The sequence below is a fragment of the Podarcis pityusensis genome (genome assembly GCF_964106645.2).
Source record: "Podarcis pityusensis genome assembly, chromosome: 3".
Classification (NCBI taxonomy): domain Eukaryota; kingdom Metazoa; phylum Chordata; class Lepidosauria; order Squamata; family Lacertidae; genus Podarcis; species Podarcis pityusensis.
The window spans coordinates 35,828,322-36,803,496 of record NC_138026.1 but is presented as its reverse complement, the minus strand read 5'-3'; the positions used below and the strand labels follow the sequence as shown (position 1 = coordinate 36,803,496).

General features: G+C 41.2%; 4 protein-coding genes, 4 long non-coding RNA genes and 1 pseudogene across 19 annotated transcripts; 6 read left to right on the top strand and 3 right to left on the bottom strand.

Moving 5' to 3' along the window:
* Positions 1-213: 213 nt before the first annotated feature.
* COL19A1 (collagen type XIX alpha 1 chain) lies at positions 214-189,748 on the bottom strand. 7 transcript variants are annotated; one of them, XM_080997970.1, is made up of 48 exons: positions 189,556-189,748; positions 178,817-178,940; positions 167,754-167,822; positions 167,174-167,273; positions 142,114-142,237; positions 141,175-141,450; positions 137,593-137,673; positions 135,817-135,942; positions 133,145-133,198; positions 120,591-120,644; positions 113,837-113,890; positions 112,007-112,051; positions 99,794-99,847; positions 92,338-92,391; positions 90,594-90,629; positions 83,838-83,891; positions 72,010-72,063; positions 49,838-49,891; positions 42,864-42,908; positions 42,448-42,483; positions 41,639-41,692; positions 39,675-39,728; positions 38,865-38,954; positions 37,869-37,913; positions 37,700-37,777; positions 34,760-34,795; positions 34,616-34,669; positions 34,466-34,519; positions 33,609-33,650; positions 33,040-33,093; positions 31,331-31,384; positions 26,669-26,722; positions 24,475-24,528; positions 23,384-23,428; positions 23,097-23,147; positions 22,972-23,016; positions 22,501-22,527; positions 21,142-21,195; positions 20,443-20,487; positions 16,990-17,034; positions 16,832-16,894; positions 16,286-16,321; positions 16,105-16,149; positions 13,789-13,959; positions 13,303-13,369; positions 10,613-10,741; positions 3,044-3,121; positions 214-2,836 (listed from the first exon to the last, which is right to left on the bottom strand). In XM_080997970.1, exons 2-48 carry the CDS (start codon positions 178,902-178,904, stop codon positions 2,700-2,702), a joined length of 3,219 nt encoding a protein of 1,072 aa, XP_080854096.1. In that variant the 5' UTR covers positions 178,905-178,940; positions 189,556-189,748; the 3' UTR covers positions 214-2,699. The 7 variants fall into 7 exon arrangements, with proteins under 7 accessions (XP_080854096.1, XP_080854098.1, XP_080854097.1 ...); XM_080997972.1 differs by lacking the exon at positions 189,556-189,748 and adding an exon at positions 187,247-187,298; XM_080997971.1 differs by lacking the exon at positions 189,556-189,748 and adding an exon at positions 186,701-186,831.
* Positions 60,337-65,605, top strand: LOC308473013 (putative CENPB DNA-binding domain-containing protein 1; the record flags this gene model as incomplete). The annotated part of the gene is made up of 3 exons (XM_080998264.1): positions 60,337-60,518; positions 60,642-61,242; positions 65,407-65,605. Exons 2-3 carry the CDS (start codon positions 60,659-60,661, stop codon positions 65,603-65,605), a joined length of 783 nt encoding a protein of 260 aa, XP_080854390.1. The 5' UTR covers positions 60,337-60,518; positions 60,642-60,658.
* On the top strand, positions 187,117-212,423 carry LOC308472858. The gene is made up of 3 exons (XR_013983782.1): positions 187,117-187,155; positions 207,531-207,627; positions 211,905-212,423. It is a non-coding gene; the product is annotated as an uncharacterized lncRNA (long non-coding RNA).
* A 5,784-nt stretch (positions 212,424-218,207) lies between these two features.
* Positions 218,208-220,175, bottom strand: LOC308472847. The gene is made up of 2 exons (XR_013983771.1): positions 219,277-220,175; positions 218,208-219,122 (listed from the first exon to the last, which is right to left on the bottom strand). It is a non-coding gene; the product is annotated as an uncharacterized lncRNA (long non-coding RNA).
* Positions 220,176-220,268: 93 nt separating this feature from the next.
* LMBRD1 (LMBR1 domain containing 1) lies at positions 220,269-265,984 on the top strand. The gene is made up of 16 exons (XM_080998012.1): positions 220,269-220,422; positions 222,894-223,070; positions 227,834-227,894; positions 232,723-232,820; positions 234,737-234,804; positions 236,676-236,764; positions 237,694-237,767; positions 245,984-246,109; positions 247,759-247,911; positions 253,382-253,446; positions 254,663-254,765; positions 255,353-255,457; positions 257,582-257,731; positions 259,150-259,228; positions 264,393-264,484; positions 264,645-265,984. The coding sequence occupies exons 1-16, from the start codon at positions 220,357-220,359 to the stop codon at positions 264,762-264,764; spliced, it is 1,626 nt and encodes a 541-aa protein (XP_080854138.1). The 5' UTR covers positions 220,269-220,356; the 3' UTR covers positions 264,765-265,984.
* Positions 248,336-253,375, top strand: LOC308472848. The gene is made up of 3 exons (XR_013983772.1): positions 248,336-248,454; positions 248,492-250,475; positions 250,848-253,375. It is a non-coding gene; the product is annotated as an uncharacterized lncRNA (long non-coding RNA).
* Positions 265,985-279,232: 13,248 nt separating the features above from the next.
* LOC308472866 lies at positions 279,233-354,239 on the top strand. Its single transcript, XR_013983789.1, has 3 exons — positions 279,233-279,635; positions 305,921-306,074; positions 350,002-354,239. It is a non-coding gene; the product is annotated as an uncharacterized lncRNA (long non-coding RNA).
* Positions 329,220-790,229, bottom strand: ADGRB3 (adhesion G protein-coupled receptor B3). Of its 5 annotated transcripts, none has more exons than XM_080997948.1 (32): positions 789,003-790,223; positions 785,579-786,347; positions 627,089-627,199; positions 618,779-618,940; positions 613,779-613,943; positions 609,024-609,188; positions 606,087-606,251; positions 596,914-597,015; positions 596,206-596,312; positions 581,784-581,978; positions 569,060-569,128; positions 566,695-566,803; positions 539,816-539,962; positions 538,103-538,178; positions 533,324-533,426; positions 522,993-523,036; positions 438,641-438,767; positions 436,909-437,012; positions 432,506-432,608; positions 372,972-373,122; positions 371,892-371,961; positions 370,169-370,235; positions 368,099-368,184; positions 363,114-363,212; positions 362,580-362,751; positions 359,444-359,539; positions 357,098-357,137; positions 354,257-354,900; positions 345,469-345,600; positions 341,080-341,115; positions 332,576-332,680; positions 329,220-330,044 (listed from the first exon to the last, which is right to left on the bottom strand). In XM_080997948.1, the coding sequence occupies exons 2-32, from the start codon at positions 786,330-786,332 to the stop codon at positions 329,853-329,855; spliced, it is 4,698 nt and encodes a 1,565-aa protein (XP_080854074.1). In that variant the 5' UTR covers positions 786,333-786,347; positions 789,003-790,223; the 3' UTR covers positions 329,220-329,852. The 5 variants fall into 5 exon arrangements, with proteins under 5 accessions (XP_080854074.1, XP_080854075.1, XP_080854076.1 ...); XM_080997952.1 differs by having other exon boundaries at positions 329,943-330,884; positions 789,003-790,229; XM_080997949.1 differs by lacking the exon at positions 363,114-363,212 and having other exon boundaries at positions 789,003-790,226.
* On the top strand, positions 577,333-577,859 carry LOC308472829 (dynein light chain roadblock-type 2 pseudogene; annotated as a pseudogene). Its single transcript has one exon. The product of its transcript is annotated as a dynein light chain roadblock-type 2 pseudogene (transcript).
* Positions 790,230-975,175: the final 184,946 nt, after the last annotated feature.

The window sequence follows — 975,175 nt, the reverse complement described above, 5'->3', positions numbered from 1 at the left end:
CTTGATAGTTAGGTTACCCCCAGGGGAATGCAGTCCTCAACAGCAAACTTGTTGCTGAGCCCTGCTTTAGAAGATTCCATTTTGTGCAGCTACACACACACAGGAATGGATCATGCCCCAACATGTGTGTTGTGGATCATGACGGCAATCAAATAATAATGTGCATTGTCTTGACTATGGAGAGTGAACAATGAGGCTATATATTTTTTTGTAAAAAAAATGCAGCTCATGCCATTATAAGCTATGGTGAGCCGTATTGCTTAGGAGGAAGAACATGGAGAAAGCTCAGATTGTGCATAAAGATGCTGAGATTGCAGAATGTGGCCCCTCACAGGTGAGACTGCACTATATATGTTCAGACACACACACACACAATTAACGGCAATGTGAAAGTGGCCATAGTACTATGATACACCTATAGATATCTCCTGCATTTGCTTGGGCTAGTTTCACTTCTTTCTGTACTAATATATACACACACACACACACACACACACACACACACACGTACCAACCTACAGTAGGTGATCACTTCATGCATCTGATGAAGGCTATGTCACTGTGATATATTGTCTTTAAACTGCCACTCTTGTTTTTTGACATCACACTAACATGGCTACCTCTGTGGATTTTCTCACATTCAGACTCCCATGTTCTCAGAGAGCTCACACAAGACACTGTGGATCAGGAATAGCCAACATGCAGATGTTGTGGAAAACTCCTGTAAAATCCAGCCAGCATGACCTACAGTCATTGTTGGTGGGAGTCATGGTCCACAGTATATGGAAGGGACCAAATTGTCTACCCCTGTTCTAGGGTTGTAGCCATGCTAGTCCTACTCAGAGTGAACCCATTTAAATCAAAGAACATGACCAATTTAGGTGCATTAAATTTCAGTGGGTCTGCTCTGAGTAGGATTTTGTTGGATACAACCCTTAAGAGTCTAAAATCCTTAAGGGCTTCCTTTAATAAGAATGGCCTGCAATTGCCCTGATTTTAAGAACAGCATAAATAAAGTCCTTATTTTCTTATTTCAATTATAGGATTAACTTGCACATAGGAAGTGGTCTTCGAATGATTCCCAAGTCCCATCAGCAAGGACCTATCACTTCTGTTGTCTTTGACTACCCTTCCATTTCTTAATGGAGTTTTGATGTAGCTAAATCTCTCCCAAGAACAGCTGAGGACCACTGTCTCCTAGAGCAATATCTATTTTAAGAAGCATCTCCCTTTTATTCATCCTAGAAGGCAGAACTTTAATTTACTGATGCTATATATCTGCTCAACAGTTCTCTTTCCCTTCACTGTGTATGGTCATTTTATCCTCAAGTAAAACAAAGTGTCAATCTGCCCCAGCCACTGAATATTTCAAATAGAAAGGTTGTTTAATACTACAGGCTAGCCTAGCCTGCACGAATGTTGTTGAACTTTGAAACTCACTCTAGCAAAAATGCTAACATTGGACCATTACTAGAGTCCGAAATTAATCAATGCAAAGGCAGACATCATTCATGAAATACATGGGTACTAGTTCAAGCTACACCATCCTCTTCTATCTGAACATATATACACAAACTTCTCAATGTATTATTGTCAGAACTTTACCTGAGATAAAGGCCTTGGTATATTTAAATAAGGCAGAAGCCCCCTGACGTATAAGCATGAATAGCTGAAGCATAAGAACACAATTCTATAAGGTGGTATCTTATTAAGGCTTTGCCCTAATGGAAGCACTTCCACTTGCACAAAGGCAGGACCCCTGATAATGGATTATCCCTACTACTACAATGCAACTCTTGTGACCCCTCAAAAGGTTTCTGAAGGTTGGGAAGCACCTGTAGCACAGAGGCTATAATTGATCAGGGAGACTTGCCTTGCAAGAGAAGTGCAAAAGACTAGAGCAAAGCCAAGTGAACAATACGAAGGAGCCATTATCAACAATCTACTCAATAACTAAGTTAGCCTTCCATAATTAAGCCTTCAATAATATGAAGCCAGCAAGTACATTTGCCAGGAAGTAAGCTCCACTGAGACCAATGTGCGACTTCCAGGCTCTGTCTTGCATTAACCACACTCTCACCCCCTGTGTCACAATTAATGGGAGAGAGGCTCAACAGCTCCTTTTCTTAAAAAGTTTCCTATGTGAAAAGTGCTTCTAGAAATTTAATAAATTTCTTGCAAAGTCTACAATACTGCACAAGGGCAGAAGGAGCATGAAAAAATATCAGCTGATTTCTCAAAGAGTTGCTCAAGGATTCACGAAAGCTTCAACACTCTGGATGCAGTTTTGCAAGCAGAGCTTTGGGTGTTATGTATGAACTCCAAGCCATCAAGATACGGTAGCCAGCAAAAGCTAAAGAAGATATATGACAGTACGTTTTGTTTTGCAAGTATTAAGGTTAAAAACCATTAAGAAGACAACAGGCCATCAGAATGCAAGAAAATTGCATTTTGCTATAGAAAACTAGCCTAAAATTATAAACACATGGAATGAACTCAAGAAAACAACATCTCGGCATTGGCTTAACTGGAAAATAAACATTGTTCCATTGAGATGCTCTGTAAAATGCCTACACACAATATCATGTATATAGACCAAAAAAAGGTACCAAGTATTTTAAAGCTTAAATTAGGAAGGAGGGCAGGAGGGAAGCAAGGAAGGGGTAAACCAGGAATCAAAGTACTTCCAGAGAAGATTTTCATTTGCCAGTTGTTCGTGGTTGAGTTTGAGAGACGTGGTAATAGCAATCTGCTGGGTTGCATCTTCCTGATGGCCCAGGTGGGCCATGTGGACCTGGTCCTCCTGGAGCTCCAGGTGGTCCCGGCATACCAATGACTAAGCAAATAACAACAACAGCAACAATATTGTAAAACCAGCTGCATTTACTGGGTCGAGACGCTTTAAAAAGTAAGATCAAAGGCATTTCTTTCATGCACTAAAGGGCAGCTTATATGCAACCAATCTTAGAAGTATCACCCCCTCTCACAGTTCTTTTGCTAATCTGCTGTTCTGGTTATGATAAATATGAACTTATGTTTTTACCTGAAGGGCCAGGTGGACCAGGATCACCTGGCAGGCCAATTCCAGGCTCACCTCTTTCACCTTTCTGTCCTCTGTAGCCTATAGGAAATAAACAAAAAAGGAATAAGAGTGCCCTGAAATCACAGAATATATACTTTTCCTAACCTCTTTCCCAATATTAGAATGATAAAAAAATATAACTCCCTCCCACAGTAATGATGGCAATTTAGATAGCTCTTTTTAAAACATTCCTTCCACAAATTCCTAATGAAACTGAATGGATCATGAGATCCAGGGGCTGCTTGCTAAGTCCCCCTTTCACAATCTTCTAGAATTACCACCTGCCTTGATTTGCTCCTCCCAAGAGTGGATTAGAAACCCTTCACCGAGGATGACAGCAGGCATCAAAATGACTTATTTTTCTCTCTTAACACTTTTAAACAAACCCGATAATAAGTTTTGACCGGGAGTTGACAGAGAATTGCATACATCCATAGCAAGTGTGGCGCACAAGAAACATAATGGATTTCACAAAGTATTACAGTAGGAATCGTAAACCTGAAAATTAGGCACCATCAAACTTTTCACTTACTTTTAAATAAAAAGGGGAAAGAGGTTTGGGGAAAAGGGAGCTACTGTAAGTGGAATGGGAGGGATTCATGCTTGCTTTGAACATAGGACTCCTATGTTCAAATCCCTGCTTTGCGTGCTGGGCCAGGCCATGCGTCACTAGAAACTGGTAAGTATTATAGTTACAGCCATTCTGGGGAGGTTGCTGCAAAACGCATAGCTTTTTCACATGAAGATGTGCAACATGCAGCCTTGCTTACCAAGTGGATCTTCGTTTTAAATGTTATGCTTGGAGCTAACATAGAGACCTTCTATGTGATGTAGAGGACCCATGTGGAAAGTGGTACTACTAACAGAATGAAATGGCATCCCCAAAACTTCAGCCTTTTAACAAGAGAGAAAGAGCTCGCCACTCTTGATGATCCGTTGCATGCATGTTTGGGCTGAAGTTGGGTCCTGGGTCTGAAAAGGCTGATTATTATTTAGACTTCTTTTGGCTTTTCCCCAAGGAAGAAGCAGCCGAGCAAGCAAATGGCAGCCAGCAGACACAGTTGTAGAATAAATAGGGGTAGCCAAATGTGGAACCCTCCAAATGTGGCTGGACTACAGCTGCCATCATTCCTCAAGTGTGACCATACCAGCTGGAGAATACTACATTATCTGGAGGGCACAACATTGGCTATTTCTGAATGTTATAGCTATCAGCAAGGAGGAAACCCATGTTCCTGACAAGAGAGAACATTTGAGGCACATGTCTACCAACCAGAGTTTCCAGTGCAAGGTAGGACACCTACTTTTTAGAGTTTCTGGATAGAGGCCATTAGAAGAACATGAGTGTGGATCAATATGAGTTTAACTAATGTTACCTCAACAGTAATGGGCCCCAGAAAGCTTATAGACTAGCCCTGGAGTTGTTCTATATGCCACCTAAGGGGCAAAACTCAGGAAACAGAAGGATAAATTAGATCTACTTTAAATATCTCCGAGATCTAATGGTAAAAACGTATCACAAAACACATAAATACTTCTTGTTCAACAAGTTGATTATGATATAATTGCTGCCATCGCCTTTGATTTTAAAGCACAAAAACATGGAATTTTTGTTCACCTACCACAATGCTCCAATGTCCCTCATAAGAACTCAAGAGATGACTAAAGCTCGTATTGGGAGAACACGTAACATGCGAGGGTAGCATGCATGGCACCACAGAATGGACCAATATTAACAGACAAATAAGCAGGCACTGGAACTGAAAACAAAACCTTTTTAAATTAAAAATGCAATAAAAACAATGGGTGGAATTCAAGGTTAGGCCTACTCAGAGCAGACACATTTAAATCAAGGAACGTGACTAAGTTAGGTCTACTAATTTTACTCCGAGTAAAAGTTAGTTGAACTCTACCCATTATCTTCATATGTTAGTTGTGAAATCTGTGTCCTTTGGGGTAGAGCTGTACAAAATACTGTTGACCTTCAGTTACCATGATTATTTTTTATATAAATATATTTGCCAGAAATGTGGTAAATTTTGTTTTAATTCCTACTCTTTCACACCATAATCGGGGCATCTGTTGCATTTCCCAATTGTTACACCGCCTCGGTTTTCTTTAGTCTTACAATAAGTAGCATTTTTATATGATAAAAAAGCTCTGTTGAGCTATACATTAAAACAAAGAGGGCAATCCTGCTACACATTTATCCGTAGAATCTCTACATGCACCATCCATAAAGAAATAAACAATATTAATAATAAATCGCCTTCAAAATTCCTACTTGGAACAACATGTACAGAATGAAAATGCATCACAAGGAATCAATACAGGCTGAGAAGTTCTGTGTACATTCAAGTAATGAAAGAAAGCTAATAACACAACTATCTGCTCACATTTTAAGGTTATGAATGGTGTAAAACAAAGCTCAGTTACATATAAACCAATGCTTTTGTACACCGCTGAGTAACAAAAATAACTGCACATTTAATAAAACATTTCATGAACAACTTTCTAAACTTCTTTATTTTACAGAATCAAAACAGTGAGAAAAAACATTTAGATATGTAATAACACCACCATTAAAGAACAATCCAAAAACAGATCTCTAGCAGTAGAGTAGATTTTACATGAGGTATATTTTACTAATGATTAAACTTCTGGAGTTTAACTTCACAGTCTACCTGAGTGAGATTTTAAGTTCGCTTTAGAGCAAAATGATTTACAGCTATGAAACAAGGTTCTTAACAGGCTGGTCAGAAGACTGGGCTCCTGCACTTTCAATAGTTCTACACAAGAGGGAATTTCAACAAGTTTTTATTAAAGACACAGAGGCCCTATCCATTTTTTTCATTTGGCTATATAACAAAGATGTTGATTTAGCACATACACCAACTAGTTATAATGCTGCAGTAAGTATAATCAGAAATTTGCAATGTTTAATGTCAACATTTACAGTAAAAATGTATTATTATTTTTTAAAACATATCACATTACTGTAATCTCAGCACATGAGAGCATACTGGAAGTTTAGAAGAGAATTAGGCTGTGATTTCATACAGCCTAATATTACTTGGGAGATGTGCTTACATCTGAGTAATTGTGTATAGGATTGCACTGCAAAGGACTTGTTCAGATAAACAAGCAGTGCTTATCTCAAAGTGGCTGTGTATACATGCCCACTTGCACAAACTCAAGTGTTTATCAGTCATGCCCACAAGAACAGCTGTACCCATGGCTGTGGAAGTCTGGGGTGGGGCGAGCCACTGAAATTGAGGAAATGCCTGCGGAAACTTCTAGAAACCTCTAGAAATCTCTTTAATGCTCTGAGTAGAAAACAAAGTTCAATTAATGGCATTAAAGAGCTTTTCCATTTACGTCCATTTCTATATTATGCCATTGAGAACACACACCTGTTGCTCTACAATGTTGTTAAAGAGAAAAATGTACAGTGGTACCTCAGAAGTCGAACGGAATCCATTCCAGAAGTCCATCCAACTCCCAAAACGTTCGGAAACCAAGGCGTGGCTTCCGATTAGCTGCAGGAAGTTCCTGCAGCCAATCGGAAGCTGCAGAAGCCGTGTTGGACATTTGGGTTCCAAAGAACGTTCACCAACTGGAAAACTCACTTCCAGGTTGTGGTGTTCGGGAGCCAAAACATTTGACTCGCAATGCGTTTGCGAACCAAGGTATTGGACTGTGAAGATTTTTGAAAACAGAACCCTCTTTAGGTGTTCAGCACACTGTTCACCTTTGGGTAGTTTAGTAATACATCGTTCTCTTACGGATTCTTGTTGATAATTAGATTCAGAGGCTCAATTGACACAGGACCCTACTCTACCTCATACCTTCCCTAAATGTTAATCCAAACCACATAAAACTATATAATTGTAACTACAGCTATTTTTCTAGGAAAAAGAGGTCCCAGAATGCATCAAGAATGCTTCCCTCGTTCTCTCAGAATGGCAATGGCCCTCACCTGAGAGGTGCCAGAACTGAGTTCTGGTGGTTTCTGGCTGAACCCCACCCCCCTTGATTATAACCATCCAGAGAGCAAGCTACATGCTCAGGACTCTTTCATGCTCCAAGGCACCTTAACAACTCTTTTTTTTGGGGGGGGGGATAATCTATGAGCGTGCAAATCTTTTGAAATATATTTTTATATTTATGTTCTGTGTGAAGCTAGCTCAGAATCCTTTCATTAATCCAAAAGCCATATAATGGGGGGGGGGGGGGGCATTTTTAGACAGTTTCCCTTATGATCCAGTGTTACCTGACATACATAGATATTTGATCAATGAACAAAAGAATTTTCTTTATACTAACTTTTATCCCAGTAAATAGCAAATGGACATATAAAGTTTCCTGCTTTATCTCTGTATGTGCAAAATAACTTCCCTCAAAGCAGTCATATAGTTTAGTAGTTGCTTGATGGCTGGTATGTTTTGGCTTTGGGGAGAGTGAAAGAGAAAGGAGCCTGAATATTGTATCTGGTAGACAACAAACAGCTGGGAGGGGGGAGCTAAAGGCATATTTTGGTGGAACTAATACTAATTTAGACATTTTCCTTAAGTATTTTTTATCTAGTTTTGACCCATTGACCCTTTACAATCAGTACGACTTGAACTTTCCCAGAAGCAAAACCCCACAAAACATTCTCTTGCATACCCCGCAACCACAATAACTCCGTTTCTATGTTTATTGCTTTATTATGAAGGCAAAATAGTAACAGTGCATGGCACCATTTTAAACGGTTTTAATTTTGTTCATTGTCTAAATTGTTTCTCTATAACCAGGCCTGTGGCTGGTTAAACATTATATGGCCTTTTAAATGTGTTCACGGGAGCAGGGCTATTGGTTTGGTTTTTCTGCTTTTACTTTTTATTACGCATTTTGCATTTTTATCTTGTGACCTTCGGATAAAGGGTGGTATGCAAATTTAATTAAATAATAGTAATAATAATAATAATAATAATAATAATAATAATAAATTATAAGGAAAGAGGCACTGAGGCCAAATCTTCCACATATGGCAGATAATTCCGTTTGCCACGAAAACCCTGTTCTCAGGTCTACGGGAACTGATAGTGGTTATGAAATGATGGAATTCTACACATGATCAAAGTAATTTTGTTACTGCTCCATATGAGGGGGGGGGGGGTAAACCCTAGTGAGCACAGGCTTAGATTAAGCCTGTTGATGTTGTTTTTAGGGTGTGTCCATGTACATAAAAAGAACAAGAAAAGCTGCCTTTTACTGAGTAGTCTACACTAACTGGCAGACCCTCTCTAGGGTTTCGGACAGAGGAAATTCCCAGCCCTACTTGAAGATGCCAGGAATTGAAGGCTGGGGGCTAGCACTGTGCTGCCTGTACAATGAGCACGCCCCTGGTTCTGGGTGCAGGTGTTTCTCCCCACCCAGTGTAACCTGATGTGTGTTCCAACAGTAGAAACCCAAGTCTGCATGTGAATAGTAACTACCGTGAGATTTAAAGCAGCTCTCTCTTTTAGATCTAGAATATTAAGCATGCACACGTAGTATTACATATAAAAAATAAGGGGATAATTCAGACAAAGTTAAGCACATTTAACACTCTTTGATTTCTGTCCAAAGTATGAATATATGCTGTATATGTTATCCTTTGAAGCCTAACCCTGCCTCTCTTAGGTTGGCAGGAAACAGAAATCTATAGAAGCATTTTGTCTGTTTAATACTTTATATGTCATGTTTTATTACTGGCTGTGGAAGGCTGGAGCAAACCAGGGCAGCAGGGGAGACAATCACAGCAGCTCTTTCTATGCACATATATTTGCTGTTGTGCTTTTATTAATCTCTCGGTTTTCCCCTCAGTGTAGATCAGACATCCAGTTTATGTATTGCATTGATCTGATTTGAGGAATAGTGCGGCAAAACACAACACAACAGAGAGACTTGTAGTACCTTAAATACTATTTGCTTGTTGTGGTATACATGTTTTTTTTATGGGCCAGAGACCACACTGTCAGATACACAAAGCTTCTTCCACAATAAAATTGGTAATCTTTAAGGTGCCTTTATAGGAGATTTATTAAGAATGGATTAGCCTTGGGTGTTCAAGGGAAAGATTTCTGAATGAATTATGAAATGGTAAAATATTTATTACATAGGTGCATCTTCTTCTAATAATATATAATGATTTGTGATTCAAAATGCATGGTTCCTTCTGATGTTTTAAAAATCATATTGCTCTTGGTGTGTCATATGTCATACAAGAGGGTATGTCATATACAAGCAGCAACCATATAATCTCCTTACAACTAAAGCGGTAAAAGCAGCTTTATCTCTCCCCACCACCACCACCCTGCCCCACACATTTTCCCCATGAAATGTAGTTCCCCAAGTCTTCACTTTGGCAAATACACCGACGTGAAGGAGTTTCACATTATAGCTTGGTTTGTTTCTCGGTTACATCTTAAAACAACCCACTGTGCGTGACCCTCATGAAAACAATCTTAGCAGAGACATTCAAGTCGACCATTTACAACAATTTGCATCTTTAGATGATGAGCAAACCACTTGTGGTTAAAAACAAAATCTCTGGAAGTCCCCCTGTAAGGCTCTCCTCGATCCTTTCCTCCTGCTTCTTCTCATTCTGAGCCCATCACACTTTTCAACCTTCAGTCAAGGATTTGCTCTTATCAGCCTCTATAGCCTTTATTCTTCTCACAGGGTTTGCGTTTCCACATTTCTTCAGCTTTGCTTTCATGTTCTTCACTCCAGTCTGACTTGCTCTGACTCCAGAGCAGACCAAACTAACAAAAGATAATAATTAAGAACTACCTATATTCATATATGGTTCATTATTTACTACCCCGCCCCCGTTTTTGTTTTTATTTTTACAGCATGTGTTCTAATTATTCTCCCTGTAAATCTAAATTGGCAATATTGGGTGTGTGTCAAGGATACATACTGAGGAGGTCTGATTCACTGGCATCTGGATGAGGCTGAACAAATACAAATAAATCACAGATTTTCCCCACCCAGTTAATCAATGCACACTGTCTTTTACAATCTGACAAGGAATGTATGCTAGATATGTTGCAAATCTAATTACGAAAATGTGAATGTAATTAGATTTGCAATAAGAATGATGCATTGTAACGTTCAAGTTTTAGATTTCCCCCTTATACATTAATTTTTCAAATTTTACAGATTGGAGCCACAGGACTACAGACTCTATAGCTCAAATAACTGATTTGTGAGATGATGCTCTCATTACTAGGTTTGGTCTGAGTACTGCAAGTTTAGGAAAGGTGTGAATCAGTATCCTAATGTTAAAAGTTATTACGATTATTATGCATTGATTAGAAGTTTTTAATATACAAAAACACACACCTACTACATGTTAATATATTGGTCTAGTCTGGAAAACAGTAGTATGGATTTAAAAGTTAATCATTAGGAAGCTAAATATATATAGTTCCACCCAACTCTGAAGATATTTTTTTTAAAATAAAATACATAGAAAGGCATTTGTTTTGGAAGCCCTACCTGGAGGTCCAGGTTCTCCGGGTGGCCCAGGTAGCCCATCTTTTCCTGGAAGACCTGGTTTCCCATGAGTTTGGGAAGCAAGCATGGCAGCGGGCAATTTGAGCTGAGATACAAACTGAGCCATCCTCTCTTCAATTATATGTATAAAAAACCAAACAAAAAGCATGAAATACATTAGATGCCTGAGCACACTTAAAACAAGGGATCACCATTCCATTCTACCAAATATTTTAAAAGTAGCTGAGCTTCAAATTATTACACATCCATCAACTTCAAAAGCAATATGGCATTCCAGTTTCCTGAACATGGTTAGGTTAGGGAGTAGAGTTTAAGCTCCCTACTTCCCCCAATACCGAAGGTTTGATCCAAGTTCGACACCTATGCAGATGTGTTTGTCATTAAAAAAAAAGGGGGGGGAGAGATCCCATCACAGAACTTCCACCATCTCCTGTCCTTGTGTCCTGACGCTGAATGAACCCTCTCTTTCCCCAACCCTGACTCAGCACAGGCATACAGATATGCACATAGATACACACACCAGGCCATTTATGTCCCTTATCCATCTGATCCTAAAGAGGTCAGTGAATGAACTCAATCTGAGTAAACAGACAGACAAGAGAAGTAGTCTTTTTTTTTTTTTTTTGCACCACCCATTTCAGGAATAAGTGCACATCATATTCCAGTTTCTGGATAGGACAGCGCTGCCCACAAAAGATCGGACTTGCAGTTTGGGACTGCTTCTGGATTCAGTCATTATTCCAGGGTGCTCAAGTGGCAGCACTTGGCCAAGGACGTATTTTTCCAGCTTAGGGCTAAGGCTGCTGCTGTAGCGCTACCATTTCTTAGAGGAGGCAACAGTCCTTCATAGCACAATGCTCATGGTAATAGCCAGTCTAGACTACTACAGTCATGTGTGTTCTATATTGGGATAACTTGGAAGGTGGTTCACAAAATTCAAATGATCCAAATGATCCGAATTCTTAATGGGGGATGATGACACAGAGAACAAGTTGCACTAGTTATTACACTGTTTCCGCCAGTGCTTTTCTTCTGGGGGGAAGGTGCCGGTACTGCATACCCTTGAGTACCCCCAGAAAAAAAGCACTGGCTTCTGCACTCTATTTAAGGTGCTGGTGCTAACATTTAAAGCACTAGATTAGAATTAGCCAACATGGTGCCCTCTATGTTGGGCCATACCTGACCACAGGCCCTGTTGGTTGAGTTTTGGAGGGTACCATGTTGACTACCCCTGGATAAACTATATGGGGCTGTGCTATCTGCCTCTGCAGGGATAAATTAGCCATGATGAAGAAGATCCATAATTAGGATCACATGACGTTTAAAGACATTAACAACAGCCACAGAGTTGGGGTGGAGATTCAATTGGGGACAGTGGTGTATTGTCTTCTTGACTGCTGCTGTTTGCCCCTGGAGGTAAAATACAATCATATGGGTCTGGTCTACTAAGTGCCTTATGATGCTCTTTCATGCCCTTTGTTGTCTGACATTGTGATAGGAATTTAGAGATCTTAGATATATGTTAAATGTTCATAAGTGTACTAACCAGGCACATACATAGATCAGCACAGGAAGACCGACCTGGAACCATTTTGATTCCCAAACTGTCCCAAACTGACCAAATGTTTTCTCTGCAAGGTCAAAGGAAGATGGAAAAGCCTGCCCATTGTATTTTCCTTCGCAAATCCTGTCTTAAGGGCATGTCTGTGTTTGAATAGGGTGTGAGCCTGTGACCTGGCCCAGGAACTAAGTATTTATCACTACAAAAGAATGGCCAGGCTCCCCAGGCAATCCATTCAAGTAACCTGCCAGACAGGAGATAAACAACGACAGGAGAAAGACAACATTGAAATGTTATGTTTTAGACCGCCTTTTTTGTGATGTAGGTGTGATGTATCTGAGGGGTGGTCTTAGGTTACACCCCTTCTGTGATGTATGTCTGATGTTTCTGAGGGTGGTCTTGATCTACAGGGTGGCAATTTATAAGGCCTTGCACGCCATTTTTCTGGGTTCCTCGTCTCTCCTGCGGGTGAGGGGAGCACCCTGTTGCAACAGATCAATAAAGATCAAGCTTACTAGCTGCTTTGCTTCTCAATATTCTCTGGTTGGCCTCTGTTATCTTCTCCTACCAATAGGGAATCTATGTAAGGACTCTGTATGGGCTCTTGGATACTCCATAAGGGAAAAGGGCAATTTTTGTTTACAACAACATTCATAGGAAGCTGCCTTCTACATAGTCAGGCCAATGGTTCATCTAGCTCAGTTATGTCCACACTGACCAGCAACAGCTCTCTGAGGTTCCATTCAGGCAGGGATTTTCCCGCAGCCCCACCTAGAGAGGCCATGGATTAAACTAGGGAGTTTCTGCATGCAAAGCAGATGCACCACCACCAAAGGCACGGCCTTTCCTCATTGAACCACTAATTGAAACATTTACTCATTTAGGTGGAAATAATAACAATTATTTTGTAGCAATCTAAAGGCCATTAGTGTACACAGTGTGCGAATTAATCAGAATCTGTGCACTTAAAACTACTTGTATAAGTGCAGCTGAATTCTCTCCCCCCCTTCAAACGCTATGTACAATGGGTACATAAATCGCAGATGAAAGCAAATATTACCACTGTAGTCAGTTTCTTCACATCATGCTTTCTGATACGTCATTTCCTCACCTTCAAAAACTCTAAGGACCTCTTGTCTGATATATTTTTTCATTTCTTCAAACGAAACTGAGTCAGCCTGGCAAAGACATGGAAAGAAAAGTAAGGATAGGTGTTGTCCAATCAAAATAAGGCAAACAGAATTTCGAATTTTGTTTTTCAGTGTCCATTAAGAGCTTTGGAACAGTACAGGGAGTGGGAGGTTCTGTTCCTCGCCCCATTTTGCATGGGGGTCCAATTCCTAGCCCCTGTGAGCATCAGCGGAGGACGCATAAGAGAGCCCTGCTCCCTTCCACCCCCCTTCCGCCCTCTTCCGGGTCCAAAAGGACCTGTGCATCAGTGATTGTGTGTCAATTGGATGCGCCTAAAACAGTCGTCGCCTATACAAACATTTGTAAAGATTACAGTTTAATGGAGAAGATTGCAACAACTATAAAATTAGCTGAATTTACTTGTGCTTAGAAACATGTGTTTCTCTTCAAGAGCCAATTACCTTACCGGTAAGCCTGGGACACCTGGTGAACCTGGAGGGCCCTTATGCCCTGGCGATCCGGGATTCCCTTTGCTCCCTGAGGGGCCCATGGGCCCTACAGACCCTTTCTCTCCTGGAAGGCCTGGCTTTCCTCTTTCGCCCTGCAGGCCCCTGTCTCCTGGTATGCCTTGATCCCCCTGTGCAAAACAGAGACAACGATTTGTCACCTTTGTCTATGTGACCCTTTCTTGTCTTGCTTGCTGAGTTAAGAGCGCTGAAAACTATCACATTCAACTGCAACATGATATGCAAAGAAAACACTCAAAGATCCTTATAGAAGGCTGCGATACTTTACATGAAAAAGCAAATGCCAATACTATTTCCACTCTTGCTGTAACATCTGAGCTCTGTAAAAATAAAAATGAATGCATGTAGGAAGTTAAAGTAGATAATTCATAGATGATAACAGGCAAGTGTTGGTTTTCAAAACCAGAACGGTCTTTTGAGGAAGACAGGAAAAAAAGGAATGGCTTCCACAGTGCCACGCCTAATCAAAAACCTCCCTGCAGTGATGCCCAAGAAGCTAATGGGAAATCTAATAGTGAGCAAAATATGATAATAGCATGAGAAAGATTTGAAATGAGGTGCATATAAGTATACACACGTTTCAAGAATCTTACTGTGGCATGCAGTACAGGACATAAATCTCGAAATGTTAGAGAGTTACATATGGGTGGCCTTTTTCGTTCCATAAAAACTGTCCAGGGAACAATGGGTTGCGGCCAATGCTGTATGTCTGATCACCCACCCAAAATGAAAAAGGGAAATAACAGTGAAAAGGAAACAGAAGAGCAAATGAAATTTTTAAATGAGAAACTGGGATGAAGGGAGACCATGAAAATACAAGGATGGGGAACCTGTGGCCTGCCAGATATTGGTAGGCTGCAGCTGATCTCATCCCTGACCACTGGCCATGCTGACTGGGGTGGATGGTTGGTAGTTGGAGCCCATATCATAGGGCTATAGGTCTCCCAACTCTGATGTAAAGAATATACATGGGACATACTACAGTGGTACCTCGGGTTACATACGCTTCAGGTTACAGACTCCGCTAACCCAGAAATAGTACCTCGGGTTAAGAACTTTGCTTCAGGATGAGAACAGAAATCGTGCTCCGGCGGCGCGGCAGCAGCAGGAGGCCCCATTAACTAAAGTGGTGCTTCAGGTTAAGAACAGTTTCAGGTTAAGAACGGACCTCTGGAACGAATTAAGTACTTAACCTGAGGTACCACTGTAATAAGGAAACATGCGGTATGGACATTCCTATAATGTACAGGGGTTCAGGTTTGAAAAAATAACAATCTTATTCAGGGGTGATGTTCAGCCTTGGTGATAAAGGATTAGGTTATTTAGTTCTCATGGGGGCAAATGATTAACAAAGATTTAATTCCTAATCAGTAATGGTTTTCATATGTGTATCTGTTTGCTCATTTTCTTTGGTTGTAAAGAACTGCATCCTAAAAATGAACTGCTAGACTGCTATAAGGGTTAATCTAAAGCTTTGTGAATATACTTTTGCCCATTTACTGTGCAATCATATGCATGCCTATTCTGAAGTAAGTCCCACTGAGTGCAGAATCGCAGCCATAATGAAAAAAAGTGGGATTCCTATGAAGGCCACAAGTGTTTCTTCCCTCTCCATAGTCTTCAACTGTGCATCGAAAGGACAAATTGTACAGCAAATATACAACAGAAGAACATAAAGTGGGGTGGGGAAAAGAAGCAAGACAATTTGCCCCCTGAAAAGTGGTACTGAATTATGATTTCATAAAATGTTTGACTCATTTAAATTATGGTACATATTGTGCAGCTAACTATGGATGTGGTGAGAAAAGGGCAGAGAGAAAATTAAGTATCACAGGCAAAGGTTGAAAACCTTTATGCCAATCAATTTGACCTCTAAATCAGTTTGATTTCCACTGGCTTAATCTTTGCTACTAACTATAATTGAGACTTCAGGTTCAAGGACTCCTATGACTTGTGATACAATTTTGGACTAATTGAATCTACAAGGTATTCATATTTAGAGTTTAAATAGTTATGATAGAATATTGAGTGGGAGCAAAGCTAAAACCTTTGCAATCTAACCTTTCAAATTAATCAACAGTCCAAAATACTTACAAATTATTAACAAATTATTCAAAGAACCCACAGTATAATTCTAGATACTGCTAACGATTTGAGAGTAGAGGCTGCTAATATTTGAAATGCTTCACCACCCTGTTCTTGACAAAATTAATGATAATCAAATAACCAAACCTCTATGTAAAAATATAACTTACTCGTTCTCCTTTGGGGCCTCTGTCACCAGGCTTACCCAATAAACCCTGGAAAAGGGAAGACAGTCTTAAGAATGCAAGCCTCTAGCTATGAGAGTTTAGATACTGATCTTCCACTGTGGCCCAAAGCAGAAGAATTATAATTTGCATAGAACCCAGATCGAACAAACCATGGCTTTCCTACCTGAGGGCCAGGTAATCCATCCTTTCCATTTATGCCCTAGGAAAAATAATAATGATCTTTCTATTACAAAATACTTTTGGTCTCTTATAAGCTATACATATCTTGTATATGACTGGCATGTGAGTGAGAAGGGAGAGATAATGAGGGGGGAATGTGGTTGATTAAAACAACAGCAGAAGTTTGAATAAAGCAAAATGGCAGTTAAACAACGTCTTAGGTTAAACTATGGCATATTGAGGGCTCCACATTCTTTGTCTCCCACACATGAGGCAGTTGAGGAATGGAAAAGGGAGAAAAAGTTTGAGTACAGTGAGAAGGGAGAAACACTGAAAAGAAAAAAGTGGCTGTTTTAAACAATGGTAGAAGTTTGAATAACATGGGGATGGAGACACACTGAAAGGAAAATGGTGGTTTTGGAATACAACTCCCATCATGCCTTGCTAGCAGAACCAATGGTCAGGAATGATGGGAACTGTAGTTCAAAAACAGCTGGAGACCCAAATTTGGGAAATTCTGTACTAGTATGTAGTATGCTGAATTACTTACTGGTATTCCAGCTGGCCCTTCTGGTCCAGGAAAGCCAATATCTCCAACAGGGCCCCTTTCACCCTAAAGGTAACAAAAGAATAACACATTTCTGACAATTGAAGAAAACAAGAATGCCAGTGTACTGCAAGGAAGCACTCAAAGGTACGTGCACTTACTGGTTCACCAGGTATCCCTGGTGGTCCTGGAGCACCATGCTTTCCCTGTGGAAATTAAGAAAAGTAAGATTATTAAGAATATGAAAAGGAACATTGGCTATTCACTGCGAATGTTCTTACCAGCTGAGGTGAATAAGATACCCAATATGCCAAGTTATATCTACCAACAACCATGGGAAACACGTGATAGATGTTCGGGCCAACCCTCGAGTTCTGACAAAGCTCGAGACAGATGGCAAATACAGCCTCCCACCCTGAAAGCATCTACTTGGGTCAAAGGAGAAAAATGAAGACTTCAGATCAGTGGTACTTAAGGAAAGGACTACATACTGACTGCAGGTGCTGGTGACATTTCACATCATAATGAAGCATTATGATGTCACTGGTCCTCTCAGGGACTTGGATGTCATTTTATTTTTGAGGAAGAGGAGAAAAAGTGAGACGCTAGAAAAAATGTTGTGCTAATCCAAGAAGGAATAAAGAGAGAATAGGAACAAAAGAACATTGAAGAAGAAAAGCAGAAGAGAAAGTGCTGTCCTGTGTGGGCAGGAAAAGGAGGAACCACCTGGGGCCCCAAGACTTGTGCTTGATATATCCAGCATATTGGATGTCTCATCACTCTGGCTGAGAACAGCTGCTACACTGTAATATTTCCTACTTTATACAGTGGTACCTCGGGTTACATACGCTTCAGGTTACATACGCTTCAGGTTACAGACTCCACTAACCCAGAAATAGTACCTCGGGTTAAGAACTTTGCTTCAGGATGAAAACAGAAATCGTGCTCCGGCGGCGTGGCGGCAGTGGGAAGCCCCATTAGCTAAAGTGGTACCTCAGGTTAAGAACAGTTTCAGGTTAAGAACGGACCTCCGGAACAAATTAAGTTCTTAACCCGAGGTACCACTGTATAAGAATATCCAAGACCAACTCAAATGCATAACAAGGTTGATGTGAGCATCCTTGTCAGAATGCTTAACAATATCTCTACTATAGAGCAAGACCTTGGACATATCCACTGGGAAACCCATAAGGAATGAACATTTGTGGTTAACCTAAGGGTCTGCTTCACTACTGATCTTTAATGTCTGAGGCAGTGTATAAATTTAATCTTAAACAGAGTAGATAAATTACCTTATTTTTTCAGGATATTTAACTATTTTAGAGAGGTTGCCAAAATTAAACTATTTAGTATCTTTTGTTCTTCACTAGACAGTAAACTGAATGGGTTCACAAAAGCACTTAATGAAAATTGTATAAACTACCGGCTGCCTTTTTAAAAAAATCATGATACACTTTCATAATTAAAAAGCAATTCCTGAACTGCACGGGAGCTCTTCCAAGAGTAATAAGTTAATCTGCATAAAATTACTTCATTATCCTAAAGCTTCAATGGCTCTTTTTTCAACAGAGACTGCAGGTTTTTTTGTTTCTTTGTTTAAATAACAAATCATGTATTTCTTTCCCATTGGACCATGAACACGCAAATCAAAACGTCAGTGGATTTACTTTTATCTACACCAAAGCTTTTTGAGGGTTTCTAAAAGAATTTCTAGAGGAGGGGTGGGGCACCTGAAGCCTGGGGGCCAAATGAAGCACCTCTATTCAGTTCTTGGGTCTCTCCCCCAGGCCACACACCTTACTCAAGTGCTTTTGCCTGACTCTGCACTCTCTGCAATATATTTTGCCTGTCTGGAATGTGTCCTTGACTGGATTCAGGATATAGAGTTGGTGTCAGTGTAGAAACCTCTGGTTTTTATATGTCTAGAATGCAGCCTATAAACATAAGTAATATATTGCTCCACCCACTTTAGCCCATGACCCTGGCTACCACTGGCAAGCGGCCCCTGAATGTTTGCCCCTAAGGGAATTCAGCCTTTGGTTCCCTACCCCAGTTCTAGACACTTAGGTTTCAACTATACATTGTAGCCACTGTGCGGCCACTGCTAAAAACCACAGCTCTGCGTCTTATGCTTCTCGCTTCTCCAAAACATCTCCTATGGTAATTGTACAGTGGTACCTCGGGTTAAGTACTTAATTCGTTCCGGAGGTCCGTACTTAACCTGAAACTGTTGTTAACCTGAAGCACCACTTTAGCTAATGGGGCCTCCTGCTGTGGCTGCGCAGCCGGAGAACGATTTCTGTTCTCATCCTGAAGCAAAGTTCTTAACCTGAAGCACTATTTTTGGGTTAGCAGAGTTTGTAACCTGAAGCGTATGTAACCTGAAGCGTATGTAACCCAAGGTACCACTGTAATGCCACAATCAGTTATTTGACCCTCCACTTCGCTGGCAGCTGCTTGCAGTGTCCGAGAAACTTGCAACACTATGACCTCACATGTGCACATTTTCGCCTTACGAAATGTCGGGGAGGATGCCATTTTACAAAATCTAAAAACAAACAAGCCACCGCTACCACACCAACTCTCAGGTTACATTACCTTTCAAAACCGGACAGGGCCTGGGTTCTAAGAAAGAATTAGCCCATATCCTAAAATGGATTTCTCTCAAATTCTAATATTTTCAGAAGCAGCTTATATCGTGTTTTTTTCAATCGCTGGTTTATGAAGGTCACCCCTGGGACAAATATAATTAAGCACAAAACTGGGTGTGTTACCACCCAGCTGCCAGTGATCTGCTCCCCTACACTGGTATGACTTGTGACATAGAGAAGGGCTGAGGTTTAATTGATGTGAGAATGAAAAGTGGTGATGGGTGCAGGTGATGGAGGCAGGGACTTGAGGAACAATGGCAGAGAGGAGTAACAAAGAAAGAAGGGCTCTTAGGAAGGAAATGGATCAAGGGAAAGAAGGATAAAGGTCACAGAATGTTAATATCCTAAAGTGCCTAATTATATGCTATACACAGATACATGTAATGAAAGGCTGATGGTTGCTTTGAAGCTTTGAGAGTGGGATTTGAAGTGGAAGTGTTGGGTGATCACAATGCTTAACCCTTTCTCCATTTACTGTATCTTTTCACCAAATTTTCCAGCACACCACTCTCTCCCCACCAGGATTCCAAACACACATGGAGCTTTACAGTGAGCAAGGGGGAGTGACTTGGGGAGCGAATGTTAGTGGAAAAGCAGTTGCACTCTATTTGTTGAGGTGAAATGCCATAAAGTGGCCTTAAGAATTTGGCTTGTTTGCAAATCATTAATCATAATTCCTGATTCACATGTAACTGGGAGGCACGGTCAATTGTGGCCTTGTTTCACCACTTGTACAAAAAGAAAAGCAAAGTGTAAGCACAGGGACTGTGTGTGCGTGCACACAGTTTGTGCATATCCTGGCTTATTAAACATGCAAATGCACTCATTATTTCCCCAACAATGGAGGCCTCTGTTTGCGCCAATTCATACATGCCACTTTCTAGCAAACTTTACCACCTATTCCATGTACAATTAACGTTATTTCTCTCAATATTAAGACAGCATCTTTAGGACTATACTTACAGGTACTCCTGGAACTCCTGGAGGACCTGCTGGTCCGCGGTCTCCCTAAGAAATTAAAAATTAAAATAAAATAATGATCTGATTTCAAGGCCATATACTTGATCAGGTGCATGAGAGACTATGGGAGGCAAGAAGGCATAATGAGTTTCAAGAGTACTAGGCCAAATAATCCCAGTAAATACTCACCCAGTTTGCATGTAACACAAAGCCAAACCACAGCTTAGCATGAACACGTGAACATGTGGATTCCCAGAGAGGAGACTGTGGTCACTGTACTCTCATCTCACTTTGGCCATCCTGCTGCCAATCAATCTATGCAGGGTTAAGCCATGGGTTGGCTTCATTTGTCATCCAAAAACAGACTTGTAGTTGACTTGCTCCAGAGTCCAGATAAACCATAAGCTGATTGTTTGGCTTAGAATTACATATGAACTGAGACAGATTGTAGCCTCTGATTCCCCCCCCCCCATGGAAATACAAACGAAACACACACGCAAACCATAATCTAAAGCTCAAGGATGTTATGCTTTTTGTGTCTGGAGACTATTAAATTTGATTTAATTAAAACAAAAGCTCAAGGACACCTAGCTCTGTGACCTTTACTTACCCTTTCTTCTCAACAGCGATCAGTGTCAATCACGAATGCATGAAAACACGTAGTGAAAAGAAACAGGTCAGGTTTAATTATTGAAATCCTACCTTTTCTCCAGGAAGTCCCTCTAATCCTGGCAGTCCCATTGGACCCGGTTCTCCCTTGTAAAGAAGAAGATTATTGCTGAAAAGTTCTACATCCTCAGTAAATAAAGTTAAGCATCCAATTTCAGAGTATTTCACAAGCTGCTAACCACGCTGTTTACTTGGAGGTGGCAATTTTTACCCTATTGAGTGTTCTAATGACTTGAGAATAAAAATTGCTCCCAGATTCGGATTGTGCTTATTTTCTGAATAAACATTTCAGTTTTGATTAAAAGTCCTAGTCAGGGATGGATGAATCATTTGATGAGTATGCTTCATCAAGGTCAGCTCTTAAACCTGATTTCGATCCAATGACAGAAAGCTACTTCTCACAGAGGCTGCAAATCAGTGTTTGGCCAGTACTAATACAGGTAGAGGCTCCAAGGAGTAAATGTTTTTCCATACAAATAATTCCCTGTCAAGGAAAAGGGCTCTAGCCTTCTTCTTCTTTTTTTGTATGGAATATTCATTTATGAAAGCCCTCCCCTGCAGCCTGAAAAATGCTTGTTTACCACCTCAGTGAGTGCTAAGCCTCTGAGGGTATGTGCTGTCAGCTGGGAAAATGGATAACACACTTATTTTAAGAACCCTGTGAGCATATCCCTCAGTAAAAAGTATGGTTGTCGAAGGCAGGCAGCAACCTTTTGGGAGGTTCGCATACTTGCCAAGCTCGAAAGTACAGGTGTTGAAAGGAAAGAAATTCCTAGCTCCCAAACAAAGGGAAACTTGAAAGAGAACCTTAGCTGAATCTTGCAGCTGGAGTATCTAGGGAAGTAACCTGCTGACCTTTCACTGGGAGTGGAAAACTCTGTTTTAGGTAAGTACCCCTGTCTCTGCATCAGACATCCTTCCTATTTCTTTATTTCTACCAAATAAGCAGTGCTACATTCTTAAATCACCAATGTTACTAGATAGAAGTTTTGGGGTGTATACTTAACGTTGCTATGGTTCCGAGTTACAGATGTAAAATCTAACCTGAGTTGCAACAAGGTTAAGTAGCATTAGGTTAAAAAAAGCGAAACAAAACAAAACAAAAAACACCACAATAAAGAGGATCATGTATCCACCAGTCCCCAGCTCTATTCAATTTCCTCACATAATACCTCTCAACAAGTGGTAATTAAAAATAGTAAGTATTGTTTCATTCTGTAAACAAATTTAAGCCTCGCTGTACCAAAAGGAAATAGGTAGCAGAGTTCTAATAAATACTAATAGTTTTTTTCTTCTGAATTAGAAAATGAATTTGAAATTAGGCTGGGGGGTGGGAATTAGTGAACACCCATCCTATCAGATATTTAAGATACATTTAAACCAGTTACATACCACTGCTCCGGTGTCACCTTTTGGGCCCTGAAAGACAAAGAAACGTGTTCGCAAAATGTATTATTTATTTATTGTATTACGTTTCTATCTTTCCTTTCTTCTACGCTGGGACACAAGGTCCACAGGCAGTCTCCACCTTAGGCATTGACCAGATGGAAACCTGAGAATACCTGGAAGGGCATTTCAGCTGACCCTGCTGCTCCAAAATACAAAGGGAAATCATAAAGAAAACCATGTCTATACTAGTAAAATGAATTATCCCCGTTTCCTTATATCAGGCTTGTTGTTCGAAAGAAAGAAAGAAGCATTTGTGTGCAACTTCTGAAATGCAGTTTTAGGCTTCAATCTTGTGCACACCTACATGGGAGCAAGTCCTGTTGAATTCAGCCGGACTTATTTCTGAGGAGATACGCATAGGTTTGCACTGAGACACTATATTCATATCAAAGACTACAGTAATGCAATACTTACAGGCGCCCCAGGTGGACCAGCGTATGTGGGAACGTTGGCACCCCCCTACAGTGGGAGAAACACTGCGTTTGAATCCATGCAAAGTGACTACAACTGCAGAATACTAGACCACAGACCATAAATACCTGTAGTTTATATAGGCTGCTCATGCCATTTCCTTCATTGTACGGCACACCCTGAAAAAGTGAAGAAAAGAAAGGATAACAAACTCTAATCTCCAACGAAGCACAAACGCACACACAAAGTTCTAGCTGGTGCATCAACATGAAAACAGAGCCTTTCCTATGGAGGTTCGGGCCACAATAAATCAGTTACGCTGCTTCAACTCTCAGGAATCAGTGAGGTACAGCATTTTTCTGCAAAAACATGCTTAGGACCCCCAGCTATTGACAGTATCATATATTTCACTTACGGGTGGTCCGGGAGGTCCAGGTTTTCCAGGAATACCCTCGTTTCCCTGAAGTGCAATAAAAAAACCCACCATGAATATCTCTTTTCAAGATATGTACAAGCAAGGTAAGCAACAACCATATTTAATAGTAACCCCCCCCAAAAAAGGTACTTTCAAACATAGATGTTAGTTGCCTTGTACTTAAAATTCAAGTTTGAATATAAACCAGAATGCCTGGTGCCTATCTATGCAATGTGAGTCACTACAGCTAAAAGGACATAAAATGCCTTCCATTCCTTTCCTTGCAGAATTTCATCAGGGACAGAGTTCACAATAGCAACCCTTAGTGAATGCTACAAGGTACTATCTATGACTGCTCCTTAGCAGAACACAGAATTTAGCTGACAGCTTATTATAAAGAGTAATAAGACTGGGGAAGGTTGAGAATACCCTGTTGAAGATAATATTTTAATTTTTTATACATATAAAAAATAACCACCATCAATTCATGCTGACAAAATTGTCTTTGGAGCATATCAAAGAAAAACAGGCGGTCCATTGTTGTTGCTGTTTTCCTGCAGCAAGTAGCACTGATGTTGATTTATCTATAATATAGAACACATTGCTGTGGATAAGCATTCCGTTGTGCAGCTCAGTTTTCTGTTGCCTTGAACTTCAATTCCTTAACACAAAGATGAGAACCGCAGATGGGCTGTGGGAGGTCCCAGAAGTGCTGTTGATGCTGAAATCTTCAGAGAACTCTAAAGTTAAGATTCTAAAACCTGTGTTTTAGAACCCTAAAAAAAAGGGGGGGGTCTTGGTGTCGATTTCGTCCCTAAGTGCATATGCAGTCAAACTCAAATCACTACCTGGCTAAATCTGTGCCTTTAACTAGATGAAATCAGAATACAATATATATTTATGTGCAATGTGACTGATATGTCTTACTGAAACCTTCACTCTTGGCATTTCAAAAAACTTCAATCTAAACAAAATTAAAGACTGTACTGATATTGTTTTCATTAAACAGCCTATGAGAAAAAAGAAGTTCAGTAAGCTAACAACAAAATGGTTTGAGGCGTGTAAATATAATATGTAAAGGGATAACGTACCTTTTCACCTTTTGTCCCTGGTGAGCCTGGGTGTCCAGGTCTTCCGACAGCCCCCTGAAAAACATTTATTTACTTTTTATTATATTCATTTATTTCATAAAATGTATACACTGCTTGATTGTAAAATACCTCAAATCCATTGACAAAAAGATAAAACAACAGAATAAATGAAAATTCACAACATACAAAAGTTTAAATACTAAAACAGGTTTAAATGAGCTCAAATTTCTAAACAAGAATGTTTTCAGCAGGTGCCAAAAAGAGTGCAACAAAGGCGACTGCTTGATCTCAATAGGCAGGGATATATATATATATATGTGTGTGTGTGTGTGTGCGCGCGTGTGCGTGTGTGTTAAAATACTGTTTTAGTCAGATTCTGCAAGTTGTACTTTTTGAAGGTCATTTTAAATGGATTCACTTTTTTTTGCCCACGATTATACCTCTGATAAATTGCTATATCCCGCTGATGAGCCTCTGTTGGGTGAAGCTTACTATAAAAATATATATAGTGGGTGAAAGCTATGCTTCTGATAACACCCTCTGCCCTGCAGTAAGCTACCTACAACCATTTGATATTGATCCTTTCTGAAACCACTGTTGATGCTCGAATGACAACTCCAATGTTGAAATGTTGTTCATTACAGTTGCTAAATTAAGAACAGGGGGTTGTATCCAGTGCAGCTGAAATGCAACAATGCTCATGCAAAGGGAGTATTTCACGTCCAACACCAGAGCAGCATCTGAAAGTCCATCCTGTGGATCAAGGCACACCACTCATGAAATCTGCCTCTACCCAATTTCCCCCACCCCACTGCAGCCTCCTATTCCACATCTCAGGCTCCCCTTCAGTGCTTTTAAGGTTTTTTGATGCATACTGGAAACTGCACTAGGGAGAAGCTCTGGGAATTCATCTTACTCAAGCATCATTGTGCTGGTTTGAATACAACTCGAAGGAAAGGAAAGTGATAACAATTACAACCTGTCTGCATAATGCATGACTCACCAAGCTAAACGGGGCCCATCAGCTATGAATTGTAGCCTGCCAAGTGACTGACAGCCCTATCTTTATTGTCTGAAACAGGAAGCCTATATAGGAGGTTTAGCAAGCCCTTGGTGATCCACATTACCTAAGTAGCATAGTGCATCACAAGCTACTGAGACCCAATCTGGATAACTGCAACTCTCTTATGTCTTTACCCTCCTCTTCTCACCCATTCAAGAGCAAAAGAGAGAGGCAGAGAGATGGAGAAAGTTTATATTTAGATGGTTGTTGCGGTCGAACATTTCTTACAGATGCAACCATAAACTATTCCTGATATAAGAACAATGGATTGAACGAGCACAGCTCAACATATTTGGACAACACAACATGCTGAAGCTTCTAACCTTGGGGGTTGGGGGAGGAATAGTAACAAAAATCAGCTTGAATATCACTTATCGACTATGTCTATGGGACTAGAAACTCACATAAGGTTACCTGTCCTCTTAAATGCTAAGGCACTCTGTGCAAACAAGTGTCTTAATTTAGTGGAGGTCATGCATAAAAACGGTATTTATGCATATCTACTTCTCCCAGACTATGAATGGAAATGCACATTTGAATGCACAGCCAATTTGGAAACAACGCAGTGCGGGCAGAGGATACCAGTGTTCTGATGTGTATCCAGTTTATGTCTGTGTTTCTAATCCAGAAAATGATATGCATGGAAGTCTGCTTTCACATGAAGATCTCTTTATCTGCTTCGGAGTATGAGAGTTTAAATTGGATTAACAAGCTCTCTAAAGCTTTTAGCCCAGCTCTGGTTTATATAACTAAGAAATACTGGTCCTGGGTTCTTCCACCAAGCACTCTTGCTACACAACAGTCTTGCTACACCGACTGTAGTTACTTTTAGGTGGTATTCGGGTTGCACAACTAAAGTTGTGCAGCCAAGCTGTCCACCCCTCACCTCCTGCAACCCCCCAGACTTTTTGAGATGAGGAAAGTGCATTGGAACTCAATAAATAGCCTATGTGGCCTATTCTCCCCCACAAGGTTTGCGCAAACAAATCAGGATGGATGCTCAATAAACAGGTCATCTGGAAATGTCCTTTCACTCAATTTAGAACAATCCCTCCCTGTTAAAGCCTGATCAACAGGTGCAGCAATGCTGTGCTCAATGAGTTCATTGATAAGGATGGCGCACAGACTTACTGAAGGTCCAGAAGGCCCTGCTACACCAGGAAGTCCTGGAATACCTTGAAGACCCTGAAATGAATAAAAATAAAAGATGATACACATACATATTTCTATATTTGTGAAAATATGGAACCACTGACCTTTTTTTCTAAAATATGTACATCCTTGCAAATAGCATTCTTGTCGTTAAACAGCATATTCTATTCAATTCACTGGGATTACTTGGAATAGTTAACAGTGCTATCCTGCATATGTCTACTCAAACCCCATTGCTTTCACTGGGATGTTCTCCCAGGCAAAATGTGTTTCAGATTACAGTCTAAATCAGTATAGTAGGGAGAGCTTTCTTTTTATGCAAAATACAAGGATCGTGCCACCGCATCACAAGTCTCCTCTGCATTTCTCATTTAATTGTTTTCATTTTGAAGGCTCTTCTTTTAAATGCTGATACAGTGTATTACATAATGTTGGCATTATTGTGATGACTTATTAAGTCGCACAATAAATACATTTGATTAGTCTTGCTTAGATTGTTGTTGTTTTTCCTTTTCGGGGCATCAACAGCTTCCCCACCCGCTAGGGGGGCCACTAGGGGGCGCATTGGAAGATGGCTGACAATACCATCTCTCCGACCCACACGGGGTAATTAAGAGGCTGTTATGGGAGTAGGCAGCCTCCCTTGTTGCCCCAAGGAAATGGGGAACACTGCCCTTGCCTGCTGTGCCCATAAATCTCCCCCTAATTCGAAAGAAGGGGGTGAGGGAGCTAGGCAGAATGCCCCCGTGTGGACATCGGCTCTCCTGGACGCTGTCTCTGATCGCGCACTAGTTGCAGCAATTTGGAATAATTAATTACAAAAGAAGCAAATGCACATATTTCAAGTGAAGAAGGGGAGTGAAGTCTGCTAATTTAAGTGACCTCTGCGAAAGAAGACGACGGGCTGGAGAAACAGGAATATTTTACGATGAAGATACACCAAAGGCGGGGTATGTTGACAACGGGGCTGAATGGGGGGGGGGAACCTTTTTTACTTTCCTTCTATGTGATTTACAAGAACCCCTCCTCATTAGAACCGTCGGTTGAACTGACCCAAGCAGGATGATTAAGGTCTGTGTGGAGATAAACTTTAACCAAAAGTATGCTTTATGGAGACCGAGAAGCAATAAGAGCTTTTGGGAATGGCACAGCAATTAATTCGGAGTCGCCATCTTGCCAAAGGATTTACAGCCGGGAGGAAGAACGGATTTGTTTTCAGACTGCATTCCTAGTGAATCTCCTCAGAGGTTTTGAGAAAGGAGGCAGATTGGTGAAGATTAATGACGCTAAGACTGTTTTGATGTATGGAAGTGATGTTATATGGAAAACGTCTGGATATGGCTACTGGATAAAAAAAATAATATCCACGCAGGATTACAAACTGTTCTAACCAGCTTGCGGAGACTATCAGAGGTCACAAAGAGAAAGGAAAAATATATGAAAATAACAAGAGATGTGGAAAAATAATAAAGAAAGGACTGGATAGTACTGTGAACATCATAAGGTTAGATTTGTGGACATTAAAACAGCAGTAAGAAGCAAGAAGTTGATTGGATCCCTTCGGAACTTGAAATATGGGTACCCCCAACAAAAATTTAAAATTTGGCTCTGTAATTTGGAATTTATGTAATTTGGTTTGATTTGATGTGATTGGTCGGTTAATAAAAAAATATTCTTAAAAAAAAAAAAACAGCTTCCTCACCCGCCAATAATGGATGATAGTTTAAGTAGCTCTCTGATACCTAAGGTATGTAACTAGAGTATTGATTTCTTTTGACATTAGTGCTTTTTTAATAAAGAAGAAAGTAATAAAGTATGGATCTGGGGCACCACATGTAATCACCTAGTATCTATTTCTCTTTGACTCAGTGAACAGGGATCTGTTTTATGTTTTGGAAATTTATTTAAGAATAATATCCTATTTTATAGCCCCACAAGAGGCTCTCAAAGTGATTTACTTGACTATCTACTAGTATGGCACATTTATTAGCATGAATTTAAACAGCTACACATTTGGCTTCATCACAGAGGGTGAAAACTAAACTGTCCATACAACTTTTACACTTTGCCTCACAAACAATAGGAAGTGTCAAGACAGACAGACTAGTTTGACAGTGTTTCCTTCTTCCAATAAAACCTTTGGAATTTTAGTTCTATGAGGTGCGGTTGAGGATCTGCAATAGAGAATACAGTTGTACCTTGTAAATTGAATGGAATCTGTTCTGGAAGTCCGTTCGACTTCCTAAGCATTCGAAAACCATAGTGTGGCTTCTGATTGGCTGCAGGAAGCAGTCAGCAATCGGAAACTGCAGAAGTCCCGTCAAACATTTGGGTTCCAAAGAGCATTTGCAAACCAGAGCACTCACTTCTGGGTTTGCGGCATTTGGGAGCCAAAATGTCTGAGTACCAAGGCGTTCAGGATCCAAGGTATGACTGTACTCAAACAACAATTCACAAGATTCTTTGGGGGGAAGGCTGGATGTTTCATGTGGTATATATTAACCACATATCAACACAGTGCAACTTTATTGTTCCTTTTATCCTGTTCACTACGATAGTCCCCCCCCCCCCCCAGTTGTGGTATAGAGATTCTTGCAAATAAATAGTGAAATCAATTTAAGTGTGTAATGCAATTTTGCTCTGTATGCAGGATGGATTATTTCTGCAGGACGCTTTTTAGGAGCAGTATCCAATGCTCCTAAATCCAAAGTCTGGTTGTTAACCAGATGGTTGGTGGTTTGAACCCACCCAGGGATGGCTGTGGGCAAGATTCCTGCATTGCAGGGGGTAGGACCAGATGACCCTCTTGGTACCTTCCAACTCTTCGATTCCTTTCTATGAACTTATGTTTGTGCAATGGAACCTCCCCTCTTTTTCCTCTCCTCACACACCACCTAGGGAGCAGATTTGGGAAGGGTGCAGGGAGAGAAGAGAGGGAGGGGAAGTTCTGTTGTGCAAATGGAAATCCTTTCACTAACAAAACTACTTTGTTGTAAAACCTTTGCCTATACAGTATAGGTACTCATACTTTGCATGTCTACGACAGGGATGGGAACCTGTGGACCTCCAAATATTCCTAGGCTACAAATCCCATCACCCCTGACCACTGGCTGAGCAGCATTTGTTTGGAGCTTGTACATGGTTCCCACATGCTGCGTTTGTGCATGACAGTAAAAAGAAAAGCAGAAGATATGTGTGCACCACCAGATTTTGGCACACCGGCTAACATTCTGTTTCAGCAACAACAAAGCATAAAAACTAGTGCAAGCCATACCAATTGCTCTAATGTAAAAAGGACATATTTTATTATCCTGGATGAGAATAAGCCCCAAAACCAGAACAAAAGGCTAAGAGAAAGAAAGAGAAATAAGGCAAAAATAGGTTCACAGACAGGTTACAATAGATGTTACATTTTAAGATATCTCTCACCTGTTAAAAAGAAACTGACAGTGAAGTTTGTCCAAAGTTCTGTGAAACTCAATACATTACAACATTGGCTTGAAGTACAACCCAACTTTGTTGCTCCTGAAACTTTGTACCTTTCAGACCCACTAATGAAATCACTGTTGGCAGTGTAATCTCCTGAAAGTAGCATTAATTTACCCACTTAGAGTGCACTAACCTAGAGCTACTGCTAAAATGTAACAGCCACTGAAAAGTGCCGGATCGCCTAAGGAGCTGATGAACTGCACAGCAGTAGGACTCTTGCTTAGTAACTGAACGAATCCATATGGCACCCCACTGAACCAATAAAAAGTTTTGCCCAGAATGAACTTGCTCTGGAGTCTCTTAAAAGACTAAATGCCAATTATAAACTGGCCTTTTTTATTATTACTTGCTCAGTTGCCTCTTGGTTCTCAGCAGTAAGGTATTGTTAAAGAATTGCTTGATGTCAGGTCTCTGGAATTACCTGCTGCATTTGCTGAGCAGAAAGGATCCAACAAACACATCATAACAAAGCTGTGTCCCTTTCTGTAGCTGGCCCATTTGTCCTTAAAACATAGAGCCATTGTCAAATCTGCCTTTAAATCTATATTAATAGTACCAAGGTCATATTTATACATGCAGCAGTATAAGGAAATCTGTTTCTCAAATCCAAATGCATCCAGCTCATTGGCTAAACACCACCAGTTGATGTTCATGTATTCAATGAGCAGCACAGAAACTCGTATTTGAGCAATGCCACCTATGCTCAAATGACAGAGGCAAAAGATGAGGATATTTAATGAAATCTACAAGCCCTATGCTCTGACTCCAACCAAATTAAATGAAATCACACCCCTGCCTAACCTTCGCAAAACAGTAGCAGGTAGTGGCCACCACAAAACACATCTTCTGGTCCCCACCCTCTTGCCCTGGCAATTTCTGCAGTGCTCACCATAGACATTGTACACAGTAGGCTAACAGTGCAAACCCTGAATAACCATGATTCATAGCTTCACAGAGGGATCCATACTGACGTCGACTGTGCATTGGTGGTGGTCATTGCTGGGGCAAGTGTTGCCATCCAGGGGGAGGTGCTAACTAGGTGCATTCTCAGAAGCCCCTTCAATGGTTTGGTGCCCATGGGACACCTTAGCAGGGCTCTTCATATCTGAGTAATGGAAACACAATTACGATTGCAACAGAAGGAGTTTTTACCTCATCACCTTTTTCTCCAGGCAGCCCAGGAAATCCACGTTCACCTTTGTTTCCCTAGAAACAAAGAGCTGGATGTCATTGCAGGGTCTGGTTATAAAAACAACCTTATCCAACAAACCCCCCTCAAGGCATTTGGAAAAAATGGAACAAGGCTGAGATGATATTGCATGCCCTGGTCCTGGTATCAGCATGACTTGAGTTCACTGAGAAATTTAGCCGTAGATATAAGGATGATATACAGTCTGACCTAGAAGTAAGTCTCATTGAACTCAGTAAGACTTACTTTTGAGTACACTTCCACAAGACTGTGCTTTTAGTACCGAAAAACAGAGTAACAAGAAGTCAAAATATTTACATGGATGAATGAAGCAGATGAGCTTATAAAATTATTTACACAGATATGATAGTTTCATACATTGTTATTCCTGCATCCAGTGCTTCTTTTCTAGAAAAAGGTGCTGCTGGTACCATGAAGTTTTTACAGTGGTGTCGCACTTTTTAACCAAAAAAAGAGAGGTGCTGGTACTCACTGTAACAACATCATGGTAAGTGCCGCACTTTCAAACAACGACAAAAAGAAGCGCCGGTATTGCGTACCCTTGAGTGCCCCCTGGAAAAAAATTGCATGCATCTCTAATAATACCCAATAAAACAACAATTATGGAATATCCATTCAGACAGAATGAAAAGGTTTAAGACTGTCCAACTTCACATAGTTATGGAGTCAAACTCTGGAGCCTGGATATATGCTAATGAGACTATAATTAGCACGAGTATGTATGCTACTGGGACATGGGTGGCACTGTGGTCTAAACCACTGAGCCTAGGGCTTGCCGATCAGAAGGTCGGCGGTTCGAATCCCCGCAACAGGGTGAGCTCCCGTTGCTTGGTCCCAGCTCCTGCCAACCTAGCAGTTCGAAAACATGTCAAAGTGCAAGTAAATAGGTATCGCTCCAGTGGGAAGGTAAACGGCATTTCCGTGTGCTGCTCTGATTTCGCCAGAAGCGGCTTAGTCATGCTGGCCACATGACCTGGAAAAACTGTCTGCAGACAAACATCGGCTCCCTCAGCCAGTAAAGCAAAATGAGCACCGCAACCCCAGAGTCGTTCATGACTGGACTTAACTGTCAGGGGCCCTTTACCTTTTTAATGTATGCTACTGCAATATTAGAATTCTTTAGTGCTGCTGAGGCATTGCTTTTCTGTAATCACCCGAAAGCAGAATTCAACTAGTGTTTCCACATGCCACTTAACAAAGTGCTATGCTATATCATCTGGCAAAGCCCATTCCAATGGCCAATATCCTTCTATAAGACTTATTCTACAAACATAAGTAAGTCCTGTTCAATACAAGTCAGCTGCAACTGTATAATTGATGGAAGCTTCCTCCTTTTGGCTTGAGTCCCTTAGATACTTCCAGTTCAATGGGACATGGTGTTAGTGAATTGTCTTATCATTGCCCCTTAGCCAGGCAGCTCCAGTTTTGTGTGTGCAGAGGGCACTTTAATTACTGTTTGGCAAACAAGTACAGCCAAACAACTGCTCATTATTATTTATTTTTTTAAAACAACAACAGCAACCTGCAATTGCAATATTGCAAAATAGAGCACATGGAAATAAAACGTAAAAAAATATATATGATTAAGCAGCCATGCTCAACATCTTCATTAACCAGAAAGCTACACAGAGTTCTTGCTTCAGGAACTCACCTTAGGCCCTTCTCTACCTGGGATTCCTGGGGGACCTCTTGGACCAGGATCACCCTAATGAAGACGATAATGGTGGGCAATATTTTTAGAAAAGTAGTAATGCATCTTGTCACAAAGGCAACCGTAACTTTTAACTCCATGGCCATCCCTGCCAAGTAAGACTGCCATTCTCCTTTTCCCCTCTCAGCCTAACCAACTCACATGGTTGTTGTGGGGATTAAATGAGGAGAGGGATTATCATGTATATACCACCTTGAGGAAAAGGTGAGATATAAATGCAATAAAAATATATATGCTGGATTTCAACATGGAAAACAGATTGCCTTGTCAGCACTGTGATCTCCTTCAGTTTAATAATGAATACCGGTGGTCCATGATAATGTGCTAATTCTAGATATGCCAAGGGTTTCTGATTTCTTACATCAGGTGGTAAACCAAAAGAGCAGAGCAGAAACGTAAAAATTAGGCTCTATAGGTAAGAGTAGATTAGCATCGATACTGCAAAACTGATTGCCTCTATGGTTTTGCCAACTATCGGCAGAGAGCAGGGAACCAGAAAACGCAATTACCTTCAATAAAGCACCCATATCTCCAAGAAGAGGAAGAGCAACCTGAAAACAAACAAACAGATCAGGGAGGGAATAGAGCACCCTTGCAAAGCATCTTACATGACTATATGCATTGTCCATATTTCATAATAAAGGAGGGTGATGCAGCTCTCCAAAGAAATAGAATGACATAGGAAATACTGGCAGGAAATACTACCAAAAAAAAAGTCTAGGGTGCAGATAAATAAATTGCAACTGTAAATTCAAAATTCCCAAGAGCAATATTCAAAGCTCAAAATACAGCCAACAGCAGATCTAGCCTAGAATTGAATTGCATCAGGAAAGCGTGAAACTCATTGTTGACTTTCCCTCCTCCATCAGAGGCATTGTAGTTCCATATGTAGTACAATCAAGAGTCCTGCAAAAGAGACAGCTAGAAAGGTCATTATAAGGGCCATCTGAACTTGTGCTCCTTTTAAGATAATTTAGACCTTTCAAATGCAAGTGCAGTAACTGTTTTTAACAGGCAACAACAGCACAAGTGTTCATCAGACTCAGGTGTGGGCAACCTTTCGTCTTCCAGACATTGCTGAACTACAACTCCCACACTGCTGCACTATATTCTTTTTGAACTACATGTTCCATTACCCCTGGCCATGCTTGATGGGGCTGACTGGAGTTCTAATTCAGCAAAATCTGGAGGGCCAAAGATTCCCCACATCTAATCAAACAAAATCCTAAGTGATTGAAACTGTGAATCTATTTATAATTAATTCAGCACATAAGCCTAAACTTTCATATGCTTGCAGCTCTTTAGGTAAATTTGCAATATTCATCCTTAAGTGCATTTGTATTAGAGCCTTGGTTTATATACATACTGGGTCACCTGGAGGCCCTGGGAGTCCTGGCTTTCCATCACGTCCTGGAATACCCTATGGACAGATATATTAAAAGTACTGTATTTTACATTCTTGGCTTTGACAAGAGATACAAACTGCCATTGCAGCATTTGCAAAGTTAGTACTTACATCGATCCCTGGTGTTCCTGGAGTACCTGGTAATCCAGGAGGTCCTCTTGAGCCCTGAGGTGGAAACAAGTTGGGTCATCAAGAAATAGCTGGACGATAAAGGCATAAATAGCATTCACCTAAATTTCCCATTTTGTATTTTACCTGGAAGCCCGGTGCCCCAGGAGGCCCCTTAAGACCCTAGAGAGAGAGAATGAAAGAGAAATACAAGTCACAGGTACAGAATCGCAGTGTGATACATGAGTACATTTGATTACAGTTCTCAGGCACTGTCATAGAGAGAGCTAGTAGTAAATCACAGATCAAAGTTAGAGGTAACTCTTTTTTAGCAAAAACACAATCTTCACAGGCTCGGCTGAGTGTCAGGCCTAATGAGCACAGCAGCCCATCCCCAGTAAATCTTACCCTATAAAATCAGTTCCCAAGACTGAAAGTCCCCACCTCCCAACAGCTGTTTAAGTCCCCTCATTCCTAGGGCTTTCTCCAAGCAATAGGAGACTGCGCCTGCATGAAGCCTGCTGTTGTTCTGCCCATTTCAGCCCTCTAGGGTAGCCCTCTTTTCATTCTCATGAGGTAGAAATTTCAAATGGAAATATACAGTCATTATGAACACCTCTGCTTGCTGCTCCAGTGAGAGGAGGGTCACCTGGGGTGTGATTTAACAATCCTTTGTTAAATCACACCCCAGGTGTGATCAGGCATAGGCAAACTCGGCCCTCCAGATGTTTTGAGACTACAATTCCCATCATCCCTGACCACTGCTCCTGTTAGCTAGGGATCATGGGAGTTGTCCCAAAACATCTGGAGGGCCGAGTTTGCCTATGCCTGGTTTAGATAATATCCAACACATCTCCCCCCAAACTTAAGCAATTTGCCAAGTATGAGACCCATATATTTGGCTGGATATACTGGATGGCCATTCAGTAAAATTAATCCACAAATACCTACACAGTTATATTGCTACAAAGTTTATTGTTGCTATGAGATCCACAAGACAACTGTATTTTATTTTACAAAACTGAAATCAGCACAATCTTTTAAAGAAATGTAGATGTTGGAAGTTTCTGAACAATTTTTTTTTAAGCCTACTTATATTTTTAAAAAAATGCTTATGCTCACTTCAAACCCTGAATGTGAATTTACAGTAATTTATTTCAATTTATTCCAAGAGTTATGCCCTCTGCTCCAATTCGAACAGAATAAAATTTTATTAAGCTGGCTTCATCAAACAAAGTATGCAATCCATCCCTGTAATTAAGAGCACAGTTCAGGACCATGGTTATTATAACATGTATCCTTCTTTATTGACAAATATGGTGACATTTGACTAGCAAGATGATACAGCATGGGAAACACAATACCTGCTGGCCTTTTGTAAAATCAAATGCTCTGGAGTTAACATTTTGACCATCTTCCCTGTTTACGACATTAAAGGCCAGGGGCAATGTTGAAACACGAGGGCCAGTGTGCGGGGGAGACTGAAATGATATATCAATGATCCTCAGTAAAAATTGTCCCCTGTGAAGTGCGTAGGAAGATTAACATTCCCCAGCTATCATGTATTGGTCACAAGACTCTGCATGCCACAGTTGTATTCCTCTCATGGTAGGAAATGTATTGCAAAAATTGATCATTTGTTTTGATTTGTGTTTTTAAATTGTTCTGCCATGAAACCTTAAGGCATGTAACCAGATTAAAACAAAAAACAAAACAAAACCAACAACCTATAAAATGATGAATGATTTTTTTACTAAAAGCATAAAAATATTGGAAGGCTTTATATGCTAAAACCAAACCTCCAAATGGTATGTTAACCCTAGCCACTGAAAGCCAGATAAAAAGATCACACAATGCTTCAGCAGGTGGAATGAGATCCAGTTGTTTCATCATTCAGTCAGTTGTATAGACTACAGTGAGCTAATGGAGGAGGGGTAAACTTCTAGGTTCATATTTTTATATATATATACAGTGGTACCTCGGGTTAAGTACTCAATTCGTTCCGGAGGTCCGTTCTTAACCTGAAACTGTTCTTAACCTGAAGCACCACTTTAGCTAATGGGGCCTCTGCTGCCGCTGGAGCACGATTTCTGCTCTCATCCTGAAGCAAAGTTCTTAACCCGAGGTACTATTTCTGGGTTAGCAGCAATGAAATTTTTTTTGAAAACATTAAACACCTTAAAACAATAAAACAGGGTTCAAATGCCTACTCAGCCATGAAGCTCACTGGATAACCTTGGGCCAGTCACTGACTCTCTGTCTGACCCTAACCCTACCTCACAGAGTTGCTGTGAGGATAAAACGAAGAGAGGAGAACTATGTATACCACATTGCACTCCTTGGAGAAAAAGGTGCTATACAACTATAAGTAAATGAGTAAACAAACAAACAAATGGCTGACAAATAACAATATGTTCCAAATGTACCTTAATCTCTAACATAAAGTAGGCCACTGTGCTTCTAGGTACAGTTACACTCTGAAGAAAGCCTGGGACCATGCTACCAGCCCTGTGATGTAGCAATGTGTAACTCCTTTCTTTCCATTCCTTTCCAATTCCATTCCCATTCCCAAAACCAAGATTAGGAAGGCATTTATGTAGCTGCTTGTTTAAGATATCCCAGAAGGTATAAAACTAAACAAAACACTACATACCCTGCAGTGTGACCCTGGAAATACTATGAGGGGATGTATTAAATGGCATTGTCCCATTTGTGTGAGGGTTTCAAGTTCCAACATGGAACTCCCACCCCCACCCCGCTCGCCTCTTCCCCCCAAATCTCCAACCCTTCAGAGGAGATGGGAGGAGGTGGGAGCACAGAGGAGAGGACAGGGAAGGGAATTTCTGTTGTACAAATGGAACCCTCTCACAAATGAGCTGATTTTGTTGGATGCAAACCCTGCAACAACTTCATCCCTTCGGAAAATGCCCAATTTCTGTACAGTGGAAAGGAAATGGTGCATCAAAAATCACATATTAAATGGAGGATCACTACCAAGGTTGTATCATCTCAGTAATTGTGACTTACATAGGGCATTATTAGCCTTGCATGAACATCACAAAAAGCTGGCGGAGGGGGTGTACTTACAGGAGGACCTTGGGTTCCATTTCCTGCTGGACCCATCTCTCCAGGAGGCCCTTGTACTCCAGGCAGCCCTCTTTCACCCTGGTGAAGGAGCAAACCATTGTTTATGAACCTTTAAAAGAACTCAGTACTTGGGAAATGCAAAAACACAAATTCTAACAGTTTTCCCTACCTTAGGCCCCCGTGGACCAACTGCTCCAGGAATGCCTGCTGGTCCCTGATTTTTTAAATAAAAGAAAAGAAAATCTACTATGAACAAAAGCATGTGTGTGAAGGAACCACGATATGTTATATAAAGGTAAAGATAAAGGGACCCCTGACCATTAGGTCTAGTCGTGGCCGACTCTGGGGTTGCGGCGCTCATCTTGCTTTATTGGCCGACATGGCTGGTCATGTGGCCAGCATGAAGAAGCCGCTTCTGGCGAACCAGAGCAGCGCATGGAAACGGCGTTTACCTTCCCGCTGGCGTGGTACCTATTTATCTACTTGCACTTTGACGTGCTTTCGAACTGCTAGGTTGGCAGGAGGGTATGTTGTATACTTTGCTGTAAAATGGCTGTTTTCTGTTTTGGAGGTGATTCTAACCAGTAAAAAAACACACACACAGTAGGGTCAAAAGCCTAGAAATCTGACCCAAGATGTTAAGTGTAGAAAGAAAAAATGACAATTTCTGTGTGCAACTAAATGGGTACCTCTGGCAGCATTAAAGTCAACTAACCAAGAGAGGGAATGGGTGGAGGTCGTATTGCTTAGCAACCAGGCAGAGCGGCAGGATGTTAGCAGATGCTGAGGTAGCATGTGCTCTGTAGTTCTGAGGGAGTTTTCCTCCATATGTTTGGTTGAATGCCTCCTTGCTAGGTACAGGCCATTTCTGTTTATTTCTCCTCAGATTATACACCATTTTTGTTTAGTTTCCTAAACAAAATCCTTATAACAGGATTCATCTTCTCTCTGGACTCCGTCTGCATTGTTTAAGCGACTTTACTAACATTTGGGATCTTTCTGCTCCACAGTCACAGTTTTGCCACTCTGCTTGTGGCGTGCTCACTCTGAATTAACATATGAGTTTATATCTGAAGTGCCCATATGTGAAAGGCCCTGCCTTGGGACAGGAGTTGGTTTTGAGGATCTCACGGTCCCTTCTGCCACATAACTCTATGATACCTACTGGTTTTCCTAGAAGGCTTGATCCTGGAGGTCCTGTGTCACCTTTAGAACCTGGCGGCCCTGGTGGGCCTATGATTCCACCAGAGTCCCCCTATGTAATATAGATGAAAACAATGGTAAAGTCACAGAAGGTAATTAGAAATGTCTCATTAATATGTTTTGTCTTAGAGGTTTGAATTATGACTAGTAACATCTTCGTTTCTTGAACTGCTGTCAGGACTCATGTTACTAATACAATTAACTGCTTCAAAAATGGCACCCTCCTAGCTATATTGACAGTAGCCTTAGCTTTCTCATCTAATGCAGCACATAAGTAGGTGGATCTTGCATCTTCATGATACTGACCTCTTTTGGCAGGCTTTTGGAGGAGGGATGGATAATTGTCAGTTTGTTAAAGTCATTTTTTTTTTAGACAGATGACGAATACTGTACTGCTTTTTTAATTTCTCCTGTGTGCTGCAGATATTGAATTATTTCATTATATTTATTATTTTTCTATTGTATTGTTTCCTATTTTAATGACATACACTGCTCTGGGGCAGACTGGTAAATGATCTCAGAAGTAAACAATGGGATATGTTTCTGCTTTGTTTGCATCTGTTCAATAGATATACAGATATGAGTCTGCAGTAACAGCGAAATTGGCCTCAACTGTGAATCCCTATTCTGTTCAGTAACGAGAAGGCAGCAATAATTTATACTGGATGATGTTGCTCATAACAAAGCCTGGACAGCTACACTCAAAAGGTTAGTCCTAGGAATCTTTCACCTAATTTGAGAATGATTATTATTCTGTATCACCAAAACATACCTTTTCTCCTTTAATCCCTGGTCTTCCAGGTACTCCATGTTCTCCCGTTAAGCCCTAGTTAATTAAAAAGAAAGACCAAGGTGGTAAGTTTTTATGTCACTTGGCCAGTTAAAAGAGGGTTACTTTTAAGTCGATGGTGGGATACGCCAAAGTTTTCCTCCTATATAGCAGCCACATTAAAATGTTTGCTAAAAATTCATTTGCTGTCCATATAGCACAGCCTTATTTGAAGGTGTTCAAAACCAGCAAAGAGCACACCCATTTAAAATCCTGTAACTCAAAGAGTGAAAAGTTCTTCCTTTTTGGAGTGGGTGGGTCTAGTTCCTCATGGTTTAGGTGTACAGTTAAAGGACTGGTAATATGCTCTCCAGTAGCAGTCAGTGGGTTGGCATTACTTACCTGGCTCCCCAATGTGGAGGTCACTGCCAGTAACCGAGAGAGGTGAGGCAGTGGGGAGTTGGCATGGTTCAGTGGCACAGCCAATCAAATGCTCCCACTGTTGCACCCACATTGTACCAGTTTCCCTGTCACCTTCTCCCTCTTGGTTACCAGTATCAGCATCCACATTGGGAAGCCAAGTAAGCGATGTTGTCCTATGCTGCTCGGCCCCATGACTACTACTGATACTTTGGGGTTCCTTAAAAATCCTGTGATATTATTTACTTGGGCTCAGTTTCTTCTATCTGTCTGTCTTCTCCCAAAGCATGAAAAATCCCAGTCGGTTTTATACACTCAAAGGATGTAATCAAAAAAGTGTGACATTATTAAAATGCTACAAAAATAATAAAAAAAACCTGCCCAGTTTTGCCTAAACTACATTGCCTTCGACATTCCAGCTGTGAGTTTCATTATCTGTTCTTGCTCTCTTTCAGTTTCCTTAAGTGTTAGGGGAGGGGGGAAATGAAATAAACTAGAATCCATCTAAACAAATGGGGCATTTTAAATAGAGCTCTACACCATTAGCTTTAAAATTCGCAATAGAAGAGACAGCTCTAGAATGAATTTTTATGAATAAAAGCATAGAATTGCAAAGCCTTTTGGCTGTATGAATTAATTTTATTCAAGGAGGAAGTGCATCTCTCTCTCTTTTATGTGCCTGAGGTATATTTCATAGCAAAGGAGAAAGACCATAATTTTTTTTTTTTTTTTGCAATCATGCCAAATATTACATGTGAATTCACAGGAAAAAAATGAATTCATTCCATTTAAAAAAAACTTGAAAATGACCATTTATTTATTTTTTACTTTTCTTTGGGAAGTGAAACTTTCAGACTTTTATAGCACTTTCAGAAGTGAAACTTTCAGACTTTTATAGCACTTTCAAATGATTGACATTTACATATGAATAGAAATGTTGAAGCTGCTGTTCTTTATTATTTACTCTGTTCTGCTCTTCAAACATGAGAAAAACACCTGTACATTTTAGTTTGAATTGACTTTACTGTTTCCAATGAAGAGCTGTTTTTACTGGGGTTTTTAAAAAAACGTATTTGGGATTTATTTGTGGTCTTTTATTCGTTAGCTGCTTTATGCATTTTTGCAAACTGAAGGTTGCCGTATACATTCAGACATAAATAAAGTAAAATAATATGATTTCTTTATCAGTTTCAGGGAGCAGTAGCAGCATATCAAAATTTGGTTGGTAAAGGACAACTGAGAGGGGTCATTGGATCGGAACACAGTTGCTGTGATTATTTAACATTCAAGTTAACTGTTTATTTGGCACTGTACAGGACAAAGAAATAACACAGGATCTGGACAGCATTCAACTATTTTAAGGTGTCAGCAGAACTTGTGAGAAAAACCCATAATACTGCGCATATTTTTGGCATTTTGTGCAAGTACATAGCTCAGAAGACTGTTTAAAAAAAAATTAATGGTATTAAATAAAGGATTAGAAATCAGAAGAAGGGCAACACAGAGCTTCAACGTGGTATTTTGTATACTAAATATAACCTACGTACCTGTGGTCCTGGACTTCCAATGGGTCCAGAAGGACCAGGTTCCCCTGATGCACCCTACAAAAATGTTTTTGAGAATGGTATGTTAAACTTCTAACTATATATGAATGAAAAATGTTCCTGCTATCGCAGACAACACCAAGTCCTTGGTGACAGGACCTGAGTCCTACCCTCCAAACATTCCTCCCCCCCCCATCTCCAACTGAGCTACCCTGGAAATCTCATTCTCTGGAGACGTGTAGAGACTGACTCAACCAAATCCTCTTCCCTTGCTGGGAAGTCCAGCAGCAAAGGTGCAGAACCTACTTCCCTGCCACTGCCTGAACTCCCCACACCTCGAATCCGGGGCGGGGGCGGGGGGGGGGCTCCTCCTCCTCTGATAGAACCTGGCATCCCTGCCCATCCCGGCTGGTGCCATGCAGCCCATGACAGCTCAAACCAATAGGAGACATAGTTCAGCAGCATCTAGAGAGGCAAAAGTCACTGCCCCTTGCTACGTGTAAATCAGCCTTCCCCAAACTGGTGCCCTCCAGATGTTTCAGACAATTCCTGTTATCCCTGACCACTAACCATGCTGGTTGGGACCTATGGGAGTTGTAGTTTGACAACACCTTGAAGGTACCAGTTGGGGAAGGCTCCTGAAAATGATTCACGTTGACATGTAGGCAACAGAACAGCAGCGACACGAGATCTGTGATATTTTTACGTTCATACTTTATCATGCAGACTTCTGCAAATACACCGACTGTATGAAGCAAACCAAGAATAAATACTAGAAAGAAACCACAGTGACAGGTTTTAGCTGTACTTACTGGATCGCCCTTTCCTCCTTTCTCCGAAGGCTCTCCCTATGACAAGAGTATAAGCCTTCTTAATATTTACATGGACTATATTACATGAAACGCCCGATTGTGTAACCCACAACAATTGGCACAGGAACATAAGAGCTAACCGTCAAGGCACGTACAAGCATTGAGCTGGCATCAGGAAAAGTAATAGAGTACAGAACAAAATATTGTAACCTAATGCATCAGGGAAAACATTCAGAGAACACATTTCTGTCTATGCACAAACTACACATGAGGATTATAGAGTATACTTGGACAGTATGGCAACATTTAGTTATGCCTGGACTGTTAGTGAGTGCAAGCCATGCTTACTTCCCAGCCAACACATGCAGACAAACAAACCATGACACCCCTAAATCCCTGAGTGGCAAATTACATACCTTTTCACCTTTCGCTCCTTTCAAGCCCATTTTTTCTTGGTAACTCTTGTAATAAAAAGAAAACAATATTGTTAAGGGAGGGGGATTAGGTCAGATGTGGGGGAAGGGCAGTTACCAAAGGGGTGAGCAGGTAGGTGAGTGAAGCCCTTAGTAATACACACCCAGACATGCAGACACCTTCAGGTTCATGGGGAGGAGGGGAAATAATATAAAAATATTAAATAAATTAGAAACAAATGCAGTAAAAGTGAAACAGAAACCACACACTTTCTGTCGGTCTAAAGAGGAACGTATCCCAGCTCTTTCAGAAAGTATATACGTCTTGAACTTAGCCTAATAGCTCATTCAGTAGAACATGAGACTCTTAATGTCAGGGTTGTGTGTTCGAGCCTCACACTGGGCAAAAATTCCTGCATTGCAGGGGGTTGGATGAGATGACCCTCATGGTCCCTTCCAACTCTATGATTCTGTGATTCAGAAATTGCAGAGTTTCCATCGGTCTATAGAGGAGAGCTTTGCAGCTCTTCCGGAAAGTAAACACTACAGCCTCAGACTTTGACCAACATCTAGGCCAAGGAAATTCTTGGGTCAGCCAATGAGAACATGCCCTCGCTTTTGGAACTTGGTCCATAGTCTGTGCAGTTAAGAAAATGCTTTCAGTTTATCTTAACAAGTATGATGACACCAGTTGTGTATCTTTGGAAAAAGCTTCTTCAGATATGTGCCCAGATTAAATTAAAACCAACCCTGGGCAACCTGCTCCAAGTCCCCTATTTGAGCTGTAGGGAGACTGGATAGATCTTTCTTGTGGCAGCCCTGGAGTCCTGCTTCAGGCATTAGAGTAGAAATAGTGGAGACCGAATGAGTGGCTCTTGTTTCCTCATTCCCCACTTTTATGAAAATAGCTTTAAGTCTAGCCTTGATAGTTGGATCATTCCTCACATGAGCATTTGGATGTATCGCCTCTGAGCTTTGGTTCTTCGGTTCATTTTAAAATTAACAGACTAGGAATCCTTAAGCAAAATCACTGTCTCTTAATGATACCAAGCATTTCCAAGCTCTTCATTGTAACCTCAACATGCAGCATTGCATATAAGTGTACTTTTCAGAACAGTATGTGCATTTTATTTGCTCATTAAAAGCACAATTGGGAGGGAAAATACATCAGAATGACAAAACAGGGAAGTGGAACAAAACAACGTTTTCAGAATGTATATAAATTTTAAATATTGGAAATTTATTCTAATGGAAATGTTCCAGTTCAAGAACTCCATATAAATCACGCAAATGACTTTGCATACACAAAAGAAACTGTTAAATGTGAATCTATTCAAAGTAACAATGGGCTCTCTAATGGTAAAGATGTGAGCTTCAAATGATAAAACAGCTGGTTATAGGCAAAAATTCCTGCAGGAGAGCTAAAGGGAGAAAGTCAAGGGCTAATTCACACAGCATGCCAAGTTGACTATATGAATTGGCAATAACAGAGGTACACAGTTTGTTCACTGCAACCAGAGTCTACCTGCACAAGTCCATCCAGAGTATTCAAGATTGGGAAGTGGATAGGGGTGAATGTCACATAAACAATGCTACCCCTTAAGACTTACCACCTGAATGGGGTGAGTTCAACCCTGCTTTCTCTGCAGGGACCATTGGCACAATTACATTTTCCACAAGGACCTCAATTCATGCAGCTAATCCAACCATGTCTCTGTCTGTCATGCATATGATATCAGGTGGGTGAGGTTTTGGTAAAACCAGCTTGCAGGCCAAATTTGGACCCATGCTGGGCCAAATTTGGCGCAGGACTGCAGGTTCCCTAACCTTGCCATAAACCTTTAGCATCTGCTCCTTTCTCGGAGGGTTTATAGAGACACTTTTGTGGTAAGCAAATGTCAATAAAGCTCAATTTAAAGTGAAACATTAAAATCCTAATCAAAGCTTTGACTTCCATTTATTCAAATGAACTTCTGAATTCTGAGAGTGCTCTGCTGAAGCAACCTGGAAGTTTCAAAATGTGGGGGAGGGTGGAAGGGGGAAGAAAGAATCTGAGAAGTATGAAGTTGGTTCCTTCCTGCTAAACTAGCAAGGAGGGTAGGATTGGAAAGGTGCTTTGGAAGAAAAGAGAATGGAAAGCTGGATTCCAAACCACCTAGCAGGAATGTCAGGTCATGTTAACATCAGCATTCAGAGATGGCAAGTCTTGAGCCGAGGCCTATGAATGCAGCTTTATTTTAGACTGCCTCACAAATCAGGAATTTGTGCCTCTATTCAATGTGAGACAGCTTCCATAACTCAGGGAGCACATACACATACAGTTCTACACAGTACATCTCAGGATTGCACATACTTTTGTATGGGAGGTATGAAAATTTTGGAGGCAGTACCATAGAAGTATTTTGGGTGCATCGGCCAGGGTTTGATGAATATTATCTTTCCTGACTGTCTGATTTTTACGATGGTGGTTGTCAGGAGAGAGAATGGAACAAAGCATATGCAGATACCTAGTTATGATGTAGGTGGGAACCTTTAGAGTTCCCTTTCTGTACTTCCGGGGTGGCGCCATCGGCAATGGCGGATTCCCTCTGAACTGGAGGGACCAGCTCCACGGGAATCGGGTCTTTTCCGCTACGGTGAAGCGGGGACCCATTCAAAAATCACAGGCGGATGAAGCCTGTGACCATGGGACTCGGCGGGCACCTTTAGCGCCCCCCCAACCCGCAAAGGAACCCACTAACAGGCTCCGGAGCGAAGAGGGGGAAGTGGCGCGGTGCTGAGAGTCAACTGCTTCTTCCGTGGAGCGAAGCCGCACAGCCGTTGCCGGAGAGCGCTGCCTTTTTCCTGGGACAATTTGGCTTTTAAAACAACCACCCGTGAGTACTTAAGTTTCGGACAATTGGACTCTAAATAAGGATTTGCGAGCAGAAAGGAAAACTGGACTTAAAAGTTTAATTTAATTTGGCACTGAAACGGGAAGGTCTAAACAGGAAGTCAGCCTTCCGTTTCTTTGTAGATAGATTAAAGCAAAGACACAGCAAACTAAAGTTCTGAAAATCGCTTCTAAAGGATTAACTTTCATCATTTAAAATTGTGGAACCCCCTTCGGAAGCAGGAGAAGAGGGGGGATTTTTTCTGGACTGTTTAAACCTGCAGAAGTGAGTGTAAAGTAAAGTAACTTTCCACCGTCTTGATCCTGGAGCGGGGTGTCAGGACTGACGTTCTTTGAAGCTCATTGACCAGAGACAAACATTTTTGACAGATAGCTAAAGGAAGAGATACATAGTGATTCCATTGTTCCCCTTCGCATTTTAAAGGAACAAATATTAACAAAATATCTGAAAAAGGAAACGTTGTTGTTAGATTTGTTTTTAAAAGAAAAGAACAAGCAGAAGTTTTTCCTCTAGAGGGAGCCTGTGAAACTGTAACCAATTTTGAATTGGGAAGCTCGCAGCTGTTACAGATTACGATCGTGGGAATAGACTTCTGACCTTGCAGGACAATGTATTCAGAAGCTCTGTTGAGTGCTTTCTGTAAAACAAGTGCCCTACTGGAACAGCTACATGAGAAGACGGATTTTATGACTGATGCGATTAGAAATTTTGGACAGGCAGTGGGATATTATATAGAGCCCACCCAGGAATTAGATCAGGAGTGTGCCCTGACAGAACAGATGAGGGAAGAGGATGTTGCTGAATCTTGGGCGCCAGGGATGGAGGGAGCTGCGGCTAAGCAGGAACATGAATTCTTGGATTTGACAAATGAACTTGGAAAAAGCCAGATTTGGAAAGATAAAGTTTGGTTTGGTTTGGAAATAGGGGGTTGGATAGACCCCCTATGCAGGGAGGTTTGGACTTGGCAATGGGCCGTGAGATGTTTGGGGTTGTGGGGGCTCTCAATTTTGGAGGGTCTTTGAAACATGTTCTTAAATACCACATGGAGTGGGGACTATGGAAAAGGGGCTGATTTGTCGAGAAGGGTCAAAAGCATTGTCAAGCTGGAGTTCCCAAGAGTGAAAGAAGTAGGAGATAAAGGAAAATATAGCTATAAATATGAAGAAGAGCTGCGGAAGGGACATGGAAGAGACTTAAGGGCCTCGGACATAAGGTTACCAGGTTAATGCGCTAGATTGATGGGATAGAAAGGACTGACAAAACCCGGGTCCAGGAGGAAGAGACGCTGGATGAAGATTGGATTGTTATTTCTTTTATTATGATTGTTTTATAAAATTGATGAATGTTAGAAAAAGGTTGGAACGAAATTATTTGGCTTTAGCAAAAATGTTTAAAGAATTATGTAAGAATATTATGGTTCTGAGAAATTGGTAAAAAATAAGATTTAAGTTTTAAGTTTTAAGGTTTTCATAGTAAGATAAGATTAAAATAGATTAAGGTAAAGTAATGACAGAATATTATGAAATATGGAAAGGATTTGCTGTGACAATTAATAATCAGGATACAAAAAAAGGGAGGAGGAGGAGGTCAAAGAAAGAAGGTAATGACAGTTAAAGATATGAGAATATTGGATTTGTTTTTAAATGTTTGTGGTATATTTTTGTTTTTTAATTGTGTCGTGTTATTTTTTGATTTTGATTTTTATTAATCTGTATTGTTTGACTGTGGTTTGTCTTTTCTTTGTTTTTTCTTTCTTTTTTTCTTTTTTGTTCTCTTTTGTAATTTTAAATTTTTTAATAAATATCATTAAAAAAAAAATAGAGTTCCCTTTCTGTGACTAGGAATACATTCAGCTTTGGAATACAGGAATACGTTCAGCAAATTGTAGTGGAGAACAGGAGCCCATTTAGCCATGCAGCTATGTAAGAATGAATCTTAGCCTAGTAATTGCAAGTTTATTGTTGGATCTTGGAAAACTTGCTAAAATCAACGGAACAGATCTGCCAACCAATCATGTACACTTATAAAAATCTGAACATTGTTTGAATATTGCATGAATCCCTTTACCATACAGAGATTTAAATACATTACACATACACCTCTTTATCTTGGCTTTTGACACTTGAGATGTACATTTTTAGGACCCATCCTATTTCTGTATTTGTAAGTTGTTTTAAATTGGGACCTTAGGGGGAAGGGTGAGTAAATAATAGTAATATGCATTGTACACATAGGAATTAATTTATTCTTAGGCTCCATGATGGGAAATTTATTGGCCACATAACATAATTTCAAGAGAATGGTGATGTTTATGTCAAACATATGAAGACCAATCACTCATTCTAATAGTTCCTTAACATCCAGAAAGGACAATTTGTTTTCCTAAATACTGCTAATGTGATATACTGCTCTGAAAATTCATCACCAGGCTTGCAGGATCAGCCCTGCTGTGAGTTGAATCTCTGGTTCCAGAGAGTCTAAGTATCTAAATCTGAGGTTTAGATTGGTGAGTCATCTTCCATCATCCCAAATACTAAACTTAGCACTCCTTTTCAAGCAAGTAGCTTGCTTGGAAATAAGTCATTAAATGCTTTGCCCTGGGCAGCAGAAATGAGGAGTTTGCTGATGCACTGTAAGAGGATTTAAAAGATGATTAATTTCTTGAAGGCAAAACAGCTGGCCCATGTTTGGCCAGAAGATATTAATTGGGAAACATGAGATGACTTAAGAATTTGTAGAGCCTCATGGTAGTGAGAAACATGAATCTTGCAGACAGATGTATATCAAACCCTGAGGACCTCCACTGTGGCTCATGTCACCTGCCACAAAGTTAATCTTAAATAATGTGAAATTAGATGGCTACTAAAACGGATGCCAAGTACACCAAGAAAGATTACAAGAAACAAACTATTCGGGGTGGGAGAATATCTCAATGTAATTAGTTGCTCCATACCAGAGAATGGATTAGGAGACATATGCAGAAAGCAGCATTTCCAATTACTCAAACCCAGTGGGGTTCTAGACAGTAAATGCTACAGCACAATAAATATGTATACTGAAGGCTGCAATCTCATGTGAACTTTCTTAGGAGTTAAGTCCCATTGATCTGAATGGGCCTGCTTCTGAGTAGGCAAGCTTAGAATTTAGGGAAATGCATTTTGTAGTGGCACTGAATTTACTGGATCCAATAGTTTGAAGAGAAGAAGAGTAGAAGAGTTCGGATTTGATATCCTGCTTTATCACTACCCAAAGGAGTCTCAAAGCGGCTAACATTCTCCTTTCCCTTCCTCCCCCACAACAAACACTCTGTGAGGTGAGTGAGGCTGAGAGACTTCAGAGAAGTGTGACTGGCCCAAGGTCACCCAGCAGCTGCATGTGGAGGAGCGGGAAATTGAACCCGTTTCACCAGATTACGAGTCTACCACTCTTAACCACTACACCACACTGGCTCTATATATCAAGGCTATATATAAAACGCAGGGCTGTCATCTTGTGCAACTGATAACCCAGATCCAATTTTTCCATGTGCACATTGGTGCAAGAGTGTCCACAGAGGAGTGCTTTAGATTTTCTACCTCTGATTCCTCAACTAATGTTTACCATACACACTACAGGGCAGTCTTTGATGGGATGTGTCTACATGGTATGAACATGCCCCCTCCCCTCAGTTACTAAGTACCCAACCTCTCTTACTTTTTTTCCAATTTGGAAATGTGTAAAACAAAATCCCCAGGAAATCTGCAAGAATGTTACCAACATGTTTCACAATGGGCAAAAACGAAGGGCTGTGCATTTGGGGTCAGCTGGTAGGATGGGAAAATACACGAAAAATTAATCTGTAACCATGAAGGAGATTCTTGCAGAAGATACCCTTGACCTGTAACTAGAAAGGTTGAGAATGTCCAATTGTATGCTTGCTTTCCTCCCTCCCAGATGATGGCTTTCTAAACAACCCATTATGTAACCCAGGCATTTAGCAAATATTTAAAATCTTGGGGAAAGTTGTCAAATGATACATGAAATTAGAAGTTGTGCAAGCACATATATCTTCCATAACGTCCCATGTAAAATAATTGCCCATACCTGGTAAAATGGACCTTTAAAGGAATCTTGAAGTGCTAACGCACCTGGAGGACCCTAGAAAGAGAAAACAGTTCATTGTGTCTGGTCAATATAATATTTCTTGCTCGACAAAATAGTGTGATAGGCATTATTCATTTATTTTAACTGAACTGAAAGTATCTCCACACAACTGGAGATTATATATATCTTATATGAAAAATTGTCACAGGCCAGCATAAAAAAATATGGAATTTTGCTGTTTGTCCTTGTGCAGGGGCCATGCTAATAATCTTCTCTGTATCATTCAATTTTAGTATGAGTGCTGCCAAAACAAGCCCAGTATCTATCTATGAAATAAAAGACCTGTTCTTATCCAAAGCAGATGAAATTTGAAAGACATTTGATTACTGTCTAAGGTCAACAAAAATATAATTAACATTAATCTTAGTCTGAATCACTTTTGTCAGGCTCCATAAACATAAAATGTTCAGGCTTAACAACTTGAAGGTGTATAATGCTACATTAGAAAGGGAGTGGTGGCAAACTTCCAACAACTTCTATAAGACATATCAAATCCCCAAACTTTCTACTCCTGGTAACACACAATATTTATTTGGCAGTTAAATGCCTTACACGGTCAGACCAATAGTCCATCTACCCCAATACTGTACTATTTTGACTGGCACTAGCTCTTAAAGCTGGGATTGAACCTTGGACTTTATATATGCAGAGCATGTGCTCTACCACTAAGCTGAGGCCATTCCCCTTAATGTGATAATGCTACAACAGAACCACAGTTCAAGTGAAAGTATGCTGATGATACAGTATACTGTAATGGTGTCTGTCTCTGTGTGTGTTTACTGCTGTTTTTAGTATTTTAAATGTTATTGCAAATGTTATGGTCTGACTTGGCATCTCAAACTTTTTTTTTTTTTTGATGAAAAGACAATGTATAAATGTTTTAAATAAATATACAACTTACACCAAACCAATGTGCCTTTTTGAACTACAGTCTGTCTAGAGAAGCTGTCAAGGTTGGAAAGCAGAGCAACAATCCAACTAAAAGGATTGGGAAAACATTCAGTATTAGAATTATCCTCCCCTCCACCTGCCTTATCACAGAGCAAGACGATTTTCCAGGTTAAGAGGACTGTCAAATTCACAAAAAAGAAGCGGACCATCAAGGGAATCGAAGCTAGTCTCAGCACAGTTCATAAATTTCAGCAGAGGACCACCCCAAGAGAGCTATCCTACTACAGAAGCTTCCACACTTTGAAAAGGTCTAATCAGGGCATGCCGAACAGGATCAATCATAGCTGCGGCCATCGAGGCCCAGAATTACAAAATGATAAATATTTATAACTATGCAAATATATAGACTTTTTAAGGACCAAAGAGAAATAAAAAAAAAATAAGCCTTGCAAAGCAATTTTAAAGCAGTTACTATGTAAGAGACAGAGAAAGAGAAATACAATTCAGGAAAAAAACCAAGGGACACTATCATTTTGTTGTTGTTTATATTGGCCTTAAGCCAGATGATTTTTAAATATCTCTGATATATTATAATGCTCTTCTCAGAGGATGGAATACAATTGGTGTCACTCCACTGAAAGAAGGCATCTGTCAACAGAACAGGGAGGGCGATAATTTTGGGCAATTTAATTTCCTTCTTGCAGCCTTCAAATGCATGCACATATCCTATATGTTCAAAAGGGTCTCCCAATCCTCCAGAGCAGATTCTGGAGGGAGGGAGGGGGTTGCAGGGCAGAGGAAGAATAACCAAACATTATCTGCCTTTCCATTTCACCAACCGATGCTTTCTGTTAGAGGAGCGACATCAATTAGGATTCCACTCAGTGTTTTCAGTTCAGAGTCCTTTGTAAGCACCATATCATTAATGCCCACAGCACTCTTAAAAAGATAAGCAGGTGCATTATAAACACAGAGAGATTATGATCTTCAGTGTCAAGCACTTGGTCCCTGAACCAAAGGGAATGGGAAGTCAGCCTCGACCAAGAAAGGCAGTCTTACACCAACACTTAGGGGTAAAACCAGAGCTAAGTGGTCCTTGCTTTGCATGCAGAAGTTATCTGATTCAATCGCTGGTATCTCTAGTTAAAAAGGATCAGGGAGCAGACGAGGGGAAAGACCTGCCTGGGAGTTTGAGAAGTATGTTACAATTATAATGCTTTACTTTTAGACAACATACTATTTAAGCAATGGGTCTATTTATAAACGTTAGCCATATCCACAAGTTCAAAGTCTACCTATGTTCTAGCATCACAACAAGAAAAATAACCCAAGACCGGTCCATGCTAACGAAACAGGGAATCTATGCAAGCTCCCACTGAATATATTTGTATTATAATTTTTATTACCATTAGCCATACAAAAATTCAGAAGTAATAGAATGAGTAAATAAACAATTTCATAATTTCGTAACTAGTTAATTGGGCCTTTAGAGATTAACACTGTGCCCTTTGGAATGGTAAAATATGTTTGTTGACTTTCCTTCACACAAATACTTATTTCATTAGTCTTTCAGCAACACAGTGCATAGCTGAGTCAGCATTCCAATCAAAAACTCCTAGTTTTACATCTGCAGTTCTAGCTTCTGATTAATTCCAGTGATACCTTTGCTTTATGTATATAAAAGGGGGGGGGGGGTATCAGGCACAATAAACTATTGGATTGGAAAGGCAAATGAACTGGTTATCTTCCTTGAAGAAAATAGCTGATAACCCGAAAGTATATCTTCGTTTTAATTACATAACTTTTTCCTAACAATGCATTCTATATGGATTTGAGTAACATAATGTACCGTATTTTTCGTTCTACAGGGTGCACCGGCCCATAGGACGCACCTCGTCTTTTTTGGGGGGGGGAATGAATAAAAAAAATTATCCCCCCCCGCCGCGGCTGCCGCCCCAAGCCTTGTGCACACCTGCAAGAAGCACGGGGCACCCTCCGGAGGGCTCCCCGTGCTTCGGGCGACAGGCTGCCGCCCCAAGCCTCGCGCGCTCGGCGGGACCTCCTGCCGGGCGCGCAAGGCTTGCAGACACTCGCCCGAAGCATGGGGAGCCCTCCGGAGGGCTCCCCATGCTTCGGGCGACAAGCTGCCGCCCCAAGCCTCGCGCGCTCGGTGGGACCTCCTGCTGGGCGCGCAAGGCTTGCAGACACTCGCCCGAAGCACGGGGAGCCCTCCGGAGGGCTCCCTGTGCTTCGGGCGACAGGCTGCCGCCCCAAGCCTCGCGCGCTCGGCGGGACCTCCTGCCGGGCGCGCAAGGCTTGCAGACACTCGCCCGAAGCATGGGGAGCCCTCCGGAGGGCTCCCCATGCTTCGGGCGACAAGCTGCCGCCCCAAGCCTCGCGCGCTCGGTGGGACCTCCTGCTGGGCGCGCAAGGCTTGCAGACACTCGCCCGAAGCACGGGGAGCCCTCCGGAGGGCTCCCCGTGCTTCGGGCGACAGGCTGCCGCCCCAAGCCTCGCGCGCTCGGCGGGACCTCCTGCCGGGCGCGCAAGGCTTGCAGACACTCGCCCGAAGCACGGGGAGCCCTCCGGAGGGCTCCCCGTGCTTCGGGCGACAAGCTGCCGCCCCAAGCCTCGCGCGCTCGGCGGGACCTCCTGCCGGGCGCGCAAGGCTTGCAGACACTCGCCCAAAGCACGGGGAGCCCTCCGGAGGGCTCCCCGTGCTTCGGGCGACAAGCTGCCGCCCCAAGCCTCGCGCGCTCGGCGGGACCTCCTGCCGGGCGCGCAAGGCTTGCAGACACTCGCCCGAAGCACGGGGAGCCCTCCGGAGGGCTCCCCGTGCTTCGGGCGACAAGCTGCCGCCCCAAGCCTCGCGCGCTCGGCAGGACCTCCTGCCGGGCGCGCAAGGCTTGCGGACACTCGCCGGGGCTGCAGGCTGCTGCCTGCAAGCCTTGTGAGCCTGCGGGAACTCCCACCGGGCTTGCAAGGCTTGCGGATAGCTTCCTGAAGCCTGGAGAGCGAGAGGGGTCGGTGCGCACCGATGCCTCTCGCTCTCCAGGCTTCAGCGAAAGCCTGCATTCGCCCCATAGGACGCACACACATTTCCCCTTCATTTTTGGAGGGGAAAAAGTGCGTCCTATGGAGCGAAAAATACGGTATTAAAATGTTGCTTTAGATTAATAACATGAGGTTACCGGATATGATCAAAATAACTATTCTTGTCCTACCAAGGCAACCCCACAAAAGTATACATTTTAAAAGTAGTGATCACTTTTTTACTTTTTCAGAAATAATTCTACTATTCACATTCAAAGAGAAAGCAGGGATCTGTTAGCATATCAGAGAAATGAATCTTTCTTTGCCTTTTAGCCGAAAATTCAGAATAAAAAGGTGGCCTGTATGATAAGATTTCTAATATCCAACAATGAAATCCTAAACACATTTGCCTGGGAGTAAGCCCCATTGAATACAGTGGAAGTTACTAGCAAGTAAACCCAAATAAGATTAAACTGTGAGTCTTCTAATACCAGTATCATTGCTTTTCACAGTACACCAAGCTCATAAGCAAGAGATATTATCATCTAAAGAATGAGAATTGGGATAATTTGAAGAACAGTATGAAGAATATAGCACTAATACAGTGGTTTTGTTTTGATTGTTGATGTCAGATGGCTATCCCGAGGATACATTTCCTAAGGGGGGCATAGATTGGCTCCCATATAATCAAGCTGTAAAGTGTCTTAACAAAGCTACAAATGAGGTAAATATGATATGTCAAGGGAGCATGATTTGCATTTTGACACTGAAGCTTTTTCCAGCAAGCTCCATCTGTTCCATAAGAATGCACTGAATGGGCAAACATCACAAATACTCCACAAGGCAGAAACCCCTAGCTGTTCTTCCTTTGAATATTACATTTTAAACATAAGAGAGAAAAACCCAAGTAAGTGGAAGGGGCTAACCTAAAAGGCCATTTAACTGATGGAGGTACAGATATCTCATACAGGTAATGGCTTTTCTCAGAACAAAAGACAATGGAAGACGATGTGTTCATTTAGAACTCTCTATGGCAGGGGTGGCCAACTCCCAAGATGCTGCGATCTACTTTCTGAATTAAAATCTGGCAGTGATGTACCCCCATTTTTTTGGGGTTCAGCTCAGAGTTTTTTTTAGGGGAGGCAAAGTTGTTGAGCTCCTGTGGGGGGAGCCAGTGATCTACCAGTGATCTACCTGTTGGACGTGCCTGCTCTATGGAACTTAGAGGCACAAGGCCACATTCAGGAAAAACAGGTTAGCAGAAGCAAGTCAGTTAACAATTATTTAGACACTGCTCTTTTCTGTCTAGATTATACAGAAGTGTAGAATTAGTTGTGAAGTACAGTGGTACCTTGGGTTACATACGCTTCAGGTTACAGACTCAGCTAACACAGAAATATTACCTCAGGTTAAGAACTTTGCTTCAGGATGAGAACAGAAATCGTGCTCTGGCGGTATAGCGGCAGCATGTGGCCCCATTAGCTAAAGTGGTGCTTCAAGTTAAGAACAGTTTCAGGTTAAGAGCAGACCTCCAGAACAAATCAAGTACTTAACCCGAGGTACCACTGTAAAGTCAAAGCTGCTGCAGCCATGGGTGATGGACAGTTTGTGATTTACGTGCACTTTACAAATTCACTCTTTTTTAATAGTTAACACAATAGTGGGGAGCACCTTGCACTTCACAGGTCCCCCTCTTCCTCTTTGGCTAAGGCAACATCACAAACTCAGACCAGCCTTTGCAGTCTAGCTATCAAGGATTACCTTAGATCAAACAGCACTTCAATTCTAAAACCTTGTCACGACAAAAGTGTTGCAACCAAAGCAAGACCAACTCCATTTTTTAAAATAGCTTTAGAGAGGGAAAGAGAAAGAGCAAATCACAAGAGTGTGTGTAGAGAGAAGTATTATTAAGAGCATGCAAAGGCATGACCTTTAAAACAAGGGTATAAACAGGAAAATGCATAGCTAGTTGAGGTTTGGAAACACCTAACTTTGCAGTTAAGCCGACAGTAAGACTGTATCACTGGGTGTCTTGTATGTCTAACCTATATGACTATAAAAACTGCTTGTAAACAGAAATCAGGGTTCAGCCTCTGATCACTTTCATGATCACTTGCTGTAACCTTTCCTGTTCGAGCAAGAAAAAAACCTTCTCGGGTGTCATTCGTCGTTGGTGGTGAGCAAAGGACTTGGCTGTGCAATGGACATCAAGTGAGATTTCTCCCACAGCATAAGGAATGAAGAAATTTGAAGGATTGTACATTCCCTATTAAAATATTATAATGCCTGCTTCTGCTACTTTCCCCAAATTTCATGATTCACTTCCTGCTTTTTTGCCCTGCAAGATAGTAAATAAACAAACTGATCTTCGGCCTGTCTATCACAAGAGGTCAAATAGTATAATTAGATTATCTATTCTGGTCTTAAAGGTAGGATTAGAAGAATGAATGCATAAAATTAACATGCCACCGATCTTTCAGTTCCAGTAATAAACACCTGTGCAGTGCACTCTCAAAGAAAATGATCTTCCCCCTCAAATACCGATGGCTTCCCAACTCCCATCAGCCTCTACCAGCATGGCCCAATGGTAAGGGATGATAGGAGTTGTAGTCCAGCCACATCTGGATTGCTACAGGTCTCTGGGCTACAAAGCTACACATCTGGAAGGCTGCATCTGGAGGGCTTCAGTCAAGATTGACCGAAAGCTTTGGAGATGCACCTACAGGTATAGCAGCCTTTCTTGCAAGCATGCTTTCCACTCAGCTTCACAACTGGAAATCCCTTCCTCCTCCCCTTGGCTGGCAGGCACAAAACTGTGAAGGGAGAGTCACTTCAGCAAGGGTACAATGTGGGTCCTTAAGGGGAGGGGCTTAAGAATAACCTACTTAAGTATATTCCACTCCAAAGCCTAACTACAATAGATGGTCAGATGGGTGAAGCTCATGGATTTGAGCCTTGTCTGAATGTATAGTGGGAAAGAAAAAGCTCTGTACCGTCTTTCCCTGAGAGTAAGACATCCCCTGAAAATAAGACCTACTTCCAGTTTTGCTTCTCGCTGTAATATAAGGCATCTCCCAAAGAGAAGACCTCCCCGATAATAAGGCCTTTCCCGAACATGAGGCCTCCCCGGAATATAAGGCCCCCGAAGCTACCGTAAGGCATCTGACTCCTCTGGACCGTAATGGCGAGCGCCGCTGCGCAGCTCAGTGATTGGCCGCAGCGCAGCCGGAGCTGTTCAGGCAGTGCGAGGTCTCTTTAAATCAGAGAGCCCATGCTGCCGCCAGGACAAGCTGCCGCCTGCTGCTCGCTCTGCCCTGACGGAGTCTGGCTGACTCACAATTAGACATATGTGTACCATATTCTTCTTCATGGAAATATAAGACATTCCCTGAAAATAAGACCTAGCACATCTTTGGGAGCAAACATTAACATAAGACAGTGTCTTCTTTTCGGGGAAACAGGGTATGTACATGTATATACTTCTTTATTTCAATCTACTTATTGAAGATGTAAATCTCAACAGCACCCCCTTCAAAAAAGTTTAAACATCACAAGGTTACCTGTCATTCAAAAAGACCTCTCCCTTGAATAATAATTCAGCACATTCTGCTCCTTTGAATATTTTTCAGACTTACCACATACCAATGAAATATTAATTTAAAACTAAGTTTTGATACGTGTATAGAATAGTGGGGTGAAGGGTCCAGACTATGTTAGTTGCACTTTGATCTCTGCTTTCTAGCAGTGGTGGAATTGTTGTATCGATCCATGGGGCCCCAGAACACTATACGTTAATCAATATTATTTATAGGAAACAGGCAGTATTGGTGGCATAATGGTAGAAGAGAATTTTTGACATTTCTTCACAGGACAAGAAAAGGAACATTAAAAGGCAGATAATTTATCTGCCCATCTGGAAAACACTTCTGAGTCATCACTTCCACCCACTCTATGACTTCTTTGGTAAACAGAGCCACCCACCCCCCAACTCCCTTTCCACCCCTCTAAATGCTTTGCAATGAAACACGGAGATCTTTTAACGCAGCCGCATCAAAGAGAAGCGGCTAAGAGCCACGGAAGCAGAATATTTGTGTTGAAAGGATGAAAGAGGCCACTCTGAACTTTTGCGGCTAAAGTGGGTCTTGAACCCAATTCTCCCCAAGCCCAAGTTTCTAGGCAGCACAACATGCTGGTTGCTCCCAACCCCCCCACCCAAAATCAACGAGAGCTGTGCTGCAAAACTATGCATTTGCCTGCTTGGGAATATAATTAGGACCCACCTTATTTCTGTGACAAATGAAAATAAGCCTGAGATTCTTGCTGAAGAGGCCACACAAGGTATCAGTAACAGCTGGCAGAATCTCAACTGTCATCTGTGGGCAGCTATTCTAGCAGTGGGAGAGCTGAGAAGCAGAGCTCTCTCCACCGGCTCTGTTGTGACAGGCCAGCTCCATCAAGCCTCCTTTCCCTCAGCTGTCATGGGGGTGGGGTAGCCATTTCATCAGGCTATCTCAGTAGCAAAGATAGGAAGCAGGGTTCATTTACATCCACTTTGCTGGAGGCCCAGTTCCATCAGGCACGTCCTGCCTCTGAACTATGCCAGCTGGTCAGTATAAGAACAACTGTCTAGAAATTGGTGCCGGAGTTCTGAGTTTTATTTTCCTCTTCCCTCCTTGTCCCCTTTCCCTTGTGTGCTGTATTTCTCTCTCCCCCCCCCCCCATTTGTTTGAATGCAAGCCTGCGGGGAGGGGGTGCCTTCTTTTGATTTCATGCAAGCTGCTTTGGGAGCCTTTGGGGATGAATGGAGCAAAAATGCTCTAAATAAATAAAAATAAAAGGAAGAAACCTTGCCCTGCCAATGATGAAAAACTAATAAAATAGCAAACAATAGGGCCCAATGTGGGTAAGGAATTCTTCTCTAATACACATGCAAATAGGAAGAAAAAAGCTCTGCAATACCCATACCCCCATGAACTGATCTTATAATGCCTCTGATATTCTGTTTACTATAATTAACTGAAACATTCATTCACTTCCAGAAACCCTGGAAGGGTGACAATCTTTCCAGAAGCATTGGAAATGAGATTTCCAAAGCAAACCACTAGCTACTTAAGATAGCTGTTGTGGTGGCACAAAAATGTATATCTTGACTTATGACAGGATATAACTATACAGAATTAATATACAGATGGGGGGGTGAAGGGCTTTTTGAACGGACTGCATACGGTGCTGAAGAGAAAAATAAAGGCCAAATATTGAAGCTTTTCAGTGACAATAAACAAATTATGTTTTTTGAACACTTATTAAGGCTGCAATCCTACAAAACTGTCCCTGAGAATAAACCCTGTTGCACTCTGCAAACTTACTTTTCGGTAATCTTGCACAAGATTGTTCTTTTTTTTAAAAAAATACTTTTACAGCACAATTTCACCAATGCATATTTTTAATGATACATTTGGGTGGCATACAGCTAAGATGTAATCAGAAGAGACCTACTGAAATTAATGGATCCAACTTGGCCATGTTTATTAATTGCAATAGGTTGAGTAAAACATAGTTGAATACCACTCAATTGCTTACATTTCAAAAGCTGCAATGAAAATTGGGCTCTAAATGAACACTTGGAAGGTTATTATGGTTGCTGTGCATAACAACAAAAGATACTTCCTTTACATAAGAAAACTAAAGCAATATCATGTGAATGGAAGATGTGTGATAAGGGAAATGATTGTAGCAGAATGTATACAGATATTCTGGAGAAATAAATATTGTTGTATGTTTGAAACATGGTGATTTGCTCTGAAATGTGTATTATCAAGGGGAAAGACAATAACACGTACAGTGGTGCCCCACAAGACGAACGCCTCGCAAGACGAAAAACTCGCAAGACGAAAGGTTTTTTCGTTTTCGAGTTGCTTCGCAAGACGAATGTCCCTATGGGCTTGCTTCGCAAGACGAAAGCGTCTTGCAAGTTTGTTTCCTTTTTCGTAAAACCGTTAAAACCCAGGGTGCATTGCTGGAAGAGGTGCAGTTGCGACTTGACCTCGAGGAGCAACACATTGCACGCGGTGTGGTGGCCTTTCTGAGCTTTTTAAAGAGTTTGCTGGATTTTTGAAGCTTTTCCAAAACTTCTTCTGCAGCTGTTTGGGAAGTTAAACTTTTGAAACTTTTTTGGGGTTTTTTGGATTTTGGGTTGGGGTGTTTAGAATTCAAGGACTTGGTGTTGGGGAGGGGTTTGCAAGAATCTGGGAGCTTGTGTGGTTTTTTTTGAATTTTTATGGTTTTCTGTGACTATTGGGCCATGTTGGTTTTTTTTGAAAAAAATTTCTGGGTTTTGAATTTTTGAATTTCTGTGTGCTGGGTGGCTGGGGGAACAGTTGGGGAGGGGTTTGCAGGAATCTGGGAGCTTGTGTGGGGTTTTTTTGCATTTTTATGGTTTTCTGTGACCATTGGGCCATGTTGTTGTTTTTTGAAAAAAATTTCTGGGTTTTGAATTTTTGAATTTCTGTGTGCTGGGTGGCTGGGGGAACAGTTGAGGAGGGGTTTGCAACAGTTGGGGAGGGGTTTGCAACAGTTGGGGAGGGGCTGGGGGAACAGTTGAGTTTTTTGAAGACTTTGGTGATTTTTAAAGCTTTCCCAAAACTTCTTTTGCAGCCATTTGAGGATTTTGAAGACTTTGGTGATTTGCAGCCATTTCGTAAGTTAAACTTTTAAAACTTTTTTGGGGGTTTTTGGATTTTGGGTTGGGTGTTTGGAATTCAAGGACTTGGTTCTGGGTTTGAATTGCTGATTTTTTTTTTCTTTTTCTGAGTTTACAAAGGTAACAGCTGTGCTGCCATGGGACCCAAGAAGACTGCTGCTGCTGCGGAGGCCGGCGAGAGGAAGAAGGAGAAGGTGACGCTGGAGATGAAGAAGGAGATCATCCGGAAGCACGACGGTGGAATGCGTGTGACGGACCTCGCCAGGGAGTACGGCAGGAACCCATCGACCATCGGGACCATCCTGAAGATGAGGGAGAAGATCCTTGCGACTGATGCAGCCAAGGGAGTCACCAGGATCGTGAAGAACCGCCCAGCTGTTCTGGAGGAGGTCGAGAAGTTGCTGCTCATCTGGTTAGAAGAGAAGCAGCGTGCAGGGGACACAGTGACTGAGGCCGTCATTTGTGAGAAGGCCAAGGCCTTGCACGCAGACCTCATCCGGGAACAGCCAGGAACCTCAGCCGAGCCAGAAGTCTTCAAGGCAAGCAGAGGCTGGTTTGACCGGTTCAAGGCAAGATCCGGAATCCACAGCGTGGTCAGGCATGGAGAGGCTGCCAGTTCTGATGTTCCTGCGGCTGAAGACTTTGCCTTGGAGTTCCTGGAGGTTGTGAAGACGGAGGGCTACGTTCCACAGCAGGTCTTCAACTGCGACGAGACCGGACTGTTTTGGAAGAGGATGCCCAAAAGGACTTTCCTCACACAGGAGGAGGCCAAGTTGCCTGGCCACAAGCCCATGAAGGACCGTCTGACCCTGCTCTTCTGTGCCAACGCAAGCGGCGACCTGAAGATCAAGCCCCTGCTGGTGTACCACTCGGAGAACCCACGGGCCTTCAAGAAACACAAGGTCGACAAGGAGCGGCTGAGTGTCATGTGGCGATCCAACAGCAAGGCTTGGGTCACACGTGTGCTGTTTGTGGACTGGGTCAATCTTGCCTTTGGCCCTGCTGTCAAACAGTACCTGCTGGACAACGACCTGCCGCTGAAGGCTTTGCTTCTGATGGACAATGCTCCTGCTCATCCTAAAGGCCTTGAGGTGGACTTGTTGGATGAGTTCAGCTTCATCAACATCATGTTCCTGCCGCCTAACACCACGCCACTGCTCCAGCCGATGGATCAGCAGGTCATCGCCAATTTCAAGAAACTCTACACCAAGGAGCTTTTCAGGCGATGCTTCAAGGTGACTGATTGCACCACCATCACCCTGCGGGAATTCTGGAAGGACCACTTCGACATCGTCACCTGCTTGAAGATGATCACCACGGCCTGGAACGGGATCAGCCAGAGAAATCTGAATTGCGCTTGGCGCAGCCTGTGGCCGGACTGTGTGGCACCAAGTGACTCTGATGCACCAGAGTCGACAGTGGTGCAGGACATTGTTGCCTTGGGGAGGACCATGGGCCTGGAGGTCACAGAGGAGGACGTCTGCGAGCTGGTGGAGGAGCACGACCACGAGCTGACTACCCAGGAGCTGGTTGAACTGCAGTCAGAGGTTGCGCAGGAGCAGGCCTCGCTGGAAGAGGAGGAAGCAACTGAGGAACGGCCGTCCTCCAAAGAACTGAGGGACATTTGCCAGAAGTGGAAGGAGGTGCAGGCTTTTGCAGAGCGGCACCACCCTGACAAGCACGTGGCACATGACCAAGCGAACACTTTTGATACGACGGTCATGTTGCCTCTCAGGGAGCTGCTGAAAAGGCGGATGAAGCAGCAGACCATGGACAGGTTCCTCAGCAAGAAGCAAAGAGTGGAAGAGGAACCTTCTTCGAGTGGTCCCCCAGAGTCTTAGAAAATGTAATGTACCCTTTTTTGATTTTTAAATGTTTTTCCTGTCATGTTTAGAAACTTAATTTATTGTTCCTTCAATTTTTGATATGCTCTTTAAAGTATGTGTGACTTTAAAGAGCAGTTAATAAACTCTTGTTGTACCAAATTTGGCTTTGATTGGACTTTTTTTGACCATAGGAACGCATTAATTGAATTTCAATGCATTCCTATGGGAAACCATGCTTCGCAAGACGAAAAATTCGCTAGACGAAAAAACTCGCGGAACGAATTAATTTCGTCTTGCGAGGCACCACTGTATATCCTCTGGCAACTTCTGCTAAACAGGATCTCAGCAGGGTGGGAAAGGAAAAAAAACATAATCTATGGATGGACAAACAGAAATCAGCAGCGACAAGGTTGCTTGCAAGTGTGGGAGTTGAGATGCTGGTCCACCATCTCTCATCTCTCAGGAAACACAGCCCAGAATAACTAAGGAGATAGTACAGTAGTGCCTCGCAAGACGAAATTAATCCGTTCCGCGAGTAACTTCGTCTAGCGGTTTTTTCGTCTTGCGAAGCAACCCTATTAGCGGCTTAGCGGATTAGCGCTATTAGCGGTTTAGCGACTATTAAAGGCTTAGCGGCTTAGCTGCTAAAAGGCTATTAAAGGCTTAGCAGCTTAGAAAAAGGGGGGGGAGTGAAAAAAAAATCTCAAGACTCGCAAGACATTTTCGTCTTGCGAAGCAAGCCCATAGGGAAATTCGTCCTGCAAAGCGCATTGAAAAACGGAAAACCCTTTCGTCTAGCGGGTTTTCCGTCTTGCGAGGCATTCGTCTTGCGGGGCACCACTGTACAAGAATACTTGGCTAGTTTAGATGTATTCAAGTCTCCAGGGCCAGATGAACTGCATCCAAGAGTATTAAAAGAACTGGCAGATGTGATCTCAGCACCACTGGCAGTCATCTTTGAGAATTCCTGGAGAACAGACGAAGTCCCGGCAGACTGGAGGAGGGCAAATGTTGTCCCTATTTTCAAAAAGGGGAAAAGAGAGGACCCAAATAATTACCGCCCAGTCAGTCTGACATCAATACCAGGGAAGATTATGGAGCAGATCATTAAGCAAACAGTCTGTGAGCACCTAGAAAGGAATGCTGTGATCACCAATAGTCAGCATGGATTTCTGAAAAATAAGTCATGTCAGACTAACCTGATCTCATTTTTTGACAGAATTACAAGCCTGGTAGATGAAGGGAACGCAGTGGATGTAGCCTACCTTGATTTCAGCAAGGCATCTGACAAGGTGCCCCATGATATTCTTGTAAAGAAGCTGGTAAAATGCGGTCTTGACTATGCTACCACTCAGTGGATTTGTAACTGGCTGACTGACCGAACCCAAAGGGTGCTCATCAATGGTTCCTCTTCATCCTGGAGAAGAGTGACTAGTGGGGTGTCACAGTGTTCTGTCTTGGGCCCGGTCTTATTCAACATCTTTATCAACGACTTGGATGATGGACTCAAGGGCATCCTGATCAAATTTGCAGATGACACCAAACTGGGAGGGGTGGCTAACACCCCAGAGGACAGGATCACACTTCAAAACGACCTTGACAGATTAGAGAACTGGGCAAAAACAAACAGGATGAATTTTAACAGGGAGAAATGTAAAGTATTGCACTTGGGCAAAAAAAATGAGAGGCACAAATACAAGATGGGTGACACCTGGCTTGAGAGCAGTACATGTGAAAAGGATCTAGGAGTCTTGGTTGACCACAAACTTGACATGAGCCAACAGTGTGACGTGGCAGCTAAAAAAGCCAATGCAATTCTGGGCCTCATCAATAGGAGTATAGCATCTAGATCAAGGGAAGTAATAGTGCCACTGTATTCTGCTCTGGTCAGACCTCACCTGGAGTACTGTGTCCAGTTCTGGGCACCACAGTTCAAGAAGGACACTGACAAACTGGAACGTGTCCAGAGGAGGGCAACCAAAATGGTCAAAGGCCTGGAAACGATGCCTTAGGAGGAACGGCTAAGGGAGGTGGGCATGTTTAGCCTGGAGAAGAGGAGGTTAAGGGGTGATATGATAGCCATGTTCAAATATATAAAAGGATGTCACATAGAGGAGGGAGAAAGGTTGTTTTCTGCTTCTCCAGAGAAGCGGACACGGAGCAATGGATCCAAACTACAAGAAAGAAGATTCCACCTAAACATTAGGAAGAACCTCCTGACAGTAAGAGCTGTTTGACAGTGGAATTTGCTGCCAAGGAGTGTGGTGGAGTCTCCTTCTTTGGAGGTCTTTAAGCAGAGGCTTGACAACCATATGTCAGGAGTGCTCTGATGGTGTTTCCTGCTTGGCAGGGGGTTGGACTCGATGGCCCTTGTGGTCTCTTCCAACTCTATGATTCTATGATTCATTTTCTTCTCACAATAAATTTTGTTTCTGACTAGGCCTCTAAAAAAAGATTATAAGTCATCTGAGCCCCCAGTAATTTCTCTAAACAAAGCCTACTTTTTTGTAAACTAATTAATCTTTTCTGCTCTAGCCTTCTGTGCCTTCGAATATCACCACCAGATTTGTGAGTCGAGGACCCGCCACCCACTTAGAGATAAATAAGACACAAGGACACATGTATTTTAGATTAATGGGCTAAAGAAGGCCACAACTTTATTGGTTACAGCATGTGAGTGGTATTGGCATAGGCATTGGATCAAATGCCTCCACCCCGCTCAGCAGGGAGTCACCTGAAGGTTAACAACCAGTGGGAGGAGCTTGTTGATGCAAATACAACTGGAAGCTTCCTCTGATGTCACCGGGGGTCGTGCCATGGCCCTAGCCACCAGCAGGGCATCGGACAGGATCCACGACCGCCGGATTCCTTTAATGGAATACCCAACAAGGGGAGGGGTAGGTGATGGCAACAACCTGCCCTCCAACACACGACACATATTCCAATGCCTAACCGCCACCCGAGCCAAAAAGGGCTCGCCGCCAAATACACTCACAGCTGCAACCAATCCCTAATGCTTTTGATGATATTGGCCAACCACACATCATTTCCATGATTAGACAAATGAATGCCATTGGATCGAAACAGAGCCACCTCGCTGAACTTGATGTCAGCATGCTCGATCATGTGGTCATTCATATAACACAATTTGCAAGCGACCACATGATTCAAGAGTTTCCTGGATTTGTCAATGGCCACAGGGCAATGACTGCCACACCAAACTCTCCTCTTCAGAAGGGAGGACCAAAACAAGGTTGACTCGGGAAACAGAGCAGCAAGTTCATGTAAGTCCTTCTTTATGTTCAATAACAAGTCCAAGCTCTTCCTGAATGCTAAGTCGTTTCCCCCCAGCTGAATGATCTGGATGTCGGGAGGACCAAACGAGGGTGCAGAATGAGGGCACAGAGCTGCCGCGGCTGCTTGAATGCGGCTAAACCCCGCCCCCAAGCCAGCCCTATTGGCTGGCCTACGGGCACAGCAGCCGGGTAAACTGACGCAGGGGGAACCGGCTCCCGCTCACAACTCCTCCCCTCTCTTAGGAGGAGAGGCTTTCCTCTCTCCATCATGCAGTCCACATCGTTGTGGGTCCACATCGCTGTGATGGCAGGCTTTTAAATATTACAGCATGTTGGGTGGGAAACATTTATAGGGCTGTAAAATTTTATTCCCCTCTCCCCACTGCTCATCTGAAAACCAATAAAAAGATGCAATAGTGCAGCAACACTGTCTGATGAATTTGCAGGAAACCAGAGGGAGTGCTGTGAAAAGGTGCTCTAGTAAGCATGCAGGGGTGCCTATTTTCTGAAGGAATTATGTAATAAAAATGTGCCTTTCCAAAGCTTTTTGGAACAGTTCAAATATCTAACTACTCCAAAGAAATGTATCCTTTCACTTGCTCTTTGATTCTTATTTTGAGGGACCAACTCTGAAGCTTTCTAAGTACTATAATGAAAAGCTTTCAGTGCTGTCTATGAGAATGTGGATACAGAATCACTAGAGGGAGCTGCTGTTCTATTTTTTAAAAAATGAACTTCTTGGGTATTTTTTCCAGCATGAAATACCACACACTAAACTGAACACTACTGAGATCTCTAGCAGTGAAATAATGGAACAATGCTCTAAAACAACACAAGTGAAAAAGAAATTGTATCTAAGAGTTTTGCGCCAAAAGGGAATGCCAATTCTTGTTCATAATTACTGATTTTTCAAAAAAAAAAAATTTTTAATACTCTAAGGTAAAAGAAAAAGAAATGTCAAAGAAGTAACATGATTCTTAACAGAAGCAATTAATATTCTTCATGACTTCTGTGGAATCTGGATTTGGTCCAGTGAGAATTAGAGTAATTTTAGACATCTCAAAGTAAGTAATAGCTCCCCTTAGTAAACTACCAATCTGCTCTGGTCCGATCACATGGTGCCTGAAACTGCTCGCTCTTTGACAAACAAGAAAATAGCTCTGAAATCATTTGTGGAGGCACAGAGCAGAAAAGTCCCAGTGATCAAGGGGTTACAATAAAATAAAACAAAATAAAAAACAGATCACCTTAACATCAGAAAACAGCTCTGTGCAAAACTGAATTTGGATTTATCTATTACATTGTAACATTTATATCCTACCTTAACTCCAAGAACCTCAAGGAAGCATGGTTCTCTTCAAGTTTATCCAACCCTGTGAGGTAGGCTTGGCTGAGAGGAAGTGATTGGCCCAAGGTCACCCAAGCGAACTTCGTCTAACACTCAAACCACCACACTGCACTCGCTCTGCTCTCTCCATGTCCTCCCACATATGCTGCTGTAACCAAGATTTTATTTACTGCTAGCTGAATGCTTTCCATGCTACTTAAGTTCCATGTTTTTAACTATGGAACATTCCCACAGGAGGCAGTGATCACCCCCAACCTAGATAGCTTTAAAAGAGGATGAGAAAAATTCATGAAGGAGAGGTCTATTGATGGCTATTAGCCATGATGCCCATGCTCTACCTCCACCGCTGGAGGCTGCAATGCTTCTGAATACCAGTTACTGGAAACCACAGCAGGGAAGAGTAGTCTTGTGCTCGATCCTGATGGTGCGTTTCCCACAGGCATCTGGTTGGTCACTGTGGGAACAGTATTCTGGACTAGATGGGTCAATGGGCTGATCCATCAGGCTCTTCTTATGTTGGACCATTTGTGAAGATTTATGATTGCTCCCATAGCCCCTTACACACAAGAACATTCATTTTCCTCAGTAAGATGTCATTTTCCCTACCCTTGCAGCAACCTGCTCTGACCCACCCCTGGGGGACCTAGACAGACCTACATCCAGAAATCTGTGCTTTGTCAGTGTATCAGAAAGAATACAGAGAAGTCATTACACCGTACAGCAGAAGTGAAAGCTGAAAATTAATGGCAGCAGGGGGGGAGGCAGTATGTGTGTGGAGAATGGGGTGGTTGGTGTGTGGAGAACGGGTGGAGAACCGTGTATGGTTATTAATCATGCACATTCTTTTTTCATCCATATTTACCTGCTGACTCTAACCCACACATAAGTACATTGCTGGCCTCTTTCAAATACATCCTCATTTCATTCCCCTCGCCCCCAATCTTTGCTCATTGAATGCTGCTTTGCTGTTTTGCAAAGCTCTCAGTCTGATGAAGCACCTTTTATTTAAAAATCTAAATGAACCCCCGCTTACTTCTGAATGGTTTCGCGACAAAAGCATTCGGAAAAGTAGCAGAAGAGCTTCAACGACAAATGCACAGAGTTATTTGAGCCACAAACAGAAATTGTGATGCCAAAACATTCCTATCAGATCAGCTGACATGAAGGCAGAAGTCTAAAGAATCATGAATATTATCAGCCTGAAGGAGAAGGTGAGAAGAATGAAAATGAAAGCAAAATGTCAAGGGTAATCAGACACTTATGTACAGTATATGCCTCACCCATCAATTAGAAGAAAGTTTAGAGATGTGTGTGGTCAATGGTTTTTACCTTTTTCACTTTTCACAATTTTAGCATCTAATGTGAAAATCATTTAAAATGTCCCTGTGTTATATGGATTAAACTTTAGATGCTGTTTTTCCCTAGAATTAAAAAAAAACACCCAGTACATATTTAATACAAGAAGACCAAGTGTTACAGCATTTATAATACAAAAAGAGCTGTTATTAAATATGTAATCATTTTTTAAAAATCTCTGTAAGGTTTGCTACCAGTTGACTACCTAAAACAGCATTAACTCAAACTCAGAACATTTCCAAATCAGCTTTGTACTTTTTAAAATATTGAATATACCTTAATCTGCCAGTGTATTCCCATTTCACTAGAATTTATTTCTTCACAGATTTTGCCTTTAAGTTATAACTGTATTCCTGGAATAGTCTCCATGTGTCTATGTCAAGGAGAATTATTACCCTCTTGTTTTTCCAGGTGATGAATGGGGGCACTGTTTGGGTCACTATCTCAGTTTTCCTTTCCTGAGATATATTGTTATGTTGTTTGTTCTTTTTGTCTTTAGTTAAGTGAAGGCACTGAGTATTCCCATTTATTCACCCTTTCCTTCACAGCTGTAATTTTTTACTGTCTCCAGCAACACTTTTGTTGCAAAACAGACAATATTCCCTGTAGCTCTAAAGGAGATGCACTGTAGAATATGGATTTCTGTCCATCATGTTCCACAGCCAAGAGTGAAAACTGGTCAGACAGTAACATCTGACATACAGAATTACAAGCCTCCTGACATCACTAAAGTGGGTGTCCCATTTAGGGACGTTCTGAGCACCAAATTCTCACATACGCAAGGCATCACAAATTCTGGTTGTTCCCCCCTTTCTCCCTTGCATGGGCATCTAGCACACCAGGCAATTACAGGGAAAGGGAGTTCTTGTTAGGATCGTCCTACTCTCGTGTAGGACCCTGGCAGAGACACATGCCTGATTGGCATGTTCTTTTTTTTTTATTATAAGATATTTATTAACGTTTCAGCATATTACAAAAATAAGAGAAAAAAGTAAAAGAAAAGAAAAAAATGAAAATGAAAATACAAGGTAAAAACAGTTAAAAACAAATCAGTCTTTCCATATCTTATCTTTCATTTGCTTGTTTCCCTGACCTCCTCACACCTCCCTTTTTTGTATTCCAGTTCAATTAGTTAATTCAGCAATTCCTTTCCCTCTTTAAATTTATCTTAATCTTCTATCTTAATATATTATAACTTTAGATTATCACCTGTTAACAATCCATTTTTACATATTCCTTTATAACATTGGTGCTAAAAACCACTTAACTTCAATCCAGCATCATTCTAACATTCATTAATTTTGCAGTATTTCTGTAGATAGTTTTTAAATTTCTTCCGATCTTCTTCCACCGACTCTTCTCCCTGGTCTCGGATTCTGCCAGTCATTTCCGCCAGTTCCTGCCATTCTTCCAGAGTGGGTAAATCTTGTGTCTTCCAATACTTTGCAATAAGTATTCTTGCTGCTGTTGTAGCATGCATAAAGAAAGTTCTATCCTTCTTTAACACCAATTGGCCAACCATGCCCAGGAGAAAGGCCTCTGGTTTCTTCAGAAAGGTATATTTAAATACCTTTTTCATTTCATTATAAATCATCTCCCAGAAAGCCTTAATCCTTGGGCACGTCCACCAAAGGTGAAAGAATGTACCTTCAGTTTCTTTACATTTCCAACATTTATTATCGGGCAAATGATAGATTTTTGCAAGCTTGACTGGTGTCATGTACCACCTGTAAATCATTTTCATAATATTCTCTCTTAAGGCATTACATGCCGTAAACTTCATACCTGTGGTCCATAACTGTTCCCAGTCAGCCATCATTATGTTATGTCCAACATCTTGTGCCCATTTAATCATAGCAGATTTCACCGTTTCATCCCTGACTGGCATGTTCTTTCCCTCCTGGTCTGTCATTTGGGAGCTTCAAAAGCTTTCTTCAGCCCGAACATCACAGCGACTAATACCAAAAGCATCAGCACACTTACGATCCTGCAGAGTATTGGCAGTTCGCGTAACAGACTCAATAGCTCATCATTTTGGCTAATCTCCTTTATTTACATATAATACACTCGGAGCATTCTGCCTTAGCTCCTTCCTCTTTCTCATCAGACAGCAAAGAGAGAAAGAACAAAGGACAATATTCCCACTTCACGGAACACAGCAATACCAAAACATCCTGTCTCCGTCACTTCCCACACTGTGGAATGAAAACATACACCGTCATGTGATAGACAACAATCCCATGACTGCAAACACGGAGCAGGAATCCTAACAGTTCTCAGTGTACACCCAAACCCCAGTCCACTCTGCCCCTACTGCCCAGCCAAAGAATGCAAAGTTCAAAGTCATAGGTGTTTGGGTCACCATGTATGCCAGTGCATGCACACTAAGTAGTGTGGTAGTGGGGAACAGAATTCTGTCATTCCTCATGTGAAGCCCCCCCCCCCCCGGTATGTGGCCATTGCATCCACATGAGTTTGCATCCACATGAGTATAAACAACACATTAATTCTAAATGCAGGATCTCTGCAAAAACAATAGGAATTGTAGCATGAACTCCATTACTTTCTATCACTATATTTATTTAAAAGATAAAAACCTACCAAAAAAGAAGATTCACAAAAGAATATCAACACCTTTTTTTAAAAAAACAACAACCAGTAATTTTTTGTGAAATATAAATCCATCTACTAAAAAATATACATCTAGCCGTTGGTACATTCCATGTGTTTGTGTGCTTTCAAAGAACACAGAATCAAGGTGGTATGGGTGTGTGTGTGTGAAATAGAGGTTTCCATTAAAATATTAATGCAAAATGCCATCCTTCCAGAGGCTGCATCCATTCCATGATTTGAGGAATTTCCTTGAGAGGCAGATATGTGAGCAAGCTCACATTCCAAACCATGCAAATCTAGCAACGAAGGAAACAATCCCCAAATGCTTAGATCTGAATTAAAGCCTCTAGTGATGCGTTATTGCAATTCCTTTCATACAGTTTATGTATTTCTTAATCTTCTTTAATTCTTCAGCAAACTCATTTGATCTACAGTTGAATGCTCTTTCCAGCATTGGTTATAATCCTTTCCACCATTCGGACTATTGGGAAGCTCACCGTGCAGCCCTTCATCTTTTGCAATTACCCCTCTGAGACAGAAATTATCCCATCTTAAGCACACAGCATCATCGGTTTGGGTAAACTAAATTAGCAATATCCCTCAGATAATGTATACATAGCCGGCTTCTTGAATTACTAACCAATTTCTTCCCATTTCCACTGGAGCTTCAGAAGTTATGTTCCTTTCCTATTAGTCCCTTACTCCATTCCTCTACAAGTGTCTGCAAAATGTTTTATTTGCCTTGTGGCTCAATTGCACCGTATCTGCTTTGCATACAGAAGGTTCCTGGTTCGGTCCCCAATACCACCAGGTATAGCTGGGAATGTTCCCTGTCTGAAATCCTAGACAGACTCTGCAGTCAATGCTGAGCTTTAGGGACTAATGGTTTGTCTCACTATAAGGCAGCTTCCAACACTCCTATGCTTTTTTTTCTGTGCAGTTGTAAAGGTTAGATACTGCGGAGAAAATGATGTGTTCTTTTAAAGCTACCGTTGGATGATCCGCTACAAATTCTTGACTGAACTTAGCATCACACAGCAGTTACTCACAGGCGGTCCTGGTGGCCCTGCCTTTCCGGGGAGTCCTGGCTTTCCTCGTCGTCCCTGGATATAAAGAAACAAAGAAACAGATAATTACTAGAAGAATAAATCAGCGTTAGGGAGAAGGGCTTGTTAAGGATAAAGCGGTCTCATTTATTTAAGAAGCAAGAATGTCTGCAGAAATTATTACCGGAAAGATTCAAACCTGACCCTGTGCTATAACATTAGCTCCTAGACTGCTAACGAAGTCTTATACTCTCCTATCTTTCTTGAAGGGCAAGTTGAGTAATACCCAAATACCTACCCCAACCCCTTTTACAATGTTGATGGTTTTTATTCCTGCAAACAGAACCCAAACTGGTCTTATTCTCATCTGTAAGAAATAAGGCTAACTCATTATCTGCCTCCCTACTCAGCTTTCCTAAGGGACTGGAAAAAACAGGACAGCATCAAAAGTGGTTAAATTTCAGTGTCACTTTTGGTGTTGTTGGGTTTTTTTGTTTTTAATGTGGTGCTGCAAAGGTAAAGGTAAAAAGGTAAAGGACCCCTGGGTGGTAAAATCCAGTCAAAGGCGACTGTGGGGTGTGGCGCTCATCTTGCTTTTCAGGCCAAGGTAGCTGGTGTTTGTCCATAGACAGCTTTCTCGGGCATGTGGTTGGCATGACTAAACCGCTTCTGGTGCAATGGGACACTGTGACGAGTGCCAGAGTGCACGGAAACGCTGTTTATCTTCCCACCACAGTGGTACCTCTTTATATACTTGCACAGGTGCTTTTGAACTGCTAGGTTGGCAGAAGCTGGGACAAAGTGACAGGAGCTCACCCTGTCGTGCGGAATCGAACCGCCAACCTTCTGATTGGCAAGTCCAAGAAGCTCAGTGGTTTAGACCACAGTACCACCTATCTCCTTTTTGGTGTTGCAAAAGGCAGTGTTCACTTATTCAGAAAGAATAGCCCTGGAAATAAGTTGTTTGTTTCCATGTCACGATGTTCAGTTCACTTAGCAATCACTAACTGGCAAGGGAAGTCCATGTGACCAGTGACTCTAAATTGGCTATGTTTGCCCTCAGTGACATCAGCACAGAACCACAGCTGATTGGCTATGGAGTATTGTGACATCCCAAATGCCTTGAATTGCTGGAGGGAAGAGATCTAATCAGGGGGCAGAAAGGGATGAATGATATCAGTACAGCAGATAGGTGAAACAAGGGCAGTTAACAGATATGAAAATTCACACATTCAGTGAACTTTTTGGGAAATATTTCAGAAAGTTGTACTTGCTGAAGTGACCCTTCAGTGGCCCTTACTATTCAAGTTATAAATACCACTTTTAAAGCCCTTTAAAAATACAACTGCATGCATAAGAGAGCTGATATGAGGTGCTTATGGCTGTTGCCACTCTAGTAAACAAGCATTTCCTTGAACTTATGCTGGAAACAGTGGCAAAGCATAAGACTGTAAGGCAGAAAGAAGCCACGCAACTTACAATTGAATCAATGAGCTTTAACAGCTTTCAGACAATTATTAGAAACAAAAGGGAAAATTCGCTTCAACATATTTTTAACTTGCATTCATTTTACAGGTTATGGTTCAGGGATAAAAGCATTTTGATAGGGAACTAACATTCAGCGACTCCTGAACTGCAATATAATTCAGACATATACAGTAGGCTGTGTTTAACACATTTACAAATGTCCTCCCCTCCATTTTCTAGACTGATTTTCAGCTATGTTGTAAGTGAACTGAATTATGTGCTTCCTACTTATTGATCTCCATTACTTAAGTCATCTGTCACCTGCTAAGAGTCACAGCCAGCTAAACCTTGATTCCAAGAGCTAAGCAATTCTATGGGAATCCAAGACCGGAAAACAGTAGATTAACATTTTTCAGCAGCCATGTGTCTCCTGGTATCACTTTTAAGTTCATGCGTTTCACATATGGCCGTGCATTTTTTGGTCAATATGCTATGTGTTAACTTAGCTTTTCATTAATAGCTTTTAAAGCTTTTTGTTTGACTGTTTCCAGAGATGTCAGCTTGGGTTTTTTTAAGGTTAAGATGATGAAGATACAAAAATGAATTTTTAAAAATAAAAAAACCCCTCAGTAGTTTTATTTCCTTCTGAAACCTTGCGACTGTAGCTGTATCAATTTATAAGTTGTTTACATTGGCTTGGATCTACATAGAGTTCCCCTATGTAGAGTTCTGTTCACAGGACACTCCTGGGACATAGGGGAGAGAAGATTTCCATTGATTCTTCCTTCCCTTACCAGCCTTCTGAAAAGCTGCTCTGGGGGGTTGGGGGCTGCTCCAGAACTCTGGAGTCCTCAAGGGTTTAGGATTGAGATCTGTGCTTTTTAACTTGTTCATAAATGATCTAGAGTTAGTGGTGAGTAGTAAGGTAGCTGGGTTTGTTGATGAAACTACATTGCTCAGCATTGTTAAAGCAAAAGGAGATTGTAAGAATTTCAAAAGGACCTCTCCAGACTGAATAAATCGGCGATAAAATGGCAAATGCAATCCAATGTAAACAAGTGTAAAGTTATGCATCTCAGGGCAAAAAAAAATAAAAATCTTAATTTCACATATACTGTCATAGAGTCTGAAGTGCTGGGGATTGACTAGGAACATAGTGGATAGCTTGATGAAGATGTCGAACCAGTGTGTGGCACCTGTCAAAGAAATGAATTCCATTTTAGGGACCATTAGGAAAGGAATGGAAAATAAAACTGCTGATATAATAATGCCATTATACAAATATGTGGTGTTATTGCATGTGGACATTTCTGGACACCTTACCTCAAAAAGGATAGAATCAGAAGGGTTTCACAAAAGGGCAAACAGAATGATCAAGAGGATGCAACAACCCCACTTTGAAGTGTATATACTTATGCATAGGCAATATGATTGAAGTGTATATACTTATGCATAGAATGGAGAAAGTGGATTAAAAAACAAACAAACAGCCAAACCAAACCATTTAACAAGATTTATATACTGTTGACTGTAAGAAAACCTCTAAGGACTTACAAAAGTATAAAATATAACATCTAAATTCTCAATTAAAAATATTTTAAATGGAATTTTCAAAATAAACATGCAAAAAATGATTAAAAGCAACAGTAGCTAAAAAGAGAGAAAACACATGTAACTTCTCCATGTTTTAAGAAGGCCCTGAAAAGAATACAGCAAAGGTTTGCATGATGTCAATAGGCAGCGAGCCCCAAAGTACAGGTGCTGCCACACTAAAATATTTCTTCCAAGTGCAGAAAGAGTATTATTTGGCACCTGTAACTGTGCTAGTTCCACAAATTGAAGCGGCTGAGTAGGCATACACAAGTCAAAGTGATCTTGTCCCGGATACTATTAGCCCAAAGATGGAAACAAGAAGAAATACCAACTAAAGAAGAGTGGCAAGAGAAACTTATGAACTATGCTGAGATGGCGAGACTAACAGGGAAAATTCGGAACCAGCAAGACCAAGACTTTCCTAAAGCAATGGAAGAAGTTTTCGATATATCTGGAAAGCAGTTGTGATCAATTGACACCGCTTGTAGGGTTAAAAGATGTTTTGTAAGGAGTAATTTATATATTATTGTGAAAAGAATTAAGAATAGATGTATTGGAAATTGGAGTTTATAGCAATAATTATAGTAACAAAATGCATAATTAGAAAGACTTTAGAAACCATCAGTCGAGGTTGAAGGAAGTCTTAGGCTGTGATAGCCAAAAATTTCGAAATGGTGTTTAAAAGGATGTTATGTTGGAAAATATGTGTAAAAACCAATAAAAAATATTTTTTAAAAAAACAACAACAAAGTGATCTTGTCCCAGTAGCAAATGGGCAACCAATGCAGATCTCTGATTAGGCTGCAACACTCTGCACTAACTGAGCTTCTGGATCAAGCACAAAAGGAAGCCCCACTTGCAGTAGCCCCATCCTGAAGTCAACAGTGCCTACCTAAAAAAAAAAGTTTCCCTCCCTCTTTTCTAACATGGACATCTAATTCATGGACATCCAATGAAGATGAATGTTGGAAGATTCAGGACGGAAGTACATCCCCCCCCAACAAGCACAGTTGAACCATGGAATTGCTTTTAAAGAAGATTAAACCAATTCACGGAAGATAATGCTATCAGTGGCTACTAACCAGATATGCTCTACCTCCACTGTCAGAGGCAGTATGTTTCTGAATACCAGTAGCTGGAAAATGCAAGAAGATTGATCAGGCTCTCTTTGTGGGCTTCCCACAGGCATCTAGCTGGCCGCTGTGAGAGCAGGATGCTGACTTGCAGTTATTTGACTCTTTGGTTCTAATCCAAAAGCCTTGTGTGCTACAATGTGGACATAGGGCTGCATGCGTGTCTAAGCTTCCATGATACTGCCACAGAAGTCAATGGGAAAGCTGTTCCATGCAACCAGATTACTTGGAATCTGAACCCCGTTTTCTCCAGTCCAACTTAAAAAAAGTTACAACTTAAATGAGGAAACAAAAGAGATGTAGACCCTGAAATATGATATTCTAAATCTTAAACAGTTTTTAAACATATTACAATTAGAATGAACTTGTGCTACGATAGCGTTAAAATCAATTCAGAGAAGCGGACACGGAGCAATGGATCCAAACTACAAGAAAGAAGATTCCACCTAAACATTAGGAAGAACTTCCTGACAGTAAGAGCTGTTCGACAGTGGAATTTGCTGCCAAGGAGTGTGGTGGAGTCTCCTTCTTTGGAGGTCTTTAAGCAGAGGCTTGACAACCATATGTCAGGAGTGCTCTGATGGTGTTTCCTGCTTGGCAGGGGGTTGGACTCGATGGCCCTTGTGGTCTCTTCCAACTCTATGATTCTATGATTCAAATGCTAATGGCCACCTTAAAAGTAGTTTCCTGTGTCTGTCTGTCTGTCTATCTATCTATCTATCTGTCACTTAGTGTGTATTGACTTTAGAGTGACACTTTAAATGGGAGCAGTCTAAACAAAGTAGCAGGGAAAGCATTAAGCCAAAGAAAATGGGATTTTGATTGACATGCACAACTGTGACTCAGGTGCTAATTACCACAGAAAAACATTATACCCTCGCAAACCCTTAAACCTTTTCCCCTCTAAGATGTCATACACAAAGTTAGAGTGGACATCGTAGTAAACAGGATGCCAAAACACCTTGTGCCAGTCAGCCATGAGCCTTCCGAAACATACTCCATTACTATCATTCCCTCTATTTCTTATTTAAGCCGTTGCATTTTCCTGCATATGTAGCCAAATGGCACCACCACAGAGAACTGATAAGTGACTGGAAAGAAGAATGGAATCGCCAGAAAAGGAGGCAGAAGGAAGAGACACACAAGTACAGGGGTGTCAACTTGAATAAAATATTGGGGGGGGCAGGCAAGCCCCGCCTTGCATAATTGATCACATGACGCAGTGCACACACACCATTTGAATGGCAATGCCCATCAATAGAAACAGAATAGGAGAAAACAAATGTTTTGTTGCAAGGTCCCATTTGTTTTCTCCTAATCTGTTCCTATGGTGATTACAGTTGTGCCTAACTGCTTATAAATAGTTACACACACACTGGCAACGTTGTGTATTGCCCTGGTTAAAACCTCTAGAGCCCTGTCTATCACGTGTGTGGCAGGGTAAGGGAAAGGACTGAATCCAGCCCCCTGCTCTTCCTCTTAACCTACGGATCACTGTGATTTCAGCAAATACTTGGCATCATCAAATTTAATAAATAAATGAAAATAAAATCATTCACATAGCAGCCAATTATATACATCGACGGTTCCCAAAGGGTGGCCCACACACCCCAGGGGGTCTGCGTAACCCACCAAGGGGGTCCTTGGCACCATTCACATAACAAAAACTACCCTAGAGATATGAAAAATTTCCAAAAGTGAAGGGTCCATGCCTTGACTTTTGAAAAGCAGGGAGTCTGCAGTACTTAGGTAACTGGAGTTATGGCAAATGTGTGCATATGGTGGTTTAGTAGTTAAAAAGAACTATGCCCGTTAAATGACAGCTCTGAATATTTGTGAAACAGGAATGGGTTTGTTCTCTCTTGTTATAACCACTATTTTAAAACATTCAGCCTTCTTCTCTCAGGAGACCATATGATCCTTCTCTCTCCCTGCTCACCCACGATTATATGCCAGGAGAAGAAACATCCCATTCAGCTTACATTAACAGCAAGAAATGTGAATTAGCCTTTTTCTCTCTCATTAAGTGGAAGCAATTTTGGGGTGGGAAGGATAGCAGCAGCAGCAACCTCTTGCTAGAAGGGCTAGCAGTTGTCTTTCATCCCTATGCTACCTTGATTCAATTCCAGATGAATGAGCAAGGGCTGGAAAGATACACTAAAAGCCCTCATTAGCCTTCAGAAACAATGAATCACAGATCCATCCAGGAAACAAACAGCTTCTTAATATATCCCATATCATGCAAAATCTGCATCCAGATGGGTATGTGTATCTTTCTATCAACACCATTTAGTTTCCTGTCCATATTGCTGTTTTGTTTTGTTTTTCCAGATTGTAAAATGTTTGCATATGGTCAATGAGATTTAAGTGTGTGTAGAATTCCTAAACTGAATGCAAAAGTCTTACGCCCTGCCTTTCCAGCAAAAAACAGATCATAATGAAGAACTGAATTTTGCCGATGGAAAAATTATAAACTCCCTTTTCCCTCCTTCAGCTTCTGGAAGCTGGCAGATTGCTTGCCAATTTTATGAATTAGAGAGAGCTGTTGTTGTTTAGTCATGTCCAACTCTTTGTGACCCCATGGACCAGAGCACGCCAGGCACTCCTGTCTTCCACTGCTTCCCGGAGTTTCGTCAAATTCATTTTGGTAGCTTCTATAACACTGTCCAATCATCTCGTCCTCTGTCGTCCCCTTCTCCTTGTGCCCTCAATCTTTCCCAGCATCAGGGTCTTTTCCAGGGAGTCTTCTCTTCTCATGAAATGGCCAAAGTATTGGAGCTTCAGCTTCAGGATCTGTCCTTCCAGTGAGCACTCAGGTCTGATTTCCTTCAGAATGGATAGGTTTGATCTTCTTGCAGTCCATGGGACTACAAACATGCAAACCCTTTTAGATGTGTGACTTCATTATCTCAGAGCCAAACCAGATGTGATGATAAAACACAACATTTTGGGTGACTCCCTCTCCATGCTCATGGTAGCGCTCTGCATCATATCCCATTATGTTCCAGAGGGTTCTCCAACCCCCAGGAACAGCTTTTCAGGGTGAGTGCTTAAGGGGGTTGGAGACAGCAGGCCTTTTCAATAACATGGCTCTACCAAATGGATTCAGTAAAGCTCCTCGGCTTGCAGCAGTACTAGCACTTGAAAACGTTTTAAGAATTTCTGCTTGATTTGGGCCAGAACATTCTGAGCTTTATTTCAACTGTGTCTAAGTGAATATGAACAGCTGCAATGTGGTTTGACGGTCCACTGCAATAACACTTTCACATGGCTTGAAGTTCGAATAAAAAGGAATGGTCTTTCATGTGGTTTACTGGAGATGTCATAGCAAAAATGAAAGTGGCACAGATGATGTTCTTGTTCAGAACAAAAAACCCACTACAGGTCGAAGCCACATATAACCATATTAATGAATGACATGGATCTAATGGCAGGAAGAGGAGCACGTATGTGTGTATTAACTTGTTAATACAAACATTATTTGCCCCATTTTGCCGTTTTTGTGCTTTCTGAGTTGATTTGTATTTTAACGTAGATGCTCTGAATAGAGTACAATGGGCAACCTTCTCGTTCCCCCTCACAATTTTTGGTCATTCTTAACCAAGCCTGTATTTTGATTTGGGCAAGCATGAAATGTCTGGCAAGACTTGCTTTGCCCTGTGACACAAGCTAAAGAACAAACCAGAAAACATGTGGGAAATTCTTTGACTGGAGATCCTGATGCTTACTTTTTTCATTTCTTTTTTTGTCAAAAGAAGCATGTGCCCTGCAAACTCGGTCAGGCAGGACCATGGTGCTGGGGAGAAATTTTAACTGTTTCCCTCCAGACCACTTTTCCACACAAGTACTTCAGGGGGCATAAGAAAAATGGCACAGTTGGAAAGGATTAACCCTATTCCCCATGCCATGGTCCTTGTCTAATTCATCACCTATCTCAGCACAGTGATATGAAGAAAAAGAGAAGTTCCAGGAGACCCAGTCAGGACTCTCCCATAAACTTTGCTTCTAAAATGTAGGCTAAGGGTGTCTCTAGCCCCCCTCTTCCTCCAATGAACAGTGATTTGGGCAGGGTTTCCCCATATACTCCCATTTTCTGTGTCTTGGCCCACACACAAATGAGGTGGCCCAAGGAGCGAACTCTAGAAAAATCTCTTAGTATTTGTCGTAGCAGGTGTTAATGAGTCCTTAGCTTGCCACTCAGCTCAGGAGAAAGAGCCTAAGAAGAGTAATAGCCATGAATAGAGAATCCACAACACCTAGTGCTATTCCAGAGGATAAAGCGGGTGGTGACCACAGGGGGCAGGAAAGGAAGGGAGTCCTGTAACACAAGTGGAAGCCTGTTCCACTTGCATAATGGCAGCACTGGACTGGACACAAGTCCTAGGAGGCAACACTTCTAAATTACTCAATCTGTAGCAATCTTCAAAAACAGTAATGCTTAAATTCTGCATTTTGTAACTTTGTTTCTATGGTAACATCTGCATGCACCAGAATAAGTGTATTATATCAAAAGCATCAGCTACCTAAATGCTACAGAATAAAGGAAATATAATAACGAAAAAATCTAGTCAATGGTGAAAGAGAATATATGCAGTGCTCTTAGCTAAAATCTGAAAGGCTTTCTCCTTTCTGGCATCTTTTTCCATGTATATGATTTCTGGTGGGTGAGGGTTTCGCAAAGCATGTTTCTTGTAGCAGAGGCCTCAAATGGATCACTTGCAGCTTCACAACATGCCTTGTGGAGTCATTACAGCATCTTTCTTCAAGGCACCTCTTCAAAGCTATCACAAAGCAAATGACTGTTCTCCATCTTGTTCTATAAATGAAGAACTCACTCCTAGTTTTATAGCAAGCACTCTTTCCTAGTGCAAGGCCAGCTAATTTGGTTTGGGGGAAGGGAGGCTGTGCCTGTGATTGACAGGCATAAACTATGTGACCAGATTTAAGATCCCTGTTACCTAATGCAGAGCTAAACTTTGACCTCTCATTTTAGCATCTTTTAAGACATTTTACAACTCTCAGGGTAATGATCAATGCACCTAACAGTCTTTAATCAATAGATAACTCAGAAAATTGAAAAGAGCTATGCAATTATAAGCTTCCTTCACTGACTGTTTTTTTAAATTATTATTATTTAAATCAGAATCATCACCCATCAGCATTATACCAAGGAAACCAAAAGTTCTTAATAATCTGGTAGGGAATTTACATTGAACAATTTTCTTTAACTCTCCTCTTCCACATCCCAAATAATAATGAGGTATGGCTTTGGTTAATGAAACGTTTTACGAAATGTCAGTGCTCATTAATGGAGACACAAATGGGAAAAAGAAATAGCAGGCTGGATCCCACACAAAATGCTATGTAGTACCATCAATTGACAAGTCCTGTACACCAGTGATTGAACATTTGAATGGGTTATTTAAGAACAAGCTATTTATATATTTCTGAGGCAATGTACTGATACTCTTCCTATAATTTTTGCTAGGGCCAGCTATGGAATCTGGAATCGAATGAATGCCATAAATGTAACATAACAGTAGGAATTAAGGAACATATGGATCAACATCCTAATTTAATATAAGCAACTGTTGTAGACCAAGGACAGATTCACTTGCATTAGTATCAAATGCAGGCCTTGAAAGTCCGTATTTGGGTGACTAATGTTAGTATCTGGTTCTCAGTGGTATTTCCAAGAGCTAATTCAAATGTTCAGGCACCTGCATTTTACATTCTTTTCATGCACCCACAGAGAGCACATGGAGGTACCTTGCTTGAAGAAACTCCCATGTCAAATTCTTCTCCTAATGCTCAAAGAAGAGACTAAATAAACCTGTTTCCGTATACTCAGAGCTCAATAGTTCTGAAACACACAAAAATGTAGAGCAGCCTTCCCCAACCTGAAGGCCTTCTTTTGGACTACAACTCCCATCAGACCTAGTCAGCATGGCCAATGGTCCAGGATAATGGCAGTTTAGTCCACCAACTGGAGGGCACCAAGTAGGAGAAGGCAGCTATATAAACAGGTAGGGGTTACCTTTGCTCAGCTGCCCAACATGAATATTTGTCACACTCCGCTTGTTTTCTCATTCTCTATTATTTTAGTTCCTTTTATATTTAATGATATCATTTCATTTACTGTTGAAGAAGTTCTTACTAGCAGAAAGCCTCTTGATCTTTATATGAAACATTAAATGATTTATTATTCTCCTAACCGTAATTTTGTTTGCAAATCACTGAGGTTTAATCACCCACATTTCTTTATTTTGTATTTTATTTTAAGATAAATGTGTCAAAAGTGTGAGGAGGCCAAAAGGTTCTCTAAGAAAATGTACACTCTTTACTCCCACAGTCTTTTAGTTCTACACATTTAGACCAGACCAGATGGGACAGAGAAAATTATTCCAATCATAACCAGAAAATTATTAATTAGAAGAGACTCTTCCTTGACCCTGACATCCGAGCAGGAATTTTTTTTTGGAAAGTGACATTTGTTTAGCTTATATTTAGATTTTGCATTTTGTAAAACCCTGTTTAATTTATTGATGGCTTCTTTTCATCACAGGTTATCTTGTTGTGTTCACCTGCAAATGCTACCTCATCTTTCTTCAAACTTCTCCATATTACACATAATAACCAGACCCGCAGATAGTTGCTAAACAGAATTCTTAGCTTACATGTGCACCATATGGTTATGTGTGTATGATATGCCTCTGAATGTATTAAGAACAGCTGGCACAGAATGTCCCACATGGTTTGAGCATATCTGCACCATAAACTTATATGACTCTTATACCAGTGTTGCTATTATAGTTCCCCCCCAGAGAAGCCTGGAAATTGCACTTCAGAGAGGTCAGTGTCAATTCACTGCTAGAGAGTCCCTGACCCCTTCCATACAACAGTTCACTAGGTTTCCTTGAAAGAACGAATAAGGTTGTGATCTGAGCCCCTTTCAGGGGCTAATTCTGTGAAAAATGAATGTGTATGAAGCAGCAGGCTCCAAACTCATTCTACAAACATTTATTAAAGCCTGCTGTCAAGATGTTCTACCCTCTCCCTGCTACCCCACACATATATATCTTTTTTGCCATGGACTGAATGTATAAAAAGAGCTCCTGACTTGCCCATGGGAATTCAAAATGGAACCCTGTCAACAATTATTTGGAGTGGAGGTACCCAAGTTATAAGTACCCATGCTCGACTTAGATGGGCCTCTCCGTATCAAGCTCCTTCCGTTTCCTGAAACCCAAAAAGGTTTTATTTTAGAAAAGGAGAGATGGAATGGCAGTTACCAGAAAGCTCCTTCAGCAAGGAAGGCCTTGGTGGCAAACATCATGCAAAGTGAAGGGATTTTTTTTTAAGCATGGGGAAAAGAGAGTGTCAGCGTTTAAGCAACATCTCACCAGGAGGAGGTGCCATACTATGCTGCTTGAAAGGTTCAGGGCAGTACCTCACAGAAAATATCAGAAAATAAAGCCAGATTGACCCTAACAGATTTCTGCAGATGCCATTACAATGTTCAACAAAGCAAAATATGGCTTCTCATTCAGCTGTTGCAACACAAGCATCTTAGTTCTTGCTCAGGAACAGCCTGTTGAGGTAAGCAAGCATAAACCAGTTGTTCATAAATCTACTCACCCTCTGGCCTTCTTTCCCAGGTGGCCCCTGAGGACCTTCTATTCCTGGCACACCCTGTAAATACAAATAGTTTAGAACGTTTCTCACTAATATTACTTAGTCGTACTATGGAATTCAAAATGTTAGTGAGAAAGACTTCACTAACATTTAATCAACCACCTCTCCCTGCCCAATATCCATATACTGGTCATATCTACTTATGGGTAGAGCTGCAAAATGTTAAATGTGTGAAAAGGTACGTAGAAAGCTGCATGTGCAATGGAAAGGCCTGCTGGGTCAAAATTGTTGCTGGGTCAAAATTGATACAGCATCACTTATGCGATCTAGAAAGACAATACACTAGGGAATACTGCAAATGTTGTAAAGGATGATGATGGACTTATTTTACTAATAAATGGCAGCCTCAACATCTGACCGCTTCACACACTGTTTTCTAGATAGGTAGGTAGCCGTGTTGGTCTTCTGTAGTCAAAACAAAATTTAAAAAATCCTTCCAGTAGCAGGTATCTGAAGAAGTGTGCATGCACACGAAAGCTCATACCAATAACAAACTTAGTTGGTCTCTAAGGTGCTACTGGAAGGAATTTTTTTACTTTGTTTTCTAGACAGTGACATTATTATACACTCTCCTCTTTCCCAAATGGTGAGAAGTCAAAGGGCAGAGATAACAGATTTTGTTTCCTTTGAATAACTTAGCACTAGATATTTGTAGTGTGTTCAAATATGCAAGCAGTGAATAATGGAGGCAAGCAGAAGCTGTTACAGGAGGCAGTAAAATAGCCAACTTCACATCAGATCCCTAGAGAGAGTTCCTTTGTACTCCTAGGAACTTCCACATAAGCCAGCTCAGAACAATCTTTTCCCAGAATTCAAGTGGCAAAATGACTTTTAGTTGTTTCTCTTGGCATTTTCAGACATTTAGTGTGTGAATACACTGAATGGACATGAGGAGTAGGAACAACAGAAAGCCCCACTCACTATGGCTGTTCAGTTTACTGTCTGAAAAAACCCTATGTCCATGCAAAGCCTAAATTCATAATGTTTACTCAAATGGGAACCGTGTAAGCTTTGTTTTTTATGGCACCCACAGAAGCCTTAATCAGTACCCCCAGCAGGGACCCCAGACTCTGATTCAACTAAAAAATAACAATCTCTAGCCCTTGTAGGAAGTTATGAAGCAAAATGTGCAGGTACTCTTCTAAGCGATTTATCTGAAATAACCTAGCCTGTCTGTTCCCATCTGCCAGTGTTTTTAGCCAATGAGTGAAGTGAGAGTTGAGATTGATAAGTGAGTTTGGACACCAAGCAGCAGGAATCCCTGGGGCCACATCTGAATCAAGAATCATAGTTTGTTTCATTCCAACAAAACATTACCGGTAAGCCCAAGAACAAAACCTTGGCTATAAATCATGGTATCTTGGAGTGGAACAAACCACAAACCCTGGTGCAGACATAACACTAAACCAGGGGTTGCAAGTTCATTCCTTCCGAAGCTAGTGGTGGACATGGGAGCACATTCAAGGTAAGCCATTAACTATGGTTTACTATGACATGCAACTTGAATCTATGTCTTTGGGTCTCCACCTAAAACTCATACAATAGTTTTATAAAATCCCTTTGCAATGGAATGAGAAAGTAATCATGGCTAGCTCGCCCCACTGATTTTCATGGGACTTGATTTAAACTCAGCTATTGTTCTCTGAATTTTAGAATTTATTCCCATGTTCTAGAACAGGAATAAAGAAAATTATGTTCCGTGGTGAAGGTGATAAAAATTGAAAAGAATATGGGAGATACTAAAACTGCTAGATTACATGCCTCAAAGGGAAGGTATTGCTTGATTAAATTAATACTGTGAATCATTTTATATAAAATTTAATCACTTCAAGGAGTTCCCTCTTGCCCCTTTAAAAAAAACAACCATTCTTCCTGCCAGACTCAAAAGACCCAAGAATATTCTTCATACCTTATTAATTAATCACAAGGTATTTCTTTTGTTGCATTTATGTGAAATGTTAATAAGCTGAGGTCATGAAGACTTTTCTGAACCACTGTGGCCAAAATTGCTACTATTAGTTATTACACAGATGCAAACTAAAATTAAATGACATCTTTATAATGTGATAATGTATGTATAACATGTTCAGAGGAATAAAGTACTGGATAAAGTCAGGATGCATTGTAAGTGTTATGTATAATGAAAACAAAATATATTATACCAAATCTAACAAACAGATTTTCTACTTTTCATTGTTCTACTAAGTGCTTCAGAGTGAATATGAAGGGTTGTACCTAAATAAGTTAGAGTAGACCCACTGAAATTCATGGATCAAAATTAAGGCTTCCTCAGTGATTTCTATGGGTCTACTCTGAGTTCAACAAATGTTGACTACAACCTAGTGATCAAGGGTGTGTCAGAGCTTCCTTATTTGCCTGTATATGTAGATCAGGCCACAGTCGGACAATCACAAACTATTGAACCAGCTCAGTCCTTTGACACCTGAGATGTAAATTTTCAGAATCCACCTTATTTTTGTGACTGCATTTTTTGTAAGTTTTTAAAACTGTTTTTTTATGTTGTATTTTAAATTGCTAGGGCCTTAGAATGAAATGTGAATAGTAAATAATAATAATAATAATAATAATAATAATAATAATAGAGATCTGCATTTTCTCATAGGTAATGTGGCTGGGTTGTGGTGATATTGAAAGAAAATGCAAGGAAGGAAGTAGTCCATGCATTTAGGAAAGTAAGAGAACAGGAAGATATTAACAGTTAAACTTTTAAGTATTCTCATTTTTTCTTTGTGCTTGCAGTGGTACTTACATCTATTTTATTCTAAGGGGGGTCATGGTCTTTCAGTTTCAAAGATTGCACTATTAACACACAAGAGCTTACTATGCGAAACATCCTAACTATATCATTTAAAGTCTTGGGAGGGGGGGTTGCATTGCTACATTGCAATGAAGTGCATTAGGAATGGAAAGAAACTGAATAATTTTACATCATTATCCTAATGAAAAATATAATATCATTTTTGTGTCAATTGCAGAGTCTGCAGGGTTGTTGTTTTCCAAAAGATAAATCTCCTCAGGGGCCTATATATATATATATATATATATATATATATATATATATCCCAAGCTTTCCTGCATAACTGCGGAAGGGAGATAAAAATAGCCTAAAATGACAGCAACATATTCTGATTCTCTTGACAGGTTTACCTTGACAAGATACTCCCACTGCATGCAAATAAAATTAAACAAGACTAAAAATCCAAGAGCACAGTACTGCACAACCTGCCCTGGTTGAGTGAAGGAAAACCCTGCTCTTATTCTCCAATATTGGAAGCATGTGACCAAAGTTGCAGACAATCAGCTGCAACTCTGTTCTTTAAATTACAGTGGTACTTTGGGTTACAGAAGCTTCAGGTTACACACGCTTCAGGTTACATACTCCACTAACCCAAAAATAGTACCTTGGGTTAAGAACTTTGCTTCAGGATGAGAACAGAAATCGTGCGGCGGCGGCACAGCAGCAGCAGGAGGCCCCATTAGCTAAAGCGGTGCTTCAGGTTAAGAACAGTTTCAGGTTAAGAACGGACCTCCGGAACGAATTAAGTTCTTAACCCGAGGTACCACTGTATTGGATCAAACAGCAATTATACTGGTATAAATGCTATGTGCAGAAAGATCCTTATACACTTCTATCATGTCCCTGTTTACTCATCTTTTGTTCTAAGTTAAAAGTCCCAAACGTTGCAACCATGTTGATAGGGAATTGTTCCAGCCCCATGATCATTTTGGTTGCAAAATGGTAGTCATTGTTGTCTACAACAGTATAATCTGCAGCTTTAGAGCTTTATACAATGTGTACTGTGTATGTCACTTGTTTGCTGAATTTGTATCTGAAAGTGACCACAGAACGTGTCCAGGCCTGAGTGACCAGCTTCCTCATTCTGTTTGCTTTGCGCTGAACATGTTATCTGATGCTTCATTTGACAAGGCCCCAAGGAGTACGGAGCCAGCATTCCAAGTATCTGTTTAGTAAGCAAATCTTAGGTACTTCTGCTTGTGACTGACTTAACCCTTGGCTTCTGTGTAAACATTTGGTGCCATCTGGATGAGTATTTTATAACTCTGCAAAGGGATAGGCCCACAGGAACGTAGAGACGGACGCTCATTTTCCTGGGGAACTAAAAGCTACGGATCAAATGTCAAGAGGAATAGTTTTCATATACTTTACAAGAGAGATCACTGTACCACCTTCCTTCACCTGTCACTCTTGTGACATGACATGCACAGGCTTAAGCTCTTGATGCCAGAAAGGAGAGGGGAGCTTAGCCAACTGTGTCATTTCGGATAAAAGTCTCTGACTTCCTTCGCCTTATTCAGCACCTTGACAAAAGTATGAAGATAATGCTGTCATCTCTGGTGTTCAGTCACTGGATGGGCCTAGTGATACATATTAAGTATCTTAGATGTGAAAATGATTACTTATGTGGGTCCTCAGTAAATTAGGCTGCCATTCCATTTGATTTAATGGGGCTTACACCCAAGTAGACATGCCTAGAACTGTGATGTTAAATCCTCTTTAATGTTGGGCAAATAATCTAGCTCATATGATGAGGTTAAAAATTCAAGTTTTAAATTAATGCTTTTAAAACATACTATAATGTATAAATAATGTATTATAAAAGGTAATTATTATTCAGCATCTCTGGTAGCCCAATTCAAAATACATTTTATTGGAAATGAATTCAACTTATTTTTTTCCCCTTGACACCCCCAAATAATTAAGAGGTCTAAATCCACATTTTTGTTAAATATATAATAGGCTTGATCCAGAAATCCCAGGTGATTTATATGCCAGTTATGCAAAAACGTTGGTAATATAGTGATGCTGACAGAATGTGTAGAAACACATGTGTGACTGGGGTGTTAAACTAAATCCTGTATAGGTAACATGCTGCTTCTTTAGCATTAAAAAGGAAGAGTACTAGGCTAACGCCATATGAAAGTTTCCTGGCTGTGATTATAAGTGAAGATTGAACTAAGCTCATTCAAACTGGCAACTGCAAGTGCAGGGACAGGGGACAAATTTGATTACATTCACATTTAAAGCTTAATTTATCAAACTTGAACATTCTGAAACAAAAGGTGGAGCACAGCCATCCTTCAAAAATCCCACTTATCAGAATTTCTGCAATGCAGTTCTCCAACCAATGTTCATAAAAAAGGATGTTGGGATAAAATGTGTATAAAATGAATATATTTGTGAAAATTGCATACAAAAATGCATTTACGAGGATAAATTGCTTGCCAAAAACATGTGCGTTTGTCAAAACCGCAGACAATAATGTGTTAAAATACAGAAACTGCAGAAACCTGGAGAACTGAATGTAAAAATAGAAAAATGAGAAACTGAAGAACTGAAATTGACAGATCCTTCCATCCCTAATGTGACATTGAATAATTTCCCCCCCTGCTGGACGTTCTAAATGTAGTTGTAATAATCACCCCCACGCTAGTATATGGATGACACACAGCTCTCTCTCTTCATTTCCAACATGCTACCCTACAGAGGCAGTTGGAGTTCTAAAAAGATCTTTTGGGGCAGTTCTGAATTGGATATGGGTGTGGATGAACAAACTGCAGCTTAATTAGAGATGCCATGAGAAATCCAATAGGTTGCACCAGAAATGAGCATCCCTAATTGAGTCCTTGCAAGTAAGTTCAAACTGAGCAGGGAATGCTTGAATGCCCATCTTTGACACCTCTGCTGCCCCCTTCCCTTACACCCTGAGGGCCCAGTGACTCACATGTGGTAGTGGGGGAGGGGGGTCCAAGATGCTCCAGATTCCTGGCAAAGTGCCTATTCCCCATGGGACTAAGATTACAAATCCCAGCTGCCGTAGGAAGAAAATATGGTGCTATTTGCATCAGTTTCCACTAGGGAGAAAGTGCTACAGCTTATCAACCCTTCTTTTCCTATACATGTCCCCGATAGCCTTACAAATACATTGAATGAAAAGAAAGACAACTGCCTCCATAGGTACATCAAGTCAGCAACCTTTTCCTTTGTACAGTTCCCCAGGAAGGGACTGCATATTACGACTTACATCCACTTTGTGGGAGCGTATTAAAAGACATTTCCCCCCTGTGTGGCTGCAGAGGAGGTATTAGCTGCTTTGAACACCTATAAAATGTTGTTGGAAGGAAGAGGAAGTTTGCAGGTCACCTTGTAATTGGTTAATAGATTATATGGCTTAATCCACAGATCTATGTTCCATAAATGAGTCTCGGGTGAGCAAAAAGGGTAGGTTCACTCCAAAACACAGAGAAAACCAGAAATTCCTCCCTGCTCCCTACAATCCTTCAGCTGTCCCACTGAAGCCATTGCCAGATATGCAAGGTGAAGAACAAAATGGCAGAAATTGTTAAAAAATGCTTGCATGGCTTTGTTTCACACATTCAGAAGACAAGCAAAGTATGCTCTTAAATGGGTGGGAAAACACGGTGTGCACAACTAAATATATCTGCTTTTCCTTACACTATTTCAGATTGAAAATGCTATAATTGCAATAGTATGTTACAAATCACTGGATGCATATTTTATTTCAGAAAAAGAAGTGAGCAGCTCATTTAACTATCTTATTAACAATCTACTGACAAGCGCAGCATTAGGCAACCCAAAAAATAAACATTGACATGCATGAGAACAATCTCTTCTTGCCTCTTGTCTAGCGTACTTACACTAAGGGCAGCTGGTCCTGGAGGTCCCATATCTCCCTATAAAATTAGGCAAAAACCAAAAGTCAGTGATCTTTTCACTCTAAAAAAACTTAATTACACTTTTAAAAAATATTTTATTGATCTTTAAAAAACAGGAACACTTGAAAGATGAGTACAGGATTCCATCTTTGAAAGGAATCCTTCAGCTGCTCCTTCAACTTACATAGTTCTCCCCCACTTATTTTAGGTAGGTTAGGATAAAAGATGATTGCTGACCAAGGTCACCCAAGTGAACATCATAGCTGGGTGAGGTTTTGAACTAGATCTGCTTCGTATTAGTTCCAACACTCCATAATCATTACATGACACCAGCTATTTTGTTTTGCTTATCAGACAGTGTCTGGTCAGAGGTCTCTCTCTCTATATATAATGGAAGAATATGTACCAAAATGACCACTCACCAGTCACATCAGCGGGCAGCTTTTGCGACCCGGCACAGGCTCCCCAGCCTCCAGAGCCATGCCATAGTTGCATGGCCATTGCTCCGTCTCCTGGGCTAGCCACCGAGGCTGCAGGGCTCCCGCCTGGCCCTGGTTTAAATCAGTCAATGCCACGGCGGCAGCCTGGGGGACGGAGCAAAGGCCAGGTAAGGTATGCGCCTGCCGATGCCATTCAGTCAGTTCAGAGCATCAGTGGAGCAGCGTGAAGAGCTGAGGACCACAGAGAGGTTCATCGGAGGATCAGGAGGACGGGGAAGAATATGTACCAAAATGTGTTGCTACCGCGGCAAAAAAGGGAATGCGTGAACAAAAGCAGAATGCCCCGGAGACATCACACACTGTACATTTAAAGCACTCTGGTGCATTTTAACAGGCATGACTTCCCTCTGGAGAGGGAGGTATACATCCCCCAAAGAACAAAAAGCAGGGGGAGATCCATGTAATATGTGTGTGTAGAGGGGAAGGGATCACCTTGTTGGCGTCCATCGCTCTTATGGAGGGAGGGAAGATAAATGGATGGCATAAGCTTTTGTGGACCAGAGCCCATTTTGTCAGATGACCAAAGCATTCATTGATATATAGAGAGAAGAAAGGAGGGGGGGTGTTTTACAAACTGAGAGCAAAGGACCAAACAACTGAGAGTGGTGCAGATGTGTCACATTACTATGCAGAACACAAACGGATACAAGATCCAATCAGCAGAACACAAATGAATACTAGATCCGATCAGGTGTGACCCATTCCCAACTCCTGGGTGGTGGAGGTGAACGGGCTCAGCAATATGAATAGGGCAGATCAATACCTAAAGAGGGATAATTACAAAATAATTAAACTATTTATAAAATGCTGTAATGTAAAGGTGAAGCAGACACGCCTGGCTTAGCACACATAATACTTGTCATTGCAATGCATTTGCTTGCTTGCAGGGAAGATGAGTAGAAGCAAGGAGAGAAATGGAGGGGCTGCATTTTCCCAAAGAAATACAAATTGCAGTTTGTGCTCTCCTACAATGTGTGTATTACCAGGGATCCTGCACAGCAAATGAGCAACCATTACAGGTTTATTTGTTTTTCAATAATCTCTCAGTGATACAGAAATAATTGCATCAAAAACCAGAACAGTGTAATTATATGCATATTAAATTTATGAACAGTGATTGTTCTAAAGTGATTTTTGACCATTTTCCTCATTAAACAAGCCTTGTCTGGATATTCTGGCAAATCATCAGGATTTAGTCATTTGCGTATCCACACATGAATGAATACCTTTTCTCCCTTTATACCAGCCATTCCAGGATCACCGGGATCACCTTTCAAACCCTACAGATTAAGCAAAAAACAATATAATAAAGAAATGTACCATTACTTCAGCAATACATTAATGCATGTGCCAACAAAATAAAGCCTTGAGGCTTCTTTAAAATTGCAACCAGAGCAGTGAAGCATCAAAGAAGAACCAAAGAGCTGTAGCAGGTTGTATGAATTACTTGACATAAATTATGAAATGCATATGGGAATTTTGCAACACTGAAAGACTAACTCATCCCCTTTCACTTTTGTAACTTTTTTCTTTCTTTCAACACACTAGCTTATGGAACCAAAGGGGAACCAATGCACTCCCCACTAAATTTTCAGTTATTTAGAGAAGAGAAGACATTTCATGAAGTATCCAGAATGTGGGAGAGATTCAAAAGCATGCCTGTTTAACAGGAATAGTGTTCTCATCATACTAAAAGACATCTTGAACCAAAGAATAGACTTCTCACATTTGAGGATCAGATATAGAAACAAGGGTTATAAATGCAATGTGAAATGTGATAAGATGTAGTAGTACTATTACTAAAATTTGTGTTTCCCCTTTCTACATAAATATGTTCAAAGCAGCTCACAAAAGAACATCAAAAATGCAAATCAATACATCCTTACAATAACAATACAATTTCATTTTGAAACATGACAATCCAACAAATAATTCACTCTGATAACATAAGCATTATAACATTTAAAGACGCCATAAAACACAGTTATCTTTAAATTAATCAATTAATGACATTTCTATTCAATTAATGTCAACAATATTATTGTTAGCAGTAGTAGCATTAGTGGTAAAATAATTTATATTATGTAATATACTATAGGAAGGTCACAGGAATTTATTTCTGGCTAGTCTGGCGGATTACAGTTTTTAGAAGAATAAAAACATAAATACAATGAGTATTTATGTTATAATATTATGTTACAATATGTTATGTTACAATACAATATATCATCACTGTGGTATCAGCTTAGGTGGCTGCGATTGACACAGAAAAAAAAAGTTATACATGTTATTCTATAGGAGAATCATGATCAATGGCCCCAAGTCCTCCTTCCTCCTCCTTCAAGGTTTCCTAATACTATAGCTTGTTTTTCGGTAAGAGGAAAGCAAGTAGCACTAAAATGATAAGCAACATCTGTGCTCTGGGGGGAACAGAAACATTAAATCAGTAACTATTCAAAACACTCGTATTTGTGCAACTTCACTTCCTGCAAAAATTACATTAATTCACCATCTGGAAGAAAGATCATTTAGAGCTATATGAGCATTTAAGTATCCACTTTGGATTAAATGGTGGATGTTGTCAATAATTCTGATTTAGCTTTGATGTGGCCTTTATTATGCGTGCCAGCAACAGAAGAGTTAAATCTGAAGTAGTCTTTGATTTATCAAAAAGAGACAGGCCAAGCAAAAGAAAAAGAAAGTGAGAGGAAGGCTTCTCTATGGCTTATTAATGCCTGTGCATGAAATGGTATAAATGCAAATCATGATGATCTGATTTCTGAATGTTTAAGGTTTCTGAATTGCTATGGCCTGAAAGTGGAATTGGTTTACGTGGTAACTTTAGAACACGAATGGAATAATATCTTTCACCAAAGAAATCACTTCTGTGACTGTATTTACAGGAGAGATGGAACTGAGAAAAAGACACACAAGGAAACATATGCTATTGCCTAATAATTCCACAAGCTCAATAAATCCACAAACCTCACTCACTCCTAACTGGTATGTACATAGCATGATGCTATTTAGAACTTTGTTGCTTAATTTGCAAAATGAGTGAGGTTGAATCAGGCCAACATTTATCTGCCCTTATTTGAAAACAGCTATCTTCTCCCAGTAGTCTTTCCCCGGATGGGAAAATGGGAAGATAGGAACTGATAGATACAGTCTGGCTACATAGAAGAGGCCTCATGAACTTGACTCCTAGGAAGGTTACCATCAGCAATAGTTGTTCGCAATAAAGCAGAAGAACCTGTATCAGGGTAGATGGGATATTTTACGTGCCCTACTATGACGGATCATTCTGAGCCCTCTTGGAACGTTCCACCACTGCTGAGTCAGAATTGACAGCTCATCATTCTCCACCACAACCAGGCTGAGGTGGTTAGGTCCTCTCGGTGCCAAGAGCGAGAACTGTACAGGTGTAGAAACTTTAGTCATTTGCAGTTTGACTGATGCTGCACTTACATCTGAGGTTCTGGAGGTGATAGTGAGGAACATACCCTATCGTGAAATCTGTGCTTGGTGCGACACAGCAGAACACTATGCTGTTGACTGTGGGTTCCACTCATGCACATAGCAGGCATGATACCAAGGTCACAGCAACAATAGTTGTTGTTGTTGTTTAGTCGTTTAGTCGTGTCCGACTCTTCGTGACCCCATGGACCAGAGCACACCAGGCACTCCTGTCTTCCACTGCCTCCCGCAGTTTGGTCAGACTCATGCTGGTAGCTTCGAGAACACTGTCCAACCATCTCGTCCTCTGTCGTCCCCTTCTCCTTGTGCCCTTCATCTTTCCCAGCATCAGGGTCTTTTCCAGGGAGTCTTCTCTTCTCATGAGGTGGCCAAAGTATTGGAGCCTCAGCTTCACAATCTGTCCTTCCAATGAGCACTCAGGGCTGATTTCCTTAAGAATGGATGCGTTTGATCTTCTTGCAGTCCATGGGACTCTCAAGAGTCTCCTCCAGCACCATAATTCAAAAGCATAAATTCTTTGGCGATCAGCCTTCTTGATGGTCCAGCTCTCACTTCCATACATCACTACTGGGAAAACCATGCCTTTAACTATACGGACCTTTGTTGGCAAGGTGATGTCTCTGCTTTTGAAGACGCTGTCTAGGTTTGCCATCGCCTTTCTCCCAAGGAGCAGGCGTCTTTTAATTTCGTGACTGCTGTCACCATCTGCAGTGATCATGGAGCCCAAGAAAGTAAAATCTCTCACTGCCTCCATTTCTTCCCCTTCTATTTGCCAGGAGGTGATGGGTCCAGTGGCCATGATCTTCGTTTTTTTGATGTTGAGCTTCAGACCATATTTTGTGCTCTCCTCTTTCACCCTCATTAAAAGGTTCGTTAATTCCTCCTCACTTTCTGCCATCAAGGTTGTGTCATCTGCATATCTGAGGTTGTTGATATTTCTTCCGGCAATCTTAATTCCAGCTTCGGATTCATCCAGCCCAGCCTTTCGCATGATGAATTCTGCATATAGGTTAAATAAGCAGGGAGACAATATACAGCCTTGCCGTACTCCTTTCCCAATTTTGAACCAATCAGTTGTTCCATATCCAGTTCTAACTGTGGCTTCTTGTCCCACATAGAGATTTCTCAGGAGACAGATGAGGTGATCAGGCACTCCCATTTCTTTAAGAACTTGCCATAGTTTGCTGTGGTCAACACAGTCAAAGGCTTCTGCATAGTCAATGAAGCAGAAGTAGATGTCTTTCTGGAACTCTCTAGCTTTCTCCTTATTCCAGCGCATGTTTGCAATTTGGTCTCTGGTTCCTCTGCCTCTTCTAAATCCAGCTTGCACTTCTGGGAGTTCTCGGTCTACATTCTGCTTGAGCCTTCCTTGTAGAATTTTAAGCATAACCTTGCTAGCGTGTGAAATGAGTGCAATTGTGCGGTAGTTGGAGCATTCTTTGGCACTGCCTTTCTTTGGGATTGGGATGTAGACTGATCTTCTCCAATCCTCTGGCCACTGCTGAGTTTTCCAAACTTGCTGGCATATTGAGTGTAGTACCTTAACAGCATCATCTTTTAAAATTTTAAATAGTTCACCTGGGATACCATCACTTCCACTGGCCTTGTTATTTGGGGTGCTTTCTAAGGCCCATTTGACTTCACTCTCCAGGATGTCTGGCTCAAGGTCAGCAACCACACTACCTGGGGTGTACGAGACATCCATATCTTTCTGGTATAATTCCTCTGTATATTCTTGTCACCTCTTCTTGATGTCTTCTGCTTCTGTTAGGTCCTTTCCACTTTTGTCCTTTATTATGGTAATCTTTGTACGAAATGTTCCTTTCATATTTCTGATTTTCTTGAACAGATCTCTGGTTCTTCCCATTCTGTTGTTTTCCTCTATTTCTTTGCATTGCTCGTTTAAGAAGGCCTTCTTGTCTCTCCTTGCTATTCTTTGGAAATCTGCATTCAATTTCCTGTATCTTTCACTATCTCCCTCGCATTTTGCTTGCCTTCTCTTCCCCGCTATTTGTAAGGCCTCGTTGGACAGCCACTTTGCTTTCTTGCATTTCTTTTCCATTGGGATGGTTTTAGTTGCTGCCTCCTGTATAATGTTACGAGCCTCCATCCATAGTTCTTCAGGCACTCTGTCCACCAAATCTAAATCCTTAAACCTGTTGCTCACTTCCACTGTGTATTCATAAGGGATTTGGTTTAGATTGTATCTTACCGGCCCAGTGGTTTTTCCTACTTTCTTCAGTTTAAGATTGAATTTTGCTATAAGAAGCTGATGATCTGAGCCACAGTCAGCTCCAGGTCTTGTTTTTGCTGACTGTATAGAGCTTCTCCATCTTTGGCTGCAGAGAATATAATCAATCTGATTTCGATGTTGCCCATCTGGTGATGTCCATGTGTAGAGTCATCTCTTGTGTTGTTGGAAAAGCGTGTTTGTGATGACCAGCTTGTTCTCTTGACAGAACTCTATTAGCCTTTGCCCTGCTTCGTTTTGATCTCCAAGGCCAAACTTACCAGTTGTTGCTTTTATCTCTTGATTCCCTACTTTAGCATTCCAATCCCCTATAATGAGAAGAACATCCTTCTTTGGTGTCACTTCTATAAGGTCTTGTAAGTCTTCATAGAATTGGTCAATTTCAGTTTCTTCAGCACCAGTAGTTGGTGCATAAACTTGGATTACTGTGATGTTAAAAGGTCTGCCTTGGATTCGTATCGAGATCATTCTATCATTTTTGAGATTGCATCCCAGTACAGCTTTCACCACTCTTTTGTTGACTATGAGGGCCACTCCATTTCTTTTACGGGTTTCTTGCCCACAGTAGTAGATATGATAGTCATCCGAACTGAATTCACCCATTCCCGTCCATTTTAGTTCACTGATGCCCAGGATGTCAATATTTATTCTTGCCATCTCATTTTTGACCACATCCAACTTACCCAGGTTCATGGTTCTTACATTCCAGGTTCCTATGCAATATTTTTCTTTACAGCATTGGACTTTCCTTTCGCTTCCAGGCATATCTGCAACTGAGTGTCATTTCGGCTTTGGCCCAGCCACTTCATCAGCTCTGGATCTACTTGTACTTGTCCTCCGCTCTTCCCCAGTAGCATGTTGGACGCCTTCCGGCCTGAGGGGCTCATCTTCCAGCGTCATAACTTTTATATGCCTGTTGTCTTTGTCCATGGAGTTTTCTTGGCAGGGATACTGGAGTGGCTTGCCGGTTCCTCCTCCAGGTGGATCACGTTTGGTCAAAACTCTCCACTATGACCTGTTCATCTTCGGTGCCCTGCTCGGCATAGTTCATAGCTTCTCTGAGTTATTCAAGCCCCTTCGCCACAGCAAGGCAGTGATCCATGAAGGGGAGCAACAATAGTAGCTTTAGTAGAATTAGTATACCAGCATTAGGAGCTGACAAGTGCTGTGGCTGAAAGGGCGAGGTGGAACCATTGCCTCTTAGTGATCTATGACTGTTCCCTTGCTGGCAGCGGCCTTTTAAGTTCATGTTAGGGTGCCAACTGAACATTCTCATTGCTGAAAATAGCATGTATCTGAGTCATTCAAGAACTTTAGCACTCTGGCTTCCGTCTAAGATCTAGAACCGTCTCTCATTTGGGCCTGCACGTACATGCTCCCAAATGTGAAACTGCACAGAGGGAAACGTAAGATTATTATGCTACATTTCATATTTGAGCTCAAAGTACAGAACAGACATGTCGCGCACTAATTGAGAATGGAGCACGCAATTAAAAATAGCACTTCCCCCCTTTAAAATTCCATTCAACACACGGGTATAATCATTTCCTGGCCACTGCTCTCCTGTATTCTAAATACAGTAGTCAAGTAGTTAACCATGGCTATCTTTACTCATGTGCACCCTTCTCAAATGATGTGCTACATGTGCCACAACATTGTACCCAAACACAAAGTGACAGTATGAAGACATCCATAAACATACAACTTTACCTATTTATTTTTTTAATACACCAACTGTGAGGAGGGTTGGGTAAACTGGTGTTAAAGCTAATTGATTCAATGGCCTTCCTAACAAGAACACACTTAAATAAAATATACAAAAAAGGTTGCATACCAAGTAAAGACAGCTAGAATTTCAAAGGGGGAAGTAATCATGTCAGTTAGCATAGCCCTGTGACCTGCTTTTCAAATTAGATTGTTTTTAACCCCACCTTATGCTGGTTTCCTGACTATAAGCTGTTTTTAGAGAAGTCACTACACAAGGTGATAGACAGCCTGGAATGACAACCTGTTAACCCATTACCATTTTATTGCTCCATAAATGCTTGCTGTTTTTCTTGTTCTGTTCTTTCAAAAGCTTTTCATTCTTATACAGGTGTATTAAACAAACAGCATTGATAATTGTGAAAAGAAAGAAAAATGCTCATTTTGTGAAGAAAATGGAGAAAAGACTAACCAATGCAGAAAGGCATTCTAAGAAAAATGTGCCTGCTTTAGTACCAAGGGAACTAAAAATATGATAGCAAAAAAAGCAAAGTAAACAGCAAAAAACAAAACAAAACAAAACAAAACAAAACAAACCTTTCCATGCACAGGAATATAATCAACTGCTAAGAAAATCAGTGAAATCAGGATATGCACTTGGGTTAAGGCCTGTGTGGCATTTTCTTCTATTACTTTGGGGGGGGGGTTTGGTGTGTGTTTTATTGTGCTAGCCAAAGGCCATGGCAACATCCAAGGAAGGAAAAAAGGAAAGGAAAACACACATACACATACACACAGCAGTTGCTACATATGCAGTAAAACCATGTTCAAAATTACACAGAATGAAAAGTAATTCTCAAATAAAATGTGAAAATTAGATGTCAGAGTCCACTAGCCCATCCAGTTCTTTCTTCCTATTCTTCTTAGCTGCCAGGGCATAGCGAGCCACTTTATAAGTCACAGAGTCATCAGCATCACTCAGCAGCCACTTCACCCCCTCCAGTAACGGCAAGACGGAACTGTGCACATGTACTGGCAGGAGTGCTGGATTGGCTCCATTAGTGTATCCATGCAGCCTCAACCTCACCATCATCCTTTGCTCCTAACCAAGCCCTGTGCAGGTAATTTGTAGCAACACCAGTGTTAGGGTGGCTCTGTTTCACTACAGTGACTGCTGCTGACAGGAAGAGTTTACAGACAAAGAGCAGTTATAATATAAATCACTGAGGATAGGTAAAACATTAACTCACATCTCTTCCAGGTGTTCCATCTGTTCCTTGCTCTCCGCTATCTCCTTTTTCACCCTAGGAGAAAAAATAAGCAATTCTTTTAACATTCTTCAAAAAGCGTATCTAAATGGAGAACAATTATGGAAAATTTAAAAGAACAATGACCTTTTTCATTATAACGTGTAATTGCATCGGGAAACTATTGCATTTATTTTTTTTTGCACTAGGTACAGTTGAATTCAGACACATACAGCAAATTGAAAATGTATAGCATCACAACTCAATGGATTCAGGAAGGTCTAGTAATGCTCAATGAATTCAGTAATGTTTAGTAACAGAATTCAGAACCAAGAAGGAAAATGCTGTGATAAAAATTACAGTGAAATTTGCTAACTGAATTTCACAGTTAAGAACAGAGAAAATTTCAGATGCAAAAGAACTACAATTGGCATTAATTATTCTTGTTTTTCCACCATTTGTTCACATCCTTCATATTATCACCATCCCAACAACTTTCAACCTGCATCTGACAGAGCAGGCTCTGGTCCATGAAAACTTGTCGGAATAAATTAGCTAGACTTTAAAGTGCCACAAAATTTGTCACTGCTGCTATTATCCTAGCAGCTTCTGCTTATAAAATACTGACTTAAATTGCTATGCCCTCCATGTCATCAGAAGTACCACAAACACAAAAACTGGGAACGGATGGTTAGTAGACACAAGCTTTACCTACACAGTATTGCAACTGCAATTGAGCCATTAATGGATCAATCTGTAAATCCCCATTCAAAGAAGATAGTGCAGTAACCAATCCCCATAACAGACTTGAACTCAGGTGCAGGGGAAGAGGAAGATAATAACCTTGCTGCAGCAGTTTGTCCTGCTGTGCTGATGACCCCTTTTTAAAAATCACGGCAGATGTAGAAACCAGACTGAAGAGCGGGAGTTCTCTTCTTTCAAAAAGTGAACTGAAATTAAAGAGAAATGGCTCTCCTAAATAATGGGCTATTAATGTGGGGAAAGTGGCAACCGAAAGTGGTGTTTACTTGAAATACACTTTTAAGTTACTTTGCCCCCTGCCTTTTAGTATACATTGTATTTTACCATTCTGTTTAGATGCTGTTTCATCTTATTGGTATTTTAGTTTTGATTTGTGTATAATTGCCTACTGACATTTTGAGGCTTTTCTTTTATGCTCCGTATCTTAGTGGTAGAGTATGTGCTTTGCCTGCAGTTCACAATCCCAGCATCTCTAGGTAGGGATGGAAAACACTTTTGCCTGAAACCTTGAAGAGCTGATGTCAGGCAGTGTAGAAAATACTGAGATAAATGGACCAATGGCGTGGCTCCATACAAGGTAGCTTCCCATGCCTTTGTGCAAGCATCCCTAAACTCGGCCCTCCAGATGTTTTGGGACTACAACTCCCATCATCCCTAGCTAACAGGACCACTGGTCAGGGATGATGGGAATTGTAGTCCCAAAACATTGGAAGAGCCGAGTTTGGGGGGTGCCTGCTTTTGTGGTTCTGGCTTTTTTTTACACTTTTTTGTCTTACTGTTTAGCTGTCAGTAATTCTTCTTCTTCATATGATTTTGGTTAACAGCCAGAGAGCCCCGTGAATTTTGCACAGTCACCATATTTCATACAAAAAGGAAAACAACTTGGAAGAAGAACCACGCTGTTGCCTGCTACCTTACTGCAAAGCAACACATGGAAAATGCAAATTGCAGTGGTGAAGCATGTTCAAATCCTTCCCCCAAAAAGCCTTCTTCTGCTGAACAGTGCCTTCCCACCTACCCTTCAATAGCACTGTGGGTGCATACATATAAGGTAAGCGTGCTTTTCCCTGGAAAAGTGGCAGGTGGTTCCTAAGTCCAGGAAAAAGGAAGGCAGCCTGTTCTGGAGAGGTGGGGGTGAGGGTTGCTGGGGGTGAGGGTTGCATTTCACCTGAAGGCTCAGGTGTACAGTGGCCTCAGTGCTACAGGATGCCTTTTAACAGATTGCCAGCAACAACTATTCCTGGACAGAGATAGCAATTCAGTGGCTGCCCTCGGAGCTGGCCCTCGAAGATGGTACAGAGACAGCAACTGCTGCAAAATACTATGGCCATAGTGCTGGTGGGCCTTTCTGCAAGGGACCATGGGACGCTAGTCCTGAAAGATGTTCCCTGGCTGCCAATACATCACTGAGCATAATTCAAGGTGCTAGTTTTGACATATAACGCCCCCCAAAGGCCCAGGACCTATTTACCTGTAGAAACACCTCTTTCCTTACTGCCCTGCTTGGACCTTGAAATCAGCCAGGGATGAATGGGGTCAAAGGGGTTATGATCCACCAGAAGGCCTTCTGGCATCCTGGCTTTGGAACATCCTTTCATCTAGGGTTAGGCTGGCACTGATTTTATCCATCTTTCAGTGCCAGCTGAACACCTTCCTCTTCGTGTGAGGCCTGCGCTGGAACAGATGTGAGAGATATTGGCAGTTTTATCTTCTGCTTCTTCTTGTTTTCTTGTATTTTAAATTGTTGTTACCTACCTTGAGATCATTTATGATTAAGGGCAGGATAGACATCTTATAAATAAAAAAAAAACCTGTCAAGCTCACGATTCTCTATTTCACTACAAATCGCTCTTTTGCAGCAAAGAATGGGTCTGTCAAATTTTATTACACACATTTGTTTGTAAAACTATTAAGACCCTGAGATTTTCATCTTTAGGATCAGTTCAGGTGTGTTCACCTTGGTTTAATGAACTATGGCTTATTCAACCAGAATAAGCATGGTACTCACTGCATCTTTCCCCTGCCTTCTCCCATGCGCTGTTATGAAAGACCTTTGTGGTTTGTTAACCCATAGTTTCCAGTTACATCTGAACTTGGAAACTGAGGCTTAATATCAAATATTAACCCACAGCTTCCCAGTTCAGGTGTAGAGGGAAACTGTGGTTTAAGAAACCCCCAAAGACTTAAATTATTGCATGTGAGGCATGAGGTAAAAGGCACAATACTTATTTCTGAACCAGGCATTAGAGTACAAGCAACCTCTCCATCAACAGTAGCAGAACAGCTAGTTAGCTGATTTTTGAAACACGTCTGGCATGTTCTTAGGTCTTCACTATTTTATAATGGCTTGACTAAAGCTGGTGACTGCTCAGCTAAGCAAAAACTGGCAGCCAAGAGGTAAAAAAAAAAAAAAATGTATTATTAATGTCCCTATTGTTGATTATTCCTGTTTTTCAATGTGGGCATTGACATGTATAAATGAGAAGCCTCTAGCAATTACTGAGATCAGTTTCTACTGAGCCACAAACCTGAGGCTGCAATTTGACTTGCATATAGGTGATCTCTGTAATCCCACTGGCACTCCAGCAGTTATATGGATATATATATATATGGTCACAACATATGGCAACTTTTAAGTAGGTGAAATTAAGGGCAGCCATAAAACTTAAAATGTAGATTCACTAGGTTCTGAGAATGAATGCTATTCCTGAAAAATGAAAGGGGTTATGTTTCTCTAAACTCCCATATCTACCAAAGTTGAAACTTAGCCCTTTAAAAAGCAGTACAATATCAAAGAAGAGTCTCTATATTATTCATCACTTTAGTTCTGTTATCGTAACAGTCCAGAACTAAGTTGACTCAACTAGATGATTTCTGCTCCATGTTTTTAACTCAAAGCTATTTTTCTAGTGTAAACAATACAGGTGTACTTGACTTCCAGCATATCAAAGCCTAACTAACCCTGGAATTTTCTTCCAAATTTTATGCCTACTACTATATACCCAGTTTAATGTTTTGCAGGCTGGCAAATTTATAAAATATTTTATAAGTGTTTTTATTTTATTTTGTAAACATTGTTTATGTTCTAATTCTAGAACCTTAAAACTGATGTCCTACAATTGTTGTGGAGTTGCAAACCATCAATTGGGGCTGTCTGAGCTAGAAAAGAGTTGTAGAACCAAGGCTAGTGGCAGCGATATGCCGGGGAAGGGAAGAGAGAGAGCCAGATGGAAATGGAAGAGTGGAAAGGCAAGCAGAGAACAAAGAATAAGGAAGCAATTGTTAGAAACTCTGGTTTCATTCAGTGAATATGGTGCATTCTTCTTCCCTTGAAGTCTTTATTATTTCCTTGAGTCTACAAACAAACCCATCCTATCCTTCACTTTTTCCACATTACTGCTCATTACTTCTAAGAGCCCTGCGCCTTTTTATAATTTTCCACTGAATTCCAAGAGTGCCACAAAAGTTCCAATAATGGCTGGTGGGGGGAATTCGTATTCATGGAAGCAGCTTTTTGTTGTTGCTGCTGTAGGGGCTCTATCCCCATGTTGCATGGGTCACCATTAACAGAACTGTCAGTCTTACATTACACTGTTCAACACACACACACACACACACACACACACACACCCCACCCCTTGAGTGTACTTGGTGTTTAGAACTACAAGCACTTCACAAGGAACTGCAGTGAGAAAGAAAGAAATACATATCAAGGCCAGTTGGTAAACAGGTGTGACTAGATGGCGAATTGAACAGAACCATGCCTGGTTCACCATGTGGCAACACTAGATAGCACTGCCAAGTTTGCAACTTAAACTGCCATACTGATGCAAGACTTCAGGATAGAGTGGCAGCAGAATACACATGGACTTTGTTGCAAGGTGTACATTTGGCAGTAAACAATTACATGGCCACTTTGCTGCGCTGTGCATGGACCCACTCCACTCACATTGTATTCTTACCATATCAAAATGGGGAGTTCCACTGCTGCGCAAGCAACTGAGTAGTTCTCCCCATCCTCTAGCACACAGTCCTCCACAGCTCATCTCCAAACATCCAGCTTCTGCCACTACCTCAGCTGATATCTCAGAACTCCATATCCAAATCACCCTGGCCAAAACCAATGAATACACTCAGTGGCCGTTTAAAAGCCCTTTAGAGACAGGAGAGTGCCTCAGGAGAAGACTCTAGGCTTCAAACTTATTTCCCTACGTTTCCCCCTTACTTGGTGCACACACTCCCCACATGATGATACCTTCACTATTTCACCTCCCCATCTTGTACTGACAACAAATTAGAGGGAAGAAAAACACTCCCTTACTTTGCTTTTAAGAGCACCGAGGTAGCCAACATGATATCTGAGAGGAATTCAAGCATTTCTCACGTCTCCTACCAGGAGTCCTTACTAGAATGACATTCACAAAACAAACGCTGCCTATTCTTAACCCTGAACAAAGTAATTGCATGAAAAGTCATAGGAAGCCATGCTGATCCATCCTGGGGTGGGGTGGGGTTAAAAGCCACAGTATTATGATACCTTCATGACCCAAAATTAGGTGTGAGAAACCTATGGCCCTCCAAATGTTGTCAACTCCAAATCCCATCAGCCTCAGCCAGTGTAGCTATTGGTTAGAGATGATGTGGGTTGTAGTCCCACAATACCTGGAGAGCCACAAGTTCACTACACCTGCCCTAAATTTGGCAACAAAATTACTACTAGTAGTAATCCAGTCATTACTACTAATTTATAAAGGTCCCGCTCCACAAGTCTCTGCCAAGTGAAGCGTGTCAGGTACCTTAACCAAGTTATTTGGGATACTATGAATAAAGCATAGATCTCTGAAGAACAGGATTTGTCTTCTCACATAGAAGCCTTTAAATTCCTACAAATGGTCTTTAGCAGAAAGGTCGCCATCTTAGATGCTGAGAATTTTCATGTACAAATATTTTTATAACAACAATATCTGCAGTATAACAAAGTGCAAGGGGGACACTGCTGAATCCATAAATGAGAGATTTTAAAAACAGATTAGACAAGCACCTGACTTAGATGTGATTATGAGTAGCGGATGAAATACATGACACTTAAGGTCACTTACAGGCCTAAATTCTATAATTAGCCTTGCATTTTCATGACTGCCAGTTTACAACTCCATATAAATTGGGTCCAGATAACAGTGATAGTCAGTCATTTCCCCTCCAGATGTTTGAATTTAGCAAATTGGAACACTGAGCTGAAGACACAGGCCTTTAGGCCTTTGTTCTGGTTTGCAGACAGAGATCTGGTATGAAGGCTCTCCAGCTTGGAGGCATTCCCTAGTTGCATTCATGCTGACTGAACCAGACTGCTCTCAGAATTACTGGAAGGATGCTCTCCCAGTAAGATGACAAACCTTGAGAATAGAATATAAGTAATAAACAAGAAATGGGGATGCAGACATCTCTCCTGGGATCACATAGCCTTGATCCCCACCCCACATCCCCACTCTTCTGCCTCCTACTGGGATATTTATATCTCCTTTGCAAAACTAAAACAATAGGGAGAGGGTCATATGCAGTGTTCTTCAGGAAGGCATGACCAAAAAGGCTTTGGTGACAAACAACCAGAAGAATATAAGAGAAGCAAATTTTGAAAGCGCCCTTACTGCTCATGCAATAGGTCAATAAATCATATTTTAAGATTGATTTCTGATTTCTAGTTGGAGAACATTCCAGTCCTTACAAGAAACAGAAACTAGCCCCGTTCCCTTTTCTTTTAAAAGGTAAGTCAGGAACCAATCTTTTCCTGTCAGTAGCTGACAAATGGCATTACTCTCACATAATGCATTTTTAAGACATCAACATTTACTGTGGATTCAGCAGACTGCTACAATTGTTGTTTAGAGACTAGCAGATTCCGCACAGCGATTACAACAATGTCAAATGTGTGATGGACTGGTGAGCATGTATTGTAAAGCCTCAGCTTCACAAGCTTCTGATACCAGTGTGACCTCTCAGTTTATATTTCTGCACGTTCCTTAATTTGTTATACTTCCATTCCAGCCTTCGTTTGAAAAGCTCAGGGCAGTGTACAGAGATTTCCCCTGCCCCGTTTTGCTGCTGCAACAAACTTGTAAGGAAAACTAGCCTCTGAGATAGCGTCTGACCCAATATCACCCAGTGAGTTTCATAGCAGAATAGAATCTGGGTCACCTCTGCCTAAGCCCAACAAGGCAACTATAAGCCAATCCACACTTACCTTTTCTCTGCTCTTCCAGACACAGTCTGCACTTTAAAGCCCAGTGTCCAATCAGCTTTTCTTTTTTTTTTTTTTTGCTCCAGAGCTTTCCCCGCAAAACCCCAGTCTTTAAAGCAGCATTGGAGCAAACATAAATCTGCAGAAAACCTGAATTGATGTTTGCTTTGATTGAACACTAAAGAACAGTGCATGAGGACCCTCCGTCTGCTCCGAATGACTAAGAATAACAAAAGCCAGGCTTCAGAGTTTAGAGTTTGCTGGATTGCGACATAGGACAAAAGATGGCAGTCTGTTAAAGGCAGCTAGCTGAGGGTCAGAGCCATGGCTGATGTCCATCTGAATCCAGAGCTACTGGTATGCCTACAGGAGAAGCAAGACCCTCTTGGGGTGTCAGTGCTGTGAATGCCTCCATTGTAGGCTCAGGTTGTATATATGTGTCAATATACCATGTATCATAAAGACACCACAGTCTCTGCTGTGCCTCATTTTCAAAAGGAAACACAAACCCTAGGTAAAGCACTTGAAACACCCAGAATCTTGCATCACTCGGAGACTGGGGGTGGCATGCAACAGTATTATCTACTTGGGTTCTCTATTTTGCAGGAGAGTTACTTAAATATCTGACTGATAGACATTTTTATAAGGCTAAAATCCTATGCACAATTTCTTTGGAGTAAGCCTTACTGATCACAGTAGGACTTCTTTCCAAGTAAATATCTATTAAATCGGACAGCATCATTTTCTCAACGAGAAATGGACTTGCTTTTAATTTTGACTTTTCACTTCGAATTAATGAATCTTCTTACCTCCAGTATTTCTTGCAACATGCACTCATAGATGTCTAGCGCTCTGAGAGCAAAGAAGTTAATGCTGTTTCTCCTTTTACATTTTGTTTCAATTTTTATTTTTCTCATCATGTTACACATACCATTATTAAACACTGGAAAATCAATAGCCCACTACAAAACTGATGCACTAGAGGCCACGTTCTTTGCTAGAAATACTTTATTGATTTTATATAGGTCAAATTCCCCCCCTCAATAGACTATTTGCACCTGGATATTTGCTGCTGCAAGTGGAAATCAATTTCTGTTCTCTAATAAACTTAACTTTTTATCGTTCTCAGAACAAAAATAAAGAGCTGCAAGCTGTTTTCAAGAAGGGTATTGCTCACATACAAATAGTAATCTGTATGTTGTGGCACAGTCCCAAATTGGCCACAAGAACAATACTTTACTACCCTGTCCTCTTTAGTTTTTTCTTGTCAGAACATTCTTTTATTGCCAATTATATACATTAATTTGTTTTGGCCGAATTCAGTTGTAATATGCTGCAGGCTTCCATAATTTGCTCTTCTCAGAACAGGGGGTTCCTTGCAAGCATGAAAGAGAAATAACCCCTTGGCCTGAGCTCTGCAGACTTATTTGTCGGGGTAACACACCACACTTGCCAACTACAATACAGTAATATATGTTCTACTGCTACAACACTCTCCTCTTTGAAAAATTATCCTGAACCTTAAAGTGTCCAGTCAAGCTAAGTCATGTTAACAACCACTTCATTAGTTTTGTAACAAATGAAAAAACTGAACCAAATGGAGTGTATTTGGTTCAACTTTCATTCATTGCAAAACAAATGGGTAAAAGTGGGTTCACACTCATCCTCAAGTGAGGGAGCTTATCTTCCTTGGCAGAAAATGGTATCTTCCCAGCAGCCGTCTCCTGTGATTGACCCCCCCAGCTCCTCTCCTCTCACGACACATCTCCTCTCCTTCAACCAAAACAAACAACAACAACAACACCCCACAAATTAAAAATGGCTCATTCTAAAGATTAGAGACCACAATATTCAAAATAGTCGCTTTCCAAACGATCTGTTTATATCTTTTTTCTGATCTACCAAGATACTGCCGTGTTTGCTCCCGCACCCCCCACAGGACCATCAGAGCTCTCAACATTTTTGACCCACCAACATGTTTCCTCAGCAAAACTCCATTATAAGTAAGTGCTAACATATGGTTACTGCAGGTTTTTACAGCTTCTGTTCCCCAGTCTTACATACTTTCAAGAGTGCTGCTTCTGAAAATGTGCAAAAAAATGGGCGCAGTTACTGCAAAAAGATGTGGGGAGGACTTAAACTTTAAAGCCAAGAGCTGTCACAATGCAGCCATTCACAAGAACCTTCCTCCGAGAGACATACTCCGCACAGGTGTTGGCTCACATTAATAGTCACCCTCAGACATCTGTCCACACAAAGCAGATGGTAATAGGCTTAATCAGAGAAGTGCAGCATGTAGGATTGTGTCCAGGGTGGCTTCCCTATCCCATCTGTAGGGCAAAGTTGTTTTCTGTTATTAATGCATATCCTTCTGCCCTTGCCCTTTTAATCCATGCTTGGGAGTGTAAAGGGAATCAAAAGGACCTCACTTCACTCCATTACTTGCCACCGAATCTGATACTGAGCTGGTTTGTGTCTCACACTATGCCAGTTTGTTTTAAGCCATGGCATAATCATGAACTTGCCTCCTGCCCACAGCACAGGATTCCTTAACCCCACAAGGTGATGTGCACAGCATGAACAAGCCACAGCACACGGCAGTAGTAAGTCATAACGGCACCAATGTTTGTTCTTGGCTTACATCTGGCTTACTGTTTGTGGTTTGCCGTGTCATGCAAACCCAGATCGTAGTCGGAAGCAAACAAGCCACGATCTGGGTTTGCATGACATGGCAAGCCATACTGTGACCTGTGCATCTGTGGGAGCAGTATAAAGCCAGGTCAATGGTTTCAAACAAGGACTGGGAACCTGTGGCCCTCCATATATGGTGGAACTATCACTGAGCACTGGCCATGCTGGCTGGAACTGATGAGAGTTGAAGTCTAGAGGTCCACAGGTTCCCCACTACTGATTTCAAAAATCTACAGCCAAGTGTGACACATGAAAGGGGCCACTGCATGGGGGAAAAGGAGTGCTGTTTTGGAACATGGTTGAAAATTCTTAGTGGTTCAATTTCAGAAATGTAGAAAATGTTAGTTCCAAATTCAAATAGAAACTTTTATTTCATGACTCATGATACTGTATATATGGGGTGGGGAGGAGTGGTGGTGAAGGCCCATGTTACAAGTTTGCACTCGCCCCAAAATGATGCTTGGGCCCCAACTATGTGTAAAATAGGTGTTTGACACATTCCTTTCTTCAACCTTTCTCTCTCTCTCTCTCACACACACAAATGTGAGCGCACACACTTTTGGCTTTCCATGTCAGAGGCAATTCCATTACAATAGTATATTTTGCAGAGCCATAGATTATTACCAGCATCTATGCACTGAAGGACTACTGAATATCAAACTCTGTTTAAGCACTCAGAGATTCCTATAATATTTTGGACAACCACAAAACACTTGTTAGAATCAAGACCAAAACCAGAAAGCTATTGGCATTTGTGACTGCACATTTTTTCCAAAGTCTGCATTAGAGTGAAGGAAAACTGAACACAAATAGTGCAGCCAGAGTGGCAGCAGCAGCTGCAGTCATCCCAACCCGGTGTCCAAATAAAATACAACTGTAAGACATAAGGATGCTTTGACACAGCTGCTGGGAAGCCACTTAAAATCATTAAAAGGTTAATTGAGAATTATTTAAAAATAAAAACATGCTCAGATATCATCCAAGCATGTCCCTTTTATCCATCTCACAACTGCTAGAAATAATGGAAGTTGATAGTAACTTTTCTCTTTTTGCAGTATCATTTGCATTCCTAGATGGTCAAAGTTATTTTTAATCTGTTGTATACTTCATTTTTAGAGGCAAAAATGATCTGTTTCAAAGAGGTGCACTCATCGGACCTGTCTGTGGGTCTCAATCAAATTTAAAAACTTGAAGAGATACAAGCAGCATTTGCACCCCAGGAAAGTGTCCCCTGGTCCTACACATGCAGGAAAAAAGGTCAGCTCAAGCCAATCCACAATAGTAACATCCTAAGCAAATAAAGGGCCGCAGGTGGCGCTATGGGTTAAACCACAAAGCCTAGGACTTGCCGATCAGAAGGTCAGTGGTTTGAATCCCCGCAACGGGGTGAGCTCCCGTTGCTCAGTCCCTGCTCCTGCCAACCTAGCAGTTCAAAAGCACATCAAAGTGCAAGTAGATAAATAGGAACCGCTCTGGTGGGAAGGTAAATGGCGTTTCCGTGCGCTGCTCTGGTTCGCCAAAAGCGGCTTAGTCATGCTGGCCACATGACCCGGAAGCTGTACGCCGGCTCCCTTGGCCAATAAAGCGAGATGAGCGCCGCAACCCCAGAGTCAGCCACGACTGGACCTAATGGTCAGGGGTCCCTTTACCTTTATGCAAATAAAATCTGCCACATGCACCAAGCCAACACAGCACACTTTTTTGTCACCTGAGGGCCTTTAAAACGAAGGATGTCATATTCAGCCTGTTCCCTATGCTACATCAACCTAAACCTTCTAAAAAATAACCACTAAACATGTCACCTGCTCAAATCCAGTTCAGTCACTCAGCCAGCTCCAGAAGTCTATGAAGCTACTAGCAAGGTTGTAACCCAGTGAGGATGGGATGGAGACACAAATAAAACTGGCACCCACCAATAATGCCTGTTCACATGACTACTGTGAATTGTGAGATTGCAGAAATCCCTTTTGAAGAAATCCCTGTTGGAAATCCCATGGAGTCCACCACGCATCACGTCTGATAATGGACATGAGATTCCCCTAGTGATTGCAGCTATAGTTGGTACATGATTCTATGAAAAAGGGTTAGCTGGCAGTCCTGTGCAAATATACAATAAATTACTGCTGGCAACATCAGCACCTTGTAACATCGGTTACCAAGTGTTTTGTCAAGGCTAGGTTTATGATGAAATATGAACAATGGTTACAAATTCAATTCAAACAGTAAATGTCACATTTTTGAAAATAGTTTTCTTATTACTAGACTGAACAGCAGAAGCCTTGCACTGAAGTGCTCTATTAGTGGCCTAGTTCACAATAAGCCATTCAACAAAGTATGGTTTAAATGGGAATGAGAAGCAGGCTTTAATCTATAGTTTAATGTGACATGCGAACTAGGCCATTATCTTTATAGAAAGTAGTTTTGCATCTGAAATAGTGAGGACTGGGTCTCAGGTGAAGCTAGAAATAATTAAGCCAATATATAGTAATATCAAATAACATCAGTTTATATAATACAGTATTATTTACCTTTTCTCCAGCTTCACCTTTGTCACCCTTCAAGCCATGTTCACCCTGGTTTTGGGAGCAATGTAAGAAGTCAGTAGCATGCAAAACATCTAAAACGACCATTTCAACATATTGAAGCAATGGATACTGCTTTACATTTCCCCTTTTGTGTTTCTATGTAAGAGGAGGGAAAGCTAATTACTCACTTCTTAAAAGAATTACAGAATACATTTTGACTCATAACAATGATTGAGATGGGGCTTCTAAATATACAAAAACCAAGCCTCAAAGGACCTTCATCCTTCGATGTTTCTGTGTCGCCTTTATTGATGATAATGTTAACGTTCTGAAACACTTTCCTTTTATTAAAGCAGGGAAGCTAAAAATATAACAATAAAGGTTTACATAAAATAACTCGCCATTTCAAATCTAATATCCCCATGACGTACCTGACAATTGCAAGTTTGATCAAAATAGCTTGCACCATCTTTATATTTAACAAACTGAAAAGAGGCCTGCAAACCTTCACACTTCCTTATGATCCTATATATTTGAGGTGTATAGACAACTTACTATCTTACGTCCTGTTAAAGTACCTCTGGGTGGTTATAATCTCCAATAGTTCACTATTTCACCGATCCTATTCCCTTTTCTTGTGTTCTCAACAGTCATATGAATGCCATGCACAGAAACAATCTGACTTAATCGCTAAGATCACCATTTTACTACTCATGGTAGATAAAACACTGAGGGCTATTTCTAGCGGCAGACTTTTTATTAGCAATGGAGTAGCTGAGAGACAGGCATTTTACTGCCTTTTTGCTTGAAAATGGTCATTCAAAATAGCCACCCAAGCTCTTATTTCCTGTAAAACAATGCTTCATTGATAGATCTGAAAAAATAGGGGTTAACTGGAAAAATTCTTATATAGTATAAGCAACAGAGACACATAAAAAGATGTGCACACGCATAAAAGTGAAAGAAGTTTGTTTAACTGTTGCAAACCCGAAAAATGTTATAGATTTTAAACAAAAATGCTTACATATATTATAAAGTTTTCTTGGGCAAATGTGAATATTTTAAAAAATATTTTAACAGCACACCCAGTCTTATTGATATGATGTATTCTTGCAGCAAGTAGAACATATTGCTTATCTAGAGATCTCAAGCTGAGAAAATGTAAATGCATAAGCCTGGATATTAAGGTCTGTATACAGTATCTATTACACTAGAACGAAGAAGCTGTGTGATTTCAAGAATAGTTTCTGGAAGCAGTGTTTGAATGCATCTTGTGAAAAATCACAATACGTAAGTTGGATAGTCTCTCTAAATCTGGGAAAGATGATTTTCTTCCCTATCAATAGATTCACTGATATAAAGTACTGCGCAATAATGACCTTTTAATTACCAAATATACACAAAACATATTTTGTCATGTTCAGTGCACATTTCTATGCTCCCACTGGTGCTTAAAAGAACACTATTACACTACAGGTTAGTATCAAACAATGGGCCCCATGTTTTTACACAACATTAGACTGGAAAGAAGCCAACCTTGTGTTTTCCTTCTTGCTATCTCTGGACCACCTTTCGATGTATTCATCTACTTATCATATTTGACCTTCCATCAAGCAGTTTAGGATACATTTTATTGTCACAGCAACCCACTGAGTTTGATCAGAACATGGGAACTTTGATACAGCTATTCAGTGAGTTCAAGGGATTTTTGCAGCCAAACTCAACATTCTACTCTTGCAACTTCCGGAAAACAGAAAGGAATAGAACGAGAAAATGAGAGAAATAAGAAACACAGAGCTGCAATAAATAGATTAAAAAAAAAAGCAGTTCTACCTTTTCACCAAAACCACCAGGAGCACCAGGAACACCAATCAGACCATCTTCTCCCTGAAGCAGGGATAAACTGGATTATCCATCAGCCATTAACTAACTTACTAATTAGAAACATTTTAAGTAGAATTATGAAGAAATGATAGCAAGGTTCTCCATTATCCCATCTTACTTATACTGTATAGATAGAACAATTTGATATTTTCTAACCCAACTGTAACACTAAGGGCTAGAATAGTCTGGATATTTATAGAAGTATGAGCATATTTGCCCAATATATAAAATATGGTGTCTATAGAGCAGCCTTTCCCAACCTGTTGCCGGTCTGATGTTTGGGACTGATGGGAGTTGTAGTTCAAAACATTAAGAAGTTACCAGTTTGGAAAAGGCTGCTGTAGAATATTTAGGGCACTCTGGGCTTACATTTCCTCTGCTCTTTCCAGGCACGGTCCACAATTTAAAGCCGCATGTCGAAGCGCCTCCCCACCCGGAACTTTCCCTGCGAAAACCTGCTCTTTAAAGCTCAGTTGGGACAAACATCAATCCATGGAAAACCTGAATTTTCATTTGTATTCAGCTTTAAAGAGTGGGTTTTCACAGGGAAAGCTCAAGGCAAAATAACAAAAAACGCTTGGACACTGTGTATTAAGTACAGACCTCTGCCTGGAATGAACAGGGCAAAAAGGAACTGTGGATAAGCTTGCTTAATTTGATAGTGTTTGATACACTTTGGTCCACACCTCACTATCCATATGGTCATGCTGCATATTTTTCAAAATGCAGTAGAGTCCCAGTTACTTACAAATTATCTAAGCTATCAGAAAGGACATTCGGCAGCCCAGCATTTACATGCAGGCCCTAGGAACCTGCACAGCCATTATATATTTTATATGTGATATTATTGTGCTGCTTGTAAACATCCCAAGAATCTATGGCTACAGCTGAATATAATGCTAAATCATTGTTTAGAGTTACAAGAATAAGTCTAGCCTCCTCCTGCTTTCATATGTTCCCTATCCGGTTCACATTAACCACAGTTTAGCATGTCAGAAAATTCAACCACAGGCAATACTAGAATATAAACATTCTATATTCACTGTATAAAATACATAGATGTAGTTCAGGGATGCCCAACTTCCAAGAGACTGTGATCTGCTCCCACTAAAACAAAACAAAACCTGGCAGTGATCTACTCATTGTGTTGACCAAGGTTGCTGAGCTTTTTTGGGGGTGAATTGATCAGAGTTGTTGAGCTTTTGGGGGGGGGGGGCATCTATCAGGATCACGTGATGCCCAGCGATCGACCAGTAGATTGCCATCGACCTGTTGGACACCCCTGATGTAGTTACATCAGCAAAGACTCACTGGTGATACACAACTTGATGCTAATGCTGGATCATTGATGGGGTTGGAATGAGTGATAGATCTCTATGCAGAGAGGTGCTTCCAAAAATACAGATCCACCATCCATACAACCCTTGCCCCCTCCTTTTTTAAGTCACTCAACATCTAACTTGTCAAGGGAAACACGTGTCCTACATGGTGAAAGTGAGGAAATGTGTATATCCAACAGTTGCAAGGTGTGGGTGCTTCTGTGCTACCACTGAATATGCTTGCATTGCTCCATTTAACAAAATTGATACTAGTGAATTTTCAGAATGGCGATGTCTGTAAACAATTAGCACTAAAACGGAGCATTCCACTTTTAAGAAACAAGGACACAAATGAGTCATGCTTTGGAATTGGGGGTGCTTTAAAACATCTTGCTTGGAGATTATTGCTTGGCTTAACAAAAACAGCATCCAACTGTTCGGTTGAAACTCATGTGACCCTATAAAGTACCATCAAATGGCGATGTGGCTTTCTGATGACCACATTTTGAGGGAATTTCTGCAGTCTCATTTTCGTCTCTTCCATAAAAAATTCCTGAAATAAAAGTTTCTCACAGCTGCTATTATATTTTTTGGGCAGTGACCAAAAAGGTCAATGGGTTCATATTACCATTACAGAAGACAAAGGTCCATGCTGTTAACTACTCTTTTGCCTACCCTGTCTTGTTGCATTGCTTCATGCCATACAATAGAAAATGCATTTTACCATGGTAAACCATTTCCTCTTTTTCACTCACAGCTTTCAAAAGGGTCTAAAGATGATACTGAAACAATTTATTGTGGTGGGAATTAGACTGCTCTTTGGTTTTAAGCATGCAGTTCTGAATCCCACAGGATAAACAACTAGCAAATAAGTGTTTCGGTGAGAGAGTAGTGATTACTTCAGAGTGTGGCATCAGAAAACAGGTGTAAGAAAAAAAACACAGAAAATAAACTGTACAGCAGAAAGTCATATATCAACAATTCTATACACATTACTTGGCCCTGAATGTGAAAATATGTCTAAATCTCAGGATGTAGATAATTACATCCGGTGGCATTTTCAGTGTGTTTAAATTTGAACATATGGCCATATTCCTTGTTCGATGAGACTTCATCTTTGCATACTATTCTTGCATATCATTATTTCATTTCAGTAAAAATAAAAATAAATTCAAAGCCCTTTATTGTTCTGCATAAATTTAATTCAGGCTCATTGTGTTACAGGGATGCTTGTGAACTGGGCTAATAAATTAAGCAAGATGATATAAGGATCTATAGGCTTTCACCCAAGCTGAGAGGCTTCTTATTCTCCTTCCTGCTAGAACGCATTCTGTCCCCTGAAAAACTTCTCCAAAAAAATCAAGGAGTCCTCCAGAGTGATTTGTGAGGAGTTGCAGTCTGAAATGCAAATCCAGAGGTTCTGGCACTCTAGATCATGCCCATGTCCAGATCAACATCAATTTCCCACGGGCATTTATCTATTTTGATAAAGACATTTTAAGACAGCAAGCACATTGCCAAATTGGTTTTGCCCAGGCCTGCAATATCTCTGCAAATTGTCTCCTTGACTGTATAGCTGATAGAAATATGCAACTGAGTACACTTAGAATATTTTGCATCTCTTAGAAAATATTTTGCATTCTAAGAGAATACAAATCTCTTAAAAGGTTTTTTAAATGAAAAGAAGAGCCAGTGTACAAGTAGACTTCCAAAGACATCTTTTTTGTGTTTCATCTGCATGTCTTTATTTTTTGAAGATTACTCAGATGCTTGTTTCTAAAATGAATGCTTCAAGGCATTTAAAACAGCTAAATCTTGAAGCAAATATGTGTGAAAAATCAAGAAAGAAATGTTTTTATTTACGTAACACTGCTTAGCAGGTGGTCTCAGCAAATGTAACTTAGCTTAAAAGTCCTGAGAATGTTCTAGTAGGCTGTTAACAACCAAGTCAGTACTGGAAAAATGTTCTTTAAACACTTGTGACCACAAATGGCCATTTCACACATAATATGGGAGCAAATACAGGTTTGCCTCAAAATGTGCACACATAGTTGTTGATCTTGATGACTGCCTGTATGATAGACATTTGCATATTTCAGATGTATAACATTTAAGACACCTTTTTTATTCCTATAAAAGGAATGTGTATGGTGGCCTAAAGGCAAACCAGTACTGCATTAACACTAACCATACTGGTTTTGAGTCAAACAAGAGTGTAGCGCTGGGGCAAAACAGCCAAGCATTCCAATTCAGAGCTTTTTAATGAAACAAGCTCAGTTTTCACAATCTATTACACAGCCCTTGCAAGGCTGATACACTAACTTTGTAAAAATGAAACATCACTGTTCAGGTCCAGAAGTAACCCAGATTGTAAAAGTCGCCTCCGTATGCAAGTGTCAGTTTTATTCATTTCGATTTCAATCCTGATGAATTATTTGCTTTCTCTACCTCACAGAGAGTGAATATATTAAAAGAGTCTGCAATAAATACATAATATTGTGGAAATGCACACTCTGCAAGGGGCAGATGCTGTTGAAATCGTGAAGACTAAGGTTCTGTGAATGGAACAATAATGGCGTTATGAGTTTGAAGGGGGACCCCCCTAAACCCTAGAAATTAATAAATGGCAGGACTTTGATTATTTGGGATGTGAAGGGAGAAATACAAGCTAAAGAGGAATTCCTGAGCTAGCCTAGGCAAAATTGCCTGGCCAAGCTAGGGCTGTTGAGAAACAATACAGCGCCATTGACAATGCAAGAGAACTGTCCTTCCCCACACCCTGAGGTGTGAAAGGAGACTGGGGGTTTAGAAGGTTGCCAGGGTAGCTAGGTGTGAGGTGACAGGAAAAGTGTGTTTAAGGAAGGTGTTGTTATAGGAATTCTAAGGTCTTATATATAAAAAATAAATGTTCATAAATGTACAAGGCAAACACATACATACGTATATAAACCATATGTCTGAAATAGTACAGGAGAACAATCCTGAAGCCATTTTGACTCTCCCAAATTGACCTCAAATATGTCTCTGGGAGGAGGAAGGAAATGGGAAAAGTTACAGTCTTTGGACTGTAGGGGCTTAGACCTCCCTGTAAATACAGTCTGGCAAGTATCTGTTAAGTTGATCACACTATCAATATGCGTAAAAGATTCAGGAACTAAGTATTTACCATCTCAAAGGAATGGCCAGGCTCTCAGGCAATCAGATAAGGCATTATCAGGTATACTGGCAGACAGGAGAGAAGCAACACACTCAAATTTCTGCTGGGGACCACCTCTTTCTGTGATGTATGAATGATGTTTTGGGGATGGTCTTGAGCTACAGGGTAGGCAATTTCAAAAGTCTATATAAGAGCTTGCACACCAATGTTCTGGGTTCCTCTCCTCCCTCCCTGCGTGGGGGATTGGAGGACCCTGTTGCAACAGTTTAATAAAGAACACGCTTACTAGCTGCTTTGCTTCTCAATATTCTCTGGTTGGCCTCTGTTACGGTATTTTCTCCTACCGATAGAGAACCTACTTAAGGACTCTATACGGGCTCTTACACACCCCATAAGGGAAAGGGAGCAGTATTTTTCTTATAACAGTGTGCTGGCTGAGGTGGGCACAGCTGGGTGAGACCAACTCCACCCTGTTCACCCACCCAGGTTTCAGTGATACATGCCAGATCAGGCTCCTCAAAAAAAGAAGAAAAAGAAGAAGGTGTGCTGAGAAGAAGAGAGAACAAACAGAGAAGTCATTGGACTTCAACTAACATTAGGGTAGACAGAAGTTGTAGACATGCAACATCCTAAGGACCCCTGGCAAATAATGTTTTCTACAAGCCACTCCTACGCATTTTTTGTTAGGGGGGGAAACCAAAGCTAATAATGACTCACAACAGAACATTGTGCTGAAACATAATGGGGGGGGGGGGCTGTAATGCACAGTGCACACATACACACTAGTTATATCCAGACTGGAATACTCCAAAGTTCTGTAAGTACGGCTGCTTTTAAAGATTTTTGGAGAAAACAATAATTGGTACAAAATGTGACCACAAGAAATGTTGGTTTGTGGCGCACAACAGCTGGATCTTATCACACCTATTTTAATTGTTGATAATTAGTATAATGGATTGCAAGTTATGGTGAATTATTGTTTGTAGGCTTTTAATCTTAGTATTTTAATTTTTATTATTGTGGTTGGTTTGGGGGTTTTTAAGAGCCACTTTATGCATTTAGAAAAGTGGGATACAAATAAACTAAAATAATTTTTAAAACCTACACTTTTATTTTAAAAAAATGAGAAATATCATATCTGTTTCCTTTCTTCAGAAAACAGTGAATAAGCTAGGTCTAAAGATTGGGTATGAGTATGTGCTTGCTAATATGTTAGTTTAGAACATTATCAGACTAGATACAGAGTCAGACAGACAATTTTCCACTACTTTTGTTTTTGAATACTTATTTTGACTAATCTTTCTACTCAATACATTCCATTATACAAGCAATTCATGCCTTGCATATTTTATCAGATTCCTTCCCCTCCTTCACATAACAGCAATTGGCTTTGCGCTTTTACAGTGCCAATTCCAAATTTCATATAATCTCTCTTCAGTTTTAATATGATGACAATTTGTCTGTCACTTATTATAAAATAGAAAAGGCCTGTAATTTTTTCCCCAGGAAGACAGGGAGATCTTTTTATACTGAAGATGATCTGTTGAGCCATAAATAAGCAGTTGCCACCTTCAAGGTGGCAAGGGGAGAGAGAGAACAAGATAATTTTTACACTTTATGGTATGATTTTATTAAATGTACAAATGAAACAACACAGAGATGAGAAATGCCTACAACGTATATTGCAATATGGCATAGATAAGCAGGGACTACACATTAGCTCACTCTTATTATTCTGCGTTTTCCAGGTTGATCTATCGAAGAATTCTCTGAACTGGTTTACTATTCATCACCTCATATTTCACCCCTCTAGTGACCCATTTTTTGGTTGGCCATGACAAGTTTTATGATTTACGTGTGTAAATGATTTTTTTCACCTCAGGTTGCGAAATGGGCTGGGCCGCCCCTGCGTTAAGAGGCAGGGTATAAGCAAGAGTCTATTCAGCAGCCTCAGCTTTTGTAGCTGACAGTCAAGGTCCTGGCCTCCCGAGACAGGTGGGAAAATCTGATTTGTCAGGTTTTTTTACAAGTAGCTTTTATTGTGTTTTTAAATGGTAACAAACATCAGCGTTAGTTTACATATATTAAACTATTTAGGTCCTCAGGATGCCAACAATATAAGACTCTTTTGCCAAACGTCCTAAATTAATTTTTTTACAGTTTAATAATAACACCAATTGAATTGGTATATCGCTGCAACTCGTGAGGTCAGAGGCAGGAAACTCACCTTCTCACCAGGAGAACCAGGGGTGCCATTTTCTCCTTTAGCTCCTTCTTCACCCTGTAAAATAAATTGTAGACAGATTCATCAGCTTGTCCAAGTTGTTCTTTAAGAAAACATTCAGCCCCTCAAAAGTTTGATTCTGCTTTATTTTTTATTCCATTATTTTTACTGAACAAGAACAGCAAAAGAGTACCACAAGCTGAGAGACAGACAGCCAAGAGACTTCCTGCTAAGATGGAAATGGGATCAGACACGCCTAGATGAGCTGCCTTTTCAAGCTGTGTTTCTCGGTGCCTAAAAGCAAATGTACCTCTTTTGAATCCTTGTGAACCTCACTGAAGGCAGATGGGTGGCATTCACACCTTAATCTCCTTCATTAACTGTGCTAATGGGCCATAATTCTGCAGTTCCCCAAGGGCCTAAGGCTGCCTCCCCACCAGGGCCTAAGAGCATAATTCCCCCAACTCTGCTTCAGAAGAAGCAAAGGAGGGTTTTCTTCTGCAGTTTAAAAAAAAACATGGCAGCAGATTTAAAAACAATATTAAAAAATCAGTGGATGTGCTACAGATCTCAGTGGATACACTAAACAACCATTTGGGAGTAGGTGAAACAAGGCTGGCACAAAGGACTAGGGGAGAGAGATCATTAATATACAAGGAAGGCCCTATAGGCTGATATCAAGGCTGCTTGTGAAAAACCTCAAACTCTCACCAGAACAATTTGGGAATTATTGGGAACCCCACAAATTTCATTGGCTCTCCATTGCATGCTGTTTTGGATTTATCCCTTCAATAAGATATCGAGCTCCAAGATCTTTTTATCTCACCACGCAGGAAGGAGGCCACTCCTATAGCCTTTGCTGTAAAATTCCTCCAATTCCCCACCAAGGAAGATATTCTCAAATATGCAAGAGAGAAGGGAATGTTTCATTGGGTTGACTGTAATAATGCGTGCATTATGATATTCCCCAACCACCCAAAATAGGTGGTTGAGAGTTGTTTTCAGAGGTATGCCAGATGGCAAGAGACAGAAACACAAGCTTTTACATTTGACATCCAGAAATCTTTTGTCTTTGACATGTAGGCCACATAAGGACCTTCCGCAACACAGCATCAGTTGAGGACTTCCTTATGCAACACCCAGCTGAAGGGTGATGTGAAATACACCATGCTAATTTCCTTCAAACATATGGCTTGATGTTATCTCTTGGGACAAAGGCTGAACAGGCAGCCTCTCCTGCCATAACATTTTAACTCTCTTTTGTTGGAATTCCCTTTACGCTTTCTCCATCCTGCCCCCTCCACACCTCGCACAATATCTTCATTCCTTTTTCAGTTCCTTCGATTCACTTCTAACATAAGAATTTGTGGGGTGGCGGTGGCTGCTGGTCATAATACCCCTTTTCACTTTCATCATACCACCAGTGCTTGCTTGTTCTGCACAACAGGCTTAGAGTTTACTAGGTATGGCCCATGAGAAATATCATTTTATAAAACTCATCTCTCCCTTTCACCACACACACACTGTACCAACCCCAACTCACTTTTGTCCTAGTTGTTATATGTGAAATGGATATTAACTGGAATAGGACTGTGATTATTTCAGAGTTGGTCTTTGTAGGCGTGTGCAATGTTAAACTAATATAATGTAATATAATGTAAAGGCCCCAGGATGGTTCCCTTTTCCTCCCTCCCTTCCATAGCTGTCCCTTATTCCGAATAGGATTCCTCACAAGAAAAGGGAAAAGTTAACAGCTATGCTCCCTTCCTGCTATAATGATGTTGAATAGGCACATTTCAGCTTTGGTTCCCCACAGCCTCTCACTTTTGGTAGCTTGGCATGGCCAAGTTTGGGGCCAAGTTTGTTGGCAGGCTGGAACAACCTCTCCCTTCGTAATATTGGATGGATTGGTGCTCCTTCCCTTGAAGCACATTAGGAAATTTGTGTTTCAAGGCAAGACGCAAGTCCCACTCCTATAATCTGAATATTTTAATCTTTCTTTAGTATTATTATTATTACTCCCTCCCTTTTTAAAGATAATTTATCAACTGTTCTCCTTCCCAATATTTTTTTTTAGATCTGACCAGTATAACATGTTACAGATAGTGCTGCTAATGTCTTAACATTTTTGTTTCTTCTGGTATGTGAAGAATATTACCTAGTTTTCTATTCCCATTGCCTCCACCTCTGCAAATTTTTACATAAGAATTAGCCTTATCGGGCCTAAAAACGAATAGTGAATCCTGAAATTGATGGGGCTCATCTCTCTGTTGCACTCCCCCAGTACACTAATTTTCAGAGAATACTGCTATGCCTACCTCTCCAATTTCCATGAATTTCCTAGAGCACCTCGTTAAAGACAAACTAGTGTTAACCACAGGTTTAAAAAATTGAGAGCAGAAATTGTCCTCAGTGAAGACAGCCACATTCCTAAAACAGGCAGGTATACATTATGCAAGTGCTGAGTAAGTGAGGCTTATTACTGTGATCTCTCTCAAAAAGAGCCAAAGGGGTAGTTATCCTGCTTTTCAAATCTTAAACTTTGCAACTAGAGAAGGAAATCAAGGACTCTGAAGGTCATTTTATATTACACTGCTAGGTAAAAATTAGCAATCATAAATATTTATGACCCCAATGTAAACTTCCGATCATAATTTAACGACTATTTTCAACATCTACAGGTGCTGTCCTATGACCATTTAGGGAGATTTCTATTTTATCCTAAATAATGTTTTGGACTGTAATACCTTTTTTCTGCATGCAACATCACAGACTAGTTTGCCAATATTACAAAAGTACAAGTCATAGTTATTAAATACTCTAGTTAGTGAGACTATACATTTCTCTCTACTGTAACCAAAATTGTTTTAGGCCAGATTACAGTATTTTCAGATATCCAAGTCTTTGATCTCTATGAAGGTTGCTTCCAAAATTGACAAAATAGCCAATTCAGACAACGCAGCAGTTTCCTCCAAAAAATACAACTGGGCATGTCTGTTCCTTCCATGCCAAAGAGGCAGCTCAATTCATCACATTTGAATGATCAGGGCTTCAATACACAAATGCATACAGAATTGATTAACTTTCTTTTTTCAAATTAATCAAAGTTCAATCTCGTCCAAGGCTGGGATAATGGATGCTGCTAGGGAAAAATGGGGAAATAACTCTTTAATGCTACATGAAATTCATCCCAGTCCTGTCCACTGCAAAATATAAGCCAACCCCCCCCCACCCCCCAAAAAAACCCTATAAAGCAGCAGCAACAGAATTTACATTAACCATAGGTAGGCAAACTAGGGCCCGGGGGCCAGATCCGGCCCAATCTCCTTCTAAATCCGGCCCGCAGACGGTCCAGGAATCAGCATGTTTTTACATGAGTAGAATGTGTCCTTTTATTTAAAATACATCTCTGGGTTATTTGTGGGGCATAGGAATTCGTTCATTTTTCTTCTTCAAAATATAGTCCGGCCCCCCACAAGGTCTGAGGGACAGTGGACCGTCTCCCTGCTGAAAAGGTTTGCTGACCCCTGAGTCATATCAGAAGCAAAGTTACTGGAATAAAGGGGGGAAACCTAGTAAATTCTTGGTCTGCTGACACCTTTAGCATATAAAATCTAGAAATATAACTCCTGCAGTTAGAAGGACAGAGACAAGCACAACATAAATTGGAAATGCAGTTCTTCAAACTATAAAGAAAAAAGTAGCGGTTAATGTTGAAAAACTAAATTGACTTTTTTTCAAAACCATAAGTTCACTTTCTCAGTTAGTATATGAATTCATGGTCTCTTGGCACTTGATACACGGAAATATCTGTATGAAGTGCATTTGACTAGGGCACACAGGAATACAAAAGGCCATACTTGTTCCAATTTTAAGAATTTATTGCTTTCACAAAACTATTGAAATAATATGTAAAACGCACTGTCCATTTGTACAAGTATAATGATAATTGTAAACTGTATGAGCCTACCATACACTACTTTTGAAACTGGAGATAAACCCCATGTGTTATATAGTACTTTCTTCAGCAAGAAATCCTTCTGATCGCAATATTGTAAAATAAATATTTTAAAGGCCACCTCACAATAGTTTTTAGAAACAATTGTCTAAGGAAGAGATTCCCTTCTGCATGTTTCACAGACTTCAGGAATTACCGGTATATAGCCTGGGGAACTGTCCACTAGTGTGCTAATAATATAATATGTTTCAGCTGATCTGGAATTAAAGGAAAACAAGAAAGCAGTATTCTAGTACACAATAATAATAATAATGACAAGCCACATATGTTTGCCTACTAATGCACAAATAAATGAAAAAGGTTTTGCTAGTATTAGGAAACTAATCTGATTCTGAAGGCACTTCTTGCATGATAAATGTTTATACCCCTCTGCTCTATTGCTTTACATTGCTTGGGAATGTCATATATTGCATTATTCTAATATATGGGCTAATCTGTTCAGACTGTTTGGTTAAAGTGGTATTTCAGGAGGCTGAATTAGATGTGAGTGTTCAAAAGAAAAAGGAATTTCAAATTTAAGCTACATGTGGATTTGATTCCTGGCTTCTGCCATTATATCGTAGATGGAACAACCGCTGTGGATTTGATGTGCTTGAGGGTTACCTCACCAACACAATGAGTCAGATATTTCATTAGAAGCAGGTGTTTGAGGTATAAATGGCTTATGTTTCTGAAATATCTCCTCCTTTTGAATCATAATTACCTTTCGGTTGCGTCCAACCCTAAAATCACATGAATCATTAGGACATAATTTAGCTGACCTATCTCAGTGAATATTGTTTATACATGCAGCACACCCCAGTACAGAAAAAAAGTTTTGAAATATTAAGACACATTGGGTTGGATGTAGAGTATTTGTGTGGAACTCTGCACACGGATGGTCCTGCTATGGGGAAGGATTGGTTGCCAATTCCTCCTTTCCTTAACAAGCTGCTCTGGAAGGTTAGGGGACCTTTCAGAACAATGTAGGAGATGGTTTGAAAAGTTGCATTGGGAAGTGTAAATAAATAAAAATCACCTGTCCTCCTGCCGCTGGGTGTTTCAGTCCCTTCTGTAAATGGAATGAGCCCTACAGGGACAGTCCGGATTCATATCAGTATGCCAGACTCTATTAAGATTCTACTGATGCTCATAAAGTTAAGTAAAACAGGTGAGATGAGATAAATAGCTGTTTGTGAAAGGAAAGCTGAGTCTGTTAGAATACCTCTTGGGATAAGCAACTGCCCATAAGGCTAGGGTATGGTTTGATTCTTTGCTAGTCTGAACAACAGCAGTTGCATATAAATGATGGAAAGCAATTAGGCAAGCAATCGAGTTAATATTTTCTAAAAATAAGGCATTTTTGCAAGTCACTACTCCTTTATATACACTAAATTGCCTCCATGAGCTACATCCTGCTGCTTTTATACCTGTCTTCCTGAAATCACAGCATTCATCTGCAGAAACTCAAAGGGCTGCACCTGTAAAAACCAGCTGGCACCACTTATTTATTGGCATGTGAGCAGGGGGTGGGGAGGGGGGTGAGCAAATCAAGCAAAATGAGCTGCACATGCTTGCACTCATTCCAGAAATTCACACCCAGTGAATTGAAGTAATGATGTTTAGTGTTTCTCATTGAAACGGTTTTGAATGCAGACATACTAAGTTGGTTCAGTCACCAGCAGCAGGATGAAATCCTGACTATATTTATTAGCAACTGCCACCAGCACTTAGGAAAGGAAGAAGAGAGGGTGAGCTGAAATTAATCATGTCAGTTTCTGTGACTGCCCACGGAATGAGCATTACATCATATTTTGCTTCCTGTGCTGCTTCCAGCTATTTTAAGAGAGCTCCTAACCATTTCGTTGTCTCTTGAAATGTATTTTTACACACTGCATACTCTGAATTCATGCAGTTCTATGTCTGCTATTATTTTTTTTATATTACAAAAAAAGACTTTAGTGTGACTAACTAGAAACCATGCTAAATATACACAGCTGCTTCATGACAACAGTAAATCAACTTCCCCTCCCCTTAAGCCTTTAAGATAACTATGTACTACACCAAATTAGATTATGAAGTTATGCCTACATCATATAATTGTCACTTTAATAAGCAGAGGCCAGACTCAAATCAAACAAACTCTTCAGTCCATGCACAGCTGAACTAGGTTCAGGACAGCCAACATTTGACCCATGAGGCAGTTTGTGTGCTATATGGGGTTCATACTACCCTGAGCATTTTATTTAACCCGCTCACCCCCTTTTGATTATCTATTTATTAAGATTCCTGTAAGTCATATAAGAATGTAGAGTAAATTGTTAAAACTTCTTTCAAAGTTTTTACGGACTGTCTATTAGTTCCTATGGTATTAGTCATTCCTAGACCCTCCAACGATGATTCACATTCCTAGAAACCAGGAAAGGCTTCTAATCCCTTTGCTGCAACCTTTTAACTCTAGGGTCCCCAATGGGACCCTTGAGGTCTTGGCGCCTGTGAAGCCTCTGAGCTCCCCCCATGGCCCTTATCATCACGAGGTGGTAAGGATTATTATAGAACTGAAGGAGGCAGCTAGGAGGGCAATGGTCTCCCCAACTTCCCCTCTGAAATCTATGTGATTTTCAAGGCTCGGGCTGCAATCTGAGCAGCCAAACAGAAAGTAGACTGAGCAACTGAGAAGCTAAGAGGGAAAGTGGAGCGATATGGAAGACTTCAGGGGAGTAAAACAGAGCAACTGGGGGAGGCAGGGAGAACAAAGTGGGGTGTCACAGGAGAAGAGAATGAACTGTCAGAGGAATGGAGAAGGCAATGATATGCACACTCAGATATGTTAGATCCAGTGTGTGCATGTGCATGTAGGGAGATGGAAGAGAAGCAACCATGACGCTCTCAAAAATCTCAATGTGTCCAGTGGCCCAATAATGTGTCACCTTTCTCAGTGAATTTTGTTCATACGTGCCACACACCCCAGTACAGAAAAACAGGTTCCTCCAACCTAAGGTAGTAGAATGGATTGTACCGCTTCAGACTACGGGTGGAGGATATTGGTTCTGAATGCCCTGCTAGGGATGGATGAATTTATTTATATATTTATTTTATTTTTATTCCACCTTTCATCCCCAAAGAGCCCAGGGTGACAAACAAATCAATAATAAAAACAATTCTTAAAAACTTTTAAAGAAAGAACAGTTTAAAGATTCTCTCAACCAGTGTGTGTTGCCAACAACAGTGACTTCAGCTATCAAACACTTAGGTAAGCAGGAATGTCATAAATTCCAGCTGAAAGTCAATAATGAGGGAGACAGACACACTTTACCAGTGAGGGCAGTCTACAGCAATGGGACCATCAATGAAAAGACCTTGTCATTGGTCAATGCCAAGCCCCTGTGACAGCACCACCAGTAAGAACTGGCCTGCCAACCATAGGATCTAATATTGTTGATATTGGGGAAGGCAGTTTTGGGTACCATTTAGAACTTTATATGCTAGTACTAACACCTTAAATTTCGGCTTAGTAGCTCACTGGCAGCCAATGCAGCATTTTCATGACCAGTGATAATTATCAGCTTCAGTCTCCAAAACATATTCGAAGGCAGCCCCACAAACAGCCCAAGTAACAAAGTACCACAAAAGGTGTCTGTCCAGATTAACTATTCTCGCCCAGTCTCTTTCATTCTGCACTAGTTTACTATTTTCAAGTAATTTCTTTTTTGAATGTAAAGAAAACACTCATAAATGTAATCCCTGACATGAAGCCTGAATTGATGCAGTCCATTCTAGCAGCACCTTGTTCTGTCATCTCAAAGGTCACCCAGAGCTTTGGACGAAATCAACCTTCCTCAACCTGGTGTCTTCCAATGGCCAGAGATGATGGGAGTTATTGTCAAAAACATCTGGGGTGCACAAGGTTGGGGACGGCTAGACTATAGCTTCAGTCCTACGGATCTGTTAAATATGCCTAGCTGCATTCAAAGAAATTTGATTTCATTTCAAATAAATGTGTTTGGCATTGAGCTGTCAGTGTGTTAACTGCAGGTTTTGCTTTGTTTTTTAAATCAACGTAACTGAAACTCCCAGAAGAAATATGGAAGGAAAGAACGATACAAGACAGGAAGAAGGGGTCAAACAAGAAGAAACATAGCATGGGTCCATGAAAGGTAGAATATGTCAAAGTAATCTGGAAAAGATAATTGGTTTTCTGGACAAGGGCAATGCAGTCAGTTTAGTCTGTTTAGATTTCAGCAAAGCATCTGATATTGCGCCATATGGGAGATCTCTACCTAAATTGGAAATCATGGACTGTAAGGTAGCACTGTGGATGGATAGATAAGAAACTGGTTAAAACAATACTCAAAGGGCTGCACAGAAAGGCAATTTTTTCACATTGCAGAGTGTGTATACATCAAAGTTCAGCTCTGGAAAACTTATTTACATTCAGATGACTGGTAGGGGGAGTAGGCGGATGTTGAGGAAATCTGATATACAGTTGGAATATGCTGGTGAAATTAGGAGGCATAATGAACATAACTGAGGGTCATCGGAGTATCAGAAACAGGATGAGATATAATTATGATATCGCCATGTTTTTGACATTAGTAATACTTCAGTCTGCACTTAGAAATTATGAACTGGAAATGGAGAAAAGGAAAGCTCCATTGAAGATAAGTACTAAGGGCCGCCAATATTATTCCTCTAAATAGTGAATTTCCGTTCAAGCGATATGCAGCAATGTTCACAGGGTTAAATAAGCTATCATGATACAAGAGCAAAAGAGGACTTCAAAAAGAAGTTAACAAGACAGGAGCTAAAGTGCATGTATTATATACCCAACAAATGTCACAGAGTAGCAGATATCAAAGAAAACAGAGAAAAAGATACCCTCCCCACAAAAAACCCCCAACCCTCGGTTAGTGGGATCTAGGCTTGTTCATGCACAACTGGAAGAATTTCTTCCATTTTCACAAGGAATCCGGGATTCAGCAAAGGCTCTACGCTGGAGGAAGGTGGGGTGGCAATTATTGCTGATACTGCCTTCTCTCTGCAGTCCCCAGTACAACCTCTCTTGCTCTTCCAGAGGGGTCCCCCAACCATCTTTTCAGCAGGCAAAGGGGCAAGGAAGAATCAGCAAAAATTGTCACCCCACACCATCTTTCCCAACACCAATGGTAATCTGCTGAGCACAAGTGAGGACCCAACTCAATTCCCACATAACACAAACAAGCAGGACTCAGGCATAACTCCACCTGATAAAGCACAGGACTCTATGGAGAGAAGGAGGGATTGTAATAAATGAAATGCATGTCCCAGATGGATACTGGATATTGGTTGGTTGTGGTTAAGTGGGGGACTAATTATTCTGTTACTCTGATGGAGTTTATTCTGAAATTACTGTACTGATACACAAGTATCCAGTCCAAAAAGTATGTTATTTGGTTGTAAGTTGCTTTGGGTTGCCTTGAGCAAGATGAAATAACTAATGAATTTAGTAATAATAATAATAACAACAACAACAACAACAACAACAACAACAATAATATACAGTAGGTAGGAAGCCATCAGAATCAGGGCAGTCTGAGCACAAAATGAAGGCTAGAGAGGACACAGATAGAATCTGTTCTTCAGCTTCAGTATTAGATCAGAACTAGTCTGGGGACAGGGCTGGGGACAGGGTCAAAGGAGGCATAAAACAAGGCCGGGGGCAGGAGAGGGCATAGTGAGGGTCACCAAGATGAGCTATAAGAATGGCCTTGAAGAGCAGGTTACATAAGAAAGGCATCGTCTTGTAGTGCTATTCCCAGATGGATTCTAGGCAAATAAAATGATGGCTGCTGGTAGTTTTCCAACATGTTCTGCATGTTGCTCCTTCATTTTGCCTCCCCCAACAAAACAAAAAAAAGTCAGAATTACCCCACAACATCCATACACCCAAGTCAAACTTGCAAAATTGGGTGGGTTGTGATTTTTTATTGGTAACATACTAAAACTGTCTGAATACCTTCTACTGCTGGGACTTGAGGCAATAATAAGCCCTAACTACAACACTTTAGGAGCATCTACCCAAAGTACTGGAGTAGGGTCAGAGAACTTCTGGCCACAGGACATACTTGGCTTGCTGGGGTTTCAAATGTGGCCCATGAGGCTGCTTCCCCCAAACCATGCCCACCTGTCCCACACCTAACGTCATATGTGACATCCGTGCCGACACACAATTAGGAGCCTTAAAATGCACTCCCAGTTGTGTGTTGGCAGGGGAAAGCAGGGCTCTGCTATCAGCTGATGAGTAACAGAACTGAAGCCTGCTAGATTGGCTGCACTAGCAAGACCCCTGCATGGAACTCAGTCGCACAACCAATGATTGCAGAAAGCAGATTTTGGCTGTACCACCCATCAAGCTCATGGGCAGCAAAGCTGAAACTCAGGCAGTTCCTTGTGGGCTTTGGCTCTACCACCTATCAGCTGATGTGCAATAAAGCAGAAACCTCAAGGGCTTTAAAGCACTGCACTAGGCTCTTTTCAAGCCTTCATGGTGCTTTCAGGTTCTGATTTCGGGGCTTCAATGTGCGGAATCAGCTGAGATCATTGTGACGTCAGGGGATGGGCAGGTGGGCCAAATTTGGCCCATGAGGATTTGGCCCACAGGGTGGAAACTGTTCCACACCCCTACATTATAGCAGGATGGCCTGGAAACAAATATCAAGCTTCAAAAGCAGGAAAAATAAACTGCCTCCAACTGCTTCCAATCCCTGGAATGGGAGATTGCATGAGATGGCAATGCAACAACAAAAATAGGCCACAGTTTTGTTAAAGGGCTAGCAACAAAGGACGGTGTCAGTGGGGTCTCTGCATTTGTTAAATGCTGATTTTTATTTTTATTTTTTAAATCATTTTGCCCTGGTAAAAGGAAACACCACAAAGCTCCCTGAGGCTGATCTTGACAGGCTGGAAGCATAAACTCTTCATTGTATTCCGATAAGCAGACTGACAAGCAGAATAATGTGAAATTTGAAATAGCCCTTTCAGAGCTGAATTAGATTTGAAAGAACACCTGCATTCAAACTCAAGTAAAGATTTTTCAACCCGGCTTCACTGCTTTGAGCACATCAGACCCCTAAAACAGGTTCAGCCAATTATTAAAATGTACTCAAAGATGAGGAAAGGTTTTGTTGTTGTTGTTGTTGTTGTTGTTGTTTTTAAAAGGTCTCAGAAGCAAATTACAGTCATAACTCATGTTACGTCCGCTTCATGTTATGTTCTTTCAGGTTACATCCCGTGGCGACCCGGAAGTACCAGAAAGGGTTACTTCCAGGTTTTGACGCTTGCGCATGCACAGACGTGCAAAATGACATCACACGCATGTGCAGAAGCGGCGAACTGCAACCCACGCGTGCGCAGATGCACCACTGCAGGTTGCATTCCCTTCATGTTGTGAACAGGCCTCCGGAATGGATCCCGTTCACAACCAGAGGTACCACTGTAGTCCAACAGAAACTGAGGCAAACGCCCAGGGCTCAACCCTTGGCATTTCCAAGCAGGTGTAGGATAGACTCCTAGACACTTGTGCAAAAGGGGAGGATCAAAGCAGGAGCAATTGGGCAGCATGTACAATAAATTATGATATGTCAGAAACTCCAGGTTATTGTGATGTGTGAATGCACTTCTGACAATTATAAAGTGGAATCTGCCTTCATTTATATGAAAGATTAAATTCACCAGGCACTGAAACAATGCTACATTAGATGGGATCCATCGTTATCATGTTCAAGGCAGCTTATAGAAGCAATAACTAAATAAATAATGTATAAATCCAAACCGAATCACAGCACTGCCAAAATCCAAGTCAACCAAAAGCTTTTACCAAGCAAATAGTTTTCCCCAGCCATCTAACAAAATATTAAAACTATTGTCAAGTAAATATGTTTGAGCATTCTGCAATCGGGGCCCCCACAATAAATAAAGCCCTGCCCCTGGTAGCCACCTACCTAATGTATGAAGGTGAAGGCACTGAGAGCAGAGCATCCATCAAAGAGCTCAGAGAGGTTCATATGGAGCAAGACAGTCCTTCAAATACCTGGATTCCATGCAATCTAGAGTTGGCCAGAGGAATCCACTGGCTGTAGGAAGCCCGTGTAATTTATGTCAAAGTAAATTGTAACTTCCGCTGCGTTGCTATGTCATTGAGTTGGAAGGGTTTTGGAATAGCGGGTCTTACTTTGCTTTTCAAAGGAAACCAGAATGTGCTGAAGGATTCCTCCCCACTTCCACTTTCTCTAACATGTACAGTACGACAATACAGTGGTACCTTGGTTTAAGAACAGTCTGGTTTAAGAATGATTCGGTTTACAAACTCCGCAAAACCAGAAATAGTGTCCTGGTTTGAGAACTTTACCTCGGTCTAAGAACGGAATCCGAACAGTGATAAGGCACTGACGGCAGGAGGCCTCATTAGGGAAAGTGCACCTCAGTTTAAGAATGGACTTCCGGAACAGATTAAGTTTGTAAACTGAGGTACCACTGTATCAGTGTTGCCACCAGTGAAGCTTATATGAGGCTAGAATCTTACCTTTTCTCCTTTCTGTCCTGGCAAACCAGGTACTCCTGGCACACCTGCTTCTCCCTGTTTAAAGTAAAGCTTGAAATGTTTTATTCCAGCATCTTACATTAGAGAAGTAAGCAGTATGAGCAGGGCCTGGATAATAGTCATTCTTGATAATGCTAAAAGAAAACACAGAGTTCAGCCCTTTACCATTCAGCCTTACTCACCTCTAGCTCATCTCTATGGTTACGTTACTGAGAAGAAAAAAGTAGCACCTTTGTGACCTCAGCAGGTATTACAACAACTCTCACTGTTGCCTCAGACCTTTTGTTTGTTTGTTTTTTGCTCCTTACCTTAAGTGCACTGATTACTGACTATGCAAGAGTTCTTGGCTGAAGTTTAGGATTGGTATAATGCAGAGTTGGAGAACCTGTAACACTCCAGATGTTACAGAGTAAGCGAAGTTAATTCTTTATTAAAAGAAACAGGATCTGCTTGTCCCTATGAAGCAGTTGTGGAGACTGAAGGTCCCTGCCTTCCCACAGCTGCCTAAGTCTCCTCCTCTCCTGGGTCTTTCCCAAGCAATCTGAGACTACATCTATGTGGCTGCCTTAGCTGCTCATGCTTCATACCTCTCCTGATCCTGGGAGACCAGGGAGGAGGGGAACTTGTTGCAGCAGAAGGGGGAAGCTCCTGCCTTCTTTACCAGCCTGACTCATCTCTGCCTCTTGGTCTTCCTCCACTCCTGCTTCCGATTGTGGACTTCTCAAAGCCACAGACTCTGTCTTCTCACTAAACCCTGTTACACTTCAGCTTCCAACACCTCCTCCTCCCAGACTTCTCCCTCTTATCACTCATTGTTGTCTCACCACGAGTCCCTGGGCTCTGAGCCTTCTACCCTTGGGGGTTCCCCAGCTGGTGCCTCCAACCATTCCTCTGCGTCCAGACAGTCCATGACAACTGCCATGCAAGCCAGCATGAACTGGAGTTCAACAGCATCTGGAGGGCCAAAGGCTCCCCAGCCATGCTGCAATGGCTACTGATGTCACAAAAGCAATTATTCCCTAATAAAGGGGGAACTAGTATCACTCCTCGGTGCAATTGCAGACAGAGAGTTTCTCCAAGGTGAAATTTCACAAGTTTCCCAAACACAGTATATTAATTCCTTTTCTGTCTCCTTTCTGGTAAGACCTCAGTATGCTGAAGAGGATGACATATTTGAGCGTATGGTCACTGATATCTGTGACATTATTACTATTATATTATCTTTCACACCTTTTCTAATATTTCCTAACATACTGTTGGGATTTTTGTTTTGTATTGCTGTTTATGTCTTGCATGAACACACATACGTACCACTTCTGTGTGGTCTGTGAGCCATCGTTGAAGCCTGAAACATTTCATTTCCCACTCACCCACACATTCCAGCACAAAAATACTGTAAGAATAAGTTGCTGGGTTTTATGTTGTTGTTCTTAAAAGGCATTGTATTCTAACTGCATAATGTCTGCTGCAGCTTGACATTTGCTGTGTTCATGAAAATGGCATGCAAATTACATTATTTAAAACAGCAATGCTTTATGAAAAGCTGTCACCCATTCCAAACAGGCTAGTTCACGGGTCTGGCTGATAACCTCCTAGTGAGGTGATATGCAGTCTCTCTGTAATGTACCTGCTACTGATTCACAAGTGATTCCTCTTGCTGTCAGAGGGTGCCCAGACCATAGCTGTCAACTTTCAGATTTCAAAATAAGGGATCAGCAGCCTCACCTATCCCAGGGACAGTCTACGGGATCTCTAACAATCCAGGATAGCAGCGGAAAGCAGCGGGAAACGGCGCTGGAATAAGGGAATTTCCCACAAAAAAAGGGAAGGTTGACAGCTATGGCCCAGACCCCTACTAAGATTTCTGCTTCTAAGATCCTGAATCATGGTTTTGAGTGTCCCAGTATTTGTCTCATTCACCTATTAAAGACTGCCACGGCTGGCACTTTCTCAGACTCTTATGTCTATACCTGTGACTTGAACTCCCATCAGAGCTGTTCTTCCATAGTGGTCCAGCTATATTGACATCCTAGTCCAGTTTCTATGCGCCACTTAGGAAAGAGCCAAGGACTGCCTCACACTGTGCAGCCTCTCAAACTAGCTATTCCAGGAAACAATCATTCATACCTTTTGGAAATTTCATCTCTGCAGTATACCTTGGAGTGACATTTATCCAATCAATTTGAAGTAGCTGAAATAACCCTTTATTATAGTATTTGCTTCCCTTGTAGATTCCTCTAATCTCCTGTAATTCTGAACAGTCAGTGTCATTCGTGCTAGGTGTGTGTTTACACTGACAGAATAACCCTCTTGAGGGTTTTTTATGGTAAAATTTGTTTCACAGAGGCTATGGATGTGCATTGGTTCTATGTCATCTGTAACACATTACTGCCTCAGCCGTTGCAGAACAACTTTATGGCCCTATGTATTATATAGGAGTATATAATAGCTGGCCATTGTTGCACCATTGGCATGGTTCCATTAATCTGTGAAGTCTATATTAAAAATAACGTAACTTCCACAAATGTTAAATACTAGCTAAAATACAAGGGACAAAAGGTGTAAGCAAAAAGCCAAAGTTATTAGCCAGCAGCACAAATGTTACAGGTCACAAAAAGCAAAAAATGTTATGTATAAGCAACTAAGTCCTGTACCTTATTTGAAGAACAAAGGCATTTTTCTTCAGGTTTTTTTTCCATTATTGGAAGTGCATGTATTTCACCCACATGAACAGTTGATGGTGATGCTGCAGTAGTTTTCAAGCTTTCTTCCAAAGGGCACTGAAATAATAAATATATATTATTCTGATTTAAGTCTACATCTACAGTGATCAAAACATTTTTTCTATAGTGCCTTTTGCATCTGTAGAGATTACACTCTGTAGGGGAAGGAAGGATTAAATTAACTCCACGTTGATGCAAGCAACCTGAAAACAGCAACCTGAATTCAAAATCAGGCCGTGAATAGTCTATTTTATTTTAATTTTAGAAAACCAATATTAGTGAACCACAGAGCAATTCTATGGAAGTTAAATCTAAAGTCAGTCACGTGGTGTTCAATGATGCTTACTTCCTAGGGAGGGAGTTTGGGGCTGCAAGTGGAAATCTCCGCATCTAATGTATTGCTTTAGCATGTTTGGATATGAAAATTACAGTGTAATTCTATACCTACCTATTCAGGAGCAAGTCCCATTAAGATCAATGGGGCTTAATCCCAGGTAAATGGGAATAGGATTGCAGCCTGGGCAACCACTCTTTTTGCACACTCTTCTAAATGCTATACATATATTTTATTCTTTAACAATGGGGGGGGGGGAATGCATCTTACCACTGATCTTATCTAACACTGCAAACATATACACACTTATCTGGGAGTTAGGCTTACTGAACTCAGTGGGGCTTATTAATTCTGAGTAGGTATGTATATGACTGCAATTACCCACATTATCATTCCATGTGTGAGATAGGGCCTAATTTACATGCAAAATTCAATTTAAGCTTTTTCTAAAAAATATCCTTGATGCGGCAAATACAATCGCAGTAATGTCAAACACGTAGCTAAAGGATGTTATAAATGAACTAGCAAAATATTTTGTGCTTTTTATGTATAGCGGCTAGCTTGTGGGTCAGACTAATCCACTAGGTTCTTAGCCATATGAACAGCACAATACTTCTAAATGGGGAAAAAAAATAAGAAAAATGGGAGAAAAAACAGAAAATAACACCTAGCTAGAATGAGAGAGGGAATTAGAGAGCATCCAGACTTTGGCTTGTCATGTTCCTAAAAAGCACAGGTCCAAGCGGTTTCCCGCTGCTTTCTAGGCATGGATCCAAGCAGTTTTGCCTTTCCCCTGCCCCTTTCCCCAAGAAAACCCACTCTTTGGTGCTAAATTGGAGCAAACGTCAATCCAGAGAAAACTCAATTGACCTTTGCTCTGACTTAGAAGTAAAGATCGGCTTTCCTCCAGGGGAAAGTAGTGGGGCAAGGGCAAGCCTGAATAAGACCTAAGGCTCATCATTAAGGATTCTTTGCAGATAGTATTCAGATGTTTATGTTTATCAAATACTCTACCTAAAAGATATAATGGGCGTCTCCACCTTCATCAGCAATTGTACTGATCAAGTTTAATGAGACCCAAACAGAACCATGATATAGGCATGCATGGACAACGGTTGCCCATAGAAATCTCTCTTGTTTTCAATATTCCTTTTCTGATTGAATTCTTGTTTCTCAAGTGTTGATCCTTTCCCATCCCATATTTTTCAGCATTGAAAAACTAATCTAGGTCACACTTCCATTTTGAAGAACGGACTAATCTTGTGATACCATGAAATTTATTTGCATTTCTAAATGCAGAAAGAAGGACTGTACCGATCTGTGTGTTTCTGGGGTGGGGGGGAAAACTTGCATTTTTTATTTTCTTAACTTACCATATTCTCAGATAATTCACAGCAAATCTCCTGAGCAGCAAGACTGGGATTGCAGTATATTATCATGCGGCCAACTTCAATCTGTTTGGTAAACACAGAGGTATTTATCAGCTTTATAAGGTAATCAATCCTGACACATCTGAAACCTCTGTGACCACAATCCAGCGCAAAATTAAACCACTTGAACTCATAGAAATGAATGGGATTACGTACGCCAAATTCTATTTTGGGTTGTAAACTCAGAAAGCACATTACAGTGTTTCATTTTAAAATATTGTACTTGCATATATTATTTGTGAACATGGGAGCAGCCCACATAATTTAATCTGATAATACAAAACACAAGTATATTGAGCCAAACACAGCTCTTATTTATACTGTTTAATTTTTTAAAAAGCAATTGCATTTATCTACCACAATGAATATTGCAGTTTCCTACATTCCTCTGGCCAACTTACTTGATATTTTTTTAAGGATATGTTTCAAAACTGGCAGGTATCTCTCTCCAAAACACGCTTCTTTTATTTTTTTTCTAGGAGGAGTGCTACCTTTATTTACAAACTCATCCACTCTTAATACTAGTAACAATATAGTAAAATTATTTAGGACATGGCTTTGTCCCAGGTGCCTGTCTGTTCCAACACTAATGCATGCAACTGGCCTGGCAATCCGCAGGGAAGAGATGGTACTGCTACTTCCCTGTTCCTTTCTAGGGTGGAAGTATGGATCTCTGCTAGAAGGCAGGGCAGGAACACTTGGTCATTGTGAACCAGGGTCTGCTAAATCAGCTTCTCATAGCCACAGAAATGATGCTGGACAGAGCACAGGAGGTTCCAGGATTCTTGGCATGGCTGATGTTTGGCAGAACTGAGAGGACAAGACACGTCCCACTGCAGCACAATAAAGTTATGAAATGAAACCTTCATATATATTCTTGCCCCCTCAACTGCTCAAAGTAAATGTTGGAGTTTAAACAATGGATTAAGCAGCGTAAGAATACAGGCTGGACTTGTTTTCCTGACCAGGGAATTGCTTGGGGATGGGCCATTATGAAACAAGGACATTAACCCATCAAGAAAGCCGTCAACAAAGGCAAAAGGCTCTGCAGGACACAGAGTGGGGAGACCCCGCCCTGAGCTCTGAGTAATTAGTAAAGGACAATCCCAGAGCTGCGAGGGGGAAGTTTCCAGAATTACAGGGTGGAGGACATAAGTAAACAGGAAAAAGGTGTCCCTTTTGCAAGGGGGGCACAAGGCAGGCAGTCTGTTTTATGCTTCAGAGTGGGCCAGATATGATGTTTGGGGTCTCTTGGGATTCAAGGCTGCAGCAATGGCAGGAAGAGGACCCTCTTGGGATGTGAATGTTATGCACTCCCTCCATCTAGATACAGGTTGTATATATGTGTAAAATAAACCATACGTCCTAAAGACACCACAGACTCTACTGTGTCTCATTGTCCCAAAAGGCAACACAGACCTGGGAAGCAGGCCTGCAACCCCTGGAATCTCACACCGCTTATGAAAACTGGGATGATGTGTAACAGTATGAACAAATATTTGTTTCCCCCATGTACTGAATTATCTACACAGCAAGCAGCAGAGAATTCTGTACACTGAGTTCGCTATAAAAATACTGGAATATATTTGAACTGCTTTGATCCTCTTAGAAAAAATAGTTGACTAGCATCTTTTTTTGCAAAAGTTGCACATTACGCAAGAGTTTGCATGCTGCAGAGCAAAGTCTATGCATGAGAATTGTGAGACATTTATACAGTCTAAAAACAGATGGAAAGGAGTCGGTGGTCATGCACAAACAAAAGAATAGGACTGAGGGAATAAAGGGAATGTGAAAATAGGTAGTAGTACTCTCTTACTACAGATAAAAAAAAAAGAAATCTTACTTGGAGGTGACTCACAGCTGATATTAAAGTCACTTTTGCATATTCTTCAGCTGAGGCAATGTAAAATTTAAAATGTGTAATTTAAATGCTTTCTACATCCTACAGAGCTGGTTCACACGTAACAGTAAGTCACTTTAAATCCATGGATTATGTGAATGTCCAACCATCCCTATGTAGCTCTCTCCTGCACCTGTGGCACAAACAAGCCATAGTATAGTTTGTCATGTCATACAAACCCAGATTGTGGTTTGTTTTGTTTCAAATAAACCACGAGCAATAAGCCAGAAACAAACCAATGTTTACTCTTAAGTTTATTTCCGGATCACCACTCTCAGGCCTCACCCACACTTCCATTTGCCCTGCTGGTTTCCTCAGGGAAAACCTGATCTTTAGCACTGAATCAGAGCAAATGTCAGTTGGGTTTGCTCCAGATTGACGTTTGCTCTGATTTAGTGCTAAATAGTGAGTTGTCTGGAGGAAAGCAGCAAGCCGAAGGCAAAATGGCTTGGACCCATGCCTAGAAAGCCCAGACCCACGCTTTCTAGGCATGGGGCAAGCGGAAGTATATAAGCCCTTGGTGTATTTGAAATAAACATACCATGACAGCCTAAACCATGGTTTGTTTGTGGCAGACACAGCATTCGTGGGGGTGGAAGGAAGCCACACGAGGAGTGGGAGGCACGGTTCAAAATGAACTACGGCTTAGTGTGACATGTGAAGCAGCTCATTAAATGCTTTCTTTTCAGCTCTACACCCCTTTTCTCCTTTTGTGTCCTTTCTATTAGGCCATGTACACACACCCATTTACTCCACATCCAGTGCACTCCCACTGCTGCTTTGTAAAAGCAGTGTACACACCCCATAGCTAACCTGGTTTTTCTGTCATATTCCCCCCCCCCCCCGAAATAATGTGTCTTGGTGCATTTCTCCCCAAACCAGCTTCAATCCAAAGTTAGAAAAAGAATGACTTAGCTGCGTCTTAGGCTAGTAATGTATATACAACAATAGACTAAGACCATAAAAAGAACCGTGCTTGATCAGACCAAAAGCCTACCCAGTCCAGCATCCCCTTTCTCACAATGGTCAAAAAGATGCCTGTGGGAAGCCCACAAGTTGTTCCTAATCAGTTTTCTGGAACGCTTTGAGTTACATGCAGTGCAGTCCATCCCACTGCCTATCCTGCACTGGCAAGAGGAAAAGCACTCTAGAAAAATGATAATGTGCCTATATGGAACCTGATATGTTAAATTATGGCACCCGTTTGACAGTAGCAGGTGGCATGGTGTGGCGGCGATCTTTACCTGACCAGGTGAGTCGCTGCTGCGTACTAGGATGGAGAGAGGAAGGAGTAAAATGGCTAGGAGGACACAATGGTGCAAATGCACCAACAGGAGCACTAGACTGCCTGCACTGTCATGTTCACACTGCACTGACTTTGCCACCACTTCACGCCTCCCAATAAGGAGCAGGGATTCACCTGCTAGGAGGGAAGGTAACTATCTCCATTCCACGGCCTCATCGGCTACTACTGTTTGATCTCTTAAGAATCAGGTTTCTTATTTCAAAGGGTCCCAGTACATAACATTAATAACTTGCAAAGCTTTTCTTTTGTAGGGATAAATACGTTTTGATCACCCATTTTTATTTCACTGAAATATACTTTAACAGTCAACCCAACTTACATCTACAGGCTTGCCATCTAAAGAATGGGTAGCAATAAGAATCTTCCCTTGAAAGTCTGTAGTAGTATTCTCATCAATCTCCCTTTGCTCAATTAAGCTGCAGTCCACATAGAGAGAAATGATCCTTGATTGCACGCTGATGCTAAGCTTGTGCCATTGCCGATCAAAAACAGGGTGGATTTCCCGACTTCTAAAGGTGTAGTGCAATGAGGCCCCCTGGGTGGACTGTGCAATGTACTCTACAATTTTTTTCGTCCCGTCAATGGTGATATAAACCTGAAAAAAGCACAGTCAAATTAGAAGCGGTTTGAAACAATGAAAATGCAAAATAGCCAAGAACGGACTAAAAGTTCACACCTCATGATATGTTGGTAGGATGCAGAGAATCAATAGTGGAATTCTGTTTGGCCAGTGGGGCTTCCTCATTCCCACTGCAGTCTCTTGTGCATTTGTGCACCCACACACATACAGCCATTCCTGAGGATCAAGGGTTCTCCAGAATGGCACTGGATATAGTGTGGGAGCTACTGCTGGCAGATACAGGTAAAAATCACTACTCCCTGTACACAGCTGGATGTGCCTTCTACTTGTGCAAGAGACTCTTGGATCCCACCCTTGGACATTAAAAAAGTCTCCCATGCAGCTTCATCATCAAGCATCAGTTCTAAACCCTTTATTGTTTAATTTGCTTTTTGTTTGTTACGTCTCTATTTCACCACAACTCAAAAGAGAATTTCAGTTTCACAGCAATCCTGGGTGGCAGCTTACACACTTACCATGCCAGTGCTGTATTACAGAACAGTTACTGATTCTATATATAGCCATAACAGCAAAAACATCTTGAGTATACTCTGATGCCAGAGAGGAAAATATCTGCTTTCCTACAAAGCTGTATCTATCACCTGACACTTGGGAAGGCAAAATACCATTTGTTCTAACCTGTGGCATGTTGTGCTGATCTAAAATTTGCAACAAATACCACCGTTCTCTTTTGCTGTTTCGCCTAACACGGAATGTGGCTGTTAAGAAATACTCCTCTGGAATCCCATTTGGAAACACTTTCCTACATGAAGAGACGAGGGGAGAGAGAGAGAGAGAGAAATGATAATTGGGTGAAAAGTTAAAAACAAATGTAAGTTAAAATACACCTCTCCCAATGATGTCCTCATGGATACTCATACAACTGTAGGGTCTTCAAGAGACTGTACTGCCTTAAGAGTTGCATTTGTACCAAGCCTATACCTGAATACATGTTGGCTCCTGTATGGGATTCATCACCCTAAAGCAGGCATGGCCAAACTTGGCCCTCCAGCTGTTTTGGGACTACGGTTCCCATCATCCCTGACCATTGGTCCTGTTAGCTAGGGATGATGGGAGTTGTAGTCCCAAAACAGCTGGAGGGCCAAGTTTGGCCATGCCTGCCCTAAAGAATGGAGCAAACTAGATGACACACAGAGGAAGCCTAAATATATTTGGGTACACAAGTGAAGGTTCAGTGCAGCTATGAAAAGGCCAGCAGATGCAACCTGGATCACACGATGCGTACATGAACAAACACACTTGACTAGGGCTATAACCTCACGGCACTAAGTAACTCCTGTGTAAGCAGAGATCCATTCTGTGTCATCCGTTAATTATCCGAAGGCTCTGAATGTACCCAAGGCTATCTGCATAAAGAGGGGGCTATTCCAGAAGCGCTGAAACGATGTATGAAGCTGCTTCTTTCCTTTCCCAGTTTAGAGAAGGGCTTGTGAAATGTTCGCTGAAGGCCAAAAGCAGGAAGCTCACATACTCAGTCATGTCTGCTGGCAGCAGTTCCTGTCTGTTGCTCCTTCACCACACCCTGCAGAGAGGGGCTCTTATCTTTCACCGGGCAAATATTTTGGCAAGCTGCCCATACGCGCAGCACATTTATGATCAGACATTTAGCATTCGGCCCAGTGCAGTAGCACAAGAGCTACGCACAGCTTAAGCACTATTTGATACGCAGGCCGTTCGCTGGCCTTCTGCCCAGGGATGAATTTCACCCCAAATGATCTTTGAATGCAACCTAAAAAAAATAAATGTAGCTTTTTTAAAATTCAAGACAGACAAAAATGATTTCTAACAAATTATTTATAAAATAATGACAGAAAAAGAATAATAACTTCTTTCAAGTTTTGGGAACATTAAAAACCACTCCCCTCTTCAAAACTATGAAGAGTGAAGTCTCTTATATAAACTGCTTGGCCTGACTTCTACAGCTGCGTGGATTTATATATATATACATAAAGCAAACCCTTGTTACTGAGGGTACTAATATTGTTTGTCCTGTAGCTGCAAGAAGTTACTTCCTTTCAGATGTCATCACCAGACATCATGTACATTAGAATTATGAAAGTGATATAATGCCATTTCCACCAACCAACCAAAAAAATTGTATCATGGTTGCTGGAAGGCAAGCAGACATCCAGACTTCTTTACTGCTGCTACTGCTTTAATTCAACTTTGATGAGGATCCATGCATGGATGCAAATAAAGGAACAGCAAGGTGGAAACTGGAAACACTAACCAAGCAACTGCAGACCAGCAATACTGTTAGGGATGGAGAGATCTGTCAATTTCAGTTCTCTCAGTTTCTCATCCCCCCCCCCATCTTAAATTCATCCTCCACATTTTGCAGCAATTTGTGACTTGAAACAAAATTCTCCTTAAAATCCTTCAGAATTTTAGTGCAAATTCCTCCTAATGAAAACATTTTAACATGCAGTTTTGACGGATGTACACATTTTTGAAAGCAATGCTTTGTGCATGTTATTTTCATCATTATTTCTTCATTTCCTGCACAGTTTCTCCCAACATGTGTATTTTTATAAACACTGGTTGGCTGGTGAACCTACACTGCAAAATTCAGATAAGTGTGAATTTTGAAGGACAGCAGTGTTTTTGCTTGCATATTGCTTCAGAAAATGCAAAACTGATAGATTTGGCCTTAAATGCATATGGAAACGAATTTCTCCTCCATCCCTACCGCCAAGCCAAATGCGACTAGTAGTTGTCATTTATTGTGACCTGGGCGGAACTCTTTGTTTTCTAAGAACATAACAAGAACTTGCTAGATCAAGCCAAATGCCCACCTAGTCCAGTTCTCTGTTCTCAGAGGCCAACCAGATGCCCGTGGAAAGCCCAGAGATAGAACCTGAGTACCACAGCATCCTCTCCACTTGTGATTCTGAGCATCTGTCATTCAAAGGCATGCCACATTTGACAGCAGAAGTAGAGCATAGCCATTGTAGCTAGTAGTAATCATTGATAGCATTATCCCCCATGAATCTGTCTATGTGCTAGGTAAGCAGCAGAACCTGGAAGTTTATAGAGCTTCTCCTGGGTGGCCACACATAGCTGGCAGGTGGCATATGGCTTCATGGGTCACAAATTGTGCAGGTTTGATACAGCAGAAAGCAGATCAAAGCGTTAATGGTCCAATAAATGCCATATAACATAAACAACCTTCTGCAAGATATCGTTTTCTCTCTGCTGCAGTGTTTTAACCTCTATTAGCCTGTAAGGAGGACACATTTATCAAAGAATTGCTGAACAAGCTTTCACAAAATCTTGATTAGTACAGACAAAATTTAAGCAGGGGAGGAAAGAGTTAATGGAGTGGAACATAAATTCAAGCTGAATATTACATCTCATTAAGGAACTCCAGCACAGTAACGCACAGAAGAACAATAAAAAGCAAGAAATGTTTAGGAAAAAAATGTGAAACAAAAGAAGTGTTGTTGCCCAGTTCCATATCTTACAAGCTTCCTGTGCTCCTCATGGCTCTGTAAGTGTGTGTGTGGAGGGGGGGATTATAAGGGGTATATCACTATGGTCTAAAGCAGGGCTCCCACTCACTCTACGCCTCCCATGTCTCTTGACAGTGCCTGGTTCAAGAGAAACACAACAGGGCCTTCCCCCACTGCTGATTCTGCTCTGCCATTTTTTATTTTTAAAATTTATTTCAAAAATTCATTCTAACTAAGGATCATCAAAATAATTGTGTAAGCCGTACATATAGTAAACTGTAATTTTGGGCTTCATCATTGCATGCTTTTACCTATCAAAATATTATTTTCAATTAAGATCTTGGATCTTTACATCTTCATCTAAGCTATCAGAGAACAGTTAACAGATGGGGTACACTAACACTAAATGGTTATGGAAGTTTCCCTGGGTGAGATATTATGCCACTGGGTGCTAGTTGCTAGAAGCTGCAGCTGGGCGTTAAGTCTGGGCAATGTTTCCATACATCGCCCAGGACCAGTTTGGGAGCCAGAGTATGATGGCTCCTTCACCTGACTCCTTCCGCATGATGGGTGCTGGCAGAGAGGGATTCCCTCCCCTGCCAGCATCCAGCAGGAAGAATGGCTGATGTGGCTCATTGTTCCCTCTGTGCTGCAGGTGCTGGCAGCGGAGGGAGTCCTTGCACTGCCAGCGCCCAGCGGGAGGAAAAGGCTGCATCAGGCGCCAGGGTGAAACTGCTGCCACTCCCACCTAGCACCTTGGGACCAATGCAACTTGTTCCTCTGCTTTTCAACATTGCAATATATCACTATATCACAATGTCTGGCTGGTGATACACCGCAATGTTGAAAAGCTGACCTCTCCCAGACCTAGTAGGCAGAGTATTGTTGCACTCAGGAGTTCCCATGAGCATCTGGTCAGCCACGGTGAGAATAGGATGCTGGACTGGATGGGCTCTTGACCTGTTCCAGCAAGCTTATCTGATGTTATGTTTTCCAGTACTATCCTAGAAGGCAAAGGATGAGATACTGTATGGAAACACTTGTATATCTAGGCAGTGGAGATGCATGGAGATGGTTGATGGCCGAGATTTTTGATACAAATGAGCTAATCACCCTAAAGCATGCCAATTTTCCAATTAACCATGCCCTCACTGGTACTGCTGTAGCGTGTACCATCTGGCTAGGAAAATGAAATATAAAGCGTATCCTCCGAGACAATCATAAATGACTTTTGCTTTACTGGACACCAATTAACTGGCTGAAAATTTACTTTCGCCTTGGCACACACTCCCTCTTTAGAGACCAAAAAATTACCTACACTGATTAGGGCTTTGGCATACAGCAGCTATTCAACATGTTGGCTTAATACTCTCAGGTTATAAACAGAATTTTACACTGACCTGCCCTTCAATTAAGTAATTAGCAATGAACAGGGAGGGAAATTGTCTCTCCTTTATGACTGCCCCCCCCCAAAGAAAGAGTGATGAATCAATTTATACTCTCATGTCTGTTGGTTCTGAGAGCCATCTCTTGGATTTGATCATGAACATAAGACTGGGAGGAAAATACATTTCTGCCAACTCCGTATTTTCTAAAGGGAGTGAAAAATTTCCATTTCAGTGCCAGGATAATGACCAAAGCACACTACCAGCTTAGTCTAAATCACATAAACAAACAGAACAGCTGCCATTTTGGAAAACCTCTGTTTATGAAAGTTGAACAGGAAGAAACCAGTGGTGTCCAGGACCACCGCCACCATTGACAGATGAGAGGCTGTCAGCTAAACTGCATACACACGCCCATTCATTTAAAGCATGTTTAAAGTACATATTCCCCAAAGAATAATGGGAACTGTAATTTGCCAATGGTGCTGGGATCGGTAGCTCTGTAGACACTTCCAAGTAAATATGCTTGGAATGCAAGTGCATTGTGTGGCTCTCCTAATTATAATGTTCTGGGACAACTTGGCCTGGGAATCAGTTCTGATATGGTTTTCATAAGATACAGGCCTTCATCTATTAATGGGTCATACAAACAAAAGGACAGCCACAGAATGGCATTCTGTTTCCAGCAGTAGCTGATGGTAACTTGACAAGCAAGGCATGATGGTGATGAACGTCCTCTGACATCTGCTCTCAACATCTGGTACTCTCAGCTATGTACTGTCCCAAAATACAGATGCTTCATCTCTTGCAATGATGATTAATGGTCATCGATAGGACTAATATGTGCTGATGTGTCACAGGGGCTAGAGAGCATGCAACGAATCGAAAAGTCCCCAGTTCAAATCTTGTAACTTGAATGAACTCTGTAGGTACCCTTTGTAAAGCTACTCCTTCAGTCTCAATCACCACCACCACCATTATGAAGGATAATTGTACTGACTCACCAAACAGTGTTGATGTAAGGATTAACAGTAGAAAGTGCATGTGAAACACTTTGGAGATGATATACAAGTGTTAAACGTTGTTGTTGTTGTTGTTGTTGTTGTTGTTGACTTATCCTCCACAGATTTATCACAGCCATGAAAAGAACAATTCTTTTTATTTCCTATACCTCATACTATTTCTGTTTTGCGACTTTGAAAGAATGGGGTGAGGGCCATGGTTTTTTCCTAAATGTTCACATTCCCAGCAGAATTTAGAGCAGCCACTTTCTTTAAGAACAAATATGTATCAAACTTCAAAATACAATAGCAGGTGCTGAGCTTGCACCACAGTGTCACTGGTACATAAAAGAGCAGAATCGCATACATTTCTCTTAGGTATATTATTAGATTTGTCATTCTGTGCTCGGTGCCTAGAGAATTGGAGTTTGGTTACAGATACCAATAAGAGAGACTCGGTTCTTTGCCTCAAGCTTTAGTGAACCACACTTTTCATTACGGACGTCGCCAGTGGGAGCCCTGGAACTGGCCTATATATTACCCTCAAAGAGGAAGGAAGAAAGAAGTGTAAAGGGGGGTGGGAATCGAAGCTTATGCTAGCATTTCTCAAAAGAACACAAAATAGAAGTTTCAGGTTTCAACTCAGCGTTACTCTATGAACAGCTCTTTAAAAGTGAGGTCAGTGGCATGATACAGACCTGAGTCACTGTCCTGCAAACTGCACAATGGAAAGCAGAGCATCAGAGGCAGACTGAGTTAGTCAGGAAGGTGTGTGGGAGTGGGGTCAATTTGTAGGCTCAATGCTTTTTGAAACATGGCAATCAGTGGATGGGTCTGATTGGTTGCTACATCTGGTGGTGCAGAAAGCACCACACACCCATTGTACACAATGACAACAATTGTATTGAGTTAATCTGTGGAGAGCCCTGCTTCAGGAACGGGTGCTGGACTATGTAGGCTTTCAAGCTTTTCTAGTTCTGTGACTCTTTATTCAAGCTTTCCTAAGTGTTCTATGCTTTTATACCTAGCTATCAATAAACTGAAGACAGTAATCATTGAACTATAGGCAGACTTGGTTGCAGTGCTATTTTTGAGAAGCAGTAGTAAGAGGTACCCATATCAGATTTAGTAAGGCAATCTTTATTTACCTTTTGGGTTTTGCTTTAAAAAGCACTGATGGAAAAAAGCTGCTATTTTTAAATCTTATGAACACTAATTCTTCCACACTGAATGAGACCAAATTAGAGTTTGTGATTAACTTCCGTATTTACAAGTATCAATGGGGCCTCTAGCTCGCTGAATGTCTTCCAGGAAGAGAAAGATGATCCAAGTTGCATTTCCTGAGAGTGAAGTGAGAGATGTTTGGCATTTATGGCAAGGCATTTCTTCTTCCAGCTGACACCTACCATCACCTGTCATGTTACAAATAATTTGATGATCAGTGGCCGTGAGGTTGGCGTGAACCTCTGTCCTCCTAGGGTGGGTGATGATGTCTTTAATGCCACCTTAAACCAGGACTCTGAAATCTTAGCCTTTTGTGTTTGCGCTGAGGATTCAACAAACAGAGGCATGATACTCATGGAAAGCTGAAGCTCCAAGGACCGAAAAGAATAATCCTTCTTGCTGACATTGTCAGCAGCAACACATTAAGGCACAGCACTTACAATGTGGAAAAAAAATCAGACAACAAACAAATGCCCTGGAGAAGAAGAACAAAAGAGCAGCGAGCAGCTAATAAGACCCAGCTGCAAGTCAGTGCCAACGCAGGATATCTGAATGCAAATTCAAATGAGAATCAAGAACTGCTGTCTGCTACTCAGAATAAGGATAAAGGCACAAGGAACTCTTACTTTTATTTTTATTTTCTACTTTTTGTATACTGCTTATTCACAGTCATGTGTAAGCTGTTATTCAGCTTGTTCAAATGTTGTTTTATTTTTTAAAAGGATAAATGCCATTCCAGAACAACTTTCTCAATGCGATCCTCAACATATAGAGGATCTGGGTTATATCCAGAACTAATTAGTTGCAATCAGGCCCTACTTAAATCAACATTAAAACTTAATAAAGACTGAGAGATGTTCCACTGATTCCAGTGAACCTAGGTTGGATATAACCCATTAAAATTAAACTAAACATCTGAAAAACCAGATATTCAATACAAGAATAAAAATGCAGCAGGTTTAAAGCATCAGTTGTATTTGCTGTGGGGACTGTTGTGTCTATATTTGGTAGTCCCATGTGTATTGAATGTTAAAATTGTTTCTACTGCAGCAATATGTGGGCAGACTCTTCAGGGAAATGTATGGGTTTGGCAGTTGCAGCAGCACCATTTATAATGTATTTACTGTATTTTTCAGTTGCCTCATGCAATGAACCTCAAGGTGACGTACAAGACAGCCCCAGGGAGAACTTCGTGCTCTAGCAGTCCTTGGGGTTTACTTCCAGATAAGCTGCATAGCCTGGTGTCAACCTTCAATTTGAATTTGTGCAGTGAATACAAATCTCGGAGAGCCACCTCCAGCAAATCCACCCTGCTCCTAATTTTCCTTCTGTGCAACACCCTAACTTCAAAACAAGGACGAAACCAAGAAGTATCACAGACTCAAAAGCTGAATGACCTAACCTGGATATTTGGATGTCACAATCAATTTCGGGACATCACACGTTACGGGAATACTACAGTAGCGAACAGTATGAGTGGCTCAGATGTGACAAATTGACTCTGAAGGTGTTTTGAATCCAGAAATGTATGAAACCACCAATGCTCCAATTGAATGCAATATGACTCCTGCTGAGGAAATTCAGAAAAATACACAGAGCCATTAGAAACCTACCCACATGGGCAGCATATAACATTGAGAAGCACCACTCAACTGAAAGCCAATGTTGATACTGTAGACAAGGCATGTCCAACTCCCAAGAGACTGTGATCTACTCACATTATAAAAATACTGGCTGTGATCTACCCATTGTTATTGACAGGCAAAGTTGTTGAGCTTTCTTTAGGGGAACCAAAGCTTGGGGGGGGGATCACCAAGCGTCCCACAATCTACCACAGACGTCCAGTGATCTACCGGTAGATAGCAATCTGCTTGTTGGACATGCCTGCTGTAGATCCAACCATAATATATTTGCTAATACGGTGGCCTACTTTGCACATTGTGCTGATGACATCATATCAGTGTCGATGCAGTTGGATCTGGTATGACCAGAATTGTCACCTTGGTCTCAGCAACGGTACAAGAAAACATACAGTTTTATACCTAGGTGATATGAAAGGTGATTTTGTTCTGCTCATTACAGATTTCCACACAATATTTTGTTTCCTAAAAGCCCTGGCAAAAATATAGCGACGGGGGTGGGAGTGGGTGGGAGAGAGAGAGAGAGACTTGGACAGTTGCAGGTAGAAAACATTACAGTCCAACAACAGTCAGACAAATACTCAACCAACTAATTCAGCAAAGGTACTTGCTACAAACCATTTCTGCCCTCATAGATCTATCATGTGTTTCATTGATTTGCTGCCTTGAGAACATACATTTGGATTTTATTTTTAATTTTGTTGTTATCATCATCACCACCACGACCTAAATAACTTTTTAAAAAAATAATGTTTAACATAAAATATTATATTAGTCTAGTAAATTTCTATTACAATTTGGGCAATTCCCCACTGATTTGCAATGATCCTCATCAGGTCTTGTTTTTCATATATCCCATCTGTATTCAAATAAAGTTTAGAAAAATGAGTATTTTGTTTCCCCATAGCAAACTGATTTTAGCATGTTCTACAAGAGACATCAACCACGCTGCTTGCAAAGGCGGCTGTCTTATTCCAAGACAGGGGTATCAGAATCATCACATTGGACAACAGGTGCAATTGGAGTGTAATTGTAATGGAAATCTGAATAGAAAAGAGAAATATTTATGTAGATTGAATGGTAATTTGGTTGCAATCTAAATAGGTTTTAGCTTATAAGCAGATGAGCTATATACTCATATCATTTAGATGCAATATCATATTGCATCTAAAGGGAAAACACTAATCTTTCTTTCTTGTTGGGGAAAAAAATTACCTAAAAAACTTCATTCGCTTTTAAAAGGCAGGGGAACCATATGTGAAGGAATGTGCATGCAGGAAAGTCTAAAATGATTTCATTTTTAAAAAAGAAAATATGATTTCATATCTCAACGGAGAAAAAGTAGTTACAAACTAGAGGCTGTACTATGCTCAGTGTTTGTATACTGAGTGAGGCTCCAAATGTTGTTTTCAGATGATTCACAGCTCTCGATCCTGCATGAACAGAGCTCTATACCAAAAATAATAGGAGTTATGAGCTTCACTGGTTTAGCCTTCAGAATCTGTAACCTAGCCCAGCTCCACATTTTAAGCCTCACTAACGTGATAAGCTTCAGCTCTGTAGCCTCTGGGGCTCAGGGCCGTTTAAAAAACTCTTCTGCTGTGTGCTAATGGGTTTTTAGCTTGTAGGCATGACTCCAGATTTAAAGAAGTTTTAAAAATACTTCACATGATTGAGAAACCTGGAACCTCCTCCACCCTTTCTTCCAGTGAAATACAATTAGGGAAATCAGATAGCATGCATGCCATTATCCTTCAGAGGGTGGTTGGAATGGATTAGATGCTTCCTATATGACCTAAAAAACTGCTTTGAAAGCCTTCTCACCCAGATCTAATCTTGTGACAAGTATTGGCCAGAGAGAGAGAGAGAACACTTCTGTTACTTAAAGCCAGTGGCAAGAATATACTACTGCAACTTCAGGGCGAAGAAGAGTTATCTTCCTTCCAATAGCTATGTCACACACACACACACACACACACACACACACACACAAACACACACACAAAAAGGGCTAGCTCAGTTGGTAAAGCATGAGACTTAATCTGAGGGTCGTGGGTTCACTGCATTGCAGGGAGTTAAACTAGGTGATCCTTGGTCCCTTGCAACTCTATGATTCTATACATTGCATACCCTCCAACATTTCTCCTAAAAATAGCTCAAAAACGTCATTTTGGGGGGGCGATTTTGGAAAAAAAGAAAAAAGCAGCTCAACAACTTTCCTGTCCAAATTTCCACTGTTTGAAATATGGCAATCCTAAATAATAATAAAAATTATTGTTGTTGTTGTTTTATTTATACCTCACTCATCTGTCCGAGTGGCTCCAGTGACACTGGGTAGCTTCAAGCAAATATAAAAATGTAGTAAAACATGAAAACTTAAAAAAAACTTCCCTATAGAGGGCTGCCTAAAAACGCAGCAGACACACCCCCCTCACCCCTGCATTTTAACCTGCATCTGCAAAGTGTTGCTCACATCAGAGCAGGAGCAGGGATGTCTTCACCCAACTTGCATGACATTTTGGTTCCCCCACTCCTGCAATCCACCCTCCCCGGAACTCCTATACATGAAGCTGTCATCTGCACACACACACACACACACACACACACACACCCCGGCTGTCTCAAATACCCACACTATTCTTTCTAGTCAGCTTGAAGAGGCGGGGGTGGGACGTGAGGGTGGGGACCACGTCAAACAGCAGTATTTGTCAAGAAACGACAAAAACAATACGGATTGCGGCTAACATGGTGTGAATGCCGCTCCAAAAAATTAACACTGGCTGCACATTGGCCGCGGTGAACGTATCTGTAAATCTGTTAGGATAAGTTTTCGCTCAGGCCTGGGTTTCCTGAACAGAAGAAAGTCCATCCCGTGAGTTTTACATCCCAATTCATCAAAAGCTTATTTCATGTCATGGGAAATAAATTAACAAATTCACCTCAGGGGAATCAAGTTCAAGGTGCACTTCTCACTTACTCAACGACTATTGATCCCATTCTCATGCAGTGCTTCCCACATACATGCCCTACTTTCTTAAAAGATGTACAACAAACTAGGGAAGCAGCTGGAAAAAGTTCATAAATGGTCAGTTATGGGCAGGTAGAATGGAAGTGAGTTTACATCAGAAACAGCAGGTGCTAGAGTTACTATTATTTATTTATTTATTTATTTATTTATTTATTTATCTTATTAAATTCATTCATTCATTTTTATTTCCCCTCTGAATGCATGAATGCACCTGCAAACAGTGTTATAACAGGGAGGCCATCAACCTTTCTGGGCCCATGGGTATATTTGCATTTTTTAAAAAATATTTTTTTAAAAAAATAAAGGAACTGCTACAAAATTGCTGGGGAGGGTGGATGAATGCGGGGAGACCTTGTCACAAAATGGTTGCCATGGCCTGGTGGAAAGCATGCCCAACCACAATTTGACATGCCCAGTCACACTGTGTGTGTGGGGGGGGGGGGTGTTCTGGAAGGGAGGCAATCAGGCCAAGAGCAGGAAAAAAAGCAAAACACAGGAGTTGTTGCTTTCCTGACCTGAGAGGAAAGGGGAACAAAACAACCAAAAAGGTAGGCTAACAGGAAGAGCAATAGAAGCAAATTCTAACAAACAGGCAGGCCCATCTTCCCCAGTAAGGAGGATGGAAACAAACAAGCAGGCAGACTGGGCAATTGGGATGACAATTGGCCTCAGTAGCCAAGTTCACAAGTCACTCTAAAACATGTTTTACCAGATATTTATGTGCAGGAACAAGACATGGTTCACATACCCCCTGCTCCCCTCTTCTCCTCCATTGCAGCCAAGAGGTGGCTGTTCGCTTCTTCTTTTAGTTAACCACAGTTTGTCATGTTATCTAGATCTAGAAGTGTGATTGACATCAACTATGGTCAGTTTCAAACAAGCCAACTTCAAACTGAGGTTTCTGAAATTGGCTTGCTGAAACCAACCACAATTAATATTATTCACAACTCTGGGTCCAGGTGACACAGCAAACTGTGGATGACTAAAAGCAGAAGCTTCTGAAATCCTCTTGTCAACACAGGACGAGCAGAGAAGAGGGAGGAGGGCAGGACCCAAAATCTTGCTGCATCTTGTCCCTGCTCATGCATGTCATGTTAAACAACTGTGAATAATGCAATACTATCCTTTGCTCCTATTTAAAGAAGGATTACACGAAGGTCTTAGAAGAAGAATTCTGGGGGTAATTGTGACAACACACACCATGTGGTGCAAGCAGCACAAGCATATCATGATAGTACAAGTAAGATATTGCATGATAAACAGCCAACACAAACATTATCCAGATATAACGATCCGCATTACTATGTTATACAAAGCTTTGAATGATGTATGAGAATTCCTGGAAGATGGGAACAACAGCAGCTAATAGGCAAGATGCTCAGAGTATCTCCTGTGATTGTGTCTCTGCTATTATGAACTAGCGGAGTCTTTCAGAGGAAATGTAGTATTCCCTGGCCACTGTCCAGTGAGTCAACCATGGCTTTGATCCAATACAGTTATCTCTATGTCATTGTTCAATACAAGCCAGATGGAAGGATTTTGTGATAAACCTGGCCAAAAATGAGATATATATATGGACTATTAATAGAGCCTTAACTGAGCCAGTGTATTTAATTTCACTTTACTAATTATTTCGTCAAAGAATGTAACAGTAACACCATTATGAGCCACGACCTTCCTTCCCTGAAATCGGTTTCTTGAATCACAAGGTTTTCTTTTTTTGTTTGGTTTCAGTCAAACTTGGTACAATACCAGTTAAGCTAAAATGTGTGCTGTTGCTTACTAATGCATCTCCATCTATCTGTACACATCCTTTTATGAGTGATACAATCATGCTGGCCAGTGAACATAAAAGAATGGCCTCTCTATTCTCAAATACCAGACTCCAGGGAGACTCTTTAGGCACACATAAGCATATGAAATGAATGCAGCATGCAATTGCAAACTATTTTCTAACAAGAGCTCCCCACACTGCATACACAAATAGATTTTGAAACTCCCAAAGTGCCTCATCAAGTTGGGCCGCAAGCTTCTGATTACACACACACACACACACACACACACACACACCTCATGCACAACCATCTGCATGGTTAGGATGGATGTACCACCCCCTGAAAAAATAAATAAATGAATACACAGATTTGCACAAAAGTCTGTATGCTAATTTATATGTGTATATACCCATTTAAAAATAATTGGTATGATTTTATTAAAAATGCAATACAGTGGTGCCTCGGTTTAAGTACTTAATTTGTTCTGGAGGTCCGTACTTAACCTGAAACTGTTAACCTGAAGCACCGCTTTAGCTCATGGGGCCTCCCTGCTGCTGCCATGCCGCTGGAGCACAATTTCTGTTCTCATCCCGAAGCAAAGTTCTTAACCTGAAGCACTATTTCTGGGTTAGCGGAGTCTGTAACCTGAAGCGTATGTAACCTGAAGCGTATGTAACCCGAGGTACCACTGTACAGCTCATAATAATGGGGGAAACTGTGAACATATAACCAGTTTGCCTGCTCAGTGTGCTCTTTGAGTTCAAGCCTTTGATAGGCTGTGCCAAGGCTCCTGCTTTCAATGGTTATAGGGTTTTTTAAATAAAATAAAATAAAAATAAACCACTGTAAATTGCTTTTGAGTTGCTTTTTAAATAATCAAGCAAGGTATAAATTTTATATAAATAAATAAATAACCTTAAAACCGTTAGCAAAGTCACTTAAACAATGCAGGTAGAGTCCTGAGAGAAAAGAATCCTGATAACACTTCAGTGTGCAAAACTGAACAAAAACAGTGTATAATTTGAAGAGAAGGGAATAGAGGTTTTGTCTTCCCTCCTTCAGGCCTTGTACATAGCAGGGAGACACTCAACAGAGAGAGGAAAGAGTCCATCAGAATTACACAGCCAATCAGGGCACGTGCTGTCTCAGCAAACACCATATCACTCCGCCTGACTGCTAACTAACAACTCCACCCATCCCACTCCAGGCTAGTTGATTTTAACTGTTAACAACAGCATCACAACTGACCCTTAAGTTGCAAACGGAATGATCCCTGCTGTTTGCACTTCCAACACAAACCACACTTGGCCAGCCCAGCCCTTCAATTAGAGGACTATCCTCTGTAAAGTAGGGAACATGCACACCTTATGCATGATTCTCTGGATCCCATCCCAAGTGCAAACTGAGGCCAACGCTGCCAGACGTATAAATAGTCTTATATCGCATTTGAAAGTTGAATGCAAATACATTGTTGTATACAAACGCAGGAGAATTCAGGCTCGCTCAACAGACGCATGAGCTGTTTTAGGGACGGCAGAAGAGTAGCAGTGCCTTACATAACCAACCGGTGTGCGGGAGAGTGTCCTAGATAGTTTCCTGTGCTCTAGTGCCTGTTGCATGTTACCTCCTCCGGTGGCAGCACCTAGAACAGGGGTTCGGAGCTTCAGGCCAGAGGACCAAATGTTTCCCCTCCAGCCGTGCTGAATGGCATTCCTCAAGCGCTTTCAGCCAATTTGTATGTACAGTTAAACTGTACTGCTTCTTTATGCCAGGAGAGAGGATGAGGAATGGGGAAGAATGCCGCATGCAGAAATCTCTGACTTTTGCATGGCTAGAATGTAGCCCGCTGTACAAAGGGAACAGGTACACCTGTTGATCCACCCATTTCACCTCTGGCCCTGACCACCATCGTATGTGGCCCCCAGGAATGTTGTCCATGAGAGAATGCAGCTGTAAAGAAGAATTCCACACCATGAATAACACCAGCACAGTGTAGGGGGGACAGTAGTGAGGAGAGCAATAGGAATGGGGTGGTGGCTGGGGGGGGGGAGGATGCCCAAGCTACCACTGCAAAGCAGAAGATGGGATCCAGTGGGTGGGGCGGGGGCACTGGCAGCAGGGGCTATCGGCTAGACCATGCCAAGGGTCATCTGAAAACTGGCTCTGGCCCTTGTTGACACCACTTTGTGGGAGATCTGCTGCCTGAGGTGGAAAGCTGAAATCAGTGTGGAACGCAGCAGCTGCGCTCGTCCCGCAAGTTAGTCACATCTTTAAAATAATTTTGAAAAGGTCTTCTAAGGGCTCATGTTTTCTCTGTTGAACTTTCGGCTACTTTGAATTATTTATCTCAACTGGCAGCTGGGTTTCCACAATTCAGTACCACAGAAAGTATAATATTGGACAGGATGTGTCCCCCCCCCCCCCGCAACTGCTTAATAGATTTATACTTTGTTCAGAGGATGCTCGGGAACATAAGGGCTGCGGCAGTTGGCCCAAATAGTCAAAGGATGCAGGCGGACATGATTTTGTTTGTTTCTGGTGCAACAGCCCCTTCTCCCTCAGCCTTGCAATTTGAGTGACGGAAACACCAACACTTAGAACAGCCTTGGATTATGCCCCTTCCCTGTTCTTTAAGAGGGCTGCTCACTTCTTAAGAAAAGAAATAATAAAATTGCACACTACATACAGACATCCATTTTTAAAGGGGTTTTTTATTTTAAAAAAATGCAAAACTGTTTTGCAAGTTTGGGCCTCTTGGCAGAAGAGAGCAAAAGAAGGAAAGCAAAAGAAGGACTTTGTCCTCCTTTTACCACTGCCTTCTGCTGGGACCAACTTTTCATCTTATAACATTTATTCGTTTGATAGTTTAAAACTTTATATCTCATTGGATGCCTTAGCAGAAAGGCATGAAATAAATAGATAAATATCACAGGTACCAACCAATTACCACCGTTCACAGCTAAGTTCTGTGTCAAACATCCGGAATCATCTTTTCTACTAGAGCTTGACCTGGAAAGTAAAGTTTGCAGGTGACATCTGAAGGGGCCTCTAGTATCTGCCTCCTCAATTCAAGCCCCCATTTTAATCTAATATGCTCGTCTCTTTTCTCCTCACAGAGGCCATTCTGCTTTTTCTTCAAGCTACCACTCTGGAACCAATATTTATGTGGCATCATGTGGGCTGGGGACTAAAGTAAATAACAGGGTTAGATGTGTACTTCTTATCTGTTCTTATAATCTCTTAACTTGATTAGTCTCATCAATTTCAAGACTTGAATGACCCTCATGGTCCCTTTCCAACTCTATGTTTCTGTGATTCTACCCCTATTGACTTTTCAACAGTTCATAGGAAACAGAAGATTTAAATGGTACAACCGCCAATATTTTGTAGATTAAAATAAAGGAATATTCTTTGTACTTTGTAGCACCCTTACCAAGGGCCACCATTGTTACACTGAAATGTTTAATTACTGCATTGCTGAATGTACTTCACCACCTATCATTTGCTACAGTTATATGCTCTGCAGTAATCTGCCCTGCACTGGCTTCTGAATAGGACAAACTTGACCACAATCACTTTCCTAAATATATTTATTGTTTGATGTATGGTGGTACCTCCACTTGCGGACAGGATCCATTCCGGAGCTCCGGTCGGATCCCGAGGTTTCCGCAACCGGAGGGACCGCTGCTGTGCATGCATGCGCGCATGGCAAAAACCTGGAAATATGCTTCCGGGTTTGCCACTTACATATCCCGAAGTTTACGTAACCGGAGGGATACGTAAGCAGAGGTACAACTGTACTAATTTTGGCAATGTTCTTTTTAATATCACTTAATTAACCTGGTTCTTTGAGTGGTTCACAAATTCTTAATGAAATCATTAAAACACAAGTACAAATCATTAAAATACAAATACTACCAAAATGAAAACACAATCAAAATGAAAAATCAGCATACCCACTTTGCTACTCCAAGGTGCGGCAGCGTTGCAGGCCAGCGCTGCCTCACTCGGTGCTTCCCAATGGGGAACAGCATGCAGGGGATTCCCGGCTGGCAGGGAGCCAAAACAGCTTCTCCACTGGCCAGGAAGTGTGATTTCAGACTGCCTGCTGAATCAACCAATTGCAGGCAGGCTTTAAGATGGGCGCTTGTTGCGGGATGGGCCTGACCGAGCCTTCATGATTCACTTGGTTCCACTCCTTGGGGTACCTCTTCCTCTGCATGCAGTTCTTTGCCATATCTCTCTCCCACCCTCTTTATGTATTTTACTTTCTGCACCCATCAGTGTTTCTGTTATGTACTAGAGTTTGCTATAGACAAAGTTGGTCTCTGTATTCAGAGCCAGGGAGGAATTTTTCTTTCAGACCAATAGGCCCTGAGTGGGGTTTTGGCCTACCTCAAAGCAACTGTCACAACGTTTGACAGTTTAGGCATTGGGTAAGCCTTAGTCATGGCTGGAGGGGAGGTGGTAAACCTCTGCCTGCCCCTCCAAGGGAAAGGGGCATCCCATTAAAGGAATCCTGGAGAAGGTGTTTCTGTCCAGATGCCCAGGTGGGGGCTAGGGCCGTAGCACTCCTCAAGAAAGCGATCCCTGCAGGAATGTACCTATTTGATGTAAATCATAGGACCTCCTCTCAGGGTCAACCCCAAGGGGGGGAAAAATATCCTGCAGGCAGGCTGATTGTTACAGGTTATACCCAATGCCTTTGCTAAACCTCTTAGACCTGTAAACAATAAAGTTGTGGCCTTATTTGAGGCAAAGTAAGTATGTGTCTTGACTGGTTCTTCTCCGGGTCAGGGTGGCAGGTGGCTGCACCTGGGCATGCAAAAAATAAATAAATCACAAAGTAGCATATGATCAACAATATATGATAAAAAATAACACTAAAATCCCGCAAAGGAGGAAGCACAATAATTCTAAGAACTAAAATGCACTAAACCTCATAGTAGTGAAAAAGCTCAGCGCAATCTTCACCTGGTGCTAAAGAGATCCTAACACAAGTGCCAGGCAGGCCCATCTGGGGAAAGCATTTAATAACTGAGGTGCTACCACTGAGAAGGCCCTTTCTCTAGTCATTAGACAGAATAAACTGGAGAAGAGCCTCTAATTAAGACCTTAAGGACTGGGCACATATATGAAGGATATGTATAATACAATATTATAATAAACATGCATGGGTACGCAAGTCAAGATGTGCACTACTCACAATTTGGACATTTAACTTGGAGACTTTGGAGAGAAGGCTGACGTTCACACTTACGAACTAAAAAAAAGAGAACCTTTTGAAAAGATCCCCTTCTTAGTAACTCCCACAAAGGCAAATAGGGGCAGGGATTACAACAAATAGATGTAAGAAAATATAGCCCTTCCACAGTAAATCAGGGGCTGTAGGAGTCCATGGAACTGTCATGTATTCATTTGTAAGGTAATTCCATTGCCTTGACACTGTGAGATTAAGTCTGCAAGACTCCTGTAGTTCAAACAAAAAGTGTCAGATCATGTGCTGAGTGCTCTAAATTCTTAACAGACGCAATAAGACTTCAGTGTGCTAAGCCTATAAAAAATTCAGAAAGCAGCAGAGAGTCTATGATTGGCAGGTATGAAAGCAGAAATCTCTCACCCAGTTATACAGACTTCAAAATGTCCCTGTTAGAATCATTCATTAATTCCAATTACTTATTTACTCAAATCATTAACAGAGTAAAATTAATCAGGATTCAAAAGACGGGCAACTGTGATTATCAACTCAGATGAATGATAGCAGACAAAGATGACACAAACGCATCTGCACACTGTCAACACTCTTGATTCAAGATACAGCTCTCCTATTCTAGTCTTCACTCTCTCTACAGATAAGAGGAGAGACTTTCATTCATGCTGAATGGCATTTGACTCCCTCCAAATTGTAAAATGATTTTATAACGTGGCGAACATTCAACAGAGGATAAGAACTGTTAAAATGCCAACCCTATTACGTTTATGTCCTGTGCCATTTTAGAGCCCAGACATCCTGAGTGGATAAAGTAGAGCACAAAACCATTTTTGTTTATACAAAATTAAAGAAACTTGCTTCTAAAGAGGTGTTCATAAATTTGTCTCCTTCAACCGTGAAAAATACTTTGTGGCAGAATGATAAAACTTGCAAAGAGCTAACCACAGAGAAGTGCCACAGAGACAGGAAGCTTTACTAATTGACCAAGCCTTAATGAAGATCAGGATGGTTGGAATAGCTAAGTGCTTGACTGCCTTTGCTAGAAAAAGTGACAACTTTCACACCCCTGGTAAGTTGCAGATATTTATTTGAAATCCCATACCCATTTTCTTACAAATCCAAGCCTGCTTTTGAACAGTTAAAAAACAGCAGCAATAACATGGGATTTTGCTACTTCATTTGGCAATGTCTGACATGTCTCATTCTGTACCCTTAAGGTGAGAAAGACTTCATAAAGCCTATCAGTGAAGCCTAAAATGGATCTATTCCAAAATGGTGAGGGCTTTTAAAGGCCATTTCATACTCAGCCACACCACAGTGGAAGCGTGATAGAGCCCTGCAGACTGTACCTATAAAATGTCCTCTCTATGGGGCTCGCTACTCAAATGTGCAGACGTGTGAGATAGCATGGAGGACTTCTGGGAATGCTGCTCTGGGGACTTTGACCCTGATGACAGCTGTGCAAGCTCACATCAACATTTAGGGCATGAAGGCCAGGATGGAAACGGGCACATGATGAAAAAAAGAGGAAACACATTGTCCCACCCACACCAAAACAAAGGGTACAAATTTCCTAATGTATATTTGCAAATTGCTGTTAAGTCATTACCATTGTTGAAATAGAAATATAACTTGCTGTAGCGGGGGGATGTCGTTGCTCCTATGCCCTGCTGCTTTTAAGCTTCCCAAGGCATGACCACTACTACCAACAGTGGGTGGAATTCAACGCCACCCTCTTCTAGTTGTTCCATCTGTGCAAGTGTAGCAGCTTGCCAAGCAGAACAATTTTCCCTCTCCTCCCACTTGTGTGCTATTCTGGGGTTTCTCCCAACCCTGAGCCAATTGTGGGAGGTGGGGGCACACATGGGGGGGAGAGGAAAGCCCTGTTGCACAAGAAACAGTCCTTTGCAGGGATTCAGATGATGGGTCTAGTTAGGTGAATCAAGGGTTAAAGGTAAAGGGACCCCTGACCATTAGGTCCAGTCGTGGCCGACTCTGGGGTTGCGGCGCTCATCTCGCTTTATTGGCCAAGGGAGCTGGCGTACAGTTCCGGGTCATGTGGCCAACATGACTAAGCCGCTTCTGGCGAACCAGAGCAGCGCACGGAAACGCCGTTTACCTTCCATATTTCAAAAACAACATGATTTTTCAATTGACTTGCCTAAGAACCAGGACAAAGCACAGCCTTTCAGAAATTCCCTCTGGACGTCCATGGCAGCCCTAGATGAATCCCACCCAGTGTGCTGGACTAGAGGGAGGTTAGTGAGTCCCTCAAGACAAGAAACTGAGTACAGTGGTACCTCGGGTTAAGAACTTAATTCGTTCTGGAGGTCCGTTCTTAACCTGAAACTGTTCTTAACCTGAGACACCACTTTAGCTAATGGGGGCCTTCCACTGCCACCGCGCCACCACCGTCCGATTTCTGTTCTCATCCGGAAGCAAAGTTCTTAACCAGAGGTACTATTTCTGGGTTAGTGGAGTCTGTAACCTGAAGCGTCTGTAACCCGAGCTACCACTGTACAGTCAGAGGTTGAGTCTGAGCCTCAAATACAAAACCACATGTTTGATTTCACTTTAGCTATTGCAACAAGACACACTGGCCAGCCGATGGAGTAGCAGCAGCAACTGCAGGAAGGAGGAGGAGGATAAGGAAGGGGGAGCAAGGCAACAGGACTGCCGCTGCCGCTGTCCTTGACATAGGAGGCTGTGCCTCTCCAGCCTGGTGGGCCCCTAGTTGCCCATTCAGCTGGCCATGCTGAATAAAAACAAGAAGGAGAAAATGAGCCAGGTCAGGCCTGAAGAGAAGGCAGCATCTGGAAGAGATCCTGGGCAGGCACTTCCCAGAAGTGATGCTGAGGTAGAATGGAAAGTCCGTATTTTCATCTGAAAATGTTGGCATATATGCCCTTCCCCAATGATGTGGGGAGGGAGAGAAGCATTCTGCTGATCCTCATGAGGGAGGGATCTTTTTTCAGATATGTGAGACAAACTAGATTTTCTCCAGAACAGCACTTCAGATAGAGGGCTTCGTGTAAAACAGGTTACATGGCTGCCGTATTTTAGCCTAAGGTCCTACAACAGTGTAATTTTTTGGGGGGAGGACCCAGCAGAATGCAGATAAATGGTCTAAGCAGAATATGATTGATTATAACTTGAATATCTAACTAGAACAATTTTAGGCCTATTAGAATCTTACATGGCAACCTGACATTAAAGCAGTGCTTTAAGGAAAACTGTTCTGTTTCAGAACTTTTCATCAAATAGGGAAATACAAAAACATACATATTAAAGTAGTAAATAACAAGAATATGCTGCTGGTTCCATGTACACCATGGAGTTATGTGCTTCTCAAGCAGCTGTTCCTTCATTCCACATGGTAAACAGATTTTGAAACACAAGAGAGGTTCATAAATGTTTTTTTTCATATGGCATTGAGGGGGGAAAGTAAGAGTCTGTTTGCAAATCATTAGGCCTACATTAGCTGCCTAGATTCTAGCCACAATGGGCACCCAGTTTTCATTTCAACTCATGTAAGAGCTGCATCCATAAAAAGTTGTCTCCTGCACATAATACATATGCTAAGCAGCATCCTAATGAACTGTACACCACAAACATTCTTGGACACATGAACTCTTCTCATTCACTATTTTATTGAGGGGAAAATCCATAAGAATGCCAGTCCCTCATAAAAGAGGGAATTTTCTGTTGCGGAAAATGAGCCTTGTTGGAAATGTCCATAGTCTCTCCCTGTTCTGCTACATAGGCTTACTGAATGGAGAAGAGTTACCGACAAAAAACCAACAACCCTGAGACTTTTACATCTATTCAAATAAAGAAGAAGAATGTAGGTTCAGAATTGGAATTATTTATTTTTGGCAAGCATTTTGCTATTATAACGAAACAAAAAGAATACGGCCCTCTCAGCAACAACAACATTAATACAACAATATAGATCATCCAACCAACAAAATGTAACCAATCATTCAGCCTATAGAAAACACACTTAATGCCTAAATTTTTTTTGTTCTGCTTTGACAATCTAGGAGACACCTCTAGATCTTAAAATTTCAGTGAGGGTGCCATTTCCTGTCTCCTCTTTTCATTGGTCCATTTCCCATTTATTTGTCTTTGATACAGCTCCTACCCTTTTGTTACTATTTCAGTTGGGAAATCACAGAGAAATCAAAATCTGAGCAGCAGTTGTAAAATTAGTATTTTCTTTTCTTTTCCAAGAACATAAGATGAGCCTGCTAGATCAGCTCAATGGCCCATTTAGTCCAGAATCCTGTTTTCATAGTGCCTGACCACTTCACCTGCAGGAAGCATGCAAGTTGGATGTGAGTACAACAGCCCTCTGTCCACCTGTGATTCTCAGCCACTGGTATTCAGAGGAATAATATCTCTGACAAATATCTAGTACTATTACAGTGCAAGCCTGTGGATGATTGCTGAGAAGTTTCTAGTAGGCATATTTAAAATTATAGCCTTGAAATGTTTAACGGCGTCCTTCCTCTTAGCATCCCAGAAGAAGGCAAGAAGACACTGAAACACTGGACGTTCCACACTGTACAGTATAATGAAAAAATATTTTCCTTTAAACATCAATTTGAGGCTTTGTCCCCTTTTGGGGGGGTCAAGTATATAGGCTATCCCCCCTCAAATTAACAACCTTGCACTGCTTGGACGTGGCGGGCAACAATATGTAACAAAGGTACCAGGCAAGCCTCTGTAACTGAGGCACTTTCATACATACCCAGGGCAGGGAGCCAGTGAACCAAATTGGTACCATTGTATGGAAGGAGATGGGCTATAAACTATTTCTTCTGCCATGGTCCAAATCCAAATCATGAGCCCTGTGCCTGCTATATGCAATGGAAGGAAAGATCTCATTGGCACCAACAAGTCTATTCTGAGTAAAACCTAGTGGACTACAATCCTGATAGATTATTTAAGGCAAAAATGTTTGTTTAGTGCATGGGTAGACAAACCATGGCCCGGGGGGCCAAATCCAGCCCAATCGCCTTCTAAATCCGGCCCGCGGACGGTCCAGGAATCAGCGTGTTTTTACATGAGTAGAATGTGTTCTTTTATTTAAAATGCATCTCTGGGTTATTTGTGGGGCCTGCCTGGTGTTTTTACAGAGCCAGTGTGGTGTAGTGGTTAAAAGCGGTAGTCTCGTAATCTGGGGAACCGGATTCGCGTCTCCGCTCCTCCACATGCAGCTGCTGGGTGACCTTGGGCCAGTCACACTTCTTTGAAGTCTCTCAGCCTCACCCACCTACAGAGTGTTTGTTGTGGGGGAGGAAGGGAAAGGAGAATTAGCCGCTTTGAGACTCCTTAAAGGGAGTGAAAGGCGGGATATCAAATCCAAACTCTTCTTCTTCTTCTTCTTCTTTACATGAGTAGAATGTGTCCTTTTATTTAAAATGCATCTCTGGGGTTTTTGTGGGGCAAGGAATTCATTCTTTTTTTTCTTTTCAAAATATGGTCCGGCCCCCCACGAGGTCTGAGGGACAGTGAACCAGCCCCCTGCTGAAAAAGTTTGCTGGGCTGACCCTTGGTTTAGGGGGCTTCAGTCCATGAAAGCTTATTATATATATGCTACTATTCAAGGCAGAAAAGTCTCTGTTCTTTTTCCACAATGCAGTAGAGAAACTGTGTTAAGATGGCCACACTGCCAGGGGGTGGGGAAACTTATTTCAATAATGAAACCCTAAAGAGATAGAGAGAAGAAAGTACCTCACCCAAACTCTGTTTCCAGACAGATATACTAAAGAAACCAACTTCCTTCTATATTCAGCTTGGAAAAGCACTGTATTTACAACTACATTGATAGCTGCAAGCCTCATTGAAAAATAAAATGGCATCCCTCATCAGAAGTGGCACAGCATAGTTTACAACTCACTCATGCTATAGCTGAATGAGTGAAATGTAAGGGGATATCTGCCAAGCTACTTGACACTTACAAGTCAGCTTAATCAGATACTCTTTCGCTTCCTGTGGCGAGGAGACCAATGTTCTGCTACTCACAGCGTATACCCAGAGTCTATTTACATATACTAAGAGAAGAAGACGTGATCATACAAGTCATGTTGCATCTGACTATGCTGCTGTGTCTAAAGCCACAAAATCTGACACAGTACAGGAAGTGAAGTAGGCAACAAAAGAGATTTACTGAACACACAGGACCTGGGCAATGGAGATAAAGATGTTCTAGTGGCAGATGTCTACATTCCTAGCCTTCTTTTGTTACAATCTAGCCTGATTAAATTGCTGTGGCAGCGATTAAAAAGGATGTGCAAGCACACATTATGGGAACATGCTCACCACCAGAATCCACAAACTCTAAAACAGGGTTCAAAAAGAGAGAATAAAGCAGGTTTATAAAACTTTAACAGTGCAAGGAAATATTGCTTGGAAAACAAATGGCTTGTGCCTAGTCTTTCGAACTGTCCATTCTCACAAAGTACAACTGAGCTGAATTGAAGTCAGGCAAAGGATGGGCAGCAGCGAGAACAAAAACAACCTGAAGAGTACTGAGGAAGAGAGAATACTGAAAACTCCCCATTTCAATGGTCATTCACATGGAAGCGTTCTACATATCTTTTAGGATATTCTGGATAATTAGCATATAAATCCATTTTATTTCCATCACCATTTAATGTTGCTGTCATTGCTTTTATGGGAATAAGACACGAAGACTACCTAAAGTTCCCCCAAAACATATTTCTTTCTTTCTTTCTATCTTTCTTTTTGAAGCTTACAGGGCTGAAACAATAAGTAAAATCCACAGAAACACACAGTTCATCATTGCAGAAAAAGAGAAAGTGGAAATTCACGCAGAGGTACACAAATTAAGAGACTGGTGGAAAATAAAGAAATTTAAAAATACAAGTCAAGTAGGATACAGAGAAATGTTTAGGGATTCTACATGGTTATACAATGATAATGTATTACTTACTGAGAATCTCTGATAAGAGGTGCATTCCCCAACTTAAAACAAGGCTTTCCAACTCCACATGAAGTCTGCCTCAAAGAAAAGCTTTGGGTTAAATCAAAACCTGAAAAATATGATAGAGTGGAATCATTTATTGTTCATTTAATGCAATTTAACAAGGCTGGAGAAAATTATCGATTTGTGCCATAAGCTTGTCTGTTTTGCTAGACTAACAACTGACAGGCTATTTCAAATCCCACGGTTTTGGTCACAGAAATGTCCAGATCTCATTTTCTCCGTAGGAGGAATATTAGCGTGAAATTCCCCTAGCACTTGACTTGGCAACCTCTGAGGAATTCACTCGCTGTTTCCTTTTGCCATCTGAATGAATGAAAATAAAAGTGCTGCTTGTCAGAAATGAATGCTAACTCCATGCTAATTATAACAAGCATGAATGGAAAAATAAAAGATGAATGTAAATGACTTAGCTAGGACTCTCAAAAATAAAATGTTTTCCTTTAATGAAAACACATTTCTAAGAATTAAATGCACTCTTTGCTGACATATTCATCTATTTATTTATTTTTGCTTAAGGAAAACTCACCTGAAACTTCAAGGTTTTCTTGGTAGCTAAATTGATGTCCTTCTGTTTTCAATACTGGGCATGCAGTAGCTATAAAAAAATTAAAAATGTCCTAAAGCTTTATAAAAAAATATACAGACTGTAGTATTTTTCACTGCAATAAAAGTAATATTAGCATTGTAAAAAAATAAGACGATGTTTAAATGCAAAACTGCTGTTGTTTATTTATATAGAGTGCAATTAATGAGCCTGACACTAGGAAATCACTAGGGTCCATTTCGGAAGAAGCAGGCTCACTCAGAGATGAATAATTTGGGTGTCTGTGTGCAATTATTAATACATGTTCACAGGGTTTAATTATATTAATCTTTGCTACCTCCGAGACTTTAGCAAGTAGTGGAAGAAAGACTGAGACATGCATAGTACTGCACAGGTAGAACAGAATTTATTTATTTTGTGGGTTGTCCCTTCTTCAGATGCTTCTTCTGTTATAAAAATTGGCTTATTCAAATAATGTTTTGTCCTTGGCATATCTCTTCGTGAATTTTAACAGCTTTTGTGCATGTGTTTGCGTATACAGATATATTGTTTTCTTTGTTTTTTATTCAAGTCGTATGAGGCTGCATTATACCTTTACATCACATTACTTGTGACGAACTGAACAAGGATTATTCCAGAATGTGTCAGGCATAAAATAATTTATTAAAATATCTGGATTTCCTTCCCCTCTCCCCCACTCCTACCATACACTTTATGGAGTAACAAGAAAACAACAGATCATCTTGAATACCACTGACACAATTAAATCTGCAAAACTGGGGAAATGAATTTAGTATCAACGTCATGGAAGAAAAAATGATATACAGTGGTACCTCGGGTTAAGTACTTAATTCATTCCAGAGGTCCGTACTTAACTTGAAACTGTTCTTAACCTGAAGCACCACTTTAGCTAATGGGACCTCCCGCTGCTGCCGCGCTGCCAGAGCCCAATTTCTGTTCTCATCCTGAAGCAAAGTTCTTAACCTGAAGCACTATTTCTGGGTTAGCGGAGTCTGTAACCTGAAGCATATGTAAGCTGAAGCGTATGTAACCTGAGGTACCACTGTACATTTTCAGTAAGCTAAAAAGAATAAAAGAAAGCCCCTACAATAATATTCCTGTTCAGGGCTTAAGCCAACCTGGATCAAGAGCCTTGTGCTAGTCACGGGGTTCACAGGAGGAATGCTTCTGGAGTAAAGTGAGGAAGCATATCTTTAGATTTCCCATTCTCCTTGCTGTGCTAGACAGTGCTAAAGGGATCAGTTTGGTGATTGGCTGCCAGCCGCAAACTTCAGCACTTTATTGCTAAATAGCAGACTTGAGTGGTTTGGGGGTGAGAAAGGGAAACTACAAGTAACTCACAACTTTTGTGCATTTAACTTGTGCTCATTTACCTTACGCACATGGCAAAAAATAAAATAAAAGAGGCAATAGGGTAGGGTGGGCATCCAGCAGTGGAAAAAACCTTTGGCAATTCCACCCACTGTTCTGATTACCGTATATGTGATTTTGGCATTATGCACTATCCCCAGAACGTAACCCCTAAGTAAGTTGAGAGTTGCCTATATACTCAATATTTTATTAAATGATGCAATCTAAAGTGTGTTCCTAACACAATAAAATGTTGACTTGTAATGTCACTCAGTAAGACAAAGCACAAACATGGCCATGAAATAGCAAACAATTCAATTACAGTGGAGGATTAAGTACAGGCTTAGCTTTCTCACTGAAATAAAAAGGAGCGAAAAACTGTTGAAATCTGAGTTAACATCAACAAATATTTAGTATTAATTTTAAATTGTGTTCTCCCCTTAAAAATATAGTAAAGCATTTGAAGTAAGAATAAAAGCAGCTAAGTGGATCACAGGAGAAATAGCCAAACATAATTTACTGTGAAGACAATTGCTGTCATAATGTTGTGTTAACATTCAACATTGCTTTTGGAGAAAACATTAAATAATAAAGGTTTGTTACAAAAACTACCTCGTTAAGTTATTTTACAACAGGGGTTGTTTCAAATATGCTAACACTCTCCTATAACAGCGTTCCAACCTATGATTCGAATTCAGTTTGAAATAACTTCTTTTTAAAAAGGCAAAGTGTTCCAACATATAATGCTAATTCACAATTTGAAATCACTTTGTTTAATGATTAGCCTAACAAAACAGGCTACATTAAATTAACTTTTGAGGATTTAATGATCAGTATTCTACTATTATATAAAAACAACTCCTCAACATGTCAGTTTTCAAAGACCTTAACCCCTATATACATGAATCACAAAATCCAGGCTGGGGGCACTGATCCTACCCAGGCCTTTTAAGATCTCAGACTGCAATCCTATGCATGATCAATGGTCTTTCTTCCAAGTAAATATGCATAGGGACATGCAGTCAGTTTCCCCTGCCTATTCACGTTCATAGTACTAATTCACACTTCTTATTTTGCAGCCAGATGACAGCACGTTCCCCCCACCAACAGTTGAGTCACACACATGCAATTTTGATGTAAGAGCCAGGATCTCAGTGGCTGTGATTTGCAATTCTACAATGACATTACCACAGCAGCATGGTTTTGGCACTCACTCATAACATTGCTCTCACGTGTTGCTATGAGAGAGAGAAAAGTTGCTGAAGGTAATATGTTAGTCAATGCTTAAGAGGCATTATATATTAATTCTATAGAGATTTCCATGTCTAGTCTGTGCACAGACTGACACTTACTAGCTGACATTACACCGCCACAACAATTTTCAGCATCAAAATATTGCTTGAAGGAGCGGCCACCTGAGAACCATTTGAGTCAACGACTGGCCTGCTAATTTAGCGCAGATGGAATCTGTATTGAATTTAAAATGTGAAGCCCCTACGAAAGAGTGCCAAAATAATATTAGCAGGGACTTTCCAAAGTGTCACAAGGTGCAAAGGGATGAGGTATAGCATAGCAGAATGTGATTAATGAATTCCAAAACCAAAAGAGGAAAAAGTTGCATTGAAAATGGCAAGTATTCCAGATGTTTCCACATTCTGGAGGTAAACAGAAATTAAACATCTAGAAGAGATCGCTCTTTCCTGTTTTAAATTTGGGCTTCCCCCAAAAAAATTTTGGGGGGGGGGAGACAGAATGCTGGAGGTTTTTATAATGGGGAGAGAAGAAGAAGAGGGAGTCCTATTGCACAACACCGGATGTCACTTTCTGTTGTCAGGAAATTTTGGCTGGTTTTTTTCTTTTATTCTTTAATGTTGGTTTAATTATTATGTTGTGAGTTCAGGGGTGCCCCCACTAAATTCCTGGGTGCAGTAGGAGTTAGAATTTAAGCAACGCTTGGAGTTGTAACCTGGGGGCCAGACATGCGATTTAGCGAGTGTTAAAATATAAGACAGGCCAGCATAGCAAGTTCAGGAAATCGCCTGGAAGAAGAGCCATCGAGGAAAACAAAAGGAAATGATGGCCTATGAAGAAAAGCCAAGGAGAGGGGACTCTATGGCATATGGCTCTTGGGAGGGGCCCTTCCCCCAGCTCTGGGATAGTTAGGAGAGAGGAGAATTTTTTTAGGACTGCAGTTGGGGATGATGTGGGCTAGAGGGAAATATTCCAACCTGTAGGTGTCAGCAACGGGGGAGGACAGCATGCTTGTTTCCTCTTTGGAATCCGAGGCAGCAGATATGGCAGAAACAGGAACCTCCAGGGATGTCAATGCTGAAAGCCCCTCAACTGTAGGCTCGGGTTGTATATTTGTATAAATAAACCATATATAATAAAGTCACCACAGTCTCCACTGTGCCTCATTTCCAAAGGGAACACAAATCCCGGTTGAGCACATAGACTCCCTGCAATCTCACACTGCTCTGAGATTGGGCTGGCATGTAACAATATCATATTATAATGCTGTTTTCTGTAAGCCACCTAGGAATTTTTACTGATGGGCAACCACATATATTTATTGGATTTATATGGCAAATACAATTTATATTAGTAAATAAAATGTTCATTACTTATGGGCTAATTTAATGCAGCCATTTCCAAGGGAATGGGGGAAACACTGAAGCAAACATTGATCAATAGCTCTGCTCATGTGTTTACTTAAATGAAGGGGTGTCACAAGTTTGAAGAAGCTGTGATGTGATCAAGGTTCCAAGTTCAGGGAAAGCCTACGTACATAGGCTTCCCCTCTTCAGATGCATAAATAATTTTATTTGCATGGCACCATTCAATAGTTAAAACCAGTGCTTTTTAAAGAAAGATGGGTGCTGGTACTCTTATAAAGTACATGCAACGCTTTTAACATTTGGGAAAAATAAATAAAATATTACTCAGCCAAATTAAACAGTTGTCACCTAAATCATAATCAGATCTTCAGTACACAATAAATTAATATCAGAAACAGCAGCAACAACCCCCCAACGAAATCCCCTAAACAATATCCCATCCCAAGAACCTAATGAATGGATGGCAGAACAAGGAACGATGTGTATCACTGGAGCCAGAAGCATGGTTCCAGAGCTCTTTTAATCACATGATGCCACTTCACATGAGTAGCACATGAAGGAAGCTATTGTTGAAGAATTATCCAATGACATTAGCATCCTCTTCTTTTTTATCTATGGAGTAGCCCACATTTAGAAACAAAAGTAAGGCCATGACAGATTGTATCCTAGCTATTTTGAGATACTTAGCTTGTTTTGCGTGCGGGTGTGTCAAAATTCCACAGAGAAGGTATATAATGAGCAGAAATCACGACATTGTTTAAGTTGAACTGAATCTTTTCAACATGCTCCCATGTTTCCATGGCCATCCTCTGCTCTGTTCATTGTGCAAGAACCTCTCTGCTTCCACTTATTAAGATTCCCTCCATACACTCTGTAAATGTTCTCTAAAGCCTGACACTGTGTTCATATAAATATGCTTTCATCCTTGAGCTCATCGTTTAAAAAAATGAACTCTAAATGAAAGAAAGATGATGCTACTGTCACTTGCTGTGCCCAAGTATCAGCCCATCTACTGTGAAATACTCTTTTGTCTAAGCCTCTCCTCGCATCTTGCTTGTCTCCTATTCTACTCTCTAGAAGGCGTGATATCCTCACTCCGACTTTTGAGCACGCCAGGTTCTGTTCTGTCTCCACTATTTCTCTCCCTCCTAAAGCCCTTCATCTCACTTCATCAAAGCTATTCTCCCAGTACCATGGAGAGGACTAGATCAGGTGACCAGGGCTACAACATAGCTGCTTAGTGCATCCCACCAGTAACCATGTGAGGGAGGCAGTCATCCACGTGGTTGTGCCTCTAGCCACATGGTTGTTATTATAGCCCTAATAATTATTATACCTCAATGAATATTAAACAACAACAATGAAATGGAGGAGTTACAATAAGCTTGAGGCTACAGAATATGGCCTTTCAATTCCGTTGCAGAACCTGACCTTTATTTGAAAGTCTCTGATGAACTGGGCTTAGAATAGAACCACAAAGCAACAAAAGTGTGGACCACACACTGTATGTTCCACAACACTTAAGCAATACAGCTTTGGTCTATTGCAAGACCCTGGGATGTTAACATTAAATTATACACACTTCACTGAGCAATTTTCAGAGGAAGAATTTGGGGGGGGGGGTATTTTTTGTTATTGAATCATCACTGCCTTTTTCAACTTATTTTTTATTCTGCATCCCATACATGACTGCAGCCAACTTTTTTTTTAAATAACATGGTAGAATGCAAGGAGTTCTTAAAAGCTGGTAAGTGCTCCTTTTTTAGTTGTGTTTTAAATATACATAACTCTGAGCTACAACAGTCAAGAGGCCATGAGGGGGGGAAATACTGGGTCCTAGGAAAGACTGTCATTCATGTATCCCTCCCTCCCTCACTTCATTTGCTCCAGTTCTACTCACCACACAAATATATAATGCAGGGATCACTAAACTGTGTGTCCCTTGTCCATTGAGAAAATAGCTGTATGCACAATCTATATCCTGGAATCCGTAAGTGCCAGAAGAGAGAGAAGATATGCCCCATTTGCAGCTGGAGGGCTCATTCTCCTTACCTTTTAAGACCAGGAGAGGAGGGGGGAGAACAGCTATCTTAAGACCTCCGTTGGAAAGAGCAATATGGCTGCATTGTCTTTGCTATGCGTCCTGACCTTAACACAAGAACAGTCACACTGTGTGCCTCTACCTGCCGCCACAGACCGTTGCGTTGCACCATTGTGCCAACCAGCGTGGGCAGGAGAAAGCACATATTAAATGCTGGCATTCAATTAAGTTTAGCCTTCCAAGCAAAATATTTAGAACTACCATATCATAGGCTGCACTTTACATCTATGCAAGGCTGTCCGAGTTGTCTGCCCCTAGGCCATAAATAGAGTGTGAGCTGTAAGAACCGAAAGTCCTGGGAACATTAACTTTTACATGACACACAATGTGAGGAGTTAAACTTGTGTACAGTCAGCGTCTGAGTACACTACTGAGTAATTCTGAATGTAAATGCCCAAACGTACATGAATAGTCCCACTGAAGTAACTAGAGGAATTATTCATTGTGCTGCTTTAGGAATAAAAATAAATTCGAATATTAGAAGGAAATTACCTCAGTACAGTTGTGGGAGTTGTGAGATTTCACATGCAACTGAATGCCATATAATAATTAAACAATATTTTTAAATAAAAGAGAGAAGAATTTTCACTCTAAGTGTTACACTTGTCAGGTTTTAGAGGAAACAAAGCACGTTCATTTTAGCATTGGGGAGACTAGATTGAAAGGACAGGTTCTTGTACATTTCAGAGTTTTGCAGAAGAGAGAATGCTGTCCTGTCCAGCTTGTCATGCAGGGATGATAAACAGCATTTGCCGACATTCCTTCTTCCACAGAACTAAAGGAGCTTTGCCCTATTTGCAACTGATTTCTTTTCTCTTTCACTTTCCTATACATTTTCTCTGTTAATCCGTCTTTCTGCTTTTCCTCTATTAAAAAATCACCCTAAACAAAAATGGCAACAAGAGAACGGTAGAACTGCTACTGGGTTCCAACAAACCAATTAAAAACTGCAAGACTGGAGAACATTTTTGCAAACTTAAGTGGTGTTTGAATAAAAATTCACATGCCTAAAATTCTGACCGGGAGCTAATATACTGCTAATATGATCTTTGTCAGAAATCTAGGATTCCATAGAGAAGTTACTGAGACCTTCTGAATCTCTATAGTTAGAATTGGAACACAATCATGGCCTCCCCTAAAGAATTCTGAGAACTGAGAACTTCTAAGAGTGCTGAGAGTTATTAGGAAACCCTTCATTGCCATTCCCAGCAAACTACAGCTCCAAGGAAGTGGTATAAGGGTGCTTCAAAGGTATGGTGTGGATGTGACCCTGAATTAGCCCCTATCATTCACAGCAACGAACCAGCTAAGCATAGTCATCATGCCCATGGAAGTTTACTCCAAAGGAAGTCCCACTGTGTTCAATGGTACTTACTTCCAGGTAAGGATGCAAAGGACATCAGCACATACCACTGAAATCAACGGATTTAAGTAAGTTGCACCTACTATCTTCCATTGATTTCAATGGGAAGTGCAACCTGATCTTATTTTTGCTTACTTGGTAATACAACTCACTTAGTTCAATGGGATGTATTTGGACATAAATGTGCACAGGATTGCAGCCTTAGTCCATCAAGACTAAGGGCTCGCCCACACTTCCGTTTGCCCTATAATTTCTAGGCAAAGTTCTGATAAGTCTTTCATTTGTTCTTCCACTCTCCCCAGGAAAATCCACTGTTTTATCACTGAATCAGAACATACATCAATTGGGTTTTCTGTGGATTGATGCTGCAGGCCAAAAGAAAAACCCCTTGGAAGTGTAGATGGTGCCCATCTGTAGGAAGATTAGGATTGTAGTAGAATGATGCCCATAATAGGAATTTCGAACACACAGCAATAATCACTAAGGGTTTTTTAAAAAAAAAACACTGACTTGTGTACCATTAAAATGTATAAATTAGCACTTAAAACTCTTTATGGCCCTGCCAACAGAGAAATCCTATGAATCCAGTGAAAACATAAATGTTCCTAAACAACCTTAATCCCTGAAAAGTCAACGAATAAAACAATTACAAGAAATAACTCATTTTTAGTCTAACACATGGCTGTTGACAGCTCCCTGAGCTTCAGTATTGTAACACAATCCTCTCTTTTAGATTTATTAGATTTTATTTTTAGAAGTAATCACTTCCCTCCAGTAAATGGCTCTTATACCAGCAGTTCTGCACCAGCGAAAACGGAAGGGGAACATTGCTATGAACCAAAAAGCTATCGGCATATGCCCAGGCAGGCTGCTGCAAGCGTAACCAGCATAATCTGCCGCTCTGCAACATCTCTTCTTCTCCCCCAACCCCATCCCCAGCCTTGCCATTTCCTTAATTAATACAATATTAGCTAATTAAATGAAGTCATTCCCCAGGCTCATTCAGGATACTAAGCAGAAAGCAAACCTTACTTCTTCCTTCATAACAGCCCACACATGTAATCTCTCTCTTTTCTTTAGCGTGAGTAATTGCCTTCATACTTCAGTATATGCCACTTTAAAAATCAAGGTTAATTGGGAGCTTTCTGTGAAGCTCCAAGTGTTCTGAGAATCATTTCAATGCAATTAGACCATTGTGTGCGATGTGTAAGAGTCTCAATCCAAAACAGCCATGGACCCAAGGAGAAGCAAACTCAGCAATATAGGATCATCTAAGATTCTAAGGAATGAGGAGGCAGCAGGGAAGGGACAGAGACATAAGGGGATCCTACGGAAGCAGACTCAAAAGGAATTCCAAAAGTGTATAGAGTTCACTTTTCACTGATAGTGGTGCAAAAAAAGAACTTCAGTAGAATGAGGTGCTAAGAGATTTAGCTCTCCTTTGATATGCCTACTTCAGCAGTTTCTCTTGGCATAAATAACTTTGACTCTTTTCATTATTTTATGCTGAACCAGAAACATTTTGCCTCTCAAATCTCCATCCTCTGCATTTTGGCTCAAAAACTTGTAGATATTTTAAGGCCTACGTTACAGTGGACAGCAGAAATGGGGAAGGGTGTGGGGTGTCAATATTGTTTTTAGATATTTTTGTTTATAGTGAAGGGTCACTATTCAGCATCAGTGGTGGACAGCTAACGTTCTCTGGTGAATTTTGTCATTCTTCATTTCTGATAGTCATTTCTGATAGTGCTGATCACCTGAGACCCTGAAAAACGAATAGTCTGTGCATTCAACCATCCAATTAAGGATATATTGCATCCAGAACTTTGTAACTTCACACCTGAAAAGGGCAAGGGAAGGATATGGTAGGTTCACTGGGTAGTTTGCTTTCCATTTCTCTCAGGAGCTGAGATCAGCGAGTCTTGAGGAGGTTTTGCTGCCTTAAGAGTTTAGGAAAGAGACTGTAATGCAAGGTTTGCTTATCCACAGTTCTTGCTACCCTTCAGCACATTTGTAATCACTTAGCACTTATTATTGGTATTTCAAGATGCTTGGAGGTTCTGCTTAACATTGGACTCCTGCTGGTCTAAGAAAAATAATTCTTAAATATATTTTATATTAAATTTTAGCATTTAGATGGGATAGCTCATACCTTCCACCTTTTTTGTATGGGTTATATGAACAATGTTGCAATCTGAAAATCAATCCCATTTCATTTTTCTATTCAAAAAGTGTTGTTATTTTGTCCACGTGTAAATCAGTAAGATTCTCTCCTACAACATTTGATGTAGATGTCTTAGGACCCAGCTACACTTTTGTTCATCCCGTGATTTAAAGTCATGGGTCAATCTGCAGAAAAGCCAATTGATGCTTGTTCTCATTCAGCAGTAAACAGCAGGTTTTCCTGGAGAAAGCAGCAGAACCAAAAACAAAACCCCCATCGGACCTGTAACTTGAAATCATGGGGCAAGTGTGGATGTACCCTTCCTGGGGTCATTCTGAAACATCCCACCTGGTGTTGCAGACTGAGCACCAGTGAACTATCAAAATATGAATGCAGTCTATGGCCAGTCCTCAGAAACTGCCAGGTCAACGTTCGATGAAATATAACTAAACCAGCTATTTCTGCAATTACAAAAACTGATTTAATCCTCAGATGACAACTGTCTTGACGATTTTAAGAGGCAGATGGTCCAAAAGTTTTGTGAGGGCCAAGGTGAGCAGCAGCAGAGAGATGTGTAAGTGGAAGGGCAGCAGGTTTATATGTGTTTTTTACAAGGAAAAAAATCAAACAGATGGAAGGAAAAAATAGCAAAGCAGCAGAAGTTACAAAGTACTGGCGAAAAGTGTTTCTTCTTCACCTTATATAACTTTTTCTAGGAACCTTTTTTTTTGTCATAGCACATACAAATTATCAGACAGGCAGTGATCCAGAGAAAGACTAGTGATGTTCCTAAGCACATTTGCTTCTTTGAAGAACAGGCCCATTCATGTCCTTACATTCACTGATTTAAATTGCCAATCTCATGCACAATTGCATGGAAGAAAATTTCATTAAAAGCAATATGACATCTAAGTATCGTCAGGATCATGGTGCAGGACATATAGAACCAAGCAAACCAAACTGCACTCATGACTGTGCTCTGTTTCAAAGCCCAGGGCTGGGTTCTTTTTCAATATGTAACTTAAGAAAATGAGGAAGTATCAGTAGCAGCACAACATAACTGTAAACGATTGCAAGCTCATTCCAAATGTAGACTCCTGTGAGTGGACAGGAAATGGAAATATTGCTGTTAGATACCTTGGGGTGGAAACATCTTTTAATAGAGAAGTTTAATTAAATACTTTCCAGATTAGCTTCCAAAGCTCCATTAACCCTCCGTGCATTTCGTTGTACATGCACTTTCCATGTGGTGGTTTTATTATGAAGAGTACAACTTTCTACATAGCTGTACCTGCCCTGTTGAACATCTCGAAAAGCCTTCTGTGCCTCTATACTTTGCAAACGACTGGACTATTCTCTCAAAAGCATCAATATCACCCTGACAAAGTTTCTGTGCCTGATTAGAAAGGAAGAGGAATAAAGAAATACCTGTTTTATCAGTGACTGCTATAGAATGAGAGACTGGAAGAAGGATGGCCAACCCAAGCCAAATTATGCAAGATCCAATTGCCTTCATCTCCTCTTGAACACATGTGAACAAATGACCAGAAATCTGAAATGAAAACATTCATGATTAAAAACACTCTTATGATTCCACTGTGGTCAAGCAGGTTGCCTTGTGGATGTCCAGCCTAGACATATCCAGATTTAGACACCAGTGCTCAAATTACAAGGGGCCAAAGAAGACTTGACCTTGCTTATCTGCTGTGACAGGTACTGTTTTAAGGTTATGTGGAGCATGATTTGGCTAAAATGTGGGGGAAGTTGGGACTTACAAATTTCATTTAAAGCCACTCTACTTCTTCCACTGAAAATTGTTAGGCATGCCTGAGTTCATTGAAATCGGTGGACTCAGGTTCAGATTGTTTATTTTATTATTAGTAATTATATGCTGCCTTTCGAGGCAAAACCCTCACAAGGCAGCCTACAAGAAATATAATTAGTTGCGTAAAAGTATAGGATAATTTAGTTTCATGTACATAGCACAAGTTCTCAGCTGGAGCTATATCTAGACAGGATGGAGGGGTGATGAAATGCTGCTCTGTCTTCCTCTGTGGGTCTCAGGAATTTGGATTTCACCCTTACACTTTTGTTTCATGGGTTAAGGGACTAGTACTTGAGAAGCTTCCCCCTATATTTAAAATTAATCATATTTTTTGTGAAGTCTAAAATAAATCACATCAACAAAGCAATCTTCCTCTCTATACTTATCAAACCCTTTAACTACATTGCTGCCAGTTAATATAAAACCTACATAATTATGAATCTTCTAAATATTCCCTTTTTAGATACATATGCATACTGGTACACATGTACATACACACAAACAAATGTAGCAACATACGCATGAGTTATAAGGGGAAAAGAGGCGTATAGACTGTTGAGCCATTAATGTAGTACTATACATACGTACTCACCTGGGGGTAAATCTCATTGACTAAATTCAGTGGGTCTTACTTTCGAATTAAGATGTGTTGTAACATAATTGGTTCGATAATTCCCTGCTACCAGCTAATTACGGTCCAAATCTAAAAATGGAAACCAGCTGTTTGTGTACTTTCCATGAGCATCCCTGATGACCAATAGCAATTTTTTAACACACATCCATGACTGTATAATAAATCCTTAGTTCATTATTCTGCCAGGGAAATATACACAATTTCTAGTTGTTGAGAAGCCCATGTTGAGTATAACTGCTGCTCTGAGGACCCAGTTCTGGTCCTCTCATTAGGCAGGGTGAAGCAGTCACCTCAAGCAGCTGATTTTGGGATCATAAAAAGATAGAATAATAATAAATTAAGTAAGTAACTAACAACTTGCTATTTGCAGAGGCAGAGATGGGGTAGCTGTAGCACTTTCTGCCACAGTTGCAAAAATAACTTGACTGGTCTTGGGTACCAAGGCTGGGAAGGAGTGACTTTTGCCTCTCTGCCTCAGGCAGCCAGATGTCTGGGGCCAGCCCTAGAGCCATAGGTTGTACCTCTTTCTATTGTGGCCTTTGAATAATTTCTGTTTCACAGGCATTTTATTTTTGCCATTTGGGAGCAGAAAATAATTTTATCTTGTGCTGACCAATGACTGCTAGAAATGTTTTAAAATTTGATATGTATTGACTGCATGTTATTTATGCAGGCTCTCTGTAACTTTGCTTACTGAAATAGCCTGTGATTGATGGTAACACAACTAAGGTGAACTTCATTTTCAATTTTCCATCCCTGAACTATACTTCCTCTCACTTCTGCAAAAATCACAAGCAGTTGTGAAGAGAGAGAAGAGTCATCAGTCAAGTACAATGTGTATCATTTATTAGTGTGAAAAAAGCGCGCGCACACACACACAAAGGGTGTTTGCAGGCTAATTTTAGACTTATAAGAAGACAATGAAGAGTACTTCTCAGCTACTTTTTTAGATTGTTGAGTAATAGGTTTTCAGCTATGCTAAGGTCGAATATATTGGTCAAAAGACCACCAAATTATCATGTGTTAGTAATAGCTGATTAGCATTTTTATTTTTGATTATTTTTAGCCTATGATACTTAAAGTGAAACTACATGCACTCACTATGAGCAGGATGAGTGGAGCAGTCACAATCTCATACTGATGTATCATTCCTATATCTAGATTTCTTTTCCTTTTTTCTTTTTCTTTTTCAGCAGCTTTCATGTCTCAGAAAATATGTAAATGAGGGGGAAAGGACAGTTCCATTTTGGACTGCATAAAAGAAGAATTGAATGTATACAACAAAATATTTTTGTCATCTATACACAATCAATCATTTCTTCTAAATCACTTATAATGAATATCCTTGTTGATACGTATATTGGCCCCAACAGGCCAACCGTAGAAGTAAAACGATTAAAAACTTCTAACAGAAGTAAAATAATTTAAAAGTCTAATAAAACAGCTATAAAAACGGCAGTAAAAGGCTATAAAAGGCTATAAAAGGTTTGTAATCCGGAGGGTTCACGAAGGAGAAGTTGTTACAGCCGCCATCAATGAAAAGAGAATTCAGACTTTAACAGAATATAGTAAAATGCAAAAAAATAAAAATAAAAAAATCCAAATAAGGATGATTATTTATTTACTGTATATGAAAAAGAGTCCGGGTCAAAATATGCAGTAAGTGTAGTATTTTTTTCCACATGAATGTGAAGCATGGAAGACCTCGTCCCGATAAAGACAATAGAATGGGGGAAGAATATACACAGACCTAACCCTTTGCCTCCCCACTATGATACCTATTCCGATCCAGGGTTATGGTGGTACACCAACAATTTGCATGGGGGGACGGGACGGACTTCAACTTTCAACTTCAACCTATGGGAACTACTGACAAGGGTCCCCCAATCTAGGTCAGGATCACAGTGGGGTAGGAGGGTCAAAACCCCATTGCCCTTGTGCTAGAATCCCAATCTAGATCAGGGCCCCTACACTGGCAATCTGTCTTTTTCTTTAAACTGCATTTAATAGTGAAAGAGTTAATGCAGAGGTTTTCACCCTTTTTGAGTCTACGGCTCCCATAACCAACTACGTTCTTTCTGCGGCATGCCCTGTGGAGCTCAGGAGCCCAGTTATGTCACCTCTTGCCTACAGAGCTGGCAGCATCTCGCCCTTTTTCAAACACCTTCCCTTGTGGAGTGTTCCCTCAAACTCCTCTCCCCTTTCCTTGGGAGTCCTCCGGACAGCTGCCGCTGCCGTCCTTGATCTCTGAGCTGTCCCCCCACCCCAAAGAGAGGTGCCTCCCAGAGGCACCATTCGCCTGTGGAGCTTATAGCCAGGGCTGCTACAATAAACAAGAGGATATCAGAGCAGGGAGGGAAGGAAAGAGGGACAGAGGCCAGTGTTGCCCATGGCACCCCTGACCATCCCTCAACCACGGCACACTGGTTGAAAGCCACTGAGTTAATGTATTGTTAGGAGTACGTGGGGAGGGCACAGATCCCCCTAAATTCCTCGATCTAGTAAATGTTAGAATTTATCACTGCTTAAGAGGGTTAAAGAGGGTTAGACTTTAAATTGCTGCACTCAGCTATCCTTGTCCCGTAAACTGCCTGGCAGAGAAGCTACCAAGAGGAACCATCCATAGGTTATCGATGGCCGAGTCATTGACCTAATAAAAGACACAGAGAGAAGCCATCAGCAAGTCTATTAGCCCGGTGCTGCGCTCTGGCTGGTTAGCAGAAGACAATGCCAGAGGGGACTTCCAGTTTGCAGTGGGCAATGATGAAAGCTGAAGGCCAATAGATATGGCCTTGTGGAATCTCGCACTGCTCAGAGATTGGGTGGCATGCAGCAGTATCTTCCCATTTGGCCCTCAGTGGGGTAATATAGGCTGCTCCTACTTCAGATCCATTGGTACCATCTATATGTTGTGTTCACGTTAATGTTGCCTTTATAAGGCCAACAGCAAGAAGAGGCTGTGGTTGATTCTTCATTTTGGAAGTCTGACTCAATAAAAAACAAAAAAGAAGGTAGTTGAGAGATGGCAAAATCGTGCTTGAATCTCATTTGGATAAATGGATTCTAGGAGCATATGCCTAAATTCTATTGCCTTTCTCAAGGAGTTGGAAAGCATTTTTCACGCATGACACTCAACACAACTTTCAGACTCTTGCACACTATTTAAGTGCATTTTTCAACTGAATGTACGTTTTAGCCAAAAATATTACATGGGAATCATAGATGCATAAAATACAAAAACCAGTTTAAGATTCTGCAAACAGCTTAAGCCTTATTCCATTTCTTGGTTTTTCTTTTCTGGTTACATGCAGGAAATAAATCTGTCTGTATTTGTATGATTTGATGGAATGTCATTAGAAGATCCTGTGGGAAGCCTCTATAGCTGACTCAGAAGTTGGGTTTTGGATTTATGTTTTCTTTCAGTTTGGTTGACATATTGCTTCTTTGAGAAAATAAATAAATAAAAATATCATTTTTAAAAGGTGGCTTTATTGGAATTCTAAGGACCAAAATGACACATTATAGAAAGTGAGCACTCTTTAATCTCCCAACTTTTTTTACCTGAAAGGTGGGGCCTGCCAATTTGGACAGAACAGCAGGGAAGGGAAACAAGGGTGTCTGGGTCTTTAACCTTTCATTCCAGCCCTATTTTCCTGATCAAAAGCTCACTTTGTATATTGCCCAGAAGGGGAAACAAACAGTACAGGAACAAACAATTTTTAAAAATCCCTTCATCTGTGCAGCCTTGTTGCTGCATTTCAGTAAAAAACAAACAAACCAAAAAACAAAAAAGTGTAGGGAAATAAATTATATTCTCCAGGCATAATGTGTGGTATGACCCTAAGAGGCAATGAATCTCAAGTTCTGAAAACCTTTCTGGCAATCTGCAGATCTTAGGCTACGTACACATTAATGGCTTAAAATACAGTTAGGTGTACTGCAAGTCACATTTGCAAATCACATTTGCACGTTGCTATCCACTAGAGAGAGCAGGGATGTCTTTACCTGATGCACATTACCTGTTCAGTTTCCCCCCAACCCCCCAAAGCCATATTCATGAAGCTGTCATCTGTGCATGCAGGGCCATCTCAGTTGTCTCACCTCAGCTTAACTGCAGAGAGAACATGCGTTTCTATTTTCAAAACATGTGGAAGCTCATTTGAGGAAAAATGCATCCGTTCAGCAGCAGTACTTTTCAAAGAACTACATGATAGACATGGGTTGTGGCTAATGTCATGTGTACTTGATGTCAAACGCCATTGGTGCACACACACTGTAGCAAACAAACAGTAATGGGTACACAGCCTTAGCTTTCTGTACTAGTTTGCATCATATCTATAGATAGAGATGTTTTTCGTTGCACAAGCCAGGTATAAACATTTTAAATAAATGATGTATTTGTGTGTGTATATATTTTAAAAATAAGTGTCATGCACATTAAAAATTGGAATCGTCCCACCTTTCCCACAGTATCTTACATTGTAGGTCCTCGGTGTTTCTCTTTGTATGTTTCATTTCAACCTATCCTTGCCCCCACTATGATTCCTGCAAGCTTGAATTTAAGGCATTATTGAGGGTTATAGCCAATGCTAGTCTTACTCATAGTAGGTCCATTAATATCAGTGGCCCTAAGTTAGACATCCCAATTAATTTCAATGAGTACAAGTAGGACTATTGGATACAACATAGGCACAGCAATCCAAGCTACAGGAAGCCAGGGTAATTCATACCGGGGTAAACTACCCTTAAGAGGGATGCGGGTGGCGCTGTGGTCTAAACCACAGAGCCTAGGATTTGCCAATCAGAAGGTCGGCGGTTTGAATCCCCCAACGGGGTGAGCTCCTGTTGCTTGGTCCCTGCTCCTGTCAACCTAGCAGTTCAAAAGCACACAGTACAAGTAGATAAATAGGTACTGCTCCAACGGGAAGGTAAACTGTGTTTCTGTGCGCTGCTCTGGTTCACCAGAAGTGGCTTATTCATGCTGGCCACATGACCTGGAAGCTGTATGCCGGCTCCCTCGGTCAGTAAAGCGAGATGAGTGCTGCAACCCTAGAGTCGTCCACGACTGGACCTAACGGTCAGGGGTCCCTTTACCTAAACTACCCTTATTTAAAACTCTATTGGGAAGCAAAGATATTGCCAGCTGAGGCAGCCCAAGCTTAGCAGCGGTAAAACAAGCTTTTAAAATAGAGTTTGACTTTGACCGTTCTTTTTGCCAGTGTAATGTCCGCTAGGTTGCTAGTCACATGAGTGAACTGAAAGGAGTTTTGAATAGGGGTAAGTTTCCCCCTATCCCATCCCTGCTATACTTCTTTGAGGGACTTACCCTCATTTGGACATACTGGTGTATCTATGGTTGAGCCGGGATGAAGACCCTCCACATGCGCAGGCAGAGACCTTCTTATTCCAAACTCCTGGTTCCAAACTCCTGGCTCATTCCTGGTGATCTTGGGATTTGTTTTGTTCTCCAAGGGCTTGCTGATATTGACTGGGTGTGCTAAACCCAATGGCAACCCTGACTTTCATGTGACTATCCATTACGAGGGGCCTGCAAGCATTCCTTGCATAACTGAGCAGAAGAAACTGGGAAGGACATCTGTGTGGCTCCATCTTTATTCACACAAGTTATTGTACTTGATAAGGACAACAAAAGCAGTCACATCACTTGTCTGGAAAACCCACTTGCAGATACTGATTGTTTTTATTGACCCAAGGCAGTGCCGCTCCTTTTTCTAATGCATTTCAATTGCTATTTCTTGCAAGCTGCTTTGGCCAGGCTTGCTTAAATTATCATCTGCCCACCTTCAGGAAGAAGTGTGCATGCAGAACTCACAGGGCATTAGTCCACTGCCATTCTGAAGCTTAATTTCTAAAAGAAAGTGTACTAGAGGCCACACCTAACCAATAGTTTCAAAATGCATCCTATAATTCCTGCCACCTAATCTGCGTGGGAGGTACCTGCGTGACTGCTCACACGTGAGATATTGTTTAGCATGGCTGTCAACCTTTTTCAAGCTAGGTTCCTTTGTTTTCAATAACTGTGTTAAGAAAAAATCAGTAGGTAAAGCTTGCATTACAGCATCTTCATGCCAGAGCGATGGAAGAACCTCACCGGTTGAATTTCTGGTTCCGTGTCACACAGCTGTTAAAAGTAGATGATTTATGGAATAAACTTGCATTCTTGTTTACTTTCACCCCTTAATTCCAGAGCTGAATCCTACCACTAGAAACAGATTTCAATGGCTATTTTCTTGCTGGCTGCATTCATTCTTAGCTGGGAAGTATTAGGCATAGAGATTCCTGCTGATTTCTCACCTTCCTTTCCCGTGCAGTGCAACGCTCAAGCCAGTGTCTATGCACTGCCCATTCCCACCGCCCTTCCGTCTTCCAAAATTGGATTGGAAAAAAATGCTCTGTAGCCCAGCTTCTCTCTCTGCCCAAGCTTGGAACTCGCTTCAGAACAGGCCGAGCCACGGCGGGCAGGTGGGCTTGTTCACATACTTGAGCACCTACCCAGAGTTTCCTGGCGGTTAAGGGCAAATAAACATTGAGTATCGTAAACTAGGAGGTATTAGCCAACCTTAAAAGCTGGACCACTTTAGACCGCTTGCGCATTTCCTTCATGTAACAGATCCATTACCTGAGATTTCTAAAGCACACTGGAGAATACTTGAGCCTTTCTTTCATACATACACGCCTGAGAAGGGACCACCAAGCACATATAATGGACCTTTACCTGTGCTTCCTCTCAACCTCACTCCAAAGCAATTTTAGGTGCTTAGCCCACACACACATATGTGAAAGAGCGACTCCTCTCAGAAAACCCTTGCCTGGAGAAGAAAATATCAATTACCTTTAGAGAGGAGGATGTCACGTACGACCTACTTCCTTGCCTGCGTGTGCAAGAAAAGCTCACCTAGGCCTAGTCTACATATGCAGCAGACAAGTAGTAATGAGGGCAAGAAAGAGGGAATGGAATGTATCACTTCAACCTGTGGGAATTTGGAAGGGGGGGATCCCATTTTTAAATATTGTTCTGTGTTTAACCTGTTCCCTCTGGGGGGGGGGGGAAACAACTTTAGCAAGGAGACAGCCAGCAACTCTGGGAATAGACTAGCCTGGTGTAGTATATACTTAATTGGAGGTAATTTTTACATGAGGAAGCAGCTAAAGATTGCAACGTTCCCCTGCTGCCTGTGAAGTGGTACAGTCCTCTTTAACCCCCACAGGCTTTTACTGTCTGATTTTGCTATTGCAGCTTGATTGGGCCCAGGCAGTAGTTTCCTCCAACTCTTCAGCTGGCAGCAGGTACAGTTATGGCCTTTTTGCCACAGCCTGTTTATTATTTGTACAGCTTTCCAGACGGCTCTATTTATCCTCATATCAGAAAAGTCCTTACCTGCTAATGTTTGTTAGGAGCAAAGGATTTTGATTGAAGCACAGGAGCAAGGCTAGTAAAAAAAATATGGTAGCTTTAGATGCAAGTCCCATCAGAGTGTGAAGCCAATGCTGCTTATTGTGGCTGCTCCCCTGCTTTCAAAGGCTAATGGGGCTTTGGCATTTCTATTTTAAGCCTTTCACATCCTGATTAACAACACCTAACACCTTTTCCATTGGGAAATGGCATCCTCTAATGCTCTCATCAGAGCCCTTTGAATGTCACAAAGTGAGCACACGTGGTCCAAAGTCAGGGCGCTTCCAGCCATGAAGTTGCCATGTCAGAAAAGTGTGAGGTGTGTGTGCTTATTCTGGCAACCGAGTGATTGATTTAGGAACCCTTAGAAATATGCAGTTCACAGATTTGTTTGCTTTAAGCATGACGGGAAGCAAGCAAAACAATGGTTCAATGTAAGTGCATGCCCAAAGCCACCCTGATTTTAAAATATAAGAGAAGCCACTCTGGAGAGAAAACTTCAGAACTGAAGACAGTTCCCCCAGTGGACTAGATCAGATCTGTAGTGAGGATTAACAAAGTGAGGCAGGCTGTAAGATGGGAGGGTAGGGGGAATTGATATTGCTTTCAAAAGTTACTTTGCTCTTAATAAGCAATGCATTTCATGGTGTATTCATATATTTAAAACATATTACTTTCCCCTATGGCAGGCATGTCCAAAATCTGTCTCAGGGGCCTGCCAGTCGGTTTAATCCGGCCCCTGCGGCAGTCTATTTCCTGGGGTAAAATCCTAAAAAAAGCCGAGCGACTTCAATCCTAAAAAAGAAGAAGGTCAACAACTATGATTGGCCCATTGGTCAGCCCTTCACTTCATCAAATCTGGCCCTCTTTGAAAAAAGTTTGGACACCACTGCCGTATGGGAACTGTACTTGCCCCTCACAGATCTACAGTTCCCAGCACACTTAAACCACAATTCCCAGAAGTCTTTGGAGGGGATAGGTGCTTTAAATGTGTGGTGTGTAATGCGACCAGAGTTTAGCGTTGCTCATTATGAGTGACAGTGGTATAAGCAAAAGCACGAGGGCATTCCGTTATCCATTTTCCACCACAACGGTCACAATGGAACCAACCCAAGCACCTCACCCCCAGCAAAGGAAATGCACCACCCTTAACCGCATCTGGAACCCGCACAGGGAAATATTTATATTTCATTTTTAGAAGTTTATGCGGTGTGGTAGAAAGGGGGAGACTGAGCCTGCCATACCTTGGAACCCACAAAGTGGTTCTTAATCAAGACTTTTAACATGCTTCCCCCCCCCCTTAGCTAATTAAAAAAGCAAATAAATATGGAGCACCTCTGTGTTGCATCCATTTTAGTGGGGCACTTAAGCATGTGCCTAACATCTCTTCTGTTCCAATTAATGGGACTTAAAAGCTGTTAACTTCGGCTACAACATGCCCCGGTTGCTTATAGGATTCTGTATGACAGCAGTATAATATTTAAATAATAGGAAATTGTACAGATATGGAAAGAAACCATCCCACCTCAGAATGCGACTAAATAGGGAATTGAATAGCATCCTTGTTCAGTGTGTGTGTGCGTGTGTGTGTGTATTTGGAGAAGAGGGGTTCATTTATAGGGGGTTATGCTCTACCATTCTGCTTACTCAGGTGTGTACCTGGGAGGGGACAACACTCTCTTGGTCCCAAATGCAGGATCTCTAGCAATATTACGAAACAAAATATCCCCAACAGCAAGAGAGAGAAATAGAATCCAGCAAAAAGCAGAAGCACTATAGTTCCTCATGGGAGCTGTGCTGCTTTAGAATTTCAGCATCCCACTATGACTTTCTTTTCCTTCACAATATACACACGCAATTTAGTGCAACGGCCCCTAGAAGACAGAGCAACGCACCCACACCCTCACAGTTATTTCCTTTGGTATATAGACATTGAACAAAATATACCCACAAGCTTCATTATCACTGCATCAGTTTGTACATGTTAAGCCTTGCATGTGCTTTAAACTGTTCCCTGTGCCTTATGGAACAGGGCATTCATTTAAAACCAGCATATCCGTGCAAAAAGGAAAAAAAGTACCTGTTTTCCCATCACACAGCTACACAGACTGCACAGGGTAACAAGCACAGAATGACAGCTATTGATATACCAACGCACAATCTATAATACCATTTATATAGAGGGCTCAGTTGTGACACTGTCAAAACCAGAGCAAACCAACCAAGCAGAGCACACGGTACTTTGCAGTGTATACTGGGTGCAAATCAGCTGATCGCAAACAAGAGGCTCTTACCTTTGATTAAGTTCCCCCTCCCCAGAAGCGCAGCAAATGCCTGTACAAAGCTGCTGTAGTTGCCGAGGAGTTGCTGGAGTCTCTAAAGAGTGGGAGAAGGGGACGCAGCTCTGTCCTTATTAGTCTCACACGGTGTGACCCTCCCACTCAGCAAGCACACAGAGAGAATACAACTGTACGGCAGGACAGCCCCCAGCTCTGGCACCAGTTTTTGCAAAAAGAGAGCGAGCGAGAGAGAGAGAGAACACATGCTTAAGAGGTTGCAATGCAAATCTGGTAATAATATTAAAAGGGTTAGGTATGGATTGTCTAAAGCTGTGTCACAGATAAGACTGCCTGGGGTTTGACTGCATGAATGAAAGGGGTGTCTGGTTTCAGCGCACCGACTCTGAAGTACTGTACATGATACGAGCACAACAGCAGGGGAGTAGATTCCGCTCCCCCAGCATGTTAAGTGTAGCCACATCTCATTAATTTTATATACTTTATCATAAATTTAAAATCAACCAACCATGGGAATGCACCTATTTATGGCACCGATGCTGCAGAGAATAGTGGATGGCTGCTGTTTGATTTGCCTTTTTTTTTTAAAGCTCATCGTATATAAAGCAAGGGTGTTCTTACACTGTAATATCAGCTGTCTGTGATTAAAAAAAACCCTGTGTGACACTCAGCCTTCCTGCTAATTCTCTCTTGAATATGCTAAACTGTGCTTGCTTGGGCCCTGGGAGTGTTCTCATGACAGTTTCTAGCACTGCCTTTAAGGATTTAACTAGAGGATAAAAGGATAGCGAGAAAAAGGGAATGACTGCAGCACAAACTTAGGGAGAAGGGAGGGCAGGATCTTCACACATGCTGTCTGCACATATTTAAATAAATTTTGTCTTCAAGCTCACCCCGCTCCACCTTCACCACCCTCTCCTGTGCTTTTAACATAATCCTTTCCTCCAAACAATCATCAGCTACCTTTGACTCCCCTCTGCCCATTTAGAATTTAGAGTTGGAAGGGACCCTGCGGATCATCTAGTCCAACCTGCATCAATGCAGGAATATGCAGCTGTCCTATATGGGGATCAAACCTGCAACCTTGCCATGATCAGCACCACACTTTAACTACACATCTTTTCTTATCTTTCACACACTGCTGAAATCTGCAATTTAGGTTGTTAGCTCTTTGGGGCAGGGACCCTTCTTTTTGAGTGGGCTTGTGTTATTTACAAGAAAAGCCCCACCAATGATCTCTCTTCTTCCCTTCTTCTCTTTGGTGATCACTCGTAGCCGAGTAAGATTGTCTTCCATAAACACGGTTTTAACAACGAGTCCGTAAGTGACTGTGGTGGCCAATTCTAGATCCACACGTCCTTCCACAGCGGGGACATTGATTTCCAGGCGGGAGTTGATCACGCTGTGGATTTGCCAAGCGTGCCTTCCTCTTAGCACGTTTCTCCCTTGCATCCTGAGTTCGAGTGTCTTCAAAACTCATGACACCTTTGGTAAAGGCTGTTCTCCAATTGGAGTGCTCGCAGGCAAGTGTTTCCCAGTTGTTGGTGTTTATAGTATTTTTTTTAGATTTGCCTTGTGACAGTCTTTAAAACATATGCAGAAGTGAACACACAAAAATAGGGGTGGGGGTTTGTTTTTGTCCCCCCCCCTTTCTTGGTGACCATGCCAACACTCCAATGAATTTTCTCTCTCTTTCTAGTACAGTGGTACCTTGGGTTAAGAACTTAATTCGTTCTGGAGGTCCGTTCTTAACCTGAAACTGTTCTTAACCTGAAGCACCACTTTAGCTAATGGGGCCTCCCACTGCCGCCGCGCCGCCACCACACAATTTCTGTTCTCATCCTGAAGCAAAGTTCTTAACCTGAGGTACTATTTCTGGGTTAGCGGAGTCTGTAACCTGAAGTGTTTGTAACCTGAAGTGTCTGTAACTCGAGGTACCACTGTAGTAATAATTACTAGAACTTTTGAGTATTCAAAGTCATTCAAACAGACTGTATTGTAATTCTTACAAAGCAACCCTGTAAGGTAAGTAAGTATTATAATCTCAGTTTTGCAGATTGAGATTGGGGGCTGAGACTGAAAAGAGTGTGGATTATTTGAGGTTATCCGGTGAGATCACAGCAGAGGTGAGATTTGAACCAGGGATTCCCTGCTTCATAGCTCGGTCTCATAACCACTTTTGCTTCATCAGCTCTCATAGGTAGTTATAATGTTTTGCATAGAGCTACAAGACTTAATGCTATTGGTGGACTACCACCGATGATAGTCAGCCAAATTAGGTATGATGGAGATCTGTATGGGATGATGTCGTCCTCTGTACCTGTTTGTGTGTTACCTGTTGAATATGAAACTGCTAGGTGAGCAGGAGGAAAGAAAGAGATTACTACAGGGAGTTCTATCAGGGAGAAAAGAAGAGGCAGCTTCAAAAGTCTGTTTCAGAGGGTACAAGACTTGGGAGTGAGTCATTATTCCAGCATGGGTGGTCCCAAGACCTACCATTGTGCATTCATTATAGGGAAGAGAAAAGCAGAAAGCAATATACTAATTCCCACTCCTCAAATGCTGGAAGCCCTTCTCAACCTTCTCCAATTCTAGCTTCTTAAAAGCATGCCCCCCCCCCCCCCAATCTGATAATGATTTTGAAAGGCAAGTAGGAATTGGAGAGGCAACTAACCCTACAGAATGTCATAACAACAGTAGGAGAAATAATTGACCTCAGCTATCCTGAGATGGAACAGGTAACTGTGAAAGAGAACTCACTTGGTAAACGAAAATGTTAAGACTTGAAAAAGACATAGCATTTGCTTCCAGGAGACCTCTTTAATGAACATTCACCCTAATTTGCTTGTGGGGAGGTTATATGATATTGCAGCAAACCATTCTGACTTCAGCCAGCTTTTAATTCTGCAATATGGGCTTGCCAATATATCGCTGAATCCCACCCAAGGATAGCAACTGCCTGGAAGCATCCAAGAGCCACAGATACAGTGGATGATTTTGCTTGAATCAGCCTATCATCAACCAAGTGGTGGTCCTTGATTTAAAAATAAGCAGTGCCCAGGACCTGTTGTAAGATCTAAGCATTGTGCTTGAGAATAGTGATTTTTTTTTTAACCAAAAAATGGCAGCCGTCAGTGGGTGATAAGCAACCACCCCACTCTCCGATTTTCTTTCTCTTAAATTTACCAGCACCTGGCCAGGCTATTTTTGTTTTTAGAAGTCAGTGGAAAAGATACACATGACTGTGTGCCACATCTAGTTTGGACCATAGTAACAGGAATATAGTTGTGTATAGCTATTCCAAGTGAAACCCTCCCCATCAGCCTCTACTGTTGTTTATCCATAAGGACCCTTGTATGTGCATTCTTTGAGTGGCATGGTTTGATGAACCAGAGTATCGCTTGTGACCACATCCTCACAGATGCTGTTTGTGTTAGTTCTGCTTTTAAAGAGATTGTTTCTATGTTCAACAACAAACACATGACATACTTACTGCAGGAAATTATAGATGACCCCTCCTACAATGGTTACAAATTGCAATGTGATGAGAAATGGAATATGTATCTTGCTTAACACGCCACAGACCAAACATTAACAAGGAGCAACATACAATCTATTTATGAATGGCAATGAATGTCGGAATGGTTCAAAAGTGAATACTAACAGCAGGAAAAGCTGGGATGAGAAAAAACAAAAATTACTTTAGATGTTGACATTTTAGATCAGTTGAGTTTGTTTTGGGCTTCCATTTGCAGTATTTGCTGTTGTTGGTTTAAAAATTTACATTGAAAATAAGAAAAGTAGCTTGACAGAACAAAACATATTATTTCAGTACCAAATTACTTTCTTCTGTTATGTTACATTGCTAAAATAGCTTGAATTAAACATGTGTCGAATCACACATGGTCTGTTTTCTCAGTAAAGGCAGACAAATTTTAAATACAATTATCATGCTGTTGTCTCCCTTCTTGAACACAAATAAAACCAAATTTAGCCAACACTCAGTATTCATAGAATTTATGTTGGAGCTGATGAGGCTGATTGTTGCCTTTTATTAGAATCAAACATGCAACATAATAAACTACATCAACAAACATTCATTCATATTACACCCTTCCTCACACAGGAGCCCAGGGTGACTAACAACAAGCAGCAAAATAAACATAAAAAACAACTTTTCCATCACAATCCTAACTAACATGGTCAGTAGTAACATAGTTAGAGATAAGATTAAATAAGATTATGTTCCAGAGGTCTACAGAATTAAATAGATCTTCAGTTTTCATCTGAATTAGAATAGTGTGGAAGACAGACTGATGTCAATAGGATGTGAATTGGAGATCCTGGGTGTCATAACTGGGAAGACCCTATTTCCTGTCATGGCTTCCAGGCCATAGACATCGGTACAAAGATGTTCATGGCTCTGTACACTAGTCCTGCCAGCTTGAATTGGGCCCAGTAGGTCACCACCAACCAGTGCCTTCCTTTCTAGATATGTGTAATATGATCCCACCTCACTGTCTCAGACTAAATCACCAGCTGCAGTTTCCATGATGTCTTCAGAGCAGCCCCAATGTAAAACACATTGCAATATTCCATTCAGGAGGCTATGAGAGCGTAGACTAACTATATCCAGGTTAAGCTGGTTCAAGAATGGCTGTAACTGTCAATCCAGCTGTAGCCAGGCAGATGCTCCTTTCCACTGAAGCTACCTAAGCCTCAAGCTGGGAGTCTAGGACTATCCTTGGATCACATACCTATTCCTGAAGGGGTGGGGTGTTACCCTATAGAGACCGAGCCATCTACCTGATTCTTGGGCCCAGGAACTATCTACCCACAAAGTTTCTGTCTTCTCAGGATTTGACCTCAGTTTATGGGCCCTTATCCAGCTCATCACTACCTTCACACACAGGTCTAGCACCTGCATACCCTTTCCCAATTCAGGTGGCATGGGGAGATAAAGCTGGTCATCAGCACATGAGCAACACTGCTCTTCAAATCCCCAGATGACACCTTCCAGTGGTTTCATATTGATGTTAAATAGCATGGGTGCCAAGATACAGCCTTGCAGAACTCCACAGCCTACTGCCAAGATGAAGCAGAATGTCCCCAACACTGCTGTCAAGTTGCAGCCCAGCAGAAAGAAGTGGAACCACCACAGTACAGTGCCACCAACTCCTATCCCATCCAGCCAATTCGGAGAAAATTATGGTTAATAACACTGAAAGGCACTAATAGGTCAAGAAGAATCAACAGGGTAGAGCACTCATCTCGACTCTATCCCAAATAAAGGCATCCAAGGCTGTTTCAGTGCTGGGTCCAGGTCTGAAAGCAGATTGAAAGGGTTTTAGTCCGAAACGCATTGCTTTGGATGCAAGAGAGAGAGAAAGAGAGACTTATTCAGATATCCAGACACGTTAGGCTGTTTCAATGGAAATAAATAATTTGCTCACCGTGAGCAGGGAACTGCTAATGCACACCAAGGGGGAAAGTGGCAAATATGAGCTGGTGTCACTTCTACTGTCAAACATAAGAAGAGCCTGCTGGATCAGGCCAATGGCACATCTATCCCAGCATCCTGTTCTCACAATGGCCAACTAGATGCTTGTGGGAAACCCACAAGCAGGACTTGAGCATGAGAGCACTACCATCTTCTGCAGCTTCCGGCAACTGGTATTCTAAAACATTGCTGCCCCCAACTGTTGAGGCAGAGCATAGGAGTTGCGCTCTTCCGTCATTCTTAGGAGAAAACATACCAGACTAAAGCTATCTGAGGCTTGAACATCATTCCACTGCTATACATCTTTTTTACACGTTGAAACAATTGAAAGACCTTATCTTAGAGGAAGGCAAGAGTCAGTGCAGCATGTGATAAAATCTTATATTTTGGTATTAGTCTGGGATGAAAGAATTGATTTCAGAGGCATTCTTGGTCTTCAATTACATTGGAATTAAAATCTCTACGCCTGAGAAAATCTGAACATTGCTGAGTTCACGTGCTGTAAACTGACCTACTGGTCTACCCCCACAGTATATCTGTGCCACAAGTAAGGCTATTTACTGGCTATTTTGAGGAGTCCAGGAACTTGTATACTAATATACTCTTACAGTCCCATGTATCACATGTCATCTTAGAGGTAAGCATGATTGTTTGGGTCCACTTTTGGTGTGATTAGAATTAGGACTATGTAAAATCGCCTCAACTTCTTTAATTTTATTAAGTCATTGATTCAGTATACACGCAACTTTGGAAGAGAACTCAAATCAGTTTTTGACAGAAATTCATATGTTCATTACCAGCAGCATAGGTATACCATTGTTCAGACTTGCAGACAGAGATAATTATTTTATTTAATCAGCAATATCCGCTGACAGCCCTCACACTTATGGACACATCCACATCATAGATAGTTTAATAATAATTCCCTCTGTGCAAAGAAACCTTGAAACTGGTGGCATTGTAAAAGAATTTTGAACATGCTCAAAAGTACAGTTCTTAGAATTAGTAGGCAGAAATCGTAAGAGGTAAACTGATATTAAACAAACATAATCACCATAGGCTCTTAATCTTGCTGCTGCTCAAAACAAGGAAGCAGTAACAACCCCATTACGATTAAAGCATAAACTCAGAGGCCACCATTGCACACAGGAGCACTTAAACCCTCTTAAATCAATGGGCTTCAGGATGCCTAATGGGGCTGGATAGAGGCCAGATCCTACAAATAGGGGGTTCTTTTGCATGCTGTAACAAGCATGCAATCAGGAATGACAAATGAACTAATTCCATACTTCTTCAGATCAGCCTTGTTGGGGACTTTGTGTCTTTTTCTGTCATGATGAATGTTTACAGGCGAATCACTTGAAAGGAAAGCAGCTGCTTGAGGAGTCTAAAATCCTGGAAGTGATCATCGTAGCCAGCCCAGAATAACTGGATCTAGGTTATAACTTGTGATGAACCCAAGAGCACACACACACACACACACAGATTTCCTTAAGAGTGTGTGTTGCATTTCCAAATCAAGCTTAATCATATTAATGCCTTCCTTATTTATTCCTACCATCAGATAAGCTTTTTTGTTTTGTTTTTTTGTATGGTTTTAAATAGCCTCTCAGGTAGTAACAAGTAGTTTTCTAATAAAGCTCACACTTAGAATTTCTCACTGCTCTGTGGGTTGGTGTTCACTACCAGTATTGCACCATCAGCTAGTTTGCATGTAACACTAAGCTAAATTATTGCCACTCCAGGGAAACCACAGTCTGTGATCAAGATTTCCAGGTTGTGGTTTTGGCTGGAGGAGGCAAACCATGAGCCCAGGTTTAGATAACATGGTAAGCCAAACTATACAGTATCCGCAGCAACTGCAGCAATTAAATAAATGCATGATATATTACAGTCCTCTGGGTGGAATCTATTGTTTGAAGATGAAATAAACGTAACTCTTACTACAACTATGGTGTGGATAGCCCTGAACTAGGATCAGGCCTGCAAGTGTCTTGCAAGTGAGAAGATGAAGTCAGACAAGCAAACCAAAGACACAAGCTTGGAGGTGGAGAGCGGGACTGTGTTGACCTTTTCTCAGAAAAAAGAAGCTGGCCACATTTGAGAAGAAGATCCATTGTGAAAACTGTCTTCCACTTTTACAACCATTGGAAACAACCCATTTTGGGTTACAGTGGTACTACCTCGGGTTAAGAACTTAATTCGTTCTGGAGGTCCGTTCTTAACCTGAAACTGTTCTTAGCCTGGGGTACCACTTTAGCTAATGGGGCCTCCCGCTGCTGCCGCACCGCTGCTGTGTAATTTCTGTTCTCATCCTGAAGCAAAGTTCTTAACCTGAGGTACTATTTCTGGGTTAGCGGAGTCTGTAACCTGAAGCATCTGTAACCTGAGGTACCACTGTACTTTTTGGGTGATATGACAAGTAAATACTCCACTTTGTTTCTAAAATTATTTCTTCTGCAAATATTTCATTAATCACTTACTCAGACCTTCCAAGTGTCCCTAGTTTCCAGAGACAGTCCCGGATTTACAGAAGCTGCCCTGGTTTCTGATTTGATCCTGGAATGTCACACTTTTCCTTTGGATGTCCCTATTTTCATTGGGAAAATGTTGGAGTTATGAAGGCAGCCCTGTATAGGGAATTTTAAAAAAACACAGTGTTTAATGATTTATTATGCTTTTATCAGTACCTGGTTAAACCCTGTGGAGGCCCCTAGGCAGTCGAAATCTCAGGGCGCTCCTTGCAAATTATCTTCTAATACATTTTTGTACTTTCCTTTCAAAATCAAATCAATATTATTTTGATCTGTTGTTGCAGGACCCCTAAAAGACATGGGGCCCGTAGGCTGGTGCCGATTACCTATTTGGTAATCTGGCACTGGCTTTTATGTATGTTGGAATTTGCCCAGTGTGGCTGGGGTAACCCAGTTAAAAAAGGTAAAGGGACCCCTGACCATTAGGTCCAGTCGTGGCCGACTCTGGGGTTGCAGCGCTCATCTCGCTTTATTGGCTGAGGGAGTCGGCATACAGCTTCCGGGTCATGTGGCCAGCATGACTAAGCCGCATAATATAAATGATAATGGTATTAAGCCTTCCGGGGTTAGCGCCATCGGTAATGGCGGAATTCCTCTGACTAGGAGGAATTTGCTCTGTGGGAACCGGGTCTGGCCATCACAGCGAAGGCAGAGACCCTTCAGAAATCACAGGTGGGTGAAGCCTGTGAATGTGGGATTCGGCGGGCACCTTTCGCACCCCCCCTACTTGTGGGGAGACCCGATTTCGGGGCTCCGGAGCGAAGTGGGGTGAGTGGCGCAGTGCTGTGAATCGATTGCTTTTTCCACGGAGCGAAGCCGCACAGCCGTTGCCGGACAGCGCTGACTTTTTCCTGTGGACAATTGGATTTTAAAAGTAACTACCCGTGAGTAGGATAAATTGGAAGTTTTTAAAAGGAAAAAAGATTCAATTTGGCACTGAAGCGGGGAGGCTCAAACAGGAAGTCCACCTTCCGTTTTTGTAAATAGATCAAAGCAAAGAGCCTGCAAGCTAAAGTCTTGGAAAGTCGATCGGAAAGGACTAATTTCCCAACATTAAAAAATAGTGAATTCCCCCCCTTGGAAGCAGGAGAAAAGGGGGGAAGTTTGACCATATATACCTTCAAGAGAGAGGGAAGGAAGTTAAAATTCCACCGCTCAGAACCTGGGAATGGGCTGCCAACAGGACAATAAGACTGCCGTATTTTGAAATGCGTTTTGACTGTGAATAGACCATCCGCTGACAGCTAGCTGAGTAAGAGAGATACATTGTTTTTAGCTGCCCCCTTTTGATCTTAAAAAGGAGGAAAAGTAACTGAAAACTGAAACTAACTTTCTTGTTTGAGTTGTGTTTTAAAAGGTGTTATTTTGGATTAATGCAAGTACAGATAGCAACTGTTTCCCCCTAGAGGAAGTTTCTGAAACTGTTACAAGAGTTGGATCAGGGGAATTTTCCACTGGTAAGATAAAGCTGTGGGACTGTGGGACTGACCTTGGATTTTATAAAGTGTTATGGCAGATGGGAAAGAAAAAGTAGATCCGTCACTCCCAGACAAAACAACAAGGTCTGGGAAGTCTTGGCAGCGAAGAGCGTCAGCATCCGGCCCTTCTGCCTTATCTGCGGCTGTACTAACACAATCTAAATCAAGAGGAATGTCATCAGAAGAAGCTCTAGCGCTTGCATTAAGTAAGATAAATGAATCATTGGAACAACTTAACAAGAAAGTAGATGCTACAAATGCAAAAGTGGATGCCACAAATGCAAAAGTGGATGCTGCAGTTATTAAAATTGATGCAAATACAGAAAGCATAAATAGTTTGGGACAAAAGGTGAATACTAACACAGAAACCATTGAGAAACTGATACAGGAATCTAATTCGACATGACAGACCGCAGAGGAAGCCAAGGAAAACGTTGCTTCTGTGGAATTTAAGGTAACACAATTAGAAACAGAGAGAGTTCCAGACCTACAGAGGCAACTTCAGGACCATAAGCTGACGCTTTCTATGATTGAGCTTAAGGAGAAACAGACAAATTTGAGGATCAGAGCTGTACCTGAACTGGAGAAGGACAGTTTGATAGACTTTCTCACGCAGGAACTTGCAGAATTTTGGGAGCTGGATTTGGAACAAGAGGAATTTAAAATTGTGAGGGCCTTTAGCTTGGGAAGAGGAGGGAGGAAAGAGAAGAACAGAATAAGAGACTGTTTGATTACCCTCAGATCTAAAGAAGAGAGAGACAGAATTTTGGGTTGGCATTGCCAGAAGACTTTGGTAATACAACAGTCAAGAGTGGAAATATTTAAAGATATCCCGAAACATCTTTTGGACCTTAGGTCCAATTACGGAGATTTGGTTGTCCTGCTGAGAAGGAACAAAATCATCTTCAGGTGGGAATTTCCCCAAGGCCTATCCTTCAGTTTTAAAGGAAGGAAAATAAAAATAAGATCACTAGAAGATAAAGCAAAGTTTTTGAATAATTACGAGGAAGATCTGCTGAAGGAACTTGGAAAAGAGTCAATAGCATCGGACAGAAGATCACCAGACAGAGGATTAGAGCAAAGAGCATTGGACAGAAGATCACCAAAAAGAGGAATAGTGGACATTGCAACACTACCTTTTGGACTGGACCGCCTAGTGACACCGACACTACCAACAGAAGAAGAGCAGGCATTGGGTGCAGTTGGAGGAAAGCCAGAGTAATTACATCATGGCACTGCAAGTATTAAGCTGGAATGTGAATGGACTGAACTCCCCGGAAAAAAGGCGGAGAGTCTTTCATTTATTGAAAAAAGAACAATTGGACTTGATTTGTTTGCAAGAAACACATGTGACAAGGCTACACAGGAAGATATTGAGTAACAAAAGACTGGGCCAAGAATTTATTTCATCAGATAAAGTTAAAAAAAGAGGAGTAGTCCTTTATGTAAAGGAGAGCCTATCACCGAAATTTATATTTAAAGATGACCAAGGAAGATTTGTTGCAATTGAAATTCAATCACAAGGAGAGAAATTTTTGATAGTAGGCATTTACGCACCAAATGAGGGAAAATCGGAATTTTACAAGAAGTTACATGAGACTCTGATGGACTATATGGATTACAATATGATTTTGATGGGGGACATGAATGGAGTGGTGTCTACAAATATGGACAAGGCACTGAGACAGGTAGTCACCAAGGATGGTAGACTACCAAAAACTTTTTTTGATATGACTGACAATATGGATTTAGTTGACATCTGGAGAATGAAGAACCCTTTGGGAAGAGAGGGAACTTTCTTCTCTGAGGCCAAAATGACATGGACAAGAATTGACCAAATTTGGGTAACTAGAGGGTTGGCTCCGAAGATTAGAAAAGTGGAAATTTGCCCTAAAACTTACTCCGATCATAATGCTGTGAAGATGGAAATGAAACTAACACCAACTGGTTCCTTTAGATGGAGGATGAATGACACTTTGTTTAGGAACGAATAAGTGACTAAGAAGGCCCAAAAAACCTTGAGAGATTATTTTGAGATAAATATGAACACCACTATTGAAAAAAGAGTAATCTGGGACGCAAGTAAAGCGGTTATGAGAGGATTTCTGATACAACAGAATGCAATTAAGAAGAGAGTTCAAAATGAGAAAAAAAGACAAGATCTTGGAGAAAATAAAGGAAGGAGAGAAGAAATTGAGAGTGAAACCAAAGTTGCAGGAGATCCTGAAAGAGATAAAGTTATATCAAGTACAATATATGAAAATGATGAACCAGGAAATAGAATGGAAAATTAAACAGATGAGACAAAAGACATTTGAATCGGCAAATAAATGTGGGAAACTGCTGGCTTGGCAAATGAAAAAAAGACAAAAACTTAATACCATTACAAATTTAGAAGTGGAAGGAAAGAATATACAGAATCCAGTGGAGATCAGAAAGTGCTTCCAGAGGTACTTTAAACAATTATATACACAGGAGACGCAGAAAGAAATGGACATTGACCGATTTTTGAAAACAAATGGACTACAAAAAATCTCTCAAGAAAACAAACTAATGTTGAACTACAAAATAACGGAGCAGGAGGTAGAAGGGGCCATCCAGAACATGAAATTAGGCAAATCTCCAGGACCGGATGGTTTGACCTCAAGATATTATAGATCCCTGAAAGAATGGCTAGTACAGCCATTAAAAGAAGTTTGTAATGAAATATTGGAAGGGAAAAGGGCACCAGAGTCGTGGAAGGAAGCATATATTACACTTATACCGAAAACAGAGTCTGAGAAGACACAGCATAAGAACTACCGCCCCCATATCTTTGCTTAATGTGGATTATAAAATCTTTGCAGACATTTTGGCTAAAAGACTAAAAAAGGTACTAGTAGAAGAAATTCATAAAAATCAAGCGGGCTTTCTTCCGGGCAGACACTTGTCTGACAATACGAGGAACATAATTAATATTCTAGAAAAACTACAAGTGAATATTAATACTAAAGCAGTTTTGATATTTGTGGATGCGGAGAAAGCCTTTGACAATATTTCCTGGAGTTTTATGAAGAAGAATTTACAGGGGATGGGGGTTGGTCAAGGTTTTGGAAACGGTATAGGTGCAATTTACTCAGAACAAAAGGCTAAATTAATTGTGAATAATGTAATGATGGAAGAATTTAAGATAGAGAAAGGAACACGACAAGGTTGCCCAATCTCTCCATTGCTTTTTATATCGGTCTTGGAGGTTCTCTTAAACATGATTAGAAGGGACCAAATGGTTAAAGGTATACAAGTCGGAGCTAAACAGTACAAATTGAAAGCATTTGCCGATGATTTGGTATTGACATTACAGGAGCCAGAATCTAGTACCAAAAGAGTACTGGAACTGATTCAATAATTTGGTCAGGTAGCGGGTTTTAAGTTGAACAAGATGAAAACTAAGGTTTTAGAGAAAAATCTAACAGTGACTGAAAGAGAGAGGTTTCAGAAGGAGACAGGATTAACATTGGTTAAGAAAGTGAAATACCTAGGGGTCAATATGACTGCCAGGAATGTGAATTTATTTAAGGATAACTATGAAAAATGCTGGATGGAAGTGAAAAAGGATTTAGAAATATTGTCAAATCTGAAGTTATCATTGCTAGGCCGAATTGCTGTGATAAAAATGAATGTACTGCCAAGGATGCTGTTTTTGTTTCAAACATTGCAAATTTTGGATAAAATGGATTGCTTCAAGAAGTGGCAGAGAGATATTTCTAGATTTGTCTGGCAGGGCAAGAAGCCTCGAATAAAATTTAAGATATTAACCGATGCCAAAGAAAGAGGTGGATTTGCCCTGCCAGACTTTAAACTTTATTATGAATCAGCCGCGTTTTGCTGGCTGAGAGAATGGCTGCTTCTTGAAAATACTGACGTGCTGGACCTAGAAGGTTTTAACAACGTATATGGGTGGCATGCATATTTGTGGTATGATAAGGTTAAAGCACATAAAGCGTTTAAAAACCATATTGTCAGAAAAGCACTGTTTAATGTCTGGATAAGATATAAGGACTTGCTTGAAAATAAAACCCAAGGTGGTTGTCACCAATGGAAGCGAAGGCTCAGAAAAAGCTCAATATGGAGGCCAACTGGCCGAAATATTGGGAAATTTTGGAACAAGAGGGAAACAGATTAAAACTGCAGAGTTTTGAAAAACTAAAAAATAGAGTGTGAGACTGGCTCCATTATTACCAAAGAATGGAGGCGTACAATTTGGATAAAAAAATTGGCTTCCAGGTGGAAAAATCAAAATTGGAAACAGAACTGTTAGATCCCAAAACTAAGAACTTGTCAAGAATATATAACTTGCTGTTGAAATGGAATACCCAGGATGAAACGGTGAAATCAACTATGATTAAATGGGCACAAGATGTAGGACATAATATTATGATGGCTGACTGGGAACAGTTATGGACCACAGGTATGAAGTTTACGGCATGTAATGCCTTAAGAGAGAATATAATGAAAATGATCTACAGGTGGTACATGACACCAGTCAAGCTTGCAAAAATATATCACTTGCCCGATAATAAATGTTGGAAATGTAAAGAGACTGAAGGTACATTTTTTCACCTTTGGTGGACGTGCCCAAGGATTAAGACATTCTGGGAGATGATTTATAATGAAATGAAAAAGGTATTTAAATATACCTTCCTGAAGAAACCAGAGGCCTTTCTCCTGGGCATGGTTGGCCAATTGGTGCCAAAAAAGGATAGAACTTTCTTTATGTATGCCACAACAGCAGCAAGAATACTCATTGTGAAGTACTGGAAGACACAAGATCTACCTACCCGGGAAGAATGGCAGATGAAGGTGATGGACTACATGGAACTGGCGGAAATGACTGGCAGAATCCGAGACCAGGGAGAAGAGTCGGTGGAAGAAGATTGGAAGAAATTTAAAGCTTGTTTACAGAAACATTGTAAAATTAAGGAATGTTAGATGGATGTTGGAATGAAGTAATGTGATTTTAGCAGAAATGCTATAAAGGATTAAGAAAAAACAGATTGTTAAATGGTGAAAGGAGGGAAAGTAAGGTTACATTATATTAAGATAAAATATAGGACAAAAACTGGAAAAGATGGAAAGGACTTGCTGAAATAGCTAACTGAACTAGAATACAAAAAAGGGAGGTGTGAGGAGGTCAAGGAAATAAGTAAATGAAAGATAAGTTATGGGAAGATTCATTGTATTTATTATTATTATTATTATTTTAAAAAAATTCTTTTCTTCTTCTTTTCTGTATTGTGATGTGATGTTCTGTTTTTGCTTAATATGCTGTTTTCTATTTTTCCTTTTTGTAACCTTTCAAATCTTAATAAATATTATTAAAAAAAGAAGATAATGGTATTATTATTATTACGGAATAGGACGTGCCTATTTTCATCGGAAAATGTTGGAGGGTATGTTTACTTAGTTGATTGACTGAAATTAGAAACCACTTAAAAAGACAAGAAATTTGCTTAAACAGAATTTGTTTTTTGGATTGTTTCCCATAACAAGCTATATGCTGCAGGCTTGGCGGTTAATTCAAATGACTGTGCATCTGTAAAATTTATTTTTACAGTTCTAATCATCATTTACTAATTATGCCTTTTGTGCTCAGTGTTTTATTAGCAATATAGTATTTTACTGTTGTATTTCTATTCATAAAATGTTTATAAATGCAACATGTACGTTATTATTTTTCCCTGATTGGGGAAAAATAACATTTTCTCTCCCTCTTTTCCCAAGCTTTATAACATTTTTAAAATTCTTCATGATATGTGTGGTGAATATTTGGTTTCATAACATGCATAATTAATTACAAGTAATGACATCAAGGGAACCATTTTCTTTTGGTGATTTAATATTAATGAATTAATGATGAGAAATACAAAGATGCTGGATTGGCTATGTATAAAAATAATTGGCATTTTTTATATTTATAGAAATAATGTGTGGAAAAAATATTTGCATTATTCACAAAACCAATTTGTTTTCAAAATATGCTTTGCTACTGGAAATGAAGAAGAGTTTCTGCTTCCTTTTTTGTGTGAGTTTAGCAAATTTCCTGCTAGTTTTCATTCTTGTTACCAGGCACTCCCGTTTAATTTGCTTTGGAAAAGTATGCAGGTGCCTTTTAGATTTGGCTGTAAATTATGGGTTGGATCCATGTTTAGCTCCATTAAAATCAGTGTGGGTTATGTTAGTCATGATTAACTTAAGTCCCATTGATTCTGATGAATCTACACTAAGCATGACTACAATCCTAGCCACTTACCTGGGAGTAAGCCCCATTCAATAGGACTTGCTTCTGAGTAGACATGATTAGGAGTGCGCTATTAGTCTGGATTCAACCAGTTGACTTCTTGAGTAGGCCAAGGTTTGAGAAGTGCAAATTAGGCCCTTTCTCACTAAGGTGCAAACAAAATCTAATTTCTCCCCTATCTCTATCAGGTATTACCAGTTAGTTGGTGGGAGAATGGTGCATTGCTTCATGTGGGCAACTGGACAGACTGTAACTCCTCACACTTCCCAGTGATAGAGGGGAGATCTTATGGAATTCTATGGGGATGATGACTTCTCTGTTGCCCTTGCTGCTACTGCTGCTCTGCTTCATTCGCTATAGAAAACCGAATAAATGTACAATCCAATGTACACTAATAGTGAACATATCCATGCACTTAACATATCCATGCACTTAAGAAGGAGGCTTCAGCAAGCCTGGGGTAACCCAGGAGTAACCCTAAACTTTGCAGAAGTACAAAAAGGGCAGGCTTCCCCAAACAGCCCACTGAAGACTGAGAATGCTCAGTGGGCACAGAATGTTGACTGACTGTTGGGAGGAGGCAATGGAGTGTCATGGAAGATGGGGCGGCTGGCTGGGAATTTGAACAGTCCACACTGTAACATTTTGTTGCAGGTTCCATTTGTGCTTCCCATTTGCTTTAGTTTCCCCTTCATCTACATCCACATTATATTTCACGCTGCACACATTTATTAGATAATGTCATATTGATTTTAAACTAAGCCCAGCTCTAAGAAAGAGATCTTTGGAGCACAGCCCAAGGGAGGAAAGCAGGAAGAACAAGATATTGCATTGTTATGAACCTGTTTTGTTACCAAGTTCAGCCACTATTGGGACGCGGGTGGCGCTGTGGTCTAAACCACAGAGCCTAGGGCTTGCCAATCAGAAGGTTGGTGGTTCGAATCCCCGCGACGGGGTGAGCTCCTGTTGCTCGGTCCCTGCTCCTGCCAACCTAGCAGTTTGAAAGCACGTCAAAGTACAAGTAAAAGGGACCCCTGACCATTAGGTCCAGTTGTGGATGGCTCTGGGGTTGCGGCGCTCATCTCGCTTTACTGGCTAAGGCAGCCGGCGTACAGCTTCCGGGTCGTGTGGCCAGCATGACTAAGCCACTTCTGGCAAACTAGAGCAGCGCACGCAAACGCCGTTTACCTTCCCGCCAGAGCAGTACCTATAAAGAGCACTTTGATGTGCTTTTGAACTGCTAGGTTGGCAGGAGCAGGGACCGAGCAACGGGAGCTCACCCCATCGTGGGGATTTGAACCGCCGGCCACATGACCCGGAAGCTGTATGCCGGCTCCCTTAGGCAGTAAAGCGAGATAAGCACCGCAACCCCAGAGCCATCCATGACTGTACCTAACGGTCAGGGGTCCCTTTACCTTTACCTCAGCCATTATTACAATATATAGGATGCATGCACAGAAAGTCTGCGTTTGGTTTAACTGAAAATGAAAATTATACTGTATCTTAATTCATAAACAATGTCCAATTTTATTATGACTTCCCAATGCCAATATCTAGAATTCCCTAAGGAATTTCCACAGGGATCCCCATGAGACTTAAATCATAGTACTCTGGTTTAAACTGAATTAGGATGAACATGCTGTTTCACTGTGTTTGCTTTGTTTAGAAAACATGAAGAAAATGAACTAGTTTTTATTAGCCAATAAAAAAACCAAGTTAATTCCATCCAGTGCTTTTTTCTGGAGGTATGCAGGGGTACGCATACCCCTAAACATTTTGTGAATCTTTATACTTTTGTCCATTTACTGTATTTATTTTTCCTGCACTGAACTATAAAATGGTGGTTTTCTTGAGTCAAAATGAGAGTACTCAAACATTTTTGGGGGCGAAAAGCACTGATTTCATCCGAAGGGCAGCAAATCTAAAGGCAAAAGACACACCAATATCTGAAAAGGATAAATGCTGTGACATTTTGGCTGTATATATATACAAAAAATCCCCTGACTTAACCCTCAAGGATTCATCTTTGGCCACAAGATGCCAGTGGTACAGTATCTTCTTCCCATAACTTAAATACTTTGCCTGAAAGGATATCACTAGTAAGGACTGAAAGAGGAGAACATGGGTTCAGTTCCCAATTGAAAACTATCCTGTGCTTCTTCTTTTTTTTCTTTTCTCAAAAGACACAGAAGGAAAGGATGTTAAATCACTCTAAAATCTCCAGGCAAGCAAATGTCTGCTGCACCAGAGAACATCCACCACCTAAGAGGTATTTGTGAAGTTTCTTCAAAACCAAATGGCTTTGGAAATAACGTAGCTGCTTTGGAATCCTCAGGCCAGTTTTGTCCAAAAGAGAAATCAAAACACTGCCTTAAGCTAATTGTTTAAATATATGTGCATGGTATTCAATGCAGTTTTACTTAGAGTAAACCCAATTAAATTAGTGAACATGACGAGATCCGTCTGTTCTTTTCCATGGATCTACTCTGAGTAGAATTTACCGGTAGTCGAATATCACCCAAGAACCTCCAAATTTCTGTGGCTTTTCTAACACCAGGAACCTTGTCACGTACAACTTCTTAAACAGCACGTAGGTGGCAAGTTTAAGATAGTAACCTATGCACCCTGTGCATTAGTTCAAAGGGGCTTACTCTCAAGCAAACATCAGCCTGCCATGCCCATTTCTATATACTTTTCGCATTGTTTCATCACAGCCTCTCCTTCCCGCTTCTCCTGCAGAAAGAAGAAACATTTTCTGCAAGTCTGCTATTACTCTACTTCTATGACTTTTGAGTCTGCCAGAGGCAGACACGCAGAGACCCATATGGAAACTAAAACGAAAAAAGAACAGATGTGTGGGTGGGCGTATATTATGTGCTGTGCACACACAGTGTCTCCTTGCAGGCTGAATGTGCTAGGCTGGTTGCAGAGGCTGTAAATTCTTTCCTGCCCGGCTGAAGAAGCGCAGCTCCCCAAGGCATCACATATTCATTCCTTCTTCACATCCTAAAAAACTTGGGAAGTTTTGGTTGTTTTTTAAAAAACAAACAATAAAACCCTGTGATGTAAAAATTCTAGTTAGGCCAGAAATTTGATGCTGTATAAACAAGAAAAAACAACTGTCCCTATTGTGCTATGCTGCCACAACATAGTAGCAATATGTAGGGAGCGGGTGGCGCTCTCCACCACTGAGCCTGTTGGGCATGCCAATCAGAAGGTCGGTGGTTTGAATCCCCACGATGCTTTGTCCCAGCTTCTGCCAACCTAGCAGTTTGAAAGCATACCAGTGCAAGTAGATAAATAGGTACTGCTGCAACAGGAAGTTAAACGGCATTTCCGTGTGCTCTGGTTTCTGTCATGGTGTTCCGTTGCGCCAGAAGCAGTTTAGTCATGCTTGCCACATGACCTGGAAAGCTGTCTGTGAACAAACGCTGGCTCCCTCAACCTGAAGCAAAATGAGCGCCGCACCCCATAGTTGCCTTGGACTGGACTTAACCATCCAGGGGTCCTTTACTTTATCTTTAGTAGTAATATACAGAAATTATTCTGAATTAAGGGCACTCAAATATTAATTAATATCCATGTTTGTTTGTTTGTTTGTTTGACATCCTGCCCTTCATCACAAGATCTCAGGGCGGTTAATAGATTTTAAATAACCAACAATTTCCCATTCTACTCTTTTAATTCCTGTGTTATATATGGGATTGGGTAATCCCGTATATATTGGGTCATCCTCTTTAATACCCATTAACTGTTAGAATATGCTAAGCATTGGCTGTTATTTTTGTCCTCTATAACATTAAGTTGTTATGACAGCGTCCATCTAATAAATTATATAATCTTTCTTGACATTTTCCTCTTATCAGCATCATTTTGATCCTTCGTTCATGGCAATGGTAAATTATTTGTTCTACAGAAGCACTGGGGAACCTTTGGACTCCAGTTGCCATCCGCTCCAGCCAGCATGGCCAATGTTATAATCCAAAGGAGACCCTGCCTTCCATAAGAAGGAGTATAACCATTCTCAAAAATGGGAATTGACAGCAAATCAACATTTCCCTATTTCTCAATGGAAGGAAACAATGAGAGTTCTAATATGTAACCAGAAATGTAAAAGAACCCTCAAACCATTAAATAGGATGTCAAAGGCTGCTAAGAACAAAGACAGAAAATAATGCGATTATCTATTCAGTGTATTTCATCAACTGGATAGTTCTGTTCGTTTCATTTTAGGAGGACTGAGAATGGCACTGAGAAACACAAAAATGTGATCATGCAGCGTAGATGGAGTATTTTTGTACAAAATGTTAAAAATACTACTGCTCTTTAGCTTGAAAAAAAAGAGAGGTAGTTAACTGGAAATATGATAGAGGTATATGAAACCACAAAAGCTCTTGAAATCTCTATCAGGGAACAGCTGCTCACTGTTCTACACAAATATAGAACAAGAGAGCACCTGATCGAATTAAGAGCGAACAAAATTAGTGATTTTTTTGGTCACATAACGTGCAGCTGACATGAAAGATAATGTGCAGTGACAATGGCCAGTAACATTAAACCATAAGGAGAACATAAACCCTGATGGATCAGGGCAGAGTCCCAGTTAGTCCAACATTTTGCTCTCACACACTGCAGCCCTAAGCACAGTTACCAAGGGGGCAAAGCCCACTGAACACAGTATTTTGTTAATTTATTTTAGTCCATTTATGAATTGTTTCCCATAAAATATATCAAATTGATTTCACAGTAAAACATCAACCATAAGAACAATCTTAAACAATTCCACATGTGTAAAAAACATTAAAACCAATACCACATATAGAAACAATTATTACAAACCCAGCACAGATACAGTCTACGATAAAGATGTCCACTTAAAAGGCCTGATGAAAAAGGAAGGTATTCAACAGGTGCTGAGAAGACAATAGAAATTCTTACAATTTATGGGATGGACTTCCTAATGAGATGGTATCTGACATTTCCCTCAGAGTGCAGTGATTGATTGGCTATATATGTGGTTACACCGTATTTTAGGTTTCCTAGTCTCAAGCTGTAAAGAAGTGTGTACACCAGTAACAGCACTTTATTGGGACGCGGGTGGTGCTGTGGGTTAAACCACAGAGCCTAGGACGGCGGTTTGAATCCCCGCGACGGGGTGAGCTCCCGTTGCCCAGTCCCTGCTCCTGCCAACCTAGCAGTTCGAAAGCACATCAAAGTGCAAGTAGATAAATAGGTACCGCTCCAGCGGAAAGGTAAACGGCGTTTCCGTGCGCTGCTCTGGTTCGCCAGAAGCGGCTTAGTCATGCTGGCCACATGACCTGTATGCCGGCTCCCTCGGCCAATAAAGCGAGATGAGCGCCGCAACCCCAGAGTCGGCCACGACTGGACCTGATGGTCAGAGGTCCCTTTACCTTTTAACAGCACTTTGAACTTAGCTTGGTAGTTTATTAGCCACCAGTGAAATTCTTTTAGTAGTGGCATAACACTCTGGCAAGAGTCTGCCCCAGTGATCAGTCAAGCCACTGTATTTTGTACTAGCTGCAGCTTCTGGGCCAACTGCAAGGGCAGCCCCACATAGCATACATTGCTATAACCTAACCTGGAGGTTACCAGTGCAAGGACAACAATGGTCAGAAGCCTCTCCTGGTCCAGAAACAACAATAGTTGTTTTACCAGCTGAAGCTGGTAAAAGGCAATCCCTGCTACTGAGGTCAAATGAATCTCTGGTAAGAGAGCTGGATGAGGAGCACCCTCAGACCATCAGGATGTTACTTTGGGTGAGAAGATTTGAAGCTGGCTGAGAGACCATACCCAAAGAGTGTGCATCAGTGGCTTCCTGTCACCTTGAAGGGAAGTGACAGGCAGGTGCCATGGGGCTCTCTCCTGACCCAGGATGTTTTGCTGCTTCAGGTAACACAGAAAATTCCCCCTCCTACTTTTCTGCAGCCCCCAACTGCTGCTGCTGCCCCTCCCAAAGGCCGTGGGGAGATAAAAGGAGACCAAAGAAGAGTGGGTAGGCACAGCAATGGAGGAGACACACTCCTCAAGCCAGATCTGCCACCTGAGGCAACTGCCTCACCTCGCCTCATAGGCAGACTGGCCCACCTTCTAGGCCCGGTGCTGTTAGACATCTTTATAAATGACTTAGACAAAGGATTATATAGGAGATACTCAGTATATATACAGACAGCACCAAAGTGGGTGGGGTAGTCAGCACCTTAGGAGACAAAAACTGGTTCAAGATTATCTTAACAGGATGGAGAATCTGAGCCAAAGCTAACAAAATGATTTTCAACAGAGATAAATGTTGTTCTGTATTTCGGAAGAAAAATATCACATGTATGTATAGATACAAGATGAGTGACAACCAGCTTGACAACAGTATATGCGAAAAGGATTGGGTGGTGAATAGAAGACAAGCTAAACAAATCTCAGCAGTGTGATGTGGCAGCTAAAAAGGCGAATGCAATTCTAGACTGCATCAACAGGAGTATAGTGTCCGGATTGCAGGAAGTAATGGTAGTGCTCTATTTCTGTTTTGGTCATACCTCACCTAGAGTACTAGGCACCACAGCTTAAGAAGGATATTGACAAGCTGGACCATCTCCAGAGGACAGTGACAAAGATAGTGAAGAGCCTGGAAACCAAGTCTCATGAGGAAAGGTTAAAGGAGCTGTGTTATGTTTAGCCAGGAGAACAGATGATTAAGAAGCAACATGATAGCCATCTTCAAATATCTGGAGGACTATTGCAGAGATAATAAGAGCAAATTTGTCTTCTGCTACTCCAGAACATGGGACTTGAAGCAATGGGTTCCAGCTACAAAAAGAAAAAGAGAACAAGAAGATAAGGATGAAACACTAGGAAGAACTTCCTGGTGCTATAAGCTACTTAACAGACTGCTTTGGAAGATGGTGAACTCTCATTCATTGGAATTTTTTAAGCAGAAGCTGCTTGACCACCTATCACTATCAGGGTTGCTGCAACAGTGGATTTCCTGCATTGGTGGGGGTGGACCAGATAATATTGCTGCCTCTTCCAACTCTATGATTCTGTGCTAGCATGAACCCTTTCCCTGAAAATGCTTGTGAGATTGTTCACTTTGCATTCACCCATATCAGTGCATTGTTTTTTTGTAATCCACCGTTTCTGAGCTGTCCTGTGTACTCTCCACTTGATCTGTAATTGTTTTCTACTCTGTATAAAACAATGTGCAGGAACCCGTCCAGAGTGGGTTAAGTCTGTCAAATTACAGACAATTTATGGGGGAAATAAAAGGGATTCACTTTCCTCCATAATCTCTGGGGTTGGGGAAGTGAAGGGTTGTCTCTTACCTTACCTTAAAATAATTTTTTTAATAAAAAAAATTGCCGCTTCATTCCTGCATTTCTTATCCAGGGTTAGTTTATGTCCTCCGATAGATCTTAGACAGGCCTTGCATCATGAGGCTATCTAGAATGCTGCCTGTAGAGTTCTGAAGAATCATAGAAGTTGGAAGAGATCCTGAAAGTAATCTAGTCCAAGCAGTGCAGGAATACCCAGGAGATCTGCAACCTTGGCATTACCAAGAGCTCTGAGGTTTGTTGTTGTAGTTGTTGTTAAAGCTGATCAATATAGGACTTAAAAAAATAAAGTTAAATTAAGCTTTCATCTTTTAAAAAAAGACACACACACCCCAATTTCTGTGTTTCGACAACAACAAAACCCAACTGAGAGCTCTTAAGTGCTCTGTGTGTAACATTTTGGACAGCCTTATTTCTTGCAAAAAAAACCATGGATGGGAAGACCACAGAGATATAGGCAAATATAGAGCTATAAAACAGAAATACAGAATTATTAATACTGCAAAATCATCCCAATTCACAAGGTTATTTAGCTCCTAAACCAAGTCAACGCACACACCCTATTTATATTATTAAAGCTTCCTTAATGACATTTTGAAAATTAGGTTGGCTTTTGTTCTGTGAAACCACAGTCAGCTAACTGGGATGGGAATATGGGGGCCATCTATTCTCTTATTTAAGTCTTTGAAGTTTGGGAATCCAGGATTGCTGATTTTGATTAGTTACAGTCTACTGCTTCCTGAAGTCTGAACATGGTAAACAAGTGTGGATCTATAATCATTTGCAGTGGGTGGAGAGAGCAGAGCAGATGGGAGCAAGAAGACCCTTTGCCTTCCCCATCAGTGGCTAATAATCCAAGCACACAATGGATGCGCGGCATTCCTGGGCAGTTCTTTGTTCTTCCTTCTCTCCACCCTTCTTTTTTATTGACCTTAATGAAAAAAATGCAAAGTAGGCTCTCTCATTGTTGCTTCTCTTTACTAGTACACAGGCCACTCCACATGACTTTGTCCTCAGATCAAATGGATAATGCCAATGAAGGCAGTGCTAAAATTGCACTGTTGAAAAGAGAACAGAGCAGGGCAGGGCAGAAAGCACCTTTGCTCCTAGTGGTTCTTCCTATTCCCAAAGCACTGTGCTGCACAGTGGCTACTACCTGATTTTCCCTCCAAGGCATTCAGTCCCAAGATTTCATTCAAGGAAGGAAGCATATCATTGCCATGTTGTTGGAAACACAGAGAATTAATTATGAGAGTTGTAGTTTTTGTTGTTATTGTACCTATTGCCTTCCATAGGGAAGTTATGTGTGAGAAAAAATTAATTTCCTTCTGATACTATTCGATTTTTCTCTTTACTGGTATTATGTGAATTTCTATACATTATACCTCACTGGCCTCCTCTCTGTAGCAGTGTAGTTGATTTTGGGGAGGCTACTGTGAAATCCTTGGCATGTGGTGAGAGTTTATACTCTGTGACTTTGGGTCGTCATATTTATTCTAAAGGCTGAGGCATAGTCTGGTCTGAGGAAAGGTCCTGAAAACTGGTTCCCCGCCCACGTTTCTATAATAGAGTAATAAAGAGGCCTGTCATTCTGTCAAGCTGCATGTATGTGTGCACAAAAGGGGACCTTTCTATTGTATATCTTCCATGATTTCATTGATTAAAGCAGGAGCAACTGAGTTTTTTCAATACCTATTATCTCATATCAAGGTTTGCTGCCTGAATGCAACACCAGAAGCTTTTCTCTGTCGTATTCATATATGAGAACCTACTGAAATGAAGTCAATTACCTCAGCTAAGACCCAGAAAAACTGAGGGGGGGGAAATAAAGTTATGAAGTCTAATATGTTTCGCTGTTATGTCCTTGATTGGCCTTGGTCCAAACATACTATGTGCCTCTTCGTTGCCTTCATCTCCCCCCTTTCCTCTGCTTCCCCCTGCCTCTTCATGGCAATGGTGGTGGCAGTGACAGTCCCTTCCCCTTCACCGGCCTACATATTTGTTTTGTCATTGCTTTAGTAGCGATAGTGATGCCAAGGCCTCCCTTTGGTCTAGGAAGGGGAGGGGTAGACAGGTTGGTGGGAAGTGGTGGGGCTGGTTAGACAGTATGTCTGCTGGTTGTCGTTGCCAGCATCAGGTGTGGTCACCATAAACTGCACGACACCCCTATTTGCTACCCTTCTGCCCCAGCATGTCCTTGTTTATATGCTTCTTAGTTGTGCAGAAGAGTGATTTTCAGCAGTGCAGATTGTTCTGCAGGGTTGAAGAAAAATATGCATCGCCTGAAAGCCCCACTTTGATAACCGTAACTAACCCTGTCCTCCTTTGCATCCTGTCACCCTAAAATGTGTTTTGCCTGAGGTTCATGCGATTTGAACAATTCGGTCAGTAGTCACAAACCCTATACAGTGGTACCTCGGGTTACATACGCTTCAGGTTACATACGCTTCAGGTTACAGACACTGTTAACCCAGAAATAGTGCTTCAGGTTAAGAACTTTGCTTCAGGATGAGAACAGAAATCGTGCTCTGGCGGCGCGGCAGCAGCAGGAGGCCCCATTAGCTAAAGTGGTGCTTCAGGTTAAGAACAGTTTCAGATTAAGTATGGACCTCTGGAACGAATTAAGTACTTAACCTGAGGTACCACTGTATGGTCAGGCCTCAAAGATACTGTACTCTGTTTTGAAGCGAAGCAAATTGTGAAGCCAATTTGTCTTTGACTGCAGACTAAATGTGATTTAATTTCATTATTAAATGCATTAAGAATATTTATCAAAGTGGTTAACATTAAAGAAAATCCATACCATAAAAATTACATACCAAAGAAATAAACAGCACTAAAACCAAAATGCAGCACTAAGTGATCTTTACAAGCAGCAGAAAATGTATGGGGAAAGCCACTGAAAAATAAAGAACTGTATTGTTACAAATCAGACAGGCAAACGGCCAATTACTATTGTTGCATTTTTAAAAACAGATTTGACCAAACATAAGCATTAAACAGCAATCAAATTATAATTTGCACAAAGAGAAATGTAAACAGTTTTACCGGTGATAGATAACATTAGCTGAAGAATAGTGATGTGATGCATTGTTAGGAAAGTTTTCCATGACAACAAACACTTTTCCACCAAAATGATAAATGGTTTATATGCCCTGCTGTAGGATAAAAACGTAATATTTAACAAACCCTCTAACTAATCTGCTGTGATGTGTTAATTTTTCATCTGGATAATGTGCCATACTCTTGTGAACCATCCTTGGATTGAGCAGCCTGAAGGTATTTTCCAGATTTTTGCTGTTTCCATCCAGGCCACCACCAACAGAAATATATAAATATATTCTGTAATGTCTTAGAAAATGGATAACAGTGTTAATAGGGGTCACATTTAATGTTACGTTTCAACAAGATGATACAACAAAAATTAAACTGACAGAAAAACTGATTATAAAAGGTAAACAGAAACAGAAACTGTTTGCATATACAGTGGTACCTCGGGTTAAGAACTAAATTCGTTCTGGAGGTCCGTTCTTAACCTGAAACTGTTCTTAACCTGAAGCACCACTTTAGCTAATGGGGCCTCCCGCTGCCACCGTGCCTCGATTTCTGTTCTCATCCTGAAGCAAAGTTCTTAACCCGAGGTACTATTTCTGGGTTAGCGGAGTTTGTAACCTGAAGCATCTGTAACCCAAGGTATCACTGTATGTATTACTGTCACTGTACATAGTCAAATTCTGATGAGGGTGTTTCTCAGGGTCAGATGCTAACAGAGTCAGGAGATACTGGCTGACACTGTTTTGAATGCTTGTGTTCAGAAGAAGCACACTAAAGTACTAAGAATTTAGATGTTAACACACAAATAAGCAGGAACTACAAGGAATCATGGGAAGAATGAGGTTGGAAAGCACCATAACTTAGTAGTAGAGCATCTACTCATGCAGAAGGTTCAACCCCTGACATCTCCAGGTAATGGTGGGAGAGACACGGCCAGTCAGTATATAGACAATACTGAACTAGATGGACCAAGGGTCTGGCCTCAGTATAAGGCAGCTTCTTGTGTTCCTACATTGCGCTCTACATTGTTGCTTCCACAATGACTGGTGCATGACATCCACAATTACACTAGTGATGAAGGGTGGTTTAACTCTTGCTGCGACCCCAAAGCCATAATTGGTGAGAGCAAATGAAACTGATGGGCTTGTGCTATGAGATGCAACTAAGGCCTTCCTAACATTGTCCTACATTCTGGTTCATTGTGTTACACTTATTTCCTCCCGGCCAACACAATTCCCAACCACCCCATAGTGTCTAGGGTTAGCATGTTTATGCCACCCTTTGCCGGTAGGGATATTCCCTAGTGCCACGAGAGAAATGTGCAACCCTTTGTTGGATGGTTTGAGGAAAAGGTAAGATGGTGGTATTCCAACCTTTGCTATTTTCATGCAAGTCCCTCTCCTATAGTGCCATCTCCAATTCCGGTGTCAATTGGACAAGCAGAGAAACAAACCTTGCAAGGTACTCATGACTATAAAGAAAACTATGAAGACATGAAAACAGGAAGGGGGGAATCCTGAGGTTACTGGCAAAGAGAAGCCCAGTTTAGCATTATGCACCATGTCAGCACAATGGTCTATTTTTAGTCACAAAACATGTTTGATATTAAATGGCTGTCCCAAGAAAGTCATCTATGTAATTTGAAATCTTGCATGTTACATTTTGAACCCCGTGTGATCTCTTGCAGAACGTTTGGCCATTTGGGGATTACGGAGGCCAGTTCTTATAATCGTACCTGCATAGCTTAGGAGGTTTTGAAATGGCAGATCTGAGATGATTCATATTTTGAAGCAAACTCTGAGTCACCCTAGTGTTAGAACAGCTCCCACTCAAACGAAGGAGTTCCATAACAATTCTGCCAAAGAACAACACCTACTTCAATAATGCACTGGTCGAACAAAAGTAAAATTCTACTTATCACCATAGAATCTGTAAGTTCAAATTGAGAAAAGAGGTCAAACCCAGAATGTTGTAGCTACATATAAAAAGCAGATGACATCAAGCTAGCATTAGATATTTTCATCTTTGGTGGTATATGTCAGCTGATGATCTCATGTACCTTAGCAAGTAGTTAGAGACACAGACTGAATTTGGCTTATTTTGGGAATTCTGTGGTTTGACCTACAATATTCTATTTTCTGATTTTGACCAATAAAAGGATGGTCTTTTGGTCAGTCTTTTAAAGCGATGCATTTAGTAACATAGCCATTAATTGACGATCCATGGAAATTGGTTGAATGTGCTTTAGGGTGCCATGCTGAACATACTTACACTGAACATGGGGACTCATATCTGAATAAACATGCATAGGATTGTGCTGCACACCTTTTGTTTTAAATTAGCCACCTTGTTCTTGCTTCATAAACAAAATATACCAACTTGCTTACTGAACTCAGGGGAACTTAATTCTGAATAGAGAAGCATAGAATGCCATTGTCAGTTACTAACAGAAGTATACAGTAATCATTTTAACTGACATCTTTTATTTCTGATTGTTGGATTTAAATGCCCTCTCATTATAATTAACCTCCACTGTCCATTTGAATCAAGCTTAGTGAATGCTTTGCTTCCTTATTTAAGAAATAATACGCCCTTTCATTCTGATATGCCTATTCATATTTTTTCATTGTAGTATTGCCTCTAACTTCTTAATTGATCTGCATGATTAGATCTCTGACAGCCTTTTGGAACGCTTGGCATGAGAATCTTGCACACTCTGAACCTAGGAAAAGTTGGAAATAAATGGAGGTTCAAATCACTCACTCAGCACTGCTTAGTCTCCTCCCACTGCTGGTCATGTTAATGTTTCTGTCTCCTATATCTTCAACTGTGTGTACATTACTACACCATCCAACCTTCCTTTCCTAGTACAGATCTTAATTTTCATTTGGAATATCCTCAATTATTTTTGGCCTACAAAACAGGAAGAACGAAGGTTGGGCAAAAGAACAGCAGTGGCTTCAAACTGTCATAAGGAACAGGTACAAAAGTAGGAGCCAAAGCATTTGGGGATTAGGAAAATGTTATGTACTGAAGTTCTCACCCTGGGCCAGCAGGGGGATACTGTAGATAGTTTTCACTCAGGTCCACATATGCAAATAAGGAATTGAAAGTGATGTTCAGTGATTGGATAGTTACAGAAAGTTGTTACTGTTGCGTTGTAGTGGAGCTCTATATAAGCAGGTTGGCTGAACCCTTCAGTTCAGTTCAAGCTTACTATAAAGAGCTACTTGGAGAACTCTCTGTGTCGTCTGCTTAGTCAACCCACTACTTAATAGAAAACTCCTGTGGTTACTAGACTATACTATTTAAGACTACATGTAGGTTCCTCTGCACCAAAAATGCTAAGAATACTTTACAGAAAATCTGGTTTAACTTCTCCATGACATTCTACTTTTCTAAGTGCAGGGACTTTTTTCCCCCTGATGAAGAAATGAAGCATGTGACCCCCCCTCCCCCGCCTGACGTGGTTAAAGATTCAATTCAAGGCTGAAAGGCAGATCTGTTACACAGGAGACTTGAGGCTATTTACACGGGCGTGTGCTTCTGTTCTCCATAAATGGCGGCAGAGAGGGCGGTGCTGTTAGGCTAGGCAACCGAAAGCCAAGATGGAGATGTTTACGATTGTATCGGACCCGACCGCGAGGTGGTGCTTTAGTGTCGCTTTGCTGGTAGGTAGCTGTTGCTGCTGCTGCACGTCACGGTTCAGTCTCCTTTTCTTTTCTCACCCCGTCCACGATTTACGAAGTTACACGGTTTCTGCTGCCTCTCATCCCTGTTGCGATGCATGCACGGCAGCGATTGCGGGGTTACCCCCTATTCACGCACCTGGGAATGGCCAGCCCCACGGGAGTTAAATTCAAGCAACGGACCTAGATTAAGTAAACCTTCAGACGGGATTTCGGTTCTCAGAAGCGCCTGTTCCTGCTGCGTCCTCTCCAAAGTTGCCATCCCAGCAAATTTAGCTGGGTCGGGGCGGCTTGCTCCGAAGAAGACACGTGCAGGACTGCATTACTGGTAAAAGGCATTTCGCAGCCTATGGATACGAAGCAAGAATGCTTGCATTGCGCGTGCAAACTTGCAATGCAAACGTCCGTGCTTCGTATGCACGAATCCTACGCTAGTTCCCGTGTCTTTTATTCTTTAAGCTGCCCGTCTTTTTAAGTTTTCCACCCAGAGAACCTTTATGACTCCCCAATACCGAAATCTAAAACGGGCCTCCGCCTTTCTAACAAGTCACCCGAAACCATAATTTAAGGCGCGGCCACAACGTCCTTAAAAAACCACACCACCCTAATTTAATTTAGAGCGGCCACGATTCCAACCGCCACGCTGCCTAGTCGGGAATCGACACGCAACAAGGTCAGCTGGGCGTGGGTGGGTGATTTTGCTCCGCCGCGCCCTCATTGGCCTCCTTCGGCAGCCGGGCCAGCCAATCAAGAGCAATCGCCAGTCTTCTGGCGCAGAGTGTTGTTGAGCGGTTCCTACGGTAACGCTGTTCCCCTTGCTTTGGGCCTCGCTTGGCCCCGCCCCCTGGTGCTCCATTAGACTCCTCCCCCTCGCGGCGGCGGCGCCGTTGCCGTGAGCGTCAGTGTTGTTGCCGGAAGTTAAGATGGCGGCCTTCACCGCGGAGACGGACCTGGTCACGGGCTGGTGCCTCTTCGGCCTCGCTTTGCTGGTAAGCTTGTGGGCTTTTGCGCCCCATGGGAAGAGTGGGGCGAGGACCTGGCCCGACCCCGGCCTTAAAGGGCTCTTTTCAGTTTAGAAAGGGAGGAGAGCAGGCGAATTATATAAGGCTCCGTGGTTTCCACGCTTTCACCCTGTCCCGCCTGTCCGTATACTGGGAAGCAAGCCAGGCTCACTCTGAAGTTAAGTTTGCATAGGCTGGCAGCCGTCGTTGCTTAGGGCGCGTAAGAGAAACGACGTGGCGCAATGTACCTGTTTAGAAATAAAATTTGCACCCATGGGATTTGCTTTCTAGGAAGCGAGTGAAAAACTGCGCAAGCCAAAGTGCTCGGGAGGAAGAGAATCGAGCAATAATAGCCAAATATCGTTACCTTGTTTTCCAGCGGGTGCGGAAAGAGCCCCTATATATGTGTGCGTGTCTCCTTGTAGGTTTCCCAGTTAAAGCCACCTTGTTAAAGTGTAAGGTGGGTTAGGCGTCCCTTTTTGCACCTTTCCTTTACTGATCCTCTCATCCATTCGGGAGGCTAGAGTAGCAGGGGTGACTGGCATTATGCAAAGTAAAGTGGCATTAGGACAGTACTGCTCAGGGCTGCATGTAGCAAATACAGTGGTACCTCGGGTTAAGTACTTAATTCGTTCCAGAGGTCCCTTCTTAACCTGAAACTGTTCTTAACCTGAAGCACCACTTTAGCTAATGGGGCCTCCCGCTGCTGCCGTGCCGCCGGAGCACGATTGCTGTTCTCATCCTGAAGCAAAGTTCTTAACCTGAAGCACTATTTCTGGGTTAACGGAGTCTGTAACCTGAAGCGTATGTAACCCAAGGTACCACTGTAATAACACTTGCAGGTAGAGTTTGGTTTATAGCCCTTACTCTGATGTGCAATAAGAAGGGAGTGTTTGTTTTTGTTTTGCATTGGTAAGCATATGAAATTTATACACCAGTCTTGAAATGGTACTGTCTAGAATTCTTCTACTTGAGCATACTAGTATGGAAATGTAAGGTCTTGAGAAGGGGAACTGTTTTTCTTTCTCCTGCCCAGTTTTAAGTACCAGATGTATTGATGGTATGAAATAAATAATCCCTACCTTGGCTTGCAATGAGGGAGTGTGGAACTGATGAACGAACTTTTTGTACCTGCTTAAGGCTTGTGTATATCGCATATGCAGATGTCCAAACTAAATAGCACCCCATGGCTCAATAATTTCCATTGCTAATACAGTCTAAGATGCCCACTCTGCCCTTCAGCATGCATTACATGGCTTTTTATTGCCAAACCTCTCTACAGATCTTCAGTGAATATTGAGAGGACATACTAGGATTACATTAACCATTTCGGTGTGGCAAGCATCTACATAGAACATTACATTTCTGCAAATGTATGTTTGAACAACAGGTGCCTTAAAAAACTGGGCTACGCATGCACAATCCCTGTGTGAATGTGAAGAGGTCTGTGTGTGTATCTGAGAGAGAAGTAGGAAGCACTGTAGATGGTAGTAGCAGATTTGGGGAGTCTAGATTTAGTGGACAGAATGGGCAACCACACATGCATGGGTCAGGCTTTGTTTGGGGTGTCTGGGATCTCACAGTTTTGTTTTATGACTGTGACAGAGGACCTGCAGTAAGTGCTCCCCCCCGCCCCGAAAAATAGGTGTCAGTACTCACCATGAAGTTGTTACAGTAAGTGCCACACTTTTTAACAACAGAAAAGAGATGTTGGTACTGTGTACCTTTGAGTACCCCCTTAAAAAATGCATTTCCTGCAGTCATAAAGCTTCCTATGACCCAAATAAGTAGAACTCTGGACAGTCCAAAAGAGCAAGTGGGAGAGCCAGTCTGGTGTAATGGATAGGATATTCGATTTAGACAAGTGAGACTTGACTCGCTGCCCTTAGCTAACCTTGGGCAACCAATCATTGTTACATCATAGATTTGTAAACAATGGGATAACCCTACATAAGTCACCCTGAACTAGATTAAGATCATGTTGGTTTCAATTTGGCTGAAAGTTTACCAATCTGTTAATAAATTTACAAATGTTTTAGGAGTTCAGGGTAGCCTTATGTGTGTTACCTTATTGGTAACAATCCTGGTAACAAATGGGAAACTTGCTGTTACAAGGTAAAATAGAGTCCTGAGGTATTCAGTTACCAGTTGTAAGAACTGACTCATTACATTAACATTCAGATAAGATATGAAGCTGCTTAAAATAGAAGCCTTACAAGTGTTGAATCTGCACTTAAAAATAATGGCTTTGTAATTTTCTAACCCACTGCTGCATCTTGTTGGGGGGATGAAATGCTGACCTGGTGAAAGGGAAAATCTCAAAAGAAACACAATTAAAAATCTGTCCATAGAGAGTACATACCTTTGCATGGATTTTGTTTTTGTATTGAGAAATAGGATTATGGCAAGAATATGATTCTTTTACTGGGTTGTAGTAACTTCTGTATTATTATTTTTAGGTTATCCTGATATTCTGCTGGGTTTATGTCCGCAAGTACCAGAGCAGACGTGAAAGTGAAGTAATCTCTACTATAACAGCTATTTTTGCTCTTGCAATAGCACTTATTACATCAGCACTTCTGCCAGTTGACATTTTTCTGGTTTCTTATGTGAAAAACCAAAATGGGACATTCAAGGTATGTATTGATTACCCCTTCCAGCTACTTAAAATATATTCAAGTGGGCTGCAATGATAAACACACTTAGTAGGGGATAAGCCCCATGAAAAATGAGACCAACAACAAAGACAAATGAACAGGATTGGTCTGTTGATTGGGCAATATTGTATCTTCTAATTATTATTCAGTCTCGTAACGTATGGCTAGAAGATCAGGCATTCTATCAAGTGTGACTACTCCATCTCCTTTGAGCTTGCACACTGTTTACTCTTCCCTTCCCTTTTGAACATTACCTTGTGCAGTGTTATGTCTGCATTGGCATGCCAATAGCTACACTAATGTTTGTTAGCTTCTTAAATATTGAAACCAGGAAGCTGTTTGATTTAACTATTGGTAATTATTTTAACGCTGGCGCAGACACAACAGTGCACTATAGTTAGTTCTAACACGAAAGGGTGGGGAAGGAGTTACGTACAAACTTGAGCTGAGGGATAAACAAGGCATGAGCTTTCAGCCTCCTAACCATAATCAGCAGATTGTGCAATGTTATCTCTGAACCAGGCCCACATGTCAAATATCATAAAACTACATTTTCAACAGGAAGAGGGCAGCTGTATTACAAAATGTGCAGTGTCACTGAATGTAAAAACAATTGCTTCTCTTTCCAGCCTTGTACATACAAGTAATGCATGTTAGGAGAGCTGAAGCAGAAGGATCAGTTAGTGTTTGGCACTGATTCAGCATTGGAATTTTGTATGTTTTATTACCTGAGTTTGGTTAAAAACAGGATTAATGGCAGTAATGTTCTGAATTTGTTTTTAAAGGCAGTGGGTTATATAAACTTATTTCTTTTTGTGTGTGTTTGTTTTCCATATGTATATATTAAAACCATAAATTAATAAATAGAAATGGTACTGCTTGTTAAAAAGGCAGAAATAACTTATTGAAGTGACGATAACTTGCATATCACATATGACTAATCTTAAATTGGCATGGTTTGTCCATTGTTGGAGTATTACTGCATGTGTTGCTCATTTGTACCTATTCACTGTGACAGGATATATTTTTATCTAAGATACATACATCTTCCAGGTTATAACCTGGGCTATATGAATTACACTCCTTGCAAGTTAAGTTGTGTAGTGGCTTATTTTTCCTAATGTGAATTCCAAGATCCATGTTTCTTCCAATAATAATAATAATAATAATAATAATAATAATTTATACCCCAGCCATTCTGGGCAGCTCCCAACAGAATATTGAAAACATGATAAAGCATCAAACATTAAAAACTTCCGTAAACAGAGTTGCCTTTAGATGATTGGAAATATGAATTTTTGGATAGGTAAGGGTAGAAGGAAGGGAATTTGTCTTGAGAAAGGATTAAGGAGGTGCATATGACATGGAAAGTCATCATCGGATTATTTGTGATCTAGCCCACTCTGGGACTTCAGTTGCTGTGCTGTATGTACAATTATTATAAACTCATTTCCCCCCTTTATGAATTTTAGAAGCATCTGAAACTTAAGATGCTAAATTCTGATGCCTTTAACATACTAAATTCTAGATTGTGTTAAAAATTGCAGTAAGGGGGGAAAAATGTCTTTGGGTTGTTACAAAACTTCTGCATTCAGTCTCTGTGCCTATAGCCATAGCACCTGAAATACATCTTTGAAAGACTAGCGGCCCAACACAGATATAGATATACACATATTTACATATTTGTCCTGCATGGATGCCCACCTCAAATCTTTTAAGGGCAAGTTGTAATTTGAATTTTTCTGTGGTTCAATTATAGCCACAGTTGCATTATGGAAAAGCAATGGGTCTCTTAAAGTGTTATCCAGCCTGGAGTAAGAATGGATTGTGCGGGAAAGGATATAAATTCCAGTTCCCATCTGTTAAGTTTAAACTGTTGCAATAGTCCCTTCCATTCTCCTAGGTCATCTTATTTCTTCCATTCCTGTAAGCACATTCAGTCTAGCTTTTTAATGTGAATCCTATTAAAATCACCCCCCAGAAGTAATCCCCCTTCTCTAAAAGGGAATAAACTACTCAATATGTTACTTTAAAAAAAGAAGAAGTTTGATTAACATACCTGCTGTAGTAGTGGAAGCTCATGTTGGAGTGATGATGGAGAATGACAGGTGTCTTTTCCCTAAGGAAAATACTGTGTCCTGCTTCTTTCTGTTATGGAGAAATTTTTGTTGTGCCATGTTCTTAGTGTGGCTTCACTTTGCACTTGGAGGTAGTAGAAGGTACATAGTGGAATAAACACATCCCTTCTTCCCTAACATAGTACACAACAGTTCTTTTCTAACTCCTGAGCAGTTCTGCTTCTAACACTAGCATCCCCCCCCCCCATTAGCTATAGCAGTCTCTCTGGCTGAATCAACAGAAACCTGTATGGTCACTCCTGTGTCAAATGCTGTGTTTGTCAAGGTTACTTTCAGAACCCTCATTTCATTGGAAACAGGGCCTTGTAAACTTGATGTAAAGATATGAAGTGACTCTGAATAAAGGGTGCAAAGAGGCTCTGAATAAAGGGTACAAATTAAAAGTAGAATGTTGCCTCCCAGTGCCACATTAAGTACACATTTTGTTTACTTAACAGCCATAGTGCTGTATCTAGTAATGTTGGGTATGGCTTTTTCAGGCACCAAGTGAGATGTTGAAACCAGGATTCTCCAGTGTCTTATGCCTTACAGACTGTGGAATGGAGGTGGAAAGTAGACGTGCGTGTTTTAAGTATTTTGTTTATTCAGAAAGAGCTCAAATTAAGCATACCTGTCCACATTCTTCTGAGCAAGTGATCTACTTAAACACTTTTGGCAGGCATCCACAGTTAAAAGTCATCAGGGGCAAGTGCCCATGGACGTTTGCAAGCAGCCTCTGACAGCCTCTGCAACTGCAATTTGGAGAAGGGATGACACAGCTGGAATGTGACCGGCGGGTCCTGTCCCTGCACCTTTTTCCAAACTGCAAGACAGTTGAGAGAAAAGTCTGTGCTTATTTCAGAGCTTGGAAGAAAGGTAGTCTTGTGTCTTTTGCATGGGTGTTCAGAGAAGGAAAGAAATAGGGAAATTTCTGCTGTTTTATCATTCTCCAAATTTTTGAGAAGAGTTCTTCCTCAAATCCAAAAGGCATGGCAGAAAGGTGAGGATTTCTGACCAGTGGTTTGGATAAGATAAGATAAGCCACAGGAATCTTTCCATACCCCTGTGCAAGAGAAGCATGCTCTGCTTCTCTATGCTTGCCAGAAGAAGAGATGAAGTCTTCTCTCATTTGTTCAGCAGTTTGGACATGTAAGCCATTTCTGCCAGAGTCCTGCTTTTTCTATCCTTCTCCATAGTGGTGTGCAAATGAGAGAATCCTTGTCTCTGCACATGTTAGTGGATTTGGTTTGACTGGGTTGGTAGTGAGGACAGATGGAGGCAGACTGCCAGCCAAGCTTCTGTTTGTGGACCCTGGTTTTTTCGGGCAGTACTGGAGCTTGGAAGGGTAATAATGTGCAGTATTCAAAATCATTCTCCCTCTATTAGTAGCTGGATGTGTGCTGCACATGTGCTGCTCTGGCCTTAACAGATTTGACAGCCATTGTTGAGATGAACATTTGGGGCAGGGGGATAGTCAATGTGATGTTGTTGTGAGCTACAGCTTTCATCAGCTCCACCCAGCCTAGTTTGGGGGATAGACCACATCCCTGTCAACTGGATGAGAGGAATGAGGGCAAACCAGTGTAAATTAATAGATACGGTTGTGGGGGTTTTTTGGTCTATTTTTATCATTTCAGATAAGATTATTACTTCCCTGGAATGACTCCAGTGCAAGGTTTTAGATAAATAGGGTTCTAGTGGTTAGAGTGATTTTTTGTTGCTGTTAGACTTACTCACCCCTCCTCGGGTCATAACAGTGACTGCTTTAGAAATGGAATTTCATTGAGTTCTTGCTAATGTAGCAACATTTGATTCATTACGAGATAGATTATTTGAAAGTTGAAGAGGTCAGCAGAAAGTTGAAGAGATCAGCAACTACGTACAGTGGTGCCTCGCAAGACGAAATTAATCCATTCCGCGAGTCTCTTCGTCTTGCGGTTTTTTCGTCTTGCGAAGCACGGCTATTAGTGGCTTAGCGGCTATTAGCGGCTTAGCAGCTATTAACGGCTTAGCGGCTTTAAGAAAAAGGAAACAAACTCGCAAGAACTCGCAAGACGTTTCGTCTTGCGAAGCAAGCCCATAGGGAAATTCGTCTTGCGGAATGACTCAAAAACCGGAAAACTCTTTCATCTAGTGAGTTTTTCGTCTTGCGAGGCATTCGTCTTGCGGGGCACCACTGTATAAATATATTTATGCATGCATTATGTGGGAACTTATCTGGGAACTGCAAGCCATATTGCTTTACATTGTAAATGTCTATGGGTGTCTGACTGAGCCTTAAAAGGAAATAAAGATATTTAGTAATAAGTTATTTAATTGCTTTGGGTGTGGAAGATCACAACTACTATGGCTGAAAAGTAATCTGTTTGTACTGAATGGTTCTTCTTCAGTAAGATACACCAAGTTCAGCTGTCGTCTCTGTAGCGCCACTCTTCAGAGGAGAGGGAAAGTAGAATGAAGGGTCTTAATTTCATTTGTTGAGGTGATTCTTTCAAGTTCAGTCGCCCATCTACATGTATGCGAAGCAGCAGAAGTTGATATTTGAAAGTAGTTATTGTATACAGCTTACACAAATTGCTATTTAATGTAATATTGTTGTTTTTCTTCCTCCATCAACATTTCCAGGCTTGGGCAGATCCAAATGTTACAAGGCAAATTGAAGACACAGTATTATATGCATATTACAGTAAGTATTATAAAATAACACTCTTTATGTTCCGATCATGTAGTTTTGTGGTGTATTTCATGTGTATACTAGTTTTTAATTTTAAATTGTGGTTCTTGCTATGTTCTGCTACTTCACATTATTTTTTTCTGGCTATCTTGTGAACAGGAGTGCTTTTGTTCTCTAAAGGTCTTCTATTAGCCAAAGGGGCTGTGATCCCTAGAGGCTTCCACTCTTGGAATAGGAGAAACAATTTGCAGTGATTTTGCCCCTTACCTCTCCAGCTTTCTGTGTCACCTCTCCTACCATTCTGGAGGTATCAACAGATTTCAGATGCTACAAGTGAAATCACAGGAAGTTGTCTCCCTGTACTATAAAAGTGAGATCCGTGGATCCAGCATAGTTAATAAAGAAACTATTCTAATGAAACAGTTCCATTCATATTGGTGTAGCAGTGATAGCATGCTCTGCTCAGTGCACAAATTCAGAAGAAAAGCAATGACTGAAATGTGGCAAGTTGTATTTGGTACAAAATTATACAATGATAGTGCAGATCAGTGCTATACTAAAGGCTTTGAATAGGTTCAGAGGAACATAACATCAACAGAGGATGTAATAGGATTGCTTTGCATATGGCCAATCACTCCATCCGAAACTTAATTCTGGCCAGGGCAGAAGGGAGGCAGTTCGTTCTTGTTTTCTCCTGATCCATCTGGTGTAGCAGAAGAGCCCATGTTGAACTCCTTTATTGGAACTTTAATGGCCTAGGATCCAGCAGATCCTTGACTGAACCAACGCTACCATACTCCCTGAAACACCTTGTTTCCTTGTTTCCTCTGTGGCAGCCGAGCCCCTGTGGAGGCCTGTGGACAGGGTTGGGGTATTGTTTATGGGTGTGGGGTTTTTTTGGCGGTGGGGGGGTGTTGCTGTTATTGATATTAATTTTTTGTATATTAATTTTAGATCTTATTATGATTTATTTAGTTGTGTACTGTTTGATACTACGTGTTTTGTTTATGTCAGATTTTGTTATGTTTGTAATTAAGGGTTCTTTCCCCCGTGTTGTAGGCAACCTTGAATATGGTTTTAACTATGGAAATGCAGCATACAAATAAAATTATGTATGTATGTATTTCTGTTGGCCTCCTAACCCGCTTCTAGAAACATGCATTGGGAGTTCTGATTGGTCCCTTAATCAGATCAATTATTCATAAAATTTAGAACGTTAAACACTGACTTTCTTCAAGACTTCCAGTATCTCATTAAAAGATCTTGAGAGGCCTTGCTTCCTGAGATCTTTAGCTGAAAATGACAGATATTGAACTTGATTCTTTATACATAACATTCTGCCACTCGTGTCTTCTCTCTCCTCTTAGTTTCAGAATTGTAGTGCATTGGGCTGCCATATGGTATTATTTAGGAAAGGCAGAAAAGTTACATCAGAGGTTGCCATAGTGGTGCTCTCTAGATGTTGTTGGGCTCCCGGCTCCCAGCAATCCAAGCCAGCATAGCCAGTGGTCAGGGGTGATGGAACTTGTAGTCCATTAATATGGAGGACACCACATCAACTGTCTCTGATGTGCAGTATTCAAATTATCTCTTTCCTTAGATAGCAGTCTTAACGTCATTTGGTTAAAATTTCTGAAATGGCATATTAACCTCCCAAGTAGTAGCTTGCAATGAGATATTATTTTGTGTTACTTTTACTAAAGTTCAGAAAAAGCTGATGGCATGTTAAATTATAGAATGTAGAAAAATATTTTCAAACATTGTTATTTCATTCTAACATGTGCTCAGCAGGATGCTTGCTCATATGCTGCCAAATAGTTTAGTAGAGTTGCTTCTGGATATCAGCATCCTTGATTTAATCTTGGCCTCGCTTTGCAGATGTCTGCATTTTGGTCCCCTGCTAGGAGAAGAATTTATTAAAAATACCCCTTTCTAGTTAAGGAAATGACATCCCACAGTAAGGGGAGAATTCTTCAACGAAAGACATGTTCCAGTTTGCATAATGTGACTTTGATAGGGTTTCTTTATGGGAGCATGATGAAAGAACTGTGGTTCCCTTCCTGAACATGAAGAAAAAATATTATTCTGCTGTACTATGAATTCATTACATGTCAGTAGCTGGTTATTGTTGGAAAAGGATGTCTTACCTAAATTCTATTCACCTTTCAGCTTAAGCATAACATGGCACAACAGTTTTTTACTTACAGGAGTAAATGATGCAATAAGGTTAACCATAACATTCTTCAGATGGAAGTTAAGAGGCTTCCCTTCTTACTGTGTTGTTGTTTTTGTTTTAACTGTTTATTTATGCTTTTACCTTGTATTTTTATCTTGTAAACCACCCTGAGATCTTATGATGAAGGGTGGTATGCAAGTCTAATATAATCAATCAATTGATCGATCGATTGATTTCCCCAACAGAGGTAATCTTTTTTCCATTCTAGATTCCCCCTCCTAGCAGGATAAATTCAGAACCGTAGTCTTTTGCCATTCTTAACAAAGCTGTTTTCTCTAAACTTGAAAATATTTTCACTGCTGAAGCTTGTATACCTGGGAAATGGCTTGTGTGTGCTGCATGATCTGTCAGAGCCATAGCTGTACAGATAATGTGTTGCATGTCTCCAGACAGAAGCGTGACCTGTGGATTAGTAGGAGAAGCCTTCCTAATTTTCCAGTGTAATACTTAATGTATCTAGCATAAAGCTAATAGGCTAAAAATGTAAAGTACTCAGCCACCTTTAGTCACTGGTAATGTGAAACTCTTGTGGAAAGCCTATTCATTTGAGACTCTAAAGTGCTGACTCTTGAGGCTTTTAAGCTATTGAAATAATGGAATACAAGTAAGGGAAATAAAACTAAGTTTCTAGTGAGTACTTGAAGCTGCTTCAAGAAAGCCGTATATTTCCTACTCTAGAAGCATTATCACACACACTTTTATTTTAGATAATAAAGTTAAGTGTCCCCATCTTGAGGGAAATATTTTGTAGTCTGTAGGCTTGATGCTGTTGCACAGACCAACCTCCAGATGGAGCTAATGATTTAAGTATAAATAGAAAGCAATTCTAAATGTGTCAGATTAATGAGGTAGGCACCAGGTGCCCAGGCATTCTGTATGAGCGGAACCATGACTTCACAAAATGGCTACCAAAATGTACAAAGGTATAAATGGTACTAAATGTAAATCAAACCAAATAGTTCCTATCATAGATAAAGCTGAAAGCAAATCTCTCTCCCCCCACCCAAGGTAGAAAAAAATACCCAGAATATCACACAATTTTTTTATTTGGACACTGTAGCCTGACCACTTTTGTGGACAGTTTCCTCTGTAATCTTTAAATAAAACATTTTGATGTTTAGATGAGTCTGCAGGACTTTTTATTAAAGACTGCATACTGGTCAGTCGTTTGATCTTTCTTGATTCAGTTTTAGTCTAAGGTTGCCTGTGGGTGTGTTAACAGATCAAGAAAGTGTTGGCAAGCCATTTTGCAGCCTGTAGGCTGTGATAGGATATTAGGAAGTATGTTGTCATTCCTCTTGCTGAAAGATGGATGTATTTGCCTGGAAATAAAAGTAGAAGGATGGGATGCTTTGAGAATAGAAGATGACACTGGTAGTCACATGGTCACTGAAGGATCTTTGATAATGTGATTTCGATGCGTATTTTGGGGAGAGATTTTGGTAGAGGTGAGCCAAAATGACCGCAGAGAAAAGCATGTTTTCTTCCATGTATGAACCACATTAGGATTTCTTGTTTGCTCACCAATGTTTATCTTTAAAAAACGCACTGTGACAAAGTTTTATACTTGCCGAAGATTGGGCTGAAGTCTTGTTTTTGTAACTTGCAATTTTTCAATAAGAAAACGTAAGGAAGAGATCCCTTTTGACTGTATGATTTGTACATATCTTTTCTGGAGTAAATTCACCATTCTTGTTTCTTGCTGATAGCATAAAAGGACTGTGGCAGTAAGTACTAGTTATAGGGCTCTTTCTGTTTAGTACTGACAGTTATAGTAAAGAATTATTTTCTACCATTCCTGAATTTTTAGTTCTGGCAATTTTTGTACAAAATAGTGACACAGTAAGGGAAGATATAAAATATGATTTTGGTCTGAGAACAAATGATAAAGGCTTCCTGCCCATAGCTATTGTGACATAAAACACTTGAAAATGGGATTGACCCAAGTTTGTCAGTGTTTGCTTGTTACTCTTGACTTTTTTCCACTGTTTCCCAACCCTTTACCTTTCCATTTAAATTCATACTAAGCTCCTCGGAACAGGGGTTGCTACCTCTTGCCCACGTGAGCCTGGAAAGCAAATGAGGCACCAACAATATATATATTAAAACTATGATAAGATCAGTCACATGCTTTTGTCAATCATCAGCAAATTTTAATTGGTCAACCAGGCTACAGCCAAAAAAACAAGCAAAGAAGTTTTAGCAACCAAGCATAGACAATAAAGCACATGAGATGAAGCACATATAATATGTAAAGCATACATTCACATGTGGCATATACCTCAAGCTGTGAAGGCTAGTTTCGTAGGCTTACTTGAGTTGGGAAGCTTTTTCAGTAACCATAGTTGTATTGAACATAACAAGCTCAGCCCTGCTAAACGGCAGATGTTTAATTTTGTTGATGTCGCAAAGATGGCAATCGGCTCTAAGATTTTCTTTCAGTACTTTGTCCTTCGGGTTTCATATAACTTGCAATATAATATATAGTGTATTGCCTCAGTAGACCAATATTGTAGTAGTAAATGAGAGTTTGAAGTGTGTTAACATGTTCCTTTAACATCATTTTTGGGGAGAATGATTATTTTTCCATCCTTTCACTTCTAGCACTCTATTCCATCATATTATTTTGTGTGTTCTTATGGATCCCCTTTGTCTACTTCTACTACGAGGAGAAGGATGAAGATGATGGCAACACATGCTCAGTAAGATGATTATAGGACTTCTGATTGCTTGACTTGGACATCTAGTGAATAAAGAGGTTCTGGTTTATTCTACTGACAGCTGAAAAAAAATCTTATTAAATGCTGTCCAGTGTTAAAAGTAAAATACAGTGCTGATGCTTGAAGCCAGTACTGGGAATTGTATTGACTTAATCTGTCAGTTAACCTACTTAGAGGCTCACCAGGTAGATCCTGAGCTAAGAAATGTGCTGGCTTTTTGAGAACTCCCATTGTAAACCCTTAACACATAGTGTATGAAGTTGGTTGTTTTCAGCTGACCATTGTTAAGATTAACCACAGCTTAGAATTTAAGTGACACGCTAAACTAAAATGAAAGAGAACGTTTCTAATCTCCTTGCAGCCATGCCAGAGGAAGAGGGTATGTGAACTCTAGCTGGTTCAAAATACAGTGAATTTTAATATCTGAAAATTCAGTACAGGCAAAAGGAAGTACAACTGCACAGCAGATAGTTTTAGATTGGTTGCTTAGACCTGCTGTTTCTCTCCTGTGCAGTATTGGAAAATGAAGCAAAAATGTACTGCGTGGCATTTGCTATTTCAAGGTGTTGAGATGGTCACCATCTCAACACCTTGTAATAGGTTGCTAGGGAATGCAAGAAGGAGAGTGCTATTGCACTCAGGTCCTGTTTATGGACTACCCACAGGCATCTGGTTGGTTATTGTGAGAACAGACTGCTGAACTAGATACATCTTTGGTTTGACCCAACAAGACTCTTCTTACATTATGTTTAACAATGGTTTAGTATCATGTCTAAACACAGTCAGTGAAGGGAGATTGACTTGTGTGTATATAAATGCTCATGAAGTCTGTTTGTGAATAGATGCAGCAGTAACCACAGTACTTCTATAAAATGCTTGGCGATCGTGACTTTTGAGGCAGGATAGTAATTAATGCAGTAAATTTTTCATTGATAAAGTGCTTTCAAAAATTATTTCTACAGAAAGCAGTTTTGGCCACCACAGAGTGACCTGTTTATGTGCTTCTCTAGAAGCTACATGTGAATGTATTTAATCAGTTTAAAGGGTGAGAATAATTTATTGCATTAAATAATATTGTGTTTTTCTCCTCTTTGACTTGACAACAGTGCCTTTGTGGCGCCAAAAAGTAAATGGGACCAAAACATCCCTATTTAAATGGTGGGGACAGAGAGATTCTAGTTTAAAGAAACTATATATTGTCTTAAGCAAGAAAACAGGAATTAACAGCTGGAAGTAAAATATAATCCTCTTTTATTGATGAGAACCTAAATACTGTGGAAACTTTCATTTTCATTTTAATGGAAAATATCCAGAAGGCTCTTCCAGTAATGAGCTTTCTTTCTTCATTTTCCATTGTTATGTAGTAGATATTTGCAGTGCAGATTACTCATTTTTAAAGAAACTGTGCTGAAATAGTGGCAGCGAAGATTGGTACCATTTGATGTGCTTGCTGCATGAAACAGCATGCCTAATGCATATTGGACATTCAAAGTCACACTTTTCTTACTGTTCTGTCAGGAAAGCATTTTGGCTTTCCAGAGGAAACAATTCCCCCCTCCTCCGTGTGCTGTTCCAGGGGTTCTCCCAACCCCTCCAGAGACAGTTTTGGGCAGTGGGTGGGAGGAGGAGGAGAGGAAAACCCCAATGTGCAAGCAGAAGCTGGTGGGACCCATTAGTTGAATCTTGTCCTTGAACTGCAGAGCTTATAAAAGTTCATAATTAACCTTAATTTAATGATATACAGGAAGAAATCAAGATCCTTGAGAATTTTTTAAATTTTCAATATAAATTTTCAAAAAATCTGTTTTGTGGGGCATCCAGACAGATGCAGTAGGCAGAATTAGCTTGAAGATATTGTTAGTTTCTACATATTCTTACTTTTTGTTCTAATTTTACAGCAGGTTAAAATTGCAGTCAAGTATACTCTAGGATTTCTTCTGGTTTGTTCTGCTCTTCTACTAATTGGGTAAGTGGTTATGTTTCTGCATTCTAATACCACAAGATGTTGTAGTTTTCAAGCTTGCTGAAATGACCACCACCTGCCTCTCATATATCAGCCCCCATAAATCTGTATTTAACCAATTCTCATTTTAAAGCTCTTTATAATCTTGCCTCTTATCTCTTCCCTAATCTATGTCTCATGCTCTGTCTCTTTGTTTCTCCAAATTTCTTGTTTCTTATATGTGCTCTCTGCTGCTTCTCTTTCAGCTTTGAACTTGCACTTCATCCCTCTTACGAAACTTTTAAATATTTTTAATGCATATTCCATCCATGTATTTGTGTGTCTATTTCTCCCCTCCTAATACAAGCAGTATCTAAAATACCATGTCTTGCTCAGGAATTTACCAAGGTTGTTTGGTCTTGGTAGCCAGCCAAAATCTCTGCTTTCCAGACCTTGCTCCTCCCTTAGTGGCATGAATCTGTTCACACTGAACTTTTGAGATGTTTAAAGCACGTCCGAAGTGCAGCAGTAAGTTGGTGCTGCCTATTTCAAAGTTCAGCAGGTAGTCTGCAGCTTACCAACCTTATGCTTAATGTCATGGCATGGACGAGGTTCTGCCCCCTTCCTGAGCTTGGAGGCGAGACGGCTTTTCATGCTGTCATGGAAAAGGAAATGTACTCTCATCATAAAGAGAATGGTGAGCAGGGTTTTTCTTTTCTCTCTCCTCCATTTACTAATCTCAATGATTTTTAATCATCACCCTTGACAGTAGGGATCTTAGAAGAATTTGAGTCCTGCCTGGCTTTGGATATTAAGCTACCTCCAATGGTTTAAGTTCCTGTCTTGTTCTGAAGCTGGTTCCCCGCCCCCCCCCCCCCGGTTCAGTTGACATGGAAAGCTTTGGTTAAGGGAAGACCTCCTGGTTTGTTTTCTTGCTTTTGCGACGAGGCTACATGGTGGTCAAAGGCTCATATTTCGTTTTAATGAGCCAAGATCATGAGCATCCAATCAATCAGTGTTTCAAGGGAAGGCAACTGATGCTGCTGGTTATCACTGGATGCAGTAATTCTTCTAGCATGCTAGGTATTCTCAAGAACTCCAGTAACAGTGTCCATTGTGCTGCATCAGCTACTTTTCCAATATTGTTAAAATAGTTAAACTCTCCTCATCCCTGTACCGCCACTTAGATTGAAGTGTGCTGGGACAAAGTTAGGCTCCCTCGCTAGCAGTAGCAGCTCATTATTGTAAAGTCTGTGGGTGTTGGTGGCGCAGCTGTTGTTTGTCAGCTAAAATGCTTGCTTTCAGTGCCACGCAGATGTGTGCATCCTTCTTTGACATAAAATTCCCTCATTTTAGCTTTGTAGATTGTTTTCTGTATTTAATTTAGGAATGCCTTCAAAGCTTGGGAGGGGGGTTATTGGGAAGGGTTTGGTCTTCATAGTCTTTTTAAGTGTTTTTAGTTGATAGCCAATGTTGGCCGTTCTCACTCATTGAAATTAGTGTGCACAAGTAACTTAAATTAATGATTTCAGAAGGTTTCCTCTTAGTAAGCATTAGTTGAGTATCTCTTTGTATTTGTCACAAACTGTAGCAAAGCTCAGTTTCAATAAATAGTTGATGTTCTGAAATGTTCACTCTCTCTGTATTTGACTGGCTTTTCAGAAACCTCTGCTTTGGTCACCAGATATTGTGAAATCAATATGGAGTTAATCTTTTCAAACCATTTTTGTTAGGAACACCGAAATGTAGTGCAGAAGGCTGTAAAAATTTCCATGGTAATGTGGATCAGCCCTGTCACCATCCTAGTATTGTAAAGACCATTTGTATTCTTGATGTAGTGTATTTTGCAAAGTAACTATCAGAGAATAACATTTTTATTTTTTCCTCCTTGTTAGAGCCTTTGTTCCATTGAATATTCCTAACCAAAAAAATACAACGGAATGGGAGAAAGTGAAACTTTTGTTTGAAGAGCTTGGAAGCAGCCGTAAGTTAGAGACCTAAGAAGTGAATAATTTTGTATAACCTTACTCCAAATAAGACATTAAGTTTTCATTGGACTATTCCATTCATCTTTAAGAATCTTGTAAGTTATAGTGTTGCTCCAAGGAGTTACATGTTTGGAATGTTGAGAGTGTCCTGGGCACTATCCCCATTGGTCACTTTTTCACTGTGCCCACATGGACCACATTCATGACCCCAGAAAGGCTAGATGCAGGGAATGCCAAATTTTAAGGCAAAAACCTGCAGCCAGAAACAACTGCTGACATTGATTTTCTAAACTCTTAACGTCATGACGGTGTACTCTTCGTTTTGCTTACTTAGGCTGTCATTCCATTGTGTTGGACGATGGTAAAAGCATTTATATTGTAAGTCCTGTGTCTAGAATAACCTTGCAGCTGAAATTTTATTTTTGATCTGTGCATATGTTTCTATATCTGTTTATGCTGTTTCCTAGGGACGCGGGTGGCGCTGTAGTGTAAACCACACAGCCTTGGGCTTGCCGATCGGAAGGTCGGCGGTTCAAATCCCCTCGATGGGGTGAGCTCCCGTTGCTCGGTCCCAGCTCCTGCCCACCTACCAGTTCAAAAGCATGTCAAAGTGCAAGTAGATAAATAGGTACCGCTCTGGCGGGAAGGTAAACGGCGTTTCCGTGCACTGCTCTGGTTTCGCCAGAAGCGGCTTAGTCATGCTGGCCACATGAGCCGGAAAAACTGTCTGTGGACAAGCGTCGGCTCCCTTGGCCAGTAGAGCGAGATGAGCACCGCAACCCCAGAGTTGTTTGCGACTGGACTCAACTGTCAGGGGTCCTTTACGTTTAAAGATGACACACACAGTGAAAAAGGGGGGGGGGGGGGAGGGAACAAATGTTCCTTAATGTGAATTTCAGCAAAGCATTTCCCATTTGTCTTACAGATGGTTTGGCAGCCTTATCCTTCTCTATAAGTTCTTTGACCCTTATTGGAATGGTGGCAGCTGTTACATATACAGTAAGTATTCATCTTTTTGTCTTGTGTTCATTTTGAGGTTTGCTTCAGCTGCAACAACTTGGAAGTCTTTTCGCAGACCTTAATCTATACTGAAAGCCAATGCTTTCAGTTGTGTTGGAGTAACAAATGTGACTTGGAATAGTTGAGTTGCAGGTAAATGTTTTCGAGTTTAGTTCGTGTCTCTATTATGCTTTAGCCTTCAAAAGAAAATGTCTAGACTCTGGAACCCCCCCCCCATTAAATACTTTCCCTTTCAAAACTGTTTAAAACACTTTTCTTAACATTGTGCATAGTGGCAGCTTTTTACCATGAAGCCTGATTTAGTTGAGCATGATTGAGCTTTACGATTCCTGTCAGAAGTATTGATGAACCTAAGAATTTTGTGGAGATTATAATCTGTTAAATAGTAAACTCTTGTTTTAGAGTTTCTAGATGACAGAAACGGTGATAGATGATAAAAGAATGATCTAAATTCTTCTAAATATATATGTTCATGTGTGAATAAGTTTTGTTCCTTGCCTTAAAATGGTAGTAAACTATGGTTGCAGTTTCTCAAAAGTTAGTACCTTGGCAGAGAAAGGTTTTAAAATGAATTGTGCAGATGTGATGTCTTCCTGACTCAACACTATAGTCAGCAGAATTTTGATGCCATCCCTAAGTCAATGTGTCAGAGCTGAGGGTATGAAGTGGGATTACGGTTATAGATCTCTGTATTCTGAATATTGACCTTCTCAGCATCTTGGCCAAAGTCTTTACTGATTAAAAGCTTTCACTATAGCAAGCTCTGTTTCACAAAGTAATCTTTTAATACTTATATAAACAGTTTATTCTGGTAACTGTTCCTTCGTCAAGCAAAGAACAATTTAGAGAACTTTATACCAGTCTCATTGGCCAGCAGCACACGTCCACTGCAAGCTGCATTATTAAAAAAACAAAAACAAAATACAATCGGTGAGTGGCAATTATGCTTCTTCCAGTTCTACCATACTCCCTGTCTGTGTGATGGAAATAAACATATGCTGCCTTACATTTGCAGCGCTTTTAAGAGTTTTATGGAGAAAATGTGTGTAAGCACATGAATGCATACAAAATCCTAGCGTTTAAAAAGCATTTTTCATTTGATGTATTCGCCACCTGAGGAAGTAAGACCCCTGCAGTTGGATCCACCCACATGATTGTTTAATAAATACACACACAGCACAAAAACTCCCCAGTGCCATGGGATTGCGTTATTGAGAAGTGGCTTTTCTGTGTGGGAAGGGTGCCTTTGTGCTCACCTATCGGTTTGCTGTTTGTTTGTTTGTTTGTTTGTTTGTTTGTTTGTGTGTGTGTTCATTCAATGGTTGTGGTGGTAGGGCTTATGTGTGCAAAGGTTTCGCTTGCTTGTTTTTGAGCCTCATTTATGAACACAGATTATTTTTTTCTTGTGGTCTCCTTACCGTCAGAGTTAAGGTGTACATTGCTGGACTAGGAGGACCATTGGTCTGATTTTGCAGGCCTTTTATGCTATTGTTCAAAACACTTTATGAGATGTGAGTGATCTTAAGGGACCATTTTGAAACACTGTTAAGCTTGGGGCCTTCCTGTGCAAACTTCTGAAATCCAGCAAACCATCCAGTTGAGCTAGGTTGTATTCTTCGCAAGGAATCTCTGTGCAAGTGTAAACGTTTTTAGAAAAAACGTTTACTGCTTGGCCTGGTGTGTTGTTCATTGCAGTGTTTAACAGGATATATGTTACTTTGATTTCTTTCACAGCCAAAATTGAATCTCTCTCATATTTTGATTGAACGGTAGCAATATTTTCCTTATATTTGGGATACGGAAGGGTAGACACTCCACAAATCTGCCCTTAACTTGTACTCACGTTAACCACCTCTAAACATGGAGCCTCACCATAAATGATAAATAAGGGCTGGCTAGAAACCCCATCGGCTAATTAGGCCAACCAAAATGTCATGAAGTAGGGTGCAAGCTTGCAGTTACTCCAGAACTCTTCAACAGGCCAGATGGTTAAAATACAAGAGTCTTAAGAGTGTGGGAGGAGGGAGCAGATGCAGACATAGATGGCTTGACAACAAACAATCTTTGTTTTTCTTCTCTTTTTTAATACCTTGTTTGCTGGAGAACTCAAAAGCTTGTATATTTTGTGACATTTTGTTTGTCCTAATAAATCATATGGATTTTGCTTCTTTTTCTTCTTATGGGCTAACATGGCTACCTGTTACCCTTTGTTAGAAGCTGTATCACAAACATTGCTTGCTTTAAATATATTCTGCATTTAAATGATTTTAGATAACCTTGGGTATTAGTAGTGAACCTCTCACCAGCTTTGTGCTGCTATTTGAAGTCAAGGTAAAACAGTATAGCTTTTGCTGTGATGAACGTGATTGATTCTTTCCCCTGCTTCTTTGTTCTTGAAGGGTACATGTAAGTGGCTTTAGTTTTTCCAAAACATTTAATAATGTTTGCATCTCTATGAAAATGTCACTGTAGGTAAGCACTCCAGTGCTGATTAAAAAGATGCAAAAATACAAAAGATACATTTGAATATGTAGGCTGCAACTTTTAAGTGACCTTTTCCGTTATTACTAGTTCACAAAAACTTTGTGATAGCCAATACTTTACTTGCCTTAAATTATTCTACAAAATGTATCATTCATTTTGTAAATGTCAGCATAGTTTAAAATTATTAGAATATTAAATTGTATCATTGTCCTTTTGGGCAAACTAAGTTTGGGGAGGACATGTACATTCTGCATAGCTCTGGGGATGCCCTAATATCTAGTGGGGTTTCTTTCAATTGATATTTCTCCCTGAAAGGCTACAGAAATACAATAGGCAGGCATGGGCGTGTAATTGCACTGTAATTGAATGTTTTGTCTGCCAAGTATAGGATAATATTGCTAGTAAACTAGTATGACTTTCGTAATGCATATCTTCTACTTAAACTGAACTTGATCTTTGGACTCTTAACATATTCTCATTATATTATTTCTTCTGTATAGCAGTGTAAATTCAGGTAGAATCCCCTCCCATCCTTTCTAGTGCCTGATCTCTCAAGGAGCTGGTGGTACCATGTGAGGAAACGAGAGACTGTAGACTACAGCAAGATACATTATTTTACTACTATTGTCCTGTGCTCTAATCATACTGTGCATGTTCACAACTATGCTACCAAAACGTGCAATACATTTGCTTAAATTAATAATTATTTAATCAGGAAAAAGATAATACAAATAACTTCGGAAACTGATCATAGGCTTGTGGTCTAAATGAAAATACATTGTGGAGAGTGGGGGGGGGGAATGGAGGGCACAGAGATCCAAGGAAAACAATGGAGAAGGATTTAGATTTTTGTTGTTGAAGGAATCTGACATGTATTGAGAAAATGTCCTTGGTTAAGATGTAGGGACTGTCAATGTGTATGAACACAGTGTGTTGTATCATGATCATGAACAGACACTTTTAAGGTAGGAAACCTTAAGGTAGACACAATAGATAACAGTCAAGGGAAGTCTGGATTCTGCTACTGCCTTCACAACACATGTGGTAGAGAAGCACAGGTGAAATGTCTTTCTATTCTTTGGAACAAGTTCTCTTAGCAGCAAATATTTTTTGTTATGCCGAGCATGCCAGAATTGAGCAATTCCTTCATACAGGGCTGTCTAAGGCTGTTCTGTTTCCCCCCTGCATCAACTGCCTTGCCACATTTCGGAAGGCTTATTTTCTATGTACTGTACTCTTTCTTTTTTATTTATGCATTTGCTAAATTTATGATCCAAATGATCCTTCCTCTAAATGTTCACATTAGTGCATATTTGTTACATAGGAAAGCTGAGCCCCTTCATTTTTTTGCTGTCATTCTGCTAGAAAAAATTAATAGAGAAGATGTGCAAATGATGGACTGCATAGTTCTCACCTTTTGAGAATTGTCGTCTTCACTACAGGTTAGCTTATAGCCATTCAGAAATGGAATCATTTTCCTACTGAAGAGATTAAGAGACAAAAGGCAGCATTTTCTATTTAGAAACGCTCTTTACATATTCAAAAAATGGACACAGCTTGCATCAACTTCAATGTAACAGGGATTTTATTCACCACCTTCCTGTGCTACTTGTGTATTGTGTGCAGCTTCGCTAGAGGGCAGATGTGGGCAGTAAATATATTGCAGGGCAGGAATTGCATCTTGAAAGTATTTTGTGTTCAGTTTAGTGCTTTATATAGTCTAAAATTGCATGTTATGCATTCTAAAAAAACCTAACAAATAGTTTGTATTCATTTCAAAACACAACAGTTATTGCCAAGCAGTAATTGTACTTGAAGTTACAGGTTTAATTAACAAGTGGCACTTTCAGTGACTGCCACACATTTGGAAAATGGGCATTATTAGTAGCTGTTGGGACTTAATGGTTATGATATTTACTAGTACTGGAACAAAAAGCACAAGCATTGCACCTTTAATCAAAACTAAGCGGTGGCTGCCAGTATATTTTCTTGTGCTCTAAATCAGAGGTTTTCCATCTGAGATTGCAGCCCAGCTTCTGTGAGGAAGGGACCAAGCCAAGGAAAGGGCTGCTTCCATAGGTTGGCGTGTTTATTTTCAGCCAGTGCCTGAGTCTACCCTTCAGCTCCTTCTGCCCCCTCTTCATAGGGCAAGGCCTGGAATATGGACTGCCATAAAGAGCCTTATGCACATATATTCCTTAGTCCTTGTTTTTTTTTTATCTTAATAATGGATTTTTAATTGTTGTAAGCATCTTGGGCAGCCAGTTTTAGATGAAAGGCGGACTTTGAGAAAATGGTATTCAAGTTTTCCTGAAAAAACAGGTTGTCCATCACTACCAATTTCTCATGCAAAGTTTTAAGGCCCTAGCTTAACTGATGATGGAGAAGATCAATAGTTTTGGCCAGATCCCTTTTGCAATATTCTGCTTGAAATTGGCATTTCACAAGCTATGGGAGTATGGCTCTGGAGAGCTGCTGTTCCGTGAATAAAGGCAGTTTTGTTGGATGCTGCTTGTATGAGAGTAAAGGAGTTACTTATATTTTGGCCTTAAACTCTGCCAATTCAATAGGCTTAGCTGGAGTCAAGGAGCAATACTGTTGTAAGATATAGATGGTAAAATGGAGCTCATATACAGCTGTGATACGCCATTTATCTCTTTTTGAATTTCCACAGCAGTGCAGTTGATCCTGGGTAAGTGGAAAATTTATTTTCAAAAACGAAACTGAAAAGAGGGAGATGCAATTGGCTGATAAAATTTGAGTCAATTGAGAATTTGAGATAGTCCAAAGAAATTTTTCTTTGAGTGGGAAATGCCCCAGTGCCTTATTGTTATTTACTTACATAATTCGTATCAGGATTTATCACCATGATCTCATTTCTGTTACACCGTTTCCTCTTTTTTTAGTTTTCAATAATGTGTGTGCACATACATGCCATCTTTGCTTCTGGCATTTTTATAGCTTTTGCTTTCTGGATAAACAGCCTCCATTCCTCAGTTACCCTTGGAGGGTTGTACAGTTTATGGCTGTATATCTTTACTGTCTGATAAACAGTTCCAAGTTTTTCCCCTTCAGTATAATTTAGAAATGCTATTAACCCCCCTCCCAAACTGCAACCTATTTTCACACATTTTTGTCACTCTACTTTCGACTGATATTAATACCTGGTATCGTTGGGTTTCACCTCTTACAATATTCCACCACCAGCACCAAAATGGAAAATAATCTCTTGGGAATGATTCTACATCATGACATAGCATCCTGCTCTTGGGGCCACTCTGCAGCAAATGGGAACACCACCAGGCTGCTCTGAGAGTTGAAGAAGCAAAGCCTTTTCTCTTGTCTAAAGAGGAAAAGCAACCTGTTGCCACCTCATCTTAAATAATATTAAGCCCCATACAGTGGTACCTCGGGTTACATACGCTTCAGGTTACAGACTCCGCTAACCCAGAAATAGTACCTCAGATTAAGAACTTTGCTTCAGGCTGAAAACAGAAATCGTGCTCCGGCGGCGTGGCAGCAGCGGGAGGTCCCATTAGCTAAAGTGGTGCTTCAGGTTAAGAACAGTTTCAGGTTAAGAACGGACCTCCGGAACCAATTAAGTACTTAACCCGAGGTACCACTGTACTCGTGACCAAATGCTAACAGATTTTGAATAACCCTTGAGATTATTGATTCAGGTAGGTAGCCGTGTTGGTCTGACACAGTCAAAATATATTTTAAAATTTCCTAGTAGCACCTTAGAGACCAACTAAGTTTGTTCTTGGTATAAGCTTTCATGTGCATGCATACTTCTTCAGATACTTGAGATTATTATAAGCTTCATAGTCTGTTTTTACTCATCCTTTCTGTATTATATTTTTTTAATGCTTGGGAATATACTGTATTTTCAAATATATGGTTATTTTCTTTTTTAAAGACCAATATAAGTTAGCTTCTCCCCTCCCTATATACTGTCATGTCACTCATCTTGAACAAAACACCTGCGCTTCAATTTAATTCTTCCACCCCTTCCTGTCATAACTGGAATTGCTTTATAGGTTACTGTCTTTTGGGGGGTGGGGGTGGGAAGGGTATATTAAACATTTTCTTTCCATTTCACAGGCTTTATTTTATGTGCTTTCTAAATTACTAGGTATTCCTTTGCTCCAGTTCTTAAATTCTTCTTTAGAGGAAGATTAAGAGCAAGGCTTTATCTGTGGTGGAACACATTCCCTACAAATAGTTACATAGGTGCTAGGCAACTGAGCTCTGTATGCCAGCTCAAAACTTATTTGCCCAGGCTTTTAGTGAATAATGCTGTGGTTTCTGTTTTATCTGGGGTGTGAACTAATTGTTTTTACAGTTTTTATTTTTTAACGACGTCTTAATGATGTTGCTTTTGCTGAAAAGTGGCATGTAGATAGGAATTAACGGTGGGTTACAAATAATTAGTTTTTAAAATATAGGCATTACTTTCTATTTTCTCGGGGGGGCAACAGAGAGGCTCCCTCTAAAGAAATGTTGATGGCAGCACTATCTCACGATTACTGACCATTGGGAAACTCACCATCCAACTTTAGTTTTAAAACCCCCAAAACCTAACTATTATGGAAGAACTAACAAACCATTTGAGGACATCAAGAAACCACAAAGCCGCAGACTCCTTTCATAAAACTTGGCAAGACTCTTTCCTTTATTGATAAGGATTATGTAGATGCACAAGTGCCAAAATAGCATGTCCGCTTCTGGAATCTATACCTATTTTATGAGGTGTTCATGGAGATACTAGCCATTTATAAACTAACAAATGAGAACAAACCCCTAGCAGTGTAGAGTGATAAGACCTTTATTCTCTTCTGCTCATTACCTCAACTGCCTGCCTGTACCCCACAACAGACCCATTTACCTATCTACTTCTTTGCTCTCATAAGCAGAAGGTTGTACTGAATTTTTACGTTGCTGACTACTGAATTTTTATGTTGCCGATTTTATTGTTCGTGTTATTGTTATATATAGTAAAAAAAAATATGAAAACGATCAAACCATTCCACAAGGAATTTCTATTCTCTCATTCCTGTCTTTCATTTCTCCTTCCTCGTCTCCTACAACTTTTAAAAAAAGAATTGTTGCTCTAGAAACTTGTATACTTTATCTATGTTTGTCAAACTGCCAGTTTTTTTATTTTCTCCCCTTTCCTTAGATGTACAGAGTCCTCATTTTTATTGCTTTTTATAATTTTGCAGTCTCCTTTTTTTTGTTTATAAGATTTTCCATTTTTCTTATGGACTACTGCCAGTCTTGTACTGTATCCCTTTGCAGCTTTATTGCTTGCCAAGTTCCTCAGCCTCTAAAATTGGACTACAGCTGAGCATGTAACCTTCCTTTCTCAAAATTTACAGCACGTCTGAATAAGTAGCTACAGTTTTTCATACCAGCTATAGTTAATTGTCTTCCAAATGCTAAGTTTCTCCTCCATCCTCCATTGATCTCTAAGATGATTGAGGTAGAGATTGTTGCAGTTAAGAGGTATATAATTTGTTTGACTAACTAAGCACCCACTAGTTGTCCAATACCATATTCATTATATCGTGCTGAGATTGGTCTGATGGGCAGAATATGAATAAAACAACTACTTTCTGTGTTGGTTCTAGGATACTGATCAATGTTTTGTGTCAAGGTGATCACTTACAATTGAGAATTAAAACCATCTTTGCATTTCCTCCCCCCAGGCTTATGGCATGTCCGCTTTGCCTCTGAACCTGATAAAGGGGACAAGAAATGCTAGTTATGAACGCTTGGAAAACACTGAAGATATTGAAGAGGTTGAGCAAAGTATACAAAGGATTAAATCAAAGGTTTGGTTGGGTTTCTGTCTTAAAATATTGCTTTTTAACAGCTTTAGCTCTCTGGTCAAACAGGCTCTCTTAATTTTCATCCATTTATTAGGTGTTGTACTGTTGTGACTTGACCTGTATTTTCTCTTATATGTATCTTATCTTTTGCTTTCTGTACCCTGCTCTGATATTTAACAATGTGAGCAGTTTAAAATCTTTAGAAATATATGTTTAGATTGGGTAGAGGGCAGAGCTGGCTCAAGACATTTTGGCACCTGAGGCAAAGCACAAAATGGTGCCCCTTCCTTCCCCTTCCCACCAGAGAAGGAGGAGTGAGTGAAGGTCTGCATCAGGAACAAGGAGGGAATAAATATATCCATTGGGATCTGATGCCCCTGTGCATCCTGCCGCCCGAGGTGGTCGCCTCACCTTACCTCAATTGTTTGGTGGTGGTGGTGGTGGTTTTTCTTCTATTATGTTTTATTGTAATTCATATTTGGTGTTAGCCGCCCTGAGCCCGGCCCGGCCTGGGGAGGGTGGGTATAAATATTTATTATTATTGTTGTTGTTGTTAATTTTTAAAAAGTATATACTGTAATGTATATCTAGTGAGATTGAAATAACCAAAATGAATCTTCACAGTTGTATATAACGGTAACTATTAGCTCTCCTCTCCTGCTATATACTGTTCTTTTGATTTAACTGTGGCAGTGGTATTACAAGTTTCAATAATTTTCACACTTCTAAAAATATGAGTACTAAGCACACACACTTTTCAGTGAGGCACTTGCAGAGAGGACATTTTTGAGACTTTATAATTGGATTGATACTCTTAGATCAGAAAAATATCTCTCCACATATGCTTACTAGAACAAGTGATTTATTGAGTAGAATTAGTGCTTTTCTGGTTGTTGTTGTTGTTTTTTAAATGTGGTGCTGGTACTTATATCATGATAAATGGTAAAATACCTCTTCCGCTCCGCCACTTCCTGCACCCTCTCCCACGTCTTTATTGTATTTGTGATCATTTTTTATTAGAAGGTTGATGATAATAAATCAAGAATACATAATAAATATGTTTATTGAGTGTCAAATAACTAAAAATTGAGCTAAATTGCTGCTGTGGGGGCATGGCATAGCACAAAATGGTGACCATGAGGATGTGGCATAGTACAAAATTAGAGTACAGCCATTGCTGTGCCCCCCCCCCCCCCCCACCTTATGCTTGCCATACGGAGTCAGCCAAGTACTGATTCTGATTGTGGAGACCACACAATATTGATTTTTCCTACATGCAAAACAATGCTATTGTCTGATTACAGAGAGCATTTCCTGGCAGCAGGGAAAATAATTCAATGTGGCCACAGTACACTTATCTTTCGCACGCACATACACACTCTTTTGTGTTCCTTTTCCCGCCATTTTTTTAAAAGCAAGCCCCAGCATGGGCAAAGAAGGCTTGTCTGAGGGGAATAGCAGGGGGAAGCAAAGCTTCTGGTATTACATACTGGACAGAAACAAACCACTGAGTGGAACCCTTTTTAAATGGCATAGCTGCTAAAATGAGATACTGGATATCTTTGAATTAAGAACACAAACAACCATGGAAAAATACAAACTCAAACTTCAAGATTTACATCTTTTGTTCTCCCCCTTACAACCCCCATTAGTGCAAAGATGGTCGGCCTCTACCAACTCGGGATAGGCGGACACTGCAACAGCTTGAGGACAAGCTAAGAGCCCTTCGAAGGAGAGGGAGGCGTCTGGAATATATTGAGAAGAGCTGCTGGACAAGATTCTGTGGAGCCATGAGGCCACTAAAAGTAAAGTATAGCACGTAATTTTTTTTAATGTATACCTGTATTATGTAAAACCACTAACTGGTTAGAGCACAAATTTAAAGTCCTTTTTTGACAATGCATGCCAGTAATGGGTGGTCCCAGAGCCTGAGGTAGATAGATCATTCCTTTTTATCTCTCCCCTTCTCTTCCTCCGTGCTTTTTCCGCTCCTTGCCACCAACATGAGATTTGGACTGAGGGCCCCATGAAAGCTCTAAGGCTATAGGTTGATGCGGCCAGTCAGTCCCTTCTCCCTCCTGTGGAAAAGCCCGGAAGAGCGCACGGAGCTTGTGTGCAGCTCTTGGGGGCTTTCCCCGCCTGCCTCCCCCCTGCATTCGCTCCATAGGACGCACACACATTTTCCCTTGCTTTTTAGGAGGAAAAAGTGCGTCCTGTGGTGCGAAAAATACGGTAATTGCAGTACAGTGGTACCTTGGTTTTTGAATATCTCAGTTGATGAATATTTCGGTTTTCGAATGCCGTAAACCCGGTAGTAAATGCTTCAGTTTTCGAATGCTGTAAACCTGGTAGTAAATGCTTCGGTTTTTGAATGCACATCGGAAGTCGAGCATGCCATGCGGCTTCCATATTGACTTTTCCATTTTGAGACTCCTGTATTGAGTTTTTGGTTTTTGAACATTTAGGAACAATCTTCCGGAACGGATTCAGTTCAAAAACCGAGGTACCACTGTAACAGTTTGCTCACCCTGATAGCCCATTTGTGATATGGCTTTCAAAATCTGCTGTATCTGTGGGTAAATGTGGCCTGCTCACCTTGGGCTCCCTTAAAGCAGCTCTTTGCATCTGAGACGTTTTACGCATGTTTTCACACTATCCATCTTTAGAACAAATCAAACAAACAAAAATCAATACTTTTAGTTTCCCAGGTTGTTGGTAAGCAGGATAAGACTAGAACTCTATAGACCAAAGATTCTGGGGCAGATTATACTAATTAAAGTTCAAATAAGTCTTTAAGAATGACAGAAATGGTCCGTTACGATAGAAAATGGTGCTTATGTTGCCAAGATGTAGGGGGAAATAGGCAGTGATGTTACTTGGATGGACTTCCATTTTAACACTAGGTTGGAACAAAGAATCAACTTAGTAAACTCAATAAATAAATACTTGCAATATTTTGTAACATTAACAGTAATGTGTCTTTGTCAAATGTGTTTGCACAACATACTGTTTACAAATCAATCTGGTCAGGTCTCTTGTGAACCTGCCAATTCATTATATGCACAGTTTTCAACTATTTCTGCCTTTTTATAGTTAAAAGAATACAAGCAATCCTTGTTTTGTACAGGGGTTACATTCCAAACCCCCACAGACATCAGCTGAGTGCACGTAAGCCCACCCTGCCCCTTTTCATTATGTCTTTAGACATCAGGGGGCTACTTTTGGGTTTGGTGACGTGTGTGTGATCACGCATCATTTGGACATGCCTGAATCACTTGCTGCCTGTATTATGATTCAAAAGTAAAAGCAAGATGTAGAAGATAGATGAATTTATACTATATAAGCACTAGATAATTGTGACATCAGTTCTTTTTTTAAAAAAGTTGATTTTTAAAAAAGTTCTGTTGATTTACTTGGAAATGAGGTTCCTTTGAAATATGCTTAGGACTGTAGCCATTGACAGTTTTGCAGTGCCACAAGGTCACAATCTATTTAGCAACTATATAAACTAAGTTGGAAGCAGGAGCAAGATTTATGGTTGAAGTTACTGATAAAATTGGACAAATAGTGGATCAAATTAAGATGGGTAGACAGGTGGAGAAATGTGTGAACAGACTTGTAGGATGAACAAATAAGCAACAAATTGAATTTAGAGTTAGAAAAGCATCAGGGCACGAATGTGGAGAAATGAAGGTATGTAGCAGAAGTAGAAGCAAAAGCCTGAAGACACTGGGGATTTTGAACTTAAATAAACAGGATTACACCTGAATACTGCTGAAAGTACTTCTGGTTTTCAATATGCATGCTTTCTACCAGAGATCCTTTCAGCATATCTGGGTTGAATTGTCACCAGAAAAGTATTATTTCATCTTAAAAATACCCTCTTCATATCTAAAGACACAAAAGTTACATGCAAATCAATCAGAAAATGACCTTGCAATATCCTGATTGTTTAAAATACTGAAGATAAATAGAAACTGCATAGTATTTCCAGTTTTTAGGAGTATACACTTGTCATGTGTTTAGTTTGGAGGTCAGACCTAATAAATTATTCCCATCATCATCATCATCATCATCATCATCCTACCGTTCACTCTTAGGTCCTAGGGCAAGTTACAACACTTAAAGCACAACATTAAAAAGAGTGAATCCTAATAATATACATTTCAAATGTCAAAAGCCCAGGGTTAAGGGATGCATCTTCAGCATTCCCTAGAGCTCTTTTCATATAACGTGTTCTGGATATCTGGTATATATACACAATGCAGTAGTAGCTTCTTACAAGTTAGCATGCACTTTATATCCTTCAAGGACCTTTTCCAGCACGAAAGCTTTTACCACAAACACATAATAGCATATTGGCAATTAGGTAGACAATTAGGGACACGGGTGGCGCTGTGGGTAAAACCTCAGCGCCTAGGACTTGCCGATCGTCAGGTCGGCGCTTCGAATCCTCACGGCGGGGTGCGCTCCCGTTGCTTGGGCCCAGCGCCTGCCAACCTAGCAGTTCGAAAGCACCCCCGGGTGCAAGTAGATAAATAGGGACCACTTACTAGCGGGAAGGTAAACAAAGTTTCCGTGTGCTGCGCTGGCTCGCCAGATGCAGCTTGTCACGCCGGCCACGTGACCCGGAAGTGTCTGCGGACAGCGCTGGCCCCGGCCTCTTAAGTGAGATGGGCGCACAACCCTAGAGTCGGACACGACTGGCCCGTATGGGCAGGGGTACCTTTACCTTAATTAGGTAGAATACAGGCTAATTATGTTTGATTTTGCACCAAAAGTTTAGTTCTGTAGAAAAGCCTGGACTGTTAAATTTCTATGCTGTTTCGTTGTCGTATAGAACTTAATTTCATAGTTCTCTTTGGCATGCCAACTACCAGCCAGATGGGTGGGGTATAAATAATAAAATTATTATTATTATTACATTTGGTATTTGCTGTTGCAATTATGCAGAAGCTGATCAAATGCAAACTTGAGCTTTAATCCACTGTTGTAATAGTAGTTTGGTTTTTTTGAGCATTGGGCGGTGTCTGTGTGTGCCTACTGGTTCGATGTGACTGTCTCAGTTTGTGGTAACCATGTGTAGCGAAAGTGCACATAGCAGGGGCTTGTAAATTTTCATGGCACCTGTTAGCCTTTTCTGTTAACTGCCACATCCCCTTTTGTAATTTATTGCAATAAAATTGTGTATCTGTTTGCATCTAGCTATTGGGAGCCACTTCACTCAAGGCTATCTTCCTGCAGGAAAAATAGAGGGTAGATGATAATTTGGGACACATACAAGTTACATTTGTGTAGGAAAGTTTTACAAAGTGACCTCCGGTTATCGTTGATACTGCCTATGCTGTTTTCCTTTTAATTGCATGATCTAAAATTGAACCAGCACACTGCTTGGAATGCACCATGATCTTAGTTAACATTCATTTTTTCACTGATAGGTAGCAAGTGAAAGCTAGTACAAATTGGGAAAAATGGCATTTATTACTATGCTGCTGTAGTTCACGTAACACAAAATGCACTCATCCCAGAATATTCCTACAATAAACAAACACTTTGTCTTGGAGAGTGGCGGTCATTCTCTAGAGTTATAGATATTTGATCTGTGTGATTTCTCCCCCTCCCCCCATTTCAAAACAGATACTGTGACTTTTTGTTTGTGAACATTTGAGAATAGCAGTGAACATATGGAGTTCTACATTTGGTATTTGCAGCTCATTAAGAGCTTCCACTGAAAATTTATCTTGAAAAAAGGTCTTGCATTGTGCTCTCAATCTTTAAATGAATATATTTATCTTGTGGCTTCAATTGCTCAGAGAATATTGCTTTGAAAAAAAACAACAAAAAACAAGATTGCCAAGAAGCCAGGCAACACTTTTCAGTCTTTATTACACGCCATTATTTTACTGTGTAAGTGTGTAGGTTTGACTTCTTGTTGCTTTCCCACTCTTTCTATGTAGTTTCAGAAAAAACACTTCTCTTAAGCAGATCTCCTCAGTGTAAAATTTCTTAAATTCAGTGGCCAGCTGAATTTCAATGTGTGTGAACCTTTGGATATACAGAAGGGATATTTTAGCTACACTGCATCATTTTGATGTTTGCTTAAATGTTTGTCACTTTCACACACTTGTTGTGGTAGGGGTAATTTTCTAAAATCTTCCTGCTCATTCTGCATGGTACTGTGGGGTCTGCCATTGTGGAGACCATAGAACAGCTTAGCAAGTTCTTGAAAGCTGCTTGCGCAAGGGCTACGTGTGTGCTATAATAATAATAATAATAATTTATTATTTGTACCCCAGCCACACTAATGTGCTACAATTTAATGAGATGCATGTAAGAAATTGTATTAGGGATGCTTTCCTCATTGCAGTGTTTTGTTTTTTTTAAGTATTCATCATTTTATAACATCTATTTTTAAATATCTTTTTTGGATTGCCCTCTCTGATGGTACTTGAAAATGAACCCATGCAGCACAAGCCATAGGTGCCATTGAGAAAACGAGTTTCAGTGACAGCTTAGAATTTACAAAGCATGAACAACTTAGGTCCAAGGTACCTTGGAGACCACCTAAACCTTTATATCCCAGCTCCAGAGCATCTGCAGCAGTGTCGTTGGTTGTTCCCCAAGTTGGTGGTGCTCATTTGACATCAACATGAAATAGAGGATTTAGTGTCCCCATTCCAGCTCTGTAGAATTCTCTGCCAGTAGAAATTCATCAGGCTCCTTCAATTTCACCCTTTAAACTTCTGCTGAAAACTATTCTATTCTGCCAGGCTTATGCAGGCAATTAAGAATACATCTTTCCATAATACGTAGTTGATTGTGTCAGATTTCAAATTTTGTATGTGTTTTTATAATATGTGTACATAACTGTGAAGCAGTTTGCTATTTTTTATGCTATAGTGCAGGGATGTCCAACACGTCGATTGCGATCTACTGGTCGATCCCTGTGAGGTTTTGGTAGATCGTGGTCGATCACTGGCCCCCTTCTGGCCCCGCCCCCTCTCCTTGCGCCGGCCTCTATTGTTACAGAAGGGAAGTCAGAGTTTAGAAATGGAGGTTGTTATCTGGCCAGCGATGGTAAGATTAGTGGCTGCTTCTGTTCTTCCCTCCCTCAGAAGAGCTGCAAAAAAAGTCCCCAAAAAAGCTCAACAATTTTGAGGGTAGATCACTGCCAGATTTTAATTTTGAAAGTATATCGCAATCTCTCCGGAGTTGGCCACCCCTGCTATAGTGATATATACTTATTTTTTATTAAATAAATAATTTGTCTTTTAGATTGTCTGGGGAATATTTTTTATCCTGGTGGCCCTGCTGTTTGTTATTTCACTCTTCTTGTCCAAGTAAGTTTATAGTGTGCTTTCTACATTTAAAAATGAGGCTGTGTGAAATTATATTACTTGCAAAGTGGAATTCACGCTAACCTTTCATGTGAATATGTTTCTCGTTTACCACCCCAAAATTGAGAGTGGATATGAATCCAGTGGTTTAAATCCAGAAGTGAACACAGTTTATTAAATATTACATCTCTCTTTCGAATTTTCCCTTATTGCAATGTGTTTCGCTCAAAGCAAGCACTTGCTGCATTGCATCTTTTAGTTCTTGATGATCAGCATATACACTGAAGTAAAATATTGTGCAAAACTTGCTCGAACTGATCTTGAAAAACTAAAAGAAAAGAAGAATGCCTGTATACACTCTTAACTGAATAAAGATTTCTAGGGAACCATTCCTGATTTGCTTGCAATATGGAGATATTCAGGTAGTGAATATGTATAGGTAGGCAGCTGTTACCTATGAAAAGGTGACCTAGAATTTGCAGCAAATTCAGTTTTTAAAACAGATGTCAGTGGCATAATGTGCATAATTCTGCCTTGTCAAAAAATATATGGGCTGCTAGTCGATGTGTGTGGGCTGGAATGGTTAATATGCTGCAACTAGATTTGAGCCTATGAAAAGAAGTCAGGGGGGCTATGAAATGGGAAAAAAATATTGTCTAAACTCACTCCTAGTTTATGGGTTCCTCAAAAGATATTTCCCCTGTGATTCTCCACACTAATAAGGAATTGAGGTCTTGGGGCGGTGGTTGAAAGAATGGAAAGGGTCCTGGCAAAATGTCCAGAATTATTTTCAAAGCAATGTTTGTCCGTGGAGGCAGCCTACAGTTATGTGCACATTAGCTAGAACTTCTTTACTTTGAATCTTCACCCCGATACAACTCAAGAGATGAAACAGGATTATTTCAGGTTGGTCTGGTAATATGAGTAAGTGTTGCAGAATGAATTATGACACTAAAGTTCGGACAAAGTACAGGCAGCTCCCCGTTGGCATGCGTTTGGCATGCCCTCGACCACTAGCACGCACACCCTTTGCAGTCCCGGAAGTGAGTGGGGTGGGGACAAGGGCAGAACAGGGTGGGGTGGGCTTACACGGTCCACTGACGTGTGCGGTGCCTCAGAACACAACCCCCGTGCAAACAAGGGAGTTTCCTGTACTCTGTATGTAGGGCTGGTGTTTTCAAAAATCAAGAAATAATCTCTTTTTTTGAAATTGCAACAGTTTGGATAAAGCACTGCACTCAGCTGGCATCGACACTGGATTTATAATCCTGGGAACAAATTTGACCAATCCATTGAATATGCTGTTACCCATTCTACAAACTGTGAGTAAAAGATAATGGAAGCTTGTAATGCCAATGGTAACTCTTCAGTGAATTCTCCAGTGAAACAAGGTTATTGTTTAAACAGAGGCAAATACGTTCGTACAGGCCATGGTTAATTTTGGCATTACATATGAATTAGACCTTTGGGGTTTTGGTATGGGTATATTACTGGACTTGCCACTGGGCACATTTTGAATTTTGAGAGACTGCTGAGGATGCCAGTGAGAAAATGGCTGCCACAGAGGCATAACTCAAAATTTGAGGCGGATACCCCCACCAGCAAGTGAACATTCCTCTGTACCATAATAGTGCTCATTTCACATAAATTACTTTGAAGGTGCCTGCACATTTACTTCATAATTTTGCTTCCAGGATGATTAGACTTTTTTTTTTGTATAATGCAAGCATAGTGTCTCAGGTACCAGTGAAAGTCTTTACCCCTGGTGTATTAGATGTAATCTTGGGGCAAAATTAAGTTAGCCCTGGTATGCCCCCTCCCCATCTGTCATTTTATTATGGGAGGGATTGTGTTTTAAACTGGAAGAGTTTCATGAAATTTAAACTCTAATTTATTTTTTGTCTTCTAGGTCTTCCCCCTTGATTATATCCTCATCACTACTATCATCATGTACTTTATATTCACCTCAATGGCAGGAATTCGAAACATGGGAATATGGTTCTTCTGGATAAGGGTAAATATAGAGAGATTTATTTATTACAGTTGTATCCTACCCTTCTTTCAATAAACTTGGTGTGTTGCAGAAGTGCTGCCACATTGTGTATATAGATATACAATAGAGACATTATATGGAGAATGTAAAGAACTACAGGCAATGCCCATTTTGTACATGTTCAAACATGCAAAAATGTGCATGCGTGCATTGCCGGAATCCGGAAGTGGTTGGGAAAGGGGGCAGGGTAGGCTTACACGTGCTACGTGGGGGGAGGGGGGGAGGAATGCAACCCCTACACAAATTGGGGTTCCCTGTATGTATAATGTTTAATGTGTACAGTGTTTAAAACCAAATCTTCCAAATACATCTCCTCTCTCTCTGCATGCCCCATATACTCTCCCCAAATTAGCTCTGGAAGAGTGAGAGAAACCCCAGAACACATTTAGGGGATGAGCAGGGAAAAGAGAGGGAGAGAAGGCCCCATTGTGGACAGAACTACTTCATTGGATATTGCTCATTATATTCTTCCTTGTTGTGGATCTGATACAGAAAATTGTATTTTAACAGTTGATTGCCTTATTATGCTGTTAATCTTCTTGAGTGCCTCAGCCCAAACGCTCACTACCTGCAGGCACTTCAACATGTTTAATTCTATTAAACATATACTTCATCTTAAACAAGGCATTTTTTTAAAAAGAGAGGCTTGCTATAAAAGGAACTTGTAAAATCTAATAATATGATTTTTAATTTTAAAAAATGCCCAGTTTGAAAGTGATTTGCTCTGTGCAAAAATATAAGATAAAATAAGTGTCTATATATAGATTGGTCTGTTGTAGGCTTCCTGCTCCAGCATAGCAGTCACCAGCTCATATTCCTTCAGGGCCTCTCTGATTTTGATGCCCTAGCCTCATTTCCGCCCAGAGAGCTATTAGCACCATGCTGTTTCATTTTGATTGAAGCTCTGTGCCCACCTTAAGTCTGTAGAATGTGCTATTCTAATTCTGCTGGTGAAATGGACTAATGGGGGAATTTTGTTATATGGCAAGTCTCCTAATTCATACTTTAAGGCTGCAATCATACACTGACTTACCTGGGAGTAAGTGCTGTCAAATTGAATGTGGCTTATTTTTGAGTATACATCTATAGAATTGCAGTGCAAGACCCCTTTCTACCACAACACTCCATTGTTGGGAAAGGATTGTGGTGTCCATTGCTAAGGCATTTGAGTGGGCTTGGCTAATGACATGTAAAAATTGTGTTTGCTCTTACAGTCCTACCACCCTTGTCCTCACAGTTCTCTTGCTCTACTGCAGATGACTTCCATCAGTTTTCCCTTGCTGCGCTTTTGTCTTGAACTCCCTCCCAAAACACCTGTGTGGAATTGTCCCTCTTCCCTCCCCACTTTCAATCATCTCTTGTAAAAATAAATAAAAGTGAGAAGTATTTGATGTAACTAGCCCCTTGATAGATTCCCCATCCACAATAACTTGAACTTTAGGTACTAGCATTTGCTTTCATTCCTCCCTTGCCATAGTTTTCTCTTGCCTCTCATCATTCTTTCTTTCCCCTGTTTCTCTCTACTTGGCTGTTTTTAGATCGTAAACAGCAGTTGTTTAAACAATTTGACATTTCTTAAACTCCTCCACCCACTACAGTGTCAGCTGTAGTATTATTATTATTATTTCTTATGGTACAGCATTTGCTTTCTATGTTAAGGATCCCAAATTCAATTTGTGGCATCTTCAATTTTTTAAAAATGAAAAAAATTAGATAGGTAATGGAAAATGGAAAGGCCTTTGTTCCTGAGTCCTTGGAAAGCCATTGCTCGTCAGAATAGGCCAAACTAGGTTAGATGGACCAATAGCCTTAACACAGTGTAAAGGCAGCTTCCTCTGTTCTCCTATTGCACTACATAAAAAAGTAGGAATGATAATGATTAGTACAAGCTGAATGTGAAGCACCAAGTATCAAGAAAATTAGTATCAAGAAAATTAGTACTTCAGTAATAGAAATCCTGTTCTTAAAAAGTTTTGCAAGCTCTTTAAGTCTCGGAAAGGTGTCACAGAAATATTTTAAAATAAAAGACCAGGTCTGCCCAAGGCATAATGTTGGTGAAATTCATATTAATGTTTTTGCTCTTAGCTGTACAAGATCAGACGGGGGAGGACAAGGCCACAGGCGCTTCTCTTTCTCTGCATGATACTGCTGTTGATTGTTCTTCACACCAGCTACATGATATACAGCTTGGCACCTCAGTATGTTATGTATGGAAGCCAAAAGTACCAATCTCTGGTAAGAATTGTTGTGTGTTGGGGGAAATGAGGTACATTTTGAAGTGGGAATAATACAGTGTTTTAGTAGGTCTTATATTCAGTCTATAGAAGATCTTACTTTCTCCCAAGCCCACATTCCCATCATGTTCACACTTCTATCTCAGTGACGTCCACACGGGCTTGGTCATGTATACAGAATGGAAGAAGGCAGGACTCCCAGGGATCCCTGCACTCTTCCACTGCGTCCTGAGATAGACGGATGACAGCAACAATATTTTCACTGGTTAAAAAAAGTGATACCAAAACACAAAGGACACATGCTGGAAGCTTGGGCTGAGTCTGGAACAGATTGAAGGAGCCATGGAACTGCTTCAGCACAGATCAAGCTCACAGCATCATTCAACTGGCTTCTAGCAGCTTCTAGCAGCACAGTTAATTGAGTTGAGCTGGGGCCATGCTGAAGCTATGCCATGACAACTATGTATTGGACATTGCACGGTAGTAGTGTATATTATTTGCTTGTTTTATTTTAATTGGTTTCTGTAGTAAAGCAACTCACATTCTGTTCCAATAAATGCTGTGGCCTGAGCCACAATATATTTATCTCTTTCCCAATCTGTTAGTCTCCAGATGGTGTTAGACTTCAACTCCCATCATCCCTGACCATTGACCGTGATAGTTGGGGCTGATGGGGATCTGTAGACCTAAACATCTGGTGGTCACCAGGTTGGGCAAGTCTGGAATACTACTTTTGCAATAATTTTGCATAGTTTGTTCTTTTTCTATACGCAGCATGTTTTGCTGCTAACACTGGTAGTTGTATTCATCAATTTAGTCAGTTGCAATTTCACAAGGTTTTGCCTGTGCACTTTCAAGAGTATCTTTGCAATCATAAGGGCTAGGAACTTGCAGTATTTGCTTTTGTTTAGCTTCAGCAACATAATACGGCGTTCTGCTCTTGAATGGAACTGTGGCATTCACACAGCTCTCTTTTGCCCTGGTCTAAAATATATTAGCATTCCAGGGACAGTAAGAATCCTGATTAGTTAATTAAAGCAGATACTTGTCTTGATTGACAGGACAGTTGATTTTAGAAATGTTTGGTTATTTTAAGTTGGCATTTTATATTAATGTTGTCTTTTTGTTGCTTTACGGGCACCCTCTTTGGACAGACCTTGCCTGAAATTGTGTGATGATTCTTGTGTTTCTGTCTTAATTAATAAATAGCTTACAGATTGCTTTACAAAACTTCTAATAACATTAACAATTTGAAATTTAGTTGTGGTTCTTCTGATAGTAAATGAAACCCAAATACCTCATTCACAAGCAAAACTAAGGAAAGAATTATTGTAGCCTGTTGTGCCAAAACAAAATAAATCATGTATCTGTAGTATTCATATTATAACTGTTTAATGAAATAATCTTCTCTCCACACAGAGTAATATGACAGTGGATGGACACTTGACAAATGTGACAACATGGGTGCCTAAAGTTTGTGATGCAGATGCCCCTGCAAGTAAGACAACTTTGGATTCTACTCCAACACATTGTTAAAGTACCTTAAATATACTTCTATCAGAACCACTGAAATTTAACTTAGCAACATTGAATACCTATTTGAAGGTCTTCCACAGACTTTAATGTACTGTATTTTTCTGTCTACAAGACAATGTTTCCTCCCCATTTTTTAAGTCAAAAATTGGAGGTTGTCTTATACATGGATTTATACGGTAAGTCTTGGGTGAGCTAACAGCTCCTGAGTCACTGAGTGCCGAGAAGCTGGCTGGAGAGGCGAGATGGTACCAAGGTGAGGAGGGAGCTCAGCCATCATGACTTAGTAGCCTTTGATAGTCCTGGGCACCATACATTTGTCTAAACACATTTTAATTGTTCTCCTGTATTGGGGATGGCGAACCTTTGACCCTCAAGCTCCAGCCACCATGGTCAACCATTTGGGATTGTGAGAGCTGAAGTTTAGTAATACCTGAAGGACCACAGTTTCATTACTGTTCCATATGCTTGATAATTTTATCTTTAATAGTGCTTTCCACTAGTTTGAGACATTAAGTTAACTTGCGTGAAATTTCATGCACCCCCATGCTACTTTGGCTGCTCTCTAGTCCTCTGGTACTAAGGCTGATCTTGAGGACAAATTGATATTTGTTGTTGAAAAATCAGCAATTTCATTTTGGAGTTCTTGAGATGTTTTAGGTGGACCCCATTCTTTTTTTCTATATGAGGCATTGCAATGAATTGGTGGCTTTCCTTTTTAAGCTGAATCTTTGACCAGCTAAGTTTCTAAAAGCCATGTTTTTATTCAAATGAGTGAAAAAGTGATGAGCACTATTTCATCTATGCACTGCATTTCTGGTTTCTTACTCATTCTACCTGCTGGGCAGCCGTAGTATGCTCTTTTAATCTGGTCCCGCCCCTTGTCACCTTCCACTCCAATTCGCTTCTGCTCTGAAGTGTATTTTCTTTAAACATTAGCAGAACTTGAAGACTAAAAAATATGGAATAATGACTCTTTGGCATCTTTATCCTTAGCTAACAATCTGTAAAATTAATTGCTAAAATTAGACACTTAACACTTGCATATTTTTTTCAAATGATTTTTATTGAATTTGACAGAGCAGCTATCCCAAGTACAGACAGAAAGCCAAAAAAAAAAAAAAAAAAGATAATCTCCCACCGCACAATAAAATCCCCTAACACTGGTATATTTATGACATAGAAGAACTTGTGCTTCTACCAGAAATATGTGTTGTCAGTTTCAGAGTCATTCAATAATAAATTGCAAATTGATAGTTTTCTCTCCTTTTTGCTCTCAGACTCTTTTGTTAGTCAGTGGATGAAAGATGGAAAAGAAGACATTTAGGCTGGGCCTCTCTCCTGAAGTTTTGGGAAATTATAGGTTAAAGAACATCCATTTCTCTGTTCAAAGATTAGTAGACCTTGATCCACAGTATCTGAGAATTGCAGCTAACAAATCCTTTATACCTTAATACACTTCACATTATGGAATCTTCATACATTAACTGTTTCTGCATTTAGGAGAGCATTTATCTTTGCTCATTTTAATGTACTGCCTTTTGCACTGTTAAGTTGGCAATTCAACATGATCCTGGTTAATGAACAGTTTTGTTTTTGTGGAGCTGGAGCAATAGATTCTGTTGATCATATTCCTCTGCACTGTAACTTATATAGTGAGTGTATATAGTACAGTTTATGAAGAACTCTTCCAGGAAAATCTCCCAAAGAGCCTGTATTGTTCTGCTTAAGGGATGCTTACTTTTGTATTGCTAGTAGGGTTGCAAAAACTTTTCTCATTCAGTGCCGATCAGGAGAAATTTACTGCTAGCTGCTGCTGCTTCTTCAGAGAGAGAAGTATATTTATATGCATCTGTTTTTACAAGCTGTATTTTTAATTTGTGTACTTAATTTTCTTGGTGTGTGTGACCATAATAAACAATTCAATTCAGGACATGAGTTGTATTGCATAATGCCTGGCAAATCTTATTGCCGCTCTAGAGAAGTAACAAAGACATTGCAAGTGTAGAGCTAAGGTACTGAACGAGTGTCATGTTTCATTATGATATTTCATGAAGGTCAAACAGGTCCAAAATTTCTACTATAATTTGTTTAGTCAGATTACTGTAGAGAGCCATCTGTAGGTCTGTTTGTTACTCTTTAATTCAGGTGAGCAGCTGGAGGGGTTGCAGATGGTGCTAAAAATGTGCTGTCCTGATCTACTAATTAAATGTTTTATTTCCTTTTCTCACATTGGCCATAGTGGCTGACAACGTAGGAAACCTTTTTCACAGACCAGTTAGATCTATGCCTATATTTTGGTTTTGTCTTTTCTGGATTTCTTTTATTTTTAAAATCACTTGTCTTTCACCTTTCAACTCTCAAAATGGCTCTCAGTTTGTCTTGCAAACCAAATAATACAATACAATACAATATACACAATAAACAATACGATACAATAGGAAAGAAATGGGGAGCATTACAAAATAGAGCAAAACCAAACCTATTTTGCAGGCAAGAATCTAATGCTGCTCAAAGGCCTGGCAGAACAAAAAGGTTTAACTGCTCACCTAAATCTCTCTCATATACACACAAATACATACACACATGTATGCCAGCTGAACATCCCTTGGGCTGGAATTCCACAACCAGGGTGCTGCAACCAAGAAGGCCTGGTCAGTTTACTATGTTAGTCATCCCTCAAAAATTCTGTAGCGAGAACGTTTGGGTATTATTTTTATGCTTGCATTTGATGAAATAGTTGTGAGATGTTCATGAAAGGACCACTATGCCAGAAATCTTTGTTTGATGAGGCTCCGGTTACCACAAAGATACTGAAAGTATCCTGGGAAATGGAGTAATGAGGTCTTGTGGGGCTAGCTGGATTAGGAGCCCAGCACGTTCATTGACCAGACACAAAAAAATTACAGATCTCCCTCTTCACTTGAGGGTGGGGAATGACAGCATAAGGCTAGCTGACACAACTGCCGAGTGTAAGGTGTTTAAAATTTACTCTGTTATGGAAATTTGCAATTCAGGAGAACTTGATTCTCCCTAATATAAATGGGCACTTGTTCTAAGTAGCATTGCCAAGAATAGGAGTTAGTGAACTGCTTGGGGATACCCAATCTGTTCTCTAGAACTAATTGCAGCGTTGAATTAGATCTAATTGGGAAAATGTCCACTTTGTAGTGATTGCTACACTAAATCACTCTTCTGCCTAATACTGCTCGTTACATAGAAATCATTGGAAAGCTTGAAATGTTTTGAATAACATACTATATGTGAATGGTATTAGTCTTGCAGTCTAAGATCTATGTTGGAGAAATGCCAGTCTTTCTTACATTGAGCCTTCTGTTAAGAGCCTCACTTTTCTGTGGTGTGTTTCAGTATGTGAAAAGTAAGTGACAGCTCATCTAGAACAGTCTTTTTCAGCATGTTTCCACCATGTATTAATGAAATTGTGCTGTGCCATATCTTTCTGACTTAGCTCCTATATATGAACTTCTCATTTCAGGACAGTACTGTAACTCCTAAATGCTGTTTTGAATGTTGCCTATCTGGTATTCTACATCTGATTTTAAAATACGCTTCTGAAAGAAGAGACCCTAACAACATTCAGGCATGGTTCATGCCAATGTAAAGCATTCCATATTCCTTGCGAAAGCCTCCTTAACAGATTTCTTTTCTGGATTCGTCTTCTTTCACTGAGACTTCAAAGCCAGATGTGTCAAACGATCATTCCTACATATTTGCTCCTGTAGTTCAAAGTCATCAAGTCTCCAGAGAAACTTTTTCTGGAAAACACATCCCCACCTTCCTCTGTAGATATTGCTGGGATTCCTGGCTTGGTAGACATAGGGTTTTGCTCTCCACTGCGTCAGCATAGTCTGAGAAGCACATCTGTACTTTGACCTAGTTTCACAGAATAATCTTCAACAGCAGTTCAGGTTGTCTTATTATAAGTCCTCTTCTTGTTCAGGTCTGCTAAATAGTACTTTGCAAAATATCCTAGTAGTAAATATGTTGTGGTGAGTTTAAGGGAAACCTCTGCAATGTTGAGATGCAAACTAGGCAAAAACGAGAAATAAATTCTCAAGTTAAATTTTTCTTGTTTTCCATGACAAATCCTGCTCTCTTACTCCCCCCCCCCCATCTGCACCCATTATGACCTTGAACATTGCCCAACAGCTTTGGAAACCAGTTTGGGTGCATATTAGTTTAATACAAACCATGTTGGAGTAGTGCTGAAGGATGGTTAACGTAGAAGACAGGTAGTCAATGTGATGCCTTCCAGATATTCTTAGACTCTAGGCTCCATCAGCTCCAGCCAGCATGCCTAATGATCGGAGATGGAGGAAGTTGTAGCTTTACAATAGCTTGGGGTCTGAAATCATGTTGGTGTGTTAAAAATGGGAGCCCCCACAAGTTCATTTATAGCACAGTTTGTTATTTTTCTTCCCATATAATGGCTTAATTGGGAACAAGTGTGTATGTGTAAACTGCCTTTGAAAGCCATTGTAAGAAAATATGCATATCTTTAATTTGTAAGTAAAGGAAGGAAGCAGAAGAAAGTAGAACACTTGGTAGATGTCACTTGGTTCTGCTGATTGTACCCTTTAATTTAGGAAGGTAGTAGAGATGAGCGCCGCAACCCCAGAGTCGGTCACAATTGGACCTAATGATCAGGGGTCCCTTTACCTTTTTTAAAAACCAAATCTTGCTTGTGAGATGTAGCTGGGCCTTATTGTAATCTCCTAGCAATGTCCAATAAAAAAAATCCAGAACACTTTTCATAGGAAGGGGCGAGTTTTATTCAATTTTCATATTCACTTCAAATACAAGAGTGCAAGAGTCCATATGAGGTTTTGAAAAATGTAAATGCATTCTAAGATTTTGATCAAACAAAACTGTCTGTATTGGTATAAAATATGAACATTGATTTCTTCTCTGAAATAAAAAAAATGTCTTAGTACTTAATAAGTTTATGTGATAGTGGTACCTTCAATTTTAAAGTAACTGTCTTTTATTTTTAAGAGAACCCATGCATGTTTTTAGCAGTTGTGACTTTTTAAAGCAGTGTATTCCCTAAAATTAATAACATTTTTTTGCCACACACTTTTAAGTTTTGTTCTTTTCTTTTCTTCCAGATGAATGCACTGTTACTCGGACTTACCTGTTCCTTCACCAGTTTTGGTTCTTCAGTGCTGCATATTACTTTGGCAATTGGGCGTTCATTGCAGTAAGTAAACTTATTTGTAGGTCATTATAAATCCAACTGAACCTTTTAACATAATTGCAATTATCATATCATTTGATACACAGCAATGTTTACTGACTCTAAATCTGTTACTCCCTTGAACTGATCACCAATAATGCATTATACTGATTTAAATTCACAGGTTTTCTTAATTGGATTAATTGTGTCATGCTGCAAAGGGAAAAAATCTGTTATTGAAGGTGAAGTGGATGAAGATGATTCAGATATAAGTGATGACGAGCCATCCCTCTATTATGGTTGACAGCCCATAAGTTCTGAAGGTTAAAGCATGCAATTTAAAACTGTGAAAATGCCACCATTGGACTTTACTCTCGGAAAAGTTCACATATTTGCCAATGTGGAAAATGAAATCTTTAAGTATACTATTGTATTATAGTTAAGCTAATATGTACATATATAGTCACAAAGGAGCTACTTTTATGAAGGAATGATTAAACAGTACTATAATTTTTTTCCAATATGCACTCTGCGGTCATTATGTTAGTTGCCTTTTTGCTGGTCTTGAGCTTTAAATTACTTTATGCCTGATTCAATTTGACAGTGCTGAAAAGTTAATATAATCAAATTGATAAATGCTTCTTACAGGAACGCCAAGTTTAAAGTGCAGTGTTTTTTGATTGTACAATTAATATTTAGAACACACTAAATATTTTACATAACAGCAGCTGTAATCATCATTGTCAAATGTTGGGTTATTGCTGATTTCGGTGAGAGGCCAAATAATAATAATAAAAAAAACAGGATGTAGTGAGATGGGGAGCAGCACCTGGGCTTCCATTTCCCTCCTTTGTCTCCTGCAGAATTATCTAGTAGAATACAAGTGCCCTGGGAGAGCCTCGTCTTATTAAAACATTGGTTTTTCTGTAACCCAGTTATGAAGAATGGGATTGTAACAGGGTTAACGAAATCCCACATTCAAATGAATGTGGGATCTCCAGGTTTAGCTCTTACTATGCACAGTGATACAGACAGGTGAGAGAGGATCAATGTTTCTCTCAATCTTGCTATTCATGGCAGGGGTGGGCTGGAGACAGCAGTATTATCTTGATGAATATATCCAGATGTTTCTCTGTAAAAGCGGAGAGGGGCAAAACTTTATTCTTTCTCCGTGGTCTAAACTTAACAGTTTTTAAAATAAGTTGAAAAATTAAACACCTAAGTGAGTTACTATTATTTGCTATGCCCTAACTTAAATATTTTGATGTAGTTTTTTAATTAATAACTGTTGAAATTTGTATCCCTTGCCATTTTGTTCAGTTATACCTAAATGCAATGCATAAACATTTAAAATCATGCAAAGACTTTTTCCTGTATCATTTTGTAAAATAAACTAATCGGGATCTTACTGACATGTATCTTTTCCATATTTTTGTAACCTAAACGTTATTACAAAATAAGTAATCTTTACTGTTCCTTGACTTAGCTGCCATTCATTAAATGATTGCAGTTAAACAAGCCAAATATTTGTGAATTAGTTTTCCTGGCTGCAGCACTTTTCTATATTGGCTCAGTGAATATTTTGTGAAATATTTAATGCTGATCATTGTTTCAATATTTGACATTAAGATGTTTTGGTTTAACCCCGGTTAGTACTTATATTGCCAGTTAATAGAAGTGTTGTTTTCTGTTCTCAAAACAGTGGCTTACAAGAAAGCAAAATGCTGAGTTTAGCATGCTTTTGGAGAAATCACAGCCTCTTTAATTTTCTGTCTTATCACAGTATAGTAAAGCAGCTTTTTCTATGCTGCTTTGCTTTCTATAACCGGATTTATCTCCCTTTGGCCACAGCCAGCATAGCCAGTGATCAGGTATAATGGGAGTTGGGGTACAGTGACAATTGGGAGGGCTTCATGTTTTGCCTGTCAATGAGTTTTTAAAGAAGTTTAATTCATAGGCATCTCAAGTATGCAGCGGTCTGTATAAGCTGTTGCATGCAGAATGACCCATTTACTTCAGGAGAAAACTTTCTTTTTTTGGTCTTTCCATTGAAAAGAACAGGAGGTATATTGTGCTTCAAAGTCTCTCTGCTTTACACACTTTTGGTATCTCTCTAATGAACTTGCAGGTGGTCTAAAAATACCTGTGCTTCTCTCTCCATGACTGACACTCAGTTTCCTAGGTTCTTCTTACCTGTATAAAGCTTAAATGACATTTATCTGAGCTATGCTCACAATTCCAAATGGGTCCAAATTTTTCTCTTTCACTTTGCTGCTACAAAACACTGGTTTTGTTGCATAGTTGCAACTGCAGAGTCCACCACCACTTCCTCAATCTCCCAATATATCCTTCAGATTTTTTTTAGAACAGTGGCTTTCTTCTTTGAGAGCCAAAGATAATATGTGAAACAGCCTTTAATTCTTTTTATTGTTTGCTTGCTTGGTTCTAAGGCTTCATCATTCATTGGATTTCTAATGTTTTTGCATCTTTCAGCAGCATCACCCTGAATTTGTGTGTGTGTTCCTACCCTATATTTCAGTTAATATGTACCTTCAAAAGATGCTAGTGCCTTCCATATGCATTTTTTCTCTCATCAAAATTTGATAGGGACAAAGTTAGCCAATACAATACCTGCTGAAACAAAATCATTAAGAACAACTTGTAGGGTTTTGTTCAAAGAACAAATTCCAAGATTCTAAGTTTATTTCAAAGAATAAGCTTTGGGAAGTCTTCTGGCTTCATTTGTTGTCATAGAAAATAACTTGACTGGAAGCCACCCACCAACTCTGTGAAAGGGTCATATATCTTGTGTGTCTTTTTGAAATAAGGTGATTCCATGAGAGACTCATTTCGTGATGTCTGTTTAAACTTGGTTCCATGATTCTGTACAAACAGTAAGAGTACAGACTTTTTATTCCTTGGAGTCTCCACAATTTTTTCAGGTAATGCATAACTGTGACTTAAGGCGCTGAGAGAATGAAGTGGGAAAGGAAGTTCTGTTGCCCAAGCACAAATCCTTGTGCTAACATAACTAGTTTGTTGGATCTCTCCCGTAGCCTTTCCTGTCCCTTGCTCCCCACTTTTAAGAGTGAGAGGGAAGAAGAAGAAAAAAACAAATACTTGATGTGCCATGAACAGTCATGGAAAGCAACCCACGCTTTAGCTTGGAATTAGTGAAGGGCTGTGCTAGTCTCAAGCCACGGGTGTGACAATTAGGGTTCCTTTTGACTGGACCAAACACTCTTGGGGTGGGGGAAGTAACCTGCATGGCTCATAGCAGGATATTTGCAGAATAATCAAGCAATGCCTGCTCCTATGTTGCTTGTGTACTCTACATATTTCATTAGCACTGACCAGATGCACAGAAGCTTTTAAATTTTCTTTGACTGGCAGAGTAGTCATGGAAGGTACATGTAAAGGAATGTTGGCAGGCACATGTAAATGAATCTCAGAACCTGCCTGGTGCAATATTAATGTGCATGAACTCTGCTGTTGAAAAGTAAGGAAATGTAGCTTTTCCAGACGACTAGAGTAGAACAAACTTTGCCTCCTCATTTTAAAATGCATAACCTTATTATGTTTGCCTGAGTGGCTTTTGAGATCACAGTGCGGGAAATAATGAACCACAAACAAGTAGGTTGGCTTTTAGTATTAAGAAGCAGCCATTAGTGCAATAACAAGTGAGGCTTCTCTAAAAGGCTTGGCAAGAGGATTAAAACAAGTAACAGTTGTATTATTTCTGACTGGCATAGCTGCTGTCTTTACAGGAAAAAGGAACAAAGCCATATTGGGTATAATGACTGATGAATGACAAGCACAACAAAAATAAATTAAAACACGGAAAAAAATAACACTCAGGGGAAGACCCCCTCCTATCTGTTATAGTGACACAAAATCATTAATGGGAATAATCTGATGTAGCGCAAGCATGTTCTAGAAACTGAGGAGTTCAGCTAAAAAGAGATGTGATTATTTTTTAAAAAATCACTAGGATGAATTCTTGGTACGTTCTATGGAAAAAATCAAATGAATGGGGCTGTAGTTGATGCAGCAAAGTGTATGGTGAAATGTGAATGCACTGGTTTATATCTAGAATTGTGCTCAGCAAATGGAACATCCTTGGGTCTCTGCTCCCCTATGGCCCAAAAATTTTGTTCCAAGGGAATGGGGGCGCTTTGCCAAAGGAATATGGAGCATGGCGTGGGAGGGGGGCCCTACTACAGCAAGGAAGAGAAATCAGCAAAACCCTTCCACCCTCCTCTGCTTCCAAGTCCCGTGGAAAGAGGTTCCCCACTCATAGAAGGGCACCGTCTGATCCAACTCACTCAGTAGTGGCTGCTGCTTGGGCAGGGCCACCATGTCCACCTTGGTATTGCTACAGATTACTCAAATGGCATTGGGAAAGGGTGGCAGTGAGGGGTGTAGCCTTACTCTTTGAACTTGATACTTGGAAGGTATGGTCAAGGAGGCGATTCTGGTTGTTCAGGGGTTACTCTCCTGTGTCTTGTGAGCGTTTTCAAAGAGAGTCCAAGCCTTTTTAAAGCAGGAGAGGAATGGGAAGTCAATGCAGGCACCAAAGAGTCAATGCAACAGGATCTTGGCAACCCATATTTAATGTAATGTGTGCTGCCATGTTCTGTAGCTCCTGAAGCTTCTGGGCCATCACTAAGGGTGGTCCCAGAAGACCCCAGTGGGTAGTCTAGGCTCAAGGCAAGGAAGGCATTCATCAGGCTCTCCCCGGAACTTGTTCAGAAGGTTTGTGGTCTTCTAAAACATAGGAGTTGGTAAGAGAGAGTGGAGTCCATGCCAGTCCTGTAGCCTGGAGTTCCAAGCACAGCTGCATAGCCAAGGCTATTTACAGCTACAGTTTTGAGATAATGGACACCTTGTATTCCAGTCTATTCCCTCATGATAGATCGGGTCTGGGTTCAATATCAGTTGCATCTAGTCTCATCATGGCCAAGCACTGTGAGCAGCAAAGTTACACTGTAGCTGAATTAGATGGCAGCGAGGAAGACATGCCAAATTTATTGTCAAATCTTGCCTATTGATGACTTATTCATATAGAACCTGAAGCAGGGGTAAAATAGAACTGTGTAAGATCCCAGGGGAGATGATGAACAATTTGCCTGCCATATCTGTCTGTCTGACCTTTATGCCGGAAATGAGCAGCATTGTTCTGGAGCAGATCCACAAATCTCTGTCAATCTTCAATACTTCATGATAAATGGCGCTGACGATCTAATGAGATCAATGGTGTGCAATTACCCTATCAATCTCTAGGCAAAGTCTTGTCAACTAAGGCTGTAAGAGTGCCATAATTGGGACAAAAGTCAGATTGGTGTGAGGGTCCAGAAAATAAATAGCCCTGTGGAACTGGAGGAGAGCCACTGCTGTCCTCAGTGTTTTTCAGCCCTCCAAAAACTTACTATGGCATCTACGTCCAGGATAGTTAGTTGTTGCTTTTTTGAAGAGGAGCAAAGTATCTGCAAATAGGCTTCTGAGTTTCCTTGGATGCATATAGCCACTAAATGACCCTCTTTCCCAGCTGCCTCTTACTAGCATGGATAGGCATAAGGTCAGCTTGCAAGTATTGCCCACAAGGCTCCAAGTACATTGTTTGCTTTAGGGGCAACGACTGTTTGAAACCAATTCAAATGAGCAGGAAAAGATTGAGCTTCAGGCTCTTAACTCTAAATTTGAAGCGGCAGTCCTGAGGTCAATCTGAATACAACCCATTTTGTTTGCAAAGTGAAACACAAACACATCAGAGTGTCCAGATGGAGGCAATAGTTCTTGCAGTCCTTTAAACTAGTCTTATATATTTGTAGAAAGAATGTTTGATTCAACAAAGCATTTTCTTTAATTTGATTCAGTGGCAAAAATCCCTCCAGGGCAGAATTGAGACATAATGTTAGGATGTTCTAAATGCCAAAAACCATAAGCACTATGGGGGCGGGGGGGGGGAATAAAAACATAAACCAAAAAGATTTGAGTTATGTCTCACCTGGTGATATAGTTAACAGGACATCGTCCAAAATTAGGCAGAGGGTTTTCCTATTTTGGGTGATTTGCCCCTTCCCAGCAGACCCCAGCACTCTGTCCCGCAGAAGTCAGCCCTTGGCCAAATCCTGCAGAGAGAGGCTGTCAGAAGTTGCAGGCGGCAAGTTAACTTATCTTAGGATCTAGGCCTGCAGAATTTAGAAATTATAGAAATAATAGATTTTCCTTTTTTAAATATTTCCACCCATGCAAATTTTAAAGGCAAAGGTTTAGCTCAATCAAGAATACTTGTACATTTGTACAATTTTTGTAGCCAATTAGAAAAGGTGTCTCTGCAATTCCACCAAAGAATCAGTTTGCTTTCAGCTTGTCACCTTACACAAGTTAGATTCTCCATGTAAGAAAATAAAATTGGGCTGCGGCCAAGATGGTGGTTTGTTCTTGCTCTCGATGAAGGGTGAGATCATAAATAACAGTGTGGGAAGATAAAATGAATGCCGCCAAATGAAATACCCTGTTCTCTAAATATGACTTCAGAGCTCCATCTAGGGGAGAGAAGGCAGGATTGAAATGACTCCCACCTTTTCAGAAAGTGATTCAAATTCAATCTGTTATTGTAGAATTAGGTTGCATACACTAAATAAAGCACCCCCTCCAAAGAATTCTGGGAACTGTTGCTTGTTAAGCGTGCTGGGAATTGTACCTCTGTTATGGGTAAACTGTCGATCCCAGTATTCTTTTTTGGGGGGGGGGGGACGCTTCAAATATATGGTCGTTATGGAGCCCACAGGTTGTCCCATCCCTGTCCTAAATACTATGAAGACATCGCGGGGAATGAGGCAAAACGTGAAAATGAGTCAGAGCTGGTCACTGTGGTGTATTGGATACAGTCCTGTTCATAATTATTTATTCTTTCCATGTGACCTCTCTTAAGCCTGCCTACAAATTACCGTATTTTTCGCTCTATAGGACGCACCCGAACATAGGATGCACCTTGTTTTAGAGGGGGAGAACAAGGGGGAAAAGATCTCCCCCTCTCTGCGCAGCGCCCCTTCAGCAAAGCGGCAGGAGAAATGGATCCCCTTCCATTTCTCCTCCTGCTTAGTTGAAGGGGTGCTGCGCCTTAGCTGAAGGGGCACCTACCCTTCAGCAAAAGGAACCTGAAGCCTCCGGAGCACAGCGGGAGCTCCTGGTGCGCTCTGGAGGCTTCAGGCGGCTATCCTGAAGGTGCGCACCCGGAGGTGCGCACCGACCCCTCTCGCTCTCCAGGCTTCAGCGAAAGCAACGCAAAGCCTCCGGAGTGCGGCGGGAGTGCTCCCACTGTGCTTCAGAGGCTTCACGTTGCTATCGCTGAAGCCAAGGAGCCTCCATTCGCTCCATAAGACGCACACACATTTCCCCTTAATTTCTGGAGGGGAAAATGTGCGTCTTATAGAGCGAAAAATACAGTAATTGTATGGGGTAAATGTGCCAGCAATTCTAGAGCACTCTACTCACTGAAAAAACAAGACTCACGAAACAAACATCTTACAAAGTTCTGCAGAGCCTAAAGTGAGGCAGTGTGATAGTCTGGAAATATGACTGTGCAAAACACTTTGTGCTTCTTGCCATCATGGCATTGTGTATCTCACCATCATAAATGCCAACTGGATCAATACAAGGTTGCGGGGCTTTCATTTCACCAGACTTTAACTTAGGGGTGCCATGCAATTTAAAGACAAACTGATTTTACTTCATTATCTTTCAATGCACTTCAGTACACGCTGCACATTTTCTTGATGATATACACTTCCCTGTACTTAAAAATAATTTCTCAATGGGCATGTGCTGCTTTTCTGAGGTACGAAAAGGTACTTTAGGTGTGGTCAGTGGTCCCCCCCCCCCCGCCCGGAAAGGCAGGGGTTTGATAATCACAAACTATTTTTGAAAGCTCCTCTCATTTCCAAACTGGCTTCCCATGCAGCATAATGAGTGGAGAAACCAAACTCCAAGGCTTTGTTTATATGCAGAACATATATATATATATATATATATAACCACAGTACAGCTACATATTATTATATATATAGGATCAGGGTGGCCAACTTTTGGTTCTCCAGATGTTGTTGAATGCTCATTCGCCACCAGCCCCAGCCAGCATGGCCAGTGGTCTGGGGAGCTTGGAGTTCTACTTCAACAGCATCTGGAGGGTGCAGGTTAGCCACCCCTGGTACAAGACACCCTAAATTTCACGTTGCATGGCATGCCATTTTCTAGCCACCAATGAAGTGCATTCCATTTTGTAACATTTAACTGTTACTCCTGTTTGTTTGTAACGTATCACTGACAAATGCTAAATGCATAATAATGATTTCAGCTGTATTTAGGCGGCACTTACGTTATTCTCTCTCTCTGTACTTCATTGCTTTTTCGCATGGATAGTTTGCATAATAAATCAAATTTACTTTGGAGGGGCTCCTAACCCTGGAAATCAGGTTTCAAAATTGTGTGAAGAGCCTTTAAGGATACAGGGGGCTCCCCACTTTGTGCAGTTCCATTAGTCCATGTGATGGGAAGAGTGTGGGGGGGGGGGGAGAGAGAGGGAGAGAGAGAGAGCTAACACACTCATCCACACTGATCCCTCTTGAGTCTTCTGAACATTGCATTTTAATGCCTGAATAGGGCTCTTATGCACAACTTCAGCTGCAAAAGCACAAACTCTTAAATATACATTCCAAGACAAACTGAAGCAGGTTATGCAAACATTTTTCAAATTGTCATCTCCATAAATAATTCAACCTGAGTGTTGTGCGATCTAGAGTGCACTGGGAAGGCTGTCTCTAGGAAGTCTGCCCAGGAGCTGGATTTTATGGAGCAGAAAGTCTACCAGTGGAGGCCTCTTTGCTGCAAGTGTGGAACTCTTAGCCACCAGCACTTTGACAGCAGAAAGGGCAAAAAAGATGCGTTCGGGGGGGGGGCAGTGGGTGAGGGGAAGTTTTGGATTTGCCTTTGGAACAGAACTGGCACACACATTTTCTTTCCAACTGGGCATAACAGAAAGGACTTTTTAAGGCAGAAAAATGGGAGGGAGCAGTTTAAGGAGAAAACACATCCACCCTACCTTCCACCCAGCTGGCACAAGTCCAACAAAGCTTTGGATTTTGCACTTTGCCTACTGCCACTCCTTCCCCTAAGATTGCTCCGTTAAGGCAATAGAGTGTTGCATACTTTAAAATCTTCATAACGGCTTTCCTTCCACCTTTTTATTTTGGGCTAGGTCTTAGAATTTAAGCTCTTAGAAATGTTGCTATATTCAAAGTTATGAAGGGGTGTGTATGGACATTTAATAATAATAATAATCATCATCATCGTAACAACCCAGCTCTCAATAAGTTAGCTAGTGACCTCTGATCAATTTAAAAGAGAAAGAGCCACCGAAGCAGAGTTACCATGGTGATGAATTCACATGGATTTTCATAGATCTGCCTACATTTACAGAAATCAAACCAAATTGCTCTTCTGAAATTGGCTTCCCTTGATGATTCACACTGGACTGGACAAAGAACATGTTCATGTTGTGACTGAAAGAAGATGGTGTTCGGGATCCGGGAAGAAGCTTTACAAATCCTTTTTCGTAATCCAGGCTGTGTGACTTCGCTTAGAGTTGCTTTCTAGTCAAGAACCTTTCCTGGCAGGGCTTCAAAGCACTGCAGTAGGGTTGCAAGCAAAAGTGAATTTATGATGCATGGTGATGACTTTAATGGGTCTGGAGGTAAGGTCCAGCTGTAGACAGGATCTCATATCACCTAACTTTTTTGACAGAAAGCTTCTGACTCTCAGTGACCGGTGCAGCCATAAACCCCATTTATCATTGAAATCTGACATGTTGGCTGTGGTCTTCTCCAGAAAACAGGGGCATAGCCATGGATTATTTATAATAATGTATATGTGAGTGGTAAGAATTATCCTACTACACTTTGAAGCACTGCATCCTTCATCCAGAGAACAATAGCTAATGTGGCAAGCTTTCTAGTTTTCCTTCATGGCTGTTCAGTTGTATGCCTATTTTGCCACCTCAATGCTAGAGGAGTATTGGTCCTTTCCACCAACGATGGATGATGGACTGCTGTGATCCCCCTGCCCCACAAATGTGGGAAAGTGCAACTCTGGTACTTTATTCACAGCAGAAGCAATTATGACATCTGTTGGAGGAGTTTTAACTGGGCGTGGGTGGGCTGGAGGACAGATCTGTCCTGGCACAGGATCCTTTGCTAAGATAGGCTAGGCTCAGTGACTACCCCAATGTCACCGGGGGGGACGACACCCCAGGTGATCAGGGATGTGGACCCAGGTCTCCCCAGCTGAAGTCCAATGTGTGAACCGCACCACTATCCTTGTCAGGTCACTGTTTTTTGACTGTTATTAGACAATAAATTGGGTATTACGCCACTAATGCTGCTCTTTGGAAGTTATTCTACAAGAATCAACACAGCTGCCTGCCATTTTTGAGCTCTCATTGGATGAGTGGCCATGGGGCTATGTTGTCATGAACTCCTGCACGCCAGACTTTACTGCTGCACCACTGGGTAAGTGTCTTCTCAAACCCCAAATCACTGGTTTTCACGTTAATTCTCTGTGCAAAATGAGTGTTTTTCAAATGGCCTGCCTCACAGTTTCATTTTGAAGATGAATGTTGTGAGGGTTGTAAAGGACTCTTCCGGCTAAGAGCTAGACATATAATAAGTGAATGCTGTACTTTAATTTACTTACTTGTTCTGACAGAGTTATCAATTTCAGGATGAACGCTGAGGAATTACAACTAATATACTTGTTATGTGGTTATTGACAAACATAGACGCTGCCGAGTGTGTTTCAATTGCCTTTTCTCCTGTTAATTTAGGCAGCACATCAGAATATATGAATAGCTTTTCCTTAGTCTGGACGAGAAAGATAAAAACATCCCATACAGAGCAACATTCGTCTCCAGCAGTGTCCAGTCAGATGCCTGTGTATCCTCACAGAACAGGCAGAATTGGAATAGCCACCCACCTGGAATGGATTATTGTATCAAAGAATGGTTGGCTGAGTCCTCATTCTGAAAACAAAGTCCTGGGCTGAGATACACTTAAAATTAGATCAAGCCACCCCAGAGTATATGTGTATCCTGCTTTCTAAGCTACTGTCTTCCACTTGGCCCCAACTGGGGGACTTTTTTTGGGGGGGGGTCAAGGAAAAAACCCAAAGTAGTTTCCACAAGCTTCATGTTTGCCCACTACCAGAGACCTTACAGGAAATTAAAACAGCAGCTATCAAAAACCTAAGCCGATCAAAGTACCACTGCCCTCTGTAACTAGATAAAGCAACCAGGGCTCACCCATATAAGACAGCGTCCACCAGAAGATACTGGGTAGGTATCCTATGCTAGTCCTACTTAGAGTAGATCCATTGCCATTACTGGACATGACAAAGTGATTAATTTCAATGAGTCTACTCTGGGTGGAACTTAGTGGCAACATACTTTGCTGGCTTTGAAGCATCACAAAATGTACTCTTGCAGTTTCTCCTGATGCATAGGATTCATCCCAACTGGAAGCAGGGCAATAACACAAACATAAATGTGCTATCCACATCCAGGATAACCAGTTCCTGACATTCAGCCACATTCCCATTCTCTTAAGTCCCAAATCCATCACGCTCCAGCTATATTTATGCATCACTCATGTGTAAAGCACAGTTTGAAGCAGGAACGGGGCTGCCAACACCACATTCCTGGGCTAATTGTAGCTGGGGTGCCATGCAGCTGTGTGGGTATCCTGATCATGCGGATCCCCCTGCATGTAAAGAGAAGCTCACATGTAAGGGGTTCCTCCATAGCTGACTATGCACAGCACAGGGTGAGGCTAGAGCTGGCACAGGAGCATGTGTGTGGCACCCACCTCTGTTTCAAACTGTGAGTGCCTTACACATGAGCAACATGTGGACCTACGGCTTCTAGCACCAGGCCAAGAGACAGAACTCTGGGTAGATGAAGTCAATGATATCCAGTGACAATAAGGTAAACCTTGCCCCTCATCTCTGACATGGTAGTGGTCCTCTCCATAATGTGCTGACTTAGTTAACATTGGGAGTTTTCTTTACGATGACTTTCTCTGACCACGTTCCGCATTCTGAAGTAGCAAAACCCCAAATCTCATTCTTGTTTAAGGTGTAAGGCAGGGAATAAATAAAACAAATATGTGAGCTTCCAGCACGCCCATGGATGAATTCAGACAGTCCCTTTGAATTTCAGAGCATACACTGGTTTTCCCCACTCGTGGGGGCAACAAATGCTAATTTCCAGGCTGGTACTAATTAGCTATTATCATAAATTCCCATAATGATGGCCCAAGAGTATGCTTTCATTTCGGAACAACCCTTTTGACCTCAATATAGAGATATGCCCCTATCGCTATATTCAGTTGTAAATTAACATGCTGCAGCAATAGGTCAATTCAATTTTGGGATGGGATTTCAAGATCCTTTAGGAACATATGTCTAAAAAAAGAAAGAAAGAATTGGTCTAAGTCTAACTTCCAGGGGATGTTATCTATCCCCTCTCTTTGTGTGAGAAAGCAGAATTTCTGTTCATTAGTGATGTTAATTATGCAGTTATTGATGTAAGCCCTGTTTTAATGTCTGGAATAAAACAGAGTTTCTCCTTCTCTCTCTGAGGCAGCAGCAGGGATGGCCTCCAACTTAGATGGCTTTAAAAGAGGGTTAGACAAATTTAGGGAGGAGAGGTCTATCGACAGCTACCAGCCATGATGGCTAAGCTCTGCCTCCACAGCTGGAGTCAGCAATACTTCTGAATACCAGTTCCTGGAAGCTATAGAAAGGGAGAGTGCTCGAATCCTGCTTGCAGGTTTCTCACAGGTATCTTGTTGAACAGAATGATGCTCGTGTGTGTGTGTGTGTGTGTGTGTGTGTGTGTCGCATCTGCTTGTGAACATGGCAGCAGGGAAAAGTGCAATTTCTTCTGGACTCAACACTGAAGTCGCTTTGAAAATAAGCTACTAGATGTAGGATTGGGAGACAAGCCAGGAATTTTTCTCTGAGGTATTTGTCCACAGAACAGGAAAGACATTGTCGGCAAGCACAATTCTACTAAAGTTGCTGCAGGTATTAGGCAATTTCTTAAAATATTATTGATTTCCTTTGTGAATTATTCCTTGCAGCCTTACATTGAGAAAGCTATACATTCAAGTCTGGTGCCAAGTTGCAAGGGAATATTTCTGATACCGGTGTTTCTCATGCCTTATCACTGATTGATCTAAATTTCCAGTTGATACCACAGACAACAATTACAGGGTAATTCCTCCAGGCAAACTGCCATCTCAAACATGAAAACACTACACATGAATTAATGTTTGACTCTCTCACTAATACTGTTATTGCCTAGGTAGAAGACAACTGCCTCCTCCCTGACAAACAGTAGCATGCAGCCACTTTTTTTGTTTTTGTTACCATCTTTCCTAAACCCAGAAATAGCAAGCACCCCATTCCTCATCTCTTAGGGGAAAATCCAGCCATGCAAAATGTGCCCATTATATACTGTAATGTTTGAGACTTTGTCCCAGATTAAAATTTGTGCTCACAGCATTCTAGTTAGCTCTTAGCTCAGTGAACTAAAGTAGCATTTCTTTGCTTACCATTAACAAGAGTCTGAAGCTGCAGAATACATTTGAAATATTGTTTTTTTACCTGGTAGGGGATGGGGTGCGTGCTGAGAGATACGCACAGAGACATACACCCCTCAAGTGGTTGGAAATATTGATCTTTATAACATTGCTTTGCTAGATTCATATCGTTTGTCATCACCACCACCCTGCTTGAGTTAGATATTTACTGGAAGATAACTATTCTTGGGTGAGTTATTGTGGTTGCTCTTCCAAGGAAAATAAAGGAGAGTTATATCTCCTCAGTAATGGCAATCTATTATTCTTTTTCCTTACAGGAAAGCAAAACTTCCGCAATAAATGGGAAGAGGGTGCTGAGTTTTGTACTGAGATCTGCCATCTTTGGGAATGAGGGTACTGCTAACATTCTTCACAGGGTAGACACATCTCACTTTGCATCATACTTGGGCAGCCCACTGACTTCATTTGGTAGAACTCTGGCTTCTTTCTTCTACCCCCAGGGCTGGCCCAATACATTTTGCTGCCTGAAATGGGGTAGCCCATGACACACTCCCTTTGGAAGCCAAGTACCCAAGGCCGGTCAAGTTATTTTCTGACACCTGAGGCAGCAAATGCCACAAGTGCTTCTCTCCTTTCCTGGCAGTAAAAAAACAAAACAGAAAACAATAGTATTACATTAAATAACAATTTAACTGCCCTTTTATGACACTCAAAACTGACTGCCTGAGGCAACTGACTCTGCCTATTAGCAGGCCTGGCCTAGTTTATTCCCGGGGGAATAAACTCCCATCATCCCTAGCTAGCTGGACCAGTGCTCAGGGATGATGGGAACTGCAGCCCAACAACATCTGGAGACTCCAAATTGAGAAAGGCTGCCCTAGGGCACTTGAAGCAAATTTGTAATCTGAAGATCTATAAACATTCTAACCTCATATTATATCAGTGTTTCCCCTAATACTTTTAATTACTTTGTTGCAGTTGTTCACAAGAGCACAGTTTCTTTTTACTACCATTTTCTTTAAAAAAGAAAGGAAGAAATACTTGAAGGGAAAATAAATGGTTCTAAATTATCCTGAGAAGAGACATAAGAGATAAAATATGTTGTGAGGTAATTAATAGTACATCTCACCATTCATGATATTTTTATACTCTTTCTTCATGGGGATAGATTACCAGAAATGGTAGGTTAAAGAGTGCATGGTCTGAACATGCATGACGCAGTAACTCTGCAGAAGCTGAAGTTTAACAACCAATCCCTCTTCCCAGGGAACTCTGTAGCTCTCTGAGGGAAATGAGAGGCCTACTAAACAACTCTCAGCACTGCCTCTCCTGGGATCTTTGAAGGAAGCCATGGCTGTGCTATGATGCTGCTTTAAATGCATAATGCAGATAAGGCCAAAGCAAGGTTTAACTATAAAGAACCATCTAGAAGTACAGCAGGAGCCTTCAAGCTGTTGATCAACAGTTAGCAGCAGATTGAGCAAGCACATCGGTCACCTGGCTTCTTCCCAACTGTGGTGAGAGATACTGTGTTTCTATTTAAATTATAGTAATTACTTCTATATTTGTACCTATACATATAAGTTACCATATGCAAATTGGTGCCTCGGGTTTTTTTGGGGGGGTAACACAGATCTTTTTTTAGGCAATGCATAACTGGCCACCCTACTGACTAGGCCTTGACCACACCTTGGTAGCAGTTCTGCTATTGGAGCCACCAGCTTCCCTCACCCCTGAGCGAGGGGTGTGTGTGGCAATTTTCTCTGATTCCTCCTTCCCGCTGCAGCCCCTCTATGCTATTAAAGAAAAGGCTTCCCAGGAGGGTTAGGTAATGCTACAGGACAGTGTGGGAGTTACAAAAAATGGGTATAAGGGAGAACCACTGGAAATTGCCCCGTCCTTGTTCCTCCAGTGGAAGTCTCTGCTGGATAAAAGCCCCTTCTGTGAACATAACAAGGTCCGTCTGTCCACTGAAGCCGCACTCTGGACTTAACCCAGTAAGATTAGACTCATTAAATGGTTTTTATTAGTTGCTAATAGGTTATTCATTCAGGCTACTTTAGGAAAGTCAGAGAATTCTGATGGAAACGGGATTAGAAAGTACCGGTGTGCACTTAATTGCACCATGTCCAAAACAGTGAACCGAATCAGTGTTCACTGTTATTGATGTTTTGAGACCTCAAATGATACATCATTGATGATCCCCACCCCCTCCAATTTGCATTGTGCTTCCTTTACAGTGAACTTAATGGCCTTGCTTTGAAGTGAATGCTGCAGGATAACAATAATAATAATAATAATAATAATAATAATAATAATAATTTATTATTTGTACCCCGCCCATCTGGCTGGGTTTCCCCAGCCACTCTGGGCGGCTTCCAACAAAGATGAAAAATACACTAAAATGCCACATATTAAAAACTTCCCTGAATAGGGCTGCCTTCAGATGTCTTCTGAATGTCAGGTAGTTGTTTATCGCTTTGACATCTGATGGGAGGGCGTTACACAGGGCGGGCGCCACTACCGAGAAGGCCCTCTGCCTAGTAACAGGTAACAACAACAAAAAGCCATAATTTTGCAGTTAATTATTTAAAATTCTGCCGCGGTAGACAGCAAGACGGAAAATGTAGTTTTTGTAGGAAGGCAAACAGCAGCAGAACAAAAACAATGCTGCATATGATGAACAAGGGTGGGAATAGAAGTCTTCCTTCAAAAACATTGTAAGTCAATATAGGCAGCAGGTTGAGGAGGTAAAGTGCGCTGAAGTTTTAGAATCAGGTGAGAGGCACATTTCTTCTACTGCTGCCCTCCATTAAAAACTCTCTGCCATGAGAAAGGCAATGCAGTGTGGAGCAGTATGGGCTTGAAGTTTCAGTGGTCGGTTTTCTAGGGGCTCAACTTGCAGAGCGATATTACGTAGGCAAGCATTAGAAACGGCCATTTGTCATCAACAGACTGAAGCGGTACTCTCTACTTTGCCAACTCAGCTCCCCTTCTTCTGCTGAATATGTTTATCTTTATTGGGTGATCTTGTGAACATGCTCAACTGACACACTTTCTACTACTCGATGAATAGCACTTAACATTCTCTTCTGTTTTTCAGCCCCTGAAGTGTTGTTTTGTGGGTTCATTTTGCTGTGCCTGGCAGTTATTTTTACAAGATAGTTACGTTTGCAAAAGGTTTGGGGATACTTTGGTGTACTATAGAAAGGATTCATACATTTTTGATGAGGCATGGGCCTTGGGACATTTGCATTTCTGTGTGGCCTTGGGCAAAGGCTTCCTCCTCCATATATTTATTCTCATCTGCATAATAAGATAAAACCCCTCCTTTCTCCTATATCCTCTGTCCTGTCTACTTTCAGCCACTCCACACTTCCCAGATCTTGCATGCAAGCTAGTATAAACGGTTTCTGTGTAATCCCTCTTCAGAAGATATGTCTGCCAGCACAGACAAGGAGTACAGTATTATGCATACAGAGGAGCCCCTCCTCCCCTGGTGCGTTGCAAATAACTGCAAGGGAGGAGCTTTCATATACACACAAAGGCTTCCATATGACTTGAAAACCTGCACGACGGGGGTCAGGGCTGGCCCAAGGCATTATGGCACCTGAGGCTAACCACAAAATGGCGCCTCCAACTATCCCGACAAGGGAAGAAGGAGCGAGTGAAGATCTACATCAGAAACAAGGGGGGGAATAAAGATTACATCAGGAACAAGGACGGGAGGAGGCCAGCAAACCTCCTATTTGCCAAGAGACAGCTGTAAAGGAGGCATTGTGGGGGCAGATCCGGCCTCTGCGGAGTGTGCTGCCGCTGTTGCCGCCACTACAACAGCAGCAGTGGGCATTGCATTCCTTGGAGGCCAGATCTGCTGCCTGAGGCAGTTGCCTCATGGGTTCTAAGTCACATGGAATTTGAATGTGTAAAGGCTTCTTCCCATCACTGCAGACACCTATACCTACTCGATACTGCTGTTTAGAACAGCCTTTCATGAGTAGGCAAAAATCTTGCGGCACAAATAACAATTGAATCCACACAAATAAATGCATGGCATGATTTTACTTGCCTGGATGAGAGACGCTAAGGACAAAGAGGAACCACATGTTGTCCAATGTATTATTAGAATTCAAACCAATTGGTTGTCTGTGACTGGGCATGGATGGATGAGCAAATGGGACAAAGGTATTATCATTCCAGCTGGGACTAGTTCAGTTGCGATTTTCTGTGTGCAAACTCAATGTACCATGAGATATAGAAGTCATGTATACACCCATGTCCATCCCATGCATTCTGTAAGAACAAATTTGCAGGTTGGGCCCTCATGCTCTCATATATGTGTTATTCTCTTAATTACTTGATGCATGTAAAATTTTGACAGTGGGACACACATGAACTGGCCCTATGACAGAGTGATTCATACCTGCTTCTTTAAAAACATGTCAGTCAATCCATCTTTTGGCTATTTATTAAAGCAGCTATCAAGAATCTTGTTCTGACAGCTTTGATCTAGATTTTTAAAAAAGGAAAAAATATTTTGAGATCTGCTATGCAGCGTTATAAAGCCAAACCCTTTTTCTGCACTGAGTTGTGTGATCTATTTTCAGCAGTTCTGGGTATATTTGTATCCATTTACCCGGCTGTCTTTTTGGAAAAAGCAAGGCAATTGCCTAGAAACTTGGAAAAATGTTAGACATGGCAGCCAACCCATTTAAAAAAGCTTTCCTCCCTGTACCTAAACATTAATATTTTGCTCCGGGCTACGGGAGTACCAAAAAGGCATTGGGAAAATTCAGGTCAATGTGTTATTTGTGCAGTTCAGTCAATGATTTTACTCAAACCTGAGCTGACTGGTGTAGCCAAGTGGAAGCAATGCAGTAAAGCAACACGTTAGATCTTCAGCGGGGTTTGCCAGTTCACATTGGAGGCCGCCAATGCACTCCTGTGTAGCTTTTGGAGAGGAAAGCGACTTCTTTCATGTGCATCACAATCTGATGTATGCTTGCTTACTCAGAGGGAAGGCCCACTGTGTTCCATGGGTTCCACTCCCTAGGAACAGTATTTAGGGTTGCAGTTTAATATAATCATGTGTGACATACAGAAGCTTTTGTTAGTGCATAATCTGTGTCTGTTAGTTGTTATATAAATATCGGCTATGCTTCTAACGCATGCAGTATTCTAATGAATGGCAGCTATGTGCTTTAGTCTGAGTAAAAAAGCCCCAAAACAAACTAACTGCTGTGTTGATTTTATTTATGAAAAGAGAGCCCTTTCCTACCTGCAGATGCTTATGCATGTAGTTGATTGCAGACTGTAGTGATTACATAAATGCAGAGTCTAAACATACAATTGGTATGCTTAGGTTATCTTGATGAAGGAAAGTTTTGTGAAAAATTCAAACAGTGTTCTAATAATTTGTGATACTATCAAAATTTGTGTGTAATTCTGAAAGCTACTCGGAATGACGGAAAACTAAATATAATTTTCATATATTATAAATTTTGCCCACATTCACTTAAGTAGCACTGGCCAAGGGTTTTTCTAAATCTCTGCCCCATCCTCTGAGTACATTCATTGTTTGATTCATCCTATGAAACCTGCTTTGAAAAAGTGCTCTTTGTCATGGATATCTTGCCCTGATACCAGGTGTGCACAGAATAGTTGCAACTATGCAAGGATGAAGGGAGAAATATCCGAACTCTTTTAAAAGCCAAAATTCCTTTCTGAACTGAGCCCTGGCACTGAATGCAGGCTCTGGTTAGGATCTACCTAAGCAAGACGTGACCACATTAAGTTCTGGATGAATAACCATTTAAAGGTGCAGGTGCTGTAAGGCAAGGACTAGGAATACACCCTGCTAATTAATAGATGGCTGAGAAAGTCAATGCAGTATGCATTTTAATACAAACCTACCAATGTAGGGATATCGCGGAGTGGACAGTGGGGTCCGGAGGGAGCACACTTTCCACCAGCAGGCAGCCATAGTCTGCCTGCACACATGACCCTGGGGTGCAGGGCAAACTCCCCCTCAGACAAGCCACGGCTGTTGGAACATCGTCCCCTATGTCTGACCTTTTGCGGTCTCAGCAGTCAGCGGTGTCCTGTCTGTGACCTTTTTTCCCTGAGACCTTTTGTCTTCTTCGTCATACACTGTGCAAGGGGAAAATGATGCTGTGGAACAGGTGCCAAAGTAGCTTTGTACCACCCCACGATCTTGGGACGGAAGATGTGTAAAGGTCACAGCCCAAAATGTATTTGCCAGGCTTGCATATTTGTCTCAATAAAAGGAGGCTCCACAGGAATGGCAGCAGCTCGCTTCAGACCACCTGTGCGAAGCTCACATGATGATCAACACCTGTCTTGGGCCTTCACTTCATACCAAGTTTACACTTCTCAAACAAAAAAATGAAATGTGGCCATTTTTCAAAATCTGTGTTTTCCTATTTTTGGGCGTAGTGCAGTTCTCCAATAATAATAAAAACATACGGAATGTGTATATTAGATAAAACAACTTGCAAAAACATGTCTCCTAGGTGAAACTGCATACAAAAATATGTAAGTGAGGAGAAACATGCATGAAAATGAATTTTCATGTTGGCTCCCCTACCCCTTTAAGTGCAAACTGATGCAGAAAGAGGCTCTCAGCATGATAATACAATACACAGCCGGATGGAGATAGTCTTTTCTTTGTCCTTCCTGCCCAGTCTTTCTCCCCATCTACTTGGGCAAATAATAGAATGATCTGCTTGGACACACAATGGAATGAAGTCAGACATAACATCTTAGTAGTGGTGGATGTGGCTTCAGGGCTCAAATTACAAGAAAGCCAGAGGGGTACTGGTTCATTACCTTTTTCTGTGCTGGCCATTTTATCTACTGCCTTTAGAAGACTTTGGTGGCGGCCATGTTTTGGTAAAAGTTCATGTGAATTACATTAAAGGGCACTCAATGTCACAGCTCTCCCCCTCCACCAATAATTCAAGCACTGGATAACATGGTGGGATTTGGGGGGGGGGGCGGTGGTGGTCAAAGCAGTAACAGCTTGTGTGGTAGGGCAGAGGTGCCTACATGACACTTCCTGTGTCCTGGGGGCGAGCCGGGCAGCAGTAAGGTTATGGCTATGTGGTTGCCAGTCTGGTGCTGCAAGCATGCCTACACATCCCTTGACCTCACCTGCACCCTGTCCTGACCCAGCTCCATCCAGGTATGCTGTGGCAACGCCAATACTGGGGAGGCAGCTCCTCAACTCTATCCCACCATTACATGGGCTGTTTGTGGTCCAGAGGCAAATTTCAGGGGGTGGGGATCTGGTTTGAAACAGACAGTGAGGGTTGCAAATTGGTAAGTATTGTCTTGGTTGTGAAAACACTCTAGAACAGGTGCAACTGGCATGTAAATATGTACAATTTTTTTTTTTTTTTTTGGCAAAGGGTGTTTAAGGAGATAACAGAAATCACTGGGTTAAAGCTGACCGAAAGTTCAGAGGTAGCATTGTTATCAATTTACGATGGGGTGGAAGGTTCGCAGGCTATGAAGGACTTGCTGACAAATTTACTGACAACTGCACAAATTATCATAGCTAAGAAGTGATAGGGGCAAGCAGAATATAAAATGGATGAATGGTATAAAGAGGTGTGGGATATAGCTATTAATGATAAATTAACATGTGCCATTAAGGTAAGACTGGGAATATGCAGGAGAAATGATTTTGAGGAGATATGGAGGGTGTTTGTAGAATTTGTAGTGTTAAAATGGAAAGGGGTCAAACCATCGCAAGAGGTGTTGAAATTATGGGAGGCTGGATAGTTACAATGGAATGGTCTCAGTGGTGGGGTGCACATTTTTATTCTTATTTATTTATGGTTATTACTTTGTCAAAGGAAAAAGAAAAGGACTGGAGTAAAATGTGTACAGCAAAAAAGAAAAAGAAAAGAAAAGTGCAACTAGGTGTATTTACCTGTGTTTATTTTTTATGTGCTTTTGTGGGTAGCTGTCCAAATGGCAAAATGTGTGTGTGTTTTCTTAAAAAAAAATTCCCCCTCAAAAACGGTTTTATCTAGCTATCTTACTAAAACCTTAAGTAAAAGTGTGGTTGTCTGGGAGATATCTGGTCTGAGGTCTTATTATTAATCCCATGCTTACATCCCATACTACTCTACCCAGTATAGGGAGTAGATTGGACCAATTAAAATCCAGAGGGTTAAAGGATTGTTTAAATGGAGGCAGCCAGAGATAAATAGCAGCAGCATCAATGCAGTTAACTAGAAAGAGTTGTTGATGTGGTTGGATGGCTTGCCTTGCTCCCTCCTCATGGTGCAAATTACGCCCGGCCCCTTCTTGTAATGTGGCAGAAGATCCCACGCACATCTCTCTAGATGATGTGAAAGATACTTATCGTATTGAATTTTTCAAACATACTCATAAAATGATGAAAAGATTTGAGAGTCAAAATACCAATCAAAGAATAAAGCTGTGGGTAGCAAACAAATATCGGCACATGGTTGGCAGACATTTATCTTAGCAATGCAGTGAAATGAATGCCCTTTTAATAATGTTACATTTTGTTCTTTTCACACGCTCATATATGACAGGAGCTCAATGTGCTCTTCTTTCAAGGTCGCTATAGTCTGAGATGGTTTTGTCTCCTTGTATTCAAAAGCATCCTATTTCTGCCACCACCCCTTGACAACTCACCAGAAGTAACTGCTTGGGACAGATTTATGTATGAATGCACCTAAAATGCTATTTCATCAACCAAGAAATCCATGATTATTTAAATGATTTTTGGGGAGGGATGGAGGGGGTTGGAGTAATTTAATAAAGGGCCCAGATCAGTTCCATATTACTTAATAAGGAAATATCACTTGGAAGTTCCATTTCTATCCCTATAATATTTCAACCCATACTAGCATTCTTGTAGTTGGCACAGGATATGTGATGCAATAAATTATATATTTCTTATACCGCCACTAGCCCTCAGTTCTAGGAAGAACACATAGGACCTTCTTTTCTTCTATGTATTTGTATATCTCCATTGCTCCATCACTTCAGTTGACAATCTGATTACTGCTGCACTTGTTATTTATTTTTGTAGCATTCAAGGCACCATTAACAAAACATCACCATAGCACTGTACCCAGAGAAGGGTACCCTCAGAGAGACGCTCTCTGAAAGTTGGTTCCTTCCCTGGAGGAAGTTTATCTCGCCCAACCTAGAAAATACAACCTCCTATCAAAGCAGCAGCAGAAAGAAGAGCAATGCTAGAAGGCGCTCTAGCAGCCAACTCAGATACAGCCTGAATGGTAAAACAGCAGGAGAGAACAATTTAAAATTAACTACCAGATAGACTCTGCTCAGCACTTAAGAGATAACGAAGATGATCCCAAGCAAATCTTCCCTTGGAAGAGAGTTCACAGTTGATGTGTTGGGATCAAGAAGTTGCTGTCTGTTTCCAAATATCTCTATGGTATTTGTCCACTGTCTCCCCCTTTTTTAGTTGAAAAAGTGACTCTGTATTAGACTTGCTCTGATAAGAGTATATCTCAGGTTTTAATTTGAATGGTACAGAGTACTAAGCAGTTGGACAGAATATTAAGCTTGCATAAAGGTGATGCATTAACTTTTTAATCAAAATCCATCCTCATATTCACCACACCCAAATTATAGAAGATTTAGTGATTTGAATTTCATTTTACTGTTTGTTTGTTTTTTAAATCTGAAATTTTAATGATGTATGAATCATTAACATGCAGTATGGAGTGTTAGGTTAACCTGGCTTTTAAAAGCAAGCAGTAAGTTTCAAAGACTAAGAGAGGATCTCTCTCTCTCTCAATTTGAAAGGCTTATAAATAGCAGAGCTTCGCTCCTGTTGGTTCAATCATGAATCTGAAATTGAGCTTCAGTCTCCTGGACTTGTTGATACATATATCAAAGCAGGACTTGGAGGTAAAAGTTTATGGCTGAAGTCAAGCTCAGTTAATTGCTACTCAATGAGCTGAATCCCAAGTACCCTGCAGTCTCCTTTAATATATGGGCAACAGTGATTAATAAATAGCAAGCTAGACCTAGAAGCAAATGAAGGGAATTAAAAAAGAAGTCAGGTGACGCATGTGGGGATGCGAGATGATGGGGCTGGTTATACGGAAGTGATATGTACATTTGGGATAATTGGACAACTCTTTACATGAGACTTTTTTCATTTCCCTGTATTTGGGCCAACCCAAAGCATTGCCATCTATTGCAAGGTGACCAGGGCAATTTATTGGCTAAACAACTGAGCAAAACAGAAATTGTGTTACCGTGCGTCAATAGATAGATAGGTAGCAGTAACTTTTAAACTCAGTTTTCAGTCTCCTTCCTTCTAATCCCTCCCCACTTACCCACCCCACAATCTGAGTTTTTCTTTGTGTGTCACTCAAAGTAGAAGTGGCCTACTGGCTTCCAGTGAATTTATGAGTACAGTTCAAGTTTTTTCCCTATTTCAAAGCCTTACATGGCAGGTAGGTGTGCTTCAGTAGGGAGGGCCGGGGATGCCCAAGTTGGTTTTTCATTAGAGCAGAGCCAAAAATAAAAATAAAACCCAGAATGCTTTTTTGCCAGAGAAAATTTCTTAATGTGTTTCTTCTTCTCACTCCCTGGGGTGTGGGGGGCAGGGAGCCACATTGCAGAATGTTCTCCATCATTTTTGTGGTGTTTGGCATTTCATTTTTCAGAGGAGGGAACAATGTGTGTATGCTTGTTTTGTTTTTTTAAAATAATCCTATTCCTGCTTTACCCTTTAGACTCCTAAGATCAGCCACTTGCCATAAAGCAAGCACACACTGTAAGTGAGCTTATTATGAGGGCTTCTTGATCACCAAACCCTGAAATGCAAACCCTTTATTATTTATCTGGTTAGATTAAAACTACAGAATGGATTCTTTTAACCCCCATCCTGGCAGGAGGGAGGTTTCCTGCAGGTCCAGGTTCTTGCAATATCAAGTGGTTATCAATGCTCATTAAGTATCTGCCATTAGCTAAGAAGCTCTTCAGAAGCTCAGACAGATGAACCACCTCTTCAGCTTGTACAACAGAACAGCATGGATGCCTATGACACTTCAGTCAGAGACTGTGTGTGTGTGTGTGTGTGTCTGAGTAAGATGACTTTGCTAAAATCAAATTTGTACAGTGGTACCTCAGTTTACAGACGCTTCAGGTTACAGACTCCGCTAACCCAGAAATAGTGCTTCAGGTTAAGAACTTTGCTTCAGGATGAGAACAGAAATTGGGCTCTGGCGGTGTGACAGCAGCAGGAGGCCCCATTAGCTAAAGTGGTGCTTCAGGTTAAGAACAGTTTCAGGTTAAGTAAGGACCTCTGGAACGAATTAAGTACTTAACCCAAGGTACCACTGTAGAGAGACTATCTAAAACACAGTTTTTCCAGACACCTTCCCCCACCGTTTTTTCCTTTCCAATTGGATAAAAATTGGTTTGGGAAAGTAACCAGGGGCTTTAAAAGCATAGGAGTCTACCTGTCTAATATGATTTTTGCACAGATTTCCCTTAACATCCTTAATTTGGAGATAGACAACTAAATGCCGTATATACCTTTAATTTTGTTGTGAACAGAGGATCTCTGCTTTGAAGATTTCAGCTGGGGACTGATCCTAGCAACAAATCTTGTTAATTAAACCCCTCATTTTTTAAAAAAATAACATCAGGAGTAAAAAAAAAAAAAGTAGCTTAATGCAAATTCTGTTCAGGTTGGGGAGATGCACACACTGCCTGAAGGTGGTCAGTTTTCTCCAGGTGTGCGCCAAACCTTAATTTCAAGTGTTCTAAAGATTATTGTGGGTTAAGAAAGTGTCATATGAAAGAAAAGGCAAGCCAGAGGGTTTTAGGCTACAATGCTAACCTCACTTACCTGGGAGTAAGTCTCACTGAATTCAGTAGGATTTACTTCTGAGTAGGGAAGTCAGTTACAGCATAGGTAATTATACGTTCAGCTGCCGTTGCATGTTATTAAGAAGTTCCTGTTAGCACAGAATGTGGCAGCTCATCTCCTGATATGTGCAAGGAGGAAAGATAATTCAGCCCCTGTTTGCTTTCAGTGCTGGTTTTGATCTGTAAAGTCACATGTGGGGAGAAATTATTATAACACATGAGTCAGTGTGAGCTGCTGAATCATTTTTCAATCGCCTGCTGTGCCTCCCTCATATTAGCTGGTGGAATTGGTAAGGAGAGCCTGCAGGATCAGGCCAATAACCCACCTAGTCCAGTGTCAATTGTCACCCTATGGGATACCTCTGGGAGACCCATAAGGAGAATCCAAGCACAGGAGCCCTCTATTCTCCTGCAGTTTCCAGCAACTGGTATTCAGAAATATTGCTGCGTCCGACCATGGACTCAGAGAATAGCCATCGTGACTAGTAGCCATGGATAGCTCTTATCCTCCATGAATTTGTCCAATCAGCCATCTGAGTTGGTGGTCCTCCTCACTACCTCCTGTGGGAGTGAGTTCCATAGTTTAACTTTGTGCTGTGTGAAAAAGTACTTACATCTTGAATGTTCCAACATTTAGCTTCATTGTGTGTCTGTAAGTTCTAGGGTTCTGAGACAGAAATGCATTTCTCTATCCACTTCTTCCATGCTGTGCAGAGTTTTATAAACTTCTATCATGTCACCTCTTGCTTGTCTTTTCTCTAAACTACAAAGTCCGAAATGCTACAACCTTCCCTGATAGCGAACTTGGATATAGGAGAGCTTCCCCACGCCTAACCCTGCCCAGTTGTGGTCCTCACATTGTGCAATCACTCTTCCAGACAGATATGACACGTTTTGCACACTTTTAAGGTAAAGATAAAGGTACCCTTGACCATTAGGTCCAGTCGCGGATGACTCTGGGGTTAGGAACCAATATAAAGCTGTCAACCAGGGTGAGTCCCCCAACACTGCCAGCACCAACCTAGCAGCTGGCTCCTTCCTCACCATCACCACCAGATTTGAAAATAAGGGACCATCAGCCTCAAAAATAAGGAATCAGCAGCCAAAATAAGGGATTTTAGTCAACCACCTGAAAGGGGACAGCAGTGGGACATGGCGCTGGGATAAGGGAGTTTCCCGCCAAATAAGGGACAGTTGACAGCTATGACCACCACTACAGGCACCAGATTTTTTTTTAAAAAAACTTATTTGGGCACCAACAAAAGAGGAGGTTCTAAGATGGGCAGCTGCTACCATCTTTGTTTATTACACGGTGCCTGTGAGAACCAACGTATCATTGCTATGTCAAGAAGGGGAGCTAGAGACATGGTGGGTAAATGAAGAGGTTGAAACCTGCAGCTACCCAGCTCAACCCTTTCTCTTCTCAGGTGCAGGTCATGAAAAAGTTTAAAAGCTCAGGGGGGAAAAATACACAGAGACATGGGATGCCACTATTAGTCTTTGTGAGTCATTGTGTGGCTTGTGGGCCCCAACAACTCAAATGCTGACACCGAGCCTCCCACTAATTAGTCAGTACTCCAGGATCATTAGAAAAAATGTTATAGTCTCAGAATTAGATGTCAAAGGTGCATGAACCATCCTTTGGGGGAGGGAAATGCATCCCTCTTTTTGTATTTTAATTTCACTAATATCTGAATATTATTGCATGGAACTCAAGGCAGCTTGCGTTACACAGGGTTCCCATCTCTTGTTTATGCACTGGTTATACCTGTTAATGCACCACATGCCTTCTAAAAATGCTGTGGGAATAAAGTATGTGTCCATTTCAATTGCTTTTGCCCAGGAGAGTTTTTGAAAGATGATTTCCCAAGCCTTCCAACCCTTAGCCCTTCCCAGCAAGACCACCTTTTCTTCATTAAGAATAGCACCTTACAATTGAAATACCTCCTTTCCTCCAAATGATTTCTTCCACATAAAAAACACACCACAACACAACCACTGAGAGAAGAGAGGCAGGGAGAAATATCTCAGGTTACCGCAGCCACTCTTTATTCCCCTCCCAAGGACTGATTTGCTGCAGACAGGCTTCACTGAGCATATTAAATTCTTCTCTTGTAATTAGAACATTAATATTCCCACTCTTTCTCTGGCTTCCCACTAACACTGGTTTTAATTCTCCCCCTCCAGTCACTTGGCCAAAAAAAGAAAAAAAGAAAATGAAAACACCAAGATGAAAATCTGTATTCAAAGCAAATCACAGTATATAGGACTATGGGCTAGATCATATCTGGCATGTGTGTGTGTGTGTGTGTGTGTGTGTGTGTGTGTGTGTAACACAATCTCCACAGAAAAAGGAATAAGTATGCTGTGTACAAAAAAGAAAAATGATGAGCAGTCCACTTTATTGCTGCTACAGGATGTGTTTGGAAATGGCTGCGTGTTGTGGGTTTCGAACATCTGTAATTGTGGCAACATATGGGGCTTGACTAGATATGGCATGGGACTGGATACCCGCGCTTAGGATCTCATGCACCTGTAATAGATATATCTATATCTATAGACATAGCTATATATAGACACAGACACTTAGAGCAGCCATGTATTTAGAGCAGGGGCGAGTTGGACTGGAACTTTGGTGCTGAGGATTCTTTCCCAGTGTTCTACCTTCCTTGTTCAAATTGCTTTTTCATCAAACCTGTTAGTTGCCTATCAAGCAAATATAAGATTTTAATAAGGGTGTGTGTGTGTGTGTGTGTGTGTGTGAGAGAGAGAGAGAGAGAGAGAGAGGAGTGGGGATTTGGGGTGGGGTAGAATTGGTTCCTCCTGTCCCAGCAGCATATGCCCTCCATGATCTGAATCATCATCATTTTCTTAATTGTCAGAGATAAATGAACTAGATTTGCCACATCGGGTCTATTGTGGCTCATAGACACCAATACAATGTTCACCTATGATGGAATTCATGTCTGCATGGGGAAAATGCTATGTATGAAATAGACCTGGGTATGTAACCTGCCCCAGATTTTGTTCAATATTCAAACAATATATATGGACAAATGTCACTATTTTTTGGACTTGGCTGGTATTTGGCTGTTCAAGCCCTTTAGTGGAACACTATTTTATTCTGAATATGTTTAGTAGGACCAGTTCTGGGGTGATTTCTAATACTTGCTTAGTTATTTTACATATTTCTTGTATGGCTGTTGTCCAAAATAGTTGGATTTTGGGGCATTCCCACCACATGTGTATGTATGTGCCTGTGGAGGTGCACCCTCTGCAGCATTTTGGTGTGGTTCCTGGGCGTATTAGTGCTAATTTCCTTGGTGTTAGGTACCACCTGTAGATGAGTTTCAGAGGGAGTTCTCTCCTTCTCGTTGATATGGATTTAAGGGGGGGGGGGGGTAGACTACATTCTGATCCACTGAGTGGGGTTAATCTCATAGCCTGTCATCTTCCCAGTGTTTTTGATTACGTCTAGGGCATTCGTGGGGTTTTGGAGTACTAGAACCTTTAGCAATCCAAATCCGAGCAGCCACAGACATCAAGGGAGTGGAAATAAAAGGCAAAACCTCCAAATTAGGGCTCTTTGCAGAGGTAATGGGCCTACAGGTAAATTTTGCAAAGTCAGAAGCTATGGGCTTCAACATCCCTCCTCATACCCAAAAAGAACTAGCTAACGTCACCAAGATAAAACTTTGCCACACCAAGTTCAGATACCTAGGGGTACAAAGAAGCAGAAACCTCAATAAATTATACCTCCACAACTACAACCCCATGTAGTGGCAAATTAACAATGACCTAAAGAGATGGAACAACACGAACTTCACTCTCTCATACAAAATAGCCATGATCAAAATGATCACCCTCCCAAAACTAACTATTCCAAACCCTCCCAATCTGGATCCTCCCAACCCAACTCCAAAAATGGCAGAAAAAACTACACTCATTCATCTTCCCCCCCAAAAAATCAAAAATAAGTCCCAAATATCTGCACCTCCCCTCCTCAGAGGGAGGATGGGGAATCCCCAACATAGAAACATGCCCTCTTAAACAACCCAGTAGTAAAATCAACAGCAACTAGGCCCCTGACAACCTTCAAAAACCTCTTCCTAACAACAAAGGGACACGGCAAAGGGATGGTATCCGCAATATACAAAATACTACTCCAAAACCCCACAAACCCCCTAGACATAACACTATTTTATTCTGATCTTGCAAGGATTTTGAAGCACAAGTGTGGCAAAAATTTCTGCCTCTTCTAAATAAAATAAAAATTAAAAAGGCAATACTGAGTAGGTAGAGAGTGTTGCTTAGCAACACTGATACTGCAAACTGGAACAGCTTAGGTTCATCACATTAAATGAGGGAGTCATGACTGAGGACTGATTCGTATCAGCCCATAGGTGTACCTCACAAATTTTCTAAACATGTTATGAGTGTCTCAGGGTTTGAACAGGGTGCAGATGAGGCAATAATGTGACTTGAACATCACCAGTGGACACATTTCACCATGACAAAAGAGTTGTGCGAACTGGTCTACTCTTTGGCAACGTACCGTGCAGCTGAATGTGGTTTGTGTAAGCTTGGGAGTCTTGTTATCTGGTGAACTCTGTTTTGCACCAACAAGGTGGTGTTTAATGCAATACCGATGCAGATGGGGAGGGGAGGGTTCAATCTCATGTATTTTGGTCATTAAAATCAGAATTCTGCTTTTGAGGCCTCAGAACACTTTCAGGGCAAGCCTGCTTATGACAAAGCAGGCAAGACAGTCACAGCCAGAATTCACTTATATAAACATATATAGTCAGGACCGTTTTGACATCAGTGCAACTTAACCATTAAGAGAATTGGTTATGTTCATAAGCCATTGCAGTTTAAGGAAATGTAGACAACTTCCTTGCTCTGTAACACAGTTCAAGGTCCAACAGGAAATCAGATTCACTCTCCTCCTGCAAAAATGCAGATACAAAGCAACTATCTGGCTGTAACTAAATATGTGCACTCTTGAGCTATCAGTTCAAGAATGTTTTTGTGGATAAAGACTCTCCTCCTGCAAGAGAGGGGAGTGGTTGTGGTCGGGAGCCGGACTCCGCCTCAAGCAGGGGGCGTTAGCCCCCTGCCTCCCACTCACCTGGCTGGCCTACGCCCACGGGCAGGCACCCAACCAGGTGCCTGCGAGGGGGCGTGTTTAGCAGCCCAAATTGCTGCGGCACCAGCCTTCCGGCCTCACTTTTTGTCGTCCCGTCGCGAGTCACCCACCCTCCACTCCCTTAGAGCTCAGGGTCTCAGTTTTCTTTTGGCCTTGCTATGGACCTTAGGTTGGTCGCCCTGGTTGTCCGGGGGGCCTGGTAGGAATTTTTCCATTTGGCATTAGGCTTTTTGGTTTTTTCGCCTACCTCGTAGCAATCGTCACAACTTTTGTGGTATTAGTGGGTAGGTTAGGCATTGGAATAATGTGTTGTGGTGTGTCGAAGGGCTAGGTGTGGCCATCGCCTATGCCTTCAATTTTTGGGTATTCCGTTAAAGGAATCTGGCGGTCGTGTATTCTGTCCGATGCCTGCTTGGCGGGAGGCCATGGCACGACCCTCGGTGACATCAGGGGAGAGCTTATAGTTGGATTAGCATCAACAGGCTCCACCTACTGGTGAATAAACCCCCCTGTTTTAGACTCACCCCTCTCTGAGGGGGTGGAGTCAGCTGACGTAATCCAATGCCTAAGCCAATACCTTTTCACTTGCTGTAATCAATAAAGTTGTGGCCTTTTCTTGCCCATTAACCTTATATCACGTGTCCTCGTGTTTTCATTCCACTACGCGGGGATCGGGTCCTCGAACCACGACTCACCTCGTTCTTAATAGGGCAACACCTGCACTGCAATGGCCCAAATCAAAGATCTACAAGTACCCTCATCAGCTGACCCTTTGCAAGTGTATGCTTTAACCTGGAGAGGGAAACACCAGAGAGATCCTCTGCCTGCCTCCATATTTGGGGAATGTGGTGCAACACCAAGTCACTTGGAAAGCAAGGCCTCGCAGCGTTGTCTCTGAGGCTCAGTGCAACAGGGCTAGCACCAGCCCCCTCTCCACTTCAGAGCTGGGGAACAGGGCAAAAACCTAGACACTCTGGTTTTTGAACACAGTGTTGAAACCAAGCAACCCCTCTCTGTGCTGGGGATGTGTGTGGACAGGCTCACGACAAGCGTCCATTTTTCTGGCTGCAAAGGCTGGTCGAAACCTGTGCCTCTCCCCATAAGCTAAGCATCAATGGTAACATGTGGCCTAATGACTAATACATTTGGGCCTGACATGGAGGCTTGGGTTCAAATCTTGCTCTGGGATGCATGCCAGGATGTCACAGCATGGCTGTACAACAAGGGGTGGCTTGGATCATAGTACTAAACTCAGAACTTCCCAAACCCTGCCCTTCTCCATGTTCATGCAGCCTGTTGTGCTACAAGGGGAAAATACAGGAGGCAGAGGTCCGACCTAGACCCCAGGCGAAGGAGAAAGGAGAGGAATAATGTCTGATACAGCTGGAATTCATGAAGAGGTAGGCTGCCAAATCACAGTCCTTTCAATCTTCTAGCTCAGAGAAAGGAAGTAGGTGGTCTCCCTCTTTGCCTCCCTCCCCCTTTTAACAGGAAGGAGGTTTTGTTTTTGTGACCTGGAAGTCCCACTTTTCCCCCTTCCTCCCTACCAGCCCTCATTAGGGTTGCTGCCACCTGCCTCCAATTAGGCACCAGAGATAGAAACCAGCACAGCTGCTCTGGGGGAGATTAGGGGCAAAGGCTGAGGCATCTACAACATGGAGAACATTTCCCCTCCAGCAGAGCAGGTAGGAACCAAATGATGGAAACAAACTTAAATGTGTGGCTTAACAAAAGTTAAGGCTTATGTATAATTTTGAGTGGCCGCCTCATTTTTAACCATAGCCAATCACAATAGCATTTGTTAAAAGCATGCTTTCCTGTGGAAGTCTCTGTTTAGGCAGTGACTGTTTGAGTATTCGTTTTTATTATATACATTTCTTAGGAACTCAAATAAGGAGACGGGGGGGGGGGGGATGCTGTTGTATTTATCTAAAGTGTGAGGGCAATTCCAAACGTATACTTACAGTCTTTTAAATAAAACTGTTGTCCTTATGCAGCAGTTGGGAAAAGGGTAACTTGTTAAGGATATATTTGGACAGTGGTACCTCGGGTTACATATGCTTCAGGTTACATATGCTTCAGGTTACAGACTCCGCTAACCCAGAAATAGTGCTTCAGGTTAAGAACTTTGCTTCAGGATAAGAACAGAAATCTGGCTCCAGTGGCGCAGCGGAAGCAGGAGGCCCCATTAGCTAAAGTGGTGCTTCAGGTTAAGAACAGTTTCAGGTTAAGAACGGACCTCCAGAACGAATTAAGTACTTAACCCGAGGTACCACTGTATACATGTTTCTGCATAACCACCTCTTATATATCGCTTCTGTACAAGCTTGTATACTTCCGTATATCACATCATTTCTATATGATGTGGGAGAAAACAGGAAAGGAGGACTCCTTCCTGATGGGGTTGATGGAGTTGATAAACCAGGGCTGTTTGCTGGGTAGTATGGTTTATCTTAGAGCATTTCAGGGGTCTGTGGATTATCAACAGCCTCTGTGGTCAGTAAGTTGTATTGCAGAGAGTGTCTAACTCAAGGCATTTTTATTTATTCTAATGAATAGATAACCCTTCAAGAGTAGAAGTGTTTTCCCATCCTCCTTTATATAATACATTTCTTTATATAATATATAAAGAAGCTTGTGGTACACGTCTTTATTCCATTTTACAGTTGAAGGAAGCTGAACAATTGTTGCCAGGGACAGCAAGTTCTGCAACCGCTGTGTTAGTAGTGTGTGTTTTTTAACACCTTGGCTCAGATGGTTTCCATTTTACTTTGCCTATAAAAGGAAAGCTTAAGCAGAAGATTGGTCATACAGGAGAGATTCCTTATCTAGTATTAATACTGTACCCAAACCTTGCTGTTGAGATGAACAAGCAAGTGGCCCCAGCTGCCATTCAGCTGGCAGGGCACCTCTGGAAAATGCTGCTGCCCTACTTTCTTCGGGGCCTAATGTATCAAAAACTTCATTCTATCACCCTATTGAGTGGCTTTGAGTGCCCTGAAAAGGAAGGAAAGCTGGACAAGAAGCACTGTAAACTCACAATGCTGTATGCCAAACTAAAGATGGTTTTAAAACTGATTCCCCTTTTCACCTGGAGTAGCACAGAATTGCACAAAACATCCTAGGGAACCTGATGTGAAAAACAGCTTAATAAAAGAAGCTTTCTGCAGTTGAGTAATACAATGCATTGCAGCCAGGTCACAATAAAACACAGATTTTTAGGAGCTCTAGCCAGATGGGTGCATGCTCTGAAGTAAATGTCACCCCGCCCCTTATGCTTTATCTTGTCTCTCTATTCTCATATGGGACACAAAAGACGAACGTGGAACAACTTCATATTAGATACACTACTAGACAAAACTGGCTGAACTACTCTTGTGCGATGCTGGATTGGGGGTAACTTTTAGCCAGAATGTGGGTGATAATTAAGGGAGCTTTACGACACGTCTAGACAAATTATATAGCAGGGAATGGTTGTATTGCTTCAGCTTTTCTGTCAGATAACGTCTAGCACCCTCTCCCAGTTTAGATGTTGGGTGCTTCAGCGTAGTCTGATTTTCCAAAGGCCCATTTGCCAGATAGGAATGACACACTGTGCAGTACATGCAGAGAATTTGAAAGGGGACGGAGGAAAAGCACCTTCTAATTCCTGGGATGCATTTTGTGCTCCCCTCCTTCCTTGCTTTGTGTACAGTGTGAGCAGCTGTCCTCTGGATATGGTACTGGGACCCTGGGTTCCAGAATCACCTTCACAAACAGTCTTGTGCTGTTGAATGCCTGAAGCAATGTCCTTGCAGCGCTGGTTTGCTTGGAAGCCTTGCTAATAAAGTCAGTATGAAATTCCCTCAAACCGATACTTGGCAAAGTTACTGCTTCACATGTAACTTCCGCTCTTAAAAACCATGTCAGAAGGTGGCTATAGAAACGTATTTTCTTAATATGTATGAATGGTTTGCAAAAAGCTTATTGGTTTTTCCTGGAAGCACATGTCTGATTGCTGTCTGATTCATGTATGTCAGTGGCTACATTCCATTTGCAAAGCTGCATAAAGTTGTAGCTAGGAGTGTCTTTTAGGGAGCACACAAGAAAGAATAGGAAGATGGCATGCTGGACCACCTTTAATTAAAGCTAGGCAAATATAGACCTGGTTTGCACACAATCATAAGCCAGACCATGGCTTAGCATGAACATGCAGATTCCTGGAGACGAGATTGCGACCACTGTTCTAGGAAGCTTGATTTGTGGTTTATTTTGCTCCAGACATACCACAATCTGTAACCAAGGTCTGTTCTTGGTTTATGGCTTGTGATTTGCCTAGAGCAAATGAACGATGGAGCTTGGGTTTCGATGATCCATGAAGCCAAGCTATGACGTTGTCTTAGGAAGTGTGGCACCGGGAGGAACATGGGAGGAGCCACAGTGGCTGTGCTCTCCTCTCTGGGAACCCACCAGCACACTCGCCAGTTCCTGCCAAGCTGTGGTTTGTGAGCTAAGCCATAGAAGAGTATTCAGTTTTAAAATGGCTCCTTCCCACACTATTTTCTAGTTAGAGATTTGGTTTGTGGAATAAAGAGATCTCCTGTTGTTGCATGTTCCTAGAGAGGACCAAGGAGTGGCAAGGAGGAAGAAGGTTCCCCCCTCCCTCCTCCCGCACGGAGTCAGTTAAGTGTTTTAACTGCAAAACAGCTGCCACAATTCATCTGATAGAAGATGAAACAGTTTAATATTCTCTGGGCTGACTGGCAGTCCTTGCTCCTCTGTGATTCTGCGTGAGTCACTATTGTGGGTGTGCCTCCACTGAAGGTAGTTAATTCTGCTGTCTCTCTGCATTGGGAGTGATGGAGTGATCCAGCCTGATGCAGAGATGCGACAAAATTACCCACCCTCAGCAGACACTGATTGGAAGGAGGAAAGGCAGAGCAGTGAATTATAAAGAGATGAAAGAGACAGTGGACAACCTCATCTGTAGGCTTTATTATTATTATTATTATTGGGAATCCAACAAAATAAACTTCTTCATTTTCAAAACTAATTTATTTTCCACACCACACTAGCAGTTCTCTTGAGCTCACAGCACAAAGTTTTGGAAAGCCATAGTTTTGCTCTGTGTTCAGGCTTAGATGTATCTATAGCTGCATCTGTTTTCAATCAATTAAATGTTATGGTTTACCCTGTGAATTGTAGTTTGGGGAAGGAGCTGAGGCTTTTCTTTGTTGCCTCTGGAAGGCTGATGAACCCTGGTATGATGATTGACTCCTCACTCTCCACAGTACTGTTGCATGCATTGTAATTAGAATCTATCTAAATGTTGATAAGTTATTTGGTTACATAGCAGATGGTTTATTGGCAGTAACAGCATCTCTTAGCAAGGCCTGATGAGGTTGCCTCTCTTGCCTGCTATTCATTCTGTCCAGTGGCAGAAGCAGATGATAATGGGATTTGAAACCGAGGCCATCTCCTCTTTCAAACAGCCCGTTATTTTGACTTGGCACATCTGATTGAGATTAAAAACGGGTGTGTGCTCCTCATCTGTGTTACATTCTGACATGGGGCTTGACACACAGGTCATTCAGACATTCATGGACATGAAAAACAGGTCATTCAGACTGTGGTGGCATTTCTGTTTGGCTTTTTTGTGCCAGTCCTAGAGAAGGCTCCTATGCATTTAAGAGCCATACAGAAGAAGGAATATTACCAAGTCCTATCTCCCCTGTTGCCACTCCCTGTCCCTCAGTTTTAAATGGTAATAGGAGTCCTTTTTGCAATCTGGATCAAGCAACCCCAGTTTCTGTTCTTTGGATATGTTGGCATGTACAAAGTACAGTGAGCCTCAGTTCTCACTAGAGGTCGCTGTCAAGGAAAAGAAACCATCAAATTTTAGTTTCCTACTATGGTGCTTTTGTTTTAGCTCCCCTGGCATTATGAATTGGATGAAGGCAAGGCATCCCCAACCTGGTGCCCTCGAGGGGGTTTGGCCTACAACTTTCATCAGTCCCAACCAAACGGTTCAAAACATATATATGGAGAGCCCCAGATTCTGGAAAATTAATGTAGGTTAACACATACACCTCTTCCAAGCAATCTTTTTTTGGGAGGGGTGGGCTGGGAATATTTATCATTTTAGAATAATGCCATCACTCTACATGATGTTGTACAGAGTAATGCATGCCAAATAAAGTTCCCTGCAGGTATAGGGCGGTATACAAATTTAACAAACAAAGGGGTGGTGAACCTTTTTAGTTGAAGGGCCACATTCCCTTCTGGATAAGCTTCCATAATCTACATGTGTAAGTTTAATTAAGGAGTTAATACCATAGAGTAAGCACTCCTGCCCGGCATATTTATGCCCACTTCCCCTCACCTTGTTCCCTCAGTCTACCTGAGAAGCTCAGTTTGTCAAGAGGTTTGATTGGTTCCTCCAGCTCAGACTGCATGGCTCTCACAAGCCACTCTTGAGTTCCTATATCAAAAATTTAGGCACTTTCATCAATTTGTAACTAAGCCAAGTTTTACTGCCTTTGCAACTTTCGGAAGCACATGAATCCAACCATTGGGATGTTTGTAAGTACTGTAAACCATTTTTAAGTTGCCCAATGTGTGGTCTTTTTCTGTGCTAGGGGAAGAGAGGAACTATGGAATGGCATATTTTAAAGGACTGACAGCCTATATTTCCGCACTTTACTTTGCTGCACATTTTGTGATTTTAAATCTCTGCTGGGGTTCTCTCACCAAAGAGTACCTGCCCCAAACTTGGATCTTGGCATCCAGGGAATTTCCCATACTATATTATATATTTTCCCCCATGCACCAACAGATACAAGAATCACACCTAAACTAACAATCATATTTTTGTCACCAATTCTGCATACATGAGTAAGATATGTGCATAGGGATATCATGGGTAGAAGCTGAAGAGAAATGTCTGCTCCTTACAATTTGCTCAAAATGAAGGTTGTTTTATAATTCCATCTTACAAAGTTATTTTCCCACTCACAAACTTTTATTATGACTTTCTTTGCATCTTCCATGTGAGCAATTTTCTGCATTTCACATCAGCCTCTGATCATCCTAGGTAGGAAATGTTGCTTGTTATTCATTCAACTGATAGAAAGCACTTCTTTGCCTCCCGTGAGCTACAGAATGCTATAATGAACCATTCTATGGTTCCAAGGAAGAAGGGGTTGCTCCTCTGTTAAGGGCAGATTTTAAATTGTACATAAATAGGAGCAGGGGGAGTGCTGGAACCCTCAGCACAAATGGATGAGCCACACTAACAGAGGGAGGATATTTCTACAGGTAAAAGCTGGGAACAATTAAGTGACATGCCGCATTGCTCTTATCCGCTAAAGTAAAATTCTAACTTGGATTTCTCTGAGAAAGTGACATGTCTGAGAGAACAAAACACCTTGCTTTCATCCTAATGCTATCCTGCGCTCATCATTTAACACCCACCCAGTGATTGTCTGTTTTGTTGCAAAAAGCAGCTTTGTATTGTGCATTAAAACGATTATGCCTTTGTAGACTTGTGCTAGAACTCTCCCTTGCATATTTCAATTCCTGTTATAAATATATTAAAAGTTATATCATCTGCCAGCAAAGTTTTAAGATACCACAAAGACTTAATATATACTTTTGGAACATTGCATAACTAATGGTGCATTCATAACGGACCTGGGGGAGGGGTGGGATTCGTGGCAATTTTTAGACTGCAATTCTATACCTACTTAACCTGGGATAAAGTCCCCTTGAACTCAGTGGGAGTATCTGAGAGTAAGGCTGCATTCAGACAACAGTTTATTTCATTTCCCTAATCTCCACAGTTTATTTGAGCTTTCTCTCAATGTAGAAGCCACTTCCAACAATCTAGCAGAATATGGTTTAGCACTAGTTTCTGTGTTAATTGTTATGAAAGTATTCATTTTTTCTTAATTAAGTGTGCTTTGGTGGTGTTGTGCTCATGCAAGTTTAGATTGTCCCTCCCATTTTACTGTTATAAACGATGAGTGGAGGACATGATCTGGCTGGGGGCCTCGGTCTGGAGCTCCCCAGCATCCCACAGGCCATGGGGTGGGAGGGCCACCCACCTCTCAATCAAATGACATCACCATAAAGTCAGGTGACCAAACAGTATCCTCCCCACCCCCCGCCTTGACTCACTTAAAATAATGGTATTATGTTGGCCACTTTCCAATACTCCAGTATCTTTGGGACTAGTTACATATTTTTGCTAGATCAACAATTTCACATTTCAGTTCTTTGAGTACTCTCATGGTGGATGCCATTCAAAGTTGGTGATTTGTCATATTTTATTCTGTCTATTAGGCCTAGGACTTTGTATCTCATCACCACTCTGTGCCTCAGTTCCTCTGGCTCCCCTGCTGCAAACATTCATTCAAGCTCTGGGAATCTACCCTATATCCTCTGCTGTTGAAGACAATTCATTCAGCTTCTGTATAGTCTCCTTTTCCTCCTTGAGCACACCTTGCCACTCATCTACAAAACCAGGCTGTGGGCTGCTTTTTGTTTCTGTAAAGGGTTGTTACGGGGAATCAAAGGTAGATTCTCCCTGAACCTTCCTAATCGGTGAAAAATAACATTGCATAGAAAAGAAGACTATAAAGCTATGTGTATGTATCTGCTCCCTCTGTTTTTTACTAAAACTGAATACAATAGCAAATACAGGGAATAGGCAAGGATCCCCTAGCTATAGGAGGTAGGGATAGGAAGTTCCTAGTGAGGTCTCAAGAAGGGAAATAACTCCGTTTCCTTATGGGATGAGTTACATAGAACAAAAGGAGAGCGATCTAAAGAAAAGGGGAATGAGCTTGAGGATTTTACAGCACATTTGGGCACTGTACAGAATCGAAGAGGAAATCTAAGAGGATGTCATTTTCAAGGCTTACCACTTGGTGCTGGCATCTCAACATTTACCAACACGAATGACTATTCATTACAGTCCCAGTAGGGATGGTCCTTCTTTGAATGATACTTTGGTCTTGCCAAAGCTCTTAAATGACCAAATAGCACACCTGTGCAAAAGGAATTGGGTGAAATGTAAGACATTTGCATATATCCTGAATCCTCACAGCTTCCAAAGGTAATCCCACTTAACGTTTATGAGGATAGCCAGTGCACACCATTGCTTATTCCCTCTGCTGTGCATGCACAAGCCCTTGCTTGGTGCAGTCATAATCACATAAAAACTTTAGAAGTTAAGGTGCTTAGGGGCAGAATTAAAATGACAGCAAGGCAGAGCACTTTGGTAACACCATACTATAAGTAAGGGCTTTTAACTGCAAAACACAGAGACTTGTTCAGATTGTCAGTTGCTAAGATACTGATACATGGTGTTAGCTCTGTTGGATTCATCCCAGATGGTTACCTGAGCAATAGTTTGTAATTTAATTAATTACTGTCCAGTCTGCTCCTGCTATCTTTTATTTTATTAAGTTAGGCAACTGCTCTTTTTTAAAAGCTCAGCTATCTTTCTAGAGTAATAGGGGGTTATTTAACTCAATCTGAATCCATTTACTATGAGTATCACATTCATTTTTCATCAACAAAGAACTACCAAAGTTGAGTGGCTGCTTTTTCTTTTAAAAAAAGAGATATTTCCTCAGTGCTGTGTCTGTGTCTCAGCTAATTGGACACCTAGCTTTGCCAAGCCTTCTAGAAGATTTAGACCTCTTCCAAAGGAAGCCTTTAAATTACTTAAATCCTATGCCAGGAAGGTACACGAGAAATTTGATTTCTCCTTTATATAGTCACACACACACACACACACACACACAGAGAGAGAGAGAGAGAGAGAGAGAAAGCATGTTTGAAAGACTCACACATTATAATCATATTTGTTACTTGTTGGTACAATTGTGCAGCCATTGCTGCTGTTGGGAAAGGACCATAGGTCAGTGGTAAAGGACACGTTCTGCATGCAGACTGTACCAAGTGCAATTCCAGCTCAGGCAGGGCTGGAAGACTCCTGCCTGAAAACCGCTGCCCATCAGTGTAGACCAGTGTAGCCAACATAGTGCCCTCCATATGCTGTTGGACTACAATTCCCATCAGCCCCTATCAGCATGGTCAGTGGCCAGAGATTATGGTAGTCTACAACATCTAGAGGGCAGCACCACATTGGCTACCCCTGGTGTGGTGCATGTGTATTCTGTACTCAAGAAAGCTAAGGCCCTGTGCACAATGCAACCTGGAAGTAAATTCTCTTGAACCCAGATAAGATTACTGAGTAGGATTGCGTGGTTAGGGTAAGAAGCTGATGTGCAGTTCTGTGTTTTCCCAGAATGTCTGGAAAAGGCATAACTGCCATCATTCTGCGTCTGTTTGCACGTGGTGCCTTGCCTTGAGCCTACACTGATGATTTGATCAATTAGTTAATTAATTAATACAGCTGTGGAGATCGCCAGTTGCTGTTTCTATGTTTTCTGTATACAGTGGTACCTTGGGTTAAGTACTTAATTCATTCCGGAGGTCCGTTCTTAACCTGAAACTGTTCTTAACCTGAAGCACCACTTTAGTTAATGGGGCCCCCGCTGCCGCCACACCGCTGGAGCACGATTTCTGTTCTCATCCTGAAGCAAAGTTCTTAACCCGAGGTACTATTTCTGGGTTAGTGGAGTCTGTAACCTGAAGCGTATGTAACCTGACGTACCACTGTAATGGGAAAGAGTGGAGTTGAGTGATTTTTTTTTCTTTTCTTTTTAAAATAAATTGAAGAATAGAGCTGAAGAAATCCGAAGGTCATTAAATGCTGTTTACTGATGTAAGGCAGAGGATGATCATCTCGCTATCGCTCCTGCACTCCCAAGGCCACCCAGTGCAATCGAGGCCACAGTCTTCCACGCAGAGAGAATGGACATGCTGCAGAAAGGTACCTGTGGAGCTAATAGTTTCAGGTCACTCATGCGAGAGATGCAAGTCACATTCAACAAGAGGGGGAAAGAAGGGTGGTGGCAGGCATACCTGTGCAGAAAACCAGGGGAGAACTTGACCTCCAGGATGTTGTTAAATTGCTGATCATTCAAATTACAAGAATGAAATGTCTGTTCCTGTTCTCGTTAGAGCTCCAGAGCCATAAATAAGTCAGACTCTTAAGTGACTTGGTGCTTGTTGAGGGCCATTTCGAGAATGCACCACAGGAAGAAGGCGTGATTATAAATAGTGCAACAGAGCAGCGCAGGGAGACATCACTTTTCAAAAGATGCATTAGGGTATATTTACTCACAGAACAGAGGGATGATGCTAAACTATGAATATGTTCTAAAGATAATTCACTTCTTTATTAACGACCCTTTGGAGTGATAATTCTCCTTTCTGTCTGGCTTGCAGGATATGGTGTGTTGATCTATTCTGGTTCAATAAAGAGGCTTCGTTTGTGTTTAACGCAGGCAGCCTTGAGAGGAAATGAATGCTCTGCTGCTGAAATTAATGTTGAATGTGGCTTGGAGCTACCTGCAAATTCTCCTTTCGTAAAGTGGTCGCTGTATACCGTTGGCTCTGAAGTTCAGAGCCTGCCTTCCTAAATGAAGTGCAACATACAACACGCCTTTTCGCTTTCCCTGTTTCCCATATCTTTAAATTTTGCTCCTTTCTGCAATAGCAAGTCATTTTGGTGCTTTTCTGGGGGTGTCAATGGGAGACAGGGAGTTGGGGTATCACTTATGCACGTTACGTTTAAGTGCAGTGCTTTGCCATCTTGCTCCCATGAGTCCCAGTAGCAACAATGTGTGGAAGGTTGTTTCACTGCTAAAAGCCTGCAGTCAAAGAAATTGGTTGCTTAGTTGCAATCCATACATGAAATTTAGGCAACCGCCCCTCCCTTCTCATCATGCATTCTTTCTTGGGCTAGGCTATCTTTTTAGAGATGTCAGGTCACAATGCTTGTTGACTGGGGGGTTTTCCCTTGGTTCCACAGCTCCTTTCCCCCTCAAGTTCCTCCTTGCAGGTTGCTGCTTTTAGCTACTTTGCCTTTTGTCTCAAACTCTCTAGCCTAGCTCTTTCCTCTTAGATCCTCCAGCTATTAAGCGCTATGATGTCTTTGCAGAGTTCCTTCTGTGGTATATCACTCCTTGCCCAACCTCTCTCCTGCCCCTTTCCTCAGACATGCACATTCGGTTTGAACCGATAGAATTATACATGGTACACCTCCATATGGTTTATTTATGTGGATTTAATAATCTGTTGCTACGTAAATTTCTACCTCTAATTTTCCCCTCCCATTTTACAACACTTTCCCTGTTATATTCTGCTGCACCTGGGCCTGCAATGTGTCATGCATAATAAAGACAATTTGGTGTGGTTTTCAGTTTGATACAATGGGACTCTCAAGGTCTCTTTTGGTAACAGCTTTATGCAAAAACTAGCAAAATGCCCACCATTATGATAAATACAGTGGGAAATAGTGGTTGGGTTGTTTACTGATTCTCCTTGGTTATCACCCTTTTCCTTACCCCTGCATTGATCAAACATAGATTTGGGAGCCCATGTTTTCCAGTGTGAGTTGTTTGAGGGTATTTTTCAGGCTACTGAAAGGGTGTCCTGAAAAAATTGTGTTTACATTTATTATACACCCACTTAGCTCTGTAGGTCAACAAATCTGACGAAAGGTGGTTATTCATTTAGTGACTCCAGGATTGTACTTTCACTGTTTTTCATTTATTTCAATCGCTTCTTGATATTGTGGGAGATTTTAATTATTTTATTGCAAGACAATGAAAACTTGCGAATAGAAGGCTTTAAAAAATAAATAAATCATGATCTTCAGGTCACACGTATTTTGACATTTTACAGCCTGACCTGTCAAAATGACTTCAAATCCTCTGGCTACTCATTTGAGTTGGTGAAAAAAACCCATTAACAGCCCACCTCCTCTGCTAACATAGCAAGTTTGCTTTCTCTCAGGTGTATTGTCTTTGCATATTATATTGTTGTAGATCATCTTCCTCTGTTGTTTTGTTTTGAAAGAACTTAATGAAAAGCCATTGGCAAAATCACTTCACTCTGGCCAGTATTTTGCTTTATTTAGTTTGGTAAATACATTGCAGATTATTTATTCCTCGTTAAACTTAGATGAATGGGAGACTTCCATTACCTTAATAGCTTCATCATCATAACTATCATTATCATTTTTAAAACGTTTGTTGAAATTAGGATTACAAATTGCATTTTCATCCCACCCTTCCTCCAAGAAACTCAGGGAAGCATGCATGGGTTTCCTTCCCTATTTTATCTACAAGGCAGGCTAGTCTATGGGAGAAGTGGGGGCTAAAGTCACTCATTGAACTTTGTGTCTGGGGGTATGAGCATGGGTCTCTCCTGTCCTCATCTGACTCACTAATACATTGACTTTGAAACCAGAGTCATCAACTTTTCATTTCAAAAGCGTTGTCCTGTTGGCTGGGCAGATGACATGGACAAGATAGGCAGAGTCAGGAGAAAGCATTGCAAGGAAGGCAGGTCTGGAGCTTATTGGCTTTTGAGATTCCAGAGCACCAGTTTATGTTGCTGGACCAGTAAACCATTGGTTTGCTGGTTTCCTATAATTAAACAACCTTCCTATTTAATTCTGCTTGGGAACATAAGTTGAAAAAGTGGTGGTGTTCGTCTGCTCTCATTTATTTGGCTCCCTAGGAGAACATTTGTGTCTCCTTGCGTCCCACCATAAGTGCTGCATGAACCATCTAATTTGAATCTATTTGAAAATAGCAAATTGAGGTGGAAAGGTCCCTTTCTGAGAAGATTTAAGCTGCAGTTTTTCACAGGACTTGTTTTCATTATATTACATCTGCAAATCTTCCTAAGAGTCCTGCAAAGGTCCTAGCACACATGATTGAATGTGTCCTTATTCCACACCAAACAAATTGAAGTTATTTCAATAGTCTGAAGATTAGATAACATTTTCAAAGGTTATTCTCAGCATTGCAATAGATGGCTATGCTTTTCTCCCTCCCTCCCTCCCTCCCTCCCTCCCTCCCTCCTTCCTTACTTTGTGAGTTCAGGGGCATGCTAATTAGGGTATGTACCTTTGTGTTCCTAAATAAAGTTCTGCAAGCAGTAAATCTTTCTATAAATGTGTTCACCTTATTTTTACAGGAGGCAAGCTGAGTTTTGCTTCTTTGATAAAGCAAGAAGGGAGGTGGGCCCATAATAGCCTGTGCTTGTAGACTGGGTCAAGAGCTGAAGGGTGAAGGCAGTGTCACAATCCATGGGAAGTTAATAGCTTTCACAAGCATGCAAGCATATGTAACTTTCTCTGCATAATAGAAAACAAGAGTATAAGTAGTTTAAGGGCTTATCCACACTTAGCTTTTTTCCCTGCTCTTTCCGGGCATAGGAACCACTCCTTAGCTCATGCTAGGCAGTTTCCAAATCCCTGGGCGCATTTATACTGTTATGCACATGCCACTTCCCCAGCAGTGCTTAGCTGAATGTGGTTCCCTAGAGACAGAATTAGATGTTGGCTCAAAAGGTGAGTGTGGGTGGAGGAATACTACTTAACACTTTCCTACCTACAGCATATCCATTGCCCTACTTCAGCTTTCTTCAAAAGGAAGTGCCTCAAGATGGGCAGCATCCTAAGATGGTTTCATATCCTGACAGCTCTTGCCCTGTCTGCCACTCTGTCCCATCAAACTGCAACTTCTCCTGGGTTCCTTTTCACAGATGCTCACAGACCTAGCCTGCATCTTCCTAAACTGGGGTGGAGAGTGGGGAGGAATGCCACCTACCCTGCTGGATTTCAGCCCATTCAGGTTCCCCAACAAAAGACGGGTCTGACAACTTGGCGGTGGATCCCTTTGTTCAAACCCCAAACAGTGATCCATCATTGTTTCAACACAGGCCCACAACAATGCAGTATCTTCCTTCCACAGCTCTAAAAGGGATTCTGGATCCACCTGTATGACGTACTTTGAAGGCCAGGGTTCAGCCCTAAATCAAGCAAAAGTGCCTCTGGGCATGTACAAAGTGCATTTTCCTCCTCTACATTAGTTTATTCCCATCCACCTGGAATTAGGAAACTGGAACTGATGTTCCAGTAAGCCTGAATCTTGGCACTTTCTCCACAGCTAAATTTCCTCAGCCTCACCCACTTCCCTGGCCTCAATAGCTAAAATTAGGAGGGCAGAATTTCCAATTCATAGAGTGTGAGTCCCTGGCAGGCTTGAGTCCTGGCATCTGTTCTATAAAAGAAATGTAGTCATTGGTCAATGGAATGGTCCAAACAAATGGGAAGTTGAAAGAGAGTCCCTGGGTGAGACTTACTGATAGCCATAGTGAATGTCCCAGTGTATTTATTTATGTTGTTGCTTATTTCACCCTCAGTCTAATCGGAGCTCAGCTATGAAAGAATAAAGCACCTGAGCTTTAAAAATAAATTATTGCAAGCCAAACACTTTAAAAGATAGAAAATCCCATGTAGCATCAATCACTAGAATTGGTTACTACAGCATTCCTTTGGACCACAAGGAATTGCTTGTACAGTTTCTCTTAAGCAGGTGAAATTTCAGGCTCATGGCGAATTAAACTTCTTAATTGGAAACAGACTATTTTCATTAGCTTTATGAAGGTTGATCAAGGGATCCATTATAGAATAAATTACTTCCCTCCCTTCTGAATATCAAATTTAAACATTTCACTTTCACCTTCAAATACCTACACTTTGGTCGTAAACTTGTACCTAAAACCCAAATCATTTTATTTCACTTCGGTATGCTTTGTTGGCTGGGGAAACCCAGCCAGATGGGCTAGGTATAAATAAATTATTATTATTAGTTCAAAAAAATGTCTCCTCCAAGAAATAGTATTTCTCCCACCTTCTTTCCTTAGCTGGGTATGGCTGAAGATCTGAGGCTGTGTTAGACTGTGACAGAGGAGCTGTTAAAGAACAGGGAGACAAAATAATTGGGAGGCACAATGCCAGTACTTGTTTCCCCACCATCTCCTGAATGAAAGTATGGCAGGGAGGAAGAGTTTAAACACCCACTGTAGCCAGTGTGGTGGTCCTGAGATGGTTGACTCCTCATGTTTAAGGTTTTTAATAAGGTGTTGGGAGATAGAGCTCTCAACTCACACGTCGCTCCTGCCATAGGGTCCAGTGTTCCCGTATATTTGCATGCAGTATATTTACAAATGTACAAATCCACACATACGCACAAGGGCATAAGCATTTGGTCATGTGAGAATCATTGCCCTTGCTTACACATCCGGAAGTTTGACTTGGTTATCATGTATCCTCTCTGCACCCGCATTCTTACAATATTTTAGCTATCCATATTATACTCGTTTCTTAATTAGGGCTGCCAGTTTAATCGGTAGATTAATTAACTAAAGCTTTCATTGATTAACCAGTGGGGACTAATTTTAATTAGTGAGGGCAAATTTTAATTGGTGAGGCTGAAAATGAACAGCGCAATTGTTTATTTTTTTTACCCGCAGCTATTTTGGTTGCAGCATATTACTATTATAGGGTGGAAAGAAAAAGAATATATTAAAGTCGGCCCTTTGTTCTAGCAATGAGCTTTTGCTTAATAACTTTTTTCCCCTTGTGCTTCAGTGTATTATTCACTATGTAGGGTCAGTGATGTAAAAATTCTGAAATCTTTCATTTTTTAAAGGATTTATGCAGTTTGCCATATTTATGTAGACCTAATGCGCCATCGAATATAATGCGCACCCTAATTTTTGTGTTATGATTTGGCCAGAAAAGGTGTGCATTACATTCAAGTTAATACAGACCCTGCCACATGGACAATTTTGTTTATTATTATGTTCATATCCCACCTTACCTCCAAAGAGCTCAAGGTGATGTACCTTGGTTTCTGCCCCCCCCCCCCCGTTTTACCCTCACAACAATCCTGTGACGTTAGGTTAGCCTGGCCCAATTTGAGCTTTGTGGCTGAATGGGGATTTCAACGTTGGTTTCCTACCATAGGAACCAACTCCTAGGGGCTGTGGGGGCTTTAGCCCCCATAGTAAAATATTTGAGAGGGCCTGCCCCCCACAAAGCTGATGGGCATTCCCATTCAAATGGTGTGTGTATGCACTGCACCTCTGCCTCCTTGGAAATGAAGGAAGAGTTTAAGGAGCTGGCTCAGTGTTGGGCTCATTCCCACATGCCTCTTCAGAATGGGACAGTTCTTCGCTGTTGGGAAAAGGTGCCTGAGTCATCTCAACTGGTTGTGGCCCTGCACTTGGGGGTAATTGGCGGTGGGTCAGTCTCCTGAAATCCTGCTCAGCCCTTCCCCTGAATTCAAGTATCTGCCTCCCTAGCCGCTGGTGCCCTCCCTGGGGTCAGACTCCTCTTGAGGTCCTGAACTTCCATACCCCAAACCCCCTAGGACCTTCCCTCAGCTCAGTCTCCTCCAATTCCCTGATCTCACCCCACGCCTCCTCATCTGATGCCCCTCTCCACGATGTTTCCACAGGGCACGTGGTATTCGTGCAGCGACTGTAGCATGAACAATGCCTTTAATGTTTGGGGCACTAACAATCTGTAATGGCCCAGAATTTACCCAAGCCTGGCATTTCAATGTTTGTTTGTTCCTGTGAAGTTCAACAAAAACGTTGAGAATTGTGTCCTGGTCCCCTTGTTCCCATTTTGCTGAACACAGAAGCTTTTAACATCTACATAGAGCTTAGGATTTTAGTTGAATTACTCTGGTGACAGAGCAACACAAATATTTATTCCTTGTCCAGAAAGTCTATTCTGAATGAGTGTGAGTGAGATTCTGCATCATGTGTGATGGAGGAAAAGCTCAGTAAGAGCTTCCCAATTTCACTGTGTTCATCTGAAGTTATGAATAGTTGTATGCACTAAGAGCATCTCTCTGCGATTGGGAACCCTGCCGTAGACATTATCCCTGATGTCTATGAATTTGCAACTGTAACATATAAGCTCTTTTTAGACCTTCATATAAATGCACAAATGTTGGAAGCTGGGATTGCATACACAACCTGATTCCCCCGCCGCCCCGCCCCAGATGTTCTTTGAACACGTGAAAAGGGCTAATGAGACAAGCAGACCAATTTTGAGCAATATATAATTCTATTTGTCCCGTTATAATTCAATATTGAGAAATGTATCACTTCTTTTGTCCCATCAGTGGGGGAAAAGACACCAACATTGGTTAAGCTCTTTGCACAACAGAACAGAAGGGTGGGTGGGTGTTGAATATTGGCATCCAATGTAATCTGAGCATGTTTCAGAGGGTGAGTTCAACACAGAGGAACTGAGCCAGTGCAAACTGGAACTGAGCAGGAAAAGCAAATAGCACTGTGGTTTTTTAAAAGGGTTATTTACAGAGAGCTTTTATATCTGCCACTGGAGCTACCAGTGGGCCGATTGATACCCATGAGTGTGATGTTCGCAAGCCCTGGTCTACCATCGGTGGCAGGAGCTCTCCAAGATACCATATTTACCTGAATGTAATGTGTACCTTTTTTGGCCAAATTATGTCACGAAAATTAGGGTGCACATTAGATTTGATGGCACATTTACATTTGCCAGCAAATACTTTTTTGGTTTCAAGGTTCTGAAAATTGAGGTTGCACATTAGTTTCAATGCCGCATTCATTTTGCTTAAATACAGTGTTGGGCTTTTATACCTGAGGTCCCTTTGTAGCAGAAGATAGCAGGAGCTGAACCTTGAGACCTTGTGCGTAGGGCTCTGCTACTGGGCTATGGCCCTTCTTTCCAATGGTGTAGAATGGGTGGGCATAGGGGCAGTTGCCTCGGGTGCAATATTGCTAGGGAGCGCAAAATTTCAACACCCGGTGCTGCCTCAATACAACTCTTCTTTTCTCATCTCTGCGGCTGTGATTTCCTGGGTGACGCAGATACTGTTTGGCAGCATGTGTACTCTGTCCATTTCCCTCCCTCTTACCCCCCTTCTGCAAAGCCCCAGGCACTGGCAACCCACACTATGCCACTGCTTCCCTCACATGCCTGCAGTCATTGAATGAAGCACATGCATATGTTAACCAGCTCTCATTCAGTCCCTGCTAACTGAGTACCCATATATTTTAAAATAGCAATGTTTTATTGAATAGCACAGCTTTTTTCTCATGTAGTGATGGCCGTGTCCATAATCAATTTACCTGTTCTTGGTATTCAGCAGCCAGCAGCAGGCCGTGGGACAGATTTTCACACAGAGCTCGCTGATTCATTGTCAGATTTGGCAGAACTTAACAAGCTAGTTTTGGCCACTTCCCCAACGCTTCCCTGTGAAGAGACAAAAGCAAGTAGGAAACATGATTTGCTTGGCTCCCTGGACCTTCCACCAATCCACTCTGTTTAAGACAATCAAAAACAAGCCTCACGCTGTTTTGGATGGCGAGTCTCCATTTCTGAATCCATTCTCCTTGTTTGGCACAGATTGTTTTTCAAATCTGTGTGCATTAAAGAAGGAAAAGAAAAGCCCTAAGGAGAGAATGATTTCACAACGTATGGGCTCCCAATGACACCGCTTCATGCACAGATTATACAAGCCACCGTACTTATTCCAATCTGCTAGGATGGCAAAAGGAGCCTGTTCACAGATTGGCCGCATACCCTGAACTGGCCCTTGTAACTTGAGCGCAAGCCAAGCTGGCCTTAAAACAGCAGGTGGGCCACTGTCCGTGTTTCGTCTTTTTTAAAAAAATGCTGTCATGTAGCTGTAGCACATAGTAACATTTTGGGCTTGAGCTGCAGCCTCAGTCTGCCATCCTTGGCCCACTTACCTGTGAATAAGCCCTGCAGAGCTCAATAGAATTTACTTCTGCGTAGGCATGCATAGGTTTGCACTGTTGAACTCTGAAATGGAATAATTAGAGTATTCTAGTTTCAGCACCATTTCAGTAATCCTTACATTGTAAGCTGTACAACAACAGATGGCACCAGTAGAGGTTTCTTTCTGATCTTAGCCTGTGCCTGCTCCCATGGCTTGAACTTTATATTACCTGCTGTGATAGGGTGCCAGTTAATTGACAGAATGATGGTCCAGCTCTAAATTCAGCCCTCTGGCCAGATTCACTTACTCACCTATTATGTTAATGTGGATGAGGCACTGAGACTGGGAGATTGGCTAATTCAGCCTGGCTAGGCACATTAATGGAAGTAGCAAAATAAACAACTGTATTGCTTTTTAGTACTACCAAAAAGTGGCATTCACTAATGGTTGTATGTGTGCAATACTATTAAATCATTAGAGGACGGAATGATAATCTGTTTACGAAAGGGAATGTGGCACGAGAAACCTAATCATTCTGATATTGCTGTGTGAATTATTTTCATTTGTGTCTCTTCTCAGGCTTCTTGGGTTTCAAAGCATGTGCAGAGTTTGTTGATGCTTAGAGGGAGCTGTTGGAGAAAAGCAAATACCTTTCCTTCTTCTGAGCTTCTAGTTAATGCATGTGTTACTTTAAACCACACGAGCACTGTTTGTCTAGCAATCTAGCCAACCCTTGCTTATAGCCTCTTTGTCTAAGTTAACTCCACCCCTAAAAGCTGAGCCATTTTTCTGTTATTCTTTCCCAACTTGTTGAGACAAGATGTCAGCCATTTCTCTTTCATCTCTACCCACCTTGTAAATAGCTCCTGCATGAACAAAGCCTTTGAACTCCTTAAACTGTAAGTTGCCCATGCTGCAAGCTCTCCTAACAAGAGCAACTTAGGACTTCTCATCAGCTGTTTTCAGGAAGACCAAGGCTGAGCATCACGCATTTATGGCAACCTGAGGCCCGGTTACAAAATAAACCCCATCTCAGACGTTAGTGGTCTCTTTGGCCTACCACAAAATTACAGAGAGGCTAGTTCTACCTCCTTAATGACTCTAAACTCACAATTTAAAAGGCCCAGCCAATTCAGACCTATTTTGCAATTGTGAAAAGAGCTTAATTCCTGGACGCTTATTCAAAGACTTGGGTATCCTTCTTGCTACTTCACAGTTAGGGGTGGGTCGTCTGTAATCCCCAAATACTCTAGGTGGTGCTGTTGAACTACATCAAAATGTAGAGGTTCCTCACTGGGCAGCAGACCACATAATAAGGATATATGATGCATTGTCAGAATTCAACAACTTGTGACCTTGATGGGAGACTGCTTAGGGGTTCCATGCAAAATGCTATGGGCTTCCAAAAGGAAGAATGAGATACCAATGTAATAAACAAGCGGGCCATTGCACATAGGATTTCTTTGAACAGGTGTGATCCAGCAAATGGTTAGCATCTGACAACTGCAAAAGTTGTCTACACTAGGAAAATATGCTGGCTGTGTTATGTCCAGCCCATTCAAAACAACATTGTTTTTATGTACCTCATCAGCTATTTGAGAATTATTTGTCTGTCTTTAGAACAAGAGTAGATGATTTATAATTTTCATTTCCTTTCACAAACCTACCCTTGTGTAGGTGTATTTCGTTCATAATAGACAATAGGCAATGAAGATCTGCACAAAGGATATCTGATTACTGTTCCAGTAGCTGGCAATGGAAGCCAGTTGTGCCGGAATTGGAAAACAAGACTGTCTCTCAGCTTTGACAGGGCAGACTACAAAAGCATAGCTTGTTCCTTTACCCCCCATTTTTTTTTTAAGTAGTGTGTTCATGTATACCATTTTTACCATGTATTGGGAGGTCAAGGTCAACAGACCTGACTGCTTGGGACCAGGTTTGGTTTATGATTTAGCTCTATCCTGCACCGTTACCGCATTGGCATTCTCAGGACAGTTTACCGTCTCAAAGGCAGAATAAAATGATGGATCAGGTCCCTGGCATTTAGGATCTAAACATGCTAAGTCAGGCATAGGCGTGAGTCTTAACATTTGTATGCAGTATTTCCCCTATAGGAAACACAACATGTGTCTATGAGTTCCACACAAATGGGGCATCTGAGGAACTAAATGTAGACCTATGTTGCTTCTCTCTCTCTCTCTCTCTCTCTCTGTGTGTGTGTGTGTGTGTGTGTGTGTAAATGTGAGGCTGAGTTTTCGTCCTGGGCCCTACCACATAGAGATCTGGCTCATCTGGGAATTATGTAAACTACTGTAACTAATGAGGCCTTTCCCCTCTACTTGCGTTTCAATCCCAACACATTGTGGCACCTGAAGCAAACCACAAAATGGCACCCCCTCCCCTCCTCACCAGGGAAGAGGGGGGTGAGTGAGGATCTACATCAGGAACTAGGGGGCAATACAGATATACATAAGAATCTGCTGCGCCTGTGGATCCTGCCTTCTGAGGCACTTTCCTCACTTTGCCCCATGGGTGGGCTGGCCCTGATAACAATGGAACAAGCAAAGTCCACTGCACATGGGGTTTTAGGGGAGTGGTGATTCCTAGGCATGAGCTGCCAGCAACTGTCCTTTCCCAGCCTCCCAGCTTTAAAAATCCTACTCTCATTTCTCATGTGCTAAAGGGATCATTTGTGCACCACAGTAAAATGTGTCTACTGCCCAGATTTCATTTCATACAGCCAATGTATATAATACCATGTGGGTGGAGGAAAGAAAATTGTTTTGAGCAAGTATTGGAGCCTTTGTGGCTTTTTAAGAGTTTCACCAAAAGCAGTAGGTTTCTGACCTTTCATGCCTAAAACTTCCACAATGGAATTGGATTCGGTTTCTAAAGTTATCACCTTAGAGACCAGGAGACAACTCTGAAATTGAGGCATGTTTTACTTGGACAGCTACCATTAGTGGAACTAACCCTTTTCCTGCATGACAAAAGGAGCTTATAAATCCGTGGTTGGATGCAGATGAGAAATGTATATTTCGTTCACATAAATCGTAATAAACTCATTATGGGCAAGCTCTCCACTGATGCGGTACCAATTGTATATGCTGGAAAAGCTTATTGCAGGACCAAAATTGTATGAAGATTTCAACTGATGTCAAGGCTGTTGTTGAAGGAAACATAGTCAATATACGACAAGCATATTGGCCTATGGAAACTACCTGAGCTTAAGAACGATCCACCAAACCTTTCCTTGTGGCAGCCCCTGGCTCAGTTTTGTCTCAACAGTGCCCCTGCTGGGGGTGGGGGGCAAGCACACAGAGACAAGTGGAATTTTTCATCCCCAGCACCATGATGTGGATTAATATTGCCTTTGCCCACCCATCAGATCAATCATTTGATGACTGGAGAGGGCGTGATAACCTGTATATGGCTGTCTGGGTATGGTATATGCTGGAGAGCGTGGAGGGGCCATGCCTTCCACCGGCACGTGGTCCCTAGAGAGTTGACCTAGGTTGAATGCAGTCCTAGAGCTGTAAAAAGCTTATCCAACCCTCTTGAAGAAGATCCTCCAAGTAACATGGTATCAAACTATATCGATCTATAAAGGTTAGTTATATTGAGCTTGGATACAATTTGGGTAACCAATGCAACAGATGCAGAATGCCTTGACATGAACAAATTTCCTAGCCCCCCCCCCCCCCCATTCTGGCTGCTAAATTTGTCACTAGCTAAAATTTTTGGACAGATTTTTTAAAGGCAGCCTTATGTCGAGAGCATTACAGCCATTTAGTCAAGCTACAGCCGCTGTGGTTGCAACTGAGACCATGTTCCCCTTCCTTCGGATAGGGTTGCAGCCAGCCAGCCAGCTTGAGCTGCTAAAATGTGTGCAGTGCTGTATGCCTAAGGCTGCAATCCTGTACACACTCACCTGGGAATAAGTTTCTTTGAACCCAATTTAACTAAGTTCTGAGAGAACGAATGAAGAACAGAAAGGAGACGTTTTATGAGATGAGGCAACTCCTGCACTTGCAAGCTTATTACTGGAACTCTGTGCAAATGGCAATGCCTCATTAGCATTTAATTAACAACTGTTCCTAGTGAGCAAGTCCAATTAATATCCCGCTCATATGCAGCCTCTACAATCAACAGATTTCCTGCAAGAACATATTTGTGTGCACAGGACACAAATTGTTTACCATTGTTTACCATTGTTTACTATTACCCTGTGATAAGGGGAGTGAAATCCAGTACTCCCCAGCAGCAGGGTTTACTGGGAATGGTGGTGTCAAGAAATGTAATTATTTCTGGTGCTTCTACTCCATTTCACTCCGTGACTGAAGATGAGCAGTAATGAGATGTAACCGGGAATCTCTATCCCTTTTCTCTTAGTCGAGTTCTTTATGGAAGTGATGATCCTTATTAAACTGAGTCTCTGTGCCTGCAAATGGAATGATAAACCTTGTGTTAACTAGAATGCACATTTTTAAATGTCTCTCAGGGGAAGGTAAAATTAGCATCCTAAAATGGATGTTTGTTCTCTTTGTTCTCTCTCTCAACAGCTGAATGGTACCCCCCCACACACACACCCCAGCATAACACCGCTTAAAATATGACAAGCAGGGAAGGAATAGAGGCATTCCTAATTCTGTGAAAAATCTTCCCAGACTTCTTGCCAGCAAATGTTTAGGATAACAGAAGTGCAGGATGGGGAATGGTCTCAGAGGAGTGAATATAATATCAGTTTAACAAGCACTTGATTTAGCTAATGTTCAGGACAACTTCAAACTCTTGTTTTGATGATATAAAAAATGACTAAAAGGGTGTTACCCCTAAGTTGTGAGGATTGAGTAAATTTCCAAGGTTTTTTTTTATTCATATGTTTTGTTTATATTCTTCGCTTTATTTTTAGATTGTCGTTGCAAAAAAGAAAAAGAAAAAGATAACTTTTGATTTAGGCTACTAATCACACTCCCCAAATGTATCTTGTAGCTCTACTCTTTTTTTTGGCTTTAAACATAAACAGGCTTTACTAATCATTTAGTCAAACTAAAAAGTAAAAAATAGAAAAAAACAGAAATAAAAAGCTGGGGGGAAATTGGCCCTAGTAGACATTTGATGTTCTTAATATTGTTGCAGGAAAACTCACAAGAAAGAAATTGTAGAACTTTATTTAAAACAAACAAAAAATAAGAATCCATCAGAGAATCATTTCAGAGAAGGGAGTTGTTGGCACAATTAAATTACTTAAAAACAACAAAGTTCCTTTTATTCGAAAATATTGTGATTTGAATGTATTAGTATCTACTGCTCAGACTCCTGATTTGTAGACGGTGGGCAGTGGTAATACCTAAGCCAGGCAAAGCCATCAGTGAACTAAATTTTACTTCCACGGTCTCCTCTTTAATAAGGACTGTTTCAAATAGTGTTAGAATAATAGAATCACAGAACTGCAGAGTTGGAAGGAACCACAAGGGTCATCTGGTTAGAGTATCATCAAGCAAATAACTCTATTTAAGCAAGCTTTCTTTAACTTCTCTCTCCGACCCTCCTGTTCTGCTTTCTGTGCAGAATCGCTTCCTGGTAGTTGTTCCCTTAACCTGTGCCTTCCCTCTGTATCATTAAGTTCCTCTTGCTGACTGCTGTCCTAACCCTTTTACTTACATTGATACAAGGACTTCACATTTTTTTTATTGTTTACTTTTCTCTGCTCACAAAATGAAATATCATACCGCATGGCCAAAATGTTTTCCAGCCAGAAACAGACATAAACATGAAAAGGTAACGGGAAGCAAACACTGTGCAATATGGGGTTGAATTAAGCAATTGCAGAAGAAAAACCCCGGCCTGTTTTAGCCCCTGCTCATTGTTGACAGTGACACGTTTTTACTCAACGCTCTTTCCATAAAACTGTCAACTTTCGGGAGATCATATCATAACCTCCACTTTGAACAAGTCAGAAAGGCGCAGCAAACAGCAGCAAGGCCTTCACATAAACAGTAGTCTTTAACAAATTTAGCACACATTTGGTATGAACTGAAAGCAAGTTGTGGTTTGAATCTGCTGGAATGGGGGCAGTAAAGTGGGAGTTTGTGTGTGTGTGTGTGTGTGTGTGTGTGTGTGTATATATATATATATATATATATATATATATATATATTGGCCTTGGAGTTCAAAACAAAGCAGGGCAAAGGCTAATAGAGTTCTGCCAAGAGAACAAGCTGGTCATCACAAACACTCTTTTCCAACAACACAAGAGACGACTCTACACATGGACATCACCAGATGGGCAGCATCGAAATCAGATTGATTATATTCTCTGCAGCCAAAGATGGAGAAGCTCTATACAGTCAGCAAAAACAAGACCTGGAGCTGACTGTGGCTCAGATCATCAGCTTTTTATAGCAAAATTCAAGCTTAAACTGAAGAAAGTAGGAAAAACCACTGGGCTGGTAAGATACAATCTAAGTCAAATCCCTTATGAATACACAGTGGAAGTGAGGAACAGGTTTAAGGATTTAGATTTGGTGGACAGAGTGCCTGAAGAACTATGGAAGGAGGCTCGTAACATTATACAGGAGGCAGCAACTAAAACCATCCCAACGAAAAGGAAATGGAAGAAAGCAAAGTGGCTGTCCAACGAGGCCTTACAAATAGCGGGGGAGAGAAGGCAAGCAAAATGTGAGGGAGATAGTGAAAGATACAGGAAATTGAATGCAGATTTCCAAAGAATAGCAAGGAGAGACAAGAAGGCCTTCTTAAACGAGCAATGCAAAGAAATAGAGGAAAACAATAGAATGGGAAAAACCAGAGATCTGTTCAAGAAAATTGGAGATATGAAAGGAACATTTCGTACAAAGATTACCATAATAAAAGACAAAAGTGGAAAGGATCTAACAGAAGCAGAAGACATCAAGAAGAGGTGGCAAGAATACACAGAGGAACTATACCAGAAAGAAATGGATGTCTCGTATACCCCAGGTAGTGTGGTTGCTGACCTTGAGCCAGACATCCTGGAGAGTAAAGTCAAATGGGCCTTAGAAAGCACTGCTAATAACAAGGCCAGTGGAAGTGATGATATTCCAGCTGAACTATTTAAAATATTAAAAGATGATGCTGTTAAGGTGCTACACTCAATATGTCAGCAAATTTGGAAAACTCAACAGTGGCCAGAGGGTTGGAGAAGATCAGTCTACATCCCAATCCCCAAGAAGGGCAGTGTCAAAGAATGCTCTAACTACCGTCTCCACCTCCATCGTTCTACCCGGACACTGAGGTCCAGCACCGAGGGCCTTCTGGCGGTTCCCTCACTGCGAGAAGCCAAGTTACAGGGAACCAGGCAGAGGGCCTTCTCGGTAGTGGCGCCCTCCCTGTGGAACGCCCTCCCACCAGATGTCAAAGAGAACAACAACTACCAGACTTTTAGAAGACATCTGAAGGCAGCCCTGTTTAGGGAAGCTTTTAATGTTTGATGTAACATAGTATTTTAATATTCTTTTGGAAGCCGCCCAGAGTGGCTGGGGAAACCCAGCCAGATGGGCGGGGTATAAATAATAAATTATTATTATTATTATTATTATTATTATTATTATTATTATACCGCACAATTGCACTCATTTCACACGCTAGCAAAGTTATGCTTAAAATTCTACAAGGCAGGCTTAAGCAGTATGTGGACCGAGAACTCCCAGAAGTGCAAGCTGGATTTCGAAGGGGCAGAGGAACCAGAGACCAAATTGCAAACATGCGCTGGATTATGGAGAAAGCTAGAGAGTTCCAGAGAGACATCTACTTCTGCTTCATTGACTATGCAAAAGCCTTTGACTGTGTCGACCACAGCAAACTATGGCAAGTTCTTAAAGAAATGGGAGTGCCTGATCACCTCATCTGTCTCCTGAGAAATCTCTATGTGGGACAAGAAGCTACAGTTAGAACTGGATATGGAACAACTGATTAGTTCAAAATTGGGAAAGGAGTACGGCAAGGCTGTATATTGTCTCCCTGCTTATTTAACTTATATGCAGAATTCATCATGTGAAAGGCTGGGCTGGATGAATCCCAAGCCGGAATTAAGATCGCCGGAAGAAATATCAACAACCTCAGATATGCAGATGATACAACCTTGATGGCAGAAAGTGAAGAGGAATTAAAGAACCTTTTAATGAGGGTGAAAGAGGAGAGCACAAAATATGGTCTGAAGCTTAACATCAAAAAAATGAAGATCATGGCCACTGGGCCCATCACCTCCTGGCAAATAGAAGGGGAAGAAATGGAGGCAGTGAGATTTTACTTTCTTGGGCTCCGTGATCACTGCAGATGGTGACAGCAGTCACGAAATTAAAAGACACCTGCTCCTTGGGAGAAAGGCAATCGTAAAGCTAGACAGCATCTTAAAAAGCAGAGACATCACTTTGCCAACAAAGGTCCGTATAGTTAAAGCCATGGTTTTCCCAGTAGTGATGTATGGAAGTGAGAGCTGGACCATAAAGAAGGCTGATCGCCGAAGAATTGATGCTTTTGAATTATGGTGCTGGAGGAGACTCTTGAGAGTCCCATGGACTGCAAGAAGATCAAACGCATCCATTCTTAAGGAAATCAGCCCTGAGTGGTCACTGGAAGGACAGATCGTGAAGCTGAGGCTCCAATACTTTGGCCACCTCATGAGAAGAGAAGACTCCCTGGAAAAGACCCTGATGTTGGGAAAGATGGAGGGCACAAGGAGAAGGGGACGACAGAGGACGAAATGGTTGGACAGTGTTCTCGAAGCCACAAACATGAGTCTGACCAAACTGCGGGAGGCAGTGGAAGACAGGAGTGCCTGGCGTGCTCTGGTCCATGGGGTCGCGAAGAGTCGGACACGACTAAACGACTAAACAAATATATATACCCTTCAACATTTCTCTGATGAAAATAGGGATGTCCTATTTAATAATAATAATAATAATAATAATAATGTAGCTAATCTGTCTACATACGAAAGAATTGCTTGTCAATGCAAAATAAGAATGGATAAATACGAAGAAATTTGGAACGAATATATAAGTGACAAGGCGGATAACCGTGGGAAATAGAGGGGGGAGAGAGTGGTGATAAACAAGGAGTAGGCATAGGGATATTACTGTATCTAAATTTGTGTTGTCAATTTGTGTTATTATTGTTTTTATAGTTTTTCGTTGTACGTGTGTTTTTAGTTTGGTGTTTGTACTGATTGGAAATTAAATTTAATAATAATAATAATATCCTACCATCTGATTGGGTTGCCCCAGCCGCTTTGGACGGCTTCCAACATATATAAAAACATTAAATATTTTTAAAAACCTTCCCTATTCAGGGTTGCCTTCAGATGGCTCAAGGGTTGGATAACTCTATACCCTCCAACATTTTTCCGATGAAAATAGGGGCGTCCTAATAAAAAGCGGGACATTCTGGGATCAAACTGAAAACCAGGATGGCTTCTGTAAATCTAGGAAAATAAGGACACTTGAAAGAACAAGAAGTGAAGCAGAACAGCCTAAAGTTTAATACTGTTTCAATACTGTTATGTATGCTAACTTAGAATTGTGACTCCACAATCCAGACAGAATTAGACTGTGAATAGAGATTTATGTTCACATAACAGCTATGGGGAGGGGAAAGAAGCTTGCAATGCAACACTGAGGATGATGTATGTACTCTTGACATCTTGAGCTACTTCACAGCTTTATTTAACAAATGGCAGTCATACATTTTATTGATTGAAACTCCTTCCTCTACTCTTTACTTGGTGCAAGAGTGTTCCCTTCAAGTGATAGTCACACCTTCAAAAGCACCACTTCCTCTATACAGGGCAGTAGATCATATAAGTGAGCTGTTGCTTCAGTATCTCTTGTCAAAGGCAGAATTTTATTTACTGAGCCAATCATTCATTTTTAAGAGAGACACTGATGAAATGTATTTACTTCTCCAGAAAGAGAAAGAGCTGTTGAATTGTCCTGGCAAAATACACAAACATGGTAGCACCTTATAAAGATTTAACCACTGGATTGTGGAAAAAACAAAACAAAACGGTTTTACGGAGAATGCAGGTACGATGACCTAAAATATTTAACAGCGAAAGAGCAGTGGAATGTAGAAAGTGCCACATTTATTGGAGACAACTGTGCCAAAAATGGACTGTACCCTTATCTTCCAGTAGTACATTATTTCCGTGAAGATGAAAGCAGTAATTGTTGCATCAGAGGAGACTATCTAATTAAGAAGCAGGTGTCTACCTGGAAAATAAAAATGATGCAGAAGGATATTCTTCAGGTAGCTTTTTGCTAAATTCGTAATTGTAACATCTGCAGCCATGTGCAGCTATGTGCACAATGACCCACCGGAACTTTAGCTCTGTTGTGATGGCAGCTGCAATATAATTTCAACAGAACTAATTAACAACCAGGGCTTTTTTTCAGCCAGAACTCACCGGAACTCAGTTCTGGCACCTCTCGGGTGGGTGCCATTGCCATTATAAGAGAACCAGGGAGGTGCTTTTTACGAGAAAAACAGCATTGTTAACAACCATCTTAAAAAACAGAGATGCCACCAGGCATTAATTATGTGAAGTGAGTGTGGGAGTTGGAGAAAATGGGGGTACAAAATCAATGGAGTTAAGCATTTTAGAATTCCATCTATTTAAGCGATCAACCCTAGTTCTGGAAGAAAGGGGGTACAGAACATGACTTATTGTACAGAACTAACAGTCGGTGAAACAAATGAAGCCTGCAATCTGTTGCCAGCATGGCACGCTACCACCCAGGATGGTAGAAAACATTCCAGATGCTAAAGCAAGGATACCAACTATGAACCCCGACATTCTCTGGTCCCGGAGCAATTATAAGTAACCCTTTGACTAACTGTGATAGAAACAAATACTGAGGACTTGGTGCAGGGGCAGTGATCCATGCTATCCCTAGCGCACCCATGAAGCAGTTCTGCAAGGAGTGTCACATCTTCACTGTTGTGGGAAGGCTTCACATATGCTCTCAAGTTCTTGTGCACAGAAGGAGCCACTTGGTGCATATTGGGTGCAATTTTTCCAAGTGTGGCAAGAGATGTTTCAGACATTGTGCTTAGGTGGCTTAATATTTCATCCAGTTTAGCTCTCGCAAACACAGTTCCAGTGCAGGACTACAGAGCAATGGAAAGCATGTCACTTTATATTAAATTATTTAGAAGATTTATAAACCACTTAATCACAGAGCTCTCCAAGCAGTGTACATAATAAAACTGTAGAGGAAGCACAGCTAAAATCCACAGAACCATAAAACATATACATAAAAATCATAATAATTGAAACACAGATAAAATCGGTAAAACTTTTACAAAACCAATATAGGTAGCTAAATTATACATCTGAGTAGGCTCATTGGAAAAGGTTTTAAGCAAGTTTCCGAAGCTGCATGCATCCCATGTATTTAAAACAGCCCCCGCCCAATGAAAACTCTAGTTTGTTAAGGGTGTTGGTAATAGTAGCTCTGTGATGAGTTTACTACAGTTCCCAGAATTCTTGGAGTGTGCTTTAAATGTATGGTATGTATGCAGTCTATAATATTTAGCAAGGTCAGCTGTTGTTATACTATATAATGAGTAACCAAAAAAATCACATAAAATACAAGCCCATTTAAAGTAATAGGTAATTCTCATTTTTGTTGAAAACAAGATTTCATTGAAGTACAAATTAAATTGAAAATTGAAAACATACATAAGTGGCCCAGTTGAGCAGGCACAGAGCACTGGACTGGCAGCTCACTAGAGAGAAGTCCCCAGGAGGAAGAAGAGGGTAGGGGCGAGAAATACATTGTACCCCCACTTCTTGCAAAAATTGTTTTTGATTGGTACTCATGTTACTGTATAGTGGCACCACTACGTCTACCCAGCTCCAGCTGCTGTGCAGGCAGTTCTTATCCAGCAAGGGGCATACATGCAAATGTCTGCCTCCACACATACATGCCTCCTGGTTGGATTGTCCCACTAGCATTTGAAAGGGAGTACAGCATGTAAAGGTAAAGGAACCCCTGACCATTAGGTCCAGTCGTGGCTGACTGTGGGGTTGCGGCTCATCATGCTTTATTGGCCGAGGGAGCTGGCGTACAGCTTCCGGGTCATGTGGCCAGCATGACTAAGCCGCTTCTGGCAAACCAGAGCAGTGCACAGAAATGCTGTTTACCTTCCCGCACTTGCACTTTGACGTGTTATTTACTTGCACTTTGACGTGTTTTCAAACTGCTAGGTTGGCAGGAGCAGGGACCGAGCAACGGGAGCTCATCCCGTCGCAGGGATTCGAACCGCCGACCTTCTGATCGGCAAGTCCTAGGCTCTGTGGTTTAACCCACAGTGCCACCCGCGTCCCTCACATACAACTACTCATAAAACACAGTACTTTTCCATTCCCCCCTTCTAAGCCTGACTTATCCTGCTTTGCTCCATGTGAAAAACAGCAGCAGCAAACACTCTTAGCAAACATGCTTGCGTCCCCGAGGACAGTACATTTTCTGGTTTAACACTAAGCCAGCCAAATAAATAATTGAGAGCTCTGTAATCTGACATGCTTTTAGAAAGCCCTGCAAGTGCTGATTGTATTATGAGTGCATTATTATTATATTTCAAGAGGAAAAGCCAGCATATTAAATGATTAGCGAAGAGGTTAGCGAGCTACTTCATCGGCAATCCATGGCTTGAGGGCTGGACCCGTTCAGCATTGACAATGATGGCATTATGAGACGGCCCACAGTGCCACACAGTTGCAGTCCTGTGAGTTGATGCTGCTGTGGCAGCAATCGCCAGGTGCAGGGCAGCAACAGACAAGGGCGTCACCCAGGTGGGAGCATGGTGGGATAATTCACCTCCATGACATTTTGGTAACTGGGGAGAACCCTAATTTTTGAACTTTGTGTTGGCTACATCCACATACTTCTATGCACAAACTGTTTGGAGCAACTGTGTATCATGGGATTGTAACTGGAATTTGGCCTGCACATCATTTGGAAGAGTGGCATCTCAGTGCATGAGTTGCTCCACTGAAAAGCACTGTGTGCAACATGACAGGGAAGCTTAGGTGGTACTATATCTATCATAGCCTCCATCCCAGGCAATCACTGGATGTTGCAATATTCAAGAGGCCTATCTGGTACCTTTGCTGGACCAATTTATGCACTTTCTATGCTGATGATTGTGCTTCAACCATAGGAACTACTCTGTCTGAGTCACCAGCTATGGCAATTGGAGTGCCTGTTTCTGCTTTTGTTCAGAGTTCCTAGACGATGACCCCCCCCCCCAAGTTATGGTTGACCAGTGCTATTTTTCTTGAAAATGAGGTGCCGGAACTTACTATGAACACCTCCCTCATTCTCTTAGAATGGCAATGGCGAGGTGCTGGGACGCATCTGAGAGGTTCCGGAACTGAATTCCGGCTGAAAGAAAACCCTGGTGTTGACTTACATTTGGCTTCTGGCAACAGTTGTAATCAAACAATACTAATCTTTTAGTCATGAGGAAAAACCAAGCAACATTCTTACAATACTTAAAGAGATGGGTATTTCTCAGTCCAATTAAGCTATAAAAGCATGGAGAACATCTTGCAGAATGGCAGGTGTTTTAAGCTATGTAATTGGGCAGACAGATTTACATTTCCCATGTATCAGCATGTTTTATTGTACCATGCAGACCAGTTTATTAATATATTTATTCAGTATTGGCTTCTTTACATACTATTCATTGATACAAAATACTGGGTTAAAAAAATCTTAGTTCCGATTGAAGTTAAAAGATGATTTGCTGTCGTCTTAGGCACTGAATCTTTTATGGACTATATTATTTAATTTTTCTTGCAGAAAGTCATGCTATGTACCTCAGTACTGAAGGAGGTAATAAATCTTGATAATAAGACTAATAGTAAGAAATTATAACAAAGCTACACTGTATGATGGTGGCAGTAAGAGCCAGAGAAGCATTTCCCTCAAGTTCTGTTTGTTGAACAGTATTTGTCTAAAAAGTTGTCTTTCTGCAGCTAAATAAAAAAGCTTAAGACCTGCATATAGTAGAACTAATCTGGCAATGCTCTTACAAGGCCAATTTACATTGTGTGTTGCCTCCATAGAGTAGAAAAATAGAACAGCCACGCAAACCTATTATTACATTTGAGAAATCATTAGTCTCAAAGGAGTAATAACAGTATGCTATTAAAATTCTGAATACATTTTCAGCTTCTGCTTTGTTTAAGAAAACTTTATAAATATGCAAATTTCCGATAAACAAATCCAAAATAAAATGCACTGAAAATACTGATATGTAGACAAAAGTTTATTTACACCATACAACATTTTAAATATTTTATACACAGCTGCAGCAGGAGAAGCTACTCTGAGCTTTCCAGAGAAAACTGCAATAATAAAGATGTGAAATATATTATTCATATAAAAGTGAGATTATTACTTTATTGCATTTAAAGCAATGAAGAATGTAGCTCAACAGACATTCATTTAATGACGACAAAACTTTGCTTTTTTATATTATAAAGTAAAAAGTGTAGTAATGGCCAAACAGACTGTTATAAACTTTAAAAACTGCATAAATATATACATTGTGCTTCATGGTGAAGTTTTTTGAAAACTAAACCAGATGAAGCTGTTACAACATGAACCGTTGCTTGAGGTTTATCTATAAAGATTTACCTTACAAATCCATTCCACGGGTACTTACAAGACACGATGGTAAGAATTGTACACCTGGGCTCTCCACTAGTTTTGCTAGTGGGAATATATCGTACGAAAAGAAACCACTGACATTTGGCACATGAAGGTGCTGACACGCCTCAGCCACAATGTCCAGATTGGCGTGTCAGGCTTCCCAAGTCTCTTGAGTGTCAGTGCAAGCAAAATTGTTCTATATCTCGCTTTCGCTTCAGTTTGTTTCCTCTTTCGTTAAACCTCCGTTTGAAAATCACCTTCTTGTACATCTAGAGGCAAGTTCAGACACTTCTCCCATTCTGATGGTCTTAGTTCTAAAGCATCTTTTGCCTCTGTATCTAATACATTTATTGTGGTATAATGTGGGTAGTCACTTGTGTTTTTGAAAGTGTCCCAGGGAGCCTTGCTGGCTGCTGTTGGATTTTCCTGCGGGAATGAAGGGGATGAGGTGGGGTGCGGGAGAGAGAGAGAGAGAGAGAGAGAGAACTTTTAAAAACTTCCTCTTTGCCGATTTGATCTTCCAAGAGATCACATGTAAAAGCAGACATCAAGAGAGATAAAATGGCTTTGAAGGGTGCCAGACTGGCCAAAATTCAGCCAGTTTTCTCATCCTTTTTTACACGCAATCGACACACTGAAAGGCTTGCCAGCAGATCTGCCAACAAACTCCCAGTAGCAGGGTTGGAACTGAGTGAAGCAAAGGTTCGCTGACCATCTCTGACAGCTATATATTTACTTGCAATTTCCTAGAAAGGTGAGCAGGAATTAACTTGACAAGGAGCACTTCCCACCAAATTGGATTAGCTGCCCGTTTTACAGCCTTCTTGGAAACTGACTGTGTGTTTGGGCTAGTGGTGAGCCCTGCAACGCAAGACATTGAAAACTCTCTTCTCAATTGCAAAGTGGGATTTAAAGGCTCGTCATAGCCACTGTTAAGTGTCCCTTGAATACAGCATGTGACAACTTGAGGCTAAGTGTAATCCAAGCTCCCAGATGAGAAACATCTCTGTCCAGTGCTGGCTTTTGACTTTGTAAGGCCCTCAGCAGCCTTTCCTTGCCTGAGCCCCATCACAGTATCTAAGATTAATCAAGGATACTTGTCTTATTCATTGTAGTTGCATGCCAAGAATATATGATGAGGGTAAATATAGGGAAGCATTATTGGTGGTTGCCCAACAGTTAGATGATTCTTTTCCTCGGAGACTCATCAAAGCTTAGTTCCTGCTGGATGTGTAGTCTATGTCACTTTTCATTGCCTTGGCTGATCTGATATAGGAGCAAAGGGATTAAGCTGATATTTAATCTTTTAAAGATTTTTTTAAAGGACTGAAACGAGCTAGTTTCCATAAATTCTCTGCAAAATTGGCAGCAAAGTGGGGAATCTTTTAACAACTAGTCATCAGATCCCTAATAATAATAATAATGATAATAATAAATCTACTCAATTCAGTACATGGCCTTAAAATTCTAAGTAGATATATCGCCATTCCTTCTCTGGGAGCAAGAAGAGAGCTTGTGAAAGTAATAGAAGTCGGATAAAATTCTGATAGTGGCACGAAATGTGTGAGCTTCTCATTATAAAGAAGCTCTCATATCAGAAAAGCAAACAAACAATGGGCCTTACTAATCCTGAATATTTTTCTTCTAACACGACGTCCTTTTCAAGTTTACACAGAAGCTAATAAAGCACTTGCTAATAAACCCTGAAATATAGCCTATTTTTATATATTGAACCTTTATTTTTAACACTACCATAAAGGCACATCACCACAGCTCGTCTTAAATTAACAGCCTAGAGATATGTTGGAAGGCTTTGGTGTATTTCAGGTTCAATTTAATGTTTTTGCTATAACTCCAAATTGTAATTCTAAACTATTTTATGAGGGAATAATATATACAATTATTAAAAAATGGTCTTCTTTGAATGTTGATGTTGAATATTCAATACATATTCATTCTTAAGGTAATTGTTTTACATCCAATAACATATAATACGAATATTTGATTGCAATGATTTTTTTATGCATTTGGGAGTTGATGTTACTATGTTACTTAGGCTGCAGTCCTTTAAAGCTATTTGTGCATTTAATCATCTGGGAAGTGCAAGTCCCTGAAAAGTATGAAAAGGAGTAATGGGAGAGGGAACGCCTTGAGGTTTTGCGTACTCCATGCAGAGAACTGCATAGCTGTCTCCCAGGCAAGTTCTCAATTTCTGTCACAGTGAAACATGACAGAAGTGAAAGAACTGGATATTATTTATGTATCCCACATTTGACCCAAGAAACTCAGGGCACAGTACATGAAGTTGATCTCGCCCACTTAAAAGTTGAGTAAGTGCTTTAAGCTTGTCCAAGACTCTCCAGTAAAATTTGCAGCTGGGCAGGGGATTTGAACTCTTGTTTTCCACACCCTCGTGGCCCTAGCCCAGGAATGGGGAACCTTTTCCAGCTCAAGGGCTGCATTTCATTTCTGAGGGTGGTGTGCCAGTTGTGGATGGGGCCATAGACAAAAATGGATAGAATAATGGGTGTAATTCTTACCTTTGTACAGTAAGCTACACTTTTGCCATATAAAAGTCAGAGGGCTTCCCCCACCCCCAGACATACACATACACATTCTTCATCCAGGAAGCCAGAGGTTCATGGACACAGTTCAAGGACACAGTCAAGCTTAGCAAAAGTACTCAAGTAGTAGTGGAAGAGGGCCAATGGGGAGCATGGCTTGGAGTATGGGGTGGTCTGCCTAAAGAGACACACCTGGCCCCTGAGCCTGAAGTTTCCCACCTCTGTTCTAGCTGCTAGAGAGCTTTCTACTTATTAGGCAATTCTCACTGAAAGAGAATAATAAGATCTCATTTTGAGATGATCCTACCTTAATTCACAACTTTCTCAATAATTCTTAAATGGTAAGAGATTAAAAGTACATAAGAGGATAGCAAAATAAAATAGTATACGTACCATACTGCCTGATTTTGGTACATCTCGAAATCTGTCTAGTGTCTGAAATTTCTGATTTAATTCCTGAAACAATTCCATGTGCCTCTTCCTCGTATGCATGACCTTCTGCAAAATAGAATATAATTGCTTAATACTTTATAATGAATCATGGCACAGTTTTAAAAGAACCATTATTTTATCCAACTTAATAAAGCAAATTGAATTTGGCTGGGCTGGGCTGTCTCTTTCCTATAGACACAATGAACTCAGAATTAATTGCACCGTCTCCTATTTGATCTTTGTAATATACTTCCCAGATACAGAGCGTTGCCTTTTCTCCTTCCCTTTACTGAGTTGCCCAAACCACTACCCAGTTCCTTTGTGCTACCACATATGTGCTATGAATATAGCAGCTATCACTAAGAACAGGCTACATTGCTTGTTAATTAAAGCCAGTTTTTTTTTTGTTTTTTTAAAGTAAGGGCTCACCCACACTTACCTTTGCTGTATGCTTTCTACATACAGTGGTACCTCGGGTTAAGTACTTAATTCATTCCGGAGGTGCGTTCTTAACCTGAAACTGTTCTTAACCTGAAGCACCACTTTATCTAATGGGGCCTCCTGCTGCCGCCGCGCCACAGGAGCACAATTTCTGTTCTCATCAAGAAGCAAAGTTCTTAACCCGAGGTACTATTTCTGGGTTAGCGGAATCTGTAACCTGAAGTGTATGTAACCTGAAGCGTATGTAACCTGAGGTACCACTGTATAGGTTCAGGCTTTCCTAGTCCATGTCTGAACAGTTCATTTTTTTTATCCTGGTGCTTTCCCCAGGAAAACCCGTTTTGCTGCTGAATTGGAGCAAACAGCAATCCACAGAAACCCTGATTGCTGTTTGTTGTGTTTCAGCAGTAAAACACGAGTTTCCCCAGGGAAAGTGCTGGGATACACACCTGTGCCTAGAAATGCAACACAAAAAAAAGTGTGGCTGAGCCTTCAGTGTTGAAAATGTCAACACAACTCCAGGGAAGACTAGTTTTTTAATAGGTTGATAAAGGTCCCAAAGTCTCATAGATCAGGGATTGGCAGCCTCAGGCTTGGAACCTAAATGTGCTCCTCTAGACCACTCTTATCCTAGGCTGCATCTCTGTTATCCTTAGGGTACACACATTAAGAAAAATGGGACATAATCATGGCCAGTGCCCATGGATTTCACTGGGTCTACTCTACTCAAAGCATGGCAAAGTCTGGATCTGAGTCCTGCTCCAGTATAAATTAGTTTAGGATCAAGGTTATCAGAAGAAATCTGAATCTGAGATTAGATTTCTGATGCCTCAAGCAATGGCAACATGATTCACAATGTGGGCATGAGAACATAGCAAGCAATTATAAACCAATTAACCTCTAAAGAATTGTGGGGTTCTGTAGGATTCAATGAGATCCTTCTTGCAAAACATAATTCTCCTAAGAGATAGTAGACCTAGATTTATGAAGGAAGTCTCACATAAGTGATTTCCTGGGTTTCCAAGGTATTAATCTTACTGTTAGTAATGCCAGGTAGCAAACTTGGCCCTACACACATAACTGGTTCCACTTCCAAAGATAACAGGATTGCGGAACAGTGGCTACAATCTTAAATTCACTTATTAGGAAGTAATAAGTAATAATTCTTGAGTCTTTCTGTGAGTAAATGTGGGTAAGATTGTGCTGTAAAAGAAATTCCGTTTTGTTTGCATTTTAATGAGAACTGCCTAATTCGCACTTCTCAAACCAAAATGTGAAATGAAAGACAAAGCCAACTATCCTTCAAAATGTTCACTTCTCCAAATTTTGTGTTGTGGTTTTTTCAACCAGCAGGTACAAAAATGGACATAGTGGGGGAAAGTGTGCATAATAATGCATATGTTTTAGAACACAGCATACAAAAATACACTATATTAGGGGGAACTACTTGCAAAAATGTGAATATTAGCCACAACAGCATAAATAAAAGTGTTTATTATGAAAAATCCACACTAAAATGCTGGTTCATTTTCATGAGGATTTTTCGTTTAATTAAAAATTGCACATTGTTGTGGAAATGTAGAGAACTGAATTTGATACTGGGAAAACTAGAAGCTGAGAGAAAACAAAATTAACAGATTCATCTACTCCTAAGTCCTACTCATGCATGATAGCACATGGATTCAAGCCTGAGTGGGACTGGGCTTCTTGCCTCATCACTTCACGAGTTCTGACAAGAAAGCATTGAGCATAGCAATCTGCAGAGACCTCTCTGGAGAGACAGTGTGGATTGGGCTGTGGGAGACTACAAAGAGGAAGAACTTCTCTTTTGGGAACTTACTTATGTAGAACACAAGCTTGATTTTGAGAGATTCCCACCTCCCACACTGGCCCTCCATTGTGCCCCATCCCACATTGTTCAGGAGGGGAGCTTGAACTACTGGAGAGGCTTCTCAAGGGTGGGAGGTATGAGAAATTTCCTTTATGCAAGCTTCCTGAACATCTTAGGATCCAGCCAATATATATATGTGTGCCTCTCCATGCTGAAGGGGCACCTGTGGTACTCCCACTTCAACAACAAGAGGAGCAACAGTTGGTGAGCTTGGCAAAATGTACACACATCCTTGCAATCACTTTGTCTGACAATTTAAAAATATGTAACAGGATGACAGATAAAGGAGAACAGAATGTTTTAGACGTGCAAGGCATCATCTGTATTTATCAGATGCTAAAATCTGCTCTCTTCAGTGATAGGAAGGATGTCTTCGAATCAGTTGCCATAGAGAAAAATTCTCGAAGAAAGAGAACCAAGCTGAATATCTGACTTTCTAAATGGCATAGTTATGAGTCACAGTATTTGCTCAGTATGGTGATTATATAATTTCTCCTTATATACTTTTAAAAAAAAAGTTTTAATTGCCTTTAAGGTAGGTTGATTTAGTTGTTAATGCGTCATAGCTTCCTACTCGGTATAAAGATTCATTAAGTGGATGCCTGGAAAAAAAATATTTTGGGCGGTGGGGCAGGGGATGACGACAACACATAGCCAAAATCTGCAGAATAATCAGGACCTGTGAGTCCAAACTTGAAATGCTGCAGACCGAACATGTATCTTTTCTCTATTTCATGTGCAAATGGCAGTTCTTGGAGGAAAACAATTGAGCCCACAGGCCTGCCTTCCAATGTTGCACGTGCACAGATTCTATGTAGAAGAGCCCATCTATGTGTGGGGATGAAGAGGTGAGACAAGCAGGCTTAATTTCATTCTCCCCTCCTCACCTCTGTTGTAAAGCCCAGAGATGGGGAATGGCTAGCTGAAGGGCCAAATACAACCCTCTGTGCCTATCTATAGCCGGTCCCTTGGGCACTCCTTAGGTCCCCGCCCTGCTCTGCACTCTCTTTGAGTGCTTTTGCAGGAAGGGAGTCTGAAAAACTGAGGCAAATAGGGTTGATGATAGATGAAGATCTAGGCCTAGCAGACAAAATAAAAACTGACAAATCACTGGCTCTGGATGGCATCTACCTAAGAGTTCTTTAAGAGCTCTAATATGATCTTCTAACAAGGATGTGTAACTTGTTCCTCAGATCAGCTTCCATGCCTGGAGCTGGACTGGAGCTGTGCCAATGTAACACCAATTTTTAGAAAGGGAACCAGGATGGAACCTGAAAGTTGCAGGCTGGTTAGCTTAACGTCTGCCCCTGAAAAGCTGGTGGAAAGTGACAAGAAGATGCTTTTGCACTTATGCTTACTTGGATGAAAGGGCGTGGGTGTGAGAATGTGCAAGCCTCTTAATTTTTCATGAGTGGAAAGTAGCCTACTGTTACAAAAGGTAAGAATTAGTTGCCTTGCCTATTTTTCCCTCTGGTCTGACCCCATACTGACATGTGGCTCCGGTAAGGTTGCTCATGAGTTAATATGGCCCTCAGGCTGCAAAGGGTTCCCCACCCCTGACATGGGGTTACATTTTCAAGAAGTACAGAGTAGAATTGCATTGAGTGTTCTTCTCCTCCCCACTTCCTTGACCTGAGCTTGTTTTTCGTTATGTAATAACAAGCGCCGTTTCATCCTGGTTCACACTTTTGTATCTGCCTTCTCCTCCGCCGTTCTTTCTCTTGCACTCTGAATCAGCAGTGTGGGAAGTAGGGACGGGCTAATCTGTCAAATTTGGTTTCTCTCTGTTTTTCATCCCCCCCCCCCCAGTTTTAAGTTCTATTCTCCACATTGCTTTATGATTCTTTAAAAAAACCCTCGCGAGAATTCTCCAGCATTTTAGTGCAATGTTCTCCTAATATTACAGATGCGTATGCAGTTTTGTCTAATGTACATGTTTTTTGCAAAGCCTATATTCCCTAATATTTATGCTCCCCCTAGTATAATGTATTTTACATTTTCATTCACGAATATATGCATTTTAATGCACATTTTACCCTAAAATATGCATTTTTGTACCCCTTATGTGGCTGCAGAAGGGTGAATTTCAAAGGATGGCCATCTGTCTTGGATGCTGTAGTTGAGATTCACGCATTGCAGGGGGCTGGATTTAGATGACCCTTAGGGTCATTTCCAACTCTATGATTTTATAGTCAGGTTTCAGTTTGCATGCTGGTTTGGAAACTGCAAACTAGATTCACTTTTAATTGCAAACTGAATCAAATTTCTCCCTCACCCCATGGAAGTTAATGTTCTAAGGTGATGACATTCTGAAGGGGGCATAATTTCTTCCCTCTAAAGAACTCCTAGGGCACGGCATTCTTCCACATGTGCCACTTTCCCCTTCACTACACCACTGTGTCAGGAGAAGCTGCACCTGCAGAATGTCTACCTTCTTCAGAGCACTTACAGAGTTAGAATCTCTGGCATTTTAAAAATTTGACCCTCCTAAAGGGAAGTTAGTGTGGCTGATGATTGAAGGGGGGTGGGTGGGAAGACAGCAATAAGCAAATCAAAGTGTGTGGGTAAATGATCCTTATATGAATTTCTGCTTTTATTAGATCTCCCACTTGCAGAGACAACATAGTTTCCTGGCCGTTTTTCCACACACACACAGTGGGGCTAAGATAGCAGCAACCTGAGCAGCTTTATAATAGTTTGCCCTACAGCGAGTTTGCAGCTTGGATTTTGAGGCAGCTGGAGAGCTTTTGTCAGTTGCCAGGGAGAACCTTTAACTGTTGAATTCAGATTCCTGAGCCAGTGACTCATTGATCTTACTGCTGCTAGGCATTCACTAGCCAAAGGAAAATATATACCGTATTTTTCGCCCTATAGGACGCACCTAGATTTTGGGGGGGGGGGATAAAGGGAAAAAAATTATTTCCCCCCCCAGGCGCGGGGCTGGGGCGGGGGAAGCCCGAGCTTCCCCCTCCCCCAGCCCCCAGAACGGGACCCAGAGCGATGCCGAAGCTGCGTGCAGCTTTGGCATCGCTCTGGAGCTTGCGGGGCTGGAGGAGGGGGAAGCCCTCCGCCAGCCTTCTAACCAAGTCGGGGGACAGCGGGAAAGGCGTGCTGCGCCTCCTGCTGTCCCCCGAGTTTGTGGGGCTGGCGACGGGGAGGAGCAGGCTTCTCCCCCCCGCCAGCCTTCTAACCAAGTCGGGGGACAGCGGGAAAGGCGCGCTGCGCCTCTCCCACTGTCCCCCGAGTTTGCGGGGCTGGCGACGGGGCGCACCGACCCCTCTCGCTCTCCAGGCTTCAGCGAAAGCCTGCATTCGCCCCATAGGACGCACACACATTTCCCCTTCATTTTTGGAGGGGAAAAAGTGCGTCCTATAGGGCGAAAAATATGGTATATGTAAAAAAAGATAGTTGTCTTTGGTTCCTTTATAGATGTTCAGTGGCTGTTTAAGTGGCACCTAATGCTATAAGGGCACAAGCGCTGACTGACATGAATCATGGCCAGGCAGGGTTTCTAATGGTTAGATATTTCAAGCTCAGCAATACATTACAGACACATTCTTAAAACTAATAATATATATTATTATTAATCACATGTGACCTTATATTGTTAATATCAATTTTTGGGGGGTGGAGCAAGGTAATCACTGTCTGTGTGTGTGTCTGTCTGTCTGTCTGCTTGTAATATGAAAGTTTTAGCTGCAAACCATATCTACTCTTAAGAAGATCCCAGTGAATTCAGAAGAGCTTACTCCCTGGTAAATGGGGCAGGATTGGAGCCTCACTCTGCAAGTGAAAAAAATCATTCTGCAATCAAAATCTTGTACTGCAGTTATTGGTGTGGGTTGAGATTACTGTCTGTTCTTCATAGTCATACTATGATGCTCCTTTGAATTAACAACAGCTTCCTAATTATGCTACCTGGGAAATGCTGAAGCTCATCGGTAGAGCACCTGCCTTGCATACAGAAAGGTACCAGGTTCAATCCCTGGAATCTCCAGGTAGGGATGGGAGAGACTTCCTATCTGAAACTTTAGAGAGCTGCTGCCTGTCAGTGTAGACAGTACTGAATTAGATGGAGTGCCATGGTTTGAATATCTTTCCTCTACCTCCTGGACCACTTGAAAATTGCTGGTGGTCTTGGTGGACCACTGAATGATTTTTCTTCCCACTGTAGCAACTGCAGTGCACCGTGCTACAAATGCTGTATGGTTTTTAATTGTATATATTGCTTCCATTATTATCACATTGTATTTCATTGTATTACAGTTTGCATTCTATAGAACTTACATTGTGTTTTATTGCAATACAGTTTCAGTAAGGAAGCAATAACAATACAATTAAAATTTAATATGACTATTTAATGAGGATAATGCTGCAGACCACCTGAATGAAGCTTGCAGATCTGATGTAGTCCATGGGCCACAGTCTGGGAACCCCTGGACTAGTTGATCTGACTCAGTATAAGGGAGTGCTCTGTGTCCCTATGACAATTCAGGCTTTTTAGATTAGAGGTATTTTTTTATAAGGAACAGTTCACGAAGCATTAGGCTTTTCTTTTAATAGAATTTTTATCAGGTATGTGCTAATGGTAAATCAGATTCTTCTCTCAAATGAAAGAAGGCTGTTCACAGCATATCTTGTGCTTTATACTGCTCTGCGCCCATTCACATTAATATGGATTATTTTTCAAATTACAGTTACTACATGCTTCTCAGGCGATGATAAAGTGGTCCTAAGTGTATATTGGCTATGCAAACATGGTGAAGCTTCAGCTTCACAAGAGGAACACATAATTAATTATATCAGATAGTTAACTTGCGTGAACAGGAAGCTTATGCATAAAGCAAGATTCCACAAATCATTAATATTCCACTGAATAGACGAGGGACATTCTGCTCTGAGTATACAGAGGCACTGCTCAATTCTAAACACATTTCTTGAAAGCATCTTCCACTGAAACGGGTGGCACTCATATTCAAGTAGTGGGGTTATGATCAGAGTGTTAGGTACTAATCCTATACATTTCATTAATGACTTTGAACTCTTCCCCCCCGCCTGACCCTCTGGATAACAATTGTGTTTAAGATTAAATAATCTTAATCAGTGGAGATTTTATACAGCACCCATATCTCCATCGACTGAATAATCAAGCCCAGGCTTTCAAAAAACAATCAGCTTTAATACTTAGATATCCAATTTATAATAACCTAAATGGACCTGAAACTCCAAAATCAAGTGCTTAGAAGATCTAGAACAGTAGATGATAAGTGACAGTGTCTCAGAAAACAGAAAGCTGGAGCTGCAGATCATGGCATCTTCAGTTAAAAGCTCTCATAGCAAGGCTGTGACCACAGAGATCTGGTCTGATTTGGTAGACAGCAGCTTCATATAAGTATGTTTCATTTCTCTCCATGCCTCATTACCTAATTCAGTTGCAGGCCTGCTTCCCACTCACTATGTACAATTGCCTCCCTGCATGTTCACAGCATACCCCCAGAGTTTCGGAGGCCATAAAGACCTGGGAATATTGTCATGTGTACAGCACAGAGTTACAGATTTCTCTGGAAGTACCTATACAGGCTTCAGTCCAGATTGTTAAATATGGAATGGGTGATGCTATCTGGCCATTGGTCTGGCTGACAACAGCCTAGCTCTACATGCAAGAGAGCTTTATGACCTCTCTTTTTTTTAACTGTTCTGGCTGGTTGCCCTGACTGCTAGCTAGAGTTTCTTTTATCCAGCTCAATCTCAAAATTCAGCAATGAGGCTCTCGCTGTGCAAAACGTTTAAATAGATCAACATATGTAAATAAGCCCTAGTCCTCTTCTCTCACAGGGAAAGCCATAATCCTCAAGAAGGGAGGGAGTCACAGAATATTGTATAGATATTTAAAATAGGGGGGAAGTTCTATTCATCCAAGTTCAAATGGACTGTGAAAGTGGAGCTTTGGAAATGCTTTAAAAAGTGCAGATTTATGATACATTGAAAAGGGACAACTCTAGCATAGCTTTCAAAAAACGAAGTTTAGCAAAAGCTGTCTCTATAAAAGCTGTCAAAATATTTATTAAGATAAACACTTCACATTCACATTGCTTTAAATCAAATACAGCTGAAATAATGCAAGAAAACTTACTTCAAAGTCGAGGTCAGAATAGCGTGATTTTCTTCTCTATTAAGGATTGAGTGAGGGAAACAAAACAAAAAAACACAAGTGCATATTAATTTGAAGTTTTCACATTAAGAAACGGCAACACATTTCTTAACTGAATATTAACATGACAACAGAGATTCACCTTATGAAATATTTTTCAGTTTCATCTTCAAACAGATTTCACTAGCTCATCATGTGAACTTGCAGTTCTTGTTTTAAATCACCATCCTTCTGTACAACTACCGCTCCAAAGATTGCAATAGTAACTGGTTACCTACAGAAGTGAAAACTGAGATCCTCCTTAAACTGGGTTTTGTAAATGATAAAAAAACTTGCTGGTTTTTTTTTTTTTTAAAAAAGCTAAGAATATTTGAGGATACCGCTAGCTATCTGCCATGAGCTTAATGATCTTCTTGTGTGCCAAAGCACTGTGAAACCACCGCTTCACCTGAGATCATTGAACCACACATGACAACATTCATTTGGATCAAATAAGGCCACAACTTTATTGATTACAGAAGTAAGAGGATTTGACCTAGGTATTGGGTATATCCTATATCAGCCAGCCCACTTGCTGGATGTTTTATGGCAGTTGATGCAGGGATGAGGAGGACCTATGACAAACATCAAGTATGTGTCTACTTGGGGAGTACTATGGCTGTAGCCCCCTCCTGGGCATCTGGAGAGAAGCACCTCCTCCTGGATCCCTTTAACGGGATACTCCATTCCTCGGAGCAGAAGACAGAGGCTAACAACCTCTCCTCCGAACATGAGTAAGGCTTTACCCAATGTCTAACCCATCAAAGTTGTGGCAACTGCTATGAGGAAGGCAAAACCTTCAGATGAGGGCAATTAGTCCTCCCTGGCCCCAAATACGGCAACTGAGATTATCCATAGTGAGGTCTACCACCAAGCAACTACTCCTGGAATGGGGAGGCACATTCCTCTGTGTGGGTGGGTGGGGTTTTGACTAGAGCCTGGCAGGAAAATGATGTGTTCTGGTAGACAATGGTGGGCCCAAAACAATCCAGATTTAAATGTATCAGGCACTAGAAGGGCAGGCAACCATCTGCTTCCAGATGCATATATATATATATATATATATATATATATATATATATATTCACTACAATTCATTTATGTTAGTTACAGGACACTAATCCCATTTTACACTAGATAACATGCCATGTAGGTTATATGTTGCTACCCTGCAACAGAGGGAAATGGAGGTGGGTGGTGGTCTAAGGAAGAATAACCAGCATCTGCCACCAAAGGCAATTGCCTCCCTTTGCTCAATGGTAGGTCTGGCTCTATATCACTGTAACTAAAAGGCATAAAAAGGCATGTACTGTCTAAAGGGCCATTTAAGTGTGGTGATAACTCTTTGCTTCAGTTTATACCAAAGGCGCTGGGGGGGGCGCGAATAAAAAGTTGCTTTTTGAAAAGTGGGATCACTAAAGTCTCTGAAAGGCATGGCTATCCCAGCTGAAATGAGACAGTTAGAAGGCAACTGCGAACAATGCTTTCATTTTTGCAACCCCACTGATTTCAGTGCAGGCAATTTAAAGAGAATTAAGGTGTTGCTATATTTTCTACTGATTTTGTGATCAGAAAGTTAAGAGCTTACAGACTGACCTTATGCCTGTTTACACATTTGAGTTTACTTTTAAGTGAATGTGCACAGAATGTTCACAGAGTTCAGTAGGGCTTATTCCCAGGAAAGTAGGTATAGGATTGCAGCCCTCATGATAGAAAAGAGATGATTTGAAAAGCAATGCATTAGGTTCCACCCCCCCAGTAACTAAAGAGGCTGTTTAAATATTGCTTAGAACACTTACAGTACAAAAAAAAAAGCCAAAGGTTTAAACAGGAAACCTTAAACATGGTTTTACAAAACAGTAATTTTATAGGGGTTAGGATATCCTCTTAAATAAGAATGTCAGATACAGCAGATCTGCCTCTATGACCACAGAGAGAAAATAGATGATTCGACAAGTAATTAGGTCATTAAAATTGTCATTTGAAAACCATCAGGTGACAGTAAATTTGTTTTTGCTCATTGGCTTGATAGCTGTTATTAAAAAATGGATGGATGTGGTCTGCTGAAGTCGGCACTTCAGGAAATGAAAAACGAAGTGGTTAGAATCCATTTTGCACTCTTCCCGTTCCTCTGCTAATGAGTGACACAAATACAGCGGCATTGTGTATGTAAGTACATAACTGGGCAATTAGTCTTGAGCGCCCACACAACACCTGCTTAAGGGGTCTGCTTAAGGCTTCTGGTAAAGTTGAGAAATTTATATTTTCATGATATCCTGAAGGTGCTCCTCTCCCCTGCCCTTTGACACTTGAGATGTATATTTCTTAGGACCCACCCTATACTTTTGGTTGCAATTTGTTTTCAGTATTGCATTTTACATTGGTGTGACCTGCCTTGGGACCTTAGGGTGAAGTGTGGGTCATAAATCAAAACAGTAATAACAATGTCTACTTCAAATAAATCCATAAATCAATTTGTAGCCCTCCACCAGATTACCTCAAACCCAAGTAGTTAGCGGAGCACCCACGCAAATGGATCCGGTTCAAAATCAAATTTCCTTCAATTAATAATTACCCATTTCACTCCATAGTATCATCCCCCCGCCATAAACTCAGTTCAAAATAAATAGAGTGCGTCCAATTCTTTTTAGATGAGAGGTAGGGTATATCTTACTATAGATGGCCAGGCTGCTAGGGGGGTGGTCTTTTTTACTCAATCAAAAAGCTGAAAGCTCTGCACGTGAAGCCTCACGTCTGCCCTGGGATACAGCGGAGAATGATGGCATTTCATCAGTTTTACTGATAGGGTCATTGGACAGAGAACTAAATGGCTGTCCCCATGGGAAGCCCATTGGGGTAGCCATTTCTTTTCCATACAGTGTCCCAGGAAACAACGACTGTGATAGCATTCAGCTGTTTTCCAGTGCCAGAGTCAAGGCTTCATTTTTTAAAAAGCAAATAACTTTATAGAGCAATTGCATATGAAATACTTTAACATGCTGAACTACTTCCTATAAGTTATGTGGTATCATGATGATGATCTGATATTATTATGATGTTATGCTACTTTCCCAAGAAAGTAAGATATCTATTGTGCTGGAAGAACAAAACAAATGACAAACAGGTCAATGCAGGGAAATGTTGGAGCTAACCTTTTTGCACTATTTCTGATATACTCTGCCATTTGTGAAATGTGCGTATGGAGTGGTGGGATGGCAATCTGTCACTTCAAGAATCTGGCACCTCTTTTCATATTGTGCACCGATGCACTTAAAATACTTTTCGGTGACTTCTGTTTCTAAAGGAAATGGATCTTGCATAAACTGTGCAACTCATAACCTATTGTTTGTGAATGCCATCGTTTTCGCAGTACGTAATGGTCTTGGACTGTGGCACAGTGAAGCTGACACCTTCCATTGACCCTGTTCACAACCGCCCATTGTTCTAGTAAGCAACCAGACAAGCTTAAAAAATAAGTGTCATGTATTAAAATAGCAGGCTAAAATGTTATATCAATTAGCAAAGAGAGAAACTGCACGTAGTCTTAGGGCTGCTTCACATATTAAAAAATGTTCTGTGCACTGTAAGGATTGAAATGTACCCAAGAATGTTTCCTATTGTTCCGTTTTTTGCTGTACTTGATAAATAATCTGACTGGACAGCTCTTTGTGACAGTAATGGTTGGGTGAATTTGTCAATGTTGGTTTCTCTGAGTTTCTTATTTTTCCAATTTTAACGTTCTGTTTTCCACATTTCCACACTAGTTTGTGAATTTTAAAAAAAGTTCTCATAAAGTATTATCAGCATTTTAACTCAGATTTCTCCTAATATACATACTTTTTTTTGCAAAGCAATTCCCCCTAATATAATTATCTTGGTATATGCATTTTTATTCATATTACCTGGCACTGTAAAATTTAGAGAAGGCCAAATTTTGAAGGATTGCTGTTTGGGTAGGTGCATTGTTTTGGAAATTGCAAATTAAGTAGGTTTACCTTTAAATGCAACCTGAACCATGCATCCCTACATACCACATTATACTTTCCTGCTATGTGCTTTTTTCGTACATGGAGATCAATCACCATTTACAAAATTGTCTCCTAGTAAGTGCCCTTTGACAAATAACGACGAGCAAAACCCAATTATAGTCAAGTACATTTATATCCCTCTGACCCTCAATTACTCATTCATTCATTTATTATTACTCTCTCCCTGGAATCAACACAGGACCTAAACATAGGTGCTTCATGTCCCATATTATAGTTGATGAGATCATTGCCCCTCCCCCAACAAAACCTGGTGACTGAATAAGTCTGTGGCAGTAATGCATACAGAGTAATCTCCAAAGGGAGGGATGGGAAACTTGTGGATCTCTAAAGCTTGCTGGACTCCGGTGTGGCCAATGGGCAGGGATGATGGGAGTTGTAGTTCAGCAACATCCGAAAGTTCACAGGTTCCCCAGCCCTGTCAAAAAGTAAAGGTGAGAGCTGGGGGTTTTGTGAAAGGCTGAATGGCACGATAATACCCAACAAACAAACAAATAAAAAAGTTTTTTACAACAGGTAAAAGTAAGTTTAAAAGCCATCCAGGTTGGATAAGCTACTGTTCTGAGACTGGGGGAGGTATTAGAAGTAAATAAATACCAATTAATTAGGCATATATTAGGGTGGTTGTTGCTTGAGAAGCTGTTCATTAAGAACAATGGGCCAAAATTAAGAAAAGTGTATCTAGGTTGAATGCCAGAGCAAAATTTTCCCATTAGTTACTTTGACTGTAGAACAAATTAATGTGGGCACTGCATTGGGCAAGAGGTTTGAGAGGGGGCGAGGGGGTGAATGTAATCTATTCACACTCCTGCATTGACAGGAAATGATGACCCAGTGGCACCTTTTCCATCTCGCTTATTTCCATGGTTATATGACAGTGATGAAATCCACATTATAGGTACAAAGCCTCATCCTACAACGGAAAGCATAAGAAAGAAAGAGAGAGTAAAAAACCTAGGGAGAGGAAGACTGCAGCAATAATTCATTTTAAGTCAATTTAGCTTTGAACTAACCATGTAGAGCTTTCGCTGTATAATTCCAGAACAACTTTGAACTCTGCTCACTGGAGGACAAAAATAGAATAGCGCTGAAGGATAATTTTCATGCAGCAACCTGCACTAAGCTGCTGGCAGCAAGGAGGGAACGGCTCCCACCCAATGACTAATGCAAACCCTCTCCTTCGGTGAGACAGGGTGAATGCCTGCTGTATTCCTTATTATAATCGGCCACCTGATTAATTACATAAAATATCACTCAAGATACATTATGCAATGCAGGCTATAATTGAAACAAGAGATATAATATTATGGTGAAGCTTGTACCCATGTTTCCATTAATATAAATCCCTATTATCGGTGATTTATAATTCACTCTCAGATTAAACTTGACATCCAAGATCCCAGCCCAGGACAAGATTTCCTTTTCTCTCTGCAAAATTAAATGCAAAAAGTGAACCCCCTTTTTTTGCTTGTTTTAGAGATTTAAAAGTGCAGTTGAAAAAATGACTTGCTTGTTTCTCCCCCTCTCCACCCCCACCCCAACTTAAATATCCTTTTATGAGGATCTCACTACTTCAGAAGTCAGGCTATAAGGGCTGGAATATAAGGTTTGCAGGCTATTAGTCACTATTATGGGCTAGTCATAGAAGAATGATTTTGTATGAATAAAAATATTACACATGCAGTTAGAATCACTTGAGTGCTGAAACATACTGAGCAGATTTATTATATCGAGTTACTATATATCAGAAATATATATGGGGTGCATCAGTTCAGAACTGTCCTGGGTGACATATGAGTGACATATCTATTTACTTTAACAGATCTCTTCTAAACTATGACTCAAGCTTTTCGTTTGGGTCTATGCTAGAGCGAAAGTTGAGAGTCAGAAAATCAGTTCTTGAACATTTGCAAAATTAATCTGGAATTGCTGCATGTAAATATCAGCCTTTATCAAATTTTGGGCTCGCACAAAGGTTGCTTTCACACTATTCCTTTTTAAGAGCCATTCTTTGATAGCTCCTTTTACACAGAATCTAGAAGATATATATTATATTTCAGGATGTGAGCCATAGTTTTTATTTTATCCCCTTCCATTGCTATTGCTGGGACGTCAGATCTCACTCTTGCAGTGTAAATTGTTCATAAAATGACCCCAGTGCTATTCTGGCACTGTAGGTTTTCCATGGGTGTGTGTTGAAACAGCATGATAGTGGAGTGGTGTGAGTCAATTGTGAACTAGGCCCTCTGAGTCTGATTGTACAAGGCCCAGTTCTCAAAGCTTTTGCTTTACTGTTTTGAGCAGGAAGAATCAAAGGAACCAAGCCTCTGTATTATCAGCAGTTCATGCAAGGCACCACTGTGGTGTAGTGGTTAGAGTGCTGGACTAGGAGCTGGGAGACCAGGGTTCAAATCTTGGGTCAGTTACTTACTTTCAGCCTAAACGATCTCAATGATGTTGTTGTGAGGAGAATATGGGAGGAGGAGAACTATGTGTATCACCTTGCGGTCGTTGGGAGTAAAGGTTGGATATAAATTCAATAAAGACATAAATAAGTGTGGCAGGCAAGAAGGGTTTGATGTGCTCCTCCTCCACCTTACTGTTTCAGCACCCCCTGGCTTGCATATTTGGAAGTTCTACCTTATTTTATTTTCATTGTAATATCTCATTAACAGAACACATCTTGAAAATGCTGTTGATTTAATGAAACATACTTCCAAGTAAGTGTGTGTGCTTGAGCACAACCTTAATTAACATAGTGCAGTTTTGCTTGGGGGTTTGTTTACGCCACATTTCTTGAGAGAATGAACTGTTCCTTCTCCCTGAGGATGTTTGTGTTTGATACATTTCTGAAAAGACAGAGAGGCGAAGATCTGCTTCCTTTGTGTGTGTGTGTTTGCATTTCCCCACATCATTAGAAGACAGAGTTGAGCTTAATTCGGAGGTGGCTTGCAAAGATCTCCACCTTCTCCCAGACTCTCCCGCCCTTCATCTGTGAATCGAGACACCTGGGAAGCTGCAGCTCCCTTTCAAAGTAATTTCCTTTAAATGAGAACAGTTGTCTGGGCGTATTCTTTCAAAGCACAACCCAGTTCAAAAGGATGCAAAATGATTTTGTCAGGAAAACCAAACACTTTGAACTGAAGGAGTGCACTCCAAGAGATTTCCTTTGAAGCCAAGGAAGTTGAACCAACTTCAGTCTGTCAAGACAGGAAATGGCTGGATGAGAGTAGGTTTGTGAAAGCAAACTAACACACACCACAGTTGTGATGGCATGGCAGAAGGAAGAAGATCTTAAGTGCATTGTGCCTTAAGAATAATATAGTATACTACTCCCAAAATATAGACACATTTGGATATAAAATGCAAAATGCCTGCATGCTGTCATCATCGCATGACTTGATCCCAGGTTTGGCGAAATGTGTGTGATGAGCATTGCTCTTGGTGTGACTTCTTTTTGACCCGTGGACCAGGCTTCAATACAAAAGGAAAATGTAAGCCACATTCACTTTGCAATTAAGCTGAGATGTGTATATATTTAAGAAAGCCAATGTGAATGGGCAGAGGATAGTGTATATTGACAGGTGACAGCTACATGAATAGGAGTAGGTGTGGGCTGCAAGGACGGGGGAAACCAAACAGGTAATGCACATTGGGTGAAGGCATCTCTACCCCTCCTCTGGTGTGTACAACAGTGTGCAAATTAGCTTGCTGCCTCTTAAACTGCTAAAGTATACATAATCTTAAAGTCAGGTAAAAGAGTTCATATGAAATTTAATGAAGAAAAGACAGGGCAGGCTGTAACTACTATATGGGGTGGTGGGAAAGGAAACACGCAGATCATATTCTGTTGAAACTGAACACGAATATGTAACAGAAACTGACTATAGCTCCATCTTATTCCTGACAAGGTACGATCAGCAAGATGCACAACTGGGACCTAAAAAAACAAGTTCATCTACTGAGGCTCTGCCAAAGCTATCTTTTAAGACTGACAGTGATGGTACTACTCAAATCAAATAATCCAGAAGGCTTTAAGATTTAGAGATGAGTAGCTGGAAAGATTCATGTAGGAGAGGGCTATCAAAGGCTACCAGCCATGATGGCTATGCTCTGCCTCCACAGTTGAAGACAGCAAAGCTTCTGAATACCAGTTATTGGAAACCACAGGAGGGGAGAGTGCTCTTGTGCTCAGGTCCTGCTTGCAGGTGTCTGGCAGGAGAACAGGATGCTGGACTAGGTGGGCCATTGGCCATAGGCAACAGGCGCTTTCTCTAGTTTAGATACTAGATGGCACTCTGAGTGGCATCAGGAGTTTCAGGTTATTGTTCTAGTCTTCTTTAATAGAGACAGCAATGTTTCGTCTCGCTTCCTGACTGGCATGCCCCCTGAGAAGATGACACAACCCAACCACTACTGAAGTACGATCCAATGTTAGTCATACTTTTAAAAAAATGTGTTTTTAATAGTTTTTTAAAAGTTTTATTTGTATTATTGATGTATTTGGCTCCTTTGGAAGGCAGGGTGAAATATAAATAGAGTAAGTAATAGAGTAGACTCACTTAAATCAAAATGTTCTAGTAACTTGTCTATTGATTTCACATGGTCTGCTCTGAGTATGACTAACATTGGCTCCCCCCTTTGCATATATCAGCTGTAAAACTCATAGAAATGCTATTTTACACCTTGCACTGGAGCACCGCGTGAGCTTTTGCAGAAGGATAAGAATTGTTATAGGACCTACTTATTATAGGACTGAGCAAACTCTTCCACCAGTGATTGCAGAACAGCACTAATGCCTATTTTCCTTTTGCCAAAGGTTCTTTGGATTCAACCCAGTGATTTCCCAGAAAAGGATGGATATTAGTTTCAAATGACTCATATAAGTGTTCCTTTCCTTCAGCATGTGAGTACAGTTACAGCAATGGGCCTATATGTTCTGCAATAGTTGCAATTCTGCAAGGTCCATTTGATGCTAGCAGTAAAAATACAAGATCAAAGAGGAGCCTCTAACAGCCCACCAAATTTCTGTTGGAAAGTAATATTTGATCGCTGCATCATTATCAGTGTTCTGCCTGTTGGAGTGAAAAAATATTCTGAGGATAAACTACACCCAGAAAAGTCAGAAGTTGATCAGAGTCCCCACTGGAAATGGGAACTAGAAGGACTATTTGTATTATGGTAGTTTGGTAAGTAATTTCCTAGTTAAACAATTCCCTTAATTACCTTGGCAATCTTTCCTCTCTTTTATTATGCATCCAACAATCTTTGGTATTGCATTTTTAGATTTTAAAATTGATGAGCAGAGGCCACAAATCACACAAGTGCCCTTTACTGACATGACTAATTAATTACATGGAAGTAATGATAAAATGGCAATGTAAATTATGCAGAAAGCTATCATGATAGCAGAGGTTATGATTAGACTGAACATTGGGGAACACATCTTCCTGTCATGTGCTCAATGGCATGTTCAATGGTAGCTTCTGCTTAATGGAAGGGAATTCCTTTCTGTCTCTGACACCTGTACTGGAGAGGGACAATTCCATAAATATGACAGACCAATCTATAGCCACATAGATTATATGATGACACGGCTTTGACAGCCACTATGGTGTAGTGGTTGGAGAGTTGGACTAAGACTTGGTGACCAGGGTTCAAGTCCTCATGTAGCCATGAAACTTATTATGTGATTTTGGGCTAGCCACCATTCTTTCATCCTTACCTATTCTCAGGGTTGTTCTGGAGGAAAGGTGGGATATAAGTGTAAAAATAAACTATTATTGCAATGAAGTGATATCAGCTAAATTTTCAGGTAGCCATCCAACTGAGTTTTCTGAGTGGTTTTCAATAGGCAAATGACACCCAGCTCCATTTCTTTGTTACAAGTCAATCAGGTGTGGTGATAGAAGCCCTGCACTGGCCAGGTTTATGGTTTTGCGGTTCAACTTTAGAGCTCTGAACAGCTTGGGACCTGCTTATCTGAAGGAATGCCTTCAACCATATAGACCTGCCCAGCTATTAAGATCTTGCAATGAGTCCCTTCTAGTTGTGCCACAACCTGCCAAAGTACATTAGTGGAAACCAGGGGGAGGTCTATTCCATTGTAGCATTCAGTGTGTGAAACCTTTTCTCTCTGCACACCCTTGAAAAAGGCAGGTATTAACTATCTTGACATTTGGCTACCTCATGAAAGTTCATTTATTCACTCAGGCTTTTGTGGGCTATTGACACAGCAGTCCTTGAGATTATCTGGCTCTTGCTTATTACTGTTTGCATTTTGCTAGTGTGTTTGCATATTGTGATGCCCTGTTACTTTACCTTGCTTTGATATACGGTGGTACCTTGGTTCTCAAATGCCTTAGTATTCAAACAACGTGGAACCCAAACACTACAAACACGGAAGTAAGTGTTCCGGTTTGTAAATTTTTTTTGGAAGCCGAACATGCTCCATTTTGAGTGCCACACTTCCAATTTGAGTGTTACACTTAAGTCTGTCTGTTTTTGCTATTTATTTTGTGTTTTTTGTTTTTGTGACTGTGTGGAACCCAGTTCAGCTACTGATTGATTGATTGATTGATTGATTGTGTGACTGCAGTACATTGTTTATTGCTTTCATTTTATGGATTAATGATCTCGTCGTAAAATTCATGTTAAATTGCTGTTTTAGGGGTTGTTTTTAAAAGTCTGGAACGGATTAATCCATTTTGCATTACTTTCTATGGGAAAGTGCGCCTTGGTTTGGGAACGCTTTGGTTTTGGAACGGACTTCTGGAATGGATTAAGTTTGAGAACCAAGGTACCACTGTATTGTTTCCTTAAGCTGTTGTATCCAAATATTTTAGATTAATAAATATAAACCATCATAAATTTTGCATGTATTGCAGATATTCCAGTGTAAAAGTGGATCCCAAAACTTGCCATTTAATTCCAGTGTGAGAAGAATTTGGCAGTAAACTTTTTTTCCATAAAATAGAAAGAACCACCCGTTCCTCTTGATATTTTATACATTTGAAAGTAGTAGTAGTAATAATAATAATTGAAAATGACAATGATGCCAAAAACATATGTGGTTAAGAAGCCCACTTATAGGCAATCCAGCTTCTTCTTTTTTCTCTCAAGGAACATCCAACATCACTCTCCCTCCTGGTCTGTCACAAAGGTCTTGTCTTGTGGCACATCTACTCCCCCTAATGTCATACCCTGAGTCTTAGTGCTTGCCCAAACCTTTTAACACAAAATCTCTACCCATCCAACATCACGGCCCTTCTCTCATAAAAGAGATATAAACAACTTCAGGATTCCAGTCAGCACAGCCCATTATGATGCATTAAAACCAAGGAAGTGGCTAACTACACATTTTGCTAAAATGGGTAAGTTGGAGTCCTGATGGTGACTAAGAAAAACGGTTTTTAATGTGTGTTTTTGAGAAGCAGGGGAGGGATAAAGCAGTGCCATAACCCTTCCAACATCCCCATTTCTGCATTACAAATCACTCCAAAGCGGAGGCTTGAAATACATGTGTGCCCTTCAAATGCATTTTTAAAACCCTTCCTTTTTGGAGTAGAGAAACAGCAGGCAGGGAAAGAGTTCTGTCTCCAGAGAGCCTCCAGTTCATCTTTCAACTTCTACCTTGTCTGTTTATAGTTGCTAAGCTGGCAAAGGTCTGGAGAACACACAGCACTCAACCATCCCATTATGTTTTTAAGATAAAAAGCAATAGTTAAACCCAGGAAAACTGTTCCAAAGTTCCTGCTCACCCCTGCAAAAGCAGCTGAAAAATGTACCTTGGTTACATTGGGGGAACAGGAAGAAGAGTTTTATTCAATAGGTTGGGGCTTCAGCGCTGGATAGTTTTGTACCTCTGAACTAAGTACATTTTCTGAGAGTCATCATATAGGCGTACTTCCCAACTTGGACCTAGAACCACTCTTCCCAAGCCTGGTGCCGCCTTCTAAAGTCCTACTTGGCCAAAGCTCTCTTGTGGCTTGGGAACACCCGCTGTCCCTGCCTTTGGATCTACCCTATCACTGAGGATCATACATGCCCTACCTTCCTTTGCATGTCTAAGCAGACACGAGGCTAGCTAGTCCTGCTCATTTTCAGTATTGTGACATAAGCACAGCACAGACATGGTGATGTATGGCTGGTGAAAATGCACCCCAGGGTATGGTTTGAAGGCAAGTGAGGCAACCACCTTGCTAAGGATGTCTGGGTCTGGTCTGGATGGGAGCCTGCCTGGGAACCTCATGTATACCACACTTTCTTCCATGATGGAAGAAAGGTGGAATATAAATGTTAAGAAAACAAACAAATGGAATATTCATTGCACCCCGAACCACACCATTCAATCAGTAAGCAAAAGTCCCCTATACACAAATACATGTATAACAGTATGGAAGCCACTGCCTCATGGTACAAGCTGATGTCACTGCTCTCTAGAGAATCAAATCATAAGAGCAAGAGGGGGCTCCTGGAGGAGACCAAAGGCTCATCATTCCAGTATTCTCTTTCTCACACAGGTCAGGGTGGTCCACAACAGGACATGAGTGCAATAGCCCCTCACCCAAGTTGGTAACTGGTAACTGAGAAACACAGTGCCTCTGAACTGGCGGATAGCATACCGTCATTATAACTTGTAGCCACTGCCAAATTTATTATCCATGAATGTGTATAATCGGTAACCCATGTAGGTGTGCATGATCGTGTCAGTCTTTCTCACTCAATTAGTGAATGATCAGTACTACTAATGCAGGCTTCCTCAACCTCAGCCCTCCTGTTATTTTTGGCCTACAACTTCCATGATCCCCAGCTAGCAGGACCAGTGGTCAGGGATGATGGGAATTGTAGTCTCAAAACAGCTGGAGGGCCGAGGTTGAGGAAGCCTGTACTAATGGAACTTTGATAGTCACCAATACTCCTCACTACTATAAGATTGTACCATGGGGAAGTAACTTCCATGCTGCTGCTGCTATTGCTGTGTATGTGAAGGGGGGGTAAGAGACTCACAGCTACCTACATCCAACACACCTAGAACAACACGATGCATACACTTAAATTTTTATATGACTGACCTCCAGAGAACTCATTGATATGGTTGATCCGGTTTCACTTCTTGCTAGTCCTGTGCTATCATCCATCTCTGAAGCCATGAAATTCTTTACTGCTGTGCGAGGTTCAAAAGGCAAGTTCTGCATGTGTTCCTGGGTAGGGAGGTGTTGATCTAAATTCATACTGAACTGGTCCATTACATTGGGGTTCATACTAAACTCAGGATTAACTTTGTAGTGCAATAGCCTTTCATGAGGCAAGGTCTCCATGCCTAGATTCAATTTGCTGTCATCCTTTAGAGATGTCTGTGCATTCACTGAGCCTCTGGGCATGACTATATAGTCACTCTCCATCATTCGGTCCTGAGGGTGGACTATGTCCATATCTGCACCTCTCAGGTTGTCATCAGTACATAAATACACAGTCCGCCGCAGCTCTGTGTTGTCTTTTTTCAGACACTGATTGGCCAGCTCACTCATGCTCATGGGCATATGCATGCCTCCAGACTGCTGAATGATAACTTTAGAAATTATATTCCCAGGCAACGTCGAGTAGCTCATTCCTTCAGGGTTGGCAGGTTTCTCCTCTTCGTCATCGTTCAGTGAAATTCTAGAAAGGGTTCCTGTTATTGTAGCTGCTCTGCAGGGTCCAATATCCTTATGGAGAACTGTGAATGAGAGAGGAGGGCCACAAGTTTTCAAAAGGTCCTGCAGGTAGAGTTCTCACTCTGGTTGCAAATATGTCATCATCCCCATTTAATTTAGGGCAGGAGTGGCTGTTTTTTCTTGGCCCGGGGACTGCATTCACCCTACGCTAACCCTCATGGGCTGTGTACCAGTGGGGGACATGGCCCAAAGTGGGTGTAGCCACCCTGCACTCTTGCACACAGGCTCACAGGCACCCAGAGGACACCCACAAAGGCACTCGGACCTCCTTTCTTAGCTGATCTGTGCAGTTCAGCTGAGGAAGAGGGTTATCACCCCTTCTCTGCTAACCAAATTAGTATTAATCTGATGGATGTGAAGGGGACAATTTACACCCCTGTCAGGGTGCTGGGTTCTGTTCACCCCATTGCTATATCTACTTGAATTCATTTTCTTTTTTGCCACTGCCAAAATCAGTGGTGTTTTGGGGGTCCAGAAAAATCAGGCCCTCGAACTGGGAGTTGGCCATCCCCAATTTAGAGCAAGCTTTGAGCAATGCAATAACACCAGTAAATATAAAGGAGGAATATTGTCATTTGGGGATACATTGTGAGAAGAAGCGAAATCATTTCATTTCTCCCTTAAGATTTGTTTCTGTTTTGGATAACACAGCCCCTGATATTATAACACATGTCACACTATCCAGGTAATATACATCAAGACAGCCTTTTCAATTAAGACAGATGTGATTGCCTTTCCACTTTCAGCCAATATTGGCCTTGCAATATTGGCCTTGAAGCAAGGATACGTATGGAAGAGGCGAGGCCAATTCAAATCTCTTAACAATGCAGTACTTAACAGAAAATGAGAAAATACATGTTAGCAAATGTTAAAGTGGTCATTACACTATTTCTAAGCACACACTTCTTATTAAGACTCTCATTTTTTTTAATTAATCCCTTATTTTTTCAAGGCAAAGTCCAGTCATGTCTGCCCTATCTTCTTCTGCAAGGCATCTTTTTCTTGTTCAGTTTCTAATCATGAATGCTCTGGAGAGCAGTACCACATTCCCCCTGTCATTAGGGAGCTGACCTGGGTGCTCATGTTCTTAAAGTCCACACCTAAAAATCACAGGACCATTAAAGTACTAAGGAAGGATGATAAAGGCATTAGTACAACTGTTTATATTCAGATGAGGCAATGCAGTTCTAAACAGACATCATGGTGCACAGCTAGCGTTAATGTACTGTTTCCAGTGTTACTCTAGGACATTTTACCATATCCAGTACTAGTCCTATGCAGAGTAGACCCATTGAAATTAATGCAAGGGTTTAGTTAGGTCCATTAATTTCAATGGATCTACTCTTGAGTAGGACTAGAATTGGCATGAACCCACTGACTGGAAAAATCTGTACCCTGATGACTATTTGCTGGCACAGCAGAGCCCAGGATTAGAACCGAGGAATATCCCATTCCCGTTCTTAAGCGCTCTTAAACAACATTTTGTTTGCAGTTGCCAAAGCAAACTGCTGATCATGAACCCTTTTTTAGCCAGCACAATCAGAAAGAAACTCTGAACCATTTAAAATTCAGATTTTTTGAATTCATTGATGGCAATTTGCATTTAATTCAGAAGAACGATAAATGCACTTTAATCTGGTATAGTATTAATTGTATATTTAGAGAACATGTTTTTTGGGGAGGGGGGCCGATAGTAAGGTTGTGTATGCTTGTTTAATTGCTAGTCCTATTACCAGCAGCTTTTCAAAGGCTTCTTACATGATAGTCTGGCTGCATATAATTACCCCAACCCAGTGAATGCTTGCAGATGCAAGAGCTCTGGTGCGTGCAGACTCAACAGCTTACAAGGAGCTGTTTCTCAAGCCTGTTGCACATAAGGATTAGACATTTATTAGCCTCTTCCTGTACCCTGGCTTCTTTGGCCACACTCCTGAAGATTACTAGAGACTGAATTTTCAGAACGCTGTGCCTGCACTGTCTTGCACATTTTGTCATATTTCTGGTGCATAGCAAAATACATTTCTGGCCATGGCATCAAATATTTATATCCTGTAAAGCAATTTCTACCTCCATATTGGTAAAATGGTCTTTTTGGTAGAAAAAGTCTTGTCTAAATGCATATCTGACACTTCAGTTACACTAACAAAGTAAATTTTTATCTGATCTTCCTACATTCACATGGTGATCTGACAGCCTTACCTGATCGACAGGCAATGTCCACATCTTTTTCAAAATCTGTCTGTAACAATAACAAATAAAAGTTTATTAAGACAAGCATTGCCACTCATCAACATCCGTGGCACCATTCATATAACAAAAGCTACCATAAAGATATCAAAATTTTCAAAGTAGGGTGTTCAGGGTTTGGCATTTGAAAAACAGGGGGCCTGCAGTACTTAGCTAATTGCGAACCACTGCTCTAGAGGTTTAGGGAAACCCCTATAACAAATCTAGGGGCATGTTGGACAGGGGAGAGGGGGGAAATGTTCTCTTGTGTAAGCAAAAAATCATTGCACAGATTGAATGATTGCCACACTGCTACGTTGGATCCTGCACTTTCTGTGCTAGTGTGTTCTCAAACTCAACAATGGGCTAACTTCACTTAATCATCATTTCTACAATGTAGCCCCTTGGACTGATGGCTCCATTTACATCAAGTGTAGGGATACATCAAGGAATATTTTAGTCCAAATTAAAGAATTCAGAAGAAGGCATGCTGCTGTTGAGTATGCCACAGGAAAACTCTTACTTAAATATCTCCCTGCAATCCTATATTTGCATAACCAAAAGAATCAGCTCTATAAAGCTTCCAAGCTCTCTGTTGAGGCAGGTGGCTTTGGTGAGTTTCCACATAAAAAAAAACAAAAACACTTCCACACTTAACACTGTACACATAAATATACAGCTGAACATTTCACAGCTACCGTTTTGTAACATTTTCAAGGGCATTAATTTGCTCTTTGCAAGAAGAGCCTTCCAGAGTGCTCCAAGTGTTCTACTGCGCATTTGCTGTGTGTACATGCAGTGGGCTATTATGCAGAGCTTAGTTAAAGCAATTTCCCTAGTATTAGTGTGGAATTCTAAGGGAGCTGCTGGGATTCACTAAGTTCCTTTCTGCCATATGCCATTCAGATGACTATGCAGAAGACCATCTGTATACTCATTTCTTGTAGTCCCTTGCATCAATCACAGTGTAATTCCCAAATTCCACATTGAGCTTCTGAGAAAGGCAGGATAGAAGGATAAGTGAATTCTGCCAAAGTCACTACCATTTCAAAAACGGTTATGGTATAGCATAATGGCCAGCAGTCTGAGCTAGCAATTTTACCTCTGGCACGAGCTTGCCTTAAGAAACCCACTCTCACCCCCTAGACTGCAATATGGGAAGTATAATATTGTTCTATAGACTCATATATCATATAATTTTAGAGTTGGAAGGTACCTTGGAGGTCACCTCTCTCAGTGCAGGAATCTTGCAATGACAGCATCCTTGACAGATGGCTCTACAGCCGCTGCTTAAACACCTCCGGTAGAGGAGAGGCAACCATCTCCCAAGGCAGCCTGTACCACTCTTAAAACAGCTCTTACCATTAGATATTTTCCCTATCATCGAGCCAAAGTCTGCTCTCTTGCAAGTTCTGCTCATTGGTTCTAGCCCTGTGTCTCTGAAGCAGCAGAGTCTGCTCCGTATTCTGTTGCGTCTTACCCTTCTTAGGTGCCTGTTGTAAGGATTACTGCGATAACGTACACGAAGCACTTCAGAACATTTGAAATGCACTATGCAAATAGTTATGTTTTATTACTATTTTTAACCCTACATGACCCTAGCATTCTTTCTCAGAAATTATAATTCCATGCAGGAAAAGTGGCAACTAATATGAGTGAGAAAAGGTCTTCATAGTGTATGTATAAGTGTGTATTTTGTACTGTATATTTGTGTGTGTGTGTGTGTGTGTGTGTTTATTCCCATTCCATCTTCATTGACATAGAAGCTAGAGTGTTGGACAAGGACCTCGGAGACCAGGGTTCAAATCCTTACTCGGCTATGAAGCTCACTGGGTGACGTTGGGTTAGTGACTCACTCTTAGCCTAACCTACCTCACAGGGTTGTTGTGAGGAGAACTATATACACCACACTGAGCTCCTTGGTGGCAAGGTCAGAAATAAATGTAATAAATAAATATAAAATCAAAATGATAATCTGACAGATACAATAAACATTAGAACAATATAAAGCGAATATATATTACAACTCCTCCTCCATATACCAGTCAGTGACTAAATCAAGACCCGACATCACTAAAAGCATGGCTAAAGAAATATTTTTTTTAGCTGATGCTGAAATCCAACCAATACTGGTGCCAGCTGGATTTCAAAAGAGAGAAGGCGTTCTATTTACGAAATATAATTAAATAAATGGAATAATGAAGGCAAACTTATGCTTGTGGGGCACCTTTAACAACCAAACCCTGTACACTATTGAAATGTTCATTTTGCCCACAAGAGCCAACTGGAAATAGCAGGCAAGAAGCAATAAAAACTAACCATGATTTGAGCGTGTCCATTAGGAAATGAACTTGAAGAATCTGCATTGATTGGATCCTGGCAGTTTCTTAAACGGCATCTAAATGCATCTTGAACCTGGTGAAAGATGCCAAGAATTCAGCACACCTCTTTAAAATATAGACAAAATTATTAAAAAGCAATAATAGCAATGCTTCAGTTGTCACAGAGTAGTGTTTAGGATGCCATCTTTGGATGACGCAGTACAGTTGACAGGACTGAAGCAAATACATAAAATGGTACCACCATTGGGTTAATGCACAGCACACAAGCGTGTGCCTCCCTGCCCATACCTCAGATGTCAGGAGACACAAAAGGCACGTGTAACCACTGATAGGCCCAAGAGCACCTCCAACGCTGCAAACCCGGTGATAAATTTAATGCATGCTTTGTAAGGCCAGCCAGATGGAGAACACTTCAGACTGGTACTGTTTGTTTGCTAGCTTTTGCCGAATGCCAAGAGCAAGCAAACGATGGCTACCATCCTGTGGGTGATCTCCATTATTTGAGCACGCTGCAAAACAATTGAATGTGAGATCCTATTAAATTCTTCTCTGTAGCTCCTCTGGCTTTTCTGATATTCAGTGCTCAAGGTATATTCTTTTAAAGCAGTTTCTTCAGGTTTTTCTCTTACCCTCTGACATGAAGCTGCAAGCTTCTCTCAGAGCCAGACACAGCAAGAGAGACAGATGTGCTGAACGTGCGGGTACCAAGGAAGTGGTTTCCTTAGCAACAGTAACCAATTCAAAGCTCTTATAACTTGCCCTCTCTCCTCACGTGTCCTCTATTTTTATTTTTTATTTTTAGTCTCTGCAGTTTAGATATGGGGTAGTAGTATAGCTTTAAATGCTAGGCATGGGTTAAAAAGATACAGATACAGATATATATCCCAATAATTAAGAACACAGGAAAAGGAGAAAATAAATAAGTTTTTTTCTCTCACTTTATTGCCAATCTTTAGGTTTTGACATAATTCAAATTAGGATCTGAACACACACACACACACACACACACACACACACACACACCCCATATCTATCACCTGTCTCAATAAAACATGTTTAACAAATTGCTGAATTCAAAACCTGGTAATTAAGGATTCATGATTTGTGGTCATTTTACTGAAATTGTACTGAAATATGAATAGTGTCTACTTCTGCCTACTTGAGATAGTAGCCATGCTATCATTTACATCAGGTGTGGAGGACTCCCAGCCCTCCAGATGTCGGTGGCACATGCACTGGTTATTTCCTGCTTGGACTACTGCAGTGCATTCTACCTTTGAAGGTGACTCAGAAAGTATAATTAATCCAGAATGCAACGGCTAGACTGGTGACTGGGAGCAGCCGCCAAGACCATATAACACCGGTCCTGAAAGACCTACATTGGCTCCCAGTACATTTCTGAGCACAATTCAAAGTGTTGGTGCTGACCTTTAAAGCTTTAAACAGCCTCGGCCCAGTACCCCTGAAGGAGTGTCTCCACCCCCATCATTCAGCACCGAGGGCCTTCTGGTGGTTTCCCCACTGTGAGAAGTGAAGCTAGAGGGAACCAGGCAGAAGGCCTTCTCGGTAGTTGCGCCCACCCTGTGGAATACCCTCCCATCATATGTCAGGGAGATGAGTAATTATATAACATTTATGAAGCATCTGAAGGCAGCCCTGTATAGGGAAGTTTTTAAAGGTTTAATGTTTTACTGTGTTTTTATATATTCTGGAAGCTGCCCAAAGTGGCTGGGGCAACCCAGTCGGATGGGTGAGGTACAAATTAAGAAGAAGAAGAAGAAGAAGAAGAAGAAGAAGAAGAAGAAGAAGTACCCTGGGTTAAGAACTTAATTTGTTCTGAAGGTCCATTCTTAACCTGAAACTGTCTTAACCTGAGGTACCACTTTAGCTAATGGGGCCTCCTGCTGCCACCGCACCTCCGCCACATGATTTCTATTCTCATCCTGAAGCAAAGTTCTTAACCCGAGGTACTGTTTCTGGGTTAGAGGAGTCTGTAACCTGAAGCGTCTGTAACCCAAGGTACCACTGTAATGGACTTGGTTGGTGGTGCTTGTCTTCATTTTGTGGGTTTACTGTGCAACATTTTGAAATCAACATTGTGAGAAGCTTCAAATTGTATCTGAAGCCTCCCTGGGTTTTTTCCAGTCCTAGAGCATCCCTTGAAGCAGACTCAAGTAATTACGGGAAATTCTTCTGGACAGCGTGATGTGATTTAGTAAGACACATTCTAAGACATATAAAAAACTCCAACTACAGCTGCTTTCACGTCGGCACTGATATCATTTGAAACTTTTTATAGAAACTGAAGTTGCCAGTTCATTTATTCACCACACCTATATATGTTTCTCCGTTTTCATGTACTAAAATGTCTGTTGCCGAGAATGAGAGGAAATGGACTATTTTCCAGTCTACAGTTTAAAAATGCATTATGAAATCCATGTTTCTTTAGATAACCATCTTTGATGGTGAGTCAAACCCTTAGGTAAGCCTTTCAGTGTAATATTTTATTAGCATTGGTTTAATCACATAAGGTTTCCAGGACAGATCCATTACGAGGATCCCGGATTTCAGATGGCTCATGCTCAATGATTCTGCTGTGCACAAGCGGTACAGATGCATGTTATATGGGAGCTGGAAGGAACTCAAGTGGGGAAGGATCTTGTGATTACCAAATGGTCTGATCCAGATTCTGAAGCCATTTGCTATTGTTGGTTGAAATACCAGAAGGTTGTAAATGTCAGAGTCACAGAAGACCTCTTGGAGATAGAAAAAGGCAGAAAAGGAAACCTTTAATTTGTTGGGCTATTGGGCTTTTTTTTCTTTTTTTGCTACATTTGCATCTGAAATCAATCAGGTTTCTCTTGACTTTAGCTCTGCCCAATCTCCACTTTGACTTTTCATTCAGTCCACTGGTTCTTTGTAGCTATGCATGGTGGCTTTTTTCCTCAATAGGCTGTCACATCTGTTTGTCACAAAAGAACATTGCTCAATTGCCCTGCTTTTGATCCCAGATTTTTCCTTGATATACAACTGAATTTCTGTGGAGCATTTGGTATTGCTGTAAAATTTCACAGCGGCACATGACAAATGCCATCGGGAAGTGGTTTCCTTACCTCCCTTCGGAGAATGCAGTGGACCATGACAATGACGAAGCCCTGCAATGAATCAAACACAGCAAAGAGTATCTGAAATAATATTGATCTCTTGTCAGTCATCGCCAGAACTGCAGACATCCAAGTCAGAGCCAAGAGAGGCAACACAACACAGGAACTCCAAAGGGATGCCCTAGAAAGTGACAAAGAGGAAGGAAAAGAGCAACAACAGTGACGCTGTAGAACCATGAGTGGACAATACAACCCTCTCTTCACATATATATATATGCAAATGTATAGATAACATATTTAAGGGTGGCAACTTGTTAGTTAATGTGAAGACCAATGACAAATATTTAGAGATCTATAAAGATTGATATTTTATTTTCTACATGTTACTCCAGTTGAATTAAAAAGTGTGGTTGCCATTTCTTTTCCTTTAAATTAACTATATTCAGCATTAGTAATCATAGTTTTTCATCACTGTAGCATCCCCGCCCCCCACATGCACTGTATAAGATTTGTAACAAGAAGATGTAAATGATTAGGACTAACATGGCATTACTGGCGGTGGTGGCTGACAAAGCTGTTGTTGAAACTACTCCACACTTGGCACATTTGAGCGTCAAACCGCTATGAGGCTCACTCATCTGACTGCAAACAAACAGAACACCCACAAAAAAGAACAAAATATTGAATTTTTTGTCACCAAAAAAAGTCGCGACTGAAATTTAGCTTTTTAAATATGATGTCATGCAAGAAAATAAAATAGCAGGTAGACTTATTCAGAATTTACAAAGCTCTATTTGAATCATACATTGTTTTACATTTTTTAAGTAAAAAAATAATGTTATTTGGGGGAGGGAAGTTTCATTTCATGCAAGGCCTAGTTCTTTCATTTAAGTCTTTTTTTTTTAAGGCCCCCACAGTGTCCAGAGATAAATGTCACTTGATAACACCGAAGTAAACAAGCACGTGCTAGTGTAGGACACACAAGGTGAGATCCCTCTATTCAGACCTTTAAGAAGACCAAAATGCTCATGATCATTTATTCGCTCAGAATGCAAGAGAAAGACAAATTGCCAGGGCAGCGTGTGCATACCTCTAATTAATTAAGAGGTGAACAAAGTTGGAAAATGACCACACACTAAGATGGCTCAGTCAATGTGCACTATGACATTGGCTGAAAGGTTGAAGGAGCTTTAAAACAAGATAGAATAAGCTCTTTCTTAGCTTACTCTAAATTTTTGCCAGAGGCTGGTCTGGATACAGGGTTTGAAATGTATGGAATTTAATGAAAGTATTATTTCAGGCTTGAAAAACAACATTTTAATAAAACACAGTACACAAGCATTAAGGTGAATATATGTGTGTACAGTATATGTTTGTTTGTACAACACACTGTATCACAACATCGAACAACTGGTTCAGTTTTCTTGCCCCATAAATTATAACAACTGAATTGCCTGGCTATTTCCAGCCTTTCATCTACCCTAACAGTTTCAGTGCCATCTAAGTACAGGCTGGCTGCCAGTTAGCTATCAAGCTAGGCTTAAGGTCCTGCTATTAACATCTGAAGTCCTAACAGCTCCAGACCAGGTTACCTCTGAAATATGGCAGGCACCAGCAGTGATGCGCTTCCATTGCTCATTAAAAACAGGCGTGTTTCCCCAAGCGTTTCCCTGACTGCTGATGCCAGTTTTTAATTATTCTCCTACTGTAATTATTATTTTAACTTTATGTTTACATTTATATCCAAGGAGCTAAAGGTGGCCTGTGTGGTTCTCCCTCTCCCTGTTTTATAATTTGCAATATCCCTGTGAAATAGATCTGAGAGAGAGTCGCTGGCGCAAGGTCACTCAATAATGTTTTTATCATTTTACGGATATGTTTTATTACTTTGTTATACAATATTTTATGATCACATTATTTCACTGTAGTAAACTTATTTGTGTATGTTTTTTCTTCTTTGATTAAGAGAGTGTTGCATTACTTTATTAAGTGTATTAAATGCAAAAAGTAATATGTAGTGGAACGGTTTTCATTGACCGGCGGAAGTTGCTGCAGATGAAATCCATGGGTGTCTGTCCAACAGCAGAACAGACTCCATTGGCAAAATGGATTCCACTCCCTGCTGCAGCTCTACATATGCCCCCCCCCCAATATTCTCAGGAAGGTTTTCAGAACCTGCAGGTTAGATATGAGGCAGGGCGCAGGAGGATTCAGGGCAAAGGAGAGAGGAAGGAGGAGTCTTGCTGTGCAAGTGAAGTCTGCTCATGTAATATTGGCTGTCACCCTGGATTTTTATAAAATGAAGAGAAAAATCTTATTACTCACCCCACCCCCTCACACCATCTGCCTGTGAAAGCTTACATGTACCAAACAACTCATCCTATAAGATGGAATTTACTATTGGAATAAGCAATAGATAAAAAAAAATAGAGTGACCAACTTGAGTCCTGGGGTCCCTAATGTGATGGATGTGGGCACCATGGCAGCCTCAGACACCCCCTTGGTATGTTGCGAGGCCCTGCTGCTCCTTCCATTTTTTATTTTTAAAATTGCAGGATGCTTCACTCTTTTTATTAATTTCGGGTAGTATTGAGCTGGCTGGACAGGGAACTGCAGGCTTGCAGTCACTCTGTCTTCTTATCTTCTTCTCCTCAAAATGCCTCAGGGTCCCAAGTTTTATCTGCTTTGTTTCCTTGTGTGTTTTTGGTTTTCCTGTTTATTTGGTGCACGTGTGTGTTTTGCATCCTTGTTATTTTGTTTGGTTGAGAGGTGTTTTGCCAATTTCAAGGCAAAATTGGCTGTTGCCTGCTGCTTTCTCCATTTCATTTGTTTTGCAATGTATGTAGGCCTTTGGAGCATTCCTTGGTTGTGGTAGTGTTGGTAGTTTTGCTCATCACAAGATTATTTGTGGTGCCAACAACAGTTTCTTAGATTTTCAAATGTGTTCCCAGAATCCAAAAGGCTAGGGACTCTTGGTGTAATGGCTCGGCTATTTTGAGGAATATGGTAAGAGGGATCAGCTTGCTTGAGAGATGGAGCTCAGTTTTTGTTTTTTGTTTTACATTCTGTCAAAAATATAGATGTAAATACTGTAGCCAAAATCCATATAAACATGAAAATCTATATAACTATGTTGATGTTTCATTTTATTTTGCACAAACAGGTTCTTGGAAATGAGAATGTTATGTTAATGTTTTTTTCATGTTGCTTTTTGGTGAAAGGCCCATTAAACAGCATACAAGAAAAATCAAATACACAATAAAAATAATTTAAAATTGTCTGGGGGATAACATAGTCCCTGAGAATGGAGGTTAGCCTTAGCCATCTCTGGCCTGTGGTATGCTCAGAGTCATCATTTGGTGGGAAGATTCAAAACTGTGGGTCTGGAAACCAAGGTTTATGAGGAACAGTTGAGGGTGATGGATATATTTAGCTTGGAAAAAAAGAGGCTGACAGGATATGATAGCTGTTGTCAAATTATCTAAAGGGCTGTCACATGTGAGATGGAGCAAGCTTGTTTTCTCCTGCTCTGGAGGGTATGACCTGAACCAAGTCTTCAAGTTACAAGAAGGGACACTCCAACTAAACATTAGGAAGAACTTTTTAACTGTAAGGGTTGTTTGATAGTGCAATGGACTCCCTTCAATGGACTCTCCTACTTTTTAAGCAAGCAAAAGTTGGGTGGCCATCTGTCATGGATACTTTAGTTGAGATTCCTGCATGAACCTCAGGGTCCCTTCCAACTCTACAATTCTATGATTCCATGATTCTTTGATTCTACTCTGAGTATGACTTTGTCAGATACACCTCACTGTAGGAATAATTCTGGGTTCCATACAGACATCATGCAATTTCCATTCCTGTACCAGAGGCGAGAGTGATTTTTATTTGGAGAATTTTTGGGTACAAGGGGTACAAGTATTCTAAGTGAACATATATATATATATATATATTATATATATTGTGTGTGTGTGTGTGTGTGTGTGTGTGTTGAGAACAGTGCTGCAAAGAATTGCTTGTTTCTGAAACTTGGATCAAGCAATCTTAAAGAGGAGAGGATTATGTGAAAGCATATGAGACTGGATCTTACCACCTTAAGGTATGTTATAATATTCCATAACCGTTTGTTACATTCCTGGAATGAAAATGCATAGAGCCCCTTGACACTGATTTTGCAATGTGAAATTGGCAACAGCTGCTTTATGGCTGCTGATTCACGTAGCCTTATCTAGAGGATAACTTCAACAATCCTAACCTGTGGTGTCTTAAGATTGACAAGTTTGCATGGACTAGAACCTCCTTCATCTGATTGAACTAATGGATATACATACATATTGGTATTTGTGATGGGATATAAGTGGGACCAAATCACATGTCAACAAGTCATGGTATAGTCTGCCTGTGAGAAACAGCTATTGAAGAACAGCTTTGCTTAACAGAGCAGTCTTATCATGCTAACTCAATATTCTTCAAAGGATCCAATCTTATCAAGATTAAATAGAGCATTAACAATCAATAATGAAATATCATGGAGTAGGATCTAGTCAGAGTTAAGCCCATGTTTAGATCTTCCCCACTGAATCAATGAACCCTGATCTAAGAGAATGTATGCTTGCCTGAATAAAAGAAGCTGAAATATTGATGATCAGCTGTTTGGTAGAGAAGGGAGAGCAGGGGTAACAGAATCTAGCACCCAGACCCTCTTCTGGACAGCCCCTAAGATGTAGAATTCCCTTATCCAAGTGGTGTGTCTGGCACCTGAGATGTATATATTTTAGGGCTTAAATTACTCTCTTAATTGATTTTAATATTGTATTTTGAAATTGCTGTTACCTGCCATGGGACCTTATGGTGAAGGATGGGTAAAGAAAAGGAATAGATAAGCAACAACAGATTGGCAGGAATCCAGCTTTTTCATGGACTCCCAGGCCCTGTCTGAAAGGAAATGCCTCACAATTGCATGGACAGAACCCACTCAATGCAAAGAATCTCCTCTTACAGACAAAAAAGGGGATCAATTTATAGAAAACCTTAACCATTAGCAAAGTGATATTTTGTTTGCCTGGAGTTCTATTCTGATACTTTATTGTGATGTATTACATATGCAAGCAACCAAGTGGTCCGCCTACCACCCATTTTATGTTAGGAATTACCTTGGGAAATCTTTTAGGGGAACATTCTAACTAAAGAGCATTACATAAGTCTGCGTCTCCATTCCGTACAAAGCCAATATTTTAGAAAGCCAATAATTTTGACATGCATAATCATTATTCAGGCTTTTGACTGACTTAATACCACTGTACTTGTGTTTTATTATTTTACTGTTGCTCAATCACATTTCCTCAGTTTTGGAGATGAATAAAATTGGTTAGACAGCTTTGTTAAACTATGCAAAAAAAAGATTCAAAGTGCAATCAAATAAATAGACATTTGGTAAACATAATATATACATAGAGACAAAAAAAAATAAATGAAAATAAGTAACAGATTTTCAGTAGGCCTGGGGGGAAAACCCAACTTCTGCTTACCCCGCTCTGTGTTTGAGTTTTTTATCTAGGATTCCATCTCTGGAAACAAGTTTATTAAACACCAGAATGCCAATCACCATGTTGACCTGTTAAATATAAAACAAACAGACGAAAAAACAAGCAGTCACCCCTTTAAGTGATACTGAGTTAAGGACAGGGCAGGGGGGAAGATAATAAGTGTCTACTGCAGCACAGGCAAAGCGAAATGCATGGCATTCAAAGGGGGGGGGGGAGAAAAAGGGAAATAGCAGGGCATTCCTGGTGAAAGGGAATGGTTTTGCTGGTATGCACCACTTCTTATATCTTATATAAATGAATCAGATTCAGAGGTGCCCCACTATGAATGGAAGGGCTCCTTTGGTAGAGGGAACTGTGATTCTACTGAAGCTCCAACCTAGAGGAAAAAGGTAGTATTCCCCCCCCCCCCCGATTCCTCCTCCTTTTTTGCAGGTTCCAGTCCCTTTTCAGACACTGCGGTGTAGGATCCCTGTCAATCCAGAGCTGATTTTTGGAGCTGCAGAGGTAAGGGGGATTTAGAAAACAAAATCACTTCTACTCCTGCCAATGGGCTTATCCACTTCACCGACATCTGCTCTGCACAACGCAGAATCCAACTCCACATCTGTATCTATGGTCACCTCCAATCACTATTTTGCAGAAAGGATTAGACTAGGCATTTAGGTTTGTGATATAAGAGACTTTTTGTGGTAAGGAAAGTGATGGAGAAATGCACTAAAAAGTGTGGGATAACAACTGATAGATGGGAAGTCTGCACGAACAAATTAGAATTAACTATCACTGTCATATAACTTTCCCACAAACAAATCAGAACAATAAGCAGCAGTCACCAAACAACCTTTGTGCAACTGAATTAGGGCAAGTGCTCAATGAATAGATTGTCTGGAGGGTCTCTCTCTCTCGCCACCCCCTCTCTAGACTACAGGAGTGCTTCCACAACCTTGTCTGAGTTTAAAAGGCAGGGCTGATATTAATTGGAAGACACAGGCACGCAGTTTGATCAGGCAGGTTGATGCTGATGACATTCAAATGACCTAGATTAGTTTTTTGACTGCTATCATTTTTAAGGCATACAGCCAAAGTTGATGGGAAAATGCGCATTTCTGACAAGAAGGCGATTATGAAAAGTGACATTGTTTTCTTTTGCTTGGATTACTGAAGTGTTTCAGATACGATGGCTTGTTCCTTCTGCACTGTGTTAGTTACAAAAAAACAAAACCAGGCAGAGATATAGATTCTTTGAGGCTTCAAAGTGCTTCAGAGCCAATAAATATATGGTAGTTTCGGCTCAAAGTCAATTCACTTCAAAGGATTAGTAAGATTGGAGGCAGATCTGCATTCAGAATATTCAGAGGATCAATAGACACACAGTCAGCGTTTTCTGTTTTTGTGCACTGGGGGAAGGAGTGAGTATTAAGCAAGTAGGTGATTGTAAGCTTCTTATATTAATTTCCCCCTCATGCTTTCACTAGAGCTTATTAATTTGAAGGAATGAAGGAGGCGAGAATGTAAGTTTGCATGCTCTCTTCTTGCTTTTTCTGAATTTCACTACAAGGTGAAATTGCCCTGAGAAACCACACAAGAAGTTCCAAAAGAAATTGCGTTAACACAGCCATACTGGGACTGCAGGCTGAGAAAAGTTTGATTTTGTATTCCTTTACAAAGTGCAATTGTTGAGAATAATCAACAGTAATCAAACATGGGGCAAAATTCAGGAATGGTGAACTTGTTAGCTGGGGGCCAAAAGGAACCCCCAAAGCTCTCTATTTGCTTCTCGGAAATCTCCTCAGCCCACGCCCCCTCTGTACAGGCCACACCACTCATTGGCACACATATTATACATACCCCTTTTATAAATACAAGTGCACAAATTTAACATGTGTTAAGAGGGACAACCGCCCTTTAATCATATATGTATTTGAGATACTGAAAGTATATGCAAAATAAGTATGCATTCATAACTTCCATATCAGAATTTAGAACACTTAACATACTAGCCAGTCAGTGATTATGTTACCATGGTTACTTAAAATAGATGATTTTAATGTTTACCAAGACAACAGCGGCTGCAGGTCCAACAAAAGCATAGAGAAGTCCTCCTTCGAGAGAGAGCCAGCAACTGGAAAGAACATTAGAAAAGAACTAATAAAAATTAATAAGGTTTATTATTTATCTGTCTATATATCTGTCTACTGATTGTGGGGCCTCACTGATTTTCTCAGTCTTGGAATATCAAAATGTTTAAGATACTTTCTGTTAGCAAAGTCACTTAAATAACACAGACAGGAGAGAAAAGAAATTCTAATTATCTGAGGAGAAATAAGCAGAGATTTTGTCTCTCTTATTTCAGGCCTTGTTTATAGCAGGGTGACATTCAACCAAATTTACAGAGGAACAATTCCCTCATATCCACACAGCCAACCAGAAGACATGCTATTTCACCAAGTATCTGCTTGGTTACTAAGCAACACCTCCCCCTCTTGGCTAGATGACTTTAATAACAGAAGTAATCCTTATGTTCAAATGGAATGATCCCTGCTGTTGCACTTCCAACACTTTCACAACAAACAGAAAACAGAGATTTATTGCACATGTAGGCCAACACACCCCAATAAATCAGGAAGTCTGAAAACTAGCCATTTCCAAGACTATTTAGCTGCAGTCTGCAATGTATCCAACCCTGCAGAATGCAACCTGTACTTGCTGTTCTACTACAAGGACAGAGCATATATAGCTGAAATATCTTGTGTATTACTTAAGGAATATGAAACCTAGTTTACTTCTATGTGGAAGAATATGTCTGAGAAGATATTGTATTTCATGCTTGCTAAACATTTCAAATAAACTGTCCTTTAAAAAGTGTTTCTGCCAGTACTGAATATTTAGCATTTTTCATTCAGCAGTTTTCAAGTTACGGCACCATGGCAAAAAGGAAATCTACCTTCAAGGAAACCCTTTTTTTATGTGTGTGTGTTAAATGCTAAAATAGCTCATTTTTAATACAGTTCAACTTACAATTCTAATGCTAATTTCTCACACTTTGTTGCATTCAAAGCATCTTCCAAGTATTTTTTCACAGACTGAATGACACAATTTAAGTATTTTTCTGTTAATGCTTCATTGATGTCTTGCTTTTCTATTGAAAATACTTCATGAAGTAGACACCAAGTCACTCATCTAAAGCTCCAAATAAGATGTAATGATTTTAATGGAATACATGTAGCACTCTCTCAAAATAAGGAGCTCTGAATCCATCTCAACTCTAAGCGCCTTTAGAGCAGAGCTTTCCAAATTTTTCATGTTGGTAACACACTTTTTAGAATAGTTGTTCAGGGAGAGATAAATGAATAGGAGTGGATATGGGCACACCATGCCTCCTTTGCCGAACTCTTATTAATCACAGTAAGCTCTTGGAAGAAAGGGGCTGGTAAATCTGCATTTGAGTAAGAGGCTGTTTGCTAGAAACAACTGAACGAAGAGACCAGAACAGGCACACTAGGGAAGAAGCCCCAGGCTCAGGTACTTCTGAAGCGCTCTGACAAGATGAAGACAATTTCCCCATTCAATAGATAGCAATTTGCTGTCCTTTGGTAGCTTTCTGCCACATTTCTCCTCAACTGGGCCTGCCCATTGTTTACCAGCGCACTTATTATTCACCTTTACACAACTTCCATGTCACCACACAACAGTAAAAATACCCGAAAGCAGGTTGTGTGATAAACGGATGGAGGAGCAGGCGGTCATTAAAAACGTTTATTATTATGGAGTGACTTACTAGTTACTGGTTCCGTATCCTTTTGTCTTGGTAAAACCTATTGATATAGCCACCACCAATGCTGGTAGACCTGTAAGAGAAACCCCCAGTGATTAGCTTAGTGTCAGGCACGTCCAAAGTCCGTTTTGGGGGCCTAAAAGCTTAACAACTTTGGTCGGCCCCCACAGCCCTTCACTTCATCAAATCTGGCCCTGTTTGGAAAAAGTTTGGACAGAGCATGAGATACTTAATCTCAGGGTCATGGGTCTGAGTCCTCCATTGGGTGAAAGATTCCTGCATTGCAGGGGGGTTGAACTAGATGACCCTCGTGATCCCTTCCAACTCTACAATTCTGTGATTGTATGATTACTTCCCTACACATTTAATGGCTCTTGCCACAACGTATTTGTCAAGTCTCTAAGGTGCCACAGTGCCTTTGTGGTTTTTGCTGAAATATGGGCTACTCTCTTAGAATTTATCCAGCAACCGTTATTCCTGTGAGCCGCAATGCATGCTTCTTTTTATGGGATGTGAAAAACCACAGCTTACTATATTAACCTATAGAGATTGATTTCATAGGGAGGGGTGGGGGAAAAAAAAAACTTTTTCACCAGCATGTAATGTTAATGCACACTTCACCTACTAGGAACTTGTCAACAGTTCAGCTTCCATCCCAGCATGCATCATTTTTATGTTGCTAAGTGACCAGTACATTTGACATAGTATACAACAAAGAAACCACACTGAGCTGTGATGTATTTCAGTAAGGGTCTTTAAAATAAAATAAAATAAAACATTGCTTGTGTTTTTGTTATTACCGTGCTTTACTGAGAATCTGCTAAAGGCTGTAAGTTATGGTGTGATAAACTCTCATAATCAATGAGACATTCATCACCAGCCATATCTTGAAGCAGATCAATAGAATTAAATTATATTCCTGCTTGCAATTCTATAGAAAATCTCCCAGTACTAATATTCGGTTTAGAAACCGTGCAATCTACTACCTGTCAGGATTATTGAAACATGCATTCATGTTCCAAAGGTTATCCGTGCATGAAACATTAAGCTGAAAAACATCTTAGCTGAGTCATATGAACTCACCCCATCCAAGGCATAAAAAGCGTTTTCTTATGAGTCGTGTCCTAATTTTTCCAGTAACAGCCATGTAAGACTGCCACGCTTCCGTCAAAACCCAACAAAATGAAGCTAAGAAGAAGAAATGTAAAAATGCTGTGGTCGTGGTACAGATCCCCTGCAGACAGAGAAAAAGAGAGAATGGTTGTATTTAAAACTCAGAGATAGTCAGTTAATCAAAGGACTGATAAAATTTCAACAGTTTGATTTCTACTATGCAACAAACTCAGCTTTTATACCAGAAAATGATAAAATGTCTGGCTACATGCATTAATGTACACTAATTGTGAGTGGGAAGGCGTGTCTTCTGATTGAAGCCCAGACTGGCCTCTTTGTAAACCATCCATGTCTCCCAGCAGTTGGAAGGAACAGTGGTCATGCTGTCATCATAGGGAACACTGAAAGTGCACTGCCCAGATAACAAAAGGAACAGCAAAATAAAGTACAGTACAATTTATAATCCCTGCATTACACAAGTGTGTGAATTAGGACAGGAAAATAGTGTCTACCTGGTGTGCACTTGTGTGCAAGAATTCCAACACATATGTGCAGGAATAATGCACCTGAATGCTGCCTTCCATCACAAACTCCTTGCATGTGAAAAGACAGCCCATTGGGGGACAAGGATTTTGTCTATACTGGAGTTTAATGTGGATTTGAAGCTGCTTGTGTCTCTATTTTGGAGGAAGAGCAGCGCCCACATAATGTCTTCCTTGTCCAAAAAGCAGCCCACAATTCCCACTCCTGTTAAATTCGGATGTTTCCGATCCTCAGATAATTTAAAGAGGGAAGAAAATGCAGTACAAGAGAGCACATTACCCAACTTAGGAATGCATTGACGCACATTGAGTGGGTAGGTCTCTTTAAAAAACCAAAAAGCGTGTGATGGCATTTCTCTGGGCCACATTTATCAACACATTCCCTGCTTCCATTTTGTTTCTATTAGCCCCAAGGTAATAATACCACCTGCCTTTTTCCACCACTTGTAGTATTTGTATTTTTAAAGCAGCTCTTTTGCATAGCCCTGCTCTTGTTCTAAACAGCCATATTACATTTTTAATGCCCTTGTAAGTGCAGGAGGCTGGAAAAGGAGAAGAAAGGAAGTAGTAGCCTCCTGTGTGAGTGACTCCAAATCCTTTCCTGCCTTGAACCAACACATTTATTTTTAAAAAAATGTTGGCTGCACTTATGGTCAAATCTGGTATATAAAAAAACTTGTATTTCAACTTTTAAAATATATATATATGAAAATGTGTGTGAGCACAGGTAAAACGAGTACCTGCATGCATGTGTACAACACACCTCAGGTTTCCAGAACCTGTGGTGCATGCAGAAGTACTAATTGAGGTTAGGGGAGAACAGTGCTCAGCGCAAATGCATCTTATCCAGCACTGCCCACTAGTGTGGACAGGAAACACAGAGAGAGACTTTGGAGGCATAAAACTGAATGTGCTCATGTGTGGCCAAAAGTGCAAAAACCCATGAATACGGCAACACCCCAGTGTGGACACAGCCTGGATATCTTTCAGACATACACTAGTTCTGCTAACCATCCATGATTACTTTGAGTAAGAGATGCAATAGGGCTGAAAAGGAGGTTGCTTTTTGTGTTCCTTTTGGCTATGAAACCTTACAAAACATGCATGACACAACAGCTGTAGGGCACTCTTCAGCTTTCGAATAGAACCAGTGCAAACCAACAATCCTAATAGTATCTCTCTCTCCCCCAGACAAATTGCAAGTGTACATTTGAACTCCAAAGGGGGAAAGGGCTAAGCTCCTTGCCTTATGGAGATTTCACTGCAAACTGCAAATAATTTCAACCCATGGGAAACCTCTTTATATATTCAGCTGCCATCTCTCTATATATTTTGAAGTGTGGTTTACACAATGTAAAAAAACTACACCGTTATTTGGGTTATCCCCCTCCCTCCATGCATGTCAGTTTCTACCATCTGAGAGGCTCTTTGAAGCCATCGATACAAGGCTCTCATCTGACACTGTACCACTTAATTAAACTTGACACAATGGCTCATATAAGTGAGCTTGACTTTCCTATTGGAAGTAAATTATGATCCATCATGTCCCTGCTTTGCATTCACTACAGAGCCCTAGATACTGGAGATTTCATAATATAATATGAAATGACATAGTAGCACTCTAGCATCAAAGTAACACGGGTAATTTAAAGGGATACACTGCACAGGTTACATTTCCTGGCAGCAAACAGTTGTTTGCAACAGACAAATGAACATTTAAAATTATTAAGTTATTAGTGTGGGATGGGTTGTTGATGGCTAGGAGAGGATATACTAAATACAATTTATCCCTCCAGTCTCCCATGTGTGTGGGTTAAGCAGAGCATTAAATTTCCATCCTTAGCAACAAAAATATAAGCTTTGGAACTAGGCTGTGAAGCCTTTCCTTTTCTGAGCAACTCCAGCTCATGAAAGGGAGCTGGATTCCCCCCTTTTTAAACCCCTCTTAACAAACAATCAGACGACAACTTAAAAAGGAAACTTAAAAATAGCCTTTGCTTACTTAACAGTATTGCATTGGATCACAGCAAAGGCTGCAGAACTATGCAGGTAAAAATAGTTCTAGGTTTCAAGATACTTAGTTGATTACAAAAATGGAGTCTGTGCTCAAGGACGGTGCAGACAGACACCTGTCCATAGCTGTCAACTTTTTACTTTTCTTGCGAGGAATCCTATTTGGAATAAGGGAATTTCCCTTTAAAAAAGGGGGAAAGTTGACAGCTATGCACCTGTCTGCACTGGGAGACTTGGGAGAGGGGGGGAGAGAGGTGGCAGGAAGAATTAAATGTCTTGGTTTTTCCCGCTACAGTAAACAGAGGAAATGACATCGCACAGAGCTCTCTCTCCATCAATTGCATTACAGTGGTACCTTGGGTGACAAACACCTCGGGTTACAGACTCCGCTAACCTGGAAGTAGTACCTTGGGTTAAGAACTTTACCTCAGGACAAGAACAGGAATCGTGCTCCAGTAGCACGGCGGCAACAGGAGGCCCCATTAGCTAAAGTGGTACCTCAGGTTAAGAACAGTTTCAGGTTAACAACTGACCCCCGGAACGAATTAAGTTCGTAACCAGAGATACCCCTGTACTATGGTATGAGTCTGCCTATCTAGCAGTACAGTTCTGTGGTTGTTTGCCCCTAGACTTTCTAACTGTTAGTTATTTGACTGCCAGTGTCCCACAATTAGAGTCTTTCTTCTCTCTTCCCAGCTCTGTATGCAGGCAACAGGCACTTATGTGGGGAAGGAGTTTGCTGCCAGTGTTTATGTATGCAGAGACAAAAGTGGATTTGGCAATTTAGGCACTTATCCTGGGGTGGGGTGGGGTTTCAAGCTCATTTTTCAAATGCTTCATTTTCTGTGATCTCAAATCAGCATCTAATCCAATTCAATCATAAAGTGCTACTTGACTTCCTGATCTTAAGTATATAAACTGATGTATCTTCCTGCTATACTGGTGTTAAGAAGATGCCTTGTCACAACACAGAGAGCAGAATTATTCCTAATCACAAAATGATAAATAGAAACAGCATAAAGGTGAAGGTAAAGATTACTAAAATACTTCAAAATATATACAAATCATTTATGCAAACCGAATGATATATCCATCAAACAGCACAAGTTTGCTCTGGATCCCAGATGACTGCAGCTAACCACAAAAATCATATATGTCCCATAATAAATGTTTTAGGCTTTAGAGTGGCACAAGTCTCTGTTTTTTAAAAAACAAAAGAAATAGCAGAGCTATCAAAATCAAAATGCTTTCCATAATATTTTGTTGGTGAACAGTATTACAAGTCAAAATGAAACCACAGAGTTGCTTTAAGTGAAAAGATAAAGGGATGTTGCTTTGTTTTAGAGCATCTTTGTTTCATGCAGAAGCTTCCCTGTTCAATCTCTGATGTCTCCAGGTAAGACTGGAAATATCTCCTATGTGAAAGCCACTGCCTGTTGGTGGAGACATTACAGAGCCAGGCAGAATAAAGGTTCTGACTCAGTATACAGCAACTTCTTACAATCAGTGAGCAGAAGTTTTAGGTAGCAAAGCTCACACCATGTCAATCCTCAAATAACTTCCCAGAGTTTAGACTTCATGGCTTAAATTCTAGAAGCCCACTGCATGAGTGGAAAGCACTTCCTCTTACCCAATGGGAGAGGTCACCATTTTCTGCTAATAACCTCCCCCCTCAGTACTGCATTGCATGACATACCGTTTAACTTTTTCAAGCCCCAAACTGGGAAGCACTCTGAGACAAGTCTTGTGACCTGCGCTTTTGCACTTTTGGGGGGACTTTTCTGCACTTTTGGGGGGACGAGAGCACAGCGTGAGAGCATGCAAGGTTGTGGCACCCCAAATGGCCCCTACGATCTTGCTTAAAAAAAGGGGATGTCCCATTTTTTTCTGGGGCACTTGGGAGGTATGTGTTGAACTGGAGTCTCCCTGCCACCCTCAGAAGCAGCTTTTCAAGGAGCGCCTGGGGGCTACAGCATGTGGGGCCATTGTGGGGTGGGTAGAGAAGCTGCTTTGAGCCATCAGAACTTAGCCTGCAGTTTAAAATCCCAATTATTAGTTTCAGGGCTGGTGAGCATATGATCTGAGGGTGTAATGAGAATTGCAATGTATAGTGGTTTGAGAATCAGGCTCCAAGTCTATGCAGAATGTTATATATACAAATCATTTATGCAAACCGAATGATATATCCATCAAACAGCACAAGTTTGCTCTGGATCCCAGATGACTGCAGCTAACCACAAAAATCATATATGTCCCATAATAAATGTTTTAGGCTTTAGAGTGGCACAAGTCTCTGTTTTTTAAAAAACAAAAGAAATAGCAGAGCTATCAAAATCAAAATGCTTTCCATAATATTTTGTTGGTGAACAGTATTACAAGTCAAAATGAAACCACAGAGTTGCTTTAAGTGAAAAGATAAAGGGATGTTGCTTTGTTTTAGAGCATCTTTGTTTCATGCAGAAGCTTCCCTGTTCAATCTCTGATGTCTCCAGGTAAGACTGGAAATATCTCCTACAGCATGTGGGGCCATTGTGGGGTGGGTAGAGAAGCTGCTTTGAGCCATCAGAACTTAGCCTGCAGTTTAAAATCCCAATTATTAGTTTCAGGGCTGGTGAGCATATGATCTGAGGGTGTAATGAGAATTGCAATGTATAGTGGTTTGAGAATCAGGCTCCAAGTCTATGCAGAATGTTTAGCATGGCAATTTCTAAAAAGCATGCTATTTTAATCCCCATGAAATCAGGGACAAACGTGTTATTGACTTCGGTGATTAAAAATTTAGGCTCAACACGGTGTACCTGCGAATGCCGGCAGTGACAGGCAGGGAAAAACATACTATGCACTAAACCTACTAACTGGATTATTTTCAGTTACAGGAACAGACAGGGGAGAATAGAAGAGAGGAAAGTTATAGCATGCATATTGATCTTCAGAAGCAACCACAGTAGGTAGTTGTGGAATCAAACTTTATTTTATTACCATTCATCCTTATATTTAACAGCTTCAGCATGGTAGCCAATCATCCCATTCAGGTTGCTCACCTCCTCTCCTTGACTGGGTAAAATATTGCAGTATACAAGATTGTGCACATGAAAAGATGGTTTTGAAATCCAACCAAGGTAACAAAAATCCCAGCCATGTAAGTATACTTGAGCTACTACCGTATTTTTCGCTCCATAAGACACACTTTTTTCCTCCTAAAAAGTAAGGGGAAATGTCTGTGTCTTATGGAGCGAATGTGTGGTCGATCGCTGGCTCCCTTTCCGGCCCCGCCCCCTTGCCCAGGCCTCCATTTTTGAATGTTCTGCAGACGGAGGCTGTTTGTTTCCCCAGCGACATGTGACTGGCTGATTAGATTATCTGTCTGGAAACTGTAGAAATGGCTCCCTTTCCTTTCCTAAAGAAGCTGCAGAACTATGAGTTGAACCTCCCCAAACCAGGATTTTTTCCCCTTTGCAAAGTAAGTTCAGCAACTTTGAGTTGATCCTCAAAAAGGGGGGGCTTTTCCCCTTTGCAAAAGAAGCTGCACAACTTTGAGGTGATCCTCAAAAAACCAGGGCTTTCCCCCTTTCCTCCTCTAAAAACTAGGTGTGTCTTATGGTCAGGTGCATCTTACGGAGTGAAAAATACGGTAAGTTTATGACAGACAAAAAAGAATTCAGCGTTTAGACCAAATGCAAGTTGCAGAAGATAACACTTAAATTCAGATGATTAACAGTGCAATTGTTTTACTGCCCACTCAGAAATAAGTCCCGTTGACTGGAGTGAGACTTATTAATAGGTAGATGGGTATAAGACTTTAGCCTAAATGTGTGGGTTTTTTTTATTCCTCTCCCTAAGTAAATTTAAAATTACATTTGGTTTTCTTATGAACAATAGAAGTGTGTGTTGGTATGCGGGAGAGAAATCCAATTCTGGATTAGGTGAACCCTGTTACATAGGCTCTGGAGCTCACTGTCAAGAATGTGATTGTGCTTGGATCCCGCTTGTGGGTTTCCCCACAGGCATCTAGTTGGCCAGCCACTGTGAGAACAGGATTCTGGACCAGAAGGCTCATGGCCTGATCCAGCAGCCTCTTCTTATGCTGTTGTATTCTATAGTTTAAGCTAACACACCATGGCATGCCTGCTCTGGGATCATCTCAGGATCTGCTCCCCTTCCTTAAGTTCAGCAGAAAGGGAAATTTCTGGCGATAAATTCCTGTTTTATGCATCTCCCAGAGGGTGGGACCTTGGGGCAGCATCTCCCCTGGACGGCATGTAGTGTCCAATCATGAAAATCCTCTCCAGGAACAGTGTCGGCTCTAGAAAGCCTTCTGGAAACTATACGAGTACTAAATATTCTTCGTTCTGGAGGGCTTTTGTTTAACTTGTCAGGTGGTTAATGGGACTGTTCATAAATGTCGCTTGTCACTTTGAGGATTCTAGGTGCAAAGCAGGATGTAAATCTAATAAACAGCATTCAGCGCATGCGTTAGGGCTGCCGTGCAGGAGTTGGTGATAAAGATACTCAGTGTCATTGTCAGACAGTGGTCACCTTTAGTCTGTATAGTCTTGTATGACCCTTTTCAGTTACAAAACACATAGCCGTTTTCTGATTAAGAAAGTGATGGGGAAATGTGCCGAAAAGTTTGGGGGATGAACACATTCTTAATGTATAAGCACTGCACAAGCAAATTCAGGATGAATGCTCATTGTCAAAGCTCATTGTCATAAAATGTCATAAAATGAACGAATACACAACGGCGACTGGAAATAGCCTAATTTCCTTTTACTCTGAGGTGTTTTTAAAAGGTCTTAGTCATGCTTGAGACTTAATAAGCTCTGTTGAATCAACATGCTAACAGTGAGTGGAGAGTCTAGGGCATCATTTGATGTCACTTGCTGAACGATTATACTATGCTGGTGCAACTTGGTGGATTGATGCTCCTGCATTGACAATACGTGCAACTACTAATATATAGCACAGAAATGGATGGACACCGGATGAGGTGGGGGCAGAATTCATGAAAAAAACTTGCTTATGGGTTGTATGGTAAAAACATGTTTAGTATGTATGAGATTGCAAGTCACTACCAGGAATATTATGACAGAGGAAGCACAGAAATTCAGAGGATACCTGTGGTTACATGCTGTAGCTGGGGCATAAATATTAGGAATTCATTTTGCACAGTTATTATTTGCCTTCCATGGCAGATTTTGTAAATTTTTAAGAGTATTTTTATATTGCAGAGTTTTGCGGCAAGAGAGCTCTTGCCAATGCAGAATCCTTAACTGAAAGATCACCAAGGAAACCTATTCTGCGTGAACAGAACACTGATCATGTTGAGAAAAGTGCACACTCACTACACTGATATAAGGACAGAAATAAAGACATATATAGTTATGAAGAAAATTGGTCTCTTTAATTTAGTCAAAATGTTCTATTTCCACACACACGGAATGTGAATACCTGCACAATACAGGTTTGAATAAGAGTTACAATGGTTGGCTTGGATTTTTCAAGAAAGATGATCTCTCAGCACTCTGAAGTAATGGATTATAATGACCTCCCTCACATAATTTATATGAAGCTGGATGTGATGGCGAATAATTCTAAAATGAAAGCACTTTGTGCACAGTGAAAGTGGTATAAAATTAATATTAATAGCTGGGATTGGGTTACTATGTGCCATGTAAAAGTAGCCTTTAGCAGTTTGTATTTTTGTTCTTTCAAATGATGTAGAGCAGAACCTAGGAAGGTGTGGCCTACCAGAGGTTAGGTAAAGGGAAAGGACCCCTGACAGTTACCGTAAGTCCAGTTGTGAACGAATCTGGGGTTGAGGTGCTCATCTAGTTTTACAGGCCGAGGTAGCCGGCGTTTTTCCGGGTCATGTGGCCAGCATGACTAAGCTACTTCTGGCGCAACGGAACACCGACACCAGAGCAGCGCACCGAAATGCCTTTTACCTTCCCGCCGGAGTGGTACCTATTTATCTACTTGCACTTTGTGCTTTCGAACTGCTAGGTTGGCAGGAGCTGGGACCGAGCAACGGGAGCTCACCCCGTCGTGGGGATTCGAACCGCCAACCTTTTGATTGGCAAGCCCAAGGCTCAGTGGTTTAGACCACAGCGCCACCCGCATCCCACCAGAGGTTGCTAGACTGCAATCCCCATAAACCCTGGACATTGGTCATTCTAGCTTGAGCTGATGGAAGTTGTAGTCCAATAACATCTGGAGAGCCACAGGTTCCCCATTCCTGATGTACATGGAAGATGAGGAGTATCCCAACTGGATCCAGAACCTAAGATTTAGACGCTGAAGATAAGTAGGTAAAGTAGGTAAAGGTAAAGGGGCCCCTGACCATTAGGTCCAGTCGTGGCCGACTCTGGGGTTGCGGCGCTCATCTTGCTTTATTGGCTGAGGGAGCCGGCGTACAGCTTCCAGGTCATGTGGCCAGCATGACAAAGCCACTTCTGGCGAACCAGAGCAGCGCACGGAAATGCCGTTTACCTTCCCGCCGGAGCGGTACCTATTTATCTACTTGCACTTTGATGTGCTTTCAAACTCCTTGGTTGGCAGGAGCAGGGACCGAACAACAGGAGCTCACCCCGTTGCGGGAATTCGAACCGCCGACCTTCTAACCAGTAAGTCCTAGGCTCTGTGGTTTAACCCACAGCGCCACCCGTGTCCCGTTGAAGATAAGTTATCTGGCAATATAATAATCTCTTATCTAGTACTGTAGTATCTTGAAAATGGAACACTTTGGTTTTGTTTTGTTTTCTACAAAAGCTGTAAGTTGATTGTGTATGTGTGTGTGTTTTAAAAATGCCAGGAATCTCATGCACAAGACAGGGAAGTTTTAAGGCTCACTTAATACATGAAACCTTGAACTTGGCTAATAGGTAGCCAGTCTTTCAACACCCATGTGATATGTGTGAATCCCACTAAGCACTTTAGCAAATGTATTTTTCACTAGCTGCAGTTTCTGAGCCATGCACAAGAGTTGCCCCAAGTACAGTGCACTAATGAAGAACACAAAGTTACCAATGTATGGACCACGGTGGAAAGGCTACTCTTGTCCAGGAATTGCCATAGTTTGTGCACCAACCAAAGTTGGTAATGGGTGCTCTGGCCTATTGAGGTCAGTAAAGCCTTAAGTGACAGTAATGCTCGTTAAAACTATTCTGGGCTATTCATTGGGCAGATGCCACTGATGTGCGTTTTCCCCACAGGTTCCAATTACAAGAAGAGATGTTATAACAAAGCATGAATAACAAAATCTGCTAGAAATAAAATAGCTGCAATGTCAAATTTTATGAATTATTTACAAATAAAATAAAATAAATCTGAGCGAGACCAGTAGTAGTGAAAGACTCCACCCCCATTCTAAGATTTTCATCCCCACTTTGGACCTGTCACTATCTCTCAACTTAACCTACTTCACAGGGTTGCGATGAAGATAAAATGGGAATGAGAATGATGTATACTGCCCTGAGCTCCTTGGAGGAAGGGGTGCAATAAAGATAAAGAAACAGACTCAAGGAAACCCAATTTGATGCTGATAACCTCTGTGAGAATATTTATGAGTATGAAACTTATTTCACTTTCATTAAATGAAGTTTATATAAATTTCATACAGTTGGTACCTCAGGTTACATACGCTTCAGGTTACATATGCTTCAGGTTACAGACTCCGCTAACCCAGAAAAAGTGTTTCAGGTTAAGAACTTTGCTTCAGGATGAGAACAGAAATCGTGCTCTGGTGGCGTGGCGGGAGCAGGAGGCCCCATTAGCTAAAGTGGTGCTTCAGGTTAAGAACAGTTTCAGTTTAAGTACGGACCTCCGGACCAAATTAAGTATTTAACCCGAGGTACCACTGTACTCGGATATATTCTCAGAGTTTATCAGTCTCAAATTGTCTCTCCGTGAGTCAATCTTCAGTAATGGAGTGTAAGTTCTTATGCAGGCTATATAAGTACAGTAAGTAAGTAAGTAAGTAAGTAAGAGTTGAAATAATGTTAAGTGACTGTCTTTGACCTCCTTCGGCTTTCCCCAGTACGGCTATATTGGGACCTGGGTAATTTATAGGGCTTTGTTTTTTTCCCATTGCTCTTTTTTAGTGCACTCGTGAAGCAATTTTATCTGGCTCCTGGTGGCCTTAATCCAATTGTAAACAAGGGGTAGTGAAATGCTTCCCCTCAGTTTTTCTCAAGAGGAGAAGGCGGGAAATGATCTTAAAGGTGTAAAAGAGAGAACGAGAGCCCACATTTTAATGTGGCATCTTGCCGTGAATTCTCTAAATGATGCCCTGACTATGCCTGAGCATCTGTGCTCTACAAGTGTGAAGCCCTTAATGCCAGATGGCACCAACTTTATTGTAAATCCTGACCCATCCATATGGAAGTCAGTTAGTGTGGCAAAGTCTACCAGTGGCCCCAGCGGGTAGCGATGCCTTATTAACATTTAGGAGGAATTTTAAAAACATCCCTGTTCACCCAAGCATTTGACAGCTGAAATATACTGACCCTGGCAAGCTGGAACGTAATAGCTGTAAGGGCATTACTGCTTTAAAGTGTCTTAGGAGTTTTAAAATGATTTTAATTGTATTGTTTTGCTGTTTTGTTGTTTGCTGCCCTGGGCCCCTTCAGGAAGAAGGATCAGGCATAAATTGAATAGATTCCTTTGGAATTCCCTTCCCTTGAATCTTATAGACAGGTTCCATTTCTGTTGTCTTTTTGGCGCCTACTGAAGACCCTTATCTTTCAACAAGCCTTTTTAAGCTGAGACCTTCTGCAGTCTGCATTTGTATTGGAATGGTTTTTAAGATGGTTTTCTATCTCCGGATCACTTTCTAGAGAACATAGTGCCACCCAAGAATAGAGGAATTGTCAATGCTTGGTTCAGTGTCTATGTAGTTTGAGAACATTTTGGGGTAGCCATTGTTCTAAGGTAAGCATTTCAGATGCTTTTGGATTCAGCTTGCTGGGCGGTTATATCTAGCACAGTTCTGATATGGCATGTCAGTTTCCTTGACTGGAAGAGAGGGGGGTGGAGATGGGGATGCTCACACTGTCATTGTTTCAAGGTAACTTGACAGTGAAGTGGTCTTTGGGTACTCTTATCCCACAGACACCACAAGGAGAAAGATATTGGCTTCAGTTTTTCAGTCGCTGCAATTTGCATTACTTCTCTGGTTCTTCAATGCAATCTCTGTCTCTGGAAGACTTAATTGAGCTTTCAATGTTTAACTTGCATGAATATCTGAGTAACCTGCTTCTCCTCTCTTTAATAAACAATTTGCCTTTGAAGACAGATGTCTGTGTCAGGTAGCAAATTATTCTGTTTTTTTCATGCTTCTAGGAAATGCAGTCAAAAGGGGGAGAGGGAGGGAAGAGAAGAGAAGAGAAAGCTGCTGAACACTTCAGATATATAAACAACAAATATTGGAAATCCAAACCAATTCTTAAAATCTCCTCTTTCCTACATCCCTGGATTATTATTTTTTAAGTTCTTAGATTCATCTTTTTTTGATTAGTGTTATTGCTAAATCCAACCATTTGAAAATTCTCTACTGATTTCAGAATACTAGTTTGAGCCAAACTCCCATGATATTCAACAAAGAGATAACATAAGGAATTTGTTTATATATTTCTTGTTAACTTGTTATTTCAGCTCATGGCAGTACAAAGTTTATTTGGATTCTCCAAAGCCCTATTAAGCATGAAAGCAAATACAAAGGTAAAGGGACCCCTGACCATTAGGTCCAGTCGTGACCGACTCTGGGGCTGCGGCGCTCATCTCACTTTACTGGCCGAAGGAGCTGGCGTACAGCTTCTGGGTCATGTGTTCAGCATGACTAAGCCACTTATGGAGAACCAGAGCAGCACACGGAAACGCTGTTTACCTTCCTGCCAGAGCGGTACCTATTTATCTACTTGCACTTTGACGTGCTTTCGAACTGCTAGGTTGGCAGGAGCAGGGACCGAGCAATGGGAGCTCACCCCATTACAGGGATTCGAACCGCAGACCTTCTGATCAGCAAGTCCTAGGCTCTGTGGTTTAACCCACAGCGCCACCCGCGTCCCATGAGAGCGAATAGAAAGGGGTTAAAACCGTGGCTATTTTAAAGTAAGGTTACCAGATTTTTTTTCAATGAATCTGGGGACACTTTTCAACTTCAATGGATTTTGTCAGAGGACTGATTTGTAAATCCGGGGACTGTCCCTGGGAAACGGGGATATTTGGTAACCTTATTTTAAGGGGTATTACAAAACTGTTCATTTCACAAAGAAACACACCCAGTATTCACAGTGACACACGGGCAGTTCCTTCTGTGCTCTGATTTTGTGGCTGCTCCTTCAACGCCCCACCCCCGGAACTGCTGCCTCAGAGACAAGGGAGGAACCGTGTCTCAGTGGTAGATCACATGCTTTGCCTGAAGAAAGTTCCACATCCTACTCTCCAACATTCCTCAATTTATATTTTACCATATAAAAAAATAAAAATATACACCTACATATTTTAGCACTGATAGTTCTAGATCACCCTTGGCTAAAAGGCATTCAGTTGGAGAGGGATTTAATGTGAGCAACATGTTCTCTCTTCCACACTTTAGACTGTGAAGTAACATCAGTGCAGCTTTTGGGAAACTCAAGTAATCCCTGCTTGGGTCCTTTGTTCCCTTTGGGTTTCTGTTCCCAAAGATTACTTTTAACTGCCAACACCTCTGCAGAACAGGCAAAGACCAGTTTGTTCAGTTTCTTAGCATGTTGCTTCATGGAGAGATGGTGGCATTTTCAATCACCGTTCGCTGAATGGCTTCTCGCATTCATGCAGAACAGCTCTGTAGCCATGCCAGTTTTCCCAGACCATTTAAGACAGATTGGGCGGCAGTAGTGGGGATTTATCCCACAAACTCTGGCACAAGTAATTCCTTTCCAAATGTTTCTTTTGGGAAATATTCCTCCCTTGGCCTTCCTTTGAGTGGGCTCTGGAATATCTGTAGGTATTTGGATAGTTATTATAGAACATGTGTTTTTAATTTTCTTCTACAATTTGTTTGCCACTCTTGAGAGCTTGTGCATACAAGCAGCATACAAGTTCCACAACAAAAATAAAAATATGTATACAGTAAAGAAAAGCTGAATATTAAACATGCTTTTTCTCCCTTGGGAGGAAGCACCTAATGCAGTCTGCACAGCTTGCAGCACTTGGAGCTGAATGATGCTTAGAGTCTAACTGCAAGCAATGTTAATCTCACAGCCTGCCCTTGAATGCCAGTTTTTTTCTTGCCATGGTAGGATCCTAATCCAGATCAGAAGCCTAGTGTAGGAGAGGGAGAGAGTTTATCATTTTGCTGCATTGTGGTCCTGATCTAAACTGGTCCTCCCCAGCCCCCATGCTTGAAATTTGTATTGGGGAGAAAAGCTCCTATTGGAACAAATGGGTCAGAGAAGTAATACTGCCTTAGAAAATAGTTCTGCCAAATGATACAGTCCACAAAGTTAAAATTTTATTAATGGCAACTTTAGAAAACAACATGACCCTCAGTGCCTCCTGTGTTGAACAAATCTTTAGACAAGATAAATGCGCACCCTTCCAAGGCAAAACAAACTTACACAACGTGTTAATGTTACGATAGCTAGTGACAATTGGAGAAGCCAGAAAGAAGAAGTGAAAATTGTTTGCAGTTGTACATAGCTTATAGTTAGGATTTGTCAAGATGGCCTGGTTCACATGGCATGGTAAACCAAACTATGGCTTAGCAAGACCATGTGAATGTGCAGACTCCTGTAGCAGAGCTCGCAACCACTTGGCTCCTCATCCCAGGTCCTTTTTACTGCTTCACCATACTGAGCTAAGCCAAGGTAGCTCAGCCGTGAGACACTTAATCTCAAGGTCATGTGTTGAAGCCCAGTGTTGGGCAAAAGATTCCTGCATCATAGGGTTGGACCAGATGACTCTCATAGTCCCTTCCAACTCTACAATTCTATGATTCTATGATGTTTGTCTTCGGTAAATTCAACGCCATATGCACAGAGTCTTTGATCCAACCAAATATGCACTGAGCAGCCTAGGCTTGCCACATGTTGCCTTTTAAAAATAGATAGATAGATAGATAGATAGATGATAGATAGATAGATGATAGAATAAAACATCTTACCAAAAATCTTTTTAGTGGGGAATGGTGGAATTAAGGGTTGTCTCCAAGAAAGCAGTCCTGTTAGTGCAAGGGCTTCTGCCTGTGCAATGGGACTTCCTCTCCCTCTCGCTGTGCTTCCAAAATATGTTCTGGGGTTTCACCCAACCCTCTGGAGCAGATGGGGTGGGGTGCACAGAGAGAAGATGAACAGAACATCCCACTGCACAGGCAGAAGTCCTGGCACACAGCAAAATTACTTTGTTGAATGCAACCATAAATACAAGTTTCTGCTCCCCATCTTGGATCAGAAGGATTTTGGCTTTCAAAAAAAAAAATATTGGAGAAGCACAGGTGTTGTAACTCTTCATCCAATTAGGCCTGTGTAAATGGGAGGAGTTCAGGGCCCAGAACCAAATGTGGCCCTCTAGGCTGCACCCTCTCTCCCCAGCCCACTTCCCTGTACTGGTTCTGCTCTGCATTCTCCTTGAGTGCTTTTGCCTGGCTGGAATGTGCTCTTGCACATTCAGTGCTTCTCGCTTGCCTGGATAGAGGATAGACTATGCCTGAGTGTGTTGAGAAACTAAGCTGCTTCACATTTGTTGCTCTGCCAATGTTTGGCTCCGGTCATACCTACTACTGGCATGTGGCCCCTGAAGAATTGTCCAAAAGGGAAGAAAGCCCTTGGATGGCTCTCCATCCTTGCCAAGCTGAATTAGGATGTGAATTGTTTTTCAGAGGATGCTACCCTTTCTGACTCTAGCAGTTCCAGAATGTTTTCAAGAGCCCTTCAGAAGCACGTAAAGCCTTTTCCCCCTTTTCCTTCAAAGATAAAATGGGAAATGAAGAGAAATGCCCTTGACAAGGCTACAGGCATTTTTATAACAAAGCTTCATAATTAAATATTAGGGCTATAGATGACTGGCAATCACATATTGGACATGTGCCATAGCCTGGGTTTAATTTAATAAAAGTCTGCTGGCCTGCAAAATTCACAGGTAGATAGACGATTGCATTAACAATCACGTAATGTAAATGCAACACAAATTAGAGTTTAGAACCAAAATATTTCCATAGCTTGTTTCTAGAAGGACTAGTCTTGCAGATCCAAGTCTGGTTGTTTTGGAATTGGGTGGTTTTGTCCTTTGGATGAAAGATAACTACATCTCGGAGCCCAATGGCCCAAAGAACTGAAGAATAATGCCAAGGGTACAATTAACACCTGCAAGAGCACAAATGAATGTGCAAAGCTCCTTAAATGGTTTGATTGGTGGGATATTTTCTGCCGAGGAACTCATTTGAAAATACACATTTTATCTATCTCACTGCTAACTTTCATATCTTCAAAATTCCAGCTACAGAACATTAGAAATCATCATCATCATCATCATCATCATCTAAATCCTTACAAATTACAAAGTGGACTGGTGAGGAAGAGTCATATTTCAAAAGAAACAAAACTAAACAAATACACCTAAAACTGGTAAGATTGGTATCACTGAGCAGGATCTTGCCAAAGGAAAGCAGTTTCATTTCTCATTGAAATGTTGAAATGATCGGGACTGAGAAATGTTTTAGGTGACCTTTGTTTGATGTTGGGTATTTATTTAGATATAGGACATTGCAGCCACACTAAACATACACCTCTCCCTCCTCTCTTCTGACTAAATGGCAGGTGCAAGTCTTATGTGTATTTGGAATATATGAGCATTTCCTCATCAAAGTGTGCATGCCCACCCACTCCTCCTATACAGATACTGCAGGTATTTGGGGGGCATCTGCATTAATTGGCGTTTACCACAGTATACTTCCATCCCACATGCGCCAATATCGATTCAGATTTCATATTAGATCTTATGAACAGAAACTGTTGCAATTTTGAGGGCGTTTCCCTGCTAATCAAAATGATGGCTGGAAAGGGAAAATCAGCAGCAATTCCATTTCTCACTATTAGTGATTAAAATAAGTTGAAGCAGCAGCAATCTGGTTTTATTGCATGGCAGCCTGCCATGGTATAGGATTAAAATAGTGTATTGATTTAAACCCATCCACTTTACAGTTCCATATCAGAATCCTCTAAATAAAGAAGAAACAGGCACCTTTCCCTAGGAAATGCACACTGCATATGAGATCACTGGGAGAGCAGCTGAAACAAGAAATTATTTAATACCAGCAACTGTCTGGCTGGATGGAGCATGCAGTCTTCAGTGTATTCCCACTGCAGGTATTCTGACTTTCCCATGTTGTCTCTGCTCTTCAGAAAGCCGTATCACCTGCTAGAAATGTCCTTCAGCAGTTTACAACAGGATAGTCCCTGTTTAAGAGAACGAAAGGAGCCACGCTGGACATTAAAAATGTCCCACCAGTGGGGAACATTTCAGTAACTCATGACACAGAGGCACTCTTACCCTGACCTTACAATTGATATGCTGAAAAGTTGGCTGTGCTGAAAAATTATGCTCCCCCCCCCCTTTAACCACTTTCCATCAACAAATGAGGGAAAGAAAATTTCAACAAAATTCTCAAAGGTGGGGTGCAGCTGTTTTGTTGTGCAGACTGTGTTTTTTTAGATGGCCAAGGGATGTTTGTGAGTGCAAATAATTTCTTTGGTAGTCTGCAGCCTTCCTGGGTCCCCACTCTTCCTGAAAACCCCCTGGCTTCCTATGCTGTGCTTTCCTGTACTCATGGGAAGGTGGAGAATATTCCTACTGCATGTCTGACAGCTGTTCATTGGGGGGGTGTTTTTATGAGAAGCCCATTTGCTTTTAAATAAATCATTGTGGAAAGATTGTTTTTAAAGCTAAAAGAAACAAACAAAATAAGCAAGTGCACCAATCTAAGGTGCTTAGTAGCCAGGCACCCATGCTTCCCGTACTTCAATTAAAGCTCATGGGGAGATGTTCTGAGGTAAAGTCTCCTATGCCTTTCTTTTTCTACAGTAAATATAGGCAGGTGTGAAACTGGAGTGTTGGAGAAATGTATAATGGAAAGAAGAAATACATGTAATCCCCCCCCCCCCAATGCATGTTTACTTCTCATAAAATAGGCAATTTTGAAGAAATTCTAAAGTGCCCAGAGTACGAGACAGAAAAATAGGAGTGGGGGGTTTTTTGGAGGGGAAGAGAAATTTTTAGAAACTGGAGTTCAGTCTCACTCAACAGAGCACTAACTCAAGCTAACTCAAACAGATATAAGTAATGGCAGTAATTCTTTCATTTTTTGTTAATTTTTATTTTATAGGCAGTAATTCAAGACAACTGGTTCTTCTAGTACATGTTTCAGAGGATGGCTAAATTAAGAACAGGCACAACAACCACAACTACAACAACACCACACTGAGTTGAGGCCATACTCATGTGAGGTTGCGTCTCACTCCCTCTTTCTAGCAATAGCAGCCCCATGTTCTGAAGCTCAGAAACCTTCTGGAACAGAACCCCACGAGGCAGCATGAGGTGCTTCCAGATTCATTAGAAGCACCTTCTAGCAGGGGTGCCAACTTGAATAAAATATTGTGGGGGCCCAGGTAAGCCCCACCCCACATAATCGATCACATGATGCAGTGCACACACACCATTTGAATGGGAATGCCCATCAACTTTGTGGGGGCCTGGTCCCTTAATTTTTTTTATTGTGGGGGCCAAAGCCCCCACAGCCCCTAGGAGTTGGCTCCTATGTCTTCTACACATGCATAGACACGCCCCTCCAAGCACACAGAAGCACTTACAACAAAAGGGAGGGGATTGTATCCAGCCCAATCACTGCAGGAGGTTGAACTAAATGACCCTTGGGGTCCCTTACAATTCTACGATATTATGATCATACAGTACATAGTTTTATTGCAATACGGTAAGTTTCATACCACACAAACACCTGCAAAGGCCCATACCAACTCTCCAGAGACTTCCATTTCTCTATCATGTTAAGGGTCTCCACCAATATTACTGTCCATTTACTTAGAAAATTATGTACATATGTTGTTATTTTTTAAACTCATCTGCTTACTGTTAAAAGAAATAACCACACCATGTTCCTCAATGGCATTCCTTTAATTTTAACACAATGAATGAAGCAAGGGAAATGTTCCAGCCATGTGTTAATCAGGTGTTAATGGTTCTTAAGGAAGTGTGAATGCCTGCTAAAGAGGCCTTAAAGGCAACTGCTTAGGCATTATATGGCAGATGGAATCAGCAGGAAAAAGTCTTCCTGGCAAAGATTCCTAACATTTTATTTAATTTTTCCATGGCCCATATAGAAATAATCTTTGTGCATATCCTATACACAGGATCTCCTTCCTTCTGAATTTGCATGCTTGGATTGAATTTGTCAGAGTTTTACAGCTGTACCAGTGGGTGTGGCTAGGGCAGGGGCATTTGCAACATTCATGCACCCCCAGGTCTACAACCCATCACACTCTTTTATTTCATTAGATTTATACCCTACCTTTCTTCTAGATCTGCTATCCAGGCACTGACCTGCCACAGACCTGCTTAGCTTCAGCAGGGTGGTGGCCTTATGTGCATTCAGACAACACACTGGAACCACTCACCCACATGCAGACACACACAGGCACAGGCAGGCGCACATGCACACATCTGATGGGGAGAAAAACAGGTGGGAGTGGAGTGGGCTATCATGCAAACAAAGAGACGGTAGATTGTTCCACCCATGCAATGTTCTGCACTTCGGAACACCTGGGAAGAAAAATCTCCTTCTTTGCACTCTCCCCATTTTAAAGCAGATTTCCTTAGACTGTGGCACTAGTGATCTGTTTCAAAGAGAGTTTCCAATTTTAAATCCAAGTACCATAAGCTGCCATCCTCCTTGCACCAGTTTCCATCACCTATGGAATATTTGGCCCCCTCACACACCCATAAGCCATAGTGATTTCCTTCCCATCATCGCTGCATTGGGAGTGGCTTATATAGAATGCTCATATCCCATCAACCATTCATAAACAGGCAGCAAAGCTAACCAGTGTGTATATAGGTGAATCAGGATGGGTGGGCTTGGCACCTGCGCTGGGCCATAGGCAGGGCCTGCAGGAGACACATGTGGGTTGCCCAGTGTCAGAGACAAGGTGGACTATGCAACAGCATCTGGAAGTTATCATGGATGACAAGGTTACGAGTCCTGATTGCCATATTCTGCTTGTAGGTTTGGAGGCAGTGTGGCTCTGAATACCATCTACTGGGGAACAACAGCAGGAGGAGGTTATTCCTCTCATGTCTTGCTGGTAGGCTTCCCAGAGGCACCTGTTTTACTGAGTTGGGTAGAAGAAGCTGGACTACATAGGCCTTTGGTCTGATCCAGCAGGGTTCTTACTTGGTTCTTAGAAGCAGCCATTTCTGATGCAGCCTTGACTGTGTTTCTCTGCATTGCAAAGTGAAATTCAGTGTTCCTCAAAGTCATATTGCTGTAGAGCTCCGTGCCAGCTTTCATTTTACCTCCAAATTATAGATAAATGTCTGTCGTTGAAAAGTTGTGTAGGAGTAGATATTTGCTTCTCTTTTAGGGTTTTTGGTGCTTATTTGGAGAGATATGACTGCTTACATATGCATGTATGTATAGGTAAGAGATTCATGCTCAATGAGGAAGCATGATTTGTGTCCCCTAATAAAGTGCTTGCGATCATTGCACTAAGAGGATATATGTTTCCTGTAAGCTGGCCTTTCACTGAGGATTTACTAAAAAGAGAGAACACATTTAAATATCCATGACTTCTAATTTAGAACTTTAAATCATGCCCAATTTGGCTGGCGGCTTCTTGTTTAGACTGCAGTCTCCTTGAGGAAGGAACAATTTCTCCTTCTCTGCTAGCTACACAGCCAGTCGTTCCAGCAACATTCAATACATTTGTGTTATTAATCAATGATGCTATAAATTAGGGCGATGCTGTAATAGCAGTTTAATTTCAGTATTGTCTTCTCCCAGTGGAAAAATGAGATTTCAAATGAAGTCTAGGCCACAGGGCTTCGGTACAATTCTGAGTGGTTTGCTTTGTACATTATCTCAACAGTTGTGTCAAGCTGATAAGCTTACAGACCTCAATATTTAGGCCTGAAGCACACGTCCCAATGAGGGCAGAATTTTCAGTAGGTGCTCAGCTAAATCTGTCACTGCCTAATAAATGACTCATTTGTTGTTTTTTTTGGTGCCTCTTGTCATTGATTTTAATTCCTCGTCTCTTTAAATATGCCATTATTCACCCCACTCCACCCACGATTCCTTTCCTCATTAATATTCCCTTCCTGATGCATGACAAGCATATCATTTCAGGAGATAAATGGTTCCCCATCCTTCAAGGTGTTAACACCATGACAGCTTTATGGTAAATCCTTGTTACTAATTATTTTAGAAGTAGGGCTGTGGCAACATCTGTATGAGGCTGCAATTTTGCCTACCTCTCTCCCTTCTATCTGTAATTAACATTGCTATTCTTAGCTGCTAAGCACAAATCTTAAGTTGTGGTACTTGGCTATTTCATTTTGCATCGAGTTGGGTGGCAGCACGTTTGTTTTCCACCCATACTGTACTCTATTATCTTTGGTTGATACCACTATGTATAGAATGATTTTCCATTCTCTCTCCCCTCCCTGTGCTCTTATGCTGATGACACTCTGCTCAGCTAATCAACTGATCCTTGCAACCTGCATTGGCAGAACCATTTCAACACTGCCTTACAAGTTTCCTTGCTCTGACTCACAAATCACTCGGATGCCGAAGATGAAACCTTTAATTAAGGAAATTCAAGGGGTTTTTTTTTGCAGATTTGTAGCGAGCTCGCTAGCCCCTAAAGAAAGCCGGAATGTATTCTGGCAAAGTCAAAATGCTGCACCACACTCTTGGCATGTATCACTGCCTCGTGTCAGTCACTGTGGGAAAATTGGAAAACGAGAAATGGCAGACCACAATGTGGTTTGCCAGTGATGGATCCAGATAAAGAGACAGAAGTTTAAAAAGCAAAACGAGCTTGCTTTCCATTCTAAGGCTACCCCCTTCCCTGGCCAAAATAATAATAATAATAATAATAATAATAATAATCAAGGTTTCCTGTCATTCATAACAGGGCTGGGAGCACTCTAGTGTAGAAGAGATGCTCAAACATTGCCAGTGATTAAGCAGATGGAGATATGCTCAGCAGCAACTGAGCACTTAACAGGGCCTGTGAGATGGCAAGGGAGGCCAGGAGGAATCCCAGGGCTTGGTGTCCTCAGAACCACATCTGATGCTTCCCGAGAAAGCCACTTAGTGAGAATTCTGCATGGCTCTTCCTTGACATGGAGACTTTGAGGAGGCGTGAAGCTTCTCTGAGGCTTTGGGAGAACAGAGGAGAGGGAAAGTCTCTGCGGTTTTATTTATCTCAGAGTGTGCTGCTTGAAGAGCTGCAAGACACAACCTTCCTCAGCTACTTCGGCATTATTAAGCCATTCCAGGTAGGTGCCGTTTCATTATCGGACAAGCAGTCCCTGGCTCCGGTCACCATATGGGCACCTGGAACTCAGCAGCTCTGGCAAATTACTCTCTTTCTGTCTCACCAGCACATGTTGTGCTTCTAAAATCTGGCTTGATGCTGCGCAAGCCAACTGGGTACTCATTCAGTGTATGCTGACTCTTGTCTAGTGGACTGATCACACGCTGGGCATGCATCCAATGTAAAATGACCTGTGGATTTGTGCCACTGCGGGCCAAGCTGGTGGTGAGGTGCCACCAGCAGCCCTGGAAATGGAAGACAAATATTCCTGGCTCATTTCCAGCCACGGCAGAGCCTCCTTGAAAGTGCCTTACCAGGAACTGAAGCAAATCCTCTCTCCCTCCTGCCACAATGCTTTCGTTAAGCCTACTACTACTACTACTATTATTATTATTACTACTACACAACAGTACCGGAGCCAGCAGGAAGAATTAGGAGGTGTTAGGACCCCTTAAAATAAAATATAAAAAAGCTCAGGGTATTGTAACGAGAGGCAAACTGGCACACCATGAAGATGGTTTTGCTGATCTTTGAAGTTATTTTGATTTCTGTGGTAGTCAAGGCAACCATTGTACAAAGCCTCAGCAGGAACGAGAAAACTACCCAAATGGAAATAAGAGAACCATGCAGAGTATCGCCAGTTTGTTCAAAATGTCACCTATCTGCACATTTAGATCAACACAGTGACTTAAGTTCAAAATATAATAATGCCACATCAGGAAGCTGGGGCAGGTGGCTCTCTAAACCTTTGTACAACTCTTGAGCGCTATAGGTTTTTCCTTCCCCCACCCTCTTCCTTTTCTCTCTGCTGCATTCTATTCGTCTTGGACGGTTTTAAAGAGTAAATGTAGCACAATTCTTGAAATTATATATACGGCAAAATAACATTGGCACACTGCCCATCATCCAAAGAGCCATGTGATTTGTTCCACTGTCAATATGCACAGGGAATGCATAAGCGCCCTGTTGGATCAGGTCGAAGCTCCATCTTGTGCAGCAACTTGTTTTCATTTAGATGGAAAGCCCTCAAAGCAGGACGTGAGCAGAACATGATTCTTCTTACCAGTGATCCCCAGCAACTGGTAGACAAAGGCAACTGGTAAGACAGTGACAATTCTGGTGACCCTTCACTGAATACAATGGTGACATTTTTATACACCTCTGAGCCCCCCAAACTGTGTTGTGTGAACAAGGCCAATCACTTTCCAAGCATGGGTTTAGGGTAGTTCTGCACAACCTGTGGCCAGCTAAGCAAGCCTTTCCCAACCTGCTGCTCTCCATACATTTTGGACTACAATTCTCAATGGGCACAGTCCAAGACATATGGATGTAACCAGGTATGGGAAACCTGGGATAAGCTGAATACAACCCAGCACTGGCCACAAATGGAGCCTAGAGAATTGTAGTGTTGGGTGGGGGTGGCAAGTCACATTACTTTTAACCTATGTTTGGTAGATTACAAGATGTGTAGGCCTAATTTTAGAGTGAACGTGCACAAGGTTTGTTTCTGAATGCGGTCAATATCTTTTTGAGATGATGGAATACGCCCTAGGAATTCAGTGCAGAAACTTTGGAATATCCTCTTGCGGCTAAAGACACTTCCTTCTATAAACTTATTCCATGCAACCCTAACTCTATGTCTTATACACAGGGACAGCATTGTCAGGCACTTTTCAAAGGCCCACATACCTACAAGACACCTGCTGATGATCTCTGGAGCTTCCTGGCTCTCCTCCTCCTTGCTGAAATTGCCCCCTTCAAGTATATACAGGCAATGGCAAGAGTGAGGAGGTGAAACAGTACCCTCCACCTGCCATGTGGTATGCCTGGGCAACTGTGCAGACTGGGCCCAAAGGGAAAGAGAACGCGAATAGTGCAGTGCTTACTAACAGTGAGGAGGGAGCAGATCAAGTCAGATACAGGGGTCCCATTGTGGGTCTCTTGGGCAAGGGCCTCTCAAAATTTGGGGCTGGCATTGCTTACACACAACCTGGCAATTCCCCTACAAACGGTACGCATTTCTGCAAGGAAAGGCCATGTACTCATTTAGCAGAGTTGTGCTAAATGAGAAAGGAAAGGAAAGCATCTTCTGTTTAAAATAATTTGTGCTACATTGTTCATAGTAAAGAAATATTAACCCTGGAAGTTCACAATGTACTGGGCAAATCCCTAATTAAAAAGAAAAGCAAAAAGGAGCCCTCCTCCCTCACACTTTGAATAGTTCTATGTCACTGCCACAAAAGTTGTCAGAGGCGTTACGAAGCACTTAGCAAAGGCACCGGTGTGAATTTCAGTAGTTTACTACTTTTCGCAGTTGCTGACACAGTACAAATGGAATTAAGGTGCCAGTACCCAACCAATTAAATTTAGATGATAAGCCAAAGGGTGCTGGTCTTTCATACTGAAACAACAGGGATCAATTGTTCTCATTAGCCAAGGAGGACCGAAGGAGAAGCTTAAGTTACAGGGGAGAAAATTAGGTTAAATATGAGAGGGGAGGGGTGCAGATTTCTAGGCACAGAGCTGCCACGACATATTGCAAAATTGTCCTTATTCTATCCTTGACATTAGCACTCTCAATGGCAGCTTGGGAAGAATGAAATCAGACAAGATGAAGGATGATTGAGATGATAACAGGTCCAAAGGGAAATTTAGTGCACTAACTAATTAAGCAGCCTTCAAGTACATATGGGTGGTGGCCACCTAAGTCTCTCATGCTCAGATCCTTAAAAAGTACTCCGCTGGCACAAGCTCAATTAAGTAAATGAGCTTTATAGTGAAGGGATGCTGGTTTCACAATCCAAATGCCTCATTTTGAAGATTTTTGAATTAAAGAAATTTTGCTACTTGTAACTTGGGAATACTGTTGAAACCACATGATTTCCATTAAAAAAAAAAACCAGAATGGAAAGAATGGTGGGTGGGGGATGGGGAAATTAGGTTGGTGAATGCTATTCAATTAAAATATATTACTCTTTAAAAACAACAACCGAAACCTCTGGAATGTGTTATTCATAGGAAAACAAACTGCAACTCTCAACATCCTTTGATTTTCTGCAATGCTTAATTCTAGTCCCACTAATCAATGTTATCTCTTAAATTAGATTTTACACATTTGCTTGTACTCTTCTTTATGTTAAATTAGCTCTAATTTTCCAGTTCTTACTTTGCCTTTATGATAAAAGACATCTTAAAAAAATAATACTGCAGCAAATGTGTTTAAAATAGAATCTCCTTTGTTATTCCACCCCACCCCTTATCCTTTTAGCTTTACTTGTATTAGCCATTTTATTCCATCAATACAGAACAACTTTGACAGACTAACTGAACGAATGCCAAAAAAAAAATTAATTTCTCAAGCACAATGATTAAACAAAGAACAAGGCAACTTTAACCATCCTTTCTTTCTCAGCAACCAATCTTCCCCTGCTTGCATCACTGGGGATATGGAGTGTTCCCAACTGTCTGCGTACAAGAGGGTCTTCTGTTGGTCTTTGGGGTAGGTCACTAGCAAGGGACTCCCATAATTTACTCTCCTTTGTGAAGACCTATAATGTTGATGTAATTATAGACAATTATGCAGCCGAATCCTATACATGTTTGCTCAGAAGTAAGCCCCACTATAGGGACACGGGTGACACTGTGGGTTAAACCACAGAGCTTAGGACTTGCCAATCAGAAGGTTGGCGGTTCGAATCCCTGTGATGGGGTGAGCTCCCGTTGCTCTGTCCCTGCTCCTGCCAACCTAGCAGTTCGAAAGCACATCAAAGTGCAAGTAGATAAATAGGTACTGGTCCGGCGGGAAGGTAAACGGCGTTTCCGTGCGCTGCTCTGGTTCACCAGAAGCGGCTTAGTCATGCTGGCCACATGACCCGGAAGCTGTATGCTGGCTCCCTCGGCTAATAAAGCGAGATGAACGCCGCAACCCCAGAGTCAGCCACAACTGGACCTAATGGTCCACGACTGGACCTTTACCTTTAAGCCCCACTATGTTGATTACTTTTATTTTTTGGTATGTACATCCCATCTTTCTCCTGGCGGGGAATCCTAAGAGGCATATATGTGATTCCCCTTCCAGCACTGACCAGACCCAGAATTGCTTTGCTTCAGCAAGATGTGGCCTCAGGTGTCTTCAGACCACACTCTGCAGTTCACTCCCAAGTACATGTGCATAGGATTGCATCCATATTGCTTTAAATTCACATATTATAAGAAAAATAAAAGCATTTTGTGACCTGGATATAATTCTCCCCCATGTGAGGTTCAATATCCACATGTGAAGGAATCTATAAAGCCCTGTTTATCCCCCTGGCACCTCATGTGCACAGAGAAGCGGACCACCAGGACATTCTTGGAGATACTGGGTTTTGTTCGCCTCTCACTGGTGTTCCTTCTCAAGATTTGGATCTTGAGTAACTTTGGCAGTGCAGAGAGGGAGGTCTGGACAGTGATGTGGGTGGTGCACATACATCACCCGGCCCCTGGAATGTTCAGGCGCACAACTTCCATATGTACCCACTGAAGCAGAGCAGAGGAAGAGAAGCAGCAGACTCATGAATGCACTCAGGCACTGTCCCCTCATGCAGAGAAGAAAAATGTCCACGGTCCTACATTTTATCTCCTGGTTGCCTCAATACCTCAGTGTACTGGGCAGCTTGCCGTTTGGAAACCCAGATTCTCCCAGGTGGTTATAAGCAATTATGCAAAATAAGAATTCACACAAATGCTTTGTTTGAGCTCATAAATCAACTAAACTCCTTAAAAAAGAGAAAAAGACACAAACTGAGTTCAACAGAAGTGGTAACAGTTGGAGATAACACCACCTCCACTTGTTTAGGGCTGCAAAATCAGGCATAGCTGAGCAGCAAGACAGAAAGGAAGGGTAGGGATTCGCAGGTTGTAAGCAGGAAAACGACGACGACAGATGGAAGGTTGGATGAAACTTTCAAGAACCATTCGGAATGTGCGTCAATCTTAAATTTATGGGCATTCATTTTTGCTCTAACAGTATATCTATCATATCTGGGATACAGCTTCAGATACAATGGAAGGCAAGGACCACATTCAGACACTAGTTAATACCTGTCAAAGTACTCTTTGTTTCCTCATTAGCAGATCTGGATGAGCTATTACAAACCTGAAAGGGCACTCCACTTGGGGGTTTTATCAGTGTGCTGGCTGAGGAGCCAAAACATTTGAAATGGCCCGGCAATATAAACTCAAAACATTTCTCAAATTTGAAGATGTCTGGGGCCTGGCCAGCTCTTATGCTGAATTATGATGCAATTGTCTCTGCTAATGAGCATCTTGGGTTGTCATACACAATGAAGAAGTGATGGAGTCTGGGCACTGACAGATGATTTCAAACCTGACTGGATCATTATGACAGCCTCAACAAGCTACATTCCCAGAAGGCTAAGGGTGGCCTCTCGCCCTTTTTAAAAACAAGGATTTAATATTTCAGAGTGCAGTAGCCAATCCTGCAGAGAAGGCTTGAAATAGAAATGCAGTTTTCCCCCTAGTTTTTTTTTTAATGTTTTAATTAAATTTGACTCCAGAATAGGTAACCTCCAAATAGAGAGAATTATATGGAGGGGTTTGAATCAGGCTAAGAAAACAATCTCGTTTGGTTCCTAATCAACAAAATGTTTATTCTAAACACCATTTAGCATCTAATGGCTTTGGTTCACTCTTTCTCATCTAATTACCAGCCACAAGCATCATCCTGAAGATAGTTGGTGTCTTTTTCGTTGCTGTGTCTAAGAATCTAATCCAGAGGAATCTATTCTTATTACTAGGGGAGAGCAGCACAATTTTTTTTTTTAAAAAATCATTCCCTACTAATATGCCATATTTATTCAAAATAAAACCAATGTTTTTGTTTGTTCCTAGTGGCAAAATGCCCAGTAAAACTGATACAAATGCAATTCAGCAACCCAGCTCAACGGTGCTGGCATGAGTCACACGCTTCCATTTTACCGCTGATGGTACTTTGATACTTGAGTGACTCTTATTGCTTCGTTTATTGAAGGCAATAGATAGATTGGTAATAACAGCTGGCGAATGCAAAGGGGGGGGGGGAGCGCTGTAGTTGGCTCTGCCGCTGAAACGGATGCTAACTTTCTTGAGCTCAAAATCACTGTATCCTCTTTCCTGATTACTTGTTTTCTGAAGTGGAGAAGAGAACTGAAATTAATAATTAGACCTATTGAGAAAAGATTTCAGCTAAGAAAGGGTAATCCTGATATAGCAGGGGTTCTACAATTTGGGCTGGCTTTGATAGTCATGGCTGACATGTTGCCATGCTCACCTCACCCAACAGCAGGGTTTCCCAAATTCGGATCTCCATGTGTTGTTGGACTACAACTCCCATCATCCCTAGTTAGCAGGACCAGTGGTCAGGGATGATGGGAATTGTAATCCAAAAGCAACTGGAGACCCAAGTTTGGGAAACCCTGGTTTACAAAGAAGAGCTTAACTGTCCACCATGTGAAATTAACTACACTTTTCACTCTAAAAATCCTACCTAGCGGGCAGTGAGAGGGATTTTTTATCTCCCAATCTCAGCACTGTGGTCCTTTGTACTGAAATCAGAGATACAATATCCCCTCCCCCCACTGCTCTTTAGAGATCCTATCTAAAAGACAGCCAGAGGGGTCTTTTATCTCCTGTGGGGCCAGGGAATAAAATACTAAATCTGTCCTTGAGCTCTATGGAACAGAGCACTATCTCTCAGTCAGATCTTGAGGTAAAGCTGTGTGGGTTGGCAGGCCACATTCAGCCCAGACTAAACAAAATAAAACACTTCTCTAATTTTAAAACAGAAACGGGTATTGCTGAAAAGTGCTGTCAGTGAACATTTCCGAACATGAGCCAAAGGAGTAAATTTACACCAGTTATTACCAAAATGAAATGCACATTAACATTCATGGTAATACATAGATAATTTCAGTGGATTATAATGTTGTCACAGGATAATGGTCTCCTACCGCCGGATAAATCCTGAGGAGATTTTGCTTTCAAAGCAAAAGACATTTAGCCTCTGACAAAATACTTAATCCATTAATTAATTTTTACTATACCAAGTGATTAGTCGAACACATAAAGAGGCTGATGGATGGCGTTGCGGTGAAATCACACTGACTGACTGGGCCTTTTATGACAGGTTGCATTTTGTCTGCCTAGGGAGGCCCCCTCTGCTCCTTCATTGCTATTGGCAATGTTAAGTCTGGGCCCTTATTGGTAGAGCAGTTCAGGTGGGGAGAAGTTACCACTCAGTGGCAAAGCACATTGGTTGCAGATGGAAGGCCCAAGGTTCAGTCTCTGACCGCTCCAGTTAAAAGGATCTGGCAGGAGATGATGGGAAAGACCAACTTCCTGAGATCCCCATCTCACCCTTTGAGGAGTTAAGGTCAGGTGCCAACTTGCGCTCTGACCTTAAATATTTGCACTGCCAGTTCTGCCTACGTCACATGTGTAGCATCTGTGCTACCCTAGAACAACATCATAGCTTGAGGTAATGGCACAATGCTCAGTGCATCACATTATAACTGGGGTGGTGGTGCAATAAGACTTATGATGAGCATGTGAAAATTTTGTGCTAAGCCTTTTCAGCTGGCAAGAGAACTGAAAAGCAAGTGCTGCTGTTGGCTTCTGTCTGTCTCGAGAGACAATGGGGCACACCTCCAGGGGTGAAGTCACACCGCTGGAGAATCACAGCGCCTGCTGTGGCTACAGAGACTGATAACTCGTAACTGCTGCCTCCCGCATTGTTTTCGCTGAATTGGCAGCACAGTACTCCAAAACGGACTTATAAAGATAACTAGAAAGCACTCCTCTGAATTTGTTTCCTTAGCTGGACAAAGCACAAAAGCAAACAAGCACTGCACAAGAAGGTTCCTGGAATTAGGAAACCCCATTTGGTGTGCGATTCCCCCATCAGATGATTGGTTATCCTCCTGATCATCTGGGAGTGGAAAGAGGGGATTAGGCAGATTGAACCTCCTATCGATTTCACCTAAAAGAGCATCAGTCCTGTCACAGATGACTAGGCAAGCACTAACCAACTCTTAGTATGTTAACAGTCTCTTCCTTCAGTCTCCTTTGCCTCATATGGTGTCATTAGGTCTATCTTTTCTCATGCAGGCTGGCAGTATGGCACTAACATCCAGATCATTACGGCTTGCCTTATTCCTTTGAACTGCACAAAACAGGGTTTAAATGGATGGGTTATTTGTCTCTCAGCTACGCCATTATATGACAGATGATAAAAAAGAGTGGTATTTTAAATGACGAACATGCGGTGTTTCTGTGTTTTGATATTGCAGACCTGGCGTATGCAGATGTTATTTATTCTCAGCTGTTGTGGGAACTGATTCATCATTATTAGCATGATTATAAACACACAAACAAAGGGAAGCTGGGCACAAGCAATGCTGCTGGAAAATATTTTGTTTGCCAAAACAAAAAGCTGACACTTCATCAGTGCGGGTGTCAGTTAAACGCATAATGCATGAGAAGATGTGGAAGCTGGGGAAAACACACGCTGGATGATACAATATACAACTCAGGAGGCAAACAGCTGATTATTCTGATGGCTGAACTGAACTGCTGTAGCTGATACTACTGGTAAAAAAAAAAAAAATGAGAGCACATATAAAGACTGTCATATGGTTCTCCTGGGCTGGTAGGTCTGCCCCTGGTTCTTTTTGCTGCTGCACCAAGCCAAGCTATGGTTTGGCTCAGCATGTCATTTGAATTGGGACTTGTGGTTAAACTATCTCCTCACTAACTACAAGCTATAACCAATGATATTTATTTATTGTGAAGTGCAAAGTGGGGCATAGACCACTAACTATATATACAGATATTTGCGAGGCTAAACAGCATGACAAATGCTGCATCTAGATTGGTCCTGAAAACTGAAGGTTCTGCTACTAGTGTGATCATAAAATGATGTCTTCTCAGCACAGCTAACTTACCTAGTTAGTGACTGCATTTGCTATGAGAGAGGGGGTTAAAAAGCCCTAGTTAGAAAATTCAGGATAATCTGAAACTAATCCCTTGAGACAATTTCACTGCCGGGAGCCTCATTTCAAAATATCAGCCCAAGAGTAGAAACCTGCATATCATATGCTTATAACTAATTCATCGCCATTAAAAAAAAAAAAATCTGCTGTAAATGTTGTAATGTTGAGATGGCACTGATAAGAAAAAAGGTGAATTTTCACATAATGTGCTCTATGAAAATGATTACTTCTTTCATCAGCTTAATTGTATAGCCCATAACCAATTCTTGGCTATTTATGGGACTCTTTGCACCCTGAGGCACAAGGATGACCTACAGAATTACATGCTGTTTCCTCCATCTATTTCTTTTTCATCCTGTGTTTTGTGTGTGTGAGAGTGTGTGTGTGTGTGAGAGAGAGAGAGAGAGAGAGAGAGAGAGAGAGAGAGAAGGAAAAAGAAAGAAAGAAAGAAAGAAAGAAAGAAAGAAAGAAAGAAAGAAAGAAAGAAAGGTGCCACCCATGGCAATAAGGGAAGATGAGAAAATCAATATATGAAAGGAGGGGGAAGTTGAAAAGGAAATAGAACATAGAAGATGTTAATAATAACACAGCTGCCTTCATCTTATTAAATGAAATGCTGCTTGACACCTTGAGAAAAGTGTGTGTGTGTGTGTGTGTGTGTGTGTACACATACACCCTGGAAGTACTAGTAACAATTCACTAAGCATTGCTTGTGGAGCCTTCAATCATTTCAACAAAAAGAAAACTGGCAGTGTGGCAAGAAGAGCTGCAGCCACCAGCACAGTGGGGACAGGACATCGATAAAGCAGCCTTCTCAGCCTGAAGCCCTCCAGATGTTGTTAGACTACAACTCCCAGTGGCCAGGGCTGATGACAGTTGTAGCCAAACATAATTGGGAGGGCAGCAGGTTGGGTAAGTCTGCCATAAAGTACATACTTCACGAAGTGGAGGGGAACATAGCAAAATTGTGACATAGGAGGGGTTTAATACTGGTTTTTAAAAGTGTGGCAAGGGAGAAGTTAGTTGTTGTTTTTAATAATCCCGATGAAGTGAGGTATATATTTTTGGACAGTGCCAGAGTCACCTGCTTTTACCTACCAATAATTGCACACCCTGATATAGGACTGAGGATCCTTAGACGCCTACATAATAATGGAATGTATGGATTCTGTGGCTTCAGGTGGCAATTATACACACATTTACGTAGAAGTAACACTTCTCCCACTGGAATCAGTGATTAAAAAAAATAAAATACAGAAAAACAGTACCAGAGGGGCATTGGTACAATAAGGAATGACCAAAACAGCATTGTGCCTCACAAATCAAAAGGAAAGTAACAATAACAACAGGTAAGTACTCCCCCCTGCAGCTCAAAATTTCATCAGGATATCTTGACGATACAGAAGTCTAGTATGTTCATTCTTGCTGTCTTTAACCACTGTCTTTATTATTTCCTGTTTCACAAGATTATCGGAACTTATCCCAGACAATGGATAACTATTTAACTATTAACTCATAATTGTGTAACCCCATTCAGCCAACTATTAGCCTCTTGCTTCCTCAGTAAAAATCTTCAATGAAATGTTAAATATCATTACCAAGGCACTGGTTAAAATGGCAACAAAACAATACTTTTATCTTAAAGGCAAAATGGCATGGAAAATGTATTCAAGCTAGTTCCTGTGTTCAGACATAATGCTAAACCACGGGTGGCAAATGAGGAGCAATCTGATGTTGTTTAGCTACAGTCCATAATCCTTGCTATCTATTAGCTATGCTGGCTGGGACTTATTGTAGTCAGAGTTCAACAACATCTGTAGGGCCACAGGGCAGAGACCCCTGCATTAAATCATTATTTAGTGTTATACACAGCAAGACGTGGCTCATTATTATGCTTTTATTAAATTTGTTAGTTGCTTTATCTTGCCCAAGGCAACCCAAAACAATAATCGACACCCCCTTCCAGATACATTAAAACCGGGGGGGGGGGGGAGAGAAAGCTACATTACAAACATCCCAAACACTTCTAAAATGCCACAGATAAAAGGCTAAAGGTCTGTTTATAATGACGGCAGCAGGTGGGCCTCCCTGGGGAGAGCATTCCATAAATGGGAAGCTAGCACAGAAAAGGCTTGTTCTTGTGTTGCCACCCTCCAGACCTCTTGTGGAGTGGGCACTTGATTATGATTGCAGGGCTTGGGCTGGTTCATATGGGGAGAGGTGGTCCTTGAGGTATTGCAGTTCTGAGCCGTTTAAAGCTTCATAGGTCAAAACCAGCGCTTTGAATTGGACCCAGAAACTAATTGGTAGCCAGTGCAGTCAGACCAGGATTGGTGTTATGGGTTACTCTTCCCCTGCCCAGTACAGCTGTGAGATGATCAGAAGATTGTTTCTGCTTTCAATTGATCACGTTTCAGGGATATGCTTCGTCTTAACTATGGCTTATTGAAACAAGCCAGATTCATAAGCCAAGCAGCCCAATGATCCTCTGTGACACCTGAGCTTTTGTTAACATATAGTAACTAAGGGTTATAATTGAAGATCTGCAAAGTTAAATCAGATTCATGTTTCACAGCAAATCAATGCAAAGTTTCCATTCCAATAATAGATTTCCTGCCTGGTTCCAGGGCTTTAGAGGCCCAAGGAACAAAGGGCACAATTGCTCTGAGGAATAAACCTGTCATTGCTCCTTGAAACATGATTGGAATACCCACAATGCCTTAGGAGACTGCAGGCAAATCAACCTGCCCTGCCTCAACTGCTTTCAACCAGGGAAACCTTGTCAGAACCGTGACTGCACAGAGAAAAGTGTAATAGAAAGAACAATAAATTCAGCCAGTTATAATGTCACAACTATTTAATATAAAAATATTGTCTTGCCTCCCTCTGCATCCCCCAACGCCCCCCAACAGGAAGATAAGTGAACCAAAGCAGTTTGGTTGCTGGATATATTTGCTGGGTTTCAATATTCATTCAGTTATACAATTTTCTTTCTTTGCTTATACTGTCTTGACCACATGGACCTGAGATCTCACGTGACCAAGAAACCTACAAACAGAGTGCACTGGAAAGCAGGCAACATGTTGTATATGTAACACGTAGCAAGGTTAGCGTGATTTAAACACAAGAGCTCGGAGGTGTGGAACCTGCATTTCTTGCTTTACTGTCCAAAATAATTGGATATATACAACAAAAAGACTCTCTTTCATGCACACATGCACTAGAAGACACCAAATTGGAGAGGGGCCACTATGTATAATGCAGAAACTGAGCCTCTAGTTAACTAACCAACACCATGACAAATACAAACTCGGTTTTTATGCTCCATCTGTTGTGATTAATCTTTTATGGTATCATCTAAAAGTATGCAGAAGTGTCGCTTTCTGATGTTCTGCCTGAAGTACTTCATGCTAAGGGGTACATCTGTAGGATCAGTTGCCTCTGTCCCATTAACATTTATGTGAGTCTCTAGGCTCTCTCCCCCATTATTTTTCTCTTACGCTGTTCAGAAAACACTTTTCATTTGAAGATCACAGCAATATTTGATTTCATGTTACTCCCATTACAACTAGGCAGATCTCACAATTTAAGAGCCCCAAGCAAGGCTTTGAAAACATAGCCCTAAATAACGCCACTCCTACCCTGGTTCTGGAAACCCCGAAGTCCTTCTTCTACATCTCATTTCTTGAGAGAGATGTCTGAAAGCGATGAGAAAGCAACTGTTTCGCCAGCATCCAAGCAGGCAGCTACTGAATATCAGCCCAGGAGGCCAAATCCTGTACAACGCTTGGGCTGTTTCCGAGTTGCTCCAGTGATGCAAAGCAGCCACAAACCAGGTGTTTAATCAGCCACTTAAAAGGGGTATGGTTTCTGTCCATCAGCAGAGCGCTGCAAAGGAACTGTTCAGCTGATGAGAGAGCACATCTTTCACTGCTTTGTTCCATGGACTGACTTACACCAAAGTGTGTTACTGCAATCAAACGTTATGCAAGAAAGTGGGGATCCACCTCCTGTTTTTGAAGAGGACTTTGAATGACCTGTCTAAAAAAATTCCTCTTACGGGCAAATTTCATTGAAAAACCGGGCAAAGAAAGGTGGGGTGGATAACAGTACAGTGGTACCTCAGGTTAAGTACTTAATTCGTTCCGGAGGTCCGTACTTAACCTGAAACTGTTCTTAACCTGAAGCACCACTTTAGCTAATGGGGCCTCCTGCTGCCGCCGCACCGCCGAAGCACGATTTCTGTTCTCGTCCTGAAGCAAAGTTCTTAACCTGAAGCACTATTTTTGGGTTAGCAGAGTCTGTAACCTGAAACGTATGTAACCTGAGGTACCACTGTATGAAGCACAATGCTCTCTTGGTGGCTACAAGCCACAATGGCCTTGCAATGTGGCCATCCACTGTTGCAAGTAGTATGCATTCTTCTCTTTCTGGGGAAGGATTGTAGCTCAGTGTAGAGCATCTGCACTGTCTGCAGAAAGGTCACTGGATGAATCCCTGGTGTCTCCAGGTAGGGTTAGCAAAGATTCCCTGCCTGAAAACCCAGAGAGCTTTTGCCAGTCAGTGTAGACAATACCGAGATAGATGGACCAATGGTCAGACTCAGTCTAAGGCAATTTCTTATGTTCCTTTGAATAACAAGTTGCTAGAACCTGCAGGGGTAGGAGAGTGCCCTTGTGCTCAGGTTCTGCTCGAGGACTTCCCATGGGCCACTCTGAGAAGAGGATGCCTGGCTTGATGAGCATTTGACCTGAACCAGCAGGCTCTGTCATGAATGAGTGAAATTTCCAGTATGATGTTCCTAACTTCTAACAGCACCAGGGGCAGCCTGAGGCAAAATGGGAAGGTGTCCCCCACAAGGCTGGTCCTCCATGCCAAAGCCTCGCTTACTGGGATTGCGTGGCGGCGGCAGCGAGGGTGGGATGCCTGTGGGCCACTACCCTGCAGGATTCCATTGTTCAAGGTGACTGCGCCCCCTTGCCTCAAGAGTGGGCCGGCCCTGAACCCTGAAAGCTTGAGTTTAGCCTGGAGGACTTATTTTCCCATATGGCCTCATCACAATGCCCAATCTGTTGATTTATTCAGCTGCTCGATCAATTTCTTTTGCTTTTTGCTTTTTGTTTTTTAATTACAGTGACTTTAAAATGGTTGAAGATAACAATCCAGTGAAAAAAGGATTAACTGAATGAGAAGCAAAGGCAACGTTGCAAAGTAATTAAAGTATAACTTCATTTTAACAAGTAATCAATAAAATGTCCTATAATCTGATAAACACAAGAGTTACTCTTAGTCAGTTTTACTGATTAAACAGAAGCGTGTATTCAATGATCTGAGGTTCCTTCGAAAAAAAGGGAAACATGATTCACACATCTCCCCAAGTTATTTTCTTTGCAATGGCCTACCTGCCTATTGAAGGGGGTAATAATAAGACTGTCTTAACTAATAAGGATTGTGTGTGGGGGGGGGGGAATAGATATTGTGCTACAACTCGAGGACACAGGATAGGGGGACCTGGCACAAACAGGGATATAAAAGCCATTTTGGAATTGTGTTGTGATTAAAAAAAAAAAATACAGAGAAGTGCTTCAGGAATTTGACATTTGCAAATTCCCATCCAAAATGACCTGATTCATGCTTCTCAGGTTACAGTGCATATCAGAATTTAGCTATCCACTGTTTCCCTACCCCCACTTCTCTAAATATTGCAGCACAGTTCTTGGTAGTTTAAATAAATCAAAATCCACATTTACATAATTCTTTGAGAAAAGGCACACATTTTAAAACATATTAATATAATTCCAATAGAAAAGAGTCAATGGAAGCCTTTCTTTTGCAACAGAGGTTTTTCTTCAGTCATCTGCATCAATATTTTTTAATGACTAACACTTTGGAAGTTCCCAGCCACCATGAGCTAAGCCATAAGGAGTGGTTCATGCTGATGGAGAAGTCAATCAGTGCGAGGACATGTGCAATTCATTGCTATTGAAAGTCTGTCCTTTGGGAGGAATGTTAGTGTATGAGGCGGAGGTTGGAAGGAAGTGGAAAAAGGGAAAGGTGAAGTAAGAAAAGGTGTGAGAATGAAAAGAAAGAGAATCCAAACTGGAAAGGAGGAAAAAGTCATGGTTGATAGAATAATATTTTTTTAAAAAAACACCTTGAAAAGTTGGGTTGAGAATAGTTTGGGAAATGTACAAGTAGAAGAAGGAGGAATGCAACAACAAACAATGAAAACCATATTGGGATTACATTGTGAAATATACGACAGAGATAGAAGATGAATGTAGAAAGCTGGATAAGAATGAGAGAAGGGCAATCACTGGGAAACACCATGCTTTAAGACAATTAGATGCTTTTAAAATAGATTTGCAGCGCAAATCACTTTTTTCTGCTCAGATATTAAAGGTAGACAGTTTAAAGGAATGTGGCTGGATCTCTTCTGTTACAGACTCTTGCCCTTCAGCTGTTATGTGGTGACTCGTTGCTCCTCCTGGGAAACTTTGGACAAGAACTGAAATACCACTGACTGTTGTAGTTGTGTGTTTTTTTTAAACAACAACACATTATGCTCTTTGCACGCATTCACAGTGTGTGTCACCAGTCCAGTACATTGTGGTAATACACTTAAAAATACCATGCCACTGAAAACAACTCAAGGTTATTTAATCAATAGCAAGCCATCTTACGAGCATCACTGCAAAGGAATGAAAATACGCTACAGACGTGGATTTGTATGCATAAGAGCTAAATCCATGCATACCAGTTCCCCTCCCTGCCTGCCCTGGACTGTTGAGTGGTAAATGAATGAATGAAGCCACCCCTGAGCCAGAGAGCCTCAACATGAAGGAGCACTGCAGAGAGAGCGGCAGGGAACCAAAACAATTTGTTCTCTTCCTTGCACCAGTGGCAATGTAGGCTTGTCAGAACACATGGAAGCTTTTTCCAGAAGCGACAGGAGTGGCTGAAGGTGATCCAGTGCTCAGGGTTAATGTGATTCTCAAACAGCTTAACCCACTGTGCATTCATCATGCTATCTGCGGCACAGAAGTCAGGAAGATCATTTAGGTTGGGCAAACGCCACTGGCGGCTACATATTAGCTTAGCTTTTAGTAGTTTTCTTTTAAAAAAAATACAACTAACAGTTATTAGCAATTCCATGCGTTAAGTTCTCTTCTACATAATTCACATCTGCATGCTTTGTAAGATATATAGCCATTGGCAGTAGCAGGTGATGCATTGGGGCTACAATGCTTACCTGGCTGCAGGTAAGCATGGTTGAGTCACTGCTGCAGGCCAGGATGGAGAGGGGAAGGTGAGGGGGGCAGTATGGTGCAAGGTCAACTTGCTGCTCCCGCCAGTGTGTTTGCAGTGGGTTGACCTTGATGCCACCTCACCCTTCCTCCTCTCCATCCTGGTATTCAGCATCCACTGGTCTGGAAGGAGATCAGATACATTGCACAGCCCCAGTGCACTGTCTGCTGCAGACTATTAACAATTACAGAATTAAAAATTACATGTAATGACTTAACGGCACGCCAACATCTAATCTCAGGGCTGTCCTGTGGTTGGTAGAAGCTCTGGCAGTGCTGAATTGGCTGCCATTGCTCCTGTATCCAGACTCTGGGAAATTGAGAGGAACAGACCAATATTTCTCCTTATAAGGGTGACTCCTGCTCATACCACTGACTTGCCATTGAGGCTAGGTATAGGATTTCATTAGCTTCTGTACTGGCAACTATTTCTAAACTATTTCTGGCACTCAGGCCAGGTGTTGTGCGAGACCTTGTCACACCTGACAGCGTGTTAGACATTGACAAATTATGCTGCCAGCTCTGCCACAAAAATCTCTATTGTTATTTGAAGCAGAGCACATCCTAAGTATGCAGAAGGTCCTTGGTATCTCTAGTTATAGGAATCTGGGAAACCACTCAGAGTTGGTGGATGGATCATCATTATCCTGAATTGGAACAAGGCTGTTCCTTATTCTTTTATTTTAACCATATATATCTACCCTTAAAAAAAAAAAGCAGTTCTATCTCCCTACCTTTTATGCTTTCTTTCATCATGCTGAAATACACATATATGTTTTCTTTTACTGTCAGCTTCCCACTGAAGACATACAAGCTGGGTGGCAAGCAGAGCCCAGTCCGGGCCATTGAGATCATGCCCATGTTAGCCACTCAGTAGTCATTCTCCCACACATTGCTGAACTAGTGGCTCTGGTGCTTCCTTCACTATGTTGTAACACCCTCCATTAAGGGCACTCTCTCAAGGTAAATCTTAAAAAATGTAGTATAAACACCAACAACTGGGAAACACTGGCCTGCGAGCGCTCCAATAGGAGAACAGCCTTTACCAAAGGTGTCATGGACTTTGAAGACGCTCAAACTCAGGACAAAAGGGAGAAATGTGCTAAGAGGAAAGCACGCTTGGCAAATTCACACCGGGATCAACTCCCGCCTGGAAACCTATGTCCACACTGTAGAACTGGCCTCCATAGTCACTTACAGACTCACTGTTAAAACCATGTTCATGGAAGACAATCTTACTCGGCTACGAGTGATTGCCACCAAAGAAGAAGAAGAAGAGTAAGGGCTTCCTTACTCAATTATGGGCTGCCCCTCAATTGCCAACAACAATTTTACAACAAGCAGTGTAGGAATGCCATGTTTACAGAAAGACGTATCTGGCCACAATTTATTTATTTAACTTGTGTACCACTTTAAATCTCTATGTTGTGAGACTTCCGGGTTGGCGCCTCCGGCAATGGCGGAGCTCCTCCGGTCGTGAGGAACTTGCTCTGTGAAAAACAGGGTCTGACCGCCACGGCGAAGGTGGAGACCCATTGAAATCACAAGCGGGAGAAGCTTGTGAACCTGGGATTCGGCTGGCACCTTTTGTGCCTCCCCTACTTGCGGGGAAACCCTGTTTTGGGGATCCGGAGCGACGTGGGGTGAGTGGTGCGGTGCTTTGAATTGACTGCCTTTTTCACGGAGTGAAGCCGCATTGCTGTTGCCGGAGAGCGCTGACTTTTTCCTGTGGACAATTGGATTTTAAACAACTACTCGTGAGTAAATTGGAAAATTGGATTTTTAAATACTTTAATTTGGCACTGAAGCGGGAGGTCATAAACAGGAAGTCCGCCTCCCGTTTTTGTAAATAGACTGAAGCAAAGACGTTACAAGTTTAAGTCTTTGAAAGCTTTTGGCAAAGGATTAAATTTCCATTGGTTTAAAATATAAAACCCCCCTTGGAAGCAGGAGAAGAGGGGGAAATTTTGGATCTAGTGAGCCTGCAGGAGAGAGTGAAAAATCAAGTTACCACTGCTCTGAATCTGGGAACAGGTTGCCAGATGACGTTTGGAGAGAGTGCATTTGACAGAACGGATTTGACAGCTAGCTAAATAAGAGTAAGATACTGTTTCCATTGTCCTCCTCTGCGTTTAAAAAAGAGGAAAAGTAACTGAAATTTTATTTTTAATGCTTGAGTTGTGCCTGAAAGAACTGATACAAGTGGAGACTGTTTCCCTCTAGAGGGAGCTTTTGAAACTGTTACAGGACTGTAACTGGGGGATTTCCAGCTGCAGATAAGGATTCTGAGAACCAGAGAGCGACCTTGGACCATTTAAAAATGTTGACAGGAGAGGCCATTGTGACTGTTTTATGTAAGATAAGTTGTTCGCTGGGACAGCTTCACAAGAAGATGGATGACATGACTTTTAAAGTTGATAATTTGGAACAGAAAGTGACTAATTTGAGTCAAAAAGCGAACATCAACACAGAAATAATTCAGGACTTGGTACAGGAATCCATTTTGGCAGGACAAATGGTGGAGGAGAAGGAGAATGCTGCTGTTGTTGAACATAAAGTTGAACATAAAGTAATACAAGTGAGATCTGTGGCTTTACAGAAGCAAATTGAGGACTGTAAGTTGAGGCCTTTTATGATTGAATCTAGGAAAAGTCAGACTGTGAGGAATGGACCCCAGCTTGGACGAAAGAAGGAAAGTTGGAAAGATCCCTCTATGCAGGGATTAACTGACTTTTGGGACATGGACTCGGGCCTGGAGGAGATTGAAGTTTTGGGGGCCTTTGGACTTGGAGGAATCTTGAAATATGCCCTGAAATACTTTATGGACTGTAGCTTTAACTATGGAAATTTGGCTGATCTGTTCAGAAGGAAGAAAAGGATTGACAGGTTGGAGTTTCCCCGAGATTTGCTCTTTAGCATTAAAGAAAATGAAGAAGACCTGCAGAAGGGACTTGGAAAAGAGTTAAGAGCCTCGGACATAAGATCACCAGGTTGATGGACTTTATGGAGTTGATGGAAAGGACTGGCAGAATCCGAAACCAGGGAGAGGAGATGGTGGAAGAAGATTGGAAAATTTAAAGTTTATATATAGACTTATGGTAAAACTAATGAGTGATAGAAAAATGGTGGAATGATTTTTTATGGGCTTAGCAGAAATGTTATAAGGAGTTAAATATATATAAGTATTTTAGTTTTAATGGAAAATAAGGTTAAAAAATACGTTATTTACAATATGATAGAAAATGGAGAAAGATGGAAAGGATTTGCTGAAACAATTAAAAGAAGTGGAATACAAAAAGGGAGGTGAGAGGAGGTCGAGGAAACAAGGGAACAAAAGATAGAGTACGGAAAAGAGATGATGTATGTTTTTTAAATTGTTTTTGTTTTGTTTCATTTAGGGTTAAGGTTAGGGAGTGGGGTTTGTTTAGTTTAGTTTAATGTGTTTAGTTTTGAGTTTAGGTTGTGTTTTGCATTGTTTATATATTGTATTGTATTGTTGTTTTTTTCTTTTTGCTTTCCTTCTTTGTCTTTTTTCTGTTTTTTTTCCTCTCTCCTTTTTTCTCTTTTTGTAATCTATAAAAGTAATAAACATTATTTTTTTAAAAATAAATCTCTATGTTGTTTGCAAAATATCATTAAAAAAAATACAATGTGAAGTGGAAGTGATGACAATTTCACAGTCAATACCAAACAATACCAGGATTCTGGAAGCAGAATTCCGACTTAGCTGGACACTTGGTCTAATATAATCTGGTAAGGTAATTTTTATGCTCTTACATTAATTCATGATGAAAGTATGAAATGAATCCATGCATTGTTAGCCTTGGGTATAGAAACCAGTTGGCAGAAGGACTAATTCAAACTAGCTGGCATTCCAGGGTTCTTGACAAAGTGCATTCCTCAACAACTGCATTTTTTTGTGAATGGGGTTGCCTTTCTATGTTAGAACTTTGTTGGAAAAGACATATGGTTTAAAGAAATGAGCGCGAGTAAAAGACAAAGTAGCTGTCAAAGTGGTTGGGGGAGGAGCATGTGGAGAAAGAGGGAGCTTTCTTGAATCTATATGGCCACCTCCAAGTAGTGAATCTGAAGTTAGGCTTTTCTAAACCAATGTTGAAATCTCCGAACAAGCCATTGAAACAAAATCTTGTATCGACCCAGCGCAGGTACGAAAAGATTTGTTGCAACATAGTACTGTTATTGCAAAATCCATCAAAAAGAACTCAGGAGAAGTAATATAAAAATATATTTTCATGAGCATCTATAATTGTCCATTTTGCTATTCTCTGCTTCATTTTGCACCTTTCAGAAATCTCTAAAAGTACCATCTAAGCTACAATAAATGCTCTAATAGGGATTTATTTTTTGATTTGCTATTCTTCCCAGCCTATAAAAGAGGAACGTGTGAAATTGACCATTTGGGGAGAAAAAGAAACTTTAAATAATGATAAGAGAGAAAGACAATGAAACACTCATAATTATTTCAAGTAGTAAAATAAATTACTAGCCATTCCAAATGTGATTTCTTGTCTCTTCATCCTGGCAATATAAATACTGTGATAAATTCAAGGTTTTCCAATCAAATAAGGGCAGATTCTTCTCTTTAACATATATTTAATGGGTTTCATAGAGGCTAGCACAACATCTGACCTACCAAGCCAGCACAATCCACCAGCCATGAATTGTGGCCCACAAAGTGCCTGTCTGCCACTCCCCGATGCTTTTTACAACCTGAGCCAAGAGGCAAAATGGGGAAATTTTATTGAGATCCTAGTGGGCTTCTATTAATCACTGCAGGGCTGTGTTCTGCTTGGCCGGTCGCTTAGTGACCATATGCAAATACTAAGCCATGACTTAATGCACCAGGAAAGGGCTGCAATGAACCACAGAGTGATGCCCCCCTGCTCTTTCTGCACAGATAAAAGGCTGCAGTTCAGAAGATTTAAACCTGTCCACTTAAATGTGAACAGTATCAGTCCCTAGTGAATTGTTCTCTCTGCAAGTTGCACTTTTAAGTTCCATGCAGTTATACTTATCAGCCCTTGATAATGAGAGTTTATGCTAGTTATAAAGACAGTCCGAGGGCCCAAGCTCCACTTTATGCAGCAGATCCATACTGGATCTCCAAACCTTTCTCTTTTTAATTAAATGCAACTGTGGAACCCTTCCCACTTTATCAGATGTTTAACACCTTTCTACTTGCCACATTCCCAATTAAAATCCTTCCAGAGAATAAAAAATGTAAGCTTATTTATTTTGCTCCCTGTGGGGCAAATAGCAAGGTGGTAGTGGTTAAAAGGGCAGGGGTGTACGCAGTGATGATAAGCAAAATAGCCTAAGGAAAGGGTTAAATATTCTTACTGCACTGTTCCAATCAAATTGGTAACCCAGGTATCTGCATTTCATTAAGCATAAATTGTAGTCCTCCTTCTACACAAGGTGTAACTTGGCCCTAGGATGCCATACACTCATCTAAGTAGTGCAATCAAATTGTAAATGTGTGGCACTCCCCACCCCTGCCCCAGTCACCATATGAGGCCAACTCTGCAGTTGCCTGTATCAGACTCTTCTATGCCTTGCCATGCATAATGAGGCTCTAAAAATAAACTCCATCAGATTTTAAATTTGCGAAAGAAATGCAACTTGCTGCATATAGATGGGTGTGCCAAGATGGTGCCGAACATGATCCGCAGTTTCAAGTCACTAAAATCAACCGAAGGGTATATAAGCGGATTAGATGTTATTTGATTAAACTCCCAACATACAGTGGGATTAAGACAGGGATGTGGTTAATCACCAAACTACATCCACTAAAAACAAAGTCTTTCAGATTAACTGTATTGAACTTGACTTCATGTACACTAGCTTACATGGGTTCTGGATGGTATCACGTGATTAAAACTGCTCTTCTGACCTTAACTTTAGTGGCATGAAGTGCCTGTGATTTGGCAAGGGCCTCCATGCTCAGCAGTGTTGGAAATGTGTGGTCATAGGGGAGGATTCCACACAGGGCTGGCACACCCATGAGGCAAGGTGGGGTGACCACCTCATGCAGCAGGATCAACAGGGGCCACAGATCCGGCCCCCAAGGAATGCATCGCTTGTTGCTCTTGCCATACAGGCAAAAACAGCTGTGGCGTGCTCCTTGGAGGTTGAATCTGCCTCCTCTTCAGCTGTCTCCTCCATGCTGCGAGGAGACATTGCTAGTCTCCTCCCACCTCTAGGGAGGAAATGGAGGGGGCTGCCCTCTGGGGTCTCCTGGGCATGATTCAGAGTGAGCCCCCTCCCACCCCATGATGGTTTATAATCTCCAATTCAACTGTTGGATAAGGTTCAGTTGATCTTCTCCCCTCCATTGATCCTAATGTAGATCTTTATTCCCCTCCAACCCCATTCCCAACATAGATCTTCACTCTCCACTTCTCCCCCAAAATTCCAAAATGTCTTGGGCTGGCTCTGAGTCCACCCCTTGGTGTCTTCCTATGCCAGCGCTGCTCCTCTTACCATCAATGGTAACACCAGCATGGGAAGGGGTCACAGTGCTGGCTCTTTCCATGTGGCCACAGATTTCCAGTTTTACTGGGCAATGCATAAGGGAGCTGTGCTGCTAAAGGTAATGTGAAAAGGGCACACACAAGTTATAATTTGTAAAAACCTATACACTTGGCAGGTCTGTGATGTCACTCCAGAGAAAACCATGTAAGGGGCTGGGATAGGAACTCTTTTCTAAATCATCATTCCAATATTCCCTATATCAAAAGGACAAGCTTGTTCCCTGCTGAACAGGGGTGTTTATTTACGGAAGTCACATAGCTGCTTTTACAACTTCTCATCTTTAGTGCCTTAGAATTCCCTTGCCTTTTTAAAAAATGCATGTTTTATTCATATATAAGCAATGGAAAAATGGCTTAATGACTGCTGGCTAATGAACACAAACATGGAATTCAGATATTTATGGAATGAGTTATTAATTCATTACGCATTTTTAAAAATCTGTGTGGAATATAACTGAGTTATATTCATTGTGGTGTGGAACTTCTAGCTAATGGCAGCCTTCTGCAATGTGTTTTTCAATGCTACACAGAATTTTCACCTGTAAAGAAAAATCAGGGCAAAAAAGGATTTTTCCAGGAGGTTGTACAGTGTCACCTGGAAAAAAAGAAGCATTTTCTCTCCCCCCTTTTTTGTGGCTGTGTGCAACTAGATTGTTTCCCTCCTCTCTTGCTTTTCCAGAGCTATTTTCTTATTTCGCACTATGTTATCCCAACCAATTAGGAACCACATAGTGAGTGAGATTATGTCATGACACAAGATAGCCAATTAGATTTGCCAACATAGCTTAGTTGCAGAGAGCAAACAAAAAATAATTTTCATGATGGTGGGGAGAAGGAACATATCCCATGTTGTCAAGGCAACTGGTTGATGCTCATTATCTTTCCAGGCTCTGCTTTGAGGACTGTTTCATTGCCTGCCCTCACAGCATATCTCAGTAAAAGGGGGAGCATCAACCAGTTGCCTTGGCAATGCAGTGATGTACTGCCTGTCTTGTTATGTTGTGCTACAAGGGTGGGCAACAAATTCACCCTTGCAACACAGCAGGACAAGATAAGGAGCATTGCCTGGTTGCCTTGACAACATAGCAAGGCATTCCACACACTCCTCCTCCATCAAGCAAAGAAATTATCCATAGACTAGGTTGGGCAAGTGGCCTATTGCTCCCTTTGAAAATCATTCGGGCCCTTCAAACATTTCTATCAAATGTCTGAAACCTCTTGAGGAACAAAAGGCCCAGTTAATACAATTTGCCTACCAGCGGTCACTCCTTTCCCCTCTCTCATGGGAAAAAAATCCACCTTGCAGAAGTAGGATAGGGGCCTCTCCTTCAAGGAAGTGATGCTGACAGCATCATTTCTCTCTATCATTCAGTCCCCAGTGACAAAAGACATGAGCGTATTCTGTGGGAGATATCCAGCCTCATATAACCAATATAGTTAAGCCTAATTAATACATGAAGGGGTTAAGATCATAGAGTAAGCTGTCCTGCCAGGCTTAACTAGGTCACACCTCCTCACCTTGGGAGGGAGTGTTACCAAACTCTTTGTTATTTTTTCTTCCACTATGTGAACCCACAAAGGAAGGACGTTGAAGCTAGTCACTCCAAGCTCAGACCACGTGGCTTTAGCAAGCTGTCTTTGTGTTTCTATAGAAATAATTTATAAATCCTTGCCGTTTTTGAACCTAAGTTATATAGCCTGTCTTTTCTTGCTGTTGCATGGTAAAGCACATGAACCTGACCTTTGAAGAGTTTGTAAGTAAACCATTTTTAACTTACCAAACATGTGGTCTCTTTCTATGCTAAGGGGAAGTGTTTAACTTTGGAAGGAACTTAGAAAGGGATATTTTAAAGGTCTAACAACCTATATTCCCATACATTAATTTGCTGCATGTTTTGTGAGTTCAAATCTTTGCTGCAGATCTCTCTTTCACCAAAGAGTGTTTGCCCGAAACCTGGATCTAGGCATCCAAGGAATTCTCATTTTATTTTTTAAACAAACTACAAAAACCCAACAGATACTTTTGGCTGAAGAAAGAAAGTTCCATAAGCCCTCTTCCTTCTTCATCAGAGCCCTGCCCTTTGCCACCTGCTATGCCATCCACCCTTCCTCAATGTAAGTTTTTTTTTGTCTGTGCAAAACGGGGCAGGGTAGCAGCTGGCAGAGTGCTTGGGAGCTGGGATTCAGGAAGGAAGTCTCCTTGGGTGCAGCACAATTAGTGGGAGTAGAGCCACTTCTCATCCACCGCTTCTCTTTGTTTCTTTCTTAAGATGATAACCACCCCTCCATTTCTCTCTCTTATTCTCTTCAGAACGGGGGGGGGGGGGGGCTCTTCCAGATGACTTCTTTATCGTTTATCCATTCTGAGTTGCCTACACAAAGCTTTTGCAGTAGATAGACTATGCCTGCTCTTTAATGCTCATTCATTCTGGGGTGTGTGGTTATACAACAACGAACAGTCATCCTGATTTACTTGTGGAATGGTTCTATGGATGTCCTGTTAACCAATCATTTATCTCACAGCTTTTAGTGCATTCCCCATCACTTTCCTAACAGCAAAAGGTAATCCCCCCCCCGAAGCAGATTCATTGTGATAGAATAGCAGAACACTTTAACCTAATTTAATTGTGCAAATCTAAATTTCTAGTATGCAGTTGAATTCCTCCCACAATATATTAAAAGTCTGGAGACAACTGGAGAGAGGCAGAGACGGAGAGACAAAGAGAGAAATGGGGGGGGGGGGTGATGATGATCCTAACCTTCCTCTTTCCCCTTGTCACCTGCATGAAATTCGGCTAAGGGCCCTGGAACCACATTTTACCCATCTCTAGTATAAAATCTTGCCTATGTGATGACTGAAGTGAAGATGCATGTAGTACAAATGGAACTGTTCGACTCAAACTATGTCCCATTGCTGGGATCCCTTGGCTCAGTGAGTGACACATACTAGTATTCTTTATCTACTTCCATTCATTAGCTGCACCTAAATGTGGCTTTTTATAGCAGCAATTAAATTGGTAACACTTAAGACTGAATTCTGACTGACATGGCATAAGAGGATAGGCAGCCAAAGGCAGACACTTCAGAACCTTCTGAAATGCGAAATACATGAAATCTCAGTGCAAAGAACAACAGATTTAAATTAATCCCATCTTCTTAGAACTCAAGATTCAATGAGCAGTGTGTTTCCTGACTTGCTGGGTTTAGTCATCCCTCAGAGGGCTCAGTGAAGATGGTTAAAAGACAACATTTTGATTCTGTGCTTTCACCTTACTGTACATTAAGCTTGGGAGCATTACTCAGACCCCAGCGCTTTGAGAAATTATTAAATGCAGTATGTTTGGAGATTTAATCATCATATTGTAGGGAAAAAAACACTTCAAATTATATGCAGTTCTTTTCAAAGCCAGATTATATACCGTAACTTCTTGCTGTCGTTTCACAATTTTGTGTCAAACTCAATTGTGTCGCCATCCAGCTGCTGGACTTCTTATGCCAGGGACACTTCAGTTTTAATCAGGGGAGAGATCTTTGAATGTGTTCTTTACCCTAGCTTAAAAACTCACTAGTCTGAACTTCCCGACACTACAGAAATTCTATCAGGCTAAACAGCTTGAGGGCTATTTATTTATTTATTTATTTATTTATTAAAAAGTGAATTAAATTAAAGTTTCCCTACGGGGATCTGAACAATCTGCCTGCTACGTTTGTTAACAAGGCCATGATTACTGGAAAAGTTAATGCTTCTTAACATTTTGCAGCTTTTCCTTTTGCAGTTTTTCTTTGGACAGTCACATACTGAGAACAGCACAATGAGACTTCATTATTTGCCTGCTGTATCCTTCTTTGTCATAATACCGACAACCACAACCACGGAAAAGGAAGAAATAAGCCCTAGGTGTTTGTCTATAATTGCGGTCCTACTTACATGACAAACCGGTATAACTTTGTATGCCTGGTGTTCTCTCCCCAACCCCCTCCCCCAAACACCATCTGATGATCTTTACAACAGGTGATGGGGAAAACTCGACCTGAGACCCGGGATAGATGTTGCTAGTCAGAGAAGGCAATGGGCCAACCCAGGGTTTCCCAAACTTGGGTCTCTAGCTGTTTTTGGACTACAACTCCCATCATCCCTAGCTAGCAGGACCAGTGGTCAGGGATGAGGGGAACTGTAGTCCAAAAACAGCTGCAGACCCAAGTTTGGGAAACATTGGTCTAACCTAATATAACTTCCTATGTTCCTTTACTACTACTACTACTACTACTACCCACAAAGATGAAACCACATTGCAGTTGACAATTGCCCCCATCTGGTTTCTGGTGGTGGAAACACATCATCAAAACTAGCCATTAAACAAAACTCTGCAAACACAGGCGGTGATAATCCCAGAACTACTTGCTGCCAACTTCCCCCAAAGCAGCTGGTACTGGCCACTGTTAAGACCTAAATAATGCTCTAGACTGCTCACATATCTTCCTCAGTGTGACAACTCCATTAACAAGTATTTAGAAATAATTTTCAGCCACTGCTCCTGTACAAATGCAGGCATAAAAAGAGCTGCAAGAGATAGCACAGCGGTGAAACCTAACAGAACCCGTTGCCGTCCTGGCATGGATACAAAACACACAAAGCTGTCAAAATTTCTATGCCCTATCCTTCCAGACTTCTTCTTTTTTTTACTTAAAACTATTTATGAGCAAATCTTTGCCAATATGGCCAAAATACTGAAGTGTTTAAGACTTACTTTGTGTAATGGTGGCAAGATGCAGGATTTATCAGACTGAGTCTTGGAAAACAAAAGAGCGTGAAGGTTTATTATAGAAAGGAATGTTATCTTCACATATCTAATTGCCCTCCGACTCCAGCAGTTATCCCATAGGTAGAAATTCTAATTGACTCAAGGAGGATAAGAAAATACTGCTGAGATAGAAGATCACAAAATAACACCGAAGTTCTACATGCCAAAGCTCTTCATGCATTCACAAAGATATATAGGCACAGAACTAGAGGAAGCTGGAAAGGTATTGACAGCACTCAATAACCTTGCTGTGCAAAATGTGCATTTTTTGTGCCATTCAGAATCAGAACTAGCCTTCAAAAAGGATTGTGTCATTTTTAACATGTTTTAGCACTCAGGAGAATGAATTGCTTTCAGAGATTTATTATCAAGGAACCAATTTTTAAAACCTGTTTCCCTGCAAGTGCTTTTACTCACGCCTATGTGATATGTGAACTGTCATGGTTTGCCAAGAACGGAGGACAAATGGCCAGCACTTCCCTGTTAAACAAAACTCTTCTCTCATGGAGCTGGATTGCCAAATAAATGGTTGGCCATTACTAGAATTATTATTTCAGATACTGTCAAATCAGAAAGGTATTTGCTTTTAAGGATCCTTGTTTGCCATAGCTACCCCTACTTAGCACCAGCTCAGACACTGTAGTTCTTGTGTGTAAGAGGGATGACTGGCTGAATATATGCTTCTGAGTAAAATAAATTAATTAATAAAAGGACAGCAAAAATATGTGAACCCAAGCTATCACAGTTACTGGTGGACATCAGCTTGCAAGACTGTAGCTCTTCTTCCTCAGCTGCCATACTTACAGAAATTCTAACCAACTGGTGACCCTACACACACACACACACACACACACACACACACTTCTGCACATAAGTGTACACTCAAGAACAATGACTACTGTTGGTATGGATGGGAGGCACAATGCCTGAACAAGTCTTTAGAATCCCAGGGTTAACTTCCAGTGATCTCTTTATTGAATATTCATTCTGATTTGTTCACAGGGAGGTCAGATGATGTTGGCTATTTACTGAGCATCCATTCTGATTTGTTTACAGGAAGGCTGGATGACATTGTGCCAAGCAAGTGTTGTGCCATACTTTCCAGTGCATTTTCATATCACCTTCGATATCACAAACGGTCCAGCTTTGTGTGGAAGCAGATTTTTGGTCCAGACTACCTCCAAAGCAACTTTAACTGTGCAATCTGAATTTGCAACCTGAAAATAGTGATAGTGGCCCATGTTGCCACCTCTACCAAACACAAAGGGCAGGAACTTTTTTCTTTCTTTTTAACACATCAGGGTTTGTTCATTTGCTCAGTTGCAGCTTTTGCCATTTGAGCTGGAATACGACCAAATGTAAAAGCATAGGAAGGGGGAATAGTGTCACACCAGGAATAGCTTCCTTGAGTCATCAACAGATTGCCTGGAACTATTGCAACAGGTGCTTTCAAAGGGACGTGTTGTTGCTCTTCATGGCTGTGGTGTGGGGTGATTTCCAGAGGAGAAAAACAATTAAAAATAGGCCTAAGAGAATGCACAGCAACCAATTCCATTTTCAGAACAGCATGTCATGATGTCATTGAAATAGTTCAGACAGGACTCTGAATCCTACAGGAGTAAATTGCAGCAAAGTGCCTCAAATTATACACTTTCCCTGTTGCAGTGATGCTTTCAAGGGCTCACTGCAGCTCACCACAGGGGTGTCTCAGCTAGGTCACCTAAATGCTGTAGATCATCTTATATTCTAATTCTGATACAGCCAAAGTGGTAGCAGCCACATTATAGGGGGGCATCAGCAGACCCAAGGTTTGCAGAAGTGCAACAAATATTTAGGTGTGTCACCTATCTCCATCACCCGCTTCTTGCCTACAGGGAAAAATCACCATGGTAGCTGCCAGCTGACCTCTAGGTAGATTGGACATTGTTGAAAGCTTCACTCTACACTCAGATAATGAGACAGGTAAGGGATGTCTGTAGCTCAGTGGCATGGCACATGTTTTGTGTGTGAAGGATCCAAGGTTCAGTCACTGGCATCTCCAAGTAGAGCTCCTACCTGAAACCCTGGAGAACTGCTGCCAGCAGTGGATATGATTCTTAGATAGCCAAACCAAAGGTGTAAGGCAGTTTCCTATACCCCTATGCTAAGGCAACATGAAGTTTGTATTGGCGGAGCAACATACAGGAATGTAAAAAAGGAGCCAGCAATGGATTGTTGTCATGTCAAATTTGGGCCCCTTTTAAATGCAAGCAAGTCCGTTCCCTGTTCAGTCAAGCCTGCCCCACTTTTTTTGCTTGCCAGAAACAGCTACTTTGGGGCATTGCTTCACAGTAGTAAATGAGATGACCTCTAGGACCATGGTGTATAGATTTCCCCTCCCTGAAAAGCCTTAAGTAGAGCATAACAAATGTGATGCTCTCATTCGATAGGGTATTCTGCCTGTGTTGTGAAAAGCTACCTTGCATTCTGCCTTAAAGGATCATGCGTTGTGCAAACTCCTCTAAGGCAGCAGGACATACCAGTAGACTGAAGCATATGCACACCAAGAAGGAGGGAAGGTGTGACATAATTAGCTGCCTCCATCTGCCTTGATGCATTTTTGCAAAGGGTGCAGGCTTCTTGTCTTTACAAGGAAAATAGGTAAAGTGTTTTGTTTCATTTACATTGCCATTGCTAATGAAGCTGAAAAAGGCAGTTTCAGAATATGAATAAAATGAAAGTGTGTGTGTGTGTGTGTGTGTGTGTGTACACATACAAGTTATTCAGGTGGATACCAATCACAGTCTCAGTAGGGGAAAGCCTACAATTGTGTTAAAGCTGGAACATAATCAAACAATTTATAGTAGCAAGCAGCAAGGTCCAGAGTGACAAAATGCAGCAATTTCTCTTGGTGGCATGGAGAGCAACAGCAAGTAGGTAATAATATGGAAAGAGTTATGTGATATAGGCCACAATCTAAAGAACCATGCAGTACAGTTTTCTGGAAGCTATGAAACTCAAGGGAACTCCAGAGGCAGCTTTTAATGCAATGCAAGGAGCAGCGAAAGAGACGAGAGGAAATAAGAAAGCACCTAAGACGGTATGAGAGGCCGGCAGAGACTAGTGGGTAGGAAGTGGCTGCAATGCTGAGAAGCAAATGCAGCAAAGAAGGGGCTAGATCAGGGTGCTGCAACACGAGGTCCGCATGTGGCCCTCAGTGTCTTTTTTTGGTGGCCCCTGGAAACATTTGACGCTCCCCAGCCTTCTTGCTGCCTTCCCAAAGCCAGGAAAATGAGGCACTGGGCTTTGAGAAGGAGGCATGAGGGCTTTGACAGGGTCCTGGAGTCCTTCCACCTCCTTCTCACTTTTGGGAAAGCCTGGTGCCTCCTAACCCATCTTTCAGCAGACAGCACGAAGGTTGGGGGCATCAAATTTTGGCCTTGCTCTCCCTCCTCCGTGCAACCCACAGGTTCTGTGTCAAAGTACACTTGGTATGAAAAGTTGGGCCGCTCTGGTCTAGATCTTCACATATCTAAATTTCCCTATAGCCCATAACATATCCCCCCCCCCCACGGTCCATCTTTTCAAAAGAGCTAAAAAGCTATGTGACCTACACTTCTGAAGCTTTCAACTTAAATACTAGTTCACAGACCAGGAAGTGGGGGTGGAATGTCTCTCTGCAAGCTATGTGCATTTGAAATTTTTAGAAAGTACTTCAGCTTTGAAGAATTCAAGGTGGTTTTGTAGGATCCCAACTATACAAGCTTAAGCTTCTTCTTCCTGTGGCACAGATACAGCTTAACCCCATTTCTACTGAAGAAGACAAGAGGTAATTTAACAAGGCAAAAGCACAATCTTCTGAAGTCCTTGAAACTGCTATCTCCTCTTAATTCATACAAGGGAATTGTATAAAGCTAACAGAGACATAGTCATAAGACCTAATTTATAAGAACTGGTGTTTAATATCATCTTAAACTATTCCACTGCAATGATTTCATCCTATTTTCTTGCAGACCTCCTAAGATAACAACATATTCTGTGGGCACTTTCAGCTGGCTGGCAAGAACAGCTAATCTGCATGTTCCTCATGCGTATTAGTTATTGTATTCAACTCTAGAATATATATTTAAAACAACCTGGTTTGATGTTTTATTCTATTTAATAATAAAAGGCAATTAGGTATTTGCTTGTTTCTGTTTCTCTTAAATGTTCACCATCAAGACAAATGCCTTTGGATTTTGAGCACATGCTTTTATTGGGTTTGGAGATCTGCTATCACGAAAGGCTTATTGCCTAGTAGAGGCCCTGCTGATTTTCTATGGTCTGGCTCATGCAATAATTCAAGAAATGAATGCAAGGTATGAAGCGGGCAGTTATGAACATAATGCATCACAGCAATTAATGTGGTTGTCACTAAAGGTAATACAATCATGGGAATGGCTGTAGACAAGCCTTCACCATCCTGGTGCCTCCAGATGTTTTGGATTAACTCCCAACAGCCCCAGCCACCACAGCCATGCTGGCTGGGGCTGATGGTGGAGGATAGATACCACGTTGGCAAAAGCTGCTGTAGACCAATAGAGGCTGATCACCCAAAAAAGGGGACACAGATGTACGTAAAATGTGCACACACTAGTTTATATGCACCGATGCAAATTTAGAAAGGATAGTTGTAATTTAGATAGAAATATAACGCATCTCACCATAATTAGGTAAACGGTGACCAGGTGACATATGTTCCTGCTTAGTCTACTATCAAGGTGCTGCTAACTCTTGATGGACAACCTCCAAGCCCCTGCTCTCCCTTCCGATGCTTCTTTATCAAACAGAGGGCTGTTCTCTGTAAAGTAGGGCACATGGCCACCCTAGATGAACAACAGCTGCCTGGCCTTTATCTATGTGAGTTATATGTGCCCAAGGACAGTGAGGCTGCTGACATAAATTAAGAGAGTATTGCATGAATTTGCATTAAGGAGTTGCTTTGAAGAAGGGAGCCAATCACAATGCTACTGCTGAGACTACAGAACTGGTTGCCCTAATGCCAGGGTGCAGTACAAGAGGCCAGTTTATCTTGCCACCATCTGTGGCAGCAGACAGACGCTCAATAACCCAGAAGCTGTAGATCTTGTGCTTGTCCAAAGAACAACAACAACCCAGGAGACTTATGTATTGTCACTGTGTCTTCAGTAGCAAGGCGACAGAAGCAGCAGCCAGTTAACTGTAGTTAGAAGAGCCAGTTCAAATACTTGGCAGGGGTTTGTTGCTTAACTGGTCTCTTTGCCTTCAAAGGCTTGTGGTCATGTCAACACTAGAACAAGAGAGACTGCTTTTCTGTAAACCACTAATTGCATGTTTTATATTTTTTGGAGCGATACATTTTCTAAGGTAAATGTAAACAACAAATGTTAGTGTTAATCCTTGGCCTTTGATGGAATATTGTCAAAAAGTAGGGTTATTATTTAGCCATTTGCCACATTTGTATCACCAGTTCTTCATCCAAGGACATATGGTACATACAGTTAATAATTAATCACTGAACAGGGATTTTAATGTGGTTTTCTTACATCTACACCAAACCATTCTTCCTATATACATAAAAATGTAATGCTGTCATTGTGCAACTCCCACTGGGAAATTTGTAGTGCCACATCACAATCCTGAATTTGCATGGTGGGGGTGGGAGAGGGAGCAAAAGAGAAAACAGAAGATAGAGAGACACATAGGAAAATGGCAGTTTTAAGCAACAGCAGAGGGTTGAACAAAGCAGAGCTGGAGAAAACTGAGAGGGGAAAATTGGTGATTTTAAGCAATAGCAGAAGTTTGGGTAGAGTGAGCAGGGGGTGATACTGAGGAGGGAAGTAAAACAATGGTTGAGTACATCATTAAGGGAATTTGGGGAGGCTTTGTTGTGTTAGCTTTTTGGTGTTTGCTTCTGTGATCTATCAATCTCCTTGTTAAACTGGTCTGTTTTCTTGAAAAATAACCCCTCAGTGTCATTATATCCCTGCATTATTCAAACCTCTGCCATTGTTTGAAATCAGTATCCTTTCACCCCCACTTTACTTAAACTTCTACCATTATTTGAGTACAGTGAGAAGGAGACGGACGGACACAAAAAGGAAATAAAATGGCTGTTTTAAACTTCTCCTTCTTCTATTACTCAACTCTCTCAAGTGAGAGAAATATAGAATGTGGAGCTCTTAAGTATCCCATAACTTCCAAGAATGTAGTTCACTCCTGCTACCATTTGTTGCTTTCAGCATAAAGTTCCAGATTCTGTGTAGCAATTTAGAGAGGTTTTATTAACAAGTGAGCACCCACATATATACAACACCCATCAACTGAACTTAACCTTCTCTAACTGAACAAGCTAGCTGACAGCCTTGCTCTTAAGATTCTACTGATCTTAAAGATACCAGAAACATATATCAGCAAGGGTTGGTGCGAGCCAAGAGGGCATGCACAGAGAGGAGGAGGCATGGAAAAGTGGCGTGGTCTGTGTGCATAGGCGAGTTGAAAAAAGAGGAGGTAGAAAAAGGGGGTGAAGTTGATAATGGGGCATGTGTGCGCAAAGGGAGAGAGGACAGGGCATGGAAATGAGAGTGATGTGTGTTCAAGGGAGAGTTAAGAAAAGTAAGGAGGAGAGTGGAGGAAAAAAGAGGCTGAAGGTAAAAATGAGAGTGCAGAGGGGGTTGCAAGAAAGGAGGGATTAGGAGGCATGGGAATGTGGTTGAAAATGAAAGCAGTGGCACGAAAGGGTCTGAAGAATGGGGGTGTGGCTTCATAACTGGGTGGATGTGAAAAAGGCACTCAGCAGCTGAAATGCGTGGGAAGAGAAATGCAAGAGGTTGCCATGGGGGTCCTATAAGAAGATAATATTTTGAACATGGCCTTAAATCTGTTTTGAGTGGGAAGAGCAGGGTTATATCTCCCTTTCAAAAATCCCCAATAAGTATTATTGTTCTGTGAAATACTGAATCAGAGTACAAAACCCACAAACTGGAATCTCAAATAAGAATCTGGTTATAGTAATTCACCCTCAACCTGTATTGGACACTATAGATTTACAGACAACTTTGGAGACATGCTAGTTCCAAGCTTAAATATCTTCATGTGCATGAACAAATAAATCATGCAGGAGAAATATAAGCACAGACCTGGTTTCACACCTGCATTTTGAACTGTCATATCCACCAATTTTAATCAGAAAGGTATGGTAATATCTGACCTCCATCAAAGCAGCACAAAGCTTTGCTGAATTGTGTCCACACATGGGAATTTAGCATTAAACACATGAGATTGCACAAAATGCAAGGCTGAGCTGGTATCAAAATATATTAGCTAGGCAGTAAACAAAAGTGTTAAAATTAAATTTTGCTAATAATTAATGAAGACACATTTTGGCACAGAATTCCTTACTCTGTCCTCAATCCATATAATATACTTTCTCAGCAATTCGTATCTATGGACTGAGAGATGATATAGACTAGGGGTTGGGAACCTTTTGCAAAATCGTTTTTAAGCTAGAACAAAGCTGGGTTGTAAATTTGCTTTGATTTCATTTTGGGGGTGGGGAGGAAATCCAGAAGCACTTAAACAAGACAGGGCATTAAATCTCAAAATACCTTTTCAGAAGTGATATAGTGAGCATTTTCTCACTGATAGCTGATACATTTAGTTGGAAATGCCAATAATCTGAATAGATCAAGATGTACACACCCCTTTTCTATGCACACACTTTCCTCCTGCTGGAAGGATGATGGGAATCTTCACACACATACAAAGGGAGAAGGACAGGGAGTTTCCAACAGTGTGGGATCACACACCATAGGAGAAGGCTCATCTCTTTTATTCTCTCTCTCTCTCTCTCTCTCTCTCTCTCTCTCTCTGTGTGTGTGTGTGTCGCTCTGTATAGGGAGCTATAGGTGTCATTTCAGATACGAATGCTAATTCATGAATTATATTTAAGACCTCACATTAACAATCTATCTGAGTGAGCAGTAAAAGATGGGAGGAGGAAACTCACCCAGTTTTCAGCTTTTTGCCATGCTTTGTGCACAGCTGCTGCTGCTGCTGTGGTAGTTGCTTGAGTTAATTCCACACTGCACTACCACTTGAATGCATGATTAAGTGTAATCTAATAACCCACCCTATGACATGAGGTGCAGGAATAATGGAATACCATGGTAGCCTAAAGAGGCACAGTTTTATGATACCCATAGCTGTAAAGTCAAAACTTTTGAGGTCTATTTGCTTTCCCCTTCTTGAGAACAATAAGAACATCTAACTGAAATCAGTGGTAGAATACTCATTGATTTTGATGGATTGGTTAGAAAATGGCTAAAACGAGTAGCAGCTGTTCTTAAAGTATCACACATACATATATTCAACATCAATCTGGCCCAGATGCACTTAAAGGCAAAATGCTGATATTAGCTCTTCAGCTTCATCCCACAATCCTAAACATTTGTCATGGATCATCCACTGCAACACATCCACTGCAAGAACCCTTGCAACACATTTACACTAACAATATTGGAGTGACATAGTGCTAGATATGCCCTTCTAATTATACATTTGCTGGGGCAGCAGGTTTTAGAGATCAGACCATGCGCTCTCTCTCTCTCTCTCTCTTTCCAACTAATCAATTTACCAGCATCTGGAAATATTAACGAGGCCAGGAATCCCTCATAGAATTTAGAACAGGAAGACCATAGAGTACAGAATCCATGCACCAAACACATGTGCATATCTTAAAACACCAATTTGCCTTAACCGAGAAAGCCAATGTACTCATACTGCAATTTTCATGTTGCCTGCACAAATGCCTAGCCATGATCCACATATTAGTTATACTTCCACATGACTGAATATCATCTTGATCCATAAGACAGTACAAAGGTAAATGGATTGAAGCTAATAGGTAATATGACCCAAAACCAATACAGGAAAGTAAGCGACATTGGTTTGAATGGAACTGCTGTGTACTGAGTTTAGGATCAGTTTGAAAGGATCACGGAATAACCTCATGTATTTCAACTAGGCTGAATGATGCCTGACAGTCATGTCCCAATATCAATACACAAATATAGGCAGAAAAGAAGTCACACTGTAAAGAGAAGGTAAGCAATGAATATGCAGAACACAACAATTATCACCAGCTAAATCAGGGTTTTTAGAGCACTCACATGGCATACAGGTCTGTTCAAATCTTCAAGAATAATACCTTAAGGCTGAAATCTTTTGTGCTATTTACTTGGGAGTAAGTTCCACTAAACTCAATGGAGCTTAGTTCTGAGTAATAAAAATAAAATTGTGCTATAACTATTTTCATACCTCCCATTGAATGTCGGTATGCTACCAAAAATGACAAAAATACAATCCCATCACAACACCAATTTGAGCCAGAATCTGTGTTTTTGATGTATCATGTCTTTGAGGTTTTTTAGCTCTGAAATTTACACAACTTTGCTACACAAAATGCTAATTATTGAGAGGGAAGGTTATCAAAGGGAAGTTTGAAAGGGGGGTTCTTTGGCAACATAGGCAACATGTTGAATAATTTATTTGGCTCTTATCTGCAATTAAAAAAAAACACCTTAATTTTTTTGGACAAAAAAAGAGCAAATGTATTCAGCTATACAAAAACAGAATGCAATTATAATATAAATGTAGTTTATTCATACCTTATTATGTGTCTGCGTTTGTCCAACCAGTATAAGAATATTTGATGAGATAATAGACAGGCAGAAATTAATTAGAATTATTGACCTCTCAGATCTGATGTATCTGTCCAAAGAAAGACACACAAAAAAGGCTATCTAAATACATTGCATACCAATATTGTAATTTAAAAAAATAAATCTGACATTTTTTAAAGTTTTAAATAGCACTTCTGAAAAATAAAATGCCTTCTGTCAGAAGTCTGAAGATAACTTTTAAAATCATTATTTTTTTATTATTAATAACAGCATTGGATAAGAAAAAAACAAGTACTCCATAATTCTCCAACAATTCCAAGAGATTTGCTACATGTGTGTTGGTAATTGGAGTTCATAGCCCTTGATGTTTATGATACAGCATTTTGAAATTAGCAGCTCGCACCACCTAGTTCTAGAGCAATATAGCTGCTTATGACTGGTTGCAGCCCCCTGGGAAATGATTTACAGAAGCCCTACTAAAATTAGTGCTTTTGCTCAGCTGCCACTCATTTCAATAAGACACTCACTGCTTATTGTGTGATAGGAATATTTGAGCATATAAGTTTAATCCACTCCTTAATTATGATGCTAGGTTATACTGGTACTTACAAAATAGCTTGTGTATAGAAGCTAGGATACAGATAATTTATGCTTCTGCCAAATAATGCATTAAGTTGACAGTTCCACATACACACCACTGCCAATAGTTGCTTTGCCAGTAATTTAGGAAACTTTTTTAGTGTATGAAAGTTCAAATTTTGTATATATTACATACACTTTAGCATGCTGTTTGATACAGAGAATCATTCAGAGCAAAATATTATGGTTCAGGATCAAGTAGTATCTACCAAAAAGTAGCCATCTTTCAATTATTGGCTCTGCTGCACAAGATGCCTCCCCCTGTTCTTTGCTGAACCCCTTTCCCAACTGCAGCACAAACAGGCAAACACCACACCAGCCTTGCATAATGAAGAATATTAGTTTTGCATTGAGAAAACTTTTTTGAAGGGTGCATGGACATTAGTCCACTTCAGTAAATTATGAAAGCATTATGAGTACTAGCCAACTTAAGTTTTACTTAGAGTAGACCCACTGAAATTAATGAACCTAACTTAGTCATGTTTATTAATTTCAATGGGCTTACCCTGAGTAAATCTTAGTTGAATACTACCCCATGTGATCTAATCTTATTGTTGCACTAGGGAACTGAACATCATATGATCAACACAAGTCCATTTCACTTCCAACAAAAAATAGAGCTAAGTAAGCAAACTTGTAAAGTCTTTTTTTTTAAGTCATAGGAATAATTTCACAGGAATAGGAAACCAAATAATTTGTTGCCCCAAACCCTGATACTTTCATCTGTCCTTGCCAGTGAAAAAATGTTGCCTTGAGATATTCCTGTGTTAAATTATCAGTGTGATGTACAACCCAGTTGTGCTGAAAATATTTAAGCACATCTCTATGGACTCTGATAGCAATCCAAATTCTTCTACTCAACTGGGTTGTGGATCAACTAGAAATATGTTGGGGTTTCTAGTGGTTTGCTTTGCATTAAGTCGGGAATGTTCTGCTGGCAGCCCATGGTGCAAATCTGTTCTCCAAAGCAATTTTATCTGCCCATTGTTACTCCTCCTGGTTTCTAATCAAAGTGTTGTGAGAGCCTGAGCATACTTTCATTCATAAATAACTAATAGCGTGTGAGAGAGAGCCATTCCACTCTTTAATGTTACATCTCTCTTTCAGTTTCATGTAAGACACCTGGGGGTATGCCTGAGTGCATGTGCCCCATAATTGTGAAGTAAGGCAGACAGATGCAAAAGAGGGCAGGATTCCCACACCTGCAATAGATGTGCAGGAGACGAAATTTCAGCTGTTGTAGCTTGCCATGCAATTTAAGCTGTTGCAATGTCCTCTTCTGCAGAACTATTAAAGGTGGGGAAGCCTTGTCCTATTTTGCATCTGGTCACCCTACCGTAAAGCCTTTATGGCTAGGAAGTAAAACATGATTGTACCATACATGAAAGTATGCATGTTTGTTCCTATCTTCAGAATTAATTTTTAGAAAGTTAAAAGAAGAAGAAAGTATTGGTTTGTGTGGCCAAAATCCCTGCCACCTATTGGGATCCTGCTCTTAGAACAAAGTGGACTCCTCAGATATATGTCCTTCCCTGTACTAAAGAAAACTCACTGTAGGTAAGAATCCCACATGCTATCCAAAGATTCAAATAATTCAGGCTTTGCTCCATTTTGTTGTTGTTGCTGCTTGTGCATTACTACTTTTAGTAAAGACTGGGGTGCGTCACATATCCACTCATTTTGGAAACAAACAACCTCAGTTGGGTGTAACATTCATGGTTATAGACAGCACCAAGTTTATCATTTAGAGACTGATACTAACTCTAGGCTTCCCTAGTTTTAGACTCCATCAAGTGCTAGAAAAGTAATCCCACAATGCACCGGGCCAGCTCTGCCAAATAATTAGGTGTGAGGACAGTGATGTATTACCCCTCAAGTTTCCCCACCATGATGCTGCTAGGCTCACTGTGTTCGTTTAGATCAGAGCTTTCCAAACTGCGTGTCGCGACACATTAGTGTGTCAACTGCAGGGTGTAAGTGTGTCACGCAAATGCTCCCAGCGCTCCTCCTGGGGCTGAAAAGGGGTTAGTTTAACCTCCAGTTTGCTACAGTGTCACAGAATGATACATTTCTTAAAAAGTGTGTCACAAGCATGAAAAGTTTGGAAGGCTCTGATTTAGATAAATGTGTAACTATGAGAGTATTCACCTATGGTTTTTATGTGGATGTAATCATTTATTTGTTTCATCAGTGTCATGTAGCAATAAATAGTACCGATAAACCATCAGTTAGTACTACAATGTTCTTTTAAAACTATTTTAAAAATAATAATTTCAAGAAGTGTCCACTTGGGAAAGGATGAGCTGTAATCATAATTCACTTTCATTTTACAACTCCCAGACAGATTCATCCCCCCTACTTCTAAACTGCAGCAGCTTCAGTTGGAATTTCTCCATGGCTTTCATTTGTGAATGTGATCTATGGGCAGCTCACACAGTCAATCCTCAAGATGATCCATGAGGATGCGTTCGCATAAGAGCTGTGATAAGGAATGTGCGACCATCCAGATTTTGTTGGATGACAGCTCCCACAATCTCTGGCCATTGGCTGTGCTGAGATTTGGATGGGAATTGGAATCCAACAACTGGAAGGCCACAGATTTCCCCATCTCTCACACAGAGCATGTCTTGGATCTCATCAAATAGAGCTGGGCATGTGGAAATCACTATAGGAAATCTCAGTTTGTGTGGGACGTTCACTGTGCTAATGTTCACCTGGGGACACTCAAGGAACATTGTGTTAAGGCAAAATCAAATGTGTGAAGTTGCCTCAGGTCAGAAATTACTGAGGAACCTTTGAGACCCAAAGTCTGAGTGATAAAGCAAACAAAAGCAGCATTTGTTTGTGTCATAAGGCCAGGATCCTGGAGTAGATATCATCTAACTTCTCATTTTAAAAAGAAATCACTGATTAGAAGTGTGATTACAATGAAGGGCTATCACTTCAACCCAGAGCTCTTTTCATCTTATTTATTTACAATTTATTTTTTTGATTTATATACTGCCCTTTATCAAAAGATCCCAGGGTGATGTACAATGTTTAAAACATATTTTACAGAGAATAATAATGAAAGCATAATACAAAGCATCATAATAGACAGCATAATAACAAAACAAACTTAATAACAATCCTTCCCTCACCACCTTCAACAGGCCATGCATTATTTAATGGCTGAAGGCCTGGGTAAAAAGGAATGCTTTCCCCTGGTACCTAAAGATATGTAAAGATGGCACCAGGCAAGCCTCTTTCGGGAGAGCATTCCACAGATGGGGAGCTACTACAGAAAAGGCCTGTTCTTGTGCTGCCACCCTCCAAACCTCTTGAGAAGGGTCTCAAATGTCAAGTACAGGGCCTGGGTCTGTTCATATGGGGGAGATGCAGTCCTTAATGTATCCCATATGTGGGATTCTCAACAATGGCAGGTCCACACACTCTTCTCCAGTGAATTGAAAGGGGAAACCCTTGGCGGTAGTGGAGCTCTGAATGTGGCTCCCCAGTGTTGAGAAGAAATGGTGATAATAATAGCAGATATCATTAATGCTGAATAGGAAGAGAAAATAGGGCATTTGATCACCACCAGGCCAAGCTTGAACAGAAACCGTGTCAACCTAATCAGACTTATTAATACGTTACAACTCTTCTGCAGTAGCGATCTTGTTTTTCCTAGATTAATAGAAACCCTTCTTCAATGACCCTTCAGTTCTGAATAATTGCACATTTCTATAAACCCACATGATTCAATTACATACCTCCATAGTGCTGCATAGACAACTGCTAGGGTGATCAAAGCCAAGCATGAAAGGCCACTGCCTACTATAAGGGTTACTGAGGGAGCACCAGATGATTCCATGATCTGTGGGTCATAACAAACATCTATCAGATAAAACCATGTTCCAGTAACTAAAGCACAAAACCAAAACAGGAGAGATGGATATCTGATGTAGTGATTAGCCACATCATCTAAATAGCATTGCCAACAAGTAACCACGTCTCTCTACTTCAGCCTCTGTCCTAGCTCCTAAAGTATCCGAGGCCTGGGTATTTACAGAATACCAAGACAGTAACCCCACTGGTCTTTGATGATATCCTCAGTAGTCTATTTTATCTATGAAAATAAATACATAGAATTTTTTTAAAAGAGAGAATAGGGAAAGCCAACAGTCTGATGGCCACCCATAACATTAACTGACATTAAAAAGCTCTCTAGGTTTTGCTTTGAGGGGAAAAAACTACACAAGTAAAAATGGTTTTCCTCCTTGAAAGGCAGATGTATTTGGATAGCAATGTTCTAAACAAATTGTGTGATTTATTCTGACAAATGTAATGCCAACTAATTTCTTATCCAAAATACAAGATCAAACTTTCTAACTCTACAGTAACTTTGCCTTAAAGCCAGCATTCATTTTCTTTCTGTCTCTTAGCAGCTAAGAGAGTACCAATTTAAGAAAAAAAGAGAACAAAACGTATGCATCATTTGTAAGATCTGGACCTCTGAAACAATAGCACTTCTAATGTTTAATATTTATAGGAGCTGAAGTATAAATGACCTTGAGGCAGAATAACCATTTTTTTTGAGCTATGAAATTACCTCCAACACCCCATCTTTGCCCTACACACAAGCATTTACACTGGTTTTGTTGGTTTTGTTTTGTTTCAAAATGTACACATTCAAAACAATTAGACCAGGAAGTTTGCAGTGATCTGCTGCTTGATTGAGCAGTGTGCTGCTGAAAAGCCTCAAGGCTCCAGTATAAATTGCATTTTATCAAGATACAATTTGTAACTGAGGTGAGGCAAACTGTATATCTTATCCAGGTTTTTTAGTTTATTTCTGCCAAATACTTCTAGTTTACTGCTGAGAAGAACCTTGGCCACACAATGGAAATCTTTTCCCCTTAAAGCTTCAAGGTGCTTGCTCTTTAAAACAAAAAACAAAAAACACCAACCAACCTATTTTATAGGCATTAATACTGTTGAGTTCCTATTTCTCGATCTTCATCATTGCATTCATACTAGAGGGTCTATTTTACAAGATATCAACAGACAGCATAGATTCCTTGTAATGCCCAATGCAGAACTGCAATCTGTTTAACTAGTGTAGCTAGGTTCCTGCTTCTACCAGCAACAATAAAAAAAACCTTGTATATTCTTTTTTCCCTTCTTTTTTTTTAAAAAAGAAAACCCAGGACTGTAATACATTACATTACAGTTGCTAAGTTTTCTCTAAGAAAACAGGAGTACCTCAGCACTTGAAACTGACTAGCATTTAGTTATAAGGCAAAACCAGCAATTCGTTCCCAAAAACTAAGAACTGCTAATAGAGAAGAGAAAAGCCAGTCTTTTCCAGACCTGCAACGCTGATACAATTTCTCATCTGAGTTAATGCTGGACACATAAAAAAACACACCAAAAACCCTCCCAGTCATTGCATTAAACTCAGGGCTTTTTTCTTCTTCTTTTCCCCCGTCCTTTGTTACTTACTATTTCTCTAGGTTGCTGAGCCAAAATGGCGAAGGTAGAGAGACGATCACATAAGCATTTCGTATGGGATGCATCGGTAAGCACAGTTTTACATCCCTGGGTGGACCAGGTTCCCAAAGAGTCGTTCCTGCAAGAAGACAGAGGGAGGGAGACAGAGAAAGAGGGAGGGAGAGAGAAAGAGAGAGAGAAAGAAAATCGGGATAATTACGGCTGACGGTCAATTCCTTGAAGAGAAAATGCAGTTTAATTGAGAGCAGAGTCTAGTGTGGTTCCCGGACAGAAGAGATCTACTTGTTGTTGAATAGGACTTAATTTAGATGCATCTCCAGCTGTACAGTAATGCGGGGAGGGGGGCGAGAGAGGCGGCGAGGGAGGGGGACAGAAGGCAAGCAGGCAGCTCGGCGGCGCGCAGTGAGCTGTCCAGAGCTCTTGGTGCTGAAAGGGCTCTGTAAGAGCTCTCTCGGCTCGCCGTAGAAGCGGAAGCCTTCCCCGCTGCCCGCCGCTTTCCCAACTGCTCAGATCACTGCGAAAACTCATAGCGGGGGGAAATAAAACAAAAGACCCTTGTGGTTCCCCCACCCCCCATCTTTCATACCAGCTCTGCCACGTTTTTGTGAAGCTATTACCTCGCTCCCTCTCTTCCGTGCGTGCGTGCGTGCGTGTGTGTGTGTGTAATTTAAATGCAGATGGCTCTGTAATATCTGTCTGATTAACACTGGTTAGATTGGCCAATTCTGGGTCTTCTTTTTTTCTGGCTAGGATTTCGTAGGTGGTGTAGCTATTTTGTTCTCCTTGTGGGTTTTAAAGCTCAGCCTTGCGGATTTCACCCTGGAAACGGGCGGCAGCGGCTGATTCCTTCTCCAACTCTTCCCTTTTTCGCCTGAGCTCCAGCACAGGGGTGGATTTCAGCAGGGCAGCGCATCGTTCAAGAGACACCAGTTCGCCCTCCAGACATCCCTCCGTCCAACTCGCCCTGCTTCCCTCCCTCCTTTTCCTTTCCATGGTGCTGGTGGGTGTGTGGCGGAGGAGGGGGGGGGGGACACGGGACACACAAGCGCGAAGAGATCGTTTGCTGGGGCTTTATCCACTACCACCCTGTTCTTAAAGGGGGGGGGGGAGCCTCAAGGAAAAAAAAGAAAACGCCACCCTTGATTTGATTAGCAATTTAAAAAGTACAAAAGCTTCTTCTCTAATCCTCCCCGGTAGAACAATAAAATGGTATCAACCCGCGTTTTCCTTGTGCGGAGAAAAAGAGCAAGGCGGGAGTAGGGGTGGGTGGTGGGTGGGAAGAGAGAATCGCCTTGTTTTTCCATGTGAATCAAAGGGGTTACGGGGTCTCTCCTCAAGGAGAACTGCTCGGCTTCTTCGGACTCAAACCAGTTTTCACGCATTTAGTGTTTTGCGAATTGGAACAGGCGGGTGTCGTTTCCTTCCCCCTCACATGCCTTCGCACAAGCTCTCTCGCCCCCTCCCCCCGGTTTCCAGAACCAGGCTTCGTATGCAGGGATTCATGTATTGCCTAAGCTATCTGTGCACGGATGCCAGGAAGTCTCCTGCCAGCAACAGCGAGTGCTGTCAATTCCATCCCCAAGGCACTTAAAAACAAGGGGGAGGAGGAGGTGGCGAGAGAAGGAGAGGGAGGGGAAGAGCGCTTTCACCTTCAAATTCCTCCTCCTCTCAACTCCCTTTGAACCAGCCCTCCTGCTCTGGCTTTCCCACGTCTGTTCGCGGCGATGACTGCGAGCGCGGACTCTGGAGCCCCGGCCATTTGTGCTCCGAAGCGCGCGCCTTCCTATCCCATCAGGCGCCACTTGCCTTCCACACCCCGCGAGCTCAATAGTTGGCACTACAAATTGCTTCGGAGCCGAGTCATAAACAAAGCAAAAGACGGGGGCGGGGGTGAAGAGAGTCCCCCAAACTGCGCTATTCAGGATCTCCTTCGGTACCCTGTCCAGGCCAGCTGTAGCCTTCAAACTCACAAACGCCTAAAAACTCCAGGACTATTTTCCTTTAAATTGTGTGTGTGTGAAAAATTAGTATTTATGTTGTAATTCACACAGACATATATAAGCAAGCATATTGTCTAATTTCCATACACACACACACACACACACACACTCTCATATACTGGAATCTACCTGCTACTGATTAACCTCACCTACTCAATTTATTCATCCCTCTGAATCTTGTCTTGTTGTGACACGCTGTTAAAGCCCAAATGAAATACATTTATCAGGGGTGATTAAATATTAAAGAAGATGGGAGCTTAAGGGAAACTGACGTGGCTTAACACATAAAGGCAGTGTTATTATCCATTCTCAGAGACGTTTAATACACTCAGGGGTGAACTGGCCATGGAAAGGATAGGGCAGCTGCCTGAGAGGTGGGTCTCATGAAAGCTACCATTTCCCGGAGTTGATTAGTGCAGCTGGACTGGCTCGCTTGATTGCCACCATACCTTGTCACAACCCTCAGTTTGTTTCTAAATTACACCACTTGTATCCAACTCCTAGGTTTGCAGAAACACTACAAGCTGGAGAGCAGAGTGAGATTTTCTCGGCCTTCTAAGAACAGGTAAATTGGCTCACACACCCATTAGGCTTAGATAATGTAAGACTCTTTGCCCCTAACCCCCAAAGCCCCATTGGGCAAACACAAAGTTTTGCCTGCATGTTGTAGACTTCTGTTTTCTTTTTCTTCTCCTTCTTCTCCAATATGCTAACTCAAACTCCACAACTGAGGTTTGAGGCTGGCTTGTCTGATGGCAGAGAGGGACAGAAGAGACCGAGAAGCCCTATTGACTGTACAGAATTTACAATGCAGCCCTTTGGACACTGCATTCATCTGAGCTACTCTGCAAGTTACTTTTGCAGCCAGACTGCCTTTGAAAAATCACCTCTCCTGGGGCTGCTTCCCATGCCTCATGTCATCAGAACCACTCTACCTAGTTGTCTAGAATGCCATGCAGTTACTTCCAATGCCAGCATCAGAGGCCTTGATGGAGGTGTGGTTGTAGCATGGGAAATACTCATGAGATCAAGGCAACAATGTAGTGCAGATTATGGAACTTCAACATGCTTCTACTGAAACATGAAAGCCAGCCTTGGGGAAACGGCTTTGCAGCAAGCAAGCAAGCAAGCAAGCAAGCATACTGCAAAGGCAAGCTGCACATTGGACCTAAGTTAGCTGAAATGTGAAGGATGTGCCATTTATATTTATTTACTATGAAGAACTGCTCTACCATATGTGCTGCTCTACCAAACACAGAAGTGCAATTTTGACCCATGGGATTCAGAAAGGAAAGCAAATATTGTGTCAGTAATTTCCCAAAAAGTGGGCCAGTATTAACATGCATGGCCGATTCAAAGAGGTTTGGCTAAGTCCACCTATTGAGCTCATACTGAACTGTGAATTGACCCATGGGCATCTCTGTTTGTACTCTCAAGCCATTGCATTGCAACTGGACATTGCAATGGAGGGAGAGAGGCCTTAAATGAGCGTTGAAGGTATTAGTGAGCATGGGGAATGAATACAAGCAGAACTTACCCCTTCCTGCAGTGGGTGGAATGATGCATGTGTGTGGAGAGGTTATGGCCCATCCTGGGTGAAGTGAGGTGTCTGTGGACTGGGCTGGCCACTGCCATGCCACAACTCCGATTTGGGCAACTGTGGCATCAGGAGCTGCCTTTGCAGAGACATGGAAACCTGCTCATGTCTCTCCTTAGGCAAAGTGCTCAGGCATTAACAGACCACCCAAGGACAACTGCAGCAAAGAAATCCAGGTCAGTACCTTGGGTGGATAAGAACCTAAATTATCTTCCTGCACACATACCCTCCAAAATTTATTCCGTCTTATTGGTTTATGATTTGAATGTACATGTTTTAAAAGTTGTGTCCATTATACTTCATGGGCTTACTCCATCTCTTTTTTGCTATCCACAGGGACTTCATTTGAAGATATTAATGCATGGGTGACCTAGTTTGCCTCTGGAGTCACGTTCAGTAATTGACATTTCCAAGTACAGGTGGGAAAGACTCCCATGTGAAATGCTTTGCAACTCAGTGTAGATGACACCCAAGACTGATGAACAAATGGCAATACCAGCATCCCTATGTTGTTTACAGAAGGGGAGAGAATAAAACCAATTGACTGAGTGGACTAAAACTTGCTCTACTTTGGATCCAAGCCAAACACCATGATTTTTGCAAACTGTCTCCTGAGTATCTTACTGACATGCTTTCCTTATTTCCCTTATGGGAATGCCTGATTTTTTTTATTTTTTTAAAAATGATATTTATTGAAAATTTTTAGAATTACAAAAGAGAACAAAGCAGAAAAAGAGAAAGAAAAAACAAAGAAAAAACAAACCACATCAAACAATACAAATTCAAAAAACAAAAATACACCACAAACACTCAAAAACAAATCCATCATTCTCAAATCCTCAGCTGTCATTACCTTCTTTCTTTGACCTCCTCCTCCTCCCTTTTTTTGTATCCTAGTTGTTAATTGTCGCAGCAAATCCTTTCCATATTTCATAATATTCTGTCATTACATTACCTTAATCTATTTTAATCTTATCTTACTATAAAAAACCTTAAAGCTTAAAACTTAAATCTTATTTTTACCAACTTCTCATAACCATAATATTCTTACATAATTCTTTAAACATTTTTGCTAAAGCCAAGTAATTTCATTCCAACATTTTTCTAACATTCATCAATTTTATAAAACAATCCTAGTAGTAAAAAAAAGAAATAAAAACAATCCAATCTTCATCCAGCGTCCCTTCCTCCTGGTCCCGGGTTTTGTCAGTCCTTATTATCCCATCGATCTAGCGCATTAACCTGGTAACCTTGTATCCAAGGCCCTTAAGTCTCTTCCATGTCCCTTCCGCAGCTCTTCTTCAAATTTATAACTGTATTTTCCTTTGTCTCCTGCTCCTTTCACTCGTGGGAACTCCAGTTTAACAATGTTTTTGACCCTTCTCGACAAATCAGCCCCTTTTCCATAGTCCACACTAAACTCCATGTGGTACTTAAGAACATGTTTCAAAATCCCTCCAAAATTAAGAGCCCCCACAACCCCAAACATCTCACGGCCCATTGCCAGACTTGAAAGGTCCAAACATCTCTGCATAGGGGGGTCTATCCAACCCCCCATTTCCAAACCAAACCAAACTTTATCTTTCCAAATCTGGCTTTTTCCAAGTTCATTTGTCAAGTCCAAAAGCTCATGTTCCTGCTGGGCCACAGCTCCCTTCATCTCTGGCGCCCAAGATTCAGTAACATCCTCTTCCCTCATCTGTTCTGTCAGGGCACACTCCTGATTTAATTCCTGGGTGGGCTCCATATAATTTCCCACTGCCTGTTCAAAATTTCTGATCGCATCAGTCATCAAATCCGTCTTCTCATGTAGCTGTTCCAGTAGGGCATTTGTTTTACAGAAAGCACGCAACAGAGCTTCTGAATACATTGTCCTGCAAGGTCAGAAGTCTATTCCCACGATTGTAATCTGTAACAGCTGCAAGCTCCTCGGAGTTGGTTACAGTTTCACAGTCTCCCTCTAGGGGAAAAACTTCTATTTGTTCTTTCTTTTAAAGACAAGTCTAACAACAAAGTTTCCTTTTTCAGATATTTTGTCAATATTTGTTCCTTTAAAATGTGAAGGGGAACAATGGAATCAATGTTTCTCTTCTTACAGCTATCTGTCAAAAACGTTTGTCTCTGGTCAATGAGCTTCAAAAAACGTCAGTCCTGACACCCCGCTCCAGGATCAGGACGGTGGAAAGTTACTTTACTTTACACTCACTTCTGCAGGTTTAAACAGTCCGAAAAAATCCCCCCTCTTCTCCTGCTTCCGAAGGGGGGTTCAACAATTTTAAATGATGAAAGTTAATCTTTTACAAGCGATTTTCTGAGCTCTAGTTTGCCATGTCTTTGCTTTAATCTAACTACAAAGAAACGGAAGGCTGACTTCCTGTTTAGACCTTCCCGTTTCAGTGCCAAATTGAGGTAAACTTTTAAGTCTAATTTTCCTTTCTGCTCACAAGTCCTTATTTAAAGTCCAATTGTTCGAAATTTAAGTACTCACGGGTGATTATTTTAGAAGCCAAATTGTCCCAGGAAAAAGGCAGCGCTCTCCGGCAACGGCTGTGCGGCTTCGCTCCACGGAAGAAGCAGTTGACTCTCAGCACCGCGCTACTTCCCCCTCTTCGCGCAGGAGCCCGTTAATGGGTTCTTTTGCGGGTTGGGGGGGCGCTAAAGGTGCCCGCCGAGTCCCATGGTCACAGGCTTCATCCGCCTGTGATTTTTGAAAGGGTCCCCGCTTCGCCGTAGCGGAAAAGACCCGTTTCGCATGGAGCTAGTCCCTCCAGATCAGAGGGAGTCCGTCATTGCCGATGGCGCCACCCCGGAAGTCGGGAATGCCTGATGTTAAGACTGACACAGAGCAGGGTTCAATATTGTCAAAAGTTCATCTCTCATGAATATGGTTTTGAGCTCCACACTTGGAGAAGGGTAACAAAATCTTATTGGCAGGTCTGGCTTTTCAAAAAAAGGAAAATGAAACAGCAGTCATGAAAACTTGCAGAAAGTTATAGCAGAGAATTGACAGAATAAGGATAATAAATCAAGGCTGCATAATAATGTGACTAGTTAAATTGATTCCACAGCTTCATTGTTCACAACATACATTTGTGTATGGGGAGTATATTCCTGTGTATTTATTTAGAGGGGTATATGGGATGTTAGGGGAGGGGGGTCATACCTCTGGCGGGGGACACGTCGTGCTCCTTCTGGGGTAGTTTGTCAATCTTTGGTCCCCACCCTGCACTCAGCTCTCACCTGTGGCTCCTAGAACCTGTCAGCATGAGACAGCAGCAACACCCTGGGAACAGCTTTGACTGGCTGGCTAAACCAGGTGAGGATAGCCATGGGGTCTCAAACACTCGGTGAGTTAGGAACTGCCCCTGCATGCCCCTGTCTGAGTCAAGATAATGCAATTGTATATTGGTACTTCTGGGGCTCATGCTTTAATCTGTTTATATTCCTTAAATGGAATCTTGGGAAATGTATTCTGTGTGGTGAGTGGCATTCTACCATAGAGAATTCTCAGTAGCACCACAAAAGTTTAATTTTAAATTCCTTGGGGAAAGCTATGAATTAGAAAGCAGTTAACTTTAAAGGTTTGCTATACATATATATCCTAAATAAACTGTGTCAAAATTAAATTATTTTAATGCTGCAACACTTGAATTCTGTTTGATTTGAAGAAGGCACAATTTATTTCTTAGGGATGGTTATTTAGCTGTCACCACAGTATGTTTGAAACTTTCAAGATATCTGGCCACAATAATGGCACCAGACTTGTCCTCCTTCCTATTCCCCCACCCCCAAACCTATCCAATCATGCTTCCTTTTGTTCTTTGAACTTCTCTGAGGTTCCTCTATTGAGTCACTGGCTCAGGCTTGTAACTCTGACCTCAAACTACAAAAGCAGCAGCAAATACTCAATGCTCCCAGCTGGAGCCATCAGCTTTTACAAGAGAGGCAGAGCTGCTGCCCTGAAGGAATGCCCCTTGTTGGTTTATGGGGAACAGCCTGCCATAGCAGTATGTCATATTGGTCTAATTGCAGAGCATCACAAAGGATGCTGTATTTGCTGAACATTTATTTGCTGTACAAAGATGTAACAACATGTGATAGCATGTGTCTCACCCTTTTATCAGGGCAACTCTGCTTGCTTATTTGGACCTAGGATTTAGCCTTGGAACCAGTTAAGTTATTGATAAAGAGGACAATATCCTGTTTCCTATTGGGAATGTTTTCCTAATTATTCTTTCTTTTGTTATAAGGTTATATTGTTATAAAGCAAGGTGTATGTGTGTTTGTGTAATAGTTATAAAGTGGCACACCTGCCAATATTACTTGCTGGTTCTATGTCAAGTTAAAAATTAAAAATGCTTTAGCTAAATTTATTTGCCCAGGTTGACCAGTTTCAGAATGGTGCAATACAATTCTCAGCTAGGGCGACTTCTGTGACTCTAGCATCATCCTGATACAATTTTAATTGTTTCAGGATTGCATTTTTCTTGTTGTGAACTACCTTAGAGGCAGAAGATGGCATATAAATGCATTTCCTTATGTCCGATAATATATTCAATATATGAATATTTGAAAATGATCCCTGTTTATGAGGACTTTGAGTCTCAGGACTGCCTATCTATATGATGAGGTTTTAGCAAAATGAATGCCAAGTTATTTCCCATTCATTGTACATAATCGCAGCATCTTCTTTTGAGATTAACCTTCTCTTTTGGAGATATTGCAGTCACCTAGCACTGGATGTACTGTATATTGTGCATGAGAAAACACTGCATTCCTCAAGGTTGCTCATCCTACTCCTATTTCTGGTCTATTCATTAGCAATTTGACAGCCTGTGTTATCACAAGCCAACAACAAAGCAATACAGTAAAATTATTAATAAACAGAAGAGTAAAAATATGCAATGCCCTGAAAGCCAGAGTTTATATACAATGACAAAATGAATAATATTCTGATCATGAGCATATTTAATTCTTCAATTCCTCAGTGACTGAGCACTCCCCTTCTCCAAATCCCCAGTACTGGAGTGCTCATTCAGCTCCATCCTTTTGTCAAATGTTACTTTTTATTTTTATTTATTTGAGTTTACATGCTGGTTATGCACTCCCCTGTTGGGCTAAGTCTGCACTTGAAACAATAATTCAGCCCCATTCAGGACCTACATTTTAGATTGAGATGAGACCTGGTGCTTTAAAACATTACCTTTGAGCATCTTTGTGCAACAAGAATCATGCACAAAGATGGCAGTGCCAAAATTGATCACAGAGTTATGATCAGGCCGCACATGATGCACTTGCAGCCACATTTTGTAGATAGCATGCCCATGCATGAGTCTTAAGTCTTGTTGAAATATATGCTGCAAATGTCATATTAACTGCAGTGCTATTTTGTATAATTAAAAATAATGATTACTGAGAATGTGCCAGGGTACTACTGTAAAATACTATTCATGTAGCAATGCACTTATCACATAATGTACACCAATTACCACATTATTCTCCTCTGATGAATCCTTGCCAATATAAGAAAAAAAGGATTTGTTTATTACTGAGTGGATTGTTATTCCCTTACTCACATTGGTGACTCCTGATTCCAGTTACTAATTAACTGAGTAATTGTACACCAGTGTGCTTACAGGATATAAAGCCTACTCTTATGTGCTATGGGCTTACTTTAGTGATGCAGGATGGTGCAGAAAACTCCCACTATTGTCAGATAGTTATGGAAATTTATGCACAGGAAGACTGACCACAAAATATTTCTCCTTAACACCACATTTAGAGAAACAATTACACCATCTTTGATTTTCATATCAAACACCACTTGGCCAGACGCTATGTGTAAATGTGGAAGGAAGATGCAGGATCTGCCTTGTTGAGAAAAGTGCTTTCTTTCAATCTGTCTTTGGAAAGGGCAGGCCAGGATCTTGCCTCAGGACGGTACTCTTACTTCACTCCTTTAGTCAGAAAGAGAACCTTTGTTCTCCTTACTAGAATTCAGCTAGTCAGAATATTGGAAACAGATTCAAAACCTCAGTCATTTCACATCCTTTACTTTTCCAGTGCACACCATTGCTATAGGGTAGAGCAGGGATGGGAGAGGTCCCTCTGATCCTCCAGACTTTATGGGACTTCAACTCCCATCAGCCCCAGTCAGTATGGCCAATTGTCAGGGATGATGGGAGTTGGTAGTCCAGCAACACCTAGATGGCCACAGGTTCCCCATCCTCGGTACACAGTTCAGTGAAGAGTGTGCTTAGGGTGTGCTGAAGCCCACTGAAATCAATAAACTCAAACAGGCCTAACTCTATGTTGAATCATGGTCATTGAGCTGAATCTCACAACCAGTTGCAAGGGAATTTGTGTAAGGGAAATCTTCATATTCCTCCTTCAGGCCACAGCAGCTAATAACATTTTCTCTGAAAAGTTCATATCAATGCATTTTAAACTCCCAAGTGACTCATTTGATTAGCATCTTTCTTATGCTTCATTTAAACAAGGGGGAAAATACTGAATATATGAAATGAACAAATACGAGAATATGGATATACCGTATTTTTCGCTCTATAAGACGCACCAGACCACAAGACGCACTTAGTTTTTGGAGGAGGAAAACAAGAAAAAAAATATTCTGAATCTCAGAAGCCAGAACAGCAAGAGGGATCGCTGTGCAGTGAAAGCAGCAATCCCTCTTGCTGTTCTGGCTTCGGGATAGCTGCGCAGCCTGCATTCGCTCCATAAGAAGCACACACATTTCTCCTTACTTTTTAGGAGGGAAAAAGTGAGTCTTATAGAGCAAAAAATACGGTAAATATTCTGCCATTCAAATACCCATTGAATCTGTACAGTTTGGATTACGGACTGCAGATGAAATCAGACAGATTAGCAATTATATTTTCCCTTCTCAAGTATATAGGAGGATTTCAGCATTTTGGTTAATGTAACTAAACACCCTCTGGATGTGTACGTTTGCCAATAAAACAAAAACAAAAAGCCCTGAGATTTTCTCTTCCTGATCTCTAAATCAAAAATTAATCCCATTTAAATATTATTTTTGCAAAACAAATGTGTATCTGGGCTAGAAACCAAATTTTAACCCAATGAGATTTGAAGCTGCTCAGGAAATAAACCTTAGGAAAAGAAACTCAACTCGATAGGATTTATCACAGTAACACTAAAGTAATGAGCATATGCTATGCATTGCAGTAGCTCAGTTATAATGCCTGGACAGCCAAACAAGATCTTCATACCAGCTTTGCTGCCTTCTATTCTGTATTAAATAGGTAGATATTTCCCCCTGGACTTATGTAAAATTCATGAGGTGTGTATTTAGTATTGACATGGAACACTGGAAAGGAAGTGATTGATGCTGTAGGGGGAGAGCACAATCTGAACTATAATTTGGCCATTTTTCTATCTTTATTCATTCCAGAGATAAACTGTATACATTTTGCCTGGTTCAAAGACATTATGAGGCCGATGACAGATACTGAGACCCACTGGTGCCAAACTGTGGATCCCAGCAATTATGACACCAAGGTCACACACAAAAAGCACATATGTGTTCCACAGGAGATATCAGGATTCAGACATCTTGGGCCAATAAACAAATGGTTTACTGGACTGGAAGTGAGTTGTGTTACTATATTTCCTTGACTTTCCCTTTCTCTTGTCCCTTCATGCATTTGGCTTCAGCTATTTCCGGGTTCTTTAAGCCATGGTCTCCTGCAATGTTTGAACTGGGAGACTATAGCTTAAGCTGGCCAGAACAGAGGCGCAGAGACAGTTGTCTCCTTTTGTGAATGGAAGCTCCTACCATTAATGGAATGAAAAATTAGGACCCAAGGCTATGAATCTACAAAGACGCTAAAGTTACGGGATATCTAATTCACATTAAGGCTGCAGTCCTGTACACACTACTGGCATCCTACTGAAGACAATGGGTGTGATTAAACTAAGCTGTTGTGTGCGCAGAACTGTCCACTCATTAAATGAGACTTCTCCCTTCTTCTCCACATGCACTGCGTGCCCCTTAAATCTGCTATGGGGGTTATGGGGACCCCCCTCTCAGAACAGGCTTAGGGGGCACATGGGGGAGGAGCAAGGCCGTAGCTAGGGGGTTGTGAGGTGGACCCCCACCAGGGGTGCAGGCGATCCCCCCCCCAAAAAAAATTGGCTGAAAAATATGTCCATAAATATACAGCGGTACCTGAGGTTAAGTATTTAATTCGTTCTGGAGGTCCGTTCTTAACCTGAAACTGTTCTTAACCTGAAGCACCACTTTAGCTAATGGGTCCTCCAGCTGCTGCCGCACCGCTGGAGCACGATTTCTGTTCTCATCCTGAAGCAAAGTTCTTAACCTGAGGCAATATTTCTGGGTTAGTGGAGTCTGTAACCTGAAGCGTATGTAACCTGAAGCGTATGTAACCCAAGGTACCACTGTAAATATATCGATTATTGCCTCATAAGAAATGGTTTTAAATAGGGGGGTTGGAGGAGAGGCAGAAATATGAGCTATTTTGTCCACGGAGAGCAATCTGGACGGTTCTGCCAAGGGCGCAAGATCACCTAGCTATGGCTCTGGGTAGGAGAGGAGGGAAAGTCCCACTGCATGAGTGGATCTCATTCCCTCTATGTGCATGTCCCCTACATTGAATTCCACTCAATGGGGTTTAAGCTAATAGTGTACAGTATGGAATTTGTGCCTTAGACTGCAAACTTATATTCACTTATATTCAGAAAAAATCTAGGCAGTCTACATAGAATAATATAATATAATTATCAATGCTACATAGATAATACACAACTATGCTTCTGAATAGGCATAGATAGGGTTGTGATGTTAAGCTGTTTTGACTAAATCCCTCAAACCAAAGCAGTGCCATTGTCTTGAGGATTGCACTGTTTGGATGCTTTAAAAAGCATGCCTTACTGAGAACACGCTGAGTTGAGAATCTATATTTTATCTCCTTTGCAAATTCACCTTTGAATTTAGGGACATTTCAGATGTTTTAATCCAGGGGTGGGTAGAAGGCAGATGGTGATGTACCATTAGATCACTGAGTGATTTGGTGCAGATCAGCAGGGCTTCTGACTCTCAGCTGTTTAACAATAAGAAGAACAAAAAAGTTGCTGAGATGAAAAGAGCAGAACGGTGGGAAAACCAGAAGTGTGCTTCTGTGTGACCAGATCGAGAGTTCTGTCCTGAACTGGATGGGGCTAAGCATGTGCTTAGAAGCACTCTTTTCCTTGATTCTGTGTTGCCTCTAACACTATTTTGCCCCTGGCTCCGTTTGGTAGATTTCAGGGTTTTATGAAAGAAAAAGAAGGGCTCATATCCAATGAAATAGTTCCACTAGTGCAAGGACTTCTGGCTGCACAATGGAACTTCCTGTCCCTCTCTTCTCCCTGCATGCTCTCATGTGTACTCCCTAGATCTGTTCCGGGTTCCCCCCAACCCTTTGGCACTGATTTGGGGAGCGGGCATGGAAAGAGACGAAAGGAAGGGGGAGTTCTGTTGCACAAATCAAAGTTCTTGCGCTAATGGAACTGCTTCGTTGGATAAGGTCCAGGGTAGATCCTTCAAGCCTGAAGTCTACCCACTCTTGCTTTTAATCTATAGATTATAGGTGATGAAGGGTTTTTTTGTGATTTTCTCCCAACGTGTACCATGGCCTCTAGTCATGTGCTGCCTTATTAAAGTACTTATTGCCACAGGCCTAAAATAGAAACGTCAAAAACTCTTCCTGGAAATTAAAAATTGTGTGTTTGCCAATGATTGGTGAAAGACTGCTGCTGCTGTTAATTTTTCCTTAAATGACAGGGATATTTAAAAATGCTACATAGGGTCACTATAAACTTTGGCAGCGTGGGCAAGCCACTAATCTTTTACATGTAGCCTTAGACAGTTGGGGTGCAGAATAAGCAATAAATAGGCATATGCTAAACACTGAGGACAGAAAGGATAATGTATTTCATTTCCATATACTTTATCATAGACTTTCTGTAGACAGGATCTTCCTTCTCCCCACTGTGGATGGGCACTCCATACTTCCATGGCATATGAAGTAGGAGTGCACAGCAGTTTCAGTGAATCCTGAGCCAAATCAGGGTGTTTTGGAGCAATTCAGAGCTTGGCCAAGCTGATATAGGATTTGTATGAGGCAACATAAACTGAAGCAGGGACCACCAGAAAAACTTGTTGATGCCTCGGCAATTCGGACCGAAAACAAGAGCAAAACAAACCAATCAACAAAGACACTGCTAAAAGCAAAAATGAACATCTCTAAGCTCATCATATCAAGAAGAGGCTGGGGTGCAGCGAGGGAAAGATCTGCAGAAGGGGGCCTTACTGTTGTGAGCATAACTCGTCTTCAACAGAGTTTTGTATTTAGATGCTCACCTGCTTGGGTCCCTGCTCTCTTAATACCAAACTTATGAAAGGTGCTTGCTCAGTAGATCTGTGGCCTGCTTCCCCAGCCTGCTGTGGTATGCTGCACTCATTTCTCATTCCTGGTTTCTGCTGCAGGAACAACTGAATGATGCTCCTGAGCATAATCACTTCTATTGTTTGTTTGTTTGTTTGTTTGTTAAAAATGCTGCTGGTATTGAACACTGGTCACTATCAAGTTGCAGAGTGATGTCATAAATCTTTACTCAGGTGGAAATCCCACTGAATTAAAGGGGGCTTACTTCTGAGAAAACACACATAAGGTGGAATTGGGCTGTCCGTGATGTTAGTCTCCTGTGCCACAAGGGATGGAAGAAGGGCTGTAGCTCAGTGGTGGAGCATCTGCCTTCCACATCTCAGGTTCAATGGTTCAATCTGCAGCATCACTTGGTGTACCTGGGAAAGACCCCTGCTATGAACCATAGAAAGCTGCTGCCCCTCAATGTAGTCCAGGGTTTCCTAAACTTGGGACTCCAGCTGTTTTTGGAGCACAACTCCCATGACCCCAGTAGTCAGGGATGATGGGAATTGTAGTCCAAAAACAGCTAGAGACCCAAGTTTGGGAAACCCTGAGTAGACTATGCTGAGCTGAATGGACCATCAACTTGATTTGGTATAAGACAACTTCCTACAAAAACCTCAGACACTTGCTTATAGTTCTCAGAACCAGTCCCAACAAAAACATGGTATTAACATACTAATACTAGTAAAACAAGTAAATATTAATACAAAATAGTAAGCATGATTCTTTCCCCATTTCCTTAAGAGTCTCCAACAAAGCCAATGGTATGAGGTCTTTGCATTATGAAGCCCTGGTTTATTCCTCTGCAACACAAGGTAGAAATGTAGCTGAAATGGGTAGGTGCAAGATTTAGACCAGTGTTTTCCCAAACTTGGATCTCCAACTGTTTTTGAACTGCAGTTCCCATCATCCCTGACCACTGGCTCTGCTAGCTAAGGATAATGGGAGTTGAAGTCCAAAACCAGCCAGAGAGGTAAATTTGGGAAAGATTTAGACTAATCACATATTAATTAGAATTATAAAATAATTTAAGTGCATGACATGGATATCAACACTAAAGAGAATCAGCCAAAGCCATAAATCAAGTATCAATTGAGCTATATAATACTAAAATACTGTTTCCATCTAGGAGTGCCTCATCAAGCCCATCAACACCAAGTTTAAAGAATGTGCTTCTAGAAAGTATTGAGGCTCTATCTTGGGGGTGTCTCCAGGATAAGAAATTCCCACATTTGTGAAGTTGACTTTCTACATGTGCTTGTGGAGTGGAGTGGACTTGTAAACTCAATGCATTCAAAAGATTGTTCTTGAAGATCATGATGGAAAGTAAGTCATATAGCAGTCTTTAACTGATCAAGATATGCTGATCAGTGAATTCCTTTCCCCTGCCACCTGAGAAGGATTCTGACTGGATGTTTGCAACTCTTTTATGATCCTTTATGATCCTTCACGCTACACCAAAAGAAGACGAAAAAAAGAGCTACAGCTGGAGCAAGGAAACAAACCCACAACCCATTGATTGAAATGCTCAGTGACAGACTGAGAAGGATATGAATGGCTATATTTGAAAGCTCCTTCATCTCTGTGGAATACCCTAAATCTGCCAATTTTTTTGACTATCAACTGCTACATTTAGTTCAAAACATCCATCAAAGGACTGTGCAACAATGTATTCAGTCCTGCGAGAAAGCAATCCATTACACTGCTAAATGGCTCTGTATTTAACATTTGCACAGGCATAACTGCTTAAGATGCTACGATAATCACCAAATGACAACAGCATGATCAGTGTCAGATCAAGTTTTGGCTTTAGGGTCGAAACAGACTCAACAGGAAGGTCTCTGATCAGATCTCCTGGCTGCCATCCCCACTTTGAGGCAGCTGTGAGGGCTGCTAATTTGATCAGGGAAACAGTACTGGGGTAGGAGGGTTATTCCTCTCTTCAAAACCATTTCCATGATCTACATCTACTCCCAAACCTCCTGTTAGACCCATGTGGAGAAATGCAGATACTAGCACCAAGCCTCTAGGCAGATAAAAGAAAAAAGGAGGTGATCCTCAAACAGGTGTAAAGAATAAATGATTTTTTATTAAGTTGTCCAATGCAGTTTGATAAAATCTTCATCAGGAGTGAGATGCCTATAACTTATCCTAGAACCAAAATAAATATTGTGCTGGTCTGGATACTTTGGAAGGACATTTCTGTCCCAGCACATCAAATTAGAAGTATGTTGAGCAAATTAATAAAGCTTACATCTGTCTTAGGCAGCTGCATGAGGGTCATCTCATTTTGATGTTGCTTTCCTCTATCTTTTACTTTCACAATACAGCATTGTGGGGTGGTTTAGAGCAGAGAAAGAGCATTTGGGTGGAAGCCCTAACACCACTCCCAGCATTTCTTTCTGGTCAAATTGGCAGTCTTTCGGATATGCTGAAGTAAAGACAACATATTAGAAGATTCAATTACAGATATCCCGCATTGCATCTGTTTGGGCCATTTGTTCCAACACAACTTGGAGTTTACTTTTCAACAAGACTGGAGCTAACTTCTAACTACAACAACAACAACAATTACAATTTTGTTATTTATATGCTGCCCATCTGACTGGGTTGCCCCAGCCACTCTGGGCAGCTCCCCCCAAAATATTAAAAACATAAAAATACCCATACTTAGGTTTGCGCAGTAAAACTGAACATGTAAAAAGTCTACACTTCAATGGGGATCAGTCTCTGTGCAGAAGTAACCGAACTGCGTTCTTTCTTGTTGTGCAAGCAATTGACATTCTCCTGCATTCTCCTGATACATAGTGGTTTGTGAGAGTGCCATAAAAATGCAGAATGCAATTAATTTATATTAGGTTACTTTCTTCGGAATTATATTTGGATTACTTAATATATGGAGTTTATTATCCTGAATAAATTTTCCAGAGCACTCAATAATGATGAATATAGAATAGTTATTGAGGAAGGCAGAGGGGAGGCATCATCTCTGAGACATGCCCTCCTACCTAGCTAGGTGGTGGTGCCACCTGATGATTAAGGACAAGTCACTTCTCCAAAACTGACTGCAAAAATTAGATGATTCTTACCAAAGAAACATGGCAGCAAACCCAAAATCACAAAACATGCTCACACACCAGAAAACAAAAATCCATTATAGGCCATAACAGGTCTATAAAAACAAACTAGCGCACATCAACTGGATTGTATGCCTGTAAAACAGAACTAAAAACTGTAAGTTATATAGAGGGAGAAATTATAAGGAATGCATCTCAGGGAGCCTAACCCACATATTCCTGTTGTCCAGAAAGAAGCATGGCTTCAATGAACACCTGTGGTGGGAGGCTGCCCTCAAGGACACGAATTAACAAGAATGATAACATTCCCACTTTCTCTGAGGAAAGGTAAGAGAACAACCATCCTCTGAGATGAATAATGGCAAGTCTGCTCACAGGGAGGTAGCTCAGGGGATGATGGAGATAGTGACCAGCACTTTCAGAGATGCTGATGAAGTTTCACAGAGTTTGTGCTACCCAACCTATACTCTCATGTCACATATGACCTTGGGAGCCCTCTCACCCTCTGAAGGAATGACTGCTGAAGAGGACAGTGCTGCAATATAACGTGTTAAGTGGAGGAGGACAAAGATGAAGGATAGGACTTGAGCCAATGTGGTGCAGTTGATAGGGTGTTGGACTAGGATGTGGGAAAACAGGGTTCAAATCCCCATTGAGCCATAAAGTTAATTGGGTGACCTTAGGCCAGTGACTATTCTTCAGCCTAACCTACCTCAGGGGGTTGTTGTGAGGATCAAATGGGGAGGAGGAGAACCATGCACACTGCCTTCAGCTATCTGGGTGAAAGACAGGATGTCAATGTAGCAAATAAGTGGGGGAAGCCCACCATCTTGAGCTAAAAGGGGGGGGGGGATGCATAACAAGTAGATTGTGAAAGGGGAGAGTTAATTTGAAGCTGGCTGTATGAAAACAACAACAGCAACAAAGGGAGACCTGCAAGAAAAGGTAGTAGTATAATCCCGCCCCTAACAGGAATGCCCATATTCAGGGCTTGCAGGGCCAGGGGACATTTCAGGAAGCAGGAAAGGAAAAAGGGAAACCCTTTTCTTTCCTGCTCTCTGAAAGTCTTTCCCTATTATAAAGATAAAGGTAAAGGGACCCCTGACCATTAGGTCCAGTCGTGGCCGACTCTGGGGTTACGGCGCTCATCTCGCTTTATTGGCCGAGGGAGCCAGCGTACAGTGTGCATGGTTCTCCTCCTCCCCATTTGATCCTCACAACAACCCTCTGAGGTAGGTTAGGCTGAAGAATAGTCACTGGCCTAAGGTCACCCAATTAACTGGTCATGTGGCCAGCATGACTAAGCCGCTTCTGGCGAACCAGAGCAGCACACGGAAACGCCGTTTACCTTCCTGCTGGAGAGGTACCTATTTATCTACTTGCACTTTGACATGCTTTTGAACTGCTAGGTTGGCAGGAGCAGGGACCGAGCAACGGGAGCTCACCCCGTTGCGGGGATTCGAACCGCCGACCTTCTGATCGGCAAGCCCTAGGCTCTGTGGTTTAACCCACAGCGCCACCCGCATCCCTATTATACTTAGTGCTAAATAGCTCAGGTTCAGGGCTGACTGCTTTGATCAACCTGATGCATATGGGACGACATGAGTGTATGAGCCCTCTCCTCAGTTATGAACTCCAGCAATTGGTAGAGTTTGGAGACAACAAATAGTCATCCTAGCTAGTGCTCATGGATAGCCTCCAGGTGTTTGTCTAATCCCTCTTTAAAACTATTCAAGTTGGTGGACATGTCCACATCTTGTGGTAGCAAATTCCATTGACTAACTATGCATTGTGTAAAAAACAGTACTTTCTTTAGTGTGTCCTTAGTCTGGGACTGAACTTTGGGGCCCGATCCAGAGAAGAACTCTAAACAGACTCTGGGGTTTTATAGCATTCTAGCAACAGTTTAATCACTGCAAGGAAAAGATTTCATTAATTGGGAGAGGGAGTTTATCAGAAACGTTAGTTGTTCATTCTGCTCACGTAGAAGTCAAATTCTTATTGATTTCCATGAATCCTAAATTAGGCCACCGTAGCAGCTCGGCTCTGCAGCTTTCTGTTAATACCTCCAGACAGATATGGTAGAATTGCTTGCTTTCACAAAGTGCTGCATTGTCAAATGTTTGTATTCCCACCCCCCCACCCCAAAAGGGAAAGCTATTGTACTGTTAAATATTTGTTGTATTTCCAGTAGTGGGTTTAAGAAATGGCATAGAAGCAGAACTGTACCCGTTTATATTCAGAAATCATCTACACCATACTGCCCGAAGGCTAAATTCAAACACAAATATGATTCCGCCCTCCAAAACTTTAAACCTGGTTCTTAACTATGCAAAATACATGGGTGCTCTTACAGGTGTGAAGAGTGAGTTTGCTTGTGTAGAACTAGGCACCTGTCTCTTTACAAACTTGGAATGGACATTCTGATCCTTCCCTGCTTTACCACCTATCAAATGTTTAGATGATTCTAAGGTACAAAGCAACATTTTATGTGAAGCCCTTGCATATTTCTTACAAAGCACATGCTCAATAACTCTCCACCATCTTCTTTTCACACAAGGGAGTTCTGATGCCAACTGCAGTACTGGGGACATAAGAGCCCTTTATCAGTCTAGCTCAGTATTCTACATGGACTGGTGGCAACTCTCCAGGGTTTCGGGCAGGGAAAATTCTCAACCTTACTTAGAAATGCTGGGAATTGTACCTGGGGCCTTCTGTATGCAAAGGGAGGCTTTAACCCTTTCAATCCCATGTTGTTATCTCCCCCACATTTTTGCTATCCCCACCCCTTCCCCAAGTGCTATTTCCTGCAAATAAACAGGTCCCTGCTCTGCCTTTGTTACAGAATGAAGGTATCAGGACCAAGGGGTTGTGCCAAAGGAAGGAAACATTTACATCAAAGAAGAGAGAGGGGAGGAGAGATGTAGACAAGGTGGGTTCCAGCAGGACTATTCTCCCCAAAGAGGAAGTACCAAGACAGTGATAGAAGGGTATCTAATGAAAGGGGTTTTCCAGGGGAACAAAAGAGGTGGAGATGGCCAGACTACTTTCTCAAAAGAGAGGCACTGAATGGTTGTATTTGGTGCTAGATGTAAGCCTGCAGATGAAAGCAGAGCTCTTGGTATTGCTAGTGACTGAGTAGCAGGGTGTTGTTCTGATTGCATTAGAGGGAGATTGGCTTTTGAGAGTCCCAGACTTTCACAGCCGAGGGCAATTAGGATGGCAACCTCCATTTTCTGGCCCAATCAAGGATGGCAATCAGCCTTAGCTGTCAATCATTATTGTCTTGGTTAGAACCCATTGCCAGCTTAGCAACTATTAGAAAAAGATGGAGCTAGGGACAGCAAAGTAGACATGATCTGGCAACAGAGCTTCTGATGTGAACTTGAAAGTTTCTGAAACTAAAATAGCTGTGTCAACATCATCTATCATGCTTTTATAACACTTTTAAGGTAATGGTCAACACAGCTTATATTAGACTGACTTGTTTTATGTTGGTTTTATGCTGTAACAATGAAAGGAAGCTTTCTCTTGGAAAAAAAAAAAGGAAATAAATAAGAAAATATTTGAGATATATACCCAGAAGAAGTCCCTGCAGAGTGATGTCTCCACAAAGGCATGAATGGACGAGTTTCCAGCCTGAGCATTTCACCATCCTGTACCTAAAAATGTCACTGCTTTGAAGTCCTGCCCTGGAGAGTCCTGCAGAGACTGAAGAAGGAACTGTGCAAAAGGAAAATTCTCAGTGCTCTTTTTAGACACATAGTGAAGCTTCCAGCCTTGCAAGGCTGCGTGGAATCAAAATTTTCAGGTCTGACATTTTAAACAAAATGTATATAGAAAGAACTTTTACAGGGACAGTGTATTTAGGTCGTTCGAAACATTTTTATCATTTTCTCTTGAGATCTATCTCACGGGGTTCTTGGATGCCCAGAAAACATAAAGTATGAGCTTGCAGAAATCCCCAAAGGTTGGAACAGTTCAAATGCCTAGTGTAGTCCCACTGTGATTTAGGGGGACATGAGTGCAAGCGAACATGAACTGCCTTGAGGCCCCTTTGGGCCCAAAGGCAGGGATAAAAATAAATTAAAAGTGACCTGAGAGCCGAGCCCTGAATCACTGCACCAGCAAATAAGTTAGGGCACGGGGTGAGTTGTTCCACTTTTAAGTCTTCTGACACAAGACCTGGTGTTACATTGGCTTTACAGGGGCATTATGCTGTTATTTCAGACATGCATGTCGACCCCACCAAAGTCATTGGTATACTTGGGCATCTGCCAGGGTCCATATCCTAGGAGGAGAAGAGCTGCCTACCCCCTCACCCATCTTCCCCCTCTGGTGCTTTTTAATGAGCTGCTTCTGAGGTACAGTGTGAGAGAGTGGGAAGAGTCAATGGCAAGTAGGGTGAAGAAAAACACAATCAGGAAAGGGAAGAAGTAGGAAACAGTTAAGTTTAAAGGATTTTATGTGTATGTTGTAATTTGAGATGCTTCTACATTGGTCTTTTTCAAGGCGGGGCTTCAGGGATGCAATTGTGAAGTTTCAGTTACCAATGCGATTCTTATATTCTGCGGCCACTTACCTCTGAGGTAGGTGGGGGGAATCTTCAAATTGCAAAATGAAACAAACAGCACCATCTACTCGCTTGCCAAGGCACAATTTGATGCAACAAAGCATCTCACAGAAAGCAGAGGTTATACCACATCTCACTTAGATGAATCCAGTAACTCATTGTATCCTTGGTACTCGTTCACGTCTTTTGGACCTTCTGTTTGATAATCTTATGGAGGCGTGGGAAAGTTTCTGAGAGACTGCAGTGCGGCATACTACCCAGCACAGTAGCAACTTAGCAGGGAAGCAAAGGATTCTGTCAGACCTCTGTGGGTGTTGCTCTGCACCCAGAGTTCTCAGACACTAAATGTGGGAAATGCATATAAATGGAGCTTTGAAGACACCTCCCCCTCCTTTTATTAAATCTCTGCCTTTTAAAGCAAAAACATATCTGCAAGGTCAATGTGTTCCTTTTTCTAAGTTTATTTGGAAAAGTTGTCTTAAGAAAAGTGGTCATGCTCTAGGCTTCTTTAATATATATATATATAGTAAAGTCCACATGTACACATATATTCAGAATATACCAACGACAGAAACCCATTGTCACAACTATATTCCCCTGAACTTTTGATATGGACAGAGCAAATGAAACTCTTTCAGGCATTTAGCTTGACCTAAGGTAAGGGAAGCAAATCACCAGTGTTATTTAGAGGGGTGAGGGCACCAGGAATCCTTTCCCCAACCTTTGTGTATTTAATGCAAAAGTAAGAAGGAGGCTTCTAACTACTTTCCTCTGAATGTGATTAGAAACATCTGCTAAGAGTCCATAATTCTGCATTATCAGGATCCCCCCAGCGTACAAATATTTTTTGACTGCACCCATAGAAGGACCCTCTTCAGGTCTTTGTTTCTCTATGAATGAAAGTCTGAGGAGTGCTGCTACACATGGGGCAACTGGGGAAGGTTTGTGTGCACCTTTGTCCCTCTACACACTTTGAACCCTTGTGTATTCAGCTCTTGACTCTCTCCCTGATCTACGTTCAACATTTTCCTGGCAAAATTGTTGCTTCGGTATCTGCAAAGTCAGATGAGATTTAAGGAGTTAGGCCCCTCTCATAAAAAGTGTTGCAGCCAGCAACAAATCTGCTGCTAACACAAGTGGGTTTTTAAAGGCAGTTTTCCCCTGTTGCGCCAAAAGATTTTTGTGCTAGGAAAAATACAGTAACAAAGTGTAGGACGAAGGGTTTGTAAATTTTGCATGCAGGAATGAAGCAGCTGGATGGCTCTGCCCCATTGCAACAGGTGGTCAATGCAACTGTTGTGGTATGAATTTCTGTTTATGGTGCAGCTTTGAAGTGATAGTCAAGATTGGGCTAAGGCATTTAGACCATAGCCTAAATGAGAAAAACAAATTTAAGTTGATTTATTCAAACATGATGCTTTCCAGTGTAATCATCTAACTGATTCATGGTGAGGCCAAGCTTCTCTGAGCATCTTTGTGGTGGGACAGAGGATTCACAGTGGTTTCCATGAAATACATCTACTAAATCAAGTTAAATTGGAACTGGCTTTGAGATGTGTGTAGGGTATTGTTATCCAGGTTTGACTCAGGGTGTAAAGAGGGAAGGGCAGGTGAGCGGATCCCTTTGCTCTAAAATTAAGATGTTGATCTCTAATTTTTTCTAAGGTAGGCCACTGTGTTGCCTGCTTATCTCTCATGTTAGCTTGCTCTCACCAAATCAAGAAATGCTCTGTATGCCAGAGTTATTTCTTAGATGTGCTGCTATTCACTCCCTTTGAAGAAAATTGTATTTAACAGCATGGCAATGACTCATGAGATTTCTACTCTGTGGAAAACACCTATAAATATATTAGCCAAAAATGTTTTTTCTCCTTCCCCGAAGCATAAACATCAGCTTTGTCTTTCTACTTAATGTGCAGGCAGCTGTCTCACACCTCAGCTCTAGAGTCCCAGATGAATGATGAAATTAGGAGTTTTAATAAATGGTCAGGCGTTTTTATGAAGCTTTGATTATTGCTCAAAGTATTATGTCACCCCAAGCTCTAAAAAGGCAATGTCCTGAAAAGCTTGTATGGCACAATTTTGTCCACCAATCAGGGGCCAATTCAGAAATGATTCTGGAGAAGAATGTAAGCCTACCCATGTTACACAGTTCACTTTTATACAAGCCTTTGTGGTTGTATGTATGTATGTATGTATGTATGTCATGTGTATGTATATATGTATATGTACCCTGATGTTGGGAAAGATTGAGGGCAGAAGGAGAAGGGGACAACAAAGGACGAGATGGTTGGACAGTGTTCTAGAAGCTACCAACATGAGTTTGACCAAACTGCGGGAGGGAGTGGAAGACAGGAGTGCCTGGCGTGCTCTGGTCCATGGGGTCACGAAGAGTCGGACACGACTAAACGACTAAACAACAATGACAACAACAACAACAACAACATGTGTGTACTGTATATATATATATATATATATATGTATGTATGTATGTGTGTGTGTATATATATATGTGTGTGTGTGTGTGTCATAACTAGTCCTAAGCTAATCCAGAAGGCAGCTGTTTCTGTTGTCGTGCTTCTAATGCATAACTTTGCATTTTTCTTTGACAGCAGACCTTTTTAGTGCTGTTTAATGATAGCAAACTCTAAATCACACACTTGTGAACTGACAAGCTCCACTTTTTTTGTCATTTCAGTGGATGCCGCATGATTTGAGTGGTGATAAATTGGTTCTTGGTGATTTTTATCTCACATATGGTCCAGATGGAGCACTCTTTCAACTCCGGAGTAATTTTAATAGTTCATATTTGTAATCTTGTCAAGCTATTTTTTTTTATCATAAGCAGTTTAGGATCTGGTATATTTGCAGAGTGCTTGATAAATTAGGGCCTTGAGGCATGAAGAGACCCGTGAGCATGACATTAATAAGGCACATAAGAAAACAAACCTAATATTGCCTGGGCTCCTTTGGGAGGAAGGGTGGGAAATAAATTCAATAAATGAATAATATGGCTTGTTGTGAATTGTGCATATACATGGCTGGATAAGGAGTGCAGAGCTCTCAACCTGTTCTCCACCACAACACTAAACACAGACCAGGCTTCCTATTCTCAATAAGAGAGTATGCCAAACATGGGCACACCTTCTACTCTTACACATAACACTGCATGTGATGATGCAAAACCATTAATGTTTGTGGTGAGGTCCCATTGGGAAACCATGCTCAGAAAAGGGAAACCAAAATGATCAAGTAGACAGAGCCGCTGCCCTATAAGGAAAAGCTGCAGCAATTGGGGTTTGGTTGTTTAGAGAAACAGGAAGTAAGCTGTGGCATAATAGACGTGTATAAAAGCATACATGTTCATGAAGAAAGAGGGCAGAGAAAGATTTGCCTCTTTCATAAGCTGGACATCCAGTGAAGCTGGACATTGGAAGATAAAAGAAAGTACTTCTTCACACTGCACACAGTTAAACAATGGCACATGCTCCCACAGGAGGCAGTGATAACCACCAACTTGGATAACTTTCGAAGAGGATTAGACAAATTCATAAAGGATAAGGCTTGTGGCTACTAACCATGATGGCTACATTCTGCCTCCATGGTTCAATCCCCAGCAACATCTCAAAGTAGGGCTGGGAAAAGACTCCCTGCCTGACACCCTGGAGAAGACACTGCCAGCCTGTGCTGACAATACTGAGCTAGCTGGATCAATATCAGGCAGCTCCTATTCAAAGATGAGATTCCTGCATTATAGAGGGTTGGACTATATGACCCTTAGGGGTACCTTCCAGCTCCACAATTCTATGATCTTCTCAATTATCAACTCTTGAAAAGCCACAGAAGAACATGAGGGCTCCTTAAGACACATTTTGAAAGCCAACTTCTTGGAGCATTCCCATGACGACGTTCAGCACCCACAAGAAGCTTGAGTTGATGTCATGCCCCCTTTCCCTACAACTGAATGAGAAAGTGTGGCAGCAGAGTGCTTCTGATTCAATTATACTTTGTAATTCTTCTCCCATTGTTGGCTTCAAGGGCAAAGCCATCCATCAACCTACTGCAAAATGGCTGTATAGAAACAGATGTTAGTGTTATTTACACAAATGGTAAATTTGCAGAGGAAGACAAAGGCTAATTGCAGTCTTAAATACTCTAAATAAAGGATGCACATTAAGAACAAATTTGATATGGAACTCAGTTAAAGCCCATTTCACATTTACACACTGGGCCATTATAAAATCACAGCCAACCTTCCCTAAATAAAAATGATATTTATAATTTGCTGGTTTTTTCTGAAGTAAGATGCAAAAGGCGGGGGGACATTTGTAGGTTCCAGGGTGTGTGTACTTCATTTTGCTTTGGCCTAGTTGATTTTGTTACCGTAATCCAGTTTCAGGGCCCCCACCACTTGTATTTGTTTGTTTGATAAGGTTTTGCAGTATTTAGTCACCCCTCATAGCCTTGCCCATCTGGAACCAAACGGTCTCTTTTTCAACCTGGTCTCTGGGTCCCAAAGCATCATAAACAGTGGTGCTTTGCCATAGGTAAACCCCAACCTCTCTCACCACCAAAGGAACACAAGTGAATAGCAGAGAACCTGCACATGCGATGCTGACACAAAACCCCACATATATTAAGTAAAATAGAAACACCACCACCCACCCCCACTCACCTTTTCCCCCTCCACCTCTTCCCCCTTTTCTTCCTAATGTCTCAACAAATGAAACTGATCTGTAAAAAATGTTACTTGAAAAAAGAGAGAGAGAGATTGCACATACTTTTGTAAACCAAGAAAATCTTTAATAAAAATACATTTAAAAAAACCAGTGGTGCTTTGGTGAGGGAACTACTAGCAAAGCATAACAAGAGCCCCTCACACCTCTTGTATTCACTTGAGCATTTAGTATCATCTTTTACTTTCTGGGTGTATGGAAGAAAGTTAAATTCCTTGAAGAGTCCTTGAACTAACACAGCAAACCCAAGTGTTTTTTTATGGGAAGAGTCCTTGAACTAACAGCAAACCCAAGTGTTTTTTTGTGTGGGATTTATATATAAATTAAAGGGTCCAGTAACTTTCTTTGCTGCGGCAGAAACAATCTATATTGGTGCTCACAGAGTACATTTCAATGCATATCAATTTACCTATCTTCTGTATAATCCTGAACTTCTGATTTCAGGCTGAGGTCCTGAATTGTCTGAAGTTAGCTCTCAGGACTCAGTGCAGTTTACAGTCTGTTTACCAACCGCAGTACACCCCCCCCCCCATGGTATAGCATCACCATCTGCCTTGCATTTAAAAAGTGAATCTCATACAGAAACATTTCCCTGGACCACTTGTTTCTCAATAAGTGCCCCTCAACTGCTTGTTCAGCATCAGCAGTGATGGGTTAGCTGTTGCAGCCTTAGTGAGTTGGCCCCAAGTGTAGCAAATTTACTTTGCCCCTTTCTCCAGCGGCCCTTCCCCAATCGCATTAAGCATAATGGATAGCATGGAAAGCTGAATGATACATATGAAAACAGATCTCTCTCTCTCTCTCTGGTGCTCACATGGGAATGTCTTTCCAGAATCCCCACCGATACTACTCAGCTTCACCATGCAGACAGAGAATGAGGATTCCTCAGTGAAGTTTAGCTACATTATAATTTCGTAATGCAAAGAACGACAACATTGTGTCTGGTCTTTTTGTTCATCTAGTGACTCCTAGGTAGGCAGAAGACTCCGTGCAAGAGATTTTAGGAAAGATGTTGCCTGTTATTAAGGCTCAATTCACAAGATGTATATATTTGTGTAACATTGTTTGAGCCTGAAGACCAATCTAGATGTGAAGCATAAAGATTTATTATTGTGTTTCCTAGCTGTGATGTGGGAGGAGGATCCCAATTAGATTGGTGCTGCATATCTGCTGCATCTCAGACTGTTTCCCCAATCTGCATAGAAGCTTTGAGGGCAATTTAGACAAGGACAATGACATGAGGAAATAGGTTATTTCAATATAACAGCACCTGGGCTCCATTTGCTTTGGGGCTCTTCTTCCCCACAATTTTTACAAAAGAATTAGGAGATTGAGTATTTGGCTTGAGTGAAGTTCCACCTGTGCTTAGCTATGGAACCTGGGATTCATGCCAGGATACAACCCTGGAGGATATTATAAACATGGGTTATCTGCACATGGGCAGAGTGCTATTCCCTCACCAGCAAAAAGAATACTTGGATATGTAGCATCGGAAGACAAAGCTTCTAGCTCCAAGCTGTTTAGCCATACCACCACCTCTGTTTTTTTGCAAATTAAGCCCTGTGACGCTTCATTCCCCCAGCCACCCATGAAACCACTCTTGCCAGTGCCACACTCTGGCCTTGCTTTCTAATCGGCACATGTGTTCCCTAGACAACCTGGTTTATCAATGCAGCCTTACATTAATATTCTAGGGGAAAGCATATTGATGCTCTAAAATTATCTCATCATATTCCTTCTGCCACATCTGCAACATTTGCTTGCCAAACTAATGTGAAGGTTTGGATTGTAGAAATTTTCCATCATTTATCATTTGCAAAATATGGACCAGACTAGAAATTGAGAGCTAGCACCCTATTCCAGAGCTTTCCATGGTGGTAACACACTTTTTAGACATGCATCATTTTATGAAATAGCAATTCAGTTTTACAAGCCTGGAGGTTAAACTAACCCATTTCCAACCCCGTGAGGAGCATGGGGAGTGTTCACGCAACACATCTTCACATTGTAGTCGACACCCTATTGTGTCGTAACACAAAGTTTGGAAAGCTCTGCCCTATTCCCTTCTTATAAGTTATATTTGTGGTTCTCTTGAAGAGCATTTCACAATGCATATGAAGTTCTAGGCTCAGTTTTCACATTATGAATTTTTAGTCACAGGAGTGCAGGGGGTTAATGGGACTATCAGAATGATGGGTTCTCATTCCTGCCACTTAGAGTCTGTTATGGCCTTCCTCAATAATTGAGCATGCCTTTGAGACGACAAATAGGTCTTAAAAAGCAGGCAAAATTTATATCTGGTGCATCCATAATGACATGGGTGTTAATTCTTCCTATCACTCTTGCTCGCCTTGCATTGATCTGCCCTGTGCCACATGCAGGATTTCTTGCTAAAACACAACTGCCTATGGCAAAGTGCCACTCCAGAGGTGGACTCATGACCCATTACTGGCAGACTAAGCATGACATGAGGAATTTAAACCCAAACACAAGGTTACCCTTTGCTTTCCATTGACCACATCTGACCAAGGGCAAAATCAGAAAATAATTACAGGTGGCAGATCAGAGCACAGAATATATATCCAACCACAGAGAGCAGCATGAATGTAGGGGTCCCAAGGGAAACTTTTCAAAGTGCTTTAGGATCTCAGGGGAAAAAATAAGCCAGAGATGCAAAATAAGAAATGGAAAACAGCATGCATTTTTCAAGGCTTTCAAAGGTATCCAAAATGGATCCAGTTACTATTCCTGAGCGGCTAATAGTAGTAATGGAAATACTACATAATATTTATCCAGCATCAATAGTAACTAGAGGTGGCACACTGGCTAATGAAGCTGCTACCTTCCCTGCCTATAGAATTAAAATCCATAATAGACATGGCACTTAAGTAGGGGATGGAGGATGAATGATGTTACGAAGAAAAGATGAAATACCAAGTCAAAGGGAAGGGGGAAGCACACGAAGGAATTGTTTTTCACAAAGGGAAAATACATGAAAGATTAGGTAGGTTTCAGCAGATTTTAAAGATTGTTAGACTAGTGTAGATATTGGGGGGATGGAATTCCAGTACCAAGCCCTTTCCAATTTTAGATGAAGAAAGATGGTAATGATGTCACACTCAATCCTAAGAACACAAGAACAGCACTGCTGGGTTGGATCAATGGTCCCACTGATGGATATAACCTGGTGTCATGAGCCTGGACCAGTTATCCTCAGATGTAGAATCCTTCCACAACAGTAGCTCAGAGGAGGAGGAGAAAAGAGATGAATACACTCCCTCGTCTCTCCCATGTGGATTTGCTAACAGTGGAGGATCAGAAAGGACCTGAGGAGCCTTCCCCAAATATGTTTCTGAAGCTTGGAACTCTGAGGCCTAGAAGAAGCCAACTGCTGCAGAAAAAGCAATCTGTCTTTACTGGCCAGGGTGGGGCTTTCATCTTGGCTATCTGCTATGAAACACTACCGGTTGCTCCAAGAAGACTAAGACAACTTGCTTTTCCTCCCTCAGTTGTAGGACTTCTAACTGTGGTCCTAACCTTGCTTTATCTTAAGCCTGCAGTCTATTCCAGAACTCTGGGATACTGCTCTCCATCATCTTCCCTTGGTGGTGGACATAATAATAGATACCTACTATATCAATTTGTCCTTGATTTCCATATATTAATTGTGGCTGGAGTGAAAAGAGCTACAGTCAGTGTCAGGGTCCCTTCAAACCTATTTTTCAAAGAGGGTCAAAACATCCCATCCCCACCCTTAAGACCTCCTATGTGAAAATCTTTACCTGTGAAAAGACAGCGGGAGTTAACAGCAGTGGGGAAGATTTGCTAGACATAAGAGAGGCTGTACATGTTATCAACTCATGCAAATGTAAAGCACTATCCAAACAGGATGCTACCAATATACGATGAACAGATAGACCTTGATATCAAATTATATTTGCTTTATAAGGATAATCTTCTATCAGAATGGTAGTGTGTTAATTCTGGACATTGGCGATCTGGGTTCAAATCCTACCACAGCCATGACACCTAACCTTTCCTATAGAATGTATTTAATTTGTGTTTGGGAAAAACTAAGCCTAGCTTTATTGTAATCCAGTCTGAGACCATGGGAAGTGGTGAATCAAGGGTGGAAAAAGTAACCATGTGCATATGAACCATACTGCAATCTGCTCTTTTGTTCTTTCCATCATCATGTTTTCCAACATTCCTCTTAACATTTGCTTTCTCCCAGGTACCCTATTTGAAAAATGTTACTAGTTCCTTGTCCACTAATGCCTGCAAAAGGTGCTGAAAGTGATATACCATGTTGCTCCTTTATACTAGGACCTTATCAGTCACATTGCAAAAGTGACCCATCTTGCAAATTTTAGCTGGCAAAACGGTCTGAAAACACAAAGATGCCTATAATGTTTCTTGCAGTATCTCTTTAGAAGCATAGTGCTGGTATCTGGTAAGCCCCTGTGTATACTTCCCACAGTCTCACAGTGAAAAGGACAATACAATACATGCTAAAAAGGCCTAGATAGCTCAGTATAATAATATCCTCCAGGCAAGTGATATTGGTATAAATGCTACAAGATTCCAGAATACAGCTAATAAGCTGCAGTTTGCTGCAGTTTGCTTCAAAAAGCAGCAGGAGTACCACCTCAATACATGTGTACTTTAACATCAGAAGTAAATAAACCTTTGGGCAATAAGTGAAATATGCTGGCCTGAGATTACCCCAGAAAAAAGCCTCTAGTATAATCTCTCTCCCACAATGCCTGGAGAAGTTAAGAAACAAGGAATGACAAGTGAGACTTGCAATGAAATGTTGCAGCGTGGACAACAGAAGCAACTGAGGTCATAAAATAAATGAATCATTGCCACATTTATTTTCCTAGCCTTTCCCCCAAAATATTTTTGGTTTTCGGTGTGAGATGAGGAATGCTGCAGCATTTCATGCATTTGTAAATCTTACTTACACAAGTGTTCTTGGCTTTGAAAAGTACATGAAAATCTAGCTATTTGCCAGTTATTCAATTTACATTTTTCAAACTATTGATTTAGGCTGCATTCTCACACAGCTTAAATCCCCAGTCAGTGGAAGAACAGCAACCTGAATGCAGGAGTGCATCTTAGTTTAAACATGTTCTATCTGGTCTAGTTATTCACGCCATGTACTAATTCACTCTCCTGACCTCTATCTTCATCTACCTTGACAGTCAATATGGGTGGTTTCATCTGTTGTGATCCATTGTCAGTAACACTCCCTTGCCATTAAGCTTGCTGCTAGACTTTATTTTGCACCTTTACAACCTTTCTAAAGGAAAGGTGGTGCAGCATCTTCACACTTTTGCCTGTGGAATAATACACTACCACCCTTGACATAAAGGATGTAAAATAGAATTTAGTGCATATTATTCCCGTGTGATCAAACTTAAGTATTATAAAGGTTTTAGGAGCTACTGTGTTGCTAAACTATAAAGCAAAATCTACAATGTCACTTGACACGATGTTAGAGCCCCAGAATCAAGAGTGATAGCCAGAATTAGGCTCCGGCTGAAATCCTGTACACATTTACTTAAGATTAAGCCTCGCTGAAGGAACAGGGTCTTGTTCATAGGTAAATATTGCTGGAATTGGGACATGAGTAACTGTGACTGGAATCAGATTGCGCATGTATTTACTTGATCTTTTCAGGATGTTTGTATACAGCAGTCCTGCACAGTTCTGCCATTTCTTTCCGGTCACTTACGGTAAATATTTGCAATGAGTTTTGGTTTTTTTTTGTTTGGTTCTGTTTTGTTTTCTAAACGGGTGCTATTTCTTTCTCTTCTTTTTTGTGTCTTATCTTACTCTGTGCACTTGTAATTATGTACCTTTTATGAGGGTTCCTTCCAACTCTATAATTCTATGCATCTATGATCCTGGTGGCTCTTGGGTTTGGATTGCTCCCTAAGTCTCACTGAAAGCATTGGCATGGGGCTTAGTCTGAAGTCTCATTTACTTCAATAAGACCAAAAGAAAAAGCCAGTTGCGGAATTTATTGAATTGCACCCATAGTGTAGATATAATATTTTGTTTCTTCTTGGAAGATGTGGCTTACGCCTAACGGAAATATGTGGCTGCATAAATTCTCTTGAATTATTATTATTATTATTGATGAAAAGCCATTTAAACAACTTGCACAATTTGCAAGAAACTTGTTGCTAAATCTACTTTGCCAAGGCTGAATAAAACAAAATCCTGAAGTTCCAGAACTATAAGTTTTTAGAAGTCAACATCAAAATGCCCAGCTTTTGACTGCAAGTAAGGATAGAAAAAACAAACACCACACATTCCTAGGTTCCAACATCAAATCTATAGATGTGTGGAACTATTGCAAGGAATAGTTTTCTTATCAGAGTGTTTCCCTGCTGCAATAAGCTTTTTGTAAACTCCACCTGTGGCCATCATACGCTGAAGTGGAAGTTAATGGAGAGGTTATTTCTTTCTTCCCATTCTTTTAGATGATTCTGAGAACTGCTAACAGGTTGAATCAAATGTCAGCCAAAATCAATAACCTGGAGGTGAGAGTGTCTATGGACTAAATCAACCTTAGTGGAAGGAACAAAGTGGCCACAGGAGACAGAGTCCACTTAGAAAAACCGACGTCCTCCTCTGGCACTTAAAAGAAATTGCATCCTGCAGTTATGGGTATGTGCTGTAGGTTAGGAAGGACAGAAAATAACTCATCACACCATATTGTCCAGATCCCTAATTGCTACATGGTTATTTTGTGTTGTTAAGAGCTTGTATGAAACATAATAAAAGAAGCCCTGAATTTGAAAACTTCTATCAGTACATAAGCCAAAAACCAGCATGACAGTCAGTTCAAAATAAACATTGCTCAAGGATGCAGACCTGCCCCTACATAAGCTGCCTAAATCCTTATTGAGTTCAGTGGCACTCAAGCAGCCCAAGTGCTCCAAATCTTAGCCAGTCACTTGGATCTTAAGAACTGCAAGTGGAGTTATGCTTGCGGAGAGGGCTTTCCTGCCTCCTCCCCCGCCCCCAGGCTGACCTGCACACCATACAAAGGCTACATTGGATTTGAGGGCCTTATTGTTGTTTAGTCGTTTAGGCATGTCCTGCTCTTCGTGACCCCATGGACCACAGCACACCAGGCACTCCTGTCTTCCACTGCTTCCTGCAGTTTGGTCAAACTCATGCTGGTAGCTTCGAGAACACAGTTCAACCATCTCGTCCTCTGTCGTCCCCTTCTCCTTGTGCCCTCCATCTTTCCCAGCATCAGGGTCTTTTCCAGGGAGTCTTCTCTTCTCATGAGGTGGCCAAAGTATTGGAGCCTCAGCTTCAGGATCTGTCCTTCCAGTGAGCACTCAGGGCTGATTTCCTTAAGAATGAATAGGTTTGATCTTCTTGCAGTCCATGGGACTCTCAAGAGTCTCCTCCAATTCAAAAGCAAATTCTTCGGCAATCAGCCTTCTTTATGCTCCAGCTCTCACTTCTATACATCACTACTGGGAAGTTGGATCCTCCTAACAGAGGGTCCATGTTGTGCTCAGCCCCTGAAACTCTTCCCCAACCGGCTTCTGGGCGGGGTTTGCTCCGCTCTAAGCCGGTGGTGCCACAGTTATGCCACTGGCCTTTAGCCAATCGGCATCGTGGAAAAGGTTGGGGGTATCTATTTAGCAGTGAGACATAGGGACCTCCTTTTGCTTCGTGCTGCTGAACACCTGCCCACCCACCCGTTAATTAGGTCGTGTTTGGCCATGCTTTGGACTATGGTTGGTCGCCTATTTTGGAATGGGGGCCAGGTAGGAATTTTTCCCAATGTGGCAGATTGGCTGTGGCCACTTGGTTTTTGCCTACCTCTTAGCAATTGTCACAACTTTGTAAGGTTTGGCGGTTAGGTATTGGTTTAGGGGAATGTGGGGAGAGGAGGTGCGGCCATCACCTGCCCCTCCAATGAATAGGGCATTCATTTAAAGGAATCCGGGGGTCTGGATCTCGTCCAAAGCCCGGAGAGGGACTAGGGCCATGCCAGGACCCCCAGGAACCCCAGGGGTGAGACCAGTCAATATACACTGACAGAGATCCCCCTGCTGGTTGTTTACCCTTACAGGCTTCCTGCAGGGTGGGGCAGGAGCCAGATATTGTTTTAATACCAGTGCCTAAGTCAATACCAGTCACATTTGTGTATTCAATAAAGTTGTGGCCAAAATTTGCCCATTAACATTTAAACTAAATTCTGTCTCCACTGTGCCTTTATTTCCATGAGGGATGGGTTTTGGGGCTCAGAGCACAAAACATTAGCTTTAACTATACGGACTTTTGTCGGCAAGGTGATGTCTCTACTTTTTAAGAAGCTGTCTAGCATCTTAGGGCCTTAGGGAAAGGCAATCAATGTGGCATACAGAGTGGAAGCTGCAGCAAACAAGGTATCAGTGCAGAAGGCAGGCCCTGCTTGCATGGCCAGCAGTACCTTCCACTTGCACTAAGGCTCTATTGAATGGAACACACCCAAGGAAACTATAAGATCACTCTGTTGCTCTTAATTAACTTTTGAATTGAGCAGCAGCTGCCTGTTCTTTATTGAGCATTCTTTATGGCAGGTTCCTACTTCATGAGATGCATGGACAGTGGCAATTTTCTATCCAGCAGTGAGTGTTCATCATGAATTGCTTGCACAAAGATTATATATGTTTCCTGGCAATCAACTGTTTCCTGGCAATCAACTGTTTTCAGTGCATTTCACCATTCTAACTGCAAAAAAATCATTTCCTTTTCTTTTAAGAGGATTCATTGCATACCCTCCAACATTTCTCCAATGAAAATAGGGATGTCCTATTCCATAACAACATCAAAAGTTTTAGTATTTATACCCACTCATCTAACTGAGTAGCTTCCGGCAACTACCACTATGGGTGGCTTCCAACAAATATAAAAACATAATAAAACATTAAACATTAAAAACTTCCCTATACAGGGATGCCTTCTAAAGGTTGTACAGTGGTACCTTGGGTTACAGACGCTTCAGGTTACAGACGCTTCAGGTTACAGACTCCACTAACCCAGAAATAGTATCTCAGGTTAAGAACTTTGCTTCAGGATGAGAACAGAAATCGTGCAGCAGCGGGAGGCCCCATTAGCTAAAGTGGTGCTTCAGGTTAAGAACAGTTTCAGGTTAAGAACGGACCTCCAGAACGAATTAAGTTCTTAACCCGAGGTACCACTGTATAGATACTTATTTCCTTCGCTCGGGGGTCACATCTCTTTGCCCTCTGACATTTCCCTGATGAAAATAGGGACTTCCTAAGGAAAAGTGGGACATTCCAGGATCAAATAAAAAACCAGGATAGCTTCCAGGACTGTTCCTGAAAAATAGGGACACTTGGAGGGACTGTCATTGTGCCAGAACACTTTAATGCGCTCTAATTGAGCAAACCTAAATTTCTGATATGTGATTCCATAACTCCTGCAGGATACTGACAGAGGTGATCTAGATAAATATGTCTCACTTTTCAAGGCCTAAGCCCTCCCAAAGTGACTGACAATAGGACACCAATAATATATATATTGAAAGGAATAAAAATCCAGCAGAAAACTAAAATACATACATATGCCCAAATTGACTGACTTATGTAAGCTGTCTACTCTTTCATGTACAGTGTATGTTCAGTTTTCAAAACCCAGAAACAAGTATTTATTTCTTCCACTGTGAGAGAGAAGGAGAGATAGAAAAATGGTCACTGCATCCCATCAAGCAGGGACTTGCCATAAAAACCCCATGGCACAATGTTTTTGTTGATTTTTAAGGCAAATAAGTTAATTCTGAAGGTGATAGCAAACTCCCAAAATTATCAGCATATTAATTACAGGAGTTTCTTCAATGACAAAGGTTGTAATCCGCAAAGTAATCCGCAAATCTTCCTAGCAGCAGTTCCCATATCAAACTAGACACCAATAATGAGAAAACATGCACTGCTGGGGGGGGGGGGAATGCACCGAAAAGAACAAAATGTTACACCAACCCTTTGATATTTTAACGGAATGGTGTGGAAGAACATATTGTCATCTACCGTAAGCTCCAACATGTCTATGAAGGAGGTTCCATTTCCGTCCTGAGCTGCTGCTCTGCCTGATGCAGATATGTTATGAACAAATGGTGCAGTAGGTGGGTGTTGCGTGTATTTATCCATACACAAAAGACAGGTACAATTTGACACTGGATTTCTGTTGTCCACAGAGACAATCTGTGCTTGCAAGCTAAGAACTACTTATTAACACTGAGGGGGAAATGTAACGCTGCCTACACAGATCGTTTTCAAGTCAGATTTCCATATACTGTGCCTCATTTATTTACTTATATATTACATTTCCACCCAGCCTATTTGTAAAACAACACAACAACAACAACAAAACCCCTCGTTATGGCATATAGTTGAAAAAAAGAAAGAAACAATTTTAATAATTAGCAATTTAGAATACATTAAAAAACCAGCATTCAAAATGAATATCCCAATTAAAACCTAATTCAAGATATGTATCTCACAGCTTTCATTCATCTTATAAAATCTTCATATACAAAAACATGTTGCAGTGTCGGAGGGGAGGAATCTGCATAATTGGGCTCTGGTAGAAGTATGTCTCTTGGAAAGGAGTTCCATAATTGTGAGACCAGCACAATGATCACCGTAATACTCGTTGATTTGTATTCCAGTGCACAGAGGATACATTTAACAGAGATCTTAGCCATTCTTACAGTATAATCCTACACATGTCTGCTCAGAAGTATGTCCCATTAAACTCACATGTTGAAAGGATTTCAGCCTTAAAAATGTTTACAAGATGAGAGTTTAGCTAAAGGTATGCAGGACCAGGGCCATTTAGAACTTTGTAGATGGTCCTCAGAAGCTAGTTCAGTGATTGAAAGTACTGGTCTTACATGATCTGCCCAACCTACCAGTATCAGATGAGGAGCCACCACATTATCACTAACTGGAGCTTATTGAATGCTCTTTCTCAGTAATACAACAATGATATTCTTGGGTGGCCTAGTTCACCATGAAGAACAGAAGGGGGTGTAACTATCCTCCCTACCCCCACAATACATGGGGACAATATGTCCAAACTCAACCTCTGTGCATAAAATCAAATGTGTAAAGACCTCAACTGCATAGTTGATTCCCCAGAAAATACCTGGAGAATTTATCATGAAGTTGAGGCCCATGTATATTTGACACTGGTTGCATAGGCAGAGCTTGGATATGTCACCCCCCAAATTACTACCAATACTAATACCAATACTACGAGTATTATTGCTTAGTGCCTTGGTAGCTATACTATGAGATTCCACAGGACTCTATTTATTCCCTCAGGTTGTTTAACAGGTTGTTGCTTAGATGCACACCAAGGTGTCATCAATACACAGAAGGCACCTAGCTCTATCTCCCTTTTTCATTAATTCCAGGTGGATGCTATAATCAGTGCTTGGACACAAGAGTGAACTGAATTAACTTTCTGAATGGTTCAGAGAAGTGTTAATGAGCAGTATAGAAATGTCGCAAATAAATTAATAAATACATGTGACTCTTAATCTCAGGGTCCTGGGTTCGAGACCCGTTTTGAGCAAAAGATATCTGCATTGCAGGAGGTTGGGCTAGATGACCCTTGTGGTCCTTTCCAACTCTACAATTTTGCGATTTTATGATTCTACACCAGAGAAGTGGTCCAGCCCATAGAGTAGGTTCCACTTTGTTGGTTCTGTAAACAAATGGAATTACATGGACCACAGAAAAAACAAAAAATGAAACCAGTCTGTTTCTGTGAATTTGGCCTTACTGGTAGAGAAAGAACCTCATTTGTTCCATCACTTTAACACAAACTGTTCACTTTCTGAAATAATGCGTAAGATCCTTCTCAAATCTGGTGCCCTCCAGATCTTGCTGGACTCCAACTCCCAACATTTCTGACTGCTGATCACGCTGGCTAGGGCTGGTGGTGAGAAAGACTGGCATCATCTGAAGGGTATGAGGCTGGGGGCAGGCTGATGTAGAATAACTGGGCAGAACTCTTAACCATTGTTTTTTCTAATTTTGGAAACAAGCTGCTGAAGATCCTGACAACAGTGACCTACTTTAACAGCAATCAGTGGCACACACACAGTCGTCATGCTCTGATGATAAGCTAAAAAGGTGCAATCTTTTCCTCCCAATACCCAAGCGCCACCCTCCACAACAACTAAGAGAGAAAATCATTAGTGCTATATGACTTCATACCACAAAAAGCTCTTTAATGCTGAATGAGTCTTGCTTCTACTGCTGCAAGTCATGGCAGAAAATAGCTGGCATTAGTGCTTGTCTTTCAAGCAGAGCATGTTTCTAAATACAAGGTGAACCAAAATATGATTCTGGAGCTATAATATTCCTATGAGAAAGATGCTTTGTAAAACTTGCACAGTAAAAGAAGACTCAAGCAGCAATTCCTGGTCACTAAATTTCTCTCAGCAGGATTGATGCAGACTTCTGTGTCGCACAGCAGACCAAAATCTTTGGTTAGCCATTCAAAGCCATGTTTACTGAGACCTATTGTTTGGAACACATATGACAGTCACACATTTAAGATGTAACTGAAACTCTCTCTCCCCACCCCTAATGTTAATGGATTGGAGCCAGACTTCCCATGAGCAAAATTCCACCCAGGAGATTCTTCTGCTGGAGATGTGGGGGTGGGGGTGGAGTGCCAAGTCCTCCTCCCTGCAGTCCCTGCATCCATGGAAAAGCTGCTCTCTGGAACAATGTGAGAGGCAGCACTGGGAGTTCAGTGGGACAAGGAAGCCAGCAGAAATCACATCTCTCTCCTCCATTGGGGAGAATCTGCTAGATCTCACTCATTTGGGCGAGTGGAAGAAACCTTTCCTTTTGAAGACTGGCAAGTCTGAATCTAACCCAAGGTTTGTAGAATTTGAAATGTTCTGATGCATCCTGATAAAACATTAACCATATGAGGTGTGCAGTTGACTTGGTTATGGCAATGTTCTGTACCCAAGCCAACACTGAATTTATGGTAGTTCAAAATGGTAACTGAATACCACCCATGGTGAATTTTAGACTTGAATTCCCTGTTTGTAGGCAGCCAAGAAAATTGCTCAAATCAGTGGGGTGGTGGTGGTGGTATGAATTGCAACACTTGTGGCCTGCAATTTGTGTGTGTGTGTGTGTGTGTGTGTGTGTGTGTGTGTATTCTTAGCTACACTTAAATAAATGAAGCCTATTTCTGAGTCAACATGCTTCCATTGTCTTGATAGTATTTTCCAACTGTTGGGTGCAAGTATGTATAGAAGCACAACTGTTCTACACAATCATTAGCCTGAATTCATGTTAAAAATAATGATATGCCGGATGAAGAAAGGGGGGAGGGAGATTGCTCAGCATAAATGCTTACAAGCGAGGGATGTGCTTTAGCAAAAGCTTTCATAAAATGTTTTGAAACTATTTTTATCTTCAATCTCATGAGTGAGCTTAATATCTCAGCCTGGGTGCATTGAATAATATCTGCTGGTAGTTCATTCACTTGACACACTTTTCAGACTAACTGTTTCACTTCTGCAGATCTCAGGGCAGTGCCTTGATCACAGTGAGGTTGGTCATGTGTGTCCTTCAAATATATTTTTTCAGAGCCACAGTTCAAAAGCAAAAAGAACAAAGAAACATCTTAAAGCAGTATTGGGAGAAAGGAATTACATTTATGTCCTTCTATCCCACAGCACATTCTGTCCAGTGCTTTATGTTTTTTTTAAGTCATATTATTTTCAGGCCCCTGCAGTGGTGTCACAGATTTGAAAGGGTCTCTCTGGAAAATGAAAGATAAGGGTGTTCGGTTTTTTTAAGTGAAAGGGATGGTTTCAGTGACATGGGATTAGAAGTAAACTTTCTTTCTTCCCCTTCCTTCCAATCACCGAATAGATAACAAAACACCTATCAAGTATAACAGCAATAAATAGCTAATCTGTGTTTATGTATGTTATTTATGTTTCCCTAAGACTTTACTTTTACTTAGTTATGTTGGTTGTGGCATTGTATAAATGGAATGAAAAATTGCCTGAAGCTGCTTCATTTATAACTCAGGGTGTAATCACTTTCGGTAAGTGGAATTGCTCGGAATGGAAGCGCAGATGAAGGAACCGAAATAAAAACAGAGTGTTTTATTGGGTACTCCATGATAAGGCCTTATAATTTTAGGATGAAAAGAACTAAGGTGAGAAATCAGAAGTAAAATAAGTTAAACGTTTTTAGTAACTTAAATCCACGGAGCATAGATTTTTCTTTTTTCTTTTGCTAAGGTGCAGAAGTGAAGGTGGCCACATAGACTTCCTATTGTTATGTAGCAGTTTCTAGCCAACATGAAAACAAGCCCATACTGCTGAAATAATTAGTCCCTTGTTGGAGACAGATACAGTGGTACCTCGAGTTAAGTACTTAATTCGTTCCAGAGGTCCGTACTTAACCCGAAACTGTTCTTAACCTGAAGCACCACTTTAGCTAATGGGGCCTCCTGCTGCTGCCGCGCTGTCGGAGCCCAATTTCTGTTCTTATCCTGAAGCAAAGTTCTTAACCTGAAGCACTATTTCTGGCTTAGTGGAGTGTGTAACCTGGAGCGTATGTAACTTGAAGCGTATGTAACCTGAAGCATATGTAACCCGAGGTACCACGGTACAAGTTATCGCTGGCAGTTAAGATTATTGCTGAAGAGGAGCAGTAGTAGTATCAAATGATGGTATACAGAAGGAGGAAGACTATCTGGAGTCAAATGAAAGAAGCATATCTTCCCTTGGTGGGAAGGAAACACAGAGATGAAATGTGGAGAATAGAGAAACAACGGACTTTGAACTTTCTCTTCCTCTCCCTACAGAACCAGTTACTAGACAATGTAGACCCAAATTTAGAACTGGGCTGTTGTGATGGACAGGCACTGTTTGGATGTGAAACTTTATAAAGGTTAATGGATGGAAAACTCAAGCAGGCACAGATCCAGAAAGTGATGCATTATCTCTCAGCTGAAGTGAGATATATTTTATTTATCCAGTTTCTGCCTTCGAAAATGTTAGCTTCCCTTTTAGAGACCAGCATTAGGTTGACTGATGAAGACTGATAAGCATGCCCCTAAGTGCATGATCCAAGAATGACTCAGCTTGGCCTAGAGTCTACTGGACTTGCTTAGATATCTAATGCGGCTTGATATAATATAGTCTTGGCAACATACTTTTGACTAAGCACATACACTCCAACAGGCCTTGGGGAATGTGCAAATCTATAGAGGATTTTGTACAAAACCTCCCTTCACCTCCACAACCACCTATATGCACCACTCATAGCAGAGGGAAACTGAGCAACAGATAAATGGAGACTGAAGCAACACTTTCTTTCTGCTGTTCCTCAGCTGATCTGAAGGAGGGGATCCCATGTCAACAATAGGCTGCATGTGGCCTGTGGGCTCACCTCTCAATGAGTCAAGGGATGAAGGCAGTAGCAGCCAATGTGGCAGATCACTACCTCCCAACACCTCTATTGCCTCAGCTTACGTGTATGATGCTAGGTTAGGGCAGCGCTGGGGTGATGTTGGGACTGTGCTAACGCATAGGTGGAAGTTCTGGATAAGTTCTGTGAGTACATCTGAGCAGCCCAATCTTGATAGCCTGTGCTGATGAATTCAGATCTAGGAAACCTGAGCAACACCGATGATGGAAGGCTGGATGACTGTGTGGTGGGGTAGCACCACAGTAGCTGTGGAGAATGTGATATTGGTTGGAGAATACACAAAATGCATTTGAGATATGTACATTTCCCAAAACCTCCTGGAGAGTACTCAGTGGGCCAGAGATTCAGCTAAGTTGTTGCACTAGTAGAAGCCAGTGCAACAAGTTCCACTAGCACAATAACCCTTTCCTTCCCCACCCCACTGTGATCTCCTCAAATCTCCTTGGGATGGTCAGGAGAACCCTCAGAACAGCACTTGGGGGAGGAGAAAGAAAACCATCCCCCAGTGCAAGTAGACTCATTGCGCTACATTGCATTTCACCCAATAGGCTTAGAAAACCCAATGCTAACCCTAAACAATGCAAAGAACTCCGTTATACATCCAGTTACATCACATGAGGTCTTTCATCAATTCCTCTTAGGCTGCCAACCCTACATTCTATGCAAGACCAGGCCTGGAGGAAGTCAAAAGAGATTTACAGCAACACTGTTCAGATTATCATGCTTGGATAAATTCAAGATTTAAATTGTTATAAAGCAAGCTGTTCACTCTGTTGTTGTGACTATGTATTCAATCCCCATAATAATTATAGCAATGTATCAGCACAGGCCACATACCAAATACCCCCCTCCCCCCTTTTTGTGTTGATATGATATGATATACCCTCAGGAATAACCAAGCCCCCAAGAACTCCCACCCCCTGTTTTGTTATGGTTTTCTCAGGGTAAACATACCTTCCTCAAAAATCTTTAAGGCAAGTTTTGTATATCATTCTAAGAATAGCTCCTCAGAAAGTGGCCTTGGGCAGTATTGTCTCTTGGAGAGCGTGATGTCTTTTCTCTTTGACACCCAACATTATTATTTATTTATTATTTTTACCTACAAAAAATATTTGCCTGCGGACAATTACATGCATGCACCTGTGTCCTTCGCTGATAAGAGTCTCCTTCGTGGGTCCATGTGAGTTCTGCATCCCTCATTCTAATCTGTCTTCTTTGAGCAAGACATTTGTTAACACTGCGGTCACTGTAATCATGACAGACCACTGCAATGGCAACATGTGCACAGAGGTGCCTTTTCAATGTCCTCAATCTCCGGCAAGCCCCAAATAACATCATCCCACATGTCAGGTTTTAAATTACCATTTTCTGCTATCAAATTTAACAGATCTCATATAGTAGCAGCAAATGTGCCATTTCATGTTTTGTGGAAACAAGATTATCAGCAAGGTTGAATGGTTTGACTCTTGGATATTCTAAAAGATTAAATTGCAAAAGGCAACCTATTGTAAGCACATTTATTTTGGATATACTTGAGCTCTCATAACATCACTATAGTTTCTTATTATCGACAATGGCTAAGTAGTGGCTCCTTTTTAAAGCAATCTTCATCTTTGTGTGGATACATGGGGTTGTGTGTGTGTGTTTTTTAGAAGTTGCATAGATACTTTCTTTTCTGTTTCTATTAAGTGTCTAACAATAAATAAATACTACAACAACTCCCACTACAGTGGTACCTCGGGTTACAGACACTTTAGGTTACAGACGCTTCAGGTTACAGACTCCGCTAACCCAGAAATAGTACCTCAGGTTAAGAACTTTGCTTCAGGATAAGAACAGAAATTGCGCAGCAGAGGCGTGGTGGCAGCAGGAGGCCCCATTAGCTAAAGTGGTACCTCAGGTTAAGAACAGTTTCAGGTTAAGAACGGACCTCCAGAAAGAATTAGGTTCTTAACCCGAGGTACCACTGTACTTCCACCACTACCATTGGAAGTATCATTGGAAGTATTCAAAACCAGACAAACACCCATGGCCCAGTTTCTACTATACTCTGCCATACAAGGAGTACTTTGCCTCTTGATAGCAAAAACATCTCCTGGCTCTCTGGAGCTGTGGTTTGAGGAAAGAAATCTATGAGCTTGCCATTGTGCATGGAACAGCACCCGGAATCATTTGATCTAGGCTAAAACCACACACTACTGCTCCACTGATTCCCCCACTTCCCGAAGGATGCAGATACTTAGGACTGCAGGCATACTTCGCTTTACTGCACTTCACAGATATAGCTCCTTATGGGGATGCAGCTGCACCTGCAAGCAGCCCAGCTGCTTCTCGGGGAAGGAAGTCCCACTGCCCCTCTTCTGGCCATGGAAGTGTATTTCCCTATATGTGTTCAGCCTTAGATATTGTGAACTGAGTCTAATTTTTCCTCTGCATTTCCAATTTCTTTTGGCCACATTCTATTATTGATCATACTTCACAGCCATCAGCTATTACCTAAGGTAAAAAATCATTAATATGCTGTTTATGTTCTTTTTGAGGTCATTAACAGAGATATTAAATAACTTCCTGTCTTGGCAATCATCTCTGAGCCATCCCTTTCAATGCCTCCTCTCAACCTTGTACGGTGTTTATTATTTCTGTAGAGTCTTTTAATCTCATTTTTCCGTGAGCACGATCACAAATAATGCCAATTATAATATGCAATTGAAGATCTGAAAGGATAGTGAACCAATTGCTGCATAGAAACCCCAAATATATTACGTATGCATTATTCCACACATCCATTAATTTTGCAGTTGCATTCAAAAAGTAATCAAAACTGCACGATGAATGTGTTTTTTTTTTTAAAAACCCTGTTGCCTACAATTATGTGAACTTTGAGGTAGGAAATTTAAGCCTGCAATCCTATTCAGCTCCTTGTGAGTAAACACTATCCATGTCACCTAGTGCTGGAGGAGAATTTTGTTTGGTCCACAGTTATTAAGAGAGTTGACTCAGTTCACACCCTCTGAATTAATACAGTTTGGAACGATTATCAGATTTCACACTTCTATAAATTTTGTGACACAGTTCTTGGCTGAAAAAAGCACCAAAATGCATATAAAAACAACATTTTAGGATAAAATGCATTTAGAGATGCATACATTTAGATGACACACATATTGAAATACAATCTTGGTATGGAATTTAAAAAAATAATAATTATAAGATTCAGGCAGAATCGGGACCAAACAGACTTAAAAGGAGCACATGTGAAGTTGACATGGACTAGAAACTGTCTGATTTGCTCATATCTAATCCCATTCCATATATATAGGATGCATGTTGGCTGAAAATGTAATTTTCAAATGTAAGATTTTGCAGCTTTTAAAAAAATACAATATTCTGATTTTCTTCAGTGAACCAAGTCTTTTCAAAACCAATTAGCAGTGGCTATAGCCAAGTAAATATGCAAAAACCTAGAACATATTTCATCCAGACATAATCAGGTACATCTGTATTACATGCACCTTAACTGGCTGAAAATATGTTTTACAGACTTTTCTCTTTTTCAGCTGCAGTACTGCTATGAATCTGACCCCTAGGGCTTGCCAACAAAGTATTTTGAGCACTGGTATCCAAATTTAATTTGAACACATTTGTAAAATGAGGTCAGCATCTCAGCTGCAAAGAGCAATTATTTATTTCTTCTTCTGCTGCTGCTACTTAATGGAGCAGCTTTCTTCCCAATATTGTTTTCTCTCTCTCGAATCAGTTTAAAAGTCACATTTGATTAAAAATTATGTTTTTAGAAGAAGGCATCTAAAATAATTCCATCCTCTAAATTTTGAGATTACCTGTAACTGCTAAATTTCCAAAACAATTAGCACACAATACACCAACACTCCCATGTTGTATATGTATATACGTATATATGTATATACATTTATCATGTATTTATGTATGTATATGTGTATGTGTATGGGGTGTTAGGGGAGCGGTAGTACCTCTTATGGGGGCATGTCATGCTCTTGTGGGGTAGTTTGTCCACCTTTGGTCCCCACCCTGCACTCAGCTCTCACCTGTGGTTCCTAGAAGATGTCAGCATGTGACAGCAAATACAAGCTGGGAATGGCTTTGACTGGCCAGCTAAACCAGGTGAAGGTAGCTGATGGGTCTCTAACCCTTGCTGAATTATGGACTTTCCCTGCATGTGAAAACAGGCTCCAGTGGATTGGTCTCCAGACAAGAGCAACAGTGGGTTCAACAAGGCAGTTTCTGCACAAGTTGTAGAGGGAAGTGAGGGTCAGATGGGGCCTGTCAGCATTCCCATATAGAACAAGGAAAATTCTGATCCTAAACCTTCACTGCTTTGCAGGATATCCTTGTGAGAAGGAAAGGCTAAGGAGTAAACTTGAGACAAATCTGGAGTGAAGTCCCTAAGATGGTTGGATGGTGCCTTGAACGCCTCCTTCCAGAAACTCCTTCCTGCAGCCAAGCTGGTGCAAAACGTACTGCTCTGCTTTCCTTCAAACTACATGAGTGAGGCCAAGAGGGAGGCAGCCCAAGACCTCCACACACACTGCCCAGGCTTGCACACATTGGAAGGTCACATCGGTGCTGCTAGCACAGCAGTTTGACTTCACCCCTGAGATGTACTCCATTGTCTCTCAAACATGACTGACCAGTGCTTTTTTCAGGGGGATGCAGGGGTATGCATACCCCTAAACATTTTGTGAATCCAAGTTTGGCCTCATTGAAAGGCAGTATTTCAATATGAGTAGGGAAACGAGAATATGCATTGGCAAAATTGATGTGGCCTGATCTTCTGAGTTGCTGCCCTGAGGAAGTAGGAGGCATGCACTTCTGCAACATCATTCCGAGGATGTGGTTTGCATGGCAGAGGTTTTTCAAGAAATGTGCCACCCTAGTTTAAGAACATAGGAAGAGCCCTTTTGAATCAGACTAAAGGCTGATTCAACCAGATATCTATGGGAAGCCTATGAGTAAGACATGAGGAAAATGCCTCCCCCCTCCCCGTTATTTCACATACAAACTGAAGTTTGTATGTAGCTAACATGAATACTAGTCACTGAATTTTGTCTCAGAGTAGAATGCATGGACCACACAACATGCTTTGATACAATCTTTCTTTCCAGATCAATTCCCTCTACTGTTAGGGAATTCTGCTTCTTAACACCAGTTGCTGATAACCACAGGAGGGCAGAGTGCTCTTGTTCTTGGATGCTGTTTGTGGGCTTCCCATAAGCATCTGGTTGGCCACTGTCAGTACAGAATGCTGGACCAGGTTTGCTGTTGGTCATTGGCCTGGTCCAGCAGGCTCTTGTTATATTCTTATAAGTTCAACCTTTCCTCACCTGCTGAAAAGGGAACTTTATTCGTCCAGTTCATAGTTTGTTTGGAATCTGGTCTTTCCTAGCAGCCTATACTCACTTTTCTGGAAGTAAAACAGCAATCCTAATACCATTTCCCCAGGTATAAACCCCACTGATTTCAACAGGAGTTACTTTTGAGTAAGCATGGTTGGGATTGAGTGAAAATCGGTGGAGTTTACTTTTGAGTAGATATTGGATTATGTTGTTAATCACCCTCCTTCCCTCCCTGCCTGCAATCCTATTTTCAAAGAAATTAGGCAGGGATTACTCACTGCTGTTTTTTGGCAGAAAAGTAATATTGATTAAAAAAAATTGCTCTGCAATGACCAACTGGTTTTGACAATAAGCTATTATATGCAGTGTATCTATTTTTACATCCCTAGCTGTGGCAAACGTTTTTGTTTTGTTTTGATATTTTGCTACTGATGAGATTTTGCTTCTGATGAGAGAGGCTGAAATATGTCTAAAGCAGAACCTCTCCCAATCCATAGATGTGGAAGTCACCCATACTGAGAAGCATTGATTCTTTATTTCCCTTACAAAAGTTCACTAGCTGCGTTGTGATTTTCTGTAGCTATGCTTGTCGTTTGAGAAACAGTACAGCATTGCTTCTAGAGTTACGCTTTTATAGCATGGGTGCCTTAAAACATGTTAGGAAGGTAGAAATGCTGCCTTAAAGTCAGGGACTGGGATTCCTGAATTCCCCTCCCCCTTCCCATGCACACCCTCCTTCTTCACTGCCAACTAAAACAGGGACTTTGGAAGCAATTCTTTTAGTAGTTACTGTATATTAATGCCATTCCTAAGATTGCAATACATTATCAGCATGCCTCTTGCATAATACATTTTCCCCTCACTTAAAAATGACAGGCTTTCATGAAAGACCATTTTATTTAAATGCAAGTCATTACATTTAAACAAATGTCGCCTAGAAGTAAAATGTCTGTGCGTTCTGATGTGATGCGCACCATTTTATAATAAAAATGAACACGTGGAAACCCAAGTGAATTCACAGTGTTTATGCGTCTTTATTTGAAAAATACTGCTTTGGTGCCCACTGTTTTTCACTCCCTCAATGCTGCTTCAGTCACAGAGGGACGTCAGCCCTACTCAGGCATTATCCACTGGGGTTAAACAACTTGTGTATGGCTCGCAGGGCTGCGCATGCTGCTGCTGCCGCTCCACATCTGCATCCCAGCCACCTCCACTTTTGACCACTGGACTTTTATCACAAGGTCTGAAGGGTTCACCTAACCACATTCTGCTAGACATGCTTAGAAGCACCCCTATGACCGAGAACCTTGATTGCAAAAGGTCCCTGGTCACAGGGAGACTTCTCATGTAGCCAAATGCAACTGAAAGCCCCCTTCAGGCTTTGGGAGAAATGTGCAAAGGTCCGAAGAGGAGCCAGTGTTAGGGAGGGGGGTGCAGCCAGTGTGCAGAATCCCACAGCCCCTGTGCAAGTTAATTACTCTCGTTCTATGCCTGAGCACAGGCAATGTATACACACAAAGGTGCACTCTATTTATACAAAATACTCATGTACTCACACTATTTACATACATACCTTTCTGTAATAGATGGTCTAGTGTTAACTGTGCCTTTGATAATGCTGCTTAGTCTCATCTTGGCTGAAACTTTTCCCAACCAAAAGCGCACAGCCATTTCTTTCCCTAAGCCTGTGTTATGACTAAGGCTGGGCTGGTTTTACCTTGTTTCGGGGTTTGATCTCTATCTATCTATCTATCTATCTATCTATCTATCTATCTAAAAAGCCCAATGCAAGCTGCAATCACCGGGTGGAGAGGCAAGGCCTTATAAGGGCATGTGTAAGTTTGTTTACATCAGAGATGCACCCAGCTTTTAATAGTTGTTTTGATATGCTTAATAAGGATGAAGGATACATCATGCTGAATCTATTGTTTCTTTTTTGATATTGTACTCCCTACTCCATGCAACTTAAGTTGTTGTTCCACTGTAAATTCCACTGCCAGCAACTCTACTCCAATAAGGGAATTTATTGCTGCCTCTGGGTCTATAATGTATTTGGTTTCCAGATGGGATATTTGGGCTGGCTGACATTGCTGTCTGTGACATTAGCTGCAAGGACGATGTTGATTGTTTTGACTGTATAATAATGATCAATGCTCCATTTGCACCAAATCTTTAAATAGCAAAATCAACTGGCCTGGTTTGCCACTGTAAATAGAGAATGGTATGCAATCTGTACAGTGGTACCTCTGGTTATGTACTTAATTCGTTCCATAGGTCTGTTCTTAACCTGAAACTGTTCTTAACCTGAAGCACCACTTTAGCTAATGTGGTCTCCCGCTGCTGCCGCGCCACCGCCACACGATTTCTGTTCTCATCCTGAAGCAAAGTTCTTAACCCGAGGTACTATTTCTGGGTTAGTGGAGTTTGTAACCTGAAGCGTATGTAACCTGAAGCGTATGTAACCCGAGGTACCATTGTATTTCAGAAATTCCTGTGCCCATGCTAGGGTGATGGCTAGAGTGATGGATTTAACTATGGGTGATCCAAATACAAATCTGGCTTTGACTAAGTTATTTTGCTTCAGCCTAACCTACCTCATAAAGTTTTGTGAAGCTAAAATAGTGTCGATTTCTGTGGAGGAAGGGTGAGATCACAACCTATGATAAACAAATGTGTTTGCACACTGATGCTTTACAGCAACCATTGCCAACTTGGTGCCATCCAGATCTTTTGAACTACAGCTCCTATCAGCCATGCTGGCTGGGGTGATGGGAACTGTAGTCCAAAACATCTGAGAAGCACCTGGTTGGTGAACGCTGCTTTAGGCTGTGCTATTCTTCTAAAGAAGTGCCAGAACTCACCACAAACACCTCCCTCATTCTCTTAGAATGGCAATGGCGTCCACCTGATGAGGTACGGAAAATGAGTTCTGGCTGAAAAAAATGCCCTGATTTTAGGTCTATAAAACCCAGATGTCTTGTATCAGCTCTAAATATGCCTTCACAGAATAGGGCCACTGAGTTCATTGGGATTTAGGTATGTATAGGTTAGTGTGTTTAAATTTGTAGCTGGGCAGAGTGATCCAAACAATAAGGGGAGGACGCATCAAAGATGGATGATCTGCTTTCTTCCAGTGGCTTAGGCATTTATGTGTGTGTGTGGAAAGAATGGGGAATCAGCTCCAGTTTCAGGGCCTGTATATGCTTTCTCCTGTTTCAGGGGTGTGTTGGGGGAATGGGAAAGCTATGGATACTTTGATCCAAGCCTTCCCCTAGCATGCCCACCTTTTACCTCTACAGAAGGCAACAGTTCCAAGGTCGGTAAGACAAGGTCGGTAAGACAAGGTCTGCGGATGTTTCTGTATAGGTGAACAAAGACCTTTAGGATCACATCTCTATGCTTGTCCACCCTTCACTTATCCCATGCCTAGAAAGAATGGGTCAGATCAGTTTTCCACTTATTCCATGCTTTATAAGGCAGGGGTCCTACTGGTTTTCTATTTGCCTTGCCACTTTCCCTGGGAAAACCCCTCTCTTTACCACTGAATCAGAGTACAGTAAATGTCATTCCATGGAAAACCTGATTGACATCTGCTCTGATTCAAAGGTAAAGAATGGGTTTTCCCAGGGAAAAGCAGCAGTGGCAATGGAGACAAGATATCTGAGGGGTTCTCTTTCATTTTCTGTAGTAGCTTCTTGAATGGAATACCTTCCCCTCTGAAGTCTGTCTAGTGCCAGCTTCAGCTCAGTTTCAGCGTTAGGTTAAGACTTAGCTATTTTCTTTGGCGCTTATGAAATTGTTCACTGTGAAATAATAGGGGTATCAGCCACTCTGCGTTGTTGTTGTCTTCCATTCTTGTTTTATTTATGTAATTTTTTTTAATGCATTCTTGCATCCTACCCTGAGAGCAATTTGACAGAGGGAATGTTATTAATATTTTAATAAATAAATAAATATCCCTTACCCACAAAAGCGGTAAGAATTTATCTACACTAAACTGTCCCCTTGAATTCTTAACCTCTGGGGATTGAAGGCAAGAAGAACATTTCTTCACCCAACCACAAATATAGGAAAATTCAATTCCCGGCTTAGTGGAGCACAATCAATATAAAGTTAATATAAACTTTTACTAACTGGTGGTTATATCATATCTGTTTGAAGTATATTCAATAGAATACCCAGATCCTCCAAAGACACTCTGTTAGAAACATTATGTATGCATTTAAAATATTTCTAGACAACCCTCCATCTGCACCGATTCTCGGAGAGTGTGCAATAAGCATAAATAAAAATTAGTCATACCAAGTGCAATACAATAAAAGCAACAACCTTCATGCAAATAAAAGATGGAGATTGTAAAACTGTAAGGCCAATTGCCGCTGACATAACCATTCCAAAAGCCTGGGCGAATTAAAATGGCTTAATCCAGGGATAAGCAGAAGGTAGATTGGGGTGTACTGCTAGATGTTTGGGTGATTTGAAATAGATCATGGGATGGACATAAAGAACAGATTTTTATGTGGAAAGATTGTGAGTTTGGTTCAATTTTGGTACTCAAAACAAATTTATGGGCTAATCATTTATTTGGGACCTGGCTCCATTTGGTGGGTGTTGGGATTCTAGTAAAAAAAAGTAGATCCTGCGAGCCCTTGGCTTTAAAAGCAAACGTTGTTCATTTGATTGGTTCTGAAAGATAGAAGTGGCATTTAAATATGCCTGAGAAAGGCACACACTCCTTACACTTCCTGTATGGGTAGGCAAAGGATGAACACAGCTAAACATCTTCATTTGGCACCATCCTTGCTTTCGCTTATGTTCCAGGTGAAGTCTGTCCTATTTTTTCTTGCTTTCAGTGGGATTTAAGATCCCTTTTATTTGCTATTAGGAGCTTTCGCTGTGCTTATTGTTTCATTGTTTTGTTGCACTGTTTTCCGCTGTTTTATTAAGGTTTTTGTTGATTTTTAACTTTGTTGACTGTTTTAAAATCTTAATTGTTGGTAGGTTGCGGCGAGGATTTTATTTAAAGTCAAGGGATGGGATACAAATCTATTTTCAATGCAAGCTAGGCACACATACACAGAGGTAAACACTCATCGAGTTCAACCGCTCCCAGGAAAATGTGTAAAAACCTGCAACCTTAATGAAAAAGGTGTAACAATTTTTTTAAAGCATTCTCACCATGTAGGCAGATGCCCCAAAGAAATGGCTTCTGTGCTATCGTTAGCACTTGGTTTAGAGGTAAATTATATCCTTGGTTAGGGGTAAATTATATCCAGCCACCATGACTTAATCTGGCCATTTCATTCTTCCCTCAAAAAAAAAAAGGGGGGGGGGGATTCTGCGAGTTGTCACCTAGCAGTCGTGTGGGGAATGCAGCCCATGAGCTTTTTGTTGCTTACTCCTGTCCTATTAAACTAAGTGTTTAAATAATAATGTTTTCTAGATTGTGCCCGGTGGACTATTGCTTGTGTTTTACTATCTTATTATATGTCAATCTGAAAGGCATTATAAAAGCTCCCAATTATAATAACATTACGGATCACAGAATGAGATCCTAGAAGACCTCAGACACCATTGCAACCCCTGAACTACCCAGGAATATTGAGGCAATCTGCAACGTCAGAACAGGTATGAGCTAATGTACTGAAAATGAACAGTGAAAAAGATATCCTTGCTTTACATGAAGATTGATGAAACGAGAAGATCTGTGCACATCCACTTTGCATGACAAAGTTTACAATTCTAATGTTCAAGGGTAAGTAAAGAAGGACAATACATCCTGGGCAGTCCTGCAGCAGACTTGACCCTGAAACTCTCCCACAGGCCACATCACAATTACCAGCACATCTCTTAGTGGAGCCAGCCTCATAGCCAGATACTGTACTTTTGTGGCTGCTAGACTGAAGCCTTCCTTGCCTTTGGGTTCTGAAATGCCAATCAAGACTTATAATATGACCTTGTGTGCTAACTCTTCCCTTAAGGAGGTCATAAAAGGAAGCCACATCAGAGGCTTCATCATCAAGCAAAACCGTGACTGCCTTTGTTTACTTTACAACTGCAATTTTAGAAAGCCACAGTACTGAGTTCCCTGTATGCTGGCAAACTCAACAAGGTAAACACAAGGTGGTGGTGGTTGTTTTTAAGATGAAGAAAAATTCCACAGAAATACCAGCTCTTGTTCCAAGGTACCTTATTTTGAGCTTTCTTTTGTAATCAACCCAAGAATGAAAAATTAAAGACTACACTTTGTTTCCTGGACTTCCGGCAATGCATTGTAGACTCAATAATGCATTGAGACAGGCAGTAAAACATCATAGCCGAAACAACCAGAGTAATTATTTTGCATGCCTTGAATCTGAAATGGGAACCCGTTTCACTAGATTTAATTAGGTGGTATCAGTGAAATCTCTGCCAGTGTTAAGTAAGCATCCCTCTCTTATTTCCAAGTTGAGCCACGTTTCTTTGTAGGGATTCAGTTTAAACCACTAACTTAGGAAGAGATCTATTGATTCCATCCATTGGTTAAATCCACAATGCATCATCTGCGGCTGTAAAAACAGTGAGTTCTAGTCAATACCAGTAAAAGGTAAAGGTACCCCTGACCATTAGGTCCGGTTGTGACCGACTATGGGGTTGCGGCGCTCAACTCGCTTTATTGGCCGAGGGAACCGGCGTACAGCTTCCGGGTCATGTGGCCAGCATGACTAAGCCGCTTCTGGCGAACCAGAGCAGTACACGGAAATGCCGTTTACCTTCCCGCCGGAGCGGTACCTATTTATCTACTTGCACTTTGTTGTGCTTTCGAACTGCTAGGTTGGCAGGAGCTGGGACCGAGGAATGGGAGCTCACCCCATCACGGGGATTCAAACCGCCGACCTTCTGATCAGCAAGTCCTAGGCTCTGTGGTTTAACCCACAGCACCACCCGCGTCCCTGAATACCAGTAAAGGTCTCACTAAAAACCAAGAGTTTGGAAGGATTTCAAAAGGTGGAGTGTTGTGCATCCACCTTCAAGAGCCTGTTCCTATTTCAAATGTGGCTTGGTCATCTGAATGTACCACGAATCTGATGCCACCAATGCGCATTTCTTCAGAGCCAGTAGTTCTGAGGTGGATGGGGCGTGAGGAGGAAATCAGATCATTTGCTACTGCAGTCATTATAGAGACAGATTCACACAGATTACTAGCCCTTCACGTACACACACATGTAGAGTATGGTCAGTCTGGCCCAGTGCACACAGACTGAGTAGACAATAACAAATTAGATGGATCAGCAGCCTGACCATAGGAAGCTACCTATGGTCAGACTGTTGAACCATCTAATTTGCTACTGTCTGTTCTGACTCACTAGCAGAGGCTCTCCAAAATCTCAGGCAGCAGTCTTTTTCACCATCCCCCACACAATCCCTTTGAAGGGAAATGCCAGATAATCAGCCTGGGACCTTGTGCAGGCAAAGCATATTCTGTACCACTGAGCTATGACCTGTTCGCTAGTACTTCGGTTCTCTTTTGATTTCACTGTGTGCACCTCCAAGTCATCATGGAACTTAGGACTGGACTAGAAAATGTAAATAAAGTCTCCAGAAAAATTGACATAACTGTAAAAGAAAATTGCTTATTTCAGCTTTTACTGATAAGGGGGAAAATGTTTTGTATTTCCATCTGTCTTAAGCAGATGAATATTTTTAAAAAAGGATTGATGATGCAAAATGTTTTCCATTTCTGCAGATCTTTGAATCTGCTATGTGTAAGTCTTAATATTTTGTAGAAGGCCTACATTAAATAAAAAAATAAAAAGAAGCTGGTGAACTAAATACCATACAATAGTATTACAGGTCAGTTCACCTGCAGTTCAGCATGGTTATAAAATATCCATGCATAAAGACAGTAACCATTTTAGGTGTGTCCAAATGTCTGTTGTGTGAGTCCTTTGGGACCCAGAAGAGGGCAGAATGGCGACAGGGCAGCCCTGTGCTTTGACAGGGCTGGAATGTGTCCCTAAGCTGTGATAATGGCTCTTGCTTGGCTGAATGGAAGACAAGAGAGATGTGGTAGGTTGACTGTAGAAACCTCTTGACGTCTGCATAGTTGGACGTACCCATCCTATATTGTAGAAAGGTACGAATCACATTCATTGCTCTACCCACTTTGCCTCTGTTCCTGTCCACCACTGGCAAGCATTCATTGGAAAGCAGCCCAAGACAAAATATGGCCACTGGCTGAAAAATGGTTCCCAACACCTGCCCTAGGAGTCCTGTGTGAAACTTCCCAAACTGGTAAATTATGTTTCGTAGATGCTGTAAAAGTAAAATATTTATCTCAAGATAAATAGTAACTCATTACAGTGGCTGTATTCAGACATCACATTTGCTAATCCCCAAACAATGGGTTGGAGGTTTGGAAATGAGGAATGTGTGCACACACTCCATCGCTACTCGTGCTCTTAGTTTAATCTAACATTTCCTGGTTTGCCAAAGTACAGTTTGCCATGAAACTGGTTTTAGTGATACCTCTAAACCAGGAAGGGAGATCTGAATAATATCTGAATGCCAGATGGCATCTGTGGTATCTGAACGCAGCCATTGTAAGTGAGTCAAGATACCTGGTAGACCAGGGACAATTTAACCATCCGTTTCTGGATTTTTGAGAAAGTACCCCTCCCCTATACTAGATATGACTAAACCAATGTGAAATAGGAGTTGGAGAGATACAATAAAAAATATCAAACCTCATGGTAGTACTTCAACATAGCCACTTCTCAGAGTAGAACTGCATCCTTAAGTTGTATTAGATTAGCACGGTTTTTTTTGTTCACTTCTCCACAATATTTGATAATGGACTCACTTTTTGTTTTAAGGTACCCTGATGCCAATTTTGTAGTTGTGCAGTTTTGCCTCATGAAACAGAAAATGAGGGTTGTGATGGACAATTAAGATGCCTACCTAGAATTGAATTGCATAATTTCCTAGAGAGAAAAAACTAAAGAAAAATTGTAAACCAATATACTAAGAACGAGGTGTGGGGGGGGGACCACTTTAATATATTATAAACTTTTAATGCTTGCACTTGTCTCACCCATTACCTTGCTTGGTTAAAGGCAAGCAATCTGTCATGAGACATGCTGACTGATTCATCAGGACTATGCTCACAGGGGGTTCTCAAAGTGGCAGCAGAAATCCCACATCTGCTGAAAAAACTATGTCTGTCCAACATAGGTATAGCACTCTGGCCCCTTCCCCCAAAACAATAGCCTCTATTACAGGGTTAAAGAACTTGTGGCTACCCAAATGTCACTTAACCACAACTCCCGCCAACCCTGACCATTGGCTATGGTGGCTGGGAAGGAAGGGAATTGTAGTCCAGCAAAATCGGGAGAGCCACAGGTTCCCCCACCCTGCTCTATTAGCTTGGTGTTGTGCAAGAGAGATCTGGGCCTGGTTGGTCATAATGGATCCCACCCATTGCTTGTGCCATACGTTTTCTCCGTTTCCTTGAATCTATGTAATCTGATACCTCAGATGAATACTTTCACAATAGGGGAAAAGTGAAATAAAGGTTATTTTACTACACTCTACAGGCTGGATGTGTATGCTGAGGTTCAAACAAACAAACAAAAAAATAATTTTATTAATAAATTAATTTATATCCCACCCTTCCTCCCAAAGGGGAACCTACTGCTCACTAGTGTTAGTAAGCATGCAGATAACTAGGGTTGCCGTCACCACCAAGCAATGTACAATGTAATTAGATTTTGCAGTTTCCTGGCAAAGAAAAACATCTGTACACAGAAAAATGATTGATTAAGTAATCATTCATTTTATCCTGAGATTAAAAGGATAAGGGGGAAAACAACACCTATCATTTTAAACCAAAGGAAATAAAGAAAACGAATAAATAAATAAATAAAATGTTTGCTTTCCTCAAACTTTTATTCCAAAAGGATATGAAAACCGCCCACTGCTCTACAAACTTATTCTCACGCATTATACTTTCTCTTGTGTGGGTGTAATACCTTAGTTTATACATAACAACTATGTTCTAAATCCCCCCAAAAGGTAAGGTAAGGTAAGGTAAGGTAAGGTAAGGTAAGGTAAGGTAAGGAAAAAGAAAAGAAAAGAAAAGAAAAGAAGAAACCCAAAACATTTAGACGGAGATGGTGGAATTATTAACCCCCCAATACTGACCATTTGCGGAAGGGAGAAAAGGAACTATTTCAATATGCACAGCTTCAGAGTATCATTCCAAATAGTTTAAGAGTGTATTGATAGGTTCCATTGGTAATTTATAACCTGTTATTCTTTGAGGTCTCTCAGTACTAAACACTCAAATGTTTGAATATTATGGCATTTCCAGAAAATATGAAGGTAATCTGCATGCAGTTCCCCCCCCATCTCCAAAAATTATCATGGGGGAACTTATGCATGGGCTTCAATCTACAGGTGGTTACATTGGTGTAAGATTTTATAATAGTTCTCTTTCAAATTCATAGATATCAGTATACGTATTTTAATTTCTATCTATTTCCCACACCCTTTCAGGTATATTGATATCCAAGTCTTTCTCCCAGTTTTTGGGCGGGATTTTCTCTTTTCCTCCTTTAACTCATGAAGTAATTTATAAATTCTACTCTTCCCTTTTAGTTATATAATATTACTTTGGTTTTTGCTAGATTTTAAAAAAATACTTCCAGATATTCTTACTAAACTCTTTACGTATTTGAAAATATTTAAATCTGAGGAGTAACTGGGAACATATTATTAGTAACTTTACAAATTAAGACCCTCTGAATACAGCAAGTTTTCTTCTGTCAGAGAAAAGCTGTGAATTCTCATCATTAGACCTCTCCTACAAGGTTTATTTTTGAACACAAACGAATTCCTGGCTTCCTGCAGAGGCCATGTTAAACTAAACAAAACCTCTTGTTCACATCTTAATCTATCCTCCTGCAATCTCTTCAGTCACAGGCTAGGATCCTCTTAACCTTTCTCTGGATCTGAAGCTTTTAGTTGAGCCCTCAACCTCCCAAATCCCTCACTTCTTTCGGCATTATCTCCACATGCACTTTTCTTAATGCTCCAGCCTTTCCCTCACACCCACAGTGGCTGCTCATACTTATCCATCAGCCCTTGCGCTCCGAGTTCTAACCCACATTTTATGCTGCCCCCTTTCAGAATACCTAGTTCAGCAGCTACTCCAGCTTCCCTGCCCTTATCATTGATCAGTTATTTGAGTGAAACAACCTCTGTGTTATTAGACTTCCAGAGTCTTGCAGAGTGCACAAAGTCTTGCGGAGCGCACAAAGTTCGTTATTTCCCCAATTCTGCAGTATTTCTCTTTGTTTTATTTGTTAGTTATATGTGCTAGACGAGCGTCCAGGAGAAAGATTATTTTTATATTTTAACCAGAATAGATGCTTGAAAGATGCTTGAAAATCCTCCAACCTATACATTTGTTCATTTCCCTCAAGATTAACCAGTCTGAAATATTATGAATATGGCATGCTGCAGAGTACAAATAAGTATCAGGGACTGAAAGGCTTCTTTCCCCCTTTGGAGCACACATTGAAATCAAGGCCATTCTCAGTTTCTTTTTCTTTCTTGCTCTTGCAAATAAAGCTAGAATGGAGGTCCTGCCATTCTTGTCAATGCTGAAGTACTAAGGTGCAGTAAAATGGTATTTAATCATAATAAGAATAATAAGAATTTGAGGATAAACAGACATCTTGATATTTCCCCTTGTAGCATCCATATTATTATTTTTTAAAGCTCTGTAGACATTTTATTGAATGGTTTTATTTTTTAACAATGACATGGAGAAAGATGACAGAGAAATTGTTTTTTACCTCTTTTGTAACACAAGTGGGCATCCAATGAAGCTGAAGGTTGGAAGACTGAGGATGGATAAAAGAAAGTAGTTCTTCGCACAGCACTATGGTTGTTAAACTATGGTACTTGCTTCCACGGGAGGCAGTCATGGCCACCAACCTGGGTGGCTTTAAAAAAGGGTTTGGACAAATTAATGGAGGATACAGCTGCCACTGGCTACTAACCGTGAAGGCTATATGTTCCGCCTCCAAAGTTGGGGGGGGGGGGAGGCAGTAATGTTTCTGGAAGACACAGAGGGGAGAGCGCTCTCGTGCTCAGGTTCTGCTTTCTTGTTTCTTACAGGCATATGGTTGGCCACTGTAAGAACAGAACGCTGAAATAGATGGACCATTGGCTTGATCCTGCAAGCCTATTCTTATCAAGAGAGATTTATTAGGGACAGGCCATAGCTCAGTGATAGAGCACCCTCTTTGCATGCCTGAAAGACCTAGGTTCAATCCCTGGCATCTACAGGCAGGTCAGGAAAAGAACATTGTCTGAAACCTTGGGGAGCCATTGCCAGTCTGTGTAGATGATCCCATAACCTCCAACACACCAAAGGCAAAAACCAGGTGTGAAATCATGATACCCAAAATGGCCACTTTCCTTTCATGAGAAAAAACAAGATGTTCCGGTTTTTCCAGGTCACTTGTGGGGTATGTGATATGAACTATATGAATCATTGGTCTGATATACTATATATATATATACTCTATAGCTATCTATCATCTATCTATCTATCTATCTATCTATCTATCTATCTATCTATCATCTATCTATCTATCTATCATCTATCTATCATCTATCTATCATCTATCTATCTATCATCTATCATCTATCTATCTATCTATCTATCTATCTATCTATCTATCTATCTATCTATCATCTATATCTATCTATCTATCTATGCACACACTAAGGCAGTTTATTTAGGGGCCTGCAGGGTGGAGAAGCAGAGGCGGAGCTAGCTGCTCTGGCACCCGGAGTGGCACACAGGCTGTGCACCCAAGGGCGGGGCTAGCCACCTGCAGGGGCAGAGTGAGCATCCCAGGGGGGCGGGGCAGCGATGTCACCCTCCCTCAGGGAATGACACCCGGGGCGGACCACACCTATCACTCCCCCCTTCCTCCGCTAGTGTGGAGAAGGGGGTGGTAAAGCTTCCTTCTGTGAAATTCCTTTAATTAATTTATCTTTGGATCTAAGCCCGTGACTGCCATTTCAATTTTTAACTCACTTTTCTCATTTTTCTCTGTCCATTTGAAACAATTGAACAATGCTAAAATATTGCTGACAGAAGACAGAATGGTGTGGCAACGGAAGGTACAAAAGCACAATATTAATTCTTAGCATTTCTGTAGCACATACTTGAAAATACTTGAAAACATTGTCTTCCCTAATGCTTACAACAATCCCCGCAAGGTAGGTCAGTATAATCCTTATAATATAGATCGAGGTGGGGGTTAAAGATCATCGGTCAGGCTTCCTCCACCTCGGCCCTCCAGATGTTTTGAGACTATAATTCCCATCATCCCTGACCACTGGTCCTGCTAGCTAGGGATCATGGCAGTTGTAGGCCAAAAACATCTGGAGGACCGAGGTTGAGGAAGCCTGTCATAAGTTGTACACGACCATTTCACAAGTTCACAGATGTAGCAACATCTTCAGTCAAAGGACTTCTTGTTCCACAATTTACAGTCTTCATTCACAGCACATCTTACACATACTGACTTACCGGTATCTAGCAGACAGCAGAATAAAGGTTTGGGGCTTGATCCTTTAAAAAAATGCGCACTAACTACTATGTTCTAAATAATATTGATTGCCCTTTTGCTGCTCTTGTAGTTGTTTGGGATTTCAACACATTTTGCTTATTACAGTACATGATTCAATCTAAAATGATATCCTCCTGGAAAGAATGCATCACATTTAATACAAGGAGAAAAATGTGATATAGTGCTAAATTGAATATGCCCTCTCCTGCACACTGCAGGAATATAAGAATTAAAGGATGCCTGAAATGAGGATGGCCAACATCTTTTCTTTTCAAAATTATCATAGAACTGGGAAAATGTGAAATTACTCAAATATTGACACAGAAGATCAGGATTTTAATATCTGTGTCACAATACAGTAAACTCTTGTTATAATATAGACTTGTGATAATGCTGTTTAACTGTTAATTAACTCTTGTTATGTAGCACTGTCTGCTGACATCAGTAATCCACACGCACGATTCTTGCAGCTTAATAAGTTCCAGAGTAAACTGTGACCGTTATCGCCCCTGTTAAATTAGTTTTAATATACAAACACATAAAAGTGGCAGTTTCTTCAGGCTTGAGAAGGAGAAAAAAGTGACACAAGCCACTTCATTCTAGTTGAATTTATATCTTTCAGAATATTAAGAGAGACAGCTGGATCGTTACTTGGTGAGCTTTCTAGCTTTTGGAGATGATTTAAGAGGCTATTAGAAATATTGAGATGCAATTGTTATTAATAAATCAGAAAAGGGTGGTCTCCTTTGCGTTTGTCCCTAGGCAAAATGAGGCTGAATTTTCTGCTTCACAAATTTCAGGCCAACTCATTATTAAGAAAATATGACAAGGGAGCTGTAAAGTTGGAATATTTAGCCTGATTGATTCTTTGCCCATATAAACTGATAAATGGCGCACACTTGTTCTGACAGGTATTGAGGCCCAGGAGAAACAACACTGTTGAGAAGAACACATAAAGGGCTGCTGTAAAATACTTCGTTCTTCCCAGGTATCTCTCCTTCAAGCCAGAGATTGGATCTATTTGCATGTTAGTAGTCTGGAATGCAGAGTCTTACATCACTTTAAACACAATTTGACAGCTCTGTCGAATCCCAGGAAGGAAATTTGCAGAGGCCTACAAGACTGCAGTTTTCAGATTGCAAGGAAACTGAATTAATATCTGACCACTTTCCATTCTCGTTACAACTGTTGTCATGCAAACCGATTGATAGTGTTCTATTTTCCTATTTGCTACCATTTCTACTCTGTAAGAGGGAGCACACAACATCAATCTGGCAAATGTTAACAGTTTAAGCTCTAATTTTTCTGTCAGGAGAAAGAAATTTTTACAAAAGTGGAAACTGAGGACATGTGAAGTTTCTCAGGTAACCAGAAGATGCAGAACCTTGCCTACCTTCCTGATAATGCAGAGCAGGGAGATGACATAGAATAGTGGTCAATGTTATATTATTGGAGAGCTAACCATAACCCTCACACCAAGACCTGAACCTTCTTGATCTCACAATAAAAAGCTGAATTTTTAAAAAATGTGCTAAATTCCATAGAGGCTGGATCTAGACACATCAAAGAAGTGTTTCAGTTAAACGCGTTGTAAATCTGGTAGGGGAAAATGGGACTTCACAGAGACATCTGCTGGCACAGTGTTATATCGCATATACAATGCATATAAATCATTTTTTCTTTACCAGTCTAGCTGAGTCCAGGGTTAGCGTAAGACTATAAGAAAAGCTCTGCTGGATCAGACCAATGCATATCTAGTCCAGCATCCTGTTCTCTCAGTGTCTGGCTAGTTGCACTTTGGAATTCCACAAACAGGACATGAGCAGAATCACACTTGTGGTGTAGGCAAAGAACCAGGAGCAGACGGAAAATAGTTGCCTACTAGCACTTGCAAAAAACCATGGGTGCTATCCAACCAAGTCATGCCCATTAAAATTAACAGACTGAAGTGCATTGATTTCCATGGGTCAACTCTAAGTATGTCTGATGTCAGATATCACCCCATGTGCCCAAGTTCATGGAGTGCTGTAAGAAACAGGTGCTATAGAAAGATGTTGAGCTTCACCTTATGCCACAGCTTCTGCAAGCTTTTGCAAACAATGGAGGAAGAACAAATTTGGATTTATCTTAACTTTTCTCATGCAGTGTTAAAGTGTGATGTATAAACAGACAGAGCTATAGATCTGTGGGGACCTAGGTAAGCTGCAAATCAATGAGCCCTTCCATGAGTGGAAGATATGTTCTTCATGCAGAGGGAAACCTTCGGATCAAACTCATTATTTGTGTTCCTGGACCTATATGAGACTTAAACACGCAACAAACTTTCTGCTTCCTTCTTTGTTCTCCTCCCTTTTTATTTTCTGACCTGGTTCAAATTTGGGTTAGGGGACGATGGCAAGGGGCAAGGAAAAAAATACCATGTTCCTCTTTGTTCCTATTTAAATAATGTAAATAAAAAGACAGCAACATGCAACTGTTTTTATTGTTTGCTTTTGACTAGAGTAACAAACATTTGTCTGCACAATTCTCTTTACAAACCACAATGTGTCAAGTATTTTACCATACTACACTGTGCTGGTTGCATCTTACTGCTGATATTGCTTGGCCTTGTCAATTGGGTTGTCTTCTGTTCTCTGACAACTCATTACTCAGATAACTCTTTACATATCCTAAAGATAATTCTGTGCATGGGCGCTTAACAAACTATGGTTCCTGTGCATCTTTGGGGGGAAGCCAAGTGGTATAAGAGTGTCTTAAATGTAAGGTGTGGATGTAATCTAGTTGTCAACCATATTTTGGAGGGGACTTGCTTCACTTTGAATAATTCCTGAAGTTCTCCAAAGAAAGCAAAAAATAATCCTCTGATTCCCTACACCCCAGAAGGGTGATGCAAGTAAACAGGTCTCATTCTGCCAAACTATATATTGAAACAATAGGAATAATCTTCATTTTCTGCACTCAGATGTTATAGCTATTGAAAGTCTAAAATGAATTCTAAGAGGCAGGGTTTAGCTCTGAGCAGCACAATATGGTTCTAGAGGCTAAAATAAATGCTGAGACATAGGAGATATTTCTATTTTGTTGTTCTAATCCTTGCTGTAGCACTGCTTCACTTTGCTTTTTATATTTTCTATTGGCTCCAGATGACCCAGATAGAAAATTGAGATACCACAGTAAAGCTCAGAGGAAATGAAAGGTTGCATGTGACCTAACCCTTCTTAGATAAACAATTACAAACTAGGAAGAAAGAGTGATTGTTAAAGAGACACTACTGGCAGCCTACAATATAAAAGAGGAATTGGATATTTGTTTGTTTAATGCAGCAGGTTTCCCCCTCTGATACAGCAAGCTTGATGCAACAGCATAGAAAAGTACATTTTTAAAAGAAAGCAATCTGTTCTTTAATTTTATCTCCTTTTATGTTGAGAATGCTTGCTATCTGATCTATTGTGACTAACTGTATATTCTATTCTACCAAGTAGCAGAGTGAACAGGTGGTGGAAACCCATAATGGTGCTTGGAATTGCTGAATGTAAATCTTATATCTTTCTTTTTTATTAGTTTCCAAGAAAACAGAATCCCTCCTCCCACCCACCTCTCTCTCTCTCTCTCTCTCTCTCTGTGTGTGTGTGTGTGTGTGTGTGTGAGTGTGAGTGTGAGTGTGAGTGTGTGAGAGAGAGATTTATACACAAGTTCTTGGCTTTTCTACTTCTTCTTAGTATCCTGTACAAATTCAGAGATTAAGGCTATTAGTGGCTACAAGTCATGATGACTGTGTATTGCCTCTAGTAACAGGCTGCATGCCCGTGAATATCACTCTCTGGGGAACAACAGCAGGAGACCGAGAAAGCTATTTTCCTCATGCCCTGCTTGTTGGCTTCCCATAGGCAACAGGCTGGCCACTGGGGAAAACAGAATGTTGGACTGGATAGGCTGGTTGAGCCAGGAGAGCTCTCCTTATGTTCCCAGTAACAAAAACCCTGTCATGCACTTTATTTATTGTTGTAATCAAACTTCAAGAATATTCAAAAGAACTAAGGAGGAAGTGGAGCTGGGCCAGTGGGAAGTGTGGCCTAGGGAGAAGCGGCATGGTCTGGGCAGAGGTTCATTGGCCCTTGAGAGTGTTGTGCATTTGGTTTCCCAGGCCCAAGGTTTTCCCCGCCTGCTTTGACATAAAAGAAACAAGGTGCATGTTGTGTTGTATGAATTCTCACACTTCGTACTTCATGCTCTCGGTTTCCCCAGTTTGTCAAAAGCCTGTTGCATCAAGAGTTTTATTAAAATAAAGCTCCAAAATGCTAGGACTTCCAATCCACATTTAAGAATAGTATAGGTTAAGCATACCTGAAGTGAGTAATTTCTGAATTGCTTATTTAGTACAAATCCAGAAGATATAAGCTGTCTGCACTTCCAAAAAACAACCTTATGTTTGCGTATAATGTGCCAGACACACACAAAAAGGAAGACCAATTTCCTACTATGGAAGTTTTAACACCTTCTGTTGCTGTTGTCCATGAAATGTCTTTCAAATCAATAGTGGTACTTACTAGAGGTGTGGGACTGACCACCAGATTCAGCTGAATCCCAGCTTGGTGCTTTAACAAACAATCGAGTTGGGCTTGGACCTGTGCTGGTAACATTGCTGTACTTATTAAGGTAAAGGGACCCCTGCCCGTACGGGCCAGTCTTGACAGACTCTAGGGTTGTGCGCTCATCTCACTCTAGAGGCCGGGAGCCAGCGCTGTCCGCAGACACTTCCGGGTCACGTGGCCAGCGTGACGAAGCTGCTCCGGCGAACCGGCACCAGAGCAGCACACGGAAACGCCGTTTACCTTCCCGCTATAAAGCGGTACCTATTTATCTACTTGCACTTAAGGGTGCTTTCGAACTGCTAGGTGGGCAGGAGCTGGGACCGAACGACGGGAGCTCACCCCGCCGTGGGGATTTGAACCGCCGACCATGCGATCGGCATAATCCCAACAAACGGTTTTAGAATATACTGTTCAGTCATGCACTTGTACCAGAATGGGTGTCTGAACCTTTGCTGCTGTAAATCTTAAATCTCTTTTGACACGCTCCTCGCCCCACCATCTGAAATACTATGTCAGGGGGATCTTGCACAGAATGTAGTATGGCCAGCCTAATATCAATGGATGAAATACCTACAGTAGCTTGAAACATGAATTCTTTGCATGGTTTAGGGTTGGTCGTTCAGGGAGAGCTGCCATCAGTTCAATGGATTAAGCCTTTTCATGTATGGAAGTGCAATTGTGGAAAAAGCATCACCTGATACCATTCTGTCTGGCATATTTTTTTTTTTTTACTGGTGTGTGGCCCCCAGGTTATTTGGGACACTCTGTCCCACCTGGAAATTTGCATATGGCAGAAAAATTCATTTTTTATTCAAAATTTGTTTCCTCTTTTACAGGTACGCCAGGGGGCCAATCCACACACAGTACACTTGGCACCTCTGTGGTCAATTTAGGCAAAATGGCAAACTGATTTACTGAGAAATGGAGAAACACGGAGCATGTGATGAGAGGAGGGAATTTTAAGACAGAAGCTAACGTAACTCCAAATCATGGTTTGGTGCTACAGGTTAAGCCAAATTAATATGTCTCTTCTTACAATGTGAGTATAACATAGAACTCAGTCTGCCTCTCCACAAAGCAAGCCATTCATGTGTACAGTGGTACCTCGGGTTACATACCCTTCAGGTTACAGACTCTGCTAACCTAGAAATAGTACCTCGGGTTAAGAACTTTGCTTCAGGATGAGAACAGAAATCGTGCTCTGGCGATGCGGTGGCAGCAGGAGGCCCCATTAGCTAAAGTGGTGCTTCAGGTTAAGTACAGTTTCAGGTTAAGAAAGGACCTCCAGAACGAATTAAGTACTTAACCCGAGGTACCACTGTATAAGCTTGCTGCACTGATTCCGTGGTCTTTGCATTCCATGGTCTCCTAGAAGCCAGCACCAGAAAAGCTGGATACTAACAAGGAGAGAAGGTACATGAGGGCCAGTCCTCAAACTGAATCAACCTACTTGAAACTCCTTAATGCAAGGCGGAAGGGCTTTCATGCTGTGACTATTTCAATAACCCTTCATTGTCAGCCATAATGTGAGAAGCAGAAGCGATTTCAGTGATGGCCCATGGACAAACTGGGTGGGGACTGGATTTGAATCTGATGAGACAGTGCAGACAGCTTGCAGCTGCTGCCACACGGAGGCAATTTCAAGTATTCTCCATGGGAGCCACAATAAATCCGGACTGCATCTCAAAACCTTAATAAAGAATTACTATATCGTGCTATCTTTGATGTAAAGGCAAACGTTTCCTTTATAAGTCAGGGCTATATGTAGTTGACCAATTTCTTCAGCAGCCAATTTCTGCTTAAAAGTGCTGGGCTAACAGAAGGCATGCTATTTATTGCATTGCTAACTGGGACGCTGAAGGACTTTTGGATACTTTTGAGATATCAAAGTATAATTCCGGGACTTCAAAGGTGAGCATTTTGTGCATTGCTGTATATCATGAAAAGGCTTCATTTAGGCTCAGTATAGTAACTGAGTAATCCATTTGATGTCACCCCCCCTTCCTTATTTGAACAGTTTAGGATTGGTCCCCTATTAGGTTGACCTGAGAGTCTCAGCTTAAGATATGCAAAAGTGCCATCTACTTTTGTCTCCTAGCACAATGGGGTCATAAGGCCAACCATTTCAAAGCCGTTGATGGGATATAGCTTCAACATAAGCTTCTGCTAAAATGCAGCGCTTTGTGGACTGTGCTCTGCAATAAGTAGAAGTGTATGTCATGTTTGCAGCAGTAACTGCGGCACATGGGATTCAGATTTGCAGTGTATTTTTTTTTTAATCCATTACTGAAGAATAATAGAATGGATTGGAACATATTCTCCAGCACCATCACTTCAAGTGTCTATGTACATATTGCTTTCTCCTAATTAGCCAAGAGCAAAATATATTCAAATCCTAGTTAATGTTATGAGGGAACACAATAACATTTCTTTTAAAAAATCATCACAACAATGTGATACTTTCAGCCGTATTTTTTTTTTTATATAAAACCTATTCATCCATAATCTGGTGGTTATTCAAGAGGGAGCCTTTATAGTGAAATCTCTTAGCCTGATGATGCTCATTTGACACTAATACTTTCCATTTAAATATGCTTAAATCCCAGTATATTTTTGTATTAGTCTTACTAAATATGACCATCCCGCATGAGCTTAATAAAAGATCTTACAAATGTAGTAAGTAGTATGAACTTTGTCTTTACTAACCTAAAGAAAATACTCTGTCTATAAGGGGATAATAAATCAGAATTTTATTTCTTATTTTTCTTGCAAGCTATTTTAATGGTTTTTTAAAGGGGTGGGGTGGGGAGCTTAAACTCATATTCCTATGAATATATTCCTTTTGTCTAACACTAGAGGACATAATCTTGGCTTCTAGTATTTATCTTTCAAAAGGAATTCAATCAGTCTAACCTGCATAGAGAATGTGAAATGATTTAAAAGGGAGGGGTGGGAATTAAATGCAAATTGTATCTATTTCTTCTGGAAGGCAGTGTAGTCATAGACTAGATGCAGTGCAGTACATCATAAAGCTGAGCCACAGAGTAACCTCATATAAAATGAAATATTCATTTAATTGTGGTAAGATAAAAAGCCAAATTGAATGCATTTTATTTCAATATTTGGTCAGATGAAACTAACAAAACAAGAATGCATGTCCTCAAGGCATTGCTTTGAAAGTTTTGCATTTGTCTTCCTGTTTAAAATATTATGCATACTTTGTCACATTGATAGGCAAAAGAGTATACGGTGAGGCCTCTGTCTTCTGAGAAATGACTCCCTTGATTCATCCCCTAATCATTGGAGGCCGTAGTCCCAAACTGTTACCAATCCTTAAACTACGAAGAGAGTTCCTAGGGGAGGGATAGCCATTGTGGTGTCCTCCAAATTCCCATCATCCCAGACCATTGACCATGCTAGTGGGGGGCAGATGAGAGCTCTAGTCCAACAACATCTGGAGGACACTACATTGGCTATCACAGTCCAAGAGGTTGTTGATTTAGACAAAAGATAGTAAGAGGGACTAAACTCCATGTCTTTATTCAAGATACCTCAGATGTCCTAGGGCTAGGCAGTGCAGCACTTTAGCTAGCAATGCCTCCAGCAGATGGAAGCCAGCTGATCTTGAGGAATACATTTACTCTGCCTCCAGCAGATGGAAGCTAGCTGATCTTGAGGGATGCATTTACTCAGGCTGTTGCTGCTGGCTTGTTTCTCTATTCTGGTCTCTGGAGTGCAACCTCAGAGCTAAGGCTTTTACAAAGCTGAGGTGTTCACATGTTCTGAGGATATCTGCACTCGCATTGCTGATCCCAGGTGCTTCTCAGTCCCACCGGTCTACCACTTCTGTCTTTGGCCTGCTTACCAGGTGAAACACAGTACACTTCACATGGCAGATCCACACTCCTCTTTCCCAACAGCATGGGCACTGCACATGGACCACATCTATTCTTCTTTTAAATCCCAGCACAGTCAATTCAAATTTCTGGAAATGCATGTGATATAAACCTCTTGTGGGACTGTGTTGCCTCAGAATGTGCACAAGGGATTCCCTCTCTGACAGTGCCCACCTGTCCAAGTCTTCCAACAAATAGGCAGGTAAAAACACATTTGAGAGCGAGAGAGCTAGTTCTCAGCCTGGATACCTTTGGGTGATATTCTTGTCTGGCTATGGAATGGAATGTGGAAAAATTCAGAAATTAAGTCTAGAATGAGCCATGGCTTCTCAGACTCCAGATTAGCTAGTCCACCTGTGCCCAAAAAAATGCAATGGTGTTTTATTTTGTTTTGTTTTAAACCCACCTGCCTGAGGTAGTCACACTGAATTTAATAAAACCATTCTGTTTGGTAAATGGATTGCACAATTCCCCCACCCTGCTATACTATATTATGCGTATACACACATACATACACATATTACCTATCCAGCTAGCTATCCACCCACCCATATATATCTGTGTGTATTATATATAACAGATACCACCAGGGCTGTGTTAAGAGACTGTTCTACCAGTACAACAACAAAAAAGAATAGACATCAGTCACATTGACAATTAATCTATGTCTAGCCCCAGCTGAGGCTCCAGTACTTTGGCCACCTCATGAGAAGAGAAGACTCCCTGGAAAAGACCCTGATGTTGGGAAAGATTGAGGGCACAAGGAGAAGGGGACGACAGAGGACGAGATGGTTGGACATTGTTCTCGAAGCTACTAACATGAGTTTGACCAAACTGCGGGAGGCAATGGAAGACACGAGTGCCTGGCGTGCTCTGGTCCATGGGGTCACGAAGAGTTGGACACGACTAAACGACTAAACAACAACAACAACAACCCCACTGTGTCCCTTTCTTATGTATGGTCAGTCACACACACACACACACACACACACACACACACACACTTATGGGTGTATTTATTGAAGGATTTTAAAATTGCTACAGCAACACCTATGTTTCTCTAACCATTTGGATGCTTGGAATCATCAAAGCACACCGTTTGTAAATAACTTGATGCAATTCTGACGGAAACCACTTGTGCAGTATTTTAAAATCTAAAACATAATCTTGAAACTGTTAGTCGTCCAAATAGCTGCAACATATTCATGCTAAAGTATGGGATACTCCAGTGAACAGGGACCTGTCAAATTCAGTCCTAACCCAATGGTGATTTCTTGAATATTCAAGTGAAGCACAGAAAAAAACTAGTTCTAGTTTCGGACAATTACATAGCTGTGGGTTAACCAAGTGGCTAGTACATCAGCTCTAAGGGCATTGTGAGACATTTTGTCTCAGAACAAGCTTCATATGCTTTATAACAAAATCAGCAGTGTTACAAGTCATTTACTTAGTGGTGACTCACAACTTCTAGTGCAGTGAATTACTTGGATCTGTGCAGATGGCCTTCATATTAATGCCCTATGCAGCCAGAGGATTTAGGATCCCTCCAGGCTCTGAGCATTTCTTCTCCTAGCCACACCCCCTATGATGTCTTGAGGGATTCACATCCTTGTCACATCCCCACCCCCTGAGCCCTTTGGCACTAAGCAGGAGTACAACAGGCATCAACATGGTTCCATTCTCTCCCCCCTGCGAGATGTTGGCCTAGGGAATCCTCCTTTACCAGCTAACCAAAGCCTCAGAGGGCCTGCTGAATCACCAAATATTATGCTGCCCCTTTAGCAGAATTCTCTCCACTCCCAGGTGATAACTATTTTTTTTCTTTTTGTATTTATTTATTTTAATTTATTTATTTATTTTGTAAGACACCCTGAGTAATGGGGTTGCAACAGTAGGGCAAAGCACACATTTTAAATCAACACGCCCATAGAATAATAGAACTGCAGATAGAACCCAAGGGTCATTCTAGCTCAACTCCCTGCAATACAGGAATTGCAGTTAAAGCATCCCTGACAGATGGCCATCCAACCTCTGTTGAAAATCTCAAGTGAAGGAGTGTCCACCACCTTCAGAGAAGTCCAAATTCAACTGGACTCCCCTAGCCAGTTTGGGCCATTGGGGAAAATTCCTAAAGGCAACTAACGTGTCCTACTTTGTCCTGTGGAAGGTGTCAGAGGCTTAAAGCTGTCCAGCTGGCATAGATAAGACTCCGGGCTCCCGGCCAGTTCCAAACTATTTGATTTATTTGACAAAGTTCAAACGTACATCTCCAGCGTTTCAATTAGCGTCCTTCCCCTTGTGCGCAGTTGCTCCCTCTAATCTTTCTTCTTCCTTTTCCGCTCCCAGCATGCAAGTCTGCGAAAACTCCTCCCCTTACTTCCTCTGTGTACCGAATGACTTGTGCCAGGCTCATCCTCCTCCCCCTCTACATCAGACCCACTCTCAGACGACAAGCTGCTGATAATCTCTTTAGGCTCTCTATAACTGCTGGTTTCTGTCCTTTCAGAAGGGCAAGCGGTGCTGATTTTCTGTTGCAGAAGCGTCAAAAGTGGATGCTGGCTTATATTCTGCCCAGCTCTCCAGCTCCCACTGTTCAGCTAGCACAAGGCTGATGCTTTCAGGCTGCTGAGGTCCTGCCCTTCCATGGGGGATAGCCAGCAATGGCATAGCCCATCTGGTCTCATTATCACCTCTCCTCTGGTCTTCAACATACCTATGTGTGGGGTATGAGAGGACAGGGCTGGGCAAATCTTTTAGAATTTGGCATCTTAGGTTAGCCCAACTCATTTGGGAAGTTGAGAGATGGGGCTGTCAAAGTTGTCCAACTTCCTTGCTAAGCAACAAGCTTTCGAGGACTTCCGGGGGAGGCGCCTCCGGCAATGGCTGAATTCCTCTGACCGGGAGGAATTTGCTCTGTGGGAACTTGGGTCTGGCCGCCACGGCGAAGGCGGAGACCCGTTAAAATCACAGGCGGGAGAAGCCTGTGAGCGTGGGATTCGGCGGGCACCTTTTGCGCCTCCCCCACTAGTGGGGAACCCCGGTTTTTGGGGCTCCGGAGCGACGTGGGGTGAGTGGCGCGGTGCATCGAATCGTCTGCTTCTTCCACAGAGCGAAGCCGCATAGCCGTTGCTGGAGAGCGCTGACCTTTTCCTGTGGACAATTGGATTTTAAAAGTGGTTACCCGTGAGTAGAGTTTAAGCGGAAGAATTGGATTTCTAAATGTTGAATTTGGCATCGTAACGCGGAGGTTCAAAACAGGAAGTCCGCCTCCCCCTTTTGTAAATAGACTGAGGCAATGAAGTTGCAAGCTGGAGTCCTGGACAGTCTTTTGTAAAAGATTAAATTTCCATCGGTAAAGAACAAACCCCCCCTTTGGAGGCAGGAGAAGAGGGGGGGGAAGTTGAGGACTGAGTATGCCTGCAGGAGAGAGCGAAGAGATCTAAAACACCGCCGCTCTGACCCTGGAAACGGGCTGCTAGGAGGACTAACGTATTGTGGAATGTTCATTGACAGCTTTTAGAATGTTCATTGACAGCTAGTTAAACAAGAGAAATACATTGTTTCTACTGTTTCCGGCTGTTTCAAAAAGGAGTAAAAGTAACTGAAAATTGAAACTAACTTGAAACTAACTTTGGATTGTTTAAAAGAGGATACTATTGACCACTACAAATAGAAACTGTTTCCCCCTAGTGGAAGCTTTTGAAACCGGTTGCTTTACAAGAGTTGGGTTAGGGAAATTTCCAGCTGCAAGTTAAAAACCGTGAGACTCTGGGACTGACCTTGAATCTTTTAAGTGTTATGGTTAATGGAAGAGGAAAAACAGACCAGTCAACTGCTGACAAAACACTAAGGTCTGGGAGGACTTGGCAATAATCCAGGAGAGGTCCACCACCAGGCCCCCTTGCTCTTTTTGTTGCAGCCTTTGTACCAGTATATGTAAAACCAAGAGAAATGTTGACAGAAGAGGCCCTAGTGGCTGCGTTATTTAAGATAAATGACTCATTGGATCAGCTTCACAGGAAAATGGACACGATAAATGCGAAAGTGGATGTTCCAATCACTAAAATTAACTTAAATATAGAAAGTATAAATAATACCAATATAGAAATCACCCAGAAATTGACACAGGAACCGATTTCGGTACGGCAAACTGCGGAGGCGGCCAGGGAAAAAGTTGTTGTTGCTGAATGTAAAGAAACACAACTGGAGAGAAAGAGAAAGAGAGCCCCAGCTATACAGAAGCAACTTGATGAATATAAGTTGACGCTTGCGATGACTGAACTTAAGGAAAAACAGACGAATTTGAGGATTAGAGTTCACCTTTGGTGGACATGCCCAAGGATTAAGACACCTTGGGAGATGATTCATAATGAAAGGAAAAAGGTATTTAAATATACCTTTTTGAAGAAACCAGAGGCCTTTCCCTTGGGCATGGTTGGCCAATTGGTGTTAAAGAAGGACAGAACTCTTTTCACGTATGTTACAATAGCAGCAAGAATACTCATTGTGAAGAACTGGAAGACACAAGATTTATCTATCCAGGAAGAATGGCAGATGAAGTTGATGGACTATATGGAATTGGCGGAAACGACTGGCAGAAATCTGAGACCAGGGAGAAGAGTCGGTGGAAGAAGACTGGAAAAAGTTTAAGACTATTTATAGAAATATTGTTAAAATAATGAATGTTAGAAAAATGTTGGAATGAAGTTATATGGCTTCAGTAGAAATGCTATAAGGAATTAGGTATAAATAGATTAATAGAGTATTAAAGGGAAATATAAGATTAGAATATGTTAAGATAATTATAGAAGAGAAAACAGAGGAAGATGGAAAGGAATTGCTGAAACAATTAATAGAAGTGGAATACAAAAAGGGAGGTGTGAGGAGGTCGTGGAAATAAGGGAATGAAAGTTAAGATATCGAAATTGTTTTGTGTTTTAAATGGTTTGCATCTTGTTTTGTTAATCTTATGTTCTTTCTTTTCTTTTCTTTTCCTTTTCCTTTTTTGTTTTTCTGTTTTATTGTGTTTAAATGGTTGGAAAATCAATAAATATTATTTTTTTTTAAAAAAAAGCTAAGCAACAAGCTTTCCTCAGTTTGTGTGTTCAGACTTGGTGAAAGGGAGAAGTGACCTCTCTGCTTGGACATGATGGAAGACAGGAAAATCTGCCTATCTTAGAGGGACATGTTAGGGCAAGTCAGACTTTCATGACAGCATTATCCTCAATAGTAGGTGTACAACAGTACCATCATCACGAAGGGCTAACATACCATATCCATTTTACGCAATCTTGCAATGTAGTGCTAGGATTTTATGCGAATGAATCATCTTCATTTTTGCCAAACTTACTCCCACTCTGCAATCAGGTAGGCGCAACAGATCCTGATATGTGGATATGTTAATTTTGCAAAACAGCATGATGTATTTTTTTATGTAAATAATAAGCACCTTGCTGGTCCGGGGCTCATTTCAAAGAAAAGAAACTTTCTTGACTTCTCTGTGCTTCTTAAAATATGCATGTTAGTTGAAACCTTGTCCATGTTGTGATGGCATGCAATGAAGTATAAAATTAACAAACACACTGCAGTGCAAAATCGTGCACCATTCCACTTACTCATAAATCATTTATGTACATGTTTGATAATCCTGTCTCTTACATTTTCATTCAAGATTTCAAGTGAACCAACTTATCTGCATTCTTTTTCTTTCTTATGCATTTGATTACTGTGAGCTTCACACGTGATACAGATAAAGAAGCAAAATTGCAACATTGGCATACAACCCAGCATTACAAACACACTATTTAAAAGCAGAATATTGTAAAGCAGGCATAGGCAAACTCAGCCCTCCAGATGTTTTGAGACTACAATTCCCATCATCCCATCATCCCTGACCACTGGTCCTGTTAGCTAGGGATGATGGGAGTTGTAGTTCCAAAACATCTGGAGGGCCGAGTTTGCCTATACCTGTTGTAAAGCATCATCATCATCATCATCATCATCATTATCTTTTTATATTTTTATATACACATAAAATCCCAGGGCACTATCTTTTTAAAGTTAAGACAGGCTGCAATGCTACAACCATGTACTTAGGAATAAGATTTGTTGAATTTATTATCAGTAAACATGCATAGGATTAGGTATTTAAAAGCCACCAATCTTAATGGGAGACTCAAACATAAATATATCCCCTACTGAAAACAATAAAACTTCTAAGATCTACCTTGCAAAAGCACTGCCAGACTCATCAGATTAGGGTGGACTAGCCATAACCTAAGTAACTCTTAAACTGGTCTTCATTGTAGTGACTTGCAAACACAAGTCTTCTTCAAAATTTATACCTCCAAAATATATTGGTTGCTCTTTTGTCACAAAACAGAGGTACAGTACTCAGGTTTCCAGCTGTATTAAAATGTGAAAACTCTAAATATTAGTCAGCATGAGAGCCAGTTTGCCCTTTCTGCATTTTCAAGTCAGGACCTGAAGGGCTGAATGAGAGTGAGAGAACCAAGTTATTGGTGCACATAAGCAGAAAGGAAATTTGAAGGAAATTTGCAAATTTCATGATTTATAAGGAGGGTGCTCCTGACTAAGTCATGTTGTTTCCTTAATCTCACCCCACATCCCTGCCTCAGCTATCAAATAGTGAGAAAGGATGTAGCCTTTAAAGTGCCACAGAGCTTTCGTTTTTGCAAATTTGGCCAAACATGACTGAAATGGAATAAAGCAGTTCCTGAGATGTGGTCACGACCATTCACGAAAGGCTGGGTTAAAGAAGTTGAAAACTGACAGTAGGAGGAGAAGCTATTCCAGGACCACATGTAGCCTTTTTGTTTTGTTTTTCAAAAGGGTCTGGCAGTTCTGTTATGCAAAAAGAAAAATCACATCCTGTACAAAAAACACACCCACACCTCGCAACCAATTTACCATGCTCTGAATAAATTATGCAAATGAGCAAAATGTAACTTTGATTAATTCAAATTGCAATACTTGTATTTCAAAGAGTTCAGAATCTTTTTGTGAGTGGGGAGGCGATACAGTGTAAGGAACAAATGGACATAACAGATGGGAGTGGTAGTGGTAAATTAAGCTACAGGGCAAAAGGCAGAAATTCAGAATAGAAGGACCTGTCAATTTATTTTAAAACTTTTCTCTACCACAAAGCCTAACAACTTGGACTTTCTAGAAGAAATCAGATTTAATTGTGGAACACAAGCCATCACCAGTTGCTTTCTCTTATTCCCTGAGTTGAAAAATGTCCAGCAGTAACACAAAATTATGGGAGAGGATACTTGAATTGATAATGCATAAATAAACATATTGCTCATGTATTGTGTACTGCAAACAAAACTTAATGTACCACTGGACAAGTTACGGTAGTTATATGTTGCTCTTGTATTTACATGAAAACCAATAAACATTATTTGACCAGGGGGAGAGAATTATGGGTTTAGAATTATGGTTAATGGTTAATCCCCCTGCTGACTGACCCTTGAGACAAAAACATAAACCTGTTTGGAAATGTGCAAGGCCATTAAAAAGAGAGAGAAAAGTGTCCTTTGTCCAATTACTTACTGATTTACTGCTATTCACTAGATACTCAACTTGCACAAAATGGTATGGGTAAAAAATTGCTAAAATATTTAAGAAGAAATTCTTAGTGCTCAGGTTTCTATCTGTGTCTAATTTTAAGGTTGTCCCAAAACAAGAACAGGTCCTATTTACTCCAGAGCATCAACTGAAGGTGCATGAAACGACTGCATCACTAAAGCTAAGCAGGTTTGGGCGAGTGACTGCCTGGGAACCACATGCAAGCCACCCTGGGTTCCATGATGGAAGGAAGATGGAATACAAATGTAAGGAAACAGATCAGTAAATACACTTCTGCTTTAAGCAGCCAATATCTGAGATTTCAGTTTTTTGGTGTGCTTTTTTTACCCTGTTTTCCTGATGGGTTCAGTGTGGCTTGGATGCTTTGTAGTCTCATCAAAAGCCACCGTGAGTAGTTTTGTCAGCAGTGTGCTGATGGAGAGGAAGGACGTGGAAGGCCATGTGGATCCAGAATTGGGCTCCACAGTCACTTACAGACTCACTGTTAAAACTGTGTTTATGGAAGTCAATCTAAGAGTGATTGCCAAAGAAGAAGAAGAAGAAGAAAGCTGATGGAGACAATCATGCCTTGCTCAGAAGCTGTAATATGCTAAATGAACCTTACACTGCTCAAACTTTTTAACTCGGTGACACCATGAAAAAACAAATCATCTTAGAGGAGTTCCCTCTTCCAAAACTGTTGCTCTGAAGGAACTCCAATTATGAGAATAAACAGGTTACCAAAAGATGGCAAGTTTGTTTCTAAGGTAACCATTTTGTCTCCAGACAAAAGCTAGCTTTGCCCTTGGGACAAACAATACAAATAACTTTGTTTATTCAGGGGTCTGATTCTTTGGGTTTCAACAACACCACAGAAATATACATGTTAATGGAAATGGCAGCCCCATGCCAAGTTCTCCTCCATCCTGCCTCATCTAGGGTTACCTGTGTAACCTCAATGCCCCACATTACTGGCTGCTGCTGGCAGGTATAGAGAAATAAAACAGGAACATCTGAGTAAATGTTACAAGGAGAGAGGAAAAAATTTGACAAGTGATGAACATGCTCCATCTACCAACAGGAGTCCATTGGGATTTTAAATGAGTACTGCCGCACTCATCTTGACCTTGGACCACATAGTCACTCCACTGTGTTTTAGAACATGTGGCTATTCTCTGTAGACCAATTTGACTATATATTTGGCCAACTTGCACTTGCTACACACTGAGTGATCACTGTTGTAAGCAAATGCATGTCCTTGTGTAGGAGGCATGAATGAATGAATGGGATTTGTACCTCTGGCATGCCAAAAGGAAACAAAAAAGTATGTACTAGGTTGAAAACATTGCTACAGTTATTAGGATAAAAACATACTAGCACACCAGATTATATCCTTTTAAATATGTTTGTGGGAGGGGGAGTTATTGTTTTGTTCTTGTTCTTGCTTTTATTATGTATTTTGTGTTTTTATTTAGTTGTGAACCACTCTTAGATCTTCGGATGAAGGGTGGTATACTAAATAAATAAATAAATAAATGAATAACTGATTATCCAAACACAATGGGTTTTTGTTTTGTTTTGTTTTAGCAATGTAGTCTTGAATGGGTGTTTGGATCTTGCTGCCCCTAGAGCCTTCCACCCAAATGTTAATATCTCTTTGCCTCCCCACTCCTGAAATCTGTGATGTTCCTTTCTTGAAGAGGGGGGTGGGGGCTTTAGATTCTGGATCACAGCTTCATAACTTAAAGACTTGGTGGCCACAGCATAAATCATGTTGTGCCATTTTAGCTAAAGCAGATCCTTAAGGTCAGACCTTCTATAATACAGTGTTTGCATTCATTTTACACACTTGGACCTGCAGATAGCAGCGACAAGGAGGCAAGGACCAAAATCATGGTGAAAGACAGGAGTTACTTGTAAGGTTATTTCATCTTGCTACCATCAAATATGCTTCCATGGGAAAGCAGGATCTCAGCAGGGCAAAGAAGCAGGAAGAAAGTGTGATGATTCACACTACAAGGGAACCAAGCTATAGGGTGCATGTGTCCTGTATGCAAGTCAAATACCCCAGAAGACAAAAAGGAACAGCTGGAGCAACTGCTTCACAGGCAGCAAACTGCTGTTGCTACTGTTCTCTTTGTGTTTGTTTGTATGTTACTACAGCAGTTTGCAAGCAGAATGGGGAACACTGTGACTGCTTAACTCAAACATCCAATTCACTAAGATTACCAGTAATAAAAGCCGGAATCTGCTTGGCAACAAGGCCAATCCGCTTAATGCTTTCAGCTAGGTTTGTTTTTTTGTTTTTGTTTTGGTGATGAAATGCCTACCAATTTGAGGAAGAAAGGTTTAAGTGGGCTAGGCTGTTCAGATTCTCATCACAATAAGCTTCATGTGTTATTGTAAAATTGGTCATGAAAACATTCCCTGCTCTGCCCAGAATACTGGTGTTTTGGAATATAAATCTGTGTGAAATTTCATGAACATTAAGGAAAAATTGATCTGAGCAAGACGAATATTTTGCCATGCCTTGGAGAAATAGTTAAAGTTCCCAGTCGCTATGGTTTTGAGGCTGTTCAGTTTTCCAGCTGATGGTTATTTACATAAAAATGTGCATGCCAATTGCTTTCATGTCTACTTTGGCCCTGAAATGTACCCTAAAACGTACCAAGGATAAATCATTATTCACCAGTAAATAGCTTCTCAAAAACATAATCCCCATTTTCGAGTGGATCCATTAACAACGTGTGAGAATAGCAGAAAACACAATGGTGTTGTAATGTGTTGTAATGGCTTCAGCTGCATGTCTCTTTAAACCATGGTGCCCTCCACATGTTGCTGGTCTACAACTCCCATCATTGGCTATGGTGGGGCTAATGGGAGATGTAGTTCAACAACATTTGGAGGCCACTATGTTGGTTAGCGCTGATGATTTAAACCATAGTTAAGCTTAAATATGGCTTAAAGGTGAAGAAGCAGGGTGCTGGCGCACAGGGAGAAAAAACACATCTGTCTCATTTTTCTCCTACTCTGCTGCTGCCACGCTACCAGGAGATGAGCCACGACTTAAGTGTTATGTCTGAACTTGGGCTCATAGTTTGTCTCCCCAACACAAACCATGAGTGATAAACCAAACGCAAGCCTTGGTTACAGTTCACGGTTTGTTTTGGGAGAGACAAACCATGAGCCTGGATTCAGGCAAAATGCTAAGCTAAAGAACAGCTCGGGTCCTTGATTGTGCAGCAGGAGTGAGGGAGAACAGAAGAGTCTGCGATTTTCTTTCCGTGCACCAGCACGTTGCATGGTCCACCTTTAAACCATAGTTAAGCTTAACTGTAGTTTAAAGTGGTGTGCAAACTGGGCGCATGAATGCATGGCCCAGGATATGGCTATTGATTCTTCTGCTCATGGTGATCTTAGGCAATGCAATGAAATGAGGACCAGTTTCAGTTAAAGCTTTCCCCAGTTTTCTAGAGTCAGCAGTGAATAAGCAAGAACTACTGACTAGAAACAGTCCACTCTCTTGCTGGATCGGCGCCAAAGGGACTGCCAAATATAAACTGCAAAACAACCAAAGCAAAATGCCATTCATTTTTGAAGGCTGTGAGGACATCCCAGCTTTGTGTGATTTATAAACAGTGGATCAAGACTCTCAACCTGCCATATGTGGAAAATTTGATGTTATAGAATGGAATGTAAGTATAAACAGAGGGTGATAGAGACCTGGAGGGGGAAAAAAATCAGCCGTACTATTATGCATCTGTTCAATGGCACGACGCTGCACATTTTATTTAGATTTATATAGCCTAAGTATCCTTCCATGCTAGCACACTAGGAGCTTTCACTCTAATTCAAAGCCTACAGTATCAGAATACAAATTCCATAACATAATCAAATAGAGTAAAATACTCCATCATAAATCACTGCTGAGGGGGGAAAATAGTAATGAATCATAAAACAACCTCAGTTAACATTATGTCCTTACATTCTCCCCCCCCCCCACAAGAAGTTTAGAGAAAAAAGTGATAGCAAAATGAAAGGTGGGAAAAAAGAACACTTTTCTGACCTCTTGTGGGTGATGAGCTTAAGCTCTGAGGCAGGAGAAAAAAGCACCAGCTCCATAAAATGCATAAGCAGCATGCAGTTGCAAAAGCCATTTGATAAATTACAGAAGCGTAACAAATGGTACTTAGCATCAATCTTTTATGGTCCCACCTACTCTCGGATGACTAATGCATCTCCTGCTGGATCCCCCCCCCCCCCCCGGTTATTGAAAAGCTTTAAGCAGCTTCAAGGAGAGCCATTTTTAAAACTCCCAGTGAAATATTTCCTTGCCTGAAATTTGGAACCTTTTCCTAGCATAAGTTATTTTATGTCATTTTCAGGGATTCCTAAAATATGTTACTGAAAGACAGCCATGCTCTGCACGGGCAAAGGAAGAAGGAGAGGGGAGGAGAGATGGAGCCAGCCTGCACAAGAGCCCACCGCACTGCAGGGGGTGGCTGCAAAATGGAGCTAAATTATACAAGCTCAGCTCTCGACCCTCTTTCTTTTACAGTAGCATAGGTCTATATGCAGGAGCGAGCTATTGTTCTACTTATTGAGCATTCACCCTGGTTTGCTTGCACAAAACTTACACAGAGGCTAGATCATATCTGGTCTTTATTGAGCTTTCCTTCTGATTTGTTTGTGGGACAGCTATATGACTATGAGCATTTATCCTGCATGCATTCTGACTTCCCTGCGGGCTGTTTACATGTCTTCCTGTTAGTCGCTCATTCATTTCACACTTTTTAAAGGATTTCCAACCTGCAAAAAGTCCCATTTTTTATTTTTTTTAAGTGGATTTGTTCCACTAGGGTAACATAGTGTTTTGATCTTCTTTAAATACATGAACCTTAAGTCCTGGCATGTGACTGAATCACTCCTGCAAAATACTGACAGCCTAGAGGCACCCTTAATCATTGTCTTTTCCTTCTGAATCCCCGAGTATGTTTTAAATGTAGATGAGCACAGCTGGCAAGTGTACTAACTACTACCAAGTACATACTAAAATGCTGATATGCTTCTTCAGAATCAGTGGCTTTCTGTAGCACCCAAAATAGCAGCATGAAGTTGCTTTTTCTGACAGAAAGGTGGTTTATGAATCGCTTGTGGTAAAAAGCCCCCAATAATTCTGAAGCACCTTGTTAGTTTTTAAGGTGGAACATCATGAGACTCTTTGCTCTCCAAATGATAGGTACATGTACACATTACAAGAGACACATCAAGTTTCATTTGTGTGTGTGTGTGTGTGTGTGTGTGTGTCCATCCAGTTGAACAAAGACTAGCCAAAAACTGCAGGCTCGTACTGAAATGTACTGGCAGCAAATAAAACAGCCTCTTCACCTCTGACAACATCAGGCTCTTCCAGCTCAGCTCAGTGCTCACTCACTCTCTCTCAAATGAAGTTAATGAAATCATATGAGCAATACTGGGGTTCAGTGGGGCTGGCTTGCCCCTCTGACCACGGGTGTCCAGGGCCGCGAGCCATCACCGGGCCATGCATGCTATGTCATCACACCCCTAGCATGTATTATGTCATCATACCCCCCAGCGTGTGTGTGCTGACATCATCGCACCCTCTGGCATGCTGACATAATTTGCACACATAGCTGTGACACACTTGATGTCCCCTCATTTAAAATGTTGTGGGAGCCAGGGCACCTATGCTACAGTTGTAACCTCTTCTGGGGAGGTTCTGTAGAGAAACATAATGAAAATCAGTAATGTTGGGTGCCAAGCCAAGGGCCCCCAAAACTGTTCAGATCCATAACAGCGAGGATCCATTTGGGGGCACCAAATTTTGGCCTCGCTCAGGGTACCATCTTACCAAAGACTTCCAAAGTCTGCCCTTACACATGTGCCCAGTTACTGATTAGTAGGGCATTGGGAATAGACTTCTGAAACATAGGCATTAGAAAACCATCTCTGTAGTAACAAATGTATTGTTGCATAGTCAAATAAATATATTTGCACATTTATATATATGTTTGTGTGTGTATGTGTGTGTTATTGCACTATATAAAATCTGCAGCAAACAAGTGATGGAGAGAATTGCAAATCCTGAGTCATTTTCAGGACTTAGTTGTCTCTCAAAAGCTACTTCTGAAAAGAGGCTTGCAGGACTATCTCTCGCAGAAACTCATACTGTCAAACCATTCAAGACCACACTGGTAAAAAATGGGCCGAGTAGAGGTTAAAGTCATTCAACTGGTAATAAAGCAGCATAGTTTCCTAATATACATACAGAAATGCCTACAAGGAGAAAAAAAATGTGCAAAAATGTTTCTCTGTACACAGGAGAATTAATTAAGATGTAGCCTGCAACACTGAACTTCTTACAGTTCAATTTTGTGCTTGTTTACTTGAAGCCCCACTGCATTCAGTGGAGCTTACATCTAGGTAAGGGTACATAGGATTGTACCCTTGCATCCTACGCATGGGTACTCAGAAGTATGAGTATGTCCCACTGTCTACAATGGGTAAGCACTCATTAGTAAGTGTGCTTAGGATTGCAGCCTTGGTATATTCATTGATTTTAGTGAGAAAAAGATGGATCAGCCTATGATATTTAGTGATGGTTGAAAGAGAGCTACCACTAATTGCTACCATGAATCCAAATTATGCACACAAAAAAGCACACATGAACATCTCTATAACACTTGAAGTATTCATTTGCATTTTCTTTACACTAGTACAGGAAACCTTACCTCTTAATCGTTTATTTGACAAACTGGAAAGAATCTAGTAATAAATATATTTTAAGCTATCAGTTTTGAAATCAGTAACTGGAATCCATTACATCAACCAAAGGAAGTATTAGATATTCTTAGTTTAAAAGTCGACACTGTACTCAATATGTTGCCCAGCAACCAACTCTCCAGTAACGAAAGCAGAGACAGGCATTTAATCCTCAGGCATCATCTTGAAATCATGTGTTTCTGTAAAGATTTCCATGCACATCTAGGCACTGCCACAACCACATGGGTATAGTGATTTCTAACAGATCTATGCCATGACACATGACAGCACACAAATGTGCATGATTTCTAATATTTTAGTATGAATATCTAAAGCGAAAACATTGAAATTAGCTCTGCAGCCTATCAGTGCTGTTATGTATTTAGTTCCTAGTGCCTCATAATGATGCCTTTTTATCTACTGGATACATAAATATTCTGATGTGATCTGGAATATTAAATCCCAAGTAATAGCAATAAACATCTGTTACTTACATTTTTGAATCATCCCATAGTGCACAATAGGGATTCAATGTGCCCTGAAACAAATAATAATCACCCATCAAAATTTGTTCTTTGCTGACAGAGATAACGAATGGTTATGACCAAATGTACAGAATTTTAAATGGAAAAAAACATGCTCAACCCTAAATTTTTAAAAAGGAAGATTTGCTCTGCAAAGGCAATCATTTCACAATCCTTGTGAATCAAAGGATCCCATCACCCACCCGTCATCACAGTGTAGGAATGTGGAAGACCAGAATGCAGAAGAGAAGCAGCACATGTTCTTTTCTAGTTGAAGAACTCAAATGTCAAAGGCTGGTGTTGTCAAACTATTAATTGTCCAATTATATATTGGGCAAACTAGCTACACCCAATCGTGTCCTGAGACCTGCAGATGCAATTTGCACATGCTGCAGCATTTATATTTTGCAACTGCTAATTGGTGCTTCCTCTTATCTCCATAACAGCTCACATTGTACTAAAAACATTAATATTTGATTGCAAAACTTAGGTAGATTCTTAAAAATCCCACTCTCTGAAAGATGCTGCCTTCGTGGCACTAAAACAGGTCAAATTCATCACACACATTTATTTTATTGCCCATTTTATGCAAAAATATGTAAGTATTTGGCCCCCTTGTTGAAGGAGGGAATTTATCACACTGACTCTTCCAGGGTGTCTTATCTGCTGAACAATTGTAGTAAGGACGTTGTGGAGAATGTGACAAGATTTTTGAGTGACACTATAAAATTACATCACCATAGGTCCTAAGAGCCATTTTCATACCTCACAATGTCTGGACAGTTTTATCCTAAAGTATCTCCCACTATGTTTCGTTAACTATGTTGCGTTCTGATCTATGTATACGATGCACTTTTTCTATGCAAAGAGACTGACTGATTGATTGCAAAACTCAGCTTTTTAAAATAATAACAACAAAAAGACTGATGGAAATAGGGGATATCTACTGGTTGGCATGAAATGAGCCTGGTTTGGCTGCTCTCATTATAAACACTAGCAGAAAAAGTACTTGGGAAGCTGTATGTAAACAACTCCATAAACAGCATTTCGTATTTGGCTGCAGACCAGGTCATTCTGACCTAAACTGCTGAAAAAGTGCAAAAAAGAAGCAGCTTTCCCTTAGATTTTGCTACTTCGTTTCTTTATTGATTTGGAAACTTTATTCCTGGTGTCCGGAAATTACTGAAAACCTCCTCTTTAAATGCCTGCCTCTGGATCAGCCATCTTATGTCCAAACAGCATAGATAGTGAAACAGATCATATAAAGTCTTTTGTGACAGTTCCACTCCGGCAAATTCAAGCAGGATATGTACCCTAGCAGGCTGCTGATTAGTTTGAGGTTTCAGCCGGAAATGTGTGTGGGGAGGTCTGTGCTTCAGAGAGGGGCAACAAAGGACAGGGCGATAGTGGTAGTCTCCTGTCTGTGGAGTGTTCTCCTCAGTAAGGTCTGCCTAGCACTGACACTTATGTATTTTTTGGTACCAGGTGAAAACTATTATCTCAGGCAGTTTATGGAACATGATGACTTGGTTGCTATAGCTTATTCGCTGGTGACTTTCTAAATAGTTGAGAACATTTTTGTTTTCTTTTACTTTTGAAAGGCTTTTTTAATCCTACAATGGTCTATGGCTGTTTAAAACCTCTGTTTCAAATTTGTCATAATTCATCTAGAGACTGCTACTATTAAGCAACTAACAAGTTAAATGAATAAATGAATGAATACATAAATAAATAGTTCCTCTTCCCCCTTCACTTTTCCAGGCTTTTTGTTTTAAATATCAGCCTCCTGATGCTATATTTGTATATGGTTTTGACAACCGAGCATAAGAAGTGTCCTGGAGAGCATGAAATATAGCTTTCTGATTGGACTAATGAAAGATAAATGGAAAATACCATAGTTCATTTCCAGAAAGGCCTCTGCATCCAAATTCCCTCCAGGATGGGCAAAAGAGTATTGCATGAATTGAAAAAACCACAACACACAACTGCATCTTGCTCTGGGTAGCATGTATACTGCAATTAGTGCTGAAATGGGTCTGCTTATCTCCTAACAGATGGTTGGCATGATCAGTTTTGATTATGCAGATCACCTGTCTGGGAAAAGGTTCTGAATTCAAGCCTGACATCTCTACTGTAGCATGCAAACAAGGATATTCCTGGTTCAAAGCCTACTTCTGTCATGAACTCTCCAGGCTGCACTAGGCAAACTACTGTTATCTCAGCCACAGCAACTTCTGTCTGACTTGAGAGGAAGTCAGGATGTCAAACTAAGCTGTTGCAGTAGTTCACACACATTATGTTCCGTTTCTGTCTTGATTTTAGCACAGAAATGGCTTTGGCAATATGGTCACCGTGATGGATGACCTATGCTGGGAGAAGAACAGGGAAAGGGCAAGCTTGCTTTTGACTCTACCCATGATGGTATCCTTCCATATAGGCTGCCCAGATTAGGTGATGGGTACACTGCCTCATTGTGCTTCCATTCCTTTCTAGAAGTCTGTTTCCAGAAGGTGGTGCTGGTGAACCGTGGTTTAGTATTATGCCTGACATACTACAGAGTTTCCATTCCTCACACTCCTATCTGCCTCTAAAGGGATAGGTATAGCAGAATAGTGACTAGAGTTGTTTCTAGATGTGGAAGATGAACGACTTGGTGCAGAAGTGTAATGTGGCTGATCAGTCCATGGCAGTCATCTTTTGATCAAACCCATAGGTTTGGCAGACAGGTTATGACTAGTATCCTTTCATACTGGGATCCCGTCACTCAGGTATTATGTCTGTTAAACACAATTCTCACCGAAGTTGCAGTTTTTGAAAAACATCTTAAGTCTCCAACATTCATCTGATCATAGTGATTAAATTAAGCAATAAAGAAATTGTTTAACAAATCATACATTGAATAACATTGAGCTGTTATTCATGTAACATGAGAAAAGAGTAATTGAATAAAGAAAGTCAGGATTTTATTTCTTATTCAGTAATTTAATTAAATAATTAGCCCGTTTAATTGGTGGCATGAACATGAGTGCTTTGTGAGCTGTTAATACAGAACATTCAATGTCTATGGATGAAACAAAATTATCTTCACCTTATTAAGTAAAGTACAAAGTTCAAAGACAAACTGTGCTGAATGAAGACATTTTAATTAGAAAAATTACTATCTATTCTTAAATTCAGGTAAATTATGGCAAAGGAGAAAAAAGAAAATCATTAAGATAGCAAGTGGGGCGGGGGCAAAGATACTGATTAATTAGCAATGGCATTTTCAACTAACGTTTTTATCTTCCTCTCCTTTATGCAGCAATATCAACAAAATCCTATTACACAAAGACATAACAAGATCTCAGTCTCAGACATTTACATTAGGGTTGGGGAATCTGCAGTCCTCCAGATGTTGTTGGACTCCCAACTTCCATCAGCCCCAGTCAACATGGCCACTAGTCAGGAATGGTGGAAGTTTAGTCCAAGAACACCTGTATAGCCATAGCTCACTTGAGTCCCCCTCCCCAATTTACACAGCCAAGTCCACTGGAGTGGACAATTCCAATCCAGTGATGGTATTTGTGAATCTATGGAGGGCTTCTGAAAATTCCCTCAACTGAATTGGTGGCTGGATTCAACTAAGTACTTCTGCTAGTGGGAGCCAGTGCAAGGCCTCCTGCTAGTGCAATGGAGCCTTCTCCTCATTTCCCCTGCAAATGGCTCTGGGGTCTTGGAGAGATACCTAGAACTGCATGCTGGGAAAGGGGAGGTTGCTCCACGAGGCAAGCATAAATGCATGCACTGAGGGAATGTTTGTTTTAGCAGAACCCTGAATTCCTCCCTTTGAGTTTTAAGTTACCTAGTTTTGTCTCTGAAGTATGAGAAACTATCTACAGTATCTTTTTTTTCATTTCTGAATTGTGTACAAAGCATGGTACATTCTGTTCATAACTTCAATGCCCTTCAGTTCATTTGCATATTTCCCCACACTGTGCATCATCAAATGCTGCAAAAAAGAAGAAAAAAAGTAATCCTGATGTGGCATGTTTCCATCAAGATTTATTTTTGTAGACACATTGTTTCATCAATGCACACATTATGCGTAGGAACCAAAGATACTGATGCTCTGAAAGCTATGGCAAACTGCATGTGCTCCATATCCAGGGATAGTTTTAGAAATTCACCACTCAGTTACACTAGAATTCAGGAGGAGTGTAATTGTCATGAACTGGCAGGACAACAGGGAGGGGGAAGAGGATCCTGGCAAAGGATGTAGCTGAGACTGGAACATACCAGGGCAAACTGGGAATGGGGAAGGAGAGGTTGGTGTAGGAAGTACTCACAAGGTGATGATGGATGACCAGGGGATGGTGGTCAGTGTCCAGTGTCTCCATGAACATTGCAGGCTCTGAAGCGAAGCGTAATAAGCAGTGGGTGGGGTGCTCTGGGAGGCTGAGGCAGGCAAGATCCTACCACCCAGCTCCCTAGCTGGCCAAGTGGGGCTCGCTAGCTCTGGGAGGAGGGGTGTAATTCCTCAGCTGGAGTAGGCTTGGAACAGGTGAGGGTCTCATGCTTCATCAAGCCCAGATGTTGCAATCAACATGCAAAGTACAAAAGGGCAGCAGAGGTGAGGTGCTGGGTCTGCTCAACTGCCCATGCTGATGGACCTCAGTTTGGATGCTCAAGGATCTCTGTGGGACTGCACTTTGTTTGTACTTTGGACATGTTGATTGATGCTGGACTGGGTACTTGACATACTAACTTGCTCCCAGGTAGGCCAGGGGTTCAGGACAGAAACGCAGGGCAGAGTGAACCAAAGAAACAATAAAGGAATGGAATGGGGAAAATACTCTCAACGCAGTCCGTGATGTTGCTCTGTTGCTATTCCCCATTCTTACCTTTAGATATTATTCTGCTAGTGTTAGATGTTTTCCTAGTTAAGAACAGATTTTCATTTATTAACATTTCAGCAGAGGCGTGGTTTGTATGTTAGTAAATTCATGTTCATGAGTAAAGTGTTATGCAAAGGGCATGATTGCTGGTTTCACATCACATGTTGCCCCGGTAATTCATGATGAAGAAAAAGTGTGTGTGTGTGTGTGTGTGTGTGTGTGTGCGCACACATGTAAGAGACAGAAGAATGGGGCATCACAATTCCACGACCATACCTTAGCTTGTAGTGTTGATCAACCTGTCTCATGTGATTACCAAACTTCATAAATTGAGGAAAGTGTAGAATGGTTTTGGGGGAAGCAGCAACTATGCTGCTAAGGTAACATATGAACAAGCTCACAGAGAGCAAACCGACAAATGTGGAATATTCAAAGAGTGTTGTAGTATCACTTGAGAAAAGACCCCAATAAAGTTCAACGCATTGAGTCCCAGAGATGTCAGTGCTTCGAAACTCCATTAAAGATGGTATTTCTTACATAGATTCTGGCAGATATTAGGCAATGATTCCTGAATGGATTGACTTTGCCTATATGAAGTCTCTCACCCCTTTACTATTGAGTTCACTCAAGGGACTGAATCCGACCTGCTGTCTGAAGAAAATGGAGATTTTGGATTCAAACAGAGCCAAAAGAAAACGACACCTCTTCCAGGATGTTATTGACAAGACTATTGCTTTCCTGCCTTGTCAGCGCTTCCTGGCCCTGTGTTAATATGGTAGTCATTAATATCCTGTTACAGAAAGGTAGACAAAGCCAAATGACAATCAATGCCCTGCATTTTCTGCTGCCAGAATCAAGCTAATAAACATTTTAAAGAACTGGCAAGAGGCAAACGCTATGTCAGTAGATTACTGAAAAGAACAATAAAATAAACAAGCTGAAAAAAGGTTTCTAAAAATGGCTTTCAAAGACGTTCGTTTAACCTTCCCATGGCCTTGATGCTATTGGCCATTTTTTAATTACTTATATGGAGTTTATCTGTTGATTCCTACACTGATACAGTTTAGTGACACTATTCTGATTCTTTCTTCTTATCTCAACATGGTGACCAAAGTCACTACAACCTTTTCCACATGCTGCCCCATTCCCCTTTACTTACAGTTAACCCTTAGAGTCCAATCCACTAACTGGTTTTATGGCAAAGCTACAGATAGGGGAGAAACTTAAACAAATTTGCACTACCTAATTTACACTTTCCATAGCAGTATGAGAGCCAAAACAAAGTTATCCTTCAAAATTTGCACTTCTCTGAATTTTACAGTGCAGCTCTCCAGCTTGGGAATGCGTACAAAAATGCATACAGTGGTACCTCTGGTTAAGAACTGAATTCGTTCCGGAGGTCCGTTCTTAACCTGAAACTGTTCTTAACCTGAGGGTACCACTTTAGCTAATGGGGCCTCTCACTGCCACTGCTGTGCGATTTCTGTTTTCATCCTGAGGTAAAGTTCTTAAACCAAGGTACTACTTCCGGGTTAGTGTAGTCCGTAACCTGAAGCATTTGTAACCCAAGGTACCACTGTATACTGAATGTAGATTCACATATCCTTAGGCACAACCCAACCAGAGTTAAGCCATTCTAAGTCTCATTGTTTTCAGTGGGACAGTTTAGCATGTGGTTAAGTCTCTTCTATTGAATTCAATTAAATCTAAAAGTGCTTAATATCGGTTGGGTTGTGCATGTAACTTTTTTAATTAGCCATGGCTAATGAGCCCATATGGATACAATTTAAACCAAAAATAAAGATGCCTTCCTGTAGGTTTTCCCTGAATACTTTTTCAAAATATAAATTGAGGCTTTTTTGGACCTTTTTTTTAGGTTCAACATATACCGTAGCTTCCTAGACTCTGTTCTTTGTACTACATATATTATGTTTCTAGAACTAGTATGTTTTTCAGGTATAAAAGCTGCTTCTGTATGTCATGAAATCTCAACATTTTAAGTAACTTGCATCTAGATGCATGTCTGTCAATCACGCACAAATGCAATCATGCATTTGTGATTTGCTATGGGAAGAGAACACCAGAGTGGCAAAACTGAAATGCAATCATCACATGATTGTCTACAGATGGTTTGCAACTTAATTTCACATCCATGGTATTTAGATGTAAAGTGACCACAAATAAACTGATAAATGGATCATAATAATAACTCAAATGCTTATTTTCAACAACAAAGTCTTTATCCCTTAGTGAGGACTTCTGGTATCAGAAGACTTGGAGCTTTGTAAGTTTAACTGCAAAGCCACAATCTGGTGTGCTGCTTTTGAGCTGAGAAGCAATCTGTATTGAAGCAGTCCCTATTGTATAGCTAGAAAAACTCTAGCTATGCAGATTTTCCTTGAGTTCCCTCATGCCTCCAGGATGTGAGAAGGTCAGAATGGTTCTCCAACAATGAACGTATCTTAGATGTTGAGCACCAACACAATCTAGGCTCAACCTGCAATGATACTCTAATTGATGGAGTGCTCCAGACAGACAAACCAGCCAACTATCTTTCTGAACTCTTGGTCTGAAAGCAATTCATAGCCTTCATGCTGGCATGCTTAAATGCCATCCCTTCAGCAGTCCTGTAGGGAAGATACACAAACACTCACTCCCACACATGCAGTTGCCCCAGAGACTCTAGAGAGGTCAAGTAGGCGACCCATGTCCTCCTGCACTGCTCCTTTTACATGACTTGCATAAAACCTTTATTGAACATTTCTTATTAGAGCTGCCAGGATGATTAGATGTATTTTATGTCCTTCAACTCCTCTTCAAACCATGTATCCATCAGTGTGGCCTACCTACAGCAAATAAATCCCACCATGATCTGATCCCAGCCACTCTGTAATTTCCCTTCTTGGAGTTTATTTTCTCTTTGTGTGTGTGTGTTTTTATCTACCTTATTTTATTTCATTCCAGATTTTGCTATTATACACAGTTGGATAATGTGTTTTATGTGTTTCCTATTTTGATTCTTTGGTACTAGTCATTGAACACAACAATAAAGATTTTATTTGACGTGAGAGTCATTCAGCTAGTGGCCTGAAATATGTGGGATGCAGATTCCCACTGGCATTGCTAGATAGGTGGTAAAACATATTCTGTATTGCACAATATATTGAGTATACTACATTAGGCACTATAGTACAGTGAATAAGAAAATCGCTTTGAATGCTTTGACTTCACATGCTCATCTGCATTGGATCTATGTCTGTAGTTACTGATATAGTAAGGAGGCCTATCTGTAACTGAAATTTGTGAATGCTTCTAGAACTTTTTTGTGTTCAGAATTCTGTTAAGAAAGTCCTGCCAAAGATGTTTGTTTACTACACTATACAAATGTGAGAAAGTGTAAAGTATTCAGCAAGGCTCTCAGATGTATAAATTTCTGAACATGAAAAGAAATCTGTCTGCATATAGGAAAAGGGATTTTTGGACCTCTCAGCAAGCTTAGGCTCTACACTGGAAATCAAGTTGGAAGCTTCCTCAAGTTTTAAAAGCACAAAATAAATAATACATGGGGCCAGTTCAGGTCCTTATCAGGCAATGACCCAATTCCCATGGAAAATGAGGAGAGTGCACCTCTTCTCTTTTGCATCTAATGCAGGGCCGTCTTTCTCACATGCAGGGCCGTCTTTAGCATATGCGCCACCAGGGTGCAAAGATCCGCCCCCAAATTTAAAATTGTTGAGCTTATTTTGGGAGGGTGGAAGCCAAAGTTGTTGACCATTTTTAAACAACGACGGAGTGGAAGAAACTGCTTTTCTTTCCTGACTCGTCGGGAAAATTTGACGCTATGGAGTAGCAGAGCGGCAGAGGAGGGGGGCAGGGAATTTCGCTCCATTGATTTTCACTGCCAATCAAGAGAGACCAGTATACAGTAGGTATTCATTTGGTGCCCCCCAGAATTCAGCGCCCGGGTGCCCCGCACCCCTTACACCCCTGGGTAAAGACGGCCCTGATCACATGTGACATGAGCATTCCATATGGAGGCGTGCATGCATGGGGGCCCAGTCCAAAGGATTATTCTCCCTCAAAACTTAAAAGTTTGTGGGGAAAGTATCTATCTTACTAAGTTTACTTGAGTACAGTCTTGTGGGTGGAGTGTGTGCATAACATGTTACATTATGCGTGTTGTGGAAAGGGGCATGCACCAACCCTGGGAATTTGTCTTGCCAATTTCAGTGATTCCATGCATGAGGGTAGGTACTGTGTGGCTCCATCAACCAAACTAGTGCAGCCAATAGAGGTCATGAGAGTTGTAGCCCAATACCATCTGTAGGGTGGCCATGAGAATACCAACCCTGCCATACACCAGCTGAAAAAGCTATGAGAAAGGTAATCATCTTCCTACCTCAAAATCACATGATACTTTGATGATGTCTAACCACCCAATATCAATATATATCACATTATACAGTTGAAGCCAAGGATTCACACAAATCCTTACAAAGTCAAATATATACATTGAAATGTTAGTATGGTTTAGCAGTAGAACATAGCCTAGGGAAATCAAGTGCTCAAACAAGGCAGTTTCTATTTACTTGCGATTGAATTAAACTCTGCTGCTTTAGAAGGTAAAGGTAAAGGACCCCTGACAGTTAAGTTCAGTCACGAATGACTCGGGGTTGTGGCGCTCGTCTCGCTTTACTGGCTGAGGGAGACGGCGTTTGTCCGCAGACAGATTTTCCAGGTCATGCGGCAAGCATGACTAAGCCGCTTCTGGTGAAACCAGAGCAGGGCACGGAAACGCTGTTTACCTTTCCGCCGGAGCAGTACCTATTTATCGACTTGCACTTTGATGTGCTTTCGAACTGCTAGGTTGCAGGAGCTGGGACTGAGCAACAGGCTCTCACCCTGTCACAGGAATTAGAACCACCAACCCTCCGATCGGCAAGCCCAAGGCTCAGTGGTTTACACCACAGCGCCACCCGCGTCCCCTTTAGAGACACACAATTAACTCGGGAAATTGTGAGATCTGTGCAATGGATCTAGTTTTAATATAGGGGTGGCTGCTCTATTATATCAAGGATATGGCTATTCTCTGACCCTCCAGATATTGTTGGACTCCTACCTTTCACCAGCCCAAGGCAGCATAGACAATGGTTAAGGATGGTGGGAGTTATAGCCCACCAACATCTGGGAGACAAAAGGTTAACAACACCTTATGGGACTGCAGTAAGGTAAAGCATTGATTTCAGTATGAATTAAAGTTGCAATATAAAAGCAGCAACTCCAACAAAAGGAAAAAAATAGATAAATCTAATGGGTTGATTAAGAATTTAACAAAACAGTTATTTCAATACATTCTTTGTTTTTTATAAAAGAGTATAAATAATGAGTTGTATAATAATAATGAACATTCACTACATCAATACTTACATTAGCCAAATGAGCTAACTCTATCTCTAGAAAGGAATCGGATGTTTTGGGCTCAGGCCTTATGGTCACCACAATGATTTTGGAATTTACAACTGTATAATTTCTGAAAAAGAACAGTTAAAAAACACAACATTTATTAAAACCTCAATATGATGCAATCAAGCAAAGAGAGAATATGATTAGATGAGAATTTAAATTAATATCCCTACATGCCATTTATTGTAAATACAATTCCCCCTGTTCTTAGACCTGGTGAAGAATTAAAGAAAGCCCTCGTGCTGATCCAAGAGCCATTCCTTAAGTATGATTCATTGATTAAAGAGACAGATTGACAACACAAACCTTCAGGCAGGTCTTTAAATGGCTGTAAATTCATTTATCTCAAGGTGAACTCAGTAGGCTTGTTTTACACAAAACAAAACATATTTCTTGCAAAGTTCTGGCCTGGCTGTTTTGCTGACTGCTAACTGAAAAAGTTAAGATGGATGACAGCAATGAGTTTCCTCAGAATCAATTTTTCTGATCTATAACCAGAGAGACTTAAAACCCATTTCATTCCATATATGAATGAACAACGAGATCGTTCGAAAGATACCCAAGGGTTTCAATTCACAGATCACTTACGCTGGTGAGGCCCCGTTGTTTTCCTCTGGGATTCTCATTTATGAGGCCAGGAGGACTTGACCTCATGCCCACCAAAATCATGTGGAGAGTTTATATCAGTTTCTCGGTCCTCAGATTGGTCCCCCAGGTGACAATCATCAAACTACTTCCACCCAAACAGCCTCATTTGTTTTAAAGGTATTCTTGCATAAAATGCATTTTGACAACAGCAGCCTTAATAAGCTGTCCTGTTTTAAAGAAGCATTGCCTCGCATTTTGGCCCTTTGTCATTTTCTTTCCAGTTGATTCTGAAGGGTGTTTTGAGGCAGAAGCTACTCAGGATCACCACTTCAGATATCAGTGGTGAAGGGTGGGAGCAAAAAGTATTGCCGTTGTGGGATGCAAGCTTAAAAAAAAGCCCCAAAAACCCATCACCAAAGAAAAATGTAATGTAATGGGTTCAATCCAGATCTGCTCTTCCATGAACAAAAGGGTTCAGATCCAATGGGGTTGGTGATAAGAGGGGGAACTGGCAAAGAATGCTTCCTTTTCCTTCTGTCTGTAGGAGAATACATTTAGTAGAATTCCACTTCAGGGGGCTCTAACGCTAATTATTTTGATACAGATGGTACTGTAATTTTTCTTATCTGTATTTTGGTGTTCTAAACCACCCAACCATTATGTTAGCAATTTGCCATTGTTTCATTACTTATTTCTGAATGTGGTGCAAAGAACTGTTTTACAGCTTTTGGCCCTCTCCCGTTTGCCCCCCCCCCTTACACTGCCAGCACATACCTGCGAATTAAGAAACACTGGGGGGTGGGGGAAGCTTTTTTATGTGGCTGCATATATACAGTTGCACAGTCCCTTTGTGGAGTGTTTGCCTAATGCACAGAAGCGCATACATGGATGCCAGGGTTGCTTGTTTCATTTATTTATTTATTTTGCAGCGTTTCATCAATGTAAAAGTGAGTAAATGTAAGAAGAGGGAGAGAAATTGCAAACAGAACTGTTCATGGTTCGATTCTAGAAGCAACGTTAGAAACTCTCGGAAGTACTCTGACTATGTTATCCATGTGAAGGCTCAATGAGGGGGAAAATGGATTTTTGGCTTATGCCTTTGGCCCTGAGCCCCAGATGACATGTGGCTTGTCCTGGTGTCTGTGCCTTACAATGGACATTTAAGACAGGGGGAGCCTACTCAGCTACACTCACCTACTCCTAACTAAAGTACTCTGTTGTCTGTGCTGGTTATTTCAAAAATTAGCACAGCATTTCCCACAAAACTTATTACAATGCAGTGCATATCATGATATACTGCATGTCTGAAAGCAGTACATACATCAAGTATCAGTTCCTGCAGGATGACAGGGTACAGTTATCCCCTTCATCTCCTGCTTATATTTTCATGCAAAGTCCAAAATTCCTTTCTTCATGGCTGTATAAGTTTGTATAGTAGCACTGAAACATTCATCTGTCCTATATTTTACTAAACCTTTAAAAGGAGACAGGAATGTGCAGCTCCTACTTAAATCATCAGTTGGACCGATGATGTTTCCTACTTTGGCAACATTCACAGATTAATTACCCCCACTCCCCCCCAAAAATATCCATCTGACAAATATTTAGCAAATCCCTTCACCAGCTGGAAAATTTTCTGTTATGTCTGAGATGTATAAAAGATGCAGGAGAAATTGGGGTTTAAGATGCAAAGCTAAACAGAAGAAAAAAAAAACCCATTTTGAAGAAAGTGGTAAAATAATATTACAAAAATGAATATTAATAACAATAACAAACACAGCAACTCAGTCCAGAGACTCACTGCGGGGGCAGGTGCTCTTTGGAGCTTCTTCCCCTTCAAGATCTTCTCCATTCATTTTAGTCAAAGAGGGACAGCATATGCCATGTTATGTTAATGGAATGAATGACATGCTGCAGCGTTTGGTTTATGCTTTTCTCTTTTAAAAGCCCTTATATTTCCAGTTCACATTTCTGCTACCATGCAATGAAGCACTCCTACTGCATGCACTTATTGCAGACAATCAACTGCTGAGAAACGCAAGACAAAATCTACTAAGCACAGGAATATATTTTCATATTCTCTCTCTGCAGAATCACTGGGAATAAATATCGTGGTTATCCGACTCTGAACGAGTTTCCTCTCTTTTCAACAACACTGTAAATTAGTGTTCTATACTCCCTTGAGAAAGTCAAACATCTGTAGTAAAGACATTTTTAATGGTAAAAGGCATATTGTCAATGCCATATGCAGAGGCAGTTGTGAAACAACCATTCGTATTATGAAGTGCTGCACCTAAATCTCTGTGTGCTGGAAGTGACTTGGAAAGTGACTCAAAAGCATGCAATAAATAGCAGAGCGCAAAAGCAGATTGGATTACAATACATACATATTCCCCCTTATATATATCACGCTGGGCATAAAATGGTTCGATTAGCTTTTCAAGCATTCCATCAGTTTTGTTCCATTTCAATCAATGGAGCTGCTTATGTGCCATGTCAAACCTCATGACTGAGTACAGTTATCTAACTGAGCCCACTTTAAATCTCACATTATTATGAATCTGGCCCCTTCATCATTGTACTTAATGTATGAAACCCAGTCGTGCTGAGTCTCAAGACTGTTTTTAAATAAAGACCGGCGTTTCAGTTATTCTGGAATAGTTTATGTTTAATGAGCCTCCACTTATTGTTTATGAGTTTGTGAAACGCCTGAAGACACTTCTGGCATGAAACTTATGTTAAACAGGAAGAAAGCCTATACTGATTGCGAAAACGGAACCTGTGAGATCAGTGATGCAGTGATAGGTACAAATTATGCCATGCTTCAGTATTACCAAAATTTCTCTAAATTTGTCTTGTTGAAGAGAAATGCACAGAGGTGTGAGGAAGGGCCTCCCAACTGTCCAGACAGAAAAGTGTTTGATAATATCTAATTCCACAGTTCTGCATGTAAGGAAACTATCAATTAAAGTCAGGGAAGTCTTTTTTCCACAGGAAAGGAGATGGAGGGCAGAGGTTATGTCTCAGTGAGGGCTAAATAAAGGCAGCATATCACATTGATTTCAAGCTTCAAATCCAGGACAGCCTCTAATCGAATTTCTAAATAGAATTGTGCTTCTGAAAGCAGTCATGATGGTGAAGGACTTATCTATATTCAAAACATGTGTATGCTGCTTTATTTTAGAATTACGGGCAGTTTACAAAAATGAACAAAACACTAAACAATAGCAGTACAAAGTTCAAAAAGAAAGATCAGATAAAAGTGCAATTAAAAGTTGCAGAGTTTATGCATTTTTTTGTCAGCATTGGGGGGAAGTCCAAACCACTTATTGCTCCTTTTTCCATTTATGGGCCAAGTAGGTAATTTTGCTCAGTACCCAAGGCTTGCCTTCCTCCTCCTCACCTGCTGCTGCTGCTGCTGCCTTCTCCTGCATTGCCACAGAAGCTCCCTTGTCTCCATCTCAGCTCGCTCCACTTCCTTTAGATCAGAGGTGGGGAACCTCCAGCCAGGGAGCCAATTGTGAGTTTCCTGGGAATCCAAGGTGGCCCACGATACCATTTTTCCTAAACCATGTCCATCTGTCAACCAGCCGATTGTGCACCATTTGTGCAGCATTCAAGGGACTTTCCCCCAAGGTAGTGTTTCCAAAAGGTATCTTCCCCCCTCCTTTTTGATCAGAATGGGAGGAAGATCTGTCCTTCAAAGGACAGCTTTCCCCTCCTCCCCTCCCAATCGGGACTTCAAAGCATAGTATCAGCTGATTGACAAGTGGGAAGCCCCACCCACCTGTCAAATTTGGCCCACCAACAGGTCAGAAAAGATTCCCCATCCCTGCTTTAGATGGTCCAGTGTCTTCTGCATCTCCCTGTTTCTCTTACCCCTTCCTTAGAATTTCTCTAACTCTCAAACTAGGGCTGATCCCAGAGAGGAGTGGAGAAGCAGGCAGGACAGAGTTCAGCTGGTGAGATGGGAGGGCTGGAAAATAGTCTGATCTAGGCCCCAGGCCAAGTTGTCCATCCCTACTCTACTGAGGGGGAAAGTCTTGTACTGCATAAAAACCCATGGCAATTGCCGTCAGTTTTCAACTCAATACATCCCAGATGCATATTTTTGAAGTAATATAAATCATGCTGTCTCCTAGTCACAACACATACCTTAAGGTGGGTAAAATCAGTTCTAAATTTTTGTATAGTACTGCTCCAAGCACAAATACGGTGGATTCATCTAGATCTAAAATGAAAGTGGGGAAGAGAGGGAAAACAATGTGTACGTTAAATTTCTTGCCTTTCCAACATAGTCAGCATATGGGTACGTGAAAGGGTATTTATCATTGTGGAAGAAGTTCTATCTTTAAAGAAATCATCATCGCAATGTGAAATATATTTCCAAGTATGCTGTCATAAAAATGTAATATGATATATTAGGGTGCGGGGAGGGAAAGGTCTCTACAATTGGAACATCTCACAAGATTTAAAGCACTCAGAAGGCTGGCTGTTTTGTGAGATTCATCACTGGCCGCTAAACCGTACCAGCATTTCATGATATATTCTGCCCTGATTATGAAAGATCCATTGGAGTTATTTTTAGAGGACTTCCCCCACCCCCTTTAACACTGAAGAGGACAGATTTCCACAGCAGCAATTGGGCTATTGTATTCTAATTCTGAAATATCAAACCAATGCATATTACCTTAGGAAAGTCACTGTAGGAGCCAGTCTCTACACTAACACCCACTCCCGAATGGAAGGCGTTTCACACATTATGCAACAAGAAACCTGGTTTTGGCACAAAGGGTGCACTCAATAGGAAGCCACAGTGAATCTCAGTTGCCTGTCAAGTATACCTGCATGATGCCAATATTTATTTATTTGTATTCATACGACACATTTTTAGATGCATGCACTATACTCCTAGCAATGTAAGGTAAGTCTGTGTGTGGGAAAGGGATAACCATGGGTCTCATAAGAGCCCTCTCCTCACCTCCTGTCCTTCCAGCTGTCCCTCATTTATGTAATGTATGTACAGTGTACCTTGGTTCTCGAATGGCTTGGCTCCCGAACAAATTGGCTCCCAAACACTGCAAACCCAGAAGTAAGTGTTCTGGTTTGCAAACGTTTTTCAGAAGCTGAACATCCAACGTGGTTTCCGCTTGAGTGCAGGAAGCTCCTGCAGCCAATTGGAAGCTGTGCCTTGGTTTTCAAACACTTTCGGGAGAATGGACTTCTGAAATGGATTACCGTATTTTTCGCCCTATAAGGAGCACTGGCCCATAGGGTGCACCTCGGTTTTTTGGGGGGAAATGAATAAAAAAAAATTTATTCCCCCCCCCCCAGCCGCGGGGCTTCCCCTGACCCCAGCCCCCAGAACAGGCTGCTATCCACAAGCCTTGCGAGCCCAGCGGGAACTCCAGCCGGGTGCGCAAGCCTTGCGGACACCTGCCCGAAGCACGGGGCACCCTCCAGAGGGCGCCCCGTGCTTCGGGCTGCAGGTTGCTGCCCGCAAGCCTTGCGAGCTCACGGGAACTCCCGCCGGCCGCACAAGGCTTGCGGATAGCTTCCTGAAGCCTGGAGAGCAAGAGGGGTCGGTGCGCACCGACGCCTCTCGCTCTCCAGGCTTCAGCGAAAGCCTGCATTCGCCCCATAGGATGCACACACATTTCCCCTTCATTTTTGGAGGGGAAAAAGTGCGTCCTATAGGGCGAAAAATACGGTAACTTTGAGAACCAAGGTACCACTGTATGCAGAAGAGAATAATGATCTCTGTGTACTTTAAAATGGGAGGTTATTACAAAGCTTCTGTAAAGTGATAGGCCCAACCTATGTCTTCTCCTAAGAAAATATAAGGACAAGTGCTCTTTTAGTTTTTACCTGTTGACATAGGGGTGAAGATGTTTTTTGGAATGACAACCCTATCTTCTGAGTTTCGTGCCCAGTCGACCATTCCTTTCCTTCCTTTCATGGGGAAATTGATGTCTGTGAGGACAGATGCCGCAGGAAGCTTCTGAATGCTGGCCACTATTAAGAAAAAGAATAAAAGAAGGGGGAGGGGAATCAAAAGAACACTTGCTTTAACCTTCACGGCAGGAGCACTGAGAAAAGATCACACTGGTAAATTTTGACTATGAGGAAAAAGGGGTTAATAAAAAGTTTTAGAGGGTTATATTTCAAATACTAATTAAAAATAATGTGTGCAGTGTACATGCTTACTCTGAAGTGAGCACCATCAAATGCAATGGGACGGACTCACAGGTAAGTGTGCATAGCATTGCAGCCTTATAAGGATGTGAACTATGAAGAAGACAAGCTTATACGTGACTAATAGTCGGTGGATGGATGTTGTGGCCTTGATTCTCTCGCTTGTCAGCCAGGTTCAATATCTTAGCAGGGATTATTCTCTCTGTTGGCTCCTGCCCTGAAACTCACATGGAAGGACATAGCGGAGCTCTGTCTTCAGAGCATATTCTGAACTGATTAAAAATGACAGAACTAGGGAGAGGATGTTGAGAATTGCTTGGGGAGATATAACTTCTGTAACCAGGCTAATGAAGCAATAACAATGCCGATATCCCTTGCACAGGCCTAATAAGATTTGAAAACAAGCCCCATTAAGTAGATTGACATATTAGCAGTCTGTAGTCTTTTTCTGCACAAAGCAAAAAAACCAGCAACCAGCAGCTCACAAGCCATTTCCCATTACTCCTCACTATGAAATGTAATTATTACTGTTTTATTACACTCTTGCACAGCACATTTGATGAACGAAGTTCCATGGAAACTTTTTTTAAAATTTACCTTCACAACGACCCTTTGAGGCAGGTAACTGATATGTCCAGTTTACAAATGGGGAAGAGAGAAACTGACGGATTGTTAATTGCCCAAAATTATTATTTATTCTTATTTATACAGCACCAGCATGGAGTTATGCAGAGTACATTCATGGCACAGTGGGAGATAACGTCGAGGTTTCCTCTCCCCAACTCCACTGGCTCACTGATAATAGTTGTAGGATTTATCATTATCATTATTATTTTGCTGAATAGAGAGGCCCACTTGGTGCCTATTTTGATCTCTTTTCAGTGCCAGGCACATCATGTTTTGTTTGTCCAGGCTTTGTAAAACTGATATTAATGTGGTTTCATTATCTAGTATTTTAAACCTGCTTTTGGCAGTGCAGTGGTACCTCGGGTTAAGAACTTAATTCATTCTGGAGGTCCGTTTTTAATCTGAAACTGTTCTTAACCTAAAGCACCACTTTAGCTAATGGGGCCTCCTGCTGCCACCACGCCACCAGAGCACGATTTCTGTTCTCATCCTGAGGCAAAGTTCTTAACCCGAGGTACTATTTCTGGGTTAGCAGAGTCTGTAACCTGAAGCGTCTGTAACCTGAGGTAGCACTGTACTATATAGTTTTTGCAACTGCTTAATGCTGTTGTCATATTTGGTGGTGATGGCGGTGGCTTTTGTTGTTTTTCTCTTACTAGCTTTACATCAGGCAGAGGGGTTGGGTGATTCGGCTTGGGTGGAGCAGGGTTCAATTGGCCGAGACCAAAAAAGTGTTTTGTCTGTACTTCCTTCTTCTGCCCCAGCAAGGCTGTGGGAGCGATGGAAGCCCCGCTACTCCACAAAGCACTCCAAGGCAGGGGGATAAGAGTAAAAAAAACTTTTAAAACTAAAATAAAATTTTAAAATAACAATTTTACTTATTTTTAATTTTATTTACATTGCAATTTTATGCCTGCTTATATGCTGGTGTAAATCCCAAACGGCCTCTACAGCGGATGGAAGTTGCTTAAAGTTAATCAAAATATGAACTTTAAATTAATTTTAAGCAGAATTTCCAACCAGCATATCAAGGCAACAGCAGTGCAGGTGCTTTCCTGGGCCACACCATCCAGAATGCCTTGCTCTGAGTCCCAGAGTGATGCAGACAGGAGAAGAGGCAGAGCTACCACTCAGCTCAGGTGGGCTAATATCTTGCACCAGCCCCACTAATATTGATTTCCTTTACCTCTGCCTCCTCTGTGAAACTCTGACTGCTGCCCCAAGCCCGTTGCACTGCCCAAAAGCTAGAAAGAGCACCACTGTGTCACCAGTTTTCTTTATATCGGCCAATAGGAGGAATTGGAAGCAGAACTGCATCTCAGCAAAACAAAACAAAACCCCAAAAAATGAAGCAAAAAGCCCCAAGGCCTCTCTGACAGCTCAGTCATATAATAATAATTTAATAATTTATTATTTATACCCCGCCCTTCTGGCTGGGTTCCCCAGCCAGTCACTTGCACCCATCCTTGGCTTCAATGATTTAAGCCTCCTACAAGCACTTTTCCCATATATTCCTTGCAAACTCAAATGCCTCTTCATGTGGAAAGGCTAAGACCCCTTCACATCCCCCCACCCTCCCAATCAAAAGCAGTGAAAAAGCAGGATTCTCAACTCACATGGCATTCAAATTATCTGTTCATCCGTACAACCCTTAACCTCTCTCGACACACACAAACAGAACTGACACCAGCACCCACAGTCCTAAGAACCTTCACTCGCCCAACCCAGAAATCGTCTTACTCCATCGGTATCCAATCTCTCAGTAGAGACAGCTTTCTTTATTACAAAATTAATTCTGTTTGGTGAGCAAGCAGCTGTGCAGTTGCATCAGTTGAGCTCTTGATATGGTTTGCTAAGAGAGCGAAGGTGTGCATTTAACATATATCATCATTAGACATAAGTGAAAGTAGAATGCACCCTTTAATCCTCCCCCCCCCAAAAAAAACCTAGCCAGGCTGAAAAGGCATAATTCAACAGGGCAGATGGAAGGGTGGGGAAAGAGCCTGTTGCCGCACAGAGATAGGAGGGTGGTCAAGGTCTATGAGGGCACCAGTAAAAGTGTTTTAACTGCATTATTTCATTTTCAAGATGCTTTCCCCTCATATCTCTGCAGCCAGGTGACCCAAACCAGGTTCCCAAGACTGAATGCAACAACAAACCAGTTAGTGTAAGGTGTAAGGCGATATTTATGAAACAACTTCAATACATTCAATACAATGTAAATACATTCTTTATATTCCGGGTTTTCTGATCCCCAACAAGCCGTGGTTAGTAAACCTGGTCAGGTATGGATGTACAAATGAAACAGAGGTGAGCTAAACAAACTTTAGTTTAGCATTCCACCGGAACCAGGAAACTGTATTGAATGGGGAACTTTATGTAGTAACTATATTTAGGATGTACTAAAGTCCTGAACACAACTTACCAGTGAGTAAGTTCTATTGAACACTGGGGTCTTTCTTCTGAGAAAACATGCATAGGATTGTGCTGTTAAATTTGCAAAACCCAGCATGCCATTACAGTAAAATCAAACATGTAAACACATACCGGCACGCCATAGTTCCAAATGTGAATATGGAATATTAGTTTTTAATGAGAGTGCTCATCCACTTATCTGTTATCATTGCGACAAGAGTGGAAAATCGCACAATTAATAGCAGGCCCGAGCTGAAAAGGGTAAGCTGAAATTTTGTTTGCTCACCCCCCCCCCATTTTTTTAAAAAACAATAATGCCTTTGTTATATAGAAATCACTGTTATTGTGGCTTTAACAATCAGAGCATGATACCATGGCAACATTGCCTATTTCAAGTAAGATTCAGGCTACTTCTAAGCCTCTGACAGTCCTATGTACCATTATTCACATTCATACAGATGATAAACAATCTGTTCAGAGCCCCATTGCTAATGCGAGCCAGAGCGATAATTGTTTTTTTGCACACCACTTTTTCTAATCATTTTACAAGAAGGCTAATAGAGTTCATGCCATTTGTACACAGGCAATGATGTGCATAACCAATTTACTACAAATGCCCCAGAGAGGGGCAAAAGAGAGACAACAGGGACACCTTTAAAAGCAGTCACAACAGAAAAATTATGGTACAGAACCTCTCATAAGCCGATTTCATTTTAAAGGAAATTGGGATTCAAATTAAGGCATCAGTTCTACAAATCTTGTTCTACACTGCTTGACAACTGGCTCTCAGTCTCAAATTAACCCGGTTATGTATTATAGCATCACTTTAGAAAGGCTACATTTAAGGATCTTTCAAGCTTTTATTGTCTCTCTGTGTGAGAGAGTACCGTGGAAAGTCAAATTCCAATAGGTAGCACTTTATCACATCAACCCCAGCCTCTTCTGCATTTCAGAAAACAATTGCATGCTTCCTGGGGGGGGGGGGGGCATTCAGTACAGCCAGGCTCCCACTGACTGAATGGTACCCAGACATCAGTGTTCAGGGCTCAGACTTTACCTTTTAAAGGACTGGCATCATGTAAGCAGACTGATCCATCAGAACCAGTTGGATTCAGGGTTTTACTCCATTACCTGATCAGGGCAGTGGAGGCACATAGCTTTTAAGACCAAACAGTAGCACCAGCAGAAAACCAGAGATAATTTACTCCATAAGAACTGGGGAGCAGTGGTTGGAAGCAGCTTATGGCATGTATTAAAGGGATGAACTAGACATTTATTGATTTTATAACATATTCCTGCATTGGCAACACAGTGTATGTTTAAAAGGGGAAACTGGACAAGATTCATATTTCACACGGGGTAAGATGAGCACAAGTTTTCCCTAGCTCCTAAATAAAGATTTAACTAGTTTTCATTATTTATGCTAGAACAGAAGTAACAGGTTTGTTTTGCATATACAAAACAGACAAATCACTTTGCATTAAGGGTTCACAATAAGCAGTTATGCAAGAATGCCTATATAAATGAGAGACATAAAACAGCTAAATATGGTATATTTAATTAAAATGTTAGTTATTTCAGATCTGCTGCATGTTCTTGTATCAAATTAGGGGATTTAGACTATCCGTTAGTGTGTAGGCTAAAACAAAAACTGGGTGTGATTATATTATCCAGATTTGGTATCTTGTTACCTAACTCCACAAGGAACAACGGAAAATGTTGGGGAAGATTATCATACCTGGAATATAGTTCAATTCAACCAAACAAACAAATAAATAAATAAATAAGTGTCCTATAAATCATACCTTCAGGGAACAACAGTCTTAAATGTTTCTTTTTATCTATTAAATTAAAAATAATAAAGTGCCTTGCAGCACTTTAAAGACTAATTTATTATGGCATAAGATTTTGTGGATGAGGTGCATTCCTCAGTTGGCAAGTATGTGTGTTTGCATTACACATGCATGCACACACACACACACATGGTGGGTGGATTGTAAATAAATGTCACAAGATGCAAAAAACCACAGCTTTAACTGAAGTTAAAGTTTAACTGGATTTTAAAATGTATGCAATACCGGCCAACTGAGAATAATACTCCATGCATCTGATAAAGTGGGCTCTAACCCATAACAGCTTTGGTCATAATAAATCAGGGCTGGTCCAAGACATTTGTTGCAAACCCTTCTTTGCAGGGCAGGGACACACAATATTTGAGTTCAGATGCTTCCTTTGTTTGCAATACCTCTCTCTTCTCCCCTCCCACATTCCCTGAGCAACTGGGCTCTGCAATACATTTTCATGGACTGGAGGAAAAGAGTACAGAGGGCAAAATTAAATCTGCCACATAACTCCTAAGACAGAGTTGCATTTGTGAAACACAAATTTATTTTTAATTATATCATGTTGCCTACTGGTGAGAGAATGATGGGGTTGTGTCCTCTGAGGGCCAATTCACACAAACACTGAGCTAATGATGGCCTCTTTAAAATGAACTCTTAATTGCATAGGGACAACTTTTCTTCAAATTTTGTGTGCTGTGGAATGCACTAAGGCTGCATCCTTAGCACACATACTAGTATGTAAATCACAAAGGACTTCAAACTACCGGTACTTCTGGGTTAATATGCTTAGGATCATATTGTGCTGCACACATGCCATAGACATGACTTAAAACAATGCCTAGTTAAAATGGGATCTCTCTCTTTCTCTGTATGTACACAGCATGACATAGTAGAATTGCATTTTTAGTCTTTTAAGGTGCCATAAGACTCTTTGTTGTTTTTACACAGATACCACCCTCTAGAAGTTTTGATTTGTGGGAGTATTTTTAATTTAGTCTGGATCCAACCTGTAGTAAAAGAGTAAAAAGCTGTAGTACTGGATTAAATAAATAAATAAATCCAGTTTAATCCCATTCTTCAAAATGTCCCTGGTTTGTCTCCCTCTCACCCACTCTATTGCTCATGTTGATGAGGCCTGTAGATCTGTAGGTCTGCCACCCTCCAGAGAATCACCATTATTGCATATTATTATTATTATTGTTGTTGTTATTATTATTATTATTCCTCTAGAAGTGTATTTCTTGAGTCATATTTTGCATGTACAACAGACAGCCATTTCAGAAACATAAAAAGATAAATCAGTGTATTTAAATTCTGCATCCCTCCATAGTATATGCTCACTTCTTTTATGGAATACAAACGATCAGTTCGTCCCAGTCACCCCAGATGTCCAGAGAGCAAGATTCTTTGTGGCAGATAATCAAAGCACCAGATGGATAGACTAATGTGTAATATTCATAGGAGGGAGATGACTTGTATTCATTAAATTATGCCCCGTTATGCTATCCTATTGGGACCTCAAGTAATAATGCAGCACTAAACATTAAATTAAAACTAGGACAAAGTCTCACCAAAGCCAACAACAGAGTATCATTACCATGATTTGTGATGTTCAGAGCTGTGCACCAATTATGTATCCAGAATGGTACATGTATTCAGAGGGAGGTCTCGACAGACTTATTTATTAAATTAATATCCCATCCTTCCTTCCAAAGGACCCTCAACTCTGGGGAATCCAAAGAGTTGCTGAAGTATTAAAATAAAAATGTCCAACCTCCCAACCTCAAAGTTTTCTTTTTTTGGGAGGGCGGGGCAGACCCTAAGGGGCAGGAGAACCCAAAACAGCACTATTAGGACTAGGCACAATCAGCATCCAAAGACATTGGGAAAAGAAAACCCATGGGCTTGTTTGTGGTAGAGTCACAGAAACCCCTGAGGTTTCAAAACACCACTGATCAACTACCACATTGGCAAGAGATACTAGTTGAGAAAAATAAGGAGTGCAGAGGGCTAAGAAGGAGAGTGGGAAGTGGGAAGTTCTTTCTCTGCATCTCTTTTACTCTTGCTGATTGCTCAGTTTCTTTTTTTTCCTTTTTGCCCTCCTCAGAGAGAAATGGAACAAAGTAACAAGTTGTGTGGCTATGCAGAGAGAGGGTGGAGTTATGGCCACCCTACATTGTAGTCCACTGACAATACTGCAGAACAGATATGGGGCTGAGGTTGGTTTGGATTCCCAGTTTGAAAAAATCCCATTCCTTGCAGGTTGTTGCAAAGGTCACTTGCCCACTCAGACTTCCCCCTGAGCCAAATCAAGTGCACAGTTGCATGCAGGAGACACTGACTTTCATGCAGACTGGTTGCACTTTCAAAATCTTCAAAAATGAGGCAAGATGATATGCTTTGAAATTGTCCTCTGCCCCCTCCCCCACACTCTGCGGTAGGCTTTTCAGAATTTATTCTTGCAGATTTGGCCAAGAGGAAGCTGGATCATTTCACAAGTCAATATTTAACAAACTGATGCTTTTAGCTTTATATACAGAGTGCATGTATCTGTCTATCCTTCTGATTCACAGTCAATTCATTTGCCAGCTAAACGATGCTCAAATACCTAAGTGTGAAACAAAATGTCATAGTTTCATATAACTTTTCCCCAGCTTGCCTCATGAGAAGACTGGTGTTTAAGTGGAGGGGTTTTAAGTGCTTTAAGTAGGCAGATATGCTGTTTATCTGAGGGTAAACCTGGAATCCAGATGTGTTTCCACTCACTACTCTAATCCTCAATTATTTACCTGGCTCCCTTCAACCGCTCCAGCCTTAATTAATTGCACAGCTGCTACAATCAGCTTCACAGCCGCCACCACATTTCTGTTTAAAAACCCAAAGTAACCAACACTGGACTACACTTCAGGGTTGCAGTATACTAACTACACTACCAGGTTCCAGAAGATGGTCACAACGTCACAACTTTGCTGAAGCTAAGCAGGTCTGGGTCTGGTCAGTGCCTGGATAGGTGAAACGCATGCTGCTTTGAGATCCATGATGAAAGAAAGGCAGAATATAAAGGCATGTAAATAAATAAGACCTCCCATATAGAGAAAAAAATAATGCATCATTCATCCTGTCTCAGTCGTGGTTCCATTCCCTGCAAAATGAGTATACTAATGTTGGTCTCTATCTTCAGCTTCATTAGCATTTACAGAATTTTTTTTTTTTTTTTTTAAATGCTTACATATCACTCAGCACTACATCAAAATCCCAGATTACTGATTTGTTTTCTATGGGACAAAATTACTTCTCCACCAGCTAATCCTTGTAAACCTTTGGATGGTGTGACAGCAAGACTGCTAGAGTTTCAGCACCTCAAACAGCTCCAAGTGCCCAAGGCTGCTTTTACTAAAAACAATTAAAAAAGGGGGTAAAGTTAGGAACAGCTGTGTGTAACACAGAATAATAGAATTGTAGAGTTGGAAGGGACCCCAAAAGTCATTAATTCAACACCCCGCAATGCAGGAATCTCAATTAAAGCATACATGACAGATGACCATCCAAACTAGGAAATAGTCCACCACCTTTCAAGGGGGTCTGTTCCCCTATCGATCAGCTCTTATTGTCAAAACGTTCCTCCTGATGCTTAGTTGGAATCTCCTTTCTTGTAACTTGAATTTCCCTCTGCTGCTGTAGGCACTTACCTGTCAGTAAGTCCCACTGAAGTCAGTGCAGCTTACTTCTGAGCAGATACTGTAATACTGTATAATTTCCTTGATTATACAGTCATAGACCTGTAGAGTCGGAAGGGACCATGAGCTTTATCTAGTCCAACCCTCTGCAATGCAGGAATATTTTACCCAACGTGGGGTTTGTACTCACAACCTTGAGATTAAGAGTCTCATACTCTACCAACGTAGCTATAGGAATGAACTTCAAACACTAACTTGGGTCTGCTGTCTCTAAATTACCAAGAGAACAAGAGGGCAGGAAAAAACTAAAAAATGGATTTTGTAGAGTCCTGGAAGAGACTTTCTGGAAGCTGCACTACACTTTTGCCTTGTCTTTGGGATCTGCAATTCTGCCACCTCTTAACTGGGCAGTTAAGAATAATTTTGTATTACTCTTTACCTCCTGTGGTGTGATGTGCTCTCTCTCCCACCACCCACCCCATTCACATTGTATTGTTGTTGTTTGAAAAAAAGAACAGTCAAAAGTAAGATAAACATTTTGTAATATGGGTGTGAATGTTTCCTGGCATGAGTGTTCCTTGTTTCCTGTCTATTTATTTATTAAATTTATACCCCAACCCTTCCTTCCAAAGTAGCCCAGGATGGCATATGGAATGGATAAACATGCAAGTTGTGATTCATTAATTGTTACTAGTGCTAAGCTAAATGCAGTGGGTGTTGAAAACAGTTTTGTGCCCCTTGAACCATTCTCCTCGTTGTTGCTTTTTGTGGGGGGGGGAGTCTTAAAAGGTGTTAAAATTTTACAGGAAATGAGGATTTACAGATTTTTATTTTTAATGCCAGCATTTATGTACCTTTTTAAGAGGCTTAAAAGGTCCTCTCAATGCAGTTTAGCACACAAAACACCAGCAGAGTACCAATTATTAGTTTATGCATGTAGCTAAAGGCCTTTCCATGGCTTGCTTTATTACTCCAAATCTATTTGATTTATTCCCTAGAACCTGGAAAAACAGATTGCATTTGTCTGTTAGAGATGCTGTGGGGCCCACTAGCAGCTTCTGCTTTATTTTTCTGTATTTATATTTACCTGCTTAGGCTGCCTTTTGACAACTTAACAATACTAGGTTAATTGCTATAATTCGTACCATTATAAAGTACTGCTAAACAGTGATTGGCAGGAAATGGACTCAATAAACCATTTAGCCAGACATATGCATTTTTTTCCCTGGACCCAAGTTCTCACATGTGATATGGTGAAAAATGTTTTATATAAACACAGGTAAGATCTCTAAACAAAGTGCCTCTCCCTGCCCGCCCACCCCCCCCCCGAACAAAATATCCTGGCTAGTAAATTCACTGAAATCAAAGCAAAAAATAAAAAAATGCAAGGCACCTGAATGTTCCAAGAGGCACAGTAAACATTATTATGGAAAATAAAAGCTTTGTTGTCTAAAATACAGGAGATGATTAAAAGATCAAAGCCATTAAGATTGTTGCTTTGAGGGAAGATTTAGTGAACTAAAAATGGTCAGAGAACCAATAGTTACAATATATGTTTCCAGATGTCACCAGTGCAAATTTACTTAATTCATTTATGATGCTGAGAATCTCTCCACCTACCCACCCCACCACTTATGTGGTTGTCATTAAAATGAATCCATCACTAATGTTCTCTATTAGGTGAACTCTTTACAGCCTGACCATGGCTCTTTATAGTCAGCAAAGTATTATGCAAAAAGTATAATCTTTTCTGAAGCTTAGAGGCAGAATGACACAAAGAGAAAATTTCCCTGCCCCACCCCCTCCAAAGAACTCTGTGGTGATGTCATACATTAGTATTAGGGCAGCTCCTCGGAATAAATAGAAGGGTTTTCCAAGATGGCGAACGGCACTTAGTCAGCGTGAGTGTGAGCTCCCTGATTTATCTTTTAACATTGTTTTAATGAGTATAGAAACCTTTTAACTTTTAACTTTAGTTTTTAGTTTTTAGTCTTAGTTTTAAATTAGTAAGTAGGAGGACGCCTTTTTCTATCGGGGAGACAACCATTAACCTTGAAACTGGGGCGGTTGCATGAAGAGAGAAATGACTAAGCAACTATACAGCCCTGCTTGTGGGAGAGGAACTGGGAAACGTACCAGAGATTCTAGAGATATAGACGACACAGAGGAACTGAGATGCCTGCCTCTTGCTAAACAAACAAAAATTAGTGAATCTGAAAGTACAAAGGATATTTTTAATATCCCGGTTTCAAACTCTTTCACACTGCTAGCAGAGATGAATGACGAGGAATCCAGTGTGAAAGAACCTTTTGATAACCTGCCTACTAAACCTTCAAGCAATAATAATACTGGCATCCACTCGAATGTTTGCACTAGAGCCCGTGAAAGCTGCATTGACGAGATACTATTTGAACACTCGACTACTTTAGACCTGGTTGCTAGAACAGTGGACTATATCTTTAAATACATAAAAGACATCCGAGGATCCTTGGAGAAGATTATCTCGCTTGTATCCCTAACAGGTAAAGACAGTTCCCCTGATGTACCACCTGAGATGAAGCCCTTACAAATGCCCAGAGCACCCGTTTTACCTCATACCTCCTGTATAATTCCTCAAGCTGCTGGCAATCAGAAAAGTGAGCAAGGTGAGCAAAATAAGAAGGAACAACACTCTGCACCTCCTCACAAACTGCTGCTGCAAGCTACCAAAATCTGCCTAACGGTTTGCCCCTTTAGAGGCAAGGTGATAAACTGGCATTATAAGAGTGATATAAGGAGACACCTAGCGGAGCTTCTGAGGGTAACCCCTAGCTCTATTGACCTGAAGCATATTGATCATATTAGCAGCAGACCTCAGAGGCAGAGAGTGCTGCTCTCCTTTAAAACCAAAAAGCTCCCTGCACTTATTATGTCCTCAAGAAGCCTTCTAATTAACTATGGAATCCTTGCTACAAGAGTCTTTACCAATACCAAGATCTGCCCCCTCTTACCAAACTGCTTGTTCAAAAAGAAAGCAGTTAAGTCTGAGGGTCCGCCAATTGCCACGACCCCAACTCCCCTGGCCGCAGATCTAATCAGCTGGATTGACGCCCCCCTGCCTCCACTGACAAAGGCCATACATTTGGAGAATTCTACGGAGCGTGAGTTACTTCTATCCTTCTCCCAATTGCCAAAACTGGAGCGAACAGAGATAACGGACAGATTGGACGAGTTGCTACTCTGTCTCCGTAACTCAGAAGATCATGCTCATGTAAATAAGATGAATTCCTCACCAATTGTAGATCAGGCTACACAAGCCCAAGTGGTACCTGCTTTAACGACCTTTGATCTGCAACCTGGCTGTGCACAGCCTCGGGATGTCAAGTCCGGGCAGGATACAGTGGAAGATTCGACAACCCTCTGGTCAAATTCGGAAGCTGTGGCAAGACTGGATGCTCTTTTGGAGGCAAACCGAAAAGGATGCCTTCCACCTGCCTTACACTGCATGTTCCCTACAGCATCTGCAGATCCAAAAGGCCCACCCCCCTCAATCTTAGAGCATACTTTAAATGTAGAGTCTATGGACCTGTCGTTAAGTGATACTCCTGTGCACCAGAATCCATCCCTGCAGCTACCAATAATTAAGCCTCAATCCATGGCTGCTGCTGCGGTAAGTGGTGCTCGGAAATTGCCTGGTAAGCAAGCTACAATTACTTCCTTCTTCCAGCCTATTGTCCCCCCTCGCCGCATGCATTCCCAGGTGGATTCTGCCATGCTGGTTCCGCAAGGCCCAGCATGACTCGAAGGGGTGACCAGGAGATTACTTACTTTCTTATCCTGGAATGTAGCTGGCATTAAACCTAAGCTGATGGATCCATCCTTTGTCGCCTACATAAAAGGCAGTCATATTCTTTTGCTGCAAGAGACCTGGGCTTGTGAGGGCTTCTCCCTATCAGGGTATAAGGGCTTCTACCTGAATGCACATCAGAATTTACTATCTCCTGGCAGACCACAAGGTGGGTTGGCTACCCTAGTTTCTTTGGCCTTAAACCTGCAGGTGGAACAAATCGACATCCAGTCGTCATCCATGCTGGGTGTTAAGCTACAAACAGCGGAGGAAGTGTTCGTGGTGATTAATGTTTATTTGCACCCAATCTATAAGAAAAACCTGGTGGACCAAAGATGGAGGGAAATTCAACAGACTCTTGAAACTCTCCTAGAGAAATATCCTGAAGCCACCTTCCTAGTTGCAGGAGATTTCAATGGCCGATTGTCTCACTCTGATAAATCATTATTTGCTAAATATAATAAATATCCCTCACTACCCATTTTAACCTCAGACCTTTTACCCAGGAATTTTAAAGACAGTGTTGCTACATATGCAGGTTTTAAATGTAGACAAACTTTGATGGCTCTTAATTTTCACCTTTTAAACGGAGCTCTCAGTTCTGATTACCCTGCCGAATTTACTTTCTGGTCAGGCTCCCGAGCCTCTACCATAGACTTTATTTGGACATCAGTAGACCTAATTCCCAAAATTTCCAACTTTAGGGTGGTAACGAGGCTGGAAAGTGACCATTTTCCATTAGAACTTTCTCTGACCCTGGATGGAGAATTGGCTACCTATTCCTGCGTGCCTATTACAAATAACCAGCTTCAGATGAGGCCCACTGCCTTAAAATGGACCGACAATATGGCTCAACGGATAAATGAACTCCTTTGGTCTGACCAACTGCAAGAGACAAGGGACTCCCTTATCCAGGCAGTTGAGCCACTGCCAATATATGACAATTTAGTAGAACTGCTAAAACCTTCGTTGGCTAAGACCCCGGTAATGAATAGTAACCATTTCTCTCATAAAAAGTGGTTTGACGAGGAGTGTAGGCACTTCAAGAACAACCTATATAATGAATTCTTGGCATATAGGGCATCAAATGACTCCGCACCTAGCAGTCACCTTATGAACCTCAAGAGAAGGTATAAAGCACTATTAAAGGAAAAGAAGCGTGCGGCAGAAAGAAATGATTGGAAGAACCTTCTAAAAGCTGCAGAAAATAGAAATCCCTCCTCCTTTTGGCACCAAATTTCCAGATACCTGGGTAGACCGTTATCAAGGATAGAACCCCAAATTTCAGCTGACACCTGGGAAAGCTTCTTCTCCGTTTTATATGCAGCTCACGCAGCTAGCGGAGGAAGGTTAGATTTGGCCCCCTTGCCAGAGTGGGATCCTGTTACCTGCTCTGAAGTGGAAACACTTATAGGCCAATTTGAGGCGGGCAAGGCACCCGGAGACGATCTTATTTCCATAGATGTTATTAAAGCCAATAAGGATTGGTGGTGTCCACCCCTAGCAGCTCTTTTTACTTATATAAACAAAACAGCACAATTTCCTCCAAGCTGGAACTCTGCACTGATTGTGTTAATTCACAAGAAAGGGCCGCGCACAGACCCGGCCAATTTTAGACCAATTAGCCTGCTAAATGTTATCGGGAAGATCTATTCAAGATTTCTACTTAACAAATTAACGACCTGGATGGAAAGCAACAATATCATCGCAGAGGAACAGGCGGGTTTCCGCCCCGGAAGATCAACAACAGACCAAATCTTAATCCTAAATCACTTGGCCACCAAGTACGTTGGCAATGGCCTAAAAGCCCTCCACGTCGCCTTTATAGACTTTAAGCAGGCCTTTGATCTAATTCCCAGGAACCAGCTATGGACAAAATTGGCAGCGACATCTATCGACCGCCGCCTTCTCTTGCTGATTATTAATTTGCATACAAATACCCTCTTGAGGATTAGGATAGATAGTAAGGGGCTAGTCTCCAATCCGGTTGCCACCACTAGGGGGGTAAGACAGGGCTGTTTGCTTGCCCCTGCTCTGTTTAACTTCTATATTAATTCGCTAGTGGTGCATATGGCAAATGCTGATTTCCATCCACCAAAACTGGCAGGACGAGCCTTGAATGTCCTACTGTATGCGGACGATGCCGCCCTATTAGCTACCTCCCCCATCGGATTAAGGAGGATGCTTCGAGCTCTTCATGAATATGAGACCCAACACGAGCTCCAATTAAATTATGCCAAGACCAAAATAATGGTCTTTGCTGCTCGACCGAAACCTAATTTATGGTCAATTAATGGTATTCCTTTAGAGCAGGTCAGTTGCTTCAAGTACCTGGGTCAGGTTGTAAGATCAAATAGGTCCTTCCTGGCGCACAGAGAATACATAGCCTCGAACGCATCCAAAGCAGCCCTGATGATTAGAACCCTGTACTCCAAGAAACAGGCACAAACTGTCAATGTTGCCTTACGTCTCTTTAAAATGAAAGTCCTCCCTCTTCTGCTGGTGGGCATTGCCTTGGGCTCACGTAGGGATTTTGAAAAATTGGAATCTATCCAAACCCAATTCCTCAGGGCCATACTCAGGATCCCCCCCTCTGTGGCAGGTGCGATCATGAGACTGGAAACCGGTTGTCAAGCCTTTAGGTATGTGGCCCTGAAAGCGAAGTTATGGCTATGGCTCAAGCTCTGTTTCAGACCGGTGGGTTTGGCCCCCTTGATTCTGAGGGATAACTTTAAATCTCCATGGGAAGGGGAGATAGTGGAGGAAGTGCAGAAGTGTGGGTTGTCCTCCCTTTATATAGAGTCCATGACGTATAGCCACGCAAAGGCGGTGATCGCGCAAAGATTAAGGGATATTGCCAGACAGGAGGACATAGCCCGTGTGAAACCTGGGTTGTTTCTGGGGGAGCAGTTGTATCGGGCTGCTCCAGCTCGCTACCTGGCGGATATCCACTACGTGGAATACCGCAGACTGTTTACTGCGGCTAGGCTGAATGTTCTTGACTCGGCGGTCCTGAAGGGAAGATATGGAGGAGTCCCATATGACCAGAGATTATGCCACTGTGCATTGGGTGAGGTAGAATCCACAGAGCACATTTTATTGAGCTGTCCCTTCTACAACGATTTAAGACAGTATCTTATAACTCCATACTTACCCCAGCTCAGTTCCCGACAAAGAGGAAAGCAGACAGCATATCTGCTAAATAAGTCTTCTGGGAAAACAACCTTGTCAGTGGCTAAATTTCTTTTCCTGGCACTCAAGTGTCGGAAACGTATAATTGAATGCTTTGATGTGGGTTATCTGTGAGAGGTCTAGTACTGTGGCCCTACCTTACTTATGTACCTTATGTAACTTATGATGTTATAGTTTATAATTATTGTGTAATGTTTTAATTCTGACTATCGGTCGAATAAAGAAATTGATTGATTGATTGATTGGTATTAGGGCAGGGAATGGATAGGAGGTGGTGACTTGTAACACACACATGCAGGACAGCAAGTTGGGTCTTGGAGCTTAATGGATTAAAAGAGACAGGCACACCCTTACAGTAGCCTCTGGAAATAACAAGGTCAAGAATGGGGATTGCCCGATAAGATGGCTATGCCCCACTTTTAAAAATTCATTTCATTTATTACATTGTTATTCAATCCTCCCTTCCAAAGGACCCAGAGTAGCTGCCAGGTAACATTTTATTCAGGTGCCATTTAAAGTTAAGGTGATAGAGAAAATAAAGGGTAAATTATCTGAGGAAGCAAAACGCTGTGCTGAGAAAAAGCTACTGAATGGCAAACACAATCTACATACACAGCTGATGCACCTGCAGAGTTATTCACTAAGCTTAGGTTCCAGGGACGAGCTTCAAAATATAACCTGGTCCTGCATAGTTATAAGTTACAGAGACCATTGCAACAATCTTCCATCGCCATGTCTTTTCACAGGTGGCAAACAATAGGCACCATTAAGAACCATTAGGCTCCCTTGTTTCTGCATTCTCGCTCTCTCTGTGCATATATAAGAAACTCCAATGAAAATCCCTGTTATTATGTATTTTACATGGCTGTTTATTTGTATATATTTTAAAATTTTAGATATGGATGTTATATGGCGTTTCATGATGGCCTATACTTGTAATGCCTAATAAAGGTTTGGCAAAGAAGGGGAGAGGGAGAGAGGGAGAGGGAGAGAGAGATGCAGTCATCACTGCAGCACTGGTATGGTGTAACAAGACCTGTTTAACTTCAAGCCAGGGACCACACTGGGGGGGGGGGGGGGAGGCACAGATGTACCAGCACTTAACTGTTATTTCTACGTCCTCAACTTTCCTTGCTAAAGAACCAAAATGGTGTCTGTCTGTGTTGAAAAATTCAGTACATATAGTTGCTTAAACACAAAACTAGTAGCAAAACCTAGCTGTGCCTGTGCTTCTGGCATGCATATTTTATATCTTAAAAAGGTAAAGGGACCCCTGACTGTTAGGTCCAGTCGTGGACTACTCCGGGGTTGTGGTGCTCATCTTGCTTTACTGGCTGAGGGAGCCGGTGTTTGTCATGTGGCCAGCATGACAAAGCTGCTTCTGGAGAACCAGAGCAGCGCACGGAAACGCCATTTACTTTCCTGCCTGAGCAGTACCTATTTATCTACTTGCACTTTGACGTGCTTTTGAACTGCTAGGTTGGCAGGAGCAGGGACCGAGCAACAGGAGCTCACCCTGTCGTGGGGATTCAAACCACTGACCTTCTGATCAGCACCACCTGCGTCCCTTACACACTTCTTATTCTGTTCCAGTCTCATCAGCTGTCAGATTATCACAGGCTACTCCATGTGTAGTTGTTGTCTGCCATGTGGATCCACTTGTGGGACCTGCATTTGCTCTTAAAGAGCAACCACTTGCCTTTCGAAGAAAAATCTCAGGCTGGAAGTTATTCTCTGTATATGAAGGAATGCCAAGCCAAAGATGAGCTGCATAGGAGCAACTTCTCAAATCTAGGCTCGGTGACTGTGTCACAAATGAAGAGATAAAGCAAGTATGAACAACACTTAATGGTCTTATTCACCAAGAATTTAGTTTGGATCCATTCAAACAGGTTTCAAACTTGTAAAGTGGAGAGGGGGGAACCTGTAGCTGTCCAGATATTGTTGGATGCCAACTTCCATAAGCCCCACCCCAGCACACCAAAAGGTCAGCAATAATTGGAATCCAACATCTGGTCCCTGACCCATTCCTCTTGTAAAGTTTGCTTGGTTGCAACCTGGAGATCTGCGCTTGTTTCCTTAAATTGCCCTTTGTGGCAAAGGGATGCTGTTAATGTCCCATATAGGACAGTTGATCTTCTTCTCTTAGTGTGGAATGCACAAACATCAAACTATTTTCTCAATGCATAATTTGGCTTGAGAATCATTAATGCCCTTTTCTGAGCCCAACCACCCTCTAAAATATAGTGAGAGGTGACCAAAGACAGGGCCTTCTGCACTGTGGTCCTCTGCCTTCAGAATTCTCTCCTAGGGAGGTTGGCCGGGTGCCACCCTTGCTTTCTGTTGAGAACCAGGTGAAAATATTCTCATTTGTTCCAGCATTTTAGATCAGTCCATTTTATATTTCCATGCTAGAATGTTACCATTTTACTGTGTTAATGTTTACTGTCTTACAGCAAAAACCCTATAAAGGTCTGCTAAATCCCATTGACTTCAATGAGGCCTATTCCCAGGCAAGTGGGTATGTCACGTATTTTATTATATTTTTTTAGTTTCATTTTAATTTTTTGTGGGTCCCTTTGAGAGCTTTGGCTAATAAATCTTTTGGATGAAACAACTGTAGCTGTTTTGAACAGGATGTTAAATGACAGGCTATTTATTTTAGAGAGATTGTCATTTTTCTTTGAGTCGCAAACATTGGTAATAATAGTGAAAACATGGTTTGTGTGTCCTGTTATGATTATTTGATTTGAAAATAGCGAAAGGATTAAAGCTCCCCGGCACTACCACCACCACCTTGGAAGCCTGTTGTATTCACATGCCATACTTAGATCCATTCTGCATCATTACGTAGGCAGAATACAAATACAAAAAGGCCTTTCCAGAATTTCCATGTGCATATCATTTGCAAATCATGATCCTGGTTGCTTACCCAGAATAAATCATTCCCCCTGCAGCAAGACAATCAAAAAGCACAATTGCGTTTTGTCACCTTTCTCTAACACATCTTGATTATAGAAATGCTACTTAATAGAAAAGGGTATTACAAGGTAGAGGAGCAGATTTCAGCCTTCCACTCTTAAGCCTCCTCCTCACCTCACACGCAATGGCTATGTTTTATAAGTGTTTACAATGTGACCAATATCTGAAGAGTATTTTTTTTAAATAATTCTAAATTAGCTTTCTGTCTCCAACTCCCCAAACATTTAAGTGGTACTTCCTTGGAAGCAAAATAATAACGGCAGCACTCAAGCAGCAAGAATTCATGAAAGATGTTCAAACCCAGCAAAAAGGAGCGACGATAATGGCCACCTCTGTTTGATCTGATTCCAAAGTAACAGATTGGGAGCAATATGAGATATTGTTAAGGAATTTAATGCAGTCGAGCAGTATCCTCCTCCAAACTACACCTTCAATATAAGCCTAGATTATTTCAATCTTTGAGTTATGGTACAATAATGTGAAAAGAGGCTGATTCCACTTGCATGGCAATGAAGCATCCTTAAAGGGTGTTTGATGATCATCAAGGAGAGAAGTGGGTCTTTTTGTACATTGTGCATAACAAGTTGCCTACAAATGCTTAGAAAACATTTTTGAAAAGACTGCACAGAAAAAGCCACATAAACATTAAACGAGAGGTGGGGGGAAGAAGTATGAGCTGATCATTAGCAAGAAATGATGTACCAGTACCAAAATATTTGATGAAGTTATGTGACAAAACTGAACAATCAATTATATGACTGAGTTTGCTCTAGGACGGGATAATTATTGCAAACACCTGTTATAATCAGGCTCACTTCTCTTTGTTTCAAAAGAAAAGAAACTAGAGAAGAACAACTCTTGACACAGAAAATGACCTGAATTAATTGGATCATAGAATTGTAGGACTTCAAGGATCATGTAGTTCATCCCCTTGCCATTCAGGAATCTCAGTTCAGAAAACAATCTATTGGAATGAGGCAAGGGATAAGGATTCCTTCTTCCGGCAGTAGGCTAGAGCTCTCTACTTCCTTCCTGGCTCCTGTTGTGTTTTGCATCTACCTGCCAGAGCCTCAGGCAAATGTTGCAAGTGCTGCAGTTTCTGCATATGACAATGCACTTGTAGGTATGTTGCACCCCATGAAAAAAGGCTTCCCCTTAACATTCATGTCAGGAAGTAAGGCTGCTCCACTTCCCTGTGGGATGGTGTTGTGGCTAGGCCACACACTCTCCCCATGCACCGCGGGGGCGTGGCAGTGCTCCTGCGTCATAGGGGAGTCCCGACAGCGTCACACCCCCGGCCGACCTATCCAGTTGGCCGGAGGCATGGCTTAACATCAAAACCATGTACGTTGCCCTGTCTCTGGTAAATCACTGCCTTTGTTTTGTCTTGGTTTTGCTTTAGTTGAGAAGTTTGGCCTTCAGGAATTAAATCTCTCGAACGGGGAGCAGATTGACTCTAATGCACACACGTGTACATGCAGATAGACAGACAGGAAATGCCAGTGCACGGCTTCCCTTCAACTCCCACAACTGCTTGTCCCAACAGTACACGTTGCTGAATGTGTTTGAAGTGCAGCTATTCCATAGCAAGTGCCACCAGATCCACTGGGAGATTAAACATTCCATTCAACTTTCTTTTTTAAAGCACAAACTCTCACTGTCAATTTTAATGTACAGAAGCTAGAGAATAGCCTTCGGCAAAGTATGTGTGTAAGCACACCACTCAGGCAGAGAGCCTAATGGGGATACAAGGGTCTTAAATGTAACCATGATTCTCTGTTTTTATCTAGGACATGTTGGAAGGTATGGAAGCCAGGTCTAGCAAACAGGATATCAGCAGAAGCCAGACTCCAGTCTACCCTGGTATATATACCATGTAATTTTAGAATAATGTGAACATTCCACTCTATCGACCTTCCATTTTCACACTTGATGGGTGTTTTTTTTATTTCCTGGCAGTCATGACTAATAAGGAGTGTTAACAATTCTAATGACAATGACGAAATACTGCCCATAGGAAAAGGATGCATATGCATTGCCTTGACTGCATATGTGTTGCAGGAAGAAATTGTAATTCTTATGTAAAAATAATTTAAGTGCCATCCTATAATGCTGCCTTTCATAAGAACAAAAACAAAATGAAACTTTAACATGTTTCTGAACCACATGCCTTCATTTCCTTTTACAGTGCAAAATGGAAACAGTATGATCTAAGATTCAGAAAAATTATTCTAATCCATCTTTCTGGATCAAAAGAAAACTAGTTATCCTTGGTGTCTTTCTGGACACATAAACATTGAAAACCGAATATGATACTTATTGGTATATACTTCATAAGCACATCCAGATGAAACCCCACTCGGAGCAAGGGCTCCAAATGATTTATAGATATGTATTTAAATTGGGCACTATAATTAATTCACTTAACATAGCTGTGCCCTTGATCTTGTTTTAGCAAAAAGTAGCAGTCCCTGACACAAGTCAAAACACATGCACACAACATACTGTATCGCCAGCTTCATAAAGCAGCCAGAATAACTTCCTAATGCAAATGTTGTGATTCTGAGCAAATGCTTACTCTGAAACAAGTACTGTCGTGGTCAATTCCTAAAAGAAACAATGGTCATTTATTGTACAAATAATGCTCTGGTAGCAAAGAACACAATCCATCTGAAAGTTTTCTGAGTATATGCCTAGCTTTGGCCGGACTATGTCTCAACAAAAGTATTTTAATTAAATTACTACCCACTCCTACCACATTTATATCCAACTCCCCCTGCCCCAAAGAGCTTAATATAGTATACATGGTTCTGCCCTCCCCATTTTTATTCTCACAACAACCCTGTGAGGTAGGTAATTTAGGCTGAGAAATGATGATTGGCCCAAGGGCTCCCAATGAACTGCATGGATGGATGGGGATTTGAACTCTCCCAAGGCCCTAGTCCACCACTCTAACCACTACATCACAAACATGCCACATATATTCTGTCATGTCTACTTCTAAAAGTAGTAGTAATTGTTGTTTTTAAAGCCTAAGTGTAAATAACTGACATAGCAATAACTTTGCTGTTAAGTTTTCAGACGTTCTGCAAATTCACACTTCATTCCTGCAGGCAATTATTGTGAATATGCATGTTAAGTGTATCAGCATTTTAGCTACAGCTGTTTAAGCAACCGGCGTCTCATTTCTCCCACACTATTTATTTTTTTTATGCCCAGAGACGCAGCTTCTCACCTCTTGTTATTCTGTCATAATCAGTACTTTCAGAACAGTATTTGCCTCAAAATTGATTTTGCTGACCTTCTGAAAATTATGAATAGTGTTTTTCAGTGCCAATTTCACTCTTCCTGAACGACCTCTGATTGGTAGGTATAAGAGCAGACTTCTGCTCTTTTAGCACCACTGAAGCGTTTTATATGATTGGACTTGTTGCTAGGTGCAGTATCTTTAATAACCATTTCCTTTCCTTTTGTTTAGCCTCTCAGATTCTGCTACTACTTATTGCTTCTATTAACCTCAGACATCCATTCAAGGGCATTCTAAGTCCCGAACCAGTTACTCCTCATGTCTGCAGGATTGTCAGAGCACACAGGGAAAGGCTGTGGCAGCCTTCTTCATTTGCTACACCGCTGCAATGATGTATGGAAATATCCACAGTATGTGATATGCAGGCTATTTCGTTTTTCTTTAAAAGACCAAATCAAACCCAAACACCTAATAAAAGACAGTGAAGCAATTTGCACCAAGCTCAAATTCCACTGTGAAAAGGCTTCTGCAAGTGTGCAAATTTATTGTGGCAAATCATGCTGGCTGCATCCACCTCCCAACACGGATATGCTTGTTCCTACAATCAGCGTTTTCACGCTGTTTCCAGGAGAAGCATACGCCCAGTTCACACAGTCAATAGGTGGGAATACTGTTTGTAGGCCAGGGAGTGGACTCCTTGCTAGCTACACTTATGACACACCATGCGACACTGGATAGAGACCCCTTGATCACAGCTGCAATGTTGCTTGCATGTGGCCATAATGGACATAACTGAATACCATTACTCTCTGGCTGCCAGACAGGATCTCCTGCAATTGTGCAGGCTAGTTACAGTAGTTCAGGAGACCTTGCAATCTTGTTGTGGGCTTCATGCCTGAAGTATGCAAGGCAAGAGCTGAGAGTGGAGAAAGCCAAAACCAAAAGTGGGCACAGCCCTGTCCCTCCCTCTCTCTGTGGCAACCCTCTCTCTTTCTGACCTTCTAGCACTCCCTTTTCTATCTCTGTACCACTGGTGCCATCTCTGGGGTTCCCTGGATGCCTGGGCACCCACAAAATTTCTACTGTGGGTGCCCAGCCATCACTTTGTGCATGCACATGCTCCTCAGCCTCTGTCTGCCACCTGCTGCCTTACCTCCGCTGGCTTTCTGGTGCTGCGGCGGCCAGGGGCGTCACAAGGGGGGAGGCAGTGCGTCCCAGGTGCCATGTCTGGGGAGGTGACAAGAAGGCACCCTGTGGGGTGCTTGCCCCGTCGCCCCCAGGTGCGGCAGCACGAGCAGCCATCGCGCCACCACCGCAGCTGCATGTGGAGGATGCTCACTTCATGTCTGCAGTCACGAGCAGAGGATACCACCACCGTCCATACGGCGCTTGGGCGGCACCAGCGGCAAACTGCTACGTACAACGCATGCATGGTGTCACACGCATTCGCTGTACGTAGCAACGCCACACATGCGTGATACATAGCAGCGCAATGTGTGCACAGCCGGCGGTTTGCCCTGCCCTGGGTGTCAGTTAGCCTTCGTTCGCCCCTGGTGGCAGCGACTGGGCTGGGGCCTCCACCTCCGCTGCAAGGCCTCTGTTGGGGCCTGCTGCGGCCACAGCCATGCTTCCAGGGTGAAGCTGTGGCCTCAGTGGAGGCCTCGTGGTGGAGACCTTGGCCTGGTTGCAACGGCAGGGTTTGGGCAGTGGAGTGCCATCTCCACAGGCCGTGTGGGCTGCAACAGAGGCCCTGTGGCAGAGGTGGGCCCCCCGGCCTAGTTGCCACTGCAGTGCCAGCACACGTGCATATGGTGTCATGACATCATGTTGTGCACACGCGCAACTGGGCACCCAAATCTGGGCACCTACTCTGCTCTTTGCCACCTCTCTCACTCTCTTTTTCTCCCCATGTACCAGGCTCTCTGGGGGGGGGGGGCTGCCAGAGGGCTGAACTCTTTGCTTGAATGAGGTTCACTCCTTCCTTCCATTGCCCCATACACTCCAGCTTCCCTTCTTCCCTCTTTCTCCCCATTTGAGCCCTCCTCATCAAAGGCTACATAAAATTAGGCCAAGGGTTGTTGTTATCCTCCCTCCAAACTGATTTATTTATTTATTTTCCTGTTTGCTGAGATAAAATTAAATGAAACCTGAAGTGGCAGGCCTATTATTAACTTTGTGAGGGGAGGAATGCATATTTCCATAACTAATGGTTTAGCACCTTAGAGTTACATTTAGCATAGCAGTAAATGTTTAGGGGATACATGCGTAAGGAGTGTAAATTATTCCAGCCCAGTGGCAGGAACACTGATTCAGCCACACCCAACCTGGGATGTGATTATTAAGCACTGATTGATACTGAAGTGAAACTGGGGCTCTGTGATGAAAAGAGAGCAGCTGGAGTATCCCTTAAGTAAAAGACACTTTTATGTGACATTTTTAAAATTAATGTGCCTCATTCTAAAATTTCAAATGTAGCTCAAACACAGGAAACCACCCAATTACAATTTCAGATAATGTCAATTTGATTGATAAATGTCAAAATAGGTTGGCACCAGTGTGTGAAGTGTTTTAGCTTGTGGGGGGGGGGGCGGACCTTCTTTTGTGATAATGTTATATATGTGCTAGATAAGCATATCCAATCTTCTCCAGTTCTATGCAGGTTGGGGGGGGCACCTTTCATGGGCCACCTGTCAATTGTTGGTCAGACACTAATGGACTATGCAAAACTGAAATCTTAGTGCTTGCTCTGGGAAAGACAGCCACATCATTTCGACTTTCTTTTCAGGGACAATGTTTCAGGCAGGGTCTTCTTACCCATAGAGGCTAGTGGCGTGGGGCACCAGGGGGCCAAGTTCTGGAGGGCGCCAGGGAAGAGGCAGAGGCTGGACGCGGCACTTCCTGGCATCAGCTCACTGCCCTTGCCCACCTCCGCCATGTAGCGTCATGCCCGGAGCCACCTTCTGCCATGGCCACTGCGGCACGAAGCTGCCAGCTGAGCCGGGAGGCGCTGCATTCAGCCTCCGCCTCTTCCCTGCCGGAGGAGCTGCCCTCCAGCTGCTGCACGCCTCCTCCAGCCTCGCTGGCAGCACCATCCTCCCTAAAAAAAGGTGGACAACTCTGGGAAATGGGGAGGGGGAGCGCTGGAGGAAGCTTTGCACCACAGTGCCGGATATGCTTAAGACGGCCCTAGTTTCAGAAATTAAATGGAAATGGCCTCCTTCCTCTTTCTAGGGCCAGGCATTGAGATTCTGATTTGCGTGGTTCAGGTCAGCTGACATTTTGCCTTTGCAGGTAAAAGAATTGGGATAGGGAGAAAGACAAACAAATCACCCACCAGCTCCCTCAGCTCATAGTAAGAATCCTTCTTCTGAATGGAATTGCAATGCGCCTCCTATTTACCGTATTTTTCGCCCTATAGGACGCACTTTTTCCCCTCCAAAAATGAAGGGGAAATGTGTGTGTGTCCTATGGGGCGAATGCAGGCTTTCGCTGAAGCCTGGAGAGCGAGAGGGGTCGGTGCGCACCGACCCCTCTCACTCTCCAGGCTTCAGGAAGCCATCTGCAGCCTAGGCAGCCCTGCGGGAGTTCCTGCAGGGCTGTCTAGGCTGTGGATAGCAGCCTGCCGCCCGGCGCGAGGGGCACCCTGAAGCAGAGCGCCCCTCACGCCGAGCAGACATCTGCAGCGTGGGGAGCCCTGCAGGAGTTCCCCACAGGGCTCCCCTCGCTGCGGATAGCAGCCTGCCGCCCGGTGCGCGGGGTGCCCTGAAGTAGAGCGCCCCTCGCGCCAGGCAGACATCCGCAGCGTGGGGAGCCCTGCAGGAGTTCCCCGCAGGGCTCCCCACTTCGGATAGCAGCCTGCCGCCCGGCGGGCAGGGCGCGCTGAAGCAGAGCGCCCCGCGCGCCGGGCAGACATCGGCCAGCCCCACAAGCTCGGGGGACAGCAGGGAGGCGCAGCGCCGCCATCCCGCTGTTCCTCGACCTGGTTCGGTTTCCCCAACCTGGTTTTGGGGGGGAAATAAAGGAAAAAAAAATTCCCTTTAATTCCCCACCAAAAAACTAGGTGCGTCCTATGGGACGAAAAATACGGTACTTTAAATTCAATTTGATTTACGGAAGGTGATGATATGAAGATTGAATAATGGAAGAGATCTGGCTTAATTTAAGAGAAACTGTGTGTGGAGCAAGATCTGGATCATCTGGGCTGTAATTAATTTAACAAGAAATGATTTGGGTGAAATGCAAATTAGTGTAAGGTGTTGGTTTTTTTAAGGTGGAGGCTGATTTGAATAGGAAATGGATTGGGCTCACCTTCGGTGAAATTTTGATTCTAGTAATTATTTTCAATTTTCATGTATACCTGTAAATTAGTATGTGCAAATCTATGCAGATTAGTGCTCTCACTTTTGATGATGAATATCTTATTTTCAGCGATGCAAAGCGGCCACCATAGCATTGTAACATGATTGGAAATGCTGCGGAATCTATTGTTGTGAATAAAAGTGTGGTAACCTGGTTTCCAATAGAATGCAAGATTTTACTTCCTAAGAACCATACCCACTTTCTAAGAAGATCCCACCAGGAATATGACGCTTATATTGTACAATGCTTAACAGCAAAAGGTTGGTTTGGAAGTGAGGGTGGATCTAGGTTCTACGTGTGAGAGAAGCAGTATTTATACAATGCATACTTTTTCAACATATCACATATAAGTATATATGATAAAAGAAATTCCTATTTCTTACCTACATTTCCAGTCATTAAGTATGAATTCTGAAAGTCCATCATCCCCATTCCAACAATGTGTATAAAATCTTCAATCACCTGCATTAGTTCTATCGAGCCTGGATAGATCTAAAAAATGAAGGTCAGGCACACAATTACTACAAGACCTCAAAACAAACAAACTCAGTGGGACTAATGTAACACATGCATGTCCAGCATAACAAAACTATCAGAATCTGAAACTGTTATCAGGTTGAAATTGGTATCAATGACATGTGATTAAAATGCAAGCTTTATTTTAGCCTTTAGGGTACATCATGTGTACTCAAGCATCAAGATAGAGGAGCTTTGATCTCTCCCATCTGCATAGTGCAACCATGGGGTGGGCAGTTTTAGCAAAGCGTAAAGCCCTCTCTCCATGGATGATGATGCCAGACACCTCTCAGAGCCAGTGTGCCCCTGTTTACATCTGTGGTGAAGGCCTAAGCAACACTGCCAACAAAGCGCAACTTTGCAAGAAACAAAAAGGATGGGCGTTCCTTGGGATGCATCCTTTTGATTTCTTTATTTTATCCATGATTTGCTGCAGTCTGGGAGGGTTACTGCTTTTCTGTAAATAAAAAATAAAAATGATGATAATAATTGTGATGATTTAAAATGTCTACTTTGGGCTTCCCATGCTGACTTTATATGGAAGGGCTTTTGCTGGTTGTGGGAGAATTTAGAAAAGTGCCTTTTCCCATGTAAAAATCTACGGCAGTACAAATTGTTCTTGCTCAGTTGTTGATCCACTCCCACCCAACCCCAAGAAAATGTGCTGCAGTTTTTAACTATCCCCCTCCCCACCAAAACACACACACACACACACACACACACACACACACACAGCATCCTAACCTGGTTAATCCTATGGAAGGACTTTTGAAAGTCTTCATGTGAAGTTCATCATCTCATGGGTCATAAAATATGCTTGTATGGTTTATAATACACAATGAATATTTTACCTAATCTAAACAATGGCAACTTGTTGAAAGCGAGCTGTTTCCAGCTAAGCAATCTCATTCTGTTTTCTTTCAAGCACTCTGAATTAAATATGTGCAAACCTAGGAGAGTCTCGTCCTATTTTCTTTCCTGGATACGACATGATTTCCTGGATGTGACATGACTAACTGTGCAGCTTTGAATCTGAGAAAGATACCGCTCCATAGTCCATTTGATAGAACAAATGTCCTAACTTTTTGGCAGGGATTTATTTATTTACTGAAAGCTTATGCCTTTTCCTTCTACCTGTTAAGGGCATCCAGGGCAACTTGCAGCAAAAGTAGAATAAAAAGTTAAAATATACATACATTACCATGACATTAAGAAATAGCTTCAAAAACAGCATTAATAAAACAGCAGCCGTACAAAGCTTGATAAAATAAGAATATCTATCTCAAACGCATGCAGTTTATGCTAGTTGTGAAGGTTGTCTGCATGTGCACACGCAATGTACACATACTTGTATGAATGGCTGCTATAGCTTTTAAAATGTGAGGAGGAGTCGGATTCTTTGTTAATACTCTTTGGAATTTGAATATATTTCTATCAATGCTGGGGTAGAACAGGGATGCTCTTGGCAAATGTATTTTCACAGACTGCATGACTACATAGGAGCAGCCTTGCTGGATCAGAAGAAATGCTCACTTAGTCTTAACATCCTGCTTCTCACAGTGGCCCATCAGTTGCCTATTGGAAGCCCACTAAGCAGGGTCAAGGGCACAGCATCCCTCTCCCACTGTTGTTTCCCAACAGCTGAAATTCAAAGGCATGCTGCCTCTGAACCTATAATGCCTGAAATATATACATTATGAATAATAGCTATTGATCACCTTAACCTCCATGAATTTGTCTAATCCCCATCTAAGATAGTGTTCACCACCCATCTTGCAGAAACAAAGTTCCTAACATTTATTACCGTATTTTTCACTCTATAGGACGCACTTTTTCCCCTCCAAAAATGAAGGGGGAATGTGTGTGCGTCCTATGGAGTGAATGCAGGCTTTCGCTGAAGCCTGGAGAGCGAGAGGGGTCAGTGCGCACCGACCCCTCTCACTCTCCAGGCTTCAGGCAGCTATCCGCAAGCCTTCTGAGCGCGGTGGGAGTTCCCAAAAGCTTGGAATGCTCTCCTTAATGTGGTCCAACAAGCACCTTCCTTTCCCAAGTGTGTGTGGGTACTGAAAACCTATTTGTTTGGACAAGCATTCAGTCCTAAACAATTTGCCTGTTTTAATCCAATGATAAATAACCACTTAAATAATGCACACAAGTAATGTCATTCTTTCTAGGTCAGGTAAGGGGGAAAGTTTCCAACAGCAAATCACTGGTAAATCTACACAAATTTACCTGCTGCGCGTCTTCCCATTTCTCTTTGTTCTCTTCATCCAGAAGGTTACTAACTATTTGAAAGAAGTTCTGAAAATTCAAGAAGACAATGAGCTTATATAACAGAAATATATAGCATGCAATGCAATAAAAACTTTGTAGTATGTATGATGCTACTTTATATAAGGCTTACAGCTGAAACATGGTAATGGAGAGTCCCCCTCTGTTGGCAGTAGCACATGTTCTGCTCTTCAGATGTTGTGGACTACAGCTCCCATCATCCCTGACTAATGGACATGCTGGTTGGGGTTGATGGAAGTTGGAGTCTAAAACCTCTGGAGGGTACCATGTTGGCTACCCCTGCACAAAGTAAAAAATAACAGTTGTGGGTTTGTGATTTCTTTTGGCTTTCACCTGTACCAGTATACTTCTGTCAATACTCAAATGAACTTATCAGGGACATTTTGTTTCCATTGGTCATTTTAAATTCTGTTGGCTGCTGCAGTTACCTTAAAGATAGAATATGGGCATCTGTCGTAGCGGAAATGCTCACATGAGAGAGATTTTCTAGGAAGCAAATTTATTATTTATCCCCACCCCCAGGATGTATGGGTTTATAATGCATTGCATACATTTCAAAATCAGTATACTAAAAAAATAAAATAAAAAAATCCCCTTATCTAAAATGATTTTTTTTTAACACATGGAGTGCACAAACTTGTATACTGAACTGTATGGGCTAGTGAGGTTGCCAACTATGGCAATCAGTTCACATGTTATCACAACCACACAGGCCTTTCTAAAGTGTCAAGAAAAGCAACCATCTGTTAAGCAAAAGTTGCAATCCATTCTTGAAGAAAGACCATTTTTCTTATTTTGTCTTTCATTCCCTCTTATGTGGCCATACCAGAACCAAAATGGTCTTAACTACAAGAGCAATTGTGTCCCTGAATTGTTTCTTCACAAATTTAAAATTTTGTCTCATTAATTAACATTGCCCGCCAATAATGAATAAGCCAAACCTATGCAGCACAATCCTATTCTACCCATTAAATCAATTAAAAGTGTCAGCCTTGTAAATGCCATTACACACTTTTTTCTGTCAGATACTTTTCTCAACCTTTTTGAGCTTAAGTTATTAGTTTCTATCTCCTCCTTATTGGAATATATTTACATAAACCACATCTTGGACAGTCCACATCTAGGATTGTACTATGTAGCTTTTAAATACCACATTTTCTGTCAATTAGTTTCTTTCAAGTTATTCTCAAAACTCTATTTTTAACCACAATAAATACTTCAATCCATTTATACCACTTCTATCTTTAGCTGTAAAAGTTGGGCTCAGTTTCGGTAACTTTTTTTTAATAAGTAATCCAGGTTTATCCATAGTCTGTCAATTATCCTGTTACTATTTACATTTTAAAATGCAGGCCTTCAGATTGATCCAAGGTCAAAAAGAAGCCAAACTGTACTGTTTTTTGCACTGTGCTTACGTGCAAACGTGAACACAATATATTCATTCTATATTCCTTCTGTTCCAATCACCTTTTAAAAATGAAAATAGATGTTGCTAGACAGGGCTGGCTCTATCATGAGGTGAAATGAGACAACTGCCTCAGCAGTGGGAGCTGGGGAACAGCGAATTAATGCAACATTACTCCGCTGCTCAGTGCCTGAGGGCCCCAGTCCTGCCACTCAACACCTGGCCTAGGGCAGGGACTGATGGACTCTATAAAGCACTGCTGCCGCCGCCACCGCCGCTGCTGGACAGAGCGGGCTCCATTTTGTTTTGTTTTTTGTTAAAATTGCTGTTATTTTTTACCTATGTCATTTTAAACTGTGACATTAATGCTGTATTCTTAGTTTTAGATTTTGATTTATGTGGAAATTGTTTCCCATTTGGTTCTGTATTTTTTTTATGTGGTTTATTTATTGTTTATGACTTTTGTAATTAGGTAAATCTTGTTATGCTGTAAGCCGCCTTGAGCATTGTTTTTTAACTATGGAAAGGAGGCATACAAATAAAAAATGATGATGATGATCGTGGCTGGCCACTGCTGCAACCGCCACCCATCTGAGAAAGACTCCTGTCAAAGTGTTCTGCAAAGTGCCCATCTCATCCTCATGTATCTTTCTAAGGGCAAGGTCTTATAGCTGAGGTGACCAGGAGAAGAAGAAGAAGAGAAGAGTTTGGACTTGATATCCCGCTTTATCACTACCCGAAGGAGTCTCAAAGCAGCTAACAATCACTTTTTCCTTCCTCCCCCACAACAAACACTCTGTGAGGTGTGTGAGGCTGAGAGACTTCAGAGAAGTGTGACTAGCCCAAGGTCACCCAGCAGCTGCATGTGGAGGAGCGGAGACACGAACCCGGTTCACCAGATTACGAGTCTACTGCTCTTAACCACTACACCACACTGGCTCTCACTAGCTTTACCTCAGCAGCTAGAAATGCTTATTAAAAAAAGAGAGAGAGCTAAAAATACTAAAATAACTTTAAACCTCCAGCTAATCTGTAAAGAGAATTTCTAGTTGTCCTGACAAAGTGGCAGTGGCACAGGCACTCTCCAGGACCACCTTACCCATAATGCCTCATTCTGAGGAAGGACCCCCTCGCTCACAGAAAGTGGAGAGACTTCCCATGCTACCCCCACATTGTCAATGGCAAAACAATTTAAAAATAAGGGAGGAGAGGTGAAGGAGTGACAGATGAGAGCAGTAGTAGGATGTGTTCCATCCACTACAGGATGGCTGCTTAAGGTGCTGCCACACATTGTACTGACCCTCATAACAGGTGTCATTAAGGACTGAACAAGACATATGGGAACCTGGGTTTCTGCCAAATGGCTGCAAAGCAATGTGGGGGTAAACATGATTTCCTAGGGGTGGGGAAGTGGTGGATAGAAGGGTCTTAACCTTTCTCCCACCTGCCTCTTTTTTTCTTCATCTGCTGCCTGGGTCCATTTTCCCCTGTGACATAACATACATACACCCAGAAATCCAAGCAGATTAAGAGGATCTGGAGGGAGAAACTATGGGAGGAAGGAGGCAGATGCAGGAAGAGTTAAGCACACAAACTCAATGTTTGTGATGCATAATCTAGCCCTCAGTTCTTCAGAAATTATGGCATGCTGGCATTCCAAATATTAGCTGTCAAAATAAATCTAAGTTTTCAAAGCCAGGGCATAGTCTGGTCATCTTGTGTCTAGACCCATTGTTGTGAATGTGACGTGAGAGTGCCAAAACCACAAATAAATCTGTGCTCAAATCCTGAATACTCTTTGGAGGCTGAAGCACATCCCTTCTGCATTGTGTGAATAAATATTTAAAATACTAACCTTTCTGTCTTCCATATTTTACATCTCCACATGGGGAGGAAAGCTTTTCACATCACTCAGTGACTTTGCACAGTGGCTGATTAAAGTTAAAATTCATATGATCAAACACACACACACCAATCCTTCACACTTGATTATAAGTGTGGGGGAAAGGTTTTCACTTTCACAACTACATCACGAAAGCAGCTCCAGATTATGTCATAATGGAGGTCCTCTCCTAAGCACATGCTAAAGATCACTGACTCTTTTTGAACACCCTGGAATTTGTTTCCAAGTAATCATTCATAATGCATATTACTGCAGAGAAGAGTTTAAATACTTCATCACTACCAATATAATCTTGGTATGTGCATACAGTGGTATCTCGGGTTAAGTACTTAATTCGTTCCGGAGGTCCGTTCTTAAGCTGAAACTGTTCTTAAGCTGAAGCACCGCTTTAGCTAATGGGGCCTCCTGCTGCCGCCACGCCGCCGGAGCTTGATTTCTGTTCTTATCCTGAAGCAAAGTTCTTAACCTGAAGCACTATTTCTGGGTTAGCAGAGTCTGTAACCTGAAGCGTATGTAACCTGAAGCATATGTAACCCGAGGTGCCACTGTAGTACCCTACTTCTACAGAAGACACATAAAACTACTCAAAAAACCAGTTCTGCACCGCAGTTACGTCTAAACATACTTAAAGTTTGTCAATGTTAATTCCATTAATTATATATATTCATGGCAACATGGCAGCTAAACCAATTGTTGCCAAAACTTTAATAACAAAATCTCTTAGTACATTGTGGTGTTCACCTTGCCTGTTTCTGCAACTGACACACCACACACTGTGGATTGTCTATGTTAAGTTGTGGGCGATGACACAGCGATTCTTCCAAAGCAGCTCTTTATTTGTAAGCTGGAACAGAACTGAACTGAGGAGCTCAGTCAGCCTGCTTATACAGAGCTCCACTAGAATGCAACAGTAACCATTTTCTGTAACTAGCCAATCACTGAATGTCACTTTCGATCCTTCATTTGCATAACTATCTACAGTATCCCCCTGCTGGCCCAGGGTGAGAACTTCAGTACATAACAGTCTATTAATATACTACCATTACATTTCATATCAAACACCTGTCTTCATAACTTATTTTTAGAGGGGATTGAACTGGGGTGAGGATTTCACATAATGAAGGTTTTGATGGACTTACTGGATGCATGCCAGTTGAATGTTGGTTGAATTTGGGCTATAGGGTGATTTAAAACAGGTAACAAAGAGGCCTTTCCTGAACATAGACTATAGGAAGTTGCTGTATATCATGCCAAACCATTCTTCCATTTAGCTTGGTACTGTGTACACTGATTTCAAGCAGGGGACCATTATCAGCCATACCTGGAGATGCCAGGGACTGAACCTGTGACATTCTGTATGCCCTGCATGTGCTCCACAACTGAGTTAAAACCCTTCTCCGAAATTGCTGGAAAGCCATTAAGTGGCATCATAATGTGAATAAACCCTTAATTAGAAAATTCACAAGTGCAAAAATTACTACACTGACTAATTAGAAACGGGAAAGACAATTCTAAAGACTCAATCCAGTCTTCAATATCAAGGCAGTGGGGAAACTCTTCATTGAATTTACATTGGGGATATATATTTGCCAGAAAATATGTAACACACCTCTCTAATATCCTACACTGCATCACTGGAACAGCAGTAATATATAGCCCATTATAAAACAGAGTGTGAATATGAGATGAGAAGGAGCTTAACCTACAATATTCCTCCCTAAAGAGATAACTTCATTTCTATAATTATTCCCTTCCCAACACCTCTGGAAGCATAAAAGATTACAAGGCTAACACAGACATCCCCTAAATGTGTCCATACTTCTAAAAGGTTAATTAAAGGCCACAAGGAAAGGCTTTCATGTTAAAAATGTCCAGAGAGCCTTATTGATTTTAATTTAGCTTTAAATGTCTTATTAGCACAATGCAAAACATCTAAAAAGCAATGTGATTTTAAGCCAACAAGCTCTAAAAAACAGAATTAGTACCCCCCCATATTCTCAAATGCTGATGTTGTTTTCTCTCCTATTAAGAATTTTTCAGCACCTATGAACGCGGGTGGCGCTGCGGGTTAAACCACAGAGCCTAGGACTTGCCGATCAGAAGGTTGGCGGTTTGAATCCCTGCGACAGGTTGAGCTCCCGTTGCTCGGTCCCTGCTCCTGCCAACCTAGCAGTTCGAAAGCACGTCAAAGTGTAAGTAGATAAATAGGTACCGCTCCGGAGAAAGGTAAACAGTGTTTCTGTGCGCTGCTCTGGTGCACCAGAAGCAGCTTAGTCATGCTGGCCACATGACCCAGAAGCTGTACGCCGGCTCCCTCAGCCAATAAAGCGAGATGAGCGCCGCAACCCCAGAGTCGGCCATGACTGGACCTAATGGTCAGGGGTCCCTTTACCTTTTTTAGGGCACTCATGGTACTAAATGAGAGGCCCTGTCTGAATAATATTCTTTGTGGGTAGGTACTATTCATGGGTGGACAGTGGAATTATTCCACTAGGCTTGCCTGTCCCTCCTCTAGCTATTCCACTTGAATGTTTGCATATAGTCTACATGGGGGAAATCTAGTGTGGATTTGCTTATAGGCCTCGGGAGAGCTCAAGGGTTGGATGGAGAGGATACTGAGGGTGATGGTAAGGAAAGCCGCTGAAAGGTCCAGTAGATACAACAGGCACACACTCCCCTTGTCCAATTCCTGGTGCAAGTCATCCACCTAGGGGACCAAGACGCTTGTGTCCCACAACCAGGCTTGGAACTAGAGTGAAATGGATCTAGATAATCCATCTCATCCCCAAACCCCTGGAGATGGGACTACACCACATGCTCTAGTAACCTAGCCCAGAAATGCAGCGCTGGAAACTGCTGATAATTATCCAATATGGTGGGATTCAGGGAAGGATTTTTCAATAGAGGTCTTAACACTGCCTTCTTTAGGCATACTAGGATCCTGATTTGTTCTATGTAAGGAGGCACTGACCACTCCCTTTACCTGCTTGGCCAGTTCCCCAGTGGCCTATTTAATGAGACAGGAAGGGCAACGATCTAGCACACATTGGTAGCTCTCCAAGGATCCCTTCACATTCTTGGGCTGTACAAATGGGAAAGAATCCATTATCACTGGAAAAGCTGGAGTCAAAGTTACCTCTGCTGGGCCTTTATCAACTACAGCAAACAAGTGGGAATGGATCTGAAATATTTTTTTCAGTAAAGTACTGAGCAAATTGTTAAGGGTTTAGTGGGCTTTTGTATTTTGACTTTACCAGTCCTTGTACCAGACTTGATCTCCTTCCGCGGGGCCTGTAAGACAGAGCTATTCCACCTGGCCTACAATTTGAATTTGCCTGATCCTCTATTCCCTTTTCCCTTTCCTCTTCTATGAAGAAACCCTTTCTGGGACCCGACATTTAAATTCTTATTCCCACACACCCTTGCTGGCCCTAGTAGGACCAGTTAGCCCTGGTGATCATTCAATGTCTACTGACTGGGGTCCCCCCCCAAATGACCCCTGAATTTTTGAATTTTATTGATATTAATGCTGCATTTTATGTTGTATTCTATGCTGTTTTATGCTGTTTTAAAGTCACATTTTAAACAATGTTTTATATTTGCTGTTAGCTGCCCTGAGCCCGGATTTTAAACCGGGAAGGGCGGGGTATAAATAAAAATTTATTATTATTATGATTACCTTTGTGGACGCTTGTGCCATGTCAAGGACTGACACCATCACTGATGTGCATGCTGCTTCAGAGACTTTGGTGCATGCAATGTCAACATTTCTGAACCTCAAATATGCAACCTCACCACACACATGCGAGACCTGGCATGGCCCACAAACATTGCTGACATAGTTCACCTTTCCTATGGTGAGATACTTAAATACTTAGCATGCTTTGTATAATTTTATTTTTTAAAAAGCTTTATGAACTCCTTGCACATATCCAAAGACTGCAAAGTGTTATGAATCAACTTAATGTCATGATGTAATCAATGTGCATTGCAGGACATACTAGAAACATAGCAGTTGTTCTGGGGCCTGTTTCTAAAGAGATATGCTGGAATCTGATGAAGTCTGGGCTAGATTCCAGTTTAGAGAATCTGTTTCTGCCAAAAGCCATCCAGGGGAACACTGGATGGCACTGCTAGGCTCATACATTTTTCCTCCAGCTCTTTGTTGGGCAGGGTTGACAGGAAGAGAGTGGATGAGTCAAAGGAAGAATCAAAAGAGAAGCAAGGAAAACTTGTTTCCTGGTGGGTCTGGATAAAGAGAAATTAAGAGTGAGATGGGATGGACAGCAATCCTGTGAAGGTCTGTTCAGAAAAAAAATCCCACGGAATTCAGTGGGACTTACTCTGATGCAACTATGCAGAGGATTGAAACTTTAGAAAGAAAGGCAGTTGGGGCAGATGAAGTTAGGAAGTGGTGTGTGGTGGGGTGAGAAGAGGTGGACAATAGGTGTATTATCTCCCAGCCTAAGCATTTTGCTTTCTGCTACACTGATGATTTGGGATGCTATGTGGAGTCAAATATGTGGCTTGGTATTTGGGTCTCAGATCCAAACTCTATCTTGTACTCGGTTTTTTGGGTACGTGTCTTCTCTTTCAGCCTCACCATACTATCTATGAAAATAGGTATTTAGTTGCGGCCGCAAATTTTGACTAGCCACACTTATCAAGGCCACCATTTTAATCTCTTCATGACACTCAGCTTGCTCCTTTTTAACACCCGAGTTGCAACATGTTCTAATCATACATTATAATTGTTTGCAAAGAATTAAGACAAACTAGACTGGTACAAAGTAAATGCTTTGTGACTTCAATTAAATATTTAGCAGATATTTATTCAAATCAATTTGAGGCATTGCTTGGGCACTCAGAAGTTTGGTACAACTCTCAAGATATTTAGAAGCCTTTGAGCCTTCCAGCTGAGCAATGACAGAGGTAGAAGAAACTTTAAAGAGGATCCAGTCACATAAAGGAGTTATTGGAACTATTGTCATAAATGCAGAAGGCATCCCAATCAGAACCACTCTTGACAACTCAACTACAGTACAATACGCTGGTCTCCTTCATCAGCTCATGATGAAAGCAAAAAGCACAGTGAGAGGTATCGATCCCCAGACTGATCTAACCTTTCTTGGGATTAGATCAAAGAACCATGAAATCATGGTTGACCCAGATAAGGAATATCTTCTGATTGGTATCCAAAATCCTTGTGAATAGACCATCCACACCAATTTTATGAGAACTGTGCTACAATTTTAAAATAACATTTACTACAGATATATAAAGGCATAACATACCACTAAGAAACATTTCCAGTAACTTGTCAGGAAGTTTGCAAGCTAAAATCTCTTGTGTGTGCAAATGCATTGTATTTGTAACTGAATTAATAAAAGTGTGTCTAACTGCTTAAAGGACAATAAATGTAAATGCTTAAAGCATGTGTAGAATTTTTAAAGAGAGGGAAAGATTTAGAATTAAAGCAACAACTTTGATTAATAGCACACATTTCCTCCTGAGATTAGGTTGGCACCTACGTTAGCTAATTTTCATCACCAGCTGACAAGATTCTTATTCTGCTAGGCCTTCTGAAGTATGAAAATGGCCTGTGATGATTATTTGTTGTTTGATCAAAGGTAATTGTTTTAGATGTGCATATTTGTGTCATTATTTTACTGTTGATTTCATGTTCTCATAAATATTATTCTATTATGAATATTGTGATTACTTTCATAACAAATGATGGAAAATATATATACTGGAAACAAACAAACGAACTAACGAACTAACTAACTAACTAACTAACTAACTAACTAACTAACTAACTCTGGCTTCAATCTTAAGCTTCCCTTCTGTTCATATGCACTTTCTGCATGTGGAAGTGGGAAAGAGGATTTTCATTGCACCTTTCTCAGTGCTATTTTTCTAGAAAAAGAGGTGCCAGAACTCACCACAAACGCTTCCCTTGTTCTCTTTATAATGGCAATGGAACCCGCCTGAGAGGTGCTGGAACTGAGTTCTAGCGAGTTCCAGCTGAAAAAGAGCCCCTGACCTTTTTCTTGCCCCTGTGCTGCCACCCCACACTGTATAGGGGCTACAAGATGGAACAGATAATTGCAAAAAAAAAAAAAAAGTGCCCCCCCATATGCAAGAATGTGAGCAGAGTTCAGCTCATGGGAACTTGAGATCTAGGCCGTTGTGTTTCTATGAACATTTGAGGCATTTTTTTAAAAAGCAGGGTAAGAGCCTAAGCAACTTGGTTGACTTTAACTCTTCACTTTTCCATGAATCATTAATGAAAGTTCTGCAGCATATGATGGAAACATCCTACAGCCAGAGTCAATTTACAGCAACATCTGTTTTCTGTCTCTTTTTTCAGTTTATGCCTCAAGTATAGGTGCTTAGCAAGCTGAGACACATGAATAGGTAATGCTATTCTAGGCTGCATCAACAGAAGTATAGTGGCCAGATCAAGGGAAGTAATAGAACCACTCTATTCTGCCTTAGTCAGACCACACTTGGAATACTGTGTCCAATTCTGGGCACCACAATTTAAGAAGGATGTTGACAAGCTGGGATGGGTGCAGAGGAGGGCAACCAAGATGATCAAGGGCCTGGAAACTAAGCCTTATGAGGAGCGCTTGAAGGAACTGGGTATGTTTAGCCTGGAAAAGAGGAGACTGAGAAGAGATCTGATAGCCATCTTCAAATATCTTAAGGTCTGTCACATAGAGGAGGGATCATGCTTGTTTTCTCCTGCTCTGGAGGGTAGGACTCGAACCAATGGCTTCAAGTTGCAAGAAAGGAGATTCTGACTAAACATTTGGGAAAACTTTCTGACGGTAAGAGCTGTTCAGCAGTGGAACAGACTCCCACAAGAGGTGGTGGACTCTCCTTCCTTGGAGGTTTTTAAACAGGCTGGATGGCCATCTGTCATGGATGCTCTAGCTGAGATTCCTGCATTGAGGGTTGGACTAGATGACCCTCAGGATCCCTTCCAACTCTAAGATTCTTTGTCAGAAAAACAAAAACAAACCACAAGTGTGGGCCAGTGTTAAATGCATGCTCAGCATTTGACTTCGGGATACAGTAGAGTGCTGCAGAAACAACACTGCAAATCTATGGTTTTGTATGGTTTCAGATCCTGGGTTTATCAAGAAGGTCAGCATCAAGATAGCAATTGTCTTCAGGTAGGGTTTGAGGAGTTGTGGATAAAGAACATGCATTCCTGCATCCAGCCATGCGTAAACAAACCAGTACATCTGTATTTGCCCCTGCAGTGTCATTTACTTGCCATTGTAGAAAGAAAGTTTGCATCCAGGAGGTATTTGGGGGGGGTACTTTCTTGCTTACTTAAAAAGCCATAAACTCTTAATGACATTGGTTCAAGATGAAATCTTAAACTACAGAAAACAGCCAAAATAATGTCAGTTCCGTGCTGGATGGACACGCAAATTTATGTGGGGTTTTTTTTAAAGGAAAAGTTTGGTATAGGAAGCCGAGTACAGGAAACCCAGAAAAATGCAGTCCATATATGCAAAGTTATTAGCCTGCATGAAGCTCTTTCCCCTCATAGACTTCAATTAAAGTCACACGGCTATCATCTAATTAAAATAATTTATTGTCCTAGCAGACAGTTGCATGATCTATTCTGAGAAGCTTAATGGATGGTCATTTTATTTATTTATTCCCTTAAATTAATATCCTTCCTTTCTTCCATCATGAGACCCAAGGCGGTGTACATATGGTTCCCAAGCAATCACCCATGCACACATTGACTAGTTCCAGACCTGCTTAATTTCAGCAAGTTGGTGGTCTCATGTGCCTTTAGGTTATATCCTGGGACCACCAGACACTATTGTTCATGGCCATTCTTACTACTTAACATTCTGCTTCAGGTTTTGATACAGGAGGTGTGCTTAAGAAAGATTATGTTTCTTGTGATTAGCTAAATTTATACAAGAAATGGCTCTCGGTGGCTACTATTCAGGATGGCTTTGCGCCACCGGCAAGATCAGAGGCAGCACGCCTCTGAATACCAGTCACCAGAGAAGAGCAGTGTGAGAAGCCTATTGCCTTCATGGGCCTGTTTGTGAGCTTCCCACTGGCATCTCATTGGCCACTGCAGGAAACAGAATGTTGGAAAAGAGAAGCTTTGGGGCTTATCTTAAATTCTTCTCATGCTGCCCACAGTGGGTTTTTTAATTTTATTTTAAGGATAAACAAAACTACTATCCTCTCTGTCTGGGTCTGACTGTAGAGTTGAGTTAAAGCAGCCGTTGTTGTCTTCTCTTTTAACACTAATTAGGATGTGGCTTTATCAGATTGAAGTACCTAGGATATACGGTGTCAAATTAACGATGTTGCCATTGTTATGTTTGCTTTTGCTGTAGCCTAAATGCCTGATACAAAGACTTTCTGAATCAGCACATATGTTCAGGAGGTGGTGCACTTCCAGCTATCTCATAGCTCAGTGTGACAAAACAATTAATTGTGCTGGCGTTGCAACCAATCGAGTCTGTATTGAAGGCAGGTATGCCAGTTACAGAGCATCAATTTCTTATCAAATATTACACATCAGCAATAATGAAAACTGTCATGCCTTTAATCCTAGTGGCCATTCATTACATAGTGAACGTAAAAACAGAACGTGGAATGCAGTAACAGATTTCACGTTACTGCCAAAGCTGAGCTCTCCTACTCTCCTCTCCTGCATTGGTCATGCTATCTAGGGCAGATGGGAGTTGTAGTCCACAACAGATGGAGGGCACCATATTGGAGAAGACTGATCTAGTCCAGTGTTTGGTCCTCTCAGTGGAAGCAGCTCTCTAAGATCTCAGCCAGCTGCTCTCCTCACTAGAGATCATTTTAACTGGAGATGCCAAGGACATTCTACTTACCGTATTTTTCACTCTATAAGACGCACTTTTTTCCTCTTAAAAACTAAGGGGAAATGTCTGTGCGTCTTATGGACCGAATGTGTGGTCCCTGGGGCTAGGGGGGGAAACCCGGGCTTCCCCCGCCAGCCCTGACAAGCTCTGGAAGCAGTGGGCAGGCTGCACGCAGCCTCTCCGCTGCTCCCTGAGCTGCTCTTTGGGCAGTGACGGGCTGCCCTTCTCCCTCCTCGGGGAAAAGCCCCCAAGAGCCACACACATACTCCGTGCAGCTCGTGAAAGGAAGCACTGAGCAGAGCCTGGGATGCATACAGGCTCTGCTCAGTGCTCCCTTTAAATAATATTTTTTCTCTTGAACTCCCCCTCTAAAAACTAGGTGCGCCTTATGGTCAGGTGCAACTTATGGAGCGAAAAATACAGTACTTAGCTATGGCAACTTAGCTATGCTCTACTACTAGTTTCACTTACCTGGACCCCATCAGAAGCTGGAATGTAGCTTGCTCTTTTAAATGTATCTGTAACATTTCTGAGAATTTCCACAGAAACCAAGAGATCCCCGGCATAAAAATTCTTCCTCTGAGTTAAATCCAGAAGGGTCTTCGTCACCTGGGACATTCCTTCACCTGCCAGTGTCCTCTGTCCTTTTGCAAGATGTTCTTTAATCTGTGAAAGTTAAAACAGTGTGATAAATATTAGAACCTACTTTACTAAATAGTCCCAGACTCATCACCAAATGAACTTGAGAGATTGCTAAAGATTTCTAAAGAAACGGGAATAATTTACAGCTTAGCCATGATGTCAATTTTACATAGGATGTCATGAAACACATTTAGGGGGAAATAAGAGAGCCACTTCTTAATTTTTCCACAAAGAAATATGCTGGGCCAGAGTAAACTACTGAGTTGGAGAATCTGGAGGCATGTTATTAAAAAAACACAAAAAAACAAAAAGCCACACAGCTGCAGTCATTATACTTAGCTTTCATATACTTTTTTTGTATGAGAACTTCAGACACATTACATTGCCAGACTACATAAATAACCACTTTATGAGAACAATCTACATTCTATTCAAGTCACTGGCAAAACCTTGATTTATAGGTTCCTTTGTATTTTGATGCCTTAGAGATAAGAGTGTCTCTCTCAAAAGAGTATCACAATAGAATGTGGCTGTTTCAGGCTCACTATGTTTTTGAGCAATTTATCCCTAAAGATGAGCAACCAATAGGTTCCAAGCTTGTTGAAATTTATTTTGACATAATAAACTCTAATTTGCACACATGGTTTTGTAGGATGTAAAATCCCATTCCTGTCAATCTCCGGGTGACATTCATATGCTTCTTCTTTCCTTGTTCTCCTGTTTGTTTGGATTGTGTGGCCTAATCCATTTGAAGAATACAAAAGGAAGCTACTTCAGGGTATGGGACTGGGTTTGGTGGCTGATCTTACCACAGTTCTTATGCCTGACAGCTGTAGGTTTATATGTATTATTAGTAGTATTTATTACTTGCCTTACATGTATGTCCCAAGGCAATGTACCAAATATAATAAAAGCAGTTTAAAATAGTTGCAGAAGAGACAGAAGAGTTTAAAAACAATACAAAACAAATACCTAGTCATCCAGTTGTGAAAGCCTGACATAGGTAAATGTTGAGAACAAAGGGAAGCAGTTCCCATGAAAAGACAAAATCTATGAATCACTATACGCATATACAGAATTTATGGGGACCGTCTATTACACTTTTCTCCTTAGCTGCCAGTTGGTGCAAATTCATTAGTTTCAGCTGCCCCTTAAGCCAAGTCAATAGATATATTACAGCATGCAGCAGGGGGATGTTACAAAGCCAGCATATTACTTTTTGTACCATAGGTAAAAATGAAAAGTGAAAGATGCCCTCCTAAAGAGCAAATGATAAAAGATAAATGGCTTCAGAGAGATGCATGCAACAATAGCCTGCATAAATAAAAACATGGCAGTCATCACTTTTTAAACAACCACCTTCAACTTCTTTTTATCACTCCTTACAACTTTCAAGAAAGGGTCCCAATACTTTACTTGAGGAAGAATACTCAAATGGGCCCAGGGAGAGGCAGGATGGAGAACAAGCTCATGGGGACTGCCATCTCTCCCTAACTGGTTTTGTAAATACTTAAGGCGAATGCCAAGATTTTTTTCCCTGTGAAAATAGGTTCTTGCAAAAATCCTTCCATATTGCTATACAGTATTGAGCTCTATGTTTGTTTGTCTGTAGGCTCTGACCATAGCGAGTTGCATAAGGAGTGCATAATCTGTTCAAATCTGGCATGGAAATGAACTTGAAACCAGAGGAGGAATTCAACACTGCACTCTTCTGATTGTTCCATCAGTGCAGGCGTTTTGGCTTGTCAGATGGAACAATCACCTGCCCCACCCACCCTGTTCTGGGAGCTCTCCTGATCCCCTCCCCGTGTCAATTTCAGGGGGCACAGGGGCATGGGATGAAACCCCATTGTGTAAGTGGAAGTCTTCATAAGTTGAATCCTGCTCTGTGTGTTTTATTTTGTGATCAACTGTGACAAGAGTGTCTGCTGCAAGTTTATCAGTTGAACAACTGTTACACTTATCAGCCAGTCTGTATATTCATGGCAAATTAACCATTCTTCACATACTCCATATACTACAATATCATTCCATAAAGTGGTCTTTAGATCACAGCTGGGGAACTTGTGTTGCTCTAGATGTTGCTGGACGACAGCTCCCAACATTGCTGATCATTGGCTAGGACAACATCTGGAGATCTATAAGTTAGCAACCCCTGCTTTAGACTGAAGGTACTATTAGAATGATTTGGTAAGAATAAGCTGGGCTCAGATGGATGGCTTCCCTTTGGGTCTCTGACCTGTAAAGTGAGACAAATATGTGTTGTGTTCCAAATTACAGAAAGGAGAAGTTGTTACTTGATATATATTTTGACTGAGATTCTGAATATAACTCAAGTTCTTGTAGTTATCAGGTTAATGTGTAAGTCACAAAGCAACATGGCGGGGGGGGGGAAAGCTTACATTGCTGAAGAAAGTTGCTCTGGTCGACAGTGCTATTCTTCCTATGTGAAGGTCATCTTTTAGTGCACTTACATGCAGGCTTATTAAGATGCAGTTTATGAGCCACGAGATGGTGGAATAAAGGAGCTGTTAAAGTGGTACTTCAGCTGCTGTCTCACAATAGATGTGCATATTGAAAATTGGCTTTCATTAGTTAGTGGACATTGATCTGGGATCCAGAGTGCCCTATTTTTGCTGAAACACAGTAGATAGTGAAAGTTGGAAACCCAAAGTGCAGTGTACAGCTACTTCTTTTCCAGTCACTATAGCTACTAAAAACCAAAGCGGGTTGATGGGGTACAGTAAGGCTGAAAGGAATTATCACAAGGATTGTGAATGATGTAACTATACTTACTTTGCAACCTTTGCAGATTGATATGGATGTTATGGGTTCATTAGTAATTTGATGTGGGTACTTCAGGTTAAATAATTTATTTGTTTATTACATAAAATTCATACGTCACTTAGTTGAGGAAAAAACTCAAAATCATACTTGAAAACATACAAAAGTTAAAATACTAAAACAGATTAAAACAGATTATATCAACAATGTCAGGGCTCCCTGGCTGGGTCAGGGTTGAGAAAGTTGCCAAAATGGAAGGGATCCAACATTGGTTCTCCCTCTCTCACATACCACCCACCCACCCACACCCACCCACACCAGAGCAGAAGCTCTGGTGCATCCTATGGCTCCTATGTCATCCTCCCAGGAGTCACAGGATTGCACCCTATGGGGCTGTGGTCAACAGTCATTCTACTTACACAGAGGGAACCCATTTAAATGAATGGACCTTGCTTTAATTTCAGTGGGTCTGCAAACCTTTGAGCGGTATTTGTTTTGTAAATTTTGTTGTATGTAGTAGAATTTTTTAATATATTTTATTATATATATAACAAACAAAACTAACAGAGTGTTCCAACAATTCAACAATAGAGGAAAACAACAAAGCACGGCCAGGTATGTGGTAAGAAAATCTGTCCATCTGTCATGGTTGCTTTAGTTGAGATTCTTGCATTGCAGGGGGTTGGAATAGATGACCCTTGGGCTCCCTTCCAAGTCTATGATTCTATAATTCTATAAAATGAAAAATCTATTTCGCATGTAGTAGAATTACAAAATTTATTTCTCTATTGTGTTTGGTATAGAATTATTCCTGTGAAATATATCTATGGCTTAGTTTCAAAAATCGGCCTACTTTGCCTGGCTTTGGGTGAAACCACTAGCTGCTGCTGCATAACTTCCTTAGGTTTTGTGGTTTTTACATATATGTACATTCTTACTATTTTTGTTGTACATTTTCTCAAGTCTTCACCTTGCGAATGTAATTTTGGAAAAAAGTACAAAATAAATATAAATGAAGCAGAAGAATTGAAGCGCATAGGATTTGTAGCACTAAGAAGTACAACATTCATCAAAAAGCGAGGACAGATAGAGCAAATGTAGTAGATACAGCCCTGGAAATAGTTTCGTTCTTAAAATTCTCCCCATGTTTGCTTTATAGCATTCATTCTTTTCTCTAAATACTGCAATTGTCGCCGATTAAACCAGCTGACACTGGAATGCTATGTGAACAATTTGGCTACTGCTGGTGCTTAACCATGGGGCATGTCTTTAAGATTTCGTGTTCTGCCTTACGTAATGTAAATTGACAAGGGGGGGGGGGAATCAAAGGAAAGGAGAATGAGGTCTCCGAAAAGCTTGTGACACGTGCATACACACACAGAGCGACAGATATATTATAGCCAGCAGTTAAATTGCATGGGTCTTCTCATTCAGGGAACTAAGACTTTGGGTTTTAAACAGCAAGTGTTCTTCAAATTAACCCTGTTTTTTTGACACTGTGTCATGGCACTTGGTTTTCATCGCAATATTGGTATCTCTAGCTATAGATATTTGTTTTGCAAACATGAATTACATTTGTCGTGCTGCAGTGTTTCTCAAATTACAGCCGAGAATTAAAATTCTATCGGTTCATGTTCAGTTCACCAGAGGCATAGTACCTGTGTGTGGAGGAGTTCCCTCCCCTGCCACTCTCCCTATGTGAGCAAAGGAATATTCATGCAGGCAGAATTACGGGCCATATTGGGGAATGGGAAGTCTGTACACATTCACCATATTCCAACTGATACTTTTCTCATCTCTTCAGAGCAAGTTCATTGTTCCCTAAAGAACAGTGAGGGGGAAAGCTGGGTGGGGGTATGTGAGACACACACATGCACCCTCATTCCCTCAGTGGCTATGTGTTGGTGGCAATATAGGATGGATAAAAACAGGGCTCTGTTGAGCCTATGGTAATCCTGTCTAGGTGTCTGGATTGTGTCCATACTTATTTGTTACAATCAGTATGGGGGGGGGGGAAAGAAAGCTTAATAGAGTACAGAATTGAAGACACAAGGTGAACACAGGGTTGTTGTTTCTTTAAGCACAAAAATGTAAAATTCAAGCAATTTATTCTCTTCAGCATCCACGTGATAGTTTTAAAAAGCTATGCATGGCTTGTTGCGTAAGTCATTCATTAATTGGATGCTACAAAAATAGAATCATAATTCCCGAACTATTACATAAAAGGCATTGTGGCATGGAGATATACGATTTTGTTTCCAATTGTTCCTTCCCACAAAATATAAAAGGGCATAGATGCTTGATTCATTTATTGCATTCCTTGTTTTCATAGTTATTCGGGTGATATACTCTCAGTTTCGCAAGAAATAATTCTTATTGCTACCTTTCGTGACAGGAAAAAACTGAGGTGCTGGCCGCAGAGGGCAAGACGTAGAAATTGCCCTTGTTTTATGTCTTGACTCCTCATGTAACTGAAGTTTATTTGCTGTTGAATTTTTCTATGCCCTTGAAATGACAAGATGCTAACAGCAGTGGAAATGGTAGTCAAACATTTCTCTGTGATGTGTGGCAACTAGAATATGCAGTCAGTTGGCTCCATACTCCCTGCAACCCCATTTCTGTGATAATCCCTTCCCACATTTTACCTCTTGCCGCTTCTGATAAAGAACCACCACTGAGCCCGCCCACCCCCATCTGCATAGAACAGCTGATGTACTTTCAACTCATCCTGTATCTAAATAAAAGTGCAGTTCTTAAGAATTAACCTTTCGAAAAAGGCTAAAGAACATACACTTCAAAACAACTTTTTTGTGTGTCATGCAAGATAAACAGTTGCAAACAAAATCTAGTGCTGGGAATTAGGATATCACAGTGCAATCAAACTTACCATTATCCTGCATTTAAGACAGAAGGTGGTCTAAAAGCCTCAAAAATACACAGGAATCAGAATTCAACGCAAAACATGCTGTTTAAGCTGTTTCTGTAGCAGAATAACGATAGGCATTTAGGAACCTGTTGGGTTTGGGGGATTCTCCAACAGCTAAGGTGGCCAGGTGAAAAAAATGAGCTTAATAGTTCCATATAAGGGGGAATTTCAGCAGGTGAAGCATGCATGGCAATCAGCTTCTGCTCACATGCCCTCTCTACATAACTATTAAAGGCGCAGGAGCCATGCCTTCTTCAACTGGCTACCCTAGCAACACAGCATAAATTGAACCTCCTGGTCCCCTGGCCAACATCTGACAAGCAAACAATGTGTATCTATCATATCTGGGAAGTGCTCAGACTCCTGATGCAGGCTTACTTGAACACCTTTCAAAGGAAAAATGTGGAGGGAAAGGAAGTATAAAGCAGTTATATTTATGCAGAATTTTTCACTGCAAAAAAATGCCTTGGTGTGAACTTTTTAGAGGCCAGAGGATGAACTCTTTGCATTTCCTTCCGCACCTGTATCTCTTTGTGTCCCTTTCATTACACACAACATTAGTACATGGGTGCTAACCCTTGACCTCTAAAGTCTTCTATTGCAGGATGAAGTCTGGAAATAAATACTGCTGCAGCACAGGATTAGGAATAGCTGTTTTGTGATAACGGAACACTCAGCATACATGAGGGGACAAGCTACTGCCTTGATGATTTCACACTTGCTGCCATGGCATTTTCCATGACTATGCCATGCGAGGCATAGTATTTTTTAACAACAAATGTGAAGTGTGGACAACAGATGCAAACACCCTATGCATAAGTCTACTTGAAGCACCTCTCCCTGACTCATGTACAGGACAAGTATTTGTAAACTTGGTCCACAGAATGGCCACGCAAAGCAGTGGTGGGGATCCTCCGTCCCATGGGCCTAATTAAACCATCTAGGCCTCTCCATTTCGTCTGAAAAGCCATTTTACTAATGCCACATCCACTTCTCCCTCATCACCTGACATGTCAGGTGCTGGACTGGCGAAGCTGTGGTGTGCTTAGTTGTGCTCCCAACTCTTCTTTTCCAGCTACTGCTAGAATTCAACACTTGTGAATTTGGCACATTTTCTGTGAAACATGTAACCATGCTAAAAATAAAAATAACCCCAAAAGGTTTTGTTCTGCATCAGATGGCAAGTGTTTTAACGAGTTGACAGTGGCTGGTTTCCCTCATGTCTTGGGGCCAAACAAGACATGACGCAGTTGATCCAAGGTGAGATCTGATGTCCTTTTCTATGCTTCAAAGCAGCCACAGGGGCCTGCTAATTTGATCAGGGAGGTATGGCTTGAGGAGGATGGAGTCAATGCTTCCTCAAATGGAACTGCTTCCTAGAGAGTACATGCTCCTCCCAACCCAATTACACACTATCAACTGGTGCATGACCACATATACATGTGGTGCCGGGAAGTAAATAAATAAATATAATCATACCAGGAAATGATGGGAGGAGACCTGGAGCCCAAAGAGGATGTGAATGGGGGCAGAGGAGGCCCCCAAAAGTGCAACAGGGCTTTGTTTAGGCTGCTCAGCCTCACTGCCTAACAGCTGGTGCAACTGCTTTCCTATGAGTCCTCCAGCCAACCCCAGTGCTTCAACTCTAGATATTTTGGTCTGGATTGGAGAGAAGCAGCTGGAGACAGGGGGAAACAGGCATTTATAGGCTTTTTAGAGAGGGCTTCCCACTTACACTTAACCCCCACATAAGTGGGGGACACCTGTATAGCATAGTTCCATGAATTCCCACCCCCTCAGCAGAGCTAATAACAACTGCTGGGTCCATTTGGGGATGGGAGAAAGGAGAGAGGGTTAACCTCCCCTCTTCTAGGACAGCTTCCTGATCAAATTAACAGGTCCTTAGAGCTGCACTGAAATAAACAAAAAGTTGTCTCTAGGTCATACATCATTTGGTCCCCATACCCCCTTTCTCTCACCAGAGCAACCACTCCAAATCAACTACAACTCAACTGCCTTGCAGTCAGAACCACACTAACCAAATTAAATTACACAAATTTCTCTACATTATTTGTATGATCATGTAATCTGACTACTCCTGGGGTGGCCTTTCTTTCCACCTCCTTTAATGTGCACCTTATTTCCCCCCCTCATTTGCTGATTTCCTTTTTATAAAACTTGGTATGCTTTGCTTGGGCAGCTATTTCTTCAAGGATCCTGCATTAAGTTAAAGAGCTGTTGGCAGAGCAAAAGGCAGCAGCAAGATTAAGAGTTTAAATATATGGAAGTGTTAATGTGCTAAAGCTGCTGAATGCTTAAGCTACACTAGTCTCTTGCCAACAAAAAAATCTTGCCACAAATATTGCTAGTCCTTATGATGGGAAAGGACTAACTTGATGTTTATATACATGAAGGTTAAATTGATGTTGAGTCTGTCTCCCATGAATGGTTGGTTATGATTAATGCAGGGAAAGCAAAAGAGAGGCCGTTATAAGATACATGGTCATTCCAGCCAATGTAGTTTATCTGCATGACAAACTGATTGAAGCAAGAACTACTTTAGGCCTGAAAACACAATTGGTTTGTGTGGGGGTTTTTGTTTGTTTTTGCTACAGGAAACAAAGGGTGGAATTAAACATAGCACTGAGGAGATTGTTCCATTTTTGCTTGCCAGATGGAAATATCTCCCTTCCCTGCCCCCACTATTATGGGGGTTTTCCCAACCATCCAGAACTGATTTCGGGGAGGAAATGCTAGCAGGCATCCTTGAATGGGCTTCTTCTAGCAGAATGGGCATCATCTGCATTATAAGTTGAGAGTAGCAGCATACCATTTAAAGCAGCTGTGGCTTCTCCAAAAGAATCCTGGGAACTGTAGTCAAGGGTGCTGGAAGTTGTTAGGACACCTCTATTCCCCTCACAGAGCCACAATTCTCTGGGAAAGGGGGATGACTGTTAAACCGCTCAGAATTATAGCTCTTTAAGAGATATTCTAACAGCTCTCAGCACCCTTAACAAGCTACAGTTCCCAGGAGTCTTTGGAAAAAGCCATATCTGTTTAAAATAGTATGACACTGCTAGTAAATGTATAATGCGGATGAGGCCTAAGGCAGTTACTCTCCTGAAATTAGATAAACTATGGTGCACTCTAGAGCATACAAGGAAGACCATTTAAATGGCTTTTATTTCTTCCCTTTTCTCATATAAAAGAATTGAGGTACATCCTTTGATTGCAGTCTGGTTTTGCTAAAAATATATGTGCAGTCAGGGAACAATTGTAGTAGTTATGTGTTGCACCAGCAGTAGTAAACACGTAGTACTGGTACGTGTTGCACCAGTAGTTATGTGTTCCACCAGTAGAGAGTAAAACTGTATTGAACAGAGGAGACTTTACCCTTTGCACGTATCTGTGAGTGACTCATAAAAACACAGAAGAGATCAGAAGAAGCAGTTGGTGAGGAATGTCTTAGTACATAAGAACACAGGAAGCTTCTGTATAACATGGTAGACTACTGGTTTATCTAGCTCAATATTGATGAAATCTACTGGCAGTGACTCTCCAGGTAGTCTTTATGTAGTCTTTCGGAACCCTACCTGGTGAAATCAGGGATTGACCCTGAAACCGTTTGCAAACAAAAAATGGGTTCAAACAACAGCCCTCCCCAGGGGAGTACAGGGTTACAGATGCTTCTTAAGAGGAGAATTTAGCCAACTGCAAGTTTACAAGTTGGTCCTTGGTTAAGCACAATATAGGGAGTGGAAAGGAGATGGTTTTGGAACAAAAGCTAGTGGTAAAAATAAACGACCCTTTGCAGAGAGTGGATGACCATCGTTCCAAATTCAAATCCATTTAAAATAAATAATAATAATAATAACTTTAGGCTGACTCCTTTTTAATAAACTGTCTGGGGAAGGAATAAATTGTGAAAGAGGAAGCCTTTCATTCCCGGTTTCAGAACACTCATTTCGCTGAGGAAGAGAGAGACTGGATGATATGCGGCCCTTGTAATATAATTTGGAAAAAATTGAAATCAGCTCTAATGAGCTGCAGCTGAAGCAAATCATTATTCACCTCAGAGTTCTTTTGATCAAATTACATTTCATCTCGGCATTTGCAAGAATGTGAGGGAAGAGTGAAAGCAAAATTATGGCATGAACTTGAAGGAGCACAGAAGTCATTACACTGGTCAACAACAAATTTGTTGTCTGCGTTTTTTCAGCTGACTTAGGATGAATCTGATGCGCTGAATCCAAAAATCACATTGGTTTTGCTCAATCAGGTCAAGGTTTTGAGCTATGGCCACATGTCGTTTTTTTACGTTTTTGTTCACATGTACGCTTGTGTGGAGCATTTTAGAAGAAGTTGGTGGGGGTAAAATGCCTTGTCAAATAATTGTTTTGATTGGAAATGATTATTTTAATGACAAGAAGTATTCAGGTCCAATAGTTCTGGGTGATTATGTTGAAAAGGGATCAGTTTGAAGTCATAAAACCTCGAAATCTTCCATAAATTGGTCCAGCAAAGCATAAAGTTGGGGGATCAAAACTAAGTTAATGGGGCAGCCGCCCCACGAAGTATCCTGATCTTCAATCAGCACGTCGTCCTGTAGCTCATTGTGATGAAATTCCAGTGCCTATCTTCGGAGAACTTCCTGACATTAGTGACGAAGATGCCTCCAGTGTTGAAGGACATGAAGAAGAAGAAGTGGTTCTTGAAGATGATGCTCCACATCCATTTTCCCAAAATGATCTAGTTTGCGACCTCAGCTTGTCAAAGGACTCTGCCGAACTGTTGGCATCCAGATTGAAGGAAAAAAACCTCCTCTCTGACAGTGCTCGCATCAGCTTCTTGCACAACAGGCATCAAGAGTACCTCCGTTTTTTCTCGGAAGAGAAGGACTTGGTGTACTGTGCAGATATCGCGCAGCTTCTGCTCAAGCTTGGAGTGCCACAGTACGAACCCAAAGATTGGAGACTGTTCATTGACAGCAGCAAGCAATCACTGAAATGTGTTCTGCTACACAACGACAACCAGTTTGCCTCTATACCCCTGACTCACTCGAGTACACTGAAGGAGAACTATGAAGCGGTGAAGTATGTGCTGGAGAAAATTGGTTATGATCAGCATAAGTGGTTTATTTGTGTTGACCTGAAGATGGTGAACTTTTTGTTGGGACAACAGTCTGGCTTCACCAAGTACCCATGTTTTCTGTGCATGTGGGATAGTAGGGACCGTGCTCAGCATTACACGAAGAAGGACTGGCCTGTGCGGGAGGAATTGGTGCCTTGCAAAGAAAGGAACGTCATCAACGACCCTCTGGTGGACAGAGACAGAATACTCTTCCCACCGCTGCACATCAAGCTCGGCATAATCAAGCAGTTCACCAAGGCTCTGGGCAAGGATGGTGACTGCTTCATTTACTTGTGCCAGGCTTTTCCAGGATTGACCATGGAGAAGTTGAAAGCTGGCATCTTTGATGGTCCTCAGATCCGTCAGCTCATCAGAGATCCAGAGTTCGGAAACTCAATGAACGAAGTGGAACTGGAAGCATGGAAGGCATTTGTTCTGGTAGTGAATAACTTTCTTGGCAACAATAAGGCCAGAAACTACGCAGAACTTGTCAACAACATGCTGACTGCTTTCAGAAACCTGGGCTGCAACATGAGCCTCAAGATGTACTACCTATTTTCACATATGGACCGGTTTCCTGAGAACCTGGGTTTAATGAGTGACGAGCAGGGGGACAGATTCCATCAGGACATGAAAGAGATGGAGACCAGGTATCAGGGTCGCTGGGACACAATCATGATGGCTGACTACTGTTGGACTCTGAAGAGAGACCTCCGTGCTGCTGAGCATTCCAGGAGTTCCAAGAAACAGAAGTTCAAGCCCTGAATTTTGAAAAATGGTGAAGCAACATGCAATTTACATGTACTTACCTTTATCAATGCCCACCATTCAGTTTACAGAAAACCTGACCTGATGGAGAGAAACGGATGCCATTTCCTGATTCAGCAGTGCAAAAATACCCTAAATCAGTTGTAGAAATCTAGACAACATTCAAAAAGTAAAAAATTGTTGCCCAGTGTTATATATATATATATATATATATATATATATATATGAATGAATATGAGTTACCTTCATGGCTCCCAATATGTCAGGCTGAGATATAGCTTTGACCAAGAAGATAAATGTTGTATGCCCTTCCAGACTATCTAGAGTTCACAGATATGTCCATTTTCTTTCTAATTGTGTATCACCTTTAGGTCAAAATTGGCCATGCAACATTCCTGGCATCCTAAGCCATAGTTGATTAAGGCAGGAATGAGCCTCAGGTCCATGTGCTCCCCTCACCCATATTGCCTTGCTCATTTCCCCCAAATTATTCTTTATGGTGCTATGGACCTGGTCTCTTTGAACCATGGTTCCCCGTTACATCTACCTGCAGGATGGGGAACTATAATTTAATGATGAGTTTACTAAGCAGGTTCTTAAAGCAGGATCAAACCAAGATCTAAGATCCACCATTAAACCACAGTTTCCCATTTGGGGCATAGTTGGAAACCATGGTTTAAAGAAAGCAGAACAACCATGTGGAAGGTGGCATGTTAGGGGAGGAATAAAGGAGGAACACGTGGAATTGGCCTTGTTCCCGGAAGCTGGGAACGTTGCATCCCAAAAGGCCTAATATCTGTCTGTGTTTATTGCCTTGGAAGACAAATCCCACAGTTTTGCATTTGAAAGCTGCAGTAGGATGAAAATGAAAACAAACACTGTAAGATGTATCATCATTATTACTACTAATAATAATTACAACCCTCCTCCTCCTCCTCCTGTAATCCTTCCTAAATGGAAATAGATAAATGCCTAATACCCAGAGAATTCAAAATGGGATTTAATTCTCCATTCATCTCCTGCAGGTTAGACAGCCACTGAACTGACACAGGGCTGGTGAATATGCTCCTCATTTCCTTCTAAGAAACAGCGTATCTGATTAAGGCTGAAACTCAAAGCACACATAATTTCTTGACAGAGAATGAGGTAGTGACGAGCAATATATTAAAGAGGCTATAAACATCTGAAGAGCATGGGATGGTGGCATATTGTAGCTACTAGGCCCTCTAGCTTTCAGTTTCCATAGCCATGTATCTTTTCTGTTGGCGTTTCCACACCATGGTCCAAATTCCACTATCATTCTGTAGCTTGCCATTACAGCCCTTGGCTGATCACCAAGGGAACTGAATGAAGAGAAATGCAAAATTGTCATCTGTTAACGCTCTCACAAGAAACAGCAAAGTGTCTACATTTTGTAGTCAAAAACGTAGAAGTAAAATTAAGTAAAAACACTATAGTGTACAGGGTCAGTTCCAAGTTTCAGGGGGTCTCTGAGCAAGCTGTTCTCAGTCAAGCCCCTTCCTCTGGACCACTACTGATTCACTTGCCCCCTTCCTCTGAACCCAGTCTGCACGGCTGCTCAAAGGACAAGGGTGAAGCAAAGAAAGACTGCTGTTTTCTCCCTCACCTCCCGCCACCCGTTGCTGTTTATTTGCTCACTCATCAAGGAAGAGCAGCATCAGGGCCAGAGAGCTCCAGAAATTGGCAGCTGCCCTCCTGTTAGTGAATGGGCTTTGGCAGTTGCCCAATGTTGCCAATCCCTGCCACTGCCCCTGGTTGTGCGCATGCATTGGAGGCAAGGGAAAGGACCAACACATATCAGGATGGGCACCTTTCTGTTAATGAAACAGTACAAATAAGAAGGGTAAAAAGAAATATGCCAAGAAAATATATTTCAGGGATATTTAAAGGGCACGTTTACTCGCAATGGATTTTATTTTATTTTTTTGCACCAACAAGCACTAACGCCACCTTTGCAAGGAACAAGTCCAAATAGTCATTTATAAATCAGGGAAAATTAATTTGCATGCTATTTTTATAAGGCTTTTAATTAGCTTTTGGAAAGCACCCAGCACTTCAACATGTGAAGCTAGCTACTGCTTTAGGTGTGTGTGTTTGTGTGTGTGTGTGTGTATCTGCTATGGTAATTTTGTGCTATCGTAGTTGTGCCCAGCCGAAGAGCAACAATTGAACAAAGAAAGATCCATCAGTGTCACTGATTTATGAGCATGGCATTAAAGTGCTGAATGAGTTATAAAATGTTGCACTGTAGCTCCAGTAAATCTAATTTATTCACTGTCACGTTTCCCAATAAACCTAAATATGTTCTTTGCCTTCCAGTCCCTATAAACATTTTATAAAGGGAGTCATGAAAAACCCAGAAACTCTGCAATGTTCTAACAGTTACAGGAACTCTGACGGTGGTAAAAAAAAGAGAGAGAAAAAAAAAGAAAGGTGGGAGGAAAATAAATTAAGGTGGGAGGAAGATTTTTTTTATCTTTTCCCCCATCTCCTTAGTAGCATTTCTGTCCTTTAAAACAGCAGATCTGACAGGAGAGCAAACAGTTAATCCCATTAATGCCGATGTTTTTGTTTTTAGCAAGGAATAAATAGAGCAAGTACTAAAGCTGGCTTTGCACCTACTGAATGCTGCAAGTGTCTGTACTCATTTGATATGCATCTAGCAAAGCTAGGTTGTTCCCAGAAGGCCACTCCATGAAGACTGAGAGAGCAGCGTCTGCTAGTGGTGCCTGTGAGTCACAAAGAATAGAGAGAGGAAAGGCATTTATGGAACAGAAACAACAGTCAGAGCCAAAGAAGCCCAGTCAGAATAATTCCATATTCTTTTCAGGCATGCACACACAAATACAATTTCATGCAAGGAAGAATTAGCACCCATTTGTTTTTTCTGCAATGCTTGACCTTTAAAGCATTCTTTAATTTGAAAAGAGGGTGCCATAATTTCCAGCAAGCTGCCTCTACTATATTCTGTATCAATTACTGTCATTACTGTTTAATACATGGCTACTAAGCGTGTAATATAGCAACTTAACACATTTCATCTAGATGGTTAGTTAGGGTTTGGGGAAAACAATGAAAAGTCAGTCACAGAAACATTATGTTTTTATTTCAAAAACGTGGGTTGAATCCAATGCTGCTCTTATTCAAAGCAGACCTATTGAAATTAATGGACATAATTAAATTCATTAATTGCAGCAGATCTACTCTGTTTATAATGCACTTGGCTACAACCCCCTCTTATTTCGTAATACTCAAATACGTAGTAATAACCCCTTTTATTTAATAATACTCATGCATGCTGGATTTAAAAACAAAATAAAATAAAAGTACCTGTAGCATTAAGAGGACACCGATTGAATGCGAGGTCCCCTGCTGGGGTCCTTTTCCAGACCATCGATATCAAATAATCTTCAGGGCATATTTCATAAGGTGCTGTAATTAAAAAAATGTGGAACGTGAATAGAGTGTTTGACAAACATACATGCTCAAATGTGTCCTTGAATTATGATAACTCCTCTTACTTTCTTGGATAGAAGAGGTGTGTGTGTGTGTAGAAACCTGTGACTTGTGTGTGGCTGGAATGTAGCATTGATCTGCCCACTTGTGTCTTTATCTCCACCCACACAACTGGTATGCAGTCCCTGGAAAGTTCTTTGTGGGGGAATGTGGTGTTTGAGATGAAAAAAAAGTTCCCCATTCCTGGCACATGCTTTGGAGCCAGTTGATGCAACAGGCTAATGTGGCTATCCCTCCCGAGGTTTTTATCCAGCGATCTATGAGGGAGTGAGAGGGACCTCTCAAAAAGAAGGCCACAATCCAAACATACCATCATCAAACCATCACTTCAGGGTGTCTTGGGGAAGCAGGGCAATTAAACTGGTTTAATACTAAATTAAGACTGCAGTGTAAACAACTCTTGTATCTGAATCTCTCACCTCCCCTTCCCCCTCCACCAACAATAGCAGAACACCTAGGCCCAACCCAATATTTTGAACATTCAATCATCACATCCATTATTGTGTATGTATCTCATGCATGGTTGTGTAGTCCTACTTGTGTAGTCCTGCAACAGGTTCATTGGGCAACTATTTTGCTGTTCATATATTTATATGAGAAAGTACTTTGGCTTCTCAATACAACCTGCTTACTGAGTACAGTATTCATCCTGATGTGCTTGCAAGGTGGTTCTAAGGTAATGAGCATTCATCCTCATTTGCTCCTGATTTGCTTACACAGAGGTTATATTTCTTCCTATCAATCGTCGTAACACAGGGGTTTTTTTGTGTCACTTTCCTAACCACAAAAGTCTGAGGTTTTTTCCGAAGTTGAATTTATTTTTTATTCCACTGCAGCACTTGAATCTGCTTTAAATCTGCAAGTCTACATTTCCAGTATGTGACTGAATCCCTCCCACAAAACAGTAACAGCCTGGAGGCGACCCCTGTCTACTTGAAACAATTTGATTCTTACCATGAGGTTACAAACAAAATACATTTCATGGAAATGAGCAAGACCCCCGGTGGCAACAAGTTAGTGCCTTGACAAACATATCCTTGCAGCTGTTTCAGCGATGCCAATATGAAGTGCATAAAATAGGTTGCTAAATATGCTTCAGCATCAGCTCTCTCAAATCTTAAGAAAGCTGACAATGCCAGAAGAGCAAGAATATGTCTTAATGGCAAATGTTTAAGAAAAGGAGTTGTTTTCATTTCATCCTAAGTGCCATAGAAAAAATAATTCTAAAGTGTTCTGTTCTTTTCCCCACAGGAGGGATTCATACTGGTGTCTTCTCTTACAGTAGCACTAGGGTATAGGTATAAATTGTGATGAGATATATTTATTAAATCTAATGGGTGATATTCAACTAAGTTCTACTCAAACCAGACCCACTGAAATGAACGGTAATGTTTAGTTCATTAATTCCTGTTTATCTCCTCTGAGTAAAACTTAGTTGAATACCACTCCATGGGTCTTTGGGGTGGACACTCCTGCACTTTCTGGAACTAATATTTGTATGGTTTTTATCCATACTTTTGAGAAAAAAACCATATTATTAACATACCTAACACTAACAGGCAGGCAAGGGGCTGAGGGCCCCCCTGAAATTTTCAAGGAGGAGGCCAGGCACCCTCAATATTCTGCAGCCTGTGATGGGTCTCCTTGTGGCTGCGTTGGGCCCACCGGGCCTTGCAAGACCTCCCCACAGTCGTGGCAGGCCTCACAGCCTCCTCCTGCCACATGACATCACACGAACGTGTGCAAGGCACCCCCAAACTTGGATGGAATCCAGCACCTTTGCTAACAGGAACAAATATGTGTTAAGGAATCTGTGTGCATATTTGGATTTTAAAAACCACAAAGCCACACATAACTAAGAAGTGCAAAATTACTCATGGCTAGAAATACAGAAAGCAAGTTTATACCAGGGTCAGGCTATCTGCCCATCTAACTTAACATTGCGTCTCCTCTAACTGGCAGCAGCTCTCTGGAGTCTCAGGCAGAGGTCATTACCATCTTTTTAGCTGGCAATAACATGGTTTGAATGTGGGGTGTTCTGCTTGCAAAAACATAGCTTTATGACTGAGCCTCTCCCTTAATTGGAACAGCACATTACTGCATCTACAATCTCACAGCCAGCCTAATGTCTCATCTGAAAGAGGAAAAATGTCCCAAATGATATGTCTCCGTATTATAGATGACTCTGTAGGAAAGACAGCACTCCATTTCAATATTTTGCTTTCTTCACCTAGTTTGATATAGTCATAATCAGAAACACGGCCAAGCATATCCTGCAGACTGCACCAGGCGGCTGCAACGTTCTCTGGAATACACCCTGCGACTGAGGCAGACTCTGGAACCGCATATGAGCAACTAAGTTTCCACATGGACACCAGGACTACTGGCATAGCTGTATGCATATTTTGGATATATTCTGCTGGATTTTTACCCAAGTTTGCAGAGAGACATTAGGCAGCCAAATGCATAGACAAGCACCCTCAGTTATTTCATAGGAATCACGATACGAAGTATATTTTGACTCCCTCCCTGCTGCATAAGCATAAAATATACAAGGAAAGAGAAGAAATGGGCTCAAAGAGCTATACACCAAGCTTATTTCTGCTTGCGAAAGCTTCATTTGCTCTTTTTGCTTGCTATCATTTGTTCATATTCAACTGCAGTTTTGGGAAACCAAAGCAACAGATATGTCTTGGAGTCATGCCTCTGCTCATGCCTATTTGGGTCTAAGATTAAAAGGGGGTAGCTGAGCAACTCTTAACTAGGCTCCCTGATCAATGCACATCCTATGCCCCCCCCCCCGCCTGCTGCTGTTGCGATATTTAGAAAGCCGAAGAGTGACTGAGGGCTGTAATGAGGGCAAGTATGGGGAGGAGCGGTGGAGAAAGAGGCAGGCTTGATAGTGGCTATGCAAGATCCTGACTGAGGCCACTTCCACGCATTCAAAGCCCTCCTATTCCACTTTTACTGCCATAGCTTTCCCCATAGAATCTGCAGAACCGTAGCTTGTCATTCATTCTGTGTCACATATCACTGCAGTGTTTCCATCTCCGCCACTGAATCTTCTTAATTCAAAAAGAAATCATAGGTGTGTTTCAACAAAAGTATTGGTGGACCCTCTTCTTTAGGTTAGCGCCAAACCTGCTGAGCCATTGCATACATTAATTATCTAGTCACAAACATTTCTATATTATGGGTAGTTCTTCCCGCCCCCCAGATTTGAGAAGCAGTTCTGTAAACTCTGTTCCTTACTTGACATATTTGTTTTGCTTCAAAATTAAACGAAGTGTGAATAATGCCTTTTAAAATAAATAGAAGCTTTCAACCTCCAGAAAACATCACTGAAATTAAAAGATCCTGGGTTGGATCACGCCTGCTTTGTAGACTGCATCACAGAGTTCCATTGCTGTTACTACTTCTTGTTTTGGTTGGCTGCATTGTTGTCTTCCTACCCATGGCGGGTGGAGGGAGAACAATATTTCACCCTTAGGGGGTTTAGAACCAAAAAAGGGACGTGGGTGGCTCTGTGGTCTAATTCACTGAGCCTCTTGGGTTTGCTGATCGGAAGGTTGGTGGTTCAAATCCCCGCAATGGGTTGAGCTCCCATTGCTCTGTCCCAGCTCCTGCCAACCTAGCAGTTCAAAAGCATGCCAGTGCAAGTAGATAAATAGGCACCACTGTGGCAGGAAGGTAAATGGCGTTTCCATGTGCTCTGGTTTCCGTCACGGTGTTCCATTGTGCCAAAAGCGGTTTAGTCATGCTGGCCACATGATCTGGAAATATGTCTGTGGACAAACACCAGCTCCCTCGGCCTGAAAGCTGATGAGCTGATGACAGATGAGTGCTGCAACCCCATAGTCGCCTTTGACTGGACTTAACCATCCAGGGGTCCTTTTTTAAAAAAAAGAACCAAAAACCTCTTAAGTGTGCTTGTGGCTGCTTTAATGAATGGTGTCACATGGTTCCTTTGTTTGTGCCTTTGACTGCAGCCCAGTTCTCTGCAATTTCTTATATGTTGGGAGCCAGGTGAGTAATAGACATGCCTCTGGATTGGCTGTGTCTGTCTGTGAGAAGAAGAAGAAGAGGAGTTTGGATTTGATATCCCGCCTTTCACTCCCTTTAAGGAGTCTCAAAGCGGCTAACATTCTCCTTTCCCTTCCTCCCCCACAACAAACACTCTGTGAGGTGAGTGGGGCTGAGAGACTTCAAAGAAGTGTGACTGGCCCAAGGTCACCCAGCAGCTGCACGTGGAGGAGCGGAGACGCGAACCCGGTTTCCCAGATTACGAGACTACCGCTCTTAACCACTACACCACACTGGCTCATGTCGCTCAGTCTCAGAGTGATGGACTGCGGCAATTAGATGCTGCATGCGTGTCTTTTTATCCCTTCTTTGGGTGCTCTGGTGTTGTGTTTCCCCCCTTTCTTCCTGGGCTGAGTACACATTGGCAATGGCTATAGCAACAGTGTATTTCTGGTACTGGTATAATGTGAGTTGTACAGGATTGCATCCAGGTGAAACTCTTCAACTATAACTTTTATGTAGCTATATGTCAATAATAACTGTGTCTGCATCAAGTCTTAAATTATTTATTCAGTCACATTCCACTTTTCCACCATTAGGTGCTCAAGGTGTTGATGCTAATAACATGCGCAATTCCTATAAGCATCCTAATTGTGGCCTTGATTGAATCAAGACCATAGACTTAATTGGTGATCATCATCTACTATTTACAGCACATGTACCGTATTTTTCGCTCTATAAGACTCACTTTCCCCCTCCTAAAAAGTAAGGGGAAATGTGTGTGCGTCTTATGGAGCGAATGCAGGCTGCGCAGCTTTCGCTGAAGCCAGGAGAGCAATGCAGGCTGTGCACCGATCCCTCTTGCTCCCCTGGCTTCAGGGATAGCCGCCCGAAGCCTCCTGGAAGGGGCTCTGTTTCTCCTCCCGCTTTGCTGGAGAGGCGCTGAGCAGAGAGGGAGAGAATATTATTTTTCTTGTTCTCCTCCTCTAAAACTAGGTGCGTCTTATGGTCTTATAGCACGAAAAATACGGTAACTTGTAGCAATCTTTGAAAATTGTATATGTTTGAAATATTTACTAGTGGTGAGAAATATTTTCCATGCTGCACTTCCGGGTTGGTGCCTCTGGCAATGGCGGATTTCCTCCGATCGGGAGGAATCCGCTCCGTGGAAAAAAGGGTCTGAACTGCCACGGCGAGGCGGAGACCCATCAAAAACCACAGGCGGGAGAAGCCTGTGGACGTGGGATTTGGCTGGCACCTTTGCGCCCCCCCTACTCGCGGGGAACACCGGTTTCGGGGATCCGGAGCGACGTGGGGTAAGTGGCGCGGTGCCTTGAATCGACTGCTTCTTTCACGGAGTGAAGCCGCATTGCTGTTGCCGTAGAGCGCTGACTTTTTCCTGTGGACAATTGGATCTTAAATAACTGTCCGTGAGTAGAACGGAAAATTGGATTAAGAAATTTCTTTTAATTTGGCACTGAAGCGGGAAGGGCTAAACAGGAAGTCCGCCTTTCCGCTTTTGTAGATAGATTAAAGCAAAGACACGGCAAGCTAGAGTTTAGAAAGTCGTCTGTAAAGGATCAATTTTCACCATTTAAAATTACTGAACCCCCCTTGGAAGCAGGAGAAGAGGGGGGAACTTTTTCTGGACTGTTTAAACCTGCAGAAGAGAGAGTAAGGAAAAGTAATTTTCCACCGTCTTGAACCTGGGAGCGGGGTGTCAGGACAGACATCCTTGGGAAGTTCATTGACTATAGACAAACGTTTTTGACAGATAGTTAAAAGAAGAGAAACATATTGATTCCATTGTTCCCCTTCGCATCTAAAAGGAACAAAATATTGACAAAATATCTGAAAAAGGAAACTTTGTTGTTAGATCTGCTTTTTTAAAAAAAAAGAAGAAGAAGAGATGGATACAAATAGAAGCTTTTTCCCCTAGAGGGAGCTTGCGAAACTGTTATTAAATTGGAACTGGGGAGCTTTGCAGCTGCAATAGATTAAAATCGTGGGATCGGACTTTGACCTTGCACAAGAATGTACTTGGAGGCTCTGGTGCTTGCCTTCTGCAAGACAAGTGCTCTATTGGAACAGCTACATGAGAAGACGGATTTGATGACTGTTGCGATTGAAAATTTTGGACAGGCAGTGGGTATCTATATAGAACCCACTCAGGAATTAATCCAGGAGTGTGCTCTGACAGATCAGATGAGGGAGGAGGTTGTTGCTGGACCTCGGGAGACAGAGATGGAGGGAACTGTGGCCCAGCAGGAACATGAGTTGTTGGATCTGACGAATGAACCTGGAAAAAGCCAGATTTGGAGAGATAGAGTCTTGTTTGGTTTGGAGATGGGGGGCTGGATAGACCCCCCTATGCAGGGATGTTTTGACCTTTCAAGTCTGGCTTTGGGCCGGGAGGAGTTCAGAGTTGTGGGGGCCTTTAATTTTGGAGGGACCTTGAAACATGCTTTTAAATACCACACGGAGTACAGTGTTGACTATGGAAAAGGGGCTGATCTGTCGAGAAGGGACAAAAATAGTCAAGCTGGAGTCTCCACGAATGAAAGGAGCAGAAGACAAAGTAAAGTACAGGTATAAATATGAAGAAGACTTGTGGAAGGGACATGGAAGAGATTTAAGGGCCTCGGACATAAGGTTACCGGGTTGATGAACTAGATGGATGGGATAGAAAGGACTGACAAAACCCGAGACCAGGAGGAAGAGACGTTGGAAGAAGATTGGAAGAAAGTTTTTAAAAAAATTATTTAGGAAAATTTTCGTAAAATTAATGAGTATTAGAAAAATGTTGGAACGAAATTATTTGTCTTTAGCAGAAATGTTAAAAAGAATTATGTAAGAATATGTTATGGTTATGAGAAATTGGTATAAATAAGATTTAAGTTTTAAGTTTTAAGGTTTTTTGTGGTAAGATAAGGTTAAAATAGATCAAGGCAATTTAATGACAGAATATTATGAAAGATGGAAAGGATTTGCTGAGATAATTAATAACTAGAATACAAAAAAGGGAGGTGTGAGGAGGTCGATGAAATAAGGTAATGACAGTTAAGGATTTGAGAATACTGGATCTGTTTTTAATTTTTTTTTGTTTATTTTTGCTTTTTGATTTTGATGTATTATGTGCTTTGCTTTTGCTTTTTGATTTTGAATTGTTATTTGTTTTTTCCTTCTTTTTTCTCTTTGTTTTTTTTTTGTAATCTTAAAATTTTCAATAAATATTATTTAAAAAGAGAAATATTTTCCATGCTGTTCATCTGAAGCTCTTCTTACTGAAACAATTCACATTTGCCCTATGCTTTATTGAACTGTGTGTGTGTGTGTGTGTTCTCATAGCCACTGCAGTTCAAAAAATGTGCAGCATCTTAAAGCGATACACTTCCCATTGCCCATAATGGATGGTTGCACATGCCCTGTTCCGTTACGCACTGTCTCCTTAAGCACCCATATACACTCACCAAGAAGTAGTAGAGAAACAAAGCTCTGTTGAGCCCAACAACAATCCCTCCCAACACAGGTTAAATTCTCATCTATTGGGAAGGTTCAATGAAACTAACCTGCATGATGAATAGGGAACAACAATTTGTTAAGTACTAAAACTTTAGGTCAAGCTACCCAGCTACCCGGGAATTATAACAAATCTTGTTTGTTGCACAAACTTGTTTGTTAATTTGCTGCTATATTTATGGTTTTATAGTTCATGTTTTACTAGCTGGTTTATTTTATATGTATATGATACACACAATGAGAAGGAAGGGGGTATTCAGAAAGTATAATTTGGATGGTGCATAACAGTTAGATGAACAGCTTCTTAATTCGTTGTTTGCAGAAAACCGGGGATAGAAAGAGTAATAGTCACCAATTAATTTTGCCCAGTTATTATTTCAGACGATTTAACTAAAATTTGCCTTCTTCAAGAAGAAGAAAAATCCATAATTATATCTGAACACAAATAAGCCAAAGTTAAGTATGTTTAAGTGTTTTTAAGTGATTTCACTGGATGATTTAAACACATACTTAAATTCCCATTGAAATAAATGAGACTTAAAAGTGCTTTGACTGCATAGTAGTCCTGCCTGTTTTTATTGTTATTTTAAGGCGTCTCTCTTGCATAGCTTTCATTCTGTATATAACAGGCAAAGGACCGCTGCTTAATGACAGAACATATATTTTACATGCTGAAGCTTCCAGCTTCAGTTCCGAGAATCTCCAGGTAGCAGGTGATCAGAAAAACCTTTCTTCTTGAGGACTTAAGAGAGCCACTCGCAGTTAGAGTAGACATTATTGACTAGATGGTCCTGATATTAGGCAGCTTCCTATTTTTTCCCTACGGATGCCATGAATCTGACTGGCATTCCCATGTAAATGTGTACCATATCAGATGAATTTTATGAAAACCCTCAAACAGTTGTACATTTAATTACTTTTCAGACCTACAGATGTGAAGGCTGCTAATCATATTTAAAGTGACTGTCAGCTATCACCATTTAATTTCCAAGTTTTCAAACACCCACCAAAAATTCACTTGGGATTGTCAAATGTGACTGCTAACAATGTTCATCACGCTTTCAGCAATTAAGCTGTAATGTAGCACTGCAGTTCTGGCATAGTTTTGTCTCTCAAACCCAATAGGAGAACACTCCCTTATATCACCTCTGCTCAAAATTATTCTAACTTAATTTGGCTGTGTATCTCATTGCCTTTGGATCATTGGAATGGCCTTCTGTGTCAAAGTCAAAACTGAATTCATGAGTGAGTGCGGGGTAACAAAATTTTTACACTGTACACTGACCAAACATATAACTCCCAACATTTCTCCCCCCAAAAGTACCACAGGAATGTTTCTGATGGGTTTTGGGTAACTGTTGTCTTATTCTTAAATGTAAATGCTACACGTGCTCGTGTTCAACTAGGAACTCAAACTAAGCTGCAATGCTCTATAAGTTTCTTACCTGGGCACCGCTGCTCACTACACCGTCTAACTTCCTCTCCACTTCCTTCACATTGCTGCCCCGTAACAGCTGCTCCTTGGCATATTCGTATCCTCTTCTCCCAGCCACCATCACACGACTTAGAACACCCACTCCAGTGACCCCAGTGATTCCACTGACCATTAGCTGCTTGGAAGAATGCAACAGTCATGATACGAACAAGTGGCATGATCACAAATATTAAGGTACATAAACCAAGCCCAAAAATGTCATTCAACACTTCCCCTATCCCACCCTCAAGCACAATAGCACAGTAGCACTGTTGGTTTAGCCATTCCCTTAGACCAGCCTGCCTGTTTAAAATTAGCTAATGGTCATTTTAAAATTGTATTTATCTATTTAGAAAAATAATAATTTAAAAAGCTCTAAATGGTGTACACATAAAATAATATAAAGTAATGATTAGTAATGCACAGATAAAATCAGGAAACTTTTTTTAAAAAAACCTAAATTATATGTCTGGATCGGCTTGATGAAATAAAAAAGAAAATGTTTTTAGCAGGTGTCTCAAACACTACAGTCGTACCTTGGATCGTGAACGCCTTGGTACTCAGACGTTTTGGCTCCCGAACGCCACAAACCCGGAAGTGAGTGTTCTGGTTTGTGAACGTTCTTTGGAACCCGAATGTCCAAAGGGGCTTCCGATTGGCTGCAGGAGTTTCCTGCAGCCAATCAGAAGCCATGCTTTGGTTTCTGAACATTTTGGAAGTCAAATGGACTTCTGGAATAGATTCTTTCGAGGTACCACTGTATAGTGAAGGGGCCTGCCTAATGTTAATAGGCAGAGAGTTTCAAAGCATAGCAGCTGCAACCCGGCTTAGGTTCAAACCACCTGAAGGTCGCTTGTCTGCACCCAAGGAAAAGTGCACACCTTCTTTATACAGAAAACAACATATGTCACACTGCCCAGTACTTTCCATCGCCCTCTTTCCCCAGTTAAGGGCACAGTTGGCACATACCCAAACATTACTGAGTTTCCTTTCTGGGCTCTGAGCCCGGCATCCGAAGCCCCAAGAGAAAGGTACCATTAAAGCAAGTCAATTAGCTTAAATCTCCACAGCAAGGAGATGGCTGCACTAGGCTGCAACACACTTACCCGGGGGTAAGTTTTCCTGAACTGAATAGGGCTTATTTCTGAATAATCATGTGCGGATTAGCACTGTCAATCCGGATTGAGCATGCCAACCATGTTTTCATAGGTTCCACAAAAGCACAATATTTTATACAGCTATCCCACGTTGTGTTTATTTAAACTGCTATCCTAACTTTTCTTTGTCCTGTTTTCTTTGTGTTAATGAATGTGCTTTTTGTGTTCATATCTATTATGTTTTTCTCAGTATGATTTTCATTAATACCTCGGCACTGTGTTATCTCACTACAAATATTCATTTCGAAAGGCCTAAGAAAGAATCCCTGTAATCTGTTTATAATAGCTGAAATTTGCAGCTTTTGCTCATCCTGCAGAGTATTTTAATCTTTCAGGTATATTTCAAGAATATTTCCCCCCCTATTTGAAAATTGTTTCCAAACAAATTAAACATGTAAGAAATCCAGAATCTATAGAGGAATCATGGTTTCCTTATAAAGAGTCATCTTTGGCATCTGATCGAATGGTCAAAAGGAATGTATACTTTCCCCTTCAGTAACACACTTGGAGGCAGCTACTCATTTGTTTCTCATTTCCCCCCCCAATTATTTTTCTTGATTTTCCAAATAATTACAAATCATTGTCAAATTAATTCAATTTTCAATACAATTTTCAAAACTGGCTTCCCACTCTCCTTTTAAGATATTTCAAAGCTGAACGAACTCCAGTTGCTGCTTCTATTTTCAATTAATCTCTAGTTAACACTCCGCCCCCCAGTATTTACCAGTATTATTATTCATTATTACATCCCTGCAGACAGCAGAAAATCAAGTTAACCTTAATTTCTATCATGGGTAGGCAAGCTAAGGCCCGGGGGCTGGATGCGGCCCAATCACCTTCTAAATCTGGTCTGCGGATGGTCTGGGAATCAGTGTGTTTTTACATGAGTAGAATGTGTCCTTTTATTTAAAATGCATCTTTGGATTATTTGTGGGGCCTGCCTGGTGTTTTCACATGAGTAGAATGTGTGCTTTTATTTAAAATGCATCTTTGGATTATTTGTGGGGCATAAGAATTCGTTCATTTTTTTCCCCCTTCAAAATATAGTCCTGCCCCCCACAAGGTCTGAGGGACAGTGGACCGGCCCCATGCTGAAAAATTTTGCTAACCCCTGTTATACACGTATCCAGTAACAGCAAGTGTGGTTATTACTCTATCTTCACTTTAATCATTTCCTTGATTTTTAATGAGTTCTGTTTTTCATTTATTTCTTTTATATATAACGGGTTTTTTATTTTTTTTAAAAAGCAGTTTGCAGGGTTGCCAAAAGGCCACCATGAAAACTAAAACAAAAAACACCCTAGTACTAAAAAGTCTGGGCCAATTAAATGGTCTTCACTTGCACCAAAGAGATAACAAAATTGGCACCAGGAAAGCTTCCTCAGAAGGCTTGTTCCAAAGAGAGGAAGCCACCACCAAAAAGGCCTTGTCTCATATCTTATGACTGCGGTGTAGCAGGAATGTGTCACGCTGCCATGGAGTGAAGGTCTGAAATGTCAAGAGTGCTTAGAATATTGTAGTGAGGAGAGCAGGGGTGAAATTGCCACCCAGCCATGAAGCTCACTGAGTGAGCCTGCGCCTTGCCACTATCTCTTAGTCTAACTCACTTTGTGGGGTTGATCTTGTGCACCATCCTAACCTCTTTGAAGGGGAAAATATTTATTTAAGGAAAATTAACATTTTTAAACAAACTGAAATATTTCCCCATAATAACTTTCATTTCTCTCTCTCCTAGAGAGGACCTTATGTACCTGTACATTCAGGATTGTAACACTCCCTGCTTTCAGCCCATGGGCCTCTGCACTCTGAGCCTCCATGAGCAGCTGCCGTGCATTGCCGACTCCTCTGCTGTGTGCCATTGGAACAGGTCACCGAGCACTGACTCCAAGCGCTCCACTCTTGCCATTGTCCATCAACTATTGCAATACACACAAAACAGAGATAAAATCCAGATTACCTTTACCAGCAAGGGTACCATGACAGTTTCTTGTTTGTTTAGTGCAAGTTAGTAATCTTATGGGTTACAAAATCCTGCTTTATCCTAGAAAATATAATTCAAGTAAATAATTAGGAGTACACAGAAATGAGGAGTACACAGTCTTTGGCCGGGGGGCGGGTATTGATGTGCCCATGGTAAAAGGTAAAGGTAAAGGGACCCCTGACCATTAGGTCCAGTCGTGACCGACTCTGGGATTGTAGCGCTCATCTCGCTTTACTGGCCGAGGGAGCCGGCGTACAGCTTCCGGGTCATGTGGCCAGCATGACTAAGCCGCTTCTGGCGAACCAGAGCAGTGCACGGAAACGCTGTTTACCTTCCCGCAGGAGCGGTACCTATTTATCTACTTGCACTTTGACGTGCTTTCGAACTGCTAGGTTGGCAGGAGCAGGGACTGAGCAACAGGAGCTCACCCCGTCACAGGGATTCAAACCGCCGACCTTCTGATTGGCAAGCCCTAGGCTCTGTGGTTTAACCCACAGCGCCACCTGCGTCCCTATGTGCCCATGGAGAGGGCTGCTAAAGGGAACCCCTCCTCTGTTCAACCTATACATAGCTTTCAGCACACCAACCATTATACAAAAGGCTGTGCAGGGGTTACCTGATAGCCCAGGTGCTGGGAAGAAGAGGGAGATGAATATTCTGACCTTCTCTTCTATATAATGGGCACACTTGAGGTGATGTGTGCACATGTGTCAAGAGAGGGGTAAATGTGGTCACTGAGTTCTATTTTGACCTTCTCAAGTGTAGCAGAACATCAGACTAGGCCGCACACAGTACCTCCACTATTCACTGCTTGCCTTGGACACTACTCTCTGATTCCCCTAAGGATGAAAGTGTCCCCCCCTTGATTTATTCACCCTCGCTGGTGATGGCCAGCTACTCCCTACCATTCTACCTCACCAGTCATATCTCCCACACTAACTGGAGCCTTAAAAAGCAAATCTGATTCTCTAGGCACAGCATTTATTGTATGATTAACCAATCTGCACCATGATGGAAGCCATAACCAGCACATTCATCTGGATGGGCCTCAAGCCCGAGTACAAGGCAGAACCATGGTTTTACTCCTGCTCCATTGTACTGCTTGATCCCCATCACAGCAGACTAGATGAAAAACCATCCTAAGGTGCCTATGTACAGTCAAGTGGCATTGTTTCACACACTCAGGCTTGATTTGTGACAAGACTGCCTGTCGCTGACTTAGAGTCTTGCTGATGCTACCCTGTTAGACCATGGGCACTAGTACTTGAAGCCTTCTACATGCTGATGCAGCATGATCATGCACAGATTTGGCAGGGTGATACTAATGTTGAAGCATGGCAACCTAAGGACCCTGTGAGAAGTCTCAGAGTCTAGCTATCCGTTTAGTCAAGTGCTTTGTTTTTAAAAAGTAGTCAGCCATGGTAGGTGAGGAGAGATGGATGGCTGTATTATACTGGTCAAGAGTAAGAGAAGAGACTATTTTAGGTGAAACAGTGCAAAACACAGTGTCACATTAGGCTGTATTTTGTTTTACTACACTTCTAAGAAAGTAGCACGGACATTGATGAAACAACATACTCCCTTGTAATATGTTTTAACACAACAATTCTGGTCACGTTTAGTAGGGACTAAGCCGTATTAGACATAGACTTGCTTTCAAGTAAGCATGCATAGGATTGTGTTGAGTGACATGGATTTTAAGAAATTTGTCACTTAGATGATAAGGAGGGAAAAGATTACTCAATGCATCTGATGGTGAGAAGAAAGAAGGACAACATTTCAAGAGCAGAATAAAACAAATGTGAATCGTTGGCAACAATATAAAACTCTGAACTTACACAAAGATTAACATCATTTTGTACATCTTTCATTTCATCTAAGGTTTAGGAGACATACAAAAATGTTGCACGGACAGATGTTTGGATAACAGGAAAAGCTTTTTACATAGGACTGGGTATGCTAGCAAGGGGATTGCAGGAGACACATAACATTCAGACAGTTACATGATACATATCTAACTTATATTATCATCCTTGGAAGCGTGTGTGTATGTATCCTGAAAATAGCACCATGTGCTAAGATCTGTTTCAATGTGGATATATATGTTTCCTCAGAAAGTCTTACAAAGTCTTGGAATATAACTGTTCGCAGATGATTATGAAGGATTAGTAACATCTTGGTTGAGTAGGAAACTGGAGAAGCATCTCAAAATATGGCTACCCACCAAATCTGCTTATTTTGTGACCTCATCTAAAGATGTCCTACAGAACTTAATTGCACTGCAGGTGGCTGGATCTCTCCCAACTCTACAATTCTATGAACTTAAATTTAATTTCTTCCTATTTTGATTCTACAGCACTATGATATTACAGGGAAGAGGCAGGCCAAACAATGATTACAGAGTATGACATGTTTATGAAACACAATTAGGTATTGTGAAATTGGTTGAAATGAATGGTTAGCAGGCTACCCAAGATTCCTTAGCTACTGATGCCCATGAACTGTACTGTAGTCTTTACACTTGACTTTTGCCTCCATCTACTAAACTTGCTAAGTAACTCTGATGGTACTCTATCATTTAATATTGCTCTAAATCGTGGGAATTGTTGCTGCCATAGCTAAGCATATCTTAAACTACTTTTTCCTTTTCCTTTCAGTAGCAATTTGGGAGAAAGAAAATCATTGGAGTAACAGAATTTGAACACAAGAAATGTTCAGTTTAGTCCCAACAGTAGGTGTCATGCAGCTCGTAACATGTTTATGCAGTTATGCTTCTTACTCAGGTGTAGTCATGGAGTAGCTGTCAAAGATTTCACTTAAAGTATCACATTGTTATCACCTGGGCATTATACTGGCAGTCCAAAGTTTTGAGTGGTATTGCTTCCACCCTGGTAACAGTGCCCCAAAATGCTGAATATTTCAAACAAATGGACCAACATGCAGTACAAAGCAAACATTTATAGAATTTATCAATGGGTACTATGTACTGGACAATATCAGAAAGATGAGTTTTAAGATGCACCTTATAACAGTTGAATTCCCACATTCTTACTAATTAACCCACTGCTGTCTTCTGTAACTTGTTGCAAACACCCTCAAGCATCTCAGCATATAAACGTGTGACATCTAGAGAATGAAATGAGGTCCTTTTTTCATTCAGCTGCATTTTTGTTCTGTGAACCACCCTGTGCATCACAAAGTTCCATGGCATGAGCAGAGCTCTGTTCCTTGTTCTCTGGGTCCCACTCAGGGCTCTTGAGACATCATTTGACTATTAGATGCACATATATCCAATGCATGTTTCATATATTTTATCTCTAGTGGCCAGGATTCAAAGAACTAGTTAATGTAAGCCCAATACCATATTCAATGTTGGTATTTCTTTCCCTTGAGCTGTGGACTCCTGTGCCATGTCACCAAGGCAGGATTAAGATATTTAGGGGCCCCAACCACTTAAAAGATTATGGTGCCCTCAATATGTAATTTAAAATAAAAACAATACTAATACATAAAATGAAATAAAGTTTTATTTTTCATTCAAATTCTTTATTAAAAATATTTCCCTTTTTGTGCCCCTGCTTTGCTTAGTCAGTCTATTGGGTAACCCAGCACTGCATTCTACGTACTGTTTAAGAAATTCCCCTTCATGTCAAAATGGCTTGCTATGTGGCCATGCTTCTCTTTAAGAACCACAGGCCTGAAGACCCCTTCACAAAATGACTTGTATGGTTCTGTGGATCCCACCTTCTACCTCCAGGTTAAGGGATAAGAAACAGAGCACACTAAAGCACCAGCTCTAAGGATGGAGTGAGAATGCAAACAAAGCATGCTTGACTTTGCAAGCACTCCTGCCTGAAATGTCACAAGCAGAACCGAGACCCATGTTTCTGCTTTGTTGAACCCCAGCCTGCAACTAGCCCCTCTTCCAAGACCCTAAAAGAACCTAGCTATAGAGAAGGAGGATGTAGTGAAAGCTAGTGAAGGACTCTTAATAAAGAAGGTCCAGGTGGGCTTCCTCTCCAGCAGCAAGTGACACACAAGAGTGCCTTTTCCCACTGGAGAATCATGGACTAGACTATAAGCTGCATGATTCCTAGAAGGATATGACTCTCTGCTCATCATTTCCAGCCAATGGTGGCATGTGGGGCCTCTTTTCCTTGGAGCTATTCCTTCTCTACAATGAGGGGTTTCATTTGTTTTTGGGGGAAGGCGACTGAGAAACATCCAGCAAAAGGCTGGCTGGCATTTGCAGCCATCAAGCTGCACACTCAGAGAACACCTTGGAGGACTTCCAAGCATTCAACTTTAATGTCCAAGGTGCACAGATGTTTTCTAGGGAAAACACGAGTTTACTTTCCTCTTTCTAACTAGCCCTGTTAGGGTCCCCATAATGCTATAGGAATGCATCCTTCTTGTAGAGTTTAAGCTCAAGCTGCACAAAATAACAATGGAGACCACAAAGGTACTACACTGGAAAAACAAACAAACCTTGTAAGTAGCAAACAGTTATTCTACATATGCTCACCAGGGCAAAGAGCAATATTGCAAGGCTTATGCTGTGTTTCAGGTCCATCACATGATCTTCCCCCATACTGGGGAGGTATACATGACCTTGTTCTAGTTCTTTGGCCTCGACCACATGTGAATGAGCACAAACTCCAAGGTGACCATTCCTCCCAAACTCCATGTACTGTAATAAAGCAAAGAGGCTTTAACAAGAAAATAACATGAGTAGCCAAGTGGGTTAAAAACAAACATAGTAAAACTGTAACTTGAATAACTTGGCCAGCATCCGAAGGAAGAAAACAACAACAGCATTTCCACCATTCACAAATATAAGTTAATCCAAGTTTAGAGCATTGCAGCATTAGTGATCAGCAAGCTAGGCTTATGATTGCAACCTTTCATTTAATCATAATCATAATCATAATAGGTCAATAGGACTTAGAGATTGCAGATATGGCTAGAACCACAGCCTTCAGCCCAAGACATATGTTGCTCTTGTGTGTGTTGTCCGCTCCATTCATTTCACTGGACAGCTGGTCTACATGTGCAAAGGAAATGTAGACAGAGATCTGTTTCTTCCACAGAATGAATGGGATACCATTAATGTTTAGAGAGCTTTGGAGATGCAATGGAATGTCTTGGACCTGAAGTAAACCACTGGAGTAGGGTATATGTGTTGTTCAATAACAACACATTGTAACAAAGCCCAATATATGGGGCCAGTTTTTATGTCATGTGTATTTAGTTATCATGTGACAAATACAAAACAAATTGATTACCATCAGGTAAATGGATAGACATGATCCAGTAAATGATCACTTATACCCAACAATCACTCAACTTCTTATGCAGATTGTTTACTATACACAGGACGAAACTGATCAGGGCTCAGTTTTGACTAGGAAAATTCTGGGCAGCAAATGATTCAAAAAAGTATATGTGAAACAGTGGAATTTCCATGTAAGGTTTTTCGTAAGAGTTCAAAGCATGAACCACTGACATAATTTGATTTAGTTCAGACAGAGTTGCACTTTTCTGCACTTTGTAACAAGAATTTCACCCATTTATCAGTCTTACATAAATTAAAAAATAAGCATTGCTTCAGTCACTTTCCTAAATTAGGATGAAACATAAACATTAAACTTCATTTGCTTCTATTTGTATACATTCACATGCAGATAGCATCTCTATTAAATCAATGGGGACAACCAAGAGACATTAAGCACGCCTAAGTTTCTGAAATCAACAGGCCAGATTCAACTAAATGATTGTGCTAGCAGGCACCAGCATAGCAATTCCTCCTAGCATAATGAGACTTTCCTTCCTCTCCTCCCCCTGCATGCCCCCCATTGGCTTTGAGGGAGGTCAGGAGAACTCCCAGGCGAGCATTGGGAAGAATTGCTGTGCCTGTGCTAACAAAGATCATAACAGCATGATGTTGAATTCCTTTCTATAGCTGTGTGCAGGCAAACACACACACAAGCACAGTTTCAATGGGACATTATGACTCAGTTCTCATTCAGGTGATAAATCTGCATATGGATTATGTTCCTTCCAACTGCAGAGGAGAGCTCAGAAATCTATACCCCTGTATCCATCTACAAGGAAAAGTAGGTGCCAGGGATAAGGGTGCCAGCCTAGTTGTCTCTCCTTGACATGACATTTTTCTAGGTGCAGTGATATATTCAAAAATCATGTGAGCTGCCCCCACCTGCAGTTTATTCTATAAAGTCCAGGCTGAGTTTTAGCACCTCAGTGAGAACTAAGCCTAAGTATGCCTACAATACTTTGGATTGTGTCCATGTCTATACTAATTGCAATGAAGAAGATACTCATAAACACCCTTTTCCTTTTTGTTTACCTCTTTCAACCCATATCTATCTATTTTAAAATGGAACAGGCACACCAATAATAGCAGGTTATTTGCAAACGCTGTCAAAGCCTAAGACATGAAGAGGCTAAATTCCTTTATAAATTATTTCGTCTTCAGTAAAATATTAATGAACGAAATGCCTAGAGCAAGTTTTGCGTGTCTGATATCAATGGGGCTTTGTATGTATGTAGTTTTTTCAGAGGAAGCATCACAAGTGGGGTGAGGAGTTAGCCCTGTTCAAGTAAAGGGGAAGGATGTCAAGTCAACATGTGGAGAAATGCCAGGACTATGCCTGCCTACCCTGGAACCACCTGGCATATGCACATTTGATATAATATATAACTGATATATTTCTAGTAGAGTCTAATTCATATAATCATGATAATGAGCAATTTTTGAATGCTATTCTCTCCATTGGCATCCACCAATGACACATTATATCCAAAATGTGTAACAGAGGTCAACCAGGGATCCATGCAGGTTTAATATTTTTATCTTTTCCTTGATGACATGACCAGAACTTCTGGTTATCAAGTACTGAATCAGATACCAAGTGGCTTAAATTATCTCCATTATTATGCCTCGAACTACGTTCAGATATGAAAACTCCTGTTTATCAAAATATGTTTGCATTTATCAAAGCATGTTGACAATTGCCAATTCCAAGAAGGGTTCCACCAGCTCTATCAAGGATCACATTCTCCTGATGTAAAACAGTATAGGCTTGCCTTTTCTACCCACTGCACCCACAAATGCTGGTCCAACCCTTCTGCAATTATATCTGAAGGGTTCAGCTGAAACAAGGTGTGTGAATTTTTTGTTAAAATGGAATCCAAATTCTATGCAAAGGAAATAAGCATTTTGTGTTCTGTTATACATAAATGGAAGCGGTGTAAAGTTAAAACTCTGACTTAGTCATTTTGAATGTTTTGCCAATGATTGCAGTATCAAGATTGGGATAAAAGTATCTGGCACGGATAAAAGATAAGTGAACAGGGACAAGAAAGTGATGGAGATAAAAAAATAAAAGAAAAATGTGTGAGGAATAAAAATAGCATTTTTCTATTATTGTGAAGCCCCCAACTTCCTCTTGTTTTCTGGCTGGATAATTGCTATTTATATATATTTAAATTTTCATCCACAAATAGCAGCACTTAAAAATGAAAACTGAAGTTCTTAGGATTCATCTTCCCCTCTTCAGTTTTCTGATTCAGTGATATATCTGTAGACATATGGAACACATCCCTAAGTAATATCATCAGCTATGGATAGTCATTCTCATGAAAGCTAATTGCTTACTTAGATAATATATTCTACTTTAACTAGTGCCTTTCACTTTGGGATAGAAATTTATGCTCAGCTTCAGGCATGTTTTCTTTTGGAAGGCGATAATTAAGAGATCAGGAGCCAGTGTTGGGAACATATTGCCCTCCCTGTCCCACCGCAATGATCAAGTTCCTTCACTCACTTAACCATAAGTAACTCAAACCAAAGTTCCTGTTTAACCAGGATTTCAGTGCAACATTATGCAAAAGTTAAGGTCAATCCTCACCCTAGTTAGCATTAACTGTGGTGAAGCTCAATGTCAACACTTCCTCTAAACATGGTAAGGGAGAAGGGATAATTGCCTTTAGAGAGTAGAGGAGATGAGATGATAGGGTTGCCATATTTAGAAGAGCAAAAAAGGGACACATTTGCCAATGTCTGCATTTAACTATGGATCACTATGGCGACTCTCATTTTACATACCCATGAAAAAGTGGACGTGTTCTGAAAAAAAGAGGACATATGGCAACCCAGTGTGACTTCTCATTTCTTAGCCATGGTCAGGTTTGAGTCAGTGCTATATCTGCACCAGCCCTATTTTTCTCCCCTCATGAGCAAATCTAGCCATTCTCATATGCTGTGTGAGAGCCAGGCAGAAAAGTTGTGGGTATATCTAGAGAATGAGCCTCTGGATTCCTTGAGACTTCTTCCTGAGGAAAGAAATGCTAGCAGACATTACTATTTGATGTTGCCAGAGTTAATATCACAAAGAATTCACTAGTATCCTCTACTGCTTTTAGGGTGTGTGATCCACTACACACTCCATTGAACTCAATGATGCTATTTTTTTAATATGAGACTATACTGTTAAAGTGGAAATGTAGTAATGATAAGTCTACTGATCACTGCAAACCCCTGATTGTAAATGTGAACGTTTTGGGGTGGGGGAGATGGGATAGTTTAAAGAAACCAAAACAGAGGTGCAACCTATAAGGCTGTGTTCACATGGAAGCTTGTTCCATTTACATGACTTCCCCCTAATTGTTAAGTTCTTCATTATACTTGACCTTTCACATGATGTAAAAGCCTATTTTGGAACTATAGGGGAATATAGGGTTTGGAGTTTGCTTCCATGTTACTTGCTTTCAGGTAAAAAAAATAAAATTCATTTGTAAATAATATGGAAATGAATGTTAAGCCTGCGCTGTATTCTACTAAAGTTCCACTGTGCTCCACTATAGTTCCAGAAATGGCTTTTCTGTTGTGTGAAAGCTCAAATATTATATGGAAACTAACAGTTAGGTAAACTTTCTCAAAATGGAACAAACTGCATTGTGAATGCAGCCTAAATTGCCTGAAACCAAATCCACAAATGGGGGTTAACAGGCAACATCTTCCCCTCATCCCACTGAATTCTCTGTTGTCATAGCATCTAGCAAAAGGCTTCACACAACTTGCTTGCCTCCAGAATTTGGAGGTGGAAAAGACCATTTTGACTTGGATCAATTCAAAGCAGAGGCGAGGCAAGAACCTTTCGTTGCCCAGCCGTCTTTTTCATGTTCAATTACCTCAGCTTCGGATTAATGTTGTGGTCATGTAAACCGATAAGGTAATGCAAAATATTACAGGGCTATTACCCCCAAGAGTGATAGCAGAGGCTTTTGCTTTAAAAAGCTGGAACTCGAAAAAAGCCCGTTGGCAGTTCCAAAAGCATGAATACACCACAAAGTTTTAAGAAATGACTAATAATCACAGTCATTTGTCCTAAATTAAAGTCCCAGTGAGTTGGTCACAATCTTTAAAGAGTTAGCGTTTCAAGTGCTTAGCATTAAAACAGTTCAATAACATCCACAATTTCATTGATTGGCTGCTAACACTACCTGGACAGAGGGCAGTGTTATTGCAAACCCTTGATTCTCTTAAAGGGCCGCTGCAGTGTGTCCCGTAAGGTGATACACAAGTTCTGGTTCGCACCTGCGACCCTTGACCACAAGTAACTGAACATGTACTCCACTGGGCCCACTCTTCCACACCAGATTCACCTGTATCCAAGACAATAAACAAACATGAATACAGCAATGAGTATTAATATAGATTTGTAGTAAAATAATAATAATAATAATGGCATGCAAGCATCATTTAGAAAATAATAAGAATGATACTTTATATTTAAAATAAAAGATTCACTAAAATAAAGCACCTATGGAAAAATATGCAGCAGAGTCGAAAATAAACACTTGAAAAAGAAAAGAGTCATGTAATATGTGGCATTAAAAACAAAGAAACTGGGATCTGGTTTTACTGGCATTCACCATTTTAGTCCGCTGCCTTTCATTGTTCTAGAAATTGCACTGCTCTCTGGACCCTACACCAACAGAGAAATCTATTTTAGATGACAGAAGAACAAATGAATGCACATGAATTATAATTATCACATCAAAATGAAAGTGGAGGGATGACAGCAAAAAAACCCAACCACCCTCCATTTTTTAAATAAAAAAACTTGAAGGTTGTAACGTGCTTTTCTTTTTTAATCTATCATTTCTTTTTCTACTAGAAAAAGCTCCAAAAGTTTAAAGTATGAAACTTCTTCACCCTAGTTTGTGCTTTCTAAATAAAGAATGGCGTCTTCTTCTTACAGTTACACAAAGCACTATATAAACACTGGGAAGAACAAGCTCGATTTTTCTTATTGCCTCTGTTACAAAAATACTGATTTCCCACATTCCAAATTAATTAAGGGGGAACAAATTAAAACTTAATCCGGACAAAACAGAGGTGCTCTTGGTCAGCTGGAAGGCAGCACAGGGAATAGGGATTCAGGCTGTGCTGGATGGGCTAACACAGAGACAGGCTGACAGTTTAGGTGTGCTCTTGGACTCAACCCTGAGCATGGATGCTCAGGTTTCCCCATTTGTACAGTGCATCAGCTGCACCTAGTCCTTGAGATGTCTGATTTGGCTGCAACGGCACACATCTTAGTTGCATCCCATTTGTATTACTGTAACGCACTCTACATAGTGCTGCTTTTGAAATGTGCTCTGAAACTTAAAATGACTCAAAGAGCTGCAGCCAGATTGCTGACCATTTGGTTACAGGGAACATAAGACTCATTTGCTTTAATAGATTTTATGTATGTATATGGTTTTCCTTTGGTGTTTTTTTTAAATGGTTGCTGGGTTTTTCCTATGTATTTAGTAGTTCTCATTTTTATATGTAAGCCGCCTTGAGTCCTGTCAGGGAAAAAGGTAGGGGATAAATAAATAAGCAAATAATAATAATAGTAATAACAACAATAATATTCTCACTTCCTCTGTGAAATGGAAGGCCTTGAGCGTATTTACTTAACCCACCCTATATACATAAAGTATATGAAAGGGATATTTGTCTTGCAGCCCTAATAATACTGACTAAAGTTTGGATCCAGAGGAAATCAGTCGTGTTTAGTTAGCTAGTTGCCTAACACAAAACATTCTGTAGGTGACTTACAATCAAGTTTAAAGCATTAAGATTTTATTTAAGCCATCAATTGAAATCAATGGAGCACTTAAAAAATAATAATTAGAATAGGTCATGACAAATTATCCATTACAGACTTCTCCCATTTATTTCAATGGGACTAAAGCATGGCCAACTTCCTCTGGATTCAATACTCTGGGACCTGTTTACAACATGGTAAAGATCTTGCTGCAGTAACAGTCTTGTACACTCCTAAGTAAGGCTTTTAAATTTTATTTAATTTCCTACATGCTTGACATTTGCTTTTGCTTTTGTCAAGGTTGCTTAAAGGAAAGGCCAAAATGGAACCCATAGTCAAAGCTGTGCTCAATTTGTTCCTCATTATGTAAATTAAATCTATACACTGAACGCAAATGATCATTTATCCCACAATGACCAACTGACAGTGTACTAGCGTTAAAATCTAAATATTCAGTAATAATAGTGTTTTCTTATTCTTAATAGTACTTCCTTATTATTGAAATTTTCATTATTATTGAAATTGACAATAGTATCTCTTAGAGTAGTGAATGGCACTATTTAGTGGGAATAAATTCCAATGAAAATCCTCATTATGACATATTTTACATGGTTGTTTTTGTATATATTTTTTCAAAATTATATATGGATGTTTTATGATGGCCTATATTTGTAATGCCTAATAAAGGTTTGGCGAAGTAAGTAAGTAAGTAAGAAATTTTCATTTTCAGTGTTGTGTGGGTCTCTGTGATTTGATAATCAAAAGACAGAACACATGTATTATGACTGGGTATTGCATTTTTTTATTATCGGCAGTGACAAGCACTGCTGAGCAGGTTGTCTGAAATGCAGAGGAGGACAAATGTTCAAGGCAAACTTCACCTAACCTCAATTTCTTCCTCATAAGTAGGGATGGGAGAACCTGTCAATTTTGGTTTCTCCCAGTTCTACATTGAAGTTCATAGAATCATAGAATCATAGAACTGTAGAGTTGGAAGGGACCTTGCGGATCATCTAGTCCAACCCTCTGCAATGCAGGAATATGCAGCTAGTCCATACAGGGATTGAACCTGCAACCTTGGTGTTATCAGCACCATGGTCTAACCAACTGAGCTATCCAGGCTCAGCTTCTGCATCAGTTTAAAAAAGCATAATGAAAATTCATCAGCAAACTTCTCCTAATGAACACATATGTATGGAATTTTGCCTAACATACATGTTTTTGCAAAGCATTTTACACCAATATAATGTGCTTTTATGTTATTTTCACTATTTTTATGCACAGTTTTGGTATATGTTATACATACGCATTAGGTGGCTGGAGAACTGCATTGCAAAATTCAGACAAGTGTGAATTTTGAAGAATGGCTGCATTTTGGTTGCTCATTGTTTTGGAAATTGTGAAGTGCGCCTATAAATGCAAACTGAATCAAATCTCTTTCTATTTCCCTATCACAAGTATCAAATGCCTTGGACCTTTGTCCTCCTTTGCATCTGATTACCCTACGGACAAATCTAAATGTAGTAATTTATCTCAAATTTCTATATGCACATTTAAGCTGCAAACAAGTGAATATTTATGTAACTAATTCCAACACAGGCAGTGACCATTTTACGTGTCTCTGACTGATATCCGATCAAACACACACTCGTCACTGCTGACCTGGAAGTGGCCTGAAAATGGGGGCAGAATGGGGTGGGCATATGCATGCTCCACCGATGTGCATGGGGTTCAATTTTTTCTATAGACTGAACCACTGCCTATGCTTCATGTCGACTGAAATGAATGGGAGATGGTGTTGTTTTAAATACCTTTTCCTTGCTTTGCTCCATTCCCTCAACTCTACACAATCTTGCCAGACAAGTGCCTCGTCTTGCTACAATGGTTCCTTGAGAGTCTGGGAACAACATGCAAATGAAACTCCAACACGAACAAGGATTTTGAATTCTCTTTGCTTCCTTTGAAAGAGAATGGGAAAATCTGCTTGCAGGCATGTAGGTGTGGGCCAGAGACCTCTGAATTGACATTTAATGCCTTGTACTAAATTAGGATACAAGGGATGTTTTACGTATCAGTATGGTTTTACTTTCTCATGGGCTCGGTCCTTAAAGCATTGTTACTTTCCCTCAAAGCACTAAGGGTGATTTAGGCCATAAATAAATATTAAAAATTAATTTTAAAAGGGTTGCAAAAGCATGAGTTATTGACTGGAGCAGCTCATGAATCCATTTAACACTTACCTGCATTATAATTCTGCAATCCATTATGCCTAAAGAGAGGACAATCTGGAGGAATGCCCAACTTGTGGTTGGAAAGGAACAGACAGTCATGCTGCAGTCTTGTGCTGTTAGGACCAATGACCACGATGCCCTGCTTGCAATAAGCTGTGTGCTTGCTGTGACATATGATAACCGTCTCCTTCCTTCACCATGCACTCAGCTGCCTAGTTTAGTTATGATTCGGCAACTTATTTCCCACCCACCTCCATCCTGCTGATCATACTTTGAAAGAGAAATAAGATGCATGGAGATGCAAGACGATGACAGTTTTACAATAAGCCAAAATTAATCCACATCTCTGCAGGAGCAGAGATCATGTCATCTTGTCTTTAGATATGCTTATACAGATTTGTTTCACTGCTTATATACAGATCTCCTCATCCTACAAAGGTTTCCCTGCGCCTTTCAATGGAAGGGGGCAAATGATGCATGTACAAAACTAGCTCTCCATGTTCTAGTGAAGTGAAGGGGACAGTCTGCAAGGGCAAAAGTTCTGTGTGAGCATCAGAGTGATAAATGAGCACATGAATGCAGCATAATTTCACCCCGAAATGTTTGGACATGTTGTATTGCCTGCTATCAGACACACACAATCTGCCACTCCCTAGCACACACACATTCCAACCCCCCCCCCCCAATTTTTAGTAATTTTGTTTTTGTTTTTTGTTTTGCAGGGGGCAAGGACGAGTTCAAGGAGAGAACAAATCCATTATTCTGAACAATTTCGACCATTTTGCAGAAATAATTGTATGGCATGACACGCAACCAGGATTTTATTTCTAGACTCTTTTTTTATTAATTTGTCTTTACATAAAAATAAAATAAACCAGGAATAATCTTGAGTCACAGAAACAAATGAATTCCACATCCAAAAGTCATTTTTTATCAGGCTTATTAATTTCTGAATGCGTACAGGTAAATCTATGATGCATGTTAGAAGATCCTAATGATTCTACTGAAGGAGATACAACATTAATTTAACCAAGAGAAAAGAAAAGCCGCACAGTGAACCACATACGCAATGATCAGTACCAAAAAGGAAAAGGAAAAGAAAACCAGGATGAAAAAAAAAGTAAGAGATGGATATTAGTAACTATGTTGAAAAAAGCGCACAGTATTTTGTAAAATAAATTATTCTGCAGTATGAAAGCTACAGAATGGCCCAGTTTACATATAACACTTAACCAAACTATGGCTTGGTAAGAACGAGCAAAATTGTGAGTACCCAGAGCAAAAATTGTGGCCACTTCACTCCTCCCCTGGTCCTGTTGCTGCTGCACTACCAATAGGTAAGCCATGGTGTGGCTTAGCATTACATGAAGCCTCATGGGTTGTCTTCCCCAAGACATCAAAAGTGGGAAACCAAGAGGAAACCTTGGTTACATCTCATTGTTTGGGACAGGAGCTACACAAACCATTAGTTTGGAGTTATATGCAGCACTGATCCAAAACATAGTTTAGTGCCAGGTAGCACTGCAACATGAGGATCAAGGAAGATGTGAAGTGCCTGTGATTTTTGCTCTGGATATCCACACACTTGTTTGTTCTCAGCAAGCCATAGTTTGGCTTAGCATGGCATGCAAACTGGACCACTGTTTCCTCGGTATTATGCAAGCGTTTTCAAGCGAGGATTTGCCTCATAATCATCACCTCTTCATATTTTTACAATGGATAGAGGGTACTGTTTTCTAAGGACCAAAGTAAGTGCACTGAAGTATATGCTAAAGCAAAACTGCATATATATCTATATATATAAGAGGAGCTACAGCAGACTATGGCACAGTTCTATGGTAATTCTTTGGGACTAAGAAGCAGACTAAAAGCGCATGGGTCAGAAGAAGCTGATATAATAAACCTGCTGGAATTGTCAATAAAGTCCAGTGCTGCTGGAAGAGATATGTGACTAAATATCTTTTGGAATTCTATGTATAATTTACAGCTGTACATGGGCCACTGATTAAACCAAAGTTAAATCCTCTTATGCCCCTTGATTTCCTCTGAAGATTTTAAAGCGCACCCTTAGCTTAAAACCAGTGGGACTTAACAGAGCTTAACTTTGACTGAATCATACTTATATTTTCTAGGCATTATAACTGGGTTTCAAGGTATGATCCAGAGAGCCCCCTTATGTATGCCTCTTTTGAGAGTGATTTATATCAGATGTTTGTGGTGCTGTATCAGGTCACAGCCTCTTGTTCCCATGTTCAGTTAACATCCACACACACACACACACACACACACACGTAAAACATGGGAGCTGTTTCAAGGTGATATGATACCTCATTGCATGGGCACGTGTGAATAGTACAAAACCACTTATGTGGGGCTGATCACATGGGTCTTTCCCATGGAATCAGTACACTGTGAGAGAGCATGTCAATTCCATGGGGAAATATGCAAATGGTCAGCCCAGCCCATGTGGCCACATTATTCACAGTCATGCCCCCGCAGTGTAGGATTCTACCATATTGAAGCAGCTCCCCTTAAAGGTGAAGTTTTCCAGATAGTGATGTTCATGATAAGAGTCTTTTGCTTAATTTTGCTAGAGTGTTTTGAGTGTTCCTACTCTAGAAGTATAGTGGCGTGCTATACCTATACTTTGAAAAATCAGGATGCACCATAATGGAATCATAGCTAATTTACTAATGTGGGTCTATAAGCACTATGGTTGGGGGGAAATGTGGGTGAGGGGATTGGTGGGTTCATGCTTAATATCTTGTACAGAACAAGACATTTCAGGAAACACAGTGTGCCATTTAGCACAATCAATGGATGGTAAGTTCAGAAACTGTGCTATTTGGGTGATAACTATAAGGTATCACTTGATAACTTGAACTTGTGCAACTGCTATAATCAGTCACCCCACAAGGGACCACTGATTACATCAATTACCCAGCAATGGATATCAAGGGTGGGAGGAGATATGATTATCATATGACCTACCACACAGTAGCTAGAGCTTAGAAGCTTATAAGGCGTCACCTACTCCTTAGATACAATGAAGGCCTCCATATTAAGATGTTAGATTTTGCTAAATCTTACAAAACACTGTCGTAACAGGTACAATCTATTCCTTGATTGCATTCTGAATACAATTTACTCCATCACACATACACTTATTTCATGGAATTACATGGAATAAGTGGTTGGGCGTTTGTGGCCTAATGATAAAGAAGCATGTGTACTAATAGCTGTAATTTACCCCTGAATAATCCCACTACAGTGTGGAGTAAGTGGTTTAAGGATTGTGATCCTAGTTGATAAATAATTATGGAGAGAAAGCTTCATTCAAAAGAAAAATGGCACCGGGCTTGCTGAAACAACACTGGTCTTTTCTTTTTCAGTGTAGCTTCTATGAGTAAATAATTTCATTTAGCGACCAATGTGCCTAACTTTTTATTTGCATTGATGTATTTGGCCAGGTTCATTTGCTAGTTTTCAAGTGCTTTAACTGGTTTAGCAAACTTTCTGGCATCTGATCCAGATATAGCCATGTGCAAATATGTATGCACAGCCTAAGACAATGACTGGGATCCCCTTCTGAGATGCAATGCACTAGTACACTTTGAAGTACCAATGAGAGCTGCACTCAATGCGTAACACTCACTCATCTGGGAATAAGGTAGTGGAACTTTTTGTTCCACCCATTCATATTTACTTCTGAGTAAGCATATACAGGTTTGTATGGTAAGTGCAGGTTTTTATTTTCAAGTCAACAGAATTGGATAATCAGGGCCTTGTTAAAGGAGCATTACAAAGAACATCTTATAAGTTGAACACTGAGGTTCTTTTATTTTCCTTTAGTATATTACTTCTGGTTTTCTGATTTCCCATTGAGTAACTATCCAGTCACTTTGAGGAGGAATCAAGGGAATGGGCCAACTCTGCTCCCACCCAGGAGAAGTGCAAACAAGTCTCATGGCTCCATATATCAGTACCTCTTTATTATTATTGTGCATGCTAATTGGCACCTTGTGTGGGGAGAGGAAAGGCACTCCCAGGGGCACAGATATGGCCCCGAGACTACTCTGTGAGTATCTAGGCATCTTATTTATGAAACAGGCATATGTGTCCTTAATAGGGGCTACACTTAATTTCCTTCTAAGAAGCTGTGTTGTTGTTTTGTGTGCTTTTCCTTAAATGTTTACATTCAACATCATTATTATATTAAAAAGATATTGCTTTATATTTAAAGGAGGACAAATTTAACAGTATTCACATTTGACACTGTTTGTTTATAAACAATCTGTCTAATTTTCGGCTACTTTATTTATGGACTTTAACTGGTGGCAAAAATAAAAATAAGAAGAAATGGCTTTAAAAAAGTATCAGCTTAGAAAACTGACAAATATGCAGCAAAAGATTATGGAGACATGCAGTGGCTTTTCTAAAATTAAACACAGTAAGTAGAAAAAATGTAACTAATGTATTACCAGTTTGTGCCATAAATTTAGCAGCATCAGCTTGTTCCTGAGGGACCCTTTTCTCATGAACAGATCGAGGTCGCTGACTTTTAATTGTATGATCTCCCATCATTCCAAATTCTAAAGACAGAATAAAGGTTTATGAAAGCTTGTGTGCAGACATTTCTCAAAAATTTACATACTATCTCATGCAATATGTTTGTCAAAAAATAACAAAAATAATAAAAAAAAACCACCTGGAGAGGGCACTGGTAAAACTTCAGACCATGGCAATTAACATCAACTTAGTTTGCTAGGCTAGATAAAAAATTATAATTAGGCTTAATTCTGTGTCTGGAGAGAGTTTTAAACCAGAGGCTTGTTTAAATAGGAAATAGAAACATATCAGTATTTTGACACATACTAAAAATCAGTTGCAGGACAAAAATCAGTTATTTAGACTGGAGACATTTTACTCAGAATATTTTAAATCAGTGCAAACCACACCAGAGAACTACCACCACTGAGTTAAGTGTTGTTGTTCTATGACAGAAGCTAGTGTTTCCTGTGGAGATCAATACCTTCCCTGCTCATCATTCAGCCTGATGGACTGGTAAGCATATCTTCATGAGAACAGAGACAATGTCACATAATGAAGTGGCCCATAAAATGCTCAGTGATAAGCTGGATGCAATGGCAGCTGTGTCTGTTACTTTCATTGCTTCAGAAAACTCTCATAGTTATTAACAAAGCGTGTGGAAGGCCCAAGGCTTTTTCCCCCTGCTGTTGATTCTAAAACAGAACTCTCTTTGATTTTAATAGGGGAAAATCTATGTTAAAAACTCCCATGTGGGAATCGTGAGATGCTGCTTGAAATAAAACCCAGCTCTGCTGATAATTTTCTTCACTGCCTTTGGCAAATCACTTAACCTCTAACAGCTTGAGCCTAAGATTTGCTATGCCTGTACATAAATGCTTATGACTGGGTGCCTGGACACCTACAGCCATGCAACATCACAGTGTGTTTATATCAGTAACAGAGGCAGGTAAGCTATCACAATAAGCACCAGGGCGCCAAATTCAAGATGTACAGATGAGTTCCCTACAGCACACACAAGTAGGCCTCAATCACACTCATGGTGGGAAGTGCCTCAGGAGTGAGCAGGGCCACTGTGTTGGTTGAGATCACTGTAGCAGACATCATTAGTCCTTAATAATGTGAAATCCCACATTGCAACAGCCCCTTTTCCAAGCTCCTTCCCAGTGCTATTTTTCTAGAAAAGGAGGTGCCAGAATTCACTGTTCTCATGGAACAGCAATGAGGCCCACCTGAGATATGCCAGAACTGAGTTCCGGCAAGTTCCGGATGAAAGAAAGCCCTGCTCCTTTCTATGAGCCGTTTTGTATATATGACAACCTCCATGCAAATGCATCGGAAGAGAGTGAGAGCTGAGTGGTCACTATTGGGCTCACAGTCAGGTTCCATTTGCCTGTGTATTGATGGATGAAATCTGGAGTCTCGATGTGAAAGTTATATGCAAGGCAAAGATAGTTTGAATAAAGGCTGCAGTGGTCAAATTGTGGTGGTTGTGCGTATAACTCACACCTTGCTGTGCCAGTGCTCACAAATGACACCCTTCTGTGAGCAGGGGGCTTGCTATAAACCCAGTGACAGGTCCCACACTCCTAAGAAATTTTGAGTTCTCTCTCAATACTTGAAAGGTTTTCATTTTTCCAAAATGATACAAGTCTCTAAATATTCATGGTTCAGTTTTATTTTTTATTTAAATAGTCATAATTATCCACGCTAAGAATAGCTGCACATTTTGCATCTTACAGCGAATATTTTAAAAACCTTATTAATAAAATAAATTTGTGAATTTTCTGATACATTTTACATTAATTCTAAAAATGCCTACGAAATTCAATGTTTAATATTCAACCCATTCCTCCCCCCAATCTAAATCTAATCTTAATTTTACTTGATGGTTTGCATTTCCTGGTGTAGAAACAATATTTTTTAAAATTATGATCATTACTACTAGTAGTAGCATTACTACAATTATTAGAAAGTTCACTGGGAGTTACAGTTAAAAGTTGGAATTAAACAGATACTGTAACTCCAGGGTTAAATATATATATATACGTTCCAATTAATAAAAAAGTGTAACACTTCTACCCATTTGAGGCCTATCAGCTTGTGCGGGATCCAGGCTACTGAGGGGCCCCTGAGAATGATGGTCTCAGTGGTTCCCTGCTCTGTGGGTGGCATCCAACTTTCTCCTTATCACCACCCCTGTTGTCACTGCTTCCTTTCTTGCCTATCCCTCTGTGCCTGATCCCCTTCACTTTGGATGGAAGACAAGGTTATTTCTCCTCATTTTCCTCACCTTTTAAAGTTCTTGTTTAGATATGCTGAACAAACCCCAAAGATAGTAGATCTTCTAACATCACAGTCCATACAGGTCCTACTGAGTTAAATGGAACTTACTATCTCATATGTGTTCATAGGATTGCAAATTCAAGATATTAGGTGGTTATCTAGCTTGATTGCACTGGACAGTATGAACTAATAGGAGGTTCAGATCTTCAGGGGTGGACATTGGCAATGTGGCACCCTGCGCAAGGCCAAAATTTGATGCCCCTACCCAGCCTTCATACTGCCTTCCCAAATCAGGGTAAGTGAGGCTCTAGGCTTTGGGGAGGAGATGTGAGAACTCTGGCAGGGTCCTAGGGCCCTCCCGTCTCCTTCTCAAAGCTGGGTAAATTCTGATAAGACTTTGGAAAGGAGAGAGGAGGACTCCAGGACCCCATCAGAGACCTTACACTTTACAAGAGTTTACTAGGCTTTTGGAAGGAGGCAGAAAGATGCCCCCTCAGCTCTGTGCTCTGTGCATGGAAATTGGTTGTGTTGCCCAAAAACCACCTCTGAGGACTTTGTCACACAGGGGCCAGAGAGCAAGGCAGAACTAAACCCAATATGGCTTCTAAATGGTGACAAATGTCTTCATGTCATGGGATAGCAGCTGAGTAGGATTACAGTTTGGTACCCAGCAATGTAGTGCTACCAATGCTATGGAAAAATGTGTGCACACCTGAGGGGAGATTATTTACCCAAACAATATACCATATTTTTCGCCCTATAGGACACACTTTTTCTCCTCCAAAAATGAAGGGGAAATGTGTGTGCGTCCTATGGGGCGAATGCAGGCTTTTGCTGAAGCCTGGAGAGCGAGAGAGGTCGGTGCGCACCGACCCCTCTCGCTCTACAGGCTTCAGGAGAGCCCCACTGCCAGCCCCACAAGCTCGGGGGACAGCGGGAGAGGCACGGCGCGCCTTTCCCGCTGTCCCCCGACTTGGTTAGAAGGCTGGCGGCGGGAGAAGCCTGTTCCTCCCCATCGCCAGCCCCGCAAACTCGGGGGATAGTGGGAGAGGCGCAGTGCGCCTTTCCCGCTGTCCCCCGACTTGGTTAGAAGGCTGGCGGCAGGAGAAGCCTGCTTCTCCCCGCCACCAGCCCCACAAGCTCGGGGGACAGCTTCCTGCCCCAGCCCCGTGCCTGGGGGAGGGAATAATTTTTTTTCTTTATTTCCCCCCCAAAAAACTAGGTGCGTCCTATGGGCCGGTGTGCCTTATGGGGCGAAAAATACGGTATATAGCAACAAGAAATGCCCTGTGCTTACAGAACTTCATAATAGACCAAACACAATGACTTAATCCATATTTGATCTCCAGTGACTTTAAGGCAGTGGGCATACAATCACAGTCTAAAGATGCATTAAGGGCTCCTCCTGGACTTTAATGCACCATTAAAAAAGATAATGTAAACAGTAACAGTGAATGCCAGGCTGCTGAATCTCCAGTCTGTAGGTAAGGATTCACTGGGCTGTTTGGGGCTGATTGAAAATGCAGCTCAAAACATCTGTAGGGCACTAGGTTGATGAAAACTGCTTAAGGAACACAGCTTTGTAGCGCTATGCTGTAGTGCTGAAGATAAAAGTTCAAAGGTTCCCCTATTGGTACAACATCACGATGAAACTAAATGGGCTGGCCCACTAATGTGCTCTATGGTGTACCCTTCCAGAGCTACTTGACATTATGTACTACTAGTTACATATGACTGGAGCTGGATCATGGCCAACAGGTTTAGCACTGAGGTGCCATATACAAAATATATCAAATTTTCCCAAAAGCACATTGAAAATGGCACAAGGGTTGAGGGACGAAGAAGAATGGGGATTCCCCATGGATCTATCTATGTACTTCTCTGAATTGTGGATAAGTTTCAGGGCTCTGCGTCACTCCTGGTTTCAGCCAAAACACTGCTGTGCTGTGATACACCTAATTGGTGTGATTGCCAGGGGTGGGGTGGGAAGATAAAAACCTGTATAAAAATTACTGCTGCCTCCTTGATATGGGTGCCCATACCAGCACATATGAAAATTTCCCAAGCCAAAATGCAAAATTGCCTGTCTGGAGAGATCTGCAAATAATCAGTATGAAGAGCTGTATTAGACGATTAATGCTGAAACCAGCAAAGGTGCTTTGCTTCTATAGATAAGCTTCATTTTAAGACCCAGGAAGCTTGACACTTTAATGCATTATTCCTTTTTCCATATTTCCTAGCACAGTTCTGTCACACCAAGTGAAAGAGCACAGAGCGTTCAGCATCATTTGCTGTTACTTCACGTTGTTTTTCTAAATTTCCCCTCAATAGGTGTTTTAGTCACACCCACAACTGGCTGGTATATATATATATATTTCATCACTAGATGGCAGGATGGGCCTTAATTTTAAGCTGCAGATCGCTGCAGTAAAAATGAGAATCTGCTTTTTCTTTCTGTTTTTCCTCCTTCCATATTCTGCTCCAGCAAATAAATAAATAATAATAAAAATCAGTAGGATATTCTCCTGAGTACAGCTTGAGTGAAAATCCCCAAAACCCAAATTATTAATATGAAGGATGAAGAAAACAGGGCAATTCTGATAGTCGCTTTGATTCACCCTGTGCTTTGCTAAACTAACTGAACTGAAAGGATAAACATGCCCAAGCAGGTCACTGTTCACTCCTGCTTCTGAATACATTCCAATTAAAAAAGGAACTCTCAGGTTATGTATTCCCACATGTAATTCTCCCTGGGGAATTCCTCAGTATGATAGCAAAATACTAAAAAAAGAGGAAAACATATTACAACCACCCTTCAACAGCTGTTGAAGAGTATCTGTTGGGTTATCCCAACGGCCAGGAATAATGCTACAGAGAGGCAGGGGGGGTGTTATATTTTCTGTGGGTGGAATCAATGTTGCACTAAAGCAAAAGGGTCCCTCAGGCAAACATTTCAGCTTACCAGATGGAACGAAACCCCTATCTTCCCCCTGTGTGCTATACCTGGAGTTCTCCCCAATTGTCAATTTTGGCTGCAAGAGTGTATATGCAGGGGGAGGACTGGGGTGGTGGTGGTGGTGGTCATTATTCAGGATTTCTACTCATTAGTTCAATCCCACCCTGTGAGTGTGAAATGGTAGCCAAAATGTCCTCCCAGTTCAAATCTCAGTGCAGTGAGATTTGAATAGACAGCCTTAGACATGCCCTTGGCCTGGTACACACAAACTGCTAAGCCATAGTTAGCATTCTAAGACTCCATACCAGGGGCCAGCAAACTTTTCCAGCAGGGGGCCAGTCCATTGTCCCTCAGACCTTGTGGGGGCCAGACTATATTTTTTTTGGGGGGGGGGGGAATGAATGAATTCCTATGCCCCACAAATAACCCAGAGATGCATTTTAAATAAAAGGACACATTCTACTAATGTAAAAACATGCCAGATTTAGAAGGCGATTGGGCCAGATCCGTCCCCCAGACCTTAGTTTGCCTACCCATGCTCCATACCCTCCAACATGCTGCCAATTAAAATTGGGGTGCTCATTATTTATGATTTTGCTTAGTCACAACCTGAAGGGATGAGGAAAGACAGAGCCTCTCCACGCCCCAATGTAACAAGAACTTAAACACTCTGCATTGTGCTGTTGTTATTAAGTCAGGTTGGAGCGTGTTGAGGGGAGTGGAAGGGAGGCAGAAAACATTCCCCCATGCAGGCTAGAGGTAGAGGATCCAAGAGCAACATCTGACAGAAGGTACGTGTGGGAAAGGAGTGGGGGGAACTTATTACTTCCCTACACCAAACCTATGAGAGCAAGAGAATGGGGGAATGATGACAGAGCAGGACCCCCTCCCCACAAATGAAAACAAAACCACAACAGGAGGTGTTGGTCAGGAAGGACTCAATCTGACTGTCTTTCTGGAGCAGCACTAGGATTCCTGCCACAACTCTCCTCTCCCTTCTTGAGACCTCAGCTGCTTTCCACCTAAGCCACTGCCATCCCCTCGCACCCAGAGGTGAGGGGGCAATGCAGCGGCATGCAACAAGGGTGGAGAGATGGAAACGCATTCAATGAGGGTACAGAGATAGCTTGGACTGCAAAGCAACCCCCAGGATTCAGAGGCACCCGCCCACCCACAATTCAGCATTCCCCAGGCTTCTATCGTTCCCCCCCAGACCTGTGTGACCAAAAGCTGAGCCACCGATTCCTCCACTCACAATGAAGAACCATGTAGAAACCAAACTCCCACACTTAAACTGGAGGTGGTGGAGGGAAAGAAAACAACACCCAGCCCTTCCTGCAATTCTCACTCAGCACCAAACACAGCCCCTTCCACCACTTGGGTCTGATGAGCTTGACAACAGATGCAGCCAAGAAAGCATTGTCAAGGAGCTCACACACTCCAGAGGGAAGGGAAGGCAGTTTCTGACTCGACTTGTCTATAAGCGAGCTTTGCCTGGCTTGCCACAGTTGCTACTATCACCTCAGGGTGGGAGCACGTGTGAGTGCACGCGCATGCACATACACCCCTGGACCCTTCTTTCCCTTCACCCCTCCCATGACTGTTCTGCCTGCTCATCCATGCGCATGAGGATGTGTGCAGCGGGTGTGTGAGAGGAAAGAGGGAAGGGACTGTGCTTGAGCTGCAGTGGGGTTGCAGTTGCTGCCACCTGAGGGGAGTCCCAGCCTCGGGGTGTGCTGTGAAATCCTCTCTGCTCCAGCCAGCTGCCATGGAGAAGCTCGGGACAAGTGCTAGTTCATCCTCCTCCCTGCGACGCTGGAGGGCAAAAGCAGGACATTCCCAGGTCAAATCAAAAGTCAGGATGGTTTCTGTAAATCTGGGAGTGTCCTTCTAAAATTGGGACAGTTGATGGATATGGACCTCCTGCCATATGGCCACATGAAAGAGATTGGAAGCTTCATCTTCCATTTTAGATTAATCAGAGTTTAGCATGATGTCTGCAGCAAAAACAGAACAAAACTGTGGTTAACCTTAACTATGGTTTGTTGAAACAAACCAGCTTCTTTTCAGCCTGCCTGACAGATGTTGTTGGACTCCAACTCCCATCAGCCCCAGCCAGTATGGCCAACGATCCAGGATGATGGGATTCTTACAACAAATTGTGGTTAAGCTTGACCACTGTTTGTTGGGTTCAAAGAAACAGCAAGCTGTGATTACCGTAATCTAAAACAGAATAAACATTCCCATGGCCTTTTTTTAGCTGCACCAGAGAGGGAGAAAGGAAGCAGATGAGTCTGAGGCTTCCCTAGGCTCATTCTCATAACACTAGAGTATGATTCAGCTTTTTGTCTGAACCAGCCCAGTATTTCTTTATTTCCCTGCACTGGGAGGACTGTTCTTTTGAACACTGTAAGAATGGCCCTGCTGAGTCAGGCCAAAGGCCCATCCAGTCCAGGAGCCTGTTCTCAGCATGGGCAGCCAGATGCCTCGAGGAAGCCCACAAGCAGAACTATTATTAGAACTACTTTGAAGACTGTTGCAAGGATGTGAAGTGCTTTCAGCCCTTGTAAAATGTGCTACACGTTATAAAGCTATCCACACTTACCTTTTGCCCCACTCTTTCTAGGCTCAGGTCTGAACTTTTTACCCTGGAGCTTTCCCTGCAAAAAAAAAGCACTCTTTCGCACTCAATCAGAGCAAACGTCAATTTGGGTTTTCTGTGGATTGCCGTTTCTTCTGATTAAGCTTTAAAGAGTGGGTTTTCATGGAGAAAACTGGAGGGGGGGGAAAGGTGGGGCACTCAGACATGGAACTTTAAAGCTTGGACCATGCCTGGAAAGCACAGAAGAAAAGTAAGTGTGGATAAGCCCATAGTTACCTCTCTGAACTACCACTACTATTCATAAGATCACACAGTCTGATGAAAGAGACGAGTGGAACAACTAGAAGTCTTGCATATTGCACTCAAGAGATTGTCTACACTGGATGGGCAATGGTTGTGCAGGGTGTCAGGCTGGAGTCTCTCCCAGGCCTAACTCCAGATGCTGCGAATGGAACCAGGGATCTTCTGCATGCAAAGCAGATGCTCTACCACTGAGCTGTACAAATACCAAAATGGATAGGTATAAAATGGATAGGTATAAAATACGGACAGCACCTACAAAGCTTTGATCAACAGGCTCTCCATAAATTAAACTTTGACTTTCCAGATCTGTTGTCTTCTGTTGGATGAATTTTAAACATACTTGTGTTAAACTAAAAATTGAAAGACTGCAAGTCTTCTTGACCCAGTTTAAAAGATGCCTCTGCCCCACTTAAGTTGCTGATTTATCTAATGCGTTGCAAACCAAACCCAAATCATTTGCCAATCAACTGTAAGATGGCTGGCCAGGGACCACAAAATTGCTGTACCTTTGCATATTGCTGATACCAAGTACATGCTCAGTAATGGAAGCACCATTTCCCTCCTAAGTATAGCTTTACTTGGAGGCAGGTTGGATATGCTACATTTCCCCCTGTTGAAACAGGTTTGTGGGCCTGGAAGCCCCTGATTTCTGAGGAGAGCAGCTCACTTCTGACACCCTAAGGCATGGTAGCTATAGCAAAGAGCTTACCTGCCCAGCTAGCGGTCCACCCCTTGAGAGGGGACAGGCCTTGGCCCTTGTGAATTCTTTTGAAAATGAAAAGTGCATAAATCTACTTAAATAGAATCCGCTGGAGAAAAATAAATTAATTCATGATGAGTGTTGGCACTTAATAAACAAAAACAGAGTAATACAATTTACATTAGGTTTCCCCTTTAATATAATGTGTACAGAAGTGGATCCCAGTTTTGTTTTAAAAATTAAAATACTTTAAGAATGTCCAAATTCAAGGCTTGTGGCTCTCAAATTTTTTGAACTAATGAACTAAAAATAACCCATAGCTGATTTTTATTTAAAACCATTCTGCCTCGACACTGTACATTTATAATGGTTCGTCAGTTACTGTATATATTTTTAAGCAAACTATTTTTAACAGTAAAATATGAGTGGCTTAAAGAACCATATTTATTGCATCTAAAACTTCCTGTCACATACTTTTATTTACTGTGGAGAATGTGTCAATATCTGCTGTTTGTGTTAACGATTCATAAATTGAGGGAGTGCAAAGTGTATGCGTACTGTTGATTCACAAAACAAAAAAGGATTTGGTTCCATAGAGGCGTTATATTTTGTTGTGTGCCTAGACAATGCTGATCAGCTTAGATCTGTTGCCACTGTGATTTCTCAGGAACAATTTATTGCCAGAACAGAGAATTGACAGCTGATATTGGTAACTATGCAAAAAGCAGAAGAATTTATTTACTGCCATTTAAAACTACTGGACTGAATAAAAGATTGCTGGGCATTGTTCTGCTATACACCTCCAACTAGGGGAAAGCATAATAAAATAATTACCTAAGAGATACCATAAATCATTGGAATGATGGATTTAAGTACTCCATATTACAGCATATGGAGTTTTTCTTGTTAGGTGTACGGCACAACAAAGTGAAACATAGTGTTTTCTTTTTCCACACAGGTACATTTAAGCCCAAGAATCACATTTTGTAGTTTTCTGCCATTGGAGATGTATATAAACCTCACCTACAGTGGTCACTGTCTGGTATTGCAGGTATAAAAAAATGAGTAATGAGACAGCTTCTCACATAGTTTTTGTTTGCCTTTTTGGCTGTGTTAGTTCCATGGAGAATGGCGTGATATCAACTGTGGCACAGATATTTTATTACCTCTGGCTCAGATCTCCCCACTCAGTCATGACGCTCACTGGGTAGCCTTCGGCCAGCCACCATCTCTTAGATTAACCTACCTCACAGGGTTGTTGTGAGGGTGAAATGGGAAAGAGGAGAAACATGTACACCACCTTGAGGTCCTTGGAAGATAAAAGGTGGTATATAAATGTAATAATTACATAAATAAAATAAATACATAAACAAAACTATCACCAGTTTGAGCAGTATTACTCCACAGTCGTTAACGAGGGGCTGTATATATACACTGAAACATATACTATAGTGCTTATATTTTCCAACATTATTGATCACAGTGGGTGATGCAGAACAGAAAGTGGATCTGATCCAATTGTATGTTGAAGTTTGCATCACTTAACTCACAGATGCTCCATAAACATCTGACAACAATAAAGAACTACCCAGATTTAAGTAAAAACCTGATTTGAGCATTTCAATAGGCAAATGCAGACAATATTCAGCTAATTTCATAGTGGAAATATGGACAATCGTTATACAATATTCAGCACATAGCTGAATTTAATAAACCTTTACCAATATACTACCATGTGTATGCAAACACAAAACTTTTAGTAAAAAAATGAAGTGCCTAAAAAGCACTTAATCTCTCTCCTACCATCTGCAGATATTGTAGGCAGAAAACAGTACTAATAAATCTGGTAAGTATTACTTATCTCTGATTAATGCAATAAATTCTGGCTCTGTAATATCTGAATTGAGGTTGGGGGGGATGGCCACCAAGCTTAAAATTAAGAATACAGTGGTACCTCGGGTTACATACACTTCAGGTTACATATGATTCATGTTACAGACTCCGCTAACCCAGAAATATTACCTCGGGTTAAGAACTTTGCTTCAGGATGAGAACAGAAATCGTGCTCCGGCAGCGCAGCGGCAGCAGCAGGAGGCCCCATTAGCTAAAGTGGTGCTTCAGGTTAAGAACAGTTTCAGGTTAAGAACGGACCTCCAGAACGAATTAAGTACTCAACCCGAGGTACCACTGTACCTCACAATGGATGAAACTTAAAGGAGCAGTTCAATGCCTTTTAGCTGCAGCATCTTATACAGTGGTACCTTGGGTTACAAACACTTCGGGTTACAAACTCCGCTAACCTGGAAGTAGTACCTTGGATTGAGAACTTTGCCCCAGGATGAGAATGGAAATCGCATGCTGGCGGTGCGGCGGCAGTGGCAGGCCCAATTAGTGAAAGTGTGCCTCAGGTTAGGAACGGTTTTGGGTTAAGAATGGACCGCGGGAACAAATTAAGTTCATAACCCGAGGTACTACTGTACTAGATAAGTAAGTAAGTGCATTGTAGCTTTGCCCCACTTTCCTTTGAAAAGTCATAGAAGTCCTTATTATAAAGTTTTGTGAGTACAATCATGTCTCACCACTAGAGAGAAAGGGCTATGCTGATGGCCCTTAAGATGTGGGGGTAAGATTCCATCATTGGCCTCTCCTCATCCTCATCCCCTCCTTAATCTGATAGAATTCATAAAGGAAAGCTGGACCCAGAAGGTGTGTTGGTGGGTACCGTGCAAAGCACCAAAACAGGCTGCGCTTCCATTCTACAAGAAAGGACCAGAGGAGCATCTTGCATACATTCTGAAACACTGCCATGTGCTCTGTGCCCTACTGTCATCATGGAGCAAGCTCCTGCAGGGCCTAGATTGCTATGCTTCCAATCAAGAAAAGAGAAACCATGCAAATCTTGATTAAGTGTACATCTGGGTACAAACAATTTCGCCCCCAGCAAACATACTCGCTGCTGGAGGTAAAGGACACCCCCTTTTTTCCTTGTTCTTCATCTTCCCTGCTCTATTCACAAATAAAGAACAGGTAGACCGGGAAGACCTTGTGCAACAAGGATCTGCCTGGAATGAGTGACTCAGATCAATGCTGAAACAATAAAGCCAAATGAAGAATGGCTTGCAGTAAACCCAAAATGACCTTTCTCAAATTGACCAGGTAATGTAGATAAACACAGGTTACTGGCGATTATCAGGGGCCGACAGCTCTGTAGTTCCTCAGGTGGCAGAAAGGGAGCCACACACAAAAATAGTCTTCCCTCCCTTCCCATGAAGCTTCATTTGAAAGCTGTTCGCAAAGATGAGAAAAGGAGAGAAACATTTGCTGGAAAGTCACACAGGTGGCCCAGTATCAGCATCTTCCCTGCTACCCATGTAGGCATTTCATAATCTATGCTGCATCATGAGAACAACAGTAGGTCACAAAGCAAGAATCCTATATATGAATAGAATAAATCAGCTGGCTGAAATTAATGCTGTATTAATACTGCCAAGTATGCTTATCTCCTGCCACATAAATTGCTGAGACTGACCCCCACCTCCCTTTGCATATGCTAACTTCCCTTTCCACTACAGTCCTTCTTAATGCATCAAATGCCACTCTGGAGAGTCTTCTGATCCTTAGACCCAGCATTTGAGGGAACATAAAGAACAGCAGAACCATAAAAAAATGTTGGTAGTTGTGTGAACTTTTGGATCTCTGTCAATTTTTTTAGAGGCAATATGTCCCATCCTAACGGTTTCATCTTGATAGTTTCACCTTGCTCACAGTCAGCTCACTGAACATTCCTTTCCCCATATGTGTGTGACATTAGGCTTGTTCACACATCACACTCAACACAAATATTTGTGTGAAAGAGTGCACACTGCTGATTTGCACAGTTGAACTATTACGTACATGGACTGAACATTACATGTGAATGAACGTACAGGAACAAAGACGCTCATTGAATATGTAAGACCCAAATTACCATCCTTGGACCACACTTTTGTATTGGAGAAAAACAACTATTTTCTTTCCCCCCACTGAAATTTCCAAACCTTAAATAAATACTTGCATAAATCTCTACCCTTCGCTCTGTCATGTCCCATTTCTCTCCTCCAAAATACCTCGCAAAATGCAAGTTTAAGAAGGTGACAAGTGGAATGTCATAAATACACACAGAAGGGGAAATAAAAAATGAAGCAAATATCAGTGATCTGAAGCTAACCCATCATAAGACAATACAAAATCTGACAAGTATTGTAGAGACAGAAACCCCTCTAAGCCACAATGGACCAGTTATGGCAAAAGGAGGGAGGAGGACTCTTTCTAGTCAAAACAACAACTGTATTACCTCCAGGTTTCTTGAGACAAGATGGATAGACTGCTAAGCTAAAGAAATAGCTATACCCTAGAATAGGGATAAAGCCATATTGATAATCTCGTAACTTCTGCTAGAGATTTTGGGTTTTGGGGAGATGCTGCTCAGTGGCCATAACTGTTTCACATCATTTATTGATCTGTTGTTTCTCTTTTTATGCGTATTAAAATACTAGGCACATCATAAGTGGTCTAACAAGAAATCCATCAATGCTCTTATCCTTTTCCAAACAAATATGGAACCTCTAATGTACACATCAGCATTAATATTCATTGGCTTGCCCTACTGTAATTGTTTTGGCTAGAGAGGTTGACAAGAAAACTATTTAGTTCTGTTCTTATTATTTCTGAAGATTTCCATGCCCCAGTTTAAATATCCATTCAAATAAATAATTCCATGTTCCTACTTAATAATACGCACATCACTGATAACTGTAATTAGAACCAGATGAAAGCTTAAACTTGTATAGTAGATAAAGTAGTCGGCTTCCATGTTGGAAACCCAGGTTTCCTACATCTGTGCTCACCCAGAGAGCAGAATGGGTGACTTAGTAAATGTCACCATCTCTTAAGATGCAATCCAAGCCTCTGGTTGGCAGAGGTGGGGCTCACGGATGGCACAAGACATTTTGGCACCTGAGGCGAACCCAAAAATGGTGCCTCCCTCCCTTCAAGGAAAGAACGAGTGAGTGAGTGAAGAGCTACAGTACATCTCTGCTCAGCTTTGCTTTGGGATCTACTTCCCCTGTGGATCCTGCCACCAGAGGCAGTTACCTCAGCTTGCCTCATGGGTGGGTCAGCCCTGGTGGGGCTTAATGGACCAGCATAACCAATACCACACCCACTAGTCAGGGCAGGAGGAAAGGGAAGTTAAAATGTCACTTCACCCACCAGGCTGGCACAGCTGCAGATTGAAGAGGCCTGGACAAGTCTTTTGGTGTGGCAGCATTGCGGGCCACCGATGCTTCCTTTCATCGGGATCCAGTCAAGAGCCATGGCTGCTGGGGATTTCCCTTCTCAGCTGGAAGGATCTTTGAGCTCTCTCTGCCGGCTGGGAATTCAGATCCAAGCCTGTCTGCAAATTGGCCAATGGCTGGCAAGCTTGGAGGCTGGCCCTCCTTGGCTTCCCTCAGGTCCACTCCCAGGATATTTAACGTGGCCTGCGCCAGCCCCAGCACCTGCTTCTCCTCCTATGCCAAACCTCTTCACCTGTAGTCAAGAAAGTTGTGGTCTGATTTGATCCTATTTTGAATGTGTGGTGTCCTTTATATCTATCTCAGTTGGTGAGGTGAGGAGAGCGTGGGGCCTGGGCCTGCCATGGGGTGGGGAGTTATATACCACTGGCAATGAAATATTCTGTATCTGGCATTGATGCCTTACACGTTCATTGTTTATTTTGGGGGTTGTTACCCTTTCTAGGTCTATGGGCATATTCTGACATTTGAGCAATGATAATGGACGTCACCTGCTGTGCTTGCTTCTCCCACAAACCAAATCCCACAAAATGAGTCTGAGCCTTAAAAAGCACATGGAACTGAAGTAAGAGTCATTTTTCCAACTTCCTTCTTCAGCTTTGTATACTTTACAAAGGAGGGGGGGAAATGACCACCTTCTGCTCATCACCAAGGAGGCCTTGAAAGGTGGGGTTCTCAGAGGCTTCATGTGCCATTATTTCATGCCTTTCTTCCAAGTAATTCAAGGCAGAATATATGGGATTCCCAAGTGGTTTCCTATCTAGACACTGATCCAATCCAGACCTTCACTTCAGCAAGATTGATGCATATTGTGTCTTCAGGCCATGCCCTTGTTCCATTTGGAATACAATCACAATTATTTATTGAGTAATTAAAACTGGGAGAAGGTCATTTTCAAATCACCCTATCAATGCTATTTTGAATAAATGTTACAGATGCTCCCAACTGCAGTGAGAATAAATATTCTTGCATTGCTTATTTCCCATATTGTTCTTTCCTTTGTCAGGCAGATTTATTTCTAGATCTGTTTGCTTTGTCTAATCTCAAATGTTTTCTTCCTATGTCTTTACACTGAGAAACTTTTGTAATCTTTTATTTATGCACTGGTTCTATTTCTCTCTTCAAGCAATCATGTTCAAAGATCAGCCTTTGTGTTTCTGTGGTTTGACAGAAAGGCATACAGTAGGATCCCCAATAACTATATGGCAAACTGAGAATTCTATATACCAATACTTTCCCGTTTCAATAGGGGAAAAAACCTTTCCCTTTTTTATGCTATTCAATAAAAATAGCAACACTTCCAATATTCTACATATGCTTATTTTACTTGACATACTACAGGGACTTGTGAAATGCTGAACTGTTAGACTCTCCTGTATTATGCTTTTCTGAAGGCAATAAGGAACTATAGACAAAACTGTAAAAAAAGGGGGAAAATATGAGTTGAACATCTGTGGTACCCTATTCATATCCAAACACCCAAATCCAAATGAAATCCAAGAAAAGAAGCTTATCAGAACTTAGTTATGAATATGCAGTTCAGAATCTGCAATCCCCAAGCCATATTCCTCTTCAAGACCATATTCCCTTATCAAAACCTGTTTTTAAGGGCTTCCATCAAAACTATATATTTACTAAAGGCCTCAATAAGAATACTCTTGACTGACTGTAGACTGGAAACAGAGTCCCTTTTCTAGTAGAAGTATGGAAAAGAGGAAGTTTTATCCAAGTAAAATGATAAGATACTCATGGGATCAAGTAGGCATGGTAGGATGTGAGTTTATGGTATAATGATAGAAAAGCAAATAACTCCATGGGGCCACGAATAAAGAGAAAGTGTGCATAAGAAGAACATAACAGAATGTAATATGTGGCAAACAGCACAAATATATGTACTGAGACAACATTCAAATCAGTATATTCTTTACAACTATGTTTTTCTGGCTCCATAATTTTATATTATAATAGCAGTCAGAAGCATCCCGACAGGTCCGCATATGAGCTATTAGCTATCCTGCTCTGACATGTTAAACCAAGGCCAATAAAGGAAATAAGTAGCCCTTGCTCACACTTAATGCTAAAGAGGGCTATGGCTTCATGTGAACCAGCAAACATGAGGGCTCCTGGTGAGGAGACTGTGACAGCTTTGCTCCTTCCTAGTTGTTTTGCTGCTGGTCTAAGCTGTGTTCTGGCTTAGTGTGTCATCTGAACCCACGTTAATGGTATAGCTGTCCCAGACAAAGTACAAATCTTGGTTACAGCTCATGGGAGAAAGCTAAACGCCAAGACTGTGTTTGGCTGACATGCTAAGCCTAACCATGGCTTAGTTCAGTGCAGTACAGCAGCAAAGTGACCAGAGAGAAGCAAAGGGACCATGATTTCCTCTCTCAGAGTCTGCACGTTTGTCCGTTCACATTAACATATGGCTTGGCTTTGTGTTATATGTGAACTTTATGACACCCGTCTTGAGTGACTCATGCAGTGCACACCATCTGTGCCTTTCATAGACTAGTAATGGAATCATAGAATTGTAGAGTTGGAAGGGACCCAAGGTTCATTTAGTCCAACCCCCTGCAATGCAGGAATCTCAACTAAAGCATCCGTGACAGATGGCTATCCAACCTCTGCTTAAAAACCTCCAAGGGAGGAGAGTCCACCACCTTCCAAGGGAGTCCGTTTCACTGTTGAACAGCTCTGTCAGAAAGTTCTTCCTAACGTTTAGCCATAATTTCTTTTCTTGTAATTTGAATCCATTGGTTTGAGTCCTAGCCTCCAGAGCAGGAAAAAACAAGCTTGCTGTGTCTTCCAAGTGACAGCCCTTTAGATGTTTGAAGATGACTATCACATCTCTTCTTTTCCAGGCTGAACATACCCAGTTCCCTCAACTGTTCCTCATAAGGCTTAGTTTCCAGACCCTTGATCATCTTGGCCACTCTCCTAGTCCTCCAGGAAGATGAAACCAGCAAACACAGGCACATCATGCTATGAAAAAAGTGTAATTTATGCACTCTCATATGCTTTGTGTATAAATGTGCCGACTGAGATGGCTACATTTTAAGCAATTACTGTGAAATAGGCAATTACTGGAAACAGCCAATATGAAAGCGATGCATGCTCAGCTCTCTCCTGTAGACTTTTTTTGGAGAGAGGGGAAGGGTGGGGGGAAGGGAGAGAGAAGCGCTGTCAGAGACACTCACCCAACACACACAAACACTAACCTTCATAAGTCTGTGCATGTTAACTTATCTACATCTTTTTACTTTCAAGTACAGAGTTGGATTGCTTAAGGCGGTAAAATCAATTCATCATAAATAATAAATTAAGCCAAGTTGTAATGCAATTTAGATATTTATGACCCAATTCTGTCCTACACTGACTTCAGTGGATTTAGAGCTGAGGGCTAAATTGGGCCAAACCCTATTTTGTTACTTATGTTTATGCTCCAAGCTGGAATTTATATATTTACAGGTTTCTACTTGCATATGTATATTTTTTAAAGAAACTCCCAGTGCCACCACAGCTACATTCCAACATTGGAACTATGATAATATTAGAAGATTTGGAAGCTGCATGTTATGCCATGACCATAGATACCTTGCTGCAACACCCTCCGTTACAGCTACATGTGACAAAGGCAAAGGAGCCTCCCCTACTGACAAGAAGAAGCATGAAATTGAAGAAACTGAAGAAAAATCACAAGCACTTCCCTATGTTGGGATGTTAATACATCTGTGAAAGGTTTATCTGGTGTGGGTTTTTAAAAAACACTTCATAAAGGAAACTGGCTTCAGTGAGGTCCTTTCTTCCAGCTATCCTGATTTTTTAAGTATAAAATCATGGGGAAATGGGTTCCTGTAGTTTGTCGTTCTTGACCACAGTGTTTTTCCAGTTGGCGGTAGAAAACTCTGATGTGTGCAACTCTTCTCAAATGCTGCCACCTCATGGCTAATCTACAGTACCACCCAGAGATGTCAAAAGCAGAGATCAAAACTAGCAGCAAGAAGGGATGCCATGAACATGTACAGCGATTATAGTCACTAAATATATTTTGGCTGCTATTTTTTAGGCATCACACTAATTTTGATTACTTCTAACATTTATAGAGAATATATATATATATATATATATATATATATATATATATCACAACCTAAATAAATATATGTTTAAATAAGAACAAGTAATTTATTTATTGCTTCATTATTATAATAATATTGCACAAACAAGTAAATGAAATTAGCGGTTTTATTTTTTAATTCGTAGGAAAGTTTATAAAATGTGGTAGCACCTGTAGCGATACACAATAATAAAAATAAAAATAAAACCCATGTTAGTGCTTAGAAGACAGTCATTTTGACTGTGGATGGCGATAGCTCTCTTCAGGTTATGTGAAAAGGTGATGTGTTAAATGTGGGGCTCCCTCTGAAGATAGTTCAAAGACTGCAGCAGTTGCAAAATTCAATGGTCAGAATGTGGATTGGGGTAGGACAATCTGATAATGTAACACAAATTCTGGCAAAGCTCCACAGGCTACAAATTAGTTTCCAGGACAAATTCAAAGTGCTGGTTTGGACCTACAAAGCCTTATGTGTCTCAGGAACCCAATAATTCATGGACTGCCTCTCCTCGCATGAACCGATCTGGACTCTGCAATCTTCACCCGAGGCCCTTCACTGTGTGCCTGCCTCCATCAGATGGGAAAATGATGGAGATATCATTATTTTTCATTCAGTCAAGGGGTATCTGGAAGGGAGGAAATTCTCCCTTGCAAGTCCTGGTCATGCATATCCTATTTATGTGAAGGATTCGCCACTACAAGCACAGCAAAATGTTAGAACTGATCCTTTACTATGGCAGCCCCAAAACTTTGGATCTCCCGGCCAATTGTTAACAGCCGCCTTTGCTGTATTTTTATTTTTTTGCTGGGGGGAAAAAATACAGCGAAAATATTATTTAGACAAGCCTATTTGGGTGTTTAGAAAGTTTGAATGAATTTTAGTTTGTTTTAGTCTATTCTACTGTAGCTTTAATTTCCATATGCTTTAAATTATGTTTTTGGTTTTTTTTAGTGATTATTTTGCTTCAGCAGGATATAAATTTCATGAAATAAATAAATAAATAAATAAATAAATAAAGAAAGTGTTCCCGGACATGATAAATATGTGAAAATCTATGGCTTACTAGAGCATCATTAACCATTTTTCTGGAGAAGACCTAAAAATACCACAGTTGCCAATTAAATGATATTTTTAAGATAGATAAAAAGAAAGATTTTAGTTATGAGTTACAAGATTTCAAAAAGAGGTTTTAGAAAACAATATATAATTATTGTCGAAAATGTATAATCTGCTCCTGGAATGGCAAACAAAAGACGAACAGGTCAAATCGGTGATGATACATTGGGCAAAAGATTTGGGACATAATATGCAAATAGTAGAATGGGAGAGGCTATGGAAAACAGATTTGAAATTTATGGCATATTGCTCACTGAAAGAAAATTATATGAAAATGATGTACCGGTGGTATTTGACTCCTATTAAGTTAGCAAAAATGTATAGAACAAGTATAAATACTTGCTGGAAATGTAAGGAAAAAGAAGTTATCTTTTACCATATGTGGTGGACGTGTAAAGCAACTAAAAATTTCTGGTAGATGATATATAATGAAATGACTGCTCCCCACATCAAATGGGGGGCATACTTTGTGTGGATGTGCGCAGCACCCTGATCCTACACGGCTCCTATCAGTATTGCCTGGCATCGCCCCCTACCCCAGGCTGGATACCTGGAGGTTTCCGCCCAACCTCGGGCAGTCAACCAATCCCGGTGGGGGAGGCGTTGCCAGGGTAGTTGGCCAGGGGTGGGACTTCCCTACCCACACAATAGAGGGTGGAACTTACCTATAATGAAATGGAAAAAAATGTTTAAAATAACTTTTGTTAAAAAACCAGAAGCTTTTATATAAGGAATTATAGGTACTGAGATACCAAAGGATCAGAAAAGACTGTTTATGTATGTGACAACAGCTGCGTGGATACTTTAGCCCAGAGACGGAAGGAAGAGATAACCCCGACCAGAGAAGAATGACAAACCAAGTTGATGGATTATGCCGAAATGGCAAAATTAACTGGGAAGCTCAGAAATCAAGAAGACAAGAACTTCAAAAAAGAATGGGAAAAGTTTATAATTTATATACGAGACCACTGTAAGCAGGTTAAAACATTAGCAGGATTTTAACCACACTTGTAAAGTATGGATAATTTAGAAGGATAAAAATGTGGATAAGTATTGATATGCAAATTGTAAATATTATCATTGGGACTCATGGAAGGTATGAGGGGGGGACTTCCGGGGTGGCGCCATCGGTAATGGCAGATTCCCTCTGATCCGGAGGGACTGGCTCCACGGGAAACGGGTCTGTTCCGCTACGGCGAAGCGGGGACCCTCTAAAAAATCACAGGCGGATGAAGCCTGTGACCATGGGACTCAGCGGGCACCTTTTGCGCCCCCCCCAATTCGTAAAGGAACCCAATTACAGGCTCCGGAGCGAAGAGGGGTTAGTGGCGCAGTGCTGAGCGTCAACTGCTTCTTCCGTGGAGCGAAGCCGCACAGCCGTTGCCGGAGAGCGCTACCTTTTTCCTGGGACAATTTGGCTACAAAAACAACTACCTGTGAGCAGATCAAATTTGGACAATTGGACTTTAAACAACGATCTGTGAGTAGAACGGAAAATTGGATTAAGAAATTCCTCTTAATTTGGCACTGAAGCGGGAAGGTCTAAGCAGGAAGTCAGCCTTCCATTTCTTGTAGATAGATTAAAGCAAAGACATGGCAAACTAGAGTGTAGAAAATCGTTTGTAAAGGATCAACTTTCATCATTTAAAATTACTGAACCCCCTTCGGAAGCAGGAGAAGAGGGGGGATTTTTTCCGGATTGCTTAAACCTGCAGAAGAGAGTGTAAGAAAAGTAATTTTCCACCGTCTTGAACCTGGGAGCGGGGTGTCAGGACAGACGTTTTTGGGAAAGTTCATTGACTATAGACAAATGTTTTTGACAGACAGTTAAAAGAAGAGAAACATAGTGATTCCATTGTGCTCTTTCGCACTTTAAAGGAACAAATATTGACAAAATATCTGAAAAAGGAAACTTTGTTGTTAGATCTGCTGTTAAAAAAAAAAGAAAAGAGTTGGATACAAATAGAAGTTCTTCCCCTAGAGGGAGCTTGTGAAACTGTTACTAAACTTGAACTGGGGAGCGTCGCAGCTGCAACAGATTAAGATCGTGGGAATAGACTTCTGACCTTGTATAACAATGTACTCAGAGGCTCTGGTGCGTGCTTTCTGTAAAACAAGTGCTTTATTGGAACAGTTACATGAGAAGACGGATTTGATGACTGTTGCGATCAGAAATTTTGGACAGGTAGTGGGTATCTATATAGAACCCACTCAGGAACCAATTCAGGAATGTGCTCTGACAGATCAGATGAAGGAGGAGGTTGTGGCTGGACCCCGAGAGGCAGAGATGGAGGGAACCGTGGCCCAGCAGAAACATGAGTGGTTGGACCTGACGAATGAACCTGGAAAAAGCCAGATTTGGAGAGATAGTCTTGTTTGGTTTGGAGATGGGGGGCTGGATAGACCCCCCTATGCAGGGATGTTTTGACTTTTCAAGTCTGGCGTTGGGTCGGGAGGAGTTTGGAGTTGTGGGGGTCCTCAATTTTGGAGGGACCTTGAAACATGTTTTTAAATACCACATGGAGTTCAGTGTGGACTATGGAAAAGGGGCTGATCTGTCGAGAAGGGACAAAAATACTGTCAAGCTGGAGTCTCCACGAATGAAAGGAGCAGAAGACAAAGTAAAGTACAGGTATAAATATGAAGAAGATCTGCGGAAGGGACATGGAAGAGACTTAAGGGCCTCGGACATAAGGTTACCAGGTTAATGAACTAGATGGATGGGATAGAAAGGACTGACAAAACCCGTGACCAGGAGGAAGAGACGTTGGATGAAGATTGGAGAAAGTTTCAAAAATTCTATTTAGGAATGTTTTCTAAAATTAATGAGTATTAAAAAAGATGTTGGAACGAAATTATTTGGCTTTAGCAGAAATGTTAAAAAGAACTATGCAAGAATATGTCATGGTTATGAGAAATTGGTATAGATAAGACTCAAGCTTTAAGTTTTAGGGTTTTTTATAGTAAGATAAGGTTAAAATAGATTAAGGTAATTTAATGACAGAATATTATGAAAAATGGGAAGGATTTGCTGTGATAATCAGTAACTAGAATACAAAAAAGGGAGGGGTGAGGAGGTCGATGAAATAAGGTAATGACAGTTAAGGATTTGGGAATATTGGATCTGTTTTTAAACTTTTGTGGTTTATTTTTGTTTTTTGATTTTGATGTGTTATGTGTTTTGTTTTTTGCTTTTTGCTTTTGATTTTTATCGACTTGTATTGTTTGATTGTGGTTTGTTTTTTCCTTGCTTTTTTCTTTTTTTTTCTTTTTGACTTTTCTGTAATCTTAAAATTCTTAATAAATATCATTTTAAAAAAAAGAAGGTATGGGGGGAAGCTGGGAGATTCAGAGTAATATCGATATTTGGATTTTGAATGGTTTTTTGTTGTATGTTTATACTTTTTAAAATCAAATTTAAAAATTATACAAAATAAAAATACCACAGTTGTGGTACAGTTGCCACACGCACTCACCTCAAAACCCAACTTCAGTATGGTGAAAAAGGAAATGATTGTTTTCAATAGCAAGCATATAATACAAGTTCTTGTTTGACTCGCACCTTAAGCATGCCAACAACTGAGAAAACGGAATAATAGAAAGCACTCAGGACACAGAGCATAATGTCAATGAATGCTAAATAGCGTATTTGCAACCACCTGGGTGTGCTCTCCTCCATCTCTCCTGATTTCTCTTTTAATTCAGGCCACTCAGTTTACATAATCGGGGTAAGGTGGGAGAAATAAATCTTTGCCTTATATTTCACACATTATAGAAAACACATTTTCTTCTACATGCAAATAACTTTCTGTAGGAAAGAAATCCATAACTGTGTAAATATATTTTCATTTGACCCCTCTCTTAATCCTTTCCTTCATGCTTTCCTTACCACATTCATTATTACAAAACTAATGGATAATACATGTCAAAGCAGATATATCTGCTTTTAAAGCAAATAGATTTGTTTTTTACAACTTTTGGCTTCAAGTCAGAGCCACTCGTATGTGCTCAGTCTTTTTGTCACTAAAGGGCTTAAGAGGGCATAACTCAACAACTGCAACATCAATAGCTAATGAAGTTAAAACTAATGAAATGCAAATATACATTGTAAACCTCTTGTAGATAATACTTCCACTGTGTTTAGCAGTAAATATTACTTGCTTGAGATCCAATCCCAGCCTTTGTTTATTTTAAACATGAACCCGCTTATTTAATTATTAAATAAATAAATAAAAATTATCAAAAATGAGCTATCACTTTTTTTTAAAAGCATCCTTTAAGTCATGCTCTGGTTCACAGATTTAAGGGTAGAATTCCTGTCCTGAACACTGAAAACTGATGCACATAGGTGGTGTCTGCTGTCTAACTGCATATTCATCTCATCAATGATGAGATGAACTAGCTTACATGTTTATCAGACCCTTCCCCTGGGGTACCTGTTACACAGAATGAAAGGTGACTGCTTATATGCCACCAAATGATGAGTTTAGATGGGGAAATGTGGTGGATAAGACAGAGGAAAAGAAAAGAAAAAGTGAAGGGTGGTGGTGGTTTTTTAGAACTGTTACTTTACAACTGGAATTTAACTTAATCTGTGGCCTCCAAAAAAAAAAAAAGACAACTACTGATAGTTCTGATACATTCTATCTAGCTCACAGATAAAGCAGAACCTTATTATTAGAGCTTTAAGCCTCTGAATCTCTTAACTCAACCACAGAAAGCCTGATTTTACTGTTTGTACTGATTTAGCAGGAAACAGCATGTTTTCCCATGCAAAGCAGCAGGACAAAAACCAAACTGCTTGGACACAGACCCGAAAGATAGGACCAAGTGCAGTGCAAAAAGAAGTCTGGATGGGCCCTGTAATGTGTACTTCTTAGGCAGGCCCATGGCAAAGTGGCATCAGGCAAATGGCAACCCTCTGTAGTAGTACTGCATGGGAATATTTTGGTGCTCCGTAGACAATTCCTAGCTGCCAACTGCTGACAATATTTCCTAGCTGCTTTTAAGAATCATTGTATATGTTCCAACTGCTCACAGCTCAGCCGCAGATGACTTCCATCTCTTTCAGGGCCTGAACCAGTCAGTCAGTTACTGCCACCTTTATTCCCTCAGAACAGCTCTGGGCTCCAGGAAATGAAGATCATGATGGCTGCAACAAACAACTCAACCCAGTGCTTCTCTTTAAAGTTCAGAGCCTTAAGAGAAATGGTTTGGGGCAGGCAAGTTAAAATTTAAAAAAGGAAGAGGAAAGGAAATCTAGAAGAACTTTCTGGCAGTAAGAGCTGTCCAATGAAGGAGAGTCCATTCCACTGTCGAACAGCTCTTACTGTCAGAAAGTGCTTCCTGATATTTCCAGACCCTTGGTCACTTTCCTCTGCAAATATGATTGTGCTTCATAAATGTACCTGCCCATTATCTAACCTAGTTGAAATCAACATGGTAACTATATATATAGATATACAGTGGTACCTTGGGTTACAGACTCTTCAGGTTACAGACTCTTCAGGTTACAGACTCCGTTAACCCAGAAATAGTACCTCGGGTTAAGAACTTTACCTCAGGATGAGAACAGAAATCGTGTAACGGCGGCGCAGCAGCAGCAGTGGGAGGCCCCATTAGCTAAAGTGGTACCTCAGGTTAAGAACAGTTTCAGGTTAAGAACAGACCTCCAGAACGAATTAAGTTCTTAACCCGAGGTACCACTGTATATATAAACCTAGCTGCAAATTTTTATCTATATCCACTATTCAAAAAGTTTCATTGCAAACACAGTGCATGAGCCAGTGTTTGCCAGACATTTAGCATCAAAGGCATACCACTAAAATAAAAGTTTTTATCGCCTTCTGAGACCTCAGCCCCCCATCGGGGAAAAAAGAATATATTAGTTATATATTTTAAAGTTTATAACTATCAGTTGTATTCAATGGTAGTTTTGATTAGTGGAAAGGTGTTGGGGGATGCCCTGGAACAGAATGAGATAAGAGGAATTGACAAAAATTGGGTGCCCTGATCTGCATAAGTGTTAAATGTGAAGTAAAACCACCACTGAACAGAACCCAACATGTCTTTGAAATACTTCTCCTGTTGACTGTTATCTTATTTTTCCAAAACCCAGTATATTTCAAGTAATTGAGTTTGCCCAAATAACAGCTTGATGTGAAGCAGATGTCTTAGTGACTCACAGAATCCTTCTGGCTGTGTCAAAAGGTATCTTCTGGGGAGACAGGCCCTATTGCAAGGAATGGGAACAGGAGTGATAATGAGTAATATAAAAGTAAATCAATATGAATTGAAGATCAAGGGTAGTGCTTACACTGTACTGCAAAAACTCCCAAGGCCTCTAGGAAAAGGCCTGCAATCTGGAATAGTCTCCAAGTGCACAAAGACAAGGAAAATGCCTGTTTTACGGGTATCGATACTTCCTTTCATTTTGTGCAACAGATAATTACAGACACATCATGAACTGAACTGGATTAAACCCTATGGATTAACCTCAGCCACAGATTGACAGTTCGGATAATTGCTGCTGTGGGTGCCATGACATTGTTCATACCTGTAAATCACTGTTGAGCACAAAGGCAACCTTTCTTTTTCTTCCTTTTAAAATACAGTCATCTGTGAAGTTGTTGTCAAATCTGTCTCTAAGATCCTCTCTTGATAGGTGAATGCCAGAGCTTTGTGGAGGCAAACTCATTTCAGTCAAAACTGATTCAAACAGTGCCAGCTAAGCTGAAGGCATGGTCAGGAAATGTAACCTTAAATTCCTACTGTATTTCTTAGAGGATTTCCAAATGTATGCACTAGGACTCAGAAATGGCAAAAACATTACACTGTAACGTTTGAATGATCCAGAATCACTATTACTGTAAATGTGGGTTCCTTTGTTCAGGAATCAGACTGAACCAAAACTGAAAACTAAACCAAACCATTATTTGTTCATAAACAAAGATCTTAAGCATTACTGAAAATATTTTTTGAAAACTGGAAACTGAACTAATAATGATACTTATTTAATTTTATCCTGACCTTCCTTTAATGAATTCACAGCCAACTATACGGTTCACCTCCTTTTTTATTCTCACAAACCCGCTATGAAAGTGCACTTGCTTGCCTACAGCTAAGTAGGAATACTAGTTTGACATTTTCTATGTCTAAGAAAACAGAAGGGTAAAAAAATGAGCTCTCCAGCCTCCTAGCGGCTACCATGGTGCCTAAGAAACACCTTTCTCATTCTTACAAGTCCTTAAGAAACATCCTTTGTACATGCATCATATCACTTCTTAGTATCATGTGAGATATTGACAAAGTAAGAAAATATCAAATTCAACAATCCGTAACCCAGGGGGTGTGGATTTTCTATTAAATTTCCACTGAAATCACCAGATGTGAGAACATGTAAAAAAACAAACCAAAAACCCAGTGTGCATTTGAGCATCCTTAACCATCTCCATAGTGCATAAACCAGCAGATATGAAGTGCCTGTATGCTATAATACTTCAGATTAGCTTGCTCTTAGAATTTACAAGGTTCGTGTGTAAAAAGTACACTGTTCACCCAATCAGAAGGAAGAACTGAGATAAAACAAACAGGATTTATTTATTTATTTTGCTGTGAATCTAAAACAGACGTTTCACCTCATTTGCAATATTTATGAACCGAGCTGTCAATTTGCTTTTGCTATGCAAATATTGTTTACTTTTTGTCTTTCCTGCTCTGCAGTCCTCTGTATCACCACACACTAAATTTTAAAAATTAGACTTTGAAGCTTTTGAACAAATGCTAACCATGTTTTCCATGCTAGAAACCCCAACACTCCTGGCTGCTAATTTTTTGTTGTTGCTAATGTGAGTTTTTTGAAGTGCGGTTGAAAGTCCTCTCTGTGAATCAAACATCAAAACTGTAATATATATTATCTTTCTGCATCTTTGATCAAGCACTTGATTATACAAAGAAAACCAACTATCTATCAAGTAAATTCAATTTAGCAGCCATCTGTGTGATTGCAGCTACTTATTATCAGCCATGTTCCAAATATGGTTATTATAACAGAAAACAAGGGAGGAACCTTTGCAGGAGGATTACTCTGGTAATGATATATTAAATATGGGTCAGGATACAACCTGCACAAACAAATAATAAAATGAAAGGACAATAAAATGCCATGCTTTCTAGATCTGCTTTTTATGTACTGCAGCAAATGTTAACATTCTTACACTAAGATTCTGAAGCTTCAACCTTGCAGAAAATAAAATGATTAGGCTACCGTTAAATTTTGTGTGCGAGCAGTTGCGTGTATCCATTATATTTATGGCGAAGGCTCCACTGTGAGCTTTGAGTAAAATGTCAGTGTGTGTGCCCACACTTAAGGTGTGACTGGCTGAAGACCATGCATGCAGAACTCTGTATAACTCAAGATCAACATTGGGCATGCCAGAGAAGTGGTGTTTTTGAGTTGTTTCAGCGTGAACAAAAATCTACTCCATGCAGAAATCTGGCAGTCACAGGGCTTGGGCACTAGTCAGTGTGCGCAGTGCTTCTCACAATGCAGTTGACTTAGCGTTGACCAAGGAGAGTTCCATATGCAAAGAGGTTTCTCTCCTTACCTTACACACAGGGCTGGCCCAATAACTTTGCTGCCTGAGGTGTAGCAGCAAATGACGCCCACCCACCCCTTCCACTAAAGGGCATAGTTCCTATGGATTGACAAATTGTGGCACTGCACATACAACAATAATAAGATAAGGCTTTAATCCTAACCTCACTTATCTGGGAATAAGCCCCATTTCATTCAACATGACAACCTTGCGAGTATACACAGTTAGGCTAACGCTGCACAATATTAAAATTTTGCTGTCCTTACATGGCACCCATAATCAGCTACCTGAAGGAGTCGTCTCACCATAACACATAAGTCTGTCTGCTTCTTCAACATTTAGAAAAGCTCTGGATGTGGTTCTGTAGTGCACACATGGAGCTGCCCTAACACAGAAGTGAACAAACAGCAAGCCGCTGCTAACACAGAGGTATGAACTGCCAACATTTGAGCCCTGGAGCTTTGTGAAGACCTTAGAATGGGTGCAATCAACTGCGCGTGAATCCTCTTGAAATCAGTGTGAATTCAGTGTCCTACCAGGTATTACTTTTTGAACACCTGAATGGGTCTAATGCTTGATGTTTTCTGGACTGCACTCTGTTCCCAGGAACAGGTCATACATTTTAAAATCTTCTTTTTGGCACTGCTGGGTGGAAGTAAGGGCATAATGGCAGACGTGGCTTTCTGGCAGTGAACTGCAAGAGCAGGGTGGCTGGAAAATGTGTTCAAATTGCTACCAGAAAGTAACACTTTTAAAGATGTTGGTGACATTTCGTGTTACTTCTTCCAGTTGACAACAACAATGGGTTTCTCTATTTGGAGGACTTTAATCTAGCATGAATGAATTGACCCACGAAATAGGCAATACAAAGTAGCTGTGAGGATACTCAGCTGAACAGCTTGACATATCTAGCATTTTGTTATGACAGGTATTCCAAACTTTCATTTTTTTACAAGTCCCACTTACAGGAATGATTGATTCCTCTTGATCAATATCAGCATGAGAACCAGGATTTATATGTTAAAGGTGCACTTTTCAGCTCAGAGGCTCAACCAAACATTGTAACAAAAAAAGCAAAGGAAGATGGGCAAGACATCTTTGTGCAATGAATCATGGTCATTATGAAATTGGATTTCTTTGAGTTTGAGCTTCAGTAGGATGCAATTTTGCTGATCGCTGTTTAACTTTGACTGATTCCATTTTGGAGAAATTATACAGCCTATAAGAGGGGGGAAATGCAGACCAGAAGACCTCAACTTGCAAAAATACAACTGTAAATATATTCCGAAGAGACAGTGATGCACCCTTTCATTGTATATCTCAGATTGCCACATGTCTCCAGTCTGTTTCTCACATTGCTTTCAAAAGGCACTGTGGCACATTTACAGGCACTATCTGTATTTGATACATGTCTCCAGAATATTGCCATCCACGGACTTCACTCTTAGGGACATCCTCTTAATGGTGTAAGGTTTTTTTGTGATCTGATTCAGGAATAATATGATTTCCTACCGATGCGCAGTTGCCTTAGAAATGCCATACAGCATCATAGCCAGAGGAAACCCAGTAAATTCCTTGATCACACTGCATGCGTTGGGGTAGGAAGGAAGGACTGGGAACTGCACATAGTTCCCCCCCTTTAAACCATTCCTTTTCAAGAAGCTGGAAAGTGTCTTGTTGCTTTTCTTTTTTAATGAATTTTATTAGTATTTTCCACACAACAACAACACAAAAGATATCAAAAGGTAACAATACACAACACACAAAAAACAACATTCGAAAACAAAAAAGACCAAACAAACAAACAAATCCATACCTTACAAGTTAATATTATAAACACTAAAAGAACAACAACAAAACATTGACTTCCACCAATCCCACAGCACCTCCTTTATCTCTCATTCTGTCTTCCTGTTTTCCTGTTTTCTTTATCCTCTCTATCCTAACATCTAGATATAAATCCTTCTTTCATATCCTTTCACTTCACAAGGTTATTCCAGACTCAGCCAGATTTCTGCCCTCGAACCTTGACTTTTGAGGTATTCATTTAGGTACTCCCATTCTTTTTTAACTTCACTTTTTGGTTTTTGTCTTATTATATCTGTCAATTTGGCTAATTCTAAGTATTCTGAGAGCTTACATAGCCACTCTCCCCTAGTCTTGTTGCTTTTTACTGCTTCTTCCAATAATGAAGTAGCAAGTGAAGTGTCAGACATATTGTAATTCTCACATGATTTCCCCATGTATATTTAGGCACAAGTTTTACTGTTATCTTTTAACAGATTTATATGAGGTACATGAATCATAGCAACTGGTCATTTCCCAATAAAATCAAGCTATTCACTATAGTGACTGGCACTATAAGAAGCCATTTTCACTTGTGGAAGGAGACATCGCAACATGTCTGCTTATACAAAAGCAGTAGAGATGAAGAAACTAAATCTAAACAAATCAGTTCTGACTACATTTTTAAAATAGGGGAAATTGCCAAATATATGAACTGTAAACCAACCATTAAAAGGGCTTCCAACTCTTAAAAACAAAACTCTTGCATCTGGGTAGGGCATGGGCAAAACTCAAATTGATTTTGAGTAGGGCAAGGAAGAGCTCAATGGGTTTGTGAATAGTCAGGGAGGGTAGAGTGCAAAAACAGGAAGCGTTAACATGTATAGCTACCAGTAAAACAGTGATCAAAAGCTGGAGAGTAAGTGGCTTATCCTTTTCTCATTTGGCAGATAATTCAAAATAAATAATAGTATAATGTCCAGGTCATTTTTTTAATGGTTGGCTGACACTAATGGCAAATGACTTGCAATAGATTGTAGCGTTTCTGACTTTAGTGACTTTGAAATTCTTTTCTATTCTATCTGTGCCTTCTAGAAACATTTACAATCAAATATTTGATTGTACGAATTCGATCTGAAGAATTTTCCCCAGTCATTGTTTGGCATCCATGCATTCCTTGCAGTTAAAAATGAATAATCAAGAGGGGGGAGGTGTACCCACTCCTCAAATGATTACTTGCAGGCATATACTAGCCTTGCAAAGTCCAACCCAGAAGGCTTCAGAAGCTGAGAGGCTTAAAAGGGCCACTGAGGAAACATTACAACATATATAGCTTGCTGTAGTACAACCAGGTGCTCAGGCTGATTCATAAAGTGAAGAAAGCAATATTTTACTAAATAAATAAGCTGTGTCATTGAATCTTAATTGCTCAGTGCACTACACATTCACCTTAGGTAAGTCATTTTGCTTTACTTTATTAATATAAGCCAGAGAATCAATGGCTATTTGCACTACCATTAAAGACCACAGCAGCTTATTAAAGGAATGAATTATATTAAGATGAGGCGACATCACCATTGCAAGTGGTTCTTAGGCTGCCACCTAATTACAATGTAGTTTATTGAATATGGTTCCTTTCTGCTTTTCAAACCACCCCTTTCTTCAAAAGTAATATCCACAGCTGAGCACATCAATGTAAGCTTTCCTCAAAAGTCCGTATCTTATAATTTGTAACTAGTGTAATTAGTACTCATGCAAAGCTAGTGAGCTGTTGATCACTCAGTGTTAACTTTGTGCTTTAAAAGGATTGAGCAAAAGGATTAGCAGCTCTACCTAAAATTTGGCAAGCTGCAAAATAAATTAATAATTTGTAAATAACATTGACCAATAAAAGGATATTGAAAGAGGTGAGTGAGAGAAGACAGTTTGCTACTGTCATAGAATCACAGAATCATAAATGGTAGAGTTGAGAGGGACCCTGGGAGTAATCTAGTCCAACTCCCTGAAGGAATCTCAGCTAAAGCATCCATAACAGCTGGCCATCCAACCTCTTCTATAAAACCTCCATGAAAGGAGATTCCACCACCTACAAAGGGAGCCAGTTCCACAGTCTAACACCTCTTACAATCCAAAAGTTCTTCCTGATATTTAGTTGGAATCTCCTTTCTTGTAACTTGATTCCATATCTACACTGCATCAAATGCCATCTTTAAATCAGGCAAACCTCTATTTGAAGGCATGTGACTGCATTGCAGCAGGGCTGGGAAACCTGTGGCTCTTCTGATGTTCTTGGGACTGCAGCTCCCATCATCTTTGACCACTGGTCATGCTGGTTGGGGCTGATGGAATTTGGAGCCCAACAACATTGGGAAGATTGCAGGTTAGTCACACCTGCCCTTGAGGGTTTTTTTTAAGAAAAGAATGTGAGAATCTGGATCAGACCAAAGGCTAATCTGGTCTGACATCCTGTACTCATAGTGGTCTTTTGGAAGCTGCCTTTAGAAGCTCAAAAGCCTACGAGAAGCTTGCAAGCAAGACATGTGTGCAGCAGCACTCTCTCCATTGGTGTGCCCCAGGAACTAGCATCCAATCATAAATCAGTGTTCTAGTAGTAGTATCCTGGCATTCACAGGAAGCTGGACTAGATGACCTTTGATCCCTATTCTAAGTCTGTGTACTCACTGTGACAGGTGGCATCTGCAATAGAGGTACCAGCATCTCTTAAAAGATATTTGGCAAGACAATAGCCTATCTTCCCAAAACAGTATATGAAACAGTATGGCTAATCTGACCCAACAACCCACCTCTCACACATACAAACAAACAAACAAACAAACAAACAAACAAACAAACAAACAAACAAACCACACTGCAACCAACTGAATGCAACCAACCAGGCTCTGGGCCCTCTCATCTCTCGCAATGCCAATAAAAATAAATGTACAAATAAAGGACCTACTCACGTGATGCTGACACAATACCCTACACAAACGTTATGCAAAAGAACAAAAAAAGGTTGCCCCCATCTCTCATCTCTCCCTCCTTTTCTCCCTTCTCTTTCCCCACAACTGCATAATGTCTATGACAATCGTGTCTCATACAGAATGCAAACGAACTGTAAAAAGGACTACGAATGAAAAATGGAGATGCCATACGTACTTCTCCTTGTTCCTTTGTTTACTTTGTAACACAAGAAAATCTTTAAAAAAAAACTTTTTTACAAAAAGATATTTAGCTCCCAGCCTTAGTAAAGTAGGTGTTAAGTGTGCATATAGGCCTACAGAAGGAGAGCAAGAATATTAAGAAATATTACGTTTCAAAGAAAAACCCCAAACAATATGGCATGTGCATGCACGCACGCACACACACACACACACTCAAAATAATTAAGACCAAGCTGAAGCTATGGGATTGCAACAGCTATTCCAGGCAATTCTTAAATGTGCAAACTTTTACTAAAAATGGAATAGGGAAGACTGAAGAATGAACTTTATGCAGAATTATAGCCATGTAGTATATTAAAGGACCATGCAGAATTATAGCCATGTAGTATATTGAAAGACTCTGAAAGACAGAAGATGCTTTATTACACATCGGTTGTATATGTATGCAGCACTATCAATCTGCATGGGACTTTGCGCAAGAGGACAGGTCCTGCACAGAGAGCTTACAGCCTATAGTTCAGCATAAGGAAACAAACAGAAGAAACCGGGGGCGGGGGGAGTGGGGCTGGTTTACACAGGGGAAGAAAATACAGTGGTACCTCAGGTTAAGTACTTAATTCATTCCGGAGGTCCGCTCTTAACCTGAAACTGTTCTTAACCTGAAGCACCACTTTAGCTAATGGGGCCTCCTGCTTGTGCTGCGCCGCCGGAGCATGATTTCTGTTCTCATCCTGAAGCAAAGTTCTTAACCTGAAGCACTATTTCTGGGTTAGCGGAGTCTGTAACCTGAAGTGTATGTAACCTGAAGCGTATGTAACCCGAGGTACCACTGTACACATAATTTTAGACATATGTAGGTTTAGTTATAGTTGGGCATGAAGACTTGAAGATTATGCCAAAACTTACCTGGAGAAGGTAGATTCTGAAGGGGAGTTTGGAGGAAGTAAGAGAATCACATCATGCAGGTAAACTGCTTCCATCAACTATTTGAGGTAGAAGCTAGTCTAAAAGCCTTAGGCTACAGGAGAAAGCCTTCTTTGGGTATGTGAGGAGGCTAGAGAAGCTACTGAGGCTGCTTTCCTTCCCACTCACACCAGCTGTTGGGGATTGAGCCCACCTGTGCTGCTGATGGGTGGGGCTGGGAGAACCAAAGTAAGAAGTTCCTTGTGCTTGATAAGCCACATAGAAACAGCAGGGTCCTTGTAGAGGATTTGGAGCATCATTAAAGGATTATAGGAAGGGATAACTTGTTCCCTTGTCTTTCCTTATGATGAGCTGGGACTCTTGGGTCCAAAAACTAAGACCAAGAATGGTTCTAAGCCCTGCCCCTCTGATATAAGAGGTGACTGGGAATGCTCTGAGGGTGCTTGGGGAGTTTGCCATAGGGTCAAATAGCTGAGAAACTAGATTCATTCAGCTTCCATTTCAGCTGATAGGGGTAACAGATTTATATAAAATGTGCATATGGCGACTTATACATTTGCATATAATTAAATTATAATTTATAAATATAATTTAATTATATGCAAAGTTAGAAGTGACTAATTTAAATAGAAAAAACAACAACCAGCCATATGCTGTGACCAGATAATCTGTTGTATCTAAACTTGATGGACAACTTCAAGGCCCCTCACTTCTCTTCATTTGTCCTCTGACAGTCCTTCAAATAGAAGGTTGTTTCTCTACAGTAGGACAGCTGGTTTTTGTAATCTCTCCCACCCGCAGAGCCAATGATCAGGTAGCCCTTAATGTATATAAAAACTGGCTGCATTCTGTTTCATCTTTTAAAAAATAAAAGTAAAAATAGAGTATATTAATCCATTGATATTTTAAAATGCACATTTCACCACAATGCAGTTTGCTGACCTTCTCTACCCCCATTACCGATTTGGCATCAATAAGAGCTCCATCTACAGGGTAGGCAGCGATAACATTACATAACAAAAAATTACATTTACTTTGCAGTATTTTATCTGCCAAATTCCAAATGTGTTAGGATCATACACACTGATTCTACAAACATGCACACACAAGAATGGCCACCAAGAAAGTACCAGTGTACACTTGAAACACAGTACTAGGACAAACACTCTCTCCCGTCTTCTAACAAGAATCAAAGAGCAGCTGCTTCCCCTCAGCCCACCTACCTGTGCAAGAAAGAGGTCCTTTTGCCATTTGAGGCTCTTTTGCTTTTAGGTCAAAGCATCTAAAAGCAGCTTACCTGTTAACTTTTCAAGCACATTACAAGGAACAGAAATACAAGGTAAAATGGTATTGAAGTGTTTTACCTGCAAGTTCATGTATGTGCTGGTGCGGTGGAAACAAGAATTACAGCTGATTGAATGGCTCAAGCAACTTGTAATCTTATAAGTTTAAGTGGTTAATTTAAGTCTGGCTAAGGTCAGAAATATAAAAGCAGAAGGACTCAATTAAGTAAAATGTTTTGTTGAGTTGTAAACCATATTGGCATGGTTTGGAAAGAAAAAAACATACCTACTGCATTAGGATCTAAATCTATTCTGAAGTAGAAAAGCTTTGGACTTCCAAATGAAACTGCAAAGGCAAATTGCAAAAGCCCAACAGCATTGCTCACTTTCTGAAAAAACCACAAACGGGTTCAAAAGAGAAAATTAAGTTATAGAGACAAATCAGCAGGAAACTTTATGAAAACTTGCACCGTTTTGCAATGAGTTGTGATGCTAATGTGGAGAAGCATGTAGGATTACTTGCACTCTTAGTATGTTACTTTATCCTTGGAAGAGCAGCTAGCACAACTAGATCAGAAGCCGTTTTTTACAGTTGTGAGGGGTGCAAGTGTATGGGAGTGGGGGGAGTTCAGTATACAAAAATTCAACAGGGACCTTAGTGAGTTCTACTTTTCTCCCTAGGCTACAGGCCCATCCCAGCAGAGGGTTCTGATCTTCATGGGTGGTATGCAACTATGGTTTCCTCAGAGCTGCTTCAACTCCCCTCAAATGCAGCTTGCACGAGCCACAGATGACTTGGCCTGTTCCTTCAGAACTGCTGCCACCGTTGTCTTGTATAAACTCCTCCCATCCCACAGCTCCTTGTCTTCTTGCATCTGCTTTAATACCTTTTGCCTTTGTCTTCATCCTGCCCCTTGGTATTTCCAAGGAGTTCCTCTCAAATGGATCCCTCCACAATGACACCACCTGTCACACCAGCTCCAGCTGAGTTCCCATAATTGAGTTTGACTCACTTGGACCATGTCTCCATTCTTTGCTCCTAGCATAAATGGCACACCTCCTAAACCATAACCATGCAAGCCAGACTTTGCCCCTCCTCAGTTTCAGGTATCAGTTAAGCATGTAAAAAGCCCTTTGTGTGCATGTTTCCACCTTTGTACATTCACATCTTGCATATTTTTTACACCCCCACCCCCACGCCTCCTTCCCTCCTCCTGAAGGAGTTCAGGATAGCTTTCAGCAAAAAGAAGCAACATGGAATTATCACTAAGAAATCATTGGTTTTGAATAGTGAAACACTGTACAACACGGACTGTACTTTAAGGTAATAACATGATCACATTTTCAGCTTCCAAGGAACAAAAAAGAAAGAACTATTCAGGACAGAGCCTTTGGGATGTTTACACCTTCAATATCACAATCAGTATATTACATGACTGCAATATTAGAGATATTTTTTTTACCTCAAGCATCATAATTAGCCACTTCAAATATTACAGACTAAACTCCAGCAACAGGGAAAGAAAAGACTTGTTGCTTGGAGAGGGAGGGAAATGTTAGTATGATGGAACACGTCACAGTGAGCTTGATCTTCCTTACTTTGGTTCATGAAAATATTTGTTTACAGGACTAATGCTAGTATTAATGCTAAGGCCAGTTTCCTCCCCAGTTCCCCTAACTTAGGGGTCCCAATGCGATAACCCCCCATTATTTCCTAGGGTACTCACAAAAGGACTCGGTAAATATCCCCTCAGAAATCCACACTGCGTGAAGGAGTATTTGCTTTTCGTACTCAGTTCCTGTTTGCATTGGTTCAGCCTCTTCTGCATTGAACACATATGCTTAAACATGCCCACATTTCATTAGATGCTAGGAATGGTCCCTTACCTTACATGTGCTCTAAAGAAAGGAAAGGTGCAAAGAGCTGGTGCAAGCACCTTTCCCCCTACTGATGGTTTTATCATTTTTTTTTTTGTGGTTCTGTCAATTTCTCCTCTTTTAGATGTGGGAACCATTATACAATGCCCTGGCAACAGCCATTTTGTGTCATGCCTCAGGCACACAGCAGCCATTTCATGACTGGCAACACTCTTTCAAAATTCCAACTTTGCTCACTGGCTCAAGGAGGTTGGCAACCTCTGCTCTAATTGCTTCCTTTACTCATGAAATCAGCCCTGAGTGCTCACTGGAAGGACAGATCGTGAAGCTGAGGCTCCAATACTTTGGCCACCTCATGAGAAGAGAAGACTCCCTGGAAAAGACCCTGATGTTGGGAAAGATGGAGGGCACAAGGAGAAGGGGACGACAGAGGACGAGATGGTTGGACAGTGTTCTTGAAGCTACGAACATGAGTTTGAGCAAACTGCGGGAGGCAGTGGAAGACAGGAGTGCCTGGGGTGCTCTGGTCCATGGGGTCACGAAGAGTCGAACACGACTAAACGACTAAACAACAACAACAACTCATGAGCAGAAAATGTGCCATTTTATTGAGTTGTCCTAGGCCATCAAAGGCAAAGGGGGCTTTTAAAGAAAATGCTGACAGAAAAGGAACTTTAATTTTTACAACAAAAACATGATGACGTTGCCATTCTAACTAAACATACTACCTTACATGTGGCATTTCAAATGTAAACTGGTAAATTCACTTTCAAAAGCCACTCTCTTCTCATCTAGAGCAGAAATAACCCTATATGGTTCTATCCAGATGTTGTTGGATTAAAATAATGGTAATCCCTGGCCATTGACAGTGCAGGCTGAGGTTAATGGGAGATAAAAAACAAACAAAACCGTGATGTGTTCGCTAACCATGCATTTAGCATCACATCCAGTTTGCCTCTAAGGGATATAGCATTCCATATGTTGCTGGACTACAGCTCCCATCATTCCTGACTTACTGGCCACACTGGTTAGGGCCGATGGGAGCAGCAGCGGTAGAAGCTGCTCAGGCGCCTGGGACGCTGCGCCCAGGGGTGTGGCAAGCCACCCATAGGGGCATGGCAAGCTGCCCATAGGTGTGGGGTGCACTGCGGGGCCTCCAGAGTCAGCCTGCCTCCTCCCTCTCAGCCGCCCTACAGCTGGAGGGGGAGGCAGTGGGCAGACTGTTTGGGCTGCACGTGCCCAAGCCACCGTGTCTCACCCAGGAGAGACGCATGGCTCGGGCACGCTGCAGGCCCCGCAGTGAGTGCCATTCAGCATTTTGTCAAACCTGCCCCCCTCAGTGGTGACACCTGGGGCAGCTCGCCCCTACCACACACTCCTTCCTCTGCCCCTGGATGGGAGTAGGAGTGCAACAACATCTCAGGTCTGCAGTTCCCTGTCTTTGTCCTATGTCCTCATATCATTTAGGTTTTACTTCTAGTTATGAGAAATGAATGAAGAGAGGTGGATTTGAACCAAATACATTTCCTACTGCAGAACATGTTCTACATGATGTAAAACAGAGGTGAGGGAGTAAAGTTCTCACCTGAAAATTTATGAATTACATAAATGCTTTAATTATACGCTCTAGAGATAGCAATGACTCAGTTGGTGGTCTGGTAACAATGGCTTCAAAAGCAGGAACAAGCAACCAAGGAAGCTGAATCACTTTCCATTCTCTCTCTCTCTCTCTCTCTCTCTCTCTCTCACACACACACACACACACACACACACACACAGGACAATGTTAAAGAGAAAGGAGGGTGAGACATGGGCTTAGTCTTGGACCCTATTAGCATAGCTGTCAGCATTTCCCTTTTCTTGCTAGGAATCCTATTCGGAATAAGGGAATTTGGAATAAGGGAAAAAGGGAAACTTTGACAGCTATGCCTATTAGACCCCTTCAGTCAGAATTCATTTATTCAAGAATCACAGAACGTTGTGGAATAGATGAAATGTTGCATATCTTTCCAAATAGAAATGCTGTTGTCTGCCTGAACACATTCTTCTTCTAATCCTTTATTATTATTATTATTAATAGGCTCACAAAGTACATACTTTAAAACATAAATGCAAAAAGTATCATATTTTAAATGCAAGAGAGAGAGAGAGAGAACAGAGTAATAATTATGATGGTGATGAGAGAGAAGGAGGCAGAAGACAATATTAATTTTTAAGCAAAGTTGTTTTAATTCAAATTATATCAAGTGCAGATAATAAATGCATTCTCTGTTTTATCAAATTTTGTTAAGCTACTAAATTCTGTTAAATTGTTTGTCACCGTAGTTAATATTTGCCACCAATCACACTGGTGACATAGGTTTGTGTTCAGTGGTGGTGTTTCTTTAGTGGAAAGCACATCGGCTTGTGTGAGATGGACCACCCAAATTTCACAGATCCTCGGGTTACTGAGAAGCTCATTTCAACTGGACCTCTGTATATGCCCTGGGTTGGGGCAGTCTGTGTTTTGCCTTGGACTGAATTAACCACCTTTACAATTCTGTACCACCACATACTAGTGCTTCAAGCTGGAAAGCTTCAGCAATTTTGTGCAAATAAATGTTTCAACATTAGTTTTAACATTGATTCTTGCTTCTTCCCCTAACTAAGCAAGATAATGCTGACATTTATTGGTTTTTGCTAGTCTCTTCAAAATAAGCAATACAATACTGGTATTTGTGGACTAATCATGTCCATTGCAGTCATATTTTTGTTGCACAATCATCTCTAGTGAAGACCCCCAAAGCAGCAGTAGCCAACATTGGATAAAACCCCCACTGCTGTCATTTCAAGGCTAAAGAAGTGAGTTTTATTATTCTACACGCTGAAAGCCAATGGGTTTCACTTGAGACAAAATTCCAACAAAATTATTGTCAGATGAAGGAAGGCATTAATTCACTTCCTCAGTAAGTTGGTTATCTTGCCTTTGATAGCTTGCATTGTTCTATCACATAATGCTGCAGGCAATAATGTTTTTAAAAGAAGTGAGGGAGACGAGATATTTTCACAATTATAATATGTATAAGCAGCAGCATAGTGTTACAATGGTATTTTAAAAGGATGCCAAAGCTGATTTTTTGGAACCAGTCCTAGAACAAGTGGATTTTATTGAGGTTTCAAATTGCATTAATTTTTTAATATAAAAATTGTGCTATTCAGTTTCAATGAATTTATTTAATATCAATTAAATGGAATTATTGGTAGAGGCTGTGGGCTGCTTCTGGCAAGCATTTGATAGTTTCTTTCTACAAAATAAATCAGCCATGCTAAAAAAAAAAGTTACAGGTGACATTAGCACTATTTCCCCAATTAGCACATGATTAACATTCTGCCTATATTGCCTGAAATGTTGTCATCTTTATCCACTGCACAGACCTCAAGGATTTGTAGCCCTCTTTACTAAATGACTTTAGTCATTGGGATATATGTCCTTTTTATTGCATCCTCCAGTACTAAAAATACCAGAGTGTTGGGAATTGAATGATCCAACTGCAGATTTCAACAAATGAAGGCAGGGCACGGGCAAAGGAACACACACCATCTTTCCTGAAGAAAAACCTCTTTAAGAGGCTGTTTTATCTGAAATATTATGTGATATATAAATCGGCAGCAAAAAATAACAAACAGTGAGCCAGAACAGAAATGAAACATTTATGTGAAACTCTAAAAGCAACCTTTTCCCGTGATGACTAAATCACAACATCATGTCAACCCATGTGGGAGAGAGGGGGCAGTTAACAGTCCAATCCTAGGCAGATTTAGGCCAAAATAAGTTCCATTGGTTTCTGACAATTTCCTTGCATTCTTACATTATATATCCCACCTTTATTTTACCATGAAGCCCCAACCTGCACATGTGTGGTAACCACTGACCAGGCCCAGGCCTGCTTAGCTTCATCTAAGTGGTGGCTGAATGTGCTTTGAGATCACACCCTGGGTCAAGGCACAGGTAAAGGTAAAGGGACCCCTGACCATTAGGTCCAGTCGTGGCTGACTCTGGGGTTGCAGCGCTCATCTCGCTTTATTGGCCGAGGGAGCCGGTGTACAGCTTCCGGGTCATGTGGCCAGCATGACTAAGCCTCTTCTGGCGAACCAGAGCAGCGCACAGAAACGCCGTTTACCTTCCTGCTGGAGGGGTACCTATTTATCTACTTGCACTTTGACGTGCTTTAGAACTGCTAGGTTGGCAGGAGCAGGGACCAAGCAACAGGAGCTCACCCCGTTGCAGGGATTCGAACCGCCAACCTTCTGATTGGCAAGTCCTAGGTTCTGTGGTTTAACCCACAGTGCCAAGACACAGGTAAGTGTATACAATTTCAATCTGAGTATAACATTATGTTAAAATGTGAAGCCTTATGCATCAAAATACAAAGAAATGCGGACAAGCACTATTATTCCCTGCATTGGCCAGTATGGTGTAGTCAATGATGCCCAAGGCAGTCAGGGCCAGCCAGACCAAGCTGCAGCACTTCTTCTGAAGAACTTCCTTCCCTCAGCAGTGCCCAACATGCAAGTGTCAGTGTTTGAAAAAATAAAAGGTTCCGACCTCCTTTTTAATCCTTTGCCTAGTCCTCAGACCTTAGTTGGCACAAAAGAGTCTTTGAGAAAGAGTATTCTTGCAGAGTATTGCTGCTTTTATTCTTAAAAAGTCATCTTCTCCAACCACGACCGACAGCTTTTTACACACACCAAATGCAACCAGCTTTCTACCACCCAACACTAACATTGACCACTCTATATATACAGGTACAATTTGGTGAAAGGTTGCATGAGTCATTGTAGGCCACTGACTCATACTGACTTAGTTCTTTTAGCATTAAAGAAACAGCGGCCAATTTTTAGCTGTGACAGCAAGGTGGTGGAGTCTCAGCTATGCAAGTGGAAGTACTACTGGTTTGGAGGACCCAACTAGGCTATCTTGGCATGGCGAGAGGGAGGGAGGAGGGAAGGAGAACTTGGTCTCAGTTAACTAGCTCATATGCACATGTCTAAAATCATTCTCTGTGAGAGAGCAAAGAAGGGGCATGCACTTGTTAACTGATATTTCCCCCCTCAGGAAAAAAAAAATCAGTATATTAGTTGCCATCCCACTACAAAAGATAATTTCTACTTGCACAGAATTAAACACACACAGGACAACTTGAAATATATTCACCTTCCACCACTTCCTTGCTATTTCTATGCTGCAAAGTGCATATGTGTCTTTTTTCTTTCTACTATGTCATAGCACTGACAGTACTGCAAAGATCAGTCAAGCACTGGATTGCATTTGAATCATTTCGGCCATTTTGTTCTGTTTTAACTGCTTTTTGGCTTACACCATGATTCAAATGATCATGCTGTTTTAAGTCCAAGGGGGTTAAACAACAACAACATGGTCTTCATACAGATTTCTCCGTGTAGTCTCAAAAGCTGCAAATGAGCTTTGAAATAAGGCCCTTGAATATACAGAACTCTACACTATCCCAAATCTCATAAGTTTCTGTCCTATGCACATTTCTTTGGGAAGAAGTTTCGCTGGAATCTATGTAAACATGAACAGAATCAGGTAGTTACTGCATTTAATCTTATATCCTTAGGATTCATTAACTGCCTAAAAATAGAAGAAAACAAAACCCCACTAAAACTCAACGGAAGGGAATTTGCATACAAAATTTTTGCCATTCTTCTTCTGAAAGTGTAGCTTGTGTTATGAGACAGCAAAATTCAAACGGTATGTTGTGAAGGAACTTTTTACAAAAGAAAAAATAAAGGTAAGAATGTTATTACATTGCAGGGTTGCCAACTTGAATAAAATATTGTGGGGGCCCTGGTAAGCCCCGCCCCACATAATTGACACCATGACGCAGTGCACACACCATTTTAATGGAGATGCTCATAAACATTGTGGGGGCCCCACAGCCCCTAGGTGTTGGCTCCTATGTTACATTGTGAATACCATTTGGATTGTAAATCATTAATTGTTTAACAGGTGAAAACTGGTACAGTATTTTATTCTAAACTGAAACCAGAGAGATACATTGTACTGGACTTCAACTGACAATCTGCTAGGCTGATATAAGCAGCTAGGCTGCTACAAATATTTAAAAGGTGTGTCTGTCTTGCAAGGTTTTCTATGTTGACAGTTGGAAGTAACGGTGGGTACTCTTAATTTATAGTGCAGAGCTTTCCAAACTGCACGTTGTGACATATCACATTAGCATGTCGGCTGCAGTGTGTAGATGTGTCCCATGAACGATCCCCACTCTCCTCCCGGGGCTGGAAAGAGGTTAGTTAAATCTCTGGTTTGCAAGTAAAACTGAAATGCTGTGTTGCAAAATGATGCATGTCTAAGAAATGTGTCACCAACATGAAAAGTTTGGAAAGCTCTGCTATACTGTATGTGGAAGAGATTCTGCATATGATAATATAAAGATGGAATCTTAGACCTAGAGAAATGTAAAACAATTGAAAAATAAAAGGGCAGCATGGTGGTTCAGCAGTGAGAGACCACAACTTGTGCAGAGATGGGTACTCCACAATCTAGTGGGCAGTGGTGAGATAAGTAAACCACACCACAGCAACATGTGAGGTATTAGGAGACCTCTCTCCTTCAAACATAAACTTCTATCAACGCATAACAATGTTACTTTTTGCAGAGATTAACCAAAGTATCACTGAGCTATATTTCAAAAACTTTCTTTTAATTTTCTCCAGTCGTTTCCACTGAATAATGCATTCCTTCCTTCCTAAAAATAAATGTTGTGATGTAGCAATAGAGGGCAGATGAAACCCAACATAAAATGCATAGATAGATATCTGTTCCAGCAGAATTTTAGACAGAGATAAAGTAAGGTTAAGGATTAAGAAATGCGAAACAGCTCTTAAGTGAATTCTAACGTAAGGAAACCCAAAGGCTTACATGGTCATATAAAAGATATCACTATGCCTGTATTTCTATAATCTATAATAGTAACGCAGCAACATTTTACACCACATTTAAAGGATTAGATGAGCAACACCTAGCCAAAGCTGGAAATCATTTCCAAAACATAACTTTGCATTATGAAAGCAAATTATCCACCATCAGCACCCATGCAGCTCGATGGAATGAGAAACAAATGCTTTATATTGCTTTCCCAGTCTTAAATAGTTTACAATGTAAATAGCCACAGATTTTTGTGTGTGTTAAATTTTCCGTGACCGAACACTTACATAGCTAAATCTCTGAATATTATTCTCAATACCCTAAAAGCAGAGGCGCAAAATCCCACACATAAAGGCTCACCTGGCAACTTATGTTTGCTATTTCATTTCGAAACTTGTAACATGACACCTGTTTATGAGCATTTATATATCCGAGCTACTATATGCTTTTTTAAAAACACACACCAAAAACCCATAGAATTGCTGTATCTACATGCATAAATGTCAATACTTTCACATTTACCTTTTTCCCACATGCCTAAAGAACCCACTACTCATGCAAAACATGGCAGACATATTTCATTTATAACAAAAAGGGCAATTTCTAGTCTTCGTGGTTGCAGAGATCTGCTTAGAAAGCTGCTAAGAAAATCACAACTGATACATGCCCAAATTCTGTGAAAGAAACCAATGCAGCAGTGTGAGGCTAAGTGACATTCGCACAATATCTCGACTGAACACAAATATATATTTAAAGCATACATTGTTTTAGATTCTTGGTTGAAACATGGTGAACCTTTACCTTTTTTGCAAGGCCCTAACTGAACAGCAATTGTCCAGCGACTGAATCAAGAATACTGTTTCAATAGCAACTACCTGTACAGATTTGAATGAAAAATGCCGTTTCTCCTTAGCACAAATTGGTGCACTTGCATATTCCATACTGTGGGAAGGAGTCATTGATTGAGTTTTCTGAAACACCAGCAACCCGACAGTACTGTCATTTCTTCAAAAGAAGGATGTTATATACTTTTGTGTGAACAAATTACAACAAAGGACGGGCTGACACACATACAGATCAAAGCTGGAACTTTTTGCTCGGCTATACTTTAAAGTGCCTGGCATATTGCTGAGTCTATACAATAAACAACAATAAGAATAAGCTTAAGGGGGAAAGGTGTGTAAGCTGTGATTCCTTTAGACTGTGCTGAGATTGGGAGAGTATACATTATTAATAGGGCAACACATGGTGCTGAATCAATACAAGCCCTGCATTCGCATCTAAAAAAAGATTTTTGATACCAATCTAGATTTGCCACAGTTATAAAACAAAAGACAGACGAGAGCTGGGTTCCTTTGGGCTCAGAGCAAGTCACAGTATATTAAAAAGAGATGGGCTCTCTGAACATCCTACAAATCTTGAAAAGCAAAAAGATTATAAGCACTGGTTTGATTCCAAAGAAGTCACCAACTCTTTCTGTGTGTGCATATAGAGATACTGTAGATTTTAGTCTGTATTGATATTGTATTATTTTATTATTGTTATGCTTCATGACCAAAGAAGTAAAATTTATTGTCTGAAGATGGTATACAGGCTCCCTGCTCCAACACCCAATGTAAATAAGGAAGATCCATGTTATGCACCTGTTGAAAAAGTTACTTTCAAATAAGCCATTTCTATGGTGCTTTATGGAAGGGCGCGGGTAGCGCTGTGGTTTAAACCACAGAGCCTAGGGCTTGCCGATCAGAAGGTTGGCAGTTCGAATCCCTGTGACGGGGTGAGCTCCTGTTGCTCGGTCCCTACTCCTGCCAATCTAGCAGTTTGAAAGCACGTCAAAGTGCAAGTAGATAAATAGATACCGCTCTGGTGGGAAGGTAAACAGTGTTTCCGTGCGTAGCTCTGGTTTACCAGAAGCAGCTTAGTCATGCTGGCCACATGACCTGGAAGCTGTACACCGGCTCCCTTGGCCAGTAAAGTGAGATGAGCGCTGCAACCCCAGAGTCGTCTGTGACTGGACCTAATGGTCAGGGATACTTTACCTTTACCTTTATGGTGCTTTTATTTCTAAATGATGTGTATAATCTTGTGCAGAATCATAGAACTGTTACCTAGAAAAAGTACAATACTGCAAAAAGTTTATATTGAAGAGACTTTGAAGATGATTGAAGATGATATGTATAACCAATCTTGGGATTAAAGGTACCCCTGCCCGTACGGGCCAGTCGTGTCCGACTCTAGGGTTGTGCGCCCATCTCACTTAAGAGGCCGGGGGCCAGCGCTGTCTGGAGACACTTCCGGGTCACATGGCCAGCGTGACGAAGCTGCTCTGGCGAGCCAGCACCAGCGCAGCACACGGAAACGCCGTTTACCTTCCCGCTATAAAGCGGTACCTATTTATCTACTTGCACTTAGGGGTGCTTTCGAACTGCTAGGTGGGCAGGAGCTGGGACCGAAAGACGTGGGGATTCGAACCGCCGACCATACGATCGGCAAGTCCTAGGCACTGAGGTTTTACCCACAGCGCCACCCGCATCCCCATAATCTTGGGATTAGCCAGAAATAATTGTTGTGGGCGATATTTCTCAGTGGGCCTCTAATTTCTCAAGGAACCAAAGCATAACACACCAAGGGATGCACATCCTCCTCTTGCAAACAAACCTTTAGAAATAAGTACTTCCTGGAACTTATGTCACAAGTGTGGAGAAATCTGGACATATACCAAGTTGAAACAGTACTTAGCAAAGTCCTAGTAATTATTCCCTTGCCCCCCTCCGAAACAAACTTCTTGCCAGAACAGAATTTTTTAAACACAGTCACTCATCATGGCAAATTGTGGCATGTATTGCTGTCAGTTCCACCTCAGACTCTTCATCAGTATTTGGGCTATTCATACATTTCCCAATTATCTAGATGCAGACCCTAAAAAACACATTATTAGAAGCTGGATCAGAATGTTCACTGGGGAGATAAAACCATTAACTAAGTATGAGTTGGTTGAGGTCTGCTGCTATTTTCCGTTTTGTTTGTTCTTATGAAAAAATAAACCTCAGCTTTTGTTAGGTCGTGGGTTGACATAGCAGCCGGCACAGCGATTTCTTCAAGTAGCTCTTTATTATGGTAAGCTGGAATAGAACTGACTGCGAACAGCTCAGCCGGCCTGTATTTATAGGCAGCCGGCTGTCAACATTGTAACCACAACAGCCCAGAGTTCCCGCCTAAAATAACAGACGCGGACCTGAGTGAAAACTATCTACAGACCTGAGTGAAAACTATATACAGTATCCCCCTGTTGGCCCAGGGTGAAACTACACTACATAACACCCCTCCCCACCGAGATAAGGCGTTAGTTACAATCGTAATGGTTTCCTTATATACAGCACTACGCGTAATGGTTCAATTAAGCACAAAAGCATATCGGTTACATTTCCCATACTTAGACCAACAGTGATACCTGTCCAACAACATAGTCCTTTAAATAAGTTGGGCGCTTGGAAACTCTGCCAGACCGCCGGGGACTGGTAGCCAAGTCCGGAGGGCCACACAGTTCTCACTGAGGCTGTGGTGCGACCCTAGGTGGCGTTGGAACCAACTCCCCTGGATCCGCTGCTGTGGGTGGAGCCTCCGCAAGTGGAGTGGTCTGAGTCTGTTCTGAAACGGCTTGGTTCGGCTCCACGCTGGCAGCTTGCGAGGGAGGTGTAGGTGGGGCCTCGCCATCTGTACGTGTCTCTTCTGGAGCCGCAAGCGCAGTTGGGGGCACCTCGGTAGTGTCCAAGTCCCCAACCCTGCGCCTAAGCTGGTCTATGTGCCGTCGCCACAAGCGTCCGTCTTCGAGTGCCACCTGGTACGAGCGAGGTCCAGTGACTCCCACTACTGTGGCTGGCACCCAAGGGATGTCCCCCACATAGTTCCGGGCAAAGACCTGGTTTCCTGGGACAAATGACCGTGGTGCGTTGGCACAGCCTGGGGGTTCAGCCACGGCAAAGTCTGGGTGTAGCCGGTCGAGCGGTGACCTGAGGCGGCGGCCCATAAGCAGTTCAGCAGGACTCCTCCCTGTGGCCGCATGAGGGGTGATGTGTTGCACGAACAAGTATTCGGCGACCCGCTCATGCCAGTCTCCCCGGTCCAGGCGCGCCAGTGCCTCTTTTGTCGAGCGCACCATTCTTTCCGCTTGCCCGTTGCTGGATGGATGAAAGGGTGCCGTTAGGGCATGGCGGATGCCCAGTCCCAAAAGATACCGCTCAAACGTGCCTGACGTGAACTGCGGTCCGTTGTCAGAGACAAGGACATCAGGACACCCATGCGTTGCAAACAGGCCTCGCAGCACCCGGATGACAGCTTCGGTAGTGGTGGAGGGCATCAGGGCGACCTCCAGCCATTTGGAATAGGCGTCCACCACTACCATAAAGGTCCGGCCGTGAAAGGGGCCAGCCAGATCGATGTGCACCCTCGACCAGGGTGTCTTTGGCGTCTCCCAGGTGTGTCCCTTAGCTGCCGGTGGTGCAGGCCTCGACTCCTGGCACGCTTGACAGGCGGACACCCAGGCAGTGATGGCATCGTCCATATTAGGCCACCAGACGTAACACTGAGCCAACGCCTTCATTTTGACAATTCCCGGGTGGCCAACGTGCAGAGCCTCCAGGACGCGCTGACGGAGTCCCTGGGGAATCACGACGCGGTCTCCCCACAGCAGGCAGCCGCGATGAGCTGAGAGTTCATGTTGTCTGGTTGCGAAGGGCTGGAACTCCGATGCAACAGGCCCTTGTGGCCACCCCCTCCACACCCAGTTGAGCACCCGGCTGATGGTGCGATCCTGGGCAGATGCGGAGGCCACAGTGGCAGCCGATACAGGCGCTGCCGGAAGATCCTCAATCAGAAGGAGCGATGAAGCTGGAGCCGGGTCTTCCACAAATGCTGGAAGAGGGCAACGGCTGAGGGCGTCGGCATGGCCCATCGATTTCCCCGGGCGATGGATGAGCCGGTAGTGGTAGGCAGCCAGGAAAGCAGTCCATCGCAGCATGCGTGGTGAGACGACCGGTGGAGTTGGACGATCACCGGCGAGGAGGCCCAGGAGTGGCTTGTGGTCAGTGATGAGGTCAAAAGTCCTGCCATAGAGGTATTCATGGAACCTCTTCACTCCAGCCACAAGTGCCAATGCCTCCTTGTCGAGCTGGCTGTAATTCCGTTCCGTCGGAGATAGTGTCCTGGAAAAGTAGGCGAGCGGTGCTTCTCTTCCATCTGGAAAACGGTGACTAAGGACAGCACCGATGCCAAAAGGTGAGGCGTCGCAGGCAAGGACCAGCGGCCTGGATTCACTGTACTGTACCAGCACACTGTCTGAAGAAAGGAGAGCCTTGACCGCGTTGAAGGCCGCCGTCTCCCGATGACCCCAGGCCCAAGGCGTCTTAGTGCTAAGGAGTCGGTGAAGAGGCTCAGCCACTGTGGCTTTGTGGGGCAGGAACATGTTATAAAAGTTCAGCAGCCCCAGGAATGCCTGCAACTCCGTTTTGTTCTTTGGGGTGGGGGCCTGCTGGATAGCGCGGATCTTGGATGTGGTTGGATGAAGACCGGAGGCATCGATAAGATAGCCCAGGAACTCTACCTGTGGAACGGCGATCTGGCACTTGTCCCTCTTTACCTTGAGCCCGGCCTCCTGGAACCTGGTCAGCACGGCACGGAGGCGCTCGAACAGCTGCTGGTGTGAGTCTGCAGACACCAAGACGTCATCAAAATATGGTACCACTCCCGGAAGCCCTTGCAGGAGACGCTCCATAAGGCTTTGGAAGATGCCAGGAGCCACACTCACCCCGAACTGCAACCGGCGGCAACGGAAAGCCCCCCGGTGGGTGACGATCGTCTGGGCTTCAGCAGTGGCATCATCGACTGGCAGTTGTTGATAGGCTTGGGCAAGGTCCAGCTTAGCGAAGACCTTACCCTCACCCAGGGAATGCAGCAGGTGTTGGACAACAGGAACCGGGTAAGCGTGCTGCTGAAGTGCCTTGTTGATCGTGCACTTGTAGTCAGCGCAGATTGTCACCGACCCATCTGGCTTGACAGGCGTGACGATGGGGGTTTCCCACTTTGCGTGGTCAACCGGCTCCAAAACTCCTTGGGCGATCAGTTTGTCCAGTTGTTCGTCCACCTTAGCCTTGAGAGCAAAGGGAACCCGGCATGGCTTTAGCTTGATGGGGGCGACTTGTGGATCAAGGCTAAAGGAGATGGGCGTACCTGTATATTGGCCCAAGGTGCCGTCAAAAACCTCGGCAAAGTCTTTGACCAGACCCTCAGTCTCTGCGTTAGAGATGCAGTTGATGCCGGTGACTTCCAGGCCGAGGGCATCAAACCAGTCTAGCCCTAGGAGGCTTGGCCGCTGACCTTCGACCACCACCAACCGGAGCAGGCCCGAAAAATCCTTGAAGGCGATCCGGAACCGGCCAACGCCTACCACGGGAATGTCGTTTCCCTGGTAGTCTCTCAGGTGTACGCGGTGAGAGTCGAGTTGCCTTTTGGACACTCTGGGTACCAGTCTTTTGATGGTGCTCCATGACACGATGGACAGGGCAGACCCGGTGTCGATCTCCATGTCACATGGAGCTCCTTCAATGAGCACCGTGACGTTCAGCTTGCGTCGCGTAGGCGAGTCGGTTTGGCCAATCGTGGTTCCAGACGGGCAGCGGCAGTTGGTGAGAGCGAAACAACTTTCCTTGGCAGACTGGAGTGAAGACTTGGACTTGCGAGTCGATGAAGGGGGGGTGTCAGACGGAGCCGATCGGCAGACCTTAGCGATGTGGCCCCTTCTGGAACACTTCCTACAGATGGCGTCTCTGAATCGACACTTGGCACGGGAATGGTTGCCTCCGCAGCCAGCACATTCCGGTTGGCCCTTGGACTTCTGTTGGAACTTCCTGCGCTCCCGCTTTGTCTGGTGCACGTCATCGTCTTCACTGGAGGATGCCTCCTCACTGCTGGCCTCTTCATGATGCACCGGAACTGGCTCCCTAGCAAGACGCGGGCTGCTGGACTTGCGGATCTCCTGGGCGGAGCGTTCAGCAGCTTCTGAGGCCACAGCCTCCTCAATGGCTTTCTGTAGCGTGAGGTCTGGCTTGGCTAGGAGGCGCCGTTGCAGATGGATGTCCCGGACCCCGCAGACGATTCGATCCATCAGGGCATCGTCTAAGTCTCGGAACTCACAGTGCATGGCAGCCTGTCGCAGGGCGGTGGTGTAGTTGTTGATTGACTCCCCCTCTGCCTGGTTCCGGTGGTAGAACACATGGCGGGCAGCAATCTTGGACGGCTTTGGTGCGTAGTGGTTGCGGAGCTTCTCTTGGATCGTGTCCCATGGTGTTGCCTGGACTGCTTCAGGCGCAACCAACGCTCGGGCCGTCTCAAACACCTCAGGCCCACAGAGGCTGAGGAATAGGCCCCGCTTCCGCTCCTGTGATACTTCTGTCAGCTCGTTGGCTTGGAGGTAGCAGTCGAACCGAGCGAGGTAGGAGTCCCATGATTCAGAGGCTGGCGCAAAAAGCGGTAGAGGCACAAGTGAAGCCATGATCCCGATGCCGGCGTGAAGGGCGATGGATGGAACACAGTGCTCTAGCCAGAACAGTCAGCTCTGAATTGGTTCTGCCCAGTGATTTCGCTCAGTGATTTCGCTCTGTGATTCAGCTCAGTGATTCAGCTCAGTTCAGAGGCTGGCCGCATCTGGCTGTGCTCTGATGTCCATCCATCCCATCCTCGTCGCCAGTGTTAGGTCGTGGGTTGACATAGCAGCCGGCACAGCGATTTCTTCAAGTAGCTCTTTATTATGGTAAGCTGGAATAGAACTGACTGCGAACAGCTCAGCCGGCCTGTATTTATAGGCAGCCGGCTGTCAACATTGTAACCACAACAGCCCAGAGTTCCCGCCTAAAATAACAGACGCGGACCTGAGTGAAAACTATCTACAGACCTGAGTGAAAACTATATACAGTATCCCCCTGTTGGCCCAGGGTGAAACTACACTACATAACAGCTTTCACAGTCTGCAGACCACAGTAGTCAGACTTAGAACTGCAGACTCCTGAATCACCTGACTTCTGCTTAAACAATCCTCTCACAAATTCCTTTCTAGCCTCCTGTGCTTGATTATGGTGCTGAACAGACATTTAACTTTTATCAATCATGGTAGATGGCAATCTGCTGTATTTTCTTATTGGATCTCCAACACATCTCAATGACGACCTCTTCCTTTACTGTGGAGACAAATCAAAGATCTGTCTGCTGATGCTTACAATGGCCTCTTATTAAGTGAGCTATAAATGTTGAAGAATGTGCTTGCATTTCATCTGCACTGCAGACGATGTAACCAGAAAAAAAGAAAGATTTAGCTTATGTCAATAAAGTGGAGTGACTTGGCTTAGTTGAAATAAATCACAGCAGCTTTCAGTTTGTAGAGCCAACTGAATTTTGAGAGGCAGATACTTACTTTTATTTAAATGCTACATTTATTTGATGCTACGTTTTGCATCAAAAGCTTATTACAGCATAAGTATGTCAAGATATTTATAAAATATAGAACTATTATTATTATTTATTATTATTATTATTAATTGAATTTATATACTGTCCTAGACCCAGAGGTCTCAGGGCAGTTCACAAAATAGAATATCTATATGCTATTAGCTAGGAACATGGATGTTAGAATCAGATCCAAGGCATGTCATTTGAGGCTTATGGAAATACTTTCAGATCATATGCCTATTTGTGAAACTGGCCTTCCCAATGTGCAAATAACCCTGGAGCCAGTGTTTGTGTGTCTCTCTCTCTCTCTCTGTGTGTGGTATCATCAAGGTAAACTAAGTCTGTATAACTGGCAAACCATCTCTCAAGATTTGCATAAAACCCAGTGACCTGGTTCAGACATTCATTAATAAAAAATTCTAAGCGGTTTACACAGAAGCAATGTGATTACAGCAACATTCACAGAATGGGCAGGTTTCACAGAAACATCCAGCAGAAAAAAACTGTAGACAGTATCAAAGTGGTAATAGTGGATAAGGGTGGTCAAAAAGAACAAATACATGTACCTAACAGTTTGGTATGACCTAGCACTATAGTACTTTTGAATAAAAACACTTATTCACTGTTAGCTATAAATACATCTTAACAAATCCAAGCAGATTTGCAATGGTCTTTAGGACATCAAAAGATTACATGCCTGGATAAGATGCCCCAAAATATATTGCAAGGCTAAATTTAAATGGACAAGTATCTCACCAAGTACAATTTGTATTTCATTGTAAAATATATTTATTGGAGCCAAAATGCAAATGAGGATATAGAATTGATATAGAACTACAAACTACAAATATGATATAGAACTACAAGAGATTTGTTTGCTGTTCTCTCTGCAGGAATTCCCATTGCTGAGCAAAACCACGTTTAAACGGATGTTTGTCTCTCACACAGTGGGCAGGATTGCCATAAAAATAGCAGGCAAGTTTCCAGCTGTGCAGATGCATTCCATCCTGTAGAATCCAACCATTTTGTCCATTCGGTGGTATTACAGGGGTAATATAGATACTGAAACTGGTATAATTCAACAAAGAATCTCATGACAATGCAATTGTGAAGAATAAAATGCTTTTCTCCCTGTCCCCCCCCCCCCCAAGTATACATGTATACACGTGAAATAGTAGCAATGAAAAGTATTGATTCCAAATAGGGAAACCTCACTTCTCAGGACAGGGTCTGAGGATGTTTGCTCTGATGCTGCAATGGGCAAAGAGTTGTTGATTTAGTGCCATGTATACTTGGACGCAGGTGGTGCTGTGGGTTAAAGCACAGAGCCTAGGTTTTGCCATTCAGAGGGTCAGCGGTTTGAATCCCCGCGACGGGGTGAGCTCCCGTTGCTCGGTCCCGGCTCCTGCCAACCTAGCAGTTCGAAAGCATGTCAAAGTGCAAGTAGATAAATAGGTACCGCTCCGGCGGGAAGCTGAACGGTGTTTCCGTGCGCTGCTCTAGTTCGCCAGAAGCGGCTTAGTCATGCTGGCCACATGACCTGGAAGCTGTACGCCGTCTCCCTCAGCCAGTAAAGCAAGATGAGCGCCGCAACCCCAGAGTCAGTCACGACTGGACCTAACGGTCAGGGGTCCCTTTATCTTTACCTTATACTGTAGAGGCATGGTGTGTGTGTGTGTGTGTGTGTGTGTGTGTGTGCACGTGCAAATGGTAGCAAATGAACCAATAAGATAAGGTATATGCATAGCAATAAAGGTCATTGGATGATGTTAATATTTCAGATAATTCAATGTATGTACATATATGCTTGTTGCTTTGAAATTATTCAAATTTGCTAAGTACTGTATTAGGCTAGATCTACACAACTATAAAAACGCTCTGAAAACCATCTGTAAAAAAAACTGTTGTAAAGCTCACAATTGAAAATATCATTGAGTTGTGATTTCAGCTCCACAGTGCCATCTGGTGCCACGGTGTTATAACGCATTTATAACGCTGTATTTTTACTAATGTAGCTGAGTCCTTAGCTTGAACGTGGTTATAGGAGAAGTACAGAGGCCTTCACTGATAGCAGAAGTATGTGCTTTCTACACATATCAGAGACAGGTATGAAGGATCTGTCTGTTTAATTAGTTTAAAGAACAATCTTTTGTGTAATCTTCCTTTATTTACTGCTATTGTCCTGATTGAAGGTTAGTTTATTGTACTAACTTGTACAGTTACTCTGACCAGACCGTGAAGATGTCCTGTCAAAGATAATGTGGAATTGACAACGTAGAATTAATGAAGTATTTGGAAGGTATAAAAGCTGTGTGAAACCTGTGATCATCACAGTACCCATCACTTATGTGACTGTCCTTTTCTGCAATAAAGTTGATAAAAGGGTATAGTCTTGTTTGAATATTGGTTGCATTTTCTTATTTAATTCCCTACCTGGGCAAACCTGATGAGTGGTTTTGGCCACTCCATTGACACAGTGAATTAGATAGGAAGACCTCCATTAAACACAAAATGTTTCCTTAAGGTCCAAACATAGCCATAGATGGCTCTGGGATTAAGCAAAGCATCAGACATTCAGTCTGATTAATCGCTTCCCTGTTAGCCACTTGCCCAAAATTTCACCCAGCTTACTCCAATGAAGGGATGAAATATATTTGTTCCCCACAAGGAGAAAAGCAGCTTAGGTTATGGGATATTTGGAGCATACAAATGTTTAACAGAAAAAGGTTGAATGCCCCCTACCCTATTTTCTACTCAACCTCAAAATCACAGAAAGCTGCTTTGCATTAAAGAAAGAATAAGGGTTGGCGGGGGCGGCGGGGAGGACACAGACATGGAATTACTCAGAAAATGTAGTTTGGCTCAGTTTGTAGTTTCCTCATTTCATCAGACCAGAATTAACTTTTCAGCTTATTCTGATATTGTTGATCAGCAGCTCTGCTGGGCAGTGAGGGACAGAATCCACACCCGCTAGAGTTCAACTCATTCTATGTAATGTAATGTGTAGTGATATATCTGCCTGCGACATGAGAGTAGCACCTAGGCAATAATAATACCACGGCAATGCTGTGTAAAGCACATATTTAAGCAATTACATAATTAGTGAAGTGTAACTTCTGAAGTGGCCTTCAGTGGGCAGCAGAGGATCAAAATGTTTGCATCAGGCTTCGTGAGATCGTAAACAGCAGGGGGAAGACAGAAGTGTGCCATTATGTGGCCAAAGGAATCTCAAAGGGTTCTCTCTGTTTTTTTTTCACAGCTACACATTTCAAGTGGCTTTCCCTAGAAGGCAGTTTGATAAACAAAACTGCACTCACAAACATCAGCATTTTGATGTGATGCTATGGCCAAACGGAGAAGTGATTTTGAGACAAATTCTTTGCTGAGCTGTAGCCCTCCTCTGCTAAGGGATGGGTGGATAATGTGTATTTTATTCCACAGTGACTAAAAGCAGACAGAAGAGCAGAAGGGAAGGTAATGACACCAGATACAATGCTGGCGGAGTGGTGGTTGGTCTTATGCAACTTTGCAGAAGTATTTAGAGGTTGGGTGAACCTAGTTACACCACTCTCTGGATGGTTTTGTGGGTAATATTGGGATAGTAGCTGGTTATCCACACCAGCTTACTTGAGCATCTCAACAGGTTGGATGATTGACTCCCCTTCACAATTGATTTATTACCCAACTGCAAACCATACTCATTTAATAAAGTTGCTGTTTAAATTCCAGTCCTCTGTATTTCACTTTGTCATGCTTTGCCCCTACCAAAAAACAACAACCAGCCAACCTACTTTGCAGGCATCTAGAAGTTTGAAGACATAATTTTGTTCATGTAAAAGTTCTGGCATTCCCTAAATGGGAGAGAGTGGGAGACAACGGTGCTAGGAGAGGGAGATTCAGCAGGAAAGTACACAAGAAAGAAGGAAAAAGACAAAGAATGGAGAAGGGGAAAGATGGAAAGCTGAGTCTTTGAGCAGATTGGAAGTGGGCTGAATGAGTGTGTATGCGATGAGAGCAAGACAGATCCACTGATGTGAGGAAAGTAAAAGGGGGGGGGGGAACCCTCATTTATATCCCTTGCTTTACAAAAAATGGAGACAAACGAAGTACGCACTCTTTCACTCCATGCCTGAGATGCGGTGGTATATCTATTTACTTTTTAGAGAAGAAATCAAATATTACGGACACACTGACTAGCTAAAATAACCTCCCCCACCCCTGCAAGGGCTTATTCATACTTCTCCCACATTACTTGACACTGTCCTCCAGTTTTAAATGTGATAAAATGAAGCCTGGTAGCAAAATAAAAATAAAGTGACCTCTTTGGACCAGCCTCCCCTTGGTTAGTTTTGAAATGCTCCATTTCAATGCATACTCCTGCCCCCTGCCCTTTTATTCACAGAGCTGTTTCACTAAAAGATTTCTACAATTTATGTGATTATTTTTAGGCAACCAAATGGACAAATGTATCCTTTATGCTAATATCTGAGGATGCAGAGAGCCATGCTGATGATGCCCTAACTGTATTTATTCTCATCCATTATACATACACACATTTATTACCATATCTTAAAACTGCAGCAAGATTATGCCAGTGAATGTAATTACATATAATTATTTGATCATTATATTCTTAAAATATAATGGGCCCCCAAACCCAGAGAAAGCTGGTTACATTTAGGTCCCGTTGAAGTCAATGGGAGAACTTAAACGGCAACTAACTTGCATCTTGCTGATTTCAACAAGACATGCTCCCTATTCTTTGTATGGATTAATTATCATACTTCAAAAACGAAATGAAACTGCAAATCGCTGTCTGGTTTCTTGGCATTATGTCTGCCAGAAAAAGGGGGGGAGGCAATATATGGGAAAAAATTATTTCAGTGAATGGGAAGAATGCAATCTGACAGGAAGAGATTTACCTTCTTAACCCTTTAATCTGACACACAATCACAACAAGATTAAAGATTCTTCAGAGGATTCAGGTCCACAATGCTTGCTAACCTAGCAGCAAATGGATGGATGGATGGAGATTATATATATATATATATATATATATATATATATATATAGGCAGGCCTGGAACCTTCTTGTGCACATCCAGGATAAGAGTCATCTGACCTTTCCATTCTGGGCTGGATCTTTACAAAACTGTCACTGCTTTCTTTCTTTCTTTTTTCGTTTCTGCCTTTATATATAAATAGTCTGCTCACACAGAGCTTGCTCAAAATGCAGAAGTCAGTCCAAGAGGCTTTAATACAAATGCCACTGTCATATAATTCAGAAATGCTTTGACTTTCCCGGTTTCAGTTATCTATGGACAACATGGTAAGTTTTTAAAAAAGCAAAAAGCAGGAGCATTTAGTCATTGAAAACCAAATCTACACAGGAAAAAACTTGGACAGATCTGTCGATTTCTGCATTGCAGGGGGGTTGGATTAAATGACCCAAGGAATCCCTTCCAATTCTACAATTTTATGATACTCTGATCTCACAATGGTCAGTGCCTTTCCTTATAGTTTTTGGGTCCATTTTGGGGAGCGGGTCAAGTCTGTTGCACACCAACACCCGACTGATTTTGTTTGTGCAACCTAAATTTTCCAGCACACACTTGAATCCAGCAAAAATAGCAAAAGCCTTGGAGCTCCCTGTGTTTTTGTTGCTGATTTGCAACTTAATATTGAACGAAGACTTTGAATCTTGCTGTGAATCTTGTTCCTTTATTGAAATTTCTTCCAGATTATCAAATGGAGCCTCTGTTCATATGGAGAAAAGTAAGCATCTGCTCACCTTGAAGAGTCACTGATACCTAACTAGAAGAAAGAGAAACAGAGGAACCAGTGGCTGTGAAAGATAAATCTGGGGCATATGTACATCCTTATTCCAAAACATATGTTTAGAGGGAACAGGAAGAGACAAGGGGGGGGGGAGGAGAATAAAATATGCAGGTTTCTCTGAGGAAAAAACCTGAAACAAAACAAGTCAGAATCTTGTGTACCTTCTCTTGGGTATGCATAACTGGATTTCCAGTGTTCTAAATCACAGCCTCAAAGTAAACAAATAGTAATGTTGAATATTCCACTTCTTTCTACAAGTGAGAGAATCCAGATATCAGAAAATTCTATGCTATAAAGTATGGGTGGGCAAACTGCAGGGTTGCAGGATCTTGTTCTCAGTGGCCAACCAGATACCTGTCATAAACCCACAAACAAAACCCAAGCAGAAGAGCACTCTCTCCCCGTGCCATAGGAGCCAACTCCAGAGGGGAATGGGTGCTTGAGCACCCATAAGAATATAATTGTGGGGGCTGGGCACCCACAAAGTCAATGAGAGTCAATGAGAAAAGCTGACAGGTGGCAGTGGCGCTGCCTCCGAGAGAGAAGCAGTTCAGCTCTGTAAGCAAGGCTCCCTTTCCCAGGGGGTGGAGCTCAGATGTGGAGGCATGAGCCCCTCCCATGGAAAAAGGTACATCGTGGGCTGTGGATAGCAGGAGGAAGAGGAGTCACCACCGGCCGCTGCAATGCAGATGTGCGACGTCACATGCACACACCTGCATGTCTGAGTTGTGGTAATGGGCACCCACAATCCTGAGGACAAGATGGCGCCACTGCCTCACGCGGTTTCAAGCCACTGGTGTCCAGAAGCATTCATGCCTCTTGACTGTGGTGGAAGAGTGAGTAGCCATTGATGGCCTTAGCCTTCATGAATTTGTCTAATTCTCTTTTAAAGCAATCCAAGTTGGTAGCCGTCACTGCCTCCTATAATGAGACTTCAAGTATATCTGTAATATAGTTTGAAAATATGCAAGATATCCAGTAACAGAGAGGCCTATTTGACTATTTACTGTTTTGCATTCTGTTCTGAACCAACTACATAGCTACTCCTTTATGCTGCATGTTTTGTTATGTGTACTCCTAGGATTCCTCCCCCCAAACACTATATCTAGAATTTGAAATATAAATGCAATAAACTTTTTTTTTTTAACATACACAGGTATTCCTATTAAGGAGCCATAATAACTCCCATCCAGTCAAGGCTCCTGCCAGAGGTGATTTTTGCCTGTTCCCCCTGCAGGTCTGAGCACCAGCTCCCATGCTGTTCAGGAGAGTCTGTCCTCCCCCAATTCTCTGACAATGTGTGGCGAAGGAAGAATTGAGAGCACTTGCTGCTCATGGAAACTCTAGACCCAGTCCTCTATGAATCACAATCCAACCACCTACTTGTTCATGTCTTTAGTCTTCTCTGATTCTATCTCCATCATTTATCAGTTAGTAATGCAAAGATTATATTATATCATAATCTTCCCTTTTGTGGATATAATAAAATTACATATTTTTAAATATTAAAAAAATACATTTAAAACCTCCTCCAAATGTTCATCAAGCAGTAAAAACCTACCAGGTTATTTTGTTATCAGAATTATTAATTGTGGTTTCCTAGCAACTGTTTGGGAGATGACACTTTTTTTCCCCTGCTGCACATCTCAAATGTCACATACAACAACAACAAAAACTGGAGGTTTCACATGATATATGCAGGGATCTCAGAAGCACATTTCTATTAAATTAATACATTTTTTCCTTCATGCTTTTTTCAGATTTCTGAACTTCACTGTGTTAAGATGATGGTGAAGAACAAAGTCTGCAATGCTCAGGAATATAAAAAGCTAGCTATGGAAATGTCAAAAGCAATGTTTCTTACTGAATAAAGGCAACTACTGCGGATTGTGATTCATAGTAAAATAAAAGCTTGATTTTAATAAGCGTCTCATCTGCCACTATTGTTTTGAAAAATGAAGTTTAAGTTATTTAAACACAGCTGCCTTTACAGCTTACATCTAAGGGATTACATTGTTGTAATGTTCTGTTCCACTAACTAAACCACCAACAAAGCACAGTGAAAACCATACTCATATAGAGCTATTCAAATATATAGCACTACCTCTCACACAAAAAAGGGGGGGATTTAATATTGAATTGCTTGTTATTTTCCAGCAAAAAAAGTTGTTTTATCATTTATTAATTTTTGACCACCACAACTGGTCATTTGGAGTGTTGGAAGGGACCATGGGGGTCATCAAGTACAACCCCCTGCAATGCAGGAATCTCAACTAAACAGATGGTCACCAACCTCTGCTTAAAAACCTCCAAGGAAGGAGAGTCCTTCGCCTTCTGAGGGAGTCTGTTCCATTGCCAAACAGTTTTTGCAGTCAGAAAGTTCTTCTTGATGTTTCGTTGGAATATCCTTTATTGGACTTGAATCCATTGGTTCTGGTCCTACCCTCCAGAGCAGGAGAAAACAAGCTTGTTCCCTCTTCATGTGACAGCTCTTGAGCTATTTGAAGATGACTAGCATATCTCCTCTCTGTCTCCTCTTTACCAGGCTAAACATACCCAACTCCCTCATAAGGCTGGGTTTCCAGACCTTTAATCTAGACCCCCAGTTCTCCATGAAGGATTTATCTGCAACAGCTATTTTTCTACAAATTCCAAAATGCATCTTGTTCCAGAATAGACGGAAATTCACCATTCTTAAAGTTTAAAATATTTATACTCCACCTCTGTTGTACAATCCAAAGTGACACACCATATTTCGAACCTTAATTACTATCCCATATAGCACTAATATCTAGCTAGTTTAACAGAGATAAAAAAAAAAACCCCAGCCAGCAATGCATCAGCAGCTATAATCAGGAGATTAACATTAATATTGCTGGCATTCAAAGGCATTCCAGGCTTTCTGAATACCCGGAACATTTGTGCTCTTACTATGCTAACCTCCCTGCTCCCTCTCCTTCTTGGTTACTGGCAGTAGCCTCCATTTTGGGATGCTAAGGAAGCAGTGGTGCTCCACTCTGCTCTGCCAGCCTCTGGTGTCCCCAGGATAAATTGTTCTCCACACCAGGCTACCAGAGCCATTCAAAGCTTCACTGTTAGTGTCACTGTTAAAAGGTGGAATCAGATTTAGGTGGTAACTTAAGAACTGACCATAAAATTTGTCCTATGCAGTGCTTTTTTTCCCTAAAAAATGTTTAGGGTTACTCTCGTTTTCCTACTCATAGTGAAATACTGCCCCTCAATGAGGCCAAACTTAGATTCACAAAATGTTTAGGGGTATGCGTCCCCCTGTGTCCCCTCAGAAAAAAAGTGCTGGTCCTATGATAAGATGGAACAGATTGCAATTATTTTTAAATGTAGAATTTTCCAACAAAATTTGGCACTGTCAATATAAAGAGTGGGGTTTTCTTTTAGTATAAAGACAATGGCAGATTGTAATTTAGTTACCATTTGTTCATCCACAATATATATATATAGAATCTATATGTATGCTCAAATATCATTTACTATATATTTTTTTAAAAAATAAGATTTAGCTGCTGCCTTGCAAAAATAAATTCCTAAAATGATATTTGCTTTTATGTCTATAAGCTGTCGTGTCAAATTCATATTCACTTTTAAACTGATAGGTTCTCTTGGATGGTTTCACAACTACACAAGAGTGTAATATTGGGAAAGCCATACCAGGAAATGTTCATGGCTCACGAGTTATAAAAGTAAAATATTGCAGTTTCTGCTCTGGAGAATTATGGGGTAGCTTTCTCATTTAGATAGCAGTGTGTATTGATGCATTTAGACAGCAGTGTATGTTGCTTTCTGCAAGAAAAGGAAAATACAAGATTAAAATCAAAACAAAAGAGTGCCATTGCCAGACACCCAAATAAGAACTGTTTATGTTTTCTTTCTCTATGTTGGAAGTGCTTCTGTGAAATGTGAAAACTTCATGTAGATGATCCTCTGACTGTACAAACATTTGTTGTTGTTTTTGTTTAGTCGTTTAGCAGTGTCCGACTCTTCTTAACCCCATGGACCAGAGCACGCCAGGTACTTCTGTCTTCCACTGCTTCCCGCAGTTTAATCAAACTCATGCTAGTAGCTTCGAGAACACTATCCAACCATCTCGTCCTCTGTCGTCCCCTTCTCTTTGTGCCCTCCATCTTTCCCAACATCAGGGTCTTTTCCAGGGAGTCTTCTCTTCTCATGAAGTGGCCAAAGTATTGGAGTCTCAGCTTCAGGATCTGTCCTTCCAGTGAGCACTCAGGGCTGATTTCCTTAAGAATGGATAGGTTTGATCTTCTTGCAGTCCATGGGACTCTCAAGAGTCTCCTCCAGCACCATAATTCAAATAGAGAAATAATAATAATAATAATAATAATAATTTATTATTTATACCCCGCCCATCTGGCTGGGTTTCCCCAGCCACTCTGGGCGGCTTCCAAAAGAATATTAAAATACAATGATACATCAAACATTAAAAGCTTCCCTAAACAGGGCTGCCTTCAGATGTCTTCTAAAAGTCTGGTAGTTGTTGTTCTCTTTGACATCTGGTGGGAGGGCGTTCCACAGGGAGGGCGCCACTACCGAGAAGGCCCTCTGCCTGGTTCCCTGTAACTTGGCTTCTCGTAGTGAGGGAACTGCCAGAAGGCCCTCGGTGCTGGACCTCAGTGTCCGGGTAGAACGATGGAGAACGTATGGAGAAACATACTTAGAGCCCTTTTTGAGCAGGCGAAAGGTCCATCTAGCCTCACATTTTGCTTCCAAGATGGGCTAGCTTGTTACCTCTTGAGAAGCCCACAACCCTCCCTTATTTTAGCACTGCATACACATAGGGTGAAAACACACTTAGCATATATATACCAAGCCATGTCTAGTGGTGACTTCCCACTGTATGCCCCCCCAAACGAAATCATTTTCATAGGTTTCCTCCCCACCTAAAAAAGGAAGTGCCTTCCATGAAAAGAAAGTGTAATGTTAGAAATAGCAACCCTGCAAATATTGCCCTAAGTTTTAAAAGCTTAGAAATGTACTTATTACTGAGTTAAGCATCTTAAATGAAGAAGCTGTAAGAGGTTTGTTGAAAATATTTAGATAGTGGGGGGGGGGGGGACAGAAAGAAAGATCTGCACACTACTCTGTCTCAAGCCAGAAAGAGATTTAAAGGAACTTCTTAGGCAAAACCATTCAGGAGTAGCCCAGTAGTGTCCAGAAATCTTACATCAAAGGGAACAGCTTGACCCATTTTATTTGTTCTTTAGTAAATTCTTTTCTCCACCCCTCACCCCCCATCACAAAGGCTTTTGGACATAAGGTTTTAGGATTTGTCTGATTCTAACTAAAGAAGTTGCAAGAGCAGCAGAAAGCGACTGAGTGAGATAAGCGGTTCTCCCCCCGCGAGCACCTGTTTTATTCAGCTGAACCAATGCCCTCCCCTAGCTTGGTATTCTGTATCTTCCTGAATTGAACAACAGCTTGGCATCTCCCCCTTTTGTTCTTTTCCTGAATACGGCACTTCAATATTATCTTTTTTCACTGCAAGTGGTGCCCATGCATTTTGTACACATAGCTACAGAGGAAGCGGAAAGAGATTCAAGCTGGTGCAGCAGGCTGGCAAGCTGTGTGAGCTGCGAGCTGGCAAGTCCCTCAGTCCCCCATCTGCAATTTGGAAATGATAATAATAATACTCCTCATGGGCCACTATAAGAATTTCTGATCTGATTTATGCAAAGCACTTGGAATGCATGAAGTGCGCTACATATAAAGGCTAAGCATTATTACTGGTGTGCAGTTGTGGGAGGAGGAGAAGAAGACAGAGGGTGAAGAAAGAGATTTTTCCATCCTTAGGACACCCAGGGAAACATAACACAGCTTCTATATTTGGTACAGGTATACACGTGGAGAGGTATACACGTTGGGTTACAGCTGTGAGCAGCATGAGAGATTAGGGTGATGTCCGCTGTTTCCAGGAACTCTTGTCACTGTGAGACTTTTGTGGCTGAGCTGAGAGTTTGTTTGGAACTTGGGTGAAAACACTGGAGGCTAAGAGGGAGGATGTGTCAGAAGGAAAATGAACTGATAATAATAATAATAATAATAATAATAATAATAATAATAATATTTATACCCCGCCCATCTGGCTGGGTTTCCCCAGCCACTCTGGGCGGCTTCCAACAGAACACTAAAATACAATAACCTATTAAACTTTAAAAGCTTCCCTAAACAGGTCTGCCTTCAGATGTCTTCTAAAAGTTTGGTAGTGGTGGTGGGAGGGCATTCCACAGGACGGGTGCCACTGTAATATTGATTTTTATCTGTTAACATTTTTATATGGAACTGTATTTTTTGTAATATTTTGTTTGTTTTTGTCTGCTATTGCTTCAGTTTCCTGTATACTGCTTAGAGATATGTTTACTATATTAAGCAGTATAGAAATTAAATAATCAATCATTTGATTGCCTTGTGTTCATTGGTTAAGTGAAGGGAGAATTTCTGACTGGGGGCAGCCACCTCCAGCCTCAGGATGCCCCTGGGAATGACATTACATCATGACACAGTGTTATTCCCAGCTGGCATTCGGCCCCAGGAATACAGCTAGGCTACTGCTTGAAGCAGTGGCAGGTCACTTTCTTATTTTCTTTTGGCAAATTAACCACTTCATTTTAAAAGGTTAAGATTACCCCCTGAAAGTTCTTAGGAATCTCTCTGTCCCCAAAGCATATGTTCTCTGGAGGGTTTTCTTGCTGTTTTTGTTCCTCAAATTTATGAAGATCACTGGACCACCATACATTTAAAGCACATTGTTTTCTCACAAAGACTTCTGATAACTGTAGTTTGTTTACGTTGTTGTGACCTGCAGTTCCCATGATTTCCCTTTTTGGGGGTGGGGCCATTTGCCTTAAGCGGCCAAAAGACTTGGGTCGACTACTAACAGCACACACAGATGTAAATTACAACATCTTTGTTCAAACTTTCCAGGATGACCTACTTATTTTGTGGATAATCCAGGACATTTAAATGAGTTTTTCCTGACAAAGAATCTTTCTGGCACACCTGGCCACTTCTTTCACTAATTGTTCTAGCCTCCATTAATTATTTTCAGTTCAAACCCAGACTTTTCCACATCACAGCAGTAATCCTATAATAATATTATCAATTATGAATGTTCAATGTGTATAAATCATATTCTGTTTGCATATTTAAAGTAATCTAGAGGACAATGTCAAAGCTTTTCTAAAACTCTGTATTTATTTTGTACATTTTAAATCTTATTTTAATTATCCTGAAAAACAAACAGTAATGATACTAACAGGGATCCAGATATAAAGTACCTCATTTTTGCATCTGTGGTCAGCATCTTGCTGCAACAGCTGAATCATAAGCACTGTAAAATGAAATATTTTAAAGTAGGTTTTTGAGGGGAGGGCGTTTTAGAACTGTGGTGTAAGCAGTAACAATGTCTTTCTAAATATGTATCGCAACATGGTATAAACCCCTTTCAGGAATTTAATGTCCATGGAAAATGAACACGGGAAAGGTGTTTGACTCTCCCTTTAACATTTCTAATGTCTCTTAAATAGGTTTATTAACACTGCAATCTTTGCAACAAAGTATACAGTGAAGATAGACTGATGTAGGAATGTACTTTTTGTTTAAATATTTGGTCAAACATAGTTTCCTTTCTTCTTAAAATATAACTTGTTTTCTTATGGACAGGTTGTGTGATGGTTACATTGCAGCGCACCAGCCTCTCAGTATCTGAGATCTGACTCAAGTGACCACAAAACACTGGAAAGGGGGGATCTGGATGCATAGTGAGTAGAAGTTGTGTAATTAAGAAAAGAAAAAGACTGCAGCTTTGAATTGAACTTTATACAATTCCCTTCATATTGCATGATTCAATACCAATGGGATTTCCATGTGGGTCACTTTCCTGTATCTGTTTCACCACATACAGTGGTACCTCAGGTTAAGAACTTAATTAGTTCTGGAGGTCCATTCTTAACCTGAAACTATTCTTAACCTGAGGTACCACTTTAGCTAATGGGGCCTCCTGCTGCCGCCGCACAATTTCTGTTCTCATCCTGAAGCAAAGTTCTTAACCCGAGGTACTATTTCTGAGCTAGCGGAGTCTGTAACCTGAAGTGTCTGTAACCTGAAGCGTCTGTAACCTGAGATACCACTGTATTCTAAATTTGAGAGACCAATGCAGGATTTCCTTCCAATGCAAATAGCAGCTTCTCAAAAGGTCTGCAGCAGGGGAGAAAGGGGTTAAATTCCCCTCTGCATTCCTGTTGCGATAATAAAAATCACCAGCAGATGCTTCTTGCTTCTCCTCATCCTTCAACACCAGGTCTCTTTTGCCCCTCAAAAGACACATAAAAGGAGACAGGCACATCACCATGGTGTACTTCATTAATTGGCAGAGAGCTCCGCTAATTTCCGTAGAACTTCAAGGTTAAATATGCTTAATTTGCAATCTTAACACATGACAACATAACCTGTAGCTACAGATTTATTTCTATATGCCATGAACTCACAAAATGGCAATATTTTCATATTCCTAACAACAAGGGTATAATGAGAGTTTATTGCATCTCATCAAACCTACTCTGAAAGCCAATCCTTGTGGAAGAAAGGGAAGTCAAATAAACCTTCAATGCAATGTCTAATTATTTATTATTTTAGCCAGAGGGAACAGTTTGGCATAATCTGCTAAACAAAGTCTTAGGAAAATCACATTACACTCTCTACCTGCAAGTAAAATGATTGATGAGCTAAACCCAGAAACATTTAGAGTTCTTTGCTGCAATAAATGACAGTTCTAAAAAGGTGAAAACTACATAAATACCAACCTAGTGGATTGCACCATTTAACTCAAATGATCTTTAGATAGAAAAATCAATCTTCCAGCAAGCCTCTCCAGGCAGTCTTCTGAAAATTTTCTCTCTCCTCCAGACCAGAAAACAAGGAAGCCTTTATACTGAATGTATTATTGGATTGCAAGAATGAACAGAACTGTTTAGAGAGGTATTGTAATGGCCATCTGTCAATGAAATTTAACAGTTGGGGGAGACATAACTTAATTCCATCAGCATATACCTTCCCAATAGTTGTATAATTATGATGGGAAAGGGAAGAATATTTATGGAAAAGGGTTGTTCTGTAGGTCTTCACCTACAGAACAGGCCATGTCCCATAGGGAGAATTCTTTCCAATGTGTGCTTGAAACAACTAATGAATTTATATTTTAAGCTTTCAATTGTTTATCACAACTGTTTGCCAGAAGAACTTCATGTGGGTATCCTACTTCACCCTCACCACAAACCACTGAGAGAGGCCAGTCAGTGATGTTTTTATGGCTGAGAAGTGAAATGAATGACTTTGTTGGTTCAAGTCCAGAATTTTACTACATTGGCTCTTATTTGAAACAAATTATAACGTGCATAACTTGTTCCTGTCTAACATTCAAAGCAGACAAATGTCTGTGCTATGCATTTCTCCATTATACTAATTACTACTTCACACTAGAACACATTTATGGATCTTCCTAACTTCTTACTGATTCCTGGTCTTTTGAAAGTATGTAGATTTTTTTTTTAAGGAACAAAGGGAATATCATTTATACTGTTCATATTTTCAAGACTCTCCTCAAAACAATAATAAAATTTTAAAAATCACTGCTGCATAGTTAACTTGGATACAGTAGTACCTCGCAAGACGAATGCCTCGCAAGACAAAAAACTCGCTAGACGAAAGGGTTTTTTTGTTTTTTGAGCTGCTTCGCAAGACGAATTTCGCTATGGGCTTGCTTCGCAAGACGGAAACGTCTTGCAAGTTTGTTTCCTTTTTCTTAACACCGTTAATACAGTTGCGACTTGACTTCGAGGAGCAACTCATAGAACGCGGTGTGGTAGCCTTTTTTGAGGTTTTTAAAGACTTTGGTGATTTTTGAAGCTTTCCCAAAACTTTCCCGACACCGTGCTTCGCAAGACGAAAAAAATGGCAAGACGACAAAACTCGCGGAACGAATTAATTTCGTCTTGCGAGGCACCACTGTATATTCTTAACATCATTGCTGATCCTTCAGCCCTGAGGTCTTCACTTGACACTTCTTTTGCTGTGTTCTTTTCTATTGTTTACATTATTTTTTAAAAAATGCTTCCATGTAAATTCATTTATCCCAGAGGAGGAAAGCTCAGATCTGGGGACTGAATCCGGCCCTTCAGCACTGTCAGGCCAGATGCAGATTTAGGGGAGCATGTTCTATTCACCTGCATTGGGTGCCACAACAATGACTTGGTGTGGGCATGGGGGCTTCAGCTACTTTTGCAGCTGGGCCCACCCACCATGGCACACAGCCCTTGAAGTTGCCCATAGGAAATATGGCTCTCAGGCTGAAAGAGTTCCCCTACCCAATTTAGACCACTATACTGCTGACCACAGAATGAAAATCAAGCTAAATATTGCATGTAGAAAGCAAAAAGTTAGTCAATAAATATGCATATTCCTTAGACAAGATGCTGACTTTGTTGAATGTAGACCATTCAGATGGTCTCCTTGAGTTCCCAAGAGAAACCCTAAACTGCAGTGCAATTAGAGAGCAGTCATGATAAATCTTTAGGGCTGGATTCAACTAATGAGTCCCACCCACAGAAGCCACTGCAAGGACTTCTGCTAGCGCAACAGGGCTTTATCCCATCCCCCCACCCCCAATCTGGCCTCAGTGGGTGTGAGGAGAACCTCCAGAACAGGGCTTGGAGGCAGAAGAGGGATATTGCTCCTTCTGGCTAGTCAAAATGCTTGTGCTAATAGAACAATTGCCACAGTGCTATGTTGAATTCCTGCCCAAGTGTTTTATGTAATGCCTTTAAAGCTACTGGGAAGATGGGGTTAGCTACAGTAGCTTAGGTATAATAAAATTATTATGATTATAGAAGACATCTGAAGGCAGCCTTGCATCAGGAAGTTTTTAATGTTTGATGTTTTGCTGTGTTTTTATATGTGCTGTAAACTATCCAGAGGGGATGGGGAAACCCAGGGCTTTTATAAGTAATAAAAGAATAATAATTATTATTATTACTATTATTATTGTTGTTGTTGTTATTGTTGTTGTTATTGTTATTGTTATTGTTATTACTACATTACTGGCTTAAAAAGCTAGGTCATTTTTTTCTCTAAGTACAGACCAAAGCTGGTTTGGGAAAAAGTGCATCAAAACACAGTTTTTCCAAAGAAACAACAGGATGGATACAAGATAGATGTGGGTTGTGGCTAACAGCATGAACACTTCCACTAACTAACTAACTAACTCACTCACTCACTCACTCACTCATTTTATTGTTTATACCCTGCCCATCTGGCTGGGTTTCCCCAGCCACTCTGGGAGGCTTCCAGCATATATAAAAGCATAGTAAAACAACAAACATTAAAAACTTCCTGATGCAGGGCTGCCTTCAGATTTTGTCTAAAAGTTGTTTATTTATCTCCCCGACATCCGATGGGAGGGCGTTCCACACGGAGGGCGTCCCTGCCGGAAAGGCCTTCTACCTGGCTCCCTGTAGTGGTGGAAGTGCATTGGATTCAGAGTAACGAGGAGTTTACTTTGTCTGGAGTAAGGAAGGGAGGAAAGGCAGATGGATTTGGTGAAGAATGAATGGGAGATTCTGAAAAGTGTGTGGCTTAGGAAACATGCAGTTTCTGGGAAGTACAAATGGGTATATTGAAGAAAGCGATTGTTCATGAAAATAGATCAATTGTCTTAATGAGAATGCTTGGGAGAAGCAGACCAAATTTTGCTTAAAGGATTGTAGGCTGGGTTGGGGAGAATGGTGAGATGGAGGAGCAGCATTGAGCAGGAGGCACAAACAGATGGCATAGAAAGATTACATGGGGGGGCAGAGAGGGGGAGGATGCTTAAGTATCATTCATGGGCTAGAACCCTTAACTATCTCATGAAAATCAACAATAGCCACCAATTCAAAATGGCATGGAAAGTGAAAAATATGGGTTGATAACAACAAAGCTATCTACTTTATGCAAATTAAGGCAATTTCCATTTGCCTCTAGACCAGTAAAATAAGTCACACAGCTCATTAAGCTTTCAATGGTCCAAAGTAGTCTTTATCATAGAAAGAGGAAATTTACTAAAGGTCTCTGAGAACTGGTAATTAAAAAAAGAAAGGTAAATCCTGCACAATAATCATAGTAATTTCTATTTGGAATTGTAAAAAATGACTTCACGTAGTAGCTAGTATTGTTTTAGAAATCAGGATGAGGGCTGTGTGTGTGTGTGTGTGTGTTTAGAATAGGAACAAATAAAAAGAAGGCTGGACTGGAGGTGGGGTAGAGAAAGCACCTCTTTAATTTTGTCATTAATTTTGTAGGTGCTATTCTTGCACTCCTCCAGATTCATTATGGACTAGTTTGGTTTAATTAGATATTAATGTTTGCTGAAGCATTTGCAGTTCCTAATAATACTCAACAGTGGTGTTGCTCAGAGACTTTTATACACTGTGGATCAGACACTGGAAGCCCTTTGTTGTCTTGAGGTACCCATAAGAATCTTTACTTAAATGTAACCGAACATTAGTGAAAGATGATTGACTGAACTTTATTAACTGCCCCAAAAGTATTTTTGGTTTTAATGAACATGGACTGTTTTGAACCTTACAGAAAATGAAATGATTGAAATCATTTTTCATTCCAAAATCTTCTGTTTCACCATCTGAATTTATACCTATGTAGGGTGGCGCTGTGGGTTAAACCACAGAGCCTAGGGCTTGCCGATCAGAAGGTTGGCAGTTCAAATCCCTGCAACGGGGTAAGCTCCCGTTGCTCGGTCCCAGCTCCTGTCAACCAAGGAGTTCGAAAGCACATCAAAGTGCAAGTAGATAACCCACTCCGGCGGGAAGGTAAACAGCGTTTCCGTGCGCTGCTCTGGTTTGCCAGAAGTGGCTTAGTCATGCTGGTCACATGACCTGGAAGCTGTACACTGGCTCCCTCGGCCAATAAAGCGAGATGAGCGCCGCAACCCCAGAGTCGGTCACGACTGGACCTAATTGTCAGGGGTCCCTTTACCTTTTTATGTTATAATATGATACAGGATGAGTGCCACAACCCCTTTACTGAAACGAATTGGATGGGAAACTAACTCCCAGAAATATTACTGATGACAGCATGCCTTTTTAGAAAAACAAACTATGCACAGAATCTGTTCAGAGTTGTATAGTTTCAAACACAATGTATACTACATAATAAAGTGGCATACAGACCACAAGGATTCAGCCATAAAATATTAAACCAGGGATGTTTCCCTTTGTGCTATTTGGCACTTGCATCAAGCAAGTGAATCTTGTTATTTGGGGGGGGGGGGTCAAGAATGCAACAGGTCAGTTACTCACCATCTGTGTCTTTCTTTATTTCAGCAGTACAAAAGTATAAAAACTCCCTCTCCTCATTTCCTGCCCCCAATAAAAACAACACAAGATCAAAACTAGGAATCAAGGATCAGTGTATGTTCCACAGTGCATATGCAGGATGTGCTATTTGAAGGCTACAAGTGCATGATATGCAGCATTTTTTTCAAAACAGCTACTCAATTTTGACATCTGTGACAAGTAAGAATTATATCCAGGAAACCAACTAGGAAAAGTTTTATAAAGCAAAGAAGTTGATTCTTCTTCATCCTTTTCAGGCTAAATGAAGCATAAATCACAGGTCTGGGTTTTTTGCCTAGCTTTATGCACAGAGAAAAAGGCACATTGTTCATATATACACAAAGTTCCTCATTAAATCCTTTCTAGCACTGGGATAAGGGGAGTCCAGTGGAAAGTAATTTATGAGCCCTCCAGGTGGTGTCTTAACTGCCAAAAGGTGTCAAACTAACTTCCTGACAAATGTGCCATGAGTACAGTGGTACCTCGGGTTACATACGCTTCAGGTTAAATACGCTTCAGGTTATAGACTCTGCTAACCCAGAAATAGTACCTCGGGTTAAGAACTTTGCTTCAGGATGAGAACAGAAATTGTGCTCCGGCGGCGCAGCGGCAGCAGTAGACCCCATTAGCTAAAGTGGTGCTTCAGGTTAAGAACGGACCTCCGGAACGAATTAAGGTACCACTGTATTGGTTGGCTGGAAAAGACCACTTGTCAGTCAAGACCCACCTGGGTCAGATGTGCTTTAAAAGATGACAGGTATGATGCAGTCTTTGTTCTTCTTGAAACCCCACCACTCTGTCAACGTGCAATTGATGCCTGAGGCTGCTTGCATGAGAGGTAACCACAGATAGTAAGTTCTGCCCATCATAGGGCTACAATTCCCAGCACCCTTAACAAAATACAGTTCCCAGTATAATTTGGAGCTAGTCATATGCTTTTAATGTATGGTGTGTTTGCAGCTAAATGGATTCCTGTGCAAAATTCAAAGTGTAACATGAAGCCTTCAGATTTAAAAGTGTTAACACCCCCCACCCCCTGCAAAACACATACAAGGGACTAATTCAGTTTACAATCAGACATTACAATTTTACAGATTAACTGGATTATAGATTATTGTGTTGTCAGTCATTACATCTCTCATTCAAAAGTAGCCAGCTGAACTAGGCAACTAATTCTATTACTACACCCATAGCCCACCAAATTTTATTCTTGTAATCAACAGTGATATAAATTATTCTGTTCTAGTAAAGGAACAACACTGTTGGTTCAATAAGCTTTGTCTACGTGACAGAATATATTATTACCAGGTAGCTGATCTAAGTTCTTCATGATCTACCAGGCAACTGAAAATGAAAATTCATTGTTTGTCACATATAACCTCTACAAATGTGTAAAATAGGATGGGTAGCATTTAATGCTGTGTGTTTGCTGACAAATGGGATCCTCCTAAATTGAGGGTCCTGGTTGCGCTAGGGCCCCTTAAGCCACCCCCATGGAGTGAGTTGTTACTAGGTGTGGCCCAAACCTTGTCAGTTTGGCCCTGGGATCATGCCTGGCTGTTTGGGCCAATTGGGGCAGGTGGCGTGATCCCGGGGTCCTATAAATGTGGCAGCGCAACGTGGCTGGGGCACTTGCTTCACGCTGCCCCCCTAATTTGGTGCTACTAATTGGCCTTGCTTTGGATTGGGAGCAGGGGGCGGGTAGGAATTTTTCCATTTGGCAGATTGGTTTTGGCCACTTGGTTTTCACCTACCCCCTTAGCAATCGTCACAACTTTGTAAGGTTTGGCGGTTAGGCATTGGTTTATAGAAATGTGCAGGATGGGAGGTGTGCCCATCACCTGCCCCTCCATAATTAGGGTATTCCGGTAAGGGAATCTGGGGGTCCTGGATCTCACCCAAAGTCCGCTTGAGGGGCTAGGGCCATGCCAGGACCACAGGAACCCCGGGGTGATCTTCAATCGATCTTCATCAATGTTGCTCACTCATTTGGTGTTTACCCTTTCAGACTGCCAGTCAGAGAGGCAGGAGTCAGTTATAGTCCCTGACCAATGCCTAGGCCAATACCGCTCAATTTGTTTTGTAATCAATAAAGTTGTGGCCAAAATTTTGCCCCAAAATTTATATTTAAGTATACCTTCCCTAAGAAACCAGAGGCCTTTCTCCTGGGCATAGTCGGCCAAATGGTGTTAAAAAAGGATAGAACTTTCTTTATGTATGCAACAACAGCAGCAAGAATACTCATCGCAAAGTATTGGAAGACACAAGAACTTCCCACGCTGGAGGAATGGCAGATGAAACTTATGGACTATATGGAATTGGCTGAAATGACTGGTAGAATCCGTGACCAGGGAGATTAGTCGATGGAGGAAGACTGGAAGAAATTCAAAGACTATCTTCAGAAACACTGCAAAATTAAGGAATGTTAGAGTGATGTTGGACTGAAAACAAGTGGTTTCCAGCTGCACAGGTTAAAGTTAAGGATAGATTAAGATTAAAGATCAAGATTAAAGAAGTTTAAAGAAATGGAAATTTGATATTAAAAGGGAAAACTTTAAAGTTATATGATATTAAGATCAAGGATTAGGTTTAAAAAAGTTGAAGTTATATATTTTAACATTTTATTAAATTAAAGATTGGGATTAAAAAAGTGGAAAAGAAACTGCTGGACAAATAATGTGGATTGGAATACAAAAGAGGGAGGTATGAGGAAGTCTAGAAAATAAGTAATTTAAAATTGGAAATGGAAAAGAGAGTTTGTTTTTAATTGTTGTGCTTTGTGTTTTTATTGTTAAGTTTTGTATTGTTTTTTGTGTGTGTTGTTTTTCTTTTTTTGTTGTTTAAAACTTTAATAAAAAATTATAAAAAAAAAACAACAAAATTTTGCCCCAAAATTTAAACTACAATTATGTGTCCATTTGAATTTTTTTACTGGGGAAGGGCTTGGGGGCCTCGGGGCGCAAACTCAGCCTGTCATCAGAAGAGGGAAGTGAGGCAATTTTTGGTCATTCCCAGTTACTCTACACAGAATAACTGGGAATAACCCGCCCCCCAATCACAATCTGCTTTGGAAGGCTGGAGGATGTTCCAGAGCAGATTTATGAATGAGGGTTTGGGAGGATATAGGAAGGAGTGGGAAATATATACCCAAAACTGCCTCCCTTTCTCTATTCCACCAGTGGATTTCTTTTATTGGTGGATGGACTCAGTTGCCTAGCACTCTGTATTTTTTAAATACTGTAGTAAAGCTTAGCATGTGAAATCAAGCAGTTTTACACACACATTTTAATAACTCCCACAGTACTTCTAAAAAGGTAGCACTGAGAGCACATTATAACTGCTCCATTCCTGTATTTTCACACACATTACACTTGGAAGTAATTTAGTCTCTTTTGGTTGGTGCCTGTCCTTGCTTGAAGGAAGCACTTTACAACATTATTAAAATAAGCAAAATTTTTGCCCAAGGCATTGTGTTGATCCTGCATTCTATATAAATATTAATACCAGCATTGCCAATGCATACTTCGAAACTTGATTTTTTTTCTTCCAGGCTGGTTTTATCATCCCCCTGCAGATATGTTGGTCTGTAACATAATATTAGCAGCTCTCCTGTGTTTTCGTTATATTTTCTTACTTCTGCTGGAGGAATTTCTGTAATGCAATTCCACATTCTATGGCTCTGCTTACATCCAAGGGATTTTCAGATACTGTTGTTCTCCAGGGAAAACTTCAGAACCAAGGCTGAATTAGCCCATTTACTTGTCATATCCATGTAAAATGAATGTGTGAAGGAGGAAGGGCACAAATGCTCTTGTTTGCCCCACCTCGAAACATTAATCAGAACTTCTGTGCAGAGCCTACGTATATGGAAGCCATATAAAGAATCATTGATTGGGTGAGATCATCTGTGTGACTAATCAAGGAAGCTTCACCCTCATTTTCATTGGCTTTGTTTGTATGTTACTGTTGCTACATATACAAACATGACTGCTAATAGCTGGGATAGATAAGCTGTTGGAGCATGAGATTCTTAGTCTCAGAGTTGTGTGTTTGAGCCCCATGTTGGGCAAAAGATTCCTGCATTGCATGGGGTTGGACTAGATGACCCTCGTGGTCCCTTCTAACTGTACAATTCTACATGTGGTGGAAGTGGCACCGATGCCTACCATTTCAAGAATCCAGCAGAAAGGGCTAGATTTCTCAGCTCGAGATGGAGCAGGAGGCTGAAGTGGGGAAATGAAGGAGCAAATGGCTCAGTATAATATTAAGTTTGCTTGTGTGCATAGATTCATAGAACTGTATGGTTCATCTAGTCCAACCCCCTGCAATGCAGGAATCTTTTGTCCAACATGAGACTTGAACTCACAACCCTGAGGTTAAGTGTCTTAACAGTCTGGTTATGAAGGAAGGCTTGCAAGGTATTTTTTTTTTTTTTTTTAAATGATATTTATTAAGATTTTCAAAAATACAGAAAGTAAAGATTAAAGTACATTCAAAGCCTTATTTTCATACATCCACTTTCCGGGACTCCCCCCTTCCCCCACCCCTACCATATTCCCCTTTCATATTGTTGGCTCCACAAGCTCTCAGTTCTAATTAAAACTTAATTTGTTTAGACCATTATTCGAATTTAAAATTTATACACTCCTCATCAATACCCTTAATAAAAGACAAAAGTTCTCTCCCCAGGGCCCACCCCATTTTCATTCCACAATTTCCCTTTTTTTAAAGATAAGGACACCCCACACAATAGAAATATAAGAAATAAGAAATAAAAAGTATAGTAGGTGAAAAAGAGCCAGTTCAGAAAAAAAAGTTGACAAGCCTTTGGATTTTAGTTCTCCCCCCCCTGTCCCCGGTTTAATTTCCCCCTGACCACCAAACCATGTTATCTGCCTGGAATTCTTAAAATCCATAAATCACCTATTTCCCCCAACTCCTTGCTGGCTTTTTCTTTTTATAGTTATTTTTTAAAACATATAACTTCAAATCTTTAATAAAACTCCCCCCATTGTTCTTTCCAAGTTGTAGTCCAATTTCCTCTTGTTCCGCTGCTGAAACGTTCTAATTCAGAAGTTTAGTAACTCTGCAGGGATTATTGTTATTCAGGAACAAAAACTTGCGTTCAGTCCCTTCCTTTCTTCAATAGAAAATTCTATTGTCTCCTTTAGCTGAACACCCTGTAGACAAAATATTATTTCCGTTTTGCAGCTTTCCCAGAAGATAACCAGTCCTGTAAAATTCCAATGGTATTTTTCCACTTACGACCATCTTTGTAATGTCCCAAAACTCCTCTAGGGGGATTGTTGTAACTTTGTTTTCTCTAGTCCAAAAGTCTGATTGTTATCCATGTTTTCGCCATTTTGTATCCAAGTTTTAACGGGTTATAGCAAATTGTAACAAATTTAACCAGCAAAGTTCTCATAATAAAATCCTCTCTGCTTTCCGACTTTGACAGCTACTTTGACAGCTGTCAAAATCTCCGACTCTTTTCACCAGGCTCTCTCTTCAATCACCCCGGTTCCCAGGGGGGGGGGTCACGTTTCCCTTCTCCCTCAATTCTTCCTCCAGCACAGTTCTTGTAGTTCCCCATCGTGGAATTCTTAGTTTTTATCAGCAATACAAATCTTTTTGGACCTTGGTTTCCCCGTCCTTGTTTTGGAAGGTTTACAGTAGGGAGGGGGACTGACTTCCTTTTTGGATCCCCCCCCCCCCGCTCGTGTCCAATCCGAAAAAAAAAAATTTTTTTTCTCCTTTTGAACCCGGTTTCCAAATTACTCACGGGTTGTTGTTAAGAAGTCCGAATTTTCAATAGAAGAAGTCAGCGCTCTCCACCGGATGGCATGCGGCTGCGCTCGGCAGTGATAGCAGAGGACTCAAAGCACCACGCTTCTCCCCGGCACCCGATCCGTAGCCTTTAAAAAGGCTCCTTCACGAGTCGGGAGGGCGCTAGCGGTGCCAGCCGAGTCTCCATGTCCACGGCCTCCGTGGCCGTGGTTTTTAAGGGTCCCCGCATCGCCGGTGCGGTAGGACCCAGCCCCTGCCGAGCAGGCTCCCTCCGGAGCTCGGAGGGAGTCCGCCATTCGGCGATGGCGCCAACCCGGAAGTCCGGAAGGCTTGCAAGGTAGCTCTGTGAGCTCTCCTTTAGTATTATGTCTACAAAGGGTAGTTACACCCAATTTGTTAAAATAGCCAAGTATGGGGCAAACATGAGACGCATAGACTATCATAGAATCATAGAATTAACCCACAAGGGTCATCCAGTCCAATCACTAGCAATGCAGGAATCTTTTGCATATCATGGGGCTCGAAACCACAACCCTTAGATTAAGAGTTTCATGCTGTACTGCCTGGGCTATCAGAGCTGTATGGGCCATGGAATTCTAGCTTTTTTTTTTGTTTTTTTTTTTAAGTTTAAATCATGCATGGCTGACAGGAAGTCAGCCCGACCATATAATACAGAAATAAACCTGTACAGGGGTATATACTCTGTTCAGACTGGAACTGTGTTTTAAATCCCTCAATCTCTTAAGAGGATTCTCTTAACAAGTCCATGTTCTTTAGAAGTTTGCATCTCAGCCTGCAAGCTCCTTGTCTGCCTGCATCTCTCTGTGTCTTTCTCACTGAATCTTGAATCTTGCAAAGGGCACACTCAAGGACAAACGACATCTTCTGCTTCCTGTGTAGTGCGTAGCAATGTCTTCAATTTTTGCTAATTACATTATAGGTATGGGGTGTGAGAAGAGTCTTACCTCTTACCTCCCTAGCACTGATCAGAATGAAAATTGCTCCTCTCATGTGGCTAGGGGGGAAATTCCCATTCTTGCTCTAAGAGGAAACGAACAGTCTCAAGAGGAAGGGAGAAATCTGAATCTGTTAAAACGGTCTTCAAAAACCTATAAAAATTGAACTTTAAAAATATAGGATATATGACAACCAGAATTACTGAATGTGTGTCAAAGATTATGATTAAAAATTCAAAACAAATCACAGTGTTATTCCAGATAATTTTCTAACCACAAGGTATTTTGTTCTGTAGTGAATATATCAGAATGGATGTTTTTTTTTAAAAAAATTATATATAAATCTGTCTTACTGTTAACACTCTTAACTTTTCAGAAGGGCTGATTCAGAGATCATTAAAGTTAACAGGAAGTTTTTGATCATAGCCCATCTGAGCAGTCATTATGCACCTGATTAAACCTAGTCAGCATTAGTGTGAACAAAATATGTATGCTAATCTTGTCCCTTTGTACATCATATATTAAGTTTTAATATGCTCCAGAGGTTGCTGCAGAACTACAATAATTATACCTAAAACTTTGCATTTCAATTTTTAATGCATTATTAAATACAGCACATTTATAATAATCTTTTCAGGAAACAAAAGTTGTTTAAAAAAAAACCCCAACAGCAAAACAAAACTAGAAGTTAATAAATGCATTATAGTGGAACCATAAAGGGACCCCTCTTTTAAAAACTGCTCAGCCTGAATCATAAGCATCAGTCATGTGGATGCCAGGCTGTAAGCAGTTAGGTTGACAGTGACCCAGTTCACATGCAGTGCCAACCCAAGATCACAGAAGCAGCACTCCCCCACTGATTTTGCTGTTGCTATGCTACCCAGGCCTAAGACATGGTCTGTCTTAGCCTTATTTCCAAACCATGAGCTGTGTCAATAACTGTTCTTTGAGAAGGAACTCCTCCACCCCCCAACTTAATATTATGTTTGTACCACCCTGAATTAAGTTTATACCAGCCAAAGGGCTTGGGCCGGCCTGTCTGTCTATCTACCTGTAAATCCAATACGCTGGCCAAAGGGAAATGTGATTTTCTTTAATAATAATAATAATAATAATAATAATAATAATAATAATACTTCCTCTTTTACTTTAATGTCCCCGCCCACAACCTAATAATTAGAAAACACTTCAATAAGTGCACTCATAACAGGCTCAGCCATGAAGCTCACTAGGTGACCGTGGCCCAATCACTACCTCCTGGTCAGCAGCAGCAATGCAGTTGCCTGGAGGTAAAGCGAGTGCCACCATGCCACCCGCCACTGGTTCAGGGTGCATGATAACCAAACCATATTTTAATACATTTGAATATAAAATCAGACTATTTTTCATGTTATATTTTGAATCCATGCCAATCTATGATTAATTAAACACTGATGAATTAACAGAACAATCCTATGGGTGTTGGGGTGGGGAGTTGAGAGTCTATTGCAGAGGTATTGTCACATCCTGAGGTCAGCTGCATTCATATCAATAATGGAACACTCCAGCAGGCCCCATGGCCTCCTCCAGCAACTGGAACAGCTACGTAGCATTCCCAGGAAGAGGGCCTGGTGTTCTGGGACTCACAGCTACTCTCTTGTGAGCACCCGGTCTTTACAGCGTAAAGGCAGCGCAGATGGAGGCGAGGAGGTATCTGGGCATACCTACTTTATTTCTACTAATTACAGATTAAAGAACATAACAAACATGTATGAGAGGAGCAGCCCTCATACAGACACCCTGTCTCGCCTCAAGACAGAGTAGAAAGGAAAAGTACACTAGTACTAGAGACGGAAGTCACACAGACAGGCTTCCTTTCTCATGGAAAAGAAAGTAAACAATAGGATCAGATGATCCTTCCAAAGGGAGAAGTGAAATACTAACAATCATATCAAGGTAGTGATGGAACGTGGCTTTATATAGCTTCTTCTGTCTTTATAGAGATATTTCCTTCCCATTCTAGGGCCCCTCTAGGAGATGAATGGACTTGGCTCTTCTGCTGAACTGCTGCCCAAATCCCCTTTTGCATTCAACACCTACGGAGGACTGCTGGTGGGGCAACCACAGTAGCAGAACCTGTTAGTATTTGTACCGTACTTGTCAGAAAATGTATTTTACAAAGAATAAATTGTACTGGGGAAAAGAAAACATATGTAATGTAACAGCTGCAAAGCTGGTGACTCCAATCAAGGTCACAGAAACGCTGAACAATTGCCTCGTTAACTTGTTAACTGCCTTTAAAAGTGTGTGTGTGTGTGTGTGTGTGTGTGTGTGTCTGTGTGTCTGTGTGTCTAAGAACGAGGGTGGGAGTTGGCTGGCTGACTGAGAACATGGGAGTGTGAAGACTTCAAGCAGACTCCAGAAGAGTTTATGAAGACAGGCAAGCTAAGGACTAATGGCTTGTGCATTGCTACGAAAGAGTTGTGGTTTTGGAACAAGAAGACGAAACCCTCTCCTGGGCTCAAGGGAGAGAAACAAATTGTATTGAATTCAATATATATAAATAATAGAGTTGTTCAATCATTGCCCACCTGACATGTGAAGAGTCATCTTGAGTAAGTGGTCTACATTATCACTAAGATTTAAGCGTGAAACTGCTGAATGACTCAAAAAATAGATAACAGAACTTATTCACTACTAGACAATGGAGGCCCTCTGCAGCAGACCTTTCTCTCTATAGGTGGACATCCTTCTCTGCCTGGGGAGTGGCCCTCAATATCCTATGACTCATGGGATGCCCTCCCAGAGACCACAGAATCACACTCTCACATACTATTCCTGACCATTTCTATGTGAGAAATAGTGGATTACATTTCTAGTAGATAGGATCCCAAAAGTCAGCTTGTCAGGCTTCTCCTTAAGAATTGGAATGGCACCTTGCTATAAGTCACCCCATTACCCACTTCAAACTTGCATAAACCATAAATTATTAATATCTTGTACAAAATAATATATTCACAATTCTTGCAGTGTTCCCCATTTCATGGAAAATCCTTTGTGATTCAAGTGACATTTTATAAAAGGTGAGAGTCTAAAGTTAGGTACTTTAATCTATATTTAAACACCAGGCTAGAGGTTTCTTAAACAGTTCTACTAGACTCACAGACCCGAGCGAGATCAATGCCTTTTGAGAATCTGAGCTCGAAGTTTGAAATGCGATTCCCAGTGGCACTTCATATTCCAGATATAGCTCTGAAATGAAGGAGAACTTCGGGATGTGGAGATGTTATAAAACATAAAGCACTGCTTTATAATTAAAGTTGCATTAATAAACTAAGTTTGAGATGGTGTTGGCAACAACACTTGGAAACTGCAACGGAGTCTGGCAACGTTTTGCCACTCTTAAGACACGTGACTGATGCAAGCAGCGAAATATTAAGAGAGATAGGGTTGTATTCAGTGCAGCACTAAGCAGAAATTTGTGTGAGTGGAATAACTTCCATTTGTGCAATGAATTCCATTTGTGCAACAGGACTTTCCCCCTCCCATCCCTACTCATGCCCACTAAATCTGTTCTGGATCACCACCCCCAACCAGTGTGGTGTAGTGGTTAAGAGCGGTAGTTTCGTAATCTGGGGAAGCGTCTCCGCTCCTCCACATGCAGGTGCTGGGTGACCTTGGGCCAGTCACACTTCTTTGAAGTCTCTCAGCCCCACTCACCTCACAGAGTGTTTGTTGTGGGGGAGGAAGGGAAAGGAGAATGTTAGCCGCTTTGAGACTCCTGAAGGGGAGTGAAAGGCGGGATATCCAATCCAAACTCTTCTTCTTCTTCCAGAGCAGATTTGGAGATGGAGTACAGTACATGTGGTGGTTTGTCCGTGTGAATGTCCCATTGCAGAAGTGGAAGTTTTTCCGCTGTGCATTTATTCAGTTGAATACCACCCATAGAGTATTTTGTTTTTCTCAGGCTGTCTTGCAGGCTAGCCAGAACTGCAGAGGAACCTAATTCTATCCCAGGTGACATAAGAGATTGGTAGAGCAAAAGGCATCTGGGGAAGGAGAGGCAGCAGGTGTTTTTCACTGGGCCCTTGTAGAATTGGATACACTGACAATAAAACTACCCAGTTTCAAACTACCTTTGAAAGCTTCAAGCCTCATTTAGTTTGGAGGCTCCCAGTGCAGAGGAATACAATGCAAGTAGCAAAAGTGACAAAGAACCACAGCAGCAAGAAAGGAAAGCAAGGACACAGTAACAGAAAGAAGGATGCAAAGAAGCTGGTTACTTTTTAAATATATTCCTGCAATTCAGAAGCTTTCCCAAAATGGTTGCACTTCTGATATTTAACAGCACGTTTCTTGCTTTTTATTGTTATTAATAATTTATTCAGGATTTTCACATTTTATTTTAGCATTCTCTTCCATTTCCTCCTCCTTTCCTTCCCTACCTGTCTTCTGGAGGTAATACACCTATCCTTTCTAAATAACTAAACTAGCTGCAATAAAATAAAAACAACAACACAATTGAAACAGTAATTAACGGTACTTTTACTTCACTCCTACTGGCACAATAGTTGTCACATCTGAAAAATGATGGGGCATTTTCAGCAACACAATAAACCAGGAGTTTCCTTTCCAGCAGAGGCACCTATATTTCTGCACCAATGTTTTACATGGATGCTTAGCCGTTCCACATATAGTAGATATTTTACATCTTGCATGAACTTGGGCCACTGTGAAGACTTGTGCAACAGCCAATGTGAGAGTAGCTCACCTATTGGAACCTCAGCCAGAAATATTGTTTGCTAATGCAAAGCTAGCAAAGTTAACTCCTCTTTCAAACTGCCTCCAGTGCTAACGAGGAGGTGGTGAGACTTGGAGGTCCCTGCCACAGCCTTGCAACAGGCCTAATCCTGATCCTGTTGAGTGCATTTGCTGCAAACAGTGGAATATGTGAAGAGATTAGGCAGGCAGGCAGACAAATGCAGGCGGCAAAATATTACACTTCTCTATTCTTAAAAGTTTTGTGCCGCTGATGGAGATTCTTTCCTACAACACATATTGCAAATAATATTGAGCTGCTTTCTTGCCTTAGGCTACAAAATGAAGCATGCTAAATAATGAAATCTAAATTGGTTAAATTAATTTCTAATGTCAAATGAGAATCTTTCATCATATTAATCCAGGAGGTAGAAGCTTACTTGTAAATATTGCCAAACCTCATTTAGCTAAGCATAGCAGTTAAGTGTGTATGGTGGGGGGGGGGGGAGGGAGGAACGAGACCAAACAACTCCAGAGCTACGTTTTCCTACGAAGGAATTAGGTTCTACTGACTTTCTGGACGAATTCCTTTAATAAGTTTAAATGGGTTACTATATTCTATTAGCTTGCTAGCCCAAGGGCCTTTTCAAAGTTTGACTTAATTTGATCTCTGTACATAGTTCTTTAATCTCACATATATGTATTAGCCACAAAGAATTTGTCTCTGTTTAGAAGCTTGGAATTTTTGACACACACACATGCACATCAATATACTCTAGCAGTTCATGCAGTATGCTGAATGTTCAATGTTCTTAGTAGGAGCGGGATTTGTTTTGTAGGTGAAATTTTTCATTGTCATTGTGGATAATGTTTTCGCAGTTTCGTTCTATTCCCATTCCTTTCAATTACTTTTGCTAATTCAACCAAGGTGGTTTAGTTAACACTGTCATTAGAGGACCAATTTAACACTCTCTGAAATCAATGAAAAGCATTCCCTTAGGTCCAATGGATTAATGTCAATCTGATCAACTGGGAAACTTCACAATAAAAACAATTATCATACTATTTGTTGCAGTAAACCTCATACATTATGCAAATGTAATGAAGGACATTTACTTGAACCATATCACTCTTACAATGATCACTATGTGGTGGCTGCTCCTCCTTTCTAGTTTATTGTTCTTCAAAAACATGCAACCAATCATAGTACTATTTGGTTCCTACTATCAGTCACTCTTGAGAGTCCCATGGACTGCAAGAAGATCAAACGTATCCATTCTTAAGGAAATCAGCCCTGAGTGCTCACTGGAAGGACAGATCGTGAAGCCGAGGCTCCAATACTTTGGCCACCTCATGAGAAGAGAAGACTCCCTGGAAAAGACCCTGATGTTGAGAAAGATGGAGGGCACAAGGAGAAGGGGACGACAGAGGACGAGATGGTTGGATAGTGTTCTCGAAGCTACCAGCATGAGTTTGACCAAACTGCGGGAGGCAGTGGAAGACAGAAGTGCCTGGCGTGCTCTGGTCCATGGGGTCATGAAGTGTCGGACACAACTAAACGACTAAACAACAACAACAATCAGTCACAATGATTGCTCCCTTAAATACTGTGGTCCTGTGACCATCGGTTTGGAAATGAAATAGGAAAGTTAAAAAATGAGGTAATAGTTTCTGCACATTTGTGAGATTACCCAGCTATGCAGAAGTAAATTTGTTTACTTCTCTATGCCACCACAGCCGCAAGAATTATGCTGGCACAAAACTGGAAAATAGAAACTATTCCTAACATAAGTGACTGGCAGGTCAAAATGATCAACTATGCCGAGCTAGATAGATTAACAGGCAGAATACGAGACCAAGACGACCAGAAATTTCAAAAAAATTGGAGTAAATTTTGGAAATATATTGGAACGGATATATAGGAGGAACTGGCGGTATTAGAAAAACTTTATCAGCTAATAACTATAAACTTTAATAAACTAATTACGCAACCCGGGATTTATTTGATACTTACCAAAAGGGTGAAGGGAAGTCAAAGGCTAAGGAGAGCCTAATGGTTATATTATTATTTTTTGTATGATTGTATGCTTTCTTTTTGTATAGTATGAAAATAGGATGAATAATTTATGTTAAAATGTTTATTTTTGTATTTGTTAGTTCTTTTTTCTTTTTTTTTTTTTGTACAAATTCTGAATAAAAATTTACTTGCAAAAAAAAAAAAAAAAGAAGTAAATTTGTTTTTAAGTAAAAACAATTAATAACCAACAACAAAGCATCCAAACAGTGCAACATGGACATATGCTCAGTAACTTATTGTTGTTATGGAATGTTGAAAGCTGAGCCACATAATGTTGAATGTATCTCTAGCAGGGGTGAGGAAAATGGTGGGGTGTGTGAAATTGGTGGGCTGGACCTCTAACAGCATATACTATAGTAGAGGAGAATAAGAATGGGGAGGGGAAATGCATGCAATGGGCATTAAAACCTCTATTACCATTCTTTTTCTTTTCCCACCTCATAAAACCTATCTCCTCCACCACCCTCACCACCTGTAAGTAATGAATAAGGCTCATGTTGCATATAATGTGGCAGGATAGTGGTGGAACTCCTTGGCATCCTGATGCTGATTGCAGAGGCATGGTCATGGAGAGGATCCACATAAAGCTTTGCAAGTGGTGAGATTAAAATTAAATCCTTGCTGGTACAATAAATGATCCCCCTGCATTGTTGTTAAAAAAGGTAAAGGGACCACTGACCATTAGGTCCAGTCGTGACCAACTCTGGGGTTGCGGCGCTCATCTCACTTTATTGGCCGAGGGAGCCGGCGTACAGCTTCCGGGTCATGTGGCCAGCATGACTAAGCCGCTTCTGGCGAACCAGAGCAGCGCACGGAAATGCCGTTTACCTTCCCGCCGGAGGGGTACCTATTTATCTACTTGCACTTTGACGTGCTTTCGAACTGCTAGGTTGGCGGGAGCAGGGACTGAGTAACGGGAGCTCACCCCGTCGCAGGGATTCAAACCGCCGACCTTCTGATTGGCAAGTCCTAGGCTCTGTGGTTTACCCCACAGTGCCACCCGTGTCCCATAATTGTTGTTATGACCTGTTAATCTTTGCCCAGTTTTAGCTCTGTATAAATGCATCTGGTATATAGACCAGTAGGGTGACCCCCCAGAGTGACTTGCCATTGTTCTCATTTGAGAAGAGGTGACTGGCCATGGTAACACCCTCTTTTGGAATGCACTCTTTTAAGACACATACTGCAACAGAAGCAGCAGCCGGGAAGTTTGATGAAAATGAATGATAGCTCAATGATAAAGCAGTCTGAGGTGTATCCAATCTCAGCTAGGAGAACGTGATCTCTGGGAGGATTCTAGGAGATGTAAACAAGCAGGGACTAGTTCTTATGTTTGAGTCTGGTGCTTTATTCAGATTTTTTATTAAAAAAACCCAGTTAAAAACAAATGTACTTCTGTATAAGTAGGGAATCTCTCAAATGTGCACAAACCATTTCAGTATGTTATATGTTTGCAGGCATGGCCAGCTAAAGGTGTGGATCTGCATTCAATTTGATGCTCTGGCTTTCAGGAAGTCATTATCCAGTGGTCTTAGGAGCTACATGAGCATTAGCCACTTGACAGCCATCCAGTGCATGCTTTGGGACTAGCTGCCGCCACAGATTCATCACAGAAGGGAAGGCTTCAGGTGATAAGCATTTGTCTGGAGAGAATGGGCTTGTGCATCATTTCAGTCCTGTATTTAATTAGCACAGTTCTTGGGTTTGTAGTTCCAATGATGCTGATGTTTATGTTCCCCCTCTGGATTTAAACTGGCATGAATGCTGTCTTTTCTGGCTGTGAGGCCTGTAGATAGCTAATAAGTCTCACTAGTGATCGCAGAGGTTCAGACCTCTCTACCCCCTGTGATGAACCAGGGATGTAGTTTGAAAGCCAGCCTGAAAAGCGGGATTGTATGGTGGCCTTGTCCTTGCCAGAAGACTACACCGAAGAGCCTAGGTTTGGAAATTAGAGCCTTAAACTTGGGTAAACTAGATTATTTTTCAAACTGGAGTGGAATGCCTTACACCTGTGGTATTTAATAAAGCTTTTCCCGCCAGCTCCTTGTGCCCACATTGTCATCTCAATTGCCTCTGCAAGATCTCAGCTCACACCATTTGACATTATGTCATGCAAATAATTTCACAGTACAATGAATGAGTAGAATTCCCACAACTGAATCAAACCACAGAGTTCCTCTTACTGAGAAAGTTTCAGGGGTACATTTTCTCATATATTTGCACAAAAGTAAGTTTAAGTGGGACAACGTAGAGGGGGAGGGGGGAAATAACCCAGATTCATACTGATATAGAATGTGCCTGAAAGCATACTGTACTTACTTGGATTAACACTGAAAGAACAGTTTCCTAATCCTAGAGAATATGCACACATGGATTTTAGTGCTTTAGGAATAAGGCAGCAATAGGAAATGAGCAATGTCAGCTATATACTGAATTTTAATATGACTGATGTTGCACAGGAGGAAAAATAAACTTAATATATACTGGAATGATACAGTAGCACTAAAGAGTTAACAATGCACACTCTTCCTCATCCATAATCAGATTTGCATCCTTAATCAGATATCATTATATTTATAAAAAAGCATGAATAAATATAATCAATTGTTGTTGTACATCTTTAGAAAAATCTGCTATTTGTTATAAACTGCTAGAAGCATATGCTTTTTCTAATTAGCTACATGCTGATACATAGATCTGTATACTAACATGTTTTTATAGCATTCCCTCCATTGGGAAAATTTCACAGTTCACAGTGTGAATTTTTGCAAATGAAGGCATTTATCATTCCCAAGTGCAAATTGATACTTTAGCAGGTAGAAATAAAAATAAAAATAAATAAATAAGTGCAAAACTATGGGATTAGTGCTCCACACAGAGGGAAGATCAAATGCATGATAAAAAAACCCTACACAGTCATTACATAACAAGATTATAGCTTATGCTTCAGTAATAAGTGGAAGTATTTTATGTAAGAGAAAATATATAGCCAGGAGAATATATACATACTATATATATATATATATATATATATATAGTGCATAATCATGTTTTTTCATGAACTGATCTTTCAAACTGCTGATAGTGAAGGTCACATAAGTTTGTTTATAGAAAGTTCTTGCTGATGTCTCCTGCAATTTAGCACTGGCACCTCAAGTCCAGATCCCTTTCCCTTCAAGTATTGTTGAGCTGTTGTCCAAACATGTCACTCTGCACAACAGAAATTAGAGAACTGATGTTCAGGCTGTTTTGGCACTTCTAAAATGAGATGACAATGTGCTAGCTTTGAAATGGGAATGACATTCTTAAGGAAGACAGAAATGGCCTGCTGGAGTGTAGCTCTCCCTCCCTTCCTTCTCTACACTAGTAAGAAAAATCAATATTGCCCTAATTATAAACATCTAAATGTTTGCCTAGAGCTAAGCCAAAATTTAACAGAAGGCCTCTCTCCCCCTGCCCCCAAAGAAACCTTCTGAGCTTTTCTTCCTCAGCTCCCCACCCCTAGAAAAAGACGGCTGCTGCAGAATTTTCTCACATCTTCCTTACTTGCACACACACATGTCTTTGACCCCCACCCACCCCACCACTTGCTTATCTTCAACACATTCCAGCTATTCACCAGGCTTCGGTAGAGACAGCAGATGAACCTGGGTGCTGAACAGTGAGCCGGGAAATCTGTCCCTCAAGGATTTTGTTTTTTGTGGGTGGCAGCCATCTGTCCCCACCCCCTGTCCCACCCCTGCTCTTGTAATGCTCTATAATTACATTAAGTCTGCAGCATTTTGGAGGATGCATAATGATGGTTAGGTGCCCAATACAGTTGTTGCTGCTGTAGCAAACTGCAATGGTCGTAGAGGTAGGACCTTTGAGGGAAAAGGAAGAGACTGTAGTACTGCCACTGCTGGTTGCCTGTGACCACTTGCTTGGCACATTCACTGTGAGACCTGAGAGTGATGACGTACATTTCTCCTAAGTCGAAGGCAAAGTGTCACTTTTTAATATTTAAAAGCCAGCTTAAATCACAATAAAGTTGATTCCCATGGACTTACACCAAATCTCCCTTAGCTGATTAATTTCATCAAGCTCGTAAACTGTAATCTTATTAATGTAACAGAGTGTTTATTTACTGTGCCACAGACTGTGACCGGTTGTCAGCAGCAGCAATCAATAAATGATAGCAGACAGCAATTCAAACCGGCCAGTGTAAATAACTGTGAAATCTTGTCAATGAAGACGGAGAAAAGTAATGGTAGTTACAATGAACCAGTAGCAACCTGTGGCAAAACGTGCAGGCATATACTCTTTGCCACCAGTAGAAACTCTCCCAACAAGGTTCTAGCATCCATGTACAATCAATCATATTTCTGAACTTGTCACAGGGCATGCCAGCAGACACTTCTTGAGATAAACTCAGGGTCAAACTGCACACTGCATTTAATTTGTAGTCTGCAGATACACACTTTTGTGAGTGCAAGGCTGGTTTAGATGGGGTGTGTGAAGTTTTTTGTGCGTGGGAGGGGGTACATCTGAGGAAGGAGGGATCAAACCTCCCCTCCCTGGATGATGGAGTCCCAGTCCAGACCAGGAACCCCACAATTACTTTTCAGCAGGGGTGGAGAAGCTTCACCTGAAGTATGCCTGGAGGTGCATCACCAGTACTTTGTGGCCCTAGACATCCCTGAGGCCCCCAGATATCAATCAGGTTCAACTCTGAATACAGACCAGTTGCTTGCCACTTCTTGGCAGATGGTAGGGGTCAGTCACTTTACCAGGGCACCATCTATGGAGCCTTAATTTATAACAAACATACAGGTTTCTTTTTTACGTGCAATTTATCAGATCTATCGTGGCCACAATGCAAGTTGACAATAGCATGCAAACTAAGCATAAAGCTTGGCCCACCCAAATGAGCACTTCCGTTCAAGCAGTCACACCAAAGGGACTTGCATGATGTTCAGACAATGCACAATTTTGCCCCTAACCTTTGGGAAAATGTGCAAGTAAACATGAAAATGCAATTGGTAGCAAGTTATCAAATATCACAGAACTCGAGGTGAGATTTTGGCATGATGTTCCCTTTTCTTAACTAACATCTTCTCAAAATCATGAACATCCTTGTAAAACAAAGCCCGATTATTTAATAGCAGTAAATAATGAATAGCTTTACCAGTATAACTATACACATCAAGTATATGCTTATTAAAATTACATATAGTTCTGCCTAGAGTGCAAAAGAGCATAGCTAATGCATTATGGATATTATCATGCATTTTTGAAAACATTTATAAACTATGCAGATGTGCTAATATGGTGTTCAGCTCGTATCAAATATTACACTACAACATTTTGCTGAAAATGCTTGTTTTATATGCTGCACAGAGCGTTTGTAGAATGATTATTTTTACTAAAGACTCATATACCCAACTGATCACTGCACCTGAAGGATAGGGCCTCCTGCAAAATGTCCATTCCATATGATATGAAAATTGGTTCTTGAGCATGGTAGCACCTGTCCCCTAGAATTCCTTCCTAGTTCATATCAGATAGGTACCTTCTGTATTGTCTCTTCAGTCCCTACTGAAGACCTTGTTTTTTCAAGCGGAGACATTTACACCAATCTGCGTCTCTATTAGACCTGGAATTATTTTTACCTATGGAATTACTTTTAATTGTTTTTTATACATAATAGCAGTGCTCCCCCCCCCTTCTTAAAAAGTGTTTAGAGGTACTCTCATTTTCCTACTCATATATTGAAATACTGCCCTTCAGTGAGGCCAAACTTAGATTCACAAAATGTTTAGAGGTATGTGTACCCCTGCATCCCCCCCCCAGAAGAAAGTGCTGCGTGATAGCATTTTGAACTGTTTTTTAAATGTTATAATTCTTTTTAGATATGAGATTAGGAGTGTTGGTGAACTCTCCTTCCTTGGAGGTTTTTAAGCAAAAGCTGGGTGGCCATCAGTCATGTATGACCTAGTTGAGATTCCTGAATTGCAGGGGGTTGGACTAGATGACACTCGGGGTCCTTTCCAACTTTCTAATGTCATTGTCTTTATTGTTGTTGCTTTTATTGTGAAACCATTTCAAGATATTTGATAGGAAGTGATTCACAAATGGAATGCACCCCCACACACTTTACAGCTTTCATTGTTTCACTTTAACCATACTGTATTTTTTAAATTTTTATTTATTGGAGTGACAATGGCATTATCTGATTCATGGTTCATTATCTGATTCATCCTGCAAATGTTTATATATATATATATATATATATATATATATATCACATAAAACAAAGTCAAAGGTCAATCCTTCATTGCTATGGAGCTATACAAAGTAGATGCATAAATAAATACTTAAGGGACAAAGAAAAGACAAGAGCAGAGCAGAGAAGCCTAAATAAATATCATTACATCTGGGGTAACAAGGATGGCAGCTGCTGCAGTTGTATTGCTTAGCACTTCTCTGCTGACCACTGAGAACGCAAACAACAAAACTATTTTTAAAAAAATGGATGTCAGAGTCAGCCCTTGTGAGCCCTCCAGAGCCCTTTAGTCCCATTATCCTGCCCACCATGCTGGGCTCAATTAGTCTACTGCCTATATAGCAGAAATGCTTCCAACTGGTACTTTTTTTTTCATACTTGCTCAGTGACTCTGGTGCTCTCAGATAGAAGCCAAAGAGAAGACCTGTTCAATGAATCATTCACATTTACATTCACAATATTAAATGTGCTAATAAACCAGTTAAAACCAATTCAATGTTTTCACAATTATTAACTAATTTGCTTCTGTCATTAGCAAAAGTATCAAGCCTATTGGTGGTTAAAGTTAATTTGGTTCTAATAACAAAAACTGATGAGCAGTAATGGAATGCTGCTCTGAGCAGTAATAAAAAATTCTATCTATACTAATGCTTCAAAGATACCTGATCAATATTTGACTAATACTGACCTGTCAATTGACCAAACCTTTTCTTATCAAATAACATAGGAAATACTCTCAACCCTGATGATGTTGACAGAATAAAGAGGCAAAATCAAAACTGTATAACTCCAGTTATTTCTGTTCCCCACCAAATGGTTCACAAAACGGGTAGAAAAGCTTCTGGCTGAGTAACGTACACATAGCTGGTTCTTCTGCATGCCCAGAGTTGAACTGCAGGAGAGTCTAAAAGGAGAGGCATCCAGGTACCATTTAGAATTCTCCTTCAATGTGATTGTGTCATGTTGCTGTGCTCTGTTAAACAGAGACTGTGTTCTAACTAGAAAGGTAGCTGAGTTTCAGTGGTGCATGAAATAATCCATCACTGCAGTTTGTAAAGCACTTAGAGCTCCTTTGGGATAGAAAGCACTTTAAAATGTAAGACATTGTTATTTCTTATGTGTTTAACTTGTCAAGCCATTTCACTTTCTCTGGATTCAAATAACTCCCTTAAAATAATTTCTTCAGTAAAGCCCATGACTGTTAATTCCTTCAAATGGAAATATTCCCCTCACCACCACCACCAAACTTGTTACCTGCTCCCTCCTCACAAACCCATCTAAAATGTGCAGGGGAGATTCATGCAAATAAAGAAGCCCCAAAGCAATCTACACCTAGTAAAATTCTGACCTTTGAAAGGATTTTTAGTTTCCTTTTAATTTATCTGAATGAATGTGCAGTCAGAAAGAGAGGGGATGTTTCATTCTGCTCTTAATTTAATTGATACACCTTTTTCTCTTCTGATTCCCCAAACTATCTAAACAGATTGCATGATTATTTTGATGCCATTTTCACAATACCCTTGTAAGTGTATTCTTGGCACAGCTGAACTTTGGTGCAAAGTCATCTGTGTATTACCTAAACCCTACCAGAGGAGACTGTAACTGGGGGCCAGACTACATGAGATACGTGAGATGCATTAACAGTTCCCTGTGTTCTGATGAGGTTTTATATATATATAGAGAGAGAGAGAGAGAGAGAGAGAGAGAGCGAGAGAGAGCGCTTAGTTGGTTAGAACATGATGCTGATAATGCCAAGGTTGCAGGTTTGATCCCCATAATGGACAGCTGCATAGTCCTCTATGATTCTTTGAAAACATGCAAGCCCCAACAGAGCAGACCAAATACCTATCTACCACAGCATCCTATTTCCCACAGTGACCAACTAGATGCCCCCAAGAAGTCCACAAGCGCGACATGAGAGTATCTGTTGATCTCCAGAAACTCTTCTTCAGAGACATACTATCTGCAAACCTAGAGGGAGCATAGAGCTATCATGACTAGAAGCCATTGGTAACCTTCTGCCATGGATTTATGATTTTCAGTTATTGATAGCAACAACAAAATGACTTCTTCCAATTAAATCAGGCTGATGAAATGGGGAAAGCGACCCTGGACTGAGTTTTCTGTGTGGAAATATTCGAAAACAGTTCAGTTCTGGTGTTAAAAGCAAATTCACAAGCTAAAAATGTGCTCAGGGCCACCATGTTCTTTAATTTGAGCTGTATCTCTTTTGTACCTGGCTGATCCAAAAGTAATAATCCCAGTACTCCTTTTTAGCATGTTGGGGACTAGCATAAATGGCACTTATGTGACCTTTTTATGGATTAAGACCCACTATTTGGGAATTAGTTTTAGAATGGTAGCTTTCACGTTAGGTCTAGGAAAGAAACAGATTTTAGTTTGAGGTATAACTTCCATGCCAAAGCTGGCAATCACTAACAATATACAAAGGATCCATTCAGCGAAACGCTAACCTAGGAGTCATTTAAAAAGCATAAAATTAAAAAATGCAGTTCCTTGTGAATTCAAGGCAGATGAAAAATGAATGAGGCTTTGCCTTATGAGGGTGTTTTTCTTCTCATTTTAGGTTTAATGTTTCATAAAAATCAGGAGGAATAATTTAGCCTTGTTATTTATTTGATCATTAGAAACCCAAGTCCCTGCTGCTGAAAAGCAAGGGGTATAACATGGTTTGTTGGTGAAGGCTACATGCTTTCACAAGTATTTGGTTGGTATCAATGTCACAACCCCCATTTATCAAAAGATGAAGGCTTGCAGTCATTATTGATCAGCATACCAGAAGTCAATTATGTGTTTTAAAAAAGAAAAAAGGAGAATGGTGGTGTTTTTACATAGACAATATCAATAATTAGGTCAATAATAGAGGTTCTCTCAGTGGCTGTTTTTTCTTTTTCATTCATTCATTCATTCATCATTTTATTTGTATGCTGTCTTTCCATATTTAAAAAAATGCTCATGGCATCTTACAACATGACAATATTTACAAAATTTATATCTTTTTCTTTTAATGAATGCTGACAATTAATCATGATGTAGATCACTTTTTTGCCCCTCTTCCTTTCTTTTCATGAGGAAGTGCTCACCTGCAACATCCAGAATCAGCAGTTGAATAAGTTAAAGCCAAGTATTTTACTTTAACTCTATTGATGGATGTAAGCTAGATGCTTAATGTCACTTAAAGGTAGTTTTCCATAGTATAATTCTCTTTAAGTCTGTACATTTGCACTCCTTTGATACTTTATGAATTACTTATCTCCCTTTAATAAGGCTTAACATGGAGTATTAACCTCCTATACATTCCTAATTAGTTTTTAATGAATTTTGGTTCCTTTGTAAGGAAAAAAAAAAGCTAGCTAACTACCACAAATTTAATCTCCATTACTGAAGCATAAGACAATCACCCTTGGGGATGCATGTCCTTGAACTTTTCATGTTAAACTGGCAGTATTATAATTCAAACAAATGAAAATGCACCTATGCTTTTCCCATCAGCTTTGATTATATAATGAGTTCTGAACTATATACATATACACATAGCTATTAATGAAAATGTACTACGTCATCTTCAGTACAATGATGCAAAAGGCGATATTCATATGCTGTCAGAACAGAAGCTCTGAATCTGTCCAAAATTAGTCCCATTGAAAACAATAAGACTTGTTATTCACAACGGGCTTGTTCCCTACATTTTAGTGAAATTTAGTCATGGCTTACTTTAGTTGTAACAGTGCTAACAAGTTTTAGAAAGCCAGGTATGGTGTTAAGTGCATGTTTATCATTACATATACAGACAGAGGAAGCACACAGTGAGATCCAGTTCCCAATCAATTTGTGGCTAGCATTTAGTCCTAGTGAAATGAATGGGACTTGAGTTAGTTGCTACTAACTTGCTCCGTTGCTTTCAAGGAAACTTTAAATGCCTCTGGATTGAAGCAGTTATGCATAAAACATGCCAAACAGCCTTCACAGGACAGTTATGGGGTAAAAGGAATGACACCTTAACTGGGAAATTCTATAGGCTTAACTGACTCATCTTAGCTGTCTCCCTGCCATGATCACAACATGCTCTAAAATATGTAAATAATATACTGTCACCTTTTTGAGATGTCTCTGATTATTATCTTAATTAGAATGTGCACAATTAACTTACCTGCATGTTTAATACTGTGCTATGTATATTTTACCAGATGCAAACACTTCTAAAGCAAGCTAAATGTACTAATTTGGCTCTAGGGCAACTTGCTCCCAGGCTGCCCCCCATTACACAATACTGCTCAGTTAAGGAATCTCTTCATAATCCAGAAGTTAAATGCCATTTCCATTGCTTCATTATGTACCACTAAACACAAATGCCTTGTATGTTATTAAATCTATAGATAACAAACACATTGCCAATGTGCACAAGAAGTCCTTTAAATGATTCTCTTTTTATCCATTATAGTTGCAATAAGAGAAAACATCCCTCACTTACCTTAAAACTTTACAATTCTCTGTTTGCTAAAAAAAGAAACCAAACACTGAGCACCACTGTTCTTCCCTGACCACCCCAAATCTAAGACATCACCTTTTGCAGCCACTTTGAAATTAACATGTTTACGCATGGAAATAAATTGCAACCAACAGGGTGTAGGGGGAGCTCTCTCTGCAAGTACTCCCTCTGCACAGCACTAAATTAGCACTCAAGAACAGGCAACCTCCCACCCATCTGGCCTCGGGAACTGCCCACTAACAGTGCCTCATTAGGATTGAGCTTCAGTTTATTGGCTCTCATCCAGTCGATTACTGAAGCAAGCCATTGGTCCAGCACATGCACTGCCACACCTGTAGATGTAAAGGAGATGTGTCACCAGCATATTGCAGACAACATACTTCAAAACTCCAGGTGACCCCACTCAGTGTTTTCATGTAGATCTTAAATGCTATGGGGCATAAAACTGAACCTTGAGAAGCCCCGCATTAAAGGCTCCAGGGGGCCAAACAGAACTCCCCAAGCATCACCCTCTGGAAATGACCATCCAAGTAGGATCAGAACCACCACAAAGCAGCGTCACCCACCCATAACTCAAACAGCTGCTTCAGAAGGATAAGATGTTTGATGTTATCAAAAGCTGCCGAGAAATTGAGGAGAATTAACAAGGTAGGAATACAGGGTGACCAAATCAGTTTCTGTGAGAAAACCAGGCCTAAACCCCAACTGAAATGGATCTAGAGAATCGGTTTCCTCTAAGAGCACCTGGATCTGGTCTGCGGGCACCTGCTCAAGAACCTTGCCCAGGAAGAGGAGATTGGTAAATACTGGCCGATAATTACTTCGATTTTCTAAATCCAAGGAGGGTTTCTTGAGGAGTGGTTTTTACCAAAGACCACATCAAAGATTTCTCTAGTCTAACATCCTGTTTCCTAAAGTGACCAACAAGATGTCTATGGGAAGCATACAAGCAGGACCAGCTATGGCTGTTGTTCCCAAACATGTGGCATCTGGAGCCATGTTACAACCTTTGGAGAGGTGACTTCTTCAAAAGCTTTTTGAAAGTCTCAAATGCAGTGTGTTACTATCATTCCTATCCATATGCTCCAACATTAGAAACCAGTGTCCTATGGACCACATTCTCCGGGCATTTCAGAAGCATTTGAGGTTATGACACATTCCATCTGCTGGAATTTCCTGGAGTGTGCAGTTAATAATAGCAATGACCTTTCTCATGGCCTTTGTGATTCCTGATAAACCACAAGAAATTCACATAATACTGGCAAGAATTTGGAACCCTGGAAACACTTCAAACAAAGCAAAATGATGTTGGCATCATAGTGACTGGCGGGGGGGGGGGGAGTTACAGAGAGCAACAACTGAAGACCATGAAAAGTATCAAACTCACAACTGACACCAGGAGGGCTTTATTTAGCTTATGCTGAATTGTAGGCCACATGAAGTTTCTGAGAAAAGGGGAATTATTTTCCTATGTAAAGAAACCACTGAATATTTAGAATGTTATTTTTTTAAAATATCATTAAAATGTATAAAAAGTGATTGGAATCAGTTTTGGACATATCCAAATTTTGAGCCATAAAGCCTTTACTAATTCAATCCTTTTAACAGTTTTTAATGTCAATAATGAGTTGTTAATCAGTTTCTGTTACATCTTTGTCACGTATGCAACCCAGGATTTGAGGGGGGAAGCACTCTCAATCATAGAGCAAATTTACACCCACCCTGTGAAAATACCAAAGGTAGGTGATCTGTTTAACGTTAGATGACCAGTCTAGTGGCACAGATGAATGGTGAAGTGGGGTGATGATGGAAATTTCCTTGGATTGCTGCAGAGGTCTTTGCCCTCAAAATGGCTCTGTCATCAGGGTTCTTGCACTCTACTCAGTCTCTTATTATATGCTGAGAAGATTGAATTCATGATTGTAGACCTATCAGATTACACACTCCTTTTCTTGTGGTAGGCTGTTAATTGGGCTGTTTGGATTATTTGACATTTAGTGTGGGCAGGTAAAGAGGTTTAGATGGTGGCCAGCACTCTGACACATGTTGGGTGAAGGACATTCTGTTAATCACCAACTTTTGCCAACCAGCTTCAGGGGCTGCTTGGTAGGGTGTTTATATAGCCTAGCAAGTGCCACCGGCTGAATGCTGAGCAGACTCATTTTGCAAAATTCTGTATGTGTGACTTCACGATCCTAGATAAATTCACTTGTAAAGTCCTTTTGATTTTCCTGGAATTTACTTTCTTGCAAACCTCTTAAGAGCACAACCTTAGTTAAATTTAAATATGGCACTTCATTACAGTCTACTGCTTTGCCGTATGTATGGCTCTGAGTCTTTACAGCCACTTGCAGACATAAATTGATTAAATGAAAGGCAAGACTCCAGCTACTTACTTACTTAAATGTATAGCCTACCTTTGATAAATTTAAGGAAGTATGTGGATCATTCTAAAAAGTAATACTATAAAACAAAATAGTACACTTTTTGTAACCAGGCTTTCTGCCAAAATTCATTAAATTTGAGATCTGATATGAAACAAGAAGGCCCAAATGTTGATTGTGTGTGGATATAGGCCTAGTTTGGATGTGATGCCCTTACATGCTAAACAATAGGTTAGGAAGCCAGGAATAATTTAGCCTCATGCGGTTCAAGAGAACTTCAGCAATCCTTTAAAACCCACTTCCACATTACACCTGAAATAGAGAACATCCAACATTTATGGTGAAGCAATAGGTAGCTTCCATAATTATGAGAGCCTGTTCTAATGCCACTTGATAGTGTCACTTGAGCTTTACCCATAAGAAATTTGCCTTCCAGATTGACAGAAGCAAGGACTAAGAGTGGGTGATTTCAAAGCATGTGGCATGCTAATACAGGAACGAGCAAAATTTGATAACCCAACCCCTGTCAGGTTCAGACAGTCAAGGGGAAGCGAACTGTAGTCAGCGATAACAAAGGAAGGTGTTCGTGCTACATGACAGAGTGAGGAATCTCCAAACTGGGGACCAAATGCAGCCCTCCAAGCCTGCCCTCCATTTCTTGAGATTATCCCCAGGTCATCTGCTTTTCCAGCCACACCCCTTGCTTCACAACCTCCTTGAGTGTTTTTGTGTGGCTGGAATGTATCCCTGAATGGTGATGATGACTCCTGCTTGTCTGGATGGAAGCCGGAGAGGTGTGTATAGCTTACTGTACATTTTTGCTTCTTGTCCCACCAACCACTGGCATGCAGATCCTTGAAGATTTCCCAGAAGGGAATGCACTGCTCATGCTGAAAAAAGTTAAATGTGGATTGCTCTGGAATGTCAGCTTTAAATTATTGTTAAATACAGACTGCTATATACCAGATACTGACTGGTATTGCCAACCTTTTAATGTCAAATACTGATGCTGAAGATCAAACATATGCCAAATATTCACAGACTTGTTGACATTTGGAAACTACTCAGCATCAGAATTTGAAGGAAATTTTGTAGAGCATTTGGGAAGGAGGGGGTCCATTTGAGCTTTACAACATATCCTGTTCTTGTCATATATTAAACTAACGTGTTAAAGCTCTTTCACCTCAGGGAAACACATACTTTAGCTCTCATCACACTAAAAAGCCCCCAAAGGAGCAGTGTCCCTCAGGCCCCATTCATTAGTTTTTACTTATCTCTGTCTATAATGTAGCCTCCCGATAATAGTCTAACCTGAATATTGTTTTACATTTGTTTTCTAGGAATCTGCTGATGAGAAAAGATGCAGGAAGCTGTGTTATTCATCTTATCATCATCACTTTTGAAAAGTATACACTGAAATAAATTGTCAACAAAGAAAAGGAAGAGCAAGAATAATTGTGCTTTAACAAGATGTATAATTACTATACCAGTGCAATTAAGATGCTAGAAGCACAACTTAGATTCCCCATGGTGAGCACTTTCTCCTGCTAGTAGTGCCATGGGGACATTTGCACGTGTCACTGCTCATTAGAAGAAGGCATTGTGCATAGTTGAGCTACCAGCCATTAAGTGGTATCTGAAATAAGTCTATGAACTCTAATTCTGCAGTCAGGAAGCTCTTTTATTGAGGCAAAATGTGTTGAATTACTGTTTGGTTTGATATTATATCCAACATGATTATTTTTTATTACTCACAACCCATAGTTCTATATGTAAGTTTTAATACATTTTTAATATTCTTGCACAATCCTCCATAGACACCACTGTAGAATCTTAACTACCCTATTTTCCCCCAAGCTTGCAGCAGCAGTGAAATCATTATTTCTGCAAAAGATTATGCTAACGTACTGTGGTGATTAAAATGCAATGATTTATTATACTTTTTAACTGCACTATTTCCTTCTGACTGTTGTAGCTATATTGGCCAAATTCACATTTACAAAACCATATCATGATGCAGCCATTTTAAACCACTTTCATTCAGCACTAAAGCATTTCACTAATATGGATATAACAGTGCCAATAAAATTTAAATACTGAGAACTGTTGCATTTTGCCAAGTGATAGAACAATGCCTGAACATAGTATAATGCCAGCAGATACCTTCACTGGCTACAACCCTTTTCAGATTTTTAAAATCCATTTTACACTTTATGGGGCTATTCAGTTCTAACCTTAAATGTATATACACTTACTACAATTTCAGTTTAAAGAAACTTTACTAATTAAAAATCTGTTTTTAGACTGCAGAGTAAACTTAGCAGTTGATTTTAAAATATTGCAGCAATAATGAATGGTGACCACACATTAATGGGTCTATTGATGAATTAGTTGTTTTGTGGGGGCTGGGGAAAGAGTCTAAAATGTCATGCCATTTATCCATCTTTTTATTTTTACTTTTTAGATGCTCACTATAAACTACCGGTATTTAAAAAGCAAATCCCACATATCCGTTGTTTAAACTATTTGCAAAAGGGGTACTTATCATGCACTGTGCAAGACATTGTCCACTGATGTGCTCAGAGTGGTTATTTCCAATGGTAGCTGGTGAAGCATTTAGCAGGGCAAAACTGTCTGGTGATAGAATTGAAAGGAGCATTCCCACTCTTATGTTTTGAAGCTCAGCAATGATTGATGGGAGAGAGCGATACAGCCAGCACGGTGCTGTGTACTGTTGCTTACTCAATGGTTATCCTGGCATGGGCACTAAAGATGTACAAATCAGTCTGTTTCTAGTCTGTTTCTCATTTTATCATGTGTTCACTCGTAAGTCTGTCTATTCCATGGCTGATTTAATTTAGAGAAAGCAACACGCACACATACACAAATCCAGCATTCCTAGTGGCTGCAGGCTACTCACATAATCAGGGATTACAATCTCCTCAGCAGTTGCATGGTGCACTTCCCTGCTGCTAGGAAAAAGTCATTAATCATGTATAGTTTGCGGACTGAACACAACAGCAACAGTGAATGCCGATTGTAGTTGCTAGATTGACTTCTACTGGTGGTGTCAGTTCAAGCAACCAAAAGGCTACAATGTAGGAATGGGGGAGAGGGAGGTTAACGGAAGTGCTGGAACCAAGTGACGATACCTTGCCAACTCTGACCTAGCAAACTACGTCAGGGATGGAGGATAGAAACAGACTTCCTGCTGCTGCAAAGCGTTGTAGCTCCTTTCTAGCAGGAAACTAGAAACTCTCATGAAAGTACAGTCTAATTAGATCATGCCCTTAATTAAGGGCTCATCCACACTTAAGCTTTTGCTCTATGCTTTCTAAGCACAGGTCTGTGCATCATATCTGAGCACTTTTTTCTTTTTCTTTTGCCCTGGCACCTTCCCTGTGAATACCTGCTCTTTAATGCTGAATTGGAACAAATGACAATTTGGGTTTTCCACAGATAGTTGTTTGCTCCAATTTGCCAGTAAAGAGCAGTTTTCCCTGGGGAAAGTGCCAGGGCAAATAAATAAATAAAGCTGCTCAGACATGGTGCTTTAAAGCACAGACCTGTGCCTAGAAAAACAGCACAAAAGGAAGTCTGGATGAGCCCATACGCTGGTGTAATTTTATAGCCAATGGAAAGACACTACTGTAACTGAACCAACATCATGATCTGCAACACATCAATCATTTGGAGACATAATCCCTGGAATGCTACAATAGCTTCTTGACAAACCACTCCAATCAAATAAACAGAATTAGAAGTTGCTTGAGTTGTATGTAACATTGTGTTCTTATAAGGATATTCCTGTAAGGGGAAGGACCTGTCACATGCTCCCCAACACAGCAGCTCTGCTTGCTCACACCACCTCCAACCACCTTTCCCCCTGCACTTCCTGCCTCATATCCTAGTACTTAATGAAGGGTCCTCTGAACCTCATTAGAGGTGGGGTGGTGGTGCAGGGCTGGTGGCTGTAATGGGGAGGGGGGGAAACAGATACTTCTGCTTGCATGAAGATTTGGCTGCAGTCTGTTCTTTCTAAGGAATTCCACTGTCAAAATATTCAGCCTACCAAGCTCATAACTTCACTATGGACTCCCACTCCAATTAGGGATTTCAGAATACTTTTAGTTGATATTCAGGACTAAACAGAACTGTCAACCAAGCAGAACAGAGCTTATTTAAAATTCTTACTCAGTTAACTGATATTTCTTCAGCTAAGGAGAGACTCCTTCCTTTGTTAGCAACTTTACATTTAGAGAAAATGGAATTATTCATGACCTACTCTCCAGCCTATTTTAAATTTTATTTGTATGATATCCTGTTAACTATATAAAACAGTGGTATCTATCTATATATCTGTCTATCTGTCTTCTCAGGAGTCAGGGGTGAGGTTATTTGCCGCCTGATCCACAGCCTAATGAAACCTTAGTAATTGTACTAAAATGGTTTTAAACATTTTGATATCAATGATGCAGGTTATAAAGCCATAATTCCAGTGTAACTATGCAGATTTATGGCTAATTTACTAAGTGTAACTGAGTTGTGGACTGAACAGCCCTCAGATAGTTGCTACTGCTACTGCTATATCATCACCATCCTCCAAATGTTTCACATAAGTTATTTCAATATTTATTACAGAAGCCCTGTAAATCAGGTCAATATTTTTGCCCTTACGTTTCAGAGCAGAGGCTGAGACAATGGTGGTTAGCATGAGGCAAGTTCATGAGCCATCCTGTTAACTACTGTGTTATGCCAGTTTATTACTGTTTCAGTGTGAATGCGCCAACATAGGTGAGCTGTACATAGTGGTGTCAAGATCATGATCCACATATCTTTTAAGAGACAAATTCCCTGAGTTATAACCAAAACAAGTGTCTTGCTTACCATAAAGGTAAAGGTAAAGGGACTCCTGACCATTAGGTCCACCTGTGACTGACTCTGGGGTTGTGGCGCTCATCTCGCTTTATTGGCCAAGGGAGCCGGTGTACAGCTTCCAGGTCATATGACCAGCATGACTAAGCCGCTTCTAGCAAACCAGAGCAGCGCACAGGAAACGCCGTTTACCTTCCCGCCGGAGAGGTACCTATTTATCTACTTGAACTTTGACGTGCTTTCGAACTGCTAGGTTGGCAGGAGCAGGGACCGAACAATGGGAGCTCACCCCATCGCAGGGATTCGAACCGCCAACCTTCTGATAGGCAAGTCCAAGCTCTGTGGTTTAACCCACAGCGCCACCCGCGTCCCTTTGCTTACCATAGTAAGGAAATATTTATTTATTTATTACATTTATATACCACCTTTATCTTCCAAGGATCTCAAGGTGGTCCACATGGTTCTCCTCCTCCCCATTTCATCCTCACAACAACTCTGTGAGGTAGGTTAGGCTAAGATACGGTGACTGGGCCAAGGTCACTCAGGGAGTTTCATGGTTGAGTGTTTGGTTGGGTGCAGAGGAGTTGTGGGAGAAACTAGCTGGGGAAGCCCCAGGGGAAGAAGGCTCAGAGCCTGCAGATTGGTGGTAGGGTGACAATGAGTGGTCAGTAGGAGAAGAGGGAAAAGAATGGGAGGAGGAGGTGTTGGAAGCTGAAGAGAGAGTAAGGGTTGGTGAGAAAGGAGAGTTTGCGGCAGAGGGAAGTCCAAAATCAGAAACAGAAGCAGGAGAGTGGGACGAGGGAGGCCAAGAGGCAGAGATGAGTCCAATTGGTGAAGAAGCATGGGTTTCTCCCCCTCCAGCTGTAGCAAGCTCCCTTTCCCACTGGTCTCTCAGGACCAGGAGTGGCATGAAGCAGGAGGAGCAAAGATGGACATTTCTAAGATTGCTTGTGAAAGACTTGGGAGAGGAGAGGACATAGGCATCTGTGGGAAGGTGTGGACACCTTCAGACCTCTCACGGGAGTCTGTTCCACTGTCATACAGGAAGTTTTTCCTCATGTTTTGTATGTTAATGGGTCTATTTATTTAGAGTTTAGTAGTCCTCTGTTTAAAATGTGTTTACTAACCCTATAAAGTAGCCTTCCTCAGCTTCCATATATTTTGGGCTACAATTTCCACCATCCTTGACCACTGGCCATAGAGGAGGGGGCTGATGGGAATTTATTTAAACTCCCATTCTGCTAAGCCTGGCAGGATTTAAGTAGGAGTTCATACCGGGCAACTCAAATTGAAAGATTTAACGATGACTTAGATTATTTTTGCATTTGCTGCATGTCTTCAATAATTATGATAGAATCAAATTGTTATGCCAGTTCACACATTAGAACAGATATGTTGCTGGTTGGTGGGATCTCACACCTCTTGGTAATTGTGCAGTAAAATGCTTCACAAACTATAGCTTCCAGACAAACTGCAAGGGAAGCTGCATGCAAGGTATATTTTAGTAAGCCCATATTGAAATTATCAATGTATTTCTGTGTTATTCCTATATACTATCCCACATTTGGTCTCAAAAAGTGTGGGAAGGGAATTATTCTTGTGAAGCATTTTCATGTTGTCTTGGGCCAAAGTCAAAACTAATTACAAAGGATCTACTATCTTTTGTGGTGTCTATATTTCTTGATGCACCAACCAATGAATTGATTTCCTGTTAGCATCAGGGAGAGCAAAGAACTGTTCTGTGAGGTGGTAGTGAAGCAGAGCCCAGCACCACAAACCTATAAACAGAGGTCTGACCAGAGGCAAAATTTCATTAAGTAGTCCCTTAAATATCTGAAACATCCTAGAAGCCAGAAGCAGCAGGAAGAGCCCGAGGCAGAAGATTATCAGTGTAGCATCTGTTCCTGGTTGTGAGTGGTTTTGCTAGGGTGACGGTTAGGCAACTATGGCCAGAGGGAAAAGCTATTGAGAGCTTATTTAGCTGGGGTAGACTCTCCTGAATCTTACAAATCATAATTAAGTATATTTAACCATGTGTAACTTACAACTGTACAGTTACACAGTCTTATTCTACTATCTTAAAAAACAACAATTTAAATCATTATATAAATAATTCCCTTAATGAACATACCCAAGCTATTGTGTTTGTAAAAAAGTATAAAATGTTTGTTTTTGTATTTTGCTTTATGATTAATGCTGCATTCCCTGAGAGGTCTATCTGAGAATTTTATAAGATACTGAGGCAGATGAGACACCTAAGTTGTTGTCATTGGGAGAGTGTTTCTCTTCCTCCCATATATCTTTTTCTCAGTGTATGCTTCACAGATGCTTCAGGGAAGCAATTAAGCTCACCAAAATAAAACAGTTTTTAGCAGAGTAGTTTTACTTGGCACACACAAAACACACACTCTATAGTTACACACTATATACAGGCTCCATGAAGGCTTCTTTCTTTGAGCCCAGAAAGGATTCTTTGCTTCAAAGTCCTTACTGTGTTAAAGTCCATAGCCAAGTCTTAAGTCCAGTTGCTTCTAAGTCCTGCAAAGGCTCCATCAGTCTCATAATATTCCTATAATCAGATTCACTAAACCTTAGATTAGGTGCTGCCACCTGATTTTTACTGATTCCTCTCCCCACTGCAATGCCCCTGAGTGATATTGTTCTGGATAATCCTGACAGGATGTGTAAGGAATTGTCGTAGGAAGGCAGGTGTGGGAAAGCCCAGTTAGTGCCACTCACACAACTCTGGATATACAGTACTTTGCCAACAGAAGTTCAGCAGAAGTTATTCCTGCTTTGTTTTAGACATCTTTTAAACACTGTATTGTTTAGACAGGCTCAGAAACATATTTTTTTTTGGCCAGCTATTTTTTACTGATGTTTTTATAAATGTAATTTTATTATTGTTTTCATGCCGTACACTGTCTTGTTAAATTATCTATGAAAGCGTGGTTTATAAATATTTAAATTAAATAAATGCTTTTGCTTGACAAAGTCACTTGGAGAAGTGTGCCATAGCATCTACTATATATTTTGGAAAGTTGCTTGCTCGCTATGCATTGGGACGCCTCTTATGATATTGTAACCAAATTTTGCTCATGAGATCGAGGAGCAACTCTTCGTCAATATTTGGATGCAATTGAACACAATTGAGACAGTGGCTTGAACCTTTCAAAACTGCACAGATTTTGTTGTCATTTCTTAGAATACCCAAGCAACAATACCCAAACAATTTCAAGAAAAAGCAGATTCATAAATGCCTGTATTTAATTCAGGAAGCCTTAGTCAATAAAAGTACGTAATTTTATGTAGTAGTAAGCAGCAACTAGGTGCAGAAATGACCTTCAGCTGACCTGGATTTGGACTAACATCCAGTTCTCAATTTGTAATCAATTTTCATTTGTTAGCCTATTTGAAGCTGAACAACTTTTCTAAAGGTTTATAATTTACTTTGGTTCAAAGCTAAAATATCAGCCTCATGCAGTAATGGATTAGGAAGCAGGCTTTAAGTGACCTATCTTGAAAATCCAATAAATGACTGGTTTGCAGTGACTATTTTCTTTCTCTTACCTCTTTCTTCTCTTTAACACTGCTAAAAACCTCACAATACATTCTGGCTTCTGATGTATGCTTACTCAGGTGTAAGTTCCATTGAAATCAACGTGCCTTGCCACTAGAAAAACCTGTTTTGTGGCCCATTCAAAATTAGAATTAGACACATAGCAGTGTCTACCAATTATATACCAGATACTACATATGCAAAAATGGGGCATTATCTATGCTATGCTACTTATTTGGTACCAGAATTTGTAAATTTGTGCTATGTTTTATTCTCTCTGAAGGAATTGAAGGACTCTGTTACAAAATCAACTCCAACATTATAATAACCAGCAGAACCGTCTGCATTCCCTTGGTGTTTCTCTGAAATCTTTCTTAGTGTGCAATCACAACTAAGATCCAGGCTTCTTAATGGTGTCCTATGAGTTGTGTAAAGCTTGAATGAATTTTCCAAATAATTTTAATCATTATAAGACAATATTTCACATATTTTTCCCGTTGCCTTCTCCCTGCCATGTGTGTTGTTTTTCAAACTGCTCAATAATGAGAATTAAATAGAAAGTCATTTGTCATTCTTTCTTCCTTTTTTTTTTTTTTAGCAAAAGTGCTGAATGACAAAACACACACACACACACACACACACACACACACACACACTTAACTAGATTCTGGACCTAAACCAAGTTTAGCCTAGCCATTTGCATTGTACTCCTAGAGAACTCTGACAAATTGTGCTCTACCTATGGCTTCCAGATTGCCTATTAGTCAAAACAGTATAAATTGCGCTGCATGTGGCTAATGCACCACCTGCACTTCTGCAATTGTAACCCTAGCTGTGAAATAATTTATCACATTTTGTAAACATTGACTATGAGAGGCTACCTTTGAGGAAAATGCATGATATTAAAGTAATAGCCTTTTACCAAGTGGAAAACATGGGATGATTCAGTTAAAGGTAAGCACTTTTAAGTTCCATTAATTTCAGTTTGCATTCCATCCCAACTGAAAGCCACGAGACTGCTGGTGCTTGAAATGGACTGGATTGTTCATTGCATTAAGCAACAAACAATCCCCCAAGCCACACACCTGTGCCTTTTTAGATGTCACTGTTTCCTATTGTTGCTAGGGGACAGAAGTACAGTGGTACCTCTGGTTGCGAATGGGATCCGTTCCGGAGGCCCATTCACAACATGAGCAGAACGCAACCTGCATCTGTGCGTCTGCGGGTCACGATTCGCCGCTTCTGCGCATGCACGTGATGTCATTTTGCGCGTCTGCGCATGCGTGAGTGGCGAAACCCGGAAGTAACCCTTTTCGGTACTTCTTGGTCGCCGCAGGACGCAACCTGAAAACGTTCAACCTGAAGCAAACGTAACATGAGGTATGACTCTATATTTTAATAACATATTTAATAACATATCCTTTTGATCATAGTTATAGCTATGATTTAAAGGTGAATGCGACATTTGCTCCTGATGTAAGCTATGTCTTGGGCTGGCTTAGCACTGCATCCAAAGCATGATTCTTAGTTTGTTTATCTCCAAACAAACCATGAGCTGTAACAAAGTTTTGTTCTGGGCTTACCACTCATGGTTTGTTGGAGAGGAGCCTATCATGAGTCCAGGTACAGTTATAATGCTAAGCCAAATTCTGTCCAGCATCAGGAAGGGCAAAGCACCTGCATTTTTAACCTCGTGCGCCCAAATGTTACATGTTCAGCTTTAAACCAGTGTTAAGATTAAAAAAAAAGTTTAAATTTAGGAATGTGTGAATGCCCCCCTAAGTTAGCATGGTGATATAATTTGACATCTAATAATAAAAAATGTTGCAACAGTTATTAATGTCTGATAATACAAAATGTCAGAAATGGTTGACATGAAATTGCCAAAGGAAAAGCATCAGCGTGCACGATTGTTCTAAAGACACTTTGAGAATCAAGGAAAATTTGGTGCACAAGGAAAGTTTGTAGCCTACTAACAGAAGCAGCTTGCTGGGTGGGGTACAGCCACATTATCCACTCACCTGGGACTGTCTCCCAGGTGGACAGCCTGGCAGTGGTGTTACTGCCACTTACTGGGAAAGAGGAGAATGGAAAAGGTGGCAGGGAGGTCAGCGCAGTGTGACAGACATTTACTTCCAAAGACTTGCAATAAACACCACTATGAAAGGAGGTGGAGTACACCCTATATGGGTGGAAACGCAGCATATTCAGGAGTAAAAAAATTCTTACTCTGTATTCTCTATAAACATTTATAATGTAGCATAAATTAGGTTATCACCAGTATGCAGTATTGTAATTCAGGTGTGTGGGGGGGGGGGGGAATCAAAGTGACCAAAAGTAACAGTATTAGTTATTAACTAATGGATATGGCAGGGATGCGGGTGGTGCTGTGGGCTAAACCACAGAGCCCAGGACTTGCCGATCAGAAGATCGGCAGTTCAAATCCCTGCGACGGGGTGAGCTGCCGTTGCTTGGTCCCTGCTCCTGCCAACCTAACCGTTCAAAAGCATGTCAAAGTGCAAGTAGATAAATAGGTACCGCTCCGGCGGGAAGGTGAACGGCGTTTCCGTGCGCTGATCTGGTTCGCCAGAAGCGGCTTAGTCATGCTGGCCACATGACCTGGAAGCTGTATGCCGGCTCCCTCGGCCAACAAAGCGAGATGAGCGCCACAACCCCAGAGTTGTCCGCGACTGGACCTAATGGTCAGGGGTCCCTCTACCTTTAATGGATATGGCAGCAGTTCTAAACTATCTGCATATCACTTTGGAGACAATCGCAGGAATAACATCTCATCTGCTCCTGGGTATTATAACTATTGTCTCAGTTAAATCAAGAGGTATTTTAATATACATGCAGTTAATGAGGCAAAAGGTTGAAAATGTCCAGGGCACTTGGCTTTAAAAATTGAACAACTATATTTTAAATGAGCCACACTGTGAGCTAAATGAATTTTCATTCTGCCAACAGGCACTCAGTGCCCAAATGATTTATAATCGTTTCTGGACATCACAAGTTTATATAGGGAGCAACTAATGCAGATCAAAAGTTTCAGATCAAAGGTTTCCTTTTCTCCTTTTTATTTCAGGTTGAATCGAACCAGAAATTGGGGAAGGGGGAGGGATCCATGTTTGTTGGACAGTTTAAATGCCTATATACCATTTCAAAAGCTTCAGATCTCTTCTATATCAGTAGAAGTGTTAGTCTGATTTTTTAATCTTCTCTTTTCTAATTGGCCCTTAAAAACACCTGAGGGATGGATTAGCAAGTATGCTAATTACATTACAAAGTAACCTCCAGCTTGAGTGCATCTCGCCACATCAATATGATTTCTCAAGAGATTGGGGGCTGCTTTATGATTTCTGAACATAAGAACATGACCACCACAAGGCTGTTTTTCTAATTATATAACATGAAACAGTAGTACATCTGAATAAGGATAATTTCCATGGTACTGCAGGGATGGGATTTTTTAATGGTGGATTAGGATATGGTGAACAACAGTGAAGAATGTTGCCCTCCGTAAAGGAGTTCTCACAGGAGAATAATAGTGTGAGTTGTATGTCAGAGGTATAACCAGTATTGGTATCCTAATTTCATTCAGTGTGAGATTTATATGTCCTTTAATCTACTCCTGAGTAGGCACATCTTTGATGCATTTTATATAGAAGAACTCTGATTTCAAACAATGTTTTTCTCTCTGTTTGCATCCAGAAAGACCATCTTGAAAGACCATCTAGTACAGTCCAATAGATGTACTTGTAACATCACTAATTTAACATTAACGTGATGGCAGGTTGTATGTTTAATGGAACATGAATATACATGTGTATACATTTATTTGACTGCTGGGAGGAGCACAGAGAGAAGAAATGCCGTGGTGCATCTGCCTCCATCTGCCCCACCTGCAATAAAACATATTTCTCCCATATTGGTCTCTACAGCCACAGCAGGTGATGAAATTCTCCAAAGCACCTCCTTCTGTGAACAGATGCCAATTTTATGCTTGGATTCATATATTCCTGTCTTCTCTGTATGCCCAGAACTCTCCAACTGTTTTACTTTAAACCCGATGACATACTCTTCCATTGTCTATGGAGACAGAAGGATGCCAACAATAACAAAGCATTTGATTACTTAATTTCTATACTGTTTAATCTATTAAAATATGTATCTAAGTGGTATACAGAAAACTGAAGCAACAACAGGCAACTTAAACAAAATGTTACAAAAACACACAGTTACATATAAAATTGTAACATTAATACAAAGTTGCTAATATATAAAAATCAACATCAGTTTATTTTCCTTCTGACACTCCCTCACTCTTAGCCACTGGGATCTCACCCAGTGTCCAAACAAACTCTCAGCTCACCAGAAAAATCTCAGAATGAGAAGAGTTCCTGGAAACATTGGGCATAGCCCTAGTCTCCTACTTTAGACTTGCTTTTTATGGGCAAGCCCAATGTGGATTTACCAGCCTGGACTACTGGTCTTTCACTAGTGGGTTGGGACCCATTACTGACTTGCAGCCCTATCTGAAGTGGATGGCAGCAGCAGAACTAGTACCATATGGATATATGGTAATATATCTATATCTATAACTACGATGAAGTTGGACTCAAGATGCATGTTTGGGTTAAAGATAGGGCTTGGGCTGGAAAAGTTGTCATTCTGATGCTGGAAGTAGAACACAAGTGACAGCAGGAGAAAGGTATATTGATTGATTTCACTTATTAACTGCTTTTCTACTAAAACAACTCACACACTTGTACATGTATATATACACACACGCAAGATTTAAAGCATGGGTAGGCAAACTAAGGCTCGGGGGCCGGATCTGGCCCAATCACCTTCTAAATCCAGCCTGTGGACAGTCGGGGAATCAGCGTGTTTTTACATGAGTAGAATGTGTCCTTTTATTTAAAATGCATCTCTGGGTTATTTGTGGGGCCTGCCTGGTGTTTTAACATGAGTAGAATGTGTGCTTTTATTTAAAATGCATCTCTGGGATGTTTCTGGGGCATAGGAATTTGTTCTCTCCCCCCCCCCGCAATATAGCCCAGCCCCCTGCTGAAAAAGTTTGCTGACCCCTGATTTATATGTTAAAAAAAACAAATTCGAAAAAAATGGTATAAAAACTATTACAGTGTAATTGGAGTGCTTCCAAATGGGGGCTTCCAGTTGGGGAATTCATACTGTAAAGGGGTAATTAAGATGTTGCAAGCGGGATGCAAGAATCAGGCTTTAAAAACAACAACAACAACAACAACACCTTGTCTGATTACCCCAGAAAAGGCAAATCCCTGTTAAATTTGTGGGAAGTGTGGAGAGACATTTTGATGATAATGTGTGGACACTGCAAAAGAAGGGGGGAGTATGCACCAGTCCCACAGTAAACACCCACCCATCTGCAAGTACTCTGCATCTCACTCCAAGCAATTCAAAGTGGTAACTCATAGGGACCCGGCGTTTTCTAACAAAAATGAGTCAAAAACATTAAGTTAGGTAGAGTTTAAAAACAAGCAGTCTTCCTTGTTCATTATTTTAAAGTTTAACATAGAGCTTTACATAATTCTTCCTCATTTGGTTCTTTAATGAGTTAGGCCTTCTCCCCAAACTGTCACCAACATTCCCTTCCCTGCTTATGGCTTTCTTTACTTCGTTAACTCTGATGGGCTGCTTCTCTCTGATAGGGTAAGAAGGCAGAACACAACAGACTGAGCGTGGGAAGCAATTGATTTGCCTGAGTTCTCTTCCGGATGCTTCCAAGACTCCCCCTCACAGCGCTGCTTTTGCCTTTGTTTTTCCACTTCGTTTAATAAGCCCAAAATCTCCTGTCTGCATTGAAAGGCTGTGGGTGTTTTTGTACTGGCTGTGTTCATGAGATGTTTTATTTATTTATTTAAAAACTACACTGGTTTTTAATATATTTTTTTGGTATCCAAATAATAAAATTATTAATTCAAATCCAGTTTGTGAAGCTCACTAAAACTGTGTTAGTTTGCAATAGGCTTCCTTCTTCTGTGCTGCAGATCTGGATTTAAATCACAGGTGACTCTATGAACCAGTCTTTAGAAGTCAAGAGAATGAAAACACATTAAAAATAAATAAATCAGTGTGGTGGGGCAGAGGTGCCTACTTGACCTTCTGGCAGTTGTGTTGTTGCTGCTTACTGGGAGGTGGCAGGGAAAGTTGGCATGTTGCAAATGCACCTGCAGGAGCATCAGGTTGGATTGGCCTTCCAGTAAGGAGCAGTGGCTCACCTGTTGGGAGGTCTGGTAAGCACCTCCACCCCACCTCCCTAATGCAATGCATAATAGTAACAGGGCAGGTTTATATAATGAGGCGTAAGCATTTCCCTGGGTCATCTGAAAAACTAACCAAGGAAGGCATCTATCAGGCATAGGCAAACTCGGCCCTCCAGATGTTTTGGGACTACAACTCCCACCATCCCTAGCTAACAGGACCAGTGGTCAGGGATGATGGGAGTTGTAGTCCCAAAACATCTGGAGGGCCGAGTTTGCCTATGCCTGGTAAATATCAACAAGAAGAAAAATAATAATTGCATTTTTAAAAGATGCTTGTGATATATTTAATTCATGAACCTATCATAACAAAAACAGCAAGTAATGCTGCCAAGTTCGAATGCACTTTTCATCAGTTGAATTAGCACTTATGCACTAAGGTCTTAGGACAACATAGTTAAAGGAGAAGCGGAAGGATTATTGAAGCTTAAGGCCCCATATGAGCCTTTTTAACATAATTAGGAGGGGCCCTGCTCTGTGTACTAACCCATACCAAATGCGGTGAAGGAGCAAGGCCTTATTGTTGCTGACAAGGTCCTTTTTCTTTGGGTAATTCAGTGATTCCTAGTGAAGCTTATCAATACTCACTCCTGAGGTTTTTTTGCTGCTGCCCAGGAGGTTGGGAGGGAGGGTGGTACAGTGCTAATGCATTGGCTGAGCCAATCTGGCACTCCTGCCAGCATGACAACACCCTCCCTGCAACCTTATTCCTCTCAGTAAGCAGGAGCTAGTCAGGGTTGACTAAAATACTCATATTCCTATTTTAACAGATGTGGAATTTAATTTGCTTCTCCTTTTGATGCTACCTTATTTTTAAACCTGTGGTTATTGATGCTTTTGAGTGCATCAGAAGACATTCTAATTTGAAGAAGGATGAGATATTAGAATTTGAAACAAGCACACATGTATTCATCGCAAGCTATGACTTTACTTGCTTTGGGCACAATCTGCTTCTACATGGCCACCAAAACAAATGAGATTCACATGAGCACATTTGCCTCTCATTTCTATTCTTTCTGAAGGCAACAGAAAGCCTTTTTCCCAGGAGGCCAACGAATAGAGACATGATCCAAACTAATCACACTGGATGCAAGGTAATGAAGATAAGTGTCCAGTCGTAAGGACAGTTACCAAAACCAAAGCTGTCCCTTTCTCCAGTGCATGTAAAACCACAGAGGTCTAATCAGGGAAGGCAAGACTATTCTGCCCTCAGAATGACACGCACTGTTTCTTGTGTGGCATCAGAGCAGCAATAGCAAAACCAAATCTCCCAAAACGAGCCTATGATTTTTCTGACATTTCAAGAAAAATCGTTTTGCCTAATTCAGTGATTCCCAAGACAAAACACCCTGAAGCCTTTTGTAGAGCATGACCTTGCCTCACTTGTTCACATTCTCTTTTCTGTCCCCTCCTCCCGCGTGGAGGTTCTGCTGCCTAAGGATTTATGCACTCAAATTTACTTTTTTTAAAACAACAACTAACAACATGCACCACTTTTACCATCTTGGCATTACACAGCAGCCTAGTCTAAAACTGCACAATGACAATATTGATGTATGCATATGCAAGAAAATTGGAAGGCTGAAAAAAGGCCACACATCCAGGTACGAAAGTTTAAACATTCATGCATGCATGAAATTGCTTGGCTGGAAAACAAGTAAAGGTAACTGTGCTACCTCCACAGAAAAAGAGTATGTGACAGAAACAAGACTCTGGTGACCCCCTTCTGAGATGCATCCATCCAAGTCATGAAAGGTAACACTTTGCTATTTGGCTGCATAAATTTGTCTCTAGTATCATTTTATGTTATCGTAGCATGTCCAATATATACACTCAACTTTGTGCTTTACCCACTGTATTTTGGGTTGTGTCCCCCCCCCCAATTTGGGCATACCCAGTTTCCAAAGCCTGGCATGCCCAAATGTCTCTGACCAAATGTATGGGATCAGATCATACCCAGCTGCAATGTGCTTGTCCCTACCTTCATCTTCCAAACAAACTCATCTAGGCTGGGAAGCATCCACTCTTTATCCTTTCCCCTGCTTCAAGCCTGAAACCTGTTATGCACATTCAGGAGTAGAGGCATTAATGGTAAGCTTATTCTCATCCTCATGAAACCTGGCTGGAAAAAAAGCCAAGACATTTCTGTCCTTACTGTTTTTTCCCCTAGTGGGCAGCAGTAATATCACGGGCCATTTACTATTTATGGCCCTATACACCAGTTGGCTAGACAAACCTAGACAGCATCTTAAAAAGCAGAGACATCACCTTGCCAACAAAGGTCCGTATAGTTATAGCTATGGTTTTCCCAGTAGTGATGTATGGAAGTGAGAGCTGTGTCAGCATCGCCCTTGAGCCAGTGCCACCAACTGGACTCATCCACTTCAGCCCCGACTGGGCTAGGCGAGCTGGGTAGCACTTCCAGAGACCACCTTCTGCACAGGAAAAGGTCAAAGTGCTGTGGACTCACAGCTTAGAGTTGTGAGCACCGGATTCACTCCCACAAGAAGACAGTCGTTGCACAGCAGAGTACAGCAGACTCTAACAGAGTATATAAACAACTCGGAGAGCAGCTCTGTAGAATATCTTCTTTATTCTATCTACAACTATACAAACTATATACAGAGCTTAATAGGTCTAAGCATAAATGAATGCTGCACTGCACTGAGTGTCTGCAGCTGCTCTTAGCAGCAACCTTATCTCTACACATGATCTCTAACACTCAGTCTCTCTCTCTCTCTCCGACACTGACTGACTGACTGACTTGGTGCTGGAGCAGAATAAGTAGAGAGCAGAACACGCCTCCTCCTCTCTGGAGAATCAGCAGACTCCTCAGGAGATTCTTGGATATGGGAGGGGTGAAATCTCCTCAAGCTGGACCATAAAGAAGGCTGATAGCTGAAGAATTGATGTTTTTGACTGTGGTGCTGGAGGAGACTCTTGAGAGTCCCATGGACTGCAAGAAGATCAAACCTATCCATTCTTAAGGAAATTAGCCCTGAGTGCTCACTGGAAGGACAGATCCTGAAGCTGAGACTCCAATACTTTGGCCACCTCATGAGAAGAGAAGACTCCCTGGAAAAGACCCTGATGTTGGGAAAGATGGAGGGCACAAGGAGAAGGGGATGACAGAGGACGAGATGGTTGGATAGTGTTCTCGAAGCTACCAGCATGAGTTTGACCAAACTGCGGGAGGCAGTGGAGGACAGGAGTGCCTGGCGTGCTCTGGTCCATTGGGTCACGAAGAGTCGGACACGACTAAACGACTAAACAACAACAACACACCAGTTGGTTATATGGACTCAATATATTTTTTATCTTTATCTGCAAACACTATACATAGGTTATTATTAAAGGAGGCCACCTTACTCTCAAAAGATAGCATAAGCCTGAATCTGAATATAGTGACAGGAGCACTTCTCCTTACAAATATGTGCAAATGTTCACTTGCTCTGCACATAAATGGTAAAATTTTCTGCACTGCAATGGTGTCCAACCATGAATGTGTGCTTACATGTGATGTGTGCATGCCACACACACACACCACTGGAGGCAGCAAAGGTCCTAATTTTCTCTCTCTCTGACTCTCTTGATGTAATTTCCCTGTAGGCTCTGCCCCATTTCTCTACCACTTCGTCTTCTGTTTCTTTCCTCCTCTCTTGACCAAGCCTTCACTTCGTCTGAAGGGAAAATCTCCAAGAACATTTTATTTCTTTCTGGCCAAGTCTGAATTTTGCCCTAATTCATTCAATTTATTCAATAGGTAGTAGGAAAATGAGAGCAGCTGGGTAAAAAATGCTTAAGTCAGATGTCAGAAAAATAAACATAATAATCGTTCCACATATACATATTTATAGGTGCTTTGCTGATGGCTGGCTGTGGCTGAGGAAATGGATTCAGGTGAGATAAATCTAGTTAAAGCTGGAAGTACTGAGGCTCAGAAATTCTTATGAAAAGTTGGAACTGCAATTGGGGTGCATCTTCCCTCATTTTCTCTCATACCAATGAAACATGAATTATTTTGCTTGATCTCCCATATCTGTAACTATTAAGTGTTTCAAGGTTCAGTTCACTTCCAGTTATGGTTTCTGTAGTAATAAGATGTGTCGTCCCTCATTCCCAATCCTGTACAGCATGAAGACAGCAAGTTTTTATGGTATGTTTGTATCTAGCAATCATATTTTTTAACCTTTGAAACCTCAAGGCTGCACTATTATAATATGCAGCACTTTGAGCAACTTAAACTTTTAAGGCAGGGTTCAACCAATCAGTTCTGTCAATGTGTAAGGATGTCCACTTGTGCAATGGGGTGTTCCCCTGCTCCTGCAACCCTGCCCCATGTCCCCTCAAACTGGGCTGGGGGTGGTGGAAGAGCCCCCAAAACAATGCATTGGGGAAAGGGGATCATTTCATCTGGCAAGCTGAAATGCTTGCCCTGACTTTATGATTGCATACATATGTGTGCATTTGTCCTAAAACAAGCATGGATTGGACACCACAATGGATGGAAAGAACTGAACATTGATGCATCGATAAGCACTACTTAGTTTGCGCTACTTACTCCGAACTACCTTAATTGTGAGTGTGAAAGCTTATGTGAAAGCATGATGCTTGCAACATGAGAGGAAAGGGATGCAAGCGCACCAGCCAAGCCAAACCTTACAGCTGCTGCTTCTTGCTGCCACCACCATGGCTTCCTGGTTGCCTCCACTAAACAACCCTTTAACCCAGGGGGTCAGCAAACTTTTTCAGCAGGGGGCCGGTCCACTGTCTCTCAGACCTTGTGGAGGGGCTGGACTATATTTTTGAAAAAATAAATAAATGAATTCCTATGCCCCACAAATAACCCAGAGACGCATTTTAAATAAAAGGACACATTCTACTTATGTAAAAACACACTGATTCCCAGACCGTCCGCCAGCCGGATTTAGAAGGCGATTGGGCCGGATCTGGCCCCCGTGCCTTAGTTTGCCTGTCCATGCTTTAACCTTTTAGAGTGGAGCTGTCCAGCCTGCAAAATAGTATGGCATTGAGGCATTAGATGAATAACAAGACCTCAGGCCAACTTTTTCCAAGAAACAAACAGCTGCCTGAGCTTTAACTTACAGTTTTATTAAGGCAACAAGTCACTACTTACACAGTTTTAGTAGCTACCCATAAGAGAAAATTAAAAAAACCCCAACAACAACAAGAGGTTAATTTATACAGCTGTACCTATTCTAATCTGTTTCCCTACCAATCCAACACTTAGCAATTTTGATCCCTAAATTCAGCTTCTGTACCCCTTTGTGGTCCTCTCCTGGCTTATTGCTGCAGGAGTACTTCCCTAAGCTCTTTAACTCTTTTTAGAGCTGCAGCTATCTTAGAGTTTCACACCTTCCTCTTGCTTGCAGCTCTTCAATTCTTTATCTCCTAAAGTGTCTATCTCCAGAAGTTTTCTTCTATTCAACTAACCATTCCAAACAATATTTTCACTTCTTCTCCTAAACTTTTAGCCAATCTGAACAGAGTAGAGTGTTGGTTAAGTTTCAGTTTCTCCTTAATTGCTAAGAGCAAACCATCGCCTTGTAAACTTTCGACCTTCTAGTTCAGAACTTCCTGCTGGGTATCTTTAACCTTCATATGAACTTTCGCAGAAGAACCTATAAACCCCAAAGCAACCATTTTATAGCAACCAAAAAGAACATAAAACGACGGAATGCCCTATTCCTTCACAGCTTATATTATCCTAAACAAAAATGGAAGTCCACTATTCATTACACATTTTCAGTATCAGCTGTCAATACTATTATTTATTTATTTCATAAATAAAAAATAATTTCATTTGAGGCATCTCAAAATGATTTCATAATACAATACAAGCATGCATTAATATATCTTTATATTTACAAAATCAATTGCATGCATTCAAAAAGACAATTAAAATAAGGTCCCAGTATCATACAGAACAGTGAGATGACATATGTGATTTGATGGTAGCTGCAGAATGCCCTTTCTTGCTGTGATAAGTTAGCAATATAATGGAGGAGATAATGTTTTAGGTATCCTAATCCCAAGCTGTATATGACTTTGTACACCAGTATGAACACCTTGAACTTAGCCAGGTGGCTAATACAACACTTTCAGCAGTGACATAATAAGATGGCAAAATTCTGCCCTAAGGAGTTGTGTTTTGTACTAGCTGCAGCTTCTGGGTAAACATCGTGGGCAGCCCACATTGCAGCAATCCAAGTGGATGATTACCAACACATGCATGACCGTGTTTAGGCTCTCATAGTCTAGAAATGGCTGTAGCTGTCTTACCAGTTGCAACTGTTAAAAGGATCACCTAGCCACTGTGGTCAGCTGGGCTTCTAGTGACAGTGATGGATCCAAGGCCTCCTCCAGACTGTGGACCTACCCTTTCAGTGGGATTGTGACCCTGTCCAAAGAAGGCAATTGACCAATTATCCAGACTCAGGAACTGCTCAACCACAGGATTCAGAGCTAGTTGGTAGGTCCTCATCCAGTCAACCACCAAGCTTAGGCACTGTCCGGAGTTTGCATGGCTGCTCCAGATTCAGATGTTACAGAGAAATTGAACTGAGTATCATTAGCATACTTATGATACCTGACCACAAATCCTCTTTTTCCCTTATGGTTGCTTAGTTTTCACATAATGATAGTGCCCCAAATTCTAAAAAAAAACATTCCTACATAGATTTGTGGTATTCTTTTTCTAGTGGTATCTGTAGTTATGTTTCCAGCAGAAATAAATGCAACATAAATTACAAATCAACTTATTCAACAATGCTGGTTGGAGAACTTTGGTATTAGCCTTAAGGTTGAATTATATTAGAGTGTGTGGGCAGAATCCAATGTTGCACAAGCATACAGTACTTCCACTTATGCAATGGACTATCACCTCCTCCTACCCCCAGCACACCCCACATGCCCCAAAACTCTGCTCTGGAAGTTCCCCCAGCTTTCCAAAGAAGATGTTGAGAGCACTTGGAGGGGCTACAAGGAAAGTCAGGGAAGGGGAAGTCAGTCCTGTTGTGCGAATGGGTAGTATTTCATGCATTACAGCTTTAAATTTCTACACTTTAGCATGAAAACTTACAAAATGTATGAGCGTTATCACGGGTTTAAGAAGAGAAGAGATGAGGGGCAGTATGAATTGTAAATGAGTCCAAATTGAGGTGGGAAAATTCCTTACATCATAATGTAGATATTTTCCAATCAGCAGTTTTAAAATGCATTTGAATGCACTTTCTAAAAGAAAAAAGTAAAAAGTAAAAAAAGGATATGTGTATTATAAGATATAGCAAGCCTACAGGCAGTTTTAGCTTGCATGATTGGTTCTTACACAGCAGATCATTCTGGGTCTTGTTGACCTTGGCAGCTTTATGGGGGTCATATTAGTACACAGATGAAATGTTCTTGAGCAATTTCAGCAATGTAAAGCTGAAGGAAAAAAAACCTTCAGCATTCTGCATTCATGTAAATTTCCCCCCTCAATATGCATGTTTTAGGTGCATTAAGAAAATACCTAGCCCTCTCTGAGCCTTGCATCCAACTACACTCTCAGCACAGCATTGAGAAGGCATATAATCCATTTTCTGTAATGTCTGGTTTCAGACGTTTCATCTTCCAATGTGCCGAGGTTACACATCCTGCCGTTTCCTAACATAAGCTTTACTTCTGGTGAGGTTTAGATTAATTATCCTCATCTTGGCATGTGATCATCCGTTGCATGCCCCTTTCCTTCTCACCTGAGGGATACCAGCAGCAGATAGCACAGAGGTAATAGACTTCAGCAGGAAAAAAGGGTGGCAACACCATTAGACGAGACCTTTTTCCCAATTAATTCAAACAGTTTCTGTTCACTACCCACTGATTAAATCTGTTGCTTTTTGGCTGAGTACCATTTAAAATGGAATATTTCTACCATCCATGCTGTTCTTCAAGATGAGCAAGCAAAAAAACCAAAACACCCCCAGAACCTAATTTCCTGCAGGAAAGCAATTGTGCCAGTAATGAAACATGATTTTCAGAATGCTGACAGTCATGTGCCTAACAGACAGGGTTTAAGCACACATGAGTTACCATACAGGAGTTTATATCAAGAGAAACAGCTGTTTTGCAAATGAGATGAAGCTCCTGGCTAGATCAACAACTGATCTCTAACACAAAAAGGAGAAGAAAAATGTAGATGCGGCTTGTCATGTTACACGGCTGCCAGGGCAGAAAGGGCAAAAACTCAGCATCTGCCAAAAGCCTTTTTTCTATACAACTGTTGAAGGTACCTGAGTCCTATCCAGTACTGCATTTCATCACCTCAAATGAAAGGGTGTTTCTTAATTTCATTAGCGACATTAAGCAACTATAACTTATGGACCTGTGTAACCAATAAATAAATGCATTAGGGCAGTTAGAGTGGTGGAATAGGAGACCCAGGTTCAAATCCATACTCAGTCATGCAGAGTGAATTTGGGCCAGTCATGTCCGAGTTGTTGTAAGGATAAAGTGGGAGGTAGATAGAGAACCATGAGATGCTCCAAGGAAAAGGTGGGCTCTAAGTGAAATAAGCAGAATGTTCACTCTCAAAAGTGAGTTGAGGCTCACATTGCTAAAAACATAAAGATCAACAAAAAATAATAAATGCATTAGTAGCAGGAAACCAGCTATGGGCCCAATTTGACACTTGGATGATAAGGGAGCCAAAGGAATGCTAAAGGAGGAAAAGGAGACTGCATAGAAACTAATTGAGTTATTTACATCTGTTTCCACATTGAAAGACGTTGGGCTGATCTTTGTGCCTGAACTAACTTTTGCAGGAACATTGCTGTAAGTCTTAGTGTGTTTGCTTTGCTCATGCAAAGTATTCCCATTGTACAATGGGCAGTTTAAATCAAAATTCTGTATCACTGAGTTCTCACTTGCATGCTCATTCCTCTATGCGTATATGAGTGACATAGTTTTCTGTGGTATGCCTTGATATATGAGTGAAATACATGTTCTACTAAAACCATTTCTGCAAGGAACAGGTCAGTTTGTTGAGAGAAGCCCTGCTCCCTTGACTTCCATTTAGCCTAAGGAAAGCAGGCATGTACATCACCCAATGACAGGTTAGGTTTTGTCTGGTAAATAGACCTGAAAATGCTGGTGGTGATTTCCATCAGTAGTATCCCTCTTCCCCTGTCCACAAGGACTGTCTGCCATCTCTGCAACTCTTGGAAAAGTGTCACACAGATCACTTGGCAACTGTGATTGGCTGAAAGAGTACCAGCTATCACTCAACCCAACATGGGTTGGAACCCCTTTAAAAAGGTACTGTCAAAACAGTCCCTTTGTCCACCACACAAGGGCCCATTGTCCATCATCGGCCATTAGGAAACCAGCAACTGACTAGCTACATTGCATTACTCATGAGGAGACCAGGCGCCTGTTTATTAGGCTTGAGCTAACTTTGCTCCCTTTATTTTTCAGTATTCTGCTTTTGTCCCTTTGTGTTCTCCCTTGTCAGTTCTAATAAATGTTATATAATTTGACATGTTGCATCTTGCTGCATGGCTGCCAGTTTGCAGAATGGGTGAAAATCCCCCACAAGCCTAAACCAGTTGGCCCATGCTATAAAGATATAGGATTAGGGTTGACAGAGAAAATTAGGTAGAGATAGGGAGCTGGGTGCAGGCTCTACTCCCCTAAGAAACTGAGAGGGATCGAGCTGAGAAGTGCAGGGTATACTGTCTCAAGGCCCCTTTGGAAGCAATTGCTTCGACTTACCAGACTTTACAATCCTTAGGGGTTGTAAAGGTTAAGAGGGTGTGTGGTTGGAGCAATTACTGTGTAATTTGGGGGGTGCATCTGACCTATCTGGCCAGGGCATTCTGCAAGGAAAGAGTAAGCAATGAGCAGTGATATGGGTTACTATTTATGCATTTTATATTAGACACTAAATCTGCAATCTGCACATACAGCTACATTACTGAAGTCCTGTTGAAATTTGATGGGATTTAAGATGCCTGTACAGTATCGTAGCCTTGAACATTATCACATTCCCCGCTTTCTGATTTTCTACAGCACACCACAGACACAGAGCTTTGAAAACCCTGCATTCTGAAACACTTGGGCCTCAGCAAATTTTTGTTGTTGTTCAGTTTGGGAACACTTCAGTTGCAACAATCATTTTCCTTAGTCTGACCTCTGGATTGGATCTTCTCTGCTTCAGTTCTCCAGCCCCTGATGTCACAGAGGCATCATGAGCCTCTGAATTAATCCCAAAATTGTTTACCCTTCCAGCTCTGCTGTCAGAGATATTTCTTCAAGTCTTTTACTCTAGATTAGCATGTCTAATATGTGTATAATTAATTAGGGCCTCTTTCACTTACATTAGGCCATCACCTCAAAGCAGTAGTTCTGTTCCCAGATGAAGTGACAGGAAGGGGATTTATGGCCTGCTATTTCTTAGTTCTGATTCCAGAGGTATTGTTTATATTTATTTATTAAATTGAAGTATTAAACGGATACATTTTTAACAACAACATTTAAAAATCTCTGTGTGAATTAGTGCCATGATGCAATTACTTCAGGGCTAAACATGACATGAATTCTTACATGATAGTTGTATTTGCATACCAATTTCCCCCCAGTTTGAACGATTAAGTTTTTTTCCATGAATGCCTGAATTTATTTATAGAACATCATTGGGGCTTTTTTTCCTGCATCCAGAACTCGCCAGAATGCAGTTCTGGTGCCTCTCACATGGGCACCATTGCCATTGTAAGAGAACAAGGGAGGCATTAGCGCTGAACACCACACACACACACACACACACACACACAGAGAGAGAGAGAGAGAGAGAGAGAGAGACTTTGCATATTATCACTTTGAGTAGATAATAATACTGGTTCTTGGGAGAATAAGTGTGCAGGGATTGCAACATGTTGATCAAAGCATCAAGATTTTGATAAATTAGAAAGGATTATGTTAAAAATAATAAATGTTATGGTGGAAGCTAGCCTCTTTTCCACCTTTCCTTTTAAAAAGCACAAAAACTTAATAGTGGCTATTTACATGTGTCATTTTAAAGAGCAAAACATTAGTTTGGCAGCTCTCCAAAGACTGAATTAACAATATACTGATATACATGGGGAAAATTAGTAAAATAAACAAACAAACATACACCCCATAACTTGATTATTTGCAGTGTAATGGATGGCCACTGACAATAAGATCAACTGCAGGAGAAATGGGAAGCAGATGCTAGACAAAAGCAAGAATCAGGAAAGAAAAAATCAATGAAAGTAGGTAAAGGTAAAAGGTAAAAGGTAAAGGACCCCTGGATGGTTAAGTCCAGTCAAGGGCGATTATGGGGTGCAGCGTTCATCTTGCTTCAGGCTGAGGGAGCCAGCGTTTGTTTGCAGACAGCTTTCCAGGTTATGTGGCCAGCATGACTAAACCACTTCCGGCACAATGGAACACTGTGACAGAAGCCAAGTGCACGGAAACACCGCTTACCTTCCTGTCACAGTGGTACCTATTTATCTGCTTGCACTGGCGTGCTTTCGAACTGCTAGGTTGTCAGAAGCTGGGACAGAGCAACGAGAGCTCACTCCGTTGCATGGATTCAAACCGCTGACCTTCGGATCGGCAAGCCCAAGAGGCTCAGTGGTTTAGACCACAGCGCCACCTGCTCCCCTTCAGTGAAAGTAACCCTTTATCCATGCACATGTCACCCATTCTAGAGTGTATCAGGGTCTTGTTTGTAAATGACATGAGGTAAATTGACTGGAATGGAATTGGTAAAACCTGCTCCACTCATATATGTGCATGTAAATTAATCACCATTCCTAAATTTGGTCCTTTATGAAGGAGTGCAGACAGGCTGAATAGTTCTGTTATCACCTTGGCAACAATAAATCACTGACAGAATTCCACAAGATAGTCGCTTATTCTGTAAATAAAATTCACCTGCAAGTAGCTTCCTTCTCTGCACATGACAATGTCACGATTTGGTTTGTCATTTTGTTTTGCTAGTCAACATTTTGTGCCAAGATCTGGATGATTAATATTCCCCTCCCCCAATTAGAAGATATCTGACATTCAGCCGTAGCCATGACTCCTTGAACACACCCAGTTTGATCTTGGAAGTGAAGCATGGTCGGGTCTGGTTAGCAATTGTTGGTACTTTCTTCCTGGCTATTGCCTGCAAACAAACCATTACAACATAGTGAGTGCTTGAAGTGCGGGTGGGAATGGGATACCATTCTACTTTCTTCTAAAGGATGTAAAATCTTCTTAGCGATACTGGCTTCATTGACAACTAATTATTTCATAGTGTGAAACTACGAATTCAGGCTTGTTAGCAAATACTTTAGTTTATGTACTTATAAGGTTGGCAATGGACCACAGGCTACACCGAATCTGGCTTAATCTGAAGTGAAACCATAGCTCTTTAAGCAACTCAGTCAATGATAGGCAGACTTATACCAGACAACTACAGCTTCAAGTACCTACATAAGTCATCGTCAACATCACAAACCCTTCTTAAGGGTTTTGACTTCCAAAACTATAGAAAATAGAAAACATACAAAACATCATGCAATAGGTAAAACAGGGTTCTTGCCTACAAAACTTCATGCCGAAACAAATGTGTTATATCTTTAAGTTGCTGGAGGTTCTTCCTTTTTTAAAAAACAGGCTAACTATGATACTCTTCTGGAAAAAGCTTAATGAAAATGTGCCCTGCTTCTAATCCTGCAAAATGTTAATCATTATTATATTTTTGTTGCCTATGCAGTGTGCATCTCTGAAATATACAGTAGATGTCTCTGTTCACATTTTGAAATGATGTTATCCTCTAATGACTGACAGCATTACATCTTGGAATGACCTTGCTACCACTTTACTAATGAAGTTTCCTACCTGAAAGAGATATTGAGGTATGGGTGCTGCATTGCTTCTGTTGTAAGGACACAAGTGCGCTTAGAAACATTGGCCCAGATAGGCACACGCTTGCATAGCTAGTCCCAAGGACAAAAGGGAAATTTGTCCTTGGAGTTTGGGAATAAAATATGTTTTATTTCAGTGGTCTTGAACTGGTCCAAGTCCAAGACTCACATCCGACTCCCAATTTGCAACATGGGATCCAATTTTACATAGCGACCCGTAAATGGATTCCGTGCTCTGCGCAGCAATGAACTATTCCCCTTATCCAGCCCTATTTCAAGCTGCAAGGAGTGGGATGAAGATAATTTGGCATCCCTGCTCCCTCCAGTCATTCTCACCTCCTGCAGTCACCAGACTCCTGATATGACTTATTGTGCCCATGATGGCAACCCAGCTAGTCCCCCCAAAAATATACTATTTTGGAAGAAGTCTAGGAAGCTGTTGAAATAGACTAGAAAGCGAACAGAATGCCCCTGCTCCATAGAGAGCTGGCTCACTACAGACATAGCTTTCAGAAAGTGGGGCATATGAGATATCAGAAATATGTATCTTATTGAAGAAGGCTTGTGCTTTTCTCCTGCCGCACTGCAGTACTCATGGAAATTGATAAAAGGAGTGTCTCACCAGAAGATTGCGTCCTAGGGCAGACAAGACATATAATGCTCCTTTGGTCTGGTTAGCCTTAGCTACAGACCTTACAACCTACCTGTGGGTCCTGGCCCACTGTTGAAGACCTATATTTTATCTGATGAGATGGTGGGACTTTGCCTAGGCAGTGAATTGGATACATATGGTAGGACGCTGAAATAACTGGAGAAATGTTTTGAAAGTAATGCATGACTATTTCTCTGAAAATGTGAGGCCTTTGAATAACATCTTCCATGTTCAAAACCTCAAATCCCTGAATTTGATTCAGAAAAGCTCAGGATTAAAAACTACAGTACCCCAGTGCTGGTGGTTCAAAACAACTCCAGATTAAAAAAGCAACAACCACAATCCTGACCAAGGACACAAGCCCTAATAAACTACAGTGTCTTCCTTACAAACTTCATAGCAATAAAACACTGTGAATGAGACATATAGTATAAGCAAGCTGAAATATTTCACATATAATTAGTATATCCAACAAATGAACTTTATCAGTGAGCTATATGTGGAATATATTAGGGCTTTTGTTACATTTTAATTGGTTAAAAAAACCCATTTACAAATCCTCAACTACCATATTTTTTGTCCAGCAGAGTTTGCATCTGATTAACAATACCTGGCTTAAGAAGCGGCTTTTTAATTAATATTTGCATCAATTACATTGCTGTAACACAATGGTAGAAGCTTACTGGTTAAATAAAAGTATGCCCTTTACATTAGCAACTTTTCAAGCAAAAGCAAAAATTTATTGGATTAATGAATCATATCATGGCCCATCAGAAACCTAATTTCTCTGTAGAGAAAAACTCCAGGGGAAGAGAAAACCTTATACACATTATACTGGCAAATCTTTTCTGTGAGTTTTATTAATATCATAAAGAATAAAATATCCTGGGGGTATCAGTTAAACAGTTTTTAAGTCACACAGTGAAACTATCACTCATTTGCAACCTAGATAAGCTTGCACCAAAGTAAATGAGAGCATGCTTAAGTAACAGTTTTACTCTTCGTTGATTTTTTTTTTTTTTTTAATGAACCGGTGAGTTAAATGTCTGGCACTTCCACACATCTTAAAGGTAGCAAGAAGAAGTAGTTATATATGGGGTATATCTCCTATAAGTTGGTCTATTAGTTTTCAACAAACTCAGTTTATTTCTGAACACACTTCCTGCAATTCAAATGGTTTTGTTTTTTGCTGTCTGCCTCCACTAGGCTCCCTCGGAAGAAAGGCAGACATAAATTGAATGAATAAATAAATGTTTTACCCCACTCCCAGGTCACCTGCCATGATTCTCTGCTGCCATTTTTTTTAATACCCCCTCCCCCATGTGCATCCTTTAAAAAAGAAAGAAAGAATTACCTATACCCACTTTTACATTTTGGCCATGGCTAATTTGACCCTTGGCCCCAAGATAGGTCAATATGGTCGCGGTCCCCCCAAAAATGCAAGCCACCCCAAGGGCCTGATTACTAAATAGGGCCCCATGACAACAGATCAAAATAATATTGATTTGATCTTGAAAGGAAATTACCATCAAGCTTTCTTAGTTTAATGTAGGCAGGGGGGAGTTTAGACTGCCTAGGGGCCTCCACAGGGGCCCTGGGGCCACCCCTGATGTATTTGTAACCACTGGAAGAGATCACTTACGAATCTGGAGTGATGTCACCCATCTGCTGATGGCACTAATCTCTAATTTTCATTTTCTTCAAATCCAGGAATTGTGGCATTTTTCTTGGTTATGGTTACAGGCTGGATGAGTATTAACAAATCAAAATATCAACCAGACAAGTCAGAAGTTATGGTGGTGGGCCAACCTGGGGCTAGAAGGTTGTTTGTTTTTACCTATCTTGGGTAGGATTATATTCCCTCTTAGGCACAAGGTTTGTAGCTTGGGGCCACTCCTCAACTCCCTGTGCCTCTGGGTGATGAGGTGGCAGAAATGGTCATGGGTTAGATGTTACTTTGGGGGCTCAGTCATCCATGCTTTCTCCTTCATATCAGCTACTGTCATGTCAGCTATATGGGAATGTCTTTGGAAATAGTCTGGAAACCTCAGCTAATGCACACACAGCTCAACCCTTTGCAGAGACAATCCACAGGTCAAACGTGACAACTATACCGGTTCTACTATACTGATTTGTTTTTTTCAGTACTGGGCTCAGTTCCAAAGGTTTATGTACATCGACTGGTGCCTAGAGGGCTTCCTCCCATGCATACATTCTACTCCCTCAGACCACTGGGAGAGGCACTGCTTCATGTAAAGGCATGAAGTCACATCTACTCTACGGTGACTTCTGCTTTGACTCTTGAGGCACATAGTGCCACTTCTCATATTCCTGTATTTTCTTTTCTTTTTAATTTATTGTATGTGAAGTTGGCATATACAGTTTTTATACACAGATTCTTTGATTTTGTATAACTTCCACCTAAAACTCAACTGGGGGGGATAATTAGAAACACCGAGAAAAGAAGATGGACAGGCAGAGAGAAAATTTTACATCTATTTTAACTTTCCCTTCTACTATTTCTTTTAACGGAGGAAGTGAATTCAAATAAAAATTAAGATTTACAGCCAGACAAGAGAAAAGATTAAAGGATTAAGTAAGCTTCGTCTTCTTAAGTTTATACTTGAATATAAGGTTGTTTGAACCCAGTATTACTTTCTAATGTCTTGCCATGGCTTTTTCAGAAAATATTTTAGAAGGCTAATGGTAACTGGAGAAGGTTTCTTTCTGCTGAATTTTTTACTTACATGGTTTGCCCTTTTAAAAAGCAGTTTCTGGTTTAAAATGGTGTTGTGTTGTGCTTTATTGTTTGTATTTGTTTTAATGTGACTATACACTGCTTTGAGCACCATCCATTTGGCAGACAGCATGGCATATAAGCTTGAAATAATAAAAAAGGAATGACCTGCTAACCTGCTTATGGCTCAGCCTGCAGTGAGTAATAAAGGCACCAAGAACCTTTGCAGAGGCAACAATATTTTCTCCAAACTGATGGTAGTGTGGATTTAGTCATCTACCACACATTCAAGGATCTACCTTTGGAAAGGCTAGAAGATAAATGGTGAAATGCTGTTACAACAACGTAGTTTAAAACAAACAGCCTTTGTTACACTCCTTATGAGGCTTCTCCATTCAATCACTAAGAGCTTATTCTGAGCTGGAAGCCAGCCAGCCCTTTTGTCTTCCATAAATAGCTTTGCTAAATTCCAAACCAGTTCCTTTTAAAATATTAATTCCAGTTTAAATTTCATTTATGGATGAAAGCCAACTTTGCTTGTTTGCAGACCATAAAAACTAGTCAACTTAAAGGCAAAGTTAACAGAACTGCGTAAAGAAAAAAATAGTTCTGTACTGGCTCAACAGAAAAATACGGCATTTTTAAAAAATGCTTTCAATGGTAGGCCACATACTTTGAATGTGGAAGGTCACTCATCCAGTCCCCAGCATCTCCCATGAAAGGCTCTCTGAAAGCAGGGTCAGGAGGAACCTCAGCACCTTGGAGAGCAACCGCTGGCTACAGAAGACAATACCAGCTTAGATGGCTAGATAAAAGGCAACTGCTTGTATATGATTTGCCTTAAAATGACAGAGATACAAGGAACAAAATTGTGTTTGTGTGTTGGTATATATTACAATATTAGGAAAAGTCAAGCTGAACATGTTATGGGAGATCCAACACCTTTTTCTTTGGTTAAAAATAACCCTAGGGACATGATTTCAACTGAAATCATGGTGCCAGAGGGACCGGGGGAAGTAACCCTTTTTCCTCACCCCTAATATAATTATCAATTCCAAAGCTGTTTTTAGCTATTGGTACAACTTCCACAGCTTCACAGAAAAGGGATTTAAATTGGGGGAACAATGGGGAAACAGCCCGCTCTGTGGAACGCCCTCACATCAGATGTCAAGAAAATAAACAACTATCTGACTTTTAGAAGACATCTGAAGGCAGCCCTGTTTAGGGAAGTTTCCAATGTTTGATGTTTTGTTAAATTTTTAATATATTTTGTTGGGAGTCATCCAGAGTGGCTGGGGAATAAATATTAAATTATTATTATATTATTATTATGGGGTGCATATGACCTATGAATCAGCTTTATACTACCTTACAAAGAGTAAGCGGGTATAATGTTGGATTAGGTTAAAATCCTCACTATCATGAACATCACTGGGTGACCTTTCAGACCAACCTACCTCACAGGGTTGTTGTGAATATAAAATGGAGGAGGGAGCTATGTAGGCCACCTCAAGCTCCTTGAATCAAACTATTGCTCCATCTGGCACAGTATTGTCTACTTTGTCAGTGGCTTTCTGGGGTTTCCAGATATGGTCTTCCATCACTTATTTATTTCTTCAAAATATTTATATGTTGCCTGATCATGACTATTAATTATTATTATTATTATTACTTACAACAAAGGGCTTCAGATGAAGAGCAAATTGTCTAGGTAAGTTCGTATTGCAGAGGTGCACCAAGAGATACTGGGGTCCTCAGCCTTATCAGAGCAGCTTACAGCAAACGTAAATTAAAAACACTAATCATAATTAGGGCTTGCAACAAAATATTGCAGCATGGAATGTTCCTGTTCAGTTTGCAAATTGTAGGGTCCCCCAAAGTCTGCTGATACCTCCATCTTGTGAATAGATAGTGACTCTTTGGCATACTTAAACATCCACACTCATCTGAACTTCCAATATAGAAAGGATAATAAATCAACAAAACATATAACGACAACAAAAAACTGTATCCCAATTACAGCAATTTTAAAGCATTATTTATTTACTGTGTCATTTAGCTGGAGATACCGGGGGTTGAACATGGGACTACTTACATGTAAAGCATATAATTAGCTCCCTTTGCCACAGCAACATGGCCCCAATGCAAATCACATTCCTCCCCAAGCTGCTTTTAACCAAAGCAGAGACACAGACAGACAGACAGACAGACAGAGAGATCACGGCTCTTTCACATCATATCTAGTTTGGTTCTAGGAGTTTCATAAAATCAATTTATCCAAAATATTATTTGAACTAAAACTTCTCTAAGAGCTCATGCATTTGGCTATGTGGGGTAGACTATTGCATCAAAAACTCATGAAATAACGAGCCTGTTAATATCTGAGTTGTTACAGCATTCTTTGTTGCTATGAAATTATAAGCAGTATCACTCATTCACTTTCTGAGCCATTTTTGTCATGACTGCAGACCAGGAATCCCCAGAGGCAGAATTCCATAATGATGGCAGTCCCAAGGAGGAGGTTGACCTACTCCCTTGTCCCTCTCATGTTGAGCCACAGTCACTGGAGCCAGCATCTCCATCCCTGAATCCAAAAGAGACTCCTCTGCAGCCAAGCTCTGCTGATTGGTTCGCAGTTTCCCTAGAGGCTCAAGAGACCACTGAGAAGAAACTATCTCTTTAACTGACCAGATGCAATATACATGGGGTGAAACTTCTCGCCATCAAATACTTAAGGTAAAGGGACCCCTGACCATTAGGTCCAGTCGCGGACGAGTCTGGGGTTGCAGCGCTCATCTTGCTTTACTGGCCGAGGGAGCTGGTGTACAGCTTCCGGGTTATGTGGCCAACATGATTAAACCGCTTCTGGTGAACCAGAGCAGCACACGGAAACGCCGTTTACCTTCCCGCCGAAGTGGTACCTATTTATCTACTTGCACTTTAATGTGCTTTCGAAGTGCTAGGTTGGCAGGAGCAGGGACCAAGTAATGGGAGTTCACCCCGTCGTGGGGATTCGAACCACCGACCTTCTGATCGGCAAGCCCTAGGCTCTGTGGTTTAACCCACAGCACCACCCGCGTCCCTTTTATCAAGTACTTAGCCTGGCCTATAAAAACCTGCCAGTTGCTCCACAGCAGTGCTTGTACATTCTATTTCAGCTTCAGGGTCACTAATGTCCCTCTCCAAGGTACTGATCTTCCCTTGCTTTGCTTTGCCTCAGCCTTTGGGACAATTATCCTCCCTTCTCCTTGTGCCATTACCTACCCACGGTTGTGGGCATGTTTATGGATTAAAACATTTATTTTGTGCCTGTATCTTGCTTTCAAGCTGTGGTGTATGTTGTTGTGAAGCAGGATATCACAGCATCCTTTAGTGTACTGACACACTGAATTCATTCATGTTTGCACACCTTTTTTACTCTTATCTCTTGAAAATAGGGAGAAGACTTAAGACCCTGGTTAAAATTTAGTTTTAGCCAGAAGATCAGTCAGCCATGTTTTCTTGGTCAGAAGATCTAGACAGATCATTTATGTAATGGGTAAGCAGTTTAAAAGAATTAGTGTTAGTGTTCAAAGAATTCCACAACAGGGTAATGAAGACAAATTCATCTAAGTATTTATTAAACACCGAACGAGCTGCCATTGATCACAATTCAAGCCACAGCTCCTTTAAGCAGGTAGTACGGTTAATTAAAAATAAGCCTAAAGCTAAAGCTTAAAAATCAATTTTATTTACATTTTTAAATGAAATACACTGCTTGAATCTAATGGAATGGAACAGCCTAGTAATTGTAATAATGTCCATTGCTGCAAAATATTATTGATTCTTGCAGCTTTTATAATCTAAACAGTAACAGCAACCTAGTTTTAGTTTAACATTTTTAAAGGAAATACGTGAAACAAAGCTTATTTTTACGAAGCTTAGTTAATCACATTAAAGAATAGAGAATCTTAAAAAGGGGGGGGGGGCTATTTCTAAATAAGAGTGTTTCCTTCCATAAGGTGGGCTACCCAATTTTCATTTATTCCCCACCATCCACTTAAGGCTCCTATCCCTTCTGGAATCTGATCTTGAGGGTTAGAAGACTCTATGAAATACAATGGTATATGGAATGAGTGGCTTCATTGGGCAGCAGAGACTGGTTAAAATTGGGTGTCTGGACTTGTGCAATCAAGTGGAAATGCTCTCTGTTACCTCAAAGGCACCACTGTATACAACCAGTGAATGATAACAAAAATAATAGCAATCACTTCTGGACACAGCAGTTCAAATGTGTGGCTCCTATGCAGTTTATGTGCCTATAATTATTCCTTCATTTTCTTCAATGGAAGTGATCCCTTTCAAAGAAATGACACTTTCAGGTAGAAGGAAAGCACCTATGGATCTGCCCTTAAATATCCTAGAACTCCACGTGTGTATCACAGTATAACGGAACAGGAGAATTTCATTTTTCTGACCCAAAATATTTTAGTGAAACGTATTTCTCCAAAATATATGTGTGTGTGTGTGTGTGTGTGTGTGTGTGTGTTGATACTTGATAAGTTGATGTTCACAAGCTGAAATAAGACTGAACAGTAAGTTGAAAAATCTGTGATGTACAATTAGAAAGACCTTGGAGAACACATATTTATAAAGATCACATAGCACAAAATATCTATCAGATAATTATTATTTTTTTATGTTGCAAGTATAACAATGATGTTTTTCAGGGGGGGGACACCATTTGCATGTTGACTGTCTTCATGAATAGGTATAATGAAACTGTCTTTTAGGAAAACTACAAGTAACTCATCAGATCCTGCTAAAGAAGCAGATGGCAGTACTGATTCAGTGTTTGTATCTTATCTCTATTGTTCTCAAAGAATATAAGTGAAATATGACTTTTCTGAGAACCAGAGAGCTCATCAGTGAGCTACTGTGACACATACTACATTTTAGCTGATTTTAACTTTATTCCCAAAAATGCAACTGCTGAAATACAGATAGCAAAAGTTTTACACTTAGGAAAGCCTGATAATCATGCATCCCCATGCATTCCCCTCATGCATTTCCTAATCCCCTGATTTTATCATAATGTAAAAAAATGTGATTTTGCCCATGCACACAAATTTCATGAAACATAAATGAGCTTTCACATCTTCTTATAAACATCCAAGGGTATCTCACTGAAAATTAAGCTTGGATTTATTTGCAGAAAATGTATGCAGTGTAATGCAACTCCCAGCCCTCAGCTGCCTTCTTTGATTTGAAATAATTTGCTCCTTGGACAGTCTTTCCTGCTACCAGCATTGACCTCATAGTCTTCATCAGAGAGAGGAAGCAGCAGGATAAGACATGATCTCCAACTTCTCATCCCTTTGCATTTTCTTCTTGTCACAGAAACACACATTTCTCATCTTCTTTGTCATTCAAGCTCCATTACATTCCCTGGCAACCTTCTCCCTTCCCCATCATTCTGTCTCAGAATGCCCTTTCTCTTTGCTTTATTTCTTTCCCTATCTTATATAAAAAGCTTCTCTTTGCCCTGCCTGCTTCCCATGAGAATAACCTTCTGTGCTGCACGATCCATACCTCTGATTGGCAGTAGTGGGGTTTAACACAGTGGTGGAGCCAACACCATGTCCACAGCCCCACAACTCAACACTGCCCAGGGCAGAAGGTATGGAGGAGCAGGAAAAGAAATGACAGCTCACTATGCCTGTTTGCTGGTGCAGCGCAAAGACCTGGGTCAGACCCGACACCATGGCATCATGTATGCAGGGCTGGTTCTAGGAAAGAAATTTCAGTATCACTCCAGCTATCCAGCAAGCTATCCAACCACTGGTAGTTAGGAAGCATTTCCAACTATCCTGCAGTGTGTGTTTTTTATCTGGTAATTTTTGAATGCCTTTATTCTTGGCTTTCCCTTAAAGGTACTTTTGGAATACTGTATTTCATGGCTTTATTTTAAATGCTTCAAAACAATTGCCATTTTATCACACACAGCCTCACATATCATTTTCTTTTCTTTTCTCTAAACCAAATTGGATTGCTGTACTCTGAGCTGTGTTGATCTAGTTAGAGAAATCATGATTTTGTAATGTACTTGTACTCCACTCCAAAAAGTAGAATGTTTTAAAATTAAGACTAACCAACTCAGGAAAAGGAACCCAAGCCCCTTTAAGGATGAACTTAAAGAGTGAATACATTTTCTCCTCTTGCACCAGTGCTTAACCATACTCCCTAGTCTATCAAACAGAAAACACTTAGTTTTAAAAGCATTCATAGCATTTCCAGCCCCTCCATAAAACACAAACTTCACATATGCTGGGAAGCTTCATGAAGATCATCTGACAAGTTAAAATCAATTTAACTTTTCCTCATTTAATAGTTTTGATAGGTGTCTCATAATTATAAGTAGTATAAAATGAAAATGCTACGTTGTTCAAAAATAAAAATAATGTCGAGTCCTCATGGTCATAACAAAATGAGCTTTCACAATATGTTTATGCAATAGCCTTTGCTGGACTATAACTGGTGAATGACAACTGGTTTTGTTTAGCACCAAAGGATTTTACTTAGCCATTTACTCCCTATCAGTTCAGAACCCTGTAGCACAGTAGTGCAGAAAAAAAAATAATTGGTTTGAGATTGCCTAAAACATAAATACAGCTCAATCTGCATCAGGAATAGGAAACGTTGATCATATACTCAAGACAAATTGGTAGAGCTCACAAGATTTCACTGCAAGAGATCTGATGTATACATTGTGTACAGATGACCACCATATACTTGTTAATGGTGTGAGGCAGTCTACACTTGCATTAAAGAAAAGTAAATATACAAATAAGGTCCCAGCTTCACTTCAGTTTTACAGTTTCTTCCTCATGATCAGAGAGAAATGTTTGACAGGAGAGCTAAAATGGGCTTTCAAGGCTAGCAGTGTAAAATCACACATGTAAGGCATATTGAACTCAGTGGGAATTCCTCCCAGGTGAACTTCACTTCTGTAAACCACCGTCAAATCAAAAATGGTAAAGAGCAGCATATAAATATTTTAAATAAACAATACCAACCTATAGTACCTTAGGCAATCTGTTATTTCGTCCCCTTGCGGACTGACAAAGCAAACAAACAACCAGCCAACCTTGGGTATTCTAGTTGAATATACTAACCTATAATTTCTACACATGAAATTAACTGACCTGCACAGCCAGCGAATAGTTTAACAAACACTACCCAGTTAGGTTCCTAGCAGTCTTTTCTCAGGGAATCCCATGTATTGGATTCAGTTCTTCCTGCCAATTAAACAAGTGTCAGAATTGTGACAGCCTCTCTTGCAAGTGTCAAATAATTAAATTTGGACTGGAAATATTAAAATGTGCTTGATAGCATAGAACGTTGTCCTTTTATAAGCAAGATGATATATCCTGTAATTATTTAAACCCAGTGATACAAGTGTGATTAATAAGGATCATAATCTATTTAATGGAGACACCTTTTAAGTGATTTACAGACCAATCCCATGCATCAAAAATAACTCCCCCATGTTCAGGGGGTGCATAGGATTGTGATTGTGCACAGGATTACATCCTCAATGTTGCTTAGGTTTTCTTTATGCTAATTTTGTTATTTTGCTTCTCAGTGAACAGCTTCCAATGCTGCAGAATGAGCAGGAAGCAGAATTAATTATTTCAGCTCTTGTCTGTATGGGTCAGTTTGCTTTTACCAAATGAACAGCTGCAATGTGAGAAAGCTTACAGCAGTCCCACTTCAGGCACCTCCATCTACATGCCAAACACATTTACACGAATGCAAAAAATATCCACTTCAATACAACTGCCCCCCCCAAATAAGAATTATTAAGGACCGTAGATGTTGTGCTTGTAGGAAAAAAACATACCAAAATGATGCAAATTGTCATGGGTCATTCCGTTTATATCGATTTCACTGCATGTAAATGTGCTCAGAGGTCTGTGTCTTTCCAGCATGTAGATACTACATATAAGCCCAGCAAAACAGACATGTGGTTATCTATTCTTGACTTTCATGCTTATTCCTGCATTGAAATCAGGTAATGTTTGAAGCAGCTCTAAGATCCTAGAGTCTTCTCCAAGATCAGGAAACCTGAATACTATGCCATTCTTTGTACAGCATTACTGAGTAATAACGCATTATCTTATGTTAATCTACAATTCCTATTATGAGGACAAAAGGTGTCCCAATTAAACAGAGCTTCCCAATTAACGACAACACTGATAATCTGACAAAGAGGAAGCAGAGAGCTGTAGTATGAAGCTCTGGGGATTTTCCTGAAGAAGTCTTAGTGGCTGTCTAATGAGAGCAAGGGCAAATGTAATAGGAAGCTAAAGCTGATTCAGCCCTGGACACTTTATATATCAGCATTCAATCGGCCCACCCTTCAACACTCTTGCTATGAACATGAGTTTGCACACACCATTACTGAGATGTGAATCTGTGAAGAAGCTTTGAGGCAAGTGAACCAAGGATCAAAAATTTGGGGGTGATGGATACCTTTCTCTGTTTCCTATGCTCTCCAGAATTCAGTTAGCAGGTTGAGGTAGGGCACGGCCTAAAATAAGGCTGCACAAGCGGTTGCCTGGGGTGCCTAATCATGCAGGTGCAATTGCAATAGTTGCAGGATTTTAATTTACCCACATTCCCTAGAGACATAATGACTAGAGGAACATGTACCACCTGCCTGGTTTTATTTGAGATTTCCATTGAGCCTAAAGCATTCTATTCCACTGAATATTACTTGGTATAGGAATGGTGGGTGCAAGAAAGGTGACAATTTAACCATGTTTACTTTTTCTGAAACCTGAGGCATGTTTTGTGTATGATTTTTTTTGTGGGAAACCTAGAAATCCACCAAGTGCCTCAATGCATGCAAGTGTTTAACCCCCATTAGGGATTTTTATTTTTAAGCATTATTTAATAGTCCTGATTGCTGGTATGAAAGAGTGGCTAGGGTGTGTAACAGAAAGAGTGCAGTAGAATTTTAAAAGAAGCAACAACTCACTGTTAACTAAGTTGTTAATGATAGGGATATGACGTTTAGATCTGCTTTTAGCAAAAATGGTTATTGCCAACAGCTTTTATAAGAATTATTAAAATGTTGACATTTTAAATTATATAGATTACATATCAGTGAAATCATGCTTCTGCTTTTAAAAAATACCCTGGTTTAAAATGGCGTAGAAAATATAAGGAGTCGTTCATGTACTTTAAAAAGCATAGGAATTGATTTATAGTGACTTAGCACATTCCACTAAGGAACAACAATATTCAAGAGATGCAGAGTAATGAGGGAGATAGCTCAATCAGTAGAGCGTGAGACTCTTAGGGTGATGGATTTGAGCCCCACATTGGCTGAAAGATTCCTGCATTGCAGGGGGCTGGACTAGATGATCCTTGGGGTCCTTTCCAACTCTACAGTTATATGATTCTATGACATCCAGGGATTACTGGACAACAGGACCTCTACTGGCACAATAGAGGACCCTGTAGAGCAAATCTGAGGAAGCATAGGGGACAGAGAAGTTGGATATTGTCCATGAAGACGATATTGCACGATGCAGAATATCACCCCTCATGTTGTTAAATTGTACATATAGATATGAACAGTGATATACGTATCTGAGACACATGGCTGAAAAACTAAGTGTTCTTAGATCTAGTTCTCACTGAGGGGTAATCCTGTATCTGTGCTGTACCATTTAATAATATATGTAGGGGCTCATATGATGAAGGGTTCTGAGATATATAGTCTGTACACATAGAATCCCCTTCATGGATCACTGCCTTGTCGTGGCAAAGCAGCTTGAATAACTCCAAGAAGCTAGGAGCTATGGCATGCAGGGCCACCCAAGACGGACAGGTCATAGCTGAGAGTTTAGACTAAATGTTATCCACCTGGAGAAGGAACTGGCAAACCACTCCAGTATTTTGCCAAGAAAACTCCATGGACATAAAAAAGGAGAAGCTTTGAAAAGAAAGTGAGAGTTTCCAAGGCATTCACTAGTTCATGGCATCACAGGGAGTCAAACACGACTAAGACGACTAAACAACAACACATAGAATGCCATAGTTCTAGAATAGATTTAAGGGCAGGGATACTTGTACTAAGGAATCTACTCCAGAGAATTCCAGTCTGAAGTAGTACAGCACAGACACAGGATTACCATGTCTGAGAAAAACTAGGCCTCAGCTGATGGAAAAATGACGATACTTTAAAAATAAATAAAACAAAAACAAAAACCAGAAGACCACAAATTAAGAACCAACTTTGATGATCTTGATTCCACCCCCCACCCCCCGCTGTGCTCTTGGTGTACATAAATCAGTGCACATGGCTAAAATTCATACATACAAAAATCTTCCATTATTTTTACCTGGGTCATGTATAATCCTTTTATCTGCTGAAAGGATTTTCGTGTGTGTGTGTGTGTGTGTGTGTGTGTGTGCAAAATTCATTGACTCTGTGATTTTGCTATTGACTTGCATGCTTTTAGAGGAAATTAAAGTGCACTGAAGCCTCTCTGCCATGCAGTTTTCATTCTGACTAGTCTATAATTTATAAAGATTATTGGAATACTATTTTATCTGCTATTTCTTTTCTTTTCCTTTTTAGTTCTCATCACATACACAGAATTAATAGATTTCTAAAACACATTATAAAAAGAATGAGAAGAGAGAGAGAGTGAAATATCATTTCTTGTATATAACAGCTAGCTCCATGTGCCTAAAGGAGCAATTCTAAAATGCATGATCTGTAATCATATCTCTGGGACATAGCCTTGCCTTCTGACACGCACATTTGGCTCCCGAATAAATGAACAGCACCCATCAGCAAAAGTGGAAGACTTCTCTGATGTTTGTTTAATACAAGTAACATTTGTAGAGACATCAACAGCAGTGGGAAATAATCTCTGGCCATATTTTTTAAAATAAAAAACAACAACAACAAAACGAAACAAGAAACAGCTCCTTTCTTTCTTACACACAATGTTGCATCCCCAAGAAAGGAAGAGGATGTTTTCATTTAGGGCAGATTGGTACATCATTATTTTGAAGTAAGACCTCTGGCAAAATCTTCACAGCGTGGTGTTCAAAACAGTTTTGACTGATGAAAACCTAGAAGCACAATGCTATGAACTAGAAAATAATTTAGAAATGAGGCACAATTATTGCTCTGCCACAACATTCCAATCCAGATTGAGAAATCAATGGGTTCAACCATGCCTATTGGAGCAATACAATGGGTGGTCTGAAAATGCTGCATTGGCGCGGTAATAAGGGTCTGTGCACTGCACACCAGATGCAACATAGCATCATCCCAAGTTCGTGAGTGGGACAAAACTGTAAGGGCAGCACTGCTTGATGTCTAAATTGAGATATGCCAAAGCTCCAGTGGCAGCCATATAGGGTATGTGGGGCATAAGATGCAAACTCAGAAGCCTTATTAAATTATCATGCTCTGCAATTTTGCAATCATTTTGTTGGGTTTTTTTTAAAAAAAGTCTAAAGCTCACCTGCCAGTACCAATCAGAGAGGCCCATAATGAGAATTTCCCAGTATGCATGTCTTACGCCTTCTGACTTTCTGCCAATATAGCCTAATATAATGTTGCCATGTTATTACATATAAATATGCATACATAATTTATTTATACTTTTAATATTTGCACTTCATATTTCTGCTTCACGTAATAATTTTTCCTCTCCTGTAAGAAGGAATGTCACTGGATACGAAACTAAATTGAAAGAGGGGCATTTTGGGGAATGAGATGCCTGATCAGATGGCTAGGAAGCCTTTGGGACAGAAGGACACTGATCTTGTGGTGCCACCGCCCTTTCCGGAAGTTAAAAGCGGGTTTAAACAGTCTTCATTAAGTGAAAAGCAGTGAGAGGTGGGTTCTATGAGTAGAAGAGTATTGTACTTTGGCCCACCATTGGTTTTTTGTTTTTGTATTTTCAAACTGAAGAGTAACAGAGACAAATTAATCTGTTCAGAGTTCTGATGGAGCGTTGTGCTCTTCAGAGATGAGACGATCAATTCTGAATGTTGTGAGGTTTGTTGAGTGGAGTAAATAGTTGTTCATGTTCTATGGGGTTGTTTAGGGTATACAAAGGGCCTCTCCTTCATAAGTTTAGTGCTTTGGGTGTTACAAATTTGTCTGAGGGTATTTTTTGGTAGTTTGGAAGGATACAAGGGTGAAATTTTAGAGAACCACTGGTTGCTGCTAAATAAAATAAAGTGATGGCTGATATTTTATTGCATTTATTATATTGTTATGCCCCTAAAGCATTCAAAGCTGTATCGTATTACTTGACCAAGCTGTTTTCTTGAATGATTTGCCTTTTTTAGTGAAAAAATACACTTCTATTAAAATGCATAATCTGAAAATAGGTTAGTGAAACTTCTGAACAGACTGGTTAAGGATATTGCTACTTATCTGACCTAGCTACTTCATCCCCTACTGGCTCTAGCTAGCTGCTCTCTGATGCCACAATCCAGGAAAAAAACACAAAAAGGCAAATTCATTGAAAACCTTGGAGGCAGAACTATGCAAGGTAAATATTGATTCAATTTGTATAATTTATTATTTATGCAATTACTTGTTTCCCTTGCTGCAAAATGTGTACTTTATTGGATCATATAAACAACTTGTATTTCAGACATTGTTTTACGATAAGACATTAAGGCTTTTGCTTTACATATTTTACCCACTTTATAACCTATGCTTAAACAATAAATTATTATTGAGTTCTGCATACTACAATGTAGCACCATTACAATTTTATACATGGTCATTAAATCAATCATGTTTCATGTCAAAGCTACTTTTTTTGCTTGCCAAGTTATGATCAATATACATTCCTCTTTGGAAGTAGCATTTCATTGAATGATGGGCAACATGTTTTTCTGTATACCTTTATGCTTCACTTCCCAACTTCTTCCCGCATTGCTATTCCACAATTATTTCTGTTACATACAACAGTGTACCTCTAAAATTAGAGTGAACTGAAAAACTTTGGTAGTAGTAAATGTACAGTGAGATTAATCTTGTGCATGATTGCCAAATTAATCAATTTTTCAGGTGACATATTATGCCCGTCTTTTAATCATGTAGAAATAAGCACCTCTTTTCTAATCCTCTACAGACGAATTTATCAGTTCTTCAAGCATGCTTCATGGATAAAGAAAACTGGAAGGAGGAGTTGGGAAACGCCAGCAAAAGCAGCAACTTACAAACGCTTATCATGATTGACTGCATCTGCATACACTGCATCTCCATAATTTCAGGTCTAATGTGCTCTAATCTGAACGATTCCAAGAGCAAACACAGTTTTCCTTAATAAAATATCTAAATATTGCAGAAGGCATGAGACATATTACACAAATGCACACAAATGCATGCACACAAATGTATACATGCCCCTGCCAACATGTTTGGGTTTTTTAGCCAAGATTCATGAGGGTGAATCCAATTACTTGGTCTCTTGACTAACAAGGCCATTGATTTCAGTGAGTCTACTCTCAAGATCTCTTAGTTGGATTCAACCCACGGTATGTCATGGAACAAATCATGGGGAATTAACAAGCAAGCAGTTAGGCAGAGCTTAAGAGTAAAACAGAAGGGCCATTTACAAAAAATGGACCAGTAATTATTTGGATAAAGCTAAGGGATGGTAGGGGACCAAATATCAAATAAGAAGCAGGAGGAAACAGATACTAGACAGAGACATTTGGGCCATGAGGCACTTAGACTGAATATGGAGTGTTCTTGACGCTCACCTGCCACACCTGCCCCAGGGGGAAGCCTGGGAGGGGCAGGAAGGCCTCCCTATTCACCTTAAGGTAGGGCCTAGGCGTTGGGACTATGCCTTGTTACGTCCCTTAAAATGGGCAGGGTTCAGCTCACCCAAGGTTGAAGTTAAGTTAGCACTGTACTTTTGTTGGCACCACTGATTTCAACAAACTTAATCAGATGCTTAGATATTTGTAGCAATTCTAATCTGTTCTAGTATTTTAACTTTTGCATGTTTTAAAGCATTGTTGTGATTTTTTCTGGATTTTACTGTTTTGTCTTTTATTTTACTGTTTTGTCTTTTACTGTTTTTTTTTATAAAAAAAATCAAGTGGTGTACAAAATTAAATAAATAAATAAATGTTCAGCAACACCTGGCATGCCAAAGGTTCCCTACCCTGCTCTATAACGATCAGTAATACATAGGTGGCTTCTGCTCCTCCATGAAACCAGTCAAATTAAGATTTGCTATGAAAAATGTTTCTGCTCACCAGCTGAAACAATTGGGATTTACCTCCCCTAACATAACAAGCAAAAAATCTGAAGAACAGCAGCAACATCTAAACCTTTCAACAATACTCTTCTGGGTCATTAGTCTTTTCATGATCCTTTTTTTTTTTTTAAATCAACACAGACAAGAGTTCGGAATTTTCTTCTTCAGTACAGCTGTTCCTACATAGGCCTTCCCTACACAGCCTTGCAAAATTAAGGGGGGAAACATGTAGAACAGCAATTATTCATGTGCGGTATCTTTTATAAAATGGAGAATTGGGTGGAATCCCAATGGTTGCCCTTGCACTCACAGGATGACTTTTGATACAGCAGTTGTGTCTGCTAACAGAAGAAGACAACAAATGGGGTTTGCCAATTTCCACTCAACCTGCAGCCCACCCTGCTGCTTCCATCCTGTTTTGTAGCATCTCCCAACTCTCTGGAGCTCATAGGTGTATGTGGGGGGGGGGGGGCTGCAAGAGAGAGAGAGGAAAACTTACCTCCTTTTGTCTTCCATGATTGATGCTTCATTGAATCAATAACCCTTCTGTGAATAGAAGGGCACTAACTGGATTCCACCCACACTTCTCTTAAAACTGATCACATCTTCATCTGTTGTTTCATTTAAGATGACATTTTATCTTTACATGTTATATCTTGATCATTTTTAGCAAAAGAAAACACTTTCAATAACAGATTGCAATGTGCTTTGGCAAATCTTATTTCCTGTAAAGATAACTTTTCTGTCAAAGTATATACAGATATTTCCACCAATGCTCCAGCAACATCTTATCAGACAACTGTCAGAGTTCCTGTCAATTTATACCTTGACACACATGCTTTTTTAGTCATGTGATCACTGAGTACTTTATGATGCCGACTGCCATATGGTGATCTGCCATTTTTCAGTTTTTTCCAGTTTTCTCCCCTTTGCCATTGCTCTAATTTTTTCTTTAGCTTCTCTTTTAAACCACAATTAATTCATCTATTTTCCTCTCACACAGTTGTTCCTCTCTGATCCATATTTTAATATGAAAGCCTTTATTATTATCTTAACCCCTTGGGCTAGCATACAACCCTCCCCACTCTTTCACTGCCTTATCTTTTTCCTGCAAGCTTTAACTGATTCTGAATATTTTTGTTTGTCTGCTTTGAATTTCCAGAGCAGGATTCAGCAGTGATTTCTTATCATGTCTCTCAATGCCAGAAGCTATTGGGAGGCATGGAAAAGCCAGGGTGAGATTCCACAGTAAGAAGCAGGCATGCAGCATGACTTTTGCTTCATTTTGGCTTACAGCAGATGATTTTATGTAAAAAGGATTACGTTTATTTCCTCTGACTAGGTTTCATAGAAAGAATGTTTAGAATAGCATAAATTTGTAATATAAAACTGCCTAAAGTTTTCTAGCATTCACTTTACACAAAAGCAAAACACATGGGTGTAGGATGTAAACAAACCTAATTACCTATATGGTCACCACTGAACAATGCCAACATCCACTAGGGTGTTCTTCTGTACAACCTTATTATTATTTAGGGAAAGCAGAACTTTTTTTAAAAGGATAAATATCCCATAACTCTAGATTTTTCTGAAGCAGGCTCTTAAATTCAGGGCAGGCCCAAGATATTTTGACACATGATGTAGAAACAGGTGATCTAATCATAGACCTCCACTGTCTTTTAGTTATTTATTCTTTGTCCCTCATAAGGGTCCTGAGGCTGTCTCCATCACTCTAATTCTAACAGCCTCTACACATATTTTTTATTCTCTTGGTGAGCTCTGGGCTATGAAACCTTACACCGCAATAAATTGGTTAGTCTTTATGGTGCCACACATCTCTTTGTTGTTTAAGCACTATTGTAAAACACTCCGTGCATTGATCACACAATACAATGAGAAATCTATAAATAATTTAGAATGAAATCAACTGCACGCCAGTTGAACAGATACAAATATTTTCCCTTAAATAGAAAGCTGCCTTGTACCAACTCAGGCCTATGGTCTTGCTCAGTACTACCTACACTGATTGGAAGTGGCTCTCCAGGGTTTCAAGTAGTGGTTTCTCCAAGCCCTACTGCTTAATGCTGGGGATTGAATCAATGACCTTCAGCATACAGAGCAAATGCTCTAACACCCTTGCAGTGGTTACCTGGGCTAATTACAGAATATGCAGAACACTTTCCAATTTTATCCCAATAATATCTGGTAATATATGAGCCCCCAACTGAGTCATAATAAAATGCAAGAAGGGATACTTGCAACAAGGGGCATTCTGAGAAAGCTTCCTACTGTATACCTAAGGGTGTGGGCACACAAATCTGTTATAGAATCTTTGAATCCTGAAGGATGCAACAGAATCTTTACACTGCAATCCCATACTTCCCCACTCAGAAATAAATCCAATTAGATTCAGTGGGGTTTACTCCCAGATAGGTGGGCATAGGGGTTGCTTCCCAAAGTCTATAAGCAGTTCCGGTTCTGTGGCATGTATGTAGGAACTGTAAGATAAGCCTGCTGGATCAGACCAATGGTCCATCTCTTCCATCTCACATGGACTGTCCAGGTTCCTGTGAGAAGCCTGCATGCTAGACATGAGCACAATGGCACTCTGCCCACCTGTGATTCCCAGCAACTGGTATTTAGAGGCAAGCTGTGTCCAGCATTGGAGGTAGTACATAGTCATCATGGCTTGTAGAGATCAATAGCCCTTTGCTCCATGAATACGTTTAATCCTCTTTGAAAGCCATTAAATAGGTGGCCATCACTGCCTCCTGTGGGAGCAAATTCCATAGTTTAACTATGCACTGTGTGAACAAGTACTTTCTTTTATCTATACTTAAAGTTCCAGTATTCAGAACTTTCTCCATGGCATGCATAATTTTATGAAATTCTATCATATCACTTCTTGTTTGCCTTTTGTCTAAACTAAACGTTCCCAAGCATTACGTTTCCTCATCAGGGAGTCACTCCTGGATCATTTTTGATTATGATCTTGGCAGTTTTATTTTCAGTTCCTTTCATAATGATCCCTAGCATGGCCTCCACTGTATATATCTCTCCATTCAGAGAACTGCCCATTTATTCTTACTCTCTGCTTCTTGCTCCTTAACCGATTCCTGGTCCACAAGATGACCTCTCCTCTTATTCCATGACTACTAAACTTACTCAGGAGTCTTTGGTGAGGCAACTTGTCAAAAGCGTTTGGAAAATCCAAGTACAGTATGTCAACCAGATCACCTCTGTCTATAGGCTTGTTGACACTCTAAAAAACAACAACACCCCAATAGGTTTGTGAGACAGGACTTGCCTTTGCAGAAGCCATATTGGCTCTGCTTCACAAAGCCTTTTTCTGCTTGCTTACTTTATCTTTAACAATACTTTCCCATCAGTTTCCCTCAGACAGATGTTAAGCTAACTTGCCTGTAATTTCCAGGATCATACCCAGAACCACTTAAAAAATAATAATAATAGGTGTTTCATTGGCTACTTTAAAGTCCTCATGTATGCAGGACAGGCTGATTTGGGACAAGTTACATATTTTTGTTAGAAAATCAGCAATCCCACATTTGAGCTGTTTGCAAATTGTTAGGTGGATGCCATCTGAGCCTGGAGATTTGTCAACTGACACTCTCCCTCAGTTCCTCCTTTCCGCAAACATTTCTTCAGGCACTGAGATCTGCATTATATCTTCCACTGTGAAGACAAGATGCAGATAATTCATTCAGCTTCTCCACAACCTGTTTCTTCTCCTTTAGCACACCTTTGACTTCCTTGTCATCCAAGGGTCCAGCCACTTCCCTAGATAGTTTCCTGCTACTAATGTGTTCAAATAACTTTTTGTTTGTCTTACTATTTTTAGCAATGTTTCCCCTCAAATTCTTTTTTAGCATTCTGTCTGCTTGCACTTTTTGTGTGTGCCAAAGTTTATTCTCCATTTTGCGCTCTTCAACACAAAGAATAAACTGAAAAATGTATTTATACACCATGCAAATATGATTATATTTCACATCAAAATCTTTCATTGAGAACAAAAAAGCATAACCAAAAACTTTAATTGCTAGTATATTCATAAGTCACAGATACATCATTTGTACAGTTGCACTCTCTCTTTTGTACAAAGACTTTCTCCACCTTGTTTTATATTTCCTGTTAGCAGTAAATACAAATAATGCCCAATGGAATACTAATGTGGCCTTTAGTTTATTGTAAGTAATGTAGATTTACAGAGGAACAGCTAAACTTCAATTTGAGATATAAAGAGCCACAACAACTTTGAATGTGGATGCTTTGATAGAGCCCATGGAGTATGACTGAATAAGCTTAATAAAGATTAATTCCCTTGGAAGAAAGAACTCTTCTCTGAATAAATTACTTTCTCTATATTGAAATGTTAAACAGATCATTCTAGTACAAATTAAAACTGAACACTGAACACTGCATTGCTGATATTTCTAGATGATAATATTAAAAATAACTTGGGAGAATAGAAAAGTAATTCAAAAACTTAATACAAAAGGAAAAATACTTTTTTATAGATTACTGTGCTGTCATTCAATATGTGAAATTGTCCAGGAATTTAGTGGCAGTTCTGTGTGCGTTATAAAACTCTGGTGTGTGAACTGGGAACGGAATGAAACCACCATTTTCTTCCCAAGTCCTCCCAAGGCTTTTGCATTCTCTCAAAGGAGTCAACTGCAAGCTCCCCCAGCCTACCTAAATACAACGCAACCAAGCACACTCTACAGTTGATGTCACTACTAACCAAAAGGAGTCATGCAGCAACTGTTAGCATGCTCAAGTTAAAGGAACAACACAACTAAAGATAGCAAAGTGACTGATATTAGATAGCATGAGTACATTACTTCTTCCTAAATATCTAATTACTATCTCTAGCTGTAATGCAAGGTTTCCAGCACATGATCCAAAGCATGCTTTCATCTGTGCAATAGACAGAATAAAAACAGTACAACCATGTTATTAAATCTGACAATCCTTTCCGAATGGATACAAAAATGCAATTACAAATATTCATCAGTTGCATTCTTGGCAGCATATTAGTAAATTTATGTAATATTTTTCAGCATACTGCTGTCTACATTTTAACAGTTCTATTCCAACATTTATGTTTATGGCAAATTAAACTGAACATTCATTCTCTTTTTTATTCTCAGTAAGATCATGTAGAACTAATGGCAATTAAACTTATTCCATATATCATCTGTATTTGTTTGGTCAACACAAAGAAATGCTCATTCAAATTTTGACACTGTACTGTTGAAATAATATTGACAACAGTAGGCAGTTGCAAATATTCCAGTGCTTTAGAAGGAGCTTTTCACTCCTTACATATCCTGAAAAAGAGACACACTGACTAGGATCTACGGTTGGCAAAGATTACTCAAGTTAGGATGAAACAGAGGGGCAGGGAAAATGTCACTGAAACAGCATGGGAAGGGCAGTGGCTGCAAAATGACTGATAGATTAAGGAGTTATCCAGAATGGACTGTGAGCCTGGCTGGAATTGCTACTTTTAAGTGGTAAAGAGAATTGGAATATCTTTGGCTCAGCCCTTGTTGTAACCTGCACAGTGAAAAACTATCATATTAAAATCAAACTTGCAAAACAGAGAATTGCTCTTTATAGCAACTGTGCAAACAACTAATGGTATTTCAGTGAATACCAGTGGGCTAGCCATGTTAGGCTGTGTAAAAATGTATGTAATTTCAGTAGTGAGGCTGCTGTGGAACACAGTCAGACACAACATTCTCTTCTAAACTGAGCCAACTGGGAAACCTGTTCTGCTAGGATGCAACAGAAGCTGGCTCTACATAATACTGATTGACTTGCTTCTGTGATGTCACAGATTACTTACAGTGGTACCTTGGTTTACAAATTTAATCCATTCCGGAAATCCATTCTTAAACCAAAGCGTTCTTAAACCAAGGTGTGCTTTCCCATAGCAGCGGGGGACTCAGTTTACAAAAGGAACACACTCAACAGGAAGCAAAACATGTTCTGCTTCCAAGGCAAAGTTCACAAACCAAAACACCTACTTCTGGGTTTGCAGCGTTCTTAATCCAAGTTGTTCATAAACTAAGCTTTTTTTAAACCAAGGTACCACTGTATTTCTTTTTTGCTTTAAAAACAGTGGGTGGAACCTAATTGGTGTCACTCTGTTGAAGGAGGGAGGAAACTTCCTGTGATTCCTCTTCCTCTCTGCAGACCTCTCCCATTTACTCCACAGCCTTGGAAACCCTATAGAGCAGCTGGGAGATTTCATGGGAGCTGCAGGAAAGAAGGAAGTGCCTAATATTGCCCCTCACCTTCTAATTACGGTATATGTCTTCTGGCAGCAGAACACCGCCAATGGAATCTTTCTTTCTTTCCTTCCACTAAATTAACTTTGAAATTGATAAGGATATAAATGACATTTTAAACAAATACAAGAGATATCCCATCTGAAGCTTTGGAGGAAGGGGGTGATGAATGCTAAACAAGCATTTGATTCAGAGTCAAGTACATCTGTTGCTTATGTAAACGCAGCAGAAACAACACTCAACACATGGAGAAAAATCACATCCAGTCCAGCTTCAAAGTACAACCATATGCAGTGATGAAAACAGAGCCCTAACACACTTTGAAGGAGGCATGGGGAACTTGTTGTTCTTGGACTGCAGCTCCCATAATCTCCAAACATTAACTTTACTCACTGGGGCTGATGGGAGTTCAACAGAGCTTTTCCTGCAAAAAGCTCGGGGAACAGAGAGCCTCTAAGCGCAGGCTGGTGCCTGGAAAGAGCAGAGCAATGGGTAAGTGTGGATAAGCCCTCAGAGAATGAGCTAGTCTTTCATTTCCCACTTCTGCATGTGCTGTTTCATATGCAAGAGTCCCCTACTGCCAACTCCTTCCCCATGACTGCCCTTCTCTCACTTCCGGAGAGCTGTGCTCAGAGTAGGCCTGTAAACATATGCACAAAACACAGACTGAAAGATGCCTTAACAAGTTTATTGTGGCATAAGCTTTTGTGAGCTAAAGTCCATTTCTCTAGATTCACTTGGATGCTCTGTAAAAGTGAAGTACTGAAGGGGATTAGAGGATTTCGTTGAATAAACGAAACACATGGCATAGAGCTAGACCTTATTCATGACCCAAGAGAATTTGCTTTTGGAGGGTTGGTTTGCACACACCCTGAACGTGATGTTTATCTTACAATATCTACAGTTTTGTTCTGACCCTGATGCTAACCATGAAAAAAAAGACTCAGTGAATGTGCCTCAGTTACTGTGTGTCAACTATTAAAGTTAATGTACTGGCATGCCTAAGAACATTGACTCTTAGGGTAATACAATGCAGCTCCAATCTAGCAAAACTATGATGGTGTTCAGTCAGTAGCATGAGCCAAAACAGGGCAGATCCAGGTAGCAGCATTCAAAACTTTGTTCCCTCAAGCCCTCTCCTGAAAAGTACCACAAGCTATGAGATCCCTGAGGATGGAATATTAATTTTCCTCCCATTGGAGTCAGTGGGAGAGGAGGGGAGGAATGTATAAAGGAAGAAGAAAGTGACCCACCCCCCAACTTTCTGCCATAGTCATAGCTCTGTGGCATGGCTTGTAGTGCTAACTCCACCATACGATCTCCCATCATAATTTGCATTAAAGCACAAATAAATTAACATTTTTTCCCCAATATAGAGTTACAACATGGAGTTACTCTTCAGTGAAGAGTATCCAGCTGTTTATATAGAATTAACTATGTTTGTTTCAGTCATGCTTTTTAACCCAACCCTTAAGAGGGAAACTATCTCACAATTAATGCCAGACAGTTGAATCGGCATGCATGCCCAAGGGCTTCAAAGTATCAAACCCTCAGGGTTATTAGTTATGTCCTGGAATACACAACATGTTACAGAATTGCAAGAGGAATGGGAGAACTTTTGGCATCAACTTCCTTAGCTCTATTGTGCAGTGCAATATATTTTGGAAACCAATTTGAGGTTTGTTTGCTTTTACAATCAATATAAGTATATAAATTTTGTGAAGTAAATAAAAGAGTTGAAACTGCTATTAATTTATTGTTTTTACTGATGCTTTAGTGATGTTGTCATGTGTGGTTTTTATATTTGTTATTATTGTTTCTGTTTTATTGTACTTTACTATATTTTTATTGCATTTGTTGACCTGAGAACATTTGTTGCAAAAGCAGGAAACAAATTCAACAAATAATGAACAGATAAACTATAATGTCATTATCAACCAAATAATAAGATAAATACAGAACATAAATTACAATAGTGCATCATTCAGCATAATACTCTTAAATATTGCCATCGACAGGCCTTCCAGGTGGAATGTAGTCATGAAAGCTGAAAATAAAAAAAATTGTAACTATCCTTTAAACTAGTTTTTCATAGTAGCAAACAGATCTCTTTGTTTGAACAAGTATCCATTTGTTGTGTACCCTAAGTCAATTGAAATGTGTTCAAAGCAGCTACCATTTCAAATACAGAGCTCCTTTTATGTTGGTGATATTAAACAACTTTAACAGAATAAAGCTAGAATTGGATTTGTTTACATAATGATGCTGTAGTCAGCATCAAATTTTAAAATAGAAGCTAATATAAAATTAGTCCTATAGGGTGCCTAAGAGTCGCTGCCCAGCAGTTGCCACACTGCAAAAGTTTCCTGGCCTTTGCAAAACATACCATATTTTTCTGTGTATAAGATGATATTTTTTCCTTAGAAATAATAGGCAAAAATTCCGGGTTGTCTTATACATGGATAGTAGAGGTGGGACGGGCGACTGGTGGCAGCAGGCAGCAGGAGATTGGCAGCAGCGATTGGGCGTGTGATTGGTTGCTATGGCAAGGCCTGCTGACGACTGGCTGCGGTTACGCCAATTGGACTTTGATTTATGGCAGTGGCGAGGCATGCGTGCAATCGGCTGTGGTTGTGTCAAGTGTGCAGGTGGGCTTGGGCGGCGAACGTGCAGACAAATTAGTGGCAACGGTGATGCATGCAATTTTCACTGGCAGGAAGGCTGTAGAGGGATTGGCGGTGGTGACCCCCCCAAGAAAGCTCAATAATTCTGGGCAATTTCCCCAAAAATTTAGTTGTGGTCCCCCAAAATAGGGGGGAAATATGGTATATACTATTTACAAATCCGGGAAAGAACATAGTATGGCTTCAAGCACCAGACCCGAAGTATATTGGGTCTATTCAGCTTCTATTTCAACCAGCCATGAATAACCATTTCTACTATCTTCAATAGAAATAACCAGTATATTGCATCGGTAAGGCATGTCTGTTCAACAATGGGGTCTCAAATTTCAGCAGCACCCTGTGTAACACCAAAATTTGGCACCCCTATGCCTCTTGTTTCCCATCTATCGCATAGTTGCAGTGTCCTGAGGTTCCACGCCCTGTGTAACCAAACTGGTCTCGCTCCCCTAAATCCGTCTCTGTGTTCAACGTGCTGAATTGCAATCTGGATTCTTATCACAAGCACATAATAGAAACAAACCTGAAACCTGTTGTCAGCGCTGCCTCAGGTCCTAGCTCACAGAGGACCAACGCCAGTTGCTCTTTATAAACAAAAGTCTTTATTGTGGTTCATTGTTGGTTTGACATCCGTGGCGCGCAGCGCTACGTCTGAGTCCTTAGACCGGCGAAGCTCCGTCTGACTCCTCCCCTCCCCTACACCAGTTCAAGACCCGAGCTTTGCTCCACCTCTTCCTCTCCTCCTTCTGCTCCTTTCTCCTCCGGGTCCTCCTGTCCTCTGGGGTTACCTCCTTCCTACTTTCTTCGGAGGCGGATTCTTCTGACTCCTCCCCACCCTTCCTGCGGGCTTTAGGACCTGGCTCCCAATCCGGGTTTTCTGCTGGCCCGCGCGCCTCCACATTTGAACTTGGCGCGCGCGCCCAGCCGCCTACTTTCCTCCTAACGGCTACACTGCTCCCCTCACTGCTTTCTCCTTCAGGGAGGCTGGCCGGACCTGCTCTTCCCTCCGCCCCCCCACTCTCTGACGGAGGCGTGGTCAGTCCAGCCTCACTCTCTCCTCCTGCAGGAGGCTCTTGTTTTAATCCTTGGGATTCTTCCCCCCGCTACGCTCTGGTGGGGAAGCTACCCCTGATTTCCAGCTGCCGCTTGGAGACTCCCCACTGGCCCCCCTTGCCCTGCCTCTGGGGGCCCCCTTCTGGGAATCCTCTGATTCGCTGGAGAGACTCATGGAATCTCTCTGATCACTGGCATACCCTCCTGAGCTCCCCTCAGATTGTTCCCCTTCGCTCTCCATCTCCTCCTTCCCCTGTGGCTCAGCCCCTGAGCCCATGACACCTGTTATTACACAGAAAGATTTTCAGCTTTCAAACTAATTTTTGAGGGACCATATACTAGAGAGTCAGAGTTTTACTAATATATGGTATTTACATGCTGCATGAATTTGTTAAACATATTGTTGATTTACTAATCTGAAATGTAAAGTGGATTTTTTTTTTAAAAAAGAGATTAATTATGGCCTCAGTTAGCATATCAACTGAACCAAACCATAGTTTAGAGTGTTTGGGCTCCTGGAGATGTTCAGTAGATGTTCACCACTGCCCCTCCCTAGTCATTTTGCTGCTGAGCTGCACCAAACTGTGCTTTGGCTTAGCATGTTGTCTGAACCCAGATTCAAGGTTTATCTCTCTTCGGACAAATCACAAGCTGCAACCATGGTTTCGCCTTTGCACAACACACTAGGCCAAACCCCAGTTTAGTGTAGTGCAGCAGGAAAACAACCATGGAGGACAAAAATGACCACAACCTCTGATCTGGGAGCTCACACATTTGCTTGTTCATGCTAAGCCATTGTGGTGTAGTGGTTAAGAGCGGTAGTCTCGTAATCTGGGAAACTGGGTTCGCGTCTTCGCTCCTCCACATGCAGCTGCTGGCTGACCTTGGGCCAGTCACACTTCTTTGAAGTCTCTCAGCCCCACTCACCTCACAGAGTGTTTGTTGTGGGGGAGGAAGGGAAAGGAGAATGTTAGCCGCTTTGAGACTCGTGAAGGGGAGTGAAAGGCGGGATATCAAATCCAAAACTCTTCTTCTTAACATTACATGCAAATGAGAGCTATGTTTGTTTATTTCTGCTTTTATTGCTGTTTCTTACCTGCTTTTAATCTTGTTGAAGAAACAGATGTGACATAATTTTGGAAAATAAACTAAATTAACTACACACACACACACACACACACACACACGTAGACTTAACCTTAAGGCAATGATTTTACTTCTTTGAAACGTTTATTTTCTACTGTAGAGTTCTCAAATTCCTTTGAACTCTTAAAAACAGAGTATGGAGCTAGACACCTTTTTCACAAGAAGTTGAATTTGATAGTTGATAAAATACAGTCAGCTTTAATGTATTAAAGTTTCACTGATAAACTTGAAAAACACAGAAGTATGAAAATGTATTTTGCATCAAGATCTAACACCATATAAAAGAAAACCTATCCCCTACAGTGAAAGAGATAGAAATAATATTTTATGTTCTAGAAAAGAACATGAAATCTTTATTTTTATGTTAATATTATATGTTTGCTAATGTCATGAGAATATTATTAATGACAAATAGGAGTCAGTGCAAATAAAATATAAGTGAAATTTAAAGTGAAATACATTCTCTGCATGCTCCATGACTTTCATGTTTTAAAACACGCTAATAAAATTCAGTTTTCACTTACTGTCCCTGTCTATTCTGCTTGGTACATTACCACAAGCACTGAGTCACAATTTCCGCCTACATTTTTTTAAAAAAACTAGGTAGAAACATGTATTTGGCAAATATAATTATCACCCACACATGTCTTCATTTCCTAAGTATCCCGTGGCTTAACTGGAATGGATGTTGAGAGAAGCACGTACAACAAGAGGAATGGCATCTCTTTTGCAATTAAAATTTAATTGCTCCCCAAATACAGCAGCTGAGAAACGACACTATAAATGCTCTTGCTGCATGGCCTCTGCATTCAGTGAATAACTGCTCCATCCAAAGCTCTGTGGGAATCATAAGCCCCAATTTGCCAAAGTGTGCTAGCTGTCAGACTAGCCTAGAACATTCAGGTCTGACTTCCTCTGGTATATGAGCATCTAGGTTGCCAGATGCTCCACTTTGAAGGAAGCTCCCCTTTGCCTTGCTCCTAAATATGACAGCTTGATAGATTATTGTGGATGCACATACTGTGTCCCATAGGATAGGTGTCAGAAACATCACGTTTAACTCTGTGGAATTCTTAGCAATAAAACACAAGGAGGTGAGAAAGCAATAATCTATACTTAGCAGCCTCTTCTACACTATGGAATTCCAAACAGTACTGCACCCCAGTGCTTGTGCCTTTTTGTGGGGAAACCACTAAGACCAGCATTTGTGGGAACTTCTTTTATGTGCTAACAAAGGATCTGGGCAGTCGCATTAGTCATATTCTCCCATCAATCCCAGGACTATCTTGATGCATCCATCACAAACACAACCAGCAAGCTCTGTAAATCCATCCACCTACCCTCCTTCAATTGTGTTAACAGCAAATTGCCCCACAGCTGCTGCTCTTCTACAAAGCTGGCCATTGGGGACTTGGGCGGGTGGAGGGAAGAAATGCTTGCCCCACCCCCACCCCCTTGCCATCAGGAATGGGTTAAAGCCCACAACAGCTCCCAATAACAATTACAGCCTTCAAATGCTAATGGGTTCCCATGTCTCTCAGACACTTTCTTCGGTTTAATTGTCTTAATAGTCAGCTTCAAGCATCACTATTTGGGGGGGGGGGATTTCTTCTTCTAAGGGACATTAATTAGTTTTAAATGATGTTAAATACCATCCCTGCCGTTACAAGGGCTTCTATGGGATCTTTACAAGGAACAAGCAGTTGAGTAATTTAAAATCACTTTGTCGTCTTTATCCCCAGCTGCAGACTGAATATGGAGAAACACTGACCTGAAGGAAATCAACAGCAAGCCTTGCTCCCTTACTACTTTACCCTGCCACCCCTTCCCCCGATCTCCTCCCTGCAACCTTCATCCTCCTTTAGCTTAAAGGGAGTTGAGCTGCTCTCCCCCTGCCCCCATCCCTTAGGAGTATCCTTGGCAGCTCAGCAGTTTGAGCAGCTTCAGCTTTTCTTCTCCCACACCACTCAGCCTTGGCTGCCCTTAAAGAAAATCCTCACAGAACAACGTGTCAATTTTGCATTCCTTCACAAAGGCAACTTCTATTAGGGAGACTGGGAGCTTGGCTCTGCCTCCCCATAGACAGAGAGCTTTGTGACCATGTAGGAACCAGGGAGAGAGAAAACATTTCCTGCATTACAATGCAACCTTCTCCAGCACAGGGACTACGTTAGGGAATGTCAGCCTATCTAACTAGATTATTTTGAATTTTAATCACACACATCAAGTGTTTTCTGTATTTATAGCTTAGTTCAATGACGTTTCTACGTTTGGTTGCCTCCATTCACATCATTCTCTGTAGCTTTCTGACCCTGATGCTTGTTTCCTTAAGATTTTACTACATCCACATTCTATCCCTTTTTTTGCACCTGTCCATGATCAGCCATGGTACAAAGGCATGCAGAAAGAAGTTATTGACAGCACAATCCTATACTCAAAAGTTAAGTCCCATTGAGTTCAATGGGGCTTACTCCTGTGTAAGTGTGTATACAATTGTAGCCTGAATGAATTTCTAAGTGGCTCTTAGAAATGTATTGATAATAGTCTCAAGATCTGTCATAGGTCAGCCAGCTATTTCTTTAAATAGTTGCTTCTTCTTAACATAGCTTGCTGCTTCGTTATTTAATTAAAATGCAATCTCCAAATCATTCATATTTCTTTTTGAGACTATGGCTTCTTCTGGAACGTCTCTTGCCTAGAGGTTTTTTTTTTAAAGTAGCAACTGGCCTCCTTGTGGACTTCTCTATATACCAGGAAGAGAACATGGTGGATGTCTCCAGTTTGTGTGCTTCCTAAAGTCTGATCTTACAAATCATTATTGAAGCTCCATAATGGATGCTCCCTTATTTCAGAATACCTTGAAACAGATCTCACAAGGTGCCTTATGATTATCCCCCACCCTTGGCCTCTGGGATTCTGGCCAACCTGGATCTTTGGAACTTTGTTCAGGTTACCCATATGCCTTTGGAAATATCTTCCTTGCAAAGCCAAAGCAACAGGATCACAGGTGAATAAGCATATGGTAGCTGGGTGGTTGCAGTGAGAAGAAAGATAATAACTTGGCTTCCCAACCTGTCACAATTATTCTTAGCAGGTCTGAAAACAAAACCAGAAGTCCTCAATAAAATATGAGCACTCTTTAATGGAAATAATAATAAAAAAATCCCTGCACTTTTCTATCAGATTAAATAAGAAAAATTAAATCCTCCCTCTTGGAAGGAATCCAGAGGATGACTGTCTGTGGACCTTCAGATATCCTTTCATGCAGGCAGCTGGTGTGGAGTGCAACTCTGACAGACATATATATATATATATATATATATCAGTTGAATCAAAAACAAGAAAGGGCTGTAGGACAGCTGAGCCTTCTTGAAGAGCACCTACCTTCCTTCGGTGGTCGCTTGGCTTCCCTGGTGAGATTGCAGACCTGGGTGGTTTGCAGCTCCTGTGTGAGGCAGCCTTCCGTCTGCTCATTAAGGGGCAGCACTACATTATTGAGCAACACCAGGGAGTGGTCATCTCCCCCCCATTCTCCCAAGTGCTGAGGGCAGGTGCATTTTGTATACATGATCCCACAGGACTCTGTTCTCCCATTCTCAGATTTCAAGCAGCTCTCCAGCCAAGTGCATAATACGTGACAACCAAACTGGCTTGGGCTCACCTTGTTCAACACCAAAAATTCAAAGAAAGACTTTTGATCATCTTCCTTTTTGTATAATCCTATGAAATCGAAGGGGTAGACCCGGCGAATCTGAATGAAATTCTTATCGTACTGCAGAAATACAAAAGCATTCTTGGAATCACAGAGCTGCATTATAGAATGGTTATTCTTTAAGAGATCCTTAATTTTCTCATGGGAAAAATGATCGAACTGATAAGCCAACAGTGAAAAGTTAGAGCAGCTGAAGTCCTTTTTGGAAAATTTCAGGTAAATACTATATTTGGTTGGATCTGGGTTTTCCAGCGTCCAAGTGCAGTTTGTAAAGTTTTTGGGAAACATTTCGCTTACAGAATACGATCCATAAATGACCCCCTTCACCAGCGTTGAACACCAGAAGTCTTGGGCAGCATTAAATCCAAACATAACCAGTAGATAGGTGGAAAATATATAAATCAGCAAATTACGAACAGCCTTCATCCTATGTCATTTGGCCTGTAGGAAAGGAGAGGAAAGAAAAATGCAGGTCGGATGCTTCATGCAATGAAAATTAAACTCCTTCCAAAATTTCAGCCAGCTGTTTTCAATATTTCAGTTAGAATGTGCGTATATTTTTCCTCTAAAAGGAGGACTTCTTCGCCTTTTTTATTTTTCTTTTAAAAAGAGAATTATAATACAAGGAAATTTTGGATGCTGTGTGAACAGTGCCACCATGTGGCCAGTTTAGCTGTCAAATTCTCCATATCCAAATTTTCAAAAATAACATTTGCTACATTATTAATTGGAATGCCTCCTCCTGCTTAAAACATAGACAGTTTGGCAGCACATGACTCTCAACCCCAAATTAGGGTTCAGTGGTCTTTGTCTGATAGCTCACAAGAGGAACAGTAATTGACTTTTAAGCTAAGGAGCCTTCCTATATAACATTTTCATATACTGCCAGAGGAGGGGGATTGGGAGCAGCTGTTGTTACACAATGTATTTTCTATTATGTTTTAGAAATAATTGTGGTGAAGTAGAGTCATGATTTTTAAAATGCACAAATTATTATTTGCTACAGATGGGGTACTATCTCCCATATGGCTGCATGCCATTGCGGTAGCATCCTGGTTATATTAAGATTTCATTTGAAAAGGAAACTCGGGAGGACATATCAAGATTGAGAAACACTGAAATATTGGAAGTATTATCTTCAAAGGGAATATAGCAGGTTAGACAGCAATAACTTTTTGCTAGCTATCAGCAGAACTAAAATTTAGAATTCTGAATGCTACAATTTCTGTGTGATATACCCTCTTAGGATACACAAAGTCGATCTATAATATTTCACCCAAGATGGAGCTAGGCAGCATTTCTGTGCTAGAACTTCCCTCTGAAGCAGACCTGGATTATATGTCCTGGTTGTTCCTTGCCCTCTGTTGCTAACAGTTGTGTTTTCAAAATGTGTTGGTTAATGAAATCTACTGTCACCATTTCTCTTTACCAGCACCCTTTCCAAATATAGTAGTTATATTAGTCCTCTACCAGCAATCTTTACTTGCTCTTCTCTAATACAGGTGTAACTAAAGGAAGTGAGTCTTGGGTACATTTACCCACCTACAGAATAAATGTCATATAGCCCATTTTCAGCATTAATATTTATGAAGTTGTTTAGCCCTTCACAATTCTAGTTCTCTTTGTAAGTGGTAGCTGATAAAAGTGACATTGAGGTAATGCTTTTAGTTGGCAACACTAACCTCTTCCATTGTTTGTCTGGAGGCAAACATAAAGAGTTACTGAGTTTTTGACACAGTCTCCCCTCTCTCTAGCTTTTTCATCTTCTCTCCGAATGACCAGGCATCTCCCACCCCCAATTGCGTAATGCTGAACAAATCGGAGGATTCAGTTCCCTCAAAGAGATTTTGTGTTTCCCAGATTATAAATTGCAGGCTCAGAACACTGAGAAGAGAAAAACAGCAGTGACTCTCTTTAAATGTGTAGTTTTAAAGGGAGAGGGGTTTCGGGAGGGGTAGAGGTATAGTTGTGGAAATCCCCCCCCCATTACCCAAACCATTAGATTTTTTCTCTTTGCTGAACATCACAAGCAAATGGCTTCTTTGCAAAACACACACACAACCACAGACTTGATAGGCCATTTCAAGGCTGCGAAGTGAACTTGCTATGGGTAAACACTGCAAATAATCATCTACTCTTTACAAATGTTGCTGGAGCACTTTACAGGCATTGCAGTTGTGCGCAGCATTGTTCAGGAGGGTCTAGGCATTGAAAGGCAATTTAGCAGTAGAGCACTAAATTAGGAATTCCATCAGTGTGAGAAGAGCTGCCTCAAAATCTGAAGGGAATGTATTTGGTTTACGATAATAAATGTCTGAGGAGGGCATGGGTGTGTGTGGGGGGGGCCGGGGGATCAGCCAGGTAAGATTTTTAAAATACTATGGTCTGCAGTGCTAGGCTGCTTCCTATAAAGAAAAGACAGCATTTTGGCTTTCGCCCTCCTTCCTTTTCTTCTGAACAGGAAAGAGGCGATCCTCTGTCAACTACACAGGGCTCTCTTTTGGGTAGACTGGAGAGGAGAGGATTTTGGGTGACGATGCAGCAAATGCCAACGACGAGAAGTTCATCTTCTAAGCAGGAGGCTCCGATGGGGGTTTTTTTGGAGGTGAAGGGTGATATCTACTTTAGGGGAGGGGGGAAACAAAACTGTCCCCAAAAGATCTAAGACTGCTCGTCGAAATCTTTCCCACCGAAAAGCATCCTCTTTTCCCACCCTCCTCGGTGACACTGTAGTTTAATCGAACCTAGACGGCGCCATCACTCCACGGATCTGCTCCGCCGCGGAAGACCCACACACAGACTTCCCTTAAACTTCCTATTAACCTCAGGATCCCCCGCTTCCCTCTCCTTGCGAGAAAATCACCCCGATCGTGCGCTAGACCTCCCTGGGTCGAGCGGGAGGGCAGCCAATGCCTTGCCCAGTCGCCGAGGAGACTTCGCCAACTTTTTTCCAGGGGCGAGGAGGGAGCACTTGCGCGGAGGGGTCCCGCCAGGTGGTGCGTCCTGTCTCTCTCCCACCCCCACCCACCCCACACGGCTCCCGTCTCTCCTTCAGCCCCGAGCTCCCTCTCCTCCCCTCTCCCGCCCCAGCCTTACCTTCCACTCCGAAAGCAGGCAGGCTATTTCTCTAAGAAGACCCCACCGCCACAGGCACACGTCCCAAAAGCAGGCATGGAGAGGTTCCCCTTCGGGCGGAAGCGCCGTTGCCCATTTTCCTCAGCGCGCATTCAAAAAACCAAAAGCCGAAGAAGAAGAAGAAGAGGGCTGCTGAGGGGGAGGGAGAGAAGGGGAAGGGAAGGGAGGGAGAAAGAAAAAAAAACCCGCAGCAGAGAGAGGGGGAGGGAGGCTCAGCACGGCCAAAGGATGGCTTCCCTCAGATCCACCAAATCCAACCACATATAAAAAGAAGGGGGAGGGCAGCCAAAGCCCCCGACCAGAGACTGCAGGAAAGAAGGGCGGGGGGCGGGTTGCAATGGACTTGGCTGGAAAGCAGAGGTTTTCTTGTGTTGTTTCACTTGGGAATAAAGTGTCTCAACCCAACAGCGGAGACAGACCCGGCGAAGGAGATGAGCCCAGAAAGCAAACTCAAAGAGATCCGGCTGCCCTATTGCAGATTTGTTGGCGGGCTCTTGGCGGTTGTTGTCGGCTTGGTCTCGTTCTCTTTTCGCCGCCTTCCTCTTCTTCTTCTTCTTCCTCCTCCTCCTCCTCTCCCTCCCTCCGGCTCTCAAGTACCTGAGGGAAGGACAGCGGCTGAGGTGGAGAGGTGGAGGGGGATGGCTGTACAATCTCTCCCTCGCAAGCTATAGCCTCGGCCGAGGATGTCGAAGAGCTTCTTCGAGCGCGGAGGGGAGAGGAAGGAGTCCGCGAGAGAGCGAAGGGAAGGCGGCGAAGCTCGGCGGGAGCGCGGGAAGAGCGAGCCACGGTGAGTGTGGGTCTGTGTGTGCGTGTGGCGTGTGTGTGCGCGCGCCCGTCTCTGTGTGAAGGAAAGAGAATGGAGATGTGTGTGAGCTCCAGTGTGCGCGTGTGCGCTTCCCCCCCTCTCCTCTGTGTGTGAGGAAATGAGCGCGCGCGCGCTACTCCCTCGCGCTGTCTCCCGTGGCGAGTGCGCCCCGCGCTCGGCTGTCCGCGCGCGTTTGCGGCTCCACCACCTCGCTCCTTTCCCTCGCTCCCTCCCACCCTTCCTTCCTTTCCCTCCGCCGACCGACAGCTCAGCCTCTGGGAGCGCAAGCACCGCGCGCTCCGCTCGACGTCCTCTCCGCGCCTTTCTCCGCCGTGTGCGCGTGCGCGAGGCAGGCTTCCCTCTCGGCTCCGGCAAGTGGGCCCGGCGCGGCGGTGTGATTTCGCACGTCACAGCTACTCAACCCCAAGCACGTCTCTCCCCTCCTCCCCTCCCCACAACAAGCCGGTCTTTTTCTGCGTCTGGGAGGTTTTTCCAGCTTCAGTTCCCACACGGCTGTGGCTGGCTGCGAGCGAAACTCGGAGGCTGGGGAAGAGAAGGGGGCGCGCGCGGGAGAGAAGAGCGAGAGCGCAGCGTTTGATTTCTCTCTCTCTCGCTCTCTCCGTCCTCTCACCCCCCCTCCACCACCCGCCGCCTCCTTCTTTCGCTCTTTGCTCCTAAAGCGTAAAGCCCTCTCAGTGGCGTAGCGTGGGTTGTCAGCACCTGGGGCAAGGCAAGTAATTTGCGCCCCCTAACCCGTGGATTTTAGTAGGGGCAGAGAGCTGCGAGTGCGAGCGCCCCCCCCCCAGATGTTGCGCCCGGTGCGGCCGGCCCCCCCTGGACCCCCCACGCTACGCCACTGAGCCCTCTGTCGCAGCCCCAAGAGCTGTCAGTTCGCCACCGCGATGCAGATTTAAATGATCTGGCGCTCCGAGGGAAAACATCGCAGCTCTCAAAGTGCCGCCTTCCACTGTTGGGAACAATAGCAATTTCTTCCGCGAGGCTGCAATTAACACCTTGTTTGTTCTTTGCCCAAAATCTAGGGGGCTGTTGCTTAGGATTGTGGCAGCATTTTCATGGCTGGAGAGAGAGAGAGACTCAATCAGTCTGCAAATAGCAAGTGATAGTGACTCCGGAAGGCTGTGATTTCTGCTTCTTTCCCCACGCTCTCTTTTTTACCTAAGTTATCGTCTGTGGGAAGGGCGGGTGGATTTGAAAAGAGGGAATTGTTCCACTGATTTCTTGCCTGTCTTGTTCGCGGCGACAGGAATTCGCCTGCTTTAATTTCTTTGTCATGATAGGGGGACGCCTGATGGCGTAAATATGTGATCAGTTGTTGTTCTTGTTGCTGTTGTATTTTTTAACATCTTTTATTTTTTGCGCTGGGACATGTTTAAGACTGATAGCAGAAAACTGAATGGCCATGGAAAGTAAGAATAGCCGGTCCGGAATAATTTCTGAAAAAAGGAACGCAACTGAATGACAATAGGCATGAATAGGTTTTTTTTTAAAAAAAATCAAAAAAACACACCAATGCATCAGAACTGCACTGCAGAAGAAAGGAACGGCAGGTCAGCTGGTGTAACTGAGCCCTGGGGTTTGTCAGTAGGGCTCAAGGAACCCAGAGGAACGCCACAAATATGTGCATGCTGTGGGGGTGTCTGTGGAACTGAGGAAAGAAGGAAAACTGCAATGAGTGGAGTTGCAAGGCACAAATATGAAGGACTGGTCTAATAGGAAGGAATGTGCATCAAGATGCAGTGTTGGTCTCCAGAGTCCAATGGCAGTCCAAGCCTGAATTATAGCCTCTGAAATGGAAACAATTTGAAAAGCAAAATGACAGCAGAATCACAGTGTCCAGAAAAAGGGTGGCTTGTGGGATGATATTGTCTAGGTGAGAATGATGGCATGGAATGATACTGTCCAGATTAAAGTGTCAGCATAATGGCAGAGCAGATTGGTAGTGGAACGGGCATGGAGAGCAAGCTGACAGTAAAATGACAGTGTCCAGAGCACAGAGGTATAGCAGTGCCCAGCGTGACACAACAAAATGGGTATTCCCAAAGTGAAACGAGGTTAGGCAGGCTCGGGCACCAGTATGGCCGGGACTGGGCAGTTCTCAAAATGGAATGACATTGGAACAGGAGAGGATTAGTGAGGCTAATGGAGGTAGAGTACATCTGTTGAATAGAGAATGTTGAGGGGGGATAAGCCGGAATAATAAGCAGCTTTTGTGGAGTCAGTGCAGTCACTCAGAAGCAGCTTTGGGAAATGGGTGAACAGTGGCAAGGAGCACATTGTGGTGAGTTGAATGAGAAAGTGGACACCACTGGCAGTACCGTAGGTGGGTTGAGTGGCAAAAGGGAGAATGCGAAGAATAATATGAATGACAAGGGACCAGATGGAAATGAAATTAGGATGTTGAATTGGAATCAGGATGCTGAGCAATGGCTGAATTGTACCGGGCAGATGGAAGGGGTGTGGGAAGGAGTCTAAAGTCAGAGCAAACATCACACAAGATGACACTGAGGAGGACTCTAGGAATGGAAAAGATAAGTCTGCATTGGAGTGGTAAGAATGGCAATGAGGAGGCAAAGAGTGTATTGGGAATGAATTGTAGACAATGTGGTGGCTATGTAGAACCATTTTGATGGTTAGTTTAGACTAGGGAAGAAATGCATGAACTCAGTCTTGGAGAACTTTGATGGGAGATGATCGAATGACAAAGTGTGTGGGATGGAATGATAAAACAGTGAGGGATTGCTGGACAGACCCATAATGGAATAATAGAAGTGTGATGGCACAAGTAGATTGATAAGGCTGAGTATCTGAAGGAGAAGACGAAGTAGTTTGGCTACTGGTTGTGTGGCCCAAGTAACTTGATTTTGTTGGACGAAGTAAAGGACAAGTTCATGGAAGAATGGGTGTGTGTATAAATGTGGGTGGGTTTATGCACACCCACTCAAGAATGAGGCAGAGTTAGTAGATATCCTTCACATTATGAAGTTACAAGCAGGCATAGCTATCAATGGAAATTGTGACAGGCAGTGGTGGAAAAACCGTAACAATGACTATTGAGTCTTTCACAGGAAAGCAGGCCCTGTGGAGCACATAAGAAATACATCCTGAGAGAATTACTGTGCCCATCCTTCTGTGAGTAAATGTGTGATGCACAAAGCAATATATGGTACAAATTCTGCCAAGAACAACACATTCTGTTATCACTTCAGTCAAAGCTGCAGAACACTGACAGACCAAAACAAAGCACATAAGTAAGAACAAAATCTAAAATGGAATTCACTAATTCTATTAGTTATATTTTTATCCATCCCTTGCTCCAGGATCTTGGTGATCTTCTTCTTCTTCTCTGGCAATCACTCGTAGCCGAGTAAGATTGTCTTCCATAAACATGGTTTTAACAAGGAGTTAGTAAGTGACTGTGGAGGCCAATTCTCGATCCACACATCCTTCCACAGTGGGGACATTGGTTTCCTGCTGGGAGTTGATCACGGTGTGGATTTGCCAAGCGTGCCTTCCTCTTAGCACGTTTCTCCCTTGCGTCCTGAGTTTGAGTGTCTTCAAAGCCCATGACACCTTTGGCAAAGGCTGTTCTCCAATTGGAGTGCTCACCGGCAAGTGTTTCCCAATTGTTGGTGTTTATACTACATTTTCAAAAATTGCCTTGAGACAGTCTTTAAACCTCTTTTGTTGACCACCAGCATTACACTTCCTATTTCTAAGTTTGGAATAAAGTAGTTGCTTTGGAAGACGATAATCAGGCATCTGCACCACATGACCAGTCCAACAAAGTTGATGTTGAAGAATCATTGCTTCAGCACTGGTGATCTTGGATCTCAGGATAGAGCATTTGTGGTCTCCCCACATTTTAACCTTCCAACAATCCTGCAAGGTAGGTGAGGTTGAGGGCATCTACTGAGCTTCATGGCTGAATAAAAGTTTGAGCCCAATCTCCTTGGTTAGTGCTCAACATTATTTCCATACTCTGATCCCAGAGTATGGTATGAAGGCACATGTCATGGGCTAGCACCTTGCTGAAGTTTTTCTGAAGCTCTGGATCTGATCCATGTGTGTATAAGAAACCATCTGGGTAACACGTGTATGCCACTTTGGGTTCCATGGTGGAAGAAAGGCAGGATATCAATGCATAAGAGAGAGAAAAAAACAGCATTACTTAACCACAGCAGAAGACCAAATGCAAACTCACATGAAGTGAGAGGATCTTTCTGAGGCCTGCTCATAACTATTGCATTAGGAACAGTAGTGCGATACCACAAAAAAAATTATTCTCAATATTCCACAATTATTATATGCTGGACATTATACTTCTCCTTTGGGAGTTGGCGTTGCACTGTGGTTTCTGCTATTATATCATGGACATTTCACTTCTCATGCCATTCATTGGCCATGGCCAACCTTTTTTTCTCCTTCAGCCTTCTAACCTCCACTCCCCCACATGTTTCTCCTTCCCATTTCTACTTTGAATAGCTCCCTAGGTCTACTGTTGCTCTCCTAAAGTTATTTCCCCTTTCTCTGCATCATTTTTGAAGCATGTATTTTAAAAGCCAGTTCACACTTGTCATTTGCTTTCAATGATCATGCAGATGTATCCATTACTAGAAATGGGCATTCGGCCATCTATAATTTGTTTAGAATCTCCCTGTTTACATCCTTGCATTCAGTTTATTTCAGGCTGGATATTGTTAGGCAAACAATGAAGCAAAGTTTGGGTAGGAGGGCAGGGTTGGGTGGGGGGAACAGTATGTAAATCTCTTGAAATTTAACAGCTTTTTGTTGAAGTTCAACAAACATTTTCCCCACTCTGCTGCTCTCTGTTGTTGCTCTCTAGCTGAATTTCTCTCTCTTTCTCTCCCTCCCTCCGTCCCTCCCTCCCTCCCTCTCTCCCCTCTCCCCCCACCCCCTGTGTGTGTGCTGAGCTATTCACCAGCCAGTGTTCTTCGATGCTGGAGGGGGAAAGTGCATTGTAATTAAAGGTGGAGAAGTACATTGCTTTCTAACAAACACCACTCACTTAGCATGGGAATTGTTTTGTGGCACACACACAAACCTCTGCTAAATCCTGCAAAGGGAAGAGAACATTTAGAGAGGGCTTTGCTAAATCTGGCAATGTCACTCACTTCAAAGTTCATTTGGTTAGCTGCAGGATGCATTTTTTGCTGATTGAAATTATGTCGGGGAAATATGCATTAACATTCCAGAGAGCGTGCAAGCCAATTATTTTTGTAATCATAAAGGTTTGGATTTTTAAAAAGGAGATTTTATTGTTGCAATTACACACTGCGTGAATTCTGATCTGTAGTGTTACTGATCATAACCACTTTTGACCCAAGGAACTAAATATGAGAACATTTATCATGTTTCCTCACTAGACATTATTTTGGGGTTACAAAAGTTGTAGGAGTCCAGCTGGATTGTTGCCCAGAAGAAGCCATAAATAAATAAATAAAAGAAATAAAATAAAAAAACCAGAACATCAACAAAGCCTACAACACTCCTAGCACACTGCCAAGCATTCCTCTGTTTCTTCCCATATTTAAAAGAGAGGGCGATATAACCCCTCTCAGAAAGGGAGGGATCTCAGGATAGTTTGCTCCTTGTACTATTATCAGGACAAAAGTGGTACAAAGTGTTTTGCAACCACACTGGGAAATTAAGAGGCAAGACACAAAGGCTGAGTAAACAGACATATATATTTATCCAACTCCAAACAGATCTGCATATAGGGGAACTAAGGTGTGGGATCTAGTAACCAAACTGTGGGTGAGCCAGCGGTGCCAAGGCCCCTTCCTCTATCCCCCTCCTTAAGCCCCACCTTTTAGGTCAGTAGGAAGGCCTTTCTGCTTCACCCCCTCCTGGGACCCCGCAACTCCAGACAGGTATCACCAGGTAGGTATCACAGGTTGGCCCCTAAGATGCTCCTTAACCTTGTCATTGAGGCCCACAGCCCTGAAAACAGGGCTCAGGACTACATCTTCCCATTCCAAACTTTAACTAACTCATAACTTCCCGCACCTACCTGCCAATATGGCTAATTAATCTATTTAGTGACTACCTGCCACTAAGTGCACCCAACAGCACATCAGAACAGAGCAGGTAAAACAACCCTGTCAGCAAGACCAATCAGGTGACAAGCAAAATATTCCTACTCGGCCCCTCAGAAGGCAATGAGCTGCTGTTTGCAGTGCCTCTAGGGTGGGCAGGTGAGTAGCGTGCCAAATGAAGAGGCAAAGAGAGAGGCAGGTGTAAATAACCCCCTCTCACACTCCAGTGACAGCACAACATGCACCTACATGCTAAAGCCGCTTACCAGGGCCCTCCATTCCCTCAGTGGTCACAAAAGCTGCCCACTACCGCAGGTGTGAAAGGTGTGAGATGTCTGGAAAAGAAACAAAACCCCTTTTTGTGTTTGTTTCTGTTGTTTTCCCAATCTGTTGTTGTTGTTGCTGCTGCTTCTTCTGTGTCATTTTGAAAACAGAAGAAACCACTGGGCATTCTCCCTTGGAGTAGTTTTCCCAGGCAATTAGAGATTACATTGTGAATGTGATGATGTCACAACAATACGTAGCTGATTAGATTGCACTGCATGATGACATCACAAGGCCTTTGAGAGTGAGGGTACAGCTTTCTGGATCAGCACTGCTGTCACTATGAACAGGTAGGCATTTTCTCCACCTTTTGGGCAATTTCCAAGAAACATATGGGGGGAAAATTGGCCCACCTTGAGATATAGGTTGGAAAGAATGAGATTCTGGTGGAAAACAATTCTGACCAAGAAGTAATGGTCTTGGGATAAGTAGTAGCTGATATGCTGAGGGTGTAGTTGTCAGCGTAAGTAATGAACAATTGGGTAACTTAATGTGATACTAAAACTGTGGCAGAGATGAAAAACATCTAAATGGTCTCAGCTCTTCTTGGTTTTAGAGCATTAGAATATTGTAGTAAAATTTTTAATATATTGATGCTTATGTTTTAACTGAATGTATTAAATATGTTATTAAGAAAAGAAAAGGAGTTGTTTTGTTTTTATTTTAATTTATTTATTATTCTGTTATCCCATACTTCCTCCTAAGAGTGAGCTCAGGGCTCCTATCAACCTAATATAACATAGCAATATAACTTTAAATCAACGATCAACCAGCCATCATTTATTTCATTTATTATTAATTGTTTACCTTTCTACCCACAGGAGCCCAAGGCAGCACAAAATGTCACAAAACATCATAAAAACAGTATCAGATGAAACATCTGGCGGATACTTAACATCCCTTATCCACTCAAAGGCGTGAACAAATAAAACAGCATTAAATTTCACCTGAACATAGTCAAAATGGGGGACAAGTTATTCACACTTGTAAAATTGGGCATCACCATGGAATATGCCTTAACTTATGTCACTGCTGAAAGGTTCCAGAAAAGGCACTCCATGTTTGACTCAGTTCTAATTTCTTACACTTCATGATAGGCTAAAATAGCCTCACATGTCCTTTCTCTATTTTTAGGAAAAGCAAATTGTCAGCTTAGCTGTCTTGCATAATATTTGAATCTGCCACCAGACCTCTAGGACTTCCTTCAGCGTAGAACACTTCACTACTGCCATAATTCAGGAGAAGGGTGAAGACCTCTTATATTTGAAGTGTTGGCAATCTCATTATTTTGACAATCTTTAGAATAGATTGGTTTGTGGCATGTTGATTTGGCATCATGGCAAATTAATATTTGCAATGCAAGAAATAATAACGATTCAAGATGAATTTATATCTGTCCGATGACATGATGGGCCAGAAACATTCTAAGCTTCTTTTAATGATCTATTTAATTCAAGACACTAACCAGTGACAGGCTGGTGCGACCTTTGCAAACTGCAGCAGCTGGCATGATTGCAAACATGGTGAGGTGTGCTTTAACAAAACATATAAGATATGACTATGCTAATGATGAGATATTGTCTGTTGCAAACCTCCAGATAACACAGCCGTGTAATTAACTTCTATAAAGAGGTCAGACCTGGAGGACTCTGTGAATTTCTGGGAGACTCTTCAGTGGAAATCAATTCATGAAGATTAGGAACAAGTGGCACAGAGAAGGAAAAGAAAAATAAGAGTCACCTGCACTGTCAAGACATGATGTTGAGCAGAAATAACACTGGGGTTAGGTACAGACCCTGAAGGGCGTATGACGAAGGGCCAGTTCATGGCAAAACAGATTCCATGCAGATTTGGAAAATGAGCAGACATGGTTAGGCTCAACAAAGTAATTTAGATCCTAAATGGATAGCTCAGTTGGTTAGAGTGTGGTGTTGATAATGCCAAGGCTGCAGGTTCAATCCAGCTGCATATTCCTGCATTGGTTGGACTAGATGATCCTCAGGGTCCTTTCCAACTCTATGATTTTAATACAGTTTGCAAACTGTGCTCTTTATAACTTTCTCATGTTCCTATTATTGAATCACAAGTGACTGGCAACTAAATGCTGCAATGTATTCTGGCTCCCTAGCAGAAATGCTACTCTCCAATATTACTGTCCTATGTTGGTTCCAGTCATACCACCACCAGAGTTCACTATTCAGAAAGGCTCTGTTAGGGCTCATCTAGACTTCTGATTGTCCACCACTTACTCACTCTTTGCCACTGCATCAGAGCAAAGGTCAACCAGGTTTTCTGTATATTGATGTTTGTTCTGATTCAGCACTAAAGAATTTCCCAAGGTAAACGGCAAACTAATTGGGCCTGTGCGGAGAAAGCACAAGCAAGTGGGCAACTGCTCAGGCCCATGCTTTCCAGGTGCAGAACAAGTGGAAGTGTGGATGAGCCTTTATTATCAGGCCAGTCACCCACAAGGCACAGTCTAGACAAGGCAAAGCACTTTTTAGTTCTCTTGATTTCATGGTGTTCTTAGCAGGTATTCTTCCATTGAAATGGTCAGGAATTAAAAGTGTTTTAATTTTGGCTGGATTCTGCTGAAAACTTTCAACAACAACTATTATTAATTATTATTATTATTATTATTATTATTATTACCCTGCCTATCTTGCTGGGTTTCCCCAGCCACTCTGGACGGCTTACAACATATAAAAAAATTGTAAAACATTAGACATTAAAATTTTCCCGATACAGGGTTGCCTTCAGATAGATGTCTTCTAAAAGTCAGATAGTTGTTTATTTTCTTGACATCTGATGGGACGGAGCTCCACAGGGTGAATAATATTTTTTTTAAAAAAACCCACTCCCACATCATTTATACTGGAATAACCAAAACTTAGCAGTTTGAGATACATTATTTCCATATGGAAATGAATTAGGTTGCCCACATTGTATGGAAATGGTCTTCATGTACTGGTGAAAGCCTTGTTTTGTATGCAGCAATAAGGTTGTTTTTGTTTTTTTAAAAAAAAGCTTGGGGGGGGGGGAAATTGACAATCAGGATATTTTTCTTCCTGGCAACTTCTGCTCTTCTGTACAAACAGAGTCATCTCATTAAGCAGCCACACATTGCTCTACTGTTACAGTATTTAGGTTGGCACCTCCAGAGAAGTGTGACTCTAAGCCATTGCTAAATACAGAAGAAGATACAAAACGCAGAACTAAGAAGATGCATCTCACCACCATTCATTTGCATGTCATCAGGAACAAAACAATGAGCATAAGCCAATAAAAGTCCCATATATTTCAGCTGGAGAATGTTCAGCATTTGCTTAGCTCAAACATTAAAATGCACAGGAATTGGGCTACATATGTTACCGGAGGGTAAACCTCAAGGATCCAGTGAAACCTGGGTGCTTTCCCATGACTGTTTATTACAGACTTGGTGCTGCTCATACAGGAAACTTGCTTTGCGGCGTCATTCTCATAAAAATGCCACCCCATATTTTATTTCCCTATTTAATCTAGACTCACCATTTCTGCAGGATTCCCCTCTCCCCTTATTGCAATTTCTGGAAATCTGGATTAAATGGAAAAAGAACATGTTGATGATGATGTAATGTGGATGTTGCAAAAATACTTGCATGCACGAGCAGCACTGGGTCCACAATGAACTGCCATATAGAACTCCCTTACAACTGTGTAGAGACTCCTAGGAGTCAATAGGCTCAAGGAGGCACAAGGGAAGCTGCATTACTCTCCTGGCTTCCAAACACTGTGGGAGGGGCCAGGCAGTGGGAGGATCTCTGCAGATGCAGGTGCAGCAAGACCTTCCTATTAGCTCCATCACTGCACCTATGCATGCCAAGCTTCTTGTTGCCTTGTCCAGCTCCCAGTAAGCAAGAGCAATGCATGGTGTTCAGAAGCCAGGACAACAGCATAGCCCCACCTTTGCTGCCCTGACAACTGTTAATGCATAGGGTGTAGTGGATATAATTTTTGAGGTAGGCACAACCCTCCTTGAACTTGCCCTAACTTGTTTGGGATTTGCATCCCCTACTAGTTCTCAGTGAGTTTTCCTTCGCTAAGTTGCAGCAGGTAACAATAGGTGTTTGCCATGTGTGCATCGATGTTTGCCACTGTGAATTATTAGGGGGAAACATACAACTATATTATAGGTTCTATCAAAATAAACATGCTATGGACACTTTCTTGAGGCCACACCCAAACATGCCTTTTGGCACACGTGCCTCCCTGTCTTTAGAGCTGCATGTCTCTCTTTCTTTTATGATAAGGCACTCATTAGGATAGTCACTAAACCAACACAAATTAAGGGTAAATCAAACAGGGAGAGGGATATCACAAAACATTTCCTTGGGTAGTTATTTCCTAGCCAATCAAAGAAGGCTCTCCACATTTCACACAAACTCTTTTCAAAGCTTTTTTTTTTTTAATCAGCAAGGAAATTTATTTTCATCTTCCTTTAAATAGCTTTTTAAATTATTGATCACAAGTAGTTGAATATATACAAGTGGAATACACCAAGTGGGTTCTCTATTCCCTCCTTTTTAAATGACTTTTGCTTTTTTTGGACACCGGGGCTCTGCTGTTGAACATGCTGCTTTCTAGTTCATCCAAAGGTTGTTGAGCTAGATGAACTAATCAATGAATGAAAGGCAATTATATCCTGTGTTCTACAAGCAATTATTTCTAGCACTCAAAGCAGAATTTGAGACTAGCCCCTTGGGGCTTGCGATATCTGTGTTTCAGTGTTTCACCTCCTTGCTATTGACTGTTTGAGCTAGTGTTATCAAGGTGCCATGAAATAAATTCGCCACCCATTCATTACAGCACACTCTAGGCTTCCCTTGGCCACAGTGCAGTTTGAAGTTAGAGATGAATGGTTTGCAGCCAGTAGATGGATGTCAAGGGCTTAATCCTTACTGTATTGACTAGCAAACAGTTATGCAGAGGTGGATAATATAAAATGGAGCCCCTGTTTTCCCGTTAATTATCTAAATGCATCCAAATCCTCTTTATACTAAGAAGAAGACTAATTTTTAAAAATGCCCTTTCATCTGTGATATTATTAATCTTCTCTAAAATGTTGCCTGGTCATTAATCAAGCTGAAGTATAATAAATATAAATGCGCGCGCGCACACACACACACCCTCTGTGATTTTGGCTCTCTTCAACAGAACCTGAGAAATCCATCATTGATACTGAATTGTTGTCCTTTGCTCTTATACTTTCATTTTGGTTAAACACTGTACAAGCTTGCACAGCGAATGACGTGCATCTGCTGTGCGTCTGTAAAATCTGAGGTTATGAAGTTAAATATAAGAGGCAGAGGTTGCTTAAAAAACAAAAACAAAATCCATAGCCTATCTTGAAGAGCCTAGGTAAGCTGTGATTCAAATAATCTCAAACTATAATGCAGATGTGAGCCCAGAGGTCTCAATTGCCACAAGCACTCATCTCATCCCAGCAATATAACTCCAGCGTAGCACTGATCATTCACATTGGTCCATTTCCGTTGTGCCATACATCCTGGCTTGCTAAGCCATCATCAGAATTCCTTCCCCTCCTTCCTTACTTCCAAGTGCCAACCTGAATAAAATATTGGGGGGGGGGGGATGTAAGCCTGCCCTGCATAATTGATCACAGGATGCAATGCACTTACACCATTTGAATGACAATGCCCATCAATTTTTTTTGGGGGGGGCTGCCAAATATTTTATTGTGGGGGGCAAAGGGGGGGCAACCCCTAGGAATTGACTGCTATGCTCACTTCACATCCTGGCTTTGGTGTGCCAATCCTGGTTGTCTTATACGTACTTACTTACTTACTTCGCCAAACCTTTATTACGCTTTAGAAATATAGGCTATCGTAAAACATCCATCTATAAAATTTTAAAATATATACAAATAAACAGCCATGTAAAATGTGTAATAATGAGGATTTTCATTGGAGTATCTTCCCACTAAAGCTCCCCACTGTGTTTGAAACATGAAGGGTAGTTCAATGCCAGTTTACAAAACAGGATCTGAAGCTAATAAGTCTTGGTGTTGCAATGAAGGGAGAAGAGGAGGAAAGGGATTAGGGGGAAATGGATAATCATTCATGGCTCCTAAAATGTGGTTTAATGAGCTGGACAATATACGTATGCACTGGACCTGTGTGTCACCCTAGAGTTTAATAATGTTGGTGCTCCTGAAAATCCCCTACAGGCATCTTTTAATTGAATGTTTGTGCTCATGTTGCTATTGGGGTGGTCACACATGATGCTGCTTTAAATAGTGTTTGCGCCTGCATAAAGTTTGTGGGGTGGTCACACTGCTTCATTTACAATCAGTGTGCATTCCATAACTGCCTGCTGAAACCCCATAACTTTGCAAAAGCATAATAAATTGAAGGAGTAGAATAAATCCACTACTAATGCAAAACATGTTGCAGAATATACCTGTAATTACATTTCCCTTTATCTCCACCTTCTCTACAGCCCCTCACAGGTCTTAAATTTGCTTCTGAGGCCACCTAATCCTTTGGAACAATTTTTGGGGGTGGGGGTGGTATATGGTAGAGGAAAGGAAGTCCTGTTATATGACTGGAAGTAAGTTTTGATGGTGGGAAGACACAGTGGCGTGTTAACAACCATCTTGGGCCATCTCTGCAATCTACGAGCATATAAATCTAATGAGTCCCTCCATGTTCTTTTCCACTTTCGAGGTATGGGCATCTTTCATGACTTTTGGGGACAGATAATATGGGATGTGCCTTCTCTGAAAACTTGTTACTCCATGGACACAATTATTTCAGCATTGCGCCTGTCAGAGCTGTTTAAACAGACTGATTCTTTAAAAGTTGGCATCACTTGCTCATGCAAATGGAATCACGCTGAATTTAAATAGGATCACTATAATGATGCACTTTGTTCTCTCCATTTTTGTCTTTTGGAATGTGCCTTTTAAATTTGCCATTTCATTTCAGTAATGCTGTACAATTCAGAGGCATGCATTGCAGACATATGTAGGAAGCACCCTCAGGTTCATGTTCACTTCTGGCTTCCTTGATTTCTGTCGAAATTCAAGGTCCCCAGTTATTTCTGCAGGACTCACTTGAATATAGTTAGGAGGAAATGCTTACTGGTATAAATTGAATTACCATGATGAAGTGGATGGAATAAAGCTGATTTACATAAATCTAACAGGAACTTGTATCCCTAGAATAGGGACAGACAATTTTCATATTCACAGAAACTGTTCTTTTCTCCATACCTCTCCTGATCTTTTGTTCATCAAGCCTTTTTCTTTATCCTTCCAGTTCTTCTTCATCAATCTGCTGCTTATTCTGTCCTCTTCTTCAGCCACCTTTCCTCTCAGCTCTCTGACTCTTAGCTTTTCTGTCTCCTAGTACCAATCCCACTAGGTTTTCTAGTCCTGATTTTTTAATACTTTCCCCATACAGCCCCTTCTGAGGGTTTTTCTAGACTAAACTTACTTTTCACTTCAAGTTTCATGAAGTGGACTGATGTGAACATTCTGTTTCTGGTGACTTCCTACTGCTTGTGGGCTTCTTGGAGGCATTTGGGATGCCATGGTGGGAAACAGAATATTAGAGTAGATGGGTCTTTGTTCTGGCCCTGCAAAGTTTTTCTTTTGTTCAAATATCAGTCCAAAAGGACATCATGCGACAACAGCTGAATGTGGTGATCAAAATTTACTATATATTTTTTGCAAGTTGTTCTCCTATCTCTCTGTCTGCTCTCTATGCATTCAGACACCTCTTAAAGTAGCACAACCAAATTTGGCATGGTGGTTCCTGAGACTGAGGAGCAGATTTTTGTCTCTGTTTGGATATCATTGGATGCCATTTTGAATCAAGATAGAAGACTGAACCTTTCAAAACTGCACTGATTTGAACATGTCTTGCCATGATGGTTCATGAGTTCAAGGGACAGTATTTGGTCTATATGTTCGGCTACAAATGAATACCATTTTGAATCAAGACTTGACCTTTCAGAACGGAATTGATTCTAACACCTCTTAAAATATTGTAACTGTTGTGTTATCACTGGAAGAATTCTTTTCAAAGGAGGAACTGAATACTCCCCAAAATAAATAAAGAAGCCAAAAGAAGGCTTATTTGAAGCTTAATTGTGATACAAGGGGGGCACAACTATAACTCCCCATAAAAAAGGTAAAGGACCCCTGACAGTTAAGTCCAGTCATGAATGACTCTGGGGTTGCAGCGCTCATCTCGCTTTACTGGCTGAGGGAGCCGGCGTTTGTCCACAGACAGTTTTTCTAGGTCATGTGGCCAGCATGACTAAGCCGCTTCTGGTGAACCAGAGCAGCACACAAAAATGCCATTTACCTTCCCGCCAGAGTGGTACCTATTTATCTACTTGCACTTTGACATGCTTTCGAACTGCTAGGTTGGCAGGAGCTGGGACCGAGCAACGGGAGCTCACCCCATTGCAGGGATTCAAACCGCTGACCTTCTTGATTGGAAAGCCCTAGGCTCAGTGGTTTAGACCACAGTGCCACCCGCGTCCCATTACTCCCCATAATCACAATTAGGCTTGACAAAAGCCTTATATTGTCTACAATAGAACACTTCTTTAAAGTCTCACTTCAGCTGGGGGGAGTGGAAGAGAGAATATGCCAGGGAAGTCCTCCGAGGGTGTATATGCACCTGTGGGCACTGCAGTGGCAACCCACTAATTTTATAATGCCAATAATGAACTGCATAGGATGGAATAAAGCATAAGTTTGGCAATCCATGATATAATGCCATTAATGAACTGTTTAAGATGGAATAATGTGTAAGGGCATTTCTTTAAAAAAAACATTTTTTATAATGTTGGAACGTGTTGTCATAACTTTGGAAGCACTTCCTTCTGGCATGACCCAGCTGAACCGGTCCATTTCCATCAAATGTTCAAATAAAGCTGATCGTTCATACTGTAACATTCACCTTTCATTTACATCAATTTGCTTATGATTCCTATTTAAGAGGTTAGCAAGCAGTAAAATTAAAGAACAAAATCTAGGACGTGCTCTGAGTTTTTGATGGTTAAAAAAAACCATTAAATCTACACACTTGCCAATTTTTCTGCTTAAAACAAATGACAAGGACGGTTCAGGAACACAGTGGGAAGATAGGACTTATGGAGTTTGGTCACAAAAGCAAAATGTTTTTGAGACCTAATATATTGGCTGCAATCAAATTGTAGGCTGAGGGTGGGTCTGCATGGACCCACCTTATTTCTATGATTGTTGGTTGTTTTAAACTGTTTTTAATATGGTGTTTTGAAGCTGTGGCCTACCCTGTGACCTTTGGGTGAAGGGCAGGTTAATAATAATAATAATAATAATGATGATAATAATAATAATAATGTAGTAGTAGGAATAAGAATATTGCTATAGTTGGATCATAGAGGCCAACCTTTATCATCATTGGGGCTGAGGGAGAGAAGGAAGGACTGAATCCAGCCCCCAACTCTTTGACTGTTCTATGATAGTGTTGTCTTCTGGATCTGAGCAGGAAGTGGGTGTACAACACCACTTTTGTGCACAGTTTCTTATCCAGCTAGAAATAGGTAATAGGAGAGAAAGTTTAAGAGAAGAACACCATGGGTCTAGTGTACATCAAGAAAGCACCGTCCAATAAAGTGGGGGAGAAATTAGCAGGAATTTCCTGCTGTCCTGCTGGGTCCTGGAAGTATGCCTGCAATCAAAAATGTAAAACAGCCCATCTTAGGCACTCTAGTGAATTAGCGAGCTATTGTACTTCATTTGATTTGCCGCCTGCTGTGTCACTAAGGTACAGCAATAGAAAATAATACGTTGGCAGCCATTTGCATTTGAGGACTCCCAAAGGATAGATTCTGCAATGGTGCAGAATCAATAGTGAAGTATATTTCTGCGCCGTTCTTTCCAGAAGACCACTTTTATTGTCCAACAAAATGGCCTTTAAAATCAGCTATATTGCCATTCTTGTGAAAGTCATTGCTCTTACAATGGATGCATTGGAACAAGCTGGCTGAGACTGGTGTGAGAAATGGATGGCATAGGAAGCAGGCATCATCATGGTCATGTATGGAAAATGGACACTAGTTTAAGCAGATTCTTTTCACTAGGAATTGGAACAGGGCAGGGATGCATTTTCCCCTAGCATACAATTTGAGATAAATTCCTTCCAAGCATTCATATTCTCAAAGAGATTATTCCCTAATCATGAAAAACTAGTGTTATCTCTCCTTGGAAATAATAGGGAATCAGCTACCCTGTGTTTTAAATATTGTAATTTATTGTTTTATCAGTGGAATGATTGTTCAAAAGTATCATTGTATCCTGCCCTGAGATCAATTTGATATAGGCTAGGTTATAAATAGGTTTGCAGATGCGGTCTGAGCAATGAGGGAATGAGGTGATGTTTTCCCAACATAGAGTTAATGGCCATGGAGAAAGTTACAGCTGTTGAATTTCCATCTGTTGAATTTCTGCCTATCACACAGCTGTTAAGGGCACAGAGATGGTTCCAAGAAAAGGCATTCTTACTCATTATACCCTGTATTCTCAAACTCTGTTTTTTCTCATAAATATGTGTGTGTGACCTTTATTATTTTGTGGTCAGCATGTCATCTGATGGTGTTAATTTGCACTGTGGGAATCAAATGAGAATCAGTCAAAATCTTAAGACCAGGCATTCATATACAGCATGACAATTATTGCAGTAAAACAAACAACATGTAGTTTGTTAAGAGCACCGAAGCTTTAAAAATAAAACATTACATAGATTGAGTTTGTTCTTTGTATGTAATCGTGTGCTGTTGATATAGCAAAACTACTTACATCGCATTGCTTGTAACATGATTAACTTTCAATATTTTTTTAAAACAAATGTTTATTGGTATTTAATACAAGGACCATTAAACACTTATCCAGCCGTACATCTAATGGTGTTTGTTCTATCTTTTAGACATAAGCGTATGCACTGAATGTTCAAACCTATTGCTTAAACATAACCGCTCCACTGAGAAGATTGTTATACCAACCCCTCAGGGTCTTGATTTGGGTCATCAACATAGTTAAAGAAAAGGCTCCCCATTTCTTGGAGAGGTGTCTCTTTCCAGTATGCCTTTAATTGTCCTCCTGTGACTGGTGGGATGCTCAGACAATGGTGTATCCCAGATGAGCAGGTACAGTATCTTTATTTGGAGCTTCAAGAGCCCTATTGTCACTATACATGGGGCAACATGGTTATTACTCTCCCATGGTTGGTCCCACACCACTCCTGATAACATTTGAAAATTTCACTCATGCGGTTAAACGTGGCATGTGGGTCCCCTAGCCATGGATGGCACTGAAAATGTCATGGAAGCTGTCATGAGAGAGCAATTACCTGCCTTCCTGGTATAGTACAAGTTGGTGCCAAAGTTTCATGTTGGTTTCCCACCCCCCACCCCTAAAAGGAGGAACTAGTGCAGAATGACCTCCTTGATTTAGGATCAGTGGCTGATGATGGTCCAGAATTCTGGTGGGTCACAGCAGCTCCACCCACCAGCCCTGTACCTTTCTCCTGGTAAAACCTCCTATAAGCAACACTAAGGCTACTTGTAGATGAGAAACCATTAATATGAGAGAGAGAGTATGCTTCTATTGTGCCTTGTCTCAAGTGGGATTGCCAAATTCCTTAAAGGCAGAACAGCTCCGTAACGCATAGGCATTTTATTATTCATTATTATTTTATTCATTAGCAGTAGTTCTAGACCACCCACTAATCATGTTTTCTGTGGACAAATAGCAAGAGAGAAATTCAATGACGAACTGAGGTTTTTTTTTTATTGTCGTGCTATCATTTCAAAATGACTTAGTGCATGTGAATCATAAGGCTGAATTGATTTGTTCTGTTGTGATGCGCTTTGAGCATATTTATGGAAAAGGGACATATAAATGTAATTATTAAATAATGAATAAAAGACCATTGTATGCCATAACAAGTATATATAATGCAGCAGTTCAAAGATAATGGCAGTAGCAGGGAATAAAAACAACAATCTCAAATTCTCAAGCAAGACCAACAATATTTTAAGCCAATTTTAAATGGCCTTGGAAAAGAAAATAAGGCACCCAACATCTCTGGGAAGATCATTCTGCAGCCACCAGTGAAAAATCTCTTTCCCCAGTAACCATCCATTGCACCTCACTTGGAGACTCATGGGAAAGGGCAAACAAGGAAGACCGCAAAGTCTGGGTTGGTGGGTGATGGAAGAAGCAACTGTTCAGGTAACCTGGTCTCAATCAGCATGTGGAGATTTTCCTGCCACTGAGTGTTAATGCTGAGAGAAGTTGTTGCATGCACTGGAGCTTCACCAGAAAAAATAACTTGGTAACGCCATGAAGGATACTTTACATGTGAAATATTTTGCATCAAAACAGTACATTAGATTAAACAACCCTCTGATGCAATTATTTCAGTACAAACTATTTTTAGGGTAATGGAATTAACGCAGATGAATATACCTTTGAAATGATGTGATACAGAAGTGGTTTCCGATGTACAGTTTTAAGAGAACACCATCTGTTAAGTGGCTATTATAAAAAGTACAGAAAATGGCGTTATTTAAATGGAATTGAATAAATCCAAAAGTCTGAGTTAATGAATCACTAAAAGATGAATCACAATCATTACTTCAGAAATAGTTATCTGTTACCATTACAGTTATTAATGCAATGGTAAATGGAATACAGTGGGAGAAGGCTGTGGAAGTCAGAACAGGAAATCTATTTGTAGAGCTAGGTTTGCTGGTCACTTGCTAATTCATTTAAAGTATGCATAGTACAGTGGTACCTCAGTTTCCGAATGCAATCTGTTCTGGAAGACCGTTCGACTTCCAAAATGTTCAAAACCCGAAACTCAATAGCTGACAGCTAGAACTCAGGATCTTGCATTCAGCAGAAGCCGTGTTTCCTGTTCGACCTCTAAAGCACATTCGAAAACCAAAGCAGTTACTTCCAGGTTTTCGGCGTTCAAAAACTGAAACATTCAGAGATGTTTGAAAACTGAGATACCACTGTACTACAAATGTTAACTAGACTATGAAGTAAAGGGAAGTGCCATAGTAGGTTGTGAGTCAGAAATCCTTGCTGATCTACTGCAACTCACTAGGAGACCTATGAATAGATCCCAAACTACCTTCTCCGCACCTCTTGCTTGTATCACCCAGATCTCTTTAACTGATTTGAAAAAGGTGGCTTTATATTACTCATCTAGCAAATATAAACCTATGAAAAACACAGATAATGTTGAGTAGGTATCTAAGAATGTACATCCAAATACATACTGTCAGGAAGCTAGGTGTTAGGAAGCAAAATGTCCGGAGAATGTGAAATGTCTTGTAGAGTGTTTTCTTCCTTCATGGCTGCAGTTTGGATCGACAGACATTCCCCATTTCCACATATAGCTGACAACATGGCTAGGCCTGCTAGGTATTATGAATAGTCTGCATAATTCAGACTCCTCCCCATCCCCCAGTGCCTTTGCGAAGATCACAAGCAGGACATGGAGGAAATGGGGGCCTCTCCCACTGCTCCTTGCAGTGTCTGGCTACAGTCCTATTAATTTTACCAACTTTAATTGGAGCAAAGCAAATATGAAAATTAGAACTGCTAGGTTTAATTGATTCACCAGTTAGACTCTTTTAAAAGTAGCTGATTTTTAAAAACCCTTTTATTCAAAGTAGAAAAACTGGCCTTGATTAAATTGGGAAGATTTTTTTTTAAATTATGTATAATACAAGTGCTTATCAAAACTGCAGGTAAAAAACACAATCTTTCCAAAGAGTCTTTTGCCCTTCTCTCTCTCATTGGACGGATTCCCTCTTCTTAGATGGCACAACACATGTGTGCATGTAAAAACAAATAAAATATGCTTCCTGCTTGAGAAATATTTTTATATTCATATGCAAAGGCATGTAAATTTAATCAATAGATTACTTGATCAAGTAAAGGTCATTCATTGATTAAAATTCATTTAATCAGGCTGCAGCCCTAATTAAAAATGTTTACTGTGTTTCAGTGTGAAAACTGTAGTAATCCAATGGTTTATTATTCAGAAGGCTCTCTTAGATAATTACAAACTAGGAAATGAACAGATTATTAGCTGCTATAAAGATATATTTGGATATATGAAAGAAGTGGTAAAACAAGTTATTCCCCTATTCCCATAATATGAGGTGAGCTGACATGAACTTCAGACTTCACCTACCTACTCACTGATAGACCAATTAGTAATTATGGTAATAAATTATTACTATTCACAACCTAGCCTGTCAGGGTGATATCCCGGAGCTTAGCAGAAGAACCAAAGCAACGAGACATCAGAAGGCTGACAGAGGCTGTAAGCAGCAGGAAGGAAGGTTTTCAAGCTTCAAATCTGAGTTGGTTGGCATCCTTCTATCTCGGGAGACAATGGAGGAGTGTGCCTTTGGGGGTGAGGTCAAGCTGTTGGAAGGTTGCAGCGTCTGCTGTGGCTGTAGAGACCGATGCGGAAGAGACATGTTTTGTTGCAGCTGGGGCAGATGAAGGCCTCCAGTTGTGCTGCTGCAGGTGCACCATGGCGTTTCTTCTCTCTGTGCTCTATTTATCAAACATGATTATCTGTTTATCTAATTTTGCCACCTATATCTTAAGGCTATAATACGATACGTACTATAATATTATACCTACTTACCTGTGAATAAGCCCCACTGAATGAAGTGGAACTTACTTCTGTGTAGGTAAGGGATCTGGAACCTGCAGGCCTCCAGATGTTGTTAGAATTTGATTCCCATCAGCCCCAGCCAGCATGGCCAGTGGTCAGGTATTATGGAAGCTGGAGCTTCACACCCCTCTTGTAGATGTTTCTAGGACTGCACTACCAAGCTCATGAAGAATTGCTTTTCAAGAGACTTAGTGAAAAGACCACTACGGAATATCTTTGTATTTTAAAACTCCTTTTCTGATGTGGATTAGTTTTAGGATAAATGAAAAACTGATCTGAATGTGACTCATTTGGCTCAAATCCACAATTTTTTTGCAAAATGAATACAGTGGTACCTCGGTTTTCAAATGTAATCCGTTCCGGAAGACCATTCAACTTCCGAAACGTTCGAAAACCAAGGCGCAAAGGGCGGTCTGCAAATTTAATTGAGAAAAGTGAGAAACACCCAGCGGAAGCCATTCAACTTCTGAGGGACATTTGAGAATGGAAGCACTTACCGTATTTTTCGCTCTATAGGATGCACCGGACCATAGGACGCACCTTGTTTTAGAGGGGGAGAACAAGAAAGAAAAAAATCTCCCCCTCTCTGCGCAGAGCCCCTTCAGCGAAGCGGCAGGAGAAATGGAGCCCCTTCTATTTCTCCTCCCGCTTGCCTGAAGGGGCGCTGTGCAGCTCTCCCTCTCTGCTGAAGCCTCTCCTGACTTCAGCGAAAGGAACCTGAAGCCTGCGGAGCTCCCTCCGCGCTCCGCAGGCTTCAGGTGGCTATCCCTGAAGCCTGGGGACCGAGAGGGGTCGGTGCGCACCGACCCCTCTCGCTCTCCAGACTTCAGCGAAAGCAACGCGAAGCCTCTGGAGCGCGGAGGGAGCGCTCCCTCTGCGCTTCGGAGGCTTAGCGTTGCTATTGGTGAAACCAAGGAGCCTGCATTTGCTCTATAGGATGCACACACATTTCCCCTTAATTTTTATAGGGGAAAAAGTGCGTCCTATAAAGTGAAGTGCGTCCTATAGAGCGAAAAATACGGTACTTCTGGGTTTTCAGCGTTCAAAAACCAAAACGTTTGACTTCCAAGAAGTTCGAAAACCGAAGTACCACTGTACACAGATGTAGAAATGGGACAGTTCTTTGACACTTGGATGTGCACCATTTGGGGAGGACTTACCTGTCTCCAAAAGCAGAAGTGGCAAAAGATCTCACTCTGGTGGCCAATACCTTCCGCTCCTAGGAATACACTGTTCTGTAGCATGCTTGCAAAAAATGTCTGCCACCTCATAAAAAGGTTTGTCACCAGTGCCCAAATCTGTGGTGGTCCTCAAATCTGTGGTGGTACATTCAGATTCTTACGCTTATTCTTTATTATATTTAATAACACCTTTCAACTTAAACTCACAGGGCAGTTTAAAGTATAAAAACACAAAAATATATACCATAATAATGAACAAAACAATACCCCTTACAGTATTATTTATTATAATAGGAAGTGACTGGGAAAAGATGAACACGAGAAATGAATGAAATAATGAAACAAATGAAACAGCACATGGATGCAATATTTAATAACCAAATGGCATTACACAACAATATTACACATACACACACCAGCTACTCTCTACAATGCAGAATCAACATCCTAGTCAGCTTCCTATGGTTCCATAGAGCCACTTCACAGATTTGCTTTCCGACAAGATATTACATAATTGAAATCTTTCATCTGCCAATAAAGGTTACTTATTCAGGGTATATAGCACTGAAGCACCTCCATCTTTCGATATTTGCATGCTTTTGCATGCTCTTCTCGTGCAAGGGCAAAGTGGACTCCACGAATGTGACTACAGCAGCTAGGTCACTCTGCTAGCATATGTTTTCACCAGGAAATTTAACATGAATAAAGCTTGCTTTTGAGCTCCTTTTTCAGACTGTCACAGTCATATAACTCAGGGATATCATTTTACCTGAACACTCTGTGATGCAATACCTTCTGAGAGTTCCTTTTTTTTTTCATTTAAAAAAAGCATGTTGTGTTCATTCTCACTTTTCTTGTTCTTTAAGGAAATGAAGTCCCTGGGTTTTTCTTTTTTTATATAGTAATGAAGAAGTCAAATTACACCAGAGTTATGTATTAAATGAAGTTGGTAAAATATGAATAAGTAGGATATCCATGGTGTATCTTTCACAGATGAGCAAATTATATTCATGGTTCAGTGTCGTTCATTCACTGGTTTATGGATCACAAAGTCCTTCAGGCAGTGTGACAAATCCACATAAAGTCCCTGAGTGATAGATTTTGCATTCTGTAGATGTGTTAAAAAAATATTCCCCATGTAGCTCCCTGTGGCTAGACATCTGAGAAATCTCAGGAGCATAATGTTATTCCAGCTAAAGTTGGCAGTAATTTACACTCAATGAATTGGTTCCACGTCTGTCTGTTTCAAATTATTTGAGAGAGAAACAAGGCTTTGTGCTGAGTGCATTTACCTTTGGTCAAATTGTGCTTTGTACAAGAGATTTGCCATCACAAATGAAGATTATGTGTAAATAAACTGAGCACCTCATTACTATTTCCTCCCTACCCACACCATGTTACTGCTTACAAATGGTGGTAGCTTAACTCCTTACTGGGAAGTGTTTCGGCTGTTCACCTGAGACTTACACAGTATAATGCAACACTGGAAAATGGAAAACACAACTTCCACCCTGAATCTACTGACATGTGCCCACAACACTGTTAGGATTCAATGAGCCAATAAGATAAGGAATATACATAGCAAAGGTCATTGAAGGTTGTTAGTATTTCAGATAACTCAATGTACTGTACATATATTCTTGTTGCTTTGAAACACTAGTATTCTTATTTGCTAAGTATCCATTAGCTTGAACATAATTTTAGGAGAAGTATAAAGGCCTTTACTAATATCAGGAGTATGCTCTTTCTATACATATCAGAGACAGGGATGATGAAAGATCTTTCTAAATTAAAGATTAACCTTTTATGTACCATAATCTGTTTTGTTTATTGTTACTGTCCTATTTGAACGTTAGCTTACTGTACAGAATAATTTGTAGAGTTACTCTGACCCGACTGTGAAGATGTCATGTCATAGCTTACATGGAATGTACAATGTGGAAATAGTTATGCAGTTAATATGATGTATGCTGTTTGTGAGAGAGTACAAAAGCTGTGTGAAACTTGTGAGCATTATAGTACCCATCACTTACGGGACTGTCCTTTACTGTTAATAAAAGTGTATACCAGCTGGTATCCATCTGGTATGCAGGCAGAGACCCTATCTGCCCGTAGACTGCCTCACCAGAGTGGTGAATGCTCTGGTTATCTCTTGCTTGGACTACTGCAATGCGCTCTATGTGGGGCTACCTAATCCAGAATGCGGCAGTTAGACTGGTAACTGGGAGCGGCCGCCGAGACCATATAACACCAGTCTTGAAAGACCTGCACTGGCTCCCAGTACGTTTCCAAGCACAATTCAAAGTATTGGTGCTGACCTTTAAAGCCCTAAACTGCCTCGGTCCAGTATATCTGAAGGAGCGCCTCCACCCTCATTGTTCTACCCGACACTGAGGTCCAGCGCCGAGGGCCTTCTGGCAGTTCCCTCACTGCGAGAAGCCAAGTTACAGGGAGGGCCTTCTCGGTAGTGGCACCTGCCCTGTGGAACGCCCTCCCACCAGATGTCAAAGAGAAAAACAACTACCAGACTTTTAGAAGACATCTGAAGACAGCCCTGTTTAGGGAAGCTTTTGATATTTGATGCATTACTGTATTTTAATATTTTATTGGAAGCAGCCCAGAGTGGCTAGGGAAGCCCAGCCAGATGGGCGGGGTATAAATAATAAATAAATAATAAATTGTTGTTGTTGTTGTTGTTGTTGTTGTTATGTTTCACTTGAATATTGTCCCTGTTTTCTTATTTAATTCCCTACCTGGGCAAACCTGTGGTTTTGGCCATTCCCTTCACATACTCATAGAAATCACCCCAGTATCCAGGAAAAGCAAAATACCTGCTCCTTCAGGGAAGTGCCACTTCAACCACAAAAGGTTGAACCGCCTCACCTAGATCACCAGTATTTTTGGGTAACAGCACCGCAGTCTTGTCTGTATTAGGTTTTAGCTTGTTAAGTCATAGTGCCAGTACACAGGCTTTGCATTCAGAAGGTTCCAGATTCAGTTTTCAGCAGCCCCAATTAAGAAAATACTTGCCTTAGACACTAAATAGCTACTGGCAGTGAGGACAAAAGAATAGGGCTGGATGGACCAATTATTTGACTTAGTAGAAGGCATGTCACATGACAAAGACCCAGCAACTCTCTAATCTATGCATAACCAGGAGCACTAATAAAGGGAATAAGCTGTCTTTGTCCAGCTGGAGTCAAACAAATGTAGTAAAAGCACCAGGCGTAAACCACTGACCACATGCACCAATCCATGGGTGAAATTCAGCTGGTGCCCTGTTGCTCACAGAAGGACTTTTGATCCAGAAGAGATGTCTGATAATGAAGAGGAGGTAGGACAATATTTTGCTGATTTCCCCTGCAGCCACCAAATGCCACCTTCTATCATGTTCTGGAGGATCCTCCAAAATATCTGGAGCTGTCTTATTTATGTGGTGGTGGTGCTACACAGGGTGGAGAAACGCTCAACAATCACTTCCTCTCCCCTTCTGCATGGGGCTCAGCTGCTGATCCATGAGGTCAAGAGCATCAACTGGATTCTACCCCATGATTCAGCAATATGAGAATTTCACCCCGCTTGGGTATTTGAGACCTTGAATGGAAATATAGGGTTGTATCCAACTAAGTTGTCCTGTTTGTGCATGGGCTTATGCCTGTGCAGTGGAAATTTCCTTCCCTCTCCTTCCCCCATGCACCCTGCTAAATCTGTTCTGGAGCTTCCCCTAACTTTATGGAGCCAGCTGGGGAAGCACAGGAAGAATAGCGGAAGGGGAAATCCCATTGTACAAGCAGAAGTCCTTGCATGCATAGGACAACTTGTTTGGATACAACTTACAGTTCACAATAATGGGTCTGCGCTATCTGCATGCCCCACAATTCTGGAATGACTCTATGATGTAAGGGAAAAGCTGCAGCCACTACCACTTCCCGTTACGTCTCCACAACTTGCATAGAAACTCCCCTACCATTTGTAAGGGGGTTTCCGCTCCCTTTTGACCCTCTGCTACCCTGAAATTCAAGCCAAAGGTTGTACTGAAACAACTGTAAATACAGTTCTAGTTAATATATTACCTAAAACGCTTCATGTTTCCAAATTCCATTATCTTTTCCACAGTGCCTTATCTGTTTGGGAGGCTAATTGTTATGGTTGTACTCTGTAGCATGTTTCCTAGTCAAATTACTCAATACATACAACTCATTTATAATATACACCTACAAGGTCTCACAAGTTAATAGTATGAAGGACTTGCGAGATATGGAAACACTTGTGACATGTGTCACTGAAAAGCAACTCATTTTTTAAAACAAAATTAAGGGGAGAAATGAGTATGGTATAAAAAATATTACTCTGGTTTGCTTCAGACTTCCTGAATATATATTTTGCCTGTTCCAGAATTATTTTTATTATTATTATTTAAAAAAAAAATTTTTCTTCAAATGTTTTGATGGTTCTAAAGGCACAATTTACATAAATTCAAGCATCCTCGAGTTGCAATGTGTATGACCTATTTTGCTAGGGTATTATGTCTGTGTTGTTATATTTTACCATTAATATGCACAATTATAATTGGAAGTTTGGGTTACATTAAAGGGGAAAAAATTAATGTTGAAAACCAGCTCAAATCAGAAATAAACCTTTGAAGCTTAAAGTATTTATAGTAAAAATAGTCACAATTATAAGAAGCATACAGAACCATGGAAAAGTACATATTTCTGTAACAGTTGCTTAAGCCTCAAACTGACCTGTATATGAATTTTCTGTTCTGTCACCTTCTTGTTTTCTCGACTTACAGCGCAATCTCATACATGATTACTCAGAAGTAAGCCCCAGTGATTTCCTTGAAGCTTATTTCTATGCACTTTAAATGGATATAGAATGGCAGCCTTACACAGTTAACTTCTTAAGGCAAGCATTCCTTCTGACAACAACACTGTATCATGACCAAGGAAAAGGGTCATTATAGAGCAGGGGTCAGCAACCTTTTTCAGCTGTGGGCTGGTCCACCGTTCCTCAGATCATGTGGTGGGCCAGACTGTATTTTGAAAAAACAAATGAACGAATTCCTATGCTCCACAAATAACCCAGAGATGCATTTTAAATAAAAGGACACATTCTACTCATGTAAAAACACGCTGATTCCCGGACCGTCCACGGGCCGGATTGAGAAGGCGATTGGGCCGCATCTGGCCCCCAGGCCTTAGGTTGCCTACCCCTGTTATAGAGCATATGCTTTACCTGCAGATGGTTCCAGGTTCAATCATAGGGCTGAAAGGATCTAGTCCTCGCCACAGAATACTGGATGCAGTTGGATATTCCTTTACAGATGGCCGCCCAACAGTTCCTTCCCTGTTGAACTTCAGGCATCTGCTGAAGTTCTTTATAAAAATCCCAGCAGGATTTTTAATGGAATTCTGATTTTACCGTGTCAGCTCTTTTTAGTTCTATTTTATTGAGCCTTCTGTAAACCCTTAAAACTGTAAATTAAGCAGTATATAAATTGTCAAAATATACATGTCATACGGAACGGACACCCTGATAAGACTGTATCTGCAGAAGGCCCTCTGCAGCAGAACACAGTGATCAATTAAGGAGTGAGAGAATATTTTAGGTATCTGAGCATAAGTGATAGTAACCAGTTGATTATTTCATATAACAGTATACTCTCTGGGAAATGATACTTTACTAATAAACTACTATTCCTTCAGAGAACCAGGAGTTTATAAATAGACATGCTTAGAGTGACTTGTTTTTTTTTTGCAAATGTCTCATATCAAATTTGTAGGCATAATATTTACAGCACAGGAAAGCTTTCAGCCCACTGCTGTCTTAATTCCTTTTCACAATTATCCATATCCCTTATGCTAAATGAAATAGTCTGATAAAGAATCAAAGGTGGTAAACAAAAACAAAAAAGAACACAAAATAGGCAATATTTAAAATTTCTCTCATTTTAAATGCTAATGGCACAAAACATTTTTTAAAAAATGTGAGTTACTAGCTAACCATGAATGATAATCCATTTTTTTCTTAGGGTGTATAGCCAGAAACTCACTATGAGTCACCTCTCATCTATGATAGAGAAAGCATATGGGGTTGCAAATGCTGGGAGATCCAGAACTGAAATGCAATATCTATTTTTCAAGCACGGTTTAGAACAGTTTCACACCATTACTTTCAAGGGTTATGAGTCTATTACATGTCCATTAGGGCACTTACCAAAGACAAATCAAAGAATTATATCTGCAATTCATGCCTGTAATGGGTGAGGACTCAACAAGAAGTTCCAGATGGCAAATGAATAAAAAACCTGTTTTTTTTGGGGGGGGGGGGACAACAAACTTTGGATTTTGAACATATGTGAACATTCAGTGTATCCGTCTTCTCAGCGACAGTGTGGCGATTATTTGACATTATATAATCACATCTTCCTAAAACAGCACAAGCAGGCAAATCGCAGAAGCTCAGCCGCTGAGATGTAGCATAGCTCTAGGTCTAAATACTCAGCCCAGTGATGCATCACTAAAATTAAGTGCATTCTAGATCACATCCATTCACCATAGTTATATATCTGAATGCAGATGTCTTCAGATGAAGGACTCTGCAAATCGTGTCCTTAGCTAACCAGTAATACAGAAAATTCCATGAATATTTCCACCATGTGACTAAAAGCAAAGTCTGCCTGATTTGTGAACAGGGACTTCTGAACATTCATTCATTTTACTCAGAGTGAGAAGGAGAGAAGGAGAGAAATATTCACATTTACTTATTTGTATCTAGGCATCAGACAATCACAAACAAAGGGAACTACATTCCTGTATAAAAGCAACACGAGTTAAAAATAAATAAAAATTGCAGAAACCCAAGTAAGAAAACAAACAAACATAAAATGCTGACAAGACACAGCATTTTCCATTAAAAAAATTCAATTGGAAATCTCAAGCTGAGAAATGAAATAAAGATGTAGTAACCATTTCTAGAGGGCTAGCGGCATCAGGCTGTTGCAGCAAAATCAGCAGAGAGCCTTGTGGCACCTTAAAACTAATACATTTCTTATGGCATAAGCTTTCCTGGACTAGTGTCCACTTCATCAAATACATAGAGTATTCTAAGTTGTAAGTATATATTTTTGGTCTCTCTCTCTCTCTCTCTCTCTCTCTCTCTCTCTCCATCTTCTGCCATCCCCCCTCCATACACATGCAAACAAACCCATACACATATATGCATATACACAGTTTTTGAGGACGAGGAATTATCTTTCCTTCAACCTGCAAAAGAGGTAATGCTGGAACGAGGAACTGCTCTTGAGACAATAGCCACAGGCTTCCAGCATAATGTCTGGCTACTTTTCCTCTTCACAACTGTGCATTCAGTTGTCAGTCTTAAGCAGTCTAGAGTCACTCATGGATTCTTGCTGAGAATGTATGTGTACATAACCAATTAAAGAATTCATTGCTGATTCGCCATCTAACTTGTGACGGGTTAATCAACTCCATTTAAATACAGCACAGTACCAAAGCTTCAATAACGATGTTGTTTTGGGATATTGGGTTGGCTGCAAAGAATTGCAAGAGGAATGAAAACAGATACAAGTGCTGTCCCACAAACATGCCTGAACACATCTGAATGAGTGTTTACGCATGTTCCGGAGTGGTTCTTACGCTTTCATTTGTGCAAGTGGTTGTGGAAACTCTTGAACAAGAGAAGGAACATTGCTGGAAATCCTGTTTGCAGCTGCCTCAAATATGAACCTATCACCCTGGGTAATGGCGTATTCTCAAGTTCTGGACTGGCTCAGATTACCCAAGCTAACCACTGGGTCCTACTGAACAGGAAGGTGTACAAAGCACTTCCTGTCTGGGCCAAGAGAGTGACTTCCTGGTTTGGGTGTGTTTGTTGGCTCTGACTTCTGGCTTGCCCCCTCGGTCCTGACTCCCTGGCACAACCTCTTCATTCCGTCTGACTGCTATGTATAATAATAATAATAATAATAATTTATTTCTACCGCAGCCACTCTGGGTGGCTTTCAACAAAACATTAAAAACAGAATAAAACTTCAAACATTAAAAACTTCCCTAAACAGGGCTGCCTTCAGATGTCTTCTAAAAGTCAGATAGTTGTTCATTTCCTTGACATCTGATGGGAGGGCGTTCCACAGGGTGGGTGCCACTATCGAGAAGGTCCTCTGCCTGGTTCCCTGTAACCTCACTTCTCGCAGTGAGGGAACCACCAGAAGGCCCTTGGTGCTAGATCTCAGTGTTCAGGCAGAACAATGGGGGGTGGAGATGCTCCTTCAGGTATACTGGGCTGACACTGTTAGGGCTTTAAAGGTCAGCACCAACTTAGTTCTGATGCCTACCCCCTAAGCCAATGCAAGTTTGCAGTCTTGTGAACATCATATGAGGTACACCTAGTCGCTCAGCACATTTGAAAATCATGTCCTCCCTAAAAGAGGGAATGTGTTGCGGTGAGACCTGGAAACTGACCTCCTGGTTGTGGGTGGGTATATTGGACAGCCACAACACCCGATTGGTAGGTCCCTTGTTGCTGGGTTTAATCTGGCCAATGGGGTGCAGTCTAAATGGATCGAGGGACCTATATATATCTTGCCATCCCTATGTGAAGGGTATTCTGTTAAAGGAATCCAGGGACTCAGCTTGGTTTGGTCAACCCCCGAGAGAGGGTTGTGCCTGTGCCTGAGTCCAGGGGAGCATCTGGGGAGTGAACAGAGTCTGTTCCTGGGCTTTTCACCTGCCTCAGGTGTTCACCCTTGGCTGACCTATGCTGGAGCTCTGGGTCAGCGCTACCTGCAAGGGTGCAGGGAGCTAGTCAGACCAGAGCCTATGCAACTACTCACTTTTCTGTAATCAATAAAGTTGTGGCCTAAATTCTGTCAAAAACCAAAACTAAAATTTGAGTCAAATCTGTGGTTATTTAGGGGGGAGGTCTCTGGGTCTGAACACGCAAATAGGGCCTTCCCAGTATTACACCATAAACAAACAAACAAACAAACTTTCAAAAATCTGGTCCATGTTGAATTCTTGAAGATCATCTATATGGTTCTACACTGAGAGAAAATAAACCACAGTTGGGAAATGCACTTCCCCTCACTTCCTTTTCAGTGTATTAATGCCTGAAAAGATAAACCATCTCTGCTTTAGTGTCTCTTGACTTTTTGAGAAGTTCAAGGTTAGCTTTAATATTTTCAACATAATTTCTAATGCGACAATTAAAACTCTTAAAACTCTTAAGAGAAGCAGCATAGACCAACCGTTTTCATTTTCTTTCTTTTTCTTTTTAAATGAATGGTCTTTAATTCATGTTAAAATTACAACAACCTAGTGGAAAAAACTGTCTTGTTTTTTTTATCATCCGTATGTTAATAGGCTTGCTTCTACAAAACGAAAAGCAAGAAAAACTGTCACAAGGAAGCAAAACTTGAACTGGAATAATACGTTTTCTGGATTCCTTTGCCAGATGCCTTCATTAGAGCCCACTTGAAGCAAACTTTTACACGACAGCGTTTCCCTTCTCCGTTTTCCAGCCACAATCTTGTTGTTCTGCATAGCACAACCAGGACATTCTGCTACAGAAATGTGCATATGATGTGGAAGACCAAAAAAGCGAGTAGTTCTACAGTACACACTATGGCAGAGACAGAGGGTATAATGAAGATCTCATTTGAAGCAATCTCCCTGAGTTCAAGGGGAAAAGTGCACAGGCACTATTTTAAATAATCCACTTGAGAGTGCTACTCAAATAAGCTTTATTCCGAGTAGACCCTTTGAAATTAATGGTCATAAATTCAGCTTTCCCCAATAGTAGATTTCCAATCCCTTTGCTCATATTTCAGTTGCCTAAGGCTGCAATCCTTTAAAGAGTAAGCCCCACTGAACACAATGGTGCTTGCTTCTGAGTAGACATGTAAGAGTGTATAAGGTTGTCTTAGATATTTCTTTGGCAACATATGCTCATGACTAAACAGCCATTGTACTCAGTGAGATATTGTATACAGTGAGAAATTATATTAGGTCCCAATTGCACCATACATTTAAAGTAGTATATATCACTTTACAGGGATATAATTTCTCCCAAAGAAGCCTGGGAATTATACTTTGTTAAGGGTGCTGAAAGTTGTTAGGAGACCTCTGTTCCCCTCAAAGAGCTACATTTCTCACAGTGGTTTAACTGTCAATCCGACTTCCCATGAAACTCTGATAATTGTAGCTATGTGAGGGAAATGGAGGTCCCCTAACAACTTTCAGCACCCTTAACAGTTCCCACGGTCCTTGCGGGGGAAACCATGACTGTGGCATGATGCTGCTTTAAATAATTGCGCAGATGGAGCCTTAGTCTAGTCACAGGGGGACTGTCAAGCACAAGGCAGACCCAGGGACTTGGCAGGTTTCGCTGAAAGTGGCTTGCAAGCTATGTTTAAGCTTTGTCTAATTAGATATGTAAGGCCTTCTGTGCTTCTCAGTTTTGGGGGCCATAATAATAACAAGCTCAGATTTATTTCTGTATTAGTTGCAGCATATCACAGAAATGAAGGATGCAGTGCCTAGGCATGATTATTAACAAACAAACAAACAAACAAAGTATTATCTTACAAATTTTCACAGTGGACGGGGAGTAGGCCAACCAAAATTAATTGTCATTGTATTGATCATGATAGTACAGAAAAATCAAAGGAATCAGGCTGGTCTGTTGTGGGGCGGGGAATCTTTTGAGTTCTCCAAAACTCTTCATCAGGCTGGATGATAAGCAAAGAGGGGGTGGGGGGAACTGGCTTGATAATGTAGCTTAAGGATCTAACTAGGTACCTTATAACGTCCAACATAATCCATCTAGTTCAGTTCTATATACCATGATGGGCATTAGCTTCCTAAGGTCTTAGGCAGACATCCTTTCCAACTCTATAATTGAAGGTTCATTCACCAGAGGTGTGTGTGTATGTGTGTGTGTGTGTGTGTGTGTGTGTGTGTGGATATAGGCTCATCTGCTCATCACTAAGAAGAGTGCATGAGATAGTGTTTTTTTGTTCTTTGGGGCCAGTGGAAATCAGCATGCTCAAAGCCACACCATCCACCAGTTTGGGCTAAAATGTTCCAGTGTGGGACCCTGATCATGCAGAACTGGCAACAACATCACTAAGGCAAACATATCATAAAGGATTCAGAAGTGAACTATACCAACAAGAAATAATATAGGTCATATTAAGAATTGCCGAAGAAACGGGGACTGTTTAAAGGGGGAAAGCAAAAATATGGCGGCAACTTTAGAATACTTAAAATGATATCAAAAAATGAATCCAACTTTCCCTGCCCTCTCCCCTGAGAACATAATCTGAAGAACTGAGTTTCAGCATGCAGAAAGACATCAATCTCACTAATTTCAGTGGGACTTCCTTCCTAGTAAGCATGGTTGGGATTACTTCCTTAAGATAAAGCTATACAAGCCACTTAGCTGCAGAATATGCTGAAAAGGGAGGTTCTAGAATCTGGTTCTTGAGAGCTTTCAAAGAAGGATTGGCTGGGCATCTGCACCTACAGCATCTACTTCCTCAGACGACTCATTGCATTGTTTCCTACTTCACAATTCTACTTAAATATCTGTCTTTAACTATTCCGTACAATTTAGTTTTTCACATGTATAAAAATAAGGCCGATGATAAGATAAGGAGGTTTTTTCAATGAAACAAAATCTACTGCCTGCTGTTATAGACTAATTGCTCACAATCAATGAGCTCTTATCCCTTTCATTGTGAAATTATTAGCATTACTTAGGTTATTAAGGCTACTTAAGATTAGGGTTGTCCTCCCCCTCTAACATTCTCTAATTTTAAATTAAACACACACGATGGAAGACTCCAGTGTGAATTAAAAGTTTAATTATGTTGATAGTGAATAAGCATTTAAAGATTCTCATAATCAATATTCTCATACAATATAGCAAAAGACCTTACAAGGGTAATTTATGGGCAAATGCAAAGAAAACAAGAACGATCATGAGCTCCGTGGGAGAGCTTTCAAAACACCTGCCCTGTCAATAGCTTCTTAAGACAATACGTTTCCCTACTGATATTTGGAAAGAGGTGTTCCAGGCAGGAGATTGCAGGGAAATATCATCAACAGCAAACTACGTCTGGAATCTATCCAGGCATACTTAGGAAGAAGCTCCATTGAACTCAATGGGACTTACTTCTGAGCAGATATGCATAACATTTTGCTGCACTGGTATGAATCAGCAGAGTCAAACACTTTAAGTACCATAAAAACCACTACAGTGGAGCTGAATTTTTCCTAAATCAATCCTGAACAGATTACTGAAGTGACACGCATTGCCTTTCAGTCTGTATGGATCCCAAAAACTGGAGAAGAGATCACTCCAAACTTCAGTCAGGATTAGACCTAGTTCTTTGACCTCTGCAAGAATGTGTTTTGCCTGACTCTTTTTCCTAGATTTGTTCACCTCCTTTTGAGACACCAGCCTTGTAAATTAGATATTTTATTAGCTGCTGTCCTAGGAAACTAGAAAGACGATAAAAGGAGGAACGAAGGAAAAGAATACACCATACAGTTTTTCCCCACAGAATAAACATACAACATTCTCTCTTCTCTGATTGTACACAGTGTCCACATGGACACATGCACTGTGTTTCTGCAGATGATAAAATTGAGAGGGCAGTGGCAAAGCCTATGACAGAGATGAAGCAAAGAGGGGTGATTTAGAGGACCTGATTCTCTATAGCATGAAATCACATAACTGGAGCAGGTGTTCTTTTCTCTCACTTGCCTGAATTGGGCTGTCAGCTTGCAAGCACTAAGGGCAAAACTAGATGTGATGCTAAATGCATCACTTCAAGTATCCCAAGTGTAAATGCCCACCCTCAAGAGGGAGGAGAATGCGGATTTCTCTTGGGACCTTGATGCATGGGAAAGGAGGTTAATTCTTACCACCACCACTCCATTACTCCCAATGGAAACTCCCTCCCTCCTGAAACTATTATTTGCTGTGGGAGGCAATGCCCTTCCACAGAGAATTTTCATTAGGCTGAAGGCAGGGAGGAATGGGTCATCCCACTGTTCTTGACCATAGTCTCAAGGAAACTGGCAGCTATTTCATATTGTCACAACCCTCATGGCTGTTTAGCATCGTGTCTTGTTGTTATGGTGGAATGATAATTGCTTTGAGGTGACTGGCATTTCCCCCGCCCCTTTTGTCCAGGAAGCTGTGCGTCTGTGGGCATACTTTACCACTTGTTGCATGCACACAGTAACAGCAAGTGTGAGGGACCTCAGGCATGGGTTCCAGGCCTTGCAGTCTAGCCTTTGGGACACCACCCCTCCTGAACCACCCCATTGCCTCAGGTCACACCCCTCACCAGCCCCACTTCACACACCCCTTAATGTTCTCTGCTTTCCCCGCTTGAATCCTTAGTTGCCCAGATGGAGGACAGTGAGAGAGGAGCGTATGTTTAAATCTACCAGCTCCACCTGGTACGCAGGCTGAGACCCTACCTGCCCACAAACTGTCTCGCCAGAGTGGTGCATGCTCTAGTTAGCTCCCGCTTGGACTACTGCAATGCGCTCTACGTGGGGCTACCTTTGAAGGTGACCCGGAAACTACAAATAACCCAGAATGGGGCAGCTAGACTGGTGACTGGGGGCGGCCGCTGAGACCACATAACACCGGTCTTGAAAGACCTGCATTGGCTCCCGGTACGTTTCCGAGCACAATTCAAAGTGTTGGTGTTGACCTTTAAAGCCCTAAACGGCCTCGGCCCAGTATACCTGAAGGACTGTCTCCACCCCCATTGTTCTGCCCAGACGCTGAGGTCCAGCGCCGAGGGCCTTCTGGCGGTTTCCTCATTGTGAAAAGTAAAGTTACAGGGAACCAGGCAGAGGGCCTTCTCGGTAGTGGCACCCGCTCTGTGGAACGCCCTCCCATCAGATGTCAAAGCGATAAATAACTACCTGACATTCAGAAGACATCTGAAGGCAGCCCTGTTCAGGGAAGTTTTTAATGTGTGACATTTTAGTGTATTTTTGGTCTTGGTTGGAAGCCGCCCAGAGTGGCTGGGAAACTCAGCCAGATGGGTGGGGTACAAAATAATAATAATAATAATAATAATAATAATAATAATAATAATTAGACTACTGTACAAAAGTGAAATCTAAATTTCTTGCTTTGCCCACTTTCCCCTGTAGTCTCACCCACTGTGGACCCTGGGAAGTTGCCTAGATGGGAAAGCAGGCTTTGGCTAAAAATGTTTGCATCAATGTGCAAACAGTAGAGACTGAGAAAGGCAGGGGCAGCTGTTCATGCTGGTCTGCACACCCAAGAAGAAAGGAGAGCAGGCAGTAACTGAGCGTCATCAGGACCAAATCACTGGAGTCTGGGAGCTGGCATCTCTCAGGTACTCAGGTCCTTCTTGCAGGCTTCCCACAGGCATGCGACTGGTCATTGTGCAAACAGGATGCTGGACTAGATAGGCCTTTGGTTTGATCCAGCACAGCCACCTCCTCCCCTTTCTCTTTCCTGTGGTTAGCATTTGATATGGGGAAATGAGAAGTTTTGATACTGCCTCAAGGTTTCTTTTAACATTCCGCTGGATAGCTACGTCCAATTTTACAGAATGCGATAGCTCCTACAATGTTTGCAATCTCCTATTTTCCATGCGGAAGATTATAGTCAAGCTGCAGGTGAGAGGCAGCAGAATACACACAATGTACACAAATTCCAAATCACTTGCTTCACCCCTGCCACTTAATATGTTTTCCTTACACTAAGACATCTTTCACAGCGGAAACACATCACTCTTTTCCCACTGCTCATTGGTTTCCACTGACCCATTCAAGATTGAAAACCCAAGTGACTCAGCAATCTTTTTGAGTAAAATGCACTAAGAAAACAAACAGAAGTCTTTCAAGTTTTGCACTTATTTAATAAACTCTGGAACCCTCGTTCTTTTTTAAAATAACAACAATAATCTGCATTTTAAAAATCAAGACTATTCTTAAGGGATACAAGTAGTATAGCGTATACAGTGGTACCTCGGGTTAAGTACTTAATTCGTACTGGAGGTCCGTTCTTAACCTGAAACTGTTCTTAACCTGAAGCACCACTTTAGCTAATGGGGCCTCCCGCTGCTGCCGCGCGATTTCTGTTCTCATCCTGAAGAAAAGTTCTTAACCCGAGGTACTATTTCTGGGTTAGCGGAGTCTGTAACCTGAAGTGTATGTAACCTGAAGCGTCTGTAACCCGAGGTACCACTGTATAGCTCCTGTCAAAGTCAGAAGTGACAAGTGCCCCATGCATGTTGAGATTTTAGCCCCACCAGCTCTTCCCCACAGCTCCACCCTGAGAATCCCTCTACCTCTTTTTATTGAAGCCCTTATTTTTAATTCCTCATTTTTATTGTTCCCTTTTTTTATTTCAACACCCCCTGTTTTTATTGATCTCCTCTTTTTAATTTTGTTCCCCCTATAAAGTTTCAAAAGGGATTGGGTGCCTGTCAGATTTCACTAGGACGAGACCTACACATAGTATACTACAGTGGTACCTCGGGTTACAGACGCTTCAGGTTACAGACTCTGCTAACCCAGAAATAGTACCTTGGGTTAAGAACTTTGCTTTAGGATGAGAACAGAAATCATGCGGTGGCGGTGCGGGAGGCCCCATTAGCTAAAGTAGTACCTCAGGTTAAGAACAGTTTCAGGTTAAGAACGGACCTCCAGAACGAATTAAGTTCTTAACCCGAGGTACCACTGTACTACTAATATTCTTAACCATGTGGAAAAACACTATCCGAGCCAGACCTGTTTTGATTTGTTCAAGCTGTGTTGTATCAACACAAGACGGATGCTTTGTACAGACAAGAAGAACTAATGAAAATACATTCCCTATCTAACACCAAAGAAAAAAAACATCAGCAGAACATTTGCAAATTGTGACTATTGTCACTTTGCAATGATAAAGGATGAAGCCCTGCTACAAAACAGGCCTAGCCAATTAAACAGATATATAAATAAGCAAAGAAATCAATTAAGCAAATAACAAAAGAGAACATTTTCTCTTGCATGGAAGTGACAAATTGTAATTATTGTTTACATGGTTTCTGATTCCCCCCGCCCCTTTATGAGAGATTGTTTTCTGCTACATTTAAATGGTGTGAGTGATACCACAATTCCACTGAAACTGTTTTTAGCCTGAAGGAATGTAGTGCCACATAAGGAGAGAAGGCAAACAACAAATAAAGGGAAATGATGAGACTGTTGGTATTTTGTTTTGAAACAAGAAAGGAAGGGTGATTTCAAGAATTTACTCTACGGCATCCTGTTGATATTCTTGTTGTTGGTAGTCAGATCAAACTTGGTGGCTTGCAAAGGATGTTACTTCCCACTTGAGAATTGCTGCACACCATCATGAGATGCAGTTTTCACTCACTTTAGACCACAAAGAAATAAAGCCGAAAGAGATGACACATTTTGGCTATCATGTCTGTTCTCTGCCCCCTAAGATTGCATTGAGGGCCGAAAAAAGGAAAATGTGAGAAGCCTGAAGCTGCTGCTGCTGCTTCTTCTTCTTCTTCTTCTTCTTCTTCTTCTTCTTCTTCTTCTTCTTCTGATATATATGCCACCCTATATCCAGAGGTCTCAGGGTGGTTCACATTCAGGGGGATGGAACCTCAAAGTGAACGACACTGTAAAAACTTCACAATTACAGTAATTGCCAATGCCAGGGTGTTATGTACTGAAGTTCTCACCCTGGGCTAGCAGGGGGGATACTGTAGATAGTTATGCAAATAAGGGATCGAAAGTTCAGTGATTGGATAGTTTTAGAAAATTGTTACAGTTACGTTGTACTGGAGCTCTATATAGGCAGGCTGACTGAACCCTTCAGTTCAGTTCTGGCCTCTGAATAAACAAGAGCTGTTTGAAGAATCTCTGTGTCGTCTGATATGTTCACCCACAACTTAACACAGGAGGTTATTGTTATATCTGAGTGTACCATGGGGAGAGGGGAAGGTTAGCCTTACAATGGACAAAGCTCTGTTGGTATCACTCTTTCACAGGAGAAATGTTGGAGGAGGTGGAATAGGACATATCTCTTTTGATAGGAGAAATTTGGAGGGTATGCATCATGCAGTTTATCTGGGAGGAACTGAGGCTCTAGTTCATCTGTCATGGATCATGCTCCAGGGCCTCATGGTGCAACCAAAGAAAACAGATGCCTACCACAAAGAAGATGGCTTGGATGTTCATCCTGTGCTCAGAAGCTAGTGTGGTGGTAACCATGTCCAGGGCCAGGGAGACTAAACTGTCTGTAGGATTAGCAGAGGAAAAACCATGATGGAACAAATAAAGTCCGGGTAGTAGTAGTTTCCTCTTTCACCTTGAGATTCAGAGTACAGTGGTACCTCGGGTTAAGAACTTAATTCATTCTGGAGGTCTGTTCTTAACCTGAAACCATTCTTAACCTGAGGTACCAATTTAGCTAATGGGGCCTCCCACTGCCGCCGCACGATTTCTGTTCTCATCCTGAGGTAAAGTTCTTAAGAGCCAGTGTGGTGTAGTGGTTAAGAGTGGTAGTCTCGTAATCTAGGGAACAGGGTTCGTGTCTCCGCTCCTCCACATGCAGCTGCTGGGTGACCTTGGGCCAGTCACACTTCTTTGAAGTCTCTCAGCCCCACTCACCTCACAGAGTGTTTGTTGTGGGGGAGGAAGGGAAAGGAGAATGTTAGCCGCTTTGAGACTCCTGAAGGGGAGTGAAAGGTGGGATATCAAATCCAAACTCCTCCTCCTCTTCTTCTTCTTCTTCTTCTTCTTCTTCTTCTTCTTCTACTACTATTTCTGGGTTAGCAGAGTCTGTAACCTGAAGCATCTGTAACCTGAAGCGTCTGTAACCCAAGGTACCACTGTATAAAGGACAGGAGCAAGAAGTTGATGCAGTGTGGGCTCCCTTTCCTTTCCTGCTGAGGTATGTCAGACATCCTTTCCTTCAGAATCCTGCCCTGAATAGCTGCTGTCTCCTCTGGAGCAGTGATCAAGGTGAGTAGTGATAACACTTCCCCTGGCAATTTCCTGCCTGGTCCTCTCCTCTTGGGACCTAGCTGTGGATACTTCCCCTCTGCCCTTTACTCTCATTCTATGAGAGGATGGAAGTGTTATTCATGGTTGTCCTGCTTTTCCCTCCAACCCCTCTTTTCTTGAAAACTTCCTTCCAGCGGCTGCTGCCCATGTCATGTTAGGCACCAGCTGTGAAGTGGTGCAGTCCTCATGGGCACCCAGAAAGCTGAGTACTGACAGGCAGAGGAACAACTGAACGATGGCATTTAGAGGGTGCTCTCCCACTTGGAGCTGAAGCCAGCGGCTGGCCATTGCAGTCCAGAAAAAGACCAGCCCTTTCAGGGTCATTTGGGTACACACAGCTCTCTTTGATGGCATGCCTAAGCCAGAGCCTCACATGCTCCTTAGAACTCATGCTGAATATTAGCCACAAGGATTTCCCCATTCCCTCCAGTGAAATATATGCCATGCAGTTGAGAAACCATTTTTGTTTTATACCTCAAAGGATGCTTGGATATGAATGATCAGGAAACAATCACAAGATTTAGAGTCCCATTTCAGTTAATACATAGCCACATTGCCACCATTCCCCTCTAGAGCCAAACCCATTTTAGTCAATGTGTATTTTTAGACAAAATCCTTTGTTTGAAGGGTATGGTTTTGCATAGCCTGCTCACACTGATCAATTAACTTCACTTCAGATATATTTTTTAAAAAATAATAATAATTCAAACAGCTTTTCTGAGTTTGAGAAGAAAAAGGAAGCCACCAATTGAGCTATTAGGTTATTGAATGCTTTTGTCATAAAATAAAAAGGCACACAAAATTAGCAGAGACACACAGAATGACTTTGATAAACAGCAGCATGATTTATTTGGAGGTTTGGTTTCATTTCTAAAGCTGGTAGAGTGCGGGGGGGGACGACGACAGACGGGACCCCCTTACCCAGGCCTCGTATTGTGACATGGAATTCTGTTATCATCCCAAGAAATAAACAATTGTTTAAGGAAATGGGTGATGATAGTTGTACTCTGTGCTCTCTCTGATTCAGTCATGCAAGACTAATTTCCTGGCTGTGTCTGAATGCATATAAAGCTGCTCTGTAACTGCTGCTGACAATGAACTAGTGACTGGAAAAAGGAATCTTAAATACAGTCACATCTCCTGACTGTTAAAATCCTTTTTACAATGCATGGTGGTCTAATGAACACTCCTCTCTCTCTCTCTCTCTCTCTCTCTCTCTCTCTCTCTGTGTGTGTGTGTGTGTGTGTGCAAAGATGCACAAAGATGCACACACACACAAACACACACACATATGCATTTTAGAAGTGCCAGCAGCAAAAAAAAGAGAGGAAAAGGAAAAGGAAAAGTTTGGATATCCGTTACCTCCTACAGCAGTTGCTAGGTAACCAAATGCTCTTTAAATAGAACTTCTTTACCAACCTTGCATTATTGACTACCCCCCACGCCTTTATTTTTCTCTTAAATAATTGCTGTATGTTTCAAATTTTAAAAGTACACAATTTTGAAGCCCGTAATTTAGCAAATACTTCCCCCTCCCCAGTAAAAAATGATGTGGATATCTGAACATGCAATAGTTGTCTATGACCATGGTTGTATTCAATATGAAGCTTCTAGGAAATTTGGGTGTAAACAATAAAACCAACTGGGTTTTTTTTTGCTTTTTTTGCGTGTGTGTATCAAATAACAAACTGTCTTTCTTTGCATCTTCCTTATCTGTCTTCTTAACCTACTCTGTACCAGAATGCTAAGAACCTCAAGAAGTGTACGAAACTTAATTACGACCATTTACACCCCCATCCCCGAGGAAGCCCTTATTTTGTTTCTTTGCTGGCATAGTGGCCCCTCACAATATAGAAAGCAAACAAGAGTGGTAAGAATAACCAAAGGCGTTTTACTGCACAGCTTTAGAGCTATTCATAGATTAGTTTGGTCATTTATGAATGTTGTCATCTACAAGAAGAAGCAAGGCCCTAAATTCATTGAGTTTATTGCTGGGATAAAAAACTGCAGTGCTAGAGGGAAGGAAGATAATCTGCAACTGGGCACAGCTATGCAATACTGTGCTTCACACCAAGATGCAAATGAAGCTTTGGACACTGTGAATCAGTGAAGCAGATGGTTCTACTGGCTCTTAGAAAACAGTGATCTTTGAAAAGGCAGGCAGGCAGGGAGAGCACAAACAGGGCCACTGGGTCTCCTCCCACACTGCCCTGTCTATTTGTAAACATCCCCCAGCAATTCAAAATGACCATTGTGTGAGTCCATTTCCTGCATTTTTGGAGTTATGCTGTTCCCAAGCCCTTCACAAAGTTGCAATGGTGGATCGTCCATTAGAATAAATAGGGGCACTGCCCCACCAGCCTCAATCTATCCTTAGCCAGTCTCCATCTGCGTCCTTTAGGGTTGCAGCTTGTTGAGTTGTTGAGCTTTTTTCCGACAAACCCCAAAGGGTGTTTTTGTTTTTTTACAAAAACGCCCCCCAAAATGTAATTTTTCGATTGACTTGCCTAAGATCCAGGACAAAGCACCGCCTTTCGGGAATTCCCCCGGACGTCCATTCCGCCTTTGAAATCCTGGTAATGTCCAGGAAAATGGCAGCCCTACATCCTTACTTGCAACCAGTTCATGGTGTGAGATTAGCTGTCAGTCTCCTCAGTTTTACTGAGGAGAAACCAGAATAGGTTGCTTCTGCTTATCAGTAGCTCTGGTGCCACCTAGTTTTGGCCTCCTTGCCATCACCTTTACAAGTCCCAATGCGCACCAGCTTCCAGTGAAAGGGTGTGGCTGGAGATGAGAGAATGCTTTGTTCCTCCACACCAGAGGAGGGTGTACTAGAATGATTAACTCCACATTCCAGTGTCAGAATCTAGGCTATGTGAATTTTATTAGAGGAGTTATAACATACAGTTTCAACCCTGTCTAGCACCTCTAGACTGAATACAGGTATTTCTCTTTTATTTAAGTAATTTAGTGGAAGTAAATAGGAGCACTATCTATCTCTATCATCTATCTATCTATCTATCTATCTATCTATCTATCATCTATCATCTATCATCTCCTACATAGAGTAATAGAGTATATGTTTCAATGCAAAAGTTTTCCCATTAATTCTTTTTGCATTATGGAAAGAAAATATCTGGGACCACTGAAGAACAAACATGTGACCAGAGAACTGAAAAGGATCCATTATGGTCCCCCCCCCCCCTTAATATGCAGCATCGTTGTATGCCACATTTGGTTACTTTTGACACAAATTGAAAGCTACTAAAGGGAATATTAATATAGGTATTAGGAAAGCAACATAGATGTAACTATATTTGCTGCTGTGCTTCAGCTTGCATGCAAGCCATTGTTAGTCACATTCAGAGAAGATCCATTAAAATTAATGGACTTGACAAGCTTGGGCCCATTATTTTCAATGGTTCTACTCTGAGTAAAAATGAAAATTAGCATTATGTTTTTAAACCAAAGATCAAAGAAATCCTAGCCAGACCTTTATTAGATAGTGCGTACATTTTTGTAATGGTATAGAGCTGAATGGCTTACTCATTAGAAGTCACCATGCCTTATCCACCCTGTTATTTTCCGCCCACCACAAAGTCTTTTTGAATCAGCAGCAGAAATCAAAATGACCAAATCAGTGGAGCTGTGAACATTTCAAGATGCATACAGTGACAATCAAAAGATGCATGAATGCTTGGTGAACATTAGGAAATCTGTCATTAAATAGCAATCAGAAGTGACACATCTAAACAGAATAGGAATTCAGATGTTAGCTTCCTTTCAAGCATGAAACTTAAAAAAAACTTTGATCCAATTTCTTTCCACAGGATTAAATGGATTAAAAGAAAGCAAACCTAAAAAAGGGAACCCTTTATTGATGAAGGCAAGAAGACAGGGGTCCCAAACACTTTAAAAAATAGTACCATTGTTTTCCCAATCAAAATTCTAGCAATTAAAAGAAAAACACCTATGGCTGAGCTGAAAGGAGGGAAATCTCATGTACATTTTCACACTGCCCCCAAAGCATTTTCCCTTTGGGTTAACTGAAGGGTTGAACGGGGCATGGTGCATCTCCTTTGTCAAGCCAAATGGACCAATGCCTCTTGGTCATAAAGTGCTCTTGTAAAGATAAAAATACGTGAGTAGTGGTGCAGATGAAAGGTATGCTGTGGTAATAAAAAACAACACTGTGTTCTTCAGCATGTTGAAGTTTGAAACCCCTTGCCCCAAACCACCTCTAACTGTGCATAATTACAGATGACCAATTGCCTCAAAATATGAATGAGCATGAACATTGGTATGTGCGTCCCATGGGAAGTAATTCACATCGGGATGCACATCTAGGATGCTCCAAGTATTTCCATGCTGTCATGAAACGGACACACAGCAAGACATGCAGGTCACTCCTTATTGAGCATTCATCCTGAGGTGTTTGTTGGGAGGTTAGATGAGAATGGATCAAGCAATTGCTTTGTCATACTTTCCAGTGCATTTGTCCTTCCTCTGTCAATCAGCGTGCCAAACGGCAAAACAATACATTGCTGTGGGGTTAGAGTAGGTTGCATCCTTCCAAACCCTGCTTTCATCTGAAAAACAATCATGAATGAAATTTGGTGCAGCTCTTACAAACAAACCACAACAAAGTTCTGTTTGGCACAGATCACACACACACACACACACACTTATTATTATTATTATTATTATTATTATTATTATTATTTCAGCAGGGAGGAAAAAGTTTACAAGGCAGTTCCTACAACAGGGGTTGGGAACCCGTTTCAGCCTGAGGGCTACAAGAGTGATCTTCAGGCAGAGGCAAAGTGCCAAAGTTGGCAGAGCTATGGCTGTAACTCTTATGCTTGTACAGTAGGCTGTATTCTAGGGTTGCCATATGTCTAGAATTTCCCAGACATAACCGGGATTCAGCCTTTGTAAGCAGTGTCCGGGCAGAATTTGTTGAAATGCCTAGGGAAATCCCATGTTGGAAGTGTAGATTTTGGTGAATTTCCTTTAAAATAGATGAAAAAACTTATTTTTTTTGGGGGGGGGGGGAGGACTGGGGGGAAAAAGCTTAAGAACTTTTGTGTCCAGATTTTCACTTTTTGAAATATGGCAACCCTACTCCAGCTATGAAAAAGTCGGGGTTTCTACATCTCTATTGATCCATCCTGGCAAGCAAAAGGCAATATCGTGGTTCAGAGACCTTATTCCAGCCTGGCCAAAGCACTCAAGGAGGGGGTGGTCTGTGACAAGGTGTGGCCTGGGCAGTGTCTCAAGGGTCAAACAGATGGGTCTGGATCTAAAAAGATATTCCACAAAAGGCAAACAGATTGGGAGTGAGGAGGAACTAAACCAAGGCAGGTTCAAGTTCTTTGTTACAAGTTCTTCTGATGACCAGAAGGGGTGGAAAAGTTCTTCCTAGAAAACATATCCTTCTCGCCACACCATCGGAATGGACCTACGTTCCTTCTCTTCCCTAATTATGATGTCATTAAACTGTAATGAAGGTGTCCGTATAACCAAACACTACGAAAAAGCCCTTCTTCAGAGTTTCACAGACAATAAACCTGTGCTGTGTGGTGAAATTTTTTGTACAGGAATAGTTAGGACCATAGGCGCCAGCTTGTGAGAGTGATGGGGAGGGGCAATGTTGCACATGTGACATTGTGATGCTCACACGTGACGCTCTCACATGTGACATTGTGATGCTCACACATGTGAGCATCATGCCTCCCTCCCTAAGCCGGGCAGAAGTTTCCCAGGCTTTGGGAAGGAGGCACCAGGGAAACATTTAGGGGACTTGCCTAGTTCCCCTAGTCCACTGACCGTGCATGCCAGTATAAATCCACTCAGACAAATTTTCTTTGGGTTACTCCCACTAACAGGGGACAATATTTCAAAGTTATGTAGCCTTATGAGGCTTTGCCCTCGGGTGGGAAAAATATTGCGCCTGGGAAAGGGAAGTGGGAGTCAACAGACACTCAAGGAATAGTTTAGGAGAAAAGGCTTTTTATTTCTACCATCCATGAACTGGTAGAAGGAGAAAGTGTGATAGTTCACAAAAAGCATGCACAAAGTTCACAGTCATGTGCACAAGCATATATACCCCTTTCTAGTTCCCTCCTCCTTTCTCCTCCCTCAGGAGTCCTGCCCATGGGTTCCTCTGAGCATGAACAGAAAGCTGTCTTGGGACTATTGTGGACTCTTGGCACCCTTCCCAGGAAAGGGGTTTCAGAGTGTTCAGATATGTTTCAATCTCTTGTTCTGGAATGGTTCCCGGACAGAAAGTAAGTTGCAATGTGGTTCTTTAGCAAGGCCAGAAGGCATGAGAAAGGCCTGAGACACAATGGACTGTTCTCTACCTTTGTTACAGCAGAGCGGAATGTTTCTGATGCTTAGCTGCTGAGAAAATGATTTTGAAAAGCTTTGAGAAGCTTTGAGCCTGCTTTGGGGGGGGGGTGACTTCGGGCCTAGGTGGGGTCACCTGTCCTCACCTTCCTTCAGTTGTACAGTGGTGCCTCGCAAGACGAAATTAATCCGTTCCGCGAGTCTCTTCGTCTTGCGGTTTTTTCGTCTTGCGAAGCACGGCTATTAGCGGCTTAGCGGCTATTAGTGGCTTAGCGGCTTAGCGGCTATTAACGGCTTAGCGGCTATTAACAGCTTAGCGGCTTTAAGAAAAAGGAAACAAACTCGCAAGACGTTTCGTCTTGCGAAGCAAGCCCATAGGGAAATTCGTCTTGCGGAACGACTCAAAAAACGGAAAACTCTTTCGTCTAGCGAGTTTTTCGTCTTGCAAGGCATTCGTCTTGTGGGGCACCACTGTACCTGACTTCTAATCAGAATGCTGGCAAATTTAATCAATAGGGTATAATTTTCTCCATCCATTTCTAGGACAAGAATATCAGCAGAGACCACCAATGCAGAAACTTAGGTCCATGTAGCTTGTAGAGAGTAATTGTTTTGAGGAATTGCGGGGATAGATATATATATATATATATATATATATATATATATATATATATGAGATTGTTTGACCCTTTGGTTGTTTTACAGAGGAAGAACACACACAGTAGACAAAACCTAATATATAGCAACCAAGTTTTAAAGCACCAGCGAGTTTTAAAAATCCCCATGTCTTTTATGACATATTGTAAAAGTATTTCCTTCCTGTTGGTTTTAGACATGATAAAAAAAGCCTCTCATGTACTGTCATGTGGCTTCCTTGCACTACTCACATCTGCTTTGGAACATTAAATGCAACCAAACAGCTCATGAAAGCACTTCTTAATATTTAAATGAGACAGAAAGGGAAACCTTTTGGAGCTATGAAGGGGAGATGTTGTCCAAGTAAGCTTAGACTTGGTGCTCTGCTATTAAAAATAGTTGTTATCACGATGTCAGTGGGTTGGTGGGACAAATAAATGTCAAAAGGCGAGACATTCAGATGGACACTGGAGGATACTCTTTTGATTATTTCTGTTTTGTTCAAATCATGTTTACTTGTCAGGAATCGTATCTCCCTTGTCACCCAGAGTCCTCTTGGTACCTTGGAACTGAAGGCAGATTTTAGTAGTCTTACAGTGCAATCTTACACCTCTCTACCCAGAAGAAAACCCCATGATTTTGCAGACGAAAGCCATAGTTCAGCTCCACACGAACAATGTTTGAGTGTTAGCTTGATCATGGCACCTCATTCCCAACATGGCGCCCACCAGAGAGTGAGACCTGTTCCTAAGCACAACTCTGCCACCACATTGTAGCATCTAGTCCCATAACACCAGCAAGTCATATGTTTTGGATTGTGATTTTGCATAGCCTCAGGTTATTAAAACAAATACCACAGCACAGTGTCCAGTCAACATTTCAGTGAAAAAACATTTATTTTTAGAATATTAACTACAGAACAGAAGGCATTTCAAATGCCACATGTAACAGATTACTTGCATTAATTTGTCAATTTTAATAACTCTTTTCAGTACTTTACTTCACCCTGTAGCTTGCAAAAGCAGTTTATAATCCCCTTAAGAGAGAGGCAAGGGAGTACTTAACACCTAAATATTGCGGAAAATAAGTTCTGTTACTTGAGGCAGGTAAAACAGACTCTCATTTTTCAAAAGAGCTTTGGCTTTTTAATTAAGGCACTTTACTTAGTTTGTTCTTTCTTTTTTTAGAGTGTCATGCATTTTCTGATCACTGTAAAAAGGTCAATGTGCATATTGCTCAAGATAGACATTGCTGACAGATATCACTATTTCATGTCCAAATCTTGATTTTAATAGTGATGTTGCATAGGTTCTCTGGCAATTAGATGACTTTAAAAGAGGACGTCTATCAACCGCTAACAAGAACAGTGTTTAATCTATCAGATTTATTGAAACCAAATACTTTTACAAGTTCCTTCATAAATCTAGGTCAAGTCATGAGAGCCCTACCTTATTTCCCATAAACTAGTCATTTTATTGCAGGCAAAATGGCAGATTGAACAAGAACTCCATCTCATCAGCTCTCTACATACAAATGAAACTGAAAAAAAAAATATTATACAGAATCTGATTTCGTATATGGATATTATATCTATGGAATGCTTCACCATAAATCAAAATCTCCTGAAATATGGCTGGCAACAGAATTGCCTGCCTTTTAGCACCAGCTAAAATTTCACCCCATCCACTAAGCCTTGGATGGGGTAAGAGATCATTCAGCTGCTGATAAGGCGAAAGAGTAGATATATGGTTTGATACCTTATTGATTAGTATTGTGCTGTGATTTTACTTTTAAGTTACCTATACTGTGAACATTTCTTTGATGGAGGGTAGGATACGGATATTATAAGAGCATGAGCAATGGGGGTGGGCAGGGCAGTTGATCAAATTTCTGACAGCGTGGCAACAATGTAGGTGGCTCCACACCACTGTCACCTTGCCCCAGGGACCATCAGCACTGCCATGGGAAGAAGTCATGTCGCCACTGGCATTGTTCAGCAAATCCTCCAGAGCTCTCCTTCATTTGGCCTTACTTAAGGCCCAAAAACTGACACCGAGGGCAAGAATCTTGAGGACACCTGCCATGCCCTTCCACTTCCCCAAGGACAAGAAGCTTACCATGAAGCAAGGGATGGGGAAAGGGAGAGGTGGCTCCCCTCTTAGGCCCCAGCAAAGGAGGACTTGGACTACAAATCCCATAATCCTGGATAGAAAAAATGGCACTCTATGAACCCCCATAGTCCATTTGCACAGACAAACTAGCATGCAGAATATCAGTTTTCTGCTGCGGGTTTTAGGACATATCATTCTCAACAAGTCTGCCTACAACTGCCTCTACTTTTCCCTGTTCTGGTATAAGATTCTTGGCCTTAGGTTGTGGGTTGCTCCCTCTGAATTAAGCAAGCACATTCCCAATCACCCCAATTTATGATCAGGGTTGTTCTGCTCACAAGCATCTAAATAGGAGTGGTAACCTATATGAACACCCCCTTCATAAAATCGTTGAATTGCAGAATTGGAAAAGAACCCCCAGGTCCAACCTCCTGCAATGCAGGAATCTCAACATGGAAACAGAATTGTAGAGTTGGAACAGGACTATCTATTCTTAATAAACAAGGAAGGGATGCATTGCTTGGAACCCATCACCTCTCACTAAATTCAGGGGTTTCTCACCACAAAACAGGTTTTCAGTGCATGTTAATTTTCATTTCCACATTTCCAGAACACTTTCTACCTCATCCTCCTCCAAGTCTGCAAATGAGGAAAGGCGAACTAATTAGACATTTTTAGGGTGTCTGTATATTAAGATCCAGCTTTCTGTTTAGTGCAGATGATATAAATTCAGCTATTGTTCGCTATTAAGAAATGCATGGCAATACTCTGTGCCTAATGGCTCAATTGAATTGCTTTCAATTAAACCCTAGAGCTAATAATTATCATTTTCTAAAATCTACGCACACAAAAAGGTGCTCCAATATGTCAGTTCTATATTCAAGGTCTCTTTTCCCAAAGCATTTCTGTGAATTTTGACCAGGTTGGGCCACATATTGAATACAGACCTTAGCAAGATGTGAACTGTGAAGGGTGAATTGACTTATCAGGGACTTATCACTGAGATCAGCTGGGTCTCCCCCCCCCCCCCATTATATAGTACACTGTGAAGTCTGACCACCATAGTATGTCAGCCTTCCCCAACCTGGTGCCCCAGATGTTTTGGAGTACAGCTCCCTTCAGTCTGAGCGAGCAGAGCAGTTGATTGGCTGGTAGCTTTTTTAGTATGGAGTCACCAAGCTGGAGAAATTGTGTGTGTGTGGAGAAAGGGGGGGGGGGGCATATTCTGTCACACTTCATGATTCAGCACTTCCAGCATGCTGGAAAAAGAATTATTATTTACTTAACATTGGACCTTGTTTGCTGATTTTATTCTGAATACAGCACTTCCATTAAGAGAAAAATTATTCACACATAGTTTTCTGTTTGAGTGCCATCTCAGATGCTACTTCTACCATGAACATTAGCAGCTTGGATGCCAAGATGTTGTTCCAATAGAGCGAAGGAAAGCGTTTTCCACCAGCTCCTTCCATTGGCACTCGCCACAACACCCCCAAACTATTACCAAGGGTATTCCAATTTTCAGGTCTACAGGAGGTTTCAGGGGGAATGTTCCATTTACAGAACGGAACTTGGGAGCTGAAGCCAATAATAATAATAATTTCACTTTAGAGAAGAATGCAAATGGGCGTTTTTCTTCTCCCATATTCCAAGTGAAACAGCATATTTTGAAATATCCATCTGGTTTGGTGCCTCCTCACCTTATTCTGTTTTTGTACCTTTTGAAATTCTATTATGGTTTAATTACTTTTTAGCTATTATCTTACATTTGTTTTTAGCCTTCCATATTTTATCTGTGTTGTTTTAATTTATGTAAGCCACCTTGAGTCCCAGTCTGGGGGAAAAGTGGGATATAAATGATGATGATTATGACTATTATTATACCTGATGGTATATAAATACTGATATCCCTGGCAGACACATATACACAAGGCTGTGCTTCAAAACACTTTAGTGAGACATGAACGAAAGTGCCTGCAACAATGCCAGTTCTGGCTGTTATCAGAAGATACAGCCAGCAATTAGAATCGGATCAGAAGGAACTCTTTTGAACTATCACTAAAATAGTCATGATTTGCTTATACGTGAGTGCCTGAAGCTTCGGTTGCAATGGGACTGAATTAGCTTGCTAGAGGATAGTTTGCTCATTAAGTTTGTTTTAAAAGACTTCTGTAACATCACCCTGACCTCTGCATTGTTAACTGAGTGGGTAGAAAATCCACACGAGACGTGGCTGAACTTATTAACTCTGTGGTAGTCTGGGTTTTTCCCTTACTGAATGAGAACAAATGAGGGCAATCTTAGCTTGAATGGATGGGGGATAGAGAGGTGGATTGAGGAATGCTAAGCGTGTTTATGAAATTCTCCCTATTTTAATTTCTCCCCAGATTTTGTTTTTTTTTTTTTTTAAAGCAATTTATTGGGTTTTACAATAGAAATAAACATAATAAACAATATAACATTTGTCTTAACATAGTTTCACATTTTCTTTGGACTTCCTCACATCTCCCGCTCCCACTTTCATCGTTATAACATTTTGTCAGCAATTTATCATCTTATTTAGATTCTTATATCCCTTCTATGTTTCATAATCTTATAGTTCTCGAAAGGAGTTAAATTTTCACAGTCTTACTTATTTTCTTAAAAAACTTCTAAGTTTAGTGGTGCTCAGTTATTTTGGTCTAGCATCTTATTTAGCATTCGCTCAAATTACAATGTTTTTGTAAATAATTCTTAAATTTCTTCCAATCCTCCTCAATCCTCTCTTCTCCCAGGTCACGAATTCTGCCGGTCATTTCGGCCAGTTCCATGTAGTCTATCAGTTGCATCTGCCATTCTTCCAGTGTGGGTAGATCTTGAGTTTTCCAGTATTTTGCGAGAAGTATCCTTGCTGCTGTTGTTGCATACATAAAAAATGTCTGGTCCTTCTTTACCACCCCTTGGCCGACAGTACCCAAAAGGAAAGCCTCTGGTTTCTTAGTGAAGGTATATTTAAATACCTTTTTCAATTCATTATAAATCATTTCCCAGAACGCCTTCACTTTAGGGCAAGTCCACCAGAGGTGGAAGAACGTTCCCTCACACTCTTTACATTTCCAACACTTATTATCAGACAGGTGGTAAATTTTTGCAAGTTTGACTGGGGTCATATACCATCTATAAATCATTTTCATTACATTTTCTTTCAGAGCGTTACATGCAGTAAATTTCAATCCATTACTCCACAACCTTTCCCAGTCCTCAAACATGATATTATACCCAATGTCCTGTGCCCACCTTATCATAGCCGATTTAACCGTTTCATCTTGTGTATTCCATTTCAACAGCAAGTTATACATCCTTGAAAGTACCTTAATCTTTGGTTCTAACAATTCTGTTTCTAGTTTCGATTTCTCCACCTGGAACCCTAGTTTCTTATCATTTTTAAAAACTTCTTTAATCTGAGCGTAATGTAACCAATCTCGCACTTTGTCTTTCATTTTCTCCAAACTCTGCAATTTCCAATTATCTCCATCCTTTTCTAGTATTTCCCAATATTTTGGCCATTTAGCCTCCATATTGGGTCTTTTTCGGGCCTTAGCTTCCAGAGGTGAAAGCCACCTTGGTGTTTTATTTTCCAGCAAGTCTTTATATTTTGTCCAGACATTAAACAGTGATTTTCTGACAATATGGTTCTTGAAGGCCTTATTTGCTTTAACCTTGTCATACCATAAATATGCATGCCATCCAAAAGTATTGTTAAACCCTTCCAGATCTAACACATCAGTGTCTTCAAGAAGTAGCCAGTCTTTTAGCCAGCAGAACGCTGCGGCTTCATAATACAGCTTTAGGTCTGGCAGGGCAAAGCCCCCTCTTTGTTTTGCGTCAGTTAGTATCTTAAACTTAATTCTGGGCTTTTTGCCCTGCCAGACAAACTTAGAAATATCTCTCTGCCACTTCTGAAAGCACTCCTTTTTGTCCAAAACCTGAAGTGTTTGAAATAAAAACAACATCCTTGGCAATACATTCATCTTGATAGCAGCAATTCGGCCTAACAAAGAAAGTTTCAATTTTGACCAACTGTCTAAGTCTCTCTTAATTTCTGTCCAACATTTTTCATAATTGTCCTTAAATAGACTTAGATTTTTTGCTGTTATGTTTACCCCTAGGTATTTTACTTTCTTAACCACATTAAGTTCCGTCTCATTCTGAAACCGTTCTGACTCTGTATCAGTCAAATTTTTCCCCAAGACCTTAGTTTTCTGTTTATTTAATTTAAACCCAGCCACCCGACCAAAGTCATTAATCAGTTGTAATACTCTTTTCGTACTAGGCTCTGGCTTCTGCAGGGTCAAAACCAGGTCATCTGCAAAGGCTTTTAATTTGTATTGTTTCTGTCCGACCTGAATTCCTTCCACCAACCGATCCCCTCTAATCATGTTCAATAGCACTTCCAGAACCGAAATGAATAACAAAGGGGAGATAGGGCAACCTTGTCGTGTCCCTTTTTCAATTTTGAACTCTTCTATAACCACATTGTTAACTATCAATTTAGCTTTCTGTTCTGAATATATCGCCTCAATCCCATTCTCAAAACCCCGTCCCACTCCCATCTCTTTTAAATTTCCCATCATAAATTTCCAGGAGATATTGTCAAAGGCCTTCTCCGCATCTATAAAAATTAAAACTGCTTTTGTATTTATATCTGTTTGCAAAAGTTCCAAAATGTCAATAATGTTCCTTGTATTAGCAAACAGATGTCTACCTGGGAGAAAGCCGGCCTGGTCCTTATGAATTACTTCATTTAAAACTTTTTTAAATCTACTTGCCAAAATGTCTGCAAATATTTTGTAATCCACATTTAGAAGGGAGATGGGACGATAGTTCTTAAGTTGTGTCTTTTCAGCTTCCGACTTTGGTATTAATGTGATGAACGCTTCCTTCCACGACTCCGGTGCCCTCTTCCCCTCCATAATTTCATTGCTGACCTCCATCAAAGGTTGTATCAAATAGTCTTTTAATGTCTTATAGTACTTGGAAGTCAGCCCATCTGGCCCTGGAGATTTGCCGAGTTGCATGTTCTGAATGGCTTGTTCAATCTCCTGTCGTGTTATTTTAGAATTCAGGATTGTCCTATTTTCTTGTGACAATTTAGATAGTCCATTTTTTGCCAAAAATTGTTTAATCTCAACTTCGTCTTGCGGCCCTTGGGTGTATAGTTTTTTGAAGTATCTCTGGAAACACTTTCTAATGTCCACTGGATTCTGGATGTTTTTTCCATCAACCTCTAAGTTTGTAACCGTATTTAATCTTTGTCTTCTCTTCAACTGCCAAGCTAGCAGTTTTCCACATTTATTCGCCGACTCAAACGTTTTTTGTTTCATTAATTTAACCTTCCATTCAATTTCCTGATTTATCAGTTTAGAATATTGTGTTTGATAAAGTTTAATTTCTCTCAGAGTTGGCTGTGACTTCGGATTCACTCTTAATTTCTTCTCTAATTCTTTTATTTTATCCAAGATCTTATCTTTTTTCTCATTTTGTGTTCTTTTCTTTACTGCATTCTGTTGTATCAAGAATCCCCTCATTACAGCTTTGCTTGCGTCCCAGACGATTCTTTTTTCCACCGTAGTATTCATATTTATCTCAAAGTAATCCTTCAAAACTTTTTGGGCCTTCTTGGTAATTTCCTGATCTCTGAACAAATTGTCATTCATCTTCCATCTAAAGGATCCAGTTGGTAGTAGTGTCATATCCATCTTTACTGCATTATGGTCGGAACAGGTCTTTGGGCAGATTTCCACTTTTCTGACCTTAGGTGCCAGGCCTCTAGAAATCCATATTTGGTCGATTCTTGTCCAGGTCAGTTGGGCTTCAGAAAAGAATGTTCCCTCTCTTCCTAGTGGGTTCTTTGTCCTCCAGATGTCAATCAAATCCATATTGTCTGTCATTTCAAAAAAGGTTTTAGGTAGTCTGCCGTCTTTTGTAACATTTTGACTTTGTGACTTGTCCATGTTAGTTGATACGACCCCATTCATATCTCCCATCATTATGATGTTGTTGTAGTCCAGATAGTCCAGCATTGTCTCCTGCAGCTTCTTGTAAAATTCCGATTTCCCTTCATTAGGTGCATAGATTCCTAATATCAACAGTTTCTCTCCTTGATATTGTATCTCAATAGCCAAAATTCTTCCATGTTCATCTTTAAATAAGAATTTGGGTGACAGGCTCTCTTTTGCATATATCACCACGCCTCTCTTCTTGACTTTATCCGACGATACAAATTCCTGGCCCAATCTTTTATTTATTAACACTTTTCTGTGGAGCCTCGTCACATGTGTTTCTTGTAGACAGATAATGTCCAATTGTTCTTTTTTTAATATGTGAAATATTTTCTTCCTTTTTTCCGGAATGTTACAACCATTAATATTCCAACTCAGCAATTGCAGAGACATCCTGAATTAATCTGGTTATTTCTCCAGGGGTGGTATCTTCTCTGAATCTTCAGGTTCCCCAGGTGCTGGTGTTGATGCTGGCGTTGCCCCAGGCCCAGAGGGTAATTCAATTCCTTTTTGAAGGTCCTCTCCGTGTGTAGCCAAAAATTTGTCTCTCTCTTCCAATGTTCTAATTTTAACCTTTCTCCCTCTAAAGGTAAAAGATATTCCTTGGGGGAATTCCCACCTGAATGGAATTGCGTTGCTCCTTAGTAGTTTAGCAAGTTCAGAATAGGCGGCTCTAAGATCCAGCAGTTGTCTTGGAATATCTTTATAAATTTCAATTCTTCTATCCAAAACCTCCAGTGACTTTCCGTAGTGTAGGCCCAAAATCTTATCCCTTTCCTCCTTTGATCTCAATGTTATCAAACAGTCTCTGGGCCTCTCCTTCTTTGTGAATCTTCCAAGTCTGAAAGCTGACACAATTTTAAAGTCCTTTTCTTCCAAATTCCAGAACTTGGAGAATTCTTTGGTCAAAAACTCAGTTAGATTTCCTTCTTCTGCCTCTTGTAATGATCTAATCCTCAAATTATTCTCACGATTTCGCAGTTCTATCATAGAAAGATAAATCTGATGTTCCCCAACTTGTTTAGTGAGTGGTCTTACCTCTTGCTCTAAATTTTCCAATTTTTGTCTGGTATCCTCAGCCAATTTCCGATTTTCTGCTGAGGCCTCCGTTAACTGTCCAATTGCTTGTGTATTCTGTACCACTTGTATAGTTAATTATATAGTAATTATATAGTATAGACATTCTGTATTTTTGTCAATCTTTGCTGATTGCACATCTACTTTCTTGTCCAAAGCTTCCAATTTTTCAAAGATTTTGTCTAGAACAGAAACAGATGCTCCTGAGGCCATATCTTCCAATTGTAACTGCTCTGCTTCACCCTCTCCCTCTTTTGCCTGTGACAAGGCAACTTCTTCAACTTCTACTTCTGAGGGCAAAGTAGGTACAGATGATCTGCGTGTCTGCGAGGCTGAGGTTAGAGTTGTTAAAGTTGTTTGTCTAACTCTCCCTCTTTGTCTTGTGCCACTCATTCCAACGTTATCTATCAGTCAAGGTCACACTGAGTTATTCCCATGGGAATAGAAAGGCCCAGAGCAAGCAAACAACAAGGGAATCGAAAGTAAATGTACATGTAAAGTCACTGTTTTAATCCAATCCTCTAGAGGGAGCTTAAAATGTCTTTCAGAGTCTAATTTAATATCCAAGAACCTTCAGATACAAATGTTTAGCAGAGTTTATAAATGGTCACTTTGTTACAGACAGTGCTTATTTGTCTCCAAAAAGAATGTTTCAAATTTAAAAGGTCTCAATACCCTCAGATTGTTGCAAGTTCCAATATACAGTATCCAAATCTGCAGTACTGACAGCTCAATCTCTCAATGCTCAGGCAGCTCCGGACCCTGGGTTTCACCTTCTAATTTGTAATCCAATAAAAGGAGGAAAGTCAAGTGCAAGTAATAATTCCAAATCTTTAACTTAAAGTCTTTACTTTAGGTTGCAAGTTCAGTAGATGCTTAGATCTGTAAAGTTTAAAATCTCTTTCTTTCAGCCTCCACTCCTCCAACTAGTTGCTTTTTTCAAGTTCAATGGCTGCGGAAGACGGACTTCCTGTTTCCACGTCTCTCCGCTTTCAGCCAAGTTCAAGCAAATTAAGATTTTTCATTTAAAGTCTCTAATTTCGAGTGATTCAGTCTTTACTCACGAATAAGTTGCTTTTCGTCCGAATCCGAATTTTGACAGGAAAAGGGATCAGCGCTCACCGGCAGCAGCAGTGCGGCTTCGCTCCGCAGACTGTGAAACAGCTCTCAGCGCCGCAACCCCCCTCCACGCTCCGGAGCCCCTTACGGGGTTCCTTTCGCGTTTGGAGGGTCGCTCAAGGCGCCCACCGAGCCTCAAGACCCCAGGCTCTTGCTGCCTGGGGTTTTCCGGAGTGGGTCTCCGCTTCGCCGTAGCGGACGACCCGTTGTCTGTGGAGCCTCCTCTCCCGTTCAGAAGAGGACCGCCATTGCCGTTCACGCCGCCCCCGGAAGTCAATTTCTCCCCAGATTTTGGAGCTCCTGAGTTTAGCTCATGTTGTTTGTGGATCAGCACAATGAGTTACTAGCAACCCACTATTGTTCTGAGGTTCTTTAATTAATTTATTTATTTTTATGGCCTTTTTAATATGTTAAAGATTCAGCACAGATGGTACCTCACCCCCTCAAGACTATCGAAGATGTATAAAAATTTAGCAAATACTTGTTGGAGGTGTGGTGGGAGCAATGGCGACATGTATCATATGTGATGGACATGTAGGAAGATCAAAGTGTTCTGGGGCTTAATTTACGAGGAGTTGAAAAAAATGTTTGGAATAACTTTTTTAAGAAGACCAGAGGACATCCTGAAGGCCTTTAGGGAGGTATTCTTATATGCAACGGCCGCAGCTCGGACTATTGATATAGGAATGTATTAGATAAAATGTAACGAAATATACAATAATAAGAGTACATTCATTTGTAAAAAAGGCATATACAACGGGATAGACAGGAAGTCTAGTGTGTTGGTATGTATATGATTTGGGGGGGGGTTATTTTTGTTTTTTGTTTCATTTTCTTTCTAGGTATATAAAATTTGTATATAATTTTTGTATCCATGTTGGAAATTATATTATAGTAAGTCCTGTAATGTAATATGACAATGTTTACCAATGTAATATAAGACTGTTAACAAATAAATAAAATGCAAATTCAAAAAGAAAAGAAAAGTGATGCTGCATAAATCTAACAGGACCCAGTACAGAGTACAAAGCTAGAATTACAGAATCGTGGAACTGGGGGCCACACCAAGGCCATCTAGCCCAACCCCCTGCAATGCAGGAATCACAGTGGAAGAGTCCCTGACAGATGCCCCCCCAAACTTGCTCTGTTTCAGGACCCTTTGCCTATTGCTTCATTATAGAGGCCAGAATTTTGCTTCCTCTCATATTCAAGATTTTTGTACTTGCATTATTGTATATAAAACAGGGACTTTTCCATATTGTCTTCTAAATGGAGAAATTGATAGTTGGTCTTGTGGAGAAGGGAGCTTGCTTGTCTTCAGGGTAAATGACTTAAGAGGAATATTCATAGGAAACTGCCTTGGACAGAGTCAGACATTGACCCATCCACCTCAGCATCGTTTAAACTGTACGGGTTCCAGACAGGGGACATTATCTGCCCCAGCTGGAGATGTAGTCCAGGATTATCTATGAGGATGATGATAATGCAAAGCAGATTGTCTAATCCTGTGCTATGGACACTCCTAGACTTGGGAGTCTTCTACTGCATTTCAAGGGATGTTGGGATTGTCTCCCTTTGGAAATGGGGCTGAATGAAGAATGATCCAATATAGAAACATGAACTCCAAAAGAGAAGATTCACCTGCAGACGGAACAGCAGGTGCTTCAAAGTTCTTAAAAAACATTGGGGGGGGGCAATGTGGGTGGGTTGCCATGGTAACAATGACCTGCCCTCCTTTGTGACAGGATCAGTGTGGGTCGGTTGCCATGGTAACAATGGCTTGCCCTCCTTTGTGACATCTTCTGCTTCTCCCTTAAAAGCCACCAACTACAGGTGTCCATTGTGGGTTAGTGAGGAGTGACAGAGACAGGTGTGTAGGTGCAGTTGGTGGTAAGAGAGACAGCAGAGGATTTGGATTTTCTTCTGATTTTGACTGCTTAAAGAGGAGGCGGAGCCAGAATCAACCATGCGGTCCGTTCCAGACCTTCAGGAAGAAGGAAGGTTCAGCGGACTTCTTCTTCGTGCAACAGAGTGGCTCAGACGACTGAGAAGCGCAATGCAGCTCAAAAAGAGCAACAAAGTGGCCCCGCTCCAGCAAAAGGAGCAGCCTCCTGTGGCACCACTTGTGACAAAGCTCTTCAAGAGCTTTCCAGAGCTCGAGAAGGCACTAGCCCGAAACCGGGCCCATATTAGGCCAGCACCTGAAGAGGACATAATTGTAGAAGATCTGGAATGAGTGTCCGGTGTGATGGGTCAAGGGAAGGCGCTCTGCTTTGGAAGAGTTAAAAGGGAGTAAGGGAAGAACGAGGGCAATGAGATCAAGATAACCCTCCAGCCTCTCCTGAGCTGCAGAGGCTCAGGGCAGAGAGGCGGAGGGAACTAAGTTCCCGCAGGAGGAGTGCTCGCCTCCAGGCCAGGAGAGGCGAGTCACCAGAGAATCGGGGGTTCCCTATACCTTGGGGCAGGTAAAAGTCGGCCAGCCCCAGTCCCAAGTTGTGGGAGCAACATTGCTGGTTGCTAGTTCCTGCCTGAACCTGTCCTGCTTTCCTGCCTGAGCTCCTGACCCGCCCTGGTTCCCTGCTTGCAAGCCTGTTGCTGACTTCACCCGACTCCCTGCCCTGCACCCAGCTTCAGCTACTACGGACTGCCTCCACGTTGCACCTTTGACCACGGACCGGACTTGGACCTCGCCTCTTGGGTAACCCACGGGACCAACACAACGAGGAAGGAGGGAGAAAGGATTGAAGAGAAGTGAAAATGGCGGGGACAAAAGGCTGACTGCTGACTCACCCTTACTGTGTGAGGAAGAAACCAGAAGCAATGGAAAAAAAATAGGCCTTTTGAGGATGATGTCTATTTCTTTTTGTGTATCTTGTTGGCGTGTAAGCATAAATAAAGCAAAAACAATATGTTTGTCGGGTTGTTGGTTTTTGTTTTATTATGTTTTTTGTATTCTCATTTTATATTGTTATGTTGTGAACTGCCCTGTAATCTTTGGGTGAAGGGCGGTATATTTATTTAATTTATTTTAAAGATTTTGTTCAGTTTAGTTAATTTCCACTCACCCATGCACAGGAGCATTATATTCAGCAGCACTTAGGCAGAAGGTCAGGATTGTACTGCAGATCAGCGTGTAAAGAGGAATGTTGATGTGACAACGCCGTTGCATTCTTTTTTTGCACTCACTTTTAGTCAGAGCATGTTTATAATGTGTCATTTGCAGCTCACTAAGGGGATCGTGGGAGCTGTGATGTGTTTGAGAACAGCTGAATCTAAATCTAGGTGAAACAGAGAAATTGACAGAAATAATGTGTAGATGAAATGAAGAGGATCACATGTACCTTTCCATCTGATAGTAAAACAAAATGCAACTATTAGTTATTGGAATACATACTGAGGAAATATAAAGCCGGAAAATGTATTTTTATTAGTTCTTATTGTTATTGTGATGTGTTATATGTATAGTTACTTTTTCCCTGGAAATAAAGATGTTTTTGGCTCAGTCACTTGGTGAAACATATTTTCATCATTTCTTTTATTTTGTTTAATTGCTTAAAATAAAGCTCTAATTCAGGCCTGCACAACTTGTTGCTCTCCATTTCACATATTAGGTACTTCTCTCTCTCTCTCTTTCTCTTTCTCTTTCTCACTCTTTCTCTTCTGTAGTCTTCGGCAAGCAGCAAAAAACCCCAAAGCTTAGGAAGCTACCAGAGCATGGCTGCTAAACTATATTTAGCTTGGTAGCCTAACCTGTAACATACTTTCTATTTTCAAAATGTACAACAATTGGTGCGGCTGCTTTGTCCGGCTGCACCAACATTTGTTGCAACATTTCCTTGCTAAAAGATGCAAAGCCTACTTCCTGGCGAGAGGCTACTGTGACTTCTCTGTTGGGTCACAAATAGCAATGGTAGCAGGGCTGGTGCAATCCCGTTTCCCCGCTTGAGGTGAAATAGGAAGTGCCTCCCCACACAGCCACCGTTGCCTCTGTGCTACCATGCTCTGCCATCTGTACTGATTTCTGGTGAGATTTCAGCAAGATCTCGCTGGAAATCAGCACTGATGCCAACACTGCTTCTCCAGTGGTGGTGGTGGGCCAGGTCAGGACATCTTGGGGATTTCTGCCGTCTGAAGTGGCTGCCTCATTCTGCCTCATGGGTGGGCTGCGCCTGAATGGTAGTAGTTTGTGGTATCTGAACTACTGACATACCAAAGCTTTTGCCAGGTTCTACCTAGCATTATGGCAAAGTTGTGGATTGGTTGATAATGAGCCATCTAAAATGAGGTCATCCAGCTCTTTTGAAAAAGCTGCACAAGCTGTGAATTTGCACCTCCATGAATCCCACAGCCCAGCAGTGGAGAATCTGTGGTCCTTCATATATCGTTGGCCTTGAACAGTCCCACTCAGCATGGCCAGTGGTCAGGGTGATCAGAGCTGAAGTACAACAACAACTGGAAGGCCATCGCTTGCCATCACCAAACCAAGATTTGTTATTATAGTTTTTGCCATTGTTAGAACATAATTTAAAACTCAATTGATAAGATTAACCATGATTAACTCCAGAATATATACATTTCAATCTTAAATTTGGTAGTTCAGTCCCCTATGGTCTGTTAGCAGTAGTGATATAGTTAAAACCTAATTAAATCCAGAAAGACTGAAAGCATTGCAAAACTTTCAGGCAGGTGGAGGGGAAGTACCTTAGGAGAAGTACAGAAGAGACAACATGAAGAAATAATGGTTGACCTCAGAATAATGAGCTGAGAGATCATTAAACACACTTGAAGCCTACTATGAAATTAAATAAATGATATTTAATTGCTGGGTTTTTTAAAAAATAAAGGGGGGCAGAGAAGCATATGGTTTTATATTGGACTTAACAGTTTCTATAGCTCCTCATGTTTTAAAATAATGAAGAGACATTTAGAGTAGAAAAAGTGACCTGTTTACATGCTGTGAAACTGCACATTTAATTAGATAGCTTGTTTTGATGTAGAAGGAGGATCACCAGATAACAGGGTTATTCTGTTAAGGGTGTGTGTGTGTGTGTGTGTGTGTGTGTGTATTTAGAAGAGTACTTTTCGACATACTCCCCATAGCTCTATATTAAAAGAATGCTTGTTTTCAGACAGGAAGCTTTAATCCCATGATATTCTTGCAGTATAAACCTCTGTGATTTCACACAGAGTGAAATATCAGGTTTTTGTTATATCAGTAACTCACATGCTGTTAGGCAAAGTTACAAAGCTGAACTATTGTGCACATTCTATCTAGCATACCCTGATTATTCGAAAAGCTGAAAAAAAACCCATTGTATTTACTTTTGCACCTCTTTCCTGGAATTCCCAACATAATCTGCCTCATTCTGTCTTAATCTTCAAATCACATAGAGGTGTGAGTCCTCACACATGCCTCTTTTAACACCAGGAATATAAAACAAAATTTGCCCTTTGACATTCACTGTGGCATTCATGCTTGTTTCTTTTGACCTTTATCCAGATATAACTTCTGAACTGTACATATACACTGCGGGTGGCACATCCAATGATATCTGCTTGTTCTATATTATGAATATACCCTTCTCTTACCTCAAGATACCAATCTAATCCCTTTTTTTAAAAAAAAATTGCTTGCATTCATTTGGTTCTGTATTGGCCATTTGTTCTGTATTGTATTTTAGGACTTTACAATGATTTATTGTATTTTTAATGAGTGTGTGGTTTGTAAGCATTCTTATAAATAAATAATAAACTAAACAACATAACCTGCCTTCTTAGAAGGTTCTAAATGTTATTCTGCTTTTATCCATCACAAAACTTCTAATTATCATTTGCCACTGTTTCATTTTTAGCTGTGTCATGCCGTAAGAATATATATCTCAATAAAAAGTTTATCTTTGTAAGGACGTTCATTTTTATTGTCACAATTCTCCCTGAGAAAGATAATCTAACACAATTCCATCCCTCTATGCCTTCCTTTATCTTATTTTTCCAAAACATGTTAATTTAGCACCTGCAACTGTTCATTTACTCCCAAGAAAACAATCCCTAAGCATCTCACTGATTCACTATGAAGCTGGATTTTTATCTTACATCCAATAGCTTTTAATTATTGGTCTGTAAGATAAAAAAGTTAACAGCTCTGTTCTGTCTGTTCTGAGCTTATAGCTTGTAATTTTATTAAAATCCTTCTGCAACTTTTAGAAATTCAAATAGAGATCCATCTGATTCTGTGAACAGGGCAACGTTGTCTGCATACATGGAAACCTTAATTTCCTGTTCACCTATCTTTTGCCCTTTTATTTTAAAATTGTGCCATACAGCCACAGAAAAGGTTTTGCAAATATAAATTAAATCCATTATGGAGACAAAGGACAGCCTTATCTGGTTCCTCTTGACAAGTGAAATTGAGAAGATCATAATTCATTGACCAATACTCGTGCCTATGGATAACTATAAATCCTACTTATTCGTTTTTGAAACCTTGTGCCCATTCCATAAAATTTTATGGCTTGTAATGGATATGGCCATTCCACCTTATCTCTGAATTTTCTTTGCATGATCCTCTGAGTGACTTCAAAGGTTTTGATTTCACATTCGTTTTCAGAATGAAAAATGGAATTTCTTTCCCAAGCATTCACATAACAGAGGCACCACAATCTCTTATGTAAGCTAACACAACATAATTTATTTATAAAAATCAGAAGCTTGTGGCTATGAGCTGGGATCTAAGCAAGTGGTGCTACGAGCAAACTGAGTCCAAAGGTTAAGGCTATTTCTTTGGAGTGGTTTATTTGCAGACATTAGCCTCACATTCCAATTGCTTTTACAAGCTGCCGAGTTTCAAAAGCATTTTATGATACAGCATTGAATCTATATTTTATTTTATTTAAAAACTGAATTAGTGCAACCCACTTGCAACCCTCTTGCATAAGCTTAAGCAGTTCTTTGGATCCTGGCCACAGTTTCCTAGTAACTGGAATACATACACTTATTTTTTAAAGTGTGTCCTTTTTTTGATAAAAACGTTATCTGGATCAGGCCAATGGCCCTCTTAGCAAAGCCGTAGCTAGATAATCTTGCACCCTTGGCAGAACCGTCCAGATCGCACCCCCTAGCCATGGACAAATTAGCTCTTCTTTCCACCTCTCCCCCAACACCCCCCCACTCATTCAATTTACCCTCTATTTAAAACCATTTCTTATGAGGCAATAATCCAATTCAATTCCAATTGAACTTTTTATTGCACTAGCCATAAGCTAAGGCATCATTCAGAACAACAACAACAACAACAACCATACAAATTATCGGGCACGGACATACAATAAAACCACGGTCACAACTACTAAAATTATTTGTTGCATTAAATAGAATAGAATAGCAGAAGATTCTCAGGTAAGATGTGCCAAATTAAATATTTGAATCCCCTTTGCAGTTGACCACTATTTTGTCTAGTTCCTTCCTCCTGATCTTCTTAGCTGCCAGCACATAGAGTGCTACTTTATAAGTAACAAAGTCGTTGGTGTCGCTCAGCAGCCATTTCTCCCTTTCCACCCTATTCAAATGTCTTCCATTCGTAAAAAGGGGTTTTATAAATCGATCTCTTGGGTCTATATATAACAGGCACTGCAACAGATAATGGTACAGGTCCTCGACGCAGGGTTGTCCACACAGACAGAGTCTCTCTTCATAATGTACTTTGCCGTACCGTCCATCCAACACCACCGAGGGCATCGATTGGAATCATAGTTCTGTAAAAGCGATTCTTAGTATGGCAAGTGGGAGCTTTGTCAGGTATCTGGCTTGGGCACGCTCCATTTTGATAAGTGGGAACCTGTTAGGAGCTCAGCCTGCACTCAAGTAGGACTCTGGCAGAGACACAAGCCCGAATGGCATGTTCCCTCCCTCCTGGTCAATCGTTCGGGAGCTTCATAAGCTTTCTTCAGCCGGAACATGACAGCGACCGATGCCAACCGACACTGGCACACTTAGGGATCCGCAGAGTTTGCGCAACTTGTGTGACAGACCTCAGCAACTCAGCATTTTGGCTAATCTACTTTATTTACATATAAACACACACAGAGCACTGGAACATGGCTCCCTCTCTCTTTAGCATCAGACAGCAAAGAGAAAAAGAACAAAGGACAATAGTCCCACTTCACAGAACACAGTAACACAAACATCCTGTCTCTGTCACTTCCCACTCTGTGGAATCAAAACATATACTATCATGTGATAGACAAAAATCCCATGACTGTAATCACGGAGCAGGAATTCTAACAGAACCATGGTGAGCTCTTGGTAGAAGCAATCATGGTTAGATCCCTTTAATCAATATTTATATTTATGGACATATTTTAGCCAATTTTGCACTCCCCAATTGCCTGCGCCCCTGGTGGGGGCTGTGGCGTTTGCCTCCTAGGATGCATCAAGGAAAGGGTTAAAATGGGTGTGATGGGATTGGCCAGTGAGAATGCAAGGGGGGAGTAGAAGATAGAGTGGGAGGTTTTGAAAAGTTAGTTGAGGTTTGGCAGTTGGGAGCTGAGGCTTGGGTGTTGGAGAAGGAAGAGGGAGGCTTAGGTGTGGGTTGGTAGAGTTGTATTGTGAGAGAGTGAGAGGAATTGTTAGGTTGAGTCAGATAGATAGTTGGAATAATCAGTTTGGAGTTGTTAGGAACTAAGATTAGGAAACTGACAAGAGAAAAATAAACTGTAACCATACGCTTGTTCCTGCATTTAAAAATAAACTTGATTATTTGTTTATGTTAACAACTGTCTGGACTCCATGTGTCCCCGTGAGAAGTGGGGTGGTAGCAGCGAAGAAAGCTAACTGCAGTGGTGGCACAGGGTCAATAGACTGTGAAACGTCCGGGGGCCCTGTGTGATCGCCACAGGAGCCCACCTCACCACTCCCTAGTTACGGCCCTGCCTCTTAGTCCAGCATCCTGTTTTCACAGTGGCCAAGAATATGCCTGTAGGAAACCAGCAAGCAGGACCTGAGCACAAGAGCCCTCTGCAATCTCTAGCAACTGGTATTGAGAAGCATTGCTGCCTCCAGACAAGGAGCCAAAGCATAGCCATCATGGATGGCTGATAACAAACCACCCAGTCTTATAGATGTCTACTCAAGAAATAGGTTTTAATTGTATTCAGTGGGATCTACTTCCAGGAGAATGTGCACAGAATTGCAGGCTAAATAGCTCTAATATTATACGCATAAATGTCTTCAGTTATTACCCAAAACTATTTTAAGAAGTTAAAAGATCAGGACATTGAGGTTGTTAATTGGATGAAGTATACACTATGGAGAACTACGTAGAGCAGATTCGCTTGAGTTCAAGCCAGAACACAAGGAAACAGTATTTCATTTTTTTAAAATAAAAATATATATTTTTTAACACTGTTTATCACAAGAGTGGGGAAGCTTTTTAAAAACACATTGGCAGCTATATTCCTTTGTGGGTGCTTTGGGCTGCATAGTGATGGTGGATGAGGCCAGAGCCAGCATTTGACAAGGCCATTGCTGATAGTGGACAGATCCAGGGGCAAAATTCTCTCTCTCTCTCAGCTCCCTGATAATGGCAAGCAGGTTATCAACATGATACGGCAGAGTGGTTTCTTTTCAGACATTAGATTATGAACCTTGAAACGTGACAGGGAAGGCCTTAAAAGGTGTAGTTAGTTGTTAGGTGCCATTATAAAACAAATAAGGAGGCTGTTGAAGGAGCTTCCTTTTTGGCTTGGTGTTAGCACAGAAAAAAGTGGGAGAGGCTACCAGGCACAGGAGAATCAGGGCTGAGTTGTGACAGGAGGTGTGTGTTGTGGAGCCAAGCAGTGGCACAAGCCTCCTGGCCACCATCATCATTACAGCTTACCTCAGAAGTCCAGCTTGGACTTCTGAGCTCATGGAACCACCAGTAGTGGCTGGTGTGGTGAGGCAGAGCCAACCTTCTGTCACTGGTGTTGCTGAAAGATACCTGGATGGAGCTAGGGTAGGGCAGTGTCATAGTGAGTTGGGCTCTGTATGGACACACCAGCAGAGCCAGTCTGGAACTCCATTGGGTCTACACAACCCCAATCTGGATGCCTCCCCAGTCCTGTCTGCGTAATCTATAATGATCCTGGTGTTGGGAGAGTGGCTTTGTGGTTCTGGTCAACAACACCAGCTGCTACTAGGTGTTACGGTTTCATTTAGAATGCCAAATGTATAAAGCTGGTTCCACCTTGATGTTGCTGAGGTTTTGCTGTGCAGCAGCTCTCTGATGTTTCCGAGGAGACTGGGATGCAGGCAAGCAACTGCTTGGGGACCTGCCCATGGAGCTTGGTGGCTAGAGTGCATTTCCAAAGGTTGCCACACTACTCTATCTGCTTTGCTACTTGGTGGCTACTTCAAGCTTTATGTGTATCTGCCTGTCTGCCTCCTGCTTCCTCTGCCTCTCTCTGGCAATACCCTCAGACAAAGGGAGAAAGTAGATCGCTCACTTTGGAAGATGAGTAATTGGCTAGAGCTCAGGATGGGAGTGAGCCCTAAGTAGGAGAGGCCCTGGGCCCAACTGAAAGGCACCATAGGCTGAGTGTGCTGTGGAAGTCAGCCTTTCCTCATCTCTGATTTATCATATTTGATGATGAGAAGCCTGCCTTCATTCTACCTTTGATTTATAAAGTCTTTAAAGCTTAGACCTATCATTAAGTAATTGCCTCCTTCAGCTGTGAAAACACTCTCGATTTGTGCCAGGTCAGGAAGCTTTAGTAGATCCAAATAGTGATGAATGATTTAATGCTACCTTATTTGATTATGTTTAAGAATTATGGAATTTTAAATATATATATATATCTGACCTGCATTTTACTGTATTTTTGATTTCTATTGGTGTGAACTGATCTTGGGCCTTAATGGCAAAGGGTGGCTTGTTTGTTTGTTTGTTTAAGATACCTGTCCTTCACTATAAGGTCCCAGGGTGGGTTATAACCATATAATCATATCATATAAGCCAAATAAATAAATGTTTTCATGTTGAATATCTCCTGCTAGTGAGTAAATGAAAGCAGAATATTGTAAAAAATATACAAACACACAGCCCCATTAGAGTAATTCACATATTTTAAAGAGTACTTTATATTCTACGGACGTGTACAGTTTTGGATGAGAAATGAAAAAGCATAGTTAGGATACTCAGCATGACAAAGCTGGTTATGAGAAATTAAAAAAAAATACCCACCAGCTACCCGTATGCTATATAATATATACCAAAGAGATGGTAAGGTATGGTCTAAATATAATAACATCTCTAGAAGTAAAGTAAGACTCTCAAACCTAATTGCTTTATAGAACACTTCCACTGCTGTAGTTTATGTGAGGTCTGGATGCATAAATTCTGCTACTAACATACTATGCGGAAAGAGAGAGAGATTTGCCCCCAAAGACCCCTAATATGGTGAGCCAATCACAGCTGCTCTGCTGAAGTCTCAAAAGATCTTGTTGAAACCTTTCCTAAAAGCATCTCTTCACAGGATACTCTCTTCTCTTTTGTGTTGCCAATAAACTTGGGTTTTGACAAATATTTCAAAATGTTTTGAAACAAAGGAATTTGGTATTGGGGAAAAAATGCTGGCTCAGTTAGCAATAACAGCTGGGAAACTAAAGCCTGCTATGCTCCAGATAAGACTGGAGGATAATGAGCCCATGTGCCCAATGCACAACAACAACAACAACAACAACAACAGTAAAATGCCTTTAACATGCTAGCTATTGCTTATTGCCACGGATGCACTGTTACCACTGGGACTAGTAAGGAATATTTTTGTGCAAAGCGCACAGCCAAAGTGAGAACTCTACTCAAATTGGAGAACACTGTTCTATACTCATCTATTTATACAATGCATATATTTTTGGCATGTTGCATTATGCATACAGCATGGAGGGAAATGTTGTACATAACAGTGCAGCCCCCCCCATTTATTCAATGGAGTAACAACACCAATTTATTTCATTGTGGGACTATGATTCTCTTTGTTGCTAAACCGCCCTCCCAAGGCAATCAAATCCAGACCTGAACAGCTTCTAAAACTGAAAGCTGATCACAGTGCAGTGCGGGCTTGATAAACCTCCTGATTTTGTTGCCAGCCTGGGGGTGAAAAAAAAAACAAAGGATATGTCAAGCACCTGGCCAGCCAAAATGCCTGACTGGTAGGCTGCTTTTGGCTTGGTAGCTAGCAAGTTGCATAGGCTTGCTTTGAACTAGTTCACCTCCCCACCACAAAATAAAGCTTTGAATGGAGTCTGTTATTGTCTGCATTAGCAATAGTTTGTAGACTGAGAAGGATGGCATGGATGCAATGAAAACAGTACTGGTGTTTTGGCTTCAAAAATGTGCCTTGTGTTCCACCAGTATTGTTTTCATTGGCTTAAAAAATGTGTGTGAATGAACATGTGAGGTCATAATGGGTTCTCTGTGGACAGAGTCTGAAACATGTTTGTTATCTCACTTGTCAAATACATCTTTATTCAATTGCTCTTGGTCAAAAGATGATACACGTGAGAGGTTTTCTCCCTTCTGGTTTATGTTTTTTACACACACACAAAGTGGATCGCTATAAATTTCTCTTCCCCTGAATGTGCAACTAAGGTTGTGGGAATCTATCACCAAGTAAAAACTTGCCATTTTTTTCTGGTCCTTCAGAAGAAATTAATTTGACAGTTCAAGGTTCTAGGTTTCTATTCTGTGCTGTTTGATGAAAAATTGTTTTTATTGTCTGTATTTTAAGCATGTGTATTTTAAATTGGTTTTTATATGTTGAAATCCACCCTTGATCGCTATGAATGATAAACAGTGGTCTAGAAATGTAGCAAATAATATGCACACATAATAAGAATCTAGAAATCATTGATGCAATGTTTCTGAGTATTCAGTGTCTATAATGTCTCAGTAATAATACCAACAACCTTGGAAGGTGTGTCAGGTTTATTTTCTCTGTATTACATTGATGCTGAGAGACAAGTTGCTTATCTAAGGCTACTTGGTGAGTTGCTGAGGTGAAACATAAACTGGGGGTGTCCCTCCCTTATGAATCGTATTCTGAGCAACTATACTAATGCTGGCTATCAAGCTGGTGCAGTACGCAGCATTTCTGTATAATTGCAGAGTTTGCATACTCGTGTAACTCTGGTACTTTTTACAGATAGGTAGCCGTGTTGGTCTGCCATAGTCAAAATAAAAAATATTCCTTCTAGTAGCACCTTAAAGACCAACTAAGTTAGTTCTTGGTATGAGCTTTCGTGTGCATGCACACTTCTTCAGATACACAGTGTATCTGAAGAAGTGTGCATGCACACGAAAGCTCATACCAAGAACTAACTTAGTTGGTCTTTAAGGTGCTACTAGAAGGAATATTTTTTATTCTGGTACTTTTGCAACAGAAGCAGATTGAGTAAACGAATTAACATGATCTAAAGGCACTTCAAGACTGTCACTATTTTGGGATGGGATTCCACCAGTTACCAGCAAATTCAGGTAGTCCAATTAAACTTGGTTTGGTGCTCTTGTAGAACAAAGCCACCATTCTCAGAATTTTTGCAATAAGGAAAGTGACAGACAAAATTGAAAGCATGGGATGACAATTCATTGATGCAATGACCTCCCTGCAAATAAACCAGAATGAATGTACAATGGTCTAAAGTACCTTCAAGCTTTGTCAAATTAATCAAGATGAATGCTCAATAAACCACTTGCCTGGAAGCAACCTAAGGTGCATCTCTTAAAAATGTAGATCAGGGTTAGATGCATGAGCCATGCAGGTTAATGAAAAAGTCAACTAGTAATACTCATTTAAAATCATACTGTTTCTAATTTAGTCTACCATATTTGTACCTTAGTGTGTTAGCGTTGGCTATTATGATGTACCAATAAAGATAGGTGGAAGTCCTGGAGGCCAACAGAGAGATGTAAAGGAGGAGGAGAAGGAGACAAGCAGGGAAAACTGGAGAAAAGTATTGGGAGCTTGGGATGTTGATTCAGGAACAGCAAAAGTCTGGATAATGTTGAGACAGGTTATGTGGAAGTGCAACTTGAAAACACAAGCAGGGGCATTATTTCAATCTTGCATTAAGAACCTCATAATTCTATTTTGCTCCAAGTATTCTCTAGGAAAAATATATAGCATAGAATGGATTTATTAATTGAACATATGATATATACCCAAGGTTTACTCATTTCAGACATCCATCTTTTAAAGAAAGTTCTCACTAGTTGTGCCAGAATTGTAGGAAGGTGACAAATTCTCTCTCATTAGAATTAGAACCTTAAGTGTATGTTGCTCAGGAAGTCATTTGAAACAGAAGAATACTTATGACCCAAGAGATTATTTAATTTTAAAATATTGATGTTCTCTGCTTAAACAAGTGACATTTTTCTAGGAAAGAACATTAAGAGCCTTATTCATCAATAATTTGACTCAACAGCCTGCATTTCTATTTCTATGAGCACTCGATATGGATGGATAGGTGAGTTAGCAGTAATGCAAAATGGTACTTGAAATGCCAGGCAGTTTACTGGAATCTGGAATGGGAGCGGGAAGCTGAAATGACTGTTTTTGTTTCATAGTGAAAGTCAAGTCAGATGCCTACCAAACAGTGAGAGTGGGTCTTGAGACACTGACATAAAAATGTCCTGTGGTTAGTGTGACTGAGATCCACATTATTCCCCCAAAGAGCCACATGAACCCTAGCCCACAACTGTGGGGATGCTCCAGGCAATGTAGATTCACAACTGAGAGCTAATTGTGGCCAGAAGAAGTGGGAGGCTTCCACAGACTGGGGCAAAATGGCCACCATGTACAGGGAAGGCTATGAGTAAAGGAGATGGGCAGCTCTCTGATCTCTCCTTAGTATGCTAACCTTTCCTTCTCTGGGCAGCATGTAGCATGTGAAAATGGATCAAAACATGGCAGTAAAGATGCCTTGTAGTTCTGAGAATACTCAGGCTCAACTTCTCTTCATTGTTCCCACCTGGCTTTGCTGCAACATGACCATGAAACTGACAGGTCCTTCCATCCATATTCCCAAACATAATGACATAGCTATGTGTACCTCTACAAGGAGCCTTGGACAGGAATAGCTTGAAACTAATACCTGGTGCCAGAATGGAGTCACTCATATAAGGTAGATAGCAGAGCCAATCTCTGCTAGCTCTCACCAGAAGGGTTGGCAACATACGCTGAAGGGTGGAGGAGAGTGTTCCTGAATTGCAAATGTCACTGCAAATCCTTTAAATTGATTCTAACAGAGCTGAGATTTTTTTAGTTCAAATCCATCTATGTGTCTCAAGTATTCATCCTGGGGTGCGAGCACAAACTATGGTTGCAATTCTTTTCTTTAAAACCAATACAAAGATTTGCATGAAAATATTGGGTTGGATCTAAAAGTTCCCTTACTCCGAGAGAAAGAGCATGAACTTTCAAAATGACACCTTCTATTCCAGTAGGGGAATCTATTAAGTTTCCATATCTCAGAAAAAATAGGTGCAAATCAGGGCTTCCCATTAACTTTAACCTTATTACTCAACTCATCTAAACATTGCTCATTTAATTTTGACAGACATACGTTTGAGTTATACTCTAGCCTACACATGCATTTAGATTTAGTAAGGGCAGCATATTTTAAATATTCTAACTGCATATTTGGGGATTTTTTTTTATCTCTTTTATGATCTTATGTCATTATTGGAAAGAAAACCAAAAATACATTATCTCCTTAGAAAAAATGATACAACTCTTGCCATGGTATTGCCTCTTTCCCTTTCAAAGAATTCATTGTTTCTCACCATGTCCCGGATTTGTACTCCAGTCCTCAGCATGTTACTGGGGAGCAAATAGTTCTGAAATCAGTGGGGAAGGCATTTAAATAATATAATCAGGACCGGTGTGTTAAATTCCCTGTGACAACTTATACATTTCATCCAAAGCATGTAACAGAGACATGATAATGGTCTCTTTGACCAACACAGCATGATGCTCTTAAAGTCTAATACATGGGGTGAAATTTTTGTGATGGTAAGTAAGATAAACATAAACACGCTTCATGTGACATTTTTCATCTAAATCACACACTTAATAAATCCATATACCACAAAAGGTCTTTACAGTGAAAGCTCAAACAGCAAAATGGTGGTTTGGGGATTTACAGAATAACACAGTTGCTTTTCAGTTGTGCTTACTTTCTGTATTTAAACAAAAGCAGTGGAAAATGTGATCAGGTATTGACATTGAAGTATTTAAAATAACACATTTCAAAATGTCAAGTGAACAAGTTTGTAAATAATATATCCAAATGCATATTTGGCCTAGATTTTTCTTATTGTTTCTCATAACAAAACACAGGGTTAAAATAATGTCCACCCTTAACCAGAGTTGAAATTTAGGTACATCTATTGTTTCTTTAGTTTCTCAAGATCTACAATGTTACTATATATAATTCTGCCTAATATAAAAAGTAGCTTTTTATAATGTACCTTGTACTGCCATGAATATAGCTGTGTCAGCAAAGGGAATTGGCCCTTTAGAGAAAGTCAATACCTCACTGAGGATGAAAGTCCTAAATACAGTTATGAAGAAGTACTACTGAAAAGAACAGGTCTAGTGTCGTGCTATAGGAACAACACTCATCGTTGCCTTGATATTTTAAGAGTAACCCTGGAATATCTAACACATTTTTATCCTCAGTCCTTGAAATTATTGCTGTGACAGTAGACTCACACATTTACAGGGCCTTGTAGAGCCAGGCAGAGGCCCGGGCCAGGTAGATAATGTGGCCCCCCTTTTTTTACTCCACCGGGGACTCTCGTGCTGCTATCCATGGCCCCAGGGAATCTGCCCACCGCCGCTGCCACCTTTGTGCCTCCTTGTTCGCCCCAGTGCATCCCCTGCGATTGTGAATATGCTGACTGAAGCCCCCTTTGGAATCGGAGGCCCGGGCCAAGTGGCCCATATGGCCCCCCCCCCTCTGTCTGGGCCTGCATAGATGTGTTTTCCTGGAAGGGAATTTGGACCAACAGCATTTATTCCCCCACCCAAAGGTTTGCTAATATTTGTTATAACAAACGAACCCTGATGGTCATACCATGGGCCTTGGTATCATGACCATGCAATCCAACAGCGACACAGACACAGAGAGCAAGGAAGCCATCATGCTGATTCAGGAGGCACTAATCCTGAGTATTGTTACTGTGACAGGAACTCCCAAGTTCAGTTTGCCTGAGCCTGGACCCTGGAGACAGCAGGCCCTGAGCCTAGCTCCCTTGAAGGGCTAGCATACATGTCTGCAAGCGCTGCACACTCCTTTAGGCTGGTGCACCAGTGCAGAAAGCATGGCCTGCCTTAGCCCATGGAGACAAGTTATGCCAGAGTGCCAGGCTTCAGGTTGAAGGGCTACCCCTTTAAGTTTCTCAACTCCCAGCTAAGGGAACTTAAAGGGTTCCATTGAATCAGGGCTCTCTTCTGAAGAAATAGGCTGCTCCCTGGGCTCTAAGCTCCTGAAAGACCTGCCACTAACTTTCCTCATGCCTATCTCTCCTTCTGGTCCAGACTGCTTCTGGGGATCATATTGACCTGGTTCACCTGTGGGCTTTGCTTTATCAGGACAGGATACTTGTCAGTACTTTCACACAGTTTTGGAATGAGCTTCGAGAACACTGAAAAGTAATGTCTAGAAATAATAGCCCTCGCAGCAATTCTAAGCTATATATCTGATATGTAGGTCCTTGAAAGAGATTAGGCATGGCTCATTGGTTCCAAACAGAACAGTTTTGTAGAACTGAAAATCTGAGGAACCACCTGGAATAGGACAGTGGGAACTGGAGCTCTCTGTTTCACAATTGGAAAGAAGCTATGTATAGAAAAAAGTTTAAATGGATACTTAATTTTGAATGTGAACAGTATATACCAGTGCATGGAATAAAATATGAACAAATTTGAATAATTTCACTGAGAACGACTAGAATGAACTAAAGGATGGGAGTAGCAAGGAATCTAAATATTGTATATTCAGTAATACTTGGAAATAACTTGCACATCCTCCTACCATTTCATCTTTTAAAGAGTTTCCATTGCATCTTTGTTCCTCAAAATATTTCCCAATATTGCTTTTCCTAAGCAATACATTAAAATAAGAGGGATGTGACAAAGTGGGAATGGGAAAATGCAAAGCAAATCTTTAAAATAGTGTAAGTATTGCTTTCAGTGTCTCTTATGAAGGTGTGTTTACTAATTACAGAATAAAGCAACTTCAAATGGGAAGAATGGTTTTGCTTTGAGTTACACAGATTCACTTGCAAATAACAACCACAGCTTACACCCCCCTTTCTTCCTTCTAAACTTGTTATACAAACATACATGTGATGTCTTTAACGCCCCCATATAAATTTAAAATAGAGGTGGAGGGGCCAATCCAAGAGTGTAGCTGTTCTCCTGTTGAGCTCAGTGGGTGTTAGACTGACCACATCAGGCAGAAATTAAATATCATTCAACAGCTAACGATAGGGCAGGAAAATTAAATGGAGTTGCCACTGAGAATAATACATGGGAAGAATGTAGTTATAATGGCACTGTCACACGTGTAAAGATTACAAGAATGAGCCCGCAGGGATATTGTTTAAATTTTAAAATGTATAAAATACAGATTCTGATATATTACTTTTAATAGATCTCTAAGGTAAGTTAACTGGTAAAAATCACTTGTGTTGCTGCATTACATAAGTCTTTTACAAGAGGGAATATACACGTGCATAAAACAATCACATTTTATTACATATGCCCAGCAGCTGCATGAGTCTGCAGTCTAATCAGTCACTACAGGAAGAATCAGTGATAAATACTGAAGGTAATGCTACAATAAATCTCAGTGGGTAGAGGTTTGATTCAATTTGAGTGATACTTAATTTTTGCCCTGCAAAATCAATCACCCTCATGATTGTATTTGATCAGCATATTTTCTTTGAGGGTAACTTTCCTTTGTAGCATGGCCATCAGATGTGTCAATTAAATTTATAAATACAAGTCTGTAATTCCCATGGCGCAACAGAGTAGACATATTTTTAAGAGTTGTAGTGACATTTTGTTTTGATGAAGTAGGTTTTAGTTTTGTCCGAGGTATGAGAATGGAGACAATTATTTGGAAGGGATTCATTTAAATGAATCATTTGTTTGTTATTTCAGATGGATTACTAACTTTCTTTCTCATCAGTAATTTCAGAAATAATGAAATTTCTACACTAGTTATACACCAAGTCAGATTGCCTTGATAACCAAGTCTACGTTTTAGATAAGAACTACATGATGGAATAGATGGCTGGATGATAACAAGCATCCATATCTTTCTATAAGAATGGGAACTAAATCTTGGAATTTAGCATTCAGCCACCAGGAGAGACTACATGGTATTTAAGAACATCATTTTGAAGTGATCCACAAAGAGAACATCATCTTTCAAGGATGCCTTGCCCTGCTCTGACTTTCTCTGAGAAAGTCTTTCTGACACACCTGTCCAGTATTTAACCCTCTTCTGAGGTTTTTCTGTTGGAAGGATAACACAGGAAGGACTAATGCCAACACAGTAGGACCTACACTTCTGAAGTAACTTTTGAATACAGTGGTGCCTCGCAAGACGAAAAGAATCCGTTCCGCGAGTCTCTTCATCTTGCGTGTTTTTTCGTCTTGCGAAGCAAGCCCATTAGAGGTTTAGCAGCTTAGCGTTACAGTATTAGCGGCTTAGCCGGCTTAAAGATCAGCTGATAAGCGGCTTAACGATCAGCTGATAAGCGGCTTAAAGATCAGCTGATAAGCGGCTTAACGATCAGCTGATAAGGGGCTTAGCATCAGCTGTTAAGCGGCTTAAAGATCAGCTGATAAGCGGCTTAACGATCAGCTGATAAGCGGCTTAGCATCAGCTGTTAAGCGGCTTAAATATCAGCTGATAAGCGGCTTAGCCATCAGCTGATAAACGGTTTAGCGGCTTGGGGAAAAGGGGGGGAAAAGGAAAAAAACCCCGCAGGAACTCGCAAGACATTTTCGTCTTGCGAAGCAAGCACATAGGAAATTCGTTTTGCGAAGCACCTCCAAAACGGAAAACCCTTTCGTCTAGCGGGTTTTCCTTCTTGCGAGGCATTCCTCTTGCGGGGCACCACTGTAGTATGTGCTCAACTAAAGGTATGAATATATAAGGGACACCATATATCTTTGAAGAAGAACATACTTTGAAATGGGGAGCCCTTCATGGATCACTGCCTTGCTGTGGCAAAGGGGCTTGAATAACTCAGAGAAGCTATGAACTATGCCGAGCAGGGCACCCAAGATGGACAGGTCATAGTGGAGAGTTTTGACCAAACGTGATCCACCTGGAGGAGGAACCAGCAAGCCACTCCAGTATCCCTGCCAAGAAAACTCCATGGACAAAGACAACAGGCATATAAAAGTTATGACGCTGGAAGATGAGCCCCTCAGGTTGGAAGGCGTCCAACATGCTACTGGGGAAGAGCGGAGGACAAATACAAGTAGATTCAGAGCTGATGAAGGGGCTGGGCTAAAGCCAAAAGGATGCTCAGACAACTGGCCATGAGGGGAATCAAACAGGCACATGAAGATGTGAAACCTCGATGGTTAGGACATCATCCCTACCACTGAGCTTTTCCTTAATGGGTAGAAGCAACCAGCATGACATCCTACCTATGATGTAATACCCAAGTAGTAATTGTATCTCTTCTCATGAGCAGGATATTAATGGCAGAGCTTTTGTCCAGTTCAACAAGCCTTGCTAACAGCGCTCTCAATATTTCTTTATATTTTTCAAGTGCTATTCAAGTGTTGTTCAATTATAACTTATTTTGCTGTGTGATTAAAATGTTGAGTATTCAAACTGGCATCAGTTCAAACATCACAGTTCATTAAATTACTCTGGAGACTCTTGGGCTGCGGTCGGAGAGGCCCATGCGGTAAAATGAAATGTTCTATTCATCAAATTGTACCCTGCTGTGCTATTCATTTGGTAATAAAAACTTTATTTTCTCCACTTGTGTCCTCTCTTATTAATGAGATAAAAAGCATAGTCAGGTAACTGATTTGTATGAGTACATGAATAATCAATCATTGACACGCAATATATAGGTACCACAGCCAAGCAAGCAGGGGAGGGGGGGGGGGAACGATCAGCATTTAATTTCACATGGCTGAGTAGCTGTCAGTATATGCTTTGTATTGCTATTCCTTCTCCAGACTAATATTTCCCCCATTTTTTTTCATATACACAGTGTTCAGGCCCACTGAATCCAGTGGTCCTAAGTTAATTGTCTCCTTTAGTTTCAACAGGTCTACTCTGAGTATGAATAACACTGGATACAATGCATTGCTGTTACATTTTTGGTGGGGCGGGGGATGATGGCAGTAGATAGGTGTTTTAATGCAGTGACTTTGGTATGCTTTATCTGGGAACTGGGAAGTAACTGGGGTCAATAGTCATGAATCCCAAGCAAATGCATGGACAATTAGGGCCTTCTTATTTTAACAATAATCTGTCTACTTAAAAATTTGCAAGCACGTTATGGACTGATGAAGGTAGATTTACACACATTCAATTTTTGCAGTTTAGTGTTTTGCTTTTGTTCTGTGCAGCATCCCCCACCACACAGACATCAGCAAAGTGTGATAACAAGTCTATTTCTGACATTGCAGTACTGGGTATAAAACAAGGATAAAGCTGGGTGTGTGTGCGCGCACGCACCCATGTGTGCATGTTATATTTATATAACAAACACGTAAAGATACTTTGATTCATGCACTGATTATATCAGCTATCACATATACTAGCCAAGCTCTAAGAGCTCCTGAATCACATAGAAATTCAGTAGGCCTGCATGATTGATACATACACATCCTGCGTATAGCATAGTCTGATTAAAGAAATATTAAAATAGGAATAAAATAGGAAATTACATTTAAAATAGCCATCACACTGGCAATGGTGCTTGTTATGTAATCTCAGAAAAGTACAGAAACCAAGAACGAAAAATGAACCTTCCCAAAATCTGATCATAAATATAAACCTTTTCTATTACAGGAGTGCAGAGGACTGAAACAAAAGGCAACGGAAGAAGACTTTCCATGCAAACTTGTAACATTGCAGTGAGCAGGCAGAATTCTCAAACCGCAGCAGGATACTTTTTAAAAACCAATATTAGTTGAGCTGAATTTATTCAATGGACCAAAACATCTTATTTCCTAAAGCTGGCTATTTCATAGGAGAAAAAAAGTATCACTTACATAACACCATGACCCTAACCCATCTACCATGAGCCAGAGATTCAGGCACCATTTATTGTATACATGAGGTTCCTGCATGCACAGGTTGACATGAATATGCCAATAAAGGAGGCGGCATGAATGGAAAGGGACACATGCATGGAAATGCCCTTTGAATCACCAGGCCTTTTGGTGGGTTTCTGTGTATGAGTGCAGTAGCTACAGCATCTGTGATGCTGCCACAAACAGCACATACAGCTGGACTGGGCTAATGGGCTCTGTGCCCATTTGAAATGATATTCCAATGAGTGGCAGTAGGGATTGTGTTTGTGTGTCAAAGCCCCAAGCCACCCCCATGAGAATAAAGACACAAGGACACAGAATTTTAGTTTAATGTTAATGGGCAAAAATTAGGCCACAACTTTATTGGTTACAGAATGTGAGTGGTATTAGCTTAGGCATCGGCATCAACAGACTATATCTGACCCCAGCCCACCTTGCAGGGAGTCTGGTAAGGGTAAACCACCAGTAGGGTGAGCCCTGCCGATGTGGATTGACTCAAATATCCCCTGGGTTCCCGCTGGGGTCATGGCATGGCCCTAGCCCCTCCCTGGGCTTCGGACGAGATCCACACCCCCAGATTCCTTTAATGGAATACCCTTGAGCAAGGAGGAGCAGGTGATGGCCACCCCTCCCCTCCCCCACACATTGCTATTCCAATGCCTAACCGCCTAACCTTACAAAGTTGTGATGATTGCTATGAGGTAGGTGAAAACCAAGTGGCCAGTGCCAATTTGCCAAGTGGAAAAAGTCCTACCAGGCCGTTCAATGCCGACCAACCAATATCTATAGCAAGGCCAATGACGCAACCTGAACAAAGGGTGGGAGGGTGGGGGATCCGTGGTACGAGGCTGTGATTCAGCATCACGCCGTGGTTTAAATTGGCCCTGGCCACGCACCCAAGCCACCTGATTGGCTGCTTGGCTAACTTGCGTGGCAGGGCCTCTGCAGCGTAAGGCTTGGCGGCTTGCCCGCAATGCGTCCCCACAAAGAGGTGGAGCTGATTTGCCTTCCACCCTGCTTCAGAAAATAAATAGAAGTGGAGATATTCCCACATTGTTAGTGCTCAGCCCTTAGCTGCAAAAGCAGGCAGGGGTGCAGTTTACACATACCTTTGTACAGCAGTGGCACCCAGTTCAGCCTCTTCAACTCTGCTGTAGCAGTCCTTCCATCTTCCCTGGTACGGCATTAGCCAGTCACCCTGTAGGATTTTTATGTGTATGGTTTCTATAATTGTTCCCTGCACTATACTGTTCAGATGGATTAATTTGATCGTTTGGCTTTCCCCCCTTGATCACAACAAACAGGAGGTAGTGCCGGCAGCTAACAATACAACTATGTCTACTCAGAAGTAAGTCCCACTGAATTAAATGAAGCTCACTCCCTTGGAAGTGGGGTTAGGGTTGCAGCCTTAGCTGGTAAGTTAGGCTACACTGAAGAATGAAGGAATTGATTTATTTCGGTCACTGTTCAAAGTGCAACATATACAACAACAGAGAGCTTACAAACATAAATAGATTAAAATCAAGCTCTATGAGCTAATATACAATAACTATTTCAGATATAAAACAGCTAAAATATATAAGTTAAAACCTTAATTGCTAATTCAAAACATATTCAGATATTGGCCGTTAGATTCATTCAAAGCTTGTTAACTTAATTTTATAACAGGTACACTGATGAGCACCCAGGTTGGGGTTTTTCCATGGGGAAGACAGATGAGAAACTTTCCTCAAGGAAGCCAGTACCACCACTAAACAAGTTAAGATGAATTAATGAAGACCGCAGATCTTGTTAAATAATAAAGCTGAGGCGCTTAGAAGCTTATGTTTTCATTCAGGTGGGGGCCAAACCATGGTGTGCATTTTTAATGTTGTTTCACAAAGCAGTCTCCCTGCATTCATGCCAAAAACCACAGCTGGAATTCCCTGCAGTTTTAAACGCAGTTCTCAATATGGCTGGAGAGCGGTTATTTGGAAGGGGAAAAAAGGAAGCAATACTTCAGGAGCATAAGCAGGCACATACCAGAAGTGCTTAATGAACCACAACCTTTACTGGAAGCAAATCCCACAAACCTCTCTGATGCTTTATTGAAAAAAAACAGCCCACCTGACGAAGGCAGCAATCCTACCTGCAAGTAAGTCTCCTTGAACTCAGTGGGGCTTACATCTGAATAGGCATGGAGAGGATTGCCCTGTTAAGCTAATTCCAGTGCTGGAAAACTCTAAGTGCTGACAGCTTGAAAGAATTTTTCTTTTTCTTTAAAAAAGAAAATCTTGAGGTGTGCTAATTTAACTGGATGCCTTCTAGCCTGGGCTTTCCATGAAACTGCAACAAAACTGAGACAGATTTCCTGTTGCATGTCACCCTGTATTCTTTTGCCAGGGATAGAAGGTTTTAACTTTTGATCCCAGAAAAGGAGACAATCCTCAAACTTTCTGCGAGGGTAAGGTCTTTTAAAATCTCAGAAGCTTAAATTCTTCCCCAAAGCAAAGATTTGATTAATACAATTTCCTACTTAATATTTCAGTATTTAATACTGACCAGGAGCACATAGCTATTGTCGAACACAAAATGCATCTTCTGCTTCTTAAGCCAATACTTGAGAAAGCGATGCAGTTGCCCAGCCGTCTTTTAAAACCTCGCCACAATCAAATTACTACCTTGGATGCTTTGCTTCCCCTTCCCCAGTTCAGACCATTACTTTGCTACACTTCTCTTAACAACCTGAAATAATATTTCCCATTGGGAAGTGCACCGCCAAAAGAGAAGGGAACAGGTGGTCACAGGCACTCCTAGCTTGAAGTGCGAGAGCCCAGTGAGTTGACCAGGGTTGCTGAGGGGGATATTAAACAGCCAAATGCAGAAGGCTGTTACATTTATGTGAGCAAACCTCAACAGAAAACTCAGGTACCTTACTGGCAATGCACAGAATAATGTTCCCAAAATGTGGCACACATCAGCATTCAAGAACAGGATCAAAGTGTTAATACTTTCTCCGCCAAATTAACTGCTTGACTTCAGGATGCACTTTTTGTTTAGACAGCCCATATTTGAGAGATGGTGGCGCTGTGGTCTAAACCACAGAGCATAGGGCTTGCCGATCAGATGGTTGGCGGTTCGAATCCTCGCGACTGGGTGAGCTCCCGTTGCTCGGTCCCTGCTCCTGCTAACCCAGCAGTTCGAAAGCACATCAAAGTGCAAGTAGATAAATAGGTACTGCTCCGGTGGGAAGGTAAACGGCATTTCTGTGCGCTGCTCTGGTTCGCCAGAAGTGGCTTTGTCATGCTAGCCACATGACAAACACCAGCTCCCTCGGCCAGTAAAGTGAGATGTGCGCCACAACCCCAGAGTCGTCCGCGATTGGACCTAATGGTCAGGGGTCCCTTTACCTTTAACTTATTTGAGAGAGAGACAGACAGACAGACAGATAGACTGCCTTTTAAAGCAGAATATTTGCAGTTGGTAGTACTAATACACTCAAGGCTGGTTTTTCATCCCACAATGAAGGACTTCCTTTTAGCTCGTTGATTTGGGAATTAGTTTGGAAATTTCTCCAGAAAGCAACAGTAGGTATTCAATTAATTCCCTGCACAGTAGAATGAAGAAATTTACCCAACCTCTACATTTTCAAATTCCCACACAGGGATTTAGTTAATGATTCTTATTAGTCCACTCAGTCTTTTGCTACCTGGTGCAAAATGTGTCTCAGAATGAATATCAATAAGAAGACATGAGGCTAAATTCCCAATGGGCTTTGAACATTTGCACCTATGATGCCCACTCATTGAATTAATATCAATTTGTTCCAATAACATAGAGCTGTCTAATTTAACCCTTTCCTTTACAACGTGTATTGCTTACTACTTCTTAAATGGTTAGAACTGAGGTTTCTTAACTACCAGGGATTTGTGATCCACCAAACCTAATGTACCTATCTCACTAAACCCTTGGGTTAAATGCCTAGGAATGCAAAAATACAAAGAGGGTTTGTGGAGCTGCAGTCAGCCTTCCTTGCTAACAGGGGAAGCCCATTTCTAGGTGAGACAGGTCACTTCCAGATGATTTGTTTATTGAGCATTCATCCTGTGTGTGGAGGTTATACAAGCTTGTGTGGAGGTTATACAATGCCCACTGTTTATAAAACATGTGCCCTGATTTATTTGTGTAGAGGTTATACAATTTCCCATAAATTGTCGTCTCCCATTCTCCATCACATTTCTTATTGCAAAAAGTCTTTTTTTAAAAAGTGGGTTTCTTGGGCCTGCATTTTAAGCCTGTATTTGTCACTATGTGATTGAATCCCTCTCACAAAATAGTGATGGCCTGGAAGCAACCACAGTATCTACATATGCTTCAGTGCCTATGAATTGTTAGTCAACTAAAACAAAGAAGGTCACCAAGTGTATGAAAACAGGCAAGGTCATGGGAACCCCCCAAAACAATAAAATTGGTATAAAAGGTGATTTATGAATGAAAAAAAGCAAGACGGTGTAAAAGAAACACCGCCCCCCTCCCCAGTGATAGCCACTATTGTGTGACTACTACAATTTCTCCTAACACCTCAAATTGTTAGCTGAGATCTCCTGGATTGCATCCCATTACATACTTCATCAGAAAAAATATGGAGAATGTCTCACAGATGGCAGCTGTCGATCCCATTATAGCCTCTTGTTTGGTTTTTCAAAACTATGTTAATCTTGCTTATCTTTTTTAAAAAAGCAGTATAATAGATGTCACCCATTTGAACAGAATCCAAAACTTTAAAATTAAAGATCATTATAAACTGAACACCTGGTATAGTTCTTCCACAAAAGCTTAATCAATGGAGCTATAATGCAAGGGGGTTGTTGTTCTCAAAGACTGCAATGTAAAAGGATAGCTTGGTTGTGATGAATCCTTCTAGCATAGCACATATATTAGTTGGTATAATATATACAAACCTACAAGGCTAGCAAAATCTGGTGAAAAACAAACAAAATAGCTTACGTTATAACTAGGAAATGAAAAAAACAAAACAAAGCTGCAACTTTTGATGCCAGCATTAAAATAAAATAAAATACAACCATAAATGGCAAATTTATTTTATTTAATAGATTTTTATCTCTCTTTTTAGGAGAATCTCCCCATAAGGCAGCAAATATATGTTAAAAATTCAAAACTTTAAATTATGTTGCACACTAATAATGATAATAATAAGTAAATATTATTATTATGTAGTGCTTTTATATAGCATCACCTGCAGGGCACGCCTTCTTCTGCCAGCACAGCCAGGAGCTAGGAAAGCTCTGCAGAAGGCCTGTGGTGTATAGATTGGGATTATTTCAAGTTTGACTGCAGGACCAAGCTAGCTCATGGAGATCTAATGAAGCAGAATGTTGGAAGATTCAGCACAGCTACAAATGCCAAGGTTGCTGAAGAGGCCAGAGGCCATCATGGCTGCGAGTCCTGGAAGACCTGCTTCATGCCTTGCAGGCATTTGCCCACCTGACTTGGGAGGGCAGGACCCTGAATGACCGCAGCTACAAAAGCCAAGATTTCTGAAGAGATTAGAGACCATCTACAAAATCTGAGGTTGCTGTAGAGGCTAGTAGAGACTTCTTGGCTGCCTCTCAGTGTGGACCCAGGTCATCGAGGCTGAGTTTCCACAGCCACCACTGGCAGGATTGGCAGCAACTGCAGCACATATGTTCTGTGGGGGGGAATGTTCTGGGAGGCAGGAGAGGATATATTGTAAATAATATCCTTCCTAACTTGCGTTAGCAAGTTCTATAGTTTAGCAGAGTTCAAAAAATTCCCCTTTAAATGCACAGTGACTTGTTTGTTGCAGGCTAGTTTTAGCTTTTCAATATAGGATTTCTGGTAATTCTCTTTTGTCCCTCTTAAAAAGAATAGACATGACAATCTTATTTAAAGTCAATAAAAAGGTTTACTCACAGTATAATCCAGTTCACAGGTGGATCCCTGAAGGCAGACTTAGATTACAAAAGTATATACATGTGGAATCTATCTCATAAGGAGATACGTAGTTCTGTTGTCCCTTCTTGGCTGGAAGCCAACAGGACATCCCTAAGCTGTTGCTTCTTCGACGAAAGCAAGATGGAGAAGAGGAGGTGTTCTGCCTGCCTTGCCCTTTCATACCTGGGCAGGTAAGGTCATGCCCACCTCTAGTCACATGTAGAGGAAGTTTGCCCCAGCCCAGGAGGAAACAGGAAGTTTATCTACTGGATGGTGCAAACATCCCTCTTCATGTCTACTCTAGGAACATTGTACTTGACTGCTATGTGTTTCAAATCCCACACTGTGCTTAAGCTAATATTTCATTCTCTTGCAAATTATGCTGATTTAAATATGCATTTTATATTTGACTTCGTTTAGTAATGTTTTATTTTGAAATGTTCAGATGATTCTTTTTGTTAACTTTGCTATGTTAAATTTGTATTCTGTACTTGATCTCCTTTGCAATATTTTATTTTGAAATCTTTAAGATAAGATTTTAGTTTCCTGTTAATTGTGTGGCTTTGAATGTATACTTTATATTTGACTTTCTTCTGCAACGTTTTATTCTGGGTTGCTTTATTTGATGTTTTAATGTAGGTTGTAAACCGCTTTGAGATTTTGTCTTAAAAATATAAAGTGGTATAGAAATGAAATTAATAATAATAATTGTAACAATAATAATGGAAGCAGAGTGAGATCACACTTCCAGGGTAAGGCATTTTTGGAGAGAGGAGTTGAGAACATGTATAAATTCCTTGCTAAAATCAATGCAATGTAACAGTCCTTAACTTTGTAAAATGCATACACCATAATCTATCAAATGGCCTTAAAAATTCAGAAATGCTTGTTCTATCTATTCACTTGGAAATTTTGGATAAGCTCAACAGAAAGCTGCATCAGGTGATGAAGAGTACTCTAACCATTCACATTTCTGGAACCATTCTGACCCTGATTTATTTCCCTTCATGAGACTTGGGAATGAGTAAAAGTGGTATGTGGTGTGGAATGGAGCTGCCATCCTGTCACTGGCTGCTTCTTACTTGGATAAGGGGACGGGGCAGGGTGGCAATGTTGTCACCATGTGGGTGTACTGGCAGATCAGGGTCCTGCATAATATGGGGAACCTATACAAGTAGAGGAGGCTCTTGAGTCCTGAGGTATCACCAGGAGTGGAGCGGCAAATTGAGATGGACAAGGAGCATTCAAAACCATAAAAAGAGCTTCTGTTGTATCATCGACTTTGTCCTTCCGACAAATATTGTGACATTTAGCCAATTTAAAGAAATTCAACAAACATTCTGAGTTTGTATATACTGTATGAGCCGCAACAGATGCATATTAAATTGGATTCCTTCAAATGAGTCATGCATGCGTTCTATTATTTTTTTCTGCATAGCAGATGCATTACTCTTCAGAAACAAGCCATACATGCTTTTCAGAAGACAACCCAGGCCTGCTGGTTTTCTTGCATATCCATTTCTGCCAAGCCAGTAGGTGTGCAAAACAGCAACTGGCCTTGCTTTCCAAAATGTTTTATTTGAGAGCTGATCAGCAAAAAAATAAAAAATAAAAATCAGTCAGAGGAACAAAAGGGCAAGAATGACCACTCTGCTGCTGGAATGCTTTGAAGTGGAAGTAGTCTGCTAATTGGACAAAAAAACAAGTTGACAAAATTTTACACTTGAGTAACCAAAAATAGACCCTTGTTGCATGTCACTGGGCTGCCTACAAGTTTCTGACACTGATAATTGCTGACAGTCTGATGACATATAAATTAATGTTATAAAGGCAAAGAAGCAATAAAATCAAACTGACTAGAGATGATTAATATTAATATTTCTCTGATACCCTGTTATTCTGCATTGGCTTTCCTATCACTAGCATTAAGCCGAGTACTCTTGTGGAACTGATTTCATGACTTTTCTGCTGATCCTTGCAAGGTTATTTCTCAGATTTTGTGGAAGTTTTGAAGGCTCACTCAGTAGTATTCTCTGAGTGTGTTGGGCACAAGACACCCTCCAGAAGTCACTTTAACCTTTGAAAAGGGAATCTGTCCCACACTCAGACAATGCCCACTCCCATCCCATGCAGAAACTTCCTCCTCCCTGCACTACATCACAAATGCATACTTTCGCTAGCCTCTGGCACTAGACGGTCTGTGCCATGTCTACCTTATAGAAGGCGAGTACTTTAAACACTCTGGTTGTGTTGCTTATAGCATACTAGACTAGCTTTTCATGGTTTATACACAGTGCAGTGACTCATAATGTCTTCTAAGGCTATAGTATGTACCGGAGTTTCTTACAGCACAAATGGATAAGAGAACTTTGCTAGCAGGCGTGGGTACAGACTGGGCACAGCAGACCTTTACTTGTTCAGGGAAAGTGACTTATGTAAAAAGAGCATGGTGATTTCATCCAGAGATTCATATGGTACTTTCAGGAGAAAATCCTGATTGCTTGCACAACATAGAGAAGTGATACTAGCTCAGTTGGTAGAGCATGAGACTGTTAATCTCAGGGTTGTGGGTTTGATTCCTGCATTGCGGGTTGGACTAGATGACTCTTATGGTCCTTTCCAACTCTACAGTTGATTCTATGATTAAAATGAACACCTCAGACTTAAAGCCCCATTAGTCCAGAATTGAAATTAAAACATTTGGTGTGTCACTGCAGGTTGAGAGGGAGCACCCCCCAAAAAATGAAAAATAAGATGAGTGTGAGAATAAGAACTTCCATTAAAGCAAGAAAGGAAGAAAGACTCATTTACTCATTTTCATTTTCTTTAAATGAATGGGGAAACACTGAATATTAATATTGGCAGCACCATATAAACCAACAGGTCAGCACATTTCCATTAACTAAAATAATGTAGATCTGCATATGCCAACTAGTTTAAAGTACACAGTTGCTTGTGCACACTATTATTAAACGAATAAACAAAACAAAACAAAAAATTCCACACAAATTTTGGGAATAAAAGAGCTGTCAATAGCACACAGTTCATGTGGGGTGATCTTTACAAATTCCAGAAACCCATGCTGGAAGACTGCTGGAAAGCAAACACATTGATTGCTTGACAACTTGTTTGCCTTGTTGAGAACAAAAAGGGATTGCCAGGAGTTTTAAAAAGATCTCTCAAAACTTAAGCTGCTGCCATAAATTACTGGCTTCCCATACTTAGGATTTCTCCCTTAGATTGTATGGGGATGGACACTGCAGATTTGAAATGAATATGGGAAAAGGTTAATGAGTAATTCTGCAGTTGTATAACAAATCTTGTAAAGATACCTGTAACTGTTTTTAAAAGAAAAAAGCTATTAAAAAGAAGTAAACTATATTGTAAGAAAGCTTTTTTTTTTAAGAAAAGGAACATTAAATCATTTCTCTTTTTTATGTTTTTTTTCAAAATAATAATAATGATGAGGCCCAATACATATACATTTATTTATAACCTGCTATTTTTTAATCAATGCACTCCAAATGTCATTATATCTGTCCATACACAATCTATGTCTATTCACAATTCATATGTTGCAAGAGTTGTCATATCTTCTATCCATTGATTAAAGAGAGCCATAGATTTATATTTCCAGTGAATCAATGTTAGTCTTTTAGCCGTAGTGAGGGCATGAAGACTCCATTTATGTTGACCAGTTGTCAAATCCCATACAACTCTCCTTACTTGCAGTGTAGCTTGCATTAATGCTTGTGACAGGGGCATTCAGAACAGGGATGACATAATTTAAAGTAATATTATCCCCTGACAGTATTAGCTTTTTCTCAATGAAGCTACAAACATTTGTTCTGCTGAAATGATGACCTCAGGTATGGGGATTTGGGCAAGCCAAGATTTCAGGATTTGGTGCCAATGGAGCTTAGGCTGGAGACTTGATAAGAGCAAAGTTCAAATGTTGTATCGGCACCAGTCAACCTCAGACTACTTTCCCCTTCTGTCTTGCACAGAGGTATACTGCATCTGAGAGGTCCTCTCTCTAGTACTTTTGCAGAGAAGAGATTTGAATGTGTTTGTGTGTGTGTGTGTGAAATCACTCTTTCACTTGCAATCAGAAGTATGCTGCCTCTGAGGGTCATCTTGTAGCAACCAACAGAAATCCTCCTGTTTTCCTTGTTGGCTTGGAAAGCAATTAACTACACACACCTCAAACTGCAGGTACAATTGCTGCTCCCTGAATGTATATCCCCAGAACTCCAATATGGTAGAAAATGACCCTATACAGCAGTGTTGACATATACTACTCTCCTTACCAGCCATTTGAGTATAATAGCACTGGGATACTTTCAGGGCTGATGTAACCTATACTCTGTCAGCCACAGTGATGCCCCTAAGCACATGGGTACAAAAATTGTGGAATTTATTTCTACATTGGCAGCATATTTTTTTTTAACATTTACAAACTCAGGCTAAATATATAAATAAAGAATTGAAAAGGTCAGGAACTCCTATCTTTGCTGCTCCCTTTTAATTTGGGATGCTACTACCCAGTCATAATTGCAGTAGAATTCTGAATTCATCCACTGTTTGCTAAGATTAAATACTTCCCCAGAAAGAAAGAAAGAAAGAAAGAAAGAAAGAAAGAAAGAATCAGGAATTGCCCCCCACTCTACACTTTTTAATATCTCTATTCTTTAAAGTGCTTCCCTAAATTAAGGTTACCAGACGTCCCCGTTTCCCAGGGACAGTCCCCAGATTTACAAATCAGTCCCCTGACAAAATCCATCTATTTAGTAGGAAGTTGAAAAGTGTCCCCGGATTCATTGAAAAAAATCTGGTAACCTTACCCTAAATGCCAATCATAGCTGTGGCATCATTCTTTGCTAGCATGCTTGTTTCTCACAAAATGACCGGGCAGAATAATTTTCATAAGCATTTTTGTACACAATTTTTCCAAGCACTTCCCATATATACGGTATATGTGGGATACATTTTTATTGTTTTCATGAATATAAGCATTGCTGTCGGATTTCCCCCCCGAATGTTCATTCTCCTATATGTTTTTTGTTTGTTTTTTTCGTAAATTTTTTTATTAAAATTTTAAACAACAAAGAAAGAAAAGAAAAACATACACAATACATATAACAAAAACACACACACAAAAAAGCAAAATTCAACAATAAAAAACAAAAAACATAACAATTAAAAACAATATCTCTTTTCCATTTCCGTTTTTTAGTTACTTATTTTCTGGACTTCCTCATACCTCCCTCTGGACCTCCTCATACCTCCTATATGTTTTTTGGTTGAAGAAATGTATTGCAAAATTTAGTAAAGTGCAAATTTCAAATGATATTTGTTTTTATTGGTTCTGAAAGAGAAAGAATTTACACAGCCATGCAAATAGAAATAGATCGGTTTCCTTTGAGTAGCAATAATTACTTAATAGTAATAATAATTTATATGTTGCCCATAGGAGTTAGATAGAATCACTATCAATTGTTGTGGTGATTTGAGTATTTTAATCTGAAATTAAACTGGATTTGAGTTTGTTGATGTCTCTAGTAATTTTTCTTTCTTACATCATGAATGGTAACACATATTATGGAGGTATGTTCTGTATTATGTTATTAATACTATTGCTATAATTTGGCAAGAACAATAAAAATAAGAACTTGATATAAAATTATTTTTATATCACATTTTGGAAAAATGTGACTCAGAGAAACCAGAATGGACAGATTTTCCCATCTCTGGTGGACACTAACAATCATGACAGGTTGTCCCGAATTCTGTGACTGGTTCTGCTATGTCTTAACAAATTTGTGTATTTCTTCAAGAGTTGCTGTCCAAGCTACCACTCACTGCTCTTTTTTCCTTTTCTGAGCTATCTGATTTTCAATACTAACGTAACTCATCAGGAGAGCAAGCTGCATCTTAAGAAACAGGTCAGAACAAGCATAACTGAGGATTTCCAGCTCTCTTTTTTAGCATAGGCATTTGCCAGTTCCTGAACAAAAAACATGAGCATATATTTCAGTGTAAGTGAAAAGAAGCCGTGTTGCCGTTGATGCTGTTCATTTATTTCTTGACTGTCCTTCATTCAATTATTTCAGGGTTGTATAAAACATAATACAAAACCATACAAGACCCCCTACAATATTGGCATTAAAATAAGGTAAATTTATCAGTGGAGTCAAAAGATTCGAAACATGTACAGGCCTAGTGTTTTGTGATTTCCTCCACAGGCCTGAGTAAACAAATGTGTCTTTAAAAGGGGTCTTTAAAAGGTAACACTTCTGAGGGGGCAAAATATCCCCCCAGTGGGATCGAGTTCTATAATATGGGCGTCACTATGGAGACTGCTCTGTGTCACAGCCAGCCAGCCAGCATCCATTGGTGGGATCACAGGACTGCATTGGATCCCTCCACATATTTACTCAATTGTCAAGACATTGTCATCTGTTATTATCCTAGAACTTTCAATATGTTTTGTTTGGATATTGGATACTGCATTGTACTTTTTGACCAGGATCCAAAAAAATTGGTAACGAGTTTTGCCTGCTAGAGACAGGTATTTCTTGAAAAGCAGCTTCCCATGTTGCACGGCAAACCATTTTTGAGAGTTCACGATGTGGCAAGGGAGCCAGCTGTTCAAAGATCAGAAATCCACTTGATTTGATGCTGAAGTATGCTCTTTGGATCTCAGCCTACATATTTTACCACATTGCTTTCATGCCATTAATATACTGGATGGAATATGGCAGACAATCACAGATGCTCTTCAAACAAAAAGCAAGCAAGGCAGGAATAGTCTGCATGAGTACAAAAGGTACCTTTCTGACTTAAAAGAGCCTCAGTAAAATTCTGAGAATTCATCTAAAATCATCATAGGGTTATTAAAAAAACAATGTTATTTTCCTTGGAAACAATACTTCTGAAAAAAAATATCATTGTAGCTTCTATTATCTGACACAGACCAGCCTGGCTGGGTGGTATTAATTAATCCCATTATATGAACTAATCTATTTGCACCTAGCAGTGTAAAATAAATGGCTACAGTTGATACTGAGGGTTGAAAAGAAGGATAGGATGAAATGGGAGCAGCACTTGTGGCAAAGAAACCACAAATCCCAACTACCTCAAATATTAATAGCCACTTCACTTGAACGGGAAACCAGACTGTTTAGTTGCAAGAACATATGGCATCATGCAAACGACTGAAATTGAATGATTAAACAGGCAGGAGGAACATTAAAATGCAAAGCACAAAGTCTGTAGCCTTTTCGAAATCAAAGACGAGCGCTCATTCTAAAAGCTAATGAAATCAGAAGATTTTTTTCTCCCTCTCCCTCTCCCCTGAAAGCAACAGATAAAACTTCAGGATGCTGAATATGCCCTGATTACCTCAATTAGTTCTAATGTGTGTGCATTTACTAGTACTTCCAAACCAAGATAGAAAGCTACTAGCATTAGCAGTCCATTGCAAGGCTGTGCACATGGAGGGAGGAATAGTTAGAGAAGGGGAGAAATGGATTCACCTTTATGGAATTCAGCTATGGGAATGATTGTGTCTTCCTTGTCTACTGTGGCCCCTCCCTCCTCTCCACTGTCCCTTGAATCTTACTGGCTGTGATGCCATCCTGCATCTGTCATCAAGCTAACACGGTTTGGAAACAAAAGCTGCATGGCAATATAAATATGTGGAGGAAAATTGCTAGATTGAGGATGTAATCCTGTACACACTGACCTGGAAGTAAGCCCCATTCTACTCAAGGTCTGTAATTCAGTTGTACAGCATCTGCTTTGCATGGAGAAAGTCACAAGTTCAGTCTCTGGCATCTCCCAGTGGCTGGAAGAAACCGTTGTCTGAAATGCTGGCAAACCACTGCCAACCAGATAGACAATACTGAACTAGACAGAATAGTGGACTAATTCAGTGTAAGGCACCTTCCAATGTTCCTATGATTATGTAAGAGCCTGGATAGCTCAGTTGGTTAGAGCTTGGTGCTGATAACACCAAGGCTGCAGGTTCAATCCCCATATGGGACAGCTGCATATTCACACCTTACTAGTTGATCTTCAGGGTCCTTTCCAACTCTACAATTCTATGTGGTACCTTATAAAGAGAATAAATCCTATGAACTTATAAGGGGTGTGGCAAAACGTCCAGGAATTCTCATTGGTACAGATTGGTTAATAATAACAACACTTTTATTATTTATATCCCACCCATATGGTTTCCCCAGCCACTCTGGGTGGCTTACATCATATATAAAAACATAGTTAAATATCAAGCATTAAAAACTTCCCAATACAGATGTCTTCCAAAGTTGTGTAGTTCTTTATCTCCTTGACACCACTACTGAGAGGGCTTTCTGCCTGGTTCCCTGTAACTTCTCTTCTCACAGTGAGGGAACCAGCAGAAGACCCTCAGATGAGGTTCTCATGCTTCACAAAAAAAGTAGTAAACAGGAACACTGATTTGGAGACTTTGGCCCACTTAACATAACACTAAATAAAGTGAAAATGAGATGTTATTAATTAAAAAATGCTGTTGACTTTCTCTTATATATTTAACACATCATGTTATGAAAGGTCAAATCAGAATAATAAATTTAATTTATTTAAAGTATTTTTGTCCTGCCTTCTGTTTTAAAAAAATGGTCAAGGTGTCTTACCACCTGATCAGCATATTGAAACAACACAAATAAAATAGAAAATAATGATGAATGGAAGAGACAGATGGCAAATAAAGCACATCAACTAATGTACCAGGAAGATTACATTAACAGCCCAACAGGTCAAATGCTTATTGGAAAAGAAATGTCCTTGATAGTACTAAAGTCTGGGTGCAGACACAGAGAACATCGTATTTCATATCCCAGGCAAACAAAATTCAGGTGTTGTTTGGATATGGAGGAGATTCTCTGTAGAAGGTTGCAAAACCCAATGTTCTGCACCCCCAGAGAAGATTTGGGGTGTGTGTGGGAAGTTCTGGGATGGCGGGAGGAAATAATGATAAAGTCCTGTTGTACAAGTGAAAGTGTGTGTGTAAGCTCTTTGGGAAGAGAATGCTTCACTTCTGTGTCACAAATATGTACACTAGCAGCGGTAGCTATTGTACAGTGGTGTGAAGTCATTACCACATTTAAAGACCAAGGCAGTATACAAACCTCTCTTTGTACACAGCATTCCTGTAATAACGGTGGGCATTTTGTTAACCATATTAATAGAACCACTTTTGTAGGAAGCTATTCCTCTTATAAATGACTCTGTTAAACTTGGGCTGCTTACACACCATACATTACACACCATACACACCATACCTCAAAGAATCCCAGGAACTCATAGCAGAGCTACAATTTCCAGCACCAGTGATAGACTACAGTCTGATGATTCCTTGAGGAGAATAAGTGTGCTTTAAATGTATAGTATCTTGAAGCTACCAGCATGAGTTTGACCAAACTGTGGGAGGCAGTGGAAGACAGGAGTGCCTGGCGTGCTCTGGTCCATGGGGTCACGAAGAGTCGGACATGACTAAACAACTAAACAACAACAACATCTACACAGCCTTGACTACTCCTGGTTCTAAAGCCTAGACTACTGTATTAAAATAGCATGTGGCATACAAGAAAATGTTCCAGTCTTTATCAGTGTACTTTTCTTCAGTCTGTCTCACACAACATAGCATTTTTACACAGGCTTAAGAAGCAGGGCGAAAAAAGGAACACAATGTTCTCCATATTAACTACATTAACATTTATGAAGACATCTGTCAATATAATTGTATTTTCATAAAAGCACTTAAGATGTTCTAAAAAAACCAAATGCTTCCAGTTTAATTTTGAACAAGTTCGTTGAAAAGGAAGCAATGTTTCTGTGAGTAACTGCTATGTTGGAAGAAGCTTCCATGCTGATTTGTGGGCAAAATTGTTCAAAGGCAGAACTGGTAAGTTCTTATGGGGCATCATTTCTAAAGCTAAGGTGCATTCTGGAGTCTGGTCCCCCTCATCTCCAACCCATGACTTGCGCAATTTCACCCATGTGCTTGGAGCATCCAGACTTTCTCATGGAATCTAATGCACATGTTAATAGTTCTTACTTCAAGCAGTTTTTAATGATAGTCATCCTAAATTTTCTCCTCCTCTAACCTTCTTTCATTACTTTTAGTTACACGCTATTTTACCCAAGGGTGGGTAGAATAAGTACATTGTACCTATTTCAATACAGAGAAGAGGCGGTGGGGCGGTGGCTTTGGGTTAATAGGCATTACACTTGAGAGTGTGCTACAATCCCACCAGCTGGGAAATTGTATTTAAATGCCATGCTTCCCAGCTGGGCTAATCACAGGCAGCAGAGAAATGGCTGGCTGCTCCTCCAACAATCCTGCCATCACTCTTTCCTTTTTGGTCTCCCAGATTGTCCCGTTCAATAATGTCAGGGCCTCAAATTGGATAAAACTGCACAACTGTGTAAACCTATTTAGGAAGGTGGCCACAGGTCACATTTGAGCTCCCATTTCTGTTCTCTGTTCTCTTAGTCTTTTCGTTCAGCAGACACAAGCTGTTGCAGTTTAATAACTAGAGCTACGCTGAAAGGGTCTTTTTTTTGGGCCATCTCTTGGGAGGAAAATGAACCCTTACTGCAAACTTAAGGGGGGAGTGGGGGAGGGAGGGAAGAACTTTTTCCAATTTTGAGGGGAGAGGGTTCCACTTACCGTATTTAATGGTATGAATTGGGCAAGAATTTCCCATTATTTCCCATTGCTTTTCTTTTTAAAAAAATGCCTCATGGCACTCTTAGTTGTGAATGACTCTCTGTGTAGCATCATTGAATTGTAGAGTTGGAAGGGAGCTGAGGGTCACCTAGTCCAATCTCCTGCAATGCAGGAATCTCAACTAAAGCATCCATTTTATGTTGTCAACACTAGAAGGGAATTTGTGTTGCTAATAACTATAAAACCATTTCCTATTCCTACATTTTGAACAAACAATGTTTTGCTCACTACCTGCTGCAGCAAACATATTACATGGTATCTGCGCCACAATGCAGCTTTGACTGTGATATTCATGGTCAAAATACATGACACAATTTTCTAAAGATCGAGGCTGAGGAATTATGCATGGCATTGGCACTTTAAGTCATGAATTTCATCACGCACTAAAACAAATGCTTGCATCATTTAATCAATTGCAGCCACAAATCTTCAACATAAAAATTAAATTCACACCTCCTTGGAAGCCACATTTATTACCCACTAAGGTCAGTAGAAAGACACAAAGTATACCACCGAGTTCATGTTTCCATTGATCCTTGAGATGGCTGTATATGAAATGTGAAGGTACAAATGTCTAAATTCCAGGTCTTTTAAAAATACATTGTACAATGAAAATAAGTAGAAGTGTTGTTCCTTAACTAACTGATATTGCAATCCTATACCCATTTACCTGGGAGTAAGCCACATTGAATTCAGAAGGATCTATTTCTGAGAAGACATGTAAAGGATTGCATAGTAAGCCACCTAAATGTGATTGTCTTATGAAAACTGTTATTTGTCCTATGGACTTAACTTGCAGAATGTATCCTGTTCCTTCTTATTTACACTTTGTACAGCCAACTATAAACTGCTTTTGTATGCCTCAAAACACAGTAAGATCCTGCTGAATGGCCCATCTGGTCCAGCATCCTGGTTTTAACAGTGGCCTGCAAGATTCCTGTGGGAAGCTTGGAAGCCGCATAAATGTTTAACAGCACTCTGTCCATCACTTATTGCCAGCAAGGGGTATTCATAATGCCTCTTCTGCCATGGCCCACCATTCTTCCAGATCTACTGTCCTTTCCACCACTACAGTTTCCTTGTTTCTCATTCCAGAAAACTATCAGATTTCCTAGCTTGGGGTCTTACATGTTGGACTTCTCCCAACACTTCAATTCTCTCCCCCTCCCTGAAGCTCCTCCTTTCTAGGAACACAAATACCTGTAGCACATAATATAAAAGGGAGGCCAGCATCTAAACCCTGAACCACCCAGGAAGGGCACTGTATCTCATTTAAGTGGAATTCATGTAGAAGCCACAGTATGGCCTCTCCTGTTTTGATAGATGGCTTGATAGGAATATCTAGCGATGGATGTTCTTGATTCACATGAAGGGGGCTGCATTAGAGCTGCTTCATGCCCCTTTCTCTGTTTCATTTCCATCACTGTGATTGCTAGCTAGTTTTCTTTCTCTAAAACAGAATTTTATGAAACAACATTCCTTGAAGAATGTAGAACTTGGTTCTTTAAGCCTGTCTGATACACGAGGGTTTAAGGCTACCATACTTCATTGTGTAGTTGTTCTGCATTGCTGTTTCCCTGATCTTTGCAGGATTGAAAGACGTGACAGATAGACCTTTGCAAAGCCATAGATGGCTATCTGCACTCATCCAGTGCCTCTGCCCTCTGTGATTTGAGCAGTGCAATATGGTCCAACAGAAGGACAGGGTGTGACATTTGCATATGTTGGCAAAAAAATGAAAACCAGTCTAGTGTAGTGCATGAGTGACCTTGGACAAATCTCCCCCTTCTCCCTCCCAGGTGACATGATATTTAAATGGGATTAACCCTATTGATACTTCCCTGAAAATGCTATGTAAATAGCATGAATAAATATACTTGGATGAGATCCAACACAGCTGACAAAAACGATCTTGCATGAAGATTAGATGAAGGAACTCTTTTTAATGTATTTCTCAAAATATACACATTTTTAACACCCCCCCCATTAAATCTCATAACAGATATACCAAAATTGAGAGGTGAGCCCACTTTGGATCTGCCATCACTCCTTTTCTGACCGATGAACAACCAAGTTTTAATGTGAGTTGAACCTAGGAGAAACCTAGCAGGACTGTTTCATGGACTACTCAGCAGAGTGCTTATTGGCTGGCTCTTATGCAGTCCCCAAGAAGTCACCTTTTCCCCACCACTCAATCCAGCTATGCAGATCACTGGTTGGCTGGCTCTTATTGGAAATCACAAAGTTACCCCCTCCCTCCTAATGCTCAGAGATAAAATAAAATAAAATTTATTTGGGGATTGGAGTTTCAAAGAAGACTAACTATAAGACTAAACTATAACTATGTTGTGTGCCTGAAGCAGTGTAAAATAAGAACCTCAATACATGAGAGTGGATCAAAACTTCACATTGGGATTGGAGAAGACATGTGCAACAGGAGAGGAGTAAGAGCAGATCATGGGGTGGAGGGTGGGAAAGTACTGCAAAAATATTGCACTCACTCCAAGCTAGAGACCTTTTTCTGCCTCAGGTCTTAATTCACCCAACTCCCCACCCCTGTTCACGCCAATACATGCCTTGCCATTCCAAACCTTCCATAAAAAATTATGGAAGGTGCTTTTTTTAAAAAATGTTTTCACTCTAGATCTAATTTTATGAAATATTGACTTCCCAATCACTCAGATGACTTAAGCCAAGCATTCTGTACCTTGAAAATACAATTTTTGTTAGACAAAGTTGACTTCCTCCCCGCTCCTTTGCTGATGCCCCCAGCAGTACAGCACCCTATGTTGTTACATGTGTTTCTTTCATTTAAACCTAACCATTGTGGAGATGTCATCTTTTCGGCGTTTCAATAAAAATGTGCCGTCAGCAGCGTGTTAACACATAATGCTAATTAAATTGCACCAAATTACTCAGCAGTAGTTCAGACAGTTAAAAAAAAAACAACAGGTAGAAAGCACTAATTACTCACCACCCATGACATATTTCTAAGTCTAATGGGAAATGTATGCATTGTTGAACTTACATTGCTTCACCTTGCAGTAGTTGCTTTTCAGGTTAGATAAATCTCATCACTGGTGTAAGGAGAGAAGGAGAGATTGCAAATTGCAATTACAGTACTCTAAAGCCTTTCATTCTCACCGAAGAGTAAAACATGTAGATCAACAGGCTCTTCCCATTCATTTTTGCCTGCCTGCTCTTTGGACTGGAGACAGAAGTAAATCCCCACCACCACAGAGAACTGAAGACAGTCTAAGGAAGGATTTCTGCTTGTGGTCTGTATACCCATTCCACCTTTGCTTCAGGTAAACAGACTTTGCTGATTCTGAGCAGCTTCCCCACCTGTTTTGTGGCCCCATTTGTAGGCTGCGGAAGCACATGAGTGTTTTATCGATTGGAGGAATGAATTTTGAGGGCTGGGTGCAAACATTACTAGCACTTCACTCATTTCCTCACTGCTTCACGTGCCATTTTGGTTTTCTCCAGAATTCCCTGGAACAATGCCACACCACAACGCCACATTGTTTTGTGGGGTATTTGAGGAGTGGGGAGGTGACCATTAGCAAATGCTGTGACCTGACCCTGCGTTTATGCCTTTCATAATGACACTGAGTTGTGACATACTATAATTCTAGGTCATAGTTTGAAACCCAAATGGAGGCCATTATGCAGCAGAATGGATCTGAGGGGAGGAGTGCTTTGTCCCTTATATTTGAAATTCAATCTCCACCCTCATAAATGTCTCAAAAAGATGAAAGGGACATTGGCTTCTCTTTCACTTGCATTCTTACTCCACCTTGGCCAAAAAAGGGGGGCTAAAAGAACATTTGGCCCAGCATTACTTGACCAGAGGTGTGTGAGAGTAGATCAAAAGAAAGTTAGGTATATACAACAGGAAGCAAGGTCTCTCTTGAAGCACTTTCAATTCTCTAAAACCTATTTCTCCCTTCAGTGTTACTGATTCTATCATTTTAAACTTTCCTGGGGCTTCTGTGACACTGCCAATTTGTCTCCTATCTCGCCAATCACTCCTTTTCAGACTATTTTCATGGCTCTTTCCATTTATCTCTGCTACTCCCCAAAAGGGGCCTGCAAGGTTCATTTCTTGGTTCACCTCGTTCCCCTGTCCCTTACTTGGCATGTTCACTCTCACAGGCTGCTCTCATTAGTTCAAGGCTTTAGCTGCTGCTGCACTGTGATGATTTCCAAATCTGTTTTGCTTTACACCATGATTTATCAGCGCAGCTATGTTATTCTTCTCTGGTAGCTGAGGAAAGCAATTCTAGGTTCCCTTCACAGTGTCGGAAGTTCATAACAAAACTGCTTGTGGGCAAACCAGGGCACAGTTCCGGCATGGCTTAGGTGGGCACTCTTGCTATTATAAGAGAACAAAGAAGGTGTTCATGTTGAGTTCTGGCACCCTTTTTCTAGAAAAATAACACTGGGACAAACTATAGGCATCTGGTAAGCCACTGTGAGAACAGGATGCTGGACACGAAGGGCCATTGGTCTGATCCAGCAGGTATCTGATGTAAATGAAAAATGTAATTGTCCCATAATATATATATATTTTAAAATCTTACCAACTCTCTGTCACCTGAGATGTGTATTTTCATGACTCATCCTATTCCTGTGAGTGTAATTTGTTTTAGCTGTTTTTAACTTTTTATCATTGTCACCCACCCTGGGACTTTGGGGTGAAGGAGTTAAAGAAATCTAATAACATAGCACTGAGGAGAAAATTCCATGATGGAATGCTCTCCCCTCCTTCTCTCTCTGCACACTCTAAATCTGTTCTAGCCCCCCCCCCCCCCAATCTCTAGAGCTGGTTTGGAGACAGCACAGGGTATGTACAGAGGGTGGAGAGGGTGGAAGTGCTAATCTTTGCACTAGTGCAAATGTTCATTTGAACCTTGCACTCTAGAGTAGCAGTAGTAACAAAAACCTAGAGCATACTTGTATTGTAAATATATTACAGTGGTACCTCAGGTTACATACGCTTCAGGTTACATACGCTTCAGATTACAAACTCCATTAACCCAGAAATATTACCTCGGGTTAAGTACTTTGCTTCAGGATGAGAACAGAAATCGTGCTCCAGCGGCGCGGCAGCAGCAGGAGGCCCCCATTAGCTAAAGTGGTGCTTCAGGTTAAGAACAGTTTCAGGTTAAGTACGGACCTCCGGAATGAATTAAGTACTTAACCTGAGGTACCACTGTATTGTGTCCTGTAAGAATATAGATGGAAGCAGTAGCCTGATTTAACAGCATGCAGCCTTCAGGCACAGTCTCCTTTGACTGACCTCTTCCTTAGACTAGGAGAAAACTCTGCAGCAGGCCTCTGCTAGACTTCAGCCCGGAAATATATAAATCTGTTAGGTTACCAGCACCGGAGTGGAGTAGGCAAGGTTCAACAGACAACACATATAAGTAAAGGGATGTTGAAGCGGCTTTGAAATAGATTCAGTGTCTTCAGCCAACCTCTGTCAGGAGGCAGAGGAACCAGCCCCGACACCAGGTTGCCAGGAATGGATGACAAGGAAAAGTCCTTACCATCTGCTTTTTATTCAATATTTACACAGAGAGGCTTAGAAATGCAGCCTCTTGGAATAATGGCATTGTCCCAAGTAAATCTCTAGCCCACTTCTTTATTTGTCAACAGCATCACCACCCCTACAGTTGTCACTTAGGACCATCTGTCTCCGAGCTCTTTGATCTCCTACTTTTAACGCTTGGTGGGTTCTGGTAGATGGTGGGTCTGAAATGCTTTCTAGTGATAATGTGTCAGCCAGCTGCTCTGGCTCTGCCTTCTCCTCCTCTCCTATTATTTCCCAACTTCCCCCCTCATCCTCCTCTTAGTTGTGACCTCCCTCAAACCCCTGTTGTAATGCTGAACTGTCTTCTTCTTCTCTGGAAGGGTCAGGCTGGGGAGGCAGTCTCCACCATTCCTCCTCTGCCCAGTCCCTGACAGCCCCTGATGACATCTAAGGGATTTCAATACAGACAGAAAGTGTTGGTATTTCTTTTTAAGAAGCTGTCTATGGCTGCTTGTTTCCTTCTTTTCAATGCTGTTCCCTATATACATGTGCTGACCAAGTGCTGTACTATAAATTAATTTCCTGACACATCTCTCTCCTTGACCCAAATGGCTTCCCAGAAAGCAGCATTTTGAAAGCAAAATGCAACAGATGTGCTGAACAAAGGCATATTTCTCATGAAGTTCTTGGGGGGGGGGGGAGTTTATTTAAAGAGAGCTTACAGGAGCTTTGATAATGCATTGATGCACAGATTACACCATTTGTAAGTGTGGCCTCGGCTGCTCTGTCCTTGAAGGCTATTCAGAAATAGGAGTGCCAAATCCACAGTTTTATAAAAGGGGACACTTAAGCATGCTGTGCTATTAATATTCCATTTAAATAAAAGTACCGCCAATTGAAGAAGCTTTGCTCTATATAGAAAAAGATTCAGCGTTTGTAGCGTGCTTCAGATTTATTATTATGTTCAGTTTTACAATAGATCTCTATTATTCTCAAGTTTGTTTGTTTGTTTTTTACATAGGTGTAACTGAGGCTTAGGGATAGTGGTTTGGCTGAGATCACACAATGACAGGTGGAATTGGAACGCAGGTCTCCCAAATCCAAATCTCACCCTTTTTACCCTGGACCCCACAATTTTCATATTAAAATCAAAAGGCCTGGTTAACTCCCTGATCTTCTTCCTCTTTTCCAAACCAGGAAATACCCACAGAAGCAATCTTTCTTTTTTTAGCTATTTAAGAGGAGCCTCTGTGGTTCTGCTTCATATGTGTGTGAATTATTATTGTTATTATTATTATTAGCCCACCCATCTGCCTGGGTTGCCCCAGCCACTTAGGGTGGCTTCCAACACATATAAAAACATTTAAAAATGTCAAACATTAAACATGCATGTGTGGTCCTACCTGCTGACCTACATTAGCATATTGAAAGTCCTCACTCTGTCCTTAACACTGTTCTAGTCCTTTCAGCCACTCATGCATTAAAATTATGTTTGCAGATGAAGTCACATGAGGGTGTTGGTTAGAGGTGTAGACTGAATCTGACAGGACTGCCAATACAACAGACCAGTGTCATTCTTCTGTTGACATAGAGCTTGGCGGAGGCAGGAGTTGAACCAGCAATATGACAAAGTGGAAACATTCCACCCCCATCGTTCAGCCCGGACACTGAGATCCAGCGCCAAGGGCCTTCTGGCGGTTCCCTCATTGCGAGAAGTAAGGTTACAGGGAGTCAGACAGAGGGCCTTCTCAGTACAGTGGTGCCCCGCAAGACGAATGCCTCGCAAGACGAAAAACTCGCTAGATGTAAGGGTTTTGCGTTTTTTGAGTCGTTCCGCAAGGCGAATTTCCCTATGGGCTTGCTTCGCAAGACGAAACGTCTTGCGAGTTCTTGCGAGTTTGTTTCCTTTTTCTTAAAGCTGCTAAGCCGTTAATAGCCGCTAAGCCGCTAAGCCGTTAATAGCCGCTAAGCCGCTAATAGCCGCTAAGCCGCTAATAGCCGTGCTTCGCAATACGAAAAAACCGCAAGACGAAGAGACTCACGGAATGGATTAATTTCGTCTTGCGAGGCACCACTGTAGTGGCGCCCACCCTGTGGAACACCCTCCCTTCAGATGTGAAGGAAATAAGTAGCTATCCTATTTTTAAAAGACATCTGAAGGTAGCCCTGATCAGAGAAGTTTTTAATTTTTAACGCTGTATTGTTTTTAATACTTGATTGGGAGCCGCCCAGAGTGGCTGGGAAACTCAGCCAGATGGGTGGGGTATAAATAATAAATTATTATTATTATTATTATTATTATTATTATTATTAACATACAGTGCTGGAAGTGGGAGCACTGTAGCAACAATAATATGGAAGGAACAAGAACATGGTGAGAGGAAATGTAAATGAAGGCTATACTTGCACTGACCCACATAGACACAAATCCAAAAAGTTGTTCTCTGAAAAGGGAGGGATGGACCTGACAGATATGCATGGAAGCCAAGCGTGCCACCTTGCCCCCGCAATTTAGGGGGCCGGGGCTGCGCAATGTCAGTACGTCCTGCGGTGTGTGGCATCAGCACAACCCACAGTGTACCTGCATAAGCACTAGAGAATTTTGAGGGGGTCCAGCCCCTTCCTTGATTTTTTTTGGGGGGGAGGACCCCACCCCCGCCATGATGGTGTACCTGATGGATGCCTAGAAGAAGCATACAGATAACTGGATATAAAGCCAGGTGGATTTAATTTTAGGGAACCACATAAAGTTATTCTTATAATAAAGGGCACTCACATTTGGGCTGAGCTTAGTGGTCAACTGGATGCGGGTGGCGCTGTGGGTTAAACCACAGAGCCTAGGACTTGCCGATCAGAAGGTCGGCGGTTCGAATCCCCGCGACGGGGTGAGCTCCCGTTGCTTGGTCCCAGCTCCTGCCAACCTAGCAGTTTGAAAGCAAGTCAAAGTGCAAGTAGATAAATAGGTACCGCTCCGGCGGGAAGGTAAACGGTGTTTCCGTGTGCTGCTCTGGTTCTCCAGAAGCGGCTTAGTCATGCTGGCCACATGACCCGGAAGCTGTACGCCGGCTCCCTCGGCCAATAAAGCGAGATGAGTGCCGCAACCCCAGAGTCGGCCACGACTGGACCTAATGGTCAGGGGTCCCTTTACCTTTACCTAGTGGCCAACTATTTTCTCTAGTAGCCATCAAAGTGTAGCTAATTTCTGGGGCCCGGCTTTGGCTGGGGAGGACGGGATATAAATAAAAATTTATCATTATCATTATTATTATTATTGGTTTCTGCTCCAAAAAGGGGAGGGGAGGGAAGCCTATCCTTTTGTACCCACCACCTGTGGTGGGGTTACTAAGGAAGATTTGAGGAGATGGAAAGCAGGGTGGGAATGGTGCCACAGGGAATGGATCATGACCACTTACATACATTGTAGTCCTGCTAGCAGCACTGCACTGTGCTTGAACGAGAGAAACAGGAGAGATGTGCTCCAGTTTTGCAATGGGCTGTCCCTCCCACTGAGACATGGGAAATCCTCCCAGCAGCCTCTGGAATGAGACAGGGGGCTGTGAGGCAATGGCTCATGTTCTATGGGTGGGGGCATGAGAGAGAATAGAGGGCAACTTTCTTAGGTGCCTTTTGTCCCTATCAGCACCAGCCTTCCCATTGGTGCTGGTAGACCCCCAAATGAGCAGAGGACAAAGAGGCCATCAGCAATTATCAGAGCACAATAAAGCAAGGATATAAGGCTATGCTCATTCTCAATTGTTGGAGGCAGCATGCCCCTGAATACCAGTTACTAGGGTTCATGAGTGCAGGGAGTGCTCTTGTACACTGGTTTTCTACAGACATCTGGTTGGCTTCAGTGGGAACAGCATGCTGGACTAGATGGGCCTTTGGGAGCCAGCAGGAGTCTTCTATGCTGTGGGTCCTGGTCCTGACAGCCGCCCACCAGGGTCTTGATAAACCTCCAGTTATTTCTGCATTCCTAGAACTGCGAAAACAATGCATTTGACAAGCACAAATGGTAAGCTAGCCACAAACCTCGGCTAGTGGGCTGTGTTTGGTTTGGTGGGCCAAAAGCTGCGCCAGCCTCTTTTAGAATATTCTTGCCAGTTTTATAAAATGGGTCAGTCTCCTTCTTCTCACGCAGTGGCAATGTTTTCTTAAAGTTTCCTGAATGCAGAACTTTAATTAGAGAGTAAAATAGTCAATGATTAGGGTCATGGCAATTTTTGTCATAGCGGGAGATAAAATTCAAAGGGAAGTGGGACAGCTTCGCTTGTTATATACACAATCTTAATTGTTGCTTTTAGACTGTATTTAATTTTTTAAATATATGCTGTGTGCTCTGTGTAGGCACCATATGCAATGATGCTTCATGAGTCATTCCAACACAGAATAAAAGAAAGCAGATAAAGGCCACCTACCAGTTTAGCTTGGCATATTTTCATTAAAACAAATATAGCCATTCATTCAAATGATGAGATTCTCTCAGAGTTTCACAGAGGCCATATCAATGCAGTAATTTCAGAATGCTCCCTGTGAGGTAAATTAAATATAAACAATGAAGGATGGAATGTCCCTGCTCCTTTTACCTGAGTCTCTCCTTCCACGCATTTCTTTTTCTTCCTTTAAGCTTGGTTCCTCACTGGCTTGAAATGCGCTTGTTGTAATTTAATCAGAAGTGCTTTCCATCAATGTAAAGTGATGACTGGATGCAACCCATATATTTACCTCAATTAATAGCTTTTTAAATATGTTTTACCCCCCCTGAAATATGCAGATATGTTCCTTGCATCCACATGTTCCTTGCAACCACATCTCGCTGTACTTGGATACAGACACATAGGAGAAACTTGCTCCTATAGGATTGCCACCAATTTGAATGGCTTTCAAAGAGGACTTGCCAAAGACATAGAGGAAAAAGCTACTGATGGCCATGTTCTGCCTCCACAGCTGGATGCATCAATGCTTGTGAATTCCAGTTGCTGGAAACCACAGGAGGGAAGAGTGCTCTTGTGCTCGGACCTTAGTTATAGCACTTCTTTTTCTAGAAAAACAGCACTAATCAAGCAGTGCTATTCCAACCTTCTTATGAGAAATAAGTGGAAATAAACATGGGAGAGAGAATGAGCAAGAGGGGAGGGGAGGGGTGCACATGACGTGGATGTAGGGTAAACAGGCGAGCAAGACTGAGCTTCATATATTGAACTGAAATAAGCAACAAGATATTTAAGAGGATGCCTGCAGTGTGCCTTTATTTTACAAGTAGAATTCTGCTGCTGAGCTAACAGAAGACATTGCCTATAATCAGATACAGTATGAGCTTGTTTCCCCAGAACTATAAATTGACTGTACACCTACCTCCACATGTCAGCTTTGCTTACCCACTTCCAGTTGTCACCAGCCTACACAGTGTTTTATGAATACTGCTTTTGGCTTACATGTCACCATGGATGAATAACCTCTTTGATTAATGGAAAAGAGTGTTGTTAAGTAAACAGACATTTCTTAATACGGTTTTGAATAAATAAAAGCAATCAGGTACTTGGAATCTCTTTACCTGTTAGGAATTCCCTAGCTATCATGCTGTTCAGTATCTATCTGAATGTAACCATCAGGGGGAAGTCATCCTGAGGTTTGGGTTGCTGCGTTATCAGCATGTGGATGACACACAATCTAATCACACATTTCTATCTACCAATCCCAGCGAAGCTGTTAGAACTCTTGAACAGATGTCTGGAGGCTGTTTTGAAATGAATGAAAATGAATAAACTGAAACATAATCCAGGCAACAAAAAGGGACTGTGAGTAGAAAGATCTCTCATTGTGGATTGAGGAGCCAACTGGTTCTGGATGGGGTTGCACTCCATCTAAAAGACCAGCATGGGAAGCCTCCTAAACACAACAGTGCCTGCGGAGGCCGAGGTGATGGCACTGGCTAGGAGTGGCTTTCATCAGTTCAAGCTGATTTGTCAGTTTTGAGCTCTCCACCTCTAATGCGGCTTCAAGAAACTGGTATTCAGCAGTACCTGAATACCAACAATGGAGGTAGAGCATAACCATCAGGGTTAGTAGCCATTGAGAGCTTCATCCTCCATTAACTTGTCTAATCCAGGATGTTGTGACACTGAGCTTCATTGGATGTCCCTGAGTTCTATCATTATGAGGCACAGACAAAAACATTTCTTTACCCACATTCTCCATATGACACATATTTTTTATACACTTCCATCAGAGACAGGGACTGGCCTAGTGGGAGACTCCCTCACTTGAAACAACTCAAAAGGCATACTGTGGCAGGCTTCCACTAGCTCCAGATTTAGGGTCGTGTGGGCAGTTTGCTCTGTGCAGAATGCCGAGCTGAGGGGGTGTGAAATTGAGAAGATTCATAATTGAGAAGATCCATTTGGAGTCGCCAAATTTTGGCCTCACACAGGGTGCCATGTTATGAAATATTACCAAAGTCTGGTCATGCTACCACCCAAATGTGAGGTGTTGCCACTTCAGGGGTTACACAGTAGTGGGGACACTGATCCCTTGAGTCTTTGTTTTTGATTCCAACTTGGAAAAATCTATGCTGGCTGTTGGAAGGAAGTTATTGGACACCAGGCCTGTACTACCCAGGTGAGAGATGAGATGGGGCTCCTAGATATTTACTGAGGTCCAGTCATCAGTGATGTGAGGCAGTCATATATTCTGCTTATCAATACCTCTGTGTGTCTCTTGATATGCTTGAATAGATACTCTTGTTAATATGTACTTAGGCAATTTTTCTGTAGGGAAACATGAAGGTGGGTACAGTACCTACAATCCTCATGTTTTGTTACCTGCTGAAACATATTGGTTATGCTGAGAGTCTTTAGAGAATTACTTTGGTTTCAGTGCTTGTATTTAGTTCCATCTTATGATTTTATAATTTTAAGATTTTATGCATTTATGGTGTTTTGGGGTTTTTTTGAAATAATTTTTATTTGATTTTACAAGTCTACGATTATAACAATACCAAATACTGGTACATGGTGTTTTAATGAATATTATTGTACACCAATAGTTTGTGATTTGGCAGTTTATAAATACTCTTATAAATTATATAATGAAATGGAAAAGAAGAATTTTTAATTGTGATTGTGTTGCTCCATATTTTATATTGTTCTAGATTCTGTAAGCCACCATAGGAAAATACTATATATTGAACACTGGATAATAAATTGGTTAAATGAATAAATAAAATAAATCTGCCTGCTTTTTGTCTTTTTTTATTTCCATCTATGTCTGCTAATGTAGCTCTTCTACAGTTCCTTGATAGACTTCAGACACTTCACTTAGTGCAGATTTGTCCAGGCTCATATTTAATTGCATCTAAAGTGTGTGAGGTCACAGTTGTTTTAAACCTGTATCTAAAATGTGACAGCAATATTGTTGAGCAATGCCTATTTTTCATTAGTTAATACATTTTATGAGTGAAAATCTGAATGTCATTCAACTTGATTGTTTCACTTAGAATGTTAAATGGCTGAAGTGTATTGCTTTCATACGTCCACTGTTCAAGCCATGGAGAGGCATGCCTCAAGAAGGCTTTTAAGTGTGCCAGGAAAAGAAAAGTTACTGCTCTTTTTTTTTTTTTTAAAGAAAAAATGAAGTTTTGGAGCTAGGTTAAACTTTTCAAAACTTATTCTTCTTTATTTCAATTATCTTCATGTGATCTTGCCCCTGGACACACCATCTAAAGGAATGACAATAATTTTAGAAGAATATTATTACTGTCAGTTTTGTGATAGGTGTTAAGATGCTCCAGTGATGGGTGAATCAATTATGCATTTAGATTTATAATTTAAAACTGCAAAGGTGCACCCAGTTATGCATGTTTAACTTCCAGGGACATCAGTGAGAAATACATGACCTGAGCATTAGGCACAGAAAGGAAGTGCTGCACATCCAGTTTGAGCTACCCAATAAATCTGAAACGTCAGTCTGGCTAAAATAGACTGGCAATAGCCGGGATCCAAAATGCCTCTTGTACAAGTGGAATATCTGCTCATACAAGAGCAGGATATCCACCCATTCTCTCTTGGTCCTGTGCCATGGCACACACCATGGTATAATATCAGGGGTAGCCAATATGGTGTCCTTAGGCTGATTCACCATTCTATATGGATACAGCAGATCTAGCTACAGCAGGTCTCACCAATGTGGTGCCCTGCAGATGTTGTACTTCAGTTCCCATCATCCCTGACCATTAGCCGTGCTGCCTGAGGATGATGGGAGTTGGAGTCCAACCGCATCTGGAGGGCACCATAAAGGGCATCTTTAGTACAGTGGTACCTCGGGTTAAGTACTGAATTCGTTCCGGAGGTCCGTACTTAACCTGAAACTGTTCTTAAACTGAAGCACCACTTTAGCTAATGGGGCCTCCCGCTGCTGTCGCGCCACCGGAGCATGATTTCTGTTCTCAACCTGAAGCAAAGTTCTTAACCTGAAGCACTATTTCTGGGTTAGCGGAGTCTGTAACCTGAAGCGTATGTAACCCGAGGTACCACTGTATATACAAATTGTAATATCAACTCACATGTCTTTTGCCACCCAGATTTTAAGAGATAGATTGGTCTACTAAAGTAGTAAACTGAATTGCTTTGCAGTAGCTGAGTGAGGCTAACAAAGAGAGAATGTAAGCTTTTTATTTGTAGTTGTATCATCCAAACAGCTTCCTATTCATTATAATATTATACTTTTTTCCCTTGAGTACACCCAGCCCGGCTGACATCTAGACATCTGTTTCTCTTCCACTTTCTTATCTTTTCCAGACATTTTGACCCTCTGTGACACATTGATTTCATCTGCTGGGAATGAAATGCAAAGAGGGGTGTTATCAGCATGGCTATAAGGAGGGCACATGTTGGATAGACAAGGCTAGATCTTCTCTGATAAACATTTGAAATTAATGAAGAAACAGTATCCTAGAAAAAAAATCAGTCAAAAACATAGTTGTTGGACTGATTTACCATTACCTCAAGCAATATGGCAGCAGCAGTTATTAAAGAATGGAGATAGACCGATCCAGATATTGCATGAAAAATCTAAAGGATACCTTATGCCTTCATGTCAACCTATCTCATTTAATAGTAAGTAACAGATGAAATGGGATGTGGGTGGTGCTGTGGGTTAAACTACAGAGCCTAAGACTTGCCGATCAGAAGGTCGGCGGTTTGAATCCCCGCGACGGGGTGAGCTCCCGTTGCTCGGTCCCTGGTCCTGCCAACCTAGCAGTTTGAAAGCACGTCAAAGTGCAGGTAGATAAATAGGTACCGCTCTGGCGGGAAGGTAAACGCCGTTTCCATGAGCTGCTCTGGTTCGCCAGAAGCGGCTTAGTCATGCTGGCCAAATGACCCGGAAGCTGTACGCCGGCTCCCTCGGCCACTAAAGCAAGAAGAGCACTGCAACCCCAGTCGGCCACGACTGGACATAATGGTCAGGGGTCCCTTTACCTTTACTAACAGATGAAAACCATCACTTTTTTAATCCTCTGCTGCATACTTTTTATTTTGAGGGAGGGCCAGTCTAAGGCATTTTGCTGCCTGAAACAAAGGGTGAGAAGTTGCCTCCTTCCAATCCTACGCCAGGTACAAAAGCTCAGCAAGGCTATTGAGTGGCTTCATTTAGTGGATGCAGAACAGGTTGCACAGCACACACAGACAGAGCTTCTGCCACCTGCTGTCCTTCAATATTTGCTGCCCGAAGCACCTGCTTCACTCTGCTTGATTACAGAGCCGGCTCTGTTTTCAGGACCACATTCCCTCAGGGGTAATCAGAGGCTGCGTACTAGTGGTGAGCAGGACTGGAGTGAATAGCAGGCACGGCCAGAACCTACATGGAGGAGAGGAGCAGAGTGAAAAGTGAATGGGGCTAATCTCTTCCGCACCCCCCTCAACTCCTTTCTCCCTCCTTTCCTTTTGCCACTCCCTTTCCCCCATTTATACGCCCTTCCCACAAACATGAAATTAGGATAAGGCCCACATTAAATTTGTCAGAGGGCTGCAGGTTGCCTGCCCCTGATTTGTTGTCTCTCGGTGAGACCAATGAGCTATCCAAGGAGTTGAAATTACTTTCCTTTCCCATCAGTTCAGAATTCCGTGTGTGTGTGTTTCATTGTACTAGTGACAGCTTTGTAGTATATACCAATATTAAGCAGGTAAATGTAGCCAAGTATAAGAAGGTCCAGATGGCATCACCTACACTTCTCACTAAGATGTGCAGTATACAGCAGGGAGGGAATGGAGCTTCTTGGATAAAGATTTCCCCTACCACCACCATAGAACATACACCTAGAATAACATCCCCCAAAGACTGCACAGCCTTTGCCTACACTACCAATTCACACCTGCTACCTGCATAGGTTGGTAGAGGAATTAATGATGCCCGCAGTAATCTTTTCTGCGGACTAGAAACATTCCTGATCTCTAATTGTGAGTTCATGAGGACATCTTCTGAATGGGAGAAAACTCTGTGTTTGATTGTTCTGATACCATGCATGATCCACCGGGCCCCAATGGTTGCTGAGACCACACAGTGTGGAAACAGGTTGTTATGCAGATCGGCAAAGGGCGGTTACATATCAGCGCCAGAATGGATAAGTGTAAATGTGAAGTGCAGAAAGCGAATTTTAGAACATATATTCCCTTGCCAAGAAGTATCGAGTTCTTTTTTTGAAAAAAAAACCACAAGATTAGCTTTGTCAGTAGTTGGGAACTTCAGCTACAAAATTTTCACATAGATTACTATTGCTGTCAAATCTTGGAAGAACAGCACTTGCTATTGGTCTAATCCCAAGGTCTGGTACTTTCTGGAAGGTTGGGTACTCTCTGTTCTGCCTCGACACACTTGTAACAGTGCAATCTGATTTGTTAACATGGAAGACTACTCCGAAGCACCACAAGTCACATTTTTATTTGGGGTACACACTGTCAATGCACACCATCATGAACCTGCCTTAGTTCTAATGCCCTTCTCCAAGTCCCCTTGCCTTCTGAAGTGAGGCCAGTGGTGGTTGGGGAAAGGGCCTTTTTGGCTTTTTTCTCTTTTATGCTGCAAATGTATTTGCGTTTCATAATATTTTGCTACCGCCACTTATATTTTTATTCTTTGAAATTTTATGTTGCTCTGAAATTCTTAGGACTTAGGACTTATAAATATTTGCAGTTGGAAATAGATTACTGATAAATGAGCATTAGTTAAAACAATGGGTGGTTTATATATGAAGGGATGGAACTGTTTCAGCCATTTTGTGTCCTTTTTCTGGTTGCAAAATTGTTGGGTTTTGTTTTAGAGTCTCTTCTGTCCAGATAATGCCATCTGCTACATGAACCTCCCTGATACTGGAGATAGCATGAAAGGTACTTTGTGTGTCCCACCTTCTGAAGTTAGGCAGATGACTGCCAGAGTACAGGACTTTTTCTGTGATGGCGCCTGTTGTGTTTGTAGCCTTAATTTACACAAGTCCATCAGCCCATACCTTCCAACATTTCTCCAGTGAAAATAGGGACATCCCATTCCATAATGATAATTTTACTATTTATACCCCACACATCTTGTTGGGTTGCCTTAGCCACTCTGGGCAGCTTCCACCATATATAAAAACATAATGAAAGATTAAACTTTTAAGAAACAAACAAACAAACAAACAAACAAACAACCACCTTCCCTATACAGGATTGCCTTCAGACAGCTTGGGGGTTGGATAACTCCATAACCTCCAACATTTCTCCAATGAAAATAGGGACACCCTAAGGAAAAATGGGACATTCCGGGATCCAATCAGAATCCGGGATGGTTTCTCTAAATAAGGGAAGTCCCTGGTAGATAGGGACACATGGAAGATCTGTCAGCCATGCTAAGCTTCACTGTACTGAACTGAGAGTCAAACAGGAAGTAACATTCCAAGGTATCGTACAATTTTAAGGAACAAAACCTATCAGCACCCAATTTACAGAACTCTCACTCTAGATACATTTGTCTGGCCTTTTTTCTTATCTTTTAGGTGCCAGGTGAAGTCTGTCTGTTCACTCAGGCTTTTAGTGGCAATTAAGTTCCTTTTGTTTTGTTATGTTTTGTTTTACTATAGCTGATGCTATGCTATTTATTACTTTTTTACTGTTTTGTTGCTCATCTGCTTTTTATTGATGATGGCTGCTGCTTTATTTCTATTTTTAAGGGCTCGAACTGATATTTTAAATGTATCTGTTTATAAGATTCCTTATGCACAGTGTGGGCATTTAACATTGACAGGTAAGCTGCGTACCTTTTCAATCACTCCAAAGAATCCGTCCCAGAACCTAGTTGGCAGACTGGAGAACATCTCTGAGTCTTGTCTTGTGGTAGATGATTGGGTGACATGATTTTTGTCACATCTGGCTCAGAGGACTGGGGTCCATACAGACCTTCCATGAACAGCTAAGCTCCTCCTCTTTGAGAAAGGGGCTTGGATTCAGTGGAGGCTCCCATCTGCAAACTGGAGAGGTTATTATTATTATTTTTTTGCAGTTTCCCTGATTTCCCTGTGGCCTCCCACACACATCATACAGCTTTATCAGGGACTGCGGGGATAATCCACTGGAATCATTTCCCCCTCCCAATTACATAAGTTGGAGCATTTTCCACAAGTGGGCAAGAGCTCTGGATCCAAGCCTACAAGACTACAAATAGGCTGCAAATTCACACAAGGTGTTTCTCTTTTCCTTCTGGTAATAATAGCAATTGTAATAAGGAAAACAGAATATCCATATATCCCCATTCATAATTTCTGCACCCATGCATCACAGTTAACATATATCCTTGCAGGTTCTAGTTCTGAGATAGCTCCTATGGCTGCCTTGAGAAGTGTGAGTGGACAGCTGGACTAAATGACTTTGGACACTAAGAGTGTCCAAGTGGGGGGGGGAGGGGGAAACAAACCCTGTTTTTACCACTTTCTATATAAACTTTATTTGAACTTCCTTGAACAAAGTGGTGAAAGAATAAAAACATTTTTCACACGCTCCATTTTAATGATCTTTGACTATAATTTTTGGGGTGGTGTTATTTCCAGCTCAGCAGAGCAAATCATCACTCTCAGTTTCTGAACTTTCTGCGAACAGCACGAGATGGCACTTATGGCAAGAAAGTGCAGAAGAGAGCGGAAGATTGCAGTACGAAAGAAAAGGGGGGTGAATCAGTGATTTATAAGAGATTATAAATGTTTTATCATCCGTCACATTGCAATGGTGCATTAACCCTGTTACATTTCACATCTCAAGAATGATCTAACAATTAGAGGATTCTCATTTAGACCTCCAATATATGACCAGGATGCATCTGGAGGCTGAATATCTCAAATAACCATCCTTACTGTCAGCAACTCCCATTTTTTTAAAAAAAAGGGGGGAGAAAAAGAATAGAGTAATCATGGATGCATATTCAGAAAGCCATTTGTGAGCAATAAAGATTTAACTTTTATTTAAAGGAACATAATTGATACCTTGGAATTGTTATAATGTAATTTGGTTTAATTATTATACTGGTGTGTAATTCTTCATGGTCTTTTATTTTTAAACCAGAGGACATTTACAACCAGTCATCTTCCAAAGGGCACCTAAAGGGCATCCACAAAATAACTTAATATTACTGTTTAGCTTTACATATCCATTAATTCATACTGTGAGGATTTTATTTAGAGTAAGCCATTGGGCTCACAAGACACATTGCTTAATGTTAGGCATGGTGCAATACAAGGTGGAAAACCTGTTGCCCTCCAGATATTGTGGGACTCCAACTCCAATCGTCCCCAGCCAGCACATGGCCATTGGTCAGGGGTGATGGGAGTTGTAGTCCAAGAACATCTGGAAGGTCACAGGTTGCTCAAAAATGGCTTAATATAAGATTGGGATGGAATAATAATAATAAATTTTATTTATATCCCGCCCTCCTCAGCCGAAGCCGGGCTCAGAGCGGCTAACAACAATAAAATAGTGCAACATTCTAAAAACATTTCATTATAAAAATTAATTAAAATCAAATTGATGGCAACCATTAAGCTAAAGTTCTGTGAAGATTGCCAAAGGAGGGAGTCAGGCTGCACCCTGACCAAAGGCCTGGTGGAACAGCTCTGCCTTGCAGGCCCTGCGGAAAGATGTCAAGTCCCGCAGGGCCCTAGTCTCTTGTGACAGAGCATTCCACCAGATTGGGGCCACAGCCGAAAAAGCCCTGGCTCTAGTTGAGGCCAGCCTAACCTCTCTGTGGCCTGGGACCTTCAGGATGATTTTATTTGAAGACCGTAAGTTCCTCTGTGGGACATACCAGGAGAGGTGGTCCCGTAGGTACGAGGGTCCTAGGCCGTATAGGGCTTTAAAGGTTAAAACCAGCACCTTAAACCTGATCCTGTACTCCACTGGGAGCCAGTGCAGCTGGTATAGCACCGGGTGAATGTGATCTCGCAGCGAAGACCCCGTAAGGAGTCTTGCCGCAGCATTCTGCACCCGCTGGAGTTTCTGGGTCAGTCTCACGTATGAGCCCCACATAGAGTGAGTTACAATAATCCAGTCTGGAGGTGACCATCGCATGGATCACAGTGGCTAGGTCAGGGTGAGAGAGGTAAGGAGCCAACTGCTTAGCTTGGCGGAGATGAAAAAATGCCGCCTTTGTTATAGCTGTAATCTGCACCTCCATGGAGAGGGAGGTATCGAAGATTACACCCAAACTCTTAACGGACGGTGCTGGCACTAATTGCACCCCCGCAAGAGATGGGAGTTGCCCCTTCAATCCCATATCGTTCCGTCCCAGCCAGAGGACCTCTGTCTTCGAAGGATTTAACTTCAACCGGCTCCCACGTAGCCATCCAGCCACAGCTTCCAAACATCTGATCAGTGTGTCTGGGGCCGAGTCAGGATGGCCATCCATCAACAGATAGAGTTGGGTGTCATCAGCATACTGATGGCAGCCCAGCCCAAAACTCCGGACAAGCTGGGCGAGGGGGCGCATAAATTCCATGAACATTTTTGAGACTGGGCAGGAGGAGAAACAATGAACCAAGGTTTTACCACCCTGATTTTGGAAGCAAATATAGTTGTTCGAGGCTATAAAGAGATTGACCATGTGTGTTGTGTGGTTTTGACAGTGGAGTTAAGATTTCAACCCATTTTATATTGAGAAGATAGTAGCCCTCTGCAGCCATTCAGCAAAGACATGCAAAGGCAAAGTTGTGTAGAAAGGCTTGGGCATATCTGTTGGCCAAATGTCTGTATGTGCCCAGGCATGCCTGCTCTACTGTCGACTTTCACATGTTTACCCAAAGGCACTGGTGGAGGAACAGGAGTGCGGGGGGAGTGGACCGCCCCCAGAACCACTATTCCAGTAGGGTGCCATCACGGTGGCCCCCCAGGATGCACACCATGCACCCCCCTGTGCACCGAGCGCCACGCCCCCACAGACGGTGCACCACGTCCCCAGAATGCATGCCACACCCTCTCAGGTGGTGTACCATGCCCCCGGGGGCATCAGCCACGCCCCTGCCTGCTCTCCGCCCCGGTAGTGGAGTATGCAGCTTCACTACTGCCCAAAGGTTCCTAATTTCAAGGAGGCTTGTAAGCAAGACCAAGGAAACATGCTTACATGCCATCTTCTGACCTTTGCATTAAACGTGTGAATGTTGGTAGAGAGGAGATGCACCCTGCAGTGTTGAGGCTGACACGTGCTACATCATATATGGGTTTCTGCCCTAAGTGCCAGGGCTGAATTTAAAGGCTAGTCTTTATAATGGACCATAGGAATATGAAATTATATGCTACAATCTTGAGAAGGCACAAAGCACATACACTTTTCATGTTCAGATTTGTCCAGGACACCATTATTTGATGATGTGTGAAGCAAGCATAACACCCAGTAGTTTGAAACACATTAAGCAATTAGGTGGACACATGGTAGAACAAATGGAAGCTCTATTTCAATTAGGGGTAGCATGTTCTGGGCATGATCCAACCAAAGTCAAGTGCATTTAGGTCCAATTGATTTCAAAGCTTGCTTTTCCCCCCAGGTTGAAACTAATTGGTTTTGTTAGTGATAAATTCAACCCAGAACTTCAAATATGAAATCCTAACTAAATGTCTGTTTTACTTTGCAAACCGGTGACTTAAAAAAAATATATGTAGACCTCGAAAGAAGCAATCTATGCAAGTTATTTCCTCCTGGGATATCTGGTGCTCACATTTAGAGGCATGAAGAACAGACGGTCTCATTTAGAAGGCCTGCTTATCAGATGGTCATTCAAAGCATGCTTCATGGACATTGTAAATTCAAGATTTATAGAAAGTGGTTGAGTAGTAAATAAATACATTAATTAGGGCTTCTAATTTGCCACAAGAGCACGAGAGAGCACAAGAGTCCTGCTTTCACAGTGGCCAACCAGATGCTTATAGCAAGTCCACGAGCAAGACAAAAACAATCACCCCAACTACTGGCTTTATATACTGCCTCTGATACTGGAGGTAATACACAGCTATGACAGCCATTGGGAGGAATCCAATATTATGCTGTTCCAACCATTCTACAGCATATTCTATAGGGATGCAGGTGGCGCTATGGTCTAAACCACTGAGCCTCTTGGGCTTGCTGATTGGAAGGTCAGCGGTTCGAATTGGGACAGAGCTCCCGTTGCTCTGTCCCAGCTCCTGCCAACCTAGCAGGTCGAAAGCATGCCAATGCAAGTAGATAAACACGCAGAAAGGTAAACGGCATTTCCGTGCACTCTGGCACTCGTCATGGTCCTCTGTGCACCAGTAGCAGTTTAGTCATGCTGGCCACATGACCCGGAAAACTGTCTGTGGACAAACGCCAGCTCCCTCAGCCTGAAAGCTAGATGAGCACCGCAACCCCATAGTTGCCTTTGACCAGACTTAACCGTCCAAGGGTCCTTTACCTTTTTTACCTATAGCACAAGCATTTCAGTTCGCCCAGTAGTACAGTCTCTCCTCTCCTCCCTACACTCTGTTTTGTGAGTTGTCTAGACACCGCCGAGCCAATTCTGGGAGGAGAGAGGGGAACCTGGCTTACACTAATGCACCTACTTATTTGAATCCAGCCCTTATTTGGCCATGAAGTTGTCTAACCTGCTTTTAAATCCACTCAACTTGATAGCTATTGCTGTCTTGTGATAGTGACTCCAGCAGTTAAACTATGCACTGTGTGACGAAGTACTTACTGGGGCCTCTCCCACAAACCCTTTTGTCCTTACTACACTGAACAATTTGGCATCATCCACAAACTTGGCCACCTTACAGCTCACCCCTGCCAGATGATTTACAAACAAGTTAAAAAACACAGGTCCAAATACTGATTCCTTGGTGGAACTCACTTCTTACATCCCTCCATTGTGAGAACCATCCATTTATTCCCTGTCTCCTGTTATTTAACCTGCTACTGATCCATAGAGGACCTGTCCTCTTCTCCAATGCTTGGTAAGCTTTCTCAGGAAGTGAGGGCCTTCATTTGAAAGCTACTGGATCACTCTTCTCTCTCACTGAACTCTAAAATTGAGTTAGACAGAACTTACCCTTGTGACAGTAATGCTGGTTATAATTAATAAAGAAGTGTGGAGCACATCATTTGGGGAAAATATCCATCAACTGTAATAATAGCCCTCTGACATTGATCTTTTTTGTGATGTTTATTCACTTATAGGGCGATCTTATTCTAAGGACCCAAAGTAGATTACATACATATTGAGCGTGGGCGCTCTGGTTAGGTATTGCACCTATTTTTTTGTTTTATTTTTAGTTGTTTCATAGCACTCCCTACTGCAGTGTTGCCTCATCCAAGCATCTGACTCGTCTACAGCTCTGAATAAATCTCTTGTTAACCTTTATAAACACCTAGAGTGAGTAATTCTGTCTTATCACAGCACGCATCAGTGGGAGGAAGCAGCATTTCAAAGGACGACCAGATTTTACAATGCCAAGTTCTAACACATGGCTAAGATAAATGCTAAAGCCTCATGGAAGAAATTGAAGTCTTCTGCTTAGTCAGAAATAATGTTGAAAATAGAAGTGCTGAGAGTAATGAACAATGGGCACAGCCCCCTGACAGTGGCCAACAAACAAATGGAACCACTAAGCTTTTGTTCATTCTCCTCTTTCTACTAACAAGACATGGAGGTTAAATTCTTGTGCTGGATTGACACAAGGCTACGCTTGCATAGAGGCAGTTATTTACTCCAGATTGGCAGCGCAAAACCATTTTTTAAATGCACACAGCCCCAAGGGAGAGGCCTTAGTTCAGTGGTAGAGTAGATGCAGAAGACTACATGTACAATACCTAATATCTCCTTGTACTTATGGGACAGCTATCTTTTTCTCCATACAGTTCCCCAGGAAGAAACTGCACAATGTGATAACAACTCCTTCCTGGAACATTTAAAGAAAGTTGTTTTCCTTGTGTGGCACTCTGCTGCTTTTGCTTACTATTTCAAGTAGCTTGACAATGTTTTTTAGAAGGAAGGAAGGAAGGAAGGAAGGAAGGAAGGAAGGAAGGAAGGAAGGAATCCCTTGGATCACCTCATAAGTACTTTAATTTATTTATCTCACCAAAAGCAGGTGGATTTTTAGGAGTTTCCTAAACATCTCATATGAACCTAGGAAGCTGGCTCATGTGGAGTCAGACCATTGGTTCATTTAGCTCAGTAATTGCCTACATTGATTAGCAGTCGCTCTCCAGGGTTCCAGAAAGGGCTTCCTTCCTGTTCCTCCCTGGAGGTGCTGAGGAACCAGGTACACAAGGTAGATGCTCTACCACTGAGCTATAGCCCTACCACACAGAAACAGGATGGAACATACTTGCTGATCAGAAGTGTGAAAGGAACTGGTATCCAGACTATTCCATCTTTCCCTGTATGTGAGTATGCACAGTTGCTGAAATGAGGTAAGAAAGTAAAAGGATTCTGCACAAGAACTCACTTCTGTTCATGCCTGCAGTCAAGAGGAAACTGGGGGTGGGGAATGATGGCCAAGTAGTTATCCTGTCAGTGTTAACATTGGTGAATGAGGCAGGCTATATTTATCTGAATGCTATGTAGGTGTGGATATTATTTAGCAAGATTTAACTGTGACTTAGTGTGTTCGCTTTAGTTTCACTATGATCTATTTTTGTCATGTTTTTCATTCAGTGTATTCAGAATTAACTAACTGAAGCCTGAAACCGTTAATTTACCTCAAGCATCAATCAATGTTTTATTTAATTTCAGCTAGACAGAAGATCAATGTTCTATAAAGTCCCTTGAGAAAGTCCTGATTTTTTCATTGTGCTGGAGAAATTTCATCAGGAAAAGTATGAGGACTGCTAATAACTATGGGAGATGAAGGCGATGTGATTTGATTAATAGGGAATATGGGACAGGAAACCTCTCCAGGTGCTCATAAGGATACTTTATCTGGCCAAATGCATTTTGAATTAGGATCTTCTTCAGGGCCACTCTTAATCACAACCAATTTTAATCGTTATAGTGTAGTGCGATTCTTCTTACAAGGTAGCACACATTGCCTCTACCTGATTCTCCTTTCCTCTCTTACAGTCCAGGCCTTCTCAACACCAGTCTTCTCACCCTCAGATGAGGCTTTGTAGCTGATACATGGGTTGTAGTAGGGAGGAGGAGTTTTCCCTTGTGAAAGAAGTTTTTTGGAGACAACAGGCGATGGACAAATCTGTCCATTTCAGTTTCTCATTTTTCCAATCTTTATTTCAGTTCACATTTTCATATCTGTATGATTTTTTCTTTTTCTTTCTTTTTTTAAAAAAACCCATCAGAAGACCTTGTCATCATCTTAATGCACATTTCTACACACACACACACACACACACACACACACCCCTTTGGAAGCACCTTCCACAATAAGTGGATTTTGTACAGATTGTTTAGTCAGAGATTTACATTACAAAATTCACAGAAGTGTTGAATTATGGACATCTGTATTTCAGTCCGCATATTGTTTCAGCAAGTGTTACTTAGGAAGCTTCACATCAAAAAGCTAACTGGACTGAATTTCTTCCCCATTTCTAGATACAGTTTTATTTCCTCCCAGAATTTCTATTATTTAAGAGCAGGGAGATGGGGGGGGGGGGGGCCAGGCTAACATTCCAAGTGATAATACTACAACTATTAAGGTCAATCCTACCCTACATTCATATATGATTGACCCTACATAGGAATAGGGATGGTTAATTTCAGTTTTCCTTAAATCCAATTCTCAATTCTCAACATTTCTAGGTCCATTTTTAAAACCCTCTTAAAATTAATCAGATTTTAGTGCAAATTGATCCTAATAAACACATTTTTGTAGGCAGCTTTGACTAATGTACACATTTTTGAAACAATTTTCCCTAAGGTAATATATTTTTTCATGTTATTGTCACTATGTGTTTTTATGCATATTTTCTCTTAATAAATTCACTTTTATACACATTGTTTTGTTAGAGAACTGTATTGAAAAATTCAGAGAAGTGCAAAATTTTAAGGATAAATATGATTTCATTTGCATACTGGTTCAAGAAATATGAATTATGTAGTTTCTCATTAAAATGCAAACAAAATTGGGTTTCTCCTCCACCCTTTCACAGGAACTTTTGGAATGCATACACACACACACACACACACACACACACACACTCAGTACAACAACTTGATACATTTTAACAGTTTGATTCTATACTTGTTTACTCAGGATGAAGTCCAAATAGTTCTGTGAGGTTTATTTCCATGTAAATATTTATTTCTATGCATAGGATTGCAGCCTCAGGCACAAAGTCAACAGGTTGGGGTAGAGGGGAGGATGGCCACAGCAACAAACAGATGGCAATAAAGCTACAGTTTTAAACACCTCTGTCAGGGAACTGCCATCGGAAGGAAGGGAAGTGAAAGGGCTCACACAGGTTGGGAGAGACTCAGCAGCTGAAGAGGGAACCAGTAGGGGGAGAGGAGCTGGGCTGAGGGAAAGGGAGCTGGAGGGATGGCTCAGAGACACTTCCAGCGAAAACAGTGGGGAGGTTTCAGGACCTCCTGTAGGGACACCCACTCCTCGCCGGAAACTGTCACGCAGAGAGTCCAGAAGACGTGTTTCCGTTAAGGAGCTTTTATGTTGGAAGCGATTCCGAAAGCAACCACTGTCGGAATCTGCCAGCGACTGACGGAGCCATGTTTAAGGGGCTCCGTTACAGACAGAGGTTTGCAAACTTGACCAAACTCTGAGGGACTAGGATTTTACACACAAGCAGCTCATCGTCCCATCACAGCATTCCGACAGTCTTCGTGAGCAGCTTGTGCAGGAGAAGGCATCATGAGCAACCCAGCCGGAACCGGAGAAGCAGGAGCTGGAGCGGGTCCAAGCCTGGAAGAAAGGTACCGGGTGTTGGAGGTCCAGCTAGCGCTGCAGACGGCGAGGCTTGAGGAGAGGAGGGCTCAGGATGCAGACAAAAAGGGGAAAGACACCCAGCTCGTCAGAAAGGTACCAGGATTGGTGCAGAAGTTTGGGGGGGAGCCCAAAGACTATCATGGCTTTCGGACAGAGATGCAATATGCCCTCAATCTGCAGTTTGATGAATTCCCTGACGAGGAATCAAGAGTGGCTTTCGTGATTGGGCATCTTGAAAAGGGGGCGAGAGACTGGGTTAGACCCCTGATGGCAGCGAATAGTGACGTCCTAAAGGACACGATGAAGTTCTTTCGCGCCATGGATCTGATGTTTTCCAGCGATATTGAACAGGGAGTGGTCCGCAGACAGTTAATGGCTTGCAAACAGGGGAGCCGATCTGTCCGTGAGTACTGGACTGAATTCACCATGTTGATCCATAAATTGGGGTGGGATCTATCGGCGGAACCCATTCAAATGCTTTTTGAAGAAGGGCTTTCTTCGGCTGTGAAAGACGAACTTTCACGGGCGCCCAGGGCGGAGTCTATGGACCAGCTGACCAAATCAGCGCTGACCATAGGAGCGCGCCAGGAGGCGAGAGCATTGGAGAGGCGGGAAGGGAAGGGGGAACGTTGGAAGGAGTTCCGCATTCCAGACATTCCAGAGCCAACTTTCCCGCCGGCAGAGCCGATGGAAATCGGAACAGCGCGCGCGCGCGCAGTTTCAAAGCCCAGTGAGGGGGGAAAGAAGGAGGGAAAAGGCGCCCGGAAATGCTATCTCTGCCAACAGCCAGGTCACTTTGCCAGAGTCTGCCCCCAGAGGAAGGAATGGCAAGGGATGGTAGGAGCTGTGGAGGGAAGAGAGGAAGAAATACCGAAGCAAGTAAAAGCCAACGCCTGGCTGCCACCGTCGGGGCACAGCAGTCAGGCCAAAGAGCAGTGAAAGTGCCCACGCCAGAACCTCCTAAACCCGCCCTAGTGATAGAAGTGGCGCTAGAGCTGCCAAACGGACACCCTCTAAAGATAAAGGCGCTGTTGGACTCAGGCAGCTCGTGCAATTTCATGAGCAAAGAGTTTGCAGCTGAACACCAGATACAGACGATCCCTTTAAGCAACCCCCTGCAGGTGACCACGATCGATGGCAGGGAGCTGTTGGGAGGAGAAGTCAGCTTGCAGACCGTCCCAATGATAATGAAGGTGGCAAGGCACACCGAACTGATAGCGTTTAATGTGGCCACCTTGGGAGGAGCTCCCATTATATTGGGGATGAGCTGGCTAGCGTTACATGATCCGCTGGTGGGCTGGCATCAGAGAGTGGTTTCTTTTGGTTCAGCACATTGCTTAGAACACTGCAAAGAGGGAAAGGGTTTGGCAGGGGCCCAAGCCACCCTAGCAGGGACTGAAGTAACGGAGAACGTGAAGGTACCACGACAATACGCAGATCTCCGCGACGTCTTCAGCGAAAGGGAAGCTGACCAATTACCCCCGCATAGACCCTTTGACTGTCAAATCAATTTACTCCCTGGGGCACAGCTCCCTGTAGGCAAGCTGTACGCCATGTCAGACAGAGAGATGCAGGAGCTAAGAGAGTTCATTGACAAGAACCTGAAGAGAGGGTTCATCAGAGAGTCCAGGGCGGTGGGGGGCAGCCCAGTGTTTTTTGTGGATAAAAAAAACACGAACAAGCCGAGGCTTGTGTGTGACTTCAGGGCCTTAAATGCAGTGTCAGAACCAGTGGCTTTCCCTATGCCCAGGATTGACGACATTTTGACAAGGGTCAGGAAGGGAAAGATTTTTACTAAACTGGACCTAAGGGGGGCGTACAACCTGATACGAATAAGGAAGGGGGATGAATGGAAAACCACCATGTTCACCCCTTTGGGGGCATTTGAATATTTAGTTATGCCCTTCGGCCTACAAGGAGGCTCCGCGTGCTTTCAATCGTTTATGAACCACGTCCTGGGGCCTTTGCTTTACAAGAATTGTGTGGCCTTCTTAGACGACGTGTTGGTGTATTCTGAGAATGAGGAGCAGCATGTGAGAGACGTCAGAGAAGTGTTGAGCAGGCTGCAAGCCAACCAGCTGTGGGTGAAACTGGAGAAGTGTCAGTTTCATACCAAGGAGGTGGAATTCCTGGGGTATCGCCTGTCAGACAAGGGATTGGCCATGGATCCCGGCAAGGTCCAGGCGGTGCTGGAATGGAAAACACCCAAAACAAGGAAGGATGTGCAGAGGTTCCTAGGATTTGGGAACTTCTATCGTAAGTTCATCCGAAACTTTGCCCACCTGACGGCGCCCATTACGGACTGTCTCAGCAGTAAGAAGAAGTTCGTTTGGACTGAGGAGGCGGAGCGAGCATTTGAGGAACTAAAAAGGGCCTTCGCCTCGGAACAACAACTCCTGCATGTGGATTTACAAAAACCGATGAGAGTGGAAACTGACGCATCAGACAGAGCGATTGGGGCGGTGCTTCTGCAGCCAGGGAAGGAGGAGTCAGAGTGGAGACCGTGTGCCTTTTTTTCGCGAAAGCTGAACAAATCCGAGAGGAACTACACGGTGTATGACCGAGAACTACTAGCCATTCATGAGGCGTTCCGGAGATGGAGGCACCTGCTAATTGGCGCACAACATAAGGTGCAAGTGTGCACTGACCACAAGAACCTAGAGTATTGGAGGACGGCACGAGTGCTCAACCAACGGCAAGTGAGATGGGCCCAGGAGTTCTCCAAATTTAACTTTGAGATTTGTTACGTGCCAGGCCCAGAGAACATTAGGGCGGACGCTCTCTCACGCAAACCTGAATATTTGGAGGAGGAGGGAGCACCCGAAGAGAGACATGTCATTCCAGAGGACCGCTGGGTGTGTGGGGCGGCATTGGTGGGACAAAGAGAACTGATAGATTTTATGACTGATCTGCCGAAGTCCAAGGGGAAAACAGCCATCATGGTGGTGGTAGACCTACTAACAAAGATGTGCCACTTTGTAGCCTGCTCGCATGCAGTCACGGCGGAAGAGACAGCGAAGTTATTTGTAGAACACATTTTTAGGTTGCACGGGGTGCCATTGAGGGTGGTCTCAGACCGAGGAAAACAATTTACTTCCAGGTTCTGGAGGAAGCTCATGAGCTTACTGCAGGTGGAGGTCAACTTTTCGACTGCCCGGCACCCTGAAACCAACGGGCAGGCGGAAAGAGCAAACGGGGTCCTCCAGCAATACCTGAGGTGTTATGTCAATGACAGAGAGAATGACTGGGTAGAAAAGTTGGCGCTGGCGGAATTTGCCTACAACAATGCCGAGAATGTGTCCACAGGGATGAGCCCCTTCTTGGCTAATTATGGGTGTCATCCCAGGGCTTTCCCAGGGGGAGAAGGGGAGAGATGGGGTGTCCCGGCAGCCGAGCATTTTGTAGAAGAAATGGAAGCAATCCATCGTCAGCTCCAACTCAACTTAGAAAGGGCGAAGGAAGAATACAAGAGGCAGGCAGACAAGAACCGAAGGGAAGGTGAAACCATAAGGGTGGGAGATAGGGTGTGGCTGTCAACCCAAGGGTTGCCGTTCAAAGGAGGTTGTAAGAAATTAAGACCCAGGAGATTGGGTCCCTTTGAGGTCATTCAACAGGTCAACCCAGTGGCTTTCAGGCTCCGGTTACCCAACCACATGAAACTGCACCCAGTATTTCACAGGTCGTTACTGTCACCGTATGAGGGGGGACGAGAAGGGATGGCCACTCGGGGACCGGTCATAGAAGAAAGGGAATGCAGCAGCCATGTGGCAGAAATCCTCGACGCCAGATGGAAGGGGGATCAGGTGGAGTATTTGGTAGCGTGGGAAGGAGAACCGGAGTCAGAAAACACTTGGGTAATGGCAGAAGATATCAATGACGAGGTATTGATAGAAACGTTCCATCAAAGGTTCCCAAGGAAACCTCAGCCTGTGGAGAGGTTCCGGAGGGAATACTTTGGGACCACCGATGAGGAGGAGGAGTTGGAAGGATTCTCGGAATCGGAAGGGGAAGGGGAGATGGACTCTGAGGAGGAGGAGTACTTCGAGACCAGGAACCGCAACAGGTGGAGAGAAGTGTTCGGGACATCGGAAGATGAAGGAAGTTCATTCCGGGGTTTTGCCTCCTCACCGCCCGTAGAGGAGGGGGCGAGAGGGGATGAAGGGGGCCCTGGAGGGGAGGTGGATGTCAGGGAACTGCCATCGGAAGGAAGGGAAGTGAAAGGGCTCACACAGGTTGGGAGAGACTCAGCAGCTGAAGAGGGAACCAGTAGGGGGAGAGGAGCTGGGCTGAGGGAAAGGGAGCTGGAGGGATGGCTCAGAGACACTTCCAGCGAAAACAGTGGGGAGGTTTCAGGACCTCCTGTAGGGACACCCACTCCTCGCCGGAAACTGTCACGCAGAGAGTCCAGAAGACGTGTTTCCGTTAAGGAGCTTTTATGTTGGAAGCGATTCCGAAAGCAACCACTGTCGGAATCTGCCAGCGACTGACGGAGCCATGTTTAAGGGGCTCCGTTACAGACAGAGGTTTGCAAACTTGACCAAACTCTGAGGGACTAGGATTTTACACACAAGCAGCTCATCGTCCCATCACAACCTCCCAATTTAAGCTTATATAGAATATTTACACCAGGGTGACAGGAAATTCTTTCTCAGAGCCAGTTCGGGTATGACAAAATGTTATTGTTACAACATCATTTTGCTCATGTGATCCCAGTCTGTAGTCTTTGAGCAGAGGGAACAGTGAAAACAGGACATACAATTTTAGTTGATAACCAAGTATGATTTTCATCTTGCCTGTTAAATTTCTTCTTCCAAAAATCTAAAGAGGCATCCATGTGTCATTTTTGCTTAGTTTTCATTTACTGTTCTCTCCCTAACCAAGCTAATACAAAGCACACTATGCCCAAAGGCTGCATTTTCTAACTCAGTGCTTCAGAATCCAGCTCCCTGCAGCCTTTCAGAGAAACTTTGGTTTTATTATCCATCTTACAAAAAGGAGCAAGAAACCCATCCAAGAAAGTTAACAGACAGTTTTTAGGGCCCAATCCACCTTCTACTAAAGTCAGTGGGCTTATTGTTGTTTGAATCAATGAGGAGGAGGACCTAGTCTTTATAATTCAGTGGTACATTCATCGATTTTGACTCCTACAAAATGGCTGTCAGTGTCTGCTGGTAGTTTTGTTCAAAGCCAACATTGAAACTGGCTGTTGTACTTAAAAACAACACAAATCCTTTCTGGCATTAACCTGCTTTATAGTATGATATAATGAACCATGGTTCATGATGCAAGCTGCAAAACTGCTATTGTTTTTGTTGTGTTTTGTGCTGTTTGGCGTTTTGTTTTAGACCAAAGCCTGAATTATACCTCTCTACATATACCTATTTGAATAAAAGTCAGTATTACACTATTAATGCATTTATTTATTTCTTTGGGTACAGAGAAAAAAATTACTCTAGTTTTGCTCTTCCTACAGTCTTAAAACTTAGCAAAAAAATAATTAGTATGAACAAGGTTTAAAATCACATTGAAAGTATTCACATATTTATGTATAGTTAGATATATAGATATATCACAATATTCAAAATCTAAGGGTTCCATCCAGTAATACTCAAATGGAAAATGAGGCTTTTCTGTCCTCTTCTCCTTGCTGTGGCTACCCTGGGATGGGGCAAGAAGGTGAAGAATTACTGGTACTGGGGAGGGGGCTGTCTTGTATGAATGAAAGTTCCTTTTCATTCATGCAAGCCAACTCTGAGTGCAGCTCAGTGTTGCTTAAAAACTTATGGCATTTAAAAGCACACATGTGCTTGGGTGATACTTCAGATAAAAATTCTGCTGACACAGGATATCACAAGAAACACAATTTAGAATATCACTGGTGTATGAAAACTGTTTGCACTGGCCAGTATTGCACGTGTGCATGCATTTTGTGTTTCATATTTTGCACCCAGTTTGCACATGCCAATATAACTCCTCATGCAAAAGTCTAGCTTTGCCAAACTTTATGAGTGAGAAATAACAGGCAGTCTTCAGAAACAAAACCTTCCCCAGCTATTCCATGGGTACCTCGATTCTGGCTTAGAGAGAGAGAGCCATCTATTCCCAGTGGTAAGTCTTCTTTGAGCAGAAATCCCCATCACGAGCCATTGATTTGTGATATGTTGTGTGCCATGAAGTCATGGTCTAACTTTCCTTCTTCAGAGGATGAGGCTATGGACTTGGAGGAAGAATCTCAGGCTGGGAAGGAATTGCCACAGAGATAAGCACGGTGGTTTTTCATGGCCATGGTGGTTTCCACTGCCCTGAAAGCTCCAGCAGAATGCAATTTGGTCCACACCTCTCTGGCCTGAGCCACCCTTCAACTCTGAGTCCAAAAGCTCCAATAGAACCACTCTCTGCCCAGTGCCACATGAGCTTGCAATTGCTAAAGCAGGCAGGGTTCCTTTAAATGGAAGAGCTTCTCCCACTGGGGTTGGAGGTAACCACTCAGAGTTGTAGCCTTCCTAAGGTTTAGTCTGGAGTCATCTGTTGCTGAAGCAACTTTCTAAACTTGCTGCATGGAGCTGTCCTTCCTGAATGCCTTGTCTTGCTTTAACCAAAACGCCCTGTCTACTAAAGCTATCACCTGGAGCAAAACACACTAAAAACTAATTTTCACTGGCCTAATGGGTTTTGCACAGTAAGCTTTGAAATACAATTACAGTGAGCAGGCAGGGTAAATCCAAGTTTGGTTTGCAACCATTAGTGAAATCTATGCGGCTGCTTGCCGTGCCAGTCAAATTGAACTTATATCAGAAGTTTGCGCTTAAGGTTTTATAAATTTGCAGTTAAAAACAAAATCTTTTGCTCAGTTTTACCATCAATCATTCCAATTTCAAAAGGGAAAGTGTTATTATACAGAAGTGCTAAGGTTATAACAAATACATACAAGTGGGAAATAAAAGAATAAAAGAACATTGGTGTGGTATGATGTGTACAATAACAGTAATTTGTACCAAAGTCTTTTTACACACACACACACACACACACACACACAAGCTTTCTTGAGGGTAATTATTCTATACATGTATTTTTCAGTTCCAGTTACAGGTAGGTAGCTGTGTTGGTCTGCTGTAGTCAAAACAAAATAAAAAAAATCCTTCCAGTAGCATCTTAGAGACCAACTAAGTTTGTTATTGGTATGAGCTTTTGTGGTATCTGAAGAAGTGTACATGCACACGAAAGCTCATACCAATAACAAACTTAGTTGGTCTCTAAGGTGCTACTGGAAGGATTTTTTAATATATTTTTTCCAGTTCCTTTGGAGCAACCACTCTTGAGCACCAGATCAGTATGGTGGATGAAGTAATTGCAGAATCTGCTGCTCAGGAGCCCAAGTAAACTTTCTGTATGGCCGTCTTATGCCTATGGTATTAATGCTACTTTATTGTGATATGGATGTGCAAAAGACTCTGTTGGAATGAAACCACGACAGACGAGTAGCAGGTGTCATGTGAGAGGCGTTTCTCGGAGCAAGCCCCGAGAACTCTCTTTTATTGAATATTACAAACATTGCCACAGGTGCACTTGTTGCTGATTGGTTGATACAAATACAAAGCAAGGGCATTAATCATGAAGGCTGGGAAAGGGAACACATGGTTACTAATGATTGATATTGCATGACTTGAAGGAACATAACAATCGCAGTCCGTAAATGTGGTCAACAATGCGTTAAGAACAGGTCAAGGTACACTGTTTCATAAACTCAATGGGAACTGATCAGAACATTCTCAGACTCATGTGCAGAGGCAAAAACTTCCCAGCAAATGGAAAGTGTAATTTAAGCTTCATTAAAGACAACTTTGTAGTGGCAGGGAACTTTACTGAAAAATGAAAATTAAACCCTATCAGTAAAAAGAGGCAAAATGCATTCTAGCAACATAGTCTATCTGTTTAAAAACATATTTAAAGGTAAAGGTACCCCTGCCCGTACGGGCCGGTCTTGCCAGCCTCTAGGGTTGTGCGCTCATCTCACTCTATAGGCCGGGAGCCAGCGCTGTCCGCAGACACTTCTGGGTTACATGGCCAGCGTGACAAGCTGCATCTGGCGAGCCAGCGCAACACATGGAACGCTGTTTACCTTCCCGCTGGTAAGCGGTCCCTATTTATCTACTTGCACCTGGGGGTGCTTTCGAACTGCTAGGTTGGCAGGCGCTGGGACCGAACGACATGAGCGCACCCCACCGCGGGGATTCGAACCGCCGACCATGTGATCGGCAAGTCCTAGGCGCTGAGGTTTTACGCACAGCGCCACCAGAAACATATTTACTTCCAAGCAAATCCTCTTGACCCTGTGCTGTTTGTGTGGTGAGAAACTTGCAACAAGTCCACTTGCCTGTGTTTACTTCGAGGGCTTAGCGCTGCTTCAGCAATGCTTCAGCAACTACTACTTCTGAAAGCCCTGTCACCACGAACTCCTTCTGTATTCACTGCAAAATGCACACTGTTCTGTCTGAATTAATTTTGCAATTGAATTTTTCCAAAAGCAACTCTTTAGATGTTCTGCTTTCATTAGGCATTAATTAAGACTTACAGAGTGGACATTATCGTTTTTGATGACACATTGTATCAGGGTTTCCAAAGACTGTTGGGCCAAATTCATCCATAAAGTGAGTGACTCAAAAGCATACTTGCATGGAAGTGAATACATCCATTAATTCGTACCAAGGTAGCATTTAGAAACCCAATGTGAAATTTTATTACAGTGGCATTTCACAGACCCATGACAAAATGGAGGCCTGTGAAGAGCCTTTTCACTGAGATAATACAATGAGCTTTGATACAGTCATTTTACTAAGAGGTTAGCCATCTACACCAATTATTCATTTACAGAAGCCCTAAAAAACTAACCAGAACCCTACAGAGATCCTAGCCACAGACACATAATTTAAGAATAAAGGCAAGACACATTAGGGAGGGAGGAAAGAAAGTAAATGTGGAGGAGGTCAATTGGAATCTATCAGGGTGAACTGAAGTGTTTTAAGGAGTTGTTTGAATTTAAAAACAGATGAAGAGGATCAGATATCAGGTAGAAGTAATCCCAGTGATAGGTGGAAACGGGCCTTTTTTTCTTTTGCCAGAGCTCACTGAAGCTCAGCTCTGGCACCTCTCAGTTGGGTGCCATTGCCATTCTAAAAGAACAAGGGATAAGTTCATGGTGAGTTCCAGCACCTCTTTTTCTAGAAAAATAGCACTGGGTGGAAATAATCCAAGTGGGAATCAGCACAGGCCATTTTAGACTGCACACGTTTGGTGCCCATGGAGTACAGAGTGTGACCAAGAGGATATCCTTCTCCTAGAGTCAAAACTTCCTGCCAATGGAACACTCTCATGTTAAGGATAAACTAGAGCACTTCTTTCTGGAAAACTAGGTTTTCACATGTCGACTGTTTTCAATGTTTACTTTTAGAGAAAGACCTTGAACACAGTATACTTGAGAAAATAAAAGTGTATTTGGTTGAGATGTTGTTATTCCATTTACTCTGCAAGTTATAGAGACAATATCTTGAAGTATGTGCTCAGGAAAAGAACATTTGGTATGCTGGAGGTGCTTAGCCTGCATCTGCTTAGCTCAGCACAAATTTACTGCCCATCAATCAATTTTCTCAACCTAGAAAGCAAGGAATTATGTAAACTTTACTAAAAACCAAAAAATAACACTGTTTAATACCACTCACCTTTATGGCAAAAATGGGTTACTTTTAAGAGCATTCTCCAGCCCTCTCCACTCATCCTGTTCCTGATAGAGGATTTTAAGCCAATTGATGGTTAATTCATTCACAAGGCCTTCAGCAAAACCTGTGGAGTCTTATCTGTGATTAAGGATCTGATAATAGGAAGGGAGCTAGGCAAATAAAGGGAGGAAGAAGACATTAAATACTCCTTATTGCTATCACCTTCACTCATAGTTTAGTTTCTCCCACATTGTGTGTGGGTTGGATAAGAGCATAAGGGATTTTTCTTCATCTCACTGGGTTCTCATCAGGTGTTGGAAAACAGGAATCAAGCCTTGCAACAGCCAAAACAAGTTTAACATACATTTGGCTTTGTATTTTTTTTTTAAGGCTGTTGAATTATCTGCCTTATATCACCACAGAATGCTCAATGCAACAGCATGCCTCAGCTCTGAGATTGTGAGCTAGCAAAACAAATTTCAAAGAAGTGATATTCTATTTAGCCAAATAATTCTGCAACAATTCAGCAACTCAGTTGTGGTTTATTGTTAATTTTGTTTAAGTTTTTATTCAGATCTTTGGGGGATATATTAGGTTAAGAAAGTGTGCAATCAATAGATATCCACATTCTTGTATAGTACGCATATTAATGGTGCTGTGTGATTTATTTAGGTATTTAGTTAAGAATGGGAGAGGCAAGAGGAGGTCAGTGAATGCCTAAGTCATGGAGCCACCATGGAAAAAGCCCTCTTCCTCATGCCTGAGCATTAATGATTAGATCACCCAGGAAACTTGATGAAATAGAGATTTGAACACAGGTCTCTCTGGTCTAAGCTCAACATGCTCTCAAGTACATCATGAGCTCTGAAGTAGTTTTTCAGGCAAGTCAACCTCCCCTGTGGAGTTTTGTTAGCCAATTAATGTGAATCCACTCTAATGAGCAGTGAAAGGTGGAAAATGTCCTCTCTATGAAGCATAAGCTGCATTTGCAGCACCCCTAAGTTAACAGCAAATCCAACATGAGAACATTTTACCTCATCAAGTTTCTCTTTTGAAATATTTGCAAAAGCTGCTTGATGGCAGACATCTGGCTACAGAAGACTGAGAGAATGAAGGAGAGAGAGAGAAGATGCATTCACCAGCCACAGATGGCAACATGGTCATGATGCATGGGATCAAAAAGGAGAGGGCTAGTCCAGACCATTCCATCTTACTACAAACACTGCCCTTCAGCTGGCACACTGACAAACATTGCAGGCACATCAAGAGGTATCGAAACATTAGGACAATCACACGAGGACACAGGCTAAAAAGGGTTTAGTCCTATTTGTTCATTTTGATTTATAGCCTGCTGTGTCCCAAGAGCTTGCACTAGGTTCCAGCCGTTATGCATGGACAAGACAGATCACTGCATTCAAAGGCTTTACAGTCTAACAGCCAAAGTTTAACAAACTCTGCAATGTGCAGCGGTGAAAGCCTGGTCTCGTGCCACTTCGCTCATCCACAACAGTGCTATGCCAAGCATGGTAGGGATAAGGTGGTCTGGAGCCCTTAGTACACTTCCCCAAATAGACCCTTCTTTCCCCAGAAAAGAAGGCATGAAAGAAATCATGAAAAATATTGTGGTTTCAAGACAAACACATTTATAATGACACAAGCTTTTGTGGACTACAGAAATCCATTGACCACAAGCAGTTTCAAAACTTTAAGCAAACTGCAAACTTTTTTTTTGCCAACTATGGACCATGTGCGCTTAATGCATCATATTTTTCCTCATTTCCTGCCTTGGGCTAGTCACCATCTCTCAGCTTTACCTACCTCACATGACTGTTGTGAAGGTACTGAAGGATGTCAGAAAGGATGTGTGGGAAAGGAAAGAGTGTAACATGGAGATTTTGGGGGGGAAACTTCAAAAGAATTGCTTACGTTGCATTGGACCAGTCTCCACTGAATTTAATCAGAGAGCAGGAGAAATGAAGAGTGGAAACAATGCAACAAATTAAAATATTAGAATTCAACAATGTCACATTTAAAAGTATCCACTGAATTAACAATGTGTACTAATAACTTGGTGGGCCCTCAAGGGACCTTGGTTTTGTTTATACTGTGCAACTTGCATCCTGGACTTCAGGAAAACATTATCTCTAGTCAGCTCGATACCCTGCACATTTTGATTCATAACTTGCCTTCTGCAAGGGCTAGAGACAGATTAGAAAGGAAGGAAGAAGCACATACTTTGGGGCACTTTGCACGCACAGGCCCTGGGACAATTCTTCCAATTGCACCATGGATAATCCAACCTTGATGGCAGTCCCTGAAGAGTTGTGCCAGGGCCTCAGCTCTGAAGAAGGCAGAACATAATGGTTGCTGCCAGTCAGTGTAAACAATACTGATAATCTGACTCAGTATAAAGCAGCATTCTCTGTTCAGTGGATCTCAAAACATCTGCTGTCCATTGGGTCCACATAGCTCATTATAACTATATCCATATCTATACTGGCACCAGTTCTCCAGGGTTTTGGATAGGGATGTTCCAGCCCTATCTGGAGATGACAGGGAATTAACCTGGGATCTTCTGCACGCGAAGCATGGGCTCCACCGCTGAGCTACAGTCCTTCCTTTGAAAGGAATGGCACACATTCATAAGAGATTTTTCTTTCTCTCAAATATTAAATGCTTGCCAGCCCCAGGCTATTTACAAATGAATGAAAACAGTAAAAACAGAATGATGTTAATAGTGCCTCATCTTCTGATTAGATAATACAAATAGTGAACTAATTGAAAAAATGCAACAATGAATGAAGTGACAAGCCCTGCTTCTTTGGGCAATGCTTCTTGCATTTTGGAAGCATAATTTCCTCAATACTCAATAAACAGAGTACTTTATCTTGCTTTAAGCAGTAGACCTCAATGAGAGAGTCAACCGTTTCAAATTCACACAAATAAAATGTATATTGAAACTGCAGTGTTTATCAGTCACATGTGGGATAATATAAGAATGTAAGACACACCCTGATGGATCAGATCAAAGGTCCATCTGGTCCAGCATTCTGTTTGCCCCAAGAATACAGAGGTGAGACATTTATAGGGGAGATTTGGCAGAAAGAACCATAGCTACTGAGCTACTGGGTAGTGCATCTACTTTGCATGTTTAAGGTCCCAGGTTCAAAATCTGGTTTCTCAAGATAGGAATAGAATAGACTGCCTGAAACCCTGGAAAGTCACTGCTTAGACAATCCTGATGGATCAATGGTCTGACTCACTGGCAGCTTCCTATGAAGCTATAAAGAGGATTCTTAGTCCTTCCCATGCCCATCTATTTCCCTTCCACTGCTGCTTTCCTCCCAGCTGCACTCAGTTACAGCTGCTGAAAAACAGAATGAGTTGCACATAGCTTAAAGATTGGCTTTCCCCACGTAAACCAGCCTGAGCTCTGCAGCCTTTATGAGAAGTCCTTCCCCATGTGCCTCCTCCAAGGGAAGTGCAGAGGGTGACTGCATGAGAATGTTATAATCTTTTTTACATGGAACATTAGCATGTAGAAGGAAACACAGAGCTCCCAAAGCACTATTTTTAGGTCCATGCTGGTCTGGTAGCATATGTATATCTAGTAGGTACCCTGGGCAAGGCATGGGTGCCATTAAGGGCCTGTCCATGTTCTTCTGCCAGGGTATCATGAGAACATCATGACAATGTAAGAGTAGCCCATTCTTCAGCACCTTCCAAAGCCAGCATTAACCAAGATAGGTGCAACAAAAAGAAATAAACTGAGTCCATGATTCAAAGCTTGGAATATGAAAGCTTTGATATTTTGGATTTTTAAAAAAAATCTACCAGAGGCAAAAGGAAAGAAAGGCAGAAAAAGAAGCCGCACATTTAATTGTACATCACTCTAAAGAGCAACTTAAAATAGAGCCATCATTTTCCTTCTGAAAACAAGCCCCATTTTCCCAACGGAAGAGACCTGTTTTCCCTTGCCAGAGAAATGCCGTTTCCACACTTTTCTCGTCCTGTGCATCCTAATGATGAGATAGGACAGGGTGAGAGTTATAATTTGCATCTTTCTACACTCCTCCAGTCTTCATGCCCCCGGGAGAAATTGGAAACATGGGCCAATATTAATGAAATAATTTAGGGCTGAGGCAGCTGCGAAGCAAACTAACTTTGTGCTGCCTGGGCAGTAATATAATTCTTCATTAAAGTACCATGAAGGTTCATCTCCCATTCAATTACGCACACCTAACAACTGTTTTCTAGGCAATGTATACATCGTGGGTAAGGCAAAGAGAGGAGTAAAAAACAAACAAACTAAACCCTCCCTGTTTCCCCCCTCTGGTGTTCACGTTTGCCCTTTCTGCATATAATGGTGCCAACTAGCTGAGAGACTGTTCTAAGTGACTCGTTGGTCACCGGGATGTCATACTTCTGCTTTGAGAAAATGATGAATTATTTGGAGCACTCAATGGAAGATATAAAGGACACAAGTCCCTGAGGCATAATGGAGGAAGTAACTGTGAAAGCTGAGAAAGAGCAGCAGAGATTTTGGTAATAAACTCATTATCAGTAAAGATCCCTGGATCTTCAGAAAGCATTGCAATAATCTTACTCATATCTAGTCTGGAAAACAAAGTTAAAGTTGACATCTTTCGCCTCCCCTAGTGGGGAGGGAGGTGGGTTATGACGAAAGATGTCTCTAGTCAAATGGTTTGTTGCTTATAATTAGGGGTTCTTTCCCCATGTTCCCATGTATACAATGTGTTTGCCCAGGCAGGCGCATTATGTGACCCATGAGAGCAGCAAAATAACCAGACTGTACAACGGTGATGGGATAAAATCAGGCCAAATCTTTACCGACAGCAGCAGGCAAGGCAAGGGTTGGCATGGCATTGGGTCCCAGGATCAGTTCCTCATTCCACAAGCCCCATGTTGATGGAATGGATCCGCTGGGTTTGGATCACTCCAAAACTGTATGATGGGAGTCAGCCAGTGTTGAACCTTGCTGTGGTACAAGTCAAGCAAGGAAGGTCCCACTGGGGGACCAGGGTGCAGATTCCAACCAAGCAGATACCGAACCCACACTTGTGTTTGCTGTGGTCAATTCTCCCCTCAGGCCCCTTATGGGGCCCCCCTATACTATGTTGATCTTGACCAATGCCATTTCCGCCCTCATACAAACAATGTTCTTCCGCCTAACAAAGGAAAGCCATAATTTCACTGAGAGAAAGGCGAAAAAAACCCATCCAAGTGCCAGTCAGGTTGATAGAGAAAAATTCCTTTCCAGCCCTGTCAACTAACAACCCAAAATTTCTCAGTAAAGGCTCTAACCCAAGGGTGCATAGGAGAGAAGCTCTCAAAGCATAATGGCTGTGAGCTCCAGGGGAAGCAGCCTTATATAGGCTTTCCCCTCCCCTCTTCAGCAAAGGCTCATGGGACAGCTTTTTCCCATGAGCCCATCACACAGAGAAGATACTGGGCAAAACCTTGCCCAGAATTTTGCTGCAATCTATGGGCCATAGATGTAAGCTAAGTAGTGTGTACAAAAAAATGCATTTATTAGTGCAAGGAATGCATAAAAGTGCATGCATGCATGAAACCAACATACAAAAACATATAATATTAGGGAAGTTGTTTCCCCCCAATGTATGTATATTAGGCAAAATGGCAAAAAAATGTGCTTATTATAAGAAATTTGCACTAATATGCTCATGAAGTTTCACAAGGACTAAAAATAAATATATAACAATTTGCAAACTGATGTGGACATGTTGACTTAAGACTCAACAAATGAAAAACAGAGGAAACAAAACTGACAGATCTGCCCACAGGAAAACCTCAAGGGTACAATTGTGCCCACCTGAGTCCCAATGAACCACATTGGACTTAGTTCTAAATAGACAGGAGTAGGATTACACTGAAAGACACTTTTAAAAAAGTTAAGTGCTGCTTACATTGGTTTTATCTGAGTCGTATCTATCATCCAAACTAGGAAACATTATAGGATGTCATTTTATGGACACTGGGCAATGTCAATTAGCAAGATATTATCTTTCAGCTGCTTTTAAAACCATCAGTAGCTATATTACACATTACCCCCATAACAATTCTTCTTATTATATGAAGAATTGACTTTCCTCATCTGTGAATCAGTGCCTGTAAGCTAGACTTTCACACTCATTAAGGATGTTGCCAGAGTAATAGGGCAGAGTTTAAAATTAAAGAATGTCACATGATCGCTGCTGCTTCAGAGCCATCAAGAGGGAGTGTGTGTCATGGGATGGATCATCTATGCACTATGTAATGCACCACATTAGATGGCATAGAAGGCTCTGTGATGAACCTTTTCATTAGTCTTCAGTGGCCAGCACAAAATAATGGGTTGGACCCAACAAAGGTGCCATGTTTTCCTGAGGACTGCAGCATGTTCTGCAGAACCTCTTCTTCTCCTCTCCCTGGGTACCTCCCTCTGTTCTGGGGTTGCCCCAAGACTCCAGAACAGCTTTGGAGGGACGTGGCAAGTAGTAAAGTTGTGCACATAGAAGTGTTCGTGCAAATGGGATGACTTAGTTGGATGCAACACAATGTCTTGATGGATTAGACTCAGTTAGTCTGCATTTTATCTTCATTCTAAATTGCAGGTTGATGCTAAATCCCATGTTTAGGTCAAAGCATTTGAGCAAAAATTGTTAAAGAAAAGGTTTAAGTTGCCTTCAGCATAAATTCACACAGGGCCAAATGAAGCATGGTTACAATAATGCAAGCATGTTAAGTTGCCCTATTCTGTTTTAGGATATGTAATCTATGCTGTTGTCCTTGCCTGGAACATTTTGCCCATTAAGTCCAGAGGCTGAGGGGAAACAGAAGAGAAAGATAGATACCATGCATTATCTCAAGAGTCCTTGTTTTGTCGTCCCCCCCATCACTCTGTGTGCTATACTTCTCTGGCCTGCACAAATCCTATAGACTCATGAGTCAGTCACTGCTGACAAGACAACAAGGTACGGTACAGGGAACGAACGGGTCAGTATCCAGACCTCAGGGTTTGTATTCTATGGAAATGTAACAAAATGACCAAGGAAAATTCCTGTCCAACAGGAGAGCTTTCTCCACCTAAAGCTGGTTCTTCATCTCATAGGAAAGTTCATGATCTGGCCCTGATTAACTACATCCATTTCCCCACTTCTGTTCTCCTTCCTACCTATATATATCTTCCTTTAAATCACTGCATTGGTTTTTATTTAATCCCAGGCCTCAGTTGTCTGTCTCCACCATCAACGTTTAAACAGATCTGGTTAAGCTGAAGTCTCCTGATTTGTTGTTTTTCTTTCTTTATGTGTCTTCTCCTTTTTCAGTACCTTCATTTCCTGACCTTGCAATATAAAACAGAATCGTTTTTGTTATTCAAACCTGATATGATCCCTGAAGATTACTTGCCCAGTGTCTGCCCCCCTTATTATGATATGATTTTTTTTTAAAAAAAAAAACTTGGCTAAGTCAATTATTGTTATTAAGGAAATGATTTTATGTTTAGGATTTAGCAAAACTCAAAAAAAAAATTGAGACAAAAATCACAGCTATGGCCAGTTGTTATAAACATTAACTGATCAGTTTACAGTCCCCTTTAAACAAACAAACACACACACACATACATACACACACACACCTACTTATAAAGGAAAAACTTATTTTTAAAGAAAGGGTCTTTGGTAGTGGTCACGGTCCTGGCAAGAAATATATAAAGCTGCCCTAAAGATAGCTTGTTTTCAATTCCCTTTTGATTTCAATAGTTAAGGTTCTGGCAGTTGCCAGGGAAGAATCTCTGGGGTGTGTTGTTTCTTCGCAGGAAACAGCCGAGTTGGATTTATTTAGTTCAGTTCCTCTCTGTTGAGCTACTCTGCTTATCCATTCTGGAGGTTTTCATCTTTTTAGCTACTTAAAGGGGAGCAATGATCAGGATGTTCCACCTCCTAATTTTTCAAAGTGTTTGCTGAAATTGTTTTCATCTTTTCCCACCTTGCATTAGAGAAGACAAAGCAGCTGAACTCTAAAAACAATATGCCAGATGCAAGCAGCAGTGATTTCCCCGCTAGGTTATTGAGGATTTTAAGCACACAGGCTTAGGACAGTTTCAATGGCTGGAGTGAAATGACAAACCGTAAGAGCTCCAGAGGAACCGCGACAATTTATGTAGCCAATGATCCATAAATATAGAAGGCTTTACTCCAATTGAGCGAGTTGCTTTTGACACGTTTAAAAACCCAGCAAATATTTTCATTGTTTTAAGTAGTAGTTCTATTTTTAAATACTGTTTCTTCATCACTTTGTTTTTTTCAATAAATAATAAAGTGATAAATTTATAAAGTAAGTAAATGTGAACATTTATTTCCATCAGTACACTAATGAATCTAATGGGCTGGATAAATATAACATGCAACCTATCATAATGTCAGGTCTGCATTGGAGCCCTGCACCTGTGAGTGTGGCATGGGACAAGGGTCTCTCTCAGATGAGTTAACAGGCCTGAGATAATTTACAGCAGGGAAGGGATAAAGCTCATGTGAATTCATTACTTTTACTTGAGGCCAGTTCAGGGGAGGGAGGGATCCAGGCTTGGGCCAGATTGGGTTGAGATGGCTCTGGATTGGCCTAGGTTGTATTAGCCCACTCAAAGTGATCTGGGCCTGTCAGAAGCCAGGGTTGGTCAGATGGTGGACTGTTTGCAAAAGGGCTTTCAAACAGCCCTGCCCTGCACTTTGATTGCACACAGCTGTTTCTAGCAGGGGAGCAGATCTGTACAGCCAAACTGAGCAGGATTAAAACTTCTGCTCAGCAGCTGACTAAGTGGAGGGTTCAATCCTGCTGGCTACAGAGGTCTGATTTGCCAGCTCTTTCTCAACGGGGAATGTACAGTTGAAGCATCACCCAGCAGAATTGTATTTTCCATTCACCAGCTGCCCCTGGCTCATTAGGGTTTTAAAACTCTAATTATGCATGTGGTTTTTGAGGGAATGAGGGCAAGGAGATGCTGAATCTCCTTCTTCCTTAACCCTGTTGTGACTGCATGTTCACTTGGGTTTAAAATCTGAATCAAAGAAATGGGCCGCCCCTCAAATCAATTCAGGGCCCAGAACTGGGTCAGGTCAGCCCCAGGCTGAATCAGGCCCTGAATTGGATCAGGGGTCTCAGCATAGCCTTATATTGCACCGTGGGTACGAATAGCTTGATTGTGTAAACAGCTTCCAATGCTACAGCTGATCTTACTGTTGCAAGGCTTCACTAATGTGTTTTGTTGATAATTATATTCTAGTTGAAAGTCACTCTTTTTAAAGCAATAATTTTCTATCTGTTAAGAAGATATACCACCCTTGAAGAACAGACAGCACTACAGATTAGAGAGCAAAACTGTGTGGTAATTAAGCAATAAGTGCAGATAGAATTAACATTACATTTGCAGATGCTCTCTCTGGTACCCATTTAAATAACATTAGTTTCAAAACACTTGTGGGGCAGGGTTAAAAGACAACCTTCCTAATAATAGGTGCACCTGTTAAAAGAAATGTTTCGCAGCAAATTAGGCATTTTTCCTTAAAAAGCTAAATTTATTAGTGTAAAACTCAACACATTTAGCTTAATAGCATAATAAGAACACAGTTTCTGTATAAACATCCTTGGAATCAGGTATTTTCATTTGCTGGCGTGACTTGTAGAGATGGGGAAGAAATGGGATCCGGTTCACTTTTGAAGAAGGATAAAAACATATAAGTGTGTGAAAATAACATACAAAATGCAATATATTAGATTAAATTGCTTTGTAAAAATGTGTATATTAGATGAATTTGCATATGAAGATGTTTTAGAAGTTCACACAAAAATGGACATTAAAATAATACATTTCCACATTGCAATGGCAATGAGGAAACAGAAGTTAGGATTGCAAAAAAAAAAAAAAAAAGACTTCCGGGGTGGCGCCACCGGCAATGGCGGACTCCCTCTGAACTGGAGGGACTAGCTCCGCGGAAAACGGGTCTTCTCCGCTACGGCGAAGCGGGGACCCACTTAAAAATCACAGGCGGATGAAGCCTGTGACCATAGGACTCGGCGGGCACCTTTAACGCCCCCCCAACCCGCTAAGGAACCCACTAACGGGCTCCGAAGTGAAGAGGGGGAAGTGGCGCGGTGCTGTGAGTCAACTGCTATTTCTGTGGAGCGAAGCCGCATAGCTGTTGCCGGAGAGCGCTGCCTTTTTCCTGGGACAATTTGGACTCTAAAATAAGCACCCGTGAGTACTTAGACTTTGAACAATTGGACATTAAATAAGGACTTGCGAGTAGGAAAGAATGGTACGGAACGGGAATGGTACGGAACGGGAAGGTCTAAACAGGAAGTCATCCTTCCGTTCTTTTGTAAACAGAATAAAGCAAAGGCAATTTAAACTAGAGCTCAGGAAATCGCCTTTAAAAGATTGGATTTCACCATTTAAAATTGTGGAACCCCCCTTCGACAGCAGGAGAAGGGGGGGATCTTTTTGGACTGTTTAAAGTGACTTTAAAGTGAAGTAACTTTCCTCCGTCCTGATCCTGGAGCAGGCTGTCAGGACTGACGTGTGAAGTTCATTAACCAAAGACAAGTGTTTTTGACAGATGGCTAAAAGAAGAGAAACCTAGTGATTCTACTGTTCCCTTTCACATTTTAAAGGATTATATATGGACAAAGTATCTTAAAAAAGGAAACTTTGTTGCAAGAATAAATAGAAGTCTTCCCCCTAGGGGGAGTCTGTGAAATTGTAACTGTGAAACTGTAACTAACTCCAGGGAGTCGACAGCTGTTACAGATTACAACCGTGGGAACAAGTATCCGACCATGTAGGACAATGTATTCAGAAGCCTTGTTGTATGCTCTCTATAAAACAAACAATCTACTGGAACAATTACACGAGAAGGTGAATTGGATGGCGACTTCGACTAGAAATCTTGAACAGGCAGTGGGAAACTTTGAACAGACAGTGGGAAAATATGTGGAGCCCACTCAGGATTTAAATCAGGAGTGTGTCTTGACAGAACAGGAGTTTTTGACATTAAATCAGGAGTGTGTTTTGACAGAACAGGCCCAACAGGAATATGATTTTTTGGATTTGACAAATGAACTTGGAAAAAGCCATATCTGGAAAGGAAAAGTTTGGCTTGGTTTGGAAATGGGGGGCTGGATTGACGCCCCTATGCTGGGATGTTTGGACTTTTCAAATATGGCAATGGGCCGTGAGATGTTTGGGACTGTGGGGGCTCTCAATTTTGGAGGGTCTTTGAAACATGCTTTTAAATACTACATGGAATTCATTGTTGAACATGGAAAAGGGGCTGATCTGTTGAGAAGGGTTAAAAACATTGTCAAGCTGGAGTTACCACGAGCAGGAGACAAGGGAAAATACAGTTACAAATATGAAGAAGAGCCGTGGAAGGGTCATGGAAGAGACTTGAGGGCCTCGGACATAAGGTTGCCAGGTTAATGGGCTAGATTGACGGGAATAAGGACTGACAAAACCCGGAACCAGGAGGAAGGGACGCTGGATGAAGATTGGATCTGTTTATACCTCTTTTTTCAACTGTTTTATAAAATTGATGAATGATAGAAAAATGTTGGAATGAAATTACTTGGCTTTAGCAAAGATGTTTAAAGAATTATGAAAGAATATTATGATTATGAGAAGTTGGTAAGGATAAGATTTAAGTTTTAAGTTTTAAGGTTTATTTTATTATAGAAAGATAAGATCAAGGATTTGCTGGGATAATTAATAACTAGGATACAAAGAAAGGGAGGAGGAAGAGGTCTAAGAAAGAAGGTAATGACAGTTAAGGATTTGAAAACAATGAAATTGTTTTTAAATGTTTTTAAAGTTTTGTGATTTTTGCATTCTTCTTTTTTCCTTTTTTCTATCATTTTTTCTCATTTGGAATTTTTTTGTATATGGTGGGAAGGGGTTGGTTTTTCTCTCTCTTTCTTTTTCTATTTTGTCAATTATTTTTATCCTTTGTACTCTCTTCTGCTTCTATTTTATGTTTTCTCTTTTTTGTAACATTTTGAAAATCTCAATAAATATCTTTTTTTTTTAAAAAAAAAAGGATTGCAAAAAAAGTGATAAACTGAGAGTAACCAAAATTCACACGTTTGTCTATCATCTGTCTATTTGTCTTGTAGGGTTCTCATGTTGGTCGACTGACCTGTTAAAATATTGCCAGCTGACCAATCACTCATTAGTTGACCCTGATTATGTATTATTACCAAATAATCAGAGGAATGCTACTGTGTAGGTGGCAACTTACATATACAATAAATAAGCAGCTTTGCTGATATTGCCAGCAAGAGCAGGAGTGCAAGCAGGTTTTCTCCAGTCCCTGAAGCAGCCAGGGGCAAAGCTAATGCACTTCCCAAATATTCTGATGCAATTCTCAAATATTGGATTTGGATTTGATATCCCGCTTTATCACTACCCGAAGGAGTCTCAAAGCGGCTAACATTCTCCTTTCCCTTCCTCCCTCCCAACAAACACTCTGTGAGGTGAGTGAGGCTGAGAAACTTCAAAGAAGTGTGACTAGCCCAAGGTCACCCAGCAGCTGCATGTGGAGGAGCGGAGACGCAAACCCGGTTTCCCAGATTACGAGTCTATCACTCTTAACCACTACACCACACTGGCTCTCCAATATTCTGATGCAATTCTCAATAAGAATACATCAAAAACTGCACATTTTGAGAGAAAATATATTTAAAATTGTGTATTTAAATTAAGATTTTTGTGCACGTAAAAAAAAAAAAAACCACGTTCCCAGATTAATATGGCAATGGGACAAAATGGGCTTGCTGAGCACATGCAAAAGTGACATGAACTGGAAATGTTTGGTACTTATTTGATACCTCCGTGAACAAATATTTTGATGAAGGTACACATGTGCTTCCAGTGCAAGATCTAGACATATACCCAGAGACAAACAATGTACCAAAATGAGTGATGCGAAGAATAAAATCAATGATACTTCAGTTATAAGGCTGAGCAGAGCTTTGAAAATCCTCATAAGCACTCAACAGATGCTACTAAGTGTTAAGCTGGAGCCTGTAAACATTATGACAGCATGAAGTGCAGTCTGTTCTTCAGTCTCAGAAAGCAAACGAAGTCCTTGGAATCTAAATGACTTTGTCATTCAGACTTTCTTCTTGTTTTAGGTAAAATTTATATATTCTGAAACTATAAAGACCACTGTTTAGGATTTAAATTGTATGGTTTTCACAAAGCAGGGATAAAAGCCATTCCAGAAGGCTATTGATAAGCTTGAGGGCACACTGATTTAAGAACACTGTTTCATTAGGCAGGGAAATTTACTGAAATGAATATGGGTGGGCAAAAATAGATGCTCCTCCTCCTCCTAAAACAGACTGAACTAGTGCACAGTCCATCAGGAAGTTCTGCATTGCAAGGTTCACTGAAAATGGGACTAAGCTAAGCCCTGTCCTGTGCTAAGCCCTGTCCATGAAGCAGTAGCAAAAAAACCAGCTAGCTAACAAAACACACGGCACTTGGTTTTCACAAACATTGGCAGTAGCTTAATGACCCATCTGTAAATCTCATGAAGTGAGATAGAAACCACCCACCAGCCAGGAAGCCTTACCAAGTTTGCACAACGTAACTTGGTAACAAATATTGAGCAATGGGTTGGTCACTTGAAGGCTAGGCACTGAAACCACAAATCAGATAGACTCTTTTTAAAAATGTATAAAGAAATTCATGAAAAATGAGAGACATTCAAACTTTTTAATTATTTTTTAAAAAACAACTTTCTAAATATTGCCAGAGGTGCAGAGCCACTCATTCTGGATTATTGCTGGAACAAGCCTAAATGATTAATAAACTTGAAGGGGGAAAAACATATTTAAAATGCTGTGATCCTGCTAGTAGTGCTTGAATAATTTGACATTTGCAGATTCCCTTGATAACCTTGAACTTAGCTATCCACCAGATCATGAACTTCTCTAAATGTTGGGATGCAGTTTACACAGTTTTAAGCATATCAAAATACTCATTTAAATGCATGCTTTGAGAGATAGTACACATTTAAATACATGCTAAAATATGTATTAGATACAATTTAAAATAGCATTTAGAAGTATTCCCTCTCCTAAACATTCAAAGATTAATTAGTGGAAATGGAGTAAAATTATGGAGAAAAACATACCAAAGAGGCACAAGTGGAAAATAGTTAGATTTGTCCTCTCTAAAAACCATCTTTCACAATGTACCCAGTAGCAATGGTTTGTCAACAAATTAATGAAGGAATATTTTTTTTTAAAAAAAACCCAGTCTAGTTATTCCCAGAATGCAACCACCACTCAGTAGGATTCCTGTGGAGCTGTAGGAATGTGGGAGATATTAGACTGAGTTTCATATTTAGAGGTGAACCTATCTTACTCACACTTTTTGAAACAATGAAAGAACTGAAACACAACCATCCTTTGAAAATTGCACTTCTCCAAATTTTGTGATACAGTTCTCCAGATGTAATGTGTACAAAAATGCACATACTAGTGTGAAGTAAGCATAAAAATACAAATATTAGTGAAAGTAACATAGAAAAAAATGCATTACATTAGGGGAAATTACTTTGCAAAATGTGTACGTTAGGAGAAATTTGTTCTAATGTGTGAGTGAATTTTCATGAGGACTTAAAAAAGGAATAGCAAATAGATGTGGAAATGTGGAGAAATGAACTTAAAACTGGGAAAATGAGAAACAAAAATTGACATATTCACCCATCCCAGCCATTGGGAATACAGTCATACCTCATGTTACATTTGCTTCATGTTACGTTCTTTCAGGTTACGACCCGCAGTGACCCAGAAGTACTGGAAAGGGTTACTTCCGGGTTTCGCCACTCGTGCATGCGCAGAAGCACAAAATGACGTCATGCGCAGAAGCACCGAATCGCAACCCGCATGTGCACAGACGTGCTGCTGTGGGTTGCGCTCTTTTCATGTTGCAAACGGGCCTCTGGAATGGATCCCGTTCGCAACCAGAGGTACCACTGTAGTCCAACATATAGCAAGTTCTGTAGCTTTCTCACTTGAGCAGACTAGAAGCACACTTTATAAAAAGTGTGATAATCTTGGCAAGATGTATCCCTTCAATAGGACATTGTCATGGAGGTGTGATTAAATTTTGGGGGAAATGGGACATCTGAACACCATCCTATGAATGCATATTTAGAAATAAAAATAGGTCAACTGTTTTCCATGGAACATACTCCCATGAAATTGGATATAGGATGGCTGCCATACTCTCTCAAGAAATACCCTCCTTTGAATAAAAGCAATTCGGTCTTGAAAGATCTGGTTTAAAAGCAAATATCTCCCTGTGGAGGCTACCCAAGACAGCTTCCACATCACAGCACTTTATAAGTAGTTGTAATATCTTATTCACATGACAAGCTGCTTTTAATCTACTCGAGTTGAGGCTGGGAGCCTCAGATGCGGCCATGAAGAGCCTCCTTGCGACAGGGTCAAACCACAGAATGAGTGGCTTTACGGTGCTTCAGCCATCAAAAGGAGCATTGCTAGAAAGCAATTTAAAGGAGCTGTATTGTATGAAATTGACTAACCTTAGACTAAAAATATACAGGGGTCATTTTGTCCTCTGATTATAAGGACAGTAATAAAGTATTAACTCAGAATAGCAGTGATTGCAGTCGTGAGCAAGACATTTCTTTAAGGCTTGTAGGATATAGTAACAGCATCTAGACATTTTTATACTCATTACTCCTGTCCATATTACAGTATGGATTTTGCTCAAATACCAATAGACTCATCAACATTTTTGTGGGAATATAAGGCTTAGGCTGGCGCACTTAATTTTTAAAAAATCCGTATGAGTACAAAGGCAGTTTTGCAACACCCCTATTACTTATCCCTGTTAAATGGGCTTTTTAAAAACCACATATTTTTTCCCCTTCCACTAATTGGCATTACAATGGCAAGCAGAGTCATTTAGACCCCAAATCATTCATCTTTTACCCTCTCTACTCTGCTGTTCTCTTGTCCTTTAGCCTTATTCCCTGGATTTGCTTTGTGGTATTTGGTAGAAAAAGCAGACCATTTCAAATGAAGAAAGATCAGTCTTTACCCTTTCATGGAAAATCAATATCCTTTGTGGTTTCTTCAGCTTACTTAGACTTTGTCAAATGTAGAATATGCCCCAGAAAGCCCTTTTGGTGTTCATCAATTATTGTTTTACTCCAAGAGCAATAAGAACTAAAATATGCTTTTTACTTGACAAATGAAAAAAGAGAACTTCGGCACTTTATTATGGTGCACTTAAGATGTGAATGCTTCACAGTGGTGGTGGGGAGAGGAAGGTTTGTCAGCATTTTTGTAAAGTATCACATGGTTGCACAGATTCAATGCCCATTTGGAAGAAGACAAGGGGGAAAAAAAACCCTAGTATTGATTTCTCAACTATGCAATACTGTGTTTCTAGTGTAAAAAGCTTCTATAGCGAGGTGACATTTCATTTAGAGCACCACTTAGTTGGTAAATAATTTCTCATCATTCCAAGACTGAAATCCTATACGTACTTGCCATGGGAGTAAGTCATATTGAACTCTCTGGGACTTAAAGCTCAGTGCAATCTTAAGCACGTTTACTCAGAATAAACAGCTAGTAAAAATCAGGGCTAAACCAAACGTTGCAAAAGGAGAACCAATATGGCAATCTCCCAACATTTTGCTTTAAATGAAAAGCAGTTGTGTGGAGAAGAGGCTGCTAAAAGTAAACCAACCAGACATCAGTCAGGATGGGCTGTGGGAAGCTAAGGGTGGATCCAGAAGTCTCCAGACTCCTGCTGGTGGCTTATAAGCCTCAATTGATGGGAGGCAAAGGGACAGGAAGGAGAGGAGAAGCCTGAAGCTGCCTCTTGAATGTGTGTGGGCCAACATGGAGCATGGTAAGTGGGGTTATCTAATCCCCACTCCACCCCATGATGAGCAGGGCTTCTCTGGTCTGACAGCAAGACTGAGAAGGGAGTGCATCCTATTTCTGAAGGAAGCATGGAGGGGCTGTCTGAGGCATCTGGGACTCTGAGATTGTGGCAGGCTACAGGTAGGAGCAGAGGAATGATAGGGGGAGTGGTTGACGAGTAGTGCCATCAGGAGAAGACTTTGGGGGCCATTAAGGACCCCACTCAGCAGGACAGCCCCCAAATGCAGCAGGGCTGCCTTGCCACAATTTGAAGCAAATGGAAATAATTGACACATTGCTCCCTAAAAAGAGAGACCCTTATAAGACTATTAAGTCCAGAGTCTAAAATTGCCTCACTGCAAAACAAGTACAGGAACTTCGAAACTATTAGTTGAGAACATAATCATGCCAATGTAGCATGCTGTTCATTATGTACTAGAACACATCCCTGTAGAATGTATTGATGCAAATGTGTAGATATAAAGGTGAATGTCTGGGGACATTTCCCCCTTTCTCCAGATGGCTAAGGTAATAACATGTCAACTGATGCCTAACACTATTGCCTTAACATGGGGTTTTGCTTTAACAACAGGGCATTATCAAAGCTTTTAGATTGCACCAACCAACCTGGATCACACAAATGAAAAGATGCCTGGAGGAAGGGCATATAACATTGTACTCCCAGGTTCATCATTCCTGTTCAAGTAAATAAATTGCAGCTGATATAAGGCACTTCAGGGTCTACTAGAGGAAATGCTGCTGACAATATTGAGTTATTCATCTAAATGGGATTGCCAGGATGGTACATAACTGCAACATGTTGGGTTTTGAACCTGGTCAGTTCATGTGCTCTGAGTGGCCACGGGGAGAAAATGAAATCTCTTCCCATCAGGATGAACATATACAATGACTTGGTATAAGACTACTTCAGGTGTGCTCCATTTTGAATCATGAATCGGAAGAATTTAATTACAAACTTAAGAATCATTAATATAAATAATGCTCAAATAGAAATCAAAAGAAATGTATCGCCAGAGCCCTAGCTCCGCTTCCAGTAGTTTCTGGTCAATAGACAAGAAAGAGGATGTTCCATTAGAGTTTAGCAATCTTCTTCCTAGGTTTTGATTTTGGAGTTAGTGATTTGTGAGAGTGAGGAGGAGGTATATCGCGGATGACTCATAGCTGTGATATTTTCTCCTGTGACTCAAAATAAATCTGAGCTCAAACTCCAGGTTTTTCTTACCCAGTCTACTTTTAATGAGTACATTTCAACTATATTGAATTTTAGCTTTCTGTAGCTCTGTGTAAACACTTGAGAGCTAATGAATATAGAAAGCAGAAGAAGTTACTTAAGCCTGAAAGGGTAGCATGGATGTAACATTTCCTGTGTTACTTTTGTCAGGAAGCCATTTAAAATAATTCCTTCATAATTTATAAAATAATGCTTTACTTTCAAAAACTCAGCAATTCAGTTAAACAGCCTGTACCAACTAATCAATTGTGATAGGGGATAAGAACTTACTATATCATGCCATTTCTATAGTTTTTCTGAGGTATATTACCTCTCCTAAGTGAGAGAGACAATTTCCTGTAAGGGTGGACCAACTATTGTACTCCGATTTGCCCCTTTGGAAAATAGCCATCTACAGTACGAAATGCTTCAGTCTGGACAACTTGACTCAGGGTCTGAATCCAAATCACAGTTGAGAAAAATGGAGTTTAATGCCTCCCCACTCACTAGTATGGGGAATTTTTTTAAAGGCTATATAATTTATTGTGTTGTAAACCAGTCTGAGATTTTTCCTAAAACTACAAAGTGGTATAGAAATGAAAGTATTATTATTATTAACCATACCTTTGCAAAGAACTGGGTGAAATTTGCAGGTGTAGTTTGGATATTTGCAAGCATGAGTGGATAATGGATAATGCCTATCAAATTACAAATAGGTCCAGGGGGTTTTGGGCTGGGCATTTTTTATTTTCTTTTCTTTTTAAAAAAAGAATTGATGAAATTTGTAGGCTTGGTAGAAGGATAGCTGCAGCAGTGCTATTGCAAAGACCATTTTTAGAGTTTGGAGCTGGCTAAAAAAAATGGATTCACTTAATTTCCCCTACAGTTTGTGGATAATTATCACAAAACTACCATATTTTTCACTCTGTAAGACGCACCAGACCACAAGATGCACCTAGTTTTTGGAGGAGGAAAACAAGAAAAAAAATATTCTGAATCTCAGAAGCCAGAACAGCAAGAGGGATCGCTGTGCAGTGAAAGCAGCAATCCCTCTTGCTGTTCTGGCTTCTGTGAAAGCTGCACAGCCTGCATTCGCTCCATAAGACGCACACACATTTCCCCTTACTTTTTAGGAGGGAAAAAGTGAGTCTTATAGAGCAAAAAATACGGTAATAGACATGAGAGAGGTGCTCCTAAGTAGGAAACTTGCCAACTTACAGATGAATAGGTACTCTCTTTCTATAGTATAGCACTCACATCTCTGAGTGCTTATACACAGTACAACAATACAACACTGTACAGTCCAGAAAGAGACAGTAGAAACTTGTTTGTAGAGTGTTTTTTGTTTTGGTGTTCAAATTGCTGAAGCACTATGAAGTGCTATGTAGGTCTCTGTTTTGCTCCAGGAAGCCTCCAGCAGATCCCACTTCATCTTAGACAACTTCAGAATCTCTCCAAAGCACTTTGCTTCAGGTCACTTCAGATCAGGGCTTGCCCAAATCCATCACATACCTGCAATTTCCAGTAACACCTTTACAGTGCAGTGCAATACAAGTCTACCTAGAAGTAAGTCCTCTTTATTTATTTTATTCATTTTATAAGATCATTGCCAGCTCAGCCTTGATCCCTGGAGGGTTATAATACAATAAAAGAGTAAAGCAACACTAAAATAAAACCAATTCAGCACACCTTAGAAAAGCTGGTAAAAATATTACCTATTTTTAAGAAGCCACAACATTGTCTTCCTGCTTCCCACAGTGACAAAATTCCTAATACAATTTTAAGGACCAGGTAGAAGTGGTTTTAGAAGTACAACGTGTCTAAAGCTCTTACAGATCAAATATCTGTCTCTTAAAGTGAACAACAGGTATGAAATTATATCATAATAACTTGTAAAGCTTTTTATGTACAGTGTGTTTTACAATCTTTACATTCTTTGTTTTCACAACAACTAAGCCAGAGAGAGAGAGAGAGAGAGAAAGAGAAAGAGAGAGAAAGAGATATAGTGCTGTCCACTGTGCAGCTCATCTGGTTTTCCAGATCTCAGTCCCAAACTCCATTCATGGGACTGCGGTGGCTCTCAACTACCAAAGCTGATGGGTAGTATCCACATCTGAGTTTTCCTGGGGTCTTAAGTAAAAACTTTAAAAACCTGTTGTGAGGTCATGCATGCAATTCTGAGTCTAAATGGGCCAAAAGCAGTCTGTGCCAAAACCAGACCTAAACCCCAGTTGAAATGGATCTAGAAAATCACTTTCCTCTGATCTGGTCCGTGATCACCCACTCAAGAACCTTACCCCAAAAGGGGGGATTGGCAACCGGCTGGCAGTTACCGGTACTTTGATTTTCTGAATCCAAGGTAAGGTAAAGGACCCCTGGACGGTTAAGTCCAGTCAAAGGCAACTATAGAGTTGCAGCGCTCATCTTGCGTATGTCCACAGACAGCTTTCCAGGTCATGTGGCCAGCATGACTAAACTGCTTCTGGCACAATGGAACACCATGACGGAAACCAGAATACACAGAAATGCCGTTTACCTTCTCGCCAGAGCAGTACCTATTTATCTACTTGCACTGGAGTGTTTTCGAACTGCTAGGTTGGCAGGAGCTGGGACAGAGCAACAGGAGTGCACCCTGTCGTGGGGATTCGAACCGCTGACCTTCTGATTGACAAGCTCAAGGGGCTCAGTGGTTTAGACCACCCGTGTCCCAAATCCAAGGAGGGTTTCTAGAGGAGTCATTTTACCATTGCCTCCTTCAAGCAGGAAGGGACCACCCCCTCTCACAGGGAGGCATTAAACATCTCCCTAGCTCAGCTAATCAGCTAAGGGACAGGGTGCAGGGTGCAAGTGTTTGCCCTGAGTGATCCAAGCACCTTGTCCACATCCCTAAATCTTACTAACTGAAACTCTTGACAGCTCTTGAGATTCATCTATTGCAACAGCAGAATCAAGATCCCACTGGACGCAAGCGATTTTATCCTCAATAAAAGTCACAGCAATCAACCATTTATTCTGCCACCTCCTTCGGGCCAGGTTGTAAGAGGCCCTGCACTACCTTGAAAAGCTCTGCTGGACAAGAGAGTAAGGATGCCTTTACTGCCACAGCTTGATGATGATCAACGTTTGATTGCAATTGACTGGAATTTTCCCTCTACTCAAGTTCCCAGCTTGTTTACTTTCTCTAAGCTTGAACGCAAGTAGAGGAAAACTCCAAACAATACCCCAACTCAGAAGTCTGTTCAGCTTCCTCAGCTTTTGTAGCTGGAGACAGTCAGGGCCCCCCTTCCCAGGCCAGGTGGAAAAGGACTGCAAGCATAGGAGCCAACTCCTAGGGTCTGTGAGGGCTTTGGCCCCCTCAATAAAATATTAGAGGGGGCTAGGCCCCCACAAAGTTTATGGGCATTCCCATTAAAATGGTGTGTGTGCACTGCGTCATGTGATTGATTTTGCAGGGCAGGGCTTACCTGGATCCCCACAATATTTTATTCAAGTTGGCACCCCTGACTGCATGGCAGTCTCTTGTCCATTTCTAAAGGGAAATGAAATGAAAGAGAATGTACAGGAACTTGACCCTTTGTTCATCTTTTGGCTAACCAACATTTCTACAATTCTTTGTATCATGGGGAAAAATATGGGAAAACATTTCCACATACATTTAAAAAATATATCTTTCTGCATCTTTTTGTGTGAAAATGGAATATACCCTCACCTTTCATAATCATTTTCAAATGTTTCTGTGGGCTGCAGATTGCATCACTGAAACTTAATTGCTGTGATTTTTTTATGAGAACTTCTTTCTGATAATTTTCTATAGAATGATTATTCCAGTTTCATTCATATATGGTGAAAAATGCTTTATGTTGACCACTGCCAAGCATTAAGCTCATATTCCATGGCCTGTTAAATGGATACCATGGCAAAATCTCCTGTCTTCTTAAAAGTGAATGTCTCCTGCCTGAAACCCTGGACAGATGATGTTCATCAGTGTGGACAGTACAGAATTAGATGAACAAATGGTCTGATGTGGTATAAAACAGCTTTTCATAATTTTATTTTTTAATAATAGTGATAATCATCATCATAATACTGTACTAGCAACAAAAGATCACATTTGCAGTTTTCTTTCAAGTAAATGCCTTTTAAAAAAATATATTTTGAAGAGCAATAGTCTCCAAAAGCCTGAGTTTCGTCTGACTAGAAATAAGGCAGTTTACACAAATGATTCTGTAGGACACTTAGGAAAGTTATGATCCAGCAAAGACTTCGGTGAGCTAGAGTGCTTACTATTTTCAAGGCATTTGACATCGGATATGCCCTCGCACTATGAACGCTGTTCTGTGGTGTAAAATATGCTGTTGCCTTCCAGGCTCTTGCATCTAAATCTCTCTGTCATCCCTCATTTCTTTCAGGGCAGCAAAACCTTTGTGAAGTCAGGCCACTTGAAGTGCATTGGTAAGTCATTCTTTTGAAAGGCAACTGTGATTTCTGAGGTAGTTATAAGCAGGTTAAAAGTGTCAGCTTTTTAGAGGAACCTCTGACCCCAACCCAATGGATATACAGAAATGTCAAACACCCATAAGAAGAAAACTGGCAAATCATCTGCTCCAAACAGTGTGGTTGTGCTTGTACAGTTTGGCAGGGGAGTGAAATTCTGACTGTGTGTCACTGTGAACTCTTTTTTCTTTTTAACAAAACAAAACAAAAACACACTCTTGCTATAAAACAAGCATCTTGCAGCTATGAAGGCAGGAGCTCAAGTTATTACTGTCAACTCCAACTACTTCACCCCAAGAGTGGGCAGACTCCACTATCAAAATAAGAGAGGGAAAATTCTCCAGAGGCCTAATCCCAGCTTAGATAACACTGGTCAACAACAAATTTGTTGTCTGCGTTTTTTTCTGTTGATTTAGGATGAATCTGATGCGCTGAATCCAAAAATCACATTGGTTTTGCTCAATCAGGTCAAGTTTCTGAGCTATGGCCACATGTCGTTTTTTTACGTTTTTGTTCACATGTACGCTTGTGTGGAGCATTTTAGAAGAAGTTGGTGCGGGTAAAATGCCATGTCGAATAATTGTTTTGATTGGAAATGATTATTTTAATGACAAGAAGTATTCAGGTCCAATAGTTCTGGGTGATTATGTCGAAAAGGGGACAGTTTGAAGTCATAAAACCTCGAAATCTTCCATTAATTGGTGCGCTGTTGATGTGACTGGGATCAACAGAAAGAACCGGAGCAGCCTCAAGTATCCTGATCTTCAATCAGCACGTCATCCTGTAGCTCATTGTGATGAAATTCCAGTGCCTATTTTCAGAGAACTTCCTGACATTAGTGACAAAGATGCCTCCAGTGTTGAAGGACATGAAGAAGAAGAAGTGGTTCTTGAAGATGATGCTCCACATCCATTTTCCCAAAAGGAGTTGAAAGATCTAGTTCGCGACCTCAGCTTGTCAAAGGACTCTGCTGAACTGTTGGCATTCAGATTGAAGGGAAAAAACCTCCTCTCTGACAGTGCTCGCATCAGCTTCTTCCGCAACAGGCATCAAGAGTACCTCCGTTTTTTCTCAGAAGAGAAGGACTTGGTGTCCTGTGCAGATATTGCGCAGCTTCTGCTCAAGCTTGGAGTGCCACAGTATGAACCCAAAGATTGGAGACTGTTCATTGACAGCAGCAAGCGATCACTGAAATGTGTTCTGCTACACAACGATAACCAGTTTGCCTCTATACCCCTGGCTCACTCGAGTACACTGAAGGTGAACTATGAAGCGGTAAAGTATGTGCTGGAGAAAATTGGTTATGATCAGCATAAGTGGTTTATTTGTGTTGACCTGAAGATGGTGAACTTCTTGTTGGGACAACAGTCTGGCTTCACCAAGTACCCATGTTTTCTGTGCATGTGGGATAGTAGGGACCGTGCTCAGCACTACACGAAGAAGGACTGGCCTGTGCGGGAGGAATTGGTGCCTTGCAAAAAAAGGAACATCATCAACGACCCTTTGGTGGACAGAGACAGAATACTCTTCCCACTGCTGCACATCAAGCTCGGCTTAATCAAGCAGTTCACCAAGGCTCTGGACAAGGATGGTGACTGCTTCACTTACTTGTGCCAGGCTTTTCCAGGATTGACCATGGAGAAGTTGAAAGCTGGCATCTTTGACGGTCCTCAGATCCGTCAGCTCATCAGAGATCCAGAGTTCGGAAACTCAGTGAACGAAGTGGAACTAGAAGCATGGAAGGCATTTGTTCTGGTAGTGAAGAACTTTCTTGGCAACAATAAGGCCAGAAACTACGCAGAACTGTCAACAACATGCTGACTGCTTTCAGAAACCTGGGCTGCAACATGAGCGTCAAGATGCACTACCTATTTTCAAAAATGGACCGGTTTCCTGAGAACCTGGGTTCAATGAGTGACGAGCAGGGGGAGAGATTCCATCAGGACATGAAAGAGATGGAGACCAGGTATCAGGGTTGCTGGGATGCAGTCATGATGGCTGACTACTGTTGGACTCTGAATAGAGACCTCCCTGCTGCTGAGCATTCCAGGAGTTCCAAGAAACGGAAGTTCAAGCCCTGAAGTTTGAAAAATGGTGAAGCAACATGCAATTTATGTGTACTTACCTTTATCAATGCCCACCATTCAGTTTACAGTAAACCTGACCTGATGGAGAGAAATGGATGCCATTTCCTGATTTAGCAGTGCAAAAATACCCTAAATCAGTTGTAGAAATCTAGACAACATTCAAAAAGTAAAAAATTGTTGCCCAGTGTAATGAGCCGTTCTGTGGGCTCATCACTAAGCCTAGCTGAGCCATAGCCTTGAAAGCGCTGCTTTGGCGGTGTTTCACATCACCCAGTTCTCAATTTGGTAACGCATCTAAGCAATGCACAACTCAAGGCCTATTTCAGACGTTTTGGGATTGGATGCATTAAAAAACCCCAAAAACCTGAAAACCCCACCACCACTCAAATCAATCAAGAAGCAGCTATATACATAACCCACACACTGAACTTGTGTCTCAGCCACGCAACTGGTGCAGACAATGTTGGATTACAGAAGAGGATGGATGCTTCTCTGCCTCCACCCTTCCTTCCAAGCTACTGAGCAACAGAAGTGAGAAAGTGCTTCTATCACACCTGAAGATGCTACCCATATGATTTTCACCATGGATTTTGGACTCCTAAACTACCTGGGGTCTCTACCTATGCAAATTTATCCATGGTTCCTAGAGTACTGCATTGGCCTTGCTCCTGAAAGAGAATTATGCAACAGGAATCCCCCATTATTTTTCATCTCCTCTTCAAGTTTCCTAATTTGCTGCACATTCACGATACCAGTCCCTTCACATCCACCCATCTCTATGTTTCACCCCATTGATAACATGGACACATTCACTGCTGGAACGGCAAAAAGGTAATTCTGGTGTGATTGTGTGATGTCATTATGCCTAGCTGACCAGGATCACCCAGTGAAGGGCCCCTTTCAAGTTTTTTTTAAAAAGGGCTCAGATTGGGCAGGAAATGGCTTCAACATTCTTGGGAAATGTTGCACAAGAGAGGAAGATATAGGTAGTTTCCAGTTCTATTTCAGTGCCCAGAAACCATCAATTTCTACATTAAAAAAATCAAATTTCATGAAGTTTAAGCAAAGTAACATGGAAAGAGTGAAGCTGTCTCAGGCCAATGGCCCATCTGGTTATGCTTTCTATTCTCACAGATGCCTTTGGCAAACAAGGTTCCTTGAGAAAATAAAATCCCAGAGTTCAGATAAAAAAAATACTTAAAGAAGACAGTGAAGAATGACCCCCTGAAAGCCTTTTCTTTTTTTTAAGGCTCAGTGTGAACACAGCTAACTTGGAAAAACAGAAAGAACATATTGTCAGTGTGCAAGGCTTTCTAAACTGCTGCGTAAACAAGAGGGGCAACTTGTAATTTTGTTCTTTTTCTGAACCTAAATGTTAATGGTTCATCTGGGACTTTGGCTCAGGCACAGGGTGACTTGCTCAAGGGGCGGATATGGTTCTTATAAGAACAAGTCATAAGTGGTGCTTTGCTAGCTTGGTAAAAATAGTTTGATTTATCCTTCTGTGAGCTGCGGAGAGTGTACTCAAGGTTACCTAAGCAATGCAACTCTTCCTCCTCTCCCCTGAGTCTTAAGTCGATCTCAGTGTGCAGGTGTAAGATTTTTCAGTATTTCCTCCATCAGATTATTTGCACATAACCCTTCTTTTCATTTTGCAGAATTCTCTCCCTAAACAATTCCGATTGCCAGTGTCTGCCCTACCAGTGTATAAAAAGCAAGGGTTCTTTTGCTCAATCGGTTTTGCTTTGCCCCAAATGCATGGTGAGTTATACCTGTGTTCAAGCAAAAAAGAGGAAAAGCCCACACCAAACCTTTCCTACTCCGCATGGGAAGGTCAGGCCTGACAGCCACAGGGATATTAGCGATGGGGCTGGTGTGTATGTCTGTGTCCCCATCATATGAACATAAGAAGTGAAGTGAAAAATGAAAAGCCCATCTAGTCCAGCACCTGTTCTCATGGTGGCTAACCTGGTTCTTGTGGACATGCCCCACTTGTGATTCCCAGAGTCATATTGCCTCTGGGGGTGATGTAGCCATCACTGCTTGCAGCCATTGATAACCTTATCCTCCACGAATTTGTCTAATCCTCTTTTAAAGCCATCTGAGTTGATGGGCATCACTACAACTTTTGGGAACAAATTCCATAGGTTAACTACAAGCTATGTGAAGAAGTATTCCCGCCCCCTTTTTTTACTGTCTTGAATCTGCCAACATTCAGCTTCATTGACTGGGACTCATTTTTGGTCACCGTGTGTTAAGGTGGAAGGTTGAAGGCGGTTTAGTTCTGTAGACATGTAGGTGCTTTCAGAAATTACACCAAATGCCCATGGGGCAAAAGGACATACATTGGGAGGCAAGTCCCCCATGTACACTCGCAAAGTTGCCTGAAGAGTACTGCTGAGTGTCACAGATGAAATAGCTTAAGCTTTACAGAGTCAGTCTTCAACTGCAATATCATCCAGCTCATAAGTCCCAATGTGCTCCATCAGGGGAGCACCCAGGTCAGCATGTGTTAGATTGCAGCCCAAATAAATTTCAGCATGCACTATGTTGAGATAACAATCAGATGCAAAGAAGAGATCCCAGTGGCAGCACCACTGATGGTTAGCTGTATTCTAGAAATATTACTTGCCTCAAACCTAACCATCTTCTGCAAGGAGCAAAAGTCTTTCAAAATTAGTTTTGGCATTCGAGGTTGTTGAATAATGTTATTCTCAGTATGTTGTATTGTTAGTCTAAACAGGTTGATCTATACTAATATATGACTGGAATTTAACAGACAGACTTCAGTTGATATTTCTAATTTATTTTAAGGTGCATCTCCTTCAGTTAGAACTTCAGATATAGTATGGGCTATACCTACAAAAATAAACAAATATGCAATGGGAATGCAAAGCTGATTTTGATTGACCCATGTTAAAGAATGCTTATTCATGATACCTTTTGCTTTTTAGATGGCATAGTTTTCAGCTAGAAATTTTGACTTTGTTACAGAGAACTTTAAGGCAAATCTATTAAACCCTTGTGCTAGTATCCTACTTATTGCTGGTTTCATTATCCACTGCTCTTCCTTTTCAACCTAGAAATGTCTTCACTACTTACTTATTTCCTCTGAACTTCTTAGAGTGTTCTTTGAAAAAAAAACACTGATATGCATATCTACAGAGCATTCATATGCAAAATTGTGCCTCTGAATCTATTTTGGGTTGTGCACCAACATCCATCTGCATAATGTTTAAGTGCCTATTATTTAGATTGAGGGATGTGACAAACAGGAACAAGTGTGTAGCCTGATGACAGGAACGTGTGCTATTAAAATTAGCAGAACTTGTGACCGTGCCATTATTTGGGCATTGAGCTAGAAGTCCCTGTAAGAGACCCGCTGTCCTTGTCAGTTTTTTAAAGTGTCTTATTATATAAATGCAAAAGGACAAGAACAAGTAACTGACAATGTTTCAGAGGCCCAGGTAAGAACATAAGAACAACTCCACTGGATCAGACCAAAGGCACATCTAGTTCATCATCCTGTCAGAAAAGTAGCCATAGCCGATAACTGTAAGTTAACTGTAAATAACTGTAGATAACTGTAAATAAGCAAAATATCTTACTTCACATTTTGTTTGCACTGTAGTGTTTTGTATCTTTTCTTCCTTTCCCACATTTCCAATGCACATGAGGGTTACCTGGTGTTCTAACTTTACAAATATGTATCCAATTTTGTTGTGACATTTCGGTGCTCATGGGAGAGATGGCATGACAGCGCGCTTTTCTGGCCCCCTGGAAAATAGGTGTGGACTGTAAAGGTTTGTTCTGAATCTGTACACCAACTCTCATTTTAATGTCAGTCTTTAAGCCAGCCAGACATCACGTTCCATTTTGTTTTTTCCATCAAAGCGCTTTGATAAAGCAGAGGGTGAGCTGTAGTCTGAACTTCAAGCAGAGAACTATGTTGTAAGTGGTCACACCAAATACTGTCTGATATTCCCTCAGCGTCCCTTCCTATGATTCAGTGCTCAAGGGAGATAACACATTATCCTCTTCTTGAAGGTGTCTTCTGTTTGAAGGGCTTTCTGGGCCAAGTCCATTTTAAAGATAAAGAAAGATAAGAAGGGAGAACAAGGGTATTCTAGTTGCCATTAGTAGTTCACACTTGAGAAGTTGACTGATCAGGCATGGAGGTCAGCTGGTCACAGTCTGCCTCATTACGGTGAGATGCATTTCTATTTATAGCAATTATTTCCAATTTTTCATCTGTGCATAGTGCATAATTGTCCACTCTGATCTTTCCTGCCCACCTTCAAGATAGGTGTGGGAGGTGATCTGGGGCTCCATAATTAAGCAAATAATTACATCCTGGATGGACATGCCATCTTCCATCCAAGCCGATCTGTTATTTCAATGCGTTTGTGCATATCCCTTTTGAGGTGGTAGAATGTAGAATGCTAGCTTGAATGTGCACATTGAATTTCATTTGGATATCTTTGTGTTCACATAAGACATTGGAGTAGAGTTCAGACAAGTCTCTCATGTGTTAAAAGCATGTATGAGGGGGCCAGGGGGCTAGTCCTGACCTTCTGCTTCAGCACCCCTTGCAGGCTATACATGCGGTAACTAATGGATGAACATAGAGCAAACCTCCAGTCAGGGGTAGTAGTGTTGTTGTTGTCCTGATTGCCCCAGGTTCCTGCATCACATGAAGGAGCTCAACATACATGTCAGTATCATTAAACATGTGACAGGACGGGGATGTGACTGGTGGGCACATTGGCAATGTGTATATATGGTAGTCCCACAGCTCCTTTTCAGAGTTCATCTGAGGCTACTATTACATTGCAAAGACAAACATGCTACTACCTATGACAGTTATGTTCTACCTCCACAGTATGCCTCTGTATACCAGTGGCTGGGAATCCCAAGCAGAGTTGTGCTGTGGTTAGGTCCTGCTTGAAGGCTTCCGATAAGTAGTGGGGTAGGAGAACTGGGGGGAAAAAATTCACATCTGGTAACCAATATGCCCCTTTGGTTTCAGATATTACATGGGAAAATGAATCTAAAAAGCTAGAGACACAAATTTTCATAGCCCTCAAGTGGCTCTGGTGGCTCATTTACCAGAATTTTTGTATTTAGTATTAACTCTGGAAGTGTATACAGTTGTACCTCGAAAGTCAAATGGAATCTGTTCCGGAAGGAACTTTCAAAATGTTTGAAAACCAAAGTACGGCTTCTGATGGGCTGCAGGAAGCTCCTGCAGTCAATCAGAAGCTGCAGAAGCTCCGTCAGATGTTTGACTTCCAAAAATAGTTCACAAACTGGAACACTCACTTCCAGGTTTGCGGTATTCAGGAGCCAAAACATTTGAGAACTAAGCTGTTAAAAAACCAAGGTATGACTGTACTCAGTTCTCCTTGAAGGCTTAGTTTGGTCAGAATTGAGTATATACTTATGATAAGCAGATGAGTTAAACCAAAGGTCTCCACTTTACTTGCCCTCCAGAATGCATTTTTGCCTTTCAAATATAATTTTTGACAAAAAAAAAAAAGCAGACAGCTACTTAGGTGAAGGACTTATAATTAATTTTAAAAGCATTATTGTTCTCTTCTTGCAAATGAAGCTTCTTGTATGACCTCGGGAGAAATAGCATTTTGAGACCTGTAGTATAAAATTAATGTCAACGAAATAAATATACTGATGTCCTTTGAGAACATTATATTCATTTATAAAAGTGCTCAAGAGATCACAATGAAGTGGGCGGGTGTGGAGATAGCCAGCCAAGGAGTGACAAGATGCACGGTGCACAATAAGCAGAGTGGGTGGACGCCTCTGAGAAGTGAGTGTCAGGGAAATCAGGCAAGTAGAAATTAAATACAGAGATGTCCAAAATAGGAACAAAGACCATCGACTGGAAGGAAATGGTACAGGGGCAAAACTCGTGGCTGGGGGAGAGCAGACAACCCCCACTGGCCTTCCACAAAAAAGTGAGCTTCCCTCCTGCACTACTGCATTTCATCCCTCCAGGATTTACTCCTTCCAATCTAACAGAATGGTTTTCTTTCTCCATTAGACTGTTTAGGGGTGATGGGGAAAGTGTTACAAGGAGACAGATGGACAGGAATTGTTCTGAGCCCATGGATGATTTTACCCCCACATAGCTAGCTATGGTGCAGAAATTCAGTACACTTTGCATTTAAAGGCAAACCTACCTATTTGCACTTCCCGAAATAATATGTGCCATGAAAGGCAGCCTTCCCACAAAATTCACCCTTCTGCATATATATATATATATATATATATATATATATATATATATATAGCAATGCAGTTCTCCACCAAAGTAATGAGTACAAAAATGCATGTGCTCAGGTAAAGTGTGCATGAAAATGAATAATATATTACTGTATTTTTCGCTCTATAATATGCACCAGACCATAAGACGCACCTAGTTTTTGGAGGAGGAAGACAAGAAAAAAATATTCTGAATCTCAGAAGCCAGAACAGCAAGAGGGATCGCCGCGCAGCGAAAGCAGGGATCCCTCTTGCTGTTCTAGTTTTTGGGATAGCTGCACAGCCTGCATTCACTCCATAAGACACACACACATTTCCCCTTACTTTTTAGGAGGGAAAAAGTGAATCTTATAGAGCAAAAAATATGGTACTTAAAATAAGGTACAAAAATGCATTCTATTGTGGGAAATTGATGCCAGAAACATGTATATTTGGAAAAATTGCATTAAAATGTACATATTAGGAGAAATTTGCACTAAAATGCTGGTGAATTTTCTTGGGATGATGTAGAAATGTGAACTGAAGACTGGAAGAATTGGAAGCAAACTAAGATTTACAGATTTCTCCATCCCTACACGTAGCCAGACTTGGCTAGGTGATAAGGTCACTCAGCCGAGGACAAAGCCCTATCTTTGAAAGGGTAGTGGTGATCCTCATACAACTACTCATTGGCTTACTGTGACACAATAACAAATTCATTGCCTCTGAGTGCTGTGTGGCAAGACTTTCATCTCAATCAAACACTGACCAGTTACAGTTTTCTGTGACTAGTAGGTGAAGAAAATGCAATATTGCATAACTTTCAAATGCACAACTCTGGGATACATTCTCTCATATACTGAACTCCCCCCTCCCATTGCTAATGGTTTCATATCTCTTTGTAAAAGAATGTAGTAATCATCAAAAACAGGGACATGTCAGTCTTAAAGAGGTGCGTAGGGAATTCATAATATAAGCCGATCCTCTTTTTTCAGATCAGCATGAGTTTGAACTCAACCTAGAGGTTTTAAAGGGCATCTGAATGCATTGGATGCACTTGGAAGTCTGGGATAAGCAAAAGCTACTAGAAAAATTCCATCACTAATTTAGTTTTCCTCTCCTCCTATCCCTCCCCAACCATGGCTTGCCACAGGAAAAGCTATTGCCAAAACTGGAGAATGCTTGGGAGAAAAGCAATACAGTTGATTTAAAAACTTTAAATCCAGAACTGTATTGAAATGCTATTTTTTAAAAAGTTTTGTTTGTCTGTGTTTTGTTTGCCCTGAAACTACAGCTGATGAAGGGCAATTTGGAAACTAAATAAATAATAATAAAAGAAGTGTTACTGATGATGCAGCCTTATGCATCTTTACTCTGACCTAAACCACACTGAATTCAATGGGACTTATTCCCACTTGTGTGTAGGATTTCTAGCTGAATTATTCAAGAAAGAACAACACACACACACACACACACACACACACACACAAAAAATATCCAAGAAAATGCATACACCAAGGAAATAGCTTTCAGAAGTCACAATATTTTATTCTCATGTATTTGGGAGCAATACTACATGTCTGGAGCTGGCACAGAAATCATATTCTCTTGCCAGGGAACTATATTTGAATTAGAAGTATTAAAAGAAGAGGGGGGGGCAGCGGTTGACATTAACACAATCCTGATGCGAACATCTTTAAAGTTTGGGGGTGAGAAGAGAGGGAGCTGTTGGTATTCCAGGCTAATGAGAGGTTGTGACTGACCACAGAACTGTCACACTTAAAAAACAAAACCTAAGAGCCGCATTCAAATGGAACCATTCCATATGAACTGCAAGGAATTGTTCAAAGACTAATATATCCTCTTTTGCTAGGTGATACAATTTATGCAACAGCCTTCTAAACTGCCATTATTGCCTTATGTAAAATCTGGCAGGAGCATAAAGAACATTTGGCTGCTGATTCTGTAAAGCCAAAGGTATGCTGCACATCTAGGAGGGGGGGATAAAATATAATTTAGGGCAGCAAGATGCTTGCAATACAAGCTGTGTGGAAGGTCGTGGTAAAAATTAAGGCAATCTGCAACTGACCACCCACACAGGAAAAGTAACAGATGAGGCCTTTCTCATGATTCACAAGACATTATGGGAAATGTGTTCGTTCCACTTTTACACCCACATCAGCTCTTCTGACAGACACATTAAAGCAAAAAATAAACCAAATAAAAATGCTGTAGAATGAGGCTGTCGCAAGGCTTTCTCCCCTCCCTTTCCAGACATGGGGGGGGGGGGAATTATTATGCTCAGCAATGGTACTACAGAGTCAAGGAGTTTAATTTCTCTTTTAGAGGCTTCAAACAGTATATACTAGTGCAGTGTGATATACAGTTTATGAAGCACTCGTCACCTGTCTAGTGGAATTTAGAGTACTCAGAGGTGTGACACAGCTAGCAGAAAAAAACAGACCAGTTGAGTAGGTATCACCTAATAAATGACTGTTACAAATGGTCACACTTGATTTGGGAATGCACCATGAATACCAGACACTTGAACTGGATCTGATTTTAGTAACTGTATATAACATTAGGAAGAACCTTCTGACAGTAAGAGCTGTTCGACAGTGGAAAGGGCTACTTCAGAAGGTGGTGGACTTTGCTGGACGTTTTGGGTAGCCATCTGTCAGGAATGCTTTAGCTGTGTTTTGCAGGGGTTGGAGCAGATGACCCAAGGGGTCCCTTTTAACTCTACAATTCTATGATTGTGTGTGTGTGTGTGTGTGTGTGTGTGTACAGAAATGTGTAGAAGGCTACCATTCTTTCCTTGCCTCCAACACTCTGTCTTGATTGGTTTGAGTTGTATAAAAGTGCCTGAATTCTTAAAGGGAAAGGGTATGGAGCTGTGTAAAATAAAGCTTTTATGTTTCATTCTGAAAATTTTCTTTAGGGGGTCATATAGAATTTGCTGCAGTCTTTTTTTAAAGATACTTCTGAGGAAGTTTATCTGCTGGAAATAAACAAAACATGCTCAGTCTTCCATTTAAATATTATTCTGTTTTAAGATGCAGGTTATTTGTCTTTTATGGCAAGTGCTGTTACCTAGAACTGTTCAGTAGCTGGGGGTGGGGGTGGGGGAAGAAGATGGAGAGGATAAAGGAGGGGAAACAAGTTTATCATCACAGAGTTGGAGTGATCATACAGGGTCTTACTTCTGAATAAACTTGTATAGGTTTCTGTTGTCAGCTATTCATGAGATGCCATGCAGATCAACAGTTAAAATCCTATACCTATGTACCAGAGAGTAAGACCGCAGCCCTTACCCCACTTACCTGGGAGTAAATCTTACTGACGTCAATAATTGTACTTCTGAATTGGCAAGAGTTTAAAATAGCAGCATGAGTCCTACAGAAAACAGGACTTATTCCTAAGCACGCATGTATAGGATTGCTCTGTGAGAAGTACACATTGAAGGACTCTTGACAGAAGTTCTAGAGTTCTTAGACTGTTTTCCTCCCAGGTGAAAGAAAAAGAAGGTATTTATAGTTCCAATGTTACATTTTTTCACACATCTTCCATTACGGGCACAGCTTCCAAGACAGCAACGTCGCTTTTTTTAAAGGTCAGGCTCATCCAACAATTGTGTTTGTGTGGTGGGGGCTGGGTGAGAGATTTACATCCAGCGCATACCAATTCCAGGGATAGCATTGCTCAGGTAGGAAGAACCAGGTGCTCAACCCATGTGGTTCCTCTTGGCAGCCCATGCCAGAGAACCATGGAATCCAGGTGCTGGGAAGTGGCAGCAACACATCCTTCTAGTAATAGGCCTTATGTAGCTTCAGGTGACATACTAGACCAGTTGCTCCGACAGGGTAGCAGGGATGGTAGCTGCAATGCTTCAACTGCTATGTGCCCAAGGCTTATTGACAAATCGGCTTGGTACAATGTTAGAGCTGCCCACATGGGGCATTTTGCAGCAGCACTTACATGATAAGGAAAGTGTTATAATAACTTTAAAAGCTAGGAAAAAATGTGTGAGTGTTGGGTAACCTGAGGGGCAATTTGATACTCATGAAACAAAAGGTTGCAATAGTCAAGTTAGTCTGGTTATGTAATCCACAGCAATCATTGAGAGTTTTATTAAGAACAGGGGATTCATATTAATGAACTTCCATGTATGCAACTACAAAACAGTTGGCTTTGGGCATTCTTGGCTTGCTGAATATTTGGTTTTACATTCCAAGCTGGAAAAGCAACTTTTTCAGTGGCAGGGGGATGGCATTTGATTCAGAATGCTGCCAATCATTATTAGCTGGTCAAATCTGTGTTCCAGATCAAGCAATTATGAATGTTGGCAACCTCACTGTTAGTGAAAGCACTTTTTTATTGTAGAAAATATCAAGACCAAGTCCTAGGGTAGAATTTCACATATAGCCTTTTATTGACTTTAATAAGTGAAAAATGAGTGAAGTTATAATGAACCGTTTATGCTTCAGTGTACACAGACCCCAGGTGTTTTATAAGTGACAGGTCTGCAGAGTATCTATGAATGAAAATGACCCCAGGTAGCTGAACATTATTTGTGCTGCAGGTATATAAACAGCCAAATAATGAAATGAAACCCACAATGGACATTCAGCATACTTGATACAAGGGATTTTCTGACGGGAATGGAAAGGAGAGTTTTACCAGATTGATGATAACACAGGCAAACAGTTTAGATATATATTAAGGCAGGCATTGGCAAACTTGGCCATCCAGATGTTTTGGGACTACAATTCCCATCATCCCTGACCACTGGTCCTGTTAGCTAGGGATCATGGGAGTTGTAGGCCAAAAACATCTGGAGGGCCGAGTTTGCCTATGCCTGTATTAAGGCATACCAATGCATATGTCTGTTGAATCAGTTAAGGTGATTTGTACAGTGGTAACATTTGGTTGCCTACATGTCTCATTATTGAACATATCATAGAACAGAGTGGATTTGATGGAATATATATTTTCTCTTTTCTCTTTTTTAAATTATTTTTTAATCAATTGGGGAAGGATCATAGCCCAGTGGTAGAGCTTCTGCTTCGTATGCCTAAGGTCCTAGTGCAATTTTAGGTTGGTCTGGGAATGCTCGTTGTCTTGAATTCTGGAAAGCCACTTTCAGACAGAGCAGACAATACATTGCTAGTTGGATTGACGTGGTCTAAGGCAGATTTCTATATTCCTATTTATGGCAGAGGCGAATTTAGAGCAGTATGAGTGGTGCAGGCAGTGGGCTGGCAGCAGAGGAGGGAGCCTTCTCAAAGCCCAACAAACTCTTGTTTGGCTTTGGGAAGGAGTTATTGGGGCTCTGACAGGCTTCTCAAGTCCTCCTGCCTCATTCCCAAAGTCAAGCACAAACACTCACCAGGCTTTGAGAAGGAGGTGGGAGGGCTCTAGGACCTGCCAGAGCCTCATACTTCCTTCCCAAAGCCCTTTGTCTTGTTCACCCCACTCAATCCACGAGGGTCTGGGGGAAGGTGTCAAAGGTCTGTCCCTGTCTATGATAAATTATTATCACTCATAATAGTCCGCTCCCTGTGTTTATGGACTAAAGTACAGAACTCACCCATATCTGGAAGAGAATACTGGAGGCTGGTGCCTATTAGGACTGGTAGGTTGGAAGGCAGTGAGTCCAGCAGGTAGGGCAAAAGACTGGCAGAGATAGAGCCAATGAAAGTCAACTAGTTCCAGTTTTGTCCCTATCGTCCTCCCTGCTGGGACCTACTGAGGCTGAGAGACAGTGCCACCCTTTAGACTGATTGTAGGTGGTAAGCAGGTGGGGGGCCTGTTGAAGGCAAATGGAGCTTGCAAAATGGATCAACCTCTGCTGAAAGAAAATGAGAACTACAAATCAAAGGCAAAACCATCCCCTTCTTTGCTTTGCTTCTCCAAATCAGACTCAAAACAGTACGCTAGCCATTGTGGATGGGAGTCGTATAATGACTCAGGCTGATAAAATCTCCCCCTGGAATTTATTCAGACAGCTCCCTCCATACAGCAGCTCTGTCCTGCCCCCACCTTCAGTCCAACTTTTGGGAGCTAAAATAATGGCTGACTATTAACTATCTGGCTTTTCTTTCTCAACGCAGCCTTGTGAAGTCACACACAGTCACTGCTTCATGGGAGCCAGCTGTGGGGGAGGGACTTGTTGCCCGGCTGCAGCACAGAGAGAGGCAAAGCAGCCAGGATCATAATGGGGCTCCCTCAGATACTCCCCAGTTGAATTTAAACGGTGCACATTAGATCTCTGGAAAGCCTGCCTGAGTTTTTGGAAGATGTTATAATACCAGATATTTAGAGGCAGATTTTGGTGACTCTGTGCTATGTGGTGAGACTGCGCACATGGTTAAAGGGAACAGCTCTGGGGCCAATCCATGACATTAAAAGTAAAGCCTAGTGCTAATCTCAAAGTAAGTCATTTCATTTATTTGTGAGACTGAAACAATCTGTTATTTCTATTTTATGGAAATAAATGCCTTGGTTTTTGAGAGGCTGAGTATTACACACACACACACACACACACACACACACCCATCCCCTGACAACCAAAAAGAAATGTTCCATGACACTTAATTTTTTTTGATGTTTGCTTTTTGGCAACAAGTTTGCTCTCTGCAGTCATCTGACAATTGTTTTTTAAGGTACTGCTGGTAGGAACATCTTGAAGTACCTTTTCTATAGCAGCGCCCCCTATGTGGAAGTATTTGGAAGGAGAGGCCATATTGGCTCCCATAACTTGGGGGTTATTCTTGTTTTATTGGCTGTTCTATGCTTTCTGGTGTAAGCTGCTTGAGGTTTCTCTATGCTGAAGATGGAGGAAACATGATGCAAATTCATTTATGTCTAATAAAATTTGTCGCTGTAAAAATCAATTTATTCAATATCTTTTTGCCATATTGTAGTAGTTAATTTCTAAATAAAAGGTGCTTGGCTGGAATTATGTCTGAAAGCCATGTTCATGGCCTTTCATAATTTAATTGCATAGTATTGTGGTGTGATCCAATAACCAAAAGCGTGCCATTTCCCCTGGCCTTGTTGTCATTCTCTTCCCTGGTTGAAGTGTAACATTTTTTGTGAACTTCTCTGGAATCAGATTTAATGCAGGCTAGTAGAAACATGTTTTAAACAAAGAAAGCAAACCTTACCAAAAAGCTTTATCTACTGGGCTGTGTTCAGTGTTAGTCATATTCAGAGCAGACCCATTGAAAAACAATGGACATGACTAACTGAGGTTCATTAATTTATATTTGCCTCTTCTAAGTGGAATTTAGCTGGATACAACTTTAGTCTTTATAGCCTCCATGAACAATTGAAATGGTTGTCATTGTGGAGCTCTTAGCTCTGTTAGGAAGTATTTCCTCAAGTGTGATGCTGTTACTTCTGCTAATTTATTTTTTAACAAGTACAGGAAGGGTCTCCTTGATTGAACAATAAAAGTAGCTGGTGAGGAAGAATTTGTTGGGGTTCTTTAGGGCATAGCTGTCAACTTTTCCCTTTTCTTATGAGGAATAAGGGAATTTCCCTTAAAAAAAGGGAAACGTTGACAGCTATGCTTTGGGGGGGGGGGGGATCAGTTCTACTGATATTGAACAGAAAACAGAGTAGTCTTCCCAGACCATGACTTTCAGAACAGCAGAAGCAGCTGGGAAGAAAGAAGAGGAGTTCAGGGATATTTTTAAAATTAATTTTATTATTTGTGTTTGCTTGTTTCTCAATTTGATCCTTTTAAATGGTTTTGTATGCTTTCTGCATTGATTATAGTTTAGTAATTCTTTATTGGAATTGTTAAGGGTAAGCTGTTATCTGCTTGCATTTAATTTTACTGTTTACTATTATATTCTAATTGATTATTGAATATTGCTTTATTCGATAGAAGCTGTTTATTTTAAAGTTATGTTTTTATTATGACTTTACATGTATTGGATCAGACTGTTATTAGGTGTGTGATCCTTGCTGTCTAGTTTGCTGTTTCTTCAGCTTGTAAATAGAGAAAGGCGGTATACAAATTGAAGTGAAATAAAAGAAAGAAAGAAAATGAAATCAATCGGACTTACTTTTGAGTAGACGTGGTTGGGATTGTCCTGATATTATGTAAGAGAATGCGAGGGTAAAAGATGTTGTTGATGATGACATTCGCCTGTCTCGAGAGACAATGGGGGTGATGTTGAACTACTGCTTTAGTAGAATTGAAGTGACCTCACCAGGATGCAAGCCTGGGCAGTGATATGGAGGTACTGGGCGGACCAGATGACAAGACCCCACTGTCAGCCTAATTGATGTGGTCCAAAGGAAAGCAGAATGATGCATTTGGAACCAGTTTGGCATCAGGAGTTGCTGGAAGGAGGTGTTCAAGGCACCATCCAACTATCTTAGGGACTCCAGATTTGTTTAGGGTTTACCCCTTAGCCTTTTCTTCTCCCAAATATGTCCCACAAGGCAGTGGAGGTATAGGATCAGAGTTTTCCTTCTCCTAGATAGGCTACCTTCCCAGTTGACCAGGTTCACTTCCCTGCTTCTCCACATGCAGCTGCTGGGTGACCTTGGGCTAGTCACACTTCTCTGAAGTCTCTCGGCCCCACTCACCTCACAGAGTGTTTGTTGTGGGGGAGGAAGGGGAAGGAGAATGTTAGCCGCTTTGAGACTCCTTCGGGTAGTGATAAAGCGGGATATCAAATCCAAACGCTTGCATTTGTATGAAAGAGATTGCCTTCATTTTATTATTGGAAGTAGTTTGTTGCATACCAAGATTCCATCCATCTTTTAATAACAAAATAATTGTAAAAATTCACCATCTGAAGAATATCTTGTTGAGGAAAGCAAGGATAAAGCTATTCCCCATGACCCAGAGCTGAACCCTACCACACTCCAAACTGCTTTTTTAAAGAACTACCCCTAATTCAAAAGACAATCTGAGAGTTTGACATAAAATAAAATAATTATTTTAAAGGGGGGAAATGTATCTTATACTCTCTAAATGCAGCCTTCAATTTGTGCCTTAAATCAAGGCAAAGTAATATATTTTACTATCACAAGTTTTTGACGAACTTTGTGTACTTAGTATGCCAACTGTTAAGGCAATTGCAGATAGCTTAAGTTGTAAAAATAGCTTGTTCCCAGTGAAATGCTATTCCCATTTTATTATGTTAATATAACACTGCTAGGTGCATATGAAGCTCAGTTCTTGCTTGGGTAGAAAATACTGTGGGAGATTTTAGATAAGGTGCCTAGTCCACATAATTGCAATATAGAGCTACCATAACTCCTATGTCTGAAATGGTTGGTTATGGTCAAATCCTTTGTTTTTAAATGATTACTAACCAAATACTGCAACTATATCTGTCTTGGGAGCATGAGATGTCAGGAGTAGAGGCTGCAATCCATATACATTGCAGGTTTATGAAATGTCAGCAGCAGAGGTTGTCAGGTTTTCCCCTTCTGTGGTTTGGGCCTCCAGGGATTAACATCTGGTGGAGCAGTGTGAGGCAGGTAAGACCTTAGCAGCAGGATCAGAATGGAGCTGGATAGAATAAGGTGGACAAACAAGGAAGAGAAGATATTTCTCTCAATTTCTATTTTTTACAACCTTAAATTTGATTTGCTTCAACACACATCATATTTTTATGTGTAAATATACTATACACATAAAGGGACGCGGGTGGCGCTGTGGGTTAAACCACAGATCGTAGGACTTGCTGATCAGAAGGTTGGCGGTTCGAATCCCCACGACGGGGTGAGCTCCCGTTGCTCAGATCCAGCTCCTGCCAACCTAGCAGTTCGAAAGCACATCAAAGTGCAAGTAGATAAATAGGTACCGCTCCGGTGGGAAAGTAAATGGCATTTCCGTGCGCTGCTCTGGTTTGCCAGAAACGGCTTAGTCATGCTGGCCACATGACCTGGAAGCTGTACGCCGGCTCCCTTGGCCAATAAAGCGAAATGAGCGCTGCAACCCCAGTCAGTCACGACTGGACCTAATGGTCAGGGGTCCCTTTACCTTTACCTTACTATACACATATCCTACTATATACCTTTTGCAAATAATGTATATCCCCCCTTTTTGTAAGCCGTTTCTCCTCTATTCCTCAATCTTTCTGTCATATACATTTTCTATGGCACAGGCAATCCTGTATGACCTTTTCAATAATATGTGTATATGTGCTCACATTCTTTGCTTAGAGAACTCCATCAAAAATTTGGAGAAGTGTGAATTTTGAACAACTGTGTTTCAGTTCATGTATCAGTTTAGGAAGTGCTGGTTTGGTAGGCTCACATTAAAATACGAACTGCATTCCCATCAACAGCTCTGCTACCATTCCACTTTCATCTCTCTTGGGGGAACTCTTACCTGTTTCAAGCCTGTGACTCAATTCAGAGGTTATGCTTCTGATTCTCCAAGTGCAGGTCAGGAATTTACGTACCTGATGATGGATTGGCACACACTTTAATCTTCCTCACCCTCTAGGTATATTCCAGTTCCAGCTCCCGGTACAAGAACATAGGTCTTAAAGAACTGTAAAAGGTTAGACCATGTGCCATATGTATAATACTTTGCACCTTTTTTTATAAAAAAACCAAAACAAAAAATCATTCACATGTCAGCTACTGTAAAGCCTGACAGGCCAGCCAGGGAAGGAATTGATATCTTCATCTCTTTCCCTGTCTCTCTCCATGGTTCACATTGCTTCCTCATCTGCAGCGTTCAATAATTGATGAGGAAAGTCGGCCCCACAAAATGGTGATTATGGTGGATCATCTTGGGCCCGGGGTTACCGGAGAAATGCCACATGGGATTGGCTCTCTTTTTTAAAAACTTATTTTGCCAAGAAAACTTAACGATTCTAACATTTGTTTACCGTACCAGGTGTCATGTCCAATCAGCGTCAAAGAGAATCTCAGAGCACTTGCCGGAGAAAGAAAGATTGCTTGCTCTGTCTATCCCTTTCTAGCTGCTAGCAACAAGCTTAGTTCACCTCCTTATAAATAACTAGTCACACTGTACTCGGGATTTCTTTATAAAAGCCAGAGCCCATGTGTTTCTTTGGAAACAGGAAAAAGAAAAGGGGAAGGAAAACAGAAACGTGACCTACTTTAACTCTTAAGGCAATAAATCACTTCTGAATTTTTTTCCAGGAGTTTCCTACCACCACCTGTCCCCAGACAAATAGTTAGTGGAACTGATAAACTTTAGCCTTCCTTGCATTGTTTGTTCGACTTCAAAACACCTTTTAAAGTGCATTCTGCGAGAGATCAAAAGAGGTTTTATGCAGAGACACAGTGTTCCCTTTATTTTCATTTCTCTGTGAAGATTTTTGGATAACTTTCGACGCTTCCTCAGAGGTGCATTATCCAACACAGGTAAGTGGCTGCAAAGCCTGTTGTTAATTACAATTAAAAAGTCATTTCCATTTTTTTTTGGGGGGGGTGGCACTTTGTGAAGTAGCCAATGAACCATGGAGTAGTATGCAACTACTATAAGTCTTACTGAGTAGGTCTATTAATTTCAATGGGTCTCCTCTGAGAAGTTTGAGGCATCCCACCACCCTTAAAACTCTGAATCCATTTTTAATTAACATATATTTGTTCTAATAACACATAAATATAAAGATATAAAACAAAATACAGTGGTACCTCAGGTTAAGAACTTAATTAGTTCTGGAGGTCCGTTCTTAACCTGAAACTGTTCTTAACCTGAGGTACCACTTTAGCTAATGTGGCCTCCCGCTGCCGCCGCCCCGCCGCCACACGATTTCTGTTCTCATCCTGAAGCAAAGTTCTTAACCCAAGGTACTATTTCTGGGTTAGCGAAGTCTGTAACCTGAAGTGTCTGTAACCTGAAGCGCCTGTAACCCGAGATACCACTGTAGTTAAACATCTATGGTTTTGAAGTTTAGATATTTTTTTTAAAAAAGAAAGCATTTTATCCTACCTGTTCTAAGAAGGCAATTCTAAGATGTGTATGAGGTGAAAATATATCTTTCAACATTGCACTGGCTGTAGCTGGATAGCCAGTGCAATGTTGAAAGATATATTTTCTCCTCATACACATCTTAGAATTGCCTTCTAAGATGACATTTTTATTTCAAAAGCATTACTTTATTTATATGCAAACTATGCAGACACAGTGCAATGCAGCAATGCAGCGCTAAACAAGTCTACTCAGAAGAAAGCCACCCTGGGCTTAATGGGATTTACTCCCCAGTAAGTGTATAAGATTGCTGCCTCAATTCCTTCAGTAATACAATTCAACTGATTAAGTTTTATTTAAATCAAAAAAAAGCCCCAGCTGTAGCAAAGACCAGATACAAGGTGAGATAGGCCATGTCTTCCTATCAGAAGCTCCTGGCACACCATGTATGTGTCTGTCTTTAAGGTGCCATGGGAGTTTGTTGTTGTTGTTTTCGCAAATGTCACTGTTGATCAGTCCCCCCCATATTCTTACAGTGCCATTACCACAAACATATTCCAATTCCCCTCAACCAGGTATTCTGCTGTGGCTTCAATTTAGCTCCTAAACCTTATATCATTGGAGCACTCAGCAAGTGTCACACAGTCCTAAGTGCAGGATTCCACAGGCTCCCAACAGCTGTACTCTGACTCTAATAGCATTCATTACCACAGGACAGCATGCCTGTTGCTTACAGATCTGACACGTTCTTTCATTTCCCCCCCATCTAAAAACCTCACAGATTCAACTGGAAGGCACCTACTCATGCACACATCTGAGCAAAATGTTGCAGTTAACATCTGTACATACAAAAATAGTTTCCTGGGACACTGAAGGTCTCGTAACAGTATTTGGAAATCTCGCCCTCTTGTTTTTAGATCTGTTTTCTTCATTATTATTTACAAATTTGTGAACAAACAGCTGACCCTGAAATGCCTTCTAACTGAACTGAACCAAATGAATCAAAAAAGACATTTTCACAACTTTTGGACTTGCGTCTCTATGAAAACTAATACCTTCCCGCAATCACACATTCTTTACATCGATGCATCCTTGAATTCCTAATGCAGAAAACTTTACCTCGGGTCTTGCCAACCAGTAAAGATTATGTCAGGCGGTGGGGAGATCCTATGGGGAAATATTAATTATTTAAAGCCACATCCCAAACCTTGAGGCATATTCCAAGAGACTACGAACAAAAATAAATGTAGCAATAAGAATTAGCAAAGTAAAGAAGAGGTGCATCTTGAAATCTCTCAGCAGTGAAAGCCTGCGGGCAACAGGCAGAGACTACCTCCACCAAGGAATCTACTGCGCATGTAGATTAACAGCAGAATCCCTAGCCCTGTCCCTGGATCTCAATACAAGGCACACAAATTCAAGACTAAACATCTGTTTGTTAAGGCCTTTGCTCAGTGGCAGAGCATCTGCTCTGCATGCAGAAAGTACCAGGTTCTATCTCCTATATCTCAAAGTAGGGCTGGGAGAGAACACTTCCTGAAACCCTAGATACCTGCTGTCAATCCGTATCAGCAGCACTGAACTAGGTGGACCAGTGGTCTGACACAGTATAAGCCTTTCCTTATACCTGCACAAAGAAAACTGATCATAACATAGCCTTGCCTGTCTGACTTTCATCCTGCTGCTGCTGCCAGACAAAGTATCTGGCTGGGATGAGTTAGTCCAATGCAGGTTCCCTTGCATCATCCAACCTGAACTCAGTAGTGCAGAACAGACTGGCTTCTGTTTGATGAAAATGCCATTTAAAATAGAGTTCTTTGAAGCTCAACCAGATTGGCGTAAGGTGCAAGCGCTATGGGTTGCCTCCTTTGGTGTGAGAGATCATTGTGTTTCACTGGTCAGCTACTGGGCAGTCCCCAGTCAATAAAGTGCTGACCTGCCATGGGCCGCCTGCTTCAATGGGTGCTTGGAGCTCAGAGTAGGCTGGCAACTTCAACCCTTCCCTGTGGGAATTCCTTGCAGATGACCACAGTGCCTGGAGACAAGCAACCAGTCGTGCATCCATAGCAGCAACCAGATGAGAAATGACTGCTGGGAAGAGAGCAGGAAGAAGAAACGCCATGGTGCATCTGCAGCAGCACAACTGGATGCCTTCATCTGCCCCAGCTGCAACAAAACATGTCTCTCCCGCACTGGTATTTACAGCCACGGCAGGCGCTGCAACCCTCCAACAGTTTGACCTCACCTTCAAATGCACACTACTCCATTGTCTCCTGAGACAGACGGGTGCCAGCAACCCAACAGAGAGAGTAGGACAAATTGAAACCACATCATTTGAGCAGGAGGCTATACAGAAGTAAAAAGCCTCACTTGTCTTCTTTTCCAGCTTTATGACATCTTCCCTGCCACATTACAACCTGTATTGAAGGTCAAAAGCTGTATTTCCATCACCTAATCTTCCCTGCCCTCCTAACATCTCAGCAAAAATGCTTCCTGCCCTCTTCCTCCAATCCTGCCAAACTTGAATGGAGTGCTAATACACTCTGGCATAGCCCCATCCAGAAACTCTTGCTTTGGACCGATCTGATGTATTATAAGTTCCTGGAATATCTTTACCTTAAAATATATCCTCAGTTTTGCATTGGAGCAGAAATGTTTTCCGTTGAAGAGAGGAGCCTTTCTGTATACTATAACAATGCTAGTTTGCATTTCAGAGACAGACTTTTTTTGCATCGTTTCTGGTGAGAAAAGAATATGGTGTGGCTGTAATATTTGTTTATTTACAAATACAGAAGAGTCTCTATTGTCCGTGAAAATACTTTTCAAATTTTCTCACTACCACAGCATACTAAGCTCAGGCTGTGCTCTCATTTGCTGGCCACAATCAAACTACCAAACTGTTTCCTTCCTGTCCCACTGAAGGAAGTTTGTCCCCAGGAAGACAGTACCCACCAGCACTCAAGGTCATTAAGTAAGCACCTTCAGCTATCCTGTCACATAATTTAGAGGATAGTTGGTTCAGATCTTCTGGGATTGCTGAGGTCAATGCTAATTCATTTCCAAACAAGGAACAGAATATATTTTATTTAATGAAAAGGTGGACCGTATGAACCAGAAACTGGCAAGTAAGAATGTAGAAAAGAAAGAACTTTGGAGTTCACGGCATGTAATGCCTTAAGAGAGAATATAATGAAAATGATATACAGGTGGTACATGACACCAGTCAAGCTTGCGAAAATTTATCACTTGCCCGATAATAAATGCTGGAAATGTAAAGAGACGGAAGGTACATTCTTTCACCTTTGGTGGACATGCCCAAGGATTAAGGCTTTCTGGGAGATGATCTATAACGAAATGAAAAAGGTATTTAAATATACTTTTCTGAAGAAACCAGAGGCCTTTCTCCTGGGCATGGTCGGCCAATTGGTGCCAAAGAAGGACAGAACTTTCTTTATGTATGCCACAACAGCAGCAAGAATACTTATTGGAAAGTATTGGAAGACACAAGATCTACCCACTCTGGAAAAATGGCAGATGAAGGTGATAGACTATATGGAACTGGCGGAAATGACTGGCATAATCCGGGACCAGGGAGAAGAGTCGGTGGAGGAAGATTGGAAGAAATTTAAAGACTATTTACAGAAACATTGTAAAATTAATGAATGTTAGAATGATGTTGGAATGAATCTATGTGATTTTAGCAAAAATGTATCAAAGATTTAAGAAAAATAGACTGTTAATTGGTGAAAAGAGGGAAAGTAAACTTATATTAAGATCAAGATAAATTTTCAGGATAAAAATTTTGAAGAGAGGGAAAGGATTTGCTGAAATGGATAATTGACTTAGAATACAAAAAAGGGAGGTGTGAGGAGGTCAGGGAAACAAGCAAATGAAAGATAAGTTATGGGAAGGCTCGATTTGGTTTTTTTTTTGTTGTTGTTTTTAATTGTTTCTATTTTTCTGTTTTTTATTGTGATGTGTTGTTTTGCTATTGTTTAATTTGCTGTTTTTTCTTTTTTCTTTTGCCTTTTTGTAAACTTAAAACCTTAATAAATACTATTTTTTTTTTAAAAAAAGAAAGAACTTTGGGAATGTTGTAGCAGAAAAGCACAGCAGCTTCTGGCAATTGACAGATTCTGAGGGAAATACAAAATAAAGCCAAGGCTAAGTACCTGGGCAAAGGCAATGAGATTAACAGATGGGCCATTAATTAAAATTGCACCTTCAAATTCACTCCCTGAGAAGTCTTTTCTGCCAGACCCCAAGCCCAGCTGCCAAAAATCACAAGCAAGTCACAGAAGTTAAGTGTTTATAACTCCTTGATATATTCTCTCTACAAAACCTCAAATGAGAACAAGGTATCAAGTGAAATTAGATGGTAATGTCTTCTGATTAGACATTGGTAATTATTTTTGACTGGATGGATAATCATTCTGAGTGGCATTAATCTGTTGTCACATTACACATTGTCTAGGGGATGGGTTTGTCTTCAGAGTGGCCATGTAGTTTTCACTCACTGATTAGTTGCCAGTATCTTGGGGCCGAAGGTGTTATTACTGTATGCCCAAATTACTAGATAACATTTCTAATCAAACAGTGGCCTTATTTATTATGCCATTAACCCACTTAAAATAGATGAGTTCATAACTTTACTTAACACATTTACTTGAGATGTTTGCTTGCAAAGCTGTACATCCTTCAGTTCCCCTTTGATTAAATGTTTCCAATAAGGCTTAGAATGGCCAGATTAGCCTGAAATACAGGAGGGCACATAGTTGTCATGCCAAAAATTTGGCAAGTATTGCTTATCATGCCTAGGTGGAAAGAAGTGGTGTGTGCTAGAATTCAAATTCAAATATTTCTTCTTCTTCTTCTTCTTCTTCTTCTTCTTCTTCTTCTTCCTTCATGAAAAGTGAATCATCTCCATCAAATAAATACATAAATAAATATTTTTGGCCAAGGCTGTCTTACAAATGTGGACTTTGAAATCAGATGCAGAATTCATCTCTTTCATATTGTTACAAAAGCCTGGCACCTGCCCCCTCTCTCTGCCAAGCTGTGGCCACAGTGCATGGGGTCAGAGGGGCGCACACAGGATCTGTCTCCCTTTGAAGAATAGAAGACACGGTGGAGGCTGCCATGCTTTAAGAAATAGGGTTTATTAGCCTATTTACACTATGGTTACCAGATTTTTTTTCAATGAATCCGGGGACACTTTTTTTTTTTTTGAAGCTGAGTAGCAACAGGGAGTCAGCAGTGGGGATGGTGAGGCAAAAGACCCTGGGCCCAAGCATACATGCATATTGTATAAAGGTGCAAAGCCCTTCTCTTGCACCCTGTGAAACATAAATGCACAGAGTTTTTTAAAAAACTGGGCAACGGCCATCCGCCCACGACTCCCAAGCCTCCCCCAATCAGTCAAAACAAAGGGGGAAGGGGGCAGGAGATCACACAGGACACATCATATACGCACAAAACACATCATATGGGGACTTCCGGCAAGGAAAAATGGCGGGCGCCACAGCAGCGAGCAGCTCCTGAAGCCAGCCAGAGCCAACTGCCCTACCAGGCTGGCTCTGGGCTGCTGAGACTGCTGCTGCCACATTTCCCAGGGACAGATTTGAAAATCCAGGGACTGTCCCTGGGACGTCTGGTAACCCTAATTTACATCCTCAGTCTGCATGGAGTCCAGATCTGACAGCATTGTCCAGAGCACTGCAGGCAGTCCTTACTTCTCCCTCACCAAAATGGATCTCCCTTTCTTCACCTTTCTTCTCTCCAGAAGAACCTTGCCCTCCCCACAGAACAGTTACCCTGGCAACCTTCCAAATCTGCAGTCTCTGGTCATACTTGGTGCTAGAAGTGCCATTGTCTTGTTAACGACCCACAATGGCTCTCATAACAGCCCTAGTTTGGCCAGGCTACCCAGGAATTCCTTTGCAGCTTATATTCTCGATTATATTCACCAATAACCCAAAATCCTAGCATTTATTAATTTTAGTGTTTAGGGGCACCTGCCCCATTGTGTAACAATATGTTCGTTTCATAAGTGGTAGTGAGGGTTGCCAGTTTTTTTATTCTACTGGTTCCCCTTCTATTTCTAAACGCCTTAACACCAATGTTCAGCAAATAAAGCTATTCCCTGTGCTTCGTGCCATAACCACATTAAGAGAGTTTGCAAATGTGGCTCACTTCATATGCATATGCCAGCTCCACTATTGTCTCATGAAAATAAAATAACACCTCAATAATCCAGCCCCAACATCAACAGCAGCAGCAGCAGCAGTTCTTGGGACCTAGAAAACAAGTTGTTCTAAAATACCTAGGAAACCTGCCTGTACTTAATGCTTGCATTGAGTCCCTCCTTTCAGTCATGCCAAAACTCAGTTCAGCTCTTCCCGTAATGTGAGCAAGGACATGTTAAGTGAGCAAAGAGGTAGAATTGAGAGGAACTTGCACACGCACACACAAAAACAAGTTAAAATGCAATCGAGTTGTAAGTTAATCAGCCCATTTTTGCCCAAAGGACTAAACAAACCTGGTGACAATAGATCACTTAGCTGAGGAAAAAAATATTACTCAGGGACTTGAATTTAAAAATATGTCCCATTTTTATCTAAAAATACCAATGAGAACATCCACTGAGGACAAAAAGTCAAAACATAAGAACACCATGTCTTAGCCCTAGGCAACATGGCAGCAGCAGGAAAGAGCTTTGTGGTGTCACTATTTGCTCCAGGAACCAGTATGTCGGCTCCTTCTCACTAAGTGCTAGATGCAACCCAAGCCAGTAGCAGATTTTGTTATTATACACAACTTTGAAAGACAGTTCTACAGCAATGGAGTTTGGGGACAGGCATTATAGACGCAATGGTCCCAACTGTGTAGGATCATCCAATCCTACGCATGTTTACTCAGAATAAAGTTCACATTGGCTTAATGGAGCTCATAGTACTCATAGTGGAGTTTAGTATTGAAGACTATAGGTGAAAATTAGAATCTTCAGCTGAGCTTGGAAATAAAAAGGCAATCATTGAAGTCAATACAGTTTCAGCCTAATATAATCCAATCTACTGGTTCTGGATAAGCAATTCTCAGCCTCTCCCTACTACCCCAATCCTTAATTAACCTTGCCACTTAGACTTCAGGGACGACTTCTCAGCTTTTACTAAAAATAAAATTGGAAGAAATGTAACAGGTGAAGTGCTTCTGCATGTTGAGGAACAGCTACAGCTGTTGAATTTCTGCCTGCATGTGGTTGTTCAAGTAATAGAAACCTATTTCCTGTATAATACAGTGTAAAATCTGACACACACTGAAAATAGGATAGTATTATTTTCCAAGTTCTCTTCACAGTCCTACCAAGCACAAACTGGTATCAGAAACTCAATGCATCTTTTAAATTAAAGATCTCCAATATAAGCTGTCTCCTGTTATTTTTCTTTCTTTGGTGAGCTATAGCTCTTTGCAGATAAACTGCAGGTTCCCAGTTGTACCATTAAGGAAAGCACTCACCATGACCAGTAGCTGCAGTTCCCTCAGGCCAGGAGCTGTACTTTAGACTAGTCTATCAGCTCTGTAGATTCACAAGTGAATGTCTGCTCTTGGACTACACTTAAGACGAAGCCTGCAATTCTAGGCTTTGTTTGGAAGTAAATCCCAAAACTAAAGTTATGCTTACTTGTGAATAAATAAACATAGGACTGAGTGGTCAGGGTGCAATCCTATGTGGCACTTAGTAATGGGAACAGGCAGCGGCGTAGCGTGGGTTGTCAGCACCCGGGGCAAGGCAAGTAATTTGCGCCCCCTAACCCGGGGCAAGGCAAGTAATTTGCGCCCCCTAACCCCTAACCTGCCGCCGCTGCCAGCTTCTTCTTGCTGCTGCCTGGTCTGGTGTGGTTCTCTCCCGCGCTCAGCGCTGCACTGGGCGGCCGCTGCACTGTCCCTCCCCCAGATAGTCCCTTGCTCTCTCTCCGCACCGCACGCCTGGCACCCCCCTCCCACAGTGGGCGGCGACCCAGCGGCTCAGATCGGATTCACACAGCCAGCACTGCAGTGAGAGAGAGTGAGTGAGCCAGGTAGGGGCAGAGAGCTGCGAGTGCGAGTGTGCCCCCCCCAGATGTTGCGCCCGGTGCGGCCGGCCCCCCCTGCACCCCCCACGCTACGCCACTGGGAACAGGTTAAAATAGTAATGAGAAGAGGTTAAAATTTGCTTTCCATGTGTGCAATTCATTATTTGGCATTTTAGACAGGAACAATATTTCCTGGTGAGGGTATGGGAGATAAATCTTAATTTACTTTCACTTCTATTTAGATTCATTCTGTTGCTCACTAAATAATGAGATAAAATGAAAAATTGTATATTTAGTCTTTCTTAATATACTGTTTTCCAAAGACACCAATAAAATGGCACCCTTGCTGACCTGAAGGTATAATGGCCGCTTACTTTGAAGTAAGTCATATTGGAAACAAATGGGATTTACTTCTGAATAAATACAGGCTGAAAGTATTACTTCTTGCATTCTCTAACTTCTTCAGCTTAATATCTAAGTAGAGATGCGTTATCATGCATTAGCTTTGTCTTACAGGAAGCTTACCAGGTAGTGAATCAGAATTTCATTCACCGCTAATATTTATGTTGTCCTCCATTTTAAATAGTTACCTAAATATTCACTTTATTGAGAAATTATACACAGCACTCCTTATTTACCGGTATTACATTTACCTCCAAGAAGCTCAAGGTGGCATTCTCTTTTCCTCATATTATCCTCACAACAATGCTGTGATGTTGGTCAGGCTGAAAGATAGTGACTGGCGAAAGTCA

Coding starts and splice junctions, on each gene's coding strand:
- COL19A1 (XM_080997968.1), bottom strand. CDS start 180,996: ATGATACATCAGTATGAGATTGTGACTGCTCCACTCATCCTGCTCATA. Junction 167,823..178,816: donor AGCAGTCACTGATAAAACAG/GTATTTCTTTAT, acceptor ATTTTTTTATAG/CTACTGCATGCCCAGTATTG. Junction 16,895..16,989: donor CAGGGATACCTGGTGAACCA/GTAAGTGCACGT, acceptor TGTTACCTTTAG/GGTGAAAGGGGCCCTGTTGG.
- LMBRD1 (XM_080998012.1), top strand. CDS start 220,357: ATGGCGGCCTTCACCGCGGAGACGGACCTGGTCACGGGCTGGTGCCTC. Junction 237,768..245,983: donor TGGCAGCTGTTACATATACA/GTAAGTATTCAT, acceptor TCCTCCCCCCAG/GCTTATGGCATGTCCGCTTT. Junction 253,447..254,662: donor ATTTCACTCTTCTTGTCCAA/GTAAGTTTATAG, acceptor AAATTGCAACAG/TTTGGATAAAGCACTGCACT.
- ADGRB3 (XM_080997948.1), bottom strand. CDS start 786,332: ATGAAGGCTGTTCGTAATTTGCTGATTTATATATTTTCCACCTATCTA. Junction 523,037..533,323: donor AGTTAGCTCATTTGGCTAAT/GTAAGTATTGAT, acceptor TATTTGTTTCAG/GGCACATTGAATCCCTATTG. Junction 341,116..345,468: donor CTCCCTTTGGAGATTACTCT/GTATGCATTACT, acceptor AATCCTTAATAG/AGAAGAAAATCACGCTATTC.